At 40.1% G+C, this 1,142,406-nt stretch overlaps 2 protein-coding genes, 1 long non-coding RNA gene, 1 other non-coding gene and 6 pseudogenes across 8 annotated transcripts; 3 read left to right on the forward strand and 7 right to left on the reverse strand.

Moving 5' to 3' along the window:
* Window positions 1-13,741: 13,741 nt before the first annotated feature.
* Window positions 13,742-25,592, forward strand: LOC128780525 (uncharacterized). Its single transcript, XR_008426441.1, has 3 exons — window positions 13,742-14,034; window positions 16,163-16,488; window positions 25,513-25,592. It is a non-coding gene; the product is annotated as an uncharacterized lncRNA (long non-coding RNA).
* Window positions 25,593-28,816: 3,224 nt separating this feature from the next.
* Window positions 28,817-29,225, reverse strand: LOC112309225 (ATP synthase-coupling factor 6, mitochondrial pseudogene; annotated as a pseudogene).
* Window positions 29,226-242,234: 213,009 nt separating this feature from the next.
* CDKAL1 (CDKAL1 threonylcarbamoyladenosine tRNA methylthiotransferase) lies at window positions 242,235-868,337 on the reverse strand. Of its 3 annotated transcripts, none has more exons than XM_053920194.1 (16): window positions 868,271-868,327; window positions 867,410-867,467; window positions 861,293-861,462; window positions 859,669-859,781; window positions 769,916-770,000; window positions 690,937-691,033; window positions 673,127-673,175; window positions 645,980-646,100; window positions 590,026-590,129; window positions 504,048-504,214; window positions 465,575-465,720; window positions 416,538-416,718; window positions 383,948-384,010; window positions 291,523-291,606; window positions 288,113-288,277; window positions 242,235-252,045 (listed from the first exon to the last, which is right to left on the reverse strand). In XM_053920194.1, the coding sequence occupies exons 3-16, from the start codon at window positions 861,460-861,462 to the stop codon at window positions 251,857-251,859; spliced, it is 1,734 nt and encodes a 577-aa protein (XP_053776169.1). In that variant the 5' UTR covers window positions 867,410-867,467; window positions 868,271-868,327; the 3' UTR covers window positions 242,235-251,856. The 3 variants fall into 3 exon arrangements, with proteins under 3 accessions (XP_053776169.1, XP_053776170.1, XP_053776168.1); XM_053920193.2 differs by having other exon boundaries at window positions 242,236-252,045; window positions 867,410-867,453; window positions 868,271-868,337; XM_053920195.2 differs by lacking the exon at window positions 867,410-867,467 and having other exon boundaries at window positions 868,271-868,322.
* On the forward strand, window positions 258,876-259,953 carry LOC112309341 (histone-lysine N-methyltransferase SUV39H2-like; annotated as a pseudogene).
* LOC112309076 (protein arginine N-methyltransferase 1 pseudogene) lies at window positions 268,443-285,896 on the reverse strand (annotated as a pseudogene).
* LOC112309464 (U6 spliceosomal RNA) lies at window positions 397,440-397,541 on the reverse strand. Its single transcript, XR_002975258.1, has one exon. It is a non-coding gene; the product is annotated as a U6 spliceosomal RNA (small nuclear RNA).
* Window positions 868,338-908,752: 40,415 nt separating the features above from the next.
* E2F3 (E2F transcription factor 3) lies at window positions 908,753-984,570 on the reverse strand. Of its 3 annotated transcripts, none has more exons than XM_045199561.3 (7): window positions 984,024-984,570; window positions 922,406-922,517; window positions 920,974-921,175; window positions 919,570-919,728; window positions 916,466-916,580; window positions 914,314-914,449; window positions 908,753-912,265 (listed from the first exon to the last, which is right to left on the reverse strand). In XM_045199561.3, the coding sequence occupies exons 1-7, from the start codon at window positions 984,417-984,419 to the stop codon at window positions 912,003-912,005; spliced, it is 1,383 nt and encodes a 460-aa protein (XP_045055496.2). In that variant the 5' UTR covers window positions 984,420-984,570; the 3' UTR covers window positions 908,753-912,002. The 3 variants fall into 3 exon arrangements, with proteins under 3 accessions (XP_045055496.2, XP_024421228.2, XP_024421229.1); XM_024565460.3 differs by having other exon boundaries at window positions 920,974-921,193; window positions 984,024-984,531; XM_024565461.4 differs by lacking the exon at window positions 984,024-984,570 and adding an exon at window positions 982,849-983,595.
* Window positions 937,562-937,680, reverse strand: LOC112309466 (U6 spliceosomal RNA; annotated as a pseudogene).
* Window positions 984,571-1,048,095: 63,525 nt separating the features above from the next.
* LOC112309226 (small ribosomal subunit protein eS4-like) lies at window positions 1,048,096-1,055,037 on the forward strand (annotated as a pseudogene).
* A 78,126-nt stretch (window positions 1,055,038-1,133,163) lies between these two features.
* LOC112309447 (U4 spliceosomal RNA) lies at window positions 1,133,164-1,133,232 on the reverse strand (annotated as a pseudogene).
* Between the last annotated feature and the right edge of the window lie 9,174 nt (window positions 1,133,233-1,142,406).

Genomic DNA, 1,142,406 nt, shown 5'->3' on the forward strand with positions numbered 1-1,142,406 from the left:
TGGATGTGGTTTTAATGATTTGGAAAATAAAAAAAGACAGCCTGTGGAGACAGCCATTTGAGACAGCAGCACATGTAGGTCATTGCCAGTTCGAAATACTTTGGTTTGTGAAGCCAAGCCCTCAGGGACGAGCTCGGTAACTGAGGGAGAGACCGTAGAGAAAGAAGTAAAGATGACAAGCGTAATGGAGGCTCTCTGAAGAGACTGTCGGAGCGTCAGTTCATGGATGGCAGTTCCGCCAGGCTGGGAGTGAATAATTCATAGACTGAAATTACCCTGCTTTCACCTTTCCATTTAAGTCGGCATGATCTGAATCTCTAATAAATTTTCAAGATAAAGTAAAATGCCAATTTGAATCTGAAGAGCTTTTTTAAAGCCAGATGCTGCATCCCCGAATCTTTCGGTATCTTTCACAATTATCCTGTGAGAACTGCTCTTCATCACGAAGCACCATTACCAGGGAAAATTGCTGTGGTTACAATAGCAACAATAGAATCCCATCAAATGATCTCTAATTTACCTAATTTGCTAAAACTGACTGTGTGGCTTTAATGCCCATTGTCTGTCACCATGCCGGGCACCGAGGATCTGTGTCGTGCTGGAACAAAAGTGGGCGGCAGCGTGTGCAGTACCTTCAGTCTGAAAGCCTAGCTAAGAACATTCTCCTAGGTTACAATGTCTCTTCCGTTTGGTTTGCATTTTTGTGGTCTTTGTTTTTTTTTTTTTCTTCCAAAGCCTGTACCCCAAATGCCTGTTTGGAGAAATGGTGAGCCTGCCATGGATTTGGTTGATCTGTTGATAACAGGAGAGCATCATCTTGTTCATTTATGTACTCTCTTTATTGTTAATGTATACAAGCATGTGTTTACCAGAAGGGAGGGAAGACTCTGTTCTGGGAGAGTAGTTTAGAAAGGCAGCCAAGATGCAGGTTATGTCTTTGTCTCTCTTTTGAAATCCCTGTCTGCTTTCAGATTAGAAGTCCTTTTAGGGAATTATAACCCTTGTGTGATGTGTTAAAAACTTTGCAGATTGAAAAGCAGCTCGAGAGTCACAGCCAGTAACAGCTCTCCTGCAGCCTTTATTAAAAGCATGTATGTTCGACTGGGTGATTAAGTGAAGCTTTGGTACAACTTGGCTTGTCGTGTCTGCTTGCTCTCTAGCAGAAGTCTCACCTAAAGAGAACTTTTTCTGTGACGGGCTGCACGGTTCATCTCAGGGTAATTCTGCACCCTTAAAAGGGGCATGGTTCAGGAAGCCTCACTGGAGAACAGACTGTCAGTATTTAAGAGGCACGATGACTTCTGGAATTACTCTCAGTAGCATGAAGACAGTATGTGGGTCCCACTAGACGAGTGGTTGAAGTTTGATGACCTAAGGTAGGATTTCTGAGAGAGGACCATCCTTGGGGAGAAGGTAGGTCTGAAACATGCCTGTCTCATGCAGAGTTTTTTGCTTGTGACTCAGAGCTCAGACGGGCTCCTCAGCCTGCTCTCCGACTCTACCCCTTCCTGCATCCCCACAAATGCCTTTGTCAGAGGAGGTAAGTTGTATTTCTAGTCATTTGTACAATAGGTGATATTCTCCATTGTCTTGTTTCAGAGGGTATATGCTTTTTGTGCTATACTTTCTTTCCACGTACTTTTTTACTCTCACTACTCTCAGGAAAACTAACAACTGTTTTTTCTGTTTTTCTAAATACAGATGAAAATGTGGTGTTTTAAAAAGTGGTTTAACTATTGTTTTTGTTCTCTTTGTCTAAATACATTCAAGGTTTTCATGTTTTTCAAAAGAAAGAGGAAAACAGTTTTACTTAGTAAATAATTTGTTTAAAAGGAGTAAGCAATTCGCTAAATACCAATTATGTTACATATTGTTTTCTTTAGATAGCTCACATTTCTAATACTGAAACTATTATTCTTATCTCTCCAGAAGGAGGCTTGGCTGTTAGTGACAAAGGGCTTTTCACAAACCCACACAGCTTCTGTGCCAAAATGATTTCTTTTTCATTAAAAAAAGCATAGGCTGCATATTTTGCAAAGGGGTTTTAATTTCTGGCATTTTAAATCTCTTCAGTAGTCAAAGTTGGAGCAGGGTAATTAATCATTGAGTTAGCAAACTGGTTTACACGTCCGATATTTAAGTAATACAGGCATCCTGAAATTGTCTAAGAACAATTGGAAGTCAGATGTTTGTTACTTTGTTAGAAGTCAAACTAACTGCATTCGCTTGATAAACAGCAAATTTGAAGTTGATGGTTTTTATGAGTCATGCATTCGTACTTTATATTCTTGAAAAATGAGGGGTTTGCTTTATTTCTTCAGGACAGCAGTGCCACTAACACTTATCACGTGTTAGTACTTGCTGGTACTGAAACTCACTGGTTTTACCATAAAAAAAAATTCATCACATACAGCTGCTTAATAAAAAATCTTGAACTCCAATAGTTCCCCGACTAAATGGTCTTTTCAAACTCTATTCAAGTAATTGAATGTAAATAAACATAATATTTTAAAATAAGTCAATTCGATAACTTTTAATTCATTACTGACAACTATTTCCATTATTTGGGGACATGTCTTACAATGCTTTAGGTAAGCAGGACACAGGCGCAAAAGTCTGCAAGCGTAACTCTGAGTGCAGGTACTTTGAAAAGTAATCAACTGTGAAGGTATACTATTATGGGTTAATTTGGGAGAATCTCAGACAGTCATGGCCTAACACTCTTCTGTAGCTGATTAAGGTTTTGTTTGAGTTCTTTACTTATCTTTGTTTTGGTGGGTATGAAAGACATAGGTAAAAATGATCTCCTCCCTTTTTATTCCAAACTCCCAATCACTGCAGAGAGTTAGCTGCAGCTACAAGGAGCGATTTAAAATGTAAACACCTAGGACTGCACTCACAGAATCCACAAGAATGCCTCATGCTTTAGGATAGAACGTGTAAATTTTATTACTTAATAATTGCAGTCATTTCTGGACATTAGTATATTTTAGATTTCAACTCATTATTAAGGTCCAGCTTAGAAAAAAACTCTTCAGAGACAATATATACTAATCTGTACTTAATATTTGTTAACTAGTTAACAAATACCATGGTGAACAGATGCATTTCACAGAGTCAAATGGAATTCATAGTTGATACCTGATTTCTCTAATTAACATGTGTTACAAGAACAACGGCATAGTATATTTCCCCCTAAGTTTAAGTATGTAGTAATGAAACATGCCTTTATCAAGTACCAATATTTTGCTATATTGGACTGCCAAAGAGAAAAAGGTGAGACAAAGAAAAAAAAAACAAAAAACCAACTACAGGTAGAGATAAAAGAAAGTACTCATTATTCAGTGAGCTTTGCTTTTTAAATGGCCTGAGTGAAAAAGGTGGGAAATCTTGTGTCTGGGTACTGTCTTTTTAAAGAGCTTCTCCTAGTGAGACAATCTCTTCCACAGTTTCTTATGAAAATTTGCCAACATACAGAAAAGTTGTGAACACCCATACAGCCACCACCTCGACCTTGCAAGTAGCATTTACTGTCCTCTCTGGTTCACACACACTAGTTCAATATGTCCAACTACCCTCCCCCGCCCCCCCCCCCCCCCCCCCCCGTTCCACCATCAGTCCATCTTATTTTGATGCATTTCGAAGTATTGTAGATGTTAGTGCACTTTGCCCCTAAGGGTTATGCTTGCTGAAGTGTTTACATGGAATTCAATATTTGTTTACGGTGCTTTCCTTTAAGTAAAGTTTATATATGAAAAAGACAGAATTTTGAAAACAACATACTGTTATTCCTTATGAGGCTGTCACTATTTCTCCAACATGATGAGTTGCTGGATACAAACTCTTCTGTTCTAGGTTTTAACTTGGAAGTTACAAATCCCATGTTTATGGTGGAGGGATGTAGTCCCTTCCCAGTCTCAATCCCCATCATCCAGGTAAGCCTTCATTCACCCACCCAGCAGCGGACACTGGAATCTCAGCATCGATACTGGGATGGCAGAGGTGCCAGAGCATGCTCAGTCAATTCCCAAGGTCCCTTCCCAGGCTCAGAACCGGCTTTACGCTCTCTCCCCTGCAGGCCCCTGAAAACGAACCCACTTGCCTTTGAACAATCACCAGATATTTTTCTGCCTGGGTTCTTCTCTTCCCCTTCCCTTTACTCCCCTACTTCGTCCAACCAGCCTCTCTTTTCTATTTCCACCAGACTCCTAATTTTTCTTTCTCAGAACAAGGGAACAAATTTCTTCATTTTTCAAGTCATTCTACAACATTCAATTTCAGGGAAAATGTTATGGGAAGCAAAGATGGGGATTTAAAGAAGAACAAGAACTCTTAATGGGCTTAGGGGCTGGTTTTTTCTTTGGTCTTAATAAAAATATAAATGAGCTAAAGATTGACCTTTCAAGAACTTTTCCTATATTCATCTCTTGGATTCGGTCTTGTGGATGCAATTTACCCATTCCTCTCTTAACTGAACCGTAGACCAGGCTTCTCAAAGATTTGTATTGGTGTAGCTCTTAGGAATGAGGACATTCCCCATGCTTGCAGAATCTGCTAAGCTTGTAGACTGCAGCATCACTAGGTGGTCGATTGCACTTCCACCCAGTAGCAGCAGGAGGCCTGCCTTTGAAGTTATACCCCTGGCCCTGACCTGCAGGTAAGGAAATTCTCAAAGCTCTCTTTCCCCAGGCTTTGGTCCAAGCCCTTATGGCAGTCACTTTCCAGGTGGCTCCTCCCTCAGGCGTCTCTCTTCATTCAGTTCAGCATGCCGAAAGCTTTCATTAGGTATTAGATGGAGATATCATTACATGGTTACTGCTAGGTCTATCTTTTACTGGAATTCCACCAATTTGCCTGTTTTTATAAAGCATTCATTGGTTATTACCAACTGGTTAAGAAGGTAGGTTCTGTAGGAAGACTGGCCACTTAACTAGAGCATTATTCAAGGCCAACTTAGTGAACCATTTTGAAGCTTCACTTCTTCAAGGATTGCAAGGATTCTTCAAGGAATAATGTGAATATATTCACATGTTATTGTATATATTCAATAAATGTGTTGAATTACATTTATATACATTATATAATATATATGTAAATTGTATATAATAAAGTGTGTGCTACATAATATAGTATATTTACAATATACAATTGTATATAAATAAGTTGTATATAAGTAAAATGTATGCTATGTAATATATAGAATTATATGACACTTTGATATATGCAGTGTATTTAGCACATTGCCTGGCACCTACCTTCTGGAGAGCAGGCCCCTTGTAGTACAGGCTAGGTGGGGGTTCTAGGAACCCACCTGTATCAGTGTACCAGCTGGCGTTTTTGTGAGAGGCTGTGTTTGGCTTCAGTGAATTATTTTTTTGAAGACTAAACACGTTTGCCCATTTCATGATGGGTGATTTACGAGCACACCTGCCCACACCACGCTGAGTGTTCAGCAGTTTTTGACCAAAAATGTCATGACCCCCATGCCCTGCGTTCCCTATTCACCTGATCTCGCCCCAAGCAATTTTTCTTTTGTTCCTCAGATGAAATTCAAAGGCAAACATTTTGCCAATGTGGAAGAGGTGAAACAATAGCAGAAGCCCTAAAAGGCATTAAAATCACCAAATTAAAAAACTGAGCAGTGGAAAAAAACATCTTGATAGGTGTATTGCATCATATAGAGAGTACTTGGAAGGTGACTAAAGTTTAAACATGTAAGAGTAAATACACAATTTTTCCAGGTATTTTGGGTCCCCCCTCGTATATTAGTGTCGTCATCATATTATCATGTCAACAGAAGGTGCCATCATCAGAGAACTCAACTGGTCCTCCATCAGGTGGTGCCATGGAACAGATCCTAGCAGGCCGCCCTCTCTTCCTATGCCCACATTTGCTTATCTCGATGAACCTCCCATTAAAGGTCTTCCTTTTCCTAAGGTCTAAAACCGCCCTCAGTTTTCAGCTCGGGATGGAGCAGAAGTGACCGGTAGAATCAGTGAATGATCAAGCTCGTCTCTGTGGGTGCTTCAGGTTTCCCTCCAGTGTCCCCACGAGACTACCCTCATTCTCTCAGCGTTCTGTAGTCCAAAACCAATTGTGGAATAGGTACAAGCGTAAGTTTCATTTGATTTTTACAAAAGGGGAGAAAGAGAGTTATTCCCTTTAGGAAAGCCAAAGAGTAGCTTCATAGAGGACTAATTTCTACCACATTGTCTCCTAACCCTTTCTATCCCAGGAAACATAGCAGGTAACTGAGGATCTACCAGAGAAATAAAGTTTTCAGCGAGAAGAGCCTCTGCCCTGGGGCCCCCTTTTGAGAGCTGTGTTTCAGAGGGCCCTGCTCTGCCCCTTCACTGTCATTTGCTGTCACAGCCCTCCCCGCGGGACATGAAGTCCATGGTTGAGGGGACACATCCATCCAGAGCCTGTACTTCACCCTGCTCCCAGAACGTGCTCCCAGTGCCCAGTCTCGGGAGGCCTGTACTCCCACACACACATCCCGGCCCCTCCAGGACCTGCATGGCTGAGGGTGAGTGGTGCTGCCATGTACGCACTCCTAGGCCTGAGAGGTGGCCAGAGGAGGCTGTTGGGGAACAGTGTCAGGTGGGTGGGAGTGTCCACCTACATGGGAGAAGCTGTTCCTGATTCAAGAAAGAGCTGGGAGTGGGCAGAGGAGGGGACCAGCCCAGAGGCACCTGTCCATACTATTGCCACATTCTGCCAGGGGAGAATCCTAAGTTTAATTCTTGTCTTAGGAAGGTGTATTTGTCAAGGTAAGAGAGTAGAATTTATTGTATTTAACATCATGTTGGCTTGATTTGTACTTTTTAAATATTTAGAAATATGGTATGTATGGAGTCCTCCATTTGTGCTCTTGCCCAGCCCCGAAGAGACTGGGTGGGGCCTGCACCTGAGCTAGTTTCTGAACTACTCAGTTCTCCGAAAACCTTGTTCTACTAGTGGGCAAGTGAATCTTTTCCATTAGTAGAAAGGGAATAAGGCTGTTTAGTTGCTAAAATCTAGGAAGCCCATTCTCCAGTTGAGATTTTTAATCTAAGATTCTTCTTAAAGTTAGTAAATTCTAAAAATTTAAGATTTGTATTTTGTACTTTCATATAAAATAATCTATATGTAAGAAGTGAAATTAACTCTCTTGCTTTTGCTGTCTCTCTCAGCGTATCAAACAGGTAAACTGGTTTTTGTACTTAACCTACCCAGAAAGCCAGCAGCTGGGTGAATTAGGTAGGCGAAGGTTCGGATTGCCACACTGAAGGGTAGGAACCCGCAGGCACCAATTTACAGAGCTGCCTGAAGACACAATCTCTTTCACTGCACTGAATTCAACAATCAGTACTCAATAGGTGAGCGTAAAACAGAGAACTTAAAAAATTGATACCCAGTGGAAGGAGAGTCATTGTTTCATAAAATAAATTCTGGAGCAAATATGACAATTTTGTCAATTGGGCAACCAAAAGAACATTGACGGGACAAAAAGAGACCCAGAAAGTGTGGAGAGGGAATGTGCCTGGGACCATGCAGGCATCCCCACGGGAGAAATGATGGGCAAGTCAGTGTCTCTCAGTCCAGCATAAAAAGTCTGAGGTTTGAATCCGGATTTTGTTGCTCACTCTGGGTGTGGCCTTTAATGAGTTTTTAATCCCCTTTGTCTCTCGGTTTTCTCATTCCTGAGGAGGGCAGGCTCCCTCCCCATAGGGTAGGAATGAGGATTAACTTAGTTAATGTTTGCAAAATACTCAGGAGCCTGGCTGGTGTGTAGTGGGGGCTGGAGAAGAAACTGACCTCCAGAGAGATTGTTGAGCTGTTCCCAATCACACAGGGAACGAACAGAAGATTCACCATCCAACACAACATTAAAATATCAGGCCTGTTTCTGAAAGTGGCACGTTGCCTGAGAGCTGATGTTGGCCAAAATAAAATATATATGTTTGTCTTTTATCAGATCTCTAAAGAGGAAACAAAAAGAACTTAAAAACTTACTATAGCACAGTGGCCCTGATGAATGTTTAAGTTGTGTCCTGCCCCTTCTGTGTTTCATATGCTGCTTTCCACATTGTTGTTCCCTTTCCAAGTTAACCGCTTATTCCCAGACAATACATCTGTCGAGATAGATCATCCTTCACCTGGGTGAGTTCACTCCCGGAAAAGGGCTAACACCACGCGTGCACCCCATCGCGGCACGCTGCACCAAGTATCGTGACAAGAGCAATGCCCGTGTGTGGGAAGCATTGGGAAAACGCACAGAAGCATAAAAAGGAAAATAAGCCTCAATCATAATCCCACTTCTCTTGTGACAAGCCCTGATGTTTCTATTCTATAATCGCACGTGTGTGTGTGTGTAAATAAGTTCTAAAGAATGGACTTAAATTGCATATTCTGCTTTGCAACCTACTTTTTAAAAGTGAGTATATCAAGAGTGTGTTTCCAAATCACTGAAACAGTTTTTGGAAACAGAGCCCTTTAATTGCTGTATATTATTTCAATATATAACCCCATTAGAGGGATATTTAAGTTTCTCCAGGTTTTTACTATTATAGGTGTAATTGAATGACATTAAAAAGTTAACGTGACAGAATACATTGAGAATAAACTTGGCCTGTTTCCTAGGCTGTAGGTTCATTATAAAATAATAGGTCTTTCTTTCTTTCTCTTCCTAAGGACCCTCATGGGACTCTGAGCCCTGGCCATCTGGACTGAGTCCCAGGGGCCCGTCGACAGGCCCTGTTTCTGTGTGCTCTGGGAGGTGAGTCAGCTGGGAGTTCTAAACAGGGAAGGGTTAAAGGCTTTGAACTTCCAGAGTCAGGCGGGAAAAGAGCCAGTGGAGAAGCAGAAGGGTGAGAGTCCCACACTAGGGATGAGGTGAGGGTTTCTCAGGAGGGAAGAAATGCTCAGGAGTTGGGGCCAGCATCCTGGAGGAGTCGAAACTTGGAATGGGCCCACTCCACCTTCCTGTGGCTGAGTTTGATCCAGACGGTTTGATATCACCAGCAGAGGTGCTAGCCTTTACAATAACCACCCTTCCTAAATTCTTGTGCTGCTTAAGCCCAAGGATTCCCCACAATCACAAGGGATGGAAGAGGAAAACGAGAACTCAGAAAAATGATTGAGCTTCCCACCAGCCCTAGCTGATGGTAGTTAACCAGACTTAATTTGTTTAGAAGGGTTATATGGTGTCCAAGCATCAGGTGGACTCCACTGTTTTTGTATGTGCAACTTAGTATGTTTGACTGTCTGCTTAGATAAATTCTTAGAAATGAAATTACTGAAAAAGGAGTCCCAATAGCTTAAGGCTTTTTGTATATATTGTGTCTTATTTATAAGTTTCTGTATTTTTCGAGTCCACTGATTCTTCTGTTTATCCCTCACAGAAGACTAAGGAAAAACAATAAGCAAAATTAGCCAAGCTAATTGATCATTAAGGATGAATTTCCATTTATAATCTACTCTATCCCAGAGACTTCAATTATTGGATGACTATATTGATAAACCCAAACCATAGTTAATCATTAAGTATGCAAGCAACATAAATTTCCACATGAGAAATTGACATATGCTTTATCAGTTTTGCAGACTGTCAGAAAATTATCTAAAAGCCTGGAGACAGGCACTAGGATACATAGAAGCAAAGCTGAGCCTGCCCTTCCAAATCTGCTGAAAGTCTCTTATGTCTTCCAATCGTCTTAGGGCAAGACCCAACTCCTGGGCAGGCTTTCCAGTTGTATGACCTTGGGCAAGTTACTCAGCTCCTCGTCCGTAAGCAATGGGTAATAACAGGACTGATTCCTGGGTTCTTGGGAGAATGAAAAGTGTGAATACGGGGCACGTACTAGAAAAGTGCCTGGCCCCCGTGTGCACTGCACAGATATCACCACGCGTGGACGGCAGCGTGCGTCCAGGCGTGCCTCCCCCTGCCCCCCCAGCCTCCCTCCTGAGCCTCCCGTGCCAGCTCCCCCTGCTCTCTTCACTGTAGGCTCCAGCTTAGTGACATACTGGCTACGCTCCCTCACTCTCATTTTTCTAGTTTTGGACCCTGACAGGACCTTTACCCCTCCTTTTCCTAGTGAAGCTCCTGTCATCCTTCCAGATGTGGCTCCTCCGCTATTCCTCTCCCTGCAGAACCCTTCCGTCTGAGCTGGGCGCCTTTCTGAGGTTCACATAGGAGATTTGGCAGGGTATATTTTAATTGTCCATTTGCATGCTGTGCCCCACCCCCAGGTGAGCTGCCTGCACTCAGGCAACAGAACAAGTTGTTGTAGCTCCAGGGCCCAGCCCCCTGGGGCCATCACAGATATTCAACAATCATTTGCTGAATGACTGCATTTGTCATAGGATCAGTGGGGGAAGAATGAACTGTTTATATTTGTAGAGTGTTTTTAAGCATTTCCACAAGCATCTCATTTGATTTGTGTGGAAAAAACAAGCAAGGATAACTCCCATGTTTCCATGTATCAAAACTGGGGCTCAGGGAAGGACAAGGCCTTGACTAAGATGTCTAGCAAGCAAGAAGAGAAGCCCAGTTCCTCTCACTCCCCTCCTGGCAGGACACACCTCTGTCTTTCTAGAGCAGTCTCTCTAGGAGACACTGTGTGCTTTTGACTAAGGGCTGATCTCTCCAAGTAGAATTTATAAGAAAGTTAGAAATGGCAATGTAAAACCCAGAGACCAATGAGCTGATTGGCAACGTGGAGTAGGCTGCTGAGGCAAATGAATAAAGGCCAGATTTTGGAGAAGTGCTTTGGGAAGGTGAGAGAAGGGGCCAGGGATGTGTCCTGCCTCTGCATCGGCGACGTGGATTAGAGAGTTCTTACCACCATTTTACCAGGGCTTTAGGGCAACGCCAGTTGTCCCAGTCCTCTTTCCTTCCTGCTGGCCTCTCTGGGCCTCTGGACACTTTAAAACCTGCTGTAGAGGCGGTTCAGGGTTCGCCAACCAGATGGCATTTGGCTGCCCCCCCTTTCCTCCAATCCACTGTAAACTTCCCACTCAGAAGCTGTGATCGATGTCCTACCTGGATAACTTTCTCTGCTAAGTTGCCACACCTGGGTTTTAGAAAATTGGCGAGGCAAGGACCCAATCTTGACCACGGCTGTATTTATGCTCAGGAAGAATGAACGCTTCTCAGAATCTCATGCCCAGATACCAGTACGAAGGGATCTGTGTGTGACAGACAACGCTTAATTTCATTATCCCTCCCTGGAGTCTTTTATTAAGTTATGTTTACGAGAAGTTTTGTACGGTTGAGCTGAGGTATTCTTTCATGATGCCTTTCATTTTCAGTCCTCCCTGTTTTGCTTTGCTTTACATATCACTTTCCAATTTTAAACCACTCTCATATTCAGTTGTCTCATTTGTTTCTCACACCCCTGAACTTGGAGCACACAGAATTTAACCCAATTTAAAGTTGTGCAGACGATGAGCAAGCAGATCAGGGACTCTGCTCCTGCCTGCAGACGCCGGGTTCTTTCCTCGCTGCTCTGCGGACTTGCCTCCAGGACCCATCTAACTCCCCGTCCTGGGCTAGCCTGTGGGACCCTTGGTGGAAGTATGGGTTAGCATTCCTACAACTTGAAGGTTTCTGAAATCAAATTTTGAAGATGAAAGGTTCAGGGAGGAAAGGACCGAGTGAACTTTTATACCCAGTTAACAAAGGCAGAGTAGTAGTTTAATTCTCACACTATTAGCATTAACTGTTTTGCCAAAGTAATTGTAAAGGATCAAGAATTGTAGTCTCAAAAAAGATTTCATGCATTTACCATGATGGGACTTTACAATAAGGCTAGTTGATAGCAGGAAGGCAGCCAGATACTGGGGGAAAAGTGTGGAATATGGAGTGAAAAAGACCTGGCATTCAACCCAGCTTGCCTCGGACTGTCTATGTGCCCTTAAGAAGTTGTTTATTTCTCTGGGCCTTCCTCTCTCAATTTTTACAATGTGGATAATGACGGCTACTTTGTAATGTTCGGAGGGTTCACAATAGTTTGTATCTCCAAGACTTCGAATACCAGCTCATAAGCAGGTGCTCAGTAAAAATCTGTTGAATGGATGACATGAATTTGAGAAAACTTACAGAACACCTCACACAGAGCCTGGCGCACAGTGAAAACAGGAAGCTTCACCTATCAAAACTCTACAGAAGCACTAGAAGCAAGTAAGTTTCCCTGAACTAACCTAGTAATGTAATGAAACTAAATGTGTAAGAAAGAGATGATTTGTTTCGTTATTGTGAAACCAATCCCAATTCTCATTCTGGTCATTTAAAAGACCAGAGGGGGAGAAAGTATCTTTTAGATCGTCTTTAACAGTAGTTAGGAAAAGGGACTTGACCCCAATCTTCCTCACACTTTCTGGCCAGAATCTCTGGTGGGTTTGTGAAGTTCAGACCCCTGCTACATCAAAATTGCATCACATTTGCAAATCTTGTGTAAGTTCACAATGCTACATTGTCTTCTCTGCCCCGGGGCACGAACGATTGTCTGGAAAAGGTTAGTTGTTGCCATTACGGAACCTGGTGTCGCCAAGACTACAGTGTAATGTGAAGCAGAAATAAACCCTGGGCTCTCTGCACGTTTGCCAAGTAATTTACAAATGTGTTTACTTAAGAAGTAAGCATAACACATGATCTTGTATAATATTATGTCTAGGAAAGTTTTGTGACTCTGCTGTGAAATGCCCACATAGTATTCGAGTAATTACTTCACATCCACCTAATAGGGTCTTAGATCAATTTTTAGCTTTATCCTAATGTGTTTTGGTAAACTAAACAAATCTTGATTTCCTGATCTTTTACTTCTACCTCATTTATCCAGTTGTTTTTTTCTCGACATACCTGAAACTAGTCTTGAATAATAAGAACAGTATTACCCTTAGAACCTCTAAAAGCAAAGTGCCATTGGAATTTCCCCAGTGAAGTAGATGGAAGGGCAGAAGGACTGACGGAGAAAGGGTAACCCTTTTGTGTTGTTTGTAGTTCATGGTGCTTTAAGAGGTTGGGAACCTATAGCTTTGAAATAGTGAATAAAATAACAATAGAGCTAACAAAATCACCCGATCCAGGCTTCAGGCAGCTGAATGTCTAAATATTCTAAGACACATAATACTGAATATTTCTCAGCTTGAAGATCTTCGAGGATAGAGGCATCCCTGTCTGCCTCAGTAGCCTGACTGGATGGTTACAATTTTTTTTGTAGCCCTGGCTGGGTGGTTCAGTTGGCTGGAGTGTTGTTCCATCCACCAAAATGTTGTGGGTTCAATCCCAGGTCAGGGCACAAACCCATGTTGTGGGTTTGACAACCAGTCGGGGCACGTGTGGGAGGCAACTGGTAAATGTTTCTGCCTCACATCAATGGCTCTCTCTCTCTTCCTCGCTCTCTCAAGTCAATAAAAATATCCTCAGGTGAGGGTTAAAAAATTGTTTTCTATCTCCAACTGATACTTCCTTCATATTCCAAATGATACATGGAAAATAATCAATCAGTCTTCCGTGGCAGACAAATAGATTGATTTACACCCATTCTTAATCACTTTTTCCCTTCCTGTCTCCGCCATAGACACTGGGAAAGTTAACTACTCACTTTCCAGCTTCCTTTGTGGATAGAAGGGATGATGTGAAAATTCAGGCTGATGCAAGGGGATCTGCTAGGGGTGGTGGTGGAGCAGGGATCTGGATAAGCTTTTGTTCTCCCATAAAGGGTGACAAATCGGTCTCGAGACACACTTTTCCTTTCCTCCTGTCTTAAATGCAGAGGTGATGCCTGGAGCTCTAAGAGCCATCTGGGAACCACGAAGGAAAGGCCAAGAGAATCCGAGAGACATTGATCCCACGTTTTTGAGCTCTTGAGCCACTGCCAACAACCTCTAACCTTGAAACTTCTAGTAAGAAAAATCCATCCCTATTCCTTTAAGCCACTGCCATTGGGTTTTCTATTATATTTGCAATTGATCTCAATGCTATCCGAAATGCATCATCTAAAAGACTTTGAGGAGTTGGAGAGTCAGAACTCCATTCATTTTCACCAGGTAGGCTCTGTTCTGACCACACTTTCATAAGTTCCTCCATTCCCCAATCAAATCAGGCTCATGAAGGCATTGGTTCCTTTGTTGCTTTTCTCTGTACCCTGGGTTTACCTCTGTTTCTGCCACCCCACCCCTAAATCAGCTTCATCTTTAAAGGCACACACTTGCCTGTAGTCTCTCCTATAGCCCCGTCCCTCACAATTCCCCAGTGAGACACTTGTGTGGTCACTGTGCGGCTGGACCCTCCTGGGCAGTCCCATTGTGGTTACCTGGTCCATGGTCTCCTATAGATGCCTTTACACTTGTTACATCACACATGGTGTTTTGTTGGGTGTGTGTGGGGGGGCAGGGGGAGGCGGGTAATAATCAGATTAATGCAGCTTCTCTTAGTGCAGTGTTAGTTTGAAGAATAACACTAGTGCCCCTTCCTGTTTTAGCTTCTTCACAAAACAAAATTTTGAGCCATAATGCAGTTTGTTTGTTTCTCCAAGTCCCTCTGCTGGAAATCGAAGGAGGGGCAGGAGAAATACATTGAATGAAATGAAGAAATGACGTAAATCGTCATTAGTTGCTTAAAACTGCTATGCAGCATTAGTGCTTCCATCATTTCAGGTAACCATGGAGCTTCTATAAATAAAAAGAAGTTTCTATAAAGCAGTGGTTTGGATTCCAGAAACTTCTTTATAATCATAGCTCCATTAATGCAAGAGGTTTTTTTTCTTTATAAGACTCAATTTCTCTTTAGTCTAAGTAGGAAAATTACTCCTAGAAATTGAATAGTTACTTAAAAAAAATAAGATGGTTGAATTAGATTACCTTTAATGTCCTCCCAGCTTCAAATATGTGATTATAATGAACTTTTCAGACTTGTGTTTGATAAAACTCACCTCTCCAAATAATCAAGTGATACTGTAGGGAACTAAACAACAAGTAGTTCCTTCTCTTCCTGAAGAATTCTGTCCCAAAGCCATCAGGTAAAGCAGAGTAAAGTGGCATTTCACAGTGGGGGGGAGGAGTGAGACATGGTGGCCCAGAATGGGAAATCAGGGCCCAAGTAAGGTGAGGAGGGTGTCCCCATGGAAGGGCAACCCGGTGTGGAGGGCTGGAACCTAAACAAGGGAAATTGATGTATTAAATAAGTTTTTAAGAGTAATGGAAACCCTGGGTATCAGTTGGCTTGGGCTGTCATAACTGAATCCCATAGACTAAGTAGCTGAAACATCAGGACGTTATATGTTCATGGTCTGGAGGCTGGAAGCCTGAGATCAGTGTGTTAGCATGATGCAGTTCTGGTCGGGTCTATCCCTGGCGCTCATACTGCTGGCTGCTGTGTCTGCATGTGTCGGGGAGCCCTGGGCTCCACAGGGCACTAACTCCACCACAGGGGGCCCACCCTCATGACCTCACCTAAATCTAGTTTCCTCCCAAGGGCCCATCTCCAAACACCGTCCTGTTGGGGCTTTACCATTCGAGTTTGGGCGGGGGGGGCATGATTCACCTTACAGTTTATATATATGTTTTCACCACTGGAGAAGGAAGCTACAAATGATGACTATATAATGGGAGAAAACTAGAATGAACCTGTGGGGTTGGACTGGAAGTGGAGAAATTAGTGTGAACTCATGATTTGCAATATATGGATAGATACAGAAATAAATATAGGTGTGTAATACCAACAAAAATGTAAATGTATGTGTAAACATGTGGATCTGCACCTGTATTCCCTCGCTCTGTTCACTGAGAGTGCCTGGGAGCAGCCCTCTGGCAGAATGAACACATTTAGGGAAGGATATTGGCTTCTCCACTAAATGGAACCGGGGTTGCTTAGAGAAATGGCTAATTCCAGGGTTGGGCAGATGAATGAAGTACAAAATGAGCCTGAAACACATTTTTGTGTCAGAAACCAAGGAAGTGCTCAGGGAATGATGGCGTCATGTAAAAAAGCACAGAGTCACATTTGAATGAGCTCCTACTGCCAAATGCAGGACAATTTCAGCATTAAGAGAAATAATTACACAAATAGATTTAACAGAGCAAATAAAATAGGAACCTATGAAAACTTACATTTTAATAAAGTAAAACTTGGATGAGGAATGACATATTGACATAGTGACAAAATATCTCCCCACAGGTTTTTTCCCTCTATTCATTAGAAAGGGAAAAAATGGTAACTTAGCAGTGGAAAAGCCTGGTGAGCATTACCTTAAGCAACCAAACCGGACAGCGCCTATGAGAGATGGACTGAAACGGAGCACCACGCATCACGAGTGAAGAGAACAGAGCAGCACTTCTGCGTTACTCTTGCCAAAGATTTAGACCTGAGTCGGGAGAGAGTAGTGGTAAGTCCAGATGGAGGGATATTCTGCAAAGGAACTGCCCTGTGCACTTCCAAGTGTGCCAGGCTCGTGCAAACCAAAGGCAGATTGAAGAGCTCTTTCCAACAGAAGAAAAGGGAAGGTGGGTGATAATGAAATGCAGGGTGTGACTATAGATGGGATCCTTTTGCTGCAAAGTTGAGACACTGAGGAGAACATAGGAGAATCCTGAACGGGCTCCGAGGATTAGAGTGCAGCCCCACGCCCACGTTAATTTCCCGGCTTTGATGGGGGAACTGGGGTCACGTAGGGAATCAACACTAAAGATTCCTGGGTGATGGGGCATCGGGGTGGCACTTACCCTCAAATGGTTCAGAAAAGTTATTTGTACTGTAGCTCTAATTTTTCTGTAAATTTGTGATTATTTTGAAATTTTAAAAATGGAAAAATTAAGCACTTTTCCTAATGAATCTAAAACCAAACCCGGTAAACTTTAAAAGCAAAATCAACAAGTTTCCATTATCAAAAAGCATAGAATGTACACCAGTAGTGACCCCTGAGGTACCTCTGGACTGTGGGTGACTATGATGCATCAATGTAGGTCCATCAGTTGTAACACATGCACCGCCGTGGTGGCCGATGCTGACAACGGGGGAGGCTGTGCTTGTGTGGGGGCACCGGTACATGGAAAACTCTCCGTATCTTGCTCTCAATTTTGCTGTGAACCTAAAACTGCTCTAAAATAGTCTTTAACAGAGAAAAAAGAAGACAGCAACATATTTGTTGTAGAGTTTGCACAAATATAAACTTAACCTGATTTTGCGATACAAGTATATACTTAGCTCACTTGACAGGCCCTTACTGTGTAATGCAAGACCAAGTGCTGTAATGATTCTTAGAAACTAGTTTGATGTGGACTCTGCCTGCAAGGAACTCTCAAGGTGGTTATACGTGCATGCCCGACTGCAATCCCATTCTTCGTCACTCTAGTGCGCAGGTGGCAAACACAAGGCCTGGGGCCAAATCCGGCCCTCCACCTTGTTTTATCCGCCCGGTGCCTTGTTTCTCCCCAGTGGCAGTGCTGAGCTCCTTGTCCCGAGTTAAGGAGTAGTTAGTTACATTTATACAGTCCTAAAATTACATTCAGCCTTTTGAAGGCAACCGTGAGGCTGATGTGGCCCTCGGTGAAAATGAGTTTGACACCCCTGCTCTAATGGACAAAGCATTTATTTAAACCTCTCCTTAAAACTATACACATGCTGCCCTGGCTGCTGTGGCTCAGGGGATTGAGCACAGGCCTGCAAACCAAAGGGTCGCTGGTTCGATTCTCAGTCAGGGCATGTGCCTGGGTTGTGGGCCAGGTCCTCAGAAAGGGGCACATGAAAGGCAACCACATATGATGTTTCTCTCCCTCTCTTTTTCCCTCCTTCCTCCTCTCTAAAAGTAAAATAAATAAAATCATCAAAAAATAAACCCTACACATATGCTAACAACTAACTGCAGAAAGGGAAGGAAATGGAGCTATGGGTTTGGAGCTGACTTAGTAACACAAACGAAAGCAGTCATATTTCTAGAGCTGAACTCTCATGACATGTGTGTACGTGTATGATGTATCTTACATCTTTATAATATCTACCACGTAGGCTTATATATATTATACTTGATTAAATCTCTCTGGTAACTTTTATCTCTTAGCTTCACTATGAAATGATGCTACACACATTGAAATTAAACTTACTAAATAAAGAGCTCTTCATTTTTTAAAGCAATGGTTACTGCTAGCAGACCAGCTGCCCGGGGCGGGGTGGGGGGCGGGGATGTTGTCGAGCCAGGTGATTACCCTGAAAGAGGAACGTGTGCTTCCTCAAGCAGCCTCTTGCTACATTCACGTCTCACTTTGCAGTGCATGTCCACTGCTCAGTCAACTGAGCTTTTGCTTCCATTCGCAAAAGCCAAGTCCAGATGCTAGTACATCCCCAATCAAAATTCTCCAAAAGCTCCCAATTTAAATTTTTTCCTTCACCAAAGGAATATATTAGAAATATATTAGAATTCTTATTAATATTTAAGATGCACAAAACAGAGAAACCTAAGGTCCCACTTAAATGTACAGGGAAGAATCATTTTCCACTTTTGAATTCAGACTTCAGACAAAGAAACCTACACGACCTAGTTATGGTTGCACAACCAGATCTTAGGTGGTGATCCTTCATGTATTTGGCTAAAGCAAGTCTTTCTTTCCTTTTTAAATTTATTGACTTTTTCAAGGAAGTGGTGGGAGGGGGTTAAGAGAGAGAGAAAGAATGAATTTGTTGTTCCATTTATTTATGCATTCATTGGTTGCTTCTTGCATGGGCTCTGACTGGGGATCAAACCGGCAACCTTGACATATCAGGAAGATGCTCTAACCAACTGAGCTACCCAGCCAGGGTAGCAAGTCTTTCTTTTAGTGTTGTAAAACCATACTTATTTCTGTTTTTGTTGGTAATCTGTCAGTAGTCAATAGTTCTTTAACTTGATCTATGTGACAAATGCCTCTAACAGCTTACTGCCTTCCAGCCTCACAGTGGGCGCCGAGATGCATCCATGGCCAAGACGGTCATGGTCCCTACCCTCATACAGCTGCGCTGTCCTGTGTGTAACCTGAAGCTGACTGCAAGGCCGCATGCGTATCTGGGGGGCTCAACCATAGTGAGGGGTACAAGCGAAACAAATTACGACATCAAATAAATTATGGAAGCTTTATTGGAGATCATGAAGTTAGAGGGCTGATAAACACTTATCTTGTTTAGTTACAACAACCTTTCCTAGGAAAAGAGAAGAGTGGACAACCTTTTTAGAGTTTTAGAAATTCTGGGTTTTGTTTGTTTGTTTAGTCTATGGATTACATAAAAGTCCTGCTTGGTTTTTATACATAATGATGACTCTGTTGGCCACTTATGTGGTTTGATTTTCCAGAAGTTGGGATCAATTTGCTCCATGCAGTCCATATTTTTTTATCTGGTTTCTTTGACGCTGATATCATTAGATACTCGATTCAGAATTCAGGTGGGAATGAGGGTAGAGATCAATGAAACAAAGGGAAGCGAATTACCTGGTCCACGTGGGCTTTAGCTTTAGCGACTACGTATAAAATACAACCAGAAGGGACCAATCTAGATAAGCATCCTGCGAGGCAGAAGAAAAGAACGAACCTGGGCTGTGGCATCACATTGGCCAGTTTTATGTGATCCTGGGCAAGTTGCTTGCAGTCTGTAATTCTCACCTGTGGAATGTGAGTTAGCTAACACGTAGTGCTGTTGTGAGAGTTGAAATGAGATCATTTAAGCGATTGCTGAAGGCCTATATGTACGGGACCTTAGAAATATGTACAGAAATACCTTGAGATGACTCCTGTTAGTCAATCTTACCTAGAGTGTGTGAGATCTTATCTACTCCGATCTGTTACACGTTACCAGTTAATGATGGTTAATCAGTTTTTGCATTAGTTGGTGTGCCTAGGTTATACCGCAGTAACATGCAACCCCCAAATCTCAATGGCTTTCAAAGAAATGAAAAAGTTGTTGTTTTCTGGTTTTCACTGAAGTGTAGGCCACTTTAGGTTGGTGAGACTCTTTAGGGAAGCTAACCTCCTTTGGATGGTTCAGCAAGACACCTCCCGAGGGGGTATACTTCCGTGAAGCTGAGGCAGAAGATGGAGTGTAACCGAACACTGGTGAAGCGATGCTTTGACTCAGATAAGAAATGCCATTTCTACTCACTTTTCATTAGTAAAAGCAAGACATATGGCCATGCCTAAACTCAAGGAGCTAAAGAAATGTAATCCTCTGTGTTTCCAAAGACACCCAGATATATTGGTGCAGAGCACGGGGCCTACTAGTCCGTGCAGTCAGTGATCTCTAGTCGAGAGGGGAACAGAGGTGGCGGTGTGTGTGTGTCTTGAGGGGGTGGGGGGCGGTGTTGAAAGTTACTAGAAAATTTATTAGAATTCTAAACTTGGAAAACCACAGACAAAGTTATTGGCTGTTCTCGTGATTTCTGAAAATGACACTCTGTTTTAAGATCACGAGGCTGTTTCTTTACTTACATGTTGCCATTATCATACCTTCTATTCCCTAGTTTTCATCTTTTCTGCACTTTTGTGACTCAGAGAAGTGGCAATGAATAAGTACCAAGCGCAGAGTAAGTGCTTACAACTCATTTGTTGATTGATTAACGCCATCCTAAAGAAACCACGTTTGTAAAGGCACTGAATTGATATATTATGTCCAAAGTCACAAGGCAGTGAGGGAGCCAGAAAGAGACTTTCATGCTCAGTGCCATGGGCCACAAGAGTACCTTTATTACTTCCTTGAGAAAAGTTGGCACCAGAAGAGTTATTCATGTTTGTTGGCAGTTTTCAAAGGTGCTCCCCGCCTGTAGCCCTGGACTGCCGTCATGCAGAGAAGGTTAGGAGCAGTGATGGTGTGACCCATGTCAGGCGCAATTAAAGGAAAGATTCCACCTGCAGGTCATTTCACCGGGTCTGGCCAAAGAGAGAAAGTACGAACTACCATTCAATCTTTCGAAACTAGGCTCAAACACCACTTCCTCGGTAAAGTCATTGTTAATCCCCAGTCAGAATTAGCATTCTCTGTACATTTTTATACTCCTGGTGTTAGATGGTCAGATTTGTATGAATAGCCTTTCCAGGTCCTTTCCTGGATTTTGACCTTCCTGAAGACACAGATCTGAGGTTATTCAGAGTTACTGCGCCAGCACCTGAGAGACTTCTTGGACAAAATAACTCTTTGCTGAATGAAATAGAGGCCCTGCATCACTTAAAACACCCAGGCTGCAGTACTTGCCTCAGCCCTTGCTGTGTTTGAAAACTGCAAACCAACATCTGTATGCAAAGGAGGAAGGTGGGGACAGCAATGTTTGTATTCTCAGTCCAACACGCACACCATGCCAAGGAGAGAAATTGGTTCCATTTCAGAGCCAAGGTCTCCTGTACAATTCAATTTGATCCCCAAGTGATCAAGCTGATTAATTGTCAGCTCCAGCCTTTCTTTGCAGTAAATCTTAATCCCTCAGAATTTGCCATGAAATTAGTGGGAGTTGGCTGTGTTAGGCATGAACAACGTAGCTCTTGTTCAAACCTCCCCAGGCCTGATTTCGGCAAGGTGGGGATGGGGCAGCTGCCCTGAGAGGAGCAGGTGGAGTGAGGATTAGGTCACATGGTGGAAAGGGGGCTCCAGTGGGCGGGCAGCTGGTAAAATCCCAGGTGTGTGTGAGTTGGCAGGGGTACAAAGAGAGGAGAGCTGCAAACAGCTCAAAGTCCCTGGGCTGTGCAGCTGCTTGTTTGGCAATTTCGTAGGACCCACCTGTAGTGTTGATGGGCGCAACCCACTCCTTGGAGCTGGGAAACAAGAAAAGTCTCTGTTAGCTGTGGTGGCCCCACCCTTCGCCGGCAGAAGGCTGGAGGCAGGGAGCTTGCTCAAGGGCTGCTGAGTAAAGGGTCCCTCTTGCACTTTATCACCCCCCAACGCTTGAGACAGGGCAGGTCTGGCTTTTCTTTTCAAAAGGTGGCCTTTGGAGGACTAAGATAAAGATATTTATTTTCTTTCCAAGCTGGAGCCTATTCCCAAGTACATGTAAAAAGTGAAAAACTCCCTGAGCTGGAGAGTTAAGTCAACAGGCAGATACTCAGGGAAAAAAAACAGGCTCAAGGCCAAGAGGCAAAAATAAATGATGATCCCTTCTCCTGGGTTGTGGGGAGTTCATGTAAACAAACTCATCCGAAGGAGTCCTTCTTAATCTGTTTCTGTCCCACTGCTAATCGCTTCTGTGGTTTTTGCAGGAGAGAGTACATTCTCCGTGTTGAGGCTAGTGTTTCAGATTTAGTTACTGTGAATTATGGACCTTCTCTTGATCCCTGAGGACCAAAGGGAACTGCTGGCCACAAATCCAAACAACTGCTGTTCCCGCAGGTGAAACAGCAACCTCTCTGGGTGTCCGGAATTGTAAAAAGTGGTATCTCTTCTCTCCCTGTATTAAGTCCAGCCTCCAGAACAATTATGAAGCAGGTTAAGTCCATTCATGACCACTTACCGCTCTATTTTGGCTTCTCCTATCTCTGCTTTTAAGTGCAATTAGTAGAGCCTGCTGATCTGCCCACCCAGGACATCAATCCACACATTCCTCTTACTAACACAATCCCAATGTGGGGGCCTGGGACCAAGGGCAGGGTGCGCAGTACTCACTTACAGACGGCCTCTGCAGCACCTGAGTGCGGCTGTGTGAGACTGACTGTCAAGGAGAAAATAAGCAGAGGATGTCTGACTTTTGCTTTCTCGATACAGGCCCCACACACTGTACAGCACCCTTCTTTCCTACCTGGGGTGAACGGGTGGCATCCTGTGAAGATGAAAGCCATACGCTGAATATGTCAGAGTCGGGGAGAGAAGGAGTCCTCAACGGCACCGCCACAGCACACCACCAGCCCTGATTGCTTAACCCTGGACTTCCTCTTAAGAGAGGAGAACCTTGTGGTTCCCAGACTCCAGTGGGCATTGGAATCACCTGGAGAGTTCATTAAGCACAGGTTTCTGGGCTCCCCCTCCAGAGTGTCTGCTTCAGAATGTCTGGATCGGGGCCTGAAACAATTTCCCAGGTGATGCTGCTGCCATGGCTGGAGACCATGCCTTGAGAACTGCTTGGAAAACTGTTTAGAACCGCCACGTGTTGGAGCCACTGCCTTCATTGATTCATGCAGTCCCCCTGATACACTGCCCTCTCACACCTCAGTGGCTGCACTGCTCACCTAGTCCTTTACCTCCAGAAACAGACTGAAAACGTACTTGACCACAAGGCATAAATAGCCAGTGAGGTTTACAACCTATTTGGATTCTGATCAGACAGAAATCATTAAATCAAAGAAAAGAATCTCTCCTTGGGGCATCATGGGAGCTGAATGGAGGAGACATTTTAGAGCCGGAGACCTTACCTGGAACCTCTGAAATCATACCAGAGGGACACTTTACCTTTTATACTTACAAGTGGACTTTCTCTGGCACCCTTTCCTTCTTTCTAGAGGCCGTCAGCCTAAGGCAGTAGAGTGCATTAGCGATTGGGCTTGGGGCAAATTTTTAAACTTCTCTGAGCCTCAGTTTTCTCATCTATAAAATTGGGACAATGGTACTCATCCCATGGGCTCATTGTAAGACCTAAGTGATGTTGGGGAATTTGAAGCAACCCAAGTGTTCACCATCAGGAGGATGGATGAGTAAGATGGTGAGGGAATGTAACAGATGATTATGTGGCTGGCAGAGGCAGTCGAATAGCATACAACAGCACCACAAATGAACCTTAAAAACACAGTGCTTAGTGAAAAAAGACCTATGATGCAAACTTTTATAAATTAGAAAATTAAAAATAGGTACATTTTGAAAAATACTCATTAGCACAGTATAAACAAGGGTATATATTAAATACATTAGATTGGCTATGGGGCAAGGGAATGGAAATAGGACATAGATATAAAATTTTAAAAAAATAAACAAGTGTCTATGAGATTGACAAAAATCAGTGTCTGACAATACCAAATTTTAATGGAAACATGGAGAAAAAGGAGCTCTCATACCATTGATAAGAGTGTAAATTGGCACAAATCTGTGGTACAGACTACTATTATTCACAATATGGATTTCCCTTCTTTTACAAAGTTGAACCCTGATTCTTTAATTTGGCATATGGCCATTGAGAGTAACTCCCCATTTCCCAGACTCCTTTGAAGCTAGGCGTGAACATGTGAATAAGTTCTGGCCAATGGTAGACAATTGGAAGTGTCATTTGAAATTTCAGGGCAGTACCCTTAAATGAAGGGGTCTCAATAAATGACTGGGAAAGAAGGGGGACGGTAGAGTGAGATGAAAATGATCAGTAATGTCTAACATCCCCCCTTAGCTGACCCAGCCCAAAATGCACAGCAAGCATGAAAAATGCTTACTCTATCCTTGAAGGAAGAGGCAAAGAGCTCTGGAATAAACTAAACACAATATATAGCCTGTCATTAACATTACTATACTCTATAGTATAGAGGATGAAACTGTTAGGAGGGGGTAGCCTTAAACAAATTTAAAGTGGAGACATCTGGAGCTTTAGCACAGTGGTAAAAGAAAATTTTATAATTACTTTCTAAACCTCTGCCTTAGCCTGAAGATCCCGATTCACCATGCGTGTCCCCTGTGTGTGTGCTATTCAACACATGCAGAAATGCACATCTTGGAGTTTGTTTTTGACGACTGAGTGATTTCTTGAAGGAAAAGGTTATGAATTCAATTTGTTAATATTTCTCTTTCCTAAAAAAAAAAAAGGAAGCTATATGGTTCTTAGTCAGCTGCTTGTTTCAATAGCAGTTGGTCTACCACTAAAAACCCCAGCTCCACATCTGTTCCTAATGAAAATCTATAATCAGCAATGCCCATTGCCTTTCAGAACTTATTTTCTTCATCCCCAAACTATGCACAGACCTGGCCAAAACTTATTTCTGTTGTCACCAAGACATAATGGCACTGCATTTATTCCAGGATAAATAAATCAGCAGTGGTTCCAAGTAGAATCAGTGTCAGCCACTTAGTGAATGAAAATTTGAGCCTTAATTGCAAATTGACATTTTCACTTATTAAAATGCTGGAGTATGCAGGATTTTGTTTTTAAGTTTAGGACATTCAAACCTTTGTGATACTTGTTTCAGGTCACAAGGCTAAAAGACATTTGATAATAAAAACAGTTCACATTTTCTGGAAGAAACAGACTCTGAGAGCATTAACCTTAAAACACCCTCTCCACAAGAAACATTTATTTATAAAAATTGTGGACTTCGAACTGAGCCTGAAAGACAGCAGATCAGGCCACTATCTCGCAAAGAACTTTCAGCTGGAACTGGCCTGGGGCCTGCAGGTTCCTGAGTAAGAGATTTCGAAGTGGTCTGCAGCCCCGGTTGGGCAGACTATCTCGTTGCTTTGTGAGAGCCAGCCGGGTGTTTAAAAATAGCCCTTAGAAAGGGATAGTATATAATTCTGGGTGAAAGTTTAGTGCCACTTTTCCTGGCAGTGACAAACCCTACATATTTTCTTCTTCCTCTGAGAAACAGTTGATTTTCAATATTTCTTTTTTTTTTCAGTTTTGAGTCATTTAAAAAGAGAAGCACATGTTGAGGCCTCAGGAAATTTCCGTTTGTCCTAAAGCTACAGCAAAGTAGGGTAAGTGTGCAGAGCAATGGCGTGAAGTGGCAGGAGACTCAGCAGGCACATGCACGGTGACATGCGCAGAGGGAGGAGGGGGCCTGGAGCGGCTACAAGACCTCAGAGCCTCAGGAGCAGCTATGGGGAGCTCCCAGCTTGGGACTTGTAACTCCAGGATGACTGACCTTCCTGACTCAGAGGTGGGCACCAAACACGAGTCACTTCGGACAACAGTGCCTCCTGGTTCCACTGCTTATCTCTCATAGGCATCTTTCAGTACAAGCAAGTCATTAGAAGATGTTAAAGAGAACATATTCCCTTGTGAAGGATGGATTTTTTTTGTTAAAATCCATAGTTTCCAAGCCCACGGCCTGTATAGAATATCATACGTCAACAGGGTTTTGTGTGGGTACAGTGGGGAGAACTAAATGCATGAAAGGGTATGGACAATCGGGCGTTATAAGAAAGACACCGCGGGAGAATGACTCGAGGATTGTTTTGTCTACCAGGAGACTCTACATTGTGATGTGTAAGAGCACTAATTTTCGAAGAGGCAAGTTGCCCTAAACCATTAGGGCTGTGCTGGTTTGTGCTCATTCAATGAGCGGATGTACAAAGAAAGAAAGAAGTGGGTCTGTGGACAGAAGTCTGCAGCAGACTGTCCCCCAAAACACTGAGAGAACTGGGATTGTATCCCCAGGAGGGCAGAGTTAGAATTGACTCCGGACTCACCGTGAGTGCACTTAAGAGTCAGCAAAGGGCTGGCACAGTAAGGGACCCTCTGAATAGAATGAGGAAGGGTTGGTTACAAGGTGTCCCATAAGGTCATAGACTAGAGGCCCCTGGACCATGGTGACAGCTTCAGGTGCCCCATCCGTTGTGTCTGTCTGCACAGGGACATCTGAATTGGGTACATCAGTTGAAGGGTGTTATTTTGCATGAACATCTGGAAGGAGAGAGGGGAAAAGAAGGGGTGGAGAGGATCCAAGTTCTTGACTCCCCATCCACCTGAGGGGTTGCCCATAAATTGTAAAATCTGAACCACATGTAGACTGAGGCCCAGAAGCAGCTGTGGTCACTAAGGTGTCGAGCAGAAACACAGCTGCTTGCCTTCTCTCCCTCACCCCCCAGAGTCCACAGAGAATCCGTGGTGCTGAGAAGAGGAGACTCCCAGTGTTTCAGGTGCTGGGCCTGGTGGGACCTCTCTCCAGAGGGCACTGGCAGCAGAGATGGTGGGAGGGGGCGTTGGCAAAGTGGAATGGAAAAATGCAAACAGCAATAAGTTGAGGGAGATGTGGAGAGTTCCTGCAATTATAGGAGGTGGAAGTGGATGGAAGCTAAGAGCTCTTGAGATTTCTATTTCAATGTAAATATAATCTCACTTGTACCCATAGGAGGGTGAGGCTTGAAATAGTCAGCTCATGCTTACAAAGAGCCATAGAATACCTAATGCACACCTGACCAGGTCAATAACCAATAAAGAGATGATTCAGCAGACTTCAGGCTTTCAGGGGTTACAACCAGAATCTGTAGAGGTGCCATTCCATTATTAAGAACTATGTGGCCCTTGGAAAAGGATGAGCTGGGTGTCCTTGGCTGAGGGCAGTCTGGAATGGCAGTAAATGGCCCCAGGCCTGCCCTCTGTCTGTCCTTCATTCGTGTGTTCATTTATTCAACAAATGTACACTGAGCACCTAATATGTACCATGTACTGTTCTAGGTGCTGGAGATACTGGGATGAACAAAAAGGGTGAAAGATCCTGCCATCACGGGGCTTACGTTTTAAAAAGCAGGTAGATATTAGGAGATGTTTTCAAACTGCATGGTACTTTAGACAGTAATGAGTGCTTCAGATAAAAATAAAGCCGAGAAGCAGGGTGGGAAGTGTAATTTTAGAAAGGGTGGTCAGGAAAGGTGTCACTTAAGGGAGGTGGCATTTGAGTGAAGATGTAAAGGGGGCCACGTGAGCTATGTGGACAGATGCATTCTCCAGGGCTCGAATCAGGGCTCTGATGTAGAGTTCTGCAGGGCCCACGCCTTGACCTAGGGAGGCTGGTCCCACTGCAGCCAGGAAGCGGTGCAGAGATCTACGGGACCCCGAGTCCTCCCGCTCTGCTTTTCTTTGATGGAGACTGGCCAAGGCTCAGAAACTCCAAACAGTCCCCTGTAAAGACTCGTTTCAAAGTAAGGACCCATTACAATATGGATATTTCCAATTTTTAAATAAATTCCTTTTTATTAGAAAAGCAAACAATTAGGGGGAAATTGTGTTGTTGATACAAAGGCAAAAAAGATTGGGCTGTTAGAACTTAACAAATGTCTACTATGAAGCAGGATGAAACTTGTCTTTTTGGAAAGGGGAGTTGAAGGTTAAAAGGTAACGTCCGCCTGCAGGTTGAGATGTGCACATAGAATTCCCAGAGCACTGAAATTCCGTCAGACAACTGAAAAGAAGCTGAGACTCATCTCGTGCAAACTTCCCAGGTGAAAGGGAACTTGACCACGGAGACTTTGCTTATAAGTGGCAAAAATCGTGTAGCTAATACTTTGACATTTTTAGTGTTAAAGTGTCTGCTGAAACAGACTGTGTAAACGAATACTCTTAGGAGGCCTGTTTGGAGGAAAAACAGAATGAAGATCATGAACCCTATTCAGTTACGTGTCTCAGGCCTCTAATGAAAAATTCCTGAGGGAATGGGGAATGGGTAGGACGCTCCGGGGGTGTAGAAACTCTATAAAGCTCACAAGCGTATGCATCACAAAGTTGCACAGCAGAGGCCTCAGCTGATTTTATAACTGAGATTAATGTCTCTATCAAAATAAGATACTTAGCAAAAGAATGACTCTGCTAGTCTGTTCTGGACACGGAATAAGTTCTCCAAAGGTATTGTTTACTTTGCTATCTATGTGTTCTGTGTATTCTCCACATTGCCCCAACTTGAAACTCCAAAGCTATTGTTCCCATCAAATCAGTTTCCCCACAGAATGAAGAAGGCAGTAAATATTATGCTTAAAATCCACTGTTATCTGTTAAGAACCCAGGAAGAACCATTGAGATTAAGAGGGTCTCTGTAGTTGAAAGTGGAGAGAATGTGTAGCAAAAAAATGTGCACACTGATTATTTTCTTCCTTTTCTCAAACATCACCAAATAATTTTTTGGGGAATCAGAATTAAAGAACATTTGAAGTTGTTGAAAGGTATGGCTATTCTGATACTTCTGATCAGTTAGTTGTACAATTTACCTAGGGCAAATTACTGATCAGTTTCACATTTCTCCAGGACTGGGGACTATCGATGACTTCACATTTGGGATCTTCAAATTTGAAGTCAGGGGATGCATCGTGTCTGCTTTACCATGCACTTCCTTAAGCTCAAAAAGCTCCCTTTCCGACTCTTGCCGGTACGCTGGGCCAACATCGCTGGTCCTCCAGATGACTGCCACCTGGTTCTGTATTCTCTATTCTTGTCCACAAAGAGTTTCTACACAGGATCAAGTTCCTTATTACATGCCACTGCTGTGACTCCGATGTTCCTCCTCAGATGGACTGAGACTGCAGACTGAGGGACAGAGGGGACCCTGAAGAACCTCTCCAGAGCAACGGTGATTCTGCCACTTGCACTCTGTCTGTGCTGCCAGAGCCACCCCCCCATTCTCCTGATTATTTTCTAATAAAACTGTTCATTCTACCAGAAAGTGGAGGAATTAAATATAAACAAACGGATTTATTTAAACCCAACTTAACTACTATCCTGTGGGTTGCTTTAACACTATTTTGACATCAGTCAAATAAAATAAATGGTGATATTTTCACAGATATGAAACAACTGAGCTGAAGTTTTCCATACCTACAGGTTTATTCGATGTTTAATGTACAAAGGTTGAAAATTATATGGCTGTAGAACATATCCACAGCTTGCACCAGCTTGGAATTCCATCCAACAAAGGGACTGTTTGTCAGGAAGTATAACAGAGTTTTTAAAAAATTAAAATAGAAAATAACAATAACAGCAACAATTGATTGAGTGCCTAGTATGTGACAGGGACTTTAAACATAGTTTATATCTCTAATCCCTCCAACAAGCCTGCAAAGTAGTATTAGTATTCCTATGTTACAGAGGTGAAAACCGAAACTTCATCTGTCCAAGGTTAAGTAAAGTCTTATTCAGGGTTAATAAAGCATAGAACCAAGAGTGCACTTGAATCTAACTCCCGACTCCTGTGTACTTTCTACCACTGTGCTCTAATTCTGTAATTAGGTAGCTGTCCACTGGAAATTCAAAGATCCTAGTTTTCATAAGTAACATTCCATGTCCATAATTAAGGGACGTAAATGCATTTCCAATGTATTTGTGTGCACATTCTCTAATTGACTGCCTTGACTGAATTCACATGTGATGGACTTGTTTACTCTAGAATGAAAGTAGGACGGGTTTTATTTCCTTTGCGTCTATCGGGCACCTGCCATGGTCCAGGCCCTACTTCAGACACGGGAGGTGGGAGGGCACACAGATCACAGTTCCTGTCATTAACGCTTTAACGACGGAAGACGTGTGCACTATAGCAAGTTTTCAATCATATGCATTTAAAAGGACCTGTGATACAGTTATTGTCTTATTAGGTGTTTCAACGTGCCTCTATTAGAAAAGCATTTTAGACAGCATTTTTGTTTTATATTTCTAAGAGTTACAAATTAGAAGTGAAAAGATCATTGGGTTAGAGGCCAGCTATGCTGTCCACCCATGTCATGACTGACCTCTCTGAGTCTCAGGTTCTTCACGTACAGAAGTGGGGGGTGGTAACAACGGTCTTACAGGCTGTTGCTCAGACTCTTTAGCACGATATTCTAGAACCTCACGATCTCCGTTCTGGTCCCATCGACGGCTTCTTCTATCACTGAGTGCCCTGGCGTCTTGCCTCTTTGAACTATTTGTTTTTTCCTCCAACAGACCAATAGTTCATGGCTCTGCTTCGTTCCCTTATCCAGGGTGGGGAAGCTCCCTGTAGCAGACCTATGGGACTTTCCTCTACTTGGAAACCTTGCTGTGTCCCCGGTTTGAACTAAGAGTCCCCCCACTGACTTTTACTTGAATCACAGGTTCTCATCTGGACCACTCTGAATCCTGTTTCTCACAGTGCGTCACGACAGCGCTCTGCGTGAGAGGCGCTCCATCAAGGCTGAAAGAGTGAACGTACCTCCTCGATTAGCACAAGGAAGGGGCTGAGGGAGATCTCTTCCTTAGCCAGGCTTCACTCACTAATTAGTTTAGCTGCCAAAAGGGCATATATTAAAAAGTAAATTTAAGCAGTGTATTTTCCAGTGAGGATATGATTCTCCACCATTTAAAATCTCTTGCAACACTCCAATAAAGACATGATTTTGAGGGAAGGTAAGCAGTGATCACTAAATGTTTTGATTATATACTCCTATGATGAAAAAGGTTTTTAAAAAACAGGTTTTTTTAATATTATACTTTTTGTGTAAATATGCTTGAAATTTTAGTTAACCCCAACATATATACTTATTTATAAAATATGCATATATCTTACTGTATGAATTAATGTAATATATAAGACATACAGAAAATGTAATTTTTAAGTAAAGAAATAAAAGTCAAGTTTTAATATTTTCTTTTTATACCCAATAAATGGTTTGGCACAAGAAAAGACTAATCTTGGCTGAACAGCTGTATTTTCTGGTACAAGAAAGGAAATTGTGTTTTCCTTTTCCTCGGCTATTCCCTGGTGTTGGCCATTTCCCCTCTCTATTCAGGTTCTCTTGTAAGACCACCAACACTCTTCAAACGCTGGTGAAGTAAAACAGGAGGAGGGTTTAAAGCTCTGGATTCTCCGTCTGGAAATGGCACAATTTGATTTTTTTCAACAGTTTGCTGAGAAGTAGTAAGCATGATAGTGTGAAACTCAACATATTATTCTTGAATTCTTTGTTTTTTTTCATTGTGGCCTGACTAAAAATTTATTTTTATTTTCCCTTCAAAACTCCCAGATTATGTGGTCATATACTTAATTTGAATGAAGAAAAACATTGTTAAAACATTTATCATGGAGTTATCACTTTTTAATGGCTTTCATTAAAACCATGTTTTCATTAGAGTCTCTGAATATTAATATTTTATTAATATTAATAGTCCATTAATAGTCACAGACCCTAATACTATAGTCATGCTCTGCATCTTGAAGAAAAATTAAATGAATGTGAAAACAAAAATTTGTTTTGGAAATGTATGCAATGCCCACTACGTTAAAACCGTTCTCGTTGTGTGTACACACACACACACACGGGAAAAAATGTCGGATGCGTATTCTCTGAGAAGTTGACCAGGTGCATCCCAGGAGGTACTTGTCAATCTCACCCAGGACGTGAGATTGAGGCTACTTTTGTTTTCTTCTTTGTGCACTTCCATAACTTTCCAAACATCCTATAATGGCAAAGTGATTTAAAAAAAATAACAAGAGTATAGATATAACCAAGTTATAAATAATTTACATAGCTTTCTATATTATAAACTTGCAATAGAAATTTTTAAAACACCTCTTGCAGTTATTGGTATTGAGAAGAAAATTGCCTATCATTTACATGCTTTATAATACATTTAAAAATATTTTTTAATGTTATTTTGGTTTCGCAAAAGAAAATTTCATTCTAAATCAAATGATTCTCAATGGAGACTGACTTCTGTAGATTTTGGACACACCTTAGATTGAGGATAAAAAGAGAGTCAGAGAATGGGTCCAGGGGAGCTTGTAAAATAATGGAATCAAGGCACAAAGGATGATCCTAAATCAGAAGGTGGGTCTATCTGGAGAGGATTAAGGTTGTAGAGACCCCCAAAGATGTTAACATCTGCAATCCAAGCAGATGTTCGTCCTTGTGAGGAAAACCATCATTATGTAAATAAAGAGTCTGGAATTTCAGTTCCCCCATTTTTTGGGGTTTTTTTGCAGAATCTCAATTTGGCTCAGATGTCCATCCTCCCGTGTGCCCAAGTTGATCTAAACTATGGATGATGGCCTCATTCCCCTTGTCACCGACTCTTTTAAGCAATCCCTGTCACTGGGATCCCAGGGGAATTCTGCTGGGGACATTCTGCATACAGATTTTTCCCTACTCATAAAGGGTAAAAAAGTTATTTAAACCAACTATTGAAAGGCATAAAAGAACAATCTAGGCAGACGGGACTTGAGTGGTCAAATCCTAGAAAGATAGGAGACATACTGAAAGACACCCCACATTTGCCTCTACCTCTACCCATTACTGATGTGGAGAGTACAGATGGAGCAAAAAGTGACAGCCGGGGACAGGGTGCATCTCACTGGGCAGCGAAAAATGGGGGTTTGCCATTTCCAGAGTATGAGCAGGTAGAGTTTGGGGCCCAAGAAGATTGAAGGGTTTTGGTATAGCTGAGACCCCAGAGGGCTTTATCATGGGAATAAGAAAACAACAACAATAACAAAAAATCAAACCCAACAAAGCCTAAAACCCACGCTCAGCCACCTCAAGTTCATCAGAAAATATTCTGTCTGCCTTCCAAAACAGAATTAAATCTTCTCTCAATAAAAATATCATCTGACATTCAATAAAAATTGTACCACTACGAACAAATGGGATCCCATGACAAAAACCAAAAAAAGAAAAGAAACAGACATAGACCTAAGGGTGATGGAGGTATCTGGGTTATCAGACAAGAAAGTAAAAGTAACTCTGATGAACATATTTAAGAAAATAGAAAAGCAGAGGATTTCGTCAGAAAAATGATGGGAATCTTGGAGGTGGTATGGGGTATTGATAATATTCTATATCTTAATCTGTGTGGTAATTAATTGGGTGTTATGATAAAAACTTATCAAGCTGTATATCAAGTTGAACATTTAAGATTTGCATATGTCCATTATACTTTTTAAGAAGTTAACTAATAAAAAGTTCTTCGAGAGAGAGAAAATGTCTAACTCCTCTGCTGGACAGCATCAGGCCTGCATGTGATCCTTCAAATTAATGAGCTTCCCTCACCAGGAACACATTGTTGATATGATGAACACGGCAAAGTTGAAAGCTTGAAATTACCTGGGTCCAGGGTGATATACTAAATGTTTAAAACCAGTACCCTACAGGCACCAACCAGTCAGAATGCACATGAATTGTTAATCAATTGATGTGCTTGAGCGAGTGTTTTCCACCCTTTCTGAAGATATGGAACCACTGAATTAACTCTGTGAGAATAGCTCTAGGAGAATAGTTAAACGAGTAGGATCTGGAGCAGGATGACTTGGGTTTGTGCAAGCTATAGCAAATTATTAAACTCTTCATGCTTCAGGTGCATCATCTCATGTAGGGGACAAATTTTGAGGTTTATATAAAGGAATAAATGCATTAACACATGTTGAGTGTAGCAAATACTTGGGACTTGGTTCCTGTAACTTCTTAAATTAAGTATTACTAACATTATTATTATTTGTGATTTTTTGCCAAGTGAAATAACTGACCCTTCCTGTTTAGGCTTTGATTTAGGCTTTGATTAGGTCTTCTGTTATTTGCCACCATCATCCCAATGCAATCATATGACCTCCAGTAAAGACAGAAGTATTGGGTTGGCCAAAAAGTCCATTTAGTTTTTTCCATAAAATAAAAGACACATTTTTCGTTTCACCAATAACTTCATGGATTTGGATACTTTGAGTATGTCAGCTATATCCTGTGTAGTATAACATTGATTATTCTCAATTAATATCATGGTTTGATTGCCATCAACTTTAACTGGTCTACCCAACCATGGAGCATCGTCTAGCAAGAAATGTCCAGCAGGAAACTTCTCAAACTACTTTTGACACATTTGATCAGTCACAGCACCTTCTCCATACACTGCACAAATCTTTTTTTTGTATTTCAGTTGTGTTTTTACCTTTCTTGAAATAATAAAGCACAATATGCTGAAAATGTTGCATATTTTCTTCCCTTTTCAATATTAAAATGGCTGCACAAAAATTCACCAATTGTGATAAGGCTTTTTTAAATGCATGCTGATATGACAGCTGTCGTAGTACCATCTAACAAACTTGTTCCTAATGAAGTTAAAGACAACTTAGTGCTACTGGAGCCATCTACAGAAAAAAAAAAACAAATGAACTTTTTGGCCAACCCGATATAAGGCAATTGTTCATTGGCCTTAAGGCAAAAATCCTTCCTGGATAAACACTTTTCTAAGGATTCTCTCAGGCTAGTTCTTTTCCCTTCTCTTTCTCAAGAATGAACCTGAACACAGGTATACTGCTACCATGATACAGATTTCCCCACATACCTGTCCTATTTCAATGACGATGCATATACACTTTTCACATTACCTTACTGAGAACATTGCAAGCCCTAGTTACCATCCTACAGGTGCCTGGACTTGAGAAGGCAGCAGCAGAGCTGGGAAACAATTCCCTGGCCCAGTACCTCTCATCCCTAGGAGTCACGCCAAGTACTTTCGGAGTTGCTCTCAGTTGCTGTCTATTGCTACCAACACCCATCCACAAACTTCCTTTACTAAGTCTTGGGTCTAAATTGCCACAGTCTTTTCTATGTAATTCCACTTCTGGGACTCTTAAGGGTATAATTCTAAGGCAACCAGTCAAGCAAACAAAAGTTACATTCAGAAAGATGTTCATTGCAGGGTTATTATAATAGTAAAAATTTGAAAATAATCTAAAGTTCTAATAATAAAAAATAATATTTAAGTAAATGATTAATAACTACTCAGTGGGATACTCTGTAATCATTAAAAGGACAGCCATACAGATATATAGCATGAAGGAAAATAGTTGTGAGATAGTGCTTTATAAACAGGATAAAAACTTGCATAGAAGTTGGCAGTATGTTTGCAAACGCATGCATAGGAAAAAGGGCCAAAGAAGTACACCAAAGTGCAAAGTGTGGCAGTGTGAGGGTATGGTCGTACTTTTTTCTCCATATAAAAAGTTCTCTATAATAGAATTATTTTCATTCTGTTAATGGAAAATGTACACATTAAGTTAATTAAAAATGAATATGGTGTTAACATATTGTATCATTTGGAGAATATGCAATTAAAAGCCAAAGAATTGAAATAAAATTATGTGTAATCTGAGCATCTCATGTAAGTATCAAATGCCTAAGTCCTATGCTATAAACTTACCTTTAATTAATTTCTGTGGCATCCCATTTATATAGTTAGTTCAAATCTCTGGAATGTGCTCAAGAGACAGATAAAATTAAAAAGAGGATTCCAGCAAGCAAAATGAACGTCCCAGCCCGTACACTGTTCTCATGGCTCCTACTAAAAGCAGTTAGGCTCATGGTCGCCACATTCTCACAAGCTAGAACTTTTAGGCCATAGCACATGAGAAGCAGGAAATTAAAAAGCGGATGGGGTTGGAAAAAGTGACTTCTGCCAGCCTGAAAGTAAAGTCCAGAGGTAGAGAAACCACCCCAGAGTGGACCAAAACATTTTGAAAATGATTTCCTATCAGGTGCCAAGCATAACTGTCTTCCAGCACATTTGTAGGTGGCTCTGACAATTACACTGCAGCCCTTCACAGCATCACACCTTACTTGGGATGCTGTCTAGTCAAAGAAGCATATGGAATATGCATCTAGAAAGAATTACATTTATATGGTTTCCTTTGCAAATATATTTTTGGTGCTTGTTTTGCCGCCCCCCCCCCCCCCCACTCCTGAAAGGAATTGCTCACTCTTCCATTACAAGCAACAAGTGAGGAGTTATACCTACACTTTTCTGATAAAAAGTGGCAATATACTGAGGCAACCTCTCTTCAAATTTCCCCCATTTTGATCTGTTATTGACAAAGCACTAAGAGAACATTTTCAGTCTCAAGGCCTGCAATGCGTCCTTTGCATACCTTCCTCCACCCACGCCTTTCCCCTCTACAGTCCAGCCCCCTCTTGCTTATCACAGACTGGACGTGCACCAGTCTCTGGAGAATTAAAATTGAGATATGTAAATGTCGGTTTCTATTATAGCTAAAAAGAAACTCTTCGCCAGGGTCTCTGCGAGCTGGGAGACCTGGGAGATGTGTTACGCAGGGTCTGGGCTGCCTGCAGATCGCAACAGTTGGGCTGTTTGCAGAGTTTTAAGGTTGTTTGCTTTAGTGGATTTGTTCCAAGTGAGGCGCATGTTTTTCAAATATGAATGCCAAAAATAACAAAAAATGCAAAGGAGAGGGGAAAGGGAGGCTTGTCCAGAATATACCCATCAACCAGGATAAGACTTACTAAACAGCAGAATGTTCAAGGTCCCCTGGCTCTCCACTGCATTTGGGATGACCCAGAAACACTGAGGCGAAAAACAATGCATATAATCACTTGGATGACAGTGATGTGGGGCCCTGAATGCATTTTACATCTTCTTCTTGTCACTTGGGGCATAGGTCACTGCATTATTCTGTTATTTAAGCTGTTCACAGCCATATTGGAGTGGGCTTTGTTGACAATTTTGTTTCCAAGTAATTTTCTAAAAACATTCTAATTACTGTTCCCTGTCATTAGCTACTGTAATTTGTTTTCAGGGCTGATGGTCAGCACAATAATTGCATTTAAAACCCTGAATGGGTTTGCACCATCATTTAAACTTACTGCTGTTTCTTGAACCTACTTTAGATTAAAAAGAGTATTCCACTTACATCTTTAAAGAAGATAATAAAAGATCATTATTTTTGTATTATTCAAATTTAGCATTTACATAGCACTTTGATTTCCAAAGTCATTACAATCATTTATTAATTATCCAGCCCTTGAGCTCTAAGCCATTTGGAGTCTCCCTGATTTCCAGATAAGCCACTGAGGCTGGGGAAACAGAGTTGGCTGGTGAGAGCTTCCTCCCTTCCTGTTAGGGTTCCCACCCTTTTTCCAGGCCACCCCACCCAACTGGGACCTGCACAGGCTGGCTTCATTGCTGTGTTTGAAGTTTTGTGTTTGATGTTCTCTGAATGTGTGTATACAATGCATTCCAAAGTCATATATAGATTATTTTTGGATTATTTCATATTTTGGATTTTCCCTAGTATGATACACTTGCATTCAATCATTTACCCCTTCATTAAACCCTGCAGTGAGCAAGACTGTCGGGGGAGGAGAGCTGTAGTATCACCATGCAAGTAGCTAAGAAGAAAGCAATTGGATATACTGTCTGGTGAGGTGTGTGATGGCATCTGAAAAGGCTGTAGCATAGGACAACTGGTGGGATTTTCTTTTTTCCTGGAAGGTCAGGAGCAGTGTTTTATTTTTAAGATTTTATTTATTTATTTTTTTAGAGAGAGGGGAAGGGAGGAAGAAAGAGACAGAGAGAAAAACATCCATGTGTGAGAGAAACATAGATCAGTTGCCTCTCTTATGTCCCCAACTGGGGGACCTGGCTGACAACCCAGGCATGTGCCCTAACTAGGAATTGAAATGGTAACCTTTCAGCTCACAGGCCAGCACTCAATCCACTGAGCCACACCAGCCAGGGCAGGAGTGGTGTTTTTTGAGCTGGACTTGGAAACTCCAGTTTTATGCGTGTACATTGGGTGGAAAGTGGGGAGGAAAGGGTGAAGAAGAGATGGAGATAAATAGAATTTTTCTCGGGACACAAAACAACATGAAAAATGGGAACTCAGGAGGAGAGTAAGTCACTTATCTGCTCTGATTAGAGGGTTTGTTGCAAGGAATGACGGTGAATGAGGCAGGAAAAGTGGCTTACAAGAAGATTCTGGATAGTTTTGAATTGTCCAATGATCAGGGTGCACTGCTCCAATGAATTGATGTCTCCACAGTCAGACTACGAGTGATTAGAAGTAGCCAGAAACATAGAAAAAGCGGTAGGTATAGTTGTATACACTGTATGGGAGAAAGTTACACAGAGACGTTAATTATATGAATGCAAAACCAATGACCAAACAACCAAGAGAACCAAAGCAAGACCAAGAGAACGGGCTTTAGGAAAGAAAATGTGTAATTAAGTGAGGGATAAATTACACTGAACAATGTTGAAAGCGTCAAGGTTGACTGAAGAGAGTTTTCTGATTTTATGTTAATAGACAAATCATATCTTAAATAATATGGGCTTCACTCACTAGTTCATTGATTTGTAGGTAATTAAAGGGCTAATACCCTGTGAGTTTCAGATCTTAATTACTCATAGCTTCCTCTGTTTCTGCTCCCTTCTGATGTTTTGTCTCCACCCTGTATGCCACCCCAGATTTGTGCCAATCTCCATTTCATGCCAACTTCCACAGGAAATCCAATCTTGTCAATGATACGGTGATTTTTGCAGTTTACGGAGATGTGCAGGATGTTGGGAGAGTGGGTTATATCACACTCTCCTTTCTTTTTTAAATCCTCACCCCAGGACATTTTTTAATTGGTTTTTAGAGAGAAAGGAAGGTGGGTTGGGGGGAGAAGGGGGGGCACATCAATATGAGGGAGAAAACATCAATTGATTCACCACACCCTCCCCCTACCTCCTCGCAAACATACATGCCTACCTTGGCATTGAACCCTCAACCTAGGTGTGTGCCCTGACTGAGAATAAAACCTGCAACCTTTTTGTGTGTGTGTGTGTGTGTGTGTGTGTGTACCAGATGACCCTCCAACAACTGAGCCACCTGGCCAGGGCCATATCACACTGTTTTTATGATTTTCCTCTCCTTAGTATCACCCTGCTTCTAAACCCTCCCTCTGACACAGAAAGCTCTCCATCATGACAAGTGGCCCTCCCACCTGCTCTCAGCCTGTTGACTCTGCATGTTTGGCCCCTGATCCACAATCCTGGTATATGATGATACAAAATATAATAAAGTATGAACAACTACAGTTTATTGAGCATCTAATATGTGCCATGCCTCAAACCAAGCATGTGCCCGCATTATCTCAACTACCTCTCCAACTCTATGAGGCACGTACTATAACAGGATGCAGAGCAGGGGTCTTCCAAAATAGCAGAGCATAATCCCCTTACACCTTGATTGGAGGAAGTGGCAGTGGATGATGCAGCATTTGACATACTTTGCATAACAATGGCAAGTTACATTATACTCAATGAACAAACACTTAGAGCTTTCCCACTAAGATCAGGAACCAGGCAAGGATGCCCACTTTCACCACTCCTATTCCACATAGTACTGGAAGTCCTAGCCACAGAAATCAGACAAGAAAAAGAAATAAAAGGCATTCAAATTGGAAAGGAAGAAGTAAAACTGTCATTGTTTGCAGATGACATGATAGTGTACATAGAAAATCCTATAGACTCCACCAAAAAACTACTCGACCTAATAAATGAATTTGGCAAAACAGCTGGATACAAAGTCAATACTCAGAAATCAAAGTCATTTTTGTACACCAACAATGAAACATCAGAAACAGAAATCAGGAAAAAATTCCTATTTGATATAGCAACAAGAAAAATAAAGTACCTAGGAATAAATGTAACCAAGGAGGTAAAAGACCTGTACTCAGAAAACTACACAACACAGAAGAAAGAAATTAAGGAAGATGGAAACAAATGGAAACATATACTGTGTTCATGGATTAGAAGAATTAACATCATCAAAACGGCCATACTACCCAAAGCGATTTATAGATTCAATGCAATCCCTATTAAAGTACCAGTGACATATTTCACAGATATAGAACAAGCATTTCAGAAATTTATATGGAACCATAAATGACCCCAAATAGCTGCAGGAATTTTGAGAAAGAAGAACAAAGCAGGAGGGATCACAATACCTGATATCAAACTACATTACAAGGCCACTGTAATCAAAACAGCCTGGTACTGGCATAAAAACAGGCACATAGACCAATGGAACAGAACAGAGAGCCCAGAAATAAACCCAAGTCTCTACAGTCAATTAATATTTGACAAAGGGGACAGAAACATCAAATGAAGCAAAAATAGCCTCTTCAACAAATGGTGTTGGGAGATCTGGACAGCTACATGCAAAAAAATGAAACTCAATCACCAACTTACACCATACACAAAAATAAATTCAAGGTGGATAAAAGACTTAAATATAAGTTGTGACACCATAAAAGTCCTAGAGGAAAACATTGGCAGGAAAATCTCAGACATTCCACACAGCAACATCTTCATGGACATGTCCCCTAAAGCAAGGGACATAAAGGAAAGAATGAACAAATGGGACCTCGTCAGATTAAAAAGCTTCTGCATGGCTAAAAAAACAGCATTAAAATGAAAAGAGAACCAACTATATGGGAAAACATATTTGCCAACGATGCCTCAGACAAGGGTTTGATCTCCAAAATATATAAAGAACTCACACAACTCCACTCCTGGAAGACAAACAACCCAATTAAAAAATGGGCAAAAGACTTGAACAGACACTTCTCCAAGGAGGACATACAGAGGGCCCAGAGACATATGAAAAGATGCTCAGCATCACTAGCCATCAGAGAGATGCAAATTAAAACCACAATGAGATACCACCTCATACCAGTCAGAATGGCCATCATAAACAAATCAACAAACAAATGTTGGAGAGGATGCTGAGAAAAGGGAACCCTAGTGCACTGTTGGTGGGAATGCAGACTGGTACAGCCACTGTGAAAAACAGTATGGAATTTCCTCAGAAAACTAAAAATGGAACTGCCTTTTGACCCAGCAATTCCACTGCTGGGATTATACTCTAAAACACCAATCCCTGAAACGCCCTGAAACACCAATCCCAAAGAACCCATGCACTCCAATGTTCATAGCAGCACAATTTACAATAGCCAAGTGCTGGAAGCAACCTAAGTGCCCATCAGCAAATGAATGGATCAAAAAACTATGGTACATTTACACAATGGAAATCTATGCAGCAGAGATAAAGGAGCTTATACCCTTTGCAACAGCATGAATGGAACTGGAAAGCACTATGCTAAGTGAAATAAGCCAGGCAGTGGGGGACAAATACCATATGATCTCACCATTAACTGGAACATAATCAACAAAAGAAAAAAGCAAACAAAATATAACCAGAGACATTGAAGTTAAGAGCAATCTAACAATGGCCAGAGGGGAGGGGGGGAAGGGACAGTGGTGAGAAGGGTTTTCAGGAACTACTATAAAGGACACATGGACGAAACCAAGGGGGAGGGTGGAACCAAGGGAGGGAGGTGGGCTTGCTGAGGTGGCGGGGAGGGATGAGAAGAAAATGCAGACAATTGTAATTGAACAACAATAAAGTGATTAAAATATATAAATAAAAATTAAAATATATAATAAATCAAATGCATTGAGGGGGGTGGGGGAAAAAAAAAACAATGGCAAGTTAATAGCTGTGCTGCTGCCCTGAGTAAAAGGTGTATAGTGACTTAAGAATGTAGTGACTTGTGATGTAGCCAGGGGAGGCGGACGCCCCTGTGTCACAGGGAACTCTTGCCCTGACTGAAGATGGCAGCTGAAAGAAGGTAACAGATATGGGGGAAATGGCAAAATTAGCACATCATAGGAGGGGCTGGATATGAGGACACATAGGAAGTTCCGGGACAAGCATTTAAAATAAGGGCGGGGTGAAAGAGAGGAGGAGGCAGCCATGCAGTCTGTACTGAAACAGCAGCCATGGTATGGAGGAAAGGGTGTGAGAGAGGGCCCTACAAGGTCTGCGGTAAGAAGAAGACCCAGAAGAGCTGACGGAGCTGTGTGGGGACCTGCCTAACCACGCACAGATTCGTGGGAGATGCTTGGAGCTGTACTGTGACCAAGGATGCTGAGCTGCAGACTTCTGCTTTTCTGAAAGACAGGACCTCTGATGACTGGCGTATTCTGAAACTGGCCTGGTTTGGCAAACGGAGGCAGGACTATGTGTTTTGGGGTGTTTTAAAGGGAGTGGGACTTAATAAGAAAAATCCACCATTATTCTAAATCTGTATAAACTTTAAATAAACAACCCCTTTCGTTTCTTTCCAAGCTCTTGCATTGGGAGTCACGCTTCTTGGCAGCAGGCAATGGAACCCCACAGCTGTTCCAGAACTGCATTGGCGGGGTCCTGTAACAGTGTTATTAATGAAACAGAAAAACAGAGAGGTTAAGTGATGTGCCCAAAGTTATCCAGATTCTAAGAGGCAGGTGATCAGTCCCCAAAGCATGCCATCTTAACAAAGTGTCACATTAAAATGGCCTTCAGTAACTCAGTGCTAAAGACACATTGTCCTATGCATCCTCTGGATAAGAATGAATTGGGCCACAATGCAAATTTTAAGTACAGAAACCTCGGTTATTCAGGATAAAAAATTACTAAGTGAGGTATTCATATATAAGTTAATGTTTCCAATAAGATGGAGTTTTTTTCCCACTGTTTACAGCTTTTGATAAAAATCTTTCCAAAAGGTACTGGCTGATTTTATGCATTAGTTAGAACACAGTGAACTTAATCTGGCTGCTTCTAGGAGGTTTGTTTTTCAGACACTGAAAGTATTTGTTATTGTACTGTGTGTATCCTCAGGCCACCGGGGATCAAGGCCTTTACAGAAGCAGGTGGTTCTTACATGGGTTTGCACTAAATGCCACACCTCCCCCTCATTGTGGGTTGAGTCTTGTCCCCCCAAATTCATATGTTGAAGTCCTAATACTCAACAGCTTAGAACGTGACCTTGGAGACAGGGTCTTTACCAAGGTAATCAAGTTAAAATGAGGTCATCGTGGTGGGTCCTAATCCAATGTGATCGGCATCCTTATAAAAGAGGAAATTTGGACACAGAGACATTCATAGGGAAAAACATAGGGAGAAGATGGGCAACTACAAGCCAAGGAGTGAGACCTGGAATGGAACCTTCCCTCACAGACCTTAGAAGAAACCAACCAGCCCTGCTGACACCTTGATTTTGGACTTCCCAGTCGCCAGAACTGTGGCACAGTACATTTCTGTTGCTTAAGCCACCCAGTCCGTAGCACTTTGTTACAGCAGCCCTAGCAAACTAATACACCCCCACCCCCAGTGCTATGATACTTGGAATTCCTTCTCCCTTCCTCTTACTCATCAACATGAACAAGAACTAGGAGAACTCTGATGAGCTGCCACATTTTGCACCAGGTGCTAGAGAATGAGCTTGCCCTAAAAGAGTTTCCTCTGAATGAATTTGCCCAAATGTTTAAGTTTATAAGAACAAGTATTCAAAGATTACTTTTTCTGAATTGGAAAAAAAAAAAAAAAGAAATGAATTACTTTAGGGTCTGTAACAACTTTTGAGCCTGACCCACACTCTAGCAGGTGCTGACTCTAATGTAGATGGCTCTTCTATAAGATTACTGGAGAGCACCAGTAGTATTCCAAATGGGTCTTCAAACAAGTATATGCAGCTTCCTGTTTAAGACACGCAAATAAACTGGCAGCCAAGTCAGCAGCCCCTTGTCTATTCCTTTTTAAAGTAATTTTCAAGACAAGTTCAAACATAACTCTCACAGTTGGTTGCTAGAGGAGTTAATGACTCTGAGCTCAAAAGGAATGACTTTTTTGAATTATCCATTTGACAGAAGTCTCCCTAAGGCGACACTTTTTACCCCCTTGCTGGCTCCCCTATTTGAAGTTAGTGACTATGTATTAATTAGTTGAAGCTGGGTCTCAAGAAGCCCTAGCCCTTGTCTTTTCCTTTTAAGAATCCTGAGTTCACAGTAGAAGATAAGTAATTCAAAATTACCTAGAAGCTTCATGTTATGTGAACTGAAAATTTCCTGGTAAATATTTTCTACAAACTATCCAACTTAAGGACGTATCAGTTGGACTGACTTGCTATGAAGACAGTTAGTTGCCTACATGAAATGATTAGAGTTCACCTCTCCAAAGCTTTTCCTTCACTGGTTTGTTGCAAATGTCTGAATTTTACAACAAATACATCAGTTTTCGAGTTACTTATGGTTTTCATCTCTGCATCAAAATGTAATATCCCTGGAAGAAGTATCTAACTTCTGGTTCCTTCTGGAATCCATCTATGTGGATGGGGGCCCAGCAAAAACAGTTCCTAAGGGCCCTGGAGAATGAGGCTTAGTTGTGCAGGGAGTACTGGGACAGCTGGCAACAGAGGGGCCGCCATAAAGCACCAAGAGAATGTTGAAAGGCAAATCAAGGTTGACCTCCTCTTTTATGAACAGGATTGGGCTTCCTCCTATTGGGAGTCAAATACAAATAGTTTAGAGTTCAGAGGTACTACCTGGATAAGAAATCCACTATGGGGTGGACAGGTAACATTTTAGGTTGCTTGCACATTAGTAAGAATTATGTTTTTGTGTCTAATTTTCTATGTGATCAAAATGATGCTAGTTGGGGTCTACATGTGCAGAGTCACAAAAAGGATGAAAGGAGAAATTGAAGGCAAACTTCTAGCCTCCAGCACTGTGGAAAATAAATTTCTATTGTTTAAGACGTGTGAATAAACTGGCAGCCATTTAGTTTGTGGTACTTACTTATGGCACCCCTAGCAAGCTAATGCATTTGCCTTGCTTTAGTCTCTTTGTGTAAAGTTCTACAAAAGATTGGAAAGAGATTTCCCAAATATTTTGCTGCTTTTTGTAGGGTTTTTTTCAGAGTTCACAACTATAAACTCAGTCCACATCCCATATTTTTGGAATGTTAAAGTATATTAAACTCTATCTGTAAAGTCTTGTTCTTGGTAAGACACTGGGTAAATAGCTCAGCTCACCGTTGAAAATGTATACCAAGAGAGATGATGGCATAGTTCTAAGTCTAGAGAGTTCACGTAAGTCCAAATGTAAGGGGCTAGTGATGATGACAACTAGTAGTCAATGCTTACTAGGTGTCAACACTTTAAATGCAAAGACTCAGTTCTTAGGACAGTCCTATGATTTGAATTTTAATGTCACTAATGAGGTAGTTACTACTCTATTCCTCTTCACCAATGAGAAAGGTGAGGCATAGAGAAATTAAGAATTTTTTTTAAGATCATACAACTAGCAACTGAGGAAAATGGATTTAAAACCCAGCAGTTGGACTCAAGAGCCTGAGCTTGTAATCACTCTGCTATTCTTCCAAGACATTTAATTTTAGCAACAGAAAAACAAAATGAAGTTGGAACCCTACGTCACACCATACAAAAATGGGTTAAAGACCTAAATGTGAGAACAAACTATAAAACTCTGAGAAGAAAATACAGACATAAATATTTTTGACCTGCGTTTAGGCATTAGATCCTCAGACATAATACTGAAAGCATACACAACAAAAGAAAAATGAAATAAATTAGATTTTATTAAAAATAACAACTTATGTGTTTTAAAGGACACTATCAAGGAATTGAAAAGACATTCCTCAGAATAGGAGAAAATATTTGTAAATCAGATATCACAGAAGGTTCCAGTATCCTGAATATGTAAAGAACTCTTAAAACTCAACAGCAGTCCTGGCTGGTATGGCTCAGTGGATTGAGCACTGGCATGTGAACAAAAGAGCTGCTGGTTCGATTCCCAGTCAGGGCACATACCGGGGTTGCGGGCCAGGTTCCCAGTAGGAGGTGTGCAAGAGGCAGCCACACATTGATGTTTCTCTCCCTCTTTCTCCCTCCCTTTCTCTAAAAATAAATAAATAAAATCTTTAAAAACAAACCTCAGCAACAAAAGGAAAAAGAAACCATTCTAAAAATAGGCCAAAAAACCTGAATAGACATTTCTCCAAAGAAGATATACAATGGCCGACAAGCATATGTAAAGATGCTTAATATCATTAGTCATGTAGGAATTAGCAGTCAAAACCACAAAAAGAGACCATCTCACACCCACCAGGCTGGCTGTAATTATAAAGAAAATTAAACCCCAGTAACAAGTGTTAAGGAGGGTGTGGAAAAACTGGAACTGCACACATTGCTGGTGGGGATGCAAAGCGGTACAGCTGCTGTGGGAACAGTTTGGCACTTCTTCATAAAGTCAACCAACTGCATATAAACCAACAAATTTTATTCCTAGGTACACATGTGAGAGAACTGAAAATATATTTCCACACGAAACCTTACATGTGAGTGTTAATAGTAGTTTTATTCATAATGGTCAGAAAATAGAAACAAACTAAGTATTCAAAAACTGATAAACATGTGCACAAAATATTGTGTGTGTGTATGTTTGTGTGTGTGTGTGTTCATGCAATGGAATATTATGCAGCCATAAAAAGAAATTAATTACTGACACATCTACAAGATGAACCTTAAAAACAATATACTACATGGAAAAAGCCAAACTGAAAAGGCCACACACTGAGGGTTCCCATGTATAGGAAATGTTCAGAACGGGCAGACCTGCAGAGACAGAAAGCAGCTATTGGCTGCCAATTGCTGAGGCCCAGAGGAGGAACAGGGAGTGATCATCAATGGGCGAGAGTCTCTTTCTGGGGACACTGAAAATGCGATGGCCGCACAACTTTGTGAACACGCTTTTACAAGTGTGGATTTAATGGTATATGAATTCCATCCTTCTAAAAATTTAGGTCCCTCAGATAAATTTACCAACATAAAAACCAAGTGATTGTAGGTGTACTTTCTTTGTTAGGAAGTGCCTTTGGAAGAACAAAGTGTTTGTCCCTTGCCATTAATATATGTGCACATTAAAAATAATTTAATGGTTAAGTAGAAGAACCGAGAGAAGGGAGTCTCAGAAACCAAGTGAAAATACTGTTCAAGAAGGAGGAAGTATCAAATCAGACTGCCAGGCTGATAGTTAAAGTTCGTAAACACTGAGAAATAATTATTACATTGTCAAGATATAGCTCATTGGTGACCCTAAAAACATCGAACACAGCAGTGAAAGGCTGACTGAAACAGAATGAAGAGACAATAGTTGACTATGTAAATCCAAATGTAGCCGTCCATCCTCAGAAAAGCTGTACAGATCAATAGAAGAGCAAATGGAAGCACACATAACTCGTTTTTCATCACAATGCGGGGACACAGAATAATGCAAACATCAAATTTCAAAGGGAAAAAATGGCGAGTACCTATCAGGCGTGTGTCAGATATCACCTAGTCAAGCGTGATGCTATCACTGAAAATGTCTAACATGGATGTAATCACAAGGACTCAGCAGAAAACCCCAAAGCAAATTCTACAAAACTGCTGGCCTGTATGTACTCTTCATATATGTAAAGGTGAATAAAGATTAAGTAAGGATGAGGAACTTTTCCAGATTAAAGAAGACTAAAGATACAAGTAAATTCAATGCATGGTTCAGAATTGGGTCCTAGAATGGAAAAGAAAAAAAAGAAAGAAATGCCTATAAAAGACATTAGAGCATCAGTTGGTGAAATCTGAATATGGACTATGCATTAGAAAATAGTATTTGATAATGTTAAATTTCCCTTTTCTGATAATTGTATTGTGGTTATATCAGAGGATATCTTCATTCTTAGGAAATGCACATTGATGTATTTTGAGACAAAAGAACATAATGTTGCCAATAATAAGAATAATTTTCAAGCTCCAACAGTGTCCTTCCTCCAACATGACTTGAAACAGCTCTCGCACGTACTGATGGTACGGTTCTGTGGGAATAGCTGGAGAAACCATGCTGTTTTGTGCAAAAGGAAATTTAAGCTTTGCTTTAGACTACAGCATCCTCAAAATAATACAGAACTAAAACCAACAAGATTTGACGCAGGTTTTTTAAAACTTGGTAAATTCTAATGATATGCAGATATTGAACATGTAGAGCTTTGGTTTTAATTTTAAGAAAGAAGGTTGTGTTGACTATTTGAGCCACGATGATTGTCTGGGATTCTGACCACCTGATTTGAATTTCTGTTCACTGAACAATGTGATGTAAGTGGAAAATGGTCAGTGATCTCGGTCTTCATTCTAATGAGAGTTAGCGAAGACTAGTGAAACAGAAGGCCCAGCAATCCCTTTAATTGCCCCGGAGTTCAACAATCCATGTTCCGTGGGAACAAACGTGCTTACACACTCAGGCACAGACATTCACTATGGCACTGACAGGGCTGTATGGTTGCACGTGGGCTCTTCTCTTTCGAATCTGCCACCAATAAAAGACTTTGGGCAAGTTTCTTAGTCTCTTTGAACATGAGTTTTCCCTACTTGTAAAATGGGGAAAATAATATTTCATTTGCAGGGGATTTGTCAGCATTCAACAAAATAACAAATTCAAAGTGCCTGACACTTCACTACAGGGGGCCCATGCTGCTCCTGGTGGTGGTGATGTCAGAGGCAAGGGTCCCCAGTGAGGCGCGTTCCTAGCCATCCCAGCACCAGGCTAGATGTCAAGTAGATCCTAAGTGAATACATGTGAGTTGGTTAGGTACTTCCTACTGGAAACCACATGGATCAAAAACATTTGTCTTCTGATTTGTTGTCTCCTCAAGTGACACTGCACCCCTAGAACTTCACGGGTCCTCTTTAAATAGCAAATGCAACTTCTCCATTCGTAAATACTGGCTAAGGGCAGGCAACTCCACATTATTTTCTTTTGATTATATTTTCCCCATCTAAGAAAGTTTATTCATTCTATATTTTGCCAAACCGCACAACCTGGAAGAACGAACTACAACTCCAGTTGGAAAGACCAAACTGGGTTCCAGCCACTGCTGGGAAAGCTGCGGTCCTTGTTTAAAATGACTGTTTTAACTGGCCAAACGCCTTTTATTCCCAGATTAATAATCTCTGCATCATGCCCGAAACCTTGATGTTATTTTTACTTTTACCCTAAATTTCACCAGATTAAAAAGGAAAAAAAGCACACCCTTAATTACAAGAGTCAAAGCTCTAGTGAGGCCCTGGCTGGTGTGGCTCAGTGGATCGTGTGCCAGCCCGAGAACCAAGGGGATGTCGCCTCGATTCCTGGTTGGGGCGCACGCCTGCATTGTGGGCCTGGCCCCCGGTTGGGGGCGTGCAAGAGGCAACTGATCAATGTCTCTCTCCATCTCTTTCTCCCTCCTTCCCCTCTCTGTAAAAATAGATAAATAAAATCTAAAAAAAAAAAAAACCAAACCCAAAAAACCTCCAGTGAGTTGTTTCTAATTTCCTACTCCAGAGTCCCAAACTTCCGAAAAGGAATCTTCCCAAACTGGTGTTAGTTCTCTTCAACCCATCCATCTAGGCAGCTACCTTCATTGGCAAATGTAAAAATACTTGGTTATTGTTCACTTACTTGTTTCAGAGGAACTTTGTCCTGCCCAGTTTAAACCATACCTGTTAACGCTAGTCCAGTAAAGCATGCAATATTTTGGGGCCAAATCGGTTTCAGACAGCTGGGTTGAGATTTTACAGTAGATTGAATTATGTACAACAGGCGCAAGCTAATCCTGCCTTCTTCCCACAAATTATAAATTACTACAAAACCTAAAAGTAAAGATATAAAGTCAAAGCATAAAATGGAAGTGTTGTTTCTGCAATAGGTATTTAGTCAAATATGAAGTTTCTAAATCATTCAACTAATGCTCACATGTTTCCATTAACTAACTGGGCTATGAAAAACCTAAAGTAATCCCTATATTTTACTTTTGCCTCCTTCAAGATAAAATTAGAATTCATCATTTGTAACAGGGGGAATAATTTATTGGTTTCCATGCTTTGCTTTCTCTCTGTTAACCTCTGACCTCCAAGTTCTGAAATAGCCAAAAGTCAGGAATATATTAATCCCTGACCTAAGGGCAAGTTCATTTATAGCTTATAAAACTAGCTTCTGAAAATTTGCAGCCGACCCCAATTCCAGGAAGATTGCTGAGGAAGAGACAGTCGAGCAGATCAGCTGAGGAGGCTGCGGTTAACATGTAACCATGGGGCCCACTTTCGGCCCGTCAGCCCAGTGCCTGCCCCATCGAGGGGGCATTTGTGTGAGAGGGTGGCAGTTGCCCTTGGACGGAAACTCTTCTCCTCTCCCCTGCTTCCTCTCCACAGACTATTATTGATTTATTATTTGTATATTTGTCTAAACCCTAAAGCTATTTATCTTTTCTTCAGAATAACAGTTCTGTATGTATACAATATACTAGGTAAAATAGATTTTTTTCTTTGCCTCTTAAACTAGCTCTTTTAAGTTTCAAAAAGATTTCGAGACTTGGGGAACAAGTTCTTATACAGACGTCCCTGCCATTCACGACTTTATGGATGTTCATCAGTCCCCTTCAGCTTCAGGCTTTTGTCGGCAATACTTTCATCCCAGCAAGCGTCAGGAGAGAGGTGGGAGAAGAGACGGTGAGCTGTGAGGGGGGACTGGATGAAAGGGCACTTGGTGGGGGTCTGGGGGGAAGGTGAAGGCTCAAAGGATTGGCCATCACACAAGAAAAGGACTCTGGTAAAATACCAGTGAAAACTTGGAAGAAAGTTGTTCATATTAATTTATTTGGTGTTTTCAAGTGGGACACTCCTGAAAGATACAGGTTAAACCTGTATGTACACATGCCAATAGGGTTAAAAACGGTCTTGCTGTAATAAAGACTTTCTAAGTCACATGTATTAAAATCTCACTGCTAAAAGGTTTCCATGTTATATGATTCCATTTATATGAAATACCCAGAACAGGTAAGTCCATAGAGACAGAAAGCAGATTAACAGTAGCCAGAGATTGGGGTGAGGTGGAGAATGCAGAGAGGCTGTTAAATGGATGTGGGGTTTCTTTTGGGGTGAATGAAAGTGTTTGGAAACTGGGAAGAGGTGATGATTGGACAATGTACAAAATACCATTAAACTTTAAATACCATTATACTTTAAAATAGTTAATTCTATATTATATAAGTTTAAACTCAATAAATTATATATGTGTCAATATATATACATATTCAATTTAACAAATAATTTGAATACCAACAATGTTCTGGCTACCTTGCAACTATCGGGGATTCACCAATGAAAAAGATAAACTCACTCCAGTTCTTATGGAGCTTATATCCATGAACATCACATGGTATGAAAATCTCGGCAAGCAGAAAAGCTCAGATAGCTATGGAAAGGACGTTTAACCCAGACTTAGAGGGTCACGGAAGGTTTCCTCCAAAAGTAACACACGGAATTTAAAGGTGCCAGTCATTCCACAAATGTGTACTAAGTAAGCAACTAGAATGTACCAGTCGTTGACACAGGTCCGAAGATACAGCAGTCAAAAGGAAGTCCTACCCTCACAAACCTCCATCCCTGTAGTGAGAGACAAAGGAAACAAGTGTACAAGCAAGTGATAAATGCCATAGAAAAACATAACATAGGGCGGGCTGGTAGGGAGGTATGTGGCGGTGGGAGGGAGGAAAGGTCCAAGTGCTGCTTTAGACAGGTGGCTCAAGGGCCCCCTCACTGGAAAGCTGACTTGTGAGCAGAAACCCAGAGTTAGTGAGAGAGGAAGCCAGGATACTCTCTGGGGAAACAGCAGGCTGAGCCGTTCATAGCAAGTGCAAAGACCCAGAGGCAGAAGAATTCTTGGTGGGCTCAAGGAAAAACAGGACAGTGGGCCCAGAACTGGGAGGATAAGAGGCAGGAAATGCAACTGGAAGGATCACATATGGCTTTTTTGTCCATAGGATGTTTGATTCTGAGATGGGAAGACTTGGGTGATTTTAAGCAGAGCAACAATTTTAAAAGGACTGTTCTAGCTGCTGTGGTGAGAAAACAGACTTAAAGGCCACAAGTGAGGAAGTAGGAAGAAGAGTTAGGAAGCTGTTGCATTTAACCAGACAGGAGGTTGGGGAATGTGGGCAGGGGAGGCGGTTCTAAAGCCAGATATAGACGTGGAGGCAGTAAGAAATGACTAGACTCTGGGGGGTGTTTTCTGAAGGTGGAGCCAACAGTTTTGCCGATGGCTTGGATGTAATGAGACATGAGATAACACCAAGGGATTTGGCCCGATCAAAGGGAAGAGCAGAGTTGACGTTCTCTGAAAGGGGGGAGACTGCAGGAAGAATGGGCTTGCAAGACAGAAACCGCGAATTAAGTCCTGACCATGTTAGATTTGAGGTGCCTGTGGGACATCCAGGCAGTGATACTGAGTAAGAAGCAGGAGCTCAGGTAGAAGTCTGGACAGGGAAAGACAACAGCAATTTGGGAGATGTCAGCAAGCAGACAGTACTTACGCCATGAAACTGAATGAGATTGCCTAGGAGTTGGTTACTCAATATCTGAAAGTCAGCTAAAAAATAGCCCTAAGTCTTACACTAAGCAGATCATTTATGTGTGGAGGGAAGCAGTCATTACAGAGCGTGGAAACGCAGCAGGCAGTTATATGCCACATGCAGTTTTCACCAGACATCTCCAAATGGTTCAGGAAGGAGTCAACGTGTATGGACAGACAGGAAAGACGGCATGTCTCTAAAGACAGATAGGAGCTGATTTTAAAGGGAGAGCCTGACAGTCACTGATCACAGCTCGCCTGTCCCAGCGCCTCCTGTCCTCTAGATATCAGGGAAATCGGGTACATAACAAGAACAGCATCCCTGCTCCAGAGAGCTGGAAGCATGAAATGGGTTGCCCATGAGTTTACCCCATTTGTTTCATGTCATTTCATTGTTTTGAATAAACGCATATTTCTAGTAAGGCAATTAAAGGAACTTTTCAGAATATATAGCATGAGAATTTTTAACCAACAAAATAATTTTTTTCACTCTTTTCAACCAGCAGAATGGTAAGGAATAGACCAACTTTTGTTATTGGAGGGACTTGTTCTTAGATAGTCTCTATTTTCAGACAGACCTAGGTGTTGATGGGCCCAAATGCCCATCCCCTCCTCTCGCTACCAACAAGTACTTCTACTGCCTTCTCTAGGTACTAGAAGAACCTCGGAATGGGAGTCCCCTCTAACACGCACCTGATAATCAAACAAAGCTTTGGAACATGATGTTAATTCCTGTTCTTATAAAGTGTCCAATTGAATAGTTCTTCAAGGTTACCCTTCAGGTTGCTGCTGGCTTGTCTTACTAATTTTTCTGTGGCTCTCACTCACCCAAATTCCCCACTATGAACCCAGAACTCCCACATTTACTGGTAACCTTATTGGAGTGAGACTGCATTTCATAATCTCTGATGGTAACATTTGCTTCAATTTGCTGACACACTGATCCTGACCAAAATTACTTGGGCAAAGAGCTCTGTAAGAACCATTGATTACATTTATTCCTTTCCTGAGGCAAAAAGCTCCCATTTCCTTTGAGACAAGATCCTTCTCCTCAGAACCAGAACTATTTCCCAGCAAAGCTACCCAAAACTCTACTATTGCCAGTGGTTAGTGGACACTAACAACATGACCTGCTCTGAGAGCCACGTGTACAAATAAACAGAGGTATTTGGTGGTCTCTGCCTGGTATGATTCAAGGACAGTAGAGAGGCTCCCTTCCAGAACTCTCTACCAGACTACCTGAGCCCCACTGCCTGCAACTCCATCACTAGGGAATCATTTCTTTACATTAAGCACTGCCTTCTTGAAAACATTCTTCAAAGAGGTATCATAATTAAGTCAGTTGGTGGTCAAGAGGCTAGGGGGTGGACACAAGAAAGAGGGGAAATAGGAAGAGAGCTGAAATAAAACTGGGACACAAAACTTTGTGTGCTGAGAGTTTTTCTAAGGACCGCATTGCATCACTGGTGCAGGCAGAGTAGGTAACGATTATGACAAAGTGATTCCAGCTTAGCTCGAAGCCGCGGGCACATGCTTAATGTGGTCTTATTTATCTATAGGAAAGCTTGATAAATAAGTGCAGATTCCACCAGATTTATAATTGGCCTACTAATTCACTATAAATTATTGGTTTCCTTGGAACAGTGATTCTCAATTGTGGGTGATTTTGCCCCACTCTCCCAGGAGTTATTGGCAATATCTGGAGACATTTTTGGTTCTCACAACTTGGGGGGAGGGCGTATGCTACTGACAGCGAGTGGGAACAGGCCAGAGATGCTGCTAAACGTTCTACAACACACAGGAAAGCCTCTTCCCAAAAAAGAATTATATAGCCCAAAATGTCCATTATGCTGCTGTTGAGAAACCTGCTTTAGGGTGTAGGAAAGTAGCCAGCATTGTGGAAACAAGGGGATTGTAACATAGTAATTTCCAGTTATACTTTTCATAGGAACATCGATATAAAGCATGAATGCAAAAAGCAGCTCTTGAATGTTGTTCATCTTGAGCAATTCATTGTTATATTCAGCCCCACACAGTCGGCTACTTAGAGAACTGACTTTTGGTCCCTACTTTTGATTTTCACCATCTCAGTAGCCTGAAGGAGAAGGTGAGACATCTCAGCCAATTAATTTTTAGAGGCTCTGACCCATTGTTACAGTGATATCTCTAATCAGTAAGTTCCATGAGGGAAATTTTTCTGTAAATCAATCAATCAATCAATATATCTTCATGAGTGGCAAAAATGTTTTAGTTCCCAGCTTCTAATTGTTCAGAGAGATGCTACGTGAGTCCATCTTCTCCCTGGCCTCTTCTACGTTTCTTTTCCCTCTGATGGGAGTAATTCCCTGCTACTTCCCCAGAGCACAGCACGCAGTCTTTAACCCTCACCTATTCACCTTCTTCTCCATCCCACCCTCTCCTTCCCCAAGAGCAAGGGCAGGTGACTAAGAGCTGGCAGAGAAAGGTCTGCCATCACTTACTTCCCTTTACTGATCGATGCACTTTAATAGCAACTCATCCCCAGGGAAAGATGACCTCATAGTGTATTTGTGGAATAAAAGGGTTTCTCCTTCCACCCTCCACTTTGGCAAAGCCACTCCAGACTTTAAAAGCAATGGAGAGAGAGCTTGGGTGAGGATATACTGACCGGAAATTTCACTAAGCGCAAAAAGTCTGATTTAGTCTTAAAAGCTCGTTTGGGAAAGAGGAGAGGTGTTTTAACAGGTAAAACTCAGAAGGGACCCAGCACTGTGAGCCTTTGTTACCTCACACCTTCTCCTGACTTAAGAACAGCCCACCAACTTAGCCAAGCTGGGAGTAGAAGACTTTTTTCTCAATCTTCCTGAGTCCAGACCAACCATATTCTTACAAAAAGAGCTTCTGCTCTGCTGGCAGTCCTCTCCCCTGCAGGCTTTCCTCTGGTTTCTGTCCATCATCAGTCAGTCAATGGATCGATCATTCAATCAGTGCTTCCCCTTAGCACCAAGGCTTCTATACTCTTATTTTATATCTCTTCGTACATATCTACTAGGACCTACATTAATGTTGAAAGACTTGTTCTTTTAGTACCAGAGGTACCTGGATGGAGCACCTTGGAACCCTGCTTTAGCCCCTCCTACGTTCTGACTCTAATTATGAAGTTCTGATAGTATGTGTCCCTGGAATGCACCCCCTTGGCTAATGGAAGCATTGCCGTACTGGAGTCAGGATCCCAGCTCAGGAGGCTCTGGTTTTAACCTGATTGGAACCTGACTCGTATCTGTAGGATAAAAGAGAAATGTTGCTGAGTAGTGAAGAGAATATGTCCAGACCTCCAGCCAGAGGGAGGAAAGGAAGAAGGGTGGGAGGGAACTGAACTAATCTTCATTCTTCCAGCAGAGATACAGAGGCTGGGAACCATCTCATCCATAACAACCCAATCGCAGCTCACTCCCTTTCATGCTTCTCTCCATAAGGCACTTAGAGGAAAAAAAAAAAAAAAATGAAGTCCGTCTTTCCCCATAGCTTTTATTCTTTTAGCCAAGCTGTGACAAGCCACTGATTTCTATCCTATAAATTATTTAAAATTCCACCTTCACATTGAGATTGGAAAAATCAATCTCCCTGATTAAAAAGTGACCAGCTTCATGTTTCCAAACGTCTCTTTAATCTTTTAATTATGTCTGGTTACAGACAGCATGAGTTCTCAAAGAAGCGGAGAAATGCACTCTGTGCTAACTGAACTCAAACAATCTATAAGTCCATCAGCCTTTTCACTTAACCATCTGGCATTGTTACTGTCAGGTAGGACGGCTTTTAGAAATACTGCCAGAGGACTATAATCTTGATATATTCCCATTTCAATGTCACATGGAAGGCTTTGATGTTTCTAATTTCTCCCGCTAAATTCAGTATTACAGGAGCTCACTGGAGACTATGTAGCTATAAATGCCAGTTTCATAAAAAGCACTGAGGCAGGTGAATGCTCATGTACAGGCCTGACAATTCAAACAAAACCCATCCTCATAAGTAGAGTGAGCCAAAGTAACCCAGCTACATGTATACATTTATAAACTGACTTAGGGTGCCAAGATTTTTAGAAGGATTACAATCACTTCAACAAGCCAATTCTTCATAAAAAACCGCTCCTCTTTATTCAGCTAGATGAAAAGTTTTCTCCAGAAGGCTTTTAAATGTAAGCAACAGATTACTGATTGCAAAACAAGGATAGAGGAATCCAGCTAAGCTTTTGGTGATTCTTGGAGAAGTCATTTATTACGTGTATTGCTTGAAACTGTAATGAAGGCTGTGATAATATGGCCCAAGAAAACCAAAGCATTTCAGAGCACAAACACAAACACGCAGCCAGCTGTTTTAAACTCTATATCCCAAGGACTGTCAGCAGAAATCCCTGTTGACTAATCAGTTTCCTTAAGCACTGCAAACCACTGTTTTAAAATATTCTTGCCATGATATGAATTGCACTGTAAACTTTGCAGCTTCCTTTACAAGTGTCTAGTGGAGAAAAAACACCCCCCTTAGTGTTTTAAGGTCCATTCCAAACAGAGACCAGATCAGAGGCTTAGGGAAGACACCTCCGGGCTGACATGGCAGCTTCTGAGTCCCTCGCCCGTCTTCCCACAGATGGGCTGCTTGGGCAGTAGAGCACTGGTGTACCTAAAGCACAACAACAGTTGATTGCAGACAAGAAGAGATTCACTGGGAAGTTTCGGTGGCAGTGAACCACCGAAAGACTGTAGCAGTCTAACCTCCCTTCGGCCTGGCCAGATCAGGCTTTCCTGCATCCAATCAAGGTGGGGCATGGACGGCCTCCACTGGAGATGATGAGTTCTATGGTCTTGCCACCATGTGCTTATGATAACATGAGTCTCTAACTCTTGAATTTAAAGATCAACCTCCTTGTCTATCCTTGTGTTTCAAGCACTATACTTAATATCCCTTGGAAATAATAAAAACTTGCATTCTCCAGGACTATTCCAAAAAACATGATTTAACTCATGTTCCCTATAAGAGTGCATAAAATTTTTCTAATCTCAGAACTAGGTGACTCAATCCAACCTTGAACTATTTTGGACATTCTAGTTGAGCTGATATGATGCTGCAATGGCCTAATAATATCTTTCATAAAGTCAATTTTTTAATATTATGTCCTTACAATTTAATTTTGTTTGTTTGTTTGTTTAAAGCCCTATAATCTTCTCTGAATAAGACACTGGACCAATTCCTTCTTATATGATTAAAAGGATCTTTAGCTCAAAGCACTGCCCTTCTCACCTAACATTATTTAAATACGAGGCCAGAACAGTGAATCAAGAGAAGCCATCAAACATCATTAGGTATCTGCATAGACCAAATGATTGAGGGCTACAGGGATAAATATACATAGAGGAGATTTGATGTAGACATATAGTCAGATAATTAGGTATAGTTGGAGAGAAGGAGTTTAAAGTCAAGAGAAACATACTAAGATAACTAAATAAATACAAGGTAAAACAAAATGCATTTCAAATACATTTCATAGCCCAGTGTATATAAGCCGGGTTGGATTGGAAGTATTCTTCAACCATTTAAAAATAATGTTAGTGTTCCTTAGCTCTATTCACAGCACATGTAATCCAGGAGCTCAAAAAAAAAAAAAAAAAAAAAGAGCTGGTTTACTAGTATCAGCAAATAGTTAAGGGAGTACAGTCTACAAGAAGAAAGCAACAAATAATGATTCATATACCAGGAAAATATCTCAACCTGGGGAATTCAAACATTCTCTCATGTATTCTTCCATTTAGTAAGTATACTTTAAGTGCCAACTTCATGGCCAGCATTGCACCAAGGGTGGGGTTACATGTAAGAATAGCATATGGCCTCTATGCATTTGAGATATTCACTGTCTCGTGGTGAAGGAAGAAAAATAATATCTACCATTTAATTCTGCACCTACTTCCCATCAATAACTGCCCATGGTGCTTTATCTGGTTTTGTTCATTTAATACAATAAATACATGAGTTAGATATTTTCCTTGGTCTGACATAATAAGAAATTTAGGTGTAGCAAGATTAAGTAACTTGACCAAGTCATGATTCCACTATTCAGAATTCAAACCCAGCTCTCACGGACTTTGATGACCATGCTCTTTGCACTGCACCATGGGACATTCTGAAGTGAGTAAGACCTTCAACCTGCCCTCAAAGATTATGTAGACATGTTCACAAATAATAACAGTGATTTAATTGCTATAATAATGACTTCATTTTCAAGGCTTACTCAGGGCTCTTCTCAGCACTGAGGAACATTTTTGAACCCTCACACACTACTGGATCAGCTTTGAAAGGCAAAATTTGGCAAGCCTCTTAAGGAAAAGTTGTATTTAGAGCTTCTGTCCCTCTCTGGTAATGCTTTGTTAGCTACAGAGCCTGCTCAGATCAATCAATCTATCTATTATCTATCTATCTATCTATCTATCTATCTATCTATCTATCTATCTATCTATCTCTATCCATTGCAAATAGCTATATAAGGTACAGTATATACCTAAATGAACTCATTTCCAACTTTTACACTAGCCAGAACCTTGGGTTCCTACATGAAGAGCATCAAGAAAAAATGACCTAGCCGGTTTTATCACCTTCATAGGGAATGGTAGTTCCATTGTATTGGGGGCATATTTCTAAACTAAGGTGAATTACAATGCCTAAAATTTCTCTGTTTTCTTTTCAGTCTCTCACTAGAGTGTGAAATTCTCTGGGCCAAGGACTCTGTTTCATTCACCATGATATCTCTAGCTCATACAGCAATTCATTGCATTTAAATGGGGATTATGTCAATAAAAGAACACAAAAGTATAAAGCTACAAGAATGAACAGAACAACAAAGAGGAAAACAGTGGACAAAAATGTCAATAAATATCAGCTGTATACAAGATATTGGAGGAGTTTAAAATATTTAAATATTTTAAGATTTAAGCATTTTAAGCAGAACAGAAAAGGCTAGATTCTATGTTCCCATAAAGGAAACCCAAGAAGAAACAAGCTAGTCATCCTTCAAAACTCCAGGAAGGCTCAGGAATTGAAGGCACAGGACCTGCAGAAGGTACAGGCATGATATCAATGGTGGATTAAAAGCCAATGTAAAGCACAGTTGGCTCCTTAGGTTTTTCTGTCATCATCACCTATAACCCCCACAGATAGTTGACTTATTATCTCAAAAAATTGAACCAGACAGCCTCAGGACCAGGGACCCAAGGCACAGAAGACAGAGAAACAGGGGCTGTTAGCAAAAGCCTGATGTTCAAACTCTTCTAGCCTCCTCTTTAACCTACCACCTAATCCCAAGAAAAATATTTGGAAGATCTTTCTGTGGAGAAATGAAAGGGCTTTAGGGAAAAGACCTGCAGAATTCCAGGTACTATAATAAAAACATTGGCTCACTGCCTATAATTCTATAGTATCTCCCTCAATCAACGAACCTCACACGTGCACATAGAACATTCAGTTGGTATGTGATTTCCTCATAGCCAAGGATCCCATGATTTGAGAGACAGCCTCCAACATGAAAGACAGAGGCAAAACAAGCAAATAGAAAAAATATATATATATCAGAGGGAAAAAAGACAGGGCACTGAATATGTGTACATGAGGTAAGAACACTTCCAATAAAATATGATGAATTTCCACAGAGGTTAAAAAAAAACATTGAATCCTTGAAATAGCATCAAGAACAAGTGCTATAAAATTGGAACAATACTAGAACATGAAAGATTTCCTGGAAATTAAAAATATGAGCAGTGACTTTTTTTTTTTAATCAGTAAGAAGTTGGGGAGATAAAGTAGGTGAAATTTTTCAGAAAATAAAACAAAAAGACAAAGAAAGTATAGGAGGAAGAAAATAAGAAAATGTTCAATAACTGATCAGTAAGAGAAATTGAGGTGGGGAGCAAACTATTGATGAAACAGCACAAGAAAATTTTGTAGACCTAAAGGATACAGATCTTTAGATTTGAAGGACCACTGGACACTCTATACAATAAGCAAGAAAAGACTCAACCAGAGTATATCATTTTAAAATTTCAGAACTCCAGAGAAAACACAATGCTCACATAAAAATCCTGGGGAATCAGAATAACATTGGCCTTGTAAACAAAAACACTGAAAGCCAGAAAATAATGGTGCAATACCTTTAATTTCAGAAAGAGAATTACTTTTAACTTAGAACTTAATTCTCAGCCAAATGACCAAACAAATGCAAGGGTAGAATAGAGATATTTTCAGGCAGGAAATTTCTCAGTAAATTTACCTCACATGCACCCTTTCTCAGGAAGGGTGTGCCACCAAAATGAGGGAATAAAGACGGGAAGAGGAAAACATGGGAACCAGAGAGGAGAGGCTCCCACACAAGGAACAGGTGAAGAGAATCACCAAGATGACAGCACAGGGAAGTCCTGGGGTAACAGTGAGATAGCGGTCCCAAGAGAAAAACCAGTGCAGGTTGGAAAAGAGAAATCAAGTGCCCCAGGAAGGAGGTCTTTGCATTCAGATAGATTATCTGTTCTATGTTACTATGTGGAAAGTTTTGGGGACACAGTCAGGAGTTTTGGCGGACTGTAGGGGTAGTTATACAAAGCCAGGCTGATGAAAAACAAGGCAATTATTAACTCCAAGAAAAACAAAAAGCTGTACAGGAAAGGAAAGGAAATTATAGTGCAATGTTAGCTCAGTAAAGAACATTATTTACATAGTTATAATAATATAAACCCTGAATATTGATTTAACCAAAAAGGGGAACAAAAAGAAACAGTGTTATGGGATAGGAGACTTAAATTTTCCCTAATTGTAATAGTCACTAAATAATGATCTAGTAGGACATATATATTACTTAGAAATATGGGGGTAAGTACAAGAACTACTCAGTTTAATTAAAAGTAGCCATCTGAAGGGACTGGATCCAAAGAGGGTGGAGCAGATTTGCTGTGGGAATTTTTTCTTTATTTTTAAAAGCTCGTTAGCAATATTTGTAAAATTACTAAATATTTGTAAATATTTGACTTTTAAAATGTATACATTTATTTAGACAAATTCTCAGTTATTTTTTAAAACATTAAGGTGCCATAGCTCTGATTCTAAAGGAGGCTTATGGTCACCAAATTGGATATATTTCTGCCATCAAAGATCACATAACTGAAACACAAATCTCAGAAAAATCATAGAGACTATTTCTTAATTTAACAAAGCCTAGGATTTTAGAACCAATCTGAATGCATTTGCTCCTTCTTCTCCTCAGCAATATGTAGAATTTTTTTCTAATTCTCACCAGAGGATATGTTTATTGATTTTAGGGAGAAAGGAAGGGAGGGGGTGGGGCAGAGAGAGAAACACTGATCAGTTGCCTCCTGTACTTGCCCCAACTGGGGATTGAACTTGCAACCTAGGTATGTGCACTGACCAGGAACTGAACCCACAGTCTTTTGGTGTATGAGATGACACTCCCACAAACTGAGCCGCCTGGCCAGTGCTGTAGAAACTCTTAAAGTGAGAAAAACTTACATGAGTAGGTACTTCTATATGTTTCCAAGATGTTTAAGAGATTAAAAACAAAACCTGTACCACAATGTGAGTGACTATTTGTACACTGTAGACCTTGCTAACTAACCAGGAAATCAGTTGATGTTAGTAGAATTTGCAGTGTCTTTATCTGAGTATAAATTCAGAGAAGACACCCTGTGTAGATGGGGTTTGAGCCAAATCTTTAAGTATAATAGGTGGATAAGAGACAGTTTCATCTCTGATTTGCATAGAACAGCTTGGAAAGGGGGAGAGTTATAGAAGGAATCAAGAGGCAGCATGGTCCTTGGCTTCTCAGAAACCTGCAAGGTCTGGGGAAATAAGACACTCCAGAGCCACAGAGAATGTAACCTCCTAATCATCCCCAAACTGTAATTTCATCATCACAGCAGAAATCCCTGGTAGACTATTAAAGACATTGCCCCAAAAGCAGTATCTCCAGGACCAAGCAATAGCTAGCCTCCTCATGAGAATAGTAATGTGTTAATGACTTTGATAAGGGAAGATACACATCATTATCACCTCTTAATTACCTTCTGGGCCCTAGAAGAGCAGCTATAGAATATACAAATCAGGGAGCCGGAGCAAGTTTTCCAGAAAATGGTCCCTTTGATTGTTTATTTTGCATTATTTTGCCTCCATTAATTACTTTTTTTCCTTTAAAGTTTACTTGCCATTAGTAAAAAAGCAAAGTTTAGACTTGTGGTTGATTTGATTCCAATTACAAACATGGTGTTTATCTGTAGGAAGATTATTTCCTTCTGGGTTTAAGTTTAGAGTAAGTCCCTTGTTGATTTCCCTCCCCATCTTCACATGCACGGGACTCAGTCCTACACATTTATTTGGCAAACCAAGAGCTGGGCTACGATTTCTTAAGGAGAAGGCAAGCCCTGCTTTTTGTCCACCATGGCCCCTGGCACCATGTGTTGCAGATAATAGCCTCCCAGTAAATATGAATTGAAGAAAATATATTTATTCCAGAGATTGTAGAGATTTCACTATTTTGGTTTGGATGTTGCTTTGGAAATCCCTATTGATAACATCACATTTGTATGGACACATCTAGAGCGTCTCTTTTCTCTTCACACCCCAGTCACCAAAACTTCCTGAGTAGAAATAGGTTAAAACTTGTTCCAATATGTCACACACATTTCCAGGCGAGGGGACAGATGGCTTGGGTTCTGCTTTACCATGATACTCCTCAAACTCTAGCATATCCTTTATAGATGTGGAATGCAGAGTCCCCGAAACTTCAGTCCTAAGATGTCCTGACCCCCCCCCAAACTCCTCCCAATGGCCAGCCAGAGAATCAGTGATTGTTATGCAAAGTAAATCAATGCCCTTTTTCCCTCTTTCCACACAAAAGGCAGTCATTGACTTCACTCTCTTTGCAAAACGGTCTCTGGGAGTTCAAGGTTACCTGAACACCATTCCCATTATCACTCCAGGATCCCTCTGCTCTAATATTATCTAGCCTTTAGTGGAATAGTTTTCCAGCTGCATAAAATTCTGGCCCAATTCCCTGTTTGTTTTTCACTGTTATCAGCTACAGTACTTAATGCTCCTGAGACAACTTCACTACAGGTTGGCAAAGTCATTCCCCAGAGGGTAGAGGGAGAGACTGAGAAGGAGGGAAGGAAATGAAGGAAGAGGGGGGAAGGAAGGAAAAAAGGAAGAGAGAAACTAGACTCTGAATATATTCCATTGGAAAAATTAAAATGCTGATTCTTAAAATAATTCGCCCTTTTTTTCAGATTTTATTCTACTTTCTGTTTCTGGCCTGGACTAGAAGTAATAAAGCCAGTGCAGTCTAAATCTAAGCTTATCCTGCAGATTGGAAGGAGCATAAAACCACCCAGGACGAGTGGGCAGCTGAGATGACCACAGATCCCATTGTTTAGATAAGATAAAAGGAGATTAGAAAAAGTGCCATCTAGATTAACTGTCATCCTAGTCTGTCTATAGTAATTCTGCGTCGTGTCTACTTTTTAAAAGTTATAATGGGTCATGTGAATTTTGTGGAAAAAAAAATAGTGCAGGCAGTGCAATTCACTGGGCCAGTTTACACCTATTCTTCGCTCATAAGCAGACCCGAAGCAGCAGCCCCAGACCTTGCCCTCACCACTCTCTGCTGTTGCTCCGGTCGGGCGCCACCCCTTACCTCCCCACAGCTGGGCAAGATGGAAGAAGCTTCTTGGCAAAGGCAAGAAAGCAAGAGAGAAGCCAGACATTCCTTCCTTCTCCTCCCCACCTGCAGCGGCCCCTCAGCGTCACCCAGTGCCCGCTCTACAGCCCCACCTTCCCAAGGCCCCTGCTGCTTCTCTTCGTCTGCCCTAAAAACCAGTCCTCAGTGGTGCCCTGGGATTTTACTAAGACAAACAGTAGTTTTTACTATAGACAATGGTGTTTGGGAATAACCCATTGTTAGCACTTTATTACCTGGTGAATCTCTATCTCTGTCCCTGGTTAAAACTGAAGATGAAGGGGGAGGGGTGGCAAAAGCTCCAGTACTTTGCTGGAAGATGGCAAACAAGAACACTGGGAGGTCAAAAAGAAAGGGGCCCTGGTTTCTAAAAGCCACATGTGTGACAACTGGAAGTTTAATAACAGGCCTGGAGGCAAAAGGCAGAGGGAGTTGCCTCGGAGCTCCAGAGTGCCCCAGGAGGGAGCATGGAAGTTGGTGGGTGTGGGGTGTGGGGTGTGGGGTGTGAGGTCGGGGGTCGGAGATGCTGCTGGCCCACTAGCTCTCCTCTTAGCCTCCTTAGACGTTAACCCGTGATCCTCTGCCCCTCTCCTTAGCCCACCCGCTGCGAACCACCAAGACCACGTGTTCTGCATTTTCTAAGACAATTTCTTTCTAAATTTATAATTTTTTCTCTATTTTAAATGTCTTTTTACTGGTCCTACCAACCATAACCTCAAAAGCCAGAGTTCTGGGCTCTGGCATCAGGCTGCATAGGTTTGAATCTCAGCTTGCCACTTATGTACCAAGCGGCCTTCCTTAACCTTCCAAGTCAGTTTCATATCTGCAAATCGGTAATAGTACACTGGTGAGAATATAATAAATAGTAACAGTAAACACTCAATAAGTACTAGACTTATTTTACTCATAATTGTTATTACTATACAAATAGGTACTTTACATACATTACCTCTAATCCTCTCGACAACCCAGGAAGAGATAAAATGTCTTAGGAATTCCAGAAATTGGTGACAAGCTATTTCCTAAGTTGCCTCTTCTACTAAGAAAAGGGTCTAAAAATCTTTTGTTAACACTGCTTGTGCCCATTTTTCAATGAGAACATATGGCCACGGTACACAGAGCTCTTTCATCTTCTCCCAGGTTCTCAGGACTCCTCCTCAGAAGTTTGGTCCTAGGCTGCCAGAGAAAGGCGAGTGGACTACTTATCCCAGTGTTGTTCAAGTGGTAGGCATAGGAAGGACGGTGCCCCTCCCTCTGAAGGTAGGGTGAGGGGAACAGAGGGAAGCTGGTGGGAGAGGGCAGATGCCCTGGTCCCAAAGTACAGAGTTAGAACTTGACTGCTTCCTGAAACGGTCCATTTACATATGGTGAGATTATATTAAGCTGTGCTAAACTTTAGGTACATAGTGGATATAACAGGCTTTTATGTGCTGGCCCAAGGACATAATCATTATGCAAAACTGTGTTTGAATTAGAACAAGGTGCTCCAAAGTTCCAAATGCTATTCTTAGTAATTAACTGGTAGGACACAACTGGTACATAATTTGCAAACTTCCTGTATGATTTTAAGTCACCCTTAGTCATTTCCCTCCTAAGAGGCGGCAGCAGGTCTTCGCCATTGAATCCGTGGTAGTGAAGCCATCTAAGATCTGTTTGGACCTTACAGGACTTGCAGAGCTGCGACCCTCAGAGGGAGGGAGGGGCCCTCTGAGCAGTTTCAAAACTTCCTCCCGTTTAATTCTCTTCACATTCTACATCATACATTGGATTGCCTTTCCCACGAGACCGAGCCTGGTTGTAGTCACTTTATATCTGTGGAGCTTAGCAAGAGTCTTTGTTGAATGAATATATTAATAAAAATTACAGTTGGAGAGATTTTAACTCTGCGTGAATGTGGAAACAAGGGAAGGAGGAAGAAAGGAAGAAAAGAAAGGGAAGGGGAGGAAAGAAAGAAGGAAGGAGCAAAGACCTATGGAAGCTGTTAGCTCTCTAACATGGCAGAATTTATTTGCCCATCTATGAGCTGGATTTAAAAGTCCCAACTCTTAAGATTCTATGAATTATTGAAGACCTATTATGGATCTAGCACTCTGATGGTAACTGGAGCAAAGAGAAAGGGAAGAGAGTTTAGCAAATAGACATTAGTCACAAAACTTATTCTAGGGACCTTACAATTTAATTGGGAAACTAAAATTAACACAAGAGACAATCAAAGGACAATACATCCTAGCACATAATTAGGTTCTAAATTACTTGTTACAGATGAAATTGTGAGGGCACAGGGAGGAACAGTCCTGTGAGCTAGAGGAGTCAGGGCCGACAGCTATGAGATTTGAGACCTGGGCTTCCCCTAGAAGGAGAACAGGGAAATGCAACAGCCTCAGTAAAGACAGAGGCAGAGAGGAGTCTGTTCATGGATCAGTGAGCCCAATTTGGCTCGAAGAGAACTGGACAGGGTGGGGCCTTGGAAGTCAGCCTAAGGCATTTTTATACAGGATGTGGTAGCAAGTAGAAGCAGCCCAGAGATTTTCGGGCAGGACTTACTCCCTATTATTTCTCTTCCTCTTTGTAATGGACAAGGTAACTTTCATTGGCTAGAATCACCCTGTGGGTGATGAATTTCTGAGAAGGTGGCAGATGAAAGTGGTGGTGGCAGCACCAGGCATCTCATTCTGGTTTCCAGATGGTGATAAATTCAGGCCAGGAAGCATCACTGTTTCCCCGAGTTCTGTGGCTTCACAGCAGTTGCAGGAAGCCGGGTAGAGAAGGGAATAAAGAGCTTTTCTCTACGGCCTCAGAGGGTGGTATTTTACAAGAGGCATATGGTGCTGGCTGAGATGGTTTCCACATGTGTACCACTTCTCAAAATAAATAAGAAACTGATCGAAGGAGTATTCTTTTGGCAAAAGAGCCCAATGTTGGGTGATACCACCTTCCATCTTTGTAGATCACTGAGATTTCATATAGTAGGTGAGCATGTGTTTTTTTTTCTTTGTCTCTGAAGACAAACCCTAAGCACACTTGATGGATTGTACAATGATGGCTGTCTGTGAGAATAAGTTGACCACAAACGTTAAGCTATCATTATAACATCTTGATTATCTCAGGATGTGACTATTCGGAGCCATTGTGATATTCGGAAAGTATCAGAGCTGTAACAAAATGAAAATGTGCCATAAAATAAATACCCTTCAAAATTATGCAAATTACTCAATCCAAATAAAATAAATGTTAATTAAATTTACATATGCAGATTAATTCTAACTAGCCATGTTTTCAAACTTAGTTATTAGCCACAGTTTCCATTTATGTCCCATTGAAATTAGCCCTATTATTTGGAAAATACAAACAAAAGAATGCTTTACATTTCTATGCACCAAATATGAAATGGTATTCCCATAATATAAAAGATATGTATTTGAAAATACAATATAAAACAATAAATAACTTTATGGAACTAATGTTATGTCAATTTGAGATTTTATTTGAGGTCAGAGAAAACATGTTCTATATTTGTGCCTCTATTATATATCTGTGGTCCTACTGTGTTTGTCTGAATCTCCATCACACTGAGTCCTAGGATATTTTCTTATGGGAACATTAAAAGGGATTTTCTACCAATTAATACGGTAGCAAGACAATGTTTGGGAGAAAGTAGTGAGAAGCAAGTCCAATCTTTTGTTTTATATGCCAATGAATAATCATAATAGTTTTAATTAATGTACCTTCTGCATCCTAAATTCATTTTAAAGCACATTTTCAACAAACAGAAAGGATCATTGCTTACAAAATCCACTTTGCAGGCAGAAAAACTGATTGCTAGAATAAATGACCTGAATAAAGACAGACTGTCAGTGATAGATAAAATCCGATTTAGCTATCTTCACTTCAAGCTCAAAGCACCTCTCATTCACCCTCATTTATGGCCAGGATGTCACCCCTGGACAAGCTCTTACTGAGCCCAGAGTAGGCCTCACAAGAGAAAAGCAAAGGATCTTAGGATAGGTCTCCCTATCACATACTCCTTCTTTTAATCATACAGGAAATTACTGGTTCCCATCAAAATCACCCATGAGGCTTAAAAACATGCAACAATCAGGACCCAAACCAGACCACATGAAATATCATCTCTGTAGGCAGGGTCCTTCTAGAATTCTCCTTCCAGAAAAATAACATACATTTACTAATCAACTGCCTGACATAATTTCATATATATATATATATATATATATATATATATATATATATATATATCCATCCTGTTTGGAAATATCCTAATTCTCATGATCCTCTTTTTTTTTGTCATTTTCATTTTCTGTCCCTTTCGTCTTTTAAAAAGCTCCCCCCAAAGGCTTTTGATGATCTTGCAGCTTTGGAAAGCAGATGGTATTAGATTTCAAAAACACTCTGTTATAGAATGAAAAAATTAAGGGAAATACTTTGGGCTGGGGGAGCCTTTCTCATCATCTTGTCAGCATCTCTGGAGACAGTTGTCAGGGTGAGGCTCACAAATGAAACAGCACAGAGGAAAACGTGTACGAAAAAGAGGACATCATTCTTACTAAGAAAGAAATGGTCTCAGTTACACCAGCTCAGATTCGAGTATTGTTACTCTGTGAGCTGTTTTAACTCTCTAAATGGTAGTCTTGAATGGAAAAAAAAGGCTCTTTACAGGGAAAAATGGCCATGACTGAGGTTTCTTTTATCCTCTATTAACCAGTGGTTTAATAGGATTCATCCAAAAACCTAATACAATGGAACAAAACAACAAAATTGCAAACTTACTTCCCCTAGAATGCTTGGTAAAGAATTTTAATTAATGCAACATTGCAATAAATTGGTAATTCAGATGTTTATCATTTCACATAATGCATTTCACAGTAAGCATAGCCTAAATATGTTTTTTGATAAATCAAAGAATATGGTAGATGGTCAGTCATATCTTTAGTTCCCATTGTCCAGTTCTTCAGGTGAAAAATGGACCCACACAAAATTGGCATGAAGTGCCTAAGCAGAAATGTCTGTGTCCTCTCTGTCCTTCCCATCGCCACAGCAGACGAGGGGACACAGCAGACAAAGAGAGAGAAGGCATCATGCCTGGGTGCACGTGTGCACTCACACTCACTCGGTGATGGGCGCCGATTTGGGGTCAGGCGCTGTAGTAGGCAATGGATTTACAGCTGTGAGCAGGACAAGTTACGGTCCCTGCCTTTCCAGAGCTCACATTCTAGCTATGGAGAGAAAGAACTTCAGCATTCCAACATCAGCAAGCAAAACAGGCAGCATTTTGCAGGAAATACTGGAGAAAAGCAAGTCCGCTGTTTTAGTCAGCTCAGGCAACTACAACAGAATACCACAGACTAAGTGGCTTAAGTAACAAATGTTTGTATCTCACAGTTCTGGAGGCTGAAGTCCAAGCTTACGGCTTTGGCAGATCTACTGTCTGGTGGGGGCCCTCTTCTCAGCTTGCAGACAGCAGTCTGCCCGTAGTCATCTCACACGGACCAGAGAGCAAGCTCTAGCTTGTTCTTACGAGGACACCAATCCTGGCATGAGGGCTCTACCCTCAAGACCTCATTTGAACATAATTACCTCTTAATACCATTCAATATACACATTTTGCAATAATCCAAATCATGGAGGAACAAATTTTGGAGGAACACAAACATAGAGTCCACATCAGCCATCTGGACCTGCGCTGTCCAACAAGATAGCCACAGGCCACGTGGGGCTATGAGCCCTCGAACTGAGGCTCATCCAAACTGAGATGTGCTGTGAGTGTAAAGTACACATCAGATTTGGAAGATTTAGGAAGCTAAAAAAAAAAAAAAACCCAAACAAACAACACCAAAAATCTATGGGAAATATTTCATGAATAATATTCATATTGTGATACCCATATTTTGCCATGTATAAAGCGCTCCCACGTTTCTGCATGTATCATACACGGGGTTATTACCCCCATTATTATATGCATGCTATGTAATCATTATACCCACGTATAATGTGCATCCTTACTTTTCCCTCAAAAATTTGAGCAAAAAATTATGCATTATACATGGCAAAATATGGTATGTCGAAAAGATGATTTTTTTTGGATACAGTGGGTTAAATAAAAATCACTGTAATTTAGTTTGCTAGTTTCTTTTTATTTTTGTTTATTGTAACTACTAGAAAATGTAAAATTACTCCCGAGGCTTGCACTTATGTTCTGCATCACATTTTTGTTGGGTAACAGTAGTCTAACCTAGCGGTTCTCAAATGGGGGCGATTTTGGCTTCCAAGGGACATTTGACAATCTCTAGAGACTTTTTTGTTTGTCACAAGTGGAAGGAATAGGTGCTCCTGACATCTGACTGGTAGAGGCCTAGGATGCTGCTGGACATCTTACAATGCTCAGGACAGCCCTCCCTCAAAAGGAAGAATTACCCACCCTAAATGTCAGTAGTGTCGAGATCGAGAACCTCTGACCTAGAGAAATCAATCAATGACGTATAAGAAGAACGTAAAGTGAACATGTGAATAATCTCCCATCTATGTCTGTATAATGGAATATATATGACATAGTAATCTATATCTGATACATTGCCATTTGCAATATAAAGGGTCTGAGGCCAGAAGTGGCCCATGCTCATAGCATAGCACAAACGCGAAGAGCAGCTTAGATCACTCCCACCAGCTTGTTAGAGAGGAGGGACCGAAGGGCACTCTCGGAAACCTTAATAGATATTTTGAAGTTTATGGAACATACTCCTGGGTGTCAATATTCACAACAGATCTCATTAGGCATACTGTTAAATATCTTAATATTTGTAATTCAGACTAGCTGGAACTTTCCATAATAAAGACTTTCGAGTTCAAAATGAGGATAGTTAAGTATGTGGTTTAACTCAGTAAAGTTTATTTCTGCCTGACTGTACCATGTGTTTTAGAGAAGCTAAGGAATTGGCTGAAATCAGTCCTAACTTTGTAACATTCTGGAAATTGCTTTTCTTTTGAAGGTATACTTTGTTTCAACTGATTTACTTGCCATGTGTTTTTATTACTCCAATGCAATGAAGAGTTCTATTTCGCTTCCTGGTTCTTTGGCTTTTAGAAAGGAGGTGTAACTATACTTGGATTAGATGCACAATGTATTTGAAGTTGTTGGATCAAAGGGTTTGAGACACTGACTAAATATTTGGAATCCCTACTTCTCTACTTCCATTTTTATGCAAGAGAAGCCTAGTGCTTACCATTGAAGTTCTTCACAAATAACTCCAGGAAAATAAGTTTCCTTCCTTAGTCCCCAGAGATGGAAATCTACCCAGCTCCTTCCCCACTCCACATTGTCTCATCTGAAAACTATATTTCTTTGAACCTCCAGATCTGTAGGCTCTGCTTGCCTTAACCTCTCCTTCTCAAAGCGCAACTTTTGCTTTGAAATTTAGATAAATAAAGTTTTCTCACTGGTGCATTTGCATTTTTATTTCCAGGCCACCACAGGATATTTCTTAAACAGACATAAAATAGTGTTCAGTTGAACTCGCAATTTTCAAAATGTAGGCAAAAATAAGGCTTCACTTAGAGGCAAAAATAAATTGGTTAGTGATCCAGTGAAAGAAAATTATCTTGTTATAGCAACCACTTAAAGGGAGACCAGGATTGGTCTGCAAATACAGTGCTGCATCATTAAACCGCAGGAAGAAAAAAAGGAAACCACATTAGTTTACATAACTTTCGTACCTCATATAACCTCCCAGGCCCTCCCCTTTAGCCAGATTCATCATCTGCCTTTAAAGCATAATAATTTTCAGGAGTGAAACATAGCTAGAAAAAGTTCTTTGGATAAAAATAAACATAACTAATTTATGTTCATGTGATGATGCATGACTGACTACACTGAACAGCAGAGAGAACACTAGACTGAGTTGGATTATGTTGCAAGTACTCCAGTTCTTCAGAATACATGGTAGGATTGTACTTTCCCACCCTTCTGAATTTAACCATGGCCAAATGAGTGGCATTGGCTGATGAAATGTGACCAGGAGGGATGCGTGTCACCTCTGGTTCACTTAGAGAGGAAGTGAGAGTGGGAGCGTATGTCAGCCTGCATGACTTAAGATAACCAGAGTCCTTCTGAAAACCCATCTTTGGATATGTAGTCTGAAACAGTCAGTCACAGAGATTTGGGGGTTTTCATTACTGCAGCATATGCTAGCTTATCCTGACTAATAAATACATCACTTAATACTGGTATTCACATTTTTACCTTCTGTGCCTTTTCTAAATACTATGCACTTGTTTCCAACCTAACATGGGAGAGGAAATTTAGTAGACATTTAAAAATAATAATTCACAGAGACAAATATATTTAAAGCACAGAGAGTCGGATCAGGAAAGAAGACAGTGATGGTCTGGTACCAGCTACTTTGACTGCCATTGTGTGTGTGTGTGTGTGTGTGTGTTGTTTTTACAGTGCCACTTCACCAGGCCGAACGATGGGGATTTGCTCCACTTTTTATCCATGCCAAGTCAACAGTGTTACCACAGAATAATTTTTAATGACCAATTTTTCCATGCCCTGATTTTGGTTGAAGCCAGTTTTCCATTATTTTTGATGTTTGCGGTCCTTATTTGACTCAATTAGAATGGAAACTAGCAACTTGGAGAACACCTGCAGTGTCTGAGATTGCATCCAACTTTGCCATGTGCTTTTTTTCAATTCTCCCACTGTGTACTAACCACAAGCATGCAAGCATAAAGACTGAATACTAATCAAAAGGCGAAACTGCGTTGGTTGTGGCCATGTCTTAGTCGAACATTCCTCTAGCCACCAGGGCATGTGTTGAACACATGACTATTGCCGGCGCTGGCAGATGCCCTGCACAAGCAAACTATCAATAATTTGGAAGTTTAGTTATTTTTCTTTTTTGTTTCCAGTTAATTTGCAATCTTATCAAAATGAAATGTAAACATAATTTTAAAAACTAATTCTACAGTCTATAATGAAAATCACTGTCCTCTAATCTATCCCTCCAGACCCCTAATTTACACTCCTCAGATATCCACTTTAAAATCTATTCATTGGTTTTGTCTCCATGTTTCTAAATAACCTGCTTCTACTGCTTGATTTTTCAGATTTAGACAGATGTATAGATTTCCCATTAGAGAACACAAAAACATACCTTTACTGCATTAACACCGTCCTGTAGACACACGTACACACAGTATCAATTAGTTTTTGCTGCATAACAAATCACCCCAAACAAGTTGGCTTAAAGCATCCATGTATTCACTCACAATTCTGTGGCTCAACAATTTGAACTGGGACGGGCTGGATGTTCATGCCAGTGTTAGCTGAGCATCTTTATGCGGCTGTGGAAGTACCGGATTGGCTGGGCGCTGACTGGCCTAAGTGGCTTCAGCTGGGTTGGCTCTTCCATGCTCCACGTGGTCTTTCATCCTCTAGCCAGCCAGGCCAGGCTTCATCCCACAGAGGAGGGGCAGAATCCAAGGGGGCAAGCAGAACCACGTGAAGCTCCTTCAGGCCCTGGCTCAGAACTGCCATTCTGGCACTCCCACTGCATTCTTCACAAGGCCAGCTGGGTTTGAGGGGAGGAGGAAAGTAGACTCCACCTCTCGAGGGGAGGTGCTGTAAAGTCCCGTGGTGGAAGGTACAGAGAGAAGGTAACTGTGGCCATTTTCTCTATCTACCACACACAGAGAGTGTATACACACGTGCCCTTCCCCTTGCCACCATTCTCTTCTCGTAGCCGAGGATGATATGTCACCAATTGGAGTAAATCAGAATTCAGTGTTTACCCTGCTATAATGATGGACATTTATTTATAACTAGATCTCATAGTGAACGAGGATTGTATTTTCTTTCTTATATAAGGATTTCAGTTCTGATCCTCAGAGTAAATAGTTGTCTTGTTTTGAGTTGTTTGCATAGTTTTTCTGCGCACTTCCACGAATACAGCTCCAAACTCTCCGCAGTAAGTATCCATTTCCTACAAACAAGTACAACAGATGGATTGTCCGTTTCCTCCCCCACCTCCTTGGGCCGCACCCTCTCTCCTTCCATTCCAGTCTGGACTGGGTGTTCCTTGAGTCTGCTGCACAGTAGTCACTCTGAGGTTCCCTTGGCTACTTCGTCTCTAAAGAGTGCCCTGTTTCTTAGCTAATAGCATGGCCTTTCTGAGTTTTGTCCTCATCTTTCAGGAGAACATCCTCTAGTAGATTCCTGGAAAAAAAAAATGGTGTATAGGAGGCAACATTTTGAGACTTTGAGCGCCCTCAGCTGTGCCCTGCGTTCCCTAGTCTAGAACTTTCTCATTCAAGCTCTTTTGAGAATCAACTTGCCGTCCTGTACCGGGCTGGGACGGGATAGCTGCTGGCGGTGCTGGACGCGCAACTCAGTGGAACCACCTTGCCACCCCTCCTCCTGGTTTCAGCCCTGCCCACAGCCCTCCAGACGCAGCTGGTGCCTCTGCTGCTGAGACTCTCCAGGCCTCTGTGGCTCCATTAAGCCTGATTTTTGCTTTACTTCTTACAGGCTCTTGTCATCTTGCTTTCTCCTCCCTAGTAAGTCTGTTATCGCCCATCCATCTGCTCATTCAGAACATTGCTATTTCCTCTTTTGTTCTCATAGTGCATATTGATTTAGGCTATTGTCTTCTCTTACCGTCATCATCTTAGAGGGGCATAGAGAGGGACTGGAGGTATAATCATATTTTTCTTTTTCTTTTTTTTTTTTATCTGCCATGCTCAGCTTGAAGTCCCTGTGGTTTGTTTTTAGGAATGCTAAGTAATTGTGAAACCAATTATATTCCCTGTGTTCTGCATGACAATCAGTTTCTATTAGTTTTCATTAAACACCAGTGACACGAATTCAGAAATTTTTATACTCCCTGTGAAGGGGGAAAAAAATAGAGTGAAGGTGGCAATTACCAAGAGGCAATCTCAAAATAGAAATGTCAAAACAGCCTTCTTTGCCTGGTCCAGAAAAGGTGCTCAGTAGGGTATTTGTATGAATTACATGAGGTGTCAAGTGTACTGCAAGAATTGTGCAGGTCCACACTTTAACCCCAATGTCTCTAAGCACAGGTACATGCAAATCGGGTTGATGCTGGTAAATACTTCATGAATTTATTAGTTGTTTTTTATGAGTTGAAACTCAGAAAGCAAGCTCACTTCTCATTCTATATGTCAGAAATGAAAAGTGAAAAGTACTATACCCTAATCCATTTTCAAGAAGGTTAAATATTGAATCCTCTGGAATGCATTAAATAGAGCTTTGATATTTTATATACTAGTGATGCTGTCAAATAAATTATGCATGAAAGGTGTGAATTTTATCACCTCCTAGTTAATTTATTTTAGTATGTTTTTATCTCTCTTTCTTCCCCCAAAGCATGCTGTTTCATTCATTGTTTTACTCTTTCCTGACAACTTTGGTCCAAGGAATGACTACTTGGCCAAATACTGCTTTGACAAATACAGGTGGATAGGTTGGAAGCATCACTAGGTCAGAGGAAGTGTGGTGGCTACAATCTCAGTCTCTTTCTCTTAACACTGTATGGCTCTTTTCACAAGTATTTGCTGCTTTTGGGGGTACCAGTAGTTTGCTCCATGTGAATATCTGGAAGAGGTGTTATGAACTAGTGCTGAGTTACAAGGGGCCTTCGGGCATCTAACAGTTTGCTCAGAACAACGGCCAACACGGCTACTTGGCCGGCTTAAAATGAGGATGCTGGCTGCTCTGTGAAGCGCTCTCCCAGCCCTGGGCTCATGTCTGCCTTGTGTTGGGCTTTGCTGACACCCGAGAGCAGCTGCACTCAGCACCACCATGACGCAGAAAGCTGGTTGTGTTAGCAAGGTCTGCTTGCTCTGAAATGCTACTAATTACCTGTTAACACATCACAGACGCACCCCTCAGTGCAAAGAACAGTCAGTTCAACCCAAGCATAAAAAGCTGACAACAAAAGTGAGAAAGAAGGAGTGGTTATGATACATATTTACTGCTTAGGAGTAAAAAATATAATTATTTGATAAATTGTATATAGTAGTACTTTGTTGTACCATATTTATGATTCCAAACTTGGGACTTCATCTGGAATGCTGGGTGGGTAAGAAAACAGGAGGGGAGAGAAAATAGTTCTTTTTAATCTGTTCTGCAAAGACATAAAAGGAATTGAAGATGTATTTCTTAACATATTGTGACCTTGGGCATAATGTTTCTTCTTGTAGGACCTCAATTTTTCACATTTATAAATAAGGGAGCTGGGTTATTTACATATTGAACTAATGTTTAACGTTAAAAACCTGTGGTTCTACGATTGGCCACTTCCCTGAAGCTATAGGGATGAGAACCCGTGAAAAAGTATAGCTCCCATTGTGTAAAGACCTGTTGTATCCAGCTCAGATTTAGTGCCTTTATATCCACACAGGTGTTAGAAATTTGTAACGAGTAAGAAATGTACTGAAAGATTTAGTAGAAAGAAACAACATCTGAGGGTGTTCTTTTTTTTTTTTTTTAGTAGGAATATTATTATCTGAAGAGCTCTGTCCTTTGGAGATCATTGTGTAGTATCAAAGAAAATGTTAGTCATATTTATTTTTTCATTGCATTATCTCACGCACAGCTTTGTAACTGTAAACGTGGCTGGTCCACCCGCAGACCCTTGGGACCTGGAGATTTCTAACTCCTTGAGAAGTGCAGTGTTGTCTTATACTGCACTTCCCAGCACATAAAGGGCTGCAGCCCATATCATCAGAAAGGTATTTTGTAGGCATTTTGAAAGCCAAATTTCTCTTTCGTAGGTGGTAGAGGAAAGCTCAGTGTTTGATTACTCATGGCCTTATGGCAAAGATGAATATTCCACTCCACTCCAGCCCCGTTTTCCAGGGTGGAGAAGAGATTAAATATGTGGATGAAATGGTGTGTTCAAGGGAGCAGAATTCAAAGGAGCAGAGTTCAAAACCTGACTCTGTTATTAACTAACTAGCTGGGTGGTTTAGGGTGAATCACTTTCCTTTCTGGACCTTGGTTCCTCACCAATATATAATAACCATGTTACTGCATTCTTAGCAAGAATCTCCTGGGGGAGTTAACTTTGTGAAGTAATGCCAGACTGGAATTCTTTGCTCTCTTCTTTCAAATTCCTGAGACTAGCTTAAATAACAGGAGGTGTTATTACTTCAAAGTTTTTTAAATATATTAATCACCATAAACAAAAATTAGTTCTATGATTGAGAAATGAAGGTATCATGCCACCAAATTCCACATCTCTCATGTTTGAACCCAGCTATCGATAAACTAAAGTGCCCGTATTCATCACATTCTAGCTTCCTCTGGTTCACACCTCAGTTCTCTGGTATTTCCCTCCCTTTTAGAATCTTCAAACTGCATATGGGAACATTCTCTACTCTCACCAAGGAGATGGGAACATACTCTTTTGCATATAATTTTGATCTTATTCTCCCTTTTAATGATTTATTATTATCATTATCATTATTATTATTATTACCCAGATAGAGCATCAGTTTGGGTCTTATTTGAGGGTTGTTTATAATTCTCCAGACCCTGTACTTCTCTATGATTATATTCAATTATGATTAGGCTTGGCCATGAATAATGAAACCCTAAATAATGGAGTCCTAGACCAGACAGAAGCCTTACTTCTCTTTCATGTAAAAGAAGTCTGGAGGTGGGTCTAGAAGTATATCTTTAGAAAGTTGTCATTAACTCATGCTCTTTCTATCTTGCTATAATGCCATTTTTAGCATAAAGATTTCACTTCATACTCTAATATGATTGCTTAAGCTTCATCAGTTACCTTGGCATCCCTCTTAGCTGAAAGGAGAATGGCGTCCAAAAGAGGGTACCTTTTTACTTTAAAAAACATTTCTGGAAGATATATGTGTCACTTCTGCTTCCATCTCATTAACTAGAGCTTAGAACATGGCCACACCTAGCTGCAAGGGAGGCTGGAAAAGGGAGGTTCCTCATTCCAGGCAGTCATGGGCAGAGCTAAAGGAGACTGTTTAGGGCAAGATCAACAGGATTTGACCCAGATCAAATATCCAGAAGAATTCTTTCATTGTCATACAACCATAAGCTATTTCTCTGGAAAGGCTACAAGATTAAATTAGAAAATATGATCAGGAATGACAACCCAAAGAGAAGATAAGGAGGCCAAAAGACACCTCGGGTATATTAGACAGCTTCATAATGTCTAAACACATCCATGCAGAACATGTTACTCTACCAGAGTGATACAAGGTGGCTAGTGGTTATGGGTTAACGAGAAAAATTTTCATGTGTAAATTGTATCCAAAGTAAAAAAGATAGGAAAGGTATAATTTGCCAGGATAATGAGACAGGTTGCTGCAAGAATGAGCAGAGGTGCTCTTTGGAAAAACCATAAAGTAAAAAATGTTCCCTTCCATGCCCTTACCTTGTAACCTATACATACTTTACTTCCCTTTCGACACCATCCCCCCATGAGCACGTGATGGTGTGTGCACGTGCACACACACACACAAAGGTGCACACTATGTTTTCAGGAAGCATAATTTTTTAAAAATCTGCTAAACTAATTAACCCTCATTTACTTAAAGGTCCCCCCTTAACTTGCTACCCCTTCTGGGATCCGGATGACAGCTAGCAGGAAGGGGGAGGTGAAGGGGTGGAGGGATTGGGCAAAAAGGGAAAAGGACTCATGGACACGCACAACAGTGTGGTGAGTTCTGGGGGGAGCAGGGTGTAAGGGGACTACCATATTTTGCCATGCATAACGTGCACTTTTTTGCCCAAATTTTGAGGGAAAAAGAAGGATGAGCATTATACATGGGCATAATGACTTCATAGCATAGGTATATAATGGGTATAATAATCCTGTGTGTAACACACAAAAAACACGGATGTACCTTATACATGACAAAATACAGAAAGTCGTAATGGAAAAAATACAATAAAGATTAAACTTAAAACATAAAATAAATAAATTAAAGTTCCCAGGAGCGTGTGTTGCTTCAATGCTAGTCAATAAACGTCATAGAGACGATTTCTTACAGAACCCTAAGAGGACAAGAAAGAAAACAATACTTTATTGCCCTCAAAGAGCTCATGCTCTGGTAGACAGAGAGCCACACACATACCTCCCAAGAAAAACATAACATGAATTTTCTAAAAGGTTTTATTTATTTATTTATTTATTTATTTTAAAGGAGAGGGGAAGGGAGGGAGAAAGAGAGGGGGAGAAACATCAATCCATTGCCTCTTGCACGTGCCCCAACTGGGGACCAAACCCACAACCCAGGCATGTGCCCTGACAAGGAATCAAACTGATGACCCTTTGTTTTGAGGGACGACACCCAACCAACTGAGCCATACTGGTCAGGACACAACATGAATTTTCATTCAAACCATTAGGAGGGCACTAGAAAAGCAAAGTTTATTCCCAGCTTGAGAAAAGGATGGCGAGATGGGTAACCCTTTATAGGTAGAATTAGACCCTGATAAAAGGAGGATGTGTCACGTAGAAGCAGCAACCGGGGAAGGGCATGGAGGTGGATGGCGGCGATGGCCTATGTGGTGGAACACAGGGTCCCAGCGAGGGTATGATGAGACTTGCAGCTGAAATTGCAGTCTCAGACCTTACCACAAAGGGACTTGGAACTTGAATAATAAAAGAAATGAGCGTACAACAGAGTTAGATGAGAAAGGACCCACATCAGGCTATTCGGTAAGAAACGTCACCTGGAGGCAGCGCACCGCCTGGAGGATGAAGAGACTGAATCCAGCACGTGAACTTGGAGGCTGGCTTAAGTCCAGAGAAGAGGTAACAAAGACCTTAAAAAATCAGCAGGAACTGAGAAGACAGAAATATTACTAATGGTGAAACTTCACATGCAAATTAGTTGGGATGCTGGGGGACAGAGCCTTTCTAGGCACTTTGCAGGTAACACCACATTAACCCCCCATTTCCCAACAACGTGTGAGACCATTGAGCCCAAGCTCAGAGAGGCAGAGGGCAGGGGAGGCAGGCGAAACAGTCAACCAAAATGTAAGAAAAGAAAACAGAATCATGGGCTTTCAGAGGTAAAGGGGCCCTGGAGACCATCTAGAACAAGGCTCTCATTTTTTATAGATGAGGAAACAGGTTTGGGGACATAGAGGTAGCAAAAGAGAGGTGGGAGTTGCCCTCCTAGTATTAGTGCCTGAGCAGGGGAAATAGCTATTAACCATCCAAAACGCTGTGGAAGGAAAGTCATAAGACAAATTACAGTCTGGGGGAAATATTTGCAACACATATAGCAGATAAATGACTAATCTCCACAATAAAAATGTCTAGATAAGAGGAAGGGGAAGGTTAAGCACCCAACAGAAAATGGACAAGGAACACGCACAGACAGTTCATACACGCAAAACTACAAGTTGTCCTTCAGCGCATGAAAAGATACTCAACTTCACTCAACATAAGAAAGATGCACATTGAAACTGCACCGGTTCCATTTCTCACCCCCACCCTCCACCAAAGTTGGACAGCACTATGGCAGAGCTGTGAAGAAATGGACACACATGTTTTGCTAACGAAGGTGGAAAATGATACAGCCCACAGGGAGGGTAAGGCGGAGATTTCCACCAACATTCCTGATGCATTTGTCCTTTGGTGCAGCAATCCTACTTCTGGGTGCTTACATACAACCCACACACATGTAAACTGACTTACAGAGATAGGCACACATGTGGTTGTTAACTGCATCATGTGTAATAGTAAAAGGAGGAAAGCAGAGTAACCATCAGCACAAGGAACGGGGTCCACACACAGTGGGAGAGTCACCCGATGGAATTCTGTGCGGCTGTAAAAAGGAGTAGGGGGTTCTTTATGTCTTGATATAGAATAAACTCCTGACAGAATATATTGTTAGGGAGGAAAAGGCATGGTGTAGAACATGTATAAAGCATGTTATCTTTTATTAAAAAGGAGGTAACAAGATATGTATTTGCATTTGTCCTTGCAAAAAAGAAATACTGGAAAGATAAATTAGAAACTAATCAACACATGTTTACATCTAAATGGAGAGGTAATGGGGTAGATGAGAACAGGAATCAAAGCTGGATAGCTTAATATAAATCTTATTTTAATTTGATTTTTAACCATGTTAAAAAAAAATAACTAAAAAATGGTATCTGTGATAAATATTTAAATGAGACAATTATGATATTTTCACAGTCAGGAAAGATTTGATCTAGTCAGAGAGGTTAGGGAAGGCCTCCTGGAGCTGAGATCTGAAGAATGAATAGGAGCTCACGAGTTCAAAGATCAGAGAAGAGCAGTATAATCAGACAGGGGAGCTTGTGCAAAGGGCCTGTGATGGGAAGGAAAGCAGTGATTACGAACAACTGAAAGCAAGCAGCATAGCAAAGCAAGCGGGGGGACAAGGCTGGACTTATAAGGACAGGCTACACCACTTGAGGCTTGTAGGCAATGCTGAGAAATGGTTTTATTTTTATCCTAAGAGCAACAACAAACTGTTGAAGGGTTTTCAGTAGACAGACAGGAGGAGGTCTGGGGAAGTCTGTACTTTATTCAGGGAAATATTCCCAGTCACTGAAGATTGTAGAGGAAATGATCACTACACTTGCTCTTACAAAAGATTGCCAATCCCACTATCCCCCAAATTCACCTGTAAAATCACATGCAATCCGTGCTAATGACATTTCATGTATTTCAATTATGATCCATCAGTTGCTATTTGCAAGAAACATTACACAAATTGCACAAAGGATAAAGTTGTTATAGTCTAATTTACATTGGAACTTATCTTTGTTTCTAGGCAACATCATTGCACTGGATAATGACGGCTCCTGTCTTCAGAATCTCTCACAATCTGGTAAGTGAAATGAACAAGGAAACCAATTTCTGTGTGTACAGGCCAGCATCTCAGCCTATTAGAGCCAGCCTGGGAATAAAACCCATTTTTAATGCACCATTTGAAAAGAACACTTAACCTCAGTATGTATTATAATTAGAGAGATAATTAGAACTTCAGTAGAACCTCTTAAGACTAGGAATACATTTGAAATTCACCTAGAATGAAAATTGCATTCTCTCAGACCAATCCAAGGTATTTTTCCTTGCAACTTTACCTTGCCTTCTCCTCCCCTGCCCCCAAAGGCTTTGCAGTCTAAGAATTGTGAAAAGATAAGAATTTTATAGGTAGTGCAAATCACAGAAGGATAATGGGTTCAGTCGAAAATTGCTTTAAAGTTATTTGAAAGGGGAAAAAACACCTATATTTGAAAATGAGCTTCATAGACTGAGTATGAAGAAGACGAAGTATGACTCGTGTATGCAGAGAAAAAAAACTGCTCTTGCATGAATCCACTCATAAAATGTTAATATATGCATAAGAAAATTGTGTGCCTTAATCTCTGAAGAAACACTTATCACTAAGAACCCTTTAATTTTTTTCCTGTACTTGATTTATTAGCTTATGAAATTATGTTAATAACCTTCATGTTAATGGTTTGGGGTCTCAAATGACCTGATTTTAATAATGAAGTAATTTATGCAATAAATGCAATCAGCATCTATGAATCTCACTTAACAGACCATATTGGTGATTAGCCAATGCTAAAACTAGTGACTGTCAGCATGAGGCAATGCATGAGCTTCTGCAGAGAAAATAGATCTGGCTGTTGGGCACAGAGGTGGGGGCTGCTGGAGGCACGTGGTCTGAGCTGCAGCTCTTGGCTGCAAAAGCTTTGCCAGACCGGTTGAGACTAAATTTGAAATTAATTTACAAACTGTAAAATGAGTCTGCTACTTCAGTAACCGTAGAGTAAATCTACATATGAAGTGCATTCACGACCAGGGACGATTGTGTCTTTGTTAGAGTGGAGTGATTTCCTGGAAGAAAACTGGGGAGTACAGGAAACAGAGGTGCAGGAATAGCCAGCAGCTTCCTGGGAGAGAGTGGAGCAGAGCGCGGCGCCACGGGGGAAAGGCCTCAGAGGAGGTGGGGTGGACACCCAGGAGAAATGGAGGGTTCGAGTCTCGTCAAATCTTGGCTTCGTAAATTCCACATCCTGGAAAACCCAGGCGCTAGTATTATTCAACTCTGGCTTTTGGAAGCATTATGTTGAATGACCTGTTTTGCTGTGCTTGGTTTAGTTTCTTACTTTTTTCCATTCCCTATGGATTTAAAGCTTAGAGATAACTAATTTACACCCTTTTACACTCACGTGAGGGCAAACACACAGTTTCACAGTGCTGGATAGAGGAAGATTGTTCTCCTTTCTTTCTTCAGAGATTCCTAGGAAACAGTTTCCTTTCCTTCTCTGATCTTATTATTTAAATAATCCTCCCAGGAATTCTACCACCCGCCCAAAGAAAATCTACTAAATGGTTCTCGGACTTCTTAGAAATAGAGACTGGCGCTGGTTTCCCCTTCTCACTGCTGCAGACCCTGGTTGAGGAGAGCAGGCCAGTGCAGTGACCTGTGTTCCCAGCAGGATCCAGATACCGGGATCCAGATACCACAGCACAAACGTCCTGGCGTCCATGACCTCCACCCTAAATGCTGACATTCCACCAGGTGTTTTCCTAAATGGCCAAAGCACTTTTGGTGTGCTTGATAGAACATTATACCTCACCCTAAGGAAGTTTTACATCACATGTACTTTTGGTACAGTATTAAGCAAAAAAAAATTTTAAATTAGCTAAACTCTCAGCAGTGATGTAGTAAAGATAATATTGGCCTCAAAACCAGGGTCCTTTGGTTCCTAACTTGGGTTCCTAAACTGGGTGTAATAATTTATAGTTTTAATTTGAACATTTCACCTAAAATGTCATATGGTGTGCTTGAGCGTGATATTGTTATGTTACAGAATTACATGCTTATGATTTTGTAGTAAAAGGTTTTGCAACAAAAAAAGGGGTGTTATTTGCATTGGACCCTGTATATATAAGAATACACAGGGTGGGGCAAAAGCAGGTTTACAGCTGTGAGTACGAAAAACTCAGTTTATTCTTGTATTAGTATTTATTAATTATTGTATTATCTTCTGTACAAACAACTGTAAATCTACTTTTGCCCCACCCTGTACATTGCAAGAATATAAATCTTTAGAGGAATTTCAATTCTTCATCCCAGTTGTAAATTGGCATGGCATAGGCTATATTAGAAATGAGGGCCATTCTTAACTGTCATGTCTCCCAACGAAAATCTACAAACCTATCTAAAACTGTCCTCGTTCTTTGGATGTTAATAAAATTGATCATAATGTTACTATACCATAAAGTGTGAAGTAAAATGCCTCTGAGCAGCTTCAGGTGCAATTTGCATAAGTTCTGCTATATGTAATTCCACAACTTAAAACATGGCAGGCGATAATGATGCTTTGCACATTGTAGCACCCAAAGGTCTCAAATCTCTACTCACAGCTTGTCACGCCTAGCGCCATGTAGGTGCTGAGTGATTATTCAACACCACTGTCTCATTAGTCCCCCTACTGAGCAGCAGCTAGAAGTGGTGTCCCATTTCATAACTAGAAATATCTGTTGAGAGGTCTTGGAGCTGCTTTGCCCACGTCTCTGAGCACAAATTCTGGATTCTTGGTCCAATGAAATAATCACTGCGTGATCGGGTTTTTAGTCATCAGGATTCTCATCAACTATGGGCTTAACTTAAGGTCTGACAAATCAGCTGATATAATTGCAAGGATGCTGTCTCTTTGCAAAAGACCTAACTCCTCACTTATTTAAGCCATCTCTCCTCATAAATACTTTTGAGGAATTGTTGTACATAGCCAGAAAGCACTGTAAAAAGAAACTAAACTTCTCCCTATCATCAGTGTGGAAAGTAGGTATCTAAGCTAAGCCTTCCTTTGACTCTAAGCCATGGCATCCAAGACACACAGCTACTGCTGTTGAATTCTGATGGAATTCCATGGCTTTTAATCCTTTTTCTAAATTCTTACCACTCTCACTTTAAGCCTTTCCTCACCAGTTTGCTCTCTCAAACTCACATGACACTTCCTTTCACCTTTGTGGCAAACATCGCACCTTGCAAAGCAGGAAGAAAAAAGTGATGGGTGCGATAGTAGTGAGTGGCCATCCTGGGCTTCTCCTTTCAGAGTTCCCGATTCTGCGCGCACACACAAACACACACACACACACACTTCATCTGACGGCTAATTTCTTCCCCTTTGCTTCCCACCTCCTCTCTAGTTTGCTCCACATGCACTTTCCACCCTTCAGGGAACACTGGCCCACTTATAGCCACTTCAGCCATGTTGTGAACGTGCTTAAATTACCCTCTGGACGGACAAAAAGAGATGGCCATTTCTAACCCTATGGTGTTGAGATATCCATCCCGTTAAGACACGCTGTGCTTCCTATTGCTCAGATGAGTGGAGTAACCAACTCTTTCTTTTCTTTTAAGAGTACCTCTTCTAACTTCTCATGCCTTCTAACTTCATGGTTTAAAATATGTTTTTTCTTCTCCATTCTTTTTTTTTAAAGATTTTATTTATTTATTTTTAGAGAGGGGAAGGGAGGAAGAAGGAAAAGGAGAGAAACATCAATGTGTGGTTGCCTCTTGAGCACCCCTTCTGGGGACCTGGCCTGCAACCCAGGCATGTGCTCTGACAAAGGAGAACCAGTGACCCTTTGGTTCACAGTTGGCACTCAATCTACTGAGCCACACCAGCCAGGGCTCTTCTACATTCTTTATTAAAGCATCTCTGTTACCATTCATTGTTGCTGGGTAATTTAAACCAGCCGTTATGTCAAAGGAAAAATAATTAATTAAAAAAGTGAAAATTGGTTCTTTAAATTATATCTCCATATTTGTTTGTTTGTTTGTTTGTCTTTCAGAGGAATACATCTAACTCGATCCCCTTCAGGCCAGGGAGCTCATACAAAGTCCCTCCTGAACATGTCCCCTTGCTCTCTCCACGCCTAACTGTACTCTTTTGGGCAGTTGCAGAAACTACGACTTGTATTTAAACTCATTTTATGAAATGAATGGGTAACAGAAAAGAGACTTCCTCTCACTAACACAACTATTCCAGGGATAAATGAATATATTTTTCCACCAGTGGCCAGAAATAAATTATTTTAAAAATCTCAGTGTCTTTATATAACACAGAACCACAACATTGAGGTGCAAAGTGTGGATTCTGGAGCCAGAGTAACTCGGGTATGAATCCTGCCTCTTGTAATAGCTGCATGACCTCAAGCAATGACTGCATCCCTCGACAGCTCATCCTTAAAATCGGGGAGATGATAATACCTACCACTTTTGACTGTGGTGAAGACAACTGAATTTATATGCATAAAACACTTAGAACAGTGCCTGGCATAGAGTGAGTGTGCAGTTACTGTATCTATTATTCCTGGGGTGATTATGCACTGCACCCAGTCCCATTAATAAAAGGCCACTCATCCGATGTGACTCTAGGGCAGATTCTGGGAACCTCGAGGTAGAATCAGGAACAAAGGAATTATTTTCACATCTCACTTCCTAAGACACTTTCTTCTTTACTGTTAAAAATGGTTTTGATTCAGCACAACCTTAATAAGATACTTATCGGTATAACAATCCAAAGGAGTATATGCTTTAAATACGATCATTGGAGTCAGCCAGATAAGCATTTGACTGAGAATGTTTAGAACTCCTGACAACTTTGGGTTAAGCCCTGTACACTCCCAGTCAAGGGGGTGGCTGGGTCAGCTTCTCCACAGAAACAAACAGCAGTCAGAGGTCAGAGGAAGTTAAACTATTAGCTTTCTTTTCACTGCAAGAATTCCTCATCTCATATGTAAAATGCAGATGCTGTCCCTACATCAAGTTTTAGGAAAATTAGAATAAGGCTTATAAAAGGGACTAAAATTATTCATCCAATGCAGTTTTGCAATGTCCTTTGTGGTGGGAGGTGGGGAGAAGGGTCACTGTTTCTCTTACTTCTACCCCATCTAGATTATCCTCCAGTCTGACATTTCTTAATCTGAGTTTATTTTCCAGGTCATTAATTTTATTTCTCAATGTTTCATAACCTTAAAAATTCTCAGTTAAAACAGCATCATGTTAAAACATCAACATTAATCATTTTCACTTCTTTCTTATTTTTTCTCTTGCCATCTTGGGGTATTTTTTAAAACTCCTTTCCATCACTATTTTTGAATAGTCTCTGACCTTTCTTTGCATCAACCCAAGCTAAATCCAACTTAATAAATCAACGTTTAGTCTCCCAAGGGAGACTAATCGAAAAGCAGACAGGCTTATATCCTGGATGTGGAAACCAAAGAATAGCAACATGAAACCATATGTTTATCTTGCAGTATTTTTTTCCTGAAAAACAACAACCCAAGCTACCAACCAAACCGATAAGATTATAAATGGAAAGTAGATTTCCTAAGTGCATCATGTCACCTGCAGACAGCTACCCACCACCCAACTTCTCTTCTAGCTGTTTTCTATGTTTTAGAGCTTCTGTGTTTCTGGGTATGTTTCTCTCACTGTTGAACACGCTCTGTTCTACTTACAAATATAGAGGGCTTCTCTTAACATCTATTTTAGGCAAGTCAGATCTCCCGGAATACTGAAACCACTGCATGAACCAGGATTTAAATTCAGATGAGAAAAATAAGAAGAGGAGGCATATTCCAGGAAATTTTCTGACCAATTATCTGAAACATACGTTCAATTAGTTCAAGTGAATGTACTTATGTCTTAATATTACAACTTAATGGTTTTATTGCCCAGAGCAACAAGCCCAGGGCATATGTGCACATTTGTTTAATTAATACTCTTTCTGGGTACGTGTAGAACTTTGGCCTCCTAGCCAAGAATGGGTTTACCGGGATTTTCTTTAGAACATTCTCAACTCCGAAATTGCTCACAGCTTTCCATTATTCTTGCTGTCTGCCATCAGGGCAGCCCAGCGTACCTACACACTCAGCTGGAGGACTGGTGGCTGCCCCTTGAAGGCCGTTCCGGAGCATTTCTATGGCTCTACAAAACAAAATAGCTGCGTTCCTCTGCTGTATATCCTGAGGTTTGCTCACCCTTCTCCAGCCATTGCAAAGTGGCCTTGCCGCACAGAATCCTTCATAGGAATTGCTGTTGTGGGTTTAGTCATCTTGAGCTTGAGTGATGAGATATATATAAAGGATCTAGGTAGAAATAGAAAGGCAGTTTAAGTTATAAAATCTTTGTAAGGTTTTGTTTGTTTTTATATCGAAACTACATTTGTTTTTTTGTTAAAAACAGAATTCTTTAAGTGATTAGGTTTCTAGGCCTTTGTCTGAAAATTTATATAAACTTTAAGGCAGTTAAATTAAAATGTAAAAATTATTTCCCATGGTTTCTTTGGGAAAAATAATAAGTAGTCCTAACAAAGATTTGGAAGTAAGATAAGAACTCTGCCGTTGCTACATTCCCAGTCTCCCCAGTTGAATTTCCTTTATATTTCTCTCTTCTGTTTCCAGTGAGGGACACAGGATTTTTCTCTTCCCTTTTCTTCTCTCTCCCAGGAAGTGAAAGTAGACTTCTTCTTCCCTATCATGCTTCCCTCAAAAAAACAGGACCCTGAGGGGGCCACTGCCCACCAGCCAGGGCAGAGAATTCAACAGTGGACAGTGACAACAAGGGCCGAGGGATAATCCTCCCACAACCCATCCCTAAACAGAGAATGTCCTATGCCCATTACAGAGTCCTCGGGGACCACTGGTAAGAAAGGATAGCCACAGCAAAACTATGGCAACAGTAAAAAGGCCAGATGCTAGGGGTTTGGGAAGGGAGGAATGAATAGAGAGAGCAGAGAGGATTTTACAGCAGTAAAAATCCTCTGTGTGATACTGTAGCGATAGATACATATCAGTATACATTTGTTCAAGTCCATAGTATGAGCAACACCAAGGGAGAACCCTAATGTAAACTATGGACTTTGGGTGGTAGTGGTGTGCCAAGTGAAGCATGCACCACTCTGGTGGAGGATGCTAATAAGGGGTTAGGTGGTGCACAGTGGGGCAGAAATTACATGGGAAATTTCTGTACCTACCTCTCAGTTTTGGTATGAACCGAAGACTACTTAAAAAAGTCTTTGGTGGGGGGGCATGGAAATACAGTGTAGCAATTCTGGGGTTAGAAAAGAATAGCTTCCAATATTGTATGTTAACTTACCATTTATAATACATGCTCACACCAATCACCATATTTGATGCTCACACTAACCTTGCAAAATAGGTATAATTTCCACCCCAGTTTATAGAGAAGGTAACTGAAGCTTCAAGAGGATAACTGACTTAAACAAGGTTACTTGGATCATAAGTGGCAGAGATAGGATTCTAAACTCTCATCACTTCACAACACCAGCTCAGCCTTTAATAGGCAGTTGTCTCAGAAGCACAAGTAGAGAAATGCTGTACAAATTTATTTTACTATTATTAATCAACTTCATTTGTAGGTTTAAGTAAACAAAGTAACTGACACTTAATAGGCATTTTTCCTTTTTAAAAAATCACTGTATATTTTAAGACCTCCTCCTCCGTTTTCTTTTTAGAGAGAGAGGGCTGGAGAGAGAAAGAGAAGGAGAGAAACATCAATGTGTGAGAGAAACATCAATCAGCTGCCTTCTGCATGTGCCTGGACCAGGGACTGAACTCACAACCCAGGCTGTGCTCAGACATGGAATAGAACTGGTGACCTTTTGCTTTGCAGGATGACTCCCAACAAACTGAGCCACACCGGCTGCAGCCAAAGCATCATTTTGCTTTAATAAGTCAAGAAATCCACATGGAGAGTCCTCCGGATCCTGGCCCAAGAACTGAGAAGCACATGCACAGGGCCCTCCTCTGTGAATCCTGCTGCTGGGGGACTGAGAGATAAACAGAGATATCGGGTCACACAGGGTTTTGAGACATGGGGATTGTGGCCCAGCTAGGGTGGCAAATCCTCACTGAAAACAGAAGGCATTAAATTGAGACCCTAGAAAAACCACATCTTACAGGAAGGTATTCTCTGTGTTCCAGAGTAAGGGTTATATGCTAGGACTCAGGACACAAAAGGTAATAGATGACCCTAAGAAAGCCTAAAACAAAGTTTGAGTGGATTAAGATCTATATATCTGCTGCCAAAATAAAACTCAACACCCTTTACAGGAAGACAATATAATCAATTCTCCCTACAATGTATCATCCACAATGTCCAGCATGCAATAAAAAAATTACTAGACTTGCAAAGAAGCAGATGGTATAATCCATAATCAAAGGGGAAAAAATGAAAAGAGACCATGAAATGACTCAGATGTTAGAATTAGCAGATGAGAATTTTAAAATACCTATTATGTATATGCTTAAGGATGTGAGATAAAACAAGAACAAATGTGAAGTGAGAGATGGGTAATCTCAGTCAAAATGTAAAAAATTATAAAATGAGCCAACGTAAATACTAACCTGAAAAATACAAAACCTGAAATAAAAGATCCCCTGGACAAGCATAACAGCAGACTGGGCACTACAGGAGAAAGTGTTGATGGCCTTGAAGATAGCTCAAAAGAAGTTTACCAAATTGATGAACACAGAAAAAGATTGAAACAAAAATAAACAAGGCCTCAGTGACCTGTGGGACAACATAAAGTTCTCTAACAGAGTGTAAACGGAGGCATAACAGAAGGAGAGAGGGAACAGAGAAAGTTTTTAAGCAATAGCATCTGAGAAGTTTTCCAAAATTGTTGAAAGACACCAATCATCACGAAAATCATACCTACATATAGCGTAGTCAAAGTACTGAAAAAATTAGATAAAATTACAAAGAATTTACAGAGGATAAAAACGGATTGTGTGTCAGGGGCAAAGGCAAGAATTATGAATGACTACTACTCATGAAAAACAAAGAAGGTTGTAAAAAAGTAAATTGATATCTATAAAACAGAGAGTTAAAACTATCAACCTAGAATTCTATAGCCTGAGAAAATATCCTTCAATAAATGAGGTTTAAATAAGTTTATGGATAAAAGAAAACTCAGAAAATTTATAAGAAGCAGAACCTCCCTTCAAGAAATGCTAAAGGAAGTTCATCAGACTGAATAGGAATGACAGCAGGTAGAAACCCAGTTAGTTATAAAGAAAGGAATCAAGGCCATCAGTCATGGAAAATATGTGGGTAAATAAAAACAATCTGCCTTTAAAATTTTAAAAATTTATTTAAAAGAATATGTACTGTTTAAATTCACTACAATATTGTGTTACAGATTTTACAACATATATCGCAGTAAAATATATGACAATTCTTAAAAGGGTGAAGTGGGGGTACATGGAATTATACTACAGCAAGATTCCATATTTTCTATGAAGTGGTATAATATTAATTTAAATGGACTGTGACAAATTAAGAATGCACAAAACCCAGAATAACATTTAAAAAAAAAAAACAAAGATCAATAGACATTCAACAAATGTTGCTCTCACAATTGGATATCCAGATGCAAAAACTAAATTTCAATCAACATCTTGTCCATTTAGACAGTTTAACTCAGAGTGGGTGATAGGCCTAAAACCAAACCCCAAACTCTAAAACTTATAGAAGAACATAGGAGAAAATCTCTGTTATCTTGGGTAAGGCGAAGGTTTCTTAGATATGACACCTAACGTAAGACCATTTAAAGAACAAATTGATACATTAGACTTAATCAGAGTTAGAAATTTTGACCATGAGGAAAAAACAAAAGGTGAAAAACAAGCTACAAACTGGGAGAAAATGTTTGCAAATCATATATATGTTCAATAAAAGACTTGTATCCAGAAAATATAAACAACTCCCAAAATCAATAATAAGGAAACAATCCAATTTTTTAAAATAGTCAAAAGATTTGAACAGACCCATCACCAAAGGAGATAGACAAATGAAAAATAAGCAGATAGAAAAAAATGTTCACCATCAGTCACTGGGGGTATGGAAATTAAAACTACAGTGAGATGCCACCAGACACCTATCAGAACGACTAAGGTCGCAATGACCACATCAGTGCTGGCGACAATGGGGAGCAACTGCAGCAGGCATGCGCTGCTGATGGCAACAAAAAATGACACAGCCACTTGGGAAAACAGTCCGATGGTTTCTTAAAATGTTAAACATGTACCTATCATAGAATCCAACCATCCACGACTAGAGATTAACCTAAGGAAAAAGAAAGCATGGATCAATACACAGATTTGCACACAGATTTTCACAGAAATTTAATTTATAATAGCCCTAAATGAATACAATCCAATTGCCCAACAGTAGATGGATAAGCAAATGGGATACTTATTAATAATAGAATGTAATGAACTACCGATATGTTAAACAGCAAAGACGAATCAAAATTCATCGTGCTGATGAAGGAAGTCAGAGAAAAATGAGTGTAGATAGTATGCATGTGTATAAAATTCTTAAGAATGCAAACTGTTCTGTTGTGACAGAAAGCAGATCAGTATTCAATGCATGGGGATAGGAAAAGGGAACGGGAGAGCAGAGATGGGAAGGAAGAGTACGAAGGAGCATTAAGGAAACTTTGGAAGTGGTAGATCATTTATTTTCTTGGTTGTAGTAATGGTTTTACAAGTCTATACATATGACAAAACTTATCAAATTATACACTTTAAATATGTGTAGTTTATTGTCAACTATACTTCAATACAGGTGTTTTTTACAAAGTCAATAAAGGAAATAAAGTAAAATACTAAAAAATATTTTATTAACCCTAAAGAACACAAGAAAGGAAAAATAAAAATTAAACACTTCTACTAATCAAAATATACTATTAAAAAAATACAAAGCAAGTCACAGAATAGGAGAAAAATTTTCAATATACATATTCAGGGTCCAGCAGAAGTTAATGGCTGCTTGAGTGTGGTTGGTAGGGTAATAATATGGGTGTAATAACTTATAGTTTTAATGTGAACATTTCATCTAAACTGTCATATGGTGTGTTTGAGTGTGATATTGTTATGTTAAAGAATTACATACTTATGATTTTGTAATAAAAAATTGGCATTATTTGTGCCAGACCCTGTATAACAAGGAAGGGGCTTAAAACCAGAATACAAAAAAAACCCTAAAATCAATATTTAGAAAAAAGAAAACACTTGTATTCAAATGGGCAAAATATTCAGACGCTTTATCAAAGTAGATTAATATGGTCAAAAAAAAAAACTCATGAAAGAACGCTCGATATTCCAACTCATCAGGGAAAGGCAAATCAAAATCATAGTGAATTACCACTTCATTTCCACCAAAAAGATTACAATTTAAAAGACTACTAATGTCAAGTGTTGGCAAGAATGTGCAGCAATGATCATTTGCATAAAATGTGTGAAATATAGAATGGAGCAACTACTGTGAAAAATATTTGTCGGTTTTTGTAAAGTTAAAAATGTACCTTCCTATGTCTCAGCAATTCCATTCTAGGCATTTAACTCAAGAAAATAAAAACGTATAGCCGCAAATAAATGTTCGTCACAACCTTATTCATAATAATCCCAAACGGGAAACAACCCTGAAATTCACCAGCAGAGAATGGATAAAGAAACTATGGTATGTTCACACAATTGAATACTACCCAGCAACTTAAAAAAGAAAAACCTACTGAACATGCAACAACATAAATAAATCTCAAACCCTTTATGTTGTGCTAAAGGTATCAGACCCAAAAGAATGCATACCATGTGATTTCATGTAAATGACATTTAAGAACAAGCAAAAATAATACATTGTGATAGAACAAACTTTGTTCCTTGAAGGGGATTTACTGCAATGTGGCACAATTGAACTTTTTAGAGTGATGGAATTGTACATTTTTATTGATTTCTTTTTCATACAGGCGTATATATCTGTCAAAAGTCATTGGAGCCTTGGTCAGGTGGCTCAGTTCATTGGAGTGTTGGACTGTGCACTGAAAGGCTGTGGGTTCAATTCCTGGTCACGGCACATACCTAAATTGCTGGTTCAATCCCTGGTCAGGGTGCGTACAGGAGGCAGCCCATCAATGTTTCTCTCTTACATCAATGTTTGTCTCTCTCTCTCCTCCCCCAACCCCCTCTTTCTGGAGTCAATAAAAATATATCCTCAGGTGAGGATTAAAAAAAAGGGTAAGAGTTCCCTCACTTCCATAGTTGCCTGTTATTCCATTGTGTAGATGGAGCACATCTTCCTTTTGCCCACTCATCTACTGACGGGCACTTGGGCTGTTTCCAGATCTTGTCTATTGTACGTAACACTGTTATGAACATAGGGCTGCATTTATTCTTTCTGATTGGTGTTCCAGGATTTTAGGATACATTCCCACTTATGATCTCACTTATATGAAGAATCAAATGAACAAAATAAAGTGACAAAATAAAACCAGAGGCATGCATACTTGGAACAGACGGACAGATCTCAGAGGGGAGGGGGTCGGGGAGCTGGAAGAGATCAGCAGAAGAACATATATGCATATATGCATGGCCCATGGACACAGACAACCATGTAGTGAAGGCCAGGGTGGGAGTGGGGGCAGGGTGGAGGCGGGACAAAGTGGAGGCTGTGAATGGGGGACATCTGTAATGGTGTCAACAATAAAAAAATAAATTCATTGGAGTACATTTATCAACTCTATATTTTACTCTTTATATAAATTTCACCAGAATTAAAAATACAAATCAAGAAAATTATAATGAACTAGTGAATTCAAAATTTGAGTAGAAATTTATTCTAAGTATTACACAAAAGGATGAGATAGAAAATATAAAATAATTATTGCAAATGTGAAAAATATAAGCATGTTAAATCAGGATGCTGGGTGTATGGGTTGTCTAGTCTTAGCTTCTATGATTTATCTGTACATATCTCAGATATTTCAAATTAGTTAAAATAAACACAGCAATGAAGCTAAAATGTCTCTGCAATCTTAGTAGTATCTTTACTGCGAGACGTGAGCCAGAGATCAGCAAATAACATCAATGTTTCAGAAAACCCCATAACCAAGCGATGTAAGTTTCACAACCTGTGATTTCTGACACTAGGGAGTCATTATTCCATTGCCACTTCCTAGTGTAGCCTGTACCCTTCCTCCCCAACCAAGGTGGCAATTGCCTAATTCGTTAGGTTTATCACAGTATTGTAAATATTATGAGCCAATATTTCACCAGGAGTTGGGAACACAATTTCTGCCCTTTCTTTCATTCCCATTTTGCTGCCAATTTGCTTTTGAAATTTGGGCATCTGTTTCACTCAACTGAAAAACCACAGCCAGGCTGGCTTACTAGGTGAGTTACTCTTGTGTTTTAGAGACAAGGAGATTTACAAGTGAACTGATACTATTTATAACACTGTTCATTTTTATCCTTAAATTTCACTCCCTTACACCTTCCAGAGAGACCATACTCATTTTCATTTCATTTCTTACATGGAGCTGGCTTTTAAACATTGACTCCTGAATTAGTGCTTTCCTCCCCTTCGCATATAACTGTCTCACTCTCACGTCGGGCTTCCTCCTAGCCCTGTCACCAGACACGGCGTGGTCCTTGCTCCCGTGCACCGGAGGGGTGAGACTGTTTAACTGTTTTCATTTCTTAACCACACCTCTGAACTCACTTTTGGGAGGCAATATTTTTATCTTTTACCACCAGACTTTAAAAGGGGCCAAAATATCACAGGATGAAATTTAGATCTTTAGGTCATTAAAGATGCTCAAATATTGACAAACGGAACAGGCCTTGAGAAATGATTTGTGCGCGCATCTCCGAGGCAGTGAGTAACTGTGTTAAGTGATATTTGCAGTGCATCTGGCTTTCTTCTTTGCAGTCAGAGAGGTTTGTCAGTTGCATCTCCCTTATGTTGGGAACTGCCCTGCCTGGGTTCAGAAGCTATAACCCCACATGGCTAAGGCTGAGTGACAGATCTTGGGACCATAAGCCACTAAGGACACAAAGCTTATGTCCCTGGCAGGGGTGCCGCCTCTGCCCACTTCACTTCACCCTGCTTGGCCCCCAGTGACTGGTTAGCCAATGACGGGTAAGATTCCTCAAGGGAGGGATGACCTAAGACAGGCATGATCATGAAGAGGCCCTCAGGGAAGGACTTGGGGGGGCTATAGAAAAAGGGGGTGATGGACCCTCGCCCCTTGGCTTTGACATAGCCTGAGTCCTCATTCTGTCTGCAAGAAGTCTCCTGATCTCTTCTCTGCCTTACCTCCCCTCCCTGACTTAAGCCTGAAACAATGCCTTAAGCCTAAAACAATGCGGGAGGTGGGTACGCCCTGTGCTGGAAAGGGCAGGTTCCCTAGGGCAATCAGGCCTAAGAAAGAATGCATAAAATCCTGTGAAACCTGCTTTGCTAATACCCTCAACTTAAATGATAAGGGTCCATGCATGAAATGAGTTTGTTCCCCAAAGTTTTATGGCCCTTTAACTATCTGATCTTAACTCAGAATAGCCCTCAGAGTTCTTTGAATGTTATCTATTATTTGATTAGTTCTGCCTGACAATGATTGATGAACTTTACCTATATGCCCTGTATTCCTATGCAAATTAAACCCAATAAAAGCCCATTGAGGAACCAATTCCAGGCCCTTCTCCTTTGAGAGATCCCCACCCTTCCTCCCCAGGGCAGATCATGTCTTGGTAGACTTGTTTTCATCTGTAGTGGCCTGGGGGGCCCTGTGGGCGGAGCCCTCCCACACCCTTACATCCATCTGAAAGCTCTCTCCATTTCTCTTTTCCATAGTGGCTCTTGCCCGAGGCCAGTCCCAACGGGAATTCCACCAGTGTGACCTCCCTAAGGGAGTGAAGGCAAGTCTAGCAGGAACCCTCTTCATCCCTTCCCATGATCCCTAAGCAATTGCACATGCATTTGCATGCTCACTGGTAGTACGAGGGGAAGGACTGTGGTGTTTCCAAGGGGACACTTGCTGTGGGTTTGGGAGCGAGTGAAGGCCATGGGAAGAGAAGTGGGAGAGCTAAACCCAAGGTCCATGAAATAGAAGCTTGCCTAGGAAACTGGGAGCCTTTTCCTGGTCAGGGTTTGACTTCAGGATTTGCAAAGGCAGGACAACCCCAAAACTGTGTCCTCTGAAACTGCTTTGTATAGTGTCCCCAGCAGCAAGTGGAGCAGGAGGATGGTCCCAGTCAGTGCCACCACCCTGTGGACAATCCATTCCTGCCAACCATATCAGAGTTTTGAACAGACTTCCCCCAACGGAAGATGCTACATGGGAGAAGTAGGCTTGCTGCACTCCTGAAACTGGACTGTACGAAGGTACTGGCTGATGAGAAGTGGAGCCTCAGTATCAGGTCCGCTGTCCCAAACCTCACAGCACTTGCGTTTCAGATCTAGGACCAGAACCCAGTCTCCAAACCCTTACGATGACTGCATTATGAGCGAACGAAGCTTTTCAGAGTGAATCTGAGGCCCTGAACACTTCTGCTTACAGTGAGAGAAAAACGCATGTGGAATGTCAAGCGATCAACTCTGTTAACATTATTAATATGGGGCATCCAGTACTGGCCTTCAAGCTTCCTGCCTCAGCCTTTTCCTCTAAATGCCTCTAGCATGTCTTCCTAGTATTGAACAAACATCAGTTCAGACTAGGTCATGGGTTTTATCAATAGGAACTGAAAATGTGCCGGCTTTTTCTTTTTTTATGATCACTAACAGCTTTCTTAATTAACCTGCTGATAGAGTCAACAGCACAGCTCACTGTCTGCTGTTTGCTGTCCTGCCACTGCAGAGTCAAGATGCTCTCGGAGCGTTGAGCACACTTGCCTGAGGTTGTTTTGTTTTCCAGAAAGAAAGAAGGTGGGGGGGGGGGGGCGCGGGAAGAAAAGAAACCTCACAACCACAGTGAATTTGACTTAATTGCTAAAACTTCCTTCTGATTGTTTTGCCCCGAGTAACAGCCCTTCTTTAACTAATAACTTTAATTATAGCAACCACTAGTTATAAAACTGTACCGTTTCTCTTGACTTGGTCTGTTCTTACAAACTTCTAATTATGAAACCAGGGACCAGCAAGTCCCCTTCCAAGGTTTCATTAGCTGGGAAGAAGGGTTCTGGAACTACACGCACCCATACTCCACGAGCGTAAGTCTCACGCGGTAAAGTCGGTCTGCTGGGGGCTCTAAGGTATTAAAACATCTGCCTGACAACATGGGATGAGGGCGAAGCAAAAGCAGGATCCTGACTCCCAAACAACGCACCTTTAGGGAAAACAAAATTGCTTACTTGCTGAAGATGTGAACCGTCTTCAAGATGGATGTAGATTTCACAATAAATCTAAATCCTTCATTTCATCTTCAAAAGTTTACTGGGATGATGCAGTTGATATATAAAAAAAAAACCTGTTTAAATTCAAGGCAATGAAAAACATCCAGCACAAACATGTTCTCTGGCTCTGTTCCCACAGCGTTTTTCATCTGATTATGGAGAAAATAGAATTTTCCTGCGCTGCAGGCTATTAGCTCAGTCTTCTGGTCGTGGGACGGTTGTCAGTTAAAGGCCGCGTCGGGCTCGGTAATCATGAAAAACTACTTAAATGATCTATTTCAGCTGTGTTATTGCCAGGTAAGGATGATCTCATGTTTGATGACACATATTCAGTGGTTGATTGTGCCGGAATGGTGTTTTTCTGCATTGTTTTTGCCTCAATTCAGCTTGCTTTGTTCATGCTGCCTTGCGAAGTTGCTTTCTCTTTGAAAATCAGTCAGCAGTCTCAGAGCTCCTCCCACTTTGCTGACTCAGTTCCACCCGCCCTTCTGTGATCCTGTGGGGTGGCCATTCTCACCCCCAGTCGCACCCCCACCCCCAGGCAGTCAGGGTTGGCCCTCACTTTCATATCCAAGCTGGGAGAAACAGGCCGGACAGTTCACAGCATGTGGCTGCCACATGCAGAGGGCTGGTCGCTGAGTGGGTGGCGGGGCACTACCCATCCTTCCTATCATGATGACGGACACCCCCTCCCCACACACCACAAGAATTTCCCACAGCCTCAGTTGAAAAGCTGGATCCTGGCAGATGACTTCCAACCAGTGACTGTATCTGCTTAATAGGACACCAACTGACAAATGTTTCACTTCTCGGAGTTTTTTCCTGGTGTCTCTTTTCATGTTTTTATTCTCATCATTGTTCATCGTTATAGAGACACAGAATGTTAAATGGGTGCCCGGTTAATCAGAAGTGTTAACTTTCATCTTTCAATGAGAGTAGGTCATTATTTAAAATTCGCAGCCACATCTCCATCCTAGAGGTTACTCTTGCTGTGAGGAGAATAACTCTAGTGTAAAGTAAATGGCTGAATCTACAAATTAGTCTCTGGTGGATTACGGTAGACTGTTCCAGGTCTGCCGGCAGGAACAGACACTAAGGGCCCTCAAAAGCAGACTTACCGTGATGATAAAGGGAGAATCTAGAAACTCCAACTCCACCACTGCACCATGATGGACAGGTGGGGCCAGTGTAGGGCCGACAGTGTGGCTGTGCTGAGGGTGGAAACAGCTGAGCAAGGAAGTGCCGAGCTGTGGACCAGGAGAGTGAGATCATTACCCTGCGCTGAAGAGCCACTCAGCCCCGAGCACCAGGCCGGCAATGGCATGGCCGAGGAGGGGATGGGAACGCTGAACTGTGAGTATGGGCCTACAGCAGGAAGTGATGGAGCTCGGGCAGCCACAGGTGGGCTACCTAGTGGGCTGGTCATGTGTGGCAGTTCTTTCTCCAAGAGGTGTTTATTCCCAGCACTGAGTAGTCCCGACAATTTAGAGAGAGGGATTGGATATCCTCCCAATCTCTGGAGGTCTGAACTTAATTTGGAAAACAAAAGGGTGTAGCTCCATTTGTATCCAAGGTGGAACTCCAGTCACTCGGGCTAATTCAGAATCGAAAGAGATGGCAGAGATCATTTGGTTCTCATTTTTCAGGGAAGCAAGTCATGGGTAGAAGTTGTATGTAGTACACCGAGCTAACTGCCAACCCGCTGTCTGCTCTATCATCAACACTTGTAACACCCCTGAACGCAGTATTCTTTGTGGTTAACAGTCTGAGATTTAGGAGAGGGAAGACTTTAGCTCCTATTTTGGAATCTGGAGACTAAGCCTGAATTTTCCAGGTTCACACGTTGGGACTATTTTTTAGGTTTTGCTAGTCACTAGGGTAGTCTAGAAGTTTCTTGGTAAGGTAGCTACAGAGATGAAACTCTTGTTTTTGACTAACCCAGGTACCTCTTCTGAGTGCTCACGTCCTCTGCGTACAACCAATGCTAAAACTCCACCTAATATGATTGACAGGGTTAAAGTCTAATTGTAATCTTAGGCTCCCCCCAGCCAGCCCCGGCTCCCCCAAACAAAATCTTGTTATTCCTTCCAATTCTCTGTTTGGGGACAGGCACCACCAGCCCTCCCCTCAGCCATAGAAAGTCCTGCAGACTCCAGGTCCTCAAACATTGTTTTATTTCTTTCCCATTCCCACTGCTACTGAAGTACTCTGGGATCTTGCCATCTCCTGCCTGAACTGTGATCATTTCCTTATTGGTTCCCTGTTGTTTTAATCCCATTCCAGACCTTTTTCCTCCCTGCCACCAGAGCGATCGTTCAAAAATATAAATCCGATCATGTTGTTCTGTCAGTGGCTCTGTAGTCCACAAGACAGGCTCTAAACCCCTTTGCATGCAGTGAGGTCCTCCGTGGCCTGCCTTTCACTTGGTTTCATTCAGGCCTTACTGCACACAGTCCACCTGCCTCAGCCCTGGCCGTCCTCCCCACACACCGTGTCCCAGCCGTTCCAAGCTCTCAGAGCTCCTCTGACTAGCCACTTCTTTTTCAGGCTCTCTTTTTCTCAAGGTGAGCTCCCCCACACCTGGGGATGTCCCTTCGCATTTTAGTTGTGACCATTTATATCTTTAAAGATTCATTTCAAGTGCCACCTTCTTTATGAAGCTTTTTCTGATCTCTCAATTCCGCAGGGTAAAGAAGAACAGAGAATTCTGTTGAAGCTTCTATCCCAGCACTTCTATTACAGGACAGTTATTTGTTCCCTGTCTGTCTCTCCCCACATGATGTTGGGCACAACTTGATGGTAAAGAGCACATCGTATTTATCTTTGATTTTCTGGTACTCAGCACAGTGCCTGGCATATAGTAATAGTAGGCATTTGATAAGTGTTTTAGGAAGGAAGGAAGGAAGGAAGGAAGGAAGGAAGGAAGGAAGGAAGGAGGGGGGAAGGAAGGGGGAAGGAAAGGAGGAGGGGAAAAGGATGAGGGGAAACAGATATTGTCACAATATATTGTTGTTTCATGTTTTATTATTTCCAGAAAGAAAGGCATGTGGTAAAACTTGGACCACTATTTCTAAAATACATGAAGCAATTTATCCAAAGCAGTTCAGGAATTCAATTAGTAGTGTTAGAAAAGATAAATATGTATTCATTTTCATATTGTACTATGGTGCCATTGGTGAAATGCCTCAATCCTAGAATTAAAAATTATTAACTTTAGTGACTATAGTGGAAATTGGTCATGTTTTTAGCTGTCCAAATGCCCTTCCTATGCTTGAAGAATTCCACTGTGTATATGTCTTGTGGGGAGGCAGAGCCCTGAGCTTCTACAGTAGCTATAGATGCAGGGTACTTACATTCCTAGCATCCCTGCCGGGCAGAGCACAGACTTACCATATGTGTGCACTAGGCTCACCAAATAGACATAGCCATAAGGAGCAGGAGCTGGTGACAGTAAGGTATGAGGGCAGAGGATAATTCTTCTCTGGTGGTGGTAATGGGACCAGAAGCATTGAAGTTCAGCACCAGCAGCTACACAGACCACAGTGACTGCTGGGCCACAACAGTATCCCCACTGGCCAATTCTGCAAACGGATGTTAACCAAGGGTCTGGTGCATTGCCTCCCTCTATTTCTGCTCAATTCTTGAGCCTGGTCCTCCAGCTGTCCTGGTGGTTCTCTGAGGCAACTAATCTTCAATAAATTCCCTTTCTGCTTATCGACCTTTCTGTTGCAACTAGCAAACCAAAAAGATCCAGAACTCCTTGGTGATTCATAAATGCTTCTGGCTTCAGTAATTTGGTCTACGAGTATGCATGATTTATGTGAGTCTGGCTGATAAAACATCTCATCCACTGGTGAGTCAATGGTTACTTCATTCCACATTATTAGAGGAATTTTCCTAGGCAGATCATTTTCCAGAAAGTTTCACTGGGGCAGGTTTTCTTGCCCTAAATCACACACCCATGTGTTAGCACAGGTACTCAGTAAACACTTGCTGAAGGAACTAATAAATGAATATGTTAAATCCAGGAGACTGTTACCTATTTTTACTGTATCAAATTTGTATTGTTAAGATAAAAGCCTACAGAAAGAAACAGACAAATTAGGTGGTCTTTCAAGTACCTCTTCCTACATGTGACTGATGATGAACTGACTCAAGAGTGACGTGTGCAGATAGTCTACCAACCAGTTCAAGTCAACAAATAAAATTATCGGTCCTTGCTAATCCTTTCTTGGAATTGTTCTAGGAGTTCATGCTCTAGTTATGGCTCCCCCAATTGTTATCTCTGAACTTTGGCCAAACGTAATCTCTATGACCCTCCATTTCCTCCTCAGTAAAATATAGATAATAATCCTTTCTCAAAGGATAGTTAAATCAAGAAGTTGTCAATGCTCACTTTTTTTTCCTTTATTATTTTTGTTTCTGCTCTCAGCATCCTCTCTTAACTTTAGTTTAACCCCCTCTGCCACGAGCACCTTCTCTTGTCCTTGGACTGTGTAAGCCACTGTGGACACAAAGTTGAATAGGGCATGCTCCTGCTTTTGAGCAAGTTACAGTGCAGTCAAGGAGATGGATGGGTTAAAAAATCAGGAAAGATGGGGAGGGCAGTGATGGAGGCAAACAGGAGCGCTGCCCAAGAAGTACCAGGAAGGGCTGTTCAGAGAGGGCGAGACAGCAAATGGGATAGGACTCCTGGAGGAGATGTCCTTGAGAGGGGTCTTCAAGGGCAAGTCAGATGAAAGAGGAAGCAACGGACCTTCAAGAAAAATAAACTGCGTGAGAAAAGGTAAACGTGGAAAACAATCTTTCCATATTCCTGGGAGGTGAAGTTCAAGATGGGTTTGGAAAGAAGCCAAGCATGCAGAGGGAGGTGGGTCAGATCACAGATGACTGCATATGTTGGTAAAGGGGCATGGGACTCTAGGATTAGGGAGCCCCTAGAGGACTGTGAACAAGCAACCACTTTCAAAACCTCAGTCTGGCAGTGGTATGGAAGATGAATATTGGAAGCCACAAGACAGAGGGGAGGCCAGGAAGGAAATCATCACCCTGGTCCAGGTGAACAATTGCGTAGGTCCAGACTGGGAAAATGGTGGAAGACAGAGGGATGACAAAGGGAGTCAAGCAATGTGTTCACCTCTGGGTTCACCTCTGTTCTATTTACTAAATATCATCATGGTGCAGTGATTCCTCACCTTTGTACTGATGATGGATGTTCCCCACCCTCCATCCCGAAACAGGACGGAGCCAGAGCCCATCGGACACTGTGCCCAGCACCGGGTGTGTGCGCATCGTTCCAAACCATCTTTCATCAGCATTGGGGATCACACAAGTAACGGGAAGGCTTCTGATATTTTGCAAGTCGGGAGACATTTTTGAGGTGGTGTAAATTATCCATTTTTCTGGAATTCCTTGTAAAATATTTTACAGTTTTTAGACAATTGTATTCAGAAGTTCCAGTGGATTTTTAGCTAGGATTTCTTTTTTTATTTTCATGAAACAGCCTACATACATTTAAATCAAATAAGGGAATAGAAGCAAATGGGACGTTTGGGTAGACACATGATACTATTGCCCAAAAATGTCAGGAATGGCTGCCCTATTCTGGCAAATAGAAATAAGGCCAGACAGCTATTTCATTGGGATTTACATTCTCCCTTTCCCGCCACTCCCACCCGCCACCCTCCCTCCCCCCAAGCAAATCTAATCTCATGCTGGTGGTCACAGGCTAGGCCAGCAGGAAGACGTCTAAATGTGGAGCACAGAGATGCAGATATACTGGCTCGGTTCCCAGGATGCCAGGTCAGGATGAGAATCAATATTTCAGTAGCTCAGGATTAGGAAACACACATATCAAATCTTGTCCATTAAGGAAAACAAACAGACATTCTGTATCTTCTACAGACTGATAGGAATGAAGCATTTGACTCATCTGCAGAAATGTGCCCATTATTCTTGTACATTTGAGACTAGTACAAGTTGTGTAAAAAATTCTCAGAGTGAGACTGAGGCTACTTAGAAGAATGCCATAAATCAGGCCTTACAGTCCCCGATAAGCAGCTTTTTGGGAGAAAGGGAAGACAGGGCAGGACTAAATGCAGTTTGGGTAGTCCTATGTTGTTCAGAAAAGAAAAGTCACAGATATCCAAAGAGGTAGAGTTTGGCTTGGGTGAGCAGCAGCTTTTGCTCAGATTTAACTGACTGCCCCTGAGTATCCCGCCCCCCTACCTCTGCCCCAAACATCTGGAAAATCTAGGTAACCCAAAGTTAGTCCAGGCCAATTGGTACCTTTCCTGTTTGCATCAAAGGAAAAGCATGGAAACCACAGGATGATTGATGTCAGCTCACACAGTGAGAAAGGCATCTGCGGGAATAACTGGGGGGATTTCACATTTATCTTTTTTCCCCTCAAAAATAAGGAATGACAGCAACTGTATTTAGAAAAGGGGTTTTCCTGCAGGAGAGAGGATGCCTCTCTGTCCTAGGGCACACTCAGATCTCCCACAGCCAGGCGGCTGTTTCTGGGGCAGGCCATGGTCTAGCACTGCCAGGTGTCCATGAGAAGAAATGTGAAGAAGGGGGTAGACAAGTGCAGAATATCAAAGATCTAATTGCAACTCTGACAAGCATCAGATCAAAGGAGTCTCTCCTGGGTTCTTTGATCTCTTGATAACCACATTTAGCACCCTCCCCAGGCTGTGCCTGGGGCAGGCAACCCTCCCTTCCCACTCCCTCATCTCTTTCTAGTTTAAATAATTCAACTCCTAAACATTTTCAAAGGAGTGGAAATAAGAAAATGCTTTAAGATTTAACTCCCATGTTTAGTGAAGTCCCTTCACCATGCTGACACCAGACCAGAAAATGAAAATAAGCACCGTAGGACCCTAACGAGAACAGTTACTGCTTCCAATACCTTATCTGAGTTACAGTTGTGTAACAACTACACAGGAATGGGGCAGTGACCAGAAGTTCACCCCAAAAGTGCCTGGGGTCAGGAGGAAAGGGAAGGGGGGCTCCCTGTCCTTTGCTGGTGGAGGCAGGAATTTGTGTGCATCAGACATCATCATCAGTGTTTGGCCTTATTCCCGCCCACCAAATTCCCAGCAGAGTTAGACGGGCCTCCCCTCAGCCCCACATCACCCGAAGTCTTGCAGTGCTGGGCCTCCTCGTCAGGTGTGCCCAGCTTGTTCTGCTCAAGACCGGCCTTCATGAAAATGCAACGGAGCGGACAGAAAAGCCTTGCCTTGGAACTTCCTTCTACCCTAATGTAGTCAGATTTAGCAAGTAAAAATACAAGAAAGCCAGTTAAATTTGACTTTCAGATAAATAAATACTTGTTTTTTTTAGCATAAGCATGTCTTAAATGTTGCATAGGACACACTAATACCAACTAAAATATTCATCTTTTACCTGAAGTTCAAATTTAACTGAGTGTCCTGTATTTTATCTGGCAACCCAGTCAGGATCCCTCTTCACCAAAACTCACTGGAATGCCGTGCAGTAGCCTAGCCTTAGAGGACAACAAAAATGGGCTCTGCCCTATCCTTAAACCCCTTGTGAATGTGGTCCAGGGCAGGCCTTTAACCAGGTGGTGGGGGGAGGGAATGGGACCAGCATTTCCTGAGCAGCTACATACTTTGTGTCCCATTTGACCCCCAGAACACCCCAGTAGGGTAGGGACTGCAAGTATTCCCCTTTCACATGGAACTCCGTGAAAGTGAAGAAGCTTGCCAGCTTCTAAGTGTTAGGGCTATGATTCTTACCCAGGCAACCCTAACTTCAAAGCTGTGATCTGTCCACTACCCCCCACTGACTCCTTTCCTCTCCCCAGTGAGCATGACAGATTCTGAGACTAATGGACTTGTTCCAACATAAACAGGCCCTTTTCATTTCAGATACATCTTGTGTTAATCAAAAGTTCTAGATCTTATCCCCTAGAACTCTCTGTTCTGCCTTTAGAAACTGGGGTCGGGGAGCGGGGAGGGTGTCCAGGCTGAGAAAGAAGAGTAGATCTGAACAGGGTCTCGGGTACTTGAGTAAACTGAAGAACGTCACTGGTGGTTTTTCTCTCACTGTGAACCTGTGTGAACTCAGCACTGAATCAAGCTAGGCCACCAGCATGTTGGGAAACCCTGACTCCCTTATTCCCTAGGGCAGTGGTTCACAAATGTCAGTTTACTTCAGAATCAGACCTGTTAGAGAAGAGATGGCTGGGTCCCCGCCCCAGAGTTTCTGTCTCAGTAGGTCTGGGGTGGGGCCCAAGAATCTGCATTTCTGCCAAGTTCTCAGATAACTCTGATGCTGCTGGTCTGGGGATCCCACTTGGAGAACCACTGCTCTAGGGCCAAAAAGAAGGCTTCCCTAAAAATAGTATACAGTATTTGGAACTTAAACCCATATATACCTTTGAATTCAAGGCCATTCTATACTTCTCATGGTCAATTTGGGGGCAGATGGTGGGGGAGTGTGGTAGGTGCAGGGGAGCTCAGGGGGCAGGTCATGCTGAGAGTCTTGGCTTTCTTTTCCTTTGTGACAATGAGGCATTGGGTGGTTTTAGGGGAGGGATGACATATTCAGACCTATATGTTGAAAAGATGATCTGAGTTCACATCAGACTCAGAGGCTATTGTAGTGGGACCCTCCAGAGAAGGGGAGGGTGTGGATGAGGGTGGGACCTGTCCCAGTTGAGTGGAGAAGCAATTTCACTGGTCTGCAAACAGAACCTTAGTGTCTGTGCTTGCTGCCATCCTGCCAAAGGATCCTAACTAAGCTTGGGGGAAGGAGATGCAAATATTTCTTGTTTGTATATTGCTATCTGAGTGTGTACCTTACCCTGTGCACTCCTGTCCCAGTGATTACTACCCACTTTACAAGTGCTTTAACTCATTAATAATTGTTCACTCGCACTCTCCTTCCCATTCCCAGATGTTTATTTATTCATCCAAAATCATTTAGTAGCTTACTGGCTAGTACAAGAGACCAGCAAATAAATGCATAGTTGAAATTCAATGTGGCACGTGAATGGAGGAATCTACAAAAACCTGCGAGACCACAGAGGGAGGAAACATGAACCCCCAAACAGTTGATTGTACAACAGGGGGATACCCCCCAGAAACAGGAGGGACCTTGAGCTGCGCCTGTGTGACTGGAGACTCTGTCCCCTTGCTGAAAGGGTGGAGAGAAGAGGGGCGAGGCAAACATGGCCCACACCAGCCCTCATTGGCTGAGAGGCTGGACACTCCCACTGGCTCTTGGCACACAAGGGATTCTGGGAGAGGACTTTTGAAACGAGTGTTCAGAGGAAGAAGAAACGCAGTTGGTTCTTCTCCTCCTCCAGGCAGGGGGCGGGTCAATGGTGGCCAGTGGGGGCCTGTGAGCAGAGGCCTTGGGCACAGACTCTGAAAGATGCCTGGAGCTGGACAGCAACTGGAGCCCAGTTAAACCACCCACGTTTATGATACTTTGGGGTGGGGGGAGAGGTTCCTGGTGCAACCTTGGACTGAGCTGGCAGTGGGTGACAGGGTGATTTTTCTTTGGGTACCTTAGAGGGAATGGGCTTTGAGGCAGGAGCTTGCCATTATTTCTAAGGACCTTGTTGATAATAGTCAGCACTGTGAACAGATTTCTGTTCTTGTGTTATTTTCAGTTATTGAACCTATGTAGCAGTTGTAATGACAAATACTTAAATAGCTATTTTTGATGTCATACTCTGACTTTTCCTTTCCCCTTACTTTTGTTACCCGAATATTTTAGGCAGAAATTTGCCATTAAATAAAAGATTACTTTATATTCCACCGAACTCTGCCTTCAGAGATTTGCCTGGTGGGCAGTGAGCGGTAGGACCCTCCCCCTGCATTGTTTGGGTTCTATAACAATTGTACAAAAATTAATTTCCAAATCACTTACAAATTAATTTTGTGAACTTGAATAGAAAATATCAATTCATTCCCTAGATTGAAAACTACTTCCCCTCTAGCACAGTCACTTGAGGAACATATTTTGGTAATTGAGAAGTTAATTAAATTGTTTTAACATATTAATCTCACCAGAATATCAAAATTCTAAAATAAATAGAACTATCTTCATTATCTGTCTTTCTCCAAATAAAAATGTTTTCTCTGCTTTTTAAAATGTCTGGGTTTTTTTTTACTTGTAAAAGTAAACAAGGATGAGAGTATAAGATCAAATTGTCAAGTACGAAAACCTAGCCATGAAGAGAGGGCTTAACTTTAAAGGAGTGAGTAATTCATGCAATCAGAGCTCATTGCTGAGTACATAGCAGAAGAATACACCAAAGTTCAAGAATTATAGTTTTAAAAGGTAAGAGCATTTTCATAAATCATTCTTGCTCACATACTGGGAATCTGAAGTAGCAGCAGTAGCAGGAGAAATCAATAAGATCTCTTCAAATAAGGCAAGTTTAAAAATCATCTTCCAGCAATTTGTTGCCAAACACTTGAGGTGAAGATGACAGAAGTTACACCAGAGGACAAGACCTCCTCTGGGCTTCCTGTGGGCTGTGAGGTTGACTGCCAGTCCTGAGGATGGCAGCTCTTCCCCAGCCCCATGAATGCCCTTTGGTGAGTTACCCACTGTGGTGTCTACAAAAAGTCATTGTGTGCCTTCCAGAGCTGCCAGCAGCTCTATCTATCGGGGAGCAAGAATGTAAATGATCCTCCCCAAGCCCAGTTCCTTGACCTCACAGTGGGGAAGGGGGGAAAACCCATGACTTTGCAGCCAAAGAAACTTCCAAGATGAAACTGAAATAAAAATAAGTGGAAAAAATGAGAGAAAAGAAATTAAATGGAATGATTCAGAATCTCCCCTATTTTTGGCTCTTTCCACTGAACTAATTCACAATTAGTCTTGTTCTTGATAAACTAATTCAAGATTGACCCTAATAACGAAGTGCAGGCAGCTTCCAGAGTCATCACAGCCCCACACCTCAGGGGTCACACAGTGCAGGTGCTGAGGCAGCAAGGACCTGCGGTCACAAAGGCCTGTTCCTTTTGCCCTCCACCTGCTGCCCTAGCGGTGCTGCATGTTGCCAGCACCTTTCTTAGTCCTCTGGAAATCGTCCTGCATGTTGATTCTTTTGTTTTTGTTTATTCCAGCAGGCATCTGTGAAGTTAAGTTTGTAAAGCAAAAGAGAGGGCGCTGGAGAAGATCTGTAGCAACTGGTACATCAGCAAAGCTGTCAATCCTGGGAAAATTACAGAATGAATTGGGGTCATCATTGCTGCCATCCACTGCTACCTCTGTCACCCCGGTCCCATCACCTAGCCTGCTCTCACCAGGAGCCCAGGCCCCCTGGCTATTTCTATCTACACAACGATCTGCACTTTGAGCTCCTCAGAAGCCTGTCTTCTGAGAGCACACCTTACACAGAAACTATCCTTCCCTTTCCTCACATTAGGTTTGTTTCCACCCCGTATACCTGTCAGGGTTCCTTTCTGGCAGTGTAACTGACTTCAGGTAAAAAGCAACCTGATCTGTTATTTACACCAAGGTGTGAACAGCAGCTGCAGGTGCAACTGGCTCAGACTGGTTTCCCGAGACTACTTTTTAGCCCAGGGTGGCCGTGAGTCACAGTTCTGGCCAAGGGGACTGCTGGGAATGTCCTCAAAAGTGTTTTCCTGATAGAAGGGGACAGATACCTCTGGCTCCTTTCTTTATCTGTCTTGTACTTGCAAGAAGGCATGTCAGCTGGAAGTGCAGAAGCCACGCTGTGACCAGAAGGCCACCAAAGGGAGGGAAAGGGCAAGAGAATGAGGGCAAGACAAGTTACTGGCCTGTTCCCTTCCTTGCCTCTCTGGAGCCCTGGATCCCTCCAGTAGACTCTTTCCAGCACCCTCCATTCCCTGTGCCCTCCTCTCATCCTTGGCCTCTCTAGGTCCACCATCCAGGCTCCGTCTAATCACTGACATTGTCCACCGCTGCCTGCCCCCCAAACCCTATCCTATTGCTGGAAAAAGTTGATTGGTTCCATCAAACATTTGAGGTTGTTTTTCATTGTTGTTTTTATTGTGGTAAGAACACTTAACACGAGATTCACCTTCTTAAGTGCACAATATATTGTACATTTAGCTATTATTAACTATAGACACAACATTGTAGGGTAGATCTCTAGAGATTATTCATGTTTCATAACTGACATTTTATATGTGTTGAACAGCCACCTGGAAGTCCCTCAGTCCTCGGCAGCCACCATTTACTCTGTTTCTACAAGACTGACTATTTTAGCTTCCTATGTAACTGGAATCATTCAGCATTTGTTCTTCTATGAGTGGCTTATTTCACTTAGCATATCTTCCTGGTTCACCATGTTGTCGCATATGGCAGGAATTCCCTCTTTTTTTTAAGGCAGAATAATATTCCAATGCACACAGACATTTGCTATTTAAGCCTGAGTTCTAAGATCTCCCTGGACCTCAGGATCACACGTGCCCTTCCCCGTGGCTGAAGGGGAATGGGAAATACTGGAACTTGATGACTTTCCCTGGCACTTCCAGCTTCTGAATCTTGAATAACTCTGCTTTCAAGATCACTGCAGTCATCTCTGCCTGCCCATCCTCTTGGCTCTCCTCCCATTCTTTTTAGGTAGAGAGTAATTGTTAATGTTTTGGTCAAAAAGACCCAAGTTCCTTCCCCAACTCTGCCAGAGATAGAGCTGAGCAATTTGTGAAGTAATTTAATTTCTTTCACCTTCGAATTCCTCTCATAAAATAAAACAATTTTACATTTCATTATGGATTGCTATCAAATACAAACAATTTAACAATACACACATGATAAATGTTTAATAAATATTAGTCATTACCCTCAACAAGGTCTATGCTATAGTAGGCAAAGACATCTTTGCCCCCTGAGGCCACCTTACTGGATACCAACAACAACTCATCCACTGTGAAACATCTCCTGGTCCCCAGCTCCATTTATTCTGTTGGGTTTTTTTTTTTTATCCTCACCCAAGGGCTTTTTTAAAAATTGCTTTCAGAGAGAGGGGGGAAGAGATAGACAGAAACATCAGTGTGAGAGAGAAACTATTGCCCTCTGTACACACCTGGACCAGGAACTGAGCCCTCAACCTAAGCATGTGCCCTGACTGGGAATCAAACCCTCAACCTTTTGGTTATGGGACAATGTTTTAACCAACTGAGCCGCACTGGCCGAGGCTCCCTTTATCCTTGAAAAAGGAAAATACGTTGTTACAAAGACATTAGATTACATTTGTTGCTGAGTTTCATTGTTTTAGTGGAAGAACCTGGGACAGAATTAGAACACAAGAGCTGCACCCAGGGAGACAGAGACAGAGGAGACTGACAGTGCCAGGCTGGGGCTGAAGAAAATAGTGGGAGAAGTGGGAGGAGCTAAGACAGGTACACTTGCCCCAGAGACAGTTCTAATTAGGCTCTTTTCTTCTCTGTTGCTGTTTTTGCATCTTTTGGTTTAAAAATAAAGTGTCCTGTTTTAGCTTTAATCATGCCTTTTATTTTCATATTTTTAAGATTGAAATTGCATAACCTGCCCAGAACAAACTATAATCTGAGGCATTTGATGTGTGTTAGAGAAAGAAGGGAAGAAAGGCCCCAAGCCCAGCCCGAAGAGGCAAAATGCTTATGTAGTATGAGAACCTTATTGACTTAAGTTTCAGGATTGTTCTCTCAGGCAAGGAAAACCATCTTAAAAAACAAACAAACTTGTATTCCGGGGTATTTCCCAGAAAAGACGCAGGTATGGTTTAGTAAGATGGGATTTGGTTTTGTTTTTTGAGCTTCAGCTGGGTGGTAAAAGGTCAGCGCTGTGTTGTAATCCACTCTGGTGCCTTTCTCCCGTAATCCTAACCACAGCCCTATAAAAGCTATGCAGCGTGGCAATTAGTAAAATGAAATGTCATTTTCTAAACATCTTCTCCTTGATACCTTAAAAAGTTACTGCTGAGTTTTAGAATGTTCTGGAAAAAACTCTGGTGGTCCAAATTTTAGATACTTTTCCTAGCAGAAATCTGTTAAAACTATTTCCCCTAAAATAAGTTAATGAGATGGAAAGATGGGGCAAAGTAGCACGTCTAACATGACTGCAGTCTTGGGAATGGGTTAGAAGGTAAGTGAGGTAGTGATGTGTGGGAAGAATGATGTTTTGTTTTGTTTTGTTTTCATAAGAGCTGCATCACCTTTTGACTCGCAAACCAGCGTGTTCATTGGTACGAAGCCCACCAGCCTGTTCAATGCTCCACCACCTGCTTCAAGCATGAACAGTGTGTCAACCTCGTCCCAGGTCCTGGGCCTCCAGGTGGGGATGCTCCAGCTCTGTCCCATGGAGTGTCAGCTTCCTGATGTCCACCTAGAGCAGAGCCTGCCACTGATACACACCTGGCGCAGGTATCAAGCAAGACATTTAATACCGTGGCTCCCACAAAAGTTGGATTACAATCCTTACTGCATTGTTGTCATTTATAGTTGGGTCTGGTTTTCCATACTCAACTCGGCCACCACCTCCTCATCTGTCTTGCTGATGGGAAGCCACCTGAATACACCACGGACTTAAAAGCCTCATTTTGACCTTCATCCTGTTATCAGAGCTTAGTGCAGCAAAGTAAGATGCATTGACTTGAACTTTATTTTTTTCCCTTTCTTTACCTAACTTTTATTATGGGAAACTTGGCAGCAAAAAAGGTAGAAAGGAGAAATCAAGAGTGTATAAATTAATCAATAAGCTCATAAATGAAGAGGTCAACTTTTTTGTTATGGGTTGAATTATATTTCCCCAAATCTGCGTGCTGAAGTTCTAACCCACAGCACCTCAGAACGTGACCTTATTTACAAAGAGGGTCATTGAAGAGGTAATTAGCTAAGACATCATACTGGAGCAGGGTGGGCCCTAAGCCACGACAATGAGTGTCCTTATAAAAGGAGAAATTTGGACACAAACACACGCATACAAGGAGAACGCTGTGTGAACATGAAGGCAGAGGTAAGGGTGGTGCTTCTGCAAGCCAAGGAGGAGCAGGGATTCCCAGCACCCACCAGCAGCCAGAGGAGAGGGTGGAACAGATTCTCCCTCACCACCTTCAGAAGGAGCCAGCCCTGTCCACACCTGGGTCTCGGACCTCTGGCCTTCAGAACTGTGAGATGATACGTCCCTGTTGTTTAAGCCACACAGTGTGGGGTACTTCGTTCTGGTGGCCCTAGAAAATGAATACCTCCTTGAATTTAACACGCTACAATTTGTAAACAGGGCCCTCTGATTGTGAACGAAAGAGGTGGTACCCACTTCAACTTGAGACCGCCCTCTCCCACAGGTCCCACGATCGGCTTTGTGTTTACAGAGTGATTGGTGAGAGTCTCACTGTAATGAGTAGAAATGTTCACTGTTTATGATTAAATGCAAAATATAACATATTTCAGTCGTTCACCTCGGGCCAGTCTTGTCCACCTTCGGTTATTAACAGGTTAACATCTTTCCCACACAGCTGAGGTCTGAGGACGATGAGCCTGATCCTTAGAAATGTTTTCCACCTGTGCTTCCCTCACAACCACCTTCCTGTGTCCTGAACGCTGCTTCCATCTGTCCAGGGTGGGCTGCCACCACTCTGAGAGCAGGGCAGATGTCGATGAAAATAAGAAAAAAACAATTCATGGAGCCCGAACATCAACACTTCCTCTGCCACGCCCCGGTCATTCTGCACTGACCCCTAAGTACGTGAATACCCGTATTACTGAGAAGACCATTCTCTCAGGGCTCAGCAGGAGTCAGGAGAGGAAGCAGAAATCTCTGGAAGCACCCAATGATTTCTTTTGGCCCACGACTGTTACTGCCAGCACTGGAAAATATCCTCACAGATCCGCAATGGGCCTGTCTCTCCTTTGCCCAAAGGAGGCCAGTTGGGAAGGCAGGCTGCCTGGGATCGCACCCCACGCGTGGCTTATGAGCACCCGCTTAGGCTGGAAAATAACTGACATCAACAGGAAGGCGAAGCAGGTTGAACGAATATTATCAAACAGATTTTCTGAACTCACTTTTGCCAAAATAATCCATTTGGAGGGCTATTCACATGTGAGCTGGTCATGAAAATACATTTCCTTTTGGAAATCTGCTGTCAGTTGCACTGGCATTTCATCATCCTCTCCAGGCCGAGTCCCTAATATTTACATTTCCTCGCATTACTTCACTTTGATCTTACTTTTTCCTTCCAAGCTCCCCAGCTGAAATTTCAACAGAACTCCACCCCCAAAGCTGCTGCTCCCTATACTACTTGTTCTAATAATTTTTATAAACAGAAAACTAAAATCTGGTATAGAGCAGAAAATTATGGCTTTCACTGTATGCCCCTAAAGGCAACACCTTATGTCCAATCTGCAAAGTGCCAAAGACAGCATTTGGTACTTAGAAGGGGGAGAAAGGATGACTGTAAATGGGACTCAGTGTGTGGTGCTTCCAAGAGCTTTCCAATCAAGTCGTCACTAAAGGGTATACTCTAGGCAAGGTATTTTTAAACAATCCTTTGCAAGAGAAAAGATTTTAGGCCCCAATGCAAGTAATTTGGTAATTAAACGTCTCACATGAGCACGTAGAAGATCTGCCTTCTGTCAGCCTTCTGAGGGCTTGACCTTCATTTGCAATGTTCTCTGCGATTCCTTTGGGTTGCCCTCTCCTTAATAGCTGCGACCATGAACGTGAAGCACCGCACACTCGGTGATCATCAAGGAGGGGGCAAAGCGCACGTCTGCCGACAGAGGCCCGAGTTGGGGGGGAGCTCTGCCACCTTGCTCGCTGTCCGATGTTCAGAAAACCACTTATCAGAGAGGGTTGTGAGGATTCCATGAGCTAATGGGTCAAGTGCAAGCACTGATCTGGAGCAAGCACTCAGCGGTAGCTTTGACGGCTGCTCATGTTTCAGATTGTGTTGGGCGCTCAGGAAAGCCGGCGGGAATCTAATGGGCTCTCGGGCCTGACCACCCTCAATTGCTATGCAGAGCACAGACCTGCACCTTGTCCTTGTTTGGGCACTTTCATCTCAGCCAGTGTGTTCACAGTCTTAGGGGGTTCATGCATCCGTTTCTCTCGAATCAGCTAAGTTCCCCTGCCCTCAACTTCTCATGCATGTTCGTGCATACTGAAATGCTTCATTACAAAACCAGACACGCAGCATGTTCTTGATGGGTGCACCTTTGTTCACTGAGGTGAGTTTCCTAATAGGGCCCACCTCTCCCACCCCCACCCTGCTTCAATTACGTCCATTCCCAGCACTCAGAATCAATCATTTCTTAGTAGTGTTCTTCCTAACATCCCATAATTCCTCCCCCCACTCCCACATCTTTCATTCCCAGTCCTATGTAATAACCGCTCTCTCCTTTTTTTTTCTATCAGGCCGGGCTGCCTGGCATTGTTGCAAAAAGTGAACAGATTGATCAATTCATTCATTCATTCAACAAATATTTACTGAGCTCCTACTGAGCAAGCCGACACATAAACACACACACTGCCCCACAGTGACAAGTACTATGAAGGGAATGACCAGATGTTGTGATCAAGGACAGTGGTGGCAGGGGAGTCTACCTCGAGACCTTCCTCATTCAAACTGACACCTGAAGGATGAGAGGGGCCATTCAGAGAACAACACAGACAAATACCCTGGGCAGGGAATACCCGTGTCTGAGGACTGAGAAGGGCTGTGTGGCTGTGGAGTGTGAGGGGAAGTGTGGTGTAGATCTGAGAAGGAGCAGCCGGGTTCAGCCCATATCAGGCCTGGGAGGTCCTGGTAGAGTTAGAATTTTATCCTCAGAGAAATGAGAAAATATTGACACACTTTAAGCAAAGGATGAACACGATAGGATTCAGATTTACCAAGAAAAAGAGACTCGCTCACATCACCCCTGACACTGGGCCATCCTGGCATTCAGTGCTGGTGGTACTGCCTGATAGGGGCACTCCTCTCCCCGGAAACTCACCCTCGGAGGCACCGCTCGGGTCCGCCCCTCAGCCCTCACCCACGCCGTCTCCTTAACTGAAAGATGAAGGCTGTCCTTTCTCTCTCTGTCTTTTTTATTGTGGCAAAATATACCTGACATAAAATTTACCATTTTTGCCAGTAAGTGGGCCACTCGTGGCATGAAACACGTCCACCGTGTTGTGCAGCCACCGCCACGGCCCATTTCCAAAGCTTTGTCCTCATCCCAGACTGAAGCCCTGTGCCCACTCAACAACGTTCTCTTTCAACTTCCCTCCGCTGTACTCTCTCCAGCAACTTCCCTCCTGTCTGAAGGAAAAGGCCTCTCTCTGCCAAGGTACGTGCTCCATGCTGTTCTTTTTGGAGCCCTCTCTGACCTTCTCTGAGCCATTCCCGTGGACACAGTCTGCTTACCTCTTCAGTCACTGCACTTTCTCCTTTTGCTCACTTCCCTGATAAACAGGCCTATCTATGCCTTTCCTACAGTAATGTGCATGAGTGCATATTTTTAAGACCCTTCCTTCCAAGCCCAGGTTCCAAGTTACTCTGTCTTCCTCCTGCATTACTAACACCCACTAGGCCCCGGCTCCAGAGCCATCAGCCCCGGCATCCTGCAGCAGACAACGCTTCATGCTGGCCATCCTCTCTGAAATTCTTCGATTCCTTGCCTTCCAGCAGGCTGTGTTCCAGCAGTCACTCACACACAGGATGCCCCCTCTTCCATCTCTGTCCCCCATTCCTCTCTCTCCTCCTAACCGTAAAAACATAGGCCGCTCCTTTGGTTCTGTTCCTTAATTCGATGTTTCTACCATCAGGCCCATTTTCCCAGCTGCCAGTTGGACGTGTCCATGGGGACAGACGCCAGCATCTCAAACGCCACAGGCCCAAAACCAAACTCATAATTTTCCCTGACCAGGCCCGGCTTCACTTCCAGTTCACGCGTCCCAAAGGCCATACTTGCTGCTGTCCTGGTTCAGGCCCTCATTAACACCCTCTTTACTATGGCAAGAATCTCATTTATGTCACTGACTCCATTCCTGCCCTGTGGGAATCCACCCTGCCTACTGCTTCCAGGTTAATTTTCCTAAAAACTGGGCTTGATCATGGTGCACACCTGTTCAAGCACATCTGAGGCACACACTGACACACCTTCAGCCTGACACACAATGGTCCCCAGCCGCCTCTCAGCCTTATCTGCGACAACAGACTGTCCCCAAGAGACTCAAGCATTCCACAGCATCTGAGCTCCTGTCCCTTCCCTTGTTCCCCATCTGACTTTTACATCCCTTCCTTTCTTCAAGGCCCTTCCAGCAGCTGCTATTCCTTCCTAACGCCTACTCTGGTTCCCTCTGCCCAAAGCGGTTCCTTCCTATAACACTTTGTGTTAACTCTCTTGTTGATACTAACCCTGTTCGTAGTTGCTCTGCCTAATGGCAGTTTCTCCCCTTCCATCTCTTTTCCAAACCACATTGCCTTGTCTGTAAAATTATGACCGAAAGTCTGGATCACTTCTCCAGCATCTTCTCCATCATCTCGGAGACTGTGGCTTCGGCAGGGGGCGGTCTGGTGACGCAGGAAGAACAGGGACCAGAGTCAAGAATCGGAGCTCTGCTAGCTGTTCTATCTGAACAAACCTTGACCACACCGTGCGTTTACTTCTTCACCTATGAAACTAATGTTCATATTGGGAAGATCTCTTCAATCTCTCCCACTAATTCATAATCTTTCAATTTCCATTTCTCCCAACACCTAAGACAATGCCTGCTCTTTACAGAACAAGTTATCCACTTCACCTACCATGTCATTTACTTTTTAAACCAAGAACTTACTTGCAGGACAGAATAGCCTTCTCAAAAAGAAAAGTTAATTATTTTTCCAAGTTTTTTATAATCGGTCCCAACTGATTTCAAACATATAATCAACTGAGTGCTCTAAAATAAGTTATGTGCACAAGTAGAGATTGTTTTTCATCCTCACTGGAGGACCTGCTTAGAGAGGGGAGGGAAGGGAAGGAGGGAGGGAGGGGGAGAGAGAGACAGAGAGAGGCATCAGTGTGAGAGACACATTGATTGGTTGCATCTCACATGTGCCCCAGCCAAAACCTAGGCACTTGCCCTGACCAGGAATCAAGCCTGTGACCCTTCAGTCTGCAGGACAATGGTCCAATCAACCTAGACACAGCAGCCAGGGCCACCAGTAGAGACTTTTACACGTGAACCAAATTAGGCTGTTGGCAAAACTGGAGCACACACCACTGGTGTTCAGGGTTGGAGCAAGTGCATCAGAAGGTATCCCATTTGTTTCCACTGGAGCACTTCCTGGGCAACTAGGAACGTGGATAAGTACCAACCCTGACTCCTTGTAGATCCAAGAAGCTCCCTGTGCCAGGTGTGAGGTCTGCTCCCACTCCCCTCTGGCTGAGATACCCCCTCTACTTTTCAGGGGAGGGCCCTGCATCTTCCCCCAGGTGGTCCCTCACTCAAGATCATTCAGCTTTCAGTTCTTCCCGGGCCCTCAGTCTTGACCCGGGAGGACTATTTCTTCTGACCCAGAACCAGCCCACTTCTATGCACTCAGTCTTTCTGAAGCCCTCGCCACTCCCAGAAAGCCTGATGGAAAATCAGCCTTGTGCCCGTGTAGTCTCCTTGGCAGACTTCCCAAAGTTATGGTCGCAAGTTCAAGCACAACCTGCCTCACATGGAAGTGCCTGTGCCCTCAGAACCCCAAGTGCGTGTGCTCCTGGTGAAGAATAGCCATCCTGGGAGGTTGTTCCACTGCTATGCCCCTGGGAGGTTGTCTCCAGAACGAACACCGGGGATATTTATTCACTGAATTACAAACTTAAAAGCTTGAATTCGAGCCCTCCTCCCCTAGTAAAAACCAGTCGCATGCTATGATCTTACCCATAATGTCCTTAAGAAGGTGAAGAGCTTTTTCTATTGTGTCATTTGTTCTATATTTTACACAACTGCCTAGTTCAGATGATTATGAGAGGCCAGTCCTGAAGAAAAGAGGGAAGGAGGTGGTAATGCGTCCCAGCCTGCATGTTCCCTGCACTTCCCATGAGGGACGGGCCCAGGCCTCACTCTTACTCTGGAGAAAGGATGGACTTCAGGTATGCACACAGTGCAGAAGGGCTCAAGCTGTACTCCAAGCATCACCCCATCAGAAAGCCACTGGGTTAAAATGCTGGCTAAAATGCGCATTCCTGGCCTCACCCAGACCCATTGAATAGGAGTGTTAGAAGGTAAGGTTCAAGGTCTGTTTCTTGGGCTTAGCATGACTGCAATCCACGTGCTAATATCACTCAGGTATCTTTTAGTGGAAGGCACTGTCCTCAGTTATGGGATTTTGAGGACTTATGGCCACTTTGTAGAAAGTGTGGGAGGCTAGAGGTGGATGGAGGTGTATTTTCAAAACCAGGGGTCTTCTATGTAATGCAAAGGTCAATGTCTTTGGGTCATGCCACTTGAGTCTATTAATATATCCTACCTTCTCTAACTAGCCTGCACTTCAAATCTACGCCAGTTTAGGAACTTTGAAAATAGGACAGCTGCTGCTGAGCTTTTGACATGAGATGTTGGTGTCAAGAATGTGACACATCTCTTTCAGGGGTTTTAACTTCCTCCTACATCCAATTATAACAATTGTACTTTATGCAATGTTGGGGGAGCAAATGGCCAAATTAAAACTACACAAAGCTCTGCTCCTTCTCCTCTCCCATACACATAACACTGGTCTCTCCGGAAAAAATCCAGCCATTGTTAATGTAACAGGAACGGTTTGAGAGGCATTGATGTAACCTGGCAGCCAAGGACAGTGGACTGGAATGCGCATGTGTGAACAATGATGACTTCCTGTACTAGTCAGTGGGGGCACTAGATGCCATTGAGTGAGCATGTGTACTGTGTGGCCGTGGTATTCAAAATGACCGAGCAAGTAGAGCAACAAATCTGCATCAAATTTTGCATGAAGCTTGAACATTCCTCCATGGAAACTATTTGGATGATTCAGAAGGCCGCAGCTGTGGGCAATTGGTGATTGGCAGCTCCATCACGACAACGCACCCACTCATGCATCATGTCTCAGGCAGAGTGTTTTGGTGAAACATCAAATCACCCAGGTGACTCACCCACCTACAGTCCAGATTTGGTGTCCTGCAACTTCTGGCTTTTCCCAAAATTAAAATCACCTTTGAAAAGAAAGAAGTTTTAGACCGTTGATGAGGTTCAGGAAAATATGACAGGGCAGCTGAGGGCGATTTGGAGAACCGTGTGAGGTCCCAAGATGCCTACTTTGAAGGGGACTGAGGTGTCATTGTCCTGTGTACAATGTTTCTTGTATTTTGTATCTTCTTCAATAATTGTCTCTATTTTTCATATTACATGGCTGGATACTTTCTAGACTTCCTTACAGTCACACAACTACCTTATTTGTGTACAACACGGAGATTTTCTGCCACAATAAGTCTTCAAAACATATTTGAATAATTTTTAGAATCTAGCTAAAAGGATTTGAGAAACAGCCCCCTGTTGGAATTTTTTTCCAGAAATAGTTCTCATGTGGTACAAAAATAGTTCTCTTTTCTAAGGAGCATTAACATTTTCCAATTTTAAATAAAACCTGTCTATATATAACAATTTTATATATAAAGTTAAAAAGGCTATCTTTGAATGCATGGACTCTGAGCAAATCTCATTAGCTGGCGCCCATCTCTCCTGCCTTACATTTTCTTAACAAATGAAGTCTGGTGTAACTGAGGCACCATTTGATTGATTGCATCTAGAAACCACAGGTGTGACCTCTGGCTGGTGTGGCTCTGAGTGCCAGCCTGCAAACCAAAGGGTTGCCAGTTTGATTCCCAGTCAGGGCACATGCCTGGGTTGCGGGCCAGGTCCCCAGTAGGGGGGTGCACGAGAGGCAACCACACATTGATGTTTCCCTCTCTTTCTCCCTCCCTTCCCTTCTCTCTAAAAATAAATAAAATCTTTTTAAAAAAAAGAAAGCATGGATGTTCATGAAAATGCAGATTCCTGGGCCCTGTGTCTTATTAACAAAATCAGAACCTCAAGGAATGAAGTGCCAGGAATCTGCATTTTCAACAAGCTCCCCAAGGGACAGTGATTATTGTGATGTCCCATCCTACAGCATAAATGTCACGAACTGCTCAGCGGGAACGGAGACTTGTTCCTGCCAGGCTCTGAGTTCACCTAACCGTAGCTCAGTTCTCTTGCAAGGCTGGGCGGCATGGTAAGAATCCAGCCTTTCCCTTTTCAAATATCTCACAGCATATAGTAGCTTTTCCACATAGATATTTGTTTGGTTGTGTCTTCTGCTTTTGATATTAGAGAAAAGGGGGGTCATGAAATTACTGTTGACTCCTAGCTAGTCAACAGTAATCAGCTAGCTACCAGTGAGTTGACTCCACCCTCTAGAGGTGCTCGGACACCACCTCTGGGAAGGCGGCCCGTTTTCCTCCTTGTGGTACAGCCGCACTGTCCCTGAACCCGCAGTGGACGACTTTACCCAGAGTCTGAGTTTTACTGCTGCAGATCTTTATTTCACCTTCTTTATTGCCCAGAGACTCTGACCTCAGACTGATACATGAATTCTTTCTGTAAGATAACCTACCTTGGAAGGTAAGTGTAACTGTATAGCTTGATACTGTCTCAGAGAGAGAGAGAGAGAGAGAGAGAGAGAGAGAGAGAGAGAGAGAGAGAGAGAGAGAGAGAGAGAGAGATGGGGGAGGGAAGGGGGAGGCTTTTTCTATGGTGCTTGGAATCATGCCCATTTTAATAACCCTTCATAGCCCTTGGAATTATTCAATATAAGTTTGGAAAAGCAATATCACAAGGTATTAGTGACTGAAAATTTCCTTCAGACTTGGAAGGGCTATGGGAACACAGAGAAGAGAGAGACTAAATAATTCATGAAGTTGCTTTTCATATTAATATCAAGAACTACCATCATTATTATGAAATTTTAGGATTTGAGTTTAGGATCTATGTACTATAAAAAACATTGAGTTTATTACTATATTATGACTTTTTGCAGTCTACTTCCAGGCACCATCTAAAGCTATATATTTCAAGATAATAATGCCAGAGACACTATTTTAACAAAATAAATTTTTTTAAATGTTCACTTTGAGTCAACCAGTTGACAGTGCCTTATTCCAATAAAAATCTCATTTTGGCTTCCCTTTGTTGCAAGATTCTAGGCCTGGCTGGAGCTAAAGTTTCCCTTTCCTGAGATGGAATTTCCATGAAGGTCAGAGTTTATCCCTGCAGCAAAGGTTAGACAGGTCAGCAATTTGGCAGTAGAATAAAGGGCTTGAGAGGGACCGAACAGCAAGATTAAAGGCAATATTAAAATACAGTCTACAACTGAAAATGTAACACAATTTAGCACAAGTCACATACATGATGCCAATTAACAGAAATGCTTAGAAACCAAAGAAAGGAAAATTGTTTCCTTGTGCTGCTTTTTTCCCAAAGATCTTTGAGTCTGCACAGACACACCCAAAACATTTGGCTTGCTCCCAAAACTCCAGACTCCAGCATTGCTGTAAAAATAGCTGTGACCCAGAAGGCCTGAAGGGTGGCAAAATTCTGTTTCTGAAAGGGTCCTTGTTTGGCCTCGGCCTCAAGGATTTTACATGTACAAACTCGCCTGTCCACGTGGATGAATGCAGTCACAGCAACGGTCACATTGTCAGGGCAAACAGTCACATGAGGTAAAAGTCTCTGACAGTGTTCACGCTCTGAGGGAAAAGAGAGAGTCATTCCAGATGTTGCTAGATAATGCTGAGCAGTTTCCATGAAAAGCTGCAGGAATGGCATTAGCTCACATGGAAATAATGTTTTAACTAGCTGGGAGTGGTTCCTGGAGCTTGCCCTGATCCTGCCCAGATCTAACCCACCCTGGGCCATTGCAAAAACTACTCCCAGGTACTGCACTGGTAGAAATAGTTCAACAGAACTCTGGTAGAAATACCCCCTGGACAAAAAAGACATGGCATTAATCACTGCCAGCCTGGGCAGGGGTAAAAAGGCCTCTGAAGACCAAGAACAGAACTCTTAGGGCTCCCAGTCACAAGAAATGCTGAGATAACACCACAGAGATAACCAGGGAGAGCAGTTTCTGAGTGAGTCGGTGGAATTAAGTACCTATATCAGTAGTAAAGAGTTGTCTTCCTCTCTACGACCATTGGGTGAAATCTGCCACTGTTTGGTTGTATTTGTTTTATTCCTTCTCTATAGTAAACAGTATTAGTGATATGAATTTATTTTACATGATTTCAGTGCTAAAGAAAGGGTACTTTGGAATTAGGCTTCAAGCTTGAGGCTAGAGCTCCTAGGAAAATTGTGCAATGCCCCTCCCCTCAAACTCTAGTATTTGTAAAACAAAATAGTCAAAAATCCTTTTAGCTGTACCTCTGCCTTTAACCATGTGATTGCTAAAACTGACTCCTCACTCCCTGCAGGGCCTGTCCAAGCATCCAACACTGGGAGTACTTTGCAAAACTCACCCTTAAAGAGACAGTACTCTATAAGAGGCACTTCTTTTCTCATCTGGATCACTATGGGCATGAGGGAGGATCCATGAGATCTGTCTGCCTTGTAATCAAAGTAAATAGGATACATAGCACAGACTTGCCCACGATCCTCAAAGTTGGGCTCTAACTTGAAGTGGGTGACGATGCTGGCCTCCAGGTATGCGGTGGGAGGCAGAGGAAATCTATAAGTGAGAGGAGGTTTGCCTTGGGAAGCAAGAGACCATCTGAAGAACCAAGTGGTAGGGAAGTGGGTAGAGGGAAGAGAAAAAAACTGGAAGGAAAGGGTTAACAACAGAAAAAGATATGAAAGGTCTAGCGGGTTTGGGAGGAGGAGTATTTTTTTAAGCCATTAGTATGGTAGGGAATGGAGACGATAGAAAACTTAGACAAACAGCATGTGATGGAACTTCTGAGGACACCATGCCCGTGCTGAGGAACACAGCGATACCCAGAAGGCCTTTAACTTCATTCAGTCTGTATGAGGAAAACGGCAGGTTTTGTAGATATGTTGAAAATGACCCTAATGAGAATTAGATTCCATTTAGGGTTGTCCTGTAAAATATAGGATAATATTGCATGAGATGGAGATACATAAAACCATTATTTATTGTTTATTTAAAATTCAAATTTAACTAGGCATCCTGTATATTTATTTGCTAAGTCTGGCAACCCAGATTCGGTTTATAGTGCACACTATGATTTCTTATTACAAAATGAACTAATGAACTATAATGTTTACACAGTGGCTTTTGACACACGCCTCCAATTCTTCTTCCTCTAAGGAACTGGGGGACGGGGAGGAGATAACCTTTCACCAGTGTGGCTTCGGAAACAGTTTCTCTCCCTCTCAAGTCTTGATCCCACTGTATATACCAGATGTGCTCTGCGAGCCACAAATCATGGCAGCTGCGCTATGGCGGCCCCTTGTTGTCTCCAGGCCATTATTGCTAGTCTTTATCTCCCTCCTGCATTTACTCTAAGTGCAGTTGTTCAGCACCAGGTCTATAAATCTTTATAAATTAACTTCTGCAGAAGGCTTTGTTTGCCTCCAGAACACTCTTCAAAGGGCTAAATAACCTGTATTCCTCATTAACTTAGGAAAAGCTGCACAAATCCACAGCCCATCCCTTTTCTGCACCATAAGCATTCTCTATGTGGGGTGGCCTCCCAATTGCTCGCTCCCCTCTCCCTCTTCCCCCCACCCCTGTGCAGGAGCCCAGGCCTCCTGGAGCTCATCCACACCTTTTAGAGGATGTGGGGGGCTATGGAATTTTGTTTTCATATTCTATGTCATTGGCTGACAATCTTACTCACTGCAATGATGTCAACTAATATCTCCATGGGGATGATCAAAACCCATGTCTCTAGCTGTGATTTCTCAGTTCCAGGTCTGCATATTCAACTGCAATCTCAACCCGGCCCACACCAGGATGCTTCATCAAAAGAGCCAGAAAAACATCTTGGACCCACTGGTCTCAGGCCACTCCTAAATGCGTGATGGGAGGTGAAGCACCCTGCAACCACAGGGAGCAGTTTACACTGGAAAAGAAGAATACTCTGCAGGTGGTCCCCCTGTCTGGGGACCTTTGAAGGATAAAAGGCTGTGGAGTCACGGAAGGGAGTTCCAATTTGAAGGGTAGATGCAGGGCCAATACCCCATTTTCAGGGAGAGTGGGTCAGCGGAGATTATCTCTGGTTCAAGAAAAGTAGGCAAAGCTGCCCCAAGCCTGATGGAGGATGGAGGGAGAAAGGGGGAGCTGTTCTGTGGAGGGTGGATGCCTGCATTAATCTGGAGCTGGGTCTGGCTGAGAAGGAGCTTTTCCTCCCTTCTTCTTTTACATGAGCTCACAGTTTTGTGTTTTTCTACTGTCTTCTTGAAGCTAACATTTCATGGGTGGGTGCTATTGAACTTACAGCAAAGGACAAGAGTGCCAGCATTTAGCCAATAGCAAACCTGAGAAGGATGGCCATCTCCGTGGGGGAAACATCTGCAAAGGCACACTCGGTGCAGAGCATTGTTCTCACATTAAAGCTTCAAATTAGATTATTGACTAGGTTAATTTTCCATGGGGTATAGGATTCGGTTTGCATTTCAAAATCAGAGTTCATTAAATTTACATTGCACTTGATTATCTTCCATTAAGAACTTCCATCACTGGGAAGTGTATGTGCTCTGACGCCTTCTTAGTTCCAATGCTAAGAATGCAAATATAGGAGTTTCCTATTGATTTCATTGAATTTCACTAGGCCCATAGCCTAAACCCATATTTTACTTTACGTCCCCATTTCAGGTACTTGAAAAATTAGTACCACTACCTTACCAGTAACCACAAAGTGGGGCAAGTCTAGAGACTACTATAAATTACATAGTGAACAAAAAGCAAGTTAATGAATCAAGCTGCTTTAAACAATATTTCTGTCTAACTAAGCAAATACACGACTCAATACTTTTTGGGGACAACTTTACTTATAAATATATTTGGAAGTTAGGTTTTGTTCGTCACATTTTTTTTTTCAAATGCCACCATATATCCTTGCATGTTTTTAAAGGTATATTTTAGATTGATGATCTAGGGGTGGTGCATCAGATCAGAGTCTGAGCTCTGGGAAACCATCAGGCTATACTGCAAAAAAACATCTAAGAAAGAAGGAGTCCTGACTGGGGAGCCCAGCTGGTTTGAGTGCCACCCCGATAGCTGCCAAGGCTGTGGGTTTGCTCCCTGGTCAGGGCACATCCAAGAATCAACCAATGAATGCATGAGTGGGTGAGGCGGCAGATCAATGTCTCTCTCTCTCCCCCCCGCCGCCGCCACCTCTAAAATCAATTAAAAAAGAAAGAAAAGGAAGTAATCGTATGAATTACCAAGTTGGAGTTGCAGAACTGAAAATATCTCCCAATGAGCCCTAGCTTTGAGTAATATAGGTGACTCTCCTCTTTAAGGCAAAAGAGAATGTTCAAAGGTAAGTGAGTTTCAAAGGAAGATTTCACAGCTTCTAAACTTTTTCAAATCTCTCACTTGCAAGAGACTAGGACTCTTAAAGGTTTTAACCAAAGCTGTTAAGATGTGAAAAGTTCTTACTCTTTTTTTTTTTTTTTTGGCTGCAACACTGGACAGCCAATGACTCGGGATAAGAGACATAGAGTAGGGAGGGTATTTGTGAGGCCTAATAAAAGTTTATGAGCATCCTGCCTTGTTTCTAAATTCCGTTGTAAGCCACAGATTGTCCTTTCTGTTTCCTCAACCGTGAAGTGTAGACCAGACACTGGAGTCCCACAGTAGAGGATGGGCACCGCAGAAACAACACTTTGCCTCCTTTGGTAGCGTGTTGTACTAAGGCAAAGTGTGAACTGTGATCGCCCTGTCTATCCACCTGTCCGAGGTGTATGAAGTCAAGAATTAAAGTGCTGGCTCTGAGCTGGAGGACAATGGAGGTCACACACACCTTCCAACTCCCTCTCCGTCCTTGAGCTCAAGGATCCATGCAGATGGCAAGAACCCTGAAGACGTGTTTGTACAGCCTTGGGCTTGTGACCCCAGATGCTCCCACAGCCACACGTTCTCCTTGTGTCACTACACAATTCAGTGTCTCACAGCCAGAAACTGAGGAAGGAACCAGACAATCGTGTCCTGGTCACTAGAAGCATAGGGTCCACTAAAATGCCTTTTGACATGATTGAGTTTTTCTCTGGAAAGGCTTACATAGGAGAGTGCAAGCTCTAGAGGCTAACTGGCAGTAGGTTAGGAGACAAGACAAATAATTGTCAAAGATCAGAACCCAGGCAACCTGGAGAGTCAGTACAATAGAAGCTTACCCACGAGAAGGGCAAGATAAATCTTACACGGAACCCAGATGCAGATTCAGCTTAGAAATGGCTCTCAACACTGGCAGTACATTAGAGCCACCTGAGCTATGCTTTAATCTAATTCTAACATCAACCCATCTTCATTTCACCTGAATCTAAATTTGAAGCACGGAGGTCATTATATTTAAAATCCTCCCCAGGTGGCTCTAATTCTCAGTCAAAATTGAGAAGCACCGAGTTAAAGATTTCTTAAACAAGTCCAACTGGGACAGTCTCATACCACATACAAGAGCTTACCCACGGGAAGGAAGGAAACGGATCACACCTGGTTAGGAAGAGAGTAGGAGGAGGCCGATGAAGGTAGAATTTGATATAGATGCTTGGGCAGCTGTAATAACCCTGCTTATAAAACATGACTTTGGGCCCAGGAAAATGGCAGAGAATCTGATCCCCAGTCTGTGCTTAGTCATATTGCTACTATTCCCTGGCCTACGTAATCCCCTCTCAAGCATCAAGCTTATCAACAGGGATCATGGCACTGTGGTCTCCAACCCTCCCCTCCCCACCACCCTGCAGCACCCTGCCGCCTCAGAGTCCCTGTATATGGGTGGGCTCAGTCACCCACCACTTGAAGGACCTGCCCTGCATTCCTGCATCACCCTCCTAGTCTCCGTGGACATGATCCAACACAAAGATATTTCAGATCTGCACCACATCTTGCAGAAGCAAAATTTAGTACCTAGATGTTTCCCTCAAAAGTATCTTTGAGTATGGTACTAAAATCTTGGCACCTTCTTTCTTGTCTGATTAGAATATGCTCAAAGGCAATAAATCCTATCAAAGCCATCTTGGACAAGTTGGTAACCAAGAAGAGATGTATGATTTTCTGGCCAAGTTCAAAGTACTTAGCAGATGTCATGACTTCCTCTTAGCATGATTTGATCTATCTTCTAACAATAAACCCAGGTAATTTCTGTTTCTATAATAATCCTCCAGGATTAATAGATTGTGAGTACTTTCCCCATGACTGGACCTGTCCTGTCTGTCACTGTTCTACCTTCTGAGCATCTCCCTGATTAAACTGGTCTAGTAGTTGAAGTTCCATGTGATAACTCTGGAATCTATTATTAAACCAATTTAGAAACCACCATCTGTTTTGAGTGCTGATGTCAGCAATTTCTAGGTTAGGAGTATAATATATCCATCAGAGGGATGCTTCTGGCTGTAATAATATTCCCAAAATTGACCATTACAGTTTTTTTTAAAAATCAGCAATAATCAAATTAGTTTTCCTTTGACAATTATATTCTTTCACACTTCTCTCTTGCCTTCACTCTCCTAAAGTGGTGTTCTTAAAGAAACCATAATGAAACACATCTCTTTCACATCACTTTTAACTGGAAACCTTTGCTATGTTTATTGGAATCAAAGGCTTTCAAATGAGACTTTTTTCCTCTTTCTTCTTCTGTTTTTCTTCTTTCTCCTCCTTCTCCTCTACTTTCCTTTCCCTCCGTTACCCCCTCCTTCCTTCCCTCCTTCCCTCCTTCCTTCCTTCCTTCCCTCCTTCCTCTTTGAATGACTCAAAGTCCAGCATATACCCAAATGCATACTACTCAGGGCCTGGCACGCCTGGTGTCTGCCAGAAATATCACAGCTCAGGCACTGGACTCTTCCCATCCTGGGAATGGTTCCTTAGAACATGAAATCTTTTTATTTTTCAGGGCATTTCCCATCAAAAATGAGGGAAAGTACACAGAGTTTCCATACATCCCCTGCCCACACATGCACAGCCTCCCCATTATCAACCTCTTGCACTGAAGGGGTACATTTGTTACACTTGATGAGCCTACCTTGACACATCATTATCACCTAGCGTCCATGGTTTACATTCGGGTTCACTCTTGGTGAATGGAATCATTTTAGCAGAGGGTTTTATGATGCCTGCTCTACGATTTGGGCTCTCCTAGGCCTTACAAATGGGTGCTCACCCTGTCTCAGAGGCAGACAACATGAAGGCAGGGCCTCAGCTCCGAGGTCTGTATAATTCCAACAGCCTTCAACATCCTGTTGTTGGACTGTTGTTAGGCTATTGTATGGACTTATATTTATCTTAAAGTTCTTGAGTAGAAAAATCATACTTATCTTAAAGTTCTGGAATGGGCATGAGCATGACTTTATTACTCTCAACTTTTAATTAAATTTATTGGAATGACATTGGGTAATAAAGTTATCTAGGCTTCAGGTGGACAATTCTGCAGTCCATCAGGCACAAGCATGACTTCCAAAAAGCTACCGGGGGTGTTTTCATGACATCTTGTGGAAGAGCTTTCAGGACAGGGGTGACTGTCCTGCCCCATAAGGTTGTAAGGTCAGTCAGTTGGATATATTGATATCCCTTAGGCAGTGCCAGGCACAGGGTATTCACCCCAAACCTGTAGTGTGACAGCATCAGAATGTGGGGTAAGAAGTTACAAGTATTGCTTAATAAGAAGAGTCTTGTTCCTGCTTCTTTTATTACATCTGGATCCCCAATGTATTTCTAGAGCAGTCGAGTTCCAAAGCAAACACATCTCAGTTAGCGTGTGCTGGCACTCCCGCCCAGGCCCTGACGGTTGCACTCCATGGGCGCTCAGGCACACCACAGTTATTGCTGACTTCTCAGGGTGCAATTGGAAGAGGCCTCCGTTTGTAAATGATTCCAAAGGCTGGGTGTATTTTAGAGGGCAGTTTCTCAGGGAGCTCATGTGGAGCAAACTGTAGCTTATTATTTCATAAGCCCTAAAACTCCTGCTAACACACTGAAGTCAGCAAATATCGTAACTTCTTGGACACTGGAATCTAAGACAAGAGGAGGGCAACTGGCACTTTTTTAAGTTTGTGGAAAAGTAGGTTTTCGTTTTGGAAACCATGAATAATTTAAGTGATCATGAGAGCCTGAAAATTAACCTTTCCAATTGGCCCGCCACAAGGAACAAGGGTCATTTCAATATAATCAAGAAGAGCATGTCTTTTTTTATTTTTTATTTTTGGCTTTCTTAAAAGTAAAGCTTGATCAAGTAACTTTGTAAAATTTTATTTTAAAACTTATTATTTTTGGAGGGCAAAATTAAGGGTGATTTTTTCCAGTATTTTTACTTCTCTGTATTGTCTTAGTGTTTCTAGTAAGTATGTACTTTTATCATTTTACACCATATATATACATATATACATATATGTATACGTATATATACACACACATATATATACACATGCACACACACAAACCTTATGGTTCTCATAAGACATATTAAAACTTTTCTTGAGTATCATCATGCACTAAAAATAGCAGTAAGCAGGCTAATTTATTTTAGTGATATTGCAAACCATCCTCAACCAAATTGGCCACTCTCAATTAGCCTCCACAGGCTACAGGCCCTAGTGTGCAAATAAATGTTTAATGATCAGCTTTCCCAGGAAAAAGGGAAGTCCTAATTCATAGCATTTGCTTATTTTCATGGCAGATTTCAAGTTACTCTGTGCTGTCCCCGAATGCAGAGTGAGCACACTGACTTCTTGGAGTCCGTTTGGACCCATGACGGGGACAACAGGTACGTACATGCACACACATGTGCGCACACCCTCACCACCAGTGATATGTTATAATGAAAGTAAATCTGACATGCATTCTGTAAACAGTTGTGGCAAAAGATCACACATGCAGTCACAGCATGTGTTCTTGGAAGGTAGGTAAAGTCCAGTCTCTGCCCTTTTAAGGCACTCCAACCAGCACTTCCTGAAAGAAGGCTCATAGGAAGCACATATTCCTTAACCCTAGCAGCGGGGTTTGGTTTACTTTCCAGTGGGTATCAGGTAACAGAAGTAGGGCTACACAAAATGCTATTCCAAGGAGTGTCAGCAACAGGCTCCCAGCATCCTTAACCTTGTCTGCACGAGGGCAGAGGTAACTTAGACTAGTCCCAGCGCTGTCCACGCATATGGAACACAACTTGTCTCAGCAATAAAAAAGGTTTTCTAACACTTCTTGTGCAAAATCCCAAAGCCTCTGCTGCTGAGGGAGACAGCCACGAAGGGAAGCCTTGAAGGAGCTACCTTTGAATTGTGGACGGAGGGCAGCAAACGCCAATGAACCACCTCCTGGGAGTGGGTGTTACTGAACCAGTGGGGAGTAGAGATGAAAACTGTACACTTTATGAGCTGCCTGCCCTTTTTGGAACATGTAAGGCTTTAGTTAAGAGAAGCTGGGTGACAGCCTGGTCCCACACATCCCCCAGGGTCTGCCCGCTGGGGCAGCATCACTCTGCCCAGCCCGCCTCTGCATGGGAAGGGAAAGCCTGGAACTGAGAAGGCTTTGAGTCCTCTGATTGGTCAGCAGCCATGCTGACCTAACCTCCTGGTCTCCAGATTTGCCTGAGGGACAAGTGTCTATTTGTTCTCTCCCTGTGACCCTGGGTAAGTAGCTAAGGCTTTGGGAGCACAGAAAGCTGTAGGGCAGAGTGCAAGCATAGACTTCTTGGGAAAAAGAGAGGGAGAATAAAAATGATAGAGGACAGCTGAGCAGCCACAGAACACTAAGGCTGGAGCATCACCATTCAAGATACATTATTTCCACCAGCTCATTTCACGGTAATCATAGCCAGTCTCCCGGAGCCATGTGACCCTAGTCATGTGACCATAGGCAAGTCATTGGGTCTTTTGAGCCTCTGTTTTCTCATCAGTGAAATGGGGACTGTTACCCCTTCCTCAGAGAGAGGTGTGGTTAACTGAGGAGTTAATGGGCAAGAGCTGTCCCAGGCAGCACGGGCAACTCAGAGTGTCAATGTTATTACTACTCCTGACTAACTGTTGCCAGGCTAAAAAATCATAGCCAATTTCACGTGGCAAGGGCCTCTTTAAGGACATGGAAATTGCTTTATTTCCCTAAGTTCTTGCCTTCCTTCTCCTTCAGGCCTATCATTTATTCTGAGCCCTATTTGTTGAATCAAGTTATCAACCTCTCAAATTATGATCTCCTTATTTTGTTTCTTTTTCTTTTCTATCCTTATGTTGATTCCAGACGTGAGGGATGTGGGGAAGCTCCGGGAAGGAACTGGGAGAAAAGGCAATGCTGTCATCATTTTTACACACTAAAAAACAAAAACTAAAAATAACTCATGGATTATTCAGGAAAAGAAGATCTAGATTTGACAATCTCAGACTGTCGTTTTTATTTCTGCAAGACTATCATGCCTCCTACTGTTTTAACACAGTTTTTGAAATTTATCTTACGTACTCCAGCAGCATCCTGACTGTCACGAGTAGTTTTTATTGCTATGCCATCTCATGCCAGGAGATTTGTTGCCGCTGAGAACATCTTCAGGGGATAACGTGACTTAATGATTACGCCTCTGTAAGTAAGTATGTAAGCACAAACATGTGCAAGAACCTAGCATTTATAGCCACTCTCATGTTAACAAAGATTTTTCAATATCTGACAATCAGCCCACCCCTCAGGACTTTTCTTTGTTCTTTCTGTCTAGTTCCCTCTAATGCTCTGATTATACACTCAGCAAAAGCAGCCACTGGGGTCTGGCTGGCAGGCTTGTGACCACGACAGCCTTCTGCCCTGTCTGAGCCAGCCTGCCGCGGGCCTGGGTGACAAGGAGGTGAATGAGGGCACAGCACAGAGCCGAGCTGGCCAGGGAGGGAAAGGGTGAGCTCATTTCTTCCCTGCTCCCTCCGCCCCTTAGGAGAAAGCTGTGACACCAGCAGAAGCTCAGGTTTCCAGATCCACATCCCCAGAGGCCTGGCTCTGCAGGATGTCAGGGCTGTGGTTGCTGTAGATGCAGCCTTGCCCTTGCAGCCTTCCTCAGGGGCACCTCCTGGGTGACACCTGGGATCAGCTGGCCCCAATCAACAGACAGCTTTCTGACCCAGACTTTTCCCCAAGGCACCCAATTAGGGCCTCAAGATTGAAAGGCAGATATTAGTGTAATTCCTATTTTATGTCAGAAAAGATGACGCGCACAACCAAATAAAGAGGGCGATGACAGAGCTCGTGGGGGACATTTAAAAGTCTGCCCAGCCAAAGGCAGGTACGTAGGGTCTTAACTCACCACACAGTTCTGAGCGGGTGGGGGTGGTAGGGAGGGGTGGTCAGAGCTGTTACAGCCGGAGGATCTTTGTGTTAATTAGAAGCATCTTAGGATCTCTACCCTCTGCCCATTGAGAGGGGTGAGAGAGCAAGAGGACAGGAGGGCTTCACACATTGTAGAAATTTCTCCGCTAAAGCTACAAGGAGCTATTATCTACCCCCACAGCAGGGGTGGGGCAGATTAGAGAACCTCTGAATCTGAGGGAGCAGAGAACATGGCGCCCCTCAGTGAGACTCATTCTCAAACACAAGCAATTTTCATTTTTAGAGGCAAAGATACCCTCCTTGAGAGTCGCACAATTAAAACCAGAGCCAGTAGAACTATAAAGACATAGATGGCATCTACTAAAGGAGAAAATTGGGGTTTTTTCCTCTCTCTTAAATAAAACGGCTTGCTCAGCTCCTGGAATGAGGAAGAGAGGGTAGAAGGTGAGGCAGGGACAGCAGGGATTGTGAGAGGTGAGGAAACGGGAAGATACTCTACAGAGGAAAGGGTTTGGAAGTGGGAGGAGAGTTCTGAAGCTGGAAGAAGAGGGAAGAGCTCTACTCACAGTCTCCAGTCAGGTCCGATTTTCCTCCAAGTGTTGAGGGACAGTCCTCTGAGGCCCCGCTCCTGCTGCAGGTGCAGGTGGACCGGGCTGCCCCCTCAGGCTCCACCAGGTTCCAGGCTCAAGGGGCGAAAGCAGCCCATAACCTCACTTATAAAGACATTCTCTGGTTTACGACGGCTCGACTCACGGTTTTGGACTTTACGACACTGTGAAAGTGGTATGCATTCAATAGAAACTGCACATCGAATTTGGGGTTTTGCTCTTTTCTGGGGCTAGGATATGCACTAGCTGATCTCGTATCAGTCTGGGTGGTGGCAGCAACCACAGCTCCCGGTCAGCCCCATGATCTCGAGGGCCGAGGGTTAATAACGACGCTCTACATAGTGCATCAATTGTGGCGGGTGATTTTGCCAACTGTTTCTAATGCGGGTGTTATGAGCACATCTAGGGGAGGCTGGACTAAGCTATGTGTTTGGTAGGTTAGGTGTATTAAATGTATATTTGATTTATGATATTTTCAACTTATGATAGGTTTATCAGAATGGAACCCTTTTATAAACTGAGGAGCACCTGTACCCTGTAATTTTTTCTTACAGCCCCAAGACAGTATGATATATATATAAACACAAACACACAAACATATATACATATATATGATCAATATTTATACATATATATACAAAAGATCATATTTTATAAAGATCACTTTACTGATTTCTCCTTAGGGGCTCTCACTCAGCCCTTAAAGAAAGGAATGGTATTAAAGACTAGCATATAACTCTCTATTAAAGATGCCTCTAGTTTATAGGTTGAATTGTGTCCCCAAAAAAGAGGTGTTGAGGTCCCAACACGTGTTACCTGTGACTGTGACCTTATTTGGAAATAAGGTCTTTGTAGATATCATTAAGATGAGGTCATTGGGCTGGACTCTTCATCCAACATCACTGCTGTCTTTGTAAGAGAGAGAACGCCATCTGAAGACAGAGAGACACACACAAGGAAGATGACCACGTGAAGACAGGCAGAGGTTGGAGTGATGTGTCCATGAGCCAAAAATCACCCAGGGCTACCAGAAGCTGGAAGAGACCAGGAAGCACCCTCCCCTAGAGGATTTTGAGGGAGCATGAAGCTGCCAACATCTTGATTTTGGACTTTTAGCCTCCAAAACTATGAGAGAACAAATTCCTGTTGTTTTACACCACCCAACTTGTGGAACTTTGTTACAGCCGCCCAGGAAATGAATAAACCCCTTCTGTCCCTTGTTGGCCTACAGGCCTTGTTCAAATACCAAGACCCTCTACTCTGTCTTCCCTAAGGGTGGGTTCCTTCCCAAGACACTTTTTGGATCAAATGCAAAAAGGTCCTGGTGGGCCTATCCTTGGCTTTCCAGATGCATCTGAGTCCTAGGGTGAACGCAGCTAACACTCTTTAGCTGAAACTCCTCTGTAATGTGTCAATTTTCCTAAATTTAGTAGACAAAGAGGCCCCTAAAAACCTCCCTCAATTTCCAGCAGCACTTACTGACAAACCATCATATGCTAACCATGAGTTTAGACTGGAAGGGTAGTCAAATGAAGTAGATGCTTTCTACCTTCAAGAAGTTGATGTTCTTGCTGCAGAGAAGAGAGCAAAATTTACTTTTTAGTGTATACTCTAAATAATCATACCAATGAAACCTTACAGATAATTTCAGCAGCATACAGCGTAGGTTCTGAGGGAGTTCAGGGAAAGGGCTTACGGTTGTCAGGAAAGGCCTCGTGCAAATGGGGTGCAAGAGGAGAGGTGAAGGGCACGCACACACCCCAGGAGCAGGATGACGGCGGGATACTTAGGGGCAGTACTGCACCCACCTGCCTGCCGTGGAAAGCCAAAGAGTCATGGGGAATAAAACTGTTTCCAGACTGCAGAAGGACTTGAAATCCAAGCAGGAGGAAAGTCCATTTGCCTCTAAATTGCTAAGGAAAGTGGACTGCTCTGCAGGGGAAAATAGGCAGAAGGATAATTAGCTAGTCCAACTCCAAGTTGTGATTTTTTACTCCGTTTCTATGAGTTTCTAAAATCCTTAGGGACTAGCAGTAAGTATTCACTTGCAAGAGCAATTCTCAAAAGATTAACAGAGCATTGAAATGTCATGGTGACTCTCCAAAACATTTCATCCCTCCCCATCATAAACATAATCACAGCCTACGCCCCCACGCGTGGTGGGGAGGGAGGCTGGAAATATATGAGGTGTCTTAAGTGTGTTCTCAGAGATAGGCTCCACAAATAGCCCTGCAAGCATTCCTCAACCAAGAGTTATGGATGCCAGATGCTGTTAGCAGCCCGCGACTGCGAAGACCAGAAACAGGGGCCTTAGCGATACCACCACAATCTGGGTCCTGGTGTTAAGGCTCTTATCATGCTACTCACCCACCTACTAAGTGGGGAACATTCTTCTTTCCAGGAACTGCCCGCTTGTTTTTGTGCTTCGCTGTTTGCATACTCAGTCTGTGAAAGTGAAGCAGCCGAGTTCAGAGTGCTAAGCTTCAGAGAATCCTGAGATGGATTTTCAGAATGCTGATTTCAGTGTGTTCCGGCCAGTCTGAGAGTGGGGACCTATGGTCCTAAACACCAGCCCGCACACCAGAGGGGACCTAAGGATAAATGTCTGCAAGTGTCACCATGATGTTTCAATGCAGGCTAATCTTTTGAGAATTTCTCTTACAAGTGGATACCTGTCTCTGGTCCCTAATGATTTTCAAAACTCATAGAAACACTATGCTCTCAGCTACAATTTTCAGTAACGTATTTATGACAAACTGTCACTCTGCCCCTTCCAAAGGCCTCGAGCTGCATGTTCTTTGGCTCCTCTTTCTACTCGGGTGGACTGGGCAAGCTTCCAGGATTTGCTACAAGTGTCCAGGCATGTTTGTCACCCAAGTTATTATCTGAAGAAAGTCTGTGTGTACTTATTTTGCCACCTTCCTGCTAGGCCTGGAGACCTTACCACCTGAGGCACCTGGTGAGGGAACAAGCACCACCTGGGCCCCTGAGACAAGAACCCAGGTCAGAGCTTTGCCGTGTGTCCACTTCCCAGTTTGCCAATGGAAGCAGAACCATCTGCACCATCCCTGTTCCCCCAGATATAGCGTACCCTCAAATATAAATGATTTCTTATTATAAATCAGGGGATGGTGAACTTGTCCTATGAAGGACAACATGATGAAAATTTGGGGCTTTCTGTGCCACATGGTCTCTTTCGCAACAATTCAATTTGCTATGGTGTGGCAACAGCAGCCATAGACGATCTGTGAACAAATAGATATGGCTGTGTTCCAATAAAACTTTATTTACAAAATCAGGAAATGGGACACAGTCAGTCTCTGGGCCATAATCCTGTTACAGATGTACATACACTTTATTATTTTTGAACAGCCTGCTATTATTTGAGAAGTACTTGCTCAGACACCTTTGTTTCTCTGAACCCTGGCAGATATGGGCCAGAGCTGTGTATACCCATTTTATGTTTAAGGCAATTGAGGTGCACTAATAACTGGTCGATGCCAAGAGTTAGAAAATTGCAGAGTGGAGACTCAGACACCTCTATTAATTGGCATTATGTAAAAGAGTAGTTCTAGAGTCAAGTAAGTTTGAAAAACTCCACATTATGAAGGTTAAGGAGGCTTTAAATATTTATTATGAATTTCCTAAAGGGGATTATAGCATGCTGAGTTTTCCAAACTGCATCTCTTATTCCTCTTGTCAAAGAAACTCTTAAACCTCATGCTTCTTGGGTCAGGGTCTAGGAGATACTTTACTAAGCATCAGCACAAGCTGCAGGGAAGAAGACATTCAGAGAAGAAGTGCCAGCCAGAGATATTGGGCAGGTTAAGGCCCCATGGCAGCTCACCTAAAACAGAGCAAGGGGTTTTGATCAAACCTTGACCCAGCAGAGTGATAACTGAGTGAAACAGGGACAATCACACCCTAGACCCAAGTTCAATCCAACCAAGGTAACTGACAGGAATGGAGAGGGAAATGTACTTGGCTCTTACCCCACTGCATCTGCCTCTGCTTTTTCTCATCCCTAGAAGGAACTGCTAATCTGATTGGTCACAATCCAAGCTGATGGCTGGGCCTCTTTTCCCTTGTAATCTCTTTAGCAGAGGGCACAGAACCTAGCCAAGATGCATTATGGATTTGGCTGTAGCCCATAGTTTCTGAAGAAATACTCCTTTTTAGGATACCAGATGCCAATTACAAATAGTATGTTACATTGAGCCAATCAAAAAAGTGAGGGTCCCTGAGAGAGGTTTCGTTGATCTAATGTAGGTCTTTTGATTGGGAACCAAAAAATGTCTGCACCCTACAGGCAAACTGCTCAAGGCCGAAGTAAGGGCTGCACTCACCCTTTATCACCAAAGTCAAGAATCAGGACCAACACATTTGGACAAGATTGTGGAGAGCTAGAGTTAAAAACGTGACTTTACCCTAAGTGGGATCCTGACTCAGCTTATGAATAGTGTTTCCCTGGTGAAAGAAGCTGTGTGAGAGAGGAATGGCATACGAGCTTCAAGGCATAGGGGCAAGAAGCATGTGGAAGAAGGGAGACTGGCTTTGGTTTACAACTCAGTCACCACGTCTCGCTTAAGTTTGCTGGCTGTACTGCCTCTTGCAAGGCAAAGGAGTGTATGTGAGTCAGTTGATGTCCTCTGTCTCTTCATCTTTGGCTCCCTTTCCAGGGAAAATTCTGGGATGTTGAGGACATTTCTCCCTTTAACCTCCATTAAGGATACATGAGTTGAAAAGCAGTTAGTGAGTGTCTACAACTGCAGGAAGATTGAGAATTATTCCCTTTGAAAGAGACTGTGGGAGAAGCTTACCAGTAGGTGAGGCAAAACCGGGATAACAAGGTCCTTGATAGAACATGAGCAAGACAGAAGCAGAAGTATCCTCTCCCTCCTTTTGTGAATCAACGCTTCTTGTGCTGGGAGGTATTGCAAAGGCTTGCAATCTCCAGGGACCATAGGGTGTATCTGTAAGAACAATACAAACCTAGAATACACAACATTTCTCTTCATAAATAAGGTATGACCTTATGAATCTATCTTAAAACATTTCTGGAACAAATTAAGGCACATAAAAGGAAGAAATACATTTATATTGCATTTATATTCAAACATCTTCCTGTGAGCAAACAATCAGTTTTGGGTACTGTAGTAGGCTAAATGGTTCCCCACCCACCACCACATATGTCTATGTCTTAATCCCCAGAACCTTAGAATGTGACCTTATTTGGCAAAGGGATTTACAGATGTAATTAAGGATCTTCAGATGAGGAGATCATTATGGATTATGTGGGTGGACCCTAAGTCCAATGACAAGTACCCTGAACAGAGACACACAGAAGAAAAGGTGATGTGAGGATGGAGGTAGAGATTGGAGTGATGCGGCTACAAGCCAAGGGACGCCAGAAAGTCACCAGAAGCTGGAAGATGCAAGGAGCAGATTCTCCCCTAGAGCCTTCAGGGGGAGTATGGCCCTACCGACACCTTGATTTTAGAGTTTTAGCTTCCAGAACTGTGAGAGGATGAATCTCTGCCACCAGTGTGTGGTCATTTGTTTAGCAACACAGAAAATTAACAAAAAAAACCCCTTAATTTAAAAAAATGTATTTTTGTTGAAATTCAAACACACAGGGGTGGGGAGCTGAAGAGAGTGAGAGAGAGAGAGCATTCATATCAAGCAGCTGCAATTCTCTTCCTCCATGTACCAAGACCTCATATCAGGCCCTCTAAACAGACCTGATTTCAGCTCCTCTCCTGATTCAAAAGCACCTCCCTCGGTGTCAAACAGGGGCATTGTTGGGGTAGGAGGTGGAATGGCAGGTGGGGAGAAAAAGAATCTTTTCACAAAACCAACCAACCAACCAACCAAAGTAAGTGGAGTTGGAGGTGATCATAAACCTTCACCAGGGATTTGACTTGTGCTTCGTGGTGAAACAATTAAGGTCATACTACTGCACTCCGCTCCATTCTCTCACTCTGCTCAGAACAGTGAGAACATCTCTTTGAACACCTCTTAGTTTCTGCACTGCTGAAGTGAGATTCTACCTGGCTAATCTCTTGTGTCTGTAATCTCAAGTGCAAACCTCCCTTATTCCTGCCTCCCCGCTAATCTTGTACAATATTTTAATTCTGTCTCAATTTCATCATCTACAGAAAAAAGCTGCTTATTTACCCAAGGTTGACTTCTGTCTCACTTGAGAAACTACAAGGGAGAGGCTGGACCCTGGGGGAGGTCTGGGGAGGACAATTTGGTTGAGAAAATTAGCTGGGCTCCTGACTTGCACAATTACATGGAGGGCTTTTTTTTTTTTTTTTTTTTTAAATCAATTAGGTCAAAAAGCACAGCACATTTTGAAGGAATGAAATGACCAAAATGCACTTTCCCCCAAGATTTGAATGATCCTGATTCAATTAAGTTTTTGACAGGAAGGCACTTAGTTTTAGTGATAAACAGGTAACCAGCAAGATGGCCGCAGTAAGCAAATTCTAGTAAGAAGGCAACAGGCAGTGTTCTCAGTAGCCACTTCTCAACTTTCAGGGTCTTGTGCTGTAATTTTCCATTACAAAAAAAAAAAAAGACTATGCATAGAAAAAAAAAAAGAAGCTGGAAATGACTGCCAAAACAGATGAGTTCCACCAAAAATGCACCAAAGAGCACTGTTTTCTCTGCCCTGGAAATTATGTGGCTGTCTCCACCCTTCTAAATTACACTGTCCTGATACACTTTATTTTCCCACTAACTATACAGAATGGACATATTAGCTGATAACGTGGCCTGTGCTACTTTTAGCAGAACATTCTTGTTTTGTTTTGTTTTTCCCCAAGAACAGACCCAAGTTCTGCATCACACGGCCTTTAGAAACAATGGCCAGCATTTCTCCATCCTGTGCAAAAATGTGGTGCCCATCCCTTGTCTCTTACCATAGGGGGACCCACTGGCTTCTGCAAGAGTGTACACATAATAATTTTGTAGGAATCAGGGCTGAAGAAGGGGTACATTAACACTGCATTTGGAGTTTGCCCAATATGTGTGTCCTCCTCCCTGAACACCTTCATAAATATTCCAGAGCCTTAGAGAAAACAGTGATAGTGGAATCAGTTACTGAGTTAAAAGCAGTCACAGCAGCCTCAGTGTAAAAATAGCAGCCAACAGTGTCAACATTGGTCATGATTTAGGTCTGGGTTGGCTTGAGAAGAAATCCACCAACATGAGAACCCTAGCTGATCCCAACACTTACTTCCCACTGCAATGAAAGCATTCGACTTCTAAATGGTAGTTTAGAATAAAGGCAATAATTTGTTTCCAGCTGGTACAATTGTTTAATAAAATGCCTGCTGGGTCTCCAGAAGTAATATTTCCCTCTCCTCTGCAACGATGAAAATTATCTCATCTTGGGGACCACTAACTCAATCCATACAAAATGTTCTCAACTTGAAGTATATGATTTTCAATGACAGCAATTTGCCATATGGAGAAATCAAAAAAAATTCATAGATACATAGTAAACTGGAGGAGGAAAAAACATCTTAACAGAAGGCTGAAGCCATTTCACTATTGTAATAATTATTCTTCTAATGTTTTAATCAAAGGAAGCAGCCTGTTCTCTCCCCTCATCTATATTCAAGCCGCCACACTTTGTAGGTGTTAATCTCCATGCCTTCAGGCTGTTAGAAGGGAGCGGAAATTGGCAGTCCCGAGACTGGAAGGCTGTGTGATAGCAGTACCTGGCACAGCCCTTAATTATCTCAATTATGTAAATGCGTGTTGTTTGTCAACAGCTAGAAAGGGAAGAGACTGTCAGGCAGATTCAGGCAGTTGGGGAGACTGAGTTTTAGGTGTAGGTTGGGGCTATGAAGATTTCCTTTCTGTTACCATTTTTTTTACTTTTTTTAAAAAATGGGTTTTATATTTATTAGAGGGAAAGAAGAAACTAAAAAGCCACCCATTATCTCAGCGAGGATGTATTTTCTTCAAGTCGTTGGTCCAATGTTGTTTCAGTAGGTTTTATTCTTCTTCCTCCTAAGTGGTCAAAAATATAGAAATATATAGAAAGTGGAAGGGAATAAGTACAAATGTTATTGACAGAGAAAAGAGGGGATGCAAGTGATTTATTTCCAGGAGCTAAGCAAATAAATAAAAATTAAATGGGATATAAAATCAGTAGACATATTTTCAAATGCAACAGGAAAGCATTTTGGGCTAGCCATGTAAAAGAAAACAATGCTACTTAGTATTCAAAACCCTAACATTACCTGATCTTTTTCAGAGAAGTGTGGAGGCTTGTATAATAAGAGTCCTGGTCAACTTTCCAGTTTCTGGCACAAACAACCCCTGGGACCCAGTGTAGTCTATCCATCCAGAGACCACAGAAGTGAATCTGACCACTGGCAATTGAGTTATTTCAAGTCACCGGTCAAACACATACAAGGCATGTTCCCATATCAGCAACAGAAGAGAGAAAGAAGAGTGTGCATTGTTTTTCTTAGGCTACTACTAGGGAATGTGTGTGATCTTATTACCTAGTCTGAATTCAAACTTCTCTGAGTATTTCCCGAGCCGAGCCGCCAGGGCTGAGCACAGCCAGCCCAAGCACCAGAGGCAGAGGAAGCAGGCTGTGGCTTGCCTGAATGTCTAGGCTCTGATTTCAGCTATCTCTGCCACAGTCTCCTCCTCTGTTGAAATAATGCTAATCAGACCAGTTGGTTTTTACCAACCAGCCCTCAAAGCGTTGGGTTGTGGCTTATTGGAAAGGCCTGGAACAGTATGGAAGCGAAAAGGAGACTGAATAGAGACTGACATGTTACCATTCTGCCAAAGCAGGGAAAGGCACTGGAGTTCTCTTCTAAACTCCACAGGACTATTCTAGAAGAGTCTCCACAGAGCAGGGCGGCTGAGCAGAATGGGCAAAGTAGCTGTTAAGAAGCTGGGGTGTTTTGTTGTTTTTTAATGACTAGCTGGGGGATTTGGGCAAATCACTATTTCCTAGCTGGGGAAATTGGGTAAGAAACAACATTTCTAGGCCAAATTCCTTACCTATAAGATATAATTAATACAACACCCCTTTAATTGGGTTACTTGTAAAAATTAAGGTAAGAAAAAAATTTATAAGCAATCAAATACTGTACACATGTAATTTCTCCCCATTTCTTTGTAAGGTAAATTCTGCTTATTTTCACTGACATGCTGAATACGGACACTCACAGAGCAAATTTTATTCTCATGCTCACAATGCCCAAGATTTTTTGTTCAGGAGCAAACTACCTCCTTGGTCATGTGTTAGAATTTTATTCTATGGGGAGGAGGAGAAGAATTGTCTTCTTATAGATAAAGGGAGATTTTTTTCTCACCCGAGGACATTTTTTTTTTTTATTAGAGAGATAGGAAGGAAGAGGGAAAAACATCGATGTGAGAGAAAACATCGATTGTCTGACTTGTCACATGTGCCCTGACCAGGGATCAAATGACCAGCCTGGATATGTGCCCTGACTGGGAATCAAACCCACAGCCTTTCAGTCTATGGGATGATGCTCCAACCAACTGAGCCACCCTGGCCAGGGTGAGTTTTATTTTGTTTTAATGCTGATTGGAAAGGAGGCCAAATTAAGTATGTTTGAACTTTTCTGCCTGAAAAAAACTGACTTAGTTTGTTGTGTTCCTGATCAGAGAAAAGTTGCCTGGAACAGTGGGTCCCCTTCCTCTCCTTGCCTGGGTCAGCCATAAGGTAGGGTGAGGGGGACCATTCTCACAGGCATCTTCTTCTTGTCCCCTCGACTTGGTGCCCAGGCAAGGAGCAAAGCCAGGGTTATCTGCTCTTCTCCCAACAATATTTTAGCTGTTATAGGGTTGACAGATACAATACACAACACCCAGTTAAATTTGAGTTTCAGATAAACAATGAATAATTTTCTAGAATAAGTATGTCTCAAATATTGCTAAACCTGGTAATCCTAACCTATTGCCTGAGGCAGCAGAATCATGGATTCATAGAATTTTTTAAAAGAAGAACCATAGAAGCCTCTAATTCAATCTCCACTTTTTTTTTTTTTTTTGGTACAAGAACAAGGAGGCCTGGAGGGGTGGAGCTACACACCCTTCTAAACAGCAGTAGAACCAGAATCACCCAAAAGAGCTGACTTTCTACCTGTAGGAATTGTGCAACTCATGTTTCTAAAAGCAGTTAAATATACAGTACCCTCAATTTTCTCTGAATGTTTGTTCACACAAACCCAGGAAACTATTGAGCTGTGATTAGCGGCTGCTGTTTTTACACCAAAGCCTTGGTGTGTTTGTGGCCAAGAGAAACAGCGAGCACTAAAAGGTTAATGCTGACCACGGGATGTAAGAACAGGAGGGGATTTCGGTTAAGGTCACTCATTTCACAGAATTTCCACCACGACCTAACTGAGTAGGTCATCAAACAAGAAAAGGACAGATTAAAGAGGACTAAGCGAGGAGGCAGACCAGGACAAGACTGTTACCACAGATCTCAAAACCAAAGTACATGTTTTGGCACAGTCCCATCCTTTGACCTTTGACTTTGACCCACCTACAGAGCAAGGGTGCCCTAGCCTCACTCCCCTTCCATTGCTGGTGTCTATGTGGGTATATCAAGCCATCACAGGAGCTCCATTTCTTCTCTAAGAAGAATTGGGCCTGGAAATTGTTTGGAAGCAGATTGCTACCTCAAGGTCAAAGCATACAACAAAATCGTGCGGCATAATTAAAGCTGGATTTGAAACAAGCTGGAACGCTTACTGTGTTTCAAGTGGATACAGGGGGAAAGAGATGGTACTCAAAGGCTTCATTTTCTTGAATAAAAAACAGTACTTTTTCTTTTCTTTTCAAATATTTTCACCTTGTGCTCTGAGACACTTGGTACACACAGAACATTCTACAAAGAATGCTAGGAGACAAGCTGTGTCTCACCACCTTTTCCCCACACGTCGGAGCTGGCCAAAACACTCAGACTCTGTAATTGACCCAGTCTCAGTGCCTGCGAAGTGTTTTGGAACTGATCGTTATTGTGCCCTCTTCTGTGACTTGCCTTTAACAGCACAGGCGGCCCACCAAGGGACTTTCCCCTTTGTGCTCCGTTAGCACTGGATCTCCTTGGCACGTCTCTCAGTGACTGCACAATCTCACATTTGCCAGCACTGGAAAGTTCTGGAAATAAGGACTCTGTGCCAGACATTCCTTTGGAGCACTTCACTTTACCCAGTTCCTCATTCTCCTGTCCATTCGAAGGGTAACCAAGTTCTTGAACTTGGTGAAACCGTTTGCAGTGAGAGTATGCAAAGAGTTTATCCAAGAACTGAAGTGCAGCCAAGGCCCCCGGGGTTCTAACACTGGCTCTCTGGCTGCCTTTCTCATTGCCTCACTTTTGTATCACACCTCACACTTTCCAAAGTGCCCTCACATCTGTTCCTCTTTTGTTCTTTATGACAGCTCTGTGAGATTGAGTGGGCAGATTCAGACCAAGTAACACGTTTGGAGGGTTTACCTTGTGCCAGGTTTTCTGCTAGGCATTTTCATATATTTTTTGTCCTGTGATCCTGTTGACAAGTCTGCAGCGTGGGTAATGGGAAGTGCCCATCATACAGATGAAAGACTTGAGGGTCAGAGAGTGGAATGCTCCAGAGCTGAAAGCTGCCCCCTTTCCTGCACAACATACCATTTGTTTTAATTTCTGTGCTTCTGTTAGAATTCTTCCATTAACTACAGTGACCCCAAGAAATGGCAATACATGCAAGTGAATAATATCTCACAGTGTAAAAACAATGACCAGTAATCATGGCCACACCTCATTCCACATGCCCATGCGTGGCCTCCTTATCCCTGGAGAGGGATCTGCTCTGTAGCTAGCCCTTCAGGTGGGTAGTATGTATCGAAGTTGGAGGACTGCTAGGTGCATCTGCTGAAAGTTCCTGGAACACCCTCAATAAATTTTCTCTGTAGTATTTTTTAATATTAAACTAATTGTGAAAATTATTTTTATTTGATACTCTACAGAAGTAACACAATAAGGTATAAAAGAAAGAAGCTAATCATCTATCCAATCCCATCTTCCAACACTAACCATTATTAATAGTGTGCTAGGTATCTATACATACATTTCTCCTTGATCATATGAACATACAAGCCTATACATATATTTATTAGTTTGCTGGCTTGTTTTTCACTGAAAGTGATTCATACATTTTCATTACTCTGAAACATTTTTTCCCCTTCTTTTCCTTGTCCTTCTTCTTCTAACATGGATATTCCTAATCTAACGTCCCCTAATTTCTTTTATGTATTATAAATACATACAATATCACATATATGGGATAATGTCAATTTGAGAAATAATGTATGCATAAAAATTCCCATGGAGTGGCTATATTATAATTCTTTTTAAAGTATATTTTATTGATTATGCTATTACATTTGTTCCGATTTTTCCCCTTTGCTTCACTCTGCCCAGTACCCTCCTTCCTTCTAGCAATCCCCCTACCTTAGTTCATGTCCATGAGTCGTACATATAAGTATTTTGGCTTCTCCATTTTCTATACAAATTTTAACATCCCCCTGTCTATTTTGTACCTACCATTTATGCTTCCTAATCCCTGCAACTTTCCCCCATTCTCCTTCTTCACCCTCCCAGCTGATAACCCTCCAAATGATCTCCATATCTGTGATTCTGCTCCTGTTCTGCTTGTTTGCTTAGTTTTTGTTTTTTAGATTCAGTTGTTGATAGTTTTGAGTTTGTTATTTTAACATTCATAGATTTGATTTTCTTCTTCTTCTTCAATATTTCCCTTTAACATTTCATGTATAATGGTTTGGTGATGACAAATTCCTTTAACTTGACCTTATCTGGGAAGAATTTTATCTGCCCTTCCATTTTAAATGATAGCTTTGCTGGATAGAGTAATCTTGGTTGTAGGTCCTTGCTTTTCAACACTTTGAATCCTTCTTGTCAGTCCCTTCTAGACTGCAAAGTTTCTTTTGAGAAATCAGCCAATAGTCTTATGGGAACTCCTTTGTAGGTCACTCTTTTCCATCTGCTGCTTTTAAGATTCTCTCTTTAACTTTTGGCATTTTAATTATGATGTGACTTGGCGTGGTCCTCTTTGGGCCAAACTTGTTTGGGTTTCTCTGTGCTTCCTGGACATGTATGTCTATTTCCTTCATCAAATTAGGGAAGTTTTCTTTCATTATTGTTTCAAATAAGTTTTCAAATTCTTGCATTTCCTCTTCTCCTTCTGGCATCTCTAAGATTCCAAAGTTGGCATGTCTGGAGGTGTCCCATAGTCTTCTTATGTTCTCATGTTTTTTGAATTCTTGTTTCTTCTTTCTTTTCTGGTTGAATGTGTATTTCTTCCTTACATATCAAATCATTGATTTGAACCCTGACTTCCTTTCCTTCACTGTCGGTTCCCCGTGGATTTTTCTTTATTTCACTCAGTGTACCCTTCATTTCTTCCCTTGTGTTTTTGCCATATTCAGTGAGTTCTCTGAGCACCCTGATCACTAGTGCTTTGAACTCTGCATCTGATAGGTTGGCTGTCTCCATTTTGTTTAGCTCTTTTTATGGGGTTTTGATCTGTTCTTTCATTTGGGCCATATTTCTTTGTCTCCTCAATTTGGCATCCTCCCTGTGTTTGTTTCTGTGTACTAGGTAGAGCTGCTTTGACTGCCTGTCTTGGCACACCTGTTAAGTTGTATGGGGCAGAGTCTTAGGTATTTGCCAAGGCGGGACAATCCGCTTCACTGCTTTGTAGCTTTCTGTGGGGGGAGGGTTTGGAGAGGGTAAAAGGCTGTTGCCTGGCTTCTGTAGGTTTGCCCGGCATTCACCGGTTTCTAGTCACTTCACCCACTTCCCATATGCAACTGGCACCCTTCCAGCTGTTGCCCTGGTGGTGATTCCCCGAGTGGGTGGTTTGTGTACGTTCTAAGTCTTTGTAGGCCCTTTAAACAGACTTTCCTGAGAAACTGGCAGTTTCTTCTGCTGTCTCAACCCCCACTGGTTTTTATAGCCAGAGGTTTTGGGGCTTTATCTTCCCAGCACAGGAAACCTGGGCTGTGAGGTCTGGCCTGGGGCTAGATTGCTTGCTCCCCAGATATTCCTCCTCATTTTTATCTACCACGCATGAATGTGGGATGGCCTTTTCCACTGCCACTGCCTCTCCATGCCATACCATGTCTCCGCCTGTCTCTGTGACTCCATCCCTCCTACCTGTCTGGATGAATGTGGCTTCTTTAAATCCTTGGTGATCAGACTTCCATACAGTTTGATTTTCTGGCAGTTCTGGGTGGGGTTTTTTTGAAGTTAGTTGTAATTCTTGTGGTTCCGTGAGGAGGCAAAGCATGTCTACCTACACCTCCATCTTGACCGGAAGTTCTAATTCCTATTTTGATCTCTTTGTTTCCAAGGGAAATATTGTAATACATACTTGTTGAATGTGTAGGGGAGAAAAAACAACAGCCCTTTTCCTCTCCCTTCAGTTTCAGTTCCTGGGGCCTGCTAATGAAACTAATAAAAGACAAATGAAGAGGAGAAAAAGTTCATTACACATGCACACAGGAGTTTCACAGTAAAGAAAGGAAAATCCAAAAAGGGGGTTAGGTCCCAGGACTTACACACCATTTTAACACTGGGTGATTAAATGTGGAGAAATGGCAAGATAAAGGAAAGGGGGATTTTTACTTCTAGCAGTAGTAAATTATAGGAAGGTAAATATGTAGGGGAAATTAATGCAAGATAATGATTAGCTTAGTAAGGTTTATGTATGCAGGCTCAAGTTAGTGCTGTCTCCAGTGATGAATTATCTGTTCTTCCTGCTGTGGGAGAGCAGAGAGGGAATGCCCTTACAAATGGAAATTTCTCCCTTGCTACAAGGCAATACAGGGGAGGACACAGAGTTACTGCTATGACTTCTCCAGCTCAGAATAATCCTCATGCTAAAGTGTCATATTTTGGGGTGGCATATTTTGATTCCCTTTAAATGTATGTTCTTAAATTCTATTTCTGTGGACTAAATTCCCTAGAGTACTGAGTTTAAATACATGTACATTTTATTTTTTATAGATGTGGCCAGATGACTTGCCTAAAAAGGCTGTAAGAATATTTCACATTTCATCCAGTAATATGAATCCATAAACACCTATCTCTTCTCCACCTTAGCTGACTGTTGGTGTCTGTTGGTTTGTATTGTCAATTTAATGGTGTAAAGTGGCACCACATTGTTATTTTAACTTGCATTTTCCTTCCTACCAGGGAGGTTAAACATCTTTTCAATAGTTTATTCACCAAATGTGTTTTTCTGTGAGTTCCCTGTAATTGTTTAATTGTTTCCTCTCTCCCTGGAGTGTCAGCTCCACCACAGCAGGTACCATGTGTGTCTTGTTATCTTGCCGGTTCTTTGTGATTCCTAAGATAGCTGCTGGCAAAGAGTAAAAGGCTCACTAAAGAGTCATTTAAAGATACATGGACACCCTTTGATTCAGCAGTTCTCCTCCCAGGAACTATAATTTAAAAAGTAGTAATCGCTGTGTGAAAGGATTTATCCATAAAAATATTCATTATAGGATTGTTTATAACTAGAAATAAAATAGGTAATGATATTTGATATAGAAAGAAAATAATAATGACTATAACAGCTAACATTTAGTGGAAACTACTGAGCAGTATGTTTAAAGTTTTTAAAAAATAAATTATCCTGTTTAATCCACACAATGTATTATTAAAAAGCAATTATAACACTGTATACACAATATAATCCTAATTGCTTAAAGAAATGTTTCTGTGTTCATCAATAAATAACTGGAAAGATATACAAAGTCTGTCTGGAAAAAGTTCAGCCATTGTTAATACAATGAGAGCAATTTGTGCGACATCAATGGATCCTGGCAGCCAAGGAGAGTGGACTGGAATGCGCATGTGTGAACAATGACAACTTCACTATACTAGTCAGTGGGGGCCTTTAGATGCCATTGTGAGCATGTGTACTGTGTGGTTGTCACATTCAAAATGACTGAGTGAGTGAAGCAATGAATCTGCATCAACTTTTGTGTTAAGCTTGAACATTCCCCTGTGAACACTATTCGGATGATTCAGAAGGCCGCAGCTATGGGCAACTGGAGACTGGAGCTTCATCGCGACAATGTGCCTGCTCATGTATCACTCAGATGACTCAAATCACCCAGGTGACTCAGCCTCCCTACAGCCCAGATTTGGCACCCTGAGACTTCTCGCTTTTCCCAAAACTAAACTCACCTTTGAGAGGGAAGAGATTTCAGGCCATCAATGAGATTCAGGAAAATACAGTGCAGCAGCAGGTGGCAATTGGGAGAACCGTGTGAGGTCCCAAGGTGCCTCCTTTGAGGGGGACTGAGGTGTCACTGTCCTGGAAAGTTGTTCTTGTATCTTCTTCAGTAAATGTCTCTATTTTTCCTGTTACATGGCAGGATTCTTTCTGGCCAGACCCCATATAGTAAATTGTTCAAAGTAGTTTGTTTGAGTGATTAAAGAAATATAGATTATTTTTATTTTATTTTTTGCTTATATCTACTTTTATTTAAGTCTCCTCCAACTTTTGTAATAAGAAAAATAATGTAAGAAAAGCTATCCCTGAATAACATTCTAGTATCTAGTGCTTTCTTCTTGTTTTTTTAAAATAAAGTGTGTATATATATTATATATGTACATATTTAAAAAGAGATATATAAATATAAGCATATATGTATATAAAAACTAAACAAAGTCCTACAATAAAGAATAAAGGTGATAAATATCCAACAAAATAGCTCGCTAGCCATCTCATTTTTCCTACATAATATATGTCCTGGGGTTTGTTTCCCCATGAATGAGGTATATTTGTCTCCTCAGTCTTTAGGGTTGGCTCAAGGGGCCATTAATCATTCTGTCTGGAGCTCAGGGAGGGCCCTCTGGAAGCAGGGAGAGGTGTAACAAGACCATCCAGCCTTAGAAGCAGCTATGAAGGTGCCCCAGCCACTGGGATGGAACCAGGCCAGGGCACAGAAGGAATGATGAAGAGGGTCACTTTCTGCCTCATGGGACTGCATGCAGGTGAGGCCCCACCCACCCACTCACACCGTCAAAGCAGTTCCTGCCCCTCATGTCATGTGAAACTGATCAAGGTGCTTCTCTTGGTGGAAATTGGGACTGGAATCCAGGGAGCAGAGTTGGAATGAGGTACTGTAAGCAGTATAACATGGACACAGAGAAGTAACTGATAATAGAACACAAGGGAAATTTCCCGTTAGCAGCAAAAACACCCAACAAACAAAGCAAAAATTAAAATAAAAATGTTAAAAGCCTACTCTGGCTTTCTCATGTGTTTCACCCCAAATTCCCTTTCTGTGTGGCTGCAATCTCCTCAGAAGCTGCCACAAGCAACCTCCCATTTGCTGCCCTCAGAAAACTCACGGGCTGATTCCATTTCCATTGATGGAAGCTATTCCTAAGGACCTTGTGGACATCAAAGCTATGGCCCAGTCCAGGGAAAGCTGTATTGAGATACAATGTGAATGCCACAAAGTCAGTTTCCAAAGGATCAAAGTAAAATCCTTAACATCATTATGGAAACCAGTCAAACCATGTGGTCCTTCACGGAGCCTTGGTCAAAGAGGCCATCATCTCTTCCTGCTGTGCACCTCTCTGATAGTTCAATGCCAGTGAACTACGGTCAGGTAACAGTGAAAATTAGCAAGGAGGGTGAGGGCGTATTCATACCCATTTTATAAATACTCTTAAGGTAAATTTCCCTTGCCCAAGAGACCTGGGTCTGCCATAAACTAACTAGCTGCCTTAGCACAGACAGTTGTCCCCACTGAGCCCAGGTCCTCACCTAGAGAAGGACGGGTGGAACTAGCCTTCCTCTGAAAAGATTCCATTCATTTTTCTGTGTGTTTATTTGCCCCAGGAAGCTGCCCACTATGCCTGACCTGAGAGTGTGCCAGGCTGGCTTGCTTCTGACTCTGGGCATAGCAGGAAGGAGGTCACAGAGGGTCTATAATGGCTGAGGAGGCAGGAGGCAGGTGCAGAAGCAGCCAGTTCTCCCTGGAAAGTCTCCCTAGATGTCCAGTCATGGGAATATTTTGCCAAGGTGGCTGCAGCCAGTACACAGACCATCCCGCAGTTGTTGCTGCCCAAAATAGAGAGATATAATACAACATTGGTGCATGAAAGCCAATGATTCCATTTTCAAAAGTTCGGGAGCCAGGTGACTTCCCACTGGCAGCTTGAAATCAGCCAGAGGGTAATGAACCATGAATGTTAGTTAGCTAAGGCTGCTAACAATGAGGACTCTCTTTTTGTCTGAGAACTGTTTGTTCAACTTCCCCAGCACACCATTGCCAGGCCCTCCAGGCAGCAAGTCCAGTGTGTGGGAGGAGAGTGAGGCCCGGGTTCCCCTCCCAGCTCTTCACTCACTACCTGGAAAACTGGAGCAGTTCCTTAACCAGCCTCTGTCTGCTTCCTTCTCTGCGAGAAAATGATAGGAGCTATAGGACTAAATGAGTTAATTTATTTAAAATGCTAAGAATTGTGCCTACCACAATATAAAGTACTTTCCATTATTATCTGCTTTTAATATGCTAGGGCACAGAATGAATTGAGAAATACTTATCAAAAAATAAAAACAAGAAAACCCAAAACACCTGAACGCTTAACAAACTAATTTCAGGGGTCAAAGGTGGCTGGCTACTCGAAGACGTCTGATGATAGAACTATTCAAAATGAGCCAAAAGAAAACAAAAAAAGGTGTGGGGGGGCGGAGAGAAACAAAAAAAACAAGGACTCACCAAATAGATTGAATGAGTAAGTGTAAAAACACATGACGGATTTAGTGGCTTCATCTGTTGATTTTCTCTCTCACACACATCAGTAGGAATGGAAAGACAGGGAATCATAGTAAGCTAACAGACTTTTAAAGTCCATCTGAGAGGTCAAATTTCTTCATAGCAATTATTCAGACGACGTTTTTGCTGTGTTTAGAAAAACCTCTAAAAGCCTGTAATTTGCAGATGCAGAAACCTCTGTAACTTCTCATGCATTTGTGAAGTTGCTGTTGGAGCCAAGCACTGCTGTGAGGTAAGCAGTTATCAGTAAATACCTGGATTTTTTTCCATCTGAGGAAAGTACTATTTTGTTGGAGGCCTCACTTGCCCAGGCAATCACAGGCAAATATTCACGTTTAGATTTCTGTTTCCTGCTTTATTCCCTAGCACGCTGGGACCCCTGCTTTCTCTCGGACTCTATGACCTCAGATATTCATTATTGCAGGGACAGACTTTGCTAAGAGCATTTTGATCTCAGGCAGAAAACAAAAATAGAGGCACTTCAAAAATGATCCAAGTGTTGTTATGTTTCTGATTTTGTAATCCCCCCAGCCATTTTATAAGAAATCCCTGCTGCTTGAAATAATCACCTAAATTTCCCGAGAAGCTTTAAATCATGTTAGACAATTAAACAGATTCCTGGTACAAGTCAAGCCAGCTGTGTGTGTGGGTAGCACGTAAGCACCCAGTGAAGCCAGAGGTACTTATTGAAGGGCACGCGGCAGGTGTAAGCAGCATCTCAAAGTTGCTTTGATAATATCCCCATGACTTCTTGTCAGCATGGTGCTCTCAGCACAGTTTTGTTGAGAAATATCTTTTGTGCAGACCGGACCACGTGGGCTTTGACCTCAACCTTGTTTTCTCATATTTAATAAATTCGAAGAAATCAGAGCTAGAGGACATTGCTCCAAAGACATAAACTTCCTTTTCCATGATTCTCTGCAGCACAGCATGTGCCTGAGAACTCATACAGGGGGTGCTACTGTAATGGGAAAATCCTGGCAATGAGGAGCATAAAGGAGCCGTCCAGGCCTGGGCACTGACCTCTGTCTACACATGGTTCCTTTGAGGCACTGAAAACCTGAGACAGGAGAAGCACCATAATGCATGTAAAAAGAACCCTTTGGCTGTAAATACATACTACAATTGTAGCTCTGTGTCCATGAAGAACACTTAAGCATATAGAAGCAAATGTGGACTTTGCGTACCAATATCAGGTGGACAAAATAGAATGGTGGGATGTAGGAGCCTTGTATATGAATTTGTAAGTAGACTTGTTACAAAAAGGATTTGGGCAGCCCAAATGTTTCACAGCGAAAATATGTAAAATTTAGGACAATTTGCTTGGAGATTTCTCTTAATCGTGGTAAAATACACATAACATAAATTTACCATCTTAACCATCTTTAAGTGTAGAGTTCAGTTGTGTTAAGTACTTTCACATTGTTGTGCAACCGCTCTCCAGAACTTTCTCGTCTTGCACAACTGAAACTCTGTACTCATTGACAACTCCCCATTAACAAGTTGTTTTTAAAATCAAGTTTGTGTATTAGTTAATGAAATAAATAATACTTAAAAAATTAAGCATGTTGAAGAAAGAAACAGAAGAGGACACAAATAAATGGAAAGATATACTGTGCTCATGGACTGGAAGTATTAGTATAGTCAAACTATCCTTACTACCTGAAGAAAGATACAGATTCAACCCAACCCCTAACAAAATACCAATGAGATTCTTCTCAGAACTAGAAAAAAATACTAAAATTGATATCAAACCACAAAAGACCACAAATAGCCAAAGCAATTTTGAGAAAGAAGATGCCACACTCCCTTATTTCAAACTATATTATAAAGCTATAATAATCAAAATAGTATGATACTGCCATAAAAATAGACATATAGATCAATGGAACAGAATGGAGAGCACAGACTATATAGTTAATTAAATGACAAAAAGGAAGAATATGCAATGGAAAAATGATGGTCTCTTCAATAGGTAGGGTTGGGCCCTGGCTGGTGTGGCTCAGTGGATTGAGTGCCTGCCGGTGAACCAAAGGGTTGCTGGTTCGATTCCCAGTCAGAGTACATGCCTGGGTTGCGGGCCAGGTCCCTATAGGGGGTGTGTGAGAGGCAACCACATATTGATGTTTCTCTCTCTCTCTCTTTCTCCTTCCCTTCCCCTCTTTCTAAAAATAAATAAATAAAATATATATTTTTTAAAAGTAGGGTTGAGAAAATTGGGCAGATACATGCAAAAAAATAAATAAATGAAAAGAAACTGAACTGCTCTCTCACTCCATATACAAAAATAAATTCAAAATGGATTAAAGATTTAGATGTAAGATTGGAAACCATACAACCATAAGAAAATATATGCAGTAAACTCTTTGACATCAGTCTTAGTAATATCTTTTTGGATATGTCCCCTGTAGCAAGAGAAACAAAAACAAAAATAAACAAATTGGACTATATCAAACAAAAAAGCCTCTGCATAGCAAAGAAAACAATCAACAAAACAAAAGACAATCTACAGATGGGAGAAGATATTCAGCAATGATATATCCAATAGAAATTTCTTTAAAGAAGATATACAGATGACTACCAGACATATGAAAAGATGGTCAACATCACCAATCATCAGGGAAATGCAAATCAAACCACGATGAGATACCACCTCACTCCTGTCAGAATGGCTATTGTCAACAAGTCAACAAATAACAACTCTTGGCGAGGATGTGGAGAAAAGGGAAACTTCACATACTGTAGGTAGGATTAGAAGTTGGTGCAGCCACTATGGAAAACAGAATGGAGATTCCTCAAAAAAACCCAAAATAGAACTACCATATGACCTGGCAATTCCACTTGTGGGTATTTATCTGAAGAAAACACTGATTTCAAAAGATATATGCACCCCTATGTTCATTGCAGCGTTATTTACAGCCCCCAATATATGGAAGCAACCTAGGTGTCCATCAATACATAAATGGATATAGAAGATGTCACACACACACACACACACACACACACACACACACACACACACTGGAATATTACTCAGCCATAAAAAAGAATGAAATCTTGCCATTTTCAACATCATGGATGGACCTAGAGGATATTATGCTAACTGAAATAAGGCAGACAAAGACAAATACTCTATGACTTTACTTTTATGTGGGATCTAAAAACAAAACAAAGCAGATTCATAGAAACAGAGATCAAATAGATAACTGGCAGAGAAGGTGTAAGATGTGTGAAAAAGGTGTAGAGGAATATAGTCAATATTTTCATAACTTTTCATAGTGACAGGTGGTTATTAGACTTAGTGTGATGATCATTTCAGAAGGTATATAAATGTTAAATCATCATCTTATATACCTGAAATTAATATAATTTTCTATGCCAACTACACTTAAATAAAAAATTAAAAAATAAGGAAACCAAATAATGTCCCATATTTTCAAAAATGAGCAAAATCTAATGACCTTTGTTATTCAATAAGGAAAGCTTCTAATGTGGGAACATGTTGCCCACCAATCTAACAATTCCTTTTGACACAATGAAAAAGACTGGTGAGGGAAGCAGAACAGAATTACATGCGGGTAGACAGCAGCAGAAAAATGTCTGTGACTTCAGTACCTAAAAACCACGTGATAAGGTCCGGTACATTGCAAAGGCTGGGCCACGATCACACTGGAGGCCTTCCAGCAGCCAGTGTGAAGAACGACTTGCAGTTACAGGAATCCAAAGCAAATTCATCGCTGCTCTCTTGAGACCAGCCAGGAAACGAGTTTCAGGAAAGGCAGCGATTGAAGGGTGTTGGCAAGAAGTATGTATGAGATTAAGACAAAAAAGGCTGTCGATGAATGAAAATGGGATGAACCCAGGGCAGGAGTTGAGAGAGTCTAAATGGAAGTAGAGAATCCTTCTATTATTCATGGATAGAAGGATAGTGCGCAATTTATTTGACCCGGGAAGTGGGTGAGGCATGAAGACAGATCAAAAGATCCTAATTATAGAATGCAGAGCAGCAAGTAGCAAGCCAGGTCGGGAGAGAATGCTGTCTCAATGTGGAGAGAAGTTCCTCTCAGAAAAGACCTGCCTTATACCCAAGCCTGTTGGTACAGAAAGAAAATTCACCTTAAAGTCTATTTCTAAGCTGAGCACTGGAAATCTATAGCCCAAAAGATAAGTTACATTTCCATATCCTCAATTCCATAATGCACATTGCACTCTAAAGGATTCCAACATGGTACCTTAAAGAGGAACAACCCTTTGAGTGTTGGCACCAGAATCTACTAGAAGAAAATAGAGAATCTCTGTTAAATTGCAAGCATAAACAGAGATGAAAATCTGTCTCTTAGGGCCGATGGCATAGATGGTGTGGAAGAGAAAGTTTTCTCAGATTCTCAAAGGACGCTTTTAGAGCTACAGAAGAGAAACAGTCAAATGTAGATGTTTCTGACAGCATCTCACAGCTTTACTTGGAAGAGTTTTAGCAGTATTTTCTGAAATTTGGAGAGTTTTCAAGCATATTCTATGGCTTTTTAAAATAAAGCTCTAGCCTATAGAACTAGAATATCACTCTTATACTTCATAGAATGGCTCGATTGCACTTTGGCAGTAATAGGTGCCTGGTAGGTCCCGGGACAAGTTCCATTATTTATTAGCTATGCAACTTTGGGAAAATCACTTACTCTCTGACCTTTAGCTCTCCATCTGTAGCCTGGAGGTGATAATACTGTCTTAGGAAAACCATCAGAGAAATGTGAATCAAATTGGACGCAAGCAAGTGTTAAATGAATTTAAGAACGTAATATTGAACTTCTAGCAACATGGCAGATGAACCTCATGTGGCCTGGACTCCTCCAGTGACAAACACACTCAAATGTTGGATAAAATCTAACATTTCAAAATGTGGAGGGAGAACTGAACTTCAAGGAAAATACGGGAAACTGCCAGGTGCCAGAAATGAAAGAAATCTGAGCCAGAGGAGTATGTATGAGCTGATGAGGAGCAGCCCCCTGGGTTTCTCCTGGATTTCCAAGTTCCCCGATGCAGAGCAATGAGTTTCTAGTGACCCTGAGAGAAGAGGCAGACACTTTGCATTTAGACAGTAATGGGAAGATAAAGTCCTGAGAGAAGAGCTGCCCAGCCACTAAAAGGGGCTGTATGAGTCTGCTCAGGACTGGACAGCTTATGAGAAATTTATTTTCTCACAGTTCGGGAGGCTGGAAGTCCAAGATCAAGGTACTGGCAGATTTAGTTTCTCCCAAGGTTTAGTTTCTCTTATCCTAGCTTGCAAATGGCCACTTTCTCTTTGTGTCCTCACATGATCTCTCCTCTGCTGCACATCCCAGGTGTCTCCTCTTCTTCTTATGAGACTACCAGTCCTATGGGATCAGGGCCCCACCCTTTAACCTCATTTAACCCTAATTACCTCTTTAAAGGCCCTGTCTCCAAATATTCTCACATTCTGGGGTATTGGGCATTAGGGCTTTCATATATGAATTTTGGGAGACACAATTCAGTTCGTAGCAGGAGCTGACAAAACTACGCAGGCTCAGAACAGCAATGAAAAGCTTAAGAAAGCTTGCCACCTATCAGGGGCCTTAGAGGGGAAGAGGGAAGATCACCAAGCTTGTCATATATCCAGGTGTGCACTTTGAACTTACCCTCCCTACATGTTGTGGGAGCCGGAAACTAAGAACTCAACATAAAACACTGTTCCAGAGACACTAAAATTTCTAAAACTCCACCAGAAACTTAAAAAAAAAAAAACTAATCTGAGCAAAAATTTTACAACCCAGGACATGACACAGATTGTTTTCTTTTAATCCTGATGACAATTAATTCATTAAATAAAAAGAGAAGAAATATAAACTACATAAAGGAACTACAATGAGAGTCACCAAATGCAACAGACCAGTGGTTCTCAGAGTGTGTTCCCTGGACCAGCAGGCCTTAGCATCACCTGGGAACTTGTTAGAAGGCAAATTCTTGGGCCCAGCCAGACTTTCTGAATCAGAAAGCCTGGGAGCCGGGCCCAGAAATCTGTGCTTTAACAAGCCCTCCGTGGGATTCTGATGGCTGATGAAGTGTGAGGAGCACTGCAATAGCGAATGAGCATTCCAGCAGCTGCAGAACGGGACCCTTCCAAGCAACAGCCACTGCCCTCTCACTAGCAGTCACTGGCATTGGCACTCATGCCATCAATCACACCATCTATTGCCCTTCCCTGCTGGCACATCTCCAAATCCCAGGTCACCTCCCTTAATTTCCTAAAAGACTTTGTCCCTAGCTCTCTAATCTCTCCCCAGGATTTAGCACACAGTTGGTGCTCAGTACGTTTTTACTGAATGAAAAAATAAATGAGAATTGCATGTGTTGTTGGGCTATGTTCTTTTTAAAAGCCTCTAATTCCACATTTGATATTTAAGATGAAGGCAGTAGGCTGCTTTCTCCAACGTGGCTGGATCTGGAAAGCAGGTCTATGAGGCAAAGGAGGCAGCTTTGCAGCAGGGCGCTGTTAGTTTGCTTGGGCTGCCATAACAAAGTGCCACAGACTAAGTGGCTTAAATAACAAAAATGCATTATCACAAGTTTTGTTTTTAATTTTTCAATTACAGTTTTTCCAGTCAATATTATTTTGTATTAGTTTCAGGTGTACAGCACAGTGGCTAGACAATCATACACTTTACAAAATGGTCCCCTCAATATTTCCAGTACTTACCTGGCACCATACAGTTATTACACTATTACCGATTATATTTCCTATTCTGGATTTACAGCCCCATGCCTATTTTGTAACTTCTCACTCCCTTCACGTTTTTTACTCAGCCCCCAGCTATCCCGCTCTCTGGCAATCAACAATCTGTTCTATTGTCTCATAGTTTTGGAGGCTGGGAGTCCAAGATCAAGATGTAGGCAGGTGTGTTGTGACCGTTCAAGGCCGGGCAGGCTCATGGTGTTCGCACAGACAGAAGAATATTCACGGAGCTGCTGGGATGTCTGGCATGCCTTTATTCACGGGTGGGTGAGCCACGCATGCCGCAAGCATGGATCTAGTGAGAAGCCTCTACCATCTTAAGTACTAGAGGTGAACAAAGCCAGCAAAATGCCAGAAAATTATATAACATAACATAATTCTGCACATGCGAGCCCACTTCATGGTATGAGAACGGTTTATTGGACCCAGTCTCAAGGCTATGAACACTGCTTATCAGGCCCCTCCAAGGCTGTGGGAACACTGCTTCCCTTAGTTACCCACACACCTGGGTGAGGAAGCCAGACTGCCTCCATTTACCCTGCAGCAGGAGTGGCTCCTTCTGAGCCCTGTGAGGGAGAATCTCCTCCAGGCCTCTCTCCTGGCCCCTGGTACCCCAGGGTTTCTTGTGTTGTGATAGTATCTTCCCATCATCTTCTCTCTGTAGCTGTTCCTGTTTCTTCCCATGACATTCCTTCTATAAGGACACCAGTCATGGGGACTCACCATATGGCTGTATTGTAACTCAGCTAATTACACCTGCAGCAGTTCTTTTCCCTAATAAGGTCCTATTCCGAGGTATTGGGGGTTAGGACTTTAACATACGTATTTAGGGGGATAAAATTCAACCCATAATAGATGCATTTAGCATAATGTATAGTTTTAAATTATATAAAATTTTAAAACAATGTGGTATGTAATTTATGGCTGCCTGAATGCATAGTGAGAGTATAAACAACATGATGGAAGGGAAAAAGCCAATTTCAGCACAGCGCTTCCCTCGAAGGAGGGAGAACAGGAGGGACTGGTTCAACAAGGGGTCATAGAGGGCATTCATCGGTACCTGTACCGTTCACTTCTTTCCAAATATGAAGCATATATAGCTCAATGTCAACATTTGTTAAATGTCTGCAGTGGGTATTAATTATTATTATTTTTGCACATTAGAACAAAATATTTTGTGTATTTGAGAAAGTAGCACTGGGGAAGAGATGTCCCTTGCTGTAATGAATGTGACATTTAAAATAAACCCAACTACAAGGCAATACTGAGTGCGTGCAGGCGAAGACATCAAGGAGTGCCAAGTGGCAGGTGGCTGTATGAAAGGACAACTACACGGGACTGAAACCAAGAACCAGGCCAGGCTGCAGGGGGATGGATGTGTCCCATGTTGGGCCACCAGTCACAGGAGATGGAGATCAGGCAGGTTAGTACAGGCCAAATCCAAGTTCAGCAGGGAAGACGAGGCTGTGGCACAGGTGTAGGTGAGATTAAGGTGAGCCAGGCCCAGGAACACAGTTCAAAAAGACAAGCATCCAAGATTCAAACTAGCTCTAGGCAGGAAGCTAAGACTGGGTGCCAGAATAGGAATTCCATTCTGTCAAGCAGGACTGAATGAGGAATTCTGCCTTAGAATTCTAGGGAAGAGGTTAGATTCCTACAGCTTCACAACTGAAGCTTGGATAGTGAATGACCGCAATTTAGCAGAGGCACCAAACCAACCAGCACATGGATGGTTAGTTTTCCCCACTCCCCATAGTACTGCCAGGAGAAAATTGACCTAAGGGAAGAGGGCAGGGTGCGAGCCCTAACCCATCTCTGCTTAGCTGGGAAGACTTCATGCTTGCCAGGTCAGAACTAAGCACTTTATATACATTCTCTCACTAATCATCTCAACAACCCTATGAAGTTGTTCCTATTATCCCCATTTACAGAGATGAACACAGAGGCTTAGAAAGTGGTATAATTTGCCCTCAGCTGGCAAAACTGGAATCCAATCTCAGTGTGTCTGATTTCAGAGCTCACAGTCTCAGTCCCTGTGTTTTAGGGCCTACTTTCATTCACAACAGAAACACTTGCCTGAGCTCTGGCTGGTGTGGCTCAGTGGATTGAGTGCTGGCCTGTGAACCAAAGGGTCATCCGTTCGATTCCTAGTCAGAGCACATGCCTGGGTTGTGGGCCAGGTCCCCAGTAGGGGGCACACTAGAGGCAACCACACATTGATGTTTCTTTCCCTCTCTTTCTCCCTCCCTTCCCCTCTCTAAAAACAATAAATAAAATCTTTTTTAAAAACCACGAACAAACAAACAAAAATAACACTTGCTAGAGTCCATCTCAGGTGCTGGAGATACAGCACTAATTAAATCAGACACACTCTCTGTCTTCATGGCGCTTATGTTCTGGTAAGTAGCTCATCATCCCCATCTTACATAGCAAATGTAGGATTAGAATTTTTGAGACCATGCCCCAATAACCTTAGCCTGATGTGTGTGTGTGTGTGTGTGTGTGTGTGTGTGTTTCTTCAAAAGAATGGGGGTGGGGGTGGGAGAGAATTTGGGGAAAGAATTGTAATCAAGAGGTTGTACAGGCAGGAGGTCCTGCTACACGGGCCGGCCAGGGTTTCTAAAATACACTTCTAATCGCTTTTGATGTGACAAAACTGGAACAATGACCTTTGAGCTAAAAGGAAAAGAAGGAGCCTTGCCTCGGCGGAATGCCCACTGACAGGAAGAACCTGGTTTGACCGAGGCCCCAGGTGATTATTATTCCAGCCTGGGTAGAAAAAAGTCAATTCAAAAATTGCTTGTTCGTGTCATGGTAAACCCTTAATGCTTTTAATGAAAATTCTTCTCCTTCATGAAATATTTTCTATTTTAAAGAAGAACAGCAAATTAATACAGCGTTTCCAATAGCCTTTAAGTCAGGTTTAATTGGAGTAATTCCCTCCAGTGAATCGAAAGATGACATTCATCTTCATTGCCTGGGTGGAATGTTAAACTGGAAGCAGGGATGAAATGTCAAGGTAAAATAATGCTAATAATTATTCTGAATGTTACATTCTCCTTGACCTTGGAATTTAAAGGGCCGAAATGAAGGCTTTTTTGTCAAAAGTCAAGAAGTCATCTGGAGACACAGCTGACATTTATGATTAATGTAATCTGGGATTATTAGGAGAGAAATGCAGAATATGATTAGCTTCTAGTATCCCAGTAATTCATTTTATATCATTATAGAAACCATATAGTGTAGGGACGTAAAAAGAGCTGGCGTGCTGTGGATAATCCTAATCTCTAGAAATTTAAAAAGGAAACCTCTGAAGATAAGTAAGACTTTTTAATTAAAGCAACAGTGACCAAATAATTAAATTTATAGGTCTGTAGTAAAGGAGGGAAGAAAAAAATGACCCCAGTCTAAGGGAAAATAATGATTTCTTATGCACAGCACACATGCACACAAAAGAAATCAAGCCTCTATCTGCTAGGTCCCATTGCTTCAGAGAAGCTTCTGGTTCATTTGCAGTGACAAGAGAAAGTGGTGCTCGGAGAAGACTCCCCCGGGGCCAGGGCCCTCAGCTGGCAGATCCAGCAGCCCCTGAAAAATGAGACGCTGGGTGAGAGCAAAGAACATCTGTAATGGGAAAGGCAGCTTTCACTATCTGTTGAGGAAAACATAGCTCCTGCTTTAAATAAAGCTTTTGGTCCAAAGCTCTAGCTGGAAAAATGCGAAGGTAAAGGGGAATCCATCTGCTCAGTGTGACCTGGTTTCTGTGCCCTGCAGCTCCTTCTCAGAACATCTCATCTCATTCCTTGCCCCTCTTTTCACTCAGCCTGAAGCAGGAATTCAGCTGGAGCTGAAATCCTGAAGCAGGGGTGGGAAATTGATTCCTGGAAAGAAAAATAAATAAGAAACACTCACATACAAATTAAAAACAAAGCAAAAAGGAAATAAGGCTTTTGATAGAGAAATGGAAAATATTTAACCTACTCAGAAACTAGAAATATGAAGTGTTACATGAAGTGATATGTATATTTAAGCAATATATAATTCTGATACAGGTACAAACCACATATCATATGTGTATATGATGTATAATATGTTATATATGTACATGGTCTGTCCAGAAAAAGTCCAGTTATTGTTAACGTGATGAGAATGGTTTGTGCCACATCGATGCAACCTGGCAGCCAAGGAGAGTGGACTGGAATGTGCATGTGTCAACAATGACGACTTCACCATGCTAGTCAGCAGGGTCAGTAGACACCATTGAGTGAGCTCATGTACTGTGTGGGTGTCGCATTCAAAATGACTGAGCAAGTAGAGCAATGAATCTGCATCAACTTTTGTGTTAAGCTTAAACATTCCTCCAACAGAAACTATTTGGCTGATTCAGAAGGCTTTTGGGGATGATGCAATGAGGGCAGTGCAAATACAAATGTGACACAAACACTTCAAAGATGGTTGAGAATCTGTTGAAAGTGATCAGCATTCTGGAAGGCCTGCAACAAGCAGGACACCTGAGAATGTTGAACACATACAGGCTGCAATCAACAAAGGCCGGCAACTGACAGTGCAAGACCCTGGAAGCAGATCTGGGGATTCCCCAAACTACTGTGCCCGAGACTTTGATGCAGGATCTTGGCATGAATCATGTCATGGCAAAATTCATTCCACATCTTCTGCTACCAGAGCAGAAGGAACATCACGCTGCAGTTGCTAATGACCTGATTCAAACTGCTACCGACCCAGATTTCCCCAAGAAGGTCGTAACCAGAGATGAATCGTGGCTTTGTGGCGAGGATCTGGAAATGAAGTTCCAGCTGCCCCAGTGGAAGTTTCTTGGGTCTCCATGCCAGAAGCAGGCACACAAAGTTGCAGTAAGATCAAGACCATGTTAATTGTGTATTTTGACTAGGAAGCTGTTTTCCACCATGAGTATACCCCTCCAGGCCAAACAATTAATAAGGAGTACTACCTCAATGTTCTTCATTGGTTAAGAGATACAACACAATGAAAATGGCCACAGCTATGGGCACCTGGTGTTCGGCAGCTTCATCATGACTACGTGCCCACTCATGCATCACGTCTCGGGCAGAGTTTTTTGGCAAAACATCAAATCACCCAAGTGACTCAGCCTCCCTACAGTCCAGCTTTGGCACCCTGTGACTTCTGGCTTTTCCCAAAACTAAAATCACCTTTGGAAGGGAAGAGATTTCAGATTGTTGATGAGATTCAGGAAAATACGATGGGGCAGCTGATGGCAATACCAACAATGGATTTTGCAGAGTGTTTTGAACAATGGAAGAGACACTGGGAGAACTGTGTGAGATCCCAAGGTGCCTTCTTTGAAGGGGACTGATGTGTCATTGTCCTATGTACAATTCTTCTTGTATCTTCTTCAATAAATGCCTCTGTTTTCCATATTACATGGCTGGATACCTTCTAGACAGACCTCATATAGTTATTATTTCCTCAATTTCTTCTCCAACAGGGACAGATGAGAGGCAGTGAGCAAATAAACAGAAAGAAGAGGTGTAAAAAGGCGAGCAGAGAATACAGGGACAGAAATGTGGGAGGGAGAGGAAGGCAGGAAGAGAGAGCCCAGAGAGTAAAGACCCACCTGGAGGGGCTTTCCTAATAGCCTAGTGCACATCAGCTGTGCTTTTGATGGGTTTTGATTAGCTCCCTGGTATTTGAGAGCAGATTCTCTGGTGTAAATTCTCATTCTCATTATCTTGCCAGTCCGGCCCTAAGTACTCGTAGATTTCTATGTTGGTGCACATATCAATATATTCCTCTATTTGCAATGGGCTTATGTCCCAATAAACCCATTGTAAGTTGAAAATATCGTAAGGCAAAAATTCATTTAATCCACACAACCTACCAAACATCATAGCTTAGCCTTGCCTACCTTAAGCATGCACAGAACACTTGCAGTAGTGTGCAGCTGGACAAAATCATCTAACACAGTGAGTCCCTGCAGGGTATCACTGTCGACCTTCATGATTGCAGAGCTGACTGGGAACTGTGCTCACTGCCACTGCCCAGCATCACGAAAGAGTAGCTACTGCATATCCCAGTCTAGGAAAAGGTCAAAATTCAAAGTACGGTCTCTGCTAAATGCATAGTGCTCTCACACCATCGTGAAGTCAAAAAATCATCAGCTGAATCACCATAAGTTGGGCACTCTCTGTATAAAATCTGTGTAGGCCAAGAGAAAGGCTCGATCTTCTGCAGACCTGTACTCGTCTGCATTACGCTGCAGGAATTTAGCATCATAATAAATAATAATTCAGGAGAAGTGAAGAGAGGCATTATTTGAAATAAAATCATATGGGTACTTCTTACATTGCACTGAAGGTACATGTGAAAACAAATGAAAGTAATGCACGTACAAAATCCCAGCAAGGTGGAGAAAATTATGATAGAAAATCTCACTAACACAATGCAGTCAACATGAGGAAAATAGAAGCTTTTAAAGCATCTGGCAGCTGAGATGTGGCAATAATCACAATTTGCTCTACTCATGCCAACCCCGCCCTGCAGATGTTGTCATCTTAAATAAACACACACTTAAAAAGACATCACCAGCACCTTAAAAGTCATAGCCATGGTCATTGTTGAAAGATAAAAAAAAATGGAAAAAATCTCTAAATGTCAAAACTTATCACTGCCATGTGGCAGCCGGAAGGCGTAGTAGTGACCACTAAAACCTCACAAGTAGCTTCATTTCATACGAACGAGTGTTTGCTGTGGACCATGTGCAGACATTGTTCTAAGCCTGAAATGTGGTGATGAGTAAACCACCGTGCTGCCATCCTCGTGGTCTAACGGAGGAGACAGAGGAGCAAAGGAGCCCCAAAAGGACACTGTTATGAGTGCACAGGCATAAACACGAGTGCTGAGGGAGCGTAGAGGAGAGACCCACACCCAGTACGTCTCTGGGGGGGAGGGGGGGTGATAAGACTTCTCTGAGGAGCTAATTCTCCAACTGAAGGTTTGAAGAAAGAGTAAGAGTTAGCCATAACCATATGGAAGAGTGGGGTGTCTGAGCAGGTGCTGGGGTGGGTAGGCTGTGGGGCATGAATGGGGGTCCTGACACAGGGAAACACTGCACCCAAAGGCGCAGCAGCCCACTGCTCAACAAATAGCACCATCACCCACACAGCAGCTCTAGCTGGAGTCCAAGAGTCACCCTTGATCCCATTTCTTTTCCCCACTTCTCACATCTAATCATTGTCCTGTTGGCTTTATTCCAAAACGTATCCCAACTCCATCTAGCTCTATGTGCATGCGACCTCTTACTTAATGATAGAAGCCCTGTCGTCTCTCCTCTGGACTCTGCAATGGCTTCCTGCCTTGTTGTAATGGGCTTAATGGTGTCTTCCACTCCTTACCAAATTCATATGTTGAAGCCCTGACTCCTAGTACATCAAAATGTGACTGTATCTAGAGATAGGGCCTTAACTGATTATGTTAAAATGAGGCCCTTAGGGCTGGCCCTAGTCTTATCTGACCAGTGTCCTCATAAGAGGAGGTTAGGACACACAGAGACCCCAGGTATACACATACACAGAAGAAAGGCCATGTGAGGTCACAGAGGGAGGGCAGCCCTCTGCAGGCCAAGAAGAGGGGCCTCAGAAGGAAACAACCCCGCTTACACCTTGATCTTGAACTTCCAGCCTCCAGAACCGTGAGAAATAATTTTTTTTTCTTTAAGCCACCCAGTCTGTAGTACTTTGTTATAGCTGCCCTGACAAACTAATATACTTGTTTTCCTACTTCTACTCACAGCCCCTAAAATCCAGTATCCAGCAGCAAAGTTATACCACACCGTTACCCTCCTTAAAATCCTCTAGTGGCTTCCCCTATATTTAGAATAAAATACAAACTCCTTGTCCTGGTCCAAGAGGTGCACAAGGTGAGCTGACATCCTTCAGATTTCAGATTAAATGTCACTTCCTCGGAGAGGACATCCCTGGTCCCCAAAGTAAAGGGCCCACCAGATACCCTCTAGCATATCAATGTGCTTTATTTTCTTCCTGGTATCCATTACCGTATGACATTTTCTTATTGATGTGATCATTTATCTCTGTGACCCCCCACCAGATTGTAAGCTCCTTCATTCTACCTCCAGAACCTTCATCTGTCACATCTCTCTCTTGAGCTGAGACCACAGTACATGCTCGAACATTTATTTTTTGATGAATGAACAACAGCAGAGTGAATGAACAAGACCAGAGTGAATGACCTAAAGCAAATTGCCTGTGGTTCAGGTTGGGCGGCGGATGGAAAGGGAGGACCCTGGAGAGGGAGACAGGAGTAGGAACAGAGCAATTCTTATATGAGGTATACCAACAACATTGTGCCTGAGCAGAGGTAATTCCCACCCACCAAACTTGGGGTCTACTGTGCATTCTGGTCCATGTCTCCATAATTGCTGTACAGTGTTCAGGGACAACTGAGCGGTCATCCAGTCACAAACTCTGCCTTATACGGGGGCTCAGGAGCCCTATGGAAAGAACAGAAACCCTGAACCTTGCCCACAATTGGGGATCGACACCCAGTAATATAACTGATGGACTCTGTGGGGGTGACAGGGCGGGAGTTATCAGAAAACAAAGGATCAATAGCTGCCAACAGAAAACCACCAAGTCAGTGAACCTGGTCGAACGGGTTAGCGTGTGTGACTGAGCACGGGGGAGAAAAAGGTGGAGGAGGTCGGCATATAGTCGAGGATTCAAATTTTCACCCTTCCCTACCCCTCCCCCCCAGAGCACCTGTGTGCCACGGAGGAGGAGCTTTATAGAAAAGATGCAAAATGTCTCACTAAGGGCCTGGTTCCTCTGTAGTGGGCCTTTCCCCTCTAAGAGATGGGCACCTCCAGCTGCAGAAAATGATCAAGGGCTAGACATGGGAAAGTAACAATAACTAAGATTTGTAGGGGAAAAGTCCCTCAGAAACAGGGAGACAATGTAGACTTCCTGGATACTACAGCCAGGCCCGAGCAGACCCTTTTAGAGCTCTGGAGATGGAGCTATCGGGGGAGATGGGCTGATGTGGCGAGAGTCGCCGCTGGAAGAGAGGGGGCAGAGTAGTGGTGCTGAGTCCACGCGAAACCACACTTCTCCCCTCGCAGATGGGGATTTGAAAAGGACTTAGCAAATGGAAGACTGAGGACATGTGTAGAAATTACTGTACTTAAAACTCAAGTTAATAGGAACGCTTTTATGTTTTTAAGTTTGAGGAGCCAGTGAAAATTTCAAAATGAGGGAACACTGACTTACCATTTTAGAATATCATTTGATGGGACAGAAGATGGACTAGAGGGACCAGAGGCCATCAGCCCCATGTGGATGCGCAGCTCTGGCCCTCTCCAAATTTCAGCTCAGGCTGACCATGTGATTTGTATGATGCTCAAGAATTATACAGTAACTAACTGTTAGACTAAAAGACTTCCTTCACTTAGCATCACTAGAAAATGCAATCTCCATTTAAAAAATAAGCAATGCTCTAATATCTATGGACACTGCCATTCCTTAAAACAATTTGTACATATCCCAATACTAGATGTAGATACTCTGCCTTCATTTAAAAATTATATTCTCCAATCTGATAAACCATCTTCATCAGCAAATTTGACCCTGAACCACTCCCAGTTGTTTGTAAACATCCTCCAAGGGCAAAGGTTTGTCAGTTTTACTATTTAAAAAAATCTAAGTCAGTTTTTGTCTATCTTTATTTTAGAGTCAAAACTGGTTTGAGCAACAAAAATGTCTGAGTTTTATAAGCTTATAGTCTCAGAAAGTGATGAGATGGTAGAGATCATTGGGTATAATTTCTATCATGTGTATTTTTTAAAAAGACTTATGACTTTATATCATATGATATGTTTGTGTGCATTGGAATGATAGAAGGAAGAAAATATGCATATATGTATATATTTCATGCATTAGAAGCATAGTCAAGAGTGTAATGGAATTCTTGTAGAATCTCATTATTCCCTAGGATATGGGCCAAACAAGATGTAAGTACAATACATGCAAATTAGCCACGTTATAATCAACCATTCTGTTCAGTTTTATTTTATAAAACAAAGCAAGTGATAGCATTTCTTTGGTTCAGTTTCTAAACTTCCACTGCTTTAAAAAATGCCATTAATTTAGAGACATTAGTACGTATTAATGCAAGATCATTAAACAGTCACAGAGAAAGGCCAATCACTGTTGTTTCTAACAGCACATCTTTTCCCGGCTAGCCCACAACGGCTGCAACCAATTTAGAGACGGGCAAAATAGTAGTTGCAGTCCATTAAGCTAACTCTCCCATTGTCCACTAAATATATTTTTCTACAAAACTGCAAAAGGTTAGTTCTAAAAATCTACAATAAAATTCATAAAATACTGGAAGTAGTCTGTAAGAAAATTTACTGTTGTAATTAAATATATGTTATCAACATTATTTTCAATTACCCAGTTGCACAGTATGTTTTTGAAATACTGTTGGCCAGGTATATATATACCGCTCACTGCAGTGTAAGAGTTGATGCCAGAACAAACTTCCGATAAGTCCAGCATTTTAAAATCAACTAAGAGGCAAAGTAGATTAGATTTTTTTTTTTCGGCTTTATTGAGATACAGTTGACATAAAACATGGTGTAAGTTTAAGATGTACAACGTGTTGATCTGGTACCTTTATACACACTTACAGATTACAAAATTATTAGCACTGTAGTGTTAGCTAACACCTCTATCATGTCACATAGTACTTAAATGGTCTCACCACACACAAACGAAGATAACTACCATTTTGTGTGTGTGTGGCAAGAACATTTAAGATTTACACTGTTAGCAACTTTTCCAGTCCGCAATACAGTCCTGTCAGCTGTAATCACCATGCTGAACGTTAGATACTCAGGACTCATTCATCTTACAACTGGAAGTTCGTACCCCTGACCACCGTCTTCCCGCTCCCTCAGCCCCCAGCTCCTGGAAACCACCACTGCACTCTGTTTCTGTGAGTTCAGCTTTCTCAGACCCACGTACAGGCAATATCCTATAGGATTTGTTTTTCTCTGACTTATTTCACTCGGCATAATGCCCTCAAGGTCCATCCATGTTGTTATAAGCAGCAGGATTTCCTTCTTTCACGTGGATGAATAATATACACATATATTTCACATTTTCTTTATCCATTCATCTGTTGACAGATACTTAGTTTCCATTATCTTGGCTATCGTGAGTAACGCTGCAGGGAACATTGGAGTGCAGATATCTCTTTGGGATCCTATTTTCATTTCTTTTAGGTATATACTCTGAGTGGAATCCCTGGGCCATATGGTAGGTCTATTTGTAACTTTTTGAGGAACTTCCATACTATTTTCCATAGTGGCTGCACTAATTTACACTCCCACAAGGGTTCCCTTTTCTGTACCTCCACTCCAACACTTGCATTTCTTATCTATTTGATAACAGCCATTCTAACAGGTGTGAGGTGATATTTCATTGTGGTTTTGATTTGCATTTCCGTAATAAATGGTGATGTTGAACATCTTTTCACGTCCCTTGGCCATCCGTATGTCTCCCTTGGAAAAATGTCAAAATGTCTATTCAGGTCTCTGTCCATTTTTTAATTGATTGCTTTGTTGTTGTTGAGTTGTATGCGTTATTTATATATTTTGGATAATAACCCTTTGTCAGATATACGACTTGCAAATAATTTTACCTGTTTCGTAGGTTACAAAAAAAATTTCTTCATAGTTCTACCAAGCAAATTTTCCCGTGAATATCTAACTTTAAGGGTTTTTTTTTTAAATAGCTCTGTTAAGTTAAAATTTAAATAACATTTATCTTCTTTAAGTGGAAAATTTGATGACCTTCAGCACACTTGTGCTATTATTATAATCACATCGCCACCATGATCCAGTTCTGGAGCATTTCTAAAAAGTCCCCTTGTGCCTGGCTCCCATTCGTGCTCATTCCCAACCCCAGTCGCAGGCAACCACTGTCTTGGTTTCGGTCTCTGTAGGTTTTTTGCATTCTGTATAAATTGAACCATGTGTTCCACCCTTCCTGGCTTTTTTCACTTAGCACAATGATTTTAAATTTCATTCATGATGTAACGTGTATCAACAGTTCATTCTTTTTTTATTGCTGAATTACGTGGGTATGACATTTTATCCATCTATTCACCAGTGAACAGATACTTGGATTGTTTCCAGTGGGGGCTATTATAAACAATAATATCGTGAATACTCACATTCGAGTCTTTGTGTAGCCACATGTTTTCATTTCTCTCAGGCACATGTCTAAGAAAGTTATCATTGAGTTGCATTTCAAGTTCATGTTTAGCTTTTTAAGAAAATGCCAAGTTGTTTTCTCAAGAGGCTGTACCACCTTACATGCCCACCAGCAGCGCTTTAGGCTTCCAGTTCTCCACATCCTCATCACTTCATATTGTTAGACTTTTTCATTATAGCCATTTGAGTGGGTGTGTAGTGGTATCTTAATGTGGTTTTAATTCATATTTCCCCACTAACTAGTGAAGTTAAGCCCCTTTTCAAGTACTCATTAGCCATTTACATATCTTCTTTGGTGAAATGACTATTTAAGTCTTCTGCCAATTTTTAATTGGGCTATTGCCTTATTTAGTTTTAAGAGAATTTCAAAATCGATTCCATACTCAAGCCTTCCATCAGATATTACAACCATGATCTGCAGTAGGATATATGTGTAGCCAGTGTGTTTGTACGCATTTTCTGGGTACAGTCCTTTATCAGATTTGGAAATATTTTGTCTTAACTTGTGGCTTTTCCTTTTATTTTCTTAATGATATCTTTTGAAGAACAAAGGGTTTTAATTTTGATAAAGTCCAATTTATCAATTTTTTATGAGAGGTAACTTTGGTATCTATCTAAGGAACCACTGGCTAACTCAAGGTCACAACGATTTTCTCCTACATTTTCATATAGAAGTTTTAGAGCTTTAGGTCTTACATCTGAGTCTACGATCTATTTTAAGTTTATTTTTGTATACGGTGTATGATTTAGGCAAAGGTTTCCTTTTTTCCTATGGGAAAAAACAGCCTATTATTCCAACACCATTATTGAAAGGACTACCATTTCTCCCACTAACCTGCCTTTGTATTCTTGCCAAAACTCAGTAAACCATAAATGTAAGAGTTTATTTATGCATGCTAAATTTTGTTCTATTGATCTTTGTTTTTCCTATGCTAATACTACAGTCTTAGTTGATATACCTTATTCTGAGTATTGACATTGGGTAGGGTAAGTTGTCCAACTTTGTTCTTTTTCAAAATGGTTTTGGCTATTATAAGTCCTTTGTATTTTCATATATATTTAGGATCACTTTGCCAATTCTTACCAAAAAAAAAAAGCCTGCTGATACTTTGATATTGACAGTGTGAGTCTATAACTGAATTCGGGAGAATTGTCAACTTAATACTGAATATTCCAACTCATGAACATGGAATATCTCTCCATTTGCTTAGATACTACATTTCTGTCAGCAAGGTTCTTCAATTTTCATTGTAAAAACCTTGCTCTTCTTTTGTTACATTTTTTTCCTAAGTATTTATTCTTTTAGAGGTTACTATAAATGGAATTGTTTCTTAATTTCACTTTTAGATTGTTTGTGGCTGACACATAGAAAAATTTGTGTATAATGGTCACTTATCCTGGAAACTTGCTAGACACTTGTCTTAGTTTTGGTAGCTTGTTTGTAATTTCCTAAGGATTTTCTGTATAGCATCATGTATCTGCAAACAGACAGTTTTACTTCTTTCCAATCTAGATGACTTTAACTTCTTTTTCCTGCTTTTATTTCACTAGTTGAACCTCCAGTATGATATTAAATAGGATTAGTGAAGCGTTCAGGTCACTATTAAGAGATTAGCATTAATTAATTATGTGAGGTTTTTTTGTCCTTTATTGTATTAATATGGTATGCTACATTAATTGATTTTTGGATGTTAAACCAGCTTCTGGTTTGCGGATAAATCTTACTTGGTCATGGTGTATAATCGTTGTTTCGGATGTTGCTGTATTCAGTTTGCTAATATTTTCTAAAGGGTTTTGCATCTACGTTCCTAAGGAAAACTGGCCTGTAGTTTTCTTTCCTTGTGATTTCTTCATTTGTTTCTGGCATCGGGGTGATATGAGCTTCAAAAAATGAGTTGGAAAATGCTCCTGCCTCTTCTGTTTTCTTAAAGACTTCGTCTGGAATTCATATTATTTCATCTTTAGAGACTTGATATAATTTACAGTAAAGCTATTTGGGACTGGGGTTTTCTTTGTGGTCATATTTTTAGTTACTAGTTCAATCACTTTACTTGTGATACTTTGATTGAATTTTTAATTTTTTTCCTTTAGTTAATTTTGATAATTAATACCTGTCTGGGAATTTGTCCATCTCATCTAAGCTGTCTGATTTGTTGGCATAAAGTTATATTTCTTTTATAATTATTTTCTCTTCTGTGGGGTCAGTAGTAATGTCCCTTCATTTATCCCTGATTGTGACTCCACTCTTTTTCTTGGTCAGTCTAACTAAAGATTTATCAGTTTTCTTCCTCTCTGATTTCATTGGTTTTTCTCTATTGTACTTTTGCTTTCCATTTCATTAATTTCTACTGCTTTTTATATCCTTCCTTCTATTTGCTCAGGGTTTAATTTGCTTTTTATTTTTCCTGGTTTTGAGAACCTCTTCTCTAATATAGGTATTTAAACTTACAAATTTCTCTCTAAATACTATGTTAGCTGCACCACAGTTTTTAGCATGTTGTGGTCTCAATTTCATTCACTTCAAAATATTTCTTCATGTCCCTTTTGATGTCTTCTATCCATGAGGTATGTAGAATCTTATGTTGTTTAATCCCCAAATATTAGGTGAATCTCAAAATTTCTTTGTTATTGATTTCTATTTTAATTCTGTTATAGTTGAATGGTTTCAATCATTTTAAATTTGTCTCGTGACATAGCATATAGTCTATCCTAGAAAAATGTGTTTTTGGACTTGAAAAGAATACATATTATGCTGTAGTTGGGTGTAGTGTTCTATCCATGTCGTTTTCTTCTATTTACATCAAACTTGATGGTGTCATTCAAGTCTTCTATATCGTTGTGATTCTCTATTTAGTGATTCTTACAATTATTGAAAGAAAAGTTTTGAAATCTCCATCTCATATAGTTGAATTTGACATTTCTTTTTTCCTTCTGTCATATTTTAGTTTGTATATTTTGGGGTCACTGGTATACTTGTTGTACTGTATCTTGGTGTTTTTGATTCTTTTATTATTGTTAAATGCCCCTCTCTATCTCTAGTAATACTATTTTTATTAATACTCATCTGAGGATATATTTGTTGATTTTAGAGAGAGGAACACTGATGTGAGAGAGAAGCATCCATCAGTTGCCTCCCACATGTCCCTGGCTGGGGATCAAACCCACAACCTAGGTGCATGCCCTGCCCAGCGATGATGGAACCCGCAGCCTCTGGTGCACAGGATGATGCTCTAAGCAACGGAGACACCTGGCCGGGGCTCTCGTAATACTTTTTGACTAAAGTCTATTTTGTCTGTTATTGATACAACCACTCAAGCTTTACTATGGTTACTTTTGCACGGTATATCTTTTCTTACACAGAATTTTTGTTTTTAGACTCCAAAGCGTACTTGTTTCAGATAGCATATTGTTAGGTCTTGCTTTTTCACCCATTTCAGCAAAGTCAGCCTTTGTTTGGGGTGTTTAGTCCACTTAATCTAATCACTGATTCAGCTGGGTTTACATGTGCTATTTAGCTATTTTTTCCATGTGCTGTGTCTTTTTTGTCTCTCTGTTTCCCTTGTACTAATTTATTTTGTGTTAAATCGATATTTTGTAGTGTGCTAGTTCAATTTCTCTCTATTTTTTAACTCTCTTTAAATCTATTTCCTTCGTGGTTGCTCTAGGGATTACATATGAATCTTAAATTATAACAACCTACTTCAGTTTGATTCTGACTTAATTCTGGTAAAATATAGAACTTTTACTTCAATATAGCCCCATTTCCTCTCCTCCTTTCCATTATTATGGCACATTTATTACATGCCTAGTAAGTCCTCACTTAATGCCACTGATAGGTTCTGTGACTTTAAGCAAAACACTGTATCAATACCAGTTTTACCGTAGGCTGACTGATACAGACAAGAGTAAGTTCCTACAGCATCTCATCAAGGTCATAACACAGCAACGCCGAATGAAACAGTGATGTGCGAGCACCTGCTGGACATGTACCATGAACCCAACAACACAGTGCTCTAACTACTGCTTTACACAATTCTGAATGTCTTTTGAAGAACTTAGGAGAAGCAACGAGGAAAATATATTTAAAGTCTTTTACATTTAGTCATATATCTGCCATTTCTAATCCTTAGTTTTATTTTCCCGCCCTACATTTTCTACCTCGGCCTTCTCTTATACTCCCCTCAAAGTAGCCCAGACCCAGGAAAACATGGCGATACTGCAGAAAACATCTTGAAAGTCAGATTTCTGACATAAATTCTGAAAGGAAAAAACATTTACAAAAATGATTCAAGAGCTATCTTCCCAAATAGCCTCTTCCTATGTAAAATGAAAGAGCCTTTTGGCCTACTGTTTGACAGTCTTCTGTTCTGAGGGTAACTTGCTACAATTCGCGGGCCTTATCCTTGAATAGTTGCTGATTTGCTCCTTCCCAGACACACTCTTGGCAATCTCACTTGCTGTGCATTTCCAAAATCTAGACGTTTCCCTTTACCTCTCAGTGATCCGGTTCATTTCCTAGGTGTAAATACTTGGAAAACTTCCTAGATATTTTTGAATGAGGGGGTTAGCTAAAGGATATCTTTCTAGCCTGCAGCAATTGAACTCACACTTAAATCTATATTATTCAACACTACCCTGGAAAAAAATCCTTCTACATTCAAACTGTTTCAACTCTGAGATAATTAATTGAACTCTTAGACTTCAAAGTTCGCCTTCCAAAAAGAACAGTAAAATAATTATTCTTGGATCTGTTAAAACAGGACTAAATATTTCAGTAAGATATAATTATGGTTTCAGGATATCACTAAGAAAATATTCCAGTATGTCATATTTGTTTAATTATATGTATAAACCTATGTATGTAATTGCTTCATAAACATAAACACATATTTTTATGTTTTTTGTTCTTGCTGTTACTGCTGGTGGTTTGGAGGCCCTTAAAAATACTTCCCATGTAGCTTCTCACTATTTTAAATAGGAATCAAATGTTTATATGTATGAGATCTGTGACAGTAGGGTTTGCTTAATTCACAGTGGAAGGAAGGAAGGCGGAAGGGAGGGAGGAAGGAAGGAAGGGAGGGAGGGAGGAAGGGAAGAAGGACGGAAGGAAAGAGAAAGGAGAAATGGATGAAGAAGGAAATAAGAAAGAAGAGAGGAAAAAGAAAATATAAGGTAAGAAATGCTAGCGAGAGTTGTAAAACAATAACCTGTGTTTGAGTCCTTCAATTGATCTAATTATTACCTGAGAGAGCAAAACCCTGGAGCCTTGAAGAGAAGGAAGTATAGAGAATGGAATTCAGAGGAAAGTCTAAAGAAATTGTATAGTAGTCACCAAGGTGCTTTAATTAAAAAAGGTAAAAAGGACATTTTTCTCCCTCTGAACAAAAGGTCCATTGAAATGGAAAGTAACGATATCTTCAGGAAAATAGAAAGGGTTTGATGCGGAAAATAACTGACATCCTGCACAGTAATATTTTGTTATTGGCAAACAGAAAGCAATGGTTCAGAATTTATCAAGCTTATCAGTTCCACCTAATTAAGAATATAGCCAGAGGGTCTAGTAAACAAAACTCTAATAACTTACTTCTGAGCTCCTGGCCCTACTGAAATCTAATATCCTCCCTGAAACATGCCTGGTGGTCTCTGCTCATCTTGACCTTCTTCCGAAAGCAACCACAGGAAACTCTGCCCTCAGTAAGGCCGAGGGTGGGATTTTTAGAGATTATATTTATGTTGTCTGCGACAGACTCCTGTGTCCAGCCACCCTGTTGCCAGAGGATGCATGAAATGCGTATGTGAGTCTTTGAGGGAAAAGGTCTGTAGGAGCTGGAGGAGGATAATTTAAGAATTTCTATTTCAGTTGCTGCCACCAACTCCACTCCATTTGTTTCAAAATGAAGCCCCGCATTTCCCCAGAAAACCTCTCCTCTCAACTTAGAGGATGTTCCAGTGTGAAAGCTACGTGTTCATCGGGGTACTTGAATGAAGGTCAAGAAATGTTGTCTAAAGTTTAAATTAGAAACAGTGGAAATAGTTAGCAAATAAAAATTCAGACTCTCAGGCTCCTTACTTCTCATTTTCCACCCTTGCCCCCAGTTCTCTGTTTTCCTCTGACGGTCACTTCTTATCCCTTCGGCCCACAGTCAGACGTGAGAGTGCTGTGTTCCACCCAAATCCGTATGTTGAAGCCCTTAACCCACAATGTGATGGTGTTTGGAGATGGAGCCTTTGGGAAATAATTAGGACTAGCTGAGTTCATGCTGAGAGTGGTATTCTTACAAGAGGAGGGAACCAGCCCCCTCTCTCTACCTCGGCACCCAGTGAGCAGGTGGCTTCTGCAAGCCAGAAAGAGGGCTCTCATGAGAACCTCCACGCTGGCACCCTGATCTGACTTCCAGCCTCCAGAGCTGTGAGAAATGAAGGTCTGTTGTTTCAGCCACTCAGCCTACGGCATTCTGTATGGCAGTCCAAGCAGACTAAGGAAAGGCCCTGAAGAAGGGATGGTCATCCTCAGGTCATATGCATGTGCCATTCTGAGATAAGGGCGGCCAGAGGGGCTGGCAGCCAGAGGGGCGAGGCAGTAGGAGGTAGGCTGGCCGGGCACCTCTGTCAAGAGTGGATATGACTAGAAGGGCCAGGTAGAAAAGTGAGGCAGAGGCAGGAAACCTAGTTCTCAAAGGAAGTGAATGCAGAAAGGTTGGGGATGGGGGAAAAAAGTGAAGGGACTAAGAAGTACAAATTGCCATTATGAAAATAGTCACAAGGATGTAAAGTACAGCATAGGGGATATAACTGATAATATTGTAATAGCTGTGTACAGTGTCAGATGGGTCCGAGACTTATTGGGGTGACTACTTTGTAAAATGTCTAATCACTATGTTGTACACCTGAAGCAGTATAACATTGTCTGTGAACTGTAATTTTAAAAATATTTTAAGGACACCCATACAAAAAAGGAAGTGAATGCATCAGGGAGTATGTAAATGCTGGGATAAGTCAGTGGGTACACTTTAGCCCAAAATTCACAGAATCAGAGAAAGGGACCCAGAAAAGGGGAGAATTAGAGGCAGGCACTGACTTGTGGTGGAAGTTGTCTGTACTCAGAACATCCTCAGCCCGCCTCTGGACAAGCTTGTCAGGGTCCTCCGCTCTGTGGTTTGGGATCCCCTCCAATGCCCTTGCATTGTAAGTGGTCTAATAAGCGAATTCCTGGGAGTGGGCCTTGCCCCAGGTGAGGCGGTAATCACCTGGAATCAAAAAGTCTAGCAACTCAGAAGTAAGAGAAATGAGAGAGATCGCTGACCCACCCTTAGTTATGTGATGAAGATATGGAGGCCCCCAAAACTAAATGATATGCCCCCCCCCCCGCCCAGAATTACACGATGAAGAGTTACAAAACTGGTCAAATTACAAAACTGAGGGCCCACCTCAGGGCTTCGCACACTACCTCATGACACCTTCCCTTACAGAGCGTCTGGAGACTACTGCACATCACTTCGGCTCAGCGCTCAGCCTGCTCTGCAGGCACGATCTCGCACTGAAGACCGATCCCTCAATGGAGACGCACCGTGGGGCTCAACTGCAAAAGATCTAGATGCCAGCTTGTGGAATTGGAATTTGTCCTGTAGGTCAAGTTTTTTAATATGAAAATATTAAAGGCCCCTAAAAATCATAGGTAAAGAGTATACGTACATGTCTGCGTGCATGCATTCACATTTGCCAAGAAGAGCTTTTTTAAAAAAAAGAAAGAAAAGAAAGAAAAGTCCTCAAATAGGTAAAGAACCGCCATTGCAGATAAAGAGGTTTTCTTAATGAAAATTTTGAAGCTGGAGAATGTCATGACCCAGAATCTTTTCTCCTGGATTACAAAGAAGTTGGGATTCTGCTTTTAAAGTAATACTTTGAACAACCATCCTTACTTACTTTTAAAGAATCTGAGAATTTTTTGTTCCTTTCACCCTTTTGAAAAAACATTACCTTACTAAGTGTTAGAAACTCGGTGTGAGCAAACACTTCTAGCAATGTGACTGAATACTTCTTGCATTCTTCCTGATTAGAGCCACACTGTCAAGACGAGAAGTCTCATCCACAGGTGTGAGTGTGCTGAGGAGTATGTCCTGGGCACCCAGAGGAGAGAGCAGAGTTTAGGGTTCACCTATGTTCTGGGAAACTGCACTCCAGTGTCCACCCACATCTTCATCATACATGGCAGGCCAGGCGTTTCCTGCCCCTCGTCCATCTGCAGGGCTTGCCCTCAGCAAAATTTAAAAGTAGGAAAAGTTTGCCTCCCTTAGTTTCTGCAGCCTTTCTGGCTGCGGGCTTCTAAAAATTGAGTCTGACAGCTAAGTAGTTTGTGGTTTTCAAATCATATTGCTTGTCTCTCTATAAAAATCCTCCTTTTAACCAAGCCCTTTCCTCCTGTTTCACTGACATCTCCAGCTCCTCCTCTCTGTCACTTAACGTGCTGAGAGGGAGATTCACAATCAGGTCTGGGGCGTCTGTGCCTTTGGAAATTTACATCTGTGTGTTACCTTTCCCAAAGGTGCTGAAGGACAAGGGTAGAATTTATCTTTAAATGTAGAATAAAACCCTCTGGGTGTGAGTCGTGCAATATTGTCAATAAACTTTTTGGAGAGGTAGGGACATTTTCTGGGTGCTTAAAATCATACCAGAGGGTCTGCCTCTAGGAAAAAGCTGTCTTGCCCACATGCACCTGTGAGCTGAACTCCTGGGAATACTCCTGTAACACCAAACAGTGATTGGAAGCACCGTGGAGAAGCCTAGCTCCAAAGCAGTTACACGGCAACCACCCCAGGATCTCCGCAAACGCGCGTTTTAAGTCTGTTGACAGTCCTTCCCTAAGTTCTGGTGTGTATGTACAATGAGTCCATCTACTTAGCACTATAAAAAGGCTGAAGGAGAAAATTTCGGTTCTTCAAGAAAATGTTTATTAAAACAATACAGATGTTGCGTAGCTCACAGTTCCAATCAGGCATGTGAAATATCATTTTACACCAGGACTCTAAGGAGCCAGGAGTCACAGGCTCATTTTTCATACAAGCAGAGAATTGTTTTAAATCCCTTCCACACACTTTGCAGAAGTCCTGCTAATGCAAACCAAACTCTTGAGTTCAGTAAATAGCAAACACAAAATAACTAAGCCTTTTCAGGATATTATTCCTCCACCAACCTTCAAAGCGGCGGACCAGAATACCGTGTTGGACCCTGGAGAAGCCCCGAGCCGAGCCCCTGATCATTCCCCTTGGTTACTGGGGAGCCCAAGCCTTGATTAGCTTTTAAAAAGTGGCAGCATTCTGCCACCCCCAATTTAAACCTGATGTGGTTATTCCCAGGCTGCTTCATCCTGGCCAGAGAGCTCTGCCAAGTTTTCTGAGTTTCTAAAGGCTGAACGAGTACGGCTTACAAAACTTCAGTGTGACAGAGAGCTTCAAATCACCTGGTATGTCTCACTGGAGAATTCTAATATTGTAATCAAAGCATAATGTTTCTGTGAAATCTAATTTTGACAAACTAGTTATAAGTAACAGGCATTATCAAACAGGAAATTCCAATTTTTCAAATAGACCATTTATTAATTTTCTGCAGTTTTGAAAATCCTCAATGGGATTTGAGTTCTTCCAGTTTTCTTCTATATCCATTGATTCGCTTTGTGACGTGCAAAGGCCCTGTCCTAGCTTTAAATTCCATTATCTTGACAAGACTCAAAATGACTGCCCTTCCCCCCAGGGAAGTCGAAAACTGTGCTAAAATGACCCAGAGTGCTCTTGGACTCAAGATGGCGGAGTAGACACGTCTGTAGGCCTTTCCCTTGAAAGATAATCCCTCAAGCCACCCAGAACAAAGATGTGGAAAGACAACAGAAGACATCTGTAACAGAAACAACAATGTAGAAAGACAGGAAGAAATGGCGTGATGGAGAACACTCGCAGAGGAGGGTGCATTCAAACGTAAGTGTCGGTAGGGGTGACAGTGCTAAGTCATGAGCTGCTCTGCAGGTCAGAAATCCAGAAATGCTCAGGTTTTAAAGACATCGGCTTCAGTGTGAAGGAGGCACATATGCGATAGGAGACACACTCAGAAAATTCTTTGGAATTCTGCATGGGAAACAAGCAGACCCTGATCTCCGTCTCAATCTCTGCTGAGGGAGAGCTCCGAAGTGGAGAAAACCACAAACAGAAAGCTTCCCACCCCCACCCCCAAAATCTCAGAGGAAACAATGCAGAAAGCAGAAAAAAAACTTCAAAATGCTAGATTCGAGAACATGAATAATATTCGATTTAATAATAATTACAATAGTTGGCATTTAAGAGCTCCTGAAGTTAAAAATACAAGAGTCAACTTGTAAATTCAATAAAGAAATTGAAAGGTAAAGCCAACTTTTTAAAAAATGATAAAGATGAACAATAGGAAGAACAGGCAAGAAAATGAAGGGTTATACCAGAATGTCTAACACCCAAATAACAGGAGTTCCAGAAAGAGAAAACATTAGAGAGAACATCGTAATGATACAAAAAACATTTCTAGAACTGAGGTAGTAAAGCTGAGTCTACAAGTTGAAAATGTCCATCGAGTGAATTGTTTTACATGACCTACATCAAGAAACATTATCATGTTTCAGAACACCGGCAACAAAGAACAGGCCTAAGCACTTCTAGAGACGGTCCCCAGGTCACACACAAAGGGTCAGAGCAGCATCTGGCACCGTGTTAGTCTGCTTGGGCTACCGCAATAAAATCCATTGACTGGGTGGCTAAAACATCAGTTCTGGAGGCTGAAAGTCCAAGATCAGCATGCTAGCATGGCAGGTGCTAGTGAGAGCTCTCTTCCTGGCTGACAGACAGCCACCTTCCTGCTGTGACCCCGCTTCCTTCTGTGCATGTGGAGAAAGACAGCGCTCTCTCTCTCTCTCTCACCCTCTCTCTTGCTCTTCTCATGACCTCATTTAATCTTATATTTAATTCACATTTGAATTTTTGACAATTTAGTCTATAGCAGGCATCTCAACAGCAAAATTAGAAGTTAGAAGAAGCCCTGGCAGGTGTGGCTTAGTGGACTGAGCGCTGGCCTGCAAACCAAAGGGTCACTAGTTTGATTCCCAGTCAGGGCACATGCCTGGGTTGTGGGCCAAGTCCCCAGTAGGGGACATGAGAGAGGCAACCACACATCGATGTTTCTTTCCCTCTCTTTTCCCTCCTTTCCTCACTGTCTATAAATAAATAAATAAAATCTTTAAAAAAAGAAGTTAGAAGATAATGGAGAAATGCAGGGAGAACAGTGGGCAGATAATTCCTCACAAACAGCAATAATGTTCAGAAGAGAATGCAGTTACAAAACATGGTAGATGCCGCCACCCGCAAATTTACGTAACATAGTAACAAAGGCTTCATACATGGATTTAATTTTTTTTAAGTGATATAACTAAAGTGAGTGGGTAGAGAAGAGGGAGGGAGGTATAAGGTAAAACACTATGTATCAAGAAAGGTAATTAGTAATATCTAAAATTGATTGATCACGTATAGCTTTATAGGTTGTTGCAGAAAGATGACCTCAGTTCTTCTCCTCCCCTTAAGTCTGGGCAGAAACTGTGACTTGCTTCTAGCCAATAGAATATTGCAAAGGTGAAGTAATTTTGCAGATGCAATTAAGATCCCAGATCAGTTGATTTTAAGGTAAACAAAGGAGATTATCCTTGTGATACAGAATTAATCAGGTGAAAGCCTTTAGAGAGAGAGATTCTGCTGAAGGAAGTGAGAGCGCCAGGTGGCAAAGGACACTGGGAGCTTTGAGGAGCTGAGAGCAGCCTGCGGAAGACAGCCAGCAAGAAAGCAAGGAACCTCCGTCCTGCAGCTCCAAGGAACTGAAATCAGCCCGCATGCACAGGAGCTTAGAAGAGAATTCCGAGCTCAAGAATGGAGCTGTGTGCAGTGAAGCTAGACTCCTGACCTACAGAAGTAATGAGCTAAGAAATGTTTGTTGTATTAAGCCACTAAGTTTTCATCAACTTATTATGCAGTGGTACAGTTGCTCCTGGAATGAGGTGAGACTTTGGGGCTGTTGGAATGAAATGAATGCATTTTGCGTGTGATAAGGACATGAATTTTGGGAAGCCAGGGTCAGAATGCTATGAACTGAATACTCTACCATCCCTCATTCATATATTGAAGTCCTAACCCCCAGTGTGGCCACATTTGGAGGTGGGGGTCTCTAAGGAAGTTTTTAAGGTTAAATTAGGTCATAAGGTGGGGCCCTGATCAGACAAGGTTAGTGTACTTAAAACAAGAGACATCAAAGCGCTCACTTTCCATGAGTATACACGCACCAAGGAAAGGCCATGTGAGAAGGCAGCTGTCTGAAAGCCCAGAGAAGAGTCCTCACCAGAATCTGAACTGGCTAGAACCTTGATCTTAAACTTCTAGACCCCATAACTGTGAGAAAATAAATATCTGTGGTGTATCACTAGTCTATGGTATTTTGTTATGGTAGCCCAAGCCACCTAACACAGAGTCCAATGTTCAAGTGTGTTTTGTAGTTGAATATAATAATTTTAAGTTCATTCTAGTTATTTAAATTTAAGAAGTGCTTTTAAAAGAGAAAATACACTGCTTCGTGGAAGAGAGCAAAGAAAATAAGATCTTCCTTAATATATGAGTATGACTTAAAATTGCTATTACTAAATGAATACACACGTATTGAGAAAATAGCAAAAGTAAAGAAAAGAACTCAGCAAAGCAATTGATCCATATGGCGCACCCGAACAGTGTCGCACCGCGATGGTGCCTGCGGCATTACTCATCACGGTGAAAAACTGGAGAAGAGCTGACTGTCTGATAACTGGAAGATCAGTTAAACAAATATGACACATCCATAGGATGAAATAGTACGTAGTCATGTAAAATCAGTTGTAGAGGAATAATTAACACATTAACGACATCACTAAGGGGAAAATGTTCTGAAACAACATGAGCAACACAATTCAAATTGGGAGTGTGCGTGCATTTATGAACGATGTACGTCACAATCCCGATGGTTATCACTACACAGTAGAATTAGAAGTAGTTTTAGTTTCTTTTAGGACTTACTGCATGTTCTAAATATTCTACAAGAAACATTTCTTGCTTCTGACCTGCCTATGTATATATGTTTTTATTTAGAACCACATTAGATCATTTTGCTCTCATTCATTTTCAGAGGATTTGACAAGCTGGTTCCTATATTTTAGTGCAGCAGGTGAACCCTGATTTCACGGTTCGATCTCACACACTCTCCTTCTAGTAGATGAGAGGTGCCAGTAGGCTCCAAATCTTGTTGATCACAGATTAAAGGGAGTGGCAGGCACAGCGACGCAACGGGAAGTGCAGGGATCCATTCTGGGGCGTCGCAGCTCCTGCTGCGCTAGGTGGCCCACCATGTCCTCCTACTGCGCACTGCTTCCAAGGCTGGAAAGTATGATAAGAACATAGCAAATTCTCCTACTGATTTTCCTTGTTCTTTCAGGGACCCTAAGAGTTTAAGCAATGCTTTCTTCCCAGGATTTAAATGGAATTCCCAAAGAAGAGAACGTACCCCCCAGCTCTCCCAGCCTTCCTGCTCACTCATCCCATCTCTTCCTGTTCCTTCTCCTTATATTGAAGGACTGACTTCACTGAAACAAGAATAGCAAGTGGTTACGGAGCCCTGTGAAAGGAAGGTTGCTCCCAGGAGTAGGTAAAACTGTGAAGCTATAGCAGTAATAATCAATTTTTTAAATTTTCTCTCACCAGTATTAGCTGAAACTATTTCAATAACCACAGGTTTGACTCATGAACTCACAAAATTATCAAACAATGTCGATATCATTTTAATAACCGCTAGAAACCACTAGCCTCATTAAGAAAGAAGGGTAAATAGTGAAGACAGTACTTGATAAGCCTGCAGTCACCTGGCAGTGGTGTTCTCTACCTCACAAACAAGGGAGGTGAATATGCTACCATCAGTGACACCCTAAAGCTTCCACGTGAACCATCAAATGAGTGATGTCTGTCTTTAGACCTTCTCACTTACCAGTGTCCCCATGCCACCCGCGTGTGGGACTACCTCCTCCCAATCCACCCGGAGACCAGAAATCCTACCACAGAATGGCCTGGCAAATAACTTGGGCGATTGGGATGTGGGAGTGATCAATGTCTCTCACCCAGGCACCTTCAGGAGCCACTCAGATAATCCTGAGCAATAAAGTGGTCTTCCCCTCCCCTCCCCCCTACTTCCTGCTCAGCTGGCCTCTCCCTCTCCTACCTCCAATCACCTCTTACAGAGCAGCACCCTTAACTACACATGTAGAGGAGCACCTGTCCTCAGACATGGGATGCAATGGTGTGGAGCTGCAGAGAAGGGCGGTGAGCAGCAAGCCCTGCGCTCACACCACTCTAAATCCCAGCAGCATGCATTACCACATGCGGATCTCAAGGGTGAGAGGAGGAGCATGCCCCCTCTCCAAAGAAGGCTTCAGAATATGGAGACCAGGTATGAGTAGCTGGCAAAGCACATTGAATTGATCTGATGTTTATTGACAAAAACTCAAAAAACAAAGCTCAATAAAATTGGTTTAGCTGATGGGGATATATAGAGGAAAAGTAAAACAGCATTATATGGGTTTGAGAAGGTTGACAAACACAGCAGCATTTCGACTCAAATCGAATAAAAGAAAATCTAATAAGAACCTACAGGGAATACAATCATAACACTCAGAGAGCAATCATTTAATCAGCAACATTGTATCTTTTTGTAAAACCTTCAGTAGTACCACTGGGGATAAGGACCCCGGGTAACATTCTCACTGCTCCCTAGTTGTTAACACTTCTTGAGACATCTTCTCTCAAAGGACTCAGAAGGGTTGAGTTCCTTTTTGAATGTTATTGTTGACATGGAAAAATAGATTGAATGGTGTTATGGGTTCAACTGTGTCCTTCCAAAAGACATGTTGACATCCTAACACCCAGTACCTCAGAATGTGACTAACTTTAGCAACAGGGTCATTGCAGATGTCATTAGTTTACAATAAGGTCACACAGGGGTACAATGGGCCCCTCATCCAATATGACTGGTGTCCTTGTAAAAACAGAAGAGACAGTGACTCACAAACACTCTGTGACTTCAGAGGCAGAGATTGAAGTGATGCATTTATAAGCCAAGGAACACCAAGGTCCACCAGAAGCCAAGGAATGCTCCTCCCCTAGGGCCTTCAGCGAGCATGGCATTGCCAGCTCCTTGATTTCAGATGTCTACCTCCAGAACTGTGAGACAATACATTTCTTGTTTTAAGCCAACCAGTTTGTGGTGCTTCGTTACTGTGGCCCTGGGAAACTAATACAAACGGTAAAAAAAAACTTAGAAGCAACTTTCCTCCAACAATTTATCATGAATGCAATCCATCCACCATGCAATTGATCTGATTGAGAGTTATGAGGAATAAGGGCAGCTGGTGAGTTTCCTGTGCATAAAGTACAAATGAGGCAAGTGTTTCATTTGCAGAGATAAGAGTAGTCAGATCGTCTGGTGAAGATGTTCAAACAGGAGGATGCCTATCAGCAGAGATGCTGGAAAGGGTTTAAGATTTTTTTATGAAGACCTGGACTCTAGAAACACCTTAAAATGTTTCACCAAACTCTATGCCTCTGCCCAGAAGCTTCCCCCATGAGGGTATGCAGAACCCACGTGGAATCAGCCTAAACTTTCTGGTCATGTACTGAAGAAAAATACAAATGTTAGGCAGGTGGTGCGAGAAAGTCTGGCATATGCCCTCATCATTCATATCATTTCCACCTGGAAAATACTCTAGCCTCCAACATAAATCTTCTCCAACGCATTCCAAATGAAGGGCCACGCACTGAGCACCAACCGTGTTCCAGACTCCGTGTGAGTGCCCTTTTACACTTGTCATCATACTTAAAACTGCATTTAGTCCAGGACGTGCTGCATTATCATGGCTAAGGTGCTATGAGGACCTTTCTAGAAAGACAACACAGCTTCTCAAAAACCATCCTCCACAGGTAGATGAATTATGCTCAGGTTCGTGAATCGCTTCAACTTTGACCCACACGATGTTCACTTGTAGACACGAGCCAAGCTGGGATCTCGTTCTCATAACTGAAGAAGCGGGCGGGGAGAGGCTCCAACACTAGAACTTGGAGCGGTGCTGGCGGACCACATCTGGGATCTGCAGTGGTGGGGGACTCAGGACATCATTATTCAATCTCACTCATTTAAACTCCCCAGCAAGCACCACGAAAACAGATGCTGTGCGGGATACACAGGGATCTAATTAAGGGCATGGGCTGTTTTCCTAAAAGGAAAAGCTATTATTATCCATTTTAATTGTAACTGCTTGGCTCATGTAGGACACTTTAAGAATTTCTTACAAAATCAGAAGAGACATAGGATTTTTAAGAAAACTATGGCGGTGTAAAGAATCATGCAATTACTAACACCTGTGTTCCCACTGCCCTAGTTTAAAAAGCAGCTGGCATTTCTTACCCCTCCTCTGATGTCACTCCCGTGTTTTAGAAGTAACCTGAAAAAAGACTGTAACGTAAGTCTCCCAATATACAAGGCTGACTTGACTAGAACTGGCCAAGACCTGTGGAAACTGTAGAACAAAATGCACCCCCATTCTCTGGTCTGTGACACCTACCTACCCTCAGAAGCCCCCAAATCAGCTTGTGTTTAAATATAAAGTTTCGGATGACCCAGCAGAACAGCCCTTGTCCTCATATAACTATGGGCTAGAGACACCTCTAACCACCCAAACTGGCCTCTCCATCTCAGACCCACTGCCAGGCGCTCTGCCCAAGAGTTCTCCCACCCTACATTCCATCCCATTCTTCAAGCTCAACAGTGCCAGGTGCAGAAGTAACACTGGGAGTAAGGTGGAACACTGGGGTGACAGGAACCCCAACCCCACAGCACGTCTCTCTAGGTGATGATCATTTGCATGCCCGAAGTAGAATCACACATGAACAGTGACAAAATTCTAGCCAGAATGGCACAGGAACAGAGCCCCCCACACACATGCCCTGAACGGGAGCTCCTGGAACCCCCGAAAGGCTCCCATACTTATGCTCCTGGGACCAACTTTCCCCCATAGGAACTCCTGTCAATGCTGGAATCGGTCAAAACATCTGATGGCATCCACTAGATCCATTTTCTCAGGGTCATCGCATCTTTCGAACGCCTTTCTGACCGTCGGAGCATTGTAGAAGGTACAGATGAATCATACATCTGTGTGCTCAGAAAAAGGAGTCTGTTCCTGTAATCCGATGGCTAAAAAAATACTTCTTTTTTTTTTTTTAGCTAAAAATGATCATTACTACTGATATAGTCATCTATTAATTGGTCACAGATATACTTAAAATACTTTTTGTTAATGTTATTCTTATTAAAACACTTAACCTGTGTCCATCAACTGGTGATAGATGAATACAACGTGGTATATATATAAATACAAACAATGGAATATTATTCAGACATGAAAAGGAATGAAATATGATAGAAGCGGAGACAAAAGGCTGCATATCATATGATTCCATTTGTATGATATGTACTAAATAGGCAAATCCATAGAGAGAGAAAGCAGATCATTGGTTCCAGGGCCGACAGGGGAAGGAATAGGGAGTGCCTGCTTAATGGGTAAGGGGTTTCCTTTTGGGGTGATGAACAGTTCTGAACTGGATGGTAGGAATTGTCATACAACATTATGAATGTACTTGATGCTACCAAACTGCTCACTTTAAGATGGCTGAAAGTCAAATTTACATGGGATGTTGTAGTTTATCACAATAAGAAAAAAGATTTACCTCTGGGATTCCATTTCCTCAACTATATTCTCAGATCCATGTCCCTTGGTATGTTACAGGAAATATATCACAAACTTTTTAATGGAAATCTTTGCAAATGAAGCTAAGAACCACCATGCTGAGCACACACTCAATGGCTGAAACTGTCCGCGGCACCAAAGCTTCCGGACGAGGTGCTAAAGGACAGCCGTACTTCCCCACCCGTGACAATCCCTCGGCTGCTCTTAACCCCCTCCACCTCCATCTGCAGAGACAAACAGGTCCTAAGACAATTGACTAGTCACCATTTACAATCAGAACGCTTTTTAGAAGCATAAGCTGCACTTGCACTTGTTCTTAATGTATTGTTAAGTACTTAGTATGCTGAGAGCACAGGATGATTTTTTTTCCACACAGTTGAATTCCTTGGGGGTCTCTGTCTTCTAGACCATTTTGTTGGTTTAAAATACACCATGGCTGAAGCCTTGTGAAGTCCGCCTGTGTGCCTTGTGAGGAAAGAAGGCCAATTTACTTCACTGTGCTGAGATTTTTCTTTTATTTAAATCGCTTAAATTTCAAACTACATTTTTTATTTCTTTCAACAACATCAAGCCTTCGCAAGTCACTTTCTTCTCTGTCTCTAGGAATGAAGACTAGAAATCCTAATACAAAACATTAACTCCAGTGGGTCGGTCTGTCAGAGTAATAGATCTTTGGAACTGCAGTGGCAAAACCTTGCCTGAGCTTCTCCGAGTCACAATAAAGTCCTGTAATTCTTTTATCGAACCACTAGCATTTAATTCACAGAGATATGTATGCAGAAAGCAGTTATGGCAGCTCCTCAAATAGATGACTTAAGGAGCCACTCGCTCAGTACTGGCACTGATGAGCCCTGGTGCTAAAGGTCAAAATAATAGGTTAGATTAGAAAAAACTGCTCAGACCCAGAGCAATCATTGACACCTCAGAATTGCTTTCTTGAGCTGTGATTGCTCTTATTTCACATGCAAAGAACACTGCATTAGTAACCAGATGGTGGACTTTTCCTGGTGGATTCCTAGGATTTCTAAAGACTCTTGCCTGAATTAGTTCACTCTCTCTAACTAGCCTAATAAGGTTTCAGCCAGCTGACAAGCCCAAGTACAAGGGAAAGTGAATCCCAACAGATAATCACAACAATTTATTGGGTTTAATTAGAAGAGAGGAGAAAGAAGAAGAAAGAACAGCTTAGATATAAATATAGTTGATACCTTTGAATATCATTTTTTTAACCCCTGAAAACTCCTAAAATCCTAGGTCTGAGAGAAATATCAGAAGTCAACTGTTCAACATGCTATATTAATTGTCTGCTGTAATATAACAAATCATTACAAAACACTATGGCTTGAAAGAATGAAATTTTTTTATCTTCGTTTCTGTGGGGCAGGAATGCAGGTGCCATCTACCTGGCTCCTCTGCTCCAGGGCCTCTCGCAGGCTGCGATGCAATACCGGCAGGGGCTGCGCTCATCCGAAGGCTGGAGTGAGGAAGGATCTGCTTCCATGCCCACGTAAGAGAGTGTTGGCAGGAGTCAGTTCCTCCTGGGCTGTTGGACTGAGGGCCTCAGTTCCTCATGAGCTGTTGGCTGCATTCTGCACCATGTGAGTCTCTCTGTATCCCAGTTCACAACACGGCAGCTGACTTCACCAAGCAAGCAAAGGAGAGGGCAAGAGATGAAGTGTGAACAAAACAGACGCCACATCCTTTTGAGAGCTAATATCAGAAGCGATACCCCACTTTTTCTATTTATTAGAAGTCACTAGGTCCATCCCACACTTCAGAGGGGTAAATTACACAGGGCATGCACACCAAGAGGTAGGGTCACCAGGGCTGTCTCAGAGGCTGCCTGACACCAGTGACCATTAGATATTTCTGTCTTCTCCCCGGAGTCCTCACTGCCCTCTGATTTAACTTCCTCTGCCTGAGGAGCTAATGCACTGCCTCCTGAGGCACCCAGCTCATTTCCATTTCCATTTCAGAATTCCAAGTACTTAAACAGTTCTAAAAATCAACCAGCCTGCTACTGCTTGCCCTGAGAGTCTATTAAATGCCCAGAAACTGTTAGGAGACCCTTGAATTCAGATATTTGTAAAGAACATGTTTAGAAATGGTAATTTTGCTCATGAGATAAGATCTGGGAAGAGAAACCATTTAGTTATTATAAGGGGAAGTTCACACACACCCATTTAAGGCAATCTCGAGCAGCTGGGTAATGGGAAGGCAAGCACCACACCGTCCCCACGGCCACGTTCCCCCTCATCAACCTTGTCCTGGATTTTCCAAACCACTTTGCAGATGGATTTGTTTGCTTGTCCTTGAAGCTACCGGGAAGGCTGAAAACAATTCTGGATTGAGCTGTCCTTACAGAAGTTCACAGGGAGGGTGCCCAGAACAGGTGCCTGGGTTCCCGAGCATCCTAGAATAATCTATAAAAGGCAGAGAGACAGAGCTGGTGATAAGAGGGCAAGGACTTGCAATCAATCAGAAACGAAAAAAGCCAAAGGATCACAACCCTGAGGACACAATCACATCGTAAGCCTCAGAGGTCTTGATTTCTCAAGGGGATGGTGCCGGTCAGGATGGGGTACATTAGCATAAATGTGGAATGAGGATAGCCAGCTGGAAGGGCAAGAAGGGATAAGGGGCCTGTGCCCCATGTGCATTCTATTCACCCCACCTCAATGGGCACATTTACATGTTTTAGTCATACAGGGACATTTGAAATGAAGCGTACATGCAGGAGATGGGTCAGGGTGGGCAGGAGGGGGACTACAGGGAATCGCACCAGGAGTGTGTCACTCACTCCATCTCCTTCACGTTGTTAAAATTCTGTGAACAGAATCCTGAGGCCTAAACTAGTGAACAGTAACGCTACTCACTAGCTTACAGTGTGTGTGACTGAAATCTAACTAGCCCACTCTTAAAAAGGATCTAATGAATTAGTAAGAATTGAGTCAGGGAGACATGGGTTTCAGATGGGAAACTGTAGCACTTGTAACCTAGAAGCAGGTGGTACCCAAATCGAACTGCTGGAAAGGTTGTTTTAGTGAGAATGGTGGTAAGATGGTTGCTTGTGGCTGTGTTGTTGCTGTCATCTTCACTTTTTAATGTCTCTGCCATTAACTCTCTTGTCAGAAGTGAGCCATGACCATGACCTCTCCGTTCTGTGTACTTGTCCTGAGCTTCCAGGGTGATGGTCAGCACTCACCCAATTGAGGGTCAGTTTTTGTGTTAGGCTGAATCATAAGGATGAGTAATGAAAATGCAAGGGCTTTATCAATTCCCGAACTCTGGTGATTTTCCAAATGCCTGGTAGCACATTCATGGTGCTCAGCCGGCCTTGAATGCTGAGTCACCAGTACACAATGAACACAAATCCGGCCCGTGTTAGAAATACCATCACAGGACTGCTGAGAGTGCGCAGGGCTGTATCCTCCAAGACACTCTGCCCAGAACCGGTAAGCATTTGCCCTTTGGAGACATATAAATGGTAGTGTGGGCAGGAATACAACAAACATGAACCCAAGCTTGCAACTCAGACTGCGGAAGTGCTTTTTAGCAACTCTAAAGTTGTTTGGGAGTACAGAAATATTGGCACAATAAACCCAAATTAACAGAAGAGCTATAGACTGAAGGCTTCTCGAATCCAAGGAGCCTCCAGGCCAGTCAACTGCCATCTCCAGTCAAAATGGCCAATCTCCATCCACACTTTCCACCCTGCAGTGTGGGTCTGCAACATAGGCCAAAAATTCAGCAACAGGAAATTACATGTTTCAAGGTTGGATTTAAAGGAAAAGTAAGGTGCCGTCAACTAGTCCCATCTTAACTCATATACAAGGTTAATGTTTTCTTTCATGAGCCCCATACTCTGTGGTTCACAGGTAACTAATGAAAGTAAAGCATTTTGTACGTTTGGAAAAATATTTGCTTAAAAAAAAAACCCCTATCAGCAAATGAGGAGAAAGGGGTTAACAAAATGGTTTTTCCTTCCATCTTTTTCCACTAGAAAAAAGCACATGGTGGGCTTCTCCAGACGGGGGGCTGACTACGTGCTCCACGTGGTTAGTCAGCTGGTTTCCTGTGCAATTTGAGATTACCATAAAACCAATCTATGCTTCTGTTTCTGGCCTGACTTAATAACTTACTAATTGTAATTGACTAAACACCAGGCATCAACTCACACATGTCAAGTCTCATTTTTAGCACTATCTTGGATCTATTGTGTCCTATAGAGAAGCATGCCAGGAAATGGCCAATGGGCCACCAAAACATGGCAGACTTGAGTTCAATATCATGGTCCAGAATATGAAGCCAGATGGTCTAAGGGCCAGGGGACAGGAGCAGGGAGCTGAGGTCAAGCAGGCTGAGTGAATGAGGTCACTGGCTCCAGCCACTGTGATTGAAAATTTTTAGTGATGAGTAAGTGAGCACAGTTCCTTTGACGAGCCAGAGTTGGGGTATTAACTCTGGCTGGAGGGGTGGGGGGTGTTAAAACAGAGCTGATCTTAGACATAGGCCAACCACTCAATCTCGCTGAATATCTTCATTTCTGGATGAACCTGGTCCCTCTAACCCCCATAATTCTAATCCCCACAGTTCATTGCTTTGGGGGATGAGGGAAAGAGGGGAATCAGACAACCTGAAAGTATGAGTTTAGTTAGATTCAGGGAAGATGAAGATGTAAAGGGGCAACACAGCCTAGAGCAGTTTGTCATTAGCAGCCTCTGTCACTCTCAAATAGGATCTTCTTGAGAAACTGGCCTGGAGAGAGGTTAAGTGTCTTGGCAAAGAATCCTCTGTATTTAAAAGGCGGACTACAGATAGATCCCAGGACTTTTGATTCTTAATTTTATGCCTTTTCCAAGAATACCCAACTATCTTTATATGCAAACTGTTACCTCTTTCCATTGTGTTTCAGTGACAAATATGAGATTGTGTCATTTAGGAGCATTTACCAAACTTGGCCCAAGAAACATTTATTTGTAGAGTACTGTGGGCCAGGTACTATTCAAAGAACTAGAAAGAGAAAGGCAAGTAAGAGCTTGTCCTTGCTCCCAAGAAGCTTGCCCTGAGGGGCAACACACCCCTCAATCCAGAGCCGACAGGAAGATACATTTTCATACAGTCTCCGCAGCTCCCAGTTTTTTCTTCGGCTTCTTTTGAACTGCCACGGTGGTAACCCCTCAACTACAGGGAGCCTAGTTATTTTTGAGCTTAGGTATCTTTTCCTCACCCTCTCTCCCTCTCCCTGCTCACACATGCACTGGGCCCAGCCCACAACCTTTGCCTCAAATCTCTGTAAGAAGGGAGAGGCTGTTAGCAGAGTCTGTCCCCATCCCTATGAATTTGCTAGGACAGATTTCCTCTCTCAACACTGTATTTATTACTGGAGCGTGAAACACAAATCTGCAGATGCCTTTTCCACTTGCCTGCTGTTAAGAGCCTGCTCAATAATTTAGCGTCTTCTCCTCTAAGGACATTTGGTTTCTGTTGGCTGTTGCATAAGACAATGCAGGATGAGTTCTGGGGTATCCTGGATCCCTCCCCACCCTCTCTCTGCCTCCCTTGCACTTGGCTTTTGCAAGTGTTGGTTTGCAGCTGCAGGAGCAGCAAGCAGCTCCTTAACTCTTGGGCAGCCACAACCATTACTGCTCTTTCACAGACATGATGCTGTTCTCTCTCCCTATCAGATTATCACAGCAAATTGATGGTTACTGGGGAAAAAAAAAAAAAAAAAAAAAGAAGAAAGAAAAAGAAAAAAGAAAAAAGCAATCACAATAGGAGACCAAACCCTGGCAACAGATAAAACAAAAGGAGCCACCAAGCTCTTTAATTAAGGTTCATGAAGGCATGTGAATCCTAGCTTTTAGTTACCCTGCTGTGCCTCTGCCTGATTAGCTGCAATGCATCTGCTCGGTTTCCTGGTACCCATCTGCACTGCTAGGGAGGAATGTATTCAGGTCACCGTGAGTCTCAGTAAGACGGCTCTGAGGCATCAGCTGCAGACAGACTAATGGTTATGCATGTCGACAGAGTGTTTCCTGAGCTCCTCGCTGTGTTGACATGCAAGATCACACCACCCTACACGTACCTGGGATTAACCCACATCCACACAGACGGAACCAATGAAATGCTTACTCCCAGGCAATCCCAAGTCTCCGATGACTCAGTTCGCTGCCGCGGTGTTTGAAGCTGGAAAGACGCCTTCACCACACCCTTTTCATAAACCTCGCCTAGCCAGGCTGCGCTGACTCAGGCCGCAGAATCCCTCCTTTCGTAGATTAAACGGACATGAAAAGTCGGATCTTTCTGCACGTGACAACATAAGGGACTTTTCATTTCCTCGTCTCATGAATGTGTGTCTGCGTGTGCAAGGAAGGGTTCTTCCTCGCCCAGAAAGCCACGAAGCGGCCGCTGGGGAGAGCTGCTTGGACAGAGCTGTGCAACCACAGTGATGCCGGCCCCTGCGATTGCAGTTTCCCGACACACGTGTTTGCCTTGTTTATAAAAAGTTGTTCGCGCTGTGTAGACCCTACAGTTCTTCACCAGTATGCTATCATGTGACTCAGCGACACTGATCCCCTAAACTCAGTCGGGCTCACGGAACTTGAATCAGCTGAGCTGACCCCTATACAGAAGCTGAGACGTCTGAAACTTAAAAATATTTTCCTGAAAATGGTAAAATCCAAATAAAGTCCGGAGTTTAGTTAACAGTAATGTATCAAGGTTGGTTTCTCGGGTTTCACAAGTGCACTATAATAACGTAAGATGGTAACATCAGAGGGAACTGGGTGAGGGGTGTATAGGAGCTCTCTGTATTATCTTTGCAACTTTTCTATAAATCTATCATTATTTGTAAGTAAAAAAAATATTTTAAATTTTTAAAAATATATATTTTACTCAGGTGGGTATAAATAAAAACAACATTTAGTTTAAACTGGGTGTTACAAAGTAACATCTTGCCAGCCGTCTGATTTTAGGAAAGACAAAGTAATAGAGAGGCATGGGTGAAAATTCTGCTGTAGCTTTGAGTTTAATGCCCTTACTCCTTAGACAGCTTAGTCACAGCCTGAACACTTTGTTGTCTCTCCATTGTCTTAGGAAGGGCCTCAGCCTTTGAAGAATTTCACGTTTTTTGGAGAATTCCAGATTGCGTGCCTTGCACTACGAGGACAGTAATGGGTATAAAACACTGGGGATGAAATATACTGCAGGAGGAATTTTCCTTATGCAAAGAAACCAAACTAGGAAACCAAAGTGCAGAGCTTGATAAATTCTGAGAGCTCATTGGCAGGCATGGACCAAGAACTGTTTGTCGCTGCATACTAGGGTTCCTATTACTTGTTGCTCCAGCATATCATTTAGGGCTAAATTTGGTGCAATTATCATTAGTCTAGAGCCCTTCTCCCCCACTTAAATGCCTTCTAGAACTCATAGTGGTAGCTCCAAAAGAGACTTAGGAAAGGCCTGACCCATTCTCCTCCTAAGGCCCAGAGGTAGTTTTCGAATTAAACAAGGACACACAGGAGGAAGTACTTTGAATAAATTGCTGCATAATTATAAGGTATAATTACTATTAATATCATGACCAGCCTCTGGTCCAAAATCACCCAGCTGCTTAGACCATAGAAGATTCTGAACACCAAAGAGCCTAGCATGGGTCTTTGTAATTTAATTATGGATGGTACCGAATCCCACATGAGGAAGTGTTTAATAAATAATCAGCTGATTGCAGCGTGGATTCTTTAATCCCCAGCCAGCAGAGGCTCAGTTTCCTCTTTCAAGAGTGAAGCCTGAAGAGAGGGGCATTTGTTTGCCGATCTGAAAAGGGAGCACAGCAAAGCCTACGTGTATTCCTGGGGGAGGATAATGTAACAGTTATAGGCTGCTGTGTCACCTCAATTTAAAAGTAATTTTTCTGAGTTAAAGAGAAAATTGAGTGGGGCAAATGCGTCCTTTTGGAAATTTAATTTCCAGCTGAGTATTTATATGCTGGTACTCTTCACAAGTACACAAGCTATAAGCAGCTTCACGTGCCAGTGACGTCAACCAGGACAGGAGAAAGTCCATCTTTCAACTGCCACTTTCCTCCCAGTCTTACTCTTCCCCCCCACCCTACCCCCACTCCTCTCGATCTCACCAAAACCCAGGCCAACTCCTTTAAAAACAGATAGGCATAAAATAATCAAGTTCCATGCTGAATATCAACAAAATCCATGGCAATGAATGGGAATAAGGAAGAACATTTCATTTCGTATTTAAATGTTAAATTGGGTGCTTATAATTCCCCTGATTTAGCTTTTTTAATTAAAAAATTCAAGCTTTACTCAACATTTGCATATTCATGCCTCTATAATGTGCACTGATTGCATTAAAGGAGGAGAAAAAGCATGTAAGTGCAGCACAAATCTAGTTACTCATCAAGTGCACCATCTATGCATGCATAGATAAATATTTCCAAACAAATTAGCATACAACCCGGCACAGGTGCTCTGGCCTCAGAGCTCCCGCCAGCTATTTCAATCCTCCTTTTCCTTCCATCAAGTTTCAAGAGCCAGAGCATCAGTTTAGAAATTTCATAATTTGGTGACTTGTAGAATTAGTGGGCCCCTTTGCCAAAGTCCCTGATCAGGGACTAACTCTTCTACCAACAATATTTGGGGGCAGGGTGTGGGGAACATTCAACTGCACTTTATTAAAAACCAAAAAGACAGTTTCCATCAGTCAGCAAGACCCCCAACAGTTTGTGGTTGTTAGTCGTAGGAAGGGGCAGTTCCCCTGCCCGAGAAGTGAATGTCACTGACCAGGTGTGGCAGGCACTATGAATGGCCAAGCAATAATAGCCAGTCCTCTCTGACCTGCTCAAAGAATCATGTTTGGAGGTACAGTGTGCCCAAGTCTTAGAGGTAGGCCAGGTTTTGTCTAGCCAGAGGTTGGAAAACTACCCCTGGGCCAAATATAGCCCACTATCTGGTTTTGTAAATAAAATACTTTTGAACATAGACATGTCTAGTCATTTATCTGTTTTCTGTGGCTGCTTTCACACTCCCAGGAAAGATTTGAGTCACTGCAACAGAGAATATATGGCCCACAAAGCCTCAAATACTTACTACCTGGCCCTTTACAAAAAACAGTTGCCAAACCCTGATCCAAGCCAACTCTAGCCAATCTCCCAGCCTTCCTTGCAGCTAGGAAGATGTTGGATTGTATACAGTAGGTGAGAAAGATGTCACCAAGGGCTACTTTTGGATAACAGAATAAATAATAGACACAGTCACTGAAATAAGAACCATGAAAAAGCATCAGACTTGGGAAGTAGACCATAGAAGGAAGACGTATGTTTAGGACAACTGAAGGGATGATCTGATGTACTTTGGGGGGGAGTCAAGAAAATACTTCAATAATCAAATCTAGACTGAAGACCTCCAAGGTCAATTGCTTCCTTAACTTTAATTCAAACAGACTCTTCTTGGATCTTATTCCCCTACAAACTGTTATCTCTAATAAACCATCTTGACCATTCCCTCCTTCTTGTAACTCTACCATAACTGTGTTCCTGTGGCACTAGCCTCTCCTGCTTCTCACCGCTCCCCTTGCTGCTCCTTCTCTCTTTTCCCTGCCCGCATTTGTCCTTCCCTCCTTAAACTGGGGGATTTCTTCTGTGTTTATCATCAAGCAATTTTACTTCCCTTAATATTCTCTCACTGAACATTCTCATAACTTTCAAAGAAATAACTCTCAAATTGGCATTTTTAGCCTAGATTTTCTCTAGCTCTTTACCTGTTACCTGTTGTATCTCCCCGAGTAGGTGCCATGTTGGCAAATCAAGCTTTATGTACTTAAAGTACTTATTTATCTTCCACAAAATAGAGAAAAGACACCGGCCTTGGATTGGGAATTACTTGTTTTGAAGCCTGATTGAGACTTACTAGCTGTGTGACCTTTAGCAAATTTCTGAATTTCTCTGAGCCACAGTATCATCATTTCCATGTAACTCAGAAGAGGTACAAAGTCCCATTCGTGGGTGTACACGAGAGGAAACTGCTGGTTCGGAACACACGGCGAGGGAAACCAGGGCAGACTTTGAGTGGATAACAGTAGCTGACTTTGCAAAGTGTGGGAAACCTCAGGAATCTATAAATCCTGTGTAATTTACATATGAGAATACATGTAGAGGAGCATACTCTGACTTTGGTCTCCTGTCAGGGAGGAGAGAAGCTCTGAAAGCCATTTTTGCTTTTGTCCTATACTCCCAGCTTCATTTCCTATTTGTTCAGTTCCAGCCTCTGCTGTGGTGTCCACGGCCTATGGTAAATTATGGTCTGGTGTGCATCAGACTCACTTTATCCTCTGACTCTTCCCGAATCCTGGGCTTCCCAGTGAGCTCAAATTTGATCTTAGGTTTGCATCTGTTTTTCTTAGATTTTAACCTCTCTGATTAAAAACAAACAAGCAAAAACAAAAAACATCCACCACCACCACCAACTGTAAATGAGCTTCACAAAGAGGCAGGCACTCATAGTGGGCCTACATCAAGTAAAGCAGAGCAGACAGACAAGAACAATGTTCAAGGGTCTTCACTTTGGCAGCAGCCCAGAAGCTGCATTCTGCCCCTCGCTTGCCGTGGTGCGGCTCCTGCTGGTCACCCAGAGATGCCAGCTGAGACAGTGATGGACACGGGTTTCCGTGGCCTCATTTCTGTTTTCTATACTGCATTTCTATTTAGAGTTTGCTGAAGGATCAGCATTGTGCCTTCATGTCTGACTGAGATGAATCTGAGACTAAAGAAAGCATTTTCTGATTTCATAAGCACTCAAAGGCCAGATTCAGAATACTTGATCCACCTCCCTTTAAAAACCTCTTCAAGGGAGCTATGATTTCAGAGACCTATGACGTGGTCTATCTATTCCTCCTCCCCCAAAACCTGATCTGGGAAAGAACTGGATCAGGGAAAGGAAAAAAAAAAAAAGTCTCCAAGCCAGTGTGGTTCTAAGAAACAGAAAGCAGAGTTGGAATTCCTTGTCACTCTCTCTGGACTGCTGCTTTAGAACTGGGAGCTGCTCAGGAAGGTTGAGTTAACCCAGAAGCCAAATTCCTCTACAAGAGTCGTAGGGCTGAGTTCTTTCTTTGGAGTGATGACTAGATAGTTCTGCCAGTTAGTGTGGGGCCACAGGCCTGGCATTTGAACAGGAAGTGAGGCCAATCGTAAATGAAATCAAACTGTGAATAAAGGAGGGTTAAAATAAAAATTGACAGCATCGTTCACAGAAGCAGTGCATGGCGCAGCTGCCCGAAAGTTGCTGCCACCATACGCCTTGGACATGAGACATGAAAAATTGCCGAGATAGCAATTGGCTGAGGAGGTTGTGAGAAGCGCGTTTGTCTGCACTTTGTCGTGCCTGTGACGCTGGGAAGGTAAGAGGGGCTGGTGAGAATGTTGACAGGCTGATAAGTTTCTTTGGAAACAGCCTGTAAAGGCTGCCAGGAATGCAGGAAGCTTAATGTTCCAATCCAAAAGCTCTGCTCCCTGTGCTTACAACCACGGCAAGATGGTTTTTAAATAACTGGTTCAGAAAGGACATTGGATTAGAAATCTGGAACTCTGAGCTCCAACCTGCCTCTGCTAATTTGTTGTATGACCTTGACAAAATGTTTCACTTCTGCAGGCAGGTGAGTGTAAAGGGGCATTTTCTGCTTGGAGGGGAGAGGAGTGGAGGTGGTAGGGGAGTGGGGAGGGATTGGCAGGGAGGGATGAGACTTGGTTCCTGGGATCCTGGGCCTGGGCTGGGGAGACCTGGGGCCCAGAGAAGAGAGAGATGCAGAACAGGACCTAGCCAACACTGTTCCAGATCTCAGCTAAAAGATTTCCACCCTCTGTGGGTTGAATAGTGGCTTTCCGAAAGATACACCCAAGTTCTAAGCACCAGAACTTGTAGATGTGATCTTATTTAGAAGAAAGATTTTTGCAGATATAATTAAGGACCTCATGATCAGATTATCCTGGATGTGGCTTGTTCCTAAATCCAATGACAAGTGTTTTTATAAGAAAAAAAAAAAAGCAGAGGTAGGTTTGAGAGATTCACACATACAGGGAGAAGGCCACAGGAGGACAGAGGAAGAGTCTGGGTGAGTCGAAGAACACCTGGAGTCCTGGGAGCTGGAAGAGGGTGGAAGATGCACCTGTGGAGACTTTGGAGGGAATGCAGTTCTGCCGACATCTGATTTCAGACTCCTGGCCCCCAGAACTAAGGCAGACTAAGTTTCTGTTATTTGAAGGCACACTATTTAGGGTAATTTATTACAGCACACTCATGGAACTAATATAACATCCTTGTGAAGAGAACAGTCTAGCTTCTCTTTACAAAGACTTCCTTCCCACCCTGGCTGAGTGGTTCAGTTGGTTGGAGCATCGTCCTGTACACCAAAAGGTTGCTGGTTCAATTCCAGGTCAGGGCATATACCTAGGTTGCAGGTTTGATCCCCAGTCAAGGCATGTGTGGCAGGCAACCGACTGACATTTCTCACATCTCTGTGTCTCTCTCTCTCTCCCCCACCCCTTCCCCTCTCTCTAAAAGCAATAAAAACATTTCCCCAGATGAGGGCAAAAAAGATATATATATATATACACTAACAAATTAAAAATAAAATAAATAAAAGACTACCTTCCCTTAAAATCATGAAGGTGTTCATTTTAACCAGTTTTGAGCCCCAATTTAAACATGGGTAGAGGGCTGAAATGTCTCCCTAACCCTATCCAAATCCATGCTTTTCCCAGAAAGAAGAGAACTCACTGCTTTCCAATGACTGTGAAATGAACACCCACTGGCAGAGGTGCTTGAAGCTGTTTGGCAATGATGCTGGGAGGAGACAGGACCAGAAAGGCCAGTAAGGAGTTGTTGGCAATGGGTCATTTTTGGTATGGGGTCTTTATATTTTGAGAGTGTCATCCTCAGCTAGCACAGACCCATGTGCATTCTGGTCTATAATTAAAACTGCCACTACATGATCAATCATGAGGATGCTGTAGGACTTTTACAGGCCAGTGTTAATACCTGTCCTTCATATGGGAGTGAGATTCATCCTCAAGCCTCATTCATGCCTTGACTCATTAATGTACACTGAGCCCCTATGGTTGGCACTGCCTGATTGGTGCTGACCATCCCATACTGTCACCCAATTGCACTTGTGGCCCATGACATGATTTACAAAAGCACTTGGCAGGTATGTGACAGTAAGTAGGAGAAATGAGTATGGCCCTAGTATAACTTAAAGCTAATTGGTTGACCAGCAGCTCAAGGAGGAGGGTGGGGAGAGGATGGAGGGAGAGGGGGAGGGAGGGGGGAGGGAGAGAGATTGCAGTGTGAAGTTGCAAACAAAGAAGTTTCAATTTGTCAAGAAAGCTGAGATGATTACTGGTGTGAAATACTCACTAGGTTTTCATTACTGAATTTGCCTCTGTGCACCTGGACCAAGAGAGCTTCTGCACAGACCTTCATTCAAGTAGAACAATTTTTATAGAAAAGTTATTGGGAGAGAATATTTAGAGGAATCAAAGGTAGTTCACAATGTAACTGAACTTAAGTGGTTTGAGACAGAGAACTACAGATACTTTAAGAGGCCCTTTCCTTTACCATAGAAACAAGTTATTGTGATCTTAATCGCACATTTCAGATTCGATGAGTTAAATTTTTTGGTTTTTTATTTTTAATTGTGGTAAAATACAGATAACATAAAATTTACCATCTTAACCCCTTCTAAGTGTACAGTTCAGTCTCGTTAAGTATATTCGCATTGTCATGCGACCGCTCTCCAGAACTTTCTCATCTTGCAAAACTGAAACTCTGTACTCATTAAACAATTCTCTGTGCTCCCCCCATCCCACCTAGTCCATAGGAGCCACCATTCTACTTTTGTGTCTACGAATATGAATGCTCTATATACCTCATATAAGTGGAATCATACAATACTTGCCTTTTGGTGACTGGCTTAGTATAATGTCCTTAAGGAGATAATAACCTTGACAACTACTTAATGTCACTTAGTATACTGTCCTCAAGGTTCATCCAAGTTGTAGCACGTGTCAGAATTTCCTTCCTTTCTAAGGCTAAATAATGTTTTATTGTCTGTATTACTATATTTTATTTATCTATCAACTTGTTAATGGATATTTGGGCTGTTTCTGCTTTTTTGGTTACAAATGATGAGTTAAATGTTTAATTATTCTTTTGAGGCTAAAATACTCCCTGTACTTTTCATATTTTCATATCTTGTTCAGAACTAAAATATACCATGTGATTGTTACTTATGAATGACCTTGAAGGAATTCCTGGAGATGCAAACCAGTCCTCTCGAGGGATTTCTCTGCTCCGCCCCCTCCTTTTCAGCCCATGGGAACCCACTGCACATTGATGAAGCAATTTCTAGCAATTGCATTCCTGTTCAGTCATCAAAAATGCATGTAGGCTTTGCCTCTTTGCCAAAGGCTCCTGTTATATACACACCAAAGCTGCAACTGACTTCCGTCATCCACTCGGAGACATTTACATCCCCTGTGGCAAATACTATAGTATTCTAAAATGTCGTTCCCTGGGACTTCGGAACCCTCGGGCCTTTCTAATGGATTTTGAATTGCATGTCCTCTGTGGTACATTTTACAAAAGAAAGGCTATATTCCTCATTCTTGAATTCTAAATGAGGTCCTCTACTACCTCAGCCTAGCCTGAAAAAGACATTTGTTGGTTTACATTTCCCCCCAAACATATTCAACATTTCCCCCCAAACATATTCAACCTTATGAGTATAATAAGCTCAATTCTTGCATGTTGTGTTGATTTTAAAGATAGTCATGAATTTTTGTTGAAAACCTAAAGCCCATTTTTATGCCATGCAGGTGGTCCCGCCCTGGGACCTGAGACCAGCTACTCCACTACTAGCACATGAGACCAACCGCTCCACTTCAGAGACCAGGGAGAACACAGAGGCCACTGTGGGAATATAGGGACCAGCTCCTTCTCCGTCACCACAGCCCTTTGCTAGATCGTCCTAGATGTCACATTCAAAAAGAGCAAAGACAGTAGTGGAACTATCTAAGACTGATCACTTATCTGTGTCACTAAAGAGGTTCCCATTCTGACAATAGTCAGTGAGTGACCTTGGGCTTGTTACTACGCAGAGCACCTGGCCCTGAGTGGGTCTGCCTCAGGCTAGCTGGTTGTGTGTGGGTTCTTGACTTTGAGTAGGAAATATGTCACAACGTGAGTCAGGTGACTAAGAGTGTACCTTTATTAAAGCTGGAGACAGTAAAACAAGGAAGGGCTCAGCACAGAAGAAGCAACAGTAAAATACAGCCTAGGCTAGGCTGCCTTGGGTCATGGGGAAGTCAGAGAGAGAGGGCCTTGGAGACAGGTTCAGAGGGTTAGCCTGGGATGAACTGCTGCTACCCGTATCTACCCTGATTGCAAGTCTCGGGGTCCCTTATAGTTTAGGAGATGCATGCCTGTGGGGGAAGAAAAAGAACAAGAAGAGGGAAAGGGGAATGGCACTGGCTACTCCTCAGAGAGAGCATGTATGAGTGCTGGGTCCTTTGTCTTGAAGCTTTTCTCTCTCTTGCAGGTGGGGAGGTCTCACGGGAGGATTTCTGCAAAATATTCATCAGTTTTCCAGGTATGCTCTCTTAGGGTCATGGTCTCCAATGATTGGTCAGTGACAGGCCAGGGGGTCATTAGTCACTGCAGCTGGTCCTGGCACCATGCACCTGGTTTTGCTGCTTTTCTGGGCCTGGAGCTGAAACACAACTGAGGCCTAGATGCTATCTCCAGGGAGGTGGACTTCTGTATCTGGCTGTAAATTGCTTGGCCATTTTGTTTGGTTATTTATCTGTTTCAGTTGCCCTATTCCACTTCCCAAGGAATTTTCCTAGCTTCTTACTATCCTGTCTCAGACCCACCAAATAAGATCAAATTTCTTCATGTGTAATAAAGGGTTAATAGCAGTACCTACAACATCGTTATAATAATTAAACAAGTTGACATTTATACAATGCTTAGAATAGTGTTTTACATGTATTTGAATCTCAATAGCTATCACATTGGTATTACTAGACTACTAGTTTGGACTGGATTGGAGCCATTTTCCTATCCCTTCCTCTATCACTCCCTCTCCCTCCCTCAATTACCTATCGAGGTTAGAGCCTTCTAAGGGCGAACAAACAATTCAACAGTAAAACAAATAACCTGCATGTCCTCTTTCAGTGCATTCGCAAACCACATCATATCAGGTTCAGTTAGGGTGCTGTCCATAGAGGAATAGTAGGCATGTCTAGTCTGCTCAGGCTACTATAACACAACAGCACATACAGAGTAACTCATAAACAACATAAAATTATTTCTCAGAGTTCTGGACGCTAGTTCAAGATTAGGGTGTTGGCATAGATTCTGGCAACAAACCAGAGAAAAATGACTTCATCAAAAGAACACAGTAAACTTTCAAAAACTAACCCCAAAGAAATGAAGATATAGGAACTGCCCAGTGAAGAATTCAAAACAGTATTCTAAATATGTTCAGAGAGCTACAACAGAACACAAATTAAACAATATGACAAAATTAAGAGAACAATACAAGAACAAAATGAGAAGTTCAACAAAGAGATGGAAAGCACATTTTAAGACAAACCAAAAATTTGGAGTGAGAGAGTACAATGACTGCACTGAAGAATTCAATAGAGAACTTCAAGAGCAGACTGTATTGAGCAGAAGATAGAATCAGAAAGCACAGAAAAAGATCATTTGAAATTGTACAGTTAGAGAAGCAAAAAGAGAAAAGAATGAAGACTAAAGAAAGCCTATGGGACTTACGCAGTACCACTAAAAGAAACGATCTATATATCACTGGATTCCCAAAAGGAAAAGATACGGAGAAAGGGGTAGAAACTTACTTCAAGAAGAAATTGCTGAGAACCCCAAACTAAGAGAGAGATTTTGACATCGACATTCATGAAGCTAATAGGTGACTGCAAAAATTCAATCCAAAATGATCTGTGTAAGACACATTATAATAAAACTATCTAAAAACAAAGAAAAATTTTAAAGCAGCAAGATATATAAATTCCCTCATACAACAGAACTCCATAGGGTTATCAGTGAATTTCTCAGGAGAAACTTTTGCAGGCCAGGAAACAGTGGGCTGATACAGTCAAAGTGCGGGATGAAAAAAGAATACCTGCCAACCAAAAATACTTTACCCATCAAAGTTGTCCTTCAGAAATGAAGACTAGATAAGAACTTGCCCTAAGAAACCAAAGCTGAGGGGGCTTATCACCACCAGACCTGCCTTACCAAGAAATGCTGAAAGGACCCTTCGAGCTGAAACCAAATGGTACTAACCAGTAACATAAAAACATGAAAATTTACAGTATACTGGTAAAGTTAAGTAAATAGATTCAGAATACTTTAAGACTATAATATGAAGGATTTAAGTAATATTACTTAAATCGAATATAAAAATTAAAGGACAAAGTATTATAGCTATAGCAATAATAATTTCTTAATGAATATACAACATAACAAGATGATTAACAACACACCATGATTAGACATTTATATTACTTACGAAGTGGTCACCCCAATAACCCCAGTACCCATCTGACACCATATACTGTCATAACAACATTATTGACTATATACCCCATGGTGTACCCTATACCCTGTGACTATTCTGTGACTACCAATTTGTATTTCTAAATCCCTTACCTTTTTCTCCCATCTTCCCAACACTCCTCCCATCTGTCAATTGTCAAAATGTATCTATGAGTCTGTTTTTGTTCTGATTGTTCATTTCTTTCTTTATTTTTTTTAGATTCTGCATATAAGTGAATCATCTGACATTTGCCTTTTTCTCTCTGATTTATTTCAGTTAGCATAATACCTTCTAGGACCATTCATGTTGTTGCAAATGGCAAAATTTTGTTCTCTTATGGCTTAATCATATTTCATTGTATATATGCACCACTTCTTTCTTTATCCATCCATTTATTAATGGATACTTTGGTTGCTTTCATATCTTGGCTATTGTAAATAATGCTACAATAAACATATGGATGCATATATCTTTTTGATTTAGCATTTTGGGTTTCTTCAGATAAATACCAAGCAGTAGAGTTGCTGAGTCCTTCTTTGTCCTTTGTTATAGCCTTTGTTTTAAAGTCTGTTTTGTCTGCTATAGGTATTACTACCCCAGCTTTTCTTGTTTGTTTCCATTTTCATGAAATATCTTTTTATATCCCTTTACTTTCAGTTTGTATGTCTTCCCATCTGAAGTGAGTTTCTTGTAGACAGACTATGTAAGGGTCTTCTTTTATTCATTAAGTCACTGTATGTCTTCTGAGCATTTAATCCATTTGTATTTTAAGTAATTGTTAATACACATGTATTTATTGCCATTTTGTTATTCATATTTGTTTTTGTTCTTCTCCTCCTCTTCTTCTTCTTCCTTCTTCTTCCTTCTCCTTCCTTCTCCTTCCTTCTCCTTCCTTCTCCTTCCTTCTCCTTCCTTCTCCTTCCTTCTCCTTCTTCTTCTTCTAGAAGACCCTTTAACATTAATTGTAATACTGGTATAGTGGTGATAAACTCTGGCTTTTTCTTGTCTCAGAAGCTCTTTACTGTCCTTTGATCCTAAATGATAGCTTTGCTGGGTAGAGTAATCTTAGTTGTAGGTCCTTGCTTTCTTTCACTTTGAATATTTCATGCTAATCCCCTCTGGCCTTCAAAGTTTCCTTTGAGAAATCAGCTGATAGCACAATGGGATCTCCATTGTAGGTAACTGTTTTTCCATTGCTGCTTTTAAGAGTAAGATTCTCTCTTTGTCTTCAATTTTTGGCATTTTAATTTTAATATTTCTTGGTGTGGGCCTCTTTGGGTAAATCTTTTTTTGGACTCTCTGCACTTCCTAGACTTGAATGTCTATTTCATTCACTAGGTTAGGGAAGTTTTCTGTCATTATTTTTTCAAATAGATTTTTGATTTCTTGCTCTCTCTCATCTCTTTCTGGCACTCACATAATGTGAACGTTGATACCCTTGTCCCAGAGGCTCCTTACACTATCCTCATATTTTTAATTCTCTATTTTTTTCCTGCTGTTCTATTGGGCATTTTCTGCTTCCTTATCTTCCAAATTGCTGATTTGATCCTCTGTTTCCTCTAGTCTACTGTTGATTCCCTATAATGTTAAAGAGTTTACATATAAAGTTATCAGTTTAAAATAGACTATTTATCTATTTTTCAAGTACACCACAGTGTAACCAGAAAACAAAAACCTATGGTAAAATACAGACACAAGATAAAGAGAAGGAAATCATGGTATATCAGTATGGAGTATCATCCATTCACACACACACACACACACACACAAAGACAGCAAGACAATAAGAAAGTAACAAAGAACCTACAAAATTGCCAGAAAACAATAAGATGGCAATAGTAAATGCTTACCTGTCATATTTACTTAAATGAAAATGTACTAAATTCTCTAATCAAAGGCACAGAAAGATTAATTGTTAAAAAACAACCAGTTACATTCTGCCTACAAAAGACTCACTTTTTCAAGGACACATGTAGGCTACAAGTAAGGAGACAAAAAAAGATATTCTATGCAAATGGAAACCCAAAAGAGTAAAGATAGCTATACTTATATCAAATAAAATACTCTTTAAGTCAGCCAGGCATAAGGGACAAAGAAGGTCATTATATAATGATAAATGAGTCAGTCCATCAAGGTAATAGAACAATTATAAATATATATATGTGCCCAACATTGGAGCACCTAATATACTAAGCAAAGACAAACAGGCATGAAGAAAGAGCCAACATTATAAAATAATAGAAAAACTCAACACCCCACTTTCAACAATGGATGGATTATCCAGAAAAAAAAAATCAATAAGGAAACATTGGACTTGAACCATAATTCCCACCAAATGGATGTCACAGATATATATATATAGAACAGTCCACCTAACAGCAAGCAGAATACAACTCTCAAGTGCACACAGAACATTCTCCAGCTTAGAGCATATGTTAGGTCACAAGTCAGTCTCAGAAAATTGTATTTATTTTTAATATTTTATTTTTTCCACTTTATTTTTTAATAATATTTTATTGATTATGCTATTGCAGTTGTCCTGAATTTCCCTGTGCCCCCCTCCACCCAGCTCCCCCTACTCCTTCAGGCAACCCCCACCATTGTTCACATCTGTGGGTCATGCCTGTAAGTTCTTTAGCTACTCCATTTCCTAATTTGTACTTTACATCCCCATGGCTATTGTGAAACTACCTATTTGTAGTTCTTAATCCCCTCATCTCTTCACCCATTCTCTCCCTCCCCTCTCATCTGGCAACCATGTAGTAATGAACTTCTTTTCTCTTGCTGCTTTTAAGATTCTCTCTTTATCTTTAATCTTTGGCAATTTAATTATGATGTGTCTTGGAGTAGGTCTCTTTACATCCATCACAATTGGGACTCTTTGAGCTTCCTGGACTTGCATGACTATTTCCTTCACCAAATTAGGGAAGTTTTCTCTATTTTTTCAAATAGTTTTCTAATTTCTTGCTCTTTCTCTTTTCCTTCTGGCACCCCTATGAGGTGAATGTTGGACCTCTTGAAGTTGTCTCAGAGGCTGTTTATACTATCATCATTTTTTTGGATTATTTTTTCTTCTTGTTGCTCTAATTGGTTGTTTTTTACTTCCTTATATTCCAAATCATTGATTTGATTCTCAGCTTCATCCACTGTACTATTGTTTCCCTGTAAATTGTTCCTTATTTCAATTAGTGTATCCTTCATTTCTGAGTAGATCTTGTTTATGCTGCTGAGGTCCGCACTAAGTTCCTTGAGCATCCTTATAACCAGTGTTTTGAACTCTGCATCCAAGAGATTGCTTATCTCCGTTTTGTTTAGCTCTTTTTCTGGAATTTGACCTTTTCTTTAATGTTTCTTTGTCTCCTCATTTTGCCAGCCTCCCTGTGTTTGTTTCTATGTATTAGGTAGAGCTGTGTTGACTCTGTCTTGGTAGTGTGGCTTTATGTAGTAGGTGTCCATATAGGGTCCAGTGGCACAGCCTCCCCTATCACCCAAGTTGGGTATTCAAGGTCACCCTCCTCTTGTAGTTGAGCCTTGGTTGATGTTGGCAGATCAATGAGAGGGATTTGCCTAGGCCAGCCAGCTGCAAGGACTGGCTATGACCACTGACCACCAACTTCCATTATCTGTGGAGGATCAGCTGTGCAGGGGCAGGGTGGTGGTGCCCTGGCATGGTCTGTAGCTATCCACTGGGTGTGCTGGCCCTGGGGTGTCCCAGGGTGTGCAGGCCAAGGTCAGTTCCCACCTGTGTTTTGCTTGGGGCACCCTGCCTTAGCTATAAAGCAATCTGAGATGGCTGCTGCTTGTGCTGGGCTTGGAGATTCCCAGACAAAGCCAAGCTGTGAGTCCAGGATAGCTGTTGCTGGTGCCAGGTCTGGGGCTCGCTGAGGCCAGCTATTGCTTGTTTGAGAGGATTTAGGAAGTCGTGAAGCATGAGCCAAGACCAGCCATTCATACATAAAAGCAGCTTGGGTGGGCCTGTTATTTGGGTGGGGCAGGGTCTCCCGGGATCTCCAAGGAGGGTCAAACAGTGTTAGCCAAATCCTCAATTTCCGTTATAGCACCAGCTTACTGGCTCTGTGAGGAGAGGGTTTAGAAAAGGTACAATGGCCTCTGCTCACCTTGATGCCAAATACTTCAGTTTCTCCCTGTATACCACTGGTGCCTTTCAAGCTTCTACCCCAGTGCTGGAGCTCAGAGAGAGTGAGTCTGAGTAGGTGAGTCCATATGTGGGTTCTTTAAGAGGAACTGCTTGGGGCTCCAGCAGTTTCTTCCGCTGACTCAATCCCCAGTGTTTTTGCAGCCAGAAGTTGTGGGGACTTATCTTCCTGGCACTGGAATCCTGGGCTGGGGGGCTTCATGTGGGTCTTGGACTCCTCACTCCTGAGATATCCCTCCCGCATTTTTATCCACGTGGATGTGGGACCAGCCAGTTTCTCATCTGCGGCCCTCCTACCACTCTGGATGGATGTGGTTTGTTTAATTCCATAGTTGTCAGACTTCCATTCAGCTCAATTTTGTAGTTGCCAGACTTTCATTCAGCTCAATTTCTGATCTTCCTAAGTGATGACTGTTCTACAATTTAGTTGCGATTTTGATGTGGTTGTGCAAAGAGGTGAGCCATGTCTGCCTATGCCACCATCTGACTAGAAGTCCTCTGTCTCAGAAAATTTTAAAAGATTGAAATCATACCAATTAGCTTTTTCTACCACAATGGTATGAAGCTAGACATAAATAACAAAAGGGAAACTGAAAAATTACAATAATATATGGAAATTAAACAACACACTCCTTAACAACTCCTGGTAATGATTAAACTAAAATTGAAATACAAAATTTCTTGAAACAAACAACCATGGAAACACAACATATGAAAACTTAAAGGATGCAGTAAAAAGCAGTGGTGAGCAAAGTGTATAGTGATAAATGCCTTCATTAAAAAAAAAAAAATTTCACAGCACAAAGAAACTAACCTACAGCTGCAGGAACTAGGAAAACAGCAACAAAGCATAAAGTTAACAGAAGGAGGCTGATAACAAAGATTAGAGCAGAAATAAATGAAATAAAATATATAAAAATAGAAAAGATAAAACTCAGAATTTTTAGAAAAGATAAGTAAATTTATAAAACTTTAGTTATAGTTACAAAAAAGAGAACAAATTCAAATAAATAAACTTATAAATGAGACAGAGATATTACAAATGATAGCACAGAAATATAAAGCAAATCAGACACTATAGTGAACAATTATATGCCAACAAACTGGAAAACCTTAAGAAATGGATAAATTTCTAGAAACATACAATCTACCAAATCTGAATCATGAAGATACAGAAAATCTGAATAGACCAATAGCAAGTAAGGAGATTGAATCAGTAATCAAAAGCACCTCAAAACAGAAAAGCGCAGAACAGATGGCTTCACAAGTGCATTGTACCAAACACTTAAAAAGAATTAACGCGAGTTTTTTTCAAACTTACCCAAAAAAGTGAAGAGAGGGAAACATTACCAAGCCTATTTTATAAGGTCAGCATTACTTGGTGCCACAACTAGGTGGGGGCACTGCACGAAAAGCAAATTCAGGCCAGTATCCCTGGTGAATATGGATGCAAAATTCCCAACAAAATGCTACCAAATCAAATTCAACACCACATTAAAAGGATCATGTACCATGATCAAGTGGGATTTATCCCTGGGATATAAGGATGGTTCAACGTATGCAATCCAATACATGTGATACAACACATTCATAAAATAACAGGTAAAAATCATATGGTCTTTTCAATAGATGCAGAAAAAGCATTTGACAAAATTCAAAACCCACTCATGATAAATACTCTCAACCAATTGGCAATAGAAACAACTCAACATAATAAAGGACATATGGACAAACCTATAGGTAACATCCTATTCAATAGTGAAAGGTTAAATGTTTTCCCTCTAATAAGAGGAACAAGACAAGTTTGCCCACTTTCAACACTCCTATTCAGCATAGTACTGGAAGTCCTGCCACAGCAATTAGACAAGAAAGTGTAATAAAAGGTATCCAAATAAGAAAGAAAGAAGTAAATTGTCTCTGATGATAATATGACTTTTATGTAGCAATTCTACAGACTTTCCCCAAGGACTGTTAGACCTAATAAAAGAATTCAATAAAGTTGCAGGATACAAAAGCAACACAAAAAACTAGTGTATTTCTGTACATTAACAATGAACTGTCTGAAAAAGAAATGAAGAAAACATTCTTACTTACAATTGCACCTGTAAACAATAAATACTTAGGAATAAATTCAACCAAGTAATTGATAGATCTATACACTGAAAACTATAAAACATTGATAAAAGAAATTAAAGTAGACATAAATAAATGGAAAACTACGTCATGTTTGTGCATCAGAAGAATACTACTAAAATATCCACACTACCCAAAACCACCTATAGATTTAACCCAATCCTTATTAAAATTCCAATGGCATTTTTCACAGGTAGGAAAAACAATCCTAAAATTTGTGTAGAATCACAAAAGACACCAAATAGCCAAAGCAATCTTGAAAAAGAACAAAGATGGAGGCATCACAATTCTTTATTTCAAAAGATATTACAATGCTATAGTAATCAAAACAGTATGGTACTGGCATAAAAAAAAGACATATAGACCAGTGGAACAGAATTGATATCTCAAAAATAAACCCATTCTTATATGGCCAACTAATATTAGACAAGAGAGCCATGAATATACCATGAGAAAAACACAGTCTCTTCAATAAATGGTTGTAGGAAAACTGATACCCCATGCAAAAGAATGAGACTAGACTCCTATCTTATACCACTCACAAAAATTTACCCAAAATAGATTATGGGCTTGAACATAGGACCTGAAACCATAAAACTCCTAGAAGAAAACACACAGAAAAAGCATGTTGATTTAATCTTAGCAATAAATTTTAGGATATGACATCTAAAGCAATGGCAACAAAAGCAAAAGTAAATAGTGGGACTACACCAAACTAAAAGGCTTCTGCAAGCAGAAGAAACAATCAACAAAATGAAAAGACAACCTACTAAATAGGAGAAATTTTTTGAAAACCATAGATCTGATAAGGGGTTAATATCTAAACAATAGAAGGACCCATACATCTCATAAACAAAAAAACAATCCGATTAAAAATGGACAGAGGACTTGAATAGATATTTTTTCCAAAAAATACATACAAATGGCAAACAGGTACATAAAATGGTGTTTAACATCATTAATCTAGGAATGGCAAGTCAAAACCACAATGAAATATCACCTCACACCTGTTAGAACTGTTATTTTAAAAAACAGGCAAACTAGAGATAACAAAGCTGGGAAGGATGTGGAAAAAAGGGAACCCTTGTACACTGCTGGTGGGAATGTAAATTGGTACAGCCACTATGGGGAACAGTATGGCATTTCTTCACAAAATAAAAAACAGAACTACCATATGATCCAGCAATCCCAGTTTGAGGTATTTATCCAAAGGAGGTGAAGTCACTCTCTGGAAGAGGTATCTGCACCTCCATGTTCACTGAAGCATTTCCAAGCCATGGGAACAACCTAAGTATCCATCAAAGGATGACTAGATAAAGAAGATATGATACACACATGTACACACTCACATACACATGGACAACGGAATATTATTCAGCCATTTGTGATAATGGACCTTGAGGGCATCACGCTGAGTGAAATAGGCAGAGAGAGAAAGACAAATACTGTTTGATCTCACATATTGAATCTAAACGCATCAAACTCATAGAAACAAAGAGTAGATAGAACAGTGGTTGGTTGCCAGGGGCTGGGGACTAAGTGAAATGGGGAGATAGATATTGCGCAAAGGGCACAAACTTTTAACTCCAAGCTGAGTAAGCTCCAGAGCTAACGCACGGCACGGTGACTACACTGAACAAACTGGAATGTATACTCGAACGTTGCTGTGAAAGTAGAGCTTTCACGTTCTCACCATGACAACAACAAAATGACAATTACGTGAGGTGAAGGATTTGTTAACTAACCTCCTTGTGGAAAGTATTTCCCCATACACATATGTATCAAATCATCACACTGTCTACCTTAAAGTTACACAATGTTTTATGTCAATTATACCGCAATAAACCTGGAAAAAATAACACCAATCTCATTCGTGACGACTCTGTCCTCAGGACCCGATGACCTCCCAAAAGCCTGACCTCCAAATACCATCACCTTTGGGGGTTGGGATTCAACCTATGAGTCTTGGGGGCCGCATTCAGACTGTAGCAGGGAGCAGGGTCGAACACACTGAGGAATTACAAAGAAGACCCTGGAGGTATGTCTGGCATAGGAACCAGCCTGGTTTCCACTTCTGTCTGGGTGTTGATGGTGCCCGTCTGTGGTGTGCCGTCTGAAGTGGAAGGCTGTTTGTTCAACCACATGGGGTTAAGGAAGAATGAAGCACCAGCCACAAAGGCCTTTCTTCGTTGTGCCCTCCATACTAAGCCTGGTCCCACATTAGTGTGACAAGTGAGTTCCAGAAAAACTAAGCAAAGTCCTCAGTCCTCTGTCTGTAAGCTGCCTGTCTTAACAGCCTGGTCATTTGTGTTATGACCAGACTTCCTGTTATTCCTTCCTGCTAGACGCTCCCACGAATTCTCAGTGAGTACCCCGAGCTGGGCCTTCCCTTATCTTTTACGTAAACAGACTTTAAGGGTAATGAAAGAAAGATGTTGGCGTTTATGGCTCATAAAGATGCTCACAGACAGTCAATTTAGCACTACCTACTGCATTAACCCTACAGTTTAACACTTCTTTCACACTGCGGTGACCTCAAACTTCAGTAGCCAATGATGAATCCTTAGGAGGCTGTAACAAGAAGAGGCGTGCTTGTAAATCATAGGTTTGTGTCCTACACCCGAAACCTGACACCTTTTGAAACCGACAAGGATAGTCTTTTGAGTGTCACCACAGAACAATTGCGGAGAGCTATGATGTTTTTGAAGAGTGTAATCAAACCATGAGGCTGGCAGAGGATGCCTCCTGGCCTCTGTTTTCTCATTTAGAAAATAAGAGGGTTGGAATAGTTAGTTGGTCATGCAGTACTTTTCAACCCTTACATACTGTGATTCTGCTAATACTGCAGGTCACATGAGGTTACCAAACCCTTCACAAATCCGGACAGGGAGGGGAATTGGCCCCAACACTCCAGGCTCCTTTTAGACTTAATAACAGATGACAGACCCATGGGTCCTGCCTCATCTTCCAGAGTCTTCTCTTCTAACCACCTTCAAAGACGACTACCCCTCCAATACGGCCACATGTCAGCCTTCCCAAGGAACTGGTGCCCCAGAGCTACAGACCTGAAAGTCAGCCTCTGCTTGGCCCATCACCCTCAGCTCCCACCACCCGTGCACAGCCTGTCTCTTTACCTCTCTGCTCCCACCTCTGACACCTGCAGAACAGCCCTGCTGAGCCCCAAACATACCTTCTGCTCAGCACGTCTTTTGGAGAAATTATTATTCTCACTCCACTTTCTGCTCCATTTCAGCAGAGGGGACAGGAATTAACTGCATTTTTAAGGAGACAACTATGAAGGGGCAAACACTGGTGGCCCCTCTTTCCATACCCTGCTCACCCTCCAAAAGGGAAGAGTCATTTATCTGACCGGAAAGACAATGGCATTAGTGGGCGTGGTCACTTTGGTTCTGGAGGGAGAAGGAAGCAGACTTCCTCTCCCCTCTCTCCCCCAGATCCTCCCACTGACTGGTGAGCATCTGGGTCGCTGTGGTTCTTACTCTGGTGCAGGGCAAAGGGCCTGGCTTCCAGAAGCAGCCTTTGGAGCCCATAGTTTTTTCCCTCCACCCTCTGGCTTACTCCAGTGTGCCACTGAATGGGTTCATTAGGTGACTGTGACTTTCCATGCTGGCCGAGCATCTTTGTTGCAGACCCAGCTCTCTAAGGGGTGGACAGGAATTCCAGTTGGGTTTAGGTTTGAAGCTTTGGTATAGGGTATGGATGTCCCTTTGTCCAGTTTTCCAGGAAATGTATGTTTCAGGTAACGAAGCTGATAACTCTTTATCTCAATTGACCCCTAGTGTTTGTTCTCAATTAGCTGAACATTGGAGTAGATGAGGCACTCAAGGGGGATGCTCCAGACTCTCTAGCAACATCACTCATTTGCTGAGGACCTGCCAGGTGCCAGGCACTTGGCTTAGCCACACTTTAGGATTCATGCTCCTTTTTCCTCAATGCAAAAGGCTTTCTGGGCCCATTTTCCCTTTAACTAAAGAGATCCTTCCTTCCCATGCTCTTAAGCACATGTTTTGAATTGACCTCCTCCATGACGCCTCTAGAAATAATTACAAATCAACAAATACCACATCTCTGTTGTGAATTTCTTTATATTTATGCCATATAATATATTCATTTTAACATGTTTAAATACTCTGGTTATTTCCTTCATATTCACCAGCTCATTCGAAGTCTGTGAAACATTACACATTTAGGAATAATGTTTTTACTGATAGGTTTCCTGTCCCTTAAGAACACCCCTACATCCCTGGTTACCTGACACAGTTTCAATTTTGAATAACTTTATTAATTTATTCAACAAAACCTCTACTGAACTACTACAACAGGCAGTCTTGAAAGAGACAAAGGTAAATGAAACATAACCCCAGCCCTTGAGGATTTCAAATTCCACTGGGAGAGAAGTCCTCGTAGGAAATATTGTCATAGGAGTATGAACAGATTCATGAAAACAGAAGATAGGACAACTCACTCTGCCTGACAAGGAGTCAGGAAGGCCTTCTGGGTGGGTGGATGTGGGAGAAGGGTTTTGAAGGATGAATAGGAGTACATTGACAAGTGGGAAAGGTATTTAAACACAAGACAATAGGTGCAAAAGCATGGAATCATCAGTGGACCGAGTATGGCCCCCAAAATAATGAAAATCTCAGAGGAGCTGGAAATGACTTGGCTGGCAAGGGATGAGCTGGGCAAGGCAGATGGACAGCACGTAGTGAGAATGTACACCATGCTAAGGTATTTAGATGTTATGCAGTCAGCGACCCACAACCACTAGTGATTCATAAAATCAACATGAGCTTTAAGATTTTTAAAAATAGAAATAAATGTAGAATTAATGTGTGGTTTGAATATTATGGCTAGGATATGCACAATGCCCAGGATAACGCTGGGCACACAAAAAGCACTAAATAAATGGGAAGAGGGTAAGAAGGGAGGCACCATGAAAACAGATGATGAGGCCACGTTTATCACTTTTCCAAATCTTAGCTGACATTGATTATTCCAGCAAAGATGGGAGGCTCCGCCATGATACAAGCAGAAGTTATTTTTCTCAAAAAGAAAATTCTGTGTTTTTAGGTGCTGCCAGTGGCTCACTGATCACTGAAAACTGTGCGCAGAGTAGTTGGCTATGGGTGCTCTCCGGGGCGGATCCCCCTGGCTCTCGCCTAGTAGCTGAGGCTATTGGGCAGAAACCACATTCATGCCTTCAGTTCACACTTAGTGAGGGCCTGGCCTGGCCTGACTGCCCTGTGTTACCATGGCTGATGAAATAACTAGCCCATCTCTAGAAATAAACAGGGAGGTAGACTTATCACATAGAAATAGTTTGAAAAACTAGGTGCAGATGGTTCAGCATTTCTGTAACATTTTCTCAGATTTCTTCTTCTTTTCCCTCCTCCTCCTCTTTCTTCAAGGAATACCATTAAAGGAACCCCTTAAGGTAAGACCCCGTTTCAAATCCCAGCTCTGTCACTTACTACCTTGTGGCCTCGGTCAAGTCCCCATATTCCTGTAAAGTTCAGTTGTTTTTTATAAAATGGGCTGTTATAAAAATTAGATAAGATAATGCGTAAAAAGGGCCTAGAACAGCAACTTTACAAAATAAGTTCTTAAAACATGGTACCTATTATCAAAACACACCATGTTTTGATACTCTTAATCTCTAAAAAACTTTGGATGAGTTCAAAGAAGGACCAGTATATACAGTGTGTCAGGGTGATATTTGCGGGAATTCTCCAGGAGACTTCCTCCGTGCATTTGACTGCGCTGACTCCGGCAGCCAGATCTACGTCCTCAAGCCCCGACCCTCCTTTCGTGGTAATCAGCAGTGAGTCTCCGGGTTCATCATCTTTCGTCCTTGCCATAAACCTGACTGTGCTTCCCCAAAGTGACCTTAGCTTAACCTATCCCCTGAAGCAAGCTTTTGGGCCAATCTATGGTCAAGCTCTAAAAATGCTATAAAAGCATTTCAAAACTCTAACAAATCCTCTGCAGCAATATATTTTGCCATAGATGAAATCATCCAGATCAAACATACATGAAGCAATAATATTTAATTTTTAATTGCTATTAATTATAAATGAGTGGAAAAATAATCCGATCTTTGTTCTGACCTCATTTTAAATTTAAAGCAGGCAGGTTGTGAACACAACACACTCGCTCTCCCTTCCAGAATTAGCAGGAGAGTAAGACCACAGTCAAGGGTTCATGGAAAATAAAATCCCTAGTAAGAGTTTGAGTAACACAGAGACCATGCCTGGGATTCATTAAATCCAGAAGAGGCACTCCCTGGCCCTACCCACACACTCATAACCCCCTGCCCACACTTAAAAGGTGCCAAACTCATCCTGCTGTCAAGAGGGCCTCACAGAGAAGGGATGGAAGATGTGAAAATGCTGAAGGATGGAGAACTCCTTACAAAGTGCTTCCCCAATCTATAGGACAATTATGAGCATCTTACAAGCCTGTAGAGAATAAATTATTCCTTTTTCTTAGTCATTGTCTTTGAGTAGCTTCCTCTCTGGGGTTTATCTGAAGGCCCGAGTGATGTGGATTCCAAAGTTCCAGCTGTTGAGAACAGGCAGGGCAGCCCGCATCTGCTCCCTCCCAGCACCAATTAGCCCTCTGCTAAGAGCAAGCTCGCCTTGATGGAGCGGTTCTGAGTCCTGGCTGCACATTGGAATCACCTGGAGGTTGTGAAAAACTACTGATGGCGGGGGTAGCACAGTGGTCCCCAAACTTTGCTACTAGTGATATTAGTAGATTCTACTTTGATATTAGAATCCTCTGGGGAGCTTTCAAGAGTCCTAACATTGCCCAGGCTTCACTCCAGACCCATGACTTTCTCTCGAGGTGGCACCAGGTTTTGTCACCAGCGAAGGGTTTCTTCCCCACCGCCACCCAAGATAGAAATCAAGACAGGAGGTGAAACAGATGCAGAAGAAGGGATTTACTGAAAACAAAGTGGAAGGAAAGGAGAAAGGGAGAGAGCTTGATGCATCAAGGGAGCACACACGAATAGAGCAAGAACACGGCTCCCCAAACTGCGGCAGGGGCCGGGCTTACGTGGGGCTTTTTTCTTCATGCGGGCACAGCGGGGATTTCTGTGCTTTCCAGGTTCCCAGGAGAGCTGGTATCACCCAAATGGGCCCAACACAGAGCTCTTCGCTTTTCAGATTCCTGCCTTTGCTTTCCAGGTTCCCTGTGAGCCCGTATCCACTGCGCATGCACAGAGTGGAGCTTTCTGGGAAGTGCCTGAAGAGAAGCTTTAAATGTATCTAGGACAGGCTCAAAAAAAAAAAAAAAAAAAAATTGAAGAGCCCGCCCATCTTTTTACGAGACTCAGCCTTTCCCAATATTTCTTAAACTTCCCAGGTGATTCCATTGTGCGGCCAAGATTGAGAACCAGTGTGTTAATAATTCTGATGGAATGGGCAGGGTGTGGGCTGGCAGCGAGATTTTTTAATTTCCCTAGGAGCTTTCCATGGGCTGAGCCCTGCACTAAGGAAGCCCTGAGCAATGGTATCAAACAAGGATGAAGGAGCTGTGCCGATAAAGAACACATTCACTTTCTTCTTGTAAAGGAAGAACCATGTCCATCCTGGACGGGCTATGTGGCTTAGGGTAGATACAACCTTGGCATTCACTGCTAGCTGCCCGCACGATATGCATGCTTCTCTTTATTCTTTACTAATAGAATACCGATTTTGTTCTGGGGACAATGTGCTCAGTTTAAAAACACTACATTTCTCAGCTCCTTTCAACTGTAAGTAAACATGATAAACCTCTGACCAATGAGATAGAGTGAGGACCCTAGAAAAACTCTCTAAAAGAAGCCAACTCAACTAGAGGTGCTTTTGGCCTTTGGCCTTCTTACTCCTGCCTGAAGCACGAGCGAGAGGCTGCAGATTAGACAGCCACGTCGTAGCCGAGAGGACCCTTCTACCACACCCTGAGAATGTTGGAGCAGGAAGCTAGAAGGAACCTGGGATTCTGAGGCCATAGACAGCCACCATCCCAGCCTATCCATACAGACTCCGTGACTGTGAGACAATGACCCCGAAGCTCTCCACACCCTCGTATTTCTATCCTGGAAGAGAAGAGAGGGACAATTAAGAGAAGGTAGCCAGAAAGTAACAAGGAAGTCTAGGTGGAAAGCGTGAATTAAAAACAAAGTGGGAAGGGACAGAGGCATTGAGGCAGAAAACACTTCTATTTTGAGGATAACCTACTTGGAAAATGCCATTACATTTATTTTTCTTCTTGGCTCGTCACTTGTTAGTCCACGAATCTTTGAAGTTTTCCTGAATGTGGCTGTTTGTCGATGTTCATGTCTGGAAATGAGGACCGCGCCATTTACTGTATGTGTCTGTAAAATATATATGTGCATACAGATGTAAAACAGGTGAAGCCATTGTTTTCCCAATGTTTTTGAGCACAGAACATTTACTTTAACCCCTGCCCCCAAGTGGTAGTTTATAGAGTTTTCTTTCCTGTTAAGGATTGTTGGTTCCTTGTGCATAAGACTGTTAGTTTCCTTTTCCTTCACATCCCCATTACTTACCCAGGCTTAGCACATAACAGATATCACTAAATATGTGGAAGAAAGAAAGGAGGAAGGATGGATATGTCAAAAGGGGAGCACGAAGCTTTCCTAAGAGGGAGGGAAATTTTACTGGGATAGAAGGGTTTTTAAACAACTTCCTGTGCTGGTCACTAGGTGGTAAAGTTGGCTTAAGACAGTTTTGTTGCTGCTTAGAATGCAGATAAAACGATTTGTTATATATGGAACTTTTGGAAGGTTGGGTCTTGTAAATAGTATTATTTCATTATGGAGTTCAATTCCTCTCCACTTCTAGGTTTTATCTCAGAGTTTTATCAAAGATCCCTGGGAAGTCCTTTAAAGAAAATACGGCCATCTTTCATTTGTCATTGTCTCATTATTAGCAGGTCCTCTCTCAATTCTGTATGGATTAGTGAATTATGTCCAAATTTCGATAATGCTAAAGAGTTCTCAGTGAAATGATTCCTGTAAGGCACTTTTTGTTGTGCCTGGCAAAATGAAGAAAGCATACATATGTTGGTTCCTTTCCTCTTTCTTTTGATTAAGACCAAGACACGTCTTCCCAGAGTGGTTTTCTAAGTGTCAGCTCTTGCTAGCGGCAAGAACAGAAACTTGTTGAGATGCTCTTCTAGTCCTTCCGTGTGTTATGTCAAATTCATTGAGAAGTTATCAAAAGCAATTATTGTAATTAAACAGTAAATTGGATTTGTTTCCATTTTTCCAACATTTCCCTTTTTCTCCTGTTTATCTCTAATTCTTTTCTTTCGTTGAGTCCTTTTTGTCAAGACACCTGGGCATAGTGAGTCATAGAGCAGGGAGAAAGGAAGTGGCTGGCAGCTGTGAGGGCCCTAGGTCTGGTCTGTCCTCATGAGTGACAGTGAGCCTCGCTCTCACTCTCCTGCTGCTTTCCTCAAATGAGCGCGCAGTGAACTCATGGCCTCTTTTTTTTCTTAATGTTTTGTGGCTCATGGCATCAGAAATTTGGTGACACCGAAACATCTTAGGAAAAAGCTAACAACGAATAGAAAAAGTACATTCATTACTTTGTAAATGGCAGGGACATTGATTGTGGGAGGTTGTGGAGACCCAGGAACCTCAGATCCTTTTAGAAAGTAGGTGGAAGAATTAGTGTTAAGTGAATTAAATGACCTCACAGATAATCCTCCTTGCAAAAACCATAGTTAGATAGTAATAGCAAATACTGGTGCAGGTATTATTCTTCATAATTATAAAAAAATACTAATGTTCAAGGAAACTTTCTTTACAGAATCAGAATAATTTTAAGAGCTTTCCAAAATTAATTTTCTGCTCAGAGAAGTGAGCTGCAATTCAAAGCAAATCTCCACGGGTAATTTAAAAGTTATCCCCAAACTATTTAAAAGCTTTCCATCAATTCCAATGATACATTCATTCTGAGAACATGAATTGTAAGATTGGTGTGTGTTAAGTAAAAGCTTTTGAGTAATTTTGGAGGGGGCAATGATTAAACAAATTAAGAAAGGAAGGATAGTTGCTGCACAATTAACACTATAGCTTTATAATAATGAATGTGGTGGTGTTTATTCTAAATAATCTGCTACACAACTACACGTTACAATGTTAGCATTTCCAGTATTAGGACATACACACAAAGATATAAAACTCCCCCAAGCTGTCTAACATTTATAGTTGCTAGTTACAAATATTCAAAAAAGAACTTTGAATATATATCAATGTCCAAAATAGGGCATTTCTTGCTCACATTGATTGACATAACCTATTTACTGCCTGGTATTTATTTTAACATGGAATGAGAGTAAAAATTAGTTAGCTGGGTCAGATGTTGGTTTAGCATCCTTTCCAGTGCGTTTTGACTGATTTCATACCAGCATAACAATAAATATAGACAAAATGACAATATCATCTGGCATACAGTAAGTCCCACTTTAAGGGAAGCAACACATAAGGAAGCCAAATTTACCCTAGACTAATTGATAGAAACAGGAGTTAAGTTCCTACAGCATATTTCTGGTCAAATAACCATCAAACAACTTCTTTTCTTAAAAATATATTTTATTGATTATGCTATTACAATTGTCCCATTTTCCATCTTTTATTCCCTTCTGCCCTGCACACCCCCTCCCACCCACATCCCCCCCAACTTAGCTCATGTCCATGGGTCATACATATAAGTTCTTTGGCTTCTACATTTCCTATACTATTCTTAACCTCCCTCTGCCTATTTTGTACCTACCATTTATGCTACTTATTCCCTGTACTTTTCCCCCCATTCCTACCCCCTCCCCGCTGATAACCCTCCATGTGATCTCCATTTCTGTGGTTCTGTTCCTGTTCTAGTTGTTTGCTTTATTTTTGTTTTCTTTTTTCAGGTTCGGTTGTTGATAGTGGTAAGTTTGTTGTCATTTTACTGTTCATAGTTTTTATTTTCTTTTTCTTAGATAAATCCCTTTAACATTTCATATAATAAGGGTGTGGTAGTGATGAACTCCTTTAACTTGACCTTATCTGGGAAGCACTTTATCTGCCCTTCCATTCTAAATGATAGCTCTGCTGGGTAGTGTAATCTTGGATGTAGGTCCTTGCTTTTCACGATTTGCAATACTTCTTTCCAGCCCCTTCTTGCCTGCAAGGTTTCTTTTGAGAAATCAGCTGATAAACTAATGGGAACTCCTTTGTAGGTAACTGTGTCTTTTTCTCTTGCTGCTTTTAAGATTCTCTCCTTATCTTTAATCTCGGGTAATGTAATTATGATGTGCCTTGGTGTGTTCCTCCTTGGGTCCAACTTCTTTGGGACTCTGAGCTTCCTGGACTTCCTACAAGTCTATTTCCTTTGCCGGATTGGGGAAGTTCTCCTTCATTATTTGTTCAAATAAGTTTTCAATTTCTTGGTCTTTCTCTTCTCCTTCTGGCACCCCTACGATTCGGATGTTGGAATGTTTAAAGTTGTCCCAGAGGTTCCTAAGCCTCTCCTCATTTTTTGAATTCTTGTTTCCTCATTCTGTTCTGGTTCAATGTTTCTTTCTTCCTTCTGGTCTGAACCATTGATTTGAGATCGGGTTTCCTTCCCATCACTGTTGGCTCCCTGTACATCTTCCTTTATTTCACTTTGCACAGCCTTCACTTTCTCCTCTATTTTGTGACCATACTCAGCCAATTTTGTCAGCATCCTGATTACCAGTGTTTTGAACTGTGCATCTGATAGGTTGGCTATCTCTTCGTTGCTTACTTGTATTTTTTTCTGGAGCTTTGATCTGTTCTTTTATTAGGGCCATATTTTTTTTTGTCTCAGTGCGCTTGTTATATAATAAGGGGCAGAGCCTTAGGTGTTCACCAGCGTGGGGCAACCCACATCCCTGTGTTGTGACGCTGTATGTGGGGGAGGGGTCTGAGGGGCTCACCTCTCAGCCAGCTTTCAGTCACTTCCCCTGCCACCCACAATCGAATTGGGCCCCTCTGGTGCTGATTATGGGGTGGTGGTGGTGGTTTTGTGTACGCTCTATTACCTAGAACATACATTTCACAGGCCAGCACTCAATCCCCTGAGCTACACCAGTCAGGGCAGGAATCTTACCATTTTTGTGGGTCTCTCCAACGAACTCTCCTGTGAGCCTGGGAGTTTCCCCCGCTGCCACCTCAACCCCCCACAGGTGTTTCAGTCAGAGGCTTTGAGGCTTTATTTCCCCGAGCTGGAGCCCTGGGTTGCGTGGCCTGTCTCACTCCCCAGTTGTTCCTTCTGGTTTATCTGCACTCAAATATGGGACTGGCTGGTTAGCCAGCTGCTGCTTCACCTGATCCACCTGCTGCTGCCTTGCCTGCCCCGGCCCTGCAGCCACTGCCTTGCCACAAGTCCTCTCCGCCCAGCTGCCCGTCTCCAACCCTCCTACCAGTCTGGATGAATGTTTCTTCTTTAACTCCTTGGTTGTTGGACTTCCATAGAATTCAATTTTGTGTCAGTTCTGGTTGGTTTTTGTTTTAAAATTTGTTGTTGTCCTTCTTTTGGTTGTGTGAGGAGGCACAGTGTATCTACCTACACCTCAATAAAGACCCCAAACACTTCTAATATTAAACACTGAAATGAACGTGATCCCACAAACATTTAACTCACTGATTCCAGTTTAGAGTCTAGGTGGCTGGAGCCTTTCCCAGCAGCGCAGGACACAGGTGGGACCGATCCTGGACAGGATGCCCTTCCACTGCTGGGTCACTCATGCTCTCAGCCACACTCACTCAGCCTGGGACAATGTAGACATGTCAATTCACTTTATGTACACAGCTCTGGGATGTGGGCGGAAACTGGAGTACTGGGAGAAAATCCACACAAACACGGGGAGAAAGTGCAACCCACATAAGACAGTGACCCCAGGTGGTATAAATTTTTTTCATCAGTGTTATTACAAAATGATGTTGAATGTAAAGACATTATTGGAGGACCTGCTATACTGAGAAACCAGGTTAGCTATCCAGGCTCCCCTATATACCTCAAGTCTGAGGAAATTCATAGTTTGTCTGGCCCAGGAAGAAACTCAAGTTTAACCCTTTTATTGAATAATGAAGTTGTGGACAACTTGAAGTGTGGTTAAAACAGAACAGTGAATGTTGGATGCTTATTTTGGTTTCTCTGAGGTAGGCTTATAGTAGCAATAGTCATTAATAGTTAATTGGTTGGCTCTTTGAAATACCTGGTCAAAGCTAAAGAATAAAATATTACTTGAAATATATAAATATGCATTCATTTGACAATCTTTTACTATAGCACCTGCATTTTCTTTGATCATAGGTCAATTGACTGGAATAACTTTTTTTTCTTTTTATAAAAATATTTTAATTTTTAATTTTTTAAATTACAGTTTCCATTCAATATTATTTTGTATTAGTTTCAGGTGCACAGCATAGTGGTTAGACAACCATATACTTTACAAAGTGATCCCCCAATGTTTCCAGTACCCACCTGGCCCCACACATAGTTATTACCGTATTACTGACTAGATTCCCCGTGTTTCACTTCACATCCCATGACTACTTTTGTGAGCACCAATCAGTACTGCTCAGTCCCATCACCTTTTCACCCAGTCCCCCCAACGCCCTCCCTTCTGGCAACCATCAGTCTGTTCTCTGTATCTATCAGTCTCTTTCTTTGAAAAAAATTTTTTTATTGATTCATGACAGAGGGGGAGAGAGAGGAAGGGAGAGGGGGAGAGAGAGAGAGAGGACATTGGTTTGTTGGTCCACATACCCACACATTCATTGGTTGACTGCCTGGCCAGGGCAGTCTGTTTATGTTTTCTTTGTCCGTATATATTGGTCATTAGTGGAATCATCTTTTTTGTATAAACCACATCCATAATTACTACTTTCAATGTCCAGTTTCTGTTTCTTTAAAGAGGAGTGAGAATTGGATCAGCTGTGAAGAAATCTGGGTGCAAGATTCTTGTACCCTTGCACAGCTTTTTCCTCTATTCCAGGAATCTTACCATTTTTTAAAAAGATTTTGTTCATTTATTTTTTTAGAGAGGAGAAGGGAGGGAGAAAGAGAGGGAGAGAAACATCGATGTGTGGTTGTCTCTTGTGCAGCCCCACTGGGGACCTGGCCTGCAACCAAGGCATATGCCCTGACTGGGAATTGAACTAGTGACCCTTTGTTTTGTAGGCCGGCACTCAATCCACTGAGCTACACCAGTCAGGGCAGGAATCTTACCATTTTTGTTAGCAGCTCACCTTTATCATGTCTTTACAAAGCATTTAACTTAGTTTCCATTGAAATCACCACCACAGGTGGCATTCTTTCCAAATTCACATTTCACTTCCCTAATACAATTTAAATAAATTACACGGTTCTATTGTAAAGCGTCATGTGTCATTTTGGGGACAACAGACCCACCTATTGGGAGCAGAAGTCTGGGCACAGTGCAGGGCAGCTCCATGGGCCACGTGCGGCATAAGCTGTTACATGCCCTTCGGGGGAGGAAAGCGAGTCGGTGTGTCTGTAAAGTGGTGGCTTGCTACCAGGGCTTCCACTGAACTCTGTGTGGATATGTGTATTTTGAGAAGTGGTGTTTATTGCTTCAGGACTTTGTGTTCCATGTGTTTCCTTCTCTTTTGATTTTTTACATTTTTCACTCAGCGTACAGATGATAGAATGATTTGTGCTGTAAGTGCTCGAAGTGCGTGCAAAGCGAGGGCTGGGAGTGGGTCAGTGTTTCCCGACATCTGCCGGCACGATCTGTTATTTGTCACAGCGTAAGGCCCTTACCATGGGAACTGCTATGGAGACAGACTAAAGGGGGCAACTGGGGGCTTCTGTGAGTCCGGAGTGATCTGTGTAATAGGACTATTCTCTCCCATTGGTTACTCTGATTTTTGCTAATACAATTCAGACACTTTTATATTAAGTGTGTGACAGTTCCCACACATACTCAGTAAGTTTCAATAATAAGCTTTCCTTAGTGATAAGCATCCCCCTCCCTTTGTTTTGTTTGGGGGTGTAAGATGTGAGAGAAGGAGGGGTCACATTCGTATTGATTCGTTTTACAGAGCTCATGCATTCTGGTGTGCTCTGAGACACAAAACAGTTCTGAGTTGTTTCTCTTTTTTAAGAAATATTTGAAAACAGCAAGGAGGTGCCACTATCCAACTATTAGAATGGCTAAAATCCCCCTACCAAGAAGAAATAATACTAACTGCTGGGGATGAGGTGGAGCAATAGGAACTCTCTTTCATTGCTGATGGGAATGCAAAGTGGTACAGCCACTTTGGAAGACAGCTTTGCAGCTTCTTACAAAGCTGAACACTCTTACCATATGTCCTAGCAATTGTGCTCCTTGGCATTCACCCAAATGAGTTCAAACTTGAATCCATGCAAAAATTTCTATGAAAATAGTTATAGCAGCTTTATATATAATTGCCAAAGCCTGGGAGCAACAAAAATGTTCTTTCATAGACAATGTATAAACAAACTGTGGTATGTCCATACAATGAAATATTTTTGTGATAAAAAATGAGTTATTCATCTGGGAAAAGATGTGTATGAACTTAAATGCTTATTGCATTCTAGATGAAACTAATATAGAGATGACACACAGATTAGTGGTTGCCGGGGATTCCGGGAATGGAGGTCAGGGCTGAACAGGTGAAGCACAGGATTTTTTAGGGCAGTGAACCTGTTCTGTATGATATTGTAGCGGTGAATATAAAACATTAAGCATTTGTCAAAACCTGTAGAAAGATATATCACAAAGAGTAAAACTTAGTGCATGTACATTTTAAAAAATCATTCTGGAACTCAGAGGATCCAAGGACAGGATGCAAAATGGGACAAAAAAGAATCTGAATCTACCCAAATGCATGAAACAATCTCACTGAAGGGGCCGGTGGAGTAATTAGGGAATACATACCTAATTAACTTTAGAAATGAGTGGTTTCTTTAAAACTAAGAACCAAACTCTGGTTGATAAAGGGGCTTCCCATTGTAGTACAGGTTAACAATTCTAATGCTGCTATAAGTGTATCCTGCAACTGAACAGTTAAGTTAATGGGTAGTTAATAGGTGAGGGGAGCCAGGTTTCTCATGGCTGCAGTGAGAATTTACCTGTAAGCAAGGGGAGGAGTCTGGAGTGATACATGCAGTAATAGTTTAGAGTTGAAGACATGAGCATGAATTCACACTTCTTAGTTTAACACAGATACAGATTGTTACATACAGAAACATCTACAGAAAGTCATAGTACAGGGTGTAGTAGTGTACACATGCATGTCCTTGCCCCATCAGCTGAGAGAGTCTAAAAGCTGTGACATCCCCAGAGCAATGAGCATACTTAGCGCCCAGGTCTTGGTTTCACATACCATTCTCTACTAAAAGGAACCAGGACTCCTTGGAGAAATGGCAGATTCTGTGCCTGGGGCAAGAAGTATACAAAATGAGCCTGGAGCAGTTTTCAGTCCCAGAAAGTAAGTCTCAAAACAAAACAAAACAAAACAATAAACCACAAACCACCACACCAGTGCAAGTATATCAAAGGGACACAGGGACTGACTGAAAGAGCTCCGAAAGGCCACAGCTGGAACGATTTGAGCAAGCAAATGAATAAAATGGTATTGGATTATTGCTCAAAATATAAAATAAGTATCCATGAGTCCATACTGATATACATTACTGAGTAAATACACAGATGGGGAGAAAGAATTCCAACAGAACAGCGCCCAATTACTCACACAGATGCTCTGTGCTCAGGCAGTTGGAGCAGGACTCCCCACTCCGTTACTGGGGGCTGTGCATGGTGATTTCCTCCCAAAGAGGGCATCCGTCCCCGAGTCGGTAGGCCCCTGGTTGGTTAACACATCACCAGAACGGTCTGTAGCTGAGCTGGCCAAAGTTGGCCAAGTTGTGAAGAAGGTGAAATCTGTTTTTGTCTTCTCCGCTGGGCTGCTAGAACACCTTTTGGGACATCCTTCAGCAGAACAGAGCTGTTTCTCTCATCATGGAACAACGGTGAGCTGGTGAAGTCCATCAGCATTAGGGGGCAATTCTATCTGGCAGTAGGGGCCACCTGCTCCCAAACTGCCCAAGGAGCTTGCTGCACGTGCATATTGCTGCTTCGCTGCATCCCAGACCTCCTCAGACAGTCAGGAGGGGCATGGGGCAGAGTCAGGGGCACAGGGGCCAGAAATCTGGATTTTTTAAAAAGTATCTCAGGTCATTTCTATCATTGGTATTAAAGCTTGAGAGGACAGCTATAGAAATTGGCTATATTGCTACCACATAAATTAAATGCTTAATTTAAGAGAGGATATAAACAACACCACACGGAAAAGAATTAGTCTATTTCAGCTGGGGACATTCTATAAAACACCTAACGTGGTTTCTTTCACACGAGACAATGACATAGATAAGAAGGAAAGAGATGAAAACTGACTTCAAGGTCATTACCAATATAAACTAATTAAACACAGTGGATCTTGTTTGGATCCAGATGCACCCAAATCAGAGGCCAGACTGTACCTGAAGACTGTTGGGGAAATGGAGACACAGATGCTGTACTGACCGACACTAAGTAATTAGTGTTGATTTTGCTATGGAGGTTATATGAGAAGACGCTGCTCCCTATTTTTACTTGCATACTTCAGGTTTTGGGGGAAATTACATGAGGTCTACTATTTGTTTTAAAATGCTCCAGCAAAAATTTAACAGCAGGCAGTGGGTGTAGGGAAATAGACGAACAGGTGTGGTGGAAGGTTGATGGCTGTTGAAGATGAGTGGTAGGTACACGGGGTTTGTTGTACTTTAAACTTTCGGATATGTTTGGGAATTATTATAGCAAACTGGTAAGAGGATCTAAGGAAATGGAAATGCAACAGAATGAGCTGCCAAAGGTGGACTTCTAGGGAAGCAGTTTGACAGTTCCTCAAGAAATTAAACGTAGAATCAGCATATGGCCTAGGAATTGCATTCCCATGTATGTACCCAAAAGTAGTAAAGACGGGGACTCAAGCAAATGCAGGCACATTCATAGGACTGGTCACAATGAGCCAGAAAAGGGAAGAGCTCAGATATCCATCGCCAGGTAAATGGATGAACATAATGTGGTATATAGCACAACTGAATATTATTCAGCCATGAAAGTTACGAAGTTCTGATACACGTTACAACATGGATTAAAAACGTTATGCTAAGTGAAGTAAACCAGACACAAAAAGACAAGTACTACGTGGTTTCACTTATATGAGATATGTAGAATGAGCAAATGCACAGAGACAGAAAGACAAATAGAAGCTACCAGGGGCTGGGAGAAGAGAGAATGAACAGTTACTGCTGGCTGGGTGCGGAGTTTCTGTTTCTGGGATGGGGACTTTTGGAAACAGGTGGTGTTTGCCCAGCACTGTGGGTGTGCTAAATGCCACTGGAACACTCGCTTTAAAGTGGTTCATTGTGTATTATGTGACTTTTACCTCAACTTAAGAATAAAAGGTGGGTTCTAGCCAACAGGAGGAAGGATGCTGAGGGGCCCTGTCGGGGTCCCTCATGTGGCCTCGTGCAGCACGGTGAGCTGCAGCACCACATTAGCTACCCGCTCCCGGCCCAGAGGAAATGGTGTGTGAACGGGAAAACGTAACACATCCCTCCCGACATTATAGGACACTGTACTTTATAAGCCTAAACAACATTTTACCCACATGAGCTTCTTTGATTCCTTGGAGAGAAATTTTCTGTGTGATTATATTAACTCAGGTCTAGAGTCTTTACTCCGAGAAAACTCCTGTTGAAGCTGAACAAAATGAAATCCACAGCACCAGACTGAATTTTAATGCAATGTAAGTTACCACTGATACCACTATTCTGTTTAACCGTTAGATCTGTGAGAGAGTGGAGCAGGGATAGCAATGACTGTCAGCATACATGCCTTTCCCAGTGCAAACCGAAGTCCAGAGAATGTCTGGACACTAAGTCAACCAAAAAGAAGCTGGAAACTAAAATGTGCCCCACCTCTGTGCTCACTGAGACCACTGGCCCACGGCACTGCCCGGTGCTGAGTGATAATTCTACATAAAAGATGAATCCAAGGACTACATTGCAACTATGAGTTAATTTCAGTAATTTATTCACCTTTGTCTGCCTTCTTTATTTCCTTTGTAAGGGATAATAAAAGACAACTTTATTATCCTTTTTCCCTTCAAAATCTAATTTTTATTCAATGGCATAAATGTTTCCATTCCTTTGCAAAATTATCTTCCCCTGGACTCACTTAGGTGGTCAGACTGTGGGCAAGATCACCGAGAATGAACAGAGGATACTTTATAAGGGTTGGCTGTCATTCGTAACCTGGGGGTGTGAGCTGCTGGAGTGTGCCTAGAGTTGACGACATGAACTAGGGGGAAATTTGCCTTAGAAATTTAAATTTCTCATTGACCAAGTCCTCCTCTGTCCCGGGAATACTGAGGTTGTCAGTCTAAAACTAGCCTTGATCTTATGCCAGTAGATGATCTTTTCATTAACTACATATATATTTTTAAATGTAGCTGAAACAGATTTGTCATTCCCAGAATGGACACGGGCTTAGAGGGGAAAGAGTAGAAAAACTTAAAAAAAAAAAAGACTGAATTGGAAAATAAGATGATAAAATCACGCAGTGTTATTTGGTAACTAGAGGGAAAAGACCTACTTTATCATTTTCCTCTGGAAAACTGGCCAGAGAGAAACTAACCCAGGGTACAGGTGAACAGTAGGAAAACAAACGAGAAGCTTCAGCGTTCAGGCCAGGATCACTTGCGAAGAGGGAATGAAGCCAGGGTTGGGGCAACTTCTCTGACTCTGCCCCATCAAGGCTCCAACCACCAAGACATTCAGGAGTGGGATGGGTGTTAGCGATTGCCACCAACTCTCATTCATAGGTGCTACACATTTCTTCATCAGAAAGAAAGAAAATGAGTTTTACCCATGTGTTTTCACAGGTAAACTCTTATTAGGGCCCAGGAAGTAAAGTTAGAGAAAAACTGGGTGAACTGATGAACGACACAGAGGCAGGGGTGCATGGAAAGACTGACAGCTGTTTGGGGTGGGTGGGACTGGATGAAAGAAGGGGAAGGGATTAGCCAAAGAACTCTATGCATTACTCATGGACACAGGCAGTGTGGTGATGGCCAGAGGGAAGTGGGGGGGCAGGGGCTGGGAGGAAGAGTGCAAAGGTGGGGGAAGGGAGAATGGGGACACCTGTAATAGTGTCAACAGTAAAAATAAAGAAAAGAAAAAGAAAAATTCGGACAGGCTGACGCACCTCTCTGCTAGGTAATGCCTCTTCCTACTTTTTTTTTTTTTTAAGATTTTATTTATTAATTTTTAGGGAAAGGGAGGGAGAAAGGGAGACAAACATCATTGTGTGGTTGCCTCTCATGCACTCACCACCAGGGACCTGGCCTGCAACCCAGGCACATGCCCTGACTGGGAATCGAACCAGTGACCCTTTGGTTTGCAGGCCAGCGCTCAATCCACTGAGCTACACCAGCCAGGGCATTGCTCCCTATTTTCAAATTTAAGAATGAGGTACAGGATATGGAACAGGCTGTCTAATGGAGACTGACCAGGTCCCTACACGCAGACCAGGTGGGAGGCTGGTGAGAAGGTAGACTGAGCCCTCAGTGGAGGGAGAAGCCTCCGTCTGGGGCAAGTTGGCTGTGCCACCTCTACCACTACTCTGACTCCTTTCCCCCCTCCCCCAAATACTGTATTCATTTTTAGAGAGAGGGGAAGGGAGGGAGAACAAGAAGGAGAGAAACATCGATGTGTGAGAGATACATCAATAAGTGTGGCCTCTCACCCCCCTCCCCCCCACTGGGGACCTGGCCCGAAACCCAGGCATGTGCCCTGACTGGGAATCAAACCGGCGACCTTTCCGTTCTGGCACTCAATCCACTGACCCACACCAGCCAGGGCTTTTGTTTTGTTTTTTAACGGACTGCTACAAGTCTCAAGTCCAGAGCCTTCTTTCAGCAATGCTAAATGGAATTTCACATTTTTATTTAATTTTTCATTTTTAAAAAATGGCAATCTTCTATGTATGGCAAGTGATACAGATTTTCCATTTGTGATATAAAGCCTTGTTTTAAAATAGATGAATTTAAGTTTCCAACATGATTGGTTGAAAGCAAACTACTAGGTAAACAATTCTGCGATGGTTCTTGGCTGTGACAAAAGCCACGAGGTTTGAGACAAAGCCTGTTTGTTAATGACAGCTGACAGTCAATCAGCATCTACTGTGGACGGGCCACCCGAGGAGGACTGACCCCCCACGCCCCTGCGAGGGAGGTGTTATGAGCCCCCTTTGACAGAGAAGGAAGTTGAGTCTTTAGGTTAAACTTTGCTGTGAAAGATCAGTCAGTAAGAGAGCCCAGCACTGGGTTCAGGTCTGAGGACCAAGGCTCTGTGCCTTCTGTCCCCCAGAACACAGCGCTTCCGGCCTCTTCCTGGCAGAGCGGGGGCTGTCCCGGCTGAGTCTGAGAAGGCAGCCTCCATGAGGGACATGTGCCCTCCGTGTCCTTCCCAGGTGACGTCCCAGAAGTCTTCCCTGTTTCTCCTCCTCATTTGGTTCATAGAAGAGCCAGGACCTGTTTTCATTATTTTCATTCCTAGTCCGAACACTTCTGCTTTCTCCCCAGAACCCGACTTCACCTGGGTCATTATGAAAACACCCAACTCCCGCCATCTGGTGCTCTAACAAGTTCTGCTGGGAGGAGGCAGTACCTGCGGACCTCAGTGCAAATTAAAACATATCAAAGCGTCCAAGTTTCAAAGTCATCAGACCTTCGTTTCCATGAAGAGGAACTCTATTTTCCCCCATGCCCCAGCGAGAGATTAGCAGCTTGAAATCACTTTGACAGTGTCAGTTGCTCTATTGCATACCACAGGGAATTTTAATTCCAGCCTGTGAAATTGTAATTGCTTCTCAAGGAGAAGCGAGGAATCCTGGGTAATGGCCACAGCCAAGCTCCATGTCAGAGTTGCCAGTTGCTGCCACATCAGATATTACTTGCTGTTAGTCAAAAATCACTCCAGCTTTCCATATGGGAAGTTGAACTGGGGAGTGAAAGTAAATTAACAGAAACTGTCAGCTGTTCAGAGCAGCACAGAGAGAAGTGTGACATAGGTGGGTGACCTCCCATGCAAAAAGGTAACTTTTTCTCTTTTTTGGGGGGTTAAGATAAAGAGTGTCACAAACAAATTTCATTACTTAAGGTATGCTGCTAAATGATGTCATTATTAAGCAAAAATTATCTGGTCCATGGCACGATAAGATTAAAAGCTGCCAATTTCGATTCGCTCTTTCCTGGAAAGAGTGGGGTTGGGGTGGCAGAAAGTGGCCCCAAAGAGGAATTAAAATAATGAAGATAGCAAGTCCCTGTCAGGCTGATGTTCACGATGGATTAAAATTACTTGCTATCAAAGTTAAAGTGCCTGAGAAATTGCTTCCTGGCTATGTGTGGAATAAAGGAAATCTGGAGCTACCACGGCTGACGACGAACCCTTGGGAGACGGAGAAAATGGCCCGCACAGAGATGGCCGGTTACCCGCCACACTGGGAAGCCTGGGGGGGGGGGGTTCTGACGAGCACTAAGTGGTTCTGAAATTAATTTTTTTCTACTGAGGGTCAGAAAGAGGGCTAAATATAATTGATTAAGAAAAAGATAGTCTGTGGCATTGCTTTTTTGTTTTAGATATTAGAGGAAATTCAGATTTGGGCTTTGCTTTTCATGATTTGATATTTTTAGGGCATATTTTCATGTATTGGGAATTTCATGTCATGTCTCCCCCAGTCCTCTGCCCCTGTCTCCCCAGAATTCAACTCCACCTTTCACCTGGCTGAATCCACTCATTTTTCAGCAATCTGCTTTATATCCCTTGCTTGCCCACAATTTCATGCCACCTGCCCCTGCCCCCTTCCAAGTACTTAGCAGTCTTTGCCTCCATCTCTAGTGGGCTCCCCCTTCCTGTGGAAAGCTTCCACGGACCTACCCTGTCTGGGCAAGATGACCCTCCTGTGCTTTGATAATCCCTTGTATTTCCTGCCTGGAGGGTTACAATTGCTCCCAAGGTTCACAAAGGTGGGGATGGTGTCTGTCTTGTTAACTTTTCTTCTCCAGTGCCAAGCACAGTATTTGGCACACATCAAGTGCTTGCCGACAGGACTCCAGAACCACATTGCCCGGGTTATAATCTTGACTCTGCCATGTATCAGCTAATGAGCTTGGACAAGTCACCTCTTCATGCCTCCATTTCCTCATCTAGACTAATAGTTCCTTCCTCGGGGTGGCTATGAGGATTAAATAATCTCATATGTTTAAAGTGCTTGGGAAAGTACCTGGTTCTCTGTAAATCAGGGGTGTCAAACTCATTTTCCCAGGGGGCCACATCGGCCCCGAGGTTGCCTTCAAAGGAACGAATGTAATTTTAGGACTGTATAAACGTAACTGCTCCTTAACTAGGGGCAAGGAGCTCGGCGCTGCTGCCTGGTAGAAACAAGGGGCCAGGCTGGATAAAACAAGGCGGAGGGCCAGATGCAGCCGTGGGCCTAGTGTTTGCCACCTGTGCTGTAACCTGTAGCTACTATGATGAGGGCGATGATGGTGATGACTAGGAGGAGGAGCATGTTATTATTTCTATTACTATTGCTGCTACATGCATCAAAGGTATTTTTGGCTACTGCTTCAGTTTGCCTTGACTCTTGTGCCAACCCAAACAAGTCTCAAATGTGATTCCCAAAACCAGTAATGGCAAATTGCAATGACTTCAGCTTCCTCCAAAGTAGTCATCCAGGACCCTTCTCCTTATTTCTGTTCTGTTCCAGGTCTTCCCGCCATCTCCATCCCTGTTCCTGCTCCGACAATAGAACAGAAACTCCAATACCACAGCTTAGACGTATCCTCTCATTGCCTCAGAGAGTGCTTCCTAGCTCTGGTCCCAAGCCCCAAATCTTAACCCCAAGGGCTGAGAAATCATCCGTACTGATAGAGGATGAGTTAGGGTGTTTCATCATTTAAAGTTGTACAGAACGACAGGCAACGTTTAAGGTAACAGAATTATGGAGTGAGAAACCCTGGGTGGTCCTGGGCCCCGGGGGCTCTCAGTGACTAAGTGGGAGGCCCATCGCCTGCACGCACTGAGCAGTCCAAAGCTGCTGCAGGGAATCTTGCCCAATCAAAGGTTCCAAACCTGGTGGAGAGTAAAGGGGGCCGTTGGGTCCGTCTTAGGAGAAAAATAGGAAGGTTGGCACTGTTCTGGGTGTGCAAAAGGCAGGGCTTCCGGATCTGGGGCCTAAAATCAAGAGTGAAGATCACAAAACATAACACAGCTGTAAAAAAAGGTCTATAAATTCAGGCATGCAAGAAATATGAATTCCTTTTTATAATTCCACTACAGTTTCTTTTTATAACTCAGCTCTTTCTAATCCTGTTCCAATAGGGAGGTAAAAGCCAGTCTGGGTCAATTCCGCACAGCACCCCACAGGCCTTCTCTGTGGGGCTGGGACAAAGAACTCGGAGATGGAGACAATTGCAGAGGACACCTGAGCCCAAGCTGGCACCAGGCTGTGAAGACATTGTCTCAGCTGCGAGGGGAGCCTCGCAAGATGCATGAGTTACGATACAGCTGTGGACATAGATAAGTCCAGAGTTCCACCCCAAAGCATCTCAACACCAAAGACACAGTTGGGATGCTTGTTTAAAAACACTGCAAACTAGAGAGAGAGCCTTAAACAAGGCCCTTGACTCCCTCGAACCTCAGTTTCTCCTTCTATAAGACGGTGCCACTCTGTGGTCTCTTTGTGCCCCTCTTGCTGTCATTCTGGGCTGATGGGCAGGGCTCGCCGCCCCGCCTTTTCAAAGGAGACCAGGAGAGACCCACACGGATTCCCTTTCACCAGGCGCTGAGAAAGAGCAGTGTTTCTGTGCAACCTACTCGGATCTCAACTGCAATGTCAAATAGTATTACAAGAAAGTTTAAATTCTCTGACACATTATTGAGAAACAGAGGCTGTTTAGGCTTGATTACCAAAAGGCAGCTGGTGGTGACCTTCTGGGAATTTACATCTGTGCCTTCATGTTAGGTTGCCACAGGTTTTGCTTTTAATATTAATTGGAGTTATTGCAACTCCTCAGGTAGATGGCTTCACTTTGCTACATAGCGTGAGGGAAAGGTGGTATTAAATCACTTTTGTCCCCACCTTCCTTCTGATTTGTACGTCTAAAGGCACTAAAAATATCCTTCAACCTGAAATACAGCATTGTTAGCTACTGGATTTTCTTAGAGCTTGTGTAACTCTGATTGCCTCAAGGCAAGCTGGTGTGATAAGATTACATTTTTTAGGCTGGCATCTAACCAACTTTTACTTTTTGTAAGATTGTTTTGGAACTTTCAACTTTTCTCACATCAGGTATCTTGGAGGATGCTGTGTTAAGGGGAGAAAGAGAAGGGGGTCTTAATCGGAAGCATGAGAATCTTACCTTACATGGATAGGGTTAGAGATCTTAAACTTAGGAGGAATGTGTAGCAAGAAAAACTGAGAATCAGAGATGAGGAAGATATGAACCCATGGAAGGTGAGACGTGGTCAAGGGTGACGGCCATAGCAAACCTTCCTTCGTAAGTTGGCAGATCACTCTCTCCTATGACACAAAACCCAAGCCATCTCGAATGTTTCTCCATTTAAAAGCATATTTTATGCCCTGGCTGGTGTGGCTCAGTGGATTGAAGTCTGGCCTGCAAACCAGGGGGTCACTGGTTCGATTCCCAGTCAGGGCAGATGCCTGGGTTGTGGGCCAGGTCCCTGGTGGTAGGTGTGTGAGAGTCAACCACACATTGATATTTCTCTCTCTTAAAAAAAAAAAGCATATTTTAAAAGATCCTTTTGCTTTTTCAAGATGGAAGCAGACTCCGTAAGCCCCATCTTTTGGTTTGTTTTCTGTTTGACTTCTGATTTTACTCTCAGATATGGAGCCAAATGAGACGTGATATTCACTACTCACTCACCATTGTTTCCTGGGGGAGACACCATGCTATAATCAGGGTTACCTACTCTGGCTCAAACATAATGCTGAGACCAAATCAAAGTCTGGGTTTTCTGGTCTTGTAGACGTGACAAGTTTTCACACTTCAGTGAGTCAATATTCAGGAATTTAGAGTTGTCCTCTGACACCTGTCCTCTGAGGGTTGTGGATCATGAATTGGTGTCTTGAGCAGCAGAAATCACACTGGCAAAAAAAAGCCCAAACAAAACAAAACAAAACAAAGAACTAAAACATCAGAAACAAAAAACCAGGAGCATCTGCTCTCTAAGATCACAGCGCAGGTGGCATTTTGGTTAAGTATTCACATCCCTTTATTGAGAATAGAGTATACGAATTGTTAACTGAACAGGTGTATTAACAGAGTCTGAGATACAGAAGATCAAAATCAGAAAGCTGAGCCATTCACTTGAAGCGGAGCAGATAAGCAGAGAAGGCAGCAGGTGTGGAGGGATAGAGGGTTGCTAGGTTCCCAGGATATACTGAGTGTGAAAGTGCCAAAGCAAAGATTAAGGGCCAAAGATGCTGAACTATAAAGATAGGAGCCTGACTCTTACTGAGGCACTTTCTTAATTAAAATGATGACGGGATCCACACATCTGGTTTTAGTTATGTTACAGCAACAACTGTAAAACAAACCCTCAGTGTCAGCAATGCTAGTGTCAGTAATAGAATGACAAAACCACCACCAACAGGCTGTGCTGAGGCTTGCTAACAGCTCTCATGGACAGATTTATGGACATGGACAGATTTATAAGCTTGGCAGCATTTAAAAAACTCAAACACAAGGGTAGGGATTTAACTCTCCCTAAAACTTGCTCCACAGTCCCTGAGAAAGTGGTTACTACTCTGTCTGTTTCCAAAAGTGTCAGTTTAGGGTGAGGCAGGGATGCCCCCAGGCCTGCAGCAGCTAAAGGAAAACGAACCATCCCCCACATAGTCACTGCTTATCTTTCCAGACTGGAAGCTCCACAGAGCCTGCAAGGGTTAGAAGTCTGTTTATTTCACTTAGCATAATGCTCTCCAGTTCCATCCATGCCATTGCAAAGGGTATAAGCTCCTTCTTTCTCTCTGCTGTGTAGAATTCCATTGTGTAAATGTACCATAATTTTTTGATCCACTCATTTGCTGATGGGCACTTAGGTTGCTTCTGGTACTTGGCTATTGTAAATTGTGCTGCTATGAACATTGGGGTGCATAGGTTCTTTTGGATGGGTGTTTCAGGATTCTTAGGGTATAATCCCAGCAGTGGAATTGCTGGGTCAAAGAGCAGTTCCATTTTTAGTTTTCTGAGGAAATTCCATACTGTTTTCCACAGTGGCCACACCAGTCTGCATTCCCACCAACCCATATGATCTCACCTTTAAATGGAACATAATCAACAAAAGAAAAAAGCAAACAAAATATAACCATAGACATTGAAATTAAGAACATTGCAACAATAGCCACAGGGGAGTGGGGAGGGGATAGTGGGGAGAGGGGTCTATAGGAGCTACTATAAAGGACACAAGGACAAAATCAAGGGGGAGGGTAGAAGTGGGGGAGGGAGGTGGGACTGGTTGGGGTGGGGTGGAGGGAAGGGGAGAAAATGCAGACAATTGTAACAGAATAAAAATAAATTAATTAATTAAAAAAATAAATATTGAAAAAAAAAGAAGTCTGTTTAGAGGTCTACCGTGGCTCTTCCTGACTATTGAAGGAAGTCTTGATTCCTTAGAACGGCATCAAAACCCTTCACAATGTGACCTGAGCCTAATTCTTAGTCTAATATCTAGTTACTTCTCTTATAGATGCTTCACTCTCAAATTCACCATGCACTTTACTTTTCACTTTTTAAAAGATTTCATTTATTTATTTTTTTAGACAGGGGAAGGGAGGGAGAAAGAGAGAGAAACATCAATGTGTGGTTGCCTCTGGAATGCCCCCAACTGGGGACCTGACCCGCAACCCAGGCATGTGTCCTCACTGGGAATCGAACTGGTGACCCTTTGGTTTTCAGGCCGGCCTTCAGTCCACTGGGCCACACGAGTGAGGGCTCACCATGTACTTTTACACCAAAATGCCTTTTTTCCTTTGGTAGAAATATGCATAAGATAACATTTATCATTTTAACCATTTGTAAGTGTATAATTCAGTAGCACCAAATACATTTACAGTGTTGTGTAACCATCACCATTTTGTCTATGTAGAACCTTTTCATCGTACCAGACATAAACTCTGTACCCATTAAAAAATATCTCCTCAGTTCCTCCTCCCTTCAACTCCTGCTAACCCCTATTCTACTTTCTGTCTCTGGGAATTTGTGTATTCTAGATACCTCGTGCAAGTGGTATCATACCATATTTGTCTCTCAGTGTCTGGCTTATTTTACATAGCATAATGTTTTCAAAATCCATCCACACCATATAGCATGTATCAGAAACTCACTCCTTTTTAAGGCTGAGGAAGAGTCTATCATATGTATGTACTACATTTCATTTATGCATTCATCCATAAATAGACATTGGCATCGTTTCCACCTTTGGCTATTGTGAATAATGCTGCTGTTAGCATTGGTGTACAGATGTCTGAGTCCCTGCTTTCAATTCTTTTGGATCTGTAGCTAGGAGTGAAATTGCTGGGTCATATGGTAGGTTTAAATTTTGAAGAGCTGCCAAACTATTTTCCTCAGTGGCTGCACCATTTCATTTCCACCAACAACGTATAAGGGTTACAACTTCTCCAATCCTCATTAACATGTTTTTGTTAATTTCCCATTTTTTTATGGCAGCCACCCTAACAGGTGTGAAGCAATATCTCATTGTGATTTGATTTGCATTTCTCTAATGAGTAACGATGTAAAGCATTTTTCATGTGCTTATTGGCCATGGGTGTATCTTCGAAGAAATGCCTGTTCAAGTCCATTTCTTAATTGGGTTGTTTGCTTTTTGGTTGTTGACTTACAGTTCTTTATACACAGGTGGAGAAAGTAGGTTTACAGTTGTATGTATGTAAAACACAAGTTTATTTTGTAATATTTATTAGTGTTTTATTTTCAGATGAACAATTGTAAACCTACTTTTGCTCACCCCTCCATTATATTCTGGATATGAATTTCTTGTCAGAGATACAAATTGCAGATATTTTCTGTTATGTAGGTTATCTTTCTGCTTTCTTACTGTTGTACTTTGATGCACAGAAGTTCCTAATTTTAATGAAATCCTAAGTATCTATACTTTTCTTTTGTTTCCTGTACTTTTGGTATCACATGTATGAAATTGTTACCAAATTGAATGTGATAAGCTTTTCTTCTAAGAGGTTTATAATTTTATATCTTAATTTATTTAGGTATTTTACTTATTTCAAGTTTTTACGTGATGTAAGGTAAGTGCCCAACTTTATTATTTTGTATATGGATATCCTGTTTTCCCAACACTGTTTTTAAAAATACTGACTTTTCTCTGTTGAATAATCTTGGAATCCTTAAAAATGACCATATATGTGAGGGATTTATTTTTGAAATCTCTATTGTTTCTGTTGGTATTCATGTCTATTCTTATGCCAATACCACATTGTTTTAATTATTGTAGTCTTGTTGTATATTCTGAACTTGGGAAGTGTTTGTGAGCTTTTCAGGTTTATTCTTCTTCAAGATTGTTTTGGCTATTTGAGGACCCTTGAAATGCCATTTGAATTTGAGGGTTGGTTATTCCATTTCTATGAAAAAGGTTGTTTTGATAGGGATTGTGTTGAATTTGTAGTTTGCTTTGGGTAGAATTAAAATTTTAACCATGTTAACCATGGTTAAACCATTAAACATTTTAACCATGTCTTCCTATCCATGAATAGGGTATCTTTCTAATTATTTAGATATTTTAAAATTTCTTTCAGTGATATAATTTTCAGTATACAAGTTTCTCTCTCCCTTTGTTAGATTTATTGCTCAGTATTATTTTAGATGCTCTTGAAAATAAAACTTTCTGCTTGAAAATAAAACTTTCTGAAAGTTTTTGGATTGTTCATTGCTAGTGTATAGAAAAACAAGTGATTTTTGTGCACTGATCTTTTAAGGAACTTTGCTGAATTTGTTTATTAGCTCTAAAAGTTTTCTTGTGGATTCTCTCTCCCTAGGACCATGTCATATGCAAATACAGTTTTGCCTCTTTGTTTCCAGTTTGGATGCCTTTTGTTTGTTTTTCTTGGCTAGTAGCTCTCATGTGGACTTCCGATGTACTGTTGAACATCGGCAGTAAAAGCAGGCATCCTTGCCTTGTTCCTGATCTTAGGGGGTAAGCTTTCAGCCTTTCATCACTTGCATATAGTATTAGCTGTGTGTGTGTGTTTTTTTTTTAATAAATACCCTTTGTATTGAGGAGTTTCCTCTGTACTCCTAGTTTTCTAAGACATTGTGTTATGAAAGGGTGTTGGACTTTGTCAAATGCCTTTGCTGTGTCAATTGAAGTGATCACATTTCCCCCCTTCATTCTATCAATGTGCTGTATTACATTGTGTTGTATTACGATGTATTGATTTTATGTTGAACCATCCTTGCATTCCTGGGATAAATTCCACTTGGTCATGTTTAATAATTCTTTTAACATGCTGTTGAAGTCAATTTGCTAATAATTTGCTGTGTATTTTTCATTTATATACATAGAGAATATTTGGTTTGCAATTTTCTTTCCTTATAGTGTCTTTATTTGGCTGATATCAGGGTAATGCTGGCCTCAGAGTGAGTTAGGAAGTGTTCCTTCCTCTTCACTTTTTTGAAAGAGTTTGAGAAGGATTGCCATTCATCAGTCTTTAAATGTTTTTAAGAAATCACGTGTGCAGGCATTTGGTCCAAAGCTTTTCTTTGTTCACGCTGTTTAGGGGAAAGTCTAGTGTTTAAGGGAAGAAAATCTCACTGCAAAGCATTTTCTTAAGAGGACCATGCCTGACAAAAGAATTTTCCTGGGGACCTCTACTCAATCTTGTGCTTCACTCATCAGACATGTTTAAATTACTTCGGGTAATTTCAAAACAAATTATACCTCCAAGAGCGGAGATCACCAATCCCCCAAATTCCTCCTGCAGGGGCAAAGGTTCACAAGATAGTTAAGAGGAATTACTTTCAGGATTGCCATCAGAGTCAGTCCAAAGTGACTCTTTGGCGGAGGTAACACTGAACTTAAGAGGAAGCTGTAGTTTGTCATTAGACACATTACTTATGTGAATGGTATGCTTTAGTTCATGGAGGTTAGGTCCAAGTATAGTGAGTCATAAGTGAACACCATGCTTTACAGCTGCAGCATTTGAAAAGCTTTAGGTCTGTTTAAAAACCACATGTGTTCTATTCCTCTTTATGGAAACTGGGGGTAAAAACAGAAGTTAAAAGCTTGGACCTTGGAATCAGATAGTATGGGATAACATCTATTGTTGTTATGATTAATTAGTCAGATTAAAAGCAGGTAAGACCAACCCAAAAGTAATATTCCTAGATATTTAGGGCTTTCTGAACTCCAATATTTCCCTTACCTTGATCTAAGTTTTTTCCATATACGCATATATGGAAAAAATTACATGTATGCATTTTTTCTGGGCACTTGCCTCATCAGTACACATAAATGTATTCAGATGCCCATAAACTAGGAAGACCATAAGAGACCAAATGAAAGCCTTTGATTCAACTGCTACACAGTACACAGCTGGGATCCTTTGGCTATAGAGCTCTAGGAGCCAGCACTGGTAGGAGGTAATTGACAGAAAACTAATGGAGAATAATAGTGTCTGCATTTTCTTCTACCCCAAGGCAGGATGGGGGAGGGCATGACTCCTAGGCCTGCCGATTAATCTATTTGCTCTTTTCATCTTTGGGCATGGAAAACCTCCTTCTTGTTCTAAGATCAGCCACCCAAATCTGCTCCGTGCCCTTCACTAATTTGATCTCCTCAAATACAGCTGCAATCCATTTTCTTTGAATTTTCCTTCCTTTGCTGCATTTGTTAGAATTAGACTCCACGCCTTTGAGGCAGGACTCTTTTCATTCCATATATAATTCTTTTGGGTGGTCATATATTAATATCAGAATTTAAAACACCTAACTTTATTTGTAAAATTGGTTTTCAGGCTTAAATGGCTGAAGTAAATAAGAAAGGGGAAGATATGATGAGTCAAAGACACAGGACTTGATACATGGTGAGCTGATTTCATCTTTCAATGATCCTACGATGGAAACATGCCCCTATTTTATAGATGAGCCTCAGAAAGAGAAAGTGGCCTGGTTGGAATTGAAGCCAAACTTTTGCTGATCTCAAAAAATCTCATGCTCTTTCCCTGTCTACCTCAAATTTGTATTGGAAACAACTGAGAGACGAATCCGGCTGATTCAGACCCATAGCTCCTTCACAGTTCCTTGACTCAAATTTTATGGTTTGAACACCATAAACATCAAGCGCAGTGGTAAGGCAAGTGCAAATTTATCAAACATCTGCTATTGATAAACTAACTTTAAAATAAGGAAAAAATATTTTGAGAAGTGATTAAGATCCAAGATTAAATGTAAGTTTGGCATGAATTCTCTAAATTAGATTCTATCAGAGAGCAGGCATTCTCAAGCTTTCTTGATTCATGGCACCCCTAGGCCAAAAGAAACAGCTCACCATTCTATTTATTAAGGAGGCGGGCCCTAGCAACTTAATACATATGTATGTCCTCATATGTTATAAAAACCGTGTAAAAAAGTAATACATGTAAATTGAAAGGAAAATATTTTTGTTTCACTCTAAAACTGCCGTCATTAAGTACTAGCGGAAGTGCGCATCTGCTGGGCATCGCACCGGTCCGCAACCCTGGAGCGAGACCACCTTCACGTCTGGTTCCACATCGCCATTCCCCTGATACTTGCTTTTTATCAAAGCAACTGAGGAAAATCCACTTACAGAGATAGGGGATCATCAAAAAATGTTGTGAATTCTAATGGTGAAATTATGAACTGTTTTGAGCTAGTAGCAGTTTGCATGAATCTAACAGATGTTGCTGTGTGGCCCGTGGACATTTAAGTTATCCTTGACGTTTCTGTGAACGTACCGCAGCAGCCTGGGGCGCCTCAGGGGCAGGGCAAGTCTTAAGAACATCCTTTTTCTTTTTCTTCTTTCTTCCCCTCTCTTCCTATCTCCCTTCATTGTTTTTCTAGTTTATTTTATAATTATAAAACCTCTTGCAGCTTCATTTGTAACTCAAATTCTCTCTCCATGACATAATATGCACTGAAATTTCAACCAGGAATGAAGTCAGTAGAAAAGCATATGTTCTGACTGAAAAACATATGGAAATCTGATGTTTATAGACACATTTCCCAGCAACAAAGCAAAGTTTTTAGCAAAGAATTCTTTACATTCTCATATTGACTATCTCACACTTAATGAAGAAGACAGAAAGAAAGAAAAACGGAGGGAGAGGGAAAGAAGGAGGGAGGGAGGAGGAAGGAAAGGAGGAAAGAAGAGAGGGAGGGAGGAAGGAGAAACTTGATTAATAAATCTCTTTTATTAAGTGCATCAGGTACATGCACATTCTTGGAGCAGGACAACACGGAGGGAAGGAATGGGCTGCCCAGAACCCAGGCATCCACATGGGCAATCCTGGATACAGATCTGTTGGCGAAGGTCAAGTTGAGGTGGAGAACAGGGGACAAGGGAGCAGGAAGAGTGTACAGCATAGAAGCATGGGCTTTAGAGTCAGGCTGTGTTCAAGCCCTGCCTCTACAACTTGGTAGCTCTGGGTCCCTGGTAAGTTACTTAATCTTGTTTTAGATTTTTTTTCAGTAAAATGGGGATAATGATAATAATACTTATTCCAAAGTTGATTTTTCAGAACTGATTAATACCTGTAAAGTGCACATCAAAACATCTGGCAGCTTTAAGGGCTGGAGAGTTAATGGTTATCAATATTATTAAAATAGGGTTGACTCACAGATGGGGCACAGCAGAGGTAGGATCTGCCAAAGGATGTCGAGGGTACAGAGAGAAAAAATAGTGGGGAGAATGGTAGAGTTCGTGTCAATAAATGGGTTACATCCAGAACTCTCTCTAGGTGGGAATGTAAGTTGGTATAACCAATTAAGAAAACCGCTTGGCAGTACTTACTAAAGCTGAGCATGTGCAGGTGACCCGACTCAGCAATCTAATTTCCAGATATATGCTCAGCAAACAAATGCCTCTATGTGTACCAAAGCGCATGGTGAATGCAGCATCATTCATAATAGCCAGAAAATTGGAAACAACTCACCTGAAGAATGGTTAAATATAATGTGGTATGTTTATACAACAGAATCGTATTCGGCAATGGAGTGAAGGCCCTACTGCTCCACACCACGAACTGGGAGCAACTCGCAGGCCATGCTGGGCAAGGGCAGACGCGACACAGTGCATGGTATACGGCGCCATTTACATGTAAGGTTCGCAAACAGGCAGACCAATCTACGATGTTAGAAATGTGGAGAGCAGGTACCTTTTGGGGGGCAAAATTAATGTCTGGGAAAGTGCATGGGGAGTCTACTGGGGCTGGTTACAATCTGCGTTCACTTTTTGAAAATCCATCAAGCTGTCCCATGATTTATGTACATTTTCATTTGTATGCTTTCCTCTAATAGAATTTATCTCTAGGAAAAAAAAATTGCCCAAAGTACTGAAAAAAACCTGGCTGTAGATTGAATATTTGGGACTCCCCCACTCCCAAATGAATGTTGAAACCCAATACCCTATATGATGGTGGGAGGCGGGGCCTTCAGGAGTATCAGGCTGTGAGGGTGGGCCTCATGGATGGGATTAGTCCTTTTATAAGAAGAGACCCAGAGAGCTCCCTTGGCCCTTCCACCACCCGTGGGTGCAGCCAGAAAAGAGCCATCTACGAACCACAATACACCAAATCTGCTGGTGCCTTGGTCTTGGACTTTCCAGCCTCCAGAATGGTGAGAAATGAGCATCTATTGTTTATAAGCCACCCAGCCTGTGGTATTATGTTATAGCAGCCTAAGACAGACCTCTTTATAAGTTTCCTTTTCAGCAGACAGGGCCACATTAAAAGAAATAAAAGAAAGCTTACACAAGGGTTTTGGTACTAAGGGAAAACACGAAAAGACTATACGGGGCACAATCGCAGTTACGTTTGCCTCGCGCAGGTCAACTGTGCTGCCACGACTGATGCTGCGTGAATCGGGAAAGGCTAGGTTCGCCTACAGGAAGAACTCCCACAGCTCAGTGCTGAACACAACAAAGCTCCTGGTTCTACACGTCTGGCACACGCTGGCAGGAGGCTCTGCTCCTCGCACTCACTTGGGGACCCAGGCTGAGGGAGGCTTCATCCCGACATGTATGTCCACAGCTTCCCCAGCGATGGGAAGAGCACAAGGCAGAGTGTACATGGGCTCTGAACATGTCTGCCCCGGACAAAGACATGACGCTTCCACTCCCGCCTCCCTGGCCAAAGCAGGACACATGGGCAGGCCTAACGCCAGGGGCTGGGAGATGTGCAGCTGCACTGGGGCAGCAGGAGACGGGCTGGAGAGGTGACGGCAGTCCCGACAACCACACTTGCTCTCAGAGCTCCCAGACTCAGTCACAGGGGTAGTCCTGTCTATGAGAGAACTCTGTTGTCGACACCCACCGCACCCTCTCTCTTCCCTTCCTCCAACAGGGGGCCATGGAGAAGAGCAAGCTGGATTTCCAGACCATTGCCATCCCCCTCACTACCTGGCACCAATACAGCAACTGATGTCACATACGACCTGCTGCAGGGCAGTGGCCAGTTAACTTGCTGGACCAAAGAGCCGAGTTGGGGGTAAGTAACAGGGCAGAGTGGAGAGAATTGTGGAAGGTTGGAACAACCCCTGAGAATCCCACCATCGCCCATCATGGGGGCACTGGGACTGTTAGACAGCTGGGGTATCATTCTCTCACAGGAAGAAAAAATGAAGGAGAGTGGGGAGGCATAGAGCTAGAGGGGAGGATAAAAATAAATAAGAGGTGAGAAGAATAGAACGGGGAAAGAATGAGATTGGAGAAATAGAAAAAAGCTTCCTGTCTCAAATCAGTATAAAGCTTCTCTTATGTCCTATAAAGTGTCACTCTAGGCTTCAGGTAGTATTTTCACTTCTGCTAAATGCATACCTCATCAGAGTCCACTCTGTTTATTAACTAAGAAATGAGCACATATATCTCAAGAAAGGGAGTGCCCGCAGGCTCCTCCCCTCTGCCAACACTGCTCCCTCTTCCTGCTGAGCAGCCAGGGCGATCCAGGGATCCCACTGCAGGGCCCCTGGAGGGGCACAGGGAGATCTTTGTGTTTTAAATGAGATTTCCTCTTGGAGTCACATACCAGTTTTAGTAGAAATGTACCAACACTGAAGTTTTTTTTTTTTTTTTTTTAACTCACCAACTGATGACATAATTAAATTCTAATTTGGATTCCTTACAAGACACATAAAAAGCTGAAACATTTTGAGATAAAAGGAAGAGCTGAACACAGCTGTAGGATTAAAGATGAAAAATGTCCTACAGTAACCACAGAGCACCTGATTTCCCTGTGCTGATACAATCCAAATAACTTCTTTAAATTCTGATGATTTGTTGGTTACAGCAATTCCTTTTATTGTGAAAGAAGTCACTTCATTTACTAAAGGCCAATGACGTCAGGTAGAAATAAACATTTGGTGTAATCAGTCAAAATGTCAGAAAAAAGGGCACAGCTAGTTTTAGATGAATCCAGTTTTTGAAATTATGTGAGTGCTAAAGAAGTGGGTGATTCCTCACACTCCTCCAGCTATTGCCGAGAGTCCTTTAACGGCAGAGTCCCCTGCACATTCCAAAAGCATTCAAGGTCCAAAAATAGGTGTTAATATAGACTTTTCAGGAACACATCTGCTGTGAAAAATAAGATATTTGTAGCATTGGGACTGCAAACTAAGCATGAAAAAGGAGATACATTTAAAAATGCTTATTAAAGATTGAAAAGTCTTTCCACATAAGGAAAAGGTGACCAGACCCACTCTGTTGTATGTTAGGTTCCGACTTGAAGATTGAAGACTTAAGGAGATGCAACCACTTGCATTTCTTGCTAAAAATAAACCTAAAGGAGCGTAGTTTAAAAGATATGCTAGGCAGCTGTTACTGGGCTGTAGATCAAATGCCAGTGGGCCCAACTCTGTGAGACAGGCTGAGCCTCATTAAAAAGTGTGGCTAAAAAGGTGGCAAGGAGATCAGTATAAATTACTGCTCTTTAGAACTGACGTGGTTGCTTTCCTGTTCACTGAAGATTTTAATTAGGAATTTCTCCTTCTTCACAGATGGTTCACTGAGTTGCGTTTTAATTATAGACCTTGACAAAAAAAGCAAAAAGAAGAGCGAGCAGAGCCAGGCCGACGGACATCACCAGTGTGCACTCCCCGTGTGGCCGGCGCCATGGCACCGATCTGGGACTCGCTGGGTCTTGTCGAGTTGCAGCAGAGGTGCGGGATGTGGCGCTCTGGGGCTTCCCCAGCCTGTTTCTGAATTCCTATGAAGAGAGAAACAAATATGGAAAAAATAATTTTAAAATGCAAAGAAAGTCCTATTGTGGGATCAAAGTAATGGGTCCCTAGAAAAGAACTTCTTTTTTAAAAAATTGAGATGACTGACATATAACAGTGTACAAGCTTCAGGAGTACAACACGATTCGTTGTTTGTATATATTGTGAATGACCACCACAGTAAGACACATAACATCCATCACCACACATAGTTAAATTTACTTTTCTTGTGATGAGTAGTTTTAGTGCATATTATTTTTATGAGTTAGTGTTTTTGTTTCCTTTGGATAGATTACTAGAAGTGGAATAGCTGGATCATATGGTAGTTCTATTTTTAATTTTGTAAGGAAACTCATACTGTTTTCCATAGTGGTTGCACCAATTTATATTCCTACCAAGAGTGCACAAGGGTTCCCTTGTCCGCATCCTTGCCAACACTTGTTATGTCTGTCTTTTTACTAACAGGCATTCTAACAGGTGTGAGGTGATGTCTCACTGTAGTTTTGATTTGCATTTCCCACGTGATGAGTGATACTGAGCATCTTTTTATGTACCTGTTAGCCATCTATATGTCTCCTTTGGAAAAATGTCTATTCAGAACCTTGGTTCATTTTTTAATCAGATTTTTTAATTCTGTTCAGTTGTATGAGTTCTTTACATATTTTGGATATTAACCCCTTAATGCCATATCTAATTTGCAAGTATTTTCTGCCATTTGGTAGGCTGCCTTTCCATTTGGTCGATGGTATCCTTTGCTGTGCAGAAGCATATTAGTCTAACATAAGCAGGAGCTATTAGACTTCCGGTCAAGATGGCCGCATAGGCAGAAATGCCTCACCTCTTTACAAAACCACATCAGAATTACAACTAAAATATAGAACAATCATCATTCTGAACCATCAGAAACTGAGTTGAATGGAAGTCTGACAACTACGGAATTAAAGAAACCACATCCATCCAGACTGGTAGGAATGGTACAGACACAGAACAGGCTGGTCGCACACCACGTGTGGTGGATAAAAATTCGGGAGGGACATCTCAGGAGTGAAGAGTCCTAGCCCCACGCCAGGCCTCCAGTGCCGGGAAGGTAAGTCTCTACAACTTCTGGCTGCAAAAACACTGGGGATTGAGTTGGTGGAAGAAACTGCTGGAGCCCCAAGCAGTTAGTCTTAGAGAACTCACACATGAACTCACCTACTCACACTCACTCCCTCTGAGCTCCAGCACTGGGGTAGCATCTGGAAAGGCACCAGTGTCATACTGGGAGAAACTGAAGTGTCTGGCATCAAGGCAAGAAGAGGCCATTGTCCCTTTTCTAAACCCTCCCTCCACAGAACCACAGAGCTGGCAAGCTGGTGCCATATCTGAAACTCCATCAACCTTCCTAACACTGTTTGATGTTCCTTGGAGATCCCCAGAGACTCTGCCCTACCCAACTTATGGCCCACCAAAGCTGCTTTTCCATATGAATGGCTGGTCTTGGCTCATTCTTCACAACTTCCTAAATCATCTCAAACAAGCAAAAGTTGACCTCAGTGAGCCCCAGGCCTGGCACCAGCAACAGCCAGTCTGGATTCCCAGCTTGGCTTTGTCTGGGAATCTCCAAGCCCAGCACAAGCAGCAGCCATCTCAGATTGCTTTACAGCTCAGGCAGGGTGGCCCTGGGTAAAACATAGGTGGGAACTGACCTTGGCCTGCACCACTTGGGAAACCCCAAGGTCAGTGCACTCAGTGGACAGCTACAGAACACACTGGAGCACCACCACCCTACCCCTGCACAGCTGATCCTTCACAGAGGGCGGAGGTTGCTGATTAGTGATCACAGCTAATCCTTGCAGCTGACTCACCTGGGTAAATACCTTCCACTGATCTGCCAACATCAACCAAGGCTCGAGTACGTGAGGAGGGTGTACTCAGACCACATGAAGGGCACAACCTGTGTACCCAGCTTGGGTGGTAGGGGAGGCTGTGCCACTGGACCCTACAGGACACCTACTGCATTAGGCCACACTACCAAGACACAGAGTCAGAGCTGCTCTCCCTAATACATAGAATCAAACACAGGGAGGCTGCCAAAATGAGGAGACGAAGAAACAAGGCCCAGATGAAAGAACAGGTCAAAATTCCAGAAAAAGAGCTAAGCAAATGGAAATAAGCAGTCTATCAAATGCAGAGTTCGAAACACTGGTTATAAGGATGCTCAAGGAGCTTAATGAGGACCTCAGCAGCATAAAAAAGATCTGGTCAGAAACTAATTGAAATAAAGAACAATTTACAGAGAAACAACAGTGGAGTGGATGAAGCCAAAAATCAAATCAATGATTTGGAACATAAGGAAACAAAAAACAACAAATCAGAACAAGGAAGAAAAAGGAATCCAAAATAATGAGGACAGTATAAGCAGCATCTGGGACAACTTCAAGTACTCCAACATTTGCATCACAGGGGTGCCAGAAGGAGAAGAGAAAGAGCAAGAAATTAGAAAACTATTTGAAAAAATAATGAAAGAAAACTTCCCTAATTTGGTGAAGGAAATAGACATGAAAGTCCAGGAAGCACAGACAGTCCCAAACAAGATGGATACAAAGAGGCCCACTCTAAGACACATCATCATCACAATGCAAAAGTTAAAGAGAGAATCTTAAAAGCAGCAAGAGAAAAGAAGTTAGGTACCTATAGGGGAGCTCGCATAAGCTTGTCAGCTCAAAAGAAACTTTGCAGGCTAGACAGGATTGGCAAGAAATGTTCGAAGTCCCAAGAAATATTCAAAGTTACAAAAAACAGGGACCTACAGCCAAGATTGCTCTACCCAGCAAAGCTATCATTTAGAATCTAAGGGCTAGATAAAGGGCTTCCAGAAAAGGTAAAGCTAAAAGTGTTCATCATCCCTAAACCATTATTATATGAAATGGTAAAGGTACTTATTTAAGAAAAAGAAAGAGACCAAACTATGAATAATAAAATGGCAAAAAATATAAATCTATCAACAGTTGAATCTAAAAAATAAACCAAGCAAACAAGAAGAACAGAGACAAAATCATGGATACTGAGAGCATTTTGACGATTGCCAGATGGGCGGGGGGTATGGGAGAAAGGATGGGGATTAAGAAGTACAAATAAGTAGTTACAGATTAGCCATGGGGATGTAAAAGTACAGTATAGGAAATAGAGCAGCCAAAGAACTTATATGCATGATGCATGGACATGAACAATAGTGGGAGGACTGCTTTAGGGAGTGGGGGTGCTGGGTAGAGGGTGGCCAGGGGAGAAAGATCAGGACAATTGTAATGGCATTTTATACACACACACACACATAAAAGAAGGAGTTATCACTTACTCCTTCAACATTCAAACATTCAAACACCCAATATGGGCCAGATGGCCCCTGGTTGGGATGTCATAGTTCCTTTCAAAAGTCTGACCTTTTGAAGGGTCAGACCGAGTTCATGACTTTCCATACTAGACATAACCTATATGAGAGAGAGGCACAGTGCTTACAGAGAAGGAAGACAGAATTCATAAAGGACAGAATTTTGGATCAGGCAGAGTCACATCACAATGATCCAGGTTTTAGGAATACAAGCCTATCTATTCAACAACAACAAAAAAGAAGAGGAGGAGAGAGAGAAAAAAGAAACCTTGGAAGCCATTTTATTCAGTGAACATATATTCCTTACCACAGAGATTCCCAGCTGGGCATTGTTGCAGGAGAGCTGCCCCCCAACCCTCAGGGGTCTGGAAGGGGTCCAGATGGCCAGAAGCATCCCCCCCCACATGCAGCCGCTCCATCTACTGTGATGTGCCACATCACGGAAGTGGCTGGGAAACCATGAGAAGCTAGGGGACACAACCTCACCCCTTTTTAGGAGGCCTCTGTTCCCTGATGCTGTTTAGCGGTGTGGGGAGGAGCAAACAGGGGAAACCTGGCCACTCTCAGCCTGGTTCTAGTGTTTCAAAGTGCAATTTTGACTCCATTTGTATTTCTGCCTTATGAACAGGTTTTAGAATCAGCGCCTCCCCAGTAGAAACCTGAAGAACATGCTGAGAACTGGGGGCAGGGTGGGGAAGCGAAATACTAGACAGAAGGAACACTGTTGGGCAGGCGGGGCCACCCCAAGGCAGCATCCTACAGGCATGTCTATGGAGGAACAAGAAATCCACAGAAGCACAAAATGTCTCTGAACGGTCATTGCACTGCTCATTCTTCCCTTCCAAGCTCTCCAGCAATCTCCTGGTGACACCATAGGCCTTGGGTGGGAAGTGGGGAATAGCAGCTCACCATGCGCGGTAGGAGCACTGGGACTGCACTTTACAGAAGTTTCTTTGGCAGGAAGACGGAGGGTAGGCTGAAGGGAGTGGAGAGAACGGGGGCAGAGAATGCAGTGGCGAGTAGTGGCGACTGATGAGGTGGGGGGATGAAGACACCCGACATTAGGATGACGGCAGAAAGACGGAAGGGAGAAACAAAAGCCTTGTGACATAGAATCAACAGGCTTTGAGTTCAGAGGAGAGGGGAAATAATAGGAATGGGGAAATAAAGATGATTTTACAAACCAATCTCCACCAGATAATATTTACATGTAATAGATGTGAAAGAATTCTTGTTTTGACTGTAGGAGACTAACTGAAAAGTTAATAAAGCTGTTAACCACAGGGTAAATCTCTCAGCGGGACGGCAGTCACACCATTATTGCTTCTGTGCTTTGAAGGTGTCTGGGCCTCAGGGTACTCCCACGAGCCTCTGCACTGTGAGCCCCACCCAAGAGGCACCCTGCTGGACACATGGAGTTGCTTCCCTGCAGCAGTGGGACAGGGCAGGGGCTCAGCAGTGCACCCAACTGGTCCCGCCCCAGGAGGCCACACTCCTGTGAGACTGGCTTTCTGAGTGTTTTGGAGCTGGAAACATGTTGAAAAACTTTCACTTTAATTGACTAAAAATAGCCTCAAGGTCTCAGAGACAGCGCTCATGGAAACAGTAACCTTGAGACGGAATGCAGTCCTTCATCAGAAATGAGAGAAGCTAGTGAGCTCCTCAAAAGCAGCCACGCAGCTAATTCGTCTCTGGGTTCTGGGAGCCAGGGGGTACTCAGTAGTGTTTAGAAAGGGGTGAAATGAACCAGCGAATGAATGAGTGAATATAAGGTGTGTATTCCTGATGAGACGTAACCGATCAAACACATGCCTGCCTACGTCCCTGGTGATCAAAGTATCCAGTGATGTATTCAGGGCACTTTGCCACACTGAGTCATGAGTTGTTGCTTCTAGCAATTAAACCATCACTTCTTATGTCTGGGTTTACAAGACCAGAACTAAGAGGCTGATTAATTTCTCCTGGGCCTGAGTTTAACTTTATTTCTTTTTAAGATTTTATTTATTTATTTTTAGAGAGAGGGTAAAGGAGGAAGAAAGGGAGAGAAACATTGATGTGGGGGAGAAACAGGATTGGTTGCCTCTCACATGCACCCCAACCAGGGACTGGCCCACAGCTGAGGCATGTGCCCTGACTGGGAATTGAACTGATGACCTTTTGCTTTGCGGAAAGACGCTCAACCAACTGAGCCATGCCAGTCAGGGCCTGAGTTTACCATTTTTGAGTCATGTGGCTTGGAGAAACTGAGGAAGACTACAGACTGTTCCCCTGAACAATGTGGAAGAGCTTGTGCACATATGCACACAGCCCCACTCACACATGTGTTTGACTTCGGGAGGTTTCGGACACCCTCACCCAGGAGCGGAGCCAGGTGTCATGGGGCCTGAAGCTTTCTCTTTAAGAAAATGTAAATATGAATACAAAATTAGGTAGAGGGCCCTGGGAGGGGGGTCCCTGAAAGTGTGAGGCCCTGAAACTTCAGCTCTATTAGTTTCTGGGAAAATCCACCTCTGCCCTCCCCTTCCCATTCCGAATGCCAGACCTCGGTAACGCGCCTGCAATTCAAGAAACTGCCGCTCGGCGAGCACCGGTGCCAGGCCAGGAGTGAGGCTGACCTTGGCAGGCCGAGGGGAGTCATAAGTGTTAAGCATTTGGTTGGGTTCCTAATACATTCTGCTTCACAAAGCCGCACGCAGTACAGGTAATGTGTCTGTGCTCTCAGCCTGAAAAAAGCCTTTCGACTTCTGATGATAGTTTCTCAAAATTTCTTCCTCATTTCCTGCCAACTCATTTTACCATAAAATGTTGCTCAAAATATAAAAGGTACCTATTAAACTACCACAGTGGATTATTTGTGCTTGTGTTCAACTTAGTCACTCTTCCTTGGGTTGATTTTTTTCCTCCACCCCTCAAACATTCAACACAAGGGACCCATAAAAAGTATTCTGCTGCTGAGCCTCCGTCCTGTTCCTGGGGAACGGTCCGCATCACGGAGTCACAGGGAGGGCACAGCGTGCACATACAGCCACGGGAAGCACCCCTGGCCTGCCGTGTCACTCTCTGTACGCCCGAGGGTGGCGCCTGACAACAGCAGGGGAGGGAAAATGGAGCCCTCTGGTCTCCACTGCACTGGGCTTCCTCTATGACGTATCTTCACCTTCTTCCACCAATCCAAGGTCTTGGTTAAAGGAGTTTCATGATATGTTTTTAAAATATCAGATTCAAAAAAGTTTCTCAGATGACACAGTAATTAGTAGGCAGCTAGTTTTGTACATTTCAATTGTCACTTCCACAGTTACATGGAAGGAGAAGGAATTTAGAAATATAAGAAATACAAGGACTTCCTCATGAAGTCCAAGATGCTCAAATATCTAAAGGTACAACTAGAGCAGTTTGAATGAAAGTTCTTCAAGATGGCGGTGGCCGGGGCCAAGGCGTGAGAAGGATATGGAATATTATCTTGTAAAATGGAAAGGATGGCCAGATTCTATAAATACTTGGGAACCTTTGCAAAATCTCAAGTGCCCATTACTACTTCAGCAATTCTCTAACAACAAGCATAATTATTTATCTCGGGTAAAGAAAGGCAGAGCAGTAACTAAACAATAACAAAGCTTTGGAACCTGCCAATGCTGAATACATTGCAAAGAAGGCTAAACAAAGATTAACTCTGCAGAGATGGCAAGATGAACTCAACAGAAGAAAAAATCATAAAGGAGTGATTTTTGTTGAAAATACTGTTGACTCAGAGGGCCCACCTTCAGATTTCTGCTACATCAATGAATACAAACCCACTCCTGGAATCAGCCTAGTAAACAAAGCCACCTGTGGTTGTTCGTGCACAGACTACTTCTTGGAGAAATGTGGTCCTGCTGAAGCTGGAGTTCTTTGGCTTATAATAAAACCCAACAAATTAAAACCCCACCTGGTATTCCCATTTATGAATGCAACTCAAGATGTCAGTGTGGACCTGACCCAATAGGATTGCACAAAAAGGCACAAAGAATTCACTTTGCATCTTTCGAACTAGCAATGGCTGTGGCTGGGGAGTAAAGACCCTTGTGAAGATTAAAAGAATGAGTTTTGCCATGGAATACGTTAGAGAGGTGATCACAAGTGAAGAAGCTGAGAGACAGGGGCCGCTATATGACAACAAAGGAATCATAGCTGTTTGACCTGGACTATGAATCTGACGAATTCACAGTGGATGCAGCTCGATATGGAAATGTATCTCATTTTGTGAATCACAGTTGTGACCCAAATCTTCACATGTTCAATGTTTTCATTGATAACCTCGATACCCGTCTTCCCCGGATAGCGTTATTCTCCACAGGAACCACAAATGCTGCAGAGCGATTACTTTCAATTATCAGACGAAAGGCTCTGGAGATCTGTCTTCAGATTCTATTGACTCCAGCCCAGCCGCAAGGCGAGTGAGAACTGTGTGCCAATGTGGAGCTGTGACTTGCAGAGGTTACCTCACCTGAATCTTCAGGAAATAGAGCTGAGGATAATTGTAATTTTGTTTTCCAATGTTAACATTTTTAAAATAAATATTTGGGGCCCTTTTCATATTATGAAGATTATACTCTATATTAATTTACAGTGCCTACTTCAAACCATTGGCCAAAATGCATTACTGATGCTTCTGAAGAGAGGAACACAGGGTCACATAGACCAATTTGAAATATAGCTAATTAGTGGTTAGATATCAAATAAGCAAGGAAACTAGTGCAGGTCAGCATGTACGTATTTAAGAAGTCTGTGTGAACAGAGAAATGCCTCCTTCAGTCTTTTAAGTGTTAATCTGATATGTCACAATAAGATCAAACGTTCAGCTTGCCATATACCTTTGAATTTAGAAAATATTAATGTAGTTTAGGCAAGAAGTTCTATTTTTGTTATTATGTTGTTATTCCTGTTTACCTATTATTACTGTAAATATTGTTGTATTGGAGACATAGAGGTGATACTGAATTATAAAAAAAAATAAACAAATAAAATAAATGAAGGTACAACTAGAGCAGATTTCCAGAGTTAGAAGCAGCATTCACGAATAGGAAATAATGTAGCATTTCTATAATGCAATGAAAATACAAAGTGCTTGTAGGTAAAGTGGTGAAACATAACCAACAGTAAAAGTTTACACCCCTCCCCATGTATATAATTGACTTTAGAGCAAAACTTATGCTAAGTAGTTCCGGAAAGTAAACAGAAGACTTGAACCACCCTTAAACTGCCTAAACAATATTGCACCAAACACAAGAAACTTATTGCTTACTAAAACTAACCAGACACCAGCTCTCAGACTTAAAATTTTTAAGAAATAAAATTCCATTTAGAAATGCCTTTTACAAAACAGACAGAATCTGAAGCAAGGTAGGATATGACCTTTGTTCATCAAAAACACCCCCGTATTTGTCCAGTGATAGTAGACGAAGGGCATGTCGATAAAGTGTTAACCGTGTCCAACACGGGCTTCCCTTCCCTTGTAAATCTCAGCGCTCTCTAACTTGCCAGTTCTTAAATTCATTCTACTGATTTTCAAAAAGTATAGTTTTATCAAATCCTCCTGAAACAATATAAATGTGTTACAGTAGAACCAAATCCATACAACAGCAGCAAAACAAAAACAACTTTGATGTTCAGAAACTTTAGGGATCAGATTTCAATCAGTTAAAGATAAATGAAGAGAGTGGAGAAAATTTAGTATGGTTTGGTGATAACAACTGTCCATCTCTAATTATTTCCCCCTTCTCTAACAGTGACAGACTTGTCGTCGGGGAATGGAGAGACAGGCCTTCACCTGAGCACAGTTAACACCCTGTCCACTTGTAGGAGTCCTGAGCACCTGGGCTCTGGGCTCCACTCCCGGTTCTGAGGATCTGGGGGCAAATGACCTCTCTTCTCTTTGCCTCCATTCAAAATCACCTGTGAAATGGAGACACTGCTAGTATTTGCACGTCACGGGGCTGCTATGAGTATCAAATGAGATTATGTACATTAAGTGTCTTAAATAAGATTAACATACTCCATGTAGTTTGTGGTTCTCATGGAATATGTAAACGGCGGGTATTCTTTTTACAAAATGGCAAAGTCACTATTTTGCTCTTCAAATATGATTAACTGGTTTAAGGTATTTTTGTTCCTTGCACGTGTCATCGGGAGGCACACAGCCTAATGAATGGACACAGGTTTCAAACTGCTCAGACCAGAGACTGAACCCAAGTGCAGACATTCACCCACTGTGTGACCTTGGGCAGGTGGCTTAAGCTCTCTAACCCTGACCAGCTCTTCTGTGAAGTAGGGATACCAGTATCTACCTTAAGATGTTGTTGAAAGGCTTAGAAATAACACCCCCGAACCAGCTGCACAAAGAGCACGTGTCACCAGAAGCCTAATGCTCTACACAGTTAGAGGGTGAGGGGCACAGGACACCCCTGGGTGACTGCTTGGCTAGTGACCCTGAAGCTTCCTGCTGGAAGAAGACAGCGGGCCTCCAGGGCCCTGCTTCTGCTAAGTCCTTTTCCTTTCTTTGAGCTCATGCCGACCCGCTGAGGTGGCTGCCTGCTAAGAAGATAGTCCTCCACAGCTACCCATATTTGTCTTGCTCACAGCCCACTCAGCCGCAGGAAACCAGGACCTGAAGGAAAGGGTACCTAGGAAGTGGTCAGTCAAGGTTCTCTGGAGGGATATTTGAATTTCTACTTGTTCCTTTGCATTCCACAGTTACATTTGCAGGCAGGTGCCAAGTATCCTTTTCTGGGGAGCTGGATGGGCATGGAAGAAATCCACGCTGTTCAGAAGAAGCCTGTCGTGTAGTTCCTCCTCCTTCTCATAAAAATTTGCATATTATAATATGTAATACGGCCACAGAACCAGAAGCACAAGTATGCAGCAAGAAAGGCGGAGGACAAGCTCTATGCAAACATTCTAAGCAGCGTACCTATGGGACTTTCACCGCGTGCCCCGCAGGGCCCTGAGGACTCTACATGCACTCTCGCCTTCACACCTCCCGACCTCCCAGAAAAGTACTTAACACGACCTACCCCAGCTCTAAGTACTCACCCAGTTCACAGGTAGTAGGAGTAAACGGTGAAGCAGGGGACAGGCTTGGCTTTATCATGCTAAGTTTAGAGTTGGTAGTAATCTATCATTTATAATGTAATATAAAGAAATAAGGAAAATCAAAGCACTGCATAATTATTAAAATGACCATCAAGCTCAAGATTCCTACCAAACACACTTTACTGCTGCACAATCTCATGGAGGTAATGGTGTCATTTGCGTGGTTCTCTACAGAGGCCTTTACAGAAAAGCCAGCCTCGGGTCATGCACAGCCTCTTCACGTTACCTGTCTTGCAGCTGCGAGCCATGTCGAGAGTTTGTAAGTGTGACCTGTAGATGGCACATCGCTGAGTTTCCTCTGAACATACGCACACGTACTTGATCTGCTCACATTAGAACATGTTGCAAAACGTGTTTTAATGAGGAACAGTTGGTCTGGTTCTGCTCAAATAAAAGATATCCCTGTAAGAGAGCTGCCACCTGTCTTCCCATCTTGCGGCACAGCTTCTAAATGAGTTCTTCTGTCCCTGACACCGGCAGGTGTTGCCAGGGCCCCGAAACCACATTCCTCGTGCCAGCTCCCTTCCTGAAAATTGACAGACAACCTCAGCCCTGTGCTTGGTGTCATTACCAGACACCAGGACGTACAGGAGATTAAGGGTGACAAGCTACCTTTCTCCGTTATTCTTCAAATTGGGTGCATCTTAATATATAACTAGGATTGCCTAATTATCATCACACCAAAGACGTATTTTCTAGTTCTTATAGGTTATGCAAACAATGTTATATGAATTGCCCATTAGCATTGTTGGTATCCTGGAATATAACCGAATCGCCAAATGAAACTTGGAATGGATTACACTTTTTCGTTTGTTTTGGGAGAACATTTACACTTTAAAACCTCTGTCACAGACTTACACAATGACCGCACAGTACTGTCAAGCCTTTCTGAGTCGCTTTGGGGCATCAGCAATTCTAAATCAGACGTTACCCGTATCTAATCCTCCCGCCCCCCTTCACATGTCATTGCTATCAGGTCATTAGAATGGTGGAGAATACTTGAAACTAGAACATACACACACATACACAAATCACTCTCATCTTGGTTTTTTATCTTATTTTGGTGATAGCAGAATAAACACAAGGCTTTGCTAATAAGGCCAAACATAAATTATTAAACTATCTACTGTATGATCAAATGCACTTCGGATTCTATTCTGAATAACTTCGCCTCGACGGTCACCAAAGGGGAAGATCTGACGCGTCCCTGCGTGATCTCGGCGATCCCTCTCTTTCAGAACACCCAACCCTCTGGCTTGAACCGCACCGCGTGAAAAAAGGAATAACCATATCAAAAAACAAAGCTCAGTACCAGCCCATCACTAAATTATAACTTTGTGTAAGATCTCCCTTCATTCAACTCAAGAGACATGAAAACAACTCAGCTCCCTACTTCTTTTAATGGAGTCACAATATTTCTGTGTAAATTTTTCTCGGGGCTCGGAGGCACTGTTAGAGTTTGAAGTGGATGCTAACAGGGATGAAGAAAAAATAGTTTGATAGCTCATAACTCAAGATAAATTAGAGTTTAGAATCTTGTTTTTAAAGCCTGAACATATGGCCTATGGAGATAAGTCTATCAAAAACCAAATATGTAATCAATGCGAGGAAATTGTCTTAAAGCACACACCATGCAGAGCAGTACACTATCAGAAAAGAATCTCAGGACCCCCTGATTTTGAAAGGTTTACTTTGAGTACAAAATTACCTTTATATCAGAAAGCTGTCTTGATCATCATTCCATTTTACTTGGGAAAATATAAATTTAAGGAAGCACCTCTTCAGGTACGCATCCCTAACGCACACTGTTGCTTCGGTCTGGTGCGGTAACAAGGAGCGAACAAAAGGCGGAGTGTCCCTAATACCTTCCCAATCCTCTGGTTGTGGGGTTCTATCTAATACCCCATCCTCTTTAACGCTCTCAATCTGTAACTTAGCACCAATGCACATTCACACAAGCCTACACATTCCTAAAAATAAGGGGGCGCTGTTGGGTGGGAGACTCAGATCTAGAACTCAGAACACAGCACCACATCTTTGCCAACGGTACTGCACAGCCATTTGTTTATAATAGAACCTCCCTCATTCTCAAAAACTGAGAGAGAGCGAGCTTTGCCAAAAGGATGTTATCAGAGATCTGGCATCTTAGATGGAGATACATTTACTTTTACTTCATTATTATTAATTTTTTTCCTCAAAAGAGGTGGCTTTTTTACTAGACATACTTAAGAAAATTACTGTAGAACTTAGGTAGCTCTCTTCCACTAAGTAAACCTCAGCCACAGACGTATGGACAAATACACACACATGCACAGACACACAGAGCCTTGAAACAGAGAAGGAACTGAGAAGCTCACTTAAAACTAGGAAGTCTGAAAAAATATTTCAAAAACTTATATGGAACCACAAAAGGCCCAGCATAGCAACAGCAACAGTGATCTTGAGACAGAAGAACAAAGTTGGAGGAATCACACTACCTAATATCCAACTATACTACAAAGCCATAGTAATCAAAACAGCCTGGTACTGCATAAAAACAGACGCATAGATCAATGGAAACTTTTTGCACTGTTGGTGGGAATGCAGACTCGTACAGCCACTATGGAAAGCAGTATGGAGACACATAAAAAATTAAAAATAGATCTTCCTTTTGACCCAGCAATCTGACTTCTGGGAATATACCTGAAGGAATCCAAAACACTACTTCAAAAGAACATAAGTGCCCCTGTGTTTACTGCAGCATTAGTTACGATCGCCAAGATATTATCTGAAAGCAGCCCAAGTGTCCATCAATAGATGAGTGGATAAAACAACTATGACACTCACACAATGGAATACTACTTGGCCTTAAAAAAGAAAGAAATTTTACCCTCTGTGATAGTATGTATGGACTTGGGGAACATTATGCTGAGTGAAATAGCCACTCAGAGAAAGACAAACACCATATGATTTCGCTCACATGTGGAATCTAATGAAGAAACTGATCTAACAGGGAAAACAGGCAGACTAGAGGAAGAGCAGGATGACATAGTGGGGAGGGGGTTCAGGGGTGGAGGGACTGAGCAGAAAGGAAAAAGGACTCATGGACACGGACAACAGTGTGGTGATTGCTGGGGGAGGGGGTATAAGGGGACTCAATGGTAATGGGAAAAATACAATAAAAGTTAAATTTTAAAAAGGAAATATATATTAAAAAGAACTACGAAGTCTGTGATCCCAATGTTCACGACAGTGGCAGAAATCTGGACTCGTCTATTCTGCATTACCGGCTGGAGGTGAGCGCGGGCACCGACTACGGCTGCTCCACAGGTGTGACGAAGTGGCAGGAAGAAGAAAAAGTAAAATAGGTCAAGGTGCTCTATTGACGGTGGAGTCCTTTCAATAATCTCTTAAACCACCCTCATCCCATGGGGGCACACAGGGAGCTGTGAACCAGGGTGTTGAGGAAAACAGGAATTGGGTATATTAGAGTTAATCTTTAAGTAATCAATTCAACCCAAAATAATTATTGTTAAGAATTTCTTTCAACTAGGTAAACATGAGTGTGTTGGCAGATGTTTGTGCTTTGGACGAAGAAGCAGCCACGATGTTCACAGCCATTACAATGCAACGCGCTCATGCTGTTCGAAGTATCACTTTCACTGACTGGAGATACGGTTTAGCATCACTCAGTTCCATGGACTGCACAACATGAATAAAGGAGATAGCAGGGGCTTTGTTCTGTCTCGAAGAGGCTCAGAAATGATGAGCTAACATGCAAGACGTCTCCTGCAGGTTACCATGATAATCATGCAGTTAGAAAAACTGAGACAAACTAGTTGAGAGAACTTACCTGGTACATACTGTAATCACACGGCCTGGTACATACTGTAATTACATGGAACCCAGTCACCTGAAGAAAGCTCACATCTCTGTCTTTTTCCCTATCACTTCCATAGGTCCATTATGTGGACTTCCCAAAACCCATTCCAAGGCATGCCTATTCCCCCTTTCTACTGTATTTTTATGTTGCGTATAGACAGTTTTTAAAAAGTAAAAACAATCATCCATCATTCTTCAAAAGTCACTTAAAATAACTGGGAGACGGTTGATATTAAGGAACTTAATATCGTATATGGTTATAAAAGTGTGGCAGGCAGCCTCTAAGAGCCTGGCCCCCAGTGACGCTGGCCTCCCGATATTCACACTCTGTGCAACACCTTTCCCTTGACTATGGGCTGACCTTACTGCCATACTTCTAATTAACGCTCGACAAAACGATGGGATGGCACTCCTGAAATTAGGTCACAGAAGACTGTGGCTTCCCTCATCCTCACTCTGCTCGCTTGTGCTTCGGGAAGCCAGCTGCCGTGTGTGAGCTGCCCTGTGCGGAAGCCCCATGAGAAGTGACTGAGGGAGACCTCTGACCAACAGCTAACCAAGGGCCAAGACCTCAACCACCCACGAGAAACAATCCTGGCATCAGTCTGTAAGTGGACTTGGAAGCTCCTCCTCCCCCAGGCGAGCTTTCCGTTGAGGCAGCACCCCTGGCTGACACGCTGATGGCAGCCTCATGCCCGGCATTGCGCCGGAGGCACCAGCTAGGCTGTGTCCAGATTTCCGACCCGCTGAAGCTCTCAGATAACAAATGTTTGTTGTTTTAAGCTGCTAGACTCTGAGGTAGTTTGTTATACAGCAAGAGATAATTAATACAAAAAGATGCCAGGTAGAAGGCTAGAAACTGATTCACATAAAAGTTGAAGTGTTATTCATAACAGGTATTGTAGACCAAGGAAAGGTAGACTTTCAGGAAAAGTTTCCAGAACAATTGATTATGCACACAATGAAATTTAACACCTACCTACTATGCTTAAAAACCAATTACAGGTAGATTGATTACTTAGCTAGCAAAGGCAAGACTGCAAAAATTTAGAAGGCAGTATGGGCAGAAAACCTTTCTAATCCACAGGGGTAGGAAAATCATTCTTAAATCACAAAATTACACACAGTTCTATGGGCACCCCAATGAGGTTGAAATACAAACCACAAACTGGGAAAACACACTTGCTTCCATTTGAGCTAACTTTATATACAGAAATCCTAAAATTCAGTAAGATGGTATCAATCAATAGAAGAAAATGAGCAAAAGACTTACACAGACCCTTTATTGACGAGGAAATCTGAATATATAAAGAAAGCAATAAATATGTTAAAATGTGCCCAACCTCATTTATAATTAGAGAAAAACAAGTTAAAAACACAGTGAGATATAAACTCCCATACGCCAGGCTGGCAAAAAGCAAGAGGCCTACCGGCACCAAGAGTGGAAGAGAGTGCAGAGGCCGGGGCTGGTGCAACAAATCCCCACGACCACTTTGGGAAACGGGGGCATTGTCTGGTAAGGTGGAGGCTGCGCACACCTGACGACCCGCAATTGCACTCTCGAGGGTATCACCCGGACTACAGAAATCACTGCAAGCAGGGGTCAATCTCAAGTTCGCATCAAGGTTTATGTGATTGAAGTTAGAAGCTCTAGCAGGGTTCAGAGTGGAGAGCGGCGTGGGGCAGGGTTTGGTCAAAGGTAGAACAAGGAGTCTGGGGGTGTGGGGCACAAGCTGCGGAGTCAGGACTCCCTGAGAACATTAACTCTCCATGTTGTCTCCCTAACAACTGCCTTTCCCCCCCGGCTGAGGATTTATTGGCATAAATGTAACCATATAAAAACATAAGTTACAAAAAACATGGTCACAATGTACCCTCCCCCCAACTCCCTGCACCCTGGGCCCAGGCCCCTAAAACCTCCTTCTGACGAAAGGAGAGAAAAGGGGGGTAGGAACCACCTAATGCCACAGCCCCTCGGCCCGTGCACGGCTGGCCTGGCTGCGGTGGGAGAAACCAGGCACCGCCTCAGTGCATCTGGGAGCTGGTGGAGTAGGACAGCTCACACAGATGGCCCCTGAAGTCCAGGTCAGCGGTGAAGTTCATGCTGTGATTATTCTCAGCACTGGGCTGCATACCAATGGTGCCAACGCTCTCCTCACCTGTCTTCACTGTCAGGTGGTCTGTCCTCCATGTAGCACAACTCTGCTTCCAGTGCGAGTATGGCGACTCAGGGCTGGTGCAGAAGCCGGTCCTCTGTGGCTGCGGGTGAACTCGATGTTGAAGCAGGCCACTAGGGCAGGCATGTAGTCCTTCCACTCACTTGCAGGCAGAAGGGAGAGGTGAAGGTCAGCTCTTCCACCTTCACAGTGTAGATGTCCACCTCTTTTAAGAGGCAGGCAACCAGCTGCTTGGGGCCCACTACATCCACCAGGGGCTCCTCGGTGTCCACGACTTTGACGCAAGACATGTCAAACCCATGCACTTTCTCCCACCAGTGGATCTTGTCTTTGTACTGTGGTCCTTGATGGCTGTCACATACAGTGTGGCTCAGTCGTGGACGATGAGGCCATCAGGCGCCAGACACTTGTCTTGGGCACGGAACAGTGTTGAGCATTGACCGCAGAAGAGACAGTAGTAGCCTGTCCACTCGTTGATGATGATGTCATCCTTCTCTATTAGAAGCTCCACCTCCTCCACCTTCCCCTTGATGATGGTCACCACTTGGTCTAACTTGTTGGATTTGACGATCTTTACCACATCATCAGAGATACTGATGACCTTGCGGCCCCAGCCTTGGCAGCAATCACGCAGAGAATCCCTGTGCCTAAGTCCACGCCCAGCACCACCTTGTCCTAGAAGAGGTGCCGGTTGTGACACGTGGAGTTGCGGCAGGTGAGGGTGCACACTTTGTCTTTCAGCATCTCATCGTGGATGCCAAAGTGAGCACAGGAGTCAAAGTAGTAATCTTTGGACGTCATGTCCTCAGCTCTGGGCTTCTTGCTATTTCCTGCTTGGCCACAGGAGACCTCCCTGATGTAGTTTGTGGCCTTGGCTGTGGCCACCTTCACCTACTCCTCAAGCTGCTGAGATCCCCCTCAACCGCTTTCTTTTTTAAGATCGGTCCCAGTAAGTAACCTGCCTTTTCTCCTCTTTAACACTCCTCTTCCATCTCTCAGTTCCTAAGGTGTTCCCCACCACCTTTTAAAAAGTTACTGCCCAATGTGGAAAATGGATGGGATATAATTGGCCACTCACTTGTCAATAACACATTTTCTCATTTTTTACTTGGGTTCTGTGGGATAACATCAGTCTCTGTATTCATTTCCTAAGGCTGCAGTAACAAATTATCACACGCTGAGTGGCTTAAAACAACACGAACTTATCATCTTACCCCTCCGGAGCTCACCAGTCTGGAATGAGTCTCATTGGACTACAAGCAAATGAGGTGTCACCCCCCTTCTGGACACTCTAGAGGAGGTCTGTATTCTTGCCTTTTCCAGCTTGCATTCCTTGGCTCCTGACCCCCTTCCATCTTCCAAAGTTAGAATTCTCTTCACTCTGACTTCTGATTGCCCTGCTGCTCTTTTCTTTTTTTTTTAATTGTATTTTTTCCATTATCATTTACTTCAGGTACAACCCCTTTCCCCGCCTCCCCGCCACAATCACCACACTGCTGTCCACGTCCATGAGTCTTTTTCCTATTTGCTTCCTCTCTCCACCTGCTAACCTTCCCACCCTGAGCTGTCATCATACACTCTATCTGTTTCTATTCTGCTTGTTAGTTTAGTTTGTTCATTAGATTTCACATATGAGTGAGATGATATGGTATTTGTTTTTCTCTGACTGGCTTATTTCACTTAGCATAATGTTCTCCAGATCCATCCACACTGTCACAAAGGGTATAATTTTCTTCTTTTTTATGGCTGAGTAGTATTCCATTGTGTAAAGGTCCTATAGTTGTTTTGTCCATTCATCTATTGATGGACACTTGGGCTGCTTCCACATCTTGGTGATTGTGAATAACTCTGCAATGAACATTGAGGTGCTCATATTCTTTTGAATTAATGTTTTCGGTTCCTTTGGCTACAGTCCCAGAAAAGGGATCTGTGTCAAAAGGCAGATGCAGTTTAGAAAGCAGTATGGAGATGCCCTTTTATTTTTAAGGACTATCTTGATTACACTAGGCCTGCCTGGATAATCCAGGATAATGTCTTTATTTTAAGGTCAACTGATAAGTAAATTTAATTCCTTGTGCAACTCAATCCCTTGGTTCACAGCATGTTCACATGTTTTTGGGATTAGGACATGGGTACCAGTGGGGCTGTTTTTCTGCCCAACACAGGCCCCGTGGGTGATAATGCTGAGTAGAGCTGTTAGGCACAAACATTTCAGAGAATAACAGCATCCTCTAGAAAACTTAGATGTTTCCCAGTAGAGATCCATGAGAAAATGCCTTAACTTCTCCTTTTACATTTTGGGTTCTTTATGTGAAAAATGAGTTGTTTAAAAAAATAACTACCCTTCCTGTTCTACAACTCACCGTCTAAAAACATGAGGCTGAGCTGAAGAGCTGGAGTGACTGGATCTAAGTTGGAGGAAGAACATGAATTCTTGTGGGGTACAAGATGCGTCACCCACGAGCAACAACACTTGGACTTCATAGGGTGTGGCCAAATGAATATAGTAAAGGTCCGAACCTTCATACCTCCTGTGTCTGTGCCTTCTATCACATGACCAAGTAACGCTCTCCCTGGTCTTGACCACGTGACTGACTTTGGCGAGTGCGATGTTATCAAACATAATACACGCCGTGGCCTGAAAAGGACTTGAGCGTTTCTGTTTGCTCTTCTTCCTCTGCCTTCACCGTAGGAGCGTACCCAGGATAGCTTCTTATGGGATGAGGAGCATGGGGCAGAGCGGAGTCACCCACAGGGGCCCAGCTGAGGCCACCTAGACCCGGCAGCTGAACTGTCAGACCTGTCGGCAAGCCCACCGAGACTAGAAGAGCTGCTCAGCTACCCTGCATTGACTGCAGATACGCGACTAAGCCTGGTCCAGACTGGCTGAACTCCACTAAGGTTCTGTGATTGATTATCATGAGGCATTCATGGTACAGTTAACTGACGATATAAGGTGACCATATATTTGGTCCTGCACCCCTTTTTAGTAAGGGATGTACATACATCTCCAGGACAAATACATTCGTTCATTTACTCAATAGACATTTACTAAACATTTGCCCCATGCCAGGTACTGTTCTAGACATTAAGGACACAGGTAAAGCACAATGTACCAACCCTCATGGATGGGGCTTCCATTTTCATAACTGGAGACAAAGAAACATAAATATTTGGTGTGACTGATCAGGAGTTGTATTGTGGAGAAAAATAGAGTACGGATAGGGGGTACCAGGCTGTGACAGATGATGGAGGTGGCATTTTACAGGGGGATACTCAGGAGAGTCTCACTGATAAGGTGGTGTTTTAGCAGAGATGGGAATGCAGGGGATGACAGACACGTCATACAGGCGTTTAAGAGAAGCTCACTCTAAATAGAGGGACTTGCAAATGGAAAGGCCTCCTGAGGAAGGCTGCCTGGTGCGTTTGAATTCAAGGAGCAGCATGAAGGCAAGTGTAGCTAGAACGGCGTGCACGAGGGGGACAAAGGTTATCGAACACTGAGGGCCGAGGCACCAGGCCCGACAGGCTATCCCAGGGACGCCGGCTTCCGCTTCCGCTCTGAGTGTGGCTGGAAAGCCCTACCTGCTTTTCTTTTTAATTTAATTTTTTCATTGTGTTAAGATATAGATAACATAAAATTCACCACTTTAATAATTTTAAGTGCACAATTTAGTGGCATTAATTACAATCCTCAGGTTGAATAGCCATCATTGCTGTAGATTTCTAAGACTTTTTCAACACTCCAAATAGAAACTCTGTAACCACTAAGAAATAACTCCTCACGCCCCTGACAACCTCTAATTTACTTCCTGTTTCTATGAATTTGCCTCTTCTATATCTTTCAAACAAGTGGAGTCATATAATATTTGTTCTTTTTTGTCTGGCCTATGTAATTTAGCATAATGTTTTCAAGATTCATCCATGGAACAATAAAATAATTTTTAAAAAAAGATTCATCCATGTGGCAAAATATGTATCAGAACTTTATGGATAAATGAAATTCTACCATTTGTATATATCACATTTTGTTTATCGACTCATTTGTTGATGGACACTTGGGTTGCTTCTACCTTCTGCCTATGTCAATAATGCCGCTATGAACATCGGTACACAAGTATGTGTGTGAGTGCCTGCTTTTAATTTTTGGGTTCATATGGTGGGTCATATGGAATTTTTGATGGGTGTGAGCAGAAGAGAGACATGATCTGATCTGTACACGGGGTGGAAACAAGGACACTGGTTAGGAAGACTGTGTTTACTTTCAGGTAAGATAGGACAGAGAACAGAAACTCATCTCCCTAAAGAGTATTTAAAAGAAGATCCGTAGCAAACAACGCTATTGGGCACCACAGATGCCCTGTGACTGTGCAGAGGAGCTGGCCTCATCTGAAGGATAACAGAAAAGAAAGAGCAATTCAAAGTCAATCAAAAAGGGGAACTTAATCACAATCACAAAGTATTTATTTTAGGCATAGAACTATACTTTACAAATGCTGTTGCTGGTTATAAATGTGCTTGAAAAGACCACCGAGCAAATCCTCTTCTCATGGTATGTATGTGATTTGGGCAAAACATAACCCATGCCCATGGATGCGACGTTTCTAGGATCTTGACTGAATGGCCTAGATAAATCTTCACTGGCTATCACCATGCCGATTGCACACCACATGGTCATCGATCACTTCCTCTCTGCCAGGTACAGCTCTGAATGCTTCCCATGCTTTATCTCACTTCAATGTCAAAATCACCCTATGAAATAGATTCTATTACCCTAATTTATAAAATAGGAAACACACCTAGAGAGTGAGCAGCCAATGATTGCACATTTAGTAAAGAACAGAGCCAAAATTCCAAATCCACACAGCATGACCCCCAAGTTCATGTGCTCAAGGGCAGCAGTCCCCAATCTTTTTGGCACCAGGAGCCAGTTTCATGGAAGACAATTTTTCCATGGATGGCGGTTGGCGAAGACAGGATGCGCTCAGGCAGTAATGCCAGCCAAGCTTCACTCACTCGCCTGACATGCCCCTCCTGCTGTGCGACCCGATTCCTAATAGGCCACGGACAGAACTAGTCTGCAGCCCGGGGGCTGGGGACCCCTGGTTAAGGGGTACCTGATTCTCTTGAAAAGGATGTTTAGGAGGAAGAAGTCCTGGGAGCCAGGACCCTATAAAAGGAAAAGATGATGGTGGTAAAGAATACCTGCAATAGTGCTTTGCTTTTCTGGTCCCTGGATTTCTCTCAAGTGGTGGCAAGTCTGAAAGGCACTGCATCTGATTTTTATAGGTTGACTTCCTACCAGATAACTGTCAACTTGACATATGGCTTGAATGTTGATGTTTGAATTACATCAGGCAGATAGTGGGACAGGAGAAAATTTGTTTCTCCGAGCCCTTTAAATTTAAAACATTGCAAACTATGATGGGAAACAAAGACATTCATGGTTGTACTGCTTTAGGCACAACTCAAAGTCGATACCCTGAGTGTGACAGGAGAAACGAGCTATCACTTTCAGCACTGCAAAGCACAAGGGAAGACAACGAAAATTAAGCATGCCCAGCTCTAAAGTACACATCCTCACGGTGCCCATGAAGATAATTGAAATCTGCAAGATTATCACCGGTTTAAAAAGGGGCTTTGGCAATCTGCTTATCGACATGTCAAATGACTTCAAAGAGCAGGTTGGGTGGCTTGACTATATTTTTTATCCCTTAAAAAATATATTAATTTCCTAATTTGAAGTAACAGAAAATTTTGACCTATTTATACATTTTCAGCTTCCTAGGCTCTGGTCAGGAAGCCATCCATTCCACCCTGCGTGTCACTGAAAGCCAAGTTCATTCAACAAACTCAGCACCAACTCTGAGCCGGCAGTGCGCTGGGGCCTGGAGCTGGTTGTGGAACAGACAGGTAGCCCTGCTCTTATGAGCTTTTCTTCACAGTTCTGCCCAGGCTCAAAAACTTTCCGACATGCATGGTGGAAACTTCTAGTATTCACCCGCATTTTCTTATTTATACAGGACTATGTATTTCCCAAACTCTTGAAGTTAGGTGGGGCCCCATGAACAGTTCTGGCTAATGGACATCCAAGGAAATGCCACTCGCCATCCCAGTGTCAAGGCAGTGAAAAGCCTGGTCCCTCAATGCTTCTCTTCGCGCAGCCAGCCCGGGTCCCCGAGTGACTGCATGGGACAGACAGTCCCTGATTCCAGACTGCCCGCTAAGTACTACAGGTGTCTTGTAACATGAGCGGAAATACACCTTTGTTGTGTTAGGCTTGAGATTTCAGAATTAATTTGTTATTGTAGGACAGCCTAACACATGTGTTTCGTTGTCTAAAGTGTTAGCTGTAAGTTTTCTATTTGACTTCAAAATCCAGAGGCTCCACTCTTTAGAGAACATGATTTTCCGCTGCCTGCCAACTGCCCACATCTCCTTATGGATGTCCATATAAAGTCAGATTTATTCCTGTGCATATTATGTCACTTTGAGAAAAACTTCTCATTGAGAAATACTCTCTTCTTCATTTGCCTGATGATCCGCTAAATCTGGTTCTAATCTTACCACATCCATAATACCCTCTGTAGTAGAAACTGTTTGAACACTCTTTTCTCCACATTGTAAATTCCACCTTACTAGTATAGATTCAAGGAACACTTCCCATCCTCCTTTGTTCCCAAGGGTGCACACTTGAGACTCAGGTTCCATCCTCAGATGCAACATACGTGCGACGCTGATTAGGAGGCCAACCCCGTGAGGAAGTGGATGGGGTGTGGGACCTCTGCCTTGCTGGGCAGGGGGCAGAAGTAACATCTCTTACCAGCAGCCTCTGTGTGGTTCTGGGGGTTTTTTTCCCTGAAAAACTCAGCGAAGAGTCTACTTCCCAGCCCTTTCAACAATTCTGTGCACTATCCCTTTCTAAACCCCTTCCCGTTTAAACTAACTGAACTGTTCTCTGTTGTCTGCAAAGAATTCGGACACATACATTTCCTGAAACCGCAAGTATTCAGAGGTCTCCCATCTCCCAGTCCCTTATGATCTGATGCCATCTAATTTGGCTCTTGCTGTGCTATAGATTTTGTTTCAATGCGCCTATCTTCTCTTCCTAACCAGACCTGCATCTCTTGGAGGACAAGAATCACATCTTAGACTTCCATATCCCAAGCAGTGCTTGGGTCTGCTTTGGGATTGACAGGGTGACCACATAATTCATCATCCAAGCCAGGATACTTTGGGGAGTAAAAAAGGGCACTATTAATAATTACGTTGGGACAACGGATATAAACCAGGACCGTCCCAGACAAGCTGAGGCATACTGCCATATGTGGCACTTACGATTATTGGCCAAATAAAAGTGAAGACATTTGAAGGAAAAGTAATGTAGTCAAAGTCAGAGCACGAGGCAGCAGTTCTGGACAGCTGGGCTTACGCCATCACAGGACCTAGTACTCTCCTGGAGTACCCCCGGTCCCAGACACTAGGACATCGGGCTTGATGGCCTTTTGGGTTTGGGGGTTTCAGAAGTATGGCTTTGATTTTCATGAGGAAGCTTCTGTTCCTAATGAATTCATTTAGATTTGGTAAAAATCACCCATAAAACTTTAACCACAATGGCAATTATGTTGCCAAGAGCAGCTAGTGAACCTCCATAGTAAGACCTTCTCTCTCACCCCAGTCCCTCCCTAAAAGGGCCACAATAGAATAGCAATATTACCAGAAAAACATCCAGACTAAAGTCTCCTCAAAGGTCAAGGTCACTTTCATTATGTCTATCTCCAATGTTTAGTCTAGTGCCTAGATAATACTATTTTGTTTCATAAATGCTAAAACATATCAGAAGCCAGGTATTACCAGAATGTTGTATATGTGTCAGTAATTCAGGCTCAGGTGGGCTGATTCTCTTCTCTTGCCCTCAGCCATTTTTTGCTCTGGGTGTTTGCTTATGCCTTTGCTCATGCTGAGCCCACTGTTCCTTCTATCCTCTCCCCCCACACCTCAATGTGGGCAAAGGATAGAGAGGTAGGAAAGCCCAATCTCACCTCTAAGACATCTCTTTGTGAGTGTGTACAGTTATGTAAAGAATACTTCATGTGGTCTAGCTGCCTTAGCCTGGGCTAGAATAGTAAGTTGAGATAATACTGATAAAAAACCTTAACACCAAGCACATAGTAGAGGCTCACTAAATGGAAGTCACGATTAGTTCCTTGATGCACGCAATTCCCCTCACCATACCCCAGCTACAAGCCTCATGAGGAGGAAAGTTATCACCAGTGATTGGAAATCAGCAAGGGAAATGAAATGAAGGCTAATTGTTTAGCAGCAGCTAGCTCTAAAGATGCTTTGGATGGTACTCAAATTGTTACATGAAAGATACTGCAAACATACCAAACACATTTTGAACTGACACAATCACACTAGTTCGGCTGTAATACCCAATTAAAACACAACCCAGCAGCACAGAACAGAAACTATGTATCTAGACTGAAACCCAAATATTTCTTAACGAGCCTACAAAAGAAACTAATTAGAGGCAATATGAAAGAAAGAAATGCACTAAATATTAAATGTACTATGGTATTAACTGTGACACCACTTTAACATATGGCCAATGAAGAAAAAGAAAAGAAACTACAAAAACTGCTTGGGATTGGAGCCAATATCTTTGGGGTGGAAGGAAAACAGGAAGGAACACACCCTTATTTGCCTCTAACACGGTTAGCTGATCTGTTTGAAATTAGATCCACTTTCAACTGTTTTAACTTAATTATTAAGCCATTTCTTAACCTCATGAATGCAGTTTTCATGTGCTTTCAAATCTGGCCCTGAACTAATAGACCCTTTCACTTCAGTGGTTTTGGAAATGAATGTTAGATGGAGAGGAAAGCATGTTAACGGTGCTTTTCTAAGGGTCAAAGCTCTGAAAATATAGTATGGTTTGTACATAAAACTCAATACACCTGAATATCCTCCTGGCTCTTTGTCTGCTAATGAGGCAAACCATGCCACCCTTGCAAACTTCTTCCTTTCCAAGCACAGTTGGCTGTGTTGGTGCTGAGCTATCTAACTGCTCAAGTGAATCCATTATTAGGATCAAAGTCCCCATAGATGAGAAACAGGTGGCAGCCAGGCCCCCTAGGGCAGCGTTCCCTTCATCTGGGAGAAATGGAATGGTAGGATCAGCTCTCCATTCTAGAATGGTCTCTTTTAAAAAGGGGCGTAAAGAATAAGAGGACAAAATGTTTGTAAGAACAGCCAATGCTCCAAGACTGTTCTTGAGGCTCGCTCTATTACTGTGTCACTCTCGTTACGTGGAGTAACTTCCTAAGGTGGCCTGCTTTCATCTGCCATTTTGTAGGAAATTGTGGCTAATGAGCACAACAGCCAAAATGATAAAAGGCTGTACAATTCTTACCTTCCATTGCTTAGAATAAAACAATGCCTTGGCATGAATCACAAATTAATAATGATGACATTAGTAGTAGCCAACATTTATTGACTGCTCAGCCACTTCTATGTAAATCCTACAAATAGGTACCATTATCTCCATTTACAGAAGAGAGAACAGAGGTGGGGAGAGGCTAAGCTGCCCAACGGCATATTTCTGTAAGTGGCGAAACAGGATTCACATCCAGACAATCTGCATCTAGAATCCATGTTTTTAATTGCTACATAATATTACAGAGTGAAAACTAATGAAAGCAAAGTACTTTTTAAAAAATGCAAAGTAAAAAAAATTAAAATAAAAGCCAGGAAATCCACTTTTCCAAAAGTGGAAATCACATCCACTGTTTTTTAAAGCTGTACTGACTGAACCCTCTCGTTAAATATTAATATAACTACTATGCACAGGCACTTTGTCCACATTATCTAATTTAATCCTCTGTGAATCAGCTGTGTCCACATTACAGATGATGAATCTGTGGTTCAGGAAAGCCAGCTGTCAAAGATCACAGGAACTGTAATTGTAACTGTAATATATATATACATTACTATCCAGAAATGACCAAATAAGACTCTTGCAATTCAAAAGGCAAGGCTATATGGACCTGGACTTAAAAATCCAGGTTTGACCTCATACCCATTAGGGAGGCTACTACCAAAACAAACAAACAAAACCTGCTAGAAAGTAACAAGTGTTGGCAAGGATGTGGCACCCTGGAGCCCTGGTGCACTGTCTGAGGGAATGTAAAACGGTACAGCCACTGTGGAAAGCAGTACGGTGGTTCCTCAGAAAGCGAAAAGTTGAACTGCCATATGATCTAGTAGTGCCACTTCTGGGCATGTACCCCAATGAACTGAAAACAAGATCTCAAAGAGATATTTGTATAACCATTCATACAGCGTTACTACTAAGAGCCAAAAGGTGGAAGCAACCCCAACGTTCGCTGACAGGTAAACGGGTAAAAAAAATGCGATACACGCACACAGTGGAATAGGACTCAGCCTTAGAAAGGAAGGAAGTTCTGACACGTGCTGCAACATGGGTGTCCCTTGAGGAAGTCATGTGAAATAAGCCAGTCAGATAAAGACAAAGACTCTGATTCCTCTTTCGTGAGGTACCCAGAGTAGTCAAACGCACTAAGACAGAAAGTAGGATGGTGGTTCTAGGGGCTGGGGGGCTGTTTAATGGTACAAAGTTTCAGTTTTGTAGGATGAAAAAAATTATGGAGATTGGAGAAAAAATGGACTTTTTGAAGTCCATTGGCCCACATGTCCTCTCTTCCGGGAAGCAGGCACTCACACCGCCACCGTTAGCTTCTAGACGCTCTTTGTTTTGCTTAGTGGCTGACCACTCCCACCTTCTAAACGGCCTTCTGTTTCTCTGGCCACCTTAATGCCTTCCGGAGTGCTGCAGTCACTCCTGCCGGTTTAGGACCTGACAGTGTCTTTAAGGTAATTAATTCTGTCTTTTCTTTGACCAAAAAGATGTTGGATCTCATGCAGGACAATATTATTCATCTCAGATACTAGAGCAGTATAGGCTTTCATGTATATTGTTTAATAGCCTAACAAAAATCATCTAAAATATTCACTGAATTTCCATACACTTCTAGGCAATAACTGTCAAGATATATTAAGTGAAAATAGCAAAAGGGTGTACAATTTACCTAAGAAGGAGGTGACAAAGTGACAAACATATGTGCACATATTTGTATTGTTAAATCAGACCATTGGAAGAATAAACTGAAAACTGATACAGAAACCAATAATTGCTCAAACAGGTAAGGGAGGTAGGTGACTGGGTAGAGGGGGACAGGAGTAAGTAGAAGGTGAACTCCTCAGAACAGACTTTGTAGATCTAATTTTGCAAAAGATTTTACATAATTATAAAACAAAATTAAATTTAAAAAATTCTAAAAAATTGGAAACAAAGTGAAACAAATGCTTTTAATTGTGTATTCATGTAGCTATATGGAGAGGAATAATTTCAGGTGACTTTAAAACCATTATTTGCCTGTACATCCCTGGAGCGATAGACCCGAAGAGCAAAAACAACCGCGAAACTACCACAACAGCTTCAACTGTCTGTGGCCATCACGTACTGGTGTGAGTGTTGGTCTGGGTATTGTTGGACAGTTGTATGAGAATTACAAGGTAATGCAAGTGAGGACCTGCCTTGTTACAGGCAGCTGGGACTTTCAGTGTGGGAGAAAGAAGTCAGAGGTGTAAGACAGAAAACCCCTGAGGCTGACTTGGGTGACAGCATCAATGGGGGGAAAAAGGATATTTTCAACTGTCAAAGACTGCAAGATCTACGTCAATGGGACTGAGGAACCAATCTGATGAGCTTCCACTGTCCAAAAATGCAATCATTTGAGCACCAATTAAGTATAATAACTGCAATGGATAAAAACACATCATAGATAGAAATCTAAGTTTAGAGTAATACTTAAAAACAAGCTCATTGGTTAGTTCTAGAAGATGCTAAGCAATCAACACAAACTTTGAAAACTGACAGAGAGTAAGGATTGAGTCATTTTCTCACCTTTCCTGTATGAACTGTACCTCATGGTAAAAAAAATTGACAAGAGAAAGTTTGTCGTCGTAGCAGTACTTTTAGCTAACACATGAGGAAGGACAGACCGAATCAGAAAGCCGCTATCTGCCACCCCTAATGACTCAGTGACTGTCGCAATGCTCATCAACCACTGACGCCACACAGGGGGACCAGCAGACATGCCTTGTGATGGAAGTGCACAGCACCATATGAAATAATCTTGGCAGAAACTCAAATATGAATCTGATTAAGCCTCTAAGTCTAAGTACTAATTTGTAAAACAAACAGGCAACACAGAACCCCGGTAAATTGCATGAGATGATGCAATTAGCAAACTCCACACTGTGGGAAATGCCACAGTACAGACAACCTAGTTTCTTCTACAAATAAACTGCAGTACAAAAAGAGAAAAAAGAGAGACAGTATATTAAAACTGACTTGTAAGATATACCAACTAAGTGCAATGAATGGATCTTATCTGCATCCTGATTGGAATAAACTGTTTTAGGCCCTGGCCGGGTAGCTCAGTTGGTTAGAGTGTCCTCCCAATACGCCAATGTTGTGGGTTTGATCCCTGGTCAAGGACACATACAAGAAACAACCAATGAATGCGTAAATAAGTGGAACAACAAATTCTCTCTCCCCCTCCCTCTCCCCCCACCTTTCTCTCTCTCTCAAATCAATTATAAAAAAATAAAATAAATGAACTGTTTAAAAAAACTGCCAAACGTGAATATTGCTGGATAAAGAATTAATATTATTTTTGGATATGATAATACATTGTGATTGTGATTTTTTAAAAAGAGATCTTCATCTTTTAGAGATATTTTCTGATATATTTAGATGAAATGGAATGATAAGTGAGAATTCCTTGAAAATAGCCGGGGGGAAGGGGTAAATTAGAGATCAGCTATGAGTTGATAACTATTAAAAGCGCATGTGGGCCCCTGACTGGTGAGGCTCGGTTGGTTGGGCATTGTCCTGTGAAGCAAAGGATCACCGATTTGATTCCCGGTCAGGGCGCATGCCTGGGTTGCAGGTTCAGCCCTCTGTCGGGTGTGTACAAGAGGCAACCAATCAACGTTTCTTTTTCACATCGATGTTTCTATCTCTCTCTTTCTCCCTCCCTACTCCGCTCTCTAAAAATAAATAAATAAAATCTTTATAAAATTAAAAAAAATAAAGTAGGTGATGGGTATGTGAGATCATACTATTCTCTCTACTTGTGAATACGCTTCCAAATTTCAACAACAGAAATTTTCCATAATAGAGATAAAACAATTCATTGATTCCAATCTTTGACGATGGCTCTTGGGTAGTTTTTCATGGTATCAAATGGCCATGGATTTGGTACAGGTGATGCTAGGTTCTGATTGCACATAGGTTTTCTTAAGGTGGAACGACTCAACAGCACAGCAATTTTCTAAGGAAACCACAGTTGTATATGAAGACCATCGTATTGAACAGGCTATCTGATCACAAATTTAGGTTCCACAAGAGAGCTGGATAAAAATATCAATGCTCTTCACATCTTAAAACTGTGTTTTTCTCAAGGTTCCTGTTCCTCTGGCACCTGTCCCTCAACTGCGGCCTTCCCCCACGCCCTCCACACCCACGTACAACTTTTGCCTCCATCTCCACCACCATTTTTTTCTTTTGTTTGTTTGTTTGTTTGAATATATTTATTGATTATGCTATTACAGTTGTCCCATTTCCCCCCCCACTCCAGTCCATCCTGCCCACCCCCTCCCTCCCACATTCCCTCCCTATAGTTCATGTCCATGGGTCATACTTATAAGTTCTTTGGCTTCTACATTTCCTACACTATTCTTACCCTCCCCCTGTCTATTTTCCACCTATCATCTATGCTACTTATTCTCTGTACCTTTACCCTCCTCTCCCCCTCCCACTCCCCTATTGACAACCCTCCATGTGATCTCCATCTCTATGGTTCTGTTCCTGTTCTAGTTGTTTGCCTAGTTTGCTCTTGTTTTTGTTTTAGGTGTGGTCGTTAATAACTGTGAGTTTGCTGTCATTTTTACTGTTCCTATTTTTGATCTTCTTTTTCTTAGGTAACTCCCTTTAACATTTCATATAATAAGGGCTTGGTGATGATGAACTTCTTTAACTTGACCTTATCTGAGAAGCACTTTATCTTCCCTTCCATTCTAAGTGATAGCTTTGCTGGATACAGTAATCTTGGATGTAGGTCCTTGCATTTAATCTTGGGTAATGTAATTATGATGTACCTTGGTGTGTTCCTCCTTAGGTCCAGCTTCTTTAGGACTCTCTGAGCTTCCTGGACTTCCCGGAAGTCTATTTCCTTTGCCAGATGAGGGAGGTTCTCCTTCATTATTTGTTCAAATAAGTTTTCAATTTTTTGTTCTTCCTCTTCTCCTTCTGGCACCCCTATGATTCGGATGTTGGAACGTTTCAAGATGTCCTGGAGGTTCCTAAGCCTCTCCTGATTTTTCCAAATTCTTGTTTCTTCATTCTTTTCTGGTTGGATGTTTCTTTCTTCCTTTTGGTCCACACCATTGATTTGAGTCCCAGTTTCCTTCTCATCACTATTGGTTCCCTGTACATTTTCCTTTGTTTCTCTTAGCACAGGCTTCATTTTTTCATCTGGTTTTCAAACAGATTCAACCAATTCTGTGAGTGTCTTAATAACCAGTGTTTTGAACTGTGCATCCAATAGGTTGGCTATCTCTTCCTCGCTTAGTTGTATTTTTTCTGGAGCTTTGAAGTGTTCTGTCATTTGGGCCTTTTTTTTTTTTGCCTTGGCGCGTCTGTTACTTTAAGGGGCGGAGCCTTAGGTGTTCACAGGGGCGGGGTAACACTGGTCATTGCGCTGTGACGCTGTACGTGGGGGAGGGGCCGAGAGGGAGCAATGGCGCCCGCCTCACTCTCTTCCGGATTTCAGTCTTTCACTCCGATACCCACAATCAAACTGGGCCCCTCTGGTGCTGGTTCTGGAGTGGGTGGGCTTGTGCACGCCCCAGGCCCCCGTGGGTCTCTCCAACGACCTCTCCTGTGAGGCTGGGAGTCTCTCCTGCTGCCGCCCCAACCCCCACGGGCGTTTTCAATCAGAGGTTTGAGGCCTTATTTCCGCACGCTGGAGCCCTGGGTTACGCGGTCTGCTTCGCTCCCCGCCGTTCTTCCCGGTTTATCTGTGCGCGAATGTGGGGCCGCGGGGTGCTACCTGCCGCTCTGCCTGCCCTGTTCTCGGCCACTCTGAGTCCGGCCCTCTCGGTTTATCTGCTCGAACTGGGGCCTCTGGGTCTGCTAGTGGTCGGACTGCCTGCCCCGTTCGTCCCACACTCCGCCAGTCTCGGTCCCGCCATGGCCATGTGAGTCCTCTCCACCCCGGCTGCCCGTCTCCGCCCCTCCTACCGGTCTGGATGAATGTTTTTTATTTCCTTGGTGTCGGACTTCCTTGCCATTCGATTCTCTGTCAGTTCTGGTTGTGAGAGGAGGCGCAGTGTGTCTACCTACGCCGCCATCTTGGTTCTCCAAACCCCCCCCACCATTTTTATAGTCACCTTCTGAAGAACTACTAACACACAGATGAGAGATGGTCTCCACCATCTAAGGAGATATTGTTTGACTCGATTTTCTGAAGGTAGCACTACAAAAAGTTGGTGTAATTATACTACAATATTAAAATTGCTTTTATGAATATCACACGTTTCTCCCCACCTGAGAGTCATTTTCCTAAAAGGGCTCTCAAACTCCGGCACGCGCCAGTATTACCCGGAGGTCTGGTTGAAGCAGGTTTTCCTCGGGCTGCCCTCAGCATTCCTGCCTCAGGTCTGGGTTTAGGCCCAAGAATTTACATTTTTAACAAGTGCCCAGATATTGCTGAGACCACACTTGAGAATCACCATCCTAGACCATCTATGAAACTTATAGATGCTTCCCCCACCCCTTCTTTCTCCTGAGAACAGAGTCCACTGACAGCTTCCAGAGAAAATTTATGATCTATCCTTTCTTTGATTTATATTTATCCCTTTGAACTCGATGTTGCCTTCACTGGATTATTTTCATATAACCTTTTTCTGAAGTGAAGGATCCTTAAATGATCCCTATTCAGCGATGCTCCCTATCAGGTTGGAGGCAGCACTTGGCTCTCATCTCCCCTACTATGAATCTGGCTAATTTTGTCTCTCTTTCCTATTCCCTCCTTCTTCTATTCCTCCACTCCTCTAACCAAACTGAAAAGAGCAATAGTAATAATCATAAAAAGATGTGACTATGTGTTGTTTCCGCTAGACTATAATTTCTTAGAGGGCAGTAACCTTCTGACTTTATTATGGCTTTCTTTTTCCACCATGTGATGGGCATATACCCCTTATTATTTGAAAATACAAGGCCTGTCTTCCATTAATATTTACAGAATTCAAAGTCCTGCCACAGGGTAGGCATTCAATCCATTTTCGTCAAATGGAATATTTCAATCACAGAAGCTCAGAGACCACCGAGGTTCAGGGGACCTATGAGTTGCACAAAAGGCCACAAAGTCTGCTGCCACAAGTGTGGCATCCCCGGCCCGGACCTCACGGCCCCCACCCGCTGTGCCACTCCCCAGCTTTGTCAGAATACGCCAACCGGGCCTAATGCGAGGCAGGAAAGACCACAGTAGCATGGGGCTAAATTCTTAAAGAATAATCATAAAATTCTCAATTAAGAAAATGCACTTACAAAGGAAAACAATTTTTACGTATAATATATTGCTTTAGATGCTTTGGCTTTTCCAGATTTGTTTACAAAGGGTGCAGGGGAGGTTACCATTCCAGAAAACCCAGAAACATACAGAGAATTCAGAAAGACATGAATTCTGATGGGGCTGGTTCTCAAGCACCAAATAGATCATCTCACAGAGCCATTCACCCCCTCCACTGTCTCTGTACGGCACGGGCACGGTGAAACACTGAGCAAAACCGAAACTGTTAACATCAGGCATCTTCAGAGCCTACTCTTTCTAGATGCAACTAGATTTGAGGGAATGGGACAATGACCACTTAGTAACTGTTGCCTATGTTCCAGCAATAAGATTAAACAGGTTACACACACTAATGAAAGTATTCAACACCCCATGAGGTAGACATTATCATTCCCATATAACAGACTAAACGAAAACTCAGGGGTCACGTGCCTAGGATAAACTGGCAGGAAGAGATGCAAACCCAGGTCTACCTGACCTCCAGGCCAGGCTTCGCCCACAGGGTTCAGCTGATCGTTTTCCTCCAAGAGTGCCAACACCTTGATCAGTGTTCCAAGAGCCCCAAATGTCTGAGACATGATTATAACCTCTACCATCTACTTCCAAATCCTGTAAAAATTGGAAGCTGTTCTCTTCTTGCTTAATTTATTTTCATTCATAATCATCAGCTAAAACATTTTAACATCAGGACAAATTCATTAAAGAAGGCTTTTCCACCCAGAGTTTGGCATATCCCCAAAGCTGACAAATAATGAAGCGTAAAGCTAGGTTCATTAATTTATATGAAGTCACAAATGGTGATAAATTGCCCGATGTTTCCCTTACTGTAAACACCGACTCAATACTCCTGACTCTTTGGCCTCACGCACGCTCTAAGAGTGTTTCTAGAGGCCCCGGAGGGCCGGCAGCCCCGGGTCCCGAACCCCATCTCACCCAGGACCTCTGGGCCTCCCCAGCTCAGAGGAGGGCTGTGGTAGCAGTGGACACCACCATCTCACAGGCCGGAGGGAGGAAGCGCAGAGGGAGGAAGCGCAGAGGGGAAGAGGCTGTCCCATGCAATGTACGTGGGGCTGCTCTTCCAGAAAGTAACACTGCAGTTAAGAAACTAATAAAAGGGGAATACTTTTTCTGACTTATGTATCATAAATGATGATGTTTTAAAATGCCATCCTTTTTAATAGGTGTACACGAAGGAATTACATCAGGCAGGTCTTTGAAATACTAGTTTGCCCACGACTACCATTTGTCGTGATCCCTTTTATTGTGGCAATTTAAAAATCAAACTTATAAAACACATTGTGTAGGAAAACAAAAATAAGTCAAATTCCTTTAAAAATTTCTGAAGTAAAAGCCACAATTCTAGCAATCTAATTTAAATGCTGAATTCTACTGTTCGCTCTTGCCCAGGCATTCCAACCCCCAAGTAAGGTTTCTTTTTTAAATAACAGCCAGCATTACTGGTCCTGCTTATCAAGTTTCAGAGCTCACTCCTGGCGGAGCTGGACGACGCCCTGGGCAGGGTACGGACAGATGCCGGTCTGCGCCGCCCGTTATCAGTCCGACGCTGCGCACAGAGATTCCTCACAGGCACTTGTCAAGCTCACGAGAGGGGTCACTCGTGTCTGGGCAGCAGTGCGTCACCGTGCTAAACGAGAATACTGATGATAGTGCCCTCTTTGTCACTACTCCCAAAGTTTAATTAACATGTCCTTGCAATTTATTTTGAGGGAAAAGATAACACATATATTAAGACAATTTTGGGATTATATGGCCAGATAAATACCCCCTATCTTTTCTCCAAATGTTAAGTCATTACTATGTACTCTTCTTGGAGTGTTTAACAATTGTGTTAGAGAAAGGACATCAAATGATGCTTAGAAATGTGATACACATTTTCATTTCACACTCCATCAGCTTTTACAACAGTAGCTCAATGAAATGTAAGAGAGAGCTTGGCAAACAGCCATACAAACCAAGGTATAAAACAGGGGTCAGGTTACTTTTTTATAGAAAGAAAAAAATGTTTAATTTTCACTCCACATGACTAAAGAAGATATTCAGCTAACACCCTAGAGCAGTGATTTTCAACTGTTGTGCTGCAAGAATTGTTAAACATGCAATGCCTGACTATTTAGTCAGGGGCACTGACCTCTTTTCCCTTAGATTATCAAATTAAAGAATGACAACAGCCAACACAACAATAGCCATCTGGTGTGAATGAATCAAAATTATACTTATTTTTTTTTGTCAGATAGGGATAAAATATATTTTTTTGGTGTGCCACAGAACTTTAGTAATCAGTTTATGTGTGCCATGAGATGAAAAAGGTGGAAAATCACTGCCCTAGGGAAGTGCACCATAAGCACATACACTGGCATGCTTAGTGCCTGTTTAACGGTGGGTTTTTGCTATGTTATAAACAGCTTTGTAAAGCAAGAAAATATTTCTTCCCTCAGCCCCTTCCACTCAGAATCTACTGATACAGGAACATACTGGATCAGATCTTCTTTGGTGTTAAATCTCTCACCTGAAAATAATGGCTTTTGCCTTCTGCTTCTAAGCTAGAAGCAGAAACAGCTGATTCGCTTTACAGTAGGCAGAGGGAGCAAAAAAAGCTAAAGGCATCAGCAAAAATGCATCTTTCTCATTCGGATTTCTACGTGTCAGGAAAGATTAAAGCCTCATGCATACATAAAAAGGGAACTATAAATGATAACAGAAACACGGTCTGGAGTCCTTGTGCGCCCACAGCTGCTGTTTGCTGGCGGGGAGAGCGAAAGCGTCTTACACTCACCTCTGTTAAACCGGAGACTTCTCCTTTTGCTAACGGTTTGCTGATGGATGGCGTGTATACTTTGGCGTCTGATACTGGCTGCCCTTTCATAAAATGCTTTCCTGATTCATAAATGTCCACTTCGACCATTTTTCCCATGAATGTGGGGTTCTTTGGCACTAAAACCTTAAAAAGATTTTTTTTCAGAAGGCTTAATTTTCAAAAAATAAACTTATAATTTTAGAACAGTTTTAAATTTATAGAATTACTGCAAAGAGAGCACAGAGAGTTCTTGCACACTCCACACTCAGTTACCCTATGAAAACATTCTACATTAGTATGAGAGACGTGTCACAATTAGTGAGCCACTATTGGTATATTACTATTAACTAAAGTCTACACTTTATTCAGAATTCCTCAGCTGTCAACTAACGTCCTTTTCCTACTCTGGAATCCCATCTCAAGCGGCCTCTGTCTTCCAGCTGCTCCAGGGCCTGGGGATCCAGCAGGAAGGGCAGGCGCTCCGGGGGGAGCGGCCGGCAGCGGGCAGCACTCTCTCACCGCAGGCCGCCTGCTGTCGGGCGGCATGTGCAAGGCAGACCTGGGGAATCCCCAGCAGTCAGCCAGTCGCGTTTGGACAGGCCTTTGATATCCTGCTCTTGGCTGTCCCATGTAATGAAGAAAACGGAGACAACACTGATGAAAGAAAGCCTCATACTTCTGATACCGTCCAAGTTAGCTGTCAGAGTACTGGTTTGAGCACACACTTCAAATAGAGGCCTGCATGTCTGCGTGTGTGCATGGGTGCACGTGTGTGTGTGACCGTGTGTTTGGGGGAAGAGAAAAAAACATTTAAAAGCAGCCCTTTCAATAACCCAAACATGGGGTTTGGAGGTAAATGGCTCCTTTAACTAGTGGTTGCCATTGAGTTATCTGATCTGCTCTAAAACACAGCTACCATATTTTGCCATGTATGATGAGCACTTTTGAGACCAAATGTTTGAAGGGAAAAATAAGGGTGTGCTTATACATGGGTAGTACTAATTCTGTATCTATATAAATGCTTTTAATTCTTTTAATTATTTGTTACATAAAATTTCTTGTACCATAATGTTAAAAAAAGAATGCTAAAATTCCTTTATAATACATATATATGGAAAAAAACAAGTATCTGAATATAAATAAATAAATACATGGAATTAAAAAATTAAAATGAAAGATTTTTTTTTCCTGAAAGTTTAGGCCAAAAACATGGGTGCGCATTGTACATGGCAAAATACGGTATCGCTAGCTCTGCCTCCGGGTGGAATCGGCTACTCTGAAGGGTACTTTGGCTGGTTCACAGGAAACTGTCAGATGGTCCCTTTCCACCAGAGATTTCGGATGAAAGTTCTTGTTTACCTTGAGCAAATGTCTCCCCTGCTTTGGGACTTCCAGGTAGTCTGTACGCGGTATGCCTCCCTCACACTTCTATTTTAATACTGCAGCTACTTGCCAATCTTCTAAAGTTAGGATCCAAAATAAATAGACTAATTCTAATGCAGCAATACTTTGATATCTTGATACAATCTTTACTTCTGGAACTCATCTTATTAGAAAAATAATTCCTATGAAATGTTTGATACTTAGTTGTAGAGACAAAAAAATCAGACGAGAGCCAGAAGTTCCACAGCCAATTTCTCTGAGAGGCAAAATTAGATCGTGGTCTTTCTGAGTTTGATTTTTTATGACCACTGAGCACACTGCTTCATCCAAGTATAGGAAGAAGGTCACCTGGGTGGTGAGTTACTCATGGCAAGCAACCGAACTAAAAGAGCTTTAGCATCAGAATATGAAAGCCCTTTTAAATCGGTTTTTATAAAACACAAAAATCTCTAGAGTAAACTATCCCTGGGAGATGTGGTACTATTCTGGGGGAAAATAACTTGCCTTGATCTGCTGCCTTGATCTGAATGAAGGGCTCAGTGTTTTTCCCCCTCCGGTTTTAATAATTGGAAAAAGCCCGACTGCTTTAAATTGGAGGAAACAGCTAATGAGGCATGCCATTGCCTTTAAAATGAAGGGGAAAAAAGTTCCCCCGCTGAGGCAAAAACCCAGATGGCAAGAGAAAGGAGAGGGAAGAGGCAACAAAAATACAATCAAGCTCCTCCCCAGGGCTGAGCAGAAAGTTGGCCTGAATAGAAAAACGGCTCTCTGGAGTCAATTAATGAGATGGAAAATGGGGAAGAGACTGAGCTCAAACATGGAGCGCTGGAAATCCTTCCTCAATTGTGTCCCCACTGGGTACTGAATAGGGCTTGTTTAGTCTGGGTCTCGAAAGCTTCCCCCACCTTTCCTGAGCACCCAAGGCCCAGTCTGAGATGGTTCCTTGTGCAACATCAGTGCTGGAGGCTCTTCAGGTACTGCTTCCCTGCTTTCGAACATGCACAGGCCACCTGCCCTTTGCCATCCCTTACCTGACTTGCCCACACTGGTCTTAAGAGCCTTCCCAAGCTCTAATTCCAGCCATGACCCATAGAAAAAAAAATTCCACTTCTCATTTGATGAGGAAGGAACAAAAAGGGAAGAAAACTGATTTGATCTTCAAAGTTAGAAGTCCAGGAATGACCCATGAAATCTCTGACTGCATGAAAGTCTCCCACCTAAGAGGGCATACCCCATCTGAATATCTCAGTGCCCCTAAGGAGGGCATGCTTTGTTCTTGATTCACTTTTGAATTTTTACCACCTGGGGAAACGGAGTCCTAAGTGCTGAAAGAGAAGCCTGGCTACTGGTGAGGCAAGGCAGGCAAGCTCACGTGGGCAGGGAAGGAAGCCCTTCGGGTTGGCCTCGAAGAAAATTCTTGGAGTAAAGTTGCTTTGATCCTTACATTGCTCTCCAGAGGTGTTCACAAAATTTGAGTTAAATACAAGGAATAGACTCTTCTCTCTTTGCTCCCAGCATTTTTATCAAGGTGGGAGTTAAAAACAAAAATCAAAAACCAAATGCTAAAACTAAACAAAACTAAAAAAACCAACCAACCAATAAACCTGTCTGAGCACCATGACAGTAACAGGAAATCCCTGCCCTTCCACACTGATGTCACCCATGCAGACATCCTTCCTGTCCTGGAAGGGACTTCCCCCTCCACTTTGCCAGGCTGTGGGAATTCTGGCAGTGATCGCTGCCTGTTCCAAACTCCCAAAAGCCAAAGGCTGGCCCTGTCAGAGACAAATGAGCCCTGAAACACACGTATTCCTTCACAGAGAATGTTTCGTAGACTAAGCCGCAAAGATAAGCCCTGTGTTAGCCCAGCTGGCTTGATGTTATAAAACAGCTTTGCTGCAACAGGATTCTGCAGCCCTCCTCCCTTTCAAGTTACTTTTGCTTAAGCCAACTTACTTTCATTTGGGAGAAAACTTAGGAACACCAAAGCATCTCATATCTCTTACCTGCTCATAGAATCGATTGTGTGCAACATAAAACTTGGAATCAAAAGATTCTTCTGTTACTAATACTTGTTGTCTTTCACCAATCTGGGGAGAGAAGGGGAGAAAAAGGGAATGATGAGGGCAAACACTTGAGAATTCAAAATAAGGGCCAGCCCAAATAACTCTGACCCAGTAAGCAGTATGCTTTTGAGTGTAAAATGGACTCTAAATTGCTAGTTATAGCTAATACAAGAATCACGGATTCAAATTTTCTGACATTGTTAACTATTTGGTAATATAAAGTGAGCATAGTATGAAATCTAATTTTCTTACATAACTATGAAACAAAACTTTATCCTATTTCCTCTTTCAACAGAAGATAATTAAAGCTTCTAAGACATACAAAAATCTTCTAAATATCACTGTTTCTTAAAACAAAGTTGCAAAACAAGCCAGAACAAGCTGCTTCTAATCCAAATTTATGATAATATTTTGGCAATATGAAAGAGTAGTAATAAACATTAATGTGAGTTATGAAGGATGTAATACTCAAGAAAATGCTTCCAAACACTAGTCATTTAGTCCTTGCACCTAAACATTTCACACGTTGCACAATATTCTGAAATTACTGATCAATTCCCACAGCTGCTTACTTACTATATGCATTTCCTCTGTCACAGGCAACTATCTCTTCTATGTCGCAGCCATGATCCCATATCCATATTTTTAAAGAGAAATACAGCAAAAATATGGGACTGCTAATTCTCTACAGGATTAATCTACACTTATTTATATTTATGATCCAAGCATGCGTTTTTAATAACCAAGAAGTTAAATCAGACAAAACATGGGGTAAAAAAAGTGACTATTCTAAAATATTCTACCATTTCCAAGTTTACTCCATTGTGAAATGTAAACATTGAAATCGATACATTTAAAGTACCGATTGCTTATTTTTACAAGGTTGTCAAAATGTCTGATGTAGCAAACCAGCTGTATCGAATGACTGTGCCCAGAATGACTTTTGCCATTGCTGCTTGATAAACGGAACCCTCCACAGTAAAGCACACGGCACGAAGGTTTGCAGGCAAGCACGCCCCAGTCTCACGTGTAGGGACTTGCCATCACGTTCAGGCAATCCCCGCGCAGGAAACACAAACACAGCTGCGCTCAACGGACCACCTAACAATTAAACGAAAAACCAAAACACCAAAACCCTCCTCAGCGTACAATGCCAATACCTAAACACACCAGAATTTTCTATTTTTTTACTCTCTCGTTAAAAATGTAGCCTCCCTTAGCCAAAGGTTGCAAGGTTTCTAGGATGATACTTACTGAAGACTTATTTCACTCTGAAAACCAGTAATAGTATTAACTTCTTTAAAAAGTCAAGTAGCAACAAAAGAAAGTTCCCCCAACTTCTCCTTTGAGCTTTGTTCATTAAAAAAGACTGATGAATTTCACTGCACGATATTTTTCTGTAAGAAAACTTAGAATGTTTGCATACATTTCACAGTATGAGTTGTTTATAACTTAGGATAAGTATCTGTTGATGGTTCTTAGGAAATCTGCAATTACACTCCATCTAACATTAAGTTTTCGGGAAACTAACAATAATATGAGACTGGAGAGACACTGAAACCACATGCTGCTTCTTTCCGCGTCGCAGAGTTAACGTGGGCAACGGTACTCATCATTTTGCTCTACTGTATCTCGAGATAATAATGATAATAGACGTGCAGAGAGTTAGGAAGACTTGCCATGTCTATACTGCAGGGGGCAGGGCTTTCCATCAACCATCAGAGAACTATTTGTAGGTGAGTATTTAACTATTGTTGGCCAAAGGGATGCAGGAAAACTGGTATGTGCAGTAATTTAGAGTGGCAAACAACTCTTCAGTCACCCGTCTTGTCCTCTCAACCACGGGTGTTTTCTCTCTTTGGTGAGGCTCTTAAAATTCCCCAGAGAATGCTGGGCAAAAATGAGCATAAAAAAGCTACAACCTTGATCAGAAGCTGCTATAATCTACCCCCAGCCCCTAAAAAAACCAACAACAAAAAGTAAGAAATGCTCTCCTCAGTATTTTTAAAGAATGAAGTTACAGTGAGGTGAATATAAAATACAACCTTTAAGAGAATCAGCTATTTCAAATAACCTTCAAAACAACAATGATGATAAGGAAGGGGGGTTCAGGTAGAACTCTGGAAGGTGCAACTTTGCCTTGGTGACGATAAGTAAGCCTAGGGGCCAAGCACATGCATAATAAGCTTCGCATCCTTTTTTTTTTCTTTTTCTAATGAGCCACCTCCCCCTATGCTCTCCAACTGCTTTCTCCTCAACACCACAAGCTATCCAGGTGTGGTTAGATACCTGCATATAACAGACTTAGGTTACATCTAGATCTGCCTACCAATGTCTCTGCTGTCTAGCGAGGAACCCCAGTCTAAGAGAAAAAATGCAGGGCATATCAAGAAAAAGACAAGACCACATACATCCTCATGCAACCAGCACCTAGACGTGAATTATGCTAATGACAGAGATAACCCACTAGAGGTGATCAGGTCAGTGTGCCTTATAGGTCATGATGGAGATGGGCTGTGTCTCATCTGACATTCTTCTGATATTCCTCTGAGAAGTAAGAGTCAGCTTCTACTCACTGACAGAATCTTCCCTAACAATGGGACCCACGGACAGGAATGCGAAGTTACATCACTGGCCTAAGACAAGCCCTCTGCAGAAAAAGATAACAAAAAGAATGCTTGTGTAGTTTCAAAAATGAACAAATTCCTGTGAATGTGTGAGGTTGAAAATAATGGTTTTTATAAAATTTGTGACTAATAGCACACTATGGTTGTTCAGCACAGATGATTAAGATGAAAGTGGAATTATAAGCCCAAAGAATGGTGCAGAAGTTGGCATCAAGGTAACCAGAACACTCAAGGATAGGAAGAAAGGGGAAGAGGGAACATACCTCAATGTAATAAAGGCCTACGATGAAAAACCCACAGTCAACATAGTACTTACTGGGCAAATACTACAAGTGTTTCCCTCAAAATTGGAAACAAGACAAGGATGTCTGCTTTCACCATTCTTGTTCAACACAGTACTGGAAATCCTGGCCACAGCAATCAGACAAGAAGAAGAAATAATAGGCATCCAAATTAAAAAGAAGTAAAACTGTCATTATTTGCAGATGATATGATACTGTATAAAGAGAACCCTAAAGACTCCACAAAAACACCCCCTACTAGAATTAATTAATAAATTCAGTAAAGTAGCATAATACAAAATAAATATTCAGAAATTGGTTGCAATTTTACATATCAATAAGGAACTATCAGAAAGGAAAACTAAGACAACAGTCCTATTCACAACTGTCTAAAAAAAATACCTAGGAAAAAATTTAACCAATGATGTAAAGACCTGTATTCAGAAAATTATAAGACACTGAAGAAAGAAAATGAAGAAAATACAAATAAGTGGACATATATACCATGTTCATGGATAGGAATAATTAACATCATTGGAATGTCCAAACTACCCCAAGCAATCTACAGATTTAATGCAATTCCTATCAAGATATCAATGGCAAGATATCAATTTCACAGAACTCAACAAATATTCCAAAAATTTATATGGAACCACAAAAGACCCCAAATAACCACAGTGATCTTGAGAAAGAAGAATAAAGTTGGAGGAATCATGCTACCTAATATCAAACTATACTACAAAGTCACAGTAATCAAAACAGCCTGGTACTGGCATAAAAACAGATATATAGATCAATGGATCGGAATAAAGAGCCCAGAAATCAACCCACCCCTTTATGGTCAATTAATATTTGAGAAAGGAGGAAAATATGCAGTAGGGTAAAGAAAGTCTATTCAATAAATAGTGTTGGAAAAATTGGGCAAATACATGCAGGAAAAAATCAAACTAGACCACCTTCTTACACCATACACAAGAATAAACTCAAAATGGATTAAAGTTAAGTTAGACTCTAAACTATAAAGATCCTAGAGGAAAACACAGACAGAAAAATCTCAGACATTTCCCATAAGAATATTTTTTCCTGATATATCTCCTCGGGCAAGGCAAGCAGAAGAAAAAAATAAACAAATGAACCATCAACAGAATGAAAAGATAACCCATCGAATGGGCGAACACATTTGCCAATGATACATCTGATAAGATGTTAACATCCAAAATTTATAAAGAACTTATAAAACTCAACACCGAAAAACCCCAAACAATCCAATCAAAAAATAGGCTAAGGACCTGAATAGACACTTCTCCAAAGAGGACATATAGATGGCCAACAGACGGATGAAAAGACACTCAATGTCACTAATCATCAGAGAGATGCAAATTAAAGCCACAATGAAATATCACCTCATGCTTGTCAGATTGGCTATCGCCAATAAATCAACAAACAGGTGTTGGCACGGATGTGGAAAAAAGGGAATCCTTGTACGCTGCTGCTGGGAATGCAGACTGGTGCAATCACTGTGGAAAGCAGTATGGAGATGCCTCAAAAAATTATAAATGAAACTGTGTATGACCCAGCAATTCCATATCTGGGGACAGATCTGAAAAAACCTGAAACACTAATTCGAAAGAATATGTGCGACCCTGTGCTCATTGTAGTGTTATTTACAACAACCAAGTTTTGGAAGCAGTCCAAGAGTCTATCAGTAGATGAGTTTAAAAAGCTGTGGTACATTTGCCAGTGCTATCCTACATGGCTGTAAACAAAAGAAGGAAACCTTACATTTTGTGATAGCATGGATGGACCTGGAGAACGTTTGCTAAGGGTAATAGCCAGAGAAAGACAAACACCATATGATTTCACTCATGTGTGGAATTTAATGAACAAACAACTAACACACAAAAGAGAAACAGACTCATAGATACAGCAAAAAGACTGACAGCTGTCAGAGGGGAAGGGAGTTGGGGGGATGGGTGAAAAAGGTAAACGGATTAAGTAAGACAAAACCAAAAACAACTCAGAGACCCAGACAACAGTATGGCGATTACCAGAGGGAAAGGGGAGTGAGGGAGGGAGAAGAGGGTAGAGCGGGATAAATGGTAATGGGAGGAGACTTGGGGTGGTGAACATACAATACAATATACAAAAAAAAAAAAAAAAGGAAGGAAGGGGAAAGTAATGAGGAGGGAGAAGGAATGGTCAGAAGCAGAAATGTATAGTTCGAGCAGAAAGCTGGGGGAGAGGAAGGGTTATTCAAAAGCAACCAATGCCACATATTTGAGTTGAACAGGAAGGTGGAGGGACTCAGATTTGGATAGATTATTTTTAAGATAAAAGAGATTTGACTACATTTTGGGCCTTCACATTCCTCCTCAGAAAAATGAATTTTGTTAGAAGTGACATGGAGTGGCGGGAGGAGAGTAGGGCTGAAATAGAATAATAGTATTTAAAGGATCTTTTGGTTCCAAACTTCTAAGTCTTCGTTCATGGTAGATCTGTAGGTTAGGGGCTGGTATGATCACAAAGTTTCACATAAAGGAAATGTGCACTCCAAATCCAGGTTCTTCTTTCTCACAGTAAATGTATGCTTAGAGCCCTCTGCAAATTACAGCTCCTTTTTTGCTGCACTTAAAGTAACAAGGTAATCTTTAGTACCCATCAAGAAACATTCACAAAGTCTCTCAGAAGGCTACGGAGTGACCTGGGCCTAAAGAAGCCTGTCAAAATCTTCCCATTGAAGCCTCTCCGCCATTTTTATAATCCTAAGAAAGACGTCCCTTTTCCTTTTGATTTGCTTTATAGGTATATCATTTATAGGTGATTAAATAAAATGCTTATGTAATATCTACAACATTTTAGAGTTTAAGAACTTGGGGTGGGAGTTCAACCCCTTACTATGTAATTTCCATAGGACACTCAGTTTCCACTGACAAACACTGACCTTCAGGACACTTGTCAGGACTTTTGAAAGTGGCTTTCAGTCCTGGCACCTACTTTAACAAGCTACACTTACTCTGTAATTCATCCATCGAATGTCACTGGAGAGCGTAATTTTTCCTACAATGTGCAGAACTTCCTGTAGGCCATCTTGACTTGACTTTTTAAAAAGACATTGTATGGAAAATGAATTATAAAAGTAGTCTTGTAAAACCATCCCTCCATTTCACAGATTGGGTCATCGAGGCGAGGAGAGGCGCAGAATGCCCGCCACCCCCAAGATCCCGCACCGCTGGTGATCCTGCCGAGTTCCTCAGACCCAGGGCCTGGCTGCGAGCGAATGAGGGCGGCACAATTTTCTAGGCCTTGTTGAAAAAAATAGGAGAAAAGTTTTTCTTCTGTGTTTTTTTTGAACCACAAAGGCAGAACATAAAGACACAATTCCCCTAACTAGACAGAGAAGGCAAAAACCTTAAGGGGGCTAAGCTATCTCTGCTGTCGCAGAGGGAAACTGAGTGGCCCAAGGGAGGCAGAGAGAACAGGAAGCCTTGGAGGCGCTGCCACCGCTTGGTGCCTCCTACTGCATCGCTGGCCACAGAGAACGTACACCACCCGGCTCTGCAGCCCACGGCTTTTCCTCGAGTAGACAAACATCTGTGACAAACAAAAAGCAATGTTTTTTAAATTCAGTTTTGGGGTAGATTTTTCAGCATTGTTACATAATCAGCTAAGCTGTGTTATTTGTGTCACATCTACGCTTAAAATTTCCCAAGTGCCTGAAGTTGTGAGAAACATCAGTTCTAACCATATGGCCAGATAACACACACAGAAAAACACACTAGCAAGAAAAAAGCAGTGATTTCCAACAGAATTTGGTTGCTGAGTGAATGCTCATTCAAGTACACTCTATTTCTTTATGTGCCCTAAAACAAACAATATTCTACATGGCTGTGTAAGGATTTAAAGAAAGACACTAAGAATTGCTTCAAGACAGGCAAGACAATACTGAAATTGAACAAAGACAGTATAGTACCAGGGCTTTCACTTTAACCCGGGAAGAGATGTTACCGACACAAATACTCCTGGCACTACAAGACACAAAAAGTTTCCTTTAAACTCAGGTGTGATTTTAATATAAACTTTACATCAAGTTTGTTTTCTCTTTACTTTTTTATTTTTTCCTCTTCTCACTTTTTTCTTTACACAGAAAAGGCTGAGATGTGGCTTTGGAAAATGATTTCAATTCAATTTCTACTGTGAAGGATTAGAGTTCAATATTTCAATATAACTGCCCAGAGTACCCATCAAACATTTACAAGGACAGATATACATATCTGAGGACCAGCGTTAAGAGAAATATTTATTTCCTAAAAACACTTATAAGAAGGTAAAGAAATTATTTTGCTTCCCATGAAAAGTTTCTAGCAATTAATTTTTTTGTCTAATTACCTAAGGGAAAAAAATGAAGATTAAGACACACATTTCAAATCTCTCATAATTATTTATATCAAGTTCCTAAAAAACTTTGAATTCTATCTCTGTTTATCCTGCAAAATATTCCGAAATGCTACTTCTGCAGCTATGTTTTTTTTTAATTATAGATAATAAAAAACAATTTTTCTACCTGGCTGGTTTCTGAATGCATGACTCTGGGAAATGTCAAATGTCTTTCTTTAGTTTCAGTCAAATTAGGTTTTTTTTTAAAAAAAAAATTTTCCCCCAAAGCTGCCTGGAACATGTTAAACACAAGGCTGTGACCTTAAACTCTGAAATAATATTTCTAGTGTCTGTGCAAGAGCCGCCCTCACACACACCTTTAGACTAATTACTGCGGGGTAACGTTGCCGGCGAAGCACTGTAATTACACTTGGAGGAAAGTATGGTCTTGTTCTTTCCCAGCTAATGAAAATGATAACCTTTCCATTTTGCTCCATCAGTCACAATGGGCGGAGCATGCGATGCTGGGTCTCCAGGGTATACAGTAATCTTCCTGACTGTTTATATACACTTCTGTTTTCTGGCCCTGCAAAAGCTGGAATTAAAGAACCAGGCATACTTATGCTAAAAACAGTCAACAGTAATAATAGCAATAACATTAAAATTTGATATCATCCTTACTCCACAAGGCCATTCAATAATGAAATAGGGCCATGACACAGGAATGTATGTCAAATGATGATAGCATGAAAAACAAGTAATGAGACTCATAGTCCGCTGTACTCAATCAGCATGCGTGCCGTCGGTTCACTGGTCCAGGTGAGGGTGCTTGGGAGAAGATGTGGGACGGTTCATTGTCACAGGGGCTGGGTTTGTACGTGACTTCTTCACAGTGACAGAAAATACATTCCGTTAGATTTTTAAAAAACAGCATCTTCTGTGTTAAATGAAAACACATTCCTCAGCTTTACTCATTAATGCAATTAAATACATTCAAAAGGGAAAGAATGTCCCTTTAAGTATTTAATCTATGTGTATTTATTAATTGCCATGAGTATCTTAGTTGCCCTGTAATTCCTTCCTCATATTTCAGAAATAATGTAAACATGTAGGAAAACAAAAATCATTTGACTTTTTAAACTCCTTCTTCTCAAAGCAACTATACGAGACATAAAGACCAGATCCAAGGCGGCTCAGCGAGATCAAATCGGACTACGACATTTCTCTGACGACAGCCTGGCGCGCTGTTTTCTCCAGTCACCGGCTAATACTTTCTCCAGCCATGCGTCTGCCCGGTAAGAGAAAGACAGCCCAAGGGAGCTTCTTCCCAGGCAGAGGCAAAATCCCCTCCTTAATAACAAAGCTGTTTCATCCACTGGTGGAGAGCCAATAGTAAAGTATAGTAACAGTGCTTTATCTGGTTAAAATACATCTTGACAGCAAAGTTACAGGACAAAGTCACATGACAAATGCCAGCATCAGAGATCTATACTCGAGTGCTGATTGAACTTCCAATTCAAGAACAGCCAAGTCTTAACCGCCTGCCTGTGTTGTCTAGAATATTCTAAGGGTTACCCACACTGCTTTTGTGGCATTTTGAAAAATTGTGGCAAGAACACATAACATGAGGTCCACTCTCTCTTAACAAACCCAAACACGTTACCTTTTCTTATCACAGGCCTGGCACAGTACGTTAGGTCTACTTTTTCCACACCTTGGAAACTCTACAATGCCTAGGCAGTCCCGGAGAGTGCTCAGCCTTGAAAACTCTCTCAAGTCCTGTGGCCAGGTGTTGCCAGCAGTATCATCCATGAGATCCTAGTAATGGAAGGGCTCAGGCGGACCCACACAGGACTGTGTGTGTGGAACCCTTTTTATTAAAAGTTCAATTCTAACACTGAACGACTATCTCCTTCCCTTCCACCTTCCTGATCTTTTTCTCATGGGTCTCCATCAGTCATTACTCACAAAGTCTGGGCACTCTTCTTTGAAGGGCTTCTCACAAAGGTGACCACACTTACAGCTCAGAGCTACTAAACAGACTGCCTTCTTGGAAAGCATCTTTAGAATTTTTGTTTCACTGATGAAACAATAAATGAGCCAGACCACAAAGAGAAAGATAGACAACTGAGCTTTTGGAGATTGAGTGTTCATGTAATCTAGTAATGTTCTGTAATCTAGGAATCTGGAATCTAGTAATTACTTGCCAACTGCCCTCAAAGGGCCTTTGCTGAGGCCTTTGCTCAAAGCCCTCATTCCAAAAGCGCTGAGTGATGGCTGCTGGGAATCAGGGACCTGCAGTCTCCACCACCAAACACTTCATCGAAACAGTGTAAGCAACAGAAGAATTCAAAGAAAGATTCAGACACCTGGAGGAAAAAAGGTATGGGTGTGGTATGCGGTGAAAAAAGGCTCCTTTTCAAATATTAAATTATAGGAGAAGATGGTCACGTTCTAGCTCACCCAGCTTCCAAATGTGAACTTTTGGAACCATGAATTCGGAGCTGGCATGGGTGGAGGAATTAGTAGATCACATAGTTCAAACTTTTCATTTTACAGAGGAGAAGACTAAGGCCGTTAGAGATTAAGTGATGTGGTCAAACATACAGTTTGTAATATTTACCCACAGACTAAAAATGGATTTTATTCTGACATTGGTTTTTAGGCACAATAAGTGAATTCTTGACTGACTCTGAGCCTGCACCATCCAGGACAGCGGCCATTAAGGACATGTGGCTTCTGGACACTTAAAATGTGGCAAACCCTACCGAGGTGTGCTGCAAAACACACTCCAGCACAAAACCCACACCAGATTTCAAAACCAACACAAATAAAAGAGTGCAAACTATTTATTAATTTTATATTGATTATATGTTGAAATATTTTTGATATATTGAGTTAAATACATTGTTAAAATTAATTTCACCTCTTTTATTTCTTTTTACTTTTTTAATGTAGTTACCAGAAAGTTTAAAGAAATATTTGTGGTTCATACTATATTTCTATTGGACAGGGCTGCTCTGAAACATTACTGTCTAGTTTTTAAGGATTCAACAGAAATCCCCCATTTCACTATTTAGAAAGAACCATATTTGTCATTTAAAAAATATTTTTTAACTCATCACAAGCAATCTTAATTGCAGCAATCAGGTAAATATAACACTTTAATTTTAAGAAAGAATGCATACATATCTATAAATTGTAAAGGCTGGAATTCTGAATTGCTAAATTTTTCTTTCTGACCTTTAAATTATTGCTTCCATCTTTCTGGTTGACCACAGCCTCTCCAAAAGCTAAACCACGATCAACTTGTTTGTTGTTTTTAGGGAAATCCAGGCTCCACGGGGAGGACATCTACATTTTCTAATCTGTAGAAATGCCCCATTTTGTGTAGCTACAAAAGCAACCATGCAAAAAACAATGGCGTTTGGATGAAAAAGGTAGAAACCAATCACTATCAAATCATTTCTTCAAAAGCCCTCAAAAAGTGCCCAGAATATGTACTGCCTTTGGTAAGATAAATCTTTGGTTATCAGCCCCGTTACCAAAGAGCTCAGCCTAGACGTGAGCAGTAAATAACACGTGCAGCACACACGGCAGCTTTCAACCATTTGCCAGTCAGAACTGAGGCTGAGGAAGCAGAAAGGACTAAGCCGAAATCAAAGACAGCCAAGCTCTAATGGTGTCTTATTAGCATAACAAAAACACTGCCACAATCTTTCAGCAGTGGGCAATACATCTCATTAAAGAAGACTGAATAACAATTATTCTCTCCTGCTCCCCCACCCCCACACTTCTTGGCTTAGCTCTGCGAGACCCTGAGAGCTCAGCTTGAGAGCTTCTGCTTTATTGGCCTGGCATTCAGGCTGCAGGCTAAAGAGCCCACTTGTATTACTGTGCACCTGCACCTCAATGCTTTATCCCGATTTCCTCTCCTGCTGTGAAAATGCAGCGTCTTCAAGCACATACAAGTCCTGCTATGCAGTCTATAGGTATATAATCTTGAGAAATGGCAATGAGGACCTGAACAAATGAATACTGGTTCCCCCTAAAATGTTTTCATTTAAAGAAAAGTGATCTGCTTGCTTCTCTTCACCTATTCTGTTCTTCCCCTTTAATATTACTTCAGCCTCAGAGATAATGAAGCTAAATTAAAATTTTTTACCAAATTTTATCCAGCCAGTAATTAGCCGTGAGCATGCGCATGCTCACACACACCGTGTGGTTCAACGGGAGTAGTCTGATTCAGACCTACCCTCTCTCCCTACTTCCGTTTGATGATAGACAACTGAGAAAACAGGAAATTCAACAAAATAAGATTGAGGTTGCAGGTGGGTAGCTTTTGTATAAATTTAAACCATGAATAAAAAGTCAACTTAAACCAAGAACAAAAAAACCCATTATTCCAGGGTGGTAACTAAAAAGAGACGCAGGCTTTAAGTAACCCTGTGCACTTTTTTACACCGATCTACTTTGGGGGAAGGACTGAGTGGGAAGAGGAGAGAAATGGACAACGTTATTTAATCCAAACAGTGTCTAATTCTGAGTGATATTTTCTGCACCTTTCAAAAGGAATCTAGCTATGAGGGTTGATTTGGTTTAAAAAAATTCATTTAAATAGATTTCTTGTATGTCCCTGACGGAGGATCAAACCAGCACCCTTGGTGTATCGGGGTGATGCTCTAACCTACTGAGAGACCTGGCCAGGGCCCTGCTCCGATTTTTTTTTTAAGGCCCCGTCTGCCAAGCACAGTATTACATAGTTCACTTAAACCCGAACACTGCCATGTCTGCAAGCTGCTCTAGGACAATCTGTTTATCACAAACGTAGACAGGAACCTCTGCAATTGTTACCGAAACTAAATAGCAGAAACCAGCCAACTCACTCAGGAGCTGGGAAAACCTACTGGACCTATGCAGTATGTCTGGATTTTCCAAACCGCTGTAAAGTTACTGCATTGCAGGAACTTAGAGACCTCGAGACTATTCAAGTCTTCAACAGTATAGACTGGAGACCTGGTGTGAGACATTTTAATACTATACCTACTCTGCGTGTGGCAGTATAAAGGTAACATAAAACTTGGGACATCACCCCAATCCTAAAATGCCCTTCTCTATGTGGTGACCTACTCAGCATTCAAAAGCCAGCTGGTTTCTGTTTTCCATCCTACAAGTAGAATGGATTTTTCTTTTAATCCCCTCTCCTACTGACTTTCTCCTGTTTAATAGATAGATCACACTGTAATTTTTGATTCTTGCCTATTTGCCCCCTAAAGTTTTACCAAAAGTAGTATCTAAATGTAACATATTAATATAAGTTCTATACTGCTTTATATTTTAAAGCACAGCAATGATGTATTTTAATCCCTATGGCCTTGTGTCTTACATACGGGTTTCTGGGTACATTGGTGCAATCTCCTTCCCCTTTAAGACAGGACCTCGGCCAGTAAGATAAGAGCTTGAACAGCTCTAATCAGGCTGTCAAGAAGCCTGTAGTTCTTACCTCTGCCACTAACTGGCTGTTGACTCTGAGCAAATCATTTTACTTTGGAGCCCCAGTTTCCTCACCTAAAAAAGGGGGGCAGTTTGAACTCAATAACCTGTAAGGCCACCTGTGCCTCATATGTACTGTGTTTCTAAATTAAGAATTGATAGGGGAGGCAGGACCAGCAAGCTGTCCTGCAGTGCACACTCAGGGCCCCCTGTGGAAGGGAGGGTCTGCGGTGGCGTCCCAAGGACACAGCCATGGGCTGGCCCTGACAGCCTGTCACGGGTCACATCACCCCAGTTCCTGCCTGTCACTTCCAGAGCTGACACCCAGCCTGGGATTAATGATGATTGCTGAAGGCAAGGATGAAAGAAAGAATGAATAGAAGCAATGTTTCAGCAATTCATTTTACCTGTTTGAAAGAAATAATTAAAATAATTACTAGGCTTGAATCTTGAGTTGTTTTCAGATTACAACCTAGCTTTTGGAGTTGGTGTGAAGTGCTGGGAAAGCTTGACTAGCACCGGCAATGCAGCCGATGGCACTCCTCCGACCGCCGGGAGTAAATTTCAACTATACATGCATCTTCCATGTACTCCCGGCAGATAGCTCTGTGAGCTGAAACACACTCCGGACTTCAACACTACTACTGGGTGTCCTGATTTCAGTAGTCAGGGGAGAATTTACTTTTAAGTAGAAAACTGTCTTGGGGTTCTATCCAATTACTGCTTCAAAGCAGGAATAAGTTTTAGAAAACAACACTTTACGGGTATGTGCGGAGGAGGGACCGTTTCTAAACAGCTAACGAAGTGGCCGGCTGCGGGAAGAATGCTGCCGGGCTTTAAGGAGCATGCTCAGCAGTCCTGCTGGGCAGCCGCTGTCCCCATGAGGAATTTGGCCTGAAAAGCAGAGATAACTCTCGTGCTCACTTTTCAAAGCCTTGACTCAAAAAGGTTTCAGAGAAGTAAGACAAAGCATATTTAATAGGGAGAAAGGAGGAAAATTGCCAATATTGATAAATCTACAATTCATTTTCTCAGTAGCTACTGGAAAGATGAATCGCGCAGGGGAGGAAAAAAAAAGACCTCGAGCAGCTTCTTGTCATTTCTAAAATATGATCCTATGCCTGCCTGAAAGAGTTAAGGGTGTATAAATATTTATCATTCCTCTTTCAAAAGGATAAGAAAGATTCCTTTTGCATACATGAATTTCAGATTGCTAAGCAAGCATTAGGATATGGTCATGGGTCCATCATCTTAATGAGGATATGGTAATAATAGTTCTGTTTTTTTATTTGCTTACATATAATTGGAAAAACCCTATGGATTTTGATTTCATACTTAGGCATGCACAGACCCAAGCACAGTTACTGCTTTTAGAAGCATGTGGATAGGATGGATGACAGGAATCCCATGAAGGACTTCCAGTGGGACCAGGTGAAAGATTCATTAAAAGTGATAAATAGGACATGCCTTTCTTAATGTTTTTGCAATTCCATATTCAATAAGGCAGGCCAGTGAATATGCATTTTAACTATATTTTTAAGAGAGCTTTCAGATTTTAATTACAGATTAAACAGTGATTTCTAAATGAGTACCTCTTCATTAACATATCAGAATCGCAATAAACGACCATTGTCTACTACCACACAGAACATAGGACAGTGTCATGGCCTGGCACTATAGCAGGGCAAAATATCCTGTTTATCTTGAGCAAGCTGATACCATAAAGCATTTTCAGGGAAACAACCTAGATGAAAGCTCACAAGATGCCCTGGCTGTTGTGGCTCAGTGGATTGAGCGTGGGCTGCTAACCAAAGGGTCACCAGTTCGATTCCTAGTCAGGACACATGCCTGGGTTGTGGGTCAGTTCCCAGCAGGGGGCACGTGGGAGACAACCACACATTGATGTTTCTCTCCCTTTCTCTCTCCTTCACTTCCCTTTTCTCTAAATATAAATAAATAAAATCTTAAAAAAAAAAAGCAAGCTCACAAGATTCTAAATTCCATGAGATGAGAGATTTTTGTTTCTTTTACTTGTAGCAATATCCTGACTGCTAAACACCATACTTGGCTCATAGTAGGTTTTCAATAAATATCTGTTGAATAAGTGAACAAAAGAACCGGCTCGTTTAACAAGTATATAGTTATATTTTTGTAGTTCTATTACCATGCATTGATATTTTTTGAAGAGTTGCCAAATAGGAACAAAATTATCAGTGAGGTCATTCTGAAAGGATTTAATTTTATAATTTCCTCTAAGGGACATAGAAGAAACACGTCTTTTTGTTACCACCTTATTAGCAAATAGCAGCTGTGATAATAGTATTTTTCATGGTAATTTGTTTACTTGTTTTTATCAAAGCCTTTTTTTGGAGCAGTTTTAAGTTCGCAACAAAGCTGAGAGGAGGGTGCAGAGATTTCCCATAAATCTCCCTGCCCAATACGTACCCAGCCTCCCGCCCCCCTGACGTGTCAATGTAGGTTCACTAATGGTAACAAATGTGCCACTCTGGTGAGGGATGTTGATAATAGGCCCCTATTTTTCACCTTCACATATACTTTTGTTGTTTCCAGCTCATAGATGAAGAACAGAAAATTTAAGGAACTTGCTCAAGGCTCCTTTGTGAATGAGACATAGCTCGCAGGTGCCGAGCCTCCCAGCCCAGTGCTGTCTATACCGCAATGATGTACCACCTCTGCTGCTTATTTTGCGTCTGGTGTAGAGCACAAAACATGCTCCTAAAAGGAAAAAAGGAAGAACGTAATAACCACTCAACACAGTAAAGGAGAAAAAGATGAGAAACGGAAGACGAATTTTCATTATCTTTCACTAATCAATAGAGAAAAAAGGAAAAGAATTAAAATATTTTCTCAAAATAAGTCTCCTAGAATCCTCTGCTTTGTGTTAGGTTACAACAGACCAAATACAGAATTGCTAATGCCAAAGTGCAGACTGAGAAAACTCTTAAAAATCAGCATATCCTTTTTGTGATTTGATTTCTAAACTGACATCATCGATATGAAGACGCACTGGACTTTCGCCACTCAGAAAGGAGATTGGGGGCGCGTCAGATGTGCGCTACGCGCTTGCCTACCAAATCAAGTCAGAAGACAAAACCACAGGAGGGTCTTCAAATACGTACTTGTTCCCTCTACAGGGACATACAAGTTGGATAAAAATTCATACAGCAAAATTGATAACCTCATGGACCATTCACAACTGGGCAAAAATTACTTGGGAAGAATTTTAAAATCCAAAATGCTAATCCAGTTTCCTTAACAGTTATTCAGACTGGTTGCGGCTTTCTAGAAACCAGTAAAAGATTAGATAATTGCAACTTGGACCAGATGGCTAACTTCTGCTCACTTGTAAAAACTTTTGGAGCTGTAAATAGCCAACTTGACCAAGCTATTGGTATATTCCAGTTGATATATTCTTTGGTGTTGTTACCATGGGTATTTAATTGTTAATAAGAAACGGAAAACAAAGGGAACTAGACACTGAGCTTGAGCAACTGAGGAGCATAAGCCCGTTTGCTTCAACAGGAAGTGATAACTTAACACCACAGGGAATCACGGCATTGCCCTGCCAAGGGGATTAACACTCTTCCCTTCCCCTCCAGTGCAGAATTGGTGCGGGGCGCAGGGGGAGGTGCTGGACCATAGAGGCCTGCCACTGTAACTAGGGAGTGTGGACCCCTGCAAAGCCCGTGAAAACCTGGGAAATCGATTGGCCATTCTGAAAAAGCAGGTGGTCTGTCCCAAGCCCAAACTAATAAAATCCTAGGGGAACAAAGAAGCCCCCCACTCCACCTTCTCTCTCACCCACCCTGGCCCAGGCACTTGCACGTCCTCTCTCCATAGCCCTGCGGCTTTAGTAGCCACATGGCCCACGGCCCCACGTACTCTACACGCAGGCTGCAGGAGGGAGCCTGAGTGCTGCAGCACAACAATGGACGGCAGCTAGAAGCACTCGCTAAGTGAGGCGGATGATGGAGCAGCAGCTCTGGGCACTGGCCTTTATCCTGGCCCCACTGAAGATAAGATTGGACCTTTTCCATGGCGGGATGGACAGAGATGAGACATTGGAAAGTCAGGAGGGGAGCCCCCTTAATTTTCCATCATCAGTGAAGTTCACCATGGAACCCCATCCTCCCATGCGAGTCTCAGGAAATTCTTTTCCTTGCGATACCACACAAACATGCACCACTAACAGTATCACAAGGACTAGCAAGTGATATAAAACTTAAAGGTCACGGAATTTACTGTTTCAAATAATGGTGGTGGTGGGTAGGTAGATGGGAAGGATTCACAAGAAAGCTTAAGCAACAGATGGAGAAAAGTTGATTCTACTCCTTCTACGACCCACGGTGGGTGGCGAAGAGCACAGGCACCACCCCTCCACTGCTTTTGTTCCTGTGATAAAACGGAGTTTTCTACTTCTTCGCCAAACACCCTGAGGATAGGCGCTGACTTATTCTCACTCCACAGATAAGGAAACTAAGACCCACTGAGGTACTCTCAGCTGAAGTCACATAGTTTATAATAGTGAAGTTGAATGATATCCTATAATAAAAGTTCTAACCTTCAGAGTGACAGAAATCTGTTACTTGAAATATACATAGACAGACACTTGTGTAGCAAATTAAAAATGCTGTTTTATGAACTTGATATTAATAGCTTAACATATTCAGTTACAAAAATTTTATTTGTTTTTAAAATACAAAGATCTATTATTATGAATAAATGATTATTTCCAAATTCTTGAGCTTGCCAGTAAGACAGCAGGTAAAATATATGAAATGAGTTTAATGCTCAGTATATTAAAATACATCTCCCAGCCCGAGCATTCCCTAGAAAACACCGGGGAAAATGCCCCTGAGGAACCACTTGCCCCTAACTAAGCATATTCATATTCAGTGCATGATCTGTCGAACATTGGCGTTGAGGTTAAATTAGGCCCCAGACTGATAAACTGATAAATGAAGGAAACATCTTATAAGCAAACACATGGTAATGAGCTGTGGATTCAGGGCAACTAGTTCAATGAACCTACTGCAAGCAATGTTTGTGTTGTGGCTCCGCCCTGTTCATCCTCACTCCTCACTTCTCTCTTCTCCTCTCTCCCTCCCCATCCCATTCCCCATCCCCCTTTTCCCCTCTCAACCCCATGCCAGGTGGGCAACGTAAACCCCCTTCCCTCTTTGACAATCCCAGACCTTCTTTGCAAAGGTGCTGTGGCCTTTCCTCATCTTGAAAAGAGATGAAGGAAGACAGGCAGCGCCACACCAATGGCAGAGAAGTTACTTCCCTTCTGAGTCTGTTGCTCTCTCTCTCCTAGGTTAAAAGATAAGATACTGGCAAATAAGAGGTTCTAAGAAAGTATTCCTGTCCTACTTTTAGAGTTGCTATGTTATTTACTTAAAAAGAAATAAAAATGTGGCAGGCTGGAACCACTCCCTGAGCTGTGTGCTCTGCTGGTGAGCTACCACAGTGCTGTGGAAAGAGCTGGAACTGGTGCAGGCAGGAGGCCAGCCTTCGAGCTCCCCTGTGCTTGGGGAAGTCTTCTTGGACCTCAGTTAGATGCAAGCATAGCCAGTTCACTCAACAGGTGAGAACAGGTGCCATTCCTTAAGAAACTGACAACTGCTACGTGAAAATAGGTTGTTGGAGATATTATTACTGTCATAACTCAAGAGGTACAGTGATTGGCCAAGTGGCAAGTTATTGTCTGGAAACTTTTTGGTACCATTTTCAATCAGATTAATTACTGTCACAAAGACTTTTAACATGATTATCTTTTCACAATGTGATCCCTCCTTTTCCCCCAATTAAAAAGCCTTACATACAAGTTAAAATTCACATTAAAACTAAGTTTTTTTAAAAGCTAAAAAATATGGCCCTGGCTAGGTTGCTCAGTTGGTTGGAGCACTGTCCTGCTACACCAAGGTTGCGGGTTTGATCCCCAGTTGGGGCACATATATGCATCAACCAATGAATGCTTAAGTGGAAGAATGGAGCGATGTTTCTCTGTCTTTCTATCTCAAATCAATTAAAAAACAAGCTAAAAAATATGGCCTCCTCTTCATTATTTTAGTCCAGAATTATGCAGAGAACATCATATTAATAGCGGATTCATGTTTTCTCCACTTTCAGCAGAGTTGTAACGTAAATGGTGGAAGATTTACAGAGAAACAATGGGCACTGGCTTTCTGCAAGAATTTTATCTTATAAAAGATCCTTAAGCCTATAACCCCTGTCGTAATGTTTAGAATGATGACATAAAAGGTGGTTTCATGACTGTTTCCTTCTCTCTCATCTTACTCTTTCCCCAGCACAGTGCCCTGGCCGTGGGAGCCCTGTGACTGCCCCTTGAAGCTCCGTGACTCATCCTCTCTGCTGCCCTGCGCTTGCACTCTGGCTGCTGCTTTCTTATTTAGTTGACAGACCCAACTAAGTATCAAGAGATGTTAGAGCAGGTCGAGTTCAAGAGAGATTCTGACTTTTATTTGGACAAACTACTCACTCTTATCACCTACAAAACAGGAAAAGCACGTATCTAACTACCTTAGAATAAAAGAAACATAAAATATCAGCTACAATACTATAGCACACACATTTTAAAATTTTACTTCTCACTTTGATTTACTCACTGTTTCTGGTCAGGTTGCTAAGTTTTGGGAATTTTTTAAATAAAAAAATAAACTATTACTCTATGTATCTACTCTTATCTTTCAGGAATATCATCAAACATATCTGTAAATGATAATTCTTCAATTTTCTTATAGAACAAACATTGGAGTAGATCCAAAAATCATCTTTGAGACAACAGATCTCCTTGCTAGAGGGAAAAAAGTCAGTTGAGAACTGTAAACACTACCTGGCAAGGCTGGAGATCATACCACACTCTTTAAAGCAACCAGTCTTTGAATGTGTAAATCAACTGCTCTGGTTTTGCTCAAAACACCTACTATCCTCATGTATTCACTGTTAGTAATGAAAAGAAGGTAGAAAAAAATCATATAAACTGAAGTTTTCAAACAGAATTAGGCTGTTAAATCAAATATATGAAAAGGTCATAATCATTAAAACTAGAACTAGTTCTCCCTCGCACTTGATAGCAGATGTGCTCTACAAGCTAAAATGCGTGTGTGTATGGACGATGTTCAGTTCATCAAAAAATAATGATTATGACATATAAAAACTAAGTATCATAACAATGGAAATAAGCCAGTTTATTAAATGGAGAAAAAAACCCTTCAAATGTATACGGGAAGAGAACTACCTGTCAAACAATGCAGTATTTTATAGATTTCTATCTTGTTCAAGTATACCTAAATTAACTGAGAATACTGAAGATTCTAAAAAAGCTTTTTTTAGCATGATTTTCCTTTAAGGGGAAACTTTGCTTATGTAAATAATTCAAAAGAGTAGAAAAAAAAGAGTCACAATTCTTCTCTAATAGAGGACGGGGGACTGCTTTCCAGAAACAAACTCCCCTCCTGTGAAGACATTCAGAGGCTGGGCCGTGGTCCCGTGCTGGAGACCCCCGTTCTAGCACATGTGCGTCCTCCCTCCCGCGCAGGCGGCTCTCTGCACATACGAATTCAAAGCAATGTTTTTTACTCCTTTCTTTAGACTACAATTTACAAAAACAAAAACAAACAAACAAAAAACAGCCCAAGCAGCTTAAAAAGGCCGCCAGTGGGGACACGAGTTGCATATTTAGCACGTTTGCCATATTCGTAGATCGTTTTAAATGCTGGCCTGTCCACTGCTCCGTTTCACTGCCTGTCCTTGCGACGGAAACGCCAAATTCATCACCCCAGACACTAATAAACCATCCCTGGTTTTAAAGTGATTTATGTATAGAAAACCATTCTTCTTTTTTAGAAGTATATTTACATACATGAAAAACCCAAATCAGAGCTTTAAAAATCTTTAACGTTCCTCTTACCACAGCATCTTAACTGAAATAAACTTCTATTCCATCTAAAGATGTATGCTGGGAAAGAATCTTCGTTTCATTAAAAAAAAAAAAACAAAAACTTAATACCTATAGCGAGTGCTCTACAAATATTGCTAGTTCTGTGCTCAAAACAACCTCATGCAGTGGGGACTTCCTCATGGGAGTCTGAGACCCAGAGGCGCACGCAAGACCTTCGGCGACAGCCCCACAGTTGGTGAGTGAGGGCATGGCCCCACCCGTGTTCAAACCCGACAGCCTGGCTCCAGGGTCCGAGCTCCCACCCACCATGCTACACCACCTCATCAATTTTAAAGTCAAGCTACTGTTTTCAAGTGATGTTACCAGTGCTTAATTAATCCGGGGAGCTGATAACTACCACGTAGCCTGCTGCGCAGTTAAAACGGTCCCTTTATTATTAAAGGAGCCTGGCAAAGCCAATATGAAATATCCACAGCTTTAGGAAATAAAAGTCAAATGATACCTTTAAAGTCACCAAGGGACCAAAGGGATTATGCAGCTAAAATGGTAACTTTAATATCTCTTTATTTATTAGCATTTTAAACCTGTCGAGTTTTTAAAAATGGACAAACAGTACCCAATAAAAGACACACATAACCACGTAGCCTTTGAAAATGAAAAAACAAAACAAAACAACAACAAACCCCAAAAGATTGAATCTACAGAGGAAAAAGTAGAGGCCAGTGACAGTACTGCCCCCACCCCCGTCCTTTATTTGTGGTTTTGCTCTCTGCAGCTTCAGTTTCCTGCTGACATCCATGGCCTGAAAATATTAAATGACCAAAGTTCGGAAATAAACAATGCATAAGTTTTAAAGCAAGTGCCGTTAGCATGATGAAATCTTGAGCCTTTCTGCTTCATCCTCATCAGAATGTGAATCACCCCTTGGTCCAGCGTCTCCACGAGGTATATTCGCCCTGCCCATGAGTCACCAAGCGGTGGCCTCAGCCATGACAGAGAGTGCACACTCACACAACTTTTATTACAGTATATGGTTGTAACTGTTCCATTTGATAATGATTGTTGTTAGTTTCTCAGTATGTCTAGTTTCTTCATTAAACTTTATCAGAGGTATGTATATACAGGAAAACAAACATAGTACAATATATACAGGGTTCAGTACTCTCTGCAATTTCAGGTATCCACTGGGAGTCCTGGACCCATCCCCGGGTGGATCGGGGGGCACTACTGTGCACCCTAAACCTGAGCTATGTGGTCTCTGCAGTGGAGCATGGAATTTGTCTCTCAGCTTCCTCGCAGTCAAGCAAAAACACCAGCAGGGTTATCAAATAAACTCCACTGTTCCACAAAACAGAGGTGAAAGGCCTCGGTTAGAAAGCAAACTTAATAAAACTAATATATTTGTAATTTTAAGCAATCAGTAAATAGATTTTACAGTTAGGAAACATATGCTATAATCCTTGCCCAGGAAAGTGCTTTGTACCAAGGAGCTGCTCACCAAATATACTTTAAAATACAATGCAACTGGGCCAAGATGGAGGTTTAGATACATACACTTTGCTTCCTTGCACAACCAAAAGAAGAACAACAAATTTAAAAACAAAAAATAACCAGAACTGCCCGAGAATCGAACTGTATGGAAGCCCAACAACCAAGAAGTTAAAGAAGAAACATTCATTCAGACCAGTAGGAGGCGTGGAGATGGGCAGCTGGGGTAGAAAGGACGCACTGCAAGGTGGTGGCTGGTGGACCAGGTGGTCCCACATTTACGTGCGGATAACCTGGAAGGAACAACTGGGGAGTGAGACAGACCACGCAACCCAGGGTTCCAGCGAGGGAAAAGAAAGCCTCAAATCCTGTGGCTGTAAAAACCTGTGGGGGTTGTGGCAGCAGAAGAAACTCCCAGCCTCACAGGAGAGTCTGTTGGAGAAACCGTCAGGGTCTTAGAACATACACAAACCCACCCACCCGGGAATCAGCACCAGAAGGGCCCAATTTGCTTGTAGGGAGTCGGGAAAGTGACTGAAAGCCCTCTGAGAGCCGAGCAAGAGGCATTGTTCCCTCTCTGACCCTTCCCCAACAGACATCACCACAGCACAGCAGACTTGGGTGGCCCTGCTCTGTTGAATATCTAAGGCTCCGCCCCTTACTACATAACAGGTGCATGGAGACAAAGAAATGTGGCCCAAATGAAAGAATAGATTAAAACCCTGGAAAAAGAACTAAGCAATGAGGAGATAGAAAACCTACCAGATGCAGAGTTCAAGACACTGGTAATCAGGATGTTCACAGAAATGGTTGAGCGTGGTTGCAAAATAGAGGAAAAAGTGAAGGCTATGAAAAGTGAAATGAAGAAAAATATACAGGGAACCAAGAATGAAGGGTAGGAAACAGGGACTCAAATCAATGATTTGGATCAGAAGGAAGAAATAAACATTTAACCAGAACAGAATGATGAAACAAGAATTCAAAAAATGAGGAGAGGCTTAGGAACCTCTGGGACAACTTCGAATGTTCCAAAATCTGAATCATAGGGGTGCCAGAAGGAGAAGAAGAGGAGCAAGAAATTGAAAGTTATTGAAAAACATAATGAAGAACTTCCCCAGTCTGGCAAAGGAAATAGGCTCCCAGGAAGTCCAGGAAGCTTAGGGAGTCCCAAACAAGTTGGACCCAAGGAGGAACACACCAAGGCACATCATCATTAAGTTACTCAAGATTAAACATAAGGAGAAAATCTTAAAAGCAGCAAGAGACAAGGAGAGAGATACCTCCAAAGGCGTTCCCATAAGACTGTCAGCTGATTTCTCAAAAGAAATCTTGCAGACAAGAAAGGACTAGAAAGAAGTACTCAAAGTCATGAAAGGCAAGGACCTACATCCAAGATTCCTCTATTCAGTAAAACTATCATTTAGAATGGAAGGGCAGAAAAGTGCTTCCCAGATAAGGTCAAGTTAAAGGAGTTCATCATCACCAAGCCCTTATTATATGAAATGTTAAAGAGACTTACCTAAAAAAAAAAGATAAAAATATGAACAGTAAAGTAACAACAAACTCACAACTATCAACAACTGAACCTAAAAAAACAGAGAAAACAAAAACAAATAATTAGAACAGAAACAGAACCACAGAAATGGAGATCACATGGAGGGTTATCAGCAGGGAAGGGGTGCAGAGAGAATGAGGGAAAAGGTACAGGGAATGAGAAACATAAATGGTAGGTACAAAATAGGGGAAGGTTAAGAATAGCATAGAAAATGGAGAAGCCAAAGAACTTATATGTGCGACCCATGGACATGAACTAAGGGGGGTGGGTGCTGGTGGGAGGGAGAGTGCAGGGCAGATGAGAATAAAGGGGAGAAAAAAATGGGACAACTGTAATAGCATAATCAATAAAATATACTTTAAAAATAAGTAAAACACAATGCAAAAACATATTGCCACATGAAAGTATTTTTTTGGGCTGTGTAATAGCAGTTTGGGCTCTGCTCTATCATGGGGGCCACCATCAGTGCTTAACTGGATCGCCAGCCAATTATAATGAAATTCTTGCTTCTATTTTTTGTCACTTTGGTCCATTTCCCGTAACCCAGGTAGAAGCAGATTTAAAAAACTCAAGTCTAGTCATGTCACACCTGCACGTAAACCACTACCATGGTTCCCCATGGCTCTCAAGAGAAAGTTGCCACATAAAGCCCCACTTTATTTTTTAAATCAGTGCACAGGAGACCATATAACGAGTATGTCAAACTTCACTTAACCACTTTCTTATTAATAGACAGTTGCCTTGTTTCCAATTTCTGGCTATTAACAACAACAATCTTTCTAGACACACGGGCAAGCATTTGTCTAAGTTGGAATTACTAGGTTGAAGGGAGAATATTTACATTTATGATTGTAAAATATATAACTAAATTGCCCTCTAAAATGGCTTTATCAATTTATATGGTCACAATTAATATATGAGGGTTTTCCTTCCTGCACTTAACAACACTATATATTATCAATTAAAAAAAAACCCTTGCCAGCAAAACAGATGAATAAATATGATTGTTGCAGTTTTAATTTTCCTAATTGCCAGTGACACGGCAAGCCTTTCATGTTTGTTAAAAGCCTTTGCCTGTTTTCCTGTTGAGTTACTGTTACTGAATTACAATTATTGCAAATATTTTCCCCGGTTTGCTGGTTATCTTTTAACTTTGTTTACCACGACACTCATCATATTTAAATGTTTACTTCGTTTTGCCGTAAAATTTATCAAAAACCCCCCACAACCCCATGTTGGGCTTTTGATTAAGATTATATATAATGACTCTATAGAATAATATGGAGAGAGTTGACATTATCATTATATTAAATTGTCCTATCTGGGAATGTGTTATATTTTTATAATTTTAGTATCTTTTATATTCTTCAAAAATTATCAGTTTCATCATAAAGATCTTATACATTTCTTGTTCAATTTATTTGTATGTATATATATTTAATTTGTTTCTACCGTGAATGATATTTTTCTTTTATATATATTTATTATTAATCTTCACACTTGTTTATCTCTCAGTCAAGAAAATAAATATATGTATCTATTAACGAAAAAGCCAGAGAGGGACGGTAGAAGACAGAAAAGTTAGAAATATGTTTAACTTTTTTATTACTACAGTGTTATAGTAATAATGAAGAAATAGTGAAGAAAAAGGGGAAGCTAGAGTTAATAGAAACTAATATATAATTTTGATTTTAAAAATTCCAGAGAATGACAGTGTCTAGTTTTTAGAGAAAACAGCCTAAGGGTGTCTCTAGGTCTAGCTTCTTACTGAAGTCGTCTATCTATTTTCTAAAACCTTTTTAAAAAGTTGTTATACAACTTTCTGTAATTGATAATTTAGTTTTAAACAGTCTTTTCTGGAAAAAAATTCTTTTTCAGGTCTCATCAGGGCTGCTGCAGGGAAGCTATAGACAGCTTGTTTTGGGGTGTGGCATGGCTTCCCCCCAAGAACAGCTCAGACACCCCTGGTATAAACCAGGAGTTTATAAATTCTGTATGCTACCGTGTAAACCCTGCAGTGTTTTCTGTTTCTTTTAAAGAAGAGTATAATGAACCTAATTTGATGTCACTTAGTTTCAGCAACTAACTCGCAGCTAATATTGCTTCATGTATTACCACCTCTCATTTCCCCAGATTATTATTTCCTTTTTACCTTTTGACCTCCTCCACTCATTTCTCCCAGTTCTCCAGCCCCTGCCTCGAGCACCCCCCAATTTATCTTTCTCTGGCTGACTGAGTGCACCTCAAGGAACATCCGGTTTGTTGCCAATGGCAAGATTTCACCTTTATGGCTGAGTAGTATTACACTGTGTGTGTTTGCCCCACATCTTCTTCATCTGGTCACCTGTCATGGACACTTAGGTTGTTTCCGTATCTTGGCTATTATAATAAATAATGCTGCAATAAACATGAGGGTGCATCTATCTTTTTGAATTACTGTGTTCATTTTCTTCAGATAAATACCCAGAACTGGAATTATTGATGCATATGGTAGCTCTATTTTTGATTTTTTGAGGAACCTCCATACTGCTTTCCACAGTGGCTGCATCTATTTATATACCTAACAACAGTGCACAAGCCTTGTCTTTTTTCTACATGGTTGTCAACACTTGTTTCTTGTTGGATTTTTTTTTTTTTGATAATAGCCCTTCTGACATGTGTAAGGTGATATCTTAGTGTGGTTTTGATTTGCACTTCCCTGATGATTAGCGACATTTAGCATCTTTTCTTGTACCTGGTTAACCATCTCTATGTCTTCTTGGAAAAATATCTAGATCTTCTGTCCAATTTTAAAATTGGATTGTTTGTCATTTTGCTGTTGAGTTGTATGCATTCTTTAAATATTTCAGGTATTAGCCCTTTATCAGGTATGTGATTTGCAAGTATCTTCTCCCATTCAGCAGGTTGCCAGTATCTTGTTGATGGTTTTCTCTGCCATGCAGAAGTGTTCTAGTTTGCTGTGGTCCCACTTGTGTACTTTTGCTCTCTGTGTCAGATTGAAAATATCATCGCCAAGACCTACGCCAAGAAGTTTTCTGCCTGTGCTTCCTTCTGAGAGTTTCATGATGTTAGGTCTTCCATTCTAGTCTTCGATCTGTTCTGAGTTCATTTCTGTGCACAGTGTAAGACAGCTTACACCCAGTACAGTTTACTGAAGAGACTGTCCTTTCCCCATTGCCTATTCTTGGCTCCTGTGTTGTAACTTAACTGCATGGGTTTATTTCTGGACTCTCTATTCTGTTCCATTGACCTATGTGTCTTTTTTTATTCTAGTACTATTATAACTACTACAGCTTTGTAATATGGTTTAAAATCAGGGAATATGATGCCTCCAGCTTTATTCTTTCACAAAATTGCTGGGCTATTCAGGATTTTTGATGGTTCCATACACATTTTAGGGTTATTTGTTCTACTACTGTGAAAAGTACCTTTCAAATTTTGATAGGGACTGCACTGTATATGTGGATGGCCATGGGTAGTACGAATGTTTTGACAACATTGATTTTTCCAATCCATAAGTGTGGAATATCTTTCCATCTATTTCTTCTTCAATTTCTTTCATTAATGCCTTACAGTTTTTAATATAGATGGTCCCTGACTTACAGTAAGTTTGACTTGGGATTTTTCAACTTTACAATGGTGTGAAAGTATATGAATTCAATAGAAACCATACTTGGAATTCTGAATTTTGATCTTTTTTAGAGCTAGTGGTATGTACTTCAACACACTCTTGTGATACTGGGCAGGGACAGTGAGCTGCAGCTACATGATTACAAGGGTAAGCAACAATACTCTACAGTTATCCACTGTGTTAGATGACTCCACCCAGCTGTAGGCGAATGTAAGTAATATAAGGTAGACTGGGCTAAGCTATTATGGTGACTATTTTGACTTGTCCTACTTTCAATTTATGATGCATTTATTGGGACATAACCCCACTGTGAGTTGAGAAGCATCTGTACACAGATCTTTCACTTCCTTGGTTAAATGTATTCCTAGGTATTGTATTCTTTTTGATCCAATTGCAGATGGGATTACTGTCTTAATTTCTCTTTCTGATAGTTCATTATTATTATGCAGAAACACAATAGATATTTGTGTATTGACTGCATCCTGTGACTTTACTGTATTTGTTGATTAGCTCTAACAGGTTTGATGGAATATTTAGGATTTTCTACATAGAATATCATGTAACCTGAGAATGGTGACAATTTCATTCTTTCCTTTTTATTTTGAGTGCCTTTTATTTCTTTTTCCTGCCTGACTGCTCTGGTGAGGACATTCAATACTATGCTGAATAAAAGTGGCAGGAATGGGACATCCTTCTTTTGCTCTTGCTCTTAGAAGAAAAGCTTTCAGCTCTTCATCACTAGGTATGATGTTAGCTGCGGGCCTGTTACATACGATCATTATTATATTGTGGTATGTCCTCTGTTCTCTCTACTCCCACTTTGTGGAGAGTTATTTTAATCATAAATTATTACTGAACGTAGTCAAATGCTTTTTCTGCATCTGTTGAGATGTTCATGTAATATTAATCCTCCCTTTTGTTAATGTGGTATATATCTCACTGACTTATTTGTGAATGCTGAACCATCCTCGTATACCTGGAATAAATTCTACTTGATAATAGTGTATGGTCCTTTTCCATGCATTGCTGAATTTGATTTGCTGATATTTGATGAGGACTTTCATATCTCTGCTCTTCAAGGACACTGGCCTGTAATCTTCTTTCCTTGTGGCATCCTTGTCTGGTTTTGGGGACAGGATAATGCTGGCCTCATGATGGGTTTGAAAGAGTTACCTCCTCTTTGATTTTTTGAAAAAGCTTGAGAAGGACTGACATTAATTCTTCTTCGAATGCGTAGAAGAATGCACCAGTGAAGTCATCCGGTCCTGTACTTTTGTCTCTTGGGAGTTTTTTGATTACTGCTTCAATCTCCTTACTAGCAACCTGTCTGTTCAGATTTTCTATTTCATTTACTTAAATTGTCATTTTCTGTTTAGTTTTGATGGGATAGTAGAGCTGGATTGAATCAGTTGTCTTACTAGTTTTTAAATTCTCTTATATTTTCTGTAATTGTTTGTCTACTCGTCTGCATTATTTATTAGACTAAAATTTTCATGCCAAAGGAGACTATTTCTACCTTTTCACCGTCACATTGCCACTATCTAGCACAGATCTTGCAACACAGTGGGCAATAAATAAATATCTGTTGAACTGAATGGAATTAAAATGTAAATTCAGAGTTCTCTTCTCATATATGGATATCAATGCATGTTCATTTCTCCCTACAATTGCCAAACTTCTTAAAGGAATTAAGTTGTGACTCTACTATCCAAATAATTAATAATTACTGTATGAAAACACACATATGAAAATTAAGACCACTTTCCTAAATAATCAGTGGGTCAAGAAGAAAAAAAACTCCAAATAAGGAAGTTAAAAATAAAAAATATCAGAACACTGCACACTAGACATGGAAGCATAAAATAAAAAGATGTTCAGCTTTAGCAATTAGAAAATTAAGAACAATAACGCCAACACAGCCATACCCTAAGAAATGCAGAAAAAAGTACAATTAAAAACAGAAACACAAAGTATAAAAATGGAAACAATTAATCAAACATATTTCTAGGGTGCAGGGTCCACAAAAACAAAGCAGAACAACAAATCAATACTGAAGCAGACAAAACTTTAGCAAAACGAATCAAGAAAAAAAACTACAAAAGACAAAATGAGGAATGAAAGGGGCATGCAAAAAAGAAAGAAAATAGTATACACAAATCTGTGCTAAAAATGTGAAAAAAGAAAATCAATGAAATAGGTAGTTATTATAGAAATATATTATAAAAATTGACTCAAAATAATAAAAAATGCAATGGATATGCACACAAGGAATTGAAAAGGTTATGAAACAATTTCCTCTTAAAAGATTCTAGGCAAGAAGCTTCTTAGCAGTGAACTCCTAAACTTTTAAGAAACAGAAGACCTTATGCCACAGAAGCAGACCCAGAGCATAAAAAAGTACGGCAAACCGTCCCATCGGGTGTTAGGAAGCCAGCATTACTATGGCTGGAAAAACCTGAGCAAAGTAACATGAAAAAAGAATGATGAAGACAGGTTCCTTAACCTCAAGGTGGTGGGTGCAGTTCCATAGATGAGAGAGAACGGGTCCTGGAATTTGACCCTCCGCTTGACCATCACTAGTTACGCCACTTTGAGCAAGTTCCTTTGCTCTGTGAGGCCCCAGACTGTTCAGGTTAAATGAAAAAATCCATGTTAAGCACTTAGTATCATCTGAGCAACAATATTTGAATGGGAAGACTGTCCATGGTTCCCTTAAAATATGTAAAAGTTTGCATTTTGTCAGAATGTTCATTTTTCAGAAAGGAGGGTTCATGGCTTTCCTGAGATTCTCAAACAAGTCACGGCTCCCCCACGTAAGATCCACTGCTATGTGCTCATCGTACTCTGAGTGCCGACGCAGGACAAAAATCTGAATGCACCACAAGCAAAATTACTACAAAAGCGACATGAAAAGAATCATTCATCAATACAAAAGAGTTGAGCTTCGAAACTGAAGGCTACCCTGGGACTAGTGTATACTGGGCAGCGTGTATGGAAAGCAGTTGGGTTGTATCTATCAGCCAACCCCCTTTCACGTAGTCTACCAACCCCTTTAATCGAACAATGTCTGTACTCTTTCCCTGAATAACTGTGCTTCCACATCTAAAGAAACAGGCCATTGAGACAAAAAAATGTGTGCATAGATGCTTATGGGGTAATTTATAACAACAACACATTAGAAACACCTGAATGTCTACCCATAGAGAAATAGGTAAGAAAAAGACGCACCCATTCAATGGTGCAGTATGTAGCCATTAAATGCAGGGTTTTTGAGAACTTCGGTGACACAAAACAATGCTCGCAATATGATTTTTTTAAAGTAAGTTAACCAGGATAGACAGTATAATGCCAACAATGTAAAATAAAATAAACACAGCACCACAATTTAAAGCAAGGAAATACACTAAAAAGTTCAGAATGATTTAACTCTGTGTGGTGAGCTTAAGAGTGACATATAATATTATATCTCCTATAAAATGAATAATGTAATTATATATATCTTTTATGTATTTTATAAAGTGATATATGTTTTTTACTTTTTAGATATTCTGAAAGAAGCATTTAAAAACAATCATGTAGAAGATATTTTTAAAATCCTGCTAATAAAGGCGGGGGTAATCAAAAGGATCATTGGAACTACTGCTCTCCACACTGTAATTTCGGCTTATAGTACTGTTTCAGCTTTCTACACAGTACTAAGATAATTTTAGAACACTGATGATTAATGACAGGCCTGCTAAGTGGAGGCAGCTACCAGCAATGCAATGTTGGGTAGGTTAGGATACCATCCTTCTCGGCCTCTGGAAATGGCATGACGTTTTCTCTGACTTTCATATGAAAAGAACAGTGAAAATTTTCATTCTATCAGTAATATTTTAGAAACAGTGTCATGACTTTTTGTTCCAAATTTTATAAAGAAAGAAAACCTAAAAAAAAAATCATTGGGCAGATAACACATATGAAATAAGAAGGCTAATAAAACCCTTGTAACCCCCCAGCCCCAACTGCAGCATTCCACGGTACCACGTGGCTTTTCCATCAAGCCATTCCGCCCTCTGTAACCGTAAAGTACCGTCCCGGTGATCAGCTCGGGTGGCAGGCCGGAGGCGTTTTATCAGACAAAGCTGAAGACAGCGTACACTAAACTTCACTTGTATGTCCACAGATCATTAGCTGTCTTCACTATCACTTCGCCTGTCTCACTGGTAGGTATGAATTCATCTACATCAAAAATTTGATGGCTTTTCTATCATTTTTCTTCATCCTGTCAGAAAACTGACAAATCCACTGAGGGTCATGCTAGTCAGTAAATATCACTTTTAAATTATACAGGTTTTCAGCGGGGACACAGGTGCACGGCATTTATAATATCTGCTTGGCTCTACTATTATCACGAGGTGGGCTTTCTAAAATATTTTAATGGTATTTTTTAATGTCAAACTTGTGGACTATCTTATTTGCTTCTTCCCATATTCCTTTCATCTGAATAAAAATTATCCCACCTAGGTTCCTACTTTCTCTAAATAAATAATTTCCTCCTGGCTTTTCACATGGATTGCTCATGTCTTCACTGACCTGGATCGTTGTCTTGTAGCCCAAGAGGCTTTATCAGCATTAAATCAGCTCCTGCCTCGGGCAGCCAATAATACACTTACATATTTATGTTTGGGTGCGGGAGGGTATTTATAAAGAGAGAGGAGAATGGCTGTATGAAAAAGAGAGAGGGACAAAATGAGACACAGGAACAAGAACCAAGACAGAGAGATACAGAAAAATAATGAAGTGCCATTGGTTTGGGGAGAAATATATTACTTAAAAGAAAACTGCTAAAAGCCTTCTATAACCTGGGTTATGGGTACATTAGACTGTCTTTATAGCTCTTCAAATTGATTTTCAGAATATTCCCTTTGGCCTAGAAAACAGATGGAATACTTTTTATTTTGAAATTACCCCCATCAACTTTTCCTCATTGTGGTATCTGACTTCTGATTTTTAAGACAGTAGCTCTGAGTCCAAGGATATGTACAATTACAGACAAAAATTTTTGCTCATGTGTAGCTATGTCAGTTCAATATTAAATGTCCTTCCCAACAGTGAATCAAAGTTAACCGCTGGGGCTTCCATATGTTACTTGTAGAGCACCTGCTCCAGTGAGGTGTTGGATTTTTTTTTTTTTTTTCAGGTTGCTTGACATTTCAGGACCTTGACAAGGTTCCCAATTTGCTTTCATCTCAGATGCTCTTTCAGCACTGATGCAACAGTCTGAGCACCTGGATGTGGCCTGTGTGGAAAATGGTCCTGGCCGGGAGAAGAAGACTGAGTTCACTGAGGTTGGAAGTGGAATATCACCTCTGCAAAGAATGCACTGACTTGACCTCACTTTCTGCTTCTGTGCTCATCGTTAATCAGCACGCTCCTTGTAGTCCACTGCAACCTTTGGCTACATACAGGATACCCCAGACACGAGCTGGGATGCAACTTCACCGTTCCTCAGGCTTACTGTCAAACAGTAATGCTCTGCCAACTCTGCAGCCGTTGGAACTCCAGTGTACTTTCCGGGGCAGGCATGTCTAGAGACTGTTCATTAGCATGCGACAGCTTCAAGGGTTTCTGAGACGTCTATCTGTAGGCTGAAATGAAAGAAGGCCTCACCAGCTCAGACATATATTTTGGCTTGCAGGCATCAGCTTGCAGGCCCTTGTGTCTCCTTGAGAAAAGCTTATGAAGCCTCATGGCAAATAAATTTTATTCAATTAAATAAAATGGTATCTATGACAATCCTGATTTACTTCAATGGCAACGAAGAATATGTTAGACAAGGTGCTGTCAGTTGGCCATCATGCATATTTAGAATTTTGGTCACTTAATTAGTTTACAAGCTTTGCAGTATCTGAGTGGGCATTCTCACTGTGTCAAAGGAAGGTCACAGAATAGAATAGATACCCTTGCACTTCCCATAAATATGATGTGAACAGACTGTATATTCTTTTCTTTTTTTATTCCCCCCTCCTCTTGGCAACCATTAGCTAGTTTTCTATATCTACGTCTCTACTTCTATTTTGTTTTATTTATTCATTTATATATTTTAGATCCCATATAACTAAAATCATACAGTATTTGTGTTTCTCTTATTTCCCTATCTGTCATTCTTTTATTTCACTCAGCATAATACTCTCTAGGTCCATCCCTGTTGTCACAGTGGTAGAATGGCGTTCCTTCTCATTGCTGAATAATAGCCACTGTACATGTGTACACATCTTCTTTATCCGCGTACCTATTGATGGGCACAGGTGGCTTCCATAGCTCAGTCATTACTAGTTAGGCTGCAATGAACATAAGGTGCATATGTGTTTTAGAATTAGTGTTTTTATTTTTTTCAGATAAATACCCAGAAGTGGAATTGCTGGATCACATGAAAGTTCTGGTTTTAATTTTTTGAGGAATCTCCTTTCTGTTTGACATAATGGCAAAACTGATTTACAATCGCACCATTAGGGTTCCCTTAGCTCTATATTCCTGCCAGAACTTGCGATTTGTTAATCTATTGATGATGGCCATTCTTACAGGTATGAGATGGCATCTCATTGTGGTTTTGATTTGCATTTCCTTCATGATTAGGGACGATGAGCATCTTTTTTGTATGTGTTTTTTTGAGAACTGTCTCTTTAGGTTCTCTGCTCATTTTTTATTAGACTGGGTTTTTTTATGTTAAGTTTCATGAGTTCCTTATGTGTTATGGATACTAGTCTCTTAACGGACATATCACTTGCAAATATCGTTTCCCATTCAGTAGGTTGTCCTTTCGGTTTGTTGATGGTTCAGAGTATATATATATTCTTGACCATAATGAGGCCAAAGTTGTCAAATAATTCTGGTGCCATAGGCAAAATGATAACGTTGAGTAGCTATTATTAGATAAGGTCCTCATGTCTATTACAAACCAGTTGTTGTCTTTGCTTTTAAGTTAATTAAATATTTTCTGGTATTTATGAAATAGCCCTTCCATGGTTAATTGAGTTAATCGCAGTTACTTTTGGTGGAACTTTCATTAAAAAGTCATTAAGTCAATCAACTATCTGCTTTGACAGTGCATTTGGCAGAAATATTTTGGAAAAGCAAGTCAAACATTAAAATATAACAGCAAGGCTACTCAAACTCCTTCTCACCTGGCTCAAAACACCACTAAACTAAGTCCAAATTTGTAAGTACAACAGGGTAAACAAAAAGCTTAAAATGGCCCATTTTAGATACACAGCTTGTGAAGCCACAGTGCTTTTGTTGCTTTTCTGATTTCACATGGCTCTCACCCACATTGTCACTTGCTCCTCTTGACGACTATCTGAAGCGTCATTATCTTCCAGAACACAGAAGAGGAAACTGAGGCTCCCAGAGCTTAAGTGACAAAGGGAAAGTCACCCAGCAGTTTGGGTTTTCTGCTTCCCGGTTTCACACCCACCCGCACAGGACACAAGCACTGATATAGGTGTAAACAGATGTCGAGGAGCAGCTCACAAGACAGAGTGGGCATGATGTACTTCGTACCATCTCCCAGTCATTTCATTATTCTTCTATTAAAAAAATCAACAGTCCCAATAGTTCACAGTAAGTCTGAAATTTTCCCCTTTCAATAAAAAGGGGAAAATTTGATTAATCTAATAAAGGTTAAGCCTTTGTCCATCTAAAGGTTTTCAACGCAGGCGTACCTCGTTTTATTATGCTTCACTTTATTGTGCTCCGCAGGTGTTGCGTTTTTTACAAACAGAAAGCAAGCCCCGCCTCTGCCAGCGAAAATATTGCAAGTGGCTTTATTACAGTGGTCTGAAACTGAAGCCGCAATGTCTCTGAGGTGTACCTCTAGTTAAATTCAAGATGAGGACAATATGTCTGTATTAATGCTTGATTGGGCTGATGACTAGGGTACCAAAGGACCTGGCCTATCAAAAAGGTATTAAAGCAATTAACCTCACCAAAACTGCAGCTAATATCCTCTCCCTGCCACTCCTGAAGGTCTATACCGGTTCTTGCCTGGCATTTTCTACCATCTATTTTATGTCATCCCCAGTCTCTCCCAAGCTTTCCTTTTTCCAGCCTCAACACCGGTAGGAGGATGTTCTTTACGAAGTACAACTCCAGCTGCCTGAAAGCTTTTGATGGGTTCTCTGGCACCTACAGGATCAAGTCCAAATCCTATGTATATGCACATTTCTCACCTTTTTTTACTCTTCTATGTAATACCTCCTTTGGGGGCAATACTGCATAAGTACATGAAGTTCTCTAAACACGATATGCTCTCTCATGCCTCTGCACCCCCGCGTTCGGACTCCTTTTACCTAATTCAGTTACCAGGCCAACTCCTAATAATAGTAAAAAGTAAATGTGCACCAGGCACTGGACAATGTGTCCTTCCTCTTATGAACCAGAAAATGGAAGGAAGGGGATATGAGGTTATCTTTGCTGCTGCCAAAGCTGTGGTCAGTTACTTTGCAACAAGATTTTAGTTAGTAAGGATGTCTGTTCCTCTGAAGAGATGCTTGGGGAAGAAGAAAGAGAGGGTTATTGCTTCCACCCTGATTAACCACAGGGCAGCTGTCTATTCCATTCGTTTCAGTTCAAAAAGTCTTCAGAGTGTGTACTAAGGTCACAAAGATCAATGAGCCAGATCCCTTACCCTGTGGAACTTTCCAGCTTAGTGATGGCAACAGACCTAAGAAAGAGATCCTTTCCAATACGATGCGTTTATGCTACTGATAAAAGCAGCAAGCACAGGGACAGAGCGCAGAGACTGGCATACTGACAGTGGAGCTAGTGGTCATGTTCAAGGATGACTAAAAGTCAATCAGGTCTATGGAGGTGGGAAGGCTGGTCCAAGCAGAAAAAAGCCTGGAAGAGGAGAGGGCCTTATGATCTCGCCTTAGATGATGTTTTGACTCTGTATTGATGAATATAAATGTCTCGGTTTACACTATAGCATCACTGATGGGTTTTAGGTATGAATGCCCTCAAGCCAAGTTAGCTCCAGGAAAGGGAATGGTGGCTATGATGATGGAAAGCAGGCAGGGGCTGGCTCCAGCCTTTGTGTGCTTCAGTGAAGCGACTGGAATCGCTTCGGTAGGCACGGCAGGGCTGTAGAGGCTAGGGTACGGTTCCACTGTGTTCTGCGACATCGACGGTTCCTAGGGTTTTGGACTCTAAATGCTGGTAAAATGCGTGGCGGCGGTGGTGGTGGTAAAGCTGTTTGTTGTTTTTTAAACCCAGTCTGTTCATAAGATTAATATGTTTTGTAGTAGGAACACAGTTTTTTGAAAATTTAATATTTTTTGATCACAGTCATTTTGTAATAGGAAGGGATTGCAAAGAAGAGTCATTTTAAATAGTAAATTTAAACGTACTGTTATTGTATTGACCTTATTTTTGTGTCAGATTGCTGAAAATGCCATCCTGGACTAGAATTTAATTGCCCAGGAGCAAGGCGCACTTGGACAGGTCATTCTGGGACTATAATTTAGACAGAGCCAGAGAGGCCACATTGGGGGCAGGGAGCCCACCTAATAACTAAAATGATAGCATTATTTTAAGGCTAAAAAGCTTAAGAAAAGATTTGCTTTAGAACTCAACTCCATAAAACTTTTTTTGATTTTCTTCAAACAAATGTCTCTGGTTTAGGACCTTCCACAGAATAAGGATTTTGGCTAATTGGTTAGAGAGCCCTTGAGAGAGAATGGAAGTGACAAGCACAGGAAAGAAACATACAAGGAAAGGGGGAAAAGCAGCAACTTGAAATTGAGATATTAAAGCTACTCTATCCCCAAATCACAGAGGGTTCTCTGGGGCCCCAAACTGGCGTTTGTCTTACGTTACTGCGAAGCCTATGAGGCTAGGATCCAGCTTTTGGCAGCTAGTGGTGGGCAGGAGCCCTCCGCGTTACCGAGAGGTGTGAGGCGGAACAGGCCGTTAAACAAAGCCCAGGAAGGTGGTGGACGCACCCAGAGCCCAGAAACAACCATTTCACCTCAGTCTCCTCAAGAGAAGTAACTTGCCCACAAGGCAGTGCTGAGCAGAGTGGGGAGGAGGTGGGAAGGACTGCCTGATACTTCATACAGCAGGCATGAATTTAAAACCAAATCTGAGTGTTGGGAGGTGGACAGCCTAGTATCATTCTGTGTGTGGTAAACGCACCCTGATGGATTATAACAGATGGGTTCAGGTGTGATACTAGTAAATGAGATACCAAGGCAGTCTTATGCCAGGTCCTTAAGAGCAAAGAAGACGGAGAGAAACTACAAATCTGATGCTAAGCCTGATTGTGCCAGGTGCTTTTGTTTTTATTTCCGGTATTAGGGCAAAATCTCCATTCACTGGAATCTATCCAACTCAAATCCTGGGGCAGAGCTGGTTCTCAGCAAAACTGTGGAATGAGCCTCACAGTTCTGAGCCCCATTTACCCTTCTTCCATCAAAGGCACAGCTTTCACTTCTAGAGTCTCAAATTTAAAAGCATTGCCTCCATTGGGGAAATGTTCGTTTTTATGACCCCAATGAAAAAAATGAGCTTTCTGGAGAGAGAGAGCCAGTGTGGAGAGAAGGCGGGAGGTGTGGTAGCCTGTCTGTGGTCCTAATGGTTATGCCACTTGGAAATGCTATTGGGTAGCTCCAGACTTTGTGAGAAAGTAGTAATTAGAGGTCGTAATCAGGGATGTTTTTAAAAGACAAAATTTCAAGGATTTTTGTGGGGTCAGGAAAGTTCAATACCTTATAGTATCCACAGATAGAATTTCAGTACCAAACACATTAATATTCAGAAAAAAGATTCTAAAGAATTGAAGATACCGTACTCACTACATTTTAAAAACAGAATTTTAAAAACAAGGGTTGAAACTAAAAGAACACGCTATTTAACCAGAAGACGCTGTCCAATGCTACTAACCGCTCCCGAAGCCGCCCCACGAGTCCCGGAACTGTCCTGGTGTGTTTCTTGAGTCAATAATCAAATTGAAAGCCTTTCTAAGATTTAATTTGATTGGGCAAATTAGTCACTTACGTTTTTGGAGTTTGAAACCAATCTCTCCCTTCCTACCAAGGCATATCTCAATCTCAAAATTCTACTTCCTGCAGTTAACACTGTTTCAAGAAAATATCAGTACAAATTAACTCACAGAAGCAGTGTCTGCATTGCCTCCGAAGAGCCGCGAGCAGGCACCATGGACACTGGCAGCCAGTGCGGGCGCTGCATTAATGACAATGGACTTGGGGCGGCTCCCCCACCCCCAAACACGCCTTTCCTCAGCACCACCGCTCTGCTTCTTTCTCGGTGTAGCTTTTAGGAGAAAATGTCAACAGTTATGAGCCCTTTGAGATTTAAAAATCTGAAACTCAAATTATCAAGCCTTAATAAAAGCCTAATAAATTCCTCTATGTGTTATATTACGTCTGCTTAATTACCCCAAGCCTACAAAGGAAGCAATGTAGAAGCAGAGCTTATATGTTAGCTTTACAAAAGAGTATTTTTTGAGACTCTTTCCTTTAAATTTAATTTTTATGTGTACATTTAAAAACATAAATTCAGAAACATTATAAATCTGAAACATAGATCACTCCTACAAATATATTAAATGGATAAATTCTCTTGGAAGGCATAACGTGATTAAAACCATCAAAAAAGTTCTTTTATCTTAAACTACATTCTCAGGTCAGTGGGCACTTCTTCATTATCGCTAACAGTGTATTTCTTATGCTGTCCAACTTGCTTTTTGGAACTGCAATTTTAATACTGTTTCTACAGAACATAAATAAACTTTTAATGAAGCATGAAGTCATTGTTACTTTGAAAACGGTCTTTGCTTATCTGCTGCTGTTTAGAAAAAATAGCAAGTAACATTATTTTTATTCTGATAATGTTACTCTTAAACAGTGTGTTTGGAGGGGAGGAAACACATGTGGAGGATGGGCCCCTGTGATACAAGGCTTCATAATGTCTTCACCTCAGAGGAGGAGGACAATTACTCTGCCCTGACCCTCGAGGTCAGGCTGGTATCACCAGCAGATCATCGTCCCTGTGTGCCTTGACCCTACCTTCACTGCACCCCCAGCTAAGAAAAGGGGCTGCCTGTAGTATGACTGACACTTACTTTTCCTTAATATGCATTTTCTAATTTTGTAGTAGCCAGCTTAACTGAGTTAGCCACTGCTTAAGTAAAAATGTGTCCCAAAAACTGTAGTAAAAAAAAAAAAATCACTTTTCCCATCAAAAAACAAAAGATGGAATAAAAACAAAGGTAGGATGCTAAGGTGTGATTTTTCTTCTTCTTTTTTAATTGGATTTATTGGGGTAACATTGGTTCACAAAACTGGTTTCAAGTGTACAACTCAACGAAACATCTGCACACTGCATCGTGCGTCCATCGCCCAGAGCAGTCCCTTTCCAACCCCATTGAGCCCCACTTTGCCCACCTCCATCTACCCGCCTCCCAGGCCCCTCTCCCTCCAGCTATCACCACACTGCCATCTGTGTCTGATGTCATTTCAAAGCCCAAAACTCCTTACTGATCTTTCTCTGAAATTTCAAACACAGGTTTATGTGGTTTAGAGTGGATCGCACAAATTTTATAGACCATGAATATGCTACACAAATAGACAAAAGCAAAAGGCAATCCCAAATCACAAGAACAAATCCTATACAGTTGGTGTCACAGGGTTTCTTTGTTTTGTTTTTTCCCATTTTTCTGTCCTGATAATACACGTTATGAAAATAATCAGGCCTCAGTGCAAAGATCTTTTTCAAGGAATCTTCTCCTTTTACCTCTTAGTAAACATATCCTCAAACCCAACCACGGCTGGTGGAACTAGAGGGAAGTTTTTAATTCTCCAACTGCCTGCAGCAGGGGTCTACAAAACAAATACACAAAGGTAAGATCTTCACAGGGGTAAGGAAGTGAACTAGGTGTCCCTGTTAAGCGTCGGCATCTGTGAGAACGCTATAAACCAACTGAGCATGTGCTCTCATAACCTGGAGTGTATTACAGACACATGGTTGTCTTCATTCGGCGCTCCCGCAGGTCCTCACTGAGCATGCGCCACGCGTCAGGCAACGGGCCGGGCTCCGTGACGTCACTGCGAGCAGGGCCAGACACGGCTTGTTCTTCCGAAACTTAAGTCTAGTGAGGGAGATGAGCCACGACCAGATGATCACCCCGATGTGAAACGGTGATTCCGGTGGGTGTGAAAGGAGTGTCCCCGTCGCTGTGGGAGTGTGCCCGTGGTGATTTGGGAGGACTGGAGAAGGTTCTCTGAAAGAGCGCCAGGGTGAGGTCTGCCAAGTGACCAGGAGCTAGTGGGGCGAAGGAGGGCAGGAAGAGCACTTGCTTCAGGGAAGAGAAGAAGGTGAGGTGCGCCTGAGCAGAGAGAGCCCGAGGATATGTGGGGAGACACACAGCCTCACACACACAAGGGTTCTTTCTGCCTTTTCCCTAAACAGAATGGAAAGCCATTGAAGAGTTTTAAGCAGAGAAGTGATGTAATCACATTTGTTGGCATAAAAGACCATTCTAGTTGCCCTCTGGCACATAGCTGTGAGAGGGGAACAACAATGAATGCTGAGGAGCGTTCATAGAAGGTGATTGCTATACTCCTGCAAGAGAAGCGGGCCTGGCGGTTTAACTGGCTGGAGCACTGTCCGGTACACCAAAAGGTTCCAGGGTCAATCCCTGGTCAGGGCACGGAGGGGAGACAATGGAGCGGCACTTCTCTCACATTGATGTCTTTCTTGCTCCCTTCACCTCTCTCTAAAATCAGTAAATATACCCTCAAGTGAGGATTAAAGAAAAAAAAGAGAGAAGAGAGGCCAGAGTTGATTTTAAGTAGAAACATACCAATATTTCCTAGCCTGTAATCAGTGTGGTGTTTTCACTATTGGCAGATTTTCTCTTATTTGAATAAAAGAAGTTACATAGTCTGTCCAGGAAATGAAACCGTCTTTTGGCCCAACAAATGTTTTTCCTGGAAAGACAAATCATATGTAATTATATGAATATAAAATTATCTAAAACTAAAAGACATAATTACATACACAGGTATAAAGGTTAGAAGTTGAAGATTTAAGAAATTAAATGGGACATTCAAGTGCTTGTTTAGTTATTCCAGACTGAGTATTAAAGGATACTTATTTCTAATTATCTCAATTAAATCACTCAGGCTGTAGACCACACACTTGTAGTTAGCGATGAAATTCACACTAAGTTTCCAGACCGCAACTGTCAATACTTCTCTGAATGCTATCATACATCATTTACTTGTAGTCACTCCTGTCTCAAAAGGAGAGACATGGAAGTATGTAAGAAACTAACAGATATCCATAAAACAGAGCGCGCGTCAGTGGTCCAGGAAGGGAAATGGCGGGGCACAGACCAACCCCCAGCTTTAGAGAGAAGTGACCCAGTGCCTGAAGTTATCTGGCTTCAGTCTTCACCTCCGTCCTCTGAGCTTCCCCCACTGAGTCAAGCAGGAACAGCGTATCAGATCCCTGCAGATGCTGAAAGCTGAAGGCAGCAGAAAGGACAGCTTTGACATTCTGTCACTGGAATGACAGGACAAAATGGACTGCAATAAACAACGGTCTGAGTAGGATAATTTGATACACTGGAACCTTAACCTTCTCCAGATGCTGAACTCAGCTTGGGACTTGAGATAAGAGGACAGCATTTACCCTCTTGAATAAAGTAGAAGTGGGTAAAAGCAGGAAAAAAGAAACCTCCCGGTGTAAACAGGAACCAGTTCGCTAACATGCCTGTCCTCAGATACACACACCAGTTCACATATGGAATAATAGCATACAGTATTCATATACGTTACAAACGCATGTAAAACATCATACTTATACATAAGTACAAAATATAACTTGTCCATTGGCCTAATAATATACACGAGTAAGGCCAGAAAGAGAAACAAATGCTCGTGAGGAATCTTAACAAGGAAACAGCACTAGACCAGTATTAAGCTCATTTATATCATATTGCTCCACAACTATTACAAATAAAAGTGCCTCTGAATACCATTTTTTTCCCAAATAAACAAGCACATGCAGACACAGATTTTGACTGTGAAGATTTAATTCACAACAGAAGGATGTTGCTTATGGAGTGAGAAGTGAAATCACAGTCCCTCTGGGCACATCCAGGTGTCTGCCAGTTTTCCATAACGAGACTGAGTGATGTGCTCGCATTTCAAAGACTGTTTTGTTTCAGTGAGGCCAGTGTAGGTGACTGGTGATGTCACGATGAAACAGAAGTACCACCAACCACAGATTCTGGTTAAGATCACTGAGACCTAACAAAGCAGCTTGCTTTCCTGGTGAGATTTTCACTTAGTTTTTCTTAAGTAAAAAATTTACAAAGACAAAAAACAAAACAAGACATCAACACAAGCATGTGGTTTTGTAATTATAAGATACATTGTGCTTGAATAATCAAGAACAATGAGAAAAGACAATCTTAAGAACAACAGCTAACATTTATTGGCTGCCTACTACTGTAAAAGGCTTGAAACTAGTGACTCTGCATTTATCTCACACCCAGCAGGGTGATTGTTATTGGCCTGTTTTAACAGCACTGGCTCAGACCACGGAAGCCAAATTTGTCCAAGGTCACGGAGCTTGTAAGGGATAGAGCAGGGATCAAACTGGTGTCTGTTGAATTCTGTCAAGGTCAAAGGTCCAGCTCTTTCCACCCCACCCACTGTCTTTCAGAATATTACTACAGAACCAAAGGACAATGTTCACAAAAGGAAATCAATAAACTCATATTAAGAGCCAATGGAATGACGTGGCTAAAGGGTACTCAAATACTATGCTGGAAAAACCCAGCCAGGCAAATAGGAGACCCTTTCCGTTGGCAAAACTTATATAAGGCCTCCAGGACTCTGTTTCCTAGAACTTCCTTCAGAGGGCTCGTTATTTTTTAGGGTTCCACGCCAAAGCGATGACAAAGGCATCCTGTCAATCTTGCCGCTCATGTCCCTGAGATCTCCCTGTACCTTTCCAGCTATTTCAGTTCCATGAACCCCACCGTACCACTTCTTTGGTGGCTGCTACCCGCAACCGAGGAGCCACCTCTCCAGCTTCATACACGGCTCTTCCTTCTGCACGGTCCATCGTGCTCAGTCCCTTCCTCGTGGGCTTGTCCTGCCACTCTGCAAAACGGCCCTGGAAAACTTTCCTTTCTTCCTCCCTCCTTTACAAAAGCATTAAATGTTTGTTTTAGAAAATTTTCAAAATAACTCAGAAAGGCACACAGAAGAACATAAAATCACCAGAGACTCTGCCAGAGATAACTACTGTTAACATTGTGGTGTATACAGTTTTCTAAGCAGATGTATAATAATTACTTTAATAAATTTGGTATCATGTATACATATATATGCAACTGTAATACTGTTAAAAATTTTAAAATATAAGTGAACATTTTCCTATCATGAAATACTCTTCTACAATATGATTTTAGTGACTGCAAGGCATTATATATATATGAATGTGGCATATTTATCTAACTTATTACCTATTATCGGATATTTAAGTTGTTTTAACATTTTAATATTATAAACAGTTATGCCATGAACATCCTCACAGGTTTGTCTTTACCCAGATTCCCGGCCATTTCTTTAGAATCTATTCCTCTGCACATTTAAAAGGCCTTGATGGGCACTGCAAGGGTGCCCCCCTCACAGGTTTTATGAAATTTCACTCCCAGCAAGAGCAAGTACCAATGCACGGGAAATGGGCATCTTGAACATAATAATCACCAACTTGCAAAGTAACTTAAGAGTGAATTAACTAATTCATTCAATAAATACGCATTAACCTTCTAAATGTGCCAGGTTCTGGGGATGCAAGCAGATACTGCCCTTGTTCTTACAGAACGTTCTTGTATCCGGACAGAAAATGAAGGAAGGGATGATGAGTTGTTAAGAGTGCAGAAACGGGACATCACAAGAATGAACAGAGCCGACTGGACTGGAACAGTGTCCAGAGGTGGAACTGCAGGTCTTGGGGCTGACTGAGCGCCCTGGGCAGGGCCAGGCTTTCCCACATGTCCCTCAAGTCCAGGTCCTGCCATGACAGCTACTCTCCTCACCCTTCCGCATGTTTTTTTTGTTTGTTTATGTGTCGAGCGTCAGCTGAGGTAAAACAGAGTAGAGCTGACCCTTCAACGACACTGTTTGAACTGGGTCCACTTACACATGGATTTTTTCAACAAATACAGTGAATTTATTTTCTCTTCCTTATGATTTTCTTAATAACATTTTCTTCTCTCCAGGTCATTTTATTGTAAGAACACAGTATATAATACATATAACATACAAAAAATAAAGGTTAATTAACTGCTTATGTTATGGGTAAGGGCTCCAGTCAACAGCAGGCCGTCAGCAGTCTGGTGTCCGGGGCCGCACCCCTTACCCCCACGTTGTTCAAGGGTCAAGTGTATTTCGTTTAAAAAGTCTCCTCCCAACTATAAAAAAATCGCTACTAAATATAACATCTTCCGAAAGTTAATCCCCACCCCTCATACACACACATACATACTGATTAAAAACAGAATTAATTCTGGAGAAAAATTAGGTAAAATTAAGCAATTACTTAGGGAAAATGTTTTTCTAGAAGATTATGTAGATTGGAATTATAGTTTTTTCATAACTAAATTTGTAATTTCTAATCAAGATGGTAAACAATTCTCATGAACATAAATGGCTACCAAAACTGGTGTGTGGTAAACGGCCTAGGTGTTTTAAAAGGAAGCAATCAAAACACACCGTAATTACATTATCAAAATAGCATTCCTGCATTTCAGTATTTCACACACTATAGCATTTAGTAGCCACTGAATAGCAACTTCTACAAAGTAAGCTACTTTTCCATTTCATGTCGACAAGAGCCAAACGGACAAAACTTTAAAAATTATAGCAAATGAGTACACAGTTACACCACTGCTTTGGAAACAAAGCTCTACTTTTTCCTCAAATGTCTAAGAATATGAAAATATGTCAGGAGTTTGACAAAATTCTGGCCTTGATTATGGTATTACAGAGAAGGAATACTGAATCAATTTTGATTCCTTAGAATAGGTTTTACATGTATAATTTCTTTGTAGCTAGGTTTTAAACATATACATAAAGAAGCAAATCCAAATCTATCCTATATATGTTTCCATACGTATGGGTAATATTTAGCATTATTCCAGTGTTTACTATGTATTTTTCTAATATCTTCACGTGTATTATTTTTTTTCATCAAGAGAACCCATTGAAAAATATATTTATATTATGGATGAGAAAACTTAGTCACAGAGCACTTAAGTATCTTTTCCAAGGGTATGTAGCTAGTAAAAGGCAGAGCTGGGGATCAGAGCCAGAAATGAATATATATGAAACGCAGATGTCGTCTGGGTCTCCCTGCCCCTTTGGCTCTACACTCCGACCTTCCACACCTTATCCTACGGGAAAAAGCTCAGTGCCCTTGTCCAAGTGACTTTAAACTCTAGGGAACTTGCATTCTCAAGGTTATGTCTAGCTTCCAATTTTTGGTCTTCAGGCTTAGTTTTGTAATTAAGGGCACACAGGGGAAAAAATGCACACTGAATATTAGTTACTTCCCCATTTCCGCCCTCTTTTATCATTCTTTCTCTCATTCATAGTGAGAGATGAATTCCCTACACTCTTCCACTGCAGAACAGTGAGTTCTATCTTCCATGGCATTCTATCATGGCCGCAGGTTCTATGGCCTTTTCTAAGGGGAATTCTGTTGCTGGCTAAGAGAATGATGCCCTTCTCCCCATATGTGCACACAAACGTGGGTGTGAGATACCCTATATTATGATTACTATAAAACATTGCTACAGATGATTACACAGCTGCTGTAATAGAACAAGTCTGACATGCTCACTGACGTATCAGAATAGAGGCACAAGCAATCCATGTTCAAATGGCATTAGGTTCATTCATTAAAGGCTTAAATAAATCCATACGGGAGTAATTATTTTTCTTTGGATGTGAGAATCCATGGTTAGAGATGACAATGCTTAATGATGAAATGAAATCACATACCTCCGCCCTGCCAGTGAGGCTGTCAATACACGTATATAACAAGTGCTAAAAAGTCTTGTCAAAACACTATTAGAAAGCGCAGGTTAGGAATATAATTGGGGGCATATACAAATTTTAAATCGTGTGTCTAATACATGTAAAATGAATTTCTAACACATCACCTACTTCTGAGCCAATAGATATAAATTATTCACTTGCCTTTATATACTGGGGGATTAAAAGGAGTTGGAGAAAGAAAGGGTTCAGAAATAAAGTTTAGAAAATGAAACAATGTTTTATAAATTACTCACATCCTAAGAGTCAAAGGAAACTAGTTCCTGAGCACTGCTTTGCAAAGCCAACTGGACCGAAGCGTGTCTGGTACCTCGTGGAGCCCAGCAGGGTACGGCCTGGGGGCTACACAAGCCAGTCCTTTGTTTAGGGTACCCTGTCAGACAAGGGCCACGAAGGACACAGTAATTCCATTTTTGAAAACCAGTCTTTTCCTTTAATATGTTTTCACAGTAATTGAAGAAAAATTGCATTAAGCATTATACATAAATACAAAACTTACTTCATAATTTTGGGCAGAAAATAAGTAAAAGTTCGAAACGAGCAGCACAGCTGGTATGGGCTCTAAGAACAGCACCCCCCGTGTGCCCCTTGAGGGCACGGACTGCCATGAGCGGGCACGGCGCCAGTCGGCACTGACTCAGTGAGTGTCCGCCGAATGGATGTCTGTGCAGGTGATAGAACGGGTTACCTGGGGAAGAAGTCTGGCACTTGCCAGCTTTTTAAGAGGAGGAAATCTGTCTTGTTTTAGAGTACATGCCCTGGTTACTTGGCTCAATGCTTGGTACTTATTGAGCGCTCAATCCATGTTTAGCAACTCTGTATTAATTGGAGAAGACAGAAGATTAAAGTGGAGACTATTACGACACCCATCTGAAAGCCAAAAGACAGGAGTCCCAGAAAAGGGGAGACATCACAACTACTGGGGACAAATGGTGGGATTCCGGGAAAGCCTGCAGAGACCTGACGGAGAGTTGAGGGGAAGGAAGGGCTTCCTCAAGGAAGAGGGGAGGGAAGAGAAGATCATGAAAGAACAGAATTATTTGCAAGGGGAAATGAAAGAACATCAAAGAAATCACAGATGCCTCTAATCTCTCACTTAATGAAAATGATAATGCCCACGAAAGCACAGAAGTAATTGTCAGCAAAGAGGACAGCTACTACTCACCAGGAGTGAGGGTGAGGTGGGTAACATCTGAGCCTTGACTCTGGCAAAGGCTGCAGACGGGCACTGTGTGTTTGGGGGTGGGAGTGGCATACGAGGGAGAGCTGGAAAGTTAGAAAACACTAGATATGAGCCATGCGTCTCAAGCCAATGCTTTAATTGTTCAACACTTTTATCAAGAACTGTGCTAGGCACTGTGGAGAGTTAGAGAAATGTCAGGTATGGCTCTTGTCCCTGAAAAGTTAAATAACAACCCACAGATATTTCATGGCAGAATGTGGATATATGCCAAAAAGAAAAAAGTGGAAGAGGTAAAGGCAAAACATTCCATAATAAGAACTATATTCATTATTTCTTTTTATATTAAATTTTAATAATGATCACCTCTACTTTTCTTGTGTGTTCATTTTGCTGTTTATAGTCAATAAAATTTCTGGCTTCCATAATGAAAAAGTTATTTTAGTAGGTATTTGAGTTCTCTTGTTTGTGAAAAAATGACTCCTCAAAGTTCACTGAACAAAACAGCCCACAAAGCATTTTGGCTGAGCCCAGGGTTATTTCTCAGGTAGACAGAGCAGATTCCATAGAATAGACCTGAAGAAATAGTCTTTGTGCAAAACAGGCCTGCTTCCTAGAGCTATGCAACCAACAGAAGCTGGTACTACTATCCATCAGCACTGGGGCTGGGGCTGAGAGTGTTAAAAATCAAATTACTGTTGCTTCTCTTTTGGTTCAGTACAGCTTTTCTATAATTCTCTAGAGCTAGGCAGCTGACAGCATGGATTTTTATTGAAGAAATGCTGTGACATTTTTCTAAATGTCACATTTCTCCCCCACAAACTAAAAATAGCATGTCACCATACCCTACCCCTAATAAAATTGTTGGCTTGGAAATGACATTGATAAGCAAAACGAAGCATATAACCTTTTCTCCTCTTCTCTATAAATGTTTTATTTATTCCTGAGTAACATTTGGTATCTTTTGTAGGCTGAGATCAAAGGGACAAATCAGTTAATTTTACTGCTGAAGTAGTCTTTCCAGTATGGAATTGTCATTTTTAAAGCATGTTCCAGGCAGGCACTGCTGTCATTTGAGCAGTGATCTAGTGACTGACAGAAAATATCTGTAGAAATAATGTGTGCTCTCATAGGAATGTGACATTTTATGAGCAGTTTGACTGTTTTCATTACTCTGATTTCAGTCTGGTGAAGAGTAAGTTGGAAAGCCAGCAATGGAATAAGGAAGGCCTGTCAGGATGAAGTTGAGAGGACAACCTTGAAATTGGGCTGCTGTATTTAATAAGACTTTGTGCCAATTATCTGAAAGCATTTTAAATATTAAGTTGACTTGAATGCTTAATCTGATCAATTCCAAGGTCACTAGTTTTATTGACAAGTCTGGCTAACTGACACTAAGAGCCAAGTTTCAAGCAAACTTTGTTGAAACTTTGGGTATCTTTGCCTTCGTTATCCTAACTAGGTTTTGTTTTAATGGTGAAGATTTAGTTATAGGAAAACTTTCATTACAAAAAACTTCATATCTGAACTGTTCTGTATTCAGTCACGGTATTCTGTTAAAAAGAACGTATTGCTAGAAAACACAGTTCTGGACTAAAGTCCATGAAAGTGACTTTCTCTGAAGAATCATCAGAAATTCTGATTTCTAGTATGACAAATAAGGAACACCTGTGTACTCATTTTTTCCTTGATCCTGGGATGTGAGCTGCTTGGTAGATGAGCAGTTAATGAGGGAATTCTATAGACCCCCACTGCTCATTTGAATTGGGACGTTCAGCACACATGCCTACTTGCTATTTTGGTGATGCACAATTGGGAATTCCCAAATTACTGAAAGATCGGCTGGTTCACTTGAGTGAACTGAGCCCACTTGCCAGTATTTTTATTTTTACATGGCTTCCTTACTGTCGGTGTACACAGTTACTTTCAGAAAGGCCTGATTTGTTTTGAAGGTGTCATTCTAAATTTTCAATTACTCTTGTTAGTACAATTTAGGGCTGCCACCATAAGCTATAAGGTTGTTTGGGAATTTGAGGGTTCACAAAGGGTTTAGAATGTATAGCCAACAAAATTACAAATGTCAAAAGACCACTATTTACAAATTATTGCAACCAGAGAGTTAACTGCTATTTCCAAAATAACTTTATTAGTATATAAATGCTCCTTTAAAATGTTTTATATGTAAATTTCTATATTTCCTAATTTGCTTACTTACACTGTAAGCTCCTCAAGGGAAGCTTCCAGCTCAACCAAAGGTATCCCTGAACCTCCAGCATATGGCAGGAACACAACACATACTCCTTCACAATACTGATGTCTCTTACTATGCCAGATGTAAGTCAAACTTCACCCTAGTGTTATTCTAGGATTTAACTAAAAGTTCAGTCTTCATTCACATAGTTCACGATAGTTTAGTCATGAGTGGTGCTCTTTTCCATATGAAGAGCAGGTGTACTTCTTTTTGGTCAATAGTCTGCAGCTTGCATTGTGTCTTGACACCCCACCTCCACCTTTTCTCCTAACTTCATGTCTATTTCTATATTTTTAACAGTATACCACCACATTTTGAAATGACAATCAGATTCTTTAAAAACTCTGATTGCATAAAAAGGAATAAAATGCCTAGGAATAAATTTAACCAAGGAGGTGAAAGACCTGTACTCTGAAAACTACAAGACAATGATGAAAGAAGCTGAAGAAGACACAAATAAATTGAAGGCTATACCACACTCATGTATGGAAATTCTTTCCATACATAATTCTTTCCATACAGTCATGTGTAGAAAGAATTAACATTGTTAAAATGTCCATATTACCCAAACCAATCTACAGATGCCATGTAATTCCTTTCAAAATACCAATGGCATTTTTCATATAACCAGAACAAATAATTCTGAGATTTACATGGAACCACAAAAGATCCCAAAGAGCTAAAGCAATCTTGAAAAGGATGAATAAAGTTTGAGATATTATGCTCTCAGATTTCAAACTATCCTACAAAGCTATAGTAATCAAAACAGCATGGTACTGGCACAATAACAGACAGATCAATGAAATATGATAGAAAGCCAGAAATAAAGCTATCTTACATTTTCCAATTAATCTACAACAAAGGAGGCAAAAATACACAATAAAGAAAAGAAAGTCTCTTCAATAAATTGTGCTGGGAAAACTGAACAGGTGCATGGAAAAGAAGAGAAAAGAAAAGAAAAGAAAAAAGAAAAGAAAAATGAAAAGAAGAAGGAAAGAAAGAAGGAAAGAAACAAGGAAGGAAGGAAGGAAGGAAGGAAGAAAAGGAAGGAAAGGAAGGAAGGAAAGGAAGGAAGGAAGGAAGGAAGGAAGAAGGAAAGAAAGAAGGAAAGAAAGAAGGAAAGAAAGAAAGAAACTGGACCACTTTCTTATACCATGTACAAAAAATAGATTCAAAATAAATTAAAGACTTAAATTTAAGACCATGAACCATAAAACTCCTAGAAGAAAACATAGGAAGTAAACTCTCTGACATGGGTCTTACCAATACTTCTTGCGCGTCACCTCAAGCAAAGGTGACAAAAGCAAAAATAAACAAATGGAATTACATCACACTAAAAACCTTTTGCACAGTGAAGAAAACAATCAACAGAACAAAGAGAAAAGACAACCTATTGAATGGGAGAAGATAAATGCAAATATATCTGATAAGGGGTTAATATAAAATATATATAAAGAACTCATATAACTCAGTATCAAAAAACACAAATAATCCAATTAAAAACTGGGCAGTAAACCTAAGTAGACATGTCTCCAAAGAAGACAAACAGATGGTCAAATAGACACATGAAAAGAAGCTCATCATCACTAATCATCAGGGAAAGGCAAATCAAAACCACAATATGACAGCCTATCACACCTGTCCTAGTGGCTATGATCAAAAAGACAAGAAATAGGAAAGGAAAGAAAAGGGAACCCTCATACACTGCTACTGGGACTGCAAACTGGGAAACAGTATGGAGGTTCCTCAAACAATTAAAAATGGAACTACCATACAACTCAGCAATTCCATTCCTGGGTAGTTATCTGAAGGGAAAGACTAATTCAAAACGACATCCATTATGTTCATTATTTACCATAGCCAAGATTTGAAAGCAACTCAGACATCCGTCAATAGATAAATATATAGGAGGGTCCAAGATGGCAGCAGAGTAGGTAGAAGCTATACCAATCTCCTCCCAGGACCAAACTGGAACTACAACTGAATTATAGAAAAATAATCCTGAAAAATCAACTGAACACCAGCTAGAGACAAGGCTCATAGATAGACGGCAGGCTGACAGCTCTTGGTGGGGTGTTTAGGAGGTGGAAGGAGTGAGCTAAAAAGGATTCATGGAAACGGACACCAGTGTGGCGACTGCAGGGGGTGTGGGGGTGAAGGTGGAAGAGGGTAAAAGGGGGACAAACGGCAATGGAAAAATTACATTACAAAATAAATGTATAAAGAAATGTGGTGCATATATTCAATGGAATATTAGTCAACCATAAAAAGAATGAAGTCTTGCCATTTTTGACATCATGGAAGAACCTACAGGGTATTATGCTAAGAGAAATAAATCAGATAAACAAAGACAAATACCATATCATTTCATTTATATGTGGAATCTAAAAGCAAAACAAAATAAACAAATGAACAAATAAAAGAAAACAAACAACTCAGAGAAATGAAGAACAAACTAATGGTTGCCAGATGAAAGGTGAATGGGGGATGGGTGAAAAAGATCCGTATATAAGTGGGCTGTGACTGGGTAGCTCAGGTAGTTAAAGCACCATCCTCATAGGCCAAAGATTCGGGTTTTATTCTGGGTCAGGGCACACACAAGCATCGACCAATGAATGCATAAATGAGTGGAACAACAGATGAATGTTTCTCTCTCTAAAATCAATCAAAAAATTTTTTTAAAAGCTAAAGAAAAACTAAAAATAAAAGTAAGTAAGTGATGGGGACGTAAAGTAGAGCACTGGGAATATTATCAATGATGTTGAAATAACTATGTACGGTGACAGATGGCTGCTGGACTTACTGTGATCATCTTGTAAGGTGTATACATGTCAAGTGATTATGTTATACTCCTGAAACTAATGTAATATTGTATATAAATTATACTTTAATAAAAAATATGAATTGAATCACTGAAAATTCAGAAACCCAAGCCAATAAACTAGTAGTCAAAATGAATGCTCTGAAAACAAACAAACAACTTTGAGCATTCTCTCCAGTTTTGAAAACATAATTGGTATGCTTTTAAAAAGCCTGCAGTAGTAGTTACCAGACCCTCCCCCCCCCCCAGAAAAGACCCTGCTATTTTTAAAGGTAAAATAGCTTATTTGAGACTCAAAATGATAGTATGGTAATTCTGTGGACATACAAAACACTGAGAAATAGATGCTTCTGAATTTCACAAAATAATTACCCATCACATATATATTGTTATAAATGAATGAGATTATTGACTAGCTGGTAGTTATATTTTCTATTAGATCAGATTTTCTTTTTTAAAAAAAGATGAATGAAGACTACATTCTCATGTAAATGTGGCTACAAGGTGGGTCACAAAGGAGCAACAAATCTCCAGTGGCAGAAGTGCGGTGTCACCTCATGGCCCTCAGTTAAGGCATAGTTTCTTCCTTTGGTTCATTCACAAAAACTCTGATCTTCTTGTCTGCCTTCCTATCCCCCTCTAAAACAAAACATTTATTAACTGAAGCTTCCAACTGTGACAGAAATTACAGTCATGTTAACGGTACAGATGGTGTAAAAAATGCAATCTAAAAACATGATTAGAAAACTCAGGGGCTAGGTAACCCAAGTTCATCTTGGATATGGCTGACCAGACATCTATGAGAAAGGAAATACACATTTTTGGTTAATTAGTTTGCTTTTATCCATCCCTGTAATTAGAACATGCTTTTCCCCCTTCTTAATCCTAAAACAGTCATTAGATTTAATAAACCTTTCTAGATGGCCACAAATGAGAAAATGAATTAGTTAAAAAGCAAGCATTAAGTTGGTATTACCAATATGATTGCAACATTATGTGAATAAAAATGCTTTGTTCAATTATTCAAGATTAAATATATCATTTTACTATAAAAGAATATACAGATTTTTTCCTTCTTTGTTTTGTTCATAAGGTAATAAAATAGTAATGCTGTCTCCACAGATTACATTCCTCCAAATGGAAGTGATTATTAATTATTCTTTCCAAAAAAAAAAATCAACCCCTAATTAGCTTCTTCTCAAGTCAAAGTAGAGTCAGAATCCCACATGGCTGAAGGAGAGAGGGTGGTCTTGGATGCAGGGCACTACCCAGGAAGCTGGGCCTATGTAACTTTCCAGGCTCTTGTGAACTGGCTCCGGAAACAGCGCTGCAAGTTAGCCTTTGCTGTTGGTACTCTAACTGCTAAGCTGCTCCGTGATGGTCTCCCAACTCCACAGGCCGCGCCAGTCCCCATCACACGCTACTGGCCAATCTGGTAAGAAAACCAGTTACTCGCAAGGTGCTACTTTTCAGATGATTAACGGTTAAAATCACTTTTAAAAAACAAAAAAGAATATAACAAAAAGCTGAGGACCCAAGCTTTCCAGTCTTTCATCTTGTTGAACATTCTCTGTACTAAATAAAGTTACTCTTTGTTGTAAGTCAAGAAGCATCTCAATAAAACAACGTCATGTATTAGAAATCACCCAAGCCCTAGCTGGTGTAGCTCAATGGATTTAGTGTGGGCCTGTGAACCAAAAGGTTGCCTGTTCGATTTCCAGTCAGGGCACATGCCTGGGTTGCACACGCCTGGGCCAGGTCCCCTGGAGAGGGCACATGAGAGGCAACCACACATTGATGTTTCTCTCTCTCTCTTCCTCCCTTCCCCCTCTCTAAAAATAAATAAATAAAATCTTAAAAAAAAAAACCAAGTTGGTCCTCACTTGGATCTTGTGATACACTTACAGCAAAAAACTATTTGTTGGATGGCAGGCACTAGGGCATCAACGGCGGCCTGTGCTAAGGCAGCGTTTGCTCACAGCACCCAGGGCCAGCTGCTGCTGGGCTGCCAGCACTATAGATATGGGCCTGGATCAGACGGGAAAGTGCAAAGGGGAGGCGGGTTATTTTGATCACAGGACAATGGCAGAGATCTGAAGGGACCCTGGATAGGAAGGTAACTTCAAGAATGTCTTAGAGAAAACAGTCTATCTCGGGAACACACTAGAGGCTCTAGAAATGACTCTACATATTTTATTTCTCACTCCAAAACTCATAAGGTTAAGAGGGAAGGAAACTGAGTCCAGTTGGGTCATTCCACATTTCTTCTGAGCTGAACCTACCTTGGAATCTATAGGATAGACTAGCAAGGTTAGGGTCAGAGATCAAAAACATTTTTTCCCTCAGGAATATGGGACACAAAATAAATTTTGGGTAATTTTTATGGAAGAGTGGTATTCCATGGAGCTATTACTTTGTCATGTCAGCCCTCTTATTATTTTAATTCCAGAGTAGGGGAAAAACCCAAGACCCAGAAAAGTACATGCTGGAACTCAGGCAAATGCCTGGGCCCTGACTCCCAAGGCCATATGAGAGTAAGTTTTCTTTTGCTAGGCAACAGTACCGCACACCATCCAGACCCATCAGGATTGCAGAGAAATATAACAGGATACTAGCAGTTCGGAAGTGCACAATCTCCAAGCCAGTTTTCACATGCACTTATTTGCATAAGATGTTACATTCTAGCCCACCTGAACCTTAGGAAATACCACTCTTTATGTTTTGTAGTGTCAAGCGCTGAACTATAGGATCAGCCACAAATCAGCCATGATTTTAGGCAGACACGTAGCTTCTCTGGCCTGTGGTTGCCTCACTGCAGAATGAAGTGGTTAGATAAGATGATCTCTATAATCTTCCTAATACTAAAATTACTTGAATTTACTCTATTTCCCAACACTGCAAATCTGATTTACTGTTCTTTGTTGAGATGAGCTTCAAGCCCCTAAAAAGCGGCTAGGAATTAAGTCAAGAATAAACAGCTTCTTTATAAATGAGGTGGAAGGAAAGAGATGTGGGTCAAGACGGAGGCTTGACCTGGAGGTTAATAGAGAATTCCAGTTTTCCGGGATGTCGCTAACAGTTTCACAGGAGGAACAAAACCCTCTCTTCTCATAATAATGTTACAAAGCTTTTGGAGTTTTTTTTTTAATGGAATGACTACAAAGGAGATATTTATTCTAAACGTGAAAAGATCCGCTTAGTAAACAAAGGAATTTACATTATTACTTTAATTTAAAATTTGTATAGACTTTCTGCTCCTCATCGTTAAGAGCAAACATGACAGTCTGCACACTTCCAGCACTCAGGATGCTGTTCTGAGCAGACCATGTGACTGCCTGGAGCAGAGGCTGCGAATCCTGCATGCAAATGAGCTCCCTGCCCCCCGCCGGGCAGACCTCACGGAAACAGGGGAAAGCATCAACACCCCCAGTCCCAGGTAACCTAGGAGGACATGACCGCCTAGCAAACCAGGAGGACTAATTTTGGACAGCTGATGAAACTGCAGCCACTTTGTGTAAATCTCAGATTTAGAACAAATAAGAATAGTTAAAACAGGAATCTTGGAAAATACGTGATGTTATGGCATTCTCCTTGTCTGCCTTCTTGCCCCAACCTCAGACTGCCTAGCCTGGGTTCCTGCATTTTTACCAATGAACTGGTGATCGGTCCAAACGCCCCGTCGCAGGTCCAGGCCTCGTGCCTGACACGGCTCCCGCTCACAGCGCAGTGCTCGCCACTGCGTGGTCGGTGCTTTGAAGACTGTTGTTAATGAATGTATGTATGTGACTTGACTTTACTGAAGGGAAAATGCCTTAACATTTGCTTGCTTAAGCTCCATGTCATTTGACCTTCAGAATTCTATGAGGTCAATAAGACAATTTGTAATTTTATGCCCATTATCACAGACCAGAAAACTGAGGATCAAGGAAGTTTAACATTCAAGAGAACACAGCTCGGTGGTAAGAAGAGTCATGTGTAAAGTGCTTTGTATTAAGTCCTACACAAAAGAAAGTAATTAATGTAATGCTTTGGCACACCTTTATAAATTGAGAAAATTAAAAACTTCATATAGGATGGTGTTTTAGCCTTTCCTGCCTACCAAAATTTTGGTGTTTTTCACCTTCAGACTCCTTCTCTTGGCCCCAGATGGGGTGATACTTGTCCTTTATCCCCAACAGCAGGCGGTTCAGCGGGGTAAAACCCACTGCTCTCCCACCCGAGTTGTTCCCGCCAGGCTGTCATGGGGTGTCCAACAGAGAGCAGCAAGACACACACTTACTCTCTTGACTAGGGTCCCCAGAGACACAGGTCTGGAGAATTACGGCGTTAAGAAACGGTGTTTGGTACAATCAATAGTCTTTCAGGCTGACTTAATGTGGAAGGAAAACAGTATTAAACAATTACGCTGCACATGAGCATTGTATATGAGTGCACAGTTGATCATTTTTATGGTCTAATAAAAATGTATTTACTTTTGTTTATTACAAATGCATCAGGGAACCGACACATCTAACACAGAGTGGCAGTTGGTTAGCAAGACCCAGCTAAAAAATAAAACCCTGACAAAGTTAAAAAATAAAAATATCAATTTCTAATTTAAATAGCATCACGCCAATTTTGTGAAAAACAAACACAAAGCGTTTGTTTGATGCTGCTAGTCGCCCTTTTCTTCAACAGAAAAATTAACCGAAGAGCTTTTGCGGTGAAACACTAGCACTAAAGGCCATACGGTCCTACTTCACACAGATGACACTTCTTATCATTACAGATGACACACTTGCTTTGATGACACAACACTTAAATAGAAAAGAAAAAACCCTACAAAAAGAGAAATGTGGACAGGAAAACAAACTTTTTTGAAACTTATGACAGTGTTTTTAACTTTCCCAATTCAGGGTATGCTGACCTATTCTTCTGGTTGTTTTTATTTTTGACCTTCTAACAGCACTGTGTTTTCAGCTTCTAAGAAATAAAATATGACTAAATGAAACATGAACTTACGATCTGTTTCACCATCTGAGAATAAGGATTAGGCTGAATCAGCAAATTAATTATGGTTCCCTACATTCTGAGCCTGATGGAATGATTAGTTGGCTCCAAGCTGCATAGATCATGCATTCTTCTCTGTAACAAGGCAAATTAGTTATTTATGCTTCTATTCCAAACAAAGCAGACAGGCTGTCTGGCAGGAATTTTTTTCTACACTAGTTAGAACTCTTGTAAGTAAAGCTTAGGAGTTTTATCATGTGGCACTTCAGCCCTGCTATATATAAACAATGTTTATGAGGGTCACACTGTTTCTTATTTAACAGTCAATAAATGCATTATTCCCATTACCATCTCTAAGTTCTTATAATAATTTTGTGAAAATAATGTTTCTTTGCTTGAATTTGCCCAAAGTAGTTCACATTCATTCTTTAAGACTGCCTCTGTACAATTTATACTTCTCCTTTCTCTTAAAGCGTTCTATTTGTACGCTTGCCTAGGCTTCGGGTCCAAATTATCACCACAATGGCTCATCTCTAAATGTTCATAATACCTGGCACCATGCTGCTCATATCCTAGGCACGTCAGCTACTGCCTCCCACAGCCTGCTCAGCTCTGCCAACGGGGCTCCTCAGTCCATGAATCCTACCTGCCTCATTTGCACAGATGTGACTTACTATCATTAACAGACACACTTGTTTTGATGACAAAATACTAAAAAACCCAACAAAATGGAGAAATGAAGACAGAGAACAAGTTTTTTTGAAACTTACTACTGTATGTTTTTAATTTCCCTAAGTCATTTAGTTGGACAGTACATTGATGGCCACTAGCTCACCAGGAGGTCGGCGCTAGAATCGGTTGTGCTACCACAAACCTCGCTACTGGAAGTGAAAACGGAGCACCCCAATTTCTGTGGAGCCCCAGCTCTCCTGCAAGTCCTGACAGGCTGGCTTGATCCACACAAGTAGATGTTTTTTTTTTTTTTTGGTGCTTGGTACTGTGGCTCAGGTCAGGTCAGAACTGCAGTTCTGTCTCACCCAGAACTCCAGGTGCTCAGAAATCTACTTCATATGGAAAATAATAATTAGTAAGTTATAATACAAGAATAAACTCTGTGCTTCAAGTACACACAACTGTAAACCTACTTTTGACCCACTCTGTATTGAATAATTCAGTATTTCCAAGCATCTAAATTACTGCGCATATTAAATAGTAATTGTTTAGGAGGAAGGGAAAGGAAATGGGTAAGAGATTTGATGAGTACTTACAAAGAATCAGTTTTCAGAGATTTCTTTCTCACAAAAGGGAGATACTATTTTCCTTATTTTGAGATGACAAATGTGAAGGTCAAACAGATTAGGAAATGTGCCCAAAGCTTCACAGCTAGTAAATGAGAGAACGCACGCTCCAAGCCAGGGTCACTTGCACTGCAAAGCACCTGCTCTTTCTGATACACACCATGCTGCCTACGTGTTTTAGCAAATTTGGGTTACAGAAATGTTAGAAATACAATTATGTTTGTTGAAGGATGGGCATTAAAAAGCTTTGGATTGAGGTTGTCTGTGGTTGAACTGATAAAATGATGGCTTCCCCCAAACTCTCTGACATACACCACACACTCTGATAATGTTGGTTATTATGCCTAAGCCACTGAATTTATTTGGAGAATCCATTTTCTTTTGCATGACAAGATACAGATGGCGATAAATCATTTACCCAGATATTTTGGTGTTGAGGGCTACAAGTATCATTTGAAATAAAAATGTGACCCTACTAATACATATGAGATTGAATTGTTTTTCTTTTCTACTGCTAAAGGAAGAAAGGGGAAACTGAATAAAACAGCAATAAAAAACTGAAACGAGAAAGGAAGAAGGAGGAAACTCTAAACACAAGGCATACATATACGTTACATGGACAGCTATTCCAGATATGTTTATAAAAAATAAATGTGGAATGCAAAGTTGAATGGCTGTGATATTAAGACTTTTCACTCTTGGGAAAAATATAGGCCTCATGGCCTATAAGTTATTTGATTCTGATAAGCATACCCCTATCTTGTCTGATATTTAGTTATATTAACCATGTAAGAGGCTTTAATTTTATTATTCTGTGTTTCTGCCCTCTGAAAGTAATGAGCTTAAACAGCCTTCACACTGTCATTTTACCCAGTGTATAGAGTCTTCTAATGAAGAACTGTAATAAAATATTTGCTTTAGGAACAAAAACCAATTTACATTTCTATGTGTTTTATTTAAAAAACCTAAATCATAAAAATGCTCTTTCGAAAGCTAAGTATCTCATATTTAGAAAAAGACTTCAGCCTACTTATCACTTCAAGGGTTCCTCATGCTTTAAATACCTTTTGAAGATTGTAACAGGCTGTGGAAAAGAAAGTAAGAAGAGTAGTTCCTTTCTTCGTATGATAAATCTGCTTTCGATCGTGAAGGTCAAGTAGAGACCATAAGTAACTAAATTAACTTATAACTAGCAATACACAGGTTGACCAACTACTATTAAACATAAACAGCTTTTTTTTCAGCAAGCACAGTTATCTTCAACTTGAAAATGATCGCAGCATGCAAGGTTAACTATGAAGGGAGGAATTCTGAAAAGCAAATGTTCGCTCTCCATTGTGAACGTGATGAGTCTCGGTGACCTTTTGTTCACAGTAAAGCTGACAAACTCTGCATCATGCACGGCTGTCCCGCCCCCCAGCCCCTCCTCCCGACAGAGTTTCCTGCTTCTGTTCCAGTCAGCGCACCCTGCAGCTCCGGCTCTGGGGCCGGACAGTTGGTAAGGGGGTGGGGGTGGTGAAAGGCAATGGCAGGATCAGTTTGGACTGTCCATGACCTTGGATGCCCTTGAGAGGAACAGAGGGCAAGTAATTTATGGTGGTATCAGGGAGCGAGCTAGGAAGTAATCCTCGGTGTTATCTTTATGATCTGGGGTAGAGTCAAAAGCAGTAATACACGAGAGTGCAGTACTCGTAAGGGAGACGTGCTGGGCAGTTATTTGGACAGGTTATAATTTAAGCCAGATGTGAGACCCAAAAAGGTATACTGGGACCATTATGCTCTTAGTGAACTGGCAGAAGGACCACAACAGTGTAGACAAACCTCTACATATGAGTTTTAGAGGAAAAATGTTGATAATTTTAGGTCTTAGGGGAATGAGAAATAAAATTTTCTGAATCAAATAATTAGTGAGTCTTGGTTCCTACAGCTGATTCCAGGCATGAAGCTAGTACTGAATCCCTTAGGCTTTCAAAGTTCCAAATGACCTTCAGTTAAAATTTTATAATGTGGTCCCCTTAAAATATATTCATGCCTTGCTACTAATATCATCACTAATAATACAGTAATTAAGAATAGTGGTGTTAGTGGCATTATGTAATACTGTTAAAATTAAAACTGGCTGTTCACTTCTATCCTCCCCAATACACTGTGAGTGTATTGAAACACAGGACCAAACAATATCTTATTCTTTATACTCCTGGTGCCTTGCACACGCTGCCTGAATAAACAAATACGCATGCTGTAAAACTTCGTGTAATGACTACTGGGTCTCGCTTATAATGCTGGCATCAGGGCAAGACTTTTTACAGGCACAGAGATCTGCTCCATGATACTAGGTACAGTGTACAGAGGACATCTGATTTCATGTAACATCAAGGTAAACACAAAATACAGCCTAGAATGGAAGTTGTTTTCCCTTGATTTGAAGAACCATACACATGTCTGGTTGGTTGTCCTTAAGACAAGCTGGCAACATTAAAAAGTGCTTAAAATTTAGTAAGGATGTAAACATTCATATATTCATGATAATTCATAGTAGCGTATTCAGTAAAATGTTACAAATTTTTAAATCTCTTGTGTTTGTACGTATGCATTTGAAAAAGGTTTATTTGGCATTGTGGGAGTCTACTGCATTCTGCGTTAATGGGACTTGTGGAGGAAGGGAGAGCTGTGTAGTTGGCTCACTAGCCCATCTGTTCGTGCCCTCCCCCTCCATGGCACCAGCTCTCCACGAGAGAAGTGTGCACTGGCCTTCGAAAGCTGTCTTGTTGGCATGGCTCCTGAACTCATAATGTTTTCATTTAAAAATTCTCCCCCTTTCAGTCCCGTCCGAGCTTCAGGATAAAAGTCCTTAATTTTCAAGAGGTACAGTCCAGCAGTTAATATGTTGCTCAAAGAAGGAAATTGAATTATGTTATATTTCACTAGCGCATGCTCCTTTACAGGGAAAAATTAGTTTTCAACCACTGCTGCGAACTCTAGAAAACTCACACAGGAAGAGGAGCTTAGGCACCAGGAAACGCATGTATTCATCATTTCACCAGCTCTTAAATTTACTGGGACATCGGAAGAGAATGTATCATTGTGCAAACTCTTATGAATGTAACAGATGAAATTCAGAAAGTTTAATTAGCAGGAACGACAATATACATAGTTACAGAATTTGAAACTATCACACATGCACGTTATCTCACTTGACGCTCACAACTAAAGGTAGTTAGAGCAGGAATGATCTCCATTCTCACAATAAGAAGTCAGGTTTGAGATATTTCTTTTTCAGATGGAAGCCTCGCTGCTACTATGTATCATACAAAGAGGGTCATTCTGGAAACGGGCCAGCCCGTGCCAACCCATTTGCAGCACGGTCCAGCTGGCTGAGTGGCAGAGCCCAGACAGGAGTCCCGCCTTATCACACACAGCAAGATTGGGGCTGCTCACGGACTCCGAGAATGACGTCGATGTTCTCGTGGTCGTCAGCTTGTTTGCTGGAGAATTTCTACTCTCCAGTTTGTCAGTGCCGTGTTCTTGGCAGGGCGTGTATTTTTTTTTTTTAATTCAATTAATAGAGTGAAGTAAGCCACAATGGGATCTAGAGTATTAGAAGAAACAACTAAAAATAGCTTTAAAATAGGAAATGGATGGGCTGAATACTTAATTGTACTGACTTTATTCCTAAAGTGATTTTCCATCTGTACATAAAACATCATGTCAACGTCTTACCCTCTTGTCAGACTGCACACGTCTTCCGTTTCATGTAGCTTCTATTGGTGTTGCTCATGTCGCTTATGCGCCCGAACCTCAGGGAAATTACGTTTCAAACAGAAGCTCTAGTTCACTTATTTCTCAACAAAAACGATGGTCCTCTGCCCTGTGCCCCGTGCTTAGTTCATGACTGATCACTGTTACCGTGTGGATTGCCGTCTGCACTCTGCAGCATTAATCTGCACTTATTCTTCACTAGTGTAACTCATTAAAATACATTCTTTGAAATTGGGTCACATATAAAACGATGTAACCTCACAGGAATATGTGCTGTTACAACAAAACATAATTAATAAAGCATAAAAATGCTTTATGAAGTTATGGTTTTAATTTGCTACCTGAAGAAATATGCTCTAGCAATTCTGTACAAGGTAACTTCCCAGGAGAATTTAAAGCCCCTTTCCCTCCCTCCTCTGGGTACTGAAGGGTTATGATTAATGCACACTAAATCTCTCCTAACTGGAAAATGTCCCAGCAAACTTCTAAAAGCAAATTTAAGCTACTGATGAGTATGATGGTCCTAAACCTGGAGCAAACTTGCTTTGACTTGTGAATTCCTATCCTGTCTCTCCTGGCCCCTCTCTTTTCTTTTCTGCCCGTTACTGCACTGCAGGGGACAGAGTGTGTCAAAGTGGGCCCAGCAGGAGGCAGCGCAAAAGAGCAGGGCCACAGGCACCCCCAGAGACCCAGCCAACGGATGACCTACATTTGATGCAAGTAGTTCACATGAGAAAAAGTGAATCTGTGTTGCAGCTTACATTTAACCTGTATTTTAAGAGGCAATTAGACAGAGAGATAAAGTAAATATGGGCAAGTATTACAGACATATATCACTCTGAATTCATGAGAAGTCAGCAAAACTATATATGTTCATGTAAATGTGCACATGGTCCTCTTTCTCTTAATTCCTCAATCTTCATAAACAAATGTACGAGGGGGAGGTTAGTACAAGTAAAAACAGCATTAATGGGTCGCATATTAATATTTATGTTTCACTATATAAAGACCTTGCATACATTATGACTCTGTTCTGCAAGCTGAATGAATAACTAATGTAACATTATGTATGGGTACATATTAAACAGACGTGTCTACACTTTCTTAGTTCAGGATATGATTAATGCAGCCTATCAGAAGCCAGATGGTGCAGAACCAGAACCATCAATCAAAATGAAAAGACCACTGCATGCTATCCACAACGAGGTTCTCACAAATGGAGATTCTGTTCACAGACCCTAGCTGGTAATAGGCAGAAAACGCCAAGAACATAGCTGCACTGTCCCACTGGGATAAAGAGTTGCAGCTCCGGCTTGGTGAGATAAAAAACCTGGCGCAGGAATGTTCATGGCTGGAGCCCTGAGCAGCAGGGCTGAGAAAGCCTGAACAAACCAAACAGCCTGTCTTTAAGATTAAAAAAAAAAAAATTAGGCGCTTTTTAATTATTTTAAAATGATGTTTGCACTGATGACAGTATCTGTCAAACAGTATCCATTTCCCATTTGATTTAGGATGGGACGGTGCCACATACTAACAAAGCAGCTGCCACTGTCTGCCTGACACGTGAGTTGGCATCTTGTTCCTCTCGCACAGGCTTTATTATAAATAACCCCCATGCTGTAGTGGTACTTTGCAGCCTTTCTCCATGGGAAACAATTTTAGTCTCTGTTACGTTTAATACTAATGGCTATTTTTGGGGCATTTGTAGGGAGAAAGGTAGTCAAAAAATGTTTCCTGTTCCTTTAATAGCTTTACATAAAAATAACTAAAGAAACACAAGGGGCTTTGTCTCTGTAAATGGACCATGTGTGTCTAGAAAATGTTAAATAATCCACATACGCTGTAGGACCTCAAAAAAAATTAAAATAAATATATAGGTTCCAAATCCCAATGGCCACTGAAATACCATCTCGAAACTCTAATTTTGCAGAGTTTTGGGAGGTATACGGATGTGCAGGCATGGAGAAATTTCCAGGAAATAAAAACTTCTTCCAGAGGAGTTATATCGCAAAGTGAGATACTTACAATATATTAAAAACCACAAATATAAAAGGCTAATGGGAATGAAAATATATGAAAAACCTAAATGTTGTTATCTAAAGATATTCCTGTTTTCAGATGAGAATTACATTAATGACCCTCAAAACTTGGCATGTGAGATAATTTGGGAAGAGAACAGCCCACTTTTACTTTTGCAGCAGTAATGAGAAAATACGTGAGTATGCATATTACTAAAGGTAAGACTTTAAGTAGAATGGTTGAGCCTAAGACATTTTTTAAATTTTGGTATTTCTTTCCATCTTCATTATTATGTTGTTTTAAAATAAGCCTGACATCCTAACTTATGAAAAATTTGTTAGCACCTTCTCCCTAATAGTGTGACCATTTTCCATGTTATTATAAATTCTATGCGAATAATATTTATCACTTGGATATTCCACTGCACACATACGCTACAGTTTACTTACATAATAAATTTCCTTATTGGTGGACAGTTAAATATTTTCTCTCTCTCCTATTATTAATTACAGAGGGAACATTTTTGTGAAAAGTGGTTATTTCTGTCTTTAAGATTATTGCCTTAGAATAGATTTTCAGAGGCTCAATTGCTGAGCTTAATGATATTAACTTTAAGGCTCTTTCTAAGATTTATATTCTCATCTAACATTTAATTAAAATCAGTCTCAATTTAAAAAACCAGAAATTTCACAGGTGAAAATAACACTTTATTGCAATTTAAATTTGTATTATTTTAATTACCAGGTAGGTTAGGAATTTTTCTGTGGTTAAACAACTACATTTCCTTTTTAAGGTCTTACTGATGTCTTAGAAAATGTATCATTCTCATCTACTCACATAAAAAATCACAAAGTACTCCTTGAATATTAAATTTGTCTAACTACTTGAAAGCAATAACTATATTCCTTTTAAAATATTAAAATTAATATTTTTCACTAATTCAGACTCTGCATACATTTTATGGCTGTTTTACAGCTGAATGAATAACAATGTTACAACTGTGTGGGTGCATATTAGACAGGCAGGTCTACACTTTCTAAGTTCAGGACATGATTAATGCAGTTTCAGGTCTCCCTTGAAAACTACTTCAAACTAGTGAAAGCATAACATAGCTAAATGCTCTAAACTAAGCAATAACATTTGAGAGCAGCTGCCTAGTTTTTACGCCCCCCCCCCCCCCCCCAGTGTTAGCAATGTTAAATGACAGCTTTCTCAGTGCCTCCCTCCCATGGAATGTATCTCTGCCTTACTTCTAACAAAACTTTATAATATTGGGTGGTTAGCGTCAAGCTCCTTTTGACTTGCTTATGCTGACTTTTCTGACCCATACGTAACACTATGGACCACACCAAAGTAATGGAGATACACTGGATGAAAGAACAGTTGTCGTGATCAAAACACACAAGCCCCCATGATCGAAACGGCCCCACGAGAAAGTAGAAATTAAATTGATACGGAAATGACATATCTTTCTAGAACTAGATGTAATTGAGATAATCACCCAATAAGGCAGCACCTCTCATGAAGAGTTGGTATTTCCAAAATTCAGTAATGCTTATATTTAAAGGAGGCAATATAGCAAGATAATTTTAACTATTATTATTATTATTATTATTATTATTGGAGCCAAACAGATTTTGAAAACTCCAGAGTCATGGAAATTTTCTCTGGCCCAGTCATCCGTTTTTAGAAGAAAGTAATATCTACTCCTTTTATCCCTCATTATAGAAACTGTGTTATACAGAAGGTAGACAGTTCAGAAGCACAGACACATAACCCTGGCATCATACTGAATATACCGTTTTGTGGCTGCCCTTTGAACTTTGGTATATCATAAGCACTACCCAGTGTCATTAATCAGTCTCTGGGGACACATGACTTTTAGTTCCACTGTGGCAGTTCATGCAGAGGGAAAACCAGGGCGAAGAGGACTCACAGCATCTCTGACGAAAGAACAACTGAATCCACTTCTAACTGGCAGGTCCTTTTGTTCTGGATTGGCGGTTTCTGCCACGCCTTCCTCTCACCACTCCACTTTCCCAGCCCCAGATACTTTTTCTTTGGGTGCACAGCTATGCCAGGAGCAAAGGAACCCTGCTTGGCCCATTCTGTGGCTTTCTACCAAAAGAAAAGTAGAAAGGGCAAGCTACACAAGCCCACGGCAGGCCTACGCCATCCAACAGCGGTAGCTGTGTCCTGCTGTACCGCCGTAACTTCTGTGACCTGCACCTGTGGCCTGGGCTGAAAGCCCAGTCACCAGAAACCCATGTTTAGTTGAGCAAATCAAGTTCACATCAACCTGAGGGGCTCAAAATGTTAAGTCCAGGGCACTAAAAGGTGGAGGGAACTGGAGTTTTGAATCCCAGAATAATTGGAAGTAAAAGGGGTTTTTATTTTGTAGGGTGCAAATATTCAAAATCAACAATATCTATAAAAAATTAAATAAATAATGACTTCCCCCCCTAAACAAACAACAACAAAAACTCCTTGTGTTGAAGGAAATGCCCATCAGACTACAAGTCAGCAAACCTGACTTTTAGGTACAGTTTTACTATTAATGTAGCCAACTGCCTGTGTAACTTAACCCCTGTGAGCACAGGTTTACATATTTAAATTGAAAGGAAAGAAAAAATAAGAAACAGTCATAAGCCGACCTTACAATTCCCCTCAGTGCTAACATTTAATGATTCTAAATATCTACCCTACTATTTTGATTATTTAAGGGACAAATGCAAAAACGTATCTTCACTGATTTATTACCATGTACAATATTCTAGGTAATCTTACTTGGGGCTGTATCTAGAGTTACCAGCATAATTATTCTACTTTTTTTGCAGGTGACTAGAGTTAGAATTTAAACACAGTATCCTGCACTTTACACAAGGGAAAGACTAGACACCATCAACTAGTCTACGAGTCTACGCGCACCTAAGCAGAATTCTCAGGTGCAGGTACTGTCAGTGCAAGTGTGAATTATGAGGTCTCCTTTGGGCTCACGCATGCTAGTTAGCTTTATGACCCTTCCCATCTCAGGCTTTTCACTACTGTGGCGTCTTCCAGTGCCTCAGTGCTATTCTAAAATGGTTTGTTTAAAAATGTAATCAGCTCAGAGAGAACCAGGACAGTATTTTCAACCTGTAGGTTTCTAGCCGGTTAGATCTTTATCGAGTTGAAGGACCTGGGTGATTGATTGTTCTAGTATGCAATCATATGCATGCTCTAACCACAAAACTACCTCACTGATAATATTCTTTTACAGATACATAATTATGGTAATAAATGTTTACTGATGAAACTTGTAATAATAATTATTATAACTAACATTTATTAAGCACTTACTACATGCAAAGCACTGTATCAAGCTCTAACATCCATTCTTTTTCTTATTCCTTGTAATGACCTCATGAAGAAGGTACCATTTTATGTCTCCATTTTAGAGATGAGAAAGCTGAGCTCAGAGAAGTTTAAGCAAATCACCTACATTACACAGCTAATAAACGACAGATTAAAACCCAAGCTAGAGTGCTTCTCTATTGAAAACTGTCCAAAATAGTTGTGAAGCTTATTGGGTTTTGTAAATTTTATGGTACAATGGTCCATTATGCTGTTCAATACCCCTTAACAGAAAGATTGATGGGGCACAGTCTATTTAGAGATTTGCCTTAAGAAAAGGCTGTCAGTCCTCTTGAATGATACACTCGCTGTTATAACAAAACGAAAGCTGTGCATCGAGCGGTTCATGTACTTGCCCTACTGCCCAGGCGCCTGGGCGGCTGTTCCCACCTGCAGCAACGACTCAGTTTGTGAGCGACAACGGGGCTCCTCTCGTCTTTAAATATCTTGTTGTGGACTTTTTATGTAAGCCACTCTGAGGCTTTAGACAAGAACAGAAATGAAAACAAAGCATGTTTTAAGCCATAAAGGCAATGTGTTAGTAAAACAGAATTACATTTTAATGATAATATTTTCTTTGGCCAGGGAAACTCAATCTGATGAAGTGGAGGAGAAATAAATAACAACTCTGCCTTTTATAATGTGCTTTAACATATATTATTTCATGTGACACAATGACTTGTGAGATGAATAAGACAGGTATTATTTACATCTGCCTCTAGCAGATAACAAAATAAGTGATCGGAAAAAATAACCTTATCCAAAATCAAGTGACAAAACAGCACTGACTTGAAATCAGTTCTTCGGACTCTATTATACCATACTTCTAATGTTTAGTGGAGTAAGTTTTGTTATTTGTAAAAAAAAAAAAAAACTCATAAATTCAATGAGAGTGCTTTCTTATATTGCTTATAAAAGTAGAGCATATTATGACTATGTTTTTTGCATTTACTTCACTAGAAATTCAAATGTTCCAATATCACACAGTAATTTTACTATATATACATGTACAACACTTCAAATTAAATATATATTGTTCAAATGTTGATGCAACTCTACAAACAGATAACAGTATAGTAATTAATATGCATTATCATGAACATTTGTTGTCTATTCTTTCTGCACTCATTCTTCACTCCTTGGGGAATCCACCAGCCTTCTTCCCTCACACTGTAGCTGATGTGGTCTAAGTGGGTTAGCTGCACCCCTGGCATCTGGGGTGAGAACTCTGACTGGCTGAGGTCAACCAACATATTAACTCCCAACTCAGGGAAGTGCACACAACCCAATGAGGTTGGATTTTCTGGGACGGTGGACTTCTCTCTTGTTTATATTTGGTAGTACAGGAGCGGGGTGGGGCGGGGTGCACTGCAGGGGCCACTTTGCTAACTCCCATGAGGTGAGCCTGAGAAAAGCTGGTCTATCAAAGATTGCCAAGTGATCTAGCAAAGACTGCTACTGATGACCTCATTGGAATCTTCAATGTGCCCTTGCTTAATGTAAAACCTACCTTGACAGTTCAATTAAAGAGGCCAATACATTATAAAATGTCATTCACAACATAGTCCTAAATAAAATATCTAATAAGTCAATTAGGATCCTTAGGGATTTGTCACAGTATCAGATTAAGTACAATATGGATAAAAGTAGAAATTCAAAATGGTATCCCCAGGTCTGCTGTGTGAGCAATATAAGCAGAAGACCCACTCAGGAAGGGGCCGTGTGTGTGTGTGCACACAGTACAGGCAGGGGTGAGGCTGGTGGAGGACTAAGGAAATCTGAAAAGGGTGAGGAAAAGCGCCGGGAAAGAAGGGGAAAGAAACTGACTGCTGATGCAAAAAAGGATTAAGGTTGAGGGCTCAGCTGAGATGGAAATGCATAACTTTATAATGAAGCCAATTAGCATAATTTGCTCATTTAGAACATTTGGAGGCAATGCCACACACACACATGCATGTGCCTGCACACACGCTGTGCAGACATGTGGGACCCAAGCACCAGTATATTTCAAAGCACCCGCTGGTAATTCTAATGGGACATTGAGTTTGTGACCCTCTGGCATAGAAGGGGCACCGCTCCATTAGGAGGAGCTTGTACACTCTTCAGATGGCTACAGAAGAAAGCTACCCCTGCTTTCAAACCACTCTTTAATTTTATACAAATGTAATGTAACTGGAAATAGAAAAGATGTGGATTCAGTATGAAACATGGAAATCCCATGGAACCAGTGTCTGTCCACACAAGTTTTTAAATTTCCCGTGTGTACACAGAGATCAGAAGATGCTTCAGAGACACATACATATTCAAGAGTACCTGTATACCAGAGTCAGACCTAAAAAAGTGTCACGTTCGTTCCTTAAATTAACTTTTATTGAACGTCTACTATGTGTCAGCCACTGCACTACTCATTAGAGCTACAGACCTGTCCCTGTCCTAATGACACAACCCTGTCCTCAGCAAATCTAGTCACCCAGGGGAGACAGAAAGACAATGAGATTGGGCGAGCACATAAAAGGGACACCTCTCCCAGAGTAGGTGGGGAGTAGAGGCAGGCCGGGATGGCTTCCCAGAGGGAAGGGCGCATCTGAGTTCTGAAGAGGGTAGATGGAATAGGTGACCCAAATAACCAGTAGCTTCCAGAATCAGAAAACAGCCTGCACATAGATATGGAGCACAGAGAGTGTGTGAAGGATTTGGGAAAGGCATCTAATTTGGTAAGGCAGGGTACAAGGTAGAAAGAAAGGAGCTCCTAGCCATCAAGGACCTTACACATCATGCTGGGGCTTCATTCTTTAGGTACCGAGGGCTGTGAGAGCATCTCACACAGGGGATTAACACATTTGTACTGCATTTTATAAACATCTCCATCAACACAGTGGGAGAATGAACTGGAATTTGGGAGAACGATGGGAAGGAAAATAGGGAAATCGGTTTCCGACAGATGAAGAAATCCAGCAGAGAACTGCAAAAGGCCTGCACACAGGCAAGTGCAATGCAGGTGATGAGGTCGAGTCTAGACAAATCATAGGAGCAAACTGAGAAATACTTGACCAACCAAAAGTAGTGGGGAAAGGGAGAGGGAGGAGTGCAGCACGGCATTCTGGTTTGTAGCTAGAAAGATGTGTTACTATTCATCACTGTAGTAAACACAGAGCATGTGTGTTGGGCAGGGGCTGAAGTAGAGAGGGGGGACGGGTTCAGTCCAGCATATAGGGGGACTGAGGTGCCACCCAAAAGTTAATTCCCTGGAGTGCACTGCATGTATGTTTGGGATGCATAGGAGCACTGGTGGGCCCTCAAGGAATAGAACACTATTGTGAATGGGGAACAGCCACATCAAAGAGAAACAAATGACGAGATCCCTGCAGGGAGACCAGGAGGGTATCAAGAAAGCCTGGTAGAGAGCAATATGCTAACATGAGTGAATTACGCTACTAATGTATTACCTAAATATTATGAAATTATATACTTATATAAGTGTTTTTACAATTCTTGAGGGGAGTTTAAATACATGCCTGTTACATATTCAAAATTTATCATGAATACTTAATTTGAAAAATATTTTTCATCCATGAGTTCAGACCATTTGTCTTTATCTTTTATTTTTAGTCATTTTCAGAAAGAGGAAGGGGGAGGGAAGGAAAGAGGGAGAGAGGGAGAGAGAGAGAGAGAAGCATCAATGTGTTGTTCAACTTATTGATGAATTCATTGGTTGCTTCTTATATGTGCCCTGACCTGAGATCAAACCCACAACCTTGGCGCATGGGGACAACACTCTAACCAACAGAGCTACCCGGCCAGGGCCATGTCTTCATTGAGAAATGAGTACGTTTACGAATTATAACTGAAGTGAAAACTGGCGAATGTTTAAACCTATCCAAGTACATAAAGGGAATGTTGAATCACTAATCAGACCTGAAGTGTTAGCAGATGCTGATCTTCTGGGGCATGAACTGAGTGACAGTGTGGCAGCAATTTTCATCTGTTGTCCTAAACCTTACTGCAGATCGTGACCGTCTATCAGTGGGAGATACTAGGTTTGCCTCAGTTTTTCATGGCAAACTTTCAGGTGTTGACCTTACATTCTGCAGGTAAGATGAAGGTGAGTGACTGTAAAGTCAGATAACACATTGACAAACAGTCTGTGATAAAAGTGGAGTGGCCTTCATCCGCACTGAAATGCTCATACAAGAGCAAGTGTGCTTCAGTTCCTCCCACGGAGGGCCTGGAGCAGGGACCTGCTATTTGATTTAATAGATAGGCTGGGTTTTCAACAAGACTCTGACTCAAACACTATCAACTAAATTTAAGGCAAAAAATCCACATTTAATTTTTGAGTACACTTGAAGCTGTTCAAAGAATTTTAAGGTCACTTATAGATGGGAAAAATAATATTAGCCACAAAACATGGGCTATCAGAAGGGAATTAAATCATTCCAGCTAATCTTGATATTAGCCACAGTTTATATTTCATCCTTCCTACCCACCCTTCCTTACTCCCATTGATCCATCTACCTACTTTATATATAATATATATACACAAATATTTATATAAACACATACTCAAAGTCTGTATTTCTTTTGTTTTAATCCTCACCCGGGGATATGTTTATTGATGACAGGGAGGGAAGGCAGGAGGGAGGGAGACAGAGGGAAAGAGAGAGAAACATCAATTGACTTCCTCCTGTATGCACCCCGACAGACAGACCTATACGGTGAGGGAATACTCAAATACTTATAACCAAGTAAAACAAAGCAAAGTCCATAGAGTCAAGGAGATAAAAGAAGAAAATAATAAAATTCAAAAAGCAGAGTATAAAAGACATATATTTTATAGAACAAAAAAGACTTTCTTAGAGTCTACATCCTTATAGTCAGAAAGAAGAAGGGAAAATTTCTCATTAAGAGCTCAGGTTCAGTTAAAAAAATCATGATAGTTTCAAAATAAAATGCCTTATTTCTTTATTCTTTCTGTAGTGGATATACTGCATAACAACAGTTCAAGACTAGATCAGCTATAAAAACAGAGTATTGTATTTTACAACTGGAAACTCTAAAATGTAGAACTTACACAAATCTTATAAAATTCTTGTTAGAATCCTGTACAGATTACATAAAACATGCTTTGAGTAGTGCTGAGAAAAGAATGTACACCAATGGTATTTTAAAGATTCCTTTCTATCCAAAGTTTCTGAGTTTATGAATAAAGGTTTTTAAATGTTTACACCTTGTTCCACGGGGTTCAGTTATTTTAAAAACTAAGTTGTGTGGTTTGTGATAAGGTCTAGAAGTTCTGGTGAGTATGAAGGTGGGTAGAGGAGAGTTAATGACCCCTGAACCCTAAAATCCACAACCACTGCTTCTGCTACTCAGAAAAAAGTAAGATTTCTATGTATACCTGTGCTGATGTTTTAAAGGAGGAAGCAGATTAATATCTCCAATCCACAAATATTTACAGAGCACCTTCTACATGCCAGTGTTTTAAGGGTTGGAGAAACAGCATTAAACAAAACAGAGAGAGATCCAAGATGGCAGAGGAGTAAGTGGAAGCAACACTAACTTCCTCCCAGGACCAATCTGGAATTACAACTCAATTGTAGAGAATCATTCAAAATAACCAACTGAACAAAAGCTGGAGAGAAGCCTTATGACCACAGACAAAGAGAAGAAACTGCTTCACCACAACGTGACTGGTACAGAGTGCGGAGGAGACATGAAAGGGCTGGCTGGGCTCCCATGGGTGGCGCTGAAGTGCCGGACGGAAATTCAGCAGCAGAGAGGTCCCTCTGATAAGTGTGGGGTCCAAACCCCAAGTGGAATAGCACTACAACAGCACCAGAGCTGGGAAAGGAATCCAGATAACATCCAGCTGTGAAAAGCAGCAGGGTTTCAGTCTGCCAGCAAGAGTTGGCTGGAGATGCAGAAAGCCTTTTAAAGGACCAAAGCACATAATTTCATTAGCACTCACTTACCCTGGGCTCTGGCAAAGGGAGGGCAGAATGGACTAGAGGCACTGGAGGACAGACTGGGGACATTGGATTTGGGGAGAGAACTGACAGAGCAACCGCCAGGATCCCTGTGCTGAGTCCATACCCCATACTGCAGGAGCCATCTTGCTCAGGTAGACCACTCCCCTCCAGGTGGCATCAGCCTGAGGGAAAACAATAGCCCCACCAGGAGGAATTACTCTGCCCCACCCTGTGGTGCTTAAACCTGACTGCTGATTACGGATTGACTAGATTAACAACTGAAGGAGACAGCCACCGACTGTGGATTGCTGGTAGCCTCCAACAGGCTGCCTGTGGCCAGACTGGACACCGACATCGACAGGGGCAGATTCAGAAAGAGAAGAAAGTGAGGCAAATTCCACCGCACTCTTCTTCATGATTTGCATTATTTTCTCTCCTGCAGAGCTCTTTAACATTAATTTCTTGTCCTTCAAGTTTGTGCATATTAAATCACTAGTTTTTATATTATAGTTTATTTCAAATCTCATATTTTCCTCCTCCCTTCTCTTACTCCATTTAAAATTCAACTTTTCTCTTCTTATTTTCATTTTATTTTCTCTCTTGCTATGACTTGTTTCCATTCCACACTGCTACTATTTCTCCCTCCTCCAACCTCTCAAAATGATTTTTCTTGTCATTAGTCATCTCACATTTTTTCCCATTCTTAATATACCCTTATTCTCTATCTTTACCAATCTTTGCTTGTCATTGTAGATATGATGGTTGTTGTTGTACTTCTCCAATTTTATTTCTAGACCGTCACTATTTTTGTCTTTCGAATCTCAAATTTTACCACCCCACCTCCTACTCCATTTTGCCTTTCTCTTGCCCTTTCTTTTTTATGTTTTAAAGTTAAATTTTTCTCTCTCTTGGCCTGGTTTTCATTCCTCACTCTTAGTATACCTTCTCCATGTATCATCTCAAAATCACTTCTCTTTCCTCTAGACATCTCTTAAGCTTTCCTTTCTTTCATTTTCCTCCTCTTATTCCTCCCCCCACTACATTAATCTTTGCTCGTTGTTGATAGGGCTATGGTGAATCTTTTTCTCCAATTTGGTTCCTATTTATTTTTTCTTCTCTCTATCACTACTTTTTAAAAATTTATTATTTTATATTTTAAAATTTCTATTAAAATCTAATATGCTTCACTTCTCTTATCCATTCTGCCTTCTTCCTTCCATTTTTTATTTATGATGTAATTTTCCCTTTTTTTCTCTCTTTGCCTTATCCCTACTCCCTACTTTTATTATTGCTCCTCCCTCTACCCTCTCAAAATCATTTTTAAGTTATTCATCTCTTATTCATTTTTCCTTTCTTAGATTAGTCTTAATCTATTTACACCTTTATTAATACTGGCTCATTTGCTATTGATAGTGTGATTATGGGTGGGGGTTAACTTTGGGGGTGTGGGTTTGTTTCCTGGGCTGTTTGGCATTGTTCTGGCAGCACCTATACAACAGCATACAAGACGTGGTGGGTGGAGTGACTCTCAGGCAGCCAGCCAGAGGGAAAGACCCACCAAAGAATGACCACAGAACAACCAAAACCCAATTACAACCAGAGAGCCAACATGAACAGCATAAAGGGCATCTTGAGTGTATCAAGATCAGGAGATCAAGGAGACCACACCACTGAAGCCCACAGGTCTTCTACCAGAGGAGTACCCACCACAAAGACAAGAAGTCAAAGTAGATCAGTCTTAGGAGCAGAAACAAACAAGAAGAGTCACCTAAGATGGGGAGACAAAGAAACAACCCCCAATCAAAAGGAAAGGAGGAATCCCCAGAAAGAGTGCTAAATGAAATTGAGATAAGCAAACTATCAAGACACTGAGTTCAAAACAATGGTTATAAGGATGCTCAATGAGCTCAGTAAGAACTACAAAGAACTCTAGGGAAGCTACAAGGAACTTACTGGGAACTCTACAAGCATGAAAAAGGACACAGAAACTATCAATAAAGAGCCAAGAGGAAATGAAGAATACAATGTCTGAAATGAAGAACACAGTAGAAGGAATCAAAAGCAGGCTAGATGAAGGAGAGGAACGAATCAGTGAGCTGGAGAACAAGGTAGAAAAAATTCTCAGGCAGAGCAACAAAATGAAAAAAGACTCAAAAAGAATGATGAGAGTTTAAGGGAGCTGCAGGACAACATGAAACATAATAATATCCATATCACAGGGATACCAGAAAGAGAAGAAGAGGAGCAAGGGATAGAAAACCTGTTTTAAAAAGTTATGACAGAAAACTTCCCTAACTTGATGAGAGAAAAAGGCATGCAAGTCCAGGAAGCACAGAGGGTCCCAATCAAGATGAACACAAAGAGGCCCACTCCAAGACATAGCATAATTAAAATGGCTAAATTTAAAGACAGAGAATATTAAAGGCAGCAAGGGAGAAACAGCTAGTAACACACAAGGGCGCTCTGATAAGTCTATTAGCTGATTACTCAATAGACACTACAAGCCAGAAGAGAATGGCAAGAAATATTCCAAGCAATGAAAAGCAAAGGCCTGCAACCAAAACTGTTCTATACAGCAAGGCTCTCAATTTAAATGGAAGGCCAAATAAGGAGCTCCCCAGACAAAAGAAGGTTAAAAGAATGCATCTCCACCAAACCAGCATTGCAAGAGATGCTAAAGGGACTGCTTTAAGAAGATGAAGGAAAAGAGAGGGGGGGGAACATAGATACAAAGGGAAAAATGGCAATGAATAAGTACTTATCAATAATAATCTTAAGTGTTAATAGATTAAATCTCCAATTGAAAGACATAGGATAGCTGAATGGATGGGAAAACAGGACCTGCACCTATGCCGTCTACAAGAGACCCACCTCAGAACAAAAGACCTATACATGTTGAGGGTGAAGAGATGGAAAAAAATATTCCAGGCAAATGGACATGAAATAAGAGCAGGGGTAGCAATATTTATATCAGACAAAATAGATTTCAAAACAAAAGCCATAAAAAGAGACAAAGAAGGACACTTCATAATACTTAAAGGAATAATCCACCACAAAGATATGATCCTTGTAAACATATACGCACCCAACATAGGAGCACCAAGTACATTGGGACAATCTTGGAGGACTTCAGGAAAGCTATCAACAGCAACACACTCATAGTAAGGGATTTTAATACCCCATTGTCAGCAATGGACAGATCTTCCAAAGAAACAAAATATACATTCTTTTCAAATGCACAGAGAATATTTTCAAAGATAGACTCCATGGTAGGACACAACAAAACAAGCCTCAACAAATTCAAGAAAACAGAAATCATATCAAGCATCTTCTCAGAATATAATGGCTTGAAACTATAAACCAACCCCAAGGAAAAAACTCAAAAGCATTCAAATTCAAGGAGACAATAACATGCTATTAAATAATGAAAGGGCTAACAATGAGATCAAGGAAAAAATCAAAATTTCTGGAAACAAGTGAAAATGAACACATAAGAGCCAAAAACCTATGGGACACAGTGAAAGCAGTCCTGAGAGCGAAGTTCATAGCCATACAGTCCTACCTAAAGAAGATAGAAAAATCTCAAATAAACAGCCTAACCCTACAGTTACAAGAGCTAGAGCAACAACAACAAACAAAGCCCAGAGCAAGTAGAAGGCAGGAAATAATCAAGATCAGAGCAGAATTAAATGACATGGAGACTAAAAGAACAATTCAGAGGATCAATAAATCCAGGAGCTGGTTCCTTGAAAAGATAAATGAAATCAACAAGCCTTTAACCAGATTCATCAAAAAAAAAAAGAGAGAGAGAAAGAGAGGGCCCAAATACAAGGCCACTGTAATCAAAACAGTCTGGTACTGGCATAAGAACAGACACAAAGATTACTGGAATAGAACAGGGAGCCCAGAAATGAGTCTATGTCTCTATGGTCAATTAATATTTGACAAAAGGGACAGGGGAATAAAATGTAGTAAAAATAGCCTGTTCAACAAATGTTGGTAGAACTGGACAGCTACATGCAAAAAAAAAAAAAAAAGAAAAAAAAAAGAAGAAGAAGAAACTAGGCCACCAACTTATACCATACACCACAATAAACTCAAAATGGATAAAAGACTTAAACTTAAGCCACAACACCATAAAAGTCCTAGAGGGAAAACATAGGCAGGAACATCTCAGATATTCCATGTAACAGTATTTTCACCGGTATGTCCCCTAGAGCAAGGGAAATAAAGGAAAGAATAAACAAATGGGACTACATCGAATTGAAAAGCTTCTGTACAGCTAAAGAAAACATCAGCAAAATGAAAAGAAAACCAACTATGTGGGAAAACATATTTGCCAATGATACCTTGGACAAGAGTTTGATCTCCAAAATACAAAGAGAACTTATACGACTCAACACCAGGAAGACAAACAATCCAAGTAATAAACGGGCAAAGGACCTGAAGAGACACTTCTCCAAGGAGGACATTCAAGGGCCCAGAGACACATGGAAGATCACTAGCCATCAGAAAGATGAAAATTAAAGCCACAATGAGATACAAACAATAAGCACTGGCGAGACTGTGGAGAAAAGGGCACCCTAGTGCACTGCTGGTGGGAATGCAGACTGGTGCAGCCACTGTGGAAAACAGTATGGAATTTCCTCAGAAAACTAAAGATGGAACTGCCTTATGACCCAGTGACCCACTGCTGAGACTATACCCTAAGAACCCTGAAACACCTATGCAAAGAACCTATGCACCCCAATGTTCATAGCAGCACAATTTACAATAGCCAAGTGCTGGAAGCAACCTACGTGCCCATCAGCAAATGAGTGGATCAAGAAAGCATGATACATTTACACTATGGAATACTATTTAGCAGAAAGAAAGAAGGGGCTCCTACCTTCTGCGGCAGCATGGATGGAACTGGAGAATATTAACCTAAGTAAATAAGCCAAGCAGAGAAAGACAAATACCATATGATCTCACCTATAAGAGGAACCTAATGAACAAAACAAATGAGCAAGAGGCATGGAAACAGAGGAACAAACTGACAGGGAACAGAGGGGAGGAGGGAAGGGGCTAAGGGGCTAAGAAGGGCAAGAGTATAGTCAAGGAACAGTATAAATGACCCATGGACATGGCCAACAGGGTGGGGACTGACTGTGGGAGCAGGGGGTGGGCAGGACAGGGGAGAGCAATGGGGGCAAATTGGGACAACTCTTAATACAATAACAATAATTAAAAATAAACAAAACAGACAAAATCCCTGCTTCTATTCTATTAACCATAATTTTGGATTAATAATAACAAAACATGTTATTTATTGTGCTAACTATGTGCTAAGTAGTAGCAGTGAGGCTGACATTCTTGTAGCGATCACTTTACTGCAGGAATAACAGACATCTGTTACGCATTTATCATTTGCTGATGCTATTCTACAGGCTCCCCATATTATCCTTGTGGCCCTCCCTTAGGGCAGATACTAGCAGATTTCATTAATTCTGAAATGCACATTCCTTCTTTACAATTTTAGCACCTTTCAATTTTTGATATATCTTCTAAGCAGTGAGGTCTCAACATTATAATGGCCATGTTGTTGTGATGAATGGCATGTCACGTGATTATCAGTGTTTCAGAGTCAGAAAACTTAAGTGTCCTGCCAAGGTCATATAGCTGGTATGTGTAGGATTCAGAAACTGAAGTTACAAATGTGGAGGTAGCTAAAACCAAATTATCCTATATATTTTTGTGGCTATTTCTGACAACTGAGTGGCCACACTCCAAAGGGAAACATAAATTAAAACTATAAGAAGATACTATTTTTCTCTACCAGGAAAGGATTTTAAAAGGCAGGGAAGGTGTGGTGGGACAAGCACTGTTTTCCAACGGCGATGGGAGGGGGCATTAGAGCACCTTGTTTAGTGGGTGCCTAGCGATCCTTACCACGATTTACAATGCACACTTATAATCTAGCCATTCTGCTTCTAGAAATGTATCATCCAGTTGATATTTAAATAGGCACACATGGCATATTTGGGTGATTATACACTCTAGCACTGCCTGCAAGATCAAAAGATCAGAAGCCACCCAAAGCTCCAGTTAGATAAAGAGCCTAGTTAGATAAAGATGAGGGACACCTGGTACAGAACACGCACATCTACTTAACATCAAAGACACAAGGCTGGTCTTTATGTCCTGATTCATACTGTCTCCAAGACACACCGTAAAGTGAAAAAGAAACAGAAGAATTAGTATGTTAACATTTGAATTAAAAAGCACATAGCTATATAAAAACACACATATAGGTATGCGCCTATATATGCAAAAAATAACTGTGGAGGTATGAACACAAAACCAGAACCAGGGGCTGGCTCGGGAAAGGAGCACAGGGATCTATCTGTAAGGGCGGGGTTAGGAGGGAGGGCTTCTCTGAATATAGTATTAAGTGCATTGCTACTTATTTTGTAACTAAAACCAAAACAAACTTGGTACATCCTCCCACAGCTGTGGACATTACTACTGGAACATTCCAACTACGTAGTGACATCTTCAGAGCCCAAACTGGTAATTATAACACTGGATTTTAACTAGGAATTTGTTTGTGAGATAGTATGGTATGTGGAACAAAAGAAAAATAAAATACACTTCATGTATATCACACATTGAAGTCTAGTCCACAATTCAGGGTCTTTCCCTAGAGAGGGAGAAGCAGACAAGATATGATTTCCTCCTAAAGACATTCACAGTGTAGCAAGGTGAAACAGTTATGTCAATAGTAAATATGTAACACAGCAAAACATTATAATTACAATGCAGTATTTGTTGCCATCTTGCCCTACTGCCTCATAGATTATAAGCATCTTATCCCAGTTTTGTTCCTGTCCTCTAGAAAAAAAAAACAACTTATGTTTCTTGAACTGACTTCTGAGAGCATGAAAAGTGAAATAATAAAGACATATGCATGCCATTGTGGTAGCATGAGAACAATCTTCTGTGTGTATCAGAAAAGATGCAAAGAAGGTGAAAATAAACTGGGTCTTATAGGAGAAATTTGGCAGGACAAAGAGGCCTTTCCTCACCTAATCAGTAGAGGCGGGATGGGGGAGAGTGGTGGGATTACATGGGCCCTAAGGGCCTTCGCAGCTCTGCAGTGTAAGACAGGGAAGGGAGAGTGGACGAGCCCAGCGCTGAGTTTTTGTATTAGTGCCTCCAAAGGAAGGGCAGTCAGTAGCAGAACGCACTGTGTTGCAGTCTCTAAGAATTATGCCCACAAGCAGAAACATAATGGAGGGTAAAAAGCAAGAACCTGTAAGAAACTGTGCAGAGAAATGTAAAAGTAAGTAAAACAGTAACAAACACGAATACAAAGAGTGGGTATGGGAGGATAATCAGTTGGTATTGAGACAAACGGAAAAAACGAGAGAAAGTACACCGTGGAGGAGGCAGGGCAAACCCAGAGACCTCGGCTACATCAACTTAAAACTCTATTTTAAATTAAATTAGAAAAAGAGAGTGCTGATAAGAAACAAAATGTTAGGAATAAAGACTAACAAGCTGCTTCAAAATTATCCCTATCCAAAACCCTCTAAATTGAATTAGAGATTTGTTTTATGCATAGCAACTGGATTATTATACTTCACAGTAATTAAAAATGAAATATTCTTTCTTACCCATGTGTTCCATATAATAATAGGATTAAATTAAAAAGAACTTGAGTTTTTAAAACTCTTTTATTTTTATTTGACACATGTGGATTTAAAATACCTTTGGAATTCTGAAAGGCACCCAAAGGTACAGTGTTAAATAATGGAAAATATGAACAATCATTAGAAGAAGCTGGGTAACTTATTTCCTTCCCAGATGCGAAAACTCTCTTGCTTTCCAATGTCAGGAGAAGAGTGGTAATGCACCCATTAAAAAAGCACAATAGATGCTAACTGTAATCATGTCTTCTTAATCTTGTACAAAAACCCCAGAGAGAACGAATTATTGGCCCATGGAAATACTTTCATCGCACTATTCTTTGGAAAGAGAATAGTGGAAATTGTACAAGTCAGAATCTGTACCGAAGGCTGGTAATCATATGAGATGACATGGAGACGGGGGGCCTTTCCGCTGCTGTTAATAATGTGCTGAGGAAGACACAGGCCAGGTCTGGACGCCCGTGCCTTAATCAGCATCGGCCCACACTCCACCAATCACAGGACTCTCAGCAGCCTTAAAACTTGGGCAGCAGAGCTGGAGAAGAAAAACAGCAGTAATAGCTTCCTCATTTCTCTAATGGATGCTTATATTACTTGTTGTAAGCACCACGAGCATTGCTGTTTCTCAGTACATCTCAATAAAAATAACTTCATCTACAACGAAGCCATTAATTATATTTTATGATAATGTGTTGCTGAGAAACAAATTATATTTTTCAGGGGGAATACAAAATTCTTCCTTGAAAATTAAGTATGGACGCTTTTTAAATTTAACTTCTTTGTGCTTTCCAAGCAACTTTCCAGACAGATTTCCCAGGTTAAAATGTTGTCATAAGATTTAAAAATATATACATTAAATGTGCTGATTGATTTTTGGGAGAATGGAATGGAGAGTTGAGAGAAACATTAATGTGAGAGAGACACATGGATTGGTTGCCTGCTGTACACACCCCGGCAGGGCTTCGAACCCACGACCTAGACGTTGTGCCCTGACAGGGAATCAAACCCCCAACCTTTTGGTGTACAGGGTGATGATCCAACCAACTGAGCCACACCAGCCAGGATCTGTTACAGGACTTTACAGAACTAAAGTCAAATGAGTGACTCGTTTTATCTTCGTAAGCAAAATAGTAAATGTTTGAAAAACCACATATGACCCAAGCTGGCCCTTGATGTGGAGGCCAGGCACCTTGTATAAGGAGGGAATGAGGAACAGGAACAACTTTTCTCAGGTGCTTCACATTAAATACAGGGGAGAATTTAAAATAATTTTTTATTTCTCTCCATTTGGGATGTTTTCCTTTACCTCTTTTTGTCTCAATTTGCTGAGTGAAATAATGTACTGGATGTACAATTAGGGTTGTCAGATAATAACAAGCCATCCAGTTAAACATAAATTTCAGAGAGATGAATAAATTTTTATTATAAATATGTTACACAGATTGTGGAGGGTCATATACTAAAAAAAAACAAAAACAAAAAAAACCCTACTGTTTCTCTGAAATTCTCATTTAACTGGGTATCTTGTATTTTTATTTACTAACCCTGGCACCCCTGATATGCCAAGCAGATTGTGTTCTAGCCCAGTGTGTTATGCCAGGGGTGGAAAAGGTTGGGAAGTGGTAGTGCACGCCGGCGGTGAGACGCAGAAAAAGGGTACGAGCATGATGGCAGGTTTTAACTGGGTGCAAAGACTGATGACAGGGCACAAGCGGTGGGGGCCCAGAGGGTGCTGGGTGAGCAGTGAGAGACAGGATGCCCAGGGTTGGGTGGTACATACAGGTCCACTGGCTCTTGGTACAGTGCGGTTCCTCTGCCCTTTGCTGGGTTCTTCCTCCTGCTAGTGAATTTCGTAGAGGCAGTGTATAACCAACAACAGTAGAAACCAAGATATTTTTAGATTTGTTAAATAATTTGAAAATACAAAAACTGCCATATCCATGTAGATCTTTTGATTATTTTTAAATCAATGCTTTTGCAATATACTGAAAGTTAGCAAAGGATTTGATCATGAACTTTGCTTTTTCCCTATTACCAATATTCCTGGAAGAGCCTGTGAGGGGAGAGAATATGCAACAGGACATTCTTAAATAATGACCTGGGAAACTTTCTATCTTCTGTATCATGACCCTGTAACGGGGTGCTGAGCTGGAGGCCCCCCAAAGTGCAGAAAGCCCCCATAGCTATCACTTGGGGGATGAGGGAAGTGGAGCAGGGCCGCTGACAGCGCTTTGCATATCTGAAGAACGTGGCCAGTGTTTTAATAACGTTAGAGCCTGTGCCTGCTCGGAGCCAGGGAGATGGGTGTGACTCTAACCCCAGACACAATGTAGCCAGAGGGGCTTCCTGCGCCTGTGACAGTGGCTTGGAGGCGGCTCATACATCACGGGGCCAAGCTTGCCTGGACTAACAATGGCAGCCGAGAAAGGCAGAAGAAACCAGACAACTGGCAGGTGTAACCCAGTGTGGGAGGAGCCGGAAATGGGGTTACAGAGGAAGATCTGTGCCAGGATTTAATCCCAAGCACAGCAGCCATGCTGGGGCTTAACCATGTGGTTTGGGAGCAGGGAGAGGGGCTCTCTCAACCATGTAGCTTAGAAAGAAATAGAAAAGCAGGATGTAGCAGCCATGCTTGGCTTTTGCCCACCTCTAAATAGAACAGGACAGCCTTCTACCTGTTTCTAGCCCACCCTGATACCATTTTCTCATATCCATGTACCATGACTTCAGCTGATTCTCTCAACCTCTCCCTGTGCTTTAGGTTTTTAGGTTCCAACTGCCCTGTTCCTCTGGCTTGAACATCCCCAGTTGTGTTGGTCCCAAAGAATGCCAGTCCTTTGGCTGGAACCACTGCACTGCCCACCTGCCCCACCCTCCCACCCGCCATGGGGAGTTGAGGAGAAAAGCAAATTAGACAGGGCTCTGTTAGAGCAGAGGACCTGATGGTGCCTAATCATCATCCATTGGTCTCTGATGACATTGGCTCCAATGTCCAGCTTGTATCAGTTCCCTTTGCCCCATGCTGAGGGTGAATTAATCAGGTGGGGGAAGACTGGAGGTGAGGGTGGTGGTTTTTAGGATAAGCTTGGCTGCTCAATTGGCTGCTTTACAGGAAGGTCATTAAGTGAATCCTCAATGCTCTCTCCCTTTCTATTACTGTACCCTGTCTCTCCTTATGCCTTTTCACACTCCTATTTCTACATAAAGTTTACTATTTAGATTTAGATTTGGGGTTGGGCAGAGAGAGGCAGGGTATGAAGGCCCACTTCACCCTTGAGCCTGAGTTGTGTCTGTCCGTCCACCTTTTATTAGAGCGTCTTACACAGTGTGTGCTTCAGTTACTTGCGGCATAGGGGTGGTGGGCATGGACTCTGTGTCAGACTCCCTATAACTTGCCAGACGTGTGACCTTGAGCAGTTACTTAGTCTCTCTGTCTCAGTTTCTTTATCTGTAAAAGGGAGATAATAAGAGTACTCACTCAATGAGTCATATCTGCATGTAAAGCTTTGAAAATGGTGCCCATTACATGGTGTGCTTTAAATAGTTGAATAATAACAGTAACAATAAAATTATCCACTCAGATTCAATTCTCCTTGTCAATTCTCAGGGTAACTGGCAGAGCAGAATTCTGGCATCTATGGGTCCCTGGATCTACCATTTCAACAGCAGTAAAATCTCTGCCATTTACACATACTTCCATCCAATACCACCCATCTCAGCAGATAAAGTAACAAAATAAATTAAACTCACATGTAAAAATGTTTAATTTTTAGAACAATGTCATATTAGAAGAAAAATAGAAAAATACATAAAGATAGTATCAAAGTTAGGCTCAAAATACATGATCTGCTACTCAATTCGAATCGCAAATTGGGAAGTGTTAGAAAGGAGGAAAATGCTTTTGGGTCAGGTTGGCACAGACCAGAAAGCAAAAGGGCAGCTACAGAAATCTGTTGAGGCAGGAAACAGCTGAACTGTGCCTGCAGCTTCTGTAACAATCATATGGTCACCTTGAGAAGGAAGATACTTTAACAAATAAAGCAGAGATTTTACACCGCGAACTCCTTTACTTAGTATGTCCTTTACTGAGGCTGAGTTATCCATTTGGCTTTCGAGTGCAGTTGACGGGGCCGATAAACGGGGTTAATACTGACTGAAGTGCTCACTTCCTCGTGTTTCAAGGCCATGACCGGACCATGATGTTAGTACGACATGTGAAAACAGAACAGTAAGGGGATTCAATCAATGAGACACTCACCCAATCGTTCCCGATATTTAGCAACATCCCTAAAATTACTTTTTAAACATTTTTTAGTCTTTGCCAAAGATGGGAAATAGAGTTAAGTGCACAAATGGATTTTGCAGAGAACTGTTTTAAGCATGGCATAAACATGCCAAATCAATAACTTGTTTCTTTATCTGCATGTGCCATGAAAATCTGGCTATCATAGAGTGCCGGATCCATTAAAAACTGAATTTGCTATTTCCAGACAGCAGATAGCTCAAAGCTCAACAGGGCCAGCAGGCAATAATCCAAACTCCCATCTCCCTCTCTAGAAGAACAACTCGCAGCACTCAGTTGCAACATTTTGTTATTCAAAGCACAGGAGATAATGAAGGCTTGAAAATACTGCTGCTGCCTCAGGACTGAGTCAAATGGCCATTATTCTTCAAATACAAAGTGACTTTTATCTTAAATCAGTAGACAAATCTGATTAATGGAGAAATGTAAATCAATACATGATTTCCAAAATAAAACTATTCTTTTTCCTTAAGGTATGATATAGTATTTATGAAACAATGTCACAGAGACTATTAGTCTCTTAGAAAAGAAAGAGCAGTGGTAGAAACCAAGACTTCCCCCCCCCGCCCCGACCGCTAGACTTTTGAAATAGATTTTTGCTATATGCTTCTATCCAAACAAAGCTGCAGAAAATGTTCTTCATTTTTTTACTATAAATCACTGTACACTAGTAGATATGAATTCCCAGCCATGTTTGTATTAACAACCATTCTTAAGGTTGTCTTAGGAAATGTGGATTATGGATATACATATGAATATTTTTGTATATTTAATATTGCAATTAAAAATGCACTGTTCTGCCCTGGCTGGTGTGGCTCAGTGGATTGAGCATCGGCCTACAAACCGAAAGGTCCCTGGTTCGATTCCCGGTCAGGGCACATGCCAGTCAGGACTAGGTCCTCAGTTGGGTCATGCAAAAGGTAACCTGTCGATGCTTCTCTCGCACATAGATGCCTCTCCCCCTCTCTTTCTCCCTCCCTTCCCCTCTTTCTAAAAAGTAAATAAATAAAGTCTTAAAAAAATAAAAAAGCATTGCACTGATATATTAACCTACTATTATTCCACTCAAGTTATGCCTAGAGTAATTTTAAAGATAAAAATATAATAATTCTCAAAGAATTCAATCTTCACAGTATCTAATTATATAACGAGTCATTTGTGGGAATAGTGATTCTACCTCCTCATCTTTTATGCTCATATACACTCTTGTCCCTTACCCAGCTACCATCAGATGCTCAACCGCTCTTTCACTATTTCTTTTATTAAAACAGCTCTACAGTGATACTTCACTTACCCAACCTTCTTAAGAACCAGCTGTTCTAAGAGAGTTTCAAGATAAATAAAATTTATTCTTATAATATCAATGTTTCTAAAAATAGATTATACACATCTCTACTACTTTAAAACAAAACATCTGTTTCTTGATGCAATTTAGGCCCATTTATTTTACCCTGGAACTATTAAAATGTGTGGGGATATTTGGGCATCTGGGTCCAAATTAACTGGTGGTGGGCAGCTGCACTTTTAGAGTTCCTCTGTTAATGACTTATAGCTTTTATGGCCTTGGCCTTGCCTTCATTTAGTGTGCTGCCACTTCTTAATGAAGCTCTGACTTCTTAAAGCAATAACCACCCTCTTTTTAACTGCTGCTAGGGGTTGACTGTGGTTTGGGAAACCAGGCATCTTTGTTTGTTAGAACTATTTTTTTTTTAAGTAGTCTGTTTGTGGATAGGGGACTGAAGAAGTAATGAGGTGGGGAGAGAGAATGAAACAGTAACTTTGCCAGGCTGGGGCCAGGCTAGCTAGCTCACTGGCAGGGCCTGAGCTGTTTTAGTCACAGCTCAGATGGCAGCACAAAAGACCTCTCTGGGTTGAGTAAAAGGCACTCACATCCATTTTCCATCTCACTCATATGCTACCTTAGCAAGAGTCTTCATACATAGCTGTTTCTAAAAATTTTTTAAATAATTATTTTATTGTTGTTCAAGTACAGTTGTGTGCTTTGGGTTTGTTTTTTTTTTTTTTTTTTGACACATAAGAATTTGTTCACAGTTCAACTGATATATGTCTATTCAGGTAGAAAATTATTAAAATAACACTAGTCTCCGAAAGAAAAAGAAAAGCTTACTTCATCAATACAGGAGCTATATAGTAATGTTTCTTGTGTGTCCATTGAATTATGTCTTCAAACATAGAAAATTATTAAAATAACAAGTCATTAAAAGAAAATGAGAAACCCACCACTTCACAAAATACAGAAACTATAATAGTGACAGCCTGTTAAAGACTCACTTTGAATGGTCTAGTATATATGAATTCATACAGATTAACTGTGTTTAGGAACTTAGTCAACTTTGCAAATGTTAAGAAACCACGATAAACTTAAACAAAATTTTGTTTTTTTTTCTTTCCAAGCATTTTCACATTTATAATAGCTTTTTACATTAGCAGATTATAAACACCTGTGTTTGGCGAATAAACGTAAATTTCCTCCTGAATACATAACTCTGATCAAATCTAACTACAAAGAAAAGAAGAAAGGAAGGGAATAAGAAAGAGAGAAACATCTTTTACAGGCATAGCAATATTTTCTTTCAAGCTACAGAAAGCACATGCTAATTTGCATAGCTTTAATAAAAATGTTCTAATTATACCCTAGTCTACTTACCTGTGACTTATCCAAAGGAAAAACCCAACTCCAAGTTGGCTTTCTGTGATCTAGAAGGCCTGTGGCCCTGAACCTTTCCTGGTAGTTAGTATGCTGTGTTTTCAGAAATTACAAGTTATCGTTATTATGTTTATTAAAGTAACAGAATAAATATAATGCACAAAATACCGTCATATTACCTGCTATTTTGAATTTCCTTTACTAATGGACAAATAGATGGGAATTATCTCTGGTTAAAGCCTTTCTGCATAAATCTGCAAGAGCTCCTGAACAAGGAGTTAAATAGGCATGGAACCAGAGATAACAGTCCAAAATGAAATTCTTCCAGTGTCCAGCAAAATCTGTCTTAAGAGTATAAAAAATACATCAGGTATTTTCCTTAAGGCTCACTCTGACTGCACATTTTGTTCTAAGCTCTGTTTGCTTTTTGCAACAGCATTTAAGAGAAAACCAACTGACCATTTACAACCCAAACAAAGGCTTTAGAGCAGGACATTAAGAAATGCACCTGGCCTGACTCAAACACGTTTGTTTAACCTGTGACTGTCCTGTGTCTGGGGGTCAGGCAGGACCGATCTTGGTTGGGGGGAAGGAAAGAAGAGCAAACACAACTGATTCACACAGAGAACAAACGGTTGCACTAACTACCCTCTGTAATCACAACTGTTTTAACAGTTTCTAGTAAGCAAGGGTATCATTTAAGTGACCCACTATAATTTGGGATGAAGCCCCGGGAAATCTTGCCAAGGTAAGGACAGGAGTTTCATTTCTGAGTTTACTCAGCATAATGAACCCACTGAAATGCGGACAGTCCTTCTGTGGTATAAATTTCCATCCAGGGGAACATTAACAATAAAAGGAATTTAGCTAGAAAGAAAAAGAATGCCGTAACATCCACTACTAGGAGCAGACCGCAGTTTATTTTCCTTTTGCGTGTTTTTTATTATGGAATATTTCGGTCACAGAACATAAACACAGGATGGAGTGATGAACCCACAAACCCATCATTCAGTGTCAATAATCATCAACACATGGCCAGTCTTTTAACCCGCCCTACCCACTCCCCTCCTGGAATTCTGGTTTAAAGCGAATCCCACACAGCCTATATTTTATTTTATATAAGCTTTCACTTACAGTGTATGTGCATATGTAACCTAAAGGTCACTCCAGAAATCTCACTGAGCATGACACATCTCAGCCAGCCACAACCACCTCTTATAAAATGTTTTCAACTAAAACTTATCTGCCTAGAAAACTAATTTGTTTAAATATAACTGGTTAACTAAAATAACAAAGTAGCTTGAATCACCATCCTCTATAATTTTATTTGGGGGTGGGAAGGAACATTCTGAGACTGAGAACATAGTGCGTGCTACTCCATCCCTGTAACTTTAGTCTTTGTGGATGCCCATCAACAAGAGACAAGTTCAAAGCAACGCAGATTCGCCTGGATCGAACTGGAAAAATGGGAGGAGGCAACTGAGGGGCAGGAGAGCTGCCTAGAAGGAAATTTTTCCCTTTTCCTTCACTACACATACGAATAAGACAGAATGCCAATAGGCCAAACCTTGGAAGCTTCAAAAATCACTCATTAAGTAGTCTAGCTACTTATAATAATTTATTACTGATCTCAAAGCAAAGATCAAAAGAAACCCCATCTAGCACTTATATTCAATTCCTCATTGCCTGATGACTAATTTGTAGAGGAATGAAGTCTTCACAAGGGAAGCCAAAATAATCTGAGGTGACTTTGATACAATGCCACAAAGGATATGAAGAGGAAGCTGGTAGAAGCTGCAAATGGCTAAGTTCCATTAAGAGTTCTAATAAAAGAATAGTGGAATTTCCCTTAACTGTGAGTTAAAAAGATGTTAGAAGTGGGCAAATTATAGACAAGTCAGGCAAAACATTTGTCACAGCTTTTGCTGTTGTTGTTAAATGTTAACCTTAGCCACTGTTGCATTTATGTTCATCACAGAGCTTCGTCTAAAAAAATTCAACTGTTTTGGTGTGGCTCAGTGAATTGAGCACTGGCCTGTGAACCAAAGGGTCGCTGGTTCGATTCCCAGTCAGGGCACATGCCTGAGTTGCAGGCGGGGTCCCCAGTGGGGGGTACACGAGAGGCAACCACACATTGATGTTTCTCTCCCTTTCTTTCTCCCTCCTTTCCCCACTCCTAAAAATAAATAAATAAAATCTTAGAAAAAGATTTAAAAATTCAACTTTTCCATCAGAAATCTATCCAATCTCATTCCTTTTGCCTTTTTATGTTACCCAACAGTCTGCACTTCCCATCTGCATTGTCAGGAACCAGAGGCTCTCTCAATCTCTTTCAAGCAAGTTGCTATATTCTGCAAAGTGACTGATTTAACTTCAAAAAAGTAACTTGATATCCTTTTTAGTCTTGTAAATAGCCATGGTGACATGGAGGAGCATAAACACATCTTTTTAAAACATTTTTGGTGCTTAAGTTAACTGGTCACTATAGAACACTGGAAACTATTCAAATTCGTTCAACTTCTATGAACAACTGGCACAATTTTTTCCTCCTGAATCCAGACATCTTCATATTCTCAACCGAGGAAAGTAGTTTTCGCACTACTTATTTTGGCTAGTTAAAAAATCCCCACCACATGTCTCCTTGTAAATTCATAGAAAAAGATTTAAGTTTATATTAGCAATTCAACTGTGCAAATTTTTTGTTTGCTTCTGAAATCACCTCAAATTAATAGATTTATTGGAACCTTACATGGTGAAGAAGTTTTGTAGAACTCTCAGAAATCTTGCAATGTATTTCCCTCTGAAGATGTAGTACTGAGCATTTTCTTTAAAAACAGTTATAAATTGTTTTTTCAAAGAGTCCTTATCTTTTACAAATGTGTAGTGAAGTACTTATATGGGAAAAGATGTCTGGGCATTCTTCAAATACAGGGAATGGAGAGCATGCGGTATGAACGAATGAAGACTGGCCACGGGTACATCTGTGGGACGTGTTCCTAGGGCTCCACTTTACTACTTGGTCTTCCGTGTAGCAAAAGTATTGGCAGGGTTATCTCAGACATAATGCTGTGCACTGCTTTTTGTGAGGGTTTTTATTTAGAAAAATAACTTTCTATCAGGAGCAATGGAGACCCAAGAGTTGGGAGTTAATATTTCAACTATCTGTACCAATCCAAAAGCCAAGTCCATCATTGGGTTGTTTGGTAAGAAAAACCCAACCAGATCAAAAAACACCCAAAACCTATCTTTTTAGCCTTTGAGATTTCAGTGACTACGTAACTAGGTTTTAATGTGAATAAAATATAATTATTTTAGTTCAAAATATAAATTTTCTGGTTTCTTTTAAAGACATAGAGTTGAAAATTAAAATGGAAATAGAAATGAAATTGGTAGGTATACTATAAAACCACTATGCACCCAGAAAGATTGTGCCATACATTCAGAAAGACTTTTCTACTACCCCCCCCCCCCCCCCCCACTGCGCCTCTTACCTTGTGATCATACGGACTGTAAGAGTGAAATACCCGAGAAAGGTCTTTTGTTCTTTGCTTTTTCTGTGGAAGAAAACAGAAACATTTGTGATAAGTGACAAAACACACATGTGCATATCCATCTATATATCTACATATCTGTACTTATTTCTCTGTCTATGCATTAAGAGAATGTTTATTTAGAGATTCCTCTCTGTGCAAGGTGAGGGGCTACAGTGTCAACACGGGACATGTGGATGCCATTAGAAGACAAAGCCACTTGATGGCCGTGTGGGTCATTGTCACAGACCAGCCAGGCAAACCCTTCCTAGAAGGTTTCATAATTAAAACACTGATCGTCAAAAACTCTATTATAAATACGTAACTTAGAAACTAAAATGAAAAAAAAAAACCCGTGAAAAGAAAAAAAACTCTGAATTTCGTTGTAATGCCAACAGCTGCTACTCTGAATTGGGCACTCGTATGCATCCATTTAAACAACACACGTCCTTCAGGCCTCCTCGTCACAGCTTGCATCTGTCTGCGTGAGGTCACCTTTGTGCTGTCACTGCTATATAGTCCAGGTGCCTTGCATGGCGTTTCACCCACCATAGGCACTCAATGAGTATTTGCTAAACAAGTGCATAAACAAAACGCCCGAGTCAGACAGACATAACTGTAAGTATCTGTGACAATGACACCTATACCGCATATGTAGTAATGAAAAGCAAAGCTGCTTTTCACTTCTGATATATTGTTCTCAAGCTGAACCCAGGTGCTGCTTAAGTCCCTCTGCTCCCTGGTGTTAGAATGAAGAAATGCAGGGTTCCCTATTGTAGTCGACCATAAGAAGCAGCTTACTTTCTCCAACACTGTAACCTCTACACCCGCCATAACCACCATGAACAATTTTGTGTATGGGCCTAGACCCGCTACACACGTATCTTCACACACAACTGACTACTATTACTTCCAAAGGAGAGCATTCTGGGTACTGATCCGAGTTTACTTTTTCCACTTCACAATTTATCCTTGCTGAACTTAAAGGCTTGTATATCCAGATCTGCAATCCTTTGTACAGAGTTCTCACATCCAAAAACTTCTGAAATCTGAAACTTTTTTTGGCAATTCATTGCAATTTTTTAATTATAATGATTATCTTTGCACAAATATCTGCCAGATTGAAAGTTTTTTAAAAGCTGAATCATGAAAGTCCAGTCGCAGGATCGAATAGTTGGCATGTTTATTACTTTGGCAGATACTGCCATATCGCCCCCTCCTCGCAAACACCGCACCGATTTGTCTTCTCACCGAGAGCAAATGAGAGGAGAAATGGCGGCTTAAGTTGGAAAATCTTAATTTCTCTTTTCCACTTAAAGGTTGCGACATTTATAAATTTACAGAACACATAAAACATTTCTAAAACAGATACCAAACATCTTCCTAGGTGTCAATTACAGAATTTATTTCTTGCACATCACAGGGTTAGACACCACCACGTATTAAAATTCTGTCAGGAGGGTGACCTGTTTGTCTTTAATTCTTTCCGTGGTGCTTTTGGTTCTACTTTGTTCATTGTAATCCAACTACCAGGTAAATGAGCTTCTTTGACCTTCACTTGAGAGTGAACCCTTTCCCGGCACCCACGTTTCCTAGCGTCTGAATGAGCATGTCTGTCATCCCTCCCCAGGGCCGGGGTCTAAGCAGATCCCCCTGGGTTCTACCTGATCCTTTGCAGCCACTTGGCTGAGAATTCAAGTCTGCTATAAATTAAGACCTTGTATCACAGTCATTTGTCCACAATCATGGTTTTCCCACAGACCAGTTTCCCTATTTCAGAACAGTCTTTGGAGCCACAATTCCAGTTGTCAGTCTTTCCAATCATTTGGTCACATTTCTGCATTCTGACACCCACTAAAAGTTATTCTCCCTGCCACTCAGCCAGAATTCCCACCTCCTCTGGTCTACCTCTCAGGTGTGCTTCTGACCTTCAAACTCTAAAGTAATGAGACATCCCTTTCCCCCAGATAGCAGCGTTGTACCTCTAACTGTTTGGAAACAGTCCCTTGGCTCTACAAGTCTTGGAATCTACTCTGAACAGGTCACTTGCCACCACAGTTTTCATTAGCTTATAATTGTCTTTTCTTCCCATCCACCCACTTAGGTGGTTTAACAGTTCTTGGCTTATACTTCAATCAGAAGAAAAATGACAGATATTAACACTTCCTTTGGTAGCAGATTAACATAAAACACGGAGGAGATTTTTTTCAGAAAGGAAATTATGCTAGAGAAGATAAACTAAGGAGCAAAGCAGAACGAAACCTAGGCGGTGTCCCCAGGTCTGTTCAGTCCCAGCAATGGCCGAGCTACCAGTCTGACTTGGCAATAGATACGAAAGATTCAGAGGCTGCTTTGTGCGCCCTTCTTTGTGGGCGTTGATTTTATGTATCTATTTTGATAGCTAAAGATGTCTTTTATTATAAGCTACCCAAATTATTTTGGGAAGCAAATGGGGCATAACTGATAAATAAAAACATTATTCCAATTAGCCTCCAAAGAAGCCAGGGAAGAATACTTTTTTTCCCTGACAACTGATGTGTTGTATACAGATACAGTGAAGTCTTGCCTATGAATATTGAAGGTTCTATGTATTAGTCCAGTTAACTGAAAAGTACTGCTGTTTTATATAGCCTAGTGGTATATCTTCTGGGATCCAGAACAGGGGTTGACAAAGGAGGGCCATGCCAATCCAGCCTACCGCCTGCTTTTGTAAATGAAGTTTTATCCATACAGAGCCACACTCATTCAGTTATGCATTATCTATGAATGCTTACATGCTACAACGGCAGATCTGAGTGGTTAATGAGAGAGCTTTATGGCTCATAAATCCTAAGGCATTTACTATCTAGCCCTTTAAGGAAAAAGCCAGTCCTCCCTGACCTTGAATCCCTATCTTTAACCCTGTGCACATCTAACAGTAGTCCCTTGACCCCAAACCAAATGAACAACTAACTATCCAGCAAAATTCCTTGCTCCTTCTAATTGCTTAATGAAGACTGTTCGAGAACCAATCATAACCTATATCCGGACACATCAGGATGAACATCCCAGACACGTTAACAATTAGCTGTCTTGTTCTCAGGATTTTACCTTCTGAGCATTCTATTTGCAGACAGAACATGCTGCACGTCGGCGTCCAGAGCCCGCTGAAACAGAAGTGGGGCTTTCAGAGCCTTCCCTGTCACATCAAAACGCGAATGGCAGAGACTGTGGAAAGAGACCCTTTACTGAGTTCTAGAACTCAAGCCAAGGGGAGGGCTGCATGTACAAATAACTGGAGTGACCGTGACTGCTGGTGAGCCAGTTTCTCATATGAAGACGGCGTTAAGTGGACTGTGCTACTCAATGGGCTTGTTGAGCCTTGCTATCAGTAGTGTTAACTGAAACTAAAAGCTGAGCCAAAAATGGAATAATTAGGCATTTTCCTATTGCATCACAGTGTGTGTTTAAATTACCTCCCACTTTTTAGCCTGTTGAAACAGACACCTCAGTCATGCAGCCACCTGTTAATTCTCCAAGTGTTTAAAAAGTAAACATGTTAAACAAGTTGTGTGATGAACTTGTAACGAGGGTGGCCAAAGTATAGTGAGTGCGGCAAACATCTCTCCGAAGTGTGTGAGGTACCTGCCTTGAAGTCACCTTTATCATTAATCCCAAGGATCAGGCCACAAAGTTGACAGCTGATTAAAAAGTAACTCTATGCCAAGTCCTGAAGTTATGTGGGTTGCAGTTTGGTTTAAAAGATGAGACAGTATGCAAATTTGGTAAATATCTAGATTTCTAACAAGTTAACATCTGCAGAACTCCAGCCCACCTAGCCCTCCTGTGCCATCTGAGGCAGGGGGAAAAAATCTAAGAAACATTTGTTAAGCTCACAGTCCCGAGGCACAGGCTCACTAAAGGATTAAGATCTAATCAAAGGTATATATTAGGCTGCCTCTTCCCTCACACCTCACCACATTACTGAAGGCCAATTTATGAGTATAGTAGATCCTTTTAACCAGTACATCATGTCTAGCTATCAAAAAAAATTTTTTTACAAGGCATGACAAAAGGCAAAAAACACAATTTGAAGAGACAGAACAAGTATCAGAACCAGACATGGAAGAGATGCTGGAATTATCGGACTGGAAATTTAAAAGAATTATGATTAATATGCTAAGGACTCTCATGGATAAAATAGACAACATGGGCAATGTAAGCACAGAGATGAAAACCCCAAGAACCAAAAGGAAATGCTAGAGCTCAAAAACACGACCAGAGACAAGGAATGCCTTTATGGGCTTTTTAGTAAACTGGACACAACTGAGGAAAGAATCTCTTTGAGTTACAGGCTATGTCAACAGAGCCCCTGAAAACCAAAAGGCAACGAGAAAAGGACTGAAAACAACAGAATGTCCAAGGACTGTGGGACAACCACAAGAGGTGTAACACAGGCATAACGGGATTCCAGAGGGAGAATAAAGAGAAAAAGGAATAGAAGAAATATGTGAGACAGATTTTTCTGCAGATGAATGGCAGACACCAAACCACAGATCCAGGAAGCCTGGAGGACACCACGCAGGACAAATGCCAAGGGAACTTTGGCATATTATTTTCAAATTACGGTAAATCAAAGAGAAAGTCCTGAAAGAAGCCGGGGGAAGGGGGTGGGCGGAGGGGGAATACCTTAGCTATATGGGAACAAAGATAAGAATTATATCCAGCTTCTCCTCAGAAACCATGTAAACAAAAAGAGAATGGAATATAATATTTAGGAATTGAGAGAGAAAATTACCAACCCAGAATTCTGTACCCTGTGAAATTATCTTTCTAAAGTAAAAAAGAAATAAAGACTTTCTCAAAGAAAAATTGAGGGAATTTATTGTCAGTAGACTTCCCTTGAAAGATACGTTAAAAGAAATTCTTTAGAGAGAATGAAAATGATACGGGTCTGAAACTCAGATCTACATAAAGAGAGCATTGAAGAAGAAATAAGTATAGGGAAAATAAAAACATCTATTATTCTTATTCTTAATTGACCTAACAGATAATGGCTTATTCAAAAAACAATAACAATGTATTTAATTATGTATGCTTATTTATACATGAAATGAATGGCAGCAACGATATGAGGGATGAAAGGAATTGGGATTATGTTGTTATTATAAGGTACACTATCCATTAAGTAGTACTGTATCATGTGAAAATGGACCTTTTCACTTGGATTAGTTGTAAATGCATATTACAAACTCTAGGGCAAGTTTGTTTGGTTTTTTAAAGTATAATTGATATGCTAAGAAAGGAAAGTTTCAATGCACTCGTTTTTCCCTGTTCCCTTTCTGAAAGACAGACTAAGAAGTGGTTAACCAATGACAACGCAAAAGGCAGCAGGAAAGTAAGAGTGAAGAGATAAGGAACCAAGATAGTTTACTAACTGGACAGGTCTGCATAGCTGACCTTTGTGACAGTACATTTGAGTGCTGATGGTGTGGTGGGGACTAGGAGAGTTAAGCTCTAGACAAGTCCCCAAATCCCAGGCAGTAAAGGCTACAGATCAAGGACTGGTCAGTTACCAAATGCCAGGGATAGGCACGCAGGAGGGGAGTCAGAGAGCCACACCCTGAGGCAAAAGGGCTGAAAGAGCCAGGAGGTTCAAGACAGAAAGAAATGACCAACGGAGAGTCAAGGGGGCCCTTGGTGAAGCTCTAGTCAGGGGCTGAGAGAATCACTGGGAGGACTGTCTTCAGCAAGGGGCAAGGAGACATGCTGTAGTCAGGGATAAGAAAAGAAGGAGCCAGAAAACCTCAAAGGGTAAGAGATGTAACTACTAAGGAAGAGGTCTGATGATCAGGTAGGTCTGAGTTTCTTCGTGGGTCTGCTATTACACTTCCCGCAGGGGCAGGTTCCAGTCTTTAGGGTGTAGGCAAAGCTGGTCCTATTAAACTCAGTCTAGAACGGGACGGCATGCTGTTGAAGAGGGAAAATATTATAGCTTACTCGAGAGTTTGGCTTCCGATAAAAGCCGAAATAAAAGAACTGAGTCTGTAGATAGATTAAGGCACTTATATCAAGTCTAAGAAAGTAGCTCAGGGACAGGTACACAGAGATAGAGAGAAAAGGAGGTAGCTTTGTTGAGTCAAAAAAGTAGCTAAATGATTAGTGCACATGATGCAAAATATGTGACAGTGTTTTCAAAATGATCAAATTTCTGTTTCAGAGAGAACTTCCTAATGGTGTCAGAGTCAGAGCAAGGAAGCTAGGCTGGAGGCCAAAGATGGTGGGAGAGGACTTTGCTGAATATAAAGGGCTGAATATAAACGACAACTTCCCACATCAGGCTAGGGGCAGGGAGGGTGTGGGATGGATGTGAGAAACAGCTAGGAGGCAGGATGCACAGCGCCTGGTCACGGACTGGGCAGGGGGACAGAGAGGGAAGAGCAGGTGGGGGCTCCAGTATTTCTGGCTGAGATAGCCAAGGAGAGTGAAGTGCCCTGTGCTGATGGAAAGAATCTAAAAATAAAATAAAAAGGAAGATTTGGGGACTAGGGGGTGAGCAGGGGGATTCAGTTTTGAATATAATGAGTTTCAGGCTGTGAGATGTTTAGAGAGAGAATGCGAAGGAAGTTGGGAGGGTACTGTGCTAGGAGAGAGATGCGGACTTAGACTGGGGAGTCGGGAACCCACTGATGTAATTTAAAGCAGGGGAGGGGATGAGATCACACAGAGAGTATAAGAATGAAGGAGCTAAGAGAGGAGACTGACACTAAAATCCAAGCAAATAATGGTCTCTGACCTGTGGTCAGGTATCTGCTCTGGATTTCATGTGTAAAATCAGGAAGCTGGATTGGGCCAGTACTTTCAGCTCTGGTTGCAGGTTAGAATCATCAGGGAGTCTTTAAAATATATCAGTGCTCCAGTCTGAGTCCCCAACGGCACTAATTTAATTGGCATGATGGGATTTAGGCAAGTCTATTATTTCAAAGCTCTTGCATTTCCAATGTGCGGCTAAATTTGAGAACTATTAGCCAAGATGATTCCAAAGTTCTCTTCCAGCTGATACCCTTTATTCTTCTAGATGGATTCTCTACTGTCTTTCTGCTCTTGCCATTCTGAATTCTATCAGGCATTTTCATTCTTAATCTCGACATGATGTTTGAAGCTTTGCCTTATTTCCTAACCTCTTCCTTTACGTAAAAATGAACTCTATGCAGGAATTCTGGGGCACGTTGAGGCTTTGGCTGAAGGGAACAGCTGCTGTTATACATGTAGTTCCCGACTTGGTGAGTGCTTCTGAAAAATAAATGGAAAACTAATTTAATAAGCCTAAACCTTTATTTTGTTATCAATGTATAAATCATCAAGAAGCATAATTAAAAGCACTTGACATTATCAGCACTCAATCACAATCTTACTTTTATATTGTATATATTTGGATTGTGTCCTAAGGTGATAATCATTCAAGATCACTAAGACGGAAAAACAGGTCCTTGGAATTTAAACAAACATCAAAATTTAGAAATCAATTAAAAAAATCAATGATGTCAAATAGATCTGGTGATCAAATAACCAAAAATACACAGGAAAACAGTTAAACTTTCCCAAGTCTCAGCTGCTGTTGCTTTTATAAGGCACATACACTTTCCTGTTCTATGAGAAGGACCTGAGACCAGCAGAGAAAATTTTACAAGTTTGCTCTGACTCTACACAATTGCTCTACACAATTTTTTGCCTCTTCCTCTCTAGTAAGATCTGCAGGTAACTGAGGTGACTATAAATGCTGCTGACTCTGACTGCGGTGTTGAATTTCCTTCTCTCCCTCCAGTTACAGCAAATTCAGGGAGAGTTACCAGGTTCTTCAGTTTCTCAAGTCTCCGCGGGTGGCGGGCAGGGGGAGGGGTGTGCAGGGAGCGGACAGTGTAAGCATTTCTTAGAGGACATTAAAACAGCAGAATTCTAAGAGTGGAAGTTAGAAGACAGATAAAGTGAGTTTGTTCACCCAACTGTAATGGTATTCAAATGAAACAACCAGGCAAACGTGGAAATGTACCACTGATTCTGAAACACAGTAGGTATCAGTGGGAAACACTTCTTTGCAGCCTTATGATTTCTAAAATAATCTTAGTGGAATGGAAGGTGTAACAATCAGCCTCTCATTTTCACAGTGGGGGTGGCAGAGGAGCATGGCACCATCTCCCCTGGCAGGTCCTTAACTACGCAACAAATGCTGGAAGAAAATGCAAATAGGAAATTCTGCATTAATTCAGTGATAGCTGATAAAGTAAAATCTAAGTAGCCATATCTTCCTACATCAAACTCACCTTAGTTTCTACAGAGAACATTTGTTTGCAAGGAAAGGTCATTCTCTGGCAACAGAGGCGAGGCTGGCACAGAAGAAAGGAAGGAGACTTAACTATGTAGCAACAAATGTTGCTAAAACGAGTAGCCATTATAAGCAGTTAGAAAAGAAACAGCCTTTCAGCATAAAACAAATCCTTGCAAAGTTAAAAGACCAAGGAAAGTCCAAGGGTACTGAACACGACATGCACCACATTGCTGTTCTACGTTCCCTTGTGTGACTACTGCTGGGAGCTCAACAGAAGCACACGAGTTACTATAAATATCAACTCAGTATCACTTATTTTCACTGTCCTTAAAACGGACCACAAAAGAGAGCACTATTTCTTACCTGGATTTTTGTAGTAATATTTTCCCCCCTGAACTACCTGGGTTCAATTTTCACCCTCTAAATCAAGAGCTGGCAGAAATGATCCATGGGCCAAATACAGCTGGCCACCTACTTTTTTGTACAGTCTGTGATTTGTTTTTGCATTTTAAAACGGCTGTAAAGAAAACAAAAGAACAAGACTTACTGGTTTCACGTGAAAATTATATGAAATTCAAATTTCTGTAGTTTATTGGAACACAGCCATGCTCATTCCTTCACGTATTGTCTGCGGCTGCTTTTGTGCAACAATGGCAGAGCTGAACGGTTGCGACAGAAGTCATACAAAAGCTAAAAATATTGACTCTCTGGCCCTTTACAGCAAGTTTCCCAGCCCCTACTCTAAATCACTGGTGTGCAATCTGGCTGCACACTGGAATCACCTGGGGATTTTAGTAATACAGGTGCCTGGGCTCCACTGCCACAGATTCCAATTTAGCTCATCTGGGCTGCAGCCTGGGATAGGAAATTCTTACCATCTTTGTGGGTGATGCTAAAGTGAAGCCAGGGTGTAGAACCATTGCTTAACTCACCTCTGTATCGAGGTCAGAGTAGGTTTTCTAGTGCATGGTCATCTAATGTCACTCTCCTCTTTAAAAACCTTCAAGGGCTCCCTCGTGCTAAGAGAATCAGGTTTCAGGTACTATATTAGGGTGTGGCCACATTTCCCCGCTAATGTTAAAGGCAGTGTCTTGTTCCTGACAGATCCTATGTTTCCTTGAGTCCACGTCTTACTAATAATGCTACCCCCTTTGCCTGGAAAATCTTCAGTACCTTCTTCACGTGTTAAATTCATTCTGAAAAGCCTGGTTCAAAGACCACCTCTTTCATGCTGGATCCCCCCAAACAGAAAGAACCTTTTCACAGAGTGTTTACAGAGATCTCTACCATGTTCACTGTGTGCCAACACCGCTTTCAGGGCAGAAACCACGACTGGTCATCTGCGTGGCACCTTTGCCCCCCACAACACTTTGTTACAGTGCTTTGCAAATGCAAGCTTTTCAAGAGATGCTGCTAACCCTCTGATCCCCAAACATTTTGGTTTTACTTCATTGAACCTTCTAGGCCCTCAAACTGTCCACCCAAGTCACCATTCTCTCAGGGCTTCAATTTGTGATAAAACACTTCAACTTCAGTAAACTCCATTTCCCTACTTCTTTGTCCTTCCTTCTCCCTACAAGCTCCTCTCCCCACACTATACTAATCCAGTCACTTGCCCTGAGCAATTTAGACGCCATCTGCACACTGAGGGCACTCAGCATTCCTTGGTCATTCCTCTTTGATTAGTCAGCTGGTGCTCTCATGCCTCCTAAGAGCTTTTCAACCTGATTTTCGGTCTCTATTCTCACCCTCTGTATCTAAAATCCATTCTCTGAGCTCCAAAACTGAGTTAGATACTAATTGAATGACACATCCATTCACTTGTGAGTCCTGACGAAATGGAAAGCAGGCCACTGGACTCAACAGAGCTTACAATCTGGTGGAGAGAATAAACGATGACCATACTGGGTGGGGCCAAAGTAGGTTTACAATTGTGAATACTCAAAGCAGTTTATTCTTGTATTATTATTTATTAGTTATTATATTTTCTGTACAAATAACTGTAAACCTACTTTTGCCCCACTCTGTACTTAACCAGCAACCAGCACATGGTAAGGACCTAAATGTTATACTGAATGAATTCTTAAAAATCTGGGTAGGAACCTTTGGTATTAATACTGAAAAAATGATGCTTCAAGATGATAATGATAAAAACTCCAGAATTTGCAACTTGTTTCTCCTGGGATTCTGCTTTTGAGTCAATTTATATTTTATGCACAATTTTTAAAAACATGTCTGTTCTCTCATAAAGCTTGCTCCTCTCTCTGACAGTTGTACACAGGATAGGGGAATGACATCTTCCAGGGGCCTTTGCTGGACGGAGGAATATTGGGAAAGGAGAAAATCACAGCTATATAACAGATTGCCCTTACCTTAAAAACAAATAAGTAAAGACAGCGGCCAGTGACAATTCAGAACGTAGTCAGATTCCTGATTGGTTGTCTGGGTACTAGATACTAGATTTTGTTAACATTCTAAACACCCGGTAGCACAAGAACACACATGTCCCCACCAAGGTCCTCCTCCCTTCAGTGACTTTGAAGATAAGCAGTTTGACAAAGAAGAAAGAAAGGTTTTAATCTAATTCCTGTTATATTTTCTTCTCCACAATTGTAGTTTATCTAGACCAATTCATAGACATAAATATTACCCATTCATGAAGGTTTCACTGTTATTTGTAAAACTTAAAACATTCCTTTAACCTATGACAAGGTAACTATTCTCTCGGCAGTATTTTAGAAGGATTAGCACTTACCAAGCTAAAACTCGTAAGCCTGTCCCATCATCACAACCAGCAAACAGTGCGGAGAAACAAATTTTCTTCTCTCTGGGTACTATGGTTTTTATTTTTATCTTCAAAGTCTTACTATATTATAAATTGTTTGAAATTAGGGAGAGGCTGGAAACAAGTGGTTTTATTTACCTTTTTCCTAATTGCTTAAGAACCAGGTCTGGTAATTATTTTAGTAAGGTACTATACAATTACACAAAAAATCAAAAGCAGGAAGTCATATTAGAGGTGTAACTATGAGAGTAATATTTTGCAAATGGATATAATAAATGCAGTGTGGTTTTTTCTAATTAGCACCCTGGAATTATACGTATTTCTGAATCGTTATTAAATGTTTCTCTTCCTTTTATATATAAAGAGATGGTAACTGCCTTTCCTGAATCTCACATCCAGTGAGGATGAGCTTGGGGGCTCAGCATTGTGAAATACAGGCTGTGCAATCTGGATCGGCGGGAACTCTGTTAACGCTCCGAGCCTCATACCAGCTTCCAGAGGCGAATCCACATAGCCCCTAAGGGGAAAAATGATGAACAAAGAATGGAGAAAACAAAATTTCTCTGACCCACAGATAAGCTGCTATATAGTTCTAAAAACTGATCAAAACCAATGCATCTCCTTCACGGCCCCGAATAAGCCCTGCAGTCACCCCATTTGAAGAAAAGCTTGAAAATTGCTCTGTGCCCGTTATTGCTGTGTTTCCAGATAAGCCCACAACTCGTTTTTATTATGATTCCTCGACTGGGACCTGGAAGGTCAGACATGACAATGTAGGCTTGATAACTCTCCTACTTTCTACATCTAATTTAGCACCTACTGTAAAAAAGTCATTTCTATCAGCAATGCAACCATCACTGATATCTCTCTGTGTCCCATCACACCAATATTAAGAGTCCAAAATTCATTTCAGGGGTGGCTGGGCTTTTTGACCTATCTTCTCTTCAAGTACTATGTCAAAAATAGACTTATTTTTGTTCCACATATTAAACATACACATTTTCTTTTTTATCTTTGGCTTTTATGATAAAGGAGTCTTTATTTGATAACCAGAAGACAACTTAATACACAGCTCAATCTTCTCCACTTGCTCGTCCTCATGGCACTTCGGCAATCCGTCGATTCTTTTTTATGTTGTCGAGCAAGATTACTTGATAGTCAGTGGAGGAGAATTGCTGAGGTTGGGTCTAAGCCTAGCAATCTTTTCGACCACTGGCAGGAATGCATGTGTGAGGGGTATGGGGGAGGTTTGAGGGCCTAGGAAACTAGACAAAGGGTGGGCAGGAGGAACACGAGGTAGCTGAGCTCTCCCCTGTGTCCATGCCAATACCTCATACAAGTCTACTTACAGATCATTCATGTTACAGAAGAGCTTTCAGAGAAATCAACCCATGAGTACAGGCCTCATCACTTTAAGTAATGAGAAAATAGGTAGAATGTGATGCTTCCATTAATTTCACCACCACAGAACCCCGTGGGGGCTAAAGAACTACAGTCCCATCAGCCAGGCTCTCCATTCTTTCTGAGGCCTCCGCCCACCACCTGAAGAACATCTATCCTCAGGGACTAGAGCAGGCCTGTGCATCAGCCTGGGGACCGCCCTCATTTGCCTGTCAATCTCTCATCTCCTGCCTGTTTCCTTTCCTTTCCTCTTCAGCAATGGAGAGCTAAGCAGTGAAGGACCCAGCCCTCCACTTACTGTGTACATTGTATGCTTTCCGCTTTTCAGTGGGAGAGGATCCTAAGGTATTTCAAAAAGGCCTGTAGGTTTAACATGCGTGCAAAATGACAAGTGTCTTAGAAGCTGAATAAACTACCTGGCTGTGATCATTTTGAAGGAATTATGCTTGCCCTGACCAGTGTGGCTCAGTAGGTTGGGAATCGTCCAGCAAAGCGAAAGGCTGCCAGTTCGATTCCAGGAACAACATGGGATTCAACTGCATGGAATAACTTAAGGAATTTTTTTTTCAATAAATACTGTGAATTTATTTTTCTTCCTTATCATTTTCTTGATAACATTCTCTTTTCTCTAGCTAACTTTATTGGAATATATTATTTAATACATGTAACATACAAAATATGTTAATTGTTTGGCTTCTGGTCAACAGTAAGCTATTAGTAGTTAAATTTGGGGGGAGTCAAATAATACATATGTTTCCTTTTTTATTTATTTTTCTATGATAGTGGACACTCAATATTACATTGGCTTCAAGTGCACAGCACAGTGGCTAGACACACACACAATTTACAGAGTGGTTCCCTGGTAAGTCTAGGACCCACTTGGCACCCAACACAGTCATTACCATATCATTAACCACATTCCCTATGCTGTGCTTAACATCGCCGTGATTGCTTTGTCACTGAAAACCATGGAACACTTCGTGAATTTGCCTGTCATCCTTGTGCGGGGGCCATGCTAATCTCTGTATCGTTCCAGTGTTAGTACGTGCACTGCCAAATGGGGCCCTGCACTTGTATTTTCAATGGCAAGGGGGTCGAGGCCCCTGACCCCACCTTGTTCAGGGGTCCACTGTAACCTCCTTCCCTTCACCTGGCAATTGGATCTACTGGCTTCCTTTACAACCAAGAGCAACTGACCATAAACTTCTTCTTCTTCTTTTTTTTTAATTTCAGAGCAATGTTGGAAGTTCTTTATCAATCTGTTAATTGTAGAGAAATGCCATATTTCTTTTTATTTCTTTTCCTTTTTTAATCCTCTTAAGTCATTATATTCCTGTGCTCCTGAACAAGTGCCCAGGTTGCAGAGTTTGCCTTGGTGTAGTCTTTTCGGGGGTATGTAGTTTGGTTTTGGCAACTCGGTTAACCCTAACCCCCCTGAGGCATTTGCTTATCTTTCCAGGTGTTTTCCAAACTCAGTTACACACACATATAATCTAAAAGAGTCAACAACCAGCTCAACAGTTTCCCAGCTTCCTTTTCCATTTCTGCTTCCTTAGAAGTAACTACCTTCAACTCTTACAGTTTATTATTTTGGTATTTGTACAACCATATTGCTAAATAACATAACTTCACCGCTTTTCCTAATACATTAGTACTAGACGCTATCTACTGATTTCCCACGATGGAAGACAAGCTTTCTTCCATTCCTTCCCACGGCTGCCCCGTGCGCGTGTGCACCTCCCGCCTTCACTTCCCAATGTAACTGCCGCACAGCCGCGCTATTCCGAATTCAGCTATGGAATAATTATGATTGTATACCCTTTCCTACATAGGACTTCTAAAAAGTCATTTTCTTCATTTGCTTAATTTAATACACATTTATTGCTAGTTCAATCTCAAATTCTTTCCCACTCATTTAAATCACTGTTCAGGAAGTTGCATTTACACTAAGCATTTCTTCTTTTCGTCTTCCTGAAGGCACTTCTCCTGTAGCTTTCTGGCTGCTCTGATTCAGTCCAGTTGCTCTGGAGCTCGGACACATAACTATCACTCTTGCCATCACCATGGGCCTGAAAGCACAGCTTTTATGACATGGGAATTTTATTTTATTTTTTTTCTAATAACCACAAAATAGAAGTTTACTTTTAAATTTTATTTTTATTTGTTTCCAAACTGTTCACTTCCCAGCCCTTAAAGATTAAAAGATGACTAAGCATAAATGATTTTAATAATCAAACAATTGTTTAAAAAAACCCCAAACAGGCCTAAAGTGCAGTTGCTGAAGCTAAACCCCACACATCAGCGAACTAAGATTTAACTTAATTACACTTCTGGCTCTTCCAGAAATGGCATCTTAAAGCAGTCGGGAATCACCTGGCCAGCACTGGTCAGGTCATCTGCCTGACAGGCCACTGCCATCCATCCCTAGCGGGGAGTAGCCTTGCAAGAACCGCCCACGTTTTTGCCCAGTGCACCTTCCTCGTTCCTGTTTCCCTCTGCTTATGGAAGCCTTCCGCTTTGTACAGCTCCTCAGAGCTCCTTTCTAGATGCTGTGCTGGGTCCTGCCTAGTTGATGAATCACTGAATAAAGCCAATAAAATCTTTAAAATTTACTCAGTTGAATTTTGTTTTTTACAGGTTATTTTTAAAAAGCTTATTTTAACTGAAACATCATATAACTGGTTCTCAACCTTTTGTGGGATAAGAATGCCTTTAAGAATCTGATGAAAACCAATGAGTCTTTCCTCCCAGAAAAAAACCTACATAGACTCTTAAACTGTCCCACGCAGCGTCAGTTAGTTTCCAGAGCCTTGGAAGCCTATGCATGGGCTGGCCCAGGTTAAGACACTCCTGCGTAGTTTTTAATTCCCTCAACCCTCTCCTCAAGGCCTGGGAATTTTGGAACATCCATCTTAGCACTTGTGGACCTTATAAAGAATGCTGATTATTCTTTTTTGCTTTTATTATTTTAAAAATCAGAACACGAATGCTACAGTTTTAATTCCCAGTAGCACAACACATCGTCAGGATGCAGAGTGCGCGTGCCGCGCCCACAAACACAATGTGGACGGCACCGTTTAACGCTCTTCACACCAGGTTAGCTCTCAAGGCTCTGAGTAACACGGTTTCATCCCGAGACAAAAACAGTGTGGTAGAGCTAAGCATTAACGAGAAATTCGGAGGTAATAACTGTAGTTCCTAACTTTTACACAAGTTATGCTCTTTTTAAGCTGGTGGTTTGGGATCAGGCTGAACTCTTTTCATTATAAATAATGACTACATTCTGATGGAACTTACACACCCCCAAACTCCAAACAATATAAAAAAATCCAGCCAATTATTTAACCTTAAATACAGTTCTCTCAACTGTATTTAAGTGTCATTTATAAACTACTTTCATGAATTCTTTTCAGTTTCATGTCATATCACACCAGTCTTGTAGCGGTCTCTTTTTTGCTCTGTCCCAGATCTCTGTGAGCACAGAGTCTGGAAGTACTGTCTTTGTTCTTGGCTTGTTTTTTTCTCTTAGGTTTATATATGGAGCACATTCACTAACCAGATATTCAAGTTCTCATGAATAAACCAACTTCTCAAAGTTGTTGTCCTCCAGTGTCTTCAGCCATCATGTGGCCAGGCAATATTTCATTTTCCATTTCACCCCCAACCACGCATTGTTGGAGTCTGCTGTACACAAGGAAATGCCCTAACATGACTGTTCCACTGTGGACAGAAAGTGAGCCAGTCCAGTGACACAAATCACTATGCACGACGGTCCTTGCCAGGGCCATGGATGGCTTTAGGATAGTCCGTGTACTCCCCAAACATATCCACAACTTGTTTTTTGCAGGGAAAAGTCAGTATGTATGCGTGTCACAAATACTTTATACATATATAAAATGAGACTCTCAAAGAAATGTTAGGAACCATGGACCTAGATTGCGGACAGATGAAGGCCTCTTATAAATGACTCATTTGGTGTCTGTCAAAGCCAATATTCTTTAAATATTTGATGTTCTGAGAGGACCCGCTGAGCGCTCTATGGGAGGGAGTAGGGGACAGGCACAGGCCTAGCTTGTTCCCTCATTATGTAAATCAAAAGGCCCGAAGTGAACTAGGCTCTCCTTCTTTAACACACAGTGACAAGCTTATCATTTGGAAGTTTGAAGCCCCATTTCAGGGAGCTTCTCAAAGTTTTAGTTTCAACCCACTTATAGTTCCTCTCCCTTAGAAGAGTTCGAATAAAAAAGTGTTCCCCACTTCATTGTACATGCAGTGATATTTGGATCAAGAGTACCAGGCACATAATGTGCCTACAATTTCATGTAGTCTGTGCTACTTAGTGTTTTCTGAGGCCTACTTGTCAAAAGGAAAGTGTCCACAAGACCCGTGGAAGGATACACAGACAGGGTCAAGTTAAGGAACCAGAATGAATAAGCAAGAGAGGCAGTAGGCCACAGACGTTCAGAATACCGTCCCAATCAAGGCTGGACTCACATTTCCTGAAAACTTTTTTTTAGGACAATGACATCAAAGTCTAGTAAGATAGTTAAGAATTAAAGATGAGCGACTATGATATTTTTTAACCTTTGTAAATTTCCTCAAGGTTTTCATTCTGTTTCCCTCCTATTTTCAATAGACACTAGTGAAAAAGTAAAAAGTCAAAGTAAAAACGGAGTTTGAGCTCAACAAGGAAAAGCTTAGATCCTAGAGCTTATTTGCAGCAGGTCTTGAAGTGAAAGAAAACAGGGGGACTGTTGGGAAAGTGACGTGGGATGTCTGGGAGCAGGCTGGAGACAGACTCAGTGCCAGAGCCTGACCCTGAACTCTCGCAGACACCCTTCAAGCAGCCAGGACGGTGCTGTGGTGTCTGCCTGTGGTCCCGTCTGTTCACCCATTTTGGCCCACTGTGGATGAAGCACTGGGTAATCATTTTATCTCGCCAAGCCTCAGTGAGCACAGATTTCTACATCTTTAAGGTTGCCATGCTGGTTAAAGCATTTTGCCTTTATATGAGTAAAACTTTGGCTCTAAAATTCTATACATTTAAAATAGAAATTGAGGATTCTGTATGTTAATTAAGCCTCTTAGAGCTTTATTTTAAGCACTGCTTTTCTTTCTCCCTTGCCATTATAGTTTATTATAGATAGCGTGGCTAGGAGTCAGAGTATGGAAACAGGATGCTTAGCTTTAGATCCTAACGCCATCACTGGCTGTGTGATTTTGAGCAAGTTACTTATACTCTTTGTGCCTCAGTTTCCTCAAATGTGCGACAGGGATAAGAGTAATCATCATCTAGGGCTGTTGTGGAGATCAAATGACTCCATCTACGTAAAGCTCCAGAAGCATGCCTGGAGCACGGTGAGTGCTACCCAAGGTGGAGACCAGCAGCACCACGCAGTTCACAAGTCATAGGAGTGCTCCTTCAAAGTCTCCCCCATTCACTCCTTTCTGCATATTCTCGCTTCGCCACCAATGCTCGGACCTCCCAACCTGGTAGCCACACTCTTTTTCACCCTCTCGACTCCTGCCTGAAGCTTTTCTCTACTTTGATGCATCCTGCATATTGGTAATTTCATCTTCCTCGAATACTACTGAAATCGTGTCACTCCTCTGCTAAAAAACTTCAAAACAGTGGGTGTTGTCTACGGAGTACAGATGACATACTTCTGGTGGCTCAGCCCGTGGTCACTGCCTAACGAGGTGTGAGTCCCGATGTAATTGAAGAGTCAAAATTCTCATGACTGGCCCCAAACCACCTGGTAGAGTCATTCTCATTATTCACTACAAACCCTGAATTTCAAAAGAACGAAGTCTTTTAACATTTGGTAGAAACAAATTGTACTTCACTCCTCATGTTTTTTATATAGTAAAAAGCTAATGGTTATGGGTTCAATCCCTGGTCAGGGCACATACAAGAATCAACCAATGAATGCACAAATAAGTGGAACAACAAACTGATGTGTATCTTTCTCAAGTCAATAAATAAAAATGAAAAAAATATAAGTTTCTGTTTTGGACAGTGACCTTGAACACCTCACGCATGAGCCTCCAAGTTTAACAGCCCTCTGCGTCGCTCTCAAAGCACTCGGCACACATTCAGCATGCACTGCGTGTATTTACCGCCATTTGTGGCATCTTTTTCCTCCTTTCTGGCCTATGTGTTCCCTGAGAGTAAGGGACACTAGGGGTCACCTTGTCTTGTGGTGTAGCACCCAGTCTAGGCCCTTGCATAGACAGATTTATCTGATACTAGGTAAATTAAGTAATGTTATCCTAACTGTAGTTTTAACTGTGATTTTTAACATAGCAGCAGGTCTGATTGCCAAAATGATCAAGAAACTTAAGTGACTCCCCCAAGCCGTGTTCTTGGTCATCATGGGAACTAGGGCCGCTGTGGTGAAGGCGCACAGGTGAGAAGGGCCAGCAGTCTCCTCGAAGCCTCTGGCCTGGCCTGGTACCACTCAGGCTGCTCACAGAAGATCACAGCAGTCTTTAATTCCTCAATGGGAGAGCATTTCAGGTACGTGACATATCTATTTAGATAAACCTTTTAAACCTTGGGAGAGCACACTGATTTTCATTTCATTAACATCTGACTGATCCTCCACTAAGTGGGTATGAGGAACGAGGAGGGCCACTCTGGAGGGCCTTGGGGCTCCTGAGGCTCCCTGCCGTGACTGAGCATCAAGCTGGCTGGGAAGAGAGTGACCACGACTGCTCTGCACGAACTGTGTACCGGCCCCAGTGATACCCACCATATTATGGTGTTTGATGGAGTTTACATGTAGAATTCTTCCTCCATAGTTTTTATATTTCTCCTAAAATAGCAAGTTCAAAGCTCATAGACAGCAGTTTGAGAGGCTACTTTGTGGTTTTCCCAGATAATAAAGGTTAAGAGGAAAGGCAGTATAGGAATGTAGAACACATGTATTTTTTACTCCAATAGTATGCCTTGATACTGAGTAACATCCAGAGAGAGTTGGTGAGAATGATGGTATTTTAGAAGAGAGATTTCATTCATGACCTATGAATTCCCCTTAAAAATTAAAGATATTTCATCCATGAGTTTCTCTAAGTCCTCTTGACCTAACCCAAGTTTTTGATCTGCACAGTGTTTGAAGATGGAACTTCTACATGGACCACCTGCTGTGTAAATATACAGGCACTGCACAATGAAATAAATTTCTGCCTTTCCAATTTTAGCTTCCCTTGTCACTGCACTCAATTTAAAGTATTTCTTTACAAAAATAAGATCTAAGAATTAAAAACTATTAAAAATAACTCAAAGAATTAGAATAGATTAAATCAAAGAAATAAAAAATCCTTTCGACCACGTAATTGTGGCAGTTCAAGCCATCATAAAATCGAAAGTGTGAACGTTCCAAGAGTTTTGGGTTTTCGTGGCCTACTTTTTCTTTCTTCTATGATCCAATTAAATACTTGGGATTAAAAAGTATGCTAAAAATGGATAACTACACAGTGCAGAAACCAGACAATGCCTTAACCAAATGATCAAAATTAACATCACCAACAAGGGGCAAAGGACACATGCCTCCGGATGTGACATTCTGAGAAGGACACCACGTCATTTGTTTAGTTTCACAAGGAAAACCATATAAATCATAAGAAAAACTGAAGCGCAAATTGAGGAACACTCCATAAAATAAGAGGCCAGTATTCTCCAAAAATGTCAGTATAGCATGAAAGACAAAGCTGAGGAACTGCTTAGATACAGAGACAGAAGCGTTAAATACAAGAGCCGACCCCGAGCGGAGTCCTGTATCGCAAAAACAGCAGCTATAAAGGACACCGTCGGGACTTTGACAAAACTGGAATATGAACTGTTGATTAGATATGGTATTGTATCGATGTTAATTTTATGAATTTGACAACAATATTGTGGGTACATGAGATACTCATTGTTAGGAAATACACATTAAATATTAATTCTGTAATCTGCATGTCTGTAATCTACTCTAACATTGTTCAGGGGAAAATATGTACGTGTAAGTAAGTCTGTCTATCTCTTGAGAAAGAGCAAATTTAGCAAAATGTTAAAAACTGATGAATATTGATACAGTGTATACGGGAGATATACTATTCTTACAACTTTTCTCTAAGTTTAAAATAATTTTTTAGAAGTTTAAAATTTTTTTAGGGCCTGTAAATAAAAATCACTGCTACAACAGAAAAACAACTATTGAAAAGAATGCTTTTTAGGTCAAAAAGTTCTAGAATTATTTTAAATTTCTGGGATAAACTTTTATTCTACTATTTCCACTGGCATGGAGCAAAGAGGAAGAATGGAGTCTTAGTCTCAGGCATTTCACTTCGTCATGTAACCACGGGCAAATGGACTTAACTTCTCTGAGGCTCAGTTAACTCACCTGTAAAGTGAAAAAATAATAGCAGATACCTAAAAACATCACTGGAAGAATTACATGTGATAAAGCACAAGAAAAAGCACAGACTATGTTTGTTTCTGGCACATATTAACAATGGAAGCTTCATTTCCCTGCCCTTATAACTTCTAATCTTATATACCACTTCTATAAAGGTACTTTTATTATAAGTAGTAACCACTAAGGATCAGGACATTCATCTTAGATATAAAATTTTTAGATAGAACATAATTAGTAAAATACACTTTTACCCATTTAAATGCTTATCTGCTCTTATTTGGCTTGTCAGTCCTCAACTATGAAATATACATGGTTCCGAGAGGCAAGACTTTACAGAAGTGTCATGTTAAATGACTGAATATATCATGTTGACCTAAATACATATTTAACATTAGCTCTAATACTAGGAACTACACTTGTAAGTCCCTTGGAAGGTTATAAATATGAAGTTACTAATGAACCATACTTATATGAAACAATAATAGAAGATCAAAAAGTAAGATAGATCATGATAAGGTTCTTTATCTTTAGAAGATGCTCCAAGAGTATACTCACTTCTGAAGTTGTTATTAAGGTAATAAAAGTGAGTTCAAATTCAATATTACAATTTTAATAAATTGAGTTCATACGAAGGACATATAAGAATTAAGTAAATCTTTGCAATTTTTCTGAAACTTAAATAAAACAAGGCATGTAATCACTACTGAAAAAAATTTAAGATTGAAATACAGTAAAGAGGACTTTCCAAAGATAGAATTTACATTCTCTTCATTTAATGTAAGTTCACTCAGTACTTCTCAACCCTAGTACCACTCACCACCAGAGAGAAAAACTTATAAACACATACCTTCCTACTGTTTTGATAATTATACATTCATAAAAGGAGAATAAAAAAATGCCAAAAGGAAAGCAAAAAATTAAATTATCATAAGAAACAAGTTGGGTGTAGATTTTCCTACAGGATTTTTTTTTAATTACCTTATTGTTGTTCAATTATAGTTTGCATTTTCTCCCCACCATTGCCCTCAACCCCAGCCAAACCCACCTCCCTCCCCTGCTTGCACCCTCCCCCTTGGTTTTGTCCATGTGTCCTTTATAGTAGTTCCTGTAATCCCCTCTACTCACTGTCCCCTCCTGCTCCCCTCTGGCTATTGTTAGATTGTTCTTAATTTCAATGTCTCTGGTTATATTTTGTTTGCATTTTTCTTTTGTTGATTATGTTCCAGTTAAAGGTGAGATCATATGGTATTTGTCTCTCACTGCCTGGCTTATATCACATAGCATAATGCTCTCCAGTTCCATCCATGCTGTTGCAAAGGGTATAAGCTCCTTCTTTCTCTCTGCTGCATAGAATTCCATTCTGTCAATGTACCATAGTTTTTTGATCCACTTATTTGCTGATGGGCATTTAGGTTACTTCCAGCACTTGGCTATTGTAAATTCTGCTGCTGTGAACATTGGGGTGCATAGGTTCTTTAGAATTGGTGTTTCAGGGCTCTTAGGGTATAATCCCAGCAGTGGAATTGCTGGGTCAAAAGGCAGTTCTATTTTTAGTTTTCTGAGGAAATTCCATACTGTTTTCCACAGTGGCCTCACCAGTCTGCATTCCCACCAACAATGTATTAGGGTTCCCTTTTCTCCACATCCTCTCCAACACTCATTTGTTGATTTGTTTGTGATGGACATTTTGACCCATATGAAGTGGTATCTCATTGTGGTTTTAATTTGCATCTCTCTGATGGCTAGTGAAACTGAGCATCTTTTCATATGTCTCTGGGCCCTCTAAATGTCCTCTTTGGAGAAGTGTCTGTTCAAGTCTTTTGCCCATTTTTTAATTGGGTTTTTTGTCTTCCTGGAGTAGAGTCATGTGAGTTCTTTATATATTTTGGAGATCAGGCCCTTGTCTGAGGTATCATTGGCAATTATGTTTTCCCATATAGTTGGTTCCCTTATCATTTTAATGCCGTTTCTTTAGCCATGCAGAAGCTTTTTAATTTGATGAGGTCCCATTTGTTTATTCTTTCCTTTATGTCCCTTGCTTTAGGGGACATATCAGTGAAGACGTTGCTGCGTGGAATGTCTGAGATTTTTCTGCCAATGTTTTCCTCTAGGACTTTTATGGTGTCACAACTTATATTTAAGTCTTTTTATCCACCTTGAATTTATTTTTGTGTATGGTGTAAGTTGGTGATCGAGTTGCATTTTTTTTGCATGCAGCTGTCCGGATCTCCCAACACCATTTGTTGAAGAGGCTATTTTTACTCCACTTTATGCTGCTTCCCCCTTTGTCAATATTAATTGACCATAAAGACTTGAGTTTATTTCTGGGCTCTCTGTTGTGTTCCATTGGTCTATGCACCTGTTTTTATGCCAGTACCAAGCTTTTTTGATTACAGTGGCCTTGTAATACAGTTTGATATCAGGTATTGTGATCCCTCCTGCTTTGTTCTTTCTCAAAATTGCTGCAGCTATTCTGGGTCATTTATGGTTCTAAATAAATTTCTGAAATGTTTGTTCTATATCTGTGAAATATGTCATGGGTATTCTAAGAGGGATTGCATTGAATCTATAAATTGCTTTAGGTAGTATGGCCATTTTGATGATGTTAATTCTTCCAATCCATGAGCATGGTACATGCTTCCATTTGTTTGTGTCTTCCTTAATTTCTTCCTTCAGTGTTGTGTAGTTTTCTGAATACAGGTCTTTTACCTCGTTGGTTAGGTTTATTCCTAGGTACTTTATTTTTCTTGTTGCTGTATCAAATGGAATTTTTTTCCTGATTTCTGTTTTTGATATTTCATTGTTGGTGTACAAAAATGCCTTTGATTTCTGAGTGTTGACTTTGTATCTGGCTGTTTTGCCAAATTCATTTATTAGGTCGAGTAGTTTTTTGGTGGAGTCTATAGGACTTTCCATGTACACTATCATGTCATCTGCAAACAGTGACAGTTTCATTTCCTCCTTTCCAATTTGGATGCCTTTTCTTTCTTTTTCTTGTCTGATTGCTGTGGCTAGGTCTTCCAATACTATGTTGAATAGGAGTGGTGAGAGAGGGCATCCTTGTCTTGTTTCTGATCTTAGTGGGAAAGCTCTAAGTTTTTGTCCATTGAATATGATGTTGGCTGTAGGTCTCTCATATGTGGCCTTTATTATGTTGAGAAAATGCTCCCTCTACTCCCACTTTGTTGAGTGTTTTTATCAGAAATGGGTGCTGTATCTTATCAAATGCTTTTTCCACATCTATTGATATGAACATGTGGTTTTTGTCTTTGCTTTTGTTTATGTGGTGTATTATGTTTATTGATTTGCGAATATTGTACCATCCTTGCATCCCTGGAATGAATCCTACTTGATTAGGGTGTATGATCTTTTTAATGTATTGCTGGATGTGGTTTGCCAATATTTTGTTGAGGATTTTAGCATCTATGTTCATCAGTGATATTGGCCTGAAGTTTTCTTTCTTTGTTACATCTTTATTTGGTTTTGGGATTAAGATGATGTTGGCTTCATAAAATGAGTTTGGGAGTCTTCCATCTTCTTGAGTTTTTTGAAATAATCTGTGGAGGATGGGGTTAGCTCTCCCTTAAATGCTCTGTGGAATTCTCCTGTGAAACCATCTGGTCCAGGGATTTTGTGTGTTGGAAGCTTTTTGATTACTGTTTCAATTTCATCACCTGTTATTGGTCTGTTCAGGCTTTCTGCTTCTTCTTCATTGAGTTTTGGAAGGTTATATTTTTCTAGAAATTTGTCCATCTCACCTAGGTTTTCAAATTTCTTGGCATATAGTTCTTCCTGTTAATTTCTTACAACCCTCTGTATTTCAGTGGTATCAGTTGTAGTCTCTCCTCTTTCATTTATGTTTGTGTTTATTTGGGTCCTCTCTCTTTTTTTCTTGATGAGCCTCCTTAAAGGCTTTTCAATTTTGTTTATCTTTTCAAAGAACCAGCTCCTGGATCCATTGATCCTTAGAATTGTGCTTTTAGTCTCTATGTCATTTAATTCTGCTTTGATCTTAGTCATTTGGATTTTTTTTTAATAAGATTTTTTTTACAGGCTCACTATGAAGTACAAGATAAGACTGCTTTCACTGAAGTCAAAGCATTCATAATATATGTGACTCTTCATTGTCCTAAAGCTGGGTTATTTTAGAACATTTGAAATGTTAAGATTCCTAAGACACCATGATCCCAAAGCATAGTCAACCCTGAAGTTTTCTTACAATGACTTATAATTAACAGAAGAATCACATGATAGGGCTTTAGGTGTCAACAAAAATCTGTTTGCCTTTTCTTATTTTTATCATCCTAAAGAGAAACCAATCCCACAAAACCATGGCTCCATCCTGCAGTTACAGTGTGTACACATGTCTAGTACGTGTCTTGTCCTACGGCTCTGGCTGCACAGAGCTGATTTACGTGGTAACGGAATTCAGTTCATCAACGTTATGTCAGGACTTAATAAAAAGTTAGGCAGTGCTCTGTGACAGGCAGAGAAAGGTCAGACAGAGAGTGGGAATTAGGAGGCTCAGTGAGGGTTGGGGTTTCTGAAAGGATGATTCAGGATAAGAGGATTCAGGAAGCATGCTCTTCAAAAAAAAAAAAAAAAATCACCTCTGGCAGTATAAACTAAGAGTGGGCAATATAAACTAAGAGAGGTCTCACCAGTGACGCTGCTGTCCTGTAGTGCCTCACCAGATGCTGTGTACGGGTTCCTGGGTGTGAGGTACTGTATCAGCCCCTGTCTGTGCAGGGGCTTATCTTTTACTTTTGACGCCCCCCCACCCCACCCAACCCTAGGAATACTTCCTTCTTAGAAACAGCACTTATTTTCTTTCATGAGAGTTAGACAAGACGCTCTGCTTTGGTTTGCTCCAAATTAATCACATTTGTTATATTCCCTAACGTTTCAGGTTCAAGATGGTAGACAACCAACGGGCTTGACGGCCCTGGCAAGGCCAAGGCATCACCAACTCTGGCAAATCGCCCTCTGCACAGCCGAGACTCAACAATCCTTGTTATTTTCACATTCTTCAAAGCTCCAAACATTACCACCCCCTTTTCCTTCAGTCTTATAGTGTGAGAGTAGGACAAAAGGGAAGTTGCCCTATTCAAAAAGAATTTTTTAAACAACAATGATCCAATCAGAGCTCCAGCTTCTTCCAATGTTCCCAAAGGCAGAGAGTTTTCTACAGGATCACACACACACACAGTGGATAAGCTTATCTTATGCTGCTTAGAAAAACAAAAATACAAAGGAAGATAAAGACACTACAAGGAAAAAGCCAATTCTGTAACTGCCATGTAGACACAGTTTGGGCAGAAATAAAATCGTGTGGGAGGAGGGACAGAGAGCAGCCAAGGGTGGGGGTCTGGAGGGGCCGGCATTTCTCCTTTGAAGTGGAAGAGGCGCAGGGCCGCCCAGGAGCAATCTCCTGACCCTTAGGAAACAACATCAACAGCACCAGCAGCAGCACAGGTGGAAACAAGCGGTAATGCCCTCAACGTTAGGCACGTTTAAGGGGCTTTATAAGAAGATGCTGAGGCCTACTAATCTTTGATCTGTGAGTCTGGAGTTTATCAGTAGCCAATTAAGTGACCTTCTGTTCTATTCAGTAAATATACTCCATTGAACATATACTTTTCTGACATGTAGCTAAGCCTAGGACTTAAAACAATTAAGTCCAAAAGGAGACTATGTATCGAAGGTCTCAAGAATGAGTCATAGAGACTTCTTATTTCTTAAGTCCACCTGTTAGTCCCCAAACCTGTCTTGCACGGTCTCCTGCTTGGGCTTTCTGACCCTCTTATTCCCAATCCACTGTACCTAGAATGAACTTTTGAAAACACACACATGATCACCGCTATTCAGTAGCTCCCTACATCCCATAGGCCAGCCTAAAGCAGTTTAACATGACTTACAAGGGCATCTTAGTCTAAGCTTTGCCTATAGCTCCTGACTTATTTGTTGACAACAACCTACACCTGCAGGTTGTCTGCCACCCGAGAAAAAAACAAACAAAAACTGCAACACATCTTACTGCCCCAAATACCAGGCATTTTGTGCTCATTAAATGTTCCATGTTCTCTTTATTCTCAGGTGTTTCCACATGCTCATCATTCTAGGAAATTGGAGGGAGAGGAAATAAACATGAAAGCATGTGGGGAACTACAAGCAATCAGGTGCTATGGGTGCATCGTGTGTGTGAGAAGGAATGGGAAGACATGAGTGGCGAGGAAGACAGGGACTTTTTGTGACCTTAAGCAAGGTAATTCATTATGCTTAGTCCCGTATCCTCATGTGCGAAATGACTATAATAATGGTGCCTACCTCATAAAACTGTGAGAATGAAATTAGGTAATGGATATGAAGTGCTCAGAACAGTGTCTAACTAAATACACTGCTAAATAAATGTTAATCCTACTGTTATTTTTGTTATGTCATCATTATTATCAGGCCTAAAGATTACTGTGCCTGTTGGGTAGCATCAAGTGTAAGTTTTCATAGACCCAGGAATGAACACATGTCATCTGGTGGCACCGCAAACCCTCTTACAGCATAAAGGGCTGAAAGATCAATTTAGCTGTATCAAAAAGTCAGACAATGCTCCCAGATGAAACTGCCCCATAGTTAGTATATTAGTTTCCTATTTCTACAGTAACAAATTATCACAGACTTCGTGGCATAAAGCAACACAAATTTATTGTCTTCCAGTTTTGAAGGACAGACATCTGAAATAGATTTTATGGTCTAAAATCGAGATGTCAGCAGGGCTGCATGTCTTCTTCAGGCTCCGGGGACAACTGTTCCTTCCCGTGCCCGGCATCTAGAGGCCATCTGCGTTCTTTAGCTCGTGGTCCTGTCCTTAATCTCTACCTCTGTCCTCACATTTCTCCTCCCCCGAATTTTAAACCTCTTGTGTCCCTCTTCTAAGAACTCTTGTGATTACACTGAACCCACCCAGATACTCCATCATAAACGATTTTACCTAATCATAGTCGCACAGTCCCTTCTACTATGTGAGGAAGCACATTCACAGGCTTCGAGATTGGGACATAGACATCTTTGAGGGCCCACTTCTCTCCACCACAGTGGGTCTCATCGCTGCCATTTTTAGCCCCATAAACAACTAATTCAATTAGGTTATTGTATTCCTAGTTCATATTCCAGACAAAATAAGTAAACTGATTACATAAACAAGTCATCATATTTATAGTAAAGTAAAAGGTGAAAATATTGGAAAATTTGGATGACAAATTTAAGCCAATGATCTAGAAAAACAAAACCCTAAACTTTCTAAATATGGTTTGAAAGGTGGCCTTAAAATCATATGATAAAAAATAAAAGATTAAGAAGAGCTTGAAAGACCTCAGAGTTCACTGAATTCAGTTCTCCATCTGTCAAATGAACAGCACCTGTACTAAAGGTCATACGAGGTAGCAGGTCACCAACACCCGCTCTGGTCGATCCTCCTGCTACTACTTCCTGAACGTCACTACGGTTACCTGAAAGACTGTTAGGTGACCTGCTGAAATCTACATGCACCAAAACATGGTGAGGCAGAACAGAACAACTCTAAAAAACTGAAAATCAGAAGAGAAATGATACGTCCAGAAATGAGGAATGATAAAGACCAGCTGGAGTGGTCAAATGCAAGTCATTGCATAAGATACCCAAAATGTTCCTTCTAAAAAAAAGAAATCAAAATAAAGAGGATCTTGTGAAAAGGGACCTTCCCTATAGGGATATTTGGGAATCAAACTAGAATAAAATGTACCTAACAATCTACATACGTAAAACTCCTGAAAATATTTTTTCTTCTTCCCCAAAGAATAAAAGTTTACTTTGAAAACCAGGGACCGTGTAAATAATATGTTATCTGGTAGGTTAAAAGTATCAGGGTTCCTTCCATTAAGGCAACTTGTTCATGAAAATACTGAGTTGTTAAACTTTAGGATCATACTGAGAACAGCAAAAAGTTTTAAAAACATTTAGAGCAAGTGACAAAGTTCTTTCTGTATGGTATATTTCTCTGTTTTGCTTTTTAAAATACAGTGTGTCCTAGACTCATATGCAACTTGATTTGGGAGAGCCATTATGAGTCACTGCATAGCTTCTGTATATGATTTAAGAACATTCCTGATTCAACATCTATTCCAAATGGTTGCCTTGGTTTGAATATGTCTACGAAAATTCACTTCCTCACGGAGGAAACCACTGCGGACAGTTTCAGTGACACTGCCCGCATTTATCTCCCTGAAGGATGCCCCTCCAGCCCTCTCAGGAGCATATATGCCCATTCCTCAGGGTTGAGGCAGGAAGTATCTATTGTGGCCTCATTATCTATAGCGTAAATATTCTAGAAATTGCAAGTAAGTGTGTTATGATATTTTTTTTATGCTGACATATATTTAAAGATATTATTTTTATACTCTGGTTCCAAGGCATAAGATGAGCAAGCAGGTGGATTTAAAATGACAATTTAACGTTTTAAAACAATATAAACATTCCAACAGCCACTCTGATTACCTAAAGATATTCTTTTCAAATAAACAACTGGGACTACATCAAATTAAAAAGCTTCTGCATGGCTAAAGAAAACATCAGCAAAATGAAAAAGGAACCAACTGCATGGGAAAATATAATTACCAATGATACCCTGGACAAGGGTTTGATCTCCAAAATACATAAAGAACTCACATGATTACACACCAGGAAGACAAAAAACCCAATTAGAAAATCGGCAACGGACCTGAACAGACACTTCTCCAAGGAGGACATACAGAGGGCCCAGAGACACATGCAAGGATGCTTAGCATCACTAGCCATTAGAAAGATGCAAATTAAAACCACAATAAGATACCAACTCACACTGGTCAAAATGTCCATCATAAACAAAGCAACAAACAAGTTGCTTTGGAGTGGTTGTGGAGAAAAGGGAACCCTAGTGCACTGTTGGTGGGATTGCAGTCTGGTGCAACCACTGTGGAAAACCGCATGCAATTTCCTCGGAAAACTAAAAATGGAACTGCCCTTTGACCCAGCAATTCCCTTGCTAGGATTATATCCTAAGAACAGTGAAAAAGCAATCTAAAAGAACCTGTGCACTCCAATGTTCATAGTAGCACAATTACAATAGCCAAGTGCTGGAAGCAACCTAAGTGCCCATCAGTAAATGAATGGATCAAAAACCTATGGTACATTTCACAATGGAATACTATGTAGCAGAAAGAAAGAAGGAACTCCTACCTTTTGTGACAGCATGGATGGAACTGGAGAGCATTATGCTAAGTGAGATAAACAGGTGGTGAAAGACAAATACCGTATGATCTCACCTACAAGTGAAAACTAATGAACAAAACAAACAAGCAAGCAAAACAGAACCAAAGACATGGAAATAAAGAACAAACTGTTAGTGACCAGAGGGGAGGGAGGAGGCAGATAACAGGGGAAAGAAGGGGGAGGGTCAAGTCAAGGAACAGGTATAAAGGACCCCTGGACAAAGATAAAGGTGGGGCAGGGGAAGGGTTGAATACGGGAGGTGGGTGGTATGTAGGGCAGGGGAGAGTAATGAGGGAAAAGTGGGGACAATTGTAATTGAACAACAATAAAAGAAAAAAAAGAAAAACAGTAACAAGCTTTGTTATTCCTTTTAGTATTTATTCATGAAAGTATTTGAGGAAAATTAATGGCAGGGCACATTATTTTTTAGTTATTAGAAACGAAGTAGAAAATTTTCAGTAAAAAATTCTACTTCCTCTTCAGCAAAAAATTTTTTTCAGTAAGAAATTATCCTTCCCTAGATTAGGGAAGTTTTCAAACAGGTTCTTGATCCCTCGCTCCCTCTCTCCTCCTTCTGGTATTCCTCTGATGTGGATGTTGTTACACTTCGTGTTGTCCAAATGTTTCCTAAACTCCTCATTTTTTAAATGCTTTTTTCTTTTTGCTGCTTTGTTTGGGTGTTTTTTTCTACCTTGTCTTCCAAATCACTGATTCGATCCTCTGCTTCATCTAACCTCCTGTTAATTCCTCCCAGTGTACTATTTCAGATATTGCATTCTTTATTTCTGACTGGTCCTCTTATCATTTCTATGTCTTTTTTTCATGCTGTTGAGTATCCTTATAATCATTACTCTAAACGCTATATCTAACAAATTGCTTGCCTCATTTTCATCTAGTTCTTCTGGAGAATTCTCTTATTCTTTCATTTGGGGTCTGTTTTTTTGTCTTCCTATTTTGGCTACTTCTTTGGTAGTTTTCATCTTAGTTGTAAAATTAATCATCTGTTAAACTGATCAGTTGTTAATCTAGTCAATCTGTAATTAGCATCAGGGCTTAAGCACCACAGGGTGGGGCAGAGTAATTCCTGCTGGCGGGGCTATTACTTCCCCTGACTGATGCCAGCTGGAGAGGAGTGCTCTGTCTGAGAAAGATGGCCTCTGCACTATGGGGGATGCCTCAGCACAGGGATCCTGGTGGCTGTTCCTTCAGTTCCTTCCCCAGAGCCACCAACCCCAGACTCTCCTCAAGCTTCTCTAGTCCACTCTGCCTTCCCTCTGCCAGAGCCCAGGTGAGTGGCTGCAAACAAAATTTTGTGCATTGAGTCTTTAATCTCTCTGGGTCTACAGCCATCTCTCCTGGCAGATAGAAACCCTGTTGCTTTTCACAGCTGGATGTTATCTGGGTTCCTTTGTGGCTCCATTGCTGTAGGCTGGGGAGCCCAGCTTGGGGTTTAGACCCCCACACTTCTCAGGTGAACCCCCAGCCACTGAAATGTCCCTCTGGATTTTCAGGTGCCACCCGTGGGTGCCCAGCCAGCCCTCTAGCACATCCTCCACACTCCCTACCAGTCTAGTTATAATGAAGTGGTTTCTTCTGTCTGTCCTTGGTTATAAGGCTTCTCTCCAGCTAGTGTTCAGTTGGTTATTCACGATGATTTATCTACAATTTAGTTTAATTCCAGATTGGTCCTGGGAGGAGGTTAGTGTAGCTTCCGCTTACTCTTCCATCATCTTGGATTTCCCCTGTGTTAAGGCTTACTTATGTTTTTCCATCTTTAGCCAATGAACCTAGAAACTAAATATTTGTTTGAGACTATCAATTTCTGGGGCTTTCTGGGAAATAGTTTGCCTTTACTGGGTCTCAAACTTTTTACATTTATTTTAAGTTATCTTACTATATTTATGAACATGTAAGGATAAAATTATATTGAGATTCATTGCAAAAACAATACATATCTGAGATAGACAGACAGACAGATAGTACAGAAAGCATCAAATCTATATCATGGAAAATATAGGAAAACCATGAGACCCCCCAGAAGTAACAAATTACAAAAGAGTCTCTTAAAAAGCAGCATAAATAAGAGGTCTCCTTTGCTTAGATATTTAAATGTTGACTGATTTCGAAACATCCAAGAATTTATTTTCTAAACATGGGCAAACACTAGTTAAAATTTTCTTTCGCACTGTCACCTGAACCTCATTCTACAAAAAGAAAAAAAAAAAAAAAAAAGGAGATTCTTTACTTACCTAACGTCATTTAACTTATACAAGGCCTCCCACCCTGACCCTAACTGTCAGCCAATTGTGTTAAATAGGCAACGCACACATTCGGATAGCTATTGGCTAAATAGAAAACCTTACAAGAACAATATCTTACCACTTGTGCTGGAACTTGTTCCATTTTTGCAGCAGGAGTGCCTGGTCTTGGGTAAAACTGGTTAATAAACAGGCTTGGAAATTTGTAGTCTTCGACAAGTTTCACTGTTTCTTGAAAATCTTGATCTGTTTCTCCAGGAAAACCACAGATAATATCTGTAGCAATAGTTATTCCAGGAACTCTAAAAAATAATGACACAAAAATGTGAAAACTTGAGTACGATCCATAACTATTTCCCTGACATTTTAAATACCATTATTCCTGTTAAAATTTAATTTAGTTTTAGGAAAGGGATGTTTGCAAACAGTTTTAAAGAGCCCTACATACTAAGAATTTATGAAAAACAGTGGACCCCTGTCATCCTCAAGAAATACTCATTTTCAATTTTTTCAGGCGTCTTTGTTCTTCTCTATTTTAAGATACTTAATCTTCTATTTCTAGATTTACTGATTTTTAGGCAATGTTTACTGACTTCTCTATTAAGGTAAATGAGGACTTAGCTCTTTACCATATCCCTCCCTTCACTATATAATCACTGCACAAATTTTAGTTAAATTATTAATATTTCCACTGTTATAACTACAAAGATATTGTTCATTGCACAGCCAACTGGTATACTATCATTAAGTTTCTTTTTCACAATGCTGAGTTTTTCAGAGTTAATAATTGCCTCGTTTTAAAATTTTTTCTTAATATTCTATGTATCTATGCTAATGTTTTCCAGATACTCTGGTCAGGTCTCTCAAAAATTGATACTATCTTCTCAGCATTCAATATCTTATATCACTGACCAGTTTCATCCCTCACTGCCCTCTAGGAATGCCACTCTTACTTTCTTCAAGTGTATGTTGCTTTCCTACTGAACCAGCTGTAATGCTGGAAATGTTACTCCTTGGTCTCCTTTTTTCAGTCCCACTTTTCCTGGATCCGATGTCTTCCTCATTCTTGAATATTCTATACTCTGTAATTCTGCTGGAGCATTATTTCAGAAGCATCATCAAAAAGAGTGCCAGCAAAAATTTGTTGTGTTAGCGTCTCTGAACTGTCAAGTCATGATTGATAGTGGCTGTGGGTAAGACCCCAGGATGAAAAGTATTAGCCATCAGAGTTTCATATGGTTCCAGTTTTTCCAGGCTGGCAAGGTTGATGAGACATCCAGATTCACTCTGAGGCACGCTTCTCTGTATGTGCCCCACTTCTCTTTTTGGAAGCTTTTAGGATATTAAATTTATTCTCAAAGATTTTAAATTTTATGATAATAGGCCTTGCGCAGGTATTTAAAATTTTTGTACAGGGTACAATCTGGAGACTCTTGTTTTTTAGGGTTAGGAAATTTTATGCTCTTTTTTTAAGTCATTCTTCTCTCTCTGGGATGCCTCTCCTTCAAAGATTGACTCTAAGAATTGCTACATTACTAGAGAATTGACTCTAAGTTTTTGCACTGTTATTTCCCATCTTTGTCCTTTTGTTACATTTTCTGGAAGATATACTTGAGTTCACCTTCCAACTCTACTATTGAAAACTTTAATTGAATATCTTATTTTAAAATGTTCTCATTTTCTAATCTTCCTTTTCATGGCATACTGATTTTACTTTAGAGATGCAACCTTTTTTCCTATTTCTGAGGATATCAATAAAATTTTTCCTCTGCTCAATGCAATTATGCCTGTTTCCTCCAGGTTCTTTTATTTTGATCCCTCTCATTCATGGTTGAGACTTTCCATCAATAAAAAGCAATTCTTTCTGTCCTTTATTATTTAGAAGTAAAGCACTGAATGCTTTTCATTACAGAGTGACTGGGTAACAACCTGCCTACATTTCTGATAGGTCCAAATGTCAGCATCTTGAAAATCATTCCTCTGTGGCCATTGAATTCCTCAGTATGCTACAATAGCCAATTGTATATTAACAGCATAAGAACAACAACACAACATCAACGGCATTCAAAATTCCAATATTCTGAATCCATGAACAACAGAAAAAATAGCCTCAAACAGTTCATATGGTAGACTACCTCCCTATATTGATTTTTCTATTGCCTAAATGCCGTTCTATAGGAATGAATAGGACAGTTTATCTCACGAAGATATATTAAATATTTGGGGGCATAAGAAAGAATAAAAGGATGTAATAATGAGGAAAATCAAATTACAGGATGCTTAATACGAACTGCTTCATTAAAACAACAGCTTTCCATACCTGGTTTGCACAATCCTTTAATGACTGTGAAAGAAGACTGACAACTTTATTTTTTAAAGTCTTTCTAAATTTCTATTTAGTCTCATCTAGCCATTAATTTGAGTGAATTTTAATCAGTGAGATAAATTACAAAAACAGAAACTTTTCTGTGATGATACATTGAAAAAAAGACCATATGCATAGAGAAAAATAAATCAGTATATTTGAAAGACTATTTTAATTTTTATTGATATAAAATATTTTTCATCTTTGAGGGTGACTCTCAAAATTATGTTTGAAAATCATAAAAAATACGCTTTTATAGTAAGCTATAGAAAATAAGACCATTTTCTATACTTGCTAAAGCATGTGGAGTAGAAAGTTATATCAATAATTTAAATTAGTCAATTTTTAAACTTGACTTATAACTACTAAACAAAAGAAATCCGCAACAGAAAATAAAAGTCATGATCATAGCAGAAATGACAGAGAAGAGTCTCTCTCTCCTAGGAAATTTTTTTTAAAATCTTCGAAACTGCCAGTGAAATACTGCAGAAACAAAGACAATTGATTATTGTCTTAGGCTGTGAATTAGAATGAACTTGGCACTAGACTACGGGGTATTCCCAAAGGAAAGTACCTCACTCATTTCTTCCCACCCCCAATCCTTCTTGATCCAGTACAGTTGAGCTCAGTATTATGCAACACCTGCTTACTTTGGCTTTAAGGTCCACAGTAAAAAGGAAAATACAAATCTTTACACTACTCATAATAAATGTTAAGGAAGGAAATGTTCAATGCATGGGTATATTTGATAATCTACACAAAAAGCTGACTGATACCAGGGGAGGGAGTAGGCTACTATGAATTAGTGAAAGACCTATGTTAGTCAGAATTTAAAAGTAAAAGCAGTTTAATTGGTTTCAAAGTATTTAAGAATATACACTGATTGCCTATAACATATTTTCAAAGTACAGACTGCACTTTAAGGTTAGATGAGGCTCATCTATACATTAGCTTTATATATGCAAATGATGCTACTTATGTTCTTAAAAATAATTCAGCTCCTAAGTGAACCAGCAACAACAAACTTCCTCATATTTACAGTGTTAATTAATTATTTATTTATTTCTAGAGAGAGGGGAAGGGAGGGAGACAGTGAGGGAGAGAAACATCCATGTGTGGTTGCTGCTCACGTGCCCCCTACTGAGGACCTGGCCCACAACCCATGCCCTGATTGGGAATCAAACCGGTGACCCTGTGGTTTGCAGGCTGGTGCTCAGTCCAATGAGCCACACAAGCCAGGGCTACAGTGTTAATTTGCTTAGTAAATAATTCTCTTCAGTACATGAAGAGAATCAAATAAGTTTGAAGTGGATCAAATTCTAAATTCCATTATGATTTAAGTGGCTATGAAGAAATTATATGGGGTATAAAATACAATAATATTCCAAATATTTAATATGCTAATTATGATGCTGTTTTGAGAAGCTATGAATTTTCAAAATACTAAAATTAAAAAATAATCATTTCCATGAATGTATTAACGCTGTGAGTCTAATGAATATAATTATTAGCCATTATGTGCTTTTAAAATTTAAAGACTTTCTATACTTATATTTTTTATAGTAGTATTAGAGAATAATTCTGGGAGATGAATGTAGACATGTTTGATTATATTAAAAACAGACATTTTGACCCGTTATTCTTTCTGACTTATACAAGCTATTTACTGGCAAAATGGGTTCATTAAATTACTTGGAAATGGAATTAGTGAGAAAGATTCCAACTTTGCATCTGCCCGGCCAGGAGCAGTGGTGTGATGAGTTAAGAAGTCTCCCAGGACCTGTGAGGAGAGCACTACCTGTTTGCTGGCCCTAGGCTGGGATTTAAGGAAGCCTCCAATATTTTAAGTCTTACTTATTTGCCTTGAATAAAAATATACACATACATATGTTCCATACTATATTTGAAATACTATTAAAATGTGTACTTTAATTCATCTCAAGGTTTTCAGTTCAAATTTGGTGTTACACTGGCAAAAACAGGAAAAAGGTGGATTATAGTTCATTATTTAGATCAATAAATTATTAGCTACAAGATGCACACGTGGAAAAACTAAAACTAACATACGCTATTATCTCAAAAGAATAATATATAAATGATCAGAAAAAGAATTGGACCTATTAAAATTATTAGGTATAAACTAAACACATGATTGAAAGAAATATTTTTTAGTCCTATGGAGATTAATTCCTGGACAATTACTCAATACTTCCAAGAAAAGAAAACTGGAGGTAGGCAGGGGAAAAAATATCTTGAACTGAATGGAAATCAATATATCTAAATATATGGGAAGCAGCTAAAGCAGTGCTTTAAAAAATTATAGATTTAAACGTCTGTGTGAGAAAGAATTCAACACACTAATCTAAAATTCCACATTGAGAAACTAAAAAAGAGGAGCAAATCAAAACCAAAATAAGACATAGAAAGAAAATAATTAAGGTACAAGAAATCAATAAAATAGAAAATAGAGAAAAATCAACAGAAGTAAAGGTGAATCTTTGGAAATAAAAACAACAAAATTACTAAACTACTAGCTAAACAGAGAAGAAAAATGAAGACACAGATGGCCAACTTCAGGCATGAAAGAGACAGTACTGCAGATGGGATCAACATTAAAAGGATACTAAGGTTAATCGGTCCTATATGTAAGGGTTTATTTCTGGCTCTCTATTCTGTCCCATTGATCTATGCATCCACTTTCATGCCAGTGCCATGCTGTTTTGATTACTAGAGCTTTGTAGTATAGTTTGAAATCACGGAGGGTGATACCTCCAACTTTGTTCTTCTTTTTCAAGATTGCTTTGACTAGTTGGGCTCCTTTGTGGTTCTGTAGAAATTTTAGAATTCTTTGTTCTAGTTCTGTGAAAAAAAATGCCATTGCTATTTGGATGGGGATTGCACTGCATCTGTAGATTGCTTTGGGGATTATGAACATCTTAACAGTATTAATTCTTCCAGTTTATGAGAATGATCTATCTATCCATTTATTTGTATCACCTTCAATTTGCACCACTATGGAAAACAGTATGGAGGTTCTTTAAAAAAGTTAAAAACAACTACCATAAGATCCAGCAATTCCATCTCTAGGTATAGGCCCAAAGAAAACAAAAGCACTACTCTGAAGAGATGTACGCACCCCAATGTTCACTGCAGCATTATTCAGAACAGCCAAGACATGGAAACAACCTAAGTGTCTATCAATAGATGAATGAATAAAGATGATGTGATATATGGCCGGGGTTCAGAACTAGTCACCCCTAGATATGCCTTTGCGGTATGCAGATTATTCTGAGTTAAAGTCAACACAGACCCTGTGGGCTCAAGAGAAACTTCTGCCCCTCTTAGCTACACAGAAGAATTTAAATTAGGGGCCTTGCCCATAGCAGAAGATTATCAGAGATAACCTTTTGACTTATTTATATGACAGGGCAAACTACTAACTACTGAATATCTGTTCTTATCATCCTGAAATGATCTTCCTCCTGTCTAAAGCCCTAAGCGATTTCCCTCATCCTTAGCTCAGAATGCTACATATTCATCATTTTCGCTGAAGGTTTCTGAACCTCTCATGTATGTGGCACCTCTGACTCTCACTATGCGAGGTTCCCAAACATACATATGAAATGAAATTTGGTTATTTTCTTTTATTAATGTCTCATGTAAATTTAATTATTAGACCAGTCAAAAAACCCTTCAAGGGTAAAAAAGGTTTCTTTTTCTCACATAATATACACAATGGAATACTATTCAGCCATAAAAAGAAGAAAACCCTGCCCTTTGCAACAGCATGGGTGCCCCTACAGAGTGTTACGCTAAGTGAATTAGGTCAGACACAAGAAGACAAATATGATATGATTTCACTATATGTAGAATCAAAAAGTAAACAAACATACAAAGCAAAAGAGAGACAGATTCACAGATACAGGAGACAAACTGGTAATTACCAGAGGGGGAGGGATTAGAGGGTGGGCAAAATAGGTGAAGGGGATTAAGAGATAGAAACTTCCAATTATAAAATAAATCATGGAGATATAATGTATAGCATAGGGAATACAGTGAATAATATTGTAGTAACTTTGTAAGGTGACAGATGGTAACTAGATTTATTGTGGGGATCATTTCATAGTGTATATAAATACTGAATCACTGTGATGTACACCTAAGAGAATTTTATATGTCAACTGTATATCAAAAAAGATACTTAGGGTATATTTTACACCAATAAATTAAAAACTGAGATGAAATGGCCAAATTATTTGAAAGACATAAATTATAAAAATTGATTCAAGAAGAAACAGAAAATCTGGTAAGCCTTTTATCAATTACAAAAACTGAATTTGTAATTAAAAAATCTTGCTAACATAAGAAAACACCACAAGCAACCCAGACCCAGAGGCGTCACTGGAGAATTCTATCAAACATTTAAAAAAGAATAAAGCTAGTTCTACAGAAACCATTTCAAAGCTAAATGGGAAAGGAACTAATTTTATGAGTGCAGCAGGAGCCTATATGAAAACTAGAGAAAAGGGTTAGAAATATATTCCAGATCAATATGCCTCATGGACATGGAGACAAAATTCTTAACAAAACATTAGCAAACTGAACCCAGAAATATAGAAAGAGGACTGCATATCATGACCAAGTTTTGAATCACAAGAACACAAAGTTGGCTTGATATACAAATAGCAATCCATTCAATAAGCCACATTAAAAGAACGAAGGTGATTTTATTGGGTGCAGAAAACTAGGCTGACAAATCCAGCACTCATTCCTGACAAAAACTCCCAGTAAACAAGAAATAGAAGGAAACTGCTTCAATTTAATGAATGAAGGGTCTACAGCTATTATCACACTCTCAGTGAAAGACTGAATGCTGTCCCACTAAGATTTCCGTCCTTTCTTCTTCTGTTCAGCATATTAATGGAGGTTCTACACACTGCAGATGAGCGAGAAAAAAAATGAAATTTAAGGAGAAAGAATAGGACATCTTCAAATACCTTTAAGAAAGTTTTCAGGAGTTTACATTTATTTTCACAATTTTATGAAAAAAATTCTTGAAGATCCTTGGCTGAAAACAGAAAAAGCACTAAAACACTTAGATAAGGGTTGAAATCCATGGGTCCATCCATTTATGTCTCTACCTGGGGTACTCACTGGTTAAGTACCTAGAATCACTCTCCCGCCGAAAACTCACGAAAGGGTGGTGTGTATCTACAGTGTGCACTTCAGGCAGCCATGCTTATGATGAGTAAAGGTGAAAAAACACACAGAAAAAGTACCAGTGCCACCAATGCCGTTTCTGTACGCCAGTCTAGGGGTTCTTTTCTTCGAGTCCATGCACTCACTAAAATTACGTGCAAAACTGTATGTATATATTTCAGGGAGATGTGACCGTCTCTTTATTCTGATTCTTAAACGCTTCTGTGAGCCAAATAAGATCAGGAAACCTTTCTATGACTGCTTTTGAATCAACAAGAGTGTATGTGTGTGTGTGTGTGTGTGTGAGTACAATCAAAAGAATGATTGGATAAAAAAAAGGATAATAGGTCTTCTTTGACAGAGTCTGGGTATTAGAGAAAGTAAAGTTGCTCGGACCAATGTGAGACAAGTAATAACCACGGCAGGGGTAGGTTTTGTGGAATCTGGAAGTTGAGTCATACGACATTGCTGTTTTATTGGTTGGCTTGTTTTGTTTGTTTCCAAATCAAAATGGTTCGGGATCATCAGTTTCATAAAGCTTAACCTAAGAGAAAATCAGTGATATAAAATGGGTCCTGCTCTGTCAATTATGAGATTACTTGTGGGATGAGAAAAACTGGTGGTGTTCTAAGCTATCTCTTAGCTCCCACTCATATATTCTACACAGCAGGTAAATACTGGCGCTAGAAGTCCACAAAGTCCATTTGGTTCCTTTGGCAGTGGCTTCCTAGTAGGTCCTGAGAAAGGAGGCCTGGACGGGACGCCAGAAGGCGAGGGCAGAAGGCAGCTCATGGGTGTCTGGTGGTGGTTGCCTCCTGTTGCTCAGGCAGCAACCTCGTGGTCCTTGCTCCTAGGTTCTAGTAACACAACCTCTTCCTTTTGTTCTCTTAGACCCTGCGGCAGTAATTGCTTTCAATTACTTTCAGTAGCTACTTTCAGTAGCTATTATTCTCTGGTTACCTCACCTCCCCATCTTCGCTTTTCCAATATTCTATATAATGAGTTTCCTATATTACATATCCTCTGGTGGAAATACCTAGCATAGTTTTTCTTCCCAGGGGACTGTGATCAAAACAATCAAATTCGTCAATGCACACATCCTAGTACTTTAATGAGGTCACATTAAGACAGACCACATTCTCTTTTCTCTTAGAAGAAAGTAATAACATTGGAAATATATGGTAAAAATATAGGTTTAGAAAAACTTCAACCCTATTTGGAAACTGAATACAATAAGAATATAGATGCATTCATACAAATGAATAACCCTGATCTTTTTCAAAGCAGAACTCATAAAATTTCTGACCTTTTGAGAGAAGTTTAAGGCAACTTGTTAGAAGGGATTACTTTCAAATAGTAACCAAAATCTACATGCTAACATATAATTCACTTATTAAGTGATACTTATAATCAAAGATAGCCTTTCCAGGCCTCTTCTTGAGAAAAGTTTAGTAGCAATTAGTTTTTAAAAATTATTCCCTCTCTTTAAAAGTAGTAAAACTACTTTTACCAAGCTAAAAAAATCCAGATGACTTACTTAAATTTGGTACAATTTTATGTTGTTTGAGTAAAAAGTAGTGTGTACGAGACAATGACGGGAAGAAGACTATGGCTAAAACGACAAATGATTTGCTAAAGCTTTGGACATTTTTGGATATCCTAAGAAATCAGAATTTAACAAGGTAAGAAATAAGTAACTATTAAATATCTGTAGTAAACACTGATCCTAAATAAGGATGTGGGAAAAGTGTTTCTCAAACTCAAAAAGAAAAGCAGTTGTCAAAAAAGCCAAATACAAGAGTGGGGACCGACCAGAGGCAGATGATAGCAAGAGCTTAGTGTCACCGTTACACTTCTGAATCTGGTCTAAATCCAAAATGTGTGGTCCGGCTTCAAACAAAAATCGAAAGAATCATCACTATTAACTGAAAATTAAATAAGTACTACATAGAGTAGTTTTTTTTATCCTATAACGCTATGCTTTAATTCCATAGCAAATATTTTGAAATAAGCACAAAGCCTTAAATGAGACCAAAGATATTGCTTTAAAGATTAAAAGTAAGCTTAGTGGATAACATTGTTATAACATTTAAAAGAAACCATATTAAAATTCACAGAATTTTTGCACATCTGTTATTAAAATCATATTATGATATTGCTGGTTAAAGTGAAGGTATTTACTATCTATAGTACGGTTAACACAATTCTTATATGAGTTTTTCTGTTTCTATAGTAACATGAATTATAAGGTTCAATGCAGCCAGATTCAGTAAAGTGTATTTTTCTGTTATTCAAGGTGAAAAGGAAATGAAACATTTCTAACATTCATAAACTGCAGCAAACGTCTGAATTCCATTTAGAGATAAGACGATAATTACTAAAGTAATTAGAATTCTTCCTGGATGGAATTATTTTGCACACAGTGGAAACTTAGATTTGGGAATGAAAGCAGGGGCCAGAGTATATTCAGCATCAGTAATTAATTACAACCAAAACCAATATGCTATTCTGATACCTTGGAACAAACTATACCTTTTTCTGTCTGCTTCTGACTATAATATGAAAGAAACTGGTCCCCCATCCCCAGCCCTTAAGTCAGAAATATAAAGTGAGTGAAATCATTTTACTCAAGAGAAAAATCCAATTACAGAAATAATCAACTTTTCCTTCTTGCTTTATTTTTTTCATATTTGAAAGGGCATTCACATTAGCAGAACCAATTAAATGAATATCAGGACAGGGCAAAAACTACAAAGTTGGACAAGTTTCTTAAATCTTTTAAAATTAAACTTTAAAGCAAACACACAGACTTACTAAAATTTTAGAGACTCAAACCCAGATCACAGCATTCTTTAAAGGGAAAGCATAATTGGATTGACTACGCACTGGGTCTCAGGAAGAATGATTTATACAGTTACACAATCATAATGCCTCTGATATCCAGCCCACTAAAGTAAGAAATTAGGCAAATTTTTACTTTTAATGGAAGTGTTATCATAACCAAGAAATGGCACTCGGAGGCATTACATTTCACATCTTATGCTGTCCTCAGTGCAATTTGTATAGTATCATCAGAAATAGAATAATACTGAAAAAAAATACACACAGAAAGAGAGCACACGATTGCATGCCCCAGAAGTCATCAAATCAAAACACAGAATTATTCACAATTACTTTTTTTATTCCTTATTAGTTGAACTTATGTCTTATTTAAATTCAATTTACCATAAAAATCAGATCAAGGGTTAGCAACCTATGACTCATGGGACAAATCCAGCCTGTTTTTTTGTAAATAAAGTTTTATTGGAACACGGCCATAACCATTCATTACACAATGTCTATGGCTGCTTTGGCTATAGGCAGAGTTAAGTAATCCTGACAATTGCAACAGAGACTGTTTACACAAAGCCAAAGATATCTGCAGAGATTCTAACCAACCAGGCCCACGAGTGAGTTTTGTTGAGTACTCCTGAGGACACCCCAGGGTGAGAATCAGGGGACGGTGGGCAGATGATGCTCTCCAAAATGTAGCCCTACATGGAACTTTCCATTGTCATGGAATTCTCACTGATACAGTTCAAATCAGAATATTTCCTCCCTGAGCAATTCTGGTATACAATCCATTAGCACCTACCCACACTATTCATTCCCTGTGGCCCACATCTCTGATGACATTTTTTCTTGATTTTTCTCTCCACATCTCAACTCATTCAAGTCCATCCTTTATACCTCTGTGACCACCCTGTTATGTTCTGCCTGGCACCTTTCCCATTTGTTTGGTTGTCTTAAGGCTCCTCGTAAACCATTCCTGCCTGGTGGACTAGGATGGGGCCGTATTCATATTCTTCCACCACAGCAATGAGGAACAGCCTCACAGATAAAGGTGCCTATTGAATTCATGGTGATGGGGGAGAAGACAAGGGCAATGAATAGGTGGACACAATAAAGCAATAGACTTTATTCATACCTACCAATAATCAATCCTGATTGAATAATACAAATCTAAGTATTTTACTTTAAAGGCAGGGGGAGAGAAGAAGTGATTCTGAGGGCTCTGTCACAGGCTTCTCTTTGGGCTGAAGGCTCCACAGATGCTGCCAGGCACTGGCTGCTGAAGCTGGCTTTTCACACTTACATTCTAGGTATCATTTTGCAAATGAGTACTTAAAAAATGTTATTAGTTAATAAACTGATTTTCACCTTAAATTCTTATTTTTAGGAAAAAACACTGACACAAGGTGAAAGATTACTTTAAATAACCTGAGTTCCTTTGCAGCTTTTGGTTTAAAATTTGGAGAGAAGGGGTTCAAGCTAGAATCCTTGCAGTTGAAGCAAGAGTTATGAGAATCAAAGGAGCATTTTTCATTCCAACTTTTCAGTACAGTTGCTCTCTTCTAGTTTTCAAGATGGTAGGGCCCATCACTCAAATATTGTTTATTAAGGGATGATATGTTCTCGGCAAAGTTCTACCTAGTCAACATCTGTGAGGGCTGCTGTGGCAGAGAGGCTGCAGTAGCCAAGAGTCCTTTCTGTGTGAAAATCTCATGCAACGCGGGTGTTCGTTAGACACTGTAGCCTCTATGTGAAGGGCCTGTCACTTTTTACGACACTGCCTGTTGGATCCCCATCTGGCCCGAATCTCTGGCCCTGAAAGGGCAATTCCGTTCTGCCTCCCGCCCCACCTGGCTGGCCTGTCAGCTGCGGTCTGCAGGCACATAGCACTGCCTGAGACGTGCTTCACCGACCCTCAAAACAGTCCAAGGCTCCTCCTGATTGTGAGTAGTCCAATTCAGCTCTTGCCACAAAGCAGCTCCCTGGAGGCTGCATGCTTCCTACACAGCTGGTTACTCAGCAGCGCTGAGACGCTGGGCATTGCTTTCAGGCTGGTGGTAGCTGATCCTAAACCAAGAAACATTTCAAAACCCAAGAACGAAGCCACTACATTAGGGAAGATCAGGACACTACAACAATCCCCAAAGTTATTGTTCATGGAAGTAAACAGGCCTGAACTAGCTCAATGTCTGGTTGATATTGTGGCATTTTCTGCCACCAGCCTCTGAGAACTTTACTGAGCACTTACACTGTGCTACACTCTTTTACATGCTTTCATGTATGACTCATTCACTCCTGAAAGCAGCTAGTATTGTCTCCATTTTCCACATGTGGCAATGCAAGCACAGAGAAATTGGGTAACTCACCTAAGGTCGAGCAATGAGCAGTGGGGTCTGGCTCTGAATCCTAACTGTTTTCAGTCTGTGATCCTAAAGGACAAACTGCCTGGCCCTGACGGAGGGCAGTACACATCACGTGGGCACACACTGACCCCACAAGTCCTCCTTCTTCAGAAACAATAACAGCAGGTGCCATCGTGGAGTGACTTGAGGCACTCATTTAGAAGCATGAGCGTCGACTACTAGCTCCACAGCTACTAAATAACAACAACCCCCCCACCCCCACTTCACAGTATCTTTTCAGTCATTCCTTAGTTATGTAATTATTACTCTCAAGTTAAAAAATGAGGACACTGAGGATTAGGTCATTTGTCCATGGTTACCGAGCTAGTTCTCAGGAGGGAAGTTGGGGATCAGGTTTTCTGACTCCTAGTGCTTTACTCATGTACGTACCCTTTTATTCAAGCAAAAGAAATGTAGGCAAAAATCCTCACCAGCTATCGTATCTGTGCCAGTAGCCAACAAAAGATATTAATGAAAGCCTAGATTTTATCACACACATTCTCAGTGGTGCCAAAATTACAGAGAGACAGGACCCCATGAGAATAGAAACATTAACAGACATAACTAGCCCTTGGCTCAGTGAGGCAGTAAGAAAACAAAAAATCTTGTTAATTTTCAACACTTCGTATCATGTCCCCATCATGCAAGGTCTAGAAAGTAGCCCCAATTACATCATTTTTGGCAAACAAATCTCGAATTTAGATAACTACTGTTGTGCTGGATACCGAATCCTGGACAGTTCACAGCCTGGCACAGAAACCAAAGAATCGCTGTCTTTCATGTAATTCAGATCCAACTAAAGGCTATAAAGACCCACAAAGAATCACTTGCTGATACTCCGTTTTCTATGTTCTTTCACAGACATGAAAACAAGCCTGTGAGCAGGAAGGGGTGACATGTTTCCTTTGCAGAGGTGCAGAGGTGACGTATTTGCACTGAGGAATCAATTCAAACACTTGCTACTGCCCCTCAAACCTGCTAGACTGAGTAATTCCCAAGCACAACAGCCAGTTCAAAAGGTCTGTCTGTGACCACCAATGTAAACAGCCAAGTGTGTGAATGTGTGATGCTGTCTACCGGACTGGTGTCAGGGCAGTACGTTCTGCTACACGAAAGCCTGCTTCAAAACAACCTGACTCAATCCAACCCATGACCATCGAATACCTACAAAGAAGGGTACCAGCAACAGAATCAGAGTACTCTAGAGGGTTGCCCAGCATTTACAGCCACCGGGCAGGTAACCATGCCAGGACCAACAGCACGCAGAGGAAGGTGGATAAGATCGGGCAGTGGAGTAAACGGGATTATGAACCTTAGAGAAGATGAAATTAGGAATAACACCTAATGGGACACGGGGGGTCGGGAGAATAAAAAACAGAGAAACTGCAGAGGTTTGTGTACGTGACAAGACACACAGAGCCACTGACTGCCACCTCCTGAAGTGGAATCTGCTGAAATTAACTGAAACTAAGTATAACATCATTAGAATTTATATTCCACTGCAATCTACATGTGTAGTTCCCATCACAGCAAATGCTTCCTTTAGCAAATGGCTTTAAGAAATCAATCTCTGATCAAAAAAGTAAATGAAGAAACCCCAAGCGGTGAGACACAAGTAGTGACTGTTTCATCACAGCTGAAGTCCGGGACACAGGGCTGTGTGGTCCGTGACAATGGGCTTCCTGCACAGAGACATCCTGAAGACAGAGTCACGTTCTCCAGGTAGCCTAGAGTAAGAATCATTTTTAACTGTGTGACAATACTTTTATAAAACGTGAACATAAACAAAATAAAGACAACCACAAGAAAATGACACTGAGAGGGAGCAAACTGCAGAGGCAAGTACTGATGAACGAAATGATTTTCAATGATGAAAGCACGAAGCAAATGGTGAAAACGTGCGGACGTGACATATTCGTGAGTGAGTCCAAAATGCCTTATGAAAGGAGGAAAGGGCAGTCTTGGATGTATCGCTAGGGGTACTGCCAAGGAAGCACCCACGAGGACAGTAAAAACAGAATGAATAAAGAACCACTGGCACCCACATCTCAGGGGCTGAAAGAATCCTAAATGTCACGTAGTTCACCCCTATATTGAAATCATTTTTGTACAATGTGGGAGACACGAGGAAAATTCAATTCAATCAATGTCTTCATGAACTTGATAACCACTATAATCAGTATTTAATTTAGTTACTATCATGGAAGATAGACTTCCTATATCCTAGCTCTGTGCTTTATAAAGACAACAAGATGTCTTTAGAAAGTCTTCCCCTGCCTTCAAAGTCTTCAGTCAGAGATAAGTCAGGTATTCTCCACTAGTAGCAGCCAAAGCAGCAGTAGTGTGGGAAATTAACAGTTACAGAAATCACTTATGTAGCACTTTGCACCAGGCAGAGTTCTACATGCTTTCCATGTATTAACTCACTCAATCCTCCAAGTACGCCTAATAAGGTAAGTACTACTATCATCTCCACTTTACAGATGAGGAAACTGAAGCTCAGAAAGGTTAAGTGACTTCCACCAGGTCAGTTACTTCAGTAGTCCCCCCAACCCCCATCTGTGGTTTCACTTCCTGTGGTTTCAGTTACCCACAGCCAAACACGATCTGAAAATATTAAATGAAAAATTCCAGAAATAAACAATTCATTAGTTTTAAGTTGTGTGCTACTATGAGCATGTGGTGGAATCTCGTGCCATTCCATTCTGTCCTACCCTGGACACGAATCATCCTTTAGCCTGGTGTCTCCACGCTGTAGATGCTCCCCCCCATTAATCACTTAGTAGCCTTCCTGGTTATCAGATCACCTGACACGGTAACCCAGGTCTGTGATCAGGTAGCCCTTGTTTTACTTAATAACAGTCCCAAGCTGCAAGAGCGGTGTCAGCGGTGATGCCGTCACTTTGGATGTGCCAAAGGGAAGCTGTACGGTGCTTCCTTTAAGTGAAAGGAGTGAGAGTACACATGACACTTTGAGAGAGACCATATTCACTTATAACTGCGAGTACAGTATATTGTTGTACTTGTCCTATTTTATTATAGTTATTGTATTAATCTCTCATTGTGCCTAATTTACAATCAAACTTTATCACAAGTATGTATTTAGAGGGAAGTATGTGCATATATGGGACCCAAAGACACACACAGCAGTGTGGAGACAGCAAGAGGGAAAGGGGTGGGGCAGGTGAAGGCGGGCAAAGTGGGGATACATGGGGTTGGAAAGAGACTTTGCTTCGGGCCATGAGACAGTGCACAGATGATGTTTCACTGAGTTTACACTTAAAACCTACATAATTGTATGCACCAATGCCACCCCAATACATTCAATTTAAAAAAGAAAAAAACAAGTGTTTGTTAGTAGAGGAGCAGGCATAGGGGTGAATGGTGGTAGTGGCAGTGGAGGAAGGTGGGTAGTAAATGAGTTTACTGTTAAAAGATAAGAAAAAGGACCAAGTTATAAGAAATGTTGGGGAGGAAGCTGCATCTGATTCAAATGAATTAAGACTTGAGAACCCTGACCCTACATTTTTTCTAATAATTAAATATATTCAATGGATAAAAACAGTGCAGAAGAAAAAAAAATAACACTTTTTACCAGAAAGCGAATTGTACTCTAGATGAGCATATTTAAAGCTAAAACTGTCGTGCATATAATTTATTGCACTAAAACCAGTTCTCCTGACGAACGTGACACAATACAGAAGCGTGTCTTTGCGCGCTGACTACAGTAACGAGGTGTTGCAAGTCTGTATGCTACTAAACACACAGACCAAAAACTGTAACCCGGAGACACGTAAAACATGAAGACCTTATTCATCAAAAACTAAAAATGCTACTAAAACCCTTATCAAACTTCAATGGACAAATCAAATATTACAGGCAAGTGCTGGAGGTTACGTGTTACAGTATTTTTTAAAAATATGAAATACCAAGAAAAATATGATTTTCAGAGTAATAGTAAAAAATCTAAGATAGGAAGGTAACAATAAAAAATTATATTTTATTAAATTGGAAATACAGTTTAAAGAAGTGACATGATTTTAAGCTGGAGCTTTTTATTCAAACCTTCTGTTTCAATCACTTTTTACAAATTTCAATCTGCTGACGGTGTGCATATTTCCAATAAATACAGCAGCATGAGATGCCGTACTAGCAGGACACCTGCTAACATCTTTTATTCATGTACGTGTTCCCAGTGCACAGCAATTATATTATTTCAAATATTTTAAAGTGTTTTCTATTACTGCCTAACATAACTGCAGGTTACCTCACAAATCATCACTTTCCTTTTGCACTCCCTCTGTCTGAATCTCTGAGAAAAAGACTTAAGCTGTTGTGTTGTTTGTAGAAGTCAATAGTAACTCACAAGCAATCTCCATCTGGTTTACTTGCATCTGATTGTAGGCATGAGCATATAGCTGCCTATCAGATGTAAGAAAAAGTATGCATATATAGTGTTTCTTATCCTTGATTCAGCTCTTTTGGAACTGGCTTCCAGTGCTATAAATCCTGAACAAGCCAGTAAGTGTAAAAGCTAGTCATTATGGCTGTGGAAACCCCGCAATAGTCAGTGGTCTCCCACCCAGGGCTCATCTTCACACGGGCAACTTCAGTCTTGTCAGCCTCTCCTCTGCAGGTGTGGGGAGAAGGGTACACAGGGGCATAGGGAAACAGCAATGCGTGCTGATGTCACATTTCTCTATGTTTATTGAAATGACAATCATTTACATGTAGCTCGCAACTGAAAATGGTAAATCTGAAATGCAATGAATTTCTGTATATTAACTTTAGGTTACTGTATTATGACTCTATTATGCCATATATTCTTAAGTACAAGTATTTGAGGGAAAAAAGGTTAGCTTTGAAGATTAATAAAGAAATTTTATTTAGGCATTGAAAGAATGACTCCAAAGTATAACAATATTTTTAACACATATGAAACTACTCATTGACATATGTCTCAAATGAATGAGGAATTTTTTAGTGAAGCCGTTCAATCTATTTAAATCTATTATTTATGTGACTTATAAAGTATTAATTGTAGCTGGTACCTAATTGTTAATTGCCTATTATTTACTCTATCCCTTTCTCATTTAACTTTCTCAGTGACAGTGACTGCTTAACAACAAAATATTTTTAATCTCAATTCGACTGAGAGCGAGTCATCTGAAAGAGAACAGGCTCACATGGAACTTTATCTTAGGGGACAGGTCATCAGACCATTATTGTCTTATGACTAAAAAATGAGTGACTTAAGACAAAAAGCTCAATATACTTAAACTTCATTTCTATTCATTCTCTAATAAATACCATCTGGTGTGTACTTTAGGGATATAATAATACCCGTCAAAAACTCCATCGTATTATGAGAACCGGCACCAAGTTGATCTGAAATGCATATTTGAACAGATGTGTTTAAATTACATCTCCATCTATCCACATGCATAAATTCAGAGCAAGCGTGTGTTGATTTAAAATGCATAAAAAAAGGGATTTGGAGATGCATCAAAAGTGAACAGCATCTCAACGGATCAAGGCTCGCATTACGAAAGGTCATTACTAAAAATAAAGTTTGCATTTATTAAGGGTTGTATCAGGGGGCTGTTCATGGGAACAGACTTAATGTTAGCTGCACAAAACCAGCCACTGAAACTACACTAATTTTTTACAACTCCTCCATGTAAAACATCAACATTGTCATGTATGGGCAGAAAAAAAAATGGATAGTAGACATCAAAATAGAGAAAATTATATGGCACGTCTACTGACTGACATTGGTTGATATGGCTCAGTCCCCATGTTTCAACCACTTTGCATTTCTGTAAGGAAAAAAATATCTGAGTGACCTCTGCAGGCATAATATTGTTCAGATTCCCTTTTTTTTTTTTGGCAGATAGGCTTCCAAAAGTTAAAATTAACTAGATCCTTTTAGGAATCATAAAGTTCAATGTTTAGCAACAAATTAAAAATACAAAAATCCAAGTACAAAGGTGCAGACCTTAAATGTTTTCTATGTTCCACAAGTCGTTAACTTCCGTGCCGGCTTCCCACCACCACGATAGAGCTCACTGTGAGCGGCTGGTCGTAGTGTCCACTACCAGTAGTCTAGCAGCGTGAAAAGAAGAGAACTATTTGCTGACATTCCCAATTATTATTATTATCAACAACCATTTAACTAGTTTATACTATTTCAGATGATATACATGTATAAACAGCTTCTGTAGACTCAGCTCTCAATGAAGAAGCTGAATGTGAGAACAAAAGTATAAGTCATTCATTTTTATTCATTCTTAGGTAGTGCTATTACCAAAACCAGTGCTAGACACATTGGACAATTAATATTTTCTTTATTCATAGATGAGGACAATGAGGATTTAATGTAAAACTAATAGAAGACAAGCTGTATATACTGGCCATCTTTCAAATAAATGTTTAAGATACTATGATATGTTAGGGTGGTTTAAGGGAAAAAAAGGAATAACCATTTCAAAAGGAATTTCAGGTCTGTACAAAAAGGAGATCTCTGAAGCACGAGGAGGAAAATTGACTTTTTCCAAGTATACCTCGTATACTTGGTCACTTAAAGATATCATTGTTCTTACCGGAAGATCCAGAAAATTCACTGAGGCGTGAATTAATTCACCAAGGGACAGTAATGAAATTAGCCTTTCCTGTCCTCTAGCGAATGCATCACGTGGGCTCCACGTCTCACACACTACAGTGCAGCACAACTGAACTTCCATTCTCTTCTTGATGCCCGTGCTTTCTAGCCTGACCTTTAAACCAAAACAACTTCAGATTTAATTGTTACATACTGGGTTTCCCCTTGAGATTCCTTTTTCTCAATACAGGACAGTGAGTCCAAGAAAACAAACAAACAAAAAAGTGGTAAAAGAAAACCCCCAAAATAAAACAATCCCCCCCACAATATCCTAGAAGATAAGTCTCCAGTATTTATGAATGACAAGCAAGTAAGGCCCATCGTAATTAATCTCTGGTCTCCCCTCCTCTCATTACCTCCTTCTCAATGTTCTACCAACACTGAGTTAAGGACAGTGGGACCAACATCAACGGTCAGTTAGATAACATTTCAATAATATTGTAATAACTGTGCACAGTGCCAGGTAGGTACTAGAAATATCAGGGGGATCACTTTGTAGAGGAAATGATCATATTTTAAAATCCATTTAACTGCGTGACTGAAGAGCTTCCACTAACCTTCACTTGGAATTAATTGATATGATAAAAGGCAAGTATTGAAAGAAGGATTTAATAGAATTCTATAAATGCCTTCCAAGTGATTAACATGTTCAATTAAAACCAATATATTTATATCATGAATTGATATCAATATTTGGTATTATGTATCTGGGTGAAAAGACATTTTCCAAAAACACATAAATAAAATCTCATTTCATATTGGCAATGACAAATGAGCAATAGTAACTGATTTTGATGATAGGGAACATTAAACTTTGAATCCAGTAAGTGAAATGTTGTTCAAAGAAAGTAATTTCATTACTCTTATTAGATCTATATTTTAAATATTGTACTGTATTAGTATATTTTGAATTCATCAATAAGAAATTTGTTTTCCAGATAAACAGATAATCGTTGATTTTGTTTCTTGCTCTACAAATTCTAAAATACCATCTGTCTCTTTACCTCTAGACTACATGTTTTCCTAATGACCTTAAAATAGTTTAAAATACATGTAAAACTAAAGTTTTCCTCTCAAATATGAATTATACTCAAAACAGAACCGACAGCTACTGCATCATTTTTTCGAACAGTAAAGAAAAGTGTCAGAGTACAGGAAAGGCCGAGCAGGGTGCTGATGTGGACCCGAGGTGGCCTTGCTTCGGGACTGCCTATGCTTCACTCTGAATGCTCCTATGGAGAGGTTTTCAGTGGGCTTTAAACAACTCCAGTCTCTAGTCCTGGGTCTGAGCATCTTGTTGAGAACTTAACTCTTGAGGCAATATTTAACGTTCATTAAATGTTATATGTTCCTGTGATTGCCTAAGATAGCTGTTGATAAAGACAGATGCTGCAATAATATACATATTGAATCACAAGCACAAATATCAACATGCACATTCACAGAATGAATATTTCCATAGGAAAAGTCCTTAGTATGCAATATCACTTTTGTTCTATTTTATTAAAAAGCGTACTAGTAAAAGACATCGTCTTTATACATACAGGTAGGCAATTCCCCACATTGTAAAATGTATAGATTAAAAGATTTAAAAAGTAACTGAGTGTATAATTCACAAATAAAACTCCTAAAGTCAATTTTTGTACCCCGTGATGCCTTTTGTTTAGAGAGGGAAGATGTCATACATGAATTGCTCATATTTGATTTCATTATATTTATCAAGTTAAACCAAAAGTGGTTATTTTAAAAATAACAACAAAAATAATTTGCTGAGATTAGATTATCCACTTTTTGCTTGGATGAACAAACAGCTGTACTAAACTAACCCCATGTTCACATGAACAAGTCTTCTATGTGTTGAACTTGTAGGCAGCTTGTGTTGGCCTGATAACAAGACAGATGTTTTCCTTAGTGACTTGGCTAGCTTTCCCAGGTCTTGGGATCAGCTACACGTATGCTTTAAAAAACTGTACGCAATCTGCAAAACAAAACCAATCAGACTAGCTCATCTATGAACTGATTGAATGGGCCACTGCTTGAAATGAAACAGGTAAAATTCCACATTCTGATTCTTCACTTATAATTTTTTAAATTAAAAATACTTAAAGGATGTTACCATATCCAGAGACAAGGCAATGATGGCTCAAAGGCACAGCTGGGGCCTCACAAGAGGAAGAGCTGCAAAGCCAACACGCGGTGACAGAAGATAAAACACTGGCTCCTCAACTAAGACGACAGAGACCATCTGGCAACACCAGAATTTTGTCTTCACCCACATATCTCGATGTCGTTTGACTTAATTTTCAGTATCTCCCTCCCAGATTCTGAGGGACGTATTTGCTGCTTTCTTTAGAATGGTGCTCTGGATTCCATTTTTCTAGAATCCTATGTGGGCTTTCTTGTCTGTAATGCTTCTCTCTCTAGTACACTATGTCAGGCTCTTCCCTGGCGAGCCAGGCTCACGTATACTAAGGGGCAAATCAACCGAGCCTTTCTTGCCTAACTCCTCCATCCCCTTTCCCTAACTGGTTCCAAATATTTTTCATTCTTCCTTTCCCTTCTGGGCTTTTTGAAGAACGGTCTCTCTCTGTTGCTTATGCTTCCTCATTATTAACTTCCTGGTAAGCCCTCTATAACCTGGCTCTTGTCCTAAAACAGTGATGAAATTATGATCTCATCACTGGCAAATCCACAAATTTTATTCTTTCCTGATTCCACTTTACCTACAATTATTAATTATCCTTTCCTTAACTCCTCATTTGACAAATGATGTGATGGGGTGAGCTTGAAGTCCATGGGTTGTCAGTGCTTAAATAACACTAGGAATAGAAAGAGGGGGCTGAGAAAGGAGGGCTTGCAGGAGCCTGAATAGTATGAGCAGTGTGTATTGTTTATCCCCCAAACACAGACACTGCTGAGTGAAAGTGGGTGCTATAAATAGACGTGCTAGGACAACAGGCTAAATCAGGATGGTCCTGGGCTAACAAAAAGGCCACCATAGAGGAGGTAGAAAAGAGGTAGATGACTCCATACTCTGGGAAACCTTGGGACATTAAAACGATTTCCAGATAATGTTCAAAAGCCACACAAATAATGCACTGAGAGAGATCGGGCCTTGATATGAGTATGAATGCACAGGAGATAAAGGAGTGGCTCCAACTCTCCAGACTTACATACACACCAATTACAGTTATAGAAACAGTCAATTTCATTGGGTTCTCCTCCCACCCTCAATTCTGACTTCTACTGTCCAACATCCTGTTTTCCACCCTATGTCCTAGCCAAGCCCAGTCCTCATATACTAAGACAAAGCACAAAACAGAGTATGGTAGGCAGCATCCTAATATGGTCCCAAAATTCCCAGCCCCCTTCTTCTAGTTATTTCACCAAACACTAAACTAGGCATTGATGTGAAGAGATCTTGCAGATGTAATTAAGGTTCCAAATCAATTAACCTTACGATGAGATTATCCTGATGTGCCTGACCTAATTAGGTGTCCTTTACCAAAAGCACAGAGGATTTTTTTTTTTTGGCCATTGCTAGCAGAAGGGGAGTGAGAGTAAAGTGCTCTGGTTGGCCTAGAGGAAAGCAAATGTGCGTGCTGCAGACTGGGCAGCCTCGAGAAGCTGAGAATGGTGCCAAGGCAAGAGCTAGCAGGAATACAAGGACCCCAGCCATCCAACTGCCAGGAAATGAATTCTATCGGTAACCAGTAAGGGTGGAGGTGGATCCCGAGCCCCTAACGGGTACACAGGCTCCCACCAACATCTGGATTTCAGCCTTGTGAGAGCCCACACTGAGGACCTGCCACATTGTGCCAGATTTTGGTATACATAAACTGTGAGATGATAAATTTGTGTTATTTTAATCCATTAAGTTTGTGGTAGTTTGTTAGACAATGACAGAAAATGAATAGACAAAGAATGAGATGAGCGAAGCACTAGACACTCACCAGTACCGTCAGCTTTAATGAGAAGAGAACGGGCCATCGGAGCAATTAAATCAACTCTTCTCCCAAATTAAGAACACCCCAGAGAAGGAGGGGCTGAGTGGCTGCACTGAAAGGCTTACTTTTCAGTGTGTCCCCTTAATGCTTTTTGAAAATTTTCCATGTGCATGCATTCCCTATTATGAAATAAATGAAAATAAAATTCATCATGACATGTCAGCACACAATTTCAAAAAAGCATCAAAAGAAGAGGTTTTTTTTTTTTTAAAAAAAGAAGAGATTTAATGGAAAACTGATGGTTATACTGTCACACAACCTTGAAATCAGGACAACCAACTAACTCATCCTACCTTAATTGTCCGCAGCGGCAAGCACTAAGCAGATTCCGGAAAACCTGAGCAAGGACACAGTGCTTCCCTCTGACCACCTCCATCACCTTGACTGCCAGCACTCTCTCCCCGCTTTTACTCTTGTCTCCCTTTTCTCTCTTGTTCATTCAGAGGGTGATCAACATTATTTAAAAAAAAAAGAGTCAGTGACAACTAGTTAGATGCTGGATGTAGGCAAGAAGAATAGCATCAAGGTCAGTATCTACAAAGTTTAGTTGTGGCAACTTTAAAACCTTAAGTACAATGAAGAGAAATAACAGAGCCTTACAGTAGTGAGGCTGGCTTAGGGAAGAGAATATGAGTTCTGTCATAGTTGAATTTGAAGTGTCCCTGGGGTATCCAGGTTAAAAAGTCTAGTAGGCAGCTGGTAACTAGCTATGTGGTCTTGAGCCTCTTTAAGCCTCTATGTTTTAGTCTAAAACTGAGGATAATACCTAACTAGCCGACTGCTGGAAGATCGAAGGAGACTGACATCTATGCAGTTTTAAGATACAGCTCAGAACAGAGCCAACCCTTAAATAGCAACTATTATTACGGTTGGCAATGTGGGAGGTGAGTCAGAGTCAGACAAAAGACCTATTAGGAAGCTCTTTCAATAGTCCAGACAAGCCGTTTTATTGACATGCTCCCTGGGTTTACGTAACCTCATCACGGCGGCTCCATCCCGCCTTCCTTCAGACTGCCTACGACCTAGGCCCACCGGCCTTTTTTCTTGGATTCCTGTATCCCTCCCTAGTTCCTATGCTTAGTCCACTTGTATTTCTTCTTCTCTTGGCTTCCTCTCTCAGCACCCTGGGCCTGGTTAGCTCCATCTCAGACTCATGGGTCCCCATGGGCCTCTCTAGAATCTGGCAGTGCCCCTCCTCTCACCTCCCTGCCCATCAGCATTTGCTTCAGTCAGTCTGAAGGGAGGAGTGACAAACTCTTAGGCAGGAAGGATATGGAAACTAGCCAGAGTATAACCCGCATTTGGAACTTGACTGGAAAAGAAAACAGACTGATAAACAGCGAAGAGGGCTTAATGAAGATTAAATGCCATGACTCCTTTATGAGGTTTAAGCCAGGCTCCCACAGGCACTTTTAGCAATCGGAAGGGGGGAAGTGGATGCTGGTGGTAGGGCCCAGCCTGGGTGTGGGTAGGATTAGAGGTAAAAAATGCTGAAGCTGTTATCAAAGTACATCACTAACACAGAGGACCATGGGGTCCAGGCCAGGTGGAAGCCAAAAGATTCCAAGTTCGGAGGGATCAAGTGACCAGAGTTCATGACAAGGATGAAGACCAGGAAAAAGAAAACATAAGGAGGCTGCAACTTACTACAGAATTACAGCACAGCCCTGGCTCGCCAGCTCAGTCGGTTAGAGTGTCATCCTGATACGCCAAGGTGGCGGGTTCGATCCTGGGTCAGGACGCATACAAAAATCAACCAATGAATGCATGAGTATGTGCAACAATAAACCAATGTTTCCCTCTCCCCGCCCACTTCCTCTCTCTCTAAAAATCAATAAAAACATTTTTAAAAAGTCATAGTATAAATGGACAAAAATATGCATAAATACATGTCTAATAACAGTAAAACTGTGTTCCAAGTTACTAAAATGATAGAATTTTAGAGCAAAACTGAACTTTAGAGTTTGTATACTCTAATCTTCTCGTTCAAAGGATGAGACTCAAATTGAAACTACAAAGATTAAATCAAGTTTTCCAATTCAACAACAAACTTATTTTCTTCACTCCCAATCAACTAAGTGCCTCACAACCTATCTCAAAATCCTATAAGATGAGCAAAATTATATATTTTGAATATATGGGAATACACAATTTACTTGCAGTAAATCTACAAAAAAGAAAAATACAACTGTACTGTATCATAGTTTTACATTACCTAATGTTAATAAATTATCTGAAAATATACACGTATATAATTAAATTTAACTTGCTTTTATGGTCTCCACTTCCAAAAAAAGGAAAAGAAATTCTTAGCCAACTCTTAGCATGACAGTTAGAAACAGAAAACAATCCAAATGTTGAACAATGAGGAGCAACTAAGCAAAGATGAAAATATAAACCTAATAAAAACTTACAGTGTCTAAAAATAATAAACATATGAACAACCTTGAATCATAGAAATGTTTATTCAAAATAATGGGAGAGAAATGAATACAAATTAATAGGTGTTAAGTTGTATATTTAGAGAACAATATAAATAGTTGAAATTTAAACTCCATTGTATTCTTTTATTCTATAAAGTTGTTTATGGCCATATAAAGCAACAAAAAGCAAACAGATAAATGAGTAAGCTGCCAAGGAAGTTTGGCATGAAGCTTTCCTTACCTTGACAGATTTCTTTGCAGCTAGAAATAGGAGCAGGGGTTTAAAAATCACTTTGGTCTTTATTTATTTCAAAGACAATGATTAGAGCATTTAAATATCCAAAGAATGCCTAAAACTTTAGCTTCCAGGCCTAGAGAAAATAGTTTTGTCTTTTTGTTCATCTTCATTTCATTGCACTCCCTTCCTATCCTCAAAGAAACAAACAAATCAAAATCTATGTCTCCAAAAGGAAAATAAAAAGTCAGAAGGGTGGCCTGAAAGTTCTAGAGGAAGAATAAAACTAGGAATATTCATTCACCTTTGTCTTTCCTTAAAACTTGTCTAAATTTATAATAAAACAAAGCCAAACCAAAACGTAAAACTAGCGCAGACATCTCTAAGAAAAATGGAACTGAAAACATAAATACAAGCATATAGATAAGAGCACGCTTAATCGGAAAACAAGTATGTCTACTAATTACATTGATAAAAGATACTTTCTTAGTACATTTTTACAATCCAAAAGACGAAAAGAATTTTGGGGAGGGTAAAGGATTGGTAACTGATTATAGAGGTGACAATGACCTAGAACCAATTTTAAAATGACTTCTTAACATATCCATCCACTCCATAAAATCAAAGTTATGTCAGACAGGCGGATTTTCTAAAGCCTGTGGATTTGTCTCTAATTGACAACAAAATACTACTTTATTCTAAGGGTTGTTCAGATAATATAACATCAAATTTTCTGCTATCCAATATTTACCAAAAACAAAACCAAGAAATAGCAGAGGACTAGTTCAAGGATGCATAGCCCACCCATTCCTCTACCTGGCCTAAATTCATGGTTGTAGCAAGCCAGACGGTGAGAAGACTTTATGTCTGGATTCCTTCCGAACGGTGATTTGGTGTCCTCTCACTTACACTGAGGAAGGAAGGAAGGAAAACAGCTCCCGTGTGGTCACCGATGAGGACACAGTATCTCACAGGAAGGGTCCCATGCGGAATTTCTGCTTCAGTCTCAATACGAGACATTTTGAATTTTACAGACTTTGTGTAAGTCGTGTAACTGGCAATACTGCCCTCTTTGCATTAGGTGTCTAGAAAGCTCGTCGTCACCTATGCAGCCCGGGCCTGATAAACAACTGACACTGGAGAGCCCGTACCTTACTATTAGCATCATCTTAGTTGTCCTACATTATTTTTCTCCTTTCTTATGTTTTCTTCATCTGCGTTTTTTAAATTTCAACATGTTTCTCTGTAAACTACTAAATTCCTGAGTATGGGCATAAATAAACAAGTTAATGTTTAAAAAACACACTCATAAAAAAATAATAAAAAAATAAATAAAATAAAAAACACACTCATGTCACCTATCAAACTGTTCATTAATCTGCCCCAGGAAGGAAAATTGCTTCTGATGTTCACATTTTTATTGTCTCAACTCTGAAGTTAATCCCTGTAGTAAGTATAATCTAGCAGATATAAACATAGGAAAAATATATATATATCTTATTATTTTCTTGGTTAAAATAGCCAAGTCTTGTTATTTTACTAATTTATTACATATTTATTTACAAAATTACATATAAGGAAATGTCACGGACTAAAATTCATGAAACATTCTTCAACTGAGGGCAGTTTCCCCTCGTTTGAAGACATCCTGTAAACCGAAGAACAAAACGATCACCCTTCCCCTTTCCACGTCACATCACGTGAGTAACTAATGGCCCCGTCACAGTGAGGGACACAGGAGAAAGCGGTGAAAGAGCCACGATGGATCTGTTCTCATTTTGCCAAGGAAAAGCCAAATGGATTGATTTCTGGTGAACAAAAATACATGTGCCATTCTGTTCATTGCTTTTATCCTTGTGAAAATGTGCACTCTGTTCTAAGATAAACAAACACTAAGCTGGAAATTAAAATAAAAACAAGTGAAAGTTTAACAGACATTCTCTAGAAGACAAAATTCTACTCATAGAAAGTGGAAGCATCTACAACTGAGACGCAAGTTGTTGAACTGATCTGGGGACATCCAACACCGCAACAGGAAGGAGGTGAGGGTACAGAGTCTGACAAAGGTATGGAAAAAGCACATCTCTTGACATGGGTACTTAAAGGAATTGAGCTTTTTGGTTTTCCATAACAAAACGTAATTTACAGAAAGAACACAAAGGCAATTCTTACCAACACACTACCCACGAGATTTCCTGAGACTCAGAGCCAGGTCTGAACGGGAGGGTTTGAGTTTATGGTCACCCTGCATCACCTTCCCGGGCTCAGTGTCCTCACAGCACCTCACCACTCACGTTCGGGGCCCTTTCACGGACCCACTAAAACAATCATACCTGTACGTGGGCTTCAAACCTCGGAGTAAATAAATTTAAACCGGCATCCAAGGGGAAGCAAGTTTCCATTTGTGTGTGTCTAAACTTCAGATTGCGATTGCTTCTTTTCAAAGGCTAATGGTAGAAAAGAAATGAACTACAAATTGAGAAACATTTACCTTCAAACTTACAAAAAAAATCCTCACATTAAACAAACTGCTAATGCTTTGCCTGCATTTATCCTTATGCTCTCAACCTTGGATCACTCTTCCAAACAGTGCTGAGGCTGAATGATCTAATCAAAAGGTAACGAGAATGATTAATGCTGATGCCGTGTAATTCCTGCCCTGTCCGAGCCTAAAATATATGAGTTCCCAAAGGAAACCATGAAGTGCTACGTATGTGTGGGGTATGATAAAGTGAATACTAGTGCATTTCTTATTAAACATCACCAACAAAAGTAAGAAATGAAGAGAAAATACATAAAGCACACTGCATATTGGCAGTTCCCTCAGGCATGTGGCTGGATAACCAGCGACGGGCATGAAGCTTAGCAAAAGTCACAAAGGGTATCACAGCCAGGATGTGGAGGCTGCAGCAAGCTGAGGAGGTGGAACATGACCAGAGGGGTCACCCGGTCCCTCTGCACACAAAAGAAGCATCGGTTACTGGGAATGGTTTATAGCTAAGCCAGCTGACCCAAACTGGTGTCAGGCCTGAGTATGAGTCACGCTCTCTGGACAGCTTAAATCAACAGTTTGGGTGCAGTCACCCCGCCACTTACCGGAGCTCCCGCCACACTCTATTGTTTAGAGTTAACTGAACCTGATTACATCTGCCAGGACTCTGGGCAGCAGCCAGGTCATGAGAGTATAGAAGATTACTACCTCCTGTAAATAATGCTCAAAAATGAACCTGGTGCTGGGCATGAAACTGTAGAGTAACTCCAGACAAGATTTTTATGTCTTTACTCTTAAACAAAAAGTGAAACAAGACAATGTTTTACACATTCAAACATCACAGAACTGATTCTGATTGTAAATACAACTAAGTATCATATCTGGGAACCTAGAAAACGGGAGGCAGTGCTAGGGAGGAGTCAGAGTACCATTCCAAATGCCGGTGGCTTTTCTAAAGTGTACTGGTGGGTCCCTCATGAAAACATACAACCTCTGCTCAGGGACAACAGGTGCTGACATTTCTCCCTGAACAGAAATACTTTGCATATTGACCCTGAAGCGTTTCTAAGCTATTCTGTGCTATTCCCTCTTTTTCTTTAGGACAGTATAGACGCCAGCCAAATGCAAATTTTTCTAATGGCATTAGAAAATAATGCCACTTTCCTGGCAGTATCAACCAACAATACTTCAACAGTAATGACTTCATACAAAATTAACCGCCACTGACAAGGGCTATGGTGTTCCAGGAAAGCAAGGGTTTACAAGGAAGAGGAAAGAATGAAACGTTTGAAGGGCTGACCTTCCTGGAGGTTGAATTAGGGTGTGGAGTGAGTAAAAGAAGAAAGGTCTAGAAATGGTGATGAGAACCGGGGTCCTGAAAAAACATCTATTTTCAGCCTTGATGACCCCATTTAATGACAACATTCTTAAAGACATTAGTGGGCCCTGACTGACATGTCGCTGTTGCATAGTCACTCTGTTGTCTCCATATTTTGGACACGTTCTGCCAACTGCACTATACTTCAGCCTACGAGGACATTTAATGAAATTTTGTTTAGAGAAAATAAAACAGAAGAATATGTTAAAAGTGTTTTTCTCCCTCCAAACTGTTTTGTGTGTCTTATATGAAATCCGCCTCGTGCATTGGGTTCTGCACATCATGTAGCATTTTAAACATTTTTTAGGTATCACCAGTGACTGTGTTTTGTGTTGAAAGTAGCAGCACTTTTCTAACCTGTCATAACTTCCATCATCTCACTTAATTATCACAACAACCTTGAAAAAAGGATACTATTATCCTCATTTTACAGATACGAAAACCAAGGTTAAAGAGGTTAAGCAACTTGGTCAATATTACAAAAATAAACAGGATTTAATTTGGTTCATTTGACCCGACACCTGTGCTCTCAATTACGGGGCTAAATTAAATTTTCAATCATCAATATTCTGAGTTTATTACTTCCATATAAAAGTTCTTGCTTGGAATCAAATTATGACAGCACCTCACTTGAATATCTGGACCAAAAGCGGCTGGGTTCATAAAATATTCAAGTTTCAGCATTCGTTTTCTTTGGCTTTCCCACCCCCCATCATAGTACTTGTGAATCTATGAGACAATCTCTAATACAACCAACATATTATTCTCTCTGACATTTTGAGAGAAGCGACTTACATATTTCTATCTGATATTTAGAAACAATGAGCCTTTTACGGCAGCTGAGCGGTGCCAAGGAAAACTAGCCTGACCTGGCCATTAAGAATATGGGAAATTAAAAAGAAACCACAATTAACTTCTCTGGGCTTTGGTTGAAAATGAGAGAAGACAGACTATGATTTCTAAACTGCCTTCTAATTCCACATGTTCATGATCATATTAATTAAATTGGCAAAACATCACACATTTAATCGCTTAAGTTTTTTCTTTTTTTCTTGGAGAAAAGAGTAGGGAAAAAAAAGAGAAGGCAAAACAATATTTGTTTCTGATAAGATTAGCACCACAGCTTCTAAAACTTCTAAATAATATCATTTGGGATGCGGGTGTTAGAGAAGCATTTTCACTTTGGAGATACACTATTTATTGGGTAAAGGAAAGAAAATGAAATAATGGCCACTGTATAAATATAACGCTTTGGGAAAAGGTAAAAATTAAGCTAGAAGCAACTTTTAAGATTCTTTCTCAATGCCGGTTGAAACAAGTAAATTACAAGGCCTTATTGTTTTTTAGCATCTCCTAGTGGCCTGCTGGCATATGAAACATTTTGAAGGATAGCCTTAAATAGGTTATATTTTTGCCTACTACTGTATGGATGGTGATTCCTATGTACATTAAATTAATTGAGAAAGGAAAAAAAATTCTTTTAAAAAGATCCCTGTTATGCACATGGCTCAAGACAGCAGCTAATCGTTCACAACGGCAGAAGTATGGGCTACTGCTACAACTCAGCGGCTTCTAAGGCTTCTTGCAAAGCTATTATTTAAATTTTACATATCTCGTTGTAGGCTAAACCGCTGATATTTATGCTATCTAGCCTCCAGTCTACTTTTTAACGCCAAACAAAACTCCCTTCGGGAACTCTAATTCTGCACACAGCGCCTGACACAGCAGCAGAGAGATCACCGCCTGGGATCTTAACCGGGGAGAACACGTGGTACATTCTCAGTGCTGTAACAAATGGTGCCCTAGAAGTATTCTCTCTTAAAAACAGTAGAGAAAAGAGAGAAAAGAAAAGCAATAACTCAATGATGAGGCAACAGAAACCAATCTGTTAAAAAAAAACAAAACCCTAACAACAGGCAAATGACAGGTGACAAGGCAAAAGAGAAAATAAAGCGGCCCGGTACACTCTCCCTTTTGCCACTAAGAAAAACCTGTTTTCCAGGTAGATAGAACTTCATTTAAATACTGTGAGGAACTATAGAATGGAGAGTTCACTTCCTATCTTCGCAAAGAAAAACCTCACCACAATAAAAAGTATAATACTGGATACAAAGTGACAATGTACATACATTATTCAGTTTTAGGCTACTAAAGGTTTGCTTGACCTATGAAAAGCACCCAATGTAATATTTCCACTACAGTACACAATTCTTACATTTTATATCTAAATAAAACTTTTACTACATATATAGAAGCTTATTCCAGTACTTAGCATATGGTAATTTCATTTTTATAAGGATACATTTTATTAAGGCAAGATGAAATAAACATCAGCAATAGTTGCAATAAGATCAACTTTGGTTTTAGCACTTTGTTTTAAGTAATTAGCACCAAATTAGTTCATTTGGTGAACTATACAACTTTTCTTTATTTTTCTCAGCAGCTCTCACAGCAAAAAACAGAAATAGAAAACTCTATCTCAAAACACACGGTATGGACCAAGCAGAGCCTGTCTGCATATGCTTGACTAAATTATTAGATTTATTTACCTTGGCTTGATATTATTTCTAGGAAAGTAACCTCGGGTTCTATGTCTAGCTGTCTAAATAAGAAGTACTATTAATCCATATCTCTCTTAAGAGGTAAATATTCCAGCGACCTGCTGAAGGAGGAGGAAGTTCATCCTGCCCGTTCTGCCGGTGCGTCAAATTCTGCACGGCTCGCCCAAGGGAGGCTGCACAGAGAAAGCGGAGACTCCTGCTTGACCCCTGCCGGCAATCAATTTATGGCCTCAAGCACAGAGTGTGATAGCCCTTGCAATTTTATATTAGCTTTTGTAACTCTTGATATTATTCTTATTCACATAAATGTCAAATTCCTCTTGGTAACCTGACCTAAAAGTGTTCATAACCTCAGTTTACACCCTTTAAAACATCTCAGAAATAGAGGGATTAAATTAAATTTTATATATTTTAAATTAAACACCCAAGAAAGGGAATTACGAAGAGCAGTTTTTGCTGCTAAATATAGGATACCGTGTGGTGTGAAGGTTGATCGTTTAGGAAATATAAAATAGCTTGGAAGAACAGCTACCCTACAGCAGTAATAATGAAATCACTGTCTTTCAGTGAAGATGGTCAGCGGTGACGAATCAGACAAACCAGGGCTAGAAAGGAAACTGACTTTCCAAGGCTATTTTCTACATCGTATCATTACCATCTTAAAACATGGTGCCTGTAGGTGTGAGGCTGCTAGTGGTGGGCTGTATGCACTGAACCAAACCACAGAGACAGTCATTTTTGCTGGTTCCCAAGCCCTGCTGCTTTCAGGTGGATACGGCCTGAGGACTTGAAGGAGGGGGCTACAGTGGGTCACAGGGCCCCAGCTCCCTTGACCTAGGACTGATCTCTGCCCAAGCCAGCAAAGTCTTTGTCTTTCCTTTGAGCTTTTCTACTATAGGATCCCGAAATCTCCACCTCCTGTGACAACAACAGAAATCCTTCATTCAAAAAAGATGTGATGGGTTTCTGCTTTAAGCACTGTAATAGTTGCTGAAAACATACACATGAAAAGACTCGTGAAGTTACATGGGGGGAGAGTCTCTGGAGGGAGGCACATGCACAAACACAGAATGGTGTGGTAAGTACCACAGTAGACCTAAACTACAAGGGGGGTAGCCCAAAAAAGACCGGAATTATCTTCTGGAGGGCAGACCCTTTGTAGTACAGGCTTCCCCTGCTAGGAGAGTGTTCTAGGAACCCATCTGTATCAGTGTACCAGCTGGTATTGTTGTGAGAGGCTGCATTCTGCCTCAGTGATTTTTTTTTTGAAGATTCAACACATTTGCCCATTTCACGGTGGGTGATTTACGAGTGCACCTGCCCACACCATGCTGAGTGTTTGGCAGTTTTTGACCAAAAACAGCATGACCGCTGTGCCCTGCTCTCCCTATTCACCTAATCTCGCCCTGAGTGAATTTTTTGTTTGCTTCCATGGATGACAAATATCCTCAAAGGAAAAGGTTTTGCTGATGTGGAAGAGGTGAAACAAAAAATGGCAGAAGCACTAAAAGGCATCAAAATCAACAAGTTCAAAAACTATTTTGAGCAGTGAAAAAAAGGTCTTGATAGGTGTACTGCATCAAATGGAGAGTACTTTGAAGGTGACTGAAGTTTAAACATGTAAGAATAAATACACACTTTTTTATAAGTGAATTCTGGTTTTTTGGGTCCCCCCCATACAAGGAGGTTATGTAAGATACTTTACACAAGTACTTGGAAGTCAGTACAAGTCAGCAAGTGGTAGATGGTGTAACTGCTGTTGTTATTGTTTCATGTGCTGAAGGCAATGGGGAGCTATGGAAGAATTTGACTAAAGATACACAAGGTTTTATTTTAGAAAGAACATTTCTGGCAATAAAGTGAGGGATGTATTGAAGGGAATGGGCCTGGAAGTAGGGAAGGGATTTAGATAGAATTCAAGGGAACCTCCTCAATGAGGGCAGAGAGAGTGAGATGAGGAGGCAGACATGAATCCTTTGGAAGATCAAATTCATGGAACCTGGCAGCAGCTTAGATTGGGTGGGTGAAGGTGAGAAGGAAGTCCAAAAAACTATGCTTCTGATTTGGCTGGATGGATAATAGGGCCTCTTCACTAAGATAAAAAAGGAGGGGAAGAAGAGTAAGTGTGAAAGGTGAGGATTCAGTGCTTGAAGAACACACAAGTGGAGAGTTCTCATTCAAGAATAGGTTAGATCAGATGCATGCATGAGAAGGGGCAGGAGAGGGGAAGGGGGCAGGAGGGAGGGAAGAAGAGGAGGACTGATTGAGACTGAAAATGATTGGGGTTGGCCAACATAAGAGGAAAAAAATTAGAAAGGAAGCCTGCCTGCTGCAGCCCACAATTAGGAATTTAACAGGAGTAGTTACAATGAAGGAGAGAGAGCAGAAACGAGATTACAGCTGATCAAGAAATGGATGCACAGCAGAGGGGGGAGCTCATTCTTTAGAGAAACTGGGCCATGAGGAGGAAGGAAGTGCAGTTGTGAGAGAGGTAAAGGCAGGCTGAAGATAGGGATTTCTGGAGAACAGAGGTAACTGGAAAATAGAAAAGGAAGAAGCTAAGTAACGAAAATTATCAGAATTTTTGAGTTAGGCTGTAACTTAAAATAGTTTAGCTCACCCTTTTTATTTTATAGATGAGGAAACTGAGGGACTGCTAAATCACATTCTGCCATTTTAATTAGAAACTGCAGCAAAAAGATCCGAATTTCCCACTCTAAGAAATATTTACTAATAGGTGAAATTAGGATAGCCAATAAACATTAAAGTTAAGAATCTTCTCTAAGAAGAAAAATAATGTCTTAAAAGAATAAATGACTATGTTGTATCATTCTTTTCAGGTTTAGGGAATCATTAAAAAAAATCTTACTTACTCCATCTAAGTTCTCATTTATAAAGATAAGGATTTAACAAATTTAAGTAAGTAATTAAGTGTTCCAATATGAATGTCACCTGGGACAGGAGAACATAGTTTCTATGTGCTACAGAATAAAAAATGGGCTTTGAATTCCAGATCCACCACATATACACCTTTTCTGATCTTTAGTTTCTCAACCTAACACATAGGAATAGCAACATGTACTTTGGAGGATTATTGTGAGAATTGAATAAAATTGTGAATTTAAAAGCACCTGACAGCCAAAAACGAGCACTCTATTTAGAGCAATTCTTCTTGAATACCAGTTTCCCCTCCAATTCATCATGGACTGACATTTCTAAAACACAACAAAGTGAATTACTAAAAAACACATCTGATGTTTGGAAATGTCTCATAATCTTGTACACTGGTGACAAAGAGTGTGCACACGGCACTGGTCTCTGAGCCAGCGCTAGAGCGGCACCTGCCAGAGCAGAGAGCGTGTGGCAAGGCAGCCCCATAAAAAGCACTGGAGCTCTGGCACCAGGCAACCTGGCTTTGAAGTTTTCACCGCCACCTACTACCTACGTCACTTCAGGCTTCGAGCTCTCTGTGTCTCAGTTGTCTCTCATGTAAGATATCAATGAAACCCATTGCAGGGGGTTGTAAGAATTAAATGAGCTTATACATATATAAACCAATCTGAATAGTGACTGATAAATATTAGTAATCAATATAATTATGATTGAGGGCAGTGAGTATTAACATAGAGTAAGTCCTCAGTTAACAAAGTGGATAGGTTCTCGGAAACCACACCTTTAAGTGAAACAACGTATAATAAAACCTATTCTACCCAGGGTAATTGACAAAAACAAGTTAGGTTCCTACAGGTTTGTCTGATCACAAAAACATCACCAAACTTCTAGTAGAGACCTAAAACATTTCTAATATTAAACACTGAAATAAATGGTAGCTACATATACACTTAAGAAGGGTTAATAAAACAAGTCAGACAATGATTTTTCCAGCCCACTTATTCCAATTCAGGTTCATGGTGGGCAGAGCCTCTCCCCGCAGCACAGAGTGCAAGGCAGGACCCACCCTGGACAGGACGCCCTTTCACCTCCCAGTGCAGCGCCACTCACCCCCACGTCCACACTCACTCACACTGGAACAATGTCGACAGGTCGAGTCGCCCAACTGAGCATCTTCGGGGTGTGGGAGGACACAGGAATACCTGAGCAAACCCCACAGACATGAAGAGAATGTACAAACTCCACACAGACAGTGGCCTCTGCTGGGAATCAAAAATTTGTTTCTTCATCAATGTTATAACATAATGATGTCACTCAAGGACCTGTTTCATGTACAAAAGGTCATAATTATAAGGCTAAATATTTTCTGCTAATGCTATTTTTCTATTTGTATATTCTGGGTTTTTTTTTTAATTTACTTCAGCCTACAGAAAGAGAAAATATTTTTTTATGCACAAAAATATTGTTTAAAATTCATTTCAATTTAATTAATAGTTTTTTTAAAACTCCCTATGTACAAGGATTCTTAAAGTTCTAAAGCATTTCCTGTCAAAATTAGTTTCTTTTATTATTTAAACAAAATTCAGGGAATTATAAAAGTTTTCAAGATGGAATGTGACTTTTTATAAACAGCAGAACACTCTTAAAAATCTTAATTACATCATGATTCTTAAAGACAAATTATGTAAAGTGGAGAAAAAATAGAATGAAACCTAATTAGAATAGTTGAAAGAGTTAGAACTGGAGAATGAAATAAAATTTTTCCATAAAAAATTAAAAATAATATACTTTTCCAATGATACAATTAAAAGATTTAATCACAATATATGAAGAAAAAATGAGTCATTATTGAACAGTGAAATTAAAATGGTATTTTCCAAAAGGAGTTTGATGCTTGGTCTTATTTACATGATTAGACTAAAAATAATTGCTCTAAATAGTAATTAAGGGAAAAGAAATCTGTTCACTTTAAAGGCATTAACAAGAAACTACTGATTTCATTGATCAAAATATATTAGCTTATAAGGAGAAAATTCCTTTAAGAATTTAAGACACTTAAATTAAAGCAAAAAAAACATCCTACAAGTAACCCCACACAAATCATAGGAAATACTGGGATGGATGGATATTTAAAAAAATATGATCTATTTTTATTCCAACATAAAATTAGTAATTCTGGCAGCACGCCCACTCCAATGCATCGGACATCTTGGACTGGAGACGGTAGAAGAAATACGTGTACGACCTTGCACCTATTTGTTGATCTGGTGTGACAGAATCAGTGGGTAGAAGGATAGGTCCTGGAGGGTATGAAACCACAAGAAGGGACTTAGCATGGGCCTGAGGCAACTGATAGGTACACACCACAAAAAGGAGATCGAGAATGAAAAACACTGAGGTAACACTGGTTCTTGTTTGACAGTAGAAAAAAAAACTTGGAGTTAAATTTGTCTTTTATAAACTGGTATTTTCTGTTAATTATTAAAAACAAACAACTGATAATATGCAAAAATATTGTTTAGTTTGTGAGATTGTTTCAGTAGAAACAATACTTTTCTTTTTAAATGAAAACATCACCACCGGCAAAAAATAAAAAATAAAGAGTATGAATTGACTGGTTTGCAAAACCAGGTTTGACACCCAAGAGAAAATAACCAGATACTTAGAAGTAGATGCTTAGAGTTATGATTATAAATTTAATTCTTTTTAGGGATAGTTATCAAACTGTAATGTGAAAACTTTAAAAAAGTGTTTGTATGTTTATATAAATATATGTAAGTTATAATTTGGCTTGTCTACAAGTGACAGAACAAAAGAAAACACATGAAGAAAGTGGAAGTTCATGTTGCAGTCATGTGAATGGAGCCCAGGTCAGGCAGTAGGGCTGCAGAAGGCTCCACGTGTCACGGACGCAGACTACAGCTTTCACCGTGTTGTCCGAGATGGCTTATCTGAGCTTCAGCCATCCCTGCACTCCAGACTGTAGGAAGGTGAGGGGCAAGAAAGGCATGTCTTCCTTCCCTTTAAATCCTTTCTCAAAGTCACACAGGTCACTTTGACTATATCCATTTGGTTAGCACCTAGTGACATGACTGCAGTTGGCTGAAGGAAAGGCTAAGCAGCAAGGCGTCTTTAGTTTGTGTGGCCTGTGCCCACCTGAAAACAAAGGGCTCTGTAGAAAATCAGGGGAGGTGAGAGGGTGGGGACAATTCTCAGTCTCTGCTGCAGTCTCTCTCATGTGGCCACTCTTCGGGCCGCACACAGAACTTACCATCTGTCTGAGAGAGAGAACCCAAGCCGCTCTAGTTACCCTGTTCGGTTGTACATCCACGATCTCTGCTTGACGTACTGTCCTTTCCAGGTCTAGACATGGCTTTCTGAGGACTGATGTCCATAAACTAAAGGGCAGCCCCAAGTTGCCCATTTAAAATGGAGTAGAAATAAGATAGTTATATTATCTAAAACTCTTACTTGAAAAATGGGAGAATAGGAAACATACATCAGCTACTATTTGATAGTAATTTCAAATCCTGCTTCACTGGAGTCACGAAGACTCTCTGCCCTGGCACTGGGGATGAGCCCTGATTTCCCGCTATGGACGAACGTCTCTAGCTCATTGATTTCCACTGCCCCTGTCCTCCATGGCCCCACTGTGGGTGGGCATTAGGGGCATGCTCTGCTGAGTGGGTTCCACACCTGCTTCCTTCTGGTGCTGACTTGAGGCCTGGAACTTCCTTTAAGAGTTGTATAATCACAGGTTATAGACAATCCTGGTGTATCTTAGGCAACCCAATTTCCTTAAAAACCTAGTTTGCTTCTACTCTATTTGTTTCTTGTCAGTTTCATACAGAAATGTAGTCTAAAATCATGTCTGGACATAGTTTTGAACCTGAGGACTCTACCTTTTATTGGTTGGCCTCTGTTCTGTGTTCTATTTGCTACCCTGCCTCTGAATTTACTGATGACCCCCTTGAGGCTACCTGAAACACTCTTAATCCCATCAGTGCCAGGAAACTGGATCACTGTGTGAGTGGGCACCAATTCTATTTCCCCTCCCGGGTGGCTGTGGCAGTGTAGCCAATGCTTGTATGGCTTTGCTGGGCTTTTGCAGGCCTGCAAACCTCAGTATCACAGGATTCTCAGTCAAATTAGATTATAATTAGGTTGTATTTCACAGAGATCAATTTTCTTAGCAAAGTTCTGTTTTCTCAAATCTCAGGTTGCAACTGGCTAGCTCTTGTCTGAGTTCCTCACTGCTAAGAGCAGTAACAAAGAGCCAGATAATATTAGTATATATAACTTAACAGATAGATGATTTGACCCTTAAGTTTACAACCAACATTGAGGCAGAAAAAATGTACAAATGATTAAGGGAAGGTAGTGTCTTGGTTTCTTAAAGGAACAATACGATCACATTATAAAGGAAGGATATAAGATAGAAGATTAAGAATGATGTGATATCTCCCTTAACCAGACTAGAAAGAAAACAGAAAATTTAATTGTTTTCAAAGTAATTAATCAAATTTGGGGTGACCCCAAAATAATACAGAATTTAGCACATAAGGTCAAAATCTTCTAAATATAAATATACCACAATATTACAAAAGAAAAAAGTAAATGGTTTTTCTATTATGTAAGTATTCCAATGGTATGCTGAAATTTAAGGAGAATTCATTTTCCTTAAAAATTCAAAAGTATCAAGGAAGAGTAGGGGAAAGAAAAGACCTTCACTACCTCAGAAAGAAATATGAGAAAAGGTAAAACAGTGCACAAGAGCTTAGGGACAACAAAAATAACAACCTAAAGATATTACAAATTATAAAATAAAGCCAGAAAATATCTGTGAGGAAAGTATTTTGCTTCAATTATTTTGGAGGTGGTTATTCAGTGAACAGAAACACATCTGGGAATGCATCTGGAAGAAAACTTAATCATCTAATCCTTGCTAAATCATTCTCTTTTTTTCAATTTCTTTTTTTCCTATTCTGACAATTATTGGTATTTGTTTCCAAGACACTAGAAATAAAAGTAGACAGAAAAAAAAACCAGAATAAAATACAACTTCAATATGGATGACTGGGATTAATGAAAGGAAGAAAAAGAACTCAAGATGTCAATGAGTTAGCATCCTTTTTATTGCAGTTAAACTGGAAAAGTAGGTCATGAGATAGGCTGGACAACATGAGACAAGTCAGTGACTCACTTACAGAAATCATGTTGCCACAGTGACCTGGCCTTTCCCCTGTGCTCCTTCACTGTCTGAGCATACAGTGGACAGATCGGAGGGCAGAACTTTCTCTTCAAGGCTGTTATTTCTCTTCCAAAAGGTGCCTCTTTACCCCTTAGTGCTCATTAGTTATCTCTGGGTGTAGTAAACTCAGGGGTGTGTGAATAGACACAATAGTGCTAAAAGGGTAAATATTCTATCCGCTATAGACTGTACATTAACAAATGATAATGGCAAATCCTGAGATGAAAAATATCATGGAATTAAAAGTCAACGCAAGGATGCTACAGGAGCTACAGGTAAAAAGAAAGGTGGTCATGAGTTCACAGTGTATTTTCTGAGTGAGGGAGATGGATCTTGTCTTCCAAGCTTAAGGTCTAGTTAACACAAACTAAAAGGTCACTGGATTTCTAACAAAATAATTTGTGAAAACAGTTAGATCTTAATATGAGTATAAATTGTTTCATTTCTTGATAGAACATTCTTACATATTACTTTCCCACATTCAAGTGTGAATTTGAGGACTCAGAGATCTTTCACTTGGCATTAGAGCACATACTTGAGAGAACTCTGCATGCTGTCATATTTTATGTGAATATGTGTGAATATTCATATGTGGATATATGGTTTATTTTGGAGAGTGACTGTGTAAATAAAATACTGCTCAAATGAGGAGGGCCCCCAAAAGTCCATGCCCAAGGTCCCCAGGTCCTGAGAACCCTAACTGCATCATCCCGAACATATCAAAGTGAAAATTCCTCTCACTGGGAAGTAACTCTTTCAAAATTACACAAGAAAATTAAAATAAACAATTAAAGTTTTATGCTCTTTTTATCCCAGTTGTCTGTTAAAAAGATAACAGAAGAGGCAGCTAAGTGACAGATAACTATCTTTTATTAAATAAATTTCTTTTATTAAAGAAATAAAAATTCTAAGGTATTGAAAATGATAAAAACATGAATCTTTCTGAAACTAGAATGGCCCCTCTTGCTTTATTTTAGGTAGTTTCCTTCCTTATCCTTACAAACACCATTATATATTTCCAGAAATCGTCTTATCCACTTATATAAAAACATCAAATTTCTTAATTTACCAATGGATAAATATGAATAGAGACTTCCAGCCAAGACAGGGCATAGGTAGATACACTTTGCTTCCTTGCATAACCAAAAGAAGGACAACAACAGATTTAAAAACAAAAACAATGAGAAATGCCAGAAAATCGAACTCTATGGAAGTACAACAACCAAGGAGTTAAAGAAAAAACCTTTAGCCAGACCAGTAGGAGGGGAGGAGACAGGCAGCTGGGCAGAGAGAACTCACTGCCAGGCTGCAGTTGGTGGAGCAGGTGGTCCCACATTTGCATGAGATAAACTGGGAGGAACAACTGGGGAAACAGACTGTACAACCCAGTCTGTCCATGCTCCAGCGTGGGAAAAGAAAGCCTCAAAACCTCTGGCTGTAAAAACCTCTGGGGGTTGTGGTGGCAGGAGAAACTCCCAGTCTCACAGGAGAGTTCGTTAGAGAAACCCACAGTGTCCTAGAATGTACACAAACCCATCCACCCAGGAATCAGCGCCAGAAAGGCCCAATTTGCTCATAGGGAATGGGGAAAGTGACTAAAAGCCCTCTGAGAGCCAAGCAAGAGGCATGGTTCCCTCTCTAACCCCTCCCCCACATATAGTGCCACAATGCAGCAAGGTGGGTAGCCCCGCCCCTTACTACATAACAGGCGCACGGAGACAAAAGAAAATGGCCCAAATGAAAGAACAGATCAAAGTTCCAAAAAAAATACAACTAAGCAAGGAAGAGATAACCAACCTATCACATGCACAGTTCAAAACACTGGTAATCAGGAAGCTCACAGAATTGGTTGAGTATGGTCACAAAATAGAGGAAAAAGTGAAGGCTATGAAAAGTGAAATAAAGGAAAATGTACAGGGAAGCAACAGTAATGAGCAGGAAACCGGGACTCAAATCAACGGTTTGGACGAGAAGGAAGAAAGAAACATTCAACCAGAACAGAATGAAGAAATGAGAATTCAAAAAAATGAGGAGAGGCTTAGGAACCTTTGGGACAACTTCAGAAGTTCCAACATCTGAATCATAGGGGTGTCAGAAGGAGAAGAGGAAGAAAAAGAAACTGAAAACTCATTTGAAAGAATAATGAAGGAGAACTTCCTTAACCTGACAAAGGAAATAGGCTTCCAGGAAGTCCCAAGGAAATTGGACTCAAGGAAGCACACACCTCAGCACATCATAATTACATTACCCAAGATTAAAGATAAGGAGAGAATCTTAAAAGCAACAAGAAAAAAGGAGACAGTTACCTACAAAGGAGTTCCCATTAGACTATCAGCTGATTTCTTAAAAGAAACCTTGCCGGCAAGAAGGGAATGGAAGGAACTATTCAAAGTCATGAAAGGCGAGGACCTACATCCAAGATTACTCTATCCAGCAAAGCTATCATTTAGAATGGAAGGGCAGATAAAGTGCTTCCTAGATAAGGTCAAGTTAAAGGAGTTCATCATTACCCAGCCCTTATTATGAAATGTTAATGGAACTTATCTAAGAAAAATAAAGATCAAAAATATAAACAGTAAAATGAAAATAAATCTCACAACTATAAACAACTAAGCCTAAAAAACAAAAACAAAAACGAACTAAGCAAATGACTAGAACAGGAACAGAATCACAGAAATGGAGATCACAAGGAGGGTTATCAGTGGGGGAGTGGGAGGGGGAGAGAGGGGGGAAAGGGACAGGGAATAAGTAGCATAAATGGTGGGTAGAAAACAGAAAGTAGGAGATTAAGAATAGTACAGGAAATGGAGAAGCCAAAGAACTTATATGTACAACCCATGGACATGCGGGTGTGAGGGGATGTGCAGGGCGGAGGGCAATAAAGGGGGGGAAATGGGACAACCGTAATCGCATAATCTATAAAATATATTTTAAAAAAGAGGAATAATTACATCATATGATTGTTTGCTCATGGGCTGCTGTTTTAACTTAGCATATTAAGTAATTTGGACACTTTTCTTTGCAAAGGTTGTGCGATTTAGCAAATTCCCATATGCCTCAACACGTGCCAGCGCTACCAGGTTATCTTCAATCCAGCTGTTGTTATGATAAAAGTAGCCAACTTTCAAACAAATGAAAAGAATAATGAATCAGCTTCAAGTTGGCTCATATGCAAACTTACATTGCTCCCAGTTATAACTTGGGCCAATTTCAACTATAAAGAAAATTAATTAAAAAGACTTCACCTTCACTGTTTGAGAAACACGGCACCACAAATACTGCTGAATTAGTAGTTTAAAAGCCTGCAGCGTCAGGTAAACTCCCAGAGTTTGAATTTCAGTCTTAAGTGCTGTGGGTTGTTTGAAAGACTGGATTTTTTGAGGAAACAGATTCGAAAATACCTCGTCCCTAATTCCTAGCATGAATATTTGAGAAGTGTCATAGTGCTGGAAAAGAATAAACAAGACTTATTGGTTAATGGCTTATTACAAAAAGGCTTCAGAGGGAGTAAGAGGCAAATGAAACGGGGCGTGTTTATACAGGAGCTCAAAGTCAGAGGAAGAGGAGAGCACCCAACGTGCCGCTCTAAGTCAGGGCCAGCTTCTGATACAGTGCTTTGCTTAAAGCAGGGCAACACGACAGCATTAGACCCTTTTACTAAGGATGACAATGTATTGCACGGAATGTTAATAAACACTGGACAAAACAATTCTGTGCTGGATTGGTTATCCAGACCAGTGGTTCCACAGAACCCCTGCAACTTCAGTGTGTCCAGTAAGCACTAATCTATGTGGCATAAAGCTGTGGTAGTTTTTATAGAAAGAAATAAGCAGAGTATCAGATCGGAGGTTTGTCTAAAGTATTTATTTCTGAATGTCCATTATAGCCCTGACTGGTGTGGCTCAGCAGCTTGGGCGTCATCCCGCAAACAAAAATGTTGCTGGTTGGGGGTGTGCAAGAGTCAACCCAGCAATGTTTCTTTCCTTCTCTTTGTCCTTCCCCTCCCCTTCTGTAAAAATAAATAAATAATATCTTTAGGAAAAAAACCTGTCCATTATAGTTGAAAATTATTCCCTGGATGGGTGCACTCCCATGAGAGGACAGGAAAACTGATGAGCAAGGCTGGGCTATCGTGCCCTCACAGGACTGAGGGTATATGATGAGCAAGAGGATGGACTGGACCAAATATACAATTTTATGGCTGATGAACTGTATGAACCTATGCAAGGATTACTGTATTAGTAGAGATAAGATTTCTTCTTTTTTCCAAAGGGTACTAATAATTTTTCTCAGTCATCAACTATGTATATCAGGTATATTTTATTGGCTACCTGCTATCATTTTTCAATATATCATATAAATTATAAAATTACAACTAATTGTGAAATTGAATACCATGGTTGCCTCTCCCCTCATTGCATATACATAACAGAGTTAATTTTTTTTAAAAAAGCCCTCTTGAAGATGTTAAGTGGCTAGACCATACTCTACAACTCCAGTAATTGGTAGCACTTGAAAATGAACCTTTGGGAGAGGAGAACCAAGATGGCGGCGTAGGTGGACACACTGCGCCTCCTCGCACAACTAGAACTGACAGAGAATCGAACAGCGGGGGGCACCGACACCAAGGAAATAGAAAATGGACATTCATCCAGACTGGTAGGAGGGGCGGAGACGGGCACCGGGGTGGAGAGGACTCGCGTGGCTGTGGCAGGACTGAGACTGGCAGAGTGTGGGACAAATGGCGCAGGCAGTCCGAGCACTAGCAGACCCTGCGGCCCCACATTTGCACAGATAAACCCAGAGGGCTGGACTCAGAGTGGCGGAGAACATAAACCCAGCGGGTAGCACCCTCTATCTGTGGGCACCACATTCGCCCACAGATAAACCGGATGAACGGCGGGGAGCGAAGCAGACCTCCCAACCCAGGGCTCCAGCTCGGGGAAATAAAGCCTCAAACCTCTGATTGAAAGCGCCCCTGGGGGTTGGGGCGGCAGCAGGAGAGACTCCCAGCCTCACAGGAGAGGTTGTTGGAGAGACCCACAGGGGCCTAGAGTGTGCACAGGCCCACCCACTCGGGAACCAGCACCAGAGTGGCCCAGTTTGATTGTGGGTAGCGGAGGGAGTGACTGAAATCCCTTGGAGAGTGGAGCGGGCGCCATTGCTCCCACTCGGCCCCTCCCCTACGTACAGCGTCACAGCGCAGCGACCAGCGTTACCCCGCCCCGGTGAACACCTAAGGCTCTGCCCCTTAAAGTAACAGACGCGCCAAGACAAAAAAAAAAAAATGGCCCAAATGACAGAACACTTCAAAGCTCCAGAAAAAATACAACTAAGCGACGAAGAGATAGCCAACCTATCGGATGCACAGTTCAAAGCACTGGTTATCAATATGCTCACAGACTTGGTTGAATCTGTTCGAAAAACAGATGAAAAAATGAAGCCTATGCTAAGAGAAACAAAGGAAAATGTACAGGGAACCAATAGTGATGAGAAGGAAACTGGGACTCAAATCAATGGTGTGGACCAGAAGGAAGAAACAAACATCCAACCAGAAAAGAATGAAGAAACACGAACTTGGAAAAATGAGGAGAGGCGTAGGAACCTCCAGGACACCTTGAAACGTTCCAACATCCGAATTATAGGGGTGCCAGAAGGAGAAGAGGAAGAACAAAAAATTGAAAACTTATTTGAACAAATCATGAAGGAGAACTTCCCTAATCTGGCAAAGGAAATAGACTTCCAGGAAGTCCAGGAAGCTCAGAGAGTCCCAAAGAAGCTGGACCCAAGGAGGAACACACCAAGGCACATCATAATTACATTACCCAAGATTAAACGCAAGGACCTACATCCAAGATTACTGTATCCAGCAAAGCTATCATTTAGAATGGAAGGGAAGATAAAGTGCTTATCAGATAAGGTCAAGTTAAAGAAGCTCATCATCACCAAGCCCTTATTATATGAATTGTTAAAGGGAGTTACCTAAGAAAAAGAAGATCAAAAATAGGAACAGTAAAAACAACAGCAAACTCACAGTTATTAATGACCACACATAAAACAAAAATGAGAGCAAACTAGGCAAACAACTAGAACATGAGGGTTGTCAATAAGGGAGTGGGAGGGGGAGAGGGGGGTAAAGGTATAGAGAATAAGTAGCATAGATGATAGGTGGAAAATAGACAGGGGGAGGGTAAGAATAGTGTAGGAAATGTAGAAGCCAAAGAACTTATAAGTATGACCCATGGACATGAACTATGGGGGGGGAATGTGGGAGGGAGGGGGGTGGGCAGGATGGAGTGGAGTGGGGGGGAATGGGACAACTGTAATAGCATAATCAATAAATATATTAAAAAAAAAAAAAAAGAAAAGAAAATGAACCTTTGGATGGATGGTGTGGGATGGGCATCTTCTCCAGGCATCTCCAACATCCTCTCCAGGGATCTCTAGTATTGGAAATACTAGAGGTCCCTGTTAAGAGGGACCTGGGTAGAGTACTTGGTCCCAGGGTCTCCCAGCCAGTTGGAATGGTTCAAGAAAAGCTACATGGATGCCTCACAGTAACTCAAAACCAAAGAGAGGACACATGAACTTAGCCCACGAATAAGGACGTGACACTATTTTCTAATACTTTGACATGATCATCACTGACCTCTATACAGCTCGTGGATGCTGTTGAAACTGTTCAAGATGCAACAAATTTAACAGGTCTTTCTTTGGAGCAACATAAAAGCCCAGAACTTGATGTGAAATTGTTGCCCAGTGAAGTAACCACAGTGATTCCCCAAACAACTGAGTCAGCACTCATCCAAACAGAGGTAAAAGAGAGGTGTTGAGTCCTTAACCTCACTGAGTCACATTGATGCAACAAACTATTTGGAAAGTGTTCTAGTCCATTCTGCACAACAGGATGCATGTCTGCACTTGGCAAAATCTTGTGCAACAGGTATGAACTGTGTGCATTATTTGTTACTGCTCTAGTAAGCGAGAGGCCAGAAATGTCCATCAGGTGCAATGATTTCTTTCCAACTTTAAAGACATTCTATTCACTAGCACCAGTGTGCCTAAAAGGATTCTTTTACATGAGATAAGTTTATATGAACTACAATAAATGCAAGGACATATATAGGCCAACAACAGGCAGATCTAATATAAAAACCCTTATTCTTTAGCCTTGATCTCAGTTCTGTCTGAGGTCAGAAAGTATTAGAGGTGTTAGAGACCAGGTATTATTCCACTTTCTACTTTGGAGGCTATATAAACTTCATAATCATAATTATGAAATCCTAGAAAAAATACACCGTCTATTCAATGATTTGAATATTCAAAAAACTAGCTGTATTTGTTTGAAGGCCCACTGAGTGTCTTTATTTCTGGTGACTAGGATAATCAAGAAATGCCTAGAGGTAAAAAAAAAAAAATTAGAAAGATACATAAAGGAAAGATGAGGAAGGAAGGGGAAAGTAAACAGAAGAAGAAAAATATTTTCAAAGATTTGTATGTAGTCAGGATAAGTGACTAATTGACAGTGGAAAAAATAATTGCTTACAGTTTGTAGAAAGCCATCAAACCCATAAACTATGTGGTACAGAGGTACATACTTATAAACAAGAAGATGGAAATAAAAAGTTGTCTTAATTAAGAAAAACAACAGAAGAAAAAATTATGGGAAAAAATGATGGCAAGTCGGAAGATCCATGCCACAAGTACGCCAGATAAATGACATATCCCCAGAGGGGGAATGCTGCCTTAGACTTGAGAAATTTCTGCATGGCCTTGGCCCGCGCTACGATTTCCTGCCTTGTATAATCACAGAAGGCATTCGATGTTTGGTGATGATGACAAGGATGATTTTGAAGAACATAATTATGGGCGGCAAGTGTTTTCTATGGAACCAAAATGACCATTTATGTCTGCGACTGTGCAAAATGTCTTCATTTTGGTCAGTAACAATTTGAACTTTAAAAAATAGAATCTTCCAAACCTCTTTATAAATCACAATTCAAGTAAACTACAGGGATAGTGTGTAAAAGCAAAGACATTCCAGGTACTCTTCAAGAAATGCTACTTAGTAGAAAATTACCTATTTTGTAGTAACATGATGTGGCCTACCTCCTTGTCACAACTAGATTACAAATTCAAAAAGCCACATTAAAGGAGATTTTAAGCAAAGAAAAGCTTAAAGCAGTTGTCATCTCCAGGTCAGGTACAAAAATGACCACAGTGCACATTACCTTAGAGAGACAGGCAATCACACACAAATTATTGCTGAATCATGTCCAGATGGAAAGGTGGGGACAAACTGAAGAGAAAGAGAAAACCACATCAAGGCGCCCAAGGAAACCAAAGGCTTGGAAAGCTTCAAAAGTCTCACCTTTACTCTGGTACCTTTAATTGTGGCTGCAATAAGTGCATTTTGAAAGAAAAAAGAAATGGTTATTTTCTTAAGTGCTAACAGACTTACTTCTCCTTCAGAAAATCCACTACCCTTTTGAAGTCGGCCACGCAGTATTCCCTTTTCATGTCCATGAGCACAGCGTCAGAGGCGGACTGGACTGGTATGTGCAGAAAAGCATAGACTCTGGGATGATTAAGGATTTTAGCCATTTCCTTTAAAAAAAAATGTAAGGAGAAAACATTAATCATCTAACAAATCCGGGAATGGTTTCCCTCAGATCAACACTCACAAGTGGAAGCAAATAAACAGAGCTGAGAACAGACCAGTCATCGAGGCCCTTAAAGTGAATGTCAACTAGCAGCTCTCTACGGTGACATTTGGGGATTTAACATTCCTTCTGGACAATTCCACTTAAAGAGTTATTTCCTCACATTCATCATCTCTCTTAGGTAGCAAAACAGAGATAAACTCATGTGATGCCTGAAGACTAAAAATATTTTTGAGTATTTCCAAATAAATACTTTTCTCTCCCTTCATGGCAGTTTCATGTTCTGCCTGTTGCATTAGCAGGAGAAACAACAATCTAGGGTGGGCAAAAGTAGGTTTATAGTTGCGAGCACACAAAATAGAGTTTATTCTTGTGTTATTCAGGGCACATCAACATTTTATTTGTTTAACATTGAAGGAGGAAAAGCATCTATAACTCTCCTGTTTCTTTTTCAGCTAGCTAATGCACACATGTTTTGAGAATTTACTAAGCAAAGGGCACAGTACCAGACAATGCAGATGGCCACTGGTCACTAATGTACGTTTAAGACGCAGAGTTTCAAACAAGAGAAATAAAGGGAGAACAGGATGAAGAATCTGTCTTGCAAAGTTGAGGAGAGGACATTTGAGTGAAACAAATTAGAAAACCCAGAGACTGTTTTAAAATTCCTCCAAGGACACAGAGGGAGTAAGAAAAAGAGTAATAAAAGGAAAGCTGTGGTAACTTAACCATCTCTGCAAACAGTAAGAAAATTGGCTAATTCAGCTCTCCTCCACTGCTGCAAGCAGTGGCCTCACCAACGGCAGTGGGGGGAGGGAAAGAAAGAAGGGAGGGAGGTGAAGGGGAAAAGGAGGGAGGGAGGAGAAGACAGGGCAGAAAGACTGCAAAGACTAATAGAAATGTAAATGCCAAGAAAGGAGCTGCTTTTTAATAACCTGCATGCGTCCAATGAGTTTGAGTTTTCAAAGCACTGTACTTTAACATACTATTTCATTCTACCCTTAGAACAGTATTTTGAGGAATCTTACAGAGTCCAAGAGCCAGATGATTCCGTAATAGTAATCTCCCAGTTACTCAGCGGGAAGCCTCGCGCAGGTATCAACCATGCCCTTTGTTTCTGTTTCCTTTCCACTGACTGTGAAAACTAGCATTTTCACCAAAGTGGAAGAAATGAGCAATTAAATCAGTCACCTTCTTGGTAGCAGCTTAGTTAATTTTAAAAGTCCTTTTAGCTAAGAAATTAAAACAAACAATATTACTCTTGGGTATCCTTTACTTACCTTCACTGCCAGAAAATAGATATAATATATATGTATACCTATAATAATATATGTGTGTATATATGTGTGTATATAAAAAATATGGTAACTACGTTGGAACTGGAGTTGAAGAATTTCTTATTTAGCAGAAAAATAACTGATTAACACATCACCTGAACCACATATGTAGTCAGTAGGCTTTCTGGGAATACGTTGCCCTTCTGCTATATTCTCTGCCTTTCAAGTTTTCACACCTGAACACCAAGATCCCCCAACGGGGGGGGGGGGGGGCGAGTAGCTGCACAAAACTATTAGTTTTCTAAAGGGGCAGGACACTCAGAATTATTAACTTCCAACATGTCTTCACATGTCTTCACATGTCTTAACAACACAATTTGTGAAATAAACTTTCCCTCTCAACCTCTGTGCCTTGGTTTTCTCATCTGTAAAATGGAAACAGTGGTGATCCTCACCTCAGAGTGAAAATAAAATAAATAATCCAGCACGTGCTTATATGTAAATATCTAATCTTATTCCCTGGAGAGTATTTAAAGTTCCCTGGGAGCACATTTTCATACAGGTTAATGGAAACCCATCAATAAATTGAGCATCTTTTCAATATGCTAGTTCCCTTAACTAGTACAGTGAAGGAGAGGTTATTCGTATCGATTTACATAAAATAAACTTGACGGGCATGCCCAGCAAACATGACCCCGGGGCAGAACGGGAGTGTGGTTTCTCTAGGAAGCACTCAGGGTGGCCCACTACCATAAACAGGATGTGCACTGGATGAAGCTTGCCCTGCTACAGTATCATGTACAAATCCAACTGGTAACAGCAAACAAGGGGGATAAATTTGGTGGTCTTCCCTTTGGCTCTCAAAACCAGACTTCTCCACTAGTAATCACCTCAGCTTCGTACTACAGACTTTGCAACTTCATATAGTAGGCACCAGAATGCGAAATAAAAATACACTTGCCCCTACATTAAAGTCTGTATTTCTCTTACTACAAGAACTGTGACTTAACATAATGTACCTGAAAGAAACAAAGTATCATTTTTTTGTTTTGTTTTTTTCTTCTATCCCTGTTCTCATTCAGCACTGTTGGTTCAAGGTAACTTTTGATCTCTTCTTCACTTTTCAAAATTCTTCTATTTTTAAGGTTTAGCACATAGCTACAGGTTCTCCTGTGAAAGAGATTACCTTTTCCTCTATGAATCCTCGGGAACGTGTTCCTGGAGTTACCAAAGTGTGTCCTTGGTTCTCTCCTGCAATAAGTAATGAATTGCCAAGGTGGGAGCTCTGCGAGAGCAGAGATTATGTTTTCATTCTCTCTCTGGATCTCTGCAATGGCTAGCCCTGTGCTAACGTGAATATAATAGTTCAGTTCTGCTAAAACAGGCAAACGAGTGCATATTCAAGCAGGTAAACAAGCATATAACCAGCCTGCCTTGATTTTTGGAACAACTGAAAAATTGTATGTGAATAATAAGTCAATACATACGTAAGCAAAAATCAGACACTTTATAGGTAACTCCACCATGGAGTATATTTCTAAAAGTCTGCTGGAGTTTCAGATTGGACTCACAGCTCATGTTCTTATGGAAATGATGTGCAGGGCCCAGGTTAAGCAGAAAAAGAGAGCACTCAGTTCAGTGTAGCTAACAGAAGAATGGCAGCTGTGAGCAACCTGGGCTCTGAGCTGGGTGAGAGAGTCTGAGCAGATGGGCAAGTGTGCAAGTGGGCCTGTGTACACACAAAGGGCATGTGTGTATGTGTGTGTTGAGGAGCTCTGGTAGCAACCAGCATGCAAATAGCATCTATTTTAACATAAGGACATTTATAATTTAAAGGGGGGTGTATCAAGACTGCTTAAAATACAGATAGCAACTGTTTTATAGGCAGGGACCAGAGAATGGCTAACCAAAACAGCAGTATTTCTACCTGGGGCTTTTACATGGAGCTCGCCTATTACAAATTGGTAACCATCTCAAGGCTTGTCATTTTTTAAATAAACTTGAAAGGCAAAGAAAAAGTAAAGACTTCAGTAAAAACTGGCTTAATCTAAAACAGCAATCCTGTGTACAGAAACATTTATTTTTTTAAATGTTGTATTTAATTTTTATTGCTCTGTAGTCATCAAATTAATCATCATATTCTACCTAACAGTTTAACAAAGTCACTCAGTATGTGAGTGTATAAAATAAAATATATCAATACTTGCATTCAGATGTCTTTGCATTCACACTGATAATCACCAATCAGAAAGCCTCTTAGGTCATAGCTTTGTTAGAAAGTATGTGCATATTTAAAGCACTAAACTTTGTTACGTTGCTTTCAACTGACCTAAGATAGATGATGGAAAATGATAACACTTCAAAACTAAGAGAAACTACACCATTCCTTGTAAGCATTTCTTAAATAGCTTATTTGAGATAAAACTCATGTATCAAAAAATATAACCAGAGACACTGAAATTAAGAACATTGTAACAATAGCCAGAGGGGAGTGGGGAGGGGATAGTGGGGAGAGGGGTCTATAGGAGCTACTATAAAGGATACAAGGACAAAATCAAGGGGGAGGGTGAAGGTGGGGGAGGGAGGTGGGACTGGCTGGGGTGGGGTGGAGGGATGGGGAGAAAATGCAGACAATTGTAACTGAATAAAAATAAATTTAAAAATAAAAAAAATCAACCCATTAAAAGATGCAATTAGATTTTTAAAAAATATTAGTAGTATGGAGCAACCATCACACAGTCCAATTTTAGAATGTTTTCATTTCCCCCAAACCCTGTACTGACTAGCATCTCTTTCCAGTGTCCCCCATGCCACAATTCCTTTGCCCGAGGCCTAAACAACCACTAGTTTACCTTCAAGCTTTACAAAATGCCTGATCTGGGCCTTTCATATAAATAGAATCATAAAATATATCTTTTGTAACTGGCTTCTTTTACTCATAACGTTTTCAAGGGTCATCCATGCTGAAGTATGTGGGCCTTTTTTTCAATTAAATAAAACAGGAACTTAGAATTTATTAAATATGTCATTTCACACAAAGCTATTAGCTTGAATAGAAGAAGAGAGGTAGGGCTATAAATAATCAATGTTTTTGGCTCCTATTGTTTCTTGTTTTATTGTGGTAAACAGATGAAACATAAAATTTCCTATTCCGATCACTCTGGGATACAGAATTCAGCGACATTAAGAACTTCAGAAGGCTGTGTCCCCATCGCCACCAGCCATCACCAGAACTTCTCCGTCCTTCCAAACTGAAACTCCGCGCCCCGTAAATTGTGACTCCCGACGCCTGCCTGCCCTCAGCTCTGGGGAATCCTATTTACTTTCTGTCTCTATGAACTCACTGTTCTAGGTACCTCATGCATGTGAAATCATACAGTACTTATCCTTTTATGTCCGGCTTATTCCACTTCGCATGGTTTCGGAGTTCATCCCATTGTAGCAATAGTATGTTATCTCAAATAGCACTTTTCCAGTAAGCTGACAGGCGGTTCTGCTCTCAGTGCCAGAGCACACAGACTTCTATCAGTCCTTACTTCTCTGCTCTGCAATTTTACTGCACACGCTTGTATCCCAAGGATACACTTGTTTCTCTCTATCTCCCAATTTCATTGACTAATGCTTGGCCCTTAAATACTTACAGTTGAATGAATGAAAGACACAATCACTTAATCAACATAGTAAGTTTGGAGGAAGTTCTACAAAGACTTCTAGCTAAAGGTCAAAAGAGCAATGCTTCTGTTCTAGGACAGCCTACTTCTGAAGAAACCTTCAACACTCTCAAAGTCACATAAGTCAAGATAAAATAAGACCAGAGTCATATTTTAACCATTATTTCATTAATGATACTGTACAGCCCCTAAGTGAACTTTCAACAATCTAAAAATAATCCTTTAACAGCATGACAGTGAATGAGGAAGCATGAAAAAAGAAAATTTCCATCCTTGTATCCCAAATGAAAAGGGTTAGATATTGGGAACAGATGCTAACATAAATTTTATCTATAACTTTATTATAACAGGAAATTTACCTCTAAACAGCAAAGAGTTAACATTTTCAGTATTAAAATAAGTTGAGACAAAATGTTCTATTACCTTTCATAGAAATGTTAAAAGGATTTCAAAACTCCTTTTACCATTACCGCTTTACCTGTGAGAGTCAATAAGCAGACATCATATTATGGAGATAAAAATATACATTAAAGACGCCAAGATGGCTGCAGAGTAGATGGAAGCTACTCAATTGCTCCTAGTGCCAAACTGGATTTACAGCTAAATTACAGAGAAATCAAGTTGATTAACCACCTGAAGGCTAGCTGAAGAGAAATGTGGTAACTAAGGATTTACAGAAGAAGCCGTACAGAGACTGGTAAGAAAAGTGGAGACAGGGAAAGGGCTGGCCCTGGCACTCACGTGCAGTGGCTGAGAAGCCAGAGGGATATCTCAGCTGTAAAATTCCCTTCCCTCAGGAGTTTGGGGTCTCAACCCCAAGCAGGGGTCCCCAACCCAGAGCAGCAGAGATGGGAAGAGGGGCCCTCAGAGAATCTGGTGGTGAAAATCAGTGGGGATTCAGTCTGCCTGGGAGAGAAAAGGAGTCTGCTAGAGACCCAGACGCCACCTTCCCAGGGTGGAGCACTCCTGCTGTTACAGCATCGGCCTGGGGAGTGCACTGCCCGGTCCTCCAACTACCAGTAGCACCACTCTGCTGAGTTTCAGTCTTGCAGAGGGGTCTGCTGGCTGCACCCACCAGGGAACTTTAGGGTGCTCTTTTTCTAGAGAAGCTCTTGCCAGAGACTCAATGATTGAAGGGTATAGCTTTGGAAAGGGGACTGTACTTCCCCACCACGAGAGCACAGCCAGTGCTCCCCACATCCCACCTTTTGAATCATCTGGCCTGCCCTTCTACTCCCCAGGGCCCTGCCGAGTTCAGTTGGGCAGGGAGATCAGAGTGCTGGGCAGAGCTGAGACTGAAGGAGCTCTTCTCCCAGGGAGGCTTTTGTCTGGGAATCAGATAGGTGGATGCTAGGTTGTATAGCTACAATTGGGCGGAGGGGGGTCCACTCCTATCTAGCCTGTGAGCTCAGTCCCTCCTATTACCCCAATGGAAGACTTATTTAGCCTGCCTTTCTGGCAGCCAGGGGCCCACCCTGCTGAACTCAGTCCCACCAAGGATGTGAGAGGTGCTCAGAGCTGGGACATTTGATGCATGTCTCCCTTGTAGGCTCTTGCCCAGGAAGGGGTAGAAGTCTTGCAGGCTTGCTGGCACCACCCCTAAAGGGGAGAGTGTTTGGATGTGCTCTTCCAAGTCTCAGTGGCCCCGCCTTGCTGAGCTCAGCTCCTTGGGAAGAAGGTAGTGGTGCTCAGAGCTGGGAACTAGAGAAAGTGCTTGCCTGCCTTCTACAGGCACCCCAGCACCCCACCTCCAATGGGAGACTTTCTTATAAAAAATTATTTTTTATTTATTGATTGATTTTTTTAGAGAGAAAGAGACAGAAACATCAATTTTGCTGTTCCACTTATTTATGCATTGATTGGTTGATGCTTGTACCTGGCCCTGCCCAGAGATTGAACCTGCAACCTTGGTGTATTGGGATGACACTCTAACCTGAGCTAACTGGCCAGGGCCAATGGGAGATCCTTTTGATCTCTTCTCCCTCCTGAGCCCTGGTGGCTCCACCCAGCTGAGCTTGCTCCTGCAGAGAGGATGGCTGGCTGCATCCAACTTGAACCTGTGGCACACTCCTGCTGGCGTAGCGAGAGTTGGGTGGTATGGTTCTGGAGCAGGGGCCACTTTCCCCTCATTGAGTACCTGACCATACCCCCCTCAAGTAGGGTGCCATCTTTCTGACACCAGTTGCCCTGCCCTGCTGCATTCATGACCTGTGGAAGTGTGTATGGGTCCTGGCCAGCCTGGTCCCACTCTACAGTCTTTCTTCAGAAGGCTCTGGAGGAAGACCAGGCAACCTCAAGGGGAGGTGGAGCAGCTGACAGGTGGAAGCAGACCTCAGGGAGCCTTGAACCTTTTATAGATCTAACCTCAGCTCTAAGCTGGAGGAAACCAACCCTCATACACAGACTGGCCCCTCTCATGCACACCCAGGCCCAGTATACACAGACACAGACAATGAACAGCATGGCAGCTCCAGATAGATAGCCCCAGGCCAGTTACACACAATGTCTGGCATCAGCTGTACCTGAATACTGCCCAAGTGGACCCAGAACGAGCACAACCAGTGGCTGGCTTCAGACCACACAGGAGCTCAACATAACTCACTACTCAAGTGACAGACTCAAACGGGGATTCCAGCAGGCACCAAACCCTGCTAGGAACAACTAAATTTGCCATAGGGGACAGCCCCTGCATAGCAACTCAATACAAGGATCAAGGTTTACCTTATAGGCAGCCTGAAGTGTTAACTGCACCTATGAAAGAACCAACAGCACTCAACACTCAGCTACAAGAGAGGATGCATATAACCCAGAAGAAACATGCTGGAAGCACCAAGCTCAGGTGATCAGGAAGATTACGCCACTGAGCCAAACAAGACACCTACATCATAAAGCCATTATAACAAGTTTGGGAGTCATAACAGCTCTACCTAATACACACAGACAAAAATGGGGAAACAAAGAAACATGCTCCAAATGAAAGAACAAGAGAAATCCCCAGAAAAAGATTAAATGGAATGGAAGCAACCAAGATATCAGATGCAGAGTTCAAAACAATGGTTATAAGGATGCTCGAGAAATGGATGATCTTGGTGAGAACTTAAGCAGAGATAATAAACATTAAAAAAGACATAGAAAACATTTAAAAAAAAGCAGTCAGAAATGAAGAATGCAATATCTGAAGTGAAGAATGCACTAGAAAGAATCAACAGCAGGTTAAATGAAGGAGAGGATCAAATCAGCAAATTAGAGAATAAGATAAAAGTATGCATCCAAGCAAAAAGAAAAGGAAATTTTTAAAAAATGAGGAAAGTCTAAGGGACCTCTGGGACAACGTCAAGCATAATATCATCTGCATCATAGAAGTACCAGAAGGAGAGTGAATAAAAGAGCAAGAAACTACTCGAAGAAATACTGGCTGAAAACTTCCTTAACCTGGTAAAGGAAAAAGTCACACAGGTTCAGGAAGCACAGAGTCCCAATCAAGACAAACCCAAAGAGGTCCACACCAAGACACATCATAATTAAAATAAGAAAGGTTAAATACAAAGAGAAAATCTTAAAAGGAACAAGAGTGAGACAGTTAGTTACCTACAGCACAGGTCGCAAAGGTTTTCAGCTGATTTCTCAACAGCAACACTTCAGGCCAGAAGGGATTGACATGAAATATTCAACGTGATGAAAAGCAAAGACATACAACCATGAGTACTCTACCCAGCAAGACTATCATTTAAAATTGAAGACAAAATAGCTTCTAGACCAAAAAAGGAGAAGCAGCAGCAGCAGCAGCAGCAGCTAAAGGAGTTCATTAACACCAAACTAGTATTACAAGAAATGTTAAATGTCTCCTTTAACAAGAAGAAAAACAGAAAGAGAGAAGATCATAGGTATAAAGAATATAATGGCAATAAATATATACCTATTAACAATAACCTTAAATGTAAACAGATTTAAATGCTCCAATCAAAAGACATAGGAAAGCTGACTGGATAAGAAAATATGACCCAGGTACATGCTGTCTATAAGTGGCCCGTCTCAGAAGATACACAATGACAGAAGAGATGGAGGAAAATATGCCATGCAAATGGAAACAAAAAAAAGAAGTTGTATCAATACATATATCAGACAAAAGACTTCAAAATAAAGGCCATAACAAGAGACAAAAAAGGTCACCAAATAATTCTAAAGGAATCTATCCAACGAGAGGAGGGAACCCCTGTAAACATAGATGCACCCAATGCAGTAGCATCTAAATATATAAGGAAATCTTGGTGAACAGTAAGGGAGAGATCTACAGCAACACAGTCATTTTAACACCCCGCTGACATCAATGGACAGATTTTTCCAGACAAAAAAATCAACAAGACAACAGAGACCTTAAACAACACACTGGATTGGATGGATTTAATTGATATTTAAAGAACATTTCATCCCAGAGCAGTAAAATATATATTTTTCTCTGTGCACATGGGACAGTCTCAAAGATAGACCACATGTTAGGATACAAAATAAGTCTTAACAAATTCAAAAAGATTGAAATCATCTTCTCTAATTACAATGGTATGAAACTAGAAATCAATTACAATAAAAACTGAAAAACACATGGAGGCTAAATAACGTTATTAAATAATGAATGGATTAGCAATGAAATCAAGGAAGAAATCAAAAGTCACCTGGAAACAAATGAAAACGAATACACAACAGCCCCAAATATACGGGACACAGTGACAGCATTCCCAAGAGGGAAGTTCAACAGCATTAAAGGCCTACCTCAAGAAGCATGATAAATCTCAAATAAACAATCTAACCCTATACCTAAAAGAACTAGAAAAATAAAAATAAAAATAAACAAAGCCCAGAGTAAGTAGAAGGAAGGAAATGATAAAGATTGGAGAAGACATAAATGACATATACACTGAAAAATAACACAAGATCAATGAACCCCAGAGCTGGTTTTTTGAAAAGATAAACAAGACAGGCAAACCTTTAACCAGACTCATAAAGAAAAAGAAAGAGGACCAAAATAAATAAATTCAGAAAAGAAAGAGGAGAAGTAATAATTAACACCACAAAAATACAAAGAATTAAATTGAACAACCTGGGCGAAAGAAGATAAATTCCTAGAAACATACAATCTTCCAAAACTGTATCAGGAAGAATCAAAAAATCTGAAGACCAATTACAACTAATGAAGTTGAAGCAGTAATCAAAAATCTCCCAGAAAACAAAAGTCCTGGGCCAAAGAGCTTCATAGCTCAATTTTATCAAATATTCAAAGAAGAATTAACACCTATCTTTCTCAAACTATTCCAAAAAATTCAAGAGAAGGGGACATCTTCGAGCTTATTTTACCAGGCCAGCGTTATCCTAATTCTAAAACCAGAAAAGACACTATAAGAAAATGAAAGATCAATATCCCTGATGAGCATAGATGCTAAAACCTTCAACAAAATATTAACAAACTGGATCCAACAAAACATTAAAAAGATCAAACACCATAACCAAGTGGGATTTATTCTGAGGATGCAAGGTCAGTACAATATTCACAAATCAATAAATGTGATACATTACATAAAAAAAGACAAAAATCACATGATCATGTCAATAGATGCAGAAAAAGCATTTGATAAAATCCAGCACCCACTAATGATAAGAACTCTCAGCCAAGTGGGAATACAGGGATCATGTCTCAGCACAATAAAGGCTACTTATGACATACGCACAGCTAACGTCCTACTCAATGGGAAAAAACTAAAAGCATTTCTTTTAAGATCAGGGACAAGCAGGGATGTCCACTTTCAACAATCTTATTCAGCAGTGACGACGCTAGTCAGAGCAATCAGACAAAAAGAAGAAATAAGAGAGGCGTCTAAGATGGAAAGGAGACATTAAACTGTCATTACCCACAGATGACATGTCATTGTATATAGAAATCCCTAAGGACTCCACCAAAAATCCACCAGATCTGATAAGTGAATAAACTTTGCAAAGTAGCAGGATACAAAATTAATATGCAGACATCAGTGGCGTTTGTATATACCAATAATGAACTGTTGGGAAGGAAATTCAGAAAACAATCCCATTTACTATTGCAACAACAACAACAACAAAGTACGAAGAATAAATTTAACCAAGGAGGTAAATGACCTGTACTTGGAAAATTATAAAATGCTGAAGAAATAAACTGAGGAAGATACCAATAAGTGGAGGCTTATACCATGTTCATGGATAGGAACAATTAACATCATTAAAATGTCCAAGCTACCCAAAGCATCTACAGATTCAACACAATTCTTATTAGAATACCAATAGCATATTATCAGAGATCTAGAAGAAATATTCTAAAAATTCATATAGAACCACAAAAAACTCCAAATAGCCTAAGTAATTCTGAGAAAGAACAACAAAGTTGGAAGTATCATGCTACCTGATATCAAACTATACCACAAGGCCATAGTCATCAAAACAGCATGGTACTGGCATAAAACCAGGCATATAAATCAATACAACAGATTAGATAGTACAGAAATAACCCCATGCCTTTATGGTCAATTACTATTTGACAAATGAGGCAAGAACATACAATGTGATAAAGACAGTCTCTTCAATAAGTGGGGTTGGGAAAATTGGACAGATACATGCAAAAGAATAAAACTCACAATTCGTTAAAGTGTTAAAGTAATTTGTGAAACCATAAAATTCCTAGAAGAAAACTTAGGCAGTAAAATTTCAGAAATTTCTTGTAGCAATATTTTTGCCCAAATATCTTCTTGGGAAAAGGAAACAAAGGAAAAAATAAACAAAGGAAACCATCAACAAAATGAAAAGATAACCTAGAAAATGAGAGAATATATTTGCCAATGATACATTTGATATGGGATTACTTTAAAAATATATATAAAGAACTTACACTACTCAACACCAAGAAGACAAACAACCCAATTAAAAAATGGGCAAAGGTACTATATAAACAATTCTCTAAAGAGGACCTACAGATGGCCAGTAGACAAAAGACAAAATGCTCAACATCACTAATCATCACAGAGAAGCAAATTAAAACCACAATGAGATACCACTTAACACTGGTCAGAAGGGCCGTCAAAAATAAATCAACAAACAACAAGTGCTGGTGAGGATGTGGAGAAAAGGGGACCCTTGTGTGCTGTTGGTGGGAATGCAGACTGCTGCAGCCACTGTGGAAACCAGTACGGAGTTTCCTCAAAAAATTAAGCATGGAGCTTCTTTTTGACACAGTGTTCCCACTTCTGGGAATATATCTTAAGAAATTCAAAACACTAACTCAAAAGAATATATACACCCCTATATTTACTGCAGTGTTATCTAAAATAGCCAAGATCTGGAAACAGCTGAAGTGCCCATCACTAGATGAGTGGATTAAAAAAGCTGTGGTATATTTACACAATGGAATAGGATTTGGCCATAAAAAAGATGGAAATTTTACCTTTGCGACAGCATGGATGGACCTGGAGACTATTATGCTAAGTGAAATAAGTCAGAGAAAGACAAACACCATATGACCTCATATGTGAAATCTAATGCACAAAACAGAAACAGAGGCATAGATACATGGAACAGACTGACAGCTGTCAGAGGGAAGGGGCATTGGTGGGGCTGGTTGGAAGAAAAGGTTAATGGACTAAGCAAAAAATATATATACATAGTCTGTCTGGAAAGAGTCCAGCCATTGTTAATATAATGAGAATTGTTTGTACCACATCGATGCAGCCTGGCAGCCGAGGAGAGCGAACTGGAATGCGCATGTGTGAACAATGAAGACTTCACTGTACTAGTCAGAGGGGACAGCAGACTCCGTTGAGTGAGCATGTGTACTGTGTAGTTGTCACACTCAACCTGACTGAGTAGAACAACAAATCCCCATCAAATTTTGCATTAAGCTCGAACATTCCTCCACAGAAACCATTTGGATGATTCAGAAGGCCGCAGCTATGGGCAACTGGTGATTGGCAGCTTCATCATGACAACTTGCCCTCTTGTGCATCACGTCTTGTGCACATTTTTTTTTTGTGGCAAAACATCAAATCACCCAGGTGACTCAGCCCCACTGCAGCCCAGATTTGGTGACCTGTGACTTCTGGCTTTTCCCAAAACTAAAATCACCTTTGAAAGGGATAAGATTTCAGACCATCAATGAGATTCAGGAAAATACAACAGGGAAGCTGATAGGGATTGGGAGAACTGTGTGAGGTCCCAAGGTGCCTACTTTGAAGGGGACTGAGGCATCATTGTCCTGTGTACAATGTTTCATGTGTCTTGTACCCATCAATAAACGTTTCTATTTTTCATATTACGTGGCTGGATAGACTATATATCTTATATGTATGTGTACATACACAGACACAGACAACACTGTGACAACAGCTAGAGGGAAAGGGGGGTGGGGGCTAGGTGGAAGTGGGCAAAAGGGAGAGAAGCCAGGAAGGAAAGGGACTTTGGGCGACGGGCACATGACGCTGTGTGGAGGTGATGTTTTGTTGAGTTGTGCACTTGAAACCTGTGTGGTTCTGTGAACCAATGTTACCCCAATAATTTAATGAAAAATACATTAACACTAATTTTAAAGTGCAAAGAGTTATAATCATATACATATTTATTTTCAATTGATAGTATCAGTGTTTTGTTTTATTTTGAAATTATGATTCTGCTCTGCTAAAGTCAAGAAGTCAAAAGAGAGTTCGTGTACCCTGGTTATGGTAATAGTTGTATGAATCCATGTGTGTTAAAACTTATGAAACTGAACATACATGAAAAAGTCAATCTCACTGTACTGATTTTAAAATTAAAAAATAGTAAAATCTGTTTTGATTCGAACATTATATAATATGCACAAGTATATATTAAAAAGGCAAATGAATAATATGCATATAGTTGCCTTTCCTTCCATTAAGCAAAAAAGAGAAAGACCGAGTGCATTAAACACCAGAAAACCAAATCAATACCTGCTTGAATCAGTGGGGAAGGTACAGCCCAGTTCGACTGAGCACTCAGCTCCGACCATTCTACTGGCGTCGCTTAAACATGAGGTAAATAGTTATCCATTGGACGGGCAGATGTTAAAGATTTTAAAATACTCAAATCATTTATATATAGTTTGATTATCCACATGAGGTTCATTTTAGATAACTTTTCTTTCATGTATTAGGTAGTACACAATAGAAAGAATGTTCTAGTGTTCTAACTGCCCTAGCTAGGATTGCTTGGTATAGAAATTAATGTGGCTAAGCAAGTATTTATTAAATATCAACCTATGTTTCTAGAATTGGGGACGCAAAGAAGACAGTAACCTCCTCTGCATTTTATAAGCGCCTACACACACCGCCTCCTTTGACAGTGGAGCACTTCCTTGTGTCCGGCAGGTCCCGGGCACTTATGTCTACCTCACTTGAGGACACAGGTATTTTCATCACTTCTGTGGTAGACTGTACCAGTGTTTGCCAAATATTCTGGTTTCTGTCCCCCTGGAAGCATGAAAATCACTGCCTCGTTGTACTCAGGAGTAGCTGTGTGACTTGTAACAGTCAATAAAATGGGGCAGGAAGGACAGTCTCTGTTTCTGAGCAAAAGTGGTAAAGCCTGTGACTCTCTCTCTCTCTCTTCTTCCGCCCCGTGTACAGTCTAAGTTCTAATGTGGAGACTATTTAAGCAGAGCTTCAACCAACCCATGACAGACATACAGCATGAGCAAGAAATACATTGTTGTTTCATAAGCCACTGAGGATTTTAAGATTATTTGCTATACAGCATATAACCTAATGTGTCCTACCGACACATTGTCTGGTTAGGGAAGAAGGAAACTAACATTTGGAGGTGTTCAAAATACTATGTGCAAAATGAAGAACAGTATGTGGAATAACCGGATTCGGAACCTAAGACTGTATCAGACTGCAGCATCATTTTTCTTACCAATTTTCAATAAAAACTGGAATGGAAGTATGTGTTGATTAGAAAGAACAGGGAGGAAGAAATCTATTATATGGGCAACAGGAGGCTTCACCCCAAATGGTGTTCAATTCTAAATAATAAAGAAAAAATGCCCAGGCCAACTGGACTGTAACACACCCTGCCTGGCCTGTGAGATGCAAGGCTGGCTATTTTGTAAAATCCAGTGGCCTGTCATATCAGGTGTCCTTTTTAAGCCTAATAGCGATAATGTCTTTAAAGGTACTTTGGGGAAATATAAGAAGTATACTTGGGCATCACTTAAAAGATACTCTACCTATTTAGTCTCTTAACACATACACTGCAGGGGTTTAGAAGGAGTCACCCCAAAATGTGGCTCTGTGGTATGTGAATTATTTTGAACTAAAGGCAACCAAGACCCTGTGAGCTCAAGAGAAAGTTCTGCCCACCTCCCACCCCCTTAACTATCCAGCTGAATTTGAATCAGAAACCTTGCCCATAATAGGAGATGATCACAGATAACCAATCATTTTTTATTTATCTATAGGTCAGGGCAAGCTTCTAATTCCTGAACATCTTTTCTTATCTTCCTTCAATGACCCTCTGAAGCATCTCATCCTTAGCTCAGAATATTGTCTACATCTCATTTGCCCCGTCTGTAAACCTCTCGTGTATGTGGGGTCTCAGACTCTCTCATGTACATGAGATTCCCATGCATATAAAATTAAATTTGATTTTCCTTTGTCAATCTATTCCACGTTGATTTCATTATTCAATCAGACAGAAAAGAACCAGAGGAAGGAAGAGGGAGTTATTCCGTTTTCCCACAATACCAAGTGTAACATTCTTTGTTGAAATCATTTTAAAGAGAGAATCAATCATTTGAGGGGGTGGGCTTATTGATTTCATGAAGCTGAATCTGTCACATACTTTTAGAAAAAAGATACATAAAATAACTAATGTACTTAAAATAATGAAAAAAATACAATTCTTTTTTTAAAAAGAATATTTTCTATCTTGTAAAAGTAATACTCATTTTTGAGATTTTGGAAAACAGAGGAGAAAGACAATCAATGTCAAAAAGGAATCATTACTCTTTACTATCATCTTGGAACAATTAGATTAGAAAATTGTATCTGATACTATCTAGTTGGTTTAGAAATATTTAAATGATTTTCAAAGGCCAAAATATTAAGCTAATAGTACTTTTTGACAATACATCTTTCAGTGCAAGTTCAATTCTTAAAAAATGAAAGAAGAAAACCTTTCCTCTAAGCAGGCCCCAAATCACCCAGGCACTTACTCTCAAGGGGCTCAAAATACTGCCATATTAGCATAACAGGAGAAAAAAATCTGAGTATGAAAACAACAAGCAAAAGAGAATCAGAGATAAGAATCAGCAAAACATTCCTGAAGAAGTTATTACCATTAGAGCAATGTTGTCCCTGGAGCTATGATGAGGGTGCGAGTGGGGGGTGGGGGAGGTGGGAATAGACATGAAAGAAATTTCTTTGTTCAAAAACAACATAAAAATGAGAATGAGATTAAAAGGACGGAAAAAAAAGGATGGGCAATTCTTTCCCTACTCCCCAATTTATTATAAGGTAAGGGAATTCTTAAAAGTCCTTTAAGACATTTGGTCTTAACAGCATGGACCAAATGATTAAGTAATCATTTAATGAGAATGATTATTTCAGGAACCACAAACACTCCCAGCTCTTTCCAAATTACACCATGGTTAGTGGAGCAGGAGTCACAGCAACAATAACAGCAGCAGGTAGCAACCTTTTGTGCTGGACACTGTGCTGGTCACACTCATTGTCTCACTTAAATTTCTGAACAAACCAAGAAGCAGTTTTACTCCGCCTAAGAATAAGGGCACAACAGAGCTTCAAGGTAAACCATCACCATGACTCTTGAAGGGTGCCAGAATATGCCACCCCTAAAACGTGCCTTTTTGGCCAATGAATTATTTTGAGCTAATGGCCACTAAGAACCAGCTGGCCCAAAAGAAGCTCTAAAACAGGGCTTTCGCTTTCCTTCTGTAAAAATACTGCTATTCAAAAATAGAAATTTGGGGGGAAATAGAAAGATGGAAATTCCATATTAGGAAGAGGATTACCTTTAACAACTCTTAACCAATGGTGGAGTCAAGGCTTAAGTCTGCATAACAAATCTTACCAAACAATCCTTATATACCATGTTTTTCCCGGTCACTCTCCCATAACTTGTCTCCCTGATCTTGAAGCCTCGAATCTCTCCTCTTCTGTTTCAGCATAAAATGGTATATAAACCCAAGTTCTAAGTACTACTTTGGGTTGTTGATCTCTGGGCACAATCTCTGTGTGGTACACATGTCAATAAACTTCTGTTTTTCTCCTGTTAGTCTGTCTTTGGCCAGTCTAACTTACAGAACGCCACCTGTAAGACCTAAAAAAGGTAGAGAAAAAAAGTTCTTCCTTCCTTACACCCTGTTCCATTAATGTCAAACAAAAGCATCATTTCTGTAGACTGACATATGACCCTCCTGAGAAACAGCACAAACTAATTCACGTGAGATGTTACAATCAATTGCTCCTGGGAGCGGAGTTGGAAAGAAGCAGTGGAAAACAGTCTCCCCATATACAACATAAACTCAAACACAATTTAATCTGGCTAGTTTGCAAACTTGTCCTTACGTCAGACTTCTTAGAAATGTGTGGATTTTTTCAAATGTCTCAAAATGTATGAACTAAATGGCTCTTATTACATTACTTGAAGTTATATAATAAATTACTAGGATCTCTGTAGTCTTTTGCTACTGGACAATATAAAATTTGAGTGTAAAGTGATAAACGGGTATAAGATATTTATAAGGCAATGAAGAGGGACATATTGCCTGCTTGGTTCCCTTTGTTTCCCCGTGGTAAAATTGGTTTACATGTCTGTTTTTTAATTGAAACAGAAATGAAAACATCACGGCATGGTAGGCTAGCTTGCCTAAGCACACCCTGCCAGAATATAATCGAGATTCTACCCTGCTGCCTTTTTAACCACCGTGGCTCCAAAGTTATAGGGTTAGATAGCTTGGCTAGCATGTAAAGAAGGATCAGGAAAAGCTTCCAACTGATGAGCCAAATTTACATTTTAAGACTTAAGCTACTTATTACATTTTGTGTTATTTTTAATCAAATGGAAGTTAAAATTCTATGTAATTAAAACAGACATCTTCAGAGTAGAGAGGCAAATGAAGATTTTTATTTTCCTCCTTTCTGTCACAGTATGTGGCCTTGACAGACACAAAAATCTGAAGCACCCGTTTGTGTACGATTCCACTTAATCGCAGTAGAAGTCATCGTTTCCGACATAAGAATTTGCAGATCTTACATTGTGCTGTTGTGTAGGATGAAAGTATCTTTTAAAAGGACAGCAGAGCAGGCACTGAACTTCATCTTTCCCGTCATCAAGTGTGTTATATATTATTAATACACTACGTTTAACTGGCATCAGAACTGGATAAACATGAGTCTAAATAAAATAAATAACAATGGCTTAAGAAAATACGTACCACATTACATGCTAATCATTTCCTTCTGTCTTAGGTAAGAAAAGTGATTTTTTAAAAAGATCTTATTTATTCATTTTTAGAGAGAGGGAAAGAGGAGGAGAAAGAGAGGGAGAGATATATCAACGTGTGGTTGCCTCTCACACACCCCCTACTGGGGACCTGGCCTGCAACCCAGGCATGTGCCCTGACTGGGAACCAAACCGGCAACCCTTTGGTTCACAGCCCATGCTCAATCCACTGAGCTACCCTAATCCAGTCAGGGCGGAAAAGTGATTTTTTAAATCAAGTATTTTTTAAAATATTTTAAAGTAGCTAGATATTAAAAATGTCAAAGGTAGACAGGAAAAGAAAGGACTGTGTCAAAGATGAGTTGGACAAAATGTGTAATGTGCGGAAGTGAACCAGGATGGAGGGTGATGGTAACAATGAACAGCCTGTTGTATAATGTGTGGCTCATTCCTTTTGTCCCATCTTCACAGGCCACTAACCTCCCAAAGAATCATCCAAATAGGCACAGTTTATAGAGAATATCAAGAAAAAACTAGATACTATTCTGAAAATGGTGTCCCTGAAGACACTGAACGAAGAAGTGGGAGTACACATTCCACATGCAGAAACGTATCCCAAGTACAGCGGCTGTCCTGCGTACCAGGAACACTCTGAAATGGCTTCAGCTGAGCAAAACGGTGAAAGAAAAGCCAACCCCTCAGAGGTATACGGATTACACCTTCAAACAACTCACTAAAAATGTAAAACAAATGGGATACTCCCCTCTGTGTGTGTGACTTTATTTCCTTAATAAAATATCAAATGACTTTACACATTCAATGATTTTATACACACACACACAGTCAAAACCAAACTCAGTAGGTATGAATGGGTCAAACAAATGTGGTATGTATACACGGTGGAATATTATTCAGCCATAAAAAATAAATTCCTGATATCTGTGACAACCTGAAAGGACCTTGATGCTAGTAAGTCAAAGACAGACAAATACTGTATGACATTACTTAGTTGAGGAATTGAGACAAAACAAACAAAAACTGAACTTACATATATACAGCCCACATTGGCGGTTGCCCAATGCAGGAGGTTGGGAAGTGGGCAAAATGGGTGAAGGAGGTCCAAGTAAAAACTTCCCGTTACGAAACGATGAAGTCCTGAGGACGTTATGTACAGCGTGCGGACCAGAGTTACCCTGGCTGTTCAGTACATTTGAAAGTGGTTTAAAGAGTAGATCTTCAAAGTCCTCATCACAAGGAAAATAAATTTGTAACTATATGTGGTGAGGGATGTAAACCAGACATTGTGGTGATTATTTTGAAATATATAGGAATACAGAATTGTGTTATACACTTGAAACTGATAACGTAATGTTATGTCAATTATATTTCAGTGAAAAAGAATTAATTCTGTATGTCCCTGCCAAAGCACTACAACCTTTTCTTGACCAGTTAGAGTTTTAAAACCTCTAAATTTCTTTACGTGTTTCTTATATTAGCCAACCCTCAGAAGTCTCTAAGATTTTGCCACCTCTCCCTCCTGAACATCCCTTGCACTGTCCAGGTCACACGTTCCTTTCCTACAAACCGTACAGTAGGTGTGAGCCTTCAAATGGGAGCAGAGTATTCCTGGAGGGAAATATACTAGCAGGCAAGGGTCATTTAAAAATGAATCTATTTCCAGGTTCAATTTCTATTTGTACTCTTTGCTAAAACTGACTTGTTCCTAGTAAAAAGCTTTATGCTGGGTCTCTCTCACACCTTTACTAACACCTTTGATTCACCAATCCAGTAATTAGTGAAACTGTGTTTTCAAAGCAACTGCATGCTCCCAGGCCTGCCCCCCTCACCATCTATTTCATTAAAGACTGCATTTGTAGTAAATTTTTACATTTATGCTTAATAGATATAGTTTTTATAATATAATAATTTAGTAATTCAATAAAAAGGTATTTTTAAAAATATTTAGAGGCATGTGGTCACATTAATAATTTAATTTATACACACATTTTGATATACAAAAGAATGGCAGAATGATGAATAAAAGACTTTGAAGCTTAAAAATGTTAGATAGAATTCTGTGGAAAAAATAGAAAGGAAATTCAAATTCCAGTTACAAAGAAGATAATGTAAATTTTCCTATTTTTTATATTTCATTGAATACATCTGAAAGTGATGTAACAATTTTACAACTTCATATTTAAAACAGGCCAGAGATTGCACCTATTGAAACTATTTAAACTTACCATGAAAGATTTCAACATCAGTCCAAAAACGTACGAGGTGACACATGATTTTAAAAATTATTTGGGGGTTAACACCAAGCAAAAGTTTCAGTACCACTCACTGGTCTACAAAACACAAAATCCCAACACCTTAGATGGGCATTCCTGCTCCTACAGAACTCAGGCTTTGCAACCTCATCTCCCATCGACAGCTTCCGTCCCTTGGAACGTACACCACCTCCAAGGAAACGAACTTCCACTCCAATGGTACTACTCTCTGCCCAGCCAGGCCGCAGACTCACTCCCTAGTGCAGATGTCATCCTCAGCCTAGAACGCAGCTCTCCACCTCTGAGCTACCACTCACTGCCTGCTAAAACCCATCCATACCGCAATCAATAATTCCTCCAAATGCAGAAGGTTGGGAAGTAGGCGAAATGGGTGAAGGTGGTCAAGGGTACAAACCTCCAGGTATGAAATGATGAGGTCCTGGGGACGTTTATACAGCATGCAGACTAGAGTTAATAATACTGTTTTGCATATTTGAAAATTGTTAAAGTAAGTTCCCCAATGTCCACAAAAATTAAAAATTTCTTTCCAATTCTCATTTAGAGCATGTTGTACCACTACTAAGCAATTATAACATTCTAGATTTTAATTAATACCACCCCACATTCTTCTACTACATCATACGTAAAAAATATCTGGCATGTTTTTGTTGAATTGACTTGAGAAACAACTCATTTTACCAAGAGCCAATGTGTTCAAGTGGGACAAACTATAGACTCAGTATTCACAATTCTCATTTTGAGATTTCCCAATGATCTGGTGTATATGCTTCAAGATAAACCTCAACTTTAGAGAGTTTATACCTAAATTTCTGCATTTTAAGCTTGAAGGCCATACTCTTATTTTTTTAAGTGTACAGTTGGATGATTTTTTAATAAACTTGTGCAGTATTACAACACCACAATCCAATTTTCAGTCATTTCTTAAAAACTGAGATATTATTGACATATTATATTTCAAGTGAACATAATAATTTCATATTTGAATATACTACAAAATGATCAGCACAATAAATCCAGTTAACATCCCTCACCACAAGTAGTTACAAAATTATTTTTCTTATGACGAGAAATTTTAGGATCTACTCTCTTAGCAACTTTCTAATATACAATATAGTACTGTTAACTATACTCCCCATGCCATACATGAGATCCTCAGGACTTACTCATTTTATAATTGGAAGTTTGTATCTTTACCCACCCTTTGCCCTTTTACTCACCCCCAAAACCCCACCTCTGACAACCACCAAATCTGTTCTTTGCATCTATAAGCTCTTTGTGTGTGTGTGTGTGTGTGTGTGTGTAATTCCACATATACATGAGATCACGTAGTATTTGTCTTTTTCTGTCTGCTTTAACCCACCTGGCATAATGCCATTTAGGTCCATCGAGCATGTCACAAATGGCAGGATCTCCTCCTTTTTTATGGCTAAATAATATTCCATTAACTATATATACTTCATCTTCCTTCCCCACTCATCACTGATGAACATCTTAACTTTTTGTACAAGAAAAACTTTAATGAAAAGTTAACCAAAATAATTTGTCATCATTTGTAAATAAGAAAGACTAATTATGAGCATTGCTAAATTATAGTAGCCTAAAGTTAAAACCTTTAAGATAAACAAATGCTAGGCAGTCATATAACAAAGCAAATCAGCTGGAGAGTGAAGGATATTGCTGAAATACTAAGCTAGTCTAGTCCCTGAACCTATCTTAAGTTTCCTGCCCCAAATAGATTTTCTAAACAAACAGAATATTTAAACATTTAGAATATTTACTATATTTGTCTCTGAAACAACCACCAGTAATAAAATGATTAAATTCATTTTAATTTTTTAATTAATGTTAAAATGTGTAACATGACAGGGAAATTCCCACTGTCTATTTCAGAAAGAATTTACATTTCATCACTCAGTAATAAAACTATTAACTGACATCTGCTTCCTGTTTATACTTTCACAAATATTTTGCATTACCAGATAAAATTACATATTCTCTAGTAAGAGAAAATACAATATAAGGCCTCCTTTAGTCCCATCTGGATGTAATAAAGGAATCAAATTTTGAAAGGGTAAGACTGAGAGAAAATTCTACCTTTAATCATAACAGAAACAGCTGATTGCCCTTTTTCCTACACTGTGGCACCTACTAATAACTAAGAAAAACACTAGCCACATGTGAAACTCTGAATCAGTGTAGGATTTGAAGAGCCACAGACCGGCTGATTTGTTTCAAGCTGACTTTACAAAACCCAGTCCAAAGCTGAACGTTTGCAACATTATACGTGGAATGTCCTTTAGGGTTCTGATTACGATGTAGCAGAGTAGACACATCTGTGATATATTACAAAACTAGTTGCCAGTGAAGTTTTTAGTATTTTATTTTCTAAGAACATACATTTTTGGTTTGGTAAACCCTATATTGTATAGTTGTCTAAAATTTAAACTCATTTCATGTCTTTGAGTCTGTAACTTCTAATTTTCCTTTAATAGAAATTAATTTATTAATTAGACATGTAATAAATGTTAATTTATTAATAAGACATATTAAATAACTTTAAGTGACTTATTAAGATATCATACAAGAAAAAAGTGGAAAGAACCTAAGAGAAATCCAGATCAAACTCTCCTCCCATCACCACTAGGTTCTGGACAAAGACAAAGACTTAAAAGGGTGCGTGGCTTACCTAAGGTCACACAGATACGGACAGTTAGGATCGGGGATAGAACCAAGGTCATCAGCTTTTCAGAACAGTGCCGTCTTATTGTATTTTTATGGTAAGGTTTTATAATAAAATTTTTTTCTTATAGATTTAACTAAATTATATCAGAATGCTTTCCAACCAATTATGTCGCTCAATTATTCAATCTGCAATCCTAAATATATCTAACATAAATAAATCTGTTATATTTTGGGCCTTTCATTCTTTTGAATGGGCATTACGTTAACTACCCTTCGGAAAGAACTGACTCACAACCAATCCCAGACACTTCTCCTTTTGGGAGGAATATAATACTGGGTCATCTGTTGAAGGGTCTTTAGCACTTCACATTCAAAAATCTATTTAAGAGAATAGTAACAACTCGCATACAAGGCTGGCAATTTTACTAAAGCCAAGCGTGCGCCTACCCTACGACCCAGCGGCTCCACTCCTCAGTGTGCACCCCAGACAAATGCCTGCCTACGTCCGCCAAAGGACACACGCGGTAATGTTCACCTAAGCCCTTACTCATAATCATTGAACTCTGGAAATCATACACAACCTGTCTTACATTCACACGATGGAACATTTCACAACGACGGAATAGAAACGGTCCCAATACACATAACATGGATCAATCTCAGACATCCTGTTTGGGCAAAACGCAAGAGGGCAGCACTGCAGCAGAGGCCCCGGGACCCCGGCCCGCCTCTCCTTCCGCCCAGAGAGACCTCTCCGCCGCTCCTCCTCCCACCGCCCTCGGGAAGCCTCCTCTCCACCGCGAGAGCTGCGGCGCTCCCTCACTAGGTCGCCCTCTCCTCCCCTTGGAGGACCGGAGACTTCAGTTTCCTCTATTTTTTCTGATGAGAAAACACTTAAAAGTTGGAAACTTCCGATCCAAAAGGTACCTTCACACAGGAAAATAAAATACAAATTCTGTACTTTCAAATTTGATGCATTGTTTTGAAGTAAAATTACAAAATTCTTAAATAATAACAATATTAATAGCTAATAACTGCTGAGCACCTCCTACGTGTCAGGTACTATTCTAAGCATTCTACAAATATTAATTCATTGTTCTACCAATGTTACTCTGTTCTAGGCTAAAATAAAATCTTAAATTAATAGTATCGACAATGCTTATAAAGGTAGAAGGCAACTGCTGTCATGTCCCAGTTAAATCTGAAAACATCAAACCCCAGAGAAATGCGAAAACTCGTCCAGTGTCCCACACGAATCAGGAGCACAACTGGGGCCGCCAAAGAATGGCTCTGACAACCAGCAACGCTAGTTTCCGTGACTCTCTTTGAGTTCTAAAATCTAGAATGCTTTCTTAAAACAGAGAAGAGTCTCCTAAGATACGAGGTGGGACTCAAAAAACACCTGAATTTATTTATTAAAAACCGTGTATTTATTCTCACATGTTTCAACTTCAGTCTACTTTAAAGTACTCTCCATTCGATGCAATACAGCTATCAAGACATTTTCCCCACTGTTCAAAACAGTTTTTGAATGCATCAATTTTGACATCTTTTAGTGTTCTTCATTTTTGGGGGGGGGGGGTTCACCTCTTCCACACCAGCAAAACGTTTCCCTTTGAGGATTTTTTTTCATCTGGGGAAACAAGAAGTGTCTCTCGGCTGAGACTGAGTGAATAGGGAAGGTAGGGCACAGGGGTCATGACACTTTTGGTCAAAAACTGCTGAACACTCAGCACAGTGTAGGCAAGTGCACTCGTAAATCACCCATGATGAAATAGGCAAACGCACTGAGTCTTCAAAAAAAAAAAAAAAATCACCAAAGCCAAACGCAGCCTCTCACACCACCACCAGCTCTATACTGATACAGATAGGCTCCTAGAACACTCATTCAGGGAGGGAAGCCTGTACTACAAGGGGCCCACCCTCCAGAAGATAATTCTGGGTTTTGAGGGGTCTGCCCTCGTATACCACACTGATGTCCATGTTAACTTACCAGTAACCCATGTAACCAATGTCCCTGAAAGTGAGGAAATGAACAGAGGTGAAGTGGGCTAGGCTTATGGTAAAGAGGAAGAGAAGTAGGTTATTATTTATCCTTTCTTTTGAAAACTTCTGTGCAGAAATAGCAAGGGCTTGGAAAAGGAGAGATGTGAGAAACTGATAGGCTTCCATTGATGAGACTGAGAGTCTACAGAGAAGAGTAGCTGGCCTGGGAGACTTACAAAGGCTAGGAGGGTGGCGAGTGCACCACGCGTGGTATGATCAAGGGTGAATGCTAGAGGATGTGTTTGCGTCTCATGGAGTCAGCCACCAAAACGATCTCTAAGTGTTCTCCAGGGCCATCGGTAGCGAACAAGAAGAGTCTGTTTGCAGAACAATTATTCCGTGAACAGGGAGATCTTTGCAATACTGTTTGCTGTAAATTTCATTTTTATACTTTATTTGCAACATGAAAGGCATTTTCAGTGCAGAGAGCTGGGATATCCAAAAGAAATGTTTCTTTCTCAGGTGTTGGGTAGAGGATGCAAGTCAAGCAAGTGATTTCCCCACGCTTCCTACAGAAAGAGAAAGCCTTTCTGCCCCAGGGCTCTCTGATGCAGCGGTATATAAATATGATACAGCTGTCAACGCAAGTGTGTCACACCAAGTACCAGATAATAAAGTAGCACAACCATTTTTTTGAAATACTTTTTTTCCTTGTAGGTTCTACATCAAATCTCGAGTCACATCAAATAAAATGAGTTTGAAAAGATTTCAGAAGGCCCAGAAGTAGAGCTCAAACGGAAAATTTAAAGATCGATCTTGTTCTGCTCAATCCCTGCAAACTGGAGTTCCCTTTCTGACAGACTCAGATGCGGACAGAGTGACCATGATTCAACAAGTCTGCCAGATTGACGACAAAAGTCAGACTCAGTTCTTCTGCTTCTGGGACACGTCAATACTCTCATGACTCCTTCCGTTAGAAGGACAACAAATAAAAAACCCATAAAGGTATTTTCAACAAAAATGTTAGTGATAAACCTGAGGCACTTTAAAATCCGTATTTATTTCCAAGACAGTAAAACAATGTACTACAGGTTTTGAAATGACTCTTTACTTCCAGGAGTTAAATATTCTTGAGTAACCAATATTTTCCAGTAGTTTATTGAAAATTCTAAACTATTAATTACAAGTTTGATAGCTTTTTAGTTTAGAAAAGCAGCAGCAACAGCAAACGTCTACCTCCTGAGTAACAAAGGCCTAACCTGTTGACGTACAAAGCTTTCTGGGAGACTGTATACAGATGATGGAATGCGGCATCGTAAAGAAGTTATTATCTACCAAGAAAACAAAGTATTTTTATGAACTGAGACTAAAAGCAGCTTCAACAATATAAAAAACAGTGGTTATGGGAGTTAAATTATCTGTCAGAAGTAACAAAATAATATTAAATACAGTTTCTAATAAAAATCAATTTAAGAAAAAGAGGAAAGCAGCTAATGGCCACGGGCCAGACCTATGTGCTTGCCACGTCACCTTCTATGTGGTGCCCAGGGCCATGAGGATCTAATGAAGCAAGCACTTTACCCTGTAACTATCTGTGCTCTCTGTGAGGCTGATGTTTGCCACAGGCCACCGACTCAATTAATAGTGATCTTTTCCGTCCACAATCTACTACTAATGACATGTGCTCCTCCTCAAAAGCTTTGTGAGGGCAGATGGAAGACAAAAATTCAGCAGGACAACGGACTCAACCCCACACACTAATGGCCTGACAGATACAGAGGCTGTGCATTTCAAGGCATAAAAACTATTTACTGACATCCGGAAGAATGGCAGAATGAAGACCTCTGAAAATCTCCTCCATGAAAGCAATAAGGTCAGTGGCAAAAATGGTCAGAATCAACTTTTTTAGAACTCTAAATATTAACTAAAGGCCTGCAGCAATCTGGGGAGCATTTACTTTTTAAAAAATGTAGGAATCTAATAACAGTGAACTATATGGCATTTTACACCTGCCCTTTTCTCACCTCCCACTCCTTGGTTCCGTGGTAGCCTTGAAAACCAAAAGCCTCCAAATATGGTGAAAATCAGCAGTTTGGCAGCCACTGGAGGGGGCAGAAGAGGGTCGGAGCTCCTTCAGGGCCCAGTCCCAGAAAACAGGCATTATTTGACCTGTCTGCTGGTTCCATGGAAGACTTCACACACGGGGTTTGCGTATTTAACTTGACCTGGCACTGGTGAGAACAGCCTTTTTCCCAGGGGCATTTGTCAAAAATAATCAGCTGTAATTGTTTAACAGAATGGCTGCCTCAGGCTGTGAATAACAGTTAGGTCAAACAATAAGCAAACCACAGAGCTTAAAAAGAAAAGCTAGGGAATGTGATGTACAAAGGGGGCTTTGAAAATCACAGACCTATTTCTAGAGGGTCATGTGCATACCTAGGACTGTGTGTATGTCCAGGTTGTGCACATGCTCAGTAAAGACCTGAGAAGGCTGTGGGCTCTCACCTCTGGCTAAACCTAAGGTATTGCACAAGCAGAAGTGAAGGTTAGTACAGTTGTAACCGAGCACAGAAGGAATGCTCCAATATACACATAGGGAAGAGACTGAGAAACTTTTTCGTTCCAGGCCTGTAAGGAAATCTCTGTCCAATCATTAGCGGACCCCTAAGCTAATTGGGTAGAGACTTCACTGGCCACGCATAACAAAGAATCCAGGTTCTGCAGAATTAAGAAAAGTCACTTACTGAACAACAACAACAAAACCCTGAAGAGGCAGAAGTACCTCATTTCCAGAGCTGCCACCTTATATTTAAGTGTACATTCAATTGTGTCTCATAACAACAACAAAAACGTTGTCAGCAGAAACTGTCCTGGCAAAAGCCCAGATACTGAACTTACTAGACACCAACTTTAAGTCATTGTTTTAAATGCATTCAAAAAAGTAAGCAAAATCATCTTTCAAGAACTAAAGGAAAGCGTGAAAACAATGTCTCACCAAATAGAAAATCAAAAATGAGACAGACATTATAAAATAAGCAAACAGTAAATCTGGCATGAAAAGTAAAAGAATTAAAATTTTAAAAATTCACTAATTGGGCTCAGCAGGAGATTTAGGCAGGCAGAGGAAAGAACCAGCAAACTTGAAGGCAGGCCAATTGAGGTTACTTGGTCTGAAGGATGAAAAGAAAAAGGAATGAATAAAAACTAACAGTATCTCAGAAATCTGTTAGATTGTTAGATTGGGATGCTCAGAAAGCATCCCAATGCATACATAATGTGGATTCCAGAAGGAGAGGAAAGAAAAGGGAGAATAACATTTGAAAACATAATAGCTGAAACTCACAAATTTGAAGAAAAACACACACATTAATCTACACACATCCTAGAAGCTCTACAGACTGTCTGCAGCATAAACTCAAAGAGATCTCTACCTAGACATCTCACACACCGCTGGAAGACACAGAAAGATTCCGGACGGCAGCAGGGGAGTAGCAGCCCATTGTGTATCCTCAGTAAGATCTACAATTGATTTAACATCAGACATCAGAGAGGCCAGGAGGCAGGAGGATAATTTACAGTCATACCTTGTTTTACTGGTCTCTGCTTTTTTTACACCTCAGAAGGTTTCTTTCTTTTTCTTTCCCTCCCTCCCTCCCTCCCTTCCTTTCTCTCTCTCTCTCTCTCTCTCTCTCTCTCTCTCTCTCTCTCTCTCTCTCTCTCTTTCTAACACATTGAAGGCAACACCCTCCACCAACAAAAAAATAAAAAATAAAAAAGTTTCCTGCTTTAATGTGATACTCGCTTTATTGGGGTGGTCTAAATCCAAACCTATAATATCTCTGGTATTTCCCCAAAATATCTGATTTGGGAATAGGGTTTGTGGAGATGTAATAAAGTTAAATGAGGTCATACTGAATTAGGGTGAGCCCTAACCCAATGACTCGTGCCCTTAGAAGAAGAGGAACTTTGTACACAGAGACAGACAAGAAAGCCATGTGAAAACTGAAAAAGCGATGTCAGTGATATGTCTACCAGTCAAAGAACGCCAAAGATTGCCAGCAACCATCAGAAGCCATGAGAGAAAAACTGAAGATTCTCCTCTAGAGCCTCAAGAACGGAACTAACCTGCCAACGGTATGATTTGGGACCTCTGGCCTCCAAAACTGTGAAAGGATAAATTCCTGTTATTTTAAGCCACTCGGTTTGTAGTACTTTTGTCTTAGCAACCTCAGGAATCTAATATACAAGCAGCAACTGAGGATTAAAAACCAAAAATAACCAAGAACTTCTAAGGTGGGAAAAATGAAGTCTGAAAATATAGTAACAAGTCAATTAAAAGATTAATGTCTAAAATTTCAACTGATCAAAATGTAGGCTGATATTCCATATGACATTGTATAATAACAGTTGATTTAAAGCTTACTTTTCAGATATACTTTCCAAAAGTTAATTCTTTGTTGCCATATATTAGAGACAAACTTATCCACATTTTCTCTAATCAAACAATGCTTTACATATAGCAAATTTTCCGTGATTTTCAAAACTATACAAAAAATGCTAAAAAGAGAGAGAGAATAATTTTGCCTCTTAAATAATGAATAATTGGAGAACTTAAAACATTACCCTAACAGTTTAATTTTCTCTGGCCCACATGTAGCACACTTTGATGCCAAAAATGATTCATACACATAATCCGTTCATGCCTATTATAATCTATTTAAGAGTTCTGCTATAACACATGAAAATAAATACAGGAGTTAACAATATTAATTTAAAAACATTTACCTCTCCAAATTTAGGATACAATCATTTCCTGTTAATTGATATTAAAGAATTTTGAACTTCAATTTTGAAAGGTTAACATTTTCAAGTGGATTATTTTTGTGGTAGGCAAAGGAAGATGTGGGGAAAAGGACAGGTGCAGGTTGGACCTGAAAACAGCAAACAATTTAGTAGGCTGGAAATTAGCAGAAGCGAACAAAAAAACTGCACTTTACTTTCTGAAAAACATTCAGAATGCTCCTCAACTATTCTATAAACCATTAACTTCATTACCAACCTTTCTGTTCTACACCATGAATCAAATGAAAATTCCATTATCCACCTGATATAAAATATGAGAATTTCATTTTACTAAGTGCTGAATTAGCAAGTGCCTAAGGTAACCTTTCATAGGCTAGCAGAGCAAAGAAATCAATACAGAGATGATTTTAGAATCAAAAGAAAGTGTAAAAGAAACTATGTTGATTGCCTTATGTGTTAGCTGTCTTGTGCTTATGAAAGAAAGTCAAAGGCACCTTTTCAATGGCCCGAGCAGAACTGACTTCCTAAATTAATGAGGAAGATAAAGCCCACAACTGGGGTATTGTGGGATTTGAACTGTACTAATTTTGGCAGGTGACATAGAAACCTTCTCAGCTACTCCTGTGAAAAAAGTTAAGGATGCAGGGGAATGGCAGTGTGAAATGCCTTTTAAAATGCAAATTACACCATACACATATCTAATACCTTTTATAAGTGGAAATGTATACTAGAATACTAAAAGATGAAGTAGGAATATTTGTATGCCACAACTGAAATATATAAATATCCAGGCTTTTCAATTATTCTAGAATTACATTAGGATTACACAAACGTGAGTGCATGTATTCTGCTTTGTTAAGATATATATTATACATAAAGTATATATAACATATTATACAACATACACATATGTGTTATATATAATATATATATCATATATTGTATATTATATGATGTATAATATGTATTATATATAAAGAGAGAGAAAGACGTGGTTCCAGATATCTGACCGTGACATCAGTTTCTTTATAAAGCATTTGCAGAGTCTCTTTCACTCATCATCTTGACACATGTTTTATCCCCATGTTCTTTCCCTCTCAGAAAAAATGATCATCTCTTTTGGGAATGAATAGCCACATGTCACTGGATTTCATGAGCAATATTCAATAGCTTACGTCAATGGCAAAAGAAAAAAAGTGACATTAATGATTGAGAAGTTCAGGTAGTTTTTACCATAAAGTGGACTAAAGTATTTTATGATAACCGAAAATGATTTGACCATTTGTATTCCTACACCGGGTCTAGACTCCCATGCATGCTATTTAGTAATTCAGAAATTAGAACTGAAAAAAAGGAAAGCATGAGGAAAAGAAACTGGAACTGAGAGCAGCAATGAAGCCCACAGGGTAGGTCTCTGTATAAATTGCTGATGGTCATATTAGTAAAAATTCTTCATGATGCATTTTCCATTGTGCTTCCCAGGAAGACAGACATACCCAGTATGTCCAACGTGAGAAACATTCAGCCACCAAATAGTTCATTTGTCCCAAGAATACACCTGGGACTAAAAGAAAATACAGTTCCTGATGAAACTGAGACTGTGTCTGTGAGGGCAGGAAAAAAGAGTAATCTGTTGACTCGGAGCCTACCTATTTATGAATTCCTTTCTTTTCTGGGTCCTCTGGTCTGCATGTAATCATGAGGCTTAATCACCCAGACTGAATATTACAAACTGAGTCTCAGTAATAAGAAGCAATAAGCTATGCAAATTTTTCTGAGGCGCTGCTGAGCTCAAGAAAAGCTTAGGCTTCTTGGCCAAAGCTGGAGTTAGGGGCTGAAGCCTGAACAAGTAAACAAGCGAAGATCACAGAAACAGACTGCAGAGCTGGAATGTGGGCTGGAGCCCACAGTCCAACCATGCTTATGAGGAGCAGCATGTTAATTTCTTTTTTTTTTTAAATCAGAAATAGTCAAGTCAATGGACAAATAAAGCAGGCATTGTTTCCATCCTTATCTTCACTTCCAGAGGGGCTGTTCCCAGATCTCAGAATTAGGCTCCCAGTAAAGCCTGATAAACTTTTTCTTATGGATATGAATTCTTTCAATGTTTCATGAAGGTTTTCTCCCCCCAAATTTTCAGATAAGCACAAACTCTGGTGTCCAGTTTTGGAGGTTTCACTGACCTCTTGAAATCTATGCACAAATGCCAGGTTAAGAATGAAGTCAAGTCCTAAGAATTACAATCAGCGAGAAACTGGGTGCGAACAGTCAGATCGAACCACACACACTGACGTGTCCCAGGAGCTACAGGGGGATGGCAGACATAAAGGATTTTCCCTTTCCACTTCCTTACTCAAAACAGATCTCTACAGTGTCCTTCTATGCATCAAGGGGGAAATACTTCGTATGCGACAACACAAAATCTATCTGCATATTTTTCTATTATTCTGAAAAGTATAACCCTTAAGGAAAAAAATTAAAGACCCCATGTGAACTGTTGACTTCAGTCTGGAAATTCTGTGTTGCTCTGATGAGACATAAGCACAGCAGGGACTGAATTTGTCCTTATTTTAAAACTATGAGGCATTTTTTTAAGTCTGCGAAGCCAAACACACTATTAATGTCCATAAATTACCATGTGACAAAAGTCCTTCACAGATATCTATTGTCTTTGGCCAGATAAATTAATTTTGCTAAATATACACTTAGGTTAGAATATAAGGTCAATTAACTAGAAGTAAACATACAAAAATCAAGGCTAGTGAGAAACTGATTTGTTGTAGTGATTACAAGATTGCTCAGCCAAAACCAGATGAAACATTTAAAATGTCACTATTGATGATTAACATTATATAATACATATCATATAACATGAATGTACTAAATATAAATCTTATAGAAAACTACACATTTTAATTCAAGCTAAATAAAATGGAGCATAATATCAATGTGAATATTAGTATCAATATTTTTCAGCCATATTTTACAGAGTAATATATACATTTAAAAATAATTTGCTTTATTCATAATTTGAAGTATAATTATGAATAATTGTATAAGTATAAATGCGAAGTACTTGCACTCCAGATCAACTTGCCCTCTGTGGACCAAGCTATACATGACATAGAAAAGTCCTGATATAATTTTAGGATATCCAGGAAACTGGAAGGGAGATAACAGTTATTTTTAGTTACTCATAACATAGGAAGAACCAAAACAGCTTAGATAAAAAGAAATCCAGAGATACTTCACATACCCCTTACTGGTCAACGGCTTTACAATCTTTTCCCTACCGGCCAACCCACAAAACTACAAACAAGACAAGCTGCCTGGTTTTGACCATCTACTGATGACTTCTCTGATGGAGATTATAAAAAGCAGTGAAAACTAAGAAGCCGAATAATAAAGAAGCTAAGGGCCCAGAGAATCTACATATCTGATAATCATACAGCGAGCTCAATTGCTCCAGGTACTCCTACAGATACTCTCTATCTATCCCTGATATTTTAGCAGAGCAAATAAATAAAATGCATCCCTTAGTCACAGAAGGGTGACTCATAATTGAGAAACACTTATGATAACAATCCACAAATTCCCCCCAAACTAGATGCTCAGCACAGATAGGAAGACAGTTCAAATTATAAAGGCATGCGGAGGAGGCACAGCTAAACTTGGAGCCATCACATTATTCCGTATGCGTTTAGTGAGTGCACATTAGCACAGGCGGTGAAATGCAAAGATGAAGAAGGCGGCCTCTCCCTCAAGAGGATAACAGTTCTGTTGAATTTACATGTAAATAAGTAATCATGGCTCACCACGATGAGTGCAGTAGCGATATCTCAGAGCGAAAAAGATGGGAAGAACCTGGGAAGCATCTGGAAGGCTTCACAGAAGATGTGGTATAGCAGAAAGCATTTCAGAGTCAGATAAGGTTAGCAACCAGTTCAGCCGCTTCCTAGTAATGGAATCTGGCCAATTATTAAAGCTTTCTAAGACTTGGCTTCTCAGTCAACAAAATGAGGATAATAATGTATTTGCAGCAAGCTTATTATAAGAAGGGAAGGAGATATGGTGTGTAAAGCAATCAGCATGGTCTCTTGAAAATAATAAGCACAGAATAAATTGTACTGATATTTTATTTATTATTATTATTATTATTATTGTCTTGAAAGAAGTTACCAGTGACGTCTTACCAGTGACCAGTTAGCAGTAGCCAGTGTATCACTGTCACTGGCCTCATCACCTTGTTGGGTTCACATGTATCATGTTCAGTCTGAATTAATACATTAGCTACAACTGGGAAGGCAAACCAAGCAATGTAGTTTCAAGAGTAGTCATATTCACAAGCCACCTACTTTCTATAAGGTCAGAGTTCATTAAAGAAGAATACTGCATTACTTACTACCTTAGTGATATCAATAGGAAGGCAAACTCTATGGACATTATATTAGTCAATACACATAGTAGCCATTATTAGTATATCTGAGTAACACATTATTATCAACTGTTAACACATGGTAAATATGCAATGAGAAAAAAGTAAAACTTTCAGGAGTTTAAAATGGCAAAAAAAAAAAATTACAGGCTAGACAGGAGGCATCATCAGCACACTAAAGGGAGGAGAGTGCGGGGATGTAATAGGAGGAGCATCTAAGAACCCTGTAACGCCAAGCCAAAAAGCTTATCTTTAGCCTTGGGGTGATGGAGAGGCATCACAGACTTTAAGATGAGGTAAAATGTTTCAATCTATCATTTTACCTATTGTTTCTACTTTATACCCAAATTTAGTGAGTATTACGTAAGTTCATTATCATATATTTCATATACACTTGAGCTATCTCTTGTGGGCCATACAGTCATTTAAAATGAATCCCCTGTTGTTTCCCACAGTGAAATGCTAAACACAGGTTTTGTAGATGTTGCAGACACTTGACTACTTGCCTGCCTGCCCGTTAGGGGTTAAGAATTCTCCCTCTCTTCCATTTATTCATTACATACTTATTCAATATCTGCTATATACATGCCACATATAATACTAGCTCTTGATAAAACCTTAAAAGTGCATCCTATGTTAACTATAATATGCATGTTTTGTTCCTATAAAGATTTAATAAAGTGCATATCAACAGATCTGTTTTTCCACTTTTAAATAATGATGGAAACTTTGGTGCTTTCCTTTAAATGATTACCCCTTTAAATTGTTCAATAAAAAAATAGAAAGTTTTAAGCTGGTAGAAGGGTTTTAAAAGAATCTCAAGAGTGAGGTGAACGGGAGGTGAACAGGTGAAGAAGGGAAACAACAGACTGAAGTGCTCTATAATTGAAGCCTGTAGCGTGAAGCATCTTCCAGAAACACAAGAAAGCCCACGTGATTGTTAAGGAACCCTTACTGTAAGGGCATTAAAGCATCACAGTAGTGACTTCAAGAGTGGGGTAGATCCGTGCAGTTTAAAATAGTCCCCACCTGCCATTCACGGGTGGTTTTTGTTTTGTTTTCATCTTTTCTCCTGTTTTCTTTTTCTTATTGGTGAACACTCTTCAGCACTCTTTAGATAAGCCAAGCAATTTCCTTAGAGTGGTCTAAGCCTAGCAAGAGGGAAACGGGGAAATATGCTGTATTGGTGGGTGCAAGCTGAGGCTCGCCAGGTTAGGGCTCCCTTCCCTCATGTCCTTTCCACACTGGGAAGCTGGTGGAGCCTCTGAAGATCAGTGACCTGTCCTGTTACACAAGCATGTGCTTGTGGAAGCTGAGAACTCTGGGCTCTTCCCCTCACAGGGGGCGGGAAGAACTGCCAAGGTGTGAAGGTTTTGTCAAAGTGACAAAAGCAGACCTTAAAAGCTCTTACTTTTGAATGGTGTGGGTCTTTTATTCTTGTGTGCCTTCACTTGTTTCATTTTCATCTGTTTCCTTTGGATTTCTTTCTCCCTTCATGCGGCACAACAGAACTGCTTAAAAGTACTTAGAAATGTACTCCCTGCTAATAAGGTACACAGGAATGAGTAGCTTTCTTTGGGACCAACTCTCGCCTTAGAAACTCATTTACTTTGTCATCTTCTACTGCCTCTTCTGGACAGTATGTTAATACTTCAAAGACTACAGAGTGGGTGCTACAATTTTATGAAGAAGGCTCTTCTTTTATTCATTCTTTTACTCACTCCTTGATTGAGCCATTCTTGGGTGGGGTAGAACCAGAGATGGATATGACTAGGTCCTTGACGCAGAAAAATGACAACATAGGAGGAAAATGACAAGAAGAATTTTAAAAAGGTAATATTATGGCAATCAGAACTGATCATTCCAACCACAGTCTATGAATTAAACATCTGGTGTTTTCCAGGTAAAACATAAAGCTGTATTTATCATCTTGTGTTGATTTTTTAGACACTCTTCTAGAGCATCTATTCAGAGGTCAACAACTAGCACTACCTTAGGTCCTGAGCATTAGGATTTGCTATAAATATGGTATTAATTTCTGCAATCTTGCAATTTTACTTTAAGTGCTATATTTACTGCAAGAGGTATTTGTTTAGTCATCTCAAAGCCAATAAACAATTCTTTACTTGAGCTTCTCTGGCTCTACCCACTATGGTTCCTTCGATCCTTGACAAAACTGCTAATTGATTATATATTGGTAGGCCTTACTCCCCTTCCTATGCACCCCATACCTAGCGCGTGTCCTGGTTTTCACGGTGTACGTCTCATAGCTACTGCGACCACATCCAGACTGCAGCAGTCTCAGCACACCTGATGGTTACAGATAATCACTTGCTTCTTCAAGTGTTGACTCAGAGTTAAGTAAAAACTGACATGCTTGTGACTTCCTTTTAAATAGCAAATCAAAACTGCCTCACACTGTCCAAAGTACCAAAGTCCCCATATAAACTGTATACGTTTACAAAAAAATCTGGCTTAAAAAATGTAAATAACAAAAGTGAAATTGCTGAATTTCTTCATGACATATTTATAATTAACAATCAGGTTGCTATCAACTCTGTTTTCAGAATTTCTGAAATACGTTGTTGATATTAGGGAGGCTTTTCAGCAACAACCTTAACAAGTATAGGCTTCAAATCAAATCGACAGAAACAGACTTTTAAATCTTTGAATATTCATTTGCATTTATGCATTAAATTTCAGCAACTACACTTGCTTTTAAATTTTTGGAGCATTATGTTTCTACACAAACTAACTGATTAAAAATGTAAGGGACTTGTTCTTATATTTTACCTATGACTTTCCAGTAACACTTATTAAATTCCTTATCCATAACTGTAAACCTAATATAATTATGTTATTCTACATATTATAGTCATGGATCTCAGCATACGCCCTCTCATGTACACGACTGCTCCCTGTCCATATTCACTGCTCATACTCACTGTGGCATGTGTCATCAGGTGCCACAATTAGCTGTACACACGGTCCACCTTTCTAGTTTAATGGTGAGCTACTTGAAGGGAACCCTCCTGACCCACAGAAGGTATAGAAATGAAACCAGGGGTCTCCCATTATTACAACTCCTCTTTTCACAGTGATTGCAAGAGAAGCAAATGGAAGAATACTGAACCCCGTGTCTCATTGATTCAACTCACCCCTAACTATCTCCTGACAGAGGGATGGAATTTATAACATCCTCAACCTTACAGCACAGTATCCTACTGACAGGGCTGACGCTCACAAAACAGGTAACGTGATGTTTGCTGTTGGATGCAAAATGAAAGCAATGTATTAGCAGCCCTGAACTAGACAAGGGTTCCAAATGGAGGAACTGAGGCAAATGTACACACTGGAAAACCAGAAGGCTGCAAAAATAACAAAACAAAACACAAAGAACTGTCACAAGATGGCAAGTACTGGAAAAGCTGGGTAGCAGTAATTAATGGGGAGGAAGGGAAACAAGATGTGCAGACTGACAAAGAAGGGGATCTGAAATTCTCTTTGGTAACGTGGGACCACACAAAAAAGTGAAAGTGGTTTTAAATGAAGCTCATGTGATAATGCTGAGGCTGCCACATTGTCTGGGTTGGTTTGTGTCTGTGTCAGCATGGAAATGGGGCGCTTTTCCTTACCTCCAGATGCTCTAAAATATAGGGCGGATTTGTCATGCCAAGCCTCAGCATTGCTCCCTCAGGAATCACTTCAACCAGTTTCCACAGGAGTGCGGGGAGATCAGTGCCAATATCTCTGCCATAAGCTCCTGTGTCTTCACTGGTCAACCATATCTCACAAACACCCTCTGTGAATCAAAGGAGATAATTAACAAATCTGCTGCAGAGCTGCTTCCTTCATCATCCAGCTGCTCACTCTTTTCAATGCAGTATTCTCAGCATTATTATGCAGGCAGTCTGTGCATTCAATTGCAGGAAAAAAGCAGCTTATCCCATGGAGGCAGTGGGTTATTAAGCTCATTTTATGAACACCAAAGAGTTACAACAGTGCTGTAAATTATCAGTGTGTTCTAAGGAACGATTAACATTCAGAGCCAAACAGTTCAGCCATGTTTTCTTCCAGGCACTTTGATCAAGTGTAAAGCCTCGGTCCCATCCCAGAGAATACCTATTCTATTGAGCACCACGGCCCTGGAACTGAGCAGTCACCCCACAGCACAGGTACTGTCAGCAGTTAGCTAGCTCACTGATCAGTCCGCCACCATCCCAGGAAAAATGTCAAGTGTGGTTAAGGTTTAACTCACAAATTATTAATTATGTAGTGTCCACTTCTCCTGTAGTAACTATCTAATTTGTCTTTTTGAGTCAATTAAGAATAGAGTGCATCATATGGCTTTGTTCAAAGAAGTTGGATGCTGTGTACTTGTGTTGGAAAACCTGTTTACTGACAGCTTGCATCCTATTTTCCATTAATCAGACCTTCGGAAAACGTATACATGTTTTGTTGCTATTGTTGTTATAAACAATCCCGACTTCAAATATTACAGCCTACAATAACTTCCTTCCAAAAATCAAAAGGAAATACTTTGGGGTAACCTAGTATTATTTAAAATGAATAAAACAGATTTAGCAGAAGCCACCCAGCGTTGCATGGCACACAGAAGGTTTCTGAACGCATATTCAATTAAAGGATTAGACTATTTCAAAGGGCCAAATGATTCACAAGTCCCCACAAACAATGAAAGGGGCCTGTGGAATTTGTTGGTGCTGAAGCGATTTATTGCTTCTGAAGAACCTGAGCACACACGAGGCGCACGAAGGAAGACGGCAGCCTCGACCAGAGAAAGAGCCTCCAGATTATAATTTTAAATTGTCTTCAGTTGACAGAACAGAAGATTTTCTAAAATACATTTAAATATTCCTAGCCAAGAAAGACAACAAATAAAACACACTGCTTTTATGTGAATGTGAACTTAAAACTAACAGAATACAGAAGCAAAAAGATCTTCATTCTCCCTAATGTGTTCCACAGAGGTGGAAAAATAAACATGAAGTAAAGAACACCAATCATTATTCTTTCCTTTAGAATAAGAGATACATTTACTGTATCAAAAAACTAGGCAAGCCACACAAAAATACGTTCTCTTTCCCCACCTGCCTTTCTGTGACAGGCACATCCTCACCTACACTTAAACAACACAGAAAATACATGGATACAAATAGGATTTTTGTTTCCTGAAATTAAAGAATCGATGAGTTGGCAAAGAAAACAGCAGATAACAACAAAGACCTCCATTTAAAAAGTTGCACATGTTTTAAATATTTGAAATGTAGTAGTGTTATGAATATGTGGGTTTTCTTAATTTATATATGTAGTTCCAGAAATTAATAAAACTTTGCTTAGTTTTAATAATAAAAAATTATATACTCAAAAGAAACAGTCAGCATGTTTAAAGACTCCCCTTGTACTCTTGTAAGTTTATAAATATAATTTTATAAATATTCTCTGTCCATGGAGTAAATATTGTTCAATTTAAAAAATGGATTGCAATTAGTGGCATCATCTTTGTTTTAATATTACATATGCCATCAAACACTGGACTCATACAACCTTTTTTCTTTTAAATCTTATCACAAAATCCACTCCAGGAAAAGAGATGGCTAAGTAACAACATAAACAGATTTTAAAACACTCTGAAAGAGGTTATAAAAACAGGACATTATCCATGATTTTCCAGTTACTGGCATTTGAGCAACACAATATGAATATTTTTAAATGAACAGAATAATTTTAATTTATAATTTTTCCATCCAAATGGTTCCATGTTACGCCTTATGTAGAGAGAGCAAGTTCCTGGAACAGTGCCTTGCTGTTGCTAGATGAATATAGAAGGGGAAAAATCACTATGAATAGGAATGGAAATAACATCCAAGCAGAAACAGCAGCCAGCTCTAAAGCTGCATAGGTGGGGACCAATAGCCCCCTGGTGGGCTGAAACTTCAAATTAAATCACATAAAGAGGAAGCAGCTGTAACACTAAATCAGTAACAACAGGAATAATGGTCTTGATGTCTCCAAGATCAAGGCTGCTAAAGTGCTCTATATAATAGCAACCTGGCAAAAAACGCAATGAAATGAGAGAATGTGTGCAAAACGTGAAGCCCATGGACTTCAGGAGAATTGTGCCTGGCCAATTCAATCCAAAGATTTGTCAAAGATGATTTTGCTCTTAATGTGAGAAAGTTCAGATTTTGTAAGGTTGTGTTACGAGCATGAAATTCTAATGAGAGCTGATCCCTCAAATAGTTAGGATATAGAGAGTCATTTCATACTAAAGGTGAAGCTAAATATGGACTCCCCATGCCTGACATCCTTTTCCCTGGAAAGTCGTGTGATGACTCACAGTGCAAGCAGTTCCCCTCAGGTCAGCCTGCACATGAATGCACCCGGGAAACTGAAGGCGGCAGTCTGCAATCACTAATGGGTACTGGGACACATGCATGCTTCCATGTGCACACTTAATTGGTTATACTTATGGACAGAAGTGCTTGCCTGAACAGCTTCATTCCTCAGGACTTCAGTTATGAGCTATATCCTTTGCACATTCTTTTCTTTATTCGTCCATCAAACATGTATGAGGCCGTTACCTACTATGTGCCCTGCAGCAATTCCAGCTCATGACAGATACAGATTTATCATTAAACTTCTGTGATCTAAGACTGGCTATATTATCCAGGAGCTGGCAAGGGGACAGTGACAGACATCCTGTGAACTTCACACATCCCTAACTGGGGTGGTGTGTGGGGGGAGGGCGGTGATGGGGTGGTGGTTCTTGAAGAACGTAGCCTTAAAAGCCAAACTGAAGGGCAACTAGGCTGCTGGATGTGGACATGATGTCAGCCCCAGTGAGACAGGCCCCGTCTGCAACATAATGTGGACTTTGATTAATACATGTCAGAAAAACAAACACATGGAAATGAAAAAGAGAAGCAAGCAGGAAAAACTGAGATAAGAGAAGTGAATGCCCAGTAAAACCTCCCATGCCTGTAAAAATAAATACATGCAAAAAAAGAAAGTAGTGGCTGGAAAAGTGGGAGACACAAATTAGCTTCTTTAAGCAACCAAGGAGAAATTTTACTTTTTTCTGAAATTGTTCATCTACCTGACTTTTGTTCATTTTTCTTAAATTGTTCAGTTGATCTGACTTCTAATGAACCTTAGGTTCATCAAATCACCTACCCTTTTGTTGTGTTAATTTTGGTAAAAAGAAAAGCAAATTGTAGGGAGAAATAAAACATCTTGCAAGTTAAAAAAAACAAACCCTTTGACAAGTTTAGTTATTAGACTACATTATCATTTTACCCAAGTAATGACTGATCAGCCTACAGTTGAAACACAAAGCTCTTTTTCCCTGAGCAGAGCAACCACATCGTTGGACAATGATCTTTGCTCCATGGTAATTGGAGATGACAGAGGATGGAAAAAGGAAGAGACATAAAAGGTTAATAAGAAAAGAAAAATAATTTTCTCAACAAAATATTCTCACAAAAAAGTCCTGTTTGAAAAATCAAACTTTGTAAAAACTCCATTCCAAAAGATTATGATTCACTATAATTTTCTTGTGTATGAGCTTAATTAAAATACATTAAAATATGGATGAAGATCAATTTCATCTGGTCAGAGAAGTGATATTTCTCTAGTAGCTCTTGCTTTATCAAGGGGGACAATTTCTACCATAATAAGTTGTTTCAATGATTCCATTATGAGTAATCTCTAAAAATAAGGATTACAAAAATGTGAAAACTGTACCAGGGGTGTCCAATCTTTTGGTGTCTCTGGGCCACACTGGAAGAAGAAGAGTTGTCTTGGGCCACGCATTAAATACATTGCAATACATAGTAATAAAAAACATCACATAATGCTTTAAGTAAATTTACGATTTGTGTTGACCGCATTCAAAGCCATCCTGGGCTGATGGGGCCCACCGGCTGCAGGTTGGACACTCCTGTGAGTGTAAACTATGATTAATGGGATCAATAATTAAAGAGCACTAGATGGCAAGAAAATCTATATCAACTAAACATAAGAAAGAAAATCACCTCAACATCTGTTAAATCTTTGCCCTGACTTGTGTGGCTCAGTTGGCTGGGTGTTGTCCTGGATTCCCAGTCAAGGCCCATGCCTGGGTTGTAGGTTCTGTTGCCAGTCAGGGTGTGTGCAAGAGGCAACCAATTGATGTTTCTCTCTCATATCAATGTTTCTCTCCCTCTTTTTCTCTCCCGTCCCCTCTCTGTAAAAATAAATAAAATCTTTTTTAAAATATGCTAAATCTTTCTTCCTCAGAAGATATGTTCACTTTGCTTCTGCCTTCTCATCTCCATCACTCTCCCCTTGCCTCTCCCTTACTCCTTTCGATTCCATCCTCTATTCTCCACCAGCCCACCAACCCATTCCAGCCTTCATGCTCTATCTGCTTCAATGGCCAATAAGGAATATAAATTCAATGTACATGTTGTTATATTTATTTAATGTGCATTAAATACTTGGCTCTTAATTCCTGATGCTCTTTTGTAAGGGTAACAGTGTATATTAACTACATTTTTATAGGCTCATTCTTCTTAAAAATGATTTACAAAATTCAAAAATAAATATGAACCTCTGTTTAAACATTTGAAAGGTCATGAAAATTAATTCAATGGAAGTGTTTCTCAGTAATAATATATATAGGCAGCTTTTAGTTATGTAGCTTATTTATTTAATAGCAAATTAGACAATATGACTCGTATGGTCCCTTCTAATCCTATTACTAGACACTCAAGGTTTTTATGTTTTCCTGTTAGATAAAAAAGGACTTAAATGAAAATTTTATTAAAGTTAGCCTGTTAAGAGGATCAACTAAGGCTATCTTTTATATAACGATAGCATGTCACTGATAAAAACCCAATTAATAGGCCACTTTAGAAGACAATGATTCATTACCTAATTCACCAAACAGACCTACTTTTATAAGCTTAAAAGAGTTATTAGTGACTGAAGTTTTCTTCTCTGTTCTTTTGAACAATGTTGAATTTAGAGGAAAGTTTCAAAAAAGTCCAACAATGAATACTTGCCGGGCCCTCCTTCAGACGCATTGTGTCGAATTTTGTCACAACTGTGGCGCTCTGTCTCTCCACACACACAAGCATGCCTGTTTGTTTCCCGAACTGAGAATTAGTTGCACATGTGATGGCACTTAAAATCTAAATAAATCGGCACGTATCTTCTAAGACCAAGACCATTCTCACCCAAAATCACAATACAGCTACTGCTCTTGACCGATATTGGGCAACACCTTCACTACAGCCAGACCGACTCCATTGTATTTCCTTGTGCGACTCACTTGGGCTCAGACCTTTGTGCCTCAGCATTTGCTGCAGTTCCCTGTCTAAAATGCCTTCCAGTCTTCTTTGTATCATGAATCCCTCGTCCTGGAAACTTTCTTGAGCACTAAAACTAATTCAGATGCTCCTCCCAAGTACTGTGTGCAAAACTCTGTATCAGAATGCATTGTAATTATTGGTTTAATTGTTTGTCCACCCTCTTAGATGTAAGTATCTCCCTGGCAGAGGTACAAAAACCTAAAAAAAAAAACCCCCCAAAAACACATACCTAGAAAAGATTATGGTATGTAGCACATAGGAAGTATTTAATAAATTTTGGTTCTATATGCATATATAAACATACACATGTATGCACATGCATACATACACAGAGTGTTCACAGGAGTCCACATGAGTTCTGTATTAGACAATGGGGAATACCAAAATGAATTTTCTTTGGACAATATGGATAAGCAGCTTGAATGTTGCAAGGTGTGCTACATGGTCTCTTTGCGTCTACACAGATTAGCACTGTTACGTAAAGTTCCCTATAACTCCACAGTGGTAGCTGGAGAGCACAGCACATACACACAAACCATCTTTTTATTTAGAAGACTTTCCAGTTACAGATAAATCCAGATAGATCAATTACTCATAAAACAATTAAACTTTAAAATTATCTTTATTGATTTAATAACGAGTTAATAAAGAGACAGTATTTCCAGAGCATCCTGACATCTGTGATTATAGTGATACAAAGAAAAAGACTTGTTGGCATAAATTTATAATGTTGTTGCTAAGCAAAAACAACCTGTTTAAATTATTTCTTTTAAAAGTTCATAATCAGGAAGAATATTGTTTAGTTCCATACTTCTATAAAAATTTGGAAATAACGGAAAGCTAATAACAAGACAAATACCACAAAAAGAAGATATACTTTCTGGAAACGAGGGTCTGATTCTCCAGTGTCCAAAATCTGCAATAAGCCGCAATGAGGCAGAATAAGTTTATTCTATTAATACCACAGTGTGTTTTGTTCCATATATGGGCTGTCTTAATATCCGTAGAGAAATACAGAGGACAGTGTCTGAATGGGTCCTCTGCTGTTTCAGCAGGATGTGGGAAGGCATGCTATTTTGTATTTAAAAAATCACAACAGACTCAACTTTCAGCAGTCCAAACATTACAGATAGTAAAGGAAGTAGGAAGAGTAGAAAAGAAAATAACTAGATGCCTGCCACAAAGATTCTATCAGTTTGATCATGGTGATTACATTTTAGAAATTTATCCATATTCCAATACTAACTTAAAGAGCTATAGAGTAGTTTAGAGAGTAAAGGAAACTGGAGAACACATGACTTTGCATTATTACTTAGGCCATTGACTCAATTACAGAATAGAGAACAAACAGAAGTTAAATATTAAAGAACAGAATATTTTAATGACTAACATTTTATGGCCCTCAAGGTCTTTCTCAAAAAAACCCAATCTACAGTCAAATATGACCAGAAATTCTATAGTTCAAATTAGGGAAATTTGACTTTGAACATAAAACTTATAAATTATTACTTCGAGTATTTAAACAGCAAATATAGTTTTCTACCTTATATTCTGTTCTATTGGAAGATACATCAAATATATAGTATAGTTGTCCTAATACAAATAAAACATCATTCATTCATTCACTCATTCATTCATTCTTCTAGCAAGTATTTGTTGAGTATTACTATGTGCCAGGCACTGTTCTAGGTCTTAGAGACAAGAGCTCTGATTTCATGAAATTTATTTAAGTGAGAGAGACAATAAAATAAGAGATAAATAATATATTATCAAGTAAAAACAATAGCTAATACAGGTTTTTAAAGCAGGATGAAAGGAATGCATGATGAAGTAGTTGGGAAAGGACATCGCTATTTTTGACAGAGAATAATTGAGGAAGACTCACAATGAATGAAACCTGAATGAGCCAAGGTAGTAATGCACACAGATCAGTTATCTGAAGGAAAAGCACTGGAAGCAGAGGGAATATAAGTACGAAGACCCAGCGTGAGTACATATGACTACAGTTCCCAAGGAACCACAAACAGGTCAGTGTGGCTGGGGAGATGAGTGAGGGTGTGCGGTGAAAAAGAATTCTCAGATGGGAGCCAGTGGTGGGGTGAGTTGTTGCATGAGCCTCACGTTGAAAGGGAAGAGCTAAGAGAGCAAAAATTACGTGGCCGGTAACCTGTTCGCTACCATATGCAATGCATATGCAATATGTACCTTATCCTTGCTCTCAATAACTCCATGTTTTAAGATACTCTCATGCTTCAGGTCATGAATATTCAGTAAGTTTCAGAATTCTCAAATCACTAGATTAGGTATATAAGAAGGAACAGAAGAAAATATCATGAAATTGTCCAGTTTTTCTTAAAAAAAGTTTCTTTCACTCTTTTTTTTGGAGGGTTAATTTATTATAATTAACTGAAATGAGTGAAACAAAACTAACAAATTTAAATAGAAACAAGTATAAGAAACCCGAGACCATTAACACATTTATGCTTTCTAGTTGGTAGCACCTATAGGAAAAGGAAATGGTACTGGCCTTTTAAATCTCATTTTCCTTATTCCTTCTTTCCACCCAACAGAACTTAAGTATTACTCTTGAGCCCCAACTTCTCACTTGGCATTATTTAAGTTGACATTCAAAAGCCAGCATTTGCCCCAAACTCAGAGAGTCTTCAAAGAGGTTGAACCACTGCTACGACTTCCAGAGGAAGGACAAGTAAGAATGAGTAAAACAGAAACCCCTTATGAGGCAGGAAAAGAAAAAGTCATTTTTCCTTCATTAGAGAAAAAAGTCTCACCATCAAGAATCTACTACCCTCACACCAAGTAACTATAATGATAGAATAATTCAAAGTTTGGAAGTTTTATGAAACTGGTAGCTATACCTTGAAAGAAATTAAAATAATCAGAATAGAAAATTATGATACATACCTAAGCTACCTCTTAAATTTGAAAATTCCTACGTAATACTACGAACACTTTGGTATTAATAAAAGGTGATTTTAATATCTACTACAACAGAATAACATATACATGTACATTACTTGACAAAGCTATGATAATCAAAATCACATGTACCAACATGTCTGTTTCTGTGGGGCAATGTGTACTATACAGTACAAATTATGGACTATGGTTATATTAATTACAACTCAGAATTTTAATTAAAAGGAAATACTATGAGGACCAGCATTTCCACACATGCATTATAGGAATTGCCTTAATGCTGTAAGCCACTAGAAAATTTGACTAAATGTATGAAGCCATCATATAGGGAATAAAAGGCAGTGGAGGACTGTGATTTTTGAGAGAAGCAAACAAGGTGAAGTCCTATGATTGGTCATCGTACTACCTAGACACATCGTCTGGACCACAGTGCAGAACAGAGGGAACCAAACAAAGACTGATGATCTTGCTGCATTGAGAAGACAGAGGTTGTAGTTCAGAAAGCTACAATTTACTGGGTCAAATATTAAAGAGGTAAAAGTTGCACAGAGAAGAAGCTCCAAAGATCAGCAGAGGGTTCCTCCCAAGTTTTTAGTTGAGTTCTGTCTGGACAGGCATGAGAGGAAACTAAATCCCAAGGCTGAGGGAAGAATCACAGGAAAGCAGTAGATCAAACAATTCCTAAAAGTAACACAGGACCAAGAACAGTTTATGTTCCTGCAAGAGCAAAAAAAAAAAAAAAAAAAAAAAAAGCCTTAGAATACCTGAGTCATTAAATAGAATCCTTAGAAGAGTATTTGCCTTAGTGGTGGAGAAAAATTCATTTTAAATTAGAAGTTGCTCTGAACATATACTACCAGACATTAAAAGAAATTTGAGGCTTCAAAACATCAAACTAGTTTAAAATAACTTAGTTCTACGACAGAATAAAGTCCAAAACTCTTCCAAGGCAGGGTACTACGATATTTTGCCCTGTACAATGTGCGCCCACGTTTTTCTCCCAAACTTGCAGGAAAAAAATCTTTCATTTTAATTACTTTTTTTTTTTAAAGATTTTATTTATTTTTAGACAAAGGGGAAGCGAGGGAGGAAGAGACAGGGAAATATCAATGTGAGGTTGCCTCTCATGCGCCCCCTACTGGGGACCTGGCCGGCACCCCAGGCATGTGCCCTGATACGGTCATTGAACCTGTGACCCTTTGGTTGGCAGGCCAGCGCTCAATCCGCTCAGCCACACCAGCTAGGGCCGTTTTAATTTCTTAAAAAAGGGCCATTATCACCATTAAGTAGTACTCACTAAATGGTCACCACCAAACTCTACCTGAAGTTTCCCAGGGCACACATAATCAAAACTGATGACCGGGGATGAAGGAGAGCTAAAGAAAATAAAGGTGGAGAAGAAAAGTCTGAGTTAACTACTTACAAAATAGGCAAATATAACCCTAAGGAGTAGGCCAGTGAGGTGTGAAAATGGTATCAGTGGGCAATGGAAAAGAATGTTTTTGAGGCACTACACTTAGATAAATATACAACATTTTACACCTACATTTATTGTGTATATATGCACTAATATAAAGGAGAAACTATGGGATGAGGTACGGTAGAGTAAATGAATCAAAATAATATATATAGCTATAAAAGGGAATCCAACAGCTGGCAGGGAACACGCTCTTCTGCAGAAGCGGGCAGGGAAGCAGGCCTAGCATGTGGCTAGGAGAGCCCAACTGTGCACACCACACCGGGCAGCTTGAACAACTGGAACACAAACAGTGGGGGTTTGAATAAGGGGGAAGCATCTGGCTCCCCAACCAATATACTACAATTTAGCCTTAGAAAGCCATGCTTTTAATCACAGGTACCACTTAGAATACCACAGTTAAGAAATATTCATGACAAATTATGTCCTTTTAAAAGCTATTACCAATAAACAATGATGTTGAATACTTAAATTTAATAAAAGGGATGTATGAAGTAGAACTAAAAGTATTTTTAAAAACCCGATGGCTTTATAATATGCCTTTGAGGGTCAGAAACAGTCCCTCTGTCCAACCAATGAAATGAGAAAGGCAAATTCACAAATGAAGATAATCTGCAGAATACGATCTTTGAGTCCCTTTTAGTCAGCATGTCACTCAAAGTAATTCCATAATATTATCTGAGTGAAATCCACGTGCCAGGCACCATGCTTAGAACACAAAGAGGAATAAGACATCCCAGAAACACACTGTCTAGTGTCATGTGGCAGCAGAAGCAACTTACATGTAAAAAACAGAACACACAAAAAACACTTTGAATGGGTCTATTTTCAAAATTCTACCCCCTCCGAGATGAAATCCCCTCCAGCCCTGACTCTAGAAATGCCTGGTCATACCTGCTCTTATGTGTCAAGTAGTTACAGCCGCGCCCTGAACTGCAATGATTCCTCCTACCAGGACTCTGCAACTCCCAAAGCTATTTCTTTTACCTGTGTCACTGGACATGTCTGTTTTTAATCCACTTACTGACCGTTGGGTTTTTCAAACTACCGTGATCGGTATGGCAGTCCCTATAATGCCTGGGACATCACTAGCATCCAGTAAATAACAAACCAGCTACACTACTGAAAGTAAATTAAAAAACAAGCAATGAATCAAGAGTTTGGAATCTCTGATGACCATAGAACTGCTGTCAGTGGCACTAAAAGCTATTTATATAAAAGGCCCTCAAATTACAAAATATGCAAATTACCTTTATGCAAGAAATGTACCAAACATTCTAAGATTCAGAGTGCTTAAACATATTCATTCAACTGGGATGATTTCAGATTAAAGAAAATAAGGACTGTGTAATTATATATACTTACCTTGACAAATAGAAAGCAATCTATGATTAGAACATAGCAATTAGTTACAAAATGCTTCACATGGATTTAATTACCCATCGGTCTACATGTAGCTTAATTACTTTTATCTCATTGCATCAGTAAAAGATTTCTGCCTGAGGCAACTGCCAGTCATATATTTATAAGGCTTCTAGACTTTACAGTGAATACATTATAACATTGAGGCAAATGTGCTAAAGTTAGTTGCAGAGGCAGTCTTAATTTTGAGCCTCTAGTTTTATTTAGTTCATAAATATCACATCACTTTCTCAGAGTCAACTATCATCTAGCTTTCACATTTACAGTGTCACCTATTTGGCTAAATAGCATTGTTGACATAAACATCACCTCTGTTTATTCTAACCTTATAAGAGCCAGCAGGAAAGACCTTTAAAACCAAAACAATTATTTTATTACCCTGAGGTAAAGGGTACTATAGTCTCATGGGCAAGGTAAACACTTAAATTCAGAAAGGAGGTGACCCCTTTTTTCAGGACAGCTGAAGAATGTCCTTTTACTCAGTGGCTGACTCTAAGTTCAGAAAGATGGTGGCTTCGTGGGATGAATGTTTTGTGATTCAGAGGGAATTTTTCTCTCCTTAGGAAGATAGGTCTATAGTTTTAAAATCAGCCAACCAAGGTTTGATTCCTAGCTCCTTTGCTGATGAACTTGATGTCTTTGGGCAAGTTATTTAATTGATCTCAGGATAAATAATAACCATCTTAATTTAACATAGTTGTTAAATTCAATAACATAAAAATATCTAGTAGAGGGTGGCTCATAGCAAATATAAAATAAAAGTCAATACAGTTTGCTGGGTTCCCCTGGAAGGGGCCTGTACAGATTACATGAATTCATCAGAAAAAGGGGTCTCTTGGGAGCTAAGCAGAAAATACTCTCCTTAAATTTTTGTTTAGGGAAACACCTTAGGTGTTGACTGGGAAATTAGATTCTCTAGAAGTGAGAGTTTTTAAGACTCTGGAATTGGTATTAGGGGAATCTGGCTTCATCTTACTTAAAATAATTAAAGAAACCCCTTCTGTTAAGGGAGGCAGGTCTTTGGGCCAGGTGGCATTTTGTCAACGCAGCTTACAGAGATCTACAGAGGTCTCCTTTAGGGCTCACAAGTCTTTAGGAAGCCCTCTGGAATTTCTGTTTCACCCAAACCAGAGTTGCTTCTGCTTCTGTTCAAATGCAAACAAAATGGACCAGAAAGGGAGTCTCAACTAGTGCTATACTTACGAATAGCCTATAAAGCATTTTAAAATTCAAGCGAGAGCCAGGGTGGGCAAGATTCTAGTAGTGTATGTCTGGGGCGATATCTGAGACTGTGCAGCCCGGTGAAACTGATAACCACACTACGAGAAACGCTAGGTTTGGGCTCATGAGAGGATACTACACCAACTTAAATGTATTTAACTACAAAAATCCTTTAAAAAAGATTTTCACATCTTTAAATTTTTTTTTTAATTTCCTCCTTAGTTAAAACACTATGATTTCATACTTCCCAATTCCTGATCCATAAAAAGAGTACAGAGGTCCCACATTTTTAAACAGAGCTTGCAAATGACTTGTGTGTTGCCACGATGCACAGGGGCCCCACCACAGCCGAGAGGAACCCAAATTGGGAGAGGTTAAGTACGTGATGCAATGACGAGATTTTACTTTTATGTGTGGACACTAAAGCACAGAGAAAGACATCAATGTTTGAGATGCATATTTAATACATGCAGATAACCTATACTGCAAAATCAAACTCCTGGAAATTTTATGAGTTTTTACTCCTTTATTTGTAAAATTCAAAGCAAGTCGTCCATAGCAGTTGCTTAAAAATTATTTGGAGGGCTCTTTTGGCTCTCTGAGCAGCTCCGTGGCGGTGGGCAAGAACAAGCGCCTAATGAAAGGCAGCAAAAAGGGAGCCAAGAAGAAAGTGGTGGATCCATGTTCTCGGGAAGATTGGTGTGATGTGAAAGCACCAGCTATGTTCAATGTAAGAAGTATTGGAAGAACACTGGTCACGAGGACACAAGGAAATAAAATCACAGCTGATGGTCTGAAGGGTTGTTGTTGAAGTGAGCCTAGCTGACCTGCAGAATGATGAAGTTGCCTTTAGAAAATTCAAGCTAATTACTGAGGAAATTCAAGGCAAAAGCTGCCTGGCTTCCATGGCATGGATCTTAACCGTGACAAAACGTGCTCTGTGGTCGAAAAATGGCAGCCCATGACCAAAGCCCATGTTGATGTCAAGATTACCTGATGGTTATTTGCTCTGTCTATTCTGTGTTGGTTTTACTAAAAACATGACACTCAGATTCAGAAGACCTCTTATGCTCAGCATCACCAGGCCCGCCAAATCTGGAAGAAGATGATGGAAATCATGACACAAGGGGTGCAAATTACTTGAAAGAAGTGGTCAAATATGGCTCCAGATGGCACTGGCAAAGACACAGAAAACGCTGGCCAGCCCATTTCTTTACTCCACGATGTCTTTGTTAGAAAAGTCAAAATGCTGAGAAGCCCAAGTTTGAACTAGAAAACTCACTGAGCTTCACGGTGAAGGCAGAAGTTCTGGAAAAACTACTGGGGATGAGACAAGTGCTAAAGTTGAACAAGAATCTGTTTAAAATTCAGACATTTAATGGTGACAAAAAGTCTTTTATTTGTGATAAAAGAAAAATGGAGGTTCTTTCAGGTAAGGTTCATTTAAGTACCTCCAGCCTTTCCCATAAAGACTATATAGCACATAATAATACTCAATCAATATTTGCTAAAGGAAGGAAAAGGATGAGCAGAAAGGAGGAAAATGCTTTAAATGTTTTTTTCAAAATTTTTTTCTACTATTATTGTGGGCAGGGAATCATTTTTTTCAGAAAGTTTTCTAAATGTAATTAGATGCCACAGAAACAAATACCTCCGTACATTTTCAAAAAGAACTTAATTGCACTTTAATCCCTTTGTCCCAGTAGTTCTCACCCAGGAATAAAAGAACAGCTTTGTCTGCAGAGAGCCAGCTGCCAGGCCAGGTCCGAACCCCCTGGGCTGGCCTCTCACTGGCAGTGACAGTGAGCACAGTAATATCTCCTAGGACTTATCTGTAAAATGGACTACTGCCATTAGATGGTTACAACTCAATGACAGGAAATTTTCCAGTAAAAACCTCAGCATAGGACCTGATACCTGGTACAAGGGCAACTACTGCATATAGTTACTTCTCTAAGTTGAAGTGACTTCAAAGATAAATTACAAGTAGAAAAACACTGAATATATACCAATAAATGTGCACCCTTACATGTCGAATGGTGGCTCATGTTAGAGTAAGCTTTCCCGTCAGCTTGGGTTAGAATTCTGGCTCTACCATTTACTAGCTAGGTAGCTTTGGGGGAGCTGACTACATGTCTCTGAGCAGAGGTTCCCAGGCTGTGAGATGAAGATAATCATACCCTACCTCACAGGGTTGATGAAATGAGATAATCCGTACAAAGCAATTCCCACTCTGCCTGGCAAACAGTAAACAACCAACAATAGCAACTGTTACTATTATGTGAGAGACCAAAGTAACAGCGAGGAGATATGGATGCATTCCAGGTCTCGATGTGGGTTTTGTTTGCTGGACCGGGGACCATTGCTTTTGGAAACTGGAAATAACAATGTGTTTAGTAAGACATTTGAGTTACTCCAGAATTTCCATTTGGAGAAGAAAACTACTTCTGTGATAGTGAAGTTACGATAAAAAGATAATTGTGGCATAGCCTATTCAGACCTATATGCAGAAATTACCCCATCTGCAAATGGGAACTACCCAAGCACAGAAATAGAGCTTGATTCAGGGCTTTAAAAACAATAAAGTTAATTAAAAGAAAAATAAATACTTTTTGTAGAGTTCAAAAACAAGTTAATTTTTTCTGAAATTCACATTTATAGTGTTAACAGTCAAGGAGTTAAAAAAAGTAATGAAATAAATGTTTAAAACCACTTCAACTGACTTCCATTATAAGAAGCTTTCATTAGTTCGGTTTGAATCTGCTTTTTAACTCATTAAGTGTTTTTAAAATTAGATTATTGTTTCAATGCAACTTTTCATGGTACTTTTTGTCAAGAAAGAAGTCCAGAAATCACTTACACTTTTGATCTGGAAAATACAATCAACTTGATAAGAATTTTTCTTGTAAACCAACCTTATGAAGATGAGTTAAAATTAAAAAAAAAAGAAATTTAAACAAGTATTAAAGTCATAAACCAGGAGCTAACACCCTTTAAAGAAAACACTGTGCCGAATCTCTGAGCCTTTTCTTTATATTCTTTGGGGTCGAAGGAGGAGACGTTGACACGAACCCGCTTTTGCACGGCGTGCAGTAAGACGCACTGGCAGAGCATTTGCCAGTGGGCAAGAGCACAGCTGCCATTGACCTCTGATGTGGACAGGGGCAGATTTTCAGGGTCGGTGTCAGCCAGCAAAAATTAAAAATAAAAATAGTAAACCAGCCCATGTCCTGGTTGCTACATGTATGCACACAATTTTGGTAATTATGAATGTAAAAGAAAAAGCCAAATATAAAGCAAAAGTCACTGGTACTAACATCAAAATGCAGAAAGATTATTAAAGATTAAATAGGAAATATCCAGTCTTCTGTCGTTCCTTCCTCATGAACACCTGCCCTTCACAGAGTATCTGCATCCCACTGCCTTCTTGCGGACATCGTTCTTTTCCTACTACTGCTCTTGCTTTGGGACCCTTTCTGCTTTTTAGGGTTTTCCCTTCCATTTTCCTCTACATTGTGCTGCATTAGAGACTATTTTCCTTGCCACCAAGGCTAGCCTTTATTACCAGGAAGAATGGGATAATACCTCCATGTGCCCTCCCCACAGAGAAGACCTGGAGTACCCCCAAGACAACCCAGTGAATGAGTGGCTGCGTACATTAAAGCCATCTGTTGTTGCCATATGCCCGTAAAAGTTATCTCACTAAGCCTGGACCTTGAAGTGAAGATCTCTTCTATGTCTACTGGGAACCCCCCATATTGTCTGGAAGTGCCAGGATTTATTCTAGCCAATGCTAGAAGAAGAAGAGGCTACATTTCCACTGGATAGTGTTAAAATCAGGCAGGGGGAGTGGAGTGGGGGCTGAGGCATAATTTCACGTACAAGATGTAATGAGTATCGACTGGCTTCTATAAATAACATTTTCAAGCTAAGATGGAACTCAAAACAATATCCCTGAGATGTTATGAATCCAGGACTCTAGTTATATGTATTTGGAGTTGAATATATTTTTGTATGGAAAAGTTTCATAATTTTTTCAACTCCAAGTTCTGAACATCCAACTTCAAAAAAATATTGGAAACCTTGGGGACAGTCTACAGGAGAAGAAAAGATTTTAATTTTAGCACTTCAAATGTTGTCTCACTATAAATAAGTCACTTGGTTTTGCTGAATCCCAGTTTCTTCATCTGGAAAACAGGAGATTAGACTGGGCTACTTTGCTCAACTCTCGGGGTTAGAGATCCCTTTCCAAAAGTAATGCACGCACAACATTTTGCTTGAATTTCAGGGAACTCATAGATCCTTAGGAGCACATCTGTGGAAAAATTCCTGGACTATATGTTAAAATGTAATGCTCACTCAGTGCACACAACAAATTTTTTTTTTAAAGATACACCATTTTTACTACTAGACAATCAGTTTCTTTACATCTCCACTTAATAGCTGTTGGATAATTACTTCAAAAATATAAGTTTAATGAGACTGAAATTACATGCCTGCCCATTAGACCCACACATTCTGTATTAGCATGAAAGAACCACTCCGTCAGCCAAGGACGCCACTACTGATCGGCAAGTGACTTAAGTGCTACAACAAGAGCCAGAATTTCTCTGTCTTGAGACTTCCCAAGCTTTCACCAAACTTTAATGAAACAGTTGCTCTAAGCAACTATCTCTAAAAACAGATTTTCAGAATCAATCATTTCCCTTTTACATCAAACAAAGGCTGTTGACTTAGAAAAAGAGAGTAAGACTGGTTAAGAAAGAAGTATCTCAACTCTCAACTGTCAAATGATGCCATTAATATATAATCTTCCAAGATTTTTTTTAAATGTAAAATTTTAATTTTTATATTCAATAAGGCTCTTATTAAAAACAGTAGCTTTTATGATGACTAACAAAGAAGGTAGTATAATTAAAGATGTATAGGTTCTTTGAAGTTGAACTAGGAGACACCATTCTGAGGAGTTAAGAAATAACCATTATTCCTGGATTCAGGCTTATTAGTTACCAAGACAAACAGAAAATAGTAAAGCAAAAAAGCACATCCCTCCTTTAGGAAATCTGGGACATAATTCCCAAAGTGTCTTTCAAGTTCTAGAACTTTAGAGTTTAGGACATTCTTTTCTGTGCAACGTAAGTCAAAAATTTGATTTTCCATTTATCTTGCTACTATGGTTAAAAATCGATGAAAAGGCAATATTAATGCAAAAGAAGTGCACTCCTACTGAATTATTAATAGGCAATACAACTGGAAATGTTTTTGTTCACCATTCTTCACTACCCTTGCAAACAGTTGCAAAGTGGGAGCTGCTGAAGCATGAAGGCTGTTTGCAGCCATTGCTTTTTGAGATCACAGTGCTGGGAATTGGTGAAATTCTTGCCTCCTTGGGTTATTATCAGACATGCTGAACTTTCTTTGAAAGCAGACTATAAATTCACAAGGGGATCCCTTTCCTTCAATCAAGGAAATGTTTAAAATGACCCCCATCTGCCATTTTAATGTATTCTTCTCAAAGACTGACATAAATATTTAATATAAGAAAGGCTGTGTTTAAACACAATGAATAGCTTATGAAATTAAAGTTGGCTGACGAATTACACTGTGTACATAATACACTGTAAATAATGACAAAGAAAATATGAGCAGCATTACTAACCTTCTCTTACTTCTCTTGACATTTCTTAAGGAAAATTCAAAAGATACTTGGATATAAAGGTCAACTTAATTGACATGAAAGGGTGACTAACTCTATAGAGCCATTCTATTCTTGACTCTGTATCTAACATCTTGGTACATTACCCCACTGAAAGGATACCACAGAGACCATCCATTTCTCAAGTCCCACTTAACCCGCTAACTGCTTTCACCAGAAGTCACAGAATTAGGAGGATACCTTGTATCTAGTTCCTGGTTTAGTCTCTTGTATTCACACAGGAATCAGCACCTAATGGTCCACTTTTCTATGGAAGGCATTCGATACACATTTATCAGACGAGTACATATAGTTACTATCAGATGCAATTATATACAGCATTCGAATTGCTAAGAAAAGATGCTTTTCTGGTACTATTACAACAGCAAACCTGCATAATTTCTACTTTCATCAATGTCCAGAGAATACTCCTTATTCTTTGTATTAAAAGAAAGGGAGAACAGCTGTTACCTCTTCTCTTAACTCCTAATCTCTTGATCCTTCTACTCAAATCAAACAATTTCAATTTCCCTTAATTTTCCTCAGAGATCTCTTAGAATCCATTTTCACTGAAGTTCTCCAGAGTGTAACAGAAGAATTATTCCTCAACACTTACACAGTTTAGCGCCAGGTAATGTTAACTCTACAAGAGTAACATACCCTGACGTAGGAAGTGTGCTGCCCAGACTCCCCTGGGGTCAGGGCCAAGCCTCCGCTCTTCACAGACAGCTTCCCCGTTCAGCAGACTAGTTAATACCTACCAATATTCTGACCGAACTTCACACAGTAATTTAGAGTGTTTTCTTCTCTTGATGTCACCAATTTCTCCCATACTGATGTCATACATCAATACCCTTTGTATGATTTTACTAAGTGAAATGCGACCTTCTTCCACACGGAGGGTGTCATCTGCAGAGCACCATCCTCGGGCTCTAAAGAGAGCCCTGTAGATTATTCTTCAATATGTATGAACTCATTTTCCTAAATTCTTAGGGGAAAAATATACTGTAACTTGTCAGAAGTTGCATTTATGTCAAGATAGTACTAATTTTTCCCTATTTTTATGTGGTCCGTCACTCCACCATAAAAGAGAGAAACAAAGTTGATTGGAAGTGTTCTTCAAAATGTCATTGTGCCCACTAACCAGTATTACTGGCTTGGTATTTTGACTATTGGTTGAGGTCCTAGTATCTTCCCACTTCTTATCATTAGCATGATTTATAGATGTGTCTATTTAAAAAAAGATTACTGTATATAATGGAATCTAAGACATCTAAAAACCTTTTTAAGTCACATTTTAAATTAACTTCCAGTTTGCCTTAATAAGATATTTTGAGGCAAATACCACTCTGTTCAATACTCTTATGTCTAGTTCTTAAGATATATAACAAACATAAATTACACTGTTCATTCATCTTAACAGATATTTTAAATGATGCATGGATACAACTTAAATTACAAACCATTTGATAAATGATGGAAATGTCTATGTATTATTTAGACTGACTAAAACAAACTTTGTAATGAGCAAAAGCTTCCTAAATGAGAGTTCTTGCTTGAATAAAGTCAAATACAAAACTCACCCCGTCTTTCTATTCTCACCTCAATCTTTAGTTACACCTTATAAAACACAGACTGTTGTTCTCGGCGGTGGGTGGAGGGAGCATAGAGTATTTTAATGCAAACAGTCAAAGTTTTGTATTGAATCCAATGCAAAGGGAAAATAAGCAACCCTCAGTTTTTCCTCACCATTTCCTCACTGTAGCAGCTGGCTCGTTTTTCACAATATCTCACACACACACGCAGATATGCTACTAGATACACAAATACTCAAAATCTTCAGTTTAGACACAGTCTCCTCCTTAAAGCGCCTGTATTTCTTGGTGAGATCACTGCTTATTAAGTTCCTCCCTCATCCCCATATGGCCCTCCCAGTAATCTGGAGCGCTGTAACAGCGTAAACAAAGAAAAGCAACAAAACGAGCGTGTCTTTATGGGCTAAAATATGTACAAGTTTTTCACATCTGCATTTTGAGTATGTGACTCGTTACAGCAACTGCAGGGGACCTTTTGAATACTGGTGGGGCAATGACTACTTATTCAAATACAGTTTGTCCTCACACAGCCGAAGAGCCCTGCAGTAAGTTTGATATGACGCTTCTCTCTGGCACTGGCTCAGAATGTACGCCTTTACCAAAAAACCAGTTTGAAGTTTGTTCAAATACCTTGTCATACGTTATTCAAAATATTCTGTGCTCTGGAAAACCTGAGGCCTCTCAACCACAGTTTTAGCACACCTACATATTGAAGCCTCTAAAGTAACTGCAAATCAGGTCCAGCGTCTCTCAGTATCATTAGCAAAAAGTTTTGCTAATTCCTTCTTCCTAAAACAAGAAAATAGCAGCGATATCTGCAACTGTTAAGAAACCAGTCAAAGAGGGTTTAAATTTTATATACGGTATTCTCATTCATACGCTGTTTTGGCCATGTGTGAAAATGGAAACTACAGAAAATAAAGCTCAAATCTATGAGAAATTATTTCACCAACAGGGATTGAGATAAAGTGATTCTTAGTAGTTATTACCAGAAGCCAAAACATAAATAGCCTGTGAAATCAAGCCACAGAATGGTCCAAAGGTTAAGGACAACTATTCTCTGAAGATACAAATGAGGATGGGCTACAGGGACACTCCACTTAGACTCTTAGATCAGGATTAGGATAAACAACAACTAAAGAGTCCTAAGAAAGATACCTTCGTCTCCTTTGTTACACTTAAAATAACTCTGAAACATCAACTTAAAATAGACCTACATAGCCAAGAGCAAGTCACTGAACTCAGCCTTTCCAAAACAGGGACAACAACTTTTCTAGCTGGGTGTTGCATGGCTCAGGATCATTTATGTAAAACATCTTACACAACGACAGGAAACAGACATCATTCAGTAAATGAGAGCTATCTTATTATTGCCATTTTATTTTTTAATAAGAAATTCTGACATGGAAAATTTCAATCACATGTGGAATAGGGGCTTTAACTAAGACGTCCATCTGAATCTCACGAAACAGCACTTAGCAGCCTGGCCCATTACTACAGCAACACTCCCCAGACTGCCATATTCCCAAAGCCCCGAGTCAGTAATTCTCTACATAAAGGGCAAGTAAAACTTCAAGTATTAGTATAAATCTACTTAACTAAGAGTATTTGAATAAAAATCTCACAGATCCACAATTTCTGGAGGCATATTTTCATACTAGTTTCTCACGTGGGCATACAATTCATAAATAGAAGTTAAGCATCATTATTTTAATACAAGTGTGGATGGCAGTACATAATCCTAAAAACAATAAAAATAATATTTGTTTAGTTACATTTATACATAGTAGACAAAGAGAACTGATTCTTTGAAAGTTTTTAAGACAATCTGGAAATATGACAGAGGGAAGTCAGAATCGAAGAACAGTATTGAAATCTAAAATTTTCTAAAACCAGAACAAAAATTACACATGTTTCAACTTCTCAATTATTATTTCAATATAAGCAAAAACTACATATGCTTATTCAATCGAGCCTGAATTGAACCTATTCTACTCACTTCACTATACTTGATCTCTATCCTCACCTCATCTTTCCTACCATGGGCTGAATGTCTCGAAGCAGCTTTCACTCTTCATTTATAGGCCTATGTTTCTGGGTCTAGTCCTAAAACCGACATTCATTCAATACTGAGCCCAGACCCTGCCCTCTGCCCTTACATGTCACTAGAAAACAGACAGGCCAGATTTAGTTTGGGTACCCTAAAGACATACTCCACTGTGCTAACTAAGAACTGATACCATTCGAGCTCTCCATTGTAAGGAACAACAGCTGATATTGAGTTATAGTGCAGAAAAGGAATTAAAAGGAGACAGAATGAGCTCAAAACTAAGCTTCCAGGAACAATACAGTGCAAAACACAGGCCTGCCAGTGTTTCTGCAGAACCAAGAATCCAACCCTGCGAAAGTGGCCACCCCCAAGGGCAGGCTGCGGCTACTGCCACTCAGGCCAGCAAAAACAGATTCTGGCTACAGCCACTCTCCTCAGGTTGCTCACTTCTTAATTTAGGTCTATTAATGTAATCTAGGTCACATTCCTGTGCCCTATGACAAAGGGCACTAGTTTTCTGAATTCTGTCTCAGGAAGGTGATTATGATGAGATTGGAAATGCCCTCACTGATGGGGAAAGTGTTCAAAAGGTGCTGGGCGGCCAAAAAACACAACTAATGCCAACTGCACAAACTTCTAAATTGCTAAAACCCAATTAACACTCACATAGAGAGAAAATGAACAGTCTTCATCCCTTCATCCAGAAAACGAGGTGTGTTTAAATGCAAATAATTAGAGGACTTCTGGTCAAGATGGCAGCTAGGTAAACACAACTCACCTCTTCGCACAACCACATCAAAATTACAACTAAAATAAAGAACAAGCAGCACTCAGAAATGTCAGAAATTGAGTTGAATGGAAGTCTGACAACTACAGAATTAAAGAAATCACATTTATCCAGACTGGTAGGAGGGGAGCAAATGTAGAACATGCTGGTCCCTTTCCCACATGTGGTGATAAAAATTTGGGAGGGATATCTGAGAGGGAGGAGTCCCAGCCCCACACCAGGCCCCCCAGCCTAGGGTTCCAATGCCAGGAAAATAAGTCCCCACAATTTCTGGCTGCAAAACCAGCAGGGATTGAGTTGGTGGAAGAAGCTTCTAGAGTCCCAAGCAGTTCCTCTTAAAGAAGCCACACTCGGACTCACCTAATCAGACTCTCACTCCCTCTGAGCTCCAGCACCAGGGTAGCAGCTTGAAAGGCACCAGTAACATAAAGGGAGGAACTGAAGTGTCTGGCATCAAGATGAGCAGAGGCCATTGTCCCTTTTCTACACCCTCTTCCCCCCAACAGAGCTGGCAAACTGGTGCCATGTCTGAGACTCCATCAACCTGGCTAACACCATTTGATCCTCTTGGATATCCCTAGAGACTCTGCCCCACCCAACTAACAGGCTCACCCAAGCTGCTTTTCCATATGAGTGGCTAGCCTTGGCTCCTTCTACAGGTCTCCCTAAATCCTCTCAAACAAGCAACTGCTGGCCTCAGTGAGCCTCAGGCCAAGCACTAGCAACAGTGAGATTAAATTCACAGCTTGGCTTCACCTGGCAATCTCCAAGCTCAGCACAAGTAGCAGCCATCTCAGATTGATTTATAGCTCAGGCAGGGTGGCCCTGAACAAAACACAGGTGGGAGCCGACGTTGACCTGTACCACCTGGGAAACCCCAAGGGCAGCGCACCCAGTGGGCAGCTCCAGACCACGCTGGAGCACCACCACCCTGGTAAGTGGTCACAGACAATCCTTGCACTTCACTGGCCTGGGGAAATCCCTCCGTTTAATCTGTCAACAGCAACCAAGATTCAACTACAAGAGGAGGGTGTACTCAGCCCACACGAAGGGCGCACCTCAAAAATCCAGCTTAGATGATAGGGGAGACTATGCAACTGGACCCTACAGGACACCTACTACGTTACGCACACTACCAAGACAGGGAGTCCAAGACCTAATACACAGAAACACAGGGAGGCTGCCAAAATGTGGGGACAAAGAAACATGACCCAAATAAAAGAACAGATCAAAACTCTAGAAAAAGAACTAAACGAAATGGAGATAAGCAATCTATCAGATGCGGAGTTCAAAACACTGGTTGTAAGGATGCTCAAGGAACTTGGTGAGCACCTCAACAGCATAAAAAAAGACCCAGTAAGAAACGAAGGTCCACTAATTGAAGTAAGAACAATTTACAGGGAAACAACAGTAGAGTGGATGAAGCCAACAACCAAATCAATGATTTGGAACATAAAGAAACAAAAACCAACCAATTAGAACAATAGGAAGGAAAAAGAAGCCAAGAAAATGAGGATAGTATAAGCAGCCTCTGGGACAACTTAAAGCGTTCCAAAATTCGCACCATAGGGTTGCCAGAAGGAGAAGAGAAATGGCAAGAAATTAGAAATCTATTTGAAAAAATAATGAAAGAAAACTTCCCTAACTTGGTGAAGGAAATAGACATGCAAGTCCAGGAAGCAGAGAGAGTCCTAAACAAGATGAATACAAAGAGGCCCACTCTAAGACACATAATTAAAATGCCAGAAGTTAAATATAAAGAGAGAATCTTAAAAGCAGCAAGAGAAAAGCGGAGATTTACCTACAGGGGAGTTCCCATAAGGCTATCAGCTGATTTCTCAAAAGAACTTGCTGGCTAGAAGGAATTGGCAAGAAATATTCAAAGTCATAAAACAGGGATCTACAGCCAAGATTGCTCTCCCCAGCAAAGCTATCATTTAGAATAAAAGGGCAGATAAAGAATTTCCCAGACAAGAAAAAACTAAAGGAGTTCATCATCATCAAACCATTATTATATGAAATGTTAAAAGGACTTATTTAAGAAAAAGATCAAACTATGAACAATAAAGTGTCAAAAAATACCTATCTATCGACAATTGAATCTAAAAAACAAACTAAGCAAACAAGAAGAAAAGAAACAGAATCATGAATACAGAGAGCATTTTGATGGTTGTCAGATGGGAGGGGTTGTGGGGAAATGGGTGAAGAGGTGAGGGGATTAAGAAGCACAAACAAGTAGTTACAGAATAGTCATGGGGATGTAAACTGCAGTATAGGAAATGGAGCAGCCAAAGAATGTATGCACATGGCCCATGGACATGAACATGAACATGGTGGGAGCACTGCCTGAGGGGGTGTGCGGTGGAAGGGGTCAAAGGGGGAAAAATCAGGACAACTATAGGAACGTAATCAAGGAAATATAGTTAAAAATAAATGCAAAAAATTAAATATAGTGGACAAATATGGTTTGGCTACAGCAACGCGTGCAATCATGGTTTAAGTGAACTACTGACAACGAAGATGAAAACTCTGTGATGTTCCTAACCGCCTCACGTCAACATCTGCAATCCCTTAGTCACACGTAAACTTTTCAAACTGCACAGGCACACCTGACGCATTACACCTCCATGTTGACTTATGACACATCTTGAGTAATTCTGTTACCTCTGATCGTCCCTTTTCTTTCCCTCTTCCCGTTTACCTTCAGCACCTCAGCGCTTACTGACATGTTGTTCCTGATTGCGGAAGACCACTTTCATCATTAACCGTGCGTACTGAAGTGGAACGACCTATGTCATATAAACTTTGTTCTGACTCAAAAAGTGAAGAATTCCGGGACATGATACATACAACATTGGTACTGGATAATACTGAAGGGCCAGGATGTCCATGAAAACGAAGTACTGGAATTCTTGCTTACCTCAGCATCTTGTATGGATAAACACAATGAAAATGACTGGATGGCTATTGTCTTAATGTCCCATTTAGCATCATTTTATGTAGCCTCTCCTGTGCAAACTACATTTAGGAGTAGGAAAGTGAGTAAATAGAGACTAAGAAGTGAAGAGAAATATTACCTCCAGGCTAAAGTCCCAAAACAAACAATATGCAATTATATGCTTTAACAATGATTAGGAGTATACACACAAAACTTCATAGGGCTTATATAGAAAGAGCACGCTTTATATTTCTCCAATTAGGGAGAAAATATGCAGATTTGCTCACTGAAGAATAGTCCCCCAAATATAACTAACCCATAGTCACATCTTCCAACAAAATTCAATTCAAAATTATTATGATCTGCATTTTCTTTTTTTAAAACACCTTGTTTACAAGAACACTTTTATAGGAGAAAGTTTTAAATTAGGTAAAGCTTGTGATATTTGAATGGCATATTAAGTCTCTTTTAAAAGGGTGTGGTCAGGTATAAGGCAGCCCGTTTTCACAACTGCTTTTCAACATTGTATTGGAAGTACGAGCTAATGCAGTAAGAAAGGAAATAACCACAGAATCAATTATCAAGACTAGGAAGTTGACATTGTTATACCTTTTACAGTCATTACTCCTCCTACCCCTAACTCCTGGCAATCATTAATTTACTCTCCATCTCTATAATTTTGTTACTTCAGGAATATTCTATATAGGCGCACACAGTATGTAATCATTTGAGATTGGCTTTAAAAAAAAATCTCAACATAATGCTACTGAGATTCAATCAAGTAGCCACATATATCAGTACTGTGTTCTTTTTATTGCCCACAACCCGTTCACTTATTTGCGTGTTGAAAGCCATTTAAGTTGTTTCTAGTTTGGGGATATAAAGCCACCATGAACATTCCTGCATACATTTTTGTGTAAATTTAAATTTTCGTTTCTTAGGATACATACCCAGGAGAGGAACTTCTAAGTCACATGTTATCCATAATGATTAATTCCTGTGTCAACTTGGCTAGTCCATCATACACAGATATTTGGTCACACACCAGTCTCGATGTTGCAGTGAAGGTATTTTTTTGGATGTGATTAACATTTAAATCAGTAGCCTTTACATAAAGCAGATCACCCTCCATAACATGGATGGCTCTCTTCCAATCAGTTGAAGGCCTTAAGACAAAAGACCAAGGTGTCCAGAAAAGGAAGGAATTCTGCCTATAGACTGCCTTCAGATTCAAGACCGAAACACCGATGCCTGCTGGGATTTCCATCCTGCCCTCCAGATTTCAGACTTGTCAGTCCCCACGATCATGTGAGCCAATTCCTTAAAATCAATCTATCAATCCATCAATCAGTGTGTGTGTGTGTGTGTGTGTGTGTGTGTGTAATTGTTCCATTTATCTGGGGACCTCTGACTAATACAGTACCGATGATTGAGAAGTAAGCAGGGATATCTGTTTTCAGCATTTCTTTTTAATTTTTCCCATTATTCAATAATCTGAATTTTAAAATATGAACCAACTTATAACAAATACAATCCTTTACATATAAATGCATAGATATAAATATATTTACAATAAATATAGATACAAGCATATTGGCTATCTAAGGATTAAGAATTTAATAGAGATTCAGTAAATATGATATAAAAAGATCTTATTGTAAAGTCCATTAGTATTTCATAAAGTAAATTCTGTAAGAAGTAAAACAGACCACCCTATCTCCAATTTTATACCCAGCATGGCAAACTAAGTAGAAATATGTTCAGACATATTATGTGGATTTAGACGTGAGCAATACTTTAGGTAAACAAATGACATGCAAATTTTGTCAAATTGGTTCCAGAGTCATGAGAAAATCTACACATTAAAAAGATGGGAAAATTGACTGTTACTTCAAATAACTACTAAAGAAAGACCTTTTGGGGAGCTGTATAAAACTACAGAGAACTGTTAGGTCCTAAGCAGTAATAGAAAAAATTTAAATCTGCTTTAAATAGTTGTGTTTTAGAAAACAAAGCAGAAATAGACAGGGAGTGTTAATATCTCTGCCATTAAGACAGCCATTCAAAAATTCAACAAGTTTCTACTGAGCATCTATTAAGTTCTAGACTCTGAGGATACATCAGTAAAGAAAACACAGTTTAAACTCTGATGGAATCTACAATGGGTTGGTGTGTGGTGGAAGGAGAAAATGAAAAAAACATGTACTAAGTCAAATCATAATAAATTCTCATGAAGAATGGTAAATCTAGGTAAGCAGTTAAAAGATGGACATGTGGGTGGTGACAGGTGCTATTTTAGAGAAGATGGACAGGGAAGACACCCCTGAGAAGGTGATATTTGAGTGAAACATGGGCTCTTTAAAGCTGGGGTGACCTAGGGAAGATGAAAAGAGAGCTCCTCTGATTTCATTCTTGATTACCTGCCTCACTCAGCTATTCCTGAGTTGAGACATCATCCCCACCCCTCCTATTCTATACTCCTTCATGCCTTACCCTTGGTTGGCAGCTAAAGGCCTGACCAACACATGTCCCTCATAAAACTACTCATCTGCAGAAACTACGAGACAGTTTCACCTGAGGAGGAGCTGGACTCTTTACCCCAGGCACAGTCCGGGAAAGCATGCTGTTTCCCCAACCAGGCAGAGAAACGCAAATAGGTTTACCAAAACTCCACTTTAGATGAAGGGAAAAGAAACAAAGAGCAGCTACATAGAAGTAGGGAGTTAATGAGAGAAGAGTTACAAATTCACTCATTTGTATGAACTTGAAAGAAACAATAACAACAATAAAGTTGTCGAATAGTTTCCTGTTAAAAATCAACAACAGAAACAGGGGCTTCTTCATGCACTTCATTCAAAAGAAAAAGGCAGTGGATTATGGGTACTTCAATCACCAAGTGGTAGAAAAACACAACAAGCATCAAACTACTGGGTGGTCTTTCTCGGGAAACTTGTCAGGTCCGTCTGACTTTGATCTCTCATTCACAGAAATAGCCTGGAGAAAATTCTGCACCCCATAAAAATAACAAATCTCCAAAGCCACATACTCTGGAGGCCCCAAATCACCTCTGATGAGAAACCCTCCTTTCCCCACGTTCTAAGCAAACATTAACTATTGTAATGCTGAACCACAGACATTACAGTGAAAACCCAAAGGAATAAAAGTCTGCACCACAAATCTCAGGGATAGAGGAAGATACAGGAAGAGGAACAGGGAGGTAGAAGCTGTATTATTGCCTACATCAGAAATCCTTCAGAGAAACTGTTAAGCCTTATTAAGAACATAATATCCTAAAATTATATGACTATAAAAAGAACCCAAATAAAATATCTATGATAATATAAAAACCCTACTTGTATGAATTCTTTTAATTTTTGGCAAAACTCACCGACAATGGCATTTGGGGTGACTTACCCACATAAAAGATTACTGACTCAAGTACATGTATACAAAATTAGCATGTGAACCAAATATAATTCTAAAGTGAAAAAAATTCCAACAAAATAAATCTCCTTTTTCACTCATCAAGTTCTTTGCGGAGTTATACAGTGGGCTATCGCCTGTCTTGTCAAGAAGTGTACAGCCGTGCTTGAAACCTGAGGACTTGGACGGGATGTCTGGTCCCACCACTTGGTAGCTACTATTTGACGATGCCAAGAAAATTTCTCTTACTGAGTTTCAGTTCTCACCCACAAAGCGCCTAAAATGAATAGTACCTAATTCACTGGCTAGCCTAAAGATTAAATTACATAACATGCATAAAGTGCCTAAGGTTGTTATTTACAAATATGTGTACATATTTTATATATATTTCATATATGTCAATTTCACATAGTCCATATGTATATATAACAAATATTGGCAAATGTGAACGCCTCAACCAATGACTTGCTGTGTCACCTTGGGTAAGTCAGTTAATCACCCTGAGCTTCACCTTCTACATTTGTAAAATGGAGATCATGCTCCCTGTTCAGCCCACATTCAACCGATTACCCACAGAAATTAGGGAGGAAACTTACCAGTCCAACTGCTGTACTGTCATGTTTAGTAGTTTGCCACGGTTGCCCGTACGAAGTACTACAAACTGGGTGGCTTAAACAACAGAGATTCCTGTTCTGAAAGGGGGCCGAGACCAGACGTTGGCAGGGTTAGTTCCTTCCAAGAGCTGAAAGCAAGGATCTGCTGCCTTTATCCCCGCTTCTGACGGGGTTGCTGGCAGTCTCTGGGGACCCCTGTGGAAAATCGCCCTGACTGCTGCCTTTACCTTTACATGGCATTCTCATTATTTGTCTGTCAACAAAAGTTTATAAGGACAGCAGTTATTTGGGATTACAGCCCATCCTAGTAACTTCGTTTTAACTCAGTTACCTCTATAAAGACACTATCACCAAATAAGGTCATCATACTCTGAGGAATTGGGGGTTGGACTTCAACATAAGAAATTTAGGGAGACACAACATAACCCATAACACTCTGCTTCATTGAAAAGGCTGCAAATCAAGGTACACACATAGGGGGTTTGAAGTGATACCTACAGTTGAAGTCCAAGAGAACTCTCTTTTTTCTAATAGTTTATTTTTTATTCTCTTTTTTCCCATTACCACGTAACCCCTTTATCCCCTCTTCTACTTCCACTCACCCACTCCTCCAATCCCGCCCCCCTCACAAATCACCACACTGAGTCCATGTCTAGGAGAGAGAACACTAACTCTTGGCTATAATTCATCAGGCCCCAGGCTACAAATTTCAAGTAGCTGTTCCTGCGGCACAGATCTATTTTCTCCACAGGACGGACTGCCACATAGAACACCCAGTTATTGAATCTGAGATAAATGATGAATAAATTTTCAGTTAAGTATGGCCCGTGAGCCTCCTACATTTTTATTCGGTAAAGGTGGCACCCTACCCACTGCTGGGTTGCTGGTGCGATGCTCCACTGAGCTAGCCACGCAAGGTCAAGCAAGCTACATTGCCTAAAGCTCCCCCATAAGAATTACCTGAGGTACTTGTTACACGCAGAAATTCCCAGGCTCCACCCCAGACCCACAGAATCAGATCCTCCATGGAAGGAGTCTGAAAAGCTATAGGTTTAACCAGCAGCCAAGTTGGTTCTTATAAAAGACATTTGGTAAACACTGGGTTAGATGAGGGCAAAGAAGCATTGAAACGCTGTCAGTACAAAGAAGAATAATAAAGTAAAAACAGAATCTAGAAATAAACAGCTGGAAGTAACAAGCATCTTTCTAATTTAGAACATGAGAATGCAGGAGACAGGACTAGATAACCACCAATAATTAATGCTCACCTTCTGGGGAGGTGGAGTGGGTGTGGTAATTACTTTCGTCAGGCTGTTTTCCCCTGTGCTCCCTCCAGCAGGTATGACCCTGCTAAATTCGAGTGCCCTGCACCCATGGCCACCTCCTGGTGGAAAGGAGTGCCTGCTATCCCACCCCTCCTGGCACTCTTTTGGCTCTACCTGAGGCCTGCCAGGGAGCGAGTTCCCACTGCCTCTGCATTCTCACCTCCCTGGCATAGGGAAATCATCTTTCTCCCTACAAGTGGAGAATGTGAGGGCAGAACACTGCCTGGTTTGTGGGTGGTCTGGGCACAGCTCAAAGTTTTGAAATGTTTCAAATACTAAGGAAAAAATAACAAGCAAAACCAAAGCAAGTACCACATTAAAATAAAATCTGTGTTTTAAGTTGATTTTAAATGAAGCATCTAAAGCATTTAAATAAATCTCATTGAGTGCACAGGCGATAATGCTTAAGATATGACTAGCAGCCTTTTTAAGCAAAGTATAATTGGTTTACAAAACTAATTTACAGTGAATAAGGAAAGACTTGCTGGATTAATTCTAAAAGGTGCTGAACTGTGACATATTCTTTGGACAATCAAACTGTTTTTGGTCTCTTCACATATTCTAATAACCTAATCCCAATTTCTTCTTGTACTAGATATTTGCAAAGATTTCTGAGCTCTGTGTAATTTGAATTCAGTCCTATGGAGGCTTAAATTCAACAAGAGCATTGTACATATCACATCATACGCACAAATCACATGGCAATACAACACACATTTTAATCACATTACAGCTTATTTTAGCTTTTGGATTTAATTTACAGCATTTGACTTTTTATTTAATATAGTTTGGTTTATTAGGAAAGAATGCAGCAACAACATAGGTGAAACCACCAGAAAATTTCAGAATTCATTAATACAGATCCAATGTTTAGTATTTTCAGCTAAATTCTAGTGAGACACCCAAAGATATAATTTCTATGACAAAAAAAGAATAACATTCTTATGAATGAAGCTAAACCAGTACTTTCACTGAAAATATAACTGAAGATTCCTCTTAGAAAAATAACCAAGAAATAAGAGTATTTTTTCCTTTTTTAATTTTTTTAAAGATTTTATTTATTTATTTTTAGAGGGGAAGGGAGGGAGAAAGAGAGAGAGAAACATCAATGTGTGGTTGCCTCTCTCATGCCCCCTACTGGGGACCTGGCCTGCAAATCAGGCATGTGCTCTGAGTCAAACCAGTGACCCCTTGCTTCACAGGCCGGCACTCGATCCACTGAGCCACACCAGCCAGGGCAGAAATAAGAGTATTTACATTTTAATAAAAATATTCTGTCACATTGTAATTGCACTGAGACAGACTTCAATGAAATCAGACTTAGTATGTAAGCCTATTCATTACAAGGTTACTTAGTATAAAGATGTTTATTATATAAGTTAACCTCTTAATTGGAGGTAACTTTTTCCTTAAAGCATCAATTTTCAATCAATGTGCTGCAAGATTTTTTAAAACATTCCATACCCGACTATTTAGTCAGGTGCACTGACCTCTTTTTCCCTTACATTGTCAAATAAAAAAATGACACCAGTTAACACAACAGTAGCCACCCAGTGTGAACGAATCAAATTATACCTATGTTTTGTCAGACTGGCAAAAAAATGTATTTTTGGTGTGCCGCAGAATTTTCCTGTTAGTTTATTTGTGCCATGGGATGGAAAAGGTTGGCATGGAGAGACATGGTAATATCTGAAGACTGTAATGCTTCTTAGTTTCTACGCACACTCTTTCTTTTAATTTTCGTAAGTAAAGATTGTAAAGATGAGAAAAACTAAATGTTTATGCACAGTCACATGGCTGTTTTTGACACAGCCAGTATTAACTTGTAGACTGAGTGATGACTGGTCCAGTGTGCCTTTTCACTTGCCCACAGAGGAAGATTCAGCCGAGAATTCATGGTAATTGTTCAATTAAATTTGTATTTGTAATTCTTGTCCTAAATAAAATATGACATTTTTAATCGATACTGAATATTTCCAAGTAATTATACTTAGACCCATCCAGATCTGATATGGAGGGGACCTAATCCTGACTCAGTTGGTCTGGCATATTCAAGACTGTCATTTGTCTTCCAGTGTGAAAGACGTTAACATCTCTTTTGTCTCCATTTAATATTTCTGGTATTTGAAGTGGTAGGGAAAAAATATCAACTTTCGGGAGCCTTGTTACTCGGAGTCCATGTTGTGATAGTTGGCTCTGTGTCAAACAGTTCAGCGGGCATCCCCACAATGCCCTTCTGGCGTGGTTCTAAGTTACAGCTGGCCGAAGGGGGAATGCACATGAGATCTGGAATCCGAAGTGAAGCGGTGGCCACTGATCTCTGAAGACCATCAAGATTAGAAGTGGTGACAGAATTTGCAGAGATGGGCAAGTTCCAACTTATCCTCACCATCTTCCACTGGGCTGCAACTCTGTCCCTGTTATCAATGGCGGCCGAAGACCCACCAGCAAAAGCTTGGCAGCAAACCCACACAGGCAGCTGCGACACAGAAGCACAGCTGCTCAAAGCCCTCCATAACCTTCTCTTTCACCATCCCCCTGGCTGTCTGGCCACTCGTGGCTCCTGACTCTCTGCCCCTCCAACTGCGCCCTGGACCTGCAACTCCCCCCACACTATGGAAGCTCTAATTCCTGTACTAAATTACTAACCCCAAAACTCACAGCGATTCCATTTTCTCTGACTGACCCTTGACTAATATACACACCTTCCAGACTACAATTGTGAGGATTAGCCAAAGTATTTTTTCCTAATTAATGTTTTTTTTCTTTATAGTCACTTTTAAGACTACAATTTCTAGTCCCAAAAGGATTTGTTTATCATGAAAAATAAAGCAAGCCCAACTCTGGCCTGTGACATAAATGCACAGGGACTTCAAAGTTTCATTTATTCCTCAAGAGTGGTTGTAAGCTCCTTCGAAATTTTTTTTTTTTTCTGTTTAGAAGCAGTACCTTTCGTACCAGAAATCTCTCTTCTTCTCAGTTACTATTGCAACTATATGTAAAACATAACCATGATTGAGCAATCAAACTAAAGCATATAGGAGAAGAAAATCATCTCATCTTTTCCAATAATTATATAAGGGTACTGTAAAAGCAGCGAAGTTAAAAAAAGGAACACCAAGATCGATCTCTGAAGACTTCTAAAATGACGCATATTACTAATGCTCAATTATAAAGTCTCAAAGGAACTCAGGCTGAGTAAAGTAGTGAACATGCATTTACCAAAACGAGCAGCACTTTATTCAAGAACACATCTCCAAATAATGATGCTCAGTAGATTAAAGGAGATACTGTTTCAAAGACTAATATCCACAGAAAAGCTTTGAAATCAAAATTAAGATATTAAAGGTGTCCCTGCATGTGTGTATGAAATGGGGAGGGAAGACCTGGCCGGGTGGCTCAGTGGATTGAGCACCAACCTGCAAACCTAAGGTCACTGGTTTGATTCCAGACCAGTTCCCTAATGAGGCAACGGATATTTCTCTCCCTCTTTCTTCTTCCTTTCCCCTCTCTCTAAAAGTAAATAAATAGACTTCCAGCCAAGATGGAGGCGTAGGTAGATACACTGTGTCTCCTCACACACCCAAGAGAAGGACAACAACAAATTTAAAAACAAAAAAAACAGAACTGTCAGAAAATTGAACTCTGTGGAAGTCCAGCAACCAAGGAGATGAAGAAGAAACATTCTCCCAGACCGGTAGGAGGGGTGGAGACGGGCAGCTGGAACAAAGACTCGCAGCGAAGTGGCGGCTGGCAGACTCGGCAGTCCCACATTCATGTGCAGATAAACCAGGAGGAACAACTGGGGAGCCAGAGGGACCACGCCACCCAGGGTCCAGTGTCATGAAATAAAGCCTCAAAATCTCTGACTGAAAACATCTGTGGGGGTTGAGGCGGCAGCAGGAGAAACTCCCAGCCTCACAGGAGAGGTCATTGCAGAGACTCACAGGGTCGCACAATGTACACAAGCCCACCCACCCAGGAATCAGCACCAGGAGAGCCCAATTTGCTTGTGGGTAGTCTGGGAAGTGAATGAAAACTGGCAGAGAGTAGAACAAGCGCCATTGCTCCCTCTCGGCCCCTCTCCCACGTACATCGTCACAGCGCAGCAAGGAGGGTTACCCTGTCCTAGTGAACACCTAAGGCTCTGCCCCTTTATGTAACAGGTGCACCAAGACAAAAAAAAAAAATGACCCTAGTGAAAGACCAGATCAAAGCTCCAGAAAAAAGTACAACTAAGTGACAAAGAGATAGCTAACCTATCAGATGCACAGTTCAAAACACTGGTAATCAGGACATTCACAGAACTGGTTGAATTTGGTCACAAAATACAGGAAAAATTGAAGGCTATGAAGAGTGAAAAAAATGAAAATGTACAGGATCCAACAGTGACGGGAAGGAAACCGGGACTCAAATCAACAGTTTGGACCAGAAGAAAGAAATAAACATTCAGCCAGAACTAAATGAAGAAACAAGAATACAAAAAAATGAGGACTGGGTTAGGAACCTCCAGGACATCTTTAAACGTTACAACATCCAAATCATAGGGGTGCCAGAAGGAGAAGAGGAAGACTAAGAAATTGAAAACTTATTTGAAAAAATAATGGAGAACTTCCCCAATCTGGCAAAGGACACAGACTTCCAGGAAGTCCAGGAAGCTCAGAGTCCCAAAGAAGTTGGACCCAAGGAGGAACACACCAAGGCACATCATAATTACATTACTCAAGATTAAAGATAAGGAGAGAATCTTAAAAGCAGCAAGAGAAAAGGACACAGTTACCTATGAAGGAGTTCCCATAAGACTGACAGCTGATTTCTCAAAAGAGACCTTGCAGGCAAGAAGGGGCTGGAAAGAAATATTTGAAGTCATGAAAGGCAAGGACCTACATCCATGATTACTTTATCCAGTAAAGCTATCATTTAGAATGGAAGGGCAGATAAAGTGCTTCCCAGGTAAGGTCAGTTAAAAGGAGTTCATCATCACCAAGCCCTTATTATACGAAATGTTAAAGGGACTTATCTAAGAAAAAGAAGATCAAAATTATGAACAATAAAATGAAAACAATCTCACAACTATCAACAACCGAAACTAAAAACAAAAACAAACTAAGCAAACGACTAGAACAGGGACAGAATCACAGAAATGGAGATCACATGGAAGGTTATCAGTGGGAAGGGGGAGAGGGGAGAATGGGGGAAAAGGTACAGGGAATAAGTAGCATAAATGTTAGGTATAAAATAGAAAGGGGAAGTTAAGAATAGCACAGGAAATGTAGAAGCCAAAGAACTTATATGTACGACCCATGGACATAAACTAAGGGGGGTGGGAATGCGGGTGGGAGGGGGTGTGCAGGGTGGAGGGGAATAAAGGGGGGGAAATGGGACAACTGTAATAGCATAATTAATAAAGTATATTTTAAAAAATAAATAAAAGTACATCAAATCTTTTTTAAAAGGAGGGGGTAGGGAAGAGGGGACATGTGTATGGTTATTCAAATATAGAAATCGGGCAGTCTTTTATTGAACAGGACTACTAGATATGTTAAAATTAATTTGCACTTTCTATCCACAAATTCAAACTTACTCGTTTTTCCTCCAAAAATTAGTGACTTCCTATTATAGCTACCTGCCATTTAGTCTATAGAATATAGTGATAACCATAGCACGAGACAGAGGAATGACTTTGGGCAAAATGCCCTGGAATCCTGAGAACGTCACTATTTGCCTGCACCCCCGGGGGAGTTTCACCTCCACACACGTGTCATCCATCCTCCAATGGCCTGCTCCCATCCGACTGCCAGTGGCCATCGCACCAGGTCACACCACTATGTGACTTCATCAAATAGCCACTTAAAAAAAAAAAAAGACTCTGACCCCACTGAGAGAAGGAATTTGTCCTTGTCATTTTATTTATTTTGTATTTTTTCCAATTACAGTTTTCATTCAGTACTATTTTATATTAGTTTCAGGTGTACAGCATATTAGTTAGACAGTCATCTACTTTATATAAAGCGTCCCCCCCAATACTTCCTGTACCCGCCTAGCACCTTACATGGTGCTACAGTATTATTGACTATACTCCCGATGCTGTGCTTCACATCCCATAACTATTTTGTAGCTACCAATCTGTACTTCGCAATCCCTTCTCTTTTTTCACCCAGATCCTCAATGCCTCTCCCCTCTGACAACCACCATTGTGTTCTCTGATCTCTGAATCTGTTTCTGTTTTGTTTGTTTATATTGTTATTTAGATTCCGGATATCAGTGAAATCATATGGTATTTGTCATTCTCCGACTAATTTATTTTACTTAGCCAATACCCTCCAGGACTATCCATGCTGTCACAAATGGTAAGATTTCATTCTTTTTTATGGCTGAGTATTATTCCATTACACACCACAGCCTTTTTATACACTCATCTGCTGACTGGCACTTGGATTGTTTCCGTACCTTGGCTATTGTAAATGTGCTGCAATGAACATAGGACTGTATATATTCTTTCAAATTAGTGTTTTAGGTTTCTTTGGATAAATTCCCAGAAGTGGAATCACTGGACCATAAGGCAGTTCCATTTTTAATTTTTTGAGGTTACTTCCATACTGTTTTCCACAGTAGCTGCAACAATTTGCATTCCCACCAAGAGTGCACTAGGGTTGCCTTTTCTCCACATCCTTGTCAAACAGCCCCTTATCTGGTCCTTTCACTTACACTCAGGACCCCAACAATATGTCCTCTACACCTGATGTCCTCAACCCCAGGCTATGGACTGGTATCAGTCAGTAGCCTGTTAGGAACCAGGCTGCACAGCAGAAAGTGAGTGGCGGGCAAGTCAGCAAGTGAAGCTTCATCTGTATTTACAGCTGCTCCCCATCGCTCACATTACCGCCTGAGCTCTGCCTCTTGACAGATCTGTGGTGGCATTAGATTCTCATAGGAGCACCAACCCTACTGTGAACTGTGCATGCAGGGATCTAGGCTGTGCGCTCCGTATGAGAATCTAATGCCTGATGATCTGAGGTGGAGCTGAGACAGTGAATACAGTGCTGGAGAGGAGCTGCAAATGCAGATTATCATTAGCAGGAAGGTTTGACTGCACAGAGAACATAATAAATCCATTGCTTCCACAGTCACATCAAAACCCTATCAGTGAGTGGAAAGTGACAATTAAGCTGCATCTGATGGCAGGCTATAAAGCCATCCCCTCAACCCCCCACTCCAGTCCATGGAAAAACTGTCTTCCACAAAACCGGTCCCCGGTTCCATTTCTTTCAGAAATGCAAATCAGATGATGTCATCTCACTGCCTCAAACTTTTAATGTAACTCCCCATCATTCTTAGAATAAAGTTCAAAATCCTTAAATGGCCATTCATAAAGGAAAAACCAACCCACAGTATTAGAAGTCAGGATAGTGGTTACTCTATGTGAATGGCCAGGGGCTATGAAACTGGCTTCTGAGTTGCAGGAAATGCCCTGTTTCTTTATCTGAGTGCTGGTTGCTTGTTTTATTTGTTTTTTTTTTTTAAATTATCAAACTATTCACGTAGGATTGTGTTACACTTGAATAAAAATATTAAACAAAAACTCGAGAAAAAAAATAAACCCTGCAAATAACGGTAACAATCACAAATTAATGCTCCGTGTCATATCTGTACATCACTAAAAGGACTACGTCACATGCATATGTCCCCTAGAACACAGCATATTCACACACTAGTTCACCTGCCTTCCTTCTCTCTCTCCCTCCCACACAAAGCAACCACTAGCAAGAGTATCATTTCTGGATTTCAAAGGCAACCTCTCGAGATTTTAAAACATAATCTCCAATCAATATTACCTCCTCAGGTATATTAAAGAGGACATGTCTCTTTGATTTTCAGTGATTATGACCCAAACTATTGTAAATCACACAAACTCTTCAGGATGATAATTTTTTTTGCCTTTAATTTTTTTAAATTTATTGATTTTACAGAGAGAAGAAAGAGGGAGAGAGAAACATCAATTTGCTGTTCCACTTATATATGTATTCATTGGTTGATTCTTGTATGTGCCCTGACCAGGGATTGAACCCACAACCTTGGGTATGGAGACAATGCTCTAACCAACTGAGCTACCCAGACAGGAAACTGAGCCACCTGGCTAGGAAACTGAGCTACCTGGCCAGGGTGGATTTTGCCTTTTTTAAAAAATATATATTTTATTGATTATGCTATTACAGTTGTCCCATTTCCCCCCCTTTATTCCCCTCCATCCTGCACACCCCCTCCCACCCGCATTCCCGCCCCTCTTAGTTCATGTCCATGGGTCATACAGATAAGTTCTTTGGCTTCTACATTTCCTATACTATTCTTACCCTCCCCCTATTTTCAACCTACCATTTATGCTACTTATCCTCTGTACCTTTTCCCCCTCTCTGCCTCCCACTCCCCAGATGATAACCCTCCATGTGATCTTCATTTCTGTGGTTCTATTCCTGTTCTAGTTGTTTGCTTAGTTTGCTTTTGTTTTTGTTTTGGGTGTGGTTGTTAATAACTGAGTTTGCTGTCATTTTACTGTTCATATTTTTTATCTTCTTTTCCTTTGATAAGTCCCTTTAACATTTCATATAATAAGGGCTTGGTGATGATGAACTCCTTTAACTTGACCTTATCTGAGAAGCCCTTTGCTAGATGGACTATTCCTGGATTTAAGGTTTGCCTTTCATGAGTTCAAATATTTCTTTCCAGCCCCTTCTTGCCTGTAAGGTCTCTTTTGAGAAATCAGCTGACTGTCTTATAGGAACTCCTTTGTAGGCAACTGCCTCCTTTTCTCTTGCTGCTTCTAAAATTCTCTCCTTATCTTTAATCTCGGGTGATGTAATTATGATGTGCCTTGGTGTGTTCCTCCTTGGGTCCAAATTCTTTGGGACTCTCTGAGCTTCCTGGACTTCCTACAAGTCTTTTTCCTTTGCCAAATTGAGGAAGTTCTCCTTCATTATTTGTTCAAATAAGCTTGCAATTCTTGCTTTTCCTCTTCTCCTTCTGGCACCCCTATGATTCGGATGTTGGAACATTTAAAGATGTCCTGGAGGTTCCTAAGCCTCTCCTCTTTTTTTTTAATTCTTGTACTTCATTCTTTTCTAGTTGGATGTTTCTTTCTTCCTTCTAGTCCACACCATTGATCTGAATCCTGGTTACCTTCCCATCACTGTTGGTCCCCTGTATATTTTCCTTTACTTCACTTAGCATAGCCTTCAATTTCTCCTGTATTTTGTGACCATACTCAACCAATTCTGTGAGCATCCTGATTACCAGTGTTTTGAACTGTGCATCTGATAGGTTGGCTATCTCTTTGTCACTTAGTTGTATTTTATGGAGCTTTGATCTGTTCTTTCATTTGGGCCATTTTTTTTATCTTGGTGCGCCTGTTAAGGGGCGGAGCCTTAGGTGTTCACAGGGCGGGGCAACCCTCTTCCCTGCACTATGATGCTGTATGTGAGGGAGGGCTCCAAAAGGGAAGGATGCCACGTGCTTCACTTTCTGCCAGTTTTCACTCACTTCCCCTACTACCCACAATCAAATTGGGCCCTTCTGGTGCTGATTCCCAAGTGAGTGGGCTTGTGTACTTCTAGGCCCCTGTGGGTCTCTCCAACAAACTATCCTATGAGGCTGGAAGTTTCTCTTGCTGCTGCCTCAACCCCCATTGGTTTTTTTTTCAATCAGTGGTTTGAGGCTTTATTTCCCCAGCTGGAGCCCTGGGTTGAGTGGTCTGTTGCTGGGTCCACCAGCTGCTGCCTTGCCAGCCAGCTGCAGCCCTGCCCACCCCACTCCACAATCCACTGCCTCACTGGGTCCGCCAGCCACCATCTTGCCCACCCCGGTCCTCCAGACGCAGCCTTGCCCCGAGTCTTCTCTGCCCATTTGCCCGTCTCTGCCCCTCCTACCGGTCTGGATGAATGTGTCTTTTTTAACTCCTTGGTTATCAGACTTCCATACAGTTCAATTTTCTCAGTTCTGGGGTTTTTTTTTGTTTTTAAATTGTTGTTGTCTTTTTTTTGGTTGTGTGATGAGGCACAGTGTGTCTACCTACACCTCCATCTAGGCCGGAAGTCAGGATGATAATTTTTTATTTAACATTTAACTTCTAGGGGAAAAAAGATCTACACAAAGACATCCTTAAGGGATGTTGTCCACTGTTTTACATTTTACAGCACACTACTGCAGCACTTTACAGGCAGAGATACTATAGCAAGATTTTGAATGGGAAAGTTTGTGTGTTCTTCCTTCACCAAGAAATCCATTAGCGAAAACAAGGTGATTCCATGAAGAAAAGTTGGAAATGACTCTTCCCTACATGTGTTGTTTAGAAATGACATTTCTGACAAGGGAGCAGATGTTCAGGGGGGAAACTCTTTGAATAAGCATACATTTAATGACACTCAGCCTCATCATTAAATTTAACAGCAGCCTTTTCCACTCAAGTGGCCTATACGTGATGGGCCACAAGCAGTATCCACTCTTGGTGCTGGCGCTCTAACCTGCACACTGCCTCAGGGCACGTGGCATTTAAGCTGAGCACACGTGAGGCCACATGGCAGTGCTGGTTACGATGTGAGCCTCGCGCTTCTAACAATTTACCACAAAAGCAAAATTACCAGCACTAAAGTATATTACTACAACAGTTTGGAGACCATCTTTTAGTAAAATACATCAAAACATTTTTCTCATATTACTTTATCTACTTGTCTTGAAACCTGGCTTTAGTATGACTTAGGTTTATGTTTACCTACCTCGCTTTTAATGAGGATTGGCCACTCAGTATCTGCAGTAGAACGCCGCATTCTACAAGGGCATAAGTTAAAGGGAGGCACGCTATTTCATCTTAAACCTTCTCTAAATGAAAGTTACTGCAGGTAAAATTTAAGGACTAGAATAATAGGAGGGTCAAGGATAATCTTAAACTGTGTCCTCGGGTATTAAGAGCAGCCAGTCCCGGCAGCACCTCTAGTCACTGAGCATGTTATCAGTGCTTAAAACTAACACAGTTTGGTTGTAAGAAGTCAATATGTACTTTACCCTGGTCAATCTCTAAGGACCTCTATGCTTCTATTTCCACATCAATAAAATGTGAATAATGGTAAAAACTCCACAGGGTTATTGTGAGAATAAAAGTGAAATTAAAAATATGTAATTTGCTTAGCAAAATACCTGGAAAATATTACATCCCTAATAAGTGGTTTTAAAAAGCAGCATCATTCCATTGACAAGATTTATTGCAGCAGGAGGAAGACACAATCTGCTCTGAAATTAATATCCCATGAATAGGATGAAGTGTGTAGCAGCTAAAGAATTAGAACAGGAATGATTACAGGGATCTGTCTAGGTTGTGCCGAGTTTACTAGACCAGTCATGCAACACAGGCAAGTCACTTAGCCCCTCGTGTTCTCAATGCTATACAAAAAATTGTAAAATTCATTTTATTATTTTTGTATAAAGATAGGGTGGCCTGACCAAAGTCAGCTTCTTTTTAAAAAAAATATTTTACTTATTTATTTTTAGACAAAGAGGAAGAGAAAGAGAAAGAGAAGGAGAGAGACATCAATGTGTGGTTGCCTCTCATGTATCCCCAACCGGGGGACCTGGCCCACAACCCAGTCATGTGCCCTGACTGGGAATTGAACCAGCGACCCTTTGATTTGCAGGCTGGTGCTCAATCCACTGACCCACACTGCCAGGGCCTAAAATGTAAAATTTAATAAGATAATATCCAAAATACTCCTTGGCATTAATATGTTTTATAAGGGAAACCCTAGGAGCCATTTAATCTTAGTTTAAGCTACTTTGAGCAAACATAAATTAGGAGGAAATTTATTTTATAAAGTTTCATCACAGAATTATTATACAGAATGTTATTGTTTATGAGATGAGAAAATATTTACGTGATTCATTTTATGAAACATTTTATGCTTTCTCATATTACTATCACTAATGTTTAATTTATCAGTACCCTCATTTAGTGTTCCTAATCCTACTTAATACATAGTATTTAAAAGAGGAATTGAGTATCTGGCTCTTAGATTTCAAATGCCAAGGAAAACAGTCAGTAGACAAGAGTAAGCCACTTTATAACAATTACAGTATCACTATACAAACAAGTTCACTCCTGAGAAGAAACTAGGGAAGGCTAAGTTGGAAACTACTCTCAGAATGATAGTCTTATTTAGTGGATTTGTGGGGTGGGGAGGGGTGCGGTGCAGACAGAGAGAGAGAGAGAGAAAGAAAGAGAGAAAAGAGAGAAATGGACAGAGAGAATGCACCAGGAATGACCAAGAGAGTATCTATGGACACAGAGAAAGACAAGCAGGAGGGGAAGACATACAAATCAACAAAAGGACAAAAAAAATACAGAAGCAAATGAAACAAAACTCAGACTAAATAAAAATAGTAAAAAGAACCCATGTAGTCCCTCATTACAGATTCCCGCTGTGACGAACTAAAATATACCAAGAAGAGCAGGGCTCTCATTCCCTACCCAAAATAAATGAGTAAAAATCTGCTGGTTAATGAGACTGCACCTAAAGAGTAGCTACATTTCCATGCACTCTGCAGATTCAGAAACTTAATTTCATCAATCATCAGACCTCAGCTTAGTCATTCATATAAATCAAGCTTAAATGGACTGATTTATCAGTTCTGAAACTATTTAACAGAAAAATGAATAAATAAACCACAAAACATCACAGCTACCACCACGTCCTCCTATCATCAGTGTAGCATTAAAACCACAGCGTGCTTTAACTATGTATTCTTAATTATTTCATGATTTGGGGGAGTTAATCCATGTTAACTGTAGGAAGAAAAAATAGACATTCACTGTAAAAATTCCATACAATACAAAATTAAAATTACTAAATCTCTCTACTGAGAAATAACCTCTTATATGTTTTAGTTCAATCAAGTCTTTTTTCTATACACACACAGAGGCACTGTTTTTTTCCCTAAATAACTGAGATAAGATTGTGGTCCCTTACTATAAAAGTAGTCTTTAAGTAGAAAACTTAAGATTTAGTAGAAAAGAGACACAAAATTAGAGTTATTTCTAAGTCTTTCGTAACAAATATTTGTTTTTCTACGTTGCAGATGTACGTTACTTGAGGCATCTGAGGGTTCTATATGCCAAAAGTCAAAGAGGCCGTGACATGTGGCCTTGCACTCAGTTTGGTTGGAGCCAGGCTGACAGCCTCCCCTTCAGGGGCATGGCATGCCAATCAGTTCATCTGAGTATGCATCCTGCCACCCCATTGTGGGTTCTTCATTCCAAGTGGAGGTTGTGAAATACAGCTGCTGTTCTTGTGCTCCACTTGAGTTAACTTGTTTCTTATTAAACCTCAACAGTGGAATCATCTTTAATGGAAGAGTGTAGATTATGGTCTTCTTAGAAACCAAGTCTCAAACCAACAATGTACGATATATAATAGCCTAACTCATGTTTCTCCCTTCTTTTCTCCAGGCTGATGGCATTAGGTGATTAGAAGTATAAGACCAACCGTCATCCTCTTACACCGTCTATATCTTAGTTCTGGTCTAAGGTCATCTTTTCCATAAAGAGAACCATTGCAAAGCTCGTTCCTTGTTTAACACTTCCAGTTAATTGTCTGGGACCACTGTGAATCAATACTCCTACTGCTGGAATCCTGGGGACAATCAAACCTAATAATTAGTTTCCAAATTATTATGTATATTTAGCCAAGACAGCCACTCTTCTCAAAACTCTACCTGGCAGATCTTTTAAACATAAATTTCATGTCACATCTTTTAAACATAAGTTTCAAACAGAAACTTAAAAAAATTCACTCTTACCAATAGAAATTCCACATCTAAAGTCCTTTCTATTTTCCTTTGAAGGTAGCAGGACGGAGTGAAATTTCTAAGACTATCCTCTGAATTCAAGAGTATTTTGTCCCGATTGAGGTGCACATACTACAGAGTTCAATGGCCACAGCTCTCCTTGCAAAGAGTTTATTTTGAAAAAGGTAGGGAGAGCAGGAGGGAGAAAACATTCAGCCTGGTGATCCCTCCCACACTCCATACGCAGCTTGGTAACACCTAGGAGTCTCAGTCTTCAACGGTGGGGTAGAGAAAGCTAAACTGAACTGAAATGTTAACTGAAAAATAAAACAACCATGTTAATTTGACGAGATCACATATCAAACCCAACCATATATATTTATTTCTAAACCACAAAACCCAATCCATGGCTCTCATTATTGATTTAAAATATCCTTTAATCTTTATTTTATCGAGCAGTGAAAAACACTCATCTAAGCAATTGCGAAAATATGCATTTTACACCAAATAAACATAATATAAACATTTTAGTTACTAATATGTCTTTACCAAGACTTTGTTACCTATTCCCTCACATCCCCTTTTAAATTTCATAAAATGATTTTGAAAGGAGAAAAGCCACTTCCAAATCCCCATCTCTTAAATGTTAGTCAGTGTTCCCTGTCCGTCATAGCCCAGGATGCTATTTTTCTCTGGCGTAGCCCCAGTGGTGCTGGAGAGCATGCTGTCTGGGACAGCATGTCAGAAGCTGCGGTGGGGCAAAGGACGTGAGACTATTAGCTTCTGTAAAAGGGCCACTGGATTTAAAAAGTTCAGGGACACAATTTTAAGGACTGACTATTACTCCAAACACACATATTTCCATAGGGTAATCATGCACCCAAGTGTGTGTTTGGACACAGTGTTGCTTGCATTAGGGTAGATTATTAAGGGAAACCAGCCCCTTTCTTTCCAAGAATAATTAATAGTGGCAGTTAAACAAAGCTAAAGAGACAGAGACTTGACAGGCCTCTCACAACTGCTGGTGTCAGATGTTACTCACAATTCCCAAAATCTAATAAAGGGAATTATCAACACAGTGATGATGAGCATCTACTGAACAAATGCATCGCAGTCTGTCTATCCACCCATCTATCTCTCATCTTACACACACACACACAAAGGTATAAAGTCTTGGCATTCCTTCTTCTGATAGGCATTTTAGATTATGAATTCCAAAGATAAGTAACTAAGAACATGGGGAAATGGAAATACTTACAACAGTTGTGTAATGCGTGTAGGAGAGAACTTAGGTAATATCTAGCATAGTTAAAAAAGGAAGCATATTCATTAACCCAAAATTTCACTTAGAGGCAACATACCTTGAAATAACTCTCACATGTGTTTGCAAACAATAAGTACAAAGATGCTCACTGCAATTCAATTGTTTGTAATTGGAAATAACCCAAATATCCATCACCAGATGAATAAATTATAAATTCATAAAATGGAATACTACAGAGCTATTAAAATGAGTAAAACAGATAAGACATATGGACCAACATGGATAGCTCTATAAAATACAATGTTCAAAGAAAACAGAAAAGTTGAAAAATATTTGTGATTATGAAACAATTTTAATATTATAAACTTATAAAACACACACAATAAATACCAAATTCATGACAGCAGTTACTTGTGGTAGAGAAGTTGGAGAATAAAACCTGGCGGGAGATCACAGAAAATTTTGACTTTATCTGTCATATTTCACTTCTGAAAAAAAAAGTCTAAAGAGCATGTGACAATACTAACATGTGTTAATTTTCTGTGGAAAATTCACCAATTTCTGCTGTATAACGTTATGTATTTTATATGTTTTTTAGTTGTCAAAACTTAAGTTAGAAAATATATAATGGTATAAAAACAAAAATAAATAACGATTACCTCTGTAAATCAATGGTTTATCTCTATAAATGTGAAGTCAGTGATTACATGTGTAATGTTCAAACATGAAATAAAAGACCTTCTTCAAACTTTCCCAAATAGAAAAACTCTAATTCAGAAGAACAATTTTTACAGATTGTCACTCAAAATTCTTTTTTAAAAAACTGCTTAAATTTAAGTCTTTAAAAATTTAAGGCGTTAACATGTTTTGTCCCCATTGCCATTCAAAGAATTCATTACTGTATGTTAAGAGCACAATAAGAGTGTGGAATGCAAAACCAGAGGTTAAATCTCCAAAGCTCTACTGATGATAAATTTACTATTGTCAAATTAGGAGGACTATTTGAATGATATAAGAAAAAGAATTTTTGGAAAAAGGACTCATGGACATGGACAACAGTGTGCTGGCGGGGAGGAGGGTGTAAGGGGACTAAATGGTAATGGAAAAAATATAATAAAGATAAAAAAGAAAAAAAAACTTTTTGTTGAATATCTAGGCTAGTTTACAAAAATAGTTGAGTTGATTTTTGAAGAATTAAGTAGTTGAGGTCAATAATACACTGAACTGGAAATTACTGCATGAGACTGACTCCGAAATTTTAGATACTTAGTACACAGTCAAGAAGCATATAAACTACCAATACACTTAACACCAATCACGACCTTCCCTTGATTAAAACATGTACAATTACAGGGCAAACATGTTTCTTTTCTACGTATTCACCTTTCATTTACAATCACACTATTTGAATGCTTTGATAAGGACTACTGTCAGCATTAACTGTTAACTTCTGTTCTAGTAAGAAATGTTCAAAGTATATACCCAACCGCTCTGCTCACATACTCTACTGCTACTGACATTAACCGTCGACTTGTCTGAGCCCCTACTCGTGCCTGGCCCTTTGCTAAAGTCCCTTTGCATAGTTTCTTCACCTGATTCCAACCACAACTCTGTGAAGCTGGCTCTGTCATGATCATCACTTTACAGACAGGCATTTGAGAATAGAGATGTTAAATGACTTATCCAAAGTCATGCAGATTCAGCAAGTAGGAGAAGAGTTATTCATCTGACTGCAGAAGTCAAGTACTTACTTAACCGTTATATTCTACATATTTTACATACGACCGGAAGGAAACCTTAGAAACAATGTAGGTAAGTGTAGCTATGTACACAACAAAAAGCTATGCAATGAGGCCAAAACGCTTAAAATTTTCCATTATTTTCCTCCCCCATCCTCCCCACTCAAATAATCCAGCCTTAACACATCCCGTAACGTATATCCCTTACCCTCTATCATAATTATTGTGCTACAGGCACAAGATCAAAAGTGAATCTGCCAAGAACCATTTAGTTACATGGTGGGGAGGCAGGTGCACTGAACCCTACTGTTCTCTTGCTCTGAGGCCAGCAAGAGGCCAGCAAACACCTCATGGTAGCAGGCTGTACACGGCATCCAGTACAGTGACTTCAATGAATCACGATCATCTTACGGACTGCAGTCAAATCCCAAAGAATTTAGTACCTTACTAAGATGTCCTAATGCACTTCGTTGGTGATGCCAAGTCAAAAATAACCGCTATTAAAAATGAGGCTGCACAAAGAGCTGCATATTTGGGATCATTCCAGACCCACCTACCGGGTAATGTTATTCTGCTTTCAACAGCTGTTTCTCCTTACCTGAGGTGAGGCAGGTGCAGGACAAAAGAAGCAAATGACTCTGCACCTGCTCCTCAAATTCAACTCAGGTAAATCAGTAAAGCTGACCTTTGTGAGCCTGTCACCAGGAGCAGATGTTTGGAGGTGCTCATCCACTTGACTTTGCCTCAGTTGAATTCATTCGATTTAACCGATCTGATCAGACCCCACTGGCAGATGCTTAAGGCAACTGCCTCCTCAAAGTACGGTTTATCGAGAAAGACCCTGTCAGAAAACACTGGAACAAAATCTTAGCAGGTCAACATAGAAGTAAGACTCCTTAGGAAGAATCAGTTTTAAAGTAAGAACTGCTTTATTAATGCTGCAGGTTCATAAAGATGAAGGGTGATAAGGCACACATATTAACTATTTTTTATAGAAAATTTCAAACAGATAGACATGGACAGTATATTGTAATGAATCCTCGTGAGCCAGCTTCAACAAACACATACAGCCCACGACCATCTGTCCCATGCTCCCACCCCTACCTGCCAGGGATTTTGGAGGCAGATCGTAGAAATGTCATTTCACCTATACATATTCCATTATTACCATATCTAATTTTTTAAAAATAATTTTTATATATCATCAGTATTCAATGTTTTAACTGTTTATTTTTTAAACAGTTTGAATCAAGATACATATATGGTCTACACACTGCAATTTTCTTTTAAGTGTTTTTTTTTTCTTTTAAATCTTTAATCTATAAGGTTCCTCTTCCATGACTCTCCCTACCACCCTCTTCTCCCCACCACCTTTCCTTTGTTGAAGAAACTCTATCTTTGATGCTGTAAAATTTCTCAGTCTGGATTTTGCTGCCTGCATCCCTAAGATGGAGTTTAGCATGTTCCTGTGTCTTCCGTATCATCTTAATCAAACTTGAGTGCAACTTCATAAGGTTTCCTCATAGATGGTGGTGATAACAGATACACAACAAACAAAAGCGCCAAGGAAGAGGAAAAACACAAACCAATAGCAAATCTAAGGATGCTACAGTAACTGACAGTAGAGATGGGAAAAAATATCTGGAGATAAGATTAAGTTTAAAAACAGAAAAAAAGACGCCCACGGAAAGCAGACAAGCCCCATAAGCATACAAGGAACAAGCAGGATGGGCAGCACAGGCTGACATGGCACAACAGCAGAGGATGGCGGACACACCACTGGCCATCACCTCCCGTGATCCGGGCACCATGGAAATGTCATTAACTCGCAGTAAGGCAGGCTCGGCATGCCCACAGCGATGGTGCCGCAGCTCAAGCCAAAGCCTTCCAATACCTATGCAGTTCAAGATCTCTAGTACTAGAGAGTTGGTACAGAGAGAAAGGCTTGAGGTACTGGACCAGCATTCCACTTCATTGCTGTCCTGTAGAAAAATTCCTTCCAACCCTCAAAAAGAAGAAGCCATTTTTCCCGTAACCCATATTGCAGCTAGGCAAATTACTGGGTAAACCATGGGCTCTGTAACCAGAACCTCTGTTTTTAAAGACTGACCTTGTCACCTTCTATCTTTGTAATTGAGGACAAAATATTTGTCCTCTCTGGGCCTATTTCGTCATCTGTCATATTATACAATAGCAGCACTACCTTCTTTTGTGAGAATTCAACAAGGTAATACAAAACATTTACAAGAGTGACTAATATAGTAACTATTATATATTCAATATTATCTTATTTTTTTATTATCGTTATATTGAATTATTAAGCTATTATTGGTCACCACTAAGAATTCCAAGAGTACTTTTCTGAAGCCTTTACCTACAACCTGAAAGCAATGTTTCCAAAAATGTTGATGCAATTTACCTTTGTACTTGTTGGAAAGACACGTGCCATGACTCCATCCAGACCCACAGAGGCAGACTCTCCAGGACACGAGTGTAGGAAATACAAGGTCTGTCTGGAGAAGTCCAGCCATTGTTAACATAATGAGAACGGTTTGCATGACGTCGATGTAACCTGGCAGCCGAGGAGAGTGGACTGGAATGTGCATGCGTGAACAATGATGACTTCATGTACTAGTCAGTGGGGGTGGTAGGCGCCCTTGAGTGAGCTCATGTACTATGTGGCCATCCCATTCACAATGACTGAGCAAGTAGAGCAACAAATCCGCATCAAGTTTTGTGTTAAGCTTGAACATTCCTCCACAGAAACCATTTGGATGACTCGGAAGGCCACAGCTATGGGCAGCTGGTGATCGGCAGCATCATCTTGACAATGCGCCCGCTCATGCATCACGTCTTGTGCAGAGTATTTTGGCGAAACCTCGAATCACCCAGGTGACTCAGCCCCTCTACAGCCCAAATTCTGGCTTTTCTCAAAACTAAAATCACCTTTGAAAGGGAAGAGATTTCAGACCATCAATGAGATTCAGGAAAATACAACAGGGCAGCTGACGGGGATTGGGAGAACTGTGAGGTCCTAAGGTGCCTACTTTGACGGGGATGAGGTGTCACTGTCCTATGTACAATGTTTCTTGTATTTTATATCTTCTAAAATAACTGTCTCTATTTTTCATATTACATGGCTGAATACCGTCTGGACAGACTTTGTATATTTTGAACCACACTCCAGGTAATCCTTATTTTGAAAAAAACTAAAGAAACACTGGAGAGCAGGAAAGAAAAATTTAGATATGACTAGAGGTTCTGATTAACAACTATATTTCTTTTGCATCTGATTGCCTGAAATTACAATGAACATTAAAAGAAAAATATGATTTTATAAATGCTCTTTCATTCCTGAATATATACATTGAAATATCTATCGCAAACTATTTTCCCACTTATATTGCTGAGCATATTTTTCTTCACAACTGGTTACAGTGTTCAAATCTAAATACCAAAGATTTTATCATTGAGGGGAAGTTCTTGAGAAAGAAAAGCTTCTATAAACACCATTCTGCAGCTTGCTTAGAGTTTACAAATTAATAATTAAGCAATAAGAAACATCAAGATGTAATGTAAAGCACTAGCTATTAACTTACAGAGCAAGCACATTGTAAAACATTAGGCTGTAACTGCTCAAGGCCAATGGTAACAGCTCATAAAACATAGTTGTTTTATGCCACCATGTGATATCTTCAAAACCTAGGATTACTTTTTTTCTTTTAATTTTTCATGTGATGCAATTTTTACATGAAATGAAATCCACAGATCTTAGGTGAGTTTTGACAAATATAACCCAACCTTCTCTCAAGATGCAGAACATTAGCACTCTTCTGAAAAGTGACCCATGTGCCGCTCAATCCCCACCACCCCCTCTGGCCCCACCCCTGCCATATCCCAGAGACAAGAAATACACTGAATATATTTCCACCACAGGTTAGTTTTCCCAGCTCTAGAGTTTCTTATAAATGGAATCATATCCTGTGAATTTTTTGTGTAATGCTTCCTTCATTCAACATGTTTTTGAGATAAATCTGTTATTGTTTACATAAGTAGCTCCTTCTTAATTTTTAAATAATATTTAATTGTGTGAATAAACTACATTTTGTTTATCCGTCCTTCTATTGATGACTAACATGCTATTTCCAATTTCTTTGGCTATGATGAAAAAAATAACTACAAAGAGTCCTTTACAAGCATTTTGTGACCCCTTGTTTTCATTTCTCTTTAGCAAATGGTAGAATTACTGATCATAGGACAAGGGTATGTTTACTTTTATAAGCAACTGTCAGACTTTTTCCAAAGTGGTTGGAAACCCCAATTCCCAGCAACAATGTATGACAATTCCAGTTGTTCCACATCCTTGCCCACATTTAGTGTTGTCGATCTTTTAAATTTTGGCAGTTGTACTGAATGTAGAGCGGTAACTTACTGTATTTTGAATTTGCACTTCCCTGGTGACTCATGATACTGAACACTTTTTAGTGGACTCACTGGTCATTTGTATGTCTACTTTTGTGAAGTATCTGTCCAAATATTTTGTCCATTTTTAGAATTCAGTGGTTTGTCTTTATGAGTTTTAAGATTTCTTATGTACTGGGTATCAATCCTTTTCCAAATAAATGTATTGTAAATATTTTTTCCCAGTCAATGTCTTGACTATTCATTTTAACAGATTTTAGTTTTTAGGTTTTTTTACAATTCAGTAAACTGTACATTCACAACACTATGCAACCATTACCAATACCTGCTTCCACAACTTTTTATCACCTCAAAGAGAAACTCTGTGTTCATTAAGCAATAACTCCCTGTTCGTCCTTCCCCTCAGCCCTTGATAACCTCTAACTTACTTATTGTCTCTATGAATTTGTCTATTCTAGATTTTTCACATAAGTGGAATCATACAATATTTGTCCTTTTGAGTCTATCTCATTTCATTTAGCATAATGTTTTCAAAGTTTTCATGCAATAGCATGTATCCTTTTTATGGCTGAAAAATATTGAATTGTACACACATACCACATTTTGTTTATCCATTCATCTATTGATAGACATTTAAGATGTTTTCACCTTTTAGCTATTGTGAATAATGCTACAATGAAAGCTGGTACAAAAGTAGCTATTTCAGTCTCTGTGTTTAATTTTATTGGGTATATACCTAAGATTAAAACTGCTGGGTCAACTCTGGCTGGTGTGGCTCAGTGGATTGAGTGCCAGCCTGCAAACCAAAGGGTCACTGGTTGAATTCCCAGTCTAGGGCACATGCCTGGGTTGCAGGCCAGGTCCCCTGTAGCGACTGCACGAGAGGCAACCACACACTGTTGTTTCTCACCCTCTCTGTCTCCCTCCCTCCCCCTCTCTAAAAGTAAATAAATAAAATCTTTTTAAAAAATTGCTGCATCATATAGTAATTATGGAGGAAGGACAAATGTACTTGCCCCATTTTACATTCCCACCCGACAATTTCTCTATACTCTTCACCACCACTTGTTATGTTCCATTTTTTAAGTTATAGATGTTGTAGCCAGTGTAAAATGGTATCTCACTGTGGTTTTAATTTGCATTTTGCTAATGACTAATATTGTTTTAAGCATCTTTTCATGGGCTTATCTTCTTTAAGGAAATGCCTATTCATGTTCTTTGTTCATTTTTTACTCAGGTTGTCTTTTTGTTTTTGAGTTGCAGGAGTTCTTCATATATTCTGGATATTAACCTCTTATCAAATTTATGATTTGGAGACATTTTCTCCCATTCTATAAATTATCTTTTCAGTTTCTTAACAATGCCCTTTAAGTTTTAAATTCTGAAGAAACAGAATTCATTTTTTTTCTTTTGCTGCTTGTGCTTTTGGTGACATATCGAAGAATCCATTGCTAAATCCAAGGTCATGAAAATTAATCTTTAAGTATTCTTCTAAGAGTTATATTATAGGTCTCTTTAGGTGTAGCAGGAGGTATCATTGTCAAAAATCAGTTTGCCATAGAAGTGGGGGTTGATTTCTAGACTAGCAATTCTATTCCATCGATCTACGTCTATTCATATTCAAGTACCACATTGTTTTGATTGCTATAGTTCTACATAAGTTTTGAAATTGAAAAATGTGAGACTTCCAACTTTGTTCTTTTGAAGACTGTTTTAACTATTTGGGACCCCTTGCAATTCCACATGAATTTGAGAATCAGCTTTTTCATTTCTGCAGAAGAAAAGGAAGGCTGTTGGAATACCAGTAGGGATTGTGTTGAATCAGTATGTTGCTTCGGATAATACTGACATCTTTACAATATTAAACCATCCTATCCACGAACACTAATGTCTTCCCATTTAGGTCTTTAATTTCTTTCAGTAATATTTTCTAGTTTTCAGTGTACAATTCTTTTCCTCTCAGTTAAATTTATTCCCAGGTGTTTTTCAATCTTTTAGATGCTATTGAAAATGGAGTTGCTTCCTTAATTTCCCTTTTGGACCCTCATTATTAGTGCAGAGAAAACAACTGATTTTGTGCATTGACCTTGTAACTTAAATTCATTTCTAAATTCGCTGGATCCATTTCTTAGTGTTAGTTGCTTTCTTACAGATTCTTTGGGATATTTTGATTAGAGAAACATGGTATCTGTGAACGTGTTTTATTTCTTCCATTGTAATTCTAATGAATTTTGCTTCTTTATCCTAATTGCTCTGGCTAGAATCTCCAGTACGATGTCAAAAAGCAGTAGTGGAAGTGAGCGAGCATCCTTGTCTTTTTCCTGTTCTTGTGTGGAAAACCATTTCAGTCTTTCACCACTGAGTATGATGTTAGTTGAGGGTTTTTCATAAATATCCTTTATCATGTTGAAGAAGTTCTCTTCTACTTTTATGTTTTTTAAATGTTTTTTTTTTAATTCATAAAGAGGTATTCTCTTTTGTCAAATGCCTTTTCTCAGTCGAGATGATTTTGGGGTTTTTTCCCCTTCATTATTTAATGTGGTATATTGCATTGATCTACTTACTATTATGTTTAACCACTACTGAATTCATGGGCTAAATCTCACTTGGTGGTGGTATATAGTCCTTTTCATATGCTGAGAGATTTAATCTGCTAGTATTTTCACATCTATATTCCTAAGTGATATTTGTCATTTTTGCAATTATCTTCTGGCTTTGGTATCAGGTGATTCTCACCTCAGACAATGAATTAGAAAAAGATCTCTCCTCTTGTATTTTTTGAAAGTGTTTGAGAAGGGCTGTGTTAATTTTTCCTTAGATGTTTGGTAGAATTAACCAGTGAAGCCATCTGGTGTTGGACTTTACTGTGTATAATTAACTTTTTAATAAAGTTCTTCAAAAAAATTCCTCCCATCATATTAAAAGCTGTTCAAATATATAGAAAAAGTTGAAGTAACTTTACAGTGAACCCCATATAACCACCACCTAGATTCTATAATAAATATTTTACTATATTTGCTTCATCACATAACTATTTATCTTATTTTTATTCATTTCACCCCAAACACTTCAATAAGCACATTATTAACTTGAGCTGCCACTAGCTACATGTGTCCGTTTATTTTTAAATTAATTAAAATTAGATAAATTATTAAAACATTCAGGTTTTCACTTGAATTAGCCACATTTAAAAGTTTAATAGTCACATGTGGCTGGTGGCTACAAAAATCACTGGAGGGATATCCCATCACAGTCGCAGGCTCTGGCCATATCCGGGGGAAGGAATTACATAAGGTATGCACAACAGAGAATGGGAACTTGTTTTTATTCATTTTTTTTTTTTGAGAGAAAGAGAGAGGGAGAGAAACACCTATGTGAAAGAGAAACATCTATGGGTTGTCCTTTGCCCCAACCCATGATGAACCCATAACCCAGGCACGTGCCCTGACAGGGAATCCAAGCAGCAACCACTCTTTGGTGACGCCCAACCAACTGAGCCACACCAGCCAGGGCGAGGGTGGGAATCTTGAGGACCATTTTTCAATTCTGCCTGCCAGATGTGGGAAAAGTGGAGCTGCCTGGATTTAGTCATATTCTTCTTGACCAAAATGTGACAACAGGGAAAACAATGCTTACTGAGAAGATAAGAAGAGGTTCATGCCTGTAGCCCAAACCCAACTCCTCGTGACTCCATTTCCCATCAGCTACCAACTGAGAGCTGGGTTTTGTCACTTCCTTCAGTATGGATTTGGGAAGGTCCTTTTGGAGGAATTACAGGTGGGGCCCTATGTCAATCTCTGTCGGAACTCATGGTAATACTTAAAGTATCTAATTTTGTCTAAACCTCACAAATGACTGTAGGCTTCTCTCTTGTAAAGGAAACAGAGTATAGAAAAAGTTCAGTAGCAAAAGAGAAAAGAAATCAAAGTGCTAAGGAGAAACTAATTCCCCTCAATGTAAATATTTTTTTTCAGTTTTTGAAACTTGTTCTTAACAATAGACAAAAGAATAGACTTGAAAAAGAAGAGGAAGCCATTTTGAGGAAAAAATGCATCACAAAAAGAAAACATGAAAATAAAATACTGGTGAGGAGGATCGGAAACTGCCTTGGAAGTGTTCTCACAAAAATCTGTATGAGAATGTTGGTAGTGGCTTTACTCACAACTGCCCAAATTTGGAAACAATCCAGAGGTCCTCCAACCGGTGAACAGATAAACAAATTGTGCTACATTCATACAATGTAATACTGCTCAGCAATACAAAGGAATGAATGAACAGGGAACACTATGGATGAACCTCAAATGCATTATGTAAGTGAAATAAGCCAGACTCACAAGTCTGCATACCATAGTGTGTCCTTCCACTTACACGACATTCTGGAACAGGCGAAACTATAGGGACAGAAAACAAACCCCTGGTTATTAGCACTTGCAGTGAAAAGAGGGTTTGAGTACAAAGGGACAGGGGCACTTTTGTACGTGGCACAAGGTTTGGTATCTTGATTGTCCTGGCAGTTACAATTTCCAAAAAGAATAAATTTTAACATAGTAAATAAAAAATGTATAGGTACCTTGGAAGCAGAAACAGGATATTTGAGAATATATAAAAATGAATTAAGGAAGACAGAGTTAAGAAATGAAGCCATAACAACAAAAAAGAGAAAATAACATCAACGTTCTAGCAACAGGAAAGACATTTCACAGAGAGCCATCTTAAGAACAGTGAAGTTCAAAGAGAAAAATAAAAATAATACGGTTGTTTTAACTAGAAAGCCCAAAAGGGTCAACTAAAAAGCTACCATGTTAATAATTAATAAGAAAGTTCAATAAAATGTCTGAATAAATATAGCAGAATCAATAGCTTACCCATCTACACAAGATAAAATTAGAAAATGAAACAAAAATGGAGAGTAGATTCACAGAAGAATAAGCTAAAAATAAATTTTTAATAAAAATGTACAGGATGTAGAATGTAAAAAGAAAGTTTATAGATTATGTGTTCCATATAGAGAACATATACTTATAAATATAAACAGTAAAAAAGGGATTATACAGGCAATGTAAAAATTTATAACACTACAATGTTTCAATTTTGAAGCAAACAAAAAATTTTACTAAAAAAATTGTTGTATTAAGTCTATACCTAAGGAAAAAGTAATAAAACTATAGTAACCACAAAAGTAATTTCGTATCTGTGAAATAAATACACTACCATTTGGATATATTACTCACAGCAAGTACTAAACATTCCTATGTGTTTTTCATTACTAGGGACAGTCTCACACATCTGAACGCGGTGTGGGAAATCACTGCATAGGCCTTGTTCCCTCAGAAAGGCAGTGACCAAAACCTAGCCATTGTTTTTTCCCTTTATTTGCGTATTTTCAGGCCTACAGAAATACTATTCTGCTTAGGCGGCTTTCCAAGAAGTATGCATCGTCCTAACAATTCTATCAGGTATCCAGACGAGGGAAATGAGGCTCGGAATGTTCAGGCAAATTGTATGACAAGATTACACATCTAAGAAGTGACCATTTGAATTCATATCTAGGTATGTGTGACTTCAAAGTTCAAATTCTTTATAAGAAATTATCTTTTCTGTACTCAAACTAAAAAGCTTTGAAAATGAAATACAAGAGGAAAACATACTAATGAATTTAACCTGTAGTATAAATTTCTCAACAATGTACAAATATTGCCATTTTGCCTGAAATATATCTGCTAAATAAGAGATGATTACTAGAGTTTTTCTCCAAGGATGACTATACACTTCACAACTGTGACATTCTCAATGTGCTGACACCCTGGCAGCAAGCAGTAGGCCATCCTCCTCTCTTGTATTGGCAACATCTGTATACATAGTACATCCTTACTCCCTGCTCCAAGTGGAAGAACCCTCTGCTGCTTAAAATTGCAGTGACTCTTCTAATCATCAGTTCAAACTACAGGTTCTTATTATTCATCAGCAGCAACCCACCAGTGTGTTCAGATCCTGAGTCAGCTTCGAAAACCCCAGCAGCAGCTGGTAAAAATGGAACGCTAATTCATTACAGATGGCAAAACACTGCCTACATTTTAATCTATTTACATTTTCAGAAATTTTGAATCTGCAGTTAAGATTGCCAAATTATTTTAACATGTAAGTTTAGCCTTTTTCTATTCAGTCTGTGCTCAATAAAAATTAATGTTTATATGTTAAAAATTCTCTCAATAAGCCCATTAGTCCTGTATTTCCAAAGGTTTTTTTTTTTTTTTTTCCAGGATAACTATTTAATGTTATAGGTTGTCTAGGTCCATATACTGAAGAATAAAAAAGAGTTCTTAGTCCAAGTTCCAACTAAAATGTTTAAAAAATATGGAATCTCCCTAATGGAACCTTATATGGCTAATTTCCTCCTTTAAAAAAAAATATTTATTGTTATTCAATTACAGGTGTCTGCATTTTCTCCCCATCCCTCCACCCCACCCCAGCCAAACCCACCAGGGCCTTCTTAGATGTGAAGCTGAGTCAGTAGTCCTCCTTGGCCTACCTTAGATGGGCCTTGCTCTAAGGTGCTGATCCTCAGTTCTCAGCTGAGAACCACACAGTGGTCAAGGTCATGGGCTGAAAGAGTCACCATTTACTGATATGTAAATTTGGGCAAGTTATTTAACAACGTCTCTGTGATTCAGTGTTCTCATTTGTAAAGGGTTCTTATGAGACCTTAATTATAATCAACTTAAAACAATGCCTGGCATATAAGTTGATATATTTTATTTATTTATTCATCCAATCATTCATTCATTCTCCCTTCAGATCCTAGAGGGAAATATTGGGTCGGCCAAAAAGTTTGTTTGGTCTTTTCTGTAAGATGGCTCTGTTAGCACTATGTTGTCTTTAACTTCACTCACTACAATTTTGTTAAATTGTATAATATTTGTGACAGCTGTTATATCAGTGTGTATTTAAAAAAACTTATTAAAAGTGGTTAATTTTTGTGTGGCTATTTTAATATTAAAGATGGAAGAAAATATACAACACTTTTGGCATACTATGCTTTATTATTTCAAGAAAGGTGAAAACACAACTGAAGAGCAAAAAATGATTTGTGCAGTGTATGGAGAAAGTGCTATAACAGATCGAAATGTATCAAAAGTGGTTTGCGAAGTTTCGTGCTAGAGATTCTCACCGGATGATGCTCCATGGTCATGTAGACCAATTGAAGTTGACAGCAATCAAATTGAGACATTAAGTGAGAACAATGAACATTATACCGTGTGGGAGATAGTTGATATACTAAAATATCCAAATCAATAAAGTTGGTGAAAAAGAAAAATGTGTCTTTTATTTTAAGGAAAGAACCACAAGAACTTTTTGGCTAACCCAATATAATTTACTATATATCAGCTACTATTACTTATATATAATAAGATATAGATATCAGCTACTATTATTATTATTATCATCAGCATCGCCTGAGTGCATATAAAAGCAGAATTCCAGGCTCTGCCTTTGCTCTAGAAGCTGCGAGTAAAAGTCCCCAAATCTACAATTTTGCCTAGCGGCCTAGGTCGCTCTATGCACACTGAAGTCTGGAAATGACTACTCCAACGAAATTGTTTCCCTAAGATAATCGGTGAGTTCCCAATTGCCACATCAATGATTTCTTCTTAAATCTCATCCTATCCATCCTCTGCAAACAGCTGACATATCTTCAGCTTTCTGCTCCAATGTTTGACTCTCAAATCTTTATTTAAACCTGACCTAAGAGAGCTTCAGTTGAAAATTTGGAAGTGACAGCTCTACATATTTCTCTACAAAGAAAAACTTCCAACACTACTCCACTGAGTCCAAGCCTAAAATTATGCCTTTCCTCTACAGCAAGCTGTCCCTTTTATCTCCACTTCCATTACTGACCAACTTTTCCAATCATTCAGGCTACAAATTTCAGTCATTTGTGACTGTGGGTTTTTTTCCTCACTCTCCAACTTTTCAACACTGGTATTCTAAAATATCCCTTAGTTCTAACTCATCCTTTTCAAAGTTTCCAATGCCAGAGTTCAAGTCTCTCATCTGGGATATTTGAACAACCTTTAGTGATCTCCACTGTCTTTCATGTTTTCCCTTTTCTAAGTGGCCTTCATATTACAACGTACATTATTTTCCTACAATGCAGATTTGTTCCTGTGTTCTCCCTGATTAAAAAAAGAAAAGAGAAGAGATCATTTCTTTCCAGTAATTACAAAATCATGGCTAAGCTTCTGAGCCGCGGGTCCATCGCACACTGCCGTGCACCTAGCTACTCAGACCACAGTGTTCCTGACCAAAAACATGCATGTCCATCTCTTCCAGGATTTGATCAGATTATTTTTCCAGCCTAAAATGGAAATGTCCTTTGTCGCATAACCATCCACCAAATCCTACACGTGCCTTGAAACCAAGCTTAAAGATACCTCCGCTATGATCCCGCACCATCTTTGAAAGCCAAAATTAATCTTTCTTTGCACTCTGAAGACTCTTGCTAAATTGTTATTTTTAATAAGTTAGGAATACAATTCTGATAATCAAAAACTATAATAATGAATTAGCATTTTGAAGAGATAATCAGGAAAGTGTATGTCAGGAAAAGTAAGTTTTTCAGAGTACTAAAAATAGCACTGCTGTTCTAAAATACACATTTTAAATTAACACATTTTCAACAATACGAGTTGGTGAATATGTTTAAAAAACATGATACATTTTTGTTCACTACACCCACACTTAAAGATACATAAAACTACACAACTATAATTTCTAAGGAATATGCCTTGGGTCTTTTCTGTTGCTCCAACTTTAGGCAAAATAAATTCAAGACTATAATTTAGGCCTCTACTCAAGCTCGGTACATCATGAGAACTCCACACCTACTGTGTTAAGCATTCTTTGCTCACAGATAAAGAAATGGATATTTTGTTTGTAAACTAAGTGGATGTTATAGACCTGTGACATCCATAAATTCAACAGAAAATTACTCTATTACTTTCATGGAAAATTTGTACTTTAGTTCCAATAAAAAAACTAAGTGGATTTGGAATCATAATCAAGCAGTAAGAACTATTTAGTACAAAATCCGAAGACATACATAATCTTACAGGAGGGGATTAACAAAGGTAACATTGATGAGTCCACCAATCAGGGGCCTTGGTCAAGGGCCAATACAACACAAATCTGCTTGTTGCAATCATTTTTGGATTATTCTGTTGAACTTGGTAAGTCTGTTTATTACTGTCAGTGTTCTTAGGTTGCTCTTATGATAATTATTAGACACATAGCTGCATGCTGTTATTTAATATAGTGATAAAAAACACATATATTACTATATCGCGAAAATGTCTTTTCCATACATTGAAAATAATATTTCAACATAATTTTGATACCACATATTTTATTTTATGCATTTAAACATATCACCAGGAGAAAAGACATACAGGTATTTCCCTTAATTAATGTCCTTCAGTTGCCATTTCTTGTGTATTAAATACCTTGAAACTCCATAGCTAATCCTTGTCTTTAAAGAACATGCAGTACTAGTAAATGCAGGAAGATGCCTTACTCTTGGGTTTTTCTGTGCAACGGTTTCTGTGAAGATAATCTAAACACTAGAGTAGAGGTTCTCAATCACACGTGTTAGTAAAAAGAACTCTAACAGCAGCGACCGTCTACTGAGGGCCTGTGCCCCAGCCCTGTGCTAGAAGACCCGCTCGTGGATTCTCAGAATGTACGACAGGTTATTACTTCCAGGTTACAGATGAGAAAACTGAGGCCGGGAAAGGTGAAAGTACTTGCTCGGAGTCACATACATATATCTCGTAGCCAAGCCAGGATTCAAACAAACAGTTTGACCTCACTACCTAGGCTTTTGCTAGCTCACAGCATGGTGAATAGGTAAGTGAGCTAATGTCTATTAAATGAATGAGAAAAGAAATCCTGATATTTAAATGCTCTGAACATAAATGGGTAAACTTAAGGAGAAAAATAAAGTTACTGGTGACATATTTTCTGTCTACAACTGCACTATATATTAAGTAATAAATAATTCCTCAAGAGATAACTTAGAATGAGTTTCAACCTCTTCCAAATCATTTGCTGCCCTAAAATGAATTCATATAAATAGAAAGGAGAGGAAAATAAGATACATTTTACTAATCTTTTAGGAGCCTTATTCAAGGTAAATGAGGAAAAAGGAATTAACTGGACACTTTAAAGCAGTAAATTGCTTGGAGCTCCCTCCTCCCCTGGAGCCAGAGCACACTGACCCCAGGCCGGGCTTTGCCGCGGGGACTTCGGGGCCGCGGAGCTGCCGGGGGGCAGAGGAGCTCGCCAGGCCCCCGTGCGGCTACACAGGCAGACACTGGCGCAGGGACGCCGCTGGGAGTGTTCGTGTAGAGTTTGGAAGAAGCCAGAAGCCAGAATGTTTTCCTCTCATTTTCCATTTTAAGAAAATTCATGGAAATGAAATGACAAAATGCACGGAGATTCTCTTGGTAGAAAATTTTAATAAAGGTATTTCTAGTATTTATAGAAAGCTCTTAAAGAACCACTTATATTTGTGTTTATTAGAGAGATTATGAAATCACTAATCTAACATTGGTTAAATGCAAGCACAGACTGCCAAAAAATTGCCCAAATTATTCTGATACACTGCACTTTGTTACAAAACACATAGTATAAAATAAAGTCGGCTGTCAGATATGCCACTTAATTGTTAGAATTTGTGTTCTGTAAACACATACTACAGACTCCATTAAAACTTTTCATGACATAATTATTCATATTAGCAAAGAAAGCAGCCATTTGTGAACTACCTACAGACTAGGTACCTTAAATACATTATTCTTAATATTAAGGGGAAATATTCATAAAAATTAATTAAGCAAATTTAAAGCATCTTATTTTCCTACAAAATATATAACCTCAAATACCATTTTCCTATTCTTTTTTAAAAACCATTTATACCATTCTTAATTGTGCCTTAAGCATATTTATATTGTTGTGCAATATAAGCATCATTTCCTATTCTTAAGCTTGACTGAAAAATAAGATTTTGCTTTATTTGGGGCAAAAACTGTATCAGCCTATAGAAATAAAACATTATTTTTTAAATGACAAAAAAATATGCTTTTTAACTATTTACTCTTTTATGTGTACATTATATTTTTATTTATAAATTAGTTTGGAGGATAAGGTAGATTTGGCTAATTTGAACAGATTATTCTATTTTATTAAAAAAATAATTACAAAAGTGGTGAATCACTTAGAATCAGATGGTTATGTGGACAGTGAGCTTTTCTTCAAAAAAATCAATTCAATGATTTGTTTTAATAAGTTCACATAGCTGTGATTGTGAATTACATCACATCAATACCACTGTTGAAAGCAACGCCCAACTAAAATGAGATGAGATACTGAACAGATGAAGTGCTGTTCAAAGTCAATGTAGCCCAGACTTCGGGGACAGAAGAATTAATGAGAAAATGAGAATGTACCAGATGGTGCTGCAGGATTCCTCGCTGCACATCCGCCACCTCAAGCAGCTTCTATACATACAAAGCCCCAAGGCCCCACCTGGTAGCAGCATAATTACCCTAAATGTGCACTTATGTTTCATTACACCTTGGCCATTACCATGTGCACTGATTACAAGTATCAATCCCTTTCATTTTCATACACCTCTGCAGTTCCATAGCACTCAACTGTGAAAACTCAGCACTCTAGTTGCTTCTAACATGCAGCCCATGCTGATAAAACCGCAGAGGGTAAATTATTTGTCACTCTACAGGGTGCCAATTCAGTCTGATAAGAATGACATCATCCCCATTTTACCAATAACAATGGCACTAACAAGAACTTGTAATCAACAAACCTCAGTCCTCTGCTAGCCCTGGCAGGTGCAACTCTTTTTTTTTTTTTTTTTTTTGCTAAAAATAAGCCAACATTAGCTTCCAGCTTAAAACTATTTCTTTTATCACAATGCTAAGCAGAAGTTGGCTTCCATAAGGCAGTGCAGCTGCTGCTGCCGCGGCCGCCCCTGCAGATGCCTGCATTAATTGTATCAAGGACATACTGAAGTAAGTGCTTATTCAGCACAATGGCTATTGGGGAGCAGCTGGAGGCACAAGACAAACTGTCTTGAAGAGAATGTACCAACCCAGTGTGTAAATTACAATGATGAAGCACAAAGAGAGTCTAAGTTTAAGGATCTAATATAACTGCAGAACAGCATGAAAGTTCAGTGTTATCAATGAAGTCCAGAAAAAAGTATTTTCTAAATAAGAACAGACCCTTTCAGAGTTCACTGGAACCACTTTTACAGTGGGGGTGATATTTACTACACAGCAGAAACAGGAAAGTCAACATTGAAACTATCAACAGTATTAATACTGCTCTTCTATGTATAAATCATACTATAATGTGTGTATATGCACATGTGCATGTTTCAAAGAATTAAACAGCAATACAAGAATAACATTGCTATGCAGAGCAACATGTGGCTCAATAGAAAAGTGTGATTTGGCTCGCTTTCTTCCTCATCCCCTCGCTACCCAGTCATGCCCCCTCTATACATTAGTGTTAGGTTCTCCAGTTACTTCCCTTTCATTTTCTAACCTTTACATTAGTGGGCAGAAATGAATTAATGGTGACTAAAGGCTTTTCTAGGTGATAGATAATTATGGAGCATCATGCCAGTTTGGGTGGAGATAGGGGAAATGGATCAGTAAAGACACTGCTGACACACAGTGCACTCCCGGAGAGGAAGGTAATGCGAAGTGTGAGAAACAGGCTAGGGCTGGGCCATGAAGTCCCAGAATCGGTCAGCCTTCACCAGGGCCTCCCCGCCAATATCCAGTCTAGAAGTGCCCTCTCCAGGAGGGGCTGAGGAGGGCCATGATCCTGCACTGGTTCTGAGACCAGCCTGAAAACATACAGTTGGCCTAAACATACGTCAGATACACTTAATCTAACTGGCTTGTCGCTGAGACCATGACCAAGCTGCCTTATGTTTGCACCGCAGACATCGCTCCCTACACAGGGTACGTTTCAACCAGAAACGTGGTTTTGAACGTTCACAAAATGACCCATACTCCTGGTAAAGAATCAGTTTTACAAGTTAGAAATGACCTCAAATCAAAACAACTAAGTACTTTTAAATTTCTCAAATATTCAATTATTAATACAGTAGATCCTTATCATCCACAAATCTCCAAATTCACAAAAGTTATACCACTAATAACTGGCTCTCCTTTAGGTGACATCTTGGACACAGAAACAAAGATTTAGTAGTTAAAACTAAAAAAAGTGTAAGAGATTTACTCTATATGACACTGAGATATAAATGCTGAGCTGATGGCTAAACTCACTCATCAAATAAATGGCTTGATCCTCCACTTAAGCCTCAGAATACTACTATTCAAACACAAATTCAAACCTCAGAAAGTGTGGAAACCCGTTTCCACACTTTCAAGGTATCAAGAAATACTTAAAAACACAAATGATAAGTCTCGAAGGCCAAGGGTCTACCATGTATCACTAATACATGCAAGCACAGTTTGCTGTATTTGAGCCAAGTACAAAACGGCATACTGCACACGCAGAGGCAAGGATGGATTTGTAGAAACACCGTCAAGCACACGTAGGCAGTAAGTAGTAACTGTACTTGTAATCAGTGCTGGGAACCAACACTCACTGCTTCAGTAATAATGTCCGTTTTTAGGCAGCATTTCCTAGCACAGTTGCCATGATGCTAAAATTTTGTTACTGTCATATTCAAACCATTATATCATCTGCAGGACCATAAAATAACAATTAACAGTATGTCTTCATTCAAACGTACAAAGGTGAATTTTAGCATTTCAAACCAATTTAATCACAAAGACACAACTCAGCTAGTCACATTCACTTACTTACCCATGCCTTTACAATCTATAAAACAATATCTATGAATATTGGAAGAGTCAGAAAGTCCAAAGTTTTAAAAGAATAAGAACAAAATTCTGGTTGCAAACCACAAAGCAAGATAGCCCTGCCCAAAAGAGTCTTTACAGTTTTTTCTGAAAGTGTTTTTTTTTTTCCCTTTGAGTGTATTTGATATTTGACAGATATATTAGCTCTCAAGCATCATTTATCATGTTTATTTTTAATAGGTTTCCCTTAGAACAGCTGCCTAAGATGCTAATCTTTTCTTTTTTCTTGGGCCTTTTGTAAATATTTGAAATAGCTATTCATTAACAGTTGCACATTTATTCAGTCCTGTTGTACGGCTTGTGAACTGGAATTAGCTTTTATTTTATTTTTTCTATCTGTTGGCCAGACTAGAGAAACCCTGCTGTTTGGGTTCAATCTGTCAAGGTTCAAATTATCCTCCAACTGAGAGCTAATCAAGGGCGTCTGACCTGGTTTGCAAATAAACCAGGAACAAAAGTGAATTTATTTTTTCTTTCTTCGGAGCACTGGTTCTCAAAAAGTTAAGCAAAACAAGTGTGGGACACAAATGCAAGTGCCTGAAATTAAAAACAGGCCTCGCGGGCAAGTACAGATGAACTGAATTAACTCAGCATTTCCAGTTTTCAAACTCTGAGTCCATTTTTTATAGGAGTTGGGGTTTCAAATGCATTTCAAATTTAAATTCACAGTCCTTTTAATGCAAATCTGTGGCCTGAGGAGCATGTTGGTTTTAGGAGATGAAGCTGCTCTGATGGGCACATTAGTAGAAACCTTCCGTATCTTTATGGATCTCGAGCCTCTGAGTCATAGGCACATGTCACAGGGCTCAACTGCCTGCATCATGGAAAACATTACTATGTCCATTTTATGTCCATTTCTAAAATATGAAATATAGTTTTCTTTTAAACATTTTCACCTCCAAACTGGAAAAGAACTCTGCGGCATTTTTTATAAATTATCGGTTAGTTTTAAATGTATCTTTATGAACTACTTAATGAATGTAGATAAATGTATTCTAATTTACTAAAACATTCATTAAAACACATTCTCTTAGTATATTAAGCTTCCTAGAAATCTAAAATTATTGCTTGGGTCAGCTTTTTAGGATTCTGTTGCATTTAATAAATACCTGATCCTTTCAAACAGCAATGAGCAATGAAACCACAGTTGCTCATGGAAAACGTGTCAGTGCCACCATTCAAGAGCATCATACTTGCAATTCTGCTAAGGGCTTCTCTCAAAATGATCCCAACTGATGAAATGACCTCTGTTATCACAATAAACTGCATTGTACTATAGCAACCAATGCATCTGCAATATCAAGTATTTGAGTATAACATTTTCCCTGAGGGGGCAGCACGCTCTAGTGCAAAGTGCACCAGCCCATCAATCAGGAAATCTCTGTTTTAATACTCTTCCTCAGATTTGCAGTTTAACCTCTCTGTGCTTCAGTGAAATAGGAAAAACCAGTACCAACAGCTATAATTCATTCAGTGATTGTAAGAATGAAATGAAAAGCCAGAGATAAAAGCACAAAGAAAATTATTTGATACTCACTTCTTAGATATTTTTACTAATAGAAGAGCCCATAAAACAGCTAATGTCTGAATTATATTTATAATCATCCCTGTATTCATTGAAAAAAAATCACTGCCGCAAATAAGAATGAGAATAAAACAAGGAATATAATCAGTGATATGTAAAGGTTCTATTTTATTGGTTTTTTGGTGGTAGAATATAATAAATACTCTGCAGCATAAATACATTTTTATTTACCCAGGGATAACATTTTGCTTCTTGGAGGCCATGTTTAAGAATAATTAGCAATATGGTGACTGAACACATGATTAAATGTCGAGAATTAACTGATACCCAATTTGAGAAATATCTAAAATACATTGGTCAAACTTTCCATTTACTTTTCCTTTTATTTAAATTATTCTGAACAAGCCAGCCATCTTTAAGTAGCACCTTATATTTTAGTTAAGTTCTACATTATAATGAAGAATATATATACTCATTTCATCATTTGCCATCAAGTCATAATTAGCAATTAGAAATTGCTTCTTCTAATGTTCCAGCATTCACTACAGAATATATAAAATGTAAAGAACACTTCCTTCTTACAAATCCACCACTTAATAGGTACCTGACAAATGTTTGTTAAATAAATAAATAATAGCAATAATAAGAATAAGAATAAATTGCATATTAACTTTGGCTAATATGCTAGAAAAAAACTCAACTTTTCTCCTCTAGTTACTCAAAGTAAGTCATTTTAAATGTCACCATTTTAAGTCAATAAATATACAACAAAATGCAAAATGTTAGTCAGTCTGAGCAACACATTAGAGATTTTCAAAATTCATAGGGAGAGGTATATTTTCAAGTGATTGCAAAATTTATGAACTTGCAAAAAAGCACTTACTGATTGGAAATTTAGTTACAAAAATAATATTGCTGGAAACATTCAAATGCTGGGCTAATACAGTTAGAGAAATTATTTTTTAAATCTTTATTCGATTTATTCTCCACTTAACATAGTGCCAAGTTTCTCCTACCCCTCTTTTGTTACTATAACTAATTACATAGTGAATCACATCTTCAACGGGGTACAACTGTAAATGAAGGTCAGACTGTTGCAAATAAATTATTTCAAGTCTAAAGAAAAGCACAGATGTAGCCAAAATGAACAAATATAGATGTCAAAACAGAAATAAATTCACTTGTAGACAATATCTAGTAATCCAAATTTTCAAAGAAAATAGGTATTAGCTTTTTAATTACGTTTTTCTTCAACATTTCCTAAGTAAACTATTTACTTTGTTTCACATATTATCTAGTTTGGCATTACCTGCTTATATACATAGTATGGGTGTACATTAATACTCATAGAAACATAGTTTTAACTGTGCCCAATCCACATTATCCTTTTCCTAAATCACTTCAAATGGGTGAACATCACCTTTCTCTCATTACCAATCAAGGGCACTGGCTGACTGTTCCTTCAAACTCTAGGATCCAGAGCCAGATATTTAGAAGGTTCCTTCTGAGAACATTCCCTACTTCCAGTTAGTAAAGAGAAAGTCTCCAGTTTGCAATTATGAGAATAATAAGGGCATGCATGCATGCATTTAAAACACATTTGAACATTGTGATATCAAGCTAAGTAAGACACAAGCAGTCCTTTATCACAGAGGAGGTAGAGGTTATGAATATTTAAACAAATCACTTTAAGCCTGGTAAGCACTATCACAGTTGTGTAAAGAAAACCTTCTGGCACTGAAGAACGACCTATGTGGTGCAGAATGGTGAGAGATGGTGGCTGAAGAAGAGATTAAAGCCGAAACGTGAAAGGTCCTGAATATCAGGTCACCCTCTAGGCTCTTCCTGCTCGGTGTGGTCCACGCACCAGCCAGTATCAGCACTACCTGAGAGCTTAAAATGAAGGTCCTCAGGTTCTACCCAAGACTTAGGAAACAAAATGTGCATGTTAACAAAATCCCCAGGTCATGTGTATGCACCTTAAAATGTGAGACAGGCACCTGAAAGTATGTGGTGTGTGCACAAACACAGAACAGAGTTGGAAAGCAAAAAAATAAAGTAAAACGGCAACAGCATTTTCTTAGGTGATAGCTTATTTTCTCCTGTGCCTCTTCCTCCTTCTTGCCCTCTTATTATTATTGTTAAGAACAACAACAATAGTAAGCAATCATTTATTAAATATTCTCAAACTATCACAGACTTAGCATTGAGTCATTTTGCTTAATATTCATGCTGATTATCTGATAAGTATGCTTTATCCCTATTTTCCAGATAGGAAAACTGAGGTCGAGAGACGATAAACAGCTTTCCTAAGGCCACAGAGCTAAGAAACTATGGAAGCAGAATTTGACCCATTCTGCTCATAACCAAAATGCCAGAGCATCTTAGGTTTTATCTGAATGACTGCTCTTACCACTGGGTGAGGTAATGGCTTACTTACTAGATTACAGACAATAAACTACATGGTTCTGTGATTTTTAGCTTCTCTATCCTTTAGTTCCTGGTGATAGGCCAGTAATTATTTAAGCCATAATCCTATTATTACCAATTACTTAGTTTAATGAAAAACAATCCTAGATATATGGCTAATCTTAAAAGGTAATATAAATATAATTAAGGCATTGTGATATTTTAATATTAAAACACATTTCTAAAAATATCTACTATACTTGTTGCACAATACACAACACAAAAAGTTAACGGCTTAAAATAATAATTTGTTATTGCCACAATCCTGCGACCTAGGCAGTTCTTTGGATCAGTGCAGTGACTGGAACATTCAACATGGCTTCTCCATTCACCCCTCAGCTAGGAAGCCAGAATATCTGCGGGCTGCCTATGCACCTCTCTTTGTCCGTATGATACTGCCCGTAGTGTAGCCAGACCTCCTTTCCTGGTGGCTCAGAGCTCCAAGTGACATTCCACCAGAACGAGCCCTACTATGCAACTGCTTGTCAAACCTCTGCTCCGTGTTTTCTAATTAATGTTCCACTGACCACAGCAAGACACACGGCCAAGCTGACAGTCACGTGGAAGGGGTCTGTCTACACAAAGCCTGAATCTTGGAGGCCTGAGTCAATGGGAACCGCCAAGCAATTGTCTACAAGACTTTTCAATAGTTTATCCACATGCTCTCACAAGGAAAGAAAACAGGAACTGTTGATTCACCAGATCTGTTCAATCTTAGATTATGTTACAACAGGTTTATGAAATTTATAAGCAGTCGACTAAGCTTAAATATTTCAAATGCTTTTAATGTCAAAAGTAGGCTTTGTCCATTGCACACATAATCTTTAAACCTAAGTCAAGTCCAACAGTCTGCAAGTGACAAGCAACATGGTCCCACTTTCCATGTGTTTGGGTTTATTTTCTATTTTTCTGGTTTAATGATCTAGCTTTGAACTATGACTTTGTTTTAATGACTTTCTGGGCTGCCTTCCTGGGTTTGGACTTTGGGTTCCACCATATTTCTGGGCTCTGACCATTCCATTCACCAGGCACACAGGTGTACGCAGGTTGCACATGCGTACTCGAGCACAGGCGCACCCATGCCCCAAGTATATGCTCATGAAATATTGCCACTGTCCATCCCTACTGCCAGTGCTGAAGCCAGTGACTTCACACCCACTGGAGGGGGGTTTTAGGAAAAGCAAATATGTTTTTCCTAATAAGATAAAGATGTAGAAAACCATTTTAGAAAACTGATGTTATTTATGCTTTTCTCTAAAATAGCAGACCTCATTGTGAAGAACATTTTTAAGTAGAAATAAATTTCATAGAATTTTATCCATTTATAAGTTATGATTTTTATTTATGCATTTCTTCATGAGTGTTTATTATGAGCCAATAGAAACCCTGTGCTACACCATGCTCTAAACTCCAGGGATGAATTAAATAGACATTCTCACTAATTTCTCAGAATAAAGAGGAACTAGAAAAAAAGGTGAAGGGACTGAGAAGTACAGATTGGTAGTTACAAAGCTGTCATGGGAATACAAAGTACAGCAACAGCATGGGAAATATAGTCAATAATATTGTAATAACTATGTATGGTGCCACGTGGGTACTGAACTATCATGAAATCACTTTATAAAGTATGCGACTGTCTAGCCACTATGTGGTATACCTGAAACTAATACAAAATAATAATGAATGCAAACTATGATTGAAAAAAAAATTTATTTTAAAAAAGAAATGAAAAAACAGGTAGCTATAAAGTAGAAATTATCATAAGTGCTTCAGAGGAAATAAGCAGCATGGTGTGATAGAGAATAAAAGGGAAGACTCCCTTAAAAGTTGTTCAGAGACGGGCCCCGTGAGAAGGGGATATTTAAGCTGATACATTAATATGAAAGAGACAGTCATGCAAACACCACAGGTATGGCCGTTGGACAAGGGGGGAGAGAAGTACCATGTTCTAGGAACTAAGGAAGAACGGCTGAATGCTAGGAGGTTAGAGAGCCAGGTGACCAGATCTTTGGAATGGAGAGTGCAGTTTGATCTTGTGGGGCCTCACGGGGCCTCGTGGACTTTGATCCGAAGTTGAACTGTATTTTCCTCCAAATGCAAACCACCCTTCATGGACTCAAGTCTTTCCTCTGCTGAGAAGCCACCATTATTTAGCCTTCCAGTGCACCAAGTTTCTTTCCCTAAATTTCTCCTACTACATGTCTTTTTCCCCCATACACCCTGAATTGTCTTTCCAAGCAGACGTGTAAGAACTATTACGAGGAGCGGAAGAAGCCATCGTGCAGTGGTAAGAGAACTGGGGGGCGGGGGGGGGGGGGGGGTGGGCGGAGCTCATGGGAGTTACTTAGCCCTCCTTAGGGCTATAGGTGATAGCAAAGGTTTCCTCCTACTCTGCAGGTCTTTGATTTACTCGTAAACATGTAATTAAAACTACAGGGCTAGGTAGGAAATGAAATAGGGAAAGCCAGGTGGCTTCCAGATTCTCCTGAGAAGTCTTCATAATATAGTTTATTATGTTAAAAGTAAATTCTCAGATTTTCAGGCTATTCTATGATCAAACAGAATCTACCAATTCCAAAAATAGGTACAAAAAGTTTTAGTCTAACAATGTTTCAAATAGTGATGTTTCTGTTTCCCATATCTTAAGTCATTTAACAGTGTGATACTCTTTCTGGAGTGAAAGGCCCAATGCGAACTGTACAAAAGTGATACTTATAGAGGAAAAAAAATCTCTACAAACTTAGAGATCAATAAGAACTAGACTGCTTAAAAAAATTAACATCTCTGGTCTTTAGCCTAGCTCACAGAATCAGAATATCTTTGAGGTGGAGCCTGGGAAACCGTATTTGCAAGCACCCCATGTAACCTGATGAAAGGCCTGCTGTGGGAAAAGTGGAGTTGGTTTTTCCTTTCACATGGGAAAACAGGCCCAGATTTTTACATTATATCCTCGCATAAATAGTATGCTTCTTCTCCACTTCCACTGAACATTGTGATGACATGACTCAGTCTATTTAATCAAGAAAGTTCTCTAGACAAAAGTTGGTAGATGTGGTTCTCACACATCTGAATCTGAGTTAGTTGGATTCACTTGAAAATGCAAATTCCTGGGCCTGTGGCAGACCAACTGAACTGGGGTCCTGGCCAGATATTTGTATCTGAACAACCCCCTCAACAGGTCCAGAGATTCTTCTCAGAAACAGTAAAGGTTAAGACCCACGTCCAATAAATGGTTACTGTCTCACCACTGTTCACCTTCCTTCACTAAAATTCAACAAATCAAAAAGATCTAAGTGGAGTGTCTGGTCATCTAATCATTCATTTCTTCCCTTATTCATTCAGCTCATTATGTCTTCAGGTCTTTCTCATTGTACCTCGACTGCATCTTCACTGGTTAAACCCTCTTACCCCAGGTTCTCACCCTTGTTGTGTTGACGGTACCGGAAATGATTAACTAGAGGGCATATTTTTTAAAGTCAGCAATCTAAATTAAACTTTACTTTCTTATATTACAAATAACAAGAAATGTGCTGGAACTCACCAAGAGAGATAAAATATATAACTGAGAGCAACAAATAAAAAGAAATAAAAAAATTTATAACCTCTGCACAGCAGCCAAGGTCTCACTAACAAACATTTTTTTTTCGTGCAGAAAATTGTGCTCACTGTACCTGACATTGTGCAAGTATGTTTACTGCACTTTAATATCCACACAAGCCGGAGAAGAAACTTAATAATTTCTCAGCTGGAATGAATTGACAGCCAGTGTTAGAAAACTGCAGACTCCGCAGAATCAATAAAAGCTGCTGGCATCATAAAGTAGTACTTTTGCCCAGAAAACATCTTACAAAGGTCAGGTTTACAAACCACCAGGTAGCAGTATCACTTTCACATCTTTCCAGGGCTATTAAAATTCCATTAAACAACCTTCCAAAACTAACATGCAGCTTTTTAAAGTTCACCAAAATGATCCCAGAGACAGATCAGCCTCGGTTCAAACTCTCAAAGCAAACCCTTGGTTAACGTCTGTGCCCCTGTCACAAAAAACTGCTTGTAGAATTCTGTTCTGTAAAAGAAAAATACCAAAGCAAATACATATATATTTATTTATAACTGGATCTAAGTGGATCTAATTGGATATACCCATTGAGTGAAATGAGAGATACCTGTTAACATCAGGAAATAATTTCAATAAGTAAATAATTTTTCTGTTGCAAATCTTAGAAAGCCACTACCACTAAGTACCTGATGTCATAAAATCAAGCCTGTGTTATACGACCCAGTATTCAACTGGGCCTGAGGAGCAGCAACACTAAGCAATAGCTCTTGCCCACTTCAGACATACAGATTTTCCAGGCTATATTATCATTATAGGTTCCCACTTGCACATGGAATTCCATCAGGCATAATCAATTCAGGATTAGCTACTCACTCAACACTTACTGAGCATCTACTAAACCCATCTACACACTGTCACAGCTGCCTGACCCCGTGCCCTCTGGCTCAGCCTTCAGTGACCTAAAACACAGACGGAAGAAAGGGTGGGTGAACATGTGCCAGAGGGTAATCTCTCCACCTAGGGCAGAGAGGCACGGCAAGGGTCTTTCTCAAGCACGAGGTTGTCCTGCAAAGGGCATAAACTTCATTATTTGATTATTTGATCTCAAAAGCAGATGGATCTGCACTCAATCAAAAGAGAATATGGGCATCTTAGGACCTTGACGGAGAGCAAAGAACTCTACTGCCCTACTTAGTTCAAATGCCTGGCTGAAAGAATTAGGTTTATAGTGGAAAATGGGCAGGCTATTCATTCTCTAAATTAATGGTCTCCACATTTTGAAAAATCACTTTCCTGAATCAGTTAAAGATTTTAGGAATAAGCATATTTTCTCAAAATCTTACCTAAAAAGGTATGGAATGACATAATTAATAACCAATAAAATCTTAATTACACACAATAAAAAAGAATTTAAGATATATCTGCATATATATTTATTAACTGTATTCTACACTAGCATACTAATATATTATGTACAATACAAAATATATTAAAAAAGAAAGTTTTAAAGGAAGAGAAAGTACAAAGATAAATTCTAGTATCTTCTTCCTGCACTCCGCTGTATCATCCCACAAAACAACCTAGCATGGGCAAGCAAACCCCTGAGCTATTATTATTAGCCTCTTTAACAGGACTCCTTTCTGGTGCCCAATGGCTGTGGAAGAGGGGAAGGATCACTAGAGGGTCACAAACACTTGTTGGAATGTATTGTCTCCGCCTCCCAAGAAATCCTTTCACAGTGTTACACTTTTCAGGGCACACTTGCAAGTTTTAACAAGGAATGCCAAAATATACAACTTTAAGAAACACAATATGTGAATTTGAGTGTTAAAGTGATGCTCTTGAGACCTACTACATTCTCAATACTCATTATATGAAGGCCATGTGAAAATTTTCTTTCAAATCTAATGCCAAACTGAGTGTTTTGGGGTTTTTTTTTTCTTATACACAGTAAGCTTTCAAAAAGTTCAGAGTCAAAACTGCCTATGTGACTATGGTCTAATTTCCTGTGTTCTAAGCCCACACCAAGCCTTGATTTTTGCTATTCTTATCTGTTTTCCCAAGTCTCATTATTTTATTATAATAAGTAAATATATATTATACTTATTTGCATATTTGCAAGTTGTTTTATAGAACACAATAGAGGAAAAGAATAAAAATCTCCAGTAACAATAGAGGGTTAATTACTCTAGTTTCCCTAAAAATGGATATAAGAAGGTGTTCCCGGAAGCTCCAAATTTTCTGTACTTTGGATTATATGTACTCTGAACTACGAAAACTCAGAGACTTTTGAACAAACGCCATTCTGTAAAACAGCTTTGGGACTGAATCCTTGTTTCCCAAAGCAAGAGTAAGCTATTTTCTCAATTATCAGCAAACCTTACCCACTGGTCTATCTTATTGGAAGACGTAATCAAAGATTGATTATAATAATGTTCTCTCATCCCCACTTTTCTAAAGCATGTGCCTATTAGCAGAAACATGAACTGTTTCTAAATAAATGCTCAGTAAATACTTGCTGAATAAATGGAAAAAATAACAATTCTACAATTCAATAGTTGCTTCAAAAAACTCATTATTTGGTTTCTTTCACAGACCTCTAGCACTGACACAGACAGACAGCCTGCCCGACCACTGGGAGCAGGCTGAGAGTGGGGAACAGGAGGGACCACCCTGGGAGATGGAGTTGGGCCATGGGAATGGAACCAAGCTGCTCCACTCAGGGATGGAGGTCGGAGGTCCAAGCTCTGTGGGCGTGGTGTGCAGCCAGTCAATACCCTCATGAACTGCCCAAGGCATGGTGAGGACACTGAGCTTCACTTCTGAATGGGAGGCCCCATTGCCGGGGTAAACAAGCACATGCCTTGCAGATGCTCCACATCCGGTATGGAAGTCCTGCTCCTGGCTGCACATGCCCTGCCCCTCCCCCTGAGGCCACCCTCAGTGATGCCTGAGAGGCTGTGTGGGGTTTCCAGCGTCCCTTTCTCTGCTGGTGAGTGCCCACTGGCAACTCACTGCATGGTGGGGGCCTATGGCATGGGAGGTGCGGAGTTGATGAAACACCACTGGAATCTCCCATCAACCATGATGGGGGGAGGGGGAGGTTTTTACACTGAGTGTGCAATATGCTAGCAAGGTAATTGGATAAGAGGAAAAAAGCCCTCCTACCCCCTTCCAGGACCAGATTCGGGGTGGGACTAGGGGAAGATAGGGAGCCCCCCTATCTTGAATCTTGAGACAGGGAGGCCCCCACTCTCCCAGATCATTCAGCATCCAAATAAAAACCTCTTTCCTTTCTCACCAGCCTCTGCCTTAAGAATTTGGCTTCTGTGGTGGCAGGCAGCTAAACCCCTATTTTTGTTCAGTAACAGCATCACATAAACCTCAAGATTCAGAATGGCAAGTAGATTTCATCTAGAATTCTAAGTATAATCTAATGGTAGTGGCTAACAAGAATTATGTATTGAGACGATTATGAGGAAAAACCTGGTTGATTAGTAAAGAATACCAGGAGGTAGGGAAGGTGGACACAGTGTTGTCACTTTGCTGATACTACCCTAGATAGATAAGGGATGTTTTCAAAATCCAAAGGTGCTTATTTAAGTTAAAAGGCTCAATGATTTTGTTATCTGGAGGCTGCTTCCTGTTCCTGTGACCTTTAATATTCATTATTCCAGCTAGATACTTTGTCTTTCTAAACTAGGACCAGTTCCTTGAAGACAAGGACCATGTCTTTTTCATTTTTTTAATTCCCACAGAGCACAGCTGACCCTTTTGTGATATCTTGGAGATGATAAAAATAAATGAGCCTTTTAACTTAAATAAGCATCTTTGGATTTCAAAACCATCCACTGACTATCAGGGTGGGCCAGAAAACTGACAACACTGCGCTGCCCCTCCAACCTCCCTAACCAGGCTCATTCTTTACTAATTCACCAAGGTTTGTTCCTCACAACCCCTCCCAATAAAGGTTCAAAGAGTCAGTTTATTTTATAGCTTCAACCAAATTTATCTAAACTAGTGGTTCTCGATTCTAGTTTTCAACTCTGTCTATACTTTAAAATTATTTAGAGAGTATTTTAGAAAATGCAGCCCCCAGGCATAAGTTTGGCTTTGGATTTATAAATTCGGCAAGTGACTAAAATGAGGACCCAAACTGAGACACTGATCTTTTCTAGATAACATTAGTTCCTAAAAACTACATACTTCTCTTATAGATTTATAATCTATGTTAGCAAATAAAAGACAACAGAGCTCTGGCTGGTGTAGCTCAGTGGATTGAGCATGGGCCTGTGAACCAAAGGGTCGCCAGTTCAATTCCCAGTCAGGGCACATGCCTGGGTTGCAGGCCCGGTCCCCAGAAGGGGGTGGGCGAGAGGCAACCACATACGATGTTTCTCTCCTTCTCTTTCTCCTTCCCCTCTCTCTAAAAATAAATAAACAAAATCTTAAAAAAAAAAAAAAGACAACAGAAAGTTCTTCCACAAAGAGTCTTATTTAACTTAGCTTTCCTCAAAGCTGACCATTGAACCTTCTCATCCTAACTCCTACTATACACAGAGTTTTCCAGGAACACAGCCGCACCCCTCATTGACTGTCTGAGGCTGTCTGCATGCTGCAAGAACAGAAAAAAACAGCTGCAACAAACAGAGTCCCCAAAGTCTAAAATATTCACGAGCTGAGCCTTTAAGAAAACACCTGCCACCCCTGAGCTGGTATGTTAACAAATACACCGGAGAGGTACTAATCTACACCAACCGATTTAGGCTGGACCCTAAAGGTTCTAAGGAAAGGCCGCGGAGGTTTTAAAAAAAAGTAAGTTCATTAAATAGGGCTCCACATCTACTTTAACCATGGCTGTTCTGCTTATACTTTTCAAATTTCATTTGCAGAAAGGTTTGGACACCACTGACTTAGAAATTGAGAGACTTGAATAGACAAAAGCCAGGTAAACTATACTGTGCTTTGCCGTGGATAGCCTTAACTAACATTCTCCAAAATCAAATAGATGAATCCCAGCTTATTTAAATTGAATATCTGATAACAAATTAGGCACCATGTCCACCTATCAAGTTAAATACACTATATGCATTTATTTAGCTCTCCCATTAAAATTCTTTCATAAATTATTATTATTTGGGGTGGCATTTATAAGACTCAACCGAAGAAAAGGCCATGTACAGACTATATCTTGAATTTCTATACATTAGCAGTTAAAGGCATTTAAATTTTATTATTCAATGTCTCTTAGAAAAGGATGTATAAAAATAATTCTTCTTAGTGTTTACAGCCTAGAAATATGTACATTTCTCATTATAAACTACATACCTTCCTTTTACACATGCATTTCAAATTATATAAATCACACTACTTCATTATTCTTCTGGAGAGGCAGGATTTATCAGTTAGTAAAATCATCTTCCCTCTTTCCAAACACAGTACAGCATTTTATACAGCTTTTATTTTCATGGTCTATTACATACAATCATTTAAGGTAAGCTGCTGAAAATTCTTCTTTAAGGAAGCTGACAATGTGCCAAAAAATGTAAATTAACGTTATTAATCCTTTAGAATAGATTTTTCAATTTTATTTGAACATAGCACAAATGAAAAAATTAATTGAATAAAAAAGATTTAAAACTACCCTGTAAATTAAAAGGATGCAATTACTGGTCTCTTTTTGATCTTAACATATAGTAACCCTTGCTAAAGGTGATCAGTCCAGTGTGGCTTGATGTAAACCATACAACTCAACAATGTGAGATTCATACATCAAAAAATCAAATATTACTCATACCCTTTATGATCTAAAAGGGCAGGAAACCATGTTTTCCAGTTGCATTTCATAATTAACCTTGTACACAATAGATGGTATCTTCCTTTGCAAGTCTTGAAATAAAACAGAATTTGTTTTTTAAAATTCCAACATTAATACTAAAATTACTAAGCATCAAAAAATTTTCTCCTCGCTTTGAATATTTCACCTTAATTCACCTTTCTATAACTGGCTTATGCCACTAAAAGCTTGCAGGGTTTTTCAGATTTATGAGGGGAAAAGAAGTAGCAACACACAAATGAAATCTAGAAAAGCACAAGATAGCTATAAAAACAGCTCATCCATCATCTCTACATTTTGATTCCAGAGACAGCAGTGAAAGGTGTTGTTTCCACACCACTCACCCAGCACACTTAAAAAGGTTTGTTCCATCACTTACACAACTGAAACTGATTGATTAGCTGCTAGAGAAAAATCAATACAAATATGCTAGAAAACACTAGCTTGTAAATTCATTCTGGCCTCAATAAAATCTTGGTCACTGCTTGACATGTTTTTCTAGATATCTAAAATGCAACCATGTCAAACCTCAGCCCCCAGACGCTGCTGTGCCTAGGAATTTTTAAAACGTAAATCTAGACAAAGGTGAGGAAGTAAGGGGGAAGGTTTCCCAAAAGTCTGTTGAAACAATGAGATGATACCCAGAAGTTACCTGCTAAATCTTACACTCTGATGCAGAACTGCCCACAAAAGTAATAAACACACTGAGAAGGTAAAAAGAGTCGAAGAAAATGTCAAAGGGACTAGGTTCAGTGAGAGGGGGAAAAAAGCCAGGAAACCAATTAAATAAAAATTAAATACACACATACACAAACACATATATGTAAAGGGTAAACTAAAATCTCTATTTCAAAATATAAATAAATTTGACTTTAATTTTATCCATACAAAAGTTAATAAGCTGCTGTCCTCTCTTTTTTCCCCACCTGATTGCATTGTCAGCATATTTTAGTGCTTTGGGAAACCATTTTACAGTAGGAATGATTTCACGAATTACTTCTAAATGTGCCCTTGCCTTTGGGTTGGCCCTTAGTCTCTTTGCATTCATCAGACCACTAAGAAATACATTTTTGTGAATATGAAATGTTTCATAAATATGCTATTCTATTATTCAGAAAGAAATTGTGACCTTATTATATACCATGGCAGGCAACCTGGGTTCTAATTCCCATTCCACAATTGGTTTAGAGTTGTTTTTTTTTTCTTTTTAAAATTTTTATTGTTATTCAATTACAGTTGTATGCCTTTTCTCCCCATCCCTCCACCCCACCCCAGCTGAACCCACCTCCCTCCCCCTGGTTCAGAGTTTTTAAAATCACTTTATATTTCTACACAGAGTCATAAAAATTTTGAAGAAAAAGAAAGAGCAAATGTAATTTTCATGATGGGAAATTTAATTTCCACTGGCTTTAAACATTTGTGCTAAAATTTATCAGCAGCATATTTAAACTTTTTCATCTTAACATAACCTTTCAAAGAATAATATTTATTTTTCATTATTCATTATAGGACAATTTCATAATAATATCATGCAGAATTTAAGGGGTTGTAGCCCATAGAATATTACTAACAATTGAGTTACTAAAGAACTAAATAGGCAAAAATTGTAAAATTAAGAAAATGGGTTATTTCTTCCTATACTTAACTGCACAATTACTCTTCACAATTTTAAAGTTCCAAAATGGAAATTCTATAAGGCCATTAAAATCTCACTGTCTTTTGCAGGAAAAAAAAAAAAGGGATAATAAACTAATCCAATATCTTCAAAATGTGAGCTAGAGATTATTATTTCCTACAGTAGAAAGAGATTATAAGGTCATCCTTAGCATGAATTTGCTTTTCTAAAATCAAGAAAATGAAAGGTAATTGTCATACTAAATAGTTTCCATCTACAGAGACATTGTTCATAAATATATTTTAAAAGCAAAGAAAATCTGTCACTTGGTTCTAGTCATCAATGTCTGTTACAGATGGGCCAACATTCTCAGTCAAAACCAGACTTCTCTCTTTGGATTCATTTTAAATTCCTTCAGCGTAAGTAACATATCTCCTTCATAATAAGGACACAAGCAATTACTTTGCATAAGTTATCTCAAATTCTTACACGAAACAACACTAAATGTCATAGCAATAAGAAAACCATGGCTCGGAGAGGTCAGGCGCCTTGTTCAGATCATGTGGCTGGTAACTAGCAGCCCACTGTTTCACATTCAAGCTCTCTTCTGGCAGAGGGCATCAAATACTTAACAACTTAAAATTTTCCTAAATACAATGGTTTCTCTAGAAAGTTAGGACCTCAGTACTTTAGTAACAGCTCCACATATCAAGTAAATGGGCTCACTAGTCCAATAACTAGCCTGCAGTTTCAATTCTAATATACAAACAACAAGACAACAGAAAAACCGTACATTGCAAACATTCCATGACTGGAAATAAATATATCTACCAAGGATGATGATGAAAGTAATACTAAATAAATCTCTTCTAATACCTTTTTTTTAAATATATTTATTGATTATGCTATTATAGTTGTCCCATCCCCCCCCCACTCCACTCCATCCTGCCCACCCCCTCCCTCCCACATCCCCCCCTATAGTTCATGTCCATGGGTCATACTTATAAGTTCTTTGGCTTCTACATTTCCTACACTATTCTTATCCTCCCCCTGTCTATTTTCCACCTATCATCTATGCTACTTATTCTCTGTACCTTTCCCCCCCTCTGCCCCTCCCACTCCCCTACTGACAACCCTCCATGTGATCTCCATCTCTATGGTTCTGTTCCTGTTCTAGTTGTTTGCTTAGTTTGCTCTTGTTTTTGTTTTAGGTGTGGTCGTTAATAACTGTGAGTTTGCTGTCATTTTTACTGTTCCTATTTTTTATCTTCTTTTTCTTAGGTAACTCCCTTTAACATTTCATATAATAAGGGCTTGGTGATGATGAACTCCTTTAACTTGACCTTATCTGAGAAGCACTTTATCTTCCCTTCCATTCTAAATGATAGCTTTGCTGGATACAGTAATCTTGGATGTAGGTCCTTGTGTTTAATCTTGGGTAATGTAATGCTGATGTGCCTTGGTGTGTTCCTCCTTGGGTCCAGCTTCTTTGGGACTCTCTGAGCTGCCTGGACTTCCCGGAAGTCTATTTCCTTTGCCAGATTAGGGAAGTTCTCCTTCATTATTCAAATAAGTTTTCAATTTTTTGTTCTTCCTCTTCTCCTTCTGGCACCCCTGTAATTCGGATGTTGGAACGTTTCAAGATGTCCTGGAGGTTCCTAAGCCTCTCCTCATTTTTCCGAGTTCTTGTTTCTTGATTCTTTTCTGGTTGGATGTTTCTTTCTTCCTTCTGGTCCATCCTGTTGATTTGAGTCCCAGTTTCCTTCTCATCACCATTGGTTCCCTGTACATTTTCCTTTGTTTCTCTTAGCATAGGCTTCATTTTTTCATCTGGTTTTCGAACAGATTCAACCAATTCTGTGAGCATATTGATAACCAGTGCTTTGAACTGTGCATCCGATAGGTTAGCTATCTAGCTTAGTTGTATTTTTTCTGGAGCTTTGAAGTGTTCTGTCATTTGGGCCATTTTTTTTTCTTTTTTTTTTTTTTTTGTCTTGGCGTGTCTGTTACTTTAAGGGGCGGAGCCTTAGGTGTTCACCGGGGTGGGGTAATGCTGGTCACTGTGCTGTGACGCTGTACGTGGGGGAGGGGCCGAGAGGGAGCAATGGCGCCTGCTTCACTCTCCTCCGGATTTCAGTCTTTCACTCCGCTACCCACAATCAAACTGGGCCCCTCTGGTGCTGGTTCCCAAGTGGGTGGGCCTGTGCACACTCTAGGCCCCTGTGGGTCTCTCCAACGACCTCTCCCGTGAGGCTGGGAGTCTCTCCTGTTGCTGCCCCAACCCCCACAGGCGTTTTCAATCAGAGGTTTGAGGCTTTATTTCCCCAAGGTGTTTTCAGTCAGAGGTTTGAGGCTTTATTTCCCCGAGCTGGAGCCCTGGGTTGCGCGGTCTGCTTTGTTCCCCACCATTCGCCCGGTTTATCTATGCTCGAATGTGGGGCCGCGGGGTGCTACCCACTGCTCAGCCTGCCCCACTCTCCGCCACTCTGAGTCCGGCCCTCTAGGTTTATCTGTGCGCGAATGTGGGGCTGCAGGGTTTGCTAGTGCTCAGACTGCCTGCACCGTTGTCCCACACTCCGCCACATTCACGCAAGTCCTCTCTGCCCTGGTGCCCATCTCTGCCCCTCCCACCGGTCTGGATGAATGTTTATTTTGTATTTCCTTGGTGTCAGACCCCTTGCCTTTCGATTTTCTGTCAGTTCTGATTGTGATTGTGCAAGGAGGCGCAGTGTGTCTACCTACGCCGCCATCTTGGTTCTCCCTAATATCTTCTTTATAAACAGCCATTAAGTCACTCCTAAACTCTGATAAACCACTCACTTGGGTTTGTCAATGTTAACCACCGAGCAGAGTCTGACAGGCACAAAGCACTGTATCTCTGGTGCTCAGGGGGCATTTCTAAAGATAAGCCAGGGAGCTAAGTTTGTTGGATATACTTAGAACAATCCTATAATCATTTCATAAAAACTATGGTTACTCCTTTCTTTTTTTCTCTCAAGTCACATATAATACACAAATGTGTCCATACCTAGTCTTGAAGAAATCGTATCAAAATGTTAGTATAGATTACAGATGAGGACAGGTGTGAGGAGGCCAAAAGAATACCTCCTCTACACGGTGATTTAACAGTTTTAAATTTCTCAAACAAATTTTCAGAGTAAAAGGAGAGGATTTTTAAAAGTTATAGGTAATTGCATTAGAAATGCACAATGTTGGAAAAGTGCCTCAAAGAAACCGATCTGTATGCCTTCCAATTTGCAGTGTTTGGTGGATATAGTTTTAATATTTCCATTAACCAACAGGTACATAAACAACAACCACATAAGAATGTCAGGAAAGGAATATTTTTCAAATATATTAGTTCTGTGCAAATTTATGCCCTTTCTGAAAAAACCCTTAAAGTAGCTGTGGCAGGAAAGACACCCGCCCGGACTTTTCCTCAGGCAGCGCCCTCACTCGAACACAGAGACCTGGGAAGAGTCAAAGAGTTTCCTTTCGTTTGCTGTTTAACACAACTTGAATGGGAACTGAAGAGGGAACTGGGCTAAGAATGTAAGAGTAGAAAAAAATTACTGGGAGGTGTCAATAAATCAACCAAGGTTATTTTTCTTTCTATTATAAAGAACATTCCAAATTCATGTTGATAACAGCTCTACATAGACTAAATAAAGAAATGTGCGGGGAACTCCTACTTGCTGAGAGTCTGGGTGTGAAGGACTGAAAGGAGCACTCCCAGTCGCTAAAAGGAAAAGTACACTGCCAATGACTATTAACTCACAAGATTACGAGACAATAGATTGTCTCATGTTGATTGGGTGTAAAAGCACACTAATGTTATGTACACATATTATACACAAAGACAAAAAAGGAAGTTTATGGCTTAAGCAGCTGTGTGTCAACCACACAACTGTGACTCCTGTAAAAGATAAGTCTTGCTATGTGCTGAGAAATAGCTAGACAATCACATTTTCCAGCAAGTGACGATTCAGAAGTAGATGGCCAGCCACACAAAGAATCATTCTCTTCAGGGCTCTCTGGCAGTACCACTCTACACTGGCCCAACAGTCCTATGGATAAGGAAGGCCAGTGTTACTGGCCGACAGGAAAATCTACCTTCTCCTTCCAAGACTCTGGGGAACTCTTATTAGCTCTCTTTTCCAACGGTCTAGAAATGACCGAAGAACAGAAGTAGAAATCTTAAAAAGTATACCACTCAGTCCACAAAAGTCTTAATACACATTAAAAGGTCATGGATTTCATTTTTATTTTTTGTCTTTTCATAGACTCTAAAGATAGGTGATAAAATTCAAATAATGCCACTTACCTTAGTCTTTAAAAAGTGGAAGAGTGGTTAAAGAACAGTAATGTGAATATTATAACCTGACTGGCTGACTCTATCAGATAGGCTGAAATATTGGTAAACTCTTCAGAAAGCTAAAGATGTATGTAAATTAAACTGTATTAGAAGACTACTGTAAGTTATTAGGAAGATTAAAACTGTATATAATTCTAGACGCACTTACCTTGAAACGACTGTTTGGCTCTATCTACTAGTTCGTCAATGGGATAGCTGGCCAGATTTCCTCTAGCGTGTTTAGTTTTGCAATAGGTACAAGCATTGAGACACCTGTTCAAATGACAGCAATAAATAAGGCTCAAATTTTAAAGACAGTGCACACTTACATGAAAAAAAAACCAAAAACAAAGTGCTAGTTTAGTAACATTTGCAGTTTATACAAGAGATACAAAAAACAAGTATCTATGATACTTCATATTCATTTTATTTCTCACAGGCACATAAATTTGTAATTATTTATGTTTTGACCATTCAAGAATGATTATACCAATAGTGTAACATTATCTTCAAATACAGATATCAAAGCCAAATAAGTTCATAAAGTCTTACAATGATTAATCAAAAGATATTTAAGATTCACATTATTTTTAAATCACTGACATTTCTTTGGTTATCATAAAACTAAAATTTTAGTATCTCCTACGATGCCAGATTATTTAGAAATGAAAAAGCATATTCATTTAACTTTTAACTGACACAATAATAAATAGTTGACACAGCATTTTCATAAAAAATAAAACCTTAGAAATTTTCAGATATTTTTCCCTGTTTGAAATCAAGAATAATACATAAGTATGGCCAGTGTTCAATTTTTCTCACATTGAAATTTTAAAGCCTGATCTTTTAAAACCTTGTTATTTATTATAGCCATTGTTTATCATGTCTAAAGACTACTGGGACATAATTCTGTTTTTTAATTTTTCAATTTATTTTTAATTAATTAAATTTACCATCCTAGAGCGACTGAATCCCTGAAGAGATCTTTTTGTTTGTTTCCCAATATTGCTGAGGCTTATCTTTTTAGCATAGGTCTCTTTTAAGTGTTTCTTTTACTTTATAATAAGAGGATATATTTAAATGATACTTTTTAATGACAAAGTAAAACCAACATTTTAGTTCCGAAACACTAACTCAAAAGAATGTATGTTCATTGCAGCCTTATTTTACAATAGCCAAGATATGGAAACAACCTGGTGTCCATAGATGGATGAATGGATAAGAAAAAATAAAGTGGTGTATGTATCTACACAATGGAATGTTATTCAACCATAAAAAGAAGGAAATCCTGCCATTTGTGACAACATGGATGGACAGAGAGAGAGAGAGAGAGAGAGAGAGAAGAACTCATAGAAAAATGGAAATAGGGAACAGATTGGTGGTTGCCAGAGGATGGGATTTGTGGGGTGTCAGTGGGGAAATGGGTAAAGGTGGTCTAAAGGTACAAATTTCCACTTACTAGACAAGAAAGTCCTGGGGATGTGATGTATAGCATGGTAACTATGGTTATCAATACCTTATTATATTTCAAAGATGCTAAGAGAATACATTTTCAAAGTTCTTATGATAAGGGAAAAATGCTGTAGATGTTAATGGAACTTATTGTCGTAAACACTGTACAATATATACCTATCTCAGATGATTACATTGTACACCTTCAGCTTAGGCAATGTTAGATGTCAATTATATCTTTGTAAAAGTAGGGATGGGGGGACAGTAAAATAAGTAGCTTGATCAAGGCCGATGAGGTCTGTCCAGAAGGTATCCAGCCATGCAATATCAAAATAGATATTTATTGAAGATACAAGTTACAAGAAACACTGTGTGTAAGACAATGACGCCACAGTCCCCTTCAAACTAGGCACCTTGGGACCTCACACAATTATCCCAATTGTCATCAGCTGCCCTGTCATCTTTTCCCAAATCTCATCAATGGTCTGACATTGATTTCCTTTCAAAGGTGATTCAGTTTTGGGAAAAGCCAGAAGTTGCAGGGTGCCAAATCTGGGCTATAAGAGGGCTGAGCCACCTGGGTGATCTGATGTTTCACAAAACAACTCTGCATAAGATATGATGCATTCACGGACACATTGTCAGGATGAAGCTGCCAATCACCAATTGTCCATAGCTGCGGCCTTATGAATCATCTGAATAGCTTCAGCAAAGGAATGTTCAAGCTTAACACAAAATTTGATGCAGATTCAATGCTCTACTTTCTCAGTCATTTTGAATGCAATAGCCACACAGTACACCTGCTCACTCAATGGCATCTACCACCCCCACTGACTAGTACAGTGAAATTGTCATTGTTCACACATGCACATTCCAGTCCACTCTCCTTGGCTGCCAGGTTACATCAATGTTGGGCAAAGCATTCTCATTCTATTAATGATGGCTGGACTTATTTCATATAGACCTCATATAACTCACATCTCAAGAGCTGAAATTCAAAGCTGGACCTATGAAATTTCAAATTCCATGCTGTTTGCCTACCAAGCTGCCTCCCCAGAATAGATGTGTATCAAACATCCCAGCCACAAACCAATGTAGATAAAACATAATATAAGCTATCATCTAACATGAAATATAAAGTAACATAGCATACATATTCAAAGATATGGCCAGTACTCATCATCTTGTATCTGAAGCTATTTGTTTAAAACACGTATTTCTCTCTTTTATTCTTTGGAACTCTAAGACTAGGCTTCTTGTCCAGCCACTGGCCCACGCCAGTTATTCCATCTTTGCTGTTTACAAGTTCTGTTTTTCATCCTCCTGCTGGGTCTTTGGCATATTGTATCACCTTGTTCAACTTGCCATGTTTTTAAAATTCTGTCGTTCAGGTTCTCGAAGTATATTTTTCTCTCTGACCTACTCCTCACCTCAAGTGGCGCCATGATCTGCTCAATGAGGCAGGCCCCACCATTCATTCACCTGTGATTCCCTATCATCGTGGGCATTCACTCACGGTAAATCAGCACCCATTCGGGGAATCTGCTCTATCTCCTGATACTACTTAGGTCTCCTGAATCCTTGCTCTTTTTTCTCCTCTTACCAATGGAGAGCTCCATAAGTTAAGTGGTCAATCTTAATAGAAACTACGAGTATTTCTTACTTGGGCTATTTCTTAAAAGTGACTGTCTTAAGGGACACCAGAGAATGGAAAGGAAAACAGAAAGAGAAAGGAAGCAAACACATATTTTAAACATTTTTAACATGAATGAATTAACACATGTAAAGCATTTAGAGTAGAGTCTGTACCTAACAAGTGGTCATTAAATACCGGCTGAGAATTGTTTAATATGACTGTTCTAAACTCTGCAAGACAATAATTACACATTACCATGCTCCAGGTGTACCTAACTCTATGAAACAGATGTGTTACTGATAGGTTGGCTTAAATCAACTGTGATAAACAAATCATACTTTCCTACTGGCTCACTTAATAAAAGTGGAAAGATATCCCCCATGGAAAATTGCTCATAAAAATGTCCCTAAAAGTTTAAATAAAATAAAGTGATACTTGGAAACACTGATGATAATGAAATAAGCCACTAAGTATAAATATTACATTAAGAATTCAAAATATTCTTCAGTAAACTGCTCTCTTGGGGTTAATTAGGGTTGTTGATGTGATGTTTTTGAAGTTCTAACCTCATTAATTGGATGAGATGGCTTCATGCTTACTTGCAGTTATCAAAATACTTTATTATTTCAATAAAGTGAAAATTTCTATAGTGTATTTCTTTAAGCATGTTATAACAGCACTAAACATTAAATCTGCTATCTTACATTTAAAAAGGTAAGAGATTTGTCATAATCCACAATTATATGCAATACAAAATCAGAAAAAAAAAGTTTTTTGATGCTATTTGGCTTAAAAACAATCTTCTCAATCATTAAAAATATGACCAATCACTTCAGCATGACAATCCTTCAATGGAATAAAGGGAATCATCATGGAAACCATTATAGAGAGTTTCACTTATCTGTAAACAATTAAATAACTGTCTAAGAGTAACACCAAGCCAGTTTCTTTCACTGTCAGAAAACAAAAGACCTTTGAAGGTAGACTGCTGAAAGCCAAAACCAAAAAGGCAATAGCTGTTGAACTGCAAGAAAGATGCACAATCCTGGACAGACCTAGACGACTGTGATAGAAGAATACAGCTAGTTCGCCACACTCATCTTTGCAGTGGTTGTTACATGGCCATAGGCCAAGAAATAACTAAAAACCTCAAAAGCAGAGGCACATTAAGCACTCAATTTAGAAGTTTAACTCTGAAATCTTAAAAAGCACCTGTGGGAAAATATTTTTTAATTACAGGAACTAAACAAATGAAATCACAAAGTGTCACAAATTACAATATTTCAAAGGGTTCAAATGCATAATACATGTAAACTTTATAGCTGAACCACATGAAACAAATGAAAACTAAAAGTTTTAATATATTCAGCTTTTTTCTTTTAAAGAGCATCTTTAGATATCACAAGTACGAAATTCAAAAATCATAGTGAGACTTAAAAATTCACCCAAACTGATATATTTTTATGGGAGAAAAAAAGCCTGATTATTGGACTGGTTAATTCTACCAAGCATATTAAAAAAACAAAGAAATACTAAACATTCTCAAACTTTTATGAAACATCAAAGAGGAGGAAACACTTCCTAACTCAATCTGTGAAGGCAAAATTAACTTAATACTAGAGCCAGATAAAGACATTGCAAAAATAGAAAATACAGACCACTGATGCAGAAATCCTCAACAAAATACAAGCAAACAGAATCCAGCAGCATATTAAAAGAATTATACACCATGATCACGGGAGAGGTAGTCTTGGAATGCAAGAATGGTTCAAAATATAAAAATCGACCAATGTAACATGCCATATCAACAGAATGAAGCAAAACAACACATAATCATATTAACTAATGCCAAAAAAGCATTTGACAAAATCCAACAGCCTTTCTGTGTAACAACAGTCAAATCAGAAATAGAAAGAAACTTCCTCAACTTAACAAAAGCCATATGTAAAAACCCACTGTTAACCTCATACTCAATGATAAACGGTTGGAGGCTTTTCCTCTAAAATCAGGAACAAGGCAAAGATGTCTACTGTCACCACTTCTATTCAGCACAGTCCTGGAATGTTCTAGCCTGAATCATGAGATAAGTAAAGAAATAAAATGCATTTAAACTAAAAAGAAGTAAAATTATCTCTGTTCGCAGATGATATGATCTTATATGTAGAAAATCCATAAATTAAAAAAAAACCTGTTAGAACTAATAAATGAATCCGCAAAGTAGGAAGATACAGAGTAAAAACACTCACAAAAAATCTGTTACATTTCTAGTCATGAACAATGAAAAACCTGAAAAAGAAATGCCAAAAACAATTCCACATACAAGCGCATTAAAAAGAATACAATACTTTGAAATTAACTTAGTCAAAGAAGTGAAAGACATACAAAAAAAACTACAAAACATTCCTGAAAGAAACTGACGAAAACATAAATAAATGGAAACATATCCCATATTCACTGACTGAAAGTCTTAATATTGTTAAAATGTCAGCATTTCCCAAGGTAATCTACAGATTCAATGCAATCCCTATCAAAATTCCAATGATGTTTCTTGAAGAAATAGAAAAGCCTATTCTAAAATTCATATGAAATCAGAAGGGACCTCAATTAGGCAAAACAGTATTGGGGGGAAAAAACTGAAGGACTCACATTTCCTGGTTTCAAAACTTTCTACAAAGCTCTATTAATCAAAAGATGTAATAATGGCCTGAACAGAGATACAAATCAACGGAATAAAATTGAGAGTCCTAAAATAAACCCTGTCACCCGTGGTCAAATGACTTTTGACAAGGGTGCTGAGTGCATTCAATGAGATAAGGACAGCCTTTTCCACTAAGGGTGCTGGAAAACAGTATATTCACATGCAGAAGAATAGAATTTGATCCTTATCTAACACCCTATACAAATATTAACTGAAAATGGATCAAGAATCTATATATAAGACTTAAAACAATAAAGTTCTTAGAAGAAAACATAGGACAAAATTTTCATGACATTGGACTTGGCAATAATTTCTTGGATATAATACCACAGGGGCACAGGAAACAAAAAGAAAAAACAGATAAATTGAACTTCAGGAAAAACTTTAAGTTTTTTTTACATGAAAAGACACTATCAAACAGAGTAAAAAGGCAACCCACAGAATGAGAGATAATATTTGGAAATCATATATCTGTTACCCTTAACAGATAATATCAAGAATACATATAGGACTCCAAAACTCACTGATAAAAAACAACCAACCAACCAGACTCAAAAACGGGCACAAGACTTGAATGCACATTATTCCACAGAAGATATATGAAGTCAATAAGCACACGAAAACATACTCAACAGCACTGATAGTGAAGGAAATATATACAAATCCAAACTACAATCAGATACCACCTCATACCTATTAGGATGGCAACAATCAAAAAAAAGTAAAACAACAAAAAAACAGAAAGCAGCAAGTATTGGCAAGTATGTGGAGAAACTGGAATTCTTGTGCACTACTGGTGAAAATATAAAATGGTATAGTGGGTGTACAAAATAGTATGGTACTTCCTCAAAAAATTACAAGTACAATTACCATATAATCCTGCAATTCTCCTTCTAGGAATATAACAAAAGAATTGAAATAGGGTCTCGAAGAGATATTTGTACAGTCATATTCAAGAAACAGGAGCATTAGAGAAAACAGGTAAAATGGGGAATCAACCCATATCTATTGACAAATAAATCAATAAGCAAAATCAATACAGTATCATTCACCCTTTAAAATGAAGAAAATTCTGCAACATGCTACAAAATGATGGAACTTTGTGGGCATTACACTAAGTGAAATACACCAGTCACAATAAGGCAAAAACTGATTCCACTTCTGTGAGGTATTCGGAGTAGTCCAATTCAGGGACAGAAAGAGTGGCGGCTGCCTGGGGCTTGGGGGAGGGGAGAATGGGAGGTTATTGTTTAATGGGTTCAGAGGTTCTGTTTTACAAGATGAAAAGTCATATGGGGATGGATGTTGGTGAGGGTTGCACAACAAATGTTAATGTACTGCATTTAATACCACTGAACTGTACACTTACAAATAATTAGATGGCAACTTGTTATGTGTGTTTTACCAAAATTTTAAAAAGTGGGAAAAACAGTATGTAATTATTTGGGTGTTTAATATTCTTGGTAGATCACAATTTACTTAAAGAATAGGCCTGTATCTTACTATTGGCTGTAGCATCTAACAGTGCTTTTTATACTATTAGAATATCAATATACTCAAAGCTATTGGTGATTTCATAATGGACCAAACCAGACAAGCCAATACTTGGTTACAAAGCTAAGACCAGTGCTAAGCAGAATGATGGATGGGCTGGCAAGTGTAATTGTATCTTCCTGGGAAAAAATATGTGGTAAGATACAAGGCAGGGAAAGCGAAGCCTTGAATGGAGAAGGCACAGGGCGATGATACGGATTTGCCAGGCAAAAGGATCTGTACCCTCGTCTTCAAGGTCATGCAGCTGGGAACGGAAAGCTAAAGCTGGGAAACTAGTAAAACTGTAAGGCCAGGGACCCTACACGGGATATAAACACAATCCAGTGTGTGCACCATGCCAAACAGACCACCAAACAAGAGAAATCAAAGGGCCATAGCATCACCAAGAACACCCACTTTCAAATAACCTTACATTTATATCAGTAGTTCTAAAACTCTGCGATGTCACGGAGCAATAAATTTCAAATGCCCGTACTTAAAACCGACCACCAAACAGGGTGCCGACGTTTTATTTTAAAAACTTGTAGTGTCACTGTTTTATTAAAAACAAAAAGAGCTTATACTGGTGCTACTTTAACAGCAAAACAGAAGTGCCATGATGAAGGACCGCACATGCAGCTTCAGGAAACCTCGCTATATTTTCCTCACATTTATCATTTCACCGGAGACCAGCACAAATCCATCAAATTGTATAGAAATAGGCAGGTGATTCTATAATATCCACCCAAGATGCCTTACATTTCAAAAATATTTAAAGTTGAAGATGTACAATTAAAGTAGAAATAGCTTTGATTGAATGTTAGCCTAAATCAGGTAGCATACCAATTTATACAGACACAGAAGAAATATAGTAAGTAACAATACTAATTCCAGTTAGATATTCAGAGTGTTCCACAATATTTGTAGCTGGTAGTTTACTCCCTGGGAGACGAAGTCCCAAACCCATAATAGCAACAACTGTTTCAGAATGTGTTTACCAAAATAGCATGGTGAAAGATGGTGAAACTCTGTCAGCCATAAAGTACATACTTTTCTAAAAATGTTTTTCTATTCCACCTACATTGTTATGTTTAGTCTTATAAAACAATGGCAGTGGCACAAAAAATTAAGGCTAACCTGTAATTTATAACTTTCACAGACAGCAGCCGCATACAATCCCCAAATAATAGCTGCTGGCGAAATAAAAAGACTTGATTGGCCATTAGAGTTCGAGACCCCATACAAGATGACTTTGTGCTACAGATTTGAATTAACTTATAAATATCCAAGCTAAAAAAGAAAAAGTGACTCTGAAGGCAACGATATCTCCTACTGTGGTATAAATTACATGTATATAAATATCCATGATTTACCCTTTTAAAATATAATTCTGCTATGTAAGACATATTCCCAATGTACTGTAAAGTTTAAAATGCAGTAACAGATACCCTTTCAAAAATAATATAACCACGTAGATGTCCTTGTATCTGTACAAGTGCACGCGCGCACACACACACACACACACACACACACACTCCCCCACTTCCACTCCTAAAAGTTCTCTCCATCTCGGGAGTTTGCCTTTTCGTTTGTGTGTTTGTTTTCATTTTAGGTGCAGACACTAACTCCCTCACCAAATTTACCGAATCAGGATCTATAAGACTGTAAGCAAAGCATATGTATTTGTTTAAAAAAGTGGTACTATTATTATATGCCTGAATTTAAGCCAAATTTATGTAATGGTAAGATTAGATATAACATTTATTTACTTTCTATGCCTTAACAGTTAACACTTACCTGCTATTAAACTAAAGAAAGACTTACCTAAGGGTTAATCTCCTAAAGGTTTGACTAACCACAGGCTAAATATACCTATCAAAAAAAATCTGACTGTAGTTTCAAAGTAAAGGAGTCTCAGCGAGGAGAACTATTGTTCTTGCTTCCTCAGTGGTTTTGGAGGCTGACGTCTGCTGGGGCAAAATCTCACAGGAAACACGGGCCACAGCTAATTCTATAACATGTAACAGGTACCATACTTTGGCGCCTGGGATAAAAGGTATTGTTCTAACACTGGTCAAAACATCCTGGGAAAAGAAAAAAAATCCTACATTTCAATTATGTTGAAACTAGAAAGCAAAATTTAGATAATTTTCTAACCTGTGTGGGAAAATAAATTGTTTGGGTTGAATAATAGTGTAATTACATAATGAAGAGAGGAGAGTTTTCAAATGAAATGGGAAAGTGGTGCCTAAGCATTTATGCTATCACCCATCATTTTCATTTTAGCAAATTCTCAAAATTTGAGAGCTATAATTCTAATTAAGATTCTAATAATCTAAATAAAATTCAATTCTGTCTTTACCTTCGGAAGACCACTACCTAAAACAGGGCCAAGAGACCAAATACCATGTGTAAGAGATAAAATGAGGGAGCGAACATGTCCTTGATGCACAGTCACTGCCTATCAAGCTGACTACCCAAACTTCCGTTAGAGAAAAGATTTCCCCCCCAGGCCTCAGGTGCACAAGAGTTTAGTGTCTTCTCCTTCGTGAACTTCACACCTTATTTACTTGATTGGTTGTACGAATCCCTATTGGTTCAATAACAAACAGCTCTTTACTAGGACAGGGTGGGAGGGGGGAGTGGTAAAAGCTACTAACCCCCACCAAATATAGAATTCAATCCTTCATAAAGAACCACGCTGTTTTCAGAAACATGGGGATGGAAAGGGTAAAAACTGATCACGGATGGAGAAAACATGTAAGCTTAAGAATTCAAACAAGAACACTAAAACGTTGTGTTTTAGAGATGAGCAATACACCAGTTGAGAACTTCCTTGCCAAGAGCTGGTGAAATCTATAGAGCGTAAGCCTGAAGGAACTGCCTTCTGATGGAGGCAAAACTGAATTGTAAGAAACCTCTGACTCCCCATTAGGACTAGACAGACAGGCACACACCAAGGTATGCAAAGATTCTTTTGCTTAGAAGAATCAACTGGTGTAATGCAGTAAAAACATCTATCAAATTTTCAAATAATATCAGGCCAAATACCTGAGTGCTCACGGTTCCCAAACAGTGCAAAACAAATGACAGGAAACACTACGTATTAGCATCTCCCAGGGTAGGCTCTTTTCCTACACTTCAATGTTATTTTACTGCTTTACAACAGATCCTACTGAAAAATTCTTCTATTTCCAAATATCTCCTGTCTTATTTGACTTTCTTTCTAGATTAAGTAGAGAAAATCATTTAAGATTTATCAATAGAAAATTATTCTAATTTGGGTTAATAATTCCACTTCTAGGGACTCTTGTAGACTGACGAAGACAGTAACAATTAGTATCTGCTAATATGTCTTAAAAGGCTCACAATGTTTTCCCCAATAACTCTATTTCCAATCTAATACATATTTTATTTTTTAAATGGTCAAATTGTAAATAATGTATGAAGAAATCACCTTTCCAGGTCCAGATCCTTAAAATAAAACACTCTTGCCATCACAGTAATAAATGGCAAGCCAATAGTTACACAACGCTTCCAGTGTGCAAGGCACTATTCTCAGCACTTTTCATATATTAAATCTTTCTTAATTCTTGCAGCAACCTCATAAATTCCATGTTTTTATTGTCCTTTTTTTACAGATAAAGAAACTGAAACGGAATGAGACGAAATAACTTATTCGAGGCTGGTAACGAGTGATGGGCCTGGGAGTTGACACTAAGAAGCCCTATGTCGGACCACTTCAACATACGAAAATCAGCATTTTCTAGATTAATACATGATTCCATTGATCTCATATCCATGACCAAATGCCATATCACAGGTCATCTAAATTTCACCATTATGAAAGAAATAGACCCTTAAAAATAACTAAAACATGCATAACACATGGTAAATTATCAAAGAAACTACCGTGTTTTGCCACGCATAATGTGCTCCCGTGCTAATGCACACCCACATTTTTGTGTGCATCAGACACGGGATTATTACGCCCATTATTATACCCATGGTAGGTATTCATTATATCAAGGCATTATAATGTGCATCCTTATTTTTCCTTCAAAAATTTGGGCAAAAAAGTGCACATTATATATGGCAAAATACAGGTATATTTAATTACTGAGAAAATAATCTTTTTTTATCCCTCACATGTTAGCTACAAAAAAAAAAAAAGAGTTAACTTGAAACAGCTGTAGACCTCCCCAAAGTCACTATTCATCAAATGCATACTCCAAGGCAACATCTACTCAAGGAACAAGACAATCTTTCACCTGAAATGCCCTTCAACTTGCCAAAGAACATCTGAAGTTTAAGCTGAGTTTCTAGATATGATTACCTTAGTGGTTGCTGCCTTATTAAGAGGAAATGTTTTTATAATATGTAAATTTATTACATTTGTAGAATATAATGGCTGAAATTCAGCAAATTAAACGGCCTTTGTAATGCATTCATCAATTTCATTTATTTCAAGGCTTTTCTTTTCCCACTGCCATTTCTTGAGAACACCTCCAAACTAATGACAAAACCAATTCACTACCCAAATATGCACATGTGGCTTATCCATAGGAGATAACGCTCTCACTTTCTCTCTCCATCTGCCTAGGAGGAAAGAAAGGCCAGAGCAGAAGCCCACTGGGTATCTTTCTACCACTCAGGGAAAAGAAAGGGAAGAGGAAGACTTAACTGAAAGGATGCAAAGCACTCTCTCACACACTTCATTTTGATATGCATAGCCTCTCTGTGAGATATTCCTGGTGCCCATAGTATAAGCTCTATTTTTTCTGATAAAAAAAACCAAAGTTGAAAACAGAGATCTCAATTCTGGGAATATATCTAACGGAACCCAAAACACTAATTTGAAAGAACATAAGCACCCCTATGTTCACTGCAGCGTTATCTACAATTGCTAAGATATGGAAGCAGCCTGAGTGCCCATCAGAAGATGAGTGGAGGAAACAACTATGGGACATTTACACAATGGATACTACTCGGCTGTAAAAAAGAAAAAATTTTTACCTTTTGTGATATCATGGATGGGCCTGGAGAACATTACTCTGAATGAAATAAGCCAGTCAGAGAAAGACAAATACCATATGATTTCACTCATATAAGAAATCTAATGAACAAACTGAACTAACAAGGAAAATGGGGACAGACCCATAGAGAGTAGGATGACAGCTATGGAGTGGGGTATGGTGGGGAGGGGGCAGCAAAGGGGTAGAGGGATCAAGCAAAAAAGATAAAGGACTCATGGACAAGGATAATGGACTAGTGATTGCAAGGGAGAAAGGGGTGTAAGGGGGATAAATAATAATGGAAAAAAAATACAATTAAAAAAAAGAGAAGAGTTTATAGGACACAGACTAAGAGTCAGGATTAATGTTTAAAGCCAGGTCTTTCTACTTATAAAAAACCTCAAGAGCTTTGTGGAGCAAAGCAAGGGAGAAGGAAAGACCGTATTTGATTACTTAATATGTATTATTTTAAAGAATAAGTATTTTAATAATCTTAATAGCTTTATTGAAGTAAAATTGGCATACAATAAATCATACATATTTAAAGTGTGCAATTTGAACATGCAGTAACATTTTCACTGATATGTCCCCTAGAGCAAGGGACATAAAGGAAAGAATAAACAAATGGGACTTCATCAAAATAAAAAGCTTCTGCACAGCTAAAGAAAACATCAGCAAAATGAAAAGGGAACCAACTGTATGGGAAAACATATTTGTCATCGACAGCTCAGACAAGGGTTTGATCTCCAAAATATACAAAGAACTCCACACCAGGAAGACAAGCAATCCAATTAAAAAATTGGCAGAGGACTTGAACAGACACTTCTCCAAGGAGGACATACACAGGACCCATGGACATATGAAAAGATGCTCAGCATCTTTTCGGCCTATATGGGCAGTGGTATAAGGTCCCAAGGTATAGGTGGAGTCTTCAGGCTCTAACAGGCTCTGAAAGGATGACCAGGCAGCTTCTGACTGTGGTTACTGCAAATGGAATTGACCATGAACTGACAAGTAGTCCACTTAGTTTTTAAGAGAGCTGATGTGCCAAATCACAAAAACATGCTAAATGTCTAAGTCAACAGTTCTTAAACTAGAGAATGTATCTGATACTCTAGGAAGTGTTGTTAAGGTGGTGATTGTTGAAGCCCCTACTCAGATTCAATAGATCTGGAGTGATACCCAGTAATTTGCTATGCAGGTTACCCTAATGCTGCCAGTCCTGAGACCACACAGAACCACTGCTGTGGGGCACCTGAGACCTCTCCCTCCCAACTTCACGTTCACTGTAAAAGAACTACTAGAAGTTGCAGTTCCCAGCGGACTGCCCTTCCCAATGGCCATCTCAGCTGTGCCACGGGGTTCAAGGAAAAGGGAGACGTTCTCAGAGATAAAAATTGTCTGCTGTCAAACACACTAAGAAATTAACTCCCTGCCAGTATCACAAGAGCTCACTACTCCTGGACTATGAAAGAGTGGCCAGTATGTGTAGTTTTCCTTTAACCTCCTTTAAAAATGAGAATTTTTATTGCGATCATCCATCCTGCTCTTGCTCCAGCATTATGAATAGACATACAGAGGTTGTTCTTTAGCCACATTTTCAAGACCATGAGGAGTTGCACCAGGCCTGAGAAAGAGGACTACGTACATATCACCCAGAGATCCTGGCCTTGGAACTAAATGAGATTTTTGAAATGTCCCTCTTTGAGGTGCAGTGGGGTGGAAAGGTTGCTTCATTTAAGGGCAAATTTTAGTTAAGAACATGTGTAAGGCTGTTTGGGGGTGAAAAGGGAACTATAGGGCGTGTTCTTAGATTCCTGTCTTGGACTTGCTCTCATTCCCCTTCCTGAAGGAATAACTGGTTTTGTTCAGGAATCTACTCTTATGTCACCCATAAGTGAAATAAATGGAGCACCAATTCTAGGGTAGGACATGATTAATCAAAAGAAAATCCTTTTTCTTTTTCTAATAGATGCTTAGTTCAGGAACTAAGACTTAAGCCAGTCAGCACATGGCATTCTCATGGAAATGGGAATTAGTTCAGAAATCTACAAGGATAAAATTCGTATCAAAAAAATGTACTGAGAAATTTGGTAAAACATTGGTTTACTCTTTAAATACAGCCTCTTTCTTTTAGGGATCATAAAATACAGGTTAAAAGCCAGAAGGCATAGCCAAGGAAATCACAGAAAAATACAGACAGAGCTACTGGATTAAGGTGCACTGCTTAAATCTGAGTTATGCAAGTCATTATATTTCATTATCTACAGGTTATCTCTGATACAGAGTTCAAATATATTAATCTAAGTAACCATTATACATACCAAAACCCATTAAGAGCTTCAAAAAACCAAACGGTGTTTCCCACAATAATTTTATACCTTCCTTAATCTGAACAATTCTCTTTGCATTTGTAGTATTTCTAGGTGTCAACTTTGAGAACTACCTTGTACTCAGAGATATGAGGCTTATAAGAGGGGGATTGTGCCTGACTTCAAACTCAATAAGAATTATAAAACAGACATATTATAGAGAACCTATAAAGATTATTTGGGAATTTGTTAGATTTGTTAGAATTTGGGGTTTTGTTAAGGTCCAGAATCATATCCCCCCGCTTCCACAAAACATAAAAATTAGAATGAAATTCAAAAAGTACATTCTTGCCCTGGCTGGTGTGGCTCGGTGGACTGAGGGCTGGACTGCAAACCAAAGGGTGGCTGGTTCGACTCCCACTCGGGCACATGCCTGGGTTGTGGGCCAGGTCCCAGGTACGGGGCACATGAGAGACAACCACACATTGATGTTTTTTTTCCCTTCTTTCCCCCTCCCTTTCCCTCTGTCTCAAAATGAATAAAATAAAATCTTTTAAAAAATTACATTCTTGTACTTTTTCAATCAACTCATTTTACAAATAAGAAATGGAGACCAAGTGAACAAGTAAAACCCAGATTTTCTAAAATACAGTTTAATACTTCTGTACTGGTTGTCCTCAACATTTTCTCCCTCCCGAAGCTGAGATATGCTCCAGTCCCATCAACACCAGATCACGACTGGAAGAAAGGGAGAGGCGAGGGGGAAGGTAGAGAGCAGAAGCGGAGTGGGGGAGAGGAGAAAGAAGTGGGCTGGAGGAGCGTCGTCACTTGTCTTGGGGGAGACAGCTCCCTTTACTGTAGCCTAACTGTTAGATTGTAACATGTAATTTTCTTTAGTTTGTTTTGGATTTTAAAATTTGGTCCTAAAATATGATTCCAAATGTATTTATTAAAAAAAAACACTTTATGGCACAAATTCTCTGCCTTAGGAAATAAAGTATAATAAAAAGACTCAAATAGAATCTCAAATTATCATGCTCATTTATATAATCATTTTGGAGTGCAACAGATTTATAGGACAAAAGATATTGTTGGACTTCTCTGTGTCATTGGCTTGCTTTTATTTGTTTGGAGGAAGTGAAAAGGGAATCATACCTGTACTATAAATTAACTAATTTAGTGTTGCTACTCATCATTCTAAAGTTAGGTGAAAAAGTTTCAACTATGACTATGTCATTGATTAATAATCCATTTTAAAGCAAACAACAAACCTATTGTTAAAATCCATTTACATAAATGGATTCATTATCATATGCACATTGAAATAGTTTATCCAAGGACCTAAAGGTACACAGTACTATCTGTTGACCTGTAGTTTCTTTCCATGCATCTGAAATAAAATTAATGCCAGTCTGCTTCCATACTCTCAGTACAGAAGCACTTGAGATAAAATATTTGATGCCACTTTTTGTGTCTTGTTATCTCAGTCTTTGGGTGAACTTGAAAATTAACACTCGTTCTGCAGACTGCTGAACACAAGATTCTAAGTATCCTAGGGCTACCTGTTTTCATGTTAACCCGTGCTTCTAAAGTTGAAGAATAGTGCCTTGCATTTCACCTACTCAAGGAAGGTTTGTTAGAATGAGGAAACAAGTGAATAGGCCTAACATAACTGATAGCTGTAATACAATAATTATTGCATTAAGAATGCAGGAATTAAAATGATTCTGTTAAGAACTAAATACTATAATAGAGTTTGAAGCTTTGAATACTAGAATAGAGTTTGAATTACTGTGAAGCTTTACTAAACTCTAATGACTGAATCTCAAGAAAAATGTACACAAAACAAAATTCTACAAACAATGGAAATATCAAATGGTTTAGCCACTGTGAAAAACAGTATGCTAGTTCCTCAAAAAAATTAAACATAAAATTACAATATGATTCAACAATTCCACTTTGAGATATATACACAAAAGGACTGAAATCAGAGGCTAAAACAGCTATTTGGGTATCAATTTTATTGCAGTATTCTGCACTATATTCAAAACAGCCTAAACGAAAAATAATCCGAATGTCCTTTGATGGGAGAACATACATACAGAATGTGGTAGACACGTACCGTGCAATGTTACTCGGCCTGTAGAAATGGATTCCTGACACGTGCTACAGCACGGGTGAGCAGATATTGTAATGGTCCACTTCCAGGGGGCACCAGAGTAGTCCAGTCCATAAAGACAGAATGCAGAAAGGTGACTGCCAGGGGCTGGAGGTGGGAGGACGGGAATGGGGAACTACTGTTTAATGGGTGCAGAGGTTCGGGTTGGGACGATGTAAAAGTTCTAGAGACGGACAGTGGTGATGCTTACACAAAAATATGAATGCACTTAATGCCACTAAACTGTACACTTAACACGTTAAAATGATACATTTATGTTATGTGTATTTTACTACAATAAAAAGATTGGCTAATTATACTAATGCAGCTTAAAAGTATCAAAATGAAAGTAAAATTCTACAATTTCAAAAGTTCACAGATCACCTAAAGTTTAACAGTGAATCCCAAGCTATAAACTCCTGCTAAATCTCAGCACAAATATAATGCAATGAGTATGATAGTAATTTTGTAGAAATTAGCTTTCTGTGATCCCTAAAATTACTGCCAACAAACTTGCATGCCTAAATATAATACGAGTTTATTTAAAAAGCAGAAATTTCCTCCCACTCTGAAGTTCTCTTTCCCACACTAAAATAGAGCAACAGCAACTCCACATTTGTTGTTTGTATTTCATCACTGTTTTCAGAAAGAACAAGAGAGCGGCTGCCTACACGCCATTTCTCAGCATCAACACCCATTTTCTTATGCAATTTTAAGTTCTGTTGGCAGGTTAAAGACATTTTTTCCAACCACAAACAAAAACTTCTTTTGATACTCTAAGTAAATGTTCAAGGAAATGTTCCCAATTAAAAAAAAAAAAAAAGACTATTTAAAACAATATTGTAGAAGTATATCAACAGTCAAGAAAACTCCAGGGGTAACCTAAAAACTTTAGTTCTAGATAAAACCACATTACTTAGGTTTTCATAACTTAATGGATAACTTTATTTTTAGTTTTTAATGATTAAAATACTACTTTGCAATAGCTCTTGATAATGAAAAATGTTTAGCTTCAATTGTTCATTTCTTTAAAATTATACATAAAAAGTGGTTTATGCTGAAAATTTCAGCTTTAAAAACTTAAATCCTAGTACACACTTTTAATATATCACTAATAAAATTTTGTGGTTGTTAACAAACCATTTGCCAAACTAGACAGTCACAAGGATGGCGAGTGATAGCTAAGCCTCGTATGCACCTCCTGGGCAGTGTCAGGCGCTGTTTTAAGAAGGACTTTACATGTATTAAGTCAATCCTGAAATGACCGTATGAGGAAGGTCCTACTGTGACTCCCCATTTTACGAAGAGGAAAATGAGTCATGGAGAAACACGGGGAGTGCACCGACGCCACCCAGTCGGTTAAGTGGTGGAACTAATGTATAAGCCCAGACAGTGCGGCCCCCACATCCCTGCCTTGGCCACACACACACCACAACTGGTCACAACATACTGGGGAGACGGGGATGATTCTGATAACGCTTCACAAGCCCTTCAGTAACAAAAAATACTTCAGTGGTCTTTTTGATCATAAGATTGTTTTCTAAACTTAAAAAACAAAAAACAAAAATCTATGAGCCACTGTACTTGAGAGGTAATTCACAGGTTTAAACACATTAATGACATCGAGATTTTTGGTACTATCCATGACCAAGGAGAACGTAGGTCACAGAGATTGAAGGCTACAGTTTTCCTTTAATCTTCTTCTGAATTTGCAGTCAATGCACAAGTATAAAAACAAAATTAATGCCCACAAGACTGGTGGTTTACTCAACTAAGGAATAATTATATTAACCTATACAGTAATGAAAATGACAGAATACAAACCAAACCTTTATAAACACACAGTTGAAATTTTGAACACATTAGCTCGTAGAGGCTGAGGTACAGGCAAGTTGTCCCAAACAATCAGGGGGCTGGAAGGAGGACACAGTTCACGACAGTCTGACTCACACGTGTCTCACAGCAAAACAAAAACCACCAGACATCTATCTCTTAAAAACAAAAGACACTGAGTCTGGCACCAGCCTGCCAAGCAAGAAATACCACGTGCGAGTCAGACACTCATGTGCTGTTTAAAAATAAAAAAGAGAGATAGGCACATGACCACGGATGACTTTTCAACCTGACCTTCTCTAAAGTAAACAATTCCATTTATAACTCCTTCCCCCTCAAAAAATTCCAAACACCTGAAAATAGAAAGTTTCACAAAAGAACCAAGAGAGAAAAACAAAAGGAAACTTTGGAAGTGAGAGCATAAAATATCTTACAGAAACAAATTACTATGTTTAGGAGAGAAAAAAGTCATAGCTTTTTCACACTAACTGTATTCAGTCAGCAGGCTTCCCTCTTCCACGTATTAGCACAAACTCAGCGAGGCCGACCACTCTCCCCTCAAGCTGACTGACTGACTGGCTTGAGTCTGCTGGAGGGAAAAACTGGCTTCCACTTATAGAAATCCATACTCGGAACTCCAGTTTCCATCTGAAAGGAGAGAGACTATGGATAGAAGGGAGGTTGCTACATCTATTTAAATGTCAATTCTGTTTGAAGAGGACATTAAATAATTACACATAGCAAGAACACCTCTTCCGGGACCAAATTCAGGTCCTACCTGTGAATAAAGATAACGTAGTTAATCCCCCACACATTTAATACAATGTAATGTAATAATCACCCTCAAAAAAAAAAGATATAAAAAATGGAATGGAGAGGAGATAATGAATCCAACAAAGAAATAACATAAAAATAGACAGCAGGGCCCCGGAGGGTGGTGGCGGATTCTGTCTATGTAGGCTCATATGTAGAATTTGGCAATACTTTTCATTAAGTCACAACTAATAATCAACTTGGGTGAGTATCAGTAAACTGTGCCCATTTAAAAATTCATTTATTAGACTTGTATTGTAAGCAACAGTTTTTAAAGTATTTACAGTAAATACAGACTGTCACTAAGGAATGTGTGTTCATGTCACAAATACTGCCAGGAAGAATCAAGCCATACTTCAGAAGTTTGTGAGAGCTGTCATAAAAAGCATTGGGCGGGACACAATATAATACTACTCAGTACAAAAGTATCAAAAACGTAAACAAAACAAACCTGACAAAAGTTTCTAAGCCCTCACACTCTATTTCTGTGGGTATCTTATCTTAGACAGTAGTAACAAATCCTTAGCAAAACAGGGCAGGTCATTCTGAGCAGCACTGGTTCGTAGCTCCAGTTCTATCCACTCAGCTTCTCACTTCCAACACCGACGAACACTGCAGTCTCCTTAGAATCCCGTTTGGCTTACTAAATCAAGTTCAGAACTATCAAAATCATACAGATTTGCTCAGCATAAAAAAGGCATATGGAGGATAAAAGATTAAACTACAATAATAAAAAAGAAAATAATCCAGGACAGGAGAATGGCAAGGAACAAAGTTAAAGGAAGCAAGGAAAATCAAAAAAGGACCTAGTTGGAAGCTAAGGAAAAGGGGATTAAAAAGGGAAGAAACAATCAACAACTTCAGGTTCAATCAAGGCATTGAGATTTGATTCATCCTCTCTGTACTCTACTTACTCATTAGGAGAAGTGGTAGGAAGCAGCAGAAATATAACAATAAATTCAGCTAGAATTACTAATTAATTACAATCTATCTCCTAGAAGACCTTAATACATCTTACTTCTTATTTTACTAATTATCAAATAATAGACCAACTTAGTAGCCATGAGATTTTAAAATAGAAATAAACAAACCACATCACTTCTTGATGGATGTCTCCAATAAAAATTCATTCATTATGCTTGTATATATGTGCTTCTTGATAACAGATTGTAAGGTGGGCCCATAACCTCTGCCTCCTAGTACTCATGGCCTTGCATAATCTCTTCCTCTTAAGTGCAGTGGAATCTATAACTTGCTTCTAACCAATTAAATATGGCAAAAGTATAAGATGTCACTTACATAGTTACATATACAGGAGTGGGCAAAAATAGGGTAACAGTTGTTCACATGGAAACCCATACCATAATTAATTAATAATGAAAGAATAAACTCTGTGTTTTGCATACTTACAACTATAAACCTACTTTTGCCCAGCCCTGTATATAACACCTATCTTGCAAGAAAACTCCTTGCTGACACATTGTGAAATTCCCCTATGAAGAGGACACGTGGCAAGGAACTGAGGGTGGCCTCTGACTAACAGCCAGCTAGAAACTGAGGCCTTCAATCCAAAGCCTGCAGGAACTCCATGCTCCCAACACCGATGTGAGCTTAGTGGAAGGTCCTTCCCCAGTCACACTTTCAGACGGAAACTCAGCCCTCCAGACACCTCAATGACAGCCTTTCAGAGGACTTTAAACTGTGCCCAGACTCCTGACTTTCAACACGGTGCGATAATAACGTATGTTATATTAAATGGTACATTTGCAGTGATGCGTTATACAGTCATCCCTTGGCATCTGTAGGGGATTGGTTCCAAGACACCCCGCAGATACCAGAATGCACAGATGCTCAAGTCCCTTTGGCAAAATGGCATTGTATTTGCATATAACTTATGCACATTCTCTCATATACTTTGTTTTTTATTTAATCTTTATTGTATTTTTTCCATTACCATTTAGTCCCCTTACACCCCCCTCCCCCCAGTAATCACCACACTTGTTGTCCACACTTGTTGTCCATGTCCATGAGTCCTTTTTCCTTTTTGCTCAGTACCTCTACACCCTCACTTCACCCCCCCACTACCTGTCATCCTGCTATCTATGATTCCATCCCCATTTTTCTTGTTAGTTCAGCTTGCCCCATATACTTTAAATCACCTCTAGATTACTTATAACACCTAATAAATGTAAGTGTTATATAAATAGTTGTTATATTTTATTGTTTAGGGACAGTGACAACAAAAAAGTCTGTACATGTTCGGTACAGATGCAACCATCACAGGCCTAACTACATAGTACATGTCAGCAACAATATAGCTTCCCCCTGAATATTATCAACCTGAGGTTGGCTGACTCCACAGTAGCAAAACCTACGGACATACAAGACCGACTACACAGCAACAGATAACTAACACAGGGCCTTCAGAATGTCCAAACCATCTACTTACATGTTTATTGCTAGAAGAACATGGCCCTTCTGACAAAGGAGAAAAGGGATTCACATACTTTTAGCTACACTATAGACCATAGAACCTAAAACATTAGCAAGAGCAGTAGAAGCAGCAGCAGCAGCAGCAATGGATGTAGCCACGTTGGTAATTCTATCCTATGCCTGAATCCACTTGAGGGTAGACTCAGAGGCAATCGCAAAGCCTACCACAATAACCATCTATCTTGGCCAACCACAGAAGTACCTTAAAGCACAGGTGTCCAAATTGTGGGCTGTAATCAGCATTTTATTTTTAATTAGCAAAACAGTATAAAAAATACCAAAGTGCATCACAGGTAAACATCTGTAAGATCAAATCATTTGAATTCTATAATTATTGAGGACCTATTTTGTACAAAACACTATGTCATCAGTTAGAAGATCTAGCAGGAAGAAGAAGACAAGTGCACAAGTAATTAGGCTAGGGACAACATGACAAGGAACACAGGAATGGCCAAATCAGACAAGGAAACACCCATAAATGAAACAGGGAACCAGGAAAGCTTTCATGGACTTTCCTCTCCAGCATTTTAGACCAGGTTTAGTAAGAAGGTAGGACTTCACAAGTGCATACCAAGCAGGTAAGGAGAGGAATGACACCGTTGCTCCAAAGGGAAACAACAGCAAATTGCCTGGACAGGCTGGGGGTGGGGGGAGGGGGAGAATTAGAGTGTGAGTATATAGGAAAGCAGGGATTGTTATAGAATCAGGCTGGAGAGAAGGCTGAACAGCATGTTGAGATGTTTGTATTTTATTTTATTAGAGATCCACAGTGAAATTTTAAGCTCACCGGGCCAAAGGAAATGATGTTCTTTGCCTTCGGCTTTGTGCTACACGATTCTGGAAGTGCTGTCTGAGAAGTGTTCCAAGGCTAGACTTCAGTTGCGCACGTTACGGTGCTGAGAGGGACTGCACGGGGGCCTAAAATACTGCGTGATAGTTCAATTCCGTTAATCACTTGTAGAACTTCCTCCTCAACTCTGCATTTGATATTTTACAAATAAACCAGTTCTGTCAAGCTAAGTCAATACGATCCATGACCAAACACTTTCCTATTGTTCCCTACTGGCTTTCATCAACACTACTTCACTGTAACAACTTTTGAAATGGTGTTATGACCGACTATACTGGAAAACGGATAACACCATAAACTCAGTGTAATGCTCTATACCCGGATATGGCAAACTTTTCCTAAAGAGTCAAGGAGTAAATGTCTTAGGCTTTGAGGGCCATACAGTGTCTACTGCAACCATTCAATTCTGCTGCTGTACAGCAGGGTTAGCCACAGACAGTCCACAAGTGTGGCTGCGCGGCAAACTGTATTCACAAAAAGAGGCAATAGGCTGGGTTTCGCTTACAGGCTCTAGATTGCTGATGTGGATCTATATTTTTTTCATGAATTTACTTTCACATAAAAAAGTAAAATGTAATTCTTTCTTGAACATCTGAGTTATAATAATATAATTATATCAATGTATGTCAGCTACCAAGCTGTTTATTATCTCCAATCCATCAGAATAATTTGCAGAAATGCATGAGATCATCCAGAAGAAAATCCTGTCGGCAGCTTCGTCATCAAAATGCACCCCCAATCCAACCTCTTCTCACCCTCCCCACCACCGCGTGAACCACCACTGAGTTACTATCTGCCGAGCTCACACACTGAGTCAGGCTCTGTCCAAGGCACCTGGGAAGCATTAGAGAGAAAAATCTCTGTCCTTGGGGAGCTTACATTCTACAAGCGATGAATGTCAATAAACAATAAACCTAACAAACAAGTAAAGGGTACAGTACATTAGAAAATAAGACATGCTACAGAGAAAAGAAACACACACACAAAAAAGAAAAAGAAAAAGAAAAACAGGCATGGGGACGCCAGACACGGTAACAGTGGCACTTTAAATGGCGTGGTCAGGCTAGGCCTGGGGCATCTGCGACAAGAGTGTTCCGGATCTAATTATCTGGAGGCACTCACACTATGAACGTGCTTCTACCACCTCTCACCTGACTGGTATAGCAGACTCCCGTTCTCTCGTCTTCCATTCTGGCTCCACGACAGGAGAGTCCCCACACAGAAGCCAAACCACACTTCTCAAATGGCCGTCACAATACCCTGCTCACACCAGTGCACACAGCAAACCAAACCCAAAGCCTGACCTGGCGCCTAACTACCCTCTCTCAAGTCCTACCTCTCTCTCCACTTCCCCCACATCGGCTTCCTCGTGGTTCCAGCTCACACACCTTTCATCTCAAGGCCTCTTGCCTCTGCCTGACACCCTCTCAGCCAATTATCACGGCTCTCTCTCTTGCTTTCTTTGTATCTCAGATCTGGTGTCACCACCTCAGAGGCCATTCTAAAACTTCTCTGTCCAAAACGACCTCCTCTGTTGCTCTGCATCTCCTTAGCCTGCTGTATTGCCCTCGTTACTATCACTAATAATTGTACACAGAACAGCCTTTTGTTCACCTTTTTCTGTTTCACTCACTGGGACTATGCTCCATGAAGACAGGAACTTTGTCCCCATCCTGACAACTCTAACACCTCAAACACTGTCTAGCACATGGGAGGCCATCGGTAAACCGTGAGAATGAACACCTGAATGTGGTACTATTTTATAGAAGAGGAATCAGCTTCCCAAAGGCACAGTGAGAAGAGTGACTAAGCCAGGACTTGAACCTAGGATTGCTGAAAACCAGAAGCAACATTCCTCACAATAGCCTCTTAAGGCATGTTCTCATGGAATATGAAATAAACAAGTCCATAATAAATCTACACATACAGAAAGTGCTCAATCACTTCAAGAGCAAATTACCCTTAAGGTTAGAAACACCAGCCTGGTGTCTTACTAGCTTTGTGACCTTCAGCAAATAAATTACTTAATCATTTTTTGCCTCGTCCATACATTCAAAATGCGTCCCTACCTCACAACACTGGCAGGAAGAATAAATAAAGAAGTTACTATCTGTAAGTTACTTAGAAAGGCCTGGAACAGCATAGGTATTCATTAAATTTTATTTTATTTTTTACTTTAACATTTTTTTAAATAGCCCTGGCTGGTGTGGCTCATTTACCTGGAACATCATCCCATAGACCAAGAGGTCGTTGAGTTGACTCCCCATCAGGGCACATGCCCAGGTTGCAAGTTCGATCCCGGGTCGGGCCATGTACAAGAGAACCAATAAATGTTTCTCTCTCACATCAATGTTTCTCTGTCTCTTTCCCTTCATCTCTCACTAAAAAGCAGTGGAAAGAAACCAAACAAACAAAATCCTCAGGTAAGGATAAAAAATAAATAAATAAACAAACAAACAAACCCCTTTGCCCATTTTTTCCACCCCTTACCCCCGCTGCTTCTGGCAACTACCAATAGTTGGTAGTTTTCTGTTTGTATGAGTTTGTTTTCATAGATTCCACATATAAAAGAAGTCATACAGTATGTGTTCTTCCCTGCCTGACTTGTTTAACACCATGTCCTTGAGGTCTATCCATGCCACAATCGACACGGTTTCCTTCTTTTTTTGAAGCTGAATACTACTCCATTCAATACATATGCCACATTTTCTTTATTCACTCATCTACCGACCAACACAAGCTGTTTCCGTATCTTCGCCATTGTGAACAATGTTGCAAGGAATGTGGGGGTGCAAATATTTTTGAGTTAGTGTTTTCATTTTCTTCATATAAATACCCAAAAGTGGGATTGCTGTACCATATGGTGGTAGTATTTTTAATTTTTGTAGGAACTTCCACACTGTTTTCTGTAGTAGCTGCATCAATTATATCCCACCAATATTGCATACAAGTTCCATCATCATCATCATCGTCATCATCACCACCATCATCAAGCAAATGGCTTCCAGTAATAAAAACCCGACTCCACCCAGACTGAATATACTGATGTAACCACAGGCAGCAAAAGGAGGTGTGATCAGTCAGAAGTCTACACCCTCTTGTGAAGAGATGGGAGAGGTGACAATGCTATCAACACATTTTTCGGTCTGTGACCTTGTGTTCACCTTTGGGAATTCTGGGGAGCACCTAGAAGAAGTACATACAAACCCTTGGAGGGAATGCACTGGCCCCCTGTGGAAGGCTACACACTAGACACCGGCCCTGAGAAGCAGCACTCCCAGGCAGAGGAAGCCTGGCGGGGCTGGGGGTGTGAAGCAGACACGACATGAGGAATCACCAATAGGGCCAGGTGAGGCCTATGCCTGAGGGGGTGGCCCAGAGATATCTTCTTAAATATTGAACAAAAATGGTAATTAACCTTTTTATGACATGGTATTTACTCTTCCTATTTCTGTAATTTAAAAAATCCACTTTTAAAGCAAAATATAAACGTTCACACACATTAAAAAAATCTTCACACTTTGCATTTATTTTCAAGTACAGAAAAGAATCCCATTTGTTTAAAAGAGTTTCAAAGCCTTCAATATAGCGTAAGATGAATGTGTGTCACGATGTTTAGATCACTTCGTGCCTGAATACGTTAGGGTATCTAGTTAGTTGGCCTTTTCTGCCACTAGACGTTTAAAGCCAAGTCCTGGTATCAGTCTGACCATCAGAAACACAGGAGACAGCCCTAAATGTATAAAAACAAGCCTACATTTGCCAGCAAGTAATATAGAGCCACTTCTTTTAAAAATTGAAAATCATAGTATTCATAGAGGCTTGGGTCCTATAAGGCACATTAATTGGATTGTAAAAGAAATACACTCCAATTCTTTTACCTATGAAATTGAGAGAGATGTCTGCCTACAGTCCACCTGAAGCTTTTTAGAAAAGCACAACAGACTGTCATCTTGGCTGGACCATGCATTATTACAGGCAAAAATACATACTCCAGATAAACATTTAAGCATACAAACCGTGGGAAGAACCAGCAAACACATAAATCAAAGTTCTGTAACAATGTATGCTACACACGAAAGACGACAGAAAACACCATCTAAAAATGGCAGTATCAGAAACTGGTCTAAACAACCACATCAAGTGAGTAACTTGTAAACACAAATAACTCTAGTTTGACCAAGCGATTGTTTTAACGTAACGCATAAATCTACCACGTACTTGCATCACCCGTGAACTGAAGAAACACATACTCCTGTATCAACAATATCCTACAGAGAATGAAGAGATTTTAAAAGTATTATATAAAACCTAAGTTCTAAATATATGTAATAATCTAAATGTATCACAAGAGGGTGAACGAAGAACGCCCCCCACTGATCCCTAGGGTACCACATGATCTCACTGTGACTAACAGCAAAAGCAGCTCTGTTAAAAATGCATATACCATACCGGGGCCTTGGCTGGGCAGCTCGGTTGGTTAGAGCAACGTCCCGATACTCCAAAGCTGCAGGGTTTGATCCCTGGGCAGGACACATAAAAGAATCAACCAATAAGTGGAACAATGAATCAATGTTTCTCTCTCTATGCGCCCCACTTCCTCTCTCCAAAATTAATTTAAAAATTAAAAAAATACATATATATGCCATACTGGTATAGCATTACATATTTATAAGAACTTTACTACAAATTATAAAATGTTTATGTAAGTATAGTGCATCTATTCTAACACAGAGTACTCTTTCATTCAGAATGAAGCCTTAAAAAGTTGATGCCCTGAATGGGCAATTACATAATTGTTCTTATTCATTTTCAGTGGTCATAATAGAGAGCTACAATTTTTAAAAAATAATTTCACTTATAGGCGATACATATGTAACATCAGCTCAAATTAAATAATAAGAACCTTGTCACTCAGCTTAAAGTGAAAAAAGATAACTGGTTGATACTGGATTGCTTTTATAATGCTGACAATCTGATAATGCTATACTAATAAGTCGATAATAATAGTAAGTTTATTGCTCCATAGTACATGAGTAATGACAGGTACAAATGGGAGACATGTGATGTTACCACTACAGAAGTTTATAGGATTCGATCCAGAGACACTTCCCCAGGTGAAGAAACTCCGACCTCCAGCGTGAGGCATGTCATCAAGACCACAATCTCACAGCTGCTCGGGATAGCACAACCCTCCGTCCCACGGGCCAAACCAGTGATTGTGAAAGCGCCGGCATGAGCTGTCACCGCAGGAATGACTCACCAGTCTGAGGCAAGGACCTTTGAAGAAGCTGACAATCGTGAATCACGAAAAATGACTCCTTGATAAAAAGGACTGATGGGGAGGGGAGTGGGGGCGCAGGGCTCGGAGAAGAGTAAAAAGACCTTTTTTTCAGGAACAGGAAGCTGTTTGACAGCCAGGCACTTTAGGTTATGCTCACGTTCATCCTGTGTGCCATTATTTTCACAAAGCATTCTATAAATCAAGAGTTCCGCTTTGTTTTGTTTGTTTTCACAAAAATCCTATGACAACGTTCCTTGTTGATATAAACCATAAAAACCCTTATTATAGTAGTTCTTTTGAGAGTCACACCAAGCTGATTAGAGAAATGATGTGTTTGTATGCTTGCGGGAAATGGAGAGCGACTTAATAGCAGCATAACCTTCAAGCAGCAATAACTAGTCAATTCTTTCATGAAATATTTATTTATTTATTTTTTTAGAGATCGAGGGGAAGGGAAGGAGAAAGACATGGAGAGAAACATCAATGTAAGAGAGAAGCATTGATCGGTTGCCTCTTGTACTTGCCCCACCAGGGACCAAACCTGCAACCCAGGCACGTGCCCTGACTGGGAATCAAACCTGCAACCTTTCACTTTGCAGGACAATGTCCAACCACCTGAGCCACACTGGTCAGGGGCAATAACTAGTCAATGCTTTTTGGATAGATTTTTAAAACACCTGTAAGTCCCCATATTATTTAATCCAATAACGTAAACCAAATCAGTGGCAGTTTGAGAATACAAGCATGACATCTACTTTTTCTGAACTTCTGACACATAGAACTTATTTAACCCTATAATTACTGTGAAGAGATAGTGTATGCTGGTAATATAAAGACATTTTTTTAAAAATTATTAGGAAAAATTTGACTTCACCTCTTAAAACTGAGCCTTCTAGAAGACTTTATACTATCTCCAGCCTCTATGCCGAAGCCGGCATATACATGTACCAAGAAAAAGAATTGGTGTTGTAAGCAAAATCTTGGAAAGTAAGGTCTAAATTGTACTTCCAATTATTCTAAAAACTAGTGGTATGATTTTTTCATTTTTCCAACATTTAAAATGGGTGTAGTGCTTACCTTTCATAAAGTTTTGAGGGATTAAAAGAAAATAACATAAGTACTGTTACACAGTGCATTACACATGATATCCTCAAAGAATTTTAGTTCGCTGGCCATATCCTGTCTTCGGTAGTCTATTTTCGACTAGTGATTTTCACCCAGGGTGCTGCAACACACTGGTGAGTCAGGAGAATTTTTAAAACATGCAATACCTGACCATAGTCAGGGGCACTGACCTTTTCCCTTAGATTGTTAAATTTAAAAAAAATGACAGCCAATATAACAGCCATCCAGTGTGTGAACAAATCAAAATTATACCTATTTTTTTGTCAGACTGGCAAATGGAAAATGGGGATAGACTCATAGATGGAGAGCAGGATGACAGCTAAGGGAGGGGGAGGTTAGGGAGTAGAGGGATTGACCAGAAAGGAAACGGGACTCACAGACATGGACAACAGTGTGGTGATTGCTGGGGGGGAGGGGGTATAAGGGTGCTAAATGGTAATGGGAAAAATACAATAAAGATTGAATTTAAAAAACAAGGAAACACTCAATATAATTTCTTAGCTTTCTGATGATACAATTGATTAACTTTATTTGCTTTTTTACAATTCTTAATTTGGATTTGAAAAACACCACTTTCATTGGATTCATTTATATATAATACAATTAAATGATTGTCAAATATGATATAAGAAATAATATTTTCATCTTTTAAAATTAACCAAGGTTTAAGCTCTAAGGAAATTTAATGAGCTCTGCTTCTTTTTTTCTATAATGATACTTTGTTAGGTAATGATGGAAATTTGTGATCGTGGGTAAACTGTAAATATAGCTAGCTGCTAGCACATCACAATGCTGTTACACTCTAGTACTGCTTTTGCCCAGCAGCAGACCCTAAAATGAATTAATAGAAATAAAGGCCAATACGAAAAAAGGCCAATAAACAAATAGAAAGGGAAATAATAATAGAACACAGTAGTGGGTTAAATAGTGTACCCCCAAATTCATGTCTACCAAAAAGCTGTGAAGGTGATCTTATTTGGAAACAGGATCTTTGCATATATAATCAAGTTTAAATAAAGTCAAACTGGATTACAACGGGCCCTCATCCAATGGCTAGTACCCTTGTAACAACAGGGAAACGCAGACACAGACATAAAAGAAAGAAGGCCCTGTGAAGCTGAATGCAGGGATTCAAGTTATGTTCAGAGGGAGCACAGCCTGCCTGCACCTTGACTTTAGATTGCTGGCCTCTGGAGCTGTGAGAGAAAAAGTTCTGTTATTTTAAGCCACCAGTTCATGGTATTTGTTATGATAGCCCTAATAAATTAACACAAGTATGGCCTCAGAAAACTGATACAGTGTTAAATATGCATACCAACATTGAAATGGTGCCAAACCGTTAGCAACAGCTAGCTCAGGGTGGTACGCTAGCTGATTTTTATCCTGTTATTTGTGCTTCTTCCAAATTTTCTAAGGTCTTTTAAATAAACATGTTTACTTTTAAAATTAGAATAAAAAGCCAATAAAGATGACTTTATAAAAACTGTACAAACACTAAACTAATCAGGAAGCAAGACATAAAGAAAAACATGCAAAATCTGAAAAGGCAAGGAAGAAATAACTGTCAAAAGAGAAAATTTTTTAAAATACAAGACTATTTTACACCAACTTATGTAAGTGATTTTGGAAATCTAGATGCAATGGATAATTTTCTAGAAAAATACACTTTAGCCAACTCATCCCAGAAAAGACAGGAAGACAAAAATATTCAATTACTAGAGCAAAAATAGGAAACCTAAAATACGACCTTCTCTACCGAAACTTGAAGATCAGATGGCACTACTATACAAATTATCCCTAAAAACAGAGTAACGAGGAAATTACCCAATACTTTTCTTATTAAACAAACATAACAGTAATTCTGAAATCTAACAAAGAATTCTAGAACCATTCCCAGGAATACCAATGCAAAAATGCTAAATAAAACACTAGCAGAAAGACTTTTGCTTCTGGCCAGGATGAACTGATAGGAAATCATAGGTATCATTTATCTTACAATATACAAAACACAAAAGTGTAGAACAATTGAACCAAGAAGGAGAGGGGTGGAATAGTAACGCACTGCTGCAAGGTTCTGGAGCTGCATCTAAAGTGCTGTAATATAACGTGGAAGGAAACCGGAGAAACTTGAATATAAATACTACAAACTATAGAGCAACTGCTAAGAAAATGGAACCAAAATAAAGAGAACGAAAAAGCAAAAAAGAAAAGCAAAATAAAAGGAAAAAAGAAGCCAAAAGCACATGGGATCAATGTAAAACAGCAAATGCAAGAATTAAATCCAACATGCCAATAACCACTTAAAATATAAATGGTCTAAACACCCCAATAAAAAGATGAGGTCAGCACTCCCCTGATATAAAAGCTAGCCTCCAGAAACTACAGGGCAACATTTCCCATGAGTGGAGGTCTGACAATTATTTGCAAAATGTTAGCCAAGTGATAAAAAATGCATAAGATAATACATCAAAATCAAGTGGGGTTTATACCAGCAAATCGAAATTGATTTAACATTTTAAAAAACCTATCGATGTAATTTGCCATATTAACAGACTAAAAAAGAAGATACATATGATCATTTCAATAAAGAAAAAGCATTTGATAAAACTAATTTATGATTAAAATTCTTAGTAAACTCGGAATAGCATCAAACTTTCTCAATCATATAAAACCCACAATTAACATCATACCAATTGATGAAAGGCCAGTATTTTCTACCTGCTATCAGTAAGAACGCCAAGTAGCACTCTTCTCCTTCTACTATACATTAGACTGGGGTCTCTGGCAGTGCAATAGGGCAAGAAAAAGAATCTGAAGGCATCGAGATCATAAATACAGTAGTAAAATAAGTATTTGCAGACAACATGATTATCTATGTAGAAAATTCTAATAAATCTACAAATAATGCTATACCTAACAATTTTAGCATAGTGGTAGGATGCATACAAAGATCAATCATATGTCTATATAGAGAGCAATGAATATTTGAAAAATTAAACCTTTTAAAATACCATTTGTAATAACATCCTGAAAAGACAAATACTTAAAGGCAAATTTAACAAAATATGTGTAAGACATGTTAACAGAAACTACAAAACACCATCAACATTTAAAAAGATCTAATTAAATGGAGAATTATACCACGCCCATGGATTAGAAAACTCAGTATTGTAAAGCTGTCAATTCTCCCCCAAATGATCCATAAATTCAATACAATTTTATTAAAAATCATAAAGGAGGTCTTTTTCAGTAAAAACTGAAAAGGTGATTCTAAAACTTTGATATGCAATTAATTTATAATAATATAAGTGATCTTTCAAAACAAGAATAGAGTTGGAAGACAAACTGTGACTTCAAGCAACACTGACCAACACAATGGGGCACTGGTGCAGAAAAGACTGCACGGCTTCACTTCCAGCCACCTCAAGACAGCACAAGCACGGCGACAGAGAGCAATGGGCTGTCTGCAGATGGAGAAGGAGAGAAACCGGGTTACAAAGCAGCATGCGGACACTCTCGGGTGAAACGCATTGCTATCGTGTTTGCCGGTGGTCTCACGGGTACACACATGGCAGACTCCTTCCTTGGCGCACTGGGAAGACTACGCAGGCATCCCCAAAACACCCAGGAGCCAACCCGAAGGAGCCCCCACTAGCCAGTATACAATGGTTTGAAGTACATCAAAAATGTAAGAAATATTATCAGTGTATACTGACTCTTGGTTAAAAATTAAAAACAAAGCAAAACTTAATAACAAACTTTGGAGAAAACAAGAGAACCAACTAATCTGTTTTCTATCACAGTGACTGAAAGAGGAAGAATCGGGCGTCGTCCCACTTTTTTAGAGGAACGTACATCATCATAACCAAAAATTGGGAAAAAATTATTTTCTCAGGAATTACAACTAAAAGATGAAGAAGCAATTGTAGGGAAATTAAAATCTATCCACTTTGCAATCCTCAATAAAATAATGGATGTAGACAAGAAGCTAGCAAACTACAGCTAAGCTGGTCACATCTGGCCCATACTGCTTAGATATGACCAGGAAGCTAGTAATGGCTTTTACACTGGTGAAGGGATGTAAAAAGACACAACAAAAATTATTATAAGACAGAGACCTTATGTGACCCTCAAAGCCTAAAATATTTACCTGGCCCATATGTTTGCCTACCCCTGATCTAACCAATGGTCTGGATTTTTTTTTGCCATTAAGTAAAAAGCTGATAAACCGTATAAAGGTTGGATCGAGCTGCCAACACATAATCCACATGCTAGAGTCTGAATGTCTGTATTCCACCAAAATTTCTCTGTGGAAATGCTACTCCGCGAAAGTGATGAGACCCTTGGGAGGTGGCAAGGCCATGACAGTGGAGCCCTAATGAATGGGGTTAGTGCTCTTACAGTTTTGAGGCTCCGGAGAGATCTTGGCCCTTTTATGATATGAGGACACAGCAAGAAGGTGATGGCTCTAAACCAGAAGGAAGGTCCTCACCGGAGGGAACCACGCCAGTGCCCTAATCTTGCACTTCCTAGCCACGTGAGCTGTGAGCAATAAATCTCTGTTGTTGATAAACTATGCAGTCTGTGATGTTTTGTTATAGAAGCCCAAAGAAACTAAGACAGCACAGAATAACGAAAGTTAAGATACTAGACATGAGCTTCCCAATATTCTGCAATAAATAGTACACCTGCTGGTACCACCTGCTATGAAGTATTTTCTACCATAACTCTGAACTCTGATCAGGTCTCTCGATCTAATTTCCAGTTTAGAGCAGAAACTGGGGATAAAGGAACACATTAAATAACACTGTGAAGATACAATCAGTAAAATCCAGAATGTGAGACACTTTAGGACAAATAAAATGGTTTCCTAAAATAAACTGTAAAACAAGAAGGGGAAAGAAACCAAACAACAGATGGGAAAATACTTGAGAGGCCATATGAGTAAGGGGTTAGGACAGGCCTGTGCTGATGCAGACTTCCCTGGGGATGACCTCAGTGTCCCTCTTCTCACACTTGTTTCCTTGGAAACATCCGAGCTGCCCCTGGACTGAGTAAACTGTGAGATGCTATGCAGGCCTTGGGCCTACATAACACAATGGTTTAAAAAAGATCAGTGAAAAATCAAAGCCGGATCCTCACTGGGTCAAGGTGGCATCCACGCACCTTGGCTCCCTACCGTGGCCACTGAAATTCTTAATATAGGTGAGGGCAAAAAAAACACTGTGTAGTGGGGCAGGTAGACTAGGCTTCCTGATGAGATGAAGATGCTGCACCGGCTACGTCTCTTGCCCTTGGACCTTCTATGAATCAAAATAAAAGCAGTCTTGGGAGTCTGGTGGCCAACTTGGACACATAGCCAGTGCTGTGGCAGTACATACGTCACCCAAAAGCAAAGCCTGGATCTCTTCTGCGTACTGATTCAAAAGAACCAATTGTAAAGCCGGTGGTGGAAAGAGGACAGGGCGAGGGAATGACCAAGAGCGTCAGCTCTGAAAGTTTGGAGACTGGGTGTTTGTGCACAGTTAGGAAATCTATTAATTTAATTTTGGGTATGACCATGGTATTGGGTCTCTCAATGTCTGTCTGTCTGTCTGTCTTTCTCTTTCTCTCTCCATAAAGGAAAAAGAACCACCAAGATCTTTTCTGTACAGATATCATAACTGATGTACTTACCAATTAAATAATATAATGTCTAATATTTGCTTCAAAATAATCCAGTTGTGCTGTGGCAAGACAGGGGCAGAGGACGGTAGAAGGCAGATGGGACAGTACAGAATGCCCCTTTGTTGATAAGAACTGCAGCCCGAGGAGTTCTTGAGGGTTCATTACACTACCCTCTCTTTTCTGTATGTTTGAAGTCTTCCATAATTAAAAAATAATAATAAAGGAAATGTGGAAGAGTAAAAGGTAGAAAAACAGAATACAAAATAAATTATCGTCAGCCTGTAGGGATGTCCACTTGTAAGTTTAGATCCATCTTTAAACTGACTTGCTGCTTCCCTTTCTATCCTATATTTATTAAGCGTTTCGTATTATAAAATTGGAATACTAAACATACTAAATATTTCTGAGTAATTTCTATTCATGAGACCTCAAAAGCAAAAATGTCGTTTTTCATGAAGAGAAAAGAGGAAAAAAATCAGCTAAGATTAAAAAAAAACAAAAGTATGGACGAGGCAAACCAATCCCCAATTTCTTGTCACTTTCTATAGTCTTCAAGAAGAACAACTGATCTGTAAGAGTCTCCTTTCTAAAGTTATTTATTCTCCAATTGATAGCCTTCTATTTTGCTGATTTTACTGAGTTCCGCTGAACAAACAGTTCCTGAGTATTCACTAGAATGAAGCATCCTTATGAGAACAACCAAAGGCAGAAAGCACAGAAGTATGTTGCCTCTTCAGGCCAGTGCTTCATCCCTATGTACTCCAGATACAAAAATTATTCCTAATATACTAAAATATCAAACATAACTTCTCCGCTCACAGCTGGCTAACAAAGAGGTACACCTAATCAGCATACTGGGTTTCTGAACATGGTTTCAAAAAGAGGCCAAAGAAAAGTAAAACTCTTTAGTGATATGAAGTAAAACATCTTTCTGTTATTTTAAGCTAAAAAAAAGAGAAAACAACAACAAAAAACCATGGGCCCCGAATGCTGACTAATACCCTGACCTACACACTGCACTAAGGCAGGAGTGTGTATGTGAGGACAGGTTGGCCCTGAGTAACGGCTGGGACTGGAAGCTCCTGCTGAAGAGCCTTAATTAGGAAATACTGACCTTAGATGTCTATTACAGTAAGTTGTTTTGGAAAGAGTCCTCAGGCAAAAAGATCACAGATTTTGTTATGCTTTCCACTGTAAACAAGTTTTTGCTTTCCCCCTGATAAAAACACTGTGGTTTCTAGAAGCAACATTGATGAAGCCAAAGTGCATGTATGCTTTTTGCCTTCAAAACAGATCTTCTAAATTCTACTTCAAGTATCATAGCTGAGAAGTAAAGTTACACACAGTCCGGGAATTATATCATGTAGTCAGAGGAGAATGTGAAATAACCCCCTTAGTATAAAACCAAAGAACAGCAGTCAGTTTCTTGGTGACCAGTGTCTGTATTTCAGGAACTCCATGAAAAATTAGCTTTTTTCATTACAGAAAATGTAGCAGAAAATGCACTTATTTTCTAAAGGAATACAGAATGCACTAAGAATCACACCCATGGCTTCCGTCACTACCTTACGCTAATGATGGCGCACGCAGCCCAAGTTTCTCTCCTGAAAGCCAGAATCCGATTTTCTACCGGCTGCTGAAAATCTCCCACAGGCATCCCAAACACAAGCCCCAAATTCAACTACTCATCTTTGCCTGACCACCAAGTCTCTCCTCTCTTAACTCCCTATCTGTAAGAACAGCCCCACAGTGCCCCGGGCCAAAACCGTGGGCACCATTTCTCCGGCTGCTGTCACACAACTTTCTACATTCAGGCGACTTCAGAGGCGTGGCAAACTTTTTCTCTAAAGGACTAGAGAGTAAGTATTTTTCCAGGCCAGGCTTTCCAGCCAAAAGGCAATACCAAGGTTATTCCGTAGGTGTTTATATAATGACAGAAAACAAATTTCCATAAGCTTTTTACTGACAAAATTCAAAATATATGAGTACTATTGTTTTTGTAATACAATCTATTAATGAGAATAATATTTTACTTAATTCAGGTTCAAAGTTAATGCCCCCTATCATCAATATCAATTACAAATGTTGAGCTATTAGTACTGGTATGTGAAGAGATTTTACTTATTTCATCTTTGAAAATGTCTCTTCACACAGATGGGAGGCAGCAAATACTGATGGCAACACACCAGCCTGTGATTTGAACTGAGCATATTCATCACTTGGAAGGCATCTACAGAAACCTATTCTGGGTTATTTGCCTTTCCGCACACCATTACGATGCAGATTCATCACTTCCAACAATGACTAGGTGGGAGTTCATCATTGCACGCTTGGATTTTAAAGTATGGAAATTTCCTTTGCTCTGGCACTGAGATCTAAAAAATGCTGCTAGAACTGGTTTGAGCTTAGAAAACTTATCTGTTACAAATCTGGGTGAGAATGAAGAACGTGCTACTTGGTTTAAGTTTTGACAGCACATCAAGTGTAGCAAGTAGGCAGACATTACTTGTGATGCAAACATTAGTTGCTATCAAAATGACTTTACTGCAACCTGAGTCTTACACATAAATTCCAATTTATTGTTTCACTTTAATTTCATTAAGAAATATTATCAGATCTTTAGTAAAACCTAACTTCCAAAGCCATTCAGTGCTCAGTAACAGTAGTTAGAGTGGTTCTTCTCATTCTGAAAGATTTCAATTCTAAGCCCTGACCTCAAAAAAAAAAAAAAAAGAAAAGCCCAAATCACAGTAAAATGCTGCCACTACTAAGTCACAAACTGCTGTATAAATAAGCAAGTCGAGACATTTAGCTTTAGTTTCTGACAAAAATTCATAGAAAAGACAATACAAGTCTGTGAGAAAATGAAGTTCACCAGTGATACTAACTGGTATAATAAAATATTACGTATTCAAATATTTTCTTCAAAGTATCTGCTGATGAATAATACAATGAATAACTATACAATTTAAACAAATTACAAAAGGCAAGTGCTGGAAGCAACCTAAGTGCCCATCAGTAAATGAACGGATCAAAAAATTACGGTACATTTACACAGTGGAATACTACACAGCAGAAAGAACAGAGGAGCTACTACCCTTCACAACAGCATGGAGGGAACTGGAGGGCATTATGCTAAGTGAAATACGCCAAGCATGAGGGACAAATACCATATGATCTCACCTTTAACTGGTATCTAATCAACAAAACAAATGAGCAAGCAAAATATAACCAGAGACATTGAAATTAAGAAAAATCTGACAGTAGCCAGAGGGAAGGTGGGAGGGGATAATGGGGGAAGGGTTTTCAGGAACAACTATAAAGGACACATGAACAAAACCAAGGGGGAGGGTGGAAGCAAAGGAGGGAGGTGGGGTGGGGGGGTGGGGGGGTGAGTGATGGGGTATAAATGCAGACAACTGTAATTGAACAACAATAAAATAATTTTTAAAAATACAAAAAAAAATCCTACATTTTCCCAATTTGTAAATTTGCCTAACACTTTTTCTGTGTTACACAAATTTTTACCATCATCAGTTCTAACACATCTTAGCAGATTCCACTTCAGCTTGTACTGAATTAGTGTTTTCTTAGTTCCATTCTAAATATAGTCATCTGTAATTGTGCCTCACAGGCTATTCAGAGAGGCTAAATCTTCCACCACTTCAAATTCATCATTGACTCCTTTAACAAACAATTGAGCAATATTGGAAACATCTGTTGACTAATCAAGAACCAAAGAAAAACACTTGAAATAATTTGTCTCAATTTTTTTTAACAAACTCCTGCTCCCCATGCTCTCAAGTCTTTGAGCAACTGCTCTTACCTAATGTCTACTAAAGAAGTTTACTTTCCCTGGACATAGCTTCTTCAGCTGGGGCAATCAAAACATGATTTACTTAAGTCACTATTGATAAGTGGCTTGTTTGGCTAACAAATGTGCCAATCAGAAACTCAATTTAATTGCAGCCTCATCTTCACTTGTTACTTTTGTGAAGACATTCTGCTGCGAACAAATATCCTATTTTAAATGGCCCAATTTTTTATTGCTGCTTTCCTGTGAACTGGGAGTACTGTGATGAGTGCTTAGTCTAGAATGTCAAGGCATTTGTATTCTTTTAGCAGAGTTGGGAGTGTTATTGCACAGTAAACATACTGCTTTGCCATCTGATTTATAACAACATAATCCACATTCTAATGGGCCTTAAAATTGAAGCATTCAAAATATATTTTTGTCTTCTTTTGTTTTGCAATGATAGGTATGCCCTGGTAATAAATAAAGTAAAATGAAAACAGCAATCCACATCCACTCAAAACTTTGCTGGGTTAGTTATAACTGTACTTTGTTATGTGCTGAGCAGCAATGCAGTCACTGAAATCACCTGTTCCAGGTGCCCCAAAGTCACCCACATATTTGGTGATTCAGCACGAGGACTCACAGCAGTCAGGGGACTTCTGCACTCACGGCGCAATCGTCAAGAGAAAAGGACATACCCAGAGGAAGACTGAAGGGATTGTTCACAGGCTTCCTAAGTTCTCCCCTCGCAGGAGGGGCTGTGCAGAATGCACTCCCTTCTCCAGCAGTGAAGAGTAGTAACGCACGTGCTACTCTGGCCTAGGACAGCCCACTTGAGACTCAGACTGCAGAGCTTTAATTTCGGCCTGGTCACAGGGGGACGATAATTAGTCACAACTATCAAAACTGCAGACCTCCAGAAGGAAAAAAACAAGTGTTAAGTAACTCAGGCAGACAAAACAGTCTTATGAACACAGGTAAAACTCTAAAGCCAGGTTTGCAGATGCCAGAAAAGGGTCAGCCCACTCTCCATAATCCAGCCCCACCAGGCCACTCAAAAGACGGCGTCCCCAGGCGGCCACATTAACTCTGCACCGCTCAGCACCATATGCAGTCTGTCATCAATGCCCAACTCCGCCACCGTAGCATGAAATGCAGTCACAGACAATTGCAAAAAATGAGGATGGCTCTTTCCCAGTGAAACTTTATTTATGGTATTTGTATCTGAATTACATATAATTTTCATGTGTCACAAAATATTATTCTTCTCGATTGCTTTCCCCAGCTGTTCCTTAGAGCACATCTGGACAATAAAGGCAGTGGCCAGATCGGCCTGCAGGTTTTTTCTCATCCCTGAACTAACCAACCCCTACATTCTGAATCCTAATGAGTCTTGTCTCTCTCCCTTTACTGTCTCTCCCTGAGTTCATACTACCCTATTTCTCTTCTAAAATATTATAGTGCACTCATAAGTCTTCTTTATTCATCAGTGCACCCTCATACCTAGCACTGTAGCTAGTTTGCAGTACACAGTCAAGATATTCTTACTGAGTGACTACAGGAGGATTCCTAAACCTTTAAAGGTGTTTTCCAAATATGTGGTCACTATAAAATGGTACGGTGTAGTTACATCGAAAGATTTAACAAAATAAAAGAGATGTAAATAGAATGGAAAGTAATAAAAATATAATCTTGGAAAAATTTCCATATATGATCTAAATATCACAATTTTCCTAAACAAAATTAAAAAAATTAAAATTCAGCCCTGGCTGGTGCAACTCGGTGGATTGGGTGCCGGCCTGTGAACGAAAGGTCAAGGCACACGCGCGGGTTGTGGGCAGGTCCCCAGATGGGGCATGCAACAGGCAACCGATCGGTGTCTCTCTCGCACACTGATGTTTCTCTCCCTTTCTTTCTCCCTCCCTTCCCCTCTCGCTAAAAATAAACAAAATCTTTCAAAATATTAAAATTCATTCACCTTCTTCTAGGTGGAGGGGACACAGTATCCTTCGAAGTACTCCCACTTCATGTTCTTGACCCCAAATGCACTGGAAACTTTCTCCACCAAACAGCCTTGCTTCTCCTCTGGTTTCTCTTTTTCCAGTCGCTATTTCTCCCGGATACAAAATTGTCTCCTATCTCCCTCATGAGAATTTTTTAGGAAGTAATTTTTTCCCATTTCCTCTTTGTGTATTGCATAGGACATACAGGATGTCATGTATAGGTCATAGATATGCTTTATCAGTCTTTATCAGTAAGGTAAAGAAAATTACTTGCTCCAGAAAAATAACTCATACTTTTTAAGAGTTAACAGCAAGCACTACAGCAAAAAGGAAACATACCCCTAAAGAAAATATCATTTTACTAAGTATGTTGTATAAGGCACAAAACTGGGTGAAGTAATCTATCATTTCCATCACTCCATGGAGAGAGAGAGAGAGAGAGAGAGGCTTACAGCTTTTTTCTTAACACAGCAAATATAGAATATTTCCCAACACTTCCTTAGAAATCAGGGAGGTTAGTCTACTTGCATTATGAACATTTATGTGAGAAACATCTAGGCCAAAGGTTTTTTTAATCCTCACTGGAAGATATGTTTCCATTGATTCTAGAGAGAAAGGAAGGGGGCAGGGAAAGAAACATCGATTGGTTGTGTCCCATACGTGACTCTCAAGGGTCAGCTGCAGCGGCCTATTCGGTGATAACCATTCTCAACCTACCAGTTCCAGTCACCTTCCTTTGCCCTTGGAACTGGTGTTGTCATGGTCCCAGCATGTCTCATATGCAAACCCACCTGCTTTACATGAGAAAATATAGGAATATGAAAGCTCTATTATATATTTATTGCTTATTTTTCTTATTAAACAATAAGCCAAATTTAATGCAACTTTTTCAGCATAATGAAACTTAGCAATAATACTTAGTAAAAACTAAGGATATACAACATAAGGAAATGTGGAGTAAAAAGACAACTGACATCAAAATGAAGTCAATCACTTAGAAAAGTAAGCTTTAAGAAGGATATTGGGAGGTCTGATGAAGTAAACAAATCAGCTTTTCTCAACCAGTGTTCCAAGACAAAATTAAGTACTATAAGAAATAGAATCTCGGTAATTATTTTCTCAGTCGTCCCCAAAATGGTATGAACTACTTACCAATCTAAATACCTGGAAGACAAGTTTATTCATTATATCCAATGAATGCCTGAAAACATTCAGGTGTGAGTTTAGGCTTACTTCTCTCGGAGAACACATTGAGAAAGGCTGAAGTACAAGGTGAACACTCAGGAACAGTAAGAGAGACTTCACAATGAAAACAAACCACTAGCATTTGGAAATTGAGTTGTAAAAACTATTTTATTGGGAGCTTCCATATGCTAGTCACTATTAGGTGCTAGGGATACAAACACATAAACCTATAGGAAGAAAAGAAAAGTACAGAATAGAACCAGAAATATCGATGAGAAAGGCAAATAATGAGGGAACAAAAGAATACAAGCAGATACGGAACCTAGAGATTTTGTGAAGATTCTCACCCATCCGAAGAGAAGTCTTATGTCTCAGTAGCCTCTTTATCCAATGTAATCCAATTCACTTAACAGAAAGATCATTTCACTGTTTTCCGCCTTTTCTGGGTTTTGACCTACATATCCTTCAGTACAAGCTAACACAAAATACGATTTTTATGATGTCTTGAAGACGACAAAGCTGAATCCTTCCAACAACCTCTAAAGTCCTGAAGATGGAGGTGCACCGCTTGTCAAAACAGCCTCTTCCCGTCATGAACCAAGTCCTCCTACAAATGCAGCACGCAGCCCCCCAAACTTTGGTGGTGAGGCCCAGTGGGCCTCGGTTTCATCGCCTAGGAAAAGATCTTAAATCTCTAAAATCCTTTCCGGCTGTACCAGTTTCTGAATATATAAATCTTTCAAAAGGATTTTTAATTATAAAAAAATAGACTTGTATTAAGAAGGTGTGTGGGCAGTTGGCATTTGGCCATAGGGCTATAAATCATAAAGAGACTTCAGAAATATTTTGCTGTCTATCCCTAATTAAAAGGGTTTTTTTCCGTCCCCTATAAAAAAGGTCTCAGTCCATTCTCATTAGTAGGCAGAAGATCTCAGATAGTATAACCCATTAATAAAGAGCTTAAATCAAACTGTTTCTCACCACACAAACTATCATTACCCTACCCATCCAAACATTTCTCAAGGAAACATTATAAACAGCAAATCCATATATTTATAATAAATATATTTAATTCAACTAGTTATTTCTTATCTACAACACTAAACAAGGAGGCTTCTAATAAAACACCATAATTATATAAAGGTGACAGATGTGGGTTCCAGGCTTGCTCCTTTCTTCTTTTCCTTCTTTTTCTTTCATTTACTCACTCATTCAAACGTTTAAATGGCTCAGCAATTTGATCATCCAAAATGCCTATGTTGTTTTAGGAAGAAATAATAAACATTCTATATGAATAAAAAAATAAAGAGACTACAGTCTAATTAAAATGATGATGAGAGCAATCACTTACATAATAACTATTATTTGCCAGATGCTATTCTAAGCTATCCATGGATATACTTAATCTTCACAACAACCCTATGAAACAGATATTATTACAATTTCCATTTTGGAGATGAAAAGAACCTGTGCAAAAGGAAACCTGCCCAGAGTTACACAATAAGCACTGGAACCAGGATTTAGACTCCAGCAGTTTGGCTCCAAACTTATACTCTTAAGAGCAGGACAAATGACCTCTCACGTTCAAAAAATGAGACTGCAAATTATAGCTAATTTCTACTCTGATGACAGCTACTTTTATACCAAGATGGTAGCTCTGGATACATTATTTAATCTCTTAAACCTCTATTTCCATTAAATGGGAATAATAATGAAGACTTCAGAGTGGAATAAAATATGGATCCTCTTAATTATTAGCATTATAAATGGCAATGTTTTAGAAAGCAATTTGAGTTTGTATTCCAAGACTCATAAAAAGGTTCCTAACCTTGACATAATAATTCCACTTCTGTGAATATATTCTAATCAAATATATTTGAAAATCTATGCTTGTTAATATATAGTATATGTTAGACATGGCAAAATTAACTGCAATGAAGGCCATCAAAACACAAAGAAAAAGACAAAGGTAAATTTATGAAGCACTGTACTCTGAAAAGAAGACGTTATCTTGCTGTGTATAACGTGCACTTTTTTGCCCACATTTTTGAGGGGAAAGTAAGGGTATGCATTATACATGGGTATAATGATTACACAGCATGGGTATCATAATGAGTGTAATAATTCTGTGTACAATGCCCACAAAAACAGGGTGCGCATTATACACAGCAAAATACAGTAAATAATCTACTCTAGATCACAAAAGTTAGTATTTGGCTACTGTCAGTAGATCTGAATTCAGGAAAAAAGGCTCCTCTCTCAGAAAAGAAAGCTAATGATCCCACATCGAACATGGAGGAGAACACAACACATCAATGGTCCTGAAGACACACTGTCCTCGTAATCCACGTGTCCGGATGACAACGGCACCTCAGGAAGAGTCTGGCGAGACAGAAGTGAGAGAATGGAACGGAAACAAAACAATAATTTAACGAAGGTAAAGAGACTGAAAGATAGGAGAAATAAGAAAATACAGACATCACAGGATCAATCAATTACAGTTATCCAGGAACATTAACATATAAGAATAGTAGCATTGGGGTTAAAAAAAAAAAAAACCCAAAATTAAGAAATTAGACAAGCCATACTGATGTTGCTCCAAATAGGAATTCATGAAGTATATCAGGAAAATATTCCTCGCAGGAGTCCTAGCCACAGCTGGATTCTGATTTAGGGTATGCGAAAATAAGATAACCAAATGAAAAATCAAAACAAAAAATCCTCAAACATCTACATTGTTCACCTTTGAAAATCAACCACAAGACTTTAAAGTTAATGGAGTATTTTTCTTTTAAACAATCTTTTCTTTTTAATTTTTATTGAAGTTATTGGGGTGATACTGATTAATAAAATCATATAGCTTTCAGCCCTGACCAGTGTAGCTCACCGGGTTGGTTGTAGTCTCAAGGCAAAAGGTTGCTGGCTCAATTCCCGGTCAGGGCCTGGGTTGTGGGTTCTCTTCCAGTAGGAGGTGTGTGCAAGGCGATCTATAGGTGCACCTTTCTTTCACTGATGTTTCTCTCCCTCCCTTTCTCCCTCCCTTCCCCTCTGTCTATATAAATAAATAAGTAAATTTAACAAATTATATAGGTTTCAAGTGTAATATTCCATCATACATCATCTGTACCTGTATTATGTATTCACCACCCCAACTCAAGTCTCCTTCCATCACCCTTTATCCACCCCCCCCCCGCCCCCACACTGTTTCTTTTACCTCCCCCATCCCCTTTGCTCTCTGGTAATCACCATACTGTCTGTCTATGCACTTATTTTTATTTTTTATTTATTTATTTTTGTTTAATCCCTTCACTGCCCTCCTACCTAAGAGCTATCAGTCTGTTTTCTGTATCTGTATGTTTTGTTTTTTAATTTTGGTTATTAGATTCCACATGTAAGTGAAACCATATAGTATTTGTCTTTGTCTGACTGGCTTATTTCACTTAGCATAATACTCTCAGTTCTATCCATGCTGTGGCAAAAGATAAGATTTCTTTCTTTTTTATTGCCAAGCACTATTCCACTGTGTAAGTATACCACAGCTTTTTTCCATATAGAATATTTGGAAAATAACGTTAAAATAAAATTTTTAAAAATTAAGCATCTGATATATAAAAAGCAAAACACGTAAGTGCAGGTCAACTCGGCAACACAGGAGACTGGCACGACCCGACCACCGCGCCGCCACAGACATCACTGCGGCGTAGTGCGGCAGCAGGACCTCAGCCCCCCTCTGCCCGCACAGGCCTGTGGTCCACACAGACATCTCATTTTTGAAAAGGCGTTCAAGGTGTCAACAGCAGTGCTGCCATTGACGGCCTGTCTTCATTTTTATTGCTTTGCTTTTTGCTTTGCCTGTAATTGAGAATTAAGGTAGAAATACAAAAACAACAACAAAAAAGCCTAATAGCAAAATAAGAACAAGAAAGAAGCTAGAGTGGCTCAAAGAACTCTTAAAATTCCATTTCTAGGAGATGAAGTCAGACGTGTTTCATCTAACAGAGTAAGCATGGAATCAACATTCAAAGGGCCATGGGTTGCCTGAAGTCCAGAGTGTTAACATGTGACACTGGTGATCAGTAATCACTTAGCAAAGAGGATCCCGCTAGCTAACATGTTCTACATGCTGTACATGCCCATTTTCAGCCATCACATGTCATACACGTTCTATTTTATTCATGCTCTACGTTTGTGGTCATTTCTAGGTACACAACTTTAAGTCTCACCCATATAAAAAGAACTGATGAGTATCACCTTCTATGAAGACTAAAATGGAGTTTTTTACCAGTTAACTAAACTATACTAGACTGTGAGACTCTCAAGGGAAGTAATAAAACAGGCAAGCCCTGTCTCTTTTATTGCAGTCAGTAGAGTATCTGATACACATAGATATTCCACAAATGTTCACTGAATGAATGAGTGAACGAGTACAAAGACTAAACAAATGAATGTGTGAGTAAAACCACCGATCCTGATACATCTTCCTGTCCCAAGGGGCTATGTTTGGTCCTAAATACGTGAATCTAGGCCCTGGTCAGGTAGCCCAGTTGACTGGAGAGTCTCCCAATATGCCAAGATTGCTGCTTCAACCTCTGGTCAGGGCACATACAAGAAACAACCAATGAATGCATAAGTAAGTTAACAACAAATCAATGTTCTTCTCTCCCTCCCTCCATCTCTCTCTCAAATCCATAAATAAAAAATGTTATTAAAATAAATCTATCCTTACATAACCTTTTCTCATAAATTTATATAGATGGGGGCAGAGGGAAAAAGAAAATCAGAGATGAGGGAAGTGGAGGAGGAGGAGACCGGACTAGAAATCCTATTTCAGACAGTTTGTGTTTTTCTCAAGAACAGTGTTCGAAGAATACATAAAAGGTAACTTACAAGATAGAAAGATTTCCCTGAGCTCCTAATATCTCTCACGATTAATACTTATTTTAAGGGTAATGTAAAAAGACCACAAAAAGATGAGGTCTGTCCAGAAAAAGTCTGGCCGTTGTCAATATAATGAGAATGGTTTGCCTGACATTGATGTAACCGGGCAGCCAAGGAGAGTGGACTGGAATGCGCATGAGTGAGCAATGACGACTTCACCATGCTAGTCAGTGGGGGAGGCAGACTCCATTGAGTGAGCATGTGCACTGTGTGGCTGTCGCATTCAAAATGACCGTGCAAGTAGAGCGATGAATCTGCTTCAAATTTTGCATGAAGGTTGAACGTTCCTCCACAGAAACTATTCAGATATTCAGAAGTTTGCAGCTATGGGCAACTGGTGATTGGCAGCTTCATCACAACAATGTGCCCACGCACACATCAGGTCTCAGGCAGAGTTTTTTGGAGAAACATCAGATCACACAGGTGACTCAGGCCCCCTACAACCCACATGTGGTGCCCTGTGACCTCTGGCTTTTCCCTAAACTAAAATCACCTTTGAAAGGGAAGAAATGTCACACCATTGATAAGTTTCAGGAAAATATGACAGGGCGGCTGATGGCGATAGGGAGAACTGTGTGAGCTCCCAATGTGCCTGCTTCGAAGGGGACTAAGGTGTCATTGACCTATGTACAGTGTTTCTTGTATCTTGTATCTTCTTCAATAAATGTCTCTATTTTTTATAGTATGTGGCTGGATACTTTCCGGACACACCTCGTCTTATACAATACAAATCACAAAGCTACGTACGTTGTTTAAAAACAGATACGAGGATTTTACAGAATGACCTTGCCTTAAACCCAGTTTTCTTAGCGGATTTACAGAAAAATAGACATTCTTCTTCAGATAAAGTAAATGAGGTCTTAACTACATGCACTATTGCCTTTTTAAAAAGCCAAACAAAACATTCTGCTTTGTCAGGGTTAGGAAAAATAAAACAACTATTATACCACGCTGAGATGTAGCAAAATAAGAGCAAAGCAGTTTCAAAAATAAGTGAGATCTATATTATTTTTGTTTGGAAAAATCTGACAGGCCTTTATCCACAATCACATGTGTATCCAATTATACTTACTTAAAGTTGGACTACACAGTTTGGGGACTTTTTTTTTCCTTTCCTGATGGGGCTAGAAAATAAGTTTTCTTGAAGTAACAGGACAATTGACAGATGATAGCTCTTCGGATACATACAACCATTTACGCTCCCTGTGCCCTCCAAGTGCAGCTGATCTGCACGCACCCGAACTCAAGGACTGGTCTAGGAAAACAAAAGACAAAACAGCAGGGTACGACAGTCATCTACTTCTGAGTCCAAGTGACTGAGCAGTCCCATCCTTCAACCCTCGTGTATTCCTATTTAGTAGGCTGTTTTCTACATTAGTCTCCAACTTCAGCTCTACCTGGCTTTCCTTTCAACTAGCTGAAGAACTACAATTCCAATGCAAGGATAGCAAACTGGGCTAGAGGCCACTTGTGTTTCATTGAAAAAAGAATTGGTTAGACAATGTGATTCAAGTCATGGCTCTGCCACTTCCTGCTCCACTGTCTTAAGCAAACTGCAATCTAATTAAGCCTCGGGTTTGTCTTCTGCATAGCTGTGATGGTAATAAACTTGATAGTAATTATATTGAACAGATACTCTACGCCAGGTCTTGTGTTAATTAAACAGATGACCTCTTTCAATTCTCACAACACTAATACATCTCATTTATAGATGAGAAAATTGAGACCTAAAGAAGGGTTGAAGAACTTATACAATGTCAAAGAGCAAATGATACAATGATGAGGCTCAGTTTGAACTCAACCAATCTCAACCTACATTGTTCTATCGCTACCTCATCCTAACATTTCTCCTACTATTCCATTATTCAAAACATGACCACACTAACCCACACTCATCATTCTCCGTGTAAGACATGGCCCTTCACAATTCAATACCACTATTTATTGGGGGGTGTGGGGAAGGAGAAGTTCCCCATGCTTAAATTGCCTTTGAACCCACCCATGAGATATAATTTGGGACATGGCCAAAATACCTACTTTCTATGGGCGTCCTCTCTATCTCATTCAAACAATCTATTATGGTCCTAAGATAACTTTGTTTATTACCCCTGTACTATGGTAGGTACAATGTTACAATCCAATTCCTTCCTGCTCCTTTCATTCTCTGTCCTGGGGGATTCTCAATGGCAGACACCAAATGAATGTGTCTTTGTATCCTCTGCACTTAACAAGTACTCACCCACATTGCTGAATAAATAAAAGTCAGAAACAGGGCTGTTTCATTTTCTTAAAGGGCAAAAAGGTCTTGTACATGTGAAATAAAACAAACTTTCTAAACTGTAAGAACATCTATTACCGTTTATAATTAATGTATAATCCTTACCATATAATCTATGAACTAACCTGAAGAAAATATTAAGCATTCTATCAATTAACTTTAATCTAAAATTTCTTTAATTGTGTTTTTAAATTTGAGTATCTTCAAATCTTTACTTTTTTAATCCAAATTCAAAGTTATTTTCCCTTCCCTAAACTATTCCGTTTATCAGAAAAGTGATAAAATGCACTTTTAAGTTAGCACAACTGTATAACTTATAACTTGCCAGAATTCAAAATTATTTTTAAAAACCAGCTCTTTCTTTATATATAATTATTAAAAAGGTTATGTATTCATTTCAAAGTTTATATAAAATAATGATTACATAAAGAAGAATTTACAAAATTTAAGATTAAATCCAGCATCTTAATACTGCCCAAAATTTTTAACTGGGCCACTAACTTAAAGGCATTTATTAAACCAGCATTTGAAGCTTCTGCAACTTAACAATAATTACCTCGGAGCTGTGAGCCAATAGTGCCACCCACTGTTCCTATGAATGATTTTTCCCTAATACAGCTTTATCATGCACTAAAAATAAGATTACTTTAAAACTTCATCTGTACAATATTTCATTGAAAATAAGGTATTTGAAGATTTCATTGAAAATATCAAAAAAGCTAAAAATTTCAGAATAACTATTTTTTGGATAAAAGTAAAAATGTAACAAGTTCAGAATTACCACAAATACTTCAATTTCACACATTTAATTGTTCAAGACAAGTTTGACTTAATTCATAGTCCAAATTAACATATTCTTTTTTTTCTACAAAATAATCATCTACAGCAAAAGAGCAGTAATTAGAGTTATACTCCAGCTCAGCCAGAAAACTTTTGTCTGCATTTAAGTAGCACTGCTGTTACTGAAATACTAAAATATTTATGGAGTGAACACTGCAGCAAGACACTGTACTCAAAGTTATGTGTGAGACTAAGATGAATTTTTAGGTGTATTTTGCATTCACTTAAAACTGAACAAGCAGAAGATTGATGAGTTGGTGATAAACTGGATAAACTCCTAAATTTAAATTCACTTTCTTGCCTAAATAGTACAAAGGATGAAGAGAAAGGAAGGGGTCTTGGAGAATTTTGGCAGACTATGGAATACAGCAACGTCAATCTAAGGAAAACACTTATTAAAGTGCCCATAATGTGTTAGGCTATTCGCATGGTACTTAGCAAGTGTCCATGTTAGAAATTAGGTCACCTGTAAGAGATTATCTAATTTATTGTGTCACACAGCTAGGAAATAACAGTGTCTCTGACTCCAAACCCCAAGCACAAAGCTCTTTCCACTGCACCGTGGCCTCTAGTTCCTTTTCCAGAATGGGCTGGTGGCTAGGCTCATGGCTAGGAGGTAAGATTCCTGGCCTCCATAAGCCTACAGAACAGTAACAATAACCACGGGTCTGTCCTCAACTTAGGGCTGTGCCAAAAGAACGGCCATAACCTCCAGATTCAAGATTCATATAGGTCACGTGAAGACGTCTATAATTTACTTTTTGAAGAATTTAATGCAGAAAGCATAAGCTGCAACTCTAAGAATGGTCTCTCTTTGCTAGTATTTAATCAGAAAGGCTACCTTCCAGAAATTACGGGTTAAGTTTTAGCTATCTCTTATCCTTGGTCAAAAGCAGAGGCTTTGTAAACTAGCATAATAAATGACAGAAATAAGTTTTCACGTGTGAAGGTAGCAGTTAACTACTAACCACAATTGGTTAACTAATAACATAAAAGATACTAGACATAGGATTTCATTAGTGGAATCAGTAGCGCCAAAATTAAGTGAATTGGCTAAAATATTTTCCAAAATAAGGTAAAGAACTTCACAACAACACACTGGCCAAGCCCAGTATATCTCAAACTGCCTATAGTGATAGACCAGGATTTTTATTTTCAACTTCCTATAAACCAATAATTTGCGGGGGGGGGGGGGGGGGGGGGGCGGGGGAGAAATGCAATGAAAATAAATGACAAGACAAGGCAGTAATGTTAAACTGCCTTGAAAGTTTGTAAAATGTTTGCTCTCAATTGCTATACTTGTTGCAGACCAGCCGTCAGTAGTTAATGACCCAGCACTAGCGCGCAGACCACTGGTTGGGTAGCACTGGCCTCACCCATCAAGGACACTATTCTGGCTTGGTCCCTAACCCACCCTGGCTAGAGGTTGTACAGAGGATTCTGGGTTGCCTAAAGCTGACAATATTGTCTCATCTGGCTAAAGTGACCCTTTCATGCAAGGTTTGATTTCATCACCTAAAGGAGAATTAAGTCTTCACTAAGCTTACAAAAACAGCTGGACTGTGCCACCTTGCTTAATAAATTCTTATTGCACATTTTGGACTGAGTCTTGCCTTCATTATAATCTGACAGCTGGGTTATAGGGAAGCAACTAATGCTCATTAGTACCTATTATTCTCTGTTAAAAAAAAAAAACCCTAAGAGCTATGCATGACAAAATTGGCTTAGGTTAATTTGTAAAGTAATAGAGAGCCATAATTTTAAAATAAGTGTGTGACTACAGTGTGCTGGATTATCTTAGGGTGATGTGTTATCCTGTACAGTGCCTCCTGGACAGAGGTGTCACGGTCTTCTCCCAGCTGTCTCTGAGGACGGCACCACGGCTGACGATGCTATTCTTAAGAGAGCAAATCCAGAACAGGACCAGGGTTTATTCTCATGTAAGCCGGATATGTGAGCAACAGTATAGCATGCACTTAAGAAAATAAGAGTATCTTATTTGTTGACACCATTTTAAGATATAAGGACTCAAGAATCATTATGGAATATAGTTATTTCAAAGAGATTATAATATAAAATATCCCAAATTTTATCTTCCCAAAATATTAAAAAAAGATTCACCTTAGTGCAGGGATGGTCCCACATATATTCAAACTTCTAACAGGATCTCTGTGGAAACTTAATTCTTTTTAAGAGCACTTCTAGTTAAATACTTCAAAAAATCATTTTTTCATAGAATGCAATTTTCTGGAAGGCTATAATTTAAGAGTAACATGAAAAGACAGCACTGGAGGCTTACACTTCCCACTGTGCACTGACAACGGCAATAGAAGAGCTTCTCACTGTGCTGCTGCCGCTGCAGCCCCTTGCGGGGCAGTGGGAGGTGCCTCTGGGCCGCAGGGCTCCTCAGTTCGGAGGCCAGGAGTGCCGCTGCCTAGGAGCAGTGCCAAGCCGGAACCTAACAGCATGGCCCTGAATATGGACTAGAATGAGATCCGAATCTTCCCCACATCGGAGCTGCAAGTAACTCTGTGTTTATAGCCACCCGTTTGGATTCAGCCGATGTTAGTCACTTACTGATCTGGGAAATGTTTATCTTTGTATATATCATAATATCTAACACAATACCTAGTAATATGGTAAGCATGTAATAATTATACTTTCAAATGTATTATGATTATATGTAGTTGATAACTATTTCATGTTTTAATAACTAGAACCACGAAGATAACAAAAAGTTATTAGTACTAATTATATTTCTCTAAAAATAACTTCAGTTATATAAAATAAATATGCATTCTTCTTCTTTCATTCATTCATTCAAATATTTAGAGGGTACCTATATATCTAGCACTAGAATAGGGACTGCTAAATTCTGGATATTACAGAAAGAAAGTGGTAACATTCAAGTTAGTTTTCCAAGAGCTAAGATGTTACAGTGGAGAAAAAGTAACAGATACTTGTAAAAATAATAATAAGTTTAAGTGCATAATCGCAAAGAAAACTAGATTCCCCTTAAGGGTTCCCATAAACCATCATTTTATGTCTGACAGTATCAAATAACAAAAAAGACAAAATAAATTTCACAAGAAAATATATCAATAACGTATTACAGGGTCAGATAGTATTTTTCTAAGAAGTGTTTGGCCCAGGGGAGGATTATCCTTCAAACTACAGATAATCTGATAGTAGTAACTAAACGATATGAGAACTCAACTCTTGGCTTTGGAAGAATAAAAGTTGCCAGGATATTGTCAAAGACGATGACTTTAATAGTGACAGAGAAGGTATAATAAAGCACAGATTTTCTTTATGGCCCAATTTCTGATTTTTTTTCCTTTTTGTCCCCTACATTACCTTCTGTCTCCACGCTCCACTCTCAGCACTAGGAAAAATAAGGCAGTCACACAAATGGGATTCCCTGACAAAAACTGAGTTTTCCAGCCTCAGCTCACTTCTTTTGTTTACGTGCTGACTCCCTATCCTGACCACAGCACGGGGTTTATACCTCTCTACGCAAATATCCGCATACACCCTCTCTCGTGCATTAGAACTATGACTTTACTCCACTAACTTAACCAGAACAATGAAACATTGGCATGAATCTTCAAATTTTTTATCTTTACCATAGAAATTATTATTTTTGGCCAAATAATTAGACCCTAACATGATATAGCCTCCATTTGATAGAAACTATATGTTAGCTCTTTCTCCTCAAGGAGGAGAGAAGCAGGCTCCCCAGAGGACACAGAGATGCAGGTCTCTGTAAGACCCTGACTAGCAAGGCAATCTCCCTTGAAGTTGAGCCCAGTGACACCACTGGGAATGTCAAAGCTAAGACCAAGACAAGGAGGGCATCCCGCCTGACCAGCAGCATCAATATTTTTGTGGCAAACAGCTGGAGGATGGCTGCACCCTCAGACTACAGAGTCCACCCTGTGCTTGGTGCTTCATCTGCAGGGTAGCATCATCGAGCCCCTCCCTGCCAGCTCGCCCAGAAGTACAACTGCAACAAGATGATCTGCTGCAAGCGTCAGGCCCGCCTGCACCCCTGCACTGCCCACTGCAGCAAGTAGGTGTGCAGGCGCACCAACAACCTGCACCTTAAGGAAAACGGTTAAATAAGGCCCTTCTACCGCCTCCTGGGCCTGCAGGGCGGCCTTCTGCCTAAACCCCAAGGCCCTGGGGCCTCAGTAAAGTTTCCCTTTCTGTGACTGTAAGGGGAAAAAAAGAAAAGGAAACATCAGTGCCAAAGGGAGAAAGGGAGGGAAAGAACGCTGATACATCCTGGGCAGGGAGGGGCTGTATTCCAGGGAAGAACCAGCCCTAGCTCAAGTCAGTGCCAGCAAACACTGGGGCACGTTAACTAAAACATAAAGGGGCGTAGCAGTGAAACACCGCCTTCCGTTTTACCTGACAGCATGAAGAAACTGGACCACTTTCTCTACATTCAATTGGTCAAGAACTTTAAGAAAAATGAGAAAGTTCTACATTTAAACTTCCTCACATCCTTTACTCCTACATCTAAGGTGGCACAAAAGTGTCCTTCATCCTTTCCAAGACTTACCTTTGTCTATATACATAATCCTGTTTTTCTCCTGCCCATATATTTCTAATCCTTACCCCTCTGCCTCTAAACAAGCTGAGGTTTAAAAAAAAAAAAAAAATCTCTCTATTCTCTAAAGATTATCTCTCTTAATTTATAGTCCAACTCCTCAAGAGAGTAATCTTCCTATACCAAAACTTACTCTTTTCTAACCCGGTTTCCAATGTCCCCACTCTGCTGAAATAGTGCAGCTAGCCCAGTATTATTTCTCCTGACGGGGTCTGCAGCAGCTGACGGTATCACACCCCCCAGTCATAAAACCATCATCTCGGACTACTATTTCCCAGATGATTCCTCTCTGTCCCCCTATTTCCCAAACACAGACATAACCACTCACCTTCTGGGACCTCATTCACTCTCACCCCTTCAACTAAAGCTTCTTTTTTACCTTGTATTTCTATCCCCAACCACTCTTTGGAACTTCCAAATCCACAGTACAAATCACTTCATCAGAGTGGGCCAAAGCCAGTGTCCACAACCATTCCCACGGCTCACTGCTATCCTTGCTTTTTGTTCCCAGACTACCACTTCAGGCCCTCACTGCCTCCTGGCTGCGATGCGTTACACGCTGGTCCCAGAACAACCTTCCTAATGCCTATCTGTGTTTATTTCTCACCTCCATTGCAGACTTGAGTGGCTCTCCTTTTCCTTTACCACTGAATTAAGTGTAATTAGATTCTTCACAATAAAAATAATTTACCACACTTTTCTTTTCATATAAGGAAAACTCCAGACAAGCTGGACAAAATTATCTGCTTTACAAACAACTATATGGGGTACTCCTGTGCCTGTGCTGATTCTTTTCTCTACCTACAATCTTCTCTCATATCTATCCCAACTCTTAGAGCCTTGCCTGCCAAAGGAAATTAAGGTTGCAAATGATATTAAGATTGCGAATCCTCTGACAGTAAATACGGGAGAGTATCCTATATTATTCAGGTGCCCCCACTGAATCACAATATAATCACTTACAAGAAGAAAAGGCAGAATCAGAGGGAGATGCTACTATGGAAGACACAAAGAGATAAAATGTTGCTGGATCTGAAGATGGAAGAAGGAAACATTTCAACAGATGCTGAAAAAGCAAGTAAACAGATTTTTCCCCAAAAGCCTTGATTTTAACATAGTAAGACAGGTATTAAGATTTCTGACCTCCAGAATTATAAAAGGAACATTTTCAAATATGTATTTCAGATAGTTAATAATCAAAACATGGTTTGTATCTTGGGCAATATTTACTATAACCCTACTGAAAAAAACAGTCCAAAATGATGAGCATGTTAACCATTCCCCACAATAAAATACCCTTTTTTTTTTTTTTAACAATTTCAATCAAGGGCATAGCTGGAAAATGAAATCCATGTTTATTACCAAAAAGAAGTTAGAATAATATCAATCAAAGATATAAAACTTTGCTGCAAACGTAAGTGTAATTTGTATACAGGGAACATTTTAGAGCGAACGATAATCATGTGCTTCAGAGCTTTTTGATTTTTCTTTTCCATGCAAATGTACAACTCCTCTTCTATGTCACATGTCCAGGGAAAAAAACCACAGAACGCAAGGAGTATACTGAATATTTAATGAGCAGGTTTGAGAGCAGCTTACCCAGTGTTGATGGAAATGATTTCTATCAGTGGATTCTTCCTAATCTTTGGCAAATCCAACGGTGCTCCCCCGAGCCGTTTTCCATTATCCTTTTTCTGACCCAGCAGTCTCACAGAGTGACCTCCAAATAAAGCACATAAACATACATTAGCATGAATCACACAATTTCACTTTAATTTACTGCTCTCAACAAATGTGTTAATATTTGCATTTAACTTTTTCTTTTATTGGAGTGGTGGAGGGGGGGACAAAACTAGACAAGATGTGATCATTGAACCTAAGAAATAATGCCAAAGGGAAAAATGACTATTCATACCCTACAGCCAAAAATGCTTTGCTTTTAATATTGTCACATTTTACTGCACAGATGAGAGAAACAGAAATATCCTCAGAATATCTTTCTACAAGGTGCAATGCTCGCTAACATAGACCAGATACTTATATGAAGCAGGAAGGGTTCACTTGGGCACTTGGCTTTCCAACCAACTTTGCACTCCAGGGAAAAAAGTGCAAAAGTAGATTACCTGCTCAAAGCAAATAGTAAATCAAAGAAGAAAAAGCAAGCAGAATTTTTTTTTAAAAAGCTTCAGCACAATAAAGAAATCATCAGCAAAATGAATAGGGAACCCAATGGATGGGAGAACATTTTCACCAATGAAATGTCTCACAGGGGTTTCACTCTCCAGAATATACAAAGAACTAATACAATTCAATGCCGGGAAGATAAATAATCCAATTAAGAAATGGGCAAAAGACCTGAATAGACACTTCTCCAAAGAGGACATACAGAAGACCTGCAGACATAAGAAAAAATGCTCAACATCACTAATCATCACAGAAATGCAAATTAAAACCTCAGTGATACACCACCTCATACCTGTCAGAATGACTACCATCAACAAACCAAGAAACAAGTGTTGGGAAGGATGTGGAGAAAAGGGAACCCTAGTGCGCTATTGGTGGGAATGCAGACTGGTACAGCCACTGTGGAAAACAGTATATTAAAGGATAAACAATACATTAAAGGATAATATTCTTAAAAAATTAAAAATGGCACTCCCTTTTGACCCAGCAATTCCACTTCTGGGAATATATCCCATGGATCCCAAAACGTCAATACAAAAAAATATGTGTGCCCCTATGTTTATAGCAGCACTATTTATAATTGCTAAGACTTGGAAACACTCTAAAGTGCCCATCAGTAAATGAGTAAATAAAAAAGCCGCGGGACATGTACACAATGGAACACTATGCAGCAGTAGAAAAGAAGAAACTCTTACATTTTGCAACAGCATGGATGGACCTGGAGAAAATTATGCTAAGTGAATTAAGCCAGTCAATGACAGCAAAAATACCATATGATCTCATTTATATGTGAAATCCAATGAACACAATAAACTAATGAACAAAATAGTAACAGGTGGGGGAACGGGATGAAAGATGGTGAAGGGACTGACCAAAGAGCATTTGTGCACAGCCCATGACAGGGACAACAACATGTGGATTAGCTAGGGCGGGGAGAAGGTGGGTCTAAGTGGAGGTGGGGAAGGGCAGAAAAGGAGGGAACAACTGTAACAGCATAAATAATAAAAAATTTTAAAATGTACAGTTAAATTGTGGATCTCCAGGAAGGTGTTAGAATATGTAATATATCATAAATATTTTAATGATGGGATCCTTTTTTATTTTATACCTACTAACATTTCTGGGAATACCATGTGTGGTATGTACATATGTACACATATGTATACAAAAAGAGTTAGGGAATGCTTTCCTATGCCACAGCCTATTAAAGTTGGAAAGTATTTATCTATTGAGGATGATTTAGAAAATACCAAAGAGCACAAACAGTGATGAAACCACCATTCGCCCACTGGATGATCCGCTTCTATAGTGCAGATGCATTCATTTGTCAATCACTTTCTTTCTTTAGTATTCCTACTTGTAAGATGCTAATACGAACCAGAATTTCACCCAAACATTAAAGGATTAGGAAACCCAGCTTACAACCGAATTGAAAGCAGCACTCCTTTACCATCTTCCCTGGATTTGAAGACAACTGGGCCTGCTCTGAAGGCCGTACTGATTTAGGTTCCAGGCACAGGCAGCAAGGCCTGTGGGTCATGGGTCTGCTGACTCAGGGATTGGTTGTTTGCACCATTTCCTCTTCTCCTTTAGTAATAATACTCTTTGGTGATAAGACGCTTTACTAATTATCTCAATGGCAATTTCTTTCAAAATGCTTTGCCCACATGCCTCACCAAACTAAGGGGACTGGCACTTGAATGCAGATAAGCCCGTTGGCCTTTGAAACTGAAAGTTGAGCTGAGTGACTCAAGGAGCTGAGCTATTCTAATGACAACTGCGAAAATCACTCCAGTTCCTACTGCCTTGTTTTCTGGAGACACCCAGGTTTTTTAGTTACTCTGTATCCCTACCACTGTTCTTTTTCCTTAAATCAGCCAGAGTTGACTAAATCCAAGTGACTCTAAATTACATTGATTGTAGTACTTGTATGGCATTTACTTCTGGGAAATACATTTTTAAAGGAATGCTGTCAATGACTGATTTCTGAAAGTTAACATAAGCATTATATGACAAAGTATTTCTAAAAAGTAAAAAAGTAAAAAATAAAAAATTTAAAAACCACTTTAGGACTGGGTTTTTAAAAACAAATTATTTTTAACTTATTTTTTCTAATTACAAAAGAAAATTAGACCATTTCTAAAGCCGTTAAAATTTTTCTACTTTTGAAAGTTTGAATTAATTGTAAGTTGCAGAACAGATGGAAAAACAGTACAAAGAATTCCATTCCCTTTAGCTTCCCCAATTATTATTTTCTGCTTGCTTTGTCATTTGCTCATTATATACATACACATTTTTTATAACCTTACTAAGGTACATCCTAAAAATTTGCCCATTGTGAATAAACAATTCAATTATTTAAATAAACTTATACAGTGGTGCAATCATCACAAAAACCCAGTTTTAGAACATTTCTATCACCCTCCCAAAGTCCCTCAAGTTTATTTACAGTATATCCCCACTCCAATACCAAATACACCACACTTTATTAGTCTGTTGACCAGCTGGTGACATCTGGATTGTTCCCAATTAATACCTAGTATAATTATGTTTCTATGAAGATTTGTATAGAGGTCTTCATGTGGATGCTGTTGTTTCTCTGATTCCTATGAATGGAATTGCTGGGTCATGTGGTAAATTTATATTTAACATTACAAGAAAAAAAACTGTTTTCCAAACTGGTGATACCATTTTATATCACAACAAGCAATGTATGGGGGTTTCTCCACATTGTTGCTAAGATCTCGTAGTGTAACTTTTTTGACAACAGCCATTCTCGTGGGTGTGTAGTGGTATAGTATTGTAGTTTGAATGAATATGCATAATGACTGAAGATGTTGAGTACCTTTTCATGTGATTATTAGTCAACTGTAATGCAAAATTTTGCAATTTTGCCTGCTTGGTAAAATTTTGTAACAGTTTATTTTATGTGTCAACTTGACAGGGCCACAGGATGCCCAGACCTTTAGCCAAGTATTATTTTGAATGGATGTGTGATGAAACTAACATTTGAATCAGGACAGTAAGTAAAGCAAATTACTCTCCCTATCACTGGTGAGCCTTACCCAATCAATCAAAGACCCAAAGAGAACAAAAAAGCTGAGCAGGAAAGAACTCTTCTTGCCTGGCCTTAGAGCTGGCTCATTGGTTTCTTCTAGCCTTTGGACTCAAACAGAAATACCAGCTCTTCTTAGTTCTCATGCCCACCCAGTTGCAGACTAGCACTTACACCATCAGCTCTCCTGATTCACAGGCTTTTGAACTTGGACGGAAACTGCACATCAGCTCTCCCAGGTCTTCAGCTTGCTGAATTGAGATCTTGGGTAATTCTCAGCCTCCATAATGGTGTGAGCCAATTCCTTATAATACATCTCTTTATATAAACACACACACATAATTGGTTCTGCTCTTCACTAATAAAAAACATCTACTCCAGTGTTTTGCCAGTATTATAATTGGAGTATCTGTCTTATTACAGAGCTTTAAGAATTCTTACACTTTCTGCTTATTAAAAATTAGATATATGATTTGAAAATGTTTTCTCTCAGCCTATGACTTATAGTTTTACTTTCACGACAATGCCTTTTGAAAAGTAAATGTTTTTCAATTAAATGAAGTTTTAAGTTATCAGTTTTGTCCTGTACAATATCTCATGCTTTTACTGTTTTACCTAAGAACTCTTTGCCTAGCCCAAGGGTACAAAAATTGCTCCTACAAATTCTTTTAGAAGTGTTCCTGTTTTAGCTTTTATATTTAGGTCTAGGGTCTTCTTTGTTACTTTTTGTGTACAGTAAAGGTTTAAGTTCATTTTTTCTATATGGAGGTTCAATTGTCCAAGTGCCATTCCTCTCCCTTCTTCTTCCTATGTGCTATGTGTTGTCACACATATTAATATATAGTTGTATAAACCCAAAAATATACTGCTGTGACTATTGTTTTATACAACTGTATGTTTTTAAAGGGAAAAATATGAAAAATAAATATTTACAGAGTACCTTATATTTATCCACATAATTACCATATCTAGCACTCTTCATTTCCTCCTGAGAATTCAAGTCATCACTTGGTACCACTTCCTTTCCGCCTGAAGAACTTTTAGTATTTCTTGTAAAGGAAATTTTATAGCAACAAATTGTTTATTTGGGAATGTCCTTACTTTGCTTCATTTGTGAAGGACACCTTTGCTGGGTGTACAGTTGTTAGTGGAGTTTCTTTTCTTTGAGCACTGAATACATCATCCCACTGCCTTTGACCTCTCTTGCTTCTGGTAAGAAGCCAATTATTAATCTTAATGTTGTTCCCTGTTACATAGAGTGTCACTTCTTTCTTATGCTTCCAAAATTTTCTTTCAATAGTTTGAGTATGACATGTGTAGGTGTGCATCTCTGTGATTTTCCTACATGCAATTCATGTAGATTTTTTTGCATCCATAATGATTTTCATCAAGTTTGGGAAGTTTTCATCCAGTATTCTTTTGGGGGGAAGGGGCACTTTTTCTGTGTCCTCTCCTTCTGCGACTCCCATGATACACTTGGTGCGCTAAATATTGTCCCATAGGTCTCCAAGGTCCTGTTCACATTCTTCTGTTTTCCAGATTAGTTAATTTTCTACTAGTCTATCTTCAAATCTACTGGTTTTTTTTAAGATTTTGTTTATTTAATTTATCTTTATTTTTTTTAAGATTTTATTTATTTCTAGAAAGAGGGGAAGGGAGGGAGAAAGGGAGAGAAACATCAATGTGTGGTTGCCTCTCGAGTGCCCCCTACTGGGGACGTGGCCCATAATGCAGGTATGTGCCGTGACTGGGAATGGAACTGGTGACCCTTTGGTTCACAGACCAGCATTCAATTCACTGAGCCACACCAGCCAGGGGAAATTTACTGATTTATTTCTTCTGCCACCTCAAATCTTTAATTGAGCCCCTCTACAACTTTTTCATTTCAGTTACTATACTTTTTAGCTCTAGATTTCTGCTGGTTCTTTTTTATAATTTCTATCTTTTTGTAATTCTGTACTCAAGTCACTGTCAACATTCTTTGTTTAAATGAATAAGCATGTTTCACTTAGTGCTTGGAAGTCTTTGCTAAATCCAATAATTTTGATCACTCAAAGACAATTTGTACTGACTGCATTTTCCCCCCTCGTTATGGTTATATTTTGTTTCTCTGCATGTATCATAACACTTTGTTGAATACTGGATATTTTAGTTAATATATTGTACAAATCTCAATTCAGATTTCTCCACCCACCGTAAAGGTTGTTGATTTTACTTAGTAACTTACCCAGACTAGATTTATGAAGCCTATCGCTCCATAATAGGAATGATCATTGATGTCCCTTCTTACTTTTGTTTTGTTTGGTTTTTCCCTCTAGCATGACTTCCCAAGGGTCAACTCTATATCTGCAACAGCTTTTTGTTAAGCAGGACTGGTCATGCATTTGTTCAAACACCTTCACCAGTAACATTTCTCCTATCAGCTGATGGACCTCTGTATGAGCTGGTAAAGGCTTTCAAAGCTAGGGCCATTTTAAAGTCTGCCCCACCTTTTACTTTCTCCTGAGCATTCCTGGTTCCTTTCCCACCTCCCCGGATGTGTGGAGGCTCCAGCAGGTAGAGAAGTGCGAGTGGACTGGGACTACTCCATCTCTGCTACGCATGTGCACCACCGCCAGTCAACTTCCAGTCTGTGGAGATTTACATCAAGCTTCCTATCACTGTCTCACTCCACCCTCCCACCCCAGCAGTCTCTGTCCCATGCCTGGCTAGTCTGCCTGTCCACTCTGTGCCAAACAGGCCCAAAACCTCAGGCCAGCAGACCCATGACCCTCCCTATCACTTGCCATCAAAATCTCCACTTTTGACAGTTCTCGAAACCAACGGAGCTGTCCTGGGAACAGCAGTAACACACTGTTTTTCACAGCCTACTCTGCCCTGTTGAACACCCTTGCCCACAGGGCTAGGGAAGGAAAACGGGAGTAGCCCAAGAAACAAATACCTCAGGCTCACAGTCTTCCTACTCAAAGTTCAGTTGTTTTAAAACACAAACACTTCTCAGTTTGCTAAGTGCTTTTACTTGATTTCCACAGTGCTGAAATGGTTTGTTTTTAACTGTTTGCCCAGCTTTATTACTGCTTGTGAAAAATTTGTTGAACTCCTTACACAATCATGCCCCAACCAAATCAAAGCCACCTTTTTAAAAGCAATTATTTAAAATCACTTCAAATACATAATTACTACAGATATAAGATTCTAAGCAATTATATACATGTTTCATCACCCTTCATTTCAGAAAGACACATTGCTTAAACATCTCTTACACAGACAGATTTTCATGACCAGAAGTAATAAAACCATCCGTCATACCCTATTTGCACTAATCACTTTAATAAGAAACACTACATACGTCATTCATTCTGAAAATTCTTGCTCTGATGTGGAAACATAGCTCAAGTCAAGCAAGCATTTGGCATACCAGACTTCACAGACTTTTAAGATAAGTTGAACTCTTCAATCAAAAGTCCAGTTAATGAAGAGGTGAGCAAGATTGGCATGATAACATAATAGTTCTCTTAGAAATGCCAGAAGTTCAATAATGACTATGCAAAGGCATGTTATTTTCATACTAGCATGAGACAGATTTCATTATATCCTGCTGAGACTTCAGTAATATGCAGCCTGCACTAATAACACTTGATAAATTATTCATCCTCACTATCTACATGCAAATAAAGGAACATATCTCTGCCTGATGCTATAATGAGTTATTTTCCAACCCAATGATTCATTAAAAAGTGGCATACTTAACAATAATGTCTTTTTAAAAAAAGAATGAAAATATAGTACACTAAGGACAAAGTAGGAAGTAATATAGAAGTCCCTCATTATATCTGGCCAACAATAAAAGGAAGGAAATTCAGGCAATCACAGAACAATTATCTTTTTAGAAAAAAGAAGAAGAAGAAAAAGAAGAGCTAGCAGAATAAACCTTTTCATTATATAAAAAATGTTATGTTACTAACGAATGTTACCCCAATTTAAAAAATATATATAGATAAAAATTATTTTTGAAACAGAATTCCTGTTGCAAATTAACTCCTTAACTACACAGACCACAGAATAAAGATATATACTAAAATCATTACCCATTATATATGCAGGTAGCAATATCATTCCCATCTAAAACAAACAAATTTGACAGAACAAAGAATAAAACTGAAGGAGAAGAGGTCTTTAAGATGGCATGTCTCTGGGAAGCAAAGGAGAGGGAATAAGGACTGAGGGACAGGAAAACATACGCAGGGAGTGAAGATGTAAAAGTGAGAAGAAAAATGCTTTGTAGCAAGTTTTCGCTGAAGATGAACATGCTATATTTCTGAAGGGGCCGTGAAGCAAGGACCACAGTTACACGCACATAGTGCCTCTTGGTTTGGTCCCTTCTGGTGAGCCACTGATGCCTGGTGCTGGGATGAGAAATGAATGGCTCCTCTATGAATACTGACTTATTTTGTAACTACTATGAATTCCTTCACCCTTTGTGGCTAGACTGGAGAGAAAGGAAGGAAGAAAAGAAATCAGAACAACAGAGTTTGAAAGAAAAAAAAGAGTGGAAATAACAGTTTTTACATAATTTCAATTGCACATAGTAAGAAATTAATGGAGGTAATATTAATAGAACAGATGGGAAGAAAGATACTCAGCGTGACCAGATCAACGGATAATAACATGAGACCACTGAGAAGACAGGGGTAAAGATGTAAAATGATTAAAATAGAGATATGCAATTTTAATACAGGGAAGAATAAAGAAAATTGTCTTATATGTAGAGTGGGACATACTCAAATATTGTATTTCTGATGTCTTTTATCTTTTCCATTTTAAATGTAAATTCACATTTCATCTCCTCTAAATAATGGTCAAATGTGTCTCAGTGGGTTTGTAATCATCTTTAATAAACATCTCTCTAGGTTGTTACAAGTGTCACAAAAACTTCAGCCCTTTTAAAACAAATTTAATTTTAAACCTGAGGCATTCAGCACTTATTTATAAATCAGCTAAAAAAACCTGATTCTGAGCTAGTTTTTATATTTGATCTAATTCACTAAAGAACGTTAGTAAACCATTTCATTAGCCAAAAGAATTATATATTACAAAATTTTGAACCAAAGCTATTTTTTAGTTTTTTAAGTATATTTCATCGATTATTGCTATTTAATAATCATGCTATTATAGTTGTCCCCGTTTTCTTCTCCCCTTTATCCCCCTCCTCCTTGCACTGCCCCCCCACTCTCCAGCATTCTCCCACCCCTTAGTTCATGTCTGTGGGTCGTGCATATAAGTTCTTTGGCCTCTCCATTTCCTATACTATTCTTAATCTCTCCCTGTCTGTTTTGTGCCTACCTATGATACTTCTTATTCCCTGTACTTTTTCTCCCCATTCTCCCCTCCCCCTCCCCACTGATAACTCTCCATGTGATCTCTATTTCTGTGATTCTGTTCCTGTTCTACCTGTTTGCTTAGTTTTTTTGTTTTGTTTTTTAGGTTCAGTTGTTGATAGTTTTGAGTTTGTTGTCATTTTACTGTTCATAGTTTTTGATCTTCTATTTCTTGGATGACTGCCTTTAACATTTCATATAATAAGGGCTTGGTGATGATGAACTCCTTTAACTTGACCTTATCTGGGAAGCACTTTATCTTTCCTTCCATTCTAAATGATAGCTTTGTTGGGTGGAGTAATCTTGGATGTAGGTCCTTGCCTTTCATGACTTTCAACACTTCTTTCCAGCCCCTTCTTGCCTATAAGGTTTCCAAAAGCTAGTTTTTTTTATATAATTTCCTTTTATATGCACATATGTGAATTTATAATACTGAAAAACCTATGTGGAAAAAAAAAACCAAGCCAGGTAGTTATGTTTTGTACAATAAGTGCTATACTAGCTGTATGAATACTCCATGTGTTTATGGATGTTCAAGAGCAAGAATCTCTTTCCCAAACCCTACTGTGCCCCCTGAATTGAGCAGTATTAGAGTTAAGGGAAAACATCCCATCCGCATATATAAAGCCCAGTCTGTGAACACATCAGGAAGACAGTTATAAAGATCATTCACAAATAGAAAAGAACCAATCCCTAAAATACAAGCACATATATTGAGTGACAGAAATAAAACTACCTACAAAGTATGTATTTATTAATTGTTTCTACACACAAACTAACCTGTCCTCCTCTGGCTCCCAAAGCTAACGTGGTTTGTGCAAATTAACTTCAGAATACTACAGAAGCAGCAGTGATCTGGCAACTTGGACTTCTATTTTTCACTTTTTCCATTAAAGTTCTTTTTTTTTCTAAAGTCGCTATAAACAGCCAGACTTTCCTTCAATACTTTATTCCTCCCAGCTGATTCTAATGGCCATTCATTGTTTCCTTAGTATATGACCACCCACCTCCACCACCACCAGAGAGGCCTCATGCCAAGTTTTCTTGGTCTCCTAACTAACTGCTTTCACTTCACACAATTTCAGCTCTACTAAGGACACATTCAGAAGACCTGTCTGAACCCTGAGCTCTGGGTCAGCCTGCTGGAAAGCTTCCTAGCAAAGCAATCGAACCTGATGTTGGGGTCTGGAGGCAGAGGGCAGGAGAAGACTGGCTGAAAATTCCATCAAGAAGAAAAAAGAGCAAAAGCACGGCAGACATCAATTCTCATTTGAATAAACTCAGTCCCATCAATTTAAGTCCCATTTAAGAACAGTAGAAAGAAATGCTCAATCAACCTGTTTCATTATGTTTCATTTCATCACAATGACGAGCTGAACACATGTGCCCTGCGAGCAGTACAAAGGCCACCTAAGCAGGAGGAGACCAGGGAAGGGCATCTGGAGCTTACCTGTTAGCTTTAAATTCACACTTTCTTATGTAGGTTCTACCACTGCCCTTCTGTAGAAATGGCAACAATAAAATCAGTACAGAAATGTTCAAGAAAAACAAAAGAGTTGAACATTTGATATCATAACACATTAATGCATATGCATAACTGAAACAAGTTTCATAATACGATAGATGAGCTTTAAAATGGTGTATGAAGTATAATTTTATCAATATTTACTTACAACAAAAAGACTCCCAAAATAACCCCCCACCAAACAAAAACCCTCTTCTGTCCTGAGCCACCACATAACTGCTGTCCTAAAAAGGGACTTACAGTCTCTCCAAGAAAACAGACTTGTTAACAGAATCTGGAATTAAGTGTCACTGAAGGTCTCGTCGATGTTCCTAGGAACATCGGTACATCATGAGAGACTGGTCAACTCTACTAGAAGTATCAGAAAAGGCTTCGCAGAGAGGCGGCACTGGTGTGGGAGGCTGAGAAAGCAGGACACACTGTACATATGTGACTATATGTACTTCACAGTACCTTCCGACACAATACTGTTAACACAACAAGCACACTCTGCTAGAATTCCACTTGCTGTTCATTTTCCACTTCTTAAAACCAGCCTATGGCTAAAACCAAGTTCTACTGAAAAGATTAATAAAATGTGACATAAAGGTGACCCACTTGAAAAACTATACCTTCAAAAATAAAAATGATTCTAAATACAGGTTAGGAGGTAAAAATTAGGTGGGCCTGAGATGCATTTTTAAAACTTAATTTTGGGAAATTATAATTAATGTTGGTTATGAAATGTTAAAGACAGAAAGTTATCTACATCAAAATCTTCCTAGTTACAGCTTCAATATTTATCTGGCCTAAATACAAAAATAGGCCATTTTTTTTCAATGTGGAAGAATTTTCTTGGCCTAACCATATGACAGTAAGAAATGTATAAAGTATGAATCACACTGAAACCTTCAAAAATTACCCTTAAAAACGCATACTCAAGAGAATTTTTCTGTAGAATATCTTCTTCAACTTTCTATTGGTTAAACTAGCATTTTATTGGTTGCTTACAGTTAAGGAGTACTTTTACTCACTCATTTCCTAACTTAAGCACCTTTTTAGCAAGGTAAGACTAAAATATTCTATTAATAATTTTTTAATATAACAAATATTTATTAACTCCTTACCAAAACGTTCTTATGTTGGCACAAAATAAAATGGCAAGTGAAACTCAGAGAAAGGAGATGGGGAAAAAAGGAAACAAGAAATGTGAGGGAATAACATGTGTAAGCAAGAACATGAAAGAGAACAAGAAATGGGTGAGCAGTGACTTGAAACAACAGACGCGAGGAGAGGAAATAATAATAAACAGGTTTCACTTTCTCACTTCCCTCCCTCCATTCAAGGTAAGCAACTTAATCAAACGCAAAGAACATGAGATTAGCGGACTAGGTTTAAATTAGTACACTGCTACCTGGCTGTATAATCAGTGATGCCAGGGTTCCTATAGAGTACACAGAAATTACATAACGTAAGAGAAAAGGGTAAGTTACAAAGAGCTAGAGAGAAGTTAATTACAGTTGCTACTATAATTAATGCAATGGTAATCCTACCAAGACCTATAGTGCTAATGATGTTTCTCCAAGGCAAGAAGGTCAGGAGACTTCCAAACTTTCAAACACTGTAGTTCAAGTCAGGTCCCATTCATTTTTAAAGCTCTGGAGGGCTGGGAACTAGGTCACAAATAATTGAATTGATAAATAAATTTGCAAATGATTTTTAAGTTTATAAGTTAAAGTAGATTCAAGGTCATCCCTATTAAATCACTCGCTTGCCCTCTGATACAATTTCTTGAATACGAGGAAAGGGAAGAAAGTGGGAGTGTGCCAGAGCTGCACGTGATCCTGTGTAAGCCTTAGCACCTGTGCCTAGAGAAGCAAGGCGGAGAACCTGGCTGTTTCCCATCCCAGGACACCTGAGTGATATGATCCTCACCTAGGTGTATCAGGGGTTCACAATGGCAACAAATCTAGGTGAAGGGTCACATGACAAAATATCTGAACCCCAGATTCCCCAGGTTCCGACAAACCACCCTGCCATCCCCCCTCTCTGGCTAGGAGTCCCTTTCAGCTACCATTCCCCCTCCCAGGAAATGCGCTTGAGAATCAGTACTCTGGTGATAGCCTCACCTTACATGAAATCCTTTCATTTTATTTTCCTCCAGCAATCCCAGTCACCAAGACTAAAACAGCCTGACTCCAAGTCCTGAAAATAAACATGCCGCAGGGCAGAAACAAAAGTAGCTTCAAAGAAGCACAAAAGTTAGGCACTGGGAAGTAGTGTCTGCCACCAGCCCGGACGGCATAACTACTGGACAGGGGAGAGCGAAGCGACCAGAGGACTGCGCTTTCCTCAAGACTCTCTTCACTGGAGAACACAGAGACACACGGAAAATAACCATGGTATGTCCACCACAAACATCTTCAACCCCATTTTGTAGGTAAGGGGAAGGAAAAATAAAACACGGCACATGGACATTAGGGTGCAAGAAAAAGCGAGTCCCCTTCTAACAACTTTTGCTAGAGATCACTGTCCAAAGTATTTCATTCTAATGACAGACTCGGAAACTCAGTTTTATATTGCAAACTCAAACACTCCTGGAATTTCTGAGTTGAAGGCACCTTCCATGTCATCCAAGTTATAATGAAGGAAACTGAGAACCAGTGAGATTGTGTGGGTTGTTAAAGATGACCTGTTAGCAGGAAAAGAAGCAAATTCAACATGGCTCTTCATATTCTCAGTCTGGGATTCTAACCCGTCACAGAAGCAGACTTCAGTGCAGCTTAAAGCAATGATGCACTGAAACTTTCAGAGTTACAACAAAGATTTAATGTGTTAGAAACCAACTTCCATAAGAGCACTTCAATTACTATTTCTTTATTACTCAGTAAAACATACGCTTTGCTATAAACCAGCAGTACTGATAAACTTCTTAAAATCCATCCATAGTTTATATCCTGACTGGAGATTCTGCCAATGAGTTTCCCTGTCCTCAAACTAATAAGGAAATGAAATTGGTATTTATTCTCTCAGTCTGAGAAGTAATTGCTATTTCTAGGCTGTATGCTCTGTAGAAGGTTTCAGAATAAATTTTTTAAAGAAAAGATGTACATTTCCACACATTAGATACAAAATCTTAAAATCAACTCAGTATTCTTTCTCTATGCCTATTACTTACATTAGGTTTCCTAAGGAAAGGCTGCGTCACCTAATAAATGTCATTCTACAACTGTCTGATGAAATGAAATCTTCTAGTTGTTAAGCAAATTTTTTAAGAAAAAGAGAAAATCAGATTTAAAATTTTCGTCTGGTCACATCTGAGCCATCAAATTACTCTGTTATCAGCTTTCTCACTTGACTATGATGTGTGATTTTACTGACAATAAAATAATTGTTTTCAAATGTTGTGCAAAGATGATCATAATTTTTCTGTATTTTTCATTTTGCTATTGAAGTTTTAGATATTGCACCTCTAAGATGACCTGACTGCCGCTGTGTATTTCTACCATTAGGGACCTCAGCTCTAAAGTACTGAAGGAGAACCACCAACGCAACACAACTGCCTATTGTTGAGAACAGTCACACCGAAACAGAAAGCGCCACAGTTAACCCACAAGTTCGCCCTCACCTGAAAAGTGTAATAAAGCTCCTAGTATTATTTTCTCTAAGTTTATAGTCCCAACTATTCCACTACATTTTCCTAGACAAAAACAGTAGAGTCTTTTGATGAAGATTAAAACTTTTCCGGTGAGTATTACAGCACATGACAGGTATGCAGAGCATAAAAGCAGTGTTCCATGTGCCAGTTCCCTTAAGGTAGTCAAAATCAAGGAAGAATGTCATTAAAAAATTGTCTATGTTTAAGTACATTACAGTTTTCTTTATTTGTATTAATTTTCATGTTTTCTATGTGAGCCTCAAAACAGGATTAATTGATCTACTTGGTGTTTTTTTTACTAAATAACTCCTATTAAATACCAAATTCCTGATGAAAATGATTAATATACAAACTTTAAAATCAAATGTTTACACTTAAACCATTTTACATTAACAGTTTTCACAAAAGTCTAGACTACAATAACACATTTTAAGGGAATTTAACAATGCTTACACTCTCACCCTCATGCGGTCTGCACAGGCACTATCAGACTTGCGAGAGCTAACACGTTACCCAATTTCACAGTAGGGAAGTCCTTGTTAATATTTAAACAACAAAGGATGGGACCACTTTACCAGGTAGATCAGTGGACCACTAACAGTAGGGCTGGGTCATGGGAAGCCTGAGAGCTTCAAGCTTAAAGTAATTTCCTTTCCTGTTTCAAACAATCAAATCCAATGAACCATTATAACTGTGTTATGTGAAAATTACAGTTAAGTTCATCAAACTAAGGAACTGTTTAACACTATGTACCCTCCCCACCCCAGAATAAATACATCAAAAGTTAATGAAATACCCGTCTTCATATAAATTCCATTAATTAAAAAAAGGTGGTTTCAAATCACAAGAAAAAGCATCTTCAAACAGAAAAGAAAATACGTGATAAACACATTAAAGCGGTGTCCTGAAATTTAAGACAAACCAAAACATATAAAAGCTCTGATCCCATCAGAAAGCAGCAGAATCCACCTGCGGGCACACTTAAGCATTTATTTCAGTTTTTTTAATTTTAAGGGCTAAAAAATATTACACAAACTTAAATTTACTTAACTACTTTTGTTTTTAAACCAGTACACATGATGACCATTTACAATGGTTAAAGAAGACTCCTGAGCATCTATGGCATGTTTTCTAGAAGATAAATAACACTGTTGTTAAGATAAATAACACTGCTCAGTATGGGCGTGGCTAGAAACAGGACTGACAATTTGGCTAATTAAGTTAAAGTCACAGAAATACAGACAAGAGATGACATGGTGGTTTCCCTAACAGAGAGTCCTTTCCGGTCATCATTCCAGACCAAGAGAAAGAATAAAGTGGTGTGAAAAATCAACTTAAAGTCCTATGCTATAACTTTGCTGTTTGGGTACAAAGAAATTTACCTATTCTTATTTCTGAAAATATTGTGATTTGATATAAGACATATAATTAACAAAGATATTCATGCCAGAAATAACGTGTGTAGACGTACAGAGGACAAATAACTAAAGACAGAATCCCATTGTTAATTTGGGGGAACTAAAGGAGGGGAAAGGAGAGGAGACAGCAAAAGACATAAACTGGTGCATTTGAGAGGTGGCAAAATGCAATGGTTATCAAACTCTAACAACATATTAACATGATACATAAAACAAACAGGCTCATGAAGAAAAAAAAACTAAATAAATAACAGCAAAGAGGTCCTTGCTCCTTGAGTTACTAGAAGGTAGAAGTTAATCACTTATTTAATTACACCAGTGAGACTATTGTGTTCATTATGTAAAACCAAAAGCACAACTTTTCCCACTATATTCAGTGTATAGTAACTGTAGCATGAACGTGTCCTTTAAAGCATATATTGAAAATCAATAAAATTGTTTATTGAAAATAAATATTGCAAAAGCAAAAGTGCTTTTGTAGTACAATATGGTCGCAGATGTAAAAGGCCCAATATGCAAGCTCAATTCACTTACCCATTACGCTTGGAAAACATCCTCAAGTACATCCCCACTGGACTCTGTAGAGCAGTTACTTAGCATTAATACTGATAAAACCACACTTTACAGAGTTCCGCCTTCCGGTTGCAATTTACGAACAGTTTATGCTCTGAATTAGCATCAAATACAAAGTGCAGAATCTGACAGAGTGAAGAGGAATAGCAATGAGAAAGAGCTGTTTGGTGGGGTACCCTGGAAGTCTAGATAAATCTAATCCCAGATTGCATCGATTACTAAGAAGTTATGGAAAACAGAAAATCAATTAAACTCAAAGACGGTGCCATATTGGGAAAGTCTTGAATTACCAACACTGGAGGCATTTGGAATTAGACTGAATAAAATGCCAGCAAACATATTAATAACAATAGAGGTGTCTTTTATTAAAGGTTGACTGGGAAAGAAATATGACTTAATAGTAAAAATAATTTTCTAATTTCCATAGGCAATATTTACTTGCAAACATTTGTCTCAAGTTACCCAGTTAGACTATCTTTTACAAAGAACATCTTAATTTTTGTTTTGTTTTGAGGACATCATGTACACACATCAGAGGAAATATAGATTTATATTCCCTTCAGAGCTTTTAAACAAAAAAGTTTTAATGATCTTGTAAACCAAGAATAAAATCCATATGACTATTTTTAAAAGAAAGAAAGGAATTTAAATCCTTTAAACATTGTACTTCCTCCCTTAGATTGAGTTACATATCTTGTTGCATTATCAAGATAACAGGAGAAAATCCTAAATTCATATAATCTGGTCTCATAGAACAAATGTTATAAAGCGGAATTTTCAGGTCACTATTTAAATACTGAGCGTTAATTCAAAATAACGTGAAATTTTTCATTTAGTTCCAACTAAGACAGATACAAATGGAATACGCTTTGCACAGTTTTGTGTTAACTATAAGAGATTTAAATGCTTTCAGCATCAGTGTATCTTTTTTTAAATATATTTATTGATTATGCTATTACAGTTGTCCCATTTCCCCCCTTCATTCCACTCCATCCTGCCAGTGTATCTTATTAATACATTTTTAAAACATTACTTGGTATAGCATCAGGAGCAGTAAGAAGAATGCAAACAGGCTGTGGCACAGGCTGTCTGTCCAAACCCCCTTCAAGGAAGACGTATGGAGAGAGCCCAACAAAAATCAAATGTGGAAACAAGACAGTTATGGCAAAATCCTCTTGTCAGGCTACATTCCGTCTGGCCCTTCTGGGCTGAGTCTCGCCTCTCACAGAGCAGGCGTCGGTCAGGGTCCCAGGAAAGCAGATGGCACACTGTAATTAAAGAGATTTTAATAAAGGGCCTATTTACTACATTTTGGCAAGGGTAGCAAAACCAACAAGAGACTATTTGGTACTCAAAGGGGAGCAAACATGGGGCACTGTTTCTACTCCTGGGCCCTCAAAATCAAAGGAAGGGAACAGTTACAGGAACTTGGATATAGAGATGAATAGAGGGAGCCACCTGACAGGAGTTGTGGCCTTTGAGTAAGAGAAGCCACCAGTCCAGGATGAGCAGAGGGCTGGGGTGAGGAGTTAACAGGTACTCTTATCTCACGCTCTAGTCACCTCCAAACCCCAACGGACTAAGTCCAACTAGGTGCCAGACAGCAAGGATCTACTGACGAGCACACACAGGTCGGCCTCCATGAACACACAGCAGGTGGAGGAAGGTGCAAAATGAGTCTAGAGGGGCAGACAGACCACATCTGCTTCTGTGCAGGACCCTAAGATGAATGTGAAGCAAACTGCAAACAACAGAAGAAACAACAAACAGTTGATCGGAGCCACAGGTATATGTGAAATTAATGAAAGAAAAAGTGAAGATGGCAGCATGGGGTAGAGGATAATTAAGATCACAGACTGCTGATGGCCAAAAGGAAGGGGAGGAGGGAGCTGGAAGGAGGGTGACAAAGGGCAGAAAAGTAAGGACATCTGCAATAGTGCCAACAATAAGAATAAAGAAAAAACTTTGGTGGGTAACAGGCAACCACTGAAGGCACATACGCAGGAGAGTAAAATAATCCAAGGCTAATGGGCAGGTTGAAAGGGCAGTCACTGGTAGCGAATGTCCGTTAGTTATTCCAGCAGTCTAGGTATCAGGGGATAGTCAGAAATAAACATTAGTATGAGCTGTGTTCTGAGTATCTCAAAAATATCACCCACTAATCCTCTCTACTTTTAACTGAGAAAATTAAGCCTCAGAAAAGTGATGTGTTGAAAAACAACAAACTGGTTAAATGCTAATAACCACATTATTTCACTAACTTGTACTGTCTAGATGAAGTACTGGCAATAATAGAAATAGAAAGTAAAAACCAGAAGTTCACTGACAGGCCTTGTTCTCTACCAACCAGGAGATCTCCGATGAGTTACTTACTCCTTCCTAGCTCAGCATCCCCACCTTCAAGCTAAGGACAGCTTCAAAATTATTTCTTCCATCTCTAAAATTCTATCACTGTATCACTAAGACTTAACTCATCAGCCTTCCTATCCTCAATCCAGACCTGCCAATGAACATCCCCATCAAGTTCAACTCATCTCTTGCTGTAGACTCTTACAATTAACTCCAACTGCAATCTCTCCAATAAATCCACTCAAGCCCAAACTCTTCAGTGAGAAGCCCTCCTTTCTGTGATATTGTGATATAATTGCATAGATATGGTATTCATTCCTGATTCCAGATACAGAGTTCCTAAAACGTATCGTTTCCTCAGTGATAAAGGTGAGTGAAGCATTTTTTATTGTTGTTATTTATAATAAGCCCCTTTCAAGCATATCTGAGTTTATGCTAATGAGAAAATTCTTAGAGGATGGGGTGGTAAACAAAGGAGCCAACCGTATGAGTAGGAGGTTGGAACTTTCAGCCACACACCCCTACCCCACCTCTAGGGAAGGGAGAGGGGCTGGACATTAAGTTCAATCGCCAATGGTCAATGATGTAATCAAACATATCTGTGTAATGGAGCTTCCAGAAAACCCCTAAAGGATGGGATTTGGGGGGCCTACAAGTTGGTAAAAGCAGTGGGGTGCTGGAAGGGTGGCGCACCCAGAGAACATGAGGCTCTTCTTCCCTTTCCATACACCTGCCTTATGCGTTTCTTCCATTTGGACGTTCTTGACTTGTCTCATTTGTAACAGACCAGTAATGTTAAGTAAAGGGCTTTTTAAATTCCGTGAGCTGTTTTAGCAAATTATCAAATCTAAGGAGATGGTTGTAAAAACCGGATTTATAGTTGGTCTGCCAGAAGTATAGGTGAAAATCTGGACTGGCAATTGGCATCTGAAGTTGTGGGCCTCAGCCTAGGACATCTGCACTAACCCTGGGTACCTAATGGCAGAATTGCTTGGGGCAGAAAACTTGCACTTTTAATATAAGAAGCATTAGGAGTGTAGGAAACACAGTTTACATTTAACTGCTACGATTTTGTATAGAAATTACATCTCTGCAAGCCATTTGGCAGCCTCCTGAATACAATGTTATTTACTATTCATTGTTTTTTAATAGACTATTTTCTGGAGCAGCTTTAGGTTCACAGCAAAGTTAAGCAGAAAATAAAGGTTCCCATATTCCCCATTACCCATTCCCCCCACCCCCCACACACAGCCCTCCCATTACCAACGCCCCCATCAGAGTGGTCCATTGGTTACAATCAATGAAGCTACACCAATTCATCATCATCACCCAAAGTCCACAGTTTACAGTTCACTCATGGTGGTGCGCATTCGGTGGGTCTGGACAGTGTATGATGACATGTACCCACCACAGTAGCACATTGCCCTAAAAGACAGTATCATGCCCTAAAAAATCTCTGTACTCTGCCCATTCATCCCTTTCTACCTGGGGCCCCCAGTAACCACCGGTAACCACTGATCTTTTTACTCTCTCCACAGTTTTACTTTTTCCAGAATGTTATTTGGAATCACAGGGTAGAGAGCTACAGCCTTTTCAAATTGACTTCATTTGCTTAGTAATTTACTTTTAAGTTTCCTCCACATCTTTTCATGGTTTCATAGTTCATTTCTTTCATCACTGTATCATATTCCACCGTTTGAATGTACCAGAGTTGGTTTATCCATTCACTGAAGGACATTTTGGTTATATCCAAGTTTTTTACATTTATGAATAAAACTTCTATTAACATCCATGTACAAGTTCTTGTGTGGACTTAAGTTTTCCACTCCTCTGGATAAATACCAAGCAGTGAAACTGCAGGATCCTATGGAAATAGTATGTTTAGTTTTGTAAGAAACTGCCAAACTCTTCTACCAGCAGTAACTGAGAGTTCCCATTGCTCCACATTCTCATCTGCATTTGGTGTTGTCAGTGTTTTAGATTCTGGCCATTCTAATGTGTGTGCAGTGGTAGCTAATTGTTCTTCCAATTTCCAACTGACTAAGGACATATGATGTTCAGCATCTCTTCAGATGCTTATTTGCCATTTGTATATGTTCTTTTTTGAAGTTTCTGTTCAGGTTGTTGGCCTATTTGTTAAATCAGGTTGTTTATTTTATTCCTGAATTTTAAGAGTTCTTTGTATATTTTAGATAAGAGTTCTTTATCAGATATGTCTTTTCCAAATACTTTTCTTGCAGTCCGTAACTGTCTTCTTATCTCTTAACAGTGTATTTTGCAAAGCAGAAGTTTTTAATTTTAATAAAGTCCAATTTATCAATTATTTCTTTCATGGATCATGCCTTGGGTACTGCACCTAAAAAGTCACTGACATACCCAAGGTCACCTAGATTTTCTCCTGCGTTATCTTCATTAACTTCTTTTAAAAAATTATTGAAGGGACAGTATGTGCCTGGCACTCAAACAGAAAATAAATAAGGCTACAGCATCTTCCAACACCTTGCAGCACGGCTTTGACGAGCTCAATCACACAATCATCAAGGCAGTGATTCTCAGCTGGCAGAGAGCAGTCAGCGCGTGAACGCAGAGCCGGCCTTAGGAGCACAGGCACTGGAGCCCAAACTTACTCAAGCCCCAACTCCGCGACGTGGCCTGTGTCTCAAATTCCTCATCTGGAAACTGAGAATAATATTTGTACCCACTGCACAGTACTGTTGGGAAGATTAAACGACAATGCATGGGAAGTGTTTAGCATAGTGCCTGTAACATGGTAAGTGCCTAACAAACGCTAGAACTTCTGAATTCTCCAAGATAGGGCTGAAGGATGGAAAAACAAAAAACATTTCAAATTATCACTACTAAAATTTTTGATAATGACATTTCATTTTATTTTGGAATTTCAAAAGAAGATTAAGTACTGTCTCATTCTCATATTCTGTGGTCATCAATTTCTAAATAAATCAAAGGTTCAAACTTAACGAGCATTAGTAACAGCAGATGGAAGGTAGTAGACACAAGCCAGCAGGAAAAGTATGTGGTTAAAAAAAAAATCTCAATTTGAGGTCAGTAATCTATTTGGTTGTTTTTTGCTTTAAAAGCAAATTTCTCATTTATAAGAAAATAGTAAAAATTGTGAGACCCTCAATGCCCTTAACTTAGTATTTTAACATCGTATGACTGGCTTCCATTTGCGCGAATCTAACGCAGTAAAAACAGGCTACAGTTTAAGAGACAGGCCCTGGCCAGGCAGCTCACACGGCTAGAGTATCCACAATACACCACGGCTGTAGGTTTAATCTGTGGGCACGGCCCAAAGAAGCCACCAGTGGACGCACAAATACACGGAACAACAAACTGGTGACTCTCATTCTCTCTCTCTCGAATCAATAAATTAAAAAATTAAGAATTAAACCACGGAATTAAGAATGACTTATTTCTCAACAACATCTATAAAAATCTGTTTCAAAGAACACTGGCTAATGAAACAAGCAAAGCATAATTCTATTTTCTAGTGAAACTACAAAAATTACACCTTGAAGAGGTATCAAAATTGAACTTTAAAAAGTGCTTTTAAAAAAGAACACTATAACTACATGATAGGAAAACTTGCAATGTCAATTGTATCTCAATAAAACTGAAAAAAATACAAATAATTTTCTTATTTCATACTTGATTAAATTGTCTTCCTGATCTAAAATGTAACTTAAATCTGTTTTACACAAAAATGAAAATAAGATTAAAAAAATAAGATTAAAAAAAGGGATATCCAAGATGACAGCAAAGTAGGTAGATATTACACACACCTCCTGCCAGGACCAAACTGGAATTGTAACTAAAATATTGAGCAACCAACCTGAATTACCAATGGAAGACTAGCTGAAGAAGTCTTAGAAGCCACATCGAGACTGGCAAGGAGGGCAGAGACATGAAAAGGGCTGGCCCCACTCCCACGGTGGGGGGGAGTGCAGGAGAGAGCAAGGGAGGGATAGCTGAGATTCCAGAGGGATATCTCGGATGCAAAGGAACCCCACGAGGAGCGTGGGGTCTCAACTCCAAGCCAGACTTTCCCAGCCCAGAGCACCACAGCCGATAAAAGGTGCTGACATAATAGCTGGCTGTGAAAATCAGCAGGGATTCTGTCTACCAGGGAGAGACCCAGAGTCTGCTAAAGACACAGGTGCCCTCCTAAAAGGTCAACACATAATATCTTGACCACAGCCACTCACCCGGGGTGCCAGCGGAAGAAGGGCAAAGCAGACTAGATTCACATGAGGAGAGACTGGGTTTGAGGCTCTGGAGAGAGAGCTGAAGAACAGCCTTCAGGATCCCTGAGCAGAGTTCTTCTCCCACACAGGAGACACCATCTTCCTTGGGTGGAGCGCTCTCCTCAATACTGCAATAGCCTGGGGGAAAGGCAATAGGCCCGCCCTGCAGAGCTTGCGCCCTTCTGAGGAGTTAGCTGCCTGGGCCGCAGTGTAGAGGTCTGAGCAGATTCAGGGAGTATCAGTGACTGAGTTGGGTAGCTGTGGGGAAGGGGCCATGCCCCCTCACCTTCCCATGATTGTGACTGGCACCGCCCCCTCACAGGAGATTGCACAGCCCCACTCTCCCAACACATCCACACGCCAAACTCCTGATGGCTCTGCCTGCCAAGGTGTGGGCAGAATCTGAGACTAAGTTGTGTGGCTCTGGGGTGGAGACCTCTGCCAGCATCTTCCCCAAAGACTGACTGGCACCTGCCCCTTGCGGGAGATACTCTCGCCCTACCCTCCCAGTGATCCCGCCCTGCTGAGATCACGTACTCAGCAGAATCTGGAATACACTGAGTTGTGTGGCTCTAGGACAGGGGACATTTTTCTCTTGCACACCTATCAGTGCAGAGCCCTCCCATCACACGGCCAAACCTTGGTCATTTCAGCCCTGATGGACTCTGCTGACCTCACTTGGAAAACTCCCTGAGATCCCACCCCAACACAAAGGTCTATGAGCACCCAGCCGGTGGCAACTAAACTTTGTATGCCCTGGAACATTTGCTGAGTTGCCTCAGACCACTGGCACCAAGTCTGAACCTGCATCAATCTGGTGAACACCATTAGTCCCCTGCCTGGTAACTCACTGAGAACCTACCTCATGGAACTTGGGCACCACCAGAGGCTCTGTCAGTGACTTAAGACTAAGAGGCAGGTGGAGGCAGATCTCGAGATGTTTTGGAACATTTGCTAACCTGACCCTGGGCCTGGTGCTGGTAAAAGTCAGCCCTGGTAAGTAGCTTGGTCCTTCCTATGCACACCCAGGCCCAGAAAAGGCAGCCACAAACTGTGGATCACTTTGTAGCTCCAGTTTGCCCAGGGCCAGTCACAGGCAGCAACTGGCATTGGGCTATACCAGAGTCCCTCTCAAGAGGCCCCAGAACCAACACACCCAGCAGCCGGCTTCAAACAATATCAGAGCAGGATCCAATTAGCTTCACAAGAGGTATATCCAAAGGGAGATCTCAGCAGGCACCAGACACTGCTAAGGCGAATTCCACTCTGTGTGGATCAGCACCTGACAGCAGCTCGTAGACTGTGATCAGGGTTGATCCTCACAGTCAGCCAGCCTGAGGGTTGACCCCATGTATGAAGGGGCCAATAGCAACCAAGACTCAAATACAACAGCAGGGCCCACGCATCCTAATTAAAATAGAAAGGGTTAAAGACCAAGAGAGCTGCAATAGGAAGACAGTTTGTTATCTACAAGAGAACTCCCATAAGACAGGCAGCTGATTTCTCAACAGAAACATTTCAGGCCAGAAAGAACTGGCATGAAATAATATTTAAGGTGATGAAAAACAAGGACCTACAACCAAGATTACTTCAACAGCAAGGCATCCAAACTGGAAAGAAAAAGTATTTGCAGATGAGAGAATCCTGTATACAGAGAACCCTAGGTATTCCATTTAAAAAAAAAAAAAAAAAAAAAAAAAAAAACTACCAGAACTGATAAATGAATTCAGTAAAGTATCAGGATACATAATAAATATCCAGAAATCACTTGCATTTTTATGGACCAATAAAAAACTATGACAAAGGGAAATTAAGAAAACAAATACATTTACAACTGCATTAAAAAAATTTAGGAATAAATTTAACCAAGTATGTAAAGACCTGTACTCAAAAAATTATAAGACACTGAAGAAAGAAATTGAAGAAGACAGAAATAAGTGGAAGCACATACCGTGTTCATGGATAGGAAGAATTGTCATCATTAAAATGTCCATACTACCCAAAGCAATCTATAGATTCAGTGCAATTCTTATCAAGATACCAATAGTGTATTTCACAGAACTAGAACAAACATTCCAAAAATTTATATGGAACCACCAAAGAACCAGAACAGCAACAGCAATATTGGGAAAGAAGAACAAAGTTGGAGGAATCCTGCTACCTGATATGAAACTATACTACAAGACCACAGTAGTCAATACAGCCTGGTACTGGCATAAACACAGACATGTAGATCAATGGATCAGAATAGAGAGCCCAGAAACAAACTCACCCCTTTATGGTCCATTAATATTTGGCAAAGGAGGCAAAAGCATACAATGGGGTAAAGATAGTTTAATAAGTGGTGTTGGGAAAGTTGTGTAAAAAAATGAAATCAGACCACCTTTGTACACTATACACAAGAATAAACTCAAAAAGGATTAAAGACTTATAAGGCTCAAGACCATAAAAATACCAGAAGAAAAAAATAAGCAGTAAAACCTCAGGCATTTCTTGTGGCGGTATTTTTTTCTGATATATCTCCTTGGGAAAGAGAAACAGAAAATATAAAATAAATGGGGATATATCAAACTAAAAAGTTTTTGCACAGCAAAGGAAACCATCAGTAAAATGAAAAAACAACCGACCAAATGGGAGAACATATTTGCCAATGATATATCTGATAAGGGGTTAATATTCAAAATTTATAAAAGAACTTATAAAACTCAACACTAAAACACAATCCAATTTAAAAATAGGCAAAGGGCTCTGGCCTGGTAGCTCAATTTGTTAGATCATCCTGATAAGCCAAGGTTGCAGGTTCAATCCCCAGTCAAGGCACATTCAAGCAGCAGCCAATGAATGCATAAATAAGTGGGACAACAATTGATGTATTGCTCTCTTCCCCTTAACCCCCTCTCTAAAATCAATGAATAAAAATTATTTTTTAAATTGGGCAAAGGAACTGAATAGAGATTTCTGTATGTCCAAAGAGGACATACAGACAGCCAATAGACATATAAAAAAATGATCTATGTATCACTAATCATCAGGGAAATGCAAATTAAAACCACAATATCACCTCACATCTGTCACAATGGCTATCATCAATAAATCAACAAACGACAAGTGCTGGCAAGGATGAGGAGAAAGGGGAACCCTTGAGCACTGTTGGTGGGAATGCAGACTGGTGCAGCCACTATGGAAAGCATTGTGAAGTTACCTCAAAAAATTAAAAATGGAACTGCCTTATGACCCACTGATTCCACTTCTGGGAATGTATCTGAAAAGACCCAAACACTAATTCAAAAGAACATATATACACACCTCTATATTCACTGTACTGTTATTTACAGTAGTCGTGATTTAGAAACAGCCTAAGTACCCATCAGTAGACAAGTGGATTAAAAAAAAAAAAAGTGGTTCATTTACACAATGGAATACCACTCAGCCATAAAAAAGAAGGGAATTTTGCCCTTTGCAAAGCGTGGATGGACCTGGAGAGTATTATGCTAAGTGAAATAAGCCAGTCAGGGAAAAACAAGTACCGTGTTATTTCACTTATATGTGGAATCTAATGATGAAAATAAACTAACAACAACATAGAAACAGACTCACAGAGACAGAGAGCAGACTGACAGTCGTCAGAGGGGAGGGGGTTTGTGGGCTTGGGTGAAAATGGTGAAGAGATTAAGAAAAAAAATAAAAACCGTCGTAGACACAGACGACAGTATGGTGATTACCAGAGGGAAAGGAGAGAGGGGAGGTAAAAGAGGGTAAAGGAGGGATAAACAGAGATGAAGGGAGACTTGACATGTGGTGGTGAGTGTGCAATATAACATACAGATGACATGTTATAGAATTGCACACCTGAAACCTATATAATTTTATTAACCAACATCACCCTGATTTATTAAATAAATAAATAACTGTAACCTGGCTCACTTGTAAGATAGTCAAATATATGTCTCTTGTATGGAATCTGTCAATGCATGAAGCAGTCAGGGACAAAACTTTAAATTTGTATCTAAAACAGAAATTTTCATAGAGATGCTCAATAAATGTTAACTAAGCAGTATTTTTATAAATATAACCTCACATGCTTCAGAACTCCCAGAAATCATTGCAACAGCTGAGACTGCCACGGTGGATGACTCTTCATCTTTTTTTAATTTGTCTAAAGAGTGAATAGTACAGTATGCAGAGACTAAGCGGCTGGAAACACTGGGAGACGGCGACTGATGCTCCTTCTCGGAGCGTGACGAGAGTAGCCGGGCTCTCCAGTCCAGTCCGCCATCTCTGGGCCTCAGCCAGGTTAATCTCCTTAAAAGACAGTTTTTACATACAATATGTACCTCTGCTTATCTCACTCTCAAAAGTTACCTTTAATTGTTTCCTCCACAACTTCTACTACACGATCTATTTGTTGAACCTAAAAAGAAAACAAACTGTTAGAGAAGCAATTTACACAGAGAAGAAATATTAACTTGTGTTTATCATTCTGCTTGAGTCAATGTTACACATCTCAGCACACAAATCCAGGTTTTCTTTAATAAATGCATTGGAAGATATTATTTTAAATGTTCTGTACTAATGTTTTTTATTACAATAAAGTATGAAATTGCCATCCTCCTGTCTTCTAATGACAATTTCAAAAATCACACCACGTTTAACTAAACGTCCTGGAGCGGTCAGAGGAGCCCATCAACACCCACTGAAAATGTCCTGAGATACGAACTGAAGTGTAATTAAAACATGTCTCTTCACACAGAGCTTCAAGAAAAATGGCAGAAAATGACAACCTACAAAGAAAGACATACTGATATTAAGGGGATCTATCCCAAATTCCATTCTTTATTATTTTAACACTGAAACCCCTTTTAATGACTTTCCGCCCTGTGCTGGGTGCTCTGCTCAGGTCCATGGACTACAAAGGCAAATAACGGCAGCTCCAGCCGCGACACCAGTGGCTCGGAAAGATTTCCCAGGGCGCCAGGAGATCACCGAGGAAAGGTAATAAAACCTGACTGAGTGATCCGGGAATGCTTCTTCAGGGATAAGCAGGATTAGGTTAGAAGAAGCCCACCAGGGAGACCGAGTTAGACTGGCTAGAGTTTAGAAGGAAAATGAAAAAAGCAAAGACTATAGTCCAAGGAGCTAAAGGAATAGAGAAAGTTAAATAAGAATAGATCACAAGTTGATATTCAGTTCATCATTGTTTTATTACAGAAGAAATACATGTTCAATGACCAAATTCAAACAAAATAGGGATATAAAGCAGAAATAAAGTAACCCACAACATCCTCCACCCTCCATTTCCACCCCTCAGATGAAATCACTCATAATAGTTTGAGGAGTAGATACCAGGACATTCTCCATTGCTCAACATTTATATATGAGATGGGGCAAAGACAGGCTTACAGTTATGAATACATAAAAGAGATTAATCTTGTATTATTATTTATTAATAATTGTATTATTTTCCAAACTAACAACCATAAACCTACTTTTTCCCCACCCTGTGTACAGCAGTCTCCCTTTATCTATAAGGCATATGTTCCAAGACCCCAGTGGAAACCTGAAGTCATAGATAGTAACAAATCCTATATATATATATATATATATATATATATATAAAATGTTTGTTCCTATACACACATACCTATACTGAAGTTTGATTTACAGATTAGGCACAGGAAGAGATTAAGAACAATAACCAATGATAAAATAGAACAATTAAAACAACGTACTGATAATCAAAGTTATGTCTCCCTCTCTAACAGCCAATCCGATAAAGAAACGGCTACTAAGTGACCAGGGGGTGGGTGGCATGTACAGCACAGATACACTGGACAAAAGGGTGATTCACATCCCGGGGGACACAGAGCAGGCCAGCGCAGAACGGCATGAGATTTCTTCAAGCTGCTTAGAACAGCACGCAATTTAAAACCTATGAATTGTTTACTTCTGGAAATTTCCATTTAATATTCCAGCTGTGATTGACCACAGGTAACTGAAACTGCAAAAAGTGAAACCATGCATAAGGGGGTCCGAGAGCTCTGCAGTTTTTCTTTTCCCTTTTTTCTGTTCACAAATTATGAAACACACATAGATGATATATAAGATAGATCTGCCCTTGACTTGTTTTCTATACATCATCAGTACATATAGACCTACTTCATTCATTTACTAGCTACCCAGTATCTCATGCACAGATATACCATAATGCATTAATCCATTCCCATTAATGGGATGTATGCTATTTCTAATCTTTATCACATAACCATGCTGCAATGATCTCAACTGAGACCAAAAAAAAGGCCTAAAAAAAAAAACTTTACTAAAAATGCAATGGCAAATCTCTTTAAAGCATTCCTTTGCCTCAGTGTCTTATATGAAATCAGGAAGGACTCGTGAGAACACACTTGAATCCAGCTCTGCCTCTTGACCACTTGGCCCAGCGTGGTGTTAGCAGTAGCAATAATTATTGGGAGGCAGCCAAAAGCAAAGTAAATCTCTGAGAATGAAAAATCTTAGTCCCAAACAAACCTACCTAACTGGAGACAAATCTACCAGGAACCACTGAAGCATCAGGTTTGGTTTTATTAAGAAGAGAGTCCATGTGGTTTCCTTAAAAGAATGTCATCAAAATCAGAATAACAAAAAGTTCAAAGAGGAGAAGCAGACAACAGTGTCAACTGCTATAAACTAACAGGAACATAAAGACTAAAACAGATATACCTTATTTAATAGCGAAGTGGGTCAATGAACACAGGGTAAGCTGAGAATTCAGTAGTAATTAATCTTCAGTATAAGAAAATGATGGGGTAATCACTTCAATCACTGCATAAGTTACATAAATGTCTCATCACATGTACACCTGAAACTAATGTAATATTGTAAGTCAACTTTACAAGGTGAGTGTATACAACGTCAGTCCAGAAAAAGTGCAGCCATTGTTAATCTAACAAGAATGATTTGTGTGACATCAATGTATCCTGGCAGCCAAGGAAAGTGGACTGGAATGCTCACACGCGAACAATGACGACTTCACTGTACTAGACAGTGGGGTGGCAGACACCATTGAATGAGCACGTGTACTGTGTGGCCACTGCACTCAAAACGACTGAGCAAGTACAGCAATGAATCTGCATCAGATTTTGCATTAACCTTGAACATTTCTTTGTGGAAACTATTTGGATGATTCAGGAGGCTGCAGTTATGGGCAACTGGTGACTGGAAGCTTCATCATGACAATGTGGCCACTCATGCATCACGTGTCGTGTAGAATTCTTTGGCGAAACCTGAAATCACGCAGGTGACTCAGCCCTCCCACAGTCCAGATTTGGTGCCCTGCAACTTCTGACTTTACCCAAAACTAAAACCACCTTTGAAAGGGAAGAGATTTCAGACCATCAGTGAGATTCAGGAAAAAACGACAGGGCAGCTGATGGCAACTGGGAGAACTGTGTGAGTTCCCAAGGTGCCTACTTTGAAGGGGACTGAGGCATCATTGTCCTGTGTACAATGTTTCTTGTATCTCATATCTTCTTCAATAAATGCCACTATTTTCATAGTGCATGGCTGGATACTTTCTGGACAGACCTCGTGTATCCAAGAGAAACGAAAACATATATCCACACAAAAATTTGTAGATGGATGCTCATAGCAGCTTTATTCCTAACAGTAAAAAGGTGTAAAAAAGCAAAGTGCAATCAAATGACAGATAAAATGTTGGTATATTCATGCAATGAAACATCATTAAGCCATAAAGGGGAAGAAATATTGATATGTGCTAACACATGATGCTACGTGAAAGAAGTCAGACTAAAAAAGTCAAGTAGTAAGTGATCCCATGTATGTGAAATGGCCAGAATAGGGCAATCTTCCAAAACAAAGTAGATTTCTAATTGCCTATGGATGGGTGGGGAAAGAAATGGGAGAAACTGCTAGGAAGTAATGGGCTTCCTCTTGGAATGATGAAAATACTGTAAAGTTTATTGTGATGGTTGCATAACTGAATATACTAAAAAGCATTGAACTACACATTTGAAATGGGAGAACTGTATGGTGTGTGAATTATATCTCAAAAAAAAGCTTTCATTACCAAAAAGTAATGAGGGTAATCAGTCAAATGTTCTAATATAAAGGCCATAAAACGGAATGAAAAACTGAGCAAAACCAAAGGACACTGAAGAGACCTGACAGCTGAACCTGACTTTGGATCTGCAGTGCTTCTCTTCCTGCAAAGGACGTTAATGTGGACAACTGGCAAGGTCTGAACACAGTCTGCAAACTGACATACAATATTGTATCAATGTCATTTCCTGTTTTTATTATTATACTACAGTGATGTAAAAAATATCTTTGTCTTTGAAATACAGGGGTATTTGGAAGTTAAGGGGCATCATATCTGCATCTTCCTCTCAAAAAGGATCTGAAAAAATGTGTACATATAAAAAGAGAATAATTAGCAAATTTATTAAAAATTAGCATTTGGGGAATCTGGGGAATGAGCTTATGGTAATCATTTTGCTTTTCTGTCAATGTGAAATTATGTAAATGAAAATTTTGTAAAGTTAAATATATGTGAGTGTTTAAGAAACAGATTTTCTTTCACACTGATGGTCATGTAGAATTTGCACAAATGTATACAGCTCAAAATATAGCCTCTGATTTATAAAAGTGATTGATTATATTTGCCTTTCTGGCAGAAAAACAAACATTGCCTACATGAGATTGTTTAATCACTAGGTGAGGAAGCTCTAGAACTTTAAAAATAAGGGTCAACCAAATTTGAAGAAAAAAAGTTTTTGATGTATTTGATTACAAACAAGCAGGGGAGAAGTTCATTAATGATTTAATGAAAATATTGTGTCATTTCCATTTTTCCTAAGGAGCACATCGGAGGAAGGGGAGACAGAAAAAGAAGAGTGGGAATGAGTTAGTGGAAGAAGAAGCTAGGAAGCAAAAAAAGAGCATGGAGTGAGACACAGGGAGACAAGAAAAAATAATCATGAGTGAAAGAACAAACTCAAGATTCACATATAGTAAAGAAGAATATATTGAATTCATTCTGGGGAGAAAAGTAAAGCTGCTTTTAATTAATACTATAAATTGTAGCCCTGAATACATAAGAGCTTAGTCTCTGGCATACAATTCAAATAAAATAAATAAAACAGTATCTTGTGTCCTTCAGGCACTTAGTTATAAATATACAGGGAAAAAGACAGGCAGTATGTTCTATTACTGACTCCATATGTTCGCAACAATGAAAAAAGGAGTTGGTTAATAAACAATTCATAAATAACATTAATGAGTAATTCTGCTGCAGAACTTTTAAAGTAAATGCATAAAATATTTTATTCAGCTATTTTGAACTATTCTGAATTTATAGGTAAACATAATAAAGAAACAAACCTATACAAAGGCACCTAAAGCAAATAAAAGTGCTAGTCAGAAATTTCCCAATTGTTCACAGCAGTGCAACCCAATAGAATTTTCTATGGTGATGGAAATGTTTACATGCTGCATAACAGTAGCATGTAAACATAGTAGTCCAACATAGTAGCCACCCTTAGTTACTGCATTCTTGCAATGTGTCTACTGTGACTGAGGACCTACATTTTAACTTTAATTAACTTAAACAGTCACATGTGTTTACTGGCAACCATACTGGAAAGTGCAGGTTTGTAGTATAGCTAACATAACCATCCAGTTTGTGATCATTTGTTATGGCAGCCACAGGAAACTCATACATACCTCAAACACAATTTCTCCAAGTTGGCTAATAAAAAGGTCAGTCAGGGAGCACACTGATACTAGTCTGCAAAGGTTTTGCTTTAGCACATACTTGAAGTATCATTTTTTCTAAACAATTAGCAGCTAGATAAATTAATGACTGGTAATAACGAAGTGATGGCTAACATTTCTTGAGCACTTATTACATCCCAGGCTCTGTGATAACACAATACATGCACTATCTCATTTAATCCTCACAGCATTCCTAGGGTAAATACTACCTTATTTCTGAGGGTCAGGGAACTGAAGTGCAAGGATGTTCACCATATTATTTCTAGAAGAAGTAATTTCTAGTAGATCTTATTTCTAGGAATGGCACATAGGTGACACACTTCACATGTTCCCCTTTTCCTATACACAGGAAGGTCATCACTAAATGACCACAGAACTCTGCAAGTGAACCTGGAATTTCAGGAAACCCGGGCAACAACTATGCCCCAAACTCCCCCCACAAATCACCACTGACACGCATACATTCACTTGACAAATATCTATTAAGCACCAAACAAGCACTACACATGGTTCTCGGAACTGGAAATAAAATGGTGAAAATACCAAGTCCCTGCATCATAGACCTTACATTTAAATCAGGGAGACAAACTTACAAATAATTGAAAACGTTCACGTCCTATCATTACAGATGCTACAAAGAAAATACAGTCTGGGACTGGCAGGAGGTAGAGAGGGCAAATTTGCAATAGTATTCCATTTAAACCTCAAACAGGTAGCAGCATAAATCCTGGGACCAGGACCCTAAGACAGAAGCATCAGCATAAACCTCTAGGGGGAAGAGCACATAAAACAGCTGAGACAAAATGATAGGGAGTGAGGGGCAGAGTGGTAGGAGATGGAGTCAGATAATTAGGGGAAGATTACAGGGGTGGGCAAAAGTAGGGTTACAGTTGTTCATATGGAAAAATATGTAATATAAGAATAAGTAATAATACAAAACTAAAGTGTATGTTTCATGTACTCACAATCAGACACCTACTTTTGCTCCCACCCTGTATATGAGACCTTGTAGCTCATGTTATGCAGTTTAGATTTTATTTTACTAGCAAAAGGAAGTGACTGGAGGGTTAAAAAAAACATCTTAAAAGCATTGCTCGACTAATCCTATGGAAAATATACAAAGGCTACTCTTTATCCACATTCCTCTGTTACTTGGTGTTTTTTTATACTTACACGAATCTGTCTGGGGTTTTACTACCCCTTGATTTTATCCCAAGACTTAAATCCTCACACAAGAGAGTATATCTGTAGTATACATACACTTAGCCTCAGAGGCAGAGAAATTTCTCATTAGCTCTCTTAATTTTGGCTGTATATAAATAAACTAGGACAACCTGCCATTATTCTAATTAAGAAATATCATACCAAAACTTTTAAACCACCTAAAAATTCTACCAACACTTAAAAAAAAAGTCTTTTTATCTCCATTAAGAGCTATTCATATAAAAAGCCTTTTCTATCATGCCTTTGTTCAAATTTTACACATTTACAATCATGGAAGTTTGATCCAATTATAAGCATCTGACAGGTTAAAATTCAGTACTGACTTTTCTATAAAAAATATTTTTCTCTCTAAAAATTTTTCTCCAAACTTTTAAGAAACCTTCCTACCTCTAAAAATGTTATTTATTGGAAGAGAGCCCTATTTCCAAGTATCCTCAAATTGGGGAAGTCCACAGCAGTCAGCGAGTTAACAACATCCGTCAGCTCTACTGGATGAATGATTTACTGAATTCACAAAACTGAACAAATATACTAATGAATTAAACAAAAGAGCACTTGATGCTACACGTGGTTTAACTTTTTGAACAAAACTTTCTCATCTCCCAGCATATTTTCATCTTCTTTTATCTCTTCGTTGAGAAAAATTCTTCCCTAATAGTAGAAATAGTCCTTTCATTAAAAATTTTATGACAGCACATTCCACACACAAGTAAAAGCATACTTTCTACCTAAATGGTACCAGTGAGTGACTAACACTTAGTAAGAGATAAAAAATTACTAATTATAACATGAGGCCAGGCTAGACGATGCCAGCAAAACGAGTATCAGTACCAGGAACTTCTTTCTCTTAAATCCTAATAAAATACCTATAAATCTTTCTCTAGTGAAAAAAAAAAAACTTTCCTCATTTAAAACAAAATCAAATCAACATACTAAGTTCAATTATATATAGAAACATTATTTGAGATATTAGAATATTATCACATTAAACAACAGGACATGTTATGAAGTAAAAAAAATTTTAAGCGATACTAAAGTTAAAAACAGTAGTATTAAAACTAAAACAGAATATACATTAGAAATGTAAAACAATTACTAAACACTGCTTTATGTAGCAGGCAGAATAATGGCCTCCCCAAAATGTTCAGATATCCTAATTTCCAGAACCAGTGAATATGTTACCTGACATGGGAAATGGGTTTTTCAGAAGTGACTAAGGACCTTGAGATGATGAGATTAGCCTGGATTGTCCAGATGGGCCTAATCTATTCACAGTTCTTCAAAACTGAGGAATGTGGGACTTCCGGCCAAGATGGAGGCGTAGGTAGACACACTGTGCCTCCTCGCACAATCAAAAGAAGGACAGCAACAAATTTAAAAACAAAAAACAACCAGAACTGACAGAAAATCGAACTGTATGGAAGTCCAACAACCAAGGAGATAAAGAAGAAACATTCATCCAGCCTGGCAGGAGGGGCGGAGACGGGCAGCTAGGGCAGAGAGGACTCACAGCAAGGCAGCGGCTAGAGGACCGGGGCGGGCAAGGCAATGGCTGGAGGACTGGGTGGTCCCACATTCAAGTGCAGAGAAATGGGGAGAAACAACTGGGGAGGGAGCGAGACAGACCACGCAACCCAGGGCTCCAGTTCAGGGAAATAAAGCCTCAAACCTCTAACTGAAAACACCTGCGAGAGGGTTAAGGCAGCAGGAGAAACTCCCAGCCTCACAGGAGAGTTCGTTGGAGATACCCACAGGGGCCTAGAAGGTACATAAGCCCACCCACTCAGGAATAAGCACCAGAGGGGCCCAATTTGCTTGTGGGTAGCGGGGGGAAGTGACTGAAAGCCGACAGAGAGCAGAGCAAGCAGCACTGTTCCCTTGTGGACCCCTCCCCCACATACCCCTCATTCAGCATCACAGTGCAGCCACGTGGGTTGCCCCACCCTGGTGAACACCTAAGGCTCTGCACTTTACTACACAACAGGTGTGCCGACACACACACAAAAAAAGGCCCAAATGAAAGAACAGTTCAAAGCTCCAGAAAAAATACAACTAAGCGACAAAGAGATAGCCAACCTAACAGATGCATAGTTCACAACACTGGTTATCAAGATGCTTCAGGAACTCACTGAGTACTTCAACAGCATAAAAAAGACCCAGGCAGCAATGAAGGTTGCACTATATGAAATAAAGAAAAATCTACAGGGAACCAAGAGTGACAGGAAGGAAACCAGGACTCAAATCAACGGTTTGGAGCAGAAGGTAGAAAGAAACATTAAACCAGAACAGAATGAAAAAACAAGAACTCAAAAAAATGAGTAGAGGCTTAGGAACCTCCAGGACATCTTTAAATGTTTCAACATCCGAATAATAGGGGTACCAGAAAGAGAAGAGGAAGAGCAAAAAATTGAAAACTTATGAACAAATAATGAAGGAGAACTTCCCCAATCTGGCAAAGGAAATAGACTTCTAGGAAGTCCAGGAAGCTCAGAGAGTCCCAAAGAAGCTGGACCCAAGGAGGAACACACCAAGGCACATCATAATTACATTAGCCAAGATGAAACAGAAGGAGAGAATCTTAGAAGCAGCAAGAGAAAAGGACACAGTTACCCACAAAGGGGTTCCCATAAGACTGTCAGCTGATTTCTCAAAAAGAGACCTTACAGGCAAGAAGGGGGTGGCAAGAAGTATTCCAAGTCATGAAAGGCAAGGACCTACATCCAAGATTACTGTATCCAGCAAAGCTATCATTTAGAATGGAAGGGCAGATAAAGTGCTTCCCAGATAAGGTCAAGTTAAAGGAGTTCATCACCCAGCCCGTATTATATGAAACGTTAAAGGGACTTATCTAAGAAAAAGATTAAAAATATGAACAGTAAAATGACAACAAACTCATAGCTATTAACAACTGAACCTAAAAAACAAACAACTAGAACAGGGACAGAATCACAGAAATGGAGATCACATGGAGGGTTATCAGTGGGGGTTGGTGGGGGGGAGGTACAGAGAATAAGCATAAATGGTAGGTAGAAAGTAGACAGGGGGAGGTTAAGAATAATATAGGAAATGTAGAAGCCAAAGAACTTACCATATTTTCAGACTATAAGATGCACCTATGTTTTAGCGGAGGAAAATAGGAAAAAAGATTTGGAAGCAAAAAATGTGGTAAAATATTTATTAACATCCTTTAAAGCAGAAATCCTATAGCGAGCCGGGTAAGCTACACTCAGACTATAAGATGCACCCCTATTTTCCTCCCAAATTTGGGGGGAGTGTGTCTTATAGTCCAAAAATATACTATATGTACAACCCATGGACATGAACTAAAGGGGGGGAATGCAGGTGGGAGGGGTGTATAGGGCAGAGGGGAATAAAGGGGGGGGGGAGGAAAAAAATCAAAACTGAGGGATGCCACTGTTCCCTCAGGTTGGAAGTAGGCCACACGTCAAAAAAGGTGAGTGGCCTCTAAAAGCTGGAAAAGGACAGCAAAAGGACTCTCCCCTAAAGCCAGAAAAGAATGCACCCCCGTCTTAACTTCAGTCCAGTAAAACCCATGTCCACCTCGCAATTTCCAAAATATGTTTTGTTTTAAGCTACTGTGTTTATGGTAACTTGTCATGGGGCTTACAAAGCTAACACACCAATTAACAAACACACACATGACAAAGTTAGCATCATAAAAGAGGGAAAGGAAAAATTTCAAAATAAAGGCTGCAGGAATAGCTAGGAACAATATGGAACAAATTAAGTTAAATGCATACCTTACATTTAACATTTACTCAACAAACATTTATTGAGTCAGACACTGTGCTGAGCACCGAAAGTAATATAAAAATGTAAAATAATAGTAAACAAAATCCCTGGCTTTATAGTGCTTAAGTATCTATCACAGTAAACTGCAAATAGATTGAATACTTGAATAAATTCTTCCCATCCTTTAAAAAACAGTTTTAAAAAAGAGAGAGAGAAATAAGATACTTTATCAGACCTTTTCCTAGATTCTGGGAACGTAACTTTTTAAGTTTTAAGCCACAAAAGAAATTACCCACTTATGCCCCTACAAATTAGTCAAGGTTGCTATTATATCAAAATTCTGAAAGACAGTGAAAAAAGATGACAAAGAGTCAGATAAACCTTTTCCCCACGTTAAAATAGACTGATTTTCTATTGATGAGTTGTAGGAGCCCCTTGTATGTTCTGTACACAAATGCTTTTAGGAGCTATGTGTTTTGCAAATATTTTTTCCCAGTCTGTGGCTTGTCTTTTCATTTTCTTAATAGGATGGTTTGGGAGCAAAAGTACTTAATTTTGATGAAGTCTAATTTATTAACTTCTTTTTTTTTTTCATGTCCTAATTAACAGTTTCTTGTGTTATGTGTGTGTCCTCCCTAAGAAATAGTTTTGCAACTCAAGCTCACTGCCCCCCGAAAAGGAGAAAGTGGTAAAAGATTTGAACACTTTACCAAAAATATATGGATGGCAGAGCATAAAAAATATGCTCAACACCATTAGTCAACTGAGAAAAGCACATTAAGACCTCAATGAGATACCACTACATACCTAGTACAATTGCTGCAACTGAAAACTGGCAGTACCAAATTCTGGTGAGGGGGTGAAGAAACTGGAAACTGCTGGTAGAAATGCAAAATGGTTTAGCTATTTTGGAAAATACTTCGGCAGTCTCTTAGAAGGTTGAGCAGATGCTTCCATGCCACCATGCAATACCATTCCTAGGAATTTATCCAAGATATTGCAAGCATACACACACAAAGACCTGTCTGTGAATGTTTACAAGAGTTTTATTTTCAATAGCCCAAAACTAGGAACAACACAAATTTCCACCAACTGGTGAACAGACAAAGAAACTGGTTCATCATACAGTAAAATAATTCTAGGCAATAAAAAGTAACAATTAACAATTACAACATGGATGAATCCTGAATGCATTATGCTACGTGACAAACGCAAGAAACAAGTACCATATAACCCTATTTATATGACATTCTGAAAAACACAAGACTACAGGGACAGAAATCAGAGCAGTCACTGCCAAGGACTGTGGGTATGTGTAGTTGGTCAGGGGACAGCGTTGAGCACAAAAGAACACAGGGAAACTTTTTAGTGCAAGAAAACTGTTCTGTTTTTTATTTTGGTGATGCTAAGAGTATACATTTGTCAGAATTCATTTACAATGAATTTCACTGTGTGCTAATTATACCTCAACAAATCTGACTTAAAGTAAGAAAAAAGAATAGTATCAATAGTTTGTAAGAAAACAATTAACAGATAATAAACAGGCATACCGAAATAACCACGACAGTATTCTGTTTCTAACCCTCACCTTTTCATGCTATCTTAGCACCCACCCAGTCTCTCACCTTGTCCCGTCACGCCTGACTCAAGCACTGCATTGAATACAGACTCCATCTCTCCACCAGCCCTACTCTAAAGCTTATCTGCTCCACTCCAAACACACCTCTGACACCGACTCCCTCCAATTTACACTCAAGTCAGGACACACTTCTTGCTCTTTTTCCCCCTTCCAGGCACACCTAGGCATAGGGCTTTTCTTTAGACACGCTGATGTTTCTGCTCCAAAGCCCTTCCTCCTCCCTCCATTCATCTAACCACCACTCAGACATGTTTTATTCAGCTGGTACCACTAGCAAATAGTTTCATTCTAGGCACATAGTGCATTCCAGGGCTCCACACAGCTTCATCCCCATGCTCAATGTTAATTCCACCAGTAACTGAATTACATTTTTCTTAAAAGCTAACACTGAGCCAGTTAACTATGTGCCAGGCACCGTGCTAAGCAATTACAGGTATTATCTCACTGCACACTTACAAAACTCAGGTTCTATTATTCCCTCCATTCTATAGATGAAGAAACTGAGGCACAAAGAGAACAGGTAATTTGTACAAGATCACATAACTAGTAAGTGGTATAGCAGGCATATAAATGTATGCAATCTAGCGTCTGAATCAGGCTCTTACCTACTGTAACACTATTTTTTTTATAATTCGACAGGCAAGAAATGTACACCGATAGGTAAATTAGAGGGGCCTTAAAAAAGATAATAGATCCAGGAAGGTGCAAACATGAATGAACTTTTAAATTTACATGTCATTGTATTATGATAAGGCTTTTTTTATAATTAAGAGTAAAACAAAAACCTAATATGAAAAGAAGAAATATCAGAACATACGAAGTAGTGAAAAACAGGACAGTTTTTCTCAAGCTTTGCCCTCAATATCAATGTCACTGTTATTGTGACACTGTTCCACTTCATAAATTCATTTACCTCTTACAATATGGTACATAACAGAAATATTCTCAAAAACAGTCTCTTTCGAATGCTGTTTTATTTATACATAGAGTCTCCAAAATGGAAGTGTTCACATTTGAAACGGTCATCGTGCTGTCTGGCTTCTCAGGATTAGACCAGCCTGCCTGAAAAGATGTTGAAACCACTGCAACTCAACTGAGCGACAGACCGTCCCTGAGATAAGTGGACACCTGCGTTAAATCAGTTTTGTTTGGCTCTCCAAAGAAAACGTGCATCTGTCTGCAGGGCTCACGGCCTGCACATCAGGCAGTTTTGTCAACTACATATTTTTAACACCAAATTATATATTCTGCTGCGAGCTGCATGTTTTAGAATGTTGCAGCATGTGTATTAATTTGTAGTTTATTTAGGATTTCTAAAGAAATTACACACTTACTACAAAGATAAGCCTAATGAGCCAATACCAAGACCAAGTTCAAATGCAGTCCTTATTTATTAACACAGAAAATCCACACAAAATGTACAGGTTTTGTAAGCATGCTTTCCTGTAACAGGGTAAAAACCCAACCTTCCTAAGAAATGTTATGCCTATTAATAATGGCGACTGCAATAATTGAGAAATAACAATACCTTAAAAATCTCAAGCAAATAAATATTATTTCACCCATCTAGCCCTAACACAACTCCTCACTGAAGGACACAAGAGTATTTCCATCAGAGCCTTTACAGAGAAATTCCCAACTAATCAATCTCTCTGTGGTCTAGGGCCCATCACATTTTCCAGGAGGCTGGAAATACTCTCGTCTCAAACCCAGATGTCTCACCTCAAAAACTAGAATGTAAGCTCTATGAAGACAGGACCCCTGATGATTTATATTCTACTGCACACCTACCACCCGGAACAGTAGCTAGCACATAGTAGGAACTCAGTACATACTTGTTAAATCAAAAGAAGAATGCAGCAGCCAAACGTTCTGAGACCTGAAGTCTATTTTTTTTTCTACCAGACTTTATCAGAGAACATCCTGCCTTCTGGTTGTTCTAAAAGAAACTTTCCTGCCAACAAATGAGCTGAAGGAAAGGAAAAAAGTGTTCGATAGGTATCGTCACACGATCATGAAACTACCTAGAGCTCGACACAGAGTTACCAACGTAAACAAATGCTGGTAATAGGGGAAATGGTGCTGCATGAAAACTCATTCCAAGGTGGGTGGGTAGCTATAACTATCTGCCAACAGAGAGATGACAATTTTCACAATAAGGTAAAATGTTCCAAGATAGTGAAAACATTATCAAGATCTTGAGTAGTTACCTACAAATACATGTATTTTAGACATGAAATATAAACTTCATTTAATCATTCTAGAAAAAAGTTTGGCTAAGAAAGGTATTTTTATCCAAGACATCTACATTTTAAATCTGTTCTTTCTCCTCTCCCAATGTGAAAAATAATTAGCTTTGTGCTCCAGAATGGGAGGTTACTGCCACGAAAGCCAGCTCTGGACCTGGACATTGATGGGTTTTACTTCTATTTTCTTTCCATGGACCACCACACAAATAATATTACTCACAACTAGATGATTGCAGGAGGCAGCAAGACAGATAATGAAAAAGGTCCAGAGTTCAAATCACCAATTATTATGTGCCCTCAACACACTGCTACCTCTGATTGTGAAAACAAATTAAATGCCCCATTTCTAAAGACTGATGTAGATGGAAATTAACATGTTACAATGGTAGTAGTATCCCTCTTACTTATTAAATACCTTCTTAAATGCTATGAGCATTTGCAAACATAGGGTAGCATGTCTTTTAACTCAGGCGTGCAGCAAGTATTGCACACCCCCTGGTCCCCACCTAAGGGCAGCTTTTTATTTCGATCGCCTGGTTGACAGAACTGACACATTCTCCACGTGTTGTGGGGTGGAAGGGTAAATCCTAGCAGGAGGGAAAACACAGAATGCAGTTCAGCTGCTCTTCTTTCCCCCTCTATTAACACCCTCCATGGTAGGAATTCTGTGAGGGGAATTCTGTGAAGGAGTAACGGTTTTCACCCAGTCTGTAAATCAAATGTGTGGTACAATTCCAAACATCCTCCTAAAAACAGTTTCCAAATCACTGAATTTAAACATCTTCATATTTTTTCACACTTCAGAATTGTTTTTTCTTTTTTCATTTCTTTATTTCAGTGTAACTCATTTCATTTCAGAAGCTCTCTGACTTTATGGCAATACTAACAATTGTATTCAGAAATAGTCTCTCCAAACACCAATTATAGATGATTTTGGTTTCCTATTCCAGATTTTTTCCCCTAAATTCTTGGTTTTGCGGACATAATTTTTACGAGTCAGTTATGCCCTGGCCAGTGTGGTTCAGCTGGTTGCACGGCATTCCTCAAAGCAAAAGGCTGCCGGTTCGATTCCTAGTCCCGGCACATGCATGAGTTTCAGGTTTGGTCCCTGCTCAGGGCACACAGAGAAGGCAACCAATAGATGTTTCTCTCTCACATTCATGTTTCCCTTCCCTCTCTTTCTCTCTCCCATCCCCTCTCTGTAAAAAAATTTAAAAAATAAAAAGAAAATTTAAAAAGAGTCAGTTATGATACATGTCATCTTTCTGTTGCAGAAAACTGATCTATAAAATGATGTTGACAAAGAATAATTATATAGTTTAATAATAAATGCTGAAAATAAAATTAAATTACACTATAAAACATTTCTACTGATATTGTGATTAAACTTTTGGAAACTTTTCACCATATACTGATTTTGAATTAAAATAAAAACCTCTTTGTAGGTATTAATGCATGATTTTATTTTCTAAAACTCAGAAAATACTGATATTCAACAATTAAGAACAGTTAAGTATAACATCGCATATCCTTCAACAAAATATTAATGAAGAATTTAAAATGGTTAAAAACCTCATGTAATAAAAGCTCATGGAAAAATAAGAAGACAAAATAGTTTGGAAGAGTATAATTAAGTAAAATGTGCAAAGATTAAAAATCTGAAGAGGATAAGCAAGGTTACAATTGTTATGCTAGGGTGATGGAATCATGAATTTTCTTTCTATTCACTTTTTAAAACATGTAATCTTAAGTTATTTTTATAAAGGAGCAAAATAAAATCTAAAGAAGTCTAAAGGTACTACAGCGAGACTAAGTGACAGAACAAAAAGGGAGCTAGAATAAACAGAGAAACAAAGGTTAGCTGAAATAGCCATGAGTTCACATTTCCCCTGAAAACATCTTCCACATTAAAAGCACTGGGGGTCCTCCCCTGCACTGTTCCGAGACCCTCCCCTGAACCCTAACATATCCTAAGCTCTTTACTGCACACAATGGAATTCAATAAAATGTGGCCATATGCACATAGAGAAGATGCTTTTGCCATAGTAAAGAAATTCTACTATTCCGGTAACTCAATTCCTTGAGATGAAATCTAAGAGGAATCCCAAACGTTTACCACATTCCTTCTGTAAAACCAAATTCTAACTAGTTTCCTACTTCCCCAACACAGCAGGATGATGTTTATGGAGAAAGTCAGCCTGACATGAAAGATAACTCAGGACTCCAACTCATTTCATTCCTTAAACCAAGAGAAATCAAAATGTAAACAAGAGAAATGATGAAAAAAATACTAAAGTTCCCAAACATTCCGGTTCTGTTTGTTTAACACGAGAATGTTTGTTCAAAGATTATTAAATCTGCTAGTGGGGCAAGAACTTCACAGAAGAAAACAAGTTCCCTGCACTGAGAACACAGTGTAAGAACCTATCAATGGCACATCAAATAAGGAAAAATCCAATAAATCTCAATCCAGGTGTCAATTACTCATATAAATTTTTTCTAGGAGCATACAATACTTTTATATTTTTGAAAAACTAAAGACTTTTTAAAACACCGTTCCTAAGCACACTGAGTAGAGCTGCAGTAGAATGACAGAAAGGACGAAGCACCACAAATACGGACTGACTGGGCACTCTGTGACCAGTGATGGCCACAAGAATAGGAAAGGCACTCTGTGACCAGTGATGGCCGCAAGAATAGGAAAGGCAGTAGACCGCAGTCTCCTGATTTCACAGAGCTGACTGCCCAACAAGGAAAACAAGTATGCCAACAAAAAAACATACAAGGGAAGATGCCATCACTCAGTCAGTTACCCAACATTTACAAAGTACCTACTGTATGTTAGGCATCATGGGAAAGGCTTAAGAAACCCACTGAGGGTTTTTAAAAAATTGAATAGCCAGCATCATGAAGCTAATAATTTAAATAGAGAGGTAGGCTTTACTGAAAAAATCATGTAAGTTAACCCCCAAATTACAACTCTGTGAAAGGCTGAGAGAGCAAATGACAAGCAACTGCACAGGAAGCGAAGGGAACCCAGAGACAGAATTACTGAGGACTGCTCAGGACTGTCAGAGAAAGCTCTACAGGACAGTAATAGTGAGGCCGAGACTTGGGGGTGAAAACAAGGGAGGTGGAACATTCCCAAAAAAGCATTTATGTACTGGGAGATGACAAGTAATTTAATGTGGTGGGAAAATTATAATAATATACCAATACCAGAGAGGCTGAAAAGACCAGGTAATTTATTAAGGGATTTAAATTCCATGCTATGACTTACTTACTGTTAGTTAGTTGTTGTTTTTTTTAATGAGAAAATCTAGAACATGTTTTTGTGCTAAGATGAAAAAGTTACAAAGACATGACAAAGTTTCACAGCAATAGGGGACGTACGTTGAGGACAGTCTTAAGTATAACATAGCTCGAAAGTAATGTAGAAATAGAAAATAAAACGTGGAGTTATTACATGTTTTAACAAAAAAATCTTCCTTTTTCTCCATCAGGCGCAAGCTTACCCCTATGACACTCAGTCCTTTGAGGTAGTCCTGACGAGGCTGGGCTTGAGGAACACATCCAGCCAGCACTATTTTCTTGTTCTCCTCTTGAGCTTTTCTAGAAGATTGAAAGAAGAAGAGTGTTAAATCTTCTGCTTGTAAGTATACCCATGGAAAGTGATGTTAGTGCATGTTAGTTCTCTAAATAATAACAAGCCCATCTAGCATGAAACTGGATTTTTCTTACAGCTGTTTAAAGAAAACATATTATAATAAGACTTCTGTATATGTCTGTTTATCAGGCCATAGATGTTATGGTACAGGAAGTATTCCGAGAACGACTAAATGAATGAATGAATGAATAGGCAGAATATAAAATACAATTTTAACAGCACCTGTGTTTCATTTCAATAACTTAGAGTACTTGGTATAATTTTTCCACTTGGAATCCTGAAAAAAACTTATTAACAGAATCAAAAAGATCTGACTTCTGTAGATTGCTTAACATATCCAAGAGAGTAATTGCCTGCCTCTGCCACCTGGTTTTACTTTTTTATCTGTACCAAGCACATCACTGCACACAAATGGTTTTCTTGTAATAAATGTGAAATACCTTATCACACAAAAAAATCTTTCCATTTACATTAACAATCTATATACAAAGAAGTAACATCTGGTTTCCTCAAGAACTGCAGCCATAACACACAGAATCCCTGCCAACCAGCCAAGAGAGTCTGTGAGGTCACCAATATTTAAGTTCAAATAAAAAGCCTGCTTACTATAAAGCAATTCAATTAATTATTAAGTACCTCTGAGACATGATGGTGAGTGTTTAAGGAACCAGACTGGAGGAAGACATGTGCCTTGTACTCAACAAGCTCCTGGTTTATAATAGATAAAATGTAGAAGGACCTAAGTAACATGGCATCATCCAAAAATATATAAATAAATAAATAAAAAACACCCTCAGTGACCAAAAGATGACAATGTATCATGGAGAGAAAAGAACAGGCACCTAGGAAAAGACAGTAAAGAGTTTCACCAAAAAATCAGGGAGAATGTTAAAGGGAAACAGAAGTTGGAGAGGATGAAAATGGAGGCAGAGAATGCCCTGGCCGTTGTTACACCATGCACAAAGCCAAGAAGAGAGAAAGCAGAAAGAAAGTATTTCATTACGAAAAGAATTTCTGAATCAGGGAGACTGACAGGGCTTATGTTGTAGAAGCAGTCCTAAGACACAGGCTGGAGAGTATTTAATTTAGTGGGCAATGGGGAAATCCCTCAAGTATGGGTAGCAGAGTGGACACAGAGTAGAGCCAAACTTTGAGAACATGACACTGGTGACAAGCTGCAAAATGAAATAAAAGGGAAAGAGAAGCCAAGAGATGGGGAAATTAAGTGAACACCCTTGACAAAGGGATATGAGGACCTGCATGCACGTGGAAGATTCACCATAGAGAGAAAAAGAGAGAGACAGAGAGATGGGGGGGCGGGGGGGGGGGGGGGCCGCAGCAGAGATGATTAAAGAAAAGAAGATTAGTTCTCTTTCTAAAATTTACTTGGGAAACCCCAAGAAAGAATCAAAAGTGATGCCAAGATCCTGAGTCTAAGGCATGGATTAGCAAATAGTTTCTATAAAGGGTCAGACAGTAAATACTTTAGGCTTTGCTGGTCACAAGTCCTTAACTCTGCCGCCTTAGAGCAGAAGTAGCCATACACAATACTTAACCAAAAGGCTGTGTCTGTGTTCCAATAAAACTCCATTTACAAAAACAAGCGGCAGGTCACATTTGATCCAAAGGCCAGAGTTTGCTGATCCTTAGCGGAAGAAAATAAAAAGGTAGCTTTTGGCTGTCAGGATAAGATGGCTGAGAACTGGAATAGCAAGTGAGAAAATCACATCGGACGCACTAAAGCTGAGAACCCACTAATGCCTATCGAGTCTCTGGAAATGCAATTCAGCTGGCTGGGAGTGAAGCTTAGGGTAGATTTTAGATTCCGAAGTGAGAATCCAATTGAGTACAAACCTTTAATGTTGTTTAGAGATGTAGAAATATTTCTATAGGATTAAAATATTGGTGTGGAAAACAAAAAAGAAGTAATATCACCAACAACATCATTGTATCAATAATAATAATCATGGTTAGCATCTATATGGCACCTCGTCATGGTAACCATTACATAGTTAGTTACATAACACATTTGACAACAGTAACAGCCAAAATATAACTGAGAAAAAAAATATTTGGATGACAGTACAAACATTAGAAAGGGTCATAAAACAGCCCAATAATGATTTTAAGGGAGTAAGCAGAAAACCAGAAAATAAAGGTTCAAAATAGAGATGCTTCATTAAGTCATTTATTTAAAATATCATTGATGTTTTTACTGAGTGACTTTAAAATGAGAAAATAGACCACAACTATAACCTAAGCCAAAACTCATACCCCAGTTATAGAATATTAATGCCACAGTTTATACGTGACCAAATAAAGTAGCAAAAGCTTTAAAGGCTTTTCTACTTAAAGAGTAGAATATTCTTGTTCTGAACATTCCCTTCTCACATCCTATTCTTTTTGTTTAGTGACTTTTGTTCAGGGTAATAAAAGCCAGAAACGTATCTTTAGAAACGTATCCAGCACAGGCATGTTTTTAAAACCTTTATCTTTCGAAATATAAATGCTGATAAAAATAATTCCTTAAGAAATTTTAAAATAGTATACATTTCCATGTCTTCATTTTAGATAACCTTGAAATGTTAATTAAAATGAAAATTGAATATAAAGTTAATTCCTTATAATCATTAATATTTTCTTGAAACATACTTCTAAATTAAAAGAGACATAGCCTTGTCTAGAGCGTTAACTTGAGTAATATAGAAAACAAAGAAATATTTCCCTTTTTGCCAAGTACCAAATGCAAACAATAATTTGTACAGAATCTTAAAATTCACGGCATCATAGAAAACACACGAGGATGACAATATCATTCCTTTATTCCACAAATGAGAAATTAAGATTTGAGAAGGAGCAATGATCAAGGCCCAAAGTTCCACACTTTGTGAAATCAGTGGTGGAGTTGGGATGAGTCCCCAAGATCTACTGGGCCCTTGAGCAGTATATTTTCATTATATTTCAGAACATAAATCAAACTTGAGTTTTGATTGTGTAATAAACTAATATTTGACAGTCCTTGTTTTCCTGAGTCTGGTGAGCAAAATAACAGTCTAATAAAAATGAAATAAATTCATGCATATATCAAGAAAAACATAGCTCTCTACAAGTAGCAAGTAAAAAGGAAATGTTTCTCCATGTTTATTTCTCTTATTCCTTATCTCTTTCATGCCAACTGACATTTAATCTACATAAAATACTCATAATAATGTCTAATCTTCAACCAAAATTTTTGTTCATGAAAGACTGTTTTAAAATATATATATCTGATTTTTTATTTCTAAATGTGTATTAATGCACTCCTAAAAAACCTCCTCACAACACCAAAAAGAGGGTGAAATCAGTCTGCGTCTATACAAAGGAAGCGTACTCTTAACTACTCCGCATATGATTACTGTTTGCATTCAAATATTCAAGTGAGAGGATACCTATTCTACGTGTTTATTTATGTGTAGGCATGGAGCTATGTGAAACGCATAAAAAACATCTCAGCAAATAATGCAAGAGAAAACGACTAAGGATCTGTAGCTGTGACACACTGCAATAACTCTGCCGTCCTTCCTGAATTCTGGACCAGCCAGTGAGGAGCAAACAGTGTGTCGAGACGATGCAACTCTGTCCTGACAGGACTGCTGTCAGGACTTGAGTGAGGCGAGGAGCTGCCAAACACTGAAAACAAAGTAACTCTAAGACTTGCTGGGACTCACTAATTTGAAAAAATAATCCAAGCGGATGTACTGAAACGTGTAACCTGGGATATCCTGAGACATCAAATCCAAAGTACTGGAGAATAATGTAATCTCAGGAGCACAAGACTGCATGATTATCTTAACCAACATTTTACGGGGCACATTTTATGCCCCATGAGAAGAAAGAATGCATTCCTCATTGCACCTAGAAAAGAAGAGTCCAAAGGGTAAAAGTTTCTCAACATCTGTAACAGTGGCAAAACAGAGTGGTCACCTAAGGCTTAAAAACCAGTCAAGAAATTCCCACTTGATTCACTAGCTTTCCTTTGTATTGTGCTTGCTGCCAATACAAGTTCTTGAGTTCGCCTACAAAAATGACTGTTTATTACGTCAGTAATTTAGCATTTCATTTTTCATTCTATCGTTCACTCATACATCACATGCCAGACACACACACACACACACAAATAAATAAGTAAAGAGACAGTCACTGATCTCAAGGAGTTCACAGTCTAGTGAAAAAGGAAGAAATGGGCCTTAGAACCCAGGTTTTCGCATGAAGGGAAAGAAGAGAGATCTGGAGGGAGCAAGGAATGCTGAGGCAGCCCTGAAGGAGAACCTGTATGCACTCCTGTAGAGAGACCTAAGGGTAACCGGGTATGAAGGAGAGGCAGCTTTCTCTGAAAGCAGGTGTACAACCCTGACACCAGATGAGGTCCCTGAGGGACCAGACCAGACCAGGGGCACAGGGGAGGCTGAGCAAGGCAGACCAGAAGTGTCATCCTCATCCTCATCCTCATCCACCGCCACCACCACAACATCCTGTCACTGTGCTTTCCTGTGCTCTAGGTACCAAGAGTCTGTGAATGACTGTGTTTGAAGAAAGGATTCTGTGACTTTAATTTAAGCAGAAAGAAGTGAGAATAAAACATAGATTTTTTTTTCCAGCTTCACTGAGGTATAAATGACAAGAATATAGAATTCTGTGAATAAGTTAAGGATATAAGGATAGCTGGTCACTATAGAAAGGGAGTTCCAATGAGAAGTGTAAAAAAGTTTTAAAAAGCTATAGAGGACACACAAGTGATGAGGGAAGGCGGTGAGAGCAAAGGCAGGAGGGACGGACAAGGAAGTACCTCCTGCAGAAATCCAAAAATGGGTGACTGGCGCTTGCACGTTGGGTAGAAACTAAGAAACACAGCAAACAGCACCGGGCAGGCCTAACTAGCTTCAGGGCTTCAAAGGGAACCAAGTGCAGAGAATGAGAATGATTCCTTAGGCTAGAGTAATACACTTCTCTCTGAATTCTGCCAGGCCGACCACCAAAAGTCATTCTCCCTAGAAGTCAGGAAATTAGCATTTCCCCAGGTTGAGAGAGACAGGGATTGCAAGTGTGGGAATCCTTGTAATTCGAGGATGCTGGCTGCTGTTGACCATGGTCTGATGTGCCTCCATGAGAAACTGAATTGGTGAATGGGGTTATTACAAGTCCAGTCCCTGGGTCCATTTACTTCTAGGTTCTAATCTATGAAATCAAGTTTCTGAACCTGCAAAACTTGAGGTTCATACCCTGAAAAATATTGACAACACCTACTTATGTCATCCGGAAAGCCAGCTTGTCTCTATGACATGTTTCCACTCCTCTAAAACTGAAACTTCATTCCTGCAAGATAATCAGGTGTACATACTATCTGGTTTCTAAGCCCGCAGCTGAAAAGTTGTATCTGAAGTTCCAAAGGCCATAGGTTTGTTCTTTGATTCAGAAATTCAGCTCCAAGACATGTGTGCAAGTTAATGGTCAATAAATTAATGGCATGTGTATCCTTCCAGTTGTTTTTTCAAAAATCTTGGCATTTTTCTTAATAGCATCTTCTTCTCTCACACCCAATCCGTCAGCAAATCCCTCTGGCTGTACCTTGGAAGTACGTCCATGTTCCAACCACTTTTTACTACCTCCACGGCTACCACCCTGGTTTAAGCCACTAACATTTCTTCCCTGCTTCCTTCCACCTTTGTTCCCTTATAATTTAGTCTCAACACAGCAGCCAGAGTGATCTTTTTAAAATACAAACCAGGCCACAGCACTCCCCTCCCTCAAAGACTTCTCACTGATTAAAAGTCAAATATCTTAAAGATGGCCAAAGGGGCTCTACACTACCTGAGCATTCCCTGCATCTCCTGTACCTGCTACCACACTTTTCCTCAGAGTCTGCTCCAGCTACATTGGCCTTCTAGTTCTTCCTGGAAAATGGCAGGCAGACTCCCACAGCAGGCCTTTGCACTTGTCGTTTCCTCCACTAATAACACATTTTTGCCTAGGTTTCCTCATGCCTCACCTCCTTTCATCTGCCGGGCCCTGGCTCACAGGACGTCTGCTGCCCCGTTTTAAATTGCGGCACGCACACTCACACCACGGTCCTCACTGCTGCTTTATTTCTTCTTCACACTACCTCTCAGCTTCTCACATACTAGGTAATTTTCTCAACTTTTCATAGTCGTCCCTCACATGCCACACCCACAGAGTGCGATTTTGTGTGTTTTGGTTCACAAAGGTATTAACAGACTTAGAACACAGCCAGAACATTGTAGGAGCAAACAAAAGGGAGAGGGGAGGCATTCCAAATCTAGCCATGAGTTACAGGAAGGGGGGCATGGGCACATAAAGGAATACCACAGTCATGTGAGGAACACAGTCATGAAGTGAGTAAGAGCACAGGCTCTGGGGCCAGACTGCCTGGGTCCACACACAGGCTCTCTCCTGTTTTAACGTGGAAATTGTAGGTATACCAATTATCTCACCTCTCTGTGCTTTAATTTCTGCATTTGTAACAGAAGTTTCTACCTCATGAAGTGGTTGTGACAGTTAAATGAGTGAGTAAATGAAATGCACTTTAAAAAGTGCTAGCACATAGTAAAGACTTTTATAAATGTTTACTATTTAAAAGAACTATGAAAATCTACAAATACTGACACAGACATATGTGCATAATACATGAGGTTACAGAAAACACCAAGTTAAACTTTCAGTCAAGATGGCAGTGTCTGCAGACATGGCTCACCTCTTCCTACAACCACATCAAAATTACAACTAAAATAGAGAACAACCAGCAATCAGAACCATCAGAAATTGAGTAGAATGGAAGCCTGACAACTAAGGAAATAAAGAAAACACATCCATCCAGGCTGGTAGGAGGGGCACAGACATAGAATGGGCTAGTTCCTCACCCACATGTAATAGATAAAAATTCGGGAGGGATATCTTGGGAACAAGGAGTCCAAGCCCCACATCAGGCACCCAGCCCAGGGTTCCAGTGCCAGGAAGACAAGTCCTCACAACTTCTGGCTGCAAAAACCACTGGAGATTGAGTTAGTGGAAGAAAATTCTAGAGCCCCAAGCAGTTCCTCTTAAATAACCCCCGCACAGAGTCACCTACTCACACTCACTCCCTCTGAGCTCCAACACTAGGGTAGCAGCTTGAAAGGTACCAGTGATACACAGGGAGACATTAGGGTGTCTGGCATCAAGGCAAGTGGAAGCCATTGCCCCTTTTCTAAACTCTCCCCCCACAGAGCCTATAAGCTGGTCCATATCTGAGGCTAACACTGTTTAACCAGCCTTGAAGATCTCCAGAGACTCTGCCCATCCAACTCATGGGCCCACCCAAGCTGCCGTTCCATAGGAATGGCTGATCTTGGTTCATGCTTCATAACTTCTTAAATCCTCTCAAACAAGCAACAGCTGGCCTCAGTGAGCCCCAGCCTGGCACTAGCAGCAGCCAGCCTAGAGTCACAGCTTGACTAGGCCTGGGAATTTCCAAGCCCAGCACAAGTAGCAGCCATCTCAGAATGCTTTATAATGCAGGCAGAGCGGCCCTAGGCAAAACTCAGGTGAGGTCAGACCTTGACCTGTTCCACCTGGGAAACCCCAAGGCCAGAGCACCTAGTGGACAGCTACACACCACGTAAGAGCACCACCAGCTGCCCCTGCACGGGTGACCTTCCATGGAGGGCAGGGTTGGTGGTCAGTGGTCACAGCCAGTCCTTGCAGCTGGGTGGACTGGGTGACCAAGGCTCAACTACAAAAGGAGGGTTTACTCAGCCTACACGAAGGGCACACCTCAAAAACCCAGCTTAGGTGATAGGAGAGGCTGTGCCACTGGACCCTACAGGACACCTACTACATTAGGCCACACTACTGAGACATGGAGTCAAAGCAGCTCTACCTAATACATAGAAACAAACACAGGGAGGCTGCCAAAATGAGGAGACCAAGAAGCATTGCCCAAATGAAAAAAACAGATCAAAACTCAAAAAAAAAAAAGCTAAACGAAATGGAGATAAGCAACCTATCAGTTGCAGAGTTCAAAACACTGGTTATAAGGATGCTCAAGGAACTTAATGAGGACCTCACCAGCATAAAACAGATCCAGTCAGAAAAGAAGGATTCACTAATTAAAATAAAGAACAATTTACAGGGAAACAACAGGAAAGTGGATAAAGCTAAGAATCAAAGTAATGATATGGAACATAAGGAAGCAAAAAATAACCAATGAGAACAAGAAGAAAAAAGAAGCCAAGAAAAGAAGGATAGTACAAGCAGTCTCTGGTACAACTTCAAGAGGTCCATCATTCGCATCACAGTGGTGCCAAAAAGAGAAGAGTTAGAGCAAGAAATTAAAAATCTACTCAAAAAAATAATGAAAGAAAAATTCCCTAATTTGACGAAGGAAATTGACATTCAAGTCCAGAAAGCACATAGACCCTCAAACAAGATGGATGCAAAGAGACCCACTCCAAGACACATAATCATTAAATTGCAAAAGGTTAAAGATAAAGAGAAAATCAAAAAAGCAGCAAAAGAAGTTAGTTACCTACAGGGGAATTCCCAGAAGACTGTCAGCTGATTTCTCATAAGAAACTTTGCAGCAATCTTGGCTGTATGTCCCCAGCTTTTCATGACTTTGTAATACTTCTTGCCAATCTCTTCTAGCCTGCAATGTTTCTTTTTTTCTTTCCTTCTTTCTTTTTTTTTTTTTTTGGTCTGTGATGCTCAGTGTCTTTACTTCTGAAGCACACATTGGACTCACTATATATTAACATCAAAAGGGGCTATCTAGAATAGAGTCATTCTTTTTAAAAATCTGAATTCTCACATTTTTATATAAGATCCAAAATGGCATGAAATGAAACTATACAATGTTATGAATAGTGTAACAACTGCTTTTAGAAAGCAAAATGAAAATAAAAAATTAGCAGTTGGGACTGTTGTCAACCTGGGGTTAATGTCTCAAAAGACATTTATTTTCATTTTGCTTTTTAAAAGCAGTTGTTACACTATTCATAGCATTGTATAGTTTCATTTCATGACATTCCAGGTCATACGAAAATTTAAGAATTCAGATTTTTAAAAAGAATGACTCCATTCTACATAGCCTCTTTTGATGCTAATATATAATGAGTCCAATGTGTGCTTCAGAAGTAAAGACACTGACCATCACAGACTAAAAACAAAAAAAAAAGAAAAGAAAAAACCCCAAAACTGTGCAGGCTAGAAGGGATTGGCAAGACATATACAAAGTCATGAAAAGCAAGTACCTACAGCCAAGATTGCTCTACCCAGCAACGCTACTATCATTCAGAACCGAAGAGCAGATAAAGAGTTTCCCAGACAAGGAAAAACTAAAGGAGTTCATCATCACCATATCATTATTATGTGAAATCTTAAAAGGACTTATTTAAGTAAAAGAAGGAGATCAAAACTATGAACAATAAAATGGCAAAGAATACATTTCTATGAACAATTGAATCTAAAAAACAATCTAGAACAGAGAACAGAATTGTGAATATGGAGAGTATTTTGATGGTTGTCAGATGGGAGGGGTGTGGAGGAATGGGTGAAGAAGTAAGAGAGTTAAGAAGTAAAAATAAGTAGTTACAGAATAGCCATGGGGATGTAAAGTACAGTATAGAAAATGGAGTAGCCAAAGAACTTATATGCATGACCCAAGGACATGAACAATGATGGGGGAATTGCCTCAGGGAGTGGGGGGTGCTAGGTAGAGGAGGGTAGAGGGGGGATATCAGGACAACTGTAACAGCATACTCAGTAAAATATAAAAAAATAAATAAGCCTTGACTAGTGTGGCTCAGTGGATTGAGGGCTGGCCTGAGAACCAAAGGGTCACCGTTTCAATTCCCAGTCAAAGCACATGCCTGGGTTGTGGGCCAGGTCCCTGATTGGGGGAGCACAAGAAGCAACCACACATTGATGTTTCTCTCCCTCTCTTTCTTCCTCCCTTCCCCTCTCTCTAGAAATAAATAAAATGTCCAAAATAAACAAAAATTAAAATTAAAAAAACCTTTAAAAAAATAAATACAATACTTGATAAACATTTAAAAAAGAAAGCATTATATTAAGTGCGAATATGGGTAAAAACTCTGACTTCTTGGGGAGAAAGGTCAAATGTGTTAACTTCTGCTCTCTGGATCATAGGAAAATAATTGAGTTTACAGCTTGAAGAACATATTTCATTTTACAGATGAGGAAGGTGAAATCCAAGTTTAGAAATCTAGATAGTACCTTGTGTGGTATGTACTTATAAATATTTGTTGAATGACCCAAAGCCACAGATAGTGACAAACCAGTGTTAGAAGCCAGGAGGACTCCTGACTCCTGGTCAACTGTTTTTGCAGTACTCATCCTCACATTTTCCCTACTTATATTAAGAAATGCCTTAAGATATAATCATAGTTGCGCGTAGGTCCAAAATCCAATATGCAAAGTGGGGGGTGGGAGAGAGGCAAATAAAAAAGAAAATACAAGTTATAGAACAGAATGTAAATTACGTCCCATTTTTACCAAGAAGGTATATACATAGAATAAATTGTGAAAGAAAATATTCCAAATTGCATTTAACTATCATTAAATAAAGAATTAAGAAAACAAAGAAGAAACTCATAAGACTATTCTTGAAAGCCTGACATCAAAACAGGGCATGGGAAAGAATTCACCAGCAGCTGGGGTAAGGCATCATCCCAGGACTGGGACCATTTAGGACGATGTATATGCCACAACCCTCCCTATATACATTCCAAACTTGCTCTAGGTAACCTCAAAGAGCTTCCCAAAGTTAGTAGAACTCCTCTTGGATAGGAACATTTCCCAATTGAACATATTTTAACAAAATGGTCAATATTCTCTATAGTATTCCTCGTAAGTGGAGATGTGACTTCTGCTTTATTTCCTCAGAGGCAGGGAGTTCATTATTTCAAAATTTCCTGTTTAATTACTGAACACCTGTTTTTGCCCATATATTCTTATTATTATACTCTATTTCAGATAGCTTCAAATCATGCGTCTAAATTTGCCCCCTTTCACTTCCCAAAGCTTTATTCTCTATGCTGGTCCTATCTCAAATCATGTTTGGTCAAACAAATGTGTAACCATTCTAAGGGAAATGTTTCTACAATACATGGCATGCTTACATTCCTTATCTGTGTGTGTATATGTGTATGTATATATTAGTCTGTCCATAAAGATGCAGTCATGTAATATGAAAAATAGAGACATTCATTGAAGAAGATACAAGAAACATTGTACGCAGGACAGTGAAGCCGCAGCCCCATTCAAAGTAGTCACCTTGGAACCTCACACATATCTTTGTTGATTGCAGCCCATACATGTTCACCATTCTCAGGTGTTCTGCTTGTTGCAGGCCTTCCAGAACGTGGATCACTTTCAGGAGATTCTCAACCATTGTCGAAGTGTTTGGACACACTTATATTTACGCTGCACTCATTGCATTGTCCCTGAAAGCCTTCTGAATTATCTGAATAGTTTCTGCAGAGGGATGTTAAAGCCTAACACAAAATTTGATGCAGATTCATTGCTCTACTCACTCAGTCATTTTGCATGTGACAGCCACACAGTACACATGCTCCCTCAACAACATCTGCAGCCCCCACTGACTAGTACAATGAAGTCATCATTGTTCACTCATGCGTATTCCAGTCCACTCTCCTTGGCTGCCAGGTTACATTAACATCACACAAACCGTTCTCATTACATTAACAATGGCTGGACTCTTTCCAGACGGACCTCACATAATATCCAGGGTCCGGCAGAATTAAGGCTTATTTGAGTGTGGTTGGTAGGGTACATGAATGTCCCACACAAAATGGACAGCAATTTGAACACTTCACCTAAAATGACATAGCGTGATTGAGTGTGATATTGTTATGTTACAGAATTACATGCTTACGATTTTGTAATAAAAGGTTTTGTAATAAAAAAGGGGCGCTATTTGTGCTGGACCCTGTACATATATGATGATTATATATTTAATGATTACTTTATATAATGTGATATATAGTGAATCTAACTGAACCTGTAGTTGATTGCCTTAGATACTCAGGTAGATATAGAATCTGATACCTGTAGGACACATTCAAAACTTTCTAGCCCTGTTGTTTCACATTATGAAACAGAAAACTAAGGACAGGAAAGATTAAGCATCTTGCCAGTGGTCAAAGTAAAGACAGTGCTGGCAGTCCTCCATCACTGCCCTTTACATAGACATAAAGAAGTCCTAAGCCAGAGCTTACCGAGACCCATAAGGCTGATGGCCCTGTAATAAATAATCTCAGTAAGCCATAATTTTGACTCTTCTCTTTCTTTAGTGTCAGCTATAACTTATCAAAATGTTATTTAACTTTTCACCTCAATCTACCGTGAACATTTCTAACTGTGATGCAACAAATCTATGAAAATTGTTGGAATAAGGGATGACAATCAACAACTTCATCTTATGTAAGATTTCACAAATTCATTTATAAAATATTTTGTGTCTATCATATGTACAATATATACTTACAGGCCTGTCAAATAGTAAGAGGAATTTGTGCTTCAAGGAATACACATGAAGTTGAAAAAGCTAAAAAAGAAATATGCAAATTGAAAAGAAATATAAATGTACACTTTAAGTAAATGGTTAGTTCATTAATAAGTACAGGTTAAAAAAACAGTATTAAAATGAGAAGAGAACCAACTGTATGGGAAAATATATTTGCCAATAATACCTTGGAAAAGGGTTTGATCTCCAAAATATATAAAGAACTCACATGACTCCACTCCAGGAAGACAAACAACCCAATTAAAAAATGGGCAAAAGACCTGAACAGACACTTCTCCAAGGAAGACACACACAGGTCCCAGAGATACATGAAAAGATGCTCAGCATTACTAGCCATCCGAGAGATGCAAATTAATACCACAATGAGATACCATCTCACACCGGTCAGAGTGGCCAATATAAACAAATCAACAAACAACAAATGATGGAGAGGATGAAGAGGAAAGGGAACCCGAGTGCACCGTTGGTGGGAATGCAGGCTGGTGCAGCCACTGTGGAAAACAGTATGGAAGTTCCTCAGAAAACTAAAAATGGAACTGCCCTTTGACCTGACAATTCCACTATTGGGATCATATCCTAAGAGCCTGGAAACACCAATCCAAAAGAACCTATGCACCCTGATATTCATAGCAGCACAATTTACAATAGCCAAGTGCTGGAAGGAACCTAAGTGCCCAAAAGTAAATGAATGGATCAAAAAACTATGGTACATTTACACAATGGAATATTACACAGCAGAAAGAAACAGGGAGCTCCTACTCTGTGAGACAGCATGGATGGAACTGGAGAGCATTATGCTAAGTGAAATAAGCCAGGCAGTAAAAGACAAATACCATATGATCTCACCTTTAAGTGGAACCTAATCAACAAAACAAAGAAGCAAGCAAAATATAACCAGATACATTGAAATTAAGAACAATCTGGCCTGGCTGATGTGGCTCAGTGGATTGTGCATGGGCTGCAGGCCAAAGGGCTGCCGGTTCGGTTCCCAGTCAGGGCGCATGCCTGGGTTGCGGGCCAGGTCCCCGGTGGGGGGGTCGTGAGAGGCAACCACACATTGATGTTTCTCTACCTCTCTTTCTCCCTCTCTTCTTCTCTAAGAATAAAGTCTTTAAAAAAAAAAAAAAAAAAAAAAAAAAAGAAATTAAGAACAATCTGACAGTAACCAGGGGGAGGGGGGAGGGGATAATTGGGGGAAAAGGGGGAAGGGTTTTCAGGAACAACTGTAAAGGACTCATGGACAAAACCAAAGGAGGGTGGAATCAGGGGAGGCAGGTGGTGATGGCTGGGGTGTGGGGCAGGGAATGGAGGGGGGGGGAATGCAGACAACTGTACTTGAACAACAATAAAACAATTTTAAAAATAAAAAATAAATGTTATTTTAGAATAAAAACACTAATTTACCATTGGAAAAAAAATAAGTACAAGTAAGTTTACACACTAGTAGACACCAAACTCTTTATCAAGGCATTCACCAGTAAGAGAGAGAGAGAAAGAGAGAGAGAAATGTACACAAATACAAAAGTACATACAATTGTATGTAAATAATACTAATATACTATATACATTACACAATACACCATAATATTACTATTTTTAAATGCTACGCTGCAAAAGAAAAGCAGTACTCCACGTTCAAACAGGAAAGAAGTCACTGCACATTCAAGCAAAGAGTTAGCAGAGCCTTCTTTTCTCATTGAAGGGCACCAGAATGTGCCACCCCAAAGTATGACACTTTGGCATAAGGATTATTTGAGCTGAAAGCAGTTTGGAAACAGCAGACTCGGGGGAAAGAGCTCTCTCTCCTCCCCTATCTGGCTAAAAGCAGGACATAAATTTCCATTTGGAAAGTTACCTCCCTCTCTAGTACCAGAAAGAAAACAACTCCAGAGACAACTCTGATCTGTATAACAAACCCCACTAAACAATCAATTGCCATGTATGTCCTAATCACCTTCCCATAATTTACCCCTCCCCCAAAAGTTTTGGTTTTACAAAAAACTTTGTCCTTTGTCTAAAGTCTTCCCCACTCTCTATCCCCTTTGTTAAAGTGGTATATGATCTCCAAATTCTAATTGCCTCCTATAATCACATTTCTTTGTGAACTCCCCGTGCTTATTTAAATCTTATTTTTCTTTTTTTCTTTCATCTGTCTTTTATCAGTTTGATTCTCAGGCCTCAACCCTTGAACCTAAGAGAATACACACAAAAAAAATTTCTTTTCCCCTATCTTACGTTATGAAGTCTAAGTTTCAGTGGTATTTTCGTGTCACTTCCAGATCCGAGATGATTGAAAAGTAGTGAAAAGCAGACCCCTGTATATATGATACCTCACTACATTTAAAACTACATTTAAGCCCTAGCTGGTGTGGCTCAGTGGACTGAGTGCTGGCCTGAGAACCAAAGGGCTGCAGGTTCAATTCCCAATCAGGGCACATGCAAGGGTTGTGACACAGGTCCCCAGTTGGGGGCACATGAGAGGGAACCACACATTGATGTTTCTCTCCCTCTTTTCCCCTGCCTTCCCCTCTCTACATAAATGAATAAACAAACAAACAAATAAATTCTTTTTTAAAATAATTTTTAAAAGCTGCATTTAAGACTCACACAGCACATAGCATTTCAATCATCATTTCCTTCTTGTTAAGCTATAGTAAATAAACCATCCCTTCCATAAAAATATTAACATAAAAAATAACCCAAAGTTATGATATGTGTATTCTTATTATGTAGAATATCCCTATAAAATGAAAAGCAAGTCTGTAATTAGGTCATGTCCCCTAAGATCACTATCCTGATACCCTACTCATAGCAAATATTTTAGGAGGTAATAGCCTCAACAGGAGAAAGGAACGAAGAATGGAAGGAAAAAGAAATGAAAAAAAAAAAAAGAATGAAAAGGAAACTCAAGGGTATGTCAGTCTATCAGACCTTAACAAAATGACATGAAGAAGAGACACCGGATCAGCTGTTACACTTACTCAATTCACCATCCAATTTGCACATCTCATTGTACTTTAATTATCACATTCACCAAGAAACATTAAAATTAAATTACAGCATGAATCCATGTTACATTTTGAGGAAGAAATAAGGAAACTTTACTATTCTCTTTCCAATTAAAAGATGAATTAAAGAAATAAAAATTCTGAAGGAAACTGCATACTTGGGCTCTATCCTGAATAAAATTTGGGCTGGAGTACTATTAGGTCTCAACCCTGTTTCTAATGGGAGATCCAGACAATTTAGAATTTAGAATTGGCTATATAATCTGAATAAAGAGTTATTTTAAACACTTATGTTTCTAAACAGAATTTCTGAGGTTTTTACATCTTTTTCAAAGTTGTTTTTCTAAAGACACATTAGTTAATATAAAAACTGATCTCTTGGAAGGGTAACAGAAAAGTGTTCTGTTATTAAAAGAATAAGTAGCCAAGCAAGAGACACATATAACTGGGAAAGGTAAAGAGTCTGCAAGGATAATCTCCTAGGCTAATTTATGTGATTGTGGAAGCCCCACCTACACAACAGGGAGGCAACAGAACAGATTAACTTCCTTCAAAGCCACCATAACTGGGCTTCAGCAAGCAGTAACTCCAGTAAGACCAAGAGGTTTCATCTGAGGAGCAAGAAGCAGAGAATATCAGTATTTTAGGGCAGTATAAAACACTCATATTTAACACTCTTGTTGAACTAGCTAATTCAAAATGAATCCTTGTCCCAAATTATCTACACTGTTCTTATGCCATTGACTGACAATACTATAGTTGTTTCAAAAGACATCTTCTCCCTATTAGAAGACAAGCTTCTTGAAGACAATGACTACATAGGATTCACTTCGTAAACCAAAATGAATTTTAGATTATAATGAAGAACAAAAAATCATTTATTTGAGGACAAGAGGCTGCATCCCAGGAGATACAGATTCAAGTAGCACCCCAAACTGTGTTCTGCTGAGACAAAGGGGAGGCCACCTTACATAGCGAAAGTTCCCACTTAAGTTACCTCTTAGGCCTGTTTTATTGGGTAGGCCAAAAAGTTCGTATGGATTTTTCCTAAAAATAAAAGACACATTTTTCATTTTCACCAATAACTTTATTGATTGGAATATTTTGAGTATATTGGCTATCTCCAGCAATTGGATTCTAGTGGGTGGAGGCCAGGGGTGCTGCTAAACAACTTCCAATGCATAAGACGGCTAGCGCCACAGCAAAGATTTATGGCCAAAACGTCAATAGTACCAAAGAATGCCAATATGCCAATATGACCAAGGAATTAGCCAGAATGTCAATAGTACCAAAAAGCTTTGCAAACCACTTCTGACACATTCCATCAGTCACAGCACCTCCTCCATACACTGTACAGATCTTTTCTTGCATTTCAGTTGCATTTTTACCTTTCTTGAAATAATAAAGCATATTAAAATAGCTGCACAAAAGTTCACCAATTTTGATAAGTTTTTTTAATGCACACAGATATGACAGCTGTCACAATACAATCTTACAAAATTGTTTCAAATGAAATTAAAGACAACTAAGCGCTACTAGAGCCATGGTAGGTAACGGACTTTTTGGCCAACACATTTTATAAATGCAGTATCCAAAAATCATCACTTATGATTGATCCAAATCACACTGTCCTGTCTGGTCATCGTTATGGGTCTGATTGGTAGCTACGGAGCAGTTCTGATTGGATGGAGCAGATCTTATTCCATTGGTTGAAAGACAAAACCAGGAACTTCCTTATAATAGTTGACTCAGTGAGCTTAAATGAGCATGGGAAGCCCAGAGTTCACTCTAAGGTTCTTACCTATATACAGAGTATGTGAGAAGTCCCTATCAGCAAATGGCTGTTAGGCTCTTATTATTTATAAAATTTGTAACCTCGTTTACCATGGAGAACCCACCTCAGCAGATAAATTCCTTCTCAGGGTTCTTACCAAATGAATCTTTCTTCTCAGGGTCCACAAATCCATATACCTCAGAGCACATTAAAAAAAAAATACCTCTTACAATTTAATAAATGAAATAAAAGCCAATACCAAGATTTAACACTAGAAACAATCATTAACTAAAGTTGTGATTCAAAGCAATGCTATGTCTTTCTTAAAATTTAGTAAGACCACCATTACACAGGAATCAATCTTGTCCGTCACCAGAATTACAGATAATGCACTCAGAGGAGCTGCATTTGATTGGTGTCAACACCATTTATCTGATGACGTTTAAATTTTAAGGTAAATCACCTAAAGGTTTTCACTCTCACAAATCAAATACACAATTTATAAGAATTACTATCATAGTCTTAAGAATTATTTTCTTAGTGTTTAAACAACACTATTTTCCTTATCTCTCTCCTTCATCTCCTTCCAGCACTCCTTCTTAAAAAACTCTATTTCCATATCTTCAGAAAAGTAATAGAGCAATTGGTTATAATTAATCTGACCTCAGATCAAAAAGGTATTTATCGTAAATGCAACTTTGAACTTCACAAGGAAAAAAGAATTTTTGTTTTACAACAGCAACAAACAGCTGATTACAGACCAACACTGGAACCACTGCTCACTTCTAGTTCTAGAAAGGAAAGCAGTTTCAGTGAAGCAGACACTGCCCTCTATTCTCCTATGAAAATGCCCTAATACCAACATAAATAGACAAAATAGAATCCATTTGGGGGAAGAGGGGAGGGCTGTCAAGCTTCTGTTGTTCGCAATGCCAGCAAAAAGGTAAAATGCATTACACTAATACTATCATCACCCACACTAACATCTCTTCAAATTATCACCCGAAATAACTAAGCAATGACACAAATTAGCAACACAACTTAAACAAACCCAAATATACCATAACACACGACAAAAAAAGGGGGGCTTACTCCCTTATTACCGTTGTCTAGTATAAAGAAGAAACTAAAGCTAAGCTGAGTCATATGGAAAGGAAAACTGGGCTCCCTCGGAGCCACATAAAACCATGCTTAGAGTGCCTCTTCTGTGTTCAGTCTTGTCACCAGAAGGTACAGCAACAACAATAAAAAGTCCAGAAAAATTGCTGTGGAGGAGCAAGTTACAAGGGGAGCCACAGAAGCTGCTCTTACCAGCGCCTTATTTAAAATGTAAAAATAAGACGCGTGCCCCTGACTGGTGTGGCTCAGTTGGCTGGGCATCACTCTGTAAAACAAAGTCCTGGTCGGGGCACAGGCCTGGTTTCGGCCTGTCCCTAGTGGGTGCAGGCGGGAAGCAGCCAATCAATTTTCTTTCTCATATCAATGCTTTGCTCCCTATCTCCTTCCCTTCACCTCTCTCTAAAAATACATAAATAAAATCTTTAAAAAATAAAATAAAAATAAGATGTGTGAATTACTGTCTTCTAGGTCCTTCTAAAAAGTAAAGCCAATTATGTAATTTGATACCAGCAGAAGGTTGAGAAGACCAAGTGAACAGAAAGATGCATTTCTCTTTCTTCCCAAAATTCCACAGAGAACACAAATATGTATGTAAATAGAGTACATCCATAGCATTGATGGAAAACTGGGAAAGGAACCATGAGCAACCTAAATAATGAAGCAATTTGTGTTTAAAAAAAAAAAAAAAAGTGACTCTTCACAGAAAACCCAATCAATCAAAGATGAAAGGGGTTGAGAAAAGCTGACCTATACAATCAAAGATGGATAAACAGTGATTTGAGTCTCCTTGCTCTCAGAAGCAGTCGGCTTTCCAAGTTACCTACAAGTTAAGGACACAAGTACAGCTCTTAATACCAAAGTAGGAGGTCCTATAAATGGGCCTGTAAACACTGGAAACTGACAAGCAAAACAGTGCCACCAAATGACTTAAGGTCCCCAAAACATCACACTTAAAAGACCACCAAATCCCATATTCCCAAAAGGAATCCAGTTCTCAAGCCAACTGTGATCTTGTGGTCCTTCTTAATCACTCCCTAAGCAAACAACTAGGCAAAGTTCCTAAAAGAGGAAGCAGAAAAAGCATTTGACAAAATTCAACATCCATTCAGGAAAAAACCCTCAGCAAACTAAAATTAGAGAACTTACTTAAAGTGATAAAGATGTACAATAAACCTACAGCTAGCATCATGTTTTCTTCCTAGGATGAGAAACTCGGGAAGGAACCCACTCTCATCACTTCTATTCAGTATTGTACTAGAGGCCCTGGCTAGTGCAACGAGGGGAAAAAATGCATACAACTGACAGGAAAATAAGATAAAAGGGTTTTTTTACAACAAAAAAAGAAGGTTGAACATTTATAAAATCCTACAGGAATTTAACAAAAAGCTACTAGCACTAATAAGTTTAGCAACACAAAAGGACACAAGAGAAAGTGACTAATACTGAAGAGAGGCAAAGACTTCATATGAATAAGAGGAGTTCTTGAAGAAGAAAAAAATACCCTAAAGCAGTCATTGTCAACCTTTTTCAGCTCATACCACAAAAAAACTAATTACTAAAATTCTGTGGTACACCAAAAAATGTATTTTTTACTGATCTGACAAAAAAATAGGTATAATTTTGACTCATTCACACCAGACAGCTATGGTTGTGTTGGCTGGTGTCATTTTTTTTATTTGACAGTCTAAAGGAAAAGAGGTCAGTGCCCCTGACTAAATAGTCAGGTGTTGCATGTTTTGAAAATTCTCTTGGCACACCAGTTGAAAAACTGACATTAAAAAATTTTTAATATTTCAGTATATATTAAAAGATCATACCATGTGTGATTATTGTCCCAAAACAACCAACATCAATACACATTCTAATAAAAGTGCTGAATGCTAAAGAAAAAGAAAAAAATTCCTTTGGTCATCTTGAAAAATATGAACACACGACTTATAAGAGAAAAAAAATGATGCTGTCACCAGACTTATAAAGAAAATATGACCCCAAGATTTTATATCCAAAAAAAAAAATTCACCATCAAATATAAAGGGCACTGTTAACATCTCACAACTAAGGGACTGATGTTCTCAGGAGCCCTTCCTAAGGAACCTAGTAAGAATGGCTTCAAACACCAAACAACGAGGATATTTAGGTAAGGTTTAGTGTCAAGCAGTAAATAGTTATTTATAGGATGAACCCCAAATAAAGGTTAAAAGGGAAAGACTGAATACGTAATGGCTCTAAGATTTGACAGTATCAATACAGAACTCCCATTAAAAATATTTTGGAAGAGAATGGGGATAGCACTTGCAAAACAAAAAAAAGTTTACTTTTTTGGTAATCATCATTGGTGGTATATGTACATGTATTATTATTATTATTATTATGAAATTATTACACATGTAAAGTGGAATAAACCTAATAAGGACTATGGATAATTCTTATTTTTGTTTTTTTTTTATTATTGTTCAAATATAGTTGTCTCCATTTTCCCACCACCACTTACCCCTGCCCCACCCACCCCCACCTCCTACTCTCCCTCAATCCTTCCCCCTTTTGCCTTTTGCCTTTTGCATGGGTCCTTTATACATGTTCCTTGATGAACTTTCCCCTTTTTTCCATTATCATCCTCTTGCCCCCTTCCCTGTGATTACTATCAATTTGTTCTTTATTATAGCATCCCCGGTTGTATTTTGCTTGCTTGTTTGTTTTGTTGATTAGGTTCCACATATAGGTGAAATCATATGGTATTTGTCTTTCCCGCCTGGCTTATTTCACTTAGCATAATGGTCTCCAGTTCCATCTATGCAGTTGTGAAGGGCAGGAGCTCCTTCTTTCTTTTTGCTATATAGTATTGCATTATAGTATTGCTATATAGTATTTGCTATATAGTATTGTAAAACTGTGTAAAAGTACCACAGTTTTTGATCCACTTATTTACTGAAGGGCACTTAGGCTGCTTCCAGAACTTGGCTATTGTAAATTGTGCTGCTATGAATATTGAGGTGCACAGGCTCTTTTGAACTGGTGTTTCAGGATTCTTAAGGTATAATCCCAGCAGTGGAACTACTGGGTCAAAAGGCAGTTCCATTTTTAGTTTCCAGTGAAAAGCCCATGCTGTTCTCCACGGTGGCTGCACCAGTCCACATTCCCACTAACAATGTACTAGGTTTCCCTTTTCTCCACAACCTCACCAGCACTTACTGTTTGCTGATTTGTTTATAATGTTCATTCTAATCAGTGTGTAATGGTATCTCATTGTAGTTTTAATTTGCATCTCTCTATGGCTAGTGACATTGACTGTCCTTTCATATGTCTCTGGGCCCTCGATATGTCCTCTTTGGAGAAGTGTCTGTCTGTTCAGTTCCTTTGCCCATTTTTTAATTGGGTTGTTTGTCTTCCTGGAGTGGGGTCATGTGAGTTCTTTATACATTTTGGAAATGAAACCCTTGTCTGAGGTATCAATGGCAAATATATTTTCCCATACAGTTGGTTCCCTTTTCATTTTGCTGATGTTTTCTTTAGCTGTGCAGAAGCTTTTTATTTTGATGAAGCCCCACTTGTTTATTCTTTCCTTTACATCCCTTGTTCTAGGGGACATATCAGTAAAAATTTTGCTGCATGGAATATCTGAGATTTCCCTGACTATGTTCTCTTCTAGGACGTTTATGGTGTTGTGACTTATATTTAAGTCTTCTATCCATCTTGAGTTTATTTTTGTGTATGGTGTAAGTTGATGGTAGAGTTTCATTTTTTTGCATGTAGCTGTCCAGCTCTCCCAACACCATTTGCTGAAGAGGCTATTTTCACTCCATTTGATGTTTCTGCCCCCTTTGTCAAAAATTAATTGATCACAGATACATGGGTTTATTTCTGAGCTCTCTCTTTTGTTCCATTGATCTACGTGTCTGTTCTTATGCCAGTACCAGACTGATTTGATTACAGTGGTGTTGCAATATAGTTCGATATCAGGTATCATTATCCCTCCTACTTTGTCCTCCTTTCTCAAAATTGCTGCAGCTATTCCGAGTCATTTATGGTCCCATATAAATTTTGAAATGTTTGTTCTATATCTGTGAAATGTGTCACTGGTATTTTAATAGGGATTGTGTTGAATGTATAAATTACTTTGGGTAGTATGGACATTTTGATGATGTTAATTCTTCCAATCCATGAACACGGTATATGCTTCCATATATTTGTGTCTTCCTTAATTTCTTTCCTCAGTGTTGTGCAGTTTTCTGAGTACAGGTCATTTACCTCCTTGGTTAGGTTTACTCCTAGGTCCTTTATTCTTCTTATTGCTATAGCAAATGGGATTTTTTTCCTGATTTCAGTTTCTAACATTTCATTGTTGGTAGACAAAAATGCCTTTGATTTCTGAATATTGACTTTGTATCCCACTGTTCTGCCAAATTTATTTATTAGGTCGAGCAGTTTTTTGGTGGAGTCTATAGGGTTTTCTATGTATACTATCATGACATCTGCAAACAGTGACAGGTTTACTTCCCCCTTTTCAATTTGGATGCCTTTTATTTATTTTTCTTGTCTGATTGCTGTGGCTAGGACTTCAAATATTATGTTGAATAGAAGTGGTGGAAGCAGACAACCTTGCCTTGTTCCTGACTTTAGTGGGAAATCTTTTAGTTTTTGCCTGTTGAGTATGATGTTGCCTGAAGGTTTTCAATATATGGCCTTTATTATGTTGAGGTATGCTTCCCCTACTCCCAATTTGCTGAGTGTTTTTATCATAAACGGGTGCTGTACCTTATCAGGTGTTTTTTCTGGATCTACTGATATGATCATGTGATTTGTCTTTGCTTTTGTTTATCTGATATGTTACGTTTATTGATTTGCAAATATTGTACCATCCTTGCATCCCTGGGATGAATCCCATTTGATCATGGTGTATGGTCTTGTTAATGTATTGCTGGATGCAGTTTGCCTATATTTTGGTGAGGATTTTAGCGTCTATGTTCATTAGTGATATTGGGCTGTAGTTTTCTTTCTTTGTTGTGTCTTTATCTGGTTTGGGGATTAGAATGATGCTGGCCTCATAAAAAAAGTTTGGGAGTCTTCCCTCTTCTTGGTTTTTTCGGAATAATCTGAGAAGGATGGGGGTTAGCTATTCCAGATATGTTTTGTAAAATTCTCCTGCAAAACCCATCCAGTCCAGGCCTTTTGTGTGCCAGGAGGTTTTTGATTATTGCTTCAATTTCACCAGATTTTTCAGTCTGCTCAGGCTTTCTGCTTCTTGATTCAGGTTTGGAAGACTATATTTTTCTAGAAACTTGTCCATTTCACCTAGGTTTTCAAATTTCTTGGCATATAGTTGTTTGTAGTAATTTCTTATAATCCTTTCTATTTCTGTGGTATCAATTGCAATTTCTCCTCTTTCATTTCTGATTTTATTTATTTAGCTCCTCTCCCTTTTTTTCTTGAGTCTGGTTAAAGATTTGTCGATTTTATTTATCTGTTCAAAGAACAGCTCCTGGATTTATTGATCCTTTGAATTGTTGTTTTAGTCTTTATGTCATTTAACTCTGCTCTGATCTTGGTTATATTTCATTCCTTCTACTCACTCTGGGCTTTGTTTACTGTTGTTCCTCCACTTCTTGTAAATGTAGGGTTAGGTTATTTATTTGAAATGTTTCCATCATTTTAGGTAGGCCTGTTTTGCTATGAACTTCCCTCTCAGGGCTGCCTTCGCTGTGTCCCATAAGTTTTGAACTGTTGTGTGTTCATTTTCATTAGTTTCCAGAAACTTTTTGATTTCTTCCTTGATCTTGTTAACCACTCATTGTTTAATAGCATGCTATTCAGTCTCAATGCATTTGAATGTTTTTGACTTTTTTCCTTGAAGTTGTTTTCTAGTTTCAGGCCCTTGTGGTCCAAGAAAATGCTTGATATGATTTCAATTTTCTTGAATTTGTTGAGGCTTGTTTTGTGTCCTATCACGTGGTCTATCTTTGAAAATGTCCCATGCGGATTTGAATAGAATGTGTATTTTGCTTCTTTGGGATGAAAGGTTATATATATACACATACATATATCAGTTAAGTCTATTTGATCTAATGTGTCATTCAGTTCCACAATTTCCTTGTTGATATTTTGTTTGGAAGATATATCCATTGTTGGCAGTGGAGTGTTAAAATCCCCTACTATAATTGTGTTGGTTGCTGTCTATATCTTTCTTGAAGTTCTCCAAAATTTTCCTTCTATATTTGGGTGCTCCTATGTTGTATGCATATATGTTTACAATATTTATGTCTTCTTGATGGATTCCTCCCTTGAGTGTTATGAAGTGTCCTTCTGTGTCTCTTTTTACAGTCTTTATTTTGAAGTCTATTTGGTTTGACATAAGTATTCCTACCCTGGCTTTTTTTCCTGTCCATTTATCTAGAATATTTTTTCCATCCTTTCACTTTCAGTCTGTGTAGGTCTTTTGTTCTGAGGTGGGTCTTTTGTAGGCAGCATATGTGTGGGTCATGTTTTCTTATCCCTTCAGCTACCCTATGTCTTTTAATCGGAGCATTTAATCCATTTACATTTAAGGTTATTATTGATAAGCACTTATTCATTGTCATTTTACCCATTTTGTACTGTGTTCCTTACTCTCTCTCTTTCTTCATCTTCTTTTTAAAATTTTTTTATTGTTGTTCAAGTAGTTTTCTGCCTGTTCCCCCCACCCCTCCCGACCACCCCAGGTCTCCCCACCTCCCTCCCCCATTTCCAACCCCCCTTGTTATTGTCCATATGTCCTTTATAATTGTTCCATAAACCCTTCACCCTTTTCCCCCATTATCCCTTTCTTCGTCCTCTTAAAGCAGTCCCTGTAGCATCTCTTGCAATGCTGGTTTGGTGAAGGTGTATTCTTTTAGCCTTCTTTTGTCTGGATAATTCTAATCTGTCTTTCCCTGTGTTCTTGAGACCTAGGATTACTGGGAAGAAGGAAGGATATACAGATGTAATATATGAATTAAGTTAAAAACCCTGTGGTCCTAAATATTAATTAGAGCTATCAATATGAATTCACAAGGTATTTCAACTTAAAATTTGTGTGTGAGAATGTGTGTGTTTCCACTGAAAAGACCTAGAATCAATAACCAACCCAGAAGCTAAGCACCCAGATGTGAGCGTAAAATGCCATTTCCTGTTTTAAAAAAAAAGTAAAACTTCTTAGGAAATGGCTGGTTCCAAGTCTGGGGCAGGAATGTAGAAGATGAACTTGGGTAAAAGTAAAAGAATTTAAAACTTATTCTGCCTTTCTCTAAGAACTCTACCAATGAGTAAATAGCAGATGAAGGGAAACACCTCCTTATAAAATTATCACAGCTTATTTATGAAAAGATGATAAAATAGAATATCACCATTTTCCAAACTCCACAGAAATAATGAATCTAGGCATTAAGCATCAATGGCTGGTTATCCCGAAACAAGAAACAACCAGTCATTATGAGCCTTCTGACAATAGTATAAAATACAGTACAATATAATACAATAAAATAAAACACAATATAATACAGTATCCTAACAATGTTCTGCCAAGGCTCTGCAGTCAGCTGTCAATTTGCAGGGAAAACAGAGGACAGAGGAACATGTTGAACTGCAGCAAAATCTAGACTATGGAAAACCCGCAGGTTCAAAGGCCCAGGTTCTTCAACATGTAAATTATAAGAAACAGAAAGAGATGGAAAGGAGAGAGATATAGATTAAGAGAGATTTAAAATACACATCAGGTTTTTTTTAATTGGGCAAGATTTAGCTTTACTCTCTAAGAACACAACTAGGGTGATAAAGCTCTAAGGGAACATAAATAAGTGATTATTACAAAAATCAAGAGAGTGGTCACTTGTGGAGGTTGAGGAGGGAGCTGCAATTGTGATGGGGGCCATAAAAGGGTTTCCAAGGTGGCTAAGTGATGTTTTATTTCTTGAAATGGGTGGCAGTTACAAGGGTGTTTGATTTAAAATAATTCACTAACATATATTTTTCTGTTATTTTTCAATTTTCTATTGTATTTTATAACAAAAGAGTTCAAAGTAAATATCTTAATAAAAATACTCTACAACTAAATAACCAGAGATTTCCCAGTAAGCAAAAACGGGAAGAGAAGTAAAACTGTGGTAGCCATCTCTAGAGGCTTTTGAAACCTCCCTATATATCTCAGAAGCCACATGAAAGTGGTTTTAACCCATGGCATATGAACAGGATGTCACAGTTAGCTGGAAGAACCCTGAGGCATGCTTGTTGAAACAAAACTGTATGCTGTTCTCTGGCCATCTTTGTCAGAATTAACTAGAGTGACACTGAAAAGAATAATTCAGAATTATTATTGAAGAGATTTCAAGAACACCACTGAAAAAGCTCATTATTTTCTCTATGCTATGGTAACTAATTAAAATTAACACCTATACCACTGAAAAGACCGAACGGAAAATTACAAGCATGAGGAGTGTACAAAACACACCTCATCTGCTCTCCTTCTCTGCTGTGTATGGACAACTTCCTTACTTCTTTCTGAGAACACAACTGCATTAAAAAGACAGGCTGGTTCAAGAAGGAAAACCCTACATTGCCTGCCCAGAGACCTAAAGTCAGGTCCTGGCTGTGCCATGAATTGGCAGTTAGGCAATCCCTTCCTCTCTGAGCCTTAATTTTTTCACATATAAAATATATGAAAGTAGTTAAACAAGATGAATTCTGTGGCTTATTCTAGCATGAAAAATCTGTGGTTGTGATAGGAAATATTTGCCCCTAAAAGTAGCACTTGCTACCAAAATCCAACAAGGTTAATAAGAAATCCACAGTAGCAAGTGACATCATTAAAAATTATTTTCTTTTCCAAATAGTAACTTTTTTTAATTTGAAAAAGTAAAAATTCTTTGAAAACTCCCCCTAAAAGCTGCAATCTATGTTTAATATTTTGTACTCAGCTGATACAACAGAAGCTATTTTTAGATTTCAAAATCAGTGAATGAAAATAAAGGAAATTCATTTTTAATATTTTAAATTCTGATTCTTTCTTCATATATATCCACTTGTAAAACTGTGATAAGAGAGAAAGCTTGTGGTTTTAAAAAGTTAGAATAATATGTTATTAGAAAATAGGCATTAAATTCAGCTTCCTCTCTTTCACCTCCAGTTTTCAGTGTTCAAAAATTCCAACCACATACATCAAAATCCTGAATAATACCCGTCACTACATTAAGCCTCTAAAAGAGAAAAATAAAATAAATCAAGAATGCAAGTCTCTGTAAGATGAAAGGTAGGAGTCTAAGGGACGGTTCTATGAAACTGTCCGTGTATTTTAAAGAGTAACAAAAATTATGATCACGGCACTAGGATTTTGTTTTGATACTATGCAGGCTTTTCCAGAGCAATTTTCACATAGATCAGGCCCTGCCTCTGTGATCCTCAGAAGGAGACTGAGTTAAAGGTGGGATTCTTATTTTACAAATGAGCAAAATAAGGTTCAGAGAGCAAGTTGGAAAATGAAATACAAAAATGAGATTGGTCTCTACCACTTAAAGCAAAAAGGGGGTACCTGGAGCACCCCCTAAAAACGGAACATGTGTAGGAGACCTGTACCTGCTGAAGAAGGATGAGACCTCACTCCAAAATCTGAACAAGAAAATGTCTCAACTCGGGTCATCTTCATTAGAACGGTAGACAATTAGAGTTGTGCAAGTAGAAACAATTCATGTTACAAGGAATGAATGTTCAAGCTAGTCTCCAGTATGGGAAGCAACCAAATGCTAAAAAACAGGTGATGAGGACATGGAACTAAGTCAAACCATCCTTTCGCTCTCTGCTGTCAGTTAAAAAATACAGAACTAGAACAAGAAGTCCAAAATGTAAGGTTTCTAAACTTCAAATCCTTATAGTCAAAGGAGGGGTTAGGGGAGAGGTGTATTCTGATTTATACCATACAAGAGAATCTACTCTCTCTGTTTGCATAAAATATATTTGAGCATAGATTGCTTACCACCATAACAACAAACAATAACTAGAGGAAGAATGTATTTCTTAAGTATTATTTAGAAAATAAAACAAACATTTTATATTGCTCTAACATGGCTTCTCCCAATTAAGATTCTCAGCAGATGACCTTACTTCTTATTCCACTGAAACAGAAGAAATGAGAGCAAAGCTGGTGTGACTTTCTCCCACCATATCTATCAAACAACCTGCTCCATATCAGCATACAGACGTGCGCTGCATAACAATGAACTGCATACGTAACGGTGATTCTGTAATGTTATTTTTTTAATCCTCACCCAAGGATATGTTTATTGATTTTAGGAAGAAAGGGGGGAGATGGGGAGGGCACGAAAGAGAAAGAGACAGAGAAGAAAGAGAAGAGAGAGACTGTGAAAAAGATATATCAATCAGTTGCCTCCCATACAAGCCCAGACTGGGGATCAAACCCGCAACCTAGGTATGTGCCCTGACCAGAAATTCAACCTGCAACCTTTGATGTACAGGACAATGTTCCAACCAAGCAAGCCACCCGGCCCGGGCGGTACTGTCAGATTATAATGCAGCCAAAACCTTCCACCACCTAGCAACATCGTAGCTCAATGCATTACTCACGTGTCTGTGGCGATGCTGGTGTAAACAAACACACGCCCGTCAGTCATATAAAACTATAGCACACAATTATGTACGGTGCATACTACTTGATGATGATAATAAATGACTATTACTGATTTACACATATTTACTATATTTTTAACAATTTTTCCATTGTCTCATAACTTTTTCAGTTTATTCATTCAAATCAGAATACAAATAGGTTCATAAATTACAATTGGTTGATTTGATCTTAAGTCTCTTTTTAATAACTAGAATACCACTGTATCTTTTTTTTAAATTTTACTTAAAAAAACTGGGTTGATTGTTCTATAAAGTATCCCTGAGTCTGGAGTTTGCAGATTACATTCCTGTGGTATTAATTTACCCTATTCCCTCCCTCACCTTTTACTATACTAGCCTTTTATTGTTATTTTAGAGTGGACTCTTTCTACTTGTCTTTTTTAAGTTTGCCGTAAACTTCTGTGCCATGTTACTCCAGCAGCAGCATTGCACTCAGTGATGTTCGCTCAATGACAGAATCGGCACAGTTCTCGGAATGCATCCCCACTGTTCAGTTCTTTATGACAGTGCTTGTCCTCCTGCCTGTTAAAATAGATCGACTGTCCTTCCTCCCATGTAAATCCAATGTTTCCGCTTGTGTGCTAGCATCCCAGCCCCTCTTGCATACTCTGCTCCTATGATTACCCTTTGTAATTACCCTCTTTCCTTCTATTAAGCAATTTTCCCTCTGTAATGGATCATATCCAATAGCTTACAAATATGCAGTGACATCCCATCTTAAAAACACAAAACAAAAACTCTCCCTTGATTCTACACCTTCCCCTACTCTGCTCTAGCTTCATTTCCGCTTCCCTTTATAACAAACCTCCTATAAAATGCAATCTGTACCGTCCTACTTCCTCACCTCTCATTCACTTTTAAATGCACCCAAATCGTTCTCGTATCCCCACCTCTCTACTGAAACTGCTCATCAAGAAAAACCACAAGCTCCCTTGACAAATCCAATGGATCAATTCTCCATCTTCATCTGACTCAATCTCTCAGCAGCACTTAAACAGCTGATCACTCCCTCTTCTTAAAACACATCCTTCCCTTGGCTTCAGAGACAAAACACTCCTGGTTGCTTCAACCTCAACTGAACCTCCTCTGCTGGCTCCTATTCCTTGATTAAGATCACCTAATTCTGTAGGTGATCTTAATAGTCTCTTGGCTTTATATACCAGGATTCATATCTCAAGCCCTAACCTCATATACACACATACCAAGTCAGGTACCCAGCAAGCACCTCAAATTAAGCATGATGCAAATGGAATTCTTGGTTTCTTATTCCTATGCCCATCCCACACAAAACAAATGGAAAACTCTTCTATTCTTTCCCATCTCAGATAAATGGTCCTGACGTACAAGTATGCCTGATTATCATCAACCCTCTTCTAACCACCCCCACAAAAAAAAAAAAAAAAAAAAACCCTAGGAGTATCCTTGATCACACTTTTTTTGATCACACTCCATGTCAATCTAGCAAAACAAAGGCTACTGATTCCACCTTCAAAACACAATTTAAATCCTTGCTTGTACTTCTGTCCACCAGCATGATAATTTTAAAAGCACATTTGCCAACTCTTCAAAGCTTTGCATTGGCAGAAATGTCACGTTCTTCAAAAGGCTTTCCCTGGCCATGCCATATGAAATAGGCCTCCTTTCACTCTACTCCTCCTATTATCATATGCCTACCTTATTTTCTTATCATCAAGTCAATAAATCAATAAGCAATAAGTTCTGGTGAGGATGGAGGAAAAGGGGAAGCCTCATGTACTGCTGGTGGAAATGCAGAAAGGTGCAGCTTCTGTGGAAAGAAGGATGGAGTTCCCTCAAAAAACTAAAAATGGAACTGCTGTTTGACCCAGTGATGCCACCTCTGGGAATACATCCTAAGAGCCCCAAAACACCAATCAGAAAGAATACATGTACCTCTATGTTCACACCAGAGTTATTCACAATAGCCAAGATCTGGAAACAGACCAAGTACCCATCAGTAGATGAGTGGATAAAAAAGCTGTGGTACATTTACACAATACTACTACATGGCTATAAAAAAGAAGGAATCCTTATCCTTTGTGACAGCATAGATGGACCTGGAGAATACTGTGCTAATTGAAATAAGCCGATCAGAGAAAGACAAATATCATATGATCTCACTCATATGTGGAATCTTATGAACAAAATATCAGAGACGTGGATACAGGGAACTGACTGACAGACCTCGGAGGGGAGCTGGGTGGGGGGACAGGAAGAGATTAGACAAGGAGCATGTATGAACACATGCACAGCCCATGGGCAGAGACAACAATGTGACGAAGGCCAGGGGGCAGGGAAGTGGCAGGGTTTGAGTACAGAGGAGCAGAGAGGGGGAAAATGAGGGACATCTGTAATAATGTCAACAATAAAAAAAATAAACTCAAAAAAACAAATATAGTATTTTATTTTTAAACTTTTATTCATTTACTTCATACTCCCCTCTGCAAGGCTGAGAAACTCTGTCCACCAACATATTACCCACACGCCATAGCCAGAGCAGCGGCTAGCTTACTGCAAGATGTCAGATAACATTTGACAAATGACCAAAACCCTAAGTGTCCTATTGTACGGTTCACACATTAGTCTTCTCTCACTTTATCACTCCTCTTCTTATATAAGCTTAAAAAACTAAAATTATGAATGGAATAGTAAAATAAATCCATATCACAAATGATAAAAATTCCATAACATCTCCCATTTTTCAATATGAAACTTCTTTTAATGCTACTGTTTATTACAAAAGCAACACATGCCACCTAGACAGGGGAGAAGAGTCAGGAAATACTGGGAAGGAAAATAAGAATATATTTTAAATGCTTAAAGAATATCCTACAAATCATTTTCCTTACATTTATGTTTTTTTAACAAGAGGGAAATTTTATTAAAATTCCAAAGATGATCAAAATTAGAATCATAGATATATTTATAAATACCCTGCTAACATAGAAAATGGGAAAGTGTATTTCTTACATGAGGATTTTACACAAAACAAACCACACAGGTGACTTTAGTTTCTTATATGCATTCATCATGTAAGAATGATCAGTGCACACTGTATGAATCCTAGGATCACCAAGTATTTATTTCTAAAACTATTCACCATACCCTTTTTCTTTACCTGAAAAATCTGTCGTTAGCCTTGCAAACTACCTCTATGACTATAACTGGGCATTGCAGCCCCAGTAACAAGGAAAAAAAGAGTACCAAACGCCTAACACAATGTCTGTCTGCGGAGAGTAAGTATAGGAGCCAAGAATAATTCACTTCACGTCTCTTCTTAAGAAGTAGCAGCATTTTTAAAGAATTTAACATACTAGTATCATTTAAAGAGAAGACCAACGTGTAAAATAACAGTAGAGAACAAAAAAAGGAACTTCACTTCCTAACCATTAGAAGAATAAAACACTTGTTAGTCTTCTTTTCTAATTAATCAATTAATTCAATCAAAACTCAAGAAGAAACAGGTAGGTAAATGTGGCACTCGAATCCATCCACAACCACATCAAAATTACAACTAAAGTAGAGAACAACCATTAAGAACTACCTGAAATCCAACTGAATGAGGTCCTACAACTAAGGCAGTAGAGAAGCAGCCATATTAGGACGGGAGGGAGGGGGCAGGGACAGAAACACAAAAAGAGCTGGTCCCACAGCCACATGTGGTGGATAAAAATCAGGAGGGGTATCTTGGCTGTGTGGGTCCCCCTGAGGAATAAGGGGTCCCAGCCCCACACCAGGCTTCCCAGCCCAGGTTTCCAGAGCCAGGAAGAGAAGTCCCCACAACTTATGGCTGTAAAAATCAGCAATAACTGTAGCTGAGTAAGACAGAGAGGCTTCTGGAATCTCAGACAGTTCCTCTTAAAGGGCTTTAGGACAAACTTACTCTGACTCACCCCCTTTGAGCTCTAGCACTGGGGCAGCATCTTGAAAGGAACCGGGGACAAACAGAGAGAAATTAAACTGTCTGGCATCAGAATGAGAGAGCCTAGAAGGGAGGGGGGCGCTTTCTACCAGACAAAAGTGCTGGCAGAGGCCACTTCTTTCTCTGAGACCCCCTCACGCTGAACAGAGCCAGGTGGCAGGTGTCATATCTGAGTCTCCATCAATCTGACTCACACTGGGCACCCCACCCTGATGATTCCCTAAGACCCTGCTCCACCTAACATGCGGGTCCACTCAGTTGTTTCCAGTGGCTTTTCCATATAAATGTCCTCTCTTGCTTCAAGTTTTGGACTTTTCTAAAATCTCTCAATCAAGCAGCATCTGGCCTCAGCATGCCCCGTACCTCTTGCTAAGTGGCCCCAGGCCCAGCACTAGCAGCAGCCAAGCTAGGTTTGCAGCTTGGCCGCTCCAGGGCACCTCCAAGCCCAGTGCAGGTAGCAGCCATTTGCAGATTGCTCTGTAGCTTGGGCTGGGTGGCCCCAAGCAGGACCCAGGCAGTGGAACTCTTCTACAGACAAAGAAGTGAGGGCTCACAGAGGCTGAATATTTTATTAGAAATCACAGAGTTAGGGCCAGAACCGGAAATTTGGATTCCAATTCCTAATTCACTGCTTTTTCCACAATATCATAATGCTTCCAGGCTGCTTATCAAACATTTACTGAGAATTCTTGGCCAAACAAAAATAATCCATTACTATATATTCAGATAAATCAAAAACCTTTTAGTAAGTTGAGGTGACAGATGCACATTACCTTATATATTGACTTTTAATTTTTAAGTAAGCTGCACTATGTCCTAGTTATCTTTTCTATTTTCCAGTCAACAAGATTTCATTTATTTAAATAATTTAAACATACCAATTGTTATCAGTGCAAACACACTAACGGAGAAGTCATAGTTCTGATTTTTACATATCTACAATTCTACGTTATAAAAACAATGTAACATATCATATTTATTAAAAACTTAGACAAAACAAAAATTGTCACTTGTTTAATTTGAAAGTTGTAATTTCCCTAATGAAGTAATAATCATGATAATGTTGAGGTTCATCCAGCATCCTTTTGGTTATGAACCTAATTATTCTAGGAAGTCTTAACTGAAGTTCAGGAAATCAACAGTCTTTAGAAATTTACTTATAAAGGTTAATTCATATGGAATTTTAGTAAGTATTATAGTTGATTTCAACATCTATTTCACTTGAGATGATCAGTCCAAACCAATTGCTGTAATTCCATCTCCTCGCCAATATCCAGGAGAGAGCAGTCCAAAGCCAATTTGGACCAATGATACACACAGAACGTCTTGCTCAGGTCTTACATGAGTTCAAATAACCGACTCTGAAGTCTTTTTGGACTTGTAAGAATAATCCACTTCCTTACTGTTTAAGTGAGTTTCAGTTGAGATTTCTATTACTTGCAGCAAAAAGGATCTTCACTGACAAAGTAGTGCAATCAAGTCTAAGGGACAAACAGCACAGTTTGACCTTAGACTTGGGACTATAAACCTCAAGTATTACTAAGAAACACTCCAAGTACTTTCTCTCTCATTAAATAGTTCAATTATCAGCCAAGGTCAGGGGGTTTTCTACAGAGCAAAGGAACTCCAAGACTCTCCCTAAATAATATCTGATTTTATAAATTATCAAGACACTAAAGCACTTCTATTCACTTTTTAAAAACAGTTCTGAGGCATCCAGCACACTCCCACGCTCTGGAGACTGGCTATAAGGGAAGTCAAACACCTGTCCTCGAAGCTTACATTGCAAATAGATAAATCTCCTCATGGATTTAGTTCTACAATATAAAAATTGTGAAACACCAGCATTTGAATATTATGAAAAACTAGGGTAGAAACAAACAAGACTTCCTGAAGGAACACTTTCATTCAAGTGAAAAAATTCTGAGGCAAGACCTGGGAACAAGAAGAAAAAGCTAAAAGATCAAAAGAAGAAGAAAAAAAGGACAGAAAGAAAGAAAGAAGGAAATTGCACCAAAAATGTAGAGAAGAAAAAGGGAAGGAAAAAAAAGATTATTAAATTGTCAAGATACATACACACAGATTAAAAAATGGGAATTTAAACAGCATCTGTTTCAACTTTCTCATTAGAAACAAGGAAACAAGGACAAATGGGAAATTAAGCCAATTAACAAGGTCAAGAACCCAAGATCTTTTCACACCTCTTCTTAAAAAACCTACCTCAGACCAGAAGAAAACCCCAAAGTTCCCAGCCCACATCATAAAGTCCCTCTAAACCACAGATGACTTTCCAAAACCCAGCACACTCTCACCCCAGTCCGAGACTGAGCTAAATTCAATTCTTCTCATGAGATGGTCAGATGCACAAGAAACATCATTTTATGACTTCATATCCAACAGGAGATAAATTCCTATACCCTTTTCTGTGTCTTACATATAACAAGTTAGGGCTTATAAAGAAAGAGAAAATTTTTTAAAAACATAAATGTTTAAAATAGAAACATTTTAAAGTGATAAAATTTTTAGTTAGCCTTAAAAATTATCCAAAATTTCGATCTTTCCCTAGTATGAAAGTCTCTGAGTAGATACTATCACAAAACTATATTGAATGTAATGGATTCCTTATTTTCCCAGAAGAAAGTTAAGGAATTGCTAAGCAGCTATTGAAGAGTTTAACAATTTCAAGTAACAAAGAAAAGTAAGTAAGTTACTGGGATAAGTCATAAGCACTTGACCAAATGGCTCACTTGTATAGTATGTAATTTCAATTATTTTAGAACAATAGACAACTGCAATCTTTAAGTGTCTGCCTTACCCTTATAATATACTGTATAATAAAATGGTTTCAGAACACAAATCATAGGTAAGTAGGTAATACGACTTCAGGGGAGCCTGAGACTTGGCCTGAATATCAGAAAAACAGAATTGTTAACCTCAAACTGTTTTAAGATGTACGTTTTAAAAGAGAGTTGTCAGGAAACTTTAATTTTTTAATATAAACACTTATTCCATTTTTAAATGTTGATTGTATGTGCTTGTTTGGCATAAGGCACCACCCCAGCCACATTTAGTACAATTTCAACACAGGAGTCACCCTTAGGTACACATGAGATCCTTGCTTGCTCTTGATCATAGAGGATGGTAAAAATGGCCATGCCTTACAAATACAGCGACCATATGTCTCTGTCTGTGCCTGTGGCCCTTATCCCAGCATAATTGTTATTGGCGCTCTGTCACTCTCAAAAGTGTCCCTGGTTAGTCACTGAATTACACGGTTGCCCCACCAGAGTGGGTAAGCAGACAGGTGCTACGTGGTAGCTAGTTACCACAATGACAAATACTACTAGATTTCTTTTTTGTTGTAGATAAGGATAACCTACCCCCAGATAAAATGTAAAGACTTACAGGTTATATCAACATGATAAAAGCATTCTGTGATTGCTGAATAATAACTTTAAAAGGGATTTGTTTTCTTAATTCAAACACCCAGTAGTCAAATATTCCATCATTCTGTGCTACCGGATTAACGGTGTGCAACTAAACCAGGCAGGTTTCAACAGCCACGTGACCAACGAAAGCACCAAAACACTGGGGCCACTTGCCAGACTGTCACAAGAACAAAGGCCTAGCAGGTGGCCATCCACTGCTCCAAATTAAATCATGTTGCACAGAACATTATCTTCATCATTTTATAATGTTGTTTTTGTGTAATGTTACTCCTCACATCCAATTTTCAAAATGAAGACAAAATTGTTTTTAATGACAGGCAAACTACAATAGGAAATAACAATGACCCAAATAACATTGTTCAAGACTGAGTGAAAGGGGCCCCTCCCAAGTCACAGGAGTAATTGCCAAACCCTACCTAGCCCTCACCCCAGTATTTGTTCAGTGAAGCAGTGCTGTATCTGGAACAAATCCTGGGCCCCGTTAAACACCAGGTGGTATACTAGGGTAATTTTTTTTTAAGTAACAGATGGCTCAAACTTTTCATCTTTATGACATGCAGCACAGGACTTATACAAGTAAAACTGTCTTCCAAGTACTTTATACAAGTAACACAATTACTCATGTGACTCATCACCTCACATCATAAAGAGAGCAGCAGGTGAGACAGATGCTGTGCTCCTGGGTTATTTATTACTTTGTACAACAGATATATAAACGATATACATAAACCAGATATTCATATATACTTATGCATTTGATGGTATTCCATTTCCTCTAATGTAAAATTAGGTGGCTAAATTAAATGAACACTTTGGTTTGAGTAAAATAAAAGTAAAATGTTATAAATCTGAAATAAAGTCAGGGCAAAAAGAAAGGTATGTCCAGTTTCATTAAAATTTGAATTATAGAATATTTTTAATAGAAATATAAGAGTGGCAAGTAGGCAGAAACTGCTTGGGTCAGCTATCAGCATCTGACCATTATCTCAAATTCGCCAAGGAGAAAAAGAAATACCTAGTGTAAAGTAAAATTAAGTAATGTTTTCCCTTCCTTCCTATTTTCCCCACCACACAACCCTCCAACCAATGGTCGGCACCAAACAGCGCTGCATTACCACCCGAGGTGCAGCTAGTGAGAGGGGTGGGCATCACTTGATACAGCAGCAGAACTAAGGCAAAGGAATCTTCACAGGAAGCCCATATGGCTTTAGGTAGAGAAAGCCCACCTGTCCCAGGTGGCAGTGCCTTGACTTCACCACCTTCTACTGTCCTATAAAGTAGGGAGCAAATGGCTGGTCAGGGACACAACAGCTCCATCACATCGGCTTTCTTGTGGCTAATAATCATAGGCATGAGTAACCATGGGTAAGACCTGCTGCCCTGGAAGAGCTAGTGACAAGATTAAACATTTAGCGATGTCAGTAACTGCCTCACCTGTCTGTAGACCCAACTCATAAAACAATTCCATGAACACAGACTACCTTACCCATCACACAGGAAAAAGGAACACACACAGGCAACAAATAGGAAAATAACTTGAAACTGACCCATAAAGGAGTGTGCTGGTGAAACACAGGCACCAAGGAAAAGAAACACTACAGATCGGTTTTTACTGGAAGTTAGATCTGCTGAAATTTTTTATGGGAGTCCTCTAAACTCCATGATATATATATATATATTCCTAATCCATTGAATTACCATGTAAATTATTACTCCTGGGTAAAAATGAGTCCTGAATTCCAACAAGCATTTACAAAAGAACTTTTTAAACCCAACCTATTTCCAGGTGGAGGCCTTCCCGGTGCAACATTGCCCTTGTCTGTCTGGTACACATTTGTCTTGTCTATGGCATATCAGCAATCATCACTAACTGCTGACTTTCAAAAGCATGTACTGTTTCAAAATACAGAAGCTTTATAATAGTTGTGACTAACGATGTTCTTTATAAAATATATATTTGTGCGTAACATTATTAAACCAGAAACAAAATTTCATTTATTGATGCCTACCTGTGTTAAATTAAATCACCATAAAAATATGTTCAGTGATAAAATAAAACAACATATAAATATTGTCATTTGTAAAATCTAAAAAACAAGTCAATTATTCTTAAATATCCACTTTGCGGAAGCATATTATATAAGCCCTTAGTTAATTAGTTTACACTTGATGTCAGCCTCCTCACATGCCTCACCATTATGAACGCCACGATCAGTGTTTCTACAATGTCAGGAACTTGACCGTTTTGTACACTTTCAGGAAAAAGTAACACTTGGAATAAAACTGATTTTTAAATTTACAACTATTATTTATCATTCTACTTCTATCCTCCCTTTGACCCTGGTACAATGAAAAATTATTGCAAGCTATGCGCTTTTAATTGACTGTGAATTGTGATTCTCATTTTAGTCAAGCCTTTCTGACCAATTTATTCGAAACCTCATATTTGTTGCAAATTAACCAGATGGATACCCCATAATGGGTAATAGCACACCATAAATTCAACTTATACAGGCCTCAGGGCACTGGACTATTCCATATAGAATTCCATCTTGAAAGAGTAAATCACAAGGAGATACACAGAAGTCAGATTCAATTTGAGGGACAATGAACGAATTAAATCTATTATATCCTGACTTCTGGTCTAGAAAAATCCTCCATAGATTCTTATGTTCTAGTCTATACTGCTGTGACTTCATATAGAACTTAGCTTGGTCCTATGTGACTTTACCTCTATTATACAATCAGAGCCATTCATTAAGTACAATAGAAAAGAAATTCATCTACCTTTCTCTCTCTGGCTCCTTCTACACTTACCACATGGCCTCTCCTTGCTGTTCTTTGAACAATCAAGCACACTACTATCCCAATGCTTTTTCACTGCTATTCCCTCTGTCTGGAATATTCTTCCCTCAAATATCCCCACTGCTCACTGGTAAATTTCATTCAGGTCTCTGCACAAATGTCATCTTATTAAAGAAATCTTTCTTGACCATGCTTGTCCAAAGTAGCATCTGCCATCTCTCCAAAGACCCTGCTTTCATTTTCTTCATAGCATCTGTTACTCAACTTATATGTTATCTCTCGTCTCCAACTAATGCTGGAAAGGCTACGTGTAAGCTACATAAAAGATGAAAAGCTCCTTTATTCTCTGCCCTATCCCCAGGACTTAAAAGAGCACTTGGTACTGCTCAGTAAATAACTGAGTCCATAAATGTTTGTTTCTCTCCTTGACCAAGTGTAATTTCAGTGAGTATTTGGTTATTTTCAGGGCTGAATTCCCAGTGCCCAGCACAGTGCTTAACTCTTGAGACACTCATCATGCTGAATGAATCCCACAGACCTGCTACTTTCAAATGTCATCAAAATTGAAAATAATGAAGACATAAGTTTATTAATGTTTAATTTTATCATCAAATCAAAGTTCACCATTTCCCCAATAACTAAAACTTCTAGTAGTTTCAAAGTTTAAATTAATATAATAATGGGCCAATTTGTGCATTTTATATATTCCTGAAAAATTACATATAAAACTAATTAAATAACATCATCTTTTATACTTATTGCCATTATATTGTTCCCTCCAAAAAGCTGTAGCCCAAAACGATAAAAATTCTACTTTACTAATTTTTACTATTACATCATGCTTTTACTAACTATATTACTTCATGTTATTCCTGTTAACTTATTATAATCTTCACTAGAAACACCTATCAATGACATAAAATCATAGCCCAATTGTAGTCCTAGACATTATAAACCTTCAAATGAAATAGTATCTCTATAAAATAGTTACAAAATCATCAAAAAACCACAGAATTTTTGAAAACCAATCATATGTTTAATTCGCTTTGTTTTAACAAAAATAACTTGGGAGTACATAAAAGGGCTGTTTTTTTCTCTTTTGGACAGTACCATCCGTACCAAGGGTGAGCACATTTTTTTCTATAAAGTACCAGATAATAAATATTCCAAATTTTGAAGGCCATATGATTTCTGTCCCAACTACTCAACTCTGCCCTTACCCTGTGGAAGCAGCCACAGACAGTATATATAAACTAATGGATGCAACCGTGTTTCAAGAAAAGTTTATTCACAACAGGCAGCAAGTTAGATTTGTCCTGCAGGCCACAATTTGCAAACTCCTGGTCTACACCACTCCTTCTCTAGTGCCTCTAACAAAGCTCAAAATCACCCAACTTATCAGTCAGCTATGTGCCAAAAGTCAACTCACAACTGAAGTGGGTTTTGTTTTTTTTTCATACATCTTACTAGTGAGATTCTTAGACAAATGAAATTCAACTCTTCCATAGTTGTTCTTCTCTCCTCCTATCCAGAAACAAGGAAAAAGCATATTCCATAGATTCTGGGTCCTCTAAGAGTTGAAACACCAAATAATACAGAGGTGTGAAAGAGAAGAAGAAAGAAGGGAACCATTTGTTCTCTCCTTCCTAGGAAAACTTGAATTTCTGGGATCTTCCTACTTCTTTTTGTCACTTTGTAAAAGGTCTCGTTGCTGTCAGTCTCTCTTAAGTCACCTACCATGGCATCAAACCATGATCTGTGCACCCTCGCGCATGCTCGTGCTCGCGCTCACGTGCGCTCTCCTTCTCTCTCTCTCTCTCCCCCCTCCCCTCCCTCCCTCCCTGTCAGGGTATGTACCCAGGGCTCCCACATGATAGGCAGAGAGACCTTAAATATTTTAAAGGCCAAAGGCAGCCTGGAGTCCTAACTCTTGATATGCCCAGAGCTTTAAAATATATATTCCTTTTCTTTTTTTCCTTTTTTCTTATCAAACTCTCATCCTTCAATAAAGCTGATTTCTACAGAAAATGATGAAAAAAACTGGTTGATTAAATTAAAACACTAATATGTAAATTAAAAGACTAGTAATCATTCAGAAAATTCCTATCCTACCCCAGGTCCTGGGATATTTACTTTATTAAGAGTAGTTGAATGAACATAACTTTAAGTTCTAGTGGGTTCAGTTCTCCTAACAGTGAAGAGGAAAAAACACAGCATTAACAGAAATGAGAGGGCGAGAACGTGGAAGGGCACAAGGCAGAGCAATGCTAACTGGATCAAGGCTTCACTAGTCTCTCCTAAACTTGGCCCTTTCTTCCAGTTTGTCCACTCTTAAACCTACACACCTTCTAGTCCGAGGGTCATTAACTCCACTGCCTATAGGTAATGGAAATGTAATAACAAACAAACGATAGAGAGTGATAAGGACTGGAGAAAAGCAGAGAGTGGAAAAGGTTCGGCTGCTGTTCAGAGCCAGCGACTGCAGGAATGCAAGCCCAGTGTTGCCATATCATTAGATTTTCCAAGATAGTCAGGTAAAATTGTCAAAAATTTTAAACATTGTGCAAGCCAAAGAAACCCCATCTATAGGTTAGAGTGGGCCCACAAGCCATCAGCGTCTAATGCTGCTCCAGCAGAACCCTGTCCTTCCTAAACTACAGCTTTGCAGGGTAACAATACGGTATGTGGAGGGGATATGGCAGCAGGCAGCTTTCTTTACAGCACAGCAACAAATCAGGTCATTTGGGGGTAGGGAACTGCCTAATGGAATCTGAAGGTGACAACATGTCATTAAAAAACTGCATTACTCTCCATGAAGATCTAGAAAAGTACAATTCAGATATTCCCAATATACAACTAAACAGCTTTCCTCTTTAAGAATTCAGATATGCTTAAAGACTAAAAATTAAAGTGTTTTAGAAGTACATAAGTAACAAAAACAAAACAAAAAGAAAAAAACAGACCACCCTCTACAGTTATAATTGCTATATTCCATTTGGTGTTGAGTGATTTATTTCGGTCAACATGTGAACCAATTTTAAAATTCATCAGTACAAGTTCCAACTGTTCCTGAAGTTGTACGAAAGGTGACTCAATGGGCAGTTTTCTTTCTCAACGTTCTGTATGTTTCTCCCTTTGCAAGTGATACCTAGTCGCAATCAGTAGAATCATTTTGTAACAGAAGGTAAATTTCATAATGTAAAACCAATCTGAGCTTGCCGTGAAGTTCAGGCTACTTAACTCAGGTCAGACCTGTCACCGGCCAGGCCTGCCAGCTGCTGTGCAACTTCTGCTCCAGTTTCTGCCCAGGCCTGCAATTATTTACAGTTCTGCACCTGTCAAAATCTTGCAGTAATGGCTTTCCTTGTTTCTCAGGATTTATGGACAGTTAAACGTACTCAGTTTCAAAACTGAACACTTAAGGCACATATGTTAAAGAAGTCATTATCATTGAGTCTGTACCATTTTTTAAAATGGAGGAGAGACATAAATTAGGTTTTGATGGTTAATAGAAACCATTGAATTCTCAATCATCATGAATAGAGGAATTAACCATGAGTTGCTAAAAAAAAAAAAAAAATCAAAACAAATGCTTAATATAAAAGCCAGACTTCCAATATCAGAACTTAGAAATTGAGGGTGATAACTACATCTTTAACATTTGGTTTGGAAAACATGTTTTTAAAAATATCAAGTACAAATAAGACAACAATATAATAAACCATAACCATCATATGAAAAGACTGATCACTATTACCATAATTCAATCTACATTTTAGAGGACTGTTAAATAATTTAGTAGACAGGTAAAATTAAACTACTAAGTAAACCAAAAGAAAGAAAGATAAATAATGCTGGAAGTGGTTCTCTGGGCTAACCTGACAATTCATTAAGAGATGTAAGTGGGTCTTCTCATTACAGCTGATTGTGTAAACAGAGAGAGATTGAGGTCTCGCTGGCTGAGCTTTTATTCGATTCTCCTAAGTTATGCAACTCCATCCAGAAGGTGTGTATTTCTTTAAGAAATCAGCAGCTCTGGGTAAACAGGGTACATCTGGTGAACACATGTCCGTGTACAGGTAAACACATGATTTCAGTAATTACTTCCAATGCCATCTGTCAAGCAGGTAGTTCAAAACCTACTCAACAGGAAAGGCAGTTTAAAGTAATTTTTAAGCAAGTACACTTCTCATCTGCCTAATAAAAGCAAAGATCAAAATACAAACTTAGAAACCTGTCTGCTCTACCCTGAATTTACCCAGGGCAGAGGCAGGGAGGTTCATTCTTGTAACTAAAAATGACGAGAATCCTACACTAATTAAGAAATACATGAATCTGATTAATTATCCTCAAAAGAAATTTTTATGATTAAAACTGGCAGTAATTTATTCATTACTAATCAATAACTAACTAGACCAGTCTCTGTAACACATTAAAGTGTGCCACCTGTCTGCAAAACCACCTCACCATTAATTAAGGAATAAACTACTCTGAGACAAATGCTTTGAAGTGTTTCTCAGTATCATTATTAACTCAGCTTGAAAAACATAAACCTTAATGTAAAAGAGCACAGGGAAGGAAAAAACACAGCAGCAGAGGGAAAGCAAAAATATCTAATTAAGAATTTTTCTGACTTCAAAAAATTGGTTGAGGGACTTTGAAAAAATTACTGCAGTTCTACTTGATGTATGTCTATATACCAATGGCCTTTTCGTTTCTCTACTTTGTACCAGTCAAGTGTTTAAATAAAGTAAACACTAGCAACTCTCAAACACCCAAAGTGATGCATGACAGAAAAACCGAAAGTGGAATTCCCCCAGATAAATTTAAATTTTTCTTTTAGATTCAGTTCCCTTGCCTTATCTTTACCACAATTTTTACCATGGCAAAATGATTGATTTAAATTCTACCCTCTTGTTCTCCCCATCTTTCCCTTCTGAGATTGAAATAGTAAAAACAAAATTATTTGTATGTACCCCTGATATAATGTAAGAATAGTACTCACACCTCTGTAATCTTCCTCCTAAAAACCCATAACCCTACTCCAGATATGAGAAAAACACCAGACAAACCCAAATTGAAAGGCACTCTACAAAACAGCTAACGTTCTACAAAAGAGTACTCCTTAAAACTGTCAAAAACAAGGATAATCTGAGAAACTGTCATGGACTAGATGGGACTAAGAAGACATGACAATTAAGTGCAATGTGGTGCCTGAATGACATCCTGGAACAGAAAAGGGACATTAGAGGAAAACTAGTGAAATAGGAATAAAGTGCGGTGTTAGTTAATAGTAATGTACCAATGTTAACATCTTAGTTGGCATGAATGGAATATAGTAATATAAGATGTTAACAGTAGAGGAAACTGGGTAAAAGCTATACAGGAATTTTCACATTATCTATGCAACTTTTCTATAAATCTGAAATTACTCTAAAATAAAAAGGTTTCTAAAATGTGTTCAATGGGGATTCTGAACATTCATGCATTCAACCAAAATTTGTTTATCAGCCACCACAGTACAGCCACACACACTGTGATACACTGGGGACCCCGTCACGAGGCAGAGTCACTGTGAATACACACCAGAACCCCAGAAAACGGGGACTAAAAAAATCCACTACTGACAGGAAGATGATTAACAAGCAGATGAGTATGAAACAAGGTGACTAACTGACAAAAAGCATACAAATTATTACCTGCAAGTACAATGCCTGTCAGTGCCTTTAAAACGCTTGGGCATGAAGAATGAAATACGCTCACGAAGTTCAGACTTACACTAGGAGTATCCAGCAGCCCTAGTCAAGAATGCAAAGCCCAGGGCACTCTAATGAGAACCCCAATTCCAGAGACAGCTACTACAGATACTTCTATTATCAACGTCTCACGGAACAACTTAAGGTTTGCTAATTAGTATATTTAATTGCAGAAACAAGTTTTTATTGGTAAAAAACAGTGGCTTGTTGACTGGCAGGATTCTTGCTAGAAAAGGATTTTTACCTATTGAATGTATGACATTCAAGAAATGTATATTGACTAAAAAATGTAAAGACATTACACAATCTGAAAGAACAGGATTAGTGAGGCCTGCAGCCTTTACCCTAAGAGACAGCTCCCAAAACTAAATCTCTAATAGGTCCTCTGTCCATTCATGGGTTTAGAAGGATTCTTTGTGGCCTGATGTTGAATAGGAAGGTAAGTGAATCCTACTGCTAAAATGTCACTGTGTCTGCCCGGATGAACCTGTCATACAAAGTGGCGATCAAGGCACCTAAAAGGACGGAGATCCAAACCTTCGTCAAGCTTATTTAACGAACTGTATCAATTGTTTTGAGCCTGCTTCACTAGTGAATGACTAATAAACACCTCTGCGTTGCAGAATGTGGTGTGAGTCTTGTGGAGAAGTAGCTCCTCTACCTTAAACTTGCTGGGCATAAACTGAGTGTTGTGAACTACAAAGGGGACATGTTAATTCTTTATAGCCCTTAGAAGAAAAGTTAGAAAACAACTTCCAACTTGACATCCAAGCATGGCCTTCCAGAAATCCAAGTGAAATTGTATGAAAACATTTCTCATGTTTGTGAACGTGCTTCTTTTTGGTAAAGGGAGAAGAATGTCCTTAGCTTTTATCTAAGTATTAAAATGGTTTGTGACTCAAAAATTATGAAACAACTAAGCTCTGAGTAACAAGTCAACCAACAACTGCTATTTTTTCCATTAAAATCACTTCTTCTTTAAATTACACAATTCATACTTCCCCCCCAAAAGTGGCCTTCTTGTTTGATCTACCACACACCCTTCAAAAACAGATAACATTTTAACTATTATGAAATGCAATTAAATTAATTCACTTGACATTTTAAACATCACACCCAAAGCAGAAACCATAAGGAACAATGCATTTTGAGATTTCGAACCATTTTGCTTAAAGATGTAAATAACCTGCACATCTCAGTGGAGTTGGGCTTTGTTTTTTAAATGAAGTTAAGTTTATTTCAGCCCTGTTTTACAGGATCTTCACACTAGTTTTTGTACTCTGTCTTGTAGTTTTCAATTCATCAAACCCTGGAAAATAGTGGCCAGTTTCCTTCCTTTTGCGCCTCTCCAGTGACGTTTTGTCCATCTTGAATGAACTAGTACAAGGAAGCACATTTTATACAGTCACCAGAAACGCTGCCAAGTCAGATTATCATCTAAGTATCAGGCTTCTCACAAAGCAACATACAGAAGTATTTTTTAATCCTCATGAGAAAACAGTGAAAATGCCGTATTACAAATGAACACTTTGAAAAATGACTGCCGAGTGCCCACATCATACAAGATATTCCCCAACACACACTGCTTGCATCAAGTCCTACTGGGGAAAGCTGGAAAGAAAGCGAGCAGCGGACAGGGCGGGGTCACGGACTCCTCATAACAAGTTAATGAAGGAGTCACACTGCATTCACTCACACTTGTGATTGTTCTTCTACGATAATCTTTCCACTTAACATGTTTTACATTAAAACACTTTTAGAGATATTGTGGTCAAAACTTAAATAATGATGTTAAAATATGCATTTAAAAAAAGTTGTCATATATAGCCCTGACTCGTGTGGCTCAGTGAATTGGGTGTCGTCCAGCAAACCAAGAGGTCATGGGTTCAATTCCTGGTCAGGCACATGCCTGGGTTGCAGGCCAGGTCCCCTGGGGCTGGGGGCATGCGAGAGGCAACCAATCTGTGTTTCTCTTGCCCATCAATTTTTCTCTCCCTCTCTTCCTCCCTCCCTCCCCCTCTCTATAAGTAAATAAATAAACAAGCAAACTGTAAAATATAATAACTAATATTTTTCTCTAATCCAAGAATGAAATGACCAATAGAGATAAAAAGTTCTAAGTAAAAATGTCTGTATACTGGCTTTAGAGAGACAACCAAAGAAAATTGCATTTGCTAACTTCAGGCTACATTCTAAAGGATGGATTTTATTTCCTATAATAATTTCATACGTCATAGCTACTTGATTTCTTAAAGAATTCACAGTCTCTAACCTCAAAATCTCCAGACCCTTGGTACTCTAGATAATTTCTCAGAATCAGTCTATTTTAAAAGGAGGGCCCATCACTTCTGGGGTCTCTTATGTTTTGCTCCCTTGCTCCTAGCTGGCCAGTCAACGTGAAATGCCTTTGGGGCCATAGCTAAAAAGAAGAAATGCAAACTTGAGTGGTGATTTAAGCCAAGTACTCAAGAAAAGTGGCAGTGGCTTTTTCAGATCTATTTTTAAAATATCAGTGAATCCACATCCACTTACATGAAGTAGCTGGAAGCCAAATTCATGACGACAGAAGGTAGACTAGTGGTTTCCAGGAACCAGAGGAGGGAGAGTTACTGCTTAATGGGTACAGAGGTTTAGTTCTGAATGATGAAAAGGTTCAGGATACAGAGAATGGTGACGGCTGCACAGCAATGTGAATGTACTTAATGCTACTGGACTGTATACTTTAAAATGATTGGAATGGTAAACTTTATCTGATATACATTGTACCAGAAGAAAAAAACATATGTATCAATGAAAACCAGGATGGCTGCCCACAGTATCTTGCCAAATGGGTGCCAATCCAGAGTATATCTGAATGGACAGAGAAAAGGGAAAGTACTAAAGAATAATGGAAGTAGCAAGAACATGTATCAAGAAATTAGGTGGTACAACTGATTCAGCAAGTATCGAGAAACCCAAACTCCCTAGTAGGGTAGAAAATCACTTCCTCTTATTATAACCACATGAGCTCCACTCTAAAAGAGAAATGAGTGTGGCCCTGGCTGGGCAGCTCAGTTGGTTAGAGAGTCGATCTTATATGACAAGGTTGTGGGTTCAATCCCTGGTCAGAGCACATACAAGAAACAACCAATGAATGCATGAATAAGTGCAACAACAAATCAATCAATCTCTCTCTCTCCTCTCTCTTCTTTCTCTCTCTCTCTCTCTCTCTCTCTCCCGCCTCTCCCTCCCTCCCTCTCTTTCCCCTTCTTCTCTCTCTGAAATCAATCAATCGATCAACCAATCTAAAAGACAAAACAGTGTGCATTTATATCTGGATGGACCTATAACCTGAGCAGTCCTAGAGGATGATTTTGATAACAAGCCCTTCACCCAGGTGGAGGAAAACGAGGGAATTTGTAAAGAAAAGATCCACTGCACTAACAAAGGGTCTCTGACTGGTGGGCCAAACGTCCTAGACACATTTTAAGAAACAATTCCGGATACTCCTATCAGTATCGAGTTTTATGTGGAACCACAAGAACAACTAGTCTGAAGGTGCTGGACAACTTGATTTTTTCCAGAAAGACACATGCATTTTGCCTAAAAAATACATATTACATCTTTATCTTTCAAAGTCATTGGCTGGTAAAGGAAGAGCTCTGCATTTTATAGGGACTTAAACACTTTCTGCTTTTTCACTGGAGGTGAAAAGCAGTGAAGGAGCCTTCATTCTGGTCTTTCGGTACTTCCGTGCTTCCGGCCATGACATGTCACCTCATCGTGGCTGTTATGACGTGATGAGAAGAGACCCACTCCTCTAGCCATGGCGTCAACGTTCATGCTTCCTAACAAAATTAATATAAACACAGAGAATATGCAAAAGATGTCAGGACAGAACCTTCTCGGAACAACTCGAAGAATGGCATCCTTGATGCAAGGGCAGAGATGTCCATTCTTCTCCTGTAGAATTGAAGGGTTTTTCCTGGATCAGGAAGAAAAACTTTGACTCTTATGAAAGCAGCTAGCAGGTTCTCAGGAAGACTTGTGTCAAGCATGACAAGCCACAAGTTATTTAAACTAGGAACTCTTCTGAATTAAGCAAACCCAAGTTCAAATATAACTAGGTCTCATAAAAAGCATTTGGTATTAGATCTCAATCATCCTTATTAAATAGCAACACATACCAAGAGAAAGCAGAGTATTCTTATGATCTTGACCTTTCAGGAAGCCACAGGCAAGAAAGTAAGGCTGCTGTTTTATGTAGTGCTGGTTATATAAAGTACATTAACTAAAAAGAGCATTTGTCCCTAAAAGAACACATCTATCTGGAAAGATAATTTTGTCATTTGTCCTGTTCTTCATTCCAAGTTTCTGGGAAAGGTGGAAGTGGCTGTTTTTCTTCCTCCTGATAAAACACACACAAAAAAGTTCATAGAGTTGAAGTCCTGAAAGTTTCATCTCAAAGGATTTCAGTGACCTGGAATTGAATAATAAGGACTACCTTATCTCAACCAGGGAAATTATCAAAAACGGTTAATATTTCTGCCTAACCAGAAAAGACTATCAATATTTGCACAATTAAAATATAACTGTCAAGTGATTGAGAAGAAAGGAAGAAAAGTGAGAGGTCGTCTTAGAATCTGCAGGGCCACCCCAATGGCTGCAGCTGGGACACGCTCCCTTGCTCCAGTAAAAGTCCTGGCTCTCTCGTAACTTCTTAACACTGTTTGTTGGAAGCGGCCTCTCAAAATAATAGTCTTCCAATCAAAGGTACTGGGCCGCTTTAAAAAAAAAAAAAAAAAGCAAACTAAAAATGAAGCCTCAAAAAAATGTGTCCTAAGGAGAAAAAAATGCAAAAATGATGATTACTATAAATTCTCATAGTTGAAATTCCCCATCAGCTAGCTTTCTAAAGTGGTTTCACTTTAGGTTTCATGATTTTTGAACCACAAGAATAATTAAATTTCAGAGTTCCAAAAAATAACTAACCCCTCTGTGACCCAGATGGAAATTCTGTGGAATACCAAATTAAATGCCCAGAATGACCTTAAGCATTATGGACAAAGAGTTAAAAGACCTAAAACTGAGGTAAACAAGACACAAATTATTATCATTACACTTATCTACTTTGTAGGCAGAATTCACAAATCTCATGATGCTTGTGGCTCCAAACAGAGGGCTTCCCAAAATAGTTATACAACACCAAGTTAACTTCGAGGTTAAATAACAAACTGAGAATACTTCTGTACTAGTCACCTCTAAAATCCTTGGTCATTTTGATATTTTAAAATTCAGAATAAGGGCCGCCGGCTGGATACCCAGTCAGGGCACACGCCTGGATTGTGGGCCAGGTCCCCAAGAGGAGGCGCTCGAGAGGCAGCCACACATTGATGTTTCTCTCACTCTTTCTCCCTCCCTTCTCCTCTCTAAAAATACATAAGTAAATCTTTTTTTAAGAATTAATAAAGTAAAATTCAGAATAAAATCCTGCCCAAAAAACCAAGTGAGAGTTGCCCTGGCTGGCATGGCTCAGTTGGTTGGGCATCATGCCACCGAGCAAAGGGTCACCAGTGTGATTCCACACTATCAGGGCGCACAGCTGGGGTGCAGGTTCAGCCCCCATTGGGGTACATAAGAGAGACAACGGATCGAAGTTTCTCTCTCATACTGATGTTCCTCTCCCTCTCTTTCTCCCTCCCCCCCCCTTTCTACAAATAAATTTTTTAAATATTTTTTTAATTCCCCTTTAAAAACAATGAGAATTGTCCTTGACTTCACATGCCCTTCACACATACTCTATTACAGCTATTAAGTACTCTATGTACTCACACAAACACTCTTCATAAGTATACAGTAATCCATGCTAAAGTCCTAACTTCCTAGTAGAATAAGAATAAACAAAAGCTACCATATCTCTACAACAAATCTCATAAGGAGAATTCCTAGAAAATCTAGGGCTGCGTGCTGTAAAAACAAAGTTAAAAATCAAAAATTTTAAACACCCTCCTCAATTTTATATATATTTACTTATAAATTATATACTTTATTAGTATTACAAATTGACTGTGAGCATTATGAAAGATATACAAAAATGGAAATTTTAAAAGAATGAGATAAAAGTGAAGTTTTTAGTGTTTTTCCCCCCACCCAACTCCCAATGCACTATTTTATCTACCCTAGGGGTAAGCACACCCTATTGTAAAGACAACTACAAGAAAAGACAAATGCCAGACTGTGCACATAATGAGGTCCCTCTGCACTGCCTGGACTCCACTCTAAGCCAAGTAGGCATTGACAGCTAAGAACCTTCTCCAACGCAGCACAGCTGCTTCAGCCCTTCTGCATCTATTATCACTGCCTCCCTAAAAGGACACAGAGCACGAAAGGAGGCAAAGAAACAAAACTGCAAGCACCAAGGCCACTGGTTAAGAGCACCAATAAGGAAGTTTAATAAAATGACAGATTAAATTAAGTGTGTTTGTTCTGCCAGCTCTGACTTTCATCCAGCCTGGTACTCTTGCTCCCCTTGCCTCAGACCAGTCTGCGGAATAAACTGTATTATCAATCATTTTCTCCAGCACCACCAAGCAGAAGGCAGGCTGGCCCCACCACGCCATCTGTATATGCACCTGCTCTCAGCAGCAGTGGCTGCTCGGGGTCTGCTGGCCCAGAGATGCCCTGGCCCAGAGGGCACCACTGGGAACTCACATTTTCTGCAGGAATTAGTCCAAAGATTCAGGAAGAAAAATGAGAGAGAGTCAAAGACAGGAAACTTAAAAATATGAGCCACAAAGCCTCTTGGGAGAAGGGTCATAAAGCATGTTATCCACCCATAGTTCCTAAAGAATTTTGGTCATTTTACCTATTCCCTTGGACATTTCCTACTTTTAAAAAAACCCTTTAGTATAGTATTTATTGCATGAAATATATTTCACTTTATTTTAAAAATATATTCATCATTATTTATTAGCAAAACAATTATCATAGCACATCATAATCTCAATTTCCTTTTTTTAATATTGAAAGTACTCAAGCAGACAATGGTGGGTACATAGGAATATTATTAAGTAAAATCACATTTTTTACTGCAAAACCTCTCAAGAGTTGAATGTTAAATTTATTCTTCATTATTGCTTTTATAAGCCTGGTAAAGCAGTCCTGACTTTAAGTTTTCTTAGAGCTAATTCTCAATATACAACAAACTCAAATGAGTATACCAGCAAAACATGAAGTCTGTAATAAGGACAATATAAATGGTAACTGACACAAATAAATGTGAAAATTCTCAATTTCATTTATAATCAAAGAAACACATACTAAAACAATGAGCTATCATCCCAATCACCATTAAATTAGCCAAGACAAAATGGTAATTCCCAAAGCACACGAGGGAACAGTATGTCTCTGCCACTCGTATACACTGCTGCTAAGGAGGCTAGCTGATGCACTTTTTCTAGAGAACAATGTGACAGAATAAACCTAGATGCTTTAAAATGTTTATTCTTTGGCCCAAATTCCACCTTTACAAGTCCGATCTGTATTTTTAAAAAAACAGAAAAACAGAAACTAACACAGACTTATGCCCAAAGATGTTCATTGATTTGATGGTTATAATACATTTATTGTAATGAACAACAAGTTGAATAAAATCTAAGTACTCAGCCAAATTATATATGTTATAGTACATCCACAAAATGAAATATTACACAGCCATTTAAAATTAATGTATCCTGTAGTAAACCTACATGTTTTTTAAGTGGGACACAAAAGTAGTACAAAACAATTTCATCTATGTCAGAGAGAAGCCAGCTCAGAACGAAATGTGGGAGAGATGCATGCCAGCCTGTTAGCCAGGGCAGCCACTGCACAGGGGATACAGGTGACTTTCAACTGTATTTCCAAATGTTCCATAATCTGCAAGGTACTTTTCTTTTTTTACAATTGAAAAGAATAACGTTTTTTTTAATTTATTGATTGATTTTAGAGAGAGAGGAGGCAGGGAGGGGGAGAGAGAAAGAAACATGGCTTTGTTGATCCCCGGGGTCTGTGGGTTCCCTGACCAGAGATGGGATCCACGACCTTGGCATACGCGGACAATGCACTAATCAACGAAGCTACCTGTCCAGGATGAACGATAGTTTTAAAAGTCTACAGATCAACAACCAATAATATTTCTGCATACAACTATTTTTTAACACTAAAACCAGGCTTATCAAACATAAGCCTAATACAATAAAAATAGAATCCCTTATTATTTAATCCCAAATGATTCTGAGATAAGTGTCTCTGACTTTGAAAATCAATGTCACAACATAAACCTTTAACAAACAACAATAACAAAGAAAATGTCTTCTATCCCAAGGTGGAATTACACAACAGAGTTTAGATGAACATACGGTTTTTTCCCCATGATTTTCTTCCCCTAAAAATCACTGTGTGAGACATAAAAGAACCATTCTATTAATTCCAATTTTGAAGAGGACAAGACACTATCTGTAAGCAATTTTCTTCTAACAGACAAGTCTCTGAGGATAAAAAAAAACTAGGAATTTAACCAAATGTTAGATTGCTATGGTACTCCAATGAATCTATGCTAACTACAGTCATACCTCGGTACTTGTCGGCTACAGAACTTGTAAAACCCTGTACTTGTCACATTCTGATGAGAAAAAAATGATTCAGCACTCAGCCCTTGCCCGGGACTCATCGCACCTGCTACAACTTGTATGAGTCATGACGCCGCCCAGCAAGAGAAAGTGCTTCATCCTTCGGTACTCGTCGGTTTCGGCACTCATCACAAGTTCCAGAACAAATAATGGCGAGTACCAAGGTACTACTGTATAATGAAAATAAACAATAGAAACACACACACACACAAAAAAAACATAAAAAACTTGTTTAACTTTCAACATCTACTGAACATTTAAGGGTGTTTGGAGTGGGCCAGACCTAGATTTAAAAACCAACTACATAATTTCCTAGGCATGTAAATCTGGGAGCAACATATTTGACCTTCTGAAGAGTAGTTGTTTCCTCAAGTTTAAATAAGATTAAAGAAGGCAACGTATACTGGAGTGCCTCACACATTACTCAATAAAAGATAGCTATTACTTCCCCACAGAAACCATGTGGAAGAAAGGGGTGAAGAGCAGAATAGATTTAAATTAATTCAGGAAGCATTTGAGAGGCTCTGGTAGGCACTGGGTATACTGAGTTCACAGTTTTCAGGGACAACAACACAGGTCAACTAATAATTACAATGCAGCTGTCTGCCCTTAACCAAGATTTCAGTTACCCACAGTTAAATACAACCCAAAAATGTTAAATAGAAAATTCCAGAAATAAACAATTCTTAAGTTTTAAATTATGCTTAAATTAAGTTTAAGATCTCTGCTGCCACCCTGCCCCATCCCACCTGGGAGATGAATCACGCCTTTGTTCAGCGTGTGTAACCTGTATATGCTCCCTCCAGCTAGTCACAGCATCACAGTGCTGGTACTCAAGTGGCCCTTGCCACCAGAAGGTCAAGGGCAGCCTAACGTTACGTCACGGTGCCTAACTCAGCCACCTCACCTCACCTCACTGCGCAGGCATCACGTCATCTCACATCGTCACAACAAGAGTGGGCACAGTACTACAGGATATTTTCAGAGAGAGACCGCACACACAACTTTTATTATAGTACGCTGTTTTAATTGTTCTATTTTATTGTTGGTTATTACTGACAACCTCTTACTATGCCTAATTTATAAATTAAACTCAATCATAGATTTATCTGTATAGAAAAAAAACATAGCATATCCAAGGTTCGGTACTATCCATGGTTTCAGGCATCCACTGGAGGTCTTGGAACATGTCCCTCAGGAATGAAGGGGGATCACTGCATAGAATAACAGGATGATGTCGCCATGGTAAATAAATACAGAATGCTTTAAAGGAATACAGGTTAGAAGATGTAACTTGGGCTAGAAGTTTAGGAAAGAATTCTAGAAGGAAACACTGGCAGATCTGGATGGTAAAAGATAAAGGACCCAGAGAAGGAATGGAAGATCGGCAAAAACCAAATGGCATGGTACAGCTAGAACCAGCGTTTCTTGAGGGACAGATATGGCCTACAATGTCACTGGCAAGGAGGCAGGATATGTACGGTCACATGAGCTTCGTCAGGCCTTGCACACACCCACACCTGGCTCCTGCAGTGAAAGAAGAAGGAAGGAGGCCCAGAACCAAGAAGAGAAGTGCTTTCCTGCTACCCTTGCCTTGCAATTTTCCTGCAGCACCCTCTACTGACAGAGCTAGCATTGTAGCCGCTAACAAAGGAGCCCAGTCCCGGTCCCATAAAGCAAGGCAAGGAAGGCTGCATTTGGGGCTGAGAAACAACAAATTAATAACTGGCATGCTTTCTTTCCTATCAAATAAAATACAAGACTCTGCCTTACTTGTTGTTTTTTTAAATCGTTAGCCCCTAGCACACTGCCTGGCATAAAGCATGAATTCAGTAAATTTGTAAAGCACAGTAAAATGGAAGGAACACAGAATTTAGACACAGGCAGATACTGGTTCAAGCTGCCCAGTCATGGCAGACGGGGGAAGGAGTGACGCACTATTGACAGCTGGAAAGAACTGGATTTCCCAAAGTCAACAGGCACAGGACCACTGCTACCTAAAAATATTTGTACTCCAGATCACATTTAGGAGTTGTTTATAACAACTTTCTATGATGTCCTCTATAGGGATGCATCTTCTAGAGGGGACATCTTTAAAAAAAAACAACAAATATACATGCATTTAGGACAACACTGAAACAAACGAGGTGGAGCAGCCAACAGGAAAGAGGCTTGAGCTAAGTGTCACCAACTAATGGGACCCAACAACCAAAACTGAAACCACATATCCTTGCTAACCTGTTTTTTCATTTCTCACAAAATACTGATTGTTCATTTCAGGCTTTAAATACTTTATATCAGTGGTTTCAAAACCTGTTATTTTCTGTACTTAAAATCACATCCTGATGTCTGAAAACTTTGATGATAAAACAAGATACCTCTTTGTGTTCTAGCAAACAAGAAACACAGGTTTAATTTTGCTCTGTTATAAACAGCCTCGCCTTGCTGAACAGAACCAACATTGTTAAATTATATTTTTCAATGTTTTTTAAGGCTCAAGATTTGACAAAAGTGCCTGCCATACATGCAGAAAGTAAAGATTTTCTTTCAATCAGAATAAAGAGAATCACAGATGTAGACAGTGACAGACAACATTCAGTCTTAATAAAGTCTTGCTAATTGAAAGAACAATTCCAGACAAGTGACAACCTGTTCTAGCTTTAACCCTCTTAAGAAAGAAAAAAAAAAAAAAGGAATCCAGCATTGCTAACAGTGCTTCACTGTCAGGAAATTCATCCTCAGTTTTCCTTAATTTAGCACATATTTATAAGAAAACTAACTTCAAATATAATGTCATATCTTGAAAAACCACCAACACTTGGGAATCTAATTATTATAAAATAAGTTTTTAAAAATTCCCACGGCTCATAATATCATTCTATCCTAAAGGATGTTATTTCAATAAATTTCAAAAGCAACATTCATTCATCTTTCAAAAAATATACAACTTAATTATATCTGAATCTCCCTAGAAAACCTTTCAACACAAACAACTAGATTTAAAGCTCTCATCTAAAGAAGCTCACTCCTAGCGAGGACAGGGCCCCTCCCCCTGTGCCTCGGACAGTACCCTGCACACAAGGGAGTTGCCGCAGAGACAGCCCAAACGGACCGCCCACACGCAGTCCCACCTACAAGGCGGCCGTGCCATGGATAACACTGCCACTCACTCTACCTCTGAGCCACAGATTACCAGCAAGAACATGAGTCATTTAATTTACTCTACCCCCTGCTAGTGGTCACGACGAACCCTTTGTCAGCCAGTTCCAAAAAGGACAAAACATGACAGGCGTGCAATATCCACCCCAGTAACACTCCAGGTCTCACCTGACGACGGCTACAACCAGAATGGTAGCAGGAGGAATGGCAAGAAACATAATACACAGAGGTTTTTTTTAATATTTTTCCGCCATCTGGAATGTTCTTCTCTTACTGTGAATAAATATGGCAGAATTCACTTGAGATCTACATTAAGACATATGCCTTCAAAAGCTCTCCCAACTAGCCCACCCAAAAATGATCCCCTATAAAGATCCATTCTGAAACTCTACCAAAACTTTTAATAGGGAATAATGAAGAAATGCAGTAAAACAATCTAGATAATGAAAACGAGACATAGAAATTTTAAAAAAACGATAGAGAAAGTAGTGGAATTAGAAAGCAGGAAAGAAAACTGCCCTGAACTGAGAACAGCAGGCTGAAGGGCGGCCTCCAGGAAGACAGTCAGCCTCCCTGCACTGAACTCTGTTCTGCAGCAACTAGCTGTAGTTTAACATCGGTGGCTCCTCAGACCAAGAACAGGGCCGTTTTTGAAGAAGCTGACGAGAGCCCCACACCTTCGCCTCCCATGGACAGTCCCTGCCCTGCCCTGTGGAGACAAAGCCAGTGTTTACCCAGGGGGTTGGGGGGCCAGGGGGCCGGGGCCGTGGGAGAAACAGGTACTCCAGTCCATGCAGAACATGACTCTCCCCATCTAGAAAATGAGGATACATAAGTGACAGACAAAAATATCTTTTTATATACATCAACATTTTGAGTTCATTAAAATTGGTTGTTTTTAAAAATAAGAAAACAGAAAAGAAGAAATAACATATTCATAAAACTGGAGTCCCAGAAGAAAATTAAAAAGTAGTAAAACCAATATTTTAAACTACAGTGCAAGAAAACCTTCCAGAAATAAAAGAAGATGCAAACCTATGTACTAAGGAACTAACCAATACCTGGAAGAATTTATTTACCTAAAACAATCAACTTCAGGGCATATCTTGGTATAAAACTGTTGGGGGAGGGAGACAGACAAAATAACGAACAAAGGCAAACAAACTTGACTAGCACGAGAGTTGTCTAAAATGAAATACGATGCAAGGTAACAATGGAGCAGCATTTGTAAGAAGTTCAGTGAAAGAAAGTATAAATAATGCATCTTACAGGCAACCACGCTGTTTTTTTTTAAGTAGCAATGCTATGTGAAAACAATTTTAAACATACAAGAATCCAAGATCCCTTCTTGAAGAATATGCTGCAGGATGGGCTTATGTGGTCAATAAATATTAGAGAAATTTTAACAAAAAAATATTAGAGAAATTTTAACAAAAAAAAAAGATAAGCCCATTCGTACACATAGCTATAAATCCAAGACTAAAAATAAAGGTGAGGACATTAATCTTCAAAGTTGGAACATTAATGTGCAAATGTTATATGTCATAACAAAATAGAAATAATGCAAAAATGTGAAGAAAGGGGAGAAGAAATGAAAACCAAGTAAGTTAATTGGTTGGCAAAAGTCAGAAATTAAAGGAAACTATTTAAACTCTAATACAACAGATGATATCTAAGTAAATAGGTAACAGGAATACAGGCATTCAAAAGGTATAAAGACAATGGCAATCACTAGAATAAAAATACAAACGTTCCTAAGCAACATTTCATTAATTAAAGAAAAAATATACCTCATACAAAATATAAAGCAATGTATATAATTATGAAATATAGTCATGGGCCACTTAACGACAGGGACACATCCCGGAAAACGTGCTGGCAGGCAATTCTGTGTGCGAGCATCACAGAGCGCACTTAACACAGAACAGACGGTACCGCCTCCTTCAGCCTCAGAGCACAAAGAGGCTGTAAGTCAGCCATGACTCAAAATCCGGAAGAAATAGGTGAAAAATTGCATAAATATAATGATAAATTATATGTCCAACAAATACTGTAAGCAAAGTCAAAAGACAACTGAAAAAGCAGAAGAACATGGTTTTGATATATATCACAAGTATCCATAATATACTTAGAAACTCATAAAAATTGGGAGACAAGTGATAAAAAATAATGAGAAGACATGAACGACTGACAAAAATGTATAAAAATGCCAAACCCATAAAAAGTTGTTCTAACTCACATTTAGGGAAATGAAAACTGAAACCCTGAGATACCATTCTCCCCACTGAATGGTGAAATTATAATGGATGACAACAACCACAGTCTGGTTGTGAGGCTGAGACAAAGCGTGCAATTTTGATACACTGCTGGTAAGAAGCAAATTATTACAACTCTTTGGAGAGTACTTGGTAATATCTGTGTATGCACTTACCACTCAAGAAATTTATCCTAAAGATACACCTCCGACAATACAAAACTACACATGCAAAAGTTTACGCATTGCAGCACCATTTGGAACTGCGAAATACTGGAGACAACCCAAATGCCCACACAAAGGAAGGTAGTTGAATAAACCATGTCCCAGCCACTTGACGGAGTACCATGCAGCCATTAGAAAAACGGAGAACAATAGCTACCAACTGATGCAGAGTTTTTAGGCTATATTACAAAAAAGTAAAGAATAAAAGGATATCTAGAATGTTATTATTTAAGTACAAAACACAGGGAAACTGTGGGCTGATGTCCACAGAATAAATAACCATGAGTCAAAATTCATATAAATAAATGAATAATAAATGGAGGAAAAAACAGTTCTTCCTCACAGTAAAATTCCAATTAATAAATGTAGAAGGCATAATAGAAATGGAAAAATAATGATTTGTGCTTATACATATAAAAAAGATATATGGTAATGAAAAAAATAAAATAAAAATTATTTAAAAATGCATACATACATACATACCAGAAGCTAATGAGAGACAGGAGATCAGGATGAAAAGAACAGAGTAATGGGAATAGAGTAATGAAGTAATAATAGAGTAATGAACAGTCACTGAGACTTCTCTGAGTAAACTACTATTTAGTGTAGTTCTGACTTGGAGAACTATGCTGTTTCACATAATCAAAACAAAATGAACACCAGACGCAAAGTAGGCAGAATACATAATGGAATACAACATGGTAACAAATTAATCTAGTTGAATTACAAATTAATAGCATAACCACATTGAATGGAGTGGCAAAGGAAAGAACTAACCTATGTTACTTTGGAAACCAGTGTTTTGACTATCTGTAAAACTACAGACAAAAGGGACTTAAACATTATAGTTAGAAAGTGTCTATTTCACAGGATGATGGGTCAGTAATTCTGCAACTACGCTATATGTGTAACTGAATTGGACAAATAGCATTAATATGTTGTGGAAAATAAGAGCTGTGTTTCTCACTGTTATAGAATGGAGTTACATATAAAAAAAGGAGAAAGGCCAGGAACAAATTCTATGCAGATGAAATAGAATCAAAGGAAATAGTATGGCCTCGTACTTTTTAGTACACATACAGATAAATAAATATAGAAACAAACACAGATGTGTGCATAAATACATTTCCTAGCTCTATCTATTAACAGCGCCTAGAAGCAATGACATCCCAGTAGCACGGAGGATACCTAGTCCCCAGATTAGGTTTCTTTATACCACTCCCTAATCAACGGACTGTGCAAGGAAAGTACAAGATAAGCCTAGACTTTCTTATAGTACCAAAAAGTAAGAAGCCAACTTAAAGGAGTTTCCATTGGTCAAACCCAGAACAATTTAAGCAACAAAATAGTGATGGTAAGTCATTATATCCCACAGAATAAAATAAACAACCTTCACTCCACAATGATATATATAAATGAATGAATGAATGAATGAACGAACGAACAAAGGAGAAGAGTCAGCTCTTCCTTACAGTAAGATTTTAGTTATTAATGTCATGGCATAATGGAAATAGAGAAACAACCACTTGATAAATACCACAGTCTTAACTGCTATAGGCAGGAGTGATCCGTGGGTGCTGAAATTAATGGTAAAAGCATGATGAGAAGCAGGATATTTTCATTACCTCAAAGCAGCACAAAATACTTATTAATTCCAAAGGGGAAGACAGTAATTTTACTGTAGAGAAAGCTGAAAGCCACCACCTTAATTAAGTAAATTTAACACCTCGATACTGCATGTTAAAGTTAATTAAAAAGAGATGTTACATCCTGACTTCCCTTGGTATGACATACTGAGAAGGACACATATCTATCACTCCTACACATATTTTTGATAAAATGTGGAACATCTGAATCTAATTTAGAGGAAATATCAGAAGAAAAACTCAAATTAGGCAACATTCTGCAATATAACTGTTACTCTTCGGAAGTGTCAATGTCACAAAAGACAGAGACAGACTGAGGAACTGCCCCAGACTGGAAGAGACTGTGACATGACAACCAAATACAACATAAGACCCATTGGACTCTGGACCAGAAAACAGACAAAATCTGAACACAGTCTGTATAACAGTCAATAGTACTGTCATATTGACCTCAACTTCCTGTGCTGATCATTGCATTATGTAACATAAAGTATGTGAACATTAGAGGAAGCTGGGCAAAACGTCTATGGAAAGTATTTGCATTATTTCTGCAGCTTTTCAGTAAGTATATTATCTCAGATACAAGGTAAAATTTTTTAACTCTATAAAATAAAGTTCCAGTCCCAACACTTTTATAACAGCCAATTATTAGAAAAAAAAAAACTAAATGTCCATATGTGAGTAGTTAAATAAAATGTCATGTATATAACATAGAACTATAAATTTATAAATAAATAAGATGACAAAGAAGTATTTTATGAATCCACAAAAAAAATGAGGAAGCCTGTATGGAATTATTCCATAATATAAAATTGAAGGGAGGAGGGAGGAAAAGAGGAAAGGAGGGAGGATGAAAGATTAAGATTTGTTGCAACCCTTTTTGCTGTTATAAACAAGGGCACAATAAATAACTTTGTATCCCTATCCATCCAAACAAGTGTTTTTAATCTGTAGGAGAGGGTCATAAAAACACAGAATTGCTAAATGAAGGAGTATATGTATTTTTACACCTATCAAAAAATTACTTTCCTAGAAAACTGTAGTAATTCAAACTCCTACCAACAATGCATCAGAGTAAACGTTTTCCTACAATCTTAGGAGCATTGGATCTACTAAAAGAAAAAAATTCAATCTACTCCGGAATAAAATTCTCATTTTAATTTGCATTTCTCCACTGATAAGAATGAAAATCTTTTCATGTTCTTCTGTTGTCTGTATTTCCTCTTCCATAAATTGCATGTTCATACCCTTTGGAAAATTTTCAATAGAGTAGTCTCATTTAAGGCACTCTTTGACATTATTTATATATTGAATGAATATGCATATATTTAGCTCATGCATATATACATATATAAAAACTATATATATATATTTAAGCCTATAGATTTTTTTTAAATCTTATTTTGGATGCTTCAAGACATACAGAAATTTTTGTCATTAGGTGGTTAAATCTGTCGTCTCTTTCTGGTGTTTAGTGGCCATTGAAGGGACAGGAACCTGGGGTGCTGGCTGTCTTCTAATACACAGGTCTGTTTTGTACAGAGAATTCCACATGCCCTGCATGAGTTCTGAATGTCCCACCGAACATTCATGTGTGTGAAGAAGGTAGTTACAATATCTGGTCCTAGAATCTAACTCTATTTTACATATACACACAGTTTATTTCTTAATTTCAGGAATCCATTTTGGTGCAAATGGAGGGGAAAGCATTCTTTGTTTAAGAATTTCCCCAGAAGCTGTCATCCTTTCTGGAAAAGGCACATGACTAGGGCAATGTCATTCTTGGTATTTAAGCTGTAAGGCCACACACATATCAGACTGTGCTCATTCTCCACATTCAATTAATTCTCTATATAGGCAATTTCACCAGGTCTTTCGGTGTATTTCTGCCTAAGCATTTACATTCTGAAATATATGTTACACTACTGTTTGTTTATTTTCCCTTATTTTAATTATCTTTAGAGCATTGTGTTATTTGTAATTGTGTGTAGGCAGATTGTATCATTCATGAATTTCACTTTAAAATAAAGGGTATATTGCAAAACACTTGCTATATGAAAGGACCACTGGGGTTCCTAAGGTTCAGAAGCAGTGCCCTCCTGCAGGAGAGGAAGACTTCCCAGATGCTAGGTCTCTGATACTCCTCTCATCCCCACTAGGACGGCAGATCAGCCCCTCCCTCTCACCCCAACTACACAGTGCACCTTATTCCCAAGACCCAAGGTCTCAGCTGCATCTATGTTCTCCCCTAATGCCCAGTTCTAAGGCTTTGACAGTTGCGCAAAGTTAATTAGTCAGGGGAACAATGAAACGATCAGAAGCATATACTCAAGGTACCATGTTCTCAGAATTTGCTCAATGTAAAATCCATCAGTTCTATTTTCATGTTTTTCTTTAAATTACCATTTTAAATTTAAATGACCAGTAACACCAAAACCTTTATTTATTAAAATAACATCAAAACAGTAAATTAATCAGTGTTTCAGCTGTGCAAGACCAAAAACCTATTTCTTAAAAATTGACTCAAAAACATTTTCTCATTTAAAGAAAAACAAGTCTTGCCCTTCAGTGACTATCATAAAATATTCACAGACTTTTAAGGAAAGCATAAAATGAGAGGTTTCAGTTTTGCCATAAACTTGCTTATCTGATCCCCCAATTTATGACCTGGAAAGCCCATCACTGGCTGGCACATAGGATAAGCTGCTGATTTCTAAAACATATTGTAAAAGAGATCCTTGACATAGACCTCCACTTGTATTTTTCTCAAAACAGTTTCTACCATATGATTCTGTCACTTTCTGTTTGGTGGGGTTTTTTGTTTGTTTTTTGGCAAGTCTCCGTTTTATCCATTCTTCATTAGGTAGGAATTGGCCTGCCTTACCATTCATTACTGAGATATACTGTCACTTTCTTTCTTCTGCAGTGAGAAAGGTTCTCTCTTTTGCTCTCACACGCGCTCGCTCGTGCTCGCTCTCTCTCTCTCACCAAATGAAGAAAAACACTACAAAATGGGCCATTCGGACAAACGACGTCTGGGTAGTCCGTGACAACAGTTCAGTGGTGTGCCTGCACGGGGACACAGAAAGACTGCTGCAGGATGTTCAGGTCGCACTCTAGGATGAGAATTTGATATTCTTAACTTTCCTCTAATTAAATCCAATGACACCAAACTACCAAAAATCTAGACAAAGTTTTATAGGACTGCTTCCCATTGGTTACTTTTTCACTGGTTACAACTAATTCTTCATTTTTTTTCAAGTTAAATGTAAAACACTAAAGTTCCATCTTTTTGTGAAAAGCATTGTTCTCCAGCTAAAACAAAGTTTATAGAATTATATAAAATACTATTTTCTAACATTTCATTAACATTTCAAATTTTAAGTATATTTTATTGATTATGCTATTACAGTTGTCCAAGTTTTTTCTCCCCTGTATCGCCCCCTCCAGCATCCCCCTCCTTAGGTCATGTCCATGGGTCATACATATAAATTCTTTGGCTTCTTCATTTCCTATACTATTCTTAACCACCCCAACCCTCGTCTATTTTCTACCTATCATTTATGCTTCTTATTCCCTGTACCTTTTCCCCTATTCTCCCCCCTCCCCATCCCCACTGATAACCTTCCATGTGATCTCCATTTCTGTGATTCTGTTCCTGTTCTAGTTGTTTGCTTAGTTCGTTTTTATTTTGTTTTTCTATGTTAAATTGTTGATAGTTGTGAGTTTGTTGTCACTTTACTGTTCATAGTTTTGATTTTCTTCTTTTTCTTAGATAAGTCCCTTTAACATTTCATATAATAATGGCTTGGTGATGATGGACTCCTTTAGCTTTACCTTATCTGGGAAGCACTTTATCTGTCCTTCCATTCTAAATGGTAACTTTGCTGGCTAGAGTCATCTTGGGCATAGGTCCTTGCTTTTCATGACTTTGAATACTTCTTTCCAGCCCCTTCTTGCCTGTAAGGTCTCTTTTGAGAATCAGCTGACAGTCTTATGGTAAGTCCTTTGTAGGTAACTGTCACCTTTTCTCTTCCTGCTTTTAAGATTTTCTCATTTTTAATCTTGGATAATTTAATTATATTGTCCCTTGGTGTGTTCCTACTTCGATCCAACTTCTTTGGGACTCTCTGGGCTTCCCGGACTTGTATGTCTATTTCCTTTGCCAGATTGGGGAAGTTCTCCTTCATTATTTGTTCAAATAAGTTTTCAATTTCTTGGTCTTCCTCTTCTCCTGCACCCCTATGATTTGGATGTTGGAACATTTAAAGTTGTCCCCGAGGTTCCTAAGCCTCTCCTCATTTTTTTGAGTTCTTGTTTCTTCATTCTTTTCTGGTTGAATGTTATTTCTTCCCTCTGTTCCATATATTTAATTTGAGTCCCAGTTTCCTTCCCTTACTGTTAGTTCCCTATGTATTTTGCTTTATTTCACTTTGCATAGCCTTCACTTCTTCCTTTATTTTGTGACCATACTCAACCATTTCTGTGAGCAGCCTGATTACCAGTATTTTGAACTGTGCATCTACTAGATTGACTATCTCCTCATCACTTAGTTCTTTTTCTGGAGTTTTCGTCTTTTTTTTCATGTGGGCCATATTTCTTCATCTCAGCACACCTATTAAGTTGTAAGGGGCAGAAACTTAGGTATTCGCCAGGGCAGGGCAACCCACTTTGCTGTGTTGTTGCGCTGTATGTGGCAGAGGGGTCCAAGATGGAACAATGCCTCTTGCTCGGCTCTCGGTTGGCTTTCAGTCATTCCCCCTACTACCCACAAGTGAAGTGAACTCTTAGAGGTGCTGCCCTGGCGCTGATTCCTGGGTGGGTAGGCTTCTGCATGTTCTAGGACTCCATGGGCCCCTCCAACGGAATCTCCTATGAGACCGGCAGTTTCTCCTGCTGCTGCAACCACCACAGGTTTTTACAGCCAGAGGTTTTGAGGCATTCTTTTCCTGCGCTGGAACCCTGGGTTGCATGGTCTGCCTCACTCCCCAGTTGTTCCTCCAGGCTTATCTGCACATGAATGTGGAACCGCCCCGTCCACCAGCTGCCATCTTGCCACACGTCCTCTTCACCCCGGCTGCCCATCTCTGCCCCTCCTACCAGTCTGGGTGAATGTTTCTTCTTTAACTTTTGTTGTTGGACTTCCATACAGTTCAATTTTCTGGCAGTTCTGGTTGTTTTTTGTTTTTAAATTGGTTGTTATCCTTCTTTTGGCTGTGAGAAAGAGCAAAGCACATCCACCTACACCTCCATCTTGGCTGGAAGCCGAAACGTCTAATTGTAGAATAAATTTAAGCCTCAACCTGTCTTCCAGGTTAATACCTTCTTTAATCAACAATTTTAAACTGTGCTTTCTTTAAAATAAATTATTTTACAATTTCTAGTTTCTAAACCAGGTTTATAATAATTATGTCACAAAAATGAATCTTAAAAGGAATGAGATACTTTCCTCATAGATTCCATTTCAAATATGGTCACTGCAGATCTTAAGAGTGAGAAGTAAGTACGTGAAGATCCCGATTATGGTAAGCTCTCACTTAACATCATGGATAGGTTCTTGGGAACTGCAACTTTAAGCCAAATGATGCATAATGAAACCAATTTTACCACAGTCATAATTGATAAAAACAAGAGTTAAGTTCTTACCACATATTTCTGGTCACAAAAACATCAAACTTCTAAATAAAGCCCAAAACACTTTCAATATTAAACAGAAAAATAAATGTGAGCTCTACATACATCTAATTCCAGTTACTGGTTTCATGTGGCCAGAGCCTATCCCAGGAGGTCAGGACGCAAGGTGGGACCCACCCTGGACAGGACGCCCTTCCATCACACGGCCACTCACACCCACGCTCTCTCAGACTGGGATCAATTAGACACGCCAATTCACCCCTCACATGCACGGCTTTGGGATATGGGAGGAACCCAGAGCCCACAGAGAAAACCCACCCAAAATGGGAGAACTCGCAGCCTGGAAGCAATTTCTTTCTCTTTTCATCAACGTTATGTAACAAAATGACATTTTTCAAAGACCTGCTGTATTCTTTATCATTACTACTACTACTACTACTACTACTACTACTACTACTACTACTACTACTACTTTTTGGGTGTGCCATCTAAGCCATGAGCTTCTCCGGAGTATTTTGTTGTTATTATTTCATCAGAGATGGTGCACAGTAACCAAAAAGAGGGAAAGTTCTAAAATGTCAACTATGTTTTTTCTTAACATTCTGAATAAACAGGAGAAAAAAGGGTCATTTGTTCTCAAGAATGTTGAAGACCTCATCTAATACACTGTTCTGACGAACAAGAAAGATAAAATATGTATCTTGCTCCAAGATTACAACCTGCAGCAGAGACATAGTCGGCCCCCAGTGAGCATTCATCCTTACAACAGAACCCCAGTTCTGTTGTGAGTAACGATGTGACCAGTCTAAAACAAATGGTAATACTCTACATTCCCTAGCCTCCCTTACACATAGTCATGTGATACAGTTCCAGCCAATGAATGACATGTAAGCACAGGGTTTTGAATGACACTTCCAATAGAACTCCTTGAAGGAGACAAAATCAATTGACACTGTCCCCTTTGGTACTTCCTCTTTTTTGGAAAGTATACATGATGGCAGGAGAGTAACAACCATTTAACACAATCATGGAAAGATCAATAAAACTGCAGAGACTTAGCCCTCACGTCCTTGAATTGCTAAATCAAAGCCAGCAACTTCCTAACTATGTACTTTGCATTATATGAAGAAAAATAAGTCCCCTATCTTTATTTAAGCCTCCACTTTTGGGGTTTTCTACAACATGAAGCTGAATTTAATTTCTAAGTGATGCAACCTAAGTAGAAAGAGAGACAGAAAAAGTTCTGTGGAAAGCTAGAAAAGAAGACATTAGTTCTGACAGAGGCAGGATAGGGGTAAGAGTGGGGTAGTCCAGAGGATAAATATATAGAGAAAGCAAACATACGAGTTGATTCATTCATTGGTTCAACTGTCATTGTCCACCACTATACTAGGTGGTGGACTAAAAGACACAGTGGCTGCCCCTAAGGAACTCTGAAATGGGGTGCAGACAGGTAGAAACAATTAAAATACAGATATTTACATGGGGCAACCACACACAGCCATTCTGGATTGTGTCTACCAGCGTTGGTATCTTTTTCTAATACCCACAAAGGGGCCCTCCAATCATCAAAGCCCCTACTCACAGACCTCAGCCCCTAAACTATAGAAACAGTAACAGAGGTAAACACAGGGTACTTTGAGTAGGATTTGCATCCACAGATAAGGCTTTTAGCTAAAAAGCACAATTGCATTTTACATGCAAATTTGATTTATCCTTCACTGGTGTCCCATCCCAATTTTTTATGATCATAAACAACCACGCCTTAGTGTAGTCTAAAATCAAAGCAACTTCTTAAAAACGGCCCAGAGGACACCTAAACCTAAACCAAAGAAACAGAAACAGTTAATAGTTTAGTATCATGTCCTTTGATTGAAAGACCATGTGTTTTTTATTTCATTTCATCAGTTAATTAAACAACACTACTGAGAGACTAAAAATTAAGATTATGTTTTTCACACTTAGAGCATGGAGTAAAAGGAGAAAGAAATACAAGCATCTTCTTTTCTCTGCTGTTGTATAAACACACACATCAAGAATAAGCAGAATGTCTTTCAAAACAAAACAATAGGAAACCAGTCTTGGCAGAAAGCACAGGCTTACATCATGTTGATTTCTGCTTTAATACTGCTAAAGCAAGTATCTGCATGCTTTCTGGGGCCTCCACCTACAGAGCTATTAGGACAACAGCCAACACATATATTTAATTACGTAAGTATTCAATGCTATCAGCCAGCTGTTGCTAGTACATAATACACTGACCTCTTTCACTCACTCTCTTGCTTAAAATGGCAAAAACAAAGCAACTGTTGATATAACAGTAATCATAAAATATGCAAAATACTGTTCTCCAAAAAGATTTTAGATAACTACAAAACTCAGTTTTGCATTTTAAAATGACTTACTATATCTGAACTGCTTTTTGTGTTTCTGACTTGCAAAATAAGATATCTTTCAACTGCAAATTTAACTATTCCTTCATTTTCTTAAGTCAACCAGGAATCAACCTTCAAATATACTTTCTCCTTTATTTCCCACCAAATTTCTCAGTGGGGTATGTCACATAATAATCTCCCTGCATTCCCATTCATCTCTGTGTGTTTCCATGGTTAGGGGTAAGCAACTAAAGCTTGTAGTAGGAAATTGGTCAAAATCTGCTCTGAATTATATAAGTCTCACCCCTCACTTCAGGAACCAACAGAGAGCTCTTCATTTATGTTTCCAGAAAGCGTGTTACTCCAATACCATTATTAACCCCAGACTAGCTGACGGGGAAAAAATAATACAGTCCTAGCAACAACAAAATGTAGACTAAACAGAACCATGACTTCAGACTTGAATAATACGAGTTCACATATGGCAGACAACGAGAAGACCTAACACATAAACAGTAACTTGTGCAGAGAAGTTTGGTTTTTGTCACATCAGCCTTCATTTCAATGAATTATTCAGAGCCAACTGTCTACCAGGCACTGTTCTAGGGACAAAGGGCCCACAAGCAAGACCAAGCCACTGTCTGCACACATGTTACTGCCTGACTCGTCCACAGAGATACTCCAGCAAATTAACCTGTCCGACCCTTGCACTTCTTCCCCCACAACAGCCATGCTGATTTTTCCCCACTTTGGTGGTATATCTGATGTTCTTTGCTCATTCATCAAAACTGGATTTAACAGTCAAATGTAGTAAGACAAGTGGTATCATAATATAGTTTATAATATACTTAACATAAAATAATACATTAACAACAATGAGTTGCTGATGCACTGGCAGCAGAATGATGCTAAACTCTCTTCCCAAAAAAGGAAGAACCAGTTCAACCTAATTGTACAACCATGTGTTGAGTAATTACAATTGTTGTATCTACTCAAGGCCAAACACTACCAGGTTTTTATCTACAACTTTCTTACCCTCTGACTCAAGATGAGATGCTTCAGTTAGTCCAATGGCCAAGATCCTGAAGCTGGCCCAGCACACTTAGTTTGGCAGGAACACAGGGTCTGGCCATTCACAGCTGAACTTCTGCCAGCAAGACCAAGTAACTACTCCAAGAAAGGAGATGGATTCTTACCCCTTTCGCTACTACCCTCTGGAATGAAAATGTGGACTAATAGTGACAAACAGACATTTCTTACCTCATTTAGGAAAACAAGGGGTAGATTTCTCCATAGTCCATAAGCAAAACATAAAAAGCAAAACAACATATTTCTAAAGAGAGTCTTTTAAATGCAATATTTGAAAATTAGAATGTTTATTCCTCTTTTGCAAATATATATACAGCCTGTTACTAACAAGGGATTCACACAGGCCTGGGGGTACCATTCTTAGAATAACTGACAAGCAGTCTTATTCTATTAATGGTATCTGTTCCCCAAGGAAAAGAAAATCATTACATGATAGAGTCAGAGGATCAAAGACTCCATGAAAAAGGATTTTCCTGAGGTCAATCACCTGACCTCAAGACTCAACCTAGTAAAGAGCCAAATATGTAAACAGATAATAAAATGTAACATGCAACAACAGATGTTCGCATGGGATAAAGAAGAGCACAAAGTAAGGGTGATTACCTCTGCAGAACATGGAGGTTAGGGGTGGGAGTTAGACGAGAGATAACCTTTGATATGAGTTCCACAAGATGAACAGGTTGCCAAGCAGGATCACATGGGGTATGTGAGTGTGTGCGCGTGCATTTGGGGGAAAGGGAGAGCATATTCCAGGGAAAAGGGAGAATACATGCAAACACATTATGTATCTGAAAAATCACATACTTTAGGGGAAATGTAAAATTCTATGGAGGAGTGGCGAGAAAAGAGGTCAGGAATGTAGGCAAGGAATAGTTTTTTTTAAATACTTTTTACACTAATATGTTGATCTGTATCCTGTAGCTGAGAAGGAATCATAACAGGACATGAAGGAGAGGAAAGCATGAACTGCAACAGAAAAGAAGCTGAGGAAAGCTAAAAATCTACTATAATATTAAGAGCAAGAGATAATCAGGACCATAACTAAGACATTAGCAATAGAGATGGACAGAAAGGATTAAATTCAAAAGATACAGTCGTTTGTGGCAATTTGATAAAACAAGAGAACACAGTGGTTCACTGCAGGTGCCGAGAGGAACACCCTATGGTCAAATATGCAATAAAACACTCATTAACACTGGGCAAAGGGAAAGCGAAGGAAGGGGTCAAGAGGAAGAAGGAAGAGATACTTTAGAAGTAGAATCAATCCTCAAGGACAGGGAGAAAGAAGGGGAAAGAAACTGAGAATCAAGGTACACTCCCAGTCTATTTGGTGGTGACCGCACAACCCAACAAGCCAGGAAAGGAAAAAGTCCAGCTGGGGAAGGCTGAGGTAGATAATAAAGGGGTTCTGGTGATTTGAAGTGTCAATGAGTCATCTAAACGGAAAAGTGCAGGAAATAGTGGGATACACAAGTCTGGATCTTGGGAGGAGAGACTAGGGTCAGAAACAGAAATTTGGGAGTTGTCTGCATATAGACAGTACCTAAACAATGGAAGTAGATGGAGAAATGGCCAGAGGAAATGTAAACGCATATTAAGCATAGCACTACTTAGAAAAAAACAATTGCAATAGATAATTCCTGACCAATAATACATATTAAGTCAAATAGTAGAATATTTTGAACTAACTTTCCAAATAGAGGGAAACTTCTTGTTGGGCAAGGATAACTGAAACAATGAGACTGGGACTGGAAAGGCATACAATGATCCCCTGTATCTGCCACTGACATTTTCAACAATAACACAAAACCGATATTCAATTAAAGCTATTTCATACAACTAGAAAGGCTGAAAGTAAAATATCTAATTTTAAAGAAAAATCCACAACGTGCAGTATTAACAAACAGGCTTAATTAACAACTTGTGTTACCGAACCTGTTTCTTGCAAAAGGCCAAACTAAATTCCAATGTTTTATCTTCCAATGCCAGATTTTTTAATTAAAAAAAGAAAAAGACAACCTGATTACTAACAAATCTAGTTAAAAACAGAACCAGTCAAGGTTTTTTTTTATTTTCTTTTAAACTAGATAAGTACTAACTGAAAGGGAAAGGACTTCTCTATTCTTAATAAAGTCAGCTTTTTTGAAGGCAATTCATTTTACAAATTCAAGCTGAAATAATATTCTGGTACCTCCCCCAACTTCAATTTATGATGAAGAACTCAAAGTTAAATCCACACAAAGCAAAAAAATATTTTCGTAATAGGAATGGCTAGCCAGTAAGTTGTTTGATCAACAGAATTCTATATAAGGAACTCTCCTATAGACAGAAGATATTATACAAAGCAGGTATCTTCTGTCTCAACACACCTTGCTCCTCTGTCCATTTCTCCTTATATTTCTAATTGTTCTTTCCTGTAATCTCACTGAGATAGCTAAATCATTCCTTCTACATTACCACTTACTTCTACAGGCAAAGGTGATTCAAAGAACTAGAGACTCTTGTCTGTCTACTATCAGTATGGCTGAATCACAATGCCCATTTGGGTTAATAATACACAAGGTCAAACAGAGGTTGACAGTCCATGATCAAAGCAATCTGGCTATTCTTTCTGTCATTTATATAGAACACACAAGATGTGTTTATTTTCACCAGCCTCTGAATGACCTCCCTTAGGTGGCATGGAAAAGATCCCACATTTCTATAAAGCATTAACTAAAGAGTTTTCTTATTTGATGATACTCTCATTAAGAACAAATTTTTCTTTGAAACTTTTGATCTCTTTCAAAAAACATTTTTATTTGTTTAAGAACCCTTCAAGTCAAAGGCTGTATGTCTAAATCAAACTGGTCTAATGAATGAAACAAGGACAGGGCGACTGGCAAATGCTCAAGAGGAAAAGAGATGCACACAGTAGGCTAGCATCACAAATCGTGGGCTCAGCAATTTTTTCAAAATTAGTAAAGGTAATAGCACTTAAGATTTCAAAGTCAAAAGGCAGCAAAAAAATACATTTTAACTCCATTTTTGCTAGTTAAAACTCCCATTCTTTTATAAATCTGAACGTCGTTCACACAGACACTGTAACCCTTCAGCCAGTCATTAGGTCAATTAGTAGAAAGCCTGCAGATAAGACAGCCTACAGATTGTACAGATATGCATTTGCATATCAGGTATTTTGACTAAAGAATTATTTAAGGATAGAGTGTTTTGTTATAGGTACTAGTTATTATTATTTCCAATAATTTTAAGCCAATATTCTCTCTGACCAAGGTTAAATACTCTTCCAAATATCGTTTATACCGTGAAGTTGCAAAGCTAATATTTTGACCACCACTACCACCAGGAGAAATAGTCCCTCCCTCCCCACAAAAATCAGTCCATGGCTATCTTGTCAGAAATTCACAATCAATTTGTGGACCTTAATCAATCAGACTATATTAATCACATGAAAGAGAGTAAGTCCCTCACAGTTATCTTTCTTTACTCCTGTCAAAACAAGCCGGTCTACTGCCTGGAGGCTCAAGAGAGATAAAATAAGATAGTAAGGAATTAAAGACAAACAATTATTAAATACATTAGAAGAGGAACAAAAGCAGATAATCAAAAATGATGGCAAACAGGGGAATGAGTGACAAAGTGAAGCAATCATTTTTATAGGGGGTCCAGGATAGGGAAAAACAGGCCCAGCACTTCCTTGTAAATCTCTGCATTGGAGCGCATGGGATTACAAGGAGACAGGAAACACCCTATTGGACTCTCCCTGAATTTCTATCCTGCCTCACTATAATGGGGGGGAGGAGAGAATGCATACCAACAGAGGAGCTGAAGGGAAAGGACAGACCTAGACAATGAGGGAAGATAAACAGGTGGCATGACAAGGTATAATGAGTTTATGAACTATTCATCTTTGTTTTTCTTTGTTAGGAGATGATGACAAGGAGGGAAACATCTAAAAAAAGCAAAATGCTTGGCAGAGTAGGTAATCTAATCTATCCCTGAAAGTTTTTAAGTGTATAAATGTCACTTGAATTTGATGTTTTCTCAATGTCAACTGTTGTGCCTTTTACATCATTGTATTTATTTTAGAAACAAACCAATGTTAGCTTAGGTGTTAAGAACTAGTTGTGATTATCAAAAGGCCTTCAAAGCCACATTTTTTTAAGTCACTTAATCACCTATAATATTGTTTTTAAATTTTCTTTAGAGTGAGCAGAATAGTGCATTTAAAGGAACCTGTGCTTGACCCCACTAACTCTGCAGTGTTAAAATGACAAACTCTTCTTATATGACTACCTCACCCAGTCATTAAAACACTGTATCATTACTCTGAACACATTCATAACATAGTTTGTATTTAAAACAAAATTCACTAACACAAGTTAGAGTTTTTAAACTTTCAGAAACCACCTAGAAGTATATCCATTAATTAGATTATAAAACTGATAATTACAGAAACTAAACTCTCTGAGCTCTGCACTTAGGGGTATCAACAGCACTAAATACCTTTATATCTTATTTACCTTTCCTATAGGGAAAAGATAATCTGAGAACATGAGAGACTTTTCATAAAATAAAAAACATTCTTTGAAAATGAGCAGCATCTGGTAAATATAATTCTCTGCTCTTGGTTTAAGTCTTCCTTCTCCTACTCCTTAATATGACCCAAATTTCCCTGTTTCATCCCACATTACTACCACCGTCCTCTCCTCTGCCTCCCACCATGGATCTGCAGAGAACTCTGCCCTGCTCCTTCTATAATTTCTGAGTTGAGGAAGCCATCACATTCAACTATCACTTCTATGAAAATAATATAGAATCTATGTCACTAAGGTGATATCTGCCTCAATTCTACAATTGTTTACCTGACATCTTTATCTGGGAAGCACTATAATAAAATGACTAAACATACAGACTCCTTGTTAGACTTTCTAGGTTAACATCCCACCTCCCTGGCTGGTATGGCTCAGTTGGTTGGAGCATCATCCTGTAAACAGAAAAGTCGAGGGTTTGATTCCTGGTCAGAGCAGATGCTTAGGTTGCAGGTTCAGTCCCCAGTTGGGGTGAATAGCAGAGACAACTGATTGATGTTTCTCTCTCACATCAATTTTCTCTTCCACTCTCTCTAAACTCAATGAGCATGTTCTTGGGTAAGGATTAAAAAAAAAAAGAAAAGAAAAATCCCACCCTACCATTTATTAACTAAACAGCCTTAGAGAACTTCATCTATGAAAGACAGGCGCTTCATCTATAAAATCAATAAAAAATTGAAATCCACAACATGATAGCCTGTAAGAGTTGAGATAGGTAATATCCAATTGATATAAAGCACTTTGAACAGTACCTGCTACAAAGAACACAATTGATAAAGATAAAATGTTATATATTACTTTATTACAATATTTAGCTGTGACTTCACATACAATAAGATCAAAACCAAAACATGTCCTCCCTCAAAATTGAACTCCCTTTCCGGAATTCCCTGTATCATTCTAGCAAGAGAGCTAAAAGTCACATTTAACAATGCTGAAAGTATAAGGAATTCTTTCTCAAGTTGATTGTTTCCTTCCAACTTGGAACGCCACCACCCAAAATGAGGCCATGGCTATCTCAACTACTGCAGCACTGTCCTAAGTGGACTCCTGATTTACACTCTTCTTGATGTACAACCATCCTCCACACTGCTGCACGACATAATTCTCTGAGACCAAGGGAGTAAACACATTTAGAAAACGAGGTTTTTCTTTTAATTTACCTTTTACAATAGTATAAAGAAAAAAATACCGCACAGGTAAAAGGAGAAAAAATATTTTTAAAATAAATGATATTGGGGCCCTGGCTGGTGTGGCTCAGTGGATTGAGTGCCGGCCTGTGAACCAGAGGGTCACTGGTTTGATTCCCAGTCAGGGCACATGCCTGGATTGCAAGCCAGGACCCCAGTGGAGGGGCACATGAGAGGCAACCACACATTGATGTTTCTCCCCCACTCTTTCTCTCTCCCTTCCCTTCTCTATAAAAAATAAATAAATAAATCTTTTATAAAATAAAAATAAATAAATGATATTGGAACAACTTGGTATCTTCATTGTTATGATAAAATATCTAAAAGATGCACAGGAGCTACATCTGTAAATTATAACCCTTCGAATGTCAAAAATGACCTAAATATCTTATTCATAGATTGAAAATCTCATAATGAAAAGATATCAATTTTCCTCTCAATGTAATTACAATCAAGATCACTTGTTGAACTTAAAACATGATAATAAATCTATATGGAAGGGCAAAGGAAAGCCAAGACACTCTTAAAGAAGAACAAAAAGGCATTAGCATTCTCAAATATCTAGACTTAATATAAATCTATGCTAATTATGACTGTGTAGAAAAAAGTGTAAAGAAATAGAGCAATGAAAGTAAATAAAGCCCAGAGACAGACCCAGGCATCTCTGGACACCCGGCATATGACAGAGTGGGTAATACACAGATAAAAGGAGAAAGGATCAATTTTTAAAAAACAAAAACAATGATACTAGAAAAATTTGGTTTCTACATGAAAAAACTAAAATTTTTTGAAATTTAAAATAAATTGGGGCCCACCTTCCTGGTACCATATAAACACACAAACAAAAAAGGAAATCAACTCCACATGGATTATAAACCTAAATGGATGGAGTAAAATCCATAAAACTTTTATTAGAAAATATTGGAGAATATCCTAATTTCAGGTTAAGAAAAGATTTCTTAAACAATATGAGCACAGACCCAAAAGAAAAGATTGATAAATTTTAACCCAGAATGTATCCTCATCATAAGATACCACTAAAGAAAGTGAGAAGACAAGCCACAATCAGTATCTGCAACATGGAGAACATGCAAGGATTAAGATCTAGTCGACATGTAATGTGTTCCCTCAAATAAATAATAGACACATCAACAGAAAAAAAATACTTTGGGCCAATAAACATTAAAAATGCTCAACATCATCAGTAATCATGGAAATGCAAGTTAAAACCACCCTGAGATACCATCCCTACCACTAGACTGGCAAGTTAGAAGCTGCCCATATCAGGCACCAGCAAGAACTGAAAAATACAACCACCGCCCTGGCCAGGTGGCTCAGTTGGTTGGAGGGTCATCCTGTACACCAAAGGTTGGGGGTTCAATCCCCGGTCAGGGCACTTATTTAGGTTTTGTGTGCAATCGTGGTCAGGGTGTGTACAGGATGCAACTGATTGATATCTCTCTCTCCCTCTCTCCCTCCCCACCGCCGTCTCAAATCAATGAACATATTCTCAGTTGAGGATTTAAAAAAAAGAAAAAAGAAAAACAACTACCTGCATCCACTGGTACTGATGGGAATGAACACTGATACATGCATTTGGGAAAACAGTTTGGCATAATCTATTAAATTTTGAATATGTACATATCCGTGACCCAATCATTCAACTCCTAGTTACATATCCTAAAGTAACTACTGCGCATGTACACCAGAAACCATGTTCAAGTCATTATAGTAGCAAAATATTCAAAATAGGCATATAACCAAAGCACTGGAAAAACTCAAAACTCTACCAAAAATAAAATGGATAAATTGTGGCAAACTCATGCAACAAGTAACCAGAGTAATTTTACATCCATCAACATGGATAAATCTAAAGGCAGAATGCTTAGGAAAAGAAGCAAATACCAGAACACAGTTTAAGTCCAATAAATTAAAGTCGAAAACAGGGCAAAACTAAACAACCAATTGTTCAGAGACCTATTTAACACATGGCAAATTTACTAATAAAAGTCATGGAACGACTCACAGAAATATGGGTAAAAGTTACTTTTTAGGGGTATAATTGAAAAAGGGACACACGAGGGTTTCTAAGGTTTTGACGTCATATTGTTTAGAACGAATGGCAAACATATGGGTGTTAATGTTGTTATTCCTTTTCAAACTGTAAGTTTCATAAATCATACATGGGTATTTCATAATAAAACCACTTTGGGGGGAGAGGGAAATGAGTTTGAGAGTGAAGTCAGGAGGTGAAGAATCTTAGTCAGGCAGGGAAAGCAGAAAGCAGGACAACAGCTCAAAGGGGCACATGGTGTGATTAGACCTGAGCAGGTTGAATACCAACGACAAGGCGCCAACTGGGACTGCAGGGGTTAAAAACACAGGAGGAAGAGGAAATAATTTATAAAATGGGATTTCTAAGAAGGTGGGTGGGATAAGGTTCAGTGCACATGTGAAAAAAAGATACTTCTTTTACTTCCATTTGAGGGAACAAAGCAAGAACCGAGGACTTACATGCCCATCTCCCCCGACAAACTGTATTTCCCTTGAGAGCCGGCAGCACTAGCCCCTTGAACAGTGCCAGCGGGCAGGGGAGAGAAAGAGGTAAGGCCTGCTTTGGGTATTTTCGACAAGTACAGAATGGATTCCCTGAGGAGAGTGCACTGTTAATACTCAACCAAATATTCCAGTCACCCATTGGCTAACTTCACAAATACTCAAATCACCTATTAGAAAACTCTACATTAAAGTTTCCCTCTTTACCAGATAAGTGCAAAACAATAGAATATTAAAAGTCCTACTCATACTTTTTTGATACACACTGAATATTTACATTAGCAATCTTTTAAAAGCTAATTTCCTTAAAATAACTATTACCTCATTTATTAAAAAATTAAGAAAAAATCAACTTCTACTTACTTAATTGAGTTTCTAAAGTGATCTTCAGCCGGGTTTTTTACAGTACAACTATTCAGGAGCCATAAATCTGCATCTGATGCATTTTCTATTAAAAAAATGAATACAAGAAAGAAAAGTATGACATTTAATCATCAGAATTATCCAAGGGCTTTCTTAGATGGTACTGGGACTGCTGGGGTCTTGAGAGCAGAGAGAGGCAGGAAATAGAGTCAAGTAAACAGGCAATTACAATATAATGGCTAACTGCTATAACATGGGAATATTCATGAAAAATAAATATTAAAATGTATAACCTACGCTATTATCTTTTCATTTAAAATATAAAGAGGATCATCATTTGCTTCCTATATTTTCAATACTTGAGAGTATTCAATAAGCTCCAAAACCTAAAGTAACTGTCCTAATCTTATCTCTCAACATGAAATTGCCCCTTTGGGGCTACATGTTAATATTCTTCAAGCACATGTATTATCATACACTGAGTATTCTCCAGCTTGAGAGTTATTAAAAATATAATTTGTCTTCCTTGAAAAAAGTTAAAGATGTGCCTCAAACTGAGGCTTTTGTTCCTCCCAACAATTTGATTGGATGTTGTTACACAGTATCATAAAGGCACTAGCAGGGCAACACATCACCCGAACCCATCGTGTTTGGGGAAATGAATTTACAAACGCCTGACGCTGTTCCAACTACCTTGCTGCCTAAAACGACTTCCACTTTAAAATGGGACTAGCACAACAAAAGGAAAACCAAAATTGAAAACTGCAGTACCTTCAGTGGTATTTCTGGAAGAACAGAAGCTAAGGTCAAAAGACCTGAAGAACTAAGAGGACAGACACACTGATGTCTGTGTGTACAACCTACGTGAGAAGGGAGCTTCAAGTGAGAGCATTACATGAGAGGGAGGGTGAGCACGTCAAAGCTTCTAGTAATCTGGCAAAAACTTTTTCCGGCAGCATTTTATTATAAAAACGGTAAAACGTTTTTACAAAGAGGCAGGACCCCAAAATTCTTGAAATGCTAAAAAGGCAAGAGAAGTTCTTTATTACTATAGATCAGCTGAATACTACGATCCATCCTGACTCATCTGCCTCCTCCTATTCATAACCCCACACCACGCTGTACATCCCACCCAACAGCCAGAGTGGCGTTTTGTAAAACATAAGTCTGATTATGTCACTTCCCTGCTCAAACTCAGAAATGATGACTATTCTCCAACCTCCTCCAGTTCCCTACAAACCATTCCCCACATGCCATCTGAAAGATACCCGCTCATTTCAATCTGATCTTAGTATTCTGCAATATTCCAATGATTGCACACTGATACCACAAGTCTAATATTCACCTCTCCCTAAATTCACCTGTCCCTCCAGCCATACCAAACTAAACCTTGTGCTCTGCCATCTGCCTATGATACCTTTATTTTCTTCCGAATGGCAACTCATACAGCTCTTCGCCTGCCTACCCACCTAGCTAACTCCTACTCATCCTTCAGTCTCAGCCTGAGGTTTGTTAGATGCCTCTTCTCTGCACTCCCATAGTAGACTGTGCATAGACTATTCTGGCACTTTATAATTCTATATTAAAATGATTCATTTTTCCAGCCTGCACTTACTACTATTTAAAAAATACTGAAGACAACATTTTCTCCTGGTGCTCTCTGAATGTCCAGGTCCTAATGCAGTAATGGGCACAAAACAGACATTCAAAAAGCCATAGAACACTACACAATACACAAGGAGGCACAAGAAGAAAGACTATAGAGGAACAATGTGTGCAGCTACATACATACAGCACTTTTACCAACCTCCTAAAGCTCTGAAGGTCATACTAATCTTCTGAAATAAGCTTCAAGAAAGCCACCAATTTAATTAACAAATATTTAGAACTGAGACTTTATCTATTCACAGCCATATCCCCAGCACTTATTATAGTGCCTGGTTCATAGTGGATACTCATTAAATATTTATTAAACCAATGTTGAATTTTTTATTGATTGATTTTAGAGAGAAAAGGGGAGCAAGAAAGAGAGACACATCAATTTCTTGTCCCACTTTTTTATGCACTCACTGGTTGATTCTTGCGGGTGCCCTGACCAGGGGTCAGACCTAGATTCTCGGTGTACTGGGCCAACACTCTAACCAACTAAGCTATCAAATGTTGAATTTCGAAAGATGAAACAAAGACTATGAGCAATGCGTCATACATATAACAAAAAGTTATGGATGTCTGTTATAATGATAAAAATACAGAGACTGTGAACTTTTTTTAAAACAAACAAACAAAAATCTAGAGACAGAGGTACCTGTGCCAGATGTGAGGTTGATATCCTGGCACATTCTCCATGCAGGCACCCTGGAGCCATCAGACAACTTTTACCACAACAGCCCTCTCAGGGAACTTAGCAATAAACACAGCAAGTCATTCTACCCTCTCTGGAATTCTGTCAGAATAAAGCGAACACTATGCTGGTGACCCAGCAGTTGCAATCAACAGGAAACTGATGAATATACCAAAATGCTCACAAACTTACCTAACTTTTTAGTAACCAACCACAAAAGACAGGTCTCTCCTCCAATGAACACAGTTTCTTATCAAATTATTTCTGAACTTAGTTTTGTGTTACTGTACCTTTACTTAGTATTGTCAAAAGACAGTTCTACTTACAAGCATAAAATAGTCAACAACCAAAACGGAATGACAACTTACTATGTACCAGGCTCTACTGCAGGTTTTCGGGCTATGGCTGTAACAAGAGTTTCTACCCTCAAGGGGGAAATGTGATGGGAAACAAAAACAAAAAACAAGCAAACAAGCTAAACCATTTCAGGTACCAGTCAATGATATTAGGACAATAAAAAGAGGGTAATGGCAAAGAATAATTGGGGGTTGCTGGTCAAAATAAGTCTCCCTCAGAAATTCAAATCTGAATTGGGACTTAAATAACGGGAAGGGATCTGCAAAGATAGGAAGAAAGAGCCTTCAGAGAAGATCCTGCAAAAGCAAAGGCCTTCAGAGATGGAGCTTACGATGCTCCAGGAACAGAGAGAACACCAGTGTGACTGGACACAGGGAGAGCGGGGAGAGAAAGGCCAGGGAGGTGGGCAGGAACCAGATTGCATGCTGGCAACTGAGTTTCAAACATGAACTGATTTCTACTTCAGAAAGCCCATTCTGGAAGCACTGTGAAGACAGGACTGTACATGGGGCAAATGAAAAAGCAATGGAAAAAAAGCAAAGGCAAGAAACCCAGGTGGCACCTGGACCAGGATAATAGCAATGGCAAGAGTGAGAAGTAGGTGGAGGCATATTTTGGAAGTAGAATCAAGAGAACTCACTGAAAGATTAGATCTGAATCACACCAGAGGTAATCAGGTAGGATTCCCAAGCACAGAGGAAGGATTTTGGCCTGCACATCAGTTGGTTGTAGTGCAATTCACTGAGACAGGGAGGGTTTGGAAAGAAACAGATTTGGAGATGAGAAAATCAATAGGGGGTTTTCTGGCCATGGTATATTTGAGATCCCTATGAAATATCCAATTAGAAATATTGATCAGCCATTTGTATATATGAAACCAAAGCTCAGAGGAGTCTTTTGGGCTGGAGACAAAAATAGAAGAATCAAAATTCTAGCAGGGGTGTCCTACCCATGGCCCACGGGCTGCATGCAGCCCAGGATGGCTATGAATGCAGCCCAACACAGAGTCATAAATTTACTTAAAACCTTTTCTTTCCTCATCAGTTTTCATTAGTGTTTGTGTATTTAATACGTGGCCCAAGACAACTCTTCTTCTTCCAGTGTGGCCCAGAGGAGGTTGGACACCCCTGCTAGAAGATATCTAAATCTACAGGAATGGATGAGTTCACCGAAGGAGGGCTGGAGGGGAAGTGGAGAAAGGACAGGAAAAAGTATAAGACAAAACGCTGGGTCATTCAGAGGTCTGGCAGACAAGTTGAGATGAGAAAATGACATTGAAAAAACAGCAGCCAATAAGGTAAGAGGATAAACACTAGGGCATATACTGTCACTGAAATCCAGAGAAAAAAGTATCAATATTTCAAGTAGGAGTAATCAATTATGTTAAATGCTGAGAGTTCAAAAGGATAGGTGTCTATATACTATTAGTATTGTCAACAAAGAATAAAGTGATTATCCAGACTTTTTAATTTTCCTTTCTCAGTTGTATTTGCTTCCTCTGTGCCAACCCACGATCACCCAGCAAAGGCCCTCCTTTCACTAGGTAACTCAGAAAACAAACTCACTACACAAGGGGACTGAGAAGAAGTATTGTGTATGGCTATGTGCCAATAAGGAATGCTGATTCCACATTTTTGGTCCCCTAAAGAACACATTTCCTGGGTTCTAAGATGCCGTCAACTATACAAAAGCACTATTGACTTTGTAACAGCTCTTCAAGAGGAGTGGAACATTACATTCGTGTCTTTACTAATTTTAAGCTATATGCCAACTTCAAACATTAACACAGGAGGCAGGATGGGGTAAAATGCATCTGAAACAAAAAAAAATAAGTGAGTTTAGACTGTCTATCTTGGAGTGGTACCATCTACAACAAACAAGAAATACAAAAAACCTGTCTTTCCAGAACTTCATCATCCAAAATAAAATAAATGTTCAAATATGTTACCACTAGCAAATAAACAGGTTATTGAGCTAATCAGTATCAGGGAAGAGAAGGTCTCACCTTAATCAGGGCATTCATGCCAGGTCCTCCGGTGCCTAGCAGGAAGAAGCAGTTTTACAAAAGAGCCCTTAGGAAAAGAAAGACTAGGGAGATGGACAAGAATGGACTGAGGAAGGAAGACAGTAAGAGGCACCATGTTTGGAGAAAGACTTGGAGAGGACCCAAAAAATGTTTTTTCCCTACTCTGAGATTCGGCCTACAGCACTACTGTTACCTTCCCATATGAAACTGAAAGTCACCTGCACATCAGCCAAATATTGCCAAATATCAGAACTGGTTTGGAAGGCCACAAACGTTAGGCTAGTCAGATGGAATCCAGACCTCAAGATCTGATTATTCAGCCTTTCATTATCACACCATAGTGCTGCAATGAATAGCAGTGTGCATATCATTCTGTATTCATCCCAGATTATCGTTGGAATCAAGTCCATAAATGTAGGATCGTTGGGTCAAAGAACAAAATTGTAAGTTAACTGCATTATATACTACCAAATTCTCCTCCCTAAGGGGTGTCTTACTTTGCACCCCTATGAGCAAAGCCAGGCACCATCCACAGAATGTGCTATCAACCCCGTGTACTTCTGCCGATCGGGTGAGAAACAGAAGGCCAGGTGAGGTTTTAATGTGCATTTCTCCTATTATGCGGTGAGCATCTTCTCATATGTTTAAAGACCATTTGCAGGTGGGGTTATTTTTTTTTCCAGTTTTCAGTCAGTTCATATCTTTTGCCCACTTTTCTATCAGGTTAGTCATTTTCATTTCAAGTTTTAATTTAATAACACACATAAACAGTATATATACAGAGAGAATAGTATTTGTCTATAATATTAGTTACAATATTTCTCCTAGTTTGTCATTTTACTTTTAAGTAGTTGCCTTATACTTTTTTATTTCTAGGATATCAAATTTATCCACCTCTTCCCTCATTGCTTCTAGATTTTGAGTCTTCATTAGAAAGTGTCCTGTACTCTCAGATACTAAGGAATTTACCCGTGTTTTCTTCTAATACACACATGATTTACTCAACATTGAGATCTTTGATCTATTAGGAATTTATCCTGATACACATTGATCTTACTGAATTTTTTAAACAAAAGATGAAATAGGATACTATCTTCTCATATCAAATTGGAAAATGACAAAAGATATGATACTACCTAATGCTAGCAAAGGAATGAGGAAACTGGCAACCTCTCGCTCTGCTGATGGCAGTTGACACTGAGGAAACTGTGGAATGCAGTGGAGGGGCAGCTATCAGAAATGTAAATACACATCAGAATTTCACCTACACATGCTTGTAGGGTACTTGCACCACATCCGTGCACATTTACATGCATACATTCATACATGTGCACACATATATTCATAAATATATATTTATGCACATACATTTTAAAATTCTCATTGAAGGTTACTGACAAAGCAAAAGATCTAGAAAGTCAAGTCCATTATAAGGAGACTGACTAAATAAATTATGAGCCTGCAGGTAAAACACCATTTAACTGTTTAAAAAAGGCAAGATAAATTGGTAAGTACTAATTTATAATAAACTTTGTTATAACATCAGGTGAAACGAGGCAAGGTGCAGAAGAGTAGGTCTTGTATGTCTTTTGTGTTTTAAACAGGAAGAGAAAAAGGGAAATTCTGTTGTCAACAAAGAAAATGTCTAGAAGCATACCTATGGAACTGACTGACGTGCTTGTCCTGGGAAGCAGGGCGAAGCCTCCGCTGTCCTATGTAGTGTTCATGCACATCTTTTATGTCGTTTCTCCTCTCTTTTTAAATTGCATGGATGTTACTTTTATAATTTTATAAAACTTAATCCTGAGAAGGGATACATTAATATTTAGTTCATATTCATCTGTATTGTTTTAATTATTAAAAGCATGTATTGCTGTTTTCACTTAAGAAAATTAACTAAGCTTTTTAAATTTTTTGTAAATTTTCCTCTTCCATAGAGTTGAAGAGTCAATAGTGTTCTCTCATTTTAAGGTGCGAACACAAACTACTTTCCTGCTGGGATGCACCATGCAAACAGTGGCCGGATGCACGTTTGCGAAGGGACCCTTCTCCCCACTGCTAAACGCTGCGTCCTGGCTGAACCGAGAAAACGATGGCTACTGACACACCACACACTCTGAGTGTGAGGACAGAACAATAAACTAGCATTTGTTTTCATCGAAATACATTTACTTTCGAAACTATTTCTTTATAGACACAAAATAAATTACTTTTAAATGTTGAGTAATAAAAATCTGATCAGCAATAACAATAACAGCTAACATTACTAAGTATGCATTAGGTGTCCGGCAATGAGTCAAGCAAGCATGTCACACCCTTTTTTTTTTCCATTTCATTCTCCAAATTTGTGGTAAAAAATTCATTTTTACTCAAATTTTATAGGAGCTGGGGGGGAATCTATGGCTTAGGGAGGAAGAGTAACTTGCTTAAAATCACACAGTACAAAAGTGGTCAAGGATTGAAAATCCAGACAAACTGACTCCAGGGACCGTCAACTTAAGGAAACTAGAAAGCCTCAATAGTGGCTCTTCACCTCTGCATCAAAAATAATCATGTGCACATCTACGGACAAAACATGGAAGCGTTACATGGCCTTGAGGTTGCTTCATGATATTTTTAAAAAGACTAATGATCAGGCTTGAAAAGGAGCTGTTTGGCTGGCTATTTCCAAAGTTTCCAAGATCTTGAACATGTCAGCTCTTGGCATTCGGTAATCAGTGAGAGACGTGCGAGTAAAGGGAAAATTAACACTGAGTGCTGGATCCTGACTCCAAAGCACAGGCTGACTCCCACAGCAACCCATCTTCCCTTCACGCTGCAGGCTTCTGCATGATCATGGCTTGACAGGAGACGAGCAGGGTTCACATGAACACTACTCAGAATAAAAACATTTATCTTACACAACTGTTCCATTTGAAAGTCAACTCAAGGAGCAACATAAAACACTAAAAGGAGTCTATCCATAGATTTAAGTAAGGCAATTAAGCATGCCAATATTAAAAAAAAAAAAAAAACAACCCACACACATTTACTAAGAAAACAACAAAGAGGAAAAATGTTTGCTTATTTTGGACCCAGTACCCTTTGGTAGGAAAGGGAGGTCTTTACCACAGAACAAACATCCATTACCCTTACTCATACCCAGTGTGTGTATTTATAGTAACACAAATCATTGAATGACTACTAAAAACTCAGGGAATAGAATAAGCGTTAATAAAAGAACTTAAAAGCACCTTTTGAAAAATAATTTCTGAAAATCAATTAAAGGCAAAATTAAAATAAAAATTCTCGCCAATGCATTCTCTTCTACATTTCACTTATTGTTCTCTACAAGAACTGTACAAAGCACAACATAAAGTAACCATGTTTTCAAAATCTTTTTACAAAAACAGTGAAAATGATCCACAAGAAATCATTCTCCCTTAAGTCAGCTAGGTTTGGAAGACTGGGAGGATGAGGGGAAGAAGGCGACAGAAATAAAGGAGAAGAGGGGAGGGGAGAGGAGGGGAGAGGAGGGAAAGGAGAAATGAGAGTCTGCGGGACAAAGAACATCTGCAGATCCCAGTCTGAAGTATTCAAAAAGAGCTGACCCTCCGCCGTTTAGTGCTGGTGATTATTTGGTGTATTTCTGAATGACGCAGAACACAGAAGCTCCAAGGGGGAGGCACTTAAACTCTCACAGATTACTCACATAACTTTATTCTTTAAAAATACAGGTATCCCCTGCTTGTCCAAAGTTCTGGTTACACCACTTTACTTTTATGGAGACATCAAAATGTGTTTTCGCTAACCAAAAGAAATCCAAAGTGAATTTTCACTTTTACAAAAGAAGGCAAAATGCAAAACCAGCACGCAGCCCTTGTGATGCAGGCCACTGGAGGCTAAGTGCGCCCTGAGTACCGGCAGCAGCTCCGCTTTCACTGCACGTTGGTGCTGTCTTAGGTTTTCCATATTATTTCATATGATTTGGTAGGTTATATTTTGGATCTTGGAAAACTAAAAAACTTTCCCATATAAATCAATGGTAATTGCTTCTTCAAATTCTGCCATTTCGGCTTAGGGAAGGTTTTATAGGAATGTCTACTTTCAGACAGCCAAGAAACCTGTAGTCCTGATGAGTGCTTTGCAAAAAATAAAATGAGGAAACCACAGGTCAGCTTGAGCTCTGTTCATTGTAAAAAGGGAAAAAAAGAACATTTTTTCTTTTAAATGATAAATAAAAGCTGGGAAAACTCTACCAATAACTATTGAAAATTAATTCCACAGTTAAGTGGGCCTGGTAAAAACCAGTATCAGGGTACAAGATACTTTTTACTTACTATGTGGAATAGAAAATTGCTAATACTCCCCTGTCCTCTTTCCATATTAAATTGCTCTACTGATCCTGATACATCATCAGTTCAGAAGTTACTGCATCTAAAGAATCCATAACAGAATATCTACTTCTGCATTTTAAATAGGTTTATAAAGTAAGAGGTAATCTATACACCAAATGGCCTTTATAGGGCACTTCCTGATCTGGTCACCATGCCTCTTCCCTAAGGCACTGCTCACCATGCCCATCTTGCATGTAATGTTCCTGCCACACAGAGCTTTGAGAACCTCAGCATAATAAAACTCCAAAATTGAGAAGATGAAAATCTAATGCCCCCCTCAAAATGGGCAAAGAATGTGAACTGAGAGTTCACCAAAAAAAAAGAAAGAAACACATGACTCTTGAACATATAAAAAAGATACTCCACCCCATTTTTTTTAATCCTCTCCTTGAGGATTTTTAAAAAAATTTTTTAATCCTCACCCAGAATGTTTTTTAATTGATTTCAGAGAGAGAAGACAGGGGGAAGGGACAGAGAGAGAGACAGACAGACAGACAGACAGAAGCATCAATCAGTTGCCTTATATATGTGCCCCAACAGAAGATCAAACTCGCAACCTAGGTTTATGCACTGACCAGGAATCAAACCCACAACCTTTTGATGTATGTGATGGCCATTCAACCCACTGAACCACTCAGCAAGGGTCAACCCCATTCTTAACAAATGAAAATTAAAACTGCACTAAAGAAAAAAAAAACTACCATTTTTCACTTCCTTTATTGTCAAGAAACCATTAGTTTGAAAACACATCACACTGATGTATTTATGAGGAAGCAGGCACTCCCCTGTATTGCTAGTGGGAATGTAAGCTAGAAAACCACCTCTTAAGGCAATCTAACAATACCTAACAAAAAGGCAAGTGTATATCCTCTGACCGAGAAGTTCTAAGAATGTAACCTACTACAAACATACCTGTACATGTACAAGGTCATTCACTGCAATGTTATTTGTAAGAATAAAAGGTGAATGGTTAAAGACATTTTAGTATATTCACAATTGAGACTCCTATAAAGCTGCTTAAAAAAAAATGAATAGCCCTGGCTGGTGTGGCTCAGTGGATTAAGTGTCGGCCTGTGACCCAAAGGGTCACTGGTTCGATTCCCAGTCAAGGCACATGCCTGGGTTGCAGGCCAGGTCCCCAGTGGGGGGCACGCAAGAGGCAACCACACATTGATGTTTCTCTCCCTCCCTTCTCCCTCCTTTCCCCTCTATCTAAGAATAAATAAATAAAATATTTTTTTAAAAAATGAATAACCTCTAAGTCCAAAATCAAAGAAAGAGTCCAGACACATTTTTCAGAGAAAAAAAAAAAGACACTAAAAAACACATATACTATGCTACTAATGAAACTCTAGAATCCATTTACACATTTGCTTGTATTTGTATGAAAAACTTTGGATGTATACCCTAAACAAAGAACAATGGCTGGAACTAGGAAGAGGAATAAGAACAGAATTGATGGGAGACAAAGACTTTCCCTTGTATAACTTATTTTTTATTTTTGAACTTATTTAAAAATTACATATTTTCTTTTTTTTTTACAGCTAATCTTATTTAATTAAGACAATTTCCAACTTTTAGCTTTTTTTACAATGACTTTTTAAGGAAAAATAATATTTTTATTAATTAACTGTCTGAAAGAACTTTAAATATATTTTTTAAGTATAAATCTGATAAATTTAAAAAGAATACTATTTTGTACAGCAAATTTAGGTTTATACATAAATTGAGCAGAAAGTACACAGTTCACATATATGACTCTCCTCACTCCCCAAACACACAATTTTCCTTATTTTTTTTGATTATCATTAATTTTTTAAATATATTTATTGATTATGCTATTACAGTTGTCCCATTTCCCCCCCTCATTCCACTCCATCCTGCCCACCTCCTCCCTCCCACATTCCCCCCCAATAGTTCATGTCCATGGGTCATACTTATAAGTTCTTTGGCTTCTACATTTCCTACACTATTCTTACCCTCCCCCTGTCTATTTTCCACCTATCATTTATGCTACTTATTCTCTGTACCTTTACCCCCCTCTCCCCCTCCCACTCCCCTATTGACAACCCTCCATGTGATCTCCATCTCTATGGTTCTGTTCCTGTTCTAGTTGTTTGCCTAGTTTGCTCTTGTTTTTGTTTTAAGTGTGGTTGTTAATAATTGTGACTTTGCTGTCATTTTTACTGTTCCTATTTTTTATCTTCTTTTTCTTAGGCAACTCCCTTTAACATTTCATATAATAAGGGCTTGGTGATGATGAACTTCTTTAACTTGACCTTATCTGAGAAGCACTTTATCTGCCCTTCCATTCTAAATGATAGCTTTGCTGTATACAGTAATCTTGGATGTAGGTCCTTGCCTTTCATGACTTGGAATACTTCTTGCCAGCCCCTTCTTGCCTGTAAGGTCTCTTTGGAGAAATCAGCTGACAGTCTTATGGGAACTCTTTTGTAGGTAACTGTGTCCTTTTCTCTTGCTGCTTCTAAGATTCTCTCCTTCTGTTTCATCTTGGCTAATGTAATTATGATGTGCCTTGGTGTGTTCCTCCTTGGGTCCAGCTTCTTTGGGACTCTCTGAGCTTCCTGGACTTCCTGAAAGTCTATTTCCTTTGCCAGATTAGGGAAGTTCTCCTTCATTATTTGTTCAAATAAGTTTTCAATTTTAAAAATTACATATTTTCAAAGTAAAAAGGTAATTGTAAAAAATGTGGCCTGTCTTAATCTTCCTACTATCTCCCCAATTCTTTACTTCCTTCCATAGTCAAAGATCTTGAACAAACTGTCTCTGTAACAGCTCTATATAACTGTCACCTCTCATTCACTCTTCCACCACTTCATTTTGTTGAAGATCTTCAACCACTCACCATTTCCATGAAACTACTTTCATGTAAAAAACAAGGATAGTATAAGGACCCTCTGGGACATCACCAAACATACCAACATCTAAATTATAGGGATGCAAGAAGGAGAAGAAGAGCAAGAAATTGAAAACTTATTTGAAAAAATAATGAAAGAAAACTTCCCTAAACTGGTGAAGGAAACAAACATACAAGTCCAGGAAGTACAGGGAGTCCCAAACAAGTTGGACCCAAAGAGGACCACACCAAGACACATCATAATTAAAATGCCACAGGTGAAAGATAAAGAGAGAATCTTAAAAGCAGCAAGAGAAGAGCTGAGGGTTACCTACAAAGGAGTTCCCATAAGACAATCGGCTGATTTCTCAAAAGAAACTTTGCAGACCAGAAGGGATCGGCACAAAGTATTCAAAGTGACAAAAAGCAAGGACCTACAACCTAGATTACTCTAACGAGCAAAACTATCATTTAGAATGGAAGGGCAGATAAAGTGCTTCCCAGACAAGGTAAAGGTAAAGGAGTTCATCATCACCAAACCATTATTACATGAAACGTTAAAGGGACTTATTTAAGAAAAAGAAGATCAAAACCATAAACATTAAAAAGGCAACAAATTCACAACTATCAACAACTGAATCTAAATAAACAAACTAGGCAAACAACCAGAACAGGAACAGAATCAGATATGGAGATCTTCTGGAGAATTGTCAGCTGGGAGGGGGAAGAGGGACAGTGGGGGAAAAGGTGCAGGGATTAAGAAGCATAAGTGGTAGGCAGAAAATAGACAGGGGAGGTTAAGAATAGTATAAGAAATGGAAAAGCCAAAGAACTTATATGTATGACCCATGGACATGAACTAAAGGGGTAGACTGATGGAGGGATGGCAGGGTACCAGGTGGAGAGGGGCAAAGGTGGAAAAGTTGGGACAACTGTAATAGCATAATCAATAAAATATATTTTAAAAAATGATACATGAAAAACAGTTCTATTTAGCCAAGAAGCAAATCATAACCACCAAGAGAAACCACTCATTAGCAAATTCGCTCAACATCTGGTGTCCAGATTATATAAAACCCTCAACTTCTCAGCACAAATCAATAACTCAAGTCATCTGCTAGAAATGGTACATTTCCAGGACCAATTCCAGAGTACAGTGGTAGTTCCTTGAAGGGAAGTTTAGAATACTGCTCAGTATTATGTCCAATACAAGAGCTATCTATGGATTTGACCCAACAAACTTACTGCATCAAACAATTGCCAATTTGGTTATCAAAAGAAACAGACCCACTCAACACGGCCAAGAGAGGAAGGATCCAAATCAAAACATAAAGCTAGGTATAGGTTTATTAGACTTCAACGTGCAAAAAAGAATAACTTCAAAGATCGATAAATGAAATAGTGAAACTGAACGTGAGTGAAGTACTTTAAGGCCAGTGTCCACTCATTTGTCAGTGCCCATGCTATGCCACTGTGAGGTAATTTGAGTATGACTCCCAGAAAGAAACAAAATGTACCAACTGTATACCCAGTAGGCATCCAATAATTGTTCTTCAATTAACTGACAGTCATAAACGATATCCCAAAAAGAAGTACCAAACTTTCTAAATTACAAAGATGTTTTACCAATTTGGCACAAAAATTAAGTAGCTATAAAAAGAGGGAACAATATTGCCTTAAAGGACTATTGGGAAAGAAACACTACTAGAAAATATTATTCATTTGTCACAGTAGCTGGGGACTTCCTGAGGAGAGAAGAGAATATTTAAATATCTGACACCATTGCATATAGATAGGGAGAATTATCTTAATGAAACAAATAAGATCATGTAACTAGAATCTGAGTTGAGGACTGTGTTAATGGTATCACTATTTAAAATTAATATTAATATGTCCTAATTCCTCATCTACTTTTCAGATTTAAATTTTATTTCTTTTAGGTGATTCCAATTTTAGTTTGATTATTTCATTTCTAGTTACAATGTTAAAAATAGTGTATTCTAGTCTTAATTTTGATTAAAAAACTAGAGACAATATAAAGAACTATTACAATTTAATGATGAAAAGGCAATAATCCAATTAAAAATGGGTGAAAGAGATCTGAACAGACATTTCTCCAAAATTATACAAATAACTTTTAACCACATGAAAAGATGCTCAACCTCAACAGCCATCAGGAAATGCAAATCAAAAATACTACAAAAGCCCTGGGCAGTGTGGCTCAGTTGGTTGGAGCATCATCATCTCATAACCGAAGGGTTGCAGGTTCAATTCCCAGTCAGGGCGCATACAATCCCCGGTCTGGGCACCAATCCCTGGCCCGGGTATGTCCCAAAGGCAACTAATCAATGCTTGCCTCTGGCATCAATGTTTCTCTCTCTCCCTTCCTCTTTCTCTAAAAAACAATGAAAAAATAAGGTCCTCGGGTGAGGATTAAAAAAAGAAATAGAAAAGAACTACTAAATTACTAAGAGATACCACCTCATACCTCCTAAGATGACTATAATAAAAAATAAAATGAAATAACAAGTGTTGTTGAGGATGTAGAGAAACTGGAACCATCACACACTGTGGATGGGAATGTAAAATAGTATAGCAGATTTAGCAAACAGTGTGGCAGTTCCTCAAATTGGTAAGCAAAGAGTGGACATATGATCCAGCAATTCCTCTCCTGGGTATATATCCTAAAGTAATAAAAATGTATGTTCACACAAAAACTTGTACATCAATAGCAGCATTATCCTAATAGCTAAAAAAGTGAGGGGGAAAAATATCCACCAACTGACAATCAGATAAATAAAATGTGGTATATCCATACGTGGGAATATTATTAGCCGATGAAAAGAAATGAAATATTTGATGTACCTGGAAAACAAGGTGAAAGAGAGCAGTCACAAAGTAACACATGTTGTATGATTCCACCAATGAAATGTCCAAAGAGACAGAAAGAAGATTGGTGATTGCCTAGGCCTGGGAAGTCTAGGAAGGCTGAGCGGTAACAGTTAAAGAACATAGAGACTCTATTTGGGTTAATAAAAATGTTTTAACCCCTGGCTGGTGTAGCTCTGTTGGTTGGGCCTCATCCAGCAAACCACAGGTTGCAGGTTCCATCCTGTCAGAGCACATGCCTGGGTTGTGGGTTTGGGCCCAGGTCTGGACACGTGCAGGAGGCAACTGATGGATATTTCTCTCTCACATAAATGTTTCTCTCCCTCTCTGTCTCCTTCCTTTCCCCTCTCCCCCTGTCCCCAAAAAACAAAACAAATTAAAAAATAGTTTTAAATTGACTGTAGTGATGGATACACAACTCTGTAACTATACTAAAAGCTACTGGACTATATACACTCTAAACGATGTATGTATGGGGTGGGAGTTATTATCTCAAAACAGCTGTTTAAAAAACAAAACAACAAAAAAAAGACTAGAGACAAGCTTGAGCCACAGCATCACCAACTGTTCTCATCTCTGTGCCCTCTGCCTAAATGTCTCTTCCACCCACCTGCCCTAGAAAACTGCTACTCATCATTCTCAGCTAGGGTACATGCCACCTCCCCTAGGAAGCCTCCTCTACCAAAGTTCTTCAGAAAGAGTAAGGCACTACTTTCCCCTGTGCTTACAGATGAACTTGTGACACTTCCTGGCAAAGATGCATAAATACGTCCCACCTTAATATGAGTCCCTCAATGGACTATTCACCTTTAAATCCCCAGAGACGAGCACAGAACTTAGAATAAAATATACTCTTATTGTGGACAGGTACATGGGTGGGTGGGCGGCGGGTGAGTGGGTAAATGGGCGAAAGGATGGATGAAGAGAAAGAAAGAAATGAAGAGCAAGCATGAATAAACAAAGACGCAAAGATCAGAGAGACAGAATGGCACGTTAATAAGTAAGCATGGAGACCTGAGGAGGCAAACAGCAATCACAAGTTGACACTAGAGACATGCTTTTGGCAGAAGCTGGGGTCAAACTCTGATGGAGAACCTGGTATTTATTCCAGGGTATCTTCTTGTTCTAACAAGAACAAAGACAGCAGCAACCTTTCATTCTATGGAACACTGTGCACCGATAAAAAAAATGTACTTACAAAAATATCATGAAAAAATGTTTTTTCCATTTAACAGAGATTATGCAGTTTTAACATATAATTATAATTATAAAAAAGTAAAAGAAAAAAACAAAACACTGGCATTAAAAATAGATTAGAAAGAATTGTACCGAAATGTTAACAGTAGCTATATTTAGGTCCTGGCACTAATGTTCTAGAGATCCGGTCCTCCTAGATTCCAGAGGCTTTCCAACATGAGTCTGGGCCTGACAAGACATTTCTTCCCCAAGCCTGATGCCTACCATCTGGAGGTTCTTACAGGCCTCTGGAGACATGTTCTGTCTCATCTGACTGGCCCATCTGGAAGGGCTGGCTCCTCACAGCTGGCTTAGGCCCCGAGGGTCTTCCTCATCCAATTACTGAACAGAGGCCCAGGCTTGGACCTGGCAAGCCAAGGTTCTAACATTGGCCTTGAAGAAGGCTATTTCAATAGTTCAGAGATGAGGTAACAAGGGCCAAAGGTAGATTATTAATTATGAGTAAACAAAGGCTCAAGTGGAAAGGAGATTTTTGCAAAAATAAAAAAAAAAAGCTTTGTGACTGACTACACATGGGAAATGACAACAGGAGAAATGAAAGGTCTCGAACCTAGAAGCTAGTGCAAACGGTGACACCAGCAACACACATGGAAGCACTACACAGGGGCAGGTCAGAGGGGAAAAGTGCACCTTCAGCATTAGATGAGTCGTTCACTTTCGGATACCTACCCAGGGATGTATGCAAGCAGAACTGTGCGCAAGCAACTTTAAGTGCAGGAAAGGAACTCACAGAAGGTCAATGGTGATGTCACCGGAGACGACAGACAATGGTTACTGAGGTGAGGAGGGCTATTGTGTACCAGGGTTAAAAATCATCAAAAAGATGGAAATAGGTCACAAAGTTATGATGGGTGGGAAAGACTTCGAAGAGAGGTGTTTGCCTGACTGAGTAATGGTGACAGAACAACAGACTTAAAGTCGTAGTGAAAAGCAAAAACCATGCTGACCTCTTCCCTGCCTTATGAATCAGAGGGAATTTGCCTAGAAGTCACAATACAATTAAAATGCTTGACTTAATTTCCTACAGACTTCAATTTGATTGTGCAATAAATTAGAACTAAATGACAACATTTGCATAGCACTTTACACTTACAGAGCATTTTCAAATACATTATCTCGTCTGAGCTCCCCAAGAGCCCCATGAGAAAGGTGTTTACAATCCACATCTCATGGAGGAGGCAACAGAGAAAGATGGACATGCAAAGAGCACAGGAGGCGGGGCCAGAATGCTCTCTGGCTCTGAAGACCGAGAGGAAGCACTCCGAATCTGCACTATCAATTTTCCCATTGAGGGTAAGTGCAGTGATGTTGGTTATCCTTACTATGCCATGTGCAGGGACTATTTCTTTCATGATGCCCAAAACAACTACGTTTGTATACTTATTCACAGATTATAGCCATCTATTTTTCTCTAGGAAAACTAAATTTTACGTTGAGAATGTTATAAATTATATCTAACTACTCCTCTTGAAAAGATCCATGACATAGGAAGAATAGGTGAGATGGCAAACCGCAGGCACTGAAGAAGAACGTAACAACTAGGAGGAGACTGGATTTCCCTGGGGCTCCCCACTCTTCTGCACCATTTCAGTAACAAGCCATCGGGTGGGGCAGCGGCTGTGCTGTGGGGTGGTGGGTGGCAGTCTAAGGAGAGCCCGCCAAAGCAGAGGGGGCGTCAGAGCACAAGCAGGCTGAGGAAGGCATCCGGATGGAGGGCGACTAGGCATGGGATAGCAGTGCTCAAGAAGTAAAGAGGGCTGGAGTGACCACAAGGACAGTGTCAGAGTCTAGGCGGAGTAAGAGCATCCACCGAGGCAGGCAGCCCAGCTCAGGGTCTGAGAGTCCAAGCAAAGCAAGGACACCCCTGCAGGGGCAGCTGAGTGTGGAGTAACAGAGCCAGAGCACAGCGAGATGGGTGTGCACACCACAGGGCAGCCTGCTCTGCAGTGTCCAAGCCCAAGCGAGGTGAAAGAGACACCACATGGGGCAGGTTGCAGCAGCTGCCTGAGGTCTGTGGTTGGAGCATAAGTGGGTGATGAATGCACGCACACAAGAAGACAGCCTTGTGCAGTTCTAGGACTGTGTGACCGTGGGGTCCTGGAGTCCAAAAGGGTTGAGGAGGGCATCCCTGCAGAGAGGCAAAAGGTGCCGAGTACGGGAGTTCAAGAGATGTGAGTGTCTTACGAGGAATAGGAAATCTACATAGTCGCAAAGAAACTTCTCACAAAATACATATTAACTACACTGGAAAAAAATAACTATATGGGAGAGTCACTTGGCAGACATCACCTTTATCAACTGATCAAAGATAACATCACCAACAGTGAGACATATCAAACTCAGGTGCCACCTGATAAGAGGCACTGAGAGGAAACCAGCATCACCTTTGAAGATGTTTCTGCCAAAAACGTATTACGTTAACTCTGCTCAAGAGAAACATCAGACAAACACAAATCAAAGAACAATGATTCAAATAACTGGCCTACACTCCTCAAAAATGTCAAAAATAAAAAAGGGAAAGAGAGAAAAACTAGTCCATATTAAAAGTCTTAAAGAGACATGACAACTCTATGCAAAATGTGATTCCAAAATAGATCCTCTTGCAATAAAGGATAATATGAAAATAACATGATTGAGGTCAGAGGATTAAGTGGGAGTGGTGCCTGTGTTAGTTCCCTGGTTTTGAGGACTTTGTGGTTTTGTATGAGAATAACTTTAAGGAAACAGACAATAAAGTATGTGGTGTGAGGAGGCATCAAGTGAACAGCTTACTATCAAATGGCCTAGAAGAAGAAAAAGACATTTTCTGTACTGCTCTTGTAACTTTCCAGTAATACCATTTTTTCCTTTTTTTTACTAAATTTGAGGAGGTTGGAGAGGCAGGCTGCTTGGCAATATAAGAATATGTACCTGCCACAAAAAAACTGCAAAAAAAAAAAAAAGAAAGAAAGAAAGGCCCCATAAAACACAGAATAGGACCCTCCATCCACATGGCGGGATATTTTCTCCCTAGTAGGAAATTAAAGGTCGGTTTCACAGGAACAATGTCAGTGGCCTGACCAATAAAGATACTGATAAAGTGAATCTTTTTAAAATGTTTATATTAAAGGAACATTTATTTTAAAAGCCAAAAGAAAAAAGAGTATTCATATGTAATTATATCCATCAATCTCTCCCTACATATGGAGAAATAAGTGTCGCTGATTGAGAGCCAGGTAATGAATGCCCTTAGTGCTTAAGTACTGTATGTACTGGGTTGGCCAAAAAGTTTGTTTGTTTGTTTTCCATAATATGGTTCTAGTAGCACTTAGTTCTCTTTAACTTCATTCGAAACAATTTTGTTAGATTGTATTGTGACAGCTGTTACATCAGCGTGAATTTAAAAAACACTTATCAAAACTGGTGAATTTTTGTTTAGCCATTTTAATGTTGAAGATGGAAGAAAATACGTGACATTTTCAGCAACATATGCTTTATTATTCCAAGAAGAGTAAAAACACAACTGAAAGGCAAAAAAAAAAAGAATTTGTGCAGGGTTTGGAGAAGCTGCACTGACTGGCAGAACGTACCTGAAGTGGTTTGCCAAGTTTCGTGCTGGAGAGTTCTCGCTGGATGATGCGCCACAGTCGGGCTGACCAGTTGACAGCGATCGAATTGAGACATTAATTAAGAACAATCAATGTTATACCACGTGGGAGATAGCCGACATACTCAAAGTATCCAAATCAGTACAGTTATTGGTAAAAACAAAAAAATGTGTCTTGGACCTCTGGTCTAGATGGCAGCATAGGCAGACATGGCTCACCTGTTCGCACAACCACATCAAAATTACAACTAAAATATAGGACAACCATCACTCAGAACCATCAGAAATCTAGCTGAATGGAAGACTGACAACTACGGAATTAAAGAAACCACATCCATCCTGACTGGTAGGAGGGGAGCAATCGAGGACAGGGCTGGTCCCACACCTACAAATAGTGGATAACAATTCGGGAGGGATGTCTCAGGATTGAGAAGCCCCAGCTGCACACCAGGTCCCCCAGCCCAGGGTTCCAGTGCCAAGAACATAAGTCCCCATCACTTCGGGCTATAAAAACCAGTGGGGATTGAGTTGGTGGAAGAAACTGCTGGAGCCCAAAGCAGTTCCTCTTAAAAAACCCAGACGCGGACACACCTATTTAGATTCACTTCCTCTGAGGTCCAACACTGGGCTAGCAGATTGAAAGGCGCCAGTGTCATACTGGGAGAAACTGGAGTGTCTGCCATCACGGTGAACAGAGGCCACTGTCCCTTTTCTAAACCCTCTCCCCACAGGGCTACTGAGTCGGCAATCTAGTGTCATATCTGAGACTCCATCAACCTAGCTAACAGGGTTTGCCCTGCCTTGGAGATCCCCAGAGGGTCTGCTCCACCTGACTAACCAGCCCACCCCATGTCGTTTTCCATATGAATGGCTGGTCTTGACTTAATTGTCACAACTTCCTAAATCCTCTCAAACAGGCAACAGCTGGACTTAGTGAGCTCCAGGCCTGGCACTAGCAGCAGCCAGCTTAGAGTCACAGCTTGGCTTCACCTGAGAATCTCCAAGCCCAGCACAAGTAGCAGCCATCTCAGAACGTTCTATAGCTCAGATAGGGTGGCCCCAGGGAAAAATAGGTGGGGGATGACCGTGGCCTGCACCACCCAGGAAACCCCAGGGCCAGCACACCCAGTGGACAGGTACAGACCACACTGGAGCACAGCCACCTGCCCCTGCACAGCTGATCCACCATGAAGGGCAGAGGTTGGTGGTCAGTGGTCACAGCCAATCCTTGCAGCTGACTGGCCTGAGTAAATACCTCCCACTGACCTGCCAGCAGCAATCAAAGCTCAACTACAAGAAGGGTGTATCATCCCACACAGTAGACACACCTGAAGTACTCAGCTTAGGTGATAGGGGAGATTATGTCACTGAACCCTACAGGACACCTACTGCATGAGGCCACACTACCAAGACACAGAGTCAAAGCTGCTCTACCTAATACATAGAAACAAACACAGGGAGGCTGGCAAAACAATGAAACAAAGAAGCATGGCCCAAATGAAAGAACAGATCAAAACTCCAGAAAAAGAACTAAATGAAATGGAGATAAGCAATCTATCAGATGCAGAGTTCAAAACACTGGTTATAAGGATGCTCCAGGAACTTAATGAGGACCTCAGCAGCATAAAAAAGATCCAGTCAGAAAATAATTGAAATAAAGAATAATTTACAGGGAAACAACAGTAGACTGGATGAAGCCAAAAATCAAATCAATGATTTGGAACATAAGGAAGAAAAAACCAATCAGAACAATTAGAAAAAAGAAGCCAAAAAAATGAGGACAGTATAAGTAGCCTCTAGACAACTTCAGGAGGTCCAACATTTGCATCAAAGGGGTCCCAGAAAGAGAAGAGAAACAGCAAGAAATTGGAAGTCTATTTGAAAAATAATGAAAGAAAAATTCCCTAATTTGGTGAAGGAAATAGACATTCAAGTCCAGGAAGCACAGAGAGTCCCAAACAAGAAGGATACGGAGACCCTCTGGGTGACACATCATCATTAAAATGCCGAAGGTGAAAGATAAAAAGAGAATCTTAAAAGTAGCAAGAGAAAAGTTAGTTGCCTTCAGGGGAGTTTCCATGAGACTGTCAGCTGATTTCTCAAAAGAAACTTTGCAGACTTGAAGGGATTGGCAAGAAATATTCAAAGCCATGAAAAGCAGGGGCTTACAGCCAAGATTGCTCTACCCAGCAAAGCTAACATTTAGAATCAAAAGGCAGATAAAGAGCTTCCCAGACAAGAAAAAACTAAAGGAGTTCATCATCACCAAATCATTATTTCATGAAATGTTAAAAGGACTTATTTAAGAAAAAGAAGACAATCAAAACTATGAACAATCAAATGGCAATAAATACATACCTATCAACATTTGAATCTAAAAAACAAATTAAGCAAACAAGAAGAACAGAGCAGAACCATGGATATGGACAGTCTTTTGATGGTTGGGGAGAGAGGTGTGGCAGAATGGGTGAAGAAGCAAGGGGATTAAGACATACAAGCAAGTAGTTACAGAATAGCCATGGGAATGTAAAGTACAGAATAGGACATGGAGCAGCCAAAGAACTTATATGCATGACCCATGGAAATGAACATTGGCTGGGGAATTGAGGGAAAGGGGGTGCTGGGTGGAGGGCAGCAAAGGAGGAAAAATCAGGGCAAGTGTAGTAGTATAATCAATAAAACAATTTAAAAAATAAAGAAAAAGAGAAACGTGTCTTTTATTTTACAGGAAAAAAAAAGCCATACGACTTTTTAGCCAACCCAATGTTACCTAATGTTCAGACTTCCGCATTCCATTATTCACACACTACCCTATTCCAAATAAAAACAGTCCACTCTCCCTTGCAGTATTTTTAAATATCTATAATGCACCCAACACTCATTCATGATTAAAAAAAAAATTTAACTCAGAAATCTAGGAATAGATGGTATTTTCCTCAGACACATAAAGCGTATCTGCCAAAAATCCTATAGCTAACATCATACTCAGTGAAAGACTGAACTCTTTCCCTCTTAAGATCAGGAACCAGGTAAAGACATCCAGCCTCAGCTGTCATATTCAATATAGTAAAGTCTAGACAGCAAAATGAAGAAGGAAAAGAAATAAAATCTACAAAAAGTAGAAAAAAAGAAATAAAACTGTCCATTTTTGCAGGTAACATGATTATATACATGGAATATCCCAAGGAATTTATAAAAAAACTCCTATAACTAATTAGTAAGTTCTGGAAGGTCACAGAATATGAGATCAACAAACAAAAAACAATTACATTTGTGTACACTAACAACTAATAAGAAAAACTGAAATCAAAATAGCAATACTACTTACCATTGCTCCAAAGAAAATAAAATACCTAAGTATAAATCTAACCAAATATTTACCAAATCTGTATGCTGAAAATTATAAAATTCTGTTGAAAGAAATTAAAGACCAAATCATTGGAGAGACTTACTATGTTTCACGAATTAGAAGACTCAACATAGGAAACATGTTAATTCTCCTCAAATTGATCTCTAACACAATTCCTATCAACATCTCAGCATGTTTTTTGGTAGACATAAACAAAATCATTCCAAAATTTATATGAAAAGTAAAAGTCCCCAAAATAGCAGAAACAATTTTGACAAGGAAGAAAAAGTGGAAGGAATCAGTGCACCTGATTTCAAAGCTTCTACTACAGCTACAGTATTGAAGACGGTGAGGAAAGATCCTCCCAGGGAACATATACACGGACAGTGGATCAGTTAACAAAGGAATTTCACCCACTGCCAGAGCAGGAAGTCTTCAACAGTCACGTCCTCAGAGTCTGGCATATTTGTGGACCAGTGGCTATTTCGAGTTTCTAATTCTCCCCATTTCCAAGGGAGAAGATTTATTATAGTTATCTTGTTCCTTTATTCACTGTAGTTTTCTGAGTATGCTGAGAGTACAGGTTTTCTTCTTTGGCTTTAAGTCACCAGAGGACAACAAGCCACAACCAGACGGGATGGAGAAAAAGAAGCAGACATCCTAGACTACAAGGCAGATGCGAATAGGTATCATCTCCCTCAGAGAGAAGGTGACCGTATTCCCTGTAAAATGTATCAATAAGAAAAAGGAGATATCTGGATTTTGGGTGGCCAGAACAGTAGATTTTGCAGACACTGTTGGTTAGTATACCCAATACCTATTTCCAAACTCCTTCTCCCTTCCTTCACCTCTGCCAGAGTCTGGAATAGCTAAATAACATGTTCACAGCCTTCCTTCCAGTTAGGGGTGGCCAGGTGGAACAGTTTTGGCCGTAACGATTAAGGGGAAGTCTGCTGTGCTGCTAGGCCTCCAGGAAGGCTGTCCATTTCCTGGTAAAACGAAGAGAGAAGTTCCAGTAAGGCTTCTGGTTTCCTGGTAAAATGCAAAGATGCTGCTGTCAATCCACACCCCTTCATGGAGCCCCATAGAGAAAAGCGGGGCGATGCCTTAGAGCAGGAACAACCATCTTGCAACCATGAACGAAAGGCCAAGAAAATTCAGAACAAGAGTCTTCACATCCTTGAGCTGCTAAGACAGCAGATTCGTAATTCCAAACTTCTTATGTAGGAAAAAGAAATCCTCATTAGTTTAAGCCACTATTGATTAGGTGTTCTGTTACATACAATGAAAAGCATCCCTAATAAATAGAGTATATTATGTAATAATAATTTATTTTAAAATACAAATAATGATTTACTATTACATTAATACTACTAACAAATAACATCTTTCTAAAGCCTTTTAGAGTACTTTCATAACAAATATTAATTTGACAGTATATGTTAAAACATACATTCTGTTGTATTATTTCAATTAGGCTCTCTGGACCTCATTTCCTTTCTCTTATTCAACGTGTGGTTTTAAGTGTCTGCTATGTATTAGGATTCTTCTAGGTGCTAAAAAAAACAAAGTGATCCAGATTTAGTGAAGGTCTCTGCTTCATCCAGCTTACTTTCCAGCAGAAAACTTATTTGTAAAATGAGGCAGATAGGAAATAATCTCTCCTAATGCCAACATTTATGAGGCAATGAACCTAGGTTCAGCATATAATACAGGCATCAGAAAAAGAAACAATAAAGGAAGGGCCTTCAGAATGATACTACTCTAAATCAGTGAGTCTAAGAGGGGGGAAAAGCATTAACAGTGAAGTTAGAAATTAAGTAATTACAAAATACTTGAGGCAGCCAAAAATAAGTGACAAACAGTAGCGAAAAGCACACCTAGCACCCAAACCTTGGTTCTAATACTTTTGTCCAACAGCAGGAACCAAAACTCCTTGGAGAAATGGCTGATGCTAGGAATGGGGCAGAAATATACAGATGAGCCTGGAGCATCTTGTAGTGCCAAAAAGTGCTTAACAATTGAAAAAAAATAAAAATTGTTGGATATACATCAAGGGGACACAGGAGGAACTAACACATCTCACAATGGCCAAAGCTAGAACAATTTAAGTAGCAAAATAAATAAAGTTGTGTTGGATTAGAATCCAGAGTATAAAATAAATATCTATGCATCCATAGACATATTTCAAAAATAACTGAATTAATTAGTAAAGAAGGAAAAGGAGACAATCTCCCATGCAGAAAAATTTCAAATGAATTATGTAGATACTCCACTCTAAAGTAGAGTGAGTCCAACTCCCCACTCCTTCAATGTGGGCTGCACATAGTGACTTCCTTCAAAAGAGCACAGTACCGCAAAAAAATGAAACTCGATCACCAACTTACGCCATATACGAAAATAAACTCAAGATGGATAAAAGACTTAAATATAAGTTGTAACACCATAAAAGTCCTCGAGGAAAACATTGGCAGGAAAATCTCAGACATTCTACGCAGCAACATCCTCACAGACATGTCCCCTAAAGCAAGGGACATAAAGGAAAGAATAAACAAATGGGACCTCATCAAAATAAAAAGCTTCTGCATGGCTAAAGAAAACAGCACCAAATTACAGAGAGAACCAACAGTATGGGAAAATATATTCGCTAATGATACCTCAGACAAGGGCCTGATCTCCAAAATATATAAAGAGCTCACACGACTCCACTCCAGGAAGACAAACAACCCAATTAAAAAATGGGCAAAGGACTTGAACAGACACTTCTCCAAGGAAGACATACAGAGGGCCCAGAGACATATGAAAAGATGCTCAGCATCGCTGGCCATCAGAGAGATGCAAATTAAAACCACAATGAGGTACCATCTCACACCAGTCAGAGTGGCCAACATAAACAAATCCACAAACAAATGATGGAGAGGATGCAGAGGAAAGGGAACCCTAGTGCACTGTTGGTAGGAATGCAGACTGGAGAGGCCACTGTGGAAAACAGTATGGAACTTCCTCAGAAAACTAAAAATGGAACTGCCCTTTGGCCCAGCAATTCCGCTGCTGGGATTATACCCTAAGAACCCCGAAACACCAATCCAAAAGAACCTGTGCACCCCAATGTTCATAGCAGCACAATTTACAATAGCCAAGTGCTGGAAGCAACCTAAGTGCCCATCAGCAAATGAGTGGATCCAAAAACTATGGTATATATACACAATGGAATTCTACGCAGCAGAGAGAAAGAAGGAGCTTATACCCTTTGCAACAGCATGGATGGAACTGGAGAGCATTATGCTACGTGAAATAAGCCAGGTGGTGAGGGACAAATACCATATGATCTCACCTTTAACTGGAACATAATCAATAGAAGAAAAAAGCAAACAAAATATAACCAGAGACATTTAAGTTAAGAACAATTTAACAATAGCCAGGGGGGAGTGGGGTGGGGACAGTGGGAAGAGGGGATTACAGGAACTAGTATAAAGGACACATGGACAAAATCAAGGGGGAGGGTGGAGGTGGGGAAGGGAGGTGGGTTCAGCTGGGGTGGGGTTCAGGGATGGGGAGAAAAGGCATACAACTGTAACTGAATAACAATAAAAATTTAAAAAAAAAAAAAAAAGGGAGAGGTTGGAGTTAGGTGACCAGCAGCCAATGCCAGAAGCTGCCAGAAGCAGGAAAATAAAGAAGAGTCCTCTCTGACAACTTGCAGGGAGAACACAGCCCTACTGGCACCTTGACTTTGAACTTCTGGCCTCCAGAATTGTGAGAGAGTATATTTGTAATATTTTAAGTCACTGCGTTTGTGATAATTTGTTACAGCGCTCATAAAAAATAAATACAATTGGGTTAAGTAAAAAAAAAAAAAAAAAGAGCACAGTACCAAAGAGGGGCACGTAATTTAACAGTGGGGAGACCTAACACTATTTTCAGCAGATGATCGAGGTCAACATCAACGGTAATACATTATATTGATATATGTCATTATGTGATATAATGTTATTAAAATGGCAGTTTACTTCTGTGGTCTTCCTCTCCAAAACCAATAATCCCAATATAATCATAATAAAAACACCAGATAAGTTCCAAAAGAGGGACATCCTATGATATACAATGACCAAAAGTCCTTAAAACTGTCAAATTCATCAATAACAAGGAAAGTCTGAAAAACTCTCAGCAAGAGGAGCCTAAGGAGACATTACAAGTAAATGCATGTACTATTACATCCCAGGTGGCAACCTGAAACTGTAAAGGGACACCAGGTAAAAAACAAAGGGAATACGGGCTCTGGAGGAATGGGGGGAAAGGTGGAGGGATTAAGAAATACAAATTGGCAGTTACAGAATAGGCAGGGGACATTAACAGCAAGTATAAGAAATGGAGTTGCCAAAGAACGTATATGTATGACCCATGGACATGAACAAAGGAGTGGGGATCACCAGAGGGAGTGGGGGTGCTGGGTGGAGGGGAGCACAGGAGGCAAAACTGGGACAACTGTAATAGCATAATCAATAAAAACAATTTTCAAAAAAAGAATATATGAATGAACTATGGACTTTAGTCAATAATAATGTACCAATACTGGCTCACTAATAACATTGTAAACATACCATACTAACATAAGATGTTAATAATAGGGGAAGCCATGATGTAATGGAGGCACATACAGGAACTGTCTATACCAGGGGTGTCAAGCTCATTTTCACCGAGGGCCACATCAGCCTCCCAGTTGCCTTCAAAGGACCGAATGTAATTTAGGACTGTATAAATGTAACTACTCCTTAACTGGGGGCAAGGAGCTCGGCACTGCCACCAGGGAGAAACAAGGTGCTGGGCCGGATAAAACAAGGTGGAGGGCGGGCCTTGTGTTTGCCACCTGTGGTCTCTACCATCTGCTCAATTTTTCTTAAAGTCTAAAACTATTCAAAAAAATAATAAAGTCCATTAAAAGAAAACAAAAATCATCTATTATAAAGTCTAAAGATACCTTCCAAAAAGAAAAAAAAAAAATAGGTGCTAGATAGGCAGGAAACACAGGCCCAGTAAATGTAACTATGCCAGTTTTTTCATCTTCATGAATTCAATAGGAATTATCAAAAGTTGAAAAGTAAGAAAAAGCTTTGTATTCAAAAATATACTTCACTCACCACACACCATGTGTGTCATTAGCCAAGACACTTAACCTCTGGAACTCAGTTTCCTCATCTGTAATTTGGGGATAATACTTACTTGCTGCACAGGTTAAAGATGACATGTGCACAGTCCCTACTGGGACAGATTCAACACCGTGTAGAAGCTTAACAAACAGTACAAAAATTCCAATTCTATAAAAATTCCGTAGGAATCTGGACTAACAATTACAATCAAAAAGTCTAAATTCAGTAGTCCTAAAAGGATGTTAGGTTTATAAAAACGAAGTCTCCGCGCTCACTTCGGCAGGTCGCACACTCGAGCCTTTCCGCTCTCTCTTTAAATACTCACTGCCTGCTTAATACTACCCCAGACTTCACCATTCCCTCCAAGAGATCGAGGCAGTTTTGATTCCTGTGGGGTTTTTTCCTCAAATATAAACTATAGTTTTATGTATATGGAAAAAGAGATTTTCAGCCCAAATGTTGTTTTATGAATTTAGCCAACACATATGAACCAATAACAGGGCTGAAAGCCTACCAGAATAAAACTGAGAAATTCTGGCATGGAAAAACTGAGTGTACTTGCCACAGGTAATGGCTTATGTTGAACACAAGGAAGAAAAGAAGAGTCAAGTCAAAGAAGAGGGGCGTGACTAGCTTTCCACTAAATCACTGATTCAGACAATATCCTTGTAACCTTTCAAAGGCAGCTGAACACACACAGAAGTCAGGGGGATATTTAAAGGCTAAAGCAGAATATGAAGACTTCATTTTATTCAAATGACTAGACAGCAAATGAGACTAGAAAATGACTAGAAAAGCCAATGAGGTAAAATTAAAAAGTGCCTCTTCAGATTATGTTTTGAAATTGCAGGGCCCTTTAAAACCTAACCAGTCAAACATATATGAAACCCACTAGACAGTAACAGATTATGCAATAAGGCATATAAACATGCTGAAACTGGAGAAAAGCAAGGAACTGTGAAATGCAAAAAAACAAGTCAAATTGGATATATGAATTGTACAAACAACTAAAATCTATACTCATTTTATATCTGCACAGTATTTGGGGAGCCCTGAGGAATATACCAGTGCTGTGCGATGGGTACGGTTTCTCATCTTCCACAGTTTTATACATGTACAAGAATGTGAACCATATTTTAAATTTCCGAGGCTGTCTTTGAAAACCAAATAAGGATATAATTGAATTATCAAGAACAAATCCTATGAGGTTAGCTCAGTTTTAAGATTAAACTGAAAGAAAATACACTATCCATGTAATGTAACTGACAAATACTACAGAACCTACACTGAAATTTATAGTTATATAAAATGTACTCATCTGGAATAGTGGAAGTATATTTCCTCTCATGCAACTGACAAATCTGAAACTGATCACTAATTTTAGTGGTACAATCCCATCAGATAGGATTTATGCCCTGACACCCTTATTCTCAAGAAAGCAGTCATGAATTCGATCAAAATATTATCGATTTCTAGCATTAAACCATCCATACGCTGTCAAAAATAGATTAAGGTATATTTGTGTTCACTCCATGACTCCCATCAGTACATTTGGCTACACTTAACCACTGCCTACAATTTTATTATTCATGCAGCCTACACACAGACCACTCATTACGTGGCCCACTAGTGAAATCATCTGAACACCTCTACACTAATAAAGCATCCCAACACCCATGCCACACAGAGGCAGGCCTCTTCTGAAATTAAGTGCAGGAGGAAACAGGGCAACACAACATGAGGGAAGAAAAGGGCTATACGTTCTACAACCCTCTGAAACCCCTAATTACTACAAGGAGAACAGAGACACCAAATTCCAGTTCCAAATGTTTTTTCTCTTGAATTTGGAATAAAAAGTCAAATATTTAACGTATCTTTAAAAACGTCCATATTTTTAGAGCTCATGCAGAAATTATATAAGGATCAAATGAGATGGTATCTGGGATTGCTTTAAAATTCTTCAGCAAAAACAAAAATAATAAAAGGAAAGAAAGAGATAAATCTTAATTACTGAATTTGTTGACAGGTACAGGGGGTTCATTGTATGTATGTGTGTTTGAACATTTTCATAATAACTAAGCATAAAATAAATACGAAAAAAGAATACAAATGCATACGGGAATTCAGAGTGTGCTTAAGCTGGCATTTCAAATTAGAGAAGAAACAATAAATAATAAATTGTGTCAGGAGAATTTGTTAGTCACCTGAGGGGGTTGTGGAGAGCTGCATCCATACATCACACATAACTCAAAACAAACTACACTTAGCTCAAAGATTTAAACGTAAGAAAATAAATGCATTAAAGTAACAGTGGAAACAATGAATTACAACCATCAACTTAGAGTAAAAGAAAATAGTGATAAAGTCAAATGTATAAAAAAATAATGGCTTTATTCATGACAAAATCAACCACAGAGAACAAATACAACAAAGAGGGGGCAATCTGGAAATCATGTCATAAATGGTTCTTTTCCCAAGTAGAGAGTATCTACAAATTAGTGAGCATCATCTAATAAAAAATGACAAAGGGATGTGAACAGGTCAGAGAAAAAGAAACAAAAATAGCTCTTATGCAAGACACAGATTAAAAGACACTGAGCTACCAGGTCTCATTTAACAGATTACCAAAGATCAAGAAAGACTGACAATATAGTATCTTGTCAAGGCTGTGGGGAAGCTAGCAAACTCATCCATTGCTGTAGGGAGTATAAATTATTACAATCTTTATGGAAAACAATTTGGTAATATCTATAAAATAATAAACTTACAGGCCCTGGCTGAAGAGCTCAGTTGGTTCGAGCAGCGTCTCGACATACCAAGGTTCAATCCCCAGTCAGGGAACATACAGAAACCAACCAGTGATGCATAAATGAGTGTAACAACAAATGGATGCTTCTCTCTCCATTCCCCTCCCCCCCTAAATAAATAAATAATGACTTTTTTTTAATTGCAAATTCATACACCTCTAATCCAGTAATTACACTATCAGGGCTTTATTCTACAAATATATTTACACACGTGCCAAATGCAACACACAAACACGGACATGGGCATCCTTGTAGCATTGTTGGTAACAGCAAAAGACAAGAATACAAACAACAGGAAGGTTTGGAATAAACGGTCAGGTTAAAGAAATTATCCTACATCCATACATTAGAACACAATACCACTTCAAAATATAGAAAAAGGAAATTTGTAGTGAACCGCTAGAAAATGATCACCAAATCATGTTGTTTTTTTAACACTGTTCACTGTATGATTCTTTTTACCTTCTGTGTTTGAAAATCATCATAATAAGTGTCGAGAGAGAAAGCTCCCAAACGATCGTGATGGTCAGGCAGCCCTGGGACTACTGTTGCAGGGGAAGGGAGGCTCCTTCCCACGACTTCCGAAGGAGCAGCTGCCCTGCAGCCTCCCTTGCGCCCCAAATCAGACTGCTAAATGAAAAGGGTGTAAAACCATGTGCATGTATGCTAGCTTTAATGTACTAGGAGGAGGCAAAATAAATGTGGGTATGTGTAACTGTACATGTACATTTATTCTTATAAATCAGTATCCTTCTTTATAGAGAGAAAAAGAAATTGTAATACTAGTTTCTTCTCAAAGACAGTAGTTGAGGCAGATGGACAAGGTCTAATTACATTACACCTTTTGTTACTTTTCAATTTTGTGACATGTGAATAAATTATCCATTGAAGAAAAAAATTTTAATATTTTTAGTTATACCCCAAAACATGACAGGCCCTGGCTGGTGTGGCTCTGTGGATTGAGCACTGGCCTACAAAGAGAAGGGTCGCCAGTTGGATTCCCAGTCAGGGCACATGCCTGGGTTGCAGGCCAGGTCGCCATTTGGGGGCCTGCGAATGGCAGCCAATTGGTAATTCTCTCGCACATCGATTTTTTTCTACCTTTCCTTCTCTCCTCCTTCTTCTCGAAAAATAAATAAATAAAATCTTTTTTAAAAGGCATTACAGTAATAGTAAACACCAGTCTTGGTTTCAAACACTATTCATTTTAAACTGAAATACACAACAAATATATTGTCCTAGGTCACTATCCAAAATATACTAATAAAAGAATAGCCTCCTGAAACTGATATTACAACTTTAAAATAGTCTTTAATCTGCTCTCACTGACACTATTAGAATATCTCCTACATCCAGAGAGGTATAGCAGGCACAATCAACTGTCCATTATATTTGCTAGTCTAGATTGTCAAGAAGCAATGCATAGTTTGCCTGAATTTTTTCTCTGCACTAAAGTAAGATGATGAAATAGTCACAACTGAAAGAAATTATCTGGCGGTGGGGAGATGCGAACTAACTCACTTTCTCCGGCCAAAAAAAAAAATCAACAAAAGCAAAAAGCAGTCAAGTGGCTAAAAGAAGGTAATTTATGGCAGAGAATTCTGGGAAAATTCCACAGGAGCAAGAAAGATGAGTCCATAAGTTACTGATGATAATATAAAGGAGTATAAAATTAATATTACATACATATAAATTCAAGAATATATTAACAATATGAAAATATGGCCCTGACTGGTGTAGTTCAGTGGGTTGAACATCATCCTGCAAACCGAAAGGCTGCAGGTTCAATTTCCAGTCAGGGCACATCCCTGGGTTGTGGGCCAGGTCCCTGGTTGGGGACATGCAAGAGGCAACCAATCAATGTTTCTGTCTCCCACATTGATGTTTCTCTCCCTCTTTTTCTCCCTCCCTTCTCCTCTCTCTAAAAATAAATAAGCCAAATCTTTAAAATAATAATAATAATATGAAAATGTGGACTGCTGAATACAGACTTCTTTAGGTATAGTCAATGTATATACGGATTTTTAAACATGCGCTAAAGTTAACTGCTATCACGCATGTGTTAGTGTACCACTGTCAAGGGAATTACAGAAAGTAAAGTAAAAAGACAAACCGAAAATATGAGAGAAAAGCTAAAAGGCATAGAGGACTAGTCCACAAAACTACACATAAAACAGAACTCCCAAAAATAAATGTATGGAAATAAAGAAAACAGAAAAAAACATCCTAGAGCTAAAACATGATGAGCCTTCTGACAGATAACCCCTAGAGGCTAAGCATGACAACTGAAAACTCCTGCACACATGTAAATAATTACTTTCTGGTATTTCAAACTGAGGCTAAAGATAAGATTTTCTAAAAAGGAAAATAAGAAAAGATACACACAGAGAGAAAAAAACAGATTGACATAAGACCTCTTATCTGTTAGACTGAATTCTAAAGAGGAAGAATGACTCGAAAATCTAGGAAAATTATTTTTAATCTAAAAAAGTATAACCATTTAACAAGGATGAAACCTTTTCAGTCATGCACAGCAGATATATCGCTACCACCGGCTTTTTCTGATAAAGTTATTAAAGACAGATCCTAAGCCAATGTTGAATTTTGTTGCTATATTTCACTATCTTTTATATTGTGTTAATTTTTGTTTTCATCATCTAGACTAGATTTACTCATGGAAGGGAGAAATTCTAAAAAGGAGAGGGAAAGAGGAGCCTGACCTGAAGGTCAGTTATCGGTCCTATGAGTTTGGGCATGAATAGGTCATCAGATCAAAACACAACCATATGCAATTTCAAAGTCAAAAATTTTTTTTAAATGAAAGTGTTCTTGGGGAAGTGGGGTAGGTGGAGGTAAGAGAGAGTATGCAGGGATAAACAGTGAAGGAAAAATAAAATAAAATGATAAAAGTAAAGTAAAATAAAATAAAAGTTTTCCAAGAGCCCTGGTAAAGATAGAAAAAGTGACAGCTCACACACTCATTGCCACACACACAGACGGGGCTTTTGGACAATCCAGTGTCCCCACCACCACCAATTCTGATATAACCCCATGCATGCAATGCAAAACTTTATGTCACCACACAGATAAACTCTTAAGACATGAGAAAGAATCATTTATAAATGTCTAATAACTTTAAGATTTATTTTATTAGTACAAAATGATCAAACTGAAGCCTATAATCATTCTTGTAAAGGTTTTTGCCTCATTTTGAAAATAACTTTTCCAACTCTTCTGCTAGCTGCAATCACAAACCAGACACACCAGTAGTTTGATGGCATTAAAAACAAAGCATATAATGCAAATGTTTCTGAATAACTTAATTACGTGTTATTTATTTTTTATAACACATCACTGTTGCTAAGAGGAGATAAAGACGCTAAACAAGCATTATCATGTTCCTTCCTGATCTGGTTTCCCAAGGTGGCACCAGCCCCAACTGTTTGACTAAACCAGTTGTGAAGTACTTGACTGCAGGCAACTTCAGACACATTCTCATTTTACTCCATGCTCACAAACTAAAAAATAACTGGCTGCCTCTCTGCTGGTTTCAATCATACTTTTCACAGATGGTGCTGTTAAAGGAGGAAGGTATGTCACTGAATATAACTAATGACTACCCATATGCCAGCATCAAAATAGTGTTCTTATCAAGGACATAACGCACTGGATTTTATTCACTCATTTCTGGAGAGGAGAACATAATACAATGCAGTTATATAAAATGATACTAACTTGGAACCAAGAACAACCCTGAAAAGTGGGAGCAGCTCTTCAATTTCTTAAAATTTTCAATTTCCTAAAGTATACAGAGTATACCACAGAAAACAATTTCACACAAAGTGCCAACTTCACTCACAATCAGTCAAAAAAAATTATACTTTTATTAGTTCAAGAACTTTCTCAACTCTGGCCACATGCTTTAGACATTACCGAAGTAATGATATTGTTTATATGATGGACACTAAACTTTCCTCAGTAAACTTCTGTGTCCAAATGGTGATATAATAGAATCTACTACACATGATAATTTACTTCAGGAACAGCAGAACACATTCAGATTTAAAGTACTATGAGCTATCTCAATACACCATTACTTAACATTCTTAATGAAACAGGTGTAAACAAAAAAAATACATATAGGGAGTGAATGTGTTCAGTTCTATCCTATTCTTACAACCACCTCCTCCCCAGAAAAAAGGGGAAAATATCTATAGTCACTGTCCCCTCTCCTAAAACCTCTGCTTTTTTAGTGTTATTTAAATAGTGCTGTGGGATCAGATGGTTTTATTTGGGAAGGGAATTCTCTGAATCTTTCTTCTGTAATGCTAAGATTATGACCCCAAATGTCATTGATATAAAAGTCTATGATAATCTATGGCTCATTTAATAAAAATGCATAATTAACTGATTAAAGTATATATTTAAGAATATATAACAATTTGCCCTGGCTGGTGTAGCTCAGTGGATTGAGCACCAGTCTGTGAACCAAAGGGTTGACGGTTCGATTCCCAGTGAGGGCACATGCCTGGGTTACAGGCCAGATCTCCAGTTGGGGGAGCACAAGAAACAACCACACATTGATGTTTCTGTCCCCCTCTTTCTCCCTCCCTTCCCCTGTGTCTAAAAATAAATAAATTTTTTTAAAAAAAGAATATGTAACAATTTTATTAAAAACATGTATGCCATTTCAACAAAATAATTGTGGGCATTTCAACCAAAATTATTAGTCACGATAATGGAGAAAACACAAACCCTACATTGGACAGGCTACTCATTCTATGCTTCCCTTTTTCTGTTAATTTGTTGACAAGAAGAAACTGACAACCTAACAACTACTTTCAGTTCTTCACTTTTTAGTCTTTACCCAGGAAAAGAAATCTTTATCTATTACCTTTAGGAAAAGCAACTGTAAAAACACAAACAACGTGTGTGATGAGATAGGCAAAGAATACTTGCCTACAAGTCAAAGTTCCAAGCACAGTACTTCCTTATTACTTGCTAGCAGTGACCCTCAGTAAATGTACCTAAACCCTACAAGCCTAAATACCTTCATCTTTAAAATGAGATGAATACCATATACCTCTCAGGATTTGTCAAGAGGACAAGATGAGATAACATATGTAAAACACCTGGCACAGAGTAAAGCCAAATCAGTAAAACCTCACTTCGTAAGACTCATATAGCCAGAACACCCTTCAAATAGACACACAGCTTTGCAATTTTCACCCTAAACTGGAATAGATTCTATGAAAAGTATCATGACAGTTAGCTTTCTTTCCCATCTCATATCCAACTTTTCTGCAGCATTTTAAGTGTAGACTAATAAATTTTCTAACACAGACTAAGCAGATCTCAAATCAACAAACAGAAATGTATCCATAAGACAACACCATAGGAATATTGTGCTTCAAGAGCTCCTCTTTTCAGTCTTCACTTTTCTAATCCTGCATTTATTTACAAATGATTCTTTGGTTCTGAGATGAACTCGACTCCCAGACTGCTCTATTACCTTCTTGAAATTCTACACGTTGAGCTTCCCTGTGTGCACAAACCTGCTGAAGTGATCAGGTTGATCCTACTGCTTTCTTTCTATGTTCTACAACTGATAAGGAAAAAATCTGGAGAGACACAAATCTTAAAAACAAAATATCTTGCCATGGCTAAAGAGTTATAAATGATTAAAAACAGGCTCCCATTACAGAAAGATTTTCTTTTAACTTTCTAAATAATCAACATGGTTTTTCTGTTTAATCTTAGCCTACCGAATGTTACATGAATATGTGGTCTCAAATACTATACTAAAAGCTCCCATCTGAAACAACCAAAAAAGTGCAAAATATGTGTAAAAGATCCATTTTCAAGACACTGAACATCACAAAATGCAGAACGATAACCCCTGTGAAAAGATACAAATGAGGTGGTCAGACAGCTGCCTCAACCTACTGCTTTGACGGGGCTTCCAAGACGGTCCACAGGAGTCTGTCTTGAGAAGACAAGCATTAACAGTTCGGGGAAACCAGGGTTTTCTATGGTTTGCAAGACAGAGCACCACAGAGAACAGAGCTACAGAGCAAGAGAATGCCAGTTATCTGCAGAAGGTGCTCTTCAAAATTGATCAGTGCATACATGTGAGGAAACCACCAAAAATTAGGAAGGAATGACCTCAAAAGAACAGAGGTAAAGTGCCCAGAGATCACTGAGAATGGGAACGCCTGCTCTCTCCAGCTAGCTGGGAAAATTACTTCGTGGTGCTTGGGACATGGGGCGGAGCATATAGAAGGGTCTTGCTTCCCTTAGTTAAGCACCGTTCTGTCATGCTCGAAAGGATCAAACTGCTTCCAAGTAATTTAACTGCATCCCAGAACAAAGCTCAAGAATCTTCACAGCAATACAAAAATATCTAGTATCTGACAAGGTAAAATTTACAGCCAGCATCCCATCAAAAATTACCAGGCATGGGAAAACTAAGGAAAATAAAATCCCACAGTGAGGAGAAAAATCAGGAAATCAAAACTGACGCAGATATTAAAATTAGCAGATAAAAATATTAGTTGTTATTATTAAAACTATATTGAGTATGTTTAAAAAGTTAAGCACAGACCTGAGAGACTTTTTTTAAAAGACTCAAAATGAAGCTCTAAAAATTAAACTATCTCAGCTGCCCTGGGTTCGTTGCCTGGCAGAGTGACCCAAACCCTTATTCGTGAAAGATCTGAGTCTAATCATTATGCCCGTTTTTTGCCTGGTGTTGTATTCCATCGACCTTTACATTTGGGAATGGAAGTACTAAGAAGTACCCCAGAAAACCCCCTGGATTCCAATTTCATCTCTGTGACTCCATTACATAACAGTAACCCAATTTCCCCTTGGTAATCAGGACCATCACTCCGGCAAGTAAATCAGCCTCTTTTTTGGTCTATTGGTTTAGTGGCATAAAGATCCTAAAATAGCCAAGTGACAGCCTCATCTGCCAATTCAATGCAGCCACTGTTGTGCTGATTGTTATCAGAAACATTCTTGCATTGGGGACCAAGATTTCCAAGCCAGCAGAACTTAGTATTCCCAGGCCAGGTAGCAAAAATTCTGCAAGTGGGTTATTAGGTATAATAGTAAGAAACGGCACTCTCACTTCCATTCCAAGAAAATTATTAGCTATAATAGAGAGAAAAGCTACTTCTGATGCCTGTCTCCCAGAGCCATGAATTCTGACTGTGGGAAAGACAGTACCATCTAACACAAAGTATATGCTGCCTCCTGTAAAACAAGACCCACATCATTTCATGGTACTATTTCTCAACTGGTGCAGAAGTAGTATAGTTAGCAATCCATTCCACCTTTCAATTAGGCTAGCCACTTTCAGGTAATAGCACATGTGGCAAGACTAATTAATTCCAATGAGCCAATTCTACACCTTCTCCATTGCGAAATGACTTCCAATCAGAAGCAATACAATACAGAATGCCTTGACAGTGCATAAAACATTCTGTGAATTCACAAATGGCAATGCTGACAGAAGCATTATGGGTAGCTAAAACAAATGCATTTGTAGAATATTTGGCTATTCCAGTAAGGATAAATCTTTGCCCTCTCCATAATGGAAGAGGCCCAATGTAATCAACCACTAGAAGAAGACCGACTAGCTCCCTTGGAGAACAGTGCTGTATCAGGGACTCAATGCTGAACTGTGCTGTTGGCAGGCACTCAGTAATAGCATTAGCCAGGTCCAGCTCATTAAGAGAGAGTCATGTTGTTGAACCATGAACCCTCCAGTCCTGCCAACATGGCCATTTTTTCATGGGCCCAATGAGCAAGTTCTAGGGTAGCTGGAGAAAGAGGCCAATTGACATCCACAGAGCTCAGTATTTTGTCCACCTCATTAGGAAGAGTTTCCTTTGCAGTAGATGCCACTTGGTGGGCATTCACAAAGGACAAAATCTTTTTCAGTCTGTGGATATTCAGAGTAGTCCATCACACACCTCTTTTCTAGACTTCTTATCTACAGGTTCTGTTCCTTCCAACCCTGACCATCCAGACAAAATATTAGCAACTACCCATTAATCTATGTAGATCTTTCTCTCTGGTCATCTCCCGCTCCAGAGTAGGCAGCAAAAATATACTGCTCAAAGTTCTGCCCACTGGCAGGGTTCTCCTCCACCACTGCCATTCACGGTCGGTCTTGAGTGCGGCTTTAGTGCTGCAGTGCCTGTTTTTCAGTGGTATCAGCATAACATGCAGACTCATTTGTAGACCAGAATCAAGTATTTTTCTTCTTTGCTCAACTGGTCATAAGAAACTGCCAGCAAGCCGTAAGCACAGATTAAAAGGAAAGGAAGCAATGAAACAGAAGTTGGCATCAAAGGCATATGAGCCACTTGCTCATATAACCTATTTATACCTTCCAGATCTGCCCAAGTTTGGTCTCTTATACTATATATACTATTTCCACTTGGTAACAAAATGCTGCTGTTCATTCTTACTCTATAGCTAAATGGTTCAGACAACACCAAATTCATGAGTGGATGCTCAGGCCACACGGCCACCTGGTATCTATCTCATGATTAGGCATTTAGTCTCTCTCTAGCAAGGCCCAACAGAAGCCAGGCGCTGTTTCTCAAAAGAAGTATCATTATCTGCAAAGAAGGCACAGATCTGCCTCAAAATTTTAGAGGTATGCCCTGTGCCTCTCTTATTGGTGCTTGCCAGGGGCAAATAATAGGGAGGAAAAGGAAATTGAAAGGGGGGAGAAAAAAATCATAGACTACAACCTTTGCTCACAATGTCCTCCTTGTTTCTAATCACAGTGGGAGCAAGTGGATACCACTCCCTAAATCTACACCCCTCTGAGATGTAATCAGTACAACAGGACTACAGTCCCAATCACGAAAGGAGACCCAGAAAAAAGATTAACGGTGAGTTTTTCTTTTTTTGCCTTGAGAAACTGGATGTACAAGTTACAAACGGATACAGCAAATATGATTAAAAGGAATTAAAGAGGCTAAGATGCGTATGAAGAATAAAGTGCCTCACTGCTCTAAACCCAGCCCAGGTCATTCACATCCCACCGTAATGAGAGAACAAGCATGTGAAGCTGCTGAGTCTATCAGTAATCTCTGAGGAATCATGGAGAAAAGAAATATGAAAAGACAAGAGGTAGGCAAGTATTCCGATTTTCCAAGCCAAAGTAAATAGGGTAACTTGTCTATTTACCATCAATCCCAAAAGGCTGTAATTATAAGATTTTAAAGATGGTTTAAAACCACTTCAGAAAGAAATCACTCCCCAGTAGGGAAGAGTATGAAATCCTGACAACCAAACACTGGCAAGCTAAGCTAACCGCATTCCTTCCTTTCTACGGGATGGCAGACCTTCCTAAATAAACTCCACCATGTGACGGAGTCTACTACCCTCTTGGAAGCTATAGTGAGATCCAATTATCCATACATCCATACTATCGTTAAAAAGAAAAATAATCTAAAGAAAAAGAGTTAAAATTCAGTAGTCACTGGATGTTAAAGCTGAAAGAAGCATTGGATTTGTTCAAAAACTTTTCCTTATATGCTAACATAGACATATAATGGGAAGCAGAAAGGCATATGATAGCTCAAATCTGTACTCCCATACTCAGTAGGCAGGTATCTTTAGCAAATTACTTCATCTCTTTAAGACATAGTTTTCACATTCATAAAACAGTATAATAATGCTACCTACTTCATAAATCTCTTTTGAGGATTACATGAAAAGCTCTTTGCACGGCACCTCTTACACAGCAAGCCTTCATGTTATATTAACTACTATCAGCAGTCCCGGTCTTGAGCAGAACTGGGAAATACACTTTTGCATTACATCTTCCTACCTCCTTTCTCAATCATATCTAACCATCTAGTAACCCAATAATAATTCTGTATAACCAAAAACATGGAAGGAGAATAGTGAAGAAAATGGTGCTGGAATGAATAAACAAACTCTGGATTCCACACTACCACTAATTAGTTCAATAACTTGGCACACGCCCCCCATTCTCTAAGGACCTCAGTTTTCGTAGCTGTAGGACACATTTGAGATCAAGGCTATCATGAATTCTTCTCGCCACCACAATTCCATAATGCAATCACCTCATGCTAAAGTTTTTAAAGTTTTATGTTATTAGTATACCTACCTAGATCCCCGTGGATTTTTGCTTATATCATCATCATCATCTTATTCATCCCTATCAACTAGCAGCTCACTAGCAGAGAGCTTTGAGAGTGCTGATCTCCTCCTCCCCAAGGACAAATTTAAATCAATTCTCAGTTTATTTTATTCCTTCCATTCATTAAACTCAAAACTTTAATCACCATGTAACATTCTACCCCAAAAAACTTTTGTTAAAACTTAATAAAAACCTGTTATCCTCAAATATTAACCTATCTAGAAGAAAAAGTAAGAATCATTATGATCTTCATCAGATGGGCCCCACGTAGAGCTGTACCCAAGCGATCAATGACATTGGATCAGCCTACATTAACCCAAAATTCAACAAGTTGTCACCATCTGCATCTCATTGTGTTTCTGCTCCTTCTCAGAGGTACTGAGTCCTTTATAATCACGTGCAAAGCATTCATCAATAACACTGATTTTCTCAGTAATCTGACCTAAGCATGGACCAAAGGGAGAGTAAGGCAGGAAAAAGACTAAAGGCTTACCAATATCATCCAGGGGAAACTGCCAGTTCCCTCAGGGGATCCGGGATCAATCTAAGAACATACTGTTAATCAGTCAGCACACCGCAAAATTTGGAAACGAAAAACATGCCAAGTTTCAAAGAGGTACATCTCACTTTATACGGTATAACATGCACCCTAATCTAATATTGTACCTAAAGTGAATTTTACAAATCGAATACTTTAAATACACTAAGGGTGCTACCTAGCTAGAAATAATGTATAAATACTGTTACAAAAATTAATAAGTACTATCATATGTTATATATACACATTCAAGATTTTTTATACTTCATTAAACTTGCTCAAGGCAATCAAAATTTTATAGATAAAAGTATCTTGAGTATTATTTAATTACCATCTTATTAAAAACATTTTCGAAGGCATAGAGACTACTCTTAATAAAAAGAAAATAAGGAATAGAAATTGTATTATTTAAGAACTGATATTTGTTCAGTCACCACCGCAGAAGTAGTATCATCCTGAGGTCCTAAAAAGAATAATGGCTTCAATGAAAACGGCAGAGCCAAACCATTCAAACAGAGGCCTATTCAACCGCCTCACACACCTAACCAATACACTCACAGTAGGGTTAACCACAGGTGGAAACGGTAAAATAAGAGGTGTGGTTTCCCTCTGCCTTTGCAAATCTGAGGCAATCTCTGTTCTAAGAAGTAATCGACCTTTGTAAATAGCCAGGAACTTCATCTGAAAAGGTGACTTATTTCAGCTCACCCTCCCCAGTAAACCTTTACACTTGCACACACCCACACAATATTTTAAAAAAGAAATCACCTTCTCCAAACAACATACAAAAAAATACCAAATGATTGGGAAGTTGCCAGTTAATGCTAGAAATAAAACAAGAGCCAACATAAAGTGAATAAAATTAGTGTAAATTCTTTCAAAATTATAAAACAAATCACAAGCCAGTCCCCCTCCTGAATGATCTCCCTGCCGAGAATGAGATTATGAAGAGGATTTGATACAGCACAGCTTCTAGGATTTGAAACACGCTATCCACTGTCTCCAGTGTGCAAAGGCAAACTGTCAGGCATGTTCTGACATTCTGACATGATCACACAGCTAATTTCAAGAAAAGATTGTCAGTGCACCGAATGTGCTTAGATTAGTTTTCACCAGGACACTCAGAGTCACGAATGCTACATAAGGAGTTAACATTTTACTCACTATACATAACTTGAGCTATCAAGACCAATTTTATGCAAAATGTTCATCAACTGTAAATAGTTGGGTTAATAATCATAGGTCTAGATTCAATATGCAAATTAGACTTAAATACCTAAGACACAGTTATCCTGAGAACATTGCCTGTCACAGCACCTTTTCATTTGGTACACACTATAATCTTCCATAGCCACAGCATTTGAACTCTTAACAATACACAAAGCCAAATGAGCCATGTCATATGCAAATTTTACCAAAAACTCCTTTGAGAAACACAAATAAAAAATACAGGTGGTGATATTTGTATAAAGCACCCAGTGTTTGCGTGAGTGAGTAAGTTTGCATAGGATGGGTCAAACAGAAACAGTTCCAGAAAGGTAGGTCTCCTCCAGGAACTTTCTATTCTGAAGACGAAACAAACATGCACACTCAATGTGAACTAACAGGGGAGGGGAAGGGCATATAACTGAATGAACTAATTTCCAACTATAAAAATACTGTGATTTTGTTCTTTCCAAGTTATTATTTAACACCTAACATTCACTATCTATACTACCTTGTAGCTCTGTATTTCTACTTTTTAATATATAAGGGGAAGAAAAATAAAGAATTGAATTTGTTTGCATTTTTATAAACTATGAGAGGATACAAAAGAAACTTTTTTTTAACATAGGACGCTATGAGATCTGAGCAAATAAGGAATTCAGACAGCAACATTTGCCTTAAATCTTCTTATATATTAGGTATTTTAAATCATGTAAGGATATCACTCATTCTAAAAATTAAATAAAATGTAAATAAAATAATGTGACAATATGCCACAGTAGCAGAAAATACTAACTGCAGAAGTTAAAGATGGGGTTTTAACATTCCAAGAGGCTGCAATTAAATTTAGGACAACTAAAAAGCATTAAAGATATTTTATAGTTAGAGTTTTATCATTTAAAAAACTCAGTACGTTCTTTTAATGTATATAAACTCCCAGAGAATAAAGTAGAAATGCCAATATTTAGGTATAAGAAAAATGACTGTCTCCTTTCATCTTCCTGATGCAGAAACCTTAGAGCACATAGTAAATATACTCCAATCATCTTTTTTCTCAGTACTACAGACTAATTAATCAAGAGTTGATAAAATTAGCTATTTGAAATGTTTAATTTGAACCATTTCATATGTATACTTCAATAAACACAACAGCCCTTTCCTAGTAGGCCGCCATCTATGAATTCAAAGCATGTGTCCAAGCCCATGGCGGAAGGCCATGTCATCAATGACTTGCTGTAGCAGGATGAATCAGACCTGTAGCACATGCCACACTATACGGAAAAGCTCAGCTGTACTCTCTTCAAAAATGGCTGTAACCTATTTTTCAGTTATCACTATGCAGCCCTCACAATCAATATTAAGCTCAGTAAGCTAAGGTTTCAGTTTAGAAATAATTTTGCCTTCTAAGGTAAAGATAATCAGTATGTGAAATTAGCAAAATCAAATTTGGACACAAAACTAGCCCACACTACAGCCCGTCCTAGATTCCAAAGTATCCAATGCTTTTTATAGCTATTACCATCACAAATAGGAGAATTTAAGGAAATGCAACTTCATCTACCAGTGCCTCTGGAACTCTTTTAATCATATGCCTCTGCAGCTTCTTGTGGCCCCCACACGCTATCGCTCTGAAATAAAAGGACTGCACTGGACTGTGTCTGCACCGTAAGTAACTCCAGCCTCCTCCTAGCAACTCACAACAGATACTAGTGAACAGAGAGGAGGGAACGTCAGATAGAAGATAAGGAGGTAGATAATGCTGCCTTAACATTCGCACCATTTTTAACACTGAGGGGCTGGAACCTTAACCATCCCCATCACGTTTCTCTCACAGGCTGCAATTCAGAGGCACTCACTTCAAACATGTCTGAAGCCCTGAATTCCAAAAGAGTTCCTCCTTTTAGAAACTCTTTAGATATCCATTTAGCAGTATAGAGTTTAGTATGACAATAAATTAAGCAAAAAGTATGGCTATCACAGGATATTCAAGAAGAAAAAAGTGTAACAACTACAACTACTGTGAAAAAAAATTAAGGTGCCCTACTTTGCCCATAGCAGGTCATTCACATTTCCCAACTCCAATCCTCACTACGACTTTGTTAGGTACAACACAATATAATCTTCAACTTGAAGAGGAAAACTCAGACTCAAAGTTTAAATAAAGCAAGCTGAGAAAGTCCCATAATTATTAAACGACAAAGCAAGAATTCAAACATAGACCTATCCCTTGATACTGATAAGAACAGTAACATACTAACAGTAGTAGCCGCTACCTACAACGACTGCAGTGTTTCTTCTCAGAACACTTCTAAATGTCTTAAATATTTCAAATTCACTTGTTAGTCACAACAAACATATGGAATAGGTACTGTCATCCTATTTTACACATGGGAGAACGGGGGACAAAGAAGTTAAGCAACTTAAGGTCACACAGCAAGTGAGGAAGTCGCTCTTGAACTTAGGCAGCCTAGTGCCATCACACATTCTCACCTACTTTCTTTCCCGGACCACCTCTCTACAGCCTAAAATAAAGCAATGCAATTCTAAAGTCAGTGGACTGCATTCTTAATATTTCACCCAAATAAGAGAAAAACTACCTAATAAGAAAGCGTTTTTCACGGTATATTCTTTTTTCTGAAATTCAATCTCTCTAATGTGAATTAGGAGGCCCTCCACTTAGTCCTAAGTAACTGAGAGGCAAGTGATGAATAATTTTCTAATCAAACAAGAAGCACTATAAGATCCTGAATGTTCAATGAGAATACCCGCCGAAAGAAACTTGAGAAACAATCATTATTAATTACAGAATTAAAGAAACAAAAACTCTATTACAAAGTTAAGCCTTCAATTTCATTGGCTTTCAGTAAGAGCATCGATTACATCTAAAATCAAATAGGAAGCAATCTGAAACCACTACTTAGATCGTGTGTGTACAAAGGAGAAAACAGAAGCAAACCTTCATCACTGAATTAAAAGTCCAACATAAATATGCAAGATATTATGATACATATATTTCAATGGCTCTGTTTAATGCGACGTAGCCTGAAAATTCATATGTGAAACTGATCACAAAATGCAAATTTCTCAGTGTAGCAGAGTAGATAGTCATAGAGACCAAAAGACCACCAGTAATTTCACAGAGGGCTACCAGAATGAAAACAAATAAAAAGATACCTTTTTGTAGTGACATTTTTAAATATTATTGCCTGGGCCAAGGCTTTGATTCATGTAAAACCACAAAAGAAAATCCCACATTATAAGACTTCAAATTTTTTATTTCATAAAACAAGTATAGAATCCTACAAAACAAAAATGGTTAATAGCTAAACTAGACTCAACACATACTGATTAACTCGAGCTTCCAATCTAGTCAAATAACCACTTATTCTTAGGACCATGATATCTACAACAGAAGTAGCAATAGACCAAAATACGTATTTTTAAAAAATCTCTTTCTATCCCAAGCACCTACTGTAGTAGAGAAGCAGAGTTGGAAAACAATAAACAAAGTTCAATCAAAGTATAATTTTACTAATTCTACCTCCAAATTTTTGAAAGACTGCCAAGGAGACCTAAGCAAAAGGGGGAGATTTTTAAAAATAAAAACCCACCTCAGAGCCATGGAAAGTAGGAGGGCTAGAGCAAAAAACTGAAATGGAAAGAAAACTTCAAAGAGATTCTGTAATCGAAGATGCCTTATTCTTGACTGCCTCATCTCAGAGATTAAAGAAGATTTTTAAAGGTGTTCACGGACACAGAGATCAAACATTTACAAATCTTTACAATTTTACAAGTCCTAAATTCAAAGGTGGGCTCAAAGAAACGAAAGTAACATAGACAGCCAGAAGGAAAGATGAATTTTCCTGGGTGAGGAGCGATGTAGAAGGAAGCTTTGAAGAATATACTCTGGGGATTGTAGAAAATAAAGAGGATTTTTGAATAGCCCATTCATCAACCAGAATACCTAAATGAACCACAAAATGCTATGAAAAGGGAACTAAGGCACAGCTTCAACGTATTTCTACTGGACTTTAACAAGTATTAAATTCATCAAATATTCATACAGTATCTATTCTGTAGCAGCCCAAGATTATCTCATAAACCTAGTTAATGCTTCTTTTTTTAAATGAAAATCCCAACATAACAGATTTATAATCTTTGAAAGTTTGTAGACAATTAATGAAGTTTAATTGTCTCAACTTCCTATAGAACTCCCATCCCATAATGAGAAAAAGAGGAGGGAAGAGGGGACAAAAATCGATTCCTACCAACAACAGCTTGGAAAACAACCACCACTAGGAAGTGTGGTCACACAGGTGCTCGTGGAATCAAAGACGATATTTCTCTTAGTGTAATTTTGACACACCAACCTCTTAATTATTAAATAACTAAATATGCCATTTAAAATGCAACAGAAGTAAAGCTGAACGTGAAGAACGTTTCAGTACTTTATTTCCAACCAGTGGATACTGCAATATTATCGTATACCCTAGGGACTCTGACAGAAGTGAGAGCACCTTATAAACCTTACTCATCGTCATATCACCGGGGCCCAGCACAGTGCCTGCCACACAACAGAACTCATATACTCATTTTTGTCACCTAAATGTCACAACCATTTAAAACAAGGTAAAGGTAAAATAGAAATTAGACCATAATTTTAATCTCTCTACTAAAATTAAACAAATTTCTCTTTATTCTTTGGGGCCTAATTCAAACTTCATCTTCTCTATGTATCTTTCCCAAGTCCTGATGCTGAAGTCATTACTAATTTCCTTGTAACTATAAGAAACCTTCATTCATATGCCAATAAGGGTTTATCACCTTGACTCCAGTTAACTATTCGTTAACTAAATACTTACTGAGTGCCTATTATAGGCTGGTGACTGTTCTAGGCTCTGGGTGATAAAACGGTATCACCGCATGAGGCACCTTCTCTCAGAGAACTTACATTCGAGTGGGGAAGGGACAGATCATGAACAAATAAATACATCAGGTAGTCATCATTAGGTCGTTACTCAAAGGAAATAAAGAAGGTCAGAGACAGAGAGTGAAGGAAGGGTGATATTTTACAGAGTGATTAGGGAAGGATTCTCTGACAAGGTAGTATTTGAGCAAAGACCTGTAATGGGGGATTCACAAGTGGATACCTGGAAGAACATTCCAGGCAGAGAGAACAGCAAGTGTGAACACATGCTTGGTTTATTCCAAGAACAGCAAGAATGTGAGGGTGACCATGGTAGAAGCAGATGAAGTCAGAGAGGTAAGAAGTCATGATAAAAACCCTCATCTAACCCTCACAAGTGATGATATGAAAACTCTGGCTTTCATTCATGTGGCTATTTATATATAAATTAAAAATAAATAAAATTCAGTTCCTCAGTAGCATTAACCAGATTTCAAGTGTTTAATAGCCACATATGGCCCATGGCTATCATATTACACAGTGCGAAACAGAGTATTTCCATCATTGCCCAAAGTTCTATTGGACAGCGTGATGAAATCTGAGCACCAGAGTGACATAATCTGGCTTAAGGATTCAAAAAGCCTCTGACTGCTATGTGGAAAACAGACTGGGGCAGGAGAGAAGCAGAGAGATAAATCAGACACCTATTATAATCTAGGCAAGAAAATGTTGGCTTAGACTAAGGTGGTTCCCTAAGTAGAAGTGTTAAAAAATGGTAGGACTTCCCTGGCTGGTGTGGCTCACTGGACTGAGTGCAGGCCTGCGAACCAAAGGGTCACCCGCTCAATTCCCAGTCAGGGCACAAGCATGGGTTGCAGGCCAGGTCCCCAGTAGGGGGCATGCGATAGGCAACCACACACTGATGTTTCTCTCCCTTTCTCCCTCCCTTCCCCTCTGTATAAAAATAAACAAAAAATCTTTTCAAAAAATTTAAATACACAAATTCAGATTACATATGGGCAGAGAGTCCAGGGCTCAAAGGAAAGGCTACATTTGAAAATATATATTCGGAAAGTGTCAACATACAAAGAGTATTTCAGGGCTGTGATGTTCCATAAAGTTCCGTAAACATCACTAGGAGAATCCTTGAGCAACAGGAGTGAATATAGGTGGAGAAGAAAAACAAAGTGGTGCCTGGGGAGCACTTCAATGAGGAGGAATAAGCAAAGGTGATGGAAGGAACGGTCAGAGAAATTGAGAACAATAACCAAGAGGGAATGGTGTCTAGGAAACCCAGTGAACGTATTTCAAGAAGATAAGAATGATCAGCTTTGTCAAATACTAATAGAAAAAAAATAAATAAATAAAGACACAGAAGTGACAGTTGCATTTGGCCATACAGAGGTCACTGGTGAATCTGACAAGAGCATTTTAAGTAAAGGTGCTTGACTGGCGTAAACTGGAGACAGAAGGGGAAGCAACAGGTATAAACAACTGCCGAAAAGAAATTTTGCTACAAAAGAAGAAAGAAATGGTACAGTTGGAGAGAAATATAGTGTCGAGGAGGGAGCTTCTTTTACAATAGAATATATCATAGAATGTTTGATGATAGGAACGATCCAGTAAAGAGGGGAAATAATCCAACAGAAAGTAAAAAACTGCGGGAGCAATGTCCTTGAGCAGGTGAGAAGGGATAAGTGTACCAATTATAAAGCTCACCTCAAATGGGGGCATAGACCATTCAATGAGTGCAATAGAAGCACCACTGAGCATGTGCAGGAGGCTTATTTACACAGACAGGCAGATTTGGTGTTGGGGATGTGTGCACATTCTCTTCTGATGGTCTGAATAGCTTTATGCTTCACTAGACTGACCACTTTTCATCATCTTTATTCTCCTCACATGAGCAAACTGGCACACATTAAATTATTCAAGAGTTCTACGGAACGAATTCTCAGAACCACCTAATCACCAAGTAACCTCAGCTTCAGCCGTAACTTGTGCAGGACTCAGCACTCAGCTCTGCCCTGTGAACACTCAGCACTTCACAGGAGAAAAGAAAGGTGTCACAGCAACCACCAACTGCAGGCCAGCCCACAGTGCCTCCCCACACAGTGCTGCTGCTCTCGGATGGGGGCGGGAGGCTCGAGTCCCTCTCTGGCCTGCATGTGCAGAAAGTCCTTTCTTCCTATTGGATTAATATCTACCAATGGCAACTATCCACTTTTTCTGACTGACCCCCTCAGACACTGGTCCGTTTACTGAGAACGGAACAAATGGTTCCATTCTTTCTTAGAATATAACTGAGTGCCTTCCCCCACCCCAATCCCTGTGAGCAAATCCCACTCCTGTGTGGCATTTCCCTCCTAACCTCCTAGATTGATACACACTACAGACCCCTACTTACAAAAAGCCTTTAGAAATTATATAGATTCTTAAAGTAAGAATGAGAGTAGAAGCTAAATATATAAAATGTAATTCAATTTCCTGAGCCCCTTTCAAAGAGTAAGGATATTGAAAACAAATCAAATGCCTCTATTTCTATAAGCAGTAACATTTGGGGGAAAAAGTCAACCAAGAGAACACTGCCAACCTTACTGATGTTCATTAGAGGGGCAAACTCATATTCTCTAATCTGAACTACATCTGGGCCGTTTCTTATACTTACTTTCCTAGCTTAAAGTAGTTATTTTTAATAAAATAAATTCAGGCTTATTAAATCTGTTAAAACTTGACAAAGATAAAAAAATAGCCTTAGTCTCTCAAAAATTTTGTAACTAAAATTGTCAAGAGGAATCATTCTCTGCAACAAGCAGGCTGAAACTAAATGGAGGGGGGAGCTTTCACTAACAAAAGTGTCTGATTAGATAAGATAATGCAATACATCTATTATATCTTAACAATACCATTCATACCACAATAGCTAAGACTCACCATTTCCATTATAAAAACCTGTTTTTCAACTCTGCCACCTGCCAACCATTTAAAAAAAAAAATTGTTCTCCCACAGCATTCAACTCAAGTGTTGATCCTGGAAACATTCTGCCTCTCCCACCAAATGTTTTGTTCTTTAGATTATCATGCAAATATTTTAAGAGTGTATTTTGTCTCTCCACATTGCACACATCTGATTTCAAGTATTAAAGTTCTAATCTGCAAGCAAAGAACATACAACATTCATTCCAGAAACACATCAATGTGTACTGGAGGTCCATTTGGTAGAATCCTAACCATCAGAACATTATTCTCACACCAAAATAAGAATTATAGATATTTATGTACTAAATACGTTAACGTGATAAATGTTCATCTGACTAAACACGGAAAAAATCTAACAAGGTAATATGAAACACAGAAATATGGAAGTGAAAAAACAGGTTAAAAAAGTAAAGAGCTAAATTCATGGCAAGGAAAAGCAGTAAGCAATGGTGACAGCACAGCAAGTGAAAACTGGGCTACAGTACAGCCTATCTACTCTCTCCACGAAGTGTGAGCGAGCTACTGAGCAATGCCCAAATGTAAGGCACAATTTATTTTTCGCCCAAAAAATTATCCCTCAGAAAAGAGGGAACTGTTCTGTATTTCTAATAAAGTCTGTCTTACTATGAGGAGCTCTTCCTCTCTCCATTCCTTTTATTTTCTTTTTTATATATACTATTTATTTATTTTTAGAGAGAGGGGAAGAGAGGGAGGAAGAGAGAGAGAGAAACATCAATGTGTGGTTGCCTCCCACCACCCCCAACTGCGGACCTGGCCTGCAACCCAGGCATGTGCCCTGACTGGGAATCGAACCAGCAACTCTTTGGTTCACAAGCCAGCACTCAATCCACTGAGCAGCCAGGGCTCCATTCCCATTTTTAGAGTAATAGAACGTCACTAGGAGAATCCTTGAGCAACAGGACCTCTGGAAGCCTAGAGAAGTCGCCTGAATCAATCACCTGAATCAGCAAGGAAGGCTGCAGTGAGATTTAACCCTGATGTAACTCCTCACACTGGTAGTACTGGATTCCACTGTAAACAAGCCTTCCAAAGATTAATTTTTAAAAGCATTATAATAAGTGGTTACACTGTACAGATCAACATATATGCTTCTAAAAGTGGAAAGACAAAACCAACTGCTCTTTAATTATGAGAACAGACACCTGAGAGAAAATTTCCAGGGACCACATCATAGATTCTAAATATGTTAGATTTCAAACAAGTGAAACAGAAGTGAAGTCTAGAGAACTGTCAGTCAACTCAAAAAGTGATGCCAGAAAGGGAAAAACCCTTGTTTTGAAGATGCCCTTTGAAGAGTTTGAATAAAATTGCTTAATGAAAAGCCAAGGAAATAACATTTTAGAATTACTGCACATAATGCAATTTTAATTATGTATGCATAACTTCTCTAAATATAAGATTTGACAATTTCACCGTCATTCCTGATGTTTAAATATTCCAGTTCATCAAAATACTTTAATCTTCTCATTGGGAAAACAGGGGCATCACCTTACGTTAGTATCATCCGTATCTGCCACCTGTGATAACTTAAAAAATAAAGACAAGAACCAAACCTTTTCATTTTTAAAATCATTTCCTTCAGCACATAGTATTTATCTCTAGGTATGCTGAACAGTTATCCGAGATGTTAGAATTCAGAAATATATGGACATGTCTCTGAAAAACGGCTTACGAAAAAACAGAGTATTTTATGGGTTAACTACATGAAGAAAATACTTCCTCTGCTAAAAGCAATTATTAACTTGCTATTATGTCTATTTTTCAAACTATATTTCTGTATATATCTGTATGCACATGTTTTGGCAGGGGGAGTTGCTGGCTTTTCCAAATCCATGGTCCACGTATCAGCTTTGCTGTATTTTTCCAAAAAGATTTAGCAGACATTTTTGAAAAACATGTTTAATCCTTAACATGAAGTTAATATATGTACAGTGCTCAGAAAAATGCCTAGCACATAGTAAAAGCTAAGTGCCTTTTAGGTTTTACCATAAATTGCTACACCAAAAACTAGGGTTTTGAAGGTTGTGACATTATTTACTGACTTGTATTTTATTGCAAAAGGCAAAACCTGCAATTTCAAGATATTTATTATAAATCATAGATAAGTAAAATAATCCCAAAGCCGGAGGTTCCACTTTAAGGATTACTGCAGGCACTGGGCACGGACTGCGACTCTCCCACCGCTGCACTCTGAGGGCTGCTGGGGCAGCCGTCACTACTGACGGCAGCACGGCCTGGGCCACCGCAACGCCTGCCTTTCAGGAGGAGCAGCGTTAGAAAGGAGGGGAGTGAAACTTGGGGTAAATTAAGAGTTTCAGAACAGTATGTAAATTTTTCTTCAAACATTTCACCTAAACTCTAACAAAAGAAATTACATTTGGTTTGCCCAAAACATTGGCTTCAAACCGTGCAAGTCCTAAAGGACAAACACTTTGTAAGAATGAAGACTAGAGCCCCGTCTCTGTCTCCCACGGCCATGCAGCTGAGTATCTTCTACGTAGGATGGACACGGTGGGACCCTATGAAAATGTCTCCTTAGGAAATTCACAGAATTATAAGGACTCTTACTAAAAAATTAAATTAAATTAAAAAGGCTTCTTAAAAAACTAAGTACAGTCAACATATTGTATGAGTTAGTATATGGAAAAATACTCCTTTTCAAAAGAATTATATATTTAAAGCAATCTTCACCAAAGACAGTATAGTTTATCTTTGTTAAAACATAAATGTAATTTTTTTAAATTACAGTGTAATACAGTAAAGTGGAAGTCTGACTTTTAAAAGTGTGTATTATAATAACCCCATTCAAAGTTTTCACAGTATCCAATGTTTCAGTTTAGCAGGAAGCAAGATGATCTACAGCATCATGGGGTGACTAAAGGTCTGGAGGTGGAGGTGCAAAAAACATTTGGGCTTCTCTTGGAAAAATTAGTGATGTATTTTAAGATGAAAAAAGTAAAGGTACAAAAAGTGTCATTGAAACTCATCTAAGAATGAGTTGAGGGGAGAGGTAACAAGGGCTAATGGCGGAGCAATAAAAAGCTAAACTACTACCTAGAACGCTCTAACCCACAGCTAGGAAAGGTGACACCCATAAACAGCCTACGGTGTAACACAGAGAGGGGGGTTAGATAATAGAAAATAAAAGAACTTCATCTTTAAAGACAGTAAAAAGTAACTGCTCCATAAAGGACGAATGGGCAGAAGTGACACTGAAGGCCTAAGTCCAGGGAATAAATTTGCACGCTCACACAGACAACGAGTGGAAACAACAGTGACCTCTTGACACAGTAAATGGATACATTCTGAGACCTTCCCAAATTCATGAGTGTCGAAAATAAAATAGACAGGTGGGAGTTCAGTTAGGTTCACACACTAACCAAATGACTACAGTCTGTATGGTAGCCTTCTGACTGCTAATTCCTCCATATATATTATTTTTAATTCTCCTAAGTCCACAACTCTATGAAACTGATATTACTCTCATAACTAACTACTAAATGTCAGAGACCTTCTGGATATTTGAAAATAACTGAAACCCCAAATGCTAAATTCCCAAAGTCAAGGGCCTAGTTCAAGTGTGTCCAATCTTTGTGAGTACACATGGTGATATAATACTTTCAACTGCCAGTGACTAAGAAAACACATACATACATTCCGAGGCTTTCCATGCAATAAATCCAGTGACTCTCTCACTCCCCAAGGTCTACACACAACTAGCGGAGAAGCATGAATTCACTACACATAGAGGCTTTTAATAAGCACAATGTTATTTGGGAGATTAGCTTTATTAAGGCTTAAAGTATTTATTATTATCAACACAGATTTCAAAATGTAAATAGCTCCTTCCTAAATATACTCCCTCACACCAAAAAAAAAAAAAAGCCTGCAATTTCAAGACCTATTTTGTCAAGTACACAAGTCATAAAAGTAAGTCCCCATCATTACATCTGTTTGGTTGTTATCCATCCTTACTAATCCTCCCAATACTCACCCAGCATCACCACCAGGATCAAGGAAAAGAAAGAGTGTGTTTAGGAGTGGGGGGTTGCGGCAAACAGTGCAGTGGCTGAATGCACAGGATCTGAAAGCAGCCTGCCTGGGTAAGAAACCCAGCTCCACCCCACCCACACTACCTATGTGCCTTCGGTCCAGTCCTTCAACCTCTCACTGCCTCAGCATCCTCATATGCAAAACAAAGATTAAAAAGGAAAAATTCCAACTTGGCATATTTCTGAGAGTTAATATATATAAAGCAATTAGGACAGTGTCTGGCACATAGTAGGTATTATTTAAGTGCACGCATCAAAATATCTACAGATAAAAATTCAAGCTGGATTGATAATTCTGAACAAAAAGATGAGCACAGAATTATTATAAGCGTCTTTGAAAGGCTGAACACAACCACTTCTCAGACATACAAAGGCTATTTCTTTGCAGCCAGTGTGAAGGGAAACTAAAGTGAGCCACTGCACTACTTACTTTCCTGCACATGCCTCTTTTCCACTGCCCTTCTCCACTTTTCCTCTTGGCTCATATTTTAGCTTATCAAAATCCACCATAGGCAGTGCTTAGACGTGAGGAAAACATCAGAATTTTAGAACACAGTACAGTTTCTTTTGGCAAACATCATCCTTCATCAGATGTCAAGACTCTCACCGAGGACGTCTACCGATGAGAACTAAGCACGCACAGTCACAGAACGCAGGAAGACGAAGCCAAACGCGCAGCACAGGGCCAGCACTGCACAGACGGGAGCTGCTGTCATTAATTCCATTAACAATACTCCTAAAAAACCACTGCTCAATCTCTCAGGCTTTACGGTAAAAATAAATTTGTATTTGGTCGCTAGTTACAGATTTTTGTTAGAATAAAATGGAATTCATTCATGCAACAACGTGAATGAATCTCAGAACACATTATTTTGAGTGAAAGAAGCCAGACACAAAAGGCCACGTACTATATGATTATATTTTTATGACTCCCATGAATAAACTGGCACAAATCGGAGAGTGGCTGCTGCAGAGGACGGGGGAAGGGAGGATTTATTGAAAAAGGTACAATAAGAGTTTCTAGAAGAATGAAAATATTCTCTATCTTCTTTAAGTGGTGGTACATGGGTGTATAAAATGGAAAAAGAATTCACTGAACTGAACACTGAAGACCTGTACAATTTTATTGGATATAAATCATACCTGAGTTTTTAAACTTTTTAAAAAGCAAATGCACCTGTATATACTCCTTGTAATTTAGAGTAGGAATGTTATACATGGGTGATTTAGGAGAGGGAAGATTAGAATAACAACCTCAGAAATAAGGGCTCAAAGACATACTAGTCATGGTCCAAGAAGGACAAATGTATGTATTTATTCTTTTTATTAAAACTACACCTCAGAATAAAACCTTTTCCCTATGCGTCCTATTTCAATCCATCTCATCCATCTCCTATTGTCTGTCTTAGTTCTGATCACTGGCTGATTCTTCCACTCATTTCAGAGAGTTTGTAGTCTGTGCTTACACCACAATACTAATAGAGTTAACAAAAAGAAACACTGAATACTCAATCAAAACAGCAATGTTTTTATTAAATAGACCAGCAGCTGTGTGAGCAGAGACTTGTAAATGCATCTGTTCTACAGGATTTCATGTTTAATTCTATTTGTTCAAATCAGAGTAGCAGGGCCCTAGAACTATGGACTAGACAAGGAAAGTTTTGCTAAGCAGATCCTACATTGATATGGTGTTTGTTAGAAAAGAACTGTACCTATTCACTCATTCACTCATTCAGGGAACAAGCCCTTACTGAGCACCTATTCCACTCCAGCCATTGTGTACGATGCTGGGAACACAAAGATGGAAGCACAGCCTGGGAGAGGTGACAGACATTTGAACAGATGGTTGCAACACACTGGCGGGTTCAACATACACACGGGCCTGGGGTAGTACTATGAAAGCACAGCGTCAAAGAAGATTTCCTTTGATGGCTGAAGCTTTTCTGGAGCAAAGAGGCAGAAAGGGAGAATGAAAAGTGTACTCCCACCTAATCCTCACTCCACATATAAGGGAGCTTCAGCTGTATCAGTAATGTTTTATTTCTATATCTGGATAGGAAATATATAGGTGTTCCTTACTTTCTTCTTTTAGCCCTTTTCTCTGTCAAATATTTCATAATAAAAAATTTTAATACAGTCCACCAACTAGTGCCTATAGATTCTGAAAACCTTCACGACCAGCATCTCCATCTACCACAACGAATGGCACATATTTGCCATGGGTAGCTCATCAGAAATTAAGGTAATGGGGGAAAGGACAGACTCAGGGGTTCTCTGATGGCTACACAGAAGGCCTAGACAGGCACACGGCAGTGGGCCCAACACATCAAATATGCTGTAAAATTAAAAAGATACAAACAGGTATGTAAACATAGTCCAACTTCATCTTATACACACACACACACACACACACACACACACTAGAATATATACCTTTGTCACAGAAAAAAACTTCATTCCAAACAACTAACTCCATTCAGTCTGATCACTATTCTCTCAACTTTTACTGAACACTTGCTCCATGGCCACCTACGTACAGAGAAGAGAAAGCTCCTGCTCCAAAGTGCCTGCCATCAAACGGAAGGAATCAGGCAGGTGAGCTGACTTCTGGAGCACAAAGGAGAGACTCCACAATAAGAACTGGCAACAATGCATGCAAGGTATGCGACAGGTCAGCATGGGAAACGCCTACCAGCTTCACAGGTCACACCAGTAAACCTTGGAAATTTTGCAAAATCCATATGGGAGAGAAATCAAATATATTTTGTTTTGAAAATATATGTAATGATTAAAAATGAATTTTAATGTACTCTATATAACTCCTGATCTCAAAGTGTATGAAATTTTCAGTTATGATAAAACACTGATTATTCTCCTATTCCAAACACAAGCAATCACATCATCTCACTAGCACCTGTTAATAGGAACAAAAAGACAAAATTCTGGAACTCATTTAAAAGTTCAAGGTGCTACCATCATCTTGAAATAATACTGCCTCAAGCCAAAATAATAATGGCAATGTGCTACAGCCTTTAAGTAAAGGCAGCCTTCTCGTCATTGGAGTAACTAGTGATAAGTTTACATGTTTACTGCAACTCAGTTACTTATATTCTTTCACTGTTCTCATACATACTAAATGATCAGTCTTCAGCCTTGTCTTGTGTGGTTTACTGGATTCAGTGCCGGCCTGTGAACCAAAGAGTCGCCAGTTTGATTCCCAGTCAGGGCACATGGCCTGGGTTGCAGGCCAAGTCCCCAGTATGGGGCACATGAGAGGCAACCACACATTGATGTTTCTCTCCCTCTCTTTTTCTCTCCCTTCCCCTCTCTAAAAAATAAATAAAATCATTTTAAAATTTTTTAAATAAAGCCTTCAAATCAATTTTTTGGAAATTTTCATTTTTCCAAACCTACAAAAAATTAACTCAATATTAAATAAATCATACATATATACACACATACATGTATACATTTATATACGTATGTGTATATATGTAGCTGAGTGAATTTAAGGTACGTTTGAGAACACTGTTTTAATTAACTTTCCTCTCCCTCCTCCAACCCTACTGTAGCCCAGTACGCCATAGGAACAATGCTGCTGCTTGCACCTCCAACCCTACTGTAGCCCAGTACGCCATAGGAACAAGGCTGCTGCTTGCACCTCCAACCCTACTGTAGCCCAGTACGCCATGGGAACAAGGCTGCTGCTTGCACCTCCAACCCTACTGTAGCCCAGTACGCCATAGGAACAATGCTGCTGCTTGCATACCTCCTTTTCCCTGCACTTGAAGTTTAATGGTAAGGGACAAGACAGATTTGTGATGTCTTGACAGAGACTGTTGCCATGGAAATTACCGGCTTGTTCCTTATGAAGCACTATGAACTCATTACAAATGAAAAAGTGGAAGGATGATTTCTGAGGATTCAACTCACAGAAAAATCCCAAAACTTAACAGACAATCTAGAAAATAGTGCAATGTCAAATGCTATACTGAAATATGTTCAAAGAACTTTTAAAAGCTTAACCTCCAAAGTAAGAACCATATAATCAAAAAGGAAGATAAAATATTAACATGAAGGCAAACCATTCAGATCTGGGACTTCTGGTCAAGATGGAGGAAACGCTTCGCCTCCTCCACAACCATAGCAAGAATTACAACCAGGTCTCAAAACTAATAACACCCAGAACTGTCAGAAAATTAAGCTATATGTAAGTCTGACAACCAAGGATTTAAAGAAGACACATTCATGCAGATGGGTAGGAGGGGCAGAACTGTGGAGATGGGTGAAGAGGCAATGCGATGCAGAGAGGTAGCAGCAGCAGCGGGGGCAGAACGGACAGGAGGAATACCTTCAGAGCAAGGGATCCCAGCCCCAGGCCTCCCAGCCCACGGTTCCTGCACCCGGAAGGTAGATTCCAGTTACCACTGGCTGTAAAAACCAGTGGGGGGGCTGGGGCAGCAGAAGAAACTGCCAGATTTTCACCACTTACAGGGCCAGTACAGTTTTAGAAAATACACAAATCCACCCACTCTGGGATTCACCACCAGGGCAGCAGCTAGAAAGGCACCAGTCACACACAGTAGGGGGTGAAGTGACTGGAAACAGGGCAAGCGCCAGGTGAACTAACTGCCATAAGCCAGAGGGCGTCACTGTCCCCTCTCGGATCCCTCCCACAGCACCACAAAGCAGTGAAGCGAAGCCCCACCCTACACAACCTACAGGTGCCTTTTCTACATAAACCACGCTAAGCCAGGAAGTCAAAGAGCTCTACCTAACACACAGAAACAAACACAGGGAAGCTCCTAACATTGAGGAGACAAAGAAATATGGCCAAATGAAAGAACAGGACAAAACTCCAGAAGTAGAACTAAATGAAACAGACAGAGCCAACCTATCAGAGGCAGAGTTCAAAACACTGGTTATCAGGATGCTCAGAGAACTCCACGAGCACAGCAAGAAAATAAAGGAACAAATGGTTACACTAAATAAAATAAAAATTAGTCCACAGGAAACCAACAGAGAAGGGAAGGAAGCTGGGATTCAAATGAACAATTTGGAACATAAGAAAGAAATAAACATTCAACCAGAACAAAAAGAAGAAACGAGAATTCAAAAAAATGAGGGGAGGCTTAGGAACCGCTAGGACATCTCCAAACATGCCAATATCCAAATCATAGGTATGCCAGAAGGAGAGGAAGAGTAAAAAATTAAAAATTTATTTGAAAAAATAAAGAAAGAAAACTTCCTTATTTTGGTATAGGAAATAGACATACAAGACCAGGAAGCCAGAGAGTCCCAAACAAGTTGGACCCAAAGAGGAACACACTAAGACACATCATAATTAAAATGGCAAAGGTTAAAGATAAAGAATCTTAAAAGCAGCCAGAGAAAAGCAGAGAGTTACCTACAAAGGAGTTCCCACAAGACTGTCAGCTGATTTCTTAAAAGAAACTTTACAGCCAATCATCCAGGCACTTTCGGCCAAGATGGAGGCATAGGTAGATACACTTTGCCTCCTTGCACAACCAAAAGAAGGACAACAACAAATTTAAACACGAAAAACAACCAGAACTACCAGAAAATCGAACTGTATAGAAGTCTGACAACCGAGGAGTTAAAAGGGAAACATTCATCCAGACTGGTAGGAGGGGCAGAGATGGGCAGCCAGGGACAGAGAGTATGTGCAGCAAGGTGGTGGCTGGAGGACTGGGTGGTCCCACATTTGCGTGTAGATGAACTGGGAGGAGCAACTGGGGAGCAAGACAGACTAGACTGTACAACTCAGGGTTCCAGTGTGGGAAATAAAGCCTCAATACTTCTGACTGAAAAAACCTGTGGGGGTTGAAGCAGCGGGAGAAACTCCCAGCCTCACAGGAGAGTTTGTTGAAGGGACCCACTGGGTCCTAGAACATACACAAAACCACCCACCCGAGAATCAGCACCAGAAGGGTCCAATTTGCTTGTGGGTAGCAGGGGAAGTGACTAAAAGCAGGCCAAGAGCCAAGCAAGCAGCACTGTTCCCTCTCAGTCCCCTCCCAAACAACAATGTGGGTTGCTCCACCCTGGTGAATACCAGCAGCTCCATCTCTTACAATGTAACAGGTGTGCCAACACAAAGAAATATGGCACAAATGAAAGAATAGATCAAAGCTCCAAAAACAGAACTAAGCAACAAAGAGATAGCCAACCTATCAGATGCACAGTTCAAACACTGGTAATCAGGATGCTAACAGAAATGGTTCAGTATGGTCGCAAAGTACAGGAAAAAGTGAAGGCTATGCAAAGTGAAATAAAGAAAAATAGGCAGGGCACCAACAGTGAAGGGAAGGAAACTGGGACTCAAACCAATGATTTGGAGCACAAGGAAGAAATAAACACTCAACTGGAGCAGAATGAAGAAACAAGAATTCAAAATAAAAATGAGGAGAGGCTTAGGAACCTCCAGGACAACTCTTTAAATGTTCCAACATCCGAATCATAGGGGTGCCAGAAGGAGACAAGGAAGACCAAGAAATGGTAAACTTATTTGAAAAAACAATGAAGGAGAACTTCCCCAATCTAGCAAAGGAAACAGACTTCCAGGAAGTCCAGGGATCTCAGAGTCCCAAAGAAGTTGGACCCAAGGAAGTACACACCAAGGCACATTATAATTACATTACCCAAGATTAAAGAGAAGGAGAGAATCTCAAAAGCAGCAAGAGAAAAGGAGACAGTTACCGACAAAGGAGTTCCCATAAGACTATCAGCTGATTTCTCTAAAGAAACCTTGCAGGCAAGAAGGGGCTAGAAAGAAGTATTCCAAGTCATGAAGGCCAGGACCTACAGCCGAGATTACTCTATCCAGCAAAGCCATCATTCACTTAAAATGGAAGGGCAGATAAAGCGTTTCCCAAACAAGGTGAAATTAAGGGAGTTCATCATCACCAAGCCCTTATTATATGAAATGGTAAAGTGACTTATCTAAGAAAAAGAAGATCAAAAATATGAACAGTAAAATGACAATAAACTCACAACTATCAACAACTGAACCTAAAAAATCAAAAACAAAAGCAAAAACAAAAATGAACTAAGCAAACAACTAGAACAGGAACAGATTCACAAAAATGGAGATCACATCAAGGGTTATCAGTGGGGAGCGGGGGGACGATGGGGGAAAAGGTACAGGAAATAAGAAGCATAAATGGTAGGTACAAAATAGACAGGGGGAAATTAAGAATACTATGGGAAATGTAGAAGCCAAAGAACTTACATGTATGACCCCTGGACATAAAATGAGGTGAGGGAATGCTGGTGGGAGTGGGGTACGGGGCCGAGGGGAATAAAGAGGAGAAGAAATGGGACAATTTTAATAGCATAATCAATAAAATATATTGAAAAAAAAAAAGAAACCTTACAGGCAAGAAGGAACTGGCAAGAAGTATTCAAAGTGATGAAAAGCAAGGACCTACAACCTAGATTACCCTGTCCAGCAAAGCTATCATTTAGAATGGAAGGGCAGATAAAGTGCTTCCCAGACAAGGGAAAGTTAAAGAAGGTCATCACCACCAAGCCACTATTACAGGAAATGTTGAAGAGACTTATTTAGGAAAAAGAAGAAGATCAAAACCATGAAGGTTAAAAAGGCAACAAATTTACAACTATCAACAACTGAATCTTAAAAAAAAAAAAAAAAAAAAAGAACACACAACCAGAACAGGGACAAAATCATAGATATGGAAGATCATTTGGCGGGTTATCAATGGGGAAATGAAATGGTGCAGGGCTCAAGAAGCATAATTGGTAGGAACAAACAGAGGGAATTTAAGAATAGCATAGAAAATGGAGAAGTCAAAGAACTTACATGCACGACCCATGGACATGAAGTAAAAGGGGGTAGAGGGTAATTGCTGGACAGAAGTGGGGTTCTAGGCAGAGGGGAGAAAAGGGAGAAAAACTGGAACAACTGTAATAGCATAACCAATAACATACAATGAAACAAAAACAAACCATCCAAATAACATGGGCCTGTGTCTTCTAAAAAAATACATTACAACCTCAATCCTGACAGACTCTGAGCAAAATCCTATGACTGTGGGCTACATCCTGAAATTAAATCCACATTCTACTTTTCCATTCCTAAAACCAGCCTGCTTTTTCTTCCTTTCTCTTCCTCTTCGTCTGTCTCCGTGTCCCTCTCTCTCTCTGTCTCTCTGTCTCTCTCTCTCTCTCTGCCCCTGTTTACACAGCTTATCCCTTATCACACTGACAAGACTGGGAACCACAGCAGATGGTCCCCCCAGACATAATTCTAACAGGTTTTTTGTGCAAACAAAAGATAAAGAAGGCTACAGCAATGATTTACTGATATCTAAAGTAGAAAACTGAAAAACACAAACTGCTTTTTTCTTACTGTTTGAACTGTTTATCCCTTAAACTACTAAGATAGATATGGCCAAAGTTAAATATAATTTCAATACTACAAAACCAAATACCCAGTTTTAACCACCACTAAGTTCTGTTTTTGAGCTACCAAAACACCCTAAATCGCATCTTTAAAGAACACTACCTATCACTCCTTTTACATCGGCAAAAGCAGGAAGTATTTGTAAATTTGTCTTACAAATCCTACTTAGCTATTAAGTTGTGAAATAAACTACTCATCTGGATTTTGTGTAAGCAAGAAAAATGCATTTGAACTAAAAACTCCAAAATATTTTCCCCAAGAATTAACTAAAATATTAATTACCTGAACCAAATCTTGGTTGTAGAACCGAAGTCTGTTCTATTTCAACATAGTCTACCAATTGAATATAACACAAAACCAAATGGACCATGTCCCCAAAGCTACTGAACCTTCAAGATTAAAGAGTGTTTTCACATCATAAAACAGAAGCTCCCTCAGGACAATCTAATAGCAAAGAGCACTGGTTTTACTGTATACCTGAAAATCCAGCAAGAGCCCCAAATGATAATATGTAATGAAACTGACAAGCATCTGAAGTAAACTATCCAGACATCAAGCAAAAATACACCAGACAGACCCACAGGGCTCCTTTAATGTAGGTCATGATTGTCAGACCATAGCAAAAACACAGTGACCCTTGACAAAAATTAACCTTGATTATATGTAATCATGCACATACTTTACTCTGAATAACCAGACCCTTGCAAGTAAGTCCATAAAGCTGCAAGATCACTGTCTGATGTGAAGTACTTTTTACCAAAGAGAGTGTCAGTCTGTTACATTTGTACCCATGGAGGTATAGGAGTAGCTTCCCTCAAAATCGCCCAGGACCTCTGAGGACTCCACCGCACTGCTTACTCTTTGAGAGGTCTTATTACTTCAACAAGATGCTCTTACTCTACAGTGTGTTTGTACACATTACCAGTAAAGACACCATTAAAACCTACATCTGCGCACATTCCACCTAAACTTAATCTTCTTAGAGTTACATGTATTATGGCTGCTTTTCTCTAAAAAATTGTAGAAGTAAATAAATTAAAACCAGATTAGGAATAACAGGCCCAATAATATTTATATATTCTCTTTTTGTAGAAATTGCTTACAAAGTATCTGGTGGTGTTAAAATGCTAATTTTTCCAATTAATCTAAACTAATATGTCCTTTCATGAAATCCCACATGAGAACAAAACTTTCCCATGCAGAACAAAAATGCGTATGTTCATATGATACAGACAATTTATACATACTAGTTAATTCAGGTAGTGACAGCATGATACTAATCAAGCCAGTGTAGTAAATTTGAACCAGTGTGAGCCAGCTAGTTACAGTGCCTTCCACGGCCACAAAACAGATGTTTAATTTGGCCGGCCAGCCATCACACATGAGAACTGAAAACAGGACCGAGTGAGAGACTATGCTGGAATCGATGCAAATCCATTATGGCTGGAAGAGCAGTGGGTCAGAAAGTTCATCTCCCTAGGGCACACCTCATTCAATGGGAACAATAGGTATTCTCTGTACAATGTTTCCAAATCCAATCTGAATCCCCTGCACCATCAGTAAAGCATATATTTTTCTAATGTTTGGGATATCCAAGACTCGGGAAACTATAAATGTATTGAGTAAAATCTAACAGTTGTTGATGGTCTATATTCTAAAGCAAGATCATTTATTTCTGAACAGAATATAAATTCTGTGAGACATAGGAAAAAATCTAATTTTGATTTTTACAACAAAACATGGCATTTATTGTGACTCTAAGACAAAATATAAAGCATCATACTGATGAAAGATATATAATTTAAAATAAATGCAGCATATTTTCCTTAGACACATATTAGGTTCACTTCCATCTGCCATCTTTTTAAAGAATGGAAAACTCCCTAGAGCTGAAATATGTTTGCTAATAAATATAACTTGAGATTTTTCTTTGAAATTAAACTGCAAAAGTGTTATGAAAACTGTCTTGTTTACATATGGCGCCAATAACATACTATTCTCATTATGGTCACTATATACATATTCTTAATATTTAAATAACAAACACTGACAAGCAAGATAAAATAGTAACAACGTTAAAATCCGCAATGGAAATTTTCAATCTGCAAAGGCAGATCTAACATACTTCTTAAAAACGGGAAACAGGAAATGTGTAACAATGAGTTGCGCAACATGGTCCTTAAAATCCTGAGCTAAATGTCATCATATTAGTAGGAGACTCTGGCTACAAGCTAATTTAATACTTAAATGTTAATATAATTTCCCTATTACTACATCTGCCATGAGTGTCTTTTTAACCAATAAAAACAAGCTTAGAAAATGCTATGTAAGGAAGAAAAGAAAAATGCTCTAGCAATATTCTTGTTACATAGACAGTCACAAATACACTCTATTTCTAAACCTAATTTATTAAAAATTACTACTATAATTCCAAAAACTTGTGATTTGAACAGAAGGAATTAGCCTAACTAAAAAAATTTAAAAGTAATATAAAAAAGTGTAATTTTATTTAAAACATGCAAAGATTAAATCCCAAAATAATTAATTTCTGCAGCCACCACAAGACAAGGGAGTCACAAAAATGGCACTGGATAAATCTTGCTACAAATACTGCAATGTGGACCCATACATATAATAAATAAAATATAAGAAAGCACTCAGCATTTCTATGTAAACTGCTTCTGAAGGATTATTATGGAACGCACACACTGGCTGAACCTAAAGTGTTTGGGTTTTAAACATTAATTTACTTTGACTATGTGCATGTCAAAATGAAAGATTGCTGTCGGGACCCAGACGTGCCATATTAATATTGAACACAGGCATTCACTCTAGGTCAGTAGTCACTCCAAGTCTACTTCAGCAGGTGGTAAAAGTAATGTACTCATTAAAATGTATGTGTTACAAGGTTATCTCCCCAAAGCAGCTCTCAAATAGAGGTAGCCTTGAAACTTAAGCATTGGATATGCTAGAACCAACCTCTAATTGTCACAGGTCTGGAGAAAATTGAACTTACTCTCACTACCCGATAACCAATAAATTTAGTGGCTTTCATAAGGATCTCTGAAAAAGTCAGAGTTTTAAATCCTGTGGGGCTAACCTGGCTGCCTCCAACATAGTTAAATGTTCTTGAACCATCCTACACAGACTAGAATATCATTTTAGATCTAGAAGCCAAATGTGGGATTTTTTTTCATTTTAGATGCTTCATTATATTACTTAAGTAAAATTTTACTCCCTTCATTTTTACTAACTCTACTTGAATTATTTTCCTTTTGTGACATAATAAACTTCTGTTCTGCAGACTCAAGGAACAAACCTCAAGAGCTGCCTCAATATCAAAGAAGTCCCCTCCCAAAATTAAAACTGACCTTAAGCATATACAAAAAAAGTATGAATCACTACCCCCAAAAAACTCAAATATTTTAAAAATTACTTTTCAATGTCAAGGATAAATCACCTTCCTTTATACCTGGTACACCTCAACTTAAACAAGATCATTCTCTAGCTGGATCTTTCACTTCTCACCCCTGTGTTACCCAATAATTTCTACTAACAGATAATTTACTTCTCCACTTTATTAACATTTTTAGTTACATAATGTTCTTTACAAATCAGCAAAAATGCTGATTCACTTTGTAAATAAAAGAAGACAGGTCTCAAAATCTGTAAGTAGTCATTTCACATTGCTTCATTTCCTCAATATTCACCCAATTACTACAGAAGGGAAGGAGCGGAAGAAGGACAGGCCAACAGAGATAGGAAAAAGTGTCTTCTTACAAGGATGAGAATGTACTGTCTTGTTCACTGCTGAATACACAGCACCAACGGCACATGATAAGTATCTACTGCAGAAATGAATTCATAAAGAACCAGAGAACACAAGTTCAACCTACTCATTTTATATACAAGTAAACTGAGGCTCAAAGACTAAATAGCTTGGCTAAGATCACAAGGCAAGTTGGTCAACCTTGCATAGAACCAAAGTCAACAGATGCTGCTTTAAGGTCAAGCTTTCTTATTCTTTCTCCCACCTATACATAGCACATATTCTTTCAGCTCACCACAACCCTCTCGCTACAGATTTACACAGGTTTCCAGCTCGTATGTAAAAATATATATGGAAAGCAGTCCCTCCCCAATCAGGGGGCTAACATCTCCGTGAATTCCCACAGCAGGAGAATATACTTGGGGGGAATTTTAAGACCTAATGGGAAGATAATTCAGAGAGATCAAAGGTGGAAAAAGAACCCATGGAAGCTCCTATCCGTGTATTGTACATTTACCGCAATACACTGTAGTACTACAAGAAAGGACTGTAAGTGACGTTTTACCCTCTCAGTTCATAATGACAGATACTGTGCTCTTAAGGTTCTCTAAACATCTTGCTTTCTAGAAAATTTAGGATTTCCCTTCTACAATTTCATTCAAGTATGAGTAAATTTCTTTTGACTTGCAACAGTTAAAATGCTTTCTAAGAAGCTTTCATTGCACCCAAATATTTATAAATCCCATCAATTCCTTTCTTACCATAACAAACTCCCATTTTCTGGGGTCCCAGGAGATTCCAGGAAGGTCCCCAACAGAATTCTCAGCTTTCTCCCAGCTTTCAGATACAACATAAGTACCAAAAGTATCTTTTCTAGGCTGAAAGATTAAAACCTGTACATATGGCCTATCAGCCAATTTTCTTCCTTTTTAATTCCCAACCCTCAATTTCCTCTTATCTAAATTATTTCCAAAAGGACTGGCTTTTACCTAAGGAAAAAATTTAAATGATCCTGAAAGAGCCTATCAAAGTGAATTTAACACAGTCTACTAGGCTTCACACAAAGGGAAATCATACCGGGAATGGGGAAAGAATTTGGTAGCTAGTTTCTTATTCAGATAAAGGACTTTTCCATCCTCCATTAACACCTTTAAGTTTAAAACAGCAGAACACAAGAATTAAGCATTCTAGAGGCTGGCAGTCAATGCTAATGAGCATGACATACTTAGACTTAACAGGTGGTCCATGACCTACAACAATAATGAAATCTAACTCCAAATGTTCTTAACCAAAGTAAAAGCATTTCTTTGGCAGGTGGCAAAAAGACTGATGAGTCAAGAAGAAATACTCAGCACTGGCCAGATGCCTTAAGGTATCACCAGTAAGAACAGGAAAATTAAAAGAACCAATTGAGGAAACTAACAAAGGACAATGTGCCTATTTTATTCAGTCACTTTAAGCATGAAATCTATACCTATCGTTCCCATGAATCACAGCATCTGTTAAGCACCAATAAGGCCATTTATTGTGGTCAGACTCATAAAAGGGTCTCAAAAATTTATGAAAGACTACTTGAAGTAGAAAAATGCTAAATGTAATTCTTTCAGGAGGTAATAAACCATCAGTGTTTTACACCTAATAGTAAAATGAGAAACCAACTCTGTACTCTATTATCATTTAGTACATTTTACTTCTCATGAATGATATGCATATTGATGTAAATTCATTCTACAAACACTGAGTGCTTACAGGCAAAATATGGTGGTAGATGCCATGAACACAAGAAAAATGGGCTATCTCTGTACTCGAGTTCAGGCTAATAGAAGAGACACATAAACAAAGAATTTTAATAGTCTAGTAGGTGCAACACGTGGAGATAATCTCGGTCACGAGAGCGTATTAAGAAGGAACCTGATTTTAGGGGGTACTGGGGAAAACAGTAAGGAGGAGTGGAGTTAGAAAGTTCAAGGATTTCATACCCGACACTTGTTAATGCAGTGCTTTACCTCTTTCAAAGAGAGACTATGTGTGTAAAAAAGAATATGACCTGTGACTCACACTTCAGGAACCATCAAAATGGGTTATCTTGTAAATGAGATTTAAAAAGCTGACAAAAGATAAATAAGTTCACTACTTATCATGATTATTTTTGAAACAAGACCTGGCATCTTCCAACTCCTAATCTCGTATTCCTTCTATGAAATCATTCTTCTCCACTGGTTCTCCAAAGAAGCCATCTATGAATTATGTGTTACTTCAATATCCTAATTTGCCGCATTTCCTAAATAACATCCACCATCAGAAAAAGATATGCAGGAAAGAGACAGACGACTAAAAGACACTTAAATAGGTTAAAATGGATTAAACAAATGTTAAAATCAAATTCCATTAAGTTACTGTTCATTTTGGAGAGTCAAATTTAAAATGTTTCTATATAATAGTAAATTTTCTTTATTAATACTTAACATAACAATAGCTAACACCTATCAACCATTTATTAATTTTCACAATTGTATAACCTATTTTAAAGATGAGTCACAAGTTGAGAGAGGTTTGAGAAATACTTATTTAATTATACTGAGTATGCTAATTTAAAAATTACCCCCAATTTTTCAGAATTTGAGTTGAACAGTGTTTCGGATCCAGCTGAGACCCAACAATGGGAGACAACCACTTCAAGGCAAAGCTAAAGAAACGTTATACTTTCAGATGAAGAACTAAATATAAAAAAGGGAGAAAATCCCACCTCATATAAATACTTTCTGAGAAAACAGAAATAATTTATAAGAAGTTTCTGTGGATGAAGAATAAATGAATTATATTTAAGTCATAAATTTACTTTCCTTCTATGACATTTTTATTTAACCATTTTTTGTAAATACTTTAGTTCTCCTATGTATCTTAGGCCTTGGTTATCCTTACCTGGTTTTACCTCACGGTCTTGAACTTCTTAGCCAGATACAGTATTCTCTCACCACAAGGATTTTTAGACATAAAACTCTCAAAATTCAGGAATTAGAAAAATGGGTGTAATAAAATGACTGGCTTCTAAAAAGCTGCCCATTACATGTACCCCTCCTTCTAGGGATAATTTCTGACATTTTTAAAAATAAAAAATAAAAAAAACCCAAAGATGTTAACGAGCCCTTGCTTAACAAAACCAATGACCCAACTCTCTGTCCTAATTAAAAGCTGACAGTACTTGGAGGACTTACTATTTTCAATGAATAATCAGATACAACAGTATTTTTTAAATTATGTGTATTTTATAATTTCTTCTACTATTAACACATGCTGAAAGAAAATGATTCTGAAATACACTTTTTCTTGTTCTTTTCCAGTCCTTCACACAGACTGGTAGGTGGTATTATGGAGTAACAAGCATATTCAACCAACACAGATGACGGAAATTAAAGACTACGATAGATTAACATATCTAGGCCACACAGAAGGGTCATGAGGTAAGATCATGGGCATGAATTAATACATTATTATAAGGCATCCAAAGGAGCCTTAAATGGAGCCTACATGATAGATCTTTTTTTCATAACAAACGTATAATGCTGTTTGATGAATTTCTTTTAATCACAAGTGTTATTTGGAGGAAAAAATATTGCTTGCATAATACCACATTCGACTACTTCAGCTTCTGCCCTGAGAGGCAAATCTGAAATTATGGAGAACCGGGGTTGGAGGGGGAAGAAGAGAAAACCTGATAAAAGCGTTTTCATGACACGCTAGCTATCTTTCACTGTTGAGTGTCCAGAAATATATTTTTAAAGTCATTTTGCCTACATTTTTGTTTATCATACCCTCAAAACAAAACTGAAAATGCAAAGTCATTTATGAAAACAAATCTTTGTTATTTACCATATCTATAAAAATTCACATCTACAAAAAAAGAAAAGGTGAAATAACAGATGACTTTCTTTCTAAATAATTAAAACACTGTTTCTTAATCTCTACAGTTAAGACTATCCTAACAGTATTTATAGCTCACAGAACAAAACAAATGCTGAAAAAAAGTGTAAATAATAGTCTTTAGCTACTGGAACAGTTGCTGAAAAGTCAAATATTCCTTTAATTATGCATTTTTAAACAATTAAGACAAATCACATATGTATCATATTACTAACATCAACAAAGGCAACAAGAGTGAACACTGAAATATATGCAAGTAACACAATGACCTGATCAAAAGACAAACTTCTAACTCCCAAGTGTCTAACTTCCCCCCAACTACATACATTTAGTAACAGGCAGTCACTTCAGAGTTATGAAGATGAGTGTTTAATGGAAAAAGATGTAAGCTCTTTATTTCGAAGGATTAGTACCTTAAAAGTGGTATTTAAAGAAAAAGAACAAAAACAGAAACACACAAGTTATTGTTGAATTGAAACTGTGGAAACACACTTGATATTATCTTAAGACACCCCCAAAACAAGAGTCAAGAATTTGTATTAGTAACAGAAGCATTCTGTGCTTTTCCACGTCCAGTAAAAATCATTGGCAAATTCTGCTTGTGTTGAAAAACAACTACACACAGGTTTATTTAACATAACAATAATCTACTTGTATTACCCTGCTTGGGTCATAAACCACACTGGATGTAACACAGGCCATGAAGGAACAACCAGGAGGTTTTCGCCTAACTGTATGGGAAGTGTATGCACCACAGCCTGCAATATAAATTATCCTCGCTTCAAGTTAAATTCATCCTATTTAATTTTGGTGTTTCTCACCCAGAGAAGCTATTCATAGAACCTAGATTTTCTTTCGTCATACCACTGCCATTAGGAAAATCAAACAATGAAAGATTTTGCTAAATTTCCAAAGGTCTTTTAACATAAAATAACACTCTGGAATAGATAAACCTGCGTGGTAAGACTTAAAAGCCACACAAATAATTTATTTATGGCTGTTACGTTTTAATCACTGGATTGTTTTTAGAGGCTTAAAAAAATTAATGGTTTTTGCTATACAAAAGCAACTATGTTTTCCATGAAACATTGGCTGTCACATTAATACAAGGTTTTATCATTAATTATATTGGATTATACAGGAGTTTATGTCTAGAAAACAGTTGTTAAATATCTGAAATTCCAAGCCATTTCAAAATAAAAATGAAACCTGGTCCCAATAAACCTTATATGAATTAAAGATCCATTTACAAAACAGAAAATTAAATGTAAAATATATAACTTCATTTTAATACATTTGCAGATAAAACATCTAACACATTTTTTTCATCAAAAAGCCTAAGTAAACCTAGGTAAACAGTGCCACCTTTTGGTGAGGTTGGGAGCTAAGCTCCTAAATGGAACAAAAATACCTTGAATGTAACAGAGGAAAGAAAGTAAAGCAAGGAATTCAAAAACCATCAGCTTACAATTTAATAGCATTAAAGTGTAATAAGTAAATGAGCCATTTATTTTTAAATTTATAAATATATTTCAAGAACTAAAATTTACCTCATATCTATATGCTTTCATTTCAATTATGAGGTTGGGAGAGCATCATTTCATTTCAATAAAAACAGAGGTTTAGAAAATTTTAATGACTGATCCAAACATCCCTCAATTAAGAATGGTTGAGCCATGACTGGCTCAAAATTGCTAGTTTTTAAATTCCAACATAAATTCCTTAACCATTGTATATAATGAGTCAAATCCCATATTTATCCTATGTTACAAGTAATGCACACACTTCTATGTTACATAAAATTTTACAAAATAATTTTATTGTTTTTACAATGTACTTTGCATACATTTGCAAGGGAAACATATTTATGTTTACATTATTACATAAAGAATACACAAACATTCACTACATTCACATAGCTGTTTACATTTCACAAATGCAAAAACTCTTAACCTAATACAGTATTCTTCCTATCTCTATGCTAATAATGGAGGAAAAACCTGCAATTAAAACCAGAAAGGCTTCTCTCCTTTTTTTCTGGGAAAAACAACCCTTGCTTATGGCTTACACGTGATTTGTAACATATCTAAGTCACAGGATAAAAACCTGCGACAAATGAGATGGAAGTGATAAACATCAGATGCTCTCCCTCCAGCTTCTTTGCCTTAAATTTGATCTTATATTTAGATGTCTGTATACCATTTTCAATGTCTTCCACTTTTACATCTCTCAGTGACTTCCTGAATGGTTTTATTAGAACATAATATATTTATTCTAGAATGTCCTCACAGCTTCTTTATTTTTATAAGCTAGCTAACAATTCAGCTCCAAGTGGAAGAAAACACTCTCAATGATCTATCTTTATCCTTGATTCACTTGTTGCTATAAATTGTACTCAAATTGCAGTCATCAAGTAGTTCTTTATACAGCAGATTCCAAAACCACAGTAAAAAAAGTAATGATTCCATCTTAAATTACATAGCAATGCAATTAAAAAGAGGAAAGAAGACAACAGCAAATATGATGGTTTAACAGAGTTACTGAAAACATTAGGAGTGAAAGCAAGGAGCGGGCGCCAGAGGGATGGGCTACAGTACTACACCTTCTGTGAAACAGAACTCCATGATCAAACGCAGTAATTAGACATTAATTCAGAAATGTATTTAGGTCATTAATTATTCTTACCTCTTGTTCATTATATATTCAAGAAAAAGCACAGTACAAGACAAGAAAACTAGTAAACTTAGCTATTTCTAAAAAATGATGCAGTGGGAAAGATTGAATATAATGCTAAGAAGATCGTTTTGAAGGATTTTTGTTTCACCTACAGTTCCTTCTTCATCATTACCGGGGTTGGATGCTCACCCTCAAGAATAAACAACATTCCAGATCTTCTCTAGAGACAATTTCCTCCCCCTGTTTCTGAATGGATGAAAAATCCCATTTTGAAGACCCTTAGTTTTATTTCTCTCTGCTTTATTCCCTGAGTAGAAATGGAAAAAAGAATGAGAAAGTGCCATTCTCACTGCCACCCTTATGCTGTACTCCCTTAGCCACTGTTGCAAATAATTCAGTCTGAATACAACTCATACTCCAAGATCTCTTCTTTCTGCAAGTACACAGGCATACATACAAATACATGGAAAAATTATTTAACCAAATTTTATTAAGTTTGAAGGAACATCAAAATTTCTAATACCAAATTCAATCCCATTAAATTGAAAGCAATTACTTCTTCCAATTTAATAAGAATGGATTAAATTAGATTTCTGATTCAATATAATTTGTGGTGGTGCCCTTGTCAGGAAAAGTGATAGTATGAGGATCTTATCCAAGACACATCAAGACTATTGGGTCTGGACTTGACAGCCACATAAATGGGATTCTACTGAAAACCTCAAGGGATTCACACATGCACAGCCACACACACCACATTTATTTAACCTCTAGAATATACTTTTTTTGATTCTGCTATAAAGAAAATAAAGTTACTTCAAGACATTATAATCAAAAAATTAATTTTACTTCTTCACTAATGCACACACACACAAAAAACCAATTCCTATTTTGTGCCAGGTACGATGATCAATGATGACAATGATAATAACTAACACACACTGAACACTTTACATGTACTAACATTTAATCTTTAGAAAGATTACTGTCATCTTCATTAAATAAATGAGGATACTGAAGCACAGAGATATTATCATTTGCCCAAAGTCTGGGCATACAATAGCTGGCTTCACAGTCTAGCTTAATATTTACAGCTGACTACAGTGAGATATCAAAGGTAAAGATGACTAAGACAAAAGAAATTCACACACATGGAGGAGGTCGTATAAAACACATAAATTGCTCTAAGATAGGAACTAGCTAGGATACTACTCCCTCTGGGTCTCTAAGTCAAGTCAGGGGAAATACGCTGCAGAGAGCGGTGTAAGCAGAGTGGCAGTGTATACAAGGAGTTAGGATCTAAAATAATCAGATTAGAGGAGCTGATGTATCCTCACAATTACCTCAAAAAAAGCATTTAAATCAGCCACATATATGATACACATGAATCTGTGTATATAACACTGTACAAAAATTCTTAGGAATTCTTAAATCTGAGAATCATCAAGCTACATTGAAGAAAAGAACCAAAAGGAAAGTCTCTGAAAATGCCTGGACATTCAAATCAGCTCCCCTTAAATTAACTACAATTCATGTCGGTAAAGTGAAAATGAGGGTAATATTTTTAAGGGCTGTAGGTTACTCCATTATCTTTTAATATTAAGCCTCTTTAACCTTAACATTTGTTAACAGATTTAAGGATTAATGAGCAATTCAAGTTGCATTTTATAAAAAGATTAGTTTCCAGTTTCAAGTGAAAGCAATGTACTGGTAAAGGTAACAAAGGTCTGACCCCAGGCAGCTCCTACAGGCTAGAGGACAATGAGCACACTCTAGGACAGGCACCTTCGGGGCAACAGAGCAAGGAACACGGCTATAGTGCGTCCTGGAGTGCCCTGTATCACACCTGGCCTCCAGCACATACGCTGTTGGCTGATACCACACAGGACCATGCTGCCTCTCAAAAGGTCTATTTGTGCAATTCTTACATAAATACCAGTGAAACGTTTCAAAAGCAGTAAATCAAAAAAAGAAAAATGTTAACTAATTTAATGACATCAAATAATTTTATCAGAAGACTATTTGTACCATGAAATTCACTATTCATATATATCACAGCTGCAGTGATCCTGTAATAAAATACTGCCATCTATTGTCCATGAGCTAAAAAATACATCATTTCTTTCACCCAAACCCACTAAAATTTCAAATTAAGACCAAAAAGAACCAACACTATTTTACACAGTCAAGTGTTACCATCTCAAAAAGTGTTTATCCCCAACATCAAATATGATAATGCAAAAAATAGATTTTTAAGTGAAGCTTTCATAGTAATTTATCATCTGGTTATTTTCTTTTTTTAATAAATCTATTGGGGTGACAATGCTTAATAGGATTACATAGATTTCAAGTGTAGATTTTTACGTGTGCCACCATCCAAAGTCAAATCATCTTCCATCACCTTACATTCGGCCCCCTTTACCTTTTATTACCCCCAACCCTCACCTCTCTGGTAACCACCATACTGTTACTTGTGTCTATGAGTTTCAATTTGATATCCCACACAGGAATGAAATCTTATGGTTTCTGGCTTTTTCTGACTGACTTATTTCACTCAGCATAATGTTCTCGAGGTCCACCACGTCGCTGCAAATGGCAGTGTTTCATGTGTTCTTATGGCTGAGTACTATTCCATTGTGTATACGTACCACATCTTCTTTATCCAATCATCGTTTGTCCCCATGTAAAAAAATTAACGCAAAATAGATCAACGGCCTAAATATAAGATCTGAAACAATAAATTACCTAGAAGAAAACACACATACTAAACTTATATACTTTGGTCTTAGAGAAGATTTTATAAATTTGACCCCAAAGGGAAGGGAAGTAAAGGCAAAAATAAATGAATAGGATGATATCAAACTAAAAAGCTTCTACACAGAAAAAAAACCACCAACACAGCAAAAAGGTAACCAGCCAAATGGGAAAAGATATTTGCAAACAACAGTTCTGACAAGGGGTTAATATCCAAAATATATAAAGAGCTCATAAAATCCAACACCAATCAAACAACCCAATTAAAAAATGGGCAGAGGACCTGAACAAACACTTCTCCCATACACTTTCTTTAAAAAAAGAAAATTTTAATTTAAACAGGTTATTTCTAAATGAATTGTCCAAAAAAAATGTTTTATAACCTCTCAAAGTGTAATTTCAATCATCAAGCAATTAAGCAAATGTCAAGGTTGTAAAAATCTAAAGGTCTATGTTGATTTGTTGCATAAAAATTCTAGAAAATACTTTTAGTGGTTCAATAGCAGAATACCAGCAATTTTGAAAAGACTTTTTTTTTTAGAGAGGGGAAGAAGGGGGAGAGAACAAGAAGGGAAAGAAGAGAGAGAGAGAAAAACTTCAATTTGTTGCTCCACTTATTTATGCATTCCTTGGTTGATTTTTTTTAACTGATTAATTCTTGTACGTGCCCTAACTGGGGACCAAAACCACCACCTTGGCGTACCAGCACCATGCTCTTCCCCACTGAGCTACCCAGGCAGGGCCAAGACTCATCATTGTAAAACAGTTTAGCATTCCACAGTAGTTTATTGACAAAAATTAATAAAACTAAACTACCACTAACATGTTACAAGAAATGCAAACAAGAAGTTTAAGTGACCTGAAAGGTCAGGCCAAAGTGGAACAGAATGAAAAATGATCAAATTCCCAAAGACAGACAATTAAAAAAATAAATTTTTCCCACATCTACTAGTGAGAAAATTGAGAAAAAGAGTTTAAAATTTTTATCAAAATAATTTAATGACCATGAAAGTTACTAACTCTTACAGGGCATTCACTTTGGACATAATATCACACTAAGAAAAATCAAGACCTCGAACAATAATATTTTAGAATTCACAAGAGGGAACTAGATTTTCTCTTTATCTCTTTAAAAGATTAAGATTCTAGCCCTGGCCAGTGTGGCTCAGCTGGTTGGCACATTGCCCAGTAAACCAAAAGGTTTCAGGTTCGATCCCAGGTTGGGGCACAGATGGGAGGCAACAGATGGATGTTTCTCTCTCACATCAATGTTTCTCTTTCTCCACCTTTCTCTCTATAAAATCAACTAACATATTTTTTAAAAAGGTGGAGATTCTAATCAACCATGCAATACAGAAAATATTGTTTGAGATTTTTTTAAAAGTTGACACAACCTAATTTGTATAGAATTTAGTACAAAATCAAAATCAGTGCCTTTAATATGTTAGTCCAAAGGTGTAGTTTTGTGCTTCACCTCATGACAAGAGGAGATTCCTGGACCAAAACAATGAAAAATAACAGAAACTGCATATCTCCATGCTCTATTTAAAGTAGGAAAAAAAACCAGAATGTACAGATCAAAAAGTCAGCCAGGCATCCTATTTTATATCACATTAACAGAGTCCCCACAACCTTTTAAAACATATTAAAACACCTTTCTGACATGTTACATTCCACTAAAACATTGCAAAATTTAAATAAAAATTTTAGCATTTGTATTTACATTTTAGGAACTTGAACAGAGTTTTTTCATTTTTATATTATAAAGCATATAATTCTTTATGTAATGAAAAGTAATTTTTCCCCATTTCTTAGTCATCTTGAACTCATTTTAAAATAAAGGCAACCTCCTTACAAAATGATACAGGTAAATAAGGCCAAGTTTTATGATGAAATATATACTTCAATAAAGTTGTTTAAAATTTTTTTAAATAGAGAAAAAAACATTGATCACAATATAGCAAATAAGCTATGCAATATCTTTACCATAATCCTTAACAAATGTACATATTCAGCTCCATTTTCAGGTGACAAATCAATAGCTTTCCAGAAAGTAATGCACAACATATGGTAATCAATTATATGTATTGATGGCCTTCCAAACTGAAGCATTTTTAAGACACAATTATACATAAATGGTTTTCAGTCACATTTGTCCACATCCTTCCCAATGATGCTTCATCTGCACACACACATGCGCATACACTCATTAATTCTCTTACGCTGAATTTCATTTCAACCTGATTTTACTTAAGAAATCAAATCTGTCCTCTGCAATTTCCACTTTAAAAATAATATTCTACCCCCTTAAGTTGCTGCTCATCTTCTGCCACTTAAGCCAATGCATCCTTTACTTGTCACCGTTCCCTATCTAGTGTCTTCAACAAAAGGGAAATGTGGTGTGAACAGCAAATTTTTACTCAATTCCTTGTGAGCTTATAAAGGAATCCTTCCCAGCTCAGACTCACCATTCATTCCTTAACTCCTAGTACTGCATCTACCTAAAACACAAGGTCTGGCCAAAGAAAAACTGTCTGGTTTATACACTTACTATTTCAGCCCAATTGTTTACATACATACTGCATGCAATGTGCTATTACATTTATAACTCCAAATTGTTCTCTAACCTGGTGAGTTCTTCTGCTTTTGTTGTCTGTGGAGATAAAAGGTAGGGAAGCTACCAAACCTCTTTCAGACTTATATTCTTGAAAGTTGAGTCTCATGGGAAGACCTGACGGAAGGACTACAGTCCAGTGATGCAGTAACAGCTGTACTCCCTGCCACAACCGCTACACCACTCTTTTTTTGGAAGCCACACCCTGAAAACTGTGCTGTCAGATCCTCACACAAAGCCAACTTTTAATAAAATTCTCAACTTTCTATGTAAAATAACAGTGGCAAAATCACTAGAAAAACATTAAGACTTGTGAAGAATATGCTTAGCAGTCAGGCAAATAAACTAATAAAAATATTTCCACAGTAACCAGGAAGAGAATGTAAAAGTGAATTACTGGCAAGTTAAGCAATATTTTTAATTAATATCTTAAGACAACTTCCAATCAAAATGGCAGCGTAAGCAGACATGGCTCGCCTCTTCGTACAACCACATCAAAATAACTGAAATAGAGAACAACCATCACTCACAACACTCAGAAATTGAGTTGAATGGAAGTCTGACAACTATGGAATTAAAGAAACCACATCCATCCAGGCTGATAGGAGGGGCACAGACACGGAATGAGTTGCTCCCACACCCATGCTGGTGGATAAAAATTAGGGAAGAATATCTCAGGCGTGAGGAGTCCCAGCCCCACACCAGGACCCCAGCCCAGGGATCCAGTGCCAGGAAGATAAGTCCTGACAACTTCTGGCTGCAAAATCAGTGGGGTTTGAGTCAGTGAAAGAAACTGATGGAGCCTGAAGCACTTCCTCTTAAAGAACCCCCACACAGACTCACCTACTCACACTAACTTCCTCTGAGCTCCAGCACTAGGGTAGCAGCTTGAAAGGCATCAATAGTATACTGGGAGAAACTGAAGTGTCTGCAATCAATTTGAGCAAAGGCCACTGTCCCTTTCCTAAACCCTCCTCCACAGAGCCACAGGTGCCGTATCTGAAACTCCATCAACCTAACACTGTTTGATCCACCTTAGAGATCCCCAGAAACACCACCCCACCCAACTAACTGGCCCACCCAACCTGCTTCTCTCTATAAATGGCTGGTCTCGGCTCATGCTTCACAACTTCTTAAATCATCTCAAACAAGCAACACCTGGACTTAGTGAGCCCCAGGCCTGGCACTAGAAGTAGCCAGCCTGGATTCACAGCTTGGCTTTGCTTGGTAATCTCCAAGCCCAGCACAAGTAGCAACCATTTCAGATCGCTTTACAGCTCAGGCAGGGTGGCCCCGGGCAAAACACAGTTGGGGGCCAACCTTGATCTGCACCACTCAGGAAACCCCAGGGCCAGCACACCCAGTAGACAGCTATAGACCATATCAGAGTACCACCACCTACCTCTGCACAGCTGATCCTCCACAGAGGGCAGAGATTGGTAATCAGTGGTCACCACCCAATCCTTGCAGCTGACAGGCCTGGGTAAATCCCTCCCATTGACCTGCCAATAGCAACCAAGGCTCAACTACAAGAGCAGGGTGTACTCTGCCCACATAAAGGGAGCACTTCAAGTACGCAGCTTGGGTGATAGGGGAGGCTGTGTCACTGGACCCTACAGGACACCTACTACATTAGGCCACACTACCAAGACACAGAGTCAAAGCTGCTCTACCTAATACATAGAAACAAACAGAGGGAGGCTGGCAAAATGAGGAGACAAAGAAACAAGGCCCAAATAAAAGAACAGATCAAAACTCCAGGAAAAGAACTAAACAAAATGGAGATAAGCAATCTATCAGATGCGGAGTTCAAAACTCTGGTTATAAGGATGCTCAAGGAACTCAGTGAGGACCTCAGCAGCATCCAAAAGATCTAGTCAGAAAAAAAAGATACACTAACTGAAATAAAGAACAATTTACAAGCAAAAAACAGCAGAATGGATGAAGCCAAGAATCAATGATTTGGGTCATAAGAAAGGAAAAAAACACCAATCAGAACAAAAAAAAGAAAAAAAGCCAAAAAAGTGAGGACAGTATAACCAGCCTCTGGGACAACTTCAAGAGGTCCAACATTCACATCATAAGGGTGCCAGAGGAGAAGAGAACGAACAAGAAATGAAAAATTCATTTTAAAAAATAATGAAAGAAAACTTCCCTAATTTGGTGAAGGAAATAGACATGCAAGTCCAGGAAGCACAAAGAGTCCCAAACAAGATGGATACAAAGAGACCCACTTTGAGATACATCATCTTTAAAATGCCAAAGGTGAAAGATAAAGAGAGAATCTTAAAAGCAGCAAGAGAAAAGAAGTTAGTTACCTACAGGGGAGTTCCCATAAGAGTGCCAGCTGATTTCTCAAAAGAAACTTTGTAGGCTAGAAGGGATTGGCAAGAAATATAGTCATGAAAAGCAGGGACCTACAGCCAAGATCGCTCTACCCAGCAAAGCTCTCACTTAGAATTGAAGGGCAGATAAAGAGCTTCCCAGACCAGAAAAAGCTAACGGAACTTATCATCACCAAACCATTATTACATGAAATGTTTAAGGGACTTATTTAAGAAAAAGATGACCAATAAACAATAACAATAAACAATGGCAATAAATTTTTGCCATTTTGTGAACAATAAAATGGCAAAAATACATATCAACAATTGAATCTAAAGAACAAACTAAGCAAACAAGAAGTACAGAGACAGAATCGTGGACACAGAGAGCATCTACATGGTTGCCAGATAGCAGGGGTTGTGCCAGAATGGGTGAAGAGGTGAGGGGATTAATGAATACAATAGGTGGTTACAAAATAGCCATGGGGATGTGAAGTACAGTATAGGAAATGGAGCAGCCCAAGAACTTATACGCATGACCCATGGACGTGAACAATGGTGTAGGGACTGCCTGAGAGTGGGGGATGCTGGGTGGAAGGGGGCCCCGGGGGAAAAATCAAGACAACTATAATAGCATAGTCAATAAAATATTAAAATAAAAAAATAAATTATCTTAAGGCTACAGTTTTCCAACAGATAGGATACATACAGAAAGTAAGGGCGTATAAAATTAGCCTGAAATGCCCAATAACGAGGACATTTTACAGACCAATAGATATTATTACTCTTTTAATGTATATAAAAAGGCTTTGTTTCTCTTTATATAATCTTTCTCTGTTTAACGTGTGAGCTTTAGAAATGCTAAGATTCAGCTTTATAAACTGAAGGTCACCACTGGTATTACAGACACTGTTAAATGATAAGAAAAAAATTTATTTTCACTATAACTCAGATATACTTCAGGACCTTCAGATAAAAGGCATCTTTTTTGGCTACAAAAGAAGAGAATTTCTGCAAGAAAACTCTGAGTTACATTAAGAAAAATGTTCTATTTAGCACATAACTAAACATCTCATAAATACTTATTACTAATGCATATAAACACCAGAATATTTTTAATAATTTCTTTAAAAGCCTAAGTTAACAAAGCCTTTGTTCTGTCTTTACTTTCAGGTACAATACAAGCTACCTGAAATTAGCAATAAATATGAACACACTGTACAAACTCTGTGAAGACACTGCACGTAAGTAAACAGTTTCAGTGATCGTGGAAAAACAGGACAACCAGATTACAAAGGTACACATGCAAGGAAGGTTAAGAGCCCTGTACTAAGGTTGTGGGTGATTCTTTCATTGAATTCCACCAGATTCAAAAAGAATACAAAATCAAGATGATGATATATTTATGTTCCACTGGGAGATCATAACACATCTAGAATTAAGAAGGTGGGAATGAACCAGGTAGCTCTCAGCTGACACCGCTCTCTGCAACAAAAGAGACAGCTTACTTCCAACACCTAACAGTGCTGACACTAATAAACCGAGCATGCTCCTGTGGTATAGGAATGGAGTCCAGGGGTACGTATCATCATCTCTCTTCCCTCAAAAAAAAAAAAAAAAAAAAAAAGGGCTTCTAATAACAGTCATATATAAATGACTTCTAAAAAAGAAATTTCAAAATGATGGGCAGCAAAAAAAAACCCTACTCTAATTTAAGTCATTAATATTAAATTTCTAATCAAAATGACTTGAAAATACCAACTTTGAGAGACTACACAGCATAGCGCAAAGAAGCAGAGTCTGTGGTGACAAAGCAATCAGGGTAGCACTGTGTCTTCCTTTCCCAGTCTCCATCACCTTGTCCTGAAATACGCAGAAACTTCACACCGAAGTTATTTCATTTGATACCTGCAGTAATTTACAGGAAATGCCTAACACACAGTAGCTTTTAACCAATTCAGCTCCCTTCCCTGAAAATGTGTACAAAAATCCTGATTTTACATAGAAACTAGCCTACACCAAGTATTGTCACCTAAGAGAAGTATAACATACCATACATTTTTCATTCAGTTGTATTTTGAAGAAGTTCAAGTTTACTGCCATTTAAGCTCCCACAGAATTAATCTACTTATCTTAATATATTTTATTTTATAAATAAACTGAAGATACTGATGTGTAATGTTGTAGTCATCAGTTCTGAAAACTGAGATGGAAAGCAGGCACTGTTCTTGTTGTATTTAAGAAATTTTATGTGCACTCGTACTCTAATTATGGACAGTGTTATATCCAAAAATCCACGTCCAAACACAAAAGTGTAACTTTAATGTCCTGAAAATTCTGCTAACCACAGTGTGCTCCTTGAATGCACTCCTTACACAAACACTTCCATATTATCAATCTAATACACCCCACTGACCTCAGTCTTAAAAATTAAAACTACTTCAAATTAAATGGCCAGGCCCAGAAAATATGCTTACACCACAGGCATTCAATTACAATCCTATCTCCTATACCCAATAAACTAGAGTTGATTTGTTTCCACAAAGAGATATTAACTTTCTTAATTCGAACATAAGATGCTATCATATGACTTGACATTATCACCAAGCATTTCTAAAATATAAATTGGAAATGCTCTTTTAATGAAGCAGGCCCTGCTTCCCTGTATTATTAAAAAAAAAAAATACATGAAAGCCTGACTTCTTACTAAAATAACTTCTAAGATTTAACATACAATTGAGGGCTTTTTCTTTGTCAAAAACAATAAACTTCTTGTCTGCCGGAACCCGTGTCTCGTTCACTTCCATCTCTTCACACCTCCCAGCACTGCACCCCGTAACACCTATCATATGCAGAGAACATCTGCTGAGTGAATAAACCACACACAAATATGCAAAGAAACTATCAAGACTTGTAACAGCCCAGCAATGGTAAAATGATTTCTCTGAAACCATGAACACCCAAGCTGAACACTCTATTCTGACTTAGGAAAGCTTATCCCAAATATATCTAACACACATTAGTCTCATGTGTTTATGAACTACAACCTCAGTTGATGGCCTTGTGAAGAACTTTTCTCGACTAACTAAAAAGAACATGCTATCTTCATTCATAAGCAAACATGACTACAAACTAAACATCTCTCTCTCTCCCTCCTTCCCTCCCTCCCCAACATATACCTGTCATATCTGTACCTAAATGAGGGTTGTTCCTAAAGCAGTCACCTTGGGAAACCATACCTCATTTACTGGGCTAGGCAATGGTTAAGAGTCCTTTGCTGATATTGGGCAAGAGTTGTGAGGTTATGAACAGATCCAGAAAGTGTTAAGTCACAAGGGACGTATGACCAATGCTTCAAAGAAAAGCCAATATTCAACAGATTAGAGTTTTGGAGTAAGGCAAGGTTTATTAGTCCAGAAGTCCTAGGGCAAAACTAATTCTCGAATGCATCTTGAGAGTTCAAAATTCAAGCTCCTATATACATGTCAAGGGAAGAAAGGATAGGTGAAGCAAGATGTGGGGGGAGGAGTGGCCATAGACAGCTAGTCACCAAAATGGGAATCCCAAGAAAAGCACAGCCCTGGCTGGTGTGGCTCAGTGGACTGAATGCCAGCCTGCAAACCAGGGGGTCGCTGGTTCAATTCCCAGTCAGGGCACATACCTGGGTTGAGGGCCAGGTCCCAGGTTGGGGACACACGAGAGGCAACCACACACTGATGTTTCTCTCCCTCTTTCTCCCTCCCTTCCCCTCTCTCTAGAAATAAATAAATAAAATCTTTTTTAAAAAAAAGAAAGAAAAGCACAAAATTTCTAAAGCCCTTTGCTCTTGGACTGTCCATTGACACCAGCTGATCTGAGTTGGTCCTGGAGACTCCTTTAGGTCTTTGATAAAGTCATTATTTTGTACATACATCCCACCTCTGGAGGGGGGCCACCCTCTGGGAAGGGGCTGCTCTTACAAAAACTCAAGGCACAAGCAGAATTCCTCTACTTAATTATATTTGTAGCAGGAGCTATTAGCCTAAAGGCCAACAGAGCAGGGACGCATTTCATTGTTCCAAAAGTAGAAGAATCACTGCTATAAACATTTTTTTAAACTAAAATGCCTTATGTTTAACTAAAACGTTGTTCAGTATCATATCACATACTTTATTCATCAGATTTGGCCTCAAATGACCCATGACCATTGTAACACTAAATGTACTCTCAAGATATGAAGATTTGCCAGCATGAGGACATTAAAAATGATTTACCAACATATCAAAAAGAAGTAATACAAAAAATTTCAATAATCAAGTCAGCATTAGTAAAAAAGTTTAATCTACAAACAAGTGCTTACTTGAAGAAGACACTCATAGAACACATGCATTTTATTGTATTTCATTTTATTTTATTTTTAATCCTCTCCTGAGGATATGCTTATTGTTTTTAGAGAGAAAGCAAGGGAGACAGAGAAACATGGACAGGTTGCCTGGTTGCCTGCCATGTGTGCCCTGACTGGGGATCAGACCCACAACCCTTTTTTTTTGGTGGGGGGGGGGGCGGTGTATGGGACGACACTCTAAATAACTTAGCCATCCAGCCAGGGCATGAAATGTTTGCAATTAAAACATATTTCTTTAAAAAGCCCCTGTACCTGCAGGGTCAGTTTAATTGCTTTCCATGATATTAATGTAATGGTATCATGGAACTCTGTATCCATGATACAACTGTTCTGAGTTTAAGGAAAAGACATCATTTTTCGGTACTATAACTGCAGAAACTTTATTTCTTTAATATGACCTTTTCCTTATGATTCAAATCGGCCTCCCCCAGCCCCCTGCCTCCCCTGCCCCCTCCTCCCCTGCACGTCCACTGCCTTAATCATTAAACCCTCAGGATGACAGGGCTCTTGTCAGCATCAAACTGTCTTAGGAACAAAGCCTCAGGCCTGTTGGCCACAGAAGCAGAGTTTCAGTCAAGCTACGAACATCTTGCCTTCAGCTGGGTTTCAGCCCCAGGCCCCTGAAAGCAGAAGGGCCCTGCAGACCACACTGTCTTGCCACCAGACAGAACAGTGCCGCGGCTGACCTCAGGACCTGACGCAATGATCAACCACTCCCTACCCTGACCCCTAGGAGTGAGTCAGTAGGGCCCGGGACCCCAACTCCTTTAGCCGCCATGATTAAGGATTTCTCCCCTGTGTAACCCATTCCCTGGGAACCATCAGGGAGCCAGCTCCTTTAGCACTAGCTTGCCTATGACTCCAGGCTGGTGCCACTTTCTCAAATAACAAAGCTCTACTTTCTCTGGGGCACCCTCCTGTTCGAGGCTGACTGGGCTTTAATGCGCACAGGTGAACTGACCCCGTTAGTCTGGGGGTACCAGTAGATTTCACTCTTTGAAATGAGAAGCAAGCAGCCACTATTTATAAGTTATGAACCACCTTTTTCCTCACAGTAAAAAGCGTTTTAAAGAGGCAATGAACAAGCTCTAATAGCTCTCACTAAGTAAGCCTCCGTGAGGTTTTAACTAAGATAATTATATTCCTGGTATCACATAGTTAAAAATAGAAATTTCAAGTATATACCTACACGATCTCTTCTCCAAACAGAAAAAACATCTACTATTGGTAATTGAGAGCTAATTTTGAATTTCTCTGTATACTGTTTTCAATAATTTCCGTATACATTATACATAAACTATATTGTATACCTATTTTAATCACTTATACAGTGAAATGAAAATACTTAGGTCTATATTTGATTAATAAAACACTATAAAACTATTAAGCAATAAAACTCTTATAAATCCCCACTATTCCACGACGATGAGAGAGACTACTGGCACTGGTAATCCGGAAATCACTCATATCTTACATTGAATCTAAATATAAAATCAGTAGTTTTCTTCGTCAGTGTTTTACAGAGCTAATATCGCTCATATTTCCTCAGCCTACAGACCCAGACAAACGATTAAAGTGGTCCTACAGTCTGCTGCATGCGAGCCAGACTAAAATTAAAAACTGACTCTGCATTTCCAAAGTGTGGACAATCAATAGCACATAAAATTAACACACATATATACAAGTAATGCAAGTATATAAAAGTAATATACTACATTAACAAGAAAAATTAATTTCATATTCAAATCAGTGCTTCCGTAATTCTCCCTTTCTTCTTATTCCCAAACAGGAAGCCAAAATTAGGTGTACATAGCAAAGCTTAATAGTCTTGGGTAAACGAATCAGGACTTATTTTACACAGAAGAGTAACTGTTATAAGACTAAACACAAACTGCTAATGAACTTAACATTTAAATTAAAAAGTGTTATATAATTTAGTCACAGAAAAAAAATCAACCTCTGATTTTTTTTTATGTTTCAGGGAATTATCTTAAAGGCTATTTATTCATAATACTCAAACTAGTACCATCAAAATGTGTTAAGGCAGGACCAAGCTAAATTATACTAAAAATTACTAATGAATAGAGAAGTAATTCTAAAACCACATTTTGAGTACTTTATCAAAAGAACAAAAGTATTAAGACCAATTTTGCTGTCTACAGAATATGTCATCAAAACCATTAAGTTAATAACATAAGGCCATTCAGTGGCTGATAAAAACAGTACTGCCCTGGCCGGTGCGGTTCAGTGGGAGCATGGCCTGTAAACGGAAAGGTGACAGGTCTGACCCTCAGTCAGGGCTCGTGTGCCAGAAGCAACCACTCAGTGCTCCTCTCTCACATTGACGTTCCCCTCCCTCTCTCTCCCTCCTTCCCTTCCCCTCTCTCTAAAGCCAATAAGCATGTCCTGCCCAATCCTCACATGCTACACTGAAGCCATGACTTCCCATTAGACATGCAAGGCACTGTGAAGTACAGAATAGTGGTTGAGAACAGCGTTCTGGAGTGACAGAACTCTCTGCCTGTCTGATTTAAGCTAAGACACAACCTATCCTTTCACACTTTTAAAGTAGGGATGCCAATATTTCCTCACATCACAAAAACTAAGCAAGATAGCATATATGAAGCCCTGGGCCAGTGCCTGTCACAAAGAATTCAAATTATGGTGCCATTTAATATTCATACGGACAGACACAGTAACAGATATAGATGTTATACTTATTTCCTAGCTCGGTCCACATGAGAGGACCTAGAAGCACTGACACTTCACAGTGGCAATGAGCACACCTGGCGTCCACATCTTTGATCTACTTCTAAACACCATTCTCTAAATGAAAGGGATCGGGGCTCCTTGGAAAAGTGCTTGCTTCCAAGGCTGAGGAAGAAAAAATATGAGACTAGAACATCTTAACATGCCAGAAAATAAGAAAATGCTCAAAAAAGAATGGGGGTGTGTTGAGAAGACCCAGAAAACAGCCTGAACAAGGTCCCGTGGCCAAAGTTGGAACAGTGCACAGCAAAATAAATAATGACCACACCAGACTACATCTCACAGAATTAAAAAAGTCCACGAGTCTATACTGAGAAGGGACAGCTCTGCCTGACACAAGGATTCCATTAATAAATGTGGATGACAGAAGAAAACGGAAAATCACCACTGAGCGAACAGTGCAGTAATAACTGTGGCCGATAAGGTCCACCGACAGACACTAAAATTAGAAGACAGAGAGGCTGAAGAGAAACAGGGTATTTACTCACTACAGTAACTCAACTGCGGAGAAATCTGGCAGACGAGGGTTAGTGCCCTAGTAATAAGATACAGTGACATCACAAGCCCCTGATATCATGCTACCACTTCTACCACCTCTGTCCTCTTCCTGCCAAAAAATGCACACATATCAGTGTTCTAATCATGAGAAAACAACAAACCCAAGTGGGGGGTCATTCTACAAAACAACTAATCCGTTTACTTCCGAAGTTCGAGGACACAAGAGACAAGAAGAAACTGAGGAGCTGTCACAGACTGGGGAAGACTAAGGAGACATTACAAAGAAATGGAAGGTAAGATCCTACATTAGATCCTGGAACAAAAAAGGACATAAATGGGAAAACTGATGAAATTCAAGTGAGATTTGTAGTTTAGATAATAATATTGCACTGTTAATTTCTTAGTTTATTAATTACACTATAATTGTATATTATACTATAATTTTGTATATTTGGGGAAGATAGGTGAGGGGATATGCAAACTCCATAATTTTACTACTTTTCTGTAAGTCTAAACTTGTCTCAAAACAGTTTTTAAAGTTTTTTAATATATGAAATCCACAGTTGTATAGGCAATGTATAATAGCTTTCTTTTTGCTTTGCCTTAAAATCATTAAGTTATGCTAAGATATCCCTTCACTGCTGAAGCTAGAATACCTAAAAACTGAGCTCTGAAAAATTTAATCAATAAAATACATTACAGATCCCATTACCTGTAATTTTATATCCATAAGCAGCAAGTTGTCCAGCCATATATTCTCCATCTGAATTATTATGAGAACAACCCCATGTTCGTATCCAAATTTTCTGTATGCCAGGAATAGTGCTATCAAACAATCAATAAGAGAAAAAGGTAAGTTTCGTTCAATGATTTTTAAAATAAAACATACTAAATGATTTCTGGGCATATTATAAAAAAAATAAACCACTTACTGCATCCCATTCACAAGCTAGTCATTAAATGCACCAACTTAATCCATAATCTGTCGGTATACCAAAAGTCTAAAATCAAGACAAAATAACCACAGAATTCTAAGGTAAGACTCTCTACACAAAAATATCTCCTTTATCTCCAAACTGTATTTTAAATTCAGTAGTACTAATGTACTACTCCTAGAGTTGAACTACTCCGAGTTAAACTCCTGGAATGGTACATAAAAATAACAAATGCAAAGAAAATGGTTCCATTTAACAATGATAAAGAAAGAAAAAGTAACTAAGTGTATCCATCTCTATATACTCACTCCAATCTTTATTTTATAACTTAGAGATATAAATAACTGCATCAAAATGGACAGACTGTCATCCTATGGCATTATTAAAAGTACTTCATCTATAAAAATACAGTTCAAAAACATAATAGTTTTAGGAAAGAAAAAAAGGGCTTTCAACTTGGATTGCCGTAATAATTTATAATTAAACAGAAATACCTTAAGAACAGGTTCAGGACAAATTCGATAAACATCGGTCATTTTTAAAATAGAAGCAAACAGCCCTGGCTGGTGTGGCTCAGTGGTTTGAGCACCGGCCTGCAAACCAAAAGGTCACCGGTTCGATTCCCAGTCAGGGCACATGCCTGGGCTGCAGGCCAGGTCCCCAGTTGGGGACATGCGAGATACAACTGATGTTTCTCTCACATTGATGGTTCTCTCCCTCTCTTTCTCCCTCCCTTCCTCTCTCTCTAAAAATAAATAAATGAAATATTTTTTTAAAAAATAAGTAAAATAGAAGCAAATTTTTTCATACATTTTAAAAGCTTAATGATCCAAACAAATTCAAGTATATTAAAATTTCCAACAATACTAAATAAATAAATATAAGCATATTAAATTATACAACTGCATAATCAATCATTCCTGGCTAGGTTTTACTAGAATTTCTCCAGAGATTTAATAATGTGAACAGTGCAATAATTCTTTTGTGCCCAATGCCTTTACCTGAACCATAAGTATTTGTAAATTTGCTAAGAAAAATCAAATGCCCAAACCACCTCTCTATCATAAGAACCACAAATTCCAGTAGAAATTTTAATTTGGAAGTAACAGAAAATTACATACCAGATACAATAATATCAAAGAGGTGGGGGAGGGTCCTATCGAAACACCCAACACTGTCCTAGGCCCTGCCTTCAAGAAACATGCAATTTAAGACCTTTTTTTAACCAATTACATTGCTAAATTAAAAAACATTCAAATAAAAAAATTAATCTACATATTTCCTCTCAAAAGTTCAAAGATTTTTTAAAAGAGATCTTATGCATATCACATAGAGCAGCACTACCAGCTTCTCCCCTGGAATGATATGGAATTAAAAAAAAAAAAAAAAAAAAAAGCTTACCTATCACTTGGTGGACTCTCTTCCTCTTGCAAATACTTTTGGGTATTTCTTCTTCGCACCTTTGGAACAATGTGCTTTCTCGCAAAATGCCTATCTTGTGGCTTTGAATCTTGCTGCGACACAATATCTTCTATGTCATCCAGTAGTATATCACAGGATGCAGAAGGCATCTTCTCCATCACATAAAAAAGTTATAAATGATACAAGCTTATGAGTCCCTCAGAAAATCGGTGAACTTGAATCCAATAAAGCATTGTGGTTTAACGTCATGTTTACAGAAAATGCAGAGATAAAGAAACATAAGGACACAATCAGACAAATCCTATTGATAGTGGGACCTTCCAAGGCTAAAATTGAACTATGTCTTCAACACATCCATATCATGGAGGAAAAAGCAGGAGAACTGTTTGAGATCAAAGGAAACTTAACAGCATGCCACCTAAATGCAACGCATGTTCTTGTTTAGATCTCACTTTGTCCGACCACCTGCAACACACCTGGGGCACAACTAGGGAAATCAGCATGTGAACTGGGCATCAGATAATATTAGGATAGTGCTATTTATCAGTGATTTTCAACCTTGTTCATCTCATGGCACACATAAACTAATTACAAAATTCTGTGGCACACCAAAAAATAGATTATATTTTTTGCAGATCTGATAAAAAAAAGAGGTGTAATTTTGACTGATTTATAGAAAAATAATAATAGTAGTAATCACCTACTCTTTTTGCTCCAAAGTGACTTTTGAAAAAATCAGGTGCCTATACTTGTCCATAAGGATTTCTGGTACCAAGAATTAATCAATCCTTATTATACAACATGACCAGTAAGATGCAATTCTATTGTATGACCTAAATACTTATGGTTCAAGACAGGGCATTCACACCAGATGGGTATTGTTGTGTTGTCTGCTGTCTTTGTTTTTGTTTGGCAATCTAAGGGAAAGGAGGTCAGCGCTGACTAGTAAGGTACTGCATGTTTTAAAAACTCTTGAGGCGCACAAGCTCAAAATCATTGCTATATATCACTAAATATAAAGTATTGCTCCTATGGTTAAAAATCTTACTTTTTTCACACTGAATACATTATTTATATATTATAAAAGATCTTATTTTTTGGAGGTGCATATTGAATACTTGGAGATGAAATGTCATTATATCTGTAATTTACTAAAATAAAAATCAGATTAAGACATATGGGAAAATATTTACAACTCTTACGTCTAGGAAATAGATGTATTGGTGTTCATTATCCTATTCTACTTTCTGAACGTTCAAAATTTTTGTAATCAAGAAAAGAAAATGTGGACACAGCTTCCAGAAGATAAGAGTAGACATTCTTTTCCCTGTCTCTCCTGATAAATACAACAAGGAAAAGGCAGAAAACTGTACTTGAACAATAAAAAAAAAATGTAAAAAAAAGCACAACTAAAACTCTGAACATTATATGTAAAATAAACACAAGAAGACTTTGAAAGGTGGAAAGAAAAAGATAACACGCTAGGAAACTTGGAATCCAAGAAAAACACAATGGTGAGTTCCTTGTGGTCTATTTTACCTCCTGTCCCCAGACACAGAGCTAAAGAAGCCAGCAACCTAGAAGTGCCAACACACATAGACAAGCAAAGCCCCTAACAAAAGCCTGTTTTCTTGTCAAGGAACCAGAACAGGGGCAGCCTACCAAGCCAGAAAACTTTTAGACAATAACTATTCTGCATGTGGGGGAAAAAAAAAAAAAACCCACAAAACTATAATCTCACCTGCAGACACGCCACAAAGGCTAGGTAGGGACCCTGGACTTCCAAACCAACCAACAAAGCATAATGAAGCCCTACTCCACCCATAGTGTCATTGAAGATTAAATTGACATAAGTTTAAAATTAAATTGCTATCAAAATCTAAAACAACTGGTAAAAAAGAAAAGAAAAATGTGGGAGGAATTAGCCTGACAAATTTTAAGACTTATTAAATAATCAAGACTGTGTAGTATTGGTAGAATATAAACATATCAACAAAACATAATGGAGAACATGGAAATAGACCTACACAAATAAGCCCAAATGATTTTTCACAAAAGTACAAAAGCACTTCAATGGAGGAAAGAGACTTCAAAAATTAGTGCTGGAGCAATTGGACATTTACAAACAAAACTGTAAACTGCAACCTAAGTCTCACATCTTACATAAAAATTAATTCAAAATGTACCATGGACTTAAATGTAAAATGTTAAGACTGTAACTTTTAGGAAAAGTCATAAGAGAAAATTTGCTAGGCCTAAAGCTAGGTGAAGAGTTCTTAGACTTGACACCAAAAGCATAATCAATAAAAATTAAAATTACATCCAGATATCATCAAAATTAAAAACTTTTGCTCTGCAAAGGACCCTTTTGAGAGAATGAAAAGTCAAACTACAGAGTGGGAGCAAATATTTGCAAATCTGACAAACAACTAATTATCTTGAAATAAAAACACAATATTGAAAAAAAATCCAGTTAGAAAATAAACAAAAGAAAGACATTTCACCTAAGAAGATATACAGGGGAGAGCTAGGAGAGAGTGGAGGGGGGAGGAATAGTGATGGAAGGAGACTTGGTCTGGGGTGGTGAACACACTATACAATATACAGATGGTGTATTATAGAACTGTACCCCTGAAACATATAATTTTATTAACAGTATCACCCCAATATATTCAATTTAAAAAATGCAATACCTACAGATATACAGAGGGCTAAAAGGCACGTGAAAAGAGATACAACATTACTACACAGCTATCAGAATGGCTAAAGTAACAAACAGCGAGGCCCTGGCCAGGGAGCTCGTTTGGTTAGTGTCATCCCAATGCAGGTTCAACACCCACTCAGGGCTCGTACAAGGAGCAACCAGTGAATGCATAAATAAGTGGAACAACAAATCAATGTTTCTCTCTCTCTCAAATCAAAATTTTTTTAAAATAGTGAGAATACTAAATGCTGATGAGTATGCAGAGTAACTGAATCACTCATACAGTCCTGATGGGAATATAAAATGGTATAGTTGCTTGGAGAAAAAGTTTGGCATTTTCTTTAAAAAATTAATCATTTAACTACAATGCAACCTGGCCACTGTATTTCTGAGGGCTTAATCCATGAGATGTAGACTTAACAATCACAAAAAACCTGAACACAAATGTTTATAGCACCTTTCTTTGTAGTAGCCCAAACCTAGAAACAATCCAGATGCCCTTCAGGTGAGCCCGAGCCCATTCGCTGTGCCGCACTCGACTGCCTACTTACTTAATGCATGTACACTGAGTGACCACCCGCCTGGGCCACCAACCCCACTGTAAAGAATCCTGCACTCTCCTCGGGTCTCAGCCTTCTGATGAATGTTCCTTCTCTTCATTTGCCAAATTCCTGTCTTTTAATTAGCAACTTTCAATTAAGAGTAGCTTCCCCCCATGACTGGTATAGCTCAGTGGGTAGGGTGTTGACCCACAAACCAAAAGGTCGCCTGTTTGATTCCCAGTCAGGGCACATGCCTGGGTTGCAGGCCAGGTCCCCGGTTGGGAACATGCAAAAGGCAATCGATGGATGTTTCTCTCCCTCTCTTTCTCCCTCCCTGCCCCTCTCTCTAAAAATAAATAAAATCTTTTAAAAGAAAAAGAATGGCTTCCAGCCAGGCTCATTCTGTGCCTTTTACTGTAATATCCTCTTTACGACCATGACAAATTATGCCCTGTAAATCAGACAAACCTATGTTCGAATCTCAGCTAGCTTTTCATAGTTAGTAAGAGCAAAAGAAAAAGACTGCAATAACCCAAGTGACAATCAATCAAGGACTTGCTAAATTACAGTTGAAATGCATACCACATGGGCATGGAGGGGCTGTCAATCACAAACCTCCTCCTTGCATAGACATGAGACTAGGGGCATGACCAAGCCTACCAGAGTAGCCCATCCTCCTGGCCGCAGTGATTGGTTCATGATTGGCTCTCAAGCCCTACCAGTCAGAATCATCACCAGGACTTCTGTGCCGAGCTAACAGGAGAGATGGCTCCTCTTTTCACTGAAGTGGCTAAGTTGGAAGGATGTCAACTTGATGATGCTGGAGACCATCTGCCAGTCACAGGGCAGAAGGCCACCTAAGGAATGAACTAGTCAGAGCAGAAGAGATAGAAGCCATACTGACATTATTAGAGCACCTGGATGCAACCAATGCCTGAAGCCTGATGCTGCCCACTCTGCCCGGTCATATCAGCCAATAAAACTCCTCTGTGGCTTCAATTAGTTTGAGTTGGGTTTTCTGCTCTTGCAAACAAGAGCCCTGGCCAACTCAGCAAACTAGGTAAGGTGCAATGAACTAAGTCAGTCTTTTTCAAATTGGTTCCATTTGAGATATTAACTATCAGTGAAAAAATTGGTCAAATTAATGTAGGAAATCCTGCCTCCTTATAAATTCTCTGCATGGATAAGTAGAGCAAAGTGTGAAGAACTGCTTTCAGTAAAGAAAACACTTCATTTATCTTAGAAATTTTCTGAAAATTATTTTCTCATAGATCTCTTAATAAGGGTAATGGTGGTACTGAAACAGAAAGCTTGAATGAAGCCGATCTCCGGTACCCTCCCACATTCTGCAGGTGGACGACTTCCTTCGTTTACCCAGAAGTGGTTCTTGCCCATGTATTCAGCCTACCAATATGTCGCTATGAATAACCGTCCACTTTCCAAAGAACAATCCTTGCACTCTGACTTACTCAAGCAAAGAATTCCAGCAGTGCTCCTTCTTCCTTCATATTCACTAATTGTCTCCTTACTAAATCATTACTATCTGGATATAAACATACTATTATTTCTCCCATTTGAAAAACAAAAACCTTCTGGTTCAGCACAACCAGAATTACCGGGGAACTTATTAGAAATGAAAAATCTCGAGTCCCAATTTAGATCTATTGAATCAGATATTCTGAGTAAAGCCCAGTAATCTTTAACAAGCCTTCCAGATAACTTTGATGGCCACTAAAATTTGAGAATCATTTTCCTAGAGTTATTCTTTCATAAAAGTCATCTAGCATGTTTGTCAAAAATGCATTACCTAGTCAGCTGATTTTCAAGAAGGATGTCAAAAAATTTCACTGAGGGAAAGAATAGTCTTTTCAACAAACGGTACTGGACAACTGGAGAGCCACACACAAAGAATGAAGGTGGATTCCTACCTCTTATCATATACAAAAAGATAACTCAAAGTAGATCACTTTGAGACCTAAACTTAAGAGCTAATATTATAAAACTCTTGGAACAACACATACGTGTAAATCTTCATGATGTTAGACTAAGCACTGGTTTGTTAGTTTTGACACCAAAAGAACAAGCAACAAAAGAAAAAACAGATGGGACCTTATCAAAATTAAAAATTTTTATGCTTCAAAGGAAACCATCAAGAGAGTGAAAAGACTACTCCACACAATGGGAGAAAAGATTTTGTAAATCATACTTCTGATAAAAAGTCTTATATTAGAACACACAGGAAAAAAAAAACCCAGTTCAACAATAGAAAGACAAATAACCCAGTGCAAACTACGGGCAAAGGATTTGAATAGACACTTCTCCAAAGAAGATACACAAATGGCCAATAAGCACGTGAAAAGATGTCAGTATCATTAGCTATCAGGGAAATGCAAATCAAAACAATGAAATATCACTTCACACCTGCTAGGATGGCTAGATTCAAAAAGACAGAGAATAGCACTGTGAATGAGAACACCCAGAGAGCGAGAGAACAGAGAAGAGGAAAGGGTAAAGGGCCAAGTCTTGAGAAACTCCAAATTTAACTGCCAAATAAAAGAGAACCAGCTTTTAATGGGAACCAAGAAGCAGTCACCACATAAGGGAACAGACCAGTTGGTCATTGAAGGCAAAGGCAGAGAGCATGTCAGTGGACTCGGTCAGTGCAACCTAATACAGATGGAAGGTTAAGTAAAATAAGTGAAAATGTTTCTTGGATTTAGTGATATGGAGATCATAGCATTTCCAAACAATGATGGTGGGAAAGTTACTAAGAACTTGGGCTATCTTTTTACACATTATATAATGTGTAACATGTCACTCAAACAAAAAAGACTTAAAATAAATTAGTACCTTGATTATCTGCAATTAGTCTCAAATCCTCTTGAAAGATGGGTCTGGAAAATAAAAACTGATTAGAAAAAGCAAGCTCACACCAAGTTCACAAAACCACAGTAAAGACTTTTTAAAAATTACGCAAAAGAGATTAGCCTCCATAAAACACTGTCTTATACAGCAGGGCTAATTATGATCCATACTACTTGCAACTTCTTACTGATTAGAACAGGTGTATTGACATCTGCCGTATTTGCCATGACTGAGATCCAGCGTCTGGCCATAGTAATAAATACTATCCGGCACTCTAACAGTCTGCGTGATTCAAGTAATACCAAGAACTGCAAAACGGAAATCAAGCAATGAAGTAGGTAGACATCCAGATCACCTTCCATCGGAAAGATACGTGTCGCCCTTAGATGCAGACTGATTTTATGAGTAAACGAGAGTGAAAAGTCAAAACACAAGAAAACTACTCTTACGACTCCAGTTTAAATTCTTAATGAGTTACAGCTCTGTGAAAGCTAAGTAACTGCGACAACCTCCTCCCGTCCTACAAATTCACTAACGCAGAAAGTGGGAGAACGAATAAAGTTTATCTTGACAATAAGGAACGAGATCCTTTAACACTCCGTGCAGCTCTGCAACACCTGAGGCCAATGACCCTGTCCTCACTTTTGGCAGCGCTCCCAGCCTCCCGGTTTCCCCATCCCAGCTGGCAGGTCCCCCTTTCACTGCGAAACCAACCAGCAAAGACTGAAATAGGGGAAACAAGACTCCGCCATGAAATGAGCTCCAGCCGCACTGTGCCCCACACTGACCCACCGGCCACCCTTACCCAATAGTCGAGAAATAGCAAAGCAGACCAAAGAGACTCACCGCTCTCCGGAACCGCAGAGACTTCAGATGGAGCTCGCCATGACACCGACGTCCCGCCACGCTCAACTACGCATGCTCGGCGACGGTGGCCCGCGGAGATCAAATTGCATCATTGCTGGAGCGCGAGTTCTGGTTTAATTTAATTTATTATTATTACATATACGTTATTATAAATCATATAAATATAGATTGTATAAACGTGAATTATTAAATAATTATTATTATAAATTATAATAATTGATGGTTATGCTTACATTACTTTTGGTTGCAGAGGCAAAAATATACGCCCAAGGCCTCGGGTACTTAGGACCAGTTAACAGTTGACGTCTCAGTACTTACTGTGTGCCAGGCACTGTGTTAAGGTTAAGGGCTTTACAGAAACATCTTCTCCCGACTTACTTGTTATTATATATTATTTTACAAAAGAGGAAACCGGAGTTTAAGTACTTGCCCAAAGTTACTCCCCCAGTAATTCTGCCCGCTGTGATGAATCCAGTGCTTCCTGGCTCCCAAAGAACCTGCTTTTTTCATTACATTTTCCAGCTTACTCAACCTTTCGTGAAAAGAGGTCATATTAGGGAAGCGAATAGAAAAGGACAGAGAAAGAACAATTGGTAGATTAAATTTAATATAGGTCACTAAACACCAAGCAAGTTAGCAGCTAAGCTGTACAGCAGTCTACCAGAGGAAGAGAGCTTCCGTGGGGTAACTGATTCTGACCTGGTTGTTTTGCACGTGTTACCTCACTTTATTATTCTTTCTCCACCACACTCTCTGACTTCCTGTTCCCCAGAAGACTTTAAAAAGTGGAGGCCATGAGCCGTGAACAGAAAGTCAGAAATCATGAGCTGCGTATCTCACTGTGGGTTTCATGGTGCTTTGGAAGAATTGCTTTACTTTATAAATGCCTTTCCTGGTGCAATTCCCTCAAATTAAAATGCCACCCTTTGCTCATCCGTATCCATAAAGAATCTAAACTGTGTCCAGGGGCCCACTGCAGTCCTCACCCAGTAAATTATAACTGTTTGTTTATATTGTCTCCTCTCCTTCACTAGACCCCCAAAAGCAGGCCCTAGGTTATCTTCCTGGTTGAAATCCCTCTGTGTAGCACATAATCACCACTCAACAAACAAGAATGAATGAATGAATGACTCCACTCCTTTCCCCCAAGCTCTAGTTAAATTCAGTTAAAGAAATTTTATCCTGTGTACACCACATGACCTCACCCACTGTGCTTGATGCTAGAACTAGAAATGAAAAGATCACTCCCACTATTATCTCAGTCTACTTCAAGGAAATAGTCTGAGTAGAGAACAGCAATCATCACAGAAAATGAATGCAGACCTGTGGACCCCAAAGGGGAGGTTCCTCCTCTTGCCTGAAGAGCTCAAGACTTCCCGCAGGGATGAAGTAAGAGAAATGGATAAAGGTATTCCAGGCTGAGAAGACAGAGAGCAAATTCATGGAAGCCTGAAACTGTGAACTCTTATTGTACAGCATAAAAGCAAAAAGAGTTGGCTAGTGGTAGAGAAGGCTGGAGAGGGAACGTGCAAGGACCAGATTAAGGTGAATCTCGTTTGCTAAAACAGAGACAAGTATTTAAGTGCTTGAGCAAATTCCTCTCTCAGGAGGATGGGTGGAGTACAACACTTCAGATATGAAGAAATGCTGAAAGCCTAAATTAAGCTGGAGCCATGAGGAATTGGAAATGGAATGGAAGGACAGAGGAGACACTAAGGACATAACATTATTAGCAAGACTTGGTGACTGGTAGGTGCCAAAGAAAATGATACAAAAATGTGTCCAAGTTTTTGGATAAAACAACTAACACCAATACCACTTTGGTGAATTCTATTTAGTTAGGGACATATTCTGAATCATATGAAAAGCCAGTGACCCTCCCTCCAGGAATTTACATTACAGAAGTGCTCACAATTAACAAAATGACATATGTGCTAGATTATAATTTGAAACTGCTTGAAATAGCAAGACTGGAAACCCTCTCTGGCTTCTAACTAGAAGATTGGTCAAATATATTCTATTTATGATATCTACTATACAGCTCTTAAAAAAGAACAAGTTTGCATTTAATGTGATAAGACATTCTTAAGTGAAAAAAGAAAGTTGAAACTGTGTATACAGTAGATGAATATACTCACTGGAAGACAGATAGATAGTATCTCTGGTAGAATATATAGTAACTGGTAATGAGGTTGTCTCTAGGATAAGGAACTGAGTGGCTAAAGAAAGATCTATTTTCCCCATATATCCCTCTGTACCTGTTATTTTTAAGTATATTTTATTGATTAAGCTATTACAGTTGTTCCATTTTTTTCTCCCCTTCCCCCCGATGCCCTGTACCCCCCTCCCTCCAGCATTCCCCCACCTTAGTTGATGACCATGGGTCACACATATAAGTTCTTTGGCTTCTCCATTTCCTATACTATTCTTAACCTCCCCCTGTCTATTTTGTGACTACCAATTATGCTTCTTATTCCCTGCACCTTTTTCCTCCATTCTCCCATCTCCTCCGCTGATAACCCTCCATGTGATTTCCATTTCCATGATCCTGTTCCTGTTCTAGTTGTTTGCTTAGTTTTTGATTTTGTTTTTTTTTTTAAGTTCAGTTGTTGATAGTTGAAAGTTTGTTGTAATTTTACTGTTCATAGTTTTTGATCTTCTTTTTCTTAAGTAAGTCCCTTTAACATTTCATATAATAAGGGCTGGGTGATGATGAACTCCTTCAACTTGACCTTATCTAGGAAGAACTTTATCTGTTCTTCAGTTCTAAATGAGAGATTTGCTGGATAGAGTAACCTTGGATGTAGGTCCTTGCCTTTCATGACTTCAAATACTTCTTTCCAGCTCCTTTTTGCTTGCAAGGTTTCTTTTGAGAAATCAGCTCATAGTCTTATGGGAACTCCTTTGTAGGTAACTGTCTCCTTTTGTCTTGCTGCTTTTAAGATTCTCTCCTTATCTTTAATTTGAATAACTTAATTATTATGTGTTTTGATGTGTTTCTTCTTGGATCCAACTTCTCTGAGCTTCCTGGACTTTCATGTCTAGTTCCTTCACCAGATTGAGGAAGTTGTCCATCATTATTTTTTCAAATAAGTTTTCCATTTCTTGCTCTTCCTCTTCTCCTTCTGGCACCCCTATGATTCAGATGTTAGAATGTTTAAAGTTGTCCCGGAAGTTCCTAAGCCTCTACTCATTTTTTTTGAATTCTTCTTTCTTCATTCTGTTCTGGTTGGATGTTTATTTCTTCCTTTTGTTCCAAATTGTTTATTTGAATCCCAGTTTCCTTCCCTTCACTTTGTTGGTTCCCTGTACATTTTGCTTTATTTCACTTTGTGTAGCATTCATTTCCTCATTTATTTTGCAACCACACTCAATCATTTCTGTGAGCATCCTGTTACCAGTGTTTTGAACTCTGCATCTGATAGGTTGTCTATGTCCTCATCACTTAGTTCTTTTTCTGGAGCTTTGATCTCTTCTTTCACTTGGGCCATATTTCTTTGTCTCAGTGCAGCTGCTGTGTTGTCAGGGATGGAGCTGCAGTCACTCACCAGGGCGAGGCTACCCACCTTGCTTTGGTGTGGCGCTGTGTGTGGGGGAGGGGTACGAGAGGAAACAGTGCCAATTGCTTGTCTCTCACCCCACTTTCCATCACTTCCCTCGCTTCCTACAAGTGGATGGTGCCCTTTCAGGTGCTGATTCCCAGCTGAGTGGGCTTGTGTATGTTCTAGGACCTAGTAGGTCTCTCCAAGGGACTTTCCTGTGAGTCCATTGTGAGGAGTTTCTCCCACTGCCACAACCCCTACAGATTTTTACAGCCAGTTTTTGAGGCTTTAGTTTCCCTCACTGAAGCCCTGCACTGCAAGGACTGTCTCGCTCCCCAGCTGTTTTCCTGATTTATCTGCACGTGAATGTGGGACCGCCCTGTCTGCCACTCTCCACCTGGCCTCGCATCCTCTCCACTCCAGCTGCCCATCTCCACCCCTCCTACCAGTCTGGATGAATGTTTCCTCTTTACTTCATTGTCAGACTTCCATGCAGTTCAATTTCTGGCAATTCTGGTTGTTTTTTGTTTTTAAATTGGTTGTTATCCTTATTTTGGTTGTGTGAGGTTGGGAAGCATATTTACCTATGTCTCCATCTTAGTCGGAACTCCTATTTTTGTGCCATGCAAATGTATTATTTATGCAAAAAATAAATGAATACATTTTATTAAGAAAGTTAAAATGACATTTGATGATTTATAATTTGGGACTCTCTGCCCTTCCTGGACTTCCTGTCTATTTCCTTTACCAGATTAGGGAAGCTTTCTGACATTACTTTTTCAAATAGTTTTTTAAATTTCTTGCTCTTTCTCTTCCCTTCTGGCACCCTCATGATGAAGCATGAACAAGACCATTCAGATGGAAAAGTCACTGGAAGCAACTTGGGTGGGCCCACAAGTCGGGTAGGACGGAGTCTCAGGGAACCACCAGGGTGGGATCAAGAGTGTAAGCCCATCTGATGGAGACTCAGATATAGCACCTGCCTGCTGACTCTGTTGAGTGGGGGGCAGGGGTCTCAGAAAAGCAACAATGGCCTCTGCCAGCATTTCTCTCTGGCAGAAAGCTGTCCCTACCCCTGAACCATCACCCTGGTTCCTTTCAATCTGCTACCCCAGCGCTGGAGCTCAGAGGGAGTGAGTCCAAGTAAGTCCATGTGCCGACCCTTTGAGAGGAACTGCTTGGGACTCCAGAAGCCCTCTGTCTTTCTCAGCCTCAATTCTGGCTGGTTTTTACAGACAGAACCCTGGACTGGAGGGCCTGTTGTGGGGTTGGGACCCTTCAATCTTCAGAGGGGACCTCTGCAGCCGAGGTATTCCTTCTGATTTTTATCCACCACAAGTGGGTGTGGGACCAGCCTGTTCCCATTCTCTATCCCTCCTACCAGTCTCGAGGTAGCTTTTTCATTAAATCTCTAGTTGTAGGATTTACATGCAGCTAGACTTCAGGCAGGTCTAAATGACGGTTGCTCTGTAGTTTAGCTGTAATTTAGATGTGGTTGTGGGAGGATGCAAGGACCACATTTACCTACGCTGCCATCTTGGCCAGGGCTAGTGCCGTTTTTTTTAACAACTCTGTATGAATACTTCAGAAGAAAGAAACTGCACACTTTCATTAAAAACATTATTAGAGGAAAACACTGGAGGTAAAAGGATGATATGGGGAATGTGGAATAAAATCTATAAGCCTTCAGAGTGATCGATTCAATTTTTATGTTAGTCTTTACAATGAAAATTGAAGAGAAAATGTGAACAATAATGAAGTTAGAGAATTCTTACTATCTCAGCTGCCACCCAAAAAAGAAAGAAGAAATTATGAAAATTATAATAATTTAAGAACATATTTTAGATGTAGCATATTATGATCTGAGCAATTAGCAGTGTGCTTATAAACTTGTACCAATAAATATCTTTTTATGAGAAATAAATTAGACATTTAACTCACTCAAAAAGTGGTAAGAGCCCTGGCTGGTGTGGCTGAGTGGATTGAGCACCAACCTGCGAACCAAAACTGTTGGTTTAATTCCCAGTCAGGGCACATGCCTGGGTTGCAGGCCAGGTCCGCAGTGGCGGGGTGAGCAAAAAGCAACCACTCATTGATGTTTCTCTCCTTCTCTTTCTCCCTTCCTTCAACAAACAAAATCTAAAACAAAAAACATAAGTATACATGGAATTTCCTGTGTAAAATGTTAGAGAAGTTCCACAGAATGAAATTCAAAATCGATTAATCTTTTTCTTATATAAGGTAAGAAAAGTATAAGTAATGTCTTCCCAATTTTTTTAAAGATTTTTTAAAAAATTATTTATTTCTAGAGAGAGGGGAAGGGAGGGAGAAGAAGAGGGAGAGAAACATTGATATGAGAGGGATTTGGTTGGTTGCCCCTCATACATGCCCCAACCAGGGACCAAACTGGAGACCTTTAACTTTGCGGGATGATGGCCAACCGACTGAGCCACATGGGTCAGGACCGCGTTCTCAATTTTTAAAGTTCAACAGGTCGACATGTATTATGCAAGTATATTGTTATTTATGTTAGCTTCCCACTGCGTGTGACAGAAAGCTAGTTGTGTTTTCTCAAGCAAGAAGGATCGGGGGAATATGACAGTTAATGCCAGACCCAGGCATTTTCATTACAATTGATAAATTGCCAGAGTAATTCCCCAGCTGGACACCATACAACTAAAACAGTTTTTTAGGGAGATTTTTCAGGAATTGCTTTTCATAAAGTACTGAAGATGAGGAAATAAGTTAGGATACTATCACAGTAGTTTACATATGAAGCCAAGAAGAAAGATGGTGACCATAGAGATAGGGGAAAAAGAACTATGGCAAAAGAAAATTTGCCCCAAATTGGTGTAAGCTTCAATGCAGAGAACAGAAGAGAAGGCCACTGATGGTCTTTAAAAACCTGAAAAAAATAGTATAAAAGCATGATGTGAAGTAAGTGAACCTGCTGTCTCCTTCGGACTAGTGCTAAATTTTCTCCTCGTAATCTAACCACTAGGGGTCAGAGTGCTATACTTCTAATATCAGCTCTCCAGTTCTACAAATTTATACACATTGGTTTGGCTCAATTCTATAATAATTTCATCTTTTCCTTCTCCTACTCTCAGCACAATTGGTTTGGGGGCTGTGTCTGGGGCCCAGGCCATAGCAATGAGAGCACCACATCCCTCTACCAGAGCGCGGGTAGCCCACAGCGGCCAGAGTCCGTTCTGGGTTCCCACTCACCCAGGAGAATCTGCTGTGTGTGGGATGGTTCCAGGACTGCCATGTGGAGAACACCTGCCTGAGACTCAAGCCCTTTCAGAGGAAAGTAGAGCTGAGTGAAAAAGGGAGAAATCAGTAGTTCTGAAGACAACTGTAAGCCCTCTACATCCCATATGCCCGGAGCTAGGTTTACTTCTGAGCTGTTTGGTTTTGTAAACAAGTATATTATTCCCTTTTTAATCCCTTGAGCAATTTGAGTGGGTCTCTTTCATTTGCTACCAAAAGAATCCTGGCTAAACTTATTTTTATATATTATTTTGACTTTTAACTAAATAATTTGTATCTGTTTTCTAACTCTCTGATTGCTTATAAGTATGTGTAGGAAAGAGACATATGATGTTTTCTGTCCTTCAGTAAGTAATATATGAATCAAATAGCAAACTTATTGAGTCATATAATAACGTATGTACTGAGTGCATACAGCATACAAGGACTGTATTAATGCTCAGAAAAAAGGCCGATATCTCTGCCCTCTTAAGAGTTTATATGCTAGCAAGTATAGAAAAACAATATACAATAAATGTGATATAAATAAAATTATATTTTGCATTCAAAGGTGATAAAAATGGCCAAAAAATGACAGCAAGTTAAGGAGAACCAAGAGTGAGTGCTTGCAATTTATAAAGATGGTGGTCAGAGTAGGCTCACTGAGAAAAAGATCTTTAAACTTGAAAAAGATAAGGAGATTAGCTAAGGAATATAGGTGGGGGAAAGCAAATTCAAGGAAGAAGAACACACCCAATGGAAAGGCTCTAATAAAGGAGCAGGCTGGCATGGTCAAGAGAAAGCAGGAAGATGAGAGTTGTTGGAATGGAATGAGCAATAAGAAAGGAGGTCAAAGATGAACAAAACCAGATTGTATATGGCCCCTGGGCCATAGTCAGAACTTTGGCTTTTATTCTGAAATGGGAGCCTGCCTTTAGAGAGTTAGGAGAAGAGGAATGGATCAGGAAGTCAGGCTAGAAAGCTTTTGCAATAATCCAGGCAAGCACTGATGGTATCCTGGGCTAGGGAGGTTACAGTAGAGATGATAAGAAATTACTAGATTCTGGGCATATTTAAAGTTTAGGATGCAATCCTAAAGTTTTGTGTAGAATGGACTGAGGATGTGAGGGAAAAAAAGAGAAATAAAGGATGATTTCAAAGATTTTTGCTTGGACTACAAGAAGAATGAAATTGCCTCAGTGGAAATATAATAGATCACTAAAAAAGAGAGAATGAATTTAAGTGTTTTTTTTTACTTTTTATTATTTTTTATTTTGTAATAATTATAGATTTTTTTAATTTTCAAAAATATTATAGTTAATCCATGTGCAACTTTCACCCCACTCCCCCAGATTATAACATTTTATATAACCAAAGTGTAATTGTATACAAAGTATAATTGTATAAAGGAAATTAACTTTGATACAATGCTGTAACTGTCCCAATTTAAGGCAGTTTCTCCTCATTTGTTTGTTTTTCATAACCTTGACGTTTGTTAAGAATACTGACCAGTTATTTTATAAAATTCCCCTCAATTTGGGTTGGCCATGGTTATGAATTTTGGGCCACACTACTACAGAAGGGATGCCACGCCACTTAGCCCTTTACATCAAGGAGGCACATGATGTTGATACATCTCCTTGCCAGTGGTGTACTTTGAACACTGTCTCTCCAATGTAAAGTTACAATTTTTCCCTTTGTTACTAGTAAGGGTCTTGTGGGATGACACTTTGAGACTATATAAGTATCTTGTTTCTCAGCATGTATTTGCCTACTAACTTTTGCATCCATTCAAGTTTCCTGTAGGCAACAATTATTACTGTGCTGTTTGCCAAATGGTAATTTTCCATTATTTCCTTTACTTTTATTCTTAGATAAGCTGGCCCTTCTCATCATTTATCTGTTCAACAATGTATATTAGTATGGATATTTATTTTATTCTACAGCTTATAATTTACTAGTAGCCATTATTCTGATGCTCAGATTATCTCATACTTAGCCATTGACCTTTGTATTGACTTCTGTGTTCTTTTGACAAGTCTCGCCCCCACCATCTTTCTTTTTAGCACTTTCTTATTTTCTGGAACCACAACATGCTCCAGGATCATCTTGTACATTCTCTGCCCCATGCCAGGAATCAGGCAGTTCTCCAAGGAGTCATGGTTCCTTTTAGTGGAAAATGGTATTTAGAAACTGAGATATGATCACTACATGTGCTCATTGCTACTGGGTAGCATTGCTTTGGGAAATCAGTTTTAAACCTGTTAAACTTGAGCTGTCTATTAGACATCCAATGAGACTGTTAACGTGGCAGTTACATTTATCAATCTAAAGTTTAGATGCGGGTCATTGGCATATAGATGATATATAAAGCCAAAACACTAGATGAGATTAGCTATGGAATGAATATAAATAGTGAAGTGGACCAAAGACCGAGGCCTGGGGCACTCCAATGTCAAGATGAGGGAGAAGAGGAAAAGCCAACAAACAAAACTGAGAAGGAGCACCAGTAAGGTAGTAAGAAAATAAGAATAGGGTATCCCAGATGACAAATGATAAAAGTATATCACGGAGGAGGGAGTAATTGACTGTGTCGAATCATTCTGACAGGTGAAGTAAAATGAAGTCTGAGAATTAATCACTGGATTGAGCAACTTGAAAGGAGTTTCAAAGTGGTATGTGTACAGTGAATGAAGTTGGTTTGAGGGTGAAAAAGAGACAAGAACTGGAGACAGCACATACAGTAACTCTGAAGATTTACTACAGAGAGTAGCACTGATATGGAACTACAGCAGTGCAGAATGTGGGTTCAAAAAGGTGGGATTTTTCACTAATACATTTATGATGTAATTATTCAGATCAACATCCTTTGCGGGAAAATTTTTTTAAGATAGAAGAAGCAAGAGCCAGCACGTTTATATTATAAATAAGAACAATGTGGCCCTGGCCAGTCCGCTCCGTTGGTTAGAGGGCGTCCCACTATGGCAAGCTTGCAGGCTCCATCCCTGGTCAGGGCACGTAAAAGAAACCAACGAATGCATAAGGAAGTGGAACGACAAATCAATGTTTCTCTCCCTCCCTGTCTCTCTCTCTCTTTGCGTCCCCCCACCCCCGCTTTCTCTCTCTGTAGAAAAAATCATCCAACAAAAGAGAACAATCCCATGGAGATGGGGACATTGTTGATGAAGTACAGAGCAAACCATTGAAGTGATATCCCTGAGAAAGGATGGCACCTAAAACCTCAAGCACATTTGGCTGATATTATTTTTAAAAATCAAATGTTTTTAAAAATGTGACTTTTTAAACTAGAGCTTTCTAATAAGACATTAGCAGTGACTATCAAGAGTCAACTAAACTAAAATATTATCCTGGAATTATACTTCACTGGCAGTATCAGATGTGATCACTGCCAGGAAGATGTGGAAAGAGATGATCCTTTTCTTCTTTTTTTCTTTTTTAACCATAGGACACTAAGTGGCCTTTTTAAATGCATTCATTAAATGCTCATCATTAGCCACATCTCTCACTGGCTTCTTTCCAAATATTTTCTTGCAAGAAGTAAATTTGTAGGGGAAATTTTGAGATTTGCAATTCTATTGAGAGCAAATTTCTTTGAGAGTGAGAGGTGGGAATAACAAAGGCTGGCAAGGGCTTTGCTAGTCAGAAACTCAGTCAGAGAGCAGACCAATCCTTGCAGGCTGATTTCACAGGAATTTACTCCAGGAAGCTACGGAGAAACCAGGTTACACTGCCGGAGCTAGGAGGGGAGGAGAGCATTCAGTTTGGGTTTGTTTGATTTATTAGTTATTCTAAATTTCTCGAAGACCCTGTTTAGGGTTGTCGCCCTTTCAATAGGAGAGTAATAGCAAAGACCAAAAGAAAAAGCAACTAGGGCAAAATAAAGGAAACAAGATTTTTTATCCTTACTTTTGGTTGGGTTGTCCCTCTATAACTTCTGTATTTTCCCTCTATAATTTTTCAGTAAATGATTTATAAGGAAGTAGAAAATATGTTTAGTATAAAGGTACTCAGTGAATAGTTATAACATTTTCAAAACATATATTTAATTATCTTACATATAAATATGGACAGAATTCATATCCTAAATGAATTTGCCCAAAGCAAAACTGTACTCCCTAAAGTTGATTTGTTTTTATGTAATTATGATGTATTATTAGGCAAATGAACACATAAGTTTATTTAATTGGTTGTTGATTATCTTGGCTAATGGGAGGAAACAATGGTGTGGTCAATCCAAAACAATCTAAAGTCATTAATATTTGACTTTGAAAAAATATTGTATGGTATTTAGAAATGAATGAAGATATTTGTAATACTAGGATTTTTTTTAAACTCCAAATAAAACAGTGAAAACATATTGAGTTTCTCAGCTTACTTACCTATTACTTAGCAACTATTTCAGATCGTGATTGTTTTTCCTTATCCAGAAGAACTTACTCTAATTCTATGTGGCTCAGCCAGCATGGACTACTTCAGCAACTAAGACCAGTTCAGTCGGAACCTAGTATTTCACTGACTTACATTACTGGATTTGATGAATACATATAACTTGGGCAAGCCCCATCATCATATGCTGTCCTACTGGCAATAGATTCATGCGTGAACCCAAGGTAATAACTATGGCTCCCCAGATGCCATTTTTTTAAAGATTTTATTTATTTATTTTTAGAGAGAGGAAGGGAGGCAGGAAGAGAGGGAGAGAAATATCGATGTGTGAGAGAAACATCAATGTGTGGTTGCCTCTCACATGCCCCCTACTAGGGACCTGGCTGCAACCCAGGCATGTGCCCTAGCATGGGAATCAAACTGGTGACCCTTTGGTTCACAGTCTGGCACTCGATTCACTAAGCCACACTAGCCAGAGCCCCAGCTGCCATTTTTTAAAGAAATATGACCATACCGTTATAGGCTTTGTTGATTAATCTAGAATTGAGCCCTGACCAAAATTAGGCCGATTACAGCCCTTTCTCCATGATTTCAAAGGTGAGACTAAGAAAGTCCATGGCCAGTTTTGACAATTCTCTAACAGAGGAGTTGTATATTACAGATCTTTCTTTTGAGTGTGGGAAGAGAGAAAGCTGTTCTAGAGAGAGAGTATGAGAGAAGAAAGAAGCAGTCAGGGAGAGAGAAGCAGAGATAAAAATGAGGAGAAAAGTCCTTCTTCTTTTCCTTTAGACTAGGCTTAGTTCTCTTCATGTTAATTTGTTTCTTTGAAACTAGCTCCAGTTGGTTTCTCATTGTCAATCAAGAAACTGTACTAATTCTGCAGCCCTTGAAAGTGCCATACTAGTGGAGAAGGCAGATGAGTATAATGACCCAGGTTTGGGAATTTGTAGGATAATGTAAAAAGATAAGAGGAGAAGGAAATTGAAGGTATCAGAGAGAACAAAGTTGAAACGGTGGAAATGAAGGTCAAGTGGGATTGAGAAGGAAGAAAAACCAAGAATGGAATAGACCAACTAGAAAGGGGAGAGAGCTGAGGGACTGGAGGGCAGTGTTAGATGATTTGCTACTTTGTGGGAGTCAGAAAGTGGGAGGAAGGATGTGGCTGAGAGTGAGATATCAAAGGTTGAAGAGTCTTAATCTGTAACAAGATCTAGGACGTGGCCAGGAGAGAGGGCTGTTGAGAGAAGTAAGAGTTAGAGTGTAGATTAAGGAACTCTGATGCTAAGCGATTGAGTGTGTAATATATCTATGAATGCAGCAGGAGTCAGGCAGCAAAGAATGTGAATCAAGTGTCAAAACCCCAGTGTACACGTGTTTGTTAGAAATACAGGCACTTGATAGAATCAAATTATATTGGAAATTTTAATTCCTCGGTGTCAATATGAGAGACTGAGTAGATGAAGTATTGTATAAAAGGTCCTAACATCTTCAAATATAGAATTGATATTTGTAATAAATTAAATGAGGTAGAGGAACTCTGTAGTGCATACAAGTGTTCTCTAGGCTATCAGTGGTGATAAAAAACAGAAATAAATAACAAAAATATGAAACAAAAAACTACTTACATAAAAACAATTTTAATTCTCCTAAATAACAGACTTATCAAGGAGAAAATTAAGAACACAATAAAAGTTTTCCTTTTATTAAAATGGTCTTTTTTATAAAAGTTTTTTAATAAAGTACTTCTCAAAATTCTTGAAATGCATGAGAACTCACCTTAGAAGAAAATAGATGCTCTTAAATCATTTTATTACTAATAGACAATTAATTAAATAGACATTCAATTTCAGATCATAGAAAAGAAAAATTTTAAATCCTGAATAAAAAACACTAAAAGCAAATAAAGCTAACTAGAAATTAAAAATACACTTGAAAAATGAAATCAGCCCTGGCTGGTGTGGCTCAGTGGATTGAGCGCGAGCCTACGAACCAAAGGGTGGCTGGTTTGATTCCCAGTCAGGGCACATGCCTGGGTTGTGGGCCAGGTCCCCAGTGCGGGGTGCATGAGAGGCAACCACACATTGATGTTTCTCTCCCTCTCTTTCTCCTTCCCTTCCCCTCTCTCTAAAAATAATTAAAAATAAAAATATCAAAAAAAAGAATTAAAAAAAAAAAAAAAAAGAAAAATGAAATCAAAAGCTGCTTTTTAAAGAGAACAATATAACAAAGAAATGCTATATATAGCACAGTAAAGTGAAAAAACTGTAAGTAGGAATGAGAGGCAGATACAGCAAGCAAATCAAAAGTAATAAAAAATTATAAAGGAAAATGTAATAAAAAAATTTTATAGAAGTCAAGAAATGTTTATATAAATTATTCTTTAAAGTACCAGAAAAAAACTGAAAACAGCTGTCCAAACCTTTCAACTAGTAAAAAGTTAATCTTTGGGACATACAGTCAATGAAATATTATTCAGCAAGAAAAATGAATTCCTTAACACATATGAAAATATGCTGCATGCAAAGTCAGATTTAAATGACTACATACTGTCTGACTCCATTTGCATGGCATTTAGTAAAAGGTAAAATATAGGGACAGAAAACACATCATTAATGGACAGGAACTGAGGGTGAGGGAAGGGTTGTCTATCACTGGCGTGAGGGAACAGTTTAGGTGTTAAAAATGTTCTGTATCTTGATAGTGGTGGCTACCATATGATTCTGTACATTTGTCAAAACTCAGACCTGTGCACTAAAGGTGAGATTTATTCTATACACAGTGTATCTCAATAAGCCTGGCCTTAAAAAATTATAATGGACAAAATATTAAATAATAATAATAAACAGGTAAAATGGCTTTTACGAGAGAGCGCTACACAGCAATACAAATTAAAGAGTGTCAACAGTATGACACTGATATAAGTAAACGTAAGTATAGGTAATAGTTCTGACCTAAATATAAATAATGGTTCATTATTGACTCTTTCTTTTCCTCTCCTCCATCCCTTTCCTTAGCTAGTCTTCCTTTTCTCCATTCCCCTGCCCTTCCTGAACAATTCAGTGAAAAACCGGCCGACTGTGAGAAAGCACAGTGGTAGAGCTACCCTGGAAAAGAGTGTGACAGTTCCTTAGAAAACTGAACATGCCCTTGCTATATGACCCACCAATCACATTCCTGGACATTTATCCCGGAGAACCAGTGATCTATGTTCACACAAAACCATGTACACAACTGTTCTCAGCAACTTTATTTGTAATACCCTGCACTATAAACAACCAACATGTCCTTCAGTTGGTGAGTGATTCAACTATGGTACATCCATATGATGGATACTGTTCAGGAGTGGTGACCAAGCTTAGGACATCAGTGCCTGAGTTGAGTGAAAAGGGTATCAGTATAGGACAGCACCAGTACCAGCCTGGTGCAAAGTATTAGGGCCCAGACAGAGTAAGACTAGTGTCTGACAAAGCGGGGGGGGGGGGGGGGGGGGGGGGCAGGGTGGTGGTAACTGGTATAGTATATGGTGTCAAATTCCAAGTGGGGTGAGGAAGATGTCTATGACAGGAGGAAGCGTAGTGGCCAAAGTGAGAGACTACTTACATAGAGGATTAAGCAAATATGTTAATATATTGAGGATAATAGGAGCCAAGTTACTTCCTGTCAAATAAGAATTATAAATAGGGAAAAAAGAAAATAAGAATAAACACTGTGGTACTGAATTAGAATCGGAGATGTCAGGGTGAACTCATTCTTAATACATAAAAGTAAATATAAATGGAATAGCATGTGTATATACCGTATGTGTGCACATACATATAAGCATGTGGGGGTGATGTGTGTGTGAGTGTGTGTGTATCTAAAGTAAAAGAGGTTGTTTAAATCTGAGGATGGATCATGCTTCAGGCAAAAGTGGATTTAGAGCCTCATATAATTTCACCCAGGACCCATTTCTCTCCATCTCTTGGATTTGTCATTCATTTTAACCTATTTTTATTCTCAGACCTACAAGGTATCAAGATGGTTAGCTTCCAGGCCAATTTCCACATTCAAATCCAGGAAACAAACAAACAAAAACCCATTAGTTTCCATTCGATAATTTTTTTAAAAAAAAACTTCATTGCATGCCATTGGCTCTGACTGGGTCTTGTGCTTATCCTTGCAAAATCTTTATGGCACAGGGAATGCAATTCATTGACTGGCTAAAGCTGAGCCACACCCACATCTGGAAGCAAGGGTGGAACAAGCTCTCTAGTGCTCCTGGGTTGGTTGTGTGGGACAGGATGAGGAAAATCGGACTACTTTTGGTAGAATTATGATGAGTGGGTCCTGGGGAGCAAAATGGATTTTTATTACTCAGTTCATTCCTTTTGAAAGCTCAGCTTTCTCACACACCCATTTTCCTATACCCATGTCTTAAAACATGTCCACTTCCATATTGAAATAACTTATGCAACCAAAACACAAGCACTCATTCTCAAAACAAGACAACTCAAAGTCCTATCTAGTTGCTCCATTGAAATACATGTGTTAAGTTCTTTGGATAATTCCGTATTTTCTAGCAAAGCCCAACTTAAATGATCAGACACAACACACAACCTCTCCCTCACAAACACACACCCCAACATTTCCTAGATTTCCTAGATAGATCAAGTGGTCATCACGCTGTAGCAGCCATACAAGTGCAACCATCTGCTCTCAATTCAGAACGTGCTGCTCAGCTATGAAGAGTGCATTTAGCTAACAGCCTCCATCAGCAGTACCTCTAGGGCCTAGCCCAGCTTGTCAGCTGAGGTCATGCCCTTCCTGGGCAACCCAGCCAGGCAATGATTAAGCATGACAGGCTTATTCATATCTAGCCATTTCTGTCAAGTGAAGCTACTGTAACTGCAGTGTTTGCTGAGGAACTCTCCCTTGCACTGACCCAGGCTTTGTATGATCTACATTGTCCACCAAAGGCTTTCCCTACCCAATCCAACTTGCTGCACCTTTCTTTTCCAGATATTACTCCCAGGAGTTTTTTTTAGAGTAGTATGATGTCGGTATTTTTCCCCTGTGGATTCTTCTGCCACCCCCTAATAAACCTTTTGCACTCCTAACTGCATCAGCATCTGCTTCCCAATAGCCTCCAACAACTCTTCTTGGGAAAAGAGAAGAGTAGGAAAAAACAGACAGTGACCTCCAATCTATTGTATAAATCATACACTGTGAGGCAGGACTAGCAATGTCCTCAAACGTTGGCAATGGAGCAAGTTTCTTAATCAGTCAAACTGGTCCCTTTTCCTCTGTGGCCACATTTAAGGTGGATATTACGGAGGATTTCCCTTTTTGAGGTTATACTCCTTTAGCTACTAATCATGTGGCAAGAGATTTAGAGATGAAATCATCGTTAGTTTTTGTTTGCCAGACTTGGAGTTTAGTTAGTTCTTGCTCCCATGTAATTCTCTGGGCTAACAACAAAAGCCAGACAAAAGTTGAGTCTAGAACTGGACTTATGGGCTTCTGTTTCTTAGCAACAGACTCCAGTGCTCTGTTGTTCTTCAATAACCCTTAGCTTAATGGCCTTCATCTCCACATCTGTCTTGAGTCATTCAAAATGATGTTCAGTGCAAGTAGGTGAGGCCAATCTGCTCCAGGCTTGCAGTTCAGCCACACTTTTGTAAATGGTAAATGCCCGCTTTGCCAGGCAGAAATACATTAAGGGAGGTGGTTGGATGGGACCTATGGGATCAAGAGTGTTTTTAAAACATTGATGCTACCTCTTAGATTTCAGATTTCAGCCCTTTCAACCTAATCTGTCCTTTTTAGAGTACCATAGCATGGACCACAAGAAATAGCCAACACTCTCTAAAATTTTGACATTGTCCAACTGTATTCTCTAACATTCCATCTTTTGTCAATAAATGGTCTGAGTCCCAAGATAAAATACAGGATAGTCATTTGACCACCTGTTTCACACTTCTTATTAAGGATTAAGACTTACCAATTTAGCCTAGGTGAGGGGGGGTCTTCAATCTTATTGAAACTACTCTAACTTGGATGATTCTCCAGCTTAGTGTCTTTTCTACTCCAATTCTGGCCTGAATTTCTTCATCATTTAGACTCCTTTTTAGTCACAAACAATAGAAACCACAATGCAAATTAACTTCAGTAAAGATAAGTTACTGGCTTATGTTACTAAAAAGTCTTGTTAAGATCTCGCTTCAATCAAGGTCAGATTAGGAAGAAGGTTAAACCAAAAAATGTCATCAAAATACCACCTCAATTTCTTGTCTTGAAAGGTTTGGTCTTCTTCTCTGGCTCTACAGGGTAACAACATGGCTGTCTATAAAATTATCTTCCCAGATTCAATTCAATAAAGAAAAAAAAATTTAAGTGTGTCTTTCAGAAATCCCAGCAAAAATCTTATCTCTTTTTATTAGCTTGATTAGATTACATATCTGACCCTGAACAAATTCACTGTAGCCAGGAAAATGTAATACACTGTAGGGCAAAAGTAAGTTTACAGTTGTGAGTACATGAAGCACAGAGTTTATTCCTGTATTATTTATATTTATTAATTATTGCATTATTTTCCATATGAACAAATGTAAACCTACCTTTGCTCCACTCTGTATTGTAATTAGCCAAACTGAGTCACCATGAATTCTATTATTTATTTATTTTAAAAAGTTTTTTAAGGTTTTATTTATTTACTTTTAGAGAGAGGGGAAGGGAGGGAGAAAGAGAGGGAGAGAAACATCAATGTGTGAGAGATACATCAATCGGTTGCTGGTTGCCTCTCACATGTTCTCAACTGGGGACCTGGCCTGCAACACAGGCATGTGCCCTGACTGGGAATTGAACCAGCGACCTTTCAGTTCACAGGCTGGAGCTTAATCCACTGAGCCACACCAGCTAGGGCTGAATTCTATTATTTAAGTAGCAGCTTTATTGAAATACAGTTCATATACCATAAAATTCAACCCACGTGAACTCTCTGGAAACGGGACATGGCAGGAGCACCATCTAAAGCACCTAGACGGAAAGCTGCAGGGGTGAGGTTTCCCAGAGCAAACTGGGTCCTGTTATTAAAAGAAGGGTAAATAGTGCTGGCCACCCAAACCAAGCTGGCTAGCATGAGCCGATTTTGTAAGGATCCCACCTGACATATTGAAGCTTTGTACAGTTAACAGGTACTCCCTAGATTATCCCCAAAGTGCAGCACTTCATGGGATTTGGCTTAAAAGAACTTATTTACTGCTTTTCTACAAATGTTGAAAATGCCTTAAGTCCCAAGTTTTTATCCATAACTCTACCTGGCTCTGTGTTTTGTGCATAGTTGACACAAAAGAAAAGTTTTATGAGTTTCATTATTTAAAACTCACTTCGTGCTCTGGCCGGTGTGTCTCAGTTGGTTGGGCGTCATCTTGTAAACCGGAAGGTCACCCGGTTTGATCATGGGTCAGGCAGGGCACATGCCTGGGTTGCAGGTTCAGTCCCCAGTTGAGGTGTGTGCAAGAGGCAACTGATCGATGTTTCTCACATCCATGTTTTCCTCCTTCTCTTTCTTCCTCCCTTCCCCTGTCTCTGGAATCAATAAAAGAAAAAGAAACCTCATTTTATTTATTTGAGTCCTACTGTTAATTCTGTAATTCTCCAGCAACATCCTGGGAAGGCTCTATGGCTGACTGGGAAATGACCAGTACTTCCCAGTCAGGGCTCAATGACACAAGGTGGGCTCACACGTGCCCTTGAGGTAGGTAAGGATTCAGAACCCAGACATGGAGTCACATAGCCCTAGCTTCAAATTCCAGTTATAACACTTTCTAATTCAGTAAATTTGGGAAAGTCATTTTAAACTCCCTAAATTTCAATTTCCTAATTAGAAAATGGAGATAATATCCCAAATGACTATTAGGAAGGTTATAAATGAGATGACATACATATAAGAAGATAGAAGAGATTACATCCTCCTGGATTAGTCTTGTGATCTAGTACTTGAGTTTAGAACAAACGCTTTGACTTGCTTCTTCAGACTAAGACCCTAGAGTCAAGCTCTGCTATCAGAATATACTGTCTTCCACGAAAGGGGAATGCTGTTAACTGAAGGCCTTTCTGAAGGCCTTTTCTTTCTCTGAACATTGAATAGAAGTCGGATATGCAAAATTTGATGGGTAGGAGCTGAGAGATGGGTAACTCTGTGAGGAAGAAGAATTAATGGCCCTGACTGGTGTGGTTTAGTTAGTTGGACATTGTCTTAAAGCGAAAGTTCACCAGTTCAATTCCTGGTCAGGGCAAATGCTTGAGCTGTGGGCCTGGTCCCTGGTTGGAGCACATGCGAGAGGCAACCAATCGGTGTTTCTCTCCCTCTGTTTCCCCCTTTCTTCCCCTCTCTAAAAGTAAATAAGCAAAATCTTTAAAAAAGAAAGAATCGATGAGGCTGGTGTTGAAGGGGCATTAGGGTGTGCTGGAGCTGGTTCCTATGGTCTCCCAAGGGCTGACTGCTGGCATCTCTTTCCGCATGTCAGCCATGTGTCAGTGACGTCCTGTGAACTTGAACATGTGAGAATAGTTGCACCACAACAGGTGGCAACTCTACAAATGAGCCCTTACACCCCTCACAGCATGGACCGCTGACCATTCACAGCACAACACTGTATAAAACGCCCCTATCAGAGCAGTGGCGGAAGTTGCTGTGCATCAGGGATGTCTAAGAGACACGTTTTTTCCAGGTTGCTTCCTTCTTATTCTTCACTTGATGTCTTTAGTAAGGTTCCTTGTAATCAGTACTGTTTTCAATTCAAGTGAATTTTTGAAGGAGAGGAGGACAAAGGTACAACTGCTAAGTACAGACAAATGGTGGCAATAAATGTCTTTATTATTATTCATAGCAAGGACAAATGGTGTCTTTTCTCCCTCATGTTGGTGCTAATGGAGCTGCTTTCCTGAGCAGAAGAGATTTCTTTTCTTCTCCTTCATGGCAGGACTACAAAGCTCAGGGTTCCCCACTCTGAGAGGCCATCACTCTGTTCGAGTCCCACCCATGCAGAAGGTCTGAGGTAGTGACTTGGAAGCTGAAGCCTGGAGCTGGCAGTGGCCGTGGGAGAGGCAAGCACTCCAGGCAGAGGGAACTGCAAATTCAAAAGCTCCAAAGTAGAAAAAAGGACTGCTGAACCTGGAATGTATCAATTGGAGAGAGTGGCTTGAGATGAGGGTTAGAAAGTGTTACCAATGAGTTTGTGTTCTTGTCTCCTGATATACAAGAATTTAGACCAGGGACACTAATAAAAGCAAAGGCAAATTTACTGAGGCCCTGCAGAGGGCGAGAACACTGAGATAGCGTCCCAGGTTCTGCCTCTGGAAAGTAGGGCTCAGGGTGTTCATTCTCTGGGAACACGGAACTTGCTGGGGTTAAGGGATCATGGTGTGGGTCAGCAAGCTTTTCCTTTTTTGAAACACTGATGTCCTGGTACATGTCAGCCAAGCGAGGGATTCAGGGATTCTGGGATTCTCCAGCACTTATTATCAGATGCAGGAAGGGACATGGCTTGGCTTTAGATCTGAAAAACAAACTTAAAAGGAGTCAGAGTAGTTCCTAGACCATTGTTCTACAGCTACCTGGTCATAACTGCCATAGTTCTGGCAGCGCTTGCCTCGATGGAGCAGTTTGTTCCAGTAGGGCTTGACTCCATGGAGCGTTTTATACTACCTGTTGCAGAGGTAGGCTGACATCAGCCATGCTAGGCCTTCTCTACCCCGAGTTGTTGGCTGGCCTCAAGGAAGTTGTCAGGGATTACAATGCCAAATTTCCTGATGCTCATTATTAACTAAATCTTGGTTGACAGATACAATATTAATATAGGATTACCTGAAGCATATGGAGTGCATGGCTGTCTCTAAAAATCTGTGTTAAGTTAGAGATGCTGAGAGCTAGACTGCACTGTGGAAAGGTACTATGATTTAATGTCTCAAGTCCAAATTAAAAGACATGTGGCATCCAGTATCCAAGATCACCCCAGTGATGCTCACCATTATATTTGCACCCCCCCCCACATTGAATCTGGCTGGCCTGTATACACAGTAGGAAATGGCAGTGTGTAATTTCTGAGGGCTAGGACATACAAGACGTTGTAGCTTTGTCTTTCTCTTTCTTGGATCATTCACTCGGGATGGGGAAAGTCAGCCGCCATGTCCTGAGGACACTCAAGCAGCCGTCTAAAGAGGTCCAGGTGGGAAGGAACTGAACCCCTCTGCCAATGGCCAGCACCAGCGTGCCAACCATGAGAGTGAGCCAAGTTGTAGTGAATCCTCCACTCCCACTAAAGCCCTCGATGACCACCAGCCTAGCTGACATCTTGATTACAGCCTAATGAGACACCTCAAGCCAAAACTACCTAAATAAGCTACCCCTACATTCCTGACCACAGATGCTGTATGATATAACCAATATTTATTGTTGTTTTAAGCCAGTAAGTTTTGGTAATTTTTTTACACAGCAATAGGTTAGAGCAGACATTATAAGAAACATTCATAACCAACTATTAGCTATTAGTTTTGGCAAGTTACTTAGCCTTGCTACACTTTAGTATCCCGTTCTGTCAAAAGGGACTCTTTAATGCCCTGGCTGGGTAGCTCAGTTCCCAATATGCCATGGTTGTGGGTTTGATCCCTGGTCAAAACACACAAGAGTCAACCAATGAAAGCATGGATAAGTGGAAAAACAAACTGATGTTTCTCTCTTTCTCTCGCTCCCTAAAATCAATGAATGAGAAAAGATTTTTAAAGGGGCTAATTAACAATATCTATTTTTCAGAATGTTTATAGCATTAGCTGGAATAATAGATGTAGATATTTTCAACAGTAAAATGGAATCAGAGACAGCCTGTAGTAGAAACTCAGTTAATTTCATCATCATTATTATTTGCTGTTGTTATCACTATTATTTTTTAATTTTAATTTTAACCAAATCTGCTTCTCCTCTTGTTTTCTGAAATGAATTTGTAACAAAATGATCCAGACAATCAAAACATCAGAAACCTGGACATTGTCTTTGACTGATTGTATTCTTGTTCTTTATATCCAATCAGTCATTATGTTCTAATAATTATATCTAACTACTTTCCTACTATTTTCTTTATCCCTACTCCCACTGCCTTAGTTCAAGCCTCCATCAACTCCCATCTAGACTATTAAATAAATTCCTAACTTGTTTCCTGCCTTTAATCTTATTCCACTTGAAATGGTTTTTCACACCACATTGACCTGTCTACAGCACAAATATGATAAAGCTGTTCCCTGGTGAAAACCTTTCACTGGCCCTCTGACAGCTTTATAAAGTCCAGCCTCCTTAGGATGACCTGCAAGGCCTGTCAGGAGCTCGCCATTGCCTGGCTCTCCTCTTAGTGACACTGTGTATCAAGTCTCAATTCTCTTATTTATTGTGTTTGGTGCCTTTCTTTCATAGTATTGATTGTCTTTAGGTGTTTGATGGTTTTGTTTTGTTTTGTTGTTTTTGTTTTATTTTTTTTCTTTCTTGTTAATATTTTCTGTGTGGGTCTAGATTAAACAGCTATTTCCACATTCAAAGTGAGACTCTAGTCCCCTGTCTGTGGGCTCCAGTGTTGATCATAGAAAACCATTAGTGATCACTGCAGGTGAGAGCTGGATCAAGGTGAAGAGTAAGGGCATTCGCACTCTGAGACCTGGAGGTAAAATATCCTGCACAAAAGTAACTTTTTAAAGAATACATTGATGCCTTTTCCACTCAGGATAGGCACTCAGTCCTGGCACAGCAGGACCTGCCTCCCTAAACGTCTGCTCTCCCGCTAGTACTGTTCAAGCCCCAGAGAAGCAGGTTTCCTCATCTCATGTCCACGACCTAGAAACAAACAAACAAAACAAACCAATCCTGTCGAATGACATGAAGGCTTGCAAGTTGTGCCCTGTCAGTTTCAGAAATGGGTCTTGTTTCAGCTGGGAGGATTTGAGAGGCAGAAACATTGAAGAAAGAGAAAATACAAATCAATTATTTTGCTAAATCGTTCTTCTCAATGAATGCAATAGTTTCTTGCATAATAAAGGATTATTTTCTAAGAGGGCTGAGCCTCTATTTTCTTGTTTGCCTTTGTGGATTGGAAGATTCTTTTGAATTAGCTTAATATATGAAATAATTGTACATGACAACTGAATAAAATTTTGCAATATTAAATAATTCATGTTATCTCATATTTAGACATAACAGACATGTAGCAGGAATGATGATTCTGTTGGCAACTAGATGGACGATGAAAACTGAATTTATGACTAGCATTTAGTGTATTTACCTTTAAATTAATAACATTACAATTGTTTAATTGATTTGAGAGAGAGAGAGGACGGGAGAGAGAGAGAGAGAGAGAGAGAGAGAGAGAGAGACATTGATTCGTTGTCCCACGTATTCATGCAGTCACTCATTGGCTCTTGCATGTGCCCTGAGCAGAGGTGGAACCTACAACCTTGGTGCATATAGACGATGCTCTAACCAACTGAGCTACCCAGCCAGGGATCTTAAATAAAAATCTTAAAAATTAAATTTGCATTCCGTCTTAAAAATGTAATATTCATTAACTGTAATTTGAGTTCCTATTGAATTTTAATAATTTTCAATATTTTAGAAGAAAAACACTGGAAAACATGAAAAATAATTTTCACATTTAATTTATACATTTTGAAAAAAAATTAAATTTTGTACATTTTAAATGTAATGAGATTTTATTTTTATTCCCTCTGATAATTACTGTCAATAGAACACAAATTATATGAAAATTTTGATTGTAATAATATAATTAATGATTTTGCTGAAATGGTCAAGAGAAATAAATGTTATAGAATAAATCTATAATAATTCGTGAATTATAGATTTTTAAAATACATAAACACGATTGACCCATCAATAGAATGTCCAGACAGGTTACTGAGAGAGAGAGAGAGAGAGAGAGAGAGAGAGACTGAATGTGCCTTGTAGTTACGGCAGCACCTTACTGTTACCAGGGGCCCGTACATCTTCTGACACACTGTGCTTTCTCTTTAAAGTGCAGTACTTACGATTCTGGTTTGGAATCTTTCACCTTGGCCAAAGTCTAGAGTTACCCCTGGCTCTTCCTTACTTAGTTCTCTGACCCAACTATCCATGATAATTTTAACTAAGGCCTTCCCTGTCATACTTCAGAAAACATCACCTTCTCCAGGCTTTATTCTGGGAGCAAACTGTGGGTTAGCACATGGAGGGTGCAGGGGGAGCCAACAGATGCCATTGTTCCAAGTCAAATCATTATAATTGTCATAATGATGCATTTGGGCTTTTTCCCTTTTTCTATTGACATACAATGAACTTGGGCTTTTTTAAGGAAAATCTGTTCTTACCCTTAAATATTACTGAAGAGATTTTTCTCCCATTTTGTGTTTTGGCTACAGTTTCTTCATCTTCTTTCTTTGCTAATCTGATGCTATAAATATTCTATTTTCCAGGAATTCCTCGACTCTTTTATCTGCTGCCTACAGCCCTTCTAAATTTACGGTGTCATTATGAATTACTGTTTTTAAAATATCTTTCCTGACATTCCAATAGGCATATGCACAGGAAAGGAAATCATTATTTGTGGTTCACATGTCAGCTTAATCTCAGTACATCTACTGGCATTTTTGTTTTTTTAATTATATTTTATTGATTATGTTATTACAGTTGTCTTGATTTTTCCCCCTTTGCCTCCCTCCACCCAGCACCTTCCACTTCCTCTGGTGATCCCCCCTCCTTTGTTCATGTCCATGGGTCATGTGTATAAGTTCTTTGGCTGCTCCCTTTCCTATACTGTATTTCACATCCCCATGGCTATTCTGTACCTACCTATTTGTACTTCTTAATCCCCTCACCGCCTCACCCATTCCTGTACATCCCCCTCCCATCTGGCATCTATCAAAATGCTCTCCATATTCATGATTCTGTCTCTGTTTTTCTTGTTTGCTCTGCTGGATTTTTAGATTCAATCATTGATAGATATGTTTTTTGTTTCGATTTGTTTTGTTTTTGCCATTTTATTGTTCATAGTTTCAATCTTCTTTTTCTTAAATAAGTCCCTTTAACATCTCATATAATAATGGTTTGGTGATGATGAACTCCTTTTGTTTTTTTCTTTTCTGGGAAGAACTTTATCTACCCTTCGATTCTTTTTAAAAAATCATTTTATTTATTTATTTTTAGAGATGGGGAAGGGAGGGAGAAATATAGGGGCAGAAACATTGATGTACAAGGGATAAGGATCAGTTGCCTCTTACACACCCGCAGCTGGGGACCTAGACTGCAACTCAGGCATGTGTCCTGACTGGAAATGGAACTGGCAACTTTTCAGCTCTCAGGCTGGCTTTCAATCTCTTGAACCACACCAGCCAGGGTCTGCCCTTCAATTCTAAATGATGCCTTTGCTGGGTAGAGCAATCTTGGCTTCAGGTCTCTGCTTTTGATGACTCTGAGTATGTCTTGTCAATCCCTTCTAGCCTGCAAAGTTTCTTTTACAAAATCAGCTGACAGTCTTCTGGGAACTCCCCTGTAGGTAACTAACTTCTTTTCTCTTGCTGCTTTTAAGATTCTCTCTTTGTCTTTCACCTTTGGCATTTTAATGATGATGTGTCTTGTAGTGGGCCTCTTTGCATCCATCTTGCTTGAGACTTTCTGTGCTTCCTGGACTTGTATGTCTATTTTCTTCACCAAATTATGGAATTACTCTTTCATTATTTGTTCAAATAGATTTCCAATTTCATGCCCTTTCTCTTCTCCTCTGGCACCCCTATGATACAAGTGTTGGACTTCTTGAAGTTGTCCCAGAGGCTGCTTATGCTATCCTCATTTTTTTTGGATTCTTTTTTCTTCCTGTTGTTCTGATTGGTTGTTTTTTGCTTCATTTTGCTCCCAATCATTGATTTGAATCTCAGCTTCGTCCACTCTGCTGTTGTTTCCCTGTCAATTGTTCTTTATTTCAATTATTTTCTGACTGGATCTTTTTTATGCTGCTGAGGTCCTCACTAAGTTCCTTGAGCATCCTTATAACCAGTGTTTTGAACTCTGCATCTGATAGATTGCTTATCTCTGTTTCATTCAGCTTTTTTTCTGGAGTTTTGATCTGTTCTTTCATTTGGGCCATATTTCTTGGTCTCCTCATTTTGGCAGCCTCCCTGTGTTTGTTTCTATGTATTAGGTAGAGCTGCTTTGACTCCATGTCTTGGTAGAGTGGCCTAATGTAGTAGGTGTCATGTAGAGTCCAGTGGCACAGCCTCCCCTATCACCCAAGCTGGGTACTCGAGGTGTGCCCTTCGTGTGGGCTGAGTACAACCTCTTCTCTTAGTTGAGTCTTGGTTGCTATTAGTAGGTCAATGGGAGGAATTTACACAGGTCAGTCAGCTGCAAGGATTGTCTGTGACCACTGACCACCCTTCACTCTCTGTGGAGGATCTGCTGTGCAGGGGCAGGGTGGTGGTGCTCTGATGCAGTCTGTAACTGTCCACTGGGTGTGCTGACCCTGGGATTTCCTGGGCGGTGCAGGCCCAGGTCTGCTCCAACATGAGTTTTCCCGGGGCTACCCTGCCTGTGCTGTAAAGCAATCTGAGGTGGCTGTTACTTGTGCTGGGCTTGGAGATTCCCAGGCAAAGCCAAGCTGTGAATCTATACTGGCTACTTGCCAGTACCAGGATTGGTGTTAAGTCTAGCTGTTGCTTGTTTGAGAGGATTTAGGAAGTTGTAAAACATGAGCCAAGACCAGCCATTCATATAGAAAAGTAGCTTGGGTGGGCCTGTAATTTGGGTAGGGCAGATTCTCTGGGGATCTCCAAAGAAGGTCAAACAGTGTTAGCCAGGTTGATGGAGTTTCAAATATGGCACCAGCTTGACAGCTCTTTGGCTCTGTGGGGGCAATGCTTAGCAAAGGGATAATGGCCTCTGCTCACCTTGATGCCAGACACTTCAGTTGCTCCCTTTATGCCACTGGTGCCTTTCAAGCTGCTACCTCAGTGCTGGAGCTCAGAGGGAGTAAGTCTGAGTAGGTGAGCGTGTATGTGGGTTCTTTAAGAGGAACTGCTTGGGGCTTCAGAAGTTTCTTCCATTGACTCCATCCCCACTGGTATTTGGAGCCACAATTGTGGGATTTATCTTTCTGGCACTGGAACCCTGGGTTGAAGGCCTGGTGTGGGGCTGGGACTTCTCACTCCTAAGATAGTCCTCCCAAATTTTTACAACATGTGGATGTGGGACCAGCCCGTTCCACATCTGTGCCCCTCCTACCATTCTGGATGGATGTGGTTTCTTTAATTTCTTAGTTGTCAGACTTCCATTCAACTCAATTCTGATGGTTCTGATGGTTGTTCTATATTTTAGCTGTAATTTTGATGTGGCTGTATGAAGAGGCAAGACACGTCTGCCTACACTGCCATCTTGAAGTACTTGAAGTACCACTACTGGCATCTTTAATCTCATTGCCTGGCACTTGTGAGGTTTAGTGCTACCAGAATGCTTGAGTTCTCTGCAACACTGACCCACTATGCTTCTGTGCCTTTGGTCATGTTGTTTTCTTTTTCTCACTCAAATATTCTTCCCACTTTTGTTCACCTGGAAAACTTTTACTTATTCTTTAAAATTCAACCCATGCATTCTTTTGTCTGGGAAAGAACTAATCAAATAAATAAATAAAATAAAATTTCTGAGGCACTTCAGTTTGGTTTAAGTCCCCTCCTATAACATCTGTATACACTACATGTCTGAGATTCTCAGATAAAGTATTTGGGAAACACATACTAAAATTTTTTTCATTGTTATCTGAAATTCAAATATAATCTGACATCCTGTTTTTGTTTTCTAAATCTGGCCACACTAAATAGCTCCTCACTTACTATACTGTACAGATTTTACCTTTTTACATGAGTACCCCTCCCTTGGGTAATGAAAATTCCTTACAGTAAGGAACCATGTGTTTTTTGGTGGGGAGTTGGGGTAGTGGGGTAGAATAGATATATATTTATTAAATCTCTGTTCCCCTAGCAGCTGACAAATTGTCTGACATACTAGGTTAGGTTATATTAGTAAGGATCTTTTGGTTGCAAGTAATACAAACAAAACTGAAGCCCAATTAAACAAAGGAGAATTTATTATATGGAGAATTCCAGGGTAAGAATGCAGCTGGCTTCAGAGCATGTGGAACTCATTGCTCTCTTTGTTTCTCAATTCTGCTTCTTTCAACCCCTGGGGTCCCTTTTTCTCTGATTGCCACAGCTTTCTCTACTCCTCAGTTTATGTGAAAGATGGCTCTACACACTCCTGAATGGTTAATCTTCTCCATTCAAGATATAGACACTAGTTTCTCTTAATGTCAATTCAAATTCTGGGAAAGAGACTGTGTTCAATCAGCTGAGTCTAGGAAATGAGGGTCATGTAATAATAGAGAGTCCACCTGTGAACCTACAGTGTGATCATGGAAATGAAGGGCGGGTAGATGCTGAAAAGGTTTCTACTATGTAGATGCTGCATTAGTCAGAGTTCTTCAGAAGACAGAATCTGTAGGGTGTAAGTGTGTGTGTGTGTGTGATTGGATGAAGCCCACCCACATCAGGGAGGGCAATGTGCTTTACTCAAAGTCCCCAACTTTAAATGTTAATCTCATCCAAAAACATACAGAAATGTCCAGAAAAATATTTGACCACGTGTTTGGGCACCATAGTGCAATGAAGTTGACACATAAAATTAACCATCACAAATACTTGAAAAATATTTGCTGAACTGAAGAAGTTTTGTTGTTTAATACATTTAAAAAGTGTTCTTCCTATGAAGATTCTCAGAGAAATTGTGAATTTGGGATCTCAGAACCAGGAATAGTTAGACCTTCTCCTGAGTTCTGCTTTGTTTCATCCAATGAGCCCTGAGTCATATAGGTGGTCATGTTACTCTCTTCATGTTGGTTCTAAAAACACTGGAGTTGAATTAGTGTTTCTTTTACACCAAATGTGCAGTGCTCTATGGAGCATTTTTCACACTAATCTCACTGCTATATATATTGTCTTTAAGACAACTCTAATGCATGGCTTCTGGTCAAGATAGAGGAGTAGGTAGACATGCTCCATCTCCTCATGCAACCACAAAAAGGATAAAAGAATTACAACTAAATCTCAAAATAAATAACACCCAGACTGTCAGAAAATCGAACTGTATGGAAGTCCCCAAACCAAGGATTTAAAGAAGCCACAGTCATCCAGATGGGTAGGAGTGGCAGGGATGTGGAGATGGGGCAGAGAGGCAAGCAGAGACTATGTGGTGTGGATAGGTGGTGGCCATGGTGTAAAGGGCATGGGTGGTTCCACATTCCTGTGTGTAGATGAAAATTGGGAGGGGTACCTAGGGAGTAAGTGATCCCAGCCCCAGGCCAGAATACACAGCCCAGGGTTCTAGCACAGGGAAGATAAAGCCCCATAACTTCTGGCTGTAAACACCAGTGGGGGTTGGGGCAGTAGAAGAAACTGTCAGATTTTCAGGAAACTTTGCTTAAAGGGTCTGCACGGTCTTAAAACATATGCAAACCCACCCACTCAGGGATTAAACACCAGGGTATAGCTGGAAGGGTGCCAGTTTGCATAAGGAAAGTGGGTGAAGTGACTGGAAATGAGGCAAGTGCTGGGCAAACTGCCAGGAGCCACGCAGCAGTACAGTCCCCTCTCGGAGCCCTCCTCCCACACAGAGCCATAAAGCAGTGAGGCAGGTTTCCCCACCCTGGAGATTATCTCAGGCTCCAAGCCACATCATTTACTGGTACCTTTTTCAGGGAGTCAAAGCAGCTCTACCTAATACACAGAAACAAACACAGGGAGGCTGCCAAATTGGGGAGATAAAGAAACATGGTCCAAAGGAAAACACAGAACAAAACCCCAGAAAAAGAACTAAATGAAATGAAGATAGCCAACCTATCAGAAGCAGAGTTCAAAACACTGGTGATCAGGATGCTCAGATAACTCACTGAGGACGGCAATGACATAAAGGAATAAATGAAGGTCACACTAAGTGAAGTAAAAAAAAATTGACAGGGAACCAACAGTGAAGGGAAGGAAACTAGGATTCAAATCAATGAATTGGAACATAAAGAAGAAATAAACATTCAACCAGAACAGAAAGAAGAAACAAGGATTCAAAAAAAATAAGGATGATATAAGAAGACTCTGGGACATCTCCAAACATGCCAGCATCCGAATCATAGGGTTCTGGAAGAGCAAGAGCAAGAAATTGAAAACTTACTTGAAAAAATAATGAAAGAAAATTTCCCTAATTTGGCAAAGGAAATAGACATACAAGTCCAGGAAGCACAGAGAATAGCAAAGAAGATGGACCCAAAGAGGACCACACCAAGACACATCATAACTAAAATGTCACAGGTGAAAGATAAAGAGAGAACCTTAAAAGCAGCAAGAGAAAAGCAGAGAGTTACCTACAAAGGAGTTCCCACAAGACTATCAGGTGATGCTCAAAAGAAACCTTGCAGGCAAGAAGGGACTGGCAAGAAGTATTCAAAGTGATGAAAAGCAAGGACCTACGTCCAAGATTACTCTCTCCAGCAAAGCTATCATTTAGAATGGAAGGGCAGATAAAGTGCTTCCCAGACAAGGTAAAGCTAAAAGAGTTCATCATCACCAAGCCATTATTACATGAAATGTTAAAGAGACTTATTTAAGAAAAAGAACATCAAAACCATGGACGTTAAAAGGCAACAAATTCACAACTATCAACAACTGGATTTAGAAAAAAAAAAAAAAACCAAACAATTAAGCAAACAATCAGAACAGGAACAGAATCATAGATATGGAGATCATTTGGAGAGTTATTAGTTGGGAGGGGGAAGGGGAAGAATGGGGAAAAGGTGCAGGGATTAAAAAGCATAATTGGTAGGTACAAAATAAACAGGGGGATGTTAAGAATAGAATAGGAAATGGGGAAGCCAAAGAACTTATATGCACGACCTATGGACATGAACTAAGGGGGGGATTGCTGGAGGGAATGGAGGGTACTGGGCAGAGGGGGGCAAGAGGGGAATAATTGGGACAACTGTAATAACACAATCAATAAAATATAGTTAAGAAAAAGACAACTTTAATGCATTTTGCACACTAATCTCACTCCCATATTAACCTTAAGACAACTGTAATTTTTAATTCTCTTTTTAAAAAGATTTTATTTATTTTTTAGAGAGAGGGGAAGGGAGGGAGGCAGAGAGGGAGAGAAACATCGATGTACAAGGGAAACATTGATCGTTTGCCTTTCACACACCCCCAACCAGGAACCTGGCCTGCAACCCAGGCATGTGCCCTGACCTGGAACGAACTGGCAATCTTTTTGTTCACAAGCCAGTGCTCAATTCACTGAGCCACAGGGCTAATTTTTTTTATTCTTAATTACCTTACTATGTTGCTTGGAGGTGGTTGTTATGTGTTTAAAAATTTGTAGTCGCCATGCTGTACATTTCATCTCCAAAACTTACTTATTTTACAAGTGAAAGTTTGTACCTTTTAGTCACTCTTAACCTACTTCACCTCTCCCCGACTCCCCACCTCTGGCAAGCACCGATCTGTTCTCTGCATCTGTGAGTTCGTTTTTTCACATTCCACATATAAGTGAGATCATGCAATATTTGTCTTTGACTTAGTTCACTTAGTATAATACTGTGGAAGTCCATCCATGTTGTTGTATGGCAGGATTTCCTTTTTTAAAATAGCTCAATAACATTCTAAAATACATAGCGACCAGCAGAGTTAATGCCGTTGAGTGTGGTTGGGAGGGTACGTGAATGTCTTGCAGGAGATGGACGGCAGTTGGAACATTTCACCTAAAGTGTTAAACGGCGTGCTTGAGTGTGATGATGTCATGTTACAGAATTACATGCTTATATTTTGTAATAAAAGTTTTTTATGTGTTGAAGAAGGGGCATTATTTGTGGACCATGTATATATAAAATAACACACATATATCTATATAAAATAACATTATATATATATACATATATATATATAAAACATACATAAAATAACATTTTTTTCCCATTCATCTGTTGATGACACTTAGGTTCTTTCCAGGTCTTAGTTATTGTGAATAATGCTGCAATAAACATGGGGGTGCAGATATCTTTTTGCAGTAGTGATTTTTTTTATATAAATACCCAAAAGTGGAATTGGTGGATCATACAGTAGATCTATTGTTAATTTTTTGAGGAACCTCCATATTGGTTTCCACAGCGGCTGTTTCAATTTACATTCCCACCAGCAGGGCACATGGGGTCCCCATAGTAGTCTGTTTTTATTTTATTTAACACCCTGTATGGAAAGAGTATGAGTTAGTATAGAAAGAAAGCAAACACTTGTCAAAATTCTTGATCTACTTTTCATAGAGCAAAGACCAGCTTCCTTCAATTTTAAGGATTCTGAATGAGCAGTTTATATATTTTTATGATTCATCAGATGATCTGCTTCCCATGTCCCTCCCACTCGGCATTCCCGCTCGGAAATGTAAAGAAACTCAGCACGTATCACTATCTTACCATTTAAAGAAAAAGTCAACAAAAACAAACACCTCTGGGCATTTTTTAAAACCAGCTTAAACTGCTTTTATTCTCCTGTCCTAAAACATATGCTCTTTTTTTCAGATCTTCAAAAATGTGGACTTCTAGAAGAGGCCCTTTGCCTAGTGGTGGTAGAGATGAAAAGTGAGGGAAAATAAGACAGAGTTGTTGGGAGCAAAAACAAAACAGAGAGAAGCATCTTTGAAATTACATATAAATCTGTTCAACAAATATGGCTGGCATTAGAACTTTCCTGAACAATCTGGAAAAGTCTCCTTAATTACACTGCTGTATACTTAAGTTTGGAAGGTTACATTGAGGCCACCATATTTTTGATAATTGAAGCAAAGGAAGTTATTATTATCCTTCACTCTGAGTTGAGGCTTTCCATGCAGTCTTCGCCTGGTACCCTGCAAGCAGCCCGGCGCGTGGCAGCTTTGAGAGACAGACACCAAAACAGAGAATGGTCTCCGTTTCCTTTTCTATTATCACGTCACCTCCTTGTCCTGGTAACAAAAACAGTCATCTTAAAACAAGAGAAGTTTTCTTAAATGACACAGAATTTCATTAAAAGGTTAGTACTGTGTATTTCAGTTATGCTAAGTAATTACCAGAAGAACTAAAAGAGGAAAATGCTGGTAATTTTACCATGGAGAGAATACCTTTGTAATTTTAATGTAAGAGGCTAAATAATTAAAGGATTAAAAGGTCCTAAAGAAGATTTTAAGAGTTGAGTGGCTATTTCCAGAAAGTATTTAATAGAATATTGTTTTACTGCCTCTGTTCTTTCATTAATTGCATGCGATGATAGCCAGAACTAGAACAGTAAGTCCCAAGATGCGACATACTAAGCCTGGGTGGTAGGAGGGGATTTGGGTGGGCGGAGTGGGCGTGTCAGTGCTGGGCAGGTGCGTTCCCGTCAAGTTCGCACCGGTCGTGATGGCCTGACAAACACTGGCCCGGAGAGAGGAAAGAAGAGAGAGCAAAGAAGATAGGAAATAAGGGTGTCAGGATGGCCGAGTGGTCTAAGGCACCAGACTCAAGATACAAAATAAGCTGTGGAATTTGGAAGTGAGACAGGCAAGAAGGAATAAATCAGCAAGAACAGTTCAGAAATTTTCTTTTCCTAGTATTTTCGTGAAATTACTCCAAAAGGGGCAGGGCACCCAGCGCATAATCAGTGAGGTTTCCTCCTCAGCTCTTTCTGTTCTTACAGGCCCGGACCCTGTTGACACTTAACCACAAACACGTTGTCCCTGGGGCCTTTGAGGAGAAAATCAGTGAACACAACTGGACAAGGGGCCTGGAGGAAAAGCTTGTTTAATCGAGGGCGGGTCCTGGCACTCACATGCACGTATCCGCTCTTCACCAGTAAAGTACTTGGTAGTGCCGCTTCAGTAAACCTCTACATTTTCTTTCTCCTTGCTTTTTTTCTTCTAAGTTTTTGCTTCTAATTTAATTTTTGGACTTTTTAAAAAAATAATGAATTATAAATAAATAAAATCTTTAAAAAATAAAATAATGAATTGTAAAACGTTGACTTTCTATTAATTCTACCCAATGCTCTATTCTTCTCTCTCCATTAGAAGCCTTTGCGCGATGCACAAGAGAACTCAGTGCATGGTGTGTTACTTTTCTAATGCTAGTTGGCAGTACTTGGCAATGAAATATCACATGCAGAAGTCTAAAGGCCAGTTGGTTGTCAAGGAACCTGTCAATCCCTTACCTGTATCCTTCTGGCATTTTAGGGCCCAAACTTAAGAAAAATTTTAATTGGGTAATTATTTCATGTACAAGAGGTATGTAGTATGAATGTAAAATTAGACACTTAATAAAAAATGAGTACCTGTGAACTCACCACCTAACTGAAGAATGAGTCAACAATATTTTTGTATCAAATGATGTTCAAATTGTCAATATTGTTTCAGGGATCGTGATTTTGTTATTGTATGTCAAAAGTCATCACTAAATTCAGGTTGACCTGGATGTCCTTTTATGTTATCTTCTGGAAGTTTTTTGATTTGTGTTTTACAGTTAGGCTTATGATTCCTTTTGAGTTAATTTTTGTGAAAGATGTAAAGGCTGTGTCTAGATTTATTTTTTTTTTTTGCATGTGGGCATCCAGTTGTTCTATGGCCATTTGTTGAAAAGACTATTCTTCATCGAATTGCCTTTTCTCCTTTCTGAAAGACCAGCTGACTATATTTTGGGGGTCTATTGCTGGACTCTCTATTGTGCTTCACAGATCTCTGTCTGTTCTTTCACCAATGCCATTCTGACTTGAACACCATAGCTCTACAGGAAGTCTTCAAGTTGGGTAGCGTCAGTCTTTCAACTTTATTCTTCAGTATTGTGTTGACTACCATGGGGGTTTTCCCTTTTCATATGAACTTTAGAATCAGTTTGTTACTATTCACAAAATAGCTTGCTTGGATTTTAATTGGGATTGAGTTGAATCTATAGATCAAATTGGGAAGAGCTGACATCTTAACAGTATTAAGTTTTTTTACCCACGAACGTGGAATAGATCGCCATTTATATAGATCTTTGATTTCTTTCATCAGAGCTTTGAAGTTTTTCTCCTGTAGATCTTATATGTATCTGGTTAGGTTTATACCTAAGTATTGCCTTTTCTTGGTGCTAATGTAAGTGGTGTTGTGTTTTTAATTTTGAATTTTTATTTCTGGTATGAAGGAATACAATTAATGCTTATATATTAACTTTGTGCCTGCAATATTGCTGTAACCACTTATTAGTTCTAGAAGGCTTTGTGTCGATTTTTTTTGAATCTTCTACATAAACAATCATGTCACCTACAAAGGACAGTTTTATTTCTCCCTTGACAATCAGTACTCCTTTTACTTACTTTTCTTGTCTTCTTGTGTTACCAGGACTTTTAGTATGTTGTTAAACGAGAGTGGTGAGAGGGATACCCTTGTCTTGGTTCTGCTTTTAGGAGGAAGCATCTAGTTTCTCATTAAGTACAATATTAGCTGTAGGGTTTTTGTAGATGCTCTTTATCTAGTTGAGGAAGTTTTCTTTATTTCTAGTTTTCTGAGAGTTTTTATCATGAAGAGGTATTTTGTGAAATGTTCTTTCAGCATTTACTGATATGATTTTTGTTCTTTAACTTGTCGATGTTATGGATAGCATTAATTCATTTGCAAAGGTTGAACCAGGCTTGCATACTAGAATAAATCCCACTTAGTTGTGGCATGTAATTCTTTTTATATTTTAGTAGATTTGATTTGCTAATATTTTGTTGAGCCTTTTTGCATCTATGTTCTTGAGAGATATTGGTCTCTAGTTTTCCGTTTAGGTAATAGCTTTTCCTGGTTTTGATATTAGGGTAATGCTGGCCTCATAGAATGTTTTGGGAAGTATTCCCTCTGTTTCTACTTTTTGGAAAAGATTGCACAAGTTCTACCTACTCCTTTCCTTCATTACACTCCTATGCCTGTTCTTGCCTTTAGCATCCTCTTTATTCCCTTAATATATACCCACACCCTGAGTCAATGATGATGTTACTTTCTTTTTAACTAAAGAAACACCCATTCTTTGGTTTCTTGCCAAGGACAGAATTTAGCTTGTGGCTCTCTTTGAGCATCTTGGATCTCCTTCTGTCTCCTCCCATTTCTAAGCACACACATTCTATTCCTATCCCTAACCCATTTAAACAAGCTCTTTTTGTTGACATGATTTAACTTTTATTTACTTATGTTATTATTTTAGTTCTCTTCTGTGGAATTGCTCCTTGGGTCTCCAGAGTATGGTTTGATGCTAACTGCTTTTCTTCCTCTGTTTACATCACTGCCCACACACGGTTCTGTCACTTGTAGATTGAACAGTTACTTCTGCAGCTGTTGCCATCAGTTACAAAAAGTTTTAGGTGAAGAAACGAGGGATATGAAAATACTATGTAAACTATAAAGCTCTGTACAATGCTAAGGACTAGTCAGAGGTGAGATACAGTATTTTAAGAGCTTCTGAAGCTGAAAAGTGGTCTGGATAGGAAGAGAAGCCTGAGTCTTTTATAGGGGAAACAGAACCTCCTATTAGGAGCTGCTGCCAATTTGGTTCTTCCTCTATTTTAAATAGAGCAAATCTATTTTCGTCAAAGACTGAGGACAAAGAATCACTGAGAACTCCTCTAAACATACACTTCCCACAGCTTCCATCTCTCCCAATTTGTTGTGCCCAACATAGGCACAGAGAGAGGATAACGATGGCACGCACCCATGGCGTGTAGTGTGGAGGAGTGGAAGAACTACAGTGCTAGTGGACAGCACGACGGGGCTCTTCCAGAGTCTTATGCTAATTCGAACTGATGAATGGACCCTGACAGCAGGCCATGGTTCCAGGGCCGAGGCTGGGAAGAGGCAGTTTTCTGATGAGCGAATCTGAGCAGGGAGCTAGGAGACCTTGTGCACAGAGCAAAAGAGTGTTGGACTAGGATTCTGGAGACTGTTTCCTTTGAAAAAAAATTTGATAGCTGAATTGTCACATGATGAAACCAGCTTCTTGTTGGATATGAGGTTGCCTTCTAATTCAAATTCAGTGATTCTATGATCATTGCCGGTTGACAAGGCTTTGGCTGAGCTGAAAAACTAGGCCTTGGTTAATGTTTTTGGTTTATTTGTTTATCTTAATTCCCGGGGTTTTAATCTCATGTTTCTGTGTTCCTGACTTGTGTGCAGTCAGCCACTGAAGCTGACAGAGGAAAGAGAGGATGCACACGTCTTCCCTTTCCTCTGGGAACTATCTGTTCTGTCCTACGGTAAATACCCAAGTCCTAACACGTCCCAATGGAAGCACTGCTGGAGTTCCCAGGTGCTTCTGAGGCACATCCTTGATAACACAGGACTTTCTCCCTCTGTGCCCCTCAGCACTTCCCAGACACTCCAGCATATGCAACTTCAGAACTTCTTGATAATACTCTTCATACACACAAAAAGCATAATAGTAATTTCTAGTATTATAAACATTACAGATTATTATAATACATTGTTCTATTTGTCTTTTAAGTCTTCAAGTCCCAGATTTAAGGGCACAATGAAAAGCTTGCTTTTTGCATTAAACTTCCTGCTACGAATGTTACTTCTTTTAACTTCTGATTGACTCCTGGCTGATTAATTCTAAGTAGCCAATGCAGGAATTCTCAGTAATACCCCAGTGCACGATCATTTACTCTTGTCATTTTCCTGCATGAAATCAGGTGGTAGTCTAGATGTGGAGTGAGGCTCCCCAGTTCCCTGGGTTCTAGAAAATGCATCTGTTGATTTACATCTGAGCTGTGGCTACAGTCTTCTGCAAGCACTTTGCATGCAGATGCACAGGTCCCTAAATCACTCGGAATCTCTCCTGCTTTGTAAGGGCTTCATCCTCCCTTCATCTCCATTTCTGCCTCTAACCATCTGTCTTTCCAAGTCTTCAAACATGGCTTCAGAAAGAAAAATTGCTTACTCAGTATCCGGCCCTCAGCATTTGCTTCTCCTAGCTAAAACTTGTTCCCTGCAAACAGACTGTAAGCTTCTTCTTGCTGTCGGGACTGTGACTTTTTCTATTTGGACCCCAGCACCTCGAGCAGTCCTGGCATGGAGTAATCACTTGAGGCTTGTTCAAAGAGTAGAATGAATAAAAGAACATCTATTTCTCTTAATGGACACTGTGCGAGTGAATACAATTAATTTTTCTACAATGGCTTCGTTTTCTCTTAATATTATTGAGACCGATTTCTAAATTATTCCTAGAAAAAGCGCACTAATGAAAAAATACTCAAGTTCTGAATCATAAAATATTTACACATCCTAGTCATGTGTCCACCTTTTTAAAGGATGCAGCCCTATACGATTCGCACTTATCTTGCCTGTATTTTCCACTCCTTTTGTATATGCGCAATTCTTGTTGTATTTGCTAGCTCTGACCACCTCCAGTCTTCAGTAGTCTAAGTGCGAGAAGGAATACATCTCTGTATCATTTTGTTCAGATTTGATCACTGGCTTAACATAGAATACCGGCTGACCAAAGATGCAGATTCCTAGGTAGACAGACAGTAGCTATGTTGGATGACAAAATCAGGTCCCCAAATTCTGGGGTTCATGGGACTCTAGGCAGAACGAAGGATGAAGGCAAAAAATGCAAAATAATAATAACAATTCCAGTACAAGGTACAAAATGTGGAAGATGACAGCACAGGTGAAAAGCCTGGAGTTCATTCTATCACTGTTGCCTTGGGGTATTTTTAGAAAAAAAATTCTTCAACCTCAAACTCCGTCTAAAAAATGGGAGTAATTCATTCAAATATGTATAGATGTTCATTATGTGCCAGCAAGTATTCTAAGAACGGGGGGCGCAATACATTCTGAAAGAGGAGATAAGATTAGCAAGTGATGTGTGCTTTGCCAAGAGTGCTCAGTAAAGCACTTACAATAGCACCCAGAGTCCCTGTAGCCGAAAGGTGAAAGCAACCCTAATGATCATCAACTGATAAACAAAAATGCAGTACAACCGTACAGTGGAATACTATTCGGGTGTAGAGAGGAATGAAATACTGATACATGCTGTAACTGGGATGAACCTCGAGGACATTATGCTAAGAAAAAACAGACAGACGCAAAAGGCCACATGTTGGAGATTCCATCTACAGGAAGTATCCAGAATAGGCAGGTCCATAGGGACAGAAAGCAGACTAGTGGTTGCCAGGGGCTGGGAATGGGAGATGGGGAATGACTGCTCATTCGGTATGGGGCTTCCTTTTGGGATGAAAATGTCCTGAAATAGTGGTGATCGTACACAACACTGTGAATGCATTACATGTCCTTAATGGGTAATGTTGTCATTAATGGTATTTCGCCTGGCATAACATAAATAGTACCTGGCATAATATAAGCATTCAATGCTATATATTACGTTACAGCAAAACAAACAAAAATCACTCAAATACTAAATCGCCTAGGTTAATAAATTATTAAATATATTTTTAATTACTGGAATGCTATGAAGCCTTTGGAGAATGAACATGACCTATAAGTCCACATGGAAAGATGTCTAAGATGTAGTTAGTTAAAAAAAGACCCAGACAAGCATATGTTTGGTATGCTTTGTTAAAATGCACACGCCCAGGCACGTACGTTTTTATGTAAGTGTAGTAAACCATGGGATGGTGAATCAAAGTGAAAATAGCGGTTACCTCTGGGGTGGGTAGAGTGGGGAGGGCAGGGAGTAGCTTACGTTTTTGTATACATTTTAAAGTTTTTAGATGAACTTAAGAGTTAAGAGTGTGACAAAGCAAGCAAAAAAGTCCTAATATGGCATTACAAGAAATACAGACCAACAAGGGAGGTAATTACCAGTATCTTCATCATACTCCTGATGAAGAACAAAAGTTGACTTGTCACTGTCTCAGTGTAAAAAGCCCTTAATGCCCGAGAGTGGCCTTTGCAGGGGGTCAGAGACACGGCAAGTTCCTGCTCTTCCCAAAGTGGAGACCCGCCACCGGTGCTCCACAAATACTTGTTCAATGGTCCTGAAGTCCCAAGTGGAGGGCGAGGCATGCAGTGTTTTAGGCTTGTGTTCAAGCTTTCTCCTTAGTTTGTTACAGCAGTTTTCATGTCATAACATGAAATTAATATAGGAACAGAAGACCACAGTAAGAAAATCCATTCACAAGTCTGAACTCTTAAAAAAAAATCATTTTATTGATCCTTTACCATACAAAATTTATTCAAATTACACCCATTTGAAGTGGTAAGATCACAGCTAGAGAACAGGTTACCCTGTAACAAATCTATTTACAAAATCCATCATAAAAGCTTTTTTTTTTTTTTACACATTATATTACACATGTTCTTTTTCAAACTAGCATACAACACAAAGCTAAACTGATTAGTAGTTCTCCTTCTCCCAATTTTGGGAGAAATACTTCCTTTTGACAAAATCTTGTACCCCGGAGGAAAAGAAATTCCCACAATCGGACAATTGCCACCTGACTCACTGCACAAGGCATCTTCCTTCAAACCCCTGCTCTCGCACACGCGCGTTGTCATGCACACGCCGAGCTCTTCCTTCTTTCTCCTGAAAGCTAAAGCTTTAAATACTGTGATTTTATTTACAGATCTACACTTAAAACAAAAATGGAACAAGAACCACAACAAAACCCAAAATATAACACTCTTAAAAAATTACAAACCAGCTAGAAAATATTCTGGCAGTGTTTACAAATTAATTGCTATCTCTGTACAAAATTGCTAGATAATGAAAATGTGAGTAGACTACATACCAACTTAAATAAAACCATTGCTATGCACAAGTCTGTACATATAAACACACACCTTAACACTGTTTGACAGCTCATGTGTTGCCCTTTATACAGTTTATTTTCTAAGGCTCACGCAGTCATAATTCGCACACTTGTAACTTTTAGCCATTTCATGTGTGAGCTTTAATAGCAGCAACTCAATGGTACCAGGAAACCAGCATACTTTGACTTAAAGTAACACAAATACTGGACAGCTAAACCACTTCGTGTGCCGGATACTATGTCAAAAAGATAAGGACTAACACAAACAGAATACAGTATGGACATTTAATTAATGTATACCAGTTAAGCCCATTAACTGGAGATATCTTATGCATGAAGGAACTTTTAAGACTTATTAGTATTCCTTTCATTAAAAAAAAATAAATACGGCATTACATTACGAAAGGTTTAACGAGAAATTCAACAAAACACAGAACAACCTAGCCAGGTGAGCTCAGTCTTTAGACTTTGGGAAAAAGTCAGCTCTGTGCAGCTGGCAGAGAGAATCACACAAAGCTGGAAGCAGAGGCAGCTAACCAGATGAGATAAATATGGGAAATGGGGAAAAGCTTGGCATAAATGGTTTCCCATACAGGAAAAAACCCCACAGTGCATTTCCAGTAGGCACTTGACACAAAGCTCTCCCTCCCTCCCTCCCCCACCCCAATGCTTCATCTCGGACCACATGATATTTGTACCAAGTCCAGTGTGTGTGAGGGGAAGAGGCTGGGGGTGGAGGCAGAAGGAAAAGGAGGGTAATCTGCACCTTTGTTTTTTCCTTCCCAAACACACACTCACGCATACCTACACAAACCATTTAAAGTGCTGGTGTCATGGTTTTGACCCCACCACCACTTTGCATATTGTGGAAATCTACCTAGAGTTTGTGGTTTTTTGTTTTGTGTTTTTCCTAAGGGATATTCTCAGTTCAATTACACACGTGAATCGAGTGCCTACTATGTGCCTACCACTGTGCCAGGCACATAGCATTTCAATTTCTGTCTTTTTTAATAAGACTCCCTCATTCCCGTTAGCATCCAAGGAATGGATTTGAGGTACTCTGTCACATTCCCGGTGGGCAATGGCCATCTTCCCTGACCAATGGGAGAGCCTATCTTAGACATAACTGGTGGGATTTGCAGCTCACACAAAGCCTCCAACTTGGGACACCATTCCTGAAGAGTAAAGCAGGGAAACACCCTGGCATGCTATCACTTCATTTTCCACGTCCGCACTTCCCTTGGTCCAACTTACTCCTTCATAGAGGGAGGGGGAGGGGTTCTGGCCAGGGGTATGGCAGCCCCCCACAAAGTGGGAGCTCCCTGTTCTCACCAGCTGGAGTAAATGCCACTGATAGGATGCCACTCACACAATGGGATGTCTTTCTCCCTAGAGGCCTCTCCATCTGACCCCATCCTGAGAAGTGGTCTCCCTGAGTGCAGTGTAAGAGAGCCCTTTCCCGGGTCACGGGGCCCGGGGAAGCCCAAGGACAGAGGGATCCACACCTGCTGCTCCTCGGGATTGCTATGTCATCTGACCTGGTTCTCCTTTCCTATGGGCCACCGATGTCAGCGAGCTCCAAGATCAACTCGCTCCAAGCTCCCCCTCCAGGGAAGGAAGCCAGATGGGGCAATGCTTCTTGCAGAGGCTGTTAAACCTTAGATCACAAGTTTAGATGCTCTGATCAGAGAGGTTCTCTACCTCTGCTTAAATAATTTGCATTAGTAAAAACTGCTTCAAAGTAAACAATTGAAATGGTGATGGGTGCCACAGGAATGCTTAAATGGCAGCTAAAAAAATAAAAAATCTAAAACGATCCACAAAGTACTCCTAAGTAGGCATTTGCTACAAATCAACTTTAAACTCACAAACACGTTGGGGGCAGGGGAGTGGGAGTGGTTTATGGAGACAGGAAAATCCACAACAGCTTAGAGCGGCAGAACTTGACTATTCTTCTGTATCTGCAACAACTATTTGAAAACAGGTTCTTCATCCGAAAGGCTGTGGAGGTTCCCTTGACCTTCTAGTGGGACACACAGTCCATAGCTTACACTGAATTATGACAGTAATTTAAATATTCCTAAGAAGAACTGAAGAAATTCATTTCGTACTTTTGCATGACTTCAAGTTTACAGTTCCTGCAGTTCCATTCCATATTAGCAGACCCCAAAGACATGCATTCTGCAGAGAAGGCACGGCTTGAAATGCTATTAAGGAAGATTGCTGTATTCCAGTGGGCCAGGCGGCCAGACCCCATCCTACAGCCCATCCGTCAGGCACAGCAAGCCAATCCGGGAGAGAGGGAGGGAGGGAGGGAGGGAGGGAGAAAAATAATGGGTGCGAGACACCTGATTGCACATTTTCTCACTTGCTGACTCATCCAGGAGATTTTGGAGTCTGGGGAAAAAAAAGCAGGGTTTTCCCAAGGGAGTCTGCAACTGTGCGTTTAGGCAATTTATTAAAAAACAAAAATCATTAAAATGTCAGCTTTGTTCTGAAGTTTGTAGTTTACTTCATGATACTATCTTGGAGGAAGAAGGTAGGAAGGGACAACACTGCATGACGGGTGTTCTGGTTCCATAATAAAAAAATATTGGTTTATAAGGGGAGTTCACAAAGCATAATCAACTACACATAAAGTCTTCCACCAGTGGGAGCTTTTCCAAATCATAAGCATCGAAGAGATCGCTGATGCCTTCTTCCTCCCCGAGACTTAGGAGATAGTCTTCTTGGAGCAGGGGAGGCAGTAAGTTCACAAATGGTCCTTCTAAGTTGGAAGGAATTTGGTCCTCAGTCTGCTGTAAAAGGTTGGTGGGGGAGGCCAGAGGAGAAAGGTTTGCCATAGAAATTGAGCAATCGCTATGTCCTGAGTTGGTTGAAGCCAAGTCTGAATGGAAAACATTGGCGAAAATACAAAAATAAGTTAGGAGAAAATCAAAATGATTTTTCTGTTAGAATACACAGGTTGCTGCTTTAAAAGCATTCACCCTCTGCTCATAACAACTAGACAACATTATGATACAGTTCGCCTTAGGAAGTCTTGCTCTGTCTGGCGTACCCACTCATCCTTTAAAGTACCTACTATTAAACAAGAATGCAAAAACCTCCAAAGGTTAGAGGTTAACAGGTGAAAACATTTCTCTCTGATATTAGTCATTATTTAAGGAAAAACAAAAGGAAGTTTATAGTTGTGAGTACTCAAAACACAGAATTTATCCTTGTATTATTACTTGTTAATTACTATATTATTTTCCATACAAACAACCATAAACCTACTTTTGACCCTCTCCCTATACATACTGTAAAGTTTGCTCCCGAGTAGAAACTCGCTGATTTTAACTTACTCTTTTTTGAACAATAGCTTATTAAAGATACCTCTAAAAATACAAATAACAAGACATAATTCACTTTGAATATTTATGGGGGGAAAAAAAGTCTTGTTTTACTATTTGATGTGCTGTACAGTAGTCCCGTATCATCTGAGGTTTTGCTTTCCTTGGTTTCAGAACAATCCATAGTCCACTACAGTTCAACAATATCAAATGGAAGATTCCAGAAATAAACAACCCCTAAGTTTTAAATTGCCACCATTCTGAATAGGGTGGTGAAATCTCATGCTGTCCTGCTCCATCCTGCCTGGGATGTGAACCATCCTTCACCCAGCATCTCGGCACTGTAGACACTCCCGGCCCATTAGTTAGTTACTTAGGAACCATCTCAGTTATCGGGTGGACTGTTGAGGTACCGCAGTGTGTGTTCCAGTGACCCTCATACTGCCTAATGCTACCTCACAATACCTGTCATTCATCTTCCTTTATCTTAGCACGTGGCACTGTGTCATCCCACAGTATCCCAAGAGGAAGGGTGAGTACAGTGCAGGATATTTGGAGCGAGCCCACATTCACATCACTTTTATCAAATATACTATTATAATTGTTCTATTCCATTAATAGTTGTTGTGGTTAATCTCTTACTGTGCCTAATTTAAAAATAAACTTTATCACAGGTATGAATGTCTAGGAAAAAAACAGTATGTACAGTTGACCCTTGAACAACATGAGTCCACTTAAACTCAGATTTTTTCCCCAATAAATACTTGTACTGTCTTTGATCAGCAGCTGGAAGTCCACAGGTGTCCTAGGACCAATCCCCTGTGGTTATCAAGGGACAACTTAAGTTTTTGGAGAGTCAGAAGTTATATGTGGACTTGACCGTGGCGGGGGGCTTGGTGCCCCTAAACCTGTTGTTGTTCAAGGGTCTACTGTCAAGGGCCCAGCACCTACCCCCAGTTTCAGGCATTGACTGCATTGTTTTGCTTGGTATTAAATCAGACCTATTCACCTAAACCATTGCTGTTTTTGTTGCTATATTGGGAGATGGGGAAAAACTAAATACACATCTCCAATCAGAAACTGAAAAAAAAAGATCACAAATCCCTTCTTTGCTCTAGGGACAGTGGAGGAAGAAGTACAATTATTTTGCTGGGGGTTTCTCCAACACCCTCTCCCCATCACACTGAAGGGAGGGAGGGGAAATTAAGACAAAACTTCTTTGATAGAAGGTTTTTCTTTCACAAACTTTTTTCGTTTCTCTCTCTAATGATCTCTGTGGCATCCTGCAAAGGTGTGTGGCTAAGTGTAGCTGACGATTCACCCAGCTTCATTCCCACTTCGGCCGGTTTTCCAAACACGGTAAGGAAATGCTTTCTGCCAATAGCAAGAGCCTGAGGGGCTCCATTAGCAGATGGAGGAGTCATTAGCCCGAGACCATTATTTTATCCTGTAAACTACTCAGAATGCCTTTTTAAAAATGTTACCTCAATAACAATAATAACAGAAGATTCTGTGTCCTGCCTCGACTTGTGGTTCTGATACAGGATCCTTTTCGTCACCTTACTTTCAAACAGTTTCCAAATGACAAAAACAGAATTTTTACCTTTGGAAGTGGGTTTAGGGATATTCCCATTGTGGTCTTGGTTGTTTGTTTTCACTGGACTGTGTGTTTCAGTCTCTTCTGGACACAAGTAAACCTCAATGGGTCCTTGGGTACTTGCCAAGTGTATTTGCAGGCTCTGCGAATGGAAAGAGTGAGAAAAGTTCAAAACAAAAGTTCTTTGTGAAATGAAAGCAATCATCATTTTCATCTAAAAATGTAAGGTAAGCGTAATTTTCGTAGTTCACTTTGCTTTTCATAGGTAGTCCACCTTTATCAGTGATTGTCATCCTCTAGAGAACAGGTCAGCAAACTAGAGCCCAAGGCCCAAACCCAGTCCAGAACTGATTTCGTATTGGGTTGGCCAAAAAGTAAGTTTGTTTTTTTTCCATAAGATGGCTCTAGTAGCACTTAGTTGTCTTTAACTCTATTTGAAACAATTTTGTTAGATTGTATTGTGACAGCTGTAGTAACAATGTGCTTTGAAAAAAAAACACATCAAAATTGGTGAACTTTTGTGCAGCCATTTTAATATTGAAGATGGAAGAAAATAAACATTTTTGGCATACTATGCATAATATTATGCTTTATTATTTCAAGAAAGGTAAAAATGCAAATGAAACACAAAAAAAGATTTGTGCAGTGTATGGGTAAGGTGCTATGACTGATTTAACATGTCAAAAGTGGTTTGTGGCCCTGGCTGGTGTGGCTCGGTGGATTGAGCAACGGACTGTGAATCAAAGGGTCATGGGTTCGGTTCCCGGTCAGGACACATGCCTGGGTTGTGAGCCGGGACCCCAGTGGGGGGCAGGTGAGAGGCAACCACACATTGATGCTTCTCTCCCCCTCCCTTCCCCTCTCCTTAAAAATAAATAAAATCTTTAAAAAAATTTAAAAAAAAAGTGGTTTGTGAAGTTTCGTGCTCGAGAATTTTTGCTGGATGATGCTCCACCTTTGGGTAGAGCAGTTGAAGTTGATAGTGATGAAATTCAGACATTACGTGAGAATAACCACGTTATATCACACAGGAGATAGCCAAAAACTCAAAATATCCAAATCAGTAAGTTATTAGTGAAAATGAAAAATGCATTTTTTATTTTACAGAAAAAACCTTATGGACTTTTTGGCCAACCCAATAAATAAAGTTTATTGCCACACAGTCATGCTTATTCCCATTATTTACACATTGCCCATGGCTGTTTTAGTTTTCATGCTATAATGGCACAGTTGTGCAGTTGAACATATGATTCACAAAGCCAAAAATATTTACTGTGTAGCCCTTAAGAAAAAAATTGCTGACCCCTGCCCTAAAGGAAGTGAATTATGCTTTCCAAATATATTCTTTTCTTTTGCAAACTACTAAAAGGTCCTTTTAGTATTCCGAATGCAATATTTCCACGTTATTATTCCTTTGTGGTGGGGCCTTTTTATGTTGAACTTTAATAACCACTGGAACTGAGTTTAATAAGAGAATGCAGCACACTCATATTTAACACTCCACTTCATCTGGGTCACAGAGCTATTATCATCACTTAAGGTGAGCTCTACCTAGATGGGAGCCTGCAAATTTCATTCTCTTTTTATTTTCTATGCATATCCTTTTTACTACATTTCTTTACCTTAGAGTTATCATCTAGTTCTATTATTAACAAAAATATCTGAAACCAATAACAAAAATATGCCCTTACTTTCTTACAATATTCTAGTCTATCCAATAACCCAAAGTCCCATTTCATTCCTTAAAAGTAAACATAATACAAATGATAAATTCTTAAATGTGCTAAGTTAGGGAGTTACTTTAAAACATTTGTATCTCTCTTTGTGGTGGGAACCAGAGTAATCAACATAAAGTTCCCCAGAAGTACAAATTGATCAGAAGCAACAAAGTCTGTAAAAAAGGAAGTACAGAAGGGATGGAGTTGTATGCCACTTTGAGCTGAGTGCCCTGTTAATATTAAAATTAGACTTTTTGGACACTCAATACATCGTAATAAACTGGTGAAATGCTTCTAAAGTTAGGATTAAGTAAAATAGATGGGGAAAGAACTTTCAAGTTTTTTGGAGGGTATGAACTTGAACCATGAATCAAAGATTCTTTAACCTCGGCATTCCACGAAGATCTCTGCAGATGAACAAAGACGTGTCGTCTCCTTACCTCTAATGGGTCAGGCACTTCAAGTCTTGTTTCTGGAGGGGCTTTCACAACTATGACAGTTTGGTCTTTAAGGCCACTAATTTTTCGGATATCTTGATATGTAACATAAGCTAACGTAATGAGTGTTAAGGAAATCTTCCAACTAATTGCCTCAGATGTAACCATTATGAGGAGGTAACAAAAGAGATGCATGCAGGATTCTTGAAATATTTTATGAGTTTATAAGAATACATCTGTCTTGCTTTCTAGATTTTTAAATATACGGGATCTCCCATCAATCTTGTGTTCTGGGTGATTCGAAACAACAAAAGAAATGTAGGGTTTTTTCCTGCACATTAAAAAAAAGTCCATGGCTATTTAAAATATTAAAATAAACACAGAAACAGAATAGTTCGAATGAATTACCAAAAGAAAACCAAAGCCTAATTTGGTCAGGGATTTTCAAACCAGATCCCGCTGGAGCACAAGTATTCCATGCGCTCCAAAGGAGTGCGCTGTCACTCAAATCGAACGATGGCAGGCTGCAATTTGTAGGAAAAAAGGAAAAGCTCTATGAAGTGTAATGTTTTAGAAATTCCAGTAACCTCCATCTTCTACTTGATCATTAGAAAGCAGCCACCCAAATGAATGAATGAGTTAGTAGTAAACAGTTGTATTAGTGGGAGAACACAATATTGCTCGGGCAGGCAACATGTTTTCTGAAGTTTATCTAGGCTGGTTGTGATCAAATATTGTCTACTGGTAAGAGTGTCAGTCTTTCTCTGTTAGAAAATTATCCTTTGTATGATATTATTAACTCTATCACTATTTCAGTGTTCACAAGGAGGAAAGTAGCTTCCAGATGGTCTGCCACCTGAATGAATTTGAGAAACACTAATTTAGGAAAAGAGAGTAACATTATATTTCAGTATCTGGGTAGTTACTTCTGAGCACGGAACAGTTCTTTTAAGTGCGCTGGCAGCCAAACCTAAGAGGATATCGTGAGAGAATATGGTACTATTACATGATAAAAGTATTCATGCAAGCTTGCCTGGAGAGATAAGCTTTTACTTGGCACTCAGAGAGAACAGGCTGCATGGCGTTCTTATATAAGGGACATGGAGTAACACAAGTAATGTACAATGTCTTTAGCCAGCATTTTTCTTACATAAATCCACAAAAAATGCCTATGATAAAACAGCAAATCACAACTCAATGAAGGCATTTCTACAGGTAATATAATGTAGCTAATAGACTGTGTGATCTAGTATGTTGAACACAGAAAGAGGACTTAGAGAGCCTGGAGGAAATAACGTCCCTTAGAATAGTAGCTTTTTATTAGAAATTGAAGGAAGCTAAGAACCTAGTCCTCAGAATAACAGACACATTCACGCCAAATCTGCACGTACATTTAAGGGCGTTTATCAAGGCTGTCTTCTTTTAGTCTCAATAACTGAGACAACAGCCACAGCGCTGAGCTTGACTGGACAGCTGAAGCAGGCAGGATTCCAGGTTTTAGGCCACCCTTTACCTCATCAAGAAAGCCAACTGGTGCCCTTACAAAAGACCTGACAGTTCCGAAATTTTACTGAGACACCGGGGAGGGAGACTGACCAGGTACTTACACCACAGCCCACCGTCAAGAGCTATGTGACAAGAACTCATTAAAATAAAAACTCATCTACAATTACTCAACATGCCACAGGAAAGAAAATTTCAACACATTTGTGAACAAGCTGTACCAAATTCGGAACTGAATGGCAAATTGAAATAAATATATATTGTGCAAATATATTCTCTAATCTTAAAAGTGCTTCCATTGTGGCTCCCTCCTGAATTTGCTTCTTGGGTTAGCAGCCCCCTGCAAGGAAGCTTTCACTCTCTGCAACAAAGGCCCCAGCGAAGGCTAATGTGGGTGACAATGTCATAAACCACAAGCTCCGGTCACGTGTGACTGCACATCTTCTCGCTGGGGCTCCCAACTAAACAGCGACTCGAACAGCCCAACTGGGGCTATTCCTGCCTCTTCCCCTGTAAACCCACTCCGGCCACCACCTGGGGCTTCACACTGGCCCACCTCTTTCTCCATTTCACCCGTCATCAGCTGACAAGGTCAAACTTTTGGTCAACGGGAAATGAACGATTGTGGTTGCAAAAAATGCCCTGAGCTGGAAACCAAATGTCTCCATACCCTCGGAGGGAAAGCCTGGTAGAGAGGAGACACTAAAAGAAACTGGGAAGGACACATTGTATTTTTTCACAAAGGTAAATGTAGAACAATTAAGCTTGGAACTAAGTTAGGAATGGGGCAACTTAAAATACTGCTTTTGTCTTCAACTAATAACTCAGAACATTGCAACATCTTCTTGCCAAAACAATGAAGTATTCTCCCTAGTTGTTTTGTCTGAAGTGACGTGATGAACAGTAGGTTGTCCTGAGATGGTCAACACATTGTCAGCCTATTGAGAACAAAAACTGGCCTTTTGTATCTGTATTTCCAAGAACTAATGTTTGTAGGTGAGCGGATACGCTGAGATTTCTCAGGCCTTGCAGTGCTTCTGAAATCAGTTTTTAGTGTCGTGAATCAGCATAATGCTCTTTAAAAGTTATAGGATAGTTTTTTATGCTCTCTGGATTTTCTTAACTGTAGCTCAATCAGACAGATTCAACAAATTCCAATCGCTCCAATATCTGATGAAAAGAAAACAGAATGTGAGAACCCCAACAGTGACAGCTAACACCCACCCAAAATCTGGAAAGCCAAAGATGAATCTGCAGAACGTTGTCATTAATATTAATACCGACACCACACATATCCTATAATAGCGCTGCCTTACGCTATGGGTGTTCCCATATGCGCCAACCACACGTGAATAAAATGACTTAAAAAACAGGTCTCTCCTTGCTATAAAGTAGATATAATAGGTGATTATCTTTCCATAAACACTGGCTTTTAATACAAAAATAAGTGGATTCAGACATATGCACACACACACACACACAAACAACACACACATGTGAGCATGAAACCAGAGTAAAATTCTACCTTGTGCATCAGAGACCGTCAGTTCTGGAAATAATCTAGAAGACACTAACCCCCGATGACCAGGTGGCACAAAGGATATCTTTGATTCTCTGAATCCTCGGTTAACAGTTTGAGGTCCAGGGTGCAGCTTTGGATCAGTTCATCTAATTTCTTCTCTTCCTGACTGAGCTCGGTCACTTCCTTTGACAGGCCTTGACACTGGGCCAGCATGCCCCCATCCTCAGACAGACTGCAGCCCCTAGAAACCCAAGCACAGACTCTTCATGGCTACTTGAGAGGCCGAAGGGAGGAGGACAATGAACAATCGAGGGAGGGCAGGGAGAAACGATCCTTTGGGTAAATGCCCCCTCTTGATATAGGAGGTCACACTGTTTGTTTGCCAAGTGTTAAAATTAGAACATTTATACATATATTTTTTAAATATACGCAGTCCTTTACTTTTTGCACCATAGAAATTAAGTGAAAAAACCCTGCTATTTTCAGGGTTCTTTCCTACAGAGGAGGCCTCTTTGTTCAGAAGGCTCAAATTCGAAGGGCAAAGAGAGGCAGCTCCTTCCTGCCACATGCTTCTCGGGGGAAGAAAGCAGACAGGAAAACACAGAAAAGTGGAAAAGTTTGAAAGAAACATGGAACGATTCAAAATTCAACAAAACATCATTGAAAAAGCACAAAAGGCCTAGGCAATTTCTGAGGGTCTTACACCAACTAATGAGGGAAAGGAGGGGTAAGGAAGCAGATCCCGGTGCTGTATCCAAGAACACAGAATGCCCGACGGGTTTCTCCTGGACCGTAGGCCACACCATCTTCTCGGGTTTGAAGTGGTATTTTTTCAAACCTCATTACTTACTTATTCCTTCCACTACGCTTTAATAGTTCCTTCTAAAATACTGGCTGTTCAGGTGCTTGTTTATAATTCACAAATTTAATCACACGTGCGGATATATAGGCGATAAGCATTATCATCTCTGCTTTCTAGAAGGAACTCAGGCATTTAACTCTTGCGTTCATCTATTCAGAAAGTGAGTTAATCTGGTATTAGAAGCACGGATAAAGATACTCGGTGAGCGTGTACTTACACAGATGTGTCAGAACACAGCCTTAGTTAATTTCCAAATTCCTTTTACAGTTAAGACATGCGCAAGCATCTCTGAGATTACACACATGGACCTCATAGTAACAAGTGAACAGCACCCTACTCCACATCTGCAGGACCTAATTAATCCCAGGGTCCCTTCACTTGAGGCTAATGGAATACAAACCCTTTTATCTCTGACAGTATCGAAATAGGTCTCTTCCTAAAGAGACTTTGAACCCGTGGTTAAGGAGATGAGGAAGGAAGAGAGAAGGAGACAGAAGAAAAGCGCAGGAGAGTGAAGAAATCAAGAGCAGGCCTGAATATAACAGTCAGGACTGGGCGACAGCGCGATGTTTGAACGGACCCCATCTGCTCAGGAAACGGGGTGGGGGAGCAACTCATACTCACATCCATTGCACGTTGTTTTTAGACTTCTTCTTAATCAGATGGATGCCTTCCAGTACGTTGGTGATATCATAAATCCTTCTCTTCTGTACTTTCAGCACCTCTGCTGCCTTGTTCAAATCCAAGACCCCATCAGGTGACTGGCTCAGCAGCTGAATGAACTTCTTGGTGAGTAGACCAAGGGATGTATCATACCGTGTTTTTTCTGAGGGAGATTTTGGAGCTTAAAGAAAAACAAAAACCGAGCGGTGGGGAATAGGGGGAAAGGTAAAGAAATGAAGGGTTTCTTTGCGGTTGAGCAAGCCCTCTTTCCCACTGCAGCCCGAGTATTAGTACTGGAAGCAAAGCTGTTGTTGCTGTTGTTTTTGTGAAGTTACAGAGAAAGCTGTGAGACCGCTTTATTAGAAAAGGAAGAGACAGTACAAATTCCTGTTTGGTTTTACTCTAAGTTGCTCAGTAGTTTCTACGTTGGCTTACCCAATTCCCTGTGGCTAGTGAAGTATCTCACACAGAGCAGGTGCTCAAAAATGTCTGTCAAATGAATGAGAAAGTGCTGTAGCCCCATGGGATCCGCACACGTGGAGCCTAACCAGATGGGGCGAGGTGACAAATCTCTCCAGCATTTGCGACAGGGCGCAGGCAGACCCACTTCAACTGGCCGTTCGGGCTCCAGTGTGTGTGTGTGTGTGTGTGTATATAACTTGCTCACCAATATTTCAAATAACGCTTTATTTGGATGAAGACTCTGAAATCGGGAAGAGTCTTTTAATCAAATCTCCCTGTCCCTCTTGAATGGAATTTCTTATTTAGTATTGTATCTATTCTGATAGGTCACAGGTCAAAGGTTTAATTTAGCAGTACACATAATCTGTCAACTGCCTAATTCATAAACTACAGGGAAGGAGAGAGAGAGAACAAAGTCTAATTTAGCCTTTACATTAAATGCCTACTTTTCTCTCTCCCAGAAGAAACGATGATCGTATCAATGCAAAGGGAAATGAGCTGCAGTTTACTGGGTCTCCATCAGTTCTTACGCTGCCTCATGCTGAGCTAGAATGTAGGCAACACAGACATCGGGGACTCTGGCACAGTTCGCCTGCACCCGGTTAACCTCGGTCTCTGAAGTAATGTCCGTGCAGGTTAGAATCAAATTTCATTGTAGGGCATAACAAGTAGCTGGTATTCTGAGTTGAAAAATGATATTGCACACATTTTAAGAGGCCTCCCCTTAAGTCAGTATTTAGGTACTGGAGTGATTCTGTAAACCTTTTGCTGGGTGCCCGCAGACACTGTATTTATTTTTTGGATAGGCACAGAAAGAAATGAAAAAGGACAAAACATGCCAAAATTATTCACATCTTGGCATCCTTCCAGCCACAAGCTTTGAAAGTTGGGAACCCGCACCACAGAGAATCAGAGATGAAAGAACCCTTACTTTTGGGACTGTCCGGACTTCGCAGTGCAGCTCTCCCCTTGCCCTTCGGAGTTTTTAAACCATCTGAGAGGTACTGATGACCGCTTTCTCCTAGCTCCAGCCTTCGCTTGGCCTGGAATAAGAAAGTACGATCATCCACCCCGGTCATATGGACAGTCACAAGAGGTGAGGCCGTTTGGAACCTGGCCCCTGCCCAATGCTCAGTGCTGCAGGCTCACGCCTGCTCTCACACCTCTGCGCCACTCACTCAGGCCTCGCTGGCCCCCACAGCCTGCGTTCTGGCTCTGGGGGCTGAGCTGTCACGCAAGCTGTCTTCATCTGCAGTGATCATCTGCGTACACTCAGATGGACAAATCCAGCATCCTTTAGGGTTAGGTCCAGAGCCACTTTGTTCATTTATTCCCTGATTCAACACACGCGCCAAGCACGGGGCTAGATACTGAGAATACAGTAGGCACCATGGAACTTAAATGAACTTCTCCCCAGTGAAACTTTGCTGCCTCTCTCCATCTCTGACCTGGGTTGGACCCCCTTCCTTGTGCCTCCCTAAACACTGTGTTTATTTGTATCATAACACTTATTGGATATGAGTTATTTTACTGATCTGGTTCTCATTTCCTTCCAGGCAGAGACTGTTTCCCATTTGTCTTTGTGCACCGAGTGCTTGGCGCAGAGCCTGGGTTTCTGTAGGTGTTCAATCTCTCTCCCTCTCTTTAGGTGACTGAATGGTAACACAACTAGTCACAGACTACAGATGGTCATTCGTCAGAATAACAAACATTGCAAACACCCAATCTTCAGCTTCAACTACTATTACTTCTGCCATTTTGTCATCAAACCTGGCAAATGAGAAATGCTCACCTTAGTTTTAAATTTATTTGCATTTCCCTTTAAAAATATCCACTTAGTGTCTTCTGTGTCCTGGGCACTGGGCACAGGGAACAGAAGGAAGACAGATGAGCCCTGAACTACCGAGGGCGTAGAGGGCATAGAGTCCACGAGAGAAGACAGATTATTAAGGAAGTAATTGTGTGGGCCCGATGGGTGTTCAGACAGACGTGGCGCCGACCAGACACCCCACACGGCAGTGCGTATCTCAGTTCATTTTAACGCAGGTGCTTCTAAATGGGGAAGTTCACAATTTCAAAATACCTCCCCATGAATAGAAACGAAAGTGACAACTTATCCGCTGATGATAAATATTCAGTTTCTCTACAGAAAGTTATCAGCAGTTGGTACTGTTCACTACAGTAAGCAGCTGGCCACACATGACTCATCCAAATTGACTTGGGCTATAAATTTTAAACGCACATTGGATTTTGAAGACAATCCAAAAAAAGGGTACAATATCTTAATTTGAATATTGATATGTTAAAATGATAGTGTGTTGGCTTTATAAGTGAGATAGTATTACAGTTGTTATTTCTCCTCTTTCCCTGTGTGTGTGTGTGTGTGTGTGTGTGTTTTACCATGTGGCTTACATTAGTGGCACAGATTATCTTTGTATTGCCTAAACATTACTCTGAAGGCCCAGGAATGACAATTCACCAGTTTGTTTTCTCAACTTCATTCCTCCCTCCCAAACGTGTGTCCAATCCTTTTGGAGGACTGTTGCTTTGGTTGGTTCAGCAAAATTCCCTCTTTATCAGGCGAATGTTCAGACGGCTCCTTGAGGGGGTAACCTCCCCACCCCCTCACAGTCTAAGCTGCAGACAGGTGGCCCAGGCCTGGCTGGCCACCACGGTCCATGCTCCTGTACCTCTTCCCTTCACACCACAGCAACTGGTCAGGGTGGCACACAACCCAAGCTGGGTGAACAAAGGCTAACTCCAGAAATTTTTCTGTACCTACTGGCAAGAAGAGGGTGTACCTTCCCAGTAAAACTGACATGTGGAAGCCGGAAGCTACCTGAGAACAGAGCCTCTGCAGGGGAAAGCAGAGTGGAGAGATGGAGAGAAAGGGGTCCGAGGCCACCATTCAAAGCTCTGGGTCAGGTCATACAAACACTGGGGGCAACAACTGGTCTTTCCCAGACTTTTCAGCTACATTAGTCAATAAAATCTTTTTGCTTAAAGCACTTGCAGTCGAGAACCTGAAAGTGTGCTGTTGCACGTGGCAGCGTGTGGGGTTAGCTGAGCAGGGCGCAACAGTGGGGCTGGCAACCCTGCTGAAGAGTAGCAGAGTGTGGGGGTCACTTCTTGTGGCCTTCAAGAAATGATCACTGATAGAGACAAGCCGCATCTGAGGTGGGCTTACCTGAGATAAAGAAAAGAGCTTTGCCATGGAGGCCCTGTTCTCTGTATAGCGCAATCCAAGAGGACAGACAGCTGTATTCTCTGCCCATGCTAACATCCGCAGAAGGAAGGCAAATGGGAAGAGTCTGGGACCCTCAGCTCTGTGCTCGTCAGGCTGTACTCTCCCTGAACCTTCACAGCAGAGAACCAACCGCTGGCCAGCAGCCTGGGGAATATTAGTTTTGCCTCCCCATCTGTGGCTATTGTTTCAAATTGCTCTTGAGGCAAAGGTCCATGGAAGCAGTAAACTGGAAGGCTAGGGAAATTCTCCAGAAATCTGTTGCTGAGAAACTGAGATGGAACTTTAAGGACTAGGACTAGTCATGGTGTGTGACTTTGGTTACCAAACACTAAGCTCTAGAGTTCACCAAATCCAAGGACTAGGTAGAAAAATCTACTAAATTTTAAAGGCATTTGTATTGCCAGAGAATCTCTATATCCAGAAAGCAAAAGTCTGTGATGTCTCGGCCACTAAGACAACCACTGAGCCTATAAATGGACACCAAGAAGATACGAGCTTTGAGAGGGTAGAAACTGAGGTAGCCATATTGACTCCACACGCCAGTCAGGTCTCCACCCAGCCTCCAAGAGCCAGCATTCGTGGTGAGAGGACATGACGTGCTATGGAGGCGACCCCTGTGCTACTCTCCTTTTCCACATGGATGCTTTCTGTTGGGTCCCCCTGTCACCTTCCCCCACTGTCTAGTGAGTGGGGTTGAACTTGCAGTTCCTAGATCTGAGGGTGGGCATAATAACTGGGCTCCTCTTTTGGGAAAAGGCTAGTAATTTTGACATATAACGGAGCAGCATTACTTTTAAAAAAGTGACTTTAACTTTGTATTTATTGTGTTTAGAGACAGAGGGAGAAGAGGAAGAGAGAAAGAGCGAGAGTGAAACATCGATTTGTTGTTCCATGTATTCATGCATTCATTGGTTGATTCTTGTACGTGCCCTGACCAGGATCGAACCTGCAACCCTGGCACATTGGGAGGACACTGTAACCCAATGAACTACCTGGACAGGGCTTGGAGCAGCATCACTTTAATTTAGCAAATTCAAGAACACATCTTGGTAATACACAAAAACAAAAAACTAGATGGGAGGATTTAAACAGTGCAGATGGTCTCTGCCTACACCCCCTTGCCCTGGGCTGAGCACCAGAACAGATGAAAATCTCTTCTCTTGGTCATCTCAATTTTTGGTTACTGTTAGGGTGAACACCTTGCTGAGCTGAGTTATTTGGCTTGTAAAGAGATTTCATATTACAAGGCTCCTAAGCAGGAGTCAAGGCTGGACAGAAGAGATGCTGTGCAGATCACCCACATGGCACCTTCCTGGAACCTCAGCTCCAACTAAGATCACATTCCTCACAAGCAAATGACAGGATTAATTAATGGTCAGGCAGCCGAGCAGTGGGCTGTGGGGAGCACCACAGTTTCCACCTGCCTGACATTTGTTGCCTCCATTTTTTTCTGCCGGGGAAGGAACTTAGTTCAGGTGGTTTCTACGTTTCCGAGCTTGAAAACAAAAGGTCTCATATTGTTAAACATCTTAAACTGACCCTTCCCATCAAGGTTACAAAGGGGAGTACTGTAATCTGAGCCTGCCAACCAGCGCATTCCAGTGTTTTAACTAAGACGACTGGTTTAGGGATGGGCCCCATGAAAAAAGTGGAATGAATCACTCAATCCTGGGATTTTTGTTGAAAAGTACTCGGTTCTTTTCACTGGGAGTTATTAGGCAGTAGGGTATAATCCTGGAGTTGCCTGGGAACTGAGCCAACAGAGGAGAAAACAGAGCTAAGCGCTGGAGAAAGGCTTGAGTCCCAATACCTTCAAGGGAGGTGGCTAGATACAGCCAGGCCCAAAGGCAGCCCTACCCTAGACTTTCACTTGTGTGAGCCAACAGACTCCCTTTGTGTTACAAGACAACTGAGTTAGATGACTACCACTGGCACCCAGGAGCCCCGATGTTATGGCCCTTTAGTATTAACTATCACACAATGAATATTTGAGTGTTTACCATATATTATGCACCGCATTAATTGCTTTCCAAATAATTATGTCATTTTCATACAACCTCACAAAGTAGCTATTACTATCTCTGATTTTACAGGAGAAAACTAAGGTTTAGTGTTTAAATAACTTTTCCAAGACTATGCGTCCAGTAAGAATGCCTACACCAAAGTCCATGCTTATAATCCCTTTATGAAAGTTTATTATATTGATACCATCTTAACTTTATGATTACACATAAAGAATTCTGTTTTCATAATAAAAAAACTTTCCTTTAAATAAATGGTCATGGTAATTCAAACAGCACAAATAGATATACATCAAAAGCATATTTTCTCCTAATCTTGAGCCTTAATTCCCTTCCTTAAAGGCAAGCGCTGGTAAGTTACTTTGACAAGTGTTTAGGTAGTCTACGTAAATACACACACCACACCTTTAAAAATTGTATACAAATGGTGGCAAACCACATACTATTCCTACAACACTCTTCAGGGTTTGAGTACTATCCGTGTATTTAGAGTGACCTTATTTTTCATAGCCGCATAGTACTGTATTACTATACCATGGCTTGTTTACTTAATGAGGAATGTACTTGGCTGGGGTGTCTGCAGCTTCCCCGGGAACCCAGCACTGGGGGCGGGCTCTGGGCTGCTACTCTACCACCACCTGCTCAAGACAGTCCCCCTGGATCCCAAACGGCAAGGATGCAAGAACATCCTTGCTGCTGGAACCCGGGAATCTGAAGCAGGAGGTCAGCGAGGGGTATTCCTCGATGTAAACAAGTCTCCTGAAATACCTCTGGGAGACCTTTGTTTATGATCATGGGACCAAAACCTCAGTCTTTAGCAGCTAAGTTTCTCCAGAGCCTTGCCCATGGCATGTACTCAGTCGAATTTACTTACTTATTTTGAACGAATCAAGAAATAAATTTCCAAAGGCTCTTGGCAGGTAAATCATAAGCTCAAACATTACCAACCTGCAAGGGGAATGTTTAAAACATATCTATCAATCGATCGATAGCTAATAGATATGTGTATGTATTTATAGATCCTGGAGATTAACCTCTAGACACAAGGTGGGACAAAAGTAGGCTTACAGTTGTGAGTACCTGAAACATTTATTCTTGTATTATTTGTTAATTAGTGTACTATTTTCCACATGAGTAAACAGTGAATCTACGTTTGTCCCACGCTGTATTTGAAAAGATTTTCAAGAAATGTAAAGAGGAAAAAGTACAGCTGCAGTAAGATATGTATAACATGATCATATAGGGGTAAAAAATGATAAAACTATAGACCTCACTATAAAATTGCCATGTATCCATACAGGAAGAGGTCTGGAAAGATCCACATTGAGTGTTAGTGGAGGTAATCTCTGAGAACTAAAATACAGGGTATTAATTTCATGCTTAGAGTTCTGTAGTGTCTGATTGTATTTTTAAAAGTGATGCGTCTATATAGGTGTTACATCCTAGCAATTCCACGTCTTGGGAGTATATTCTGAGAACATGTTTCTAGGGTTGGTACATTAAAGGAAGCACAGCCAGTTTTTTTTAAATATTTACATTTTCCACGTAAGTACAACATAAATGCCCAATCTCAGAAGAATAATTCAGGAAGTTCCTACACATTTATATAATGGAATGTTATGCAGTTGATAATGATGTACATCTATGTATGGTTTTAGAAAGCAGGTGTGAGTAGTAAAATTAATTGTGTTTTTGTAGGGAAATTATATGCACAGAAATAAGGTATCTAAGAATACATACCAAATAGTTTGAGAATTAATCTTTGCGTGGTAGGATTATGGTTTTATTTTCTTCTTAGCTTTTTATATTTCTAAATTATTTTAGGGTGAGCGTGGGTTACTTGCATTACAAGAAAAACAAAAATTACTTCCATTTGAGGTTAAACAAAACAAGACTGGTAGTTTATTTTTTAAGACCGTTGAAAATCTCAAGCAGCATTCACTGTGTATGGCTCTGGATTCCACACAGAAATGGGCTGTGCTCCAGAAGAGCATCCCTGCTTCACGGTGGGAAGGCAAGTGGTGTTCTTATCTACCATTCAACTGAGCCACCGGAAAAAATTAAATCATGAAAAAGGCATGGCCTGCTGTAGTTTAACAAACTGTGAACACTAAAATAAACTCCCTTCACCCCAGTTAATAGGAGATCTGGGCAGGGAAAAGAACTAGATATATGATACATTTTGTCTCAAAGCCAAACATGAGACAGGCATTTTGAACAGAGGAAGAAGGGAAATAGAAGAAAATGGAAATTAAATGAAAAGAATGAGGACCAGGTTAAGCACATTAGTGAAATAACCCAAAGGAGAAATCTCCAGCTGGAGCCCAGACCACAGCTGAGTCTCCCTCGGAATTTGGCCACCAGCTCAGCAGGTTAGGCAGGAGGGTTTTACTAAAGGAATACCTAGCTTCCAGTTGTAACTACCATATTTGATGCAGATTCACTGCTGTACTCATTCAGTCATTTTGAATGCAACGGCCACACAGTACACACGCTCACTCATCAGCGTCTACCGCCCCACTGACCAGTACAGTGAAGTTGTCATTGCTCATCCACGTGCATTCCAGTCCACTCTCCTTGACTGCCAGGTTACACTGATGTCACACAAACCATTCTTGTTAGATTAACAATGGCCGGACTTTTCCCTGACAGACCGCACCTGAAAGCTTCTAAAGGAAAAGGAATCTCAAACTGAATCATGACTTTTGGAATAGAAGTCATTTACCTATGAACTGGTGGACTGCCTTTCTACGTACATTTATTGTTTTAAAAATCAATGCACATGATTTTTAAAAATCCACTAGCTCAGAGAGCTTATGGCTACCTCCCCAGGGTCACCTCTGTGTCTCTAAGTAAGAAGCTTACACAGCCATTTCTGGGTTTAGCCATTTTCTTTCTTTATGTACATGTCCTTTATGATACCATAACCATCTCTTCCACACTTTTCCCAATAGTTACATCATTATCTTTGTTTAAATTAAAAGCCAGTGCTGTGCATTTTGACTATACAAGTAGCAGAGGTAAATAGTATACTAAGATTGCATTTCCTGCCTTGTAAAGCTCGTTTGTATCCTTGGGAGTTTCCAATTGTCTTTCCTGGTTTTTGGCACCATTTGCCTTGACCACATCCTCAACTTTTCCAACTCTCCATATCGTATCAAATACTCTATTTAGTCTCCATTTTTTCTTCTGCCTGAAACCCTTGGACCTCCTGCTGTCTAGAGACAAGACTGACTGTTCTCCAAGCCTGTGTCACAGCTGTCTTGCTACAGTTTTCCCTCGCTGCATGCAGTGTTGATGTATGAGGTGGACACTTGTCTTTTATTTGAATGCCCAGCCTCTGAACCTGCACCCCTATTATTAGAAGTTCCCCACTTTGTCAGTCTTGGTGGGAGGCACAGCCACCTTTCTACCACAGAAGCCTAAGACCCCCATTGCCCTTTCTCAGCTTCCCTGAACCTGGGGCCAGAGCCGTTACCTAGGCTGGCACGGGCAGGCACACCCCGCGGGACTTGGGACCTGGAGTGGCTCGTGTGAGAAAGCCCAGTGGTAACGGCTGGGGAGCCTGGGAGAAGGGACTAAAGTGACACCAGCCTTGTTCTGTGGTTCCATGTCTTGGCTGGGGCTCAGGCTATTGACCCCTCTGTTTCTGTCTGTTCTCTAAGCCTGGTTCTCTAAAAATATTCCCGGCAATCTAGTTACTTTCAGTAAATTCCTTTCCTGCTTAAGTTAGCCGGAGTTGACCACATGGTTTATCAACTGTTTTCTTGGAACACACCTTAACAAAAGTATGGAAGAGAAAATTTGCCTCCCTATGTACCTGAAATGCGTGTTTCACCCTCACACTTGGATAGTTTGGCTGGGCCGGCCACCACTTGACTCAGAACTCTGAAGGCACTGCTCCCGTGCCTATGATAGAAACCTACAACCACCGATTCTCACTCCTTTGAAGTTACTCTACTTTAATCTCTCTGTAACCTTCCAGGCCTGTCTCACATTACTGTAAAATCTCATAACGTATTCAGGTGTGCGCCTTCTGTCACTCAATGTGTAAGAAACTCACGGGCTCCTAAAAACCACATGTGCTGATTGCAGCCTTAAGAAATAACTTGTGTTGTAAATCACTCCCTCTTGTCTCTGTCTAACCTTTCTAAAATTCCTGTTCCTTTTTAGATTGATCCTCTAAAGCTCTTCGTTCCTTCCTTTCCTCTTATTTTATGAATAGATAGCCTCTCTGATGCCACTTATTATTTCCTTTTAAAGTATTCTTTGGTTTCCTGTTTAATCGGTTTTCTTCAGTCATATTTTCCTATCATTAAAGAAAATCTTGATCTCACTGTATGATGTTGTAGTCTTTTCTCAAACGTCCAGTCAAGCTTTGTGCCTGGTCACATTTCAGAGTAGAGAGTCCACTGACAACTGGCAGCTGCATGATTCAAGTTGAGGTCATACCCTTAAATGCCAGAATGGAACCAATTCATTTATTTTGAGATTTCGCAAAAATTGTTTGTCTGGAAAAAGACCCCTGCATTCCAGACATCCGTTCTGTGTGAAGATGTTCACATGACTCCCCTCTCTACCCTTGGTTAGGCCACACCTGAGCTGCCGTGGTTCCCGAGCGCAGACTCACACTCTTCTGGGCCATAGCTGCTCCTGCTGTGCTGTCCGGATCTTCACTCCTCCGTCCTTCCTGTTTTCCAGACACCTGTTGAATTATCTTATCCACTAAGAGCCCCACTTTCTTTTTTAATTATTATTTTAAAAAACCTGTTTATTATATTTTCAGAGGTTTTCAAGGGGAAAGAGATAAATATGTATGAAACTGCCTCTCTGAACCACAAACAGGCCTCTTTTTATTTAATTGTCACTTATCAGCAAGTGGTATGACCACTCACTATGTGTAAGGCACTGCGTTAGGCACTTCACATCGGTACATAAACTAGGCAATGATTTCTTTTGCAAATACAAGCTGAAGCCCTAATAACTTTCCTACCTAGGTCTCTACCCCAATTATTGTATGTTGATCTTAAAAACCAAAACTCCTGGAGACCTTTCATAGATTAACTCTCTATCAATGTACGCATATACATAATCCATCCCAAATTAAGAGTGAAGGGATAAGAAGTTTAAGACAAAGTCCTGATTACTAAATTAAATAGACCCTATGTTAATCAGCTGAAATAAGAGAAAATGAGTAATATTTTTGGACTTCCAGTCAAGATGGTGGCATGAACAGACATGGCTTACCTCTGTGCACAACCATATCAAAATTATAACTAAAATATAGAACAACCATCATTCAGAACCATCAGAAATCAAGGTGAATGGAAGTCTGACAACTATAGAATTAATGAAGCCAGATCCATCCAGACTGGTAGGAGGGGCGCAGATGTGGAACAGGCTTGTCCCACACCCACGTGCAGTGCATAAAAATTCGGGAGGGCTATCTCGGGAGTGAGGAGTCCCAGCCCTATACTAGGCCCTCAAGCCCAGGGTTCCAGTGCCAGGAAGATAAGTCCCCACCACTTCTGGCTGCAAACACCAGTGAGGACTGATGGTAGGAGAAACTGCTTGAGACCCAAGCAGTTCCTCTTAAAGAACCCACACACAGACTCACCTACTCACACTCTCCCTCTGAGCTCCAGCACTGGGGGAGCAGCTTAAAGGCACCAGTGGCATATAGGGAGGAACTGAAGTATTTGCATTGAAGTGAGCAGAGGCCATTGTCCCTTTTCTAAATCTCCTGCCACAGAGCCACACAGCTGGTAAGCTGGTACCGTAGCTGAAACTCCCATCAACCTGGCTAACACTGACCCACCTTAGAGATCCCCAGAGACTCCACCCCACCCAATTAACCGCCCCACCCATGCTTCTTTCCACATGAATGGCTGGTCTTAGCTAAAGCTGTACAACTTCTTAAATCCTCTCAAACAAGCAACAGCTGGCCTCAGTGAGCCCCAGCCCAGCACTAGCAGCTGCCATCTCAGATTGCTTTATAGTTCAGGTAGGGTGGCCACGGGGAAAACAGAGGGGGGTGCTAATCTTGGCCTGTACCACCCGGGAAACCCCAAGGTCAGGGCATCCAGTGGGCAGCTACAGACCGCATTGGTACACTACCACCTTACCCCTGCACAGCAGATCCTCCATGGAGGGCAGAAGTTGGCGGTCAGTGGTCACAGCCAATCCTTGCAGCTGACTAGCCTGGGTAAATCCCTCCTATAGATCTGTCAACAGCTACCATGGCTCAACTAAGAGAGGAGGTTGTACTCAGTCCACACGAAGGGTACACCTCAAGTACCCAGCTTGGGTGATAGGGGAGACTGTGTCACTGGACCCTATAGGACACCTACTACATTAGGCCACTCTACCAAGACATGGAGTCAAAGCAGCTCTACCTAATACATAGAAACAAACACAGGGAGGCTGCCAAAATGAGGAGACCAAGAAATATGGCCCAAATGAAAGAACAGATCAAAACTCCAGAAAAAAAGCTGAATGAAACAGAGATAAGCAATCTATCAGATGCAGAGTTCAAAACACTGGTTATAAGGATGCTCAAGGAACTTAGTGAGGACCTCAGCAGCATAAAAAAGATCCAGTCAGAAAATAATTGAAATAAAGAACAATTGACAGGGAAACAACAGCAGAGTGGACGAAGCTGAGATTCAAATCAATGATTGGGAGCAAAATGAAGCAAAAAACAACCAATCAGAACAACAGGAAGAAAAAAGAACACAAAAAAATGAGGGTAGTGTAAGCAGCCTCTGGGACAACTTCAAGAGGTCCAACATTTGCATCATGGGGGTGCCAGAAGGAGAAGAGAAAAGGCATGAAATTGGAAATCTATTTGAACAAATAATGAAAGAATAATTCCATAATTTGGTGAAGAAAATAGACATACAAGTCCAGGAAGCACAGAGAGTCTCAAGCAAGATGGATGCAAAGAGGCCCACTCCAAGATACATCATCATTAAAATGCCAAAGGTGAAAGACAAAGATGGAATCTTAAAAGCAGCAAGAGAAAAGAAGTTAGTTACCTACAGGGGAGTTCCCAGAAGACTGTCAGCTGATTTTGTAAAAGAAAATTTGCAGGCTTGAAGGGATTAGCAAGACATACTCAGAGTCATCAAAAGCAGAGACCTGAAGCCAAGATTGCTCTACCCAGCAAAGGCATCATTTAGAATTGAAGGGCAGATAAAGAGCTTCCCAGACAAGAAAAAACTAAAGGAGTTCATTATCTCCAAGCCATTATAATATGAAAATTTAGAGAGATTTATTTAAGAAAAAGACAACCAAAACTATGAACAATAAAATGGCAAAAGTACTTATCAACAACTGAATAAAACACAAACTAAGCAAACAAGAAGAACAGAGACAGAGTCATAGACAAGGAGAGTGTTTTGATGATTGTCAGATGGCAGGGGGTTGTGGGGGAATGGGTGAAAAAGGTGAAGGGATTAAGAAGCACAAATAGGTAGTTACAGAATAGTCATGGGGCTGTAAAGTACAACATAGGAAGTGGTGTTGCCAAAGAACTTATATGAGACCCATGGACATGAACAATGGTGGGGAGATTGCCTGAGGGAGTGGGGGATGCTGGGTGAAAGGGTGTCAAGGGGGAAAAATCAGGACAACTGTAATAGAATAATCAATAAGATATAATTTTAAAAAAAGAACAAAAACAAAAAAAGAGGAAATGAGTAATATTTTTAATAAGAGAAATGCTGTGATTACTTTTTATATCCATGAATCTCTTTAGAGACCACAGTGGTCTCTAAGTCAGAGCGGACAAAACGTTTTCATCTGCCATAAAATGTTTAAGTTCTATTATTACCTTTGAACCCTAAATTTTATATTGTTTTTCTGAAAAATAAACAGCAGAGAAAACTGCAATTAAACCACTAACTTAAAAGAGGGTTTTAAATTTGTTTATATTATCAAATTCATATTTTCCTATGATAAATAATTGCTAATCTTAAATATGTAGTTATTGACGATAAAAGGGAATTTAAGAATTCTTCTCCTCAGATATCTCTATTTCCAGTTTGGAGGTTAGCAAAGCATTTCAAACATGTTCCGGGATGGGCTGTAATGAAGCTTAGGCTCCAATTCTGCTGCTCAGATGCCTGTAGGATACTTGACCCTCCCACCGAGTAAAACTATTGAGTTTATCTGTACTTCCCTTTCTGATTCCTACTTTTGGGTCTTAAGATTTTACCTCCCTTCAACACCAATGGAATATACCAGAAGTTGACATTTTCTGTAAAAGGCCATGTAGCAAATATTTTAGACCTCGTGGGACATAGTTCTATTGTAGCTACTCAATTCTGCTATAGCAAGAATACATAAATGAATGGGCTTCTCTGTATTTCAATAAAACTTTCTTTGCAAAATTGGCAGTGGACCAGATTTGGCCAGCAGGCCAGTTTGTGGACTCAATGGATTAAACCAATACCCTGTAATTATTACTGTTTGTTAAAGGATATCTATATTGCTCATAACAAATACTAAAACTTTATGAAGTGAGGAAACCAATCATCTTTTTGGATAATTAAATTACATCCGACATACTTTGTGTTATATGTAAGGACTAGAAAAAAGTGCTAAAAATAAAAGCAGATTTAAACTATCCATTTGAATAGTTGCACCTCATCCTATCCATAGAAAACAAAGATAATTAAACACATGGAGATACTTTTTATGTCAGTGACTCACAGCGAAAAAGTTACTGTAGTTTGCCGTGTATGATGCGTTCCTGTGTATAACGTGTATCCATATTTTTGGCCTAAGCTTTCTGGGGAAAAAAGACACCCCAAACACCTTTTGTTTTAATTTTTAAATCCAATGATTTATTTATTTATATGTAGAAACAAAACTGAATATCGCATTTCAGGGTATTATTTTGTATACAGGTATTGTTGCTTTCTAGAGCTACACTTGTAATGCATAAACATAAAAAGAAGAATTAAAAACATTTATATAGATACGGTATTACTACTAACTATGTATAATACACACCCTTAATTTTCCCTCAAAAATTTGGGCAAAATTGTGCATTACACATCGCAAAATACGTTAGTTTATAGGTGCAATGAAGAGCCATAAAGAAAGTCTTGCTATGGGTTCATCAATTCAGAGGGTAGTAATTCAATTGCTTCATTATTAGTACCCCCAAAGTCTGTCAGCACACTTTCTCCCATTGAGGTATCACTGACACATCGGGTACCTGTTCTGAACAGTTACTTTATAACCCAGTTGCTAAAATGGCTCGCAGCACAGTGCTAGCTAGCAATGCAGTCCCGGGAAAAGAGCGCATGTTTAATTACCCCTCTGGCTCTAAGCACAGGGCACCTGGTGCTGGTGGACATAGCTTCGCCGACTACCCCCTGGTGCAGGAGTGAGGAAGAAGGACTCCAAGAAGTAAGAATACTCTTGCAAGACTTACGAACCTAAGAACTAATTACTTTAAGAAATACAAAGAACTTTAATACATAATTTGAAAGCTGAAAAGTGCTGCTTTCCTGCTCACTCCACGTTCACTCACTGGCAACTTCAATTCCTGTATTTGAGGGTGAGGAGTTTAAGGACTGCAGTACAATGAGGAAGAGTCTAGGAGGAAGCCAATGAACTCCCTGAGTCCAGATGGTGGAGGTGAGAATTCTAGTTACTTTGATGTAGAATTCTGACAGACTCCTGGAAAGGAGAAAATTGTCCCGAGAGAGAACCTTGGAAATCTGCAGAAAGTGCCCCTTGAGAATTCAGCACTGTACCCATCAGTACAATATGTGAGAAAAGTACTCAAGGTCAGGGGGAAAAAAGTACCTGAAAAAGAATAGAAAACAGCACCTAGAGCCTCCACAGGGCACGAAATAGAAGGCATGTTGTTCGGACAACTGTTCCCACTAGCCAGGCAGGAAGAAGAAACAAATCCAAACCCTTGTTACTCCCAAGGCACAGGCTAGAGTACCCAGGAGGGTGCTGTTTCATTAGTGTGGCAAAAGCAGCTCTGGGGTAAACCCTGCTCTGGTCCTGTCTAACAACGCAAGACTTCAAAGACAAAACTGTTTCTAAGACCCACAGCTGCATCTCAGAACACAATTCACGAACAACTACAGAAGGACAAACATGTCTAGCACCAAACAATGACCATCATCTCACCAAAAATGACCAGGCTTCCAAGGAAGCATGAAAATGTGATCCATATTTGGAGAAAAATCAATCAGTCAAATCCAACCTAGAACCAATACAAATGTAAGAACACAGAAAAGAGCTAATGTAACTGTACTCCACATGTTCAAAAGGTTAGGTAGAGACATCAATGATAAAAACCTAGATTCAAGAAGCTCAACGAATCCCTACCATACACACACATAAAACTACATCAAGGCACATCCCAATCACACTGCTCAAAATCAGTGACAAAGGGAGAAAATATTAAAAGCAGCCAGGGGTCAGCTTGGGGGGGTGGGGTGGGGGGGAGTGGGGGGAGGGCAGGTCGGGGATGCTATGAACAGAGAAATAAAAATAACAGATTTAACTTGTAATGGTGTAGCTAAATAGTGGAGCAACATCTTTAAAAGTAGTGAGAGAAACGGTCAAACTAGAATTCCATACCCAGCTAGAATATCTTTCTAAGATATTAACAAATCCAAGGCAAAATAGACTTTTTCAGAGATATAAAGGCTGAAAGAATTCTTCATCAGCAGGCTTTGCACTAGAAAAAATATTAAAAGAAGTTCTTCAAGCAGAAGGAAATGCCGGTGGAAATATGGAGCTATTCAAAACAACTAAGAGCATTAGAAACGGGAACTACATAGGGAAATAGGTAAGCCCCCCCCCCTTTATGTGAATTTGCGTGTCATCCTTGTGCAGGGGCCACGCTAACCTTCTCCGTATAGTTCCAGTTTTAGTACGTGTGCTGTTGAAGTGAGCAAGCACCCCATCCTCCACATTTAAACTGCTTTAAAAGATGACTGTCTAAACAAAAATAGTAAATTGTATTGTGGAGTTGATAACAAATATATAAATACATAAGAGTAATAACATAATGCCAAAGAGGTGAAAAATAAAAGCATATTATAAAATAAGTGGTTTTTAAGCAGACATAAGAATGAATAGGGTAAGTGCAAAGGGCCAAGAACAAACAAAGCAATTCTGAAGAAAAATGACATAGTAGAGAGACTTGCCTTACCAGATATCTAGGTTTTTACTGTAAAACTGCAGTAATTAGAGAAATGCAAATTAAAACCACAATGAGACATCACCTCAACCTGTCAGAATGGCTATCATCTATAAATAAACATCGGCAAGGATATGGAGAAAGGCGAACCCTTGCGTACTACAGGTAGGACTGCAGACAGGTGCAGCCACTGTGGACAACAGTATGGAGTTACCTCAAAAAATTGAAAATGGAACTGCCTTCTGACCCAGCGATTCCACTTCTGGGAATATATCCAAAGGAACCCAAAAACTAATTGGAAAGAACATAAGCACCCCTATGGTCACTGCGGCGTTATTTACAATCGCCTAGATTGGGAAGCAGCCCAGGTGTCCACCAGTAGATGAGTGGGTAAAGCAGCCACGGTACATTGACACAACGGAATGCTACTCAGCCATAAAAAAGAAGAAAATTTTACCCTTTGCGACAGCATGGTTGGACCTGGAGAACATTATGCTACGTGAAATCGAATAAACAAACTGAACTAATAAGCAAAATAGAGACAGACTTATAATAGAGAGCAGGCTGACAGCTCTGGGGTAGGGAGGGGTTGAGGGTGGAGGGATCAAGCAAAAAAGAAAATGAGAAAGAAGTCATAGACATGGAAAATACTGTGGTGAGTGGGGGGGGGTGGAGGTAGAAGAGGGAATGGGGGGGGAATAGGTGGTAATGGAATAAAAACAAACTACTACAGTAATTAGTGAAATGTATACCAGCACAGGATTAGGCAAATAGACTGAGACTAGAATGGAAAATCCTGAAACAACTCCACACACACATGTAAACGTCACATACTGCAAACGGGTCAATGCAGATCACTGGAAAGGATGGACTAGCTAATAAATGGCGCTGGGACAACTGTTTATCTGAGAAGAAAAAACATAATTGTATTCCTGCTTCAAATGAAATTCAACTCCAGACCTAAATGAAGTTTTTAAAGCTCCAACCTTTAAAGCTAAAGTTATGAAAAGAAACAAGGAATACTCGACGTCATGGGAGAGGTTTTCTTGAAACAGAAATGCACAATCATACATGCAAAAAGCTGTATTGAAATTAACTGTGGTCATCAAAAGACCACAATGACATTATGAGGCCAAGCCACAGATTTGGAGAGAATGTGTGCAATGCACATAATCTCCTTGGAATTAGTATCCAGAATAGATAAGAAATCAGTAGAAGCCAACAAGAAAGAGGCATAGGACCCAAGAGAAAAACAGCTAAGAGATGGGAATGAGGCAATTCCCAGAAGAGGTTAGTAAATGGTCAAAATATTAGAATATGTAATCAGGGAAATGTAAATTAAAATAACTTTTTCATACCCATCAGACTGGTAAAAATTGAGAAGTCTAAAAAGACCAAATGTTGAAAACATGCGGAACTGTTCCACCTTGCTACTGGGATGACGGAAGAACCCCTCAGGAGAGACATTCCATCGATATTTGGTGAAAACCAGCTCCTCAGTCGGCACCACGTGAACAGAATTTACAGAGTAGCGTTAGGTCAGTATTGGGCCATGGTAATCGACATAGATGAATCATACAATACTCAGTAAAAAAATATCTAAGAATGTTCACGGTATCCACGCCATTAAATAGCACTAGAATAATACATATGTAGCAAAATAACACACGCCTAATACATACATAGAAAGTATGAAAATGCAGGAAAATATAGAGGAAAAAGAGAACATACACTTGGGGAAGGAAACAACAGTTTTCAACTGTATCGTTAATGTTGTCACATGGTGCTATTCTATTAAAGTACATGATGATGGAAGAGCCTCCGTTATACTAATTGTCCAAAGAAGCACCCTGTTCCTGGGGACCAGATTACTTAAAATGTACTACACACACCAAAAAATTACAAGTGTATCCCCTTTGTAATGACAGAATTTTACCAAAAGGCCTATTTTTTTTGCTTTTTTGAGAAATTCCCTAGAGTTGAAAGGAGATAGAGTGGAATCTGGCAAGTGAGAGTCAAGTAATACCAACAGAACATGAACTAGCTCTAAGACCAGAAGTGAACATTCTTAAAAGAAACAACAAAGAACAGAAATCTGTCTCCAAACAGGACCACTAGTGAGTGAGCTTCCTACGGCCGAGTACGCGGATAAGTGGTCCCGGAGGTGGTACTGAGAGGCTGGGCGAACCCGTGGGCTGTTGGGCTGCAGTGATTTCCCCCAGCAGATACTGCGTGACGGAGGATTTAAAGACCCCTCAGTCTGGACAGCACCAAGGAGATCCCCTCATTTTAGATCTTCAGGGCAAAAGAACACAACCATCAAATTAGGCACAACTCCCTGAAAGGAGTCAAATTCCTCCACTCCCACATTGTGCAATTTTATGACTCCCCAGGTTTTGACACATGAATTGGACTTTGAGCCCTTGTTATGTGGGCCAACATTTTGATAGAGAACATGATTCAGAAGCCTCTCACCCACTAAAGATTCAGAACAAGGTCTTAGCTTTTTTCCTACTTCACAAGGAGCCACTGCCTTTGAGGTCGCGCACATACACACACACACACACACACACACACACACACATCAAGCAGGCCTACAGCAGTGATTGCTAATGAATACACATGAAATTGTGTTCATTTTCAAATGCACACAAAAAACTGGAAAACATACTAGGAATAAATGTTATGAAGATGTGGAACAGAATAGTAGTGACACAACAGCTATGAAAAATATACAAACTTGATACTGAATTCAATGAACTAAGAAAAATGGTCTTTACCTAAATGAGTTTTGGAGAAAAAAAAAAAAGCTAATATGTTATAGAAAAGGAATGATGATAACGCTAACCTTTATTAATGACAAAAATCAGTAACAAACAATGAAGTTTATCAAGGACCTGGCTTGATCCAGCAGTTCAAAGATTACAGGAAAAGCGACCTTTTATTTGAACAGAACTTCAGCTCATGTGGAGTGAATGAGGCTCTCTTAGGGACAATGGTGAGTGGCAGAACAGCTATGTTGCTACACTGATAGCTTGTTCCCTTTATTTTACAAGTGGGTTTTTTTCTAACCCAGTTCTCTCTTCACTACCGCTAGCCTATATACCTTACCGCAATTCTAGGCACTAGCTGTTACCTCAACAGATGTGTTAAATGGGAGACTAAGGATCTCAAAAAGTACTCTAGTTGGACCTGTCACTTTGGAGCACAATTTCTCCCTAGTGTATAATTAATCCCAGATGTAGGCAAGGGAGACGAGCGAAGGAGAAACACCCTCTTCATCTCTGAAGCTCCATATACATCAGATCCTCCCACTGCCTCTCCTTCCACCGGTTCTCATCCTGGGAATCTCATCTGTAGGCAAATGAATTCACAAACCTGAAAGGCATTGCTTTTCTTAATGAAATCACCCTGAGTGAACTTCAAAGAACTCTGTGAGGTCTTACCTGAGAACTCACCAGAGGACCCTATTACCAATGTTAACTTTTTTTGCAATGCATCATTACAAATGCAAATTAAGTACCTGGTAACTTAAAAAAAAAATACTTGTGTGATAAATAAAACTTCAAGATCTCTACAAATCAGTTAAAGTTTACAGATCTGAGACTGTTAGAACTTTATAAATTAATTGACAAATCCAAAAATACCTGTTTGTTTTATTAAACACGATTAATGAATTTTGTGATTATTTTGGTACTTTTTCAACTAGTGGTGGACTGACATTAACGTTTTACAAAACCTGTTTCTATTTGTATTCTTACGTTGCATCGTTCATTAAAATATGTGTGTGCGCGGCTAGTTACTTCATATAAAAAGCAAGGAGGAAAATAGGCAGAACCATTTTTGAATCACAATTTAGGAAAATGCTCTTTATGATGTTCTCAGAGTAAATTCTTTTCCTCACTTTTCAAAATATAACAAAAAAAAATTTTACCTGTGAGACTGTGAAGAATGGCAAGAAAACTTGGCCAAGTTACAGAGCTTTCTGGGGTCTCAGTTTCCTAATTTGTACGAAGTGATTAGAATTAGAAGAATCCCTGGAACACTTTCCAGGACCTGAATGAACACCTGGGAGGTCTCTGTGCCTCACCTCCTAATCGAGTTTACCATCAAAACATTTTTTTTTCTCTTTTATTGATTTCAGAGAGAGGATAAGGAAGGAAGAAAGACAAGGAGAAAAACATCAATGTGAGAGAGAAACATCAATCCTTTGCCTCTCGTACGCACCCCGACTAGGCACTGAACACACAGCCCAAGCATGTGCCCTGACCAGGAACTGAAACTGTGGCCTTTCAGTTTGTGGGACTGCACTCAAACCAATTGAGCCACCCGGGCCAGGGTGCAAGTTACCACCTGTCCTCTTGTGCTACCGTCCCTGAGCAACATCCCCTGCCTGAGTGTGCACTGACCAAAACCTGCCAAACACTAAATTCAAGAAATTTTAGAAATTTATAACCAGAATTTTAGTTAGATTACAGTTAATAACAGGCAGGGAAAATACATTTCAAACACCATTATAGAACCCTAAGCAAAAGTTTAGTGTGGAAAGTCTCTTGACTGGGGACTTAGCCAAACATACGAGTCCTTTTCCTGGCTCCTTCAATTGTTAAATGGGAAGAGTGGCTCACCTCAGCCACCGGGTCATTTCCTGAGCTCTCTCCCTGGGCTCCTAAGGGTTTGGATCTAGAGTCCCCTGGAGTTGTAAGAGGGATGACAGAATTCCCTTCTGTCCCCACCCTACTGCCACTCTGTTTATGACCAAATGGCACCTTTGTCAGAGCATTAGGACACCCTGCCCCAGGGCCACTGTGAAAGAATGTTCACTTTATTACGAGCAGGGCCCTGTCTCCAGGGAAAGCAGGACGTGTAGAAAGGTTTGTGCGCAAACCTCATCTCCCCTTTCAGGCAACTATGACTTGCTACAGGAAAAATCGTACAGCACGGTCAACTAATAAAATGATGGACTTCTGGGGGGACTGTCAACTGCTGCTGTGGACAGAGCAATATCTGATGGACCAGAAGGCAGGAGAGGGTCTAAAAAGGACCACAGCTTTCTTCTGGAGATCCAAGGTTCCAAAGGTGGGTCGGGTCAATGTGCAGAATGCATCAAAGCAGAGACAATGGGAAAGTCTAACAACTGGACCTTGCTGGTACTTTGTCACTTTCCCTGCACCCAACATAATTAGCAGACTGTGACTACGGAATGCGGGATGCAGAGAGAAACACATGCTGCTACACGGGTCCTTCAAACGACAAGAAAGTCATGTAAAAAGAAGGCGACCTAAGTTTCAAGCAAGTTGCTATTTAAGCTACAAATTTCTTATTCTGATTGTATCTGGCATCTTTAGAACCACAGTCTTGCATGTTGTAGTCCTGTCATAGTCTTTTTTGTTGAAGCCAAAATCACTTTAAAACAAACACACAAGTTCTGGTTCCCAATGATGAATACACACTGAAATCGAGTGAGAAATTTAGAAACTTCCCATGCCTGCACCCAGGCCACGATATATTAATTGCGTTATAGGAGTGTGGTCTGGGCAGCAGGATTTTAAGAAGCTACTTGGCTGATTCTAAGATCCAGCAAAGTTTCAGAACCTCGGCTCTGAGCTGGTTGGCAAACAGACAGGCTCAGAAGATACTACTGTTTACAGGAAGTCTGCCTTATCCTCCCAAGCATAAGCACAATTATGGTGTGGCAAACAGTCCTCAGAGGTAAATATGATTCTGTTCTGATATCAAATTATTTTTAAAGGCAGAGGGGCAAGGGGCAAGAAGGAACAATGATGCTTTTGTCGGGTAAGAGAAGTTTTCAATGCTCCTAAACTTCCTAGCATATTATAAAAACCAGTTTTGCTGGTTTTTTATTATATGACAAAGGGAAGCACTGGCCCAATCGGCAGAATTCTGGATGTAAGACATACTAGTCCAAAGCGCTAGTGAGATATCTTTGTGACTCCTGGAAAAATCCAGAAGTTCTCTACTGTAAGAATACCACTGTCAAAGAATAGACATTGTCACTTCCTGCTAGTCTTCCCATTTTTCCACGTCAGGAAGATAAGGACTAAACTTATCCAGCTAGAGGGCAGCACTCTGAAGTTGCAATTTTCCACTGAGGGATTAAATATAACTTGTAAGGTCATGAGCCTCAAACTTGAGCCTGCTCAGAATCACCTGCAGGGCCCATTAAACGCAGGTTGCTGGGCTCCCCCACACAGGACCACGGATTCTGTAGGTCAAGGACAGGTATTTCTGACAAGTTCGGAGAGGCGGCTGCTGCTGCTGCTGCTGCTGGTGTGGGGACCAGAACTGTTCTAAATGCTCACGAACGGCAACCTCTTTGAGTAACTAGAAAGTTACCCAATGCCTGCTTTAGGCTTCTCTCATTTACTTTGAGAGAAATGAGACATTGTCTTAAGATAAATCTTGAGGTTTATGTCACGAGGCAAACTTTTATCATTACTCTAGAGAGGAACAGATGGGTTCAAAGTTAACTTCATTCGTTCACTCATGAGTAAACATTACCCTTGGAGGAGAAAGTGGAAGAGCAAAAAGGAGGACCTAAGCATTTCTCGCCCAAAAACCTTGACCCATGGTTTCTGTTTCACAAGGGAATAGTGGGAATTTTTCATTTACCAAATGTTTATTTTATAACGTGGTATTTAAATGGGGGTAAAGTTGGGCTTTTTCACTAAGGAGTTAGGTTGATTGAGTACCATCTGGAAAAAAATAAAGTTGAATCTATACTTTACAGAAGAACAATTGTAAGTCTCAAATGGAGCAAATATTTAAATGTAAAATAATACAGAAAATCTGCAAAAAAGAGGGGGTCAGTTTCTATGTGTGTCTGTGGAAGAGGGATAATGGAGGATGCCTCCTGTGATTCAAAATCTGGAAGCCATTAAAAAAATGAAGAAAAAAAAAGCTATGTAAAAATAACTTCTATATGGGGCAAACAAAAAAACTTCAAATATTAAAGAAAATGCTAAACTGAGAAAAATATTTGGAGGTCATGTCATGGACTTAGAGCTAATTAATCACCCTATTAAAAAAGAGCCCTGCCAATCAATAAGGAAAAAGAACAACCACCCAATAGTAAAGCAGATGAAGTATAGGAACATACTGTATTTTTCAGACTATAAGACGCGACTAGGTTTTACAGGAAAATAGGAAAAAAAAATTTGAAGCAAAAAAATGTGGTGAAATACTTATAACATAAATAACATAATAAATATTCCACCAATGTAAATGTAAGCTACATTCGGACTATAAGACGCACCCCCATTCCCCACCCCCAAATGGGGGTGCGTCTTATACTCCGAAAAATGCAGTAGTTTGCCAGAAAAGGAAATACAAACGGTCTTTAAAAGTAGGTGATGTCTGACTTCAAACTTCTTTAAAAAGGCATGCAAATTTAAACCAGATCAAGGTATTATATTTTGCATAAATTTGGCAAAGATCCCAAAGGGTGATAGCCCATCGCGGAAGCTCTCCGAAGTTGTCGGTGGGAGTACAAGTAAAGCAAGCCCCAGCGGAAGCAAGCGGTCTCTCAAGCACGCGCACCACGGTCGAATTCTAAGTTTCCCTGTGGGAAACTACCCTGCAGATGTGCCTGCACGTGTATGAAGTGACCCTCATGCAATTTGGCTCATAACAGCAGAAGACTGAACAAATCTGAGAGCCTATTCATAAAAGATTGGTTTAATAGCTCTGCTACATCCATGCGATGGAATATTATACAGCTTGAAAAACAGTATGAGGCAGAATTGTACGTTCTAACATGGAAAGCTTATTAAATTATCTGATTGAATGTGAGAACACGGTACAGAATAGGGTATAGTTGTCATCCTTTCTAAGGATAGGAAAAGTAAAAATATTTTTCAAAAATTCAAAAGAAACTAATAGAAATGATGACTGTAAAAAAGCATAGGAGGGTGGGGAGGATGGGAACTGGCCCGAGAGTGAGATTTTTGAGTATACCTTCATATAAACTTCCATGGTAATTGTTACTAAAATCAAATAGCAGAAGTACATAAAAATAAGAAAACTTTGTTATGTATAAATAGTTTTTTCCCTTTAGATGTGTTTAGCACAATTGAAAACCAAATTAAAAAGAAAAAGTACTTAGTAAACACGAATCAAGTGGTGCTAGGCCGAAGTCACTGACCTCCAGGGGGCCAGACGTGAGGTGGCAAAGTCCACTCTGCCGGCGAGGGCTTTTCAGAACAACATTTACTACAGCAGGTCCCTGAAGATGAGAGACGCCAGGCTTTTTTAGTTTTACCGGATCATTCAATTTCTATAAATACTCTCTTCCAATTAAGCCAATGAATTTACAGTTCTTTGCAGCCCGTGCTTTTAAGAGCAGCTCAGACGTGTTGCCACAGAATGTTTTTCACTCGGTGGCAATCTCTCCCACCTTTGTTTTAATAAATAAACAATCAACAGAAGCACCTAATTAAACACTTCAGGCATATAAAATTTTCTAGATGAGACAAGAAAAACAACCTACCCTCCCCCCCCACCTCTCAAAACTTGTGTTTCATCTAACTCAAAATGAGGAAACGTTAGGTATTGCACAAAGCACCCCACATGGAGTGTGCCAGGAAGTCCTAGTGACCGAGGGGTGTAGTGCCTCCACGTCCACCTGAAGAGACGCCTACATGTTTCCTAAGGTAAGCTGCTTTAAAATCATCTCCCTATGTTCAGACTCTTGTTACATAACATTTATAAAAATGTAACGTAAACTTTATTTCACATTTATGTTATTAAAAAAAAGACTAATGCATTTAACTTACTCTGGGTACATGTCAAGTCACCAGAGTTACGTTTCTAGGACTGCCTGTCATAACAATGAAAGAAAACAAGTCTGTCGACCTCTCCTGTACGACTTTCGCTGCCGGGAATTTACAGGAGGATATTTACCAGCAAGCACAGGAACATGCCGGTCGGCACAGCGCTCCTTGGAGAGCTGATTATCGTTTCTCTGGAGATGTTTCTAAGCTTTGCATGGAGAACATTCATAACAACCGAACCAAAAAAAGCCCACTACACAAACTAGATTTTCAGCATCCCTGGTTCAGTTTCTAAAAGCAGCACCTGTAATCTACATGGAAGAAAGAATGGGTTGGACAAGTTGAAAAACCTTTCACATCAACCCCTAGGAATGAAATTTGAGTAAAATCTTATCCGTGTGTTACCAGGAAGCACAGTAGAAAGACCCAGAGGCAAGGTATCAAGAATGACCAGTTTTCCAGTCCTCATCAAGTCCCTAACTCACAGTATGACCCTGGGCAAGTCAATTTCCCTCCCTGGGCCTCCGCTTGCTCACATCCAAAATGTGGTGGTGGTACTTGGGGTCTCACAAAGGTCTTCCCAGCACTCATGAACAGAGCCTGGAATCTAACTCTACCACTGGAAAACCCAACTTATTGGCAAGAATAAATTACGGCAATAATTGTGGGTTCTTCTGTTGGCGAGTGCTTACAATTAATGAATGTGCTGCAATCTACCTCCTGGACAAAATGACTTCGCAGCCTAACGCTTTAGATTTTCGGACTCCTGGTTATACAGTAGTCTCTGCACAAGATGACATAATATAAAAATAAATTCTCTAGTCCACCCCGTCCCCTCTCCGTAGAAGCTGGATCAGCACAAATCACTGACATTAAGAGAAAAAGAACTGCTGAAGACGGCCGTGTGTCTCGGTGTGCGGCACCGGTGCACTGCCTCCAAGCTCTGCTCCAGTTCAGAGGCCCGAGCAGAGAAAGCAGCGGCTTGGGTTTAGAATTACATTCCCGTGCTGAGGGCTGGCTAGTGGATATAAAGCAAAATGGCCAAACTTATGGGCTCTGTGTGTGTGTCTGTTTCGCTGTCACACCCACACGTGCACGCACACATACACCTGACGATGCAGTCTAGCTTAAGTCACCTGTACCCTGAGTAAGAAACCGCACAAGAGACATGCCTTTCCCCCCGCCTGTCAAAAGCTGCAGAACACCAGGCACTGGCGGGTACTAGTCCCCTTCAAAATGACATTAAACAGGGTAACGTCGAAGTTCCTTGCTGCACTGTGCTCTGAGGACCTATCTATTTTCCCTGACAAGAAGGCGCAAGCTAATACGTTAATCTAACTTATTACACTGCAGCCTGATAATACCCAAGAAATACGATTTAAAAAAACCATCACCTTCTGCATCCAAGGTGGCTGTATTTCTTCATGAAGATGCAGTATAACACTGGCATTTTATGAAGCTGCTTTTGTTATCAAGATTTATTTTTGACTTTTAACTTTCTAGCTTCCCTCCAATGTATGAGTTGTCTATCCTGTCAAAAGTAACACAGGGGGTGGATTACACTTTTCATACCCTGGTCCAGAAACAGGTATTTCACACCAGGGTCAGCAGCGTGTCCAGCCCTAAGTGCCGCCAAGGCTGTGACAGGACACCTGTATGTGTCAGGCGGGGGCTCCTAATGCCACCGAGTGTAAGTCCCTCAGCTTGGGATGAAATAATTATACTTAACACGTACCGAGTCTCTGCTGAAAGTTGAATTGCTGTGCTAAGCAATATCATTTCATTTTCCCTCAACTTCTATGGCACCGATGAAGAAACTTGATGTCAGCCAGCAAGTGGCAATGTGGACACTTGAAAACAAGTCCCTCTAATACCAATTTACCTCCAAGAGAGAAGAGACAGCAAATTCCTCAGCTCTAAGAAGCGAATGATTGCAAGATGAGACTGCAATGATGTACCCCAATTTTCTAAACAAATGAGGAGGGAGATCAATGGTAAAATGCATACAGACACAGGGGGAAAAAGCAAGTTTTAGAATACGGAGAAAAGATAACCGTTTTTGCACAAAAGGAACAATTCACCGTGATCTGCTGCCCACTGGCCACCCTGACTGAGGAGGAACCAGAGGCCAAGCAAGGAGTGGAGGGGCCTAGGCAGTTCAGTCAAAAGACAAAAGACTGCAGTGAGCACCTACCATGTGACAGGAACTGTGCTGGGCCTGGGTACTCAGTGTGACTCCTGTCCCCAGGGAAGACACACCATCAGAGCAAAAGCCCAGAGGTCTGATGCCGGAGGTCCAGGCCCAGTCCTCCCACACCTCCTCCCACCGTTCATGACTCAAGGGGACTTCCCAAGACCTTTGCACTGACTTGCAACATTTCTCCAAACTTAATAATAAAGTCTTAAGTTGAATGGTTAAGAAAATGTGTTTTCTCTGTTCTTTTTATTATTTTCTGATTTTGACATACTTCACTTCCAAGGACTCTGTTTGTGGGTGAGGATGTAAAGGAGTGGCACAGAACCGTAAGGACGGCCCTCACACACGAAGGAACAAAGAGAAACGGATTTACAGCTTGACTTGAGGTGGAAACTGATACTGTTTGAGGGCCCACTAGGGATCATACTAGTGAAGGAATGACCTAAGAAACAGACAAACTTTTAATCTGTCCAAGATGTCAACTAAGTTACTCTACTGAAAAATGGACATCTCAAGGATATGAGTAAACTTTATTTCACAAAGACTGAATGTGTTATGACTTACAAGTAGCTAATATTAAAAATCTTTGTCTAAAAGTAATGTATCAAATCATAAACATATCATGTATACCTACAATATACAAGACACCATGGGGAAATTAACATATAACTTTTATCTCCAAAAAACTTACAATCTAGCTGCTAAAGCATTCTATCATTTTAAAAGCTAACCAATAACAAAACACTTGATAGCAAATTAAAATAAATAAAGTGGAACAATGAATTTCCATTTGATGAAAGATATGCAATGTAGGTAAATACAATAACTGTCAAGCAATTTCTATAGGCAATATAGTGATCAGAATCCCCACAGGCCAAGATAATATCTGAAACACTGCAGTTTTCAAAACATGTTATTTATAACCCCATATGGGATTTTGGATTAAGAAAGTATATATTTTGTAAAAAGTGAAAGTATGGGGAAATGATGAGTTAAGATGCTGGACAGTTATACACACCCAACACAGTGACTCCATTAAGAGAAAGAGAACGTGGATCGATAAAGGGCACGTTTGCGGAGAGTGTCACAGAAATAAAAGCAGACATCTCTACCCCGACTCATGCCCCCCCAGGTATCAGTATGCTACCCCCTCTACACTGGCCCCTCCCCCACTGCACCCCAAGGGGAATCTGTGGGCAAGCCCAGCTTTCCTCATTGCCAGATACGTTCATTTCCTTATCTGCCAAAACACACAAATGTTTCAAAGGTTAAAGTTTTAAAAATGGCTTTGAGATTTCTACAAAAATAATTATTCAAGAAACCTAAATGTTCACTAAAGGCTTTGTTTATATTGGTCAATGAAAAGAATTACATCCAGACATAAACACATACACACACACACACACACAAATGGTGTGAGAGCACTTCAAAAAAATACTAAATTTTTCTTAATTTATTGCTATTATATAATGATAAAAAGGTATTAAAAAGTTGAATGTTATAGAAACTCAAATAACGCTAAACTCTGCCTTAAAAAATACAAAAGTTACTAAGATAATTGGTACGACAATACCTGACATGCGAGGAGCCCTTCCTTTGGGCAGGCAACCCAAGAATACATTTTTCATTTGGATGAACCTGCAGCTCGAAGATGGTTACCAGGAGAATGAAAAGACTCAAAGGCAGACAGTGTCTGGAGGAGGCAATGAGCTGGCTCCTTTTACAGTGAAGAGCACAAACTGGCCGAGTGTTGACTCTACGGCCACAAAGAGCCTTCCTGCACCCCATAAACAGGCTTGCTCAGCTAACCAGCACCAACTGAAGTAAAACGCTCCTTTCCCGACCGAAGCGAACTCACCAAGCAGCAAAAACAGTCACTGAAGGAAGGCCCAGTCATGAATGAGGTCTTGGTAAGCAAATCAGAGTTAGGTAACATCCAGAGGCGTCAAAACAAGGGTTTCTGCCTTGTGCGTGGCTGGTGGAAATGTAAAAGGTGGAGCGGCTGTGGAAAAGTTGGGCAGTTCCTTAAATAATTAAACACAGAGTTATCCTGTGACCCAGCAACCCACTTCTAGGTGTACACCCCCAGGAACTGAAAGCAGCAACTCAAACAGTACTTCTACACCAACGTTCACACCAGCACTATTCACAACTGTCCAAAGCTGGAAACGACCCAAGAGTCCACCAACAGATAAACAGATAGACCACCTGGGGTATGTATACCAAATAGTATTAGGAAGCCATAAAAAGGAACGACATTTTGATACATGCTACAACATTGCGGACCTTGGAGATGTGCTAAGTGAAATAGGACAGATTCCCCTTACATGATGAAACTGGAGTCAGTGAATTCATAGACATCGAATAGAAGAGTGGTGACCAGGGACAGGCCGGGGCGGGGGGCAGGGTGTGGAGTTACTGTTCAGTGGGGCAGAGTTTCTGAGAGGGAGGGACGATGACAAAGTCCTGGAAATGGATAATGGTGATGGTGGCACAACATTATAAACGTACTTAATGTCACTGAGTAACACACCTACAAATGGTAAACTTTATATTTTGTGCATTTTACCACAATAAAACAAGGGTTCCCAAAGGACACCCTCACTCCCCCGGGCCTGTCCCCACTGGACTGATTGCAGGCTCTCCCATCCTACCTCTGCCCACTCTCCTTCTCCCTGACCATCTGTTTATTTCCCCGCGTAAGATGTCCACCGAAACTCTGCTGGCTGGAGGCAGCTCCGATCAGCCTGGGAACCAGAGTTTAAGCCAGAGGTTTATGATCCCTACTCTTGATGTTCTACTGTTAGCTCCAGCACGGGACCTCCCCTTCCGAAGGAAAATAAGTCGTTCTTAATGAGTTTTCACAGAGATGGTAAGAAAACTACAGTTTCTCCAGTGGGTTCCAGAGAGCAGATTAAAATTTAAGTTTAAAAAAAAGGGGGGGGGAGGGGGCTTTTCTTACTGGTACCACTAACTCCCTACCAAGAAACCCAAGAGAGAAAAGACAAAAAGGGGCCGAGGCTCCACGTGCAGATGGCGAGTCAAGCACTGTCCCCGACACAGGGGCCAAGCTTTCTCCTCTCTTCTTTGGGCTGGGGGTACAACTGTGCCCTTACAACTGCCTGGAGAAGCAGCAGGCCGGGGCTCAGGTAAGAATTCACAGCAGCCATTTGTTTCCGTGAGTAATTCTGGAAAATGTTCAATGTAAGATACTGTTGACGCCATTAATTGAAGTTGTTATAATTTTTCTGTATTACCAAGTTAAATAACTGTTATGCTTTCTTTGGTAGTAATGCGCCTGTCCCAAAACATGCATTGGTTAGGTATTCATGGAATGAAGTATAAAAACAACTCCCTCACAGGAAAGATGAGTTCAAAATGTGTGATGAAGCTCACAGTTCAGTGACACGAGTAAATCCTTGAGATACAGCAATGGGAATCGAAGAAACCGTGAAGGGGCCAGGTGGCATGTGACATTTTGATAAGGAGAGTTGACTGCAGGCAGCACTGGGCGGATGTGCCACTGCTTTCTCCACTGGACTTGATAAACAAAACACAAACATACAGAGAGAAAAGTATCAGTGTAGGTCATAAATTTAAGTATTTTCTTTATATATGTTTAAGTAGGATGACATTTGTGAGGTCAGGGAAATGTAAATTCACCTTTCCCTTTTTTTTTAAGGAAAAATAGGAGGAAAACAAACAAAAAAAGATGGTTGTGGGGGGACATGTCACTTAAGTTAAGAGCATGTGGAAAGAACTGCAGTATGAAAATCAGACCCAGGAGAGAGATGGGCAAATAAATTAGGAAGTAGAATAAAAAGCACAAATAAAAAGAAAACATCCGAAAACCCTCTTCCTCTCTCCAAAGGGCAGCTTGCTTCATCAACTCAGGCTAAAGGGTAGTCTCTACATTCTAGAACTCAGTTCAAAATTCGAGCAATTCTGCATTCTGCTTCACATGGCCAAAATAATTCTTTGCTGCTACTTATTTATAATTTAATTCCCCTGATAGTTCTAAAAACAAGGGAAGAAATATTTTCAAACAAAAATCATTATTTATACAGCTGGAGTTTCCATTTAGTTAGGGAAATTAGTAGAAAGATGGTCAGAATGTAAGGTAAGTTTTAAAAGTTTCACAAAAACTTTGTACCGTCAACGTCCATATCTCTTTTACTATGTTTAAGTCTTTCCCAAAGTCAACAAGGGAAGCCCCCAAATCAACTAAATTGATGGGTTCTGAATTGGGCCACTCCTTTGGCGAGAGATGGAGGTTCTTGGAACCAGCAGCAAAAATAGCTCAATTAAAATACCATTCTAATATGCAGTTCGTTTTCGTTTGAAAATGGAAACCAGCAACTTGCTTGCATGAGTAAACAGAAGACAGTTATTCAGGCTGGGTTCTACAGAGCAAGAGCAAGAGCAAAAGAGACAGCTGGCAATTATCTGGCTAACTTAACCAGATAATTCATGCCTAAGTATCCACTCTGGTGCCCAAATTTCCCAGATCGGCTATATTCATAGAAGAACTAAACAGTATAATTACCAAATCTCCTTCCAATCTGTGCTGCCAAGGCTGTGTGCCTAGGTGGGCTGTTCTAAACTTATGGCCCCATCACAACTATACTCAACCCTCCACTTCCCTAGTGAAGAGCATGCTAGGAATTTCATAATATAAATTTGGATATTTGCCTAAGCGCCCCACGACCCTAAAGAAAGCAATTATCATATAGCAAATAAAGTACCAAAAATTTCATGCTATCATTTCGAGCATAAAGAGTCTAAAGGGAAAAAAATAGTATAAAGTAAACACAGAGAATTTTTAAAAATATGCAATTAGAGAAGCCAAAATTTTGATGTCTTTTTAGCCTTTCACTAAAGATGTGAAATTAACATCTTTATGTTTATTCAGCACTTTATACTTTTACAAAACTTTTCGCAATTTATTTGCACAACCGTGTAAGGTAAATTGGGTGAGAATTATTATTCCCATTTTATGGATTAAGAAAATAGAGCCCTGGCTGGTATGGCTCAGTGGATTGAGTGCCAGCCTGTGAAGCAAAGGGTCGCTGGTTAGATTCCCAGTCCGGGCACACGCCTGGGTAGTGGGCCAGGTCTCCTCTCCCTCTCTTTCTCCTTCCCTTCCCCCTGTCTAAAAATAAATAAATAAAATCTTTAAAAAAAGAAGAAAAAAAAAGAAAACCACATTATTGAAAAAAAGAAAGAAAGAAAATAGGGCCCTCCGATTTGCTGAAGCAAAGCTAATGTGATATTCACCATCACAAACAGTCTCAGTGACAACACATGTCCTTAAATAAATGCTATAACCACGCTTGGCCTGAGAACAGACTGCACGGGAAGGTGGTGATGATGGAGGCTTCCTTCTGTCCACTAGTTCTGTGTGAACTTGGGCAAGGATTTCTTGGAGACCTGATTTCCTAATTAGTAAAGCGAAAGGACTGAACAGAGAATCTCGAGTCCCTTCAGCATCATGCTGATTATGAAACTAAGCGGCTTCAGTTTTTTTGTTCCCGCCTACTCAGAATTCAAAGTGCCAACTTTCTTCTTCCCCCTCTGGATATGAGATGCTTCTCCAAGTCAATGGCCCTCCACTCTCCCCAGCTAAATGAAAACAGGGTTCTAAAATGCATTTTACTAACTTTTGCCCAGCTTAACTAAAACAATATTTAACACTTTAGAACAAACATTTTTACAATTATTTAATGTTCTCTGCAGGTTACAACACTGCTGAGTTCCATTTCCAAACTTGATTTGCATCAGCCAATTTTGTACTCTCCAGATAGATCAAGGGTATTAGATTCCAGAAAAAGAAATAGTCTTGCCCTACACACAAAAACCGCTCCTTTTAAATTGATACCATTTCAAATGCTGACAAATTCTACTCAGAATTACCAATCACCTATAGATGGCAATAATTGATATTATTTTTTATTTTCCATACAAGCTAGGTCCAACCAAGAGGCTTCTATTTCTCACCTGAAAATAGTGATTTTTGATGTTTTAAAAGGTATGAAAGATTTCCCCACACCCTAAATGGGCTTAACTGTTATAGTTTCATAGAAGTCCATATCAGAACTTGACCATAACTCAAAGGCCTAAATTACAGGCAGCATGCTTCCTGGGCCTGCTTTCCTACTCCTGTGGGTAGTTCTGTTTAAGGAAAAGGACCTACTAATGAGGGAAAGCATCTTAAGTATAGAAATTGAGAATCTCCACTCTACCATAATTGTAGATAACACAAACATCCCTTTTTTTATAAAGACAATTCTGTAGTGTTCAATCTTTTGAAGTTCTTTCTTTTCCCCCCAGGGTAGGTTGAGAGGGACAAGAAATCAAGGAAAGAAAGAGCTGTAATAATACTAATTATTATTATTATTTATAATAACAAAAGTCCATTCTTCTTACCTCCTGTATCCCTTTAATTATGGTATTCAGCCAAGTCAATGAATTTTAGTAATGCTCATTGTTCCCTCAGTATTTTTAGTTGATAAATTGGCTTGGTAAAGTTTCACAACTTTTATTATGCTACAGTGGTCTGGTCTCATCGGATTCAAAGACCAAACAATACTTAAGTCTTCCTGATATTTGGCCTTGACTATTAATTTCTTACACGACTTTGGGCAAGTTAGAACCAACCGAGGTCTCCAGTTCTTCCTCTGCAAATGGATACACTACTAAGCTACTTCAAAGAGCTGCTGCTGGGGAGAACAAATAAAAGCCACCCCGAAATATTTTGAAATAATCCATCAGGACCTCACACATGCAGAGCCACACCCATCCGCATGTGGGTGCTGAGCGAGCACCTGGGGGCAGGTGCCAACCGTCCTGGCTCTGGCACCATACTCCTGTGCCCTCCTCTCCAAGGCTGGTGCCTGCAACTGGTCACTCCAGATTCCCCGCCCACTCTCCGTCTGCCATGCTGACTATATGTATGCATGTGCCTTTGCTAGTTTTGAAGAGCAGAAGTCACTGGTCCTGCTAGGTGCTGTCCATGGCGCAGTCCCCAGTTCTCATTCATTCCAAGGATGACCGCAAGCCTCACAGAGCTTGCAGAGGTAAGTGCAGTGACTGGGCAGGGAAGGGATATTCAGGCACCTGGTTCCCTTCGGGTCCTAAATGAAATAAAGAATTGAAGCTCTACGGTGCAACAGTCAATGAAGGCGTTTGGAAGAAGCCCGTGTTTCTCTATATACTTTCTAGAAAGAGCAAGAACACCACTTTTGGTAATACTGAAAAAATCCGATACATTTAGGCACTTTTAGTAGGTATTAAGATTTAAGTGGCATAGCAGAAGCCAAACAGATATATTACTTAAAATTTTTTCTTCTGACACCTTGGTATCACAATTTAAACTATATCTAAGTATGCCACAAAGGGTAGTATCTTCAAGTTCGGGGGTTCTTAGATCTTGGTGACCAGTGCACCTCCTAATCATATGGACTACAAACCATACAGTAACCAGTCGGAGCTCCTTGGCTCCCTTGTGCCAAGTTCGGAACTCAAGCCTCCTGATGCCCACGACAGCTCTCCTGTCTTCCTATCACAACAGGGGTTTGCTTGTGGTGATTTTAATAAAGTCTTGCCACCAATGAATTTAGGCTGTTTTTTATTAAGGTCTTAACCAGATGATGATTTGAAAAGCTCTGCCTCTCCCAAGGCAGGACAAGCTTGTTTTGACCAGCTGTCCTAAGATTTTTCTGCTCAACCATCAAATCTGTGATATCCTCTTACAGTCTCGACAAGGTGAGTACCTCTTCCAACCTCACTGAAAGAAGAATCTCTCACAGAAGGTACATCCTGAAATTTACAAAGACTTGGAGGCACAGACTCAAAGGAAATCAGTGAGCCTGGAGCAGGGGATGGGACCATTTTTGATAGGAATCTTTACTAACATAATTGAAGCTGAGATGAAAGGGCCACTGTTTTAACATAACTCCACTGGGGCTTTTTGTGCCACAGCTCCTTTGGCCTCTGGTGAAGCTGTAGACCCCTTTCTCAGACTAATGTTTTTATATACCTAATGTTTGCAAATACTAATGCTTTTATTTCCTTTGTAATAAAGGAAATGAAGAAAATTCTTTTTTTTTTTAATATATTGATTATGCTATTACAGTTGTCCCATTCCCCCCCCACTCCACTCCATCCTGCCCACCCCCTCCCTCCCACATTCCCCCCCCCCCATAGTTCATGTCCATGGGTCATACTTGTAAGTTCTTTGGCTTCTCCATTTCCTACACTATTCTTACCCTCCCCCTGTCTATTTTCCACCTATCATCTATGCTACTTATTCTCTGTACCTTTCCCCCACTCTCCCCTTCCCACTCCCCTAGTGACAACCCTCCATGTGATCTCCATCTCTATGGTTCTGTTCCTGTTCTAGTTGTTTGCTTAATTTGCTTTTGTTTTTGTTTTAGGTGTGGTTGTTAAAAACTGTGAGTTTGCTGTCATTTTTACTGTTCCTATTTTTTATCTTCTTTTTCTTAGGTAACTCCCTTTAACATTTCATATAATAAGGGCTTGGTGATGATGAACTCCTTTAACTTGACCTTATCTGAGAAGTACTTGATCTTGCCTTCCATTCTAAATGATAGCATTGCTGGATACAGTAATCTTGGATGTAGGTCCTTGCCTTTCATGACTTGGAATACTTATTGCCAGCCCCTTCGTGCCTGTAAGGTCTCTTAGGAGAAATCAGCTGACAGTCTTATGGGAAGTCCTTTGTAGGTAACTGTCTCCTTTTCTCTTGTTGCTTCTAAGATTCTCTCTTTCTGCTTAATCTTAGGTAATGTAATTATGATGTGCCTTGGTGTGTTCCTCCTTGGGTCCAGCTTCTTTGGGACTCTCTGAGCTTCCTGGACTTCCTGGAAGTCTATTTCCTTTGCCAGATGAGGGAATTTCTCCTTCATTATTTGTTCAAATAAGTTTTCAACTTTTTGTTCTTCCTCTTCTCCTTCTGGTACCCCTATAATTCGGATGTTGGAACGTTTCAAGATGTCCTGGAGGTTCCTAAGCCTCTCCTCATTTTTCTGAATTCTTGTTTCTTCATTCTTTTCTGGTTGGATGTTTCTTTCTTCCTTCTGGTTCACACCGTTGATTTGAGTCCGTTTCCTTCACATCACTATTGGTTCCTTGTACATTTTCCTTTGTTTCTCTTAGCATAGGCTTCATTTTTTCATCTGGTTTTCAAACAGATTCAACCAATTCTGTGAGCGTCTTGATAACCAGTGTTTTGAACTGTGCATCCGATAGGTTGGCTATCTCTTCGTTGCTTAGTTGTATTTTTTCTGGAGCTTTGAAGTGTTCTGTCATTTGGGCGGCCTTTTTTTTTTTTTTTTTTTTTTGTCTTGGCGCATCTGTTACTTAACGGGCGGAGCCTTAGGTGTTCACGGGGCAGGGCAGGGTAACACTGGTTGCTGTGCTGTGATGCTGTACATGGGGGAGGGGCCGAGAGGGAGCAATGGCACCCGCCTCACTCTCCTCCGGATTTCAGTCTTTCACTCTTGCTACCCACGATCAAACTGGGCCCTTCTGGTGCTGGTTCCCGAGTGGGTGGGCTTGTGCACACTCTAGGCCCCTGTGGGTCTCTCCAACGACCTCTCCCGTGAGGCTGGGAGTCTCTCCTGCTGCCGCCCCAACCCCCACGGGAGTTTTCAATCAGAGGTTTGAGGCTTTATTTCCCTGTGCTGGAGCCCTGGGTTGCGCTGTCTGCTTCGCTCCCCGCTGTTTGTCCGGTTTATCTGTGCGCGAATGTGGGGCCACTGGGTCTGCTAGTGGTCAGACTGCCTGCCCTATTGGTCCCACACTCCGCCAGTCTCGTCCCACCAGGACAACGTGAGTCCTCTCCGCCCCGGCTGCCCGTCTCCGCCCCTCCTACCGGTCTGGATGAATGTTTATTTTTTATTTCCTTGGTGTCGGACTTCCTTGCTGTTCGATATTCTGCCAGTTCTGGTTGTGAGAGGAGGTGCAGTGTGTCTACCTACGCTGCCATCTTGGTCCTCCACCGAAAATTCTTTACTGAAGTAGAACTATTCAAAATATTAAAAAGCAATCTATGAATACAGTGTTTTATGCGCTTTCAACAGAAACATCCAGTAGTGGGTGAAAAAATTATTGTAATTTTTAAGTTGTGATGAGCATACGTGATGTTTCAAGATAATGTGCAACGTGCAATGCGGTATTAAAACATCTGGGAGTTTTGTGGGTGACAAAGTTGTCGGTACTACCACCACCACTGTGGTTTGTTGCCTACACTCATAATGGGAGGCAGTGCTAAATTTCAGCTAGAGGGGGGTAAAAATAAAGAAGTAATATCTAGAACTGTATTCAGGGATTCCGGTTCAGAACCACACAATGGATTATGATCGCCTTAAGGTCTTAGTCATCTTCAATTTTCTGAGATCTAATTAGTACTTAGCATGGCACAAAACAGGCACTGAGTATAAGTTTGAATTGAACTCGATCAATTTAATTGAATCAATCAATCAAAGTCTCGACTTAAAAATAAAACAAACCCATCAGGAAGGAGCTGAGAAGTCTAGGCGACATTCCAAACTCCCCAAACCCCACTAGTCCACTCACTGCCAGGCCTACTCCAAGTTCTTCACCCACTTAGCAAACATTCACAGAGCACCTACTAAGTGTCAGGCAACATTTTAGGCACTGGATGAACACAAAATCCTAACTTCAGATGGCAATTAATGTTAAGAAAATAAAACATGAAAAAACAAGGGGAAAAAAACCATGAAAACAGGGTAGAGTTACTAGTGGGGGAGGAGCATTTTAGAATGGATGGTGGTAAAAAAGAACTTTCTGAAGTTTCAGCTGAGTCAGTGATAAGAAGCGAAGCCACAGTTGCTTGAGAAGGTGCGGGCCTAGGCCATTCCAGGCAGAGGGAACCACTTTGTAAAGGCTCAGAGGCAGGAAGAGGCTTGGCACAGGTTTTTTCTTCCCTCATAATGTGTTATACTCTAAAGAGCTGTTGATCCTCCCTCACTCTGTCTTCCTTCCAGCACAACACTGCCCATACATCTTCCTTAAACACTTCTGTACTGTGGGGCCCTTGCTGAAACATGTTCCCTATTCCTCAATACACCTGACCATACCACACCTTGTTCAACTTTTCCTCCCAGTCTTTCACATAAACCCTCCGGTCTCTTAAGACTCCGGAAGAGGCTCTATTCATCTCTCCTATACCCTTCCCATCGTCCCCTCCTTCTATCACATCTTCAAATACTTCAGGCCACACCGATTTCTCAGTCAGAGAATTTCAGGGCGGAGGTTTCATAAATCACCTAATTTATCCATACCCATAGTAATCTGACCATTCTTTCAGTGATTAGAAACTCAACCCCACGGAAGCAGCAGCATGTCTCCTCTGAAATTATGGTTTGTGCCATGTAGCCTGTCTCAAACAAACCTAAACTGTTCTCTGCTGATAAATGTCTAATGGTCTCAGCTTCTCGTTTAGACTTTAAGCTCCTCCAAGCTAGCAGCAGCCTGGCCTTGTGAACCTTCTCCAGAATGTACGGAACAGACGTGGGCATGCAGAGTCTGCTCCATGCGTTCAGCCCCCCTCTAAATGCACAGGCCCATCTCCCCAAGGCCGCATGGTAGACACGATGGACAAGTTTTGTGAAAACAGCTACAAACTTGAGACCAAATAATTACGTTGCGGTAGCTTTTATTCTAGATGGAGTTTTTCTTCTTCATGGGTGTTATCACATGAATTGTGTCCCCCTCAAAAGTCCCAAGTTTAAGTTCGAACCACTACTACCTCAGAATGTGACTGCATCTGGAGACAGGGCCTTTAAAGAGATGATTTAGTTAAACATGAGGCTCTTAGGGCAGGCCCCAATCCAATCTGACTGGTGTGCTTACAAAAACGGGAGACTCAGACACACAGAGACAGAACCGGGGCACATATGCACAGGGACCATGTGAAGAGAAATCAAGAGGGTGACCACGGAAGCCAAGGAGAGAGGCGTCAGAGGAAAGCCACCGTGCTGGGCCTTGACTGAACCCAACCTTAATCTTGCACTGCCCAGCCTTCGAAACTGTGAAAAATGTTTCTGTTGCTTAAGTTAGTGCCCCAGCCAGTAGTATTTTGTTATGGCAAGCCCAGAAAACTCATATAACACGTGTCTAAATTTCAATTATTTCCAGCCCTGGCTGGGTAGCTCAGTTGGTTAGAACATCACCCTGATACACCAAGGCTGGGGGTTTGATTGCCTGTCAGGGCACATACAAGAACCAACCAATGAGTGCATAAATAAGGGGAACAGTGACAAATTGATGTCTCTCTTTCTCTATACATCAATTCTAAAAATTTAATTTCAATACTTCCAAAAGTGAAGATGGAGATAAGGACTTGGGTGCAGGTAGTTTATTTGTAAGTGTCTTCAGGAAGCAGAAGTGAGGGAGCAGGGAGAGGCAGGTGAGTTATTTAAGGGTACATGGCCATGGGAAACAGGAGCTTAATTCTGCTAGGCCTCCCTGGAAGCATCCAGAATGTCCCTAAAATTGTTCTAGGAGACAGGGACATTTACCTACTCATTGGCTTTCTTCCACTCCCAAAGAGTGGAGGGATGCCCCCAGGAGACAACTTCCTTGACTTATAGGTTGCAGTGTGTGGGGCAGGGGCACGAGACGCTCCTTGGGAGAAAGGGAACACACAGTGCTGCACGCACTGGTGGCCAGCGACTGTCAGCGCGGGGGAACCTGAGCTCCAAGGACACTACACACGTAGCCATGGAGGAGGGCCACCAGGATATGATGTGGGACCAGAAAGGGATGTGTGGTTAGCTGACCACAGGTGACACGATTTGTTCTTTCTCCAGAGGCAGAAACATTGTTAAGGCAGCCAACGGTGGCAAGATTCTCTGATGGTCCCATTTTGAGGCCACAAAGATGTAGAGATGCTGGCATCCTGTGACAGTTGCTTTCCTCCCCAAAGATGAATAGGGGCGTCATTAGATAATAAAGAGGAGTGTTGAAGAACACTCACCCAGGCATGCTCACTTTCAGCAGACTCTTGCAAATTCAGTATTTTCAATGAGAGCTTTGGTTGGGCCTTTTTACGGTTTTCCCAAGCTACAGGAATCCTTTTCTAATCAACCTGTTCCAGCTGTTAAAACTGGCCCTCTAGCTCTACAATGAATTCCATTGCTTATCAACAGCAGAAGGAGTTTAGATATTGTATAACCACCTAATTTAAGTTCTAGGTATTTTCCTATAAGCCAACACATAAAAAAGTATTCTTTCTCCTGTCCAGGTTTCACCTCTAGAACTGAGTTTTTAGGTTGAATATACGGTCCTAGTGAACATCAGTTAAGAGATTTGTAATGCCAGTTGATTCAAACTACCCTTAAAGATCAATGAATTTGAATCAAGAACAAATTTTCTAAATGACCTTCAGAAAATTATTTCCTTCTTTTGGGCAAATAATTGGCTGAGATTTACTGTTTAACACTTTTGTGAAGTACAACATTCCAAGATGAAGTTATGCAGGAAGATGTCAGACACGAGAGGCATTTCCTGGTATTTTCCAATTACTCCAAGTCCTATCTTGAGGGTTGCCAGATTTAGCAAAGGAAAATGCAGAACACACAGTTGAATTATAATTTCAAACAACAAACATATTTCTATTCTAAGTATATTCCAAATATCGCACAGGATATACTTATACTAAAAGTATAATAAATGTTATCTGAAATTCAAATTGAACTTGGCATCCTATATTTTATACGGCGATCCTACTTGTCTTAATATTCCAGAATGCAAAAAAAGCAAAATTGGCATTTAAAAGGAGAATTTCTATTTAAAATACAAACATCCTGTTTTAACTCCAACAAACCCCGGCAGAATGCTCATGCTCAAAGCATCACTAGTCGGAATAAGCCGCTACTACGACAGGATTCATTTTAGAGCTGAAGGTTCATTGTAACAGTGAGGGAGCTCCATTGGAAAGAAATACAAGAATTCAAAAACAAATATTAAATTTCCCCTAGACGTCAAGATGTAAGAACCAAAGCCATGTATTATTTGTATAAGAAAAGAGCAACTAATACGTAGTAAGAATACATTTGGTTTGCATAGCTTGCTACTTTTTACTTAGTGTTTACAAAAAATAAAACATCAATGCAGATTATGTGATACGGAGGGAAAAACCCCACAACTCCACAAAAGAGAAAGCTGTTGAGGAAATTTCTGACTGGATCTGAAAGCTTTATATACCTCAAGCTATATGGAAGAAAGGGCCCTAGATTTTTCAGGATTTTGATGATTTTTCACATGGAAACCCAATACCTCAGGAAATGAATACACTTGTTTGTCTTTGCAATAAGGGGAGAAAGCCTGTCAGCAACAGACACAGGAGTACCCAAGAGCATGGGTTCCAAACCCCGGCACTCCTGACACTTTGGGCCCAATAATTCTTTGCTGTGAGGGGCCTTTGACCAGCAGGTAGAAGCCGGTACCATTCCTCCCCACCCCCAGTTACGACAACCAAAAATGTCTCCAGACACTGCCAGATGTCCCCTGGGGGGCAGAACTGTGCCCAGTTGAGAACCACTAGCCTCTCCCCTGGCGATTACAGTCCTGAGTTCCCAGCAATTTTTAAAAATCGTATTGCAGCGCAGTTTAGAATAACAAAAGAGAGGAAAAAAACCGTAACAAAGTTTCCATCAAATCTATGTTGACCGAAATTGCTCTAAATATATTTACCTATAATTAAAATAAACAGGTCTACGTATCTAAAACCATTTCTAATTCTCTTCACACACAGGAAATCGCGTGCTACTACAGGACTCAGAGCAGAGACCGGTCTTGAGTCCCATCCCTCCATCTGATCAGCATACACTTGTACTAGAGCTGAACTCCCTGCACACTTCCCACGTTCCAGACAAGCATTCTCATCCAGTCCCTCCCTCCCTCCATCAGCCCTGGGAGGCAGGTCACTCACTGTCCCGTCACGGAGTAGGAAACTCTGGTCTAGCAAAGTAAAATAAATTACCCGACCTCCACCCTGGGTGAGATTCTAAACCCAAGTAACTTCAAGGTCTAAGCTGGTAACCACCAGAGAGGTTTCTCTCATCTTCGGGGGGAGGGAAGCCACTCAATGTCTCTGACTTCCATTCTGTTTCCTCACCTATAACCGGAAAGAACGCTTCTCAGTATTTCTCAGAATCACTGCAAGAACTTAAAGGCAGCTCAGTGAGTTGTTGGAGGGCAAGAACCAAAATCCTGGCAACCTGCAGGCAGTGACAGTCGGACTCTGAAGGACTGTAACATCCTCAAACACCAGAAGAACCACACACTGACTCTGAGATCTAGACTTGAAAATGAACTGGTGCCAACTCACTTTGAAAGAGCACTATCAGGAATGCAAATGTAAACAGTAAACATCATAATTAACCCTTAGGACTTTGAAAAGCCAAGTGAGAGACATCAAGTCTGGCTGGGAAGGGTATGGGCAAGTGGGAGGAGGCAGGCCACTCCCCAGTGACACTCCCTTCTTTGCACAGGCCTGAGTCACCTCCAATGGTCCTCCCTCACATGGGACAGTGGTGGCAGTGACTAGCCACCTATACACCCTGGGAAGTATGGGAAGTATGGAAGGCCTGAGTAGAAGGGGGTCATAAAGATGACTCACATTTGACAGATAAGAAACTGGAGCCAGAGAGGTGAAAGAATTGATTCACCCCACCCAGGTGGTGACCCCTGGCCAGGTCCAGGTCCCCCGGGGCTGACTTACACAGCAAACCCCGCTGCTGCCCAGGCCCGGGCCAACCCCTTTCCTAAGCAGCCTCCGGTCCTGGGGAAGAAAGCAAAGGAACTGCTTGCTATACAGTCTTGGCCTGCCTCCACCATAAAGAGAGTCACATTTGCCAGGTATGTATTTTGCAGGAGTAGTTTCAGGACCAAATTATTGTTTTTCTAAGAGAAAAGAAACCCAAAACGAAGTGTCTGTATAACTCAGTCCAAGAAGCATAAATGAAATGGTTAATCTTTGGGTTACAAAGTCTCATCAATAAGGTAAGAAATAGCTGTAGGAGCAAAATAGGGAGGGTTCTTGATTCCTATTACACGATAAGAAATGCAATTAGGTTGAAGTCTATTCAATATGCTTGGGGGAGGCAGGCAGCAATGGTGGTGACCATCTCCCTACTATAGATGCAAAGAAATAGCAAACACTGCTCCTTAATACAGAATTCTTCCTTCTAAGTCACTTTCAGACACACATTCCCGCATTTCCCCCCAGTATCACAGTGGAGAAAGAAGGTACAGGTAGATGGTTTGGGATGCCAGGAGGCCAGACTATTTTGAAGAGAAAAATGTCTTACCCATCATTTCATGAAGCCACATTTAGATTCTAGGTCTAATTTCAACAGATATCAGCACAGTGGAGCTACAGTTACAGTGAACAGATCATTTGTCAAGAATGGAAAAAGCCAGGATGCCAGGGCAGGGGTGTGTGTGTGTGTGTGTGTGTGTGTGTGTGTGTTGTGTGTGTACGCGCGTGTCAGGGGGATGTGGAGAGGAAAAAGTGAAAGTCCATTTCAAAGGAAACGTGGAGAAAACTGCTAACAGCGGGCAGATTAAAGCTTAAGCTCTGGCAGTGAGAGGAAGCCCAGGTCAGCCAAGGCAAAGCCATGGACGCCAGGGCTACCAGCACCCATGGTCACTACCAGCGCAGCCCCAGCAGGCCCACCCGTGATCATAATCCCCGAGCGACACTAGGTGGTGACCAGAGAGCCACCAGGAACGGAGAGGCTGGGAATGGAGTGGATGTGCCAGCCATGATTGCAGACATAAGAAACAAGGTCGGGCATCGTAATAAATAATAATATAATTACACATTTACCTTTCAACCTGGAGGGAAACCTTCTTGGCTTTCACAAAATGAAGAGGGCGGTCATGAAGTCAGAAGGAGAATTCCTTTTCTATTTTATAATGCAAGATTCACGCTGTGTGGACTGATTTAAACAAGTGAACATAGTAAAACTACGTATTTTTATAAAGGTCTATAGGATTTAATAGCTATTCCTCTATGCTTACGCCAGTGTTGTTGAAGAAAAGGTAAACTAAAGGATTTCGGACACGAAAAGAAATTTGACCCACTCATTGCCAATTTAACTACATGCATTCAAGAAATTCACCAAGTACCTAATCATTTATATTCTGGGGTAGTATTTCTACACAGCTATTCTGTTAGATATTTTAAATTATAATTTCAAATGCACTCATTGTCACAGGCCTCTGAGTCTATTTTTACACACAAATCAATATACTTCTACTAATAAATAGGATTACTTTTCCAAGGCTCCCAGTGGGAGCTCAGCTGGACTTCTGTTTGGGAGGCCAAAGTTCTCCAAAGAATATTACTTTCCCGACGTTCACCCTTAAGAATCAACAGAAGGCACCTGAGAGAAACCAACTCAAAAGGCAACCGCCTGCAGGATGGGAACGTTTAGACGGGCAGGTAGACGACTTAGACGCAGAGGAAAAAAGCCCCAGTGTAATGCCCCTCTCCCGCAAAGTGTTTCCAGACCCACTGCAGACCTTTGCTCCTCCACGCAAGAGCTAACACGTGTTGCCTTTTCTTTGAAAAGGCACAAACTCCTGGGGATGTGTATGGCTTTTCCCACCGGAATGCCTGTCCTCTAACATCCAGGGCTCCATCCTCTTTACCTTTGTGGTCCAAACCCCAGCCAGGCCAGGAGCTCTCAGAGCTGAGGGAGGACTAGACAAGTGTTGGGCCCACGAAGCAGCATCTGCTAAATGATTTTTTCTCTTCACTTATATTTTATACTGTGGTCCCATGTGGACTCATGTCCTAAGTTGGAACAAATACTCTTGGCAAAGCTGATGTTTCAACTCTTGCTGCCACAACATGGGGAGTCCTCAGGGGAAGTCTTGTTAAGTCTTCCACTTCACGCAGTAAACACTGCAAATGCCACTCGCTGACTGCCGGCAGAATACAGAAACCTCGTAACCACCCTAGACAAAGGCCTGTGAAGAGATTCCACGTGTCTGGGTAGCATCAGCGGTAAACGAGAGGTTTGAAATCACTTGGTCTAGAATCCTGTTCCTACCTCTGCCTTGAAGTGCAGCCTGAAACAACTTTCTTTCCTCACGAGCAGATAAGAAAGGGCCGCAGTATTAGATGAAATAATACGTTGGATACGTGAAGCGCTCATTCCTGGGGCACACAACTACCAGTACGGTAGCCATTATTATCTTTCCTACTGCCCTACATCCACAGTGGGGGGGATCTATAAATTTTTAATGAAGTACAACAAGAAAATAAAAGCATACTGAGGAAAACTAATCTTAATGAAAAAAAAAACCACATGTAAGATGAAAGGGGGCAGGATTTCCCCTATTGATAGAAAAATATACCACAAAGCTACTGTATTTAAAGCAGTGTGAGGTTTCCTTAGCGACAAAGACATCAGCGGAGAAGGCCCAGAGACAGACTAGCACAGACCGGCACAGGTCCCGGCACGGACAATGTTCAAGGTCAAAATGTTAAAATTTTGAAGCCAGAAGTAGAAAATATGGACTATCATTATAATTTGGGGATAGCCAAGGCTTTCGAAAACAACCACCAAATGCATAAACTGTAAAGATTGTAGTTTTATATTTTTAAAAAATGAGCAAAACTTTTGTAGAAAGATATACATCTCACAGATAAAATTAAAAGAAAAATAAGAAACCAGGAAAAAAACATTTACTTTACTACACATATACACCAGAGAAAGTCCAATACCTGTAACTCATTAAAAATTCCAATAACTCAATAAGAAAATTATAAACAGCCTTGTAACACTGACATAGGATTAAATGTACTAATCCATCTCATTCTGTGAAATGTGGACAATAATCATACCAAATTCTGTAAAATGAGGACAACAATCATAGTAGACTCACGGGGATGTGGAAGTTTAAAGCTCATATAATGTGCTTAAAACAATCCTGGCACATAAAAACTGTCAATCAATGTTAGCCAGTAACACAAAGAATAGTACTAGTGGTGGTATGAACAGTAGTTAAGTGTTAAAGAAACAAAAATAAAAATTAGGAAATACCATCCAGTATCACTAGCAAAACTGCAAAAAGACTAATGGAAAAGGTCCGAGAAAGCAGGCACTGGTGGCAGGAATAAGAATGGGTTCACCCTTTTTGGAGGACAACTTGGCCTTACCTGTGTGCTTCATGACAGAAATTCAATATACAGAAATCTAGCCTGCAGAAATACACATGTGCACACAAACATATGTATAAGGATAGTCAATGCAGCGCTGTTTATAATATCGACAGTTAAAATGAGAAACAACAATTAAATGGGAAAAGCTAACTGCATTCTGGCATCTCAATATCGCGGGTGGTAGTGCAGCTATTACCAAGCAGAATGAACATCAGTACAAAAATAGGTCTAATTCCTTGCTAAGTACAAACTGCAAGCCGCAATTTGCACTTTCGTATAAAATATTACGTTTGCAAATGGATATGAAAGGGGAGGCCAAGCTGTCATGGTAGTTAGCTCTAGGAAGGAAAGCAGAACTAGGAAGGAGTAAAGAGGGGTATTTTACATTTTACTCCATTAACATACATGCTTTGATTTCTTTAAATAATAAGCATGTACTAAAAATAAGTATTTCCTTAAAAAAAGGTGCTGTGACTGGTGTAGCTCAGTGGATTGAGTGCCGGGCCTGCGAACTGAAAAGTCACCTGTCACCCTTTCGATTCCCAGTCAGGGCACAAGCCTGGGTTGCAGGCCAGGTCCCCAGCTGGGGGTGTGCGAGAGGCAACGGATCTACGTGTCTCTCCCGCATTGATGTTTCTCTCTCTCTTCTCCCTCTCTTCTCCTCTCTCTAAAAATAAATAAATAAAATCTTAAAAAAAAAAAAAAAGGCAGCAAAGTCTGTGTTTCCTAACAGTCATCACTGGACCCCTGACTAAATGCCGGTGTCCATCACACTCTCATCCGCCAGAGGGACTGCCACCTCTGCAGGTGCGCTCCAGAGGTGCTGCCCCAGCGGGAGGAGACCGGCAGTCACTCAGCTCCTTTATTCTGACTCAGCTAAGGATCTTCTGACCAGGAACACAGGGCAACACCAATTTGTGCCACTGCCCGCTTGGCAGGTGTTATTTGTCCAGGTAAATTAATAAGTTCGCATTCCAGTTCACTGATCTTCAGAACTCTGATTCACACAAAAATAGTCCCCCGGAGCAATAAATCTGAGTTCCTAATCATGCAGAGTTGGGACCTATTTCTATTCCTATTGAAATCTCTTCTCTAAGGAGCAAAAATAGCGACCTACCTTATTTAAAATTGGTAGCCAACTCGAAGGCCATTTTAACAACATTATTCTTATGTTACAGCAAAGGAAAAGCAAGACTCAGAAGAGCTTACCACTTGGCAACCTGTCACCGTCAATGGTGACGATACATATCTAGAGCCATCTTAACAAATATTTATAAAGCCCAACTATGTGGACAGCATGGCTCTATTCCAATTCCCCTGACTCCTCAAGGCAGAGGGAAGGCTCACTCTCTGGTCTCCAAACCTGGTTTCGGAAAGGATGGCAGTAGCTGAGTCATGCTGGAAATCAAGAGGTGGTGCTCATGTAAGGGCCACACCTTGGTCACCCTCGCTATACAGCACAGCAAACTTGCAAAGTCAAGGACGTAGAAATGCTGATCCTCACCTTCTCGAGCATGGCAGGAAGCAAGAAATGAATACGCGTGCCTTACTTCCCCAACCTCTACAATGCGCAACGGCCACAAATGACAAACTTAAAACTGCCGCTATAACCAGAAGTTCTTCTGGCTGAAGGTGGACAGAAAGGAAAAGGAAATGCCCGCCATTGGAGAGAAGGGCATTTTTAGAAGAGAACCACCAAGACAAACCTAGGTCATAAAGCCTTATCATCTTTCACAAGCATTTTCAAAGCCTGTTGTCGAAGTGTTTGGGAATCCATCCCAAACACTCCCTTTAACAGGGTGGTAATTACTTAGCATTTGTAAACTGCAGATGGCTGTTACCTTGACCAGTTACTTAAAAAAGACCCAGGTCTGGGTTAGTGCAGAAGAATTTTTACCAATCTGATTAAGGTTCCCCCCCCCCCTCAATCTTCATGAAAAATCAGGTGACATCTATTTTTTTGAGTGTCTAAGTTCATTTAATTACATATAAATTTAATACAAGTTTTAAATAATCAGAACTTCTGATTCCATAATTTCGGTTACAATTTATACAATGGTTATTCACACCCATTCAAACTGTGGGGAGTCGAAAGCTCTTCACACAGAGAACTGTGGTATCTAGTCGATGATTTGATTGGTTTTTATGAATTGGGGGTAGGGGCAGAAACTGCAGCACATTTATCGAGTGGCCAGCCGCTCTGTGCCCAGCTCCAACCTGGATGCGTTCCACAGTCTCTCATTTCATTCCCTCCTTATGACATCTTTAAATACCCAAATGACCTAAGGAGAGCAGCCATTTCATTTGTACATCTGCCTAGCAATTTGATTATAGATGCAAAGATTTTTAATCGCGCTGGATAAGAGGATGATTAAGAGAGAAGGAATTAAAAGACGGAAAATAATTGTCGAACAAGCATGTCGAAGTCTCTGGAGAAAAGGGAGGGAAGTTTTCCTGTTTGCTAGATGACGAAAAGCCCACCGGCGGCGAAGCACTTGTACAATTATCGAGTTCTGTGCTGTGGCACACAGGACCCTCCCATTTCGAGGAGGGACTGCAGGCCCAGGCACCGCCAGCTTTGAACTATCTTCACACGCCAATTGGTGTGTGTGCTTTGTAAGTGCTACTGTTATTAGAATTGCACTGTGTGAGCGACACCTTCTTTGATGCACCATGTTTAACACTGCAGCCCAGTGAAGGCCATGGGCTTTCCTCAATCCTTTTTGAGAAAGTGTCTTTTCCCAAACAGTGGCTCTCAAACTTGGTGCATTGGAATGACCTAAGGGGCCCGTGAGACCCTCCGCTGGGGTCCCGCCCCAGAGTTCCTGACTCCATACATCTGGGGAATGGCCAGAAATTTTGCATTTCTAACAAGCTCCCACATGCTGCTGGTCTGAGCCCACCATATAAGAACCACTGTTGTAAAAAAACAGACCAGCATCCATCAAAGACAGAAACATCAACAAAAGAAAAAAGCAAACAAAATATAACCAGAGACATTGAAGTTAAGAACAATCTAATAACAGCCAGAGGGGAGTGGGGAGGGGACAGTGGGGAGAAGGGTTTTCAGGAACTACTATAAAGGACACATGGACAAAACCAAGGGGGAGGGTGGAAGCAAGGGAGGGAGGTGGGTTTGGTTGGGGTGGGGGGCAGTGGTGGGGAGAAAATGCAGACAACTGTAATTGAAAAACAATAAAACAATTTTAAAAAAATTAAAAAAAAAAAAAAGAAACAGGGTACTTAAACGGCAAAACCTTCATCAGTTACAACAGAAGCCACACAAAGGCAGGGAACTTTGTGCTGACACTGTTTCCTCAGCACCTACGACAGGGGCTGGCACATCCCAGGTGCCTCATACACATCTGCTACACAGGTCGAGTGGGTCAGGATGCCCCACGGCAGAGACCCGCCAGCATGGGGACAGACTAGCAGCAGCGAAGAAATGGCTGCTAACGCTGAACTACCCTGCACGGGAAGCTCAACTTCCTAATGATGACGGCAACAACAGCAATGATAGGATGACAGCATTTAGAAGTGTGTAGCACTGACCAGGGTGGGAGCCAGCACTTTACAGGCATTGTGGCATTTAATTTTCACAACCACCCTACGAGGTGGGAACCCTGATTACCCTCATTTAACGGATGAGAAAACAAGTTAGAGGGGAGGTGATGTGCCCCCATCATCATCTAGCCAAGGTGAAGCTGGGATCGACAGCCATGCTGGGATAGAAGGACTGAGTAGAAGGACTCCTTTAATTACCCAGTTGAGTAAGCGATAAATGCAAAACTTCCTTGGCCTGCCCTGAACCGCAGACTTTGACCCCTTCTCCAACTAACAGGGAAACCTTCTCCAGTGGCCTGTTCATAGAATTCGTGATCATAAAACAGACAGGGTGGGCTTCAGCGGGCTACAAAGAGCAGCTCTATCATCTAGGAAGAGTGGGATCAGTCAATCACAGCTTTGGGGGTTCCATGGTTAGGCATGCCAAGGGAAAAGGTCTAGTTCAGTTGTTCTCAATGGGAGGAGGGGTGCTTTTGACCCCAGGGGACACTTGGCAATGTCCAGAGGCAAATCTGATTGTCATCACTGGGGGTGCTACTGGCATCTAGTAAGTGAAGGCCAGGAATGCTCCTCAACATCTCACGATGCAAAGGGCAGCCCCCACTACAAAGAATATCTGACCAAAATGTCAATGGTGCGAAAACCCGGCTCTCCTTTCAAATCTCCTAAAGCCTCCTCTGTCAACCCCCACGCCCCCAACCCCCCCACCCCCGTTTGGATGCCTAAGACTTCCCCAAGCCACTGTCTTTCATCTTGTCTTAAGTTCCTGAAGAACAGGTTTCATCTCTCTTATCTCCTGATAAACTCCTTGAGGGTCAGAGCATCTTAGTCTCCTTTTAACCCCCAGAATACGGGAACAGCATTCTGCACAAAGCAGGTGTTAAAAAGTTCGCCCAATAGTCTCTTCTCCCTGAAGTGGGTGGAAATGCTGAAAACTTAGATTCAACTAACACTCAAAAGTTCTCTACCGTGGTGGGGGGCACACACTAGTTAGGAGCACATAGGACATTTTTTATAAACACTATCGCATTTAATTCTCCCAACCACTGGAGGAAACATGGACACTATTTTAGGTAATTACAGCTCACAGACGTAATTTGTAGAAGGTCACCGGCTGGTAAGTGACAGAGCATGTTTCTGGAGCCAGATCTTTAAGTCCTATGCTCCGTCCATACGCATCACCATGTCCCAGGGCTGAAAACTTCATCTCCTACAGCCTAGTCCCAGAATTAGGGTGTCTGAGATGTGAACAAGGAAAACCGCGACGTGAAAGGTCGGAAACTGTAACCACATTATTAGTGCGACCATCACCAATTTTGCTAGTCAATATAGCAACAAAATTAGTCAATTCAAAGAGCGCTACAAATAGGGTTAAACACAAGTTACATATTTAAAAATCAATTATAAAGATTGTTAGAATTTACATAGCTCTTTCCTTGAGAGCAGTACTCAGACTCTCACTTTTAAACTTTAATATGCTAAAGACTCAAGATTTTTTAAAATCAGCAAAGTCAGAGAGCATAGGACATAATGGCCAAAAGAGCCATCTTAGTTCGGACGTAATTATGCGCCCTTCCTGTATGCACAGCACTCTCCAGCTGGCTCTTTGCTTCGAGAGGCTGCAAACTGTGGGCTTTCTCGCAGCACACAGGAGGCAGGCAGCCTGGACCTGGAAGAGCATGTAATAAATAACATCTGATGGCTCATCTCTGGGTGCCCTGACAATATTGATCCCCAAAAGTCCACCTGATGAATCTGTCTCATTTTCATATCATAGAGGGAGAAGTGGAAATGATGAAAAGGTTTTTGTGGCACCACATTTTTTTTTTAAGCTACAGAGACCAGTGCTTGGCTTGTGATTGCTCATCCAGACTTCCACTGAAACCTGTATGCCAAAGCCACATTTCCACAGCTCAGACCTCGCCTTTTAGAAAGCCCGATGGCCTCTGGTGTCTCACACCCAACTCAGACCAAACTAACCATTCCCTCCACACAGCGCACACCCTGGCATACGAAAAGCTCAACCTCACCCATTCTTCCAGCCCCAGCAGTTAAAGGTCTTGGGAGCCAAAGGTGTACATTTCTTTTCTCCCTTAGCCCGTCCCTCACTTCCACCCTGCCTTTCCACGCTGTCACTACAGCTGTCCTGCTTCCAGACCCATCAAATCTATAGCACCCATCCTCTCAATGGGATGCCCTGGTTCTCCTCCCAGGGACATTTCTGGCTTTTTATCCACTCGGTAACCTGTACCAGGAAGGCCCAGACCTGACAGAATGAAAAGGCTTCCTATAATAGAGTAAAGTACACCCTTTGAGAGCAGGGTGTCCAGAATTATATATATATGGCGTTGGTACCTGGAACATAGCAACAGTGCTCACGTATACCTCCCGAGCTAAGATTCTTCACCCGTTGGGAACCCCTTCTTGTTTTACCTCCTTTGGGTTCTGGGTAACTCATTGCTGGATGGCTTGCCTTGGCAAAGACCTGGAAATCCAGATGCTGGCACCACAAGGGTGGATATGGGGCACCAGTGCACCCACCCAGAGTTATTCTGTCCAACTGAGGAAGCAGTTGAAATGAACAAATGCGCACCGATTCCGCAGGCAGATCCTGCATCACCTGGTCATTCCAGCTTCGAGAAGCCTTTGCTTGTGCTCCAGTACCTACAGCAGTAGCAGTGTTCCCCGAGTGTTCCAAAAGAAGACCGTAGTGCTTCTCTGACTGAGGATGGCAGAGGTGGAGCCTGGAAACGGCCACCTGGAACAAGTGCTACAGGCAATTCTTACTATCAGGTAAGCTGAGAAAACCAGCGGGTTATTTCTTTTGGACAGGTATCTTGGCTTCCTACTATGTAATTAATATAATTAGCAGAGAACACAGGGGATAAAAACCAGGAATAAGCTGAGACTTTGGAGCCAGGCTCCTAGGATTCCATTTCAGGGGACCCACTCAGCAGCGGAGGACTGAGCCAGCCCCTTAACCCCTCGGGGTCTGTTTCTTCTCCTGCAGAACAAGCATGGTCATAATACCCACTCCACAGGTTGTTATGTGGATAATGTGCTAATGTGCGTGAAGCACTTACTTCAGTGCCCTCCACACACACGGGCACTTGATAAACATTAGCTATTATCATCCAAGAGACCAGAGACTGCCGAGTGGCGGTGCTTAAGCCAAATCTGGCCTACAGACCTATTTTGTCTGGCTTTCACATTTTCCCTTCCAATCAAACCAACATCTAAACACTGGTAGATTTCTGGCACTTTAAGGTTGAAAGTCTGGCAACAAACGAGGCCTGCTTGCCCTCTGGCAGCAATGGCCTGGGACAGGGTCCCACGGCCCCCTTGTGATAGGAGATTTCTTCTTTGTTCAAGCACAACCTCCACACCTCTTACCCAACCCCTCCTCCCTAACCCCCACCATTCATGTCCTGCCTGGCCCTTACCGGAAGGCAGTATCTATTGCAGACCAATTTTACCAACAGAGCTAAAGTGAGGTCCTAGGGTTTCCTGCAGATTGCCTCTGGTCCAACTGGTCTCTGCTCGTGCTCACCTACTTTCCGCCTCCCTACCTTCACCTTACAATGTTTCCCTACCTCCCCAAGTGTCCCTCTCCACCTAGCTCGGTGGTTCCTGGGGTGTGCATTCAAATGATGTGGAGCACTTACAACCACCCATGTCTGGCCCTACCCAAAGATTCTAATTAGTCTGGGTGGGGCCCAAGTATTAATAACTTTTTTAATTGTCCAGGTGATTCAATGTGTACCCTGATGTGCTCTAAAATGTACGACCAGGGAGCCACGGCCACCCCATTCTCATAGCTCAGCTGGCACTTCCTGCTAAAACTGTGCAGCTGAACTCGAGGAGTCTTGCTTTGCTCCCGACTCCTGTTTAGTCTTACTTTGGAATCAGCTTGTGTTTAAAGCCTGTCTCCCCAAACAGACAGCAAACTCAAGAGTGGGCAGATCACACCTCATACTTCTTTGCGTCCTCGGCAGGACAACTAGGGCGCTACGCACACTGTAGGTATCTCTACTGTGATCTAATGAAAACGCCTCTACTTAAATATTTGAGAGAATACAATGCAGAAGGCATTGCAAGGACTACATGACGAAAACACCAGGCTGATTGCTCACAACTTGTAGGTTTGAAGGAGTAAGTCAAGAACACCAATGGTGAGGACACAAGGCAGACTAAGATGTGGTACAGGAAGGCAGTAATGTGAGGGAAGGCGGGGCCCAAGCCTTGGGGAATCAGGGAAGGCTCTGTGCAGGTTTCCTTGATGGGCCAGCGGGAAGGATGGCGCCCAGACAGGTAGAATGGGAGGAGAAAGAACTCATGTGCAAATGAATGCACCAGAAGGAACCCTCAGCCACCCCAACCACTGAGCCATGCCAGCATCCGCATTGGGAGGAGTGGGAAGCAAACTGTCAAAGACAAGATTTCACCTTACATCGAACACTAAAGAAAAGGCTGCAATCAACCCAAGTCACAGAAGCAGTCAGTGAAGGCTGCCATCCTGGCATCCTCCTGAAAGCCAGGCAGAAGGAAGGTGAGGGGGAAGGGGGAAGAACAGCCTGAACACAAAAAGCTAGAGAAGTGGGAGATGAGAATGGGAAAGGAGAGCCCAGAGACAGGTTCCCAATTTGGGAGAGGAAAACTGCCCTCCCCCAATGGGGTCTCCAGGGCTGCTGGGGCCCAGAGATATTAGACACCCTGATTTCTGCCATTCAGTCTTAAGCTAGTTTACTATACATAAATGAAATCATGTTAACAGTGTAATTAATATTAATAGTGCAACTGTATTAACACATTTAATCATAGAAATAAAGACTTTAGTCAAAACACTGTTACTGCTGAATAAGAAGTTTGTTCTTTTCCTCCTCCTACCAAGTCAATGAACAGCAGCTTATAAAGACATACAAGTATCTTAAAGAATATATTCGGACAAAATCGTCCATGACTCATTCCTCCCCATCACCACCATTTTTAGAAAGGTGGTAGGGGTTTCAGTGAGCACTAGGGCGAGGTCAGAAAATAACCCACCGAAGGTCGGCCCGACAGAGGGCTGTGAGGGAAGGGCAGTTCTACCACGTACCCACTGAACACACACATCACCCTCCCACGTGGCAGGCACTGGTGTAAGCACTGTACAATACAAACTCCCATCTTCCCAAGCCCACGGAGGCAGGTACAGTTATTTCCCCATTTTCCAGGTGAGGAAATTAAGACACACAGGGCAAGTGATTTGCCCGACACAAAGCTAAGTAAGCAGTGTCGGAATGAGAACTGGGCACTTGGGCTCCAGGGACCATTGTCTGACTCTTATATTCAGCCGGCATCCCACTTCACCTTTTTGGTGGAGGATGTAGGTCGTGAGTCTGTTCCTCCCCTAAGGGCTACCAGACCCAGAAAGACTCAGGTGTATGGGGCCACAGGGCTGCTGCTCTGGCCATATATTTTTAAAGCCTTAAAACATCAGGAATGGAAAGGGCAAAGCAGGGGTGATACATGTAGAGGGTTACATCCTATGACCCCAGTATCCAGAGCCACAACCTTCAGGACCCTGAGAACAAGCTGGGTAAAGCCTTTCTCGGCAGTCAGTCAAAAGCACACTGGAGGCACCAAAAGGATCTCCAGGGTAGCCAGGCAGGAGCTGGCTCAGAGGACCAAGGGCATTTAGTTCCTCTGCTCCCTGAAAGATGGACTCTATTCACCAAAAAATCTTCAGGGGAAACCAGTGTCACCAGTAAATTCAGTGCCCATCATTGCTACTTTACTGCTCGCTGGCTGTAAGACCCAATCTACATGTGGCACCTTCACGATTTGTGGCCTACAGACAAGCCATATATCCCTGCCCCTAATGAGTCGGTGAACTACAGCCACCTTGGATTATATTTCACTTTTAGGCATCAGGACTTGAAGTGATTCTATTTTTAAGCTTTCTCAGTTCCACAAGTAAAAGATGACATTTTAAGAAAATTAGTTCTGGCTTTTAGGGGATGGTGGCTGCCTCTGAAAGAGTTAACAGACCAGCCACTTGGTTTAACCAGAAATCTTGGGAGGGGGGGCGGAAGAGCACATAGTGTCACGTTGGTGGTCAGGGTCCAGGGCCCTCTGAAGACACAACACGCAGGATACGGATGGCCCAGGACACACCCTCCAATTCCAGAGCTACCCTGTGCCTCTCTCCCAAGGAAGTGTCAAAATCCTTTTAGGTTTTATTCTCTGTGAAGTGTATGTTTCATTATTTGAGCAAAGAAATGCCATTTCCACAGAAGACAATCAAATTTGCATATAAGTAATAAATCTTTAAAAAGACTACTATTATGTTACTCTTATAGTCAGTCATTCCTTCCATTTTAAAAAATTCCCTTGCATTTAACAACTAAAGAAGCTTCACTTATTTGGTATCTTTGAGAATGTTACTTTGAAAATTAACTGCTCAAAGGAAACTTGTTTGTGTACATTTTTTAAAAATGTAACTACTCCTGAAGGCAATCTAAAATGTATTCTACACATCTCAATGTTCACATGAGGGCGCATGAGACATAGTTAACTTTCTCTTGGTGAATGAGGCTGCTTCTAAGAATTCAAGTCCTCAATTTCAGTTCTGGCTCCGCCACTAGCTAGCTTGTGACCTTGGACAAGTAACTTAACTGCAGTGGGCCTTAATTTCCTCTCCTACAATACTGGGTCAGATGATGACTGTTTCTTTACAGCTCTCAAATGTTACAATCTGAAGACCATTGGTAATATCGATTATTGCCTATGTTAACCTAAATTATTGTTCTTAGGGACTGTCAAGTTATGAGAACGTTGCCTGCACACTAGAAATGGCCCCAGTCGGTACAGTAACTGAAAGCAGACTAAAGTCAATTGCTTGTATTCTTTTAATCCCCTTCTATTCCATCGCTGTCAGTTCTCACTGCTATCAACCTCCCACTGACATAAAACCCTGCCTTAGTTTACAAAGCTAAGTGTGGCCTGCTTCACTCAGGTTCTCTAATAAAGCAAAGTGCATGGGCTTTGTTGATAAAATCTGACAACCAGTGGGCTTCACTTCTTCTCATTGCAAGTTACACTGTAGACTATTGTGGCCACAATACTGACCCCCCAGTTAAGGGTGGGAGGAGAATGAGAATGCATTCCTTTAACTTATGCTTTGAGATTTAAAAGCACACTGCTTTGGGGGTACAAGGTTTGAAGCAAAAGTGAGAACAGAAGATAAACCAATTTCCTCCCTACTAAAGCAAAAACTATCCGCCTTAATCCTCTATATTAACCCCCACCCACGCCCTCCAAGTTTCCGGTCCCCATCTCAAGTGTTGCTTTTTTGTAGGGTCTGCTGTGTAACTTTTCTTTGTGTAAGATACATTTTCCAAGTCACTCTTTGAAGCCAAAGAGAAGATCAGAGTAGGAGGAAGGAGATACCATTAGTGGTTTCCCATAGTTACAACTTTCCCAGTTATCTTACCTTCTTTGGTTCCATGAAAATATGGATTAGTAGAAAAAAAAATGCTTCTTAGCAATTGTAAACATAGTCCCTGAAACACTATTTTAAGCTGCTAACAAGCATGAAAATATGCATTAAACCACATGCTTACTACCTCAAAGAAGTCAGGGAAGTTCTCTTTAAAAACTAAAATGAAACAGGTAATCTGGTAAGAACTGAAACCTACCTTCTTTGCCTGGGGTGGTTTCATGGGAATCTATGAGGGACTTAATTCAATAAGCGCAGGCAATTCATATTCACATATCCTAATTTAAGATGTCAGTAGAAAGTGGGTGGTTAAAAGGAATGGGAATTGGTTTAGCCTAGAAAGTGGATGTAAACTAGACATACACATGGAATATACAGAAATCACATTAAATTAGAAAAACAGCCTGAAAGTTAACTGAACACCTGACACTTTGCCAAATGGGTCCAAGTCCTTTCAACAGGGGTAAAGGTGTAGATGGTTTATCTATGGGGATGGCAATAAAGACTGAGGAGTTAAAAGAAAACTACTGCATTGTATCTCTGAGAAATGAGAATAAAAGCAACTTGTCCCCAGCCTTCCCATCTCCAGGTGTTGTTAGTCATGTCTAAGCTTCGAGTATTATTTTCTGTTTCAAGTTAACTTAACACAGCACATTAATCTCAGAACCTACGCTTCCAAGTATTATACAAGGTGATGATTTATAGAAAAACAAAAAAATCCTTTCCTGTTCGCAAGCTCGGGTTCTTTAGCTCACAGTGCCACATTTTAAGGGTGCTTTGTTTCAGAGGATGACTAGAGTGGCGCCCTTGGTACTGACTATGGCACTGAGCTATTTGTACTGCCCAAGTCTGGGCTGCATTACATTAAAACTTCCATTTTGGGGTGTGTAGTGACTACAAATTCTCTCCTGGCTTAAACTTAGCATCAACCATGTATCTCAGCAGACGCGAGATTATTGAGTACTGAACCACAAAAACCCAGCGTTTTTCTTCTTTTATACTTGCACAGGAAAAGAGACCCAACCATACCACCTATGGTTCCTCCAGTCTTACATGGAAACTTCAAGCTCACACGGGCTCTCTCCCAAGGTACAATCAGTGGGTTGCTATGACTGGATTACATTAAACTAGATGTAACAGGCTATTGTCTCTTCCATTAATAAAGCCCAAGTTCTCTAGAAGCAGAATAAAATAATTTCAGCTTCTTTTTAGAAAAGGCAGAAAATAACGAAGACTTGTTTGTTCCAGAAAATAGCACTTCTCTAGAAAATAGCACTTCTGTTGTAGAAAATAGCACTGGTTTCTCTAGAGCTCCTCCATTTCCAACAGTTTCCCAGCTAAAACGGAGTTTACTGCGTGTCTCTGACTTGGTGACAACTAGGAGTTCAGTTCTCTAAAAGCCACTAAGCACAGATGCACTCAAAAGTTGGTAGGTCCGTGGGTCATGAGTGGAGGGAAACTTCGGCAAAAAAGTGAGGACGAGTTGCTCTTTGTCACAAAATGAGCACCAGCTCAGGCCAGGGCAGTTCAACATCGCCATCTCTGTACAGGCCTGTCACACTGAAAGGCCCCTATTCTACCCAGTGCTAGGACAGCCATGTCTTACAGATTTAAAAGCCCATATTAATCAGGTATAAATAATTACATTTCACTCTAGAAAACTTTTAACCATTTTGTTCATATATGTAAACAAAGGGGCAGTTGTACACGTGGTCTTATACCTTCTCTAAGTTAAAAAGATAATATTTCTGCATACTCATGAGCTATTGAGCATCTACTATTTGCCAGGCACTGTGCTAAGTGTTACATGTGCATTATCGTATTTAAACCTTAAAAAAAAAAACCCTTAAAGTTAGTATTGTTAACTGTTCCTATTTAACAGAAGAGGAAATTGTTTTGAGACTTATTGGCCTAAGATCATACAACTTGTAAATGAGAGGCAATCAGCTGGAAAGAGAGCACTCATATATATTTTTTCTTGTTAAAAAAAAAAAAAGGGTAAAGAAGTTGCTCCTGGTTAAGTCCTCAGATGTTCTTGAGACAGAACATGGAATAAAGTGGTTCTGCAATTCTGGCCCCTGAACACAAGTTCTCAACCACTGCGTGGACACAAAGTGTTTAAACGGTCTCTTTATGCGGCCAGTCACTCAGCTATCCCCAAGTTGCGGGTCCTGCCCAGGGAAAGAATGGTCCATTAATTCCAAGCATTAAATAGAAGTCTAATGTAGGTTTGACAAGAACAAAGCAAATCAAACTTTATACTCAGGGCTCATGACTTTGGAATTATGTATGTTCTCATGGCAAGGAAGACCAAGTTTTGAAATAACTTGGAAGGTGGTGAGGGTAATTTTTTATACTTTAAAAACTTAAATACAATGAACTACATATAAGTTTGGCTAGACAGTTTTGCAGACCTGGCCCAACAAGCAGGCTAAGATTAAAAAAAAAAAATCAATCTGGTGGTCTTACAAATTCCTATTATCAAAACTCCCCTCCCATAAATCTGAATCCAATCCAAGAAGTATGTCAATAGCTGGTTGTTTAAGATTAGGCTTATGATATAGTAACAGAACTGTGTAGAAGGAAAATATGCTTAAAATATGTCCAAGCATGTTTAGGTCAAATCAGTAATAGTATTTAATGCTAATATAAGCATGGAATATTCCTGTGACTGAGAACCCAGAAGACGGGTACTCTATGTGTTAAATGGGTACTTGTACCGTTTCCCCCCTGCTGGCAGGCCCTAGTCACTAAAAAAACCAAAACCCAGAAAACCAATCACCTTCTTTCAGAATATATCACACATCCCTAGCAAGTATCTCTGGGGCTGTAAAGCATTTAAGATCCGACAAGGGAAGAAATTGGGAAGAGTAAGGAAATAAAATTTTTCTTTATTCCAAAATCCATCTCATTCTCAAAGTAATGCTTATGCGCTGACTTGCTTAAAGACCCCTCCAAATCTTGACCCTCCAAAAAATAAACCCATTCGGAGCTGAGACAAGGTGAGGTCAACGACTGGTGTTGTCAACGAACCATTTATCTAACTGAGTCTGGTTCATTTCTAGCCTCGTGGTGGCCAAGCCTGACCACGAGGGTGAAGACAGGAGGCATGGAGGAAGGGAATGAAGGAGAGAAAAGGAGAAGGGGGAGGGGGGGGAGACGGACCGCCGGGCCACAATTCTAGTACCAACAAAAAGAGAAGCCGCATACTGACCTAAATCATCTCTCAAAGGCGCTTTATAAATTACAGGGACAAAGGGAGGGGGTGGCGGGTGGCCTGGGAATCCTACGGACACCCAACCCTCTGACCCGCCCCCTCCCCCTCCAGCACAAGGGAAGGAAGACAGAAAACAGAGCTCAACTCGGCCATTGGCGAGAAGCCCCCTCCGGTTTTCAATTGCCCATCCACAGGCCCCCTAGGAAAAAAATACACGTAAACAGCAAACCAACCCCCTGGGGCGGACACTCGAGCCCAGAGGTCCCCAGAACCGGAGGCCGGGCATTTACTTAGTTAGATTTTTCTTGCTTACTCATTTCCCTCAAGCACCCAACCCCCCGTTCCCACTCCAAAATCCCGCTCAACCGCCTACCCTCTCGGTTCCAGCCCCCAACAGAACCCGGTGCCCCCGTGGCGGTAGCAGCCCCCGCGCGGTCCCGGTCACTAACCTGCTGCTGTAAGGGCATTTCCGAAACCAGCCTGGCTCCGGGGGAGGTGGGGGGCCGGCTGGAGAGGGGCCCGGAGGGCCGAGCAGACCAGCGGCGCCGGCAGAGAGCGGGCGTCCCGGGGGGGCGGGTAGGAAGCGGAGAGGGAGGGTGGCCGTGCGGGTGCGAGGGCGCCGGGACCGTCCCAAGCCAGGGAGCCGGCGAGCAGAAGGAAGTGGGTGCCCCCTCTCCCCTCCAGCGCCCCCTCCCGCCGCTGCCTCCTCCCCAGTCACAGGCGCGTCCTCCGCGCACGTGTGCGAAACGTCACCGGCGGGTCCCGGGGAGAGGGACAGACCCGGGCTGCGGGACGGGAACGCGGCTGCACCCGCCCTCCGTCGCCTAGGGGCGGGGAGGGGGACAGGGCGGGGAAGGAAGGGGTAAGGGGAGAGGCGGGTCAAGGGCAGGCCCGGGGCCCGGCGAGGAAGGCCCGGGCGCTCGGGCCACGCGGGCGCCGCCGCCGCCACCACTGCCAGGATGCACCCAGGCCGGAGCGTCCTCTGGCTAGCCCCTCACCCCAAGACACCCCACGCCCCAGCCTGCACCCGCCTGCCAGCTCCACCGCTTCCCCCAACATACCCCCCTCCGGTGTCCCCAGCCCCTTTTGTTGCCCGGAGTTACAGAACCCAAAATGTGACAAGCGGAGCCCCGCAGAACCTCTGCGCTCCCAGCACGCCGTAGGGACCCCGGGCAGCCAACCTGCCTCCGAGGCCGGCGACCAGCCCAATTGTCCCCCGGTTTCCACCCCCCAGAGTCCCCCACTCCCCAGTTCACTACTCCCTCCTCCACCCCCTTCTCCATCCGGGGCGTGACCCCATCCTACGCCCGAGAAAGAGGAAGCTTCGAGTTGGAGGGGAGGGGAGAGTGGGGGTAGGGAAAAGTGTAGGAAAAGAAGTGGGGGGTCACAAAAAGTTTCGGAGTGTCAAATGTGGTTCGCGCCAAGGAGATCCCCACCGCCCCGCACTCCTTGCGGAACCCCCCGACCCCACCGGCGCTGAGGGGAGCGCACAAGTCTAACAATAAACCCTCGTTGGAGGGGCAGCCCCGAGGCCCACTGCGCTCGGCCTTCGCTTTCCCGGGACAGCCCGCAGCGCACCCACCCCCCGCCTGGGCTGGAGACGGTGGGAACAGGAGGGCATTACCGGAGGGCCGCCACCGCCGCTGCCGCCGCGTCCTAGCGCTGGTGCCTGCTGCAGCAGCCCGGCTCTGCTGGAGGGTCCGTGCGGCGTGGTGTAGAGGAGGCTGCCGGTGGTCTGCTCCACGCCGGGGGCACTGGGGAGGATGGGGCCGGCGGCGACGGCGCCGCTTTGGAGGGAGGAGGAACAGGAGGTGGTGGAAGTGTTCGTGGTGAGGATCTGGATGTACGCGCCCGGGGCGGCGGCAGCAGCGGCGGCGGTGGCGGCGGGGAAGCCGGGGCTGGCTAGCAGTGCCCTTTTGTCCATGGAGGCTGCAGCAGCGGCGGCGACGACAGTCGCCCCCTCCCCACCCCCGGCGGTCACCAGGTACTGCTCCAGGGCGGGCTGGATCCCCCTTCTCATCTCTCGCTCCTGCTCTTTTTATTGCTACGATATATTAATGTATTTTTTCAATTTCTTTATTATTTGCAGTCGGAGTTTCCAAGTCTCTCCTCCTTCTCTCCTCCCCGCCCGGCGTTTCCGAGCCCCTTCTCTCTCTTTTCTTTTTATTTTTCGGCACCGCACCGGCCCCGGGGGCCAAAAATAATCGGGGCTCTGGAGAGAGGAGGGTCCCGGCCGCACGGATATCGGGCCCCGAGGGGGGATGGAGGCGTCGGGGGCGGCCGATGCAACGGATTGCGAGGCGGCGGCGGCAGCCCGGGTGCTGCGGCCGGCAGCTGAAAAATGGCTCCAGGAAGCTGCTGCTGACAATGAATGAAGGGATACGGTTTACGCGCCAAGGTCCTCCCGCGAAACTCAGATTTCCCGCCGGCTTTTCAAACCATATTTGCATGTCCCCGCCCCTCAACCCGCTGAGGGCCGTTCCCACAGCCCATTGGGCCTCTATCTCCTTACTTCAGTCCCAATCGTAGAGCACAATCACGACTTCATGGTTTCTATTGGCTCCCGTGCATCACGGTTCCCCGGGCGACGTGGGTTCATTTGCATAGACCGCCTTGATTGGCTAGGGGAGAGCAGGGTTTTTTAGAAGGTGGAGCAAAGTTTTGCCTTCTCTCCCACGGAAGACCACGCCTGGTACAGGGTCCGCCCCAGTCCCCGCCCGCCAGCCGGATGGGCGCTGCTGACCTGGGCAGGGACTCGGCGCCCCGCAGACTCAGTGTGGATCTAATCTAGAGCGCAAGTTTCGCTTTTGGAAATTGTCAAGGTGACTAAGGAGACATCTTCGGGAACTCCCTTTCCTTTGACCAGTTAGTGTAATAGAAGAACAACCGGAGCTTTTCCCAAGTATGTGCCAAAGGCAAGTTGGACCATGCGGACGATGCCTGGCAGGTGGAAACTGAGCCCTTTAAAACATGGGTTTCTCTCTTCCTGAATCCAACCGACGCCGGGGCGAGAGCTGATCCGGAGGCCGAGACTGATAGAAGCATGTGGGCAGACAGAATCGTGGTGGCAGGTTGGACTGACCTGATAGCGGGCACCATTTAGTTAATATTCTAGGTCATTCCTGGTGGCTTGAGTATTTGCCGGGGTTGGATTTAAGTGAAACTTTACCCAGCGTTTTGTTGAGTGAAATCTCACCACCGGTATTGGTATGAGTCTAGCAAACACCCCAGGCTGGCCCAGAAACACTCAGGTAGTTAATCAGAGCTAACCTAGGACTGATCTGGGGGTTTCAAATCCACCAAGCAGTAACCCGAAGTACACGTTACCCACGCTGACGTGTTGCTTCCAACCAGCCCTGCTGCATGTCCAGGCACCAGCACTTTACATTCTCGGTTTCCTAGCCAGTTCTCTGACTAAAAGCAAACCCGACGACCCAAACCTACTTCAAAATATTTTAAAAGATTTTTTTTTTACTTAACTAGAAACTGTCACCAGAAAAAAATATTAAATTATTGTCAAATGACGTCTGTATTGGTGCAAGTATTCATGGGTCCTAAAGTTGAAGAATGCTCTGTGAGACGGAGTAGGAAAAGGAACCCCTGCAGGAATGTGGGGCATGGTGTACGTGTCAAGCAGACTTACACAGTTCCAATCACTGAGAATCGTACAAAGTAGCTGCTGAGCAGGCACGTTCACTATGCGATGAGGATTGCAATGCCTGAAGCCCAAAGACATTATTATTATTAATTTCCAAAAACTAATATATTTAGTCTTTTTAAAAATTATTTTATTGTTGTTCAAGTACAGTTGTCTGCATTTACCCCTCACCACTGCTCCCCACCCCGGCCAAACCTACCTCCCTCAAAAACTAATATACTTAATCTTCTGAAAGACGCGAAAAGATGTGTCAGTTCAGGCTCAAACTCCTTAATTTTTCAGTCCTATTACCTAATTGACACAGAATGAGCTAAGCATATGATTAAATCTTGTATCAGCTGGAGTATTTTGGACTTGCATTCAAGCTAGTTGGGGATCCGTGGCCTAATACCCAACCATTTATTGACCCAAATATTTATCATAGACAGAACTGACATTATCTTTGGGACGGATTAGGTAGTATATCAATTCCCCTGGTTGGGGTAGAGGCTAATGTATTATCAAATTCCTTAATATTGTTCCATCAATGTTGTCTTCCACTGTAGGTCACTATGGAGAAAACTAGTACTGTAATTACTTTGGCATTACCACCTGCAAAATATCACTAGCAACATGCTTTTGGTAGTGGTGGTGAGGGGGGTGTATGTGTGGGGGGGTGGCAATTATAGACCTACATCTTCAGATTGGAACTTGCACTTGGGACTGTGTATAAGATCCCTGCTAGAGCTTCAACAAATAACACACCCACAGGGGAACAAGTGTTCACATTCCATATCCACACCTATGATTCTGGTTTAGAAAGGTTCAAAATATTTACCATTCTACCTTATCCAAGCTATAATCTTTAATGTAGGGTATTTGGCAGAGAAACAGATGTTTTGACCTTTTATGTCTAGTAAATCCCTGGATGAGAAGGTGGAGGGTAGGGTTCAAAGAGAGAAGAGGAGGTATTGGAAGACAAGATGCTAATATTTGAGGTAGGCTATTAATATACAGAGAGGTAGCATGTTTTAGTAGAAAGATGGCTTTGGAGCCCGAGTGATCTGGGTTTAAATTCTGGCTGTGCCATTTACTAGCTAGATAACTTTAATCTTTAAAATCCTGTTTTTTCTGGCCCTGGCCAGGTAGCTCAGTTGATTGGAGTGTTGTCCAGATACATCAAGGTTGCAGGTTCAATCCCCAGTCAGGGCACATGTGAGTGTCAACCAATGAATGCATAGATAAGTGAAACAGCACATTCTCTCTCTCTCTCCCCCCCCACCCGCACCCCGCACCACCACCCCCTTCTCCCATCTCCCTTCCTTTGTCTCTCTAAAAAAAATAAAAGGCCCTGACCTGTGTGGCTCACTTGACTGGGTGTCATCCCATAAAGCGAAAGGTTGCCAGTTTGATTCCTGGTCAGGGCACATTCCTGGGTTACAGGTTCAGTCCTTGGTTATAGTTGGGACATGTACAAGAGGCAAGTGATTGAAGTTTCTCTCCCTTCTCCCTTCTCCTCTCTCTAAAAAAATAAATAAAATCTTTTAAAAAAGTTATACAATCTTATTTTTTTCATGTTAAATGGGAACCAATATTGCAGATCCCATCTTGAAAGGTTATGATGAAAAGAACCAATAATAAATGCAAAGTGCCAGGCATAAAACAGATGCTAAATAAGTGGCAGCTATTTATGATTCTACTTACCTGTGTGGTTGTGCTTTGCCTCTCCTCATAGTCCAATCTGATTCCTAGCACCTAATCTTCCTACTGTCCTGGATATCCACTTGCTGTGGCAGCTTAGCTTTGTCTGAGAGTGGGGGGCACAGTTGTGTCCTGGATAGTAGGGATTATAGAATCCTGACTCAGGAGTTTAGGGTAATGAAATAAAGTCAGCTCTGCTGCTCATCCCACTCTAACCTCACCTGTTAGTGGCCAGCTTCTGGGTGGTTCCTAAGTCTGAACCTTCCTGATCTTCTCCAGCACTAGAGCCAGACCGCTCTTACCAATCACTACTGCCCCTTCCCTTGCTCTGACAGTGGCCCTGGGCAGCTAGTTGTCCCAGAATTGGTCTGTGTAGTTGGCTGAATGGCACCCCTCTCCCAAATACATCCAAGTCTTAATCTCCAGAACCTGTGATTGTGACCTTATTTGGAAAAAGGATTTTGCAAGAATAATTAAGTTGAGAATGTCTAGATAAAAATCATTCTGGATTATCTATATCCAATAAAAAGATAAAATATACTGGATGAAAAAGACAGGTTATCTCAAAGGTGTGTATTTCCTTGCCTTTTTTGTTTATTTAAATTTTTATTAGAGAGAAGGAGAGAGAAACATTAATTTGTTGTTCCACCTATTTATGCATTCATTGGTTGATTTTTTAAAAAATACTTAAAAATATATATTTATTGATTTTGGAGAGAGAGAGAGATGTGAGAAAGAAACATTGCCTCCCATATGTGCCCCAACAGAGGATTGAACCGGCAACCCAGGTATGTGCCTTGACCAGGAATTGAACCCCCAATCTTTTTGGTGTACGGGATGATGCTCCAACCCACTAAGCCACCCCTGGGCTGATTCTGGGCTGATTCTTTCTTTTTTTCTTAATTTTATTTATTGATTTTTAGAGAGAAGAAGGGAGAGAGAGAGAGAAACATTGATTTTTTCATTCCACTTATTTATGTATTCATTGGCTGATTCTTTTATATGCCCTGACCAGGGATCAAACCCACAACCTTGGTGTATTGAGAAGATGCTCTAATCAACTGGGCCATCCAGCCAGGGCCTTTTTTTGCCTTTTTGAAACAGATCTTAATTGTAAAAAAAATTAAAGGCCCAGAAAACCAAACAAAACAAATATATGGATGAATGAATTATTATAAGGTGAACACCCTTGTAACTACCCTGGTCAAGAAATAGAACTTGCTCTGCACCCCTTTTATATGCTCCAATTGTCACCCCAACCCCTCCCTCCCACCACAAGTAACCATCAGCCTGATATTTCTAGTCTTCAGTTTTCTGGGGTTTTGTTGTTTTTTGGGGTTTTATTTTTTTAAGTTGCATCACCCAGATATACATCTGCAAGAACTTGCCCATTTAGAAAATATTGATACTTCTTTTAAATTTCTTAATCTATAGTTCCTCATCCGTCCTTTTTACTTACCTTTGAATTTATCCTGAAGAATATAGTGAGTTGAATGGTGGCCCCTCCCCAAACATATGTCCACTGGAAACTGAATTGGACTTTATTTAGAAAAGGGGTCTTTGCAGAATAATTAAGGTAAGGATCTCAAAGTAAAATTATTCTGGATTGGAGCAGGCCCTAAATCCAATGTCAGTTATTTTAGAAGAGAAGAGGAGAGGAGAAACACAGAGCAGATCATGTGAAAGCAGAGGCAGAGTCTTAAGTGGCATGTCTACAAACCAAGGAGCACCAAGGGTTGCTTGCAGCCACCAGAAACTAGGAGAAAAATAAGATAGATTTTCCCTGAGAGCCTCTGGAAGGAACCAGCCCTGCTGACATCTCAGTTTCCGACTTCTGACTTCCAAACTTCCACCAGTAAGCAGTCATCTGTTACAGCAGCTCCAGGGAACTCATTTCAAGAAGCTGGACCATTTGACCTCATGGCCTGAATTGGCAGACTGCACACTCATGGTGCTGTTGACCGTTTTCCTCTATCCTCCATATTTCCTGAAGATTTGCAGCTGGATCCAGTCTGGACCAGACTTGAGTTTTATTCCTCTGGCACATCTGAGGCATGTAATGTTTGCTTTTTTTGTTATAATACTTCTGTGTGATATTTGTCCTCAATACTTTTCTGTTGCTCATTTGTGTGTGAATTAGTATTCTTGGACTCCTAGAGAGAGGAGTGTTCAGATAAACCTATCTGCCTTCACAGAGGTCCATCTTCTGTTATGAATATGGAAGTCTACTCTCTGAGATTTCCTTATCATGGCCCCGGCATCCCCTACTTCAGTCTAGTCTAGATCTTCCCTTTCCTTCACCTCTCTTGTCCCTGTGCTGAACAGTTTTGGTTCCATCCCAAGCAGTTCCTCTGTGGTGTCTTCCTGCCTTACAAGGGGGCCCTGAGGGTCAGTTTTGACAGGAGCACGTGCCAAACTGCTGCAGTCCCTTCAGACCTTCCTGCCTGGTCGCTTGGTTTCACCAGCTCTGGGAGGGCAAAGCCCTCCTCAGTATCAGCTGCTGTCCCCACTTCAGCCCACTTGCGTAGCAATGTACATCTGGTGGCTCTTTGGGGCTTCTCTTGTTTGTAGGGCCAACAGGCACTGCTCAGTTCTTCCTTCCTTCCTCATACCACTTGTGGCAATTGGTGGTTTGCCCTCATTCGGTCATATTTTGGGATTTGTGGGGCTACTCTGTCACTAAGTTGTGTGATAAATCTTGCCTGAGGATTTTTGGTTTTCCTATCTAGATGTTCTTGCTTTCACGTGAGGGTAAGGAGATGTGGAAGAATGATACTGCTGTCTTCAGACTTATTTTTCCTTTCCTTTTAATGAATTTTGAACCTACCACATTGGATAGTCATTGAAACAATGCCATGGAGGCAAACATTTCCACGCGTGTTAGGGAAAGGAAAGTTATGAGCTATTTTCTTTCCAGTTTCTCAGAGAGAACTTGAAAATGCAAGCTGAAGAAGTGAAGTCGAGATACTCAATTCATTTAGGCAATGATTAATTAGAATGAGGAACACAGCTGCCTTTTCATAGTTGGTATTCTGGTTGTACCTCTATCTTGTGGCTTTTAAATAGGGAACATTTTTGGCAGCATATTATAAAATGGGCCTGTGAAAGTTACATTTTTCTTCTTCTCTACCTCGGTTTCCTTGACAGTACCCTCTCTTTTTTCCTGTCCCTCCCCCTGGCTTTCTGCATCTTTTAAAAAATATATATTTTTTATTGATTATGCTATTACAGTTGTCCTAATTTGGGAACAGATTTGCCCCTCTCTGCCTAGTACCCCCATTCTCTCCAGCAATCCCTCCACTTTAGTTCATGTACCTGGGCTGTACATATAAGTTCTTTGGCTTCTCTATTTCCTACTCTATTCTTAACATCCCCCTGTCTCTTTTGTACCTGCCAATTTATGCTTCTTAATCTCTGCACCTTTGCCTCCATTCTCTCTCTTCCTCCTCCCAGCTGATAACCCTCCAAATGATCTCCATAATTATAATTCTGTTCCTGTTCTTGTTGTTTGCTTAGTTTATTTAGATTTAGTTGTTGATAGTTGTGAGTTTGTTGCCTTTTTAATGTTTAATGGTTTTGACCTTCTTCTTTTTCTTAAATAAGTCCCTTTAACATTTCATGTAATAATAGCTTGGTGATGATGAACTCATTTAGCTTTACCTTATCTGGCAAGCCCTTTATCTGCCTTCCATTCTAAATAACTTTTCTGTATAGAGTAACCTAGGTTGTAGGTCCTTGCTTTTTGTCACTTTGAATACTTCTTGACAGTCCCTTCTTGCCTGCAAAGTTTCTTTTGAGAAATCAGCTGATAGTCTTGTGGGAACTCCTTTGTAGGCAACTCTCTGCTTTTCTCTTGCTGCTTATAAGATTCTTTCTTTATCTTTAACTTTTGACATTTTAATTCTGATGTGTCTTGGTGGGGTCCTCTTTGATTCCATCATGTTTGGGTTCCTCTGTGCTTCCTGGACTTGTGTGTCTCTTTCCTTTGCCAGATTAGGGAAGTTTTCTTTCATTATTTTTTCAAATAAATTTTCAATTTCTTGCCCTTCCTCTTCTTCTGGCACCCTTATGATTCAGATGCTGGCATGTTTGGAGATGTCTCAGAGTCTTCTTATATCATCCTCATTTTTGTTTTAAATTCTTGTTTCTTCTTTCTGTTCTGGTTCAATGTTTATTTCTTCCTTATCTTCCAACCCATTGATTTGAATCCTGGCTCCCTTCCCTTCACTGTTGGTTCCCTGTAGATTTTTCTTTATTTCACTTAACATAATCTTCATTTCTACCTGGGTATTTTTTATGCTGTTACTGTACTCTGTCAGTTCTTTGAACATCCTGATAACCAGTGTTTTGAACTCTGCATCTGCTAGGTTAGTTATCTCTGTTTCATTTAGTTCTTTTTCTGGGGTTTTGTTCTGTTCTTTCATTTGGGCCATATTTCGTCGTCTCCTCAATTTGGCAGCCTCCCTGTGCTTGTTTCTGTGTATTAGGCAGAGCTGCTTTGACTCCTTGTCTTAGTGGCATGGCCTGTTGTAGAAAAGACACCTGTAAATTGTGTGGGGCAGAGACTTAGGTAATCACCAGGGCAGGGCTACCCATTCACTGCTTTGTGGCTCTGTGTGTGGGGAGGTCTCGGAGAGGGGACAATGCCACTTCCTGGCTTTTGGAGGTTTGCCCAGAAGGAAGCTGTCTCCCAGCACACTCCCTGTTTCCAGTCACTTCAGTTTCTCCCTGTATGCCACTGGTGCCCTTCCAGCTATTGCCCTGATGCTGAATTCTAGAGGGAGTGGGTCTGAGTAAGTCCTAAGTCCATTCAGGCCCTTTAAGAGGAGGTCCCTGAAAATCCAGCAGTTTCTTCCACTGCCCCAACCTCCACTGGTTTTTACAGTCAGAAGTTATGACGATTTATCTTCCTGGTGCTGGAACCCTGGGCTGTGTGGTTTGGCCTGGGGCTAGGATCCCTTGCTCCTGAGGTACCCTTCCCGAATTTGATCTACCACATGTGAATTTAGGACTGCACATTCCACCACCTCTCTGTGCCACACCGCATCTCTGCGCCTGTCCACTAATCTCCACATCTCTACCCCTCCTACCTGTTCGAATGAATGTGGCTTCTTCAAACCCTTGGATGTTGGACTTCCATATAGCTCAATTTTCTGATGGTTCTGGGTGATATTAGTTTGTGGTGTAGTTATAATTTTTCCTGTAATTGTATGAGGAGGTGAAGCATGTTTACCGGTGCCTCCATCTTGCCTGGAACCAGAAAGGGCTGCATCTTCTTTGTGGCTTAATTTTCTTTTTTATTCTCTTAAAAATCTCTTCTTGATCTTTTTATTATCATAGTAAAAAATGCATAACACCGTATTTATCATTTTAACTGCTTGTAAGTATACATTCACAATGTCGTGTAGCCATTACCACTATCCCCAACACTTTTTTATTATCCCCAACAGAATCTCTGTACCCATTAAACAATAGCTTCCTATCCCCCATCTCCCCTAGTCCCTGGTAACCACTATTTTACTTTCTGTCTCTATGAACTTGACTACTCTAGGTACCTCATATAAATGGAATTATACAATATTTATTCTTCTGTGTCTGACTTATTTTACTTAGCATAGTGTTTTCAAAGTCCATCTGTGTTGTAAGATGTATCAAAATTTCATTTATTTTTGTGACTGAATCATATTACATTATATGTATATATTACATTTTACTTATCCATTCATCCGTTGATAGACTCTTGGGTTACTTTCACCTTTTAGCTTTTGTCAATAATCTTGTCATGACTTTAGTGTACAAATATCGGCCCAAGTCCCTGCTTTCAATTCTCTTGGATATATCCCCAGCAGTGGAGTTTCTGGATCATATAGTAGTACTATGTCTAACTTTTGGAGTAACTCCCTGAATAATCTTGACCTTAGCTACAACTTCAACTCCAGTTAATATAGTTTTGTCTAATAGAGCTTTCTACAATAATGAAAATGTTTTATAATTCAGCACTATCAGATAAAGGAGCCACTGGCCACATGCAGCTGGTGATCACATGAACTATAACTAGTGTGACCAATGAATTGAATTTTTGCTCTATTTGTTTACTTATTTCTTGCAATACAGAATTTTAAAATTATTTATTTATTTATTTTTAGAGAGAGGGAAGGGAAGGAGGAAGAGAGGGAGAGAAACATCAATGTGTGAGAGAAACATCAATCAGTTGCCTCTCGCACGTCCCCAGCTGGGGACCGGGCTGCAACCCAGGCATGTGCCCTGACCCAGAATCTAACCAGTGACCTTCCACTTTGCAGGACGACACTCAGCTGAGTCATGCTGGTCAGGACCAGAATTATTAACTATAGTCACCATGCTGCATCATATCTCCATGACTTATTTCATTTATAACTGGAAATTTGTAGCTTTTGACCTCCTTCACACATTTAATTAATTTAAATTAAAATTTAAATAGCCATATACGGGCTCGTGAATCAGACGGCATATTGCTGTGACTTGTTCTAATTCTGTATTTCCAAGCTGGAAATTTTTCCTGAGTTTCATATACACACTTCCACTATGTTTTCACGAACATTTTCATAATTCACGTGGTCTTTATTTCTTATATGAACTGTTGCTGCAGTGATGTGGACCCCGGCCAGCAGGGTCCGTGTGTTGTGGCTGCGACAGACAAATTCACATGGACTCAGAAGTCCTGTGGAGAAAGAGGGACAGCGTGGCTGTTCTCTAAGTGAGAGAGAGGGCCAGAGGGTGAGAGGGCAAGAGGGCCCCCGACCCCTGCCTGGACAGGTTTTTATTGCTTCTCTGCATACATTACATGACAATGGTCCTCATCTACTACGCACAGGTTCGCTTTGGGTGGTTACCTTTACAGAAAACAAAGGAGAGGATGTTGCTGATTACTTCAAAGAAAAAGGATATTTGCAAATGTAAAGGGAAAAGTGGTTGAACTGGTTACACTCCATACTTGGGAGGTTTAGCTCAGATTTTAGGAAGTTACTTTAAAGATATGCAGTAAACGTTTGCTGCCTCAATTCAGGGTGAGGGAGTTTTAGCAAAAGCAAGCCTCAAAGCAGCCTAGGTACAATGCAGGCGTGGTTCCCCAAGGGAGAACCTATCTGTGGCATGGGTCCTGTGTGCTGGACCTTATTCCCCACTGGCCTTTCTGAGTGGGAGCTGGGCTACATTTCCCACTGCCATGCAGAATGGTCCCCTATGTGGCAGGCTCCAAATTTATTTTCTAATGTGAAATTGACATCAAACTCCAGCCAACTCTACTGCCAAAATGATCTTGTTTGTTTTATCCCAGATACTTTAATTGGACAATGAGATCTTCCTCCCTTCTCCTCTCTCTAAAAATAAACACATAAAATCTTAAAAAAAAAAACCCTATAAATTCCTGTCAATATTAGAAACTAGAATTCATCTTTTAAGACTCTGATCAAGAGATGCCTCTTCTGTGAAGCCTCCTCAGATCACCCTTTCCCAATTCATTTATCCAATAAATATTTTTGAGCAACTACTTTGTGCCAGAAACTGTAGATTAAGTGAGAAATAGATAGGCTTAAGGGTGTCCTTAGCGAGAGTAAGCTACCAAATAAGGAATTACCCCCTATTTAACTATATGTACAAATAGTGTAACTATATATACAGATAGTATAACTATATATGTATATATATACACACAAACAGTATAATTATATGTTATAGTAATAATTATAATACATTAAGTGCTGCAGTGTGAGGCAACACAAAGTGCTATCAAAACACTGCAAAAGGACACCTAACCCAGGCTGGGGGCAGAGTTTAGGGAAGGCTTCCTGGAGGAGGAAATCAGTAGAAGAATGAGTAGAAAGTATTTAGGTAATATAGAATGGGAGCAGGGAACATGAACGCATGGTTTCTTGAAGGAAATCAAAATGGTTCAGCAGGGGATAGTGAAGAATCTTATAAATAATCATCAAGACATTTGGATTTTATTCTGAAGGCAATGAAAAGCCATTGTGACAGAGTTGAGACATGATAAGACTTGGTCTTACAAGGATTCCTCTGGCTGCAGTATGGGGAATGTATTGGAGGGTCAGGACTGTGGCAATTATCTAGGTCAGGAATGGGCAAGCTTTGGCCCCTGAGGCAAATCTGACCCACAGTCTGGTTTTGTACAGCCTACAATCAAGAATGATTTTTATACATTTGACATTTTTAAAAACATTATTATGATTTAGATTTTATTTATTTATTTTAGAGAGAGGGGAAAGGAAGGAGAGAGAGAGGGAGAGAAATATCAATGTGCAAGAGAAACATTGATTGATTGCCTCTTACACGTCCCCAGCTGGGACCTGGCCTGCAACCCAGACATGTGCCTTGACTGGGAATTGAACCGGAGGTTTTGATCCACAGGCTGGCACTCAATTCACTGAGCCACACCAGCCAGGGCTTAACATTTTTGAATGCTTGAAAAAAATCAAAAGAAGAATATATCCCATTACAGGTGAACATTAAGTGAAATTCAAAGTTTTGGTTTCCATTAATAATCTTTTATTAGATCATAGCCAAACATGTTTGTTTCTATATTGTTTATGGTTGCTTTCAGGCTAGTAAGGCAGAGTTGAGTAGTGGTGACAGGGACAGTTAACCCATAAAACTGAAATCCTATCTGGCCTTTTACAGAAAGAGGTTACCAACCTCTGCTGTAAGGGAGACATCATAGCAAGTTAGACCACACAACCCATGTAGTCTTAGATGTCTCCTTCTCTCCTTTTCCTTTACATGTGAACGAAAATGAAACTCTACTGATTTCTTATTGTTTTCTATTTTTCTCTCTTCCACAAAAGTGTGAACATCTTGAGAGCAGATATTTTCCTCAGTCAATGTTGTCTTTTTGGTGCTTAGCACATAGTTTGTGCTTAGTAAATGTTTGTTGGGTAAATAGATGTATGTAGATTATATGGGTGTGACACTCACCGACATATGGACATAAAGCATCCACTGCTTTTGCTTGTTATTCTCTCTTTCCCACTGCCAGGGACCATGTGATTTAGTTGCAGCTGAGCCCTTTTACCCCTGCTCTAACTGTGGGACTGGGCCCCAGGCCTGGCTAGTAGGTCTTTTCTAGGTCTTTGGTTTTAATACTTGGAAGCTCAGAGGGCCATCTTTCCCTTTAGTTTGATTTTGCCTAGAGTTGACCTTACCTTCATCCTGCCCAAAACTGGAGAGATATCCATGAGGCAAAGGGAAGGTTTATCCCTCTAGGTACTCACCAGTCATTCTTGCATGAAACTTGCTCAACACACGTACACCCACACGTAGGAGACAGAACCAACTGTCAAGGGGTGGGCATGTAGATTAGAACACCCTGTGTGCTTGTAGGAATGCCCTTGAGTGGAGAAGAAGCTCTAAGAGAAACAACAGCAGAAAAGCAGAAGAGCAAATGTGTATGTGAAAGGTGAAAGGCAAAAAGAAGAAAAGGAAAGAGGTAGAATATGGAACTGTGACATTATTGTGAACAATTGTCTCCAATGCTTTATTTGCACAAGTGAAATATAAGATGAATGGTAGGTACTTTGGAAGGAATAGTAGTATTTTTAAGATATTTGGTATGATTTATTAAATGTAATGGTATCTTAATTTGTGAGTACTTTACAGATTATAAAGCCTTATGCTTTTTACATTAAATATTTTAATTTTACTATATATTCTTGTTTTAAAATTTCTAAAACAATATTCACAATAAACAACTAGGCTAGGAGTTTTTATCCTCTGTAATACCACCTTTGGAAAAACTTAACACAGAAGGTTACAGATATTAAATGCCAAGCTCCAAGTCTCACATCTGCTAGATGGCTGAGCTGAATTTCTAAGTCAGATGTTCATACTCTTGATTCAATGATTCTCCTACAATGCACGCCACTCTACGTGGAAGCCCAGTGGCCTATGGATGACATACCTCTGAAAATGGATCACTGGTTTCAGCTGAGTAGCCAGCTTTTCCAGACAGCAAGATCTGGTTTCCAAATCATTCTCAAATAAAATTGCAGATCCCAGATGTTATGGGCTGAATTGTGCCCCCTGCACCCCCAAAGAAAATATCTCTACATCCTAACTACAAGTATCTCAGAATGTAACCTTACTGGAAATAAGGTCACTGCAGACATAATTAAGTTAAATGAGGTCATACTGGAGTAGAGTGGGCTGTTGATCCCATATGACTGGGGTCCTGATAAGAAGATGGCTACGTAGAGACGGAGATACAAGGAGAATGGCATCTGATGATGAAGGCAGAGATTGGAACATGTAGCTACAAGCCAAGGAGTGCTAAAGATCGCCGGCACACTACCAGATGCTGGCAGAGACAAGAAAGAATGTCCCTACAGGTTTAAGAGGGAGCACGGTCCTGACAACACCTTAATTTCAGACTTCTGCCCTCCAGAACTATGAGATAATAAATTCCTATTGTTTTAAGCCACCAAGTTACAGAAGCCCTAGGATACTAATATACCAGGTAAATTCTACGTAAGAGCTTAGTCATAAATAATGATCACATTCTTTTGGTCAGGATAAAATTTTCTGCTTATATCTTAAGTTGCTCAAAACAAAACAACAGCTCTTATGAAAAGACAGGAATACTATGATTTTTACCTTTCAGTTACTCAATGATAGTTTAAGAGTTCAAAAAGTAATATGTTTTTGGTTTAAGAGCCAATAATTGATATTTAATCCCTATCATTATTTTCCCCAACATTTTATTTAAAAAATGTTTTGAAAAATAAAAATAAAGGAAAAAAGATAAAAAATGTTTTGAACTCTGAGGTTATCTTATTGGAAACATATAGAGAAATATTTATACATTATGGCAGTATGAAAACCTTTTCAACTTAAACTACAGCAGAAAATGTATAAAGCATGAATGTTACTTGAAGTATATATTAATTTTTTTCTCTCCTTGCAGAAGAGGGCTTGGAAGAAGGTCACTAAATCTTGGAGATGACCTATATGTAATAGTATGTGGTGAAGGTCCCTCCAGTTCCAGTATGTCTCCCATCCTTTGTACCCTGGCCAAAAATTCCTTCCCTTAGAGTCATTTCTTTAGGCTAGAGAACAAAGGTCAGGACATTGTCCTTAGAGGTTGTAATAATTCACAGATGACACCTGAGAGAGGTAGATGATAAGTGTGTAGATTTTCTGTGGCTCTGTTCCCATTGGCTGAGTAGCATGGGACCATTTACATGACCTGCTAAAACTCACCGGCCCTGTCAAGGACGCTGGATTGGAGAGGCTAAATTTGGTGGTGGAGAAAGCACAGTAAGACCTTGAAAGGTTGTTGGCGATACTGGTAGACTCCTTACATGGACAATGCTCATTCTCTATCAGGGAAGGGCGCCTTCTCCCTTCTCCCTTTGACCAGCCAGCTTTAGGAGGAACATTCTGGAGCAGGGACGAACCAAGGTCTACCCCCAAAAGAGCAGCGGAATCTACCTTGTTAATGAATGGAGGTCCAGGGTGGGAATGAATGCTGCATCCTAATACCTTAGTAAATAGGTGAGACACAGTGCAGGAGGAACAAAGGAGAAAGACACACTCAGAGAGCCACCTTCCCTTTGGTTGGTTGTATCTAGAGTTAACCTTATTTTCATCCTGCCCAAAGCTGGTGAGATATCCACCAGGAACAGTGAAATATTTATCCTTCTAGGTACCCACTAGTCCCTGTTTTTAGCATCAAACACACACACACAGGGAATCTAATGTGAAACTGTTCATTCTGACGCAGTCATTTTTGCTTTGGACTGCATGAAGAAATAATTTACCTGTAACCTTTAAAAGTCTTTCTTCTCCTCTTCTCAGATTACTGTAAAGAAAGGATAGGCCACAAGTACCTTTGCTGAGCTGTCCCTCACAGGAAGCTTGACATGCTTCTTAAGAATGAGAACATTGTTTTCTCTGTTCAGGAATGTGTCCATAAATATTTGTTGATTGATTGCTTATGTTGCCCATCAACTCATATCTACCCAAAGTATGTACATGTAAACATCCTGCTCACAGACACATTTCCCACACGTCATACTGAATATAAAACAAAAGAAAACGAAACGGGAACAAGCACGTGTCACACAGATGCACTCGTTTTCCTGCACCGGCTGGTTCAGAACCAAAGGCAGAAATAGGAAGGGGCTAATACACTTTGAATGAACAAATGTTAAAATCTGTGTTTGTGACTAAGTAGAAATGACTTTCTGGAGGGAGGAGAGAGTGGCAGAAAGGGGGTGGGGTAAGAAAGAATGTGTGGAATGATGGAAAGAACATCTGGTTCAGTTAAAGAGTAAAACCTAAAACAAAACAAAAGCTGGAGGCCTGGTTGTCCAGTTTATGTTAGTGATAGCTTCGTAAGGGCTGGGACTTCGCTGTTTTCACTGCTAAGACCCTAGGGCCACAATAGGCATACAATAAATATTTGTTGAATGAACAGATGAGTGGATGGATGAATGAATGAATGAATGAATGAAACTCTGGAAATAGTAAACTGCCTTTGAGAAAACTGGTTTTTCAAAGTCAAAGGTTTATTCTATTTTAGTTTAGATGTTGAATTCTCTGTTCAAACAAAATATTGCTGAACACAAATCAGGGCACATCGACACTGATGCAAGTTCAAATGGGAAGCCCAGTGACGTCATCAGATCACCTCTACCAGTCTACCCATTTTATTCCAGATGCTCCTATTCACAGGATGTGGGAGAGGCACTCTACCATAGTGTTTATAGGAGGCTTCCCAGGTGATTCTGATGCAGAGCCAGGCTTGGACACTGCACTGCCAGGCTCTCCAGGGCACTAGACCGCATGCTCCCTGAGAGCAGGGCATCTACAGTTGTGTTCCTCAGGACGAGATGGCCACCTTCACCCTGGACCCCAGCACTGTTTCCCCTACCTCTACTCCTGCACTTGCCTGCTTGTGGTCTTCTCATCTACCTCAGAGCTGACTTGGGAGTTAAAATAGACACTTGGTGAATATCCGCTGGTTTCATCTAGCTTTCTCAGATAATTTGGGGAGAGGGAAGAAAGATATTTTTCTCTCTTCAGCTGAGATAGGGTTTTCCTCCTTTGAAATGTCATTCTCTGACATTTTTCTTCAGGGCATCCCAGTGGGTGGGGAAGACAAGGCAATTTTATTTTTATTTTATAGATGCGGAAACCAAGGACTAGGAGTATTTATTTCCTCCTTGCCAAAAAGACAATTCAAAGCAGAGCCAAAACTAGCTTCCCTGAACATATTTACAGTGATTTACTCTCCTTAGGCGACAAAGAGGAAGGCCTTTTCTCAGGAGAGTAAATTAGAACAAAGCCTTATATAAATGTCTCATGCTTAGCAGGAAACTAGTAATGTTTGATTACAATACAAACTCATGATTTTGTTGAGCAACAAACACAATCTCATACTTTATTTTCAAGATTATAAAGTTTACAATTTTTAAACACTTTGATTCCCTCAGCCCCTTGCAAAGTATGACTTAGAATCTTCCTCATGAGCAGTATTTCTACATTGCATTTCCCATTTATTTTCTTTTTAAAAGTATTATTATTTTTAAAGATGTTATGTATTTGCTCTTTTGGGAGAGGGGAAGGGAGGGAAGAAGAGAGGGAGAGAAACGTCGATGTGAGGGAGATACATTGATTGGTTGTCTCTTGCACGCCCCCAACTGGGGAACCTGGCCAGAAATCCAGGCATGTGCCCTGACTGGGAATCAAACCGGTGACTTCTTTTTCACAGGCTGGTGCTCAGTGCACTGAGCCACACCAGCCAGGGTGTATTTTCATTGAGACCATTCTTCCAAACATTCGAATAAGCTTCCTTTGTAACTGAACTCCTCTACTTCCTCCTCGTATCTGTTGTACAGACCCCCTCTGAAAAGCACAACATTTAACGTATTAGCTTACATTTTGATTCTCAGACTTTTTGAGATTACCTTGAAAGAGCATCCGTTCTATGACATTCTCTAATGAATATCATGGGAACATGCACGTCTTGACCCAAACCATGAGGGGCGTTCCTTTGGAAGTTATCCCAGATTTCGGTCCACAGATCATAAGATTGAGTTTATTTATGGACAATGATTATGTGAAATCTTCTGTAAAAATACAGAAAAGTTCTAATCATTGCCTTACTCTTGGGCATCTCTCCTCAATCTGAGCATAATTTCTTTCAGTTTTGATCAGGATGTGTGATGCATAACTAATGGGCTTCCCACTGCCATCTGGCAGACTGTGTGAGTTCACAGCACACGCTACGGCAGAGGCAAGACCACAGGCCAAATTTAAAGTAAAAGTGGGCTACAGGACAACTAGGCTTGTGAGAATGAATTTTCGTTCAGCTCTGTAAATTCTTTTTGGTGGGATCACCACCTTTAACTGTAAGTCTCTGTAGGCTCTCAGATAGGACACTTTACCTGCTCTGACAAAGATGCATCTGAGTTTCCAAATTGTTTCGTTACCAAAGAAAATTTGCATATTTGTGGAATTTCAAAGCTGTCTGTTTTCTCCCTGGCTGGTGTGGCTCAGTGGGCTGAGCACCGGCCTGCAAACCAGAAAGTGGACAGTTTGATTCCCAGTCAGGGCACATGCCTGGGCTGCAGGCCAGGTCCCTGGTTGGGGACGCGTGAGAGGCAACTGGCTGATGTTTCTTTTCCTCTCTTCCTCCCTCCCTTCCCCTCTCTCTAAAAAGTAAATAAAATGTTTTTTTTTAAAAGCTTTCTTTTTTCTTTTTTCAAAGCTTTCTTTGGTTTGAATCATTCTTTTATCACCAATTGTTAGAATACAACTTAATTATAGTAGGAAGATGGATTCTATGTAACTCTTGAGAAGATGCTCATGTATATTAACCACTTTCAAAATTATGTTTAAATTTGATGATTAGAGGAAAACATCTTAATTCTCTTGCTTGAAACTATTGTTACTGTCATTAATTCTTCACCTCAAAATGGGTCACTGGAGTGGTTCTGAGTAATAGTAGAGCAAGTAAGAATACTGGCAATCACAATTACTTTAAGTAATTTATGCTTTTTTATAATTTTTGCATGAAATAATGTTTCCCTGAAGAAACACTTACTGCAGTGTCTTTTTCACATTATCCTGTTCCCAGGTGGGAGCTTATCTTTGCTTCATATCCACACATGTACGTCCACACTGCATTAGCTATTCTTGTGACTGTAAGTCAAGTGAGCCGACTTGAATTTGCTTAGACTCCAAGGAGGAGTTGAACAACAACTCTATTTTGTTAACTCTAAAAATTTGCATTACAATTTTATGTCCAGGAGGTGGAAAACCATATACCTTCCTATGCTGTTTTGTGGGATTGTAAATTCGTACTACAGAAAACAGTAAGGAGATTCCTCAAAAAATTAAAAATAGAGCTGTCACATAATCCAGCAATTCCACTTCTGGCTATTTATCTGAAGAAAACAAAAACACTAATTTGAAAAGGTATAGGCACCCCTTTGTTCATTGTTGCCAAGTAATAGTCAAGATATAGAAGCAACCTAGATGTCCATCAACATAACATACAAGGGACTACTATTCAGCACTGAAAAAGAATGAAATCTTGCCATTTGTGACAACATATATGGACCTAGAGGGTATTATGCTAAGTAAAATAAGTCAGACAGAGAAACACAAATACCATACAATTTCACTTATGTGTTAAATCCAAAAAAGACCCCCAAACGAATGAACAAACAAAACAAAGTAGAAACAGGCCCATATATAGATAGAGCAAGCTGACGGGAGCCAACAGGGAGTGAGGGGATGGGAATTTTTAAAAGTTACTTGCCATTAGAAAACAAAGCAAAACAAAAATAACTAACTTAATATTTGCATTACAATTTAAAAACTATCTCTGAAATAAAATTAGTAACAATTCATAGACTGTAACAGTTTAGTTGCAAGTATATTTACATAAAATACACATTTAACATAGTGGTGCATCTTTCAACTGACAGCGTCTGAAACTTGATCAGATATGGGAAGTGACGAGAGGTTGTAATGCAGCAGGAACTGAAGGACTATTTGAACCAGAACATCAGACACTACCAGACCTTTATCTCTATGACCATGCTTCCCTCACTTGGCCTGGCTTCATTTCTATCACTGCAGACTGGCTTCCTCTACATGCAAGAGAAGGGGCTACCAACAACTCTTTAGTTTCATATCTTATGGGTTCCACACCTTTGAGTTTGAGTCACAAATTCCAAACTACTAGTAAAGGCACTTGTTGTCTTGGCTGGGATCAGGTGCCTTTATCCAGATTGGTCACATTCGGCTGGGGAGATGTAGTGGTGCAACAATTATAAAGAGCATAAATAATTAAGGAAAGTCCCATAGTAGCCATGTAGGCGGCAGAGGTGGTGGAGAATAACTTCTCAGAGCAGAGAAGTTCATGCCCGGGGGAACAATGCCACAACACCCACCATTGTTGTATCTATGCTAACAGGTGACCAGTTATCTTGGGAGGGTTGAATCTTTACTACTTTCTCCTTCTGGGCTTTGTTGTCTTCACAGCTGGAGCCACCAGTTCCCCCTCGTAGCCCTGTCTCCATTTGTACAACAAGTTGCAAGACAGCCAGTTCAGCAGAAATAAAGGTACATATAGATCATACATATATATATATTTTTTGCTCACTCAGAGGATAAAACTTTTTGAATTTTTAGAGAAAAAGTATATGTTTATAGTAGTCCCTCCTTATTCATGCTTCTTCTCTCTGTGTTTTCAGTTACCAATGGTCAACCAATGGCCAAAAAATATAAAATGGAAAATTCCAGAAATATATAATTCATTAGTTTTAAATTGTGTGCCATTCTGGGTAGTGTGATGTAATCTCACGAGGTCCTCCCAGGGCCGTGAATCATCCCTTTGTCCAGTGTCTCCATGCTGTATGCTCTCCTGTTAGTCTCTTTGGAGCCGGCTAGGTTATCAAATGACTGTCCCAGTGTTACAGTGCTTGTGTCCAAGTCATCCTTACTTTCCTGGATAATGGCCCCAAAGCTCAAGAGTAGTGAGGTCAGCAATTTGGATATGCCGAGGAGAAACCATAAAGTGCTCCCTCTGAGTGAAAAGGTGAAAGTTCTCAACTTAATAGAAATTGTATGCTGAGATTGCTAAGATCTACAGTAAGAAAAAAATACTGTAGATCTTATAAAAAATCTTATATTAATGAAATTGTGAAGGAAAAAGAAATCTGTGCTAGTTTGGCTGTTGTAGCCTCAAACTGCAAAACTTATGGTCTCAGTTCATGATAAGTACTTAGTTAATGTAGAAATGGCATTAAATTTGTGGGTGAAAGACATGAACACAGAATGTGTTCTGAGTGACAGGTTACATGTTGCACTGAACCTATACAGTCTTCAGCAAGGGCCCTGGCTGGGTGTCTCAGTGGTTGGAGCATTGTCCCGTACCAGAATGTTCGTTGCAGGTTACATCCCTGGTTGGGCATGTATGGGAGGCAACTGATCAATGTTTCTCTCCCTCTTTCTCTTTCTCTCCCTCCCTCCTTTCCCCTCTCTCTAAAATCAATAAACAAATCCTTGGGTGAGGATTTAAAAAAAAGACTTCAGCAAGGGATCCCCTGAAATGAGTGACCACATTCACATAACTTTTATTTCAGTATGTTGTTATAATTATTCTATTTTATTAGTTATTGTTAATATTTTATTGTGCCTATTTTATAAATTTAACTTTATCATACGTAGATATATATAAGAAAAAAACCCAGTATATACAGGGTTCGATACTATCCACGATTTCAGGCATCCACTAAGGGGTCTTGGAACATATCTCCAAGGATAAGGGGGGACCACTGTACTTATAGCGGAATCGACCAGTGTGTAGAAATCACTCCAAACCCTTCTCAATTGTACCTCAGAGGTAGGAAGCAAAAATCTTTCTCAGGCTCCTTTGCAAGTAGCATGCACGGGAAACTGGGAAGGTGAGGACAGTATGAGCTGGCTGTCCATGGGGAGACAGGATCCTGTGGCAGAGACTGCGATCCTCCCAGGGCAGCTGGATGGTGGCACAACTGTGGCCTCAGCAGTAGCTGAGGGGCTTCCTGGTGTTAGACAGGCTCCTGGTGTGGTTGGGCGTTTCTCCTGGCAGCATTGTTCCTGGCTGTGGGGCCACGAAACTTGGTTCTGTCCTTCTTGGAAATTCTGCAAACTTAGATAGCAATGTATTGGGTTGGCCCAAAAGTCCACTGAGTTTTTCCGTAAAATAAAAGGCACGTTTTTCATTTTCACCAATAACTTTATTGATTTGGGTATTTTGAGTATGTTGGCTATCTCCCACATGGTATAATGTTGATTGTTTCGATTTGATCACTATCAATTTCAACTGGTCTACCTGACCATAGAGCATTGTCCAGGAAGAAATCTCCAGCACAAAACCGCAAACCACTTTTGACATGTTTGATAAGTCACAGCACCTTCTCCATTCACTTCACAAATCTTATTTTGCATTTCAGTTGTATTTTTACCTTTCTTGAAATAATAAAGTATAATATGCCAAAAACGTGTATCTTCTTCCATCTTCAATATTAAAATGGGTACAGAAAATTCACCAATTTTGATGTTTTTAGTAATACACACTGATATGACAGCTGACACAATACAATCTAACAAAACTGTTTCAAATGAAGTTAAAGAAAACTCAGCATTACTAAAGTCATCCTACAGAAAAAGACCAATTTTCGTCCAACTAAATAAATCCTTTTGTGTTGAAACTAGCTACAGTGGATTCTGCTGCCTTCAACTCAGGTCCCCAGCTGATACTCTCACACTGTCAACATTAGAACTTTTTGTTTAGTCACAAAAGCTTTAAAATCTGTGTGCACTGGAGAAGTAGCCACATGGAGTTGACTTTCTAATCTTTGATCCTTTACATCCACTTTGAGCTGCCAGTTCATATATCATGTTCCCCCACATTATTGACAAAATGCATAAATGCTTATTATTAACAAAGATGTAGGAAAATAGATACCCTTCCTTACAGAGGCACATGGTTAAGCTCCTATGCTCTGGTATCCAGTTTACTATCCCATGATTCTGGTTAAATTATTTGATTTGTCTATGCTTCAGTTTCTAAATACTATGTAAAATGAAGATAAAAGGAGTTACATGAAAGGGCCGTTTTAAGGAAAAAATTAATCAACCCATGCAGAATAGCTGGGAAGATGCTTTGGATACAATAAACTCTTAATTGACATTGGCTCTCACATCACTCACCTTTGCTAGGAGTGTACAAGTAAGGTGGTGACCCTTTTGGGGGGACAACTTGGCAATATCTATCAAACTGTCTATATACTTTGGCTCAGCAGTTGCACTTCGTATCTAATCTATAGAAATGTACTTGTGTAAATGTTCATTAGTAGGGAAATAGTTAGAGTAAATCAGGTGATGGAGTACTGTGCAGCCAATTAAAAGAATAATGGAAATCTGTATGTTCTTTGTAGAAAGATCACCCATATATTGTTCACTTATTAAACAAATATTTATTGAGGACTTACTTCATCCTTACTGCTCCAGGTGCTGAAAGTTAAAACTAATAAATTATGGCATAGTCTATGTAGCATGATCAGTAAGTGCTAAACAATATTCTGCACTTGGGTCCCCTCTGGGCAGGCAGTGGAGAGGTCTCAGGCTGGCTTCCCTCAGGCTACCCCATATGGATGCTGGGGTTTGCTTTCCCACGTCACCACTTTTTATGGATCCTGGCTCCACCCTCCATCTGAGAGGCCTACAAAATGGCCTGAGCATTGAAAAGGGCAAAGTTCTGGGGCATGAACAGACATCATATCTGATGGACAGCTGATGGCAGCCAGAAGGACAGCTCCCTTGGCTCTTCCTTCCCATGGCTGCTGGACACTCTGCAGACACAGCTTTGGGCCCCTGGTGGCTCTCAGCTGCTCACTGAAAGGAAGATGGCACCTCCTTCGACAGGTGTGGTTGCTTCATGTCCTGCCTGTCACCCTGATCCACACAGACACCCCCACCCTGACCCCCATCGTATCCTGTCTCTTCCATCACTCTGCTTTTTGTCTAGTCTCTGGTGGCTAGAAGTTGGACTCTTCATCTAAACTACTGGTTGTGCCATAGGCTTTTAGCTCAAAATATTTCAGGGTTTTACTTTGATCCATAACATCAAAATATGGGAACGGAGAAGAAGTTTCCTTCAGGTCTTTGGAATCAAAGCTCTGGCCATAAGTCGTTTTGATGCCTGCCAGGTCCCTGCCTTAGCGTCCTCCTCTAATGGCGTGTGCATGTGAGAAGTATGACTGAAAGAATCAACAAATAAAGAAGAGTTACCCCCCAAATTATTAACAGCACAGATACTGAAGACAAACTATTCTGGTTAATATACCAAAATATCATTTGACCACACATAGAAGAAAATCTGGGATAACTGCCTCACTCTTAGCAGGCTTTATGTCTGAGGAATAGAGGGGGATTGATAATGAGGTAAAAGCAGACTTCCTGTTTTTATTCTGAAAATCTTTTTTGGTTTCTTTGAATTATTTATAGACATGTTTTAATGCTATTTTTTTGTAATTAAAATTAATGATAAAAACATCAGTGTTTTCTAAGCAGGTCATAGTGTTTGGATCTTGGGCCTGAGGTTGGGTGAAGGGGACCCATGCTCTTCTCTACTTTGAACTTGTCTTCTGCTCACTGTACTTCAAACTGTAGGCTGCCCTTCTTCACCTGGCTGACTCTTAGGATATCTCAGAGAGCTCACCTCCTCAGGAGGTCTTTCTGGACTTCTTTTCCCTTCTCTCCCCAAGGCTGGGGTAGATGACCTTTCCTGTTGGCACTCCCCACAGACCATAATATTTACCAGGTGGCTTTGAAATGCTCTATTTATGTGTTTGTCTTCCTGTCTCTAATGTGAACTTTTCAAGGATAGAAATGGTGTCATTCATTGCTGTGTCTCCAGACCCTATCACAGTCACTGGTGTGTGGGAGCATTCAATAGAATGTTTATTTGAATTCTGCTCCTGCATCCAAGTCAGAGATTTGCTGCCCTGGCATGCTATAAACATATGCAAATGCAAAAAAAAAGAAAAGCTACCATCAACTCAGCTTTTTTCTGCTAATTGATCATTCTTTCTTTTCTCTCATCCCTATCTCATCTCTCACATCAATTGCTTCAACCTTCTTCACATCCCAAAAGTGAACTTCTGAGTCTACCAGGAAGATCCAGACCATCTCCGAGTTTTCTAATCCTAACCCATTCTGAGTGTCGCTGTGGAGACTAATCACCTATCTCTGCTTTTGGAAGCATCTCCTTGTATATCCTGTTGAAGCTAAGTTTAATTACTGTATTTTTGGACTATAAGACGCATCCCCCAATTTGGGAGGGAATGGGGGGTGCGTCTTATAGTCCAAATGTAGCTTACTTGGCTTGCTTGGGGCGGGGGGGTGGGGTGGAGCGGTTCCCCCCCCCCCCATTTTTCTCCTCTAAAACCTAGGTGCGTCTTTTGATCTGATGTGTCTTATAGTCCAAAAAATACAGTAGTTCATTAATTACCACCATTTTCTGTTGGTGATTTTTTTTTAAGATTTCTTTTTTAGAGAGAGAGGAACATCATTTTGTTGTTCCACTTATTTATGCATTTATTGGTTGATTCTGTATGTGGTCTGACCAGGGACTGAACCCACATCATTGGTGTATTGGGGATGATGCTCCAACCAACTGGACTGCCCAGCCAGGGTGCCACCCCTTTCTGTTACCTCAGACATTTTTGGCTGTGATTTGGCAAACTTCAGCAGGATGATTCATTTTTTCATTATTCATTCAACCATTATTAAGCACCTAATATATGCCAAGAACTATGCTGGATGTGAGACTCCAAAGATGAGTGAGAAGCCATCTTTGCCCTTGTTAGGATCCCAGTAGAAAACAGAGGTCACTTCAAATTGGTTTATTTGAGGAGAATGTAGACAGAGTTTAAGGAAACCATACGGGATAGTGTAAGGCTAGTAATAGTGGAAATTACCATCCTTAGCCCAGTGTGGGAGTAGGGTATAGCTCCTGGAACATGGGAAATAAAGGAGGAGTACCAGCAAACTATGTAGAGATGTCTCCTGGTAGGAAGTGGCCTTTAGTCAAAAGCTTTAGTTAGTAAATGGCAACCTAGCAAGGAAGGAGCTGGGGAATAAATACTCTGACCTCACTTTTCCCACCTTGCAGTGTCCCTTCCAAACGGATTGGAAGTGTGTGGGGGAGGAAGCCATTTGATACCGTGTATACATCAGCTTCCTGAAGCAGAGCATGAAGGAGAAGGATAGAGTGGATCTTGTACCCTGCAAGTCCTCCAGGGATCAGTATCTAATAGGGTGTAATGGAGTAGCTGTGTAAAGTACACTGGAGTGATTATTGTATGCCAGGACCTAAAAAATTCCAACAATGTACAAGGTATTGGGGAGAAAAGTAGCCTGAAAGGATCAGATAAGCTTTGTGGAGAAAGTAAAATGGAGACAAGTCTTAGAGTATGAGAGTGAGATGGTCAGGCTAAGCTGGGTTTAGGGAGGGAGGAAGTGAGAGCAGACTTACAGAGGAATAAAATAGCATCACGTGTAACTAGAAACGCATGACAGTCATTGTCACTGGAGTTTGGGAAGGAGCACTGAGAGGAGACTGAAGAGGGAGGCGGGGGCTGGATGAGGAAGGGCCCATTTAGATGTTATCTAACGGTTACTGGGCAGCAAATGGATTTATTTTAAAAGCAAAGCGATATAATTGACATAGACTATTATATTAGTTTTAAGTGTACAACAAAATGATTTGATATTTGTATGTATTGTGAAATAATCACTACAATACATGTAGTTAACACCCCTACTGTATACAGTTACAATTTTTTTCTTGCAATGGGAAATTTTAAGGCCTACTCTGCAGCAGCTTTCCAATACGCAATGCAGTGTGGTTAACTACCGGCACCGTGCTGCGCAGGGTCTCTCCGTGCCTTATTTATCTCATACCTGGAAGTTCGTGCCTTTGAACACGGGCACTCATGCTGCCCACCCCCCACCCCTGCCTCTGGCAATCATCCAATGTCTTCTCTATATCAATACACTTGTTCTTTTTATTCCACATATAAGTGAGATCATGAGATATTTGTCCTTCTCCATCTGACTTATTTAACTTTGCATAGTGCCCTCAAGGTCCACCCACGTTGTCCCAAGGGCAAGATTTCTTTGTGTGTGCTTTATGTCTGGGTAACATTCCACGGTATATACACGCCACATTTTCTTTACCCATCCTTTCATTGTTGGACACTTAGGCTGTGTCCCCAGTGTCGTGGATGATGGGCAGCAAATGGACAGTTTTCAACAGGAGAGGGAAATGGTGAGCTTTGCAATGAGGTGACTGTACGAATGAGGGAAGCATAGGTTTGAGGGATGCAAGACCAGAGAGTGGGAGACCTATAACAGAAGACCACAGTGGTGGTAGAGGGGAAAAATGGTGTGGCTAAAACTCGGGCTGGGGAAGGGATGGTGATTTTGAGAAATATTTAGGAGCCAAAAGTGGCAAGTGTTAGGGTTGAAGGAGAAATGAGGGTTGAAGGAGAAGATGTTACCAAAGATAGCCCACAGCCCAGCTTGGGTAATTCTTAGATAATGGTGAATCCAGCTAAGAGGTGCAGACTAAAGAGAAGAATGCAGGCTTGGTTGAATCTGTGGGACAACCAGGTGAAAATGCTTAGCAACAATAAAAAAGTAAAATAATAATAATAATAATGATAATGATAATAATAATAATAATAAAAAATGAGTAAAAATAAAATAAAATGCTCAGCAAGTGTGGGCACACCACATTTTATTGTGCTTCGCTTTACTGCACCTCGTGGATGTTGCGTTTTTTGCTAACTGAAGACAAGACTGTCCACACAAAGTAATTACGACCCACGTTGTTGGGAGACTCGCTTTATTGTGGTGGTCTGGGTCCACCAGCAATGTTTCTGACGTATGCTTATAGTTGAAAAAAATGGGCCTAAACCGCAGGGGGAGGTCTAGGCAGGAGGAATAGTTTGGGGAGTTTTCAGCATGTAGATGGGGAGTGGCTAAAACAATGAAAGTAGATTGGATCACTCAGTGATGGGTTGGAGAGTGAGCAAAGGTCTGACAACTCTTTTGAGGAAGCGTGTGTGTGGTTGGACAGTAGTTGCAGAGAGATCATAAAGAGAATATGTAGAACCCAGAAAAACCCTTTTTTTTAAGGAGTAAAAAGTTTCAAGGAGCCTAATATTTGAGCACCTCTACCTCTCCCCTTTCTTCTTGAAACTGTCCACTTCTATTGGCTTCTGTGAAATGCTTCCTCTGGTCCTTCTTCTCTTGCTATTCTTCCGCTGGTGTACTTCCTTCTCCCATCCTTAAACGTGTGTCCACTCAACATACTTATATCCTGAAGATGTTTCTAAGAAATAGTAGTCCTTACTCATTTGTTCTACATCGAATCTACACCCACAGTTGCCTCACGGATGGCCCCAGAGTTTCTCAAGATGTGAGATCATTTTCTGCATTAAGCCTACCCAGGGAGGGAGTTTTACCTGTGCTAGTCTAGCTCTCAGCCATTATCCTCGCTATTAGGTCAGTTGTACTCTCCACTCCTTACCTTCACAATTAACATCTTAACATGCGCCAACAGGTGGGTGTACCACAGAGAAAGCAATAATAATGTAATGTATGATAAATAGTTATAAAGAGTAGATCATTGGAGGTAGAGCCATATCAACTTCTTCTACGCCTCCTATTCTAACAATGCTGTCTTCGCTGAACAATGCCAGATCTTCACAGTGCTGCCTGACCACGTATGAATCAAAAATCTTTGAGAAAGATCAAGGAACAGTTAAGATAGAGGGGCCTAAATAGGGAGGCAAGTATGACATTCGGGCCAAATGCTTTTGCTGTCCTGTTGTAGGCATTTCATGTGCCCTCGAGCTCCTGAGCTGAGGTCCTGGCTTTGTTGCTCTTTCTTATTTTTGATCTGAGATATTTGAAACAATTAAGGTACTTACTTGACATTATCAAAATTCATCATCACTCACGTGTGGGAGTTACTTAAAGCTAATAGCTCTGGAACACAAGATAGTGAGTCCACAGGGAGTGTGTCTAGAGTCACTGGTTTGCAGGCCAAATGCCTCTCTGGAATCAACATTTGGGCTTACCACCGAGTTTATTGTTAATTGGTAGAATATTACTCTCCCCACAGTGGACTGGCTTCAGGAATTCATTACAATAAATGGCCTATCCCGCCTTCTGTTAATGTAATCTCCAGTCCATTACACATCGTGTTAGCCCTGCTCTAGTAAAAATGGATGCCATCCATGCTTATGTACCTTCTGGTCGAGTGATTTTTTTTTTTTTGGTTGAGTGCTTTCTGCTCCAGCCGTGCTTATTTGTGACTCATAATTCTGTGTGTGTCAAAACACTGCTGCGAGCTGTGTGTACCTGTGTGGGTGTTTTATGTAGGGGTGTAGTCTACAGCCTGGGAAGCTAAACCTGTTGGTGAAGGGATTTTCATTTACCTAAAAGAAAGATCTTAATGCTTAATAAAGATCAGATTAATTTCAACTGATTGTTTACATGTAAAATAAGGCTTGTTAGCAAAAGAAATTGTAACCAAGTGGTAGATGCATTCCTTTGTCTCAGCTACTAAGGATAAGCTTGGGAAGAGAATCAAAGAAATGTTAATTTATCCGGGGCTAGGCAGTCTGGTTAGTCCTCCTGTTTACCTCGTAAACCCTCCAGGCTCCTCCAGCGCTAGAGGAAGATTAAACCTTTTTGAGTAAAGGAGAGCCCAGGGACTCTAATAGGTAAGAGGATAGATTCTGGATCCACACCCTGTGTGGGCTAGGGCAAAAGCTTCTTTATCTGTAAAGTAGGATGATAATAGTGTGTTTCTCTTGAGTTGCAGTTAAGGATGAAATGAGCTAATACAAGAACAGAGCTTGGTTCCTAACACACAGTGGGGCTCAAATAGCTGTCTTCTTTCTGTAGGGTTTAGTAAGGTTCCTAAAGCTGGAGTGGTTCACTCTGTGAAAGTAAGAAATGTCCAAACCTGTAGATGAATTTTAATGGTGTATTTGAGACAAAACTGATGACAATTGCCAGGAAGCAAGATCTCAAATGCTTGTCTTACGTATTTGGAATTAAGGAAACAAGGAGGGAATGCACAGAAGACTGCATGAAGGTGGGAGAAAGCAAGGCGGGGATTGTTTAATTAACAACATTATGTGCTCTTTTAAGGGCGGTTTCGCTTATTTTAAAGGTGTGTTAACCTAGATGTAGAAAAACAATGGATAAGTGAACTAAAAAGTAATGTAAAAAATACAATAAAGATTAAATAAAAAAGAAAAACAATGGATAGGACTTTCTTAAAGCAAAGATAAACCTTTTAGTGAAAAAGCCATATGCCTGAGGCATCACTATCCACAAGGACCTGGTCGGCTTAAATTTTTGGTCAGATCACCCCGTGAGACTACTTTCTGTAACACTCCCCTTCCCTGCCACCCCCTCCCACCACGTCTACAACTCCCTTGAGTCAAACAAAGGGATCACATCTCAGACCTCCCAGTCTGGGCCTTACGAGGTTGCCTCAGGTGGGAATACTCTCGTTGATCCTTTTCTTCTCTTTAGTCCCTCCTCTTTATGGTAGTCTTCTCCTGAAGGTCCCAGTCACCTGGTGGTTCCGCCTTGTCCTTGAAAGTCTGCTAAGGACAGACCTTCCCTAGAGTTAAATTGTCATGCAGGCTGCGGTGTGTGCTGGTCTTTTGTTCCAGTCGTTTCCTCCCACCTCCGCTCCACTCCCCAGCCCCGCAGGCACTGGTGCCTCCTTGCCAAGGCTGATTCTTTTCATCTTGCTCAAGTTGGAGCAGCTCTGTCAAACCCCCTGTTTGCTCTGAAAGAGTGTGGGTGACTTTGTGACTGCCTTCCACTTTATCTGAGGCCAGTTTGTTTCCCCCAAAGCGGCATAATTGGCAGGCCTGACGTCTCCTGTTTTTTTGCACCCTGCATGGTAGGGGGGTTGAGCTGAGGCTGTGTGCACTCTTCATTAGAAACCCTAAGCTCTGTGCTTATTTCTACCTGAGAATTATTCCACCTGGTGCACTCCATTTCCACAGGCTTTGGATCCCTCCTCATACTAAGAGGGCAGGCCCACAGCTCCCCCATCCATGTGCTTCCAGTTGACTGTTTCACCCAGTTTGCCTCAGCGGCCGTTGCATTCACTGCAGTTAGAAAACAAGAGATAAGGATGACTGCATAGATTGGCTCTTTGCAGATCTTAGTATTGATGGGAATGCTTAGGATTTTATGACTTAAGAGAGGACAAGTTGGGGCTGGCAGCCCTACCAAGATGCTGCTGTGCTTGGCTCCCAAATCTTGTGTCCTTCCTGGACTATCTTTTTGAGGTTTCTGTTGTAGAGGGTGTCCTTTTCTCATTTGATTGCTGCCGGTGAATTTTTAAAGGATTTGCTTTTGCTTCCCTCCCCCCCCCCCCCCCCCCCCCGCCACCATTATTTCCTTAGGAATTAGCTATGAGGTAGCTCCATTCCTCCATAGTAATCCAGACATTAGATTTTTTTACCTTTTAATATGAATAAGACCCTACTCCATATATTGTAAAGTCTGATTAGTGTGACCTTGTTAGGCTGTAACACATTTTCCTCTTTTATGGTCTGGCTTTTTCTTTACAAGGCTCTGCACATAAGCCAGCAATACTGCTTGAGCCATCTGGCAAAATGGCTCCATATATTAGCTCCAGCATTCAAATATCTCCTCAATAACTGGGGGGTAATGATGGACCAGATGCTTTAAATTCCCCAGAAATCAGTCTCCCTCAAGAGCAGTGATGCTGTAGAGTGATTATGAACCTGGGCTTTGGAGCAGACCGCTTGGTGTTGGTTTTTGTCTACTACTTACTAGCTAACTATGCAAACTTGAACAAGTTACTTAGTTTCCTGTGCCTCTGTTTCCTCATCTGTAAAATGGGATGATGACAACTAATTTTACGTACCTTTTAGAGTTCCTATGAAGTTTAAATGCATTATTATTATGTATGATATATTTAAAATAGCCTTCAGCTTCTTATAACTATTTTATATGTAGTTGCTAACATCTTATTTCCTTTTTTATTGATTGATTGATTGATTTGAAAGAGAGAGAGAGAAACATCAACTTGTTACGCTTACTTATGCATTCATTGGTTGATTCTTGTATGTGCTCTAATGGGGGATCGAACCTGCAACCTTGGTGTATCGAGACGATGCTCTAAGTAACTCAGCTACCTGGAAGCCAGGGACTAATATCTTATTTTTACACTCTGTTGGTGTTTGTTGTTTAATCTACCATATTTTGCCATGTATAATGTGCTCCTGTGTGTAGTGCACGCCCATGTTTTTGGCTCAAACTTTGAGGGGAAAAAAATGTTCCTTTTTAATTTTCTAATTCAATTATTTATTTATTTATATTTAGGAAAAAAAAGATTATCATATCCCAGGGTATTATTTTGCTTATGGATATTATTGTTGCTTTCTAAATTTACACTTTTATTGTATAAGCATAAATAAAAGAATTAAAAACATTTATATGGGTACGAAATTAGTACTACCCATGGACAATGCACGTCCTTATTTTTCCCTCAAAAATTTGGGCAAAAAATTGTGCATTATACACGGCCAAATACAGTAGCTACTTCTGGCAAATCCTGGTCTTCATTGACCAATAGGAGCAAACATACTTTTATTTAAGAAGAGTAATATAGACATAAAAAGCTCTAATGACAGAAAAGAGAGGATAGGAGTAGGAAGGGGAGGAGATGGAATGAAAGTGGGAATAATTGAAGCTGGGTGATAGGTACATGGGCCTTTGTTCTTGCAGTCTGTCCAGAAAGTATCCAGTCACATGCTAGGAAAATAGAGCATTTATTGAAGAAGATACAAGATACAAGAAACATTGTACATAGGATAATGATGCTTCAGCCCCCTTCAAGGTAGGCACCTTGGGACCTAGTTTGGGTTCAATGGTAATGACTTGAATCAAGCAGAAGCCACACAACCAATTTTGCCACGACACGTTTCATGCCAAGATCCTAAGTCAACATCTCGGACACGGTAGTTTTTGGAATCCCCAGATCAGCTTCTGGTTCTTGCACTGTCAGTTGCCGATCTTTGTTGATTGCAGCCTGTACACGTTCAACATTCTGAGGTGTTCTGCTTGTTGCAGGCCTTCCAGAACTTGGATCACTTTCAACAGATTCTCAAGCATCTTCCAAGTGTTTGGGCACACTTTTGTTTGAGCTGCACTCATCTCATCGTCCCTGAAAGCCTTCTGAATCATCTGAATACTTTCCGTGGAGGAATGTCCAAGCTTAACGCAAAATTTGATGCAGATTCATTGCTCTACTCTCTCAGTCATTTTGAATGCAATGGCCACACTGTACACATGCTCACTCAATGGCGTCTACAATCCCAACTGACTAGCACAGTGAGGTCATCATTGTTCACGCATACACATTCCAGTCCACTCTCCTTGGCTGCCAGGTTACACCAATGTCACACAAGCCATTCTCCTTATATTAACAATGGCTAGACTTTTTCTGGACAGACCTCATATACTATTTTCTCACACTTACGAGTATTCATTTTCCATATTACAATGTTTTAAAATTAAACAAGAGGTGAACTCTGAAATGTGTCACTGTGGATGAAGTGCAGTGAGATGGGAGCTCTCACATACTCTAAAAGGGAGGCCAAATTGTTACAATCTGCCTAGAAAACAATTTGCCAGGATATATTAAGAGCATTAAAAATGTTTGTTCCTATTTACCATTGCTATATGAACATGACCCAGAAACTTGGCCTCAAACTCCATTTTATTAAGTTCAAAGATTCTCTGACTCAGGAATTCAAACCCAGGAGGAGATGGATGGTTTGTTCAATGCCATGTGGTGCCTCAGTTGTTAAGATGTGAAGGTTGGGGCTGAGTCCTTGCCTGGGGGCTGGGATCTTCAGAAGCTTTGCTCATTCACAAGTTTGGGGCCTGGACTGGTGTGATGCAAAGACTACGACTGTCCCCTGGAGAGCCTTACTTGGCCACTGTGTGGATTGGCTTCCTCACAGCATGGCGACCTTGGGGTAGTCAGGGTGTTTATAAGCCGGTTCAAGTGGGAATGCTCCAAGCCACCAAAGTTGGAAGTCATACAGCATCAGTTCAGGTTACTCTGCTGGTCAAAGTTGTCACAAATCTGCCCAGATTCCAGAAGAGGGGAACTAGACCTCAGCTCTCCATGGGAGGGGAGTCAAAGAATTTTGAGGTCATGTTTTAAAACTGCCTCCATATTTTTGTCTTTTGACCCAGTGATTTCATTTCTAGGAATTTCCCTTCATGAAATAAGTCAAAATGTGGACAAAGTGTTATGTTCAAATATACATGTACAGTATATACATTTTATTATAAGTTATAATAATGAAACTTTAGAAATTAGCGTAATGACTAACAGTAGAAAAATGAATAAATAAATGTCGGTGAACCACTAAGAGGGAGAAAGCCATTAAAACAGTGACGGAGTTTTTAAATATGTAGACAAACATTCATATTTTAATTTAAAAGATAAATGTAGAATTCACATTGTATATAACATAGAATCTAAACTATTTCTAAGTCTAATTTGTTAAAACTTGTACAGACAAAGAAAAGAAGGAAATAGAGCAAATACTAACAGTACCACCTCCAGACAGTGAGATTACCAGTACTTAAAATTTTTTTCTCTATCCTCTGCTTTTCCAATAATTCCTAAAATTTTCATGTACTACTTTTATAATTAGAAAAAATGTTTAAAAAATTCCAATAGATTTGAGGCATTTGGAAAATAATAATGGCTCTTAACTATTTTGCTTGTTATAGTGAGTTGAGTAAATGAATACTTGCTGACTTGATTAAAACTTGCATTTGTATCATCGGACTTCGAAGTTAAGACAGACTAACTGAACAGTAGCGGAATTGGCTGTGTTTTTCTGAACCCAGTTTGGCCTTTTCCATACCTTTTCCCTCAGCCTGTCCCTCTATGTTTAGGATTGGGAGGTTTTCTCCTCTCCCCTCAGAGCAGGTGAGGTCTGGAAAAAGAATATGTGTTTGACACAGGACATTTTACCGTTCCTACCTGGGCGGTGAATAGAAGACAAAATCAGGAAGCTGACCCCCAGCCCTATACCCCTAGCTGCGAGTTTTCCTCTGTAATGACCTTTCACTCTTCAGTAAGTCTATTTCCCAGCAAACATCCTCTGCCACCCCAAGGGCAGAAGTCCTTCTCTGCCCAGATCCCAGTATGATGCCTTCCTGTGGGTCTCGGGATGTTCTTGATGTACCTTCCACTGGCTCTGCTCCCCTTCCCGAGAGCTGCAGCCTATTGTTTCTGAAGTCCCATCATTTGTCCCCATTCACTCCTCCCATGCTGGATGCATATTTACCATGAGTTGATGCGGTTGGTCATAAGTGAGCATTTGTGTCTAGTCTCAACAGAGGTCATCCCTAGAAATCTGTAGCTTCCAGTGGGACTTAGTTGGCTACTTTTGCTTCTGTCTCAGCCTCCACCTGAGACATGTGATTGTACACTTTGATTCCAGTGGTACCCAACTTGTTTCTGGCTCAGGTGCCCTCTGATGATAACCTATTCCATCTGTCTCTTCTCCCAGGCCACGGTCTCTTGGGACCAGTCAGCAAATGTAACAGATTGGTACACTTTAGACACACCATGGAGCAGCTACAGATGTGTGTGTGTGTGTGTTTAAATATTCTGTATAATATAGTACTTTTAAAAAAAACTTCTAACATTTAATCAGTTAATGTACTCAGGAGGCAACACTTGAAATAAACTGGTTCCAAGGCTACAAATTTTTATTGGTCTTACCTTCATAATAGTTTCCTAGTCAGATTCACTGACGATTGTGTTCTAATATTAATTCAATTCTTCGAGATAATTTTAAAAACTGTTTAAATAATTAAAACTATTCATATTTTGTTTTAGATCATGTAGAATGAATAACACTGAGTTTTTTTAGGATATCACAAAATCATCTTCTGTGTGAGTTACCAGCACCAGCTCACTCTTGGGTTTGTGTGACATTATATGAACAGAGGATTTGGGGGAGGGGCAGAATATAGTTTTGAGATAGAAATGGAAATGGTCTGGTTAAAACATTTGATCCTCTTAAAGGATTTGCAAATCGAAAAAGATTTTATTCCGCATTCCAACCCAGTATCTACTACTGAATTGTTTGTAAAATCAAACAAGTCAAATGTCATCTTTGCCACATGCCACTCACAAATGCTGTAATTCCTCTGTGGACACGGTAGGGTCACATGGAAGGGTTGCTGCGTTGGTGTTAGCTTGGCCGTGGGACTTGCTGTGGCCAATGAACTGTGAGTGGAAGTAAAAAGAGGCATCACTTCTGGGTGCCGAAGCTTTGAGAACCAGCGTGTGCTTTGTCGTGTTCCGGCCCCTCCTGGCTTGGGGTGGAGCTTCAATTTCTCTGGCTCCCAAGTGCCTAAATGGGAAGAGCCTCCCCAGTCAACACTGGACCTGTGGGAAATGCACTGGCTTATTCAGCCAGGGACCTTTCAGAGGTGTTTGTTACTAGTGCACAACTTAGCCCACCATGACTGGTACAGTAGGCAGCTAGGTGGATGATAGGTAGGTGTGTTTGTAGGTAGACGGTTATAGAGAGGTAGAGTTTCAGATACACAGTAGTAGTTGTTCATAGGTAGGACTGTAGGACTAGGAATCATGACTCCCAAATTCTTACCCTGATATTGATTAATTAGTCTACTGGTCACTCTCTTTGATTATACTTCGAGCCTCCTTACCCTGAATAAAAAATTATATTTCTCTTTTATTTGAAACCTGCATAATTTTGTTAACCAGTGCCACCTCAATAAATTCAATAAAAAGGAAAAAATTATATTTCAATCCTGTTGCTATTCATATAGAGTTTTCAAAAGGTACTTTAAGTAAAAAGGAACAAATTACAAGGCAGTATATACAATATGACTCAATTTTTGCAAGGAAAAAAATATATGACTAGAAAAATAGCTGGAAGGCTATATACCAAAATATAAACTGTGGTGGGAACACAGGTGATTTTATTTTTTCTGTATACTTATCTTTTATTTAAAAAAAAAATTGTACATGTCATAAACATCTATTACTTTTGTTGTAATCAGTGTCCGTTCCTTTGAGCAACTGCCTTGCCTTCAGTCATATACTTCTGCAGCTCCTGCATGTCTCCTCGCCGCTCGTCTCCCCCTCCCCATCCCCCAGCATAAAAGTGAGTATATGTCATCGGAACCTGAATCTTGATACAGACTTACAGGAATGACAGTTTTGGGAGTCAAATCTTCTGCTGGCATTGTCAAAAGAGGTCCCTGGGACTTCCCTTGGTTCCCATCTTCCTTGAAGTTTTAGTAGTTACTTTGATTTTTAGGGTTATCCAGTTACTTCGATTTGTTTTGCCTTTGGTTTAAGTTCGCCTAAACTGATATGGGGATTTGCAACAAAATATGTTTACCGACATGACACACATTACTTGTTTAGTTTAAAATATTAACAAAATAAAACATAAAGAAGGATTTATTTTGTCTTCTTGCCTTTGAAGAGTTAAATCACGGAAAATTTTCAGTGTTTTTATTTTTTCTCTTTTCAAGGTGGTAGTGATTATTACCAAGCTTCTTTGAAGAATAAATAAGACATTTATAATCAGCTAGTGCTGGGCGTGTGTGTGCATGCTTATGAGTACACAGAGTGTTATGTGATCATTGGAAATTAAGCTGGTACATATGCAAATTCAGACACACTTGGGTGTATGTGAGTCAAAGCTGTATCAGTTTGGGTGTATGATAATGAGAATAGTGGGCCTATATCTTTGCATTCTTGCTAGCCACCCACTATTTCTTTTACACTTCCTAGTTATGTTGTATGGACTTTTTATTTCTGGAGTGCCCCAAGCAAGTAGCCACTCTTCCTAGCATTTTGGTTCTATCTCTCTAGTCTACAGTACTTTTTGTTATCAATCATCTTTACCGTTATTATTATTTTGAGAGTATGTTTATTAAAGCTGGTAACAGTGACACAAGGAAGGGTTTAGGATAGAAGAAGCAACAGGAGAGGGGCTGCTTCGGTTCTGTAGAAGCATTACAGGAAAGAAATGAGCTCTGAGGTGGGGCTGCTTTGGCTCATTGGGAACAAAGTCAGAGAAAAGGGGAAATGGAGACAGGTCCAGGGGTTAGCATGGGATGAGCTGCTGCTGCCCTTTGCTGCCCTGGTTGCAAGTCTCACGGGAACCCTTAGAGTGTAGGAGATGCACGCCTGTCGGGGAAGAGGGGCAAGGGAAAGGCACAGTCATGCTCCTGGGTGGGAAACTGCACTATAGTTCTTTTTATATAATAGCTATTCCAGGGATGGTGTTCCCTGTCTCATTCCCCATTTAATAAATATCTGCTGAGCAATTGCCATGTGCCAAGAGATATGCCAGGTGCTGGGGATCCAATGCACGTAAGACAGATTTTGTCTTTAAGGAGCCTGCAGGCTCATAAGATCCATGGGGAACACGCCTAGACCCTTTAAGAAACTAAATGGGATGACTCTGGAGACTGCTGAAATCTGAAGTCCTCTCCCCCACCCTTTATTAATTAATTATTTATTTAATTTAACCTTTGTTGTATTTTTTCCATTATCATTTAGTCCCCTTATATCTCCCTCCCCCCAGCAATCACCACACTGTTGTCCGTGTCCATGAGTCCTTTTCCCTTTTTGCTCAATCCCTCCACTCCTTAAGCTCCCCCTCCAGCTGTCATCCCACCCCTCACTTTACTCACTAGTGCTATTCCCCATATTTAAAGTTCTCTTCCTTCAGGGCACATGGTAGAATAGCACTTTCCTCCTCCGTGAAGTTAAGTAGAGCCATAGCACCTGCTTTGTCAATGAGATGTGAGTAGAAGTACCATATGCCACTTCTGAGTGAGTGCATGATGTGCCATGTTAGTGACTGGCCATGTTCTGGAGGGTGACGTTCTATTAGCCTGGGTCCCATGATAAAGGCAACTTGGAGAAGAGCCCCCGACACTGAACCAAGATAGACAATAATGTAAGTGTGAAAAAAGTTGTTGTTTCAAGTCACTAAAATTTGGGAGTGTTTGTTACCTCAGCATTATGTAGACTTTCCTGACAGATACAATGGACCTGGCAGATCTCTCAGACCTGGGAAGAGTTTCTTTGGCCCTGGATAAGGCTATCTAGTCTGAGTTAAAACTGGTGGTCCTGGGTGAACTGCAACATTAAGTCAATGAAGGTAACATTGAACTTTGCCTAGCTGGAATTCCCAGAATAAACAGCCCTTCGAGTTCTGAGTAATTTCTTCTTAGCCTCAAAGGAACTGCCTCACCATGCCAGAAAGTCTTTGCAATAATGGTAAAACCTGAAGGAAGACCTACTTTGGCAACAGTGGCTCATACCTGGTGAAAGCAAAGAGGCCATCCTGAGAACCAAGATTAGAATTGTCTTTTTAAAAAAAACTTTTATAAGAGTTCATTTGAGCCAAACTGATGACATATGCCAAGGAGCAAGACTACAAACGCTCCTCTAGAACTGCCTTTAACAAAACAGCGCTGGAAGATGGTGGACAAGCTGGCGTGCCCTACTGAGCATCTCCAATGTTGAAATCTGGGCTTTCCACTTGACTCTCCATGTAGAATCAATTGCTGAAGCCACTTCTGAGATGTATTTCAACAGAAAAAAAATTGGTGCAAGCATTACCAGAGATTCAGACAATGAATACTAAAATAGCATGATGATATTTTTCTTCAGTTATTTATTTGGCAAGATAGATATTTTGCAATCCTCACTGGAGGACATGTTCACTGATTTGAGAGAGGAAGGGAGAGACAGAGAGAGAGGGAGAGAGAGAGAGAAAGAGAGACATGTGAGAGAGAAACATTGCTTGGCTGTCTTCCATACATGCCCCCCCGCCCCCCGCCCCCCTCCCCCCCCCTCCAGGGAGGGACAATGCTCCAACAACTGAGCCATCCAGCTAGGTCTCAGCAAGTTATTTTGAATGTCCTGTGTTGGCAGGGTGATGGAAGTACAAATTCCTACAACCTTTCTACAGGCTAACAAGGTAGTATATATCCATAACCTTAAAAAATATTTATGCACGTTAACTGCTTCTTCCATGGTATTACAATTTTTAAAAATTGAAAACTTATTTGAACAAATAAGGGAGAACTTCCCCGATCTGGCAAAGGAAATAGACTTCCGGGAAGTCCAGGAAGCTCAGAGAGTCCCAAAGAAGCTGGACCCAAGGAGGAACACAACAAGGCACATCATAATTACATTACCCAAGAATAAACGCAAGGACCTACATCCAAGATTACTGTATCCAGCAAAGCTATCATTTAGAATGAAAGGGCAGATAAAGTGCTTCTCAGATAAGGTCAAGTTAAAGAAGCTCATCATCACCAAGCCCTTATTATATGAAATGTTAAAGGGAGTTACCTAAGAAAAAGAAGATCAAAAATAGGAACAGTAAAAATGACAGCAAACTCACAGTTATTAACGACCACACATAAAACAAAAACAAGAGCAAACTAGGCAAACAACTAGAACATGGAGGTTGTCAATAAGGGAGTGGGAGGGGGAGAGGGGGGTAAAGGTACAGAGAATAAGTAGCATAGATGATAGGTGGAAAATAGACAGAGGGAGGGTAAAAATAGTGTAGGAAATGTAGAAGCCAAAGAACTTATAAGTATGACCCATGGACATGAACTATGGGGGGGGAATGTGGGAGGGAGGGGGGTGGGCAGGATGGAGTGGAGTGGGGGGGGAATGGGACAACTGTAATAGCATAATCAATAAATATATTTAAAAAAAAGATTATATTCCCAGCTTCACCTGCAACTAAGAATGGGCACATAGATAAGTGCTGGCCAACAGGATGAAAGCAGAAGTTATGTGTATGACTTCAGGGTTGAGTCTTAAAAGGGCAGGGTTGTGATCTTTTGTTTTCCCTTTTCCTTGTTTTGCTGTCTGGGATACAGATGTGCTTTTAGATCCAATGAACAAGAGCAGCATCTAGGGATGGTGGAGCCACAAGATAGAAAGAAACTGGGTGTTTTACACCATGGAACAGAATCACCATACCAGCTCTGACTTTATCATACACACACACACACACACACACACACGGATGTAGGGGGTATATACATTTATATGTATACTGTTTCATGTTTTTTAAGCTGTTACATGTCACACATGTGGCCAAAAATATCCTGACTAATGCACCAGAATCCCTACCACCTCTGGAGATTTATCCTAAGTCAATAATTGAGCTTATGTGCAAAAGCTTAGGTAAAAATGAGATTTATTTTTATGTGAAAGTTGAAAATAAACTAAATAATGGTTGGTTAAAGAAATTATAATTCATCTATACAATGAAATAATATGAAGGCATTAAAATATTACATATAAGAATATTTATTGATGTAGAAAAACATTCATTTATTTTATTATTATTTTTTTAATCCCCCCCAAAAACATTCATTTAAAAAAATGAACATATAAGACCAGGAAATAATTGCTAGTGTATGCAATCGCAGCTTTCCCCTTTCTCCACCTGCAAAGGAGAATGCCAACCCTGCCCAGTGGGTTTATTTCTCTCCTCATTCTCTGTGGAAGTTCTGCCTTGTCAGATGAACTCCCTTTGGGCTGTTCTGCTGAGAATTGAGAAGAAAGAAAAACGGGGAGGAGTGGAGGCACATTGGCTAGGGCTAGGGGCATGTTTTCTGAAGGGTCTGAAAAATGAGAGGTGAGCTGTTGTTTGTGGGACAGTGGGTGGGAGATAAAAAAGCATTTTTAAAAAAACATGCCTGTGGACCATATGCCTCTTCAAGATATTTAGATTGAAATTGTTTCAGGCTGCTGCAATGTGCGGGCATTGAATCTTTTGGTCTCTCAATAATGAACATAGAAATGGGTCCTGATGATATGTATCAAATACCCAGGAGTTTTACTGACTTTTCTTCTGGGTGGGTAGAATTCCATTATCTGCTTTTTGGTTTTCTGCTAGAAATGGAGTATTTCTCCTTTTGTAATTTTAAAAACTACTAATATTTATTCTATCAATGGTTGCTGAGCCCAGCTAATAAGTGCAGAGGCATACATTCATGCTAGCCTTTTGTCTTAGCACTGGGAGAGGTAAGGGCATAGGAGGTAATTTCCTGCCTTCACTGTTCCTAACTCATAGCAACACATCCCAGGCTTCTAGAAATAACCATCTGCTACCCCCCAGGCCCTGAGCCAGTTAGAGTCAGGTCAGGTGGTGCCTGTCAGCAGCTCCCCGCCCACTGGGGGAGAGGATGAGAGAGGTAATAGCCTGCCGCATAGTCATCCCATGGACATCCATCGCATCTGTCTCTATCCAGAGGCACGCTCACCATGTGTGGCCCATGCATTGTTTCCACTCCTAGTTTTTATTCTTAGTAGGACTGAAACTCAGCCCCGCTGTCTGGAGGCTGGATCATCGCCTGTATCGAGGAAGGGATTGAACACTGACTTGGGAATTCCCGATCTATAGTTATGGAACAAACCTGATGGCTTGAAAATGACAGCTTTGCAGAACGTTCTCTTGTTCCCCTTGTTCACCTCAAGGAGTGTCTCTGGAGGTTCTCATACTCTCAACACAGAAAGGAAGAAGAGAAGGGCGTTTTGTTTGTCCACATCAGTGAGAGTCGATGCAATCACTCCCGTGATCATTTCTTACCTATCCACGTCTTCCAGAGACATCCTGAGGTTTTCTGGACACTATGTAAAGAGTATGGCAGCCAAGGTCATTTCTTTTGTTGTTTTTTTTTTAAATTTTCTTTATTTTAAGGTTTTTTCATATATAGAGGGAGCTTTTGTTTTTAAAAGATTTTATTTATTTATTTTTAGAGAGACAGAGAGGGAGGGAGAAAGAGAGGGAGAGAAACATGGATGTGTGAGAGAGACATTGATCAGTTACCTCCCACACACCCCCAACTGGGAACCTGGCCTGGAGCCCAGGCATGTGCCCTGACTGGGAACTGAACTGGTGACCTTTTGGTTTGCAGGCTGGTGCTCTATCCACTGAGCCACACTAGCCAGGGCCAGAAGAACCTTTTTAATCAGCTGTACCTTTTTAAAGTCTTCATATCAATGCTTTGCCCCATTAAGTGTGGGCAAGAGATTGACCTGGACTTATGCTGTAGGCACAGTTGTAGTTCTGGGGTAAATGGAAAGGACGGATGAGAGAATTTATAATTAATATGGAAAGAATATTTCAGCTGGTCATATGGAAGGTATTAATCAGCAGTGGGCCACTAAGTTGCCCCATTATCTGGGTGACACATGGTATAATTTATGAGGAATTGATTCACGGGCATCTCAACCCTTTAACCATAGTGCTGCAGGTGCTGAGCATAGGATGCTTCAGCTGGAGTGGCAGGGTTTTAATAAGAAGCTGCCAGGAGTCTAACTAGGTTTGCAATCATCTGGCCCAGGACTCCGTGGGGCTGGAAAACTTCCCGGATGGAAAAGACTACTGTCTTGATGGCCATTTGAGGACATGTCTATGTGACAATATGTGCCATATTTTTTTAAAATCAGAGGACTATAGTGTCCTTAAGACAAAATCCATTGGTAATAAAAGTCTCTCATTTTCTTCAGGCAAACTTCTTTAGAAGAATAAGCTAAAATTGCTGTCTCTACTTTTATTCTGATTAGTCTTTGACATTTTAAAAATCAAATTTTATTCCCAACAAATATACAAAATCTTACTGGTAGGGGTCAATTGTATCAGTTAAGGGTGCTTCTAACTGTAAGTAACAGATAATCTAGCATACAATGGCATAAACAAACAAGCGCGTAGTTGTTTTTCTCACATCCCAAGAGGTCTGGAGATGGACAGCTGTGGTGTTGGTTCAGCAGATCTACAATGTCAAGGCCAACATCATGCTTTCACCACATGGTCTTAAGATTTCCCTCACTTCCACTCTGCTCAGCTATTAGAATCAAGGCTGGGAGAAGGAAGAAAGTCATGCGCACACCCCAGATGTAAAATATATCACCCCAAAGCTAAGAAGCATAAAAACGACCATTCTATTACGCTCACAGATTCTGTGGCATGGGGATTTGTGTCGAGCACAGTGGGAAAAGGTTGTCTCTGCTCCACAATGTTTGGGGCCTCAGGGAGGAAGACCTGATGTCTGGGCATGATTCAGTGGTGGGGTCTGTAGTATGTCCTCACTCACCTGTCTGGTGGTCTTGTGGCTGGTGCTTACTGTTGACTGGGACCTCCTCTGTACTGGCAGCCAGAACATCTGGACATGGTCTCTCCATGGGGTCTCCTGACATAGGCTAGTATGGGCTTCCTCCCAGCACAGGTGCTGGCTTTGAGAAGCAAGTAGCCCAAAAGAACAAAATTGGAATGATGGCAACTTTATATCTGGCTGTCAGATATCACACAGTATCACTTCCAGCCAGTTGGCTCAGACAGTCGCAAATCGAACTCCAGGATTAAGGAAGAGAGGACATGGACCCCATTTCTTAGTGGGAGGATTACGATCACACTGTCAGGAGAACACATGAGGTGGGAGGTATTGTTACGGCCATGCTGGAAACTGCAATCTGCCATGTGCCCTTTAGTAAGGAAGAAAAACTTTCCTAGAAACCACCCAGCAAATTCACACATTTTTCACTGAACACATCCATATTACATGCGTGCTTAGGAGCCAGGGAGGGTGAGAAAGGGAGTTTTTTACTTTCAAGTCTACCCAGTGGGAGGTGATGTGGAGGAAGAGGAAAGAATGATTGTTAGGTAATCAGCAGAGTTTGTCACACTTCCTGCCCACGGCTGGGCCCCGCCTCCTGCACTGTGTCTTCTCCATACATGCTTCTATATAGCACCCATGAAATTTTATCACATGTATTCGCTTGTGGTTTTTTTCATCTTGTTGCTATATTTCAAGCCCTTTATAGGTCCGGACTCTGAAGTATTTGTCTCAGCATCTCCAAGGCCTATTGCTGTGCCTGGCCTAGAGAAACATCCAATACAACACTTGTTGAATAAATGACTGCTAAGGTTCTAGAATTTTCTGAGTAGAATAACTTATGTCTTACATGTTTTGGGTCTGAGATCATAAGTAATTTTAATGGGAAGACAGAGAAGGCCACCTTCAATACCCACACTAGCTAGGAGGGTGTATAGATAGCGAAGAACCTAGAGGTCTAAAAGACACTTTTGAATGGGGTCACCCCCATGGGATGACACTCCAGTCAAAGAAGGAGCTGTATGAAGGTGGTCCCATGAGATTAAAGTGGAGCTGAGAAATTCTTACCGCCTAGTGACTTCGCAGCCACTGTAGCATCGTAGCGCAACACATTCCCCCCATGTTGGCGGTGACGCCGGTGTAAACAAGCCCGCTGCGCTGCCGGCTGTATAAAGGGCAGCACAGACAATCATGTGCAGTGCGCACTGCCTGATAGTGAGAATAAATGACCCTGTGACTGGTTTGTGTAGTTACTATTCCATGGTTTTGATCACTACTTCAGAGCGTACTCTTTATACTTATAAAAATAGCTCTAAAGCAGGGTGCCACGTTACCCGGGCAGCAGCCTTATACATCTTGTGTTTGCCATGTCTCTCTGTTCTCACGTTTCTCTCGTGCTTGCTTTAATCTCTGTTTTATAGTAACATACTGTATGCTATTTGTGCAGTAACGTACTGTACAGGTTTGCAGCCCAGGAGCCATAGGCTCTGCCACACAGCCTCGGTGAGCAGTGGGCTGTGACACGTAGGTCTGTGTGAGTGCACTCTGTTGTTCCCACAATGAGGGAATCACCTAACGGCGCGCGTCTCAGAAGGTATCGCCGAAGTATTCCGATTATTAAGTGGGGCATGACTGTGGGAAGTCACAGCTCCCTCATTTTACATAATGTAGTTTTATCGACACAATTCTATTTGTTCCTCAAACCACTTCGAAAGTGCAGATATGATCACTGCCATTTTGTAAAAACAACTGAGACTTAGGTTCAGCGACTTCTGAAGCTAATACTGGAGGAAGAGCATGGTAATCTCTAACTTAGGCACCCATACAGTTTAAATCTGGAAGTCGGCATGACACAATCAAAGCACTTACTGCCTCGCTGCAGTCTGCTCTAACTGCGGGTGCAGTTTCGGAAAATAACCATGAAGTTTGAAATTACAAGTTTACACACACACACACCGTATATGTGCATTAGGATTAACACACACACGCACACACACAACAGGCCCTCAAATAACACTGTGTTGTTCAACGTTGTTTCGTTATAACAATGTAGGGACCTAACTCTTGTTTATATCAATTAGCCTGTGGTGAAATTGGTTTAGCTGTGTCATTTCACCTAAGTGACAGAACCTACTGACACTGTTAAGTGAGGACTTACTGTGTATGCACTAGGATACACACACACACGATCAAGTACCATGTTCTAGAGAAATAGCTATGATTTTCCTTGAACATAATTTTCTCTCAAAGGTTGGGGTGCAGTGATATCTCTGAAATTGGTTTCATCCAATTCTTGAATGCCCAGCTTAGAACTTTGGCAGTGGTAGGGACATGTAAGAATACTATTCTGTCTCTCTAAGAGGAAGAGTGGGGAAGAGTTGGGAAGGATGGTAACTCAGCACCACATAAACTTTGCTACGATGCTAAGGAGAGTCCTCTGGAGGAGAGTCACATGGCTGGATGTGAAACTTAATGGTTGAAAAATTCTGGGTAACATGCTGCAAATTATTGGGCTTGGAAATCAAGTAATAAGAATGTGAAAAAGGAATTTTGTAACTACAGAAGCAAAAGCTACCCAAGGTCATCCTCAGAATGTTCCTGGATTCTCCTAGGAGTTGTGCCACACTGATTCTGTGCAAGTTCAAACAAAAGCTCCAGAAGTGGAGGAATGAGAATGATGGTGTCTGGAAGAATGTGTCCGGGTTAATTCTGAAGGAAATGACTGAGGCACATAATACCAAATCAGTCCATATTCCTCATGCTCTGTTTAAAGAACAAGTCATTTAGATCTTTACCATTTCAGCCCAATAATTAATGGTAAACTTTGTGATCAAGTTGGTACCTCTTTATACTTCTTTTACAGTATTTATCTTAGGTCTTCTGTGTAAGAGCACATGTACATAAACCCTAACTTCCAAGACTGTGGGCTGCTGAATGACAGGAACGATGTACTGTTTCTCCTCGTGTCTAGCAAAGGCCCAGCACAGGGCTGTGTACTTATTAGTAGCTTAGTAAACGTTGTTTGAATTGAATAGTTCTGTGTAGAGGCTGCGGAGGCAGATAACAGAGAGTGAACCTTTGACTTAATTAGGTTCAATCAATATATCATAAAATTCCTAGGAAAATTCAATTACAGGTCCAGGGCAGGAAGGTAAGAACAATGTGTAAAACAGCTAGGATTACTATCTACCTCCTCTGGCATTCAGAAGAAGTTGACCTCCGCATCCCGATGCCTACAGGGGTATACAAAGGATCTGGCTGTGAACATAAGGGAGACTATTCTATGGTACAGCTTGAAATTCATTTTTAAGAATGCTTCGTACCTCTGGCAGCTTTTAGATGTAGCAATATCCAGCAAAGAAGTGTATTTCCTATAGAGCTTTTTACCTGACAAGATCTTTGATTTGACATAAAATGGAATTACCAGCACCCAGAAGTCAGATGTGCCACATGCAGAACATCTTTATGCCGCTGCCTGATGCTTATTATAATGTTGCATGACAACAGTGATAAGGGCGAGTGAACTTTGAACTGGCTAGCAAGTGAAAAATTACTTTTAGTTTTGTGAAAGCTCTGGATAGATGACAATGTCTCAGAATCATGTTTTCTTTATCTGATTACTATGATCCCTGACACCTGAGTGTTAGGCCAAAGTTTAAAAGTCTACTTAACTGGAACTACCTCCTATTACTGTGGAACCCGGCTGATGGCAGATCAAACTGTTATGCTTTCAGTTGTCCCATTTATCATGGCTTCAACTGCCACCTATGCAAGTGGGCGATGAACTCCAAGGTCTTCATCTCCAGCAGGAACCTTTTGGCTGAGATCAATCTCATTTAGTAATTCATTTCGAATTTATGTATTAAGAATCTACTTAGTGTAATTGGTGCTAGAGACATAATAAGACACGATGTCTTTCCTTAAGAAGTTCACAGACTGTTGGGGAGATAGGAAAGCCAATAATCATGACACGGGGTCGTCAGAGCTACGATAAAGGCATAACCAGAGGATCCCGGAAGCACCAGAGCTGGGAAGGGGAATGTCCATAGGAGGTGAGTGTTCAAGTGGTTGTTTCCAGTTACCTACGGCTCGACATTTCAAGTAAAGAAATAATATTTTCTCTCCCAAACTCTCACTGCTTCCTAATATGTCCATTCCTGTAAGTAGTATTACCATTTATTTTTTCCCAGTGATTCAGGTTTAAACCTGGTGCTTCTGTTTTCTTCATTCCCTAGGCAGGGGTGTCCAACCCGCAGCTTGCAGGCTGCATGAATGTGGCCCAACACAAAATTTACTTAAAACATTATGAGATTTTTTTTTTGTTTTTGTTAGTATTTGTGTATTTAATGCATGGTGCAAGAGAACTCTCCTTTTTCCAGTGTGGACCAGAGATGCCAAAAGGTTGAACACCCCTGCCTAGAGCCATTCAGGCATTAGGTCTTGTCATTTTTTTTTCTTGCATTTCAGGTCCCCAAATCCTGGGTACAATAATGCCCAGAACCTTTGTTTTCTGCCTCTAGTCATACAATTCCAAGCACTTAGTATTGTCAGAGTTAAAATAACAACAACAACAAAACACAAAAAGCAACCTCACTAACTCAAGCCACCTACTAGTCATCTCACTTATGGAATACTGAACTAGCCTCCTCCCTAGCCCAGACCTGAACACCATTTCTCCTGCATACTGCACCGAGAAGATACCCACCTGGAGTCTGGCTGGCTTCAGCATGTGGCTTTAAGATGAAGCGAGCAAGAACAAAAAAAAAACCAAAACCCAAAAAACTTTCCCAAACCTGTGAAACTAGTATCCAATAAATATGAGTAGGTACAACATCAAGAAAGGTTAGAGAACAGGAAATGTCTAGCAAGTCACCAGGAAAGCCAAAAGGGAAGCAGTGATGACCTGAAGGGACAAGATATCAAGGTCAAAGGAAAGACAATTATATTAGTTTCTTGTGGCTGTTGTAACAAATTCCCAACAAATTTGGAGGGTTAAAGCAACATAAGTGTATTCTCTTACTGCTCTGGAGATCCAGAAATCCTAAGCCAGTACCAATGGGCCAAAGTCAAGGTGTTAACAGGGTCACACTCTCTCCAGAGGCTTTAGGGGAGAATTTGGTTCTTGCCTCTTCCTGTTTTGGGTGGCTGCTGGTGTTCCTTGATTTGTAGACATATCACTCTAATGTCTGCCTTTCCCTCCCCTGTCTGTGTTTTCTCCCCCTTTCTCTCTTATAAAGACACATGTGATTACATTTAGGATGTGCCCAAATAGTCCAGGATAACTTCCCCATGTCAAGATCCTTAATTTAGTCACATCTACAAAGCCCTTTTTTGCCACATAAAGCAATATCACCAGATTCTAGAGATAAGGATGTAGATATCTTATAGGGGCAGGCGGTGAAGGGGGATGTTATTCAGCCTACTATAGTAATAAGCAAAGTAAGTTTCAAATCATGATCCAGGCCTATAAATTTGGTCTCATGTTTATCTTACAAGTAGAGCTGGGTTTTAGGTGTGGATAAAGCACGGGGCATTTTTTTTCCAGGGAAGTAGTATGAGCAAAAGCCCAGGGGCAACTGTGAGGACACAGAGAAGAGAACAGAGACTAGGCCAATTGGACAGGAAATGTCTTATGTGACATTTTGTTGTAGTGTGAGATCAGACAGGCTGCATAATGAAAGAGGGACTGAATAACAGAGGACATCTTCAAATGGGATGCTCCCGACAGAGGGAGAAAGCTGTTGCTTCCTGCAAACGAAATAGCATCTTGGAAGCCCTGCTATAGGAGGATCAGTCCACACCTTCCTTGTAAAGGCCATTCCATTCCTAACTTAACTAAGAAGCTTTGTGCAGAATCTTAAGTTAACGGTTTGGAAAGCCAAATTACATCTCTGGACACCTTCTCAGATATTGCTCTCAACTTTCTACCAGCACATCTAGCCTTAGACAAAACTGTGAATAGAGCTAAACTCCACCATATCCCACCAGCTCCTTTATGATTTGTTCTCCAGATACCTCTTGAACATCATCTCTTGTCATTTTTCTCATTATCCCTGGTCTCCTTTTACTTCTTTGAAGATATCAAACTCATTCTTGCTTTAGGACCTCTGAATGTCTTATTTTTTCCTTAGAGAATAGTCTTTTTCCACCATTTACAGATCTGGTCCCATCTCCTCCAAACCTCATGATGAATGTCATTTCTTTCAGAAGATCCATTTTGATCACCTATTTAAAGTAGGTTCTCCCCCACTGCACCTGTTAGCTTTTTCACAGCACATCACACTGGTAATAATAAGTATTTGTTCTTTTACTTGTTTATTATCTGCCTCCCATAATAATAATCTTCATGAAGGAAAACCATTTCTTTCTTTTTAGAGGAAGCCACTTTGTTTATTTATTTATGATTCCAGAGAGAAGAATGGAGGGGGAGGGCAAAGGAGAAACATCAATATGAGAGAAACATAGGTCAGTTGCCTCAAACCAGAGACTGAACCCACAACCTGGGCATGTGCCCAACTGGGAATAGAATCCGCAACCTTTCAGTTCATGGGACAATGCTCCAAACCAACTGAGTCACACCAACAACAGCAAGGAATACCATTTCTTTGCCTTCATGTATTCAACAAGTATTTATTGAGCACATACAATGTGTCAAGTGCTGTGCCAGATACTGGGAGACAGGTGTGAACAGAAGGATGTACTCCCTGTTGTCATAGAGCTCACATTCTAACATGAGGCAGGCAGTCAGTGGGCAAGAGAATATACAACATATCAGGTGGTGATGAGCGTCAGTAAAATAATTAAGCAGGATAAGAGGATAGAAAGGCATGCTGTAGAGTACTGCTTTATACGAGGTGGTTAGAGAAGTACTCTTGGAGATGGGGATACCTGAAGGAAGTAAGAAAGAAAGCCGTGCCAGATATTGGAGAGGAGAGTTTTGTAGGTAGAGGCAACAGCAAATTCAGCATCTCTGAAGTGGGAGCAGCTTTCTTGGCTGGTATGTTTGAGGAAAGCAAGGAGGCCTGAGCAGCTGAATTGGAGATAGAAGGGAGGGTATTGTAGGCCTGGTAGATGCAGCAAATACTGTGAATTTCACTTAGAGAGAGTTGCAAGTTGTTGGAGGATTCTGAGTAGGGGAATTGATGCAGACCTCGGCCTGTGGGGTCTGTGTGTTGTGGCTGCAATGAACAAATTCACACAGACTACAGAAGTCCTGTGGAGAAAAAGGGACGGCATGGCCACTCTCTGAGTGAGAGAGGGCCCCCACCCCTGCCTGGACAGGCTTTTATTGCTTTTCTGGGCACATTACATTGAGGATGGTCCTCATTTACTATGCACAGGTTCGCTGTAGGTGGTTACCTTTTATACATAACAAAGGAGAGGAAGTTGCTAATTACTACAAGGAAAAAGGATATTTGCAAATGCAAAGGAAAAAGTGGCTGAACTGATTACACTCGTCCATGGGAGGTTTAGCATAGATTTTAGGAAGTTACTTTAAAGATATGCAGTAGACATTTGATGCCTCAATTCAGGGTGAGGGAGTTTCAGCAAAAGCAAGTCTCAAAGCGGCCTAGGTACAATGAAGGCCTGATTCTTCACAGGAGAACCTATCTGTGGGATTGGGTCCTATGTGCCGACTCACTCCCCACTGGATTTTCTGAGTCAGGGCCTGGGCTACATTCCCCATGCCATGTGGAACGGTCCCTTATAGGGAATGACATGCTAGAATGTATATTTTTTGAGGATCACTCTGGTTTTTGACTTAAGAATAGACTATATAGTAATGCGAGGATAATAGGAAGACCAATTAGGAACGGTTGCAATAACCCCCATACTCAATGACAGTGGCTTAACCAAAGGGAGCAAATGTTGAGATGGAGAAAATGGTTAGATGTAAATAGATTTTGAGTAGAGCTGATAGGATTTGATGACAGACTAGAAGTGAGATGTGAAAGAAAGAGGAGACAAGGATGACCCCGAGACTTTTTTTAGCCTAAACAACTGGGAGAATGCATTGTCAATATACAAAACTGGAGCAGATTTTAGAGGATAAACCAGCGTTTAGCTTTGGATATATTTCATTTGAGATGCCTAGTGGATATGCAAGTGGAAATGCTGAGGAGGGAACTGGATGTATGAGTCTGGGGTCCAAGAGGGAGGCTGGGACCAGGCATTTGGTCATAGAGAAAATGAGGTAATGTCAGTGCAAAGAGTATATTTACAGCCATTGGAACAGAAGGACAACTTGGGGAGCTTGCAATGATAAAAAGCATGATGCCTAAAGACAGAAGGAACTCTGATATTCAAAGATCAGGGCAATTAGGAACTAGTTAAGGAGATGGAGGAGTGGACAGTGAAATAGGAAGAACTAAGATAAAGGGATGTCTAGGGACTATGCAAAACATGTTTTTCAAGAAGGAAGAGTGATGGACTCATCAGATGTTGCTGGTAGTCAGATGTCTGCTTTGTTATCTCCTCTTTTCAATACTGAGCAGGTAGCAGTTGTGACACAAATATGTACTGAATGAATGAAGAAATGAGGTGAAGCTTGTGTCCTTATTAATTCAATAAAGAACAAATGTCCTGGTTTCAGAGGAAGAGCTCGAACAGCTTTTTTGATCTAGATGAGAGGGTGTTAACACAGTCTTGAGCTCACCCAGATAGAAAAGCACAAGATGCATAAAGGAGACCCTGTTCTCCAAAGTACCAGCTAGTGAAAAAGAGAGGTCAGGGTCTCTGTTTCCCAACACAGATAGGAACTGTAAGGTGGTGATGGTAGCGAAGGGCTAGGACAGATTCTCATCTGCCTAAGTGCCCTTTGTGTCTGAAAAGAAGCAAGTCAGCACCTCCGTATCAGGTCCCAATGTAGGGGTTAAGGGAATGCTGTTATCCTTGGCTGTCTGCAGCCACCACCCTCCATCTCACCAGAAGAGTTTACCTCTCTCTGACTGGGCAGAGGTCAAGTCCCTTCCAGAATGACAAATTACAGTGCAGATGCCCAGACCTTCAAGGGCTGGGGCTGCTCAGGCAAACTTAACTCATCAGTTTGTTTAAAACAGTGCTGTCCAATAGGAATCTAATGCAAGTCACATATAAAATAAAAAAAATTTTAGTAGTCACTTTTAAAAAGTGGAATTAATTGTATTTTTTCCTTTTTCAACTTTAAAAACTATATATATTATATTGATTATGCTATTACAGTTATCCCAATTTTTCCCCCTTTGCCCCCCTCTGCCCAGTACTCCCATTCTCTCGAGGAGTCCACTCCAGTGTATGTCCATGGGTTGTGCATATAAGTTCTTTGGCTTCTCCATTTCCTATACTTTTATTAACATGCCCCTATTTTGTGCCTACCAATTATGCATCTTTAACCCTACATCTTTTCATCTATTCTCCCCCTTCCCCACTCCCAGCTGATAACCCTACAAATGATCTCCATATCTATGATTCTGTTCCTATTCTGGTTGTTTGCTTAGTTAGATTTTTTAGATTCAGTTGTTGATAGCTGTGAATTTGTTGCCTTTTCAGTGATCACAGTTTTGATCTTCTTTTTCTTAAATAAGTCCCTTTAACATTTCATGTAATAATGGCTTGGTGATGATGAACTCCTTTAGCTTTACCTTATCTGGGAAGCACCTTATCTGCCCTTCCATTCTAAATGATAGCTTTGATGGAGAGCGTAATCTAGGTTGTAGGTCCATGCTTTTCATCACTTTGAATACTTCTTGCCAGTCCCTTCTTGCCTGCAAAATTTCTTTTGAGAAATCAGCTGACAGTCTTATGGAACCACCTTTGTAAGTAACCCTCGGCTCTTCTCTTGCTGCTTATAAGATTTTCTCTTTATCTTTTACCTGTGGCATTTTAATTATGATGTGTCTTGGTGTGGTCTTCTTTGGGTCCAACTTGTTTGGAACTCTCTGTACTTCCTGGATTTGTCCATTTCCTTTGCCAATTTAGGCAAGTTCTTTTAAATTATTTTTTTCAAATAAATTTTCAATTTCTACCTCTTCCTGTTCTCCTTCTGGCACCCCTATGATTTGGATGTTGGTACATTTAAAGTTGTCCCATTGGTTCCTAAGCCTCTCCTCATTTTTTTGAATTCTTTTTTCTTCCTGCTGTTCTGATTGAATGTTTTTTCTTCCCTTGTGTTCCAAATCGTTGATTTGATTCCTGGCTTCATCCTCTCCACTGCTGGTTCTCTTTGTTTTTTTAAAATTTCATTTAGTTTAACTTTCATGTCTTCCCTTACGTTGTTGCCATCCTCAGTGAGTTCTTTGAACATCCTGATCACCAGTGCTTTGAACTCTGAATCTGATAAGTTGGTTATCTCCATCTTGTTTAGTTCTTTTTCTAGAATTTTGATCTCTTCTTTCATTTGGGCTGTGTTTCTCGGTCTCCTCATTTTGGCAGCCTCCCTGTGTTTGTTTCTGTGTATTAGGTAGAGCTGCTTTGACTCCCTGTAAAAGGCACCTGTCTGGATGAATTAAATATGGTTTGGGCTACTGTATACTGCACAGCACAAGTAAATAAGTTAACCTTTGCAAGACAATCACATCATACATATGCATTTGTAAAAGTAGCTTTGGTGCTTAAGTTCAAAGCTGCCTCAACCAGCTTAATGTCCATGGCTTATAAGTATGAGCTTCTTCAGGGGAAGTCTGGAGACCAAAAGAAGAAGGTCCCATTAAGAGGTATGGGCCCCAAGGTAATGAAATTGTACCTTTCTGGACTCTCTTCTGTAGGACCAGACGCCTGTAGTCTGCGTGCTGTTTAGGACCCTCTATTTCACAAAGAGAACTGAATGTGTAAACTAAATCCCATGAAATCCTGTTCTGAGCAGGAAGCAGAGAGCACTATGTGAGCATCCCTCTTTGTCCAGTCTTTTCCCCAAGACTTCACCGATGCTTCCTCTCCTTCTCTGGTGCTGGCTGCTCTATGTCTGAGGAAGGGCAATGGCTACATGAATCCTTTGGGGGAGTTACAGGCATCTTAGCAGATGGAGGTCTGGATATATGAACTATGAGTGACTCAGTGTGTTTCACATCCTGTACTGCTTACATTTGGAGCAATTATGCCTGGGGAGAAGAATAGTTAGTTCATAGAAGTGAACATATAATGGTGGTATTTTAGGTACCAGTGGTCCTGAATTAAGGAGTGTGGGTGTAGGGGTTGGATGAAAGTTTACACTGGCTCTCAGTGCAATGAGCTGTTCGGATGTCTAATCCCATGCCCCTTCCCTCTTTCTGCAGAGGTTTTGGGAACCCTGCCTACAGGCTCAGTGCTCCTTGTGCTGGAAATGGAGGCCCGTAAGTCAGTACTTCACAGGTGGTCCTTCTCTGAATCTGAATTCCTTTTTGTTCTTAGAAAACTGGCCCTTGCTCTTTCCATAGGATCAAGTCCACACCTAGTCCATGCCTATTCAGCACCATTGAACTTTAAATCTCCAGGCTAGACATCATCCATTTCCTCTGGTGATCTAGACCAGCCTGGCAGTGTATTAAAAGCTCCATTTGCCTCCCTTCCAATAGGTGTGGTGTGTATTTAGACTTAATGATAGTAATAGTTCTGTTTGTGGAGCTTCTATAATGGTACAAGGCTCCAAGCTTGGTGTGTCATACATATTATATCACTTACCCTTCACAGCAACCGTGCCAAGTACATGTTGTTATCCCCATCTTAAAAATGAGGTAACCACAACTCAGAGATGTTAATTAACTAGCTGACAGTCTCACAGCCAGCACATGGTAGCATCATTAAAACCCCAATTAGTCTGACTCCAGAGCATAGACCAAATTCTACCACCCCACAGTCTTGCTGCTCCTAGTCAATATCTGGTAGGCCTGGGGCAGGTCTGACATGCTCCCATCTCACTCACGTGTGTGTGCCTTGTCTGTGTGATCGTGCTTCTGTCCTGGACTCTGACTTCTACTCTTGGACTGAAGCCCCACCCTGACCCCCAGTCTACTCTGCTGAGGCCCTCACACCTGTCTCGGGTCTTGACTACCTCCTGTGCTGGACGGCTGCACCTGTTCCCTCCAGCTGCTAGATGGAATGTTGTGCTCAGGTGTTCGGACTCTCCCAGAACCATGAACATCCCTCCTGCTTGACAGCATGCACAATCTCTACCTGGAGATGGTTGTTGCCATGAACCACCAGCTCTTCTCTCAATAGCTCAGGCACATTTATGGCAGCCCATGTTGGGACTGCTATATACAAGGCTACCGTAGAGGTTTGTACTTTGTCATGAAATTGACAAAAACTGGTAGATGTCCTGTGTGCCCTGACCCTCCACCCTTTATCCCCCTTTCTTTTCTAGCTTTATCATCTCCCATTGAGCTCTTTAACTCAAAGACTATTGTCATTCAAACTCCTGTTTTTTGATGCAGTTTTGGATCAGCTAAGATCTGTCATGATTCCCAGTCTCTACCTTCAGCTTCACCCACTGTAACTATTGCCTTGGGGAGGATGTGCCATGCCCAGTGACCTATCTAACTTGTGGGACTTGCCCTAGTGGTTTTGCTGGGCTTCGGCCTAACAGGAGAGACAGGGGTTGGGCTCCTGCTGGCCAGTTTGAACACTGGCACCGACCCATGTCAGACCCTACTCTGTGGTTTGGACAGCTGGCTTCTCTCCTTGGGGCCATGCCCAAGACCAAATTAATCTCTTTTGCTTGGTCACTGCCAATTTTCAGCTCATTCTTTGAGTGCTCACCCACCATTGAGATCCCAGCATGCCCTGTAACCAAGTCAGCCCAAATTACAGCATCCAGTTTCCCCCACATTTCAGAAAGTCCCTACCTAAACTGTTGTGCCTGGCTCTTGCCTCAGGACTCCCATTCTCCAAGGCTAGAGGCTGCATGGGGTTGCCAGGACCCAATGCTGGGCTTTCCCCTGCCATGCAGTCCCCACTGCTGTTTGTGCATCCACATATGGACCTTTCTGACACCAACTGCCTGCCTGGATTGCTTCCCATGGCCTCATTCTGCGGAGCAATGCCAGCCAGCCAGACATCTAACCAGGCCCACTCTCTGCCTCCCTGTTACTCACCACTTTGTGACCCCTATTGCTACAATCTCTTGTTCCTTGTGGTGGTCTGTCTGGTGTCTGGTACTGGCCATTCCTCATCTGGCCTCAGTCCTGGGCTCTCATGTTCAGAATCTAATGTACTATAAGGGGATTGCCTGCCTGTAGTACAGAGGACACAGTGTCTGCCCATGTCCCTTCTTGTTTGTTTCACCATTTACCCTCCTACACCACACACTGGTATGTATTGATTTCTAGGAGCTTCATATGTGTAAGTCATCTCCTTGATTGGATCTTGAGCTCCTTTAGGTTAGTAAACATGTATTATCCTGAATTAATTCAATATACATTGAATCCTTACTATGTCCTTATCCTTGTGCTGGATCCTAGGGTGGGAGTGAGTGGGTTACGGTGAAGCACAAGCATAGCATCATGTATCAAAAAGAAGGCTTAGCCCTGGCCGGGTGGCTCAGTTTGTTGGAGCATCATCCCATAAACCAAAAAGGTCATGGGTTTGATTCCCAGTCAGGGCACATTCTTAAGTTACAGGTTTAGTCCCTGGTCAGGTCATGTACAGGAGGCAGCTTATCAATGTCTCTCTCCACCCTCCCTCCCCCACTTCCCCTCTCTCTGGAATAAAAAGAAAAAAAGCTGCCTTATATCTAGTGAGGCAATAAGATCGATATGATTGGTCATCCAAATTGGGAGGCTTTTGAGAGTGCCTTCAGAATAATTAAGTTAATGGTTTATGGCATATGAAAACCAGGACTATTATGGGAGACTGAGAAGCATGGTAACATTTCTTGTATACTATCCAGTTGGGCTTTGGCAGGCCTAGCACACTGAGGGGCTCAAGTGTAAGGTCTGGCTAGTGGCTGTGCCAGGCCCAGAACCTCCACCTCGGGGCTCCCAGGCCTTGCTGTTTCTATTGTCTTTCATTTGAATCTCTGTCCTTTAGGAATTTGTAATCTAGTTAGCAAATCTGTAAGAATCCAGAAACCCATAAGTCAATGGCGCTAACGAACTGCCAAGTCAGTGATATAGGCGAGCATTTTCCACATGGATTTCCTCTGGTAGCCCAGGCTTCCTCAGGCATAGGACATGATGCCATCTCCACTTCTACAGACCCTCTGGTTTCCATATAGGCTTCAGCTGAAGTTGTCCTCAAGAAAAGATTTTATGGCTTTAAAAAGTATGAAACCTTATGGTAGACAATAAATACAATGGAAGGTCAGGGGAAGGAGAGATTCTTCTTGTGCTGGTAGGCTTTTAGAAGCCATGGTACTTAAGTTAGGCCTTGAAAGATGGATGGAATTTAGATACTTCTAATGTACTTCCAACCACATCCAACTCAATATTGTGATCAAAGCTGTTGCTTAATAGATACTAGTTGACTTTTTTGGCCCTCACATACGCACGAGTACATTTTGTGGTTTTAAAAAAAAGTACAATAATAACAGCTAACCAACATTGCCTCATGCTTATTTCTCTGATTCCTGCTTCCTGAACCATTCCACATCCTCACTCTTCCTACCTTATTCCTAATGCACACTCACCATGGCTGTTCCCAATGGTGATGTGAGGTTCTCCCTCTAGAAGGACTGCTCGCCTCCCCAACATGAAGGAGTCCTTCCTATTCACTTGCTTCCTAGTTGTGGTGATGGCCTACTGGGTATGATGGTGCTGCTGGTCCACAGGCAGGCCAGCTGGTGGAGATCAGTGGCTTACAGGTGGCGTGGTCTGATTGGAGCTGATTCCCATCAATAGAACACCATGGCCTTGACCCCATTCACACAGGAAATGGAGGTGCTAAGGAGCTCCATCCATGCTGTGAGCACCAGCTATCTGATTGGCAGGGAATCCACTGGGCTCTATCCACCTATAACAGTGAGCCTAAAGGAAAGAGTTGAAGGCTCCCGAATAAAGCCCTGCTAGTGGCAGCTACCGGTCATTCCAGTGGCCTTGTTGGTTGTGAAGAAGTGCAGATGGGCCACAGGGTTTTCCTGTACATTTGTAAAATACACCAGACAGAAAAGGAGGTGGAAGAGGGAAGTAGGATTGGGTTACATCCAAGCCCTGGTGGCTCATCTGCCTTATGGCCACAGTGGTGTCAAAAGACACATAATAAGCTCCAGCTCTAGTTCAATTTTTGCCTTAACCTTGGAGCTTCAAATTAGAGCATTTACAAAGACAGTTCAATTCTATCACATCTACAAAGATTTTCTATTTGAGAAAAGGTAACCAGCACATTTCTCTAACCTTCCAGGATATGCCACTATCTCTCTGTGACCCCGGAAGAAGTGAAAGGAACTTTGTCTTGCTTCTCTTCAGACAGGAAATCAATTCTCTCACTTCTTATGGAAGCATAAAGCTCTACCACACATAGATCAGAGGGCAGACGGTCCGTTCTCATTCAGGTTGTAAACGGATACCTGAGACTTGCCACCTTGGGCCTGATTTAGACCGATACATGTACAACGGACACAAAAGGATGTGGGGCTCTAGTTATCGCCACTCATCAGTGACAAATCACTGTGAACACTCTCCTACACACAAGAGCAGTTAAAAGCCTTACTTATTTTTAAGTATATCCTCAAATAATTGCACTTGAGTGTAATAAGCACTTTATATACATTATCTCACTTGAGCTTCACCTGGATGCTAGGAAGTGGGTATCACTAGGTTTTACAGGTGAGGAGACAGGCACAGGAAGCCAAGTGACTTGGCAAGGCAGCAGAGCTGAGCTCTGAGTCCGCATCTCTCTGAAGCCCATGCTGTAATCAATATGCTCTGCCCTCCTATCAAAGGCCTAATCAAATATCGATTCTTTACTATCTGTACTTAATTTCCAACAATACATTTTCGATTAGGGAGACAATGCCTTGAAAACCCTGCAATCTAGAAGGCAGTTAATGCTAAATAAATGCTTCCCTTCTGAAGGCTGCAGTATGTGTAAGGGCAAATGTCACCAGATATGATGAAGAAAGAGTTTAGTATTTAGTGCAAGCCATAAGAAGCATTCTGAACATTTTACTTATTGCCTGTCAAAAGCATATGTAAAAACCAAGGATTCAAGTTTTCTGTTGCTTAACCATGATAGACATTGCAAAGACATTTTACTATAGCCCCTAAGGGAAGTTATAGTCCTGGGAAATTAGTAGTTATTTCAAACTGGTTGAAAAAAATGAATTTGTCAAATTTAGACTTACATTGGGGAAGGGCAGACACATGCCTCCTGGAAATCAGTGTTAAATAGCATAAAACTTGTACACTGGGCGCCTATAAATCATTTTTTGTTTGTTTTTGCAACAATTCATGCTCCACTTAACAACTTAGCTGAATTTCAATGTATGTCACAAGGATTTTGGCTCATGTCCTTTAGCTGGTAAAATAAATGCACTCATGAGCTTCAGGAACACAAACAGGAACTTGATTTATACTAAGAGAAAATAAAGATCAGAAAAAAAATTTCTGGTGTCAAGAAGAGAATTGACATCTGAGAAGAAATTAAGCACAGGATTTCAAGGAAAACAGAAAGAACAACAGCTTTAAGAACAACAGCTTTAGGATAAAGGTTAATAACCAAGCTGGGTGGGTCTTAGCATCTAAAAATAGGAGTAGGGGAAGTGCTGGAGTGTCTGATAAGAAAGAGTGGATTTGAATCCCAGTGTTATCTCTGATGTATGGGACTTTGAGAAACACAATTATTCTGTGCCTCAGTTCCTTTATCTGTAAAATGGAGACATCAACCGCCTAGTCAACTCCTCGTGTGGTTATAAAGATTACCAAGATAAGGATTGTGAAATGCTATGAAGCAATACACTGCAGAGATATGGAATGTAGCTCTTGATTATAAACTTTGATGTATTTTATTTTCAGTCTCCTCTGACTAAAGTATACTACTAATCAAAGTTCCTGATCTTGGATGATTACTTTCTCATTCTTTTTCACAAGTTCTAATTTGGAGTGCGTAAGAAATCAAAAGTTTACTAGTTACTGCAAGCTTCATATATGATGCCTGAACTGGAATACATAGCTACATTTAGTGTGTTAAATTTTAGGTTTATTTAAAAGACATGGGTGGTAAAACCTAGTGGACAGCTACAGACCACATCAGAGCATCACCACCCTACCTCTGCACAGCTGATCCTCCATGGTGTGTGGAGGTTGGTGGTCAGTGGTCATAGCCAGCCCTTGTAGATAATTGGCCTGGGTAAATCCCTCCCATTGATCTGCCAACAGCAACCAAGTCTCAACTATAAGAGGAGGGTGTACTCAGACCACACACAGGGTGCACCTCAAATACCTAGCTTGGGTGATAGGGGAAACTGTGCCACTGGACCCTACAGGACACCTACTACATTAGGCCACTCTACCAAGACATGGAGTCAAAGCAGCTCTACCTAATACATAGAAAGAAACACAGGAAGGCTGCCAAAATGAGGAGACAAAGAAACATGGCCCAAATGAAAGAAAAGATCAAAACTCCAGAAAAAGAACTAAACAAAATGGAGATAAGCCATCTATCAGATACGGAGTTCAAAACACTGGTTATAAGGATGCTCAAGGAGCTTAGTGAGGACCTCAGCAGCATAAAAAAGACCCAATCAGAAATTAAGGATATACTAATTGAAGTGAAGAAAATTTACAGGGAAACTACAACAGTAGAGTCGATAAAACTGAGAATCAAATCAATGATTTGGAACAGAAGGAAGCCAAAAAACAACCAGTCAGAGCAACAAGAAGAAAAAAGAATACAAAAAAATTGAGGATAGTGTAAGTAGCCTTTGGGACAACTTCAAGAAGTCCAACACTCACATCATCGGGGTGCCAGAAGGAGAAGAGAAAGAGCAAGAAATTGGAAATCTACCGAAAAAATTGTGGAAAAAAAACTTCCCTAATTTGGTGAAGGAAATAGACATGAAAGTCCAGCAGGCACAGAGAGTCCCAAACAAGATGGATGCAAAGAGGCCCACTCCAAGACACATCATAATTAAAATGCCAAAGGTTAAAAGCAGCAAGAGATAGTCACTTAATTATCTACAGGGGAGTTCCATAAAATTGTCAGATGATTTATCAAAAGAAACTTTGCAGACTAGAAGGGATTGGCAAGAAATATTCAAAATCATGAAAAGCAGGGACCTACAACCAAAATTGCTTTACCCAGCAAAGCTATCATTTAGAATCGAAGCGCAGATAAGGAACTTCCCAGACAAGAAAAAACTAAAGGAGTTCATCATCACCAAACCATTATTATATGAAGTGTTAAAGGGACTTATTTAAGAAATATAAGAACGTCAAAACTATGAACAATAAAATGTCAATAAATACTTATCTATCAGCAATTGAATCTGAAAGTGAAAGAACAAACTAAGCAAATAAGAACCGAGACAAAATCATGGATATGGAGAGCATTTTGGTGGTTGCCAGATGGGAGGGAGACTTGGGGAAACGGCTGAAGAGGTGAGATTGAGAAGTACAAATAAGTAGTTACAGAATAGCCAGGGGGATATAAAGTATAGTATAGGAAATAGAGTAGCCAAAGAACTTATAGGCATGACCCATGGACATGAACAATGGTGCGGGGATTGCCTGAAGGAGTACAGGGTGCTGGGTAGAGACGGGTAAAGGGGGAAACATCAGGACAACTGTAACAGCACAATTGATAAAATATAATTCAAAAATAAAAAATAAAAGATATGGGTGGTTAAAATAAGAAATTGAATTTTTACCTTCTGGAGCACAATTTTATGATTAATTTAATCATTGTTATATACAATGTAAATTTTAATGAGTACATAGATTAGGAAGGAAGATAGGAAAAAGTAATTACTGTAGGAAAACAAAGAGGATTGCTAGCATCCTGTTACGCTGACTTAGCATATCAGTTTTATAATATAAGACGACTGAGTCAGGTCCAAGTTCTTTGGGAGTAATAGAAGACTGCTTCCAAAATCACAGCAACCTGGAAATGAGTGTGTCTTTTCACAGATGGTATACAGGGTTTAGCTATTGACTTGCTGTTTCAAGGCCAAAATATTTCCTGGCCAATTAGTAAAATACTTTGAGATGGAACTTTACGAGTGCATCTGTAACTGTTTAGACATGAACTGTTACCATTTTGAAAGGCCACTAGATTACTCTCAGGATATCACCCAGATTCGTTGTGGAAAAGAGGCCATTGGTGGCTTGGGAGGAGGATGGAATGGAGGATCCAGAGAATAGAATTTCAGTTCTGGCATTCCTTTACTTCTTGTCCTTCATCCTGGTGTAGCAACGCACCCAGCTCACCCGGACAGCTCAGGTCTAGTTGAGTTGTGTAGACCAGGAAGGGAGGAAACATGGAGTTTGCCTTCTAACGAGCTTTTACCTTGATGAAAATTGGGTAGACCGGTCATGACCGGAAATAGAAGGCATGTCGTGAAACAGGGGAAGTGATCCAGGATCAAATGCAGCTTACCAAGCTAGAGTCAGAACTCAGAGGAGAGGAGCCAAGGGAAAAGCAAGCCAAAATGGACATCACTTACCAATATCTCAGGGCGCCTGAGGCAGGGCACCACCCCAAGCATAGGTCTGCACCAGACAACATCTCCTCCTTTAACAATAAACTGAATAAAAAGTCCTGAGCTCCTACAGTGCGCCAAGCACTATGTCAGGCAGTGAGGAACAGTGTGTTTTTGGTCATTTGCTATCCATTAACCTATTCTTCTGATAAGAAATATATGATTTTCTCTTAGGGACCTACTGCCACCCATCCTCACAAAGTCCACATTGTTTAGGGTCTGGGCCCCAGCAGGGTTGGAACATGTGCCTTGGGGCTGGCAAATCAGCACACTGAATCCCCCTGGTTAGTGATTGGTTCAAAGGTGGCTGAGTCAGTCAGGTTCCTCCAATCAGAATAAACCCAGGATCTAAAAGGGAAGCGTCAGGAAGATAGCCTTTTCCTGAGATTACTAAGAGTAAGAATAAAGTGAGCCTGGAATTGCCACCACCTTGTGGGTGGCAGAACTAAGGGAGAGAGAAATGGAATTCTGAATATATTGTTAGAGCCTCTGAATCCAGGCTAAGTCAGCCTGGCACTGGCCCTGAACATTCCAATTTTATGAACCAACAGGCTTCTTTTTTTTTTTTTTTTAACCTGCCTTGGCGTCAACGAATTGAATTTGTTTTTATGTCCTTTGCATGGACACCGAAAGTTTTGATACAGAGACGTTGATGAGAAAACATCATTGCTAATACTGAGGCAGCAGATGTGTGGTAAGTGAAAATTTAGAGAGATGTTTGCAGTGTGATGGGGGAGAGCAGAGAGGGAGCCACCGATTCTGTGTGGGGGAGTAAGTTTCCTCAGCCTGGGAAGGACGGCAGTTGGTGACGAGCCTATACTCCTACCGACCATAAGACATATGATCTCCCTTCCTACATGCCTCAAACTAATTAGTTCTAGGAGGATCCAGTGGTCTAGAAAAAATTTCTGGTGACTCCTTTCTTTCTCCAATTTCCCCTGGTCTGTGCCTTTCCATTAACTGGTGGATATTGCTGAGGACCCTACAGTCTTATACTGAGCAGGTGAAAATGTGAAGAGATATAAATATTTTCCTCTCTTTAGGGAAGCAGTAATTGGCATTAACCCCCCCCCCCATGACAAGAACAGTTCATGCAAATTACAAAAAAAGGGCCACTTATTGCACTGCAACTATTTCTTATGGCTGGACGTACCCTTGAGAAAAACACTACTGAAAAAACCCCATTAAATTCCTGCATTCCTATGACTCCTGTGCTATCCTAGCCGGACAGCCTACTTCAGCCTTCCGCAACATGGGGATGACTGCTGTGGCTGTGTTTTGGATTTGCAAGACTTGCTTGATAAAGATTGATAATATTCTGTGGGACATGCTGTCTTCGGCTGCAGGCTAGCATGGAAGAGGCAGAATAGTGAGGTGGAAAGAGCAAGACCTTAGAGTCAGATAGATCTATTTCCATTTCTTTCTGTACCTGATCAAGATAATTAGCTTCTCTGAACATTGATCCTTTAGTAAAGTGAAGTTAATAGTACTTCACTTCCAGGATTTCTGCGAAAAGTGAATAAGACCAGTGCCTTGCACATTGCTGCTCACATTCTATTTTGCTATAAAAGAATGTTACAATCAGTGTGTATTTTAACTGACTTCCGTCTCTAAAAACAAAGATCTTCTAAACATTTAGCCAGTCTCCTACTTTCCCTTCTCAAAGCTCAGTGTAACCCAGCTTACTCTCTTCCATTCCCAGAGAAGAACGTGAAGACTGGAGTTTCCATCCGCAACTTGCAAAGTCACAGGGAAACTGGTGAGCCATGTGTCCAGCTGGGACCACAGTGGGGAGGGCAGATTAGAGGATGACAGCTGGCCTGAGAGAAACCCTCCCTAAAAGGATCTGGAGCTCTAGTCCAGGCTGCAGAGCCTTCGTGGCTGAGGTCAGGTGGCAGATTTCTTCCCCATTTTTTTACCTGCACAGTCACCACCACCAGGCTGGTTCGGTAACACAGCTTGACTTCTGTGCAGAGACCCCACTAGAGTGCATGCTCCTTGAGGGGACACACCTGACCTTTCATTCACTGCAGGGCCTCTTGGCCCAACCAGCACTGGGCCTGAAGTCCACACAGACTGAATATTTAGGAAGCACTGTATAAACAGTGAATCCAGAGCCTGACCGCCGCCCCTCCTTCCTCACTCTTTTCCCAGGGCTGCACCTGGCTTTGGGAAAATGTGAAACACTGATTTAAATCCTCTTGCCAGATAATACGGCTGTCCTTTTCCCTCCTAGCCTTGACTACACAGACAGGCATCCAGAGACTTTAAATTGACTCCGAAGGTGGCGGGAGATACTTTTGATGATTCAAAGGAGATTAGAATGGGCAGGCGAAATGGCCACGTTGGCCCTACAAACAAACAAAAAGTTTGATTTCCGGCTGGGTATTGTGTTACATTATATTGTTAAGGAGCTGACACCCCCAAATATGAGTAGTTTAAACAGGACAATTTTATTTTCCTCTCACATAATGAGAAGGCTGGTGGCAGATCATCAAGGGCTGCTGAGATGGCAGCGCAGTGGCATTGATACCCAGCCTCCCTGACTTTCTTCTCTGCCATGCTTAGCATGTGGCTTCCATCTTCACAGAAACCACTGGTGCTGAAAACATCACATCCAAGTTGGAAGAGGAGGACAAGGGAGTGCCCGCCAGCTGAGTAGCCCCCTTGAAAAAGCTCTCCCAGAAGTCCTGTCCAAACTTTCCTATTTCACCTCCTGGGCCATTCATTCTGCAAGGAATGGAAGTAGAGCATATGTTTTTAGAGCCTGACATATTTACACCTCCCAAATATAGAAGTTAGTGAAGAAGAAACTGGGTAGGCAATTAACAGTTTCTGACCAATTATCGTATCACTCAAGATGAGTAAATGAAGATAACAGAAGTCATCCTGTAAATTTATGGAGAAATAGTTGAGAGGGTGAAAGAGCAGACTTGATGAGGCTGTGCTGGAGGGGAAACCCGAGAACCCCACAGTAGGACCGGCCAGCTGTGCACCAACCAGGAGGCTACTGCTCTCAGAATAACCAAGTGTCTCCGCCACTGGGCTTGGGGCAAAACCCTCTCCCTGTGCATGGCTTCCTCCTTATGTGGCTTCATTCCTCCTTCCAACTTGGCAAGGACTGTGCTCTCATGTGGAAACATGAGAGCTGCATGAGAGTCTAGGAAATGGAGTTGTTAGCCTTTGAGTCTGTGTAATACATAAAGCAGGCTAGAATGACTGTTGAGTAAATCAATTGGCAATATTTGCCCCAATATTTTAACCCGATCATGTAATACACAAATTCGCCATTCTCAGTAACTATATGTTCTTTCCTTTATAAATTCACTCATTTACTTAGCAAACATTTGCCAAGTGCATGCTTTGTGTTAGGTACCTCGCTAGGTGCTATGCATGAAAGTTAAGTCTGCACTGGGGGTGAGGAGATAAGGGCTAACAGTGAAGTGATTTGTGGAGGACCAGAAGGTGCTGGCAGCCTCTTCTCATCGCCACGCGTTTGTTTCTGTGAAGGATCACATCCCATCATTTTCAGACCTCCCCATATATCCAGAGAAGCCAGAACCTGAACTTTCAAGTGACCTCTTCACATTGTTAAAATCAATGATTTTTAAACACCGGCTGCACATTACAATAACTTAGGGATCTTTCAAAAGTACTGCTGCCTGCCCCACTCTAATCATGAGAAAAACATCAAACAATCTCCACATAAGGGACATGCTACAAATACCTGACCAGGAATCCAGAAACAAGGCAAGCGTGAGAAACTGACAACTAAGAGTAGCCTAAGGGGACCTAACAACTAGGTGTAATGTAACCTGGATGGGACCCTGGAACAGGAAAACAAATGAGAGAAAAGCCACGAAAGTCTGAATAGAGTATGACAGTTAATGATAATGTATCACTATGGTTCATTAAGTGGCCTGTACCATAGTGATGTCAGGGGTCACGGGGGGAAACTGGGTGTGGGTGTGGGGAAATCCTCAGTGCTAGAATAAGAAAGTTTATCCAACACAAATAGTGGTGACCAAAAGCACTCAGTATATGTTAGCCCCGTTGTTCACGACCGCACAATTTTGTATGAATATTTTGTGGGAAAGATAAGAGAATAAACTGATGATAGAGAACCCAGTGAATTAAGAGCTCAAGTTTTTTGTGGGGTCTTTTTATTTTTATTGTTGTTGCTGTTTTTAGCTTTATAGACTGACTAAATATTGATAGTAACTCCATTTATTTAGGTAGACCTTGAAGAGGTATAGATTTACTTGTGAGAAATAATAAAATTTGTACTTATAATACTGAAAACAGAAACAAATAGTGATGTCAAGACACTTCCCAGCCAAAGCAGAATCACTAAGAGGGTAGGACTCCAGCCCTGACTGGTTTGGAAAGTTCTCCAGGTGATTTTAATGTGCATTTGAGATTGAGAACCTGCTCTTTGCATTTGGCAGCCAATTCATATATTTAAAAACACTGTGATGGTAACACAAAACACCTGCGGGGCCATGTGCAGCCTGTCGCCACCAGTTGGGGGATGTTGTTCTACACGTTCAAGGCAATTGCAGTAGAGTTAGGGAGAAAGACATGTAATCAAATACAGGAGCAATGGCTGACATCCGTATCGAGTACGAGGAGTTTCAGAGAAGCAGTAGGGTTCCCGTGGGAGAGCGAATGGTGCCGGTGGTCAGCGTGACTGCCCTGTGTGTGGAATTCCTCCTGACATCTCTTCTCATTGCTACTTATTGTCTTTCCCTGTACTTGTCAGCTATTATTGTCCCAGGAAGCTGGAGTAGGGGAAGCAAATAAAATCCAGGGAAAGAGAATGGATCAGCCTTATTTCTCAAAGATGGGTCCTTGATCTGCCTGGTTGGTGGCAGCTGGGAGCTTTTTAGAAATGCAGACTCTCAGACCCCATTTCAGAACTATTCAGAATTAGAGTTGCATTTTCATAGTATCCCCTGGTGATTTATATTCACATCAACTTTTAAGAAGTGCTGACGTAAATTAGAACTAAGCACTAAGAGAAGGTGCGGAGGAGAGAGGAGGAGAAGGCAAGAGTTTAGTCACGAGTGTTGGACTCCATTCAGGGTTAGAAAGTGTGTAGAAACAGCCAGGTAGTTCTGTAGCAACCAAGAATGTTGGGGCAGTTCCTTGTTTTGGGGGCTATTATTCAGGGTCAATTCATCACTTCATTGCATCCAGTATGACAGAAGACCAATGGAATAGCATTGGCTGAGGAGGGGTCTGACTTTAAGAGTCTGAGATGATGCTCCAGGTGCCTGCAGCCTGCACCTGGCACTGAGGACATCCAGAGGCTCCATGCGTCTCACTCAGCACATGGCTGTTACATGACAGGCAGATCTTGGAGGACACTGGATGACAGGCTGCTTGGATTTTGTGTTTATGGGCAACAGTGGAGAGGGAGATGGACACGACAGGATTTTAAGTAGATTCAAGTTTCAGAGTTAGCTCCCCGTCACCACTGCAGAAAATGGGTTGGTGAAAATTGACCTTGGAGGCCAAGACCATTTAGGAAGCTAATGATGGGGGAAGGGCTAGGATAAGGTACAGAAAGAAGCCTTAGGTCTCTCTGATGGGTTACTGTGCGGTGGTGCTGTTGCTCACTGAGAGAGGGCGTGAACGAGGGACAAGGCGTTCCACACACAAGATGTTCCCCCTCATCTGCCGCTACTTATTAGTGTGCACTTGGGCTGTCCGTAATACCTTGCTGTTAAAGTGCTGCCGTTGCGCATTCATATATAAACTGGTGCTTTTAAAAGTTGGGATTTTGCGGGGAATGAGATTATATCTACAAGTTACGACTCTTTTGTTAACATGCCAAACAATTTAATAAAGCTTTTAAATTTTGCCGGTTGGCTTTCTGGAGAGACACACCACTCCTAGCTTACTGGCTGTCGTTAGTGCAGCGATCTGCACGCTGTCCCAGTGTACTGGGTTTCTATCACATAAACCAGTTTTAGCTCATTTGAAAGATGGGTCCTAGAGTTATTTACATATTGATTTCCGTAATGAGTGGTCCGCCTGTGTGTGTTGCGTGTGTTGTTTTGCTGTATTTTTTCATGCTACCTTGATATTTTATGTTGACAGTAGTGACTACCGACCTCCCACGGCTGTAACACTCTCAGAGTTTCAAGCTTTTAAAATAGGCTTTATTTCATTGTACAACGTAAGGTAAGAATTCACGTAATTCTTGATATTGCTATCTTACTATCCCAATAACATTCACTAAACAGTGACCCCTTTCCTGATTGGTATTCCTTTCGGTTATTATTCTTTTCTGGCTTCTAGAACAAACATCTACTACATCGGTCATTTTTAAGGTATGTCACTGATTTACAGCAATTCAATTAAAATGTGTGGATCTGTGCTTTCCCCATGTCTAATGCAGCCATGGCTCGTGGTCCCAAGAAGCATCCGAGCATGTAGCATCTCCAAAGAACTGGATGCTGGATAAACTGACCGGTGTGTTTGCCCCTCGGCCGTCTACCGGTCGCCACAAGCTGAGAGAATGTCCCCCTCTCATCATTTTCCTAAGGAACAGACTGCAGTATGCTTTAACAGGAGATGAAGTAAGCCAGATCTGCATGCAGCCGTTCATTAAGATTGATGGCAAGGTCCAAAGCAGTATAACCTCCCCTGCTGGCTTTACGGATGTGATCAGCATTGACAAGACCAGAGAGAATTTCTGTCTGTGACACCAAGGGTTGCTGTGCTGTTTGTCGGGTCACACGTGCGTAGGGCAGGTACAAGTTGTACAGAGTGAGGAAGATCTTGGCACAGAAGGAATCCCTTATCTGGAAACCCATGATGCTTGCCCTATACCCTGAGCCCCTCATCAAGGTGAATGACACCATTTAGATTGGAGACTAGCAAAATTACCGAGTTCATCAAGTTTGACACTGGTAACCGAGATGCTAGCCTGGGAAGAATTGGCGTGATCACCAAAAGAGACAGACACCCTGGTTCTTTTGATGCAGTTCATGTAGCGGTGCCAATGGCAACCGATTTGCCATCTGACTCTCCAACATTTTTGCTGTTGGCAAAGGCAACAAACCATGGATTTCCCTTCACTGTGGAAAGGGTATTGGGGCAAACAGAGCAGTGGGTAAAGTGAGCTGTAGGTGGCATGATTGGAAGAGTCTTTGAACTTAATTAAAGATAATACAGCATGATCAACTGCCTTTTTGGGATGGGGGAGCAAGGTTTTTGGTTTTGTTTTGTTTTCATTTATAGTTTCCTGCTACTCTACTTTATAACATGCAAAGCAGGTTGAATTTTTCAGGCAAAAATAAATGAATAAAATGTATGGCTCTTCCTTATAACCTACACCTTTGTGAAATTCATTAATAGTTTGTAAAAAGTCATATTATATTTTCTTTTTTCTGCATTTGCCTCTCTTTGGTTTTTTTTCTTAGATGACAATGGACAACCTTCCTATATGATAAGTAGAATCAATGACCAGGGGAAATTTGACATGTGCCTATTTTTGAGCTGAACATTTCTAATGTTATTGCTAAGTGTGAACTACTATCAGCTTTAAAAATGCACACTTGTTACCAAATTGAGAAAGAAAAAGTCCTAGAGTTTTAACCAAGAAAATATTTTGTATTAAATCAAAAACATTCTTTATGCTTATTCATATAATTGTGTGACCATTACTCTTTCCTGTTAATATGATGAGTCATCTTGTTAATGTTTTATGTGTTATATTAGCCTTGCACTCCTGACGTAAGCCTAACTAGTTTACCAGTGATCATTTGTATTTAAATGTTAGGAATAATTTAATTTTTTTCTTCTTTTCTGCCTTTGCTACCTTACATCTTACCTTCCTCCCACTTTTCCCTCCCTCACTTTTCTTTCCCCTTCTCTCCCTTTCTTCCTTTGCATCTATGCTGATAATTACAATTTACTATTTTGATTTTGGCCTTATTTAGCCTTGGGAAAGAAATCTATGATTAAATTATAAAATCAGTTCAGAAAATGTATTGTCTTTCCCACTTTTTTGAAACAACATGTAACAGAATAATTTATTTGAAAGATCTGCCAATTTAACAGGGCCAGGTACCTTTTTCTCCTCCTCCTTTCTTTTTATATTGAAACAGCTTTTTCTATTTTTTTCTATTTAGTTGTTGGCTTTTTTCCCCTCTACTATAATAAGCCTATTGAAATAAACTATCTGTAGTTAATTTTTTCCTCAAGGGTGGAATAACAGAGGTAATTGGTGCCTGTGGACTATTTTTTTTTAAATCCTTATCTGAGAATGCTTTTTTTATTTTTTATTTTGGAGAGAGGGTAAGGGAGAGAAATGAAGAGAGAGACATCAATTGGTTGCCTCCAGTACGTGCCTCGACCAGCATCAAACCCAGAACCTGGGCATGTGCTCTGACCCACCCCACAGCCCTTTGGTGAGTGGCGCGATGCTCCAACCACCAAAGCCACCTGGCCAGGGCTAGCCTTCTTTTTAAAAAAGTTCTCACCCTGGCCGGTGTGGCTCAGTGGATTGAGTGCCAGCCTGGGAACTGAAAGGTGGCTGGTTTGATTCCTGGTCAGGGCACAGGCCTGGGTTGTGGGCCAGGTCCCAGTTGGGGGCGGGCGAGAGGCAGCCAGTTGATGTTTATCTTGCACTTCGATGTTTCTTTCTTTCTTCTCCTTTCTCCTCTCTCTAAAAATAAGTGAATAAAATATTTTAAAAAGTCAGTTCTCAGTAAATCTCATAAGATGTTCTTCAGGAAGCTATACCAAGAAGAATGAGACTTTGTATTTCTGCTATTTCTGTTAACTTTTATAGTTTATGTTTTTGAAAACTCTTTTCATTTTGGTTAACCAGTGTTTTAATATATAATTGGAAATAACATTTCTCCATTTCTGTGAGTTAAAATTTTTGATTTGAATTGTAATAGCTTTATTCTGTCACTGAATGTGAGTTTTCCTCTTATTTTAATGATTAATACTTTTAAAAAATGTCAAAGAACAGCTCTGGCTGGGTAACTCAGTTGATTAGAGCATCATTGCAATAGGCCAAAGTTGTGGGTTTGATCCCCAGTCAGAGTACATAGAGGAATCAAACAATGAATGCATAGATAAATGGAACAACAAATTGATGTTTCTCTTCCTCTCTCCCCCTTCTTCTTTAAATCAGTAATGAAAAAAACTGAGAAAATGTCAAATAACCTCTTGTTATTGATCCCACAACTTTTTCCTACTTTATTTATGCTTAGTTTATTAGTTCTACTTTCTTAGACAGTATTACTTTACTTTTTCTTAGTTTCTCTTGATGCTTTTCTTTCTTTTTAAAAAGCAGATGATTTAGAAAATTTATAAAATAAGAAAAATTAGGGCCCAGTCTCCTAACCCAAAGATAATTTTGATTCATTTGCTTGCGTATTGTTTACGTAATTATGCCAGCCGTCTGTAACATTTTATATATTGTTGCACGTATGTGTGTATTGTACAGTGTGAATAGATTGATTTAAATATATTAGAATTATGTAGCTTATTTCTCTTCTGATGAAGGCTATTATTTAAGAGATTAATTTAAAATTTAACTTAATTCTGCTATTGTTCTTTATTTCAAATTGCACTCTTTTTTACTTTGGAAATATGGTATTGTAGACTCTGTTTCTTTTTTTCTTCGTGATTTGTGCCTTATTTTATTGATATTTTTGATGACCCATTACACTTGTCTGTTAATTCTCCTAATTTATTATGCTAATCAATTCCACACTTCACTAAATCTGGATCCTCCCTATTTGTCCGGTAGGACACTGATGTTTGAAATTTCAGTACTATTTCTGACCATTTTTTCCTCGTATGGTGATCTGGTGTTCTCAGGCCTTTGCTGTGTATTGTACCTTTTATTATTATATAATGAGTTTATTTATTCCACTTTGAGATAGCCACTCTTACTTTTCTTATAATCAAACAGGCATGCCATGTCCACCCTTCCTCTGTGTTCCCCCAAGCATGTTCCACAGTATATGAACGGGTTTACTGGGGCTGCTATAACAGGGTGCTCCACGCTGGGGGTTTAAACAAGGGAAATTTATTGTCTCACAGTTCTGGAAGCTGGAAATCCAAGATCAAGATGCTGGCAGGTTGGTTCCTTCTGAGGGCTGTGAGGGAAGGATCCTGGCCTTTCTTGGCTCGTAGATGACCATCTTCTCCCTAACATCTCTTCATATTGTCTTTCTTCCACGTGTGAATCTGTTTCAAAATTTCCCCTCTATAAGGACACCAGTTGGATTGGATTCAGGCTCATACTAATGACTTCATTTTAACTTGATTATCTCTGTATAGAGCCTGTCTCCAAATCAGGTCACTTTCTGAGGTACTGGGAGTTGGGACTTCAACATATGAGTTAAGAAGTTAAACATTCAGTATATAATATTTTGAGGGAATGTTTAATTCAATTCCACTTAATTCAATTCAATTTCACAAGTCTTTATTAAGCACTCAACATGCATTGGGTTCAATAATTGAGCTAGTCATACTCTTTTTTTGCACCTCTTTGTAAAATGTATCTTTATTTTTGCTACTCTTCTTTCATTCATGGGATTTTTTGAAAAATTGATTTGATAGAGCGAGAAAGAATGAGAGAGAATCATCGATTTGTTGTTCCACTTATTTGTGCGTTCACTGGCTGATTCTTGTATGTGCCCAGATTGGGAAATTACCATGAAACCTTGGCATATGGGGATGACTCTCTAACTAGCTGAGGTGCACGCCCAGGGCCTCACTCATTAGGTTTTGAAAGTCTGCTTTAAACTCTGTCTTTTTGAGATAATAATGATCTTACCTAATTTGTTTACTTTTCTAACATTTTTCAACATTATTTATTTAACACAGAGGTACCTGTTTACTCCTACAGCTTTCTTAGGCTGATGAGCTTTCTCTTCTTGGGGTGATAAGGAGCCCCAGATTTTCTGTGAAAGTGTTTCAGGGACAGAGGCACAGACAGACCCATCTACCAGCTCTGTGTGTGTGTGTGTGTGTGTGTTTTCCTTACATCCATTAGGCTTCCAGGTAAGTTTTCTTTAAAGAAAGCCATCCGTTTTCTAGATTCCCTTTACCAAGCCTAGTGCACCCGTCCCTCAGCCTCTGCGAACGTTGGCTGCCTATGACCCACAGCTGTGCTTGTGTTCAAAGAATTGCCCTCAGCACCCACCTCCTTGGAAGTAACAACCCCACCCCTCATCCTCAGCCAAAGAGCAACTGATGGTAGGAAGGCTGCCCTCTAGCCAGCGGCAACGACTCTGTAGTGTAGATTGGCTCCTGGCTCCCTGGGATCAGGATGAAGCTGGCATGCCTCAGTCAGCTTTTCCGCTCTGCTCTGTCCTGCTGCCCCAACCCTTTTCTCCAGAGCATTCCTCCACAAGTCACTTGCACAAGAATCTCCATCTCAGGTTCTGTTTCTAGGGAACTTGTCCTTGGACCAAAGGGTTTCACAACTAAATGCCATGTAAAAATCGTGTATCTAATTCAGTTATATTGTAACACATCTACCAGGACAAACGGAAACCCTGGTGGCTCTAAGGAAAGAAGTTAGAATTTATCCTTCTTCAGTGATTTGCTTGCAGTCTTCTGAAAAAGACCTCACTGAAAATCATTTTCAATATGCCAATTTAAGATGAATACCTAACCATTATTTTTGGAATACTCCAAATGAGTGGATATCATCCAACCGAAGTCTCAGAGTCTGATATGAAATTGTTGATATTGCCCAGGCTGGGTGGCTCAGTTGGTTGGAGTGTGGTCCCCTACACCAAAAGGCTGCAGGTTCAATTTCTAGTCATGGCACATACTTAGGTTGTGGGTTCAGTCCCCAACTGGGGCGCCTATGATCCTGGGTCAAGGGGCCTACGGAGGGCAGCTGAGTGATTTTTCTTTTGCACATGGATGTTTCTCTCTCTCTCTGTCTCTGTCTCTAAAAATCAATAAACATATCCTTGGGTGTGGATGAAAAATAAAAATATTAAAAAATTATATTGTTAAATATATTCTCTAGGGAGTATTATATTATTAATCTTTGTTTCCTATGGTTTTTTTTTTTTTCATTGCTTTTTTGAGAGAGAGGGAGGGAGAGAGAGGAACATCAATTGGTTGCCTCCTGCAGCGCATACCGGGGATTGAACCCACTACCTAGGTATGTGTCCTGACCAGGAGTCAAACTCGCAACCTTTCAGTTATGGGATGGCGCTCCAACAAACTGAGCCACACTGGCCAGGGCTGTTTTTATTTTTATTTGCTTCCTTTGATGGGAATTGGAAACCTGAGTTTGGGAGGCCTTGGACTCAGGAGACAGAGAATGAGGACAATTAGATAGATAAGCAGGTGAGAGGAGCTGGCACGTGGCGGAGAGAATTATCTCCAGCTGGGTATCCCACAGGTCCCTCAAACTCCATATGTGCAAAACAGAAGCATCTCGTCCCTAAATCATACCTGCCCTTCCCCCGTTCAGTAGATGGTGTGGCCATCTATCTGTCTGCACCTTCTGGTCTCCTCCCAGGCTGTTACCCTTTCATTCCGTCTTCTTCATACCTCTCTCTCCTCAGAAGCCTGTCTCACATTATTCTGTCCATTTCTCAAATATTTCTCAAATCCATCCACTTCCTCCATCCCCCTGTGCTACCAATCCTGTGTACACCACCATCACGTCATGCTTGGAGTCTGTGAGAAATTCGAGCCTTACATCCCCAAACCATCCTCCAGACTGAAGCCACAGTGTCTTCTGAGCCACCAGTCTGAACACGCCACCCTGCAGCTGACAGCCCTTCCGAAGACCTCCACTTGCCTCAGGATGAAGTCTAAAATCCTGACCGTGGCCCAGGTGACTGCACTTTCTTTGGCCTCTGCCAATTAACGTATCTTTTTTTTCTTTTTACCATTTTAAAATCTCCCTCTCCACATTCAGTCTTGCCTCAGTCAAAGCATGTTCCTTTCATTCCCCCCAGCCTCTTCCTGTCCTGCTCTTCCTCCCGACCCGTTTCCCTTCACCCAGCTAAGGCCCACGCACCATTCAGCTGTCAGCCTCTCCTGACCGTTTCCCCACCCCCACTGTTGAGCACCCTTGTCTTACATTCCCAGAGCCTCTATATGCTCCTTCACATCCATCATTGCGATGCATCGTTTGCCATCTTTCTTTCTCACAAGACTTCAAGAACTTTGACGTCAGCAAGCACATCTCTCTTCTTTCCACCATTTGTCCAGTGCCAGAGCTGCCATTGCTACACAATGAACCTTTGCACAAATCAGAACAAGGCTCCTTTCCAGGCAGATGAGTTGTAAAATGTCCCTCTCTCCCCTTTTGGAGGCAACCACAGGCCTCATTTGCCCCATTTGGTCAAGTACTCTTCTGCAAAGTACAAGCCACACAGCAATACACAGTGGCCTAAAAGGCCAACCCAAGTGCTTTGTGGGACCTAAGAGAAGATGTCCACATCTTTAGTAGATCTGGTCTAGCCACTGAGATAAATGTAAAAGGTTTGTTTATCACCCCTGCACAGTGAAACACGTAGCAGGAGACACTGGAGAATCCTTCAGAATAGATGAAATTGCAAAGCAAGGGAGACAGGTGTGGCCACTTACCCATCTGATAGAACTATCATGGCATTGCGATATAGTATGACTGGCAACATGTTTTTCTTAGTGAGTCGTGCACAAAATAAAGGTGCATCTTACAATCTGCAGCATCCTAGATTTGATAACATACAATGTGAACATCAGTTGGCAAGTTTTTCAACTGCATGTAAGAGAAACTGAACTCTAGTGGCATAATCAAATACAGTTAATTTTTTTCATGTGCCAGGAAGCATGGATGCAGGGCAGAGGCTACCAGTTGAATGATGTCATCAATCACGTTTCCCATCAGTCGCCAGGTGCCTTCTATGTTTCACTGCGTTCCTCAGCACGAGGCGTTTCCCCCCAGGGTACATAGTGCTCGCAGGAGCAGCTATGGCGTGGGCAGCTGGCACCGTCTGGCCAGCCTTGGAATTCACTGTGGCCTTACCTGTTTACTTACTTTCTATTATCCTTGAGTCGGAATTTCTTATTCTTTACTTTCAGGTTGCCATGTATTGTTCTATTCTTATCAACCGTGTGTTATTTAGCTGTGGTTTTCACTTTCTAAGTGCGCCATTGATACTTCATTAACTGTATTCTTTGCAATTTCATGGATTAATTTAGTTGTATCACAGTGTTCACAAGTTTATCGAAATTTCTCTGTATTGCTGCATGTTCTTATATTGCAGTCACATTTACTTATCTCTCAGAACCTGGTTAGTATCAGGTGATTCCGCTTGCCTTGGAGGCTTTGGGAAGAACAGGCATGCCTCATTGTATTGCCTCCACAGATGTAGCACCTGGTACAAACTGAAGGCGAGACCCTCCACCAGCAAAAAGATACGACGGGTGTTATTGCGGTGGTCTGGGGCTGAGCCTGCAATACCTCCCCGGCAGGCCTGTGCTGCCCATTCTACCACTGTGCGTAACTTGTCTTCTGTGACTTTGCTTTCCTCTTCAGTTTTGCAATTCCTTTTTTAATTTCTGTAATTAAAACATTTCGAGTTGAAAGCTTGCCTTTTTTGTCCTTGTTGTTACTGTGTTTTTCTTTTCCCCCCAGAAATTACAACTGTGTGGGTTTTATTAAGGGATTTTATCTTCAGAAATGACCTTTACTAATGTTCATAGAATTCATGTGGATATCTACCATGAAACTGTGTGAACACACATACACGTCTAGAGAAAGACTGGAATCTTTAATTCTTTCTCTTTATCTCATCTATTATCTTAATTATCTTAATTAAAAAGATTGTGTTTGTTACTAGAGTTTTATCATTTACGGATCATATACTAGAGTGAAATTGTGAAATTATGGCCAGTGGACAAAATTGGCTTCTTACCTGTTGTAGTGAGTGAAATTTCATGGGAACAGAGCCATGCCCATTCATTTAAACATTAGCTGTGGCTGCTTTTGGGTGACAAGGGCAGAGGTGAAGAGTTGTGACAGACCCCGCTCACAAAGCCTAAAATATTTACTATCTTACCCTTTAAAAATGAGTTTGCTCACCCCGGTACTCGGGTCTCATTTAATTCTATAGCAGCCTTATAAGATATGTGACTGCACCATTGAAGCTCTGAGAGGTCACATGATTTGCTCAAAGCAACATAACTAGTAAGCAACAATGTCAAGATCTGGTCCCCAGTCACGGATTCCACTTCACTATTTATGCGAGGCCTCTTTTATGTATTTATGAGGTTGGCCAAAAAGTGTACATGTTTTTTTCTGTAAAATAAAAGACACATTTTTGTTTCCACTAATAATTTATTGTTTTGGATATTTTGAGTACATTGACTATTTCCTGTGTGGTAAAACATCGGTTGTTCTCAATTAATGTCTCGATTTGATCGCCATCAACTTCAACTGGTCTAACTGGACTACGGAGCATCATCCATTGAGAAATCTCCAGCATGACACTTCACAAACCACTTTTGACATGTTCAAATAGTCACAGCACCTTCTCCATACATTGCACAAGTCTTTTTTTGCGTTTTAGTTGAGTTTTTACCTTTTTTGAAATAATAAAGCATAATATGCCAAAGATGTTATTTATTTTCTTCCATCTTCAACATTAAAATGGCTGAACAAAAGTCACCAATTTGACGTTTCTTTTAAACTCACGCTGACATGCCAGCTGTTACACAACCTACCAAAGTTGTTTTGAGTGAAGTTAAAGACAACTAAGCGCTACTGTAGCCATCTTACAGGAAAAAAACCAAACGAACTTTTTGGCCAACTCAATACAATACCTTTTAAGCATCTCAGTAATCCTCTCATTCCTCTTCTTCAGACACAGAAACTGAGACTCAGTAATCTGTTCGAGTTCATACAGCTGGTGAGTAACAGAGCCATGATTTGAACCAAATTGCCAGGTATATGAAATCATTGGCTTCCGTCTGAGGCCAAATCGCTCAGCCCTTTCTACCTGGCAACACTGCCTCTAAATATTATATCGTTAAAGGTATTACTTCTCGAAGATTGTTTGACAAGCAACGATTTGATCCCAGCTTTAAAGAATTGGTCACAAAATTAATAGTGAGCCCAATTCCCTTCAGAAGTAAAAGTAAGGGGAACTGCTGGCAGTGTTGACATTGTCGACAGATCCAGTTTTGTCCTACAGCCCGAGGCCCTTCGAATCCTTCAAGCATCTCAGGGTGTCACTGCAGGAACGTGGTAAGTCGAGCCAATTCACTGCATCACGGCACTATAACTCCCCCCTGCTCTCCCTGCACCCCCTCTGACAGTTCAGTTTCGCAGGCAATAGATGCAAAATCACTTCTTATATAAGTTCACTATGTAATCCGATTAGATTGACTGGAAACATACAATTTAAAAAAGATTCTCCCTCCCATACTTCTTTTTGACCTTTAAACACGCAAACTAAAATGTAATCATCATTTTATGATGTTCAAAGATTCTCATTGTATCAAAGTAGAGATAGGATGTATATGACAAGTAGGTAACCCACATTCAAACTGTGCAGCGTTGGGTTGTAATTCCATCTGGCTTTGTGGGAAGGAATTGGCAGCCTGCTGGGAGTTAGTTGAACTAGAGAGAGGGCGGCAGCGGCAGGGATAGGAAAAGAGGCTGTGATAAAGACAGACAGAAGCAGAAATTCCCTTGTAGATTTCCAAGTGGCCTTGCAGACAGCAGGCAAGTACAGTGAAACAGACAGGGACAGTGACACGGCGGTGGGGCCAATCCTCCGGGCATACCTAGTGTGTGAGGTTAGCATTGTGCTTGTTTCACACCTGGAAGAGCAGAGGCCTCCTGTGAAGTCTCACCCAGGGATATAAAGGGAGAGAAGGGCACTCAGCAGGACTGGTTAACAGGACCGGATGTGTTTGAGCACCTGCCAGAACGTGACAGAAGCAGCCTCTAAGAAGAAATCTTCCATCCATGGTTTCATAGACCTGGCAGTGCATCTTGTTTACACGCTAGTTTGTTTTTATCTCATAAGAATGAGCCGTGTGGGTTTGTTCTGCATCACAGGCAAGAATACATTTGCTTGTTAGGCTTCTTCTAAGAGGTAGCCTGTTTAGGCTGGGAGCCCATTCTACAGAGAGCAGGAAAGAAACTCATGGGACAAGAGGTCCCCTTCTAATTATATTCCTGCAAGTCTCCTGTCGCCCTGAGTCAAGCCCGGGCTTACTAACAAGTGGCAGATGAAATTCACACCAGGCAGTATGTGAGGCTGGGAACTGACACCAATAATTTCCAGTGGGCTATTTTTGCAAAAGTGTAAAGTTGAGTTTCTTAAATTACTTTGAACCCAGTTCCTCTGATTTTAGAGGCTCTTTTAACAGCACCCAAATGATCTGGTAGGAGGTATGAGTGGAGATGGTGATTATAAGGACTCCTGAAATTGGTTATGACGTCAGCCTTAAGTAACCCACACATTGCTGTTGTGATTTTTATGCTCTTTTCTTCATACCACGGCAACAGGACAAATACTTGATTGCCTCCGCTGCCAGCTTCCACATACCACTGAAAAAATAATTTGCAGAATTAGTGGGGGAGCCTAATGATGCATTTAATTAGAGAACAATCAGGTGATGTTTTATTGGGGTTGAGGAGAATACACAAAGAAATTCATTCATGAAACAAACATATAGACTAGGTCACAGGAGAGAACCTTCATGCTCTGAGAGACAAGCCAGATGACCCTTAGTGACACTGAGGGGAGCTACTGATTTAAAGGGAAATTACCCAAGGGGCTGCTTTTCTCGCTTGTTTTGACAGAAAGTCTTGCCTGTGTGTGGGCCCAGTGGCGTGGCATGGGTCGACTGGGTGGGTGAGCGTCTAGGATTTCCACCACAGCCAGCCCTGACACCATTTTCTAACTCGTACGGTCAGCAAAATAGATGACTTGATTTAAGAAATAGCTGATAGTAGGCAGACGACAAAATGCATACAGATTATGTTTGTTTTTATTTTGTTATTTTTAAGTGCTGGAGTAATCAGAGTGTCTCCCAAGGGTGAGAATGCAGAGGCTCACTAACGAGGGCAGGCTGGGGTTGGTATGGCCACAGAATGTTTCCCAGCAGCCTGTCACTGGTGCCCAAAATAGTACCATCAGGTGAATTCCTTTGGATTCAGGGTGGTTATTAAAGGGCCAGTGCTCAGACGACATAAAAACCTGGGTCTAGGCTAACCTATTTGTGAGGTGCCACTCTCCCCAATTGTGGCAGATGATTGGCTGGATCACAGGTGTATAGACTTCCCAGAGGGTGGTTCTGGGCAGGGAAAGAGTCACCAGGTAGCAGCTGGGAGAGGAGCAAGCAATGAGGGTGCTAAGGGATGTTCTAACAGAGCCGGGAAGGGCCAACTTCACCGGTTTCACAGTGTTTCCTGGGCTGGTGGTAAATTAAAGAAGGCTGACAAAATACTGTTCAGGCATCTGCACAGCTATTTCCTGCAAAGTTGGGGAACCAAGGAAATGCCTCTGGATTTCGAAGGCCTGCTATCTTCAACGTTATTTTTAAGAGAGGGAGGACAACCACAGAGGATCTAAGAGACAACCATTGTTGGCAAGATCTTGACTTTTGAATTGACTAACATTTGTCCATCAGGGAGCTTTGGACTCAGTGTGGTAGAACAGATTGAACTGTGAACTTTGCAGAATGATGGATGGGGGGAAAGCTAGCAGATGGTTTTCAGTGATGCAGCCAAGGCACCAACAGCAATAGAGCCCAGGGCTTGCAAGTGCTGAGTCAGCCGAGGCCCAGCACACTGCACTGACGAGGGGTGGGCTGTTACAGGGTCAGGTAAGGACACGAGTGAAGCCCGAATCCTGGCTGCACGAAGCAGATTTCTCCTCATCTCCTCAGCACTCGGTCACAAATTCTCCAAAAGTGTCTCTAATGGTTTGTGTAACTTCACCCTCCTAGGATAACTTCTGAAATCTTTTGGTGATATTTGGAACTTACTAAATTTGAAAAGTTTTCATGTGTATGGAAGTTGCTTTCCGATACCAATTTCCTAGGTCCTTTTTCTTTCATAGTTGACTGTGGCTGTGAAAAAGAGGTAAAACTGGATGGATTAAGAAAACCTTATACAAGTAGTTCCTCACTGGGAAAGGAGGTGTGGGGGGACCTATAAGTGTGTATGTGTGTGTGTGTATGTGTATAAAATTAGGCCCAACCCACAAATATTCTGATAGGCTTCATCCCACTCCCCAGCTCTTTCAACTTGAGTTATTTCATTAGTGTTTTGGTTGCAATTTTATTTAGATGTGAGAAACAGAAAACAAACCTACAATGGTTTAAACAAAAAGTGATTTTCTCACACAACAAGAAACCTGGAGTAGGGGGATTTGGGCTCAGTGGTTAGACCTTGGTGAGGCCTACAGTATGAGGTCCCTTGGCTTTTTTCTTCATAAATGCAAGGTAGCTGCTGTAGCTCAAGCAGTTCCATCTGTAGGGAGGAAAGGGAACTGGGGAAGACAATCATGCCAGCAGCTGCTTAGGAAGACTTTTGCCTATGTCTCCTGGCTCTTAGTTGGGTCAGTTAATTACTTCCAGCTGCTATAAGGAAGGGTCTAGAGCAGAAGGGGGCAAGAAGGGAGATTGGGAAGGCTTTGGGTTAGCCATTCAAAGAACTGCCAGTTAGTTTCTGCAATGGCCAGAGAATTTACCAGCTCTGGCTGTTTGACCATCACAACTGAAATGTACTTTATCCTTAAGATTTTCGCTGCTGGGAGCAGTCACTGAATTTTGGTCCCTAGGGACACCATCTAAATGCTTTTCCATGATGTAAGAAACTCACTCAAGGAGACCTCTGGGAGGTACCGAAGTCTAGACTTGAAGTCCAGAAGGCAGAAAGGGCTGTACTTTTCGTAATGCGAAATTTGGACATGGCTTGGAGGTCGTATCTTTATTCTCAAGCCATTTCACTACATATTCAACAGTGAGTTAAATTTTGCTGAAAAGTAATGAAGAGTGAAAACTCAGTGTCTGACAACAGCTTCCCCGGGTGGAACAGATGGGAGACTGCAGGCTATCCGGGTAGCTTTGGACTCGGTGGAAGGCAATGCAGTTGTGATGTGCAGTTTTGAAGGAGTCCTTCCAGGGAGGGACCAAAGCAGAGATCAAAGCCGTGTGCCCATAATTAGGAACTACTTGGAAATGGAGTAGGAGACCTAGACTCCCACTCCGATAGTCTAACTTAGGCAGGTCAGTAGTGTCTGAGGGGTTTTATTTCCATGTATGTAAAGTTATAAAGTTGGATTAGGAGGGCTATTTTAAATATAAAAGATAATAATGTTCCCGTAGAATCTAAACATTAATTTGTATATTTAATTAGATAGATTACAGAATATATGGCTTGAGGATTGGATATCCTTATTAAAATTGACCCAATTTCAGTGAAAAAAAAAAAGAGTAGCATTACACTACTTTTAATTTTTTTTAAACAGAAGTTTCATTTTCTATATTCCATACAGTTTTAAAAATATGGCCAGCTTGGCTGACTGTGAAAGCACCTGAATCTGAGATTAATTGGCAGCACTGAATATGTACAATTCAAGTACTTGCTCAAAAAGTCTAACATTCAACTAACTGCTGCTCAAGAGTTATCAAAAGCTCCGGTAAGATGATATTTATGAACCGTTCTATCTGCATTTCTGGCCCAGATCTCTGCTGCACTCTCTCACTGCTCACTGCACATCCCTGTGGGGGTAATCCATTCAGCGAGTATAAAACTGAGTTCGCCTCCTCCCACGGATCCTCCTCCCGAGTGTTCTAGCTCCGTTAATGAACTCCCCACCCAGCCTCTTGATTCTCGCTGCTAAGTATCTGTCCATGCCTAAATCTCTTGGAGCCCCACCGCCACTACCCTGGCCATCTCTACTGCTTGTGTGACTTCGACAGCAGCCACCCAGCTGGTGTCTCCTCTCCTAGGCTTCCACTGCAGTCCATTTTCACAATCTTTTAACACACAAATGTGATTATTCTTCGTTCAGCAATTACTCACATTCCCGGCACTGTGCCAATCCCGGGGGATTCAGTAGTGTACAAAACATGGAATGTACATGGCAGGAGGGACAGACAGTAAACAAATTAATGAACAGATACACAGAAGCTCCTTGAATTGCAGTTTACATTATGAATTCAAAATATCATAAGTCAAAGATGCATTTAACTTAGTGAATATCAAGCTTAGCCTCACCTACATGAATCATGCTCAGAACACAATATCCAAGAAACTACAGTGATACCGTATTGTTTACTCTCAGCGGTCACATAGCTGACCGGGGGCTGTGACCTGCTGCCGTTGCCCAGCATCACGAGAGAGTATTGTACCGCGTATGACTAGCCTGGGAAAAGATCACAATTAAAACACAAAGTGTGGCCCTGGTTGGTGTGGCTCAGTGGACTGAGTGTCAGCCTGTGAGCTGAAAGGTCACTGGTTCAACTCCCAGTCAGGGCACATGTGTGGGTTGCGGGTCAGGTACCCAGTTGGGGGCATGTGGGAGGCAACTGATTAATGTTTCTCACACATTGATGTTGCTCTCCCCCTCTTCCCCTCTCTCTACAAATAAATAAAATCTAAAAACCAAAACACGAAGTATGGTTTCTACTAAATGTGTATTGTGTTTGCATTGTTGTGAAGTAAAAGAACAATCGTAAGTCAAATCATCTTAATTTGGGGACCATCTGTATACTAAAATAATGGATGGGGTAAATGCTATAAAGAAAAGCAGGAGGGAGTGGTTTTGGATTAGGTGGTGAAGAACATGCCATGGGGTGATGTGGAGCAGAATGAAACTGGGGAAGGAAGGAAACTGGGGAATTTCAGAGGAAAGAACGTTGAGGGTGAGAAAGCCCTGAAGTGAGAGCTTGCTCAGTGCGTGCAGAGAACAGCAAAGGGGCCAGTGGGGCTGCAGTGGAGAAGTTGAAGCCAGGGAGGTGATGAGGGACCACATTACTCGGAGCCCACCAGCCCCAGAAAGCAAGGGAGTGGCATGACCTCACTCGTATTTCAAAACCGTCACTCCCTGCTGCATAGAAAATGAAATGTGAGCGATCAAGAACCATTGATGTCAGACATTTAGGAGGCTTGTGCACCATTTTAGCCAGATGTTAGGGGATTTATTTTATTTCCTTGTTGTGATAAAATACACATCACATAACATTGACCATGTTAACAACCTATAAGTGCACAATTCAATGGCAAACACACTGTTGGGCAACCATCACCACCACCCATCTCCAGAATCTGTGCATCTTCTCAAACTGAAACCGTCCCCATTAAACAGTAACTCCCCATCGCCCCTTGCCCCAGCTCCTGGCCGCCACCATTCCTCTTTCTTCTTCTGTGAGTGTGACTATTGTGGGTACCTCATATAAGTGGGACCATATATTTGTCTTGTGTCTCTGGCATCCACTTAGTATACTGGTCTCGAGGTTTAACCGTGTTGAAGCGTGTGCCACTACTTCCTCCATTTTTGAGGCTGAATAGCGTTCCGTTGTACATATAGACCACATTCGGTTTAGCCATTCCTGCGTCGATGGACACTTGCCTTGTATCTACCACCAGGCTGTTGTGAGCGATGCTGCAGTAAACATGGGTGTGCGAGTATGTGTTGGAGTACCTGCTTCCGAGTCTTTTGTGTGCACATCCAGAAGTGGCATTGTGGAGTCATACGTTAATTCTGGCGGGTTTATTTTTAATGTAGAGATGAGAAAAACTAGTCCTCTGCTTAAAAATTTGCAGTGCTTTTCTACTGCCCTCAAGACGAAGTCCAAAGTCAGTTTAAGAGAGTTCAAACCTCCTGCGTGATCTCAGTCTTGCCAATCTTTAACAACCACCCGCCCACACATCCTATATTCTAGTGAATTGCTTTGACTCTCAGAACACGCCATGCTGTTTCCTCTTCTGAGAGCCGCCCCAGCCCAGCGGACTTGTACTTATTCTTAGTTCTCCCTGACAGGGCCCTTGTCTGTCCCAGCAAGTTCAGGTGAGGTTTTCTAACAGCCCGGCCTGTGCGCTCCCTGCAGACCTTGCTTTCTCCCACTGCATGTATCGCTTACCCGCAGTGCTGTCCTAGATTGGCCCGTGCCGGCCTTGAGGGGAAAGTGCTGTGTCTGACACAGACCTGGTATCTCTCAGGCAGAATACTGAGTAAAGGAATGAAGGAAGGTAAACAATAATATTGTAACCTGTCCATTCCTTGAGACATGGTACTTTAGAACATGAGTTCAAAAAAAAAAAAAAAACCTCCAGGAGCTGGATTAACTAAATATGTGACACAGAGGGGAGGGGTGATTAATAAAGAAGAGAGCCCTGGCTGGTGTGGCTCAGTGGATTGAGCGCCAGCCTGCAAACTGAAAGGTCAGTGGTTCAATTCCCGGTCAGGGCACATGCCTGGGTCACAGGTCAGGTCATTTGTGAGAGGCAACCACTTGATGTTTCTCTTGCACATTGATGTTTGTTTCCCTCTCTTTCTCCCTCACTTCCCCTCTCTCCAAATAAAAATAAAATCTGAAAAAAAAAATGGTGGAGCCCGGCCTTCTAGACCTGTACTCTGCATTAGTGTTGCCACATGTGACTGTTTAAATTAAATTCAGTAAAAGGGATTAATTAAAAAAAAATTCAGTTTCTCCATCAAACTAACCACACATACTCAGTGGGTAGCCCCACGCGACGCTGGACAGTGCAGCTAGAGAACAATTTCATCACTGCAGAATGTTTTATTGGATAGGGCCAATCTAAGAAGTGTATGTGTTTAAAAAAATTAAACAGAGTGATGCCAAAGCAAAATCCTCTGTCATCCCAATTTCTTACCCCTGCTCTCAAAAGTGAGTCTTCTGATGAAGCAAGACACTCGGAGACAGAGGTGTACCCGCCTCTTTGCGGAATGAGAGTCAGTCCTGTGCAGGAGAGAAGGGCCTCAGGGTGTCGCTTATCACCCACCGTACACGTGGCCTCTTTCTGAAAATCCTGGGGGAATTTCTCTCCGATTTTAGTGTCAGGAACAGTTGTATGTTTTAACATCGCAGTTTAGTTATGTAATTGATCAGCTTTCCCTTTTGCGCTGGCTGCTGTAAGTTCAGAGCCAGCAGCGAGCCAAACTTGATTCTGCGCATAAAACCTGGAGCTTAGTCTTATTTTTCCTACTCTACCTCCCTTTAAAAAAATCCTGCAGCATGCCTTTTGTAAATACATATTCCCCCAGCGAATGTAATTTATTTATTTATTTTGGTGCTATGTAGTGTTGTGTTGTATATGTGCAGTAGTTTCATTCTCCATGCTTTTATGGATAGGCATTGGAGTTGTTTCCACTTCTCCCAACACAAACTCTGCGAATGGGTGTCCCTGTGCATGTACGTTTGCCCCGGTGCGAGAGCACGCTGAGAAATGAAACTTTCGGGTTGTAGAGTGAGCTTCTTCTGACTTTGAGATGCTGCCAAATTGCCCTCCAGAGCTGTTGTATCAATTTACGTTCCCGCCGCTGTGTATGAGGTTCTCACTCTCACATCCTGCTCTCATTTGGAATGCTGTAATTTTTGCCGATATAATGAGTTTGAAATATCTCATTCTTGTGATGTTTTGCATTTTCCCCAACCACCCTTGATGGTGTGTATGTTTTCATCCTTACTTGCCTAACTGTAGTTCCTTCTATGTGAGTTTCCAACACACATCCTTTGCCTGTTTTCTTTTGGATTGTTTATCATCTTATTATTATTTGATGGGAACTATGAAAATACATTTTTAAAAAACAACAGCTTTATTGCGATATAATGCACATAACCATAAAATTTACCCTTTTAAAGTGTACACTTCAGTGGTTTTTAGTATAGTTGTGCAGCCATCATCACCACCTAATTTTAAAGCGTTTTCATTACCCCAAAAGGAAACTTTGTACCCACTACCAGCCATTCCCATCCTCCCACCCCCATCTCCCAGCCCCTGGCAACCACCATCTACTTTCTGTCTCTTTGGGTTTGCTTATTTTGGACAGTTCATGTAAATGGAATTATATAATAAGAGCCACTTTGAAATAAGATGGGGGTATAAATAAGTAGATATTTTAATGAGTTATAGGATAATTTTGCACTTTTGAGTTTTCTAAGTGACCCTCTATGCTTAGATGCTTTTTATTTGCATCTAACTTATTTTTTCTAACATACATTATGAATGACAAATATGTATATATTTTAATATCCTGCCTTCCTGATCCCTTCATCTTTCACCTTCAAGGATTCCCAGAGATCAAAATCTTCCCTTTGAAAAGCACTGGCCTGTAGCAAATCATAGTCTAAACACAGCTCTTGGAAGAGCAAAGCTAAAATTCTATCTTGTTTACATTTGGCTGAACTAAAAGGGGTCATTTCAAAAAAGAGTCAAGGACTAGAGAAGGAAATGGCCTGAAAAGAGTCTAAAAGATTTAATGCTTAGAAAACTGAAGAACTCTAAGTTAAGTTTCAGCTAGTATCAACTGCATGATTGAAAAGGAACCAGGTGTTAGGATGACCAGCCAAATCAAAGCTCTTTAAGGGCAAATGTCACAGTTATATTTGTGTGCATATGCACCCCAGTGTACAGCGTAGAAATGGAGACACAGACATGGACGTCCTCTAGGAAATGCATTCCTTGAGAGTTGAAGCGGGAGGTAGGGAAAGGGTGGTCCATATGGAATGAAAGCCTTAAAATCAGAAGTTTTCAGCCTGCAAGACAGAAAAGATTGAGATAAATGGAAATGAAAGTTAAATCTAATCAGTAAGTCAAATATAATGTTCATATATTTTGTTTTTCTAATATTTCCAAAGCAAACAATAGTGGTGGTTAATTGATTTCCTTTGCATATTCTGATAGGCAAAATGGTGTTTTTAATTTTATGGATTTAGAGTTCAATGTTGTGTTATTTTCAGTGGGAATACTCTTCCTATTTTTTAATGTGTTTTAGAAATACAAGTTATTCAAATATGTCTTTCAATGTTAGTGCGATGTTATTTTTTCGCCCGAAAATGTAAACTCTTAAAGTCTTATAGAGGCTTTGTGACACACCCAGCATTCCACACAGGCCCACAAGGGCTTAACAAATGGTGTTTGCTGCCAGACGCAGACAATAACCTCGGATATCGCTGCACAGGCTGCACCTTCTCCCAGGAAGTGTGTGTACAGCAAGATCCTCGGGCACCTGCTCGATCTAAGCTTCAGTGGGACTATAAACCAAAAGCAAAGTGGTTTCTTGACTTGAAACTTCCACTTATTTCTCACTGGCTAGCCTCTTCTATTTATCCTGCTTTTAAGGAGAAAAATTGCCAAATCCCCTTGTGGTTTTCTGAAGGAAGAATAAGGAGATCCATGAAACACAGACTGTAACACTTCGGTAACCTCAGCTAACCGTGGGAGCACAATCTAAACCCGAGGACGTTTTTAAAGAACGGTGGTTTATGACTTTCAGGCGCACACAAAAACTGAAGCTGCAGGCAGGGCATTTGCAAGCCCAGGGCCTCGCGGGCTGGGTTTGCGTCTTGTGGTTGATGGAGAGTGTGGACGCCGACAGGCAGGGCACTAGCACACTTAAAGTGGGTTGTTTGGGCAAGTAGCCTTGAAATAGGATCAACCTCTTATTATCTTTATGAATATGCATATCGAGATTTTTAAAAACCATACGTACAGCTTCTTTTGTAGACACACACTTCAAAGTGTTTAAATGATCAGGGTTCAGTTAATAATAGCAAAGGTTTGCACCCCAGGCACTTACCAGAGAACTCAGATCTTAATTGGCTGCCAAAAGTGCAGCGGAAGCAATTACTATCAAGAGAAGCAGTTTAAAGGACATGTTAATTATTCATTTTCATAAATCTCTCCATTTTTGCTTCTGCATTATTACATGACCTAAAAGCAAGCATAATTTTCTATAGACCAGCAATTTTCAACCTGTTTCATCTCATGGCACACGTGCACTTATTCCCAAAATTCTGCTGCACACCCCAAAATATTTTTTTTGCCAATCTGACAATAATTTTGATTTATTCACACTGGACAGCTATTGTTGTGTTGGCTGTTGTCACTGTTTTATTTGACAGTCTAAGGGAAACAGAGGTCAGTGCCCCTAAGTTAGATGTTGCATGTTTAAAAACTTCTGTTGGCACACCCCTGTTGAAAATTGCTTCTATAGATGTGTCTCTCCAACTTTGATGTGCCCGATTCCAGGGCCGTGTCCTGCCAAGTTGTGATTCAGTTGGTCCAGGTTAGGTCTTAGGAATAGTGTGTGTACTAAGTTGCCCCGTGTGATTTTGACCAAGGTGATACCTTTGACCCTGTTTGAGAAATGGGGTGTGAATACATCAGATTTCCCCACATGTGATGTTCTGATAGATGAGGCTGAAGGTGGATACAGTGCAGTTTCCTATAAAGGGATTTTTTGCATCCCTTGCAAAACCTGCTTTCATGATGTTATTCAAAATATTTTTTTAATATAAGAGATTACATGACAAATTTACCTGAGAATTTAGTGACAGGAAAAAGTTTTCCTTTTCTGGAAAGCCAGTTTTCCTCCAATTAGCAACCAAAAGAATAAAAATTCTCTTTGCCTTGCAATATATGTGGTCTGTCTAGAAAAAATTGAGCCATTATCAATACAAAAAGAATGGTTTGTGTAACATCAGTGTAACCTGGCCTCCAAGGAGAGTGGACTGGAATGCACATGAGTGAACAATGATGACTTCACTGTACTAGTCAGTGGGGGTAGAAGACACCATTGAGGGAGCCTATGTGCTGTGTGGCCATCACATTCAAAATGACTGAGCAAGTAGAGCAATAAATTTGCATCAAATGTTGCATTAAGCTTGAACACTCCTCTGCAGAACCTATTCGGCTGATTCAGAAGGCCGCAGCTATGGGCAACTGGTGATTGGCAGCTTCATCACAACAATGCACTTGATAATGCATCACGTCTCATGCAGGGTTTTTTGGCAATGCATCAAATCACCATGTTACTCAGCCCCCGTACAGCCCAGATTTGGTGCCCTGTGACTTCTGGTTTTTCCCTAAACTAAAATCACCTCTGAAAGGGATGAGATTTCAAATCGTCAATGAGATTCAGGAAAGTTCGAAAGGGCAGCTGATGGTGATTGGGAGAACTGTGTGAGGTCCCAAGGTGCCTACTTTGAAGGGGACTGAAGCATCATTGTCCTATGTACAATGTTTCATGTATTTTATATCATCTTAAATAAATGTCTCTATTTTTCATATTACATGGCTGGGTACCTTCTGGACAGACCTTGTATATTGGAAGCTTAGAGAACAAATAAGCATCTCATTTTAAGGTTCCCAAAACCTTTTGAATTTTTTCTTGCTTCTTCCTCAGTATGGCTTCTGACGTTTCTGATTTAGGTTTTAGCTGTTCTGGTACAAATAGATTTTTATTATTATAATGCTTTCTGAGAAGTAAGGAGGAGAAATTATAAAGTGTAAGTAACATATTTAATATGGTTGTAGCTTAATTAAGTTACCAACAGTTCAATTGCATTTCCTGCATTCATCTGCAAGCAAGGGGTCAGGCCTGACCTAGGCTGCCTTTCTGGGTTACCATGCCTGCCTCTCAGACTGATTTTTGGTTCCTCTTACTCACTGGGGGGTCTGTTACCCTGACTGAGGTGCGGTTTCTCCCCAGTTTCCTGAGAGCCCTTCTTCACTGACGTTCTCAACGGTGTTGCTTGAATCTGTTGTCTTCAACAATGTCTAATTTTTGTGTTGATTCATTGAGAGAATTGCACTTTACTTCCCCAAAATCTTCACTGTCAAAATCCAGAAACAACGTAAATGTCCTTTAGCGAGCAACTTGATAAGTCAGTGCTGGTCCATCCATACAATAGACCGCTGCTCAGCATTGTGCCGTGCGAAGGAAGCCAGTCTCAAAAGATCACCTACTATATGATTTCACTTATTTGAGATACTGAGAAGGGAAAAACTATGGGAACAGAGAAAATGTTATCAGAGGTTGGGGTGGGAAGAGGCTCTGGCCAAAGCAGGGACATGAGGGAATTCTTTGGAGTACTGGAAGGTTCTGCATATTGTTTGCGGTGGTAGTTACAAGAATCTACGCAGGCAGCCCTGACTGGTGTGGCTCAGTGGGTTGGGCACTGTCCCAGAAACCAGAAGGTCTCAGTTTGATTCCCGGTCAGAGCACATGCCTGGGTTGCTGGCCAGGTCCCCAGTTGGAGATGCACAAGAAGCAACTGATTGACGTTTCTCTCCCTCCCTTCCTCTCTCTCTAAAACAATAAATAAAATATTTAAAAGAAAAAAATCTATGCAGGTGTTAAAACTTACAGATTGTACACCAGTGTGATTTCTATTGTATGTAAACTTAAAAAAAAAGACAATTCATAGACTAGGAAAAATGTTTGCAAAACATGCATTTGTTAAAATATTTATATCCAGAATTATAAAGAATTCTCAAAACTCAATATATCAGAAAACAAACAAAGCAATTAAAAACGAGAAAAGCTTTGAATAGACATTTTACCAAGGAACACATACATATGGTAAGTATGCACACGGAAAGAGGCTCAACGTTGTCATTAGGAAAAGCAAATTAGAACCACAAAGAACTCAACTGATTAGAACTGGGAAAATAATTAAAAAAAAAAGAAAAGAAAGCACTGACAATATCAAGAGCTGGTGAGAATCTGGAACAACCAGAGTGCCCTGTGTTGCTGGTGGGAGTGTAAAAGGCTCAGAGCCACTCCAGAAAATAGTTTGCCATCTCCTTAGAAAGCTAAGTATACCATATGCTCCACCAATTCCACTTTTATGTATTTATTCAAGAAAAGGAAAACATATGTTCACACGAAAACCTATACATGAATGATAACAGCAGCTTTATTCATAATTGCCCCCAATTGGAAACAATCTAAATGTTCTTCAGCTGCTAAATTGATAAATAAACTGTGGTCCATCCATGCGATGGAAAAAGGAACAAACTATTGATACATGCAACAAAGTGGGTAAGTTTCAAGAATATTGTGCTAAGTGAAAGACACTAGCCTCAAAAGGTTTTGTATTGGATGATTCCATTTCTATGACGTGTAGAGAAGCAGAAAATAACCTATGGGAACAGAAAACAAATCAGTGACTGCTGGGTTCAGAGGCAGGGCCAACTACAATGGGACATAAGGGAGTGTTTTAGACGGCTAAACTCTAACTGTTCTAAATCTTGGTTATGACCATGGTTCCATAACCATATGCACTTGTCAAAACACAGAGATTTTTACACTATAAAGAGTACATCTCACTGTATGTAAATTATATGTTGATAAAGCCAACTTAAAAAAAAAAACAAACAACAATATGGTCCTCAGAGCTGGAAGAACTTGGTTCTCTTCAAATTTCACTCTTTCTTTCCTCTTCTTTTCTTCCAGTTTCTTTTTCTTTTCAAGTCAATTCAACAACTATTGAATGTTTACATGTATCCTTCACCACACTAAGCATTTCTCGGGCTACAACAGAAGTTTAAGATGCGGGGTTTGGCCTCAGGTTATTCATAATCACGAGGACAGGCATTTCAATTTTGGCTTTTCTGGTAAGTGATAAATAAATGGTCATCACAAGCCTGTACGTGGGCAGATGACTAATGAAGGCATCACCTGAGGAAGGTCAGTCAGAAGGTTTCGTGTTGTGTGGATTAGAGCTGGGAGGTCCTGAAGCAGTAGACTAGTTAAGATAGGATTGAACTAATTTAGAAGTGGGGTAGGTAATAAGATGGCTGTTTTGGAAAGGCAGATTAAGCACATACTCAGGCACCAAAAACTGAGAAATCCTTACCTTTCATAATGTTTTACAAACTGTTGCAACTTAAAGAAGGCACCGCACATTTTCTATCTTAGTGCCAAGTCCTAATCTGTCTGTGTCATGACAGCAGAGGTGGAAAGAAGAGGTGAGTCCAAAGACAGACAGACAGACAGACAGACAGACAGAAAGAAGATGTTGAGAAGGAATAAAAGTATGACTTCTACGTTATGATGTTAGAAGAATTTAACATTAATAAGGAAGGAAAATATGGCAGGAGGTTGGAAAGGGGGAAGATACCATATTTTGTTCGGACTCCATGTGGTCTGATGGGAGAATGGGTCATTCGCTTTGGAGATGTTCTCTTTATTCCAGCCATCCCGGGCTCTCTTCCTGTTCTGGAACAAGCCAGGCACATTTCTGTGGCAGAGCCCTTTGCCTAAGAGCCCTCCTCCCCACAACCCATATATCTCCCATACATTCTTCAATAGTTACTTAAGCTCCTTAATGAGACCTACCTGACCACCCTATTTTAACTCTAACTGGCCTTCTCTCGTCTTTACCTCCTGCACTGCTTCCTTTGTTTTTCATATCACATATCGCCATGGGCCTTCTAGTATAGTTTATTTACTTAGAATGTCTGCTGTTTACTGTCTACCTTCCCTCGCTAGAGTGCAAGCCACGGTGGCAGGGATCATTAGCAATTTTGTCTATGGGTGCATCACAAGCACCTAGAATAAACAGTACCTGGCACACCATAGGTGCTCATTAAATATCCGTGCATGTTCTTGGACTAAGCACTTTACTTAACTCCATGTTATTTATCTAATTGAATCCTTACAGTAGCTCTCTGGGGGCAGGTACTATTATTATTCCCATTTTATTGATAAGGAAGCAGAGGCTTGGGCAAGTTAAAAGACTAACCCAAGGTTATATATAGGTAGTAAGAAGTGGAGGCAGGTTCCAGCCCAGAAATACCTACCCCTGGCAGATAAGCGCACCCCCCCCCCCCCCCCCCCCCCCCCCCCCCCCCCCCGCCCTTGGCTGGTAGGTACCTGCAAGCCCAGGAGATTCTTGATTGACAGATCAGATCAGGATCTGAGTTATGGGAGAGAAACCCTTTACCACTTATGTGGGGACACAGTGAGGCTGAAAGATAGTAAAATTGGAATCTGAACTCAAGTTTTTCATCCTTCAATAGTTTTTTTCTTTTTTCACATCTTCCCTCCTTTCTTAACGGGAAATGCAGGCTGAAATTATTGTATTCTCCAGTTTCCGGTGAAGCCCACCTAAAATCCATCTAATGCTGATGCTTACTAGAATTGTTTTATGTGAGCAATTCATTTGGTTTCCGTTTTACCTTACAGACAGGAAAATTTGTTATTCTTTATATGTAGTATCTCTAAGAACTCATTTTTGAAATGGAATTGACAACACACAAAAGTTATTGGAGAAAAAAATCTTAATTTGGATCCTTGTTTTACCAATTCCAGCAGCAGGGCCTGATCATGAAAATGTTCCCCACGGGTTCAGACACGGATTTACTCTTCCGGTGCACAGTTAGGGCAGCGTGACCTTCCACTGCCTTTTGATCGTCGCCCTCTTGCGGTGAATCGTGAGTGTGCACGTCTCCGTCTTGCTGGGCGGGTCTTTGTGAGACTCAGCGGTGTCTTGTCTCGGGCTCTCTCTGATATCCCTGGGGAAGAGAAGTACATCCTGAGTAGACTGCTTCTTGAGTAGTCTCTGGTGTTCTTTAAACATAAGGGAAAATATGCTGCTTTTATTTCTAGACTTTATTTTTCGCTGTATATTTATATGCCAACTGCTGTTACTGTGACCCATTTCAGTTATAATTATTTTCTTTCTGCTTCATGGAGGATAATTGGTGAATGAGAGTAGAAACATATTTTAAATAGGTTTAAAAGGGCTTTACATTTTAAATTCTAAATTCCTTCCTCCCTCAAATAACTCTGCATTTTTGTGTCAAAAGCATAAGCTGAGTTTAAGGCTAACAAATATCAGAATGTTTTGGGATTGTGAGTTCATCTCATTTCGAAGCGGTTTCCCACGATCAGGGAGAGAAGGGCAAGATCTGGGGAGACAAAGGAAGATGATCATCGTGGGAACCTTAGGCTGTGTCTCCTGTGCACACTTGACAACTGATAATAGGCCTCCTGGCAAATGATAATGAGATGTATGGATCCCTAGTCCTGATTTTAATTCCATAGAATATGGCTGCCATTTGAATTTCACTTATTCAATAGACAATGTCTTGTGCTTATTTCAAGTTCCCTTGAAAACATCTTGGATCTTTGGAGTTTAACAGAACTTCATCTGAATCCAAACTCTGATGCTTAGCATTGTGACTTTGGTGAATTCCTGAGCCAATCCCCACTTCGTGCAGTCACGTAGCTGGAGGGAGGTCCTGGGAGAGGCCTCACGCAGGACCTTTCCCTGAGGCCTTCCTCCGGGCAAGCACCCACTCGCCACCGATTTATTGTAATCTGGCAGGGACGACAAGACGCACACTGAAACACTGAACCCACAGGGGGTCAGGCATTGAAAATGATTTGGTGCATACAGTAAATTTTCCTTATTGTACTGTCAATTTTTCTTTGTACTTGGAAGCTACCTCAGTAAGAGTGTATGAATTCAGACTTGCTGTATCCTCCTCATTAATCAATGCTTTTAAAACATCATTATTGGTACCACCTAATAATGTTGCATGCCTTCGAACATATTTTTGCTTGATATTGCCACAGGAACATCAGACAGAATTGCCACCAATTCTTTTGGCTATTTGTCTGGTTCACGTCTACAATTCCATGCCTGTGATTCTGAAAACCAAAGAGTCCTAAAAACAGTTTTTTTAATAACTCATTTGGCAGCAAACCTGATCTGCGCTGATATGAAACTATTTATAGTCTTGATTTATTCTACTTAGTGTGAATATTTATGTGTTCCTTTCAGAAATATTACTGTGTTTGATTATGAGGTGCTGCCTCAAACTCCACTGGGGGTGTAAACTAATATATAACATATAGCCTGTATTAGTTTCTGAAGTTAAAATTAGTCTGAATTGAGAAACACATTTGACTCGAGGGCTTGGGTTAAGGGTATGTGTGTGTGTTCTCCCCGCTGTGTTCTGAGGTTTTAGATGTATATTTTGAAGTAGCATTCAGTTGGATTTATTTTTACTCTTATATAATAATCCATCTTTTAAATGGAAGATTTTTCTATTTGTATCTATTCCTGATATATTTCAGTTTTTTTCCTGTCCTTTCATTTTTTTCTAATTGCCCCACATTATCTATACTTTCCTCTTTTTCAGCATTCTACAGCATTAATTGAGCTTCCGTCACTCATTTTTCCAAATTCTTGCTCAGTTAGCTAGGAAGTGATGCCCTTTTTATTTTTAAATTGTTCTTTTTGAAATATTTTCAAACATATTTAATTTATAAAGTTCCAAGTTAATCAGTATCTTTAGCCTATGCCTTAAAAATTCTAAGACAATGTTGTTGCTCTAACTGATACATTCTCCCAGTTTACATGCTATTATCCACCTTTTTATCTTATGTGTTTTAACTCCCCAAATTAGATCTTATTTAATAAAAATGTTTATTTAGATGTATGCCCCATTACCAGTTTGTTTGCTCATCAATCATTTACCCAACCCACCTTTTTTTGAATGCCTCTACAGGTCTGGGGACTCAAGGAGTTAACAAAACAAAGTCCCTGACCTTCAAGGACTTACCTTCCAGCTCATATAAACCATTTCTGCCTACACCTCAGTTCTTTCTTTAGGTATCATGTTCCTCCTTCTTCCTGTACATTTTTTAGAAGCTCCTTTATTGGGATTTGTTGAATCAATTCTTTTTGACTTTTAGATAACTTTTTGGAGATATAATTCATGTACCATACAATTCTCCCATTTAAAGTATATAATTAAATAGTTTGTAGTATATTCACAGAAATGTGCAGCTATCCCTACAGTCATTTTTAGGACAATTTCAAAAAGAAAAGCTGTACATGTTAGCGGTCACTCCTTATAGTGGGTTTAATAGTGTCCCCTTAAAATTCATGCCTGCTTGTGAGCTCTGGCTGGGCGCTCAGTGGGTTAGAGTGCTGTCCCTCTACACCAAGTTTGTGGGTTCAATCCCAGGTCAGGGCATATGCAAGTATCAACCAGTGAAAGTATAAATAAGTGGAACAACAAATCAATGTTTCTCTCTTCCTTCCCCTCTCCCTAAAAATCAATAAATAAACATTTAAAAAAATTCATGCCTACCTGGAGCCTCAGAATCTGGCCGTGTTTGGACATTAGATCTTTGCGCGTGCAGTTAGGTAAGATGAGGTCATACTGAATCAGCCTGGGTCCTAGATCCAATGGGAAACAGTACTTGGAAAACTACCACACTGCACTTCTTTTGTTAAACTTCTTCCTAAGTGTTTTGTTGTCTTTGAAGTTCTTGTAAACAGAAATGTACTTTAATAACATTTTCAGATTGTTCATTGTGAACACATAGAAATATAATTGATTTTTGTATATTAATCATATATTATATTCTTTGCTGAACTCACTTACTAGTTTGATAAGTTTTTGGTGGTGGAGAGAAGTATTTGGATCGTTGATAGATTTAGCTCATGAGCCATTTGTTTCCTGGAGAAACTCCTTTTGCTTTTTGAGTTTCAGCACAAAAACTTTTTTTTTTTTGGTAAAGCCTTTACCAACTTTCTGTACTGAAATCCATTCAACCTGCATTTAGTGAGCATGGGTTCTTCCCTAGAAGCTTAGGACAGAGTGTTGAATAGTTTATATTGGAGTAGAGAACTCACATTTTAGGCAGCTCTAGGCACAGATTCTCCTGATTTTACTTTCAGCTGTAAACCTCCTCCACAGTGATTATTCTCTCACTAGAATAACACATATGTGCTTTTCTCCCTCATCAGCCAATCCCATTGGTTCTACCTTCAAAATATAACCAACATCCAGCCACTTCTCAAGATTCTCAAAAGTACCTCTATCTTCTGCTTGGGTAGTGTAATGGTCTCACCTAATCTCCTTGCTCTGGCCTTTGTCACTCCCAAAACAATCTCTTCTCAATGAGACAGATAGTGATTCTGCCAAAGTGTAAACCAGCTCCTGTCACTCTTGTCTTAGAACTTGAAGCTGTTCCCTTTTGACACAAGGTGGGGCTGAACCCTTGCATGGATGCCCCCAGGACTTGGCCTGCTCCTCCTCTCCTCCCACGGCCTTCACTCCCCGGCCCCAGTCACCCCTGAGTCCCTACTGATTCTACAACATTTCTGGCATTCTCTGGCCTGCGGGTCTTTGCTTCTGTGGTTTCCTCCAGCTGAAACTTTTTACCCCCAGGATCCCATATTCACATGCTTTGGCTCCTATTACTAGTAGGCCCTTCTTTAATAAAAAATGAAATAAATAAATAAAATAGAAATAATAAATAAATAACAACGTGAAGAATAGCACACACACTCTCTACCCTCTTACCCTAGTTAATTTTTCTCCGCAGCGCTTACCAACATCAGACTATTACGGATGTTTTCTATAGATTGTAAGCTCCACCACCACTAGATTGTAAGCTCCTTGGGGGCCGGAAACTTGGATTATTCCCTGCTCTTTCTCCATTGCCTGCAACAGTGCCTACTACATGGTGGGTACCCAAGATGTGTCTGTGAAATCAATAAATGCGTGCATGTAGGAATGATTGACTTGCGTGTCTAGGAATGGATGAACAGCATAAAGCCACTGCTGATAATAGAAAAAGAGTAGGTGCAGAGGGGGAAGAAAGGAAGAGGGCAGACACATTTTTCCCATTTTGCAGTTTCCCTCAGAGTCTTTGGGGCAGCTGACCCCTTCGGCGCCGGCCACCTCTGTTGTCTTTGGCATCCGTTTCCTTCCTGAAGGTCCTGAAGGTGGCTCCCAGTAAAAACTTCTTGACTAACAGCTTACGTTATTATAAGATTTTTTTTCTGTATCACCCAGAACATGGAATCACTTTCCAGATTGCTTTGGTGGGCAGGCTTGTCCTCAGAGCCACCAGCAGGGGGAAGGACTGGGAACTTCCTGGGCTTTTATGGAGAACCCTGAAGTTGATGGGACGGGGAGGTGGTCTGTCAGGAGAAGGCTGCTGCTCATTTGTTACGTGTGGAGCCACGTAAGAAAGTCAGAACCAAGAGAGATGGAACCCAAGATTCAGCTCACTTCCAAACTCCTGAAAGAAATAATACTGTTCAAGTAAATTAAATCTCTTCCTGGCTGTCATCTTTGACTCACTAATTTATACTTTCAAGGACTTCAATGTTTGTGTATGTGTTTAGAGACAGCATTGCCTATAAGAATGTAAACTGGGGGAGAGAAGACTTGCCTACCTGTTGATTGGCTGTCGTGCAGGCAAAAAATTTGTTTGCTGTGGCTCACAAGTGGTGGAGGTGAAACAGTTAAAAAACCAAACTGTGAAGAGGAAGGAAGTAGCCGATTTTTAAGACCAGATGTCACAACCAGAGATGACCAAAGGGACAGGCTTCTAGAAAAAAATTTTCCAGCCTATACTTTACCTGTATGTTACTCACTTTCTTCTTAATGACAAGGATGAAAGCTTTCCATCATAGGAAGGAAAAACGTACCCAAACTTTGTAGTACTTCCTGTACTTTTGCATTTCCTTAGAATTGTGCAATATCAATAAAAATGGGGACATGTAAAGAAATGACGATATGAATAGAAAACATATGTGCCTGCAAGGCTCAACTCTAAGGTAGTAGGGATAAGTGACTGAAATCTCCGCGGTATAGGATTAGAGTGCAGAAGGTGCCGTGTGGGCGGGTGCGGATCAGCACAGGGTGTGGGCTGGCCTGGCATGTGGTCTATGTGGGGTTCAAAGGCACCTCGCTGCTGCCTGAGAACCAGGACAGGGACGGATGGAGTTGCATAATGAGGGAAGAGTGTTCAGACAGGAGACTTTGAGCAGCAAGTGATAGAAAAGTGACCCAAACAAGGTTAAACAGAAAGAAGGATTTATCTGAAGGGCAGAGAGATAGCTTAAAGGACCATCAGCAGAGCCCAGAGCCATTCTGGGGTCCTGTGGACTGGAACCGGGAACCCAAACATTGTTAGTGAGCTCTCAGTCTCTCTCTTTTCCCTCCCCTCCCTCCCCCACCTCCCCAAGCATTCTTTCTATATATCAGTTTTCCTGTTTATAAAATGAAAATATTACTAGTACCAACTCCATGGGTTATTGATAGGATGAAATGATTTATATGTAAAGCCCTTAGAACAAGCCTAGAAAACGAAAGCTTAGTTGTCACTATTACTGACATATATGTCACTGGACAACCCACCGAATAAGGACACTTCCATGCTGTCTTCCAGGCCTGGTACAGACCCCGCGGCCTGTGAAGTTACTTTCTATTCATCATCTTCGCTCACTAGCAGCCTTCTCCCTGACGGCACGCACTGCGGCTCCGAGGCCCTCTGCGTCTTTCCGAGCCCTCACCCCAGGGTGAGTGTCCGTCTTGTTTCATGATCTGAAACAGTTCATTTCTCAAATAAATAAACTGTTATTTAGGGTTCCTGTACACCTCAGAGGGAGAAAGGCTCACTTGAAAGCTGATAAGTGGCAAAAGTGTATAACCTTTGCTCAGCTTGCTTGACCTGGTCAGCTCCGTATTTCTGAGCAGCCTCCCTCCGCTCGCAGCAATGGTTTCTCCTGCCCTTGGCTTCATGTCAATCAATTTGCCATTAGATGCTCTTTTACCCATCAGAGCCTGTTTCTAGTAGTGCATTTCTAAAGCCTAGATTTACTTTCCCTCAGCATTTTTTTTTTAAAAAAACATAAATCTTTCCCTTGTTTTATTACACAAACGTCTATGTCCTGGTCTTGGTCCAACTAAATTCAGCAAATATGGTTTGCGGTTCTAATGGGTACCAATTACAGTGCTTTGTATCACTAATTTCACTTCCTTTTCCTTTTCTCTGCCTTTAATTCTCTCTTTCTAAGTCTCCTTGATAGAGGGAATCACAACTGTTATGGCACAGCTTTTTAATACTTCAAATAAAATTCTCTTAGTTGTTGAAAATGTATAAAAATAAATGTTCATATATCGGAACTTTGTGTGAGAGCAAGTTCCAACTGGGCAGGGGTTATGTGTACTTGATTGTGTGTCTGTAGTGAGTAAATTGGGTATTGTTCATTCCATAGTATGGGTTCATTATTCTCAATCTTTTTGTTGAATTTATAAAGTCCTGAGTTTTGAAGTAATGCTTCATATAGCTTTAATGAGAGATACCTGAATCAGACAGACCTATCAACATTTATGGGCCCTGTGTGGTTGCTGAAGGTGGTTTAATCAGTCAAGAACAGACTGATTAGCTGTCAGTAACCCTAGTTAAATGTGTTACTATGCAACTAAAGAGAGGCAAGTTTTAAATAATTTATCATATAATTATAATCAATGGAAAGGCAAGGACCCTCATAGAGATAGTATGTTTGTAGACATTTACCTAATTTTATTGCCTTACATTCTTTTCAGAGGGAGTATTAGAATCCTGAGTCACTTTCTGTACAGTCATTATTTTCTTGGACGACATGTTAGGTCTTCTGCAGAATCAGAAGAGAGATGGTTGAGGAGGAAAACAGTGAGGGGTCCACAACCTGAATCATCTATTCAAAAACACACTTACTATTCATTCATTAATTCATCAATCATTTATTGAGTATCTGCTGTGTGTCAAGTACTGTGCTGGGAGCTGAGGACTCAGACATTAATAAAATAAGGCTGTGCCCTTGGAAAGTGGACTGTCTGTTGGAGGAGACCCTCCCATAAATGAGTAGACTGTGAGGTAAGCACTAAGAGACAAACGCACAAGTGCTGTGAGAGCAGGAAGAAATGAATGATTGACTGTGTTCGGTCGGGGGTCAGGAACATCTTTACTCAGGAGTCCTAAGGGACTCATGTTTCAGTGAGAAGATAGGAGGCTAGAGAAGGGCGTTTCTAGAAAAGAAAACATGTGCAAAAACCAAGTTGTCTGACAAGAGTGTGGAGCTTTCAGAAGGTAGAGGGGCAGGAGCTCAATGAGACACACAGGTAGGACTGTGAGGGAGGAGAGCCTGGGAGCAAAGCTGAAAAGGTAGATAACAGATTGGGAAAGGCTCCGTATTTCATGCTAAGGATTTCGGACTTTTTCTTGGAAAGAATGATTTGATTATGTTAAATGGGGGAAATGGTTTGATCAGACTCTAACGGGAAATCATAGAACTACTTAGTGAATAAGGCACCGAACCTCCAGAAATAATTGAACAGTGGCCCCTCGGAGTGGCTTTTTGGGATGCTCATTTTAAAAAAGAATTTTCAAATAATTTTGAGAAGAACTACCTACATACTCGATTCTCTCTCAGAGACACATTATACACCAGAACTTATTAGTGGCTCTTGAAGACCAGCATAAAAGCTAGTTGTTTAACTCAGGTTCCCAAACCTACATGGCCATAAACTACGGTTGCCAGGTGAAGTACTTGGACAGCCAACTCGAAGGTGAATTTCAGATAGACAACAAATAACTTTGTAACGTCAGTAAGGGACACTGCACGGGACACGGTGTGTGGAATTAGAATTCTGAGGAGCTCTCGCACAACACTTGAAACCTCAGAGGTATTTATGATGTGTCTCTGATGAGACAAGCACAGGACTCCACTCCCCAGAGCATCCTTACGAGGTCTGTTTGATGCGATTTAAACATTTTTATATTAATTGTGGTAGGTACTGAATAGTTGTTACCACTGTTTTTGTAGAGACTTTAAAATCTGCTCTATTAGCAGCTCTCAAACATATCGTAGAGTGTGACTCCCTGTGGTCCCCACGCTCCACACCACATCCCCGTGCCGCATCCGTTTGGGAACCAAAGTTTGCGCTGTTTGACCACCTTCACCAGTTTTGCCCCCTCCACAGCCCCTGCGTCTGGCAACCACCAATCTGTTCTCTGTATCTCTGAGTTTTGTTTTTTGTTTTGTTTAGATTGTACATATATATGACATTATACGGTATTTGTTTTTTTCTGTCTGACTGACTTCACTTAGCATAATGCCCTTAGGGTCTATCCATGTTGTTGCAAACGGTAGTATTTCCCTCTTTTTGTGGCTAAATTATATTTTATTGTACATGTGTAGTATACCATGCTATTGTATCTTTAATTTATCTTTAAAGTATCTTTTGCATTTTACTTTATTTTTCTTCATTCCTCAGTAACTTAATGCTAGTGTACATAAAAGTTGTCCTTGTCACTGATAAAAAAGTATTCCCCTCCCAGCCATAGGGCTTAATTAATTGATTAATTAATTAAACACCCAACACACCTCTGTTGAGAGGCTACCATGGACCAGGCACTGAGGATGCAAGAATGTACAAGGAAGCTGTCTTTGCTGTCCTTTGCAGCGTTTCCAGTACAGCGAACAGCCTAAGCCAATCTGTCCCCCTAGCTTCTATCTTCGCCACCATCTGGCTGCAGACAATTTGTGTAGCCCTGCCTCCCACCAGCCCCCAACCCGCCCCTTTCCCTAGCCACGTCTGCAGTCCCAGCACATACAAGATTCTGTATATCTGTGCTTGTGTACCTAAGGCCTCTCCCCAGAATGACCCTGTTCTCCTCCCCTCTTTATTTTCTCTGTATCGTACTTGGCCTTCAAGATTCCATCTAAGTATGAATCCTGGAAGCATTTCCTGACGCCCTATCCCCGACTTCCATCAAGTCTGATTGGAAGACTTTTTTTTTTTGTACTCCAAATATTCTTCCCTATTCAAGTATAAGTCGATCATATCACTTACCAAATAAACTTGCTGTCATGGCTGCTTTATTTAAGTCTTTCTCCCATGTTAAACTATTAACTGCTTGAGACACTTCATGTTACTGTATTCTTATTTCCTAACACCACCCCAGCTAGATATTCTGTGTTTGCTGAATGACAAATTGAGGGTCAGTACCTTTCCGTCTTATATCATTGGAATCTCACCCATTCTTTTCCACTGGCATCATAATACTAAATTATTCTGAAATGAATTGTCAGTGAGAAAATGCCACTTTAAGCACCCTCTGGAAAAAAAATGTTAAATAGTACTACTGACTGGTTGCTAGAAACTGTAGCTAAGGCCATGGCTGAGGTAGTGAGGAGGAGGCTCTCTGACCCACAGAGGCTGTTTGTCACGGCAGCCAATTTATAAATAATCATGACAGTTCTGCAAATGGCAACTATGGCCCCAAACCTAGGAACAGTATTTACATCTCCTCAGAGGGGCGACATGGCCGGGCTTGCCTCGGTGGGCCCAGTCACACCCACGCTCAGATAAGAACGGTTCTGAGTAATATCACCTGCAAATGCCAAATGCCAGAAGGAAAGTTAGAATTATCCTGTTAGAAGATAATGGGGTTATAATTTATTTAATTATGTCTTTATTCAATCAAGAGTTAAGAATGAACATGTAAGCATACCTCTCATATGTCTTGTTTTTCTACTCCATTTCTACAGTACCCATCTGTCCCAATCCCATTTTGACCACCCCACGAAGGCAAGGGAGTAGGCCCAGTGGGGCGCTGGTGTGAAGGCTGAAGCCCTTAGAGTGGAGTGAATGGCTTCCACGGCAGAGAGCTTCTGCTGTGATAGAAACGTGCTTCCCGCACCTCTCCTAGTCTCACCCCTAATTTTGAGTAGTTGCTTTAAAACCTCAGCTGCTAAGACTAAAGTGCAACCCAGCCATGCTGAACAACCTGTATATGGCCTAGGAGGCTTGGCCTGGAGACCTGGGTGGTAATTGGGTTTCCCATTGGTCGTAATTTTGGATAGTTGGGCTGGCAAGGTGAGTGAAGGCTGGAGAGGAGTGTCAGTAGGCACACATTGTAGTGCTGAAAAAATGCCTGTACAGTTTTTACACTAAGCTTTTGAGGTTCAATCCAGTTTAAGGAACATTTATAGGACATTCACTGTGTGGTAAGACCACATGCTAGAGACATAATAGTTTGCAGGGTGGATACAATCCCTGCCCTCACAGCACTGTGGGCAAGTAAATACAAGGAGGTACAGACATGGGCTATGATAAGGGACTTAGGAGATGCTAAAAGACCATCCTGAAGGAGAGGCTGAAACTGAGCCTGCTGATCAGAGAAAACAATGGAACTGCCCAGCCCTTTTGTAGAGCTGCCTTGACTCATCCTGCTCTGGTGAAAGAGCAATGTCGAGGATCTGCCTTGTGCAGCAGAAATCTGTAGCCCAGGCGGCCCTTCTTTCCTCAGCTCCCCCAAGGAACTAATAGAGTGATAGAGCGAGCAGAGCCAGCGGTGGTGGAATCAGTGGTGGCAGGGGTCAGGGTGAGGAATGGTAGGGTGTGTCTATGGTGCTACCTATGACAGCCATGTGTCCCCAGCCTGTTAGGAAGTAAAGGCCAGCTTGGTGCTGTACCAGAAAGACAAGGCAATGCGCAGCCAAGAGAGGCTGCCGAGAGAGTGCGAGCAACCTGGCACTGCAGGGGAAGGAAGAGCAGCCTGAATGGTACCTGGGGTCTGTGAAAGGGTTTGCTGGGGGATACATGCATTGATTGGAAGGGGAGAAATGAAGGAGGATGTGTCCCTTTCTTCTGGAGACTTTGGATGGGGCTGTCAATGTTTGTCTCTGGGAAGGAATTGTCCTCAGAGGGTTGGGTCTCATCTTGTGTGAGTGAACTTATTCTCTTTAAGAGGTTCTCTCTTTTTTAAAAAAGATTTTATTTATTTATTTATTTTTAAAGAAAGGGGAAGAGAGGGAGAGAGAGAGGGAGAGAAGCATCAATGTGTGGTTGCTTCTTGTGAGTCCCTGACTGGGGACCTGGCTCACAACCCAGGTATGTGCCCTGACTGGGAATCGAACTAGCAACCCTTTGGTTCACAGGCCAGTGCTCAATCCATTGAGCCACACCGCCAGGGCTCTTCAACATATTCTTATACCTCTACACTTTGAGTGACCAAATGAATAAGGCAATATAATTTAGTATCTATTTAAAAACATTCACTGAATGCATAAAGCCCCAATAATATGGTGATGGAGCTAAGAAAAATAAAATATGTCCAGCCCCCTTTTGGTGAAGACTTTCAAAACATCTGTGTTTGTAGTAATGGGGATTTACAATGATGCAGTTCCCCAAGATTGCTGATAGGACCGAGCACAAGAAGATCTTGTGATAATGAGGTTCCCCGCCAACCTGGCCCTTGAAACAGTGTTAGAGACATAGTATGAAACCGAATTCCGTCTTGTGTTGGGATGCACTTAACAGGACTTTGGTGTCTGTTTGTATTCTTATGACTCGTGGGGCAGCGAGGCAAGTAAGCAGGCAGCCCAAGATAGTTACTACAGTAGTAGCACATTTTGGGGTCCACTCAACATTTTTTAGAATTAAAGATGCTTAAACATTTTGATAGTGCTCACTCTAAAATAAACTGAAATACAGAAAATTCATTAATTTGCTAAATACTCAGAACCCACAATGTCCTATCGTAAAGACGGTTAGATAAAAGCGTCTAGAAATTTGAATAAAATGAGCAACTGTCACTAGAGCTACTTCCAGAAATCATAATCCAACCTGACACCTTCATTTTCCTTTACTCTAAAAACTACACTCCCTCTTCTGGTATTGTCATAAATTATTGGCATTAGGTTGAAAATTGCTCTGGAATATAGAGCATAACAATCTCTTTCACAGACTGAAAAATTGATATGGGTCAAAAAAATAACCCGTCCCTATTGACTAAATTCAGGTCACCTGTCATCATACAAGCAATAAATAACCAATCTTCGATTGAAATACATGGTGTACTCACCCCACTTCCAACATTTGCAAGGCCCAGGCAGGATACGGATGGAGGCCCACAGGTCATAGGTCTACAATTTATAAAGCAAGCTAACAACATGCTAAACAAAATATGTTGTCTTCCTATATTGATTAATATACTTTCATGATTGGAAGTCAAGGCCAAATTTAGAATTTTTGGACCAGTTGATGTTGTACTCCTGCAATCTCCCAGGCCACCCCTCCTCTCTTCTCACTTCCAGCTTCATCCTGTACTGTGGGGGCCTTCTGCCACATGGCATGTGTGGACCCCCTAGCCTTGACATACAAGCTTTTTCCACCCCCACCCCCTCCGTGCAGCTGTTCATGGCCACGCACAGGCTAGGAGTGGTATACTGTCTGTTCTGTCTGTTCTTGGGCCGGATGCAGAGAAGAGACCAGTGCAGGTCCTGGAAGAGGGCTCAGGGTCATTTGGGAAGGGAATTCCAGGGTCTTGGGTACCTGGAGTGTGGTCTAGAAGAGAGGTCTGGAGCTCCAGGTTGATGTGTCCCTTTGGCCATGGAGGGAGGGCATGGCTGGAGAAGAGCAAAAGTGAACTCTCTAATGCATGGGTCCAGGGCAGGGGCCTTTCTTGCCCACATCGTACAATGGGTATCAGGTAAATTCCTCGCACTTGACGAAGGGCTGAAACTACCCCACTCCCATTTAACAGTGTTCTACTTTCCCAGAGTGCCTTGTTTACTTCCGCAGAATAATTGCTTTTATGGGTTTCTGGATAAACACCAGGATATGCCATTATCTGTGGGGAAATAACCCAGAAGAAGGCAACGTGGCTTTCAGTTATTACTGGAAGTTCAGGCTGCAGAGAGGCTGTGGCAAGCAGGCAACTGAAAGGGAAACCACCTGTTCACCATTTAGCATCCTTCTTCAAACACGGCAAACTTTCTCTAGACCCCTGCCCAACGCTGCCTGTGCATCTCGCTCCTTTGTCATGTCCCCCCCTTTAAAGGATGGAGCAGGGCTGGTTGGGCTGGATCATCTTCATCTCTCTCTGATAGGCATCTCTTAGCTCTTGCTGTCAGAATCTCCATCTGACATCACAATTTCTTTGTGGGTCAAGGCCTAACCTGGATCTTCTAAAACCCAGTACATGCTTTTCGCCCACATACTGTCAGCGAGATGAAGTACTGTCATACTTCACCTTTCTCTCTTCCCTGCTGTTGAGTGACTCATCTGGGGGTGGAATGGGGAGCCAGACACACCTGAAAAATGTGCCTTTTGGATCCTGGAGATGTAATTACTCTGTACTTTGCATTTAATTTTACTATTTTAGTAAAGGTAATCGGAGAAATGAGAATGAAGCTGCTTGTTGACGCTTCCTCATTTCATACTGGAATTAGAAGATGAAAAGAACTGTCTTTCTGGTGGGGGCATCTCCCTTTCACTTGCACTGTGCTCCTTAGCTCATTTCCTGCCACAGCAATTTCAGGTTCAACCTGTTTTTTAAAGTTATGAATCATATCAGTGACTCAAAGCCAATTTTAAGAAAAAAAAAGCTAAGCTGTCAGTCTATAAAGAATCAAACCTAGTAGCAAATATGAATTGTTATTCTTGGAATTTTTGGCAATTACTCACTAATATATTATCCATTCATTCATTCAGCAAAAATATGTTGAAGCAAAAATATGTTCAGTGGATTGTGTCATAGATAAAGGCAATTAAATTCTCTTTTCTGAAAGATGCACAGGTTGTTTTTTTTTTTTTTTTAAGTTGGATTCTTATTTTCTCACGGGGAAAACAAAACTTAGAAGTAATTATTATATGTTTGTCAACTGTGTTGTTAATTTGAAAAAAAAGAGAGAAAATATGAAGTTCTTCAACCCAGACATACTTTGATAATGAACTGATACATTAAACATTTATTTTCTAAATCACAGAGCTGGGAAAAACCTCAAAGATCTCAGTAATGAGAAACAGGGAGGGCCAGAGGGGGTGGATGCCTTTCCGGAGGTCACGCAGGTGGTTGGCCTGTGTCAGAGCCGCCCCTGGAGTCGGATCTACGAGCAAGGCGCTTTCTCTGATGCTGTATTACTTAATGTTCACATACCTTTGTAACACAGGCGTTGTTTTCTTTTCTTTAGGGAAAGGGAAAGCAAGGCTAAGAGAAATTGTCACTTGGCCAATGAGTTCCTGACCGGCTAGTAGCAGAGATAGGCTACTAAGAAAAGGCAAGAATCTGATGCTCCAGGTCACATTCTTTCCACACCGAGTATCATTCACCCTACATTACACTGCCATGGAGAGTCTTCTTATGGTTGCCACCTTTCCTTATATAACCAAGACCAAATGTAGATGAATAAGAGTCTATTGCCAAATTGATGTGTTTGTCTATTTGGTCACCTGATCTTCCATTCATTCTTCTCTGTCTGAAGCCCTGAGTCAGGTGCTATGGAAGGTACAAAGAATGGGTAAGATTCCTTCTTCTCTGCACCCTCGCCAACACTTGTTGTTTGTTGATTTGTTTATGATGGCCATTTTGACAGGTGTGAGGTGATATCTCATTGTGGTTTTAATTTGCATCTCTCTGATGGCCCGTGATGTTGAGCATCTTTTCATGGGTCTATGGGTAACCTGTATGTCCTCCTTGGAGAAGTGTCTATTCAGGTCCTTTGCCCATTTTTAAATGGGTTGTTTGTCTTCCTGGTGTTGAGCTGCATGAGTTCTTCATATATTTTGGAGATCAAACCTTTGTCCGAGGTATCACTGGCAAATATGTTCTCCCATATGGTCGGCTTCCTTTAAATTTTGTTGATGGTTTCTTTAGCCAAGCATGTTTTTAGTTTGATGTAGTTCCATTTGTTTATTTTTCCTTTATTTCCCTTGCCTTAAGAGATATATCAGCAAAGATGTTGCTACATGAGGTATCTGAAATTTTACTGTCTGTGTTTTTCTCCAGGACATTTGTGGTGTCATGGCTTATATTTAATTCTTATCCATTTTCAGTTTATTCTGGTGTATGGTGTAGTTGGTGGTCTAGTTTCATTTTTTCACAGTATCAGTCCAGTTCTCCCAACACCATTTGTTGAAGAGCCTGGTTTTACTCCGTTGTATGCTCCTGCACACTTTGTCAATATTGACCATAGAGGCATGGGTTTATTTCTGGGCTCTCTATTCTGTTCCATTGATCTATGTGTCTGTTCTTATGCTAGTACCAGGCTGTTTTGATTACAGTGGCCTTGTAATATAGTTTGATATCTGGTATTGTGATCCTACCTACTTTGTTCTTCTTTCTCAAGATTACTGAAGCTATTCAGGGTCTTTTTTGGTTCCATATAAATTTTTGAAATATTTGTTCTAGATTTGTGAAATATGTGATTGGTATTTTAATAGGGATTGTGTTGAATTTATAGATTGTGTTGGTGAGAATGCAGCTGGTGCAGCCACTGTGGAAAACAGTATGGAATTTCCTCAAAAAATGAAAAATGGAACTGCCTTTTGACCCAGCAATTCCACTGCTGGGAATATACCTTAAGAATCCCAAATCACCAATCAAAAAGAATTTATGCACCCCTATGTTCATAGCAGCACTATTTACAGTAGCCAGAAAGAAAGAAGGAACTCCTACTTTTTGTGACAGCATGAATGGAACTGGAGAATATTATGCTAAGTGAAATAAGCCAGGTTGCGAAAGACAAATACCATATGATCCCACCTATAAGAGGAATCTAATGAATAAGATAAACTAACGAGCAAAATAGAACAACAGGCGTGGAGACCTGGAACAGACTGACAGTGACCAGAGGGGAGGGGGATAATGGTGGAAGGAAGGGGAAGGACTAGACAAAGAACATGTATGAATGATCCATGGACATGGACAACAGTGTGGGGATTGACTGTGGGAGCAGGGGGTGGGCTGGGTGGAGGAGAGCAAAGGGTGAAAAATTGGGATGACTGTAGTAGAATAACAATAAAAATAATAATAATTAAATAAAGAATGGGTAGGATATAAACCTGCCCCTTAACATATCCAATGTCTATGAGGAGACATAGGATTTGTTCACAAATAACTATAGTACAAGACAGAATGTAGTAATAAATTAAAAGAAGTAGAAAGTGCTTCAGGAATTCCTGTGGTGGAGGAGAGTAAGATAATTTTGTACAGTTAGAAGGTTTAAGAACTGCAAAGTAAATTTCTGGGAGAGACTGTGAGTTGTTGTACTCTTTGACCTGTAGGTGGGGAAAGAGAGCACATGCTTAACCAGATTTCCTTTGAAAACGGGCTTAAACATTTTAACACCCTCTTCCAAACAGTCCCCACCTTCCTCCTCCACTCTTACCATTGAAAGAGGGTGAAGGGATTAGTCAAAGAACATATATGAAGGACCCATGGACATGGGTAATGGTGTAGGGATTGACTGTGGAAGTGAGGGGGTGGGCTGTGCAGAAGGGGGCAAAAGGGGAAAAGTGGAACAACTATAACAGCATAAATGATTAAAAAAGAAAAACCACTATATCAAGTAATAATTTGAATTGATAGACTTAAGGGAAAGATGAAGAAATATGAATTTTCCAAATGGGTCCTTGGAAAATAACAAAAAGCTTCTAAATTTCTGGTCAGTGCAGTCCTCTAAGACATAAAATTTAGATGCTATCTAAAATTTAGCTTTTACTATAAATACACAGTTATTACATTTGCTAGGTTCTTATTCTGACTTCTGTAAGTTTGAATGAATTAGTTTATAAGTAAACATTTAGATTTTGATACAAAATCAGTTTAATAGGAAGAGATTAAGTTGGGAAAGAGCCTCAGTTATTATTGCTGAGATTTTTAAAAATTGGATTGTTTTGGTGACATTGGCTAATAAAGTTATGTAGGTTTCAGATGTACAATTCTATAACACATCATCTGTATATTGTACTGTGTGTTCACCAACTCAAGTTAAGTCTCCTTCCATCACCATTTATCCCCACTTTACCCTCTTCAACCTCCCGCCACTCTTTTTCTCTCTGATAATCATCATACTGTTGTCTGTATCTATGAATTTTGTGGGGTTTTTTTTCTTAACCCTTTCACCTTTTTCATCCAGTCTCCCCACCCCAGTCCCCTGCGATAGCTCAGTCCTGTCTCTATATTTTGAGTCTGTTTCTTAGTTTATCTTGTTTATAAATTCCACACATAAGTGAAATCATATGGTACTTGTCTTTCTCTGACTGGCTTATTTCACTTAGCACAATACTCTCCAGGTCCATCCATGCAGTCACAAAGGAAAAGATTTCCTTTTTTATGGTTGTGTATTATTCTATTGCATACCACAGCTTTTAAAAAAGATTTTATTCATTTATTTTTAGAGAGAGTGGAAGGGACGGAGAAAGAGAAGGAAACATTGTTCAGTTGTCTTTTACAAGCCGCCAACCTGGGACCTGGTCTGTAACCTAGGCATGTGCCCTGATCAGGAACTAAACCAGCAACCTTTTGGTTTGCAGACTGGCACTCAGTCCACCGAGACACACCAGCCAGGGCTGTACCACAGCTTTTTATTCACTCATTTACTGATGGGCACTGGGGCTGAATCCAAATCTTGGCCATTGCAAATAACACTGCAGTGAACATTGGGTGCATATATTCTTTCAAACTAGTGTTTCATGTTACTTCAGATATATTCCCAGAAGTGGAGTTACTGGGTCATAAAGCAATTCCATTTTTCACTTTTTAAAAATCCTCACGCAAGGGTATTTTTATTGCCTTCAGAAAGAGAGGAAGGGAGGGAGGGAGGGAGAGAGAGACACACACACAGAGATCAATGTGAGAGAGAAATATTGACTGACTGTGTCCCATAAGCATGAACCAAAAATCAAATCTCCATCCTAGGTATGTACCCTGACAGAGGGTGGAACCATTTGGTGTGCGGGATGATGCTCCAACCAACTGAGCCACCCAGCTAGGACCATTTTTAGTGTTTTGAGGTAACTCCACAATGCTTTCTACAGTGGCTGCACCAATCAGCATTCCTACCAACAGGTTGCTAGGGTTGCCTTTTTTCCACATCCTCTGTAACATTTGTTTGTGGATTTATTGATGATAGACACTCTGACAGGAGTGAGATGGTATCTCATTGTGGTTTTAACTTGCATTCTCTGATGATCAGTGACATGGAGCATCTTTTCATATGTCTATTGGCCATCTGTCCATTCTCCTTGGAGGAGTGTATTCAGGTCATTTGCCCATTTTTTAATTGGATTATTTGTTTGTTTTTGGTGTTGAGTTGTGTAAGTTCTTTATAAATTTTGTATGTTAGCCTCTTATCAGATGTATCATTGGTGAATAGTTCTCTCATTCAGTGGATGTCTTCATTTTATTGATAGTTTCCTTTGCTTAGTTTGATGTAGTCCCATTTGTTTATTTTGTCTTTTATTTCCCTTGCCCAAGGAAATACACCAGAAAAAATATTGCTATGAGAAATGTCTCAGATTTTACTGCCTATGTTTTCCTTTAGAGAGAGAGGAAGGGGTTTTATGGTCTCAATCCTCACATTTTAGTCTTTAGTCCATTTTGACTAAAGACTAAAGAGAAGGTGGTCTAGTTTCATATTTTTGCATGCATCTCATTTTTGCAACACCATTTATTGAATAGGCTGTGTACCCCATTGTATGCTTTTGCCTCCTTTGCCAAAGATTTATTGACCATAAAGGCGTGGGTTTATTCCTGGGCTCTCTATTTTATTCCATTGATCTAAATATTTGTTTTAAGCCAGTACCACGCTGTTTTGACTACTACGGCCGTGTAGTATAGTTTCATACCATGTAGCATGATTCCTCCAAATTTGTCTTTATTTCTCAAGATTGTTGTGGCTATTAGGGATCTTTAGTGGTTCTATATAAATTTTGAAATATTTGTTCTAGTGAAATACACCATGGGTATCTTGATAGGAATTGCCTTGAATCTATAGATTGCTCTGGGTAGTATGGACATTTTAATGACATTAATTCTTCCTATCCATGAACACAGTATATACTTCCCTTTATTTGTATCTCCTTCAATTTCTTTCTTCAGTGTCTTATAATTTTCCAAGTACAGGTCTTTTACATCCTTGGTTAAATTTATTCCTAGGTATTTTTTTTGACACAATTGTAGATGCGATTGTTTCCTTCATTTCCTTTTCTGATAGTTCATTATTTGCATATAAAATTTTGCTTAGATTTTTGCAACAATAAATGGCTACTCTGTGGGAAAATAAAATATAAAATTAGATATCTCAACCTGTGAAAATACACAATATCTTCATGATGCCTTTGGGCACATTTAACTTTAATAACAGACTAGAGATTGGTAGAAATTCTGAAGTAGATTTAGATCTGTTCTTTTTCATTTAAAACCCAGTAGCACAATGAATTCTAATTCTGCTCTTGAGAGTCTTTGAAAAATGAAAAAGAAAGCACTGTAAACAGGAAAAAAAAAGCATGCCCAAAGATGAGCTGAATTAAAGCCCATAGCAACATGAGAAGAAAAATCTCACTTTGCCTTTGAACGCTATTACTACCATGCTTCCAACCTAGTATTTACGGTTAAACTTAAAAGAATAACAGTAATAGCTGCAACTTCAAGAAGAGGTATAAAGAAGACTTCAACTACATCTGTGATATTTCATTTCCTTATAAATATCTGAGGTGAACACGGGGGAGATGAGAACAATCTGGATGGTGGTGACTAAGGGCCTATTATTTTGTTCTCCCTCCTCTATGGTCTGTTTGAAGTGCTCATAACGCAACACCTGCTCACAGGCTTCGTGAATACTGATCATTTTTATAAGTCATCAAATCATTCTGCACACCCACGCTCATATCGTGAGTGTTTGGATTTGCAGAGGGGGGAACTGACACCACAAAAACGACAGTAGAAAGTGACTAGGACTTCTAACCAATTAGTGGAGGTAGGGAATGTGACTGGTGGAGAAATGGGGTCTCTGTAGGGGCAAGAACGTGTTTGTTCTTAAGAACTCCTAGAGCTTACTGGTGGTGGTGTGGGGAGGCACGTGGTGAGGGCAGGGCAGGGAGGGATGTTAGGTCGTCTTCACTCAGAGCAGGGTCCCTCTCTGCTGGGCATTGGCTGGGCTTATTCGGAGTGGATTTGGCTCCCAGAGGATCAAAGAATGCCTTTTTCAAGGGACGGTGTCCCACTCACAAAACTTGGGGAACCTCTCATGGGCTTTGTGAAATGTTACATTGAGTTTAGATTTTCAGAGATACAGGGAAGAAGGGCCAAATGTATGATACCAAACCAGGATACCTGACCATCTTTTTCTTATAATTTGTCCTCTTTCTGTCTCATGGTATGGTTTTGGTGTGGGGGCAGAAGATTTAGCCATAGAGAGCCTTACCTAAAACCGTGGCGGTCAGGGGAAAGCAGTTTAGAAAAAGTCCAAATCTCTCATGATGCTCTCTTTCCACCATTATTAGTACTCTGTCATTTGACAGTTGTGCTGAGTGTGATTTATTATATGCTAGGCTTGGGGGTTCCTTGTAGGTAGCAGGTAGAGTTTCGGGCAAATTTGTAAAGTAGGTGAGGAGTGCTCTTAATATCTGATGTGAGAGACTGAGTGTTTCAGTCGTGAGGCAATTACTGAAGTGCTAAGCATTTCTTCCTGTGCATTTATCTTATTTAATTCTCATACCATTCTTTAAGGCAGGGAGTTTCTTCCTAATTTTAATTATGAAGAGACAGGCTCAGGAGTTCAAACTTGACAAAGTCACTTAAAATGGTGGAACTCAGGATTTGAACCCAGGCCCATCTGATGCCACTGGTTATGCTCTTTGAAAATATCCCACATCATCTCCCCTTCCTTCACAGTCCTCTTTGGAGACTTTAAGCTTGCCTTCCGTAATTTTTGAGAGAGAGAGAGGGAGGATGGATAGAGATTTGGAAATGGAGTAGAAGGGCATAGTGACAGCTTTAGGGCTGCAGTAAAGTGTTCCTCCTCCTCCCACGTCTTGTCCCTCTGCATCCTGTGTCCTTATATCTCTTTGGCTCATTGTCTGTCATCATGTGGTACCCACTGGCCATCGACATCAACAATGTCCCCTCAGTGTACAACGTGTGCAAGTCTCTGTCATAGCTGGAGAGGCTCCCCTGCATTCCCTTTTAACTACCACCCAGTACAGTCACTCCCGGGCATGTGTGGCTGGTGAGCACTTAACATATGGCCAGTGTTACTGAGAAACTGCATTTTGCATTTTATTTAATTTTAATTAATTTCCACTTTAACTTAAAAAAAACTGAAGCAGTGTAAAATACTTCTTATTAAACACAACACTACCATTCTGGTAGAATTTTATTTCATTTCAACCCCGCACCACATAGGGTACAACTGTACTGGGTGCATGTGCCGTGTGTGTGATCTAGTATTAAACACGAACACACCACCTTTCTGCTTGATCAATGCATTGGCTGTTTGGATTACGTCTTTACCTGTTCCAGGATAACACTGTAATCTGTTTATTTGAACATTTTATGCAGAGATCACAAGTTAGTGGTACCTATGAGGTGAATTGTAATTGGTAAATGCATTTAAATATTGTTATTTTAATATCTTTATTTTTTAATTTTAAAAATTCATGTTACAGAGAGAGATGGAGAGGAGGAGGGACAAAGGAAGGGAGAGAGGGAGGGTGGGATGGAGGGAGAGAGAGAGAGAGAGATTTGCTCTTCCACTTATTTATGCATTCATTGGTTGATTCTTGTATGTGCCCTGATGGAGGATCAAACCCGCAACCTTGGCGTATCAGGATGATGGGCAAATTGTTAGAGTCTAACCTACTGAGCTACCTGTCTAGGGCCACAATTAAAATATCTTTAAGCCTTTTTTAGTAGGCTTTCTTATAGTTATTTGTGAATAAGCCTTTTTAAATTATATTCTATAAATTATATTATATTCTATTTGAATTAAATTAAAAATGAGGTTGTCCTGATTTTTCTCCCTTTGCCCCTCCTCCACCCAGCACACTCTGCTCCCTCAGGCAGTCCCCACACCATTGCTCATGTCCATGGGTCATGCATGTAACTTCTGTGGCTATTCCATTTTCTATACTGTACTTTTACATCCCCATGGCTATTCTGTAACTACTTCTTTGTACTTCTTAATCCTCTCACCTCTTCACCCATTCCTCTACACCCGCCTCCTGTCTGGCAACCGTCAAAATGCTCTCAGTATCCATAATTCTGTCTCTGTTCTTGTTTGCTGAGTTTGTTTTTTAGATTCAATTGTTGATAGATTTGTATTCTTTGCCATTTTATTGTTCATAGTTTTTATTTCCTTTTTCTTAAATAAGTCCTTTTAACATTTCATATAATAATGATTTGGTGATGATGAACTTCTTTAGTTTTTTCTTGTCGGCAGCTCTTTATCAGCCCTCTGATTCTAAATGTTAGCTTTGCTGGGTAGAGCAATCTTGACTGTAGGTCCCTGGTTTTCATGACTTTGAGTATTTCTTGCCAATCCCTTCCTGCCTGCAAAGCTGCTTTTGAGAAAGCAGCTGGCAGTCTCATTGGAACTCCTCTGTAGGCAGCTACTGCTTTTCTCTTGCTGCTTTTAAGATTCTCTCTTTATCTTTAACCTTTTGCATTTTAATGATGATGTGTCTTGGAGTGGTCCTCTTTGCATCTTGTTTGGACTCTCTGTACTTCCTGGACTTTCATGTCTATTTCCTTCACCAAATTAGGGAAGTTTTCTTTCATTATTTGTTCAAATAGATTTCCAATTTCTTGCTCTTTCTCTTCTCCTTCTGGCACCCTTTGAGGCAAATGTTGGACCTCCTAAAGTTGTCCCAGAGGCTGTTTATACTACCCTCATTTTTGGGGGTTCTTTTTTCTTCTTATTGTTCTGTGTGGTTGTTTTTTGGCTTCCTTATGTTCCAAATCATTGATTTGATCTTGGCTTCATCCACTCTACTGTTGTTTCTCTGTAAATTACTCTTTATTTCAATTAGTGTATACTTTGTTTCTGACTGGATCTTTTGTACGCTACTAGATATTTTGTACGTTGCTGAGGTCTTCACTGAGTTCCTTGAGCATCCCTATAACCCATGTTTTGACCTTTGCATCTGATACATTGCTTATGTTTTTTTAAAGATTTTATTTATTTATTTTTTAGACAGAGGGGAAGGGAAGGAGAAACAGAGGGAGAGAACATCAATGTATGGTTGCCTCTCATGTGCCCCTAAGTGGAGACCTGGCCCAAAACCCAGGCATGTGCCCTGACTGGGAATTGAACTGGTGACCCTTTGGTTTGCAGGCTGGCACTCAATCCACTGAGTGACACCAGTCAGGGCTTTTCCTGGAGTTTTGATCTATTCTTTCACTGGAGCTATGTTACTTGGTCTCCTTGTTTTGGCAGCCTCCCTGTGGTTTTTTTTTTTTTTTTTCTGTGTGGTACAGCTGCTTTGACTCCATGTCTTGGTAGAGTGGCCTAATGTAGTAGGTGTCCTGTAGGGTCCAGTGGCACAGCCTCCCCTATCACCCAACCTGGGCACTTGAGGTGCACCCTTTGCATGGGCTGAGTACACTCTACTCTTGTAGTTGAGCCTTGGTTGATGTTGGCAGGTCAATGGGATGGGTTTACATAGGCTGTTCAGCTGGAATAATTGGCCGTGACCATTAACCACCAACCTCCACCCTCTGTGGAGAATCAACTGTGGAGGGGCAGTATGGTGGTGCTCCTATGTGGTGTGTAGCTGTCCACTGGGTATGCTGGCCCTGGGGTTTCCTGGGTCATGCAGGCCAAGGTCAGCCCCTGCCTGTGTTCTACCCAGGGCCACCCTGCATGAGCTATAAAGAAATCTGAGAAGGCTGCTACTTAATGCTGAGCTTGGAGATTCCCAGGTAAAGCCAAGCTGTGAATCCAGGATGCCTGCTGCTAGTGACAGGCTGGGGCTCACTGAGGCCAGCTGTTGCTTATTTGACAGGATTTAGGAAGTTGTGAATCAGTAGTCAACACCAGTCATTCATATGGAAAAGTGGCTTGGGTGGGTCCATAAGGTGGATGTGTCCGAGTCTCTGGGAATCTCCAAGGCTGGTCAAACACTGTTAGCCAGGTTGATGGATTCTCAGATATGGCACCAGCTTGCTGGCTCTGTGGGTGGAGTTTCAGAAAAGGGACAATGGCCTCTGCTCACCTTGATGCCAGATACTTCAGTTCCTCCCTGTATACCACTGGTGCCTTTCAAACTGCTACCCCAGTGCTGGAGCCCAGAGGGAGTGAGTCAGAGTAGGTGAGTCTGTGTGTGGGTTCTTACTCCTGAAGTTTCTTCCACCAACTCAATCCCCAGTGATTTTTGCAGCCGGAAGTTGTGGAGACTTATCTTCTTGGCCCTGGAATCCTGCCCTCAGGGGCCTGGTGTGTGTCTGGGACTCCTTGCTCCTGAGATATCCCTCCTGAATTTTTATCTGCCACATGTGTGTGTGGGACCAGCCCATTATCGTCTGTGTCCCTCCTACCAGTCTGGATGGTTGTGGTTTCTTTAATTCCATAGTTGTCAGACTTCCATTCAACCTGATTTTTGACTTTTCTGAGCAATGGTTGTTCTCTATTTTAGCTGTAATTCTGATGTGGTTGTATGAAAAGGTGAGCCATATCCACCTATGCCACCATCTTGGCCAAAAGTCGTGAATAAGTCTTATATCCTCTTTTGAAAACCATTGAAAATTTTACGGGGCAAATTTGTGGGTATGGAAAAAGTTTACATTTAAAATGAAGGCATACTACTGATGCAGAGCAGAGATGTAGAAGCCAGTACTACAACCACAACAGTGATAATGAAAACTGAAAATAGGTATATAAGAAATTTCCCAATCAGTGGTAACTGCAATTTGCTGTAGCAGAGCAGATGAAAAACTTGTTATGTAAAAAACATGCACACATATTGTTCAGATCATGTGACTGTTGAACTGTATCTTCTAAAGTGAATTCTATAGACCATTAATTGGGAAAGATGATCATAAAAAAAGAGAAAGGGTTTGTGTTCAAATAAGTTCTGGAAGGGGTGAAGAGTTTATCCCTTTATTAGAGATTCACAATGTTACTTAGCATAGTAAAAGCATTTCGATATCCTCTAAAAAAGAAATTTTTGAAACTTGATTTTACTTGGTTTTCCCTAGACCCACATTACCGTTCCATCACACACTTTATCTTATTTCTTCAGATCCCGGACTGGAGAATGACTCTGCCGCTGCAGGGAAGTTCAGTGACTCCTGTTCTCACGAGGTGCCTAAAGCTCCGGGTGGGGAGGTCTTGGCACACGCCCTGGCAGAAAGGGGGCTTGCCCTTTTCTGAATAAAGCAGCAGGATTCTCTAACCTTTGATGTGATGTACACAGAAGAATAAATACAAGTCAAGTTAAATAAATAAAGCTTCAGGACATTGAAAATACGGCAGTTGCTTTTGGGAGTGTCATTTTGAGATGAGAGTCATTCTGGAGGGAAACCAGTCAAGAGTTAATCTGAATCACGGAGAGGATCAAACATTTTGACCCAATGGGAACTTATGTATCTAAGGAAATAGTCCCAGATAGTTTTGTAAGCCTCCATGTTCACATATAATTACAACAGAGATAGAGAAAGCAGGGAAATCTTTAGTTAACTCAAATATTCGAGAGGAGGGGAAAGCTTAAGAAAATGGATACAATTTCTCCATGAGCTACTCTGTGGTGTTCAAAAGTGATAACCTTGAAGACTGTGTTGTTATGTGGAAAAGCAGGTATGACCTGGGTCCTCATTTCCCCCTTAACTTCATGGGCTCCCTGTTTCAGGCATGTGACATCTGAGCCCAAAACATGGTATCTCTCTGCATTTCTTCAAAATCATTCTATTATATCCAAAACATTACTGAGCAACATAGAATTTCCTGATAATCTTTCCTGATAATAAAAATTAAAACTGAACGCTCCCTTCTCTGATTCTCACTCCCCATGTTTTATTCTCCACCGTAGGGGAAACTCCCTGACACATTTACTGTGTATTCTTCCACATCCTTCCATGCATGTACAAACCTATTTATTTTTCTTTTTACATAAATTGCTTATGTTATACACAGCACTCTGTAATTTGCTTTTTCCATGTAGTTATATATCACAGAGACCTTGGTATACAGGGTGGGGCAGAAGTAGGTGTACAGTTGTTCGTATGGAAAATGATACAATATTAATAAATAACAGTACAAGGATAAACTCTGTTGTGCATACTCACAACTGTAAACCTACTTTGCCCCATGCTGTATTTATAGACCTGTTTCTTTTTAACGTCTGCTTGTTCATCCAGGAAGAATTGTACAGTGATTTATTCATGCATGGGTATGAAGGACATTTAATTATTTCCAAATTTAATGTTTTAAATAGTGCAGTACACACTAGTCCCTGACACCGGCATCATCCCAGTGATCAGGCAGGATGGATAAGAGGTGCTGAGAATATCAGAACACTTGCTGACACACGCGTGCCTCGGAGGATAAAAAGTAAACCCACGCAACCTAGCAGATCTGTGTGCTGGAGGTGTCAGTGATTGAAAGAGTTGCAGTGTGGATTTCATGTCAAGCCCTGGGTGGCAGAATCACAAAGAGGCCTCTGGGGTTCTGAACTAAGGCTCTGCCACTGCCACAGAAAACTGTGTGCCTTTTGAGAAACAGTTCCTGGCATATGAGTGGGTCCAGGTAGAGATGGGACGCTTGCATGTGGTGTACCAGATAACTTTGTGACCACAACTCCCAGTAAGTCAGACAGGCCCAGCTGCAGTCCATCATGATATTGAAGTAGTGCATCTGAGATTGAACCTGAGTGGGACCAGAGGGAGTGAGTGAGCTCAGAAGCAACTGGCCTCAACCTCTTTCACCTGCCACGATTTCACTAGGGCTGTCCCCAGCTCCCCCTATATGGTAGGTTCTATGTAGCCAGTTGAAAGAAAAGGAAAAAAGCCCAAGATTGGTTTGTGGGTGATTGGCTCAGCATGTGGGTCCACCTGAGAATGGGGAGCAGCTGCATTATAGCCATACTGAGGTTAGCCTGGAAAGATAGTAGGCAGAGGAGATCTTAAATGGTCAAAGCTTGTCATCTATTTTGTATGGAAGGAGAAGTGGCTCTATGTGACTATTCAGAGATTCCTGGGTCATGGTCAATGGTGTGGCCAGACAGTCAGGAGCCTGCAAGGAGAAGGACTGAAAGATAAGAGACAAGGAGGTCTGGGTTTTAGAAGCATGTGGATGGATAGAAAATGTGAAGATTTTGTATTACGTATTAGTACCCATCAGAAAGTATCAACCATGGCAGACATTAAACAACCAAGTAGGCAAAATGATTCAGGCTTGTTGACGTGAGTAGGGCTCCATTATTGGCCATCGCAGGACTGGGCACATGAGCAGTGTGGCCATAATAGCAGAGATGGAGACCACACACATGCCCAACATTATGGGCTTTAGTTCGCCAACTGAGATTCTGCGTCCTCTGCATCCAACTTCGTTCTCTCTAAAAATTGCTTGTGCTATTTTAGATCCTTTGAGCTTCCATATTCATTTTTTAAGGCTTGTAAACGTCAGTAAAAAAGGCCTAAAGTTAGGCAGAAATTTTGTTGAATCTACAGAGCAATTTAGGAAGAATTGCCATGTTAACAGTATTTGTGAGTCTTTCAGTCCATGAATGAGGTATAATCTCTCCATTTATTTAGGTCTTTTAAAATTTTTGTCTGTTTCTGTACATATTTTTTAGTTTTCAGTGTAAATACCTCAGACAATTTGGATCAATTTTAATATATATCTTTTCTCTTCATTTTTCCATTTTAGATAACCAGAACAAATAATTCTCAGAAAGTAACTGGGCATCTCTGCAGCCTACAAAGTATAGCTCCCATAAGTACAATAAAATGCTGTGGGTAGAGCAGAGGCAGAATTTAAGTAGCAAATAAAAATATATAATTTTTATGTGTATATTTATGACCATGATTGTGTGAAATGTTTACAAAACGAAATAATGGAAAGGATGCAAGAGGGGAAGATGGCAGCAGTGGCAAAGTATTTGAAGCTCTCTGAATTCCCACGCAAAAACAGAGAGAGAACACTGGGGCCAACCTCAAAGAGCTCCTGGTGGCCAGGACTGCAATAATTTGAATAACATAACAAATGAAAAAGTATTGGATTATAATCCAAAGTATAAAATAAATATATGAGTCAAAATGGTTCAAATAAATGGTTGAATAAATAAGTGGGAAAGAAGAGACAAATCTCCCTTACAAAAGAATTACAAATAATATGAATAGATACTTCCTTCCCCCACCCCCACCAAAGGTGGGACTTAATTCCTGCCATTCTTCCCTTTAGAGTGAACTGGAATTAATGAGAAAAGAGTATGCAATGGGAAAAATAGAAACTTGACAATGGAGAAACCTGATCCACCTTAATCAAGTGATTAAGGTTACCATCACAGTGAGGTCACGTGGGTGCCATGTACCTCCTGATGCTTTGTGATGAGAAGGGCTCTTCAGCTCTGTGATATTCTTTCCCCAAACCCATAAGCCTAGTACAATAATGTGAGGAATCCCAGACAGACTCAGATTGGAGGGTGTTCTATAAGATATCTGGCCTGTTTTCCTCAATATTCTCAAGGTCATGACCACCAAAAAAAGACTTGAAACCACCACAAATCTGAGGAGAATGTAGAGACATGGCAACTAAATGTGTTTGAATCCTGAATCAGACAGATGACATTAATAGAAAAATGAAGAAATCTGAATAAAGTTGGGACTTTAGATAAGAGTAATGTACTATGGTCAGTTGCTTAGTTTTGACACAGGTAACGTGATGATGTAAGACATTAACAAGAGGGAAACTGGGTGAGTGGTATACTGGAATTTTATGTACTACATTTGCAAGTTTTCTGTAGTATAAAATTATTCCAAAATAAAGAAGTTTGTTTGTTTAAAAAAATGATAGAGAAATTGGATATCAAATAAACAAACAAAAAAACCTATGGACAGCATTTACACTAAACTAAATAACAACTTATCTTCACAAATTCCAAAATACAAGTGAATGAAGTCAAAACATCAACACCAATACCAAAATACCAGGTCTGCATGGTATCAACATCTGTGTAAGAAAAAGCGGTAGAACGTGCTAGGTTACCTAATGGACCTGAGAGCAGAGAACATCAAAATAGACAGGAGCTGAAGCCAGCAGAGATTTTCACATAATTCAAAAGTAAATGAATGCAAGGGTCCTGAAGTAAGGTCTGAAGGGGCTGGCGATGTGTGATCTCTCAAAATTAGCACACCAGGACTCCCTTCCAAGACAGCACTCCACATTGAAGAAAATCTGCTATTCGTGGAGAAAGACAAGGGAGAGGGCATAAAGAGTAAATCCAGGTAAGTGTCAGGGAGGACACACTCAAGAAATCTTAGAAAGCCATTTTATATTTGAACACCACATCCATTACCTTCTGTTGCTTGTAAGTCCTAACATGTTAGGAAAGCTACCCTGAATCATGCATCCTTCTGAAAGTTCAGGAAATTAGTTTCACATAAAATGACCAGGAGAAATTTATAGCTATCAAATTCTATACAAAGTTATTATAAGAAAAAAAGGTAATAAAGAAAAACATATTATCTCTAGAGACAATGAAGGCATGGCAGAAAGACATGACCATGGGGCACCCCAAAATGTAGTCTTCTACTTCAGAATGGGCTAAAAGTTGATGTGAACATGATATAAGAGGTAAAAAAACAACATAAATCAAAATCAGAAAAACTCAGAATACGTTGACACAACTAAGTGAAGGATCATAAATTTAAAAAATACTTTCTTAAGTGAAAACTAAACCAGAAGAGCAAATGCCTTAAAAAAAAAATCAGAGAAGAAATAAAGAAGATGAAAGAAAGAAAAAATTTAAAAGTCCAAAAATAAATGAAGAAATATATAAAAAAGATTTGAGAGAAACTGAAATATATTGAACAGGGGCAAAGAAGTTAAAAAAAAAAGATAATAGGAATCCTTAAAGAAAAATATCAACTAAGGAACAGAACAAATATTACAAATTCCAGTTCCAGAAAACTTTCTGAAATAAAAAAGATTAAAAGTTCCATATTAAAAAGAGCACATTATATACTGGACAAAATTGACTCAGAATGGCTGACACCAAGACATAGTCTACTAAAAATATTAGACTTTAGAGAAAAAATTCCTTTGGACATCTAGCCAAAAAGATCATGTTACTTATAAAGGGAAGAGATTTAGATTATCATCAGATTTTTCAACAATACTTTATAACAGAAGAGAATCAAGTAACACTTTATATTTTTTAAGATTTTATTTATTTTCAGAACTTCTGGTCAAGATGGAGGTATAGGTAGACATACTTCACCTCCTCATGCTACCACAAAAAGTATTACAACTAAATCTCAAAACACAAAATTGTCAGAAAATCGAACTGTATGGAAGTCTGACAACCAAGGATTTAAAGAAGCCACATTCATCCAGATAGGTAGGAGGGGCAGAGACATGGTGATGGGTGGAGAGGCAAGGAGACAGGGTGTGGTAGAGAGAGGCAGTGGTGGCAGCAAAACGGGCAAGGGTGGTCTCACATTCACATGTAGTGGATAAAAATCGGGTGGGATACCTTGGAAGCGAGTGATCCCAGCCCCAGGCCAGACCACACAGCCCGGGGTTCCAGCACCAGGAAGATAAATCCCTATAACTTCTGGCTGTAAAAAACACTAGGGGTTGAGGTGGCAGAAGAAACTGCCAGATTTTCAGGAAACTCTGTTTAGAATGCCCCCACTGCCTTAAAAATTACTTAAACCCACCCATGCTGGGATTTAGCACCAGGGAAAAGCTGGAAGGGCCCCAATTGCACATGGGGAGTGGGTAAAGTAAATGGAAATGGGGTGAGCACTGAGCAAACCTCCAAAAGCCAGGCAGCAGCATAGTTCCTTCTCTGAACCTTCCCCCAACACAGAACCACAGAGTAATGAAGCAGGTTGCCCCACCTTGGTGATTACCTAGGGCTCCACCCCACACAATTTATAGGTGCCTTTTCTATAATAGGTTACACTGCTAAGACATGGAGTCAAAGCAGTTCTACCTAAGCACAGAAACAAACACAGGGAGGCTGCCAAATTGAGTAGGCAAAGAAATATGGCCCAAATGAAGGAACAGAACAACCCCCCCCCCCAAAAGAACTAAACAAAATGCAGTTAACCAACATATCAAATGCAGAGTTCAAACCACTGGTGATAAGGATGTTCAGAGAACTCACTGAGCATCATCGAGTATGATAACAACATAAAGGAAGAAATGAAGGCTACACTAAGTGAAATAAAGAAAAATCCACAGGGAACCAACAATGAAGGGAAGGAAGCCAGGGTTCAAATAAATGATTTAAAATATAAGGAAGAAATAAACATTCAACCAGAACAGAAAGAAGAAATAAGAATTAAAAAATAATGAGGAGAGTATAAGAAGTCTCTGGGACAACTCCAAATATGTCAACATCCGAATAACAGGGATTCTAGAAGGAGAAGAGGAAGAGCAAGAAATTGAAAACTTATTTGAAAAAATAACTTCCCTAATTTGGTGAAGGAAATAGACACACAAGTCCAGGAAGCCCAGAGGATCCCAAACAAGTTGGATCCAAAGAGGACCACACCAAGACACATCATAATTAAAATACCAAAGTTAAAGATGAGGGAATCTTAAAAGCAGCAAGAGAAGATCAGAGAGTCACCTACAAAGGAGTTCCCATAAGACTGATGGCTGCTTTCTCAAAAGAAACTTTGCAGGCTAGAAGGGGCTGGAAAGAAGTATTCCAAGTGATGAAAAGCAAGGACCTACAACCTAGATTATCCTATACAACAAAGCTATCATTTAGAATGGAAGGGCAGATAAAGTGTTTCCCAGATAAGGTAAAGCTAAAGGAGTTCATCATCACCACGGCCTTATTATATGAAATGTTAAAGGGACTTATTTAAGAAAAAGAAGAAGATCAAAACCATTAAACATTAAAAAGGCAACATATTCACAACTATCAACAATTGAATTAAAAAGAAAAAAAACAAACTAAGCACAAAACCAGAATGGGAACAGAATCATAGATATGGAGATCATTTGGAGGGCTATTAGTTGGGAGAGTGAAGGGGGAGAATGAAGGAAAAGGTGCAGGGATTAAGAAGCATAATGGGTAGGTACAGAATAGACTGGGGGAGGTCATGAATAGTATAGGAAATGGAGAAGCCAAAGAACTTATATGCATGACCCATCATCACAAAGGGGGGCAGAGGGAATGCTGGATGGAAAGTGGATACTGACCTGGGGAGCAATGGGGAGAAAATTGGGATAACTGTAATAGGATAATCAATAAAATATACTAAAAATTAAAAAAAAAGATTTTACTTATTTTCAGAAAGAGGGGGAGGGAGGAAGAGCGTCAGAGAGAAACAGTGATATGTGAGAAAAACAAGGATTGGTTGCCTCTCCCAGGCCCCCAACTGGGGACCTGGCCTGCAACCCAGGCATGCACCCTGACTGGAAATAGAACCAGCGACATTTCAGTTTGCAGGCTGGTGCTCAACCCTCTGAGCCACACCCCCAAAGCTCATGTAACATTTTAAATTCACAAGGTAAGAACACAAGAGCCAAGGATCTTATGTACAGGAAAACTGAATTTCAAGTATGAAGGGCACAGACAACCTGTTTTCAACCTGTAAGAATTCAGAGAGTATTATTTTCATGAGCCCTTCCTAAGGGATGAATCTACTGGAAAAGAGTCTTCAGAGAGTCAAAGTGACTGGGGAGACATTAACCTTGGAGCTGATGGGGAACATTAAACAAGTAGTTGTAGGCTGACAGGTGAGGGTTCAAATGGAGAGAGTATGGAATGTAATGACTATACACTGAGGCAGTGTAGGTACAGTACAACTACAAAAAAATTAAGATTGTTATTCTGAGATCATCCTGTGTGTAAGATGGGACAAACAAATGGGAGATTATGGAATATTCTAATCTTATCCCTGGTGACCTTAAGAATCAAAATTCTTAGTGTGGAAGAGAGAAGACACAGATAGAGGAAATGTTGAGTAAACACTGTATAGTCCTGAATTTGAATAGGAAATATCAGTATGAACCTGTGAGTTTTTACTTTAAGCACATGAAAAAAACCAAACGACTCTGCTTGTGACTGGTGAAGATGCCTAGAAACAGCAGTCAGCACAGCAGCAAAGATCATCCTTAGTGCCCAGACTATAGTCTTGAAATGCCCATTTCCCTCTGAAAGAAAACCAGGGAGTTTCTGATTTAGGGATAATTGATGAGATAAGTTTTGCTTGGATGAATCAATGGCAAAGAAAAGATACTGAAGGAGGTAGACACCACCACATACAGAGCACATAGTACGTGAGGGGTTCCGTTGGGGAATGGCTAGAGAACGGAGACAAAGATCTGGTTTGTACAGCGGTCTCTTCATGTTGACTTGTTTGGTCACCAGCAACGAACTTAGAAACGTGACCTCAGATGCCTTAAGCCTGGCAATTTTGTTTTTGGAGGTGTGCACACTCCTCCCAGAATTATCTTTCTGGTTTGGACGGTCATGGGTATGAAACGATAAAGTTTCCCTGTTTGGCTCTGATAAGGAGAGAGGGATGGACTTTACAGCATTGGGCTGTAAAGTTACCTTCTTAAACTGAGAAATTGCTTAGATACAATTAAGAACTGTAGAAAAATCCAAAATGTTTTAAAAACAATAAAGATAATTACAAAATGTGTACATCACTTGTTTTTAAATATGCTTTTCTGCTGCTCACGTTTCCTTAAATGTTGTTCCCAAAGGTTCCTGGCTCACACCCTAGCAGGGATCTCTAGGGAGACTGGCATAGACAGCGCGGGAGGAGGCAGAAGAAGGAGAGGAAAGCAGACTTCCAGGGAAAGGTCGGCCTTCAGTTTAAAGGTCAGTTTAAGCAGGTAGGTTCAAGTGGAGTCTGGAGGGAGCAGCTGAAGGCTGGATGAGGGTGCTCCACACTCCAGTCAGGTGTAACGAAGTCTGGTCCAGCATTCTTCATGTTTAGAGATGAATTTGTTTGGTTCATTTCAATTCAGCATCCAAATTATCAATCGTTTTTTCCTGGTTGGCTGTCCCTCTCTTAACAAGCTCAGTCCTAGTCTCTGCCATCTTGGATATGATAATAAGACTCTTTATCTCTTTTTCCTGTCTGCCTTCCTTGGAGAAGATTGTTCTTTGTCAAACTTGGACACTTCAGGTTCTGGTCCATCAGTCTGATCTGTGTATCTACCTCTCAACAAGAGCACTTGGCCATTCCAAGTTGGCCACAACCACGGCCATCATACCCATCCCCTCCCCTACTTCTGAACCACCTCCTCTTGAATGGGCTTAGCTTCTGTGAGTAGGATTTCCCAGAGTTCCACTTTGTTCGCTTCTCTTTGTCATCAGCCCCAGTTTGTGATAACCTTAATCCTCTCTGACGCCTCTGAAGAAGCTTCCTGAGCCTGATCTAGTGTTTTGCAGGGTAGTAGCCAAGCACTCATGAGCTTTCAAGGTAGGGTTTTAAAATAACATGACATGTAATAAACAATCAGTGTTTTTATCTTGTCATGCTTTACCTTAAGAATCTACAGCAACATTCCAGGGATGCTGCCACAGTTCAAATTGTTTTAGATTCTCCTTTTGGGTTTGGAATATTCTTTGGAAATCTTTCAACAGTAAAAGACCATTGCTGGTGGACAGGCATAATTTTTAGAACAAAAATTACTTTGAGCCCAGTATGGTAAATAAAGTTGGTAATCAAATGGATCAGGTGCACAACAATAACTTATAAACAATAAAATGAGCCACGCTGCCCTTAGCCTTCATTGTAAGAGGAGCCCCAGTGCTGGGCCCATGATTTCGAGGGCCCAGCATATGTCACAAACACCCTAAACAATAACGACTGCATGGAACGTCTAGCACTCCAGGTCTAGTGTCCAGCACTGGTGCAGTGCAGCTCATCCCTAAAGCATCTGCCCTCAGGATCAACACTGTTCGGGCCCCGGGAAACCACTTCCCAGCAGTTCCTGCGCCACACCCCAGGTCAGCGATTTTCAGCTGGTGTGCCGCGGCACACTGGTGCGCCAGAATTTTTAAAACATGTGATACCTGATTATTTATTCAGGGGCACTGACCTCTTTTCCCTTAGATGTCAAATAAAAAAAAATGACAACAGCCAACACAATAGTCACCTGGTATGAATGAGTCAAAATTATACCTATTTTTTGTCAGACCAGTAAAAAGGATAGTATATTTTTTGGTGTGCAGGATAATTTTAGTTATTGGTTTATGTGTGCCATGAGATGAGGGTGAAAATCGCTGCCCTGGACATCCTTCAAACAGAAGACAAATGCCTGGACGTGTCAGGCTGTACCTCCGCTGACTCTGCTTTGGAGAGGCAGGCCATTTTGAGCTATAGATGTGCTTAATTTATATTTATATTTATAAAATATAAATAAACAAACTAGTGGGGTACAGTTTCTTAGAGTGCTGAATGCAATAGTCATTTACTTAAGGGAGAATCATTTCCCAGTTAGTGTCCACTGTCTATTTTCACCCTTTGTGTTACAATTTGTGACTGCGGAAGCAGTTCACGAGAATTGCACATGGGGGCTGAAAAAGATTTTGCAACATTAAACAATTTGTAGTACTATAAAATAGATCTGTAGGTCTGGATGTAACATGTATCAAGTTTGTCTCTAATTCTTTATATTAGCTCCTAGGTGGACATTAAAGACTAAAATTGTGAGTAGCTATATTTGTACAAATGTTCAATAAAGTGTAACTAGCCTTGGCTGGTGTGGCTCAGTGGATTGAGCACCAGCCTGCAAACCAAAGGGTCACTGGTTGGATTCCCAGTCAGGGCACATGCCTGGGTTGTGGGCCAAGTCCCCAGTAGGAGGCACATGAGAGGCAACCACACATTGATGTCTCCCTCTCTTTCTCCCTCCCTTCCCCTCTCTAAAAATAAGTTTAAAAGATCTTTAAAAAAATAAAGTATAACTAAAATCTCAAAAAATACAAAAATTCAACTTTAAATAATTTAAGTTTTAATATTCATTAACTATAATTTGTAATCTGTCACTGTTTTAATAGATAATTTTAAAAGATTGGAAGAAAAATGACTTTTTTGGAAAGCCTCTCTCTATATAATTTATATATATATAATTTTAATTTTTGATTTTTAATGGTTATGATTTTATGAAAATGCATTTGAATTATATATATTTTGATTACAAATACATTTCATTTTTTAATCCTTTAAATCATTACCATCAATAGAATACAAATTATGTGAAAATCTTAATTAGTACATAACTGGTGATTTTTACTGATAGGAAAGAAGAAAATTTTCTGAAATAATTAGTTTATGAATTATATATCTTAATCTTTTTACTCATCCAAGCTCGCCAACCCATCAGCAAACTATCCAGACTTATTCAGTAATAATTCAACTCAGTCGCCTTTGATACTTTGCTGAATTTCCATCACATAAACACCACTGCTTTGAGTGTAGTTTTTTCCCCCCCTTTTATTATGAAGGCATTCGTGTCAAGGAGAAGGATGGGACGTATTTTATTTTAACATAGTCTGATTTATAACTTTTAATTATTTAGACATATGCTATGACATGTGGGTCTGAGTTTGCGCTCCTGCTCCTGTCTCTTAGAATGACAGGGGTGGGTCTGGAGCTTTGCAACAGACAAGCTGCAATGCTGCTGTGAGCGCTGCCAGCACACCGGTAGTATTCCCAGAGATGACCGCGAAGGACGGCGCTCGCCTGCAGGCATACGTCTATTTAGAACCACTCGTTTTCCTTTAGAGCAAAACCTCCATAGCGCTGTCATGTGCTTAAGCATGAACGATGAACACGTGTGTTGCTGGAAGGTAATGTGCACCTTAGATTTCTTGAGTGATTTATACGGCTCACTATTTGAAAGACTGCTAGGGATCAATTTTATATTCTAGAGCAAAGATTCTTTTATAAAGAAAGTTATTGTCTTTTCTTTTTAATGAATTTATAAAAATTTTAAAAAGATTTTATTTATTTATTTTTAGAGAGAGGGGAGGGGAGGAAGAGAGGGAGAGAAACATCAATGTGTGGTTGCCTCTCACACGCCCCCTACTGGGGACCTGGCCCTCAACCCAGGCATGTGCCCTGACTGGGAATTCAACCAGTGACCCTTTGGTTTGCAGGCCGGTACTCAGTCCACTGAGTCACACCAGGCAGGGCTCATCTTCTTAACTTACATATTTTTGGAAATCTGCGCTTACTTAAAACAGTGGTTAAACCCTGAATGCACATTAGAATCATCTGGAGAGGGTTTAAAACATATTGATGTCCTGTCCCACCCCAGGAAATTTTCATCTCGTTGTTGTGGGATAGGACTCAGGCAGCAGTATTTTATTAGTGTATGTTACATATGCTCATGTATGTGTGTGTGTTTCTATGCAACTTTTCCACACGTGTAGATTCACGTAACCGCCATCACAATCAACATACAGAACTGCGCCATAGCCGGAAGGCTCCCTTATGCCATCTCCCATCTCTGACCCCTGGCAACCACTAATCTGTTCTCCACCCCTCTAATTCGGTATTTCAGGAATGTCATGTAAATGGGATCGTACAGTGTGTAACATTTTGAGATTGGCTTTTTTCTCACTGAACATAATTCCCTTGCATCTAGCAATATGTGTAGTATTACATGGTATGGATCTATGATGCTTTATTTAATCATACACCTATTGAAGGATATTTGGGTAATTTCCAATTTGAGGCTGTTATGAATAAAGCTGCTATAAATGTTCATGTAGAGAGATTTGTTTGAACCTCGGTTTTCATTTCTCTGGGATAAATGGCCAAGTGTGGAATTTCTGGGTCATATGGTAAGTGTGCACTTAGTTTTTATAAGAAGCTGCCAAACTATTTTCCAGAGTGGCCATACCATTTCTCATACCCACCCATTTCTTCCCATCCTTGCCAGTATTTGGTGGCTTCACGACTTTTCTGTTAGCCATTCTGACGGGTGTGTAGTGATAGTTCATGGTTTTAATTTGTTTTTGTTTTTTTCCTTTTCTTTGAATTTATTGGATTGACATTGGTTAATAAAAGTATACAGGTTTCAGGTGCACAATTCCACAACACATCATCTACACACCGTGTTGTGTGTTCACCACCCCAAGTCAAGTCTCCACCCCTCACCATTTCTCCCCCTCAACCCTCCCTACCTCCCTCCACTCCCCCTCTGCCTGGCACTTACATACTATTGTCCACGTCCCTGAGTTTTTATCTCTTCTTTTTCTTTTTAACTCAATGGTTTTAATTTGCAATTCTCTTATCACTAATGATGTTGAACATTTTTTCGTGTGTTTCTTCATCACCTGTATATCCCCTTGGGTGAAATGTGCCTTCATGAATTTTGCCCATTTTTAAATGGATTCTTTGCTTTTTACCATGAGTTTTGAGAGCTCTTTACATTTTCTAGAAATGACTCTTTTGTTGGATATATAGTTTGTAAATATTTTCTCACCCTGTAGTTGTATTTTTATTCTCTTATCAGCATCTTCCACAGAGTAAAAGTTTTAATTTCAGTGAGATCCAATTTTTCCATTTTTCCTTTTATGGATCATGCTTTTAGCATCGGGTCTAAGAATGCTTCATTTAGCCCTAGGTTCTGAAGATCTTCTCCTACGTTTTTTCCTAAAGGACTGATAGTTTTTTACTTTATATTTGTCTATGATCCATTCTGCATTAATTTTTTAATGAAGGTGCGTGGTTTAATCTCAGATTCATTTTTGCCTATGCACATTCAATTGCTCCAGCATGATTGCTTGAAAAGACTATTTTTTCCCAATTACATTATTCTTCCGTCTTCTGTCAAAAACTGGCTGGGCATATTTATGTGGGTCTATTTCTAGATTCTCTTTTGTCCCATGGATCTGTGTATCTGTCCCTCCATCAGAGCCACACTGTCTTGATTACTGTAGTTATAGCACCTTCATGTCAGGTAAAGTGACTCCTTCCTCTTTCTTCTTCTTTTTTAAACTGTCCGAGTTATTCTAGGTCCTTTGCTTTTTAATACAGATTTTAGAATATGCTTGTCTATGTGTTTTTAGGGATCACCTTAGGCAGTTTTGATTTAATTGGCCTGGAAGAGAGCCCTGGTATCAGTAATTTATAAAGTTCCCCAGGTGATTCTGATGTTTAGCCAAGGTTGTGAACTTTGGTTTAAGCTACACACAGCTAAACGAAAATTGCCCTTGGAGAATACATGACTCAAGCGTTGGCTTGAAAGTCTGAAGAATAGTTGGAATCTTCTAAGAAAATGGACCATGAAATGAAATTTTAAAAAGTGAAAGGGGAGACAAATAGCAATTTCTTAATGGTCCCGTAGTCTCCATCAACTGCCTGTCTAAGGAGGGGGGAGTCTAGGTCTTAAAAAGTGTCTCAACTCTTCTTGAGGAAGGAAGCACCACCACGAAAATGGGAACAATAGTTCTCCAGCCACAGAATTCTCACTTGGCCTGAGCACACAAAGCCTTAGGTGTAGCCTTAGCCACACCTGCTAGAGGCAAATACTCTTGATAGGTGTGGTGCAATTTAGTAACGTGAAGGCATTTCTTTCCCTGTGTAGAAGATGATAAAAAGAAGTGTTGAAAGTTTAAAGGATTTTAAAAGGTGGGTCAGATCAAAAAAACGTTTTGAATCCTGAGCCCCCTTCAGAAGCTCAACTGGAATAAAATCAATAATGGCAAAATGTAGGATATATAAATGTTATATATTAACACAGGCTTATACTCTTTTAAAAGCAATAGATATCTGTTTCAACAGAACAGTATTTTTAAAACTTTTAAGATGGTTTTGTTATATAGACATATACAAAGTGAAGTCTTCAGGCATATATTTGCCAGCAGTAAATATGTAAGGACTGACTTTATATACTGTTCATAACCATTTCAGTGTAAGGGTTTAATGCTGAGCAAGTAAGTATATGAAATATAGATAAAATAATTGTGGCATGTAGAAGAAATAAATACCTAACCCTGACCTTAAAAAAGACCTTTTTGTGTATAAGTAAAACTTGAGCTCCTGATTTACAAAAAATGGCAGGTATAATAGTACATTTGCTATTTTGTTTCTTTTCATTTATTTCTTTAACTAAAAACTCTTTTTCTTGGATCAGAAGACATCAATGTTATTACTTTCCTTACAATTCACCTATAATTTATAGCAGCCATGGGTGAATATATGATTGAGGGAAGACCTACTCCCTTTAAGTGCTGTTAATAGTCTTCCTTTCACTGCAATTAATACATGTTCTTCTCATAGTTATAGAAAAGACAAAACGATTAAAATAATACCATTGCAGAACACAATATGGTCCTTTTTCTATCTTCCACAGCCTATCTAGTAGCCGGCTCCGCAAAAGTTCGGGTCTGAAAACAGTTTAAGGAGTCTGAATGTTTGTTGGCAGCCACACCTACATTTCTCAGCGCTACTTTCTGCAGTGGCCACAGTCCCAGGAACACACATCTTCTTCACACTTTCTTCCTCTTGCCCCAGTTCATTGACCTTTACCTGATGGTGTTAATTTACTGTGGATGAAAAAGAGGTATTCTATGGAAAGTAACCTCAGAGCGATCAGATCATAAATTCCTGTCTCAGCAGGTCATGGAGGGTAGTCAGCCCGAGGTCTACAACTCCTTTAGTGAAAGGCTGTGAGCCAGCCCTGTCCCTTGTTCTGGTGCATCTAGGTTGACACACCTTTGAAATGCCAGCAGTAATTCTCCTCAATGGGAATTAAGCCTCAACAGAGCACCTAATCTTGTTAACCATCCTGTAATCCAATCCCCACCTCGCTTTCTCCGGTCTTCCCTTACGTTTTCTTCTGAAGTTACGGAGGGAATGTAATGGATGAAAGAAGCTGCAGCCCTGGTCGGTGTGGCTCAGTTTGTTGGATTGTCCTCCCCTAACCCAAAGACCACGGGTTTGATTTCCTGGCAGGGCACACACCCAGGTTGTGGGTTGGATCCCCAGCTGGGGCATGTACAAAAAGGCAACTAGTTGGCATTTCTCGCTCACATCGATGTTTCTCTCTCCCCACAACTCCTTTCCTCTCCTCTCTAAAAGTAATGAAAAAATGTCTTCAGGTGAGGATTGGAGAGAGAGAGGGAGAGTGAGAGAGAGAGACACCCTGGCCAGTGCAGTTCAGTTGGTTGAAGCATTGTCCCATAAACCGAGAGGTCACTGGTTCGATTGCTGGGTTTGCTTCCTGGTCAGGGCACACCCCTGGGTTGTGGGTTTGGTTCCCAGTCAGGGTGTGTGCAAGAGACAACACCTTGATGATTCTCTCCCTCTCTCTCTCCCTTTCTTCCCTGCTCTCTACAATCAACAAGCATGTCCTTGAGTGAGGGGGTTAAAAAGAAGCTGCAAAACTGTTATTCTCAGGAGTATTTAATGTCTTGCTTCCCGGCATACGTTGTCAATTTGGCTTGAATGAAATTTCAAGCCAAAGAAATTAAATTAATAATTATAAAATTATAATTATTAAATAATATAATATATAATTATATAATATAATATAATATAATATATATTATATAATATATAATAATTATAAAATTTCTTTAAAGGTTTGGACGTTTCCTATGCCGACACTATTTTCAGTGACCTCTCCCACAGAGCCACTGCGACTCTCAATTTTATCCCCTTGCAGAATCTAGCCAATCTGACCTGGAAGGTCTGACATGAAGGCCCCCAAATGTGCAGCTGTAACACGTACCTTAGATAATGCTGATACTGGCAGGGTCTGGGGCTTGCCGCAGCAGAGTGCTGGTTAGGATAAAGATGCTCTTAAAATACACCTGGCTTGGAAATGCAAAATGACAACCAGGGTTGGAAGAGGCTTCAGGGAGCAGTTGTCCTGGCTGTGTGTGCTCAGAGCTTCTCCTTCCAGTGTGTCCCCAGGGCAGGCTCTCTTCTCCTCTCAGCAGCCACAGCGATCCTCTTCCTTCAGTCCTCACGGCTTCGCTGAGAATTTGGCTGACGACTTGGTTCTACCCGGATACCCCCCTTTTCTAGACTTGCTACTGCCACAGTGAATGAACAGCAGCATGCTGAGGTGGTGCTGCTTGTCCACAGTTTCACACAGAGGCTTCCAGGCTCTGGCCTGTCCATGAGGCCTTCGTACTGAAAAATGATTCTTTCCCTTGAGACATCTCATGCTGCCACCTCTTCTGTCCCCTGCACAGTCCCTTTCCTTTAGTCACCATCCCTGGGCCTTCACTGCCTCTGTGACTTCGCCCTGCCACTTCCTCCTCAGCACATATCCCCTTTCACCTGCCGTGGGGGCATCACTTTCTCTGTGCTGTCCAACCCCCAAATCAGTTCCAGGGCCTCTCATTTGCACTCAAGAAATTAAAACATTGTTTTTAGGAGCAGAGAAGTGATGGGACTAAAAATCAGTGCTAGGTTTCCACAGCCAGAGATTTTGTAAACAGGCCTGGCTGTGGTGTCTATTACGGCTTTGTCACTTGCAGAGCAAACCCAGTGTGACACTTTACCCGGGTTAATCTTGCCACCCCAATTTCACTGGAAGCTCCTTCAGAGTAGAGGCCATGTCTTCTAGTTTTCCCCACATTTTGTATAAGCCTCCTGGAGAACTGAAAAGGATTTTAGAGAGGCAGTAAGAAGGGAGGATGCTATAAAGAAAAGAGCAGCGGCACTGGAGTCTGGGTGGGGAGAATAATGGCCCCACAAAGATGTCCACATCCTAATTCCTGGAACCTGTGAATATGTTAGGTTACTTAGCAAGGGGGGGGGGGGGTTGAGGTTGCAGATGGATTAAGGTAGATGGACTAAGGATTAATTGGCTGATCTGAAAGGAGGATATTATCCAATGTGATCATGAGGATTCTTAAAGATGAAAGGGGGAGGCAGAAGAGTCAGTATCAAAGTCATGTGATGTGAGAAAGGTGTGGCCAGCCATTGGTGGCTTTAAAGGCGGAAGGTCCCACGGCCAGGAGTGTGGGCAGCCTCTAGAAGATGGAAAAAGCAAGAAAATAGATTTTCCTTTAGAGTCTCCAGAAAGGAGTGTGGCCCTGCTGACACCTTGGTTTGGGCCCACAGAACCCCATTTCGGACTTCTGATCTACAGAACCGTTAGAAAAAATATTTCTGTTGTTTGAAGCCACAGAGTCTGTGGTAACTGATGACAGTGCAACAGGAAACAAACAGAGAGTCTGGCAATCTCTTCACTGCCGCCTATCAGCTCTGCATGACTTTTGAAAAGTACTCGACCACCTCATCTGTAAAATAGGGGTAATGATACAAACTTTGATGGATTCTTATTAGGATTCAGTGAGGTACTAGTGGTGAACAAGGTGTTTGCTGCCGCCAGTCAGAAAATTGTTGCATTGGAGGCAGCAACCTGCGGCGTCTGGGAGGTGAATGGCAGCCCCTCCAACGCGGCCCTAGTGCGGTGCACCATTTACGCGTCTGACCTCGGCACCCGCCAGCAACCACTGATTGACTCAGTGCTCTGCATTTACACAAGTTCTCCCGAAAGTGGTCTAATTTGCGCTTCACAATAGTTTGTAAAACAGCTGAATGTAATTATCTTAATTTTATAGATGAGTCAACTGAGGTTCAAATTCCTTACCAAATGCCAAAGATCACATGGCAAGGTAGGAGGAAACCTCTCTGATTTCCAACTTTCATCTAATATACAAATAATTCCTATTCCTTTATTTCACATCATTTGTGATATCAGGTGAATGTCGCCATGATTTCAGATAAGCCAGTGATAAAAAACTTGCATAAGGTCAGGCCTGTTGGAGAAAGGGGAATCTTTTGGGTGGCTGCTTGATGCCCACAGCTTTATTTGATGTAATCCACTCTCTTGAGGAAGAATCATTATATCTATTTTAAAGATTGGGAAATAGACTCAGATGGGTAAGTTGCTCAAATTCCCAAAGCCAGTAAATAGTAAGCGCAGAGATAGACACCCAATTCTCTTTTTTCTTTTTTAGGGAGAGAGAGGGCAAGGGAGGGAGAAAGGGGGAGAAATATCAATGTGAGAGAGAAACATTGATTGGTTACCTCTTGCATGCGCCTCTGCCAGACTGAACTGACAACCCAGGCAGGTGCCCTGACTGGGAATCGACACAGTGACCTATGGCTTTGTAGGGTGACACCCAACCAACTGAGCCACCCCGAGCAGGGCTACATCCAATTCTTTCCGAATTCAAGGACCCTGTTTTCCTTCTCTCTACCCTGACACATCTTCCAAGGCAAGTGTCAAGTAATTCTGGATTTTGGACTTCCTGTTATTTCTTATAGGTCAATATAATATTTTGCTAATTCTTGGTTGTTTCCTTCCCTCCACCTTTCTTTAATATGGTTTTTAAAATCTGAGTTAAGTAGGGCCTGCAATTGAAACTATTTCTTTAGGTCCCCACTTCCCCCTTCTATTTTGGTGATCATTTGCCATTTCGAAATCAGAATTCCTCTCCTGAACACTTCCCAAGAGCCTTTTTCCATTTAGTGGAGCACTTGCTGATTAATTGATAGTAGGCACTCAATGAGTATTTTTAGAATTTAATTTAGGGATTCCCAGGGAGATAGCATACTTGATCAACCTTATAGTCACAGGAGTTTTAATTTTATCACTGCTTTCATTTGAGAATATATTTTATTTTTAGCTGAAATAGCTTTTTTTTTTAAGGCATAACTCAAAAGACTTAAGATTTGTACGTTTGCTTGTGCCTTCTCTTAGTGACATTTTTTAAACAACAAAAGACTTCCAATTCATGATGGCTTTCAGAACGAACATGTGATGAGTGTTCAATATTCCTAATAATTACAGAATGAATGCATTGAAACAAACAAAACCACCCATGTGTACACTGTGGAGAACACTTCAGGAATGCAGGGACTTAGAAAGTCGACCACCTGCAGTTCTTATCTGAATGAGTAATGAAAAAGCGCACTTCAGCAAAACAAAACTAACACTCAGAACACAGACATTTGTTTCAAAAAGAAACAAAAAATCCTAGGGGAGAAATGGATAAAAGTCACGTACAGATAATCCTGTTCCCCAAAGATGAAATACAAACGAGCAATAAATAACAGGCTCAACTCCATCGGTAATGGGGGAAAGCAAGTTGAAACAAAGAAATATAATTTTTACCTCATCAGAGGAGCAAACTCATTGAATCAAATACTGATGGTGATGTAAAAACATGGGGAGTCTTACTGATTTTTTGAGTGTAAGTTTTCATAGCTACTCTACAGTACAGTTTTGGTGGTGTCTGTTAGAATGAAACACCTACACAATCTATGGCTCAGTGACTCTGTGTCTGTTTCTATGTGGCCATGGTGAAAAGTACAAGTACCCTCACTGCGGCAGGGCTGGTAGCAGGCAAAACTGGGAGCGTCAGCACTGGAATACACACCGCAATGTATCCAGACGGTGCAGCACACCAGAAAATGGTGAAGACCTACGTGTACAAATGTGGAAAGGCCTATGAAAGACATTGTTAGGTGACAAAAATACAATTGGCAGAACAAGAAGTAAAGTATAACAAGATTTAGGTATAAAATCAACCCTTCCTACATATAAAACGCACGGAGAAATAGACATAGACACACACATACACAGGTTTGAAACTCAAAGTAAAGATGTGTTTGGATACATAGCATATTGGTGAGTCATTTTCTCTAGAAAGGAGACTCAGATCTTGAGTGGTGCCAAAGGAAACTTCACCTTGTACATTTGACATATTTTAAAAAATGAGAATATGTTCACATTTTACTTTTGATTTAAAAAGTAAGTATTTTTAAAGGTATAATCCAGCCCCAGGATATAAAAATGAAAAAAAAAAAGGAAAAAACTTTAATCCTTCCACGTGGAGAATATATTTTAAAATCCTGTTTTCCTCCACTCAACCTATGTATTATGAAATGAGGGAATTAAGAGTGAAAATAGCTTTAGTGACTAGTTCACCTCCTTCTCTCCTTCATTTTATAGAGTAAATGAACTCAAAGTGTTAAATGTTTAAACCAAGACTATGCTGCTAGGTAGCGAAGATGTCAGCATCAGAATTAGATCTGTGAGTTCAATTTAGCAGGGATAAATATGTCCGAAATTTTAGAGCTGAAGTGGACATTTGTTTTTACTGAAAACCTGACAACCACTCCCCCTTCTTTTGATAACAGAAACCCATTTTTTTCCTTGTAAAATCACTCCTTCCCCACATTCAGCCAATGGGGGCTTGGTTACAGACCTGGCCAACCAGAATGGCACATCTGGTGATTGATTCAGAGATGGGTCCATGACCTATGCAGAGCCATTGAGATTTAATCCTGAGGTTTGCGTTGGGAGGACAGGATCCCTCTGCTTGTGGAAAGGATAAGACATCAGCTGGAATTGCTGGCGCCACGTTGCCGTTGTAAGGGAGCCGCACATGAGAACAGAGCGACCATGACCACGGGGTGGGGGTGAGGTGGGGTGACGCAAAGCCTGGAGATGGCAAAAGACCAATCCTGAAAAGCTTGAGACCCTGGGTCTAGCTGCATCTGATGTGCAAGTACTCTTGAACTTTTCAGGGATCTGACTAGTTATGCAAACCAATAAATCTCTGCCTTTTAAACAATTTTTCTAAGGATACTTTAATGGGATTTCTGTTATTTGCAATTGAAAGAAACAATAAAAACATGATCGGAAAGCTACTTGATAAGTATAGGATTGAAGAACCATGACCTAATAGCTATTCCTAAAAGGCTCTTGGTAGAAATTCTTACTCATTTAAGTTCAAATCTGATTTCCTGAACTACATAACAATAGGTCTTAGTTCTATACCATGGCACTAAATGAACTAATGTGAAGTTACTTCTTTATGGCAGGGATATTTTTAATTTCTAGAAATAGCTGAGGATAGTCTCTATCTACATTGTTCTGATCATTTCTGGATTGGGAGGTTATTTTCAGTTGTCTGTAGTGGTTTTTGAGAGAGATGGGGACAAACAATAGGATCTCAGGAGGTGTGTGGCCAGGATGATACGGGGTCCTAAAATCACACTGTTATTGAAGGAATGGAAGTTTATGCAAGAAAAGTGCAGGCTTCGAAGAGAGAGAGAGAGAGAAGGAAATGAGACTTCAGGTGGTGAGCACACAGTGGAGCACACAGATGTCATATTACAAAGTTTGTACCTGAAATTTACATAATGTTATTAACCAATGTTACCCCAATAAATTTAATTTTAAAAAAAGGAGAGGAAAAAGGATATTTTTACAGATTTTATCTGCTGTCAATTGGAAGAAAATGCATTTTATTTTCATCATTTTCTTTTCTTTGGCAGAACTGGGAATCGTGGTTAAGAGTTCTAGAGAGGCAGCTTTTAGCTCAGTGTGAGCACAGTGGTTCACCCATATGCTCCCTCCACAGTGTCTGTCACGGATTACTATTCAATCGTTATTATTTTGGAAGAACCAGTTGACACAAAAATGTCTCACTGTTTAAACACAGTCCCTCCCCCTCCCCCAGTTAATAACTGAGAGCTGCGTTTGTCCATCATTCTACCTGTACGGTCTGGGGCAATGTCTGGTAAGGGCATTATCTTTAATGTGGGCCTGCATTCAATAGGCTCCATGTTCAATAAAGGTATTAATGAAATGATTGATGGTTTTAAAATCTATCTTCTCATTTCAGAGCAATGTTCTATCTGTCTTAAGATTTGGTAAATGCTCATATAATTGACTTCAATTAGCAAAATATCAATTTGTGATTTTAAGCTACAATGATAACTACATGGCAGGAACTGATCTCTGTCCTCTAAGGAGGAATTAAATGTGGCCTTAGTTTTTATACACTTTCTAGAAATGACTCCTAAGTCCTGTCACACTGTGTTGTATTGATGTATTTAGTTTCCCCAATAAAGCATTTGAGAGGACTATATCCTATCAAACTCTGTATGAAAATACTAGAGGTTTTAGCCATCTTAATAGGGTAAGAAAAAGAAACAGAAATGTAAGGATTAGAAAAGAGGACATAAACTGTAACCTTTTTAAGAAAGGTATGACTTAATACTTAGAAATCTCCAAGGAATCTATATACAAATAAATCCAGTTAATAATATAAATTTAAAAGACTGCCACATGTAAGATAGATTGCTTTCAAAAGTTAAGTGCAATAAAGACATATAATGTAAAAAAAAAGAATAAAAAATATAATGTAACTGGAATAAATCTAATAAAAACTATCAAGTCATTTATACAGGAAATGAGAAACCTTTCTTTAAAACCCTAAGCTCAGAACACATAGAGGGAAATACTGTCCTCAGGGGGCAAACGTCTCTGTAGAGACTCCAGTTCACCAGAGTCAGAACTTCTCCACAAATTGAGAAATAGACTCAGTGCGATTCTAGCCAAACTCAGTGGTGATCTTCCTGGACCCAAAAAACTGGTTTTCAAATTTATATGGAAAAGAAGGTCCCAGATGCTCTTGAAAAGCTATAGGGTGGCCCATGCCCTACCAGGTACCAAGACTTGTAACGCATAGGACTGTAATCATGACACTGTGGTGTTGGCCCAGGGCAGACAGACAACCAGTGGAATAGAACAGTGGGCTTAGAAACAGGTTGATGCAAAAATAAAAACTTGATGTATGATGGCTGGATCAGTGAGGAAAAGACAGAAAGCTTAATAAAAGATTCTGGAAAATCTGATAATCCATATGGGGGAAAAAAACAAACCCTGAATTCTACTCACATCAAACCCAGGAATTAATTTCAGATGAGACAAGTACTTTAGTACAAAAGCAAACTTTAAAAAGTTTTAGGCACCTAGGATGTCCTTCAGTAGGTGAAATGCATAAACAACCGTAGTGCATCCATGTAAGGGAATATTATTCAGTGAGGAAATGAGTTGTGAACCATGAAAAAACATAAAGGGAACTATAAAATACATTGTCAAATGAAAAGGGCTTATGTGAAAAGATTGCATAGTGCATGATTTCAACTACATGACATTCTGGAGTAGTCAAAGGCACAGGATGGGGGAGTGGCAGGGAGGGAGGGATGAAGAAGTGGAGCACAGAATACATTTAGAAGAGTGAAACTATACTGTTTGATACAGTGATGAGGGATACATATCATTACACATTTGTCAAAACTCATAGAATATGCAACACAAAGAGTGAACGCTAATGTATACTATGAACTTTCGTTAACAGTAACAGCAATATTGGCTCATCAAGTCTAACAAATATGCCGCACTAATACAAGATGTAAGTAATAGAGGAAAATGTGAGGGTGGGGGTGTGTAGTAAATCTTTGTACTTCCCAATCAGTTTTTCTGTAAACCTAAAACTGCTCAAAAATAAATCTGATTTTTAAAAATTAGGAGACAATAGAAAGAAAGCAGTGTTATCTATGAATCCCAGGTAAGACAGATTTCTTTCCTTTTTTTTTTTTACTTTTGTTCAATTACAGTTGTCCCTCTTTTTCCCCAGTTGCTTTCCCCTGCCCCGCCCACCCCCATCCCCTCAGTCAATCCCCACCCCGTTGTCCATGTCCAGGGTCCTTTACACATATTCCTTGACTTGCCCCTTCCCCTTCTTTCCTCCGTTATCTCCCTCCCCCCACCCCGGTCACTGTCAATTTGTTAGATGGATTTCTTAAGTAGGGTGCAACAATATGAAAAAAGATGCATAAGTATAGCAAAATTTATATTAAGATGATTTATTTAAAAATACTGCAAAGACAGTGAAACACAGGCTATAGGCTGGGAGAAGATATTTACTACAATTGTGACTGAGAGATATTCAGTACTAGCTTCCAGAACATATACAATACTCCTAAAAGTAAAAATGAAATAGATAAACCACAACATTTACAGAGAGATAGGCAAAAGGCATGAATAGATATTTCAGAAAAGAGGACACATAAATGGCCCCCAGACACATGAAAACATACTCAACTTAATTACTAATAGACAAAACAATAAAAGTACCTCACCCTCACCGATCTGAGAAAAAACTGAGAAGGCTGCCAGCGCAAAGTGTGGTAGTGCGGCCACTTGGGGAAACTGCTCAGCCTTACCTTGGAATGCTCATGTGCATTCAGCTTGCGAGCCAGCAATGTTAACTCCTAAATCTACTCTATAGGGAAAGTCTTCCATGTGTTTGCCGGAGGTCAAGCATATTCGTAACAGCGTTTTATGTTGGTGTTTTTAAAAGCAAAAACCTGAAATAAATTGTTTTCAGATGTCAAATGGACCAGATAATTATGAAATGAACTGTGGTACATTTTATGCAAATGAATACTACACGGCAGTGAAAATGAAAAAGCTGTTCTAACACATCTCTAAATGAAGGCATCTCAGAAACATACTATTGAGTGAAACAACACCCAAGAATGAGGAGATTCCTATATAGAGGTTAAAACCAGCTACACCTAATATATGCTTAGAGATACATACATATGTAGTAAAGCTACTGAAAGAAGCAAGTACATACCTAACATTCAAAAAATTGCTACCTTTCTGAGATGGTGATGCATTGAGAAGGGTCACATAGGACTTCTTAAGGCAAATATTTTCTTCACTTATTCCCCTAAAGAATTTGGAAAAAACATGTATTTGTTTCTACATTTCAAGTTAACATCAAAAAATTTTATTGTAAGTTGAAATAGTTGCAAAGAATGTAATTTCTAACATGTTATAAATATTGACACTTAAAAATAATACTGTGATACTTTGCTTTTAAAAGTATTTAATAGAACATATTATAAATTTGATATTGTCACCAACCAACCACTTAGAACATATACCGACAAGCTTTCAACATGAAAATATGTAAATCTTGAATAATATTTCTATTCTATTTCCTTTACATAGTTTTGTCCTTAGAGATTATTATGCTTGAAAGTGGTCTATTGGTTACTGTATCATTCTTATCCAAAACAAAATATGCATACAAGTGTAATTCTTTTTTTAAGCATATTTTATTGATTATGCTGTTACAGTTGTCCCATTTCTTCTCTCCCCTTTATTCCCCTCTGCCCTGCACTGGAAACAGCTTGGTAGGCCTGCAAATTTCATGGCGCAGTGTCTCAGGGAATCACCAGGGAGGGCAAACTGTGATATTCAGGTTGATGGCACCTGCCTGCTGTCTCTGTCGGGGGAGGGCTCACCGAATGAACCATGGCCTCTGCTAGCATTTCTGTCTGGGAGAAAGCTATCCAGCTCTTGCCCTCGTGCCAGGCATTTCAGTTCCTCCCCATATGCCTCTGGTGCCTTTCATGCTGCTGCCCTAGTTCTGCAACTCAGAGGTGGTGAGTCAGAGTAAGTCTGTGTGTGGGTCCTTTAAGAGGAACTGCCTGGACTTCAGAAGTACTGCCTCCCACATCCACAATCCTTGCTGGCTTATACGGCCAAAAGTTATGGGGGCTTCTCTTCCTGGCACTGGAACCCTGGGGTGGGGAAGCAGGTGTGGGTCTGGGACTCCTTACTCTTCAGGAGGACCCACAGCCAAGATATCCCTCCTGATTTTTATCCACCACATGTGTGTGTGGGACCAGCCTGTTCCACATCTCTGTCCCTCCTACCAGTTTCCATGTGACTTATTTAAATCCCTATTTGTGGGACTTCCATTCAGCTAGATTTAGGGCAGTTCTGAATGATGGTTGTTCTGTAGTTTAGTTGTAATTTTGATGTGGTTGTGGGAGGATGTGAGTACCGCCACATCCTACACTGCCATCTTGACTGGAAGTCTGGGAATACATTCTTTGTAAGAAGAATCATGATCTCCTATGCCTTTTATAAATAGGAATGTTTATACTGGTAAGAATGGTGGGACTAGCAGTTCATTTAGAAACTTTTTTATTAGTAGGCACAAGTGGTAAGCATTTTACAGGAAGAAAAAAAGATGAGAAATCCATATAATTACAAGGAAAATTTATAATTGGTAAAAGTAGGTTTTAATTACTACTTTGAATACTACAAACCACATGAAATAATTTACATGAAAAGTTTATCTTTGGGTTTTGCACAAAATCATCCTAAACATTTTGGCAGTCCCAGAAAACATTCCAGTTTTATTGAAAAGATTAGAATAATTCTGCTTCTTCATCTCAAAATGTTTTTACTTCCAGCAAATAACATACCCTAGGAAACAGTCTTGAGACTAGCTCAATGGAAATGCTTCATTTTAAATATACGGAAAAAGCTCAGGTTTTTAGTGTTGAATATTTTTCACCCATGTTCTTCTTGGCATGCTCTCCCAGGTCTCTTCCTCATTCTTTGAAAATGAACTGGGGAATAAAGAGGTGAAAACTATCATAGCCACCCCCATTCCTTATCATCACTATAGATCTAACTTCAGAACATCTTAACAGGAGCCAAAATACTTGATGGTAAAGTCATGCTTTACTCTTAACAGAAATATGTATAAAACGAGAAACAAAGGAAGCCCTGTGGGTTTATGTTACCTTGTTAATCCTTCAGGAGGCCTCGCCCATCTGGAGATGAGAGTGTTCACTCCCCTGGTCCTCTGTGATATTTGTAGTGGGTGCTTTGGTTAAATAGAAGGAGGACAATTGTGAACACAAGTGTTCTCAGGCAAATTTGGTTTAGGAAGAGTATATATGAAATTTGGGCATATAAAAATAGATTTTCTTAAACTGTTAGATATGTATGTATCCCTGAGAAAGTTTTTACATACCTGAGCGGGGTCAGGGCAGGTGAGAGGGCCGAAAGCCTCAGTTTGAAGACCACTGTTTCAATTAGCAATAATCGCGCCTCGGATAAACCTCATTGGCTATGATACCGCCACTGCGTAAAGCTTGAAGACCACTGTTGATGGTATTTCTGATATTCTCTTTCTTAAAATGGGTTGTGGGAACATGCATATCTGTTTCATTTGACTAGTTTTCTTTAAGTTACATATATTACTACACTTTACACATACGGTGAATCTCTCAATAAATATAGTTTTTAAAATCTACAGTTTGCAGGGCAGTTTTATTTTCCTCTCTCTCTCTCTCTCTCTCTCTCTCTCTCTCTCTCTCGCACACACACACACACACACACACACACACACACACACAGACACATACTCATGGAAACTGCAGCCCAGGGAGACTGCATTCACAGGTGTGACAGCTGGGGAACAATGCGAAAATCTTCACATCTGACAAAATTCCTCTCTGGCAGAAAGCTGTCTTAGGTAGGAAAATGGTAAGCCCTATTATGGGTTAGATTTTAAAGAGGTTAATAAACAAAAAGATAGTTTAATAGTTTAACATTAAAAATGAAGGAATTTGGATCAACCCTTCTATATATGGTCAATGTATGGTCCACAATCTTTGACATGTATCAAGATTACTCAATGGGAAAAGGACAGTCTATTCAACAAATGTTTGGAAAACCAAACACCACATGCAAAAGATGCAGTTGGACCCTTATCTTACACCATATCTAAAAATTAACTCAAAAGGGATTGGCTATGAGGGTGATCTGCCTGTGACATCTGTCACTCCATTGATTGCCAGGGTTGATTTGGCTGATCTGGCTGGCTAGGCAGGTGTCCCCTCCCTCCCTCACCACTCCATGTGTGTCCCCTCGAGAAGCTGTGCTCTTGGTGGAGGGGACAACCTTCCTTGATAGAGGAGAGGACCATGCTTTGGTGAAGGATATATGAATAGCTCCCCTGCTAGAAACTCCAAACAAGCTCTCAAGTTCCATAAAAATACAACAACTCAAAAGAGATTAAAGACTAAAGACCTAAACATAAAACCTAAAACAGGAAACCTCTTAGAAGAAAACACAGGGGAAAAATTTCATGACATTGGACTTGGCAATAATTTCTTGGATATGACCAGAAGCACAATCAACAAAAGTGAAGAAAGAAAATTGGGAACTATATCAACAAAAACTTTTGTGCACCAAAAGGCACAATCAACAAAGTGAAAAGGCAGCCTATGGAATGGGAGAAAACATTTGCATATCATATGTCTGCTAATGGGGTTAATATCCAGAATATAAGAGAACTCCTACAATTCAATAGTTAAAAAAAAAATCTGATAACCTGACTAAAAAATGGGCAAAAGACTTGAATAGAAACTTCTCTAAAGATGATGTAAAGCATATGAAAAGTTGGTTAACATCACTAATCATAAAAGAAATGCAAATCGATACCCCCGTGAGATATTACCACATACCCATTTGGGTTGCTACGATGAACAAACTGAAATTGACAAGTGTTGTCCAGGACATGGAGACACTGGAATCGTTCACTGTTTCTGAGAGTGTAAAATGTCACAACTGTTATGGAAAACGGTACAACGGTTCTTCAAAATATTAGAAATAGAACTACCATATGATCTAGCAAGCCCCAAAAGAATAGAAAGTAGGGTCTCAAAGAGATATTTGCACATCCATTTTCATAGCAGGACTATTCATAACAACAAAGTGGTATAAACAACCCAAGTGTACATCAACAAAAAAATTGATAAAAAATTGAAAAAAAATACAATGGAATATTGTGTAGCCTTAAAACAGAAGGAAATCCTAACACATGCTAAATATGTATGAAACTGGAGGACATTATGCCATGTGAAATTAGCCAGTAACCAAAAGACAGAATTACTGTATGATTCCACTTATATGAGGTATCTAAAATAGTCAAATTTGGGGGCTTCCGGCCAAAATGGAGGCGTAGGTAGACACACTGTGTCTCCTCGCACAACCAAAAGAAGGACAACAATTTAAAAATAAAAAACAACCAGAACTGACAGAAAATCGGACTGTATGGAAGTCGGACAACCAAGGAGATGAAGAACATTCATCCAGACCGGTAGGGGGAGCACAGATGGGCAGCTGGGGCGGAGAGGACTGGTGCCAATCTGCCAGTAAGGTGGCAGATTGTGGAATGGGGCAGGCCAGGCTGCAGCTGGCAGACCCTGTGGCTCCACATTCACGCATAGATAAACCGGGAGGAACGGCAGGGGAGCAAAGCAGACTGCACAACCCAGGGCTCCAGCTCGGGGAAATAAAGCCTCAAACCTCTGATTGAAAACACCCGTGGGGGTTGAGGCAGTGGGAGAAACTCCCAGGCTCACGGGAGAGGTCGTTGGAGAGACCCACAGGGGCCTAGAGCGTGTGCAAGCCCACCCACTCGGGAATCAGCACCAGAGGGGTCCAGTTTGATTGTGGGTAGCAGAGGGAGTGATTGAAATCTGGCAGAGAGCAGAACAAGCACCATTGCTCCCTCTTGGCCCCTCCCCCACGTATAGCATCACAGCACAGCCACCAGCGTTACCCTGCCACGTTGAACACCTAAGGCTCTGCCCCTTTAGGTAACAGGCGCACCAAGACAAAAAAAAAAAAAAATGGCCCAAATGAAAGAACAGATCAAAGCTCCATAAAAAATACAACTAAGCGAGAAAGAGATAGCCAACCTATCGGATGCACAGTTCAAAACACTGGTAATCAGGAAGCTCACAGAATTGGTTGAATTTGGTTGCAAATTAGATGAAAAAATGAAGGCTATGCTAAGAGAAACAAAGGAAAATGTACAGGGAACCAATAGTGATGGGAAGGAAACTGGGACTCAAATCAACGGTGTGGACCAGAAGGAAGAAAGAAACATCCAACCAGAAAAGAATGAAGAAACAAAAAAATGAGGAGAGGCTTAGGAATCTCCAGGACATCTTGAAACATTCCAACATCTGAATTATAGGGGTGCCAGAAGGAGAAGAGGAAGAACAAAAAATTGAAAACTTATTTGAACAAATAATGAAGGAGAACTTCCCCAGTCTGGCAAAGGAAATAGACTTCCAGGAAGTCCAGGAAGCTCAGAGAGTCCCAAAGAAGCTGGACTCAAGGAGGAACACACCAAGGCACATCATAATTACATTAGCCAAGATGAAACAGAAGGAGAGAATCTTAGAAGCAGCAAGAGAAAAGGACACAGTTACCTACAAAGGAGTTCCCATAAGACTGTCAGCTGATTTCTCAAAAGAGACCTTACAGGCAAGAAGGGGTTGGCAAGAAGTATTCCAACTCATGAAAGGCAAGGACCTACATCCAAGATGACTGTATCCAGCGAAGCTATCATTTAGAATGGAAGGGCAGATCGAGTGCTTCTCAGGTAAGGTCAAACTAAAGGAGTTCATCATCACCCAGCCCTTATTATGTGAAATGTTAAAGGGATTTATCTAAGAAAAAAAGATAAAAAATATGAACAGTAAAAATGACAGCAAACTCCCAGTTATTAACAACCACACTTAAAACCAAAACAAAAGAAAACTAAGCAAACAACTAGAACAGAAACAGAATCACAGAAATGGAGATCACATGGAGGGTTATCAACAGGGGAGTGGGAGGGGGAGAGAGGGGGGAAAGGTACAGACAACAAATAGCATAAATGATAGGTGGAAAATAGACAGGGGGAGGGTAAGAATAGTATAAGAAATGTAGAAGCCAAAGAACTTATAAGTATGACCCATGGACCTGAACTATAGGGGGAGGAATGTGGGAGGGAGGGGTTGGGCAGGATAGAGTGAAGGGGGGGAAATGGGACAACTGTAATAGCATAATCAATAAACATATTAAAAAATAAATAAATAAAATAAAATAGTCAAATTCATGGAAACAGAAAGCAGAATGGTGCTTACCAAGAGCTGGGGGGAGAGAAAAAGTAGAGTAGTGGTTTAAAGAGTATAGGCACTCCTCTGTTCAAATTCCTGCAGTGACTCTTCACTACTATCAGAGGGGCAGCCGAAGTTGTTAAAAGGGCCTCTGAGGTCCCTGTAGCCTGCTCCCCCCCCACCCCCATGCCTCACTGGCTCATCTCCTCCCTCTCTCCCCTCATTCACTCTGCTCTAGCCTTCCTGGCCAGCCTTTGGTTTCTCCACCCTGCCAGGCCTATTCCTGTCTTAGGGCCTTTGCTCTAGTTAGTTCCTCTTTCTAAAATGTTCTTTGTCCAGAACTCTGCTCCATTAACTCCTTAGCTTTCTTCAGGTCTTTGTTCAAGTGTGACCTTCTCAATGAGGCCTCTCCTGACTGCCCTATTAAACCCTGCAATGTACACACCCTGCCCCCATTCACCCTTTCACCCTGCTGTACCTTCCTTCTATTTTATGCACTTATCATCTTTGACATATTAATATGAATTTTTTTCTGTTTATTCCTTCTCCTACTAGAGTGTAAGCTCCAGCAGGGGAGGGATTTTTGTCTGTTTGGAGTTGACGTGGCTCCCGAGCACCTGGAAGAATGCTTTATAAATAATAGCTCTTCAAAAAATATTTGCTGAAGGTTGACTCAACCTTCACAAGCAAAGGCACTGTTTCCCCAAGTGAATCTGGGGAATGCTGATTCTAAAGGATACACACTATGTACACAAAAATGCCTTGCGGTCAAACGGTGATGACTTGGGGTGGTGAACACACAATACAATATACAGAGGCTGTATTATAGAATTGTACACTTGAAACCTATATAATTTTATTAACCAGTGTCACCCCAATACATTCAATAAAAAGTAAAAAAAGAAAAAGCCTTGTGGTCAACTAAGGTTGATGCCCTTTTCTTGGAGATTGACAATTGACAGTACCTGCTACGTTGCAGAAATGGCGCATTAGGAGCATAGGAAAAGAACCCAGGAAGTGGGGGCAAAGACGTACCTACTTTGGTCCTATAAATCGCAGACTGTATACTCAGCATTTGGGGCTCCCCAGTGCAATGTGCTGATGGAAGGCCACACAGGCTCCGAACAACAGTCTGGATCACGAGGACTTCAGTGAGAAAAGAAGAGACAGTCATGTGTCCTGCTGGCTGCGCTGATGGCCAGGGAACCGTCCATCCATTCATTCTGAAATACTGTTGTGCTTGGCACTTCCACTGGGCCAGGATGCAGAACAGAGGGAGAGCAGTAAGGTAAAAAATACAAGAGTTGAGGGACATTCCAAATGGCCTCCAAAATGAATATATGGTCTGGAGTAAAGGGTTATTGCCATGGAGCTCCCAGAAGCCAAAGAGTGGCCTCAGCAATGATACCTATGGTAGGGTAGGGGTGGAGGGTGGAGGGGGTGGGGGCCAAGCATCTCAGGATACCAGAGGCTCCAAGGGTATCAGGCTAGACCCTATCTCTCTCTCTCAACACCTGCTCCCCCCACAGCCAACCAGAAAATCCTGGCAGCATAAAGCAGATAGGATTTTGCCTATCTCTGTATTCTCCAATATTATCTTCAATCACACTTTATTATATGGGACACTTCTTTGGCAAGAGTGACTATGTATTTGTAACACAGCCAAAGAAACAGGAAGTAAAGAAAAAAAAAGCCTCTGAATATCCGAGATAGCATAGCGTCTACTTAAAATCGAAGTACTTCTTCTTTAAGAACTCCTTAGGCACTCAGCTTTCAAAGCCTAGTGATTCTACAGCAACCTATAGAGTCCCCCAGATCACAGGAGAACAAAAATAGGAGGCAAGACAGTGACAACCGAAATATGAGGGCAAAAGAGGAGACTGAAAACTAGAAAGTAGACACAGTAATTGAGAAAGCTTACCTCTTTGGGCGTAGCTTACTGCAAGGACAAACTCTTGACATGTCAGTGGGCTTCAAAGCATCACTATTGCAGGATGGTCCTTGTCTGCAATAATGCCCATCGCATCACTAAAAATTCAGTTATGAGCACTAACTCCGTTTAAGTATGTAAGGATATATTTTGGGAAGATCTACTTCCCAAAAGACCAAAGTTAAAAATAAAGTTAGCCCTGGCTGGGTGGCTCAGTTGGTTGGAGCATCGTCCCCAAACAACAAAAGGTTGCAGTTTGGATCCCCGGTGAAGGCATGTATCTAGGATGCTGGTTCGATCCCTAGACGGGGCACGAATGGGAGGCAAGTGATTGATGTCTCTCTCTCTCTCTCTCTGTCTCACTCTCTCCCCACTTTCTCTCTCTTTAAAATCAATAAACATATCCTCAGATGAGGGTCAAAAAAAAATAAAATGTTAGTTACTAAAGAGTAGGTTTTAGCCAGGCTGTTAATATATTTTGAACAATTACTTTGTGATAGGTTATTTCCTATATAACCTTCCCTTCAGTTCTTATACCAGCCCCAAGAGATCATAATCCTTATTCCCACTTTATAGAGGAGAAAATTGAGACTCGAGGAAGTTAGTTGATTTACTCAGAGTCACAATACCAGTCAGTAAAAGGCAGTATTAACTTTCAGATCCAGTTTTGTTTTGCCCTGAAAGCTGGGTTCTTTATATTTTCATTATCTGTTCCTCTTCTAGGTTTTAGGCTCTGGTCCTGACCACTCAGAAGTTGTACAAAATTGTATTTATAAATATTGTGCTGAGTATTTGTAGTTAAAGGGTTTTGTTAGCAAGCTTTATTTCTGCATTCAGTTATCAGTGACTGATTTCTGCTCTGCATTTCTCATAACTGGTTTCTTTCAGAGGCTGGTATATTATCTTTGATTCTTTTGTCTTTAGACACATCAGCATCTCCTTGATGTATGTACGTAAGTTAGGATGCTGAGCTGATTTGTGTTGATTTATCTTGAATGACCAAGTGATGGATATTCTTAGGAAGGCATGCTATTACTCAGCAGTAATAACTAAATCTGGTTGGTGTTCAGTTATATTTCTTCATTTTCAGAACACGTACAAATATAAAAATGATGTTAACTGTGATCTCAACCTTAAAAAAAGGTTATGCAGGAAGGTGGCAATATATGTTCCAAGCAAACGCAAAGTGGTTGAGCTAAAATGTTAAAAAACTGAGCACTGATTGCAAAATCTATATTCCCTAAGGTTCTGTGGATAATGCTTAAAGAAATTGCTTAAAAAGCAAGAGTAATACCTACTGTGGGTCAATTTACAGATGAGCTCTCAAATGTGAAGCATGGAGTTTAATGTCCTATGCAGACAACAATTTCTGCAGTTTTCCTGAAGGTGGACTCCTAGCATAATAAAAAGATTTCTGTATAATACAAAGAAAAATGGAATAGCCAAATTTGAATCCTACTTTTACTGTTTACTAGCTGTATAAGCTAGCTGCACATTACCAGAAACTAGTATTCTAGTGCTTAAAAATGGAGAGAATGGCCCTGGCTGGTGTGGCGCAGTGGACTGAGCTCCAGCCTGAGAACCAAAGGGTCATCAGTTTGATTCCCAGTCAGGGCACATGCCTGGGTTGCAGGCCAGGTCTCCAGTGGGAGGTGTGCAAGAGGCAACCACACACTGATGTTTCTTTCCCTTTCTTTCTCCCTGCCTTCCCCTCTCTAAAAGTAAATAAATAAATGGTTTTTAATAACGGAGAGAATGATGGCATGATAATAGAATGATGACACCTGCCCGTCCAACCTCGTAGAGTTGTTGGCAGAATCAAAAGGATGATATAAATGAATATGCTCTGTGAATATAGTTTCAACACATACACATTTAGTATTACTAAAGTGGTAATTCCATTTTTACATGGGTCAGATCATTGTTGATGGTTTTGTAGTGATTATTTTTGGTCACATCTACATGGATTGTATCATTAGAATTTTATGTTCTTGAGGGGTTCCACCCCTGGAGACTCTGAGGACTGCTTTAATTGAGTTTTGCTGGTTAGGGCCTGGTCTGGCATGTGACTGGCATTGCGGGTGTATCAGTCCATAGTGTCATGCTGCCTTCCTGAAACATGCCAGAACCCTTTTCAGGTCTTTTTGTCTGGCCTGTAATTTTAGACCAGTCATCAGGACGAGCACTGGATCTTCTGGATGACTTCACACTCTGAGCAAGGTTTAATCTCCCGGAAAGGAGATTAAAGACCTGACTGTGACAGCAAGTCTTGTACTGCAGATAGAAAACAGGTGAGACCGAGTGCCTCTAGCACCCTGCTGGCACTTCATTTTGAACAGTAAACAGAGTGCCTGCCCACTGCAGTGACAGGCCTGCGTCAGGTATGTGGGTGGGCCTCCTGCTAGGGAGAGCAGTGCTTTGTTTTAGAGGAGGCAAGGCATCAAAACGACCCAGAGCCCAGGCGCGGGAATCAGACAGATGTGTTTTACTGGACCTCCCTAAATAAAACCAGGTTCTTCAGCTCTGTAAGCTCCGGGTTTCTTATCTGTAGAGATTATAACTACCACATGGGTGACTGTCACTGGTATATGAAACAACTTTTACAAAGTTATGTCTAGCATATAATAATTATGATGACGAATCTGCAGTTGAAAGAGGTTGGAAACAGGGATGAAGGGGAAGGAGAAGAGAGCCATGTGTTCATGGAGTAGCTCTTAACAAATCTTAGGGTGATATCCAGTTCTCCAGGAGCCTATTTAAATAATCTACAGTGTAACTTATCTATTCTCTTGATACTATGTCATCTAATAGTTCTTTTAATATTAATTGTGCTACAGTATCAATAGAACTTCTCTTATGTGGCAATTTATATCTGTGCTGATTTTTTTTTAAACAGTGCTTTCAAGCCCCTTCTTCCTCAAATGCTCCCTCAAGCTGTTATCTTGCTCAAGATAAGAGGAACAGTGCCTCAATTCTGGTCAGTTTCTAGACCTGTGTGGTGTCTAATGAGCCTGTGCAGTATAATTAATTTTCAAGCATATGCCTGTGTGTGTGTGTGTGTGTGTGTGTGTGTGTGGTGAGATTGTCATCTGGTGGTGGTGGCCCCCTGTAAAATCTCCACGGTGACACGGAGTGGTGGTAGGGACTGCTTTTGCCCCTCGGTAGGGCACACAGGTTGAGAAACTCCGGTCTGGCCATTTAAAGTTCAGGGCAGTTTGTTGGTGATGACACTCAAGAAAGAGCACGAGTCTGGGTGCTGGGGCCCTGGCTAGCAGCACGGGGTTCTCCTTGGGCTCCTGCCGCTGGCCTGTTAACCCTTTGCAGTAAGGACTGCCAGGGAGAAAGCTCGAAAGGAAAGCGCAGGAAATCTTAGCCGGCGAGGGAACAGGGAGCAGGGTGAGCGCGTAAACAGGGAGGGGCAGGGGGTTAGTCTCAGTG

This window comes from Desmodus rotundus, chromosome 3 (genome assembly GCF_022682495.2).
Source record: "Desmodus rotundus isolate HL8 chromosome 3, HLdesRot8A.1, whole genome shotgun sequence".
Taxonomy (NCBI): Eukaryota; Metazoa; Chordata; class Mammalia; order Chiroptera; family Phyllostomidae; genus Desmodus; species Desmodus rotundus.

Excerpts from the sequence above, each read along its gene's own strand:
- CDKAL1 (XM_053920194.1), bottom strand. The coding sequence starts at position 861,462 with ATGCCTTCTGCATCCTGTGATATACTACTGGATGACATAGAAGATATT. Across the intron at positions 859,782-861,292 it reads GAGAGTCCACCAAGTGATAG|CACTATTCCTGGCATACAGA; the intron begins GTAAGCTTTTTT and ends ATTGTTTGATAG. Across the intron at positions 252,046-288,112 it reads AAGTCTCCGGTTTAACAGAG|GAATTCAGAAACAGGCTGGG; the intron begins GTGAGTGTAAGA and ends CTCTCTTCATAG.
- E2F3 (XM_024565460.3), bottom strand. The coding sequence starts at position 984,419 with ATGAGAAGGGGGATCCAGCCCGCCCTGGAGCAGTACCTGGTGACCGCC. Across the intron at positions 919,729-920,973 it reads AAAAACAACGTGCAATGGAT|GGGCTGCAGTCTGTCTGAGG; the intron begins GTGAGTATGAGT and ends TTGGGTTTCTAG. Across the intron at positions 912,266-914,313 it reads CCCTAAACCCACTTCCAAAG|ACTTGGCTTCAACCAACTCA; the intron begins GTAAAAATTCTG and ends TTTTCCATTCAG.